Genomic DNA, 1,119,561 nt, shown 5'->3' with positions numbered 1-1,119,561 from the left:
TACCCTCCAGGGTTGGTTTTTCCCTCGGACGTAGCGAGAGATCCTACCTCTACCATCTCAAGGGCAGTGTCCAGGACCGTGAGACATTTGGCCGGGTATACAACTGGGGAAGAGGACCAGTAACTCGCCCAGGTGGCCTCACCTGCTGTGCTGAACAGGGGTCTTGTGGGGATTGGGAAGATTGGAAGGGATAGATAAAGAAGAGGGAAGGAAGCGGCCGTGGCCTTAAGTTAGGTACCATCCTGGCATTTGCCTGGAGAAGAAGTGGGGAAACCACGGAAAAACACTTCGAGGATGGCTGAAGAGGGAATCGAAACCCCCTCTATTCAGTCGACCTCCCGAGGCTAAGTTGAACCCGTTCCGGTACTCGCACCACTTTTCGATTCTCGTGGCAAAGCCAGAAATCGAACACGGAGATCCGGGGGTGGCAGCTAGTCACATTAACCACTACACCACATAGGCGTACAGAGTTTTTATTTTCGTGTAAAATTATGCATTTGGTTAAAGGAGTAACTTCCAGAAGGGTTGCTCAAATGGAACTGAGAGCTTAGTACGAGCGTAATAATTCAAAAAACATTGCGCATGAGTCGGTGGATGGTTCCGTATATCAGGGAGAAATCTGGTATCATCGGAAATATTTTTGTGTGCTGCTTGTACGTGCGGAAGCAAATTGCCTACAGTAGGTTCGGTTTTACCATGAATTGGTCCAGACTTGCGAAGCTTCGGTGATTCAGTCAATGATGGCAGATGGTGTTAGTGGAGCCGATATTTACCGTCGTATGAAGGATGTGCACGGGAATGAGTGTGTACAGTGTTCAGATTGTGTTGGAAATTTCATCATGGATAAGTAAGGACGAGGGACCGTCGGCGGCCTGCTGAGAAAATGATTAACAGATTAACAATCAAGGAATTCCGGTTCGCAAACAATGTTGAGTCCGAGAAGCCATTGAAGACTTGTTCAGCCAACAAACAGGGACGTTGTTCGCTCGGGGTATCCATCACCAAGTGGATCATTAAGACACGCACTCCATGAACAAACAAAGCGACTAAACTTAGATGTATCACCCATACATCACTCTCTACGACAAATCAATCAACCAATCAATCAATCAATCAATCAAAGATCTACATTTAGGGCTGTTGCTCAGATGGCAGATTCCCTATCAGTTGTTTACTAGTTTTTTTCTTAAACATTTTCAACGAACTTGGAAATTAATCGAACATTTCTCGTGATAATTTTTTCCAATATCCTCATTCTCGTCCTATAAGTGAATATTTGCCCCAATTTGTCCTCTTGAATTCCAACTTTCTCTTCGTACTATCATCTTTCCGACTTTTAAAAGCTCCACTGAAATTTACTCGTCTACTAATGTCATTCCACGCCAACTCTCCACTGACAGCTCGGAACATACCACTTAGTCGAGCATCTCGTCTCCTTACTCCTAAGTTTTTCCGGTCCAAATTTAGCAACATTTTTGTAACACTGCTCCTTTGTCGGAAATAACCCAAAAAAATCGTGCTGCTTTATTTCGGATCTGTTCCAGTTCTCCTATGAGTTAGTCCTATTGTGGGTTCCATACACTGGAGCCATACTCTAACTGCGGTCTTACCAGAGACTTATACGCCCTCTCCTTTACATCCTTACTAGAACCGCTAAATACCTCATAACCATGCGAAGAGATCTGTAACCTTTCTTAACAACCTCGTTAATATGATTACTCCAACGAAGATCATTCGTTATATGAACACCTAGGTATTTACAGTGATCCCCATAACGCACTATGACCCCCATCAAAACAGTAATCAAAACGAAGAGAACTCTTGGTGAAACATACTACGGCTACTTGACTTCTCATCCCGTTTACCATCATACCATTGCCCGCTGTCCATCTCACAATATTGTCCAGTTTCCCGTGGAGTCGCTGACAATCTGGCAACTCATTTACTACTCTATACAGCAGGGGTTTCCAATTAGTAAGAACTCAAGGGCCACATTGGAAACCTGAAGCATGACCGCGGGCCGCACTTTAATAATAAGCCAGTTTTCGTAAAATTCCGCAAATAGAACAGAGGTACCAGTATACACAATAATATGCATCGTTCAATTGAAATTAAGGCTTAATAATTTTAATTGCTTAAAACACAATTTTAAAATAGCATAAAAGGGTGAAATTAAGAATAATCGCTATTATACCCAGGAAGATTGAATTTGGAAGAAGAGCAACAATGTCAGTACATTTTAATTAATATTTGAGAAATGAAAAAAAAAGTAAAATGATAGACAAACTAAAATTAATAATGTAGTCAAAACAAAAAGAAGGCAAACTTAGTGGAAGTAGTGTGAAGAGCACAATGCTACATATTTGTAAGAGCCTGAAATTCCAGCAATGTACTTCCAGGAGTACTTCCCTGAAAATTTTCACTGTGGACCAGCGGTGCTTCCAATGAGAGAAGCACAAAGAAATGAAACCGCTTCTTACATCAATGGCTTTTAAATTATTCATTGCATGCTACGTTGAATAAAAAGTCCACAGTGAGGTTGGCATGGAGTTCAAGAAGTGATATTAATCCCATAGCTATTTTTATAATGGTTAAGACCTAGAACTGGTATTTGTTATTTTCCGGCGAAGTTTGGATTTTAGTTTTATTAAATGAAGGAATCTATTTAGCACAAGTGAATACTAAAAAACAGGAGATCATATTAAAGAATGAATTAGTTCTGACTTTGGTCTATACAGGATATAAAAATGAATACAGTTTTGAACGAGCTATGAAATGTTTTTCGTAAATTTTCCCCACATTTCTTAAAATATATTTTTAAAGCCGTCGCGGGCCGCAAGATATAGCTTCCCGGGCCACATGCGGCCCGCGGGCCGCCATTTGGAAACCTCTGCTATACAGTGTAACATCGTCCGCACGAAGCCTTATCTGTGATCCCAGTTCCTTACTCGGGTCCAATACTACTGCCCTATGGGACTCCCCTCTTAGTCATTATAGATCAGACAACACTTCACCTACTCTAATTATCTGAGTTCTATTTTCTAGAAATGTAGCCACCCATTCAACCACTCTTTTGTCAGTAATATCCCATGATTTACTGCATGTGTGTTCACGTACTTTAAATAATAAACCATTACAAAAACCCGTTTCTTTTTGACGGCCTTCGTAGTTGCGTTATTACCATAATATGACGTTAGGTCACAACTTTGGAAATGACAGGAAAACAGCTTGTAAAAAAGAAAAGAAAAAAGAACTAAGCGGTATGTTCCGCATTGTCAGTGGAGAGGTGGCGTGGAATGACATTAGTAGTCCAATGAGTATGTTTTCAGTTTCAAAAAGTAGGAATGATCAAACTATGAAGATAAAGTTGGAATTCAAGAGGACAAGTTTGGGCAAATATTTGTTTATAGGAAGAGGAGTTAGAGAGTGGAATAATTTACCAATTTTACAAATTATTTCAACTTATTTAAGAAAAACTAAGTAAACAACTGATAGGGAATCTGCCATCTGTGTGACTGCGCTAAATGCAGATCATAGGTGATTGATGTTTTAATGCTTCATAATTGATCTTCAGACAATATCAAAATGAAGATCAGTGAAGTGTTCGACCCAATGCAGTATAATAACGAATACATTTGACATTATCCACGTCACTGCACATACCATCTTCAACGATGCGACCAAACACCACAGTATGATGTTACTATCAGCAATTTTTGAAGTTACGAGTTTAATCAAATGCGTAACTTTACACGGAATAGAACTCCACAGTCACCTTCAGCGGCCATATTTCAGTTTTCATACCAATTTTCATGCAATTCGGTGCGTTCAATCACAAATATTTCCGTTGTAAGTGCCTCGGTAATCCTTTATTTGCAACCAGTCTCGTATCCTCATTCATTTCCTAAACTCTTATCACTAAATCATCGAAATTAAGTCTAATCATCGTCGGGTTGGCCCTCCTCCACTTCGCTCATCCTCCATTCGTGTCACATGATCGCTCCACTGACGCCGTTTTATGCGTACGGCTTCCACTATCAAGTTCGTTCCTAACTTACGTTTTATCTCTTCATTCTGAGTGCTTCTTGTTCAGTCTATCAATCACTACTGATCTGCATTTACGGCAGTTGTCCAGGAGGCAGATTCACTATCTGTTGCTTTCCTAGGCTTTCCTTAAATTATTTCAAAGAAATTGGAAATGCATTGAGCATCTTCATTGGTAAGTTATTGCAATCCCTAACTCCCCTTCCTGTAAACGAATACTAGCCCCAATTTGTCCTCTTGAATTCCAACTTTATCTTCATATTTCGATATTTCCTACTTTTAAAGACACCACTCAAAATTATTCGTCTACCAATGTCATTCCACGCCATCTCTCCACTTCTTTCTTTATTCGTGTCAGAAGTATCAACTTTACTTACAGATATTTAACAAAAAGCAACAAGATATCTACATTCCTACTATACAAATATACAAGACGTCTATTATACAATCACAGATAGAGCAACAATATTCGAGAGCTAGATGATGCTTGCCCAGTATTGGGCGACGTCAATAGCGTTGGGGGAGGCTGCAGTCAAGTCTTTCATAATGCACATTGAAGGACATAAAACACACTGACATAGATGTTGGATCGTCTGCTGCTCTCCGCAATCACAAAGTGATGATGATGAATCACTTGAGAAGCCCCAATTCCGCAAATTTACTTTTGTTTTGCCGACTTCTCTACGGAGTCTGTTAAGGGCTTTCCATACTATCCACTTCTCCTGGTGTCCAATTGGAAAGGTGGTGGATTCTTACTTTCCACATTGTGACTCTAGCATTTTCTGCTTTCCCCTCAAGGTTAACTGATGTGCGGAGAAAATTTTTTCTAGATTTTAGCCTCTGTGTGGCTGGGTGGTATCCATAGAGAGGATGTGCTTCTGAAGAAGATGACTGGAGCCTTTCTTTGTTAGCTACTATCTCCCTACGAATCTCACCGGGAGCAATACCAGCTAAAAGTTGGACCTTCTCAATGGGTGTAGGTTTCAAACATCCAGTAATGATCCTGCAGCTTTCGTTTAAAGCGATGTCGACCTGCTTCGTATGAGCTGACCTGTACCAAACCGGGGAGGCATATTCTCCTGCAGAATAGCATAGAGCTAGAGCTGATGTTTTAATTGTTTGTGGTTGTGTTCCCCAACTCTCCACTGAAAGCTCGGATCTAAACATTTTGAAACAAACTTGCTCGAGATAGTGCAACATACTGTTGACTGAATACTGGTTCGGGTAAACTGACACCCACTTTTACAATACAACGCCGGCCTCGTGGTGTTGGGGTAGCGTGCCTGCCTCTTACCCGGAGGCCCCGGGGTCGATTCCCGGCCAGGTCAGGGTTTTTTACCTAGACCTGAGGGCTGGTTTCGAGATCCACTCAGCCTACGTGATTAGAATTGAGGAGCTGTCTGACGGTGAGATAGCAACCCCGGTCTAGAAAGCCAAGAATAACGGCCGAGAGGGTTCGTCGTGCTGACCACACGACACCTCGTAATCTTCAGGCCTTCGGGCTGAGGAGCGGTCGCTTGGTAGGCCAAGGCCCTTCAAGGGCTGTAGTGCCATTGGGGGGGGGGTCAATACAACGTCCCTGCGCTTTACTAATGGTCATACAGAAGGCTAGTCGACTTGAAACCTTTCCGTCGACTGTTTTCTCTTACCAGTGTGTAAGTTATTAGGAAAGTTCTGCCATCTGTTGGATATATTTAGAAACTGGGCAAGGTCACAGAATCAAAGAGTATCTAGCGGAGAATAGTATTGTTCGATGATCAGAGGAAGTGTATTCTCTTTTGCTTAACACATTGACGACCGTCCCCGGAGATCTCCGTTTTTATGAACGGGTTTCATTTGTAGCTTGTTTTGCTATCTGATGGCTATAATTTTAACTACTTTCAATCATGTCATGGAGTAGAGGGATCGTAGATGTTAGTGTCGATGTGTTTTTTATTATACGATCGTTGTAGTCATGGAAACTTCGTAGGCTATTATACACGGGTATTCTTACGTGCTGAGAATCATTGTACAACATGGCGCGCCAATGGCAACGTGCCATGACGACAATCTGTTTCAACATTTATATGCAGATTAATTAACTGATGTACCACATGTATGATGAGCACTGAGCAATCTCGTAGTTTGCAGCTGATAGTAGGTGACAGCCGACAGTAGGTGACGGGCTACAAAAGAATTCTCGCTTTAATGCACCTTCCACCTTGTGGCTTGTACGTACTGTAGGTAGTTCCCTTCCCTGCCTCTTCACTATTGTTATTTCGTCTCAAATTCGTATGTTTCTCGTGGCCAGATGTTTCATTCCAGGCTGATGTCTATGTCTTACACCTGTCATGTGTTACGCAAACACGTTATGTGAACCGCTTAGTCTGATTGTGATGGTTCGGTCAGCTTCCGCTTCGAACGCTAGCGTTGTGCCACGTCCTGGGTGCCATCTGGTGGTGAATGAACGTGCCATTTCCACTTCTACTTCTATTATAACGTTCCAAATTCAAAAGTGTCATTGTTTAAGAAGCCTTTCTTGTGGACAGTCGAGAATTCTTCTGAGGAGGCAGAGCACAGTTTTCTGCAAAACGTTAAGAATTTCACCTTATTTTCTTGACACGGCACAAGCCTAAAAGCCTATACAATATCTTGTCTGTAAGTACGGGCCGTGAAAGCATTAATGGCAACATTGTATTTTCTTGATTATTGATAACATTGCGGGCGATATTATAAATTCCAAATAGTGTAGTCTTGGAATATAAATTATTGCTGCATTCTTCTTCTTTTAAACCTCCGTGTATTTAAAAAAATAATGTCGGATATGTAGACCTATTCCCTGGAGCACCCGTGCTGATGTCAACATGGCGCGGCGTATTCAGTTGCCGACGGCTACCGATAATTGTGATTAATTATGTACAGACCAGTTGTAATAGGTACCTAGTGTCAGCGAATTAGATAGTTCTAATGATTAACGGCTAAGACTGAACGGGGAGTAGCCGTAAAGAGAAATCCTTGCATACCTGAAAACAATGAGTACCGGTACACGAATCGCTCAAATACGGCATTCTTACTACACTGTGCTTAGAAAGACTATTGAATGGAGCCACAAACGGTATTGCTTTGAAAAGTATTACAACGTACATTCTACGGAGTAACTTAGTGAGTACATGTTCCAAGTTTGAGGTCGATATCTTAAATATATTTCGAGTTACAGTGGTTTGAGTGCAGCAGTGTAATTTCTTCATTCGAGGCTTGAACTATCCGGTCTGCACCGCATGGAGTAGCAGCCTCCCAGGTGGTAATCAAACATTGCTGCATGCAATCAGATTACTAAGTATGAAAGTCACATATCAGAATATTAATGAAAGTGTTCATCGCTCAGCAACCAGCTAAGTACAGAATGTATTGCGGGCTAGGGTATGTCTTCACCTGTAGTTATTGGAGTGGTCCTTTGTGGTCTGATTTTAGGATTACTCAAAGTGGACCGAACTCAGAGACTTGTCATTGACAGATGATTCGCCGGCAGGTAATTCCGGACAGAATAAAAAAAGAATGAAGCAAATCGGTCCAGCAGAACGGCCGGACAGACTGGATACATCTGAGTTTAGTAAACTTTTTTTAAATATACAGGATGTATAGAAGATTCTGGAAGTAATCACCAGACTAGCTTGGTGTGTTCTCTAAACACTGAACTAAACACATTACATATGCTTATTCACTGCACGCCGGGTATTAGGTGATTGTTCATAATAATATATTTATTGATAATAATATATTTACCAACTGAGATTTCAGTGTTGACTATTTATTTGGAATGCATATGATTACAATAAAACATCGCATGGTGTAACATTTGAACACATAATTAGGTTTAAAGGGAGTTATGAACAAGGAAATAATGCAATTTGGTAGAACAAGAGAATGTACTGACCAAGTACCGGTGTATCGTATTCACATTGCAGGGCCAATGACAGCCATACAAATAGTGCCAGAATTATTACTGCCAATATATGATGCACAACCTTGATTTTAATATATGCTGTGGTCAGAACTCCCTTGGAAGATTTCATAAAACTAATCAGTAATCATATTATCATTGTTCATATTTCTACAAGTGTTACAATTCTATTTTAATTACCATAATGGCTTCCTTTGACATATTTAGTTATTTTCAAGTTCTTTTAAATCAATTGAGATAAGACTAGGTAAATCGCTGATATGGAGTCTGCCATCTGGGCAAACGTCCTCAATGCAGAGTGATTTATTGGTCGACTAGTTGATTGATTTGGCTTCTTCAGAAGAGAACAAGAGAAAAATGCAATTTTCCATGTAAGATTCCATCCTCCACTCTCGGAGATAATTTTTTAATAACAAAGTGTAAGTTAGACTGAAACAATTACGTTACAGATATATAAAATGAAGACACTTTGGTCAGTACGAACCGGAGACTTCGTCATCGCTGGTTTCCACTTCCATGTCGCACTTTTGAAACTTGAAGTTCCCCAAAGCAAAACGATTGGCATGTTTCATTATAGATTATCTGAAGAAAAATTGGCGAAAGGAAGTCAACCTGAAATGTAGATACTTAAGAGTTCAAAAAATATACCGAAATTTAGATTACATACAAACCCTTATCTATAAATAAGTGGTGGAGGTTAATATTCAAATATTGCAAACAGCTTAAGAGTTACAAGCTAGAGATTATCTCAGGGGAAAGAAGGTGCATCCCTAAGGTAAGAAAGACCCTCCTTGGGGCGAAAAAACAGAAAAATTATTTTTGGGCGTTTTTATTTGTTTACAACGTAGAGAATAAGAATTTCTTAAAAAAGTCAAAAAATTATGAAAATAGACCATTTTATAACATAAAATTACTATGCTGCACCATGAAAGACAACGCCCACTTTTACAGAGATTTTTGTTTTTGCGTATAACTTCTGAACTGTTATACATAGATTTCTGAACTAACTTCGGGTCTGCTCTCTTGAGTATAGACTTTGTGTTGGTAACCATGACAACTTCCGGTATTGCTTGTTTATGTTACGACTGGTTACTAAACATCGTTGTAGTATTATAATCCTTGTGATTTTGCATTGACGTATTGAAGAATTGGTCGTTTGAAATCTTTTGGGAAGAGGAAGAATACGGGAAATTGACACACACGTAAACTTCCCGGTGTAAATAATGTTCATTTATGTGAAAATAGAGATAGGCCTAGTTCCAATGTAGTGGAGGTTAAAAATGACATCGCCACATGCTCGCCATGTAGTGTTTCTGGATCTGAAATAGACATTGAGTCTCCGTCATGTTCATCAAAAGAAGAACTATTCCCCTAAAGGAGGTGATTCATGGTGCAAATATAACAGAAAAGACCAAAATAATAAGCACCACGAGTTACCTCATGTTGTAGCTGAAGCTATAAAGCCAGTATATTGGGATTTGGCACACCCAGATCTTTTAAAATGTGCCTGCATGGAAAACCACGGAACGTTAATGAAGGATTAATCATGTTCTGTGGTCCAGAGTTCCGAAAACAGTGTTTGTTGGTAATACTTCACTCGAGTTTGGACTATGTGATGCTGTTATATACCTCAACGATGGGAATTTTGGTAGGTCTCAGGTGCTGCGGATGTTGAACATCCTCCCAGGGTACAATACATTGATTATCCTAATGGAGTTGGATGACATCCGAATAAAGAAAGCAGACCTCATGGTGGAAGAAATGGTTAAAACGGGCCATAAGACTGAAGATAAACCTTAAGAGGACTAAGGAGGACACAAATGATGCAAGTTATGGGGCAGGAATGTTCTAAGAATTGTCAGAGCTAACAAATTATAATGAGAAGCTTCAACCTCATTTTTATCAGTTTAATATTTTTCACTACTTTGGTACCATTTATAAGAAAACTAATAAAGATAGGTCCATTAAATTTTGTTGGCGCATCAACATCATCCTGATTAACAGTAATAAGAAGGGATATGCCTTTAAATAAAATACAAAATAAAATATAAATATTTTTCGACATTATTTTAGTTTTAAAAATCGTACCTTAAGAAAAAATTCATATTGACGAAAGTATTTGGTTTCTGCCAATAATCCTTCTTATTATTGTAGATAATGCTCCAACTAGTAATCCTTGAAAATTTCAAGTGGCTAACCCAAACAGATTTTGAGTAAAGTGCACCAAAAGTTTGAAGATTTAACATGGGAAAGATAGGCAGGTCTTTCTTACCTTAGAACTGAATAGCTTATTCGTGTTCAACAATAGGCCGAGGGTGTAATTGTTAGATGCAGAATGTAACAATCAGGTAGACCAATATTTCACGACACATTCATCACTCATAGACGGAAAAAGTACGTTATATGGACATAGGTTTGGAAATGCTTTATATCCATGTTAAAACTAATTTTCTACAAATGTACATTAATCAGGGAAAACACACAGGAACAAAGTGTACCAGCATACCACATGCAAGTGTTCCATATACCCTCCGTGCATCAACCCGCCGTCCCTTTGAATACAGGACACGCTGATGTATCCCTGGAGTATAGCCATTGGAGCCATGAGCTAAATAGCCATACTAATCCAATCGTAAATCAGGGCTAATCTAGAGCGGTACTGAGACCAATGGTGTTACGAGCGCTCTGGCACTAACCCACCATTATAACAACATATGACTATAGTTCAGGGAACAGCCAAAGGTAAAAGGCCTAGAGGAAGAGCATCTAGCATATGGGTTGATCTGGTGAAGGAGGTCGCCCAGATGCCTTTGTGGAAGATCATACGAGAAGCAGAAAAATGAAAGCAGCAGTTTAGGTCCAGAACAAATTGATAAGTCATGTATGAAAGAGAAAGAGCGAGAGAGAATAAAAATATTACATACTTTCTTCGAGTTTTTCTGAGATATGTGTACCCACCTTAAAGTAAAAATAAGGTTTTTTAAATCATTCCTATTTAGTTCCATGGTCATACAAGTACAAAACTAGGGTATCCTCAAAATGGCCTAAACGCTTTATACTATTTTGTTGTAATCAGCTTATAACGGACAGCAGGTCAATTTGTTCCACTGCAATATTGTTCTTTCAGTTTTCTCTCTGTGTGATCATTAGACTCCTAAGATGGTGTACCGGGCGAGTTGGCCGTGAGCGTATAGGCGGCTGTGAGCTTGCATCCGGGAGATAGGGGGTTCGAATCCCACTGTCGGCAGCCCTGAAGATGGTTTTCCGTGGTTTCCCATTTTCACACCAGGAAAATGCTGGGGCTGTACCTTAATTAAGGCCACGGCCGCTTCCTTCCAACTCCTAGGCCTATCCTATCCCATCGTCGCCATAAGACCTATCTGTGTCGGTGCGACGTAAAGACCCTAGCAAAAACAAAATTAGATGGTGTATATATTAGCTTCTTTTGCTTGTAACTAAATGGATGTGAGATGAAATCCTTACGCGTACTCATAGTGGATAGGCTATTTGGAGATTTAATCACCTTGCCTGAAAATTAGTAAGTAATTGGTCGTTCTTGATTCAAGTAAATATTTTGCCAGTCTTACAGCACATATATCACAGGTGTATTTAACAATTTGTTGGTTACCGGGCGAGTTGGCCGTGCGGTTAGGACCGCGCAGCTGTGAGCTTGCATCCGAGGTATAGCGGGTTCTAATCCCACGGTCGGCAGCCCTGAAGATTGTTTTCAGTGGTCTCCCATTTTCACACCAGACAAATGCTGGTGTATATTAATTAAAGCCACGGCTGCTTCCTTCCTACTACTAATCCTTTCCTATCCCATCGTCGCCATATAACCTGCCTGTGTCGTGCGACGTAGAGCCACTAGCAAAAAAAAATATTTGGTGTGGGTTACTGTAGTCACGTCCTAGTTCGTGAACCATGGGCAACGGCTGAGTGGCCTAGTAAGTGGTCCTGAGAGTCGGAATACCAGTTGATATGGAATGGGAGTGGGCATCTCGGACATATCCTGAGTCATGGCCCTCCTTGTGCTCAGGCGGCAGGGACTATACAATACACCGTGGTCCATAACCCGTTAGAGGAGAGATCCTCACTTGGACTATGTGCAAGTAGAGTAGCATCCTGCTTCATGAATTTACCGAGCTCAGAACATTTTAAGCAAGTCACGGACCTATGGGAGTAACGGAGTCCCACTCCCATTTGACAGGCGAGGGACTCCTTGGAAACAACTTGGCGAACGAAATGGAATTCGATGGGGAGCCATCAATTTTAATGGGGCTTATGGAAGAAAGAAAGTAGAATTGGATGAGACAGCAAAGAGGATGCATTTGGATGTGCTAGGAGTAAGTGATATTCGGGTAAGGGGGGATAACGAGGAAGAGATAGGAGATAATAAAGTGTACTTGACGGGTGTTAGAAAGGGAAGGGCAGAGTCTGGGGTACGGCTCTTTATCAGGAATACCATTGCACGCAACATAGTTTCTGTTAGGCACGTAATGAGCGAATGACGTGGGTAGATTTGTCAGTTGGAGGAATTAAGACTAGAATTGTCTTCGTGTATTCACCATGTGAGGGTGCAGATGAGGATAAAGTTGACAAGTTTCATGAAGCATTGAGTGACATCGTGGTCAGGGTCAATAGCAAGGATAGAATAGTGCTAATGGGCGATTTCAATGCGAGAGTTGGGAATAGAACTGAAGGATAGGAAAGGGTGGTTATTAAATGTGGAGAAGATATGGAAGCTAATGGGAATGAGAAAGTTTGCTGTACTTCTGTGCTAGTATGGGTTTAGCTGTTACGAATACATTCTTCAAGAATAAGGCTATTCACCGCTACACATGGGAGGCTAGAGGTACCAGATCCATAATAGACTACCGGTATATCTTAACCGACCTCGAATTCAGCAGATCTGTTAGGAATGTGCGAGTTTTCCGGGGATTTTTCGATGATACAGACCACTATCATCATGGTGGTGTTGCGAACAGCCAAGCTCATGGGGAGGAGGAAAATGATGTTGGTTAAATTACACTTGAGGAAGTGGAAAGGATGGTAAGTAAACTCCATTGTCATAAGGCAGCAGGAATAGATGAAATTAGACCTGACGTGGTGAAGTATAGTGGGAAGGCAGGGATGAAATGGCTTCATAGAGTAGTAAAATTAGCATGGAGTATTGGTAAGGTATCTTCATAATGGACAAAAGCAGTAATTGCACCTATCGATAAGCAAGGGAACAGGAAGGATTGTAATAACTATCGAGGTGTTGAACCCTTGACTTACCATTCCATCGTTGGTCGGCCACAGCTGCTACAGCAAAGCAATATTGAACTCTGAAATCTTGGGGTCGTTGCGGGAAGAAATTCGGTCACGATCTTAACCAAACGATGGGGTTCAGAAGAGAGCCTAACTGCTTGAAATGAGGAGCAAATATGTGCTTACTAACTTTTATTGAATTCATTAATTTCACAAAGAAAAATTTTATTCATATAAATCCTTGACCAAAATTTAATTATTAATTATTAAATGTTTCAAACGCAGTCACATTGCATAGCGTTATTTTATTTATTACAAATCGAAGAATGTTCTTTGGAGAAAGTAGGAATCTCATAAATTGACAGCGAAACTGAAAAAGTGAAAAGAAAGCCATAAAATCGGGCACGTCTTAATCCAAACGATAACTGAGAATTAATCCACACCATCCGTGGAAACTCTGACCTTCAACAAGTAGAACGCCGGATTTCCTCTTAATTAATGTTATCCACCAGTCGAATACCCTTTCGGATAAGGAACACCCGCCGAATGGACCCTTAATCGAACCAAACTGACTATCAGTTGCTTTGAATAGGTTGCGAAATATTATTGGAAAGCATGGTGTTCACTACCAGTTAACAGCAGCATTCACAATTGAAACAAAAATTTCACCATGGATTGTCATTTCATGACACCCTCTATAAAATAATCCCGATGCTAAACGTGCATCAACCCAAACAGCTGTTCAGAAGGAACCAACAACAACACGATCCGAGAGGACCTTACGTTACGTCGTTCTGAAGGAACAAAACTACGAAATGCAGGAAACACTTATTCATCACACATTCAGAAGAAATGCCAAACACTGAAGTTAATTAAAATGTGGTAAATCACTTGAAAAATATTATTATAAAACACACTTTCAGGTTAGAAATTGTTACGTTACGCTTAATAAAATTACAAGTCCACATGGTAAAATAAAACAAATTATAGTATTCTTTCCCTTTTAACAATGACTACCATCATAGATCCATTTACTTATTGTTTGTCCCAACACACTACCTACAAAGTTATCAATTGACCAAACTCAACCCGCATTCGTAACTCAAGTCTCACACTAATACGTTGAGTGTCAACAAGCACAATATCAAAGCAAAACGGACGTCAGAACGAAAATCAACTAAGTCCGTAAAATAAAATAAAATACTGAATTTCGTTGAACTCAAACACGCATGGCGAACTGCAGTAAATATTCAATCACCGCTACCTCAGTACCCAATATGGGACAACCCTCATGTTCAGACCATTAGTGATTCCATAATATTAAGTAAACACCTTCCAGCTGTTTAGGGCTGCACGCAAACTTGGCATCATTATTACTGAGCTAACACTCTTCGCATTGCATATACTACTGCAGACACTACCATCGCTCAAGTCACTTCGCAAAAACATCTAATCTAAGACTTGAGTATGTACAGCTAACATCCCAGACCTATCGTCGGGCTACCTAATGTCTGCACACCCTAACACTAACCTCTATGTACGTATACCTTCCTAACCTTATCGTTGAGTGTGAACTAGGACGTCTCTTCATCAGTATACTCCTAGGATAACATGTGACCTCCTAAATCTATTGTCGAGCGGAAATTGGGTCGTATACACTTCTTCTAGCATATCAGGCGAAATCGTAACTTCAAACACACTCTTAGATATTTCGGCTGTAAACCTGGTCGAAACTAATAACATACAACGAAACAAATCTTGCCACAGAATGAACGCAAGTTGGGAAATGTAACTAAGTCCCTATCTTGTTACTAAACGTGAAATTGAAAATAAATAACCCGTGATGAGCAATCCACAACTCAAACACGATCTCAGCATGTGCAATGAAGTTTGGAAAAATGATATTGACTTCCAACACACGTCCAACACTACTTGACTATCGCCAAACAATAATAATCATCACCACCGCAAAAATCCACACTGTAATTTTAGGGTGAAGCCCTCAAATCGCCTACCGTCATTTTCCGAATATTCATATCCATGACTATCCAGTGAAACGAAACCCAATGAATCTACACAGCCAAACATATCGCTTTAATAACGTCTAATATCTCATCCCACAATGTTTCCGATTTAATGATAAATTACCGTCTCGTAATTTATGAACTTTACTGATTGGAAACTTGTCATTACAGTCAAATAACACCAACCGTGTATTCAGAATGCTCCTCTATCCTTGAGGTCGTATTACTATAATATTAATTATACTGACTTTACGTAACTAGTCATTTGATTTTTTCTACCAAGAATTACAATCTTCACCAGAAATCGTTTTTCACTTTTGATCTTACTTGAAATTTTACTGTGCCTCACACAATAATCATCTCGAACCAACCTTCTCCAGGTCTCAGTTTTCGGATTGATAGCGGAATATACTACAGCCTGCCACGTAAATCTCACATTTAATATACAGCCTGTCTCAAAAATTCTTCAGTCCAAAAGCAAATATAGCCTGTCTCGAAAATTCATTCTCATCGCCTTCTCATGGCGGTATTATATGAAATATACAGGCTTCCTTTGCCTTCAACATCTATACCACTCTTATCTCAACATATATAAATTCTTCGCCCTCAATCCATTTTCTTACATTTCAAGACTTTGCAAACATCCATCCTCTCGTGACAAACGACTTTTATAAAAATATACCTTTTTATTTTATTGTTACTACAACTTCCGGACTTCAAGAATACAACACACCGTGATTTTCCATAGCACCGACATACACGATATCACAAAATTTTACTTCCCATGAACAAAACATAACTTTATCGGATTTCACTGGAATTTTCTAGACACTCGCAAACTTTGTAGAACATACCTGTTAAATCCACTTTTAACATAGAAAAATTTTATTCCGCGGTATACATTATTATTATTATTATTTTGATTCGTTGTGCCCACCTGTGGAGCGCGTTTGAACTTATTTTGCACAATGTTTCTTCTTCTTTTCTTCCCAATATCTCTTCATTTTTTCACTGTGTTCCTTTCTGCGTGTTTCTGTCCAGCCTGTATTTTTTCTTGTTGGTTTCTCTGCAAATTTATGTTTGTTTACTGAGCTTCTAAATTTCATTCTATCTTGAATGGTTTCGTCCTCAATACCCATTTCTTGTAGATCTACATGAATTTCTGCTAACCATTTGTTGCGGATTTTCAGGGTTAGAGTTAGATTTAGAATTTTCTTTCTCAGCCTGTTGTTATCCATTCTGTGTAGGTGCCCGTAGAATTTTAGTCGTCTCTTTCTGATGATATCGGTGATTTTTTCTGTGAATTGAAAAATTTCGTGTGGTTTCTTTTTCATCCAAATTCCATTTTCGAACTTTGATCCTAGGATTTTTCTGAGAATTTTCCTATCTTGTTTCTCAATGCTTTTCATTTGTGACCTGCCGCCAATGATCAGTGTTTCAGATGCATAAAGTGCCTCTGGTTTGATGACTGTATTGTAGTGTCGTAATTTTGCATTTTTTGACATACATCTTTTGTTGTATCTGTTCCATGTGATTTTGTAAGCCCTTTGCAGTTTTGCAGTTCTTTCTTTGTTAGCTTCAGATTTAACCCTGCTGGCTGAATAATTTCACCTAGATACTTAAATTTGTCTACTTGGGAAATTATTCCACAATTGGTGATTAATGGTTGATTGTCGAATCTTGATTTAGTTCCTTCCATAAACTGCGTCTTTTCGAATGAAATTTGAAGTCCTGTTTTTGCGGCTATTTCATTCAATTTTTCTATGGATTGGATTGCTTCTTGTCTGTTGTTCGAAAGGATCGCAAGGTCATCTGCGAAAGTTAAGCAGTCAAGGTGAATTTTGTCTTTAAGAAGTCTGTCAATGTTTATACCTTTAGTTTCTTTTCTCTATTCACGAATCACTTTTTCCAAAACTAAATTGAATAGTAGTGGGGATAGTCCATCTCCCTGTCGGACACCAGTTCTGATTTCGAACGGTTCAGAAATTTCTCCCAAGAACTTAACTTTTGATGTTGTGTTGGTCAGAGTTTGTTTAATCAATTCCCTCGTTTTCCCGTCGACTTGAAATTCCTCTAGTATGTTGAACAGGGTCTGCCGATCTATGGAATCATACGCTTTTTTGAAGTCAACAAAGATGATTACTGTTTGTTTGGTTTTGCGAATCTGTAGTATGGTTTTTAGGTTTAGGATTTGTTCTGCGCAGGATCTCCCTTTTCGGAATCCAGCCTGATAATCTCCGATCAGGTGGTCCGTTTGTTTCTCTAATCTATGAAGTAGAGCTTTAGAGAAGATTTTATATACGAGTGAGAGGAGAGAAATTCCTCTGTAGTTATTAATATCTGATTTGTCTCCTTTCTTGTGAAGTGGGTGAATCAATGCACATTTCCAATCCTCAGGAATTTCTTCAGAAAACCAGATGTCCTGCAAGATTTTTTGAATACTCTGGGCCAGTTTGTCACCACCAATTTTCAACATTTCAGCGATTATTCCATCTTCTCCTGGTGCTTTGCTGTCGTTTAAATCTCTGATTTTTTGTTTGACTTCTTGTAATGTGGGGGGTTCTGAATTTGGATTAGGTGTTGGTTTTTCATAGGTGAATTGTTCTTTCGGAATTCACAGTTTAAAAGGTCCATGAAATGGTTTGCTAGGAGTTCACAATTTCCCTTATTACTTGTTTCCAAAGTCCCATCTGTACGTTTGAAACAGAGACTAGGTGCCTGGAAATTGGATAATTCTTCTCTGAATGTTCTGTAGAAGTTCCGTTTATTGTTTTTCTTGAAATCTTCTATTTCTGCCAGTCTGTTTTGATCATATTTTCGTTTGTCAGATCTGATGATTTTTGAGGTTTTTTCTGTGTTTTGAAGAATTCATCACGATTTTGATCTGTTTTATGGGAACTCCAGTTTAACCAGGACTTAATTCTGACTTCTTTGACCTTGTCATAGGTGTCATTCCACCACCTGTGTTTGCGTTTCCTTGGGGGGGGGGGTTGCTGATGTTTTATGAAGCTTTCAAGAGTGTGTCCTTGAGTTCTAGCCAATTTGAAGGAGCATCGTTGGAGATATTCGCAAGGAAATTGTCTGAGTTTTGTCTCAGAAATTCAGCGTCGATTCTTGGGTTTCTGATTGTTTTGGTTTATTCCTGTTGGGTTGAAACTTTACTTTAACAAGAGATAGGTGGTGGTCGGAGTCAGTAATTAATCCCTTTTTTGACTTTAACCTTCATAATTTCTTTTTGGTTTTTCTTGGAAATAGCCACATGGTCTAGTTGAGATTCTCCTAAATGCATGTTCGGGGATCTCCATTTCATTTTCTTTTGTGGAAGTGCCAGGAAATGGGTTGACATCAATTTTAGATCGAAATTCTCGCAGAAGCCAATTATTATTATTATTATTATTATTATTATTATTATTATTATTATTATTTTATTATTTCGACAAAAAAATTCTGAATTCAAACGATATTCGAAATTAAGACATTCACCACGATTACGTTATCGTTATCACCTTCCTAATTTTTCTCAATTCGGACAATATCTCAAAGAATATTAACACAATATTTGAACTTCGCATTTTATAGTTTGTTGACGTGCACTTTACAGCACAGAAGAGTTTCACACGATGACCAGAAATATAATACCTTCGCATGATCATTACGAAATATCAACCCGACATACGCGATGAAAATTGGTAGGGACAAACAATAATCTAACTACAACATTGACACAAAATATTCACAGACTTGTAATCGTAGCCACCATCCTGGATTTTGGCTGCATCTAGCCAGCAGACCTCTTTTATCTAGCCTCCCATGGCTATCTGGGATGTCTTCTTATAGACATACATATAACTTAAATTACACAACACTTTACAGCGAACTTCCAAACGTTTAACAGGCGACGAGCACTCTTCTCAAATGACAATGTCCACTGCGTTCGCAAGACTGTTCCCTCTCACCCTACTAAGGTCCAGATATTCCAACAGATAAGAAACCAGACCCCGCAGCTAACTTCCAGTCTCCTCTTTAAAAAACACACACTGAATACCGAGAGAAATTCAATTACTTTTCACCCACATATCTAAACCTTCAAAGTTCCCATTAGCGGCAGCTCAGAAAATTTATATCATCTTCCACTTTAACAGTATATTTGAACCATAGACACGGACATGTAATAAGTTACCGGGAGAAGAAATCTCCACACTTTTCTGCTGGCGAGTGACGTGGGCTTCGCTGCTCCAACAACCAGACAGAGAATGTGAAATATACGAGGGGAGATTTCTTTTATACCCTATGGAAGGACGCTGCTCACACCATGAAGCTTGATTGCACAATATGCTAATTCCGCATTCTATAGACCAATGTTCCTGAAATTTGTTCCATAACTTCGGACAGACTTACGATTTATTACCGTGTTAATTTCATATTTTTCCCATACTCGCAACAGGCGAAATGAATTATTTCTGCCCGGGCGTTTCGCGGGTTTTCTTCATCCATCGGCCTTGGCACGTGTCGCTAGTTCGGGAGCCGGGTGCAAATTCTTCTCTAGGCTTAACTGCATTTAATTTAACCCTGTGGGTTCTGTCTTCACATTGGGTTTAAGAATAATTTAGATTCTTTATTTCTGGATTTACCATGTCGCCAAGACCTCTCGTTAGGAAGAATTTCTTGAATTTTGATAAATTGTTCAATATTCGAAGTCCACCGAAGTGTCCCGGCATTTCACGAGCTCGCAGCTTGTTCAGACACGGGGAGCTCGTTCCCAGAGACAGCCAGACTCATGAAATACAAACATGGCTAGTTTGTAGCAGAAATAAATATTGGGAAATAAAAATTATTTTCTCATCGTAGAATTATGGGTTCATAATCCACGTTCAACGACGAAATATTTACCCAGTAAGGGGAAATATTTGGGTATATATTTCTTCAAATTCTGAACTGTACATGGGAATTTTGATACAAATGATCCATGATTCTACGTAAAAATTTCCCAGTCGATTTCAATCTTGACGTAGGACTCTCTTACTTTCACGTATTTTCCTGTTCTCTTCTTCCAACAATAGAATTGCATTACACATGTCATCAACAAAATCTTCTCTTAAGAATGAACACTGTAAACATCCAGGGTCTCCCTCTGGATTACTGCAGCTGCTTGCCTGTCCTTGGAGTGGTGCTTCGGCCTGTCCTGTTCTCGTCGTGACGATCATGTTTATGGGATGTAGTTCTTCTTCTTATTCTTCTTCGATGACCATTTCCCCTGCTGGTAAGGCGACGTCATCCGGTGGTGGAACTCTTTCTTCCGCTCTATGGTAAATCTTCAAATTCGACGCGTTGAATATAGCCTCTCTGCTACCATCCAGACTCTGAATTTTATAGGAATTATTCCTGAAACTTTTGATCACCTTGAAAGGTCCAACATATAAGGGAGCAAATTTAGCATACACGTTCTCTTGTGGTTTCGACATCATGGGTCTCCTATAAAGCACAAATTCGCCTTCCTCCAAGGGACGGTGGAATTTCCTGTTCCTCACCCTGCATAACCGGCGGTCTGCCTGCAGACGTAGATGTTCTGCTGTACTCTGGATGCATAATTCCTGTGACGGTCGGGGATCGATGGGACACTGGACTACACCATGCCAAGATCTCACAGGATATCGATTGAAATGCACAACACAGGGAATTCTCCCTATAGATTCGTGTACGGTGTTATTTACACAAGTTACTGTTAGGGGTAGCACATCAACCCACTTAAAATGCTCTCGGGCGCAGTAAATTCTGCAGAATTTTGTAATCACTTGCATTACTCTCTCGCTAGGATTTCCCTCAGGATGTCTAACGCTGCTCAGGATGTGATGGACTTCCATGTTTTGAATGGCAGTTTTAAACTGTGCAGAAGTGAACTGGGGACCATGATCTGTCAAAAGAAATTTCGGTGTACCCATTTCCGGAATGATATTACGAGAAATACACCTCAAGACAAGCTTAGTATTAGCTTTCTGCATTGGAAACAGTGTCGTAAATTTGGAGAAGACGTCGATGGTTACCAGTACGAACTTGTTTCCACGCTTTCCTTTCACGAGGGGCCCACAGATATCCATCGCGAACAGCTCTTTAGGTTGCGACGGTAAGAGAGGAATAGGCGCCTGCCTGATCAAATAAGGGTTTGCCTTAACCCGCTGGCATGCATATCATGTGATGATGAAATCCCTGACATTTTCCCTCTAATTCACCCAGGTGAACGTTTTTTGGATAGTTGACACAACCTTATCGATCCCTCCATGACCGATTACCCTGTGTACGTGCCAGATTAATCCCTTCTGAAGCTGCGGTGGTACCTAAATTCGCGATTTCACGTGATCGTCGTCCACAAATTTTACCAACGGGTTATTCACATACGAGTAGTTGTTCGATAGCTTTTGGATGGCAAAGAAACGTGGATCATCAGCTGGAAGTGTCCCTCGGAGAAAAGAAATCATTTTTCCGCAGAAAGGATCTCTCAATTGTAAGTCTCCTAATCGTCTCAATTCTGATAGAAAATCGTGGTCTTCCTGGACTAGGTATAAATGATTCACGACATGCTCTTCCTCTTTAGGGTTTCTGGTTAACAGGTCTGCCAAGATATTCGACTTCCCAGAAGAGTGCTCAATCTCGAAATCAAATTGTTGAATGAACAAGGCCCACCTGGCCACTCGTTCACTAGCAACAGCGGTTTTCATGATAAAGGTTAGTGCTTTATGGTCGGTTTTAATGACTATGTGAAATCCATAAACCATTTTCTTCCAATGCTGCAATGCCTGAACAATAGCCAACATTTCCACTTCGGTCACGCTGTATTTGATTTCATGTGATCTTAACTTTCGGCTGTAGAAAGACAAATAATTCCTATTATGAGGCTGGTCTGAACATTCCTGATATAGAAGTGCCCCGATTCATACGGTGGATGCATCAGTCTGCACGATAAATGGTTTCTCAAAATCGGGATAGCCTAGCTTGACGCTGTTTAGCAAGAGCTCTTTAGTCTTTCTGAATGCCTCCTCGTGCTCTGGACTCCATTTCCATCTGTTGTTCTTGTGAAGCAAGCTCTGAAGTGGGGCCACAACTTCAGTGTAATTTAAGCAGTGGTCCGAAAAAATAACACATCCAAGTAATTGCCTGACGTTCTTAATTTTGAGCGGCCTTGGGAACTTGTCTATGGCTTGGAGTTTCACCGGATTTGGGCGAACTCCCTCACCATCAATGACATGGCCGCGAAGCAGGACCTCTTTTTGACAAAAATGCGATTTCTTTAGTTTGATTTTGAAGCCTGATGTCCTTAAATTCTCCAGTAGTTTCCTTAAATCCCTGATATTTTGCTCGAAACTTGCTGAAGCTAGCAATATGTCATCGACATAACGAGTAGTTGCGGCCTTAACTTCATCAGTGAGACATCGATCTAGGGCGTGTATGAGAGCTGCACCGGCATTCTTCAGTCCAAAAGGGAGACGTTTGAAAACATACGTCTGCTGATCGAAAATGAAGCCAGTAAATAATTTAGACTTGTGTTCCAAACCGATGTGATGATATGAGGATGTTAGATCTACGCTAATGAAGCGTGATTTTCCTCTGAAACGTTTAATAACCTCTTAAATAGGAGGGGCTTGGTCATGCTCGGGGATTAAACGTTCATTGAGAGCACGCGCGTCCAAACATACGCGCAGAGACCCGTCCGGTTTTTGTACCCCGACCAGCGGATTTAAATATGGAGTGGGATGCTTCGAGATTAATCCATTCTCCTCCATTTCCTTAATAATGTTTGCAGCTTGGGTATAATTTTTGTCCGGTATAGGATACGGTCTCCTCTTAAAAGGTGTCCAATCCGTAACAGCTAGACCATATGTGAAGTTAGGAATTAGACCCGGTTTGGAATCGAACACAGATATAAATTACATTAGGAGAGCTCTAAGTTTTTCCTTCTCTTCTACAGTACCAGGACATTCAGCTACTTTTAACCCAATTAAGACCTCGTAATCGGTGTCAGGCTCAGCCTCCAAGACGTCATGTAACTCTTCGTCCTCTACACTGTCACTTTCACCATGGACTCCCTCTATTGACTTTACGAAATCTAAACCTTGGGCCTCCTTTTCGCCATATTCTAATGTTCTGCCTTCTCCCAATTCCTCATTTAGTGTAACGAATTCTGCTTCCTCTTCTTTGCTGAACTTGATTTGATTACTGCTTAAATCAATGACTGCGTTGGTCTCACTGATAAAATCGGCCCCTAAGATTACATTGTAGTGCATCTTGGACATGACTACAAATGTATGAGCGAAAGTGGAATTTCCAATCTGGACATCTAAATATGTTTGTAACTTCCAAACAGCAATTTTGTCAGGAATGACCCCTCGAATTTTCATATTTGACACCGGAATAACGGGTAATTTATTCCGTTGTCGCAAATCGTCAAAAAGAGCTTGGGAAATTATGCTGATACTGTCTCCTGTATCCACCAAACTTTTGATCTGGAAAATTGCAGATACGGACATTTACTAAAGGCAGTTTCTTCACATGATTGCTCTCCTGTTTCAGGTGGTCTTCCACCAAGTCATCAGAGGTAATGATCGACGAATCTATCTGTGCGACCACCTACTCATCTGACGTCTCCCCTTCAGAACCTGGGATTAAAGACACTGAAAATTTTCCTATTGGGATTTTAAGTTTTTTTCTATCAAGGGCCGACATTGACTCTTGCTCAAAATTTGGCGCACATGGATTTAAACCAGAATTCCGCTGGTCTTGCCGATGTACCTTCTGGAATTTTAGCCTTTCAGCCCCAAAACAATCGATGTTAACTTCCTGTCGCTGGATGGCTCCCTTCCATTTCTCTCTTTCGTGGTCTTTCCTTAACCCATCGGTATATGTCGACGTGCTGATGGACTAGTAAACCGGTGAATGGGTCCTTCCCACACACTAGAACAGTGCATAGTACTAGGATTAGGGACGTTTCGCAGAAATAAATTTACCACTAGAGTTCCCTTTGCATCTGGGAAATATTCACATATAAACAAAATAGCAATGGGTGCTATAAACCCCAACCAAAACAAAATAAGACAAATACTGAAGCTACTTGTGGCACGATTCCAAAATTGGAGGAATATGAACTCACATTCCCTGGGTCATCTTCATTTTACCCGACAATAAAACGATCAAACCTAAATTCAACTAATACACAAAGATGACACACATATTCTGTACACATAAATGTGGTCAAGCAAGAGGAAAAACGTCTCTGTCAAACAAATAAATCTCTTCTGTAAGGAGAAGGAACGAGCTACTGCATGCTGTTCTAAAAATGGCCGTCACCCTGGAGGGTGCGGTAACTGCGCCAATGACCTGAAGACGACGGGAGTATTAGGAACTCCAAGGCACACAAAAATCGTAAACAAACGCTAACAATGACCTTACCTCGGCTGCTTTTCGGTCTCGAAACCACACAAGGACGTTTCACTTCCGTCTTATCTCGACAAGCATATGAGCCTTTACACAACTTCTTACGACAAGTAAGGACCAATTCTCATTCTAAATATCAGGCTCGTTTATCAGACCACCTCTGGGTCTAATTCACGCATATGGCGTAACCTGACGCCCTCAAGACCCATGGTTCGAGTCTATATCTTTGGCAGTGTGAAACGTGGTCAGAAATTTTGATGACATTGCTTTCAACGTGGTTTTAATTTTTCAATAGACTTTAATCAAAGTGAAAACATACAAATAAATCATGCCCATGCAGCATGCAGATACTACGTTACATTAATCTTTCTATCCTTTCCGATAAGAGAGAGTGATAGGCTTTCCCAAACTGACCCTTATTTACAAGAAAATTTAACCTGAAGACGAAACACTAGGAAATATTCTGATCTAACACTAAAATAAACAACCTTAGTAATTCCTATCTCCCGTATCAATACCCGAATGAAGATCTTTCCTTACATTAAGAACTAGGTATTTACAATGATCCACAAAGGGACTCCCTCCACATTAACGCAGTAATTAAAACTGAGAGGACTTTTCCTATTTGTGAAACTCACAACCTGACTTCTAACCCAGTTTATCATTATACCATTGCCTACTGTATATCTCACAATATTATTGAGGTCATTTTGCAGTTGCTCACAATCTTGTAATTTATTACTCTGTATAGAATAACATCATCTGCAAAAAGCCTTATATCTGATTCCACTTCTTTACACATATCATTTATATATATAAGAAAACATAAAGGTCCAATAATACTCCCTTGAGGAATTCCCCTCTTAATTATTACAGGGAAAGATAAAGCCTCGCTTAATCTAATTCTCTGAGTTCTATTTTCTAGAAACGTAGCCACCCATTCAGTCACTCTTTTGTCAAGTCCAATTGCACTCATTTTTTGCAGTAGTCTCCCATGACCTACCCTATCAAATGCCTTAGATAGGTCAATCACGGTACAGTCCAATTGACCTCCTGAATCCAGGATATCTGCTATATCTTGCTGGAATCCTACAAGATGAGCTTCAGTGGAATGACCTTTCCTAAACCCAAACTACTTTCTATCAAACCAGTTATTAATTTTGCGAACATGTCTAATATAATCAGAAAGAATGCTTTCCCAAAGCTTACATGCAATGCATATCAAACTGACTGGCCTGTAATTTTCAGCTTTATGTCTATCACCCTTTCCTTTATATACAGGGGCTACTATAGCAACTCTCCATTCATTTGATATAGCTCCTTCAACCAAACACTAATCAAATAAGTACTTCAGTTGTGGTATTATATTCCAGCCCATTATCTTTATTATATCCCCAGAAATCCTATCAATTCCAGCAGCTTTTCTAGTTTTCAACTTTTGTATCTTATTGTAAATATCATTGTTATCATATATAAATTTTCATACTTCTTAAGCATTAGTCACCTCCTCTATCTGGACATTATCCTTGTAACCAACAATCTTTACATACTGCTGACTGAATGCTTTTGCCCTTGAAGATCCTCACATACACACTCTCCTTGTTCATTAATTATTCCTGAAATGTCCTTCTTGGAACCTGTTTCTGCCTTAAAGTACATCTACATACCCTTCCATTTTTCACTAAAATTTGTATGACCGCCAATTATGCTCACCATCATGTTATCCTTAGCTGCCTTCTTTGCTAGATTCAATTTTCTGGTAAGTTCCTTCAATTTCTCTTTACTTCCATAGCCATTTCTAACTCTACGTCTTTCCAATCTGCACATCCTTCTTAGTCTATTTCTCTATTATAATATATATTGGATCTTTACGATTCCTTACCACATTTAATGGTACAAACCTATTTTCACATTCCCATTTGGCATCTATATACTTAGCGGAAATATTTGCAGTTTGTCAAGTGTTAATATATAAAAAACATTCCACTGTCCATAAAGCTCTCATATGTACTGATTCTCGCAGTGTTATTAAAGAATTAGAATATCTAATAAAGGCGGAAAATTGGTATATAGAAAACCTAAGGAAACTGCTGTATGATTTAACTATCCTAAATCGTTCCGTCTCATTTACATGGATTCCAGGGCATTCTGGAATAGAAGGCAATATCACGGTCGATAAACTGGCAAACGAGGCAGCTGAAGGACAAAGCTTACGATACCATATTGCAATCCCACAAAATGACGTATGGACACCGTGTAAGAAAGTTGTCCGAGTAAAGTGGAACAAACAATGGCGCCAATCAGCACAATTTCAACATTTCTACAATTTCGAAAATACAATTGCTATTAAACCACGTGTCCAAAAGTACAGTACACTAGATGTCATATAACTACTCTAGTCAGACTTCGCTTGAATCATGCCTGTACTCCGGAACATATGTGTGTTTTGAAGATTAAGGATCACAACTTGTGTAATTGTGGAAATTATGTCTGCACTATAAATCATAAATCTTGTTTCAGTGTGATAAATATCCCCAAGACAGCAACAACTTTTCATTTCCAACTTATTATCACTCGGCTTTCAACTTCCTCTAAATATTTTTTGCTTAGTATACCATCCGATAGTTCACTTTTTTCAAGAATGTAATATCAGGATTTAACATGGACGATCCTGACTCCCTTATTTGTGATCTGGTCATGCTTGTTTATGGTAGTAAGCCGCCGTGATCGATCTCACTGGTGTGAAGAAGTAGAGCCCTGTGTCCCTGTGCTAAATACCTGTACTCTAACAAATGCATACTTGTTCATAAGAGTATGATAGAAGCCTAGAATATTCCTAACGTATCTTTCACAAACAACCTCTCCCAATAAAATAGTTCGTACTTCCGTTTCTCACTATCCCTTTAATCTGTCCTTTTGAACAGTCGCTTTGATTAGTAATACTTAAATCAACCCAGTGACTGGACGCAGTGCGCTGAGCCGTTACCTGCGCTATAATCGAAGGCCTGGACAAGCCAACACATTTCTGGGCTAACATAGTAGTTCAGGCAATGGCCACTTGGATCGCGTTTACTTTCTGTTCTCATGTTCTGTCTATAACCTTACATTGAAGATTCATACAATAACGCAAAATAATACATTTTTATTATCATTATGCCTGGTGTGAATCAGATATAACTTAAATATACAAAACAACGTAAAACACACTACACTTCATAGATTTCCTTCATTTTCCACTTGTTTATCACACAAGAATAAAGGATAGGGAAATAAATAGAAGTACCGGCACTCACCCGATTTTTTCCCTATTTCTATAATTTCAACGCTTTTCTGCTCAGAGGTTTGCTGTTGAATTTGTTTAATACATCACAGTCATTACTCACTTTCTTTGCATAGTTATCAAGGTAAGGTAAGGGTTATACTGCCCGAAGGCAGGTCCGAACCTCCGCAGAGGTGTTCCTGAGCCGGAGTTTACGTGCGGTAGGGTGGCCAGTTCCTTTCCGCTCCTCCATTCCCTTACCCCCACCAACAGTGCGTGGCAACCCATCCAACTCCTGACCACGCCCAATGTTGCTTAACTTCGGAGATCTCACGGGATCCGGAGTTTCAACACGGCTACGGCCGTTGGCGCATAGTTATCAAGAACAGGTCTAAAACATTTTGTAAATATAAAGTCTGTGATGTGTGCTTGATCATAGTCGCGGCACTAAAACGTCTCTTTAAACTTTGGAGCGGTAAGGAATTTCAGCTTTCGGACAAGGTTACATTTTCCGAGATATCCTAACGCCCGCGTTGTATATATTAATACACTTTTAAGAAGACTAATTTGCGTGAAGGGTAGCTCAATGCTCCCCGATCTTGAACCCTTATTAAGCACATTATTGGACTGTCCGTAACACAAGACGACAGCTATTCCAAACAAGATTCACATTTGTCTTCTCCTCTGCGACCCTGACTAAATAACCGCCGACCATGGCCAATGCATATAGTTCCATGGAAACTGGTACTTCTCGAATAGACAGACACTCTGGATGCTGGTTAAGTCCTACTTCAGCCGCAATCAGACTGGAGGGTGAGAGGGGTGAAAATGACTGTAAAAATGACCGAGATTGTGGGTGTATGTGAGTACGTTCCAGAATAGCTCTCAAAGAAACTTGGTATACGTATGACCTTCAGGAGAAATAAAACCTGTGCAGATGGAACACATACATACATACATACATACATACATACATACATACTGTGCCCTTTTCAAGGCAAAAACTGCGGTGATCTCTTCTTTCTTCTGTGCGCCGGCTGCTCCTGTAATAAATGACATGTAAATCATACTCACCGCTGCATGTAGACTCTTCTTCCTCAGTCGTGCCCGTCCGTTATCCCCGGAGAGGCCACCCGCTGATCAAGGAGTGAGGAAATGAAAAGAGGGGGGTAAACTAACTAAAATGACGGTACCCAAGACTGAATTAAAATTTAAGTAAATGATTAATTTATTGAGTAAAATGCAAGTGCTAAAAGAACGTAAACTGAACTAGTGAAAAATGTAAACAAGTGAAATAAAAGTGACTAATAAAATTAAGATTGAGGATCTGCCTTACAAAAAAAAAACAATCATAATCTGCCTAATAAACTGACTGAAGGTCAAACACCTTAATTAAAATATTCCAGACTATGTTGACATGTCTTCAAGTTAATAAAATGACTCAGTTTAAAACTCCGGTCAGAAAGACCACCTTCTTGAAATACAAAATTACATTACGGAGAAAAATCTCACAAAAAAATAAACTTAAAACAGTTGACTCACAATAAAGTAAATTAAATTTGTTATGCCATCAAACCACTGACTCATAGGAGTTATCAAATGTTTATCACATGTAGGTCATTTGGTAAAATACCCAAATTTAAATAATCATGGACTGCACTAAGCAAGTGTATCACTTAAGGAAATAATTCGAAGAAAACAGAACAGCCATAAACATCACACATCATTTCCTACATAACCATTGTCTTATTCAAACACCTCATGGTTAAACAAAATTAATTATCGAAACATCACTCTGAGTGTATCCAACCACTCATCTAAATTTTAAACTTCATTTGCATGTCTGTGATAGACTGGACTTCTTAAGAATAAACCAAAAATTAGGCCAAGTGCCTGATGTTAACATTATCGAATGATAGCGATCCTTGTACATTAAAATTTCTATTGACTTTGCCGCTAACTGCATTTCATTATCAATTCATAGATTTGTGGTACCACCACTAGATGGAGGCAGATGCCATCTTATTTACCATTCATTGCGGCAGTTTTATACAATTGGTTTATTTAAAGATCGCTTCATTTCTAAATAAAAATGTAGTGGATTTTAAAAGAAAGTTTGGTAATTACTTAAATGCCTGGTATGAGCATACCACTACTATTTCGACTGTGACATAATCGACGATCCATAAACCTAACATCTGAAATCTTATTTACAACATTACATTTAATTAACGGAGAAACACTGCTCCGACAAAGAAAATACAGGGATCAAAACAAACTAGCCTATCTACTCCTATCTATTTACAACAAATCAAATGTAAATAATTCACATACGCTTGCGTCCTACAAATACACGGTAAAAGTACAAACAAAAGGAAAGACAAATAAGCAAAAACTAGATCCCACCATCGCGGCCTACTGGAAATTAATAAGGATAGAATGCGCAAAACAAACTCGGAGTCTCCAGAGAAATATACCCCGCTGCGAGTAGCAAAAAATAAATATTGTGAATTTGACGGCAATCTCAAACCTCAGACGATAAATGTCTGGACATGATACTATTTAACCTTGATGGACAAATTACTGTTATTTCACGTCATCCGTGACTCTACATAATTATTCAAAACACATTGACTCGTCGCTCTGTTCACATTGTACACTGGCTAGCATTATTTGCCGAGCATCTACTTTCCCTGGAATTATTTAAACAAATACAGGCTCCTGCCTGTAGTATCATAACCCATGTCGTAACACATTTAACACTCGTGGTTAAATTCTTCGTTTCACAATTCTATTTACTCATTAATTCTCGACGTCATTATTATTCATTATTCTCACAATACAGCCTCGCTCGTATCCGGCGGGCAAAAATATCTGTCGTGCACATTACGGCTTCATACGACAATTCAAGACATGGTCCAAATATCATATTTCCATCATCAACGTAGATCATCAGGGATGTTAATCATCTAGCTCGATCTCTCGATCATTCACCGCTTAACATATCACAAATCTCTCAGAGCTGACTCATCAATGGCGCTCACTGTTTCTAATATAAAAAAAAGAATGACGAGATTGCCTCTCAAAAACACAGATGTTGAAATATGCGTAACCGCAACTACACAGAAATAAAAATACTCGCGTCTACCCAAAAATCGTCGCAAAAATACACGGGATAAGTGCAATCAAAACCGGGCATCTGAAAGATGATTCCCCAACACAAAACAAGCTGAAATGCGCAAAATAACAAAATAGGCATTGAAAACATCGCGGCGGCGTCTACAAACTCAAAACTCCAACAAAATTATGACTCAAAAACCATCGATCTAAATAACATGATGAAAATAACAATAAACGGCATTACACTCGTAGATCAAAAGTCAAAGCTGCCTAACTGTCAAAGTGACATACTACAAAATAAACCATAAATTCACGCAAACAAACATCTACTTAACAAAATGCACAAATAATCCTAGCTGAAAGTGCAACATAACATTATTATTATTATTATTATTATTATTATTATTATCATTATTATTATAGTTATCATTATTATTATTAGCAGTATTATCAAACTGTGAATTATTTACAACCCTACCTAGTACCCTAAACTACATTGATCATCGATTTGCCACGGTCCTACATATTTATTTACACTATTTAATGATGCTCATACCTGTGATGGTGGAGGCAGGTCAGCTCACCCTCCGGTCCCGGTCATGTTGGAAATTAGAATTCCATCTTCAAGCTGATGTGGTATTCCAGATTTTTACACACGCAAATTTGACACATTCTTGCCATGCCGTGACACACGTTTATATTAGCACAAAACACTCGCATTTCTCTCACTCCAGTGAAAGTTAGAAGATGCCCCTGCAGACTCCTGTTGTGAAGCTGGACGGTCGCCTCGCTATCTACCTGGAAATCACCTGTTGGCCTGCTCGCCTCTCTCAGCTTTGTTTACCTTGCCAGCTTACAGAACCTTAACCCCACTGGGACATAACTGTTTCCTCAAGGTTGACTACTGCGGCCTTCATTGAAGAAAAGCCATACTCCTCCCTATCTGTCTTTAGTAGTTTCTGCCCGTAAATATCTCGCTTGCCAAAACAGTTTATAGGATGGTAGAAGCAAGCTAAAATACAGTTTATGTTGTGGAGGAAACTTTATGCTGATAACACATGTGAAACTACCAGTTGGTTAGAAATGTTTTTATGTAAATATGCTGAAAAACATGGATTTGTTCCTCTCGACTAGTAATGTGAGTTCATTTAAGTTGAAAGTGTAGCTCTTGCCTACTCCCCCTGCATTTACAGTAAAAGTCTGTTAAAGTGTTCATTTTGTGAAATGCTATTCTCCCAAGTAAATAATACAAGGCTTTCTAAAGTGCCTACAAGTGTCTAATCGCTTTCTTACCAACCAAAAGCAAATCTAACTGATAAAATTAGCTGACACACTCTGTCACTCTGTCAAACGTAGATACACTGAGATTATTACTGAATCACTGCGAAAACTCAAGAAACTCTGAGAATACTCAAAACACTGAGACTTACAGAATCACTGCCAAGACTCAACAAAACAACCGAGAAATCCGAAGACACTTGGAATGACTGAGAACTTGGAATGACTGAGAATTCGACCCTCTGGTCGCTGGTTTTTGTAAAGATTCCTCCCACCACCTGAAAAATAGTTCCGTGGAAGGGATGTGGCGTAATGATCTAGTCCTCGGGAGCGCTTTCTCGTACATCCGTAGGTTATGGTTTTCAAAATTCATATGCAAAACTTCCTAAATTTCGTCTGACTCACATGTGATATTGCGCCGCGGGAAATGATCACAGGATAATCCACACGACGGCGCGCGTCACTGGTGTTATTTTCTTCCGGTGGATGGCTCCATCCCGCCATGACAGCTCCTCCTTCCGGGTCCTATTACTCCTCCGTGTGAAGTTGAATTTTTTTAATTAGGCACTAATTTACCACAAACTGGCACTGATAATTCACCAATATTATAAAGAAATCAGGACACTGTTTTCCACTACCACACCGGGCTTCAGATCGCGAGATACTGACTGTAGATTTCCCGGTATGACAGCTCATTCAAATTTAGAATTTTCTGATTGGCTGAGACTTTCGCGCTCTTCCAAACGTGGCTGCATCCATTTCCTCCCAAGGATTGGCGGTTATTGTCGTTGTCCCCTATTGTCCTAGCCAAGTAGGTCAGGCTTCAACGCGTGCTTTTCTCGTGAGAACGAACAGCAAGTCGCCCCTCCTAGGCGGTGTCATAAAATTTATTGGAAGGAACCCTAAGGATGGTTTACAAGTTGGTCGTGCTTAGAGAAGAGTTTCATGGATTCTATTTGCCGCCAGGCTGGCGCCAGAAAGTTCCTTTGTGACTGCTGGTTTCACAGCCTCACTGTGGTATCTCATATGCGAAATATTCAATTTAATTGTGAATTAAATTAGGCAAATTCGCTTATGGGTGCAATGCCCCCTTACGACGTTAGAAATCTTACGCGATAGTGGAAGATTTCTCAATTCAACCAATGATATTCTAGACATACTTGCAGCCATAAGCGAATGTATACTCCTGACTATGAAGTATACCTCTGCTTATGTCTGAGTTTTTCTCTGATTTCTCTCTCTAAAAGTTTGTTCTCTTTCTCGAGGTCATCAGCAATCTGTTTCATGACTGCTAGTATCTCGGCTGAGTTCTGTTCGCATTCCGGACAATTCTCTTCTGTCTGTTGACCTGTCTCAATCTCGAAATGACTGTCGTCTCCTGGGTTTGTTGATAGGGTTTCCTGGTCATCTTCTTCTTCTGCTTCGGTACACGGGTCATCATCATCATCTTCTTCTTCCGTGCCGGAAGTTGCGTCTTCTCCTGCGTTTGAGCTCCTTGGTTTTTCCACGAGATTCACTTGAGCTGCGCCTGGTGCTATTCTGTATTTTTAAGATTGGCTGCGTTCATAATCATTTCATTTTCTCCATCTAAACTTCTAATTTTATATGCATTGTTTTGCATATCCTGGACAATGCTGTAAGGACCGATGTACAATGGTGCGAATTTTGCGTAATACTTCCTTTCAGGATCGGAGATGGCTGGTCTACGGATCAATACCATTTCACCTACCCTTAATGGCCTGTGATATTTTTTTGTTCGAACCCTTCTCAGCCTGCGGTCAGCTTGCTCTCTTAAGCGCTCTTGTACCTGTTGTATACATAGTTCCGGAGATAATAGGGGTTCAGGCGGACAATTAACGACTGGACTCCACGGCCTGGCCGGTTGTAAGCCATTATGCACAGTGGCCGGGATTTTCGCTGTTGCTTCATGGACAGTATTATTTATGCAGTCAGTGATCAATGGGAGAATATCGACCCATCGCCAATGCTGTTCTGGGATATAAATTCTGCTGAATTTTGCGATGACTTTCATTACTCTTTCTGCCGGGTTCGACTCTGGGTGACGTGTTGAACTCAGAACATGCTGTATTCCCAGTTGCCGTAAACCTGTTTTGAACTCTGCGGAGGTGAACTGTGTTCCGTGATCTGTCAATAATTTCTCCGGTTTTCCCATGGCCGGAATTATTTCCCTATTAATGCATCTTAAAACTGACCTAGTATTGGCCTTTTGCATTGGAGAAAGATTTGTAAATTTGGAAAATACATCCATGGTGACTAATATGAACTGGTTTCCTCTCCGTGATTTCGGGATTTTTCCATAAATATCCATCGCGAATAACTCACGGGGCTTTGACGGTAGGATGGGAATTGGCTTCTGTTTTACAAGGTAGGAGTTCGCCTTGACACGCTGGCAAGTGTCGCATGTAACTATTGCATCCCTGACAGTTTTTCTTAGGTCTTTCCAGGTGAAAGTTTCCTGAATTGTGGCGACGGTCTTATCAATACCTCCGTGCCCAATAACACGGTGTACATGCCATATTAGCTCTTCCTGTAATTCTTTAGGGACGACAATCTTTAATTTAGTATGATCCTTATCTGCATATTTTAACAACTGATTATTTAACAACCTGTATTCTTGTGCGGCCTTGTGAATTTCGTCATAACGAGGGTCCCCTTGTTGAATTGCTCCCTGGAAATACTGGATAATCGGCTGTAAGGTTGGATCAGCCTGTTGAAAGGTTGGTAACTGGCTCAGTCGGAGTAGTACATTTCGGTCTTCCTGGGTTAAGTCCACATAGTTTACCTGCTCTTCACGTTTATTTGGGTTCCTGCTTAAGGCGTCTGCTAGAATGTTTGCCTTGCCGGTGCAATGTTCAATGGTAAAATTAAATTGCTGCACGAACAGTGACCATCTAGTAATTCTGTCAGATGAAACAGCTGACTTTAACATGAAAGTTAAAGCTTTGTGGTCGGTTCTTATGACGATTGGAAATCCATAAATAACTTTCCGCCAGTGTTGTAGGGCTTGGACTATAGCTAGCATTTCCAGCTCTGTAGTTGTGTAGTTCCGTTCGTGCGACCTCAGTTTTCTACTATAAAAGCCTAAATAGTCCTTGGTTTTACATTCATCGTCCTGCTCCTGGAATAAGACTGCACCTACGCCCACTTTAGATGCGTCTGTCTGGAGGATAAATGGTCTGTTAAAATCAGGATACGCTAATTGTATACTCCTGGCTAACAATTCTTTAGTATTTGAGAACGCTGTCTCTGCTTCCTGTGTCCATTTCCATCTGTTATTCTTACGCAGCAGGTCTTGTAGTGGTGCTACGACTTCGGTGAAATTTTTACAGTGTTCTCGAAAGAATTGACACATACCAAGGAATTGTCGAACATGTTTCACTTTGGTAGGCCTAGGGAAGTTACTTATCGCCTCTAACTTTACCGGGTTTGGTCGGATTCCCTTGCCGTCTATCACGTGTCCTAGGAATAGGATTTCCGGCTGACAGAAGTGTGATTTCTTGATATTCACCTTGAATCCAGTTTCTATAAGGTTTTTAAACAGTTTGCCTAAATTTTGGAGGTTTTCTTCAAAGGTTTTAGTTGCGATTATCATGTCATCGATGTACAAAGTAGTAACTGCTTTGACTTCGTCTGTTAGGTTCCTGTCAAGTGCCCGTATGAGAGCGCTAGAAGAATTGCGGGTTCCGAACGGGAGTCTTTCAAAGACATAGGTCTGTTGATCAAACATAAACCCTGTTAGTAACTTCGACTTATCATGCAGAAGGATATGGTGAAAAGAACTGGTCAGGTCTACACCTGTAAAAACTTCCATGTCTCTAAATCGACGAATTGCGTCCTTAATAGGCATGGCTTGATCGTTCTCCGGGATTAATTTGGAATTTAATTGACGAGCGTCTAGGCACAGCCTCAGGGAATTGTCGGCTTTCTTTACTATGACAAGGCTGTTCACGTACGGAGTGGGTCGCTTCGAGATAATCCCGTTTTCTTCCATTTGTTTGATTATTTGCTTGACCTCCTCGTGGTATTTCTCCGGCACTGGATACGGCTTACGTTTGTATGGTTCCCAGTCCAAAACATTGAAAACGTATGTAAAATTAGGGATGAGGCCTACTTTGGAATCGAATACGGCCTGATGTTCAATTAAGAAGGCTCTTAATTGATCTTTCTGTTCCTTCGTTCCTTTAAACTCTGCAACCTTGTCATTGATTAATTTTTCGATATCTTCTGCAGTATCAACCATAAATGTGTCTGTAAAAATCCCCTCGTGGTCCAAAATATTTAACTGTTCATCCGCATACTCGGCTCCTAAGATATCGTGGAAGTCTCCGTCAGTACTGTTATCGGCTTCGTCCTCTTCATCAGTTTCCGGATTTATTGCCACCTGGTCATGACCTCCATTCCTTCGGAATCTCACAACGCCCCCTGCAAGGTCAATGACGGCATGTGTTTCCCTTAGAAAATCAGCTCCAAGAATTACGTTGTAATTAACTCTGGCCATTATGATAAATGTATGACTGTAGGTTGAGCTCCCTATTGTCATCTCCAGGTATGTCTGGGACTTGCAGGTAGTCACCTTGTCTGGCACGATCCCTTTTATTTTTACTGTGGAGACCGGGATCTCAGGTAGGCTCATTCTCTCTTTCAAATCATTAAACAGAGTCCTCGAAATAATGCTGATACTCGCACCAGTATCTAAAAGTCCTAAAATGCTTGTTCCATAAATTTTGATTTTAATCACAGGTAGAGGTAAAATTTGTGGGCTCTCCTGCTTGAATTCATCATTTAACAAGTCCTCAGGCTGCGCTATCCATGAATCTACCTTAGCTACTTCCCACTCTTCATTCTCAATGGTGAAATGTGTGGTTGAGTCAGTGTCTAATGGAGCTACTAATTCGAAATTGAAGTTTTTTTTGTCTAGCACCGGTCCCCTCGTACGTCGGTGCATTAGGATTGAGCGGTCTGCGGTCCTCGCTTCCTCTCCTTCTTGTCTGCTGGAACTCGAGGCTTTCGGCTCCCGTGATATCCGGGTTCATGTCTTGGGACTCGATTGCCTGTTTCCACGGATCGCGCTGCTGTTTATTATTGAGGTCATTGATGTATCGGCGCCCCTCTTGATACCTTGGGTCCGAGTTCCTATCTCGCTGGTAATTCCTTCTCTCGTTCCACCTCCTTTCAGGATCGCGATAGTAAGGCCTATCTCTTCCTCGATCTTCCCATCGCCTTCTATCTCGTGAGAGGTACCTCCTTTGGTATCGCGGTCGCCTGTCTGGATAGTTAGGTTTTCTAAACCACGGACGTTGGGTTTCTTCCTCCTGGCGTCTCGTGTTCGTCTCTCGCCGCGGTACAGCGCCTGAATTCGGGCCGTTTACCTGCGCATTGCCTCGTGCATTTTCACTTGTGGCATTAGCTAGGTAAGCCCTATGTTCCTGCGTTTGCCTGGTCACTCTCTGCGGTACATTATTAGTAGATGTAGCGTCTAGCTCCCTTAAAATAGCCTCAACTTGGGATGGATCATCTACCCTCGCTGTAATGAGCATTCTCTGCACGTCCGACGGAAATTGCTTTATTATTGTCTGCACGATTTCTGCGTCAGACACAGGGGAGTCTAATTGTCTAAGTTTCACGAGCTGTGTTAAGAAGAAGTCTAGGTATCGTGTGGGCTGTGTCGACATGTACTTGCGAGTGTACAAGTCCATCCTGAGTGCTTGTTGTGTTGACAAGGACCAGTACCTTTCGAGGAAAGCCTTCTCGAAGTCTTCGAACGTCTTAAAAGTATCTACGAAACCATAGTACCAGGTCTTCGCCTGTCCTTCGAGATATTTTTCTACAATGCGTAATTTCTTGTCTTCGGGGGCTTTAATATCTTGGAAATATTGTTTCAATTCCCTAAGATATACTTTTGGGGTAATTTGTGACGTTCCACTAAATTTCTTCGGTTGGTCGTCACTCGTACGCACAATGTTTATGATCTGGGTGGAAGCTTCCGCTCTTTGTGTACTTTCCGGCATCGTCCTTTCCACGTTAAATATTTGTGTTATTGGCTCGCTCTGTGTCTGCTCATGCTGCGGCTGTATCCTAATTTCTCTGGCTACCTGGGACTCGGCTTGCTTGTCTACTAGCATCTTGACTAAGGTCGACAGGTTTTCGCCCTGGGTCTTAATTGCCTGGATTTTTCCCTCTATGACCTCGTTAACTTCCTGTCTTACTGACTGCTCACTGAGTGTAATCGCACCCTCAGTTTCCGCTATCTTTTCTGACAGTTCGGTTAACCTCTTTGTAATATCCTGGGTCTCCGACTTTAAGGTCATGATTTCGTGGCTCGTTTCCTCCTGAGTCTCTCCAATCTGTACGCATACTTTATTCATTTCTTTCCTAGTCTCATCCTCAATTTTATCTATTCGTTCTTCCAAGAGTATGATACCTCGAGCTAGATCCTTGCCTTGATCTTGCACCATCGCCCTGGTTTCCCTCATACTTTCCTCAACAGTCGCGCTGTGGTTGTCTAACTGTTCTTGTATTTGTGCTTGTGCATCGTCTAACTTCTTTATTTCTTCCATAGTCTCCTGCCTATTTGCATTACACGCCTGCATGAGTTTATCCTGGTTTTCCCGTAACTCTTTCTTCAATTCAACCTGGCTCTTTATAAATTTCTCCTCGAGCTTTACTTCGCACTGCTTGAATTCTTCTAAAACCTGTCCTCGTACTGCCTCTACTTTATTTGCAAGTTTGGCTTGGCTACTTTCAATCTTATTTGCAAGTTCAGCTTGACTAGATTTCAATTCACTTTGTGTGGCTTTTAACTCATTGGCTAACTCTACCTGGCTGGATTTTAATTCACCTTGTGTGGTTTTTAATTCGTTGGCTAATTCGGCCTGGCTACTTTCTACCTTATTTACAAGTTCAACCTGGCTGGATTTCAACTCATCCTGACTCACTTTAAGTTCAATAGCTAATTCTGCCTGGCTACTTTCTATTTTATTCGATAGTTCGGCCTGACTAGATTTTAGTTCATCGGCTAATTCTGTTTGGCTACTTTCGATCTTATTCGATAGTTCGGCCTGACTCGATTTCAACTCACTAGTTGTTACACTTAAATCGTTAATCGTTTTCATCAACATGTCCCACTGCTCCTGACTAATCGACATTTTATATGCTGAGAGAATACGACTGAGACCTTCAGGCTCCCCAACAATACCTCCAACACATGCAAGACACAGTAATCACCAATACAAAACAATTTTATCCTAAATTTGGATAAAATTATACAAACATGTCATTTATAATTAGTACCACTACTTGTCAAACAGTACTATCACAGCATTTATATTTATCAATATTCAGTAACTCTATGTTCATGGCTGTTAGTCTGGGTACAAAATAAATTAAGTGTAAAGTGCAAAGTCCCGGGGATAAGCAAATCTGGCCCCAAAGGTGGGCGACACGCTTTTCACTCCTCACTCCGGCCCCTGTGCCCTTTTAAGGCAGCAACTGCGGTGATCTCTTCTTTCTTCTGTGCGCCGGCTGCTCCTGTAATAAATGACAGGTAAATAATACTCACCGCTGCATGTAGACTCTTCTTTCTCAGTCGTGCCCGTCCGTTATCCCCGGAGAGGCCACCCGCTGATCAAGGAGTGAGGAAATGAAAAGAGGGGGAAACTAACTAAAAAAATGACGGTACCCAAGACTGAATTAAAATTTAAAATAAAAGACTGATTTATTCAATAAAATGCAAAATGCTAAAATGAACGTAAAACTGAACTAGTGAAAAATCTAAACAAAATGAAATAAATAACTGAGACTAATAAAATTAAGATTGAGGATCTGCCTTACAAAACAATCATAATCTGCCTAAATAAACTGACTGAAAGTCAAACACCTTAATTAAAATATTCCAGACTCTCTTGACATTGTCCAGCTAATAAAATGACTCAGTTTTAAACTCTGGTCAGAAAGACCACCTTCTTGAATTGCAAAAATTATATTACGGAGAAAAATCTCACAAAATAAATTTAAAGTAGTTAAATCACAATAAAGTAAATTAAATCTGTTATGCCATCAAACCACTGACTTATAGGAGTTATCAAACGTTTATCACACGTAGGTCATTTGGTAAAATACCCAAATTTAAATAGTATCATGTCCAGACATTTATCGTCTGAGGTAAGAGATTGCCGTCAAATTCACAATATTTTATTTAGCTACTCGCAGCGGGGTGTATTTTTCAGGGACTCCGTTTCATTTTTGCGCATTTCCATCCTTATTAATTTCCAGTAGGCCGCGATGGTGGGATCTAGTTTTGCTTATTTGTCTTTCTTTTTGATTGTACTTTTACCGTGTATTTGTTGGACGTCAGCGTATGTGAATTATTTATATTTGATTTGTTGTAAATAGATAGGAGTAGCTAGGCTAGTTTCTTTTTTCTGATTTCTGTATTTTCTTTGTCGGAGCAGTGTTTCTCCGTGAATTAATGTAATGTTGTAAATAAGATTTCAGATGTTAGGTTTATGAATCATCGATTATGTCACGGTCGAATCAATAGTAGTGGTATGCTCATACCAGGCATTTAAGTAATTACCAAACTTTCTTTTAAAAATCCACTACATTTTTATTTTTTTGAAATGAAGCGATCTTTAAATAAACCAATTGTATAAAACTGCCGCAATGAATGGTAAACAAGATAGCGTTTGCATCCATCTAGTGGTGGTACCACAAATCTATGAATTGATAATGAAATGCAGTTAGCGGCAAAGTCAATAGAAATTGTAATGTACAAGGATCGCTATCATTCGATAATGTTAACATCAGGCACTTGGCCTAATTTTTGGTTTATTCTTAAGAAGTCCAGTCTATCACAGACATGCAAATGAAGTTTAAAATTTAGATGAGTGGTTGGATACACTCAGAGTGACGTTTCGATAATTAATTTTGTTTAACCATGAGGTGTTTGAATAAGACAATGGTTATGTCGGAAATGAAGTGTGATGTTCATGGCTGTTCTGTTTTCTTCGAATTATTCCTTAAGTGATACACTTGCTTAGTGCAGTCCATGATTATTTAAATTTGGGTATTTTACTAAATGACCTACGTGTGATAAACGTTTGATAACTCCTATAAGTCAGTGGTTTGATGGCATAACAGATTTAATTTACTTTATTGTGATTTAACTACTTTAAATTTATTTTGTGAGATTTTTCTCCGTAATATAATTTTTGCAATTCAAGAAGGTGGTCTTTCTGACCAAAGTTTAAAACTGAGTCATTTTATTAACTGGACAATGTCAAGAGAGTCTGGAATATTTTAATTAAGGTGTTTGACTTTCAGTCAGTTTATTTAGGCAGATTATGATTGTTTTGTAAGGCAGATCCTCAATCTTAATTTTATTAGTCTCAGTTATTTATTTCATTTTGTTTAGATTTTTCACTAGTTCAGTTTTACGTTCATTTTAGCATTTTGCATTTTATTGAATAAATCAGTCTTTTATTTTAAATTTTAATTCAGTCTTGGGTACCGTCATTTTTTTAGTTAGTTTCCCCCTCTTTTCATTTCCTCACTCCTTGATCAGCGGGTGGCCTCTCCGGGGATAACGGACGGGCACGACTGAGAAAGAAGAGTCTACATGCAGCGGTGAGTATTATTTACCTGTCATTTATTACAGGAGCAGCCGGCGCACAGAAGAAAGAAGAGATCACCGCAGTTGCTGCCTTAAAAGGGCACAATACATACATACATACATACATACATACATACATACATACATACATACATACATATACATTTCATGGGCTTAAGAGTTTCCTGAAGGTCTTGATTTTTAACCCCTCTCCCAAGTCAAGATAACACACAATCTGCAAGACTAGCTAGATAATTGAAATTTGGAAAAATTATTGCTTTTATCCTGTGACTGAGGGAAAAATGATGCGATTTTTAAAATTTTCATTTTTACCCCCGAAGAATATCGAAATATGGAGGAAATTTTAATGACGGTTCAGACCTTCCTTTCGAGGTCTTTGGTGGCTAAGCGGAAAGTCGTATCACAAAACGGATGGCAAAATCTTGGTTCAATTTGGAGTGATGTACAACTTTGGTCCTATGACATTTTGTCGTACTCTATCCTGTATACCTCAAATTTGGCTCTATTTCTGGATTGTACGTACATTTTGCACTTTTTACAAGTATATTTGATGGTTTGAATCCCTTATATTAAAGACAGGATCATCAAATTCTGCACAAATATTGACCCATCCAGTAGCTATATGAGAGCCAATTTCTATATTTGTAACTGTCACATGAGTATCCGAAAAGTAATGCACTCTGAAAAATCTTTCACCCTATTCAAAGTTCTTACTCAATCTTACCCATAAATAGTTGAGATACGAGAAAATATAATGGGACCAGCCATTTAGACCGTTAAATATGGCGTATTATCGTTTACCAGCAGTTAAATTTTAAATGGAGGTGAACATGCATATACTTTACTATGTCGCTCTATATAAATTATATATTGAAGTCGATTTGTAGCAATTTGTAGCAATCTACAAAGGGTGTGTGTGTGTGTGTGTGTGTGTGTGTGTGTGTGTGTGTCATTTTAATTAATACATCACAAATCATTAATGACTGTCAGCAGGAGGGCGTCTGCTATTTTAATCAGTACTCCCCACATTGACTTTGACTTTGACTGGCAGTTCCTGTGTACAATTGTAATGAATTATTTCCTTCTCGATTTGATTGGCTCAAGGTTAGGGAGCATGGAACTTTTTTCAGTACTACTTTACCTGATTGTGTTTTGCAGTAGGAAAGGGTGTCCGCAGTTATAAACAAATGTGACTGACGTTAGGCATATAATTAAAATTCACCAACTCTGTGTGACTGGCAGTAAGCTGACTGACATTAGGTAAAAAAAAAAAAAAGCCTGTGTTTATAATGATAGCAGTACAACTCAATTTTGACTGGCATTACTCAACTGTTATCAGTCTGGAAGTAGAAAATGGGGCCTGCCATTGCAACGAAAACTCCCCAAATCAATTGTGACCACGCAGTAGGTAATGGGCCCTATCATTATAGTGAAACTTCCCATCTCGGTTGTGAATGGCCATAGGCAAGTTGACCTGCTGTTATCATCACAGCTCCACAACTTGCACATTATATTGGAAACAACGTATCTGTACCTCCCTATGCTGCTTCTCGAATAACGCTAAGAGACATGGAATTTATACAAATATTATTCACTGCATGTACAGTAATTTAGATCGATATCCGCATACAATGTAGAATACCGTAGCGAAACACGGGTACATTTGCTAATAAATAAATAAATAAATAAATAAATAAATAAATAAATAAATAAATAAATAAATAAATAAATGTTATTATGTTCTACTACTTTTACATCCTACGAATTACTTTTACGGTTTGACGCCGAGATGTCGGAAATTTTGACCTACAGGACATGGAACGAAGCTGGCGTATTTAAGTACCATCAAAGTCAGCTGAACTGAGCCAGAATCGAACCCACCACCTTGGGCTCAGAAAGTCAGCGTTCTGCCATCAAGGTATTATTATTATTATTATTATTATTATTATTATTATTATTATTATTATTATTATTATTATTATTACTACTACGCGTGAAGGAGATAGAAGAAGATATCTTACTCACTCTGTTGAGGTTAATCTGAACTGTAAGTGAAGGCCACAGTCACCGCATCATATGACCTTCTAATGGTCAGAGCACCGACAGTTTCCGCGAGGCCGCAGTATCTCTCGATGATTTCAGACCTCTTCCGAAGTTAGGATATAATAGCTGAGCGGCCATGCCGCGAACTACAGCGGCATGATGCTAATGAGGGTGACGTCGTGGTCAAATGACTTAACATATAGTCTCCAGAATTCCACGGAAGACGGTTTTCCGTGGTTTTCCATTTTCACATCACAAAATGCTGGAGCTATACGTTATTTAAAGTCACGGCCGCTTCCTTCACTCTCCTAGCCTTTTTCTATCCCTTCGTTGCCATTAGATCTATCTGTGTCAGTGCGACGTTAAGCCAAAAATAAAAAGTAAATAAATCACCGGAAGATGTACTTTTGTTTCTTTGTTTATATTATATTGTCATAAACCAACTGGGAAATTATATCACAAATATAATTTCCTTCGCTTCTAACATGCTATTACGAGTTGAGAAGTAGAAATAATATTCTAAATTTCATTTTTAGTAGATACCCTACTCTAAATTATGTGCTGAGGGACACGTTTCTTCGCATTAATTTCTGTACGATTTCGCGGGAATGAAACGACTGTGTTATTTCGCTGAATACAAGTTGCCTTCATGATCGTTGGTTCAAATTCGGCAGAGGTAGTCGAGTTTTTGAAGGGTGGAGAAAAGTCCTGTACTCAATGTCGCCCAGTGACATTCAGTGTTTAGACTTAGTCGACCAAATAATTGAACATAGCAATAGACCACCCAACAGTGATCCGTTTCTCTGGCATGTAGTAGATAAAATGTAACGTCGAAATTGACACGAAGCAATATAAATGGCCAAGGGCATATTATTACTATTAGCCTAGTATTCTTTCTTCTTAATCCGTTTGCCCTCCAGGGTTGGCTTTTCCTTCCGACTCAGCGAAGAATCCCACCTCCACCGCCTCAAGTGCAGTGCCCTGGAGTGCGAGACTATGGTTCTGGGAGATACAACTGGAAGGAGGACCAGTACCTCGCCTAGGCGGCCTCACGTGCTATGCTGAACAGGAGCCTTGTTAGAGGATGGGGAGATTACAAGGGAGAGTCAAGGAGTAGGGAAGGAAGCGGCCGTGGCCTTAAGTTAGGTACCATCCCGGCATTTGCCTGGAGGAGCAGTGGGAAACCACGGAAAACCACTTCCAGGATGGCTGAGGAAGGAATCGAACCCCCCTGTACTCAGTTGGCCTTCCGAGGCTGAGTGGACCCCGTTCCAGCCCTCGTAACCACTTTTCAAATTTCATGGCAGACCCGGGAATCGAACCCGGGCCTCCGGGGGGTGGCAGCTAATTACACTAACCACTACACCACAGAGACGGAGATAATAATAATAATAATAATAATAATAATAATAATAATAATAATAATAATAATAATAATAATATGGATTTTAGTGCCGGGAGATCCCAGGACGGGCTCGGCTCGCAGGTGCAGGTCTATTGATTTGACTCCCGTAAGCGACCTGCGCGTCGTGATGAGGATGAAATTATGATGAAGACAACACATACACCCAGCCCCCGTGCCAGGGAAATTAACCAATGATGGTTAAAATTCCCGACCCTGCCTGGAACCAACCCGGGATCCCTGTGAACATCCCGGCAATTGTCTGGAGGAGCAGTGGGAAACCACGGAAAACCACTTCCAGGATGGCTGAGGAAGGAATCGAATTATTATTATTATTATTATTATTATTATTATTATTATTATTATTATTATTATTATTATTATTTATATGTAGATTTCCGCGGAGCAGAGAAGGAAAGAAGCGTGAGGACTGAATGGCTGGACAAGACATATACCAAAGTTTAAATAATGGTAACAAAATAAAAGAAAAAAGTCATTTTCTTTTGACTTGATTTTTGCACCAACAAAAATATACCACTGTGGGTGGGTGTGGTAGAATGAAACCCACGGACCGGGCGAGATGGCCGTTTGGTTAGGGGCGCGCAGCTGTGAGCTTGCATTCGGGATATAGTGGGTTCGAACCCCACTGTTGGCAGCCCTGAGGATGGTTTTCCGTGGTTTCCCATTTTCACACCGGGCAAATGCTGGGGCTGTACCTTATTCAAGGCCACAGCCGCTTCCTTCCCACTTCTAACTCTTTCCTATCTCATCATCGCCATAAGACCTACCTGTGTCGGTGCGACGTAAAGCAGATTGTTATTGTATAACAACCAGGCTATCCCCTGCCTGTCGTAAGAGGTGATTAAAGGGGCCCCAGGGGCTCTCAACTTGGGAGCGTGGGTTGGTTACCACGGGGCCCTCAGCTGAGTCCTGGCATTGCTTCGACTTACTTGTGCCAAGCTACTCACTTTCATCAATCCTATCCGATCTCCCTTCGTCAACTCTTATTCTTTTCCGACCCCGACGGTACTAGAACACTCGAGGCCTGGGGAGTCTTTCATTTTCACGCCCTTCGTGGCCCTTATCTTTCTTTGGCCGATATCTTAATTATTCGAAGTGCCGGATCCCTTCCATTTTTTATCTCTGATTAGTGTTATATAGAGGATGGTTGCCTAGTTGTACATCATCTTAAAACAATAATCACCACCACCACCACCAACAACAATAAACATTTAATAAGTGTTAACTATCACAAGGGAGGCTAGAAGCTCGGACATTTACACTAGGTGAGTTCGTAAGCTCAGAAGATTTACAATGTTGGGGAGGAAAACTTCCATTTCGAATCAGTCAAAGACTTCCTACCTGCAGGTCCCATAAATTTACACTTTACAAGGATAGGCTAACCTGTACATATCAGGGGAAAATAGTTAATACATTGCAGAGAAAGAATCCGCAGCTTCTAGAAAATGTTTACATCGGATGTGTCTTGAAACCTTGAGTTCAGTTTACAATTAACACTAGCAGTTTCCCGCTGGCTCCGCCCGCAATGTACAAAGTATGGTGTTGTTCGTTACTATCCTCACGGATATATTTGCAAAGTTTCGAGATAATGAAATAAATAGAATGTAATATTATGTCAACGAAACACTTGAAAATATATCACACAGAGAAATTTAATAAACGTTCCTTGGAACAACACTACGCGCCGAACTGTTAAAAAGTCCTTCAAAGATTTTCGTCACGGAGACAAATGTACTCATAACTTTTCTCAGGATCTACCAATTTAAGTACGCATTGCCTCAAAAGAAAGCGCTTGATCCACTGAGTGTTTGTAGACCAATACGAACTGCGTACCTCAGTTAGAACGAAAGATATGATTGCTTCAATGAGAAAAAATGTTGAAGAAATCAGGCGTCAAATTGAATGTGCACTCATAACTTTCCTCAAAATCAACCCATTTGAATAGTTAAGAGCTGAAGTGAAAGAGCTTGATTCACTGAGTGTTCTTAGGCCAAAACTAACTCCGTACCTGAATTAGAACCAACGATATATTGCTTCAAAGAGACAAAAAATTGAAAAAATCAATTAATTTGAGGAAGGCGGAAGTTAAGTTGATTTATAGTACCTGATGACAAATCTGTACATGAATACCTTTCAGTTAAAGGAAAAATGAAAGAAATCGACCAGATAGAATGGCCGGACTGACTGACTTTAGTTTTCATAAATATTTTTAATATATAGATTTACAAACGCCCTTTATGGGGCCAGTATATTACATTCATGGTAATTGTCTGACAACCACAGACACTAGAAGCAGCAAATACAAGCTGCCTTTATAACTAAGATAATGTCTTCGCTACCCTTTTCTTTTTGGAGAGGAGCACAACAGAGAACATGATCGAAAGATCCAGAATGATTGCAGAGGCCGAGCCTGTACTACACAGCCATAAACACATTAACTGTTAACTAGAAAGGCCGAGAAAAAAAAATTGAAAAATGGAGGTTGCAAACACACAAGCACTCCAACAGGGAATGCACCTAACCAGGCATGAGGCCCGATGACACAGAGGCTAAGCCATACTACAAGATGACTAACGGAAGAAAAGTTAAAGCCCGAAAACAGGTACATGAATTAGGAAAAGTTGAAAAATTTTAGTCACCTAAAATTGAAAATCGAAGGGAAACGAGGGTATACACTCATATATCTTTACATTTTACAAAATACCCACTAGGGGAGATATTTTAAGGTCCGAAGACTGCCTATAGAAACCTACATTTAATAATATCGAAAGAGAAAGCGCTACATTAAAATTAAAGGAAACGCTGGACGACCTAATAATTACATTCTAAGGGGTAGTGCAGGATTATTCCCTTTCCTCACACGCAGAAAGTTTCACATAGTTATAATTCTGCCATGCCATTGTAAATGCCGCTTTCTCAAGCCAGACGCCCCCCCCCCCTCCACCAGTATCTCCCAAAGGATATTTCCTTAATCACGTAGAACACTCAAAAATACACTACAGCAAGAAGCTTGATTCAAAAAGCACACACGTTTTATCAGGGGCTGGCATACTTCCAAGACCGGCTCCGTGGCTAAATGATTAGCGTGCTGGCCTTTGGTCACAGGGCCCCGGGTTGGTTCCAGGCAGGGTCGGGAAATTTAACCATCATTGGTTAATTTCCCTGGCACGGGGGCTGGGTGTATGTGTTGTCTTCATCATAATTTCATCCTCATCACGACGCGCAGGTCGCCTACGGGAGTCAAATCAAAAGACCTGCACCTGGCGAGCCGAACCCGTCCTGGGATCTCCCGGCACTAAAATCCATACGTCATTTTCATATAGTTCCAAAACAAATTATCTATATACACTTGTCCTGACTGATTCATCATCGCCGAGCCAAAACTACTGGACATAAAGAAATGAAATTTTGGGGATACATTCATACTGTGACGTAGGTGCTCACCAAGGGAGGATTTTTAGATATTCCATAGCAAAGGGGGGGGAGGGAAATTTTAAAATGAATGTATCTATATCTCGAAAACTGAAAAGTTTAAAGACGTGAAAATTGGTATTTGGAATCTCCTTTAAAAATAAAGAAGCACTGTTTTTTCTGTTTACGGAAAATCCTCTTAAAGGGAAACGTATATCTAAAAAACTGATGATGTTACAGTCATGAAAATTGGCATTTCGAATCTCCTCTAAAAATAAAGAAACACGTATTTTATTGTTTTTCGAAAATCTACTTAAGGGGTGGTAAACAGGAGTGACAATGGGGCGATTTTAAAAAATTATAATATCTATAATAACTTATATCTCAAAAACGTAACATGTTACACACGTGATAATTGGTATTTGGAATCTCCTGTAAAAGCGAAGGAACACGCATAAATTGTTTTCTGAAAATCCACTTAAGGGGAAGTGTTAAAGGGGTAAATGTTTAAAATGAGCATATATACAGTAGCTTATCTCAACAACTTAACATGTTACAGAAGTGAAAATTGGGATTTTTAATCTCCATGAAAAAGAAAGAAACATTTTTTTGTTTTCGGAGGTGTAAAAAGTACTGAAAAGGGGGTTGAATTTTTTTATTAGGATACTGGTATCTCAAAAACTGAAGATGTTACAGACGAGAACATTGGTATTTGGAATCTCCTTTAAAAATAAAGAAATACGTATTTTTTTTTTTTTTTCGGATAATCCACTTCGAGGAGGGGGGTTGAAGGAATTGAAAAATTTGTTGAATTACTTGTGTGATGATACTTATATCTAATAGAAAATAAAGTTTTAACAGACGTGAAAATTGGTATTTGGAATCTCCTTTCAAAATAAACAACACGCATTTTGGGGGAAAATCAACTTGGGGGTCGGGGATGAAAGGGAGTTGAATTCCTTTTATCAGGACACATATATCTCAAAAACTTAAGATGTTACTCTCGTGATAATTGTTATTTGGAAGCCCATTTATTAATAAATATACACGTATTTTTGTACGGGGAGTGGGGTGAAATGAAGTGAAGAAAAATGAATTCTTTTTATGAGGATACTTATTTCTCAAAAGCTGAAAGTCACAGGCGTGAAAATTGGTACTTAAAATCTCCTTTAAGCATAAAGGAACACGCCTTCTCTTTTGAGGTGATCAAATTAACGGGGGTGGGGTGAAAAAGGAGTTGAATTCCTTCTATGAGGATAATTATATCTCAAAACTGGATATGTTACAAACATGAAAAGTTTTATTTGAAATCTTCTTTGAAAGTAAAGAGACACGTATTATTTTGTTTTCAGAAAATCAACTTAAGAGGGGGGCGGATTGAATTAAAAAGTTAGTTGAATTCCTTGTATGAGGATACTTATACCTATGAAAGCTAAAGATGTTACCGGCGTTAAAAATTGGTATTAGGAATCTCCTTTTTTTGAAGTAAACACGTATTTATTTGTTTTCGGAAAATCGACTTAAGGGAGGGGGGGGGGGAGTATGTAAAGAAGGAGTTGAATTCTATTTAAGAGGATACATACCTCAAAAACGGAAAATGTACGGGAATGAAAGTTGGTATATTGAATCTCCTTTAAAAGTAAAAAAAAAAAAAAAACACACGTATATTTTGCTTACGGAAAGTCCAATTAAGGGGGGAGGATGTGGCATGAAATGAATATAATGTTCAATTCTTCGTATTATTATTTATTACAAGTTGTTTTACGTCGCACTGACATAGATGGGTCTTATGGCAACAATGTGACAGGAACGAGCTAGGAGTGGGAAGGAAGTGGCCGTGGCCTTAAATAAGGTACAGCCCCAGCATTTGCCTGATGTGAAAATGTGAAACTACGAAAAACGATCTTCAACGCTGCCAGCAATTATTTTTATGAGAATACGTATATCTCAAAAACTGAAGATGTGAAAGATGGTATTTTGTATATCCTTTAAAAATAAAGGAACATGTATTTTTTCCCGGAAAATCCACTTAGGTAGGGTTACAGGTGGGGAAGGACTGATAAAGGGATTGAATTCTTGTTTGGGAATACTTATATCTCAAACACTAAAGATGTTATATACTAGGAAATAGGTATTTTGAATCTCCTTTTAAAATAAAGAAACATGTATGTTTGTTTTACCGACTTGAGAGAAGACTTTTTCTCACATGTACAGTTCTATGTCGCTTGATCATCTTAGCCCCAAAAGGCAATACCACAAGCGCTGTTTACAAAGAGTTTCTGGGGTTAATGAAACTCATTTTTTCGGTGAGTTTTTATACTTTAAGGATTTTCACATCATGTTTTAGTACAGTTACGAGGACCGATCACTTTTATCAAATTACGAAATCCACGCGAGCGAAGCCGCGGGTAACTGCTAGTGTCATATAAATTTTGATTGGCCAATTATATTTTGATATCATGCCTTTTGATAGGCGGGGCGGATCAGTTTAATAACAGTGACGATAAATTCAAAATGCTAAGTATACAATTGATTCTATTTAGGTTACCCAACTTCCAAATACATTTTCGATAACAGTTAAGTCTCTAGAAAATTCATGCTAGGGAAATTTGGTCTCGAAATATAAGAGTTAAGTCAGTTCTGAATAGATAACAGCATAGTCAGAGATACGGCGGCAGTTTAAACAGATGGGGAGGCCTAACTCATGGCACAATTATTGTTATTATTATTATTATTATTATTATTATTATTATTATTATTATTATTATTATTATTATTATTATTATTATTATTATTATTATTCCAGCTCTCAGGCATAATTGTCAGCGTAGACTCTTTCTGTTCAGAGGGTCGCGAGTTCGATACCCGACTGAGGCGAAGATTTAAGCCGTGACTGATTAATTCCTCTATCTCGGGAGCTGGTTGTTGATGTTCGTCTTATGACACGTCTTCATTCACATGCAGCACACCACACAAGCAACCACAACAGAAACACGCAACAGATAATACGTAGAATCCTCCTAATAGGATTGGCGTCAGGAAGGGCATCCTGTCATAAAACTATTCTTAATCCTCACGATGCGCCGACCCCACGTGACTGGGGAAAGGATGGGGCCTACCTAAGACGATTTCTAACGTTGAAGACGGCGCAGAAACCAATGAACGTTAAAATCCCCGACCCCGGCAGAAATCGAAGCAGTAATTTCTTGGACCAAAGGCTTGGATGTTAACCATTTTTTCATGGAGACGAACTTAATAATAAATAATTAATAATTTATTATTATTATTATTATTATTATTATTATTATTATTATTATTATTATTATTATTATTATTATTATTATTATTATTATTATTATTATATGTTGTGTTTGGGTTATCAGTCCATACACTGGTTTGATGCAGCTCTCCATGCCACGCCATCCTGTGCTAGCTTTTTCATTTCTACGTATCAGCCGCATCCTACATCTGCTCTATTTGCTTGTCATATTCATATCTTGGTCTACCTCTGCCATTCTTACCTCCTACACTTCACTCAAATACAAACTGCGCGAGTCCTGGGTATCTTAAGATGTGTACTTTCTTGCTTGTCTAGGCTTTGCAATTTTCGTAGCATAGGTACATGTTTAAAAGAAATATTCATAGGATTTCGATGAAACTGGGTATCCACTTTCTGCATTAGGTAATGCAAATTTCACTGAAAGGTTTCTTTGATATATCAGTTGTGTTAGTAACAGGAGATGAATTTTAAGACAAGAAATTAACTGTAAATTAAAAAAGTTAAACATTCAAAGCCAAACAAAGCGAAGTCCTCTCCACACAGACCATGAAGGTCCTTGGAGGAGTGGAAGTCAAAGACTCATACTATCAATAACCTCATCAGCAAGTTCCTATAAGGTTCCCCGGTGAGGGAGAAGTAGCAGGGTTCACATTTCATCCCACGAGAACAGTCCCCAAACAAGGATACCACCACCACCGACCTGAACTGCACCCTATTGTCAAGAGGGATTCATTGCCTCATGTGGTTAACGACGAACTCCTGCTCGACCATCGGCGTGTACCAACTGGTACCTCGACTCATACATCTGTCAAGGTGACCTTTATCCATGCGTCGAGCGTCCAACGGCGGTGTTCCTTTGGCCATGTGATTCGTCGTGCCTTTTGACGGGTGTTGAGCAGAGTTACTCTCGTGGAACAGTTGATTCCGTACTCCATGATGAGGACATGGTTCTGGATGGTGTGGCTTCTCACACGTCTTTATTGTCCAGCACTGAATTGACGAGTGCTCTGCTGCACTGTGACCAGTCTATCCATTCTTACGATCCGAACAAGCCTACGGCGAACCCTGCCAATACGTCGTGCACCATGACGGTTGGCCCTAGCGACGGTGGTTTTGCCAGAATCGACGTACTCACGGTACACTCTTGATACGGTGGCCCTTGGAATAACCCAGTGACTGCACGGCTTTAGAGATGGAGTGACCAACACATCTGGTGCCGACAGTCTGACCTGGCCTCTGGGGCTCTGAATATTAGAGCGTGGGTTGGCGACGATGGGGCCCTCAGCTGGGACCTGGCATTGCTTCCACTTACTTGTGCCAGACTCCTCACTATCTATCCTATCTGACCTCTCTTGGTCAACTTTTGTTCTTTTCCGACCCCGACGCTATTAGGTTTGCGAGGGCTAGGGAGTCTTTCATTTTCACTCCCTTCGTGGCCCTTGTCTTCCTTTGGCCGATTATCTTCATTTTTCGAAGTGTCGGATCCCTTCCGTTTTTCACTTTGATTAGTGTTATACAGGGTGAAGCGAAATTCGCGCACACGCGCGTCGCAACGAGACTCCTCACATGCCAGCAATAAGAAAATGTCTCTCACAAAAGTTCGTCCTGCGAGTATATCCGGCAGAAAAAAGGACGTTGAAGAATGGCAATCTGGCAACACTGTAACCACATGTAGGGTAACTACCATGTCAGCACTTGTTGCTCGTATAATATAGTTGGTGCAGTGGATAGAGTTTTGGGTTAGCATGTAGGAGGTCGAGGGGTAGATCTTGGGTTGTGGCGTATGTTTCTTTTATTTTGTAAATGCAGTCCAGGTGGTATGGTATCTGGCATCTTAATAGACAACAGGGAGTAAATTCACGCCCACGACGTGAAAAGGGCGTCTTTCAAAGATGACAAATGAAAACGATTTTTCGTCCATTTCTAGGATCGTAGTATGTAAGTACAAACGGTTTCTAGACGACCCGCTGCAATCACTGTTGACGAATAAGATGCAAGATACCATACAACCTGGACTACATTTACGAAATAAAAAGCATACGCCTCAACCCAGGATCGACCCTTCGACCTCCTGCATGCTAACCCAAAACTCTATCCACTGCACCAACTGTTCAGCACGATTAACGCGTGCTGACAGAGGTAGTTGCCCTACCTGTGGTTACAGTGTTGCCAGATTGCTACTCTTCAACGTCGTTTTTCTGCCGGATATACTCGCAGGACGAACTTTTGTGAGAGACATTTTTTTATTGCTGGCATGTGAGAAGTCGCACTGCGACGCCCGAGTGCGTGAATTTCGCTTCACCCTGTATAGAGGATGGTTGCCTAGTTGTACTTCCTCTTAAAACAATAATCACCACCACCACCACCACCACAACAGTCTGACCACAATGACATGCGCGGAGGTCTCGTTCCTTACCCATTCTGCAGTCAACATACAGCCCGTGCGAGATCCGACACCCTCCTATTACATTTGCAGGGAAGAGCAGAGCGCCATTTCCCGACTACGACAACTATCCCTAATTCGGCTGCTCCTAGCATTAAAATTTTATCAGACTTAATTTTAATTATTATTAACATGTGATTCAACTCCAACGTAGATACAAACCTTATGGATACTCATAATTAGAGCCCGGATTTCCATGCACTATCAAACCTCAAAATATGCCTGCATGCACTCTCATATAGCAAAACATGCACTCTCATACAGCAAAACATGCACGATAACTGGAAAATATGCACTATCAAAATTCAGTTCCTTTGAAACATTGTACAACAACTTTCTCCAAATTGTCTTGATATAAGCTGATCCGTTTATCTGTCAGCACAATTTTAAGCACAGAAAATAATTTTTATACGTCATAAGAAGTGACGTGCCGGCCCTATGGTATAGGGGTAGCGTGCCTGCCTCTCACCCGGAGGCAGCGGGTTCGATTTCCGGACAGGTCAGGGATTTTTACCTGGACCTGAAGGCTGGTTCGAGGTCTACTAAGCCTAAGTGATTAGAATTGAGGAGCTATCTGACGGTGAGATAGCGGCCCATGCATAGAAAGCCGAGAATAACGGCCGAGAGGATTCGTCGTGCTGACCACACGACACCTCGTAATCTACAGGCCTTCGGGCTGAGCAGCGGTCGCTTGGTAGGCCAAGGCCCTTCAAGCGCTGTAGTGCCATGGGGTTTGGTTTGGATAAGAAGTGACAGGTGCGTACTTAAATGAAGACATTTGGGACAAAGTGAGGTCTTTTACATTTCCATCACAACAAGTGTTATATGAGCTTGACTATTTCAGAATCAGGATTTCAACGGATCACGTTGTTCAACTTATATCTAGCTACCGTAGCTACTTCTCCGTGCAATGATTGCAGACACATTTGAATATCCTCAATAACTGGTAAACCGGGCGACTTGGCCGTGCGGTTAGGAGCGCGCAGCTGTGAGCTCGCATCCGGGAGATAGAAGGTTCGAATCCCACCGTCGGCAGCCCTAAAGATGGTTTTCCGTGGTTTCCCATTTTCACACTAGGCAAATGCTGGGGCTGTACCTTAATTAATGCCACGGCCGCTTCCTTCCCATTCCTAGGACTTTCCTGTTCCATCGTCGCCATAAGACCTGTCTGTGTCGATGCGACGTAAAGCAACTAACAAGAACAAACAAAAAAATAACTGGTAACGATTGCCTGCTGTGATAACAAAGTGACAAGTGAAGGAAGGGGGTTCAGTGCAAAACCAAGGTTTGTAAGCTGCTAGCTCAGTAACTCGGCGTCACAGAAGTGCGATACCAACTTTGTTTTGTTTGTCTAACATAGACAAAGTAATGCACAATTTACGGTTCGATTTATAATAATGTATAACTGGGATGAGTTGTTCCTAAGAATTACAGAGATCGATGTGGTGCCTTCCGGCTTACGTCAATGTTTACTCAAGCAGCAGATAAGAAAGTGTTTAGTTAATTGGATTATAGGAACTCTACCTTATGTACTAAATTTGGTTGTCACATAGGATGCCAGGAATAAATTTTCTCCGTCTCTCAGCTATAGACATACTGTATAACGTGGGTAAAGGGTCCCAAATTCTGCAAACCAACATTCATAGAAGGCACTATCATGCAAGTTAACATGATATTTGGGCCAAAGTCACAAGGAAATTCATATTATGCAATATTAAACGTACAAATATTCGCTATTAAATCCAAAATCTTCAAAATATGCATTATGAATTTTCGCCTAAAAGGCAAAAAATATGCAGGGAAAAAGAACGGTTATTTGGAATCGTTAAGCCATAAAACGAATATTTGCAACGTTTGAGAATTGTAACCAGCTTATTTAAAAACAAACAAACAAACGGAAATTCGGGCTCTACTCATAACAGCCATCATGTTTACAGTTCAGTTGCTTCTGACAAAATTGTGTCTGCAAGGAACTTGCAATACTGTGTGATCATTTATGTTCTGAGCGACTTTGCATCTCTGATCTCCAAGAAGTCACACACGGGAAGTCTTTCATCGTTAATGACTCTTTCCTTTCTTAATCCTATACCATGGTTCTTAAATGGTTCCGACATCTTTCTTCCCTTCTTCAATTTATGTTACAAGGGCGATTATAATCTACTACTTTTGACCTCTTGACCGACAAGTATGGAGATACAGCGAGCTGATATGAAGCTAAGATCTCCCAGAGCACATTTTGTTCCCCGCTACCGAAGTATGGTCCTGCTCGTGCTCGTTGGGTGAGAAAGTTCTGTAACCTGTTCACTTATATGAACAGAGTATGCCCGCCTGGTGGCGATTATCGTTAAAGCGTCTGTTACCGTGGTTAGGTGGTCCGAGTCCCGTTGGTCGAAAAGTTTTCGCCATCAGAATGTTGGCCGGCAAGATAGGAGAAGTGGTGATATACAATTTATAACCACTAGATTACGAATCTCAAGCCTGGATTCAGTTCCAAATCTCTCCGCAGTGTTCGTACGGAGTGAGGGCATATGGCGCTGCTGTTGATGATTCGTCCGTCGCATGGGGACGTAAAGCTTTGAGCAGTCTTCTTGGTATTACTCGACAGTAGTAGGCTACGTGCCAACACCCGGCTTCATCCTCTCCCTACCTCATTATCATCATTCCACATTCAGATGCGCAGGTCACCCACCAGGAGAGTCGAACATATCTTCGGACATATCCGGCGCTAAAAGCGATATGATAAATAAATAAATAAATAAATAAATAAATAAATAAATAAATAAATAAATAAATAAACTGTCCGTCTCTGTGGTGTAGTGGTTAGTGTGATTAGCTGCCACTCCCAGAGGCCCGGGTTCCATTCCCGGCTCTGCCACGAAATTTGAAAAGTGGTACGAGGGTTGGAACGGAGTCCACTCAGCCTCGTGAGGTCAACTGAGTAGAGGTGGGTTCGATTCCCACCTCAGTCATCCTCGAAGTGGTCCGTGGTTCCCCACTTGTCTTCCAGGCAAATGCCGGAATGGTACCTAACTTAAATCTTCTCATCCCCCGACAAGGCCCCTGTTCAGCATAGCAGGTGAGGTCCACCTGAGCGAGGTACTGGTCCTCCTCCCCCGTTATATCCCTCTACGCAAAGTCTCATACTCCAGGACACTGCCCTTGAGACAGTAGAGGTGAGATCCCTCGCAGAGTCCGAAGGAAAAGCCAACTGGAGGGTAAACAGATTAAGAAGAAGAAGAAGAAGTAAATAATGAACGCAGTGAGTTGTGGTGGTGGGGGTAGTAGGGGTGATGGTGATTATTGCTTTTAAGAGGAAGTACAAGTAAGAAACCATCCTCTATTAACATTAATCACAGGGAAATATGGAAGGGGTCCGACACACAAATAGAAAAATGCAGGTATCTATCGAAGAAAGATAATTTCCACGAAGGGAATAAAAAGGGAACACCTAAGAATCGTAAACCTAATGCCGTCGGGGTCGGAAAAGAACAAGAGTTGATCAAGTGAGGTCAGGTAGGATAGATGAAAGGGAGGAGCCCAACACAAGTAAGTGGAAGCAATGTCTGGACTCAGCTAAGGGCCTCGTGGTCACCAACCCACGCTCCCAAATTAAGACCCCTTGGGGCCCCTTTTAATCGTCTCTTAGGACACACGGGGGATACCGTGGATGAGCGTTATTGTGCTGCTCCCGCCGACACAGCATTATACAATAAGCGTTTCAATAGTGCATTGCACAAGACTAGCCCGCTCCTCGTGCTGCAGCCCGGCCTTCAGCCAGGTGATTCCCATTTTAAAAACACACACATCCGACCGGAACATTAGAATGACTTGCATGACCGTAAACGATACTTAACATCGCGGGGAATATTGGAAATAAACATTCTACCTGAAGTGAAACGACCTTCATCATTAAGATTGTCAACAGCATCAGAGTGTTGACTTAATGAAAGGTGGGACTTCAGTAGAACATCAAACATAACACCAGGATCGGCCTATTGGAGGGGGGTATAATTACAAAAAATGATGGTAGAACACAACGAAGGTGCATGAATGACTTGCCATTACAAGGGCACTGATATAAGTGAATTACAGATCTGTTGGTTCTATAATCTATATATATATAAAAAAATTATGGAAACTAAAGTAAGTCAGTCCGGCCATTCTGTCCGGTCAATGTCCTTCATTTTTTTAAAACTGAAAGGTATTCATGCACAGATTTGTCATCAAGTACTATAACTCACTTAACTTCCACCTTCCTTAAATTATTAGATTTTTCAATTTTTTGTCTCTTTGAAGCAATCATATCATTGGTTCTAATTGAGGTACGGAGTTCGTTTTGGTCTGAAAACACTCAGTGGATCAAGCGTTTTCTTTTGAGGTAATAACTACAGTGACTCACATAATTATTCGGACACGTTAATTATAGCCTTTGCTACACACTGGCCCTAAGGTCCAAAGAAAATTATGTTCACACAGACTAGTTTCTGACAGATCCTAATTTGACAGTTCAACATGACGTTGAAATATGTACTTTTAGTAAACAGGAGAGAACCAGTGACCCTGGAACCTCAGAACTCAGTTAACGTGCTTTTACAAAATTATTCGGACACAAGTCAGTTGCCATGCAGAGGTCGTGTGTAGAAGAGCCACGGACAGTATGAATGTAAACATTCAGTGAGCTAGAGTACTGTGCACAACTTAAGAGCAAATGACCCGCAGAGGAACAGAGAGTGCAATCGAACAGCGGCAGCTACTCATTTTTCGATCATGCCAAAGGTAAAAGTTGTCGTCAAATTGCTGAAATGTTATAAATGAAGAAAAGTACAGTCTCGGATATTATCACAAGATTCCGTGAGGAAGATAGAATTGAACATCTACCGCATACGTGACGTCCAAGAAATTTTTCTGTGAGAGAAGAGAGTTGTATTACCAGAAAGACAAAAAAGGAACCCAAGTTAAGTGCTCCAAAACTCGTTACGGAGATCACCGCAAACACCGGAAAGAAAGTGCATCCCGAAACAATACGGAGAGTGCTCAGAAGAGGTAACTTCCACGGGCGTATTGCAAGAAGGAAGCCCTTCATAAATCAAATAAATCGAAGAAAGAAAATGCTGTTTGCCAAAGAGCATGTTAGAAAGGACAATGAGTGGTGGAATGACGTTATATTTACTGATGAGAGTAAATTTATCATATTTCAGTCTGATGAGAGGATAACAGTTTGGCGGCGTCCTAATACTGAGCTTCAAGAGAAAAACCTGAAAGCAACTGTGAAGGATGGCGGTAGACATGTAATAGTGTGGGAGTGCATGTCGACGAATGGAGTTGGTTAATTGGTTTTTATTGAGGTAAAACTGACCAATTTCAATACCTTAGAATACTAAGGGACAATATGAAAAAGAGTGCAAAAAATATGTGGATTGGTGAACATTTTAAGTTCTATCAAGATAACGACTCAAAGCATGTGACCTGGAATGTAAGGATGTGGTTATTGTTTAACTGCCCAAAGGTGCTTCATCCTCCCCCTTAATCACCAGACGTGAATGTGATCGAGAACCTCTAGGACAAACTTGATAAAGAAATAAGAAAAACAATAATCACATCCAGAGAACAGCTGAAAAACTGACTTCAAGAAGAGTGGCAGAAGATATCTCCCGATTACACCCGGAAATTAGTGGAGAGCATGCCAAGTCGACTCAGGAAAGTAATTAAAATGAAAGGAAAGACAACCAGGTGCTGAACCTTTAGGATCATAAGTAAAAAAGGAAAGTGTCCGAATAAATTTGTGCAATATTGGTTTTGTTTTTATTTTGCTTTTTAATTATTATATATTCATTGACAGTGTTCATTAGAAGAATGATGGACGTTTAGTATATATTCCTTACAGAAACTTGTATTCAATGTATATCAGTGATTTATTATTTCTGAAATCACTAATACAAAGGAAAATATAATAAATCATGTCTGTCCGTATAATTGTGTGAGTCACTGTACTTAAATTGGTAGATTCTGAGAAAAGTTATGAGTACATGTGTCCATGACGAAGATCTTTGAAGGACTTTTAAGCAGTTCAACGCGTAGTGTTGTTCCAAGGAACGTTTAATTCAATTTCTTTGTGTGATGTATTTTCAAGTGTTTTGTTAACGTAATATTACATTCTATTACGACAGCAGATCATGTGCCTTATTTCATTAACTCGAAACTTTGCAGATACATCCATGAGGATAGTGACGAACAACACAATACTTTGTACATTGCGGGCGGAGCCAGCGGAAAACTGCTAGTGGTATTGAACCAGTGGTATTGAGTCGGCCTCTCTGATGTTTGGAAGACTGAAGAATCAATTTGGCACTCCATCGTAGAATTTAGCTCTGATGAGAAATTTACGCAGTCAAACTAAATAAAACTCAACACTAAGTCACCTAATAGAGTTCAGATTTCTTTACCATCTGGCAGCAGTGGTGGTTCTAGGATAAACATTTTGAGCGAGCCCGATTCAACAGAAGAAGAATATTCAAAATATTGTTAAGTACTCAGGCACTATCAGCCCTCTGGAAGCCCTCTTCGTTATTTCCTGTAAGGGATGAGTAAATCAGGCCGGGAACCTCCTAGCCAACTCGAGGACGAGGCCTCCTCTCCTGGTATTGTTTCGTCCGGTTACTCCGCAGACCTTCTGGAAGTCGAAAGGAGAATATTTCCTCTCTTGTCGTACCTCGAAGATTCCAGTACTTCATCAACCGAGATATAAATACAGCGCCACCGCAGTGAGTGGACGAGCTGGTGTGAGTAGAGTTTGAGCAGTGTTAATTGTTGTAGTTGTAAGGAGTATCGTAGTGGTCTTTAGCACTGTTGAGTTTTTGCTATTATGTGACTGCAGTTTTAGTCGTCAGTGTACAATAGTTCACTGTGTGGAGTGGCCACATGAATTGACTGTGGTAACTGTGTGAGTGGCGGACTTTCTCTTGAGCCGAGCCACGGAACACTCGCCGTGTGTTGTAGTGATCTGCACCCCTGTGTTTAAACCTGTCTGCATACAGCTGTTGTGTGTGGAGTAACTAAGCGTACAGAGCGAAAGATGAAGCCTGACAATAAGGATGATAGCCTGTACCAGGTAAAGACTGCCCAGCTGGAAGTTCGCTGTTATAGAGACTTGTAAATAAACAGCAATTAGTGGAGTGTGGTAATTCATGGTTGAATATAACTGTCTATCGCGACTGCAGTCGCCAGCGGGATACAGGAGAGCGTCTCGACACGACGCCACATAAGATGACTACCGCAGCAGTAGTCGAAACGTCTGGGAGAAGCGAGAGGAGTGGACCACGGCATAATAGCCCGGAAGATTTTTATTATATTGACACCGGCCGTGAAAGCCTTCATACTTTAATGCAATTTAATTTACATGGTCCTCGACACAATTTTCTGGAATCGTGGTGCTTGGATGGACGTGTCTAAAGAAACAATTGTGAAATGTGTTAACTGAGGAATTGAGATGTCTCCATAAAGTCTTCGTAGCGAATTGTGAGACGTTGGAGTTTTCAGTGATTTCGGCGTTGTGTTGGAAGTCTACGATGATATTACTGGAACAGTTGATGGATTGTTACAAGAAGCGATTTCTTCAGAAGACAGATCATTGTCTTCAGAAGCAAAAGAAGAAGAAGAAAGAAAGAAACGGTTTCAGTCTCCAGGCAGCGAGCGACCTACTCATGAAAAAGCTGTGCAGTGTGTTAATGAGTTGGAACGTTATGCGTTTGTGTATAACCAAGCAGAAATGATTGAAACGCTGTTTGGATTGCGTAGGAAAATTCAATCAGAATGAGCACGAAATTAACTGGAAAAATAAAACAGTCTTGTAATAAAAATTTTTTTGCTTAGCAGTAAAGGGTGAGTACTGCACAGTGCATCATGCAAAATTAAACTTAAGACAATATTTCAGAGCTTTTTTAAAAGTTTTAGTAGTCATGAAATTCATTGTACTGTACTGTGTATTAAACCCCTGAACTTACCGTTCCATCGTTGGCCGTCTGCCTCGGCTGCTTCAGTAGAGCAAAATCGTACTCTTGGATCTTGGGGTCGTTGCGAATTTATTTCTGTCACTTGATCGACCAAACGATAGGGTTCAGAGGAGAACATAACTACTCCAAATGAGGAGCAAAAACATGCTTACTGATTAAATCACGATCATTTATAATTAGATTGGCAAAAATTCACTTAAAATTTTCACAACATGTTTTAACGCAGTCACAATGCATAACGTGAGTGGTAAGTTTTTGAAATATTTATTATGTCTTTCAAAGAATGAAAACGTAGTATAAAATTCGTGGACAGCAAAAACAAGAAAACGATAATAAAACCTGAAAATCGGGAACCATTGGTTCAAACGATAACTGAGCGTTAATCCACACAATCAGTGGAAAATCTGACTTTCAACAAGTAGAATTCCACATTTACATTTAATTAAGTTATCCACCAGTCAACTATCCTATCGGATACTGAAACATCCCCCGAATGGATCCTTAATCGAACCAAATCGACTATCAGTTGCTTTGGATAGGTTGCGAAATATTACTTGAAAGCATGGTGTTCATTACAAGTTAACAGCAATTATCACAATCAAAAATAAAATTCCGCCATGTATTGTCATCTCGTGACACCTTTAAGTTACAGAGGAATCCCGATGCTGAAACATGCATCATCCCAAACAAATGTTCAGACGGAACAAACAACACTTGATCCGAGGGGATCTGACGTTAAGTCGTCCTGAAGGAACAAAACTGCGAAATGCAGGAAAACATTAATTCATTACGCATTTAGAAGAAATGCCAAGTACTGAAGTTAAAGAAAAGTGATAAGTCACATGTCCGCCTCTGTGGTGTAGTGGTTAGCGTGATTAGCTGCCAGCCCCGGAGGCCCGGGTTCGATTCCCGGCTCTGCCACGAAATTTGAAAAGTGGTACGAGGGCTGGAACGGGGTCCACTCAGCCTCAGGAGGTCAACTGAGTAGAGGTGGGTTCGATTCCCACCTCAGCCATCCTGGAAGTGGTTTTCCGTGGTTTCCCACTTCTCCTCCAGGCGAATGCCGAGATGGTACCTAACTTAAGGCCACGGCCGCTTCCTTCCCTCTTCCTTGCCTATCCCTTCCAATCTTCCCATCCCTCCACAAGGCCCCTGTTCAGCATAGCAGGTGAGGCCGCCTGGGCGAGGTACTGGTCATACTCCCCAGTTGTATCCCACGACCAAGAGTCTGAAGCTCCAGGACACTGCCCTTGAGGCGGTAGAGGTGGGATCCCTCGCTAAGTCCGAGGGAAAAACCGAACCTGGAGGGTAAACAGATGATGATGATGATGATGATGATGATGATAAGTCACATTAGAATGTTCTTACCAAACAAACTTTCAGGTTAGGAAACAGTTACGTCGTTAAATTTGTTAAAACGCAAGTCCACAATATAACACAAATAAAAGGATATCTTTCTAATTTTCCATAACTACGACTGTCTACCTACACCTGTCCCATTAAACTAAACTACAAGTGATCGGTAGATTAACGTCTCACATAAATAATGTGAAAAACGAAAAATGAAAATAAAATATATATTAACAGATGATGAATCGAAACCGCATTCGTAGTGTAAATCCTACATAATTCAACTAAGTGTCAGCACACGGCACTATCATAGTATCGTTCATCGAACTTGAACACGCGCGGCTAAGCAGTAATGATTAGTCTCCATTAGCCCGGTTTCCACGTGGGACAACACTTGAATTCATACCGCTACGGATCCAGCGCTATTATGGGAGCACCTTCCGGCTAGTAAGAATTACGCCGAAACATGGCCTGAATAGACCTGTTAATATCCTTCACATTCGTATCCACTATTGCAAACACTAACATCGTTTAAGTAGATTCGCAAAAATGCCTAACCTATGAACTGACTAGGTACAGACGACACCCTGTTACTGTGTCTACTCATCCCAAAGTTATATAAATCAAATCAAATCAAATCAAATCAAATCAAATCAAATCAAATCAAATCAAATCAAATCAAATCAAATCAAATCAAATCAAATCAAATCAAATCAAATCAAATCAAATCAAATCAAATCAAATCAAATCAAATCAAATCAAATCAAATCAAATCAAAATCTCTTTATTTGCAAATGAGGTGTCTACCTCGGTGGCAAATGGTACACTAAAATACATTATTGTCAAGCACTAAATTTTAAATTAACAGGAGACGAAGAAAATTTTCCTAGAATACAATATTATACAATTTACGCTAATAATTTTTTCTATTAAACACACACATTATCCTTAATAAATTTATATTGTTTACAAAATTCTACTTATAATATCTTACAAACATAGTCAACTCATATACAGTACGGTATGTGAAATTACTTCTAATAATACTATACAACTGGTATAAGATTAAAATTAACACTGAATTTATTTACATATTTATATTTTACCCATTTTGGAACCTAAGTAGCATAACGACCTGTTGCGTCTTAACCAGAGCCCCTTTTGCCACCACTTTTCAGAGTTCCTGAAGGGCCTTCACAGCTACCGTAGCGGTCCCAGGGCCCTCGAAGTCCCCACTGTACTTCACCCCTACAGGCAGTCCCCTACTTGGGCTGTCCAAACTCCTTAGACCAGGGGATGGAATTAATTTAATCACACACATTTATTATTTACAATATCCTGCACTGGTCGAATGCCCTCTAACATTTAATTTATTATCTCTGTTGTTGTTTATTCTCTTCTTGAATATCTGTACAGATTTTGGAAAAGGATCAAACACTACCCCTGGTAAACTGTTCCACTCCTTCACGCCCTTCCCAATGAAAGAAAATTTACCCCAATCGCTTCTGCTAAAATTCCTTCTAATTTTGTACTTGTGGTCAGTTCTACCAATATAATTATTTTCCAACCGAAGCCTCTCACGGATATCTCCCCATGCTTCTTCTCCTGTATAGGCTCTGTATAATCCTATAAGTCTAGTTTTCTCCCTTCTCTTACTTAAAGTTTCCCACCCAAGTTCCTTTAACATTTCTGATACACTACTCTTTCTCCTGAAATCCCCTGTTACAAACCTTGCTGCTTTCCTCTGCACACCATCTAGTTCTTTTATTAGGTATTCTTGGTGAGGATCCCAAACACTGTTTGCATATTCCAATAATGGACGAACCATACTTAAGTAACTTTTTTCTTTTAATTCTTTGTTGCATATAATGCACGCGGCATCCTAAATCTATCGTTGAGCCAACGTCATGGTATCTACACATCATTCATACTGCTAGGCGAAATCGAAACTTTAATACAATATCCGGATATTTAAATCTGATCCTCGTTGAAACTCTAACACATGAAGTGAAATTCGCTAGAGAAATGAATTCGAACCTGGTAAAATTTATTTTCTACAATAAAGCGTGAAATCGAAATTAAACATGTCCAAACAGTTTAATCTCTTCCTCAATACAATCTCAACACATGCAGTGAAGTTCGCTAAATAAAATAAATTCATCTCTCGTTTGATATTACGTAATATCACTGAAAACAATAATCACTACCATAACGATATTCATGGCATAACTCGAGTGTGAGGCTCCAACTGACCTTTTATGTTAACACTCCAAACAGGTATAACCGTGAACGGTCCAGTAAAGTAACTTCCCATCGATTTACGCAAGCTAAATTCTCGTTCTAATAAATTCACTTTTCACACCCGCAATGTTTCTAGTCAGCGATATTTTCGTCTCGTAAAGATACAGAATAGAATTCAATTTACAATAATCAAGTATTAACTTGACCGTGAGAGCCTCAGTTGCTCAGGCGGCAGCGCGCCGGCCTCTCACCGCTGGATACCGTGGTTCAAATCCCGATCACTCCATGTGAGATTTGTGCTGGACAAAGTGGAGGCGAGACAGGTTTTTCTCCGGGTACTCCGGTGTTCCCTGTCATCTTTCATTCCAGGAACACTCTCCACTATCATTTCATTTTATCTGTCAGTCATTAATCATTGCCCGAGAGGAGTGCTACTGGCCTCGGCAGCCGACACACTTCCTATCTTCGCCTCAAGTTGGCGACTTCATTCATCCCATTCCTGACCCGGTCATTGACTGGAAAACAGGATGTAGGTTTTCATTCATATCTTGACCATGTGTCAGAATGTATTTTGTTCGTGAGGCCGGCTACCACAAAACGCACTTCGTCACTTAGACTTAATTGTCGTTACCTACCGTCTTACATAAAATAATAATCACGGGGGAACATCAACGTTTACTTAAAATAGGCGTTACAACGCTCTCACTTGGATTTGACAACCATTATATTCATCAATCGTTCTGGATTGCTACAGAACATCGTTCCTCTTACACAGCTTGTCTCAGAAATATTACATTTCAACCTACACATCATGTCACAAAAATTCCTCTCCGTAGAAATACAGGGCCTCTTATCCTCAGCATCCTGCTTATTCTACATCACTCATACAGTACAGACTACTCTGCCTTTAACATCTTCCTAACTATTCTCATAATACAGTATTTCATATCCATTACAATCCATTTCCATTATACTTGAGACATTTAAATACAAGCGATCCCATGATCACACAACTTTATAATGATCTCACAATTAGCTTCTCTAAATTTTTCCTGACCTCAGGAGCAAAATAACATACCGTGATTTTCTAGATCAGAAATACACGGTGTCAATTTTTTTTTCCAAAAATGCCGACTTATGATTTTCTTCACTGAATTTCGATATAAACATCAAATCTCGCTTGACATTACTGCTGAACACATAATTTATCATCTCAATTTTATCCTGACGTAAATATTATTATTATTATTATTATTATTATTATTATTATTATTATTATTATTATTATTATTATTATTATTATTATTGGATAATTTGTCATTTGTCTTTATCACACTCATAACAGTTATTTTATCGCTATCATTATTGTAACTTTTGCGAACTCGAACATTATTTCATTGATTTTCATTGCAATATTTAACTACAAATTTTTAAAGAAATGCAATCACATTTTAGAGTCTCGCGCGCTGACATAAATAATAGACAATTCGCCTCTACACTAGAATGACGACAAGACAAATCCTCCTTGTCGCAACTCTTACATTTACACACGCCCCATATACAACTTGATGTTATGATTAATTAATTAATTCATTCATTCATTAGTTAATTTAATGGGACAAGCATTTACATCTCTAACTACAAAACATAATATTTAAATTAGACAGACCTGTAATTGTTGTCGTTTGTTATTGCGTTATCTTGGCTTCAAAGGTATGATTGACCGTGAGACACAAGCTAATCTCCGCCGGACTATCGTCTTCCCTTACCGATTACAAAAAATAACATTGTCCACAGTAATTCACAAAAGCTATGTGTGAATCTGCTGTCTCCCTATGAGAAGTTCAGGAATCCTATAATTATTAAACTTATGATTTTCTTCCCCGATCGGGATGGATATCAATGTTATCAATATCTAATTTGTCTCCGTTCACCATTTACCACTTGATGATATATTCCTCCCTCGAACCAACTGGCTTTAGAACTTTTACAAGGCTATTTAGCCCACTTTAAGCCGTCGCCTGACGCAGATCCATACTCTCGGACAACAGAATGATGACTGACGCTCTTGGTTGAGTAGGGGGTATTTAAGCCTTTAATAGGGACGCTCTACTGTGATACAATCATTCTAATTGACGACCACTGGACAGATTTCTTCGAGACTCACTCCAGAGATTCCACCTATTTTTCCAGTCATCATGGTGTTGTTTGCTGATTTCTCCTGTTTCTTTAACGGGCGTAATTAATTTAGTGCACGAATGTTCCCGCGCATTTTGACTGCGTGTTCTTGACACGTGTGCAATATTCTTGCAGTATGGATGCCAACTTTCCTCCGAGCCTAATTAAACACATTTCAAACCTGGGGACTTCAGCTTCACGAACTATTTCCCAAAATTCTTAATTACTTATTTCTTTGTTAATAACAGAGCCGAAATTTCTCGCAAATAGGGTTATTAGCCAGAATTTCATTATTTATTACCTGAGGTCTTCCGAAATGTTGCGACCTCGTTCAAAGTGGTGGGCCGTTCCCCGCTGTGAGTTGTCACGCCATAGAACGCGAGATGAGCTTGCAATAAAAATGTGGTTGCACTCCATCTTGTAGTTGAAATTTTTAGCAGGGTGGAATTATGGGTTCAGCATAAATGCAAGGAATCGCTGTTTTTATTATGTACGTACAGTACACTCTAGCTCAGGGTGTTTACATTACAGTCAGTGTACTTTTGAAATACTGTACACCCACCCTGTGGGTTGGACACCTCACTACAATGGACACATTTTAACGAACCGTAGGTGTCCCACTTAGAGGGGTTTCAGTGTATTATTATTATTATTATTATTATTATTATTATTATTATTATTATTATTATTATTATTATTATCTGTTATTATTACAGTATTATCATTATTACTATTATTTCACTATCATCGTGGACTTCCAACACAATTTTGAAATCACTGGAAACCCCCAACGTCTCTCAATTCACAACAATTTCACTATCCGTTTAACTTCCAGGGTTGGTTTTTTCCCTCGGATTCAGCGAGGGATTCCACCTCGACCGCCACAAGAGCAGTGTCCTAGAGACTGAGATTTTGAGAGGGGGATACAATTGGAAAGGAGGATCAGTACTTCGCCGAGGCCACCTCACCTACTGTGCTGAACAGGGGCTTTGTGGTGGAGGGATAGACAAGGAAGAGGGAAGAGAGCGGCCCTGGCTTTAAGTTACGTACCATCCCGGCATTTCCTGGAGGTGAAGTGGAAATCACGGAAAACCACTTCGAGGATGGCTGAGGTGAATATCGAACCTCCACCCTCCCCTTACCCAGTTGACCTCCCGAGGCTGAGTTTCTTTTTTTAATTTGTTTTACGCAGCACCGTCACAAATAGGTCTTATGGCGTCGATGGGATAGGAAATGCCTGGAAGTGAGAAGGAATTAAGGTACAGCCCGAGCATTTGCCTGGTGTGAAAATGGTAAACCACGGAAAAGCATCTTCAGGGCTGTTGACAGTGGGATTCGAACCCAGTACGTGCCGGATGCAAGCTCACAGCTGCGCGTCCCTAACCGTACGGCCAACTCGCCCGGTCCGAGACTGAGTAGACCCCGCTCCAGACCTCGTACCACTTTTCCAATTACGTAGCATCCCGGGGTGGCAGCTAATCACACTAATCATTACACCACAGAGGAGGCCATATTATTATTATTATTATTATTATTATTATTATTATTATTATTATTATTATTATTATTATTATTATTATTATTATTATTATTATTATTATTATTATTATTATACCGCCTTTTTCCACACATGTGGGGTCACGAGTGCAAATTCTGCAACACATGTGAATTTGGCCCTGTTTTACGGCAGGGTGCCCTTCCTGACTCCAACCCTATATGGAGGGATGTAATCACTATTGCGTGTTTCTGAGATGGTCGGTAGTATAACGTGATGTCTGAATATGTATAGGAAAGTATTGGGACCAATACAAATACCCAGTCCCCGAGCTAGACGAATTAAGCAGACGTGATTAAAATCCCTGACTCGGCCGGGAATCGAACACGGCACTCTCTGAAACGAAGGCCTCAACGCTGACCGTTCAGCCAAGGAGTCGAACAATTTTTATTTTGATTATTATTATTATTATTATTATTATTATTATTATTATTATTAGTAGTAGTAGTAGTAGTAGTAGTAGTAGATACAATTAGTTTTAAGTCGCACCGACACAGATAGGTCTTATGGCGACGATGGGATAGGAAAGACTTGGGAGTGGGAAGGAAGCGTCCGTAGCCTTAATTAAGGTACAGCCCCAGCATTTGCCTGGTATGGAAATGGCAAACCACGGAAAACCATCTTCAGGGCTGCCGACAGTGGGGTTCAAACCCACTATCTCCCGCATGCAAGCTCACCGCACGGCCAACTTGTCCGGCATTAGTAGTAGTATATTTCTACACTACGGTCGATTGTTAAGGTACTGTCCGCATTCTCGAAACTCGATTTTGAAATCGATTTACTGGTTACATATGCCAGCCTGAGTGTGGCTCATTGGGCCCATGTCTAAGTACAGCTCTGATAACCACCACCACCACCTGTTGACACTGCCCCTATCGAAGTTCCTTACTAGTCACTGTATGACAAGCTGAGTTTCTAGGAATGTTGTTTAGGGTCACATATTAACCGATCCGAGACCTTGGTGGTCTCAGTGACCCCGAGGTTATCTGTGGTTCCCTGCGCGGTCACTGAGAAGTTGTGTGCTGTAGTTACCAGTCAGATAGAGTCCACAATACTGCAGTGAATCCCCTACGGCTTGAACGGAGAGGGGAGGGCAAAAACTCACTCATACTTCGTGTTATTGTTTGTCAACTGGTTGGCTGTGTTAATAGCCGGTCCCTTCCAGACTCAGGGTCAGTTCTCAGCGCGCATCTCTTATCGACACTCCTCACGGCTGTAAAAACGTAAGTGAACATTTTAGTTTGTAAACTGCGCAAATAAGTATTGGTACTCTATTGAAGAGTTTGAAAGAAGACAGTCACTTCTTACGGGAAATATGATTTTATCATGAAACTAATTTCAGCCTCTCGAAGACTAAATTGATGTCAGTAGGTAAGAAATTCAACAGAACTGAATGTCAGATTGGTGATACAAAGCTAGAACAGGTCGATAATGTCAAGTATTTAGGTTGTGTGTTCTCCCAGGATGGTAATATAGTAAGTGAGATTGAATCAAGGTGTAGTAAAGCTAATGCAGTGAGCTCGCAGTTGCGATCAGCAGTATTCTGTAAGAAGGAAGTCAGCTCTCAGACGAAACTATCTTTACATCGGTCTGTTTTCAGACCAACTTTGCTTTACGGGAGCGAAAGCTGGGTGGACTCAGGATATCATATTCATAAGGTGGAAGTAACAGACACGAAAGTAGCAAGAATGATTGCTGGTACAAACAGGTGGGAACAATGGCAGGAGGGTATTCGGAATGAGGAGATAAAGGCTAATTTAGGAATGAACTCTCTGGATGAAGCTGTACGCATAAACCGGCTTCGGTGTTGGGGTCATGTGAGGCGAATGGAGAAGGATAGGTTACCTAGGAGAATAATGGACTCTGTTATGGAGGGTAAGAGAAGTAGAGGTAGACCAAGACGACGATGGTTAGACTCGGTTTCTAACGATTTAAAGATAAGAGGTATGGAACTAAATGAGGCCACAACACTAGTTGCAAATCGAGGATTGTGGCGACGTTTAGTAAATTCACAGAGGCTTGCAGACTGAACGCTGAAAGGCATAACAGTCTATAATGATAATGTATGTATGTATGTATGTATGTATGTATGTATGTATGTATGTATGTATGTATGTATGTATGTACTAATTTCAGTCACGTAAGTGTGAGTCCCAGTGGCTCTTAATTTCGGAGCGTTGGGTGGTGACAACGGAGCCCTTAGATGAGATCTGGCATTGTTTCCATTTACTTGTGCCTGGCTCCTCACTTTCATCTCCCTTGATTAACTTTTGTTCTTCTCCGACCCCGAGGGCATTAGAGTACTCGAGGCCTTTTCACGCTCTTCGTGGCCCTTGTCTTTCTCTGGCCGATACCTTCATTTGTCGAAGTGTCGGACCCCTTCCATTTTTTCCCTCTGATTAGTGTTAATTGAGAACGGTTACGCAGTTGTACGAGTACTTCCTCTTTAAGTAATAATCAGCATTCCACCACCACACAATTAACATTATAATTATTTGAGGCATATGTTTACAACTAAGTGCCAGCCTCGTGGTATGGGAGTAACGTGTCTGTCTCTTACTTCTGGGACGCTCCGGGTTCGATTCCCGACTCATCCAATGATTTTAATTCTGGTCTACAACGGAGTTCATTCAACCTTGTGTCATCAAATGACAGGCTGTCTGATATGATGCGCAGCATAACCTGGCTGGGCAGCAGTCGTCCTGGTAGGCTAAGTTAGCTGTTACACAAGCTTTGATACATATATCTGATTGTATAATTATTCAAGGGATTTCTTAGCCAATCTGGTATAAGCATGCTTTGTTCACCCAGATGAATTACGTCAAATGTTATTTTATACTTCAATTGCATGTAAAAATCATGTATTAGGTTGTTATCAAATAGGTACATGATATACAAGTAATGGAAAGGATGCATTTAACATTTAATGTTAAAACATTCCAATCAGGAAATTAATAAGGGTGTCTTTTTCCCTTAAACTATATTGATCTGAATTTAATAAAAGTTGTTGTAAGGGTTCGTGAATACTGATTCTTTGTTTTAAGATTCGCTTATTAAAATAAACAGTCTTTCTACTAGTAACATGAAATACATTGAGCAATGATTTCATGAATGAATACGCACGATCAAACAGGCTTTTCATAAAACCATCAAAAACACAAGTTATTATAGTCAGTTCTCGGAAGCTACTACGTGTGATCAACATTGCACGTACGGTAGTGCTAATAAACGATAAAATCATTCCTTGCAGTACAACAGTGAGAAACCTCGGCGTGACTACGACTGAAACCCTAAATTGGACGTAACATACCAAAAATATATGTCAGAAAGTTTTTGCTTCCTTTCATCCATTGAAAAGAAACAAAAACCTGTTACCATCAAACATGCAACAAAGACCAGTCCAGACTTGAATTCTTCCTATCCTACTGTGACGTAATAGGCTACTTGTTGGCGCAACTAAGGAACAAACAATGAATATGCAGCGAGCTTTAAACTGTTGCCTCAGATTCATTATTAACTTGAGCTATGACACGTGATACGGCCCGGTCTGCCAAAATAAAAGTTCAGGGCCCCTCAAATATATATACATATACATACGTGCGTGACCGTATATTTCACCTTGCAGCCAAAACTACCTAACGCAGATCACTGGTGTTTGTGTGTGGTCCTGGCCTCGAGTTTCCCATCGTGCACTGCAGTTGTTGCGTGTCGGTATCTGTGGTGGTGTGGGAGATATGAGGGTTGAAAGTGACGAACTACATACAAAAATGGAGGTGTGTGTTCGTATATTTTACCTTGCAGCCACAACAATTCACCGCAGACCACTGTGCTTCTGTGTGGTAGTAACTTCGAGTCTTCCATCGTGCCCTGTGGTGGTTGCGTGTTTGTAGCTGTGGTGGTGTGGTATATATGAGGGTTGAAAGTGGCCAACTACATACAAAAATAGAAGTGTGTGTTCGTATATTTCACCTTGCAGGCACAACAATTCACCGCAGATCACTGGTGGTTGTATGCGGTATAGTAGCCTCGAGTCTCCCATCATGTTACGTGTCGGTAACTGCACCGGTGTGGTAGACGTGGGGGTTAAAAGTAGCCAACTATACATAAAAAGAGACACAATTGTCCATATATTTCACCTTGGAGCCACAAATACCCACCGCAGACCACTAGTGTTTGTCTGTTGTAGTAGCCTCGAGTTTCCCATCATTTCACTATAGTTGTAGCGTGTCGGTAGCTGTCGTGGTGTGGAAAATGTGGGGTTTGAAATTGATCGACTCTATATAAAATAGACGTGAGTGTACGTATATTTAACCTTGTAGCCACAACTATCCACCGCGGACCACTGGTGTTTGTGAGCGCGAGTAGCCTGGAGTCTCTCATCATGAACTATAGTTGTTACGTGTCGCTACCTGCAGTGGTGTGGTAGACGTAGGGGCTGAAATTGGCGGACTATGTATAAAAATAGACGCGTGTGTCCGTATATCTCACCTTGGAGCCACAAATACCCACCGCAGACCACTGGTGTCTGTCTGTTGTAGTAGCCTCGAGTTTCCCATCATTTCACTATAGTTGTAGCGTGTCGGTAGCTGTCGTGGTGTGGAAAATGTGGGGTTTGAAATTGATCGACTCTATATGACGTGTGTATGCGTATATTTAACCTTGTAGCCACAACTATCTACCGCGGACCACTGGTGTTTGTGAGCGCGAGTAGCATGGAGTTTCCCATCATGAACTATAGTTGTTACGTGTCGGTACCTGTAGTGGTGTGGTAGACGTAGGGGCTGAAATTGGCGGACAATGTATAAAAATAGACGCGTGTGTCCGTATATCTCACCTTGGAGCCACAAATACCCACCGCAGACCGCTGGTGTTTGTGTGTGGTATTAGGGTCGATTCTCCCAGCGTCACTATAGTGGTTGCGTGTGGGTATCTGTGGTGGTGTGGTAGATCTGGGGGTTGAAAGTGGCAAGCTGCATATAAGAATAGCCGTGTGTGTTCGTATATTTCATCTTACAGCCATAACTACCCACCGCAGACCACTGATGCTTCTGTGTGGTAGTAACTTCGAGTCTGCCGTCGTGCCGTATGGTTGTTGCGTGTTCGTAGCAGTGGTGGTGTGGAAGATGTGGGGCTTGAAATTGGCTGACTTGTCACTGAATGTACTAAAATTAGTGTAATTTACTGGAAGGATTGGAGTGAGAATGTGGACTACTCTAGAAGGTTGTGATGTGCACTCCTTGGTTTTATACATCATCTTCGATTCATCTCGCAGGAGTATGGCGATCTCAGAACTATAACCGTTTTCTGCATGAGTACATCTGTGGGTATTCTTGAATATAGAGCAGATACTTACTGAAATAACTCCTTAACAATATAATTGAGAGAGTTATCCTAAGCGGCAGAGAAAGAGGAAAATCGGTTTTCATACCAAGAATTCCATTGATCTCAAATGATTTGTAATTTTGTTTCAAAAGATTACGGTTCCCAGTAAGATTAGCTCATATTATGACTATCAGTATGACTCAGCGTCAAACGTTCCAAAATTGCGAAGTTAATTTGAAGAATTTTTGTTCAATATATGGTCAGCTCAACGTTGCTTATTCTCGTGTCGGACAAGCAGAAAATCTGTCTGTGCATGCGCCAAGCAACAAGAAATCAAATGCAGTGTGTAAGAGTGTATTTTTATAAAATGACTAGCAAGATACCCGTGCTTCGCTACGGTATTATACTGAAATTTATAATTGAATGCTTATTGTTTTATATAAAATCCGCCGAAATTCGCGATGTGACTCGTTTTCTGAGAGAATCCGCCAATATTCGCGATCTGACTCGTTTTCTAATAGATTACGGCAAGTTTCCTCCCATTTTTCAATCTTTCTGTCCAGCAATCGATTTCGTACTTCCCGGGCTAGGCCCAGGTATTCCACCCGGTCAGTTGGGTCCCTAAATCTTAATCATCTTTTCCTATAAGCATTTTTAATATGGATCAAATCCTTCAGGAGATCCGGCGTGGTGTCGTCTTGAGTGCCTTGGCGATACTGAACGCGCGGCCGGACTGCATTCTTAGTCATTACCCGTCCAGGACCCGTTTCCAGCGCGGTCCGCACATTTGACGACTGTCCAGAACATTATTATTATTATTGTACCGGGCGGTACACCTCTACACCGTTTATTTAAAAGTTGCGCCAGTTGAAACTCCTCTTCTGGAGGAAGGTTGAACTTTATCTACCCCATTAATTCTCTACTTTCTCAGAAGATGTCACCACGTGGAAAATTTTGAGTTTTTGAACTGTGTCACTTTTGATGTGTTTTTGTTTCGCTTGAAGTAAGAAGTGTGAACTTTCTCTTCTAGAGGACACTACTGAAGATCAACAATAGTGCACCCTAGTGCGGAGTCAAAGAACTATTTTGTTGGAGAAATTTTTATTTCAAAAGTTTGTTTCTTGTTAAATTTCTTTCTGTTATGGTTTAAGTTGGCTGTTTACCCCTCTTTTTCCCCTTGTTTTAGATTTATCCAATCCCGAATTTCTTTTAGTAATTTCTGACCAATCTGGTGTATTTTCCCCCAACTTGTATCTGTTGCGGGGTCCTATCCAATAAAAACATTGTGGGCGGGTGTTTTCTTTCCCCTAACGCCTAGAAACTTCCGCGAGAGTATTTAAACTGCTGATTTTTGGGTCTCTGGGCCACTTCTGTTCCATCTTTCAGTGTGTTAAGTACCTAGCAGGAGGCGGGAGGCGCCTCTTTCTTCGGCAGCGGTCAACAATAAGGTAATGGCCGATTAATAAATTCTTTCTTTTCTTGCTCAGCAGTTTAACTCTCGGGGCGGGTGCGAAGCGTTCCACCATGTAACCTTTTCCTAAAATGTAACTAGTCTTTTCTTCTATTCTCTTGAAAAGCTACATACTGGGATAGAGAGTGCTAACCCTCTCGAGCTCCCACTCATAATGTTTTGAGGTGAACTTATTGTTTCTCAACCTATTCTTCCGTAATGTAATGTAAATTGCTATTAAGTCACCTCTGTAGTATGGGATTAGCCCTTGTAATAACGGCCTAGTGCCAAGGTAGGTTTTAAAATCAAAGTGTATTAGGAGTGCAAGTTCGCCTCCTCTCAAATTGTTTTAGAGGTCATTTAATTAACCTGCTTTTCATTTAATAGACCTCAGTAGATTGGGTATTTTACCCCTGGGTTTGTGTCCGTTGTGGACAACTTGAAGGTGGAGTTTGGTGTGGCCTGGGAGAGGCTTAAATTAAAGAGCGGGTGGCTCTTTTGGAAACGGAGTGTTGTGTGCCTCGAGGAGGCTTAACTGTGTAATTTGGAGCAAGTGCTCCAGGGTTTGATAGGGGTCTTCTGCCCCTTTGTTAAAATTTGTATATCGGAAGGTTGGGCTAGTTGCTCAAGAATTGTGAACTCTGGGCTCGAAGCCCAAACTCTGTAACCCCTGTAATTGTACATTTCAAATTGTGTTTTGGCTACTAAGTACCTGTTCTTTGTTATTACTTAATATTGAAAAGAAAATATAACCTCGTTAAATTTTACATTAACTTTGATTCCGTAGTTTGAAAACCCATTCACGCCCGCACCTTCTTACACCTCTACCTACCGCTAAAACACGGTAACAAGTGGTAGCAGAGCGTGGTTGAATGGGTCTCAATTTAGCCCCTTTTGACGGCTAAACATTGTTTGTTCCGAACTCTAACTATTTTCCCAGTTGCTGGAATTTTTTGAGTTTTTCAAAATTGTTCTGTCACCATGCCCGGCCCTCGCGATGTTCTCCTTCTTAACTATTTGCGCAAGGAGGAGTTGATCTATGAATTAACTATCAGAAATGTGCAATCTGGAGGCACGGTTGCAATAGACACTAACAAGCTTAGAGAGTCTCTTGATTTGCCCATTTCCATCCCCAATTTGGGAAAGAAAGAAATTGACGACTCTCTTTCCACGATCACGGAGAATATTACTGGGCTAGCTTCTGTAGTTAGTTTTTTTGATGAAAATGATCCGTCTCCTAATCAAATTAAGCGTGTGCAAGGCAGGCTATATCATTTTTCGAATAGGGTTAACGATCTGTTGTCTCTAAAACTGAATGACGTTCAGAGGAAGGAAGCTAGTACGCTCCTGGAAAATATTTCTGAATTATCTAGTAAGGTCACTCAATTGTTAACTGGGGACGTTCCTCCCAAATCTGATCAAACCACCATAGTGAACGCAGGTAGTGAGGAAGCGCCTCCCAAGGGAGAAGTTAATAGGATAACCGTTGCTGCTCAAACTATCCCTGCCCCATTGGACAACGAATCTGAACGTCGTGCATCATTGAGTAACATCCGTTCTGAATTGACTTCCTTGCCATTGAAACCTTTACCTACTATGTCAACCGGATTTAGTAGCTTGCCTCATCCATTGGCAATGTTGCTCAGAGGTATATCCAAGTTTTCTGTTAATACCACCAGTGACGTAATTTCATTTTTAAGATTTCTAGTGGAATTTCAGGATCATGCCCTTGTTTTTTCTCTGTCTCCATGTCAAATCTTGCAAATTATCTATCCGTATGCTATTGGTATTCTCTCCGACAAAATAGTAAGAGCCATAGCTGAACAGTCATCCATCGAAGATTTTCATGCACATCTACTTGCTAATTTTATTCCTGCCCGCGCAAGGTCATCTCTGATTCAGAAATACTATTATCGAGTACAGAGGTTGGATGAAAACTTGGCTGATTTCATACAAGACATTAAGTTTTATACCAGGGTGTTTGCTCTTCACTTCCCTGAGGACCAAATTGTACAAGCTATTGTGGAAGGCATTTCACCATCTTATAGGTCATACTTGTGTTTTGCGGCGTGCCCGCAAACTTTTTCTGAACTTGAAGCGTTGGCCGTCTCAGCGGAAGGAGTTAGATACGCCGATTCCTTGCGTGTAGCGAAAGAACCCCCGCCTTCCTTTAGTAACACTCGGCCTCCACCTCGCCGACCAGTCACACCCCGTAAATGTTATGCTTGCGGGTCGCCTGACCATCTTCGCAATAAATGTCCATTGGTCAAAAGTAGTAGGGCAAATAATGGAGCTGGTTCAGCACAAGGCTGTTTTAAATGTGGGGCCTTCTCACATATCGCCAAGAATTGTCCGAACTCAAATAGCACCCCCTCCTGCTCAACTTCTGGTGCAAATTCCACCTATGCCAATAATAAAAAGTGACTAGTGGCTTCGGTTGAGTCGACTAATCCATCTTCCCGAGACTCAGCCCCTAGTAAACAGATTGTAAATGCAGAGAACGATCAGCCTTCAAATTCATCTTTTGAATGCCCTAAAGAATGTCTTAGGATTGCGGCGGATACCCCCGCACCTGTTCCTTTTCTTAAGATTGAGTTAAATAACGAGCCTATAACAGCTCTCTTAGATTCAGGTAGTGTTTGTTCGATTATTGCGGCTGAATGGTATTCTAAATTGAAATCGGTTTGTAAACTTCCTGACTATGTCTCTTCTCCTGTTCAATACGTTTCGGCTAATTCATCTCCATTAGAAATTCTAGGTTCCTTACTGGTCAAAATTCGTGTTTTTAAGTTTACATGGAAAATTAAATTGTTTGTGGCCAAGCAATTGTCTTGCCCCATTATATTGGGAGCTGACTTTATCTCTCACACTGGTCTTGTGCTCGATCTCAAGTCTAGGTCGTGCACATTCAAATTTGCTTCTAGTTGTAAAATACCACTATTAAAGTGTAATTCTGTGTCATGTTCTTCTATTTCGCCTACCCAGGATGAGATGTTGTTAGACCTTAGACATCTACCTGAGGAGCAGGCTGATAGTATTCGCAAACTGTGTCAGTCGTTTCCCGAGGTGTTCTCTGATACTCTTGGTGTTACTGACCTTATTGAATACAAAATTGAGGTTACGGATTCGATTCCTGTCCGTTTTCCACCGTATAGGCTATCTCCACCTAAAATGAAGGCTCTGAAGGAAATCATCGATCAGATGTTGAAGGACGGTATTATTAGGCCCTCTAAGTCAGCGTATTCTTCGCCTATTTTTCTAGTACCGAAACCCCAAGGAGGCTTCAGGCCTGTCATTGATTACAGGGCTCTCAATCGGAAGGTGGTGTTACAATCTGTGCCCCTTCCCGACCTTCATTCTTGTTTTTCATGGTTTCGTAAGGCCAAGTTCTTCACCATCTTGGACTTAAATCAGGCCTATAATCAAATTCCCCTTGCCGAAGAGTCTAAACACCTTACAGCGTTCGCCACGGACTGGAATTTATATGAATACAACCGCGTGCCTTTCGGGCTCCCCACGGGAGCAGCTGTACTCACTAGGCTATTAGATAGGGTCTTCTCCGACATCAAATTCGAGTACTTATATCACTACTTAGATGATGTCGTAGTATTTTCAGAGACTTTTGAAGAACATCTAGATCATCTGCGAGAAGTTCTTGATCGCCTTCGTAAGGCTGGGTTAACTGTTAAGTTGTCCAAGGTTGTCTTTGCTAAGCCCTCTATGTCATTCCTAGGGCATATTGTGTCACCCGATGGTGTAGCAGTCGATCATTCTAGAACACAGGCCATCCGTGATTTTAAACCTCCCAAGGACATTAAAGGTATCGCCAGGTTCATTGGTATGGTGAATTTCTTCAGAAAGTTCATTCCTAACTTTGCTAATAGAGCGGCGCCCTTAAACCTTCTTCGTAGGAAAGGCATCAAATTCGAGTGGGGACCTTCTCAACAAGCCGCTTTTGAAGATCTGAAATTAGCTCTCTGTAATGCCCCTGTCCTTGCTATGCCTGATTTCTCGAAGAAATTCATTGTCCAAACCGACGCATCGTCGTCAGCAGTAGCGGCAGTCCTTCTTCAAGAGACTGAACTAGGGAGGCGACCCATCGCCTATGCGTCTAGGACATTGTCGGCTCAAGAAGCCAAGTATTCCATCTATGAGCTCGAAGGTTTGGCAGTCTTATTTGCCTTAGAAAAGTTCCGTCTCTATCTGGAACATGTCAAATTCGACCTGGAGACAGATAATCAAGCCTTAAGCTGGGTCTTAGGTAGGCCGCGTCGTACTGGTCGTATAGCCCGCTGGGCTATTCGTATTTCCGCCTTCCAGTTTGATGTTAGACATATCAGAGGTACCGAAAATGTTGTTGCTGATGGACTCAGCCGTATGTTTCATAACGACGTCGAGACCCACGAACCGGTCGACAGTTCATCACCTTCCGAGTCCATGCTATCTGAGGTTAATGCCATCCTAACAGATGCTCCCATGCTTTTTAGGGATATCGAGAAATACCAACGTGAAGATCCGACGCTGGCTCCGATAATGGAAACCCTTTCTTCTGGGGAACATGTTGTCCCTTATGTTCTGAGGAATGGTGTTTTATGTTGCCCTTCGAGGCATGATAAGATGATGAAAGTTGTTGTTCCAGCAGTTCTTGTACCAATGATCTTCAAGTATTATCATGAGACCCCATTAGGAGGGCATCTGGGTATCTTTAAAACCCGTGAAAAGATTCGTGAAATGTTCATCTGGAAAGGTATGGACGGTGAAATTCGGGAACTTGTAAAAGCTTGTAAATCTTGTTGGATCAGTAAACCCACCATGTCCACTAAAGTAGGCCTTTTGTCTTCTCATCAAGCGTCGCGCCCCATGGAACGCCTGTATATTGATTATGTAGGACCCTTCCCCCAGTCGAAGGGAAATGCCAACAAATTCATCTTTGTATGTGTAGATGGTTTTACCAGATTTTCTTGGTTATTTCCGACTAAGCTGGCTACCGCTCAGTCCACCATTACCTGTCTAAATTCTATTTTTGCTTCTTTTGGTCCGTGTCAATATATTGTATCTGATAATGCTAAGGCGTTCACATCAAATCTTTTTCGTAAATTCTGTTTTGACTTGTCCATCTCTCATGTAACCACTTCTGCTTATTACCCTCAACCATCTCTGGCTGAACGGGTTAACCGTAATCTCAGGTCCGCACTTATTGCCTATCATCATGAAGATCATTCTAGGTGGGACACGTCCCTGCATTGGTTAGCTTTTGCTTTGAATTCGGCGGTTCATGAATCACACAAGTTTACTCCAGCTTCCTTGATGTTTAAGTTTGTTCCCAACACGCCGCTCTCTAACCTCTGGTCTCTGAGTGACATTCTGCCCGAGACAATATATCCGGATAATATTAAAGATCTTTGGAAGAAGGCTAAAGCCAATCTTAAGGTATCTCATGAAAAGGTTAGGGAAAGGTATGATCGTGGACGGAGACCCACCCCTTTAAAGGTAGGTGACCAAGTAATGGTCAAAAATTTTGTTCCCGCGGGCAAGCTTGCCCCCAGATTTCAGGGGCCTTGTATCATTCTCGATTTTCTTACGCCGGTTACCTTATTGTTAAGTAATCCAGCCACCGAGAGGATATTTAGAGTTCACCTGTCCCAGGTGAAGCCGGTGTAATTTCTGTGTTAACTTGCTTTATATTATTTTGAAAGGATATGAAGGTTATATTTTTTTTGAGTTTCATTTTTAAGGCATTCTGCACCACCTATAATATTTTGTTTCAGATGTAAGCATCTTTGTAAAACCTGTCCCGACCCGTTAAACTGCCATTCTGTCCTTTCCACGGCCATTACCACGCTCCCGTCTCCTGCTCCACTACACTCAGTGGCTGGCTTAGATGAAATGCCATGGATATCTGCACGCCGCTGGCCCCTCAATCTCTTTACATGCCTGTGCCCTTAAAAGAAACATGATGGTCCAACACAATTCTGCCGCCTAGCTTTAATGTTTCAGTGCCCCCGCAGCCGCGCGGCGCCGTGCAGTAACTGGGGAGGGGGATGGGCCCCCTCCTCTCCAGCGAGGACGACATGTGCACGGCGAGCCGGAGCTCTCCTCCCGGCCAAGGCTGATGTGCGGCGCACGACCTGCTACTTGCCCGCAGCCTGTATATGTTCACCGCGGGCGCGGCGTGCTTCAACACCTCTGCTCCCCTCATAGTGCGGGCGAGCGGTATCTCAGGGTACTTAAGGGGTCCGAGCGGCCTCCTTTTGGACGCAAGCTGCAACGGCCGGTCCGGCCATCCAACTTCATCAACATCAACTACATGGACAGTTACTATAAGAGATAACTACACTTGGGAATTCAACAGCAATATTTGGTGGACATTGCAAATTTTTCCTTCACTTTTAAGTATTAAAAGCTTATCTTCAGAAATTCAACTTCTATAAACATAAAGACTTTACTTCACCTGCAACAACAAAATTTTGGAACCGACTTAAGAAATTTCTCAAATACTTCTGCAAGTTATCTTAATCTCAACATCAAAACTTGGAACTTATTTTCAAACAAAAGTTTATGTTCTTCTGTGTTACCCCTTGGTGGAACTTTTGGGGGGGGAGGTCTGTACCGGGCGGTACACCTCTACACCGTTTATTTAAAAGTTGCGCCAGTTGAAACTCCTCTTCTGGAGGAAGGTTGAACTTTATCTACCCCATTAATTCTCTACTTTCTCAGAAGATGTCACCACGTGGAAAATTTTGAGTTTTTGAACTGTGTCACTTTTGATGTGTTTTTGTTTCGCTTGAAGTGTGAAGTGTGAACTTTCTCTTCTAGAGGACACTACTGAAGATCAACAATAGTGCACCCTAGTGCGGAGTCAAAGAACTATTTTGTTGGAGAAATTTTTATTTCAAAAGTTTGTTTCTTGTTAAATTTCTTTCTGTTATGGTTTAAGTTGGCTGTTTACCCCTCTTTTTCCCCTTGTTTTAGATTTATCCAATCCCGAATTTCTTTTAGTAATTTCTGACCAATCTGGTGTATTTTCCCCCAACTTGTATCTGTTGCGGGGTCCTATCCAATAAAAACATTGTGGGCGGGTGTTTTCTTTCCCCTAACGCCTAGAAACTTCCGCGAGAGTATTTAAACTGCTGATTTTTGGGTCTCTGGGCCACTTCTGTTCCATCTTTCAGTGTGTTAAGTACCTAGCAGGAGGCGGGAGGCGCCTCTTTCTTCGGCAGCGGTCAACAATAAGGTAATGGCCGATTAATAAATTCTTTCTTTTCTTGCTCAGCAGTTTAACTCTCGGGGCGGGTGCGAAGCGTTCCACCATGTAACCTTTTCCTAAAATGTAACTAGTCTTTTCTTCTATTCTCTTGAAAAGCTACATACTGGGATAGAGAGTGCTAACCCTCTCGAGCTCCCACTCATAATGTTTTGAGGTGAACTTATTGTTTCTCAACCTATTCTTCCGTAATGTAATGTAAATTGCTATTAAGTCACCTCTGTAGTATGGGATTAGCCCTTGTAATAACGGCCTAGTGCCAAGGTAGGTTTTAAAATCAAAGTGTATTAGGAGTGCAAGTTCGCCTCCTCTCAAATTGTTTTAGAGGTCATTTAATTAACCTGCTTTTCATTTAATAGACCTCAGTAGATTGGGTATTTTACCCCTGGGTTTGTGTCCGTTGTGGACAACTTGAAGGTGGAGTTTGGTGTGGCCTGGGAGAGGCTTAAATTAAAGAGCGGGTGGCTCTTTTGGAAACGGAGTGTTGTGTGCCTCGAGGAGGCTTAACTGTGTAATTTGGAGCAAGTGCTCCAGGGTTTGATAGGGGTCTTCTGCCCCTTTGTTAAAATTTGTATATCGGAAGGTTGGGCTAGTTGCTCAAGAATTGTGAACTCTGGGCTCGAAGCCCAAACTCTGTAACCCCTGTAATTGTACATTTCAAATTGTGTTTTGGCTACTAAGTACCTGTTCTTTGTTATTACTTAATATTGAAAAGAAAATATAACCTCGTTAAATTTTACATTAACTTTGATTCCGTAGTTTGAAAACCCATTCACGCCCGCACCTTCTTACACCTCTACCTACCGCTAAAACACGGTAACAATTATTATTATTATTATTATTATTATTATTATTATTATTATTATTATTATTATTATTATTATTATTATTAGATGTTCTGGACCCCACAGCAAGATGCAAGACCGCTACTTGGCGGTAAATTACATCTGCTGCCATTGTCATTGTTTCCAGCCATTCGACAGGGTGAGGAATGGAATGAATAAATCCCATATAGCGGCGACAATAGGAATTATGCCGGCTGCCGAAGCACTCCTCTGGGGCAATGATCGATGAATGACAAATGAAATGAAATATTGGACAGTGTTGCTGGAATAAATGATGACAGGGAAAACCGGATTATCCGGAGAAAAACCTGTCCCACATCCGTTTTGTCCAGCACGAATGTCACATGGAGTGACCGGGATTTGAACCACGGAACCCAGCTGTGAAAGGCCGGCGCGCTGCCGCCTGATCAACAGAGGCTCCTTCTAAGTACATTATGAACAGTAAAATCAATTGGTCTCACCTCTTTTTACACCCCACCGCCGTTAAGTTTATTTACCCCCCCCCCCAACAATTTTTTTTTAAAAAGGTGTGTTTCTTTATGTTTAAAGGAGATTCCAAACACCAATGTTCACGTCTATTACCTTCAGTTTTGAGATATCAGTATCCCAATTAAAATAATTCACTTTTTTCACTTCCTTTCACACTCCCCCCTCCCCCCCCAAGTGATTTTTCCGGCAAAACATACTTGTTTCTTTAATAGTAAAGGAGCTTCTGTATACCAATTATCACAACTATAACTTCTTCAGTTTTTGATTTATGTGTCCTCATGAAAGGAATTCAACTCCTTTTCACTCCCGCCCCCCAAGATGCCCCCCCCCCCAAAAATGCGTTTTTCTTAGTTTTTAAAGGAGATCCAAATACCAATTTTCACGTCTGTAACAACTTTAATTTTTATTAGATGTATGTATTCTCATACAATTAAGTCAATTAATTTTTCAATTCTTTCAACACCCCCCCCCCCCCCCGCCTTCATTGGATTTTCCGGAAATATGTGTTTCTTTTCTTTTAAAGCAGATTCCAAATATCAAATTTCACGTCTGTAACATCTTCATTTTTGAGATATCAGTAGCCTAACTAATATAATTTAACACCATTTTCAGTCACATTTACCCCCCCTTCACCCAGGTTGTATTTCCGAAAGCTAAAAATACACGTCTCTTTATTTTTAATAGAGATTAAAAATACCATTTTTCACTTCTGTAACTTGTTAAGTTTTTGAGAAATATTGTTGAAATTCTCATTTTGAAATTTCAACCCTTTTTAGTTCCCCTTAAGTGGAGTTTTAAAAAACAAATCACCTGTGTTTCTTGACATTCACAGGAGATTCCAATACCCACTTTTACTGTCTGTAAAATTTTACGTTTCTCAGATGTTCTGTAGATATAGTCTTTCAAAGAATTCACCCCAATTTGTCACTCCTGTTTAACCGCCATTAACCGGATTTTCCAGAAACAAAAAAATACGTGTTTCTTTATTTTTAAAGGCAATCCCATATACAAATTTTCAGTTCTGTAATATCTTCAGTTTCTGAGATATATGTCTCCTCATTAAAGGCATTCAACCCATCATTCACCCTTTTACACCCCTCCTATTGGGATTTACAGAAAACAAAAAAATACGTGTTCTTTTATTTTTAAAGGAGATTCTAAATACCCATTTTTACATCTGTAAACGTTTAAAGTTTTAAGATGTAGACACACTCATTTTAAAAATTCACCCCCTTTTCACCCCCCACCCCCACCCGCCATTATTTGGATTTTCCAAAAACGATAAAATACCTATTTCTTTATTTTTAAAGTAGATGCCAAATACCAATTTTCACGTCTGTAATATCTTTAGGTTCTGAAATGTAAGCAGCCTCATTAATGGCATTCAACCCATTTTTCACCCTTTTCCACCCTTCCTATTGGGATTTTTCGAAAACAAAAAATACATGTTCCTTTATTTTTATAGAAGATTCTAAATACCAATTTTTACATGTATAAAATTTAAAAGTTTTGACATATAGGTACATTCATTTTAAAAATTCACCCCCTTTTCGCCCCCATTAATTGGATTTTCAAAAAATAAAAAATACGTGTTCCTTTATTTTTAAAGGAAATCCCAAACACCAATTTTCAGGACTGTAATATCTGCAGTTTCTGAGATATAAGTATCCTCATTAAAGGCATTCAACCTTTTTTCACCCCTCCTATTGGGATTTTCAGAAAACAAAAAAATACGTGTTTCTTTATTTTTAATGAAGATTCTAAATACCAATTTTGACATCTGTAAACTTTAAAAGTTTTGAGATATAGATGCACTCATTTTAAAAATTCACTCCATTTTCACCCTTCCATTAATTGGATTTTCCAAAAACAAAAAATACGTGCTTCTTTATTTTTGAAAGAGATCAAAAGTGCCAATTTTCAGGCCTGTAATATCTTCAGTTTCTGAGATATAAGTACCGGTATCCTGATTAAAGGCATTCAATCCCCTTTTCAACCTTTTTCACCCCTCTTATTGGGATTTTCTGAAAACAAAAAAATACGTGTTTCCTTATTTTTAAAGAAGATTCTAAATACCAATTTTTACATCTGCAAACTTTTAGAGATTTGAGATATAGATACACTCATTTTAAAATTTCACCCCCCTTTTCACCCCCTTAGCGACCGAATATCCAAAAATCCTCTCTTAGCGAGCACCTATATCTTAATATGAATATATCCCCAAAATTTCATTTCTTTATGTCCAGTGGTTTTGGCTCGGCGATGATGAATCAGTCAGTCAGTCAGTCAGTCAGTCAGTCAGGACAAGTTATTTTATATATATAGATTTAGAATGTAAGATATTTATGCACACCGAAAAATAATAAAAACGAAAGAAGAAGCAAGAAAAGAGTGGCCTTTTAATGCACGTGTTCTGTATTATATAGAGAAAACCGCAAGGATGTACAAGAAAACAAGCGAAGCGAGTTATCTTCAGCTACAATAGTACAATTTAAAATCTATGAATAACTTCATATAAATTTAATTTCACCAGCAGAAGTAATGCAATATATATTGAAGGATTATTCGTTATTGTAAGATTATTACAAATAATGTTTAATAGGTTTCACTTGACTGCCTCCGTGGTTTAACGACTAAGCTGCTGAATTGCCAACCATGAACCACTTAGGCCTAGAAGTTCAATTGGTTCCATGTTTCAGTAACTACATAACTATATTCTGTAACCGATACCGAAGTCTCGGTTATAATAATTTATTTGATTACAACATAGAAAAATATCCGAACAAAATTAAATTAAAAAATATTAAAATAAAATTTGATAAATATCAAACCGCACAACTGAAAAATCTATTTACTCGTCTTATTAACTTCTTGTAAAGAGAGCTCTTTCGAAACTGAATTGACGGATTGTTACTGCAACTTCTTATTGGCATTAATATGTGTGTGACAAAAGTTAAATGTTTAGTAAAATTTCCGTGCAGAGTCGATTTAGGCTAGCGTATATATATATTTTTTTTACAAGGACTCTGTCTTAGGTGCATTACACATCAAGAAATTATCATTTACTAACTAAAATATGATATTTTGGCAACAATTTTCATTGCTGTAATTATCTATAGAATTAAAGTTGTAGGGGGTCCGCTGTCTGTAATTTCTTTTGTTTTGCCAATTTTTCAGAGATTTCTCCATTTTAGGTCAACTCAAGACCGAATCGGTGATTTTTACTTTTCGTGTCTGTCTGTTTGTCTGTTCCACCATCACGTCTAAACGGCTGGATAGATCTCAACCAAACTTCATATTTAGAGCATACTCATCCCAGGGAAGGTTTCGATATGCATATCATTTTAAGATCTTTGAATAGACGGGGGTTTATAGGAAAACCAGAACGGTTTTCCTCCATTTTCTCTTATACTATTGATTTTCTGTAAACTCCGTGGACCGTACGTGAAACATCTCTTCATTATAAACAACTTTCGGTATGTTCATAATTTACCTTACTCTTCACATGACGGAAAAATTTACAATTTTCCGCTGGTATCATGCTCTGCATTGAGTGACCGACAGACCGACAACGAACCTACAGGTTACCATGGCAACGTCTCTGACTGCATGCCAGCAGGGAAGTAACGTATTGCCATTTTCCTCGTCATGCTTTTAAGTTCGTGGTTGTTCCTTGGGTAGAAAGCAAGAGAGGAGTCAATCGGCCTATCTGCGGGATATTGGCGGAATATCGTTTGAGGTTATAACCGTCCTCGAATCGATTAAGTGACCATTAGACATGTTCTTATCTGTTTATCTAAGAATCAATGCGCCTAAATTTCTCCTCTGTTAGCGCTTTCTTATATCCATAACTCACACCAGCATAGTTCATTGAGGGGCATTTGATTTTCCAATACATTCACTTGGCATTTACGTATTTGTCGTTATCCGGCTGTCCTCAGTTATAATCCATATTCTATTCATTTCAACTTTCTTAATTCTTATTATTTTCTTCCTTAATTACACCGTATGTACGCGAGTGCTAGAATCTACTGGATATATTTCCACTAAACTTCATATTTAGAATCCAACTGTCCTTGGATAGGTTTTAGGACAAATATTGTTTCTAAATCCTTGAACTGACTGGGGGTTTATACGAAACCGTGATTTTGCACTCCCACAAAATATACACAGCCAAACTTAATGGAAATCTACCTGCCTTAGTGGAAATTAATTTCTAAACCTTTTTTCTCGTGTACATCATTTCGATACGAGGATTAATTAGGGTGATATCATTAACGGACCGTTTTTTGGTACAAGTCCCATCGGACTTAACTCCAGAGCGGGTGCGTGCAAAGCGTATATCTTACAACTTGAAAACTACCGCAGATATTCGAACCAAATTTTATATTTAGCATCCACCTGTCCAAAGGTAGGTTTTAAAGGTCAATAACATATTTCATGTTCCCGGAATGGACTGGCGGTTTATATGGAACCGAAATGGTGACTTTACTCTTCCACAATATATACAGTACAAGACCAACCTGACTGGAAATCGACCAAACGTAAAGGAATTCAATTCAATCGCCAAAACTTTATTTTCATGTGCATTTTTTAGTCAGGAGGATTAATAAGCGAGATATCGTGAATGGTCAGTTTTGCAGGTTAAGTCCAGCTGACATACCCTAAAAGGTGTTGTACGTGGAGCAGATTCCTTATCTATCTATATAAATAAAATCGTACAATCTTAAAAAATTTTACCCTATTCAACGTTTCTAACTCAATCTGACCCAAGAATAGATGAGATATCATAGGCCCAGCCATTTAGGCCACTAAATCCGGCGTCTTATCGTACAATCCTCTGTCGATATGACGTACGTTTAGCAGCAGTTAATCTGTAAATGAAAGTCTGCAATATTGTAAACACGCATATACGTTCGTATGTCGATCTATATATATTCACTGATGTCGATTTGTAGCGATCGAGAAAGGGTGTGTCTGCTATTGTAATCAGTACTCCCCACACCGACTTTAACTAGCAGTAGGAACGGTGTCCTTCTCCAACTCCTGTGTAACTGGCAGTAGTAAGGAAGGCCTACCATTGTTATGAATAGTTCACTTCTCGATTTGACTTGCAGAAGGTAAGGGAGCGTGCAGTTTTGTTTAAAACTCCCCTACTCGATTGTGTTTGGCAGTAGGCAAGAGTGCCCGACATTATAAACAAATGTACTCATCTAAAATGTGACTGGCATTAGGCATAGTGGCCTGCTATTTTGATGGAAACTCACCAACTTGGCGTGACTGGCAGTAAGCTGGCTGGCAGTATGAAAAGGGACCTGGCATTATAATGATAACTGCACAACTCAATTTCGACTGGTAGTAGAGTAGTTGCCTGCCAAAATAATAAAAACTCCTCAACAGTTATCTGTCTGGAAGTAGGGAAGGGGGCTGCCATTGTAACGAAAACTCCCCTAATCGATTGTGACCGCGCAGTAGGCAATGGGGCCTGCAGTTATAATGTAAACTTCCTAACTCGATTGCGAATGGCAGAAGGCAAGTGAGCCTGCCGTTATATCACAAATCCGTAACAAATACTTTGCATTGGAAACAACGTATGGGGACCTCCCCATGCTGTTTCTCGGATAACGCTAAGAGACACGCAATTTTAAAACAATGCTCTTTACTGCATGTGCAGTATTTACTTCGATATTTGAATACAATGTAGAATACCGTAGCGAAGCACGGGTACATTTGCTAGTACAACATCATTTTCATCACAAAAATATACATTGATTGATACATTTGATTCTTTCTCAAATTTGCATATATTTGTTATTCTACAGAAAACTCAATTTTTAATTTTTCACAAATTTTATCTAATTCTGGAAATTTATTTATATAATTACTATCCCTACCTGAATTACGCTCTGGTTGATATAAATATGATTTATTGCTAATAGAAAACATTTTGATCATTATTTTTAACATTAATTACAGCTTTCTTACCCTTAATTTATTTAGTTAAATCAATATATGAAGAACCATAAATTGGGTTATGTTTATTAATACATAATTCTAAATTAGTTATAGAATATAAAGCCCATCCAGATTGTCTCCCTTGAAATTCCTGCATTTCCATTAATAATTTATCTGCAGATCTTTGATAGTATTCTCGTAAATCAATTAACCGTAATAAAACTTCGTTTTTTGCTTTAAAGTTAAAATCTTGTATTTCTTCATGTCTTATAAAACTACAAAAAAATCTAATATTAACTTTTACAGATCTTTCTGGCATTAACAAAATTTTATTAATAACAATGTCTTTAATTTGATTTTAAATTATCCTGGTTCTACAATATTATCGACATTACTAATTTCAAATGTTTTTATTCTTGATTCGAATGCTGTTTCTTTTCTATTAACTTTTGTATTTCTATTACTGAAATCATAATCTTCAATTTTTTTAATAAATCTATGTTGTTCCTTTTTTAAACTATATTGTTCATTACTAATTTTCAAAAATGAGAGCTTCGTTTCAATTTTACCTCAAATGAATTCGATCAAATCAGCTTTTGTACATTTCAGATCAATCAATCAATCAATCAATACCGATCTGCATTTAGGGCAGTCGCCCAGGTGGCAGATTCCCTATCTGTTGCTTTCCTAGTCTTTTCCTAAATGATTTCAAAGAAATTGGAAATTTATTGAACATCTCCCTTGGTAAGTTATTCCAATCCCTAACTCCCCTTCCTATAAATGAATATTTGCCCCAGTTTGTCCTCTTGAATTCCAACTTTATCTTCATATTGTGATCTTTCCTACTTTTATAAACGCCATTCAAACTTATTCGTCTACTAATGTCATTCCACGCCATCTCTCCGCTGACAGCTCGGAACATACTACTTAGTCGAGCAGCTCTTCTTCTCTCTCTCAATTCTTCCCAACCCAAACATTGCAACATTTTTGTAACGCTACTCTTTTGTCGGAAATCACCCAGAACAAATCGAGCTGCTTTTCTTTGGATTTTTTCCAGTTCTTGAATCAGGTAATCCTGGTGAGGGTCCCATACACTGGAACCATACTCTAGTTGGGGTCTTACCAGAGACTTATATGCCCTCTCCTTTACATCCTTACTACAACCCCTAAACACCCTCATAACCATGTGCAGAGATCTGTACCCTTTATTTACAATCCCATTTATGTAATTACCACAATGAAGATCTTTCCTTATATTAACACCTAGATACTTACAATGATCCCCAACAGGAACTTTCACCCCATCAACGCAGTAATTAAAACTGAGAGGACTTTTCCTATTTGTGAAACTCACAACCTGACTTTTAACTCCGTTTATCAACATACCATTGCCTGCTGTCCATCTCACAACATTTTCAAGGTCACGTTGCAGTTGCTCACAATCTTGTAACTTATTTATCACTCTATAGAGAATAACATCATCCGCAAAAAGCCTTACCTCTGATTCCACTCCTTTACTCATATCATATGTATATATGTATAAGAAAACATAAACGTCCAATAATGCTGCCTTGAGGAATTCCCGTCGTAATTATTACAGGGTCAGATAAAGCTTCACCTACTCTAATTCTCTGAGATCTATTTTCTAGAAATATAGCAACCCATTCAGTCACTCTTTTGTCTAGTCCAATTGCACTCATTTTTGCCAGTAGTCTCCCATGATCCACCCTATCAAATGCTTTAGACAGGTCAATCGCGATACAGTTCATTTGACCTCCAGAATCCAAGATATCTGCTATATCTTGCTGGAATCCTACAAGTTGAGCTTCTATGGAACCAGTTATTAATTTCACAAACATGTCTAATATAATCAGAAAGAATGCCTTCCCAAAGCTTACATACAATGCATGTCAAACTTACTGGCCTGTAATTTTCAGCTTTATGTCTATCACCCTTTTTATATATTTTTTCATATTATTCTTGTAGTTGTTTATCAATTTCTTATTTTCTAAAATGAATTTATCTATTATGATTTTAATCAAATCAACTTTCCTCAGTTTAGAGTACTTTTCTATAACATCTTTTTCATAATATTTTTGAATTCATCTTCCAATTATTAGAAACGAACTTTTTAAAATTCTGCAAACTTTTCATTATAAAATTTTTAAAAATCTTTTAAAATTTCTATAAAAATAGTGTTTGGGTGGATATATTTTGATAGCACTGTTTGATTACATTTACATTTTTATATTTTTTTGTATATTTAACAATATTACAACATCTTAAACTGAGTCAAAATATATTCTTTAGATAGTTTTTCTTTTCAGTTATCTCTAAAGGTTTCATCTCTAAAAATGCATTCCATAAAATAATACTTCTTTGAAAGTTAATAACATTAATATTATGCTTAATATCTAATAAATCAGCTATCTTTGCAATAAAAAATTTATATGGTAAAGATTTCTATGTATAAATATCATTGAAAATTTCAAATACTTCTTCAATTTTAATTATATCATCGGGATTATCTATTAACTCTAACAAGTATTTATGACAACATTTCTGTCTATAGTTATATTTGTTATGAGGATTTTCTCTTGGCGGATAACCACTATAACATCGATTATCTAATATACTAGAGCCTCCACAGATCTGACAATATTCAAAATCGTTATCCATTTATTAATGAACTTTTTAAAACCCTGCAATTTTTTACACCTGTCTCATCTGCCTCAAAAAATTTTCATGAAACCGTCTTTCTATTTCAATTTTACCTATAAAATCATTCCATATTTTAGTATTTCTTTTAGTTTCCCTAATTTGAATATTATTAGTTATTTTAAAAAATCAGCGATCTTTTTTCATTAAAAATTCATAAGGTACTGATTTTCCCTCATAATTATTCAAAAAAGTAGAAAACACTCGTTCATTTTTATTTCTATTATTAGCATCTTCGGTTAAATTTAATAAATTTTACGAAAACTATTTATTCTGTACAATTTTGTATTGTGCTTACTATTCTTTATATCCGGTTCGCAGGTGTAACATCTATTATTTAATTTGGTATTGTTTCCACAGATACCACATAATTATGGAACTTCCGGATGTTCTTCTTGTTTTTAAATAATTTGGTGTAGGTCTTTTTTGGGGAACGCGTTGTGGTGTTGCGAGCAACGGCTGTGCTGTGTTATACTCAACACAATAACTGCTGCTAGACGTAACCTAGTGTCAATTCCTCTACGTACGAATGGTTAAAAACAACTACAAACTTTGACAATAAAGTTCGGTGAATGAAGTCAGAACTGTCGATTCGGCAAAACACACAACGCTGCACCTGCATAGCAGCAGGTTTTGACCACCTGCTCCCAACGTTGTTCAGTTGAGCATCGCGTATGTGCCGTGTAAGACCTGTTTGACACAGTGCGTGTTTAGCGCGTTGGTTTTGAACTGCGAACTGGAACGTGAACGACCTAAAGGTCAAAGTACAGTTTTGTTTTAAGCTTAGCAAGACACCGAAGGAAACACATGCGATGCTGGTGCGTGTTTATGAAGATCAAGCACTGTCCTTGAAGTGTGTGTACAAATGGTTCGCCCGTTTTCGAGGAGGCCGGGAAAGTGTTTCTGACAAACCCCTCAGTGGAAGACCGGCGACCGCCGTCAGTGACGAAAACATTGAGAAGGTGAGGACATTCATCACGAACGATCGGCGATTAACTGTGCGCATGATAGCGGATGAACTGCAGATTAACCGTGAACCCGTGTGACATATCGTTACCCAAAAGTTAGGGAAGAGTAAAACGTGTTCTCGTCTTGTGCCACATCACTTGACTGAAGATCAGAAGCAGGCACGTTTAGAGGCTTCACAGGATTTTGTCGAAATGGCGGATACGGCACCAAATTTCTTGAACTGTATTGTCACTGAGGATGAAACCTGGTGTCTCAGGTACGACCCTAAAATGAAACGGCAAAGCATGGAATGGTGTTCTCCAGGATCCCCTCGACGGAAAAAGGTCAGAACCGAAGTTACGCATCAAACTCGCTTTGAAAGGAAAGAGATTTGACGATATTCCTGACATCCAACGAAACGTGACGAGGCTTTTGAACACCATCCCAAAGGAAGCCTTCTTGCAAAGTTTCCAGGACATGTATCACCGATCTCAGCAGTGCATAGTTATGGGAGGGAACTATTTCGAAGGCAGTAAGGTCACTGTCGTGCATTGTTCATCTATGTTGATAGTACAGGACTATTCAGCGAACTTTATTGTCACAGGTTGTATTTCGACTTATTCTACAAAACTCCTCAGACCATTTCCGTGCAGAGTGGCATTAGGCTGGGGTATATTATTTTTTTACGAGGACTCTGCCGTGCCCCTTAGAGATCCGGGCCGCCTGCACTGCAGACCCCAGCGTTACGCCCCTAAGCTATGGTGTGCATATAACTCATTATTATCAAGAACTTCACAGGCTAAAATCTGACCTGATCTGTTCGTTATTGCTTGCCCGGCACCGGTTGGCTTGTGATAGGCACGAAGCATTCCTTTCGAATATTGTCGCCGGTGACGAGAAATGGTGCCCGTATGTCAACATGAAGAAAGGAGAGAGTGGCTCAGCCCAACAGAAAAAGCAACTCCCCGTCCCAAGGATAGTGCCCATCCACAGAAAATCATGTTGTGTGTTTGGTGGAACAAAGATGGCATTCTTCACCATGAGCTTCTTCCGAAAATCGTAACGATTACCTCTGCTGTGCATAGTGACCAGCTAAGACGACTTTCCGTTACTATTGATAACGAAAGACAATGACAACAACCAGTCTTATTGCTCCATGATAACGCTCGTCCGCATACAGCGCAATTGACCAAAGGTGTGATTGTTGAACTTGGCTGGGAACCTCTTCCTCATCCTCCGTATTGCACTGACCGTGCCCCCTCAGATTTTCATCTTTCTCGCTCTCTTTCTAACCACATTCAGGGACAAGTGTTTCCTGACGAAGCTTCTCTTGACCAATGGCTAACCGATTTCTTTCAGTCAAAACCAAAACAGTTCTACAGGCGAGGCATTCAATTGCTACCTGAAGGTTGGGAGAAGTTCACAGGGAGTTGAGTTGAATACATCACTAGGTGATTGGGATTGAGAGTTACAGTGCGTGACAGTGACAGTAACATACAATAAAATAAATATAAGAACCGCACGAACTTATGCATCGACCTATTACATAAACTCCTGCATAGCAACTCGCCTCAGTACATTTCCCCTATATTTCACTTCCTCTCCTGTAGTAACTGTAACACTCGCTCTGGCTTTACACTTGCAATTCATCTTCACCATTCATCTACGCATAGCAATATTATTGTGACCGGTTGCAGACTTTGACTGGTAGGAATCCCAAATTCAAAAGATCTTGCCGAGATCACCTGTTGAAAGCTACTGATTGGCATGTGCACTGTACAGTTATAATCACACTTTTGTTTAGTATTCAGCATTTTGAAATGGGAGCTATTAAGGCATAAATATAAGACAAAACGTTAATATGATGAAATCAAGGTCCAAAGGATATTGTGCTTTGTATAATGCCTAACATGAAAACTGAAAATCAACATCGAACTTTGTATACCTTGTCTCGTGTTATGGTACTTCACATTAACAAATAACATATTTATTGTCTCAGTCCATACGAAGACTCCACTTCCGAAACTGCCTACATCCTTAATAAACGAGTTTGTGAAAATCGTGGAAAACTAATTTCTTTCCTTTTGCTGGCAGTGGACATCTTTTTTTCAGTTTTATAGCCGGGTGAACACACATTTATTATAGTCATATCAAAATCAAGGCTCGATATTTGCGAAGTTATTAAATATTTTTGTTGGATGTAGAAAGTTTTGGAATTGTACACTGGAATGAGAGAGGTTTGAAAATTACTTTATCATTTAGATTAAAGTAATATTCTAATTATTTACATCCCTGTAAGCGGAAATCATAAACTAGAAACACTATTATCATTACCATAAAACGGTAAAATATGACAATAGCTTTCTGAAACTGAAACTGCGTTTATAAAATTAAACACGCGTTTCTTAGGGACATCATACTGACTTTTCCCTTTGCTATGGAAAATGTTTGAACATTAAATCAAAATTAACACAACAGTTCAAATCCTCATGTCATCGTCATCTTCAATGGGATGGTGTATTTCCTCATGATCTTCATTTGCGTCTGAATTATCCTGCATAACATCTTTATGGAATGACAAATCATTCTTGTTTCTCCACTCGGACCGGAATTTATCATGGTCTATTATTGAATAGTTGGCATAAGAGGCTGCATAAAGTAATCGTATATCCTGCATTGTCAAATTACCACTACTATAAACACACTGTTTTTATTACATCCTGGAAGATAAGCGAGAGATGTGGGCCTGTGTATGAAAAGAAATAAATTAAAAGTAATCAGTACGGAAATTATTTTGTATTATTTATGCCAACTATTCAATTTATGCGAAATTGTTTAAAGCTTTCGGATTTGCGCCCTCGGAATTAAAAATTACAGGTACACTTACTTCTAATATTTCTCTTGGTTTTTCCTTCATTTTAACGGGTAACTCAATTTCTTTCGTCCTTTGCTAGGAGGTGATAGCAATTTACCGCATACAGAGTTGTAATTGTTGAAAACATGAACTTAAATTGACCTTGTAGAAAAAATAAGAATGGAGGAAGTTTTGGAACCCGAGGAACAAACCTTAGTAATCTTACCTATGGATTGCAGAAGTTCTGAAAATAATTCATGTAGGGAAAGAAAGAGTTTTGGAGCAGTATACTTGGTGGAAGGAGAGAGTTTTGGAAAATTGCATCACCTTTGATGTTAAGTTACGCAGAGAAAGAGCAAGTTTAGCAATGAAATGGGTAACAGATTTGTTAGAAAAGTTTGTAGTGAGACTAAAACCGCCATTACTTCATTTTTTCAAAAACGTGGAAGGAAGCAGCTCTGAAAGAGGCGTGTTCATATATATGTCCAACGCACACTTTGTCAGTAACTTTATGTAACTCTGTTATGTTACAATTTATAAATCTAATTTTTATCCCGTACTGGCATCAACTCAGCTAAGGTTTAGGTTGAAGGAAGAACCCTAGCTTCCAATACTTATTTGCGTTTTATGGCTAGTCTATATAATCACAAACATATTTCAGCTTAATATCTAGTTAAATGACTAAAAAGTACATGTTTCGTTCCTGTGATTTGGAACATATGTCCCATTTTTTGTACCTTTATACACGTTATTAGCTGAAGATGTTCCAAATCACAGGAACGAAACATGTACTTTTTAGTCATTTAACTAGAGTTTAAGGTGGAATATGTTTGTGATTATATAGACTGAAAAACGTACCATAAAAATAGTAGCCATACCATAATTTAGCTGATTGTACCGCATACCATAGTAATCTTATTAGGTATGCAAAAATACCATAATTTGTCTTATTTGTTCATTTATCTGACCAAAGATATTTGCGTTTGCCGACTGGCACAAAGTAGCACAAATATTTTTCTTTTTTTTTCTGCAAAACGTATACGAACAGTTAAAGAGAACAATTACACTGAATCGAAATACAAACACATGCAGCCTGCGGAAGTAACAGGCTGCAAATTACTGTACGTACTATGTACGCCACACAGATGGTGTCGCACGATGGAGACAGAATATTTAAGAATGGACGTCACGATTTCATCTTGGAAATTCACCTTGGAATTTCACATATGTGGAATTTACCCGCTGTATTGTTATGTTTCTCTATTCATTTTAATGTAATGTTACAATTAAAATTATAAATGATTCACAGCATTTCCATTAATGTTACTACTGTGCAGTTGTTCTTCCTGTAAAAGTATGTGAGAGAAAACCGAGAACTCACCGCTCAAGTTTATTTGCAGAGATGGTTGCACTTCTTAAAATAATGATCACCACCATCGTTCAGTTCATTTTAACATCCAACACCTTGGCTGAATGGTCAGCGTTGAGGCCTTCTGTTCAGATGGTCCCAGGTACAATTCCCAGCCGGGTTGGCAATTTTATACGCGTCTGATTAATTCTTCTGACTCGGGGACTGGGTGTTTGTATTTGATCCAAACTTTCCTATTCATATTCAGACAACACACCACCAACCACGACAGAAAAACGCAATAGTGATTACTTCCCTCCATAAAGGGTTGATATCAAAAAGGGCTTCTGGTCTTAAAACAGGGCCAAATATATGAGTAACAGAGTTATATTTTAGACATGATAATACGCTTCTGAGCTTTTTCCGTGTCAAGAAAACAAGATGAAATCCCTTACGTTTCGCAGAGAAATTTACTCTGCGTTTTCAGAAGAAAATTTCGACCGCACACGACGAAGACTTCTCCTTTCTCCAATAATGAAGATTTAATTTAAGAATGCTTACCGTCGGTCTCTAGCAAGTGGTACTCACATTCGTCACCAGATGGCTCACTGTAAGCTAGCGTTCCAACTGGGAGCTGAGGCAAGGCCAACTAGATATACAGGCCATAAGGCTCCCCCTCCACTTCGGGCGCTACGTCACACTAGTCGCCAGCCGCTTCACTTCTCGCCAGTGACTTATAAGCTGATCTGAACTTCGCAGCAGTGAGGCTATCGATGGTGTTGAATGATTTAAACGTGTGTGAACATTGTGAATTATGGCCACGTCGTGTTGTATACCTGGTTGTAGAATAAACTACAGTTCAAAACAGCCTAATATTTCAGTGTTTAAATTTCCTACTGGCGTGTTTCGGAAACAAAAGTGGATTATAGCTATGCATCGAACCGAATTCATCCCTTCAGCAAGCTCAGTTGTGTGCATAAAACACTTCGACGAAGTTTCGTAATTAGGGACGATTCCGTTAAAAGACCTGATGAGTCTCTTTTAACTGTAAAACCTAACCATTTAAAACTCTCAAACGATGCTATTCCTAAGTTTTAAAATGTGCCTGCCTATCTGTATAAAAAATCTTCCAACAACGAGCAAAAATCCTATTCAAAGACAAGAAGAAATTGAAAAACGGGAAGAGGAAGGAAAGAAAGAAAGCTGAGGAAGAATATGACAGGATCAAGGACTTCGACGACGTTCAGGGTAATTTCAGTATTAAACGCAAATTAGATTTGGACAAAGTTTCCGTCAACTTTAACAGCCAAAGTCTGTATTTTCAAAATGTATGTGACTGAGCAAAATATTCCGAAAATTGGTACTTCCTTAACATTAAACGAGGCTCTTGATTTTAAATCCATTAAACATGATATTTTCATGAGTTATAACCCTGATATACGTGCATTAGGTGATGGGGGCAAGATATTAAAATGGTCAAATTAGAAAAGTATTTATAACTTCCTGTTTAGACCTGCTCGTAACTCAAAAGTGACTGTCCACGATAAAATAGAATCTGTACACAAAATCATCATCATCATCATCATCTGTTTACCCTCCAGGTTCGGCTTTTCCCTCGGACTCAGCGAGGGATCCCACCTCTACCGCCTCAAGGGCAGTGTCCTGGAGCTTCAGACTCTTGGTCGGGAGATACAACTGGGGAGAATGACCAGTACCTCGCCCAGGCGGCTTCACCTGCTATGCTGAACAGGGGCCTTGTGGAGGGATGGGAAGATTGGAAGGGATAGACAAGGAAGAGGGAAGGAAGCGGCCGTGGCCTTAAGTTAGGTACCATCCCGGCATTCGCCTGGAGGAGAAGTGGGAAACCACGGAAAACCACTTCGAGGATGGCTGAGGTGGGAATCGAACCCACCTCTACTCAGTTGACCTCCCGAGGCTGAGAGGACCCCGTTCCAGCCCTCGTACCACTTTTCAAATTTTCGTGGCAGAGCCGGGAATCGAACCCGGACCTCCGGGGGTGGCAGCTAATCACGCTAACCACTACACCACAGAGGCGGACATCTGTACACAAAATAATCGATGAAATTGAAAGTGAAGTTAATGAGTGTATCATTACTGATAAATTATATTTTTTTTAAGGAACAGTTAAATATAGCCTTTGCAAAGAAAGTATCTTACTCCTGTATTCTAATAACATGGTTCACTTCAATATTTTTCGCATTTCCTGGGGCGTAAAAGAAGATAAGACAGTCAACGTTTCTTACAATGCCCCACTTGGTTATTCACAGTCTTTTACTGCAAAACTAGGCACGGGAAATTCGGGTATTGATGATTCACATTGGAATTACTTGAAAAAAGAAACTAAAATTGTTAAAGGAGCATGACATATTTTGTAACTTGTTGAATGGAGTCTACATAAAACGTGAGCTGAACTATAAAGGAGGAAAGGTTTTATTTTTGTTTTTGCTAGTGGCTTTACGTCGCACCGACACAGATAGGTCTTATGGCGACGATGGGATAGGAGAGGCATAACAGCTGGAGGGAAGCGGCCGTGGCCTTAATTAAGGTACAGCCCCAGCATTTGCCTGGTGTGAAAATGGGGAAACTACGGAAAACCTTCTTCAGGGCTGCCGACAGTGGGATTCGAACCCACTATCTCCCGATGCACGTTCACAGCCGCACGGCCAGATCGCCCGCTAGGAGGAAAGGTAGAGGGAGTTGCTTTTAGTAGTAAAAGCGGAGAAAATAACATTACATTAGCTACAACTGCACAAACTTTTATGTTGTCATCCAGTCTTTAAAAAAATAAAGACGTTGTTGATTTGTTTCCATGTAAGAACCTAATATGACATTTCTTAGAAGAACTAACTTTGCAAGTCTTTAAAGTATTAACAGATAGTCTTATAGCTTATACGGTAGCATGCATAATTTCTAATAATAACAGGAAAATGTTTGAAAAGCTGTGCAAAAGCAATTTACAAACCACTTTTCAAAATCCATTTGACGAAACACACACACACACACAAAATTGTTTGATACTGGTCATTTATTTAAAATCTTAATAGATAACTGGCTTAATCAAGCTGACAACTTATCCTGACTTTGACAACTCTGAGTCAGACAAAAAAATGTCTGAGTCTATCTAGTGCGGCCTTGACTTGCTCCTGCCCTGTATAAAAAGGTGTCGTACCAGACTCTTTTAGAGCTACAAAATGTAAACCTGTATACTAATGTTTTTACATGAGGATTCTCAGAGAAAAATTCTGACTTCGCTTGTCAACAATGTTCTGGAAAACGAAAATGTTTAAACATGCTGTGATTAAATAAATAGTTTTAAACATTTCGTTGACAGATGTATATACATCTTTTGTAATATATTATTGAATAACAATAGAAAAGTTACCGTAGATAAACCTTAGGAATTCTTAGGTAAGTTTTAAGTTGCAGCTTAATTTCTAAGAAAGGTTTCAGGACTTTTGTTGTGAATTGCCATCATGCATTTTCCTAGTAACATTAAAACTTTTTGTATACGTATTATGCGTTCTAATCTTTTAAAGATACCGTGTTGAGTTACAAGTGACAGATGTCATCATAATTTTACGTAAAGAAATGTACATGTACTGCCCTTCCAGTTTTCTCCCCGCATAAAACTCGTGTAGTATACAAGCCTAAGTAAAGCCACAATTGAAGGAGTGTTCAATTTTATCGTTAAGGTAAAATAAATGAACAATATCATGGTGAAAGTGAGAGCGGGCCCTACACTGCCATGATGAACGCCAGCCACTAGCGTGACGTCACGCTCCGAGCCTTGTGGCCTGTCTATCTAGTGCGGCCTTGGCTGAGGACACCATCCAAGCTCTAGTTAATAATAATAATAATGTTATTGGGTTTACGTCCCACTTTTACGATTTTCGAAGACGCCGAGGTGATGGAATTTAGTCCCGCGGGAGTTCTTTTACTTGCCAGTAAATCGACCGACACGAGGTATTTGAGCATCTTCAAATACCACCGAACTGAGCTAGGATCGATCCTGCCAAGTTGGGGTCAGAAGGCCAGCGCCTCAACCGTCTGAACCAGTTAGCCCTGCTCAAATTGCAGCGTATGTGCATTGTGAAGTAACAGCAAGGTCATGATGAATCAGGGACGAATGTGGTAGAAAGAAATACAAATAATAAAATAATCTTTCTTTCTTTCTTTCTTTCTTTCTTTCTTTCTTTCTTTCTTTCTTAATTCGTTTACACTCCAGGGTTGGTTTCTCCCTCGGACTCAGCGAGGGATCCCACCTCTACCACCCCAAGGGCAGTGACGTGGAGCGTGAGACATTTGGTCAGGGATACAACCAGGAAGGACGACCAGTACCTCACCCAGGTGGCTTCACAAGCTATGCTGAACAGGGGCCTTGTGTGGGATGGGATGATTGGAAAGCAGAGGCAAGGAAGAGGGAAGGAAGCGGCCGTGGCCTTAAGTTAGGTACCATCCCGGCATTTACCTGGAGGAGAAGTGGGAAACAACGGAAAACCACTTCGAGGATGGCTGAGGTGGGAATCAAACCCCTCTACTCAGTTGACCTCCCAAGGTTGAGTGGATCCCGTTCCAGTCCTCGTATCGTTATTCTTATTTCGGGGCCTCTGGAGGTGGCAGCTATCACACTAACCTCTGCACCACAGAGGCATACAATAAAATATTATAAAACAAAATAATATAGTAAATTATTTCTCTATTTATTTCACTTAAGCCTTAGCGTCAAATTCATGCATGAACGACGTATGTATGTATGTTCAGTCCGTCAGCGATTCCGCTGGTGGGATCCTCAACAGCTCTGCCATCAGCTATCATAGATGGCCTAGGAATCACTGAAGAGGCGTACTAGGGAAATGAGGAGTGAGGTAGTTTCCCGTTGCTTTCCTCACCGAGTCAGAGTTACTATTACATATCAGTCTGCCAAGCCCACTGAAATGCATACACCAAGTGACCCTATCAGCAACATTTTCACGCCATTCATAGCAGGGACTGACTGCATAAGGATTGGCATTACTAGCATCGCTCATACCTCAGTCACTTTCATATTGTCAAAGCCAAGTATAAGACAGAGACAGATCTATGAAAGTAACAAAATTGCTCTAGCCCATACCAGAAGACATAGTGCACTGTAAACACTAGGTGCTGCCAGCAAAGGCATATGAACGACGTAGGACGCCAATTTTCTGACCCTAATCCTCAAGTTTTACAAGAAGTTAGCGTCACCATTCGCCATTACTAGTCTAACCTACTGAGAGTAGACCATGCTTTCAGAGTGTACTGATATCATTATCACGTCATAAAACCTCGATACACTACGTACGTCACGTGATATTCCATGATGATACCAGACGCTTTGGTTTTCTTTCACTTTCCTGGAATAGGTTCCTCCTTTTCGACACATCACAGTTTCTTTTATAAATTTCGCGAACGAGCACAAAGATCGTATCATTTCACAGTAAAGCAAAGTTGTACCAAAGGAATGCGAACGTTCTCCAAATAACTCACACATGATGTTGTTTAGGTCATCAAACTACAGTATTGACTCGTTTGATACAACTTCCTATGCCATCCTATCCTGTGCTGACCTTTTCTTAATAAGCCGTCCATTCTTATGCTAATCTACATTTGATGCCCTCATTTCTTCTGCCATTATTAGTTATTTTAACCACCCAAGCAACAATATGAATCTAACCCCCTAAGACTTAATTTCCTAATCTAATATGTCGTGTAACACCTGACTTTATTCGACTAAATTCCATTACTTTTGTTTTGGATTTATTTATTTATTTTCATCTGGCACTTCTTCTTCTTCTTCTTCTTCTTCTTCTTCTTTGTCTATACCATTCCAATTTAACCAGATCTGTAGCAGACTCAGATATAATAACATCTTCGGAAAAATCTCCGGGCTTTGACTACCTCTCTTTGAGCTGTGAGTCATTTTCCTAATTATTATTTGATTTAATTTACCAGTTGTTCCTTATATACATTGAAAATGGGTACACACTGCAGGCTTATCTCACTCCCTTCTGTAGTAGGTGCTCCCTTTTCATAGCCTTCGATATTTTCATATCTTCTTCTGCTTAATCTGTTTACCCTCCAGGGTCGGTTTTTCCATCGGACTGAGCGAGGGATCCCACCTCAAGGGCAGTGTCCTGGAGCTTCAGACTCTGGGTTGGTGGATACAACTGGGGAGAATGACCAGTAACTCGCCCAGGCGGCCTCACCTGCTAATCTGAACAGGGGCCTTGGTGGAGGATGGAAAGATGGGAAGGGCTAGACAAGGAAGAGGGAAGGAAGCGGCCGTGGCTGAGGTGGGAATCGAACCCCCCTCTACTCAGTTGACCTCCCGAGGCTGAGTGGACCCCGTTCCAGCCCTCATACCACTTTTCAAATTTCGTGGCAGAGCCGGGAATCGAACCCGGGCCTCCGGGGGTGGCAGCTAATCACATTAACCTCTACATCACAGAGGCGGACTATTTTCATATCACTGCAGATAATTTATATTAACGTTGAATAAAATGGAATTTTAGTGCTTATCGTATTGACCATCTCAGTAACTGTCTTGATAAAATGTCTTGTGAGAATAAATACAGATAACAATAAACACATTGGATGGTGTAGTTGAACGTTGAGCACCTAGAAACTTCAGTCCTCAACGTAACTTTACAGGAGCATCAAAGATGTCACATTCAATTGGAAATGCAGCTTTCTTCCAGGTGTACTTAATCATATGATTGAAATTTGGATCACTGAATTGATATATTATTATTATACAATCTTCCTGCAACAGCTGCAGGTTTCCCAAGGACAAAGAGTACCTTAACAACAATAATGGATATACAGTAGAGTCTCGATTATCCGACCTAAACGGGACCTGGAGTACGTCGGATCATCGAAAATGTCGGATAATACAGAATAACTTCGAAAATGAACTGAAACAATCAATCAATACTAAAACAATGACATGTTTTACGGTACTCTGTTTATTGAATTATCAATTCAATTGTACAGTACATTCAGTATTGAACGAAAACATTCCAGATGTCTTACGAAAAGAAACTTTTCTCCACAGATATTAAGCTGCCTAATGCCGTACCTTTTTTTTTTTCCACCGATCAAGCCACCCAGCACTGGCAGGAAAATTAGGGCCCCCTTCATTAAACCCCTTCTGGAAATACGCAGCCTTTTCCTGTAGAATGGGGCCAGATATTGGCAGGTCCTTCTCCCGGTGTTGAGATAACCAAATAAATAGTGCTTCACTTACTTTTTCGGACTCACATTTTTCATTTTTTCTCTGCTCTGGTAGAGCACCACTTTTAAATTTCTTCCCTCTGTTTTTTTCCAGTCTGCCACAGTAACACATCCAACATCCATAATCTGGAGCCACATTTTGAAGAATTTCCTTTTTGTCCAGTCTCTTTAATGCACTCGTCTTCTATAGAAACAATCACTTTCTTCCATTTACTCGCTATACTCACAGAGGATATGAAAACTAGAACATCCGCACCCAACCAATACTACAATGAACAATGACTGAAGACTCACTGCACCTGTCCTTGAGAAGAAAACTGTCCTACCGCCAGCGGTCAGGCCAGTGCTTGTCCCATAGTCGCACCCTCCACAGCGGGTGTGCCTGAATTTAGTCTCCACCAAAAGTTCAAATTAAGTCTACCAGTGTCGGATAACACGGAATGTCGGATAAGCGAAGGTCGGATGAGCGAAACTCTACTGTAGACAGTAGATAGTATGATGTTAAGTGTAGGCAAACGAGTGAGGCACGTCAAACATTTCTTTTAGGTCTGCAAGCATGGTTCTTGAAGATCACGATGGACTTCTTGAGTGTGGTAGTCGCGATGTTCTAGATGAAATCTCTATTCAGCCCAAAGGTATTGGAGAAGTTGACAAAAAATGTAGGTATCGTTCCTCGAGCACCTAACATCAAGCCGATTACAGAGGTGGATGGGAGCTTATACTTTTGCATATAGAAGTCCACCGTTTCTTCATAAATTCTTCTTTTTTCCGCATCGACCTCTTCTGGCTGGTTTTCGTTGGTCTCAAATCTAATTGTTGGATCAGTGACGAAGCCTTCAGAACAGGATGGCTTAAAAGCAATAATGTCAATGCGTCGGTTGCTTCCTCCGTTGGAGAGACCGTGTACTTCTTCATAGACATTATAACCTTGTCCTCTCAAAGCGTAACTATCATTGATCTGGCTACATTATGGCGTGAGTAATTCACCATGTGAAAGAGTTTCGAACTCTCTGTGGCAACGCCGACAGAGGCTGTTGCCCTGGGTTCTGCATGTATGCAGAACTGATCTTAGAGGATCGAATTAAGAAGGACAAGCCCACGTACACAGCGTTCATAGATCTAGAAAAGGCGTTCTATAATGTTGACTGGATCATGGTTGTTGAGATTCTGAAGATGATCGTGATCACATACCGAGAAAGAAGAATTATCTACAATCTGTACAAAAATTATTCTGTACAAAAGCAGTGATAAAAATCGATGGCCTTGAAACACAAGCAACAATGCAGAAAGGATTGAGACAAGGTTGCAGTTTGCCACCTCTCTTCTTTATTGTTTATATGGAACAGGCGGTAAAGGAAATCAAAGAGGAATTTGGAAAAGGAATCTCAATCCAAGGAGATAAAATCAAAACTCTGAGAATTGCCGATGATATTGCTATTTTATCTGAGTCTGCGGAAGATCTAGAGGACTTGTTGAGTGGTATCGACAGAGTCTGGGAGAAACAGTACAAGATGAAAGCAAAAGTAATGGTGTGCAATCGAACGAATTCAGGTGATGCAGGAAATATTAGATTAGGAAATGAAGTCTTAAAGGAGGAAAATTAATATTTTTATTAGGGTAATAAAATAACTAACGATGGCAGAAGTAAGGACAGCATAAAATTCAGACTATAACAAGCAAGGAAGACCTTTCTTAAGAAAATACATTTGCTCATTTCGAACATTGATATAGGAATCAGAAAGAGGTTTTGAAGACTCACCTGGAGTATGGCGCTGAATATAAGTGAAACATGGACGATAACTAGCTCAGAAAGAAATAGAATAGAAGCTTTTCAAATATGTTGTTGCAGAAGATGCTGAAGGTGAGATGGATAGATCGAATCTCAAATGAAGAGATATTGAATTTAATTTTTGAGAGGAGATCGATTTAGCTAAATTTGGCCAGAAGAAGGTATAGAATGATAGGCTACATTTCATGACACCCAGGACTTGTTCAGTTAGTTTAAGAGGGAAGTGTAGGCGGTAAGAACGGTAGAGGTAGACCAAGGCATGAATATAACAAGCAGATTACAGCAGATACAGGATGTAGTAGTTACATAGAAATGAAAACCCTACCATAGGATAGGGTGGCATGGAAAGCTGTATCAATCCAGTCTACGGGCTGATAATAACCCAAAGAAGAACATGCATGTCAGTTCAGTGCTCCAATAAATAAATAAATCGATTAATTAAATAAATCAGCCAATAAAAATATATTTACTGTATAATATACACATTATGTGATCAGTAGTTCACGGACACCCCTCTCTACATGTAAACTAGAGTCTAGATGTCACTAGAGGACTCGGTGTTGTTCGATACTACGAGATACCTGCACAATAAGTAGACCGAGAGAGTGTAGTGAATTCGAACACGGAAAGGTTATTCGTTGCCACATCAGAAAGCAAAGTCAGAGCCATTTCCGTACTTTACAGACTCTCCTGGACGTGATCGTGAAGTGAAAACAGGAAACACGACACAATAAAACTACGACCGCGCAGTCTACGTGTGTTGACCAACAGGATCCGTCGAGCATTGGAGAAGATGGTGTGGGAAAATACTATGAAATCGAGTAATGCCATCACCCGTGAATTCTACAGTGCCACAAATTGTGCAGCAAGCACCATAACTGAGCACCGAAAGATTCGATGCCTGGAGTTCAACGCACATGCACCTGACCATAAACCACACATTTGGCTGATGAATGCTAAGCGACCGAGTGAGTTGGCCGTGCGTTTAGGAGCGCGCAGCTATGAGCTTGTATCTGAGAGATAGTGGGTACGAACCCTACTGTCGGCAGCCCTGAAGATGGTTTTCCGTGGTTTCCCATTTTCACACCAGGCAAATGCTGGGGGCTGTACCTTAATTAAGGCCACGGTCACTTCCTTCTCACTCCTAGGCCTTTCCTATCCCATCATCACCATAAGACCTATCTGTATCGGTGCGACGTAAAGCCAATTGTAAAAATTTTAAAAAAACGCTAAACGACACGTTCGATGGTGTAAAGAGTGTCACCACTAGTCCGTGAAACTTGTGCATACTCAAAGAGCATTACCTCTGTCTCCACCATATGCCCCACTTCCCCTACCTTCCCTTCTCTTAACTGAAGCTCGGCAACGGCGTGTGCTCTAGTATAGCAAGTTCGTCAATTTGAATCGTTCGCCCGGAAGTACAAAGGTTCCTCGAAAAGAATAATTTTCTCCGCCAATCCCATTGCACCATCATTCGTAACATAACACGAAGAGCATCCCTGATTTTTGGTCGGTATAGTTCTGATACACCCTGTAATATTAAATGTAGCTGCATGCAGTAGTTGAAGGCCTAGTGCATATTGTAGTGGCGTGTTTACGTCAAGGCTAGGGACTGTAGTAGCAATAGGCTGTGTGCATGTTGTGGTGATTTGTTCATGTATTGTACAGGAAACACAAGAAGTGTCGGCCTGATTATATTCTAATGTTGTTTTCCGCTACTCTTTTGCAGGTCCAGCAGCAACATGATTCACAAGCTCTTTCTGCTGCTGTGTGTCGTCCTTCAATTATGTGCCGCTAATGAAGAGTGTCAAAAATTCTTGGCGTCTCACCCTCAGCCCATCAAAAGTGACTTCCGTGGTAATAAAGAGTTAATTTTCTCCCATTTCTTTACACACGACAGAGACTACGAACTGGTGAATGTGATCAGGTTTCAAGTAATAAGTATTGAATACGAGAGCATAGAGAAGACTGCACTTTGCGTTGGCTTCGTTGATACCACCTCCTACACGAACCTCAAGTCAATGAGCAAGAATCCCATCGCCTGGGTCACAATGAACACGGATGCTGCTGTTCCAACAGGAATTGTGGAGGTGAACGGAGAATGCTGGGCGCTACAGAAGTAAGTGAGGAAGTTTATTTATTTTTAGACATGATGTGGGCTTTTGGGCTTATGCCGTGTCAAGAAAACAAGGTGTAACTCTTTACGTAATTAAGTAATACGTGGTCGTCAGCCATTAAGGATTTACGTAAGTAGTTCCCTTCTCTGCCCTTTCTATATTTCGTTTCGGTGTTTGCCAAATTCGTACGTTTGTCATTACCGGTTGTTTATTCCAAGCATGTCTTACTTTCATAACGTGTGCACACCGGTTATGCCCCCTTACCCTCCCCTCCTCACACCGTCTCACAACATCCTTTGCTTTTCTCCATATACTTCCTTTCCATTCTTCAGCTCTGTTCCATTCTCTCCTGGTGTCTTTCGTTGCATTTTATTTTATTAGTTTCTATTTATTTCTTCTACCACATTCGTCCCGTATTCGTCTGATGTCCTCTCTGTTCTACCTCATGCACACACAGTGTGAGAGAACATCTTAATTTGAGCTTAATATTGTTGTCAGCTCCCGCTTGGAGCGCTGTACCAGCATACAGCGAGCCACCTCGTGACGAACGAGCGTACCACTACAGCCCAACGACAAAAAAAATCTTAAAATTCAAACCCTCATTATACAGGGTGATTAATTTAAAAGTTCAGAGCGGAGTGCCGAGGATTAGGCGCGCTGGGAAGCTGAGACAGCGAGCTCAGTGCCCGCAATGACAAGCAGGCATAGTCGGCTCAAAGAAACGGCATGATTACGCCTATAGAAACTAAACGAAACTGAACTCAACGGCTACATAGATGCTCTGGAAAAATAAGCAAATAAATAAATAAATAAATAAATAAATAAATAAATAAATAAATAAATAAATAAACTAGGAAATTAAACTGAACTCACCGGTATTTACAGACGATGCTGAAAGTAATCTCCTTCAGCTGCAATGCAAGCTTCACATCTTGTAATGAGATTTCGAAACACACTTTGTACTTCATGGACTCCGATAGAACGCACAATGTCCCTAATTTCAATTTTTAATTTTTCTGCAGTTTGAGAATTATTCCTGTAAACTTTTCCTTTAAGATTTCCCCATAGATAAAAATCACATGTGCTTAAATCAGGCGAACGAGAGGGCCATAATCCTTTACTGATGATCTCTAATCATCATCGAACACTTCCCGTAACCGTCGCATAGAGCTACGCGCCGTACGGGCCATTGCACCATCCTGCTGGAAATAGCCGTACCTTTTCTCTTCTTCAGTCAGTTCAACAAAAAATGGTTCCAGAATGTTGTGAATATAACGGCCAGAAGTAATCGTGTACTGAAAAAATATCGGACTGATAATTCGTCGGGCACTGATAGCACACCATACACCCACCTTCACATCCTGCAGAGGTCTCGGCTGTAAAATGTGCAGGTTGTGTGTATCTCAGATTCTATTGTTCTGTGAATTGACGTACCGACTCAAATGGAACCAGGCTTCGAGCTCATAAAAGGAAAGTTCGGATCCACAATACCGTCGTGGACACTGTTCATTAGCCAATTGCAAAATCGTATTCTTGCATTGAAATCTGTAGGCAGTAGAAGACTTACTCAGGAACAGTCGATATTTTCTTCTGAAGGCGCGGAGCAAGTTCTCTGCAAAACGTAAAGAGGTTCACCTTGTTTTCTTGACACGCCATAAGCCCGAAAGCCCATATCATGTTTACAAGTACGGGCCGTGAAAGAATCAATCAATCAATCAATCAATCAATCAATCAATCAATCAATCAATCAATCAATCAATCAATCAATCAATTAATCAATCAATCAATCAATCACCGAGCAAGTGGCTGCGCTGCTTGAGTCACGTAGCTGTGAGCTTGCATTCGGGAGATAGTGGGTTCGAACACCATTGTCGTCAGCCCTGAAGATGGTTTCCTCTGATTTTCCATTTTCACACCAGGCAAATGTCAAGGCTGTACCTCAATTAAGGCCACGGCCGCTTCCTTCCCACTCCTAGCCCTTTGCCATCCCATCGCCGCCATAAGACCTATCTGTGTTGGTGCGACGTTAAGCAAATAGGGAACATGCATAATTTTCAAAAATACTTTTTTGAAAAGTACACCAATGACATAGTACGTAAACGTATTGCATTGTGGTAAGTTGCCTTGTTTTTTCCCATTAAAAAATATTTAAAAGTGCCTTTCCGCAAGGCGAGTGAAACGGCCTCTGACGTAAGCGGCGCGCTGTGACGTCACGATCCAGTACCGCATGCAGCTCTACCAGCCATTGCGCATCAGCCGTTACTAAAAGCCGTTTGTTTATTATTCGTGATCGTGAATAATTCAAAATGACAGAAGAAAGGTTCAAAACAGCACAGTCAGACAATCTACCATGTGTAGATGTCATCATTCTTGAAAAATTGTGACTTTTGTGGCCGCAGAAATTCGCGGATAAGAAGCAAGTTTGTAAGTGGCATATTTTATATACGTGCAATGTATTGTAACTCATAGTATTAGGTTAACAACGAACCTGGATAGAAATCACATCACATTCAACATTTCCTTCTAGACTGATTCCCATATTAAAGAATAACATTACATTTTCGGGCTTTCAGCATTAGTAAAGTAAGAAATCGGATTTCAGCACTAATATAAACATATAGGTAGCATTATAGTACTAGTCCGCTTCTGTGGTGTAGTGGTTAATGTGATTAGCTGCCACCCCCGAGGCCCGGTTTCGATTCCCGGCTCTGCCATGAAAGTTGAAAACAAATAGTACGAGGGCTGGAACGGGGTCTACTCAGCCTCGGGAGCTCAACTGAGTAGAGGGGTTTCGAATCCCACCTCAGCCATCCTCGAGTGATTTTTCGTAACTTCCCACTTCTCCTCCAGGCACCTAAGGCCACGGCCGTTTGCTTCCCTCTTCCTTGTCTATCCCTTCCGAACTTCCCATCCTCCAACAAGGCCCCTGTTGAGCATAGCAGGTGAGGCCGCCTGGGCGAGGTAATGGCCCTCCTCACCAGTTGTATCACCATACCCAAAGTCTCACGCTCCAGGACACTGCCCTTGAAGTGGTAGAGGTGAAATCCTTCGCTGAATCCGAGGGAAAAACCAACCCTGAAGGATAAACTGATTAAGAAAGAAAGAAAGAAGGAAAGAAAGAAAGATCATAGTACTATAGGTCTATAATCTATCATTCCCGAAAAAATATATATTTATGGTTGGGGAAACTGGCCTACCCACTTCCGGGGCCCATGAAAGAGAAACATTAAATATCTTGGTGGAGGGAAAAAGTCAAACATGATAAAGATAAATATGACTTCATCTAGTTTTCACAAGTCGGGCTGAGTGGTTCAGACGGATGAGGTGCTGGCCTTCTGACCCCAACTTGGCAGGTTTGATCCTGCTTCAGTCCGGTGGTAGTTGAAGGTGCTCAATTATGTCAGCCTCGCGTCGGTAGATTTACTGGCACGTAAAAGAACTCCTGCAGGACTAAATTCCTGCACATCGGCGTCTCCGAAAACCGTAGAAGTAGTTAGCGGGGCTTAAAGCCAATAACATTGATTACATTTGGCTTTTAACAAGCTGAGCATATCACCCAAGAAAAGTATCTTGGTGACATTTCAGTCGTTCAAAACAGGAATGTCTTTGGGTGTTGTGACGTTTAACTTTTGTTTACTTTACGTCACACCGACACAGGTCTTATGGCGACGATGGGACAGGAAAGGCCTAGGAATGGGAAGGAAGCGGCCATCGCCTTAATTAAGGTACAGCCCCAGCATTTGCCTGGTGTGAAAATGGGAAACCACGGAAAATCATCTTCAGGGTTGCCGACAGTGGGGTTCGAACCCACTATCTCCCGGAAGCGAGCTCACAGCTGCGCGCTCCTAACCGCACGCCCAACTCGCCAGGTATTTTTTTTTTTTTACCCTTCGGTTTATTGACTTGGCTTGTATAACCTTAAACTTAGGCTAAGTTGGATAATATTTTAAACACCAACATCACTATTTTCACCTGTGTGCAATTATGTTATTTATTTAATTAACATTATGATAATTATTATAATTGAGCATTGTTAACTTATAAGACCACAACAGACAAGCATTGGTTTTGTGTAGAGATATACATATGTTCAATTCACGTTGTTTCCTTTCATGATGTACACGCCTATTCTTGTTATATTATAGAGTATTTAGCTATAGCCTAAATTTTTTACAAATGTAAGCTCTTCAATAAAGGCATAAATAACTGTCGCATGCCAAGATAAATTGGTATAATTAGAGCTATCAATATGGTTCGTAACCCCTTTGATTTATTACCTTGACGTGGATCACCCAAAACATAGGTTAGGTTTGGAGAAAACTTTAATAATCAGGATTAATTAATGCACTGTTTATTACTTTCATATTACAAGAGGTAATTGAAGCATTTAATTAAGGCATCATATATTAAAATTTAAGGTTTAACCACTAGAACAGCTGACATGGAAAAGTGTTTGAAAATTCAAACAAATTCAACTTACGTTAAAATGATCTTCAAAAAATAAACTGTAGACTTTTCCTATATATCACCAGCATTTCTCCGGCTCGCCAAAATCCATTTTTTCCCTAGTTTTAGCGTCTTTGGAACATTTATAAACAATTTGTTTGGGATGGTATGCGATGTGCTATTGGACATCGGAACTATACACCATTTATAAGTTTTCTGTCTCACTGTCTGCGCAAGATTCATTTTAAGTCTAAAATATACCACTCAGATTATTATCCAATGTATAGACCTCGAATTTACCTATAACAGACACTAACATAAAGTAGAAATACGCAAGTGTATCCTGCTTCTCACAGCACACTATGTGTTATTTCGCCTGCTAATTCAGTCAACCTGTACGATGACGTCAGACCAATGAGATCGCGTACTTTCGTCACTCGACATTTTCGTACTTTAATTTAGAATTTTATCATATTTGGAGTTATTATTTTTACATTCTGATCACATTTTTGAATTCTGCATGAAATTTTGAATCAGATTAACATATTTTTAAATAAACCCCCGGATAATGCATGTTCCCTATTGTAAAAAATAGTTAAAAATCACCACTGATCTGCATTTAGGATCACTAACCCGGTGGCATATTCCCTGTCAGTTGTTTACCTAGTATTATCTTAAATGATTTAAAAGGAGTTGGTAAATTGTCCTACTTTTTGGCTGAATAGTCCAAGTTGAGGCCTTCGGTTCAGAGGGCCCCGAGCTTGATTCGCGGCCGAGTCGAGGATTTGAATCGCGTTTGATTAATTATTCTGGCTCGGGGACTAGTTGTTCGTGTTTGTTCAAACACACTCCTGTTCATATTCAGACAACACAACACACTACCAACCACCACAGAAACACGCAATAGTGATAACACCCCTCCACATAAGGTTGGCATAAGGAAGGGCATCATCTACATGTGCGTCACAGTTCGCACCCGCGACCCCATAAGATGTGGGAAAAGCAGTAGAAGAAGATATCCCTCGTTTAATTATTCCAAACCCTAGTTCCTCTTCGTATAAAAGAGTATATGTCCTAAATTCACCCTCTAAAATTCCAAATTTATCTTAACTTTAGAAACTGTACTACTTTTAAAAAATTCCACTCAAGCTTATTTGTCTATTAGTGTCATTCCACGCAATTTGTTTTACTGACAGCTCGTCTTCAAACTCCCAAGTCTTTCCAGCCCGATGTTTGAAATATTTTTTATCACAACTGTTTTGTCGTAAATCACCTAAAATAAATCGTGCTGCTTTTCTTTTTATCTCTTCCAGTTCTTGAATGTCCGCCTCCACGGCAAAATGCTTAGCGTACCGGCCATTGGCCCAATACGTCCCGGGTTCGATTCCCCGCCGGGCATTTTAACTTTCATACGTTAATTCCTATGCTTCGAGGGTATTATTATTATTATTATTATTATTCAGAGGTATCTGTGGAACAGCAGAGGTGAAAGAAGATGCTGGGTGGAATAGGTCTCAACTTACGAAATTAAAGTTAATTTAAAACTTTAACAAAGGTTATATTTTCTTTTCAAGATAAATAAATAACAGAATATAACAGGTACCAAGTAGCAGATCAACAAATTAAGAAAGTACAATTTTAGTTCATTACAAAATTTGGGCTTCGAGCCCGACACTCACGAACCTTGAGCTATAAGCCCAACTTTACCTATATACCAAGTTCAAATAAAGGGGCAGAAAACCCCAATCATGCCAAGGAGCACTGGCTCCTGCCTCCTCGAGGCACACAGAAACCAAATTTAAGAAAGAGCAAACCCGCTCTCAAGATTCAAGCCCATCAAAGGCCACAACAAACTATACTTCAAACTGCCCTCAAGGCATACCAAGAACAGGGGTAATAAATACCCAACCTACTGGGCCTATTCATGAAGAAAACAAACACTGGGTTAATTAAATGGCCCTAAAAACAAATTGACTGGAGGCATAGCTTGCACTCCTACATGAAACTTCTTAAAACCTAGGTGGCACTCGGCCAGTTATACAGGGGCTAATCCCATACTATGGAGGTGACACGATAAGAAAATTGTATTACATTACGAAGAGAAGAAAAACGGTTATGAAAACGTAGTCACCTCAAAACAATATGAGTGGGAGCTCGAGAGGGTTAGGCACTCTCTATCCCAATTTGTAATTAAAGAGGCGAAGTTTTACCAAGTGTCTATTACATTTTAAAGATAGGTTACATGAAAAAAGTTTCGAACCTGCCCCGAGGGTTAAACTGCTGAGCTAGCGAGAAATGTTATTAAATGGCCATTACCTTATAGATGAACTGCTGCCCGAAGAAAGAGGCGCTTCCCGCCCCCTGCTACATAATCACACTAGGAGATATGTTACTGAAGTGGCCCCGATACAAGAAAATCAGCCGTTTATATACCCTCGTGGAACATTCGAGACCTTTCATGAACACCCACAGCAGTTTATTGGTTACAGAACACAGTTACAGAGCAGGTTGGGGAAGAAAGCCCCGATTGGCCGAAAATTAATTTAAGAAATTCGGAATTGGCTAATTTCAAAACTGGCGGAAAGAAAGGATTAACATTGCCAACTCTCAAACCACAGAACAAAATTTAGCAAAAACAAAACTTATGAATGTTAAATTTCTTCAGGACAGTTCATTCCTTTACACCAGAGTGCGTTATTATAGTTTTTGTAGAGACATCTGTTAGGGAACGTCCAAACTTCTGATATGGAGCAAACAAACACAAATCGAAAAAGACACAGTTCAGAACACTTCAAAATTTACAGTTTGTTAAAGTTCAGGCGTTGTCCTGTAGAGGAGTTTCAACTGGCGCAATATTTGAATTAGCGGCGTGGAGGTGTACCGCCTGGTACAATTATTATTATTATTATTATTATTATTATTATTATTATTATTATTATTATTATTATTATTATTATTATTATTATTATTATTATTATTTTTATTATTATTATTATTATTATTATTATAGTTCTCGAATCCAGTAATCATATGAAGATATCGGTAACCTTTAATTACAACAGTAGCGTAGCCAGGATTGGCGGATGGGGTGGATGTGGAGGGAGAATTGACATATCTTTAAAACATAATGAAGGTGCTTGTACGTGAGTGCATGCAGGGTTCTCGTTATAAGAACATTGACAGAAGTGAATTATGATGAAATTCAGATTGCAGTACACTACAAAACCTTACATTAAAATACAGAACAAGAACAATATGATCAAGAGCAACAGGTTTGCAGAAAATGGTAGACCTATGTACAGTTTTCAATCTTCTTTGCAGGCTTCTTTGAAAACATATTCAACAAATCTGTTGAATTTACAATTGTGTCTGTGTGAATGTTTATTTAGTTTATGGTTTATTGTCACTTTCTGTTTTGTTTTATTTTTGTAAAAAAAAATCGATGGGGCGGGCTTCTAACCCACAGTATACACACAACCCCGCCCCCCTCACAATGCTATGTCCCTGATTTACGATTATTTTTAGGTAAATAACCCAATGAAGAATTTTCCTTATATTAACACCTACAGTTATCCCCATGAGTAACTATTATTCCATCAACATAGTAATTAAAACTGAGAGGGCTGATCCTCTTGGAGAAACTTACAGCCCGACTTTTCACCCTGTTTACCATCATAGCATTGTTTGATGTCCATCTCACAACTTTGTCGAGGTTTTGCTAGTTGTTTAACGCCACACTAGCACATGGAAGAGACCGTAGCCTTAAATAAGGTACAGACTCAGCATTTGCTGGGTGAGAAATTGGGAAACAAATGTAAGCCATTTTCAAGGCTGCCGAGGGTGGAATTCGAACCCACAATATCCCGAAAGCAAACTCACAGCTACGTGCCACGAGTCGCGCAGACAAGTGGCTCGGTGATGAAGTTCAAGTGCATGAGGCTAAACACTAAATGAATTATGTTGTAATAGTTTAACTTCTTCACTGTGTATATCGGTACTTAAGGAGACCCGGACGTGAAACCTTACTAAACCTTACTAAAATAGGCCATTTTCTTGAAAAGTATCAATTTGATTTTCATTAAATTTGATGCAATTATTGCACCGTGTATCTATAAACACCGTTTTAAATATCATTGACCTACAGTAAATTTTGTACTCGTTATATCAAGAAATGTCAACGCACTTTTGAACATTTTCAGTTCACACTTTGCTCATCTACACTTTGCTCAGAAAGTTGTATGAAGACGAAACTGTCCCAAACATCATAGTTTACACTATCGTATGCGCATCATTTCGTCTTGGTTTTGGTTGCTTACATTCATAAATAAGTATAGTTGTTGGTACGTCATACTAGAAACTAATTAAAGTTGGTACCACGAACTAATTGAACTGACTTACATCCCCAATGACAAATTAACATTAAACAGCGGTTCTGCGCTGGTTAGCCTTTACGGGAGTTATACATCTCAATGTTTACACTACTAGGCCTATTTATACTTACATCTACAGTCTCACAGGCTTGCATTTCGAAGCACTTGAAGGTGGGCTAACCTCGTCCACAACAAACAATTCATCAATGCTATTTTCATTTGTATTTTCTTGCAGCGAACCTATATATTGATTACAATGGAACTTGCGCTTTGAATGGATTTATTTACACGCGGCATTTTAAGCTGACAATAGAAGGCACTATAGGGATGAATAATATAACTCAGCAACAGCAAACCTCATGAACAAAAAATGTAAATAAACTTCACAGAGCACGGGAAACAAATGAAAATCAACATCCGAGACTCGGTCAGTGCCCACGCGCCCAACATGGATCAAGGAGTTACTAGAAAAGAGAAATTCCACTTCCTCGCTTACTATGGAGAAATGTGCAGTCTTCCAGATGTTGACACGTTGGAAAAGAGGCATGACAAGATGGTGCAATTTAAAAAACACTATTTAAATGTACTTCAGAGCAACGTAACATATAAAGTGTATATATTCTGATTCAGAAAGTTTCCCTCTACTTATGTATGGTAAAATTGCGAAGTGATGTGTTTGGCCATTTTGTGACGCCCAGTTCATTTTGTATATCTTTATTTCATGAATCGAGAAATAAGAGTGTTGCTTCGTCACTGAGGGTATTCCCATCTCACTGTCCAGCTCCATGGCTAAATGGCTAGATGCTGGCCTTTGGCCCAAGGGTCCCGGGTTCGATTCCAGATCGGGTCGGGGATTTTAACCTTCATTGGTTAATTCCAATGGCTCGAAGTCTGGGTGTGTCTGCAGTCTTCAGCATTAGGCCCTAACTTCTATCATAGGTAGGGCTTCATCCTCACAGACGCGCAGGTCGCTTATACGGCGTCAACTCGACAGACCTGCACCAGGCCTCTTCGATCTCACTGATCCAGAAATAATAATCCGCTTTTCACGAGAGTTTAATCTTGATGTAAACATAGTACGTCCACGCCTTCGCCAAAGAAAGAGTTGTAATTCGCTGAGCGTGTAGTACTGACCTCCACCTCGTCAACGTCTCGTGTTCGGACGTACAGGGCTGCGCATTGCATGCGACAATAGTGCGAAGATCTGAACTTAGTTTATTAAGCACATTCACAATGCACTGCCTATGGCCACTTCTGAGCGGTTTTCCTCTTTTGTGCTTCACTACACGCGATGGTTCTACCTCTTGCTCCATTACTCTCACTATGAATACTGATGCTGTCTGCTGCTGCAAGATGCAACACCTTATCTCCACGCTGTACAGCTTGGGACATTCCCCCACTACGAGAAGACTTCATGTATTACACCACGCCTTGTGCCTTCATTTCTCGTTATTTAATCACTATTTTATTAATAAAAACATATATACACCGGTATATACTCGTATGACAACCATATTTTAATTTGATTACGTACTCTTCCAAACTAAATGTAATAAACTGAAATAAAATAAAATGAATGCGACGTACTACTTTTCTTCGAGCTCGCATGCAATTGCTTCTCCAATCAGCTATGCCTATGATGATGATGATGATGATGCTTGTTGTTTAGAGGGGCCTAGCATCTAGGTCATCGGCCCCTATGGCACGAAATGAGACGAAATGGGATTACAATTTAAAAGTACAAAATTCATCCACTGACCCGAATTCAATACGTGATGATGAGAATGAATTGATGAATATGAATTTAAAACAATCAGTGAATAAGACGCGCAACGCCTCACATTCCCAGAAACAATATTACTGACCAACGGACTGCTTCCAAAGCCCAATCCTGAATCGATGATGCTTGTCTGAATGGGTCAATATCTATGTCAACGATCCCGCATAATGGCACTTATCACTAGTAAAGGAGAACCATGATATTTCTCAAAATGCGGTACTAATCAAAGGTAGCGTAAACTCACGGTGTTCCAAACATTAAGGTACTACTCACAAGTATTGTACGTCGTAAAGGTAACGCAGGCCTATGGTGTTTCTCACACAATGGCGCCACTCATAGCTAACGCAAACCGATGAGGTTCCTCACCTATTCCGGTATTCTCGTGGTGTTCCTCACATAGTGGGTACTAATCACAGGCAACGCAGACCCACGGTGTCGCTCATATAGTGGTACAAGTCACAGGCAACGCCCAGACCCGTGGTGTTGGTCACATGGGTACGACTTACAGGTACTGGAAACCCACAGTGAACCCCGCTTGACTGCTACGAATCACAAAACTATTGAGTACCTAACAGAATGGTATTACTCGCAAGTAAAAGCGACCCATGGTGTTCCCTGCGCGATGGTACTAATCAAAAGTATTTTCATGGTTCTAATACAAACATCCCTTGGTCGCCCCTTTTAGTCGCCTCTCACGACAGGCAGGGGATACCGTGGGTGTATTATTCGCCTGCGTCCCCCACCCACAAGGGGTAGAGAGGGAGGAAAAAGAAGAAAAACGAAGGGATCCGTCACTTCGAAAAATGAAGTATTGGACGAAGAAAGGCAAGGGCCACGAAGGGCGTGAAAATGAAAGACTCCCTAGGCCTCGAATGCTCTAATACCGTCGGGGTCGGAAAAGAACAAGAGTTGACCAAGGGAGGTCGGACAGAATAGACGAAAGTGAGAAGCCTGGCACAAGTAAGTGGAATCAATGCCAGGACTAAGCTAAGGGCCCCGTGGTCGCCAATCCACACTCCCAAGTTGAGAGCCCCTTGGACCCCTTTTAGTCGCCTCTAACGACAGGCAGGGGATACCGCGGGTGTATTCTACATGTGCGTAGCTATGTCTATGTCCACGTGCAAAGGCAAGGTGCTCCACCTATTTCTTTACATCAGGAGTTCACTCTTGTGAAAAGACATACAGTTTACCTTCTTCATCAGGCATATCCTTTCAATATAGAGTCGAGAATTCATAGTTTCGATTCTTCGTGGACATATCTTTCCTTCAAAAGTCGAGAAATCATAGTTTAGTTCTTCATTGGGTATGGTCCCTCCTTCGCTAGTCGGAGAAGAACAGTGTTTATCCAATGCTGATTTTATGAAAAAGAAGTTAAGTGGTACTCTCAGAAGGACCTGTTGCTAACACGCAATTTCTTATTCATTATTTTCTTTACTCTCATCACTACGTAATTTTCAACGCCTATCTCGTTCACCAAAAGCCGAGGATGAATATTACTGTGTAATCTTACAATTGATTTCGATGTCACAATCAGAGCTACATTTTAAACCACTTTTACAACGAATATGGAAGTGAGGAAATCTGTTTCTTCTTATAGTTGGTTTTACGACGCACCGACGATGAGATAGGAAAGGGCTAGGAGTGGGAAGAAAGCGACCATGGCCTTAATTAAGGTACAGCCCCATCATTTGCCTAGTGTGAAAATGAGAAACCACGGAAAACCATATTCAGGTTTGCCGACAGTGGGATTCGAGCTCACTATTTTCCGAATTCAAGCTCACAGCTGTGCCCCTAAACGCACGGCCAACTAGCTCGGTACGAAATCGGTTTTCACATAACTATCGTATATGAATACCCTTTCTTGTACTGGATACACATGAGAAGGCATTATGGGAATTATATCCTGAACTACAATTTCAAACTCGAGAGCAGCTGGACCGACAGAACGACACATGTTAAACTTTCTAAGCACGAAGCACAACTCGGAAATGAGGGAATTGCCGTGCTTGTTGCCCTGCCGCGGATGGGGGAGTGATGAGTCAACGGCAGGCAGACCTCGTGTGCCTGCTGGCCGACCGATGAGAGAAACACATTATACTACAATTTTAAGAAACTGATACATGTCAGCATTATCAAAATGGGCCGAGTACAGAACTCAGATGGAATGCCACATGACTATCTATGCTATAATTCAGTATATTGGCCTGAAAATAAATTATTTGCTAAATTACTTGTAAACGATCGTATAAAAGATTTATATCTAAAATAGGTCGGCTAACAGGTTTGTACAGCGCCACAGCAAGTAGTGGACACTTTGCATGTGATGTGAGGAAGTGTAGCAGGGGTATTTATTTTTTGGACATTAGGGCAGTTCATGATTAAATTCACTGTATAACTATAGTGGCCGCACTGTTCACAATTTGAACATGCGAAATCACGGTCTTACATTCACACTCACAGCGATCTTTGTTCACAGTCCCACGTCGCTCAGGTGCACCATTCCGCCTTCGCCATCAGTTCACAGGCAGCTCGCCATCACACTGTAGCATGCTGATTCAGTATTCCACACATTACACACTTCACAAAATTGTCTCACTGCCTGGATCACTAGCAACATTGAGCCCAAACTGAATCATCTCAAGCTCGTCCAGCCTGCCTTAAATATGGAGGCCGGACCTTCTAGATGCTTCGCGAGAGTCGAAGTCCCTGGAAAACTTTGGAAATCGAATGATCTTGTAACACCCATCGAGTTCTTCTCATACCACCGAGAAGACTCCAGAGACGTATCGGGGGATGGCAGCAGTGATGACCTGCGTGCTGGCTCATCTCTGTCTGGTCGCTAGCACTGGTGAAAGGACGGAGCCCACCCGGTGAAGACACTCGCGGCTGTAGCTAGGCTAATTTGCTCCTCCCACAATCGCACTTTGAGATGGCGGATGCCATCACAGTATGAAGCAAATTTCATACTTTGCCTCGTACAAATTCGACCCTAAGGATCGCAGGGCAATGGTTATATTGCCATCATATTGGACTTAGAGACAGCCTTGTAACGGTACACCATATGGGGTGGGGGTCGGATCAGAACTGATATTTCTGCAGTGAATTCACCAATCTGGCTAGTAACCTGAAAAAGAAAAATCTGTCCATAAAGTCGCTATGCGTGTTTGTCATTTATGTTATTCTATTTGCTTGCGCATAAACTGACTGCAGAATTTCTCCTATCAGATGAGCCTTTCTCTCGCTACGGCAGTTCGAAACGTACTGAAACATGACAAGTTCGCCGCGCAGCTCCCCCGTGGCGTAATGATGTCAACGCGGTTAGGCTTTTGTGAAGCATAACTTTCTTCAGCTTATCCCAGCTATTTCTGGGGACGCTGAAACCACCCAGGCTCATTTTGGTTTTAATAATAATGATATTGGTTTTACGTCCCACTAATTACTTTTACGGTTTTCGGAGGTGCCGGAATTTTGTCCCACAGGAGTTCTTTACGTTTCGGTAGATTTACCGAACGTTTTGACTTTCAAATAACAGTGGACTGAGCCAGGATCGAAACTGACAACTTGGACTCAAAAAGCGAACGTCTTAAGCGTCTGAGCCACTCAGCCTGGCACATTTTGCTTTTGGTCGGAGTATTAAGGCCGGGAGCTCTTCCTGACACCACGTGATTTTTGGGATGAAAATATCAACCAGGGATTGATCACGATTCGAACCTTAGACTTCTGGATGGGAAGCCAGCAGTTTAGTCACTTAGCAAACCAAAAATCGACATACGCAGTCGTGCATTTTGCACTAAAAGTAGTTCTTGTTCTTGAAGAGTAATTGCCGTAGTCCCAAGAACAAATTTTCGTAGCACTCACTCTCCGAACACGAGTGGCTAAGTTGTCTCGTCAATAAGTATGTGAGTATTCAACTCGAAGGCTGGTTTGATCCTCAGCAGCTCCAGCATCAGCTGTCATAGATGGCCTAGGTATCGGTATAGAGGTGTACTAAAGAGATGATGATTGAGGTAGTTCCCCGTTGCTTTCCGCATCGAGCCAGAAGTGATATTAAAGATCAGTCTGCCAAGCCCACTGAAATACATGCACCAACCGACTCTATGAGTAAGATTTTCACACCATTCATAACAGGGACTGGCTGCATAAGATATGACATTACTAGCATCATTCATACCCTCCCCCTGTGGGTAGGGGTGGTATAATAACACCCACGGTAAGCCTGCCTGTCGTAAGAGGCGACTAAACGGGGTCCCAGGGCTATCAGCTTGGGAGCGTGGGTTGTGACCACGGGACCCTTACCCCTTGCTTCCACTTACTTGTGCCAGACTCCAAACTTTCATCTATCCTATCCAACCTCCCTTGGTCAACTCTTGTTATTTTCCAACTCCGACGCTATTAGAGCTTTCAAGGACTAGAGAGTCTTTCATTTTCAAGCCCTTCATAATCCTTGCCTTTCTTTGGCCGATACCTACATTTTCAAAGAGTCGGATCCCTTCCATTTTTCTCTCTGGTTAGTGTTATATAGAGGGTGGTTGCCTAGATGTACTTCCTCTTAAAACAACAATCATCACCACCACTTATAGCTCAATGACTTTCCTGTTGTCAAGGGCAAGGATAAGAGAGAAACAGGTCATTGATAGCTATAATTTTGTTCTAGCTCACACTAGAAGGTATAGTGCACTGTAAACACTAGGTCTCGCCAGCAAAGACAGCACGTCATTATAACCTCTGTTTATGTTTCAGAGACGTGGTGCAATGTGACCCCGTGTTCTTCCCCATGCCTGGGGTTATGAAGACGCCACTCTACGTCTATTCCCCTCTTAGCGCCGAGTTTTGGCCTCTTCTCAACGATGAGAAGCTGTTCGCCAGGAACTGGGTGTGGAGGATGAACACCATGAGTAAGGAGGTGAAGTTCCCGAGCTCGTGGGTTCCCAACTTAAAGATCCGTAGCATCAAGGAGCTGCAAATTATAGGGAACGACTGGGGGAAGATTGAAACATTCTTGTCCCCTCTGCCGATACTGGGTAGACTGGACTTGACGGAAAACAACATCCAGGAACTTGCTCCAGGTATATTATTATTATTATTATTATTATTATTATTATTATTATTATTATTATTATTATTATTATTATTGCGTTAGGGACCACGTTCCAATTTCAATTGTTCTTCCTTTCTTGTTGTTCCTTCCTTTTCTCCCAATATTCCTTCATTGTTTCACTATGTTTCATTTTTCATTCTTCAGATCACTTCTTTGCCTCCCTCCCTTGGAATCCTCCCATCTTTAAAACTTTCTTCCTGAAAATTTCTCTTCCCATTACTTCTGCTTATTATTCTTCTCTGATGTTGTTTATTTCAAGGTCTTTTTTGGTCTCTTGAATCCAAGTGGTTGTTGACTTTTTCTTCCAAAGATACGTGAAGATCTTTTTGGTTAGTCTACTGTCGTCCAATCTGTAAATATGTCCATAAAATAGCATTCTCCTCTTCTGTACTGTTATAGATAAGCGCCAAAATATACAGTACCGGAAATTATGTTAGTCGTATTGTCATTACCTTACTTATCGAGATGATAGTGTAAATGTTCAAAATGTGCTCCATTGCTCTGTAGGCAGTGTTCATAACGATCACGCAGATTTTCCAACATATTCTGGAACATAGGTTGCTGCAGAGTCCCGAAGAACGAGACGATCTTCTGACGTAATGCAGGCACAGTTTTGGGTGGATCTGGATAATTGCAAATTTGCTCCTTTAACATTCCCCACACGTCAGCATCAGGTGGTGTGAGATCGGCGGAATGTGATGGGTAGGGGAACTCAGCCCCGCGGGAAATTACTCGTCCTGGAAAGGTTTCTTGCAGCATAGCCATAGTCTGTCGAGCAGTGTGGCAGGTCGCAACGTCTTGTTGGAACCACTGTCTATTCATCTGCATGTTCCTGGCACGAGCAAACCTTCTTAGATCCTGAATAAATGGCCTGATCACCATGTTCCTATAGGATTCATGGTTAACAGTAAGAGGTGCACCATCATCATTCTCTAAGAAATACGGACCTAGCACACCGTTTCCTGACACTGCACATCAAATCGTCACACGCACACTATGTAGCGGTTTCTTGACTATAATGCCTGGCCTCTCGAAACCAAGAAAGCGAGTTGTTTGGCGATTGATTAAACCGTCCAAGTGAATGTGACTTTCGTCAAAGAACCACAGAAATATGGATCCATGGCCAAAAATCGTGCACAAAACTCCACCCTGACATGCCTATCGTGCTCCGTCAATCGTTGCCCAACCTGTATTCTGTACGGGAATCCATCTATGCCTTTAAACAATCGTCGAAGTGACGTAGGGCTGAAGTTTAATTTCAGAGCTGTTCGCCGAAGACTTCGTTTTGGAGACTGCAACACCTGATTGAAGACACGTCCATGATTTTCATTTGTGGACACAGTTACTGGCCTCCCATACCTTCCCTTGCGTTGACACAATACACTACCCGTACGACGAAATTTTTTTAACAATAGATAGCATAACTGTGTTGCTATGTGCTGGCTTATTGAAGTGTTCACGATGTTGTTCCGCCACTAACTTTAAACTTGGCTCACCTTGATAACTGTTTCCGTACGAGCGAAAAAAATACTCCACTATATACACTTTTTGCTCCGTCGCGAGACCCATTGTCACTTCCAATCACAGAGCACAACGTTCTTTACACAACTAACAATTCATCATGCCGATGTAATAACACACAGACGCTCAGGCGTGCGCATGCACACTGCGCGAAAATGAGTACTGTATATTTTGGCGCATGCCATATGTTTTCAATGCTCTGACAAATTTCGTTATTATTTCTTAATTTCGAAAATTCTGTAGTTTTTAGAGGACCTAATATTTTTATTATAATTCTTCTTTCTAGTAATTCCGATCTTTCAAGTTTATAATTGAGTACTAAGTATTCACTGCCATATAAGCATTCTGGTTTCACAACTGTGTAGTAGTGCTTTACTCGTATTTTAAGACTTTTAGTTAAACATTTTTTGTATGTAACTTTTGTTATACCATATGATCTTTCCATTTTGTGTATCCTTGCCTCTATAGCAGATTTTTCCAAATCATTTTTTTTTTTTTTGGATTGTTTGCCCCCAATATTTGAATCGCTTTTACCCTTTCGATTGAACCAACACCTATTCCTAGAATTTTGTTTTCTCTGCCGAAATTCTTAAGCCTGTCATGTTGGCTGTCTCTTCCAGAAGATTTACTTGTATTGCTGTATTAGTCAGGCTTTCAGAGAATATGGCAGAATCATCTGCAAATGCTAGGCAATTTATTGCAACACTATTGTTCTTTCTCCCCAGCATAAGTGGTAATATATTATGGTGCTTCAGTTTTTCGTTCCAAATTCTCAAACCTTTTTCCAAAATACAGTTGAAAAGGAGTGGGATAATCCACCACTTTGTCTGACACCTGTAGTCGTGATATCTCACCCATAAATTTAACTTTTGAGACTGTGTCTGTAAGGGTTTCGCTGATCAGGTTTGCCAGTTTGGTTTTAACTCCAAACTCACGTGCGGTTTTATCTAATATTTCTCTATCAACAGAGTCAAAAGCTTTTTTTCAAAATCGAAGAATGTTACGACTATGCCTTTGGAGTGCATTTATCCTTATAATCCTTATAATCCTTATAATAATAATTATTACATCCATGTAGGAAGGCTCGGCTTGTGCCGTTAATACAATGGGCTGACTCGGCCTAAGCAACGAGTCACCCTCTTGATTATGAAACTATACCGATATCTACAAATATTTACAACAGAAATAATTACAACATACAGTATATACTGCACCCGTCCACCCTCTGAGTCTCAGACTAGCATTTATCTCAGGGGTGTCGGTTCATTTTTTAAGTCATCAAAATATAAATATAGAGACATCAGTGAACACAGGGATGAACGGGGCATATAAAAATAAAAGTGGGGAAAGCTCAATTGTAAGCATGAATTTAAGGACTCCATGATAGGACAAGGAAGTGACATTTAACTTTCAAAAGGGCATAACATCCACCTGCAATAAAAAGATTATGAGAATGGTTTCCTTTGAAATAATTGCCAGAAGGAGCAGTTTACTGCGCCATCCGGCACGCTGAATTTCGGTACACTTAATAAAGCAATTGATTTGACAACACATTAATTCAACAGGTCACTTGCTTCACCGCAAGTGGTGACAATACGCTGATAATGTTCATCCTGGAAAAGAAATACAACTGTGGGGTACAATTCACTGATCGATTACGTTAGGATCGAACCCGTGTCCGTATGACCTGATGGTCAACAAGGACGAGCCTTCTCCAGATCGAGAGCCCGAGCATAAACTAGGTTTATCGTCGGCTTCTCGACTCAAATTAGATTGAGTACCTCCGACTCTCTACATTTCCCGAGGTCGGCACTCGGGATGGGTAATGTTACGATGATTTTAGGAAAGTGTTATTTACGAACGGGTCCTATATTATATATCCAGCTGATGTCGTGCCCCTGGAACTAGCATCTACAAATTATTTACTCATGATCTAAATTACTGCCAAGCTCGACCACATGGTCTCAGTAGTTTACTGTCACTCTGCCACAACAAATGATGTAACGGAAAGCCCGACCGATAACCTCTTCTCATCCCGCAAGCAAAAATAAACAAAACGGGTCTTACGGTAGTTACGAGACACCATATGATAATCATCTCCGTTCCAATTCTTACACTGAAGAATATCGTCGTCAATAATTTAACTCATTATTATAATTATCATTCATTCACGAAATTATCATTTGCGTCCATTTATCGTAGTCATGCGAACGACGTCCGCGTAACTTTTTACTTGTCCCGGTCAAACATGATTATTATTATTATTATTATTATTATTATTATTATTATTATTATTATTATTATTATTATTGTTATTATGAGTTGGTCACGCCCGCATACGTCTCAATATACCGGTCGCGTTTACAAATATTCAATGATCAACAAAAAGAATGTCATTACTATTATTATCATAATAATTATTACTATTCTGACCACGGCGATTTATCACTGTCCTAACATTATTATTATTATTATTATTATTATTATTATTATTGTAATTATTATTATTATTATTATTATTATTATTATTATTATTATTATCGGTTTCACATCATCAGTTATATTCCCTTTATCACATTTATCATCGTCCATTTATTTAACACGGTCCAACTTTAGATCTGCAATATTTATTATTATTATTATTATTATTATTATTATTATTATTATTATTATTATTATTATTACGGTATCATGACAATCATCACTTGTCATTCTTAACTATCACAGCATACGATTATTTATGTGGAATCTCAACCTCTCGTTATCTTTAGGTCCATAGTATTTCAACGAATATCAGCGCAGTCTATTTATTTCGTACATGATGTCAAGGGTTCTAATCCTGCCCTCTACGTAATTCAATTTTACTCTGTTACATTGCCCGTACTTGTACACTCATTTCTCTGTGTTTGTCATTAATTTCATACATTTATTCGTATCACATTATCTTTCAACACAGCTTCATTTTACGGCAAGTGTTCCCATACGGAATTTATCTCTCTTCCTATCTCAACATTATTTTATTCATTTATTAATCACAGAGTTTTCAATTGACTTATTTTCTCATCGACAACCTCGTACGACATTTGTATATCCTGACTGCATGATCTTTATAACGTCTCTCTTCATATCTAATTTACTTCTCCACAAATGATCGCAACAGCCCGAAGTATTGTTCGCCAAAATTTGACTATCATGATCACGTAACTATTAGTCCCACGTGTTCCGGCTAATACTTGCAAATTAAATATCTGACATTTATTTATAAAATATTGGACCGTAATTGAAACAGCCCGTTTATTAGCATTTAAGGTTTATTAGCACCAATATTATTACTCATGATTATTAATTCACCAATTTAAATTATCACCTTTTAAGTCCGAATTAGAAAACTATACGGTCATTAACGATCCTCGATAATCTCAACATATTATCCCTTCAAATTTTAACATTACTCACTGTTCACATAGAAAGACTATATCTCATGAATTATTAGTAGTATTATTGTTAGTGTGTGACATTTGCTACAAATTTTGACAACGTCAATCAGAGAATATTAACACAACACTACCACAGCTGGCATGACACATGGCTGGAATTTCCATGAACCTTATTATATAACTTGTCGTCAAATGACTGACATAAAAGCAAACTCCGGGTCGAATTGAACATTACACAAAATCATATGTCGAAAAATCTCGACTATCAAATATGATAATACATGCATGACTTAACTCACTAGCCTACACCCACAGAATTATATGTACAACAAAATGAATACATTATTCGACCCGACATTTACGTTATTATCATTTAATCCCGTCCGTTATACAAATTTAGAATGGCATCGGGAAGCGATCCATTTTGTTACATGATGTAATCAATTCAAAAATAAAACCACTTCCCCCACTCACGGTAGCATTCCCCAAATATACTTACATAGCGGTACTCATCTTGTAGTTGAAATCCTTGGCGGCCTTAGCAGATTAAATACCCATCTGGCCCTTTCTGCTTACTCCTCCATAACGGCTGGCTTCATTTCACATTTGATTTCCTGGCGTTCCGCCATTATTACACCGATTAAATAATTATGACACTGATTTACTATTGCAAATATTAATACTGATACATTGATATTTACTTGAATAATATAATAACACTTAAGCACCCTAGACCCAAATTAATTTATTTACACTATTTTATCTTCGTCCCTTTCCCGCACAAAAGGACTAGACACAAACGGCGGAGTGTCGATTTGATCGCCCGACGCAGTTTATGGTGTCCGGTACGGCACGTCCGAATCACGTCGCACTCTTGAAGTTTTCATTATGAAGGCGGTTCGATTCCCTAAAGTACAGGCTCAATTAATTACTGTTATTCCCATGTACTGTTCGTCACACAGTATCGTACATCTGCGTTTACTGTTTTAAAAGAAGAATTATATTTCTCACTCCTTGCAAATACTATCTATTTACTTAACTTCATATTACACATATCTCGGAAGCTCAGATCTGATCTGGAACATCTAACTTTACTCGACTGACTGGAACACAACGACCTGATTCAAATATTACAAGTCACTTCGCCCGAGCGTGAGTACATTATGTAGTACCTACGGTCGTCCGTACAAATGAATGTTGAATCAGCGGCGCACGACGAGTTAGCGTCAAAATGATTTCAGAATAAGTTAGTGAGTGTTCCTTGCGTTCGTATTTATTGATGAAGGCCTTCCTGGTGGCTTAGCTGACGTCATGTCTTGGAGAGAAGGGGGTGGATTTCTCAAATTGGCACTTGCATTCCGAACTGGAAATTATAATTGATATCAAACGAATCCCCTCATCTGGAACATACACTGGATTGAATATGACTCCTAACGATCCTAGATTTCGGAAATATGGACGGATATCGCTCCCTGATTTTTCGCGGGTTTCATCGCGTCTCTTACGGCGTGGTTACCCTTCGGCCAATAGCATTTGAGATGCGCTGTTTCCAAGAATTTCATTCAATTTATTTAATTTGGGCTTTATTATTTATTTTTCTACGCATCTCCTTAATTTGATTCATATACTTGCAATAACTGATTAATTATTACTTTCGAAATTAATTGACACTTTATTTCATATCTTTCAAAATGGTACTCCTGGCTGGCCAAATGAATTTTGTGTGTTGGACTAGAACAAGCGGTTCATTTGAATCTTCCCTTGTAACAACTTGACAAATATATGCCTTGGGCCTCTGTAATTTTCCATTCTCCAATTCCGAGAATACGTGACATCACGGAAAGTTTCTGCTCGACACAAATATACCTTCGCAGCGCTAATGTTGCAACCTTTCTATTGTTTTCTGACTCGCCTTTCACTTCTTGTACGAAACATATTTGTGGACATCCGTATCTTCTGGTCGCTAAATTAATAGCCCCCCTGCCGAGACAGCACTCTACCCTTTGTGACAGGCTTAATCCCCTAGGCTCCGCTTTGTCGCGTACACAGCTAGTATTTCAACATTATCGTCGCCATAAGACCTATCTGTGTCGGTGCGACGTAAAGCCCCTAGCAAAAAAAAAAAAAAAAATTTCAACATTACCTTGGTCTCAATATTGTCAACCGATTTTCTTCATTTCAATACGCGTACCATATTTTACTTCGGATATCAAATCATGGTTAAATTACGACCCCTATCACACGGGTTCAATACATATACAATAAATGTGGACAGACGATGCCTCTAAACACCTTTTTATCTCCCGTTTTGAAAATCTGTCCTTCAGTATCACTGGAACTGCAGTTTTGAACTTCATGCTGTTTGGTGTAACTCAGTTGAAAAGTCGTTCCTAGAAACTTTCTCACAATGTGGCAGGTGCTCAGGAGGGTGGCTTTCTGTAGTTCAATGTATTTGTGATGATGCAGGTTTAATGCGGTCAGAGAGCTGTGCAAGCTTTCTGGAATAACACCGGTACATGATATTACTATTGGATCTGTGATGACTAATGCTAATTTCCAAGGTATTGTTTTTCTATTGCAAATTCTGTGTAGTTTGATATCTTTGTGGCTATTGTTGTTTGTAGATTTGAGGTGTTTGGACAAGCGATTTCTATAAGGGATGGGGATCTTTTCGATTTATTGATTAGAATAATATCTGGCCTATTGTTGCTAAGCGAGACATCTGTTATGAATTCTCGGTCCCATAGAAGTTTGTACGAAGAGTTTTCGAGAAAGGGTGAATGACTGAAGAAATTCACATTTTACAGAAAGTTCCTGGTGAATGATTTTAGTTACCTGATCATGTCGGTGCTTATAATCAGTGCTGGCCAAGTGTGGTCAGCCAGATATGACGTGCTGTATGCTCTTTGTAGTTCTGGAACAGCAGCGACAGTTGTCTGTGACAATTGTTGGATCAATCGTGATGACTGTACGGTAGTTCCGTGTGGCAATTACTTAATCTTGGATGGCCAGAACAAATCTTTCTGTTTCTGAGAAAAAACCACAGTAGGTCAGCCAGGCGTGTGACGCAGGTTTGTCGATATGAGGCTGATCCAGTTCGTGGGCATTATTATTATTATTATTTTTGATTCGTTGTGCCCAGCTGTGGAGCGCGTTTGAACTTATTTTGCACAATGTTTCTTCTTCTTTTCTTCCCAATATTTCTTCATTTTTTCACTGTGTTCCTTTCTGCGTGTTTCTGTCCAGCCTGTATTTTTTCTTGTTGGTTTCTCTGCAAATTTATGTTTGTTTACTAAGCTTCTAAATTTCATTCTATCTTGAATGGTTTCGTCCTCAATACCCATTTCTTGTAGATCTTCATGAATTTCTGCTAACCAATTGTTGCGGATTTTCAGGGTTAGAGCTAGATTTAGAATTTTCTTTGTCAGCCTGTTGTTATCCATTCTGTGTAGGTGTCCGTAGAATTTTAGTCGTCTCTTTCTGATGGTATCTGTGATTTTTTCTGTGAATTGAAAAATTTCGTGTGGTTTCTTTTTCATCCAAATTCCATTTTCGAACTTTGGTCCTAGGATTTTTCTGAGAATTTTCCTCTCTTGTTTCTCAATGCTTTTCATTTGTGACCTGCCGCCAATGATCAGTGTTTCAGATACATAAAGTGCCTCTGGTTTGATGACTGTATTGTAGTGTCGTAATTTTGCATTTTTTGATATACATCTTTTGTTGTATCTGTTCCATGTGATTTTGTAAGCCCTTTGCAGTTTAGCAGTTCTTTCTTTGTTAGCTTCCTGATTTAACCCTGCTGGCTGAATAATTTCACCTAGATATTTGAATTTGTCTACTTGGGAAATTATTCCACAGTTGGTGATTAATGGTTGATTGTCGAATCTTGATTTAGTTCCTTCCATAAACTGCGTCTTTTCAAATGAAATTTGAAGTCCGGTTTTTGCGGCTATTTCATTCAACTTTTCTATGGATTGGATTGCTTCTTGTCTGTTGTTCGAAAGGATCGCAAGGTCATCTGCGAAAGCTAAGCAGTCAAGGTGAATTTTGTCTTTAAGAAGTCTGCCAATGTTTACACCTTTAGTTTCTTTTCTCCATTCACGAATCACTTTTTCCAAAACTAAATTATTATTATTATTATTATTATTATTATTATTATTATTATTATTATTATTATTATTATTATTATTATTTCTGCCTAGAGGTCCTCAAGGTCGAGAACTGCCTTGAAATATTGGATCCAAATCCTGCAGAAAAGTATCGACCAAAGTATCTAATGCAACAAATTTTACTAATCATCAACTCACAATTATTTTTAAAATATATCTTGCTTCTTTTGTATAATTTATCCTCAGAGGTAATCTCCAACTGGGGAAAGTCGAAATAATTTAACTATAATGATTCTATGAATTCTGTTCCAGATGTGTTACTAAATGCACCCAGACTTCGAGAGGTCCTCTTCGCGAGAAACAACTTGTCCTTATTTCCACAGAATTTGGACCGACTGACTCGCTTGAATTTGCTGGACATTACGAACCCATTGGGCAATTCAGAACTCACCATATCTGCTTCAGACATCTCAACCATCAAAGGAGTGGAGACGTTTGGTTTAGAGAATATAAACCTAAATACCAATGTAACTGGTCTATTGAGTCTTCAGAAAATGAAATTTCTCAACCTCAGCGGATGCAGGATCAGTCACATCGATGACATAAATCCAGAAGTGGGAGTGTTAGCCGATGAAAAATCACTCACAGTCCTAGATCTGTCAAACAATAAACTCAGTGCACTGCCATTCAGATTATTTTCAACCTTGAAAAAGTTAAGATCTTTACGTTTGCATAGAAATAAGTTTAATACTTGTCCTGCAGATATCTTAGAGCACTTACATGATCTCAACTACCTTGATCTCTCCAGAAATCTCATCAGTGATGTAAACAAATTTTGTTTCCAGAGTGTAAGTAAGAAATTAGAATATTTGGATTTATCTGGGAATCAAATTTCACATATTCCCGAGAAAACGTTTCAGACTCTTCACTCCTTGAAGACATTAAAATTATCGAATAATGCACTCACTATGATACCTCCTCTAATATTATCTGGCCGAGGTACACCTATCCAATTACTAGATATATCCCATAACCATCTTTCAGGCTGGGATGTTAATTCTCCGATAAATATCCTGAACCTCTCGAACAATAAGATAACAAAATTCTCCACCCAGACTTTTAGAAATTTAAATCGTTCGAAAGAAGTAGATTTGGGTGGTAACACTTTCGATTGCTGTGATGAAAATCTTATCTTATTAAAGGATTGGATGAGGTATACGCAGGTTGATGTAAAAAACCTTGGTACGAAGGACTTATTAGTTTGCTCATTTCCAGGTCAAAATCAGAAATATTCCATAATGAAATTTAAAGACGAATATGAAATATGCCAGGACAGTAAACTAGTATTTGTCATTGTAGATGTCCATCATATTTGGACTGTGCCTACGTTACTTGTGATCATAGGAGTCCTTATTGCTGCATCGATAATACTGATCACTACATTCTTAGTAGTTTTTAAATATTACCGCAATACACAGACTGTTAAAAAAGTTGATACCCTCGCTTAATTGCGTTAGTTCAGGGAACAATTATTTGGGAGATTACCTTATATCAAGAGAAAGACGTTTAGGTTCAATATTATTACTGCGTTAATGGGGTGAAAGTTCCTTATGAGGATCATTGTAAGTACCTAGGTGTTAATATAAGGAACGGACTTCATTGGGGTAATCACTTAAATATGATTCTAAATAAAGGGTACAGATCTCTGCACATGGTTATGAGGGTATTTAGGGGTTGTACTAAGAATGTAAAGGAGAGGACATATAAGTCTCTGGTAAGATCCCAACTAGAGTATGGTTCCAGTGTATGGAACCCTTACCAGGATTACTTGATTCATGAACTGCGAAAAATTCAAAGAAAAGCGGCTCGATTTGTTCTGGGTGATTTCCGACAAAAGAGTAGCGTTACAAAAGTGTTGCAAGTTTGGGCTGGGAAGACTTGGGATAAAATAGACGAGCTGCTCGACTAAGTGGTATGTTCCGAGCTGTCAGTGGAGAGATGGCGTGGAATGACATCAGTAGACGAATAAGTTTGAGTAGTGTCTTTAGCAGTAGGAAATATCATAATATGGAGATTAAGTTGGAATTTTAGAGGTCACATTGGGGCAAATTCGTTTCTAGGAAGGGGAGTTAGGGATTGGAATAACTTACCAAGGGAGATGTTCAATAAATTTCCAGTTTCTTTGCAATCATTTAAGAAGAGGCCAGGAAAGCAACAGCCTATATGCAGATCAGTAGTGACTCATTGACTGAAACAAGATGCTTGCCCACAGCCGCTGAAGTATGTGTTTCAACAGCTTGCAGTTGCATTTACTTGTCATGAGGTAACATTACCTTAGGGTTGTAATAAGTATGTAAAGGAGAGGTCATATAAGTCTCTGATAATACCACAATTAGAATATGCTTCCAGTATATGGGAGCCTCACCAGGATGAGGAAAACATCCAAAGAAAACAAGCTTGATTGTTCTGGGTGACTTCCAACCATAGAGCAGCTTTACGAAAAGGGCTGTGAAGACCTGGGAGAAAGGAAACGAGTTGCTCGACTAAGCGGTATGTTCTAAGTTGCCAGTGGAGGGATGGCGTGGAATGGCATTAATATATGGATAAATCTGTGTGTTTTCAAAACAGGAAAAATTACAACATGGAGATGAAGTTCGAATTCAAGAGGATGAACTGAGGCAAATAGTTGTTTATAGGAAGAGAGTTAGGGAGTGGAATAATTTACCAAGGGAGTTGTTTGATAAATTTCAGAATTCTTTCAAATTATTTAAGAAAAGTAGGTAAACAACAGATAGGGAATCTGCCACCTGGGAAACTGCCCTAAATGCAGATTAGTTGTGATTTTTTGAAACCGGTGCCTTCACATCAGGAGGGTTTTAAATGTCTCCGATATGTATGATTGAAGTTAAGGAAAGGAAAACGACTGCGGCAGTACATAGAAAATATTTAAACCAAGAACCAGCCAGGCAAAACCCCTGCGGATGGTGTTAACAGCCCCCACTGCTGGAATCTAATAAATAAACCGAACTTTGTATTCTGCTTGGCTCCCAGGCTAATAAAATAATGAAGCCGACCAAATCTAGAATCTTCCTTAGTCAGTGTACCGACCCAGACATCCTACTCTTAAACGAGGTCTAAGGGCCAGGAAGCTGAACACGCGTTTCATACATCGAGGCCCTGGGACAATTTACGACCTATGGTAAAACTACTTACTGTTTTTCGACCTTTTTCAGATTCATGTAAACTCTCACTATCAAAAAGTTCTGTTTCTTACAAAGAGAGGTTTTCCCTCCATGTTTCCAAACTTTCTCTCCGACACATTTTATAATTAATAGATTAGAGAAGAGAGGGATGTCCGACTCGTTGGCTGAATGGTCAGCGTACTGGCCTTCGGTTCAGAGGGTCCCGGGTTCGATTCCTGGCCGGGTCGGAGATTTTTAACCTTCATTGGTTAATTCCAATGGCCTGGGGGCTGGGTGTTTGTGCTGTCTCCAACATTCCTGCAACTCACATACTACATATAACACTATCCTCCACCACGTCCGACTCGTTGGCTGAATGGTCAGCGTACTGACCTTCGGTTCAGGGGGTCCCGGGTTCGATTCCCGGCCGGGTCGGGGATTTTAACCTTCATTGGTTAATTCCAATGGCCCTGGGGCTGGGTGTTTGTGCTGTCCCCAACATCCCTGCAACTCACACACCACACATAGCACTATCCTCCAACACAATTACACGCAGTTACCTCACATGGCAGATGCCGCCCACCCTCATCGGAGGGTCTGCCTTACAAGGGCTGCACTCGACTAGAAATAGCCACACGAAATTATTATCCTCCACCACAATACCACGCAGTTACCTACACATGGCAGAAGCCGCCCACCCTCATCGGAGGGTCTGCCTTACAAGGGCTGCACTCGGCTAGAAATAGCCACACGAAATTATTATATGATTAAGTTGAGCTCAGTTCGAACAGTTCGAGCAGACGACGTCACAGTTCGAGGTAGATCGAGCAATACTCGAGTAGGAGAATTGCCAGCCATCTATAAATAATTTCCTCGTACCAAAAAACCAAATCAGATTTGTGACACTTTCTTTGGTCGAGTTCTGAAACTAATGCGTGTACTGGAATGCAAGTAAATGGAATTTGAATATTTCGAGAGTCCTTCACAAGAGTGCACACAAGAGTTCTACGGAGAGGAGATTCATTCCGTGGATCTATAGCTTGTGAGGTGGAAGGCTTACTCGTTCTGTGCCTTCGTTGTGTAATGTACCGCATGCTGCTGATATATCGAAGCATTCTCGAAATACAGCATTAAAAATTCACAATTTGAACCGTGAATGTTCCCGCCATGGCCTCCACGTACCAGGTGTATGCATAAGTATTTTCCGGTTTCACTAAAAGATGGCGCCAGCGAACAGTACGCAGTGTATGATTTTGACACGTACGTCAGTTTGTTCATCTGACATTAACCTACCAACACACACAAGTTGAGTCCGTCAAACACTAGCGTCTGAGTTGTATCGTTCAGTGATCATGTCGACGTTTGTGTCTGAGAAAGAACATTTGCGACACGCATTGCTTTTCTTATTCAGTCAAAAGAAAAACCTGTGGAAAGTCATCGCTTGCTGGTAGAAACATATGGGGAACACGTTCCATCGATTAAACATGTGAGAAATGGTTTCGACATTTTAATTGTGCTGAATCCCACTCACTTCTAGGCAGCCCTTTTAGGTGGCGGTTGTTTAACCAACAGAGGACCACAATACTAACAAACTTTTAAAAATTGTTCATGATTCTCTTGTATTGTTGCATCACCGCTCCTGAGCTCGACCCAGACACAACAACGGCTATCGTGACTATCCTATTCGCCGCTTGGAAGAAAAGAAAACGCGCGGTTGGTTCTCGGTTCAAATAAAACATTATTATAATAGTAAACTAGAGGAGCCGTGCTGCTGCGTCGCATTCGTCATCAATAGGTCAGATAACTCGTCTTGATATGGCTGTCGTAGTCACATACAGGGCCGTATTAAGAGGGGGGCTAAAGGGGCTGCAGCCCAGGGCCCCGCGTGCCAAGGGGCCCCGGCTTTTGGCTGAACCTAAAATTGTATTAAAAAGGTCTGCTGCTCCACCTCCGTGCATGTATATGAATATTTACGCTCGCAAAATATCGAACACGCACTCTTCCTTCCTTCCTTCCTTCCTTCCTTCCTTCCTTCCTTCTTATCAGCTGTCCACGTTAGTATTCCATCACTGCTAGAATCAGTTACCGTCCGGAGACACGAATCCTCGCTACTTATGCACTGTAATTATTGTAAAGGTTATTGTTGACGAAAATTTAAATCTGGCAGCTTGCGAGTACGGGCAGAGGGGGAAGGGGATGAAAAGGTCTAGAAAGTGAGCGGGAGGGGAAAGGGGAAGCACGGTGGAATACGCATGCTATACTATATCTTTGCATCAGGAAGAGAACTTCCAGTTCACCTCTATTATTGAGCCCTTCCTAAGTTACAACTGTAATGTTTTGTAAAATGGATAGAAAATATCCTAGTGGTGCCAAAAAACGTAAGTTGTGTTTTGTATGTCGATTTGATAGTGATGATGAGACAAATGTAAAATATGTTTTGGCATTATGAAATATTAACATGAAAAATAGAGAAAAATTGTAGTCTATTTCAATACTTCCCTATTCATTAATTTAAGTGCAAGTAGTTCTATAACGACTTCAGTATGCTAGTCTTACGTGATGTTACGAAGAAGGGGCCCCACATTTTTAAATAGCCCAGGGCCCCCAAACAACTTCATCCAGCAGTGGTCACATATTGTTTTGCCCGCCATTTTCAATGTTTTTGTGAACATTTAATAAGAAGTGTGTTATGGTATACCGTAGTTCTTAGTCAGAATTCATTCATTGTGATGTCATCATACCGTCTGTTTGGTAATAATCTATCCATGTACGTATTAGCTTTTTTTATCCTGCAATTCTTGATGTAAAGTTTGGTGTTGTGTCGTAGAAGGCAATGGTATTTTCACTGCCTGCTCGATCAGCATCCGATGGGTGCTTATACTGCCTGCTCATTACAACATTTTAACATGGCAGTAAATGAAACACTCCGTTTACAAATACCCACGGCAGGTGGCAGCACTAACCTGCTCCTGAACTGTCGTAATGAAATTAGCGAGAAATAGGGTAGTACTGTATTTGTTTACAGTGAAAATGGTGTACTGCTGCGTGCCTTTCTGCAAATCAAAGAAAGGGAAACCAGAATGCCGTGGTGTTTCACTCCATGACACGGGCTTTTTCAGGAGATCCAATTGAAGCCATGTTTAGTTCTATAAGAATGGGAGGAGGATGCAATGACATGACTGACTCCCGGGCAACTCAGAATTCCGTAAAGATAATTCTGAAATCCGGTATTTTAATGTCCACCGATGGTGCTAACGTTATCCACAAGCAAAATTCAAAATTTTCTGCCTCAGTATCCTCTCCCGGACTTGACGAAACAGAACCAGTGATGCCCGCTAATTATGGGGCTACAGAAATTTGTTGAGGCGGCTCTACCGTACTGCCAGAAATCTGCAAGTCTGCTCCAGACTATAAAAAACTATGTTCTACCGTACCCTCTTTGTGCCACTATAAGATTTTAAAGTGTTGTAGTAACAGTAAGAACCAGGAACTTGTGTCAGAAACTGTGGTGGCCAAATTCGTGAAACCTCTACATAGTAATGGAGGGAAGTACCATACAGACAAAGTTTCCAGGTTTTCTTGTTCGTCGAAATCTCTTTCTCGAAAAGTCCTGAAGCTATCACTCTCTAGAGCACCACTTTATACGTACAATTCTTTACATTTTCTGTTACTTTCAGATTTTAAATGTTGCTTATATGCTTATCTAGCTGTATTCACGCGATAACTGGGTACGTCTGGTGCTGCGATCTAGCGGCAGATTGTTTGTAAATCATGTTACACGTTTGAATATGGAATGAGCATGCAGTATAAGCAGCCATCGGATGCAGATCGAGCAGGCAGTGGGTATTTTTAATCGCAGTTCTTCTATATAGAACAGTTGTCTTGAGAGCACATAGGTTAGTGTCGAAGGAGCGTTTTTTGCCAGGCAGATAACTTTTTTAAGATGCATGGCCTTCACTCTTTTTAGTGTAGCTAGGTTATCCTTCGATAGGTGTTCCAGATAATGTCTAAAACGTATGTCATGATGGGGTCTGTTTGTACGTAGACATTTCTCTCTTAACAGCATGTAAGTTATTAGGAATGCTCTGCCATCTGTTGAATGTATTTGGAATCTGGGAAAGGATAGAGAATCAAAGAGTATCTAGCAGGGAATAGTATTCTTCCGTGATCAGAGGAAGTGTATACTCTCTGTCTTGACAGGTAGTAATCAAACATGGCTGCATGCTATGACATTACTAAGAATGAAGAATCTGAAGGAAATCGAAAAATTAAAAGCAAGATTCCTGAAGAAGGCCTTGTGTATTTCAAAGTATACACCCTCACGTCTGGCATATGTTCTCGCCAGAGAATCCTTCTACATTGAGGATTTAAGATACGACCTATGCCTGCCATCAACAGAAGCATACCAGAGTCTACTGCGTGAAGTGCAAGGAAAAAGAGAAGAAATATTTCCTGAATTTTACGCTACAGATGCTATGGTCAACAGAGAATGGATAAAAGCCAATTACGCATTGAGACACTTCATGACGCGTTTTGCTGTTCATGGTTTTCACCACGGTATCTGCACGAGAGACATCTACCACCAACCGGATGAACTATGCGTGTGCAAGGTGCAAACTTTGTGATAACCCATGTGACAGATATCACGTAATGACATGTAAGCGCAGAGAAATATCTCTGACAAAATTCTGTGAAAATGCAGAGTATGTCCTCTAATTATGCACCTTGTGCGAAATTAAATTAAATTAAAATCACGTAATTATATCAGAATATTAATGAAAGTTTTAATCACAGAATATTAATGAAAGTTTTAATCACCTAGCAACCTGTTAAGTATAGAATGTATTGAGGGTTAGGGTAAGCCTTCGCCTGCAATTATTGGAGTGATCATTTAATGATTTGATTTTATGATTACTTAACGTTGGGTGAACTTAGAGACCTATCAATGTTTCATGATTCACCAGCAGGTGATTCTGGAGAGAATAAAACAAAAGTGAAGCAAATCGTCCAGTAGAACGGACGGACGGACGGATTTGCCAAAGCTGTTTTAGTAAACTATTTTAACATATATAGATTATCCACTTAACTGCCTCTGTGGATCAGAGGTAGTGTGTTCGACTCATGATTACAAGGTCGTGGGTTCACTCCGTATCATTACTGTTGATATATTAAAGAGAAGACTTCCTAGTCGGGGCGGTGAATGTGTACTTGATTTTCCGTAAATGGACATGGGTTAGATTCCACGTCAAGGATACCATAAACGTAGAAACGAGACTACCTCTTCTGAAGAACTGTATGACTCTGAGGCTCACTCGGCCCATGACGAAAATTAGTGCCAAATCAATTTCAGAGGAGGTAACAACATTATCCTGCTAAGTACCAAGGTTACGAATAGTGGGCTTTTCATGGTCTGTAGGGAATAATTACCTTTCTCTTTCTTGGATAATGGCGACATATTAAAGATGTCCGGTGGCATCTTCGTCATCCTTAAGATCAATAAATAAAAACGTGAATTAATTAATCACGATATTAAGTGAAGAAAAACTACAAACTTACCTTGTCTTGTTTACAGTTATCTATATTTTCTCTCTTTATGTGTAGCTTCTCAGGAAAGGAATGAGCGCAGGGAACTGAAGGTTTCTCGCGTTTAATATTTCATCAGACTAAATTTTAATTATTATCGAAACATAATTCACCTCCTGTGTGGATACAAATCGTGTGGGTACCCCACAACAAACACTATAAGTTCATTTGTTTCTGAGAAAAGTCTACCCGCAAAGAACTTATGCAATAGCATGCGCTCATTGTTTGTTTTTAACGACTGAACATTCTTTTAGGTTCCTTTATTAAGCATCTTATGACTAAAAGATAAAATACAGGATACATGAAACAACTATCCAAAGGGGCAGTCGAATGAAAACAGAACACCCGCCATTACACACATTCCAACAATATTGTTAGGTATCGATACTGTCATCGCTGTGGTAGAAGAACTGTATAGTGACAACTGAGGTGCTCAAGGTTGTTGGGTAATGTTTTTGTTGATGTGCGGTCTGGTCTAGTGTGTTCGTCCAGCTGCAGAATTTTTCTCTGAAAATCAGTTCCATTAAACGTACCATTGAGCCAACCATTAATAATTTCCCAAGGTTGGCTATTCAAACCTGGCTGGGGTAGTCGATTTATCAAGGGTGGACACAAGCATCTTAGCATTCATAACATCACTGGGGGCGTATTAAAGAGAGTTCTCTCTATCCGAGGCGGAAAATGAGTGATTGGTTCACCTAAGTAGGCGTGGATTCCATCATCATCATCATCATCTGTTTACCCTCCAGGGTCGGCTTTTCCCTCGGACACAGCGAGGGATCCCACCTCTACCGCCTCAAGGGCAGTGTCCTGGAGCTGCAGACTCTTGGTCGGGGATACAACTGGGGAGAATGACCAGTACCTCGCCCAGGCGGCCTCACCTGCTATGCTGAACAGGGGCCTTGTGGAGGGATGGGACGATTGGAAGGGATAGGCAAGGAAGAGGGAAGGAAGCGGTCGTGGCCTTATGTTAGGTACCATCCCGGCCTTCCAGGATGGCTGAGGTGGGAATCGAACCCACCTCTACTCAGTGGACCCCGTTCCAGCCCTCATACCACTTTTCAAATTTCGTGGCAGAGCCGGGAATCGAACCCGGGCCTCCGGGGGTGGCAGCTAATCACGCTAACCACTACACCACAGAGGCGGACGTGGATTCCATTTCGACCCAAAACTTCCAATGAATTTAAAGGGATTTTATCCCGCAGTCTTGAAAACAGGAATTGAGAGACTATCCCATTGTTTTGGCAAGTGATTTAGGACACTATGTCACAAATAAACAATTTTACTGCAGAGCTAAAATAATGTGTTTCATTATTTATTTTACTTGCCCGTATTTTAATGAAAATAATCGTAAACTTCTTTTACGTAATAATACAAATATTGTTCGACTTCTTAACACCCAGTTATAGGTGCTTCTGTGGATCAGTGGTAGAGTGTCGGCTTCCGGATCCCAAGATAGCGAGTTCAAACCCGGCAGAGGTAGTCGGATTTTTGAAGGGCGGAAAAAAGTTCATTCGACACTCCATGTCGTACGATGTCGACATGTAAAAGATCTCTGCTGATACATTTGGTGTTTACCCGACAAAATTCATTAAATCTCAGCCATGGACGCCAAAGAGAGTTTCGGTTTACTCGGTCTGACATCTAGTGGGCCTAGAGTAAAACGGAACGTCGAAATTGACGAGCAGACAGCCAGATGGCGTGAAGTCAACATGTCTGCACACGGTACCTGAGGCCATACGATTATTATTATTATTATTATTATTATTATTTATTACACCCAGTTCTCAAACTTTGATTATCTATTTAATTCGTTTTGGAATATACTATACTTGGTGACATTTACCTCAAATCGGCTAGCTCGCTTATTATTCCGCGTAGGAGATAGTGCTCTGCACCCCAGAAATGAGCCGAGAAAATGTAGTAATCATATGTCAAAACCTCAATTTCGACAAAAATAATTGACATAGTGTAGAGTAATTACCTCCAGTGCACAGGAAAAGGCATACCGTACGTTAACAAAGTGCCAATAAAAACCTGTTTCATTAAATCCCAAGTCTTGGTCTGAAGAGATTAAATGAGCTTATTACTTAATTATTTCTATTCACATTAATTTAGCTGAACATTAAAAGAAACCACTTTGCCTTTAATAACTGTACCCGTGCCTTAACATAAACATTCGCAAAACAAACTGGAAGAAGTAGGCTATGTTGAGAGAATAAACAGGAGGAGGATACAAAATCAAACCTACAGTATATGGCCACTGGAAAATACCGTATGTACATTAACATCTCTATTTATCAGGTCACATGTTTCCTTTTTCTTATGAGTAAGCTCTACATCCTCCCCCCCCCCCCCCTGTAAATGTCTGACACTCCGCTGTGGGGTCGCGCACCGCAGTTAGGGAATCACTGCTCTACATGTCTACATGACCCATACGACACAGACATTATTCTATTTCTTTCTCTACTTCATGATGAGATTATGTATCATTACACATAACAATACAAGCAATTATGATGAAGACTGAAAAACATATACAGATGAAAAATTATAAAAGATCTATTATTTATTATACTTTATAGAAACATTTCATTTTGTAAATAAATGATTAGTCCGCCTCTGTGGTGTAGTGGTTAGCGTGATTAGCTGCCACCCCCGGAGGTCTGGGTTCGATTCCCGGCTCTGCCACGAAAATTTGAAAAGTGGTACGAGGGCTGGAACGGGGTCCACTCAGCCTCGGGAGGTCAACTGAGTAGAGGTGGGTTCGATTCCCACCTCAGCCATCCTCGAAGTGGTTTTCCGTGGTTTCCCACTTCTCCTCCTTAAGGCCACGGCCGCTTCCTTCCATCTTCCTTGTCTATCCCTTTCAATCTTCCCATCCCTCCACAAGGCCCCTGCTCAGCATAGCAGGTGAGGCCGCCTGGGCGAGGTACTGGTCATTCTCCCCAGTTGTATCCCCCGACCAAGAGTCTGAAGCTCCAGGACACTGCCCCTGAGGCGGTAGAGGTGGGATCCCTCGCTGAGTCCGAGGGAAAAGCCGACCCTGGAGGGTAAACAGATGATGATGATGATGAAATAAATGATTAAATTAAAAATTCTGTGTTTCTTTGAAAGTGGAAGTCTGCAAACACTTGTGGTCGCTCAGAGTCTTACAGTTCTTGAGACTGGTGTGGCAGTCAGGTGACCCCAGCCGATCCTTTAAACTAATTTTGAAATTCCTTGTCCCAACCCTCGGCACCACATATTCTCACCTCTGAGTGAATGTGGAAGGAGAACATCTAGAGGCTCCTAGTTTGTAAAATAATCGCACCTATCATGTGCGTTTCTAATTTCAATTCTTAATTAGTTAGTGTTTGACAAAGGAGATGCAGTTGATACAGGTGTAATTTTATCCTTTACATTTATCACTTTAAACTTTAGTCCAACTCCTTGGCTGAATGGTCGGTGGAACTGTATTTAGGTTCAGATGACCACCTTGTTGAGGAAGGTAATGAAATCTTCGTACAGACTCATTTCATAGCATAAGAATAACCAATAAATTGTATGCAGACTCACTTATTTATTTACCAATGGCTACACAAATAAATAAAGGAATGAACTTCTTCTTGCACTCATTTATGCTATTTGGACACATGTGCCATTTCTGCACACCAGTCCTGGTCTGCATTCTGATGTTGGAGGAGTTCCTGCCAACAGAGTAAGGAGACAGCTCTGGTTTTCTTCTGAAAAGGAAGAAAATAACAGACAGACATATAAGAACTGGTATTTTCATTCCGCTGTTCAAAGGGTTATTAGATAGATAGGGCGTTTTTCAGTGACTTCTGGGAACATGGCTAGATTTAATACGTTTTTGAGCGTTGGCTACAACAGTACAGGCCTAACCTTTACTATGTAACTACTTAGAACAAAATAAATCTTAAATAAAATGGCTACGCCTGTCCTCATCATATTAGTTATATATGAATACTATAATTTAAAAAGTGTGTAAGTGCCAAAATGTAAAATAAGAATAAAGCAGAAAAACAAGTTGCATTACATGGTAACTTTTAAAAACAAATTAGCATACAAGTTTTACAAATAAAGTCGATAAATAGAAACATATTAAGCAAGAACAACTATTTATTTGTTATTTATTTTATCCGTTTACCGTCCAGAGTTGGTTTCACCTCAGGCTCAGCGAGGGAACCTCTACAGCCTCAAGACCAATTTTTCCAATGTGCGGGTCATCCAGGTATAAATGTCATTAAATGACTTCCTTAAAAGCAACTGGTGACGATTTTCATTTATTATTTTAATCCAGAAAACTTCATTACTCACAAAGGCATCTGCAGCATTACAAGAAACTTTGAAATCAGTTTACATCATATTTAGAACGACGTAAGGAATGATTTTGTCATTTAAATATAATACATAATAATTTCATGTAGTTATTCCTAGCCTGGTTCAGCCCGTATAAGACAGACCCTTCAACGAGGGTGAGCTGCGTGTGCTGTACGGGAGGATAGCGTTGTGTGCGGTGTGTGAAATGCAGGAATTTTGGGGACAGTATAAATACACAGTTCCTGAGACAGAGAAATAAACATTTAATGTTAAATTCTCCAACCGTGCCGGGAATCGAACTCGGGACCATCTGAACCGAACGCGACAACGCTGATCATTCAGCCAAGAAGCCGGACAGTTAAATATAACTAAAGGTTCAAGTCTTTCGGAACAAATACATGTTTGTTGCATTGTAGTGTTATCAACTGAAATCTTCAAAGTTATCTAATCACAGTAAAGGTAGCAGTATCTAGTGAACTTCAACGTTTTTAAGGTAGACTTACTGAGCCATTGGCTCAAAATCTCGCCACATTACGTTCCTTAAGAACGGGTACGTGGAAAGAGCAATGTTAAGCCACTCTTACCACAAGCATGCCTATCTGTTTCATTAGCCATGCTTCACAGATCGTATAAACAGCGTAATATATGGCGGGGGGGGGGGGGTAATATATCAAGGCAAACATAAACATCATCAGAAACGAGAGCACAAAGCTCTACTCAAGATGGAATTAATTGCACATATGGGAAGAATGATGTCGGCAGCAGAAGGATATGGATCACTTATAATGGCGTACAATAACCACACGAGGTAAAATCATGGGCTTTAAACGATTCAGCTCTGCTTAACCAAAAATCATTCGACCAAACCACGCTCTGCTAACCATTTGGTTGTGTATCGGAAGGATCTGTGCAAAACAGTTTTGTGCTGTTCTGGCATTTGAGCTGTATATGAGAGACGTATTGATGAAGTGATTTGGGCCTCCGATCTTGTGTGGGTTTGGTTTCTCATATCCGCGTGAGACGTTATTTATGAACCGTGCTTCTACATTTTTCGGTCATTTTGACCATTGTTATCTATTATACGTTCCCTATTCCTTGGACCCCCTTTAACCTATTGCGTGAGTGTTCGAATGTGAGATATGTAGAACGCATATCATATTGCCTAGTTGTATCGTTTGTTCTTATCTTTGCATTTATGTGGGCACTTGCATTTCTTGTGTATGTACACTGACTGACAGTGAAAATGCAACACCAAGGAGGAGTGGTTCGAAAGGGATGAAAGTTGGGAAAAAAACAGAGTCGGCACGGAAGAATAATTGATGTTTCAAACCGATATGCAGGTTACACAATGCGCACGGCATCGACTCAGTAGGATGTAGGACCACCGCGAGCGGCGATGCACGCAGAAACACGTCGAGGTACAGAGTCAATAAGAGTGCGGATGGTGTCCTGAGGGATGGTTCTCCATTCTCTGTCAACCATTTGCCACAGTTGGTCGTCCGTACGAGGCTGGGGCAGAGTTTGCAAACGGCGTCCAATGAGATCCCACACGTGTTCGATTGGTGAGAGATCCGGAGAGTACGCTGGCCACGGAAGCATCTGTACACCTCGTAGAGCCTGTTGGGAGATGCGAGCAGTGTGTGGGCGGGCATTATCCTGCTGAAACAGAGCATTGGGCAGCCCCTGAAGGTACGGGAGTGCCACCGGCCGCAGCACATGCTGCACGTAGCGGTGGGCATTTAACGTGCCTTGAATACGCACTAGAGGTGACGTGGAATCATACGCAGTAGCGCCCCAAACCATGATGCCGCGTTGTCTAGCGGTAGGGCGCTCCACAGTTACTGCCGGATTTGACCTTTCTCCACGCCGACGCCACACTCGTCTGCGGTGATTATCACTGACAGAACAGAAGTGTGACTCATCGGAGAACACGACGTTCCGCCATTCCCTCATCCAAGTCGCTCTAGCCCAGCACCATGCCAGGCGTGCACGTCTATGCTGTGGAGTCAATGGTAGTCTGAGCGGGCGCCGGGAGTGCAGGCCTCCTTCAACCAATCGACGGGAAATTGTTCTGGTCGATATTGGAACAGCCAGGGTATCTTGCACATGCTGAAAATGGCGGTTGACGTGGCGTGCGGGGCTGCCACCGCTTGGCGGCGGATGCGCCGATCCTCGCGTGCTGACGTCACTCGGGCTGCGCCTGCACCCCTCGCACGTGCCACATGTCCCTGCGCCAACCATCTTCGCCACAGGCGCTGCACCGTGGACACATCCCTGTGGGTATCGGCTGCGATTTGACGAAGCGACCAACCTGCCCTTCTCAGCCCGATCGCCATACCCCTCGTAAAGACGTCTGTCTGCTGGAAATGCCTCCGTTGACGGCGGCCTGGCATTCTTAGCTATACACGTGCCCTGTGGCACACGACAACACGTTCTACAATGACTGTCGGCTGAGAAATCACGGTACGAAGTGGGCCATTCGCCAACGCCGTGTCCCATTTATCGTTCGCTACGTGCGCAGCACAGCGGCGCATTTCACATCATGAGCATACCTCAGTGACGTCAGTCTACCCTGCAATTGGCATAAAGTTCTGACCACTCCATCTTGGTGTTGCATTTGCTCTGTCAGTCAGTGTATGTTCCCTTGTTTATTCCTGATCCTAGGCACCATACTTGCGCGTGCCTCCCTTTCTTTGATCTTTTGTTCGTCCATATTTTATATTTGCGTGTTGAATTTCATTTAATGGCCGTGTGTCGTGATCTGTAAATACTCGTCCTGTTGATATGAATATCAAATTATTTATTGCTTTGGGCCGAGGTCTGCATTATGGAATTAGCCTATTGTGTTCCTAAGGTAACAATTTATTTCCCTATGTTCTGAATATTTGTATTTCATGAGTGGTTGAACCTGCTGGCTGGATCGTATTATTGCGTAGGCACGATGCTATGATGATAGTGAATAGATTATTAGGTCCATGTATTGATTCCACCAGGGCCGGTTTTCTTTCCTTATTTTATTTGTTCCTGATCTTTGTATGACCATTTTGTTATTTTGATCAAATGTTTATTTAATAAACTCTTTGTTTTCTACACGACGTTATTATTGTAGGAGTAGGAGGGGTAGCCTTTTAAATTTTACCCTTTTGATTTAATAGGCTCTAGTTCAGTTCCTAAGTTTGTCTCTGGTCATTTTCGACCCGGTCCGCGCGAAACCAGCTACCATATTCATCGTAGGAAATTAGAGCCCCGAAGGGGTGCACGCGTTGCGTTATCCTTCCGGAATATCTCACCGTTGTAGGTGTACGTGAAGCCGATGAAGGGCTGCACGTGGTCACCAAGTAGTTCAACGAAGCAGTCACTGGTCAACGACCCGTTCAGGTGGACCAGCGGATCAGGCCGTTGCCACATGAACACACCTCACACAATTATGGAGCTACCGCCAGCCTGTTGGGTACATTGTTGACAACTGGGGACCTGCATCGTGTACGAACACTATCATCAGCTCGAAACAACTAGAACAGTGACTCGTCGGGCCAAACTACATGTCGCTGGTCCTCCAGGTTCCATTTAGCAACGTCACGCACCCAGGTAACACGCTGTTCCCGCTGACGTGGTGTGAACAAGGACACTCTTGTCTTCTACTCCGATATCCTACGGGCATTAAAGAAAACTGCACTGACCTGCTGGATATGCTTCCGGTACTCCTTACATTGACTGTGGATGTGATTGGAGCCAACGTGGCTTGTCTCTTACCACGGACATTTCTAGCCAGACGCCGCTAATCGCGATCAGTAAGCATCCGAGATCGGTTACTATGCTGTTCACTGTGGGTGATAATGCCTTCCATGAGATATTCCTGATACACACGTGACATCATCGATCGAGAAATGTTATATATCCGCATAACTTCAACAATGGAATATTCCATTCATCTGCCCACACTACCATGCTCCGTTCGAAAGACTATAATTTACACCTGATACGGTTCTGGGCACTTCAAACCATTACGTTACGGTACGGTGACTCTACCGACTATTACTTTTAAATACTGTTGTCCCATCACTTTTGGCATGACAGTGTATAGGATTCTAATAAGGCCAGTGTTTATAAATGGTTCTGAGACTTCGGTATTGTCAAATTATGATCAAAGATACCTGGACGAGTCTGAAGGGAAAATACATTGACAGAGCAAATGCAACACCAAGAAGGAGTGGTTCGAAAGGGATGAAAGTTGGGGAAAAAACAGAGACGGCACGGACGAATAATTGATGTTTATTTCAAACCGATATGCAGGTTACACAATGCGCACGGCATCGACTCAGTAGGATGTAGGACCACCGCGAGCGGCGATGCACGCAGAAACTCGTCGAGGTACAGAGTCAATAAGAGTGCGGATGGTGTCCTGAGGGATGGTTCTCCATTCTCTGTCAACCATTTGCCACAGTTGGTCGTCCGTACGAGGCTGGGGCAGAGTTTGCAAACGGCGTCCAATGAGATCCCACACGTGTTCGATTGGTGAGAGATCCGGAGAGTACGCTGGCCACGGAAGCATCTGTACACCTCGTAGAGCCTGTTGGGAGATGCGAACAGTGTGTGGGCGGGCATTATCCTGCTGAAACAGAGCATTGGGCAGCCCCTGAAGGTACGGGAGTGCCACCGGCCGCAGCACATGCTGCACGTAGCGGTGGGCATTTAACGTGCCTTGAATACGCACTAGAGGTGACGTGGAATCATACGCAATAGCGCCCCAAACCATGATGCCGCGTTGTCTAGCGGTAGGGCGCTCCACAGTTACTGCCGGATTTGACCTTTCTCCACGCTGACGCCACACTCGTCTGCGGTGACTATCACTGACAGAACAGAAGCGTGACTCATCGGAGAACACGACGTTCCGCCATTCCCTCATCCAAGTCGCTCTAGCCCGGCACCATGCCAGGCGTGCACGTCTATGCTGTGGAGTCAATGGTAGTCTTCTGAGCGGGCGCCGGGAGTGCAGGCCTCCTTCAACCAATCGACGGGAAATTGTTCTGGTCGATATTGGAACAGCCAGGGTGTCTTGCACATGCTGAAGAATGGCGGTTGACGTGGCGTGTGGGGCTGCCACCGCTTGGCGGCGGATGCGCCGATCCTCGCGTGCTGACGTCACTCGGGCTGCGCCTGGACCCCTCGCACGTGCCACATGTCCCTGCGCCAACCATCTTCGCCACAGGCGCTGCACCGTGGACACATCCCTGCGATTTGACGAAGCGACCAACCTGCCCTTCTCAGCCCGATCACCATACCCCTCGTAAAGTCGTCTGTCTGCTGGAAATGCCTCCGTTGACGGCGGCCTGGCATTCTTAGCTATACACGTGTCCTGTGGCACACGACAACACGTTCTACAATGACTGTCGGCTGAGAAATCAATGTACGAAGTGGGCCATTCGCCAACGCCGTGTCCCATTTATCGTTCGCTACGTGCGCAGCACAGCGGCGCATTTCACATCATGAGCATACCTCAGTGACGTCAGTCTACCCTGCAATTGGCATAAAGTTCTAACCACTCCTTCCTGGTGTTGCATTTGCTCTGTCAGTCAGTGTATTAAGGTATATTCTTATGTTAGTTCAAACACTGAATAAGGTACACCTTTGAAATTTATGAATTTCTCATGAACCAGATATTGTTAACAAACATAAAACTCACGAAACAGGGATGGTTTAGGCACTTTCTGCATATGAATGAAAACAGATGTTTCAAGATCCCCAATATTATGCTAGGAGGAACTAGTTGGAACACCTAAGTTGAGGTGGGAAGAACGTTTGAGGCAAAGACATTCGGACCCTGGAAGTTTGAAATTGGAGGAGTCTGGCTCTAAACAGAGAGGAATTCCGGAAACGTTTGAAGATGGCCAGGAGCCCACAGGGAACTGGTGATGATGATGATGAGAGTATTACCGATAAGTGAATATACTTCTTGTCGTAATAACGATCCAATAATATTAGAGCTTGACTTAGTTAACAATATATAGCATAAAGGTGTTCTCCTCCAAAGTAAGGAGACTGGGTTTTAGAGGTAATCTATTGGAATCTTTTATCTTCATATGCCCGAAGTGCATTGCTCTTCTTTGAGTACCTATTATTTTCTCTATCTGATTGTAGATTTATTCTCATATTATTATTATAACATCAGCACGGCCTCTCTCTAGTGGTAGGCAACCTTATTAACGCCTGAAGGAAGTGTAGGCTCTCGGAGGCAGGCAGAACTTTAAGAAATGTTCTTCATTATCTACTTGGTTAATATGTTTCATTACCTCCGATTTTGAGTGCAACCTAGTGCTTGGAAGTACTGTATGAGCATTAGTAGAGTACTGTAACTATTTGAATTTGGCACCCGTGAACTTAAGTCATCTGTTTCTTAAGTTGCTACTGCTGTCGGTTCACATCAAGCCAATCAATCAGCGCCTAGCTTGCCGCTATAAATACCGATAATCATGGACCTTATGTATCTATGTGGATCTTGAACTGTGCGGCGATAGGTGAGATTTTCCTCCTAGTAGACTACGGACGTCCTGGGGCAGCATATAAGGTAGGCGGCTGTATTTTGATCTAACTTTTGAACTTACTTGCGTGTGGCGACGGGAAGATACCCACATTCCCCTCTGGCATGTAACAGGGCATACCACGTTTACCTTAGTTTTAATGTAGGGCTTCCTAATATTCTGTTAGCTTGTAGTATGTAGGTTTATAGGCTTCATAAGGTCGTAGAGTGTGGACCCTCGTTTTCCTTTTTTTTAACTTTGCTTTTGGTGTCTTTCTCTAACCTCTAAATTATTCCATCTCGCATTTTATTTAATCTTTTCTTTCCTTCGTCTGTCACCAACGTAGTAAGGCTTATCCTATGTGTCACTGGTCATTCTACCCTATTAGGTTTTATGGAAAGTCATGTCACGGGACGGCTTGAGTGGGTTTAGTATCTTATTAATTTTGTTCTCGGACTTTCAGTTAACCTTCTGTGTTTCTCCTTCTTGGCCATCTGGTATGAGCTCCGGTTCCTGCTTTGTCTGGATTTTTCTGGTCCATGGGTTGTGTGCTGCTACTTTAAACAAAGCGCAACGACTGTCACGTGGTGTAAAAGCTCCTCTGCTAAAGTGTAATAACAGGTACCCTGATGTGAATTCTTGGCCCATTTGGCCATTGAAAGTTGGGACTGAAGAAGAGGATTCGAATCCCCTCTAATGCTTCGAAGCCTTGGCTTCTTTCCTTCATATCATATTCATATTCACTGATTAAGATCCTATTTTCATTTGAAGACCCGGCTAGAAATAGCCACACGAAATCTTAAAAAAATTTCGACTTAGTTAATGTAACTTCAAGGCTTTTCAGTCTGCCAAAAACACTAACTCTATAATATTCTTGTAAAAAACACTCACTATTAAACAAACAATAACCGAGCTCGATAGCTGCAGTCGTTTAAGTGCGGCCAGTATCCAGTATTCGGGAGATAGTAGGTTCGAACCCCACTGTCGGCAGCCCTGAAAATGGTTTTCCGTGGTTTCCTATTTTCACACCAGGCAAATGCTGGGGCTGTACCTTAATTAAGGCTACGGCCGGTTCCTTCCCACTCCTAGACCTTCCCTGTCCCATCGTCGCCATAAGACCTATCTGTGTCGGTGCGACGTAAAGCAACTAGCGAAAAAAAAGTGTTTAATAGTATTTTTAATGTAATAGTGTTATATGTGTTATGATCAGCGTTGCTCTTGTTGGCATAGCAATTACTATTGTTAATGTAGATGAGCTCATTAGTAGATAGAAGGAAACAGAACGAGTCTCTCACCTTTACCTTCGTTGAATGCCTGAATTACCTGTTAACGAAGTTGGCTAGGTTGAGAAGAAACTCCACCGATATTAGTATAGATGTAGACCAATTAGACGAACACTAAAAGGCTGAGCCTACTTCAATGTATGGAAGTGAGACGCAGTTGATTAAAGCAAGTTACGTCGCCATAAGACCTATCTGTGTCGGCGCGACGTAAAACAACTAGCAAAAAAAAAAAAAAAAAAGGTTACAGAAATAAAATTAAATTGCCTGAAATTCAGTTTCTTAGATCACTGAAAAATAAAGAAGAAATGATGAAATAAGATAACAAGAATTTTACCAAATGGGACAGACCAAGGATGAAAGATAATATAAGACCAAAGCTTGCCTTTGAATATCATCCTGTTGGAGTCAGAGGCCTTGGTCGTTGCATGAAAAGATGGTTTGCGAGCAACTGGTTGGGCGATTCGGGTCACGTAGCTATGAGCTTGTATTCGGAAAATAGTAGGTTCGACCCCCATTGTCGACAGTGGTTTTCCGTTGTTTCCCCATTTTCAAACCAGGCAAATACTTGGGTTGTACCTTAATTAATTAATTAATTAATTAATGCAATGGTCGCCATAAAATCTGAGTCGATGAGACGAAAAGCAAAATGGGGGGGGGGGGTAATGGTTTGAGGATTTTCTTCCTTCTTTCGTTTACTGGTCGTGTTCACATCGTATTAACTCAGAAAGATGTCGGCGACAATAAGAAAGGTTAGGGCTAGGACAGAAAAGTAAGTGATCGTTGTCTTAATTAAGGTACATCTCCAGCATTTACATAGAGTAAAAACGGAAAACGACGGATATTTTCGGGTACGCACACGATGGGGATCGAACCCACAATGTCTCGAACGTAAGCTTAGAGCGTCACTATACATAGAACGCAGCCATCTCACTCGGTAGTTTGAAGTGTGGCGACGGAAGAATGTTAACAACCTATCCATGAAGAGGAAATAATAATAGAAAATCACGAAATTTCTCAGACCTCCGACTTTTATTTTTGAATGACGTTCTGTTAAGTGTATTCTTTATCTTAGGGATCCTCAAAGTGGAGGAAGGGTTTGAAAATAAATGAAAACTTTGAAAATACTTTGAAACTGATATCCAAACAGAATGTTACGTTCTCTCTATCCTACGTTAACTCATAACATCTTACCTAAAATTTAGCTGTTTTGAACCCGGTTGAACTTGTACTCACCAATGTAAGTAATGCATGCTGGACAACAGCCACAAAAAGTTCCTCTCTCCTTGATGTAGCCGTTTGGACATGACTCAACTGCCTCGCATCGCACACCGTCGCAGTAGTTTGGGGGACACACTATGGCGTAAGCCATCCCTACTAGAAGTAGCAGGGCAGTGCAGATGAGAAGAACTTTGGCCATCTATTCAAAATATAACAAAAATAATTAATTTATGAACAAAATTAAAGGAATACAAAATTGGAGATGTACCATACGCTTGATAAAATGTCTTAACAGAAAATTAAATTTTCCTAGATATATCCGCTAAAATTACCTTCAGATTGTGGAATTCATTATCATATGTCTCCGTGTGTTTGCGAATTAATGTGTGTGTGTGGGTGTGTGTGTGTGTGTGAGGAAGGGAGCGTCCTAACCAGGCTAGTTCTTTGCTTACATGTATCAGGACTTATAACGCCCAGTAGCGTTAGTAAATCGTCTTTTACCACACAAAAATGAAATAGAAATACAGTAGAACCTCTGTTAACCGGAACAAAGGACGGTAGAAGTGGTTTCGGATAACCGACATTTCGGACAGTAATATAAATGACATGTTATAGGTTAAGAAACGTTTCTTGACATTTTAGGTGAACGTAAACGAAGATCATACATAACATGCAATGTTAACAAAGTATTTTAATAACATCTCCGCCTCCTTTACTTTCTTATTTTGACACGCATCTATCGTATTCTTGTTAGGGTTTTTCGAAGCAGGCTCTTCACACTTATTTTTCATTTTGACCCATGCACTAGTGCACAATACTCCGCGCGGCTTTATATACTGTACGCGCACTTTTTAGTGATAGATCTTTGTACTCGGTGAGGAGTAAGCAGGGAGCACTGCCGGTTCCGGTAAATACTGCCAACTGAATAGAAATGAAATCTGAATTGAATCGATAATATGATCGATCGATATGCATTTTCTAAACCTTTATTACTGTATCTTAACGCCAACAACTGTGTCACACACAATATATTATAATACTATATAATATTTCCCGATGCGAAACGTGTTCCTAGCATGAATTCTATAGCTTGGCTTTGCTGTGTAAACAACAACAGTACGAGTAAGTAAAGTGTACGCCAGATGTCGCACAGCGATGATAAGCGATTCTTAGTTTGTGTTTCATAGGTTGCCAATACGAATCTCGAAGATAACCGAAGTCGACCGATTCAGCACTAGAGTGTAAATCTATCGCTAAAAAGTGCGCAGGTAGTACTTCTAAATTGGCGTTTCACAAAACAAATGAGCATCGCCCTACCTCTGTTGCCAGCGCGCTTCTGCCGAAAGAGCAGCTGATGCAATACGACCGCGGTAAGCAGCCCTCGTAAAATGTAATAGCGTACTCAGAAAAGCTAATGAATCGGGATTGGAAACAAATCCTTAAAAACTACACTTACTAACAACATCCGACACTAAAAAAAATGCATTGTTAAGAATAAAAGATAAGGAGGAAATAACATATCACTCACATGGCTCGCACAGGAAGTAGGTTAAGGCCTACAAAGGGAATACTCCACTGATCTCAGAATCACTTTCCTGTCACTTGTCTTTCCCGAATCACACTGAGACATGCTAAAAACGCAAGAACTAAGTACATTAACCAACACACGGACGAAAATCAAACTACAGCTATTTTTATATACTGAACTAATAAACCGCCGGCCCCGTGGTGTAGGGGTAGCGTGCCTGCCTCTTAACCGGAGGCCCCGGGTTCGGTTCCCGGCCAGGTCAGGAAATTTTACCTGGACCTGAGGGCTGGTTCGAGGTCCACTCAGCCTACGTAATTAGAATTGAGGAGCCATCTGACGGTGAGATAGCGGCCCCGGCCTAGAAAGCCAAGAATAACGGCCGAGAGGATTCGTCGTGCTGACCACACGACACCTCGTAATCTGCAGGCCTTCGGGCTGAGCAGCGGTCGCTTGGTAGGCCAAGGCCCTTCAGGGGCTGTAGTGCCGTGGGGTATTGTACTAACTTATGCTATGCTAAACTGTTAACTTTTTAAGACTGTACTATACTAGAGAGATAAATACTAATGTGGACAACACTAATTACTGAAGAAAAATGCACAAGATCGCGAACCGTACAGAATATCATATACGCTGAGTGATATAGGTTAACCACGCGGTGAATGTGGAAACTAGGTTTCGAGATCGTCATCATCATCATCTGTTTACCCTCCAGGTTCGGTTTTTCCCTCGGACTCAGCGAGGGACCCCGCCTCTACCGCCTCAAGGGCAGTATCTTGGAGCTTCAGACTCTTGGGGAGTATGACCAGTACCTCACCCAGGCGGCCTCACCTGCTATGCTGAACAGGTGCCTTGTGGAGGGATGGGAAGATTGGAAGGAATAGACAAGGAAGAGGGAAGGAAGCGGCCGTGGCCTTAAGTTAGGTACCATCCCGGCATTCGCCTGGAGAAGTGGGAAACCACGGAAAACCACTTCCAGGATGGCTGAGGTGGGAATCGAACCCACCTCTACTCAGTTGACCTCCCGAGGCTGAGTGGACCCCGTTCCAGCCCTCGTACCACTTTTCAAATTTCGTGGCAGAGCCGGGAATCGAACCCGGGCCTCCAGGGGTGGCAGCTAATCACGCTAACCACTACACCAAGGCGGACTTCGAGATCGTACTCTGCCGAAATAAGTCATTATGAATGGCAGCTAAGGATTGTGGGATGTGTATGTTTCAGCGCATAACCACCAGACAGAGCCAAAATCGGCCAAAACGTCAATTTAGAATTATTTAAAGCAGTGCGGAGTATAATGAACGAGCCAAAACAAACTGAGTTAGCAATAGAGTAGGGAAGGAGGCAGTCAAGGTCTGAATCCACGCATTCTGTTATTCATCCCCATTGTAATAACATGACATAACAAACGATGTTTTCTAAAACTCGTTTTAATCGGAAATATATTTTTATCAGTCGTTTCGGTTAAACGGTATTTTGGTAAAATGTATTTCGGATAACTGAGGTTACACTGTACGTGAAATATTTCCTCTTATTTACAAGAATAATGGTGTGCAAATGCTATGTATAAATTTTCTAAAGCAGTTGCCTAGCCAAGATGGTAAAGGCGTGCTTGATTCACCTGAAAGGAGAATTGTTCGATTAATGTCAGTTAGTCGAAATGTTTAGAAACGAGATTTCCCCATCTGGTGAGGCACTTCACCCTGAGGCTGACTCAGCCTACATCGAAAATGAGTATCAGGTTAACTTCAGGGGCAAAAGCGGTCGGGTATAGAGCTAATACCGTGGTTAAGAATCTGTCTCTCTCCATGTCTCCTCGTGTCCCTGACTGGGTGTAGAACATGAAAGTTTCCGTCATGATTTACGGTCCTGAACCAACTGTGTAGCCTTATAGAAAAAATTTCTCACTACTGCATTCATTTTATCTGCTTATCTGGTTGGGGCCTGTCCATGAGGTCATCTTCCTGGCACTTTTATTTCTACCACCAACTTCTCCATTATTCTGAAAATGTGTCCAAAGTATCTTACGAACGATCGGGTAACTTTCCGTTAGTCTATCCTTAACTTTTAGCTTTTCAAGAACTGATGCGTTTGTGCGGTGTTCTGTCAAGATACTCCTGGGTCACAGCGGTACACCTACATTTCTAATTCTTCTAACCTATTCCTCTCATCTACCTTGATAACCCATTGCGCCGATTCCCGAATCCAAGTCCCTTGGCGTCAAAGAAAAATCCACGGTTAAGGTCGGTAGGCATCTCAGGGTTTGAAACAAACAATATGTAATTTTTTTAACGTGAGTTCAGAGAGGATTATTCAATGCAACGCTTCCATTCACCCAAGATAAATCTGATAGACGTCTCTATCGCTTATCAATTGCGGTATCGGCTTATATCTTAACACTGCCATAATCATAACTTACATACTATACCAAAATCTATAAACGATAATGAGTTACATCCTACTATCATTTATTCAAGAAATAAATATGATGGATAAATTAAATATATGATGCTTGAAGCTTGACATTATTGACGATATTTGAAATATTATCTTTTAAATTGTTTGTTCAATATTTTTTTCATAGAAATTGTCAAAATATTCATTGAAAAAAAGGTAGTTAATTCAGCTTGGCCTTAACGTTTCATTTTAAAATTACATGGATCACATTGTACAAGTCTGCGTGGATTGCACTTGTTGTCGAGATTAATTCTTCTTAACGAAAATGTCTCTCACTTGTTCATAAACTAGCTTCCCGATATTAAGAACGATTACTTTGATCTGTCTTCATAAATTAGACGCATACAGAATAAGATTAGTTTCATTCCTGTGTAGCATTCATTGGCTACATATCATTTAATATCTTCTAAATTATAATATAATCGTCAACATATTCAATATCTACTTTGGAAAGGAGTGAGATTCTCCTAAATAGTTGCGGTAGCTTCATAATTAAATTACAACACTAGTCTATTATCTCATAACATTCAATCAATCTCGTATAGGTTTGTTGGGAATACCATGGATGAAAATTCTAAGTCCTTATTGTTCATAAGATATTATTAAGAAGACATTAAAGACTATATATATTTCACTAATAACTTGTTATATTAGCTACAATCATCTTAAGCGACTAAAATAATATGAATATATCATTGAAATTGCCATGTGATTGAAGATCATGGGTTATTGGATTTATTTTTGATGACCAATCCCTATCAATAGCTTGTAAGTACCGTATAATATTGTCATTTGCCATGCAAAATGGATTATTTATTACGTAAACATCATTATCACCACAAAATCTACCATTGATCCGCGTCTGCGCTACTTAACTACTCTTTATTTATTAATATATATAAATTCTTCCTTCATCAATTCTTTCCTTCATATAACAATATTCTACCATTTCACACTTCCTTCCTCATATTTCTCTTTATATATTTTCACCGCACCACATGTCAGTATTTCTTATTTAATGCACAGTAACGCATAATTAAATTCACTTCTCACAAAACCAAAATATCATTTCACGGATCAACATCTATCTCTCATTTCTACCGATATGTATCTTATTTATACATATGCATCCATATTTAACCTCTTCTGATTTATTACTGGCAATAAATGATCAATCTTTACGAACTTGATATCCTACAATTCAATATTATTATGTAATTCATTCTATTCTCATCACATATAGTATTAATGGCAAGGTTTATTATGATTGACTGAATATCTCTGACGTAACATTATACTGTTATCTGGTCACTTCCCTATCTTAAGATACACTGTATTCATCCTGAGACTACCAATCACCTTCCTAAATGCGTCACTCTTTGGATCACTCGCGAAGAAATACACGGTATTGAATTATATTATGAAGATATAACGACCTATTCCCTTCCAAATAAATATACTCAGTCTACATTCTACAAAGAAAATATAAAACTCACTTGATAATATTCTGACAACTTATCTTATTCTGTATTCTTCTGCCGGTATTGATGTTGGTGCAGCTACACCATCAGCTGCACTGGTCCTCCTTTGGTGTTATGGGCTCGGTTATCTGGCATCTCTTCTGCGTGAAACGAGCTCTCATTTGCCCGTGATGTCGACTGATCTCCTCCGGTCATCAACCCCATTCTCGATTTACAGGTCCATTACGTCGGTGTCTTGCGCATTCAGGAAACACAGATTCAGAGACAAGTATAAATGAAAACATTTTGTCAGATGCAAAGCCTTCTTGTATTACTGTCTTGTTTTATGTTGGCTTATATAACGTCTCCCGGTCTAGAAAACCAAGAGTAACGGCCGAGAGGATTCGTCGTGCTGACCACACGACACCTCGTAATCTGCAGGCCTTCGGGCTAAGCAGCGGTCACTTGGTAGGCCAAGGCCCTTCAAGAGCTGTAGTGCCATGGGGGGGGGGGTATATAACGTCTATAAGTTATTATACAGACTACCAGAATGTCTGACGTGACTTTATCTCGTTTAATTCAATTTTCAATATGATTGCGTTTTCTTAATGTGCTTCCTAACGAAACTTCTTTTTTTTACAAGTCAGATCCGTTCAATAGCTTCTTCTTTTCCTTCTACCGTTCTAGATGAATATTATTCTATTTAACTTGTTTTCGGTCTTAAATATTAAATTATACTTGCATGATACATATGGATGTATATAATTGCTGTTCCTTCGATTTTCTTCAGGTTAATTTGTCGTTTGACTTCCAAATAACTCTTCTCTTCTTGAAAAATTGTATCTGCAGTTTTCTTTCGCCTGTCTTCTCAAAAATCCATTCTCTCTTGTTCACAGTGTTGGTGCTTACAATTTTAAAAGATACATTTTGTCTCGGTCACGGGCACTATGATTGGAATTGCACCTGTATCATAACTTGTAATTTTCTGACGATTAAATGCGTACTATTTAATTTCATTTGCGGTAAATAGTAAACATCTTGACTCCGTGTATTAGCAATCAGGACAATGGAACAGCACACCATGTCTCAGCAACGAACTGCACAACAGGAGTAATATCGGACCACTGAGCAACTTGAGTTTGGTTTCTTTGTGATTCTTCTACCTTTCTAGATCTGTTCAGCTTGGCAATCGTTGCACTAGCCATTGCAAGGCGTCTCTTAATCTCGTCCGACGGACCTCCATTGTCCGAGTTTAGAGCACCCAAGTGTACAGATTTCTGCACTACCTAAAAGCCAACTGCCCGGGTGCACAAATACCAGGCGTTACGAAACCGTGGTATTGTCACTAACCTGTTGCACCATTACTAATTCTTGGTTTCGAAACCGCTCGGTTTCCTCGTTGTTATTCTCCTCGGAAGTAAATACAAGCGGTATTCAGATGGCAGTGATGAGTTCAACAGTCATTTGTCTTTAATTCATCCAGAAGGCAGTGATATTTTTGACAGTCTTTTGTCTCTATTTTTCCAGTTGTTAATGTTTACGTTTTGTCTGAAATCGTTAGCTGTATTGTTATTTCTAGGACGAATATTATTTAACCCTTTACTGCATACTGTTGCCTTTAGGCAACAAATAACTTTTCACCTGTATAAATGGATTAATATTGTAGACAGAATTACCGTAGTTTTACGGCACACCTTCAACTGTACAATCAATTAAACACATATCCCAGTGATGCCTTGTTTTTTTTACAAAAACAGACAAAACAGCTCTACAACCAGAGGTACTACTTCAACCCCGTCAACATCCACGCGAACCAACCACCGTTTATTTTATGTGGGCTCTCCCCATCACATTACCACAGGCTGCAGGAGTACCTCTGGCTCAACCTCAAAGACATTACCGCCCTACGGTTCTGCAAGCTGTACTTGCGCCGTGCAGTACGTACCCATGGCCAGTAGGTAGTAATGTTCGGTCTTTGAATGTTAAAAGCTTAGCGTAAAATCGTGAAAAATCGTATATATATTCAACTATGGCACAATCCACATCACATATGAGTGTTAAGCTATTAGCCCCAGTTAAGAATTGCTGGTACATCTAATACTCTGAACGTATGTTGAACATTAAAGTTTGAAATTTTCTTCACCAAACGAAAACGAAAAATAATTCATGCAGTAGAGGGTTAAATTATTTTACAGTTGTATAATCAACGTTTTATAATCATTGTTGTCCCTGTCAGCATCATTGTAGACATTTTTATCATATCTTCTGTTACAGCCCTTTCTTTCTAAGATGAATTATGTTTCTTTAGGTATCAGTATCAGCCGATATGGAAAAGGAAGGTCGAACGAGGACACCAAATTTTAGTGCATTTGAAACTGAAATGTTCACTGACTTAAGATTACGTCTTGGCGAAACAGGATTATTTCCATAAGCTGGGAATTCGAGTTGGCCTGCCTGTCGTAAGAGGCGACTAAAAGGGGCCCCAGGGGCTCTGTACTTTGGAGCGTGGGTTGGCGACCACGGGGCCCTTAACTGAGTCCTGACATGGCTTCCACTTGCTTGTGCCAGGCTCCTCACTTTCATCTATCATATCCGACCTACCTTGGTCAACACTTGTTCTTTTCCGACCCCGATGGTTTTACGTATGGAGGCCTAGGGGTAGTTCATTTTCATGCACTCGTGGCCCTTGTTTTCCTTTGGCCGATACCTTCATTTTTCGAAGTGTCGGACCCCTGCCATTTTTTCTCTCTGATTAGTGTTATATAGATGATGGTTGCCTAGTTGTACTTCCTCTTAAAACAACCACCACCACAACTCGAGTTCGTCACCTGTTAATTGTAACAAGGACGCCACAGTCTCTTTCTCTCCGTTCATCACCCTCTAGATATTGTAGATATACGATATGTGGTGCCAAATTCATTTTAACGATAATATCACGGCACTTTGGATGCACGTAATATACAACTTACTCGTGAGGTTATGTTGCGTATGTAAGCCTTAAAGCCTCGGTTAGCTGTTTAACCGCTTGCTCACGACAGGTTAACTTTTAACCGCGGTAAAACAAATTTCAAAACCGGGCTTGATGCAACAGAAAGTCAACGTAACTATGGTAAGCTATCCATTTTACCACGGTTAACTCGTAACCGAGGTTGACGCACCTGGGCATAGGAGTATTTACCTCCCAATCTTCGCAGGGCCATTATGACGAGTACGATGATGAATTTGCTTTTTTTAATAGATTAGAACAGCGTTTTTCAACCGGGCTAGCGCAGCACCTCAGTACAATAGAAAGGTGGCCGGGAAAATTCTTAAAATGTTTTTACAGGAATTTCAAGATACAAAACTTAAACGACATATCAGCAACGTACGGGACAATGAATATCTTGATTTGCATCCGGGAGATAGTAGGTTCGAATCCCACTATCGGCAGCCCTGAAAATGGTTTTCCGTTGTTTTCCATTTTCACACCAGGCAAATGCTGGGCTGTACCTTAATTAAGGCCACGGCCGCTTCCTTCCAACTCCTAGGCCTTTCCTATCCCTTCGTCGCCATAAGACCTATCTGTGTCGGTGCGACGTAAAGCCCCTAGCAAAAAAAAAAAATATCTTGATCTTATAACTAGGCCTAAGCCACCTATATATTTTGAAAGAAAACGTAAGGCTGTCTATGATCAGATAATGCTCATGAAGGTATCTTTGTCGACTGATGCTACTTTTATAAAGTCCTCACTCATTATTTGTTGTTCACGAAACTGCTAAAAATAAGAGGGAATTTGCCAAAGGAGAATTATAGTGTTAAGGGAAAGAATCGACAGGGACTACAATATCTAGAGAACTGTTTGCGTTTGTGTCTGAATAAAACTGCGAAGCCGAGAAGTTCTTGTGCAAGAATTAGAGAAATGTGTATCACATCACATCATTTAAAATCATTACCTCAAATATTATTTTAAACTGTGAACACATCAAGAGGTGAATATGCTAGTGGCATAATAATTTTGCGGAAAGGAAAGTTAAAAATGTATTAGTTTTAAGACACATTTTATATTGTACTGTTACATTTCTTTATAAAACACGCCTAAACACTTTAGGGGGAATAGAATGAAACAGAAAATGTGTGTGTGTGGGGGGGGGCTGCTCCATTAGAAAGGTTGAGAAACTATAGATTAGAATACGATGATGATAATTGTTGTTTAAAGGGGCCTAACATCGAGGTCATCGGCCCGAAGATTAGAATACAAGCGAATACCAAGCAGAGACCCGCATGATAGCTCACCGTGAACAGACAGTAGGCCTACATTTCGTTCCGTATTTGCAATTCCTCTTTCTCTGTCCGAGTTGATCTGGCAGACGAACGCCAGCACAACAGCAAGAGCCCAAGCCAGCCCGCACGAAATGAAGGTATGATATCACTTCACAAATCAGCTTAAGTGCGCCAACAACATGATTGTTCTGTACAGTTCCTGCGAGGCCTTGAATGATTGGAACTGAAGGTAGAGGAACGAATCAAATCTTTTTCCTTTTTCTGTTTTTTTTTTTTTTTTTTTTAATAACTTCTCTTATACTAGAATGTTGTGGAGAAAACTGTTGATTGTGCGATACGCAAATTGACTACTTGCGCACTCATAAAATTATTTTAAGTTTATTTGAAAAGCATAGTTCCTTAAGAGTATATACATCGGAAGCTTTTGCTACTGATACGGCAAAGTAGGATAAATAAGAATCCACGGCGTTTTGTTAGGTACAAGATTAACTTTCGAAATACCCCTATGTGGGATGATAATGCTGCAGTATAAATGACAGCTGGCCCCCGCGCTGTAGCGTGCCTGCCACTTATTCGGAGGCCCCGGGTTCGATTCCCGGCCAGGTCAGGGATTTTTACCTGGATCTGAGGGCTGATTCGAGGTCCATTCTGCCTACGTGTTTACAGCTGAAGAGTTATCTTACGGTGAGATGGCGGGTCCGGTCTAGGAGGCCAAGAATGACGACTAAGCGGATTCGTTGTGCTAACCATACGACACCTCATAATCTGCAGGCCTTCAGGCTGAAACCCCTGTGGGTGGGGATGGTAGAATAACACCCTTGGTATAGCTTGCCTGTCGTAAGAGGCGACTGAAAGGGGCCCAGGGGTGTGGGTTGGCGACCACGGGGTCCTAGCTGAGTTCTAGCATTGCTTCCACTTACTTGTGCCAGACTCCTCACTTTCATCTATCCTATCTGACCTCCCTTGGTCAACTCTTGTTCTTTTCCGACCCCGACGCTAATACAGCATTCGAGGGCTAGGGAGTCTTTCGTTTTCACGCCTCCGTGGCCCTTGCCTTCTTTGGCCGACAGCTATGATTAGTGTTATGTAGAGGATGGTTGCCTAGTCGTACTCCCTCTTAAACAATAATCATCACCACCACCTTCGGGCTGATCAGCGGTCGCTTGGTAGGCCATTACCCTTTTGACTGTTGCGCAATGGGGTTTGGTTTGCTTTGGTTTGGATTATCAAATGATAATGGTAACATATTGTGTAATATGTCACTCCAGACACATATACGCAGATGATCAATTGTTTTGGTGAAATTGCACTGTGATCGGCCCGGCGAATATACCAGAATGGTGTGGCACGTGAATGAAATGTCGCCAGACATCCTACTGGCCGTAAAGGCCGTGAGTAGTAATGGAAGCCGGCATGCAATAAGTTTGTTAAGTGATTTTAAGTAATTTACTCTTTCTATACATTGTTTTATTACGCGAAACATTTTTCACGGAAGATAGCACTCTTCAATAAGCTGTAAGAAAACATCCTGTTATTTGTTTCACCATACTTAGCGTGGATGTTAATAATGTTGCTGTTAACCTCAGAATATTGCTGATCGTGGCCATCATTAATGACAGAGGTCGGCAACATCTTATGGTTGTCTCACGAGAAGTCGCATAGATGCGGGGTAAGCAGTGCGAGGGGCAAGCGTGGCTATTGCGCATGCGCCAATCTCAAGTCTCAAGGCCTGACAATAAACATAGGTTCCGTCCGCAGTGACTCTTGTGAACTGAGGTGCAGTTGTAAAGTTTCAAAATGGTAGTGCAATTGTGCTTTAGTTATACACATTTACTATGAGCACTACATAATGAACAGTTTAACCCTGGAGAGGGCGCGTCACGGTCTTTTCGACCGGGTTCAGAGATAAATGTTAATAGTTCTTAACGTAGCAGGCTGTTAGCTTCCATCCCCTCAGTGCCTTACATTGGACCGTCCACTATCAGTGTGCGAAAACAATTCACCCCTCATGCTCCTCAGTTTCAGCCAAGTGAATTGCTTGACCGACTCGGTCTAAAACTCCTGGCGCGCCCCATGACGTATGCGTGTTTATTAGTTAAAAGTTATTTTATTTTTTCAGTTAATATACCAAGAATGTGTCAGTTTTGCTTTATTTTCGTGTAAAATAGTGAAGTCCAACGCATCATGGATAGAAACAGGGAAAGAGAAATCGAAATACTTACAAAGATCGTTACCCAGTTTCACGCGTAAGCAACCGTTGGCCAATGACTTTGCTTTTTACTATCTTGAACATTACACGAATGATTTCGTGTATTGTTTACAAGTATGCTAAAGGTACCTTTAACATTCAAATGCGCAATTATTTTAAAGAACTAAACCAACCGCTATGCGTGAGATATTTGAAAAAAACGGTATTCAAACACTCCCAACTTGGCTAAAAAAAGGAATCCCCCTGTGGGTGGGGGCGGTAGAATAGCACCCACGGTATCCCCTGCCTGTCGTAAGAAGCGACTAAAAGGGGCCTCACGGGCTCTGAACTTTGGAGCGTGGGTTGGCGACCACAGGGCCCTCAGCTGAGTCTTGGCATTTCTTCCACTTACTTGTGCCATGCTGCTCACTTTCATCTATCCTGTCCGACCTCTCTTGGTCAACTCTTGTTCTTTTCCGACCCTGACGCTATTAGGTTTGCGAGGGCTAGGGAGTCTTTCGTATTCACGCCCTTCGTGGCCCTTGCCTTCCTTTGACCGATATCTTCATTTTTCGACGTGTCGGATCCCTTCCATTTTTTTCCTCTGATTAGTGTTATATAGAGGATGGTCGCCTAGTTGTACTTCCTCTTAAAACAATAATCACCACCACCACCACTAAAAAAGGAACATTCGCTAAATGTTAGGATTGTCTGAGGAAGAAGAGCCCTCTGCAGCTCCACAAGAACTAGATGTCCCTACGGCAATAGAAAAAATTACCAAGAGAAAAACCAAGACTAGATGCCGTGTATGCCAGTGACATATCTACAAAGAACACCCGGCAGTGGCATGTGTTCGGTGTAGTACGAAAAGTCAAGAATCTAGTGATGACGCAGAATGAACATCAATTGTTTAACCTCCGAATTGTTATTGTCAAAATACCTTCGAACATTATTTACAAGTTCATGCAAAGTTATTTACTGCTTCTGTAACGTTAAAAATATAGTTTCTGCTTAATTTATGTTATTTTTCATGACTGGTCTAAAATACCGTGTGCGCCTCCTCACGGGATTACTTTTACGCGCCCTCTCCAGGGTTAATAATGAACATGCATCTGTTTCAGAGAGCTCGCGTTGTATGTCACGACTACTGTTTGTAGCTTAGTATAGTATCTGTTATTCGTGCCGTACCTACAAGCTGCCGTGACTTCTTCTCAGACGCAGATAGTACAATGAACTTAAAGAACAAAGAAAACATTGCCATCACTGCTATGTTCATGTTCCATGTAACCTATATACCGCCTGCTCTATGCTATGCTGCTCATTGTGAGTTCTTAGTGTCACAAACCCCCGCTAGAGGCGCCAGCTAACGCACCCAATTTATCTCCGTACCCACGTGTTGTGTTCCAGTGCATTTGCATTCAGTATTTGTAGGTGCGTGTCTGGTTGTAAAATGATGAGTTGTTGTGTTCCTCTCTGTATACGAAAGGAATCAAAATTCTTCAGGTGTGGGGTTTCATGAAATACCCCCACGTGAAAAACTTTGGGGAAATTGGCTTCATACTATATCAAGGCAAGGATCAACCAAGGGTAGTCAATGGATTCCATCCGATTATTCTCGTGTATGTTGCCTGAATTTTTGAGATGGAGATAAGAGACGAAACTAAAAGAAAAATGTTTGAAGCCAGAGAGTATACCTAGTCAGTTTTCGAATTATCCCCACTGTCTTCAAACCAGAAAAATAGCTCCACGAATGATCAGCTAGCGTCAAGATATTTCTTCGGAACAGATCTATGATGAAACAAGCTCTTCAACCGGAGGAAATACATTGGACGACGAGTACGAAATTCATGTGAAATTTGATGTCTGGATGTCTCAATCCAAGTCAATATTCCAACGAGTAAGAATGACTGCAGTCATCAGAAAATCATACATTAGAGTCTCCGATCGAGAATTCTGAGACTGCGATAAGAGCTGATGACTAACCATAATGAACTTTAACGAACACAGAGGAAATTCGAGGACAAACCAGAAACCGGTCGTCTGAATAAAATAAAGGAAGCAGCTAAATATAATGAACAAAATACCGTTTATCTTTTAGATCAAAACCACAATTTTCGCAAGACAAAATCCACGCGGTCAGAACAAATCACACGGCACTGTGTGGCGTGGAGAACAGTATCCCAGACGGTTACGAATATGGGAGGACTCCTGGTCTAGTGTCAGCTCCATCACAAAGTACTTAGTGAGGGAAAGACTTAGAGCTGAATGTAAAACTCTCAGAACAACGGAGAGGAGTGTAACAGTGATTGCCGATGAAACGGTTAATTAAGCACGGCTCCTCTACAATCGAACCAGTGACAAGTTTGTTTTCATGGTCAACGCTGAAGATGTATGTGGCACATATATTGGAAAATCTCCTGCTCTTGCGAATAAATTGTTGTGGTTTGTTATAAACGGACTTTCAAAACGTTCCCTATTTCTGTATCCTACTCCCTCGTTAAAGGCTTAGAAGTCTCCGATCTATTCCTTTTAGTTCAAAAATGATTAATGCCGTTGACTGACAATCATAGAACCAATGTTCCTACATTTAAACATTTTGGAGAGCGAAAAATGAGAAACTTTGTGACTCATCCATGTGATCACAATCGTAAACTTCTTTTCAGTTTTGACTATTACCATTTGATAAAAAATGTGAGATCCCAGTTCCTAGACAGAGAAATGACAGCAATGGCATCATCACCTCCAAATACGTGAAAGAAGTTTATGGCCTCCAGAGAGACTTGACATTCAAGCCTGGTTGGTATTAAAAAAGAAAAAATATCGAACAGAGCAATTTTCTGCTGTACAAATATATCTCCAGTGGTTACTGCTGCTATTCGCTTCATGAAAATCATGCCCCTTTATAAACACAAGTTTAGACTTTTCAGAAGCGGAATCGACGGTGCGCTTTCATGGAATCAATTTCCAAATTTTTCACATTCCACGACGTCTTTGACATAACTCGTTGCATTCGGCAAAACAATCCAGATTGTGAGCATTTCTATTTGCCAGCAGATAAAATACAACAATGCTTGAATAATGGCTTCATCGAGCACGTTAAGATAATTCAGTTGGAATCAAAACGAGAAAAACTGAAGTGTCTGACTAATGAGAGGAAGTTGCTGTCTCCCTAACTGTGAAATGTGTGGAATGTATGCCTCATCTGTTACAGAACGGGTCCTTTTATTTTCTCATTCGAAGAGGTTCTGGAGACGCAATAGAAGCTCTATTTAGTACAGTTAGATAGGGTGGTGGATATAATGACATGACGGACCCACGCACTGCATCATGTGCTATAAAACGTATCCTGCAATCTGGTCATGAATAGAGGGTCAGCGAAATAGTGATAGAAAAATTTGTGCGTTTAAATAACTGTAAGAAAGGGGCGGAAAAGGTGCTCCATTACTCGTGTCAAGAAAATTCCGAATTTTTTATGTACCATGCAGCAGTGGAATGATCCTAATATACCTACTGTAACTGGTAAGATTTTATATATTTTACGTTTCTGTATCTTAAGCCAAGCTCAAATGTGAAATGTTAGTTTTTTCTATGTGCATTATCTTATCAATTAGTAACATGTTAAGGATTATTTTTAATGTTACATTGGTGTTACGGACGAACTCTCATTTAACGAGCATGTGCTCTGGGTGCGGTAAGTGCTGCCATCTGCAGTGTCGCTGTAAACGCAATTCTCGTGGCACAGAGCAGGCAGTATATAGAGGTTGAGACGGGGTGCAAGCAACACAATGAATGTACAGAATAATGTAAACAACTCCAGTTCCGACTATATTAGACAAGGATCATCAAGTAACCCAACGAATACTGAATCCGTTTCTTATTCAAGAAGCCAAGACCAAATACAACACATCAGTCCCAATGCGCTGAGTCCAACATGGCGGTTGTTTTGGGCCATTGCCTTCATCGTAGATTTGTTGCCTGCTGTGAAACGAGAGGAAAGCGATGGACGTAAGTTCTAGATAAAAATAACGCTGACAACTTCCGTAAAGAAGAACTGTTTACATTCACCATTAACTGCGTTTACAAAGTTAAAAACCGCGAAATTATATTATTTAGCGCCTGAAAACAAGGACACGAGTACATATTCGACCCACGTACAACCAGAAAAGTTAGAAATCACGAACTTCTACCAATATCTATCAAACAGCGTAAAATAGATTTAAAAGAACAAATACAAAGCACCAACTCTAGTACCATAAAATGCCATCCTCAATTACTACAAAGTCCAGTAGCGAACTCCAAATGTGCATATAACGATGTAGTTTTAAAATATCAGTTCACTTTCAATGATAAAAGTGAGAGAAAAACCTTAAACTTTATTTTAAAAAGAGAATAATTTGCTGCCATATTTGAATGTTTTGAATTCCCCTGTCTTTACTCCTTAGAATTCGCTTGTAGTATCACAGTTAGGCCACGTGTGTTCACATTATTAGTCTGGAGATTCTTATAAAAGTCCCATTGCAAAAGTATTTTCCTCAATAACATTTTTGTATTTATAGATAAAACCTAGATAAAATAATCAACACTGATAACGTTCATAATTTCCGTAAAAGTATTGTTACATACAACATAAACCACACTTCTAAAGTTAAGAATCACGAAATGATAATGCTAAATCACCGGAAAATATTAGAAACATAAGCATATGTTCGACGTACGTGCATAATCGTATAACAACATTTATCGGTAAACGACAACAGCGTAAAAGATTATTAAAAGAGAAAGCTTTCACTTCAGTTCGCGTTTTAATTCGTCAACGCCCAGTGTCACCTATAGTTGCACAGTGACAACAGTCACAAACTGAAAGGTGATATGGGGCTTGTTTCCGCTCCCGAGTTATTGTTGAAACATACATAAGATATTCTGTATGAATGTTGGCTTATAGAATGGTGTAATTTCTTGTGTGGATTCATTTTCTATGGTGTCTAGAAGTACTTGTGATCAAGAGCCTAACAGTCCGCATTCTTCGCCAAAAAACGGTGAGCGTAAACTTTTGAGTGTGTTATGACTTGCAGGCTATTACTGACATGTGGTATTTACATTCTCATGCGGTAGAATCTGATTTAGACGGGTCAGGTATGATCGAAGTCAGTGAGTCATCTACAGGTGACACCAGACATGTTATTCTTTGTGGCAGTATTAGAGTTCCAGTATATTGTGTAACTAACTTGATGATAATAATAAATAAAATCATGAGTAAGAATATATAAATAAAAATACTCAAAAACTTAATAAAATTAATAAGCATAATTAACCGAAATGTCCGTAGTATGGGCGCCAGAGTTCACCAGAATGGATCCCTCGAATTTAGATAAGAGCATGATAAACTGTATATCCCAGGGCGTGTACATAATGCTGCGTACTGGTACATCTGCTGCAGGCCTTACCTAACCTCCTGAAAACGACTAATTAGGTAGGAACTGCACCTAGGTTCATCAATAACACTGATTCTAAAATAGCTAACTATATTCTTAACAAATTCCGTCCATGAGCACCTCATCAACATACAACATTATACATATAATACACACATAAAATATTGCTGGAAGACTCCATATTTACAACAACAACAATAATGAAAATCGTGGGAAAACGAAAGCGAGAACTAAGCTACCATTTGTAGATAGTCCGATGAACAATGTACATGTATGAAGATAAATACCCTTCACTGTCTCTATATCAATTCGACTTACCGATTCTCATAATCGGCAGTTATCACATCACACAGATACTGTACCTTGTACTACTGTGTTCACATATTTTAACACTTGTTGTAAAGATATATACACACGTCTGTCGATCCTCAACATAAATTATGGAAAGTCTGAGATAGCTTTCACCAACATATAATGCTAGGCCGCCACAAGTGCTACAATAATTAATGTGCAAGCACTCTCCACAATCAGTCACGAACATAACAAGACTACGCTCCACGAACGTTTGAAGTCCAGTCCATTGCAGCCGCGTCACTCCAGTACCGTGTATCAGCACCACTTCCTTCCCGTACAGTGCGTCAGTTGTAGTTCTCTTATACAGTGTCACTGGTTGTAGTTATCTTCCTTCTCGTTCCTTTACAATCACCTTTACAATGTCCTTTACAATCACCCCGGTTGCCGCCGTATGATCAACCTTTATAGACATCAACATCCCCCTCCTCTCAGATGATACGTCTGGATTGGTGTTTGCCAGCCAATCATGAGTGAACCTCTAGTCAAGACCTGCCCTGAACTACTTCTTCCTCCCAAGACAATAACAAACTCTGGGGTATATTCCATGAGTCACCAAACTTTCCTAATACAACAACAAGCTCATCTCATCAGGCTGGGATATATACATGACTCATGAATTTCCCGACACAAGTACATCACAACATGGGCGCCCGCAGGATCTTTTCCAGGGGGGGGGCACATTAACAATTTTCTTGAATATAAAAACCAATATAACGTCAGCAACATTAAATTGTTTGTAGAAACTTCCAGTTATAACATATGCTAGATGACTGTCAGTAATTTCAGTTTATGAAATAATCTGGTATGATATTAAACAATTGAACATCAACATCTTTAGAATTCCAGGGGGGGGGGCAAGTGCCCCCCCTTGCGGGCGCCCATGCATCACAACAAACACTGGGGTAGCCATATGACTCAACCAAATTACCAGAGTTATTAAAGCAATGTTTTCCCACTCGTGCAAAACAAATTACTCATACCTACATATGTGGATATCTTCCAGCTTACCAATATAAATGGCAAAATATACAAATGAAATATTGATAATAATAATGATAATAATAATAAATCGAATACTGACAATAATATCTCTAACTTCTACATATAATTCGGGGGTGTGATATATGTACTATCACAATTGTTTGTTTCTTCTTTAGGTTGGTAAGGTAAGGGTGTATTCTGCCCGAAGGCAGGTCCTAACCTCCGCAGAGGTGTGCCTGAGCCGGAGTTTACATACGGTAGGGTGGCCAGTTCCTTTCCGCTCCTCCATTCCCTTACCCCCCCCCGCACTAACAGCGCATGGCAACCCATCCAAATCGTGTCCACGCCCAATGTTGCTTAACTTCGGAGATCTCACGGGATCCGGTGTTTCAACACGGCTACAGCTTTAGGTTGAAGGTTCACGAAATTATAGAGGCTTTGGATGAACACGGGAGGCGTCGACCGATGTTGATGACCTTAGGTTTGGATTTAGAGGAAAGAAATTGTGGTTTCCTCTATTTGCATTCGGTCTACATGCGGCTTGCCAAAAAGCGTGGCAAATAGCAAAAGTGTGTGAGAATGGAAAAGTTTTAACTTACTGCCACTTCCGAATAATTATCAGGCAGGCATACAGTGAGCTTTATGGAAAACCAGCAGAGAAAAAGCTAAGTTTGTAGAGCTTCTACTAATATTAAGAGCTCCACATGAAGTGAGACAGAATCCCGATGCTGGGCAGCACGAAAGAACTGAATGTTTCCAAAGAAGACGCGACCTCTGCCACAAAAGAACGAGAATGATGTGCAAGTCAGTAGTTCTATAGCCTCTCGTACCAAACAAGACATGATGTTGAAAGTGAATTCATTATTTTAGTACTTACATTTTTTTTGATAAAATAAAAGTGAATATTTGATCAAAATTTATCTTGTAATTCTTATGTTGTAATTTTATAATACCAATAATAAAGCCTTCGTTTAAAATGTGTGTGTTCTGTTAACAGCATCTGCAATGCTCAGCGTCACCTCTAGGTGACACGTCATTTCCATAACCTAATTTGGAAGTTTGACTTTACATTCCTTCGTTGGATAGAAAAAGGACCGGAAGTTATGAACATCATCAGATACGATCTCCAAACCAAGCAATGGACGTTGACAGGTTAATAAATGCTTTCAACTAAACAGTACACACTAATCATCAAGATTAGGCTACACAAAGTTTTCTCACTTACTGAATTCCTAAACCTACCAGTTCATCTCTTTCATTACGTAAGTGAAAATTCATATTGATAATTGACAAACAACACATGTAAAAGTCTCAAAACATTGCAATACGGAGGCACGAATATTGATAATGGCTACTTCAAATTATTTTTGATAAATTGAATAAGATATAATCGAATAGGAAACCTCCGCCTCTTGGAATAAACTAGGTATAAAATATTTAATGCACACCAAAGTAATATCAGATACTTCTGAATGATTCTTCTAACGTATATTCCCGTCAATGGTTTGACCTTTGGGAATCCAAAAGTGGTACTAGTATATTCGTAATTAGATCAACAAACATATATACAACATTCATGATACATTATATATAATATTTTTACATTTAAAGCATGTTCCCTACAACGCACCAGATATTATAAACCAATATAAGCCAACCATAATGTAAACAAGATCAGATAACCTCGTAACGCATGGCCAAAGTTCGTGCCCATGTTATCACATGCAGGCCTTCAGATCTGATTGTAGTTGGTCTTGGTAGAGCTAATAATATTTTTATTGCATTAAGATCGCCATACAACGAGTATAGAAAAATACACTAAAAGGATCAATGAATTGTTTCAATAACAACCTCAACACAAGTTATAAGAATTCCTTCTTCATATTGTTTAATAATTTGTGGAGATGCACACGAAGGTGCTTAAATTTTAAGGTACACTACTGTTATTTACTTTATTCACTCAAAGACATTGTACGACTTATTCATTTGACAAGATGATAACTTTATCGTCTCCTCTGTCATAATTTGCACCAGTTTTCAATCGGTTAGTGGAAATATGGGTTTTCACAGAACTTATGGTGGAATCTGCGGATAGCTAGACGTTTAATGGTGATTCGTAAATCCTGGTTAGGCTATTCCGAAGTAATATAAACATACCCTACCAAAGAATTGGCAATTATTTTTGAATCACTCAATAAACGCTAGTAACATTCGATTTGGATCACGTGTATCAAATGGAAGAATCTGTATTTTTCTTCTCTCTAGTGAGAAATGTGTTGAAGAACTAACTTACAGGCACTCAAAAGTACTTATAACTAACGTTTCTTTGGAAATGGAGCCTTCTTAAAAGAAACAAGGGGATCATAATATCAAATGTTTGTTTTGTGATCCCATATTCATTGACGAGGAACTATACAAATTAGGGATTGGAATAACTTACCAAGAGAGATGTTCTATAAACTTCCAATTTCCTTGAAATTATTTAAGAAAAGGCTAGGAAAACAACAGACAGGGAAATCTGCCACCTGGGCGACTGCCCTAAATGCAGATCAGTAGTGAAAGATTGAAGTTAAATATGATGGGAAGCATTAATAAATATACTGTACTTATCTTCGGAATCACCCACTTGTTCTCTATGCAAAACCGGGGGGCATTTAGCTAGACAATGTCCTAACACGCATCCAGTAATTATTAATAAATCCCGGTTAATCGCGCTAATATTCCATTTATTGAGCCTGATTTCTCTGATTTTCTTGCAATTATCAGTGAAACCAGAAAACCAGAAACTAGGCGTAATATAAATTATGTTCCCCCACTAACAGCAGTTGTTTCTCACCTATCTATCTCAGAAATAGCGTGTCAACCATTAATAAGCAAAACTCACGTTTCATCCTCTCCATCTGAAATTTCTAACGAGCTCACTCCCTCTCCACCTTTGAACATATCTGACTCTCGCAGAAATGCAACTCCATGCATCTAAAAGGCCAATATCACCAGCCAGATAGTGAAACAGCCAATATAAATATCCTAGATAATGGCGAATCTAACCTTGTTACTGATTCCGCCACCCCGGAGCATTTTAAGAACAATAGGTCAATTCGTCAAAGACGGGGATGCAGAAGTGATATGCTCAAACGGATATGCTGGAAAGTGAACCAAACTTATTTTCCATCTGTTATTTACAGTTTAAAAGCTTCTTCGAAAACGCTATTGGGGTTACAGAAGTAATAACTATTGAATCTAACTATACCCGAACCTAGAGGGCCTAGCACCGAGCTCGATAGCTGCAGTCGCTTAAGTGCGACCAGTATCCAGTAATCGGGAGATAGTGGGTTCGAGCCCCACTGTCGGCAGCCCTGAAGATGGTTTTCCGTGGTTTCCCATTTCCACACCAGGCAAATGCCGGGGCTGTACCTTAATTAAGGCCACGGCCGCTTCCTTCCAATTCCTAGGCCTTTCCTACCCCATCGTCGCCGTAAGACATATCTGTGTCGGTGCGACGTAAAGCAAATAGGGCTGTCGCCCAGGTGTTAGATTCCCTGTACATTGTTTACCTAAATTTTTCTTGAACGTTTTCAAAGAAGTCGGAAAAGTCCTTCGATAAATTTATTCCAATTCCTCACTTCTCGTTTTATAAATGAATATTTGCCCCAATTTTTCCTCTTGAATTTCAACTTCATCTTCATATTATGATCTTCCCTACTTTAAAAAGCTCCTCTGAAGCTTAATAGTCTACTAATGTCATGCCACACCATCTCTTCACTAACAGCTAACTTAGTCGATCATCTCGTCTCCTTACTCCTAAGTCTTCCCAGCCCAAAGTTTACAACATTTTCATAGTACTAATACTTTGTCGGAAATCACCCAAAACAAAGCGTCGTGCTGTCCTTTGAATCCATTCCAGTTTTCATATCAAGTAGTTCTGGCGTGGGTCACAAATACTGGGATCTTACTCCAATTGGGGTCTTACCAGAAACGTATTCGCCCATAAATATCGTCATGACAATGTGAAGAGGTCTTTAACCTTTATTTAAAACCTCATTAATATTATTACCCCAAATACCTAGGTATTTATAGTGATCCCCATGAGGTAATATAACTTAGGGAAATTTTTCTCTTGGTGGAACTCGCAACCTCACTTCCATCCCATTATCATCATACCATTAGAAGCTGCATCCTTACTACAATCACAAAGCCATCAAAACTAGAAGCACCTGGATAGTTCAAAAGCTGCTAAAAGCCGTGGTAAAAGATAGAAATCCGACGAAAAACACACACACTTCAGTGACAGGTTACACCAGTGATGACACCCCGTCACTTACTCAATAATGGCTACAGCAATTTTACAGCTTATCTTAATGACGTCTACAATACTTCACCGGAACATTAACGGTTTTTGACCGTAGGCTGACTACTTACAACTCCTTACTAATAAACACAAATTTGAAGTAATTTGTCTACAAGAAACAAACTTTCGCGATAACATCCTTTCCAGTTTAAACCAGTTCAATGTGTACCATAAAAACAGAATGAGTGCATATCATGCAAGTGGAGGACTAGCAACTTACATGAAATCTGACTTGATCAAAGATAAGTCCCTTTAAACATCGATTTGGAATCAGTGGCAGTTTTGGTCAATTTACCACCGCCTGTCTGTATTTGTAATATCTATATTCCATAGAGTTATGGTTTTCCTCGTAATACTTAGCCAGTTAGCTAAAGCCTTTAAATTGATGGGTAATTTTAACAGTCACATCAGCTTGTGGGACTCTAATTGCTTTTAGCCTAGTTTCTGGTTTTCTAATGCTAAATGATGGAAAATCATAAATATCAAGCTTACTAAATGGAAGATATCAGATGAACTGAAGATATATTTCTAGTTATTGGATCCGAGATAGGTCATTGTCTAGCTAAAGGTCCCTCGGTTTTGAATAGAAAACAGGTGAGTGAATCCGAGAATAACTATATCCAATGATTCGTTCCATCATATTCAGCCTGTAAAGTTTCAGGTAGCTTATCAAAGCCATAGAAATGTTACTGGATGAATTCAACGTGACTTTATTGAACTCGACGGACCCTACTCACTACAACCTGGTTCACGAACTATTTATCAGTATAGACTTAACCCTTTGCACACCTGGCGTATCTCACCTATTCAACTGGTCTGCTTATTTTATTCTGTTTGGAAGTAGTCACTTTCCTATTGTAATAACAATAAACATTATTACAACCAATGGCCAAAAAGGAATTTACATTAATATTAAAATCACATTATCATCTTTGCGAAAGGCTGTTTGAGATTCGTGTCGACAAGTACAATTCATAGCATGACTTCTTGGTTTTACACAACTTACAATGAAAGCGATGGATGGCGAAGCGTGTAACCAAGTGCCTGAGCTCATACAGTATCCTTTTCCTTGCCAGTCTATGTAGATCATTGCGTTCGTCGAGTAAAATTCGCTCCATATGTCTCTATTCTTTGCACTTGATTTATCTACAAAATGTAGATAAGTTGGGGCGATTGGTAGCGGAAGATGATAACGAACACCCTCTACGTAGAAAGCCCGTGTATGTAAAATTATGCTCCTTTTATATTTTCCTACTGTAATTAATCATGGTAATTTTTCACCTATTACACAAGCTTACCGAACAATCAACTGGAATATGGAAATAGCGAATTGGCAACTGTTTAAAAGCTATTTTGAATGATCTGACTTTACCAAGTGAATTTCCAAATAACCATAATAAGAATATTGTTCGTGATATCACAGAAGTAGGCCTAACAGTCTAATCTGCGTATTCGAGCATCCTCAAGGTAACGACAGACTCTTCGAAGAAAATTATACCCTGGTGGAGTAATCTTGCGAAGAGACTATAAAACATAACCATACTTTTTATATTTACAGAAGAAAACGAACTAATGAAAATAAAATAAATTATCAGGAAAATAGATCAACAGCAAATTGTAAAAAAAAAAAATTGATTACTTTACCTTAATGTAGGAAGACAATGAGCGGTTGTGTTCTTACTGCAAAATATAGCACGCTAATGTCGTGAAAAGTACTCCGTACAGTATATAAGACAGTGTCTTACTTTCACCTTGAACTTAAAGGCTGATAAATGCCAGCCATGTTCCACCAGTTCCGGCCGATAAGCAAATATTCATAAACAATAAATGGAAATACCCGGCGACTGACCACAGAAACAAACCATAGTCAGTTTCTTGTCTTAGGTGATAATTCATGCACGGAAGTAGGAGGACGCGTTTGCCATTATTTCGTCATCGAACTAGGTATACTCCTGAACAATGGGCATTTATTTCAGCGGAGCTCGACTATGTAATTCGTTCTCATGAAGTGTTAAAAACTGCACTACATTAGCCTGTTTTGAAAGATTTTGTCTGGTTTGCCGCCCAAGTCCGCGGCCATGTTGTATGAATGCTGTATGAAAGCGAGAAGAAATACTTCAATATTTCCATTAATTAATTTGTATATCGATGTTCTCAGTCACTTAAGTAACTCGAGGACAAATAGTGCAGGTTATGTTATATGTTATTTAGTTTTGTTAGTATCACCATTATAGCCCGTAGTCATCTAGTTTACCGGGAGATTTGGCCGTGCGGTTAGGGGCGCGCGGCTGTGAGCTTGCATCCGGGAAATAGTTGGTTCGAATCCCACTGTCGGTACCCCTGAAGATGGTTTTCCGTGGTTTCCTATTTTCATACCAGGCAAATGCTGGGGCTGTAACTTAATTAAGGCCACGGCCGCTTCCTTCCAACCCCTAGGCCTTTCCTATCCTACCGTCGCCATAAGACAGACATGTGCCGGTGCGCCTAAAGCCACTAGCTAAAAAAATGTCATCTAGTTTCTCTTTTCGTTTTAGTCCGAAGGATGGTTGGATCCTCAACAGCTCCGCCATTATCTGTCATAGATTGCCTAGGCATCACTGAATTGGAATACTAGGGAAATGAGGAGTGAGGTATTTTCCCGTTGCTTTCCTCACTGAGACAGAATTTGCTATAACATATCAGTCTGCCAAGCCCACTGAAATGCATGCACGAGCCGGCCCTATAAGCAACATTTTCACACCATTCATAGCAAGGACTGGCTGCACAAGGAATGGCATTATTAGCATCACTCATACCTCAGACACTTTCATATTGTCAAAGGTAAAGATAAAACTAAGACAGATCAATGAAAGTAACAAAACAAAATTGCTGTAGCCCATACCAGAAGACATAGTGCACTGTAAAAACACTAGGTCTTGCCAGCAAAGGCATAGTCATCTAGTTACATTCAGAATTAATTGAGCTGATATCCTGTCATATTTCCTGTTTTTCTCTGCAGATCGAATGTTAAAACCTCTCCACCACTATCAAAATTGCAACGACCTAAAAGTGATTTTAACATATGACTTTATTATCTTTAACTTAATAGAAAATGACTAAAATGACTTCTATGTTGCCTTCATTTCGATCTTGGTACACAACACAACGAATTACTTTTCCCTCAATACAGCATTAGGTTAGACTGCATTGCATTACATGACCTGAAAAATCCACAGCCTGTTTCCAGTCATTTGACCGGGTCAGTGACGGAATGAATGAAGCCTCCTTCTAGCGGCGAGGATGGGAATTGTGCCGGCTGCCGAGGCCTGTCGCACTCCTCTGGGGCAATGATTAATGAATGATTAATGAAATGAAATGATATTGGAGAGAGTCGCTGGAATGAAAGATGACAGGGAAAACCGGAGTACCCGGAGAAAAACCTGTCCCACCTCCGCTTTGTCCCGCATAAATCTCACATGGAGTGACCAGGATTTGAACCACGGAACCCAGAGGCGAGAGGCCGGCGCGCTGCCACCTGAGCCACGGAGGCTCCATTACATGACCTAAAGAAGAACAAAATGACTTCTATGGGTACACAACACAACCAGTTGTTCTGTGGTTTCCTTCTTTTGACCTCCAGGTCAATGGCGGCACAGTTCCTATTCATAGGCCACATTCGATTCCTTCCACATCCTTGCTCAATTTCCATTCACCTTCATTCATTTCACCATTAGCTCCTCAATGAGGTTGGTATACATACATACATACATACATACATACATACATACATACATACATACAAGGCTGTGCCCAGTGGGGGGGAGGAGGTTAGGAGGGTTCAAAATCCCTCTGAAATAAAAGTGAACTTCAGAAATTTAAAAAGCATACAGTATACGGGTTTCGAAATAGCCTACAAAAAATTAGAAATATTATAAAAACAAGCATTTGCAGAATAAACAATTGAATTTAAGCTATAAAATATGAGCTACCTTTAAATGTCTTTGTATGAATATAGTTAACAAATTCAGCGGAATTATATACATGGACATTTTTTCTTTATTCTTTCTCTTCTTTCTTAATCCGTTTATCGTCCAGGGTTGGCTTTTCCCTCGGACTTAGCGAGAGAACACACCTCTACCGCCTCAAGGGCAGTGTCCTGGAGCGTGAGACTTTGAGTCGGGGGGATACAACTGGGGAGATGGAAAGTACCTCGTCCAGGCGGCCTCGCCTGCTATGCTGAATAGGGGATAGACAAAGAAGAGGGATGGAAGCGGCCGTGGCCTTAAGTTAGGTAGCATCCCTACATTTGCCTGGAGAAGAAGTGGGAAACCACGGAAAACCCGAGGCTGAGTGGACCCAATTCCAGCCCTAGTATCACATTTTCAAATTTCGTGACAGAGCCGAGAATCGAACCCGGGCCTCCGCAGAGGTGGACGTGTTCATTCTCTAATATTTGAAAAGTTCTTTGCTAGGCGCCTTTACCTTCCTTTATCGAGGGATATGCGATGCAAATGCCACAGATGTTTGGTTGCACAAATGACCGAATGTACTATTTTTCCCCATTCCATAACTCTCTCAAAACTGACAACACCGTTTCTTTGAAACAGGGTATACCCCAAGGTCGTACATTGATAGATATATTAGTAATTATGATATGCATGGGACTGCTGGTCTTTCCAAACTGCTAGAGTATCGCAACCAAGGTCGACAAGCTTTATACTAGTCAACATTGTGACGTCAGAACTCCTTGTAACGAAGACCTAGAAGCAAGTCCCATTAAAGATTCGTTTCAGGATGTGCGGACGTCTTCGGAACAGTCCCAGTATACTTGAAATTTAATTTCAGGAATTGAAAATATCTTGGCAATTTTGAATCAACACGTTGCGCAGGAGAATGTTTGATTCCCACTTTCCCTTGACGCAATTTTCAAAAATGAAGGTGCAATTCATTTTATGGCGGACCGAGTGGCTTAGACGGTAGAGCACTGGGTTTCTGAGCTCCAAGATGGCGTGTTTGATTCTAGACCAGTCAAGAGATATTTGAACCTGCTCAAATACACCAGCCTCGCGTCGGTAGATTTAGCGCCACGTAAAAGAACTTCTGCCACAACTTAGTCTCCGTAAACTACAGAACTAGTTATAGAGACGCTAAACCAATATTTATTATTGCCTTTCTTTCATTCGTCTTTCACAACACGTAAACACTCTTCATTCAAACTTCGTCCGGTTCCACGGCTAAATGTTTAGCTTGCTGGTCTTTTGTCACAGGAGTCCCGATTCGGTTCCTGGCAGTGTCGGGAATTTTAACCATAATTGGTTAATTCCGCTGGCACGGGGGCTGTTTGTATGTGTCGTCTTCATCATCATTTCATCCTCATCACGACACGCTGGGCGCCTACAGGAGTCATATAGAAAGATCTCCACCTAGCAAGCCAAACTTATCCTCGGACACTCCCGGCACTGAAAGCCATACAACATTTTAACTTTTTTTCTTTTTATCCAAAATTTGATAGATTGACTTACAAGGGCCGCCTCTGTGGTGTAGTGGTTAGCGTGATTAGCTGCCACCCCCGGAGGTCCGGGTTCGATTCCCGGCTCTGCCACGAAATTTGAAAAGTGGTACGAGGGCTGGAACGGGGTGCACTCAGCCTCGGGAGGTCAACTGAGTAGAGGTGGGTTCGATTCCCACCTCAGCCATCCTGGAAGTGGTTTTCCGTGGTTTCCCACTTCTCCTCCAGGCGAATGCCGGGATGGTACCTAACTTAAGGCCAGGGCAGCTTCCTTCCCTCTTCCTTGCCTATCCCTTCCAATCTTCCCATCCCTCCACAAGGCCCCTGTTCAGCATAGCAGGTGAGGCCGCCTGGGCGAGGTACTGGTCATACTCCCCAGTTGTATCCCCCGACCAAGAGTCTCAAGCTCCAGGACACTGCCCTTGAGGCGGTAGAGGTGGGATCCCTCGCTAAGTCCGAGGGGAAAACCGAACCTGGAGGGTAAACAGATGATGATGATGATGACTTACAAGGATAACGTATACGTTGGTAATCTTTTGACCCATACCTAGAGTAAGATATCCACTCATTAATTTATTATCTGTATATTCAATTGCGCATTAAGCGGGGTACAGACACACGAGCCGAACGCCGTAACATACCCACTTCGCTCACCAAGAAGGGGCAAGGTTACGAACGCGCCGTAGGTACAAGGTAAACGTTTCCATCCCGCGCCGCAGTCAGTAACACATAACCTATCAGCGTTCCACCACTTGAGACAGATCAGCTTTCAAACATGTATCAGCCTATATTTACTTACATTTTTTTCAAGCAAAAGTAGATGGAAACAGGCGATGGTGGCAAACTCACAGTATATATACGTAGAACTATACATGGTGGTTCAAATGTCCCAAAATGTCCTGAACAGTCTTTGAATACCTTACTATCTTGAGAAGGCATCATTCCTTACGTGTTTGGCTAGCCACAGCATTTCAAACCGAGCGAATTGGCCGTGCGCATAGGGAAACGCAGCTGTAAGCTTGTAATCGGGAGATAGTGGGGTCAAAACCCACTGTCGGCATCCCGTAGGATGGTTTTTCGTGGTTTACCATTTTCACACCAGGCAAATTCTGACACTGTATCTTAATTAAGGCCACGGCCGCTTTCTCCCCCACTCCTAGCCCTTCTCTACCCCATCGTCGCCATAAGACCTATGTGTGCCGGTGTGACGTAAAACAACTTGCAATTAAAATCCTCAATTGGGAACATGCATCTTTTTCAAAAATATTTGTTTTGAAAAGTACACCAATGAAATAGTACGTAAACGTATTGCATTGTGGTATGTTGCCTTGTTTTCTACCATTAAAAAAATATTTAATAGTGCCTTTCCGCACGGCGAGTGAAACGGCCTCTGACGTAAGCGGCGCGCTGTGACGTCACGATCCAGTACCGCATGGAGCTCTACCAGCCGTTGTGCATCAGCCGTTGCTAAAAGCCGATTGTTTATTATTCATGATCGCGAATAACTTCAAAATGACAGAAGAAAGGTTCAAAACAGCACAGTCAGACAATCTACTATGTGTAGATGTCATCATTCTTGAAAAATGTGACTTTTGTGGCCGCAGAAATTCGCGGATAACTAGCAAGTTTGTAAGTGGCGTCTTTTATGTACGTGCAATGTACTGTAACCCGTAGTATTAGGATAACAACAAACCTGGATAGAAATAACATCACTTTCAAAATTTCCTTCTAGACTGATTCCCATATTAAAGAATAACATTACATTTTCGGGCTTTCAGCATTAGTAAAGTAAGAAATCGGATTTCAGCACTAACATAAACATATAGGTAGCATTATAGTACTAGTCCGCTTCTGTGGTGTAGTGGTTAATGTGTGCCACTCCCGGAGGCCCGGTTTCGATTCTCGGCTCTGCCATGAAAGTTGAAAACAAATAGTACGAGGGCTGGAACGGGGTCTACTCAGCCTCGGGAGGTCAACTGAGTAGAAGGGTTTCGAATCCCACCTCAGCCATCCTCGAAGTGGTTTTTCGTATTTTCCTACTTCTCCTTCAGGCACCTAAGGCCACGGCCGTTTCCTTCCCTCTTCCTTGTCTATCCCTTCCGATCCTCCCATCCTCCAACAAGGCCCCTGTTGAGCATAACAGGTGAGGCCGCCTGGGCGAGGTAATGGCCCTCCTCACCAGTTTCATCACCATACTCAAAGTCTCACGTTCCAGGACACTGCCCTTGAAGTGGTAGAGGTGAAATCCCTCGCTGAGTCCGAGAGAAAACCAACCCTGAAGGATAAACTGATTAAGAAAGAGAGAAAGATCATAGTACTATAGGACTATAATCTATCATTCCCAAAAAAAAAAATATATTTATGGTTGGGACAACTGGCCTACCCACTTCCGGGGCCCATGAAAGAGAATTAAATATCTTTGTGGAGGGAAAAAGTTAAACATGATAAAGATAAATATGACTTCATCTAGTTTTCACAAGTCGGGCTGAGTGGTTCAGACTGTTGAGGTGCTGGCCTTCTGACCCCAACTTGGCAGGTTCGATCCTGCTTCAGTCCGGTGGTAGTTGAAGGTGCTCAAATACGTCAGCCTCGTGTCGGTAGATTTACTGGCACGTAAAAGAACTCCTGCAGGACTAAATTCCTGCACATCGGCGTCTCCGAAAATCGTAGAAGTAGTTAGCGGGGCGTGAAGCCAATAACATTAATTACATTTGGCTTTTAACAAGCTGCGCATATCAAGAAAGAAAAGTGTCCTGGTGACATTTTAGTCGCTCAATACAGGAATGTCTTTGGGTGCTGTGACTTTTACTTTTTTTTTTTTTTTTTTTGCTTTACGTCACACCGTCACATATAGGTCTTATGGCGACGATGGGACAGGAAAGGCCTAGGAATGGGAACAAAACGGCCGTGGCCTTAGGTACAGCCTCAGTATTTGCCTGGTGTGAAAATGGGAAACCACGGAAAACCATCTTCAGGGCTGCCGGCAGTGGGGTTCAAAACCCACTATCTTCCGGATGCGAGCTCACAGCTGCGCGCTCCTAACCGCACGGCCAACTCGCGCAGTATTTTTACCCTTCGGTTTATTGACTTGGCTTGTATAACCTAAAACTTAGGCGAAGTTGGATAATATTTTAAACACCTACATCACTATTTTCACCTGTGTGCAATTATGTTATTTATTTCATTAATATTATGATAATTATTATAATTGAGCATTGTTATCTTATAAGACCCCAACAGACAAGCATTGGTTTTGTGGAGAGTTATACATTTGTTAAATTCACGTTGTTTCCTTTCATGATGTACACGCCTATTCTTTGTTACATTATAGAGTATTTAGATATAGCCTAAATTTCTTTATCAATTAAGCTCTTCAATAAAGACATACATAACTGTCCCATGCCGAGATAGAATTAGAGCTGTCAAAATGGTTCATAACCCCTTTGATTTATTATCTTGACATGGATCACCCAAAACATAGGTTAGGTTTGGAGAATACTTTAATAATCAGCATTATTTAATGCACTGTTTATTACTTTCATATTCCAAGATGTAATTGAAGCATTTAAATAAAGCATCATACATTAAAATTTAAAGTTTTACCACTAGAACAGCTGACATGGAAAAGTTATTTGAAAATTCAAACAAATTCACCTTACGTTAAAATCTTCAAAAAAGTAAACTGTAGACTTTTCCGATATATCACCAGCATTTCTCCGGCTCGCCAAAATCCATTTCTCCCTAGTTTTAGCGTCTTTGGAACATTTATAAACAATTTGTTTGGTACGGTATGCGATGTGCTATTGCACATCGGAACTCTACACCATTTATAAGTTTTCTGCCTCACTGTCTGCGCAGGATTCATTTTAAGTCTAAAATATACCACTCAGATTATTATCAAATGTATAGACCTCGAATTTAACCATACTAGACACTAATGTAAAGTAGAAATACGCGAAGTGTATCCTGCTTCTCACAGCACACTATGTGTTATTTCGTCTGGTAATTCAGTCAACCTGTACGATGACGTCAGACCAATGAGATCGCGTACTTGCGTGACGTGACATTTTCGTAGATTTTTATCATGTTTGGAGTTATTATTTGTACATTCTGATCACATTTTTGAATTCTGCATGAAATTTTGAATCAGATTAGCATATTTGTAATTAAAACCCCGGATCATGCATGTTCCCTATTCTAGACCTTCAGGCAAGCAACTCCATGTTGAAAACATCCTAGGGATATGAGCTACAAATTCTTGTAAATAAAATAAATAAAGTATAATAATATATTCTTTATTTATTCCTAAAACTCACAATCCTTTTCTTAATCTTCGTTATCCGGTCGATTAGATTAGCAGTTTACTTTTTTTTTTACCACTACGAGTGCTAATATGAGTCAATGCATTGCTTCACTTAAGCACCACTACGAGCGGTAATGTGAGTCAATGCAGAGTTTCACTTAAGCACCACTACGAGCGGTAATGTGACTCAATGCTGAGTTTCACTTAAGCACCACTACGAGCGGTAATGTGAGTCAATGCAGAGTTTCACTTAAGCACCACTACGAGCGGTAATGTGAGTCAATGCATTGTTTCACTTAAGCACCATTACGACCGGGCGAGTTGGCCGTGCGCGTAGAGGCGCGCGGCTGTGAGCTTGCATCCGGGAGATAGTAGGTTCGAATCCCACTATCGGCAGCCCTGAAGATGGCTTTCCGTGGTTTCCCATTTTCACACCAGGCAAATGCTGGGGCTGTACCTTAATTAAGGCCACGGCCGCTTCCTTCCAACTCCTAGGCCTTTCCTATCTCATCGTCGCCATAAGACCTATCTGTGTCGGTGCGACGTAAAGCCCCAAGCAAAAAAAAAGCATCACTACAACCCTGTCGTAAGAGGCGTCTTAAAGGAGGCCCAGGGGCTCTCAACTTGGGAGTGTGGACTGCAACCACAGGGCCCTTAGCTGAGCCCTGGCATTGCTTCCACTTACTTGTGCCAGTCTCCTCACTTTCGCCTACCCTATCCGACCTCCCTTGGTCAACTCTTGTTCTTTTCCGACCCCGACGGTATTAGGTATCGAAACATAGGGAGTCATTCATTTTCACACCCTTCTAGGCCCTTATTCTTCTTTGGCCGATATCTTCATTTATCGAAGTGTCGGATACCTTCCATTTTTTCTTTCTGATTAATGTTATATAGAGGAAGATTACCTGGTTGTACGCCCCCTTAAAATATAATCACCATCATCACCAATCTTATCATATTCGGTACGGTAAAGCTGAATAAGACATAAATGGTCGGAAATTGTATTCTCTATAACTTTTGTTATAACTGTTATTACGTAGTACTTCTCCTTAAGACCAATAAGACCTTTCTTTTATATAATTTTCGTTCAATTTTTATTTTTTTTTCGTTTACCCTTCAAATGACGGAGAAAATTACTTACGGGTTTTATGTTCTGCCGCGAGTGACAGACACACTCGCAGCTCGACAGTGAGTCTACCGATTGCCATGACAACGTCTCTGCTTGGAAGCAAGGAAGTAACGTAATGCCATTTTCGTTATCATACGTATAAATTCGTGGTTGTTGGTCGGGTAGTAAACGAAGTGGCTTAAAGCCTCAGCGTCAGCGCTACCCTTTTTCGGTCTGTACAAGTTTCCTGTTACCTTTAGAGATGAGCCTTTCGTCATCTTTAACTTCTTCGTAGCTTACAAACTCTTTTTTCACCAGAATGAATACTACCCTCCTAGCATTCCCATCCTATCTAACGATAAACACTCGAGTTCCGTTAGAAAATCTTCATCCATTAAATCATTTCTCAGCCAAGACTCAATTCCTGTTACAATATCTGGTAAGTATATATCTATTAAATTACTTAATTCGATGCCTTTCTTTACATTGCTTCTAATTTTCAACACTGACATTTTTATGTCATCCCTACTTGATTTCCAGATCCCTGCACCGTTATCATCGCTCCCTAGACCACCCCGTTTCCCTGAATGTACCTCCCTGTAACCTTTCTAAACAAATTTCCTAACCTATACGTACCACCGCGGATTAAGTGAAGGCCGTCTGAGCGCAAATCCCTATCTCCTACCCACCAATTAGGACCTACAAACCTCACTTCCAGTTTCCCACATGCACATTCCATATTCTCATGTAAATCCCCAATCACCTTCCAGTCAGTATGCCTCCTACACAGCATTCCACCGATAACAATCTCCGCTTCCTTAAACTTTACCCGTGCTGCGTTTACCAGATCCCATACATCCCAACTATGTTGGTACTTATACCTGCTTACCTTACGTTCTTGGTACCAACGTGAAGCACTGCCACCTTCTCCTTTCCCTCCTCCTACTCTTCTACTTCCCTCAACATCTACCTTAACCTAATTCCTGGATAACGCTCTACCCTGATTCCCTTTCCTCCACACACTTCCGCACATTCTAACAATGGAATCTTCCATGACCAGAGCCTCAACCCTACCCACCTCATTTGACCCCCTCCACTCCTGGTCATCCCTTCTTTCCTCCATTTTCACCCTCTCATTACCTTGTTCCACCTGTCTTTTCCTATCCTGTACTCTACATTTCCCTTCCCTACCTTTTCCTTTCCTCCTACTTCCACACTTCTCAGCAACAGTTCCCTGTTCCTCATCTTCCCTCTGTTGTTCTATCTGCAGTGACTCATACCATTTCTCACAGACACCTTTCCTGAATTATGATCTTTAATAGAGCCCTTTGCCCTTAAAACATAAGACCACCTGTCTTCTACAATTGCCCCATTTCCTTCCCATCTTTCTTTCACACCTACTGTATCCTATACATTGTTTGAGGGTGGCCTATTTTCCGTCCTGTCATCTGAGAGAATCCCAATTATCTCCCTCAAACTCTCCAAATCCTCCCTCATACTTCTTAACGCCTGGCCACACCCACAGTTCTTACACTTGCACTCCTTATCCATTCTTTACGAGATAATGAGTATAAAATAAAAAATAAAAAGGTTATTCTGTGCCAAAGAAGTGAAAGGAAAGAAATATAATTTCTAGGATAGTGCATAAAGATCACACGACAATAAGGTAATTAATTTACTATTTTACTATAATACTACTTAGTCGTAGTATATTTTTATCCTACAACACCTTAACAGGAAAAAACTGTCGTTAATTAGTGAATACCGAATGAAATACACAAGAACTACACAATTCTAAACTGCAGTTCAGCCTATCCTAATTACAACAGAATTCTAGTAAGAGAGTTTCTAGAGATACTTCTACTGCACAAATATCTTACAAAAATAGAATAAGCACACTAACTTCTAATAAGATACTACAAATACACCACAATAATTTTTAAACTACGTTCAGACGTATCCTAATTACAATAGGTTATTTATTACTAAGCACAAACTGAAAGGAACATTTCAATTCAAGTTTGAAATTCGCAAGGATTAAGAACAAAGCTAAATGCGTAGACATTATTATTAGTACGATTTTATCCTACTAGTCTCTAATAGAAATTTAAACAGCCGTTTGGTTAAATGCTGAAGTATCGCGTACACAAAGATACACACGAATATAACAGGCAAGATACTATCTAATACACCGTATCTACACTACAATTCTGAAATGAAATGTGGTTATGTGATAATTACAGCTGGTGGATTACTATTATAGGGGCTGCCTGGCCGAGGCGGTAAAGGCGTACTTGGGTTCGAATCCCCGTCAGGAAGTCGTAAAATTTAAGAAACGAGATTTCCACTTCCGGAGGTGCATATGGCCCTGAGGTTCACTTAGCCTACACCAAAATGAGTACCAGGTTAATTCCTGAGGGCAAAGGTGGCCGGGCGTAGAGCTAACCACTCTGCCCCATCAAGTGCCGAGGTTAACAATGGTGGAAGCCTTTACCTTCTACTCCTCCAAGGGCCTCCATGGCCTGTACGGAGGTGACTTTTCTTTTGGATTACTATTACGGAGAATAAAAGTGTCCTTAAATGCTGAAAATAAGAAGTCTACAATAATTTCTCTAAAAACTACTATTAAAACAACGCCGGGGACTTGAATTGCAATTATTGGCATATAGGAATTTGGTTATTAACTTTCACTCGATGAATAATAGAGGGATGCATGCAGGGGAGGAGGTAAATAAATTATAGGAATGCGAGCGACTACAAAAGAGTCTTCGACAAAGGAGCTGGGAAGACTAGGAAGTAAGGAGAAAAGCTGCTCGACTAAGCGGTATGTTCCACGAGTGATGAAGTGGAATGACATTAGCAGACGAATAAGCTTGAGTGAAGTTTTAAAAAGTAGAAAAGATCACAATTACAAGGGCCATGGCCTACCAAGCGACCGCTGCTCAGCCCGAAGGCTTGCAGATTACAAGGTGTCGTATAGTGGCACGACGAATTCTCTCGGCCGTTATTCATGGTTTCTAGACCTTCAGATAGCTCCTCAATTGTAATCACGTAGGCTGAGTGGACCTGGAACCAAGCCTTAGATCCAGATAAAAATTCGAAACCTGGCCGGGAGGTGGTGGTGGTCATGGTGGCATGCTACCCCTACACCATGGTCCGAACGTAAGACACTGTACAAAAGATTGTTTGGCTTAGGTGTGTTGTTGTTGTTGTTGTTGTTTGAGTCATCAGTCAATCGACTGGTTTGATGCAGCTCTCCACGCCACCCTATCCTGTGCTAACCTTTTCATTTCTACGTAACTATTGCATCCTACATCTGCTCTAATCTGCTTGTCATATTCAAACCTTGGTCTACCCCTACCGTTCTTACCACCTACACTTCCTTCAAAAACCAACTGAACAAGTCCTGGGTGTCTTAAGATGTGTCTTATCATTCTATCTCTTCCTCTTTCAAATTTAGCCAAATCGATCTCCTCTCACCAATTCGATTCAGTATCTCTTCATTCGTGATTCGATCTATCCATCTCACCTTCAGCATTCTTCTGTAACACCACATTTCAAAAGCTTCTATTCTCTTTCTTTCTGAGCTAGTTATCGTCCATGTTTCACTTCCATACAATGCCACGCTCCACACGAAAGTCTTCAAAAACATCTTTCTAATTCCGATATCAATGTTTGAAGTGAGCAAATTTCTTTTCTTAAGAAAGCCCTTCCTTGCTTGTGCTAGTCGGCATTTTATGTCCTCCTTACTTCTGCCATCGTTAGTTATTTTACTACCCAAGTAACAATATTCATCTACTTCCTTTAAGACTTCATTTCCTAATCTAATATTTCCTGCATCACCTGCCTTTGTTCGACTGCACTCCATTACTTTTGTTTTGGACTTATTTATTTTCATCTTGTACTCCTTACCCAAGACTTCATCCATTCCATTCAGCAACTTCTCGAGACTGCTGCAGTCTCAGATAAAATAACAATATCATCGGCAAATCTCAAGGTTTTGATTTCCTCTCCTTGGACTGTGATTCCCTTTCCAAATTTCCTTTACTGCCTGTTCTATGTAAACATTGAAAAGGAGAGGGGACAAACTGCAACCTTACCTCACTCCTTTCTGGATTGCAGCTTCTTTTTCAAAGCCCTCGATTCTTATCACTCCAGACTGATTTTTATACAGATTGTAGATCATTCTTCGTTCCCGGTATCTGATCCCTATCACCTTCAGAATCATAAATAGCTTGGTCCAATCAACATTATCGAATGCCTTTTCTAGATCTACGAATGCCATGTACGTGGGCTTATCCTTCTTGATTCGATCCTCTAAGATCAGACGTAAAGTCAGGATTGCTTCACGTGTTCCTACATTTCTTCTGAAGCCAAATTGATCTTCTCCCAACTCAGCTTCAACTTGTTTTTCCATTCTTCTGTAAATAATACGTGTTAAAATTTTGCAGGCATGAGATACTAAACTAATGGTGCGGTAGTTTTCACACCTGTCAGCACCGGCTTTCTTGGGAATAGGTATAACAACATTCTTCCGAAAATCGGATGGGACTTCTCCTGTCTCATACATCTTGCACACTAAATGAAATAACCTTGCCATGCTGGTTTCTCCTAAGGCAGTCAGTAATTCAGAGGGAATGTCATCAATTCCAGGTGCCTTGTTCCTATTGAGGTCTCTCACAGCTCTGTCAAACTCTGACCTCAAAACTGGGTCTCCCATTTCATCAGTATCAACAGCCTCTTCATGTTCCAGAACCACATTATCTACATCTTTACCTTCATACAACTGTTGGATATGCTCCTGCCATCTTTCTGCTTTGTCTTCTTTCCCTAGAAGTGGCTTTCCATCTGAGCTCTTAATATTCATACACCTAGATTTCCTTTCTCCAAAGGTTTCCTTGATTTTCCTATATGCAGCATCTACCTTTCCCAGGACCATACAGCCTTCGACATCCTTGCACTTCTCCTTCAGTCATTCTTCCTTAGCTACCTTGCACTTTCTATCCATTTCATTCTTTAATCGCCTGTATTCTTTTCTGCCTTCTTCATTTAGAGCATTCTTGTATTTTCGTCGTTCATCAATCAGGTCTAGTATCTCCTGAGTTATCCACTGATTCTTAATTGATATTTTCTTCCTTCCTAACATTTCTTCAGCAGCCCTACTGACTTCATTTTTCATGATTCTCCACTCTTCCTCTATAGTGTTTACTTCAGCCTTTTCATTTAGTCCTTGTGCAACATGTTCCTTGAAACAATCCCTCACACTCTTTTCTTTCAACTTGTCTAGATCCCATCTTTTTGCATTCTTTCCTTTCTTCAATTTCTTCAACTTCAGATGGCATTTCATGACCAACAAGTTGTGGTCAGAGTCCACGTCTGCTCCTGGGAAAGTTTTGCAATCCAACACCTGGTTTCTGAATCTCTGCCTAATCATAATGAAGTCTATTTGATACCTCTCAGTGTCTCCAGGTCTCGTCCACGTATACAGCCGTCGTTTGTGGTGTTTGAACCAAGTATTGGCAAGGACTAAATTATGATCAGTGAAGAATTTAACCAGCCGACTTCCTCTTTCGTTCCTTTGTCCCAATCCAAATTCTCCTACTGTACCACCTTCTCTTCCTTGGCCTACCACTGCATTCCAGTCTCCCATCACAATTAGATTCTCGTCACCTTTTACATATTGTATTAAATCTCTTCCGATTTCTTCATCATCCGCTGAACTAGTAGGCATATAGACCTGCACTATTGTGGTGGGCATTGGTTTGGTGTCTATCTTCACGACAGTATTTCTTTCACTATGCTGGTCGTAGTAGCTTACCCGCTGCCCTATTTTCTTATTCATTATTAAACCAACTCCTGCATTTCCCTTGTTTGATTTTGTGTTGATAATTCGGTAGTCGCCTGACCAAAAATCTTGTTCTTCCTGCCAACGTACTTCACTTATACCAACTACATCTAACTTTAGCCTATCCATCTCCCTTTTCAGATTCTCTAACCTACCACAACGATTCAAACTTCTAACATTCCACGCTCCGACTCGCAGAATGTCAGTATCCATCTTCCTGATGATCGCCCCCTCTCGTGTAGTCCCCACTCGGAGATCCGAATGGGGGACTAGTTTACCTCCGGAATATTTTACCCGGGAGGAAGCCATCATCAGTACATCATTCATACAGAAAGAGCTGCATGTCCTCGGGAGTTAGTTACGGTTGTAGTTTACCGTTGCTTTCAACCGTGTAGCAGTATCAACACAGCTAAGCCATGTTGAGTATTATTACAAGGCCGTATCAGTCAATCATCTAGACTGCCGCCCTTGCAACTACCGAAAGGCTGCTACCCCCCTTTCGATGAACCATTCGTTAGTCTGGTCTCTCAACAGATACCCATCCGATATGGTTGCACCTGCGGCTCGGCTATCTGCATCACTGGGACACACAAGCCTCCCCACCGCGGCAAGGTCACATGGTTCGCAGAGGAGGCTTAGATGTGTATGCATTTTTAACCACCACTATGCCTAGTCTGTCTCTGCTTGAGTTTCTTACACGCTGCGCTCTAGTGGATGAAATTGAAGCGTCGCGTCACGCAGCCACTTGCATTGCCCCAACATCGAGGAGCGTGCCACTTCAGTAAGATATACTGTATTTAGCTGAGAAGCAATGAGCAAACAACGACAATGCATGTTTTCTTTCGTTCAGTTCATCCTTGACGGGTCCAGTTACAGCCCTCTTCCCCTTTCACCACCAACGAATTTCAACAGATTGGTCGCACTGGGGGTCCATTTACTGCTTGCCTGGGTGGGGAGAAGCGAGTAGGAGGTATGGTTGCCATAGAAACATATAGTTGGGGACAAATCATGACGACCTTGCCTCACATCACTACTCTCCAGCGGCAGCTCGGTGTCTATTAGCGACTTATAGGATTTACTACCTCTACTGCACCCAGAGTTGCCAAATCGGCTACTACACTCTACACGAAGCCAGGGGAAATACTACAGAGAGTGAGGAAGAAAGTGCTTTGGCAGCCTCTCCAAAACAAACAAGGATCACTTAGAACTCGTTAACTCAGCAGGGTGCAGGGTGTGATTGACTACTGGCTTCCAGCTGGCTTCTAGGAACTGAGGCCGTCATGTTTTGTCCCCAACTATAACTGTGGTTACCATGGCGATAAGCCTCCTGGCCGGCTCGTGTTGCGTGGAGTTGCCAAAACTCAGAGTTACGTACAACACAACACAGCGGTCCGAACAAACGAACAAGTGAGTCGGAAGCTAAGGGAAGGAGAAACGAATGCAGGTATGTGGCAACACTGTGCAGTGGCACGTGCAATGCTTCTCCCTCCAGCCCTAGCTGTCAAAATGCTTCTTTAACATTACAGGTATAGTACTACATTGAGTCCTACCATACCTAAAGTGAGGATATAAAATGCAGACATTATGTGAAAGAGTTCGGTGAAGAGATCTTCAAGAGGCTTACTAATGGAACAGTTGTAAAGCGTCTGAAGTTAAGGTAGTGACAGTAAAGTGATTTAATATTAGGGTTACCGTATGTCCCGGTTTAGTCGGGACCGTACCGGTTTGGAAGCTCTGTCCCGGAGTCCCGCCCGGTTCATAGTCTTGTCCCGGTTTTTATGGAAACCGCTGCTCGAAAATAAGTCACATTGATTCATTCTTTATAAGAGATCTTATGCTGTTGACGTATTTTCATAACACGTTCATCTTTAACACTGACTAGCTAAAATGTAGATGATTATGTGTTGTTCCACATTAATGACCAAGACGGCGATGATTCTTTAAGCCATATCCGTTGTATAGCTACGGGAAAACATAATCAATGTAATGACGCAAGTAACCCGTCACTTGGTTATTGTTTTCTCCGTTGTCTGGCGAATGTTGTCTTTCTCTTGTGCTGGTGTTTCTACTTTCTTTCCAAAATGCCGGAATGGAGTTGTAAGTTTACGGATGAGTTTCGGAAAGAATTTCCGATTTTTAAAACACTGTGTTATCTATAAAACAGAGTTACGTATTCACATTGTGGCAGTGTTTCTTCTGTGGCACATCGTAGAGTGCGGAGCACGAAAATCCTAGCAGACAGAAAGGAGAATTACTTCATACCAGACGGAGAGAACTTGAAGGAAATGGGAGTATAAAAAGAAATGGTTGCATTTTATTCAAGATGCATTGAGTATATTGAATTGTGGGAAGGAAATTTTTATGAAGTGGAATCCTTCAATAGGATAAATCAAACTGAAATTGAGTGGTCGGAAGTTGAGAAAACAGCGGAACTAATTAACACTAAAGTAGGACAGTCAAAGTGTATAATAAACATTGACGACTTATTTGATGAGGTATCTTGGATTAAGAGATTTTATAAACAGCAAGATGTTAACTCAACGCCAGATTCTGGGCTACTTGAAGCTAAATGGGTCAAAATATTCAAACTAAATCTAATTCGTGTATCACCTCGTATTTCAAGAGCACGGATCCTCAGAACAAGGAACTTGCAATGCTACTAAAGAAACAATTTTTGCTTACCACACAGCCTCTCATGATTTCAGTTTCAAATCAGCTGACTGTAGTTCAAAACTAATCTCGCAACTCTTTGGACGCGAAATTCAGTCTTGCACGTACGAAATGTGAATCAGTGATATGCGCAGTTTTATCTCCTTTATCAGCTGACGAAGTCAAGGAAGATTTAAAATAAGCCTCTTTTGTAACCGTGTCCATTACTACCTCTGATATGTGAGAGATAAAAATGTTACCAGTGTTAGTGTGGTATTTCTTACATTCAGAGGGAGTGAAAGTAAAACTCTTGGACACTTCGTCAATTCCAATGGAAACGTCGGAGATATTAAGCGACATTTTAGTATCTGTCATCAAGAAGTATGAACTTGAGCAGAAAGTTATAGGTTTCTGTGCAGATAACTGCAACACGAACTTTGGGGGAGTTAAAATAAGAGGTGGAAAAATGTGTACCATCGGCTGAATAATGAATTTGACAGAGAACGTTTGGGTATTGGCTGTGCTGCCAATATAGTGCACAATCATTTTCAAAGAGTAGTGGATGTTCTTCCTATAGATGTTGAAGTTCCTATAGTGAAAATATTCAAGTATTTTCACATACAGTATATACAGTGCGTGACATGGAGTTTAAATCTTTTTGTGATTCTGTGGATGTAGAATTCAATAAGGTCTCACAACATGGGAACGCAAGGTTTCTTTCTCTTTTTTCTGCCTTAGAAACGATCATCCGTATGTTCGAAGGACTTAAATCCTACTTCTGCTCACAAGAGCAATGCCCAACAGTAATTAATTTCTTGGGGAACGAATGTGCAGAAGTCTACTTGCAGTTCGTTTGTGGACAGTTGCGTGTATTTAATCAGGCGATTCTCAGAATGGTTAAGGCTAACATCACTGCAACAGAAGTGGCCTGCGAATTCAAACACCTGAAGAAAAGCCTAGCAGACAGAAAGGAGAATTACTTCATACCAGACGGAGAGAACTTGAAGGAAATGGGAGTATAAAAAGAAATGGTTGCATTTTATTCAAGATGCATTGAGTATATTGAATTGTGGGAAGGAAATTTTTATGAAGTGGAATCCTTCAATAGGATAAATCAAACTGAAATTGAGTGGTCGGAAGTTGAGAAAACAGCGGAACTAATTAACACTAAAGTAGGACAGTCAAAGTGTATAATAAACATTGACGACTTATTTGATGAGGTATCTTGAATTAAGAGATTTTATAAACAGCAAGATGTTAACTCAACGCCAGATTCTGGGCTACTTGAAGCTAAATGGGTCAAAATATTCAAACTGACCAGAATATGCCGATTTGTAATTTTCACAAAGTAGCTGAGTTTGTTTTTTCATCTGCCCCTGTGGAATGTGAGTTTTTCATAATGAAAAACGTGTGATCGCCTGATAGAAATAGACTGGACGAAAACACAGTTCGAGCCTTGCTCCACTGTAAATTAAACTTCGATTTGACCTGCAGGGAATTTTATGAGAAAATCAAAACAAACACAAATGTGCTGAGGAAGTTTCAATCCGGTAAGAATATAACTGGTCCTGTAAGAAGAGTGAGGTTACTCCTACTAGTTAAAAACTCGAAACTGATGGTAATCGTTAAAACTATCTTACAAGGTTAACACAGTGAAGTGATAATTAATGGTAACATTGAAAAATCAGTTCTTGCCGTACATATTTTATCTCTGGACCATTTTCGAAAGCCATAAACTTAATTAATTAATGAATTGAGGATCTGCGAAAAGGTCTACGTACAGAAAAGTAAACAAATTCTCATCAATTTTAAAATGCCCGAGAACGAAGAATAAGTTACGAAGTTCGAAACCGGTACTAGACGATAATCTTTGGTATTAGTTGAGTTATAGCGTTTAATTAAAATTAAATATTTCAACTGATGATAATATAATGATGGTGATTAATCAATTTTGTCCTTATGTTTGAGAATTCAAAGTGTCCCGGTTTGTGGGGGAAAATCTGGTGACCCTATTTAATGTTGAAAGTTTTATCGAACTCTAGCCCTGTCAGTTTGCATGATCTAATCTGTCTGCTGTGTTGTCGCTAATCACTTTTTGGTTCGTTTAATGTTAGTAATACTCTCATATCCGCTACGTATCACTAAATTCCATAAGTTTTATTTTACCTTCGGTCACATTTAGTTAGTACTAAAGGCATATTTGCTTGGTATATTTTTAGTCCGCCTCTGTGGTGTAGTGGTTAGTGTGATTAGCTGCCACCCCCGGAGGCCCGGGTTCGATTCCCGGCTCTGCCACGAAATTTGAAAAGTGGTACGAGGGCTGGAACGGGGTCCACTCAGCCTCGGGAGGTCAACTGAGTAGAGGTGGGTTCGATTCCCACCTCAGCCATCCTGGAAGTGGTTTTCCGTGGTTTCCCACTTCTCCTCCAGGCAAATGCCGGGATGGTACCTAACTTAAGGCCACGGCCGCTTCCTTCCCTCTTCCTTGCCTATCCCTTCCAATCTTCCCATCCCCCACCAAGGCCCCTGTTCAGTATAGCAGGTGAGGCCGTCTGGGCGAGGTACTGATCATTCTCCCCAGTTGTATCCCCCGATCCAATGTCTGAAGCTCCAGGACACTGCCCTTGAGGCGGTAGAGATGGGATCCCTCGCTAAGTCGGAGGGAAAAGCCAACCCTGGACAATAAACAGATTAAGAAAAAGAAAGAAAAATATTTTTACTTCTTTAGATAATAAACTTACGAACTTTAATAATTAATAATCTGATGCTCCAAATTAGAGGACGCATTTTAGAGATTAAGTATAGATTACAAATTACAGTTAACACAAAACTCATGGCTCAATACTAAAATAATTTTATTCAAATTAGTTAAATCCCTTGCAGTTTCCAGGCATGTAGCACAAATCTTGTCTTCTTCTACTTTCTGTCATTTTCCCAATTACTTAGTTTGGCACTATAAGTGGATTTAGCCCAGTTTTACGGCCGGATGCCTTTCCTGACGCCAACCCTATTGCGTGTTTTTGTGATGGCTGATAGAGTGGCAGATTTGGAGAATGAAGATGTATAAGATGAACACAAACTCACAGTCCCCGAACTAGACGAATTAGCCAAACGCGTAAAAATCCCCGGCTTAGTCGGGAATCGAATCGAGGCCCTCTGAAACGACGTTCACTACGATGATCATTCTGCCACCGAAGAGGCTCAAATCTATTTCAGAGCCTGCTGTCTCCCAAATGTTACTCTCTTCTCCACCACGACCAACTAATAACAATCTTCCTAATACGTTCCATTAATCATTAAAACTCAAGATGTACGGGGTGGAGACTGAAGATACAGTACATACCTTGGAAGATGCTGGTCGTTTGTGTTATTGCTAGTGGTATACAGAATGACTCAAGATCAAATGGTTACCACGTTCCTCGCACAGCACTTTTAACTACCGCTGACGTCATTTTGGGGCTTTCCATTAAACTGGTATCAGTATCAGTGGTTTTTTTTTTTCTCACAACATGACAAGGACAAATAAGATAATCATGGTGGCTTAGCCTTGTTGCAACACCATATGAATGTGTGGCCGCAAAAACGGGCTAACCAACAGTTGTAAAACGTGAGTTAGTTTTGCCATCTACTGTGGAAAGTTCAAACTATCTTCTGAGAGCTGCGCTGACATGAGGAAATCCTCTGTGTTGAGATACAAAACTTTAAATTTCATGCCATTCTATAAAGACTAATTTTTGTTTGGCAAAATCGGGCTAACAGTTTTTTTGCACAGGAGGTATAAATATCTAGTTCCTGGTGATGAATAACCTCGCTAAAACAGGTTTTTTTGGATGATTTAAAAAATAAAGGGATGGTTTCTTGTGTTTTTGAACCGTATGAATGGATGAATTGAATAAAAATAGCTAGGGTAAAGGCTATCTCAAGTAGTAAAAATCACAAGTGATAAGTTTGTGAGCACTCAACCTTTGCTAGAAAGAGTAACAAAGAGATTGGTGTCTGCAAATAAGCAAAGTAATCAGTAATTAAGTATTTTGTAAGCAAGCAAGCAATTAACAAAGCACTATTTAATAAAAAAGGAACCATTTTAGTGTTTTTAAAATGTTCTTATGATATTTTTGAGGAACATGATTCTGTAGACATTAACAAAAGGAACAGTATTGATGGTCGGCTATCATTCGCTGGTATTGAGCTGCCACAAAAAACAATGGTACAAGACGAATAAAGCCAGCAAAGGTTAAGGACTTGCTTGAACATGTCCCTCCCAAATATCACCAGTATTACAGAGAACTGACAGCTGGCAATGGCCAAGAAGTTGCTGAGGAATACTCCAGTGCATTAGAGTATGACCCATATGACTGATGATTGTCCCATGAGGGAAAGTTCCATGGGCGCCCGCAAGGGAGGGGGGGGGGCAAAGATGTTGATGTTCAATTGTTTAATATCATACCAGATTACTTCATAAATTGAAATTACTGACAGTCATCTAGCATATGTTATAACTGGAAGTTTCTGTAAACAATTTAATGTTGCTGACGTTATATTGGTTTTTATATTCAAGAAAATTGTTAATGTGCCCCCCCCCCCCCTGGAAAAGATCCTGCGGGCGCCCATGAGATATCCCAAAATAAGTTTGCGGCACTTTTTATAGTCTACTGTATATAAAAGACTGTTTTTATATTGTACGGTAGATTTGATTACAAATCGAAGGGAATCTATTACCGGTAACTTTATCTAGGTCAATGCAAAAGCCATTTCTCTTTAGTTTTTCATAATTCTATTTTACGAAGCGCCTTTAATTTCTAATGAAATTCGATTATATGGCGTTGACAGTTTAAAGGTACCTACTGTAATGGTTCAAATCCCGTTACAAACATTCCCCTGTATTATTATTATTATTATTATTATTATTATTATTATTTGTATTCAATTCTGTCATCTGATCTCGCCATTTATTAATTATGAAGTGCTCCATTTTATTTCATCTGTTATGTACCATACGTAAGTGTGTGTGTTAGCATTAAGGGACTGACTGTATATTGCGAGATTTGCTGCTTAATATAAGACATTTATTTATTTTGTGAACCAACGTTTAAGATGTTGCATTAAGTGGTGTAATACTGTTGTATTTTAGTATCAAGTCATGGTCCTACCCCATGAGTCATTGAGTTCATTGAGAAACAAGAGGTGCTTGGAGGGAGTTTTAGCCTGCCTGAGGCGATTGGAACACAACGTGCAATACTTTGGAGCTTGGTTTGATTGAGGTCAATGGTCTGTTTTACCCACGACGTAGGCGTAAACCATGTGACAATTAGAATCTATAAAGGAGCTTGTATCCCATAGCAGTCAGTCAGTTGGATGGATGGAGAGTCTTAGTCAAATGGTAGTCAGCGGTCATATAGATAGTGAGCCGTCAGTCAGTCAGTTGGATGGAGAAGAAGCAGTTATATGGATACGGAGTCTTCAGTGAGCAGATGTATTAGATGTACGAAGTGTGTTCCGTGTATGTGTTCGGTCGAGTTCTTGTGTCGGTTCGGTGACAGCCGAAGACTGAGTCTTTGTAATGCAAACTGACAGTTCGGTGGATTACGTGTAAAGTTGATTGTGAAGTGTGGTTATATTATTAGACCATGCTATATCTCTTTTGTGAAGCTAAAAGGATGTCACCAAATTAGGTTTGAGATACCTACAGCTGATGCCAATTCCAAGGAGTACGTCACAAGAACACTCAAAGTGTCCAAGGTACTGTATTGTGAACTAGTGAGGGATATATTTCCTGTACAGATTTCAAATGTCCGGTCAAGAGGATTTTAAATTTAATGCCTAGAGCGTCATTCCGTTTTAATTTCAGAGCTTTATATTGTAATTTCATTATCACAGCAAATCTCACCATTTCAATTCAAAATTTAAGAATATATTTTGTTTAGTATCAGGTACAGTTAATTGTTTTATTTCATGTTAGATCAGGTAACCTCAAATTTTAGTTGGGAAACCAAACGTCAATATCCTCTTCCCAAAACCGATATGTTATGCTGTCAAAGCAAGCTTATTACCCTGCAACTTAGATATATTCAAGACTCTCATACTATTATTGTTACATCTATTTGTGAGTAATCACACTACTACATAGAGACAAAATGATGAAAAAATGTATCTTTTTGGTAGTTTTTCTTCACATTTGCAAAAATTGCTTTATCACTGTTAAGACAAAATGACTGTTAGCCCGTTTTTTCGAGCTTCCATTCAAATGAATTACATCATGCCACACCATAAGATTGAAAAGCAGAAGCTACGCTGTTCGGAGATCCAAGATTCGAGTCTTGGGGCTATTATTATTATTATTATTATTATTATTATTATTATTATTATTATTATTATTGGGAGTCTCCATGGCTCAGGCGGCAGCCTCTCATCGCTGGGTTCCGTAGTTCAAGTCTCGGTCACTCCATGTGAGATTTGTGCTGGACAAAGTGGAGACTGAACAGGTTTTTCTCCGGATACTCCGACTTTCCCTGTCATCATTAATTCCAGCAACGCTCTCCAATATCATTTCATTTCATCCGCCAGTCATTAATCATTTCCCCAGAGGAGTGCGACAGGCTTCGGCAGCCGGCACAATTCCTATCCTCGCCGCTAGATGGGGGCTTCATTCATTCCATCCCTGACCCGGTCGAATGACTGGAAACAGGCTGTGGATTTTCATTTTCGTTGTTATTATTAGTATTAGTATTAGTATTAGTATTAGTATTAGTATTAGTATTAGTATTAGTATTAGTAGTATTAGTATTAGTATTAGTATTAGTATCCGACTCGTTGGCTGAATGGTCAGCGAACTGTCCTTCGGTTCAGAGGGTCCCGGGTTCGATTCCTGGCCAGGTCGGGGATTTTAACCTTCATTGGTTAATTCCAATGGCTCGGGGGCTGGGTGTTTGTGCTGTCCCCAACATCCCTGCAATCACACACCACACACAACACTATTCTCCACCACAATAACACACAGTTTTCTACACTTGGCAGATGCCGCCCACCCTCACTGGAGGGCAGCACTCGGCAAGAAATATCCACACGAAATTAAATTAAGTATTATTAGTACAAACATCATTACAAAGCAGATAGATTACATAAAATGTATAAAACACATATCTTCGTTATACTTGATTTTGTTTATCTGTCATAAGTCTGTACAGAGTTCTCCTCCATATTCAACAGACACTATGCATATGGCTACCGGAATGCATGAGTCACGGATAACCACCAACTGAGGAGAGAGCATTCCATGAGTCGATGGATAAATGCATGGGTGGATTTATGAATGAATGCATGAATAACTCTATAATCTACCTTAATTTGTGACTCCTCACACGGGCGGAAAACCATTCCACATGCAAGGGCCACGCCTATAACTACTGCCCGGTCGTGTTATCCACCCCTGGCGAGAAAAAGAGCCACCTTCCCAGGGATAACAGGCCCGGCCCTTTCTCCTGAGGCCCAAAAGGAAGACCCCACCTATTCTAGAAGCTAGAGTATCTTCGTTATACGTTATATCATTTGAAAACTTACACACTAGTAGAGGAACCGTGCTCTTCCGCAGCATTCGTTATGAACATGAGAAATAACGTGTCTTCATATAAAATTGTTCGACCGGGCGAGTTGGCCGTGCTCGTAGAGGCGCGCGGCTGTGAGCTTGCATCCGGGAGATAGTAGGTTCGAATCCCACTATCGGCAGCCCTGAAAATGGTTTTCCGTGGTTTCCCATTTTCACACCAGGCAAATGCTGGGGCTGTACCTTAATTAAGGCCACGGCCGCTTCCTTCCAACTCCTAGGCCTTTCCTATCCCATCGTCGCCATAAGACCTATCTGTGTCGGTGCGACGTAAATCCCCTAGCAAAAAAAAAAAAATAATTGTTCGATGCTTTGCTCGGGTACTTCCGTGAATGTTTATTTTTAGTATTTATATTACCTGATAATTTTGTGCCAAGTAAATTTTTGTAGACTTCTTTATTGAGGCGTTAATTGATATTTTACTAATTATTTTTGCCGTTTTAGAGTTATTGTTGTATGTGTTACGAAAATTTGTAGGTTTATATTATTCTCTTTCGTGTGGAAATTGTCCTCGTTGAAGCCCATATTGTTTAGGAAGTAGACGGTCCTTTCAAACATAAAGTAAGTGATAATTATATGTATTTATACGTCACGCTATAGATATGATGTACACGATTCCAGCAGTATTGGTCTGTCACCAATTAGCCTAGCGAACCAGAGAACTGTGGATTCAACACTAATATCGATCATTGGGTACATTGTTTTATTCAAACCTTCTGACTTCCGTGCAGATGGAGGCGGAACTTGGACTTAAAACGGCATCCCGAGTGTCACAATGCATTCGGCAATCCGAAAAGTATTGACTCGAACACTGATATTTTTCGATGATTTTTACACGTCGCACCTTCCCAACTCCCTACCGTAGGGGTACTGGGGGTGTCACACCCACACAGTATTTGTCTCCATATAGTACGTCATATGTGTACCAAGTCTGGTTGAAAATTGCCTATAGACGCCTGCCAGTTTTAATCGTTTATGGCTAAATGGTAAGTCATATCGTTAAAAAACAGATAGCACAATCGCCACTCAATTTGGAGAGATCTACAACTTTGATCATATGACTTTTTGTAGTGTCTCGATCCCTTATACGTTAGATAGAGCTGAGTTTCTCTATTGTAGGTAACGTTTGTAACTTTTACGCGTATGTTTTATAGTTTGCAAGGAGGCCTGCCATTGTATTTAAAACATCCAATCACGATTGTGCCCGTCAATAGGCAAGTGTGGCTGCCATTATAATTAAAACTTCCCAACTCGATTGTGAATGACAGTAAGATACGTGGCCTGCCATTATGATCAAAACCTCCCAACACAAACCTTACATCGAAAACGACGTATGGGGACCTCCCCGTGTTGTTCCTCGCATACCGCTAATAGACATGCAATGTAAGAAAATGTTAGTCTGCGTGTACAATAATTTACGTAGAAATCCGTATATGTTGTATAATAGGCCTACCGTAGCGAAGCACGAGTACATTTGCTAGTCAACAGTAAATTTCAAAACACGTTGCCAAATGATTGAATAAATTACAAGCTTGTTTATTAGCCCAAAAAAGTGTAGTTTGTTGTTTACTGGTCTGTGTAGAGATTAGGAGGACGATCGTCATGGCCTAGAACGCCATCCCTAGGTTCGGGATGTATAGGAAGTAAAACAGTTAAAGTAGGCAGGCATTTAGGCACTAACATAGCTCAAATAGGCACTTAAATAGGCACCATTGTGGAAAATAAGCCACCAAATAGACATGAATAATTACCTGTAGTTTAGCAGTACGCTAAGTGACTGAGGAAGGAATTTACAACCAACGAATTTTCTCTATTCCCAGGCAACAATCGTGTTCTGTTGTCATGAGGAATTTTTCTGTACTGTGAGAAGGATCTCTCAGAATTACGTCATGTGGAGTGGTACTTTTACTATCTCTTTCGACCCTGAATTTCGTTGCAGGACCCTATCGAACTTCTCCCTGATAGCGGCTACCTATCCAGATGTTTGCTCAAGACCTCCCTTACCTTCTTTCACAATCCTTTACAGGTGGCATGTAACTTCTCTCCAACTCTGTGATGGCTTCCTGATCGTCCATGGCCTAAATGATACAACGTTGCAACAAAACTACTTACCTGAATCACATCATCCGTAATCATGACTCAACTGTCTCAAATTTGGGAACATCGCTCCTTTTCAGTAACGCGTTAAATGAGTAGTCCAGATATTAGTACTCCCAGTCGTGCTGAAACCTGGACCCTCAGAGCTGGTGATTCGAGAAATGTCGACTCCTCTGTACTACGGTGCTGGAGAAGAATGTTTCGCACATAGTGAATAGTATTTTTTACCAACGAGTTCATCTTGAAGCAAATGAACATCAGCTACAACGAAATGCGATCGTAATCCTCAATAAAAAAAAGGGTAAAAGGGACCTCCTTACTTCGACCTTGTCAGAAGATTACCCTTCCTTTCGTTGTGAAGTTGGGATCTCCAGCGATCCAGTGCTACAGCCGATAGGACTTGGAAGATTTTTCATTAGGTATTGTGAAACGCACTTCTTCAAAGTAGATCTTAACACGATGCAACAATTTGCAGCGAAAGGAAGGTAGGGGATATGGATGCATAGTTCGACGCTGATTTGTTCTCGTGTATCATCTTAGGAAGTGCGAGGGGTGGAAGGCTTCGAGGTCAAATTGTTCCTTGTTTGTCCTGATGTAAATTCCCCAAGCGCTATTTCTGGAGACTTCACAATATTCTCCTTATTGTTATGATACTAAACGAGAAAATAAATATGTCGACCACACCAACTTCCACCGGAAGAAAAGTGACTTCTTTAAACGTCTGTCAAAAGACAGGAAATGGGCAACTATACTCCAACTAGGCACGAACCCCCTATAATAGGCATTTATGAGCAAATTAAAACCAACAAATTATTGCTAAAAAGAGCCTGAAACGGAAGCCTACGTTTCTGCATACAAGAATAAATTAGTCTGGGCCATGTGGAGCAGTGTTTTCCTTCAAAGTTTCAGTGTTTCCTTCTTTGCTCTTTTCTACAGTGCTGGTTGCGATTTTAAAATTCGATATGGTGGGCAACGTAGATGAGAAAGCCAAAGTGATCTAGAGGGATGTGTTGTAATACTCCACTTACTGTGGGACAGTTTACATGAAAAACAATCCATGAGGGATGTGAAGAATAAAGCCTACAAAGCTTCATTTTCAAATAAATATACAAGAAATTTGAACCTCAACAATCAAAGCGTGTAAATTTTCATAACATTTCAAAATTGATTAATTTTTGCTTTTTGCTTTCCTGAGAAAACGTGAGAAAATGTTCTTATCATTCATCGAGCGAGTGGCTACCAGCCTGCATTGCAGAGACAGTAGGTTCTAACCCCACTGTCGGCAATCCTAAATACTGGTTTCCGTGGTTTCGCACTAGACAAATGCTAGGGCTGTAACCTAATCAAGACCATGGTCGCTTCCTTCCTACTCCTAGCCCTTTCCTATTACATCGTCGCTATAAGACCTATCTGTGTCGGTGCGACGCAAACGAAATTTTTAAAAGGAAACAATATTATTCACTGATGAGTAGCGCTGCAGAGGTAGACGTTCTGAAATATACTGAGGGATGTTCGGTTTGGTTGTTCGTTTGGTTGACCGGTCTGGAGAGTGGTTTACAGTGTCTATGTTTATTGTTTGCGGTTGTGTGTTCCATTTACTTAGGTGGAGGCCATTTTATATCGAACATCTCACTGGCTAAGATTCAGCGATTGTTTGCAAACCTCTGTAGGAGTCGGTAAACGTGTTTGGATGCAGAGGGACATCGCTTGAAGTATCTCCTTTACTGCCAGGTAAGTATTACCTTACTGTAGTTTTTCCAGAAATTGCATCCTGTGACCGTCATTTGAAGTTGTGCATACGTAGAATGGCCAACTGTTCGAGGAAGAAATGAGGGACAAGACAGCCAAAAAACGGGGACATTCAACAATTTTGGAGAATAGCTAAGTATGTAACTGTAGTTTTAAAGTGACATTTCTTTAAAGATTTTCAAGAGCATTGTGTTGCCAGTTTCCCACTTTTTTGACCAAATTTATAAATGTTCACAGAACGTCTTCTGGACGCTGTTTCGATCAGGTAATACGTATGGCTTGACGGTTTCCCATTCTGCATTATATGCATATACACGTTTAATTTTTCCCTTTCCCTTCTCGGGATTAAAATATGGCTTCCTGTTTTTTTACGAAGTAGAAGTACAGTCATTATTATCCGTAGCCGAGTCCATTTCAAAAACCACTAACACTTACAATCTCCAGTTAATACAACACGCCAGTGCTACAGGATGGCCACACACGCCATACCACGGACTAACGGTAACATGGAAGTCGGAAAGTACATCCGGAACGCTTCTTCAAAGATGCTGTAACCTGCTTCTTTGCACATTCAAAGACCATACTGTAGGCAACGGTTTAGTTAAAGCTAGATAGCAGGACAGTTGCGTATTGTGAAAATTCGTACCGCTGACAATAACACGAAAATTCGTTCAGATAGAGAACGAAATAATTGTGGGACAAATGACGTCCTGCGCGGAACATTTAAAGTATTGGAAGCCCCCAAAATTCCGGAGCGGTTAGAAACCCTAAACGTACGGTTTGCCAGCTTATGAGTGTCAATGCGGCAACTTGCGGTGGCTTTAATTGCACTGTCATAAAATAAAGACCTTGTAATAACTCAAGGATCTGAGGAGTAGGAATTAATGTATACACACAAAATTATTTTATAATTTATTATAATAAAATGTGTTAGGAGTCCGTAAATCTAAACCACGTCAATACATTATGTCTCTGTTTGTACAAAATATACGCAAGTGCACTAGATAATACTAATACGAGAACAGTAAGGAAACCAATCACACCGTATAAAACTGACGTGTCATTTCTGCCGGAACTCCTGCCTGACGTGCTTTGGCCGTGGCATAATCCCTCTTCGTCAAGGAACGTCCTCATCGGGTACTGTTGATTTTCACCAGGTATGCGGCACTTCAATACATATTTTGTGGCCAAATTTTGAATGTCTACATGAGTATTCTGAAGCCACTTTTTAACATCACTGAGATCATCTTGACAACAATTGAAGACATTTCCTCCTAGATCTACTACCTCGAGACGTGAGTCGAAACTGTCCCGCATTTCTTTAGGTACCTCAGTAATACCATTATATGATAAATTTAACCATTTTGTATGTGAAGGCAATACCCAAAGACTAATGATATTATTAGATACATCTATAGAAGGTAGTTTGGAGTCGGAATCTGATATATTTGCTAAAGATTTCAAATGATTGTTTGATAAGTCGAGTTCTTCAATTTCAATATTTTTAAAATATATTTCAGATGTTAGCTGATTATGAGATAAATCAAGTATTTGTAAATGAGATACTCCTCGAAATACAGTAGATTTGAATGTTGATAATTTATTGTTTGATAATATCAAAAACCTTAAAGTGTTTAGACTCTGGAAAACGCCATCCATAATATAAGATATTTGATTATTCGACAAGTCTAAATATTCCAGATTATTGTGAGGTTTATCGAAACATAATGTAGTTAACCGTGATATCTTATTATGTGACAAAACAAGATTCGTAAGTAGTGGAAGATTATCGATGAATGCTGGGCACGATTCAAAAGAATTCTCTTGGAGAAATAATCTTCGAATATTACCGAGTGTTGAAAATAATTTAGGAGGTAATTTTACTAAATTATTCTTTGATAGATCTAACAAAACCAACGGCTTTCTTTTTGCTTCGAAAGCGATGTCATCAATTTTATCGATTCCGCATCCACTTAGATTCAGGAACGTAAGTTTGGGTAAATCTAGTAAAGCTGTTATATTTGCAGAAAGATTAATGTTCTCCAAGCCAAAAACGTTCACTCTGTGGAGGGATGAAATATCCTTATCCGAAATGACGAGTCGAGCACGACCTTCCGGATTGGTTATGTCAAGAAGTGTGAGCATCTCCAGGTTTTCTAGAGCTGATGGGAAAACGGATAAATTGTTTCTTGCTAGTAGAATATCACGAAGTGCTGGAGTATTCTTAAAGGTGTCTGAAACAAAACAAAAAAACATAACATTGTTAATACTCGGTGCATTATAATAATAATAATAATAATAATAATAATAATAATAATAATAATAATAATAATAATTTAACCCATTACGCATATAGGTCATTAAGGCCCTTATAGTAATCTATATATATAAAATTTGTTTGTCCGTTATACAAATGCACGCGCCGCCACTGATCAGTACCAAAATATATACACGGGTTCATGAGGCACACGGACGGGTCTTAGAGGTAGTGATATCGTCAAAGATTTAATTACTAAAATTGGTCATAATATGTGATAGTGGTGGCGATTATTGTTTTAAGAGGAAGTACAACTGGGCAGCCGTCCTAACATTAATCAGAAGGAAAAGATGAATGGGGTCCGACACTTCGAAAAATGAAGGTATTACCCAAAAAGGACAAGGGCCACGAAAGGCGTGAAGATAAAAGACCACCTAGGATTCGCAAACCTAATACCATCGTGGTCGGAAAAGAACATGAGTTGACCAACGGACGTGGGATGAAATTGAGGAGCCTGGCACAAGTAAGTGAAAGCAATGCCAGTACTCAACTCTGGGTCCCATGGTCGCCAACCCACGCTCCCCTGAGGCACCTTTTAATCACCTCTTACGACAGGCAGGGTAGACCGTGAGTGTTATTCTAAGCCACACCCATAATATATGATATATGGGTACAAGGTTTTATGTGTTGACGCCATTTTTAACACTAAAACTCTTATCGTATTGTACCGTATCACTATATTACGGTCCAAATATCTTCATCTTACGTTAATAAAATACTCGAATATAGCACCATGCAGAGCCCGAATTCCGTGCTTTAGGGTTAGATGAATCCCGTAGCGCAAGCTGCAGTTCTTACGGTTATTCATGGAAACCCCAAGAGGAAGCAAGTTTGATTTTTAACTTACTCGTGAAGACCATGCCTTTGCTAGCAAGATGTAGTGTTTGCAGTGCACTATGTCTTCTGGTATGGGCTATATCAAATTTGTTACTTTCATTGACCTGTCTCAGTCTCATCCTTGGCTTTGACAATATGAAAGTGACTGAGGTATCAGTGATGCTAGTAATACAATTCCTTATGCAGCCAGTCCCTGTTATGAATGGTGTGAAAATATTGCTCATAGGGTCAGTTGGTGCTGCATTTCAGTGCGCTTGGCAGACCGATGTGTAATAGCAATGGCTGGCTCAGTGAGGAAAGCAACGGGAAACTACCTCACTCCTCATTTCCCTAGTACGCCTCTTCAGTGACGCCTAGGCTGTTTGACAGCTGTTGGCGGAGCTGCTGAGGATCAAACCAGCCTTCGGGCTGAATACCCAACATACATACATACGTGAAGACCACGTAGATAGTGTTCCCAAGCGAGTCAGAGTTAGTGAAAGGAGATCGCGAGACAGAGATGTTTGAATTTGCCACATGAAGCCAGTAGTGTAAACAACACATAGCCAAATATGAGCACTCCAGCACTAGTAGCATGCTAATCTGAGATGTTATTTCAACACGAGTGCAAGTTTCGGCGAATGTAAAACACAGGAAAATATTGATTAGAATTATGGAGCACTATTTGCATCATAGCGTTGACAAGTAGGCATGTTAAAGGTTTCCTTACTTAAATTTAAACACCCGTTGGAAAGGGACGGCCGGCACACAAAGGCAATCTCCTGTGAAAGCGGGGAAGTACCCAGTCCAACGGAAACTGGCCATACTATGAAGGGTAGACAACCGTGTGAGCTAGAAGCTAGTTGCTGAAAGACCGGTGTATAGTGCGTGTCGCTCGTATCAAACCTCGAGACAAACTGCCTCTAACAAAGTGATTAGAAAGCTATAGTTAGGGAGTAGACTAGTTCGCCCGAGCATTTACTGTGAGCAAGTAAATGTCGTAACTAGATCAAGTTCTTCAATTTAGTGCGGTACTCGTAAGTAGGTCCGCCTCTGTTGTGTAGTGGTTACTGTGATTAGCTGCCACCCCCGGAGGTCCGGGTTCGATTCCCAGCTCTGCCACGAAATTTGAAAAGTGGTACGAGGCCTGGAACGGGGTCCACTCAGCCTCGGGAGGTCAACTGAGTAGAGGTGGGTTCGATTCCCACCTCAGCCATCCTGGAAGTGGTTTTCCGTGGTTTCCCACTTCTCCTCCAGGCGAATGCCGGGATGGTACCTAACTTAAGGCCACGGCCGCTTCCTTCCCTCTTCCGTGCCTATCCCTTCCAATCTTCCCATCCCTCCACAAGGCCCCTGTTCAGCACAGCAGGTGAGGCCGCCTGGTACTGGTCATACTCCCCAGTTGTATCCCCAGACCAAGAGTCTGAAGCTCCAGGACACTGCCCTTGAGGCGGTAGAGGTGGGATCCCTCGCTAAGTCCGAGGGAAAAACCGAACCTGGAGGGTAAACAGATGATGATGATGATGATGATGATGACTCGTATGTAGACTGCCATACGGACTTCTTGTGACCCGGTATCATACCCATAATAGGTTCTACTCATGGTCAGACTAATATCATAAGTAGCAGATTAAGTTACTAACAACTGGCCTAGGTCGCGGCATTGTATGCGAATACATACAAGGCAGTAAAGGGAAGTGTCATACTTAATCATCCAGATTCCAGGATTTGCCGAGGATCGACAAAGAAGAAGACGGCGTGTGTAACGGCTTTCCCAGGATTCGAGTGCCAGGCTTCAGGATCCAGTGCACATAGCGCTAGAATGTGCTAATTCCACAACGCAACCCTGAACGGCGCGCTGAGGCAATGACGGAGGATTTCAGATGAGTTGAACTGCATTTAAACATGACTTGTACCTGTAGATTCAACTCAGGGCTTTATCAGCAATGTAAGCATTTAACTTTTAATGCTAAAGACGTATTTATTTCAAGTGTAGGTTAAGTAATAACTTGGGGATGACGGCAGGCGCCAGCCATGTCTTTTATTAGCTTTGCTTTGGATTGTATGAGGGTAATGATAGTTTAGTGGTTATTACGTGATTGTGTATGTAGATTTCTCATGAGCCATGTGTGGACGCGAGGGTTATATCGATGTCAAAGTCATCAAAATGAGTTGGAGGTCAATTTACCTCTAGAGATTCAAACGGGGAATCCGGTATCGAAAACAACATACTTAACAGCGTTAGGATGTGCATGATTACGCATGGGGCATATATTTCAGCTTGCAGGGAGGCCAGAGTGATATTTACACCGTTGTGATTCAGAGAGGATCTTTTAAATGATACCGCACAGGCTAGTCTGTACCCGTGTGTAGGATGAGAACCTAGAGAGGGTAGATGCGTGGCCAGATAGAGCCGAGACATGTGTGTGTGTTTGTGTGTTTTTGTGTGTGTGTGTGTTACCGCAGTTGGATATGTGTGAAAGTAGCCCGAGGAGGCTTAGATGCGAGAATAGACCAATAGAGAGCCTAGGTTCGAACCTGTCTATACTAGATGCGAGGTGTGAGAAACCGTAAAGAGAACGGGCTATATTCATGAGTGATACGAATATTGTATTTGAGTACATGCTGATGTGAGGCCTAATTGCGGCATAATATTGGGACACAGTTTGATGTGCCATAGTGAGACGTAAGTTTAGCTCAGAGATCCGCCTCTCTGACAACGTGTTGAAAGACGAGAATGCTTTTGAAAACCGAGAGGAAAACAGGTCTGTTGTCTCCAAATGCAGGTAAAGACTGTCGATGTTAGCCGACTGAGTCGCATGAATGAATGGGTTGTACACACAAGCCCATTATCCAGACCGAAGCAGGTTATTTCTGTTTGCGTGTAAACATAATTTCGCCGTTCACTTTCTCTCTCTACAGCTGACCAGGGGTTGCTAGGTTAGCTGGCAAGTACCCGTCGTGCGTAATACATGGCAGTTGACATCCAGAGCACTAGAGGCCTTGCGTTCGAAACCCAGGACCCCAAACGATGACGTCCAATGTATGTATCTGTTTTCTTTGTCACGAAGTATTTATTTTGACCTTGTGTGCGTTTGTCCGATGTGCTTTTGCCCATTGATATTGTACGCATCGTTGATAAAGGGATTTATAGCACTTGCTGATTTTGAGGTTGTGAGGTTCTGTTTCCTCTCCAGTTTGTTCGGAGCGGATCTCGTAATTGTAAATTCAGTGTTCTTTTGAGAGTATATGCCAGTCCCAAGCAAGTGTTTATTATATTTGTTCACCGACTAGTTCGGATTTATTTAATCAGGCCGAGATGTACGAATCTACAATTACATTCATGTAAAGAGACGATTCAGATCGAGGCTACGTCCCATGTGCAGTTTAATTTATTTGAATCCTACATCAAAAACACAATAATACTACCGTATTCCACAATCATAATTGCAATTTGAGGTTCGAGACCCGTGTTTCTATTTATAACTGTGAAGATTATTTTATTGTAACATTTTTGTAAGTTTTTTTTTTTATTTGGGAAGATTATCATTCTTTCCTCATGCTTATTGTTAATAAACCTTTCCTCCCTTTTATTTCTTCGAGTTCTTATTTATGAATAATGTATTATAGAACCTGTCCTACGATTTAAGTTAATTTTCGATAGACGTTTCAACCCATACTTTTAGGTTCAAATGCACCACGCAGCGTCTCCGCTGAGCTAGACAAAATGGTGGACAGGCGAAGGTACAGTATAGACTGGACAACGTGTAGTATGGAACTTAAAACAGGAAGGAATATCTATTATGCAATCTAGCGAATTATTCTCTGGGAAATTAACCTCATTTCCAGAAATGAGTATCAAATGATTACTTACAGGAGGCGAATTTTTCTCTGTGATACAACATAACAATTTATTGTCAGGAATGAGTATTGAGTGATTGCTTCCAAATGTATTATCTACACTCTGTTTATTCCAACAAATTGAACCATATTGTATTACGTGATAGGGCCAAAATTTAACGCCTGATTGAGATGTTTCGCCGTTACACTGGCATGAATGAGAAATTGAGCGCGAAGCGCTCAGAGTAGTCATGTAAAGAACCACACGTCGTCTCCGAACGTGTCTGGATGAGTCAGAAGTCAAGGGGATTACTAACTGCTAAACTCGCGAGAGGAAAAGCGGAAAGATTCAGGACCAGAATGATATGGAAATCGATTGTCAATTACGCCAGTTAATCGTTCTCCGCGAATGGAAAGAGTATTGTTAAATTTTCTGAGTGTCTCCCGATGAATGGAATGGCGTATGGCTTTTCGTGCCGGGAGTGTCCGAGGACAAGTTCGGCTCGCCAGATGCAGGTCTTTCGATTTGACTCCCGTAGGTGACCTGCGCGTCGTGATGAGGATGAAATTATGATAAAGACGACGCATACACCCAGCCCTCGTGCCAGTGAAATTAACCAATTATGGTTAAAATTCCCGACAATGTCGAAAATCGAACTCGGGACCCCTGTGACCATAGGCCAGCACGATAAGCATTTATCCATGGAGCTGGACTCTCTCTTGATGAAAAAATATAAATATTAATTAGTCACAACACAAAGTGAGATTTTTTGTCTCCCGACGAAAAAATCTCATACTTGTGTTGTGACTAATTAATATTCTTATTTTTATGGAGCGTGGGGACCGAAGCTTATTTTTACACAAAAGAGAAAATAACGTTTGTTGCGGATCTCCGTCGCATCACGTTTCTCCTGGGAACTTATAAAAAGGATGTGATCCTTGAGACGCTCTCGCTGTTGATATGTGAACGTGGTAGTGTGCGTGTCACCGAAATCTAGCTCTTGGGCAAAAGCAGTATAGTGAGGTGTGATCAGAGACAATAGAACAAATTACCAAGTAATTGGTAATTGGACAGGGGGAGTCCGCAGCGAACGTGTAGACTTATGTTAATTAGAGTAGTTCGGGTCATTAACCAAGGAAGTGTCAGTGCGCGGGACCAAGAAGAGAGCTGTGAACACGAGTTGTTCGTAATTAAATGTAGGTGGAGTGACTAGGGGCTTATGGAGACGGACTGAGCTTCAACTAGCTTCACTAAAACATAATAGCGTTTTCAACTCATATATTGCAGTAATGGGAGTTATTCATTAAATTAACAACCGACTTCACGACGAAAAAATCGCCTTATTCAAGTTGATCCTCCAACAACAGCAACAACAACAACAACAACAGATCTTACAACAGAATGAGTCCAGCAAGTAGCAGGCAACAACCATGGATCCCCGCCGAGAGTCGACCCGAAGACCTGTGACGACGACGTCGCTAGAGTAGCAATGGGTTGCTAAGCATACCAGGTGTCCCGGAAGGATTAGCGACGGTTTCATCATGACAGATAAGTTTTGAACACATTTCTAGTATGGGTTAGGAAGAGTTAGGCTTTGTCCTTTTGTAAATATTAATTTTAGTTGTGCGTTAATGCAGTTTTCATTGCATGGTAATTGCAAATAGGTTTAGGACTATGCATGTTTTAGAACAGGTATTGTAGATTAGGGTTAGATATTGAGAGGTTTATGGAAATTAATAATGAGTTGATCCACAGTAACGTTAATGGTAGTTATTCCTGTTTGGTTTATTATAAAGGATTCATGGTATTAAGATCATCTAGAAATTTAGAGGCTGCAGGGCCAAACACAGCATCGAACCAGCAGATCATTATTTTAAGAACGAACGACTTGGTTTCTGTAAGATAAGGCATGAAACTTTCAGGTATGCAGATTATGCTGAGGGAGTTCAGTCACCATCGTTGTGACAGGAATGTTTTTCTGAGAAAATGTCGACAGGTAGCAAGGTACGTGAATCGAACCGGGGTTGCCTAGCTGAGAAATGAGAATTACTGAATAATATTTCAGATAGCTTGAGCCGATAGTAATGTAGCCAGGCAGATTTGATGTAGATTTATGAGTCTGAGGAAAATATGCCAGACCAGGGGTGGATTTTGTTGTGAAATAATAAAGAGGCCTAGAGTGCCCAGAATCAAGTGTAGGTTTCCCCTCAGAGTAGACAAATTGTGTAATTCATCCGAAAGGCGAGGGTAGACCTTTTTCTTAAACCACGTGCAAAGTGAAAAACGTGCTAAGCCCCCTCGACCAAGCTGAATTTTGCACGCCAAGGGATGTTGTGTCTGGTGAGAGAGAGAGGCAGACCACCAACCAGCAGTGAGTTCGACCTTCTTTTATTAACGCGGGACATGTGTTTTATTAATGTTTTAATTTCAGGTGCTGTGGACTATATTTTGTGATGTTTGTTTGTATTTTAGTGTTGTTTGCCATGTTGTCTTCATTTGTCTAATGGGATAAGCACATGTGCTTCAGAGGTTGATGGGGTTCTAATTCTCATGTCTTTGCAAAATTGAATTGCGTCCACTGACGAGTCAGTGATCTTTTGGGGGTATTAAAACAGTCCGAAGCCAGTGTCTGTTTCATGTTTTTGTCTCCCTAACCATTGGGAGTTAGATTAGTAAAAATAATAGGCGAATCTTACATTCCTAACCTCATGTAGTTGAACGTGTTAAATGACATCTACGTCTGCAGTGTTCAAATTTTTTTGTTAGATAAACTCATGCCATGTTCGTTACTCACTGTTCCAAGAATGACAAAGACTTTCACATGATACGGGCAGAGACCCGCAACTTTCAGGGATATTTGTTTATGTAAAATGTTGTGTTCTCCATTTGTGTAATATATTGATATTGGGGATATTTATCTTCATTTTATGTTTCGTGTATTAAAATTTGCCACCCCATATCTCTTGATTCTCATTCACGTATATTAGTTAATACCCCATCTTACTTCAGATAGTTAGTTAGACGCATCCTCCAGACGGACCACCGCTCTACCAACTGACCATCCAGACGAAAGAAGAGGTAAGATACACTATACAGACTTCGTATTAGTCATAGTTTGGATTATTGTATTTGCTAGAATCGTATATACCATAGTTTTGAATTTCTCTACGTTTCTTAACCTCAGTTCTATACATGAGAGTCAATTTATTGCCTTTAGGTGGCGAATTTTTCTCTGTTATACAGCATAGCAATTTATTGTCTGGAATTAGTACTGAGTGATTGTTTTCAGATGTATTTTCTTGCCTTTGTTTATTCCAACCTACATAGACTTCGTATCAGTCGTGGCTTGGATTATTGTACTTGCGTCAATAGTACGTACCACAGTTTTCAATTTCCCTACGTGATCTAATAATGCATTCCATTACCGCAAAAGTTCATGTGTAGGCCTATTATTTCATAATTTCAAAACTTTGTAAATGCATCAGTGGGGATATTAATGAAGAACATGATACTTTGCGGGTGGAGCCCGGCGAAACCGCTAGTAACTAATAATAATAATAATAATAATAATAATAATAATAATAATAATAATAATAATAATAATAATATGTTTAACCCCGGACGCATAATAGCCCACTGAGGGTCTTTAATGCAAAGACTACTGCTGTTCATCAGATGGCCTGAAGACATTATCCCCCTGTGAGTAGGGGCGGTAGAATAACAAACGCAGTATCCCCTGCCTGCAGTAAAGGGCGACTAAAAGGGACCGCAGGATCTCTGAACTTTGGAGCGTGGGTTGACGACCAAGGGGCCCTTAGCTGAGTTCTGGCAATGGTTCCACTTATTTGTGCCACCTCCTTTGGTCAACACTTTTTCTTTTCCGACCCCGGCGGTATTAGAGCACTCCAGGCCCTTCGTGGCCCTTATCTTTCTTTGGCCGATATTCTCATTTTTCGAATTATCGGATCCCTTCAATTTTTCTCTCCGGTGTATGTTATATAGAGGATGATTGCCTAGTTGTACTTCCTCTGAAAACAATAATCACCACCACCATGACCTGCAGACGTGCCATGTGGACATTGTAACGACACCCTCATCCTATTGTTTGGTTTCTGCGATTGGGTCCGTTGCCTTTTGTTGGTCTTAGAGAGGCTGAGATATTTTGTCCTAGCCCGGAGTCCAAAATGTAAATCCCTGGACTGGCCGAGAATCGAAACTGGTCCCTCTGGGTAAGAGACAGACATGCTACTTTAAATCTCTGATCTGGAAATAATAATAATAAGGAGAATAAAAGTGGAAGATCTATTAAATAGGTGTCCGGCTCTTTGGCTTAATGATCAGCGCAGTGGCTATCGCCATAGAGAGACCTGGGTTAGATTCCTGGACGAGTCGGATATTTTAATCCTAAATGTTTAAACTCTCTCGGCTCGAGGAATGGATGGTTGTGCCGTTCCAAACAACTCTGCAGCTCATACAATACACACAACACAGCGTTTCGTCACATTAACACGTAATGTCCCATACACGGCAGACGCCAACCACACATTTTGGAGGGTCTGCCTTACAAGGGTTGCACAACACGAAATTAAAAAGTTGTGTCGAATTTCCCTTTTGGAAATCCAAATGATCGCAAACTGATAACGATTAATTTATTTGCTTATAATGAATCGGCCGGGCTGAGTGTCTCAGATGGTTGAGGCGCTACCCTTCTGACCCCAACTTGGCAGGTTCGATCATGGCTCAGTCCGGTGGTATTTGAAGGTGCTCAAATACGTCAGCCTCGTGTCGGTACATTTACTGGCACGTAAAAGAACTCCTGCGGGACTAAATTCCACTACCTCAACGACTCCGAAAACGTAAAAGTAGTTAGTCAGACGTAAAGCAAATAATAATAATATTATTATTTGAGGAAAGCAACGGGAAACAACCTCACACCCCATTTTCCTAGTACGCCTCTTCAGTGAGCTGTTGAGGTCTAAACCAGCCTACAGGCTGAGCACTCAATACACATTATTCGTATTCTTACATTACTTCTTGTTCTTATTCTAACGAATAGTTTTTCGAGAGCTGTATGGTGTACAATTCACTGCATCCAAAGGGGAAACAGATTCAGGGCCAATAAAACTACAGCGAATGAAAGCAACAGTTCTCTAGTGTATGATGAGATGAGGCCTCCGCGATAAAAGAGGTTCTATATGTCTCTCAGTCATGGCTATCCTACAGTACTGCACATCAAAGCCTGCACGGTTGCTAGGTAACATCGCGTCACACAGTTTGTATCACTAACCCAAGATGGCCCCCAGTTATAAGACATAGCGGCCACGGTTGCTAGGTAACATCGCGTCACACAGTTTGTATCACTAACCTAAGATGGCCCCCAATCATAAGACAGCTTGCACGGTTGCTAAGTAACATCGCGTCACACAGTTTGTATCACTAACCTAAGATGGCCCCCAGTTATAAGACATAGCCGGCACGGTTGCTAAGTAACATCGCGTCACACAGTTTGTATCACTAACCTAAGATGGCCCCCAGTCATAAGACATTGTCTGCACGGTTGCTAGGTAACATCGCGTCACACAGTTTGTATCACTAATCTAAGATGACCCCCAGTCACAAGACATAGCCTGCACGGTTGCTAGGTAACATCGCGTCACACAGTTTGTATCACTAACCTAAGATGGCCCCCAGTTATAAGACATAGCCGGCACGGTTGCTAGGTAACATCGCGTCACACAGTTTGTATCACTAACCTAAGATGGCCCCCAGTCATAAGACAGCTTGCACGGTTGCTAGGTAACATCGCGTCACACAGTTTGTATCACTAACCTAAGATGGCCCCCAGTCATAAGACAGCTTGCACGGTTGCTAGGTAACATCGCGTCACACAGTTTGTATCACTAATTTCAGATGGCCCCCAGTCATAAGACAGCTTGCACGGTTGCTAGGTAACATCGCGTCACACAGTTTGTATCACTAACCTAAGATGGCCCCCAGTCATAAGACATTGTCTACACGGTTGCTAGGTAACATAGCGTCACACAGTTTGTATCACTAATCTAAGATGACCCCCAGTCACAAGACATAGCCTGCACGGTTGCTAGGTAACATCACGTCACACAGTTTGTATAACTAATTTCCGATGGCCCCCCAGTTATAAGACATAGCCTGCACGGTTGCTAGGTAACATCGCGTCACACAGTTTGTATCACTAATCTAAGATGGCCCCGCAGTTATAAAACATAGCCTGCACGGTTGCTAGGTAACATCGCGTCACACAGTTTGTATCACTAATTTCAGATGGCTCCCAGTCATAAGACATAGCCTGCACGGTTGCTAGGTAACATCGCGTCACACAGTTTGTATCACTAATTTCAGATGGCCCCCAGTTATAAGACATAGCCTGCACGGTTGCTAGGTAACATCGCGTCACACAGTTTGTATCACTAATCTAAGATGGCCTCCAGTTATAAGACATAGCCTGCACGGTTGCTAGGTAACATCGCGTCACACAGTTTGTATCACTAATTTCAGATGACCCCCAGTCACAAGACATAGCCTGCACGGTTGCTAGGTAACATCACGTCACACAGTTTGTATCACTAATTTCAGATGACCCCCAGTTATAAGACATAGCCTGCACGGTTGCTAGGTAACATCGCGTCACACAGTTTGTATCACTAATCTAAGATGACCCCCAGTTATAAGACATAGCCTGCACGGTTGCTAGGTAACATCGCGTCACACAGTTTGTATCACTAATTTCAGATGGCCCCCAGTTATAAGACATAGCCTGCACGGTTGCTAGGTAACATCGCGTCACACAGTTTGTATCACTAACCTAAGATGGCCCCCAGTTATAAGACATAGCCTGCATGGTTGCTAGGTAACATCGCGTCTCACATTGTTTTACTCGACGTTAGCCCTTGACTGGGGGACTAGGGCATCGCGGCCGAACCCTTACGGAGCACCCCGACGATTTCCGAATGTCGTACTCTGGCTTCATTCATGGAGTAGTTGAGAACGAACTAACAGATCTGAAGTGAATTATTCTGAAAAACAATTCTGTAGCTGTGTTTTCTTTTATCTAACGCAGCTGCACACCATCAGCTGAGCACTGGACACGTTGAACACGTATTTTATCATTAATAAGAGAAGGGCTGCAAGACAATTATTTGTCGTAATCTCGCTTCATTTTACATCATGATACCAGGCTTTCGGCTGACGTAGGTGTTATTGACCGCCCGACAAGGTTAATCAGTAGACTTAACGTACGTGATTTTTCTGGTATAACATTATCGTAAACACATTAATGAGCATTTCGTGGCATAACAATGCTGAAAACACCGTTTTAAAGTTAAACCATTCTTTTTAACACTGTACAATGTACCACTTTTATTTTGTGCTCAAAGTATGAGCATATCTGTTCAGAAACGTGACTCCAATCTTGTGACAAGTTAATGGTGCTGTCAGTCTCTGGAGCTCAATGATTGCCGCTATTTTTTTATTAGCTCAAGCGAATTCGTCGCTTATGTGAGGTTACTGGGTACTTTTTACAAGTACTTACCTGGGTCGGGGGTATGGAACTGTAGAGGAGGACCAGTGCCTCGCCCAGGCAGACTCACCCACTATGCTGAACAGGAGCCTTGAGGGAGATGGGAAGATTGGAAGGGAAGAGGGAAAGAAGCGGCCGTCGCCTTAATTTAGGTACAATCCCGGCATATGGCTGGAGGAGAAGTGGGAAACCACGGAATATCCCTTCGAAGATGGCAGGGGAGGGAACCGAACACCCCTCTCCCCACTAAGTTGTCCTCCTCAGACTGAGTGGACCCCGTTCCAGCCCTCGCACCACTTTTCAAATTTCGTGGGTGGCAGCTAATCATACTAACCACTACACCACCGAAGTGGACTTCTCTAGATCTACAAAAAATAAATGGCTATTCCTGTCGTAACATGTTCAGTTATCTGGCGCATACTACGGAAATCTGATTCTGACAGCCCCTTTGTGCTCTGAAACCCAACTGGATTTCTTCCAGTTTACTCTCAATTGTACCCTCCCTTTCATAACACCACTGAACAGCTTGCCAGGTGCACAGATCAGTGAAATACCTTGTTAGTTGCTGTTATCCTTCCTGGTCCCTTTCTTAGAGATAGGTGAAATTAGTGCTTCCATCCAATCAGAAGGTAGCTGCTAACATTCCATGCTAATCTTGTTACTCTGTGAAGCCATTTCATCCCTGCCTCCCTCCTCCCCCGCCCTTCGCCCTTTATTTCGACATTTCTCGTCTAAATTCAACTATTCCTGCTCCCTTATGATAATAGGGTTATTTACCATCCTTTCAACTTCCTCAAGCATAATTTCACTAATATGTAACATGATTGTCCTCCTCCCCATGGGCTCTGTTTGCGATGTCAACAGACGAATTTATTTTAATATTAAGAAGATGTTAAAAATATTCATTCTGCATGTCTAGAGATTCAACTGGATCTACTATGACTTCACCTGAGTGACCTCCAGTCATAAGACATAGGCGGCACGGTTGCTAGGTAACATCGCGTCACACAGTTTGTATCACTAATCTAAGATGGCCCCCAGTCACAAGACAGCTTGCACGGTTGCTAGGTAACATCGCGTCACACAGTTTGTATCACTAATCTAAGATGGCCCCCAGTCACAAGACAGCTTGCACGGTTGCTAGGTAACATCGCGTCACACAGTTGGTATCACTAATTTGAGATAACCCCCAGTCATAAGACATACTATGTTACGTCAGATATCCCACATGCATCTAACTTTCGAACAGCGGCTGGAAAATGAACTAAATGGTGGCCGACTTCGTGAGAAGTCAGTAACAATGCCACTCGGCTATTGCGTAAGTTACACATCCACCGTCCTTTCCGAAACGTGGACGCATTTCCTTATCATCTCAATAGGCTATTACTCCCTAACTCAAACGTCCTTATCATTACTTTTCCGAGGCAGTGGTATAACTTCACGTAAGTTACCGTAGAAATTGTGCAAGCAATGTTCAATAACTGCGTCAGTAGCGTACGGACTCCAGTTGGAAAGACGGAATAGTTTAGAAATGAAATGGACTAAGACAGGGGAGTGTGCTGTCATCTCCGTGTATCTAATGGATATGGGCGATATTATAAAAGAGAAAACGGAAGCTTATAGGAACTGGGAGATCAAGATATTATTATATGCAAACAATATTCATGCCTGGGGAATAAACACCAAAGAAGTACTAGAACAACTTATTGTACGGGATGATAACATTCAAGAGTATGGTATGAAGATAAACGCAGAGAAAACCTAGACCATGGTGATATCAAGAGGTGAAAGATAAGGGAAAAGCGTTGCGAAAATTGATGGTGAAAGCCTTGAAAATTGTGGACAGTTTCAAATACCTGATGAGTGAATTAATGCAGAATACTAGGCCGGACATGGAGATTAGCAAGAGATTGCAACAAGGCAATGCATTCTACCGGAGTATAAAACTTATTATTATTATTATTATTATTATTATTATTATTATTATTATTATTATTATTATTATTATTATTATTTGTTATAATTATTATTAATACCTGCAGGAAGCTCCTGGATGTTGTTGAAAGTGAGGTCTAGTCTCTCCAACGCAGGAAGTGGGGACAAGAGTGCTTGAGGTCGACCCCAGTCGTTCCCCTTAATCTTCAGAAGCTTCAGGCTGCTGAGCTGTAGACTGGGTATCCAAGAGCTGGGAATCTTCTTCTTAATACTGTTGACAGTCAGTTCTTTAACCCAAGAATCCTTAAAATTCTTGTCCTCGAGAAGTGTCCAAAATCTCTCGTTCAAGGGAGAATGAGCATATAAGGATGTCGACATTACTTCAGGCATCGGTATGAAAACTGGGTCACAGGAGTGTAATTGTCTGAAACAAAATGGAACATTCATAAGTACATAATAATAATAATAATAATAATAATAATAATAATAATAATAATAATAATAATAATAATAATCTACTTAAATAAAATCGTAACGGCTGCCTGTCTGTACATTGACCATTTTGGAGAAATTTTCATTCAGTTTTCCATTTCAGGTGTAATAATGACCATTTGCATATTTTTTAGCTTTTGTGTCTGTTTGTTTGTTTGTTTGTTTGTTTGTTTGTTTGTTTGTTTGTTTGTTTGTTTGTCTATTTGTTTATCTGAGTTCTTATAACTTGAAAACTACTGGATACATTTGCACCAAACTTCATATTTAGAATACACCTCTCCTTGGGTAGGTTTTAGGACCAATATTGTTTCTAAATCCCTGAACTGACTCTGGGTTTATACAAACCGAAGCCGTGATTTTGCACTCCCACAAAAAAGTACACAACCGAACTTAATGGAAATCTACCTGCCTTAATGGAAATCAATTTCTAAACCTTTTTCTTATGTGCATCATTCCTATACAAGGATACTAAAGGAGATATCATTAACGGGCCGTTTTTCAGTCCCAACGGACGTAACTCAAGAGGGAGTGCGTGTAAAACGTATTTCTTATAACGTGAAAACTACTGGAGATATTTCAACCACCTTCATATTTAGCATCCTCCTGTCAAAAGGTAGGTTTTTACGTCCATACCATATCAAATTCTCTGAATGGACTGGGAGTTTATACTTTATAGGCATCCGAGACAGTGTTTTTACTCTCCCACAATATATACAAGACCAACCTAACTGCTTTAGGGTGAACAGCCGAAAAGGCTTTACAGAGAAACGGCATTCCAGTAGCGCAGATATACCGAAGGGAACACTGAGGATCAGAAGAGCCGGCCCTTAGTGATACTAGTGAGTGACCGTTACGGACACATATACAGCGAGGAAAGAAGGAGAAAATGTCAGAAGACCAGCCATTTAGGCCGCAAAATGAGGCATCTTATGGTACAATCCCTTTGTCGATATGACGCATCTTTTAGAAGCAGTTAATCTGTAAATGAAAGTTTGCAATACTGTAAACATGCATATACAGTACTTGGTATGCCGATCTACACTGGGTATATATTCACTGAAGTCGATTTGTAGCGATATAGAAAGGCTGTGCCTTCCATTATACTTATTATGTTACAAATCGATAGTGACTCTCAGCAGGAGGGCTCCTGTTATTGTAATCAATACTCTCCACGTCGACTTTGACTCGCGGTAGGAATGGGCTCCTTCTCCAACTCCTGTGTACTTGGCATTAGTAAGGAGGGTCTGCCATTGTAATGAATTATTTCCTTCTCGATTTGATTGGCAGAAGTCGAGGGAGCATACAATTTTGTTCAAAACTCCCTTACCCGATTGTGTTTGGAGTAGGCAAGGGTGCCTGCGATTATAATAAAAACTCCTCAACTGTAATCTGTCTGGAATTAGGAAAGGTGGCCTGCCATTGCAACGAAAACTTCCCAAATTGATTGTGACCACGCAGTAGGTAATGGGGCCTGCCATTATAATGAAAACTTCCCTACTCGATTCTGAATGACAATAGGCAAATGAGCCTTCCGTTATCGTGACAACTCCACAACTCGCACTGTACATTGGAAACAACGTATGGGAACCTCCCCCTGCTGTTTCTGGATAACGCTAAGAGACATGCAATTGTATTCACTGAATTTATAGCAATTTACTTCGATATCCGTATATAATGTAGAATACTGTAGCGGAGCACGGGTACATTTGCTAGTAATAATAATAATAATAATAATAATAATAATAATAATAATAATAATAATAATAATAATAACAGTTCTTTAACTGTTCTTTGCTAATGGTTCAACGTCGCACTAACACAATGAAGTTTTCGGGGACGCAGAGATGGAAAAGGCCTAGGATTGTTGAAGTAGCGGCCGTGGCCTTAATTAAGGTGCAGCCCCAGGATTGTCTGTAGGCCTAGTGTAAATGGGTAAGCACAGAAAACCATCTTTAGAGTTGCTGACGGTGGGATTCTAACCCACGAATTCCTGAGTGCAAGCTCACAGTAATTGCTGGGTTTGTACGCGTGGTGAATTTGGCCCAATTTTATTGCCGGATGTCCTTCCTGACGCCAACCCTATGTGTAAGAATATTTATTCACTATTGCGTGTTTCTGTGGTGGTTGTTAGTATACTCTGTTGTATGTAGATGATGACATGTACATTCAAGCCAACACAAATACCCAAATCCCCGAACCAGAGGAATTATCCATACGTATCCACTAGTCACTTTTATGGAATCACATAAAGTGGGCGCATCGTAAGGACATGGTACAAATACAGTTGCACATCGTGAAAGTAATTCCATTCTTACGTTTGGATGAGACAGTGCAGGAAAAAAGTAAGTTTCATAGGAGTTTGGCTACTTTTGTATGCGAAGACATGCAGTCACTGAGGGTTATAGATCCTTTCCAACATAACAAAATAGAACTAGGTCGCCGTAGCTCAATTGGTAGAGCAGCCAACGCGACGTCGGGAGGGTGTGGGTTCAGATCCCACTGGTAACTGGTTGCCACTTTTTTTTTCTGTACTTAACATCTCTTCAACACGTACTAAATTTACGTAACACGACCTAATAGGTTGAAAGTCGATTTCGATTACAATGCGATCGTGAAATTTCAATATTCATTGACCTTTGAGTGAACTTGCTCTTGCTTAGCGTACCTGCTACATCTGTACCCGCATAGGAGGTGTTTTCATGTGCTGGACAAATTCTTTCAGACCGAAGGTCGTCGCTTTCTGCAAAACGAGCTGAAACTCTGATATTTCTGAATGGAAATTCCTCCTATTTAACACCTGTTCCGTGCAATACAGAACACTAACGGTACTTCCCATACTGTCTGTGCACAACGTGTTGTGTCTTGATTTTAATGCTTGTCACAAGATGAAGAATTGGGTTCATTTGTATACATTACTTATTTCCATTACTTATGTTACCTTAACAGATATTTCTTTTAACTCCTTACCACATAGTTATAAATGTTTGACATTATATGAGTTTAGGCACTTTTTTTATGCTTTACGTCGCACCGACACAGATAGGTCTTATGGCGATGATGAAACAGGGAAGGGCTAGGAGTGGTAAGGAAGCGGCCGTGGCCTTAATTAAGGTACAGCCCCAGCATTTGCCTGGTGTGAAAATGGGAAACCACGGAAAACCATTTTCAGGGCTGCCGACAGTGGGGTTCGAACCTACTATCTCCCGAATACTGGATACTGGCCGCACTTAAGCGACTGTAGCTATCGAGCTCGGTAGGCACATTTAAAAGCACTAGATTTCGTTTCGTCAATGATCACATTATAGAATACGGTACGTTTATCCATATACATTAATATTTATTGTATGTATTTATTAATTTGTATGTTTATTTCTTTATTTATGTCTACTTGTCCGCCTCTGTGGTGTAGTGGTTAGCGTGATTAGCTGCCACCCCCAGGGGCCCGGGTTCGATTCCCGGCTCTGCCACGAAAATTTGAAAAGTGGTACGAGGGCTGGAACGGGGTCTACTCAGCCTCGGGAGGTCAACTGAGTAGAGGTGGGTTCGATTCCCACTTCAGCCATCCTCGAAGTGGTTTTCCGTGGTTTCCCACTTCTCCTCCAGGCGAATGCCGGGATGGTACCTAACTGAAGGCCACGGCCGTTTCCTTCCCTCTTCCTTGTGTGTCCCTTCCAATCTTCCCATCCCTCCACAAGGCCCCTGTTCAGCATAGCAGATGAGGCCGCCTGGGCGAGGTACTGGTCATACTCCCCAGTTGTATCCCCCGACCAAGAGTCTGAAGCTCAAGGACACTGCCCTTGAGGCGGTAGAGGTGGGATCCCTCGCTCAGTCCGAGGGAAAAGCCGAACCTGGAGGGTAAACAGATGATGATGATGATGATGATGTTTATTTCTTTATTTATGTCTACTTGATATGCCTCATATTAAGCACAGTGTTGTAATTAACTGCTTGTTTCGTTATCTTTTAAATTTATATTACATTATAAAAAATGTGCAAATAACCAATAATAAATAGTACGGAGCATTATACCACTGATAATAATTGATAATCTTCTTTATGAATGTAGACTGTAGCTTAGAAGGTCAATATAAAGTTTAAATTTACCGCTATAAAGTTGTACTCGGTTCTGTACTCGGTTTTACCGAGTAATGATGTCACAGTACTTGCTCCGAACCGAACCGCTCCGTCCCCACCACTAGTATCCACCCGGGATTTGAACCCTGAGCCTTTCGAACTGAAGGCCAGAACGCGGGCCATTCAGCCAAGAAGCTAATAATAATAATAATAATAATAATAATAATAATAATAATAATAATAATAATAATAATACTGAAACGGTTTGAAGAACTTCGGCAGATAGCAAGAAAGACTGCTGGATTAACAAGTCTCAAATTACAGTTCATGATCAGCACCAAAGAAGCCTCCAATAGTTTGGAGTTGAAAGAAAGAAGGATCAAGAGAGTACAAAGCTTCAAGTACTTGGGGAAAAAATAACAAGATAGCAAAACAGGGAAGATGCAATTCAATTGACTATGAAGAAGGTGCTTTTCTATTGGGCTGACTGAAGACACCTACACACAGTCGAAAAACTAAATTCTTATAGGCACGAGAATGGATGTGACTGGAAAAGGTGGGCTGGAAGAAATTAAAAAAAGAGAAGGAAAGATGCTGAGGTTAGCTGAAACATATGGAGAGGAGACTCGAATATAACAAATAATTGCCCTAGAAATTGTAAGGAGTTGTGGAATGGATGAGGACGAAAGGGGTGTAGTTTTGTGGACTATATCAGGTTGGACAGGAATTGGCTGACGAAACGAATATTTGAATTCTTTAGACAACTAAAAAAACTCAGAGTAAAAATAGTGCGTGAAAGAGAGAATTGTCTTGGTCAGGATTGCGGCGAAAAAAGAAGACTTATTGGACAGAGATATAGAAAACAAATTAAGGAGTTCGGAGGGGAGGAGCCAGTAAAGAAGAAACGATCGTACACAGAAGAAAGCCGTAGGATAAAGACTGAAAAGATATTGGCAGAAAATGAAGGCGGAGACAGCGAAATATGAAGTAAAGACTCAAGAGTGGCCCATAGATGGTCTCAACGAAAAGAAGAAATAATTATAGTAGTATACAACAGAATCGTATAACTGTGGCCACGCAATTTATCTGGCAAACTTCGCACGGTATCAAAATGTAACAGAAATAGCACTACTCACCTGATATGAGCCCAACACTCCGCACTGACATTGACGATCCCAGTGGCAACAAGTCTATTTGTTTCCGTGGTCATAGTTGCGAGAGAGTTGTCACCTGTATCCGAGGTCTCCAAGGTTCGTGACTTGGTTTCTGCAAATCCAACGCACAATGACGTAGTGTCATTATCTTCTGCAATAGGCCCAAGCATGGTTAGCGAGATCCTGTGCTTCAGGTGGTAGTCAACATCAGAGATATCCAGCCAGACAAAGTCGCCATCTTTAAATTCGGCATCCACAGCATGAGGTTCGGAAGCCAAGAACTTGGCGCAGTCCTCATTAAAAGCAGCAGTAACGTTGTTATCGGAGATGATAGCTAACAGTACCGTGAGAAACAGCAGCGCCAGCCGTGATCTTCGTAACATCTTTCAGGACTCTCAAATATCTGGGGGGGAAATAACAGAACATTATCGAAAGTATTATGGCATCTGAGTATACTACTTCCAATGAAAATACGGTGTTAACACCTGTATCTCCCATTCACTACCTCTTGTTAGCAGGTTAATATTTGATTTCCCTGTATAATTTAAGTAGGAAGGATGAGATAAACGTAATGAAATGACAAGAGGTGAGTTGAAGTCACTTTGTACGGAAGAGACTCCAGTTAATGTCAGTAAATCATCATCATCATCATTATCTGTTTACCCTCCAGGGTCGGCTTTTCCCTCGGACACAGCGAGGGATCTCACCTCTACCGCCTCAAGGGCAGTGTCCTGGAGCTTCAGACTCTTGGTCGGGGATACAACTGGGGAGAATGACCAGTACCTCGCCCAGGCGGCCTCACCTGCTATGCTGAACAGGGGCCTTGTGGAGGGATGGGAAGATTGGAAGGGATAGGCAAGGAAGAGGGAAGGAAGCGGCCGTGGCCTTATGTTAGGTACCATCCCGGCATTCGCCTGGAGGAGAAGTGGGAAACCACGGAAAACCACTTCCAGGATGGCTGAGGTGGGAATCGAACCCACCTCTACTCAGTTGACCTCCCGAGGCTGAGTGGACCCCGTTCCAGGCCTCATACCACTTTTCAAATTTCGTGGCAGAGCCGGGAATCGAACCCGGGCCTCCGGGGGTGGCAGCTAATCACGCTAACCACTACACCACAGAGGCGGACGTCAGTAAATCACAATGTTTAATATTTGAAGTTTCAGGTAGTTCAACACTGTCATTAACTGTCTGACAGAGAAGCTGATGCCAGAACTACTATGGCCTCTTTTACACGCGGACAACATCGTGCTAGCTGGTGAAGTAGTCGAGGCAGTCTTATAACTCGGGAGACAAATGGACTGAGAATTAGTCGTAAAAAGACGGAGTATATGTTCTGTAACTTCGTCAGGCCCGAAGTTCAAGGTCCACCTAATACAGTCTACCTATCATGTGAACCACTGGTAATGGCGGATAATTTCAAATACCTGGGCTGTTTTATTGCCACCGATACCACGACTAACGATAACGTGAAGCACCACATCAGTGTTGGAAGGACGAAATGGCATTTTTTGACTGGTGTCGTGTGTGACAGGCAGATACCTATGAAGCTGAAAGGCAAGATATATAAGACTGTCATCCGACTTGCCCTCATTGACGGTTCTGAATGTTGGGCATGGCAGAAGAAGGACGATCAGCAAATGCACGTCACGGAGATACCGATGCTGTTATGGTCAGCGGGTGACACTCTGTCTGATTGACTGCGCAATGAGCACGCCCGAGGATTATTTCATACTGTCCCTATCAGTGTGATACTGAAGGAGCGGCAGTTGCGCTGGTGGAGGCACAAACAACGTCCAGATAAACATCATCTCGCACAGAGAGCTCTTGCCATCGAGGAACCAAGGAGAGGCCGAGGACGTCCTAGATAACATGGTGGCTTTCAAGAGAAATGGCATTCTAGTGGCGCAGATATACCGAAGAGAATACTCTCTGAGGATCACAAGAGCCGGCCCCGAGTGATACTAGTGAGTGTCCGTTACAGCCAGGAAAGAAAAAGAGAGAAGCATAGGAATTACTCGAAAATTGTTTTTAATTTTTAATTGTGTTATGTACTTTATTCGTAAATTTATACATACGATGCATTTTTCTATTTTTTACCACGGAATCACTGGTAATTGTAAAAATTGGAGAAAAATATACTACCAAGAGACTTGGAATACGGTAACGTCCGCAAAATACTATGTGCATTACCACGCTGAATGGATTTTTCAACACTATGCCACAGATATTCAGTTCCTCTGCTGTCACCGACTACGACCTGCAATGTAGATCTTTGCTTTCTTTGCGGCTGGAGCCCGAAGTGTCGACGGTGAAGGTGTATATAGCTTTTGTTCTTAAAAGTATACATTTGTAAGTAACCAGCGACACTTACACGAAAATTTAGTCCGTTAGAGGTGTGATCTCTTGAACGTGGTAGGCACTTCAAAATAATTTAAAGTAGTAGTACTAGAGTATGTATATGCATCGAGGAAAGCATAAATAAAATGAGTCCACTTTTTGTCAAAACAGAGTTACGGGCAGTCCAGCATTCTTAAATAGTAGATGCATGTTTTGACAAAAAACTTTAATTCTCTTATATCTTTTGTAATTTCTTCATATAGCCTTTTTTTTTTTGCTAGGGGCTTTACGTCGCTCCGACACAGATAGGTCTTATGGCGACGATGGGATAGGAAAGGCCTAGGAGTTGGAAGGAAGCGACCGTGGCCTTAATTAAGGTACAGCCCCAGCATTTGCCTGGTGTGAAAATGGGAAACCACGGAAAACCATCTTCAGGGCTGCCGATAGTGGGATTCGAACCTACTGTCTCCCGGATGCAAGCTCACAGCCGCGCGCCTCAACGCGCACGGCCAACTCGCCCGGTCATATAGCCTTTTAATACCAGCAAATGTTCTGCCGAATGGTAAAAATGAATGCCCACAAATTTAATATGATTGGGAAGCATCTCTGAACCTGCTGGCACTTACGAAAAGTCATTACCCTGACAATTAAGTTATTCTTATTGAGCGGGGCATCCATCAGGAAAAGGGTCTGTTCTGTAACATATTCTGACAGCTCTCGTACTCCCCTTCGGTATTTCCAGGAAAGAATTAGTGAGTCGATTGGGAGCAACTAGCCTGAGGGCACAGTAACAGTCTCTTCGGTCTATTGTTCTCTTCGTCTAGTTCCCCCGTGCACCTTCTGGAACACAGGAATGTTCTGTTTCCAGCCGAGCCCCGAATAATCTAGAACTCTATTATCAGGATATGAAATGGAGGCTAGCCGCGAACAGTGATCAGTGTTGGAGTTCGGTAGTCGGACTGGGGCGGTAGTATTGCTGGCTGCCTTCAGTGACCCACCAGTGTCAGAGTATCTAAGCAAAGTATGGCGTGTGTACTGCCTTGGAGTACTGACTGGAGTACTGTACGTGTACTGACAGTGAGTGAGTGATTGGAACTTAACGGCAATAGTGCTAGTTGTTGCCAGTATTCCGCGTACTGCCTTCCAATACTATGTGTGTACTACCATGGAGTGCAGGCCGTCATGGGGTCAATGAGCAGAGCAGCTGGCATGGGTAGAATTGAAGCAATATTAATTGTCGTTGTTGTGAGAAGTATTGTCCTGCTGCTTAGCACTATTGTTGTTCAGTTGTCAGTGCTGAGTATTTCACTGTGTGGAGTGACCACTACTGTGTTGACTGTGTGAATTACTGGAATGTATCTGGAGTCGAAACAAGACACAGTCATCACGTGTTGTGGGGGTCAGCAGCTCTATGTTCAAACCTGTCTGCACGCAGCTGCTGCGCGGAGTGACGAGTTGAGAGCGAAAGTGAAAGGTGGAGCCTGTCACGAATGATTATCGCCCGTTCAGGTAAAGACTGCACAACTGGACTCCTGCTGTGAGTGACTTGTAAATAGACGGCAATTAGTGGAGTGTGGTTGAATAGAATTGTGTATGTGTACTTATTGGGCCACCCTAGATTAAATTAGAACGATAAATTAGACTGTTTTGTTCGTAACAATCTAACCGCATACATTGTTGAACTATAATTTATTTTGGTTAGTTCATATTAAACACAATTTGTGTTTACCGTTCTGGTTTTCACTTATCACTGCCTTAAAAAACTATGAATGGGGCTGTATCGGTGTCACGATTGCAAGTTTTGACTTTTAAAAACCACATGATAGATATTGTTGAAATAAAGTATCATAGTCAGATTGTGCTTGAAATGTCATTGATATTATTGTTGATATTTTATTTCTTAATTAACAAACTCCATTAGAATGAGAAAAAGCTTGGGCAGCAGTTACTGAATTTCTACATTAAATTTGTTTAGAATATTAAGAAATAAAATATCAGCATAATGGAGTTAAAATAATACATATCTTATGTGTAATACCGTGTAGATCAGAGATGTGTTCACTGCGGCAGCCAGGGACACAGCCATCAATCCCAGGAGTTACATGTACCTTTATAACCACTTTCAATTTAACACGTGACATTCTCCATTGTTTAAGCACGCACTAGCATTTCCATTGGCTGAGATATAATCGGACGAGACGAGCAATGAAGAAAAATACATTCCGTTACCAACCCGCGCACAATAAAAAAACAACTAAATACAACCTGTAACGAAACAATGTACATCAAATGCACTGCACTCTCGATCCCGAGACCCTTCCTACCCAGTACAAAGTATTCGTTTTTCATTAGCTGCACGTAACCAACGGCTATGTCAATGTCAGCTTTTCACCACTGTCAAAGTCCGACTCGTTGGCTGAACGGTCAGCGTACTGGCCTTCGGTTCAGAGGGTCCCGGGTTCGATTCCCAGCCGGGTCGGGGATTTTAACCTTAATTGGTTAATTCCAATGGCACGGGGGCTGGGTGTGTGTGTTGTCTTCATCATCATTTCATCCTCATCACGACGTGCAGGTCGCCTACGGGCGTCAAATAGAAAGACCTGCACCTGGCGAGCCGGACCCTTCCTGGGATATCCCGGCACTAAAAGCCATACGACATTTCATACCACTGTCAAACATAGAATGCGCTACTGCCAACCTACGGAATGCTAGAGGCCTAACAGTTGCTTTGCGGCCCTAAAATTGTTATTTATTATTTGGGAACCCAAAAGAGCGAAATGTCGAATTACAGAGTTCCGCAGTGGAAAGTACATTTACAATTGAGTAGCAAAATGCAAACATAAAAAAATGAATGCAAGAGCATTGAAGAAAAATCAACTAGTGACAAAAGTAGCAGAACAAAATGAAAAACTAACAAAATAACTGTAGAGACACAATAATTAACAATAAAACATAAAGGCAAAAGAAAAGGACGAGGAAAATTAAATGTTAAAAGCAAAACGAAGAGAAGAACTTATAGCTAGACACAGAGAGATAAATACAGATATTACACACAAGCAACGGTATAGTACAGTAAAAAATTAATAAATATTACGTTATGTTCAATAGAGGGGAAAACAATCAGAAGATAAAAAAGGAATGTGAAGTAAATAAGCTAGGTTAAGTTAAGGAAGAATGGATTAAAGGAGGCATACACCTTCAGATGTCCTTTACTTCATCACAGTCCAATGGTTTTGTGACTAGCCGGACCTAACCAACCCAGACCAATGGCTTTGTAACTGGCCGGCCTGCTTAATTAATTCAGCTTTTTACCACTGTCCAACACAGGGAGTCCGCTGCTGTCGCCCTACGGAATGCTAACAATGTACCACTAGTTCGTAAGTTCAAAAGTTGGCAGCCTTGTGCACTCCGCGATCACGTCGACCTTGAGGAAGAAACAAACGACAGTGAAATCCCGTCTGGATGTCTGCGATGAAGAAAAGCAGCAAAGTACTGAACTTTTGCCAAATTTACACTCTTTAAGATCATGAGTTCAAAATCATTTTCCATCGTCGAGGCAGTTTGTGTGCCCAGATGGGTCTGCAGCAGCGAGATATCCAATATTTTTTTTTTCAAATTACTTATCAGTATGACCAATCCTCTAACGCACATATGCCAGGTTCACGTTGTTTCGGACGACGGGTATTTAAGAGCAACTGCGGGGCTTGCAGTCAGGTATAAACTACTCTCCAGATTTTTTTTAAATTTGGTCGTTATTCATTCAATAGGAAAAAATCTTGTTTCGTGCTATTTCAGGAGTAAAAATTTAGAGGTAGTATTGAACTGATAATTAAAGGCAGAACTACTTTTAATTCCTGTAATATTCAAACATTCTCTGAAAATATCCAGTGAATCCGATAAGAACTCTGTCGCAAGAAGCATTTTATGCATGACAAAGAGCTGAAAAAGTTTTAAGGTAAAATCAGTTGAAAGTTTTAAGAAACATTCTTGGTTTAAAACTGTAAATCACTCCTTCAGGTGTCTTTCTTCTCTTAGGCATAGTGCAGGCCTACTACACTCGTCACTCACACTTATGGTTTTTATTCTCGGATCCGGTGTCCTTTTAGACTTCCAAAGATCTAAGGGCTCTGTAGAAAGGAAGTTCATTTGACTGTTCCGTATTGAAACTTGGAACGTTGTATGCAGCATAAATGAGGTAGTTCCAGGAGCCACTTTCCTTTTAAACAAAATTAAACAGTGGGTTAGACTCCACCAATCCAGAAATCCTATTGTAGACGTTGTTTCTCCCTAGAGATTAGAGTATGTGGTAAAAAAAAAATGGCGTATGGCTTTTAGTGCCGGGAGTGGCCGAGGACAAGTTCGGCTCGCGAGATGCCTTTTGATTTGACTCCCGTAAGCGACCTGCGCGTCGTGATGAGGATGAAATTATGATGAAGACGACACATACATCCAGCCCCCGTGTCAGCGAAATTAACCAATGAATGTTAAAATTCCCGACCCCGCCGGGAATCGAACCCGGGACCCCTGTAGCCAAACGCCAGCACGCTAACAATTTAGCCATGGAGCCGGACAGAGTATGCGGTGATATTATGTCTTTCTTTTATTTTTAGAATCTGCTTTACGTCTCACTGACACAGATAGGGCTTATAGCGATGATGGGACAGGAAAGGGGTAGGACTGAGTAGGAACCGACCGTAGCCTTAATTAAGGTACAGCCCTGTGTGAAAATGGGAAACCACGAAAAAGCATCTTCAGAGCTGCCGACAGTGGGGTTCGAAACCACAACCTCTCGAATACGAACTGATGGCTACGTGACCCAAACCGTCCAGCCACTTGTTCCGTTTCATCTTTCTTTACCAGTTATTCTGTCTCTTGTATGCCATGATTCTGTTGATGGTCGTAGAGAGCGTACTCACATCGGATAACAGATGAACTAGAGATACTGAACCATTCTGTTCATGGACCAATAGTATAGATTTTAGTATTGGATATTGGGATTACCTGAGACCACCCATGAAGTCATTGTCTTATAGTTTATGTCATAAAAGATTCCAGAAGAAGCGTTCTCGTGTGAAGAGAGCTAGAGCGTCATTATGAAAATCTCCAGAACCACATTAAAGGGAGTTATGTCCCAAACCAAGCCTCTTAATGAAGATTGGGGACGCTTCCCGGATCCCGGCAAAACTAACCTTCGGAGGGAAGAAGGAATTAAATTAATATCTTTGGTTACGAAAGAGATGCATTGGATCTGATACAAGAATTGCAACCTGCATAATTTATGCTTAATTTTGATATGCATTAGGGCTGCAATCATAAATGCATTCGTTAAGTAGGGTACTTGACGTGCTTTGTGCGGGAAAACTTCGAGTCGCGGGCGCGCGTATCCTGCACGCGATCAAGCGGCGTGGCTACGCCAACCTGATTATAAATGCAAGGCCGCCTGGCACATGAGCCTCATTCTCTGACCGTAAGGCTGCTTGAACGAAGTCGTCATGCTGCAAGTCTGCACCGCGAACAACGTTTTATCTCCGAGCTGCACATACAACTAGTACTACTGAATCTGCGAGGAAGTAAGTAATCAACTTGCATATTCAGCTAAATTCTTGATATTACCTGTGTTGATATGCTATGGTGAGATGAGGTACTGCCTATAATAGACTGATGAACTAGTAGCTTCATATTTCTGTGAGGTCAAGTTGTAACTGACGTAATGCTAGAATAAATGTAGGCTCAGGGTAGTTCTTATAACACTACATGTTGTCCGAGTGAAAGGATGGAATAACAGTGTTACTAAGAGTGGTGAAGAAACTATAGTGTACCAGGTTTAAAATTCAGAACAAGACTTGGTCAATGTAACGTGTGAGGCACAATATTGGTGGAAACAGGCATCGAGTCTGGACAGTCTGTAATAAGGAAATTTGTTTTCAGTTACCCCTGCATCAAGCCAGAACGAGCTTCTAAATCATCATTGCGAGGAAGCCACAACTGGAGCTGAAGTCGGCACGACATCGGGAACCGATCCAGGAACGTTGGGCGTACCTGATCAGCGCGACATCGAAGGGGACATCTTCCAACCATCAAAGTACTGTACGAAGGACTCACGCAAGATAGAATGACTCCAATTGTTCACCAGTATCTGCTGAAAGCGTCGCAGTTTGTCATGATGTGGTAAATTCAGTGGTCCACAGGAAGGGCCGCTCCGTCATGTCATCAATCATATAAGGTCAGAGCTTTCCAATTCTGTTTCAAGCATGTCATTTAAATTTAGATAGGAATAGGGGGGCCGTCAGCCAACAGGTTAGTTTATGGTAGGAAAATTCTTGGTAATAAAGAGCTAGGCCTCAAGCTCGAACCCCGTACATTAGGGTAGATGATAGTTTGTAGATTCCTTGTTGGTGTGTTTATATTTTATTTCGATAGTATTATATTAGCATACGGGTTATCTTCATTGTTCTGGTCGAACGCCCTTGGTCATGGTAGGTTAGTCAAACCGGCAGGCACTGTTTATTGTGTCGCGTTTAGGCATTTGTCTCTGCAGACGTAGGCTGTAATTCACCTAGCTTTACTGACAGGGCGAGCGAGTCCGAATGTTTGAGAGATGTGGGCATTATGCATGTAGCTGACTGTATGAATTGATATAAGAGAGCCCCAGCACAGTTTGAGAGTGTATTGGATGCATTTGAGATGCCTTATTATGGCCATGTGACTATAGCTTACTGTATTGTGCCTTTGTATTATCAAGGTTAAGCCCATGGGAGGCGGAAATAAGATTTGTTATATTGCTGGTGATATTGAGATGAGGGCGGATAGCCCGTGTGTATTTAAAAGAGTGCTTTTAGCGGCCAGATTATGTGAGGTACCTTGAAAGGCGAAGTTTCTTAGCACGCAGTCAGTCAGCTGGGCTCATAAATTGTGTGGGCTGCCGCTTGTCGAGTGCACGACTGGTGAGGGTTATTGTGCCTGCCGTCACAGTCTTGAAACTTGGTTATATGGCTGTCTGCAGCTTGTCGAGTGTGTAAGGGGGAGAAGACGACCTTGATGTTTTGAACGCAGGGAGAGATTTTTGTTCTGTTTGTTCTACTTTAATTTTAACACTGGCCCGTTTGATATTGACCCCTTGGACATGTTGGTTGTGTTCATTTTATATAGTTTGCATATGAATATTCAACGCCTTACTTTTCATGGGACCAGGGTTCGAGACCGGGTCAGGGCACTGTACATTATGTGTTTATATTTGTTTGCACCGGGGTTCGATGGTACGAGGCATAGTAAATTTTATGGAAATTACTGTTAGATGTGTATTTCAGCAGATATCCATTTTTCTAGATTTCATTACTTACACAATTGTAACATGCTTGTTACAGCAGAGCTGTTTCGTGAAGGCAGTGAACTGGTTGTCATCGGCTCAACATTATCTTTACCCCAATCATATTTGAAAGCTCTTATATTTGTAAATAGTATTTTTTTATGTAATAAATCCCTGATTGTAAAACTTTGAATGCAGCGATGTTTTCTGTTAGATATTTTTTTTTTCATTTTATTTTAGCTGATTCTTACCTGATTAGTCACATATCCTAGTGTTTTATCTTAATATTGCCCTTTGTTCACCCATGTTATCCCTGAGAAGTGCGCGATTGTGCGGCCGAGCGTGGATATGTGTTCAGGTAAGACTATGTGCACAAGCTCACGTTTGTGAGAGTTCTTTCACTACTGTACTCTGGGTTCGAGACCGGCATTCGCCTGGCCGGAACCATAGGGTCCTGTAGGGCACAATACATAGCAGGTAGGTTCGAATCCTTGAAGATGTTGATCTTTGAGATAATTGCAAATTTGGGACAATAAATCGCCAAAAAAAGACGAAAATAAGATTTTGGTACTAGTGGACATTCCACATGGCGTTACCCTCCTACTGTATGTGCGGCAATTTTTGAAGATCCTGCGGATACAACTGTTTTGTGATGCGATGTCACTTATTAACAAGAGGAAATTTTGTTAAAAACAGTATCTTAATAATACACTGACTGACAGAGCAAATGCAACACCAAGAAGGAGTGGTCAGAACTTTATGCCAATTGCATGGTAGACTGACGTCACTGAGGTATGCTCATGATGTGAAATGCGCCGCTGTACTGCGCACGTAGCGAACGATAAATGGGACACGGCGTTGGCGAATGGCCCACTTCGTACCGTGATTTCTCAGCCGACAGTCATTGTAGAACGTGTTATCGTGTGCGACAGGTCACGTGTATAGCTAAGAATGCCAGGCCGCCGTCAACGGAGGCATTTCCAGCAGACAGACGAATTTACGAGGGGTATGGTGATCGGGCTGAGAAGGGCAGGTTGGTCGCTTCGTCAAATCGCAGCCGATACCCATAGGGATGTGTCCACGGTGCAGCGCCTGTGGCGAAGATGGTTGGCGCAGGGACATGTGGCACGTGCTAGGAGTCCAGGCGCAGCCCGAGTGACGTCAGCACGCGAGGATCGGCGCATCCGCCGCCAAGCGGTGGCCGAGGTGGCAGCCCCGCACGCCACGTCAACCGCCATTCCTCAGCATGTGCAAGACACCCTGGCTGTTCCAATATCGACCAGAACAATTTCCCGTCGATTGGTTGAAGGAGGCCTGCACTCCCGGCGTCCGCTCAGAAGACTACCATTGACTCCACAGCATAGACGTGCACGCCTGGCATGGTGCCGGGCTAGAGCGACTTGGATGAGGGAATGGCGGAACGTCGTGTTCTCCGATGAGTCACGCTTCTGTTCTGTCAGTGATAGTCACCGCAGACGAGTGTGGCGTCGGCGTGGAGAAAGGTCAAATCCGGCAGTAACTGTGGAGCGCCCTACCGCTAGACAACGCGGCATCATGGTTTGGGGCGCTATTGCGTATGATTCCACGTCACCTCTAGTGCGTATTCAAGGCACGTTAAATGCCCACCGCTACGTGCAGCATGTGCTGCGGCCGGTGGCACTCCCGTACGTTCAGGGGCTGCCCAATGCTCTGTTTCAGCAGGATAATGCCCGCCCACACACTGCTCGCATCTCCCAACAGGCTCTACGAGGTGTACAGATGCTTCCGTGGCCAGCGTACTCTCCGGATCTCTCACCGATCGAACACGTGTGGGATCTCATTGGACGCCGTTTGCAAACTCTGCCCCAGCCTCGTACGGACGACCAACTGTGGCAAATGGTTGACAGAGAATGGAGAACCATCCCTCAGGACACCATCCGCATTCTTATTGACTCTGTACCTCGACGTGTTTCTGCGTGCATCGCCGCTCGCGGTGGTCCTACATCCTACTGAGTCGATGCCGTGCGCATTGTGTAACCTGCATATCGGTTTGAAATAAACATCAATTATTCTTCCGTGCCGACTCTGTTTTTCCCCCAACTTTCATCCCTTTCGAACCACTCCTCCTTGGTGTTGCATTTGCTCTGTCAGTCAGTGTAGTTTCCATTGACGCATATTAATGTGTTTAACCCCTATGGGTGGGGGTGGTAGACTAAGACCCACGATATCCCCTACCTGTCGTAAGAGGCGACTAATAGGGCCCCCAGGGACTCTTAACTTGGGAGTATGGGTTGGTGACCACGGGGCCCTTAGCTGAGTCCTGGCATTGTTACCACTTACTTGTGCCAGGCTCCTTACTTTCACCTATCCTATCTGACTTCCTTTAGTCAACTCTTGTTCTTTTCCAACCGCGACGGTATTGGGTTTGCAAATCCTTGGAAGTCTTTCATTTTCATGCCCTTCTTTCTTTGGCCGATATCTTCCTTTTTCGAAGTGTCGGATCCCTCCCATTTTTTTCTCTAATGAGCGTTATATAGAGGAGAGTTGTCTAGTTGTACTCCCTCTCAAAACAATAATCACCACCATCATTTCACTAAATTTCCAACGCAAGGCTACACAACAATGGACATATAATAACATGGAAGGCAATAAAAATGAGTGACTTAATTCTCTTTAACACTGATTTTCTAAAAACGTTATCTTAAAATATGTGTGTACTCGAACTGCCTTTTTCGAAAAAAATTATTTCTTGTTTTCTAACAATAATTCAGTTCAAATACGAAACAATGGGAAAAGTAGAAAAAGCCACCACCTGAACATGAGGACAAAACAGGCCTAGAAGGGCCTAACATTAAAGATTGTGATGGTAAACTTCCTCACATTTGATACTGGGTAAACTATATAGAGATTATTTCAACGAATGATAGGATCTCACGTGTCCGGAATCCACCTGACAGAGCTAAAATAGTAGGTCATCACATGACCCTGCAATTGTGATAACATACACTATTATGTCAGTACCTTGTTGCCGATAGAATTTGTCCTTGATGGCTTTACAGCCCAGTTCTCCCGGGAAACAAGTCACTTCTATACGGAAGCAATGGTTTTTCTCGCGATTCAATGTGGGTACTGGCACTTGCTGAAGCCTACCAGATATTACTACCTATTTTTCACAAGTATACTTTTTTGAGTCAAGCATATTTTTAAACGACATGTAATACAGATATCATGTCCATGTTATTAATAGTCGGGCTGAGTGGCTCAGACGGTTGAGGTGCTGACTTTCTGACCCTAACTTGGCAGATTCGATCCTGGCTCAGTCCGGTGGTATTTGAAGGTCTCAATTACGTAAGTCTCGTGTCGGTAGATTTAATGGCACGGAAAAGAACACCTGCGGAACTAAATTATTATAGCCACGCGATCTCCAGTTCTACATGGAATACAACCCACATCTACTTGATTTTTCATTCAAAAAACCCACGTATATTAGCCATGAATTGATCCGTAGCCGCCATGACGAGAAACTAGTGAAAATGTCACTCGTCTATGATACCGTTATAAGGCAAATAATGGGTGAACGTAATGTTATGTACACTATTTCATGGGAATAAGTGTTACCAACAGTTTATCAGTCTCAATAAAACCCAAATAGCTCCTCATAAAACAAAGTTACAACTTGAGAAACCAAACTAGAATAACAGCCTTTAAAAGAAAATTAGCACTAGTAACATAACGAGGGAATCTGAAGCTCAGCCTGAGTTAATTTTGAATACTTAGCGAATAACTACAATATTAAATAAGTTATAATAAAAGATAATACAACCACGTAGGGCTTTTTCAGTCGTGGAATACGAGCGTTTCACCCCAATGTGGCACTTGGATTGCCACAACTTCCCAAGATGCTGGCGGCTGTGTGCCGTTGAGACACTACTGCTACTGTTACAGTAAAATCTTTCATTTCGTACCCTGATGGGACACGGCGGGCCTCGTAGAGAGTAACGCCCTCTCTTAGACCAGGGGATTTGTAGCGGTGATTTGAAGTGTGGAGAAGAGAGGAGCGGCCATGGCCTGTAAAAAGAACTGTCCCGACATTTATCTTAGTCCCTCTCCGTCTCCTGAAAGGAGAGCTGTAGCCCTCCAGCCGTGGCCACCGGTACGGACGAAGTGGACCCTACATCCGCCGACCTTGAGACACCACTGCAAGCATCCTATAGGACAATGCAGTGATAGTACACTGAAGGGAAGTATGCATCTCCACTTGTATAAATACTTGCCTTAGGCTTTTATATTTTTTAAAAAACTAGCAAGATAGCCCTAAACTGAAAGTTGTCTTTCAAAGTTTTACACTTTGGAGACTCCATTATCGGCTGAGCCTATAAAACGCATCCTCGGTTCGTTTCAGGATGAATGATTATTTTCGTATCTAACACTCGTTTGAACCCCATAGAACTGGGATGCTGTATAACCCTATCTTACTCAACATCTAGGACGTAGAAGCGACCAACCTGTGAAATTTTGAATTCGTACGTTCAACAGTAATGGAGCAATGAATGTTTTGTTTTAAGGGTAGAATGTTTTAAAAATATTTATTATTTAACATGTACTACCTAGAAGACCAATCTTCACGCAAAATTTCAAGTCCGTAAATGAAACTGTTTAGGAAGAAAGAATTTTGTGATGTTCAGTCAACCCCAAACCCCTTAGGTGAGAAATATTTTGAACTATAATATATGATATTTGACACCTAGGACATAAAACAAGAAACTTCCTGTAAAATTGGAACTGAGTGCGTGAAACGGTTTTGGAGCTATGAATAATTTCGTTTCCGTGAGCTAACCCCATTTAACTTCTTGGGGGCGGAGTGTTTAAAAATATTTTATGTTTCACACTAGGATTTAAAATATACAGACATGGACAAAAGTATTCATACCCCTTCCCATACAATACAAAATGTTCTATTGCTGGACCAATACGAAGTACAGGTCAAAATTACAAAACCAAACGTATACCTTGTACCGTAGTGTACATTAAAAAGCACAAAATAAACTGGAAGTAAATAACGGTACATAACGAAGCAACAAATTCGTACTCCATGACACTACTTGTCTGGACATAAGTATTCATACCGTATCCCAGAAGAGTTCACAACTCAATGAAGATACAGATATTACCAACTCGATCAGTAGCGCGTTTGTTTGCCTTTCCTGTATATTATTTCTTTTAACCTGCCGGGCATTGGGAACACCAGTTTCCATGTTAGTTCAGATGAAATGTTCCCCCATTCTTGTTGTAGTAACTGTTCAAATGTGCTCTACTTGTTATGTGGTATTTTCTTAGTCTGGACTCCAATTCTCTCCAAAGATGTTCGATGGGGTTGGAAACCGGCGATTGGGGAGGTGTTTTTAGTGTGTTGTAGAGTACCCACAAACAAACAATTTCGGCAGTATGTTTGGGGTCATTGTCCTATTGGAAGTAAAACTCATTGCAAATCCCAAGCTTTTCGGCGCTTTTGAGAAAGTTTTCTTTCAGGATATTCAGATATTTAAATCTGTCCATCGCCTCATCGAAAAATACCAACTCCCCAACACCTGAAGCGACCATTGAGCCTCACACCATAACCCCACCCCCGCCGTGCTTCACAGTGGTCTACACACTAAAATGCGTCCGTCACTTCGGGAAATATTACATTTTTTCTCATCTGTAAACATCGCTGTCGACCAAAACGCATTATCTTTCGCCACATGTTCCTTTGCAAATTGTAGTCTCTTCCGTCGATTCACTTTCGTTATGTGCGGTTTCTTTCTTGGGACCCTAGATCGATACCCAGGGAGTGAAGGACCCTCCTTACTGTTTTGTGTGACACTGCATGATGGAAATATTCTGCCAGCTGCGAAGATGTAGTGTGTGGTTGTTTTTTAATTGTGGTTACTATGAACCTTTCTTATCGTGCGGTCAGTTTCTACGGACGTCTATTTCTTTTCTTGCTTGTAAGAACATACTCTTCTTTTAACCTTTGTATGATGCTTTGCACAGTTGGTTTACTTCTTCCTATGATGTTTCCGATCTCAAATTCGATTTGCTTTGGTGGTGAAGGCGTAGATTAAGTCGTCTCTCTTCAACAGACGTTTCCCTAGTTTTTCTCGCTATTGGACTAGTACCGTCTCTGACTAGCTAATCAGTCCATCTCTGTCTGCATTTACTACACAACTAATGCCTCGGAACAACACAGGTTTCTGTTTACTCGTTCAAACCCCACTTTTACACTAACGTATGAATACTTATGTCCAGACAAGTAGTGCCATGGAGTGCGCATTTGTTACTTTGTTATGTACTGTTATTTATTTCCAGTTTATTTTGTGCTTTGTAATGACCACTGTTATACAAGGTATACGTCTGGGTTTGCAATTTTGACCTGTACTCCGTATTGGTCCAGCAATAAAGCATTTTGTATTGGATGGGTAGGGGTATGAATACTTTTGTCCATGTCTGTATTGAACCCGACAGGGGCATGATCCAAGGACCTTTGGTTGATATCGATCTCCGTAATTACGCACGCAATACTATTAAAGGGAAAGAATGCTGAAAATGATTAATATTCATATCATTAATAGAGGTCATACCGAAACTAATTAATATTCATACCAGTGAGATAGATAAATTGTGTCTTTTAAAATTATTCTACGAGATTTCTTTGTCTGCGACTTATTGCGCAGTATTATCCTTTGTGTAGCGGGGGCCCCGCAGATGAAGCCAAGCCAACTTAGACCCGGGAGGGGTTATGAATGGGGATTCCCTGTGACATCACTCGAGAGAAGACATCCCTCCTCAAGACTCACAGAATGAGGGGAAACTAACTTTTTCGAAACGAAATATAGGAGCCATCTTGGACTCGGACTGGCCAACTTAATTACCTACGATCTAGAAAATTAATGAAACTCGAATTAGGGGGTCATCTCCCGATTTAAAAGGGATAAATGTCACTGGGACATTTATTTAGAGTGTTTAATGTCCTCTTCCGTGATAACTTTCAGAAGAAGAAAGAATACTGTGTGGTTTCTGCGTGGAAAAGTACTGGGCCATCTGTTCATTCTCACGACACCTCCTCGAGAAAGGGAGTTCACCACGCATGGTGGGGAAAGCAGAACAGATTTTAATTAATTTAAAGAGATTCACCGAAGGATAATTGAGTGGTTATGTCTCAATCGCACCAACTAGATACTGGTCACCGATTACCCGTACTATTTTACCTCGAGTACGCCGGGAATAGGCGCTACGCAAATTAGTGGAAGGGGTATCGCTCCCTTGTAAAAACTACTGCAGTAAGGGACAAGCGTCAGTCGGGGTTAGTGGCTCATCGACGGTGAAGCTATGCTCGGTTAAGCCCTCGTTAGTTCTTTGTTCAAGTGAAGTTAACTCCTATTTTAAGTGAAATAATACAGTTTGCATAAACAGTGTATAGTTTTGATCTCTGTGACGCCTGTGTTAACTTTTAGAAAACCGTGATGTGTAAAGTAATATTATTATCATTACGATAGTATAATAATCTGACGTAGCAGCAGACTGAATAGGAAAACCGAGAAGTAGACGAGATTCGGTACTGAACCGCGGACTACGTAATAGCTTACGAGATCGTGACCGGGCGTTCACAGTGAACGCTGTTAACCGAAGTGTGAATTAAACAGTGACGTTGTGTGTGTACAGGATTAGCTGCCAAGGGCTCCACCAGCATCGAACAATGGATCTTCAACTCCAAGATGGAATGGAAAATGAAGTAATCACCGTGGTGCCCATGGAGGAGGAGTAAGCTCAGGATGGACCTCCTGAGTTGACGAAGGTGTCATCATCATGTGATAGAGATGAGTACAAAGTTCTAATATCTGGCATGCATAGAAGGGATGGGAATATTTATTGTAAACTGACGCTATAAGAGATTAAAGATGTAGTCCTGTTGAAATAGAGCGCCGGAATGGGCGCGTAGTTATTAATTCTTAGTTTAGGAAACCGACAACAGGTCTGATTAATTGAGTGTAAATAATTTAGGGAATATAATACTCTAGCTTTGCATGGGATAGAGATTCATTCGATTATTTCTTTCTTGGGAGATTCTGTTTGTTTATTTGCGTCAGAAGACCAGGAATAATTAGTTTATGGGAGTGCAGTGAGAGTAGTTATTAGAGTATTCATTAATTTGATAAGTGTATGGTATGTAAAACGGTAAGTACTACAGTACGTAAGGCACGCAGCTACGAGGCTCAGCGGCCGAACTGACAGCCACAACAAAAACTCCACCCTTTGAAATACTTAGATAGGGAGTGATAAGATTAAATTGATTATGTGATTAAATTTACCAGGAAGTGATCATAATACGTGTGTCAAATATCGATTCGTGTGAATATTAATTAATTAATGAATGTATTGCCGTGTGACGATAAAGTAGCCATGTGCCGACCATCGATTCATTAGCAGTCAGTAATCAGATGTTAATTGCCGCGCGAGTGCTTAATTGTGTTGTAATTGCTGCATAGATTCCGCGCGATGACCATGTATAAGTAAGGTAGCGGGTAAGCTATGTAGGACGGCAGGAATAATAATAATAATAATAATAATAATAATAATAATAATAATAATAATAATAATAATAATAATAATAATAATAATCGGGCAAAGATTACCATGATAATGCCGGAGGCGCGTTGTAAAAATGACGTGATACTGTTGGGTAGATATGTGTTTAATTCAAGGTGATTTGCGCGAGTCTGTTAAGACCGCAGATTATTGGAGATGTACTTCCGAGTGAAATGTTACGGTTCCCTTTGGAAAGGGAATGTTACGCGTGTTATGTGGGTGTTGACCCCTGACGGTGGTGAACCGCCGTCTGGCCTTGGCCCAGTGTGTTTCTTTTTTTTGTTGAATGTCCCGTAAGCGGAGGAAGGAGGGACTTGGCTGTTAAAGGGAAGTTGGCTTCTCTGAACGGCGAAATAATGTGATTTACCTAACACAGCAGAGCAGTGTAATAATTAACAAGCGACCCGGCCGATAATGTTTGCCAATGAATCGTTGTTAATTGTGCGAGTATAATTAGATAGGGATTACAGGACCCTGCCTTCATCGCAAGAGGTTGTCAGTTCGACGCTCAACGTAGGCATTGGAGGCCTACAGCGTCAGAAGAAAGATCAAGTGCCTTTTATGTATTTTTCTTGCATATCATGTACCATTTATGTTCTTTATGTCATGTGTGGTTGTACATAAGGTCAGTGGTGGTTCTGTCCATCAGCTTGGCGATGCCTATAATGGCGAGGGTCGGTTCGAACCCCGGTGTTGTATCATACGTATGTATTTTTATTTTACGTCATTTCATTGGGAAATCTAGGTCTTTATTAGAATAGGGATTGCTCAGACGTGTTGTCGGACGCATGTTAGTTTTATGTGTTAGCGATAATATAGCCTCAGTGTTATGATAAAATTACCATTCGCTATATGTCACGATACATCGCTTCGCGATAAACGTACTCGTTTCTATCACGTATAACGGACAGATATTCGTCAAACAAACTACAACAAACATTTCTAAATTTTAATGTAATTCATTAGTGTTATTTAGTGCGTCATTTCCCATCATCATTAAGGTTCAATAAACCGGTTTGTGAGTTAAATATTTTAATTCGAATGTGTTCTCATTTTTAGTTATATGCCCCGCTTCTCCTCCCCTGTACGCCTCTAAGCTTACTTTAGTTCAGCGCCTATTTATTTCATACTTCTTGACCCGTGTGCGACCCTGTAGATTCCATGCCGGTGCCAGTTAGGTAGGGGGCGGGTGCAGTATATACCGCCATTTGACATTTTATCTTCGCACGCTAAACGGAGGAATAATATTTTTTTCATCACGTCTTGGAGGTTCGGACCTGCCTTCGGGCAAAATATAGTGTACCCTGACCTTTACCCCCGCCTCTACAGTCAACACTCATTAGCGGCGTATTGTTGTTTTAAAAATCTTCATATTTAAGATCTTCGACATATAGGAGTAACGATCATGTGAAATTTCAACTCGTACGTCAAACTGTGTCAGGGAAATGAATATTTTTTCATCAGGCCTCACCCAACCCCAACCCCCCCACCTCCAATCTTACGTACCTTACGTCAAACAGTGACTATTTTTGTTTTCGAGTATTAGCCCCCATTTAACCCCTTAAGGTCTGAAATGTTTTCTAAACGTGTTTTATTTATCATCTAGTACAAAAACGTGCAACCATTCTCTGAAATATCAACTTTGTCCGGTGAACGGTTTCGGAGGAATTCATATTTTTATTTTCAAAATTTTACCCCCGTTTCATCCCCTTAGGGGTAGAAATGTTTTAAACCTTTTTAAGTGAACACATACACTGTAATAGAAATGTACCCCAAAAGTGTCATTTCTTTATGTCCAGTAGTTTCGCCTGGGCCTTGATTGACAATCAGCCAATATACTGACTTTTCTCTTCAGTGAGGCCTAGGTCATCTATGACTGCTGGTGGCGGAGCTGTTGGGGATCGGACGACCTTCGGGCTGAATACTCAACATAAGATTACCGGAAAAAAGAAATAGTCACGCACAGATGGATCGTTAAGCCTGTACAGATGGTGCAGCGAACGAGTCCAGTACTCAACCGCACGCGCACTGCCTCTACGTGAGCACAAGGCAGCAGCAATCAGTGAGACATTGATGTTTCAATCAGACATGAACATGGGTAGATGTAAGAATGTGACAGAGTGGCAAAAAGGGGCGATCGTGTTTGGCCGTGCCCGTGACAATACGGTGCGTGAAGTTGCTGGACTTGTTGGTGTTTCGCAGCGGACTGTTCACCTGGGCACGAAACACGACGTCAGAAATGTGGTCGGAAAATGATCCTGACTGAGAGGAACCGGAGACGCGTTTCACGGCTTGTGGATCAAAATCGCTTCCAAACCCGACAGGAATGGCTGCAGTCCATCGCAACCTGTTAGCGACAGGACATTGCAAGCAATGAACACTTGGAGTCGGTCACCTCGCAAGAGGCCATTGCTCACACTGGCACATAAAGCTGTGGGTCACCAGTGGACTAGAAATCATCGAACGTGGACAGTAGCTGACTGGGGGAGCCTAATGTGGTCTTACAAATCACGTTTTTGCCTGTTTTCCGAAGGCCAAATGAAGCATTCCATTTGGATGTGTGCAAGGTCATGCTGAAGCCGGAGGTGGATCTGTGATGTTTTGAGGGGTATTTTTCGTATCATGGATCATGAGGTCACCACTAACATGAACCAACATGTTTATTTAAACATTCTGGATGATCAGGTGTTGTCTTTCGGTCAACATCTGCTTGATTAGGATGCTATTGATATCCCCATTTATCAAGATGACAACAGCAATTCATCGGGCTGGACACATATATGACTGGTTTTATGAATATTCCCCTACCCTATAACATCTCGATTGGCCTACAAAATCTCCTGACTTGAACCCCACTGAAAATGTATGGGACATGTTGGAACAGCGGGTAAAACGCCGACATCAGCATCTCCTCAATTCGGTGGAATTGCCGATCAAACCCTCAGTGAGTAGCTTAACCTGGATGTGACGTACCTGTACAACCTTGTGGACTTACTTCCTGACCGAATCCAGGCGGTTACCAAGTCGAGAGGCGGAGTTACACGCTATTAAATGATGCTTGTAATGATTTATCCAGGGGTGACTAATTTGTTGTCCGGTGAGCTTACAACATATCCATACAAATTAAGTTCCCAGAAGGAAACCATAATTTAATTTCGTTGATTGTAAATGTTACAAACATTCAAGCTCTTAAGGCCTTTTCATTCTGGTAAGTTTACCAACAAACTGTCCGGCTCGTTGGCTGAATGGTCAGCGTACTGACCTTCGGTTCAGAGAGTCCCGGGTTTGATTCCCGGCCGGGTCGGGGATTTTAACCTTAATTGGTAGGTACCTCATCTTCATCTTCACAGACATGCAGGTCGCCTAATAGGACGTCTATTAGAAAAAGGTCTGCACCAGTCCTCTCCGGAGGCCATACGCCATTACTATTATTACCAACAAACTAAAGAGTTGAATTCATAGGTATTTGTTTATGTTATGGTCATGGTCTGACCTATCTACAGATCAAAACTTCAGCATAGGAATATACTGTTTTATTTATTTATAGGCCAATAAATCTTTAAAGGTTTATCCGTGCGCAGTTCAGGCGAATTTACATAAAAACAAGTATTTTATTGATTTTTAGGCCAATAAATCTTTAAAGGTTTTTCCGTGCGCAGTTCAGGCGAATTTACATAAAAACAAATATTTTATTGATTTTTAGTCCAATAAATCGTTAAAGGTTTGTCCGTGCGCAGTTCAGGCGAATTTACATAAAAACAAGTATTTTATTGATTTTTAGGCCAATAAATCTTTAAAGGTTTGTCCGTGTGCAGTTCAGGCGAATTTACATAAAAACTACTGTTTTATTGATTTTTAGGCCTATAAATCTTTAAAGGTTTGTCCGTGTGCAGTTCAGGCGAATTTACATAAAAACTACTGTTTTATTGATTTTTAGGTCTATAAATCTTTAAAGGTTTGTCCCTGCGCAGTTCAGGCGAATTTACATAAAAACTACTGTTTTATTGATTTTTAGGCCAATAAATCGTTAAAGGTTTGTCCGTGCGCAGTTCAGGCGAATTTACATAAAAACTACTGTTTTATTGATTTTTAGGCCTATAAATCTTTAAAGGTTTGTCCGTGTGCAGTTCAGGCGAATTTACATAAAAACTACTGTTTTATTGATTTTTAGGCCAATAAATCTTTAAAGGTTTGTCCGTGCGCAGTTCAGGCGAATTTACATAAAAACTACTGTTTTATTAATTTTTAGGCCTATAAATCTTTAAAGGTTTGTCCGTGCGCAGTTCAGGCGATTTTACATAAAAACTACTGTTTTATTAATTTTTAGGCCTATAAATCTTTAAAGGTTTGTCCGTGCGCAGTTCAGGCGAATTTACATAAAAACTACTGTTTTATTAATTTTTAGGCCTATAAATCTTTAAAGGTTTGTCCGTGTGCAGTTCAGGCGAATTTACATAAAAACTACTGTTTTATTGATTTTTAGGCCTATACATCTTTAAAGGTTTGTCCGTGTGCAGTTCAGGCGAATTTACATAAAAACTACTGTTTTATTGATTTTTAGGCCTATACATCTTTAAAGGTTTGTCCGTGCGCAGTTCAGGCGAATTTACATAAAAACTACTGTTTTATTGATTTTTAGGCCTATACATCTTTAAAGGTTTGTCCGTGTGCAGTTCAGGCGAATTTACATAAAAACTACTGTTTTATTGATTTTTAGGCCTATACATCTTTAAAGGTTTGTCCGTGTGCAGTTCAGGCGAATTTACATAAAAACTACTGTTTTATTGATTTTTAGGCCTATACATCTTTACAGGTTTGTCCGTGCGCAGTTCAGGCGAATGTACATAAAAACTACTGTTTTATTGATTTTTAGGCCTATACATCTTTAAAGGTTTGTCCGTGTGCAGTTCAGGCGAATTTACATAAAAACTACTGTTTTATTGATTTTTAGGCCTATACATCTTTACAGGTTTGTCCGTGCGCAGTTCAGGCGAATTTACATAAAAACAAGTATTTTATTGATTTTTAGGCCTATAAATCTTTAAAGGTTTGTCCGTGTGCAGTTCAGGCGAATTTACATAAAAACAAGTATTTTATTGATTTTTAGGCCTATAAATCTTTAAAGGTTTGTCCGTGCGCAGTTCAGGCGAATTTACATAAAAACAAGTATTTTATTGATTTTTAGGCCTATACATCTTTAAAGGTTTGTCCGTGCGCAGTTCAGGCGAATTTACATAAAAACTACTGTTTTATTGATTTTTAGGCCTATAAATCATTAAAGGTTTGTCCGTGTGCAGTTCAGGCGAATTTACATTAAAACAAGTATTTTATTGATTTTTAGGCCTATAAATCTTTAAAGGTTTGTCCGTGCGCAGTTCAGGCGAATTTACATAAAAACTACTGTTTTATTAATTTTTAGGCCTATAAATCTTTAAAGGTTTGTCCGTGCGCAGTTCAGGCGAATTTACATAAAAACTACTGTTTTATTAATTTTTAGGCCTATAAATCTTTAAAGGTTTGTCCGTGCGCAGTTCAGGCGAATTTACATAAAAACTACTGTTTTATTAATTTTTAGGCCTATAAATCTTTAAAGGTTTGTCCGTGTGCAGTTCAGGCGAATTTACATAAAAACTACTGTTTTATTGATTTTTAGGCCTATACATCTTTAAAGGTTTGTCCGTGTGCAGTTCAGGCGAATTTACATAAAAACTACTGTTTTATTGATTTTTAGGCCTATACATCTTTAAAGGTTTGTCCGTGCGCAGTTCAGGCGAATTTACATAAAAACTACTGTTTTATTGATTTTTAGGCCTATACATCTTTAAAGGTTTGTCCGTGTGCAGTTCAGGCGAATTTACATAAAAACTACTGTTTTATTGATTTTTAGGCCTATACATCTTTAAAGGTTTGTCCGTGTGCAGTTCAGGCGAATTTACATAAAAACTACTGTTTTATTGATTTTTAGGCCTATACATCTTTACAGGTTTGTCCGTGCGCAGTTCAGGCGAATGTACATAAAAACTACTGTTTTATTGATTTTTAGGCCTAAACATCTTTAAAGGTTTGTCCGTGTGCAGTTCAGGCGAATTTACATAAAAACTACTGTTTTATTGATTTTTATGCCTATACATCTTTACAGGTTTGTCCGTGCGCAGTTCAGGCGAATTTACATAAAAACAAGTATTTTATTGATTTTTAGGCCTATAAATCTTTAAAGGTTTGTCCGTGTGCAGTTCAGGCGAATTTACATAAAAACAAGTATTTTATTGATTTTTAGGCCTATAAATCTTTAAAGGTTTGTCCGTGCGCAGTTCAGGCGAATTTACATAAAAACAAGTATTTTATTGATTTTTAGGCCTATACATCTTTAAAGGTTTGTCCGTGCGCAGTTCAGGCGAATTTACATAAAAACAAGTATTTTATTGATTTTTAGGCCTATAAATCATTAAAGGTTTGTCCGTGTGCAGTTCAGGCGAATTTACATTAAAACAAGTATTTTATTGATTTTTAGGCCTATAAATCTTTAAAGGTTTGTCCGTGCGCAGTTCAGGCGAATTTACATTAAAACAAGTATTTTATTGATTTTTAGGCCTATACATCTTTAAAGGTTTGTCCGTGCGCAGTTCAGGCGAATTTACATAAAAACAAGTATTTTATTGATTTTTAGGCCTATAAATCATTAAAGGTTTGTCCGTGTGCAGTTCAGGCGAATTTACATTAAAACAAGTATTTTATTGATTTTTAGGCCTATACATCTTTAAAGGTTTGTCTGTGTGCAGTTCAGGCGAATTTACATAAAAACTACTGTTTTATTGATTTTTAGGCCTATACATCTTTAAAGGTTTGTCCGTGTGCAGTTCAGGCGAATTTACATAAAAACTACTGTTTTATTAATTTTTAGGCCTATACATCTTTACAGGTTTGTCCGTGCGCAGTTCAGGCGAATTTACATAAAAACAAGTATTTTATTGATTTTTAGGCCTATAAATCTTTAAAGTTTTGTCCGTGCGCAGTTCAGGCGAATTTACATAAAAACAAATATTTTATTGATTTTTAGTCCAATAAATCGTTAAAGGTTTGTCCGTGTGCAGTTCAGGCGAATTTACATAAAAACAAGTATTTTATTGATTTTTAGGCCAATAAATCTTTAAAGGTTTGTCCGTGCGCAGTTCAGGCGAATTTACATAAAAACAAATATTTTATTGATTTTTAGTCCAATAAATCGTTAAAGGTTTGTCCGTGTGCAGTTCAGGCGAATTTACATAAAAACAAGTATTTTATTGATTTTTAGGCCTATACATCTTTAAAGGTTTGTCCGTGCGCAGTTCAGGCGAATTTACATAAAAACAAGTACAAGTACCTGCAATAAAATGAAACTAATGAAAATACTCGCATCCTTATACCGGATTGGTCACCAATTAATGGTTTTCCTTAAACAATGCATACGTTCAAAATTATTATACTGGCCTTCATCTGTTGGATCTTAGGAACGTCGACATAACATTCAAAAGAGGGCTAATCCGACAATGAGAAGCTCCATACATCATTAGAGGTCATGGGTGCATGTTTGAAAATAGTCAATGAGGAGGTGCAAATTGGGTCTCAAGAATTGTATGCCCTTTCACCAACACGTAAAATGGGTCCCTGTATTTTGAAATTGATACGTAAAATAGGTTCACATATTTTGAAATGCTGTAGGATACGTAATAAAAGTCCTATTACTTTGAAGTGGATAATTAATGCGGGCCCTAGTATTTTAATAGCCAACGGCCGTAGCCGTGTTGAAACACCGGATCCCGTGAGATCTCCGAAGTTAAGCAACATTGGGCGTGGTCAGGAGTCGGATGGGTTGCCACGCGCTGTTGGTGGGGGGTAAGAGAATGGAGGAGCGGAAAGGAACTGGCCACCCTACCGCACGTAAACTCCGCTCAGGATCACCTCTGCGGAGGTTCGGACCTGCCTTCGGGCAGAATAACCCTTACCTTAGTATATTAATACAGAATGCATAAAATGGATGTATGTGTGATATCTGGCTATAGTCTGAAACGATAATGTAGTGCAACTATGCAGTATAATAAAAACTACTATTATCATTGTCTACTTGTATATTTACACTAGTCATGCATTAATACACACACATGCAGTCCATCACTGATCCGTCAAACGATATCGATACACAGCTGAACAAACTCGCTCACTACAACAACGTAACGTAACAACGTAACTGTCTGACAACATGATCACCATCCTTTATATATCTCTGTCTAAGTTTCCAGATAATTCTCGTTTCTCACCAGACCGCATTAGCACAAGATATCCGGAAAGTTCTACAATTAATATGCAGAAACCCTTGGTAAGTCCATGTTCTAGAACTCTCTTGAATCAATATAATTCAGTTTCCTGAACAACTTGGAACACATGAAAAATTATTTACAAGTTATAAGCATAACCTAACCTTAATGCATAACCTGGCCTATAACACACACGAAAAATTGTTTTCAAGTTCTACACACATATCCGGCTTACGTCAAAATTGTATATTATTATACCTCTTGAAGAGCCTCCGTGGCTCAGACGGCAGCGCGTCGGCCTCTCACCGCTGGATACCGTGGTTCAAATCCCGATCGTTCCATGTGAGGTTTGTGCTGGACAAAGCGGAGGCGGGACAGGTTTTTCTCCGGGTACTCCGGTTTTCCCTGTCATATTTCATTCCAGCAACACTCTCCATTCTCATTTCATAGCATCCATTAGTCATTAATAAATCACTTTGGGAGTGGCGACCCCATCGTACTAATAGCCTATATCTGCTTCATTCTTTCCATCCGTGACCCGGTCAATGACTGGAAAACAGGTTGTAGATTTTCATTTTCATATACCTCTTGAATCTAAACACTGTCTAAGATACATTTCAAATTTACATAGCGCCTTTTTTTGTTATATCCTGTTTTATTTTGACTTGTTGCCTATTAAACACTGCAAGCAATTGGGGATTTTTACGCTGTTGGTTTACTGAATGTTGTATGTCCGGCGCTCCCTTCTCGCTCCGCCAGCCAGCAGCACGCGCGCCTGTGTATCATTCTGCTAGCTTCGACGCGCAGCCCTCAGTGCGCGTGCCTGACCATCGAGTGTACTATAAATAGGAGCTCCCTGCCGGCTCACTTGCCCACTTGCCCCGGTGTCCAGCTCCAGAATACACCCTACGTCGAGCACGGAGGCTACTCCTCTTGAAAATGTGCTTCGACCAGGTGGACTGAATTTCTGGCAGTACGAGGTTTCACCTCTGGTCACCGCTCCCTTACCTGTTCCCACTGCCTATGTTCCGTAATTCTTTTACAAGCCATTTTCATTCCCTAATTTATGCAAGATCCCTTAGTTTCGCTAGGTGGAATTTCTTCAATCAATTGAACTTGCTTTTTAGGAATTCAGGCACTTCAACAAACAAGGACTCTCTCAAGACATTTATGTTAGTGTGCCAGATAGTTCTCGACTATCAACGTGTCAATTCACAAAGACTATCTTTTCAAGATAGGAGTGTATATAAAGACTGTAAACCTGTACATATTGTATAAAGACAGACTTTTCTCAAGATTCAATATTCCTTTTTGCTTCAAAATAAATTTCAGTTATTTGTGTAAATATCATAAAGTGAAGCAATAAAAGTTGTGTTTTGTAAACTTCAACCTTGGTTACAACACAACTCTATGGCGACGAGGTAAAAACGCAGCAACTCTATAATTCTTCGACCCCAGTTGCCAACTCTATAGCAACGAGGTAAACACGACACTACAATTCAACAGGCCCAGTTGTCAACTCTACGGCGACGTGCTACACAACAACGACACTCCAACCAGTTCTGACACACAGCTTACCTTACTCTTTCTTGCACGCATCTCGCAATGGCTACTGCGGAACAACTCGCTATGGTCTTCCAAGCCTTACAGCAGCAACAACAACAGTTTATGCAACAACAACAGGCAGCATTAATTCAGGCTATTCAAGCTATTTCTGTTTCTACACAGCCATCAGCTATTCCTCCGTTCTCTGCTTTTGATCCGGCTAAGGAAGAATGGTCAGTTTATTTAGCCCGCTTGCAACAGCATTTCATCTGCCATTCTGTCACAGATGATCAACGCCGCCGCGCACTATTTCTTAGTTCGGTTGGCAATGCTACGTGTGAATTATTACGTAAATTAAGTCCGGAAGAACACTTATCTGAGGTACCCTTCACGCAGCTCTTGGCCCGTCTCACGGAACACTATGCCAAAGCTCCTCACATAGTGGCTGCTCGCTATAAATTTTTTCAGAGCAGAAAGCAACCCCATCAGACACATACTGAATGGATAACTGAATTGCGTGGTCTAGCTAAACCCTGCCAGTTCATCTGCTCCAAGGACGGTTGTGGTTCATCCTACACTGATTCTCTCATTCGGGACATGATAATTTTACATACTCCTGAAGACAAAATACGTTTTGACGCTGTCAAGCAGAGTAACCCTTCTTTAGAAGACGTCCAGCGTATTGCTACGGTTTATGAGCTTACTACCAAGACTGCCGCAGCCATAGCTTCTCCACACGAAGTTGCACAAGTCTCGCCTCAGGCCCGCAAGTCCTCTACTACAGTGAACCGTACGGATAAGGCGCTCTCCACCAAGCATTCTCGCCAGGTTCCCTCTCGTAATGCTACACGGAAGCCCAATTCTAAAAGCACCTCGACACTCCTGCCTTCCTGCCGAGGTTGTTTCAAGCATCATGAACGTCGTGACTGTCGTTTTTTCAAAGCTACTTGTGAACGATGTAATAAACTTGGACACATTAAGACTGTCTGTCAAAGTTCGCTCCGCCCTGCTAAGACTACTGCAGCACGCCGGAAGCATATACAGCCCCGCCAAGACATGGAAGTTGATCAGATCAACCTTATTCTTCCCACAAAGGATTCTCATAAAATCATCATTCCTCTCTCATTCTCTGATCGATCTGTCGATTTTCAATTAGATACTGGATCACCGGTCTCTATTATTAACCTGACTACCTACCACGACTTAGGTTCACCTTCATGCTCTCCAGCTGACATCCAGCTCGTGACATTTAACAAGAAGAAAATTGACATCAAAGGTCAAATCAAGCTTCAGGCTAGTTATAAAGGAATTCAGAAGGCCATTCCTCTTCTCGTAGTTAACAACTACACTGCATCAAACATTATGGGCATGGATCTATTTAACTTATTTGGTTTCCAGATACATGACAACATTAACGTCGTATCTACATTGCATCCTACTTCTGACGTTACCGCTCTCCTAGCGCAGTTTCCTGAAGTCTTCGACTCTCAGCTCGGAACAGCAAAAGACTATACAGCTCACATACAGCTGAAATCCGGAGCTAAGCCTCGCTTCCTCAAAGCACGCCCAGTACCCCTAGCACTTCAAGACCAGGTCACGAAAGAATTGGAAAGATGGATACAAACTAGAATTGTTGTACCAGTTACTTCTAGTCAATGGGCTACTCCACTCGTGGTAATCAAGAAACCTGATGGTAATGTTCGACTTTGTGGCGATTTTCGATCTACAGTCAACGCACAGCTCGACACAGATATCTTTCCTATTCCACGACCAGAAGACTTATTCCGTCGTCTCTCTGGTGGACAATTCTTCTCTCGAGTTGATCTTAAAGAAGCATATCTCCAGCTACTTTTAGACGAAGAATCTAAGAAATTTCCCACACTCAACACTCCTCTCGGACTGCTTCAACTCCAGCGGCTCCCATTCGGTGTTTCATCCTCAGCGGCTATTTTTCAGCGCTATTTGGCTCAACTCACCGCCTCCATTCCCGGTTGTGCTAACTACCTGGATGATATTATTGTTACTGGAAAAGATCATCAGGAACATCTCACCAATCTACGCCTCCTTCTCCAGAAATTGAAAGACAATGGCCTAAGAGCGAATCTCGCTAAATGTACCTTCTTTCAACCTCAAGTGCACTACCTAGGACATATACTTGATAAGAATGGAATTCGTCCTAGTACACAGAATGTCTCAGCGATAGTAAACATGCCAGCACCTCAGAACCTCAAGCAGCTTCAGTCCTTCATAGGCAAAGCGAACTATTATAATAAGTTCATTCCACGTTTCGCTACAGTGGCAGCTCCATTAAACGCTCTACGTAAAAAAGGTGTTAAGTTTCAGTGGACTCCTCAATGCCAACAGGCATGGAAAACAATCAACAACGCCTTAATTCAAGCTATACAACTCACTCATTTTCAGCCCGACAAGATCATCACGCTAGCCACTGACGCTTCAGACTACGGTGTCGGTGCCGTTCTCTCCCAGAAGGATCGTCATGGACAAGAACGCCCCATCGCCTTCGCTTCGAAAACACTTAATGACCATCAACGTCGATACTCACAGATAGAGAAAGAAGCTTTAGCCATCACCTTTGGTATTCGCCGTTTCAATGCATATCTCTATGGCAACCATTTCCTGATCATTACCGATCATAAGCCTCTCGTACACTTATTCCATCCTGGTAATAAGACCCCAGAGAATTCCCTCAGAAAGCTTCAAAGATGGTCCATGTTCCTTTCTGATTATTCCTATCAGATTGTATATCGAGCCACATCCCAGCATTGTAATGCTGATGCCCTCTCCCGCTTACCCGTTGGTCCTGATACTGCCTTCGATTCTCAAGAATCTGAATGTCTTCAGTTGGACATAGAACTTGAAGATACTGTATCCAGTTTTCCTATTGATGCTACCTGCATAGCTAAAGCTACGGATAAGGACAGTACACTTGCTACTGTACGTACTTACATCCGCAACGGTTGGCCTCTTCAGAGCACACTTCCTGCCCACCTGGCACCTTATCATCGTATGCAGCATCGTCTCACGACTCGTGCCGGAGTTGTATTACTAGAAGCAGGCACCATCTTCCGAGTGGTTATCCCACTTAGCCTACAGAAACAAGTTCTCGAATTATTACACCAAAGCCATTGGGGTATCTCCAGAACAAAGCAACTCGCCCGTCAACACTGCTACTGGCCCGGTATTGATGCCGCCATCGAAAAGCTAATACGTCATTGTGAGCAATGTCAAACGAATCAGAACGCCCCGTCTTCTGATCTTGCTTCATGGCCTGCTGCTACTACTCCATGGGAACGAGTTCACATCGATTTCGCAGGTCCTTTCCTCAATTCCATGTGGTTAATAGTCATCGATTCACTGTCAAACTTTCCATATGTCGTGGATATGCATTCGACTACTACAACCGAAGCTACCATTCGTGCTCTCCAGAAAATCTTTACTACAGAAGGTTTACCGCAAGTACTCATTTCGGACAACGGACCTCAATTTACAGCTACTGCTTTTCAGAACTTTTGTACACATAATGGCATTCGTCATATCCTAGCACCACCTTTTCACCCTCAATCTAATGGTGAAGCTGAACGCTTCGTCCAAACATTTAAAAGAAGTATGAAGAAAGCTGTCTCTTCAGGCTTAACTAAAGACCAAGCCTTGCTCCAACTCTTAAACAACTACAGAACTCTACCCGGCGCTGATAATATCACTCCTGCACAGAAGCTCCATGGACGACCTCACAGAACTTTATTTTCTCTGTTACAGCCTCTTCCGGCCCAGCATAAGACATCACCAACGAAGTTCTCCCTCAACGACAAGGTCTACACCAGGACATTCAAATCCAACCCACTCTGGATACCTGGAGTCATCTGCAGATCTTTGGGTCATCGTCTATACGAGATACAGACTACGGAGAAACGTATCTGCCGCCATCAAGATCAGATACGTCTGCGCTACCGCCCCTGTCCAGCTATTGATGCTATTGCTAAACCTGATAAATCTATTGCTGAACGCGCTTTAGATCATTTAATAACAATGGGTTCCTTTCAGGACGAGACAGCGCCGCTCCGCCCAGTTCCAGCTCCGGACAATACAACAGAGACACCAGCAGCTCCGCCCCAGCATCGCAGTCGCCGCCAGCGCCGCCGCCGTTTCACGCCGTACCGGCGTATTTAGGAGGGGAGGGTGTTGTATGTCCGGCGCTCCCTTCTCGCTCCGCCAGCCAGCAGCACGCGCGCCTGTGTATCATTCTGCTAGCTTCGACGCGCAGCCCTCAGTGCGCGTGCCTGACCATCGAGTGTACTATAAATAGGAGCTCCCTGCCGGCTCACTTGCCCACTTGCCCCGGTGTCCAGCTCCAGAATACACCCTACGTCGAGCACGGAGGCTACTCCTCTTGAAAATGTGCTTCGACCAGGTGGACTGAATTTCTGGCAGTACGAGGTTTCACCTCTGGTCACCGCTCCCTTACCTGTTCCCACTGCCTATGTTCCGTAATTCTTTTACAAGCCATTTTCATTCCCTAATTTATGCAAGATCCCTTAGTTTCGCTAGGTGGAATTTCTTCAATCAATTGAACTTGCTTTTTAGGAATTCAGGCACTTCAACAAACAAGGACTCTCTCAAGACATTTATGTTAGTGTGCCAGATAGTTCTCGACTATCAACGTGTCAATTCACAAAGACTATCTTTTCAAGATAGGAGTGTATATAAAGACTGTAAACCTGTACATATTGTATAAAGACAGACTTTTCTCAAGATTCAATATTCCTTTTTGCTTCAAAATAAATTTCAGTTATTTGTGTAAATATCATAAAGTGAAGCAATAAAAGTTGTGTTTTGTAAACTTCAACCTTGGTTACAACACTGAACATGAAAAAAAAAAACATCAGCGAGAATATTTAAACAGGATTGGCCACGGATTGGTACACTGAGAGTGCCGACAATAGTTGTTTTGAAAAGAGGCCAGGAAAGAAGAATTTAGTTCATTGACAGTGTGAAATAACACATAATATATTATGTTTTAATACCAGCCGTGCGCGTTTTACTGCCTCGAACCCATCGTCTCATGCATGGAAACTTACAGCTACATGACCCGTACCTGATAGGCAACTCTTACAAGTGCTGGCTAAATATAGGGCACCATAATATACATTTCAAGTAGCGCCGTGAATGGATGGTATTTATCTGAGCGTTATAAATGCACATCTGCAGTGAAGGTCCGTGCTACATATAGCCAGCAAGGTGGTTGGGAACAACGTGAGCTGAGTCATACTGATGAATAGAAAAATGTTGGTTTTTTTTTTTTTTTGCTAGTTGTTTTACGTCGCACCGACACAGATAGGTCTTATGGCGACGATGGGGCAGGAAAGGGCTAGGGGTGGGAAGGAAGCGGCCGTGGCCTTAATTAAGGTACAACCCCAGCATTTGCCTGGTGTGAAAATGGGAAACCACGGAAAACCATTTTCAGGGCTGCCGACAGTGGGGTTCGAACCTACTATCTCTCGAATACTGGATACTGGCCGCACTTAAGCGACTGCAGATAGAAAAATCTAATTCGATATCTCGCGCCCTTGTCATATTTCCAGCTGCTGAACTTAGCCAATCAGATTGCTTCGCGGGCGAATTCAAATGGGCTTTGCGAGGTGGTGTTTCTAAATTTGCAAGTGGCTGAAGACCAGATTGACAGCCACACCACGAAATCAGCATCAAACACAAACGCACCGCGGGTTTCAGCCGATGTCACAGTAGCGCACTTTCCATAGAGCGATCCGAGGTCCGGTTATATAGAAAGACCGAACATAACACTAAAACGGTATTACTCATGTAATTAATAACTTTCCTGAGCTGTAATAATGTCATGTTCCATTTTTGGAACGGCGGGCATGAATGACATGGGTTTGTCATTGCTAGCTTGTTCCACTGTTGGCACTAAGGACATGAGTACTATTGATGTTTAGAGTTGTTATAAAATTCTTTCTAATTTTGTCATCCACAAATATTGGGATTCACACTATTCCTTTCTGTTTTGCTCTAGACTGTCTGAATGAAATGGATACTGAAGCTGTAATTTTGGACACAGATGTGTTTATTGGGCCGCCGGAGAATTACTTAGGGTCAGATAAAGATATTGTGGATGAAGCTACTCAAAATATTAATAACTTATCGCGCATCCCTTACGAAAACCTTTTTCTTCGATGGGTGCTCTAAAGTCAATCCTAGATTAATGATGAAATTCTATATTTCAAAGTTTATTGACTGACGATTTTTTATTGTTTATTTTCCGTCTGTTGAAGACAAATATCCAAATTTATTAAGAGGATACAGACTGAATTATTTAACTTCCTGGATACAGAATCAAACAATTGTAAAGATACATTTTCGAACGAAGAGAACATCTTCTATCACAACTTGTTATTATGTATGGTATGTGGTACGTAATGGAGCATTTGGATCAGCAAATTTAATCTCAATCACATTTGATAATCAAATATTAGTGAAAAGTGTCAAATGAACAATTATAGTACGTATGAGTCCGACTCGTTGGCTGAACGGTCAGCGTACTGGCCTTCGATTCAGAGGGTCCCAGGTTCGATTCCCGGCCGGGTCGGTGATTTTAACCTTAATTGGTTAATTCCAATGGCACGGGGGCTGGGTGTGTGTGTTGTCTTCATCATCATTTCATCATCATCATGACGCGCAGGTCGCCTACGGGAGTCAACTCGAAAGACCTGCACCTGGCGAGCCGAACATGTCTTCGGACACTCCCGGCACTAAAAGCCATACGCCATTTCATTTCATTTCATTTTGTACGTATGAACAGAAAAATAGCCAAAGAAATAGAAAACAGTCAACTTCATTTCTCAAGAGACAGTACTGTATCTGCCCGCCAGGTCATTAACGACCCATATTAATAAAACAACTTATTCAAATAATATCATCATTTTCATGTGGTATGAGTTCTGTACCTCTAAGGACTACTTTAATTGAGTATCATAACAATTTTATGTAAGAAAAGATACGGGAAAACATAGGTTAAACACCATTACATGCCTATAAAAAAGACAGTCAAGTATGTACCAGTGCGAGTGTCTTCTAAATTTTCTATCTTATGTCCGACAAACGGAAAACTTAAAGGTTATATTAACAATGTCGACACTGAATATTATAGCTTCCATCCTAATAAGTTTAATTTTAGTTAACATAGTAAATAATACGATATAATTATAAACATCTTCCGAAATGTTGACCAAATCTTCCCAAATTTTCAGTCGTATCTTCCGGAATGTTACTTGTAGATGTGGTAACAATGCTCCCGAATTCAAAGCATGACTCCACAGCCGTAACGCGTTAACACGTGTGGCCACTCCGCTAGGGAGAATTTGTGCTAAGTTGTATCAATATAGAATTCAACAAGGAATGTTATGGGCCTACATAAAGTTACGACTACCTTGTATATACAGTGTGTTTCAAAATGTTATGTAGCAACTGAAGCATTTCATGGAGGAGTCTGTGTACAACTTTTGAACAGAAACCTATAGTCCAGGTAAGCCTGGGAATGTACAACTTATTGTATTTATTTTTCAAAAATTCTGTACATTCTGAACTGACAGTCTATGTGGTAGTCGTTTTTGCATACGGTCAGAGTTCGGAATTAATCGATGAAAAGTAATCAAATTACTTGTGACGGATAGTTTTTTCAGTAAATTTTACTTATAATCGTTACTTTTATTTATTTCGTCTTTCTTAATCCGTTTACCCTCCAGGGTTGGTTTGTCACTCGGAACCAGCGAGGGATCCCACATCCACCACCTCGAGGGCAGTTTCCTGGAGCGTGAGACTTTGGGTCGGGGAGATACAACTTGGGAGGAAGACCAGTACCTCACCCAGGCGGCTTCACCTGCTATGCTGAACAGAGACTTTATGGGGATGGGAAGATTGGAAGGGATAGATGAGGAAGTGAGAAGGAAGCGCTGTGGCCTTAAGTCAAGTACCATCTCGGTATTTGCCTGGAGGAGAAGTGGGAAACCACGGAAAACCACTTCGAGGATGGCTGACATGGGATTCGAACCTCCCCTCTACTCAGCTGACATCCCGAAGCTGATTGGACCCCGTTCCAGTCCTCGTACCACGTTTCAAATTTCGTGTCAGAGCCGGGAATCGAACCCGGGCCTCCGGAGTTTGCAACTAATCACACTAACCACTGCACCACAGAGGCTGACTTATCGTTACTTTTCACAAAATGTAATTTTTACTTGTAATTTACTCTTTGAAATAAAATTGTAATCGTTACATTCTAGCAATCGTTAGTCCAGCTCCATGGCTAAATTATTAACGTGCTGGCTATTGGATCAAGAGATCCAGGTTCGATTCCCGGCTGGGTGGGGGATTTTAACCTTCATTGTTCAATTCCGATGGCTCGGAGGGAGGGTGTTTGTGTGCCGTCTTCATCATCAGAAATCGTCTTATGTAGGCCACCGTCTTAATAATAAATGATAATATTGTACTTACGTCCTACTAACTACTTTTTGACGGTTTTCGGAGACGCTGAGGTGCCGGAATTTTGTCCCTCAGAAGTTCTTTTGCGTCCCAATAAATCTACCGACACGAGGTTGACGTATTTGAGCACCTTCAAATACCACCGGGCACCATCTTCACAGGTATTCAGATCACGTATAGGCCCTCTACAAGAAAAGACCTGCACCAGGCCTCTGCGGAGGCCATACTCCATTTTTATTTCATTAATTTTAATAGCTGACATACAATGCATCGAGAGTTTGATAAATTTGGAGCCCTTGCACTCGCAAAACGTCACACCAAGGGTATAAAACTATGAATACGTCACGCACTCGTTCATTTACTCACAGAGCAGCTTCGGCTAACAGTGGCTACGCCTTTACCGTTACTCTACAGCTCCGAATTCCAGAGCTGTGGCCTGGTCCCACCATCGACTGTCTCGAGAATGGTTTTCCGTAGTTTTCCATTCCGCTTACTAGGGTGAATGCCGTGACAGTTCATTTTGTGTGCCACGGTCTCACCTTCTCCGCACCTAATATCACCGCAATATATCTTCTAGCCTGAGAGAGGTCATCACCTCTAGAAGGGTCATTTACTCGCAGCTTGTGTTGACTGAGATTTAGCCAACCTATTTAAATATTTTTTTTAATTACTTGACCCTCAAAATAATTTTCAAAATATCATGTTTAGTCTTACTTAGTGATGATAGCCCCTACGCTAAAAGAAACCCTCACAAAATGAAGTAATATCATTTTGCCCTTACAAGCTTTGGTATCATTCCAGCCTCATGTGAAACAGTCAGCGATTTCTCTAAAGACTGGCGTTCTGTATAGTATCTGTTAAGTAATTCCAATTTTACTGATTATTTGTTGAAAAAGTATTTTTTTATTGTTGTTGTTTGTCCGGCCCTTGCCTTGTTTCACTACGGGGTCGGTATGAGGTGAGATGAATCTGTCTTGGCAGTTTTTATGACCAGATGCCCTTCCTGAAGTCAGCCTCATCAGAGGAATTAATGAGATGAAATGAATGACGTGATATACGATAATAGGAAGGGAGAGGGTGAAACCCGGTGCCGGCACATAGCCTACTCCTGTCGAATAACAGTAAGGGGCCTGCTCAAGACTTATCGTATCCATTCGACGGACGAACCACCATCAACAGCGTCAAATGCCTTCATTCCATATGAGCACTGAGGAGAGGTTTGGAATTTAATCCAGGCTTTCGGCACGCAATCTAGTGATTGGAAATTGGGTTGTTTTTTTCTTTTTTTTTTTTTGTACTAGTTGCTCTACGTCGCACCGACACAGATAGGTTTTATGGCGACCATGGGATAGGAAAGGCCTGGGAGTGGGAAGGAAGCGGCCGTGGCCTTAATGAAGGTACAGCCCAAGCATTTGCCTGGTGTGAAAATGGGAAACCATGGAAAACCATCTTCAGGTCTGCCGACAGTGGGATTCGAACCCACTATCTCCCGGATGCAAGCTCACAGCCGCGTGCCCCTAAACGCATGGCCAACTCACCCGGTGATTAGAAATTGTATACCACCACCTCCCCTACCCTGCCGGCCAACATTCTGATGGTGACAATTTTTTCCACCAACGGGACTCGAACCGGCTACCCACGGTGTCAGATCGTTTAGACTTCAACGCCTTTACGATTATAGCCACCTGGTGGGCTTAACTGGCATTCACTCACATATTTTTAATTCGTATTTTCCCATCACTACGTACAGTGAAGTTAGACTCGGGACTGAATGTTATTTAATAAAGCTGTTCGAGCTAACCCCACCTTATTCAATGCAGGCACCACAACGGCATATTCCTGAGTTGTAGTTCAATCCCTCTACGGGCTACTTACGTCAAGAAATTTAACTGTAAAGACCAAAGAAAAGTAAAAGGTGTATTTAATGTGTCTGCAGTGTAGCCTTGTATGGCTCCGAATCGTGGACTATTGGTGCATACAACAGGAGATGCGAGGAGACATTTGATGTGGTGTTAGAGGTGGATGGAGAAGATCCCATGGACTGCAAAGTTTAAAAAGAAAGAAATTCTTAGAAGAATAAGTGAAAAGAGACCTTAACTACCATTAATAAGGAAAAGACGCGATCGGTTAATTGGCCACCTCCACTGGCAGAGTAGCTTTCACGTTAATGTAATTGATGGTAATAATGTTATTGTTTCCACGTCATACTAACTACTGTTGACGGTTTTTGGAGACGCCGAGATGCCGAAATTTTGTCCCATCGGAGTGCTTTTACGTGCCAGTAAATCTACTGACACACAATAAATCAGTAAATCTACTGACGCCAGGCTGACGTATTTGAGCACCTCCAAATACTACCGGAATGAGCAGGATCGATCCTATCAAGTTGGGGTCGGGAGGCCAGCGCCTCAACCGTCCGATCCACTCAGCCGGCTGTAATGGAAGGAATGATACAGGGCAGAAGAGGAAGAACAGTACTCAGGCTAAAATACAGGAGACAGATTAGACACGGCATAGGAGCAGGATCATACGAAGAAATGAAAAATCTATTTTTTTTTGCTATTTGCTTTACGTCGCACAGATAGGTGTTATGGCGACGATAGGATAGGAAAGGCTTAGGAATTGGAAAGAAACGGCCGTGGCCTTAATTAAGGTACAGCCCCGGCATTGGCCTGGTGTGGAAAACATCTTCAGGGCTGCCGACAGTGGGGCTCGAACCCACTACCTCCCCATTACTGGATACTGGCCGCACAAAACTTTTTTACAATGGCTTTACGTCGCAGTGACACAAATATGTCTTATAGTGACGAAGGGATATGAAAGGGATAGGAGTTGGAAGGGAGCGGTCATGGCCTTAATTTGCGTACAGCTCCAGAATTTTCTTGTGTGAAAATGGGAAACCATGGAAAACTCTCTTCGGGGCTGTCGACAGTAGAGTTCGAACCTAATGTTTCTCCTAACCGCACGGTCAACTCGCTCGGTAATGAAGAAAGTAAGAAAAGGGAGGAGTAGGAGCAAAATAATTATTGCTGCCAACCAATCTTCGGATTGACAATTAAGATGAGCTACTTTATTATCTGCACAGACTTTTGAATCAGCGTGTATATTACATTTTAAATTACGACACTCGCACAGTGGCGACGAGTGTATCAGTGACGGGGCACCCGGTCATAAATCATCCTATCAAGACTCAGTAAAGTGCACGTATGCAAGTTAGAATTGCTGCAGATTCATCTTACGTAATTTATTCTGTTATAACTGGCACTACTGTGGATGTAATATGAGCCACTCCATGGCAGAAAATGCAATCGTCTCTACATAAACTTAAGCCTGGTGTACACGATCAGATTTATTTCAAATTCAAGACTTGACAAGAATTTTTAGTACTTCACAAGTTTAATTTTCAAATCGCTTGCAATACTTGACAAGTCTTGAGAGGTCTTCGAAAGTCTTAAAAGTGAATTGTTAGGATTTGTACGTATTTCTACAGCTTCCCGTAGAAATCCTAACAATTTCAACAGGGACACCAACTATCAATTAAGTAATACCTGGTTGCCAGCCATTAAGAATTTACGTAGGTAGTTCCCTTCCCGGTCCTTTCAGTATTGATATTTCGTCTCGGTATTTTCCAAATTCGTACGTTCCTCGTCGCCAGATGTTTCATTCCAGACTTGTGTCTATGCCTTACACCTGCCAATGTCATGTGTTACGCAAACACGTTATGTGAACCGCTTAGACTGATTGTGATGGTTCGGTCAGCTTCCGCTTCGAAGGCGCGTTGCCACGTCCTGAGGGCCATCTGGTGGCGAATGAACGTACCATTTTCTACTTCTATTATAACGTCCAAATTCAAAGTGTCATTGTTTAAGAAGCCTTTCTCGTGGACAGTCGAGATTTCTTCTGAGGGCGCAGAGCACAGTTCCCTGCGAAACGTTAAGAATTTCACCTTATTTTCTTGACACGGCATAAGCTCAAAAGCCTATACAATATCACGTCGACACAATGGGTTGCTCTTCTGAGCATTCACAGAGACATAACTGTAAAACCTATACACTACAAAATATTACATTAAAATACAGAACAAGTACAATGTAATCAAGGTCAATCGTCATGAGAGTATTTAGGAGTTGTGGTTAGGATGTAAAGGAGAGGGCGTATGAACCGCCGTTAAGAGTACGGCTCCAGTGTATTCGACCCTCACCAGGACTACGAGAACTGAAAAGCATTCAAAGGAAAGCAGCACGATTTGTTCTCGGTGATCTGCGACTTGCAAACTTTGGTCTGGGAAGACTTTGGAGTAAGGAGACGAAATGCTCTACTTATGTGGTATGTTTCGAGCTGTCAGTGGTGAGTTGGCGAATAAGGAAATAAGTAGAAGAATAAGCTTCAGTGGAGTATAAACAGCAGGAAAGATCATAATATGAAGAGAAAGATGGAATTCAAGAGGACAGATTGGACGTGGCGTAAGAGATTGGAATACATTATCAAGGGAAGTGTTTAATACATGTCCAAGTGCGTTGAAAATATTTAAAAAGATAGGCAAACAAACAGTTGTAAATATGAGGTCAACAATTAATGGGAAATCTGCCACGTGTATGACAGCCCTAAATGTAGATCACTGATTGATTGATTGATTGATTGATTGATTGATTGATTGATTGATTGATTGATTGATTGATTGATTGATTGATTGATTGATTGATTGATTGATTGATTGATTGATTGATTGATTGATAGCTGCAGTCGCTTAAGTGCGGCCAGTATCCAGTATTAGGGAGATCGTGGGTTCGAACCACACTGCCGGCAGCCCTGAAGATGGTTTTCCGTGGTTTCACATTTTCACACCAGGCAAATGCTGAGGCTGTATCTTAATTAAGGCCACGGCCGCTTCCTTCCCACTCCTAGCCCTCTCCTGTCCCATTGTCGCCATAAGACCTATCTGTGTCGGTGCGACGTAAAGCAAAGTGAAAAAAAAAGATAGATTGATTGATTGAACCTGTTTTCTAAGAAGCTTCAAAAGTTGGATTTTAGATAGTAATCTGAACATACCATTCGCTGTAAAACTGTTGACCCTTTTCGCATTGTTTTTGTTCTGTATTTTAATGTCAGATTTTGTAGTGTACTGCAATCTGAATATCAACATAATTCACTTGTATCAGCGTGCTTATACATGTACTGTAATGCCACTCATGCATGCGCGCACCACACACCCACACAGGCACCTTCATTAGACCTATAATGGTTTTTTTTTGTTTTTTTTTGTTTTTTTGTTTTTTTGCTTTACGTCGCACCGACACAGACAGGTCTTATGGCGACGGTGAGACAGGGAAGGGCTGAGAGTGGGAAGGAAGCGGCCGTGGCCTTAATTAAGGTACAGCCCCAGCATTTGCCTGGTGTGAAAATGGGAAACCACGCAATACCATCTTCAGGGCTGCCGATAGTGGGGTTCGAACTTACTATCTCCCGAATACTGGATACTGGCCGCACTTAAGCGACTGCAGCTATCGAGCTCGGTAGGCCTATAATGTAAGTCGACTTTCAACCTATTAGGTCGTGTTACGTACATAGTGCGTGTTGAAGTGATGTGAAACGAGCTAATAGTTTGAAACTCGCTTTCTATTACAATGCGGCCGGAAAAATTCAATATTCATTCACCATCGCTGTGTGCTATAATAATTTAATAACTATAATCCCCTCCTCACTTTTGTCGATCTTGGTTACGATAATGGCCCGTACAATTACACCTACACCCACAGGCACAGCACTACATGTATCTGAACCCCATGGGACGTACTAGGAAAGCCACATAATAATAATAATAATAATAATAATAATAATAATAAATAATAATAATAATATAATATAATATAATATAATATAATATAATATAATATAATATAATATAATATAATATAATATAATAATAATCATAATAATAATGTTTGTCTTTTGTTGTTGCTTTACTCCTTAGTCCCGTTTCTTGATATGAGGTCGAGAATGAGGTAATATGAATGTAAATGGAATGTTTTACGGCCGGATGCCCTTCCTGAAGCCAGATTGACTTGAAGAGCAAATGAATATGAAATTAATGATGGTTAATGAAAATTGGGTAAAGAGATGGAAAGAATCGATTGTGGCCTATGAATTGGAACAGTCCGGAATTTGTCTGGCAGAGAAAATGAGAAACCACAGGAAACCATTCTCAGGACAGACGACGGTGGAGCTCGAACCCACGCATCTCGGAATACACAGCTCAGCTCCATCGCCATAGCGCATCAAAACGCGCGGCCACTCCGGTAATAATAATTTAAAAACCTAATTCTTTCTTTCTTAATCCGTTTTCCTTCCAGGGTTGGTTTCTCCCTCGGACTCAGCGAGGGATCTCACCTCTACCGCCTCAAGGGCAGTGTGCTGGAGCGTCAGACCTCGGCTCGGATGATAAAACTGGGAAGGAGGACCAGTACCTCACCCAGGTGTCCTCACCTGCTATGCTAAACGGGGCCCGTCTGGGGAGATGGGAAGATTAGAAGGGACAGACAAGGAAGAGGGAAGGAAGCGGTCGTGGCCTTAAGTTAGTTACCATCCCGGCATTTGCGTGGAGGAGATGTGGGAAACCACTTGGAGGACGGCTGAAGTGGGATTCGAAACCCCCTCCCCCCCCCCCCACCCTACTCAGTTAACCTCACGAGCTGAGCGGAACTTCAAATTTCGTGGCCGGGGATCGACGCCGAACGTCCGGGGTGGCAGCTAATCACACTAACCACTACACCACAAAGGTGGACTTAAAAAAATGAGAAATGAAAATGTGAGTGGTCCGACCCGTAGAAGAATGAAAGTATTGGCTCAGGAAATTGAAGGGCCATGAAGGGCAAGAAAATAAAAGACTCCCTACGCCTCGCAAACATAAACCACCGGGGTCGGAAGAAAACAGCAACTGATAAACGAATAGGAAATATGAAGGTGAGGAGCCTGGTACAAGTAAGTGGAAAGAACGTCAGTCTCCGTTCGGGAATCGTGGCCCCTAACCGCGCTTTTAATGTCAGTGCCACCGAGCTCGATAGCTGCAGTCGCTTAAGTGCGGCCAGTATCCACTATTCGGGAGATAGTGGGTTCGAACCCCACTGTCGGCAGCTCTGAAGATGGTTTCCTGTGTTTGCCCATTTTCACACCAGGCAAATGCTGGGGCTGTACCTTAATTAAGGCCACGGCCACTTCCTTCCCATTCCTAGCCCTTTCCTCTCCCATCGTCGCCATAGGACCTATCTATGCCGGTGCAACGTTAAGCAATTTAATTGTATATATCAGTGCCTCTCTGAGGTTTCTCATTTACTCACTTTAACGACATGGAAGACATTGATTTTGTACATGTATTCTAGGACCAAGACCCTCATGGGAAATAGAGGTGAATGGTTGACGCATTTCAGTAGGCCTGGCAGACACATCGCAGCCCTCCTTCCATTCTAGCAGTACCCAGAATCGAAACTGGACGGCGGCTGATAGTTCTAAACCTCACGCTACGAAAGCGGACGGAAAATTGGTAGAGCGCTGGCTTTCTCAGCCCTAGGAGGGGATCCCTGCTTTTGAAGGTACTCAAATACGCGAGATTTAAGGACACATAAATGCACTCGTGAAGGATGACATTTCTGGCTCCTCGGCCTCTCCGAAATTCGTAAAAGCAGTTAGTAGGGCGTAAAACCAATAACTTTTTTTGTTTGCTATTTGCTTTACGTCACACCGACACAGATAAGTCTTATGGCGACGATGGGATAGGAAAGGCCTAGGCATGAGAAGGAAGCGGCCGTGGCCTTAATTATGGAACAGCCCCAGCATTTGCCTGGTGTGAAAATGGGAAACCACGGAAAACCGTCTTCAGGGCTGCCGACAGTGGGGTTCGAACCCACTATCTCCCGATTACTGGATACTGGCCGCACTTAAGCGACTGCAGCTATCGAGCTCGGTAACATTATTACTTATAAAACAAACAAAAAACCCCATGGCACTACAGCCCTTGAAGGGCCTTGGCCTACCAAGCGACCGCTGCTCAGCCGGAAGACCTGCAGATTACGAGGTGTCGTGTGGTCAGCACGACGAATCCTCTCGGCCGTTATTCTTGGCTTTCTAGACTGGGGCCACTATATCACCGTCAGATAGCTCCTCAGTTCTAATCACGTAGGCTGAGTGGACCTCGAACCAGCCCTCAGGTCCAGGTAAAAATCCCTGACCCTGCCGGGAATCGAACCCGGGACCTCCGGGTAAGAGGCAAGCACGCTACCCCTACACCACGGGGCCGGCAATATTACTTATACATTACATAATTATCATCTTTGAGGCTTCAGAAAACGTATTCCTTCCTCGTTAGGTGCTGATAATCTTAACATGGCCGAGTGAGTGGCTGCGTGGTTTGGCTCATGTAGCTGTCAGCTTGCATTCCGTAGATAGTGTTGTGGGTTCGAAACCCACTGCCGAGAGCCCTGAAAATGATTTTTCGATGGTTTCCCATTTTCACACCAGGCAAATGCTGGGGCTGTACCCTATTTAAGGCCACGGGCGCTTCCTTCCCGTCCCTACCCATTTCCTTTCCCGTAGTGGCCATAAGACCTGTCTGTGTCGGTGCGACATAAAGTAAATTGTACCAAAAAAAATCTTAAAATTATCACCTCCATGGTTATAAATCCGGGTTAACTGATGTAATATCAGATTGCTAAGAAAATCACGCTGATCGATGTTGGATGCTGAGCAATCAATCAGTCACTACTGATCTGCATTTAGGACAGTCGCCCAGGTGGCGGATTCCCTATCTGATGTATTCCTAGCCTTTTCTTAAATGATTTCAATGACATTGGAAATTTATTGAACATCTCCCTTGGTAAGTTATTCCAATCCCTAACTCCCCTTCCTATAAATGAATATTTGCCCCAATTTGTCCTCTTGTATTCCAACTTTATTTTCATATTGTGATCTTTCCTACTTTTTGAAGACGCCACGGACGGAAGTTTCTTTATTAAATGCTTTGTACTATTTTGAGAATCTTCTGTCAGTCACTTTACCATCTTCAGACTTCTCAACAGTACTTTGCTATAACCTGTCTCGCCTGGGGCACCTCAACAATCGCGGAGTAGGGGAAATAACCGTGAGGAAGCCTAAGCAGAACTGACCTTGAGGTGTACAACTTCTGGTAAACATTATTTTTCTTCTCGGGGAATGACCATTCTGAGTATCTTCCTCCTTATTATGCCTATAGAACAACTTCGTTAAGAATTTGGAACATACATACATACATACATACATACATACATACATACATACATCTTCATTATAGATTGCTATGCCTTTCAACGTTCGGTCTGCAAGCTCTGTCAATTAACTAAGTGTCTCTATAATCTTCTAGTTGCAGTTAGCTCTAGTTCAGACCCAGGCCTATCATTATATCATTGCAAACTGAGTCTAATCATCGTCACCTTGGTCTACCTCTACTTGTCTTACCCTCCATGGTCAAGTCAATTATTCTCCTAGGCAACCTATCCTCATTAATCTTCGGCCGATATCTTCATGTTTCGAGGTGTCGGACCCCTTCAGTTTTGTCCTTCCAATTAGTTTTAATAGAGGATGGGTCCCCAGTTGTACTTCCTCTTAAAACAATAATCACCACCACCACCGCCGCCTCATTTACCTCACATGAACCTACCAGCCGGTTTGTACGTACAAGATTCTGCATCGAATTTACACCTTAGCATTTAGCTCCTCTGCCATTGTTCCCATCTGCCATCATTCTTGCTATTTTCTTATCAGTGACTTCTAAGTTACTATTATTCTTTCTTTTCCTACAATCAGCTTTACGTCGCACCGACACAGTTAGGTCTTATGGTGACGATCGGAAGGAAAAGGGCTAGGAGTGGGAAAGAAGCGGCCTTAATTAAGGCACAGCCCCTGCATTTTCATGGTGTGAAAATGGAAAACCATGGAAAACTGCCTACAGTGGGGCTCGAACCCACTATCTCACGAGTAAAATAAACTCGTATCCTCACCTCGAGGGGGTCCAGCTCTTTTCAACACATCCCCAATGGAAGTTAGATGCATGTACCATTTAACCACATACCAGCCTTCCTACCATTCCTAAATCTCTGGGAGTACCGGGAATCGAATCCAGGCCATCGAGGATGGCAGCTAATAGTGCTAGCTGTTATGGTACGGAGGCGGACATCCCCCGAATGGAACGTCGGAGCTGCGCGTCCTTAACCACACGTCCAACCCGCTTGGTACTTATGAATAAGATATCATGAGTCCATCCAGCTTTCACTCGCGTGTAGCAAAGTCGATATGATAACAGGCCGATATAAAGACAGTTTCGTTTGAGAGCTGACATTTCTTGCAGAACACTGTTCATTAATTTCCGTTTCCGAATTAAATAACATTTGGCCTGTAAGTAGCTTTAGTATTTGCAGCCAAAAGGTCTTTTGAATATTTTTCCTTCATCAAGGGGCAGATGATCAAGTGATCTGGCTCTTGTGTGACAGCGCAGTCAGAGAGATCATCGTTGTTGTTGAGAATATTCCACTTCTTCAGGTTGGTCTTGCAGCGCGAAACTCCCGTCCTCAGACTGTTCAGCAATTTCCAAATTCCATAGGCCTATGCCAAGCTGTGACCTGATGCCGTTTTCTCTGAGAGAAGGATGGTTGGGTCGTTGATTTTTGTCTTCCATATCTTCACACGGGCAGCTTTTTTTAGGGGAGTAGCAGCCCTCAAGCAGCCCCCTGTTAAATATGTTTACTCACTTTATATGCGATTATAAGGCGCACACGAATATAAGGTGCATCCTGATTTTGAGCAGCCAATTCTATGATAATTTTTCCTATTTGCTTTACGTCGCACCGACACAGGCAGGTTTATGGCGACGATGCGATAGGAAAGGCCTAGGAATGGGAAGGAAGTGGCCGTGGCCTTAATTAAGGTACAGCCCAGCATTTGCCTGATGTGAAAATGGAAAACCACTGAAAACCATCTTCAGTGGGGTTCGAACCCACTATCTCCCGGATGCGAGCTCACAGCTGGGTGCCCCTAACCGCACGGCCAAATCGCCCGGCAGTTCTATGATAAAAAGTGCGCCTTACATTAGGATGATGATGATGATGATGATGCTTGTTGCTTAAAGGGCTCTAACATCTAGGTCATTAGCCCCTATTTTACATGAGGAAAATACGGCATGTCAATCAGATTATTAAGGTGAATAAAAATAATCGATACGGATTAAGTGACCTGGTGTCTAATTTTAATTTCGTTCATAGATAGTGATAAGTTTATGTGAAATAGCAAAATTAAAGAGCCTCCGTGGTTCAGACGGCAGCGCGTCGGTCTCTCACAGCTGGATACCGTGGTTCAAATCCCGGTCACTCCATGTGAGATTTTTCTCCGGGTACTCCAGTTTTCCCTGTCATCTTTCATTCCAGCAACACTCACCATTCTCGTTTCATAGCATCTATCAGTCATTAATAAATCACTTTGAGAGTGGCGACCCCATCGTACTAATAGCCTATATATGATTCATTCATTACAGTACATCCCTGACCTGGTCAAAGACTGGAAAACAGGTTGTAGGTTTTCATTTTTCAACAAAATTAACGTAATAAAGGGTTTACGTGACATCCCACCTGGTGATCATGATCGTTAAGGGGTTGATGTATAAACGGTCTGACACCGTGGTTAGCCGGTTCGAGTCCCGTTGGTCGAAAAAAAATTCCACCTTCAGAATATTGGCCGGGAGGGTATACGATTTATAATCAATAGATTGCGTGTCAAAAGCCTGGATTAAATTCCAAACCTCTCCGCAGTGCTCGTATGGAGTGAGGGCGTATGACGCTGTTGATGGTGGTTCGTCCGTTGGATGGGGACGTTAAGGATTGAGCAAACCCCTTGGTGCTATTCAAGAGGAGTAGGTTATGTGCCGGCACCGGGCTTCACCCTCTCCCTTCCTACTATCACATATCACGTCATTCATTTCATCTCGTCAACTCCTCCGATGAGGTTGACGTCAGGAACGGCATCCGGTCATAAAACTCGCCACGACAGATTCATCTCACCTCATACCCGACCCCGTAGAGAAATGGGACAAGGGTTGGACAAACAATGGGTTTACATTACAGTGGTTATCTTCATAAATCCCACGTGCACAAGATTGGAGTCGATCTACGGCCCCCCAGTGCCACATCCTCCGATATCTCAGTTTCATACAGTTTTCTGAGTTGAATCCTTACAGGACCATTTTAGAAACATTGAGTCCTAGATCACATATGAACATGAAAAGAACGTCACGCAGAATAAATTATAGTAGGAGACACATAAATTTTCATTACTCAACAACACACTACAACCATAATCAATATATTCCACTTATTATGTACGGGAAATTGGTATTTTAATAAGTCTGTAGCTGCCGTAGGCTGATAAGAATTTTCGGAAAAAGCTACTCACGGTCACTGATGTATTCTGCACTGCGAACAGCAAGAGACTGCATGCAAGTGGCAGTGTGCAGGGTCCACCTAGACTCGGTTACGTCACGTCATAGCTGGCGGGCAGCACACGTTATTTTAAATATGTTCTGGTAGCTATGCATATAAACAAAAACAGATGCTTCATATCGTTGGAAGGACATTTGTAGCTTACTCTACCAACCTCAAAGCCATAGCTAGTGCTCAAATACAGAAGCCTCTTTAACATGTATTAGCTCGTGAATCCGTGCTTCGCTACGGAATTCTACGAGGGCGAATCAAAAGTTATATTCCAAGTTATGCCCATTTATGAAACCACCTACATGTAGGCAACACTTCTATGGCAACATATAATGTAAGTTCACTTTTCCACATAGTCCTCAAGAGACAACTTTTCTCGGAACGGTCAACCAACTTTACGATTCCGGATGCGTAGAAATCACATCCAGCGCTATGTAACCACCTGAAGACAGCTGCTGGTTACATCGCGCATTCCTATCTACGAAATGTCACTGTAAAATTTGTCATAAAGGGAACATAATAATTGCTTTTACTTAAATTAAGTGAAAAATCTGCGGTAAATTAAGAAATACCGTCGTTATTAGAGAAATATGAATACATTCTTAAGACCTGTATACAGGACTCCTTTATGTCGTATTTCGCTGCTGGTGTCGTCTTTTGTTAATTTCTTGAGGTCCAGGGCTAGAACCGAGAAATGGAAGTGCTATGTCTGTAGACTCTCATCATCTTTGTCCACTTGGCTAGAGCGGCCAGTTGAAACAGCAAAATGGAGGTCAACAGCATTCACGATAAGAAAAATAGCATGATCCCTGGACCAATAAATCACTAGTCCACAGAATTCTTCTTATGGATATTGGCCATAGCTTTTTGTCGCCTATTAAATCTTGCATATCGCGATACAATTCAGGAAATGATGTCATTGACACCTGAACAACGAGCTAGAACTTGCACCTGAAGCAATAAAACGAAAGCAAAGAACATCAGTGAACACAGACATCACACACGAAATTGTTGAAAGTGTAAGAAAACAAAAGACACGTGTGTTACTGTGAGCGTAGCACCAAAAGTTCTTGTAAAGTAGTAAAGTAGGTATACATAATATTCACCAAAAATAAAATATTTCTTAATTTACCGCAGATTTTAGACTTCATCTGTCTAAAAGCAATTATTATGTTCCATTTGTGACACATTTTACAGTGATATTTCGTAGAGAGGAATGCGCGACGTAACCACAGCTGCTTTCACCTCCTCATCGTTTCGGAATCGTCGTCCACCGATATCTTTTCAGCTTACCAAACACATGATAATCGCATGGCGCTAAGTCTGGACTGTATGGAGGATGTTGTCATACCTCCCACTTGAATCGCTGCATCAGTTAACACGTTTGGCAAGCCGCGTGAGGTGTTGCGTTATCGCGCAACAAAACCCCACCGGCGCTCAACTTTCCCAGCCGCTTTTCCTTAATTGCCTTGCGCAATCGGTTCAACGTTTGACAATACGACGCCGTGTTGATTGTCGTGCTTTTCGGCATAAATTCAAAGTGTACACACCCTCCATGACAAAGAACACTATCACCATTACCTTTCGTGCTTAAGGTTGGACCTTGACCTTCTATCGTGGTGGTGGTGTAATGTGCGCCCATTCCATCGAAGTTCTCTTTATTTCGGGAGTGAAGTGATGGACTCCCGTTCCATTCCCTGTGATGATTCGCCGCAGAAACTCGTTGCCCTCCACAGAATACCATTGCAAAAATGTCAGTGACGTTTGGAAACGTTGTTCCTTGTGAACATCAGTGAGTAGACGTGGGACCCATCCTTGACACAGTTTACGAAATCCAATGTGCTGGTGAACAATGGAGAACACACTGCCATACGAAATTTTCAGCATGCTGACAATTTCTTGCAGTGTTATGCGCCGATTCTCTCTAATGATCCCAAACACACGGTCATCATTTGCAACGGTACTGGACGTTGCGGGCCTGCCTTCGCGGTATTCGTCCGTGAAATCCGTGCATCAAATTGCTTACATCACTTTACAATACCTGGACTCACCATATACAGCAGTGATTTCACGATGAATGTCCGTGCAATTGAGTCGTTTAGCTCATGTAAGTCTGATCGTTGCACGCACCTCCAATTTCGAGTGAACATCCAGTTGACGTGCCATTGAGCCTAGTCCTCTCTGCACACACAACGCAACGGGATACCACACAAACCTTCCTATCGGACGTGTCAGCAGTTACTGTAGCTTACTCCGCATTGACCACGGTCACAACGTGCTCTCGCGGCGAGCTAGTGTAACTTACTTTTCGATTCGCCCTCGTACACTGTATACAGAATTCTTGATGAAGTCGTGTATATGTTGTGCATAAGATTTTATTAAGTAGCATAATGGATTAATAGGATAGCTATTTAAACATTACTTTTTAGGAGCCTTCCCCTGAACTACAATTTAATCCGGCATGAATAACATTATTAATAGCCTAGACTGTATTGCTTTATTGTGCAACGTTACATAGCGATTTACGTTAAATTCTGTTCACCCATTTTCTAGTGGCTCGGTGTTCATACGGACTTAGCAACGAAACTCTTCTATTATCATAGCCGGTACGGTAAACATAAATATATATATACGGGCGAGTTGGCCGTGCTCGTAGAGGCGCGCGGCTGTGAGCTTGCATCCGGGAGATAGTAAGTTCGAATCCCACTATCGGCAGCCCTGAAGATGGTTTTCCGTGGTTTCCCATTTTCACACCAGGCAAATGCTGGGGCTGTACCTTAATTAAGGCCACGGCCGCTTCCTTCCAGCTCCTAGGCCTTTTCTATCCCATCGTCGCCATAAGACCTATCTGTGTCGGTGCGACGTAAAGACCCTAGCAAAAAAAAACATATATATAATTCTATATAACTTTAGTCATGCAGTATTTATCGATAGGACCACTAATAACATAAATTTTTGAGAGTCGAATTTTAGACCTTCTCTAAACAACCATTTTTCACTGAGCGTGAATAAACTATTTATGCTCGACGATGCCGAAATATAAATATTATATGCCAGAAAAGTGAATCTTAATTAGGCTCATTATATTATCATTTAGACTTTCACGGTCCATATAACTATTCATGAGGAATATTTTTGGGCTTATGCCGTGTAATTAATGATAAAAACACACTCAACGCGTCCCGCTGTGGGTGGGGGCGGTAGAATAACACCCACGGTATCCCCTGCCTGTCGTAAGAGGCGACTAATAGGGGCCCCAGCGGCTCTGAACTATGGAGCGTGGGTTGGCGACCACGCGGCCCTAAGCTGAGTTCTGGCATTGTTTCCACTTACTTATGCCAGGCTCCTCACTTTCATCTATCCTATCCGACCTCCCTTGGTCAACTCTTGTTCTTTTCCGACCCCGACGCTATTAGGTTTGCGAGGGCTAGGGAGTCTTTCATTTTCACGCCCTTCGTGGCCCTTGTCTTCCTTTGGCCGATATCTTCATTTTTCGAAGGGTCGGACCCTTCCATTTCTTCTCTCTGATTAGTGTTATATAGAGGATGGTTGCCTAGTTGTACTTCCTCTTAAAACAATAATCACCACCACCACCACACTCAACGCGTTGCGAAAGGAACCTTGCCTTTCTTCATCAGGAGACACAGAGAAAATGAAACGACGCATAACAGGTTGCTAGGAGAAAGCAACAAGGAACTTGAAATGGTGACCTAAGATGTAAACGGGGCGCCATTTTAGCCCCAGATAAAGACAACGAATGGCAACAGTAAAGCATTACTCTCTAATGGTTCTGATAATAGGTAGCCATGATTCACTGAGGTTGTAGCCTGTACCTTACGTAGGTACAATGTACGAACTGTTTCTGGAACATCAATTAAGATTAGGCAACTCCTGCGACCAACTAAGGATAGTTTGCCTAAATTGCAACAACCTGGTATCTACAGAGTTTCCTGTACTTGTGGCAAGGTTTATATTGGGCAGACTTCAAGAACGGTATGTACTCGCATCAAAGAACATACCAGATGTATCAGACTCAACCAACCTGATAAATCAGCTGTTGCTGATCATGCCTTAACACCTGGTCATGATGTTTTGTTCCAAGAAATGGATGTTCTTGCCCGTATAAAGCAATATCACCCACGAATTATCAGGGAGGCGGTTGAAATACGTAAACACCCAGATAATTTCAACCGCGATACAGGCTACAACCACAGTGAATCATGGCTACCTATTATCAGAACCATTAGAGAGTAATGCTTTACTGTTGCCATTCGTTGTCTCTATCTGGGGATAAAATGGCGTCCCGTTTACATCTTAGGGCATCATTTCAAGTTCCTTGTTGCTTTCTCCTAGCAACCTGTTATGCGTCGTTTCATTGTTTCTGTGTCTCCTGATGAAGAAAGGCAAGGTTCCTTTCGAAACGCGTTGAGTGTGTTTTTATCATTAATTGCACGGCATAAGCCAAAAAATATACCTCTTGAATAGGCTCATTATAGTTCAAGTTGCATTAGGATACAGGTTCTGCAATAATCAGAGTTCAGATTTTCATTATGATACAAATGTTTGACCAATCAGGTAAGAATAGCATCGCACCTGCGCTCAACGCACTAGCTTCGCATTTGTTTCCAAAATCAAACATGTCGGACACAATTATTAACATCAATGCACCTTCTACTTCCAATACTGCACAACCACAGGATACATTCCGGCAAATTCACTTCACCAACTGGACAACAAACAATTTGTATTTGAAATAAAGCTAGGTTATGATAACCTTCTATCAACGCTTTGAAAACATATGACATTGTCAAGGTCTCTGATCCTCTCAACGGAAAATCAATTACCCAGCGCTTGCGCTCTGCTCAGTAAACTCAACTGCCACGCGACATCTTGACAGAAATTTATGAATATTTAAAGAATAGAGTTGTAATTATCGTTGACCATAAACAGTCGTATGAAACTCGCCTATAATGGTTTTATATACATACTCGTGTCTTAATTATTGTCATTATGGGCTTGTTGCATAATGTACTATTATAGCCTAGATTGTAGTGACTTATTCCCCAACTCGAAATACCGATTTTCATTAAATTATCTTCAGTCATATTTTCGTGATGCGTGTACAGACAGACAGACAGACAGACAGACAGACAGACAGACAGACAGACAGACAGACAGACAGACAGACAGACAGACAGACAGACAGACAGACAGACAGACAGACAGACAGGGATGACCGGACAATTAAAAAGTGCATTTTCTTGTAGCTGTGAACACGACCGATACAGAAATGCCATACTTTTATTATTTTTTAATCTGAGCAATGTACATACAAAACACTTATTTTATATATACTAGCAGTTTCCCGCTGGCTCCGCCCGCAATGTACAAAGTATGGTGTTGTTCGTTACTATCCTCACGGATGTATTTGCAAAGTTTCGAGTTAATGAAATACAGCACATGATCTGCTGTGGTAATAGAATATAACATTATGTCAAAAAACACTTGAAAATACAGTACATCACACAAAGAAATTGAATTAATCATTCCTTGGAACAATACTACGCGCCGAACTGCTAAAAAGTCCTAAGATCTTCGTAATGGAAACAAATGTACTCATAACTTTCCTCATAATCTACCCATTTTAGTAGTTATTACCTAAGAAGAAATCACTTGATCCACTGAGTGTTTTAGACCAAAACGAACTGCGTACCTCAATTAGAACGAAAGATATGATTACTTCAATGAGAAAAATGTTGAAGAAATGAGACGTCAAATTGAATGTGCACGCATAACTTTCCTCAAATTCAACCAATTTGAATAGATAAGAGCTCAAATGAAAGAGCTTGATCCACTGAGTGTTCTTAGGTCAAACGAACTCCGTACCTCAAATACAACGAAATATATTGAACCCTTGAACTTACCATTCCATCGTTGGTAGGCCACAGCTGCTGCAGTAGAGCAATATCGAACTCTTAAATCTTGGGGTAGTAGTGGGAATATTTCGGTCACGATCTTAACCAAACGATGGGGTTCAGAAGAGAGCCTAACTACTTGAAATGAGGAGCAAATATGTGCTAACTAACTTTTATTGAATCAATTAAATGCACAATTTTAATTTATATAAAATAATTGATCAAAAAATTAATTATTTAATGTTTCAAACGCAGTCACATTGCATGGCGTTAGTTTAATCAGTTACAGTATCGAAGAATTTTCTTCGGAGAAAAGTAGAAATACCACAGATTAGTGGACAGCGAAACTAGAAAAGTGAAAGAAAACCTTAAAATCTGGCACCTATTGATCCAAACGATAACTGAGAATTAATCCACACGATCCATGGAAAATCTGACCTTCAACAAGTAGAATTCCAGATTTACTCTTAACTAAGGTTATCCACCAGTCAAATACCCTGTCGGATATGGGAACACCCGCCGAATGGACCCTTAATCGAACCAAACTGACTATCAGTTGATTTGAATAGGTTGCGAAATACTACAGGAAAGCATGGTGTTCACGACCAAGTTAACAGCAGCTTTCATTATTGAAAATAAAATTCCACCATGTATTGCCCTCTCGTGACACCCTTAAGTTATAGAATAATCCCGATGCTGAAACGTGCATCACCCAAACATCAGTTCAGAAGGAACCAACAACAACTCGATCCGAGAGGATCTTACGTTACGTCGTTCTGAAGGAACAAAACTGTGAAATGCAGGAAACACTTATTCATCACGCATTTAGAAGAAATGCCAAACACTGAAGTTAAATAAAAAAAGTGGTAAATCACTTGAAAAATATTCTTATAAAACCAACCTTCAGGTTATAAACGGTTACGTTAAGCATAATAAAATTACAAGTCCGCATGGTACAATAAAATCAAACATCTAGGAATTCTTTCCTTTACAACAACGACTACTATTACAAATCCATCTACTTATTGTTTGTCCAAACAAAGCAACTACAAAGTTATTGATCGACCACAATGAACTATTGCAAAAATGAAAGAACGACAAAATTGAAAATAAAATATATTCCCGGCTGACGAATCGAACCCGCATTCGTAACTCAAGCCTCACATAAATAAACTAAGTGTCAACACGCACACTAGCAAAGCAATCGGACGTCTGAACGACAAAAAATTAAGTCCGTAAATAAAATAAAATACTGAAGTTCAATGAACTCAAACGCGCATGGCAAAATGCAGTAAATACTCAATCACCGTTAGCTCAGTACTCAATATTGGACAACCCTCACGTTCATGCCACTAGTTGTTCCATAATCTTAGGTAAACACCTTCCAGCTGGTAAGGGCTGTCGAAACAGGGCCTCAATATTACTTAGCTAACACACTTCGCATTGCATACACTACTGCAGACACAACCATCGCTCAAATCACTTCAAAAATACCTAATCTAAGACTTGAATATATACAGACAACACCTTCAACGTATCGTCGGGCCTACATAATGTCTACACACCTTAACACTAACATCTATGTACACACACACACCTTCCTAAACCTATCGTTGAGCGTAAACTGGGACGTCACATCATCAGTATACTCCTATGATCACGTGTGACGTCCTAAATCTATTGTCGAGCGGAAACTGGGACGTCTACGCTTCCTCTAGAATGTCAGGCGAAATCGTAACTTCAAACACACTCTTTGATATTTTAGCTGGAAACCTTGTCGCAACTATAGCACACAATGAAACAAATCTTGCCACTGAGTGAACGCAAGTCGGGAAATACAACTAAGTCCCTATCTTGTCAATAAAACATAAAATTGAAAAATGAATAACGCGTGGCAAGCAGTCCACAACTCAAACACGATCTCGACATACGCAACTACGTTTGGAAAAACAATAATGAATTTCAGCACACGTCTAACATTACGTGAATATCGCCAAAACAGTAATCATCACCACCACAAAGATCCACACTATAATTCTAGGGTGAGGCCCAAACTTCGCCTACCATCTCACTATTCCAAACATCCATATCCATTAAGTATCCAGTGAAGCGAAATTCAATGAATCTACACGGCCAGACTATCGCTTTAATAACGTCCAAAATCTTATCCCACAATGTTTCCGATTTAATGATAAATTATCGTCTCATAATATATGAAATTTTCTGAGTGAAAATTTGTTATAACAGTCAAATAACACCAACCGTGTATTCAGAATGCTCTTCTACCCTTGAGGTCGCCTACTATAATATTCATTATCCTGACTTTACAAAATTCGTCTCTTCGACTTAACTGCCAAGAGCTACAATCTTCTACAGAATTGTTTTTCACTAGGAGATCTTGACTTGAAATCTTAATGTGCATCACAAAGTACTCATTTCGAACCAACCTTCACCCGGTCAGCTGTACCGGATTGTTAGCGGAATCTCACTACAGCCTGCCTCAGAAATGTCACATTTAATGTACACCCTGTCTCAAAAATTCATCTTCATCGCCTATCACGTTTACTCAATTTGAACATTATCTCAAAGAATATTAACACATTATTTAAACTTCGCATTTTATAGTTTCTCGACGTGAATTTTACTGCCCTGAAGAGTTTCACACGATGACCAGAAATGTAACACATTCGCCTGATCATTATTAAATATTAATTCGACACATTGAAAAATTTATTGGGACAAACAAATTCTAAACTACAACATTGATATAGACATAGACCTGTAATAGTTGTCCTCCTGGAGATTCCGGCTACATTTAGCCAGGTGCCCTCGTGCTTAGCCTTTCATGGCTACATTTGACATCATCTTCTTATATATATATATATATATATATATATATATATATATATATATATATATATATAAAACTTAAGCTACACAGATTTTACACTAGGTGTCGATTAACACCGCAAATACCGCACTTTCTTCGCGTTTAACATGCGACGAGCACGCTTCTCAACCTGTGACTGCCACTGTTTTCCCAGGACTCTGTTTTCGTAGCTCTAATGCTGTCCAGGTGTTTCAAATGGATAACAAAAAAATCAGTCCTCACCGGTAGCCTACAGACTCACTTGACAAAAATGAAACACACACAATTGTAATACGGAGAGAAACTCAGCTACGTATTTTAAATATATTATCTAAGTCTTCACAGTTTTCATCGGCGGAAGCTCAGGAAAATTTATATCACCTTCCATTTAAGATTCTACTTGAACCATTGACACGAATATATAACGAGTTACTTTGAGAACAAAACCCCGCACTTTCTCGCAGACGAGCGACGTGGGTTTCACCATCCAGACCATCAGACAGAATGCATAAAATAGGTGGAGGGGGTTTCTTATATACCCTCTTCGAGGGACGCCACCCTCTCCACGAAGCTCTATTGGGCACCCATTCCATCGATGTTCCACATCCACTGGACCAATTTTCTTGAAATTTATTGCATAAATTCAGACAGACTTATAATTCATTATGGTGTTATTTTTTTATTTTTTCCATACTTGCAACGAGCATAATGAATTATTTCTGACACGTAGTTCCGTGGCTTCTCTTCAGACATTGGCCTCGTCACGTGTCGCAAATCCGCGAGTAGGACGCCAACTTTCCTCCAGGCTTAACTGCATTTATATTTACCCAGGGTATTCTATCTTCACATACGGTTTGTTAATAATTTAGATCCTTTATTCCTGGATGTACCATGTCTCCAAAGTCTCTCGTTATGAAGGATTTTTCGAACTCGATAAATTATTCATTACTCGGGGTCCACCGAAGTACCCCGGCATTTCACGAGATGTTGGCTCGCTGTCACGGTAAGGCTCTTGAAATAAAAACATGGCTACTCTCAAAAAGTTGTTTGTGGCTGAAATAAATATTTGGAATTATATTTCATCGTAGAATTATGGATTTAATATGATTGCTTCAAAGAGACAAAAAATTCAAATATCAAATAATTTGAGGAAGGCGGAAGTTAAGTGATTTATAGTACCTGATGACAAATCTGTTAAAAATCTGTTAAAAAATGAAGGAAACCGACCGGATAGAATTGCCGGACTGACTGACTTTAGTTTTCATAACAAAATTAATATATAGAAAGATCAGGCCCTTGAACCAACAACTATATCAGGACCCTTGACATAGGTTTATAAGTGTGTATGCATGGTGTTCCTAAACATAATCAGGGGATGTATAAATTTGTACACTCCAAGACAACACATAAAGCACTTATGAAGGTATGCCCTACGGTCGTCGGTGGTTGCAGCGTAGCCTTCGTGCTACAAGTGGCGACGACTGGTCCGTGGCCCAAGGTGGTGGTGGTGGTGGTGGTGATTATTGTTTTAGGAGGAAGTACAACTAGGCAACCATCCTCTATATGTCACGGATCAGAGAGAAAAAATGGAAGGGATCCGACACTTCGAAAAATGAAGATATCGGCCAAAGGAAGACAAGGGTCACGAAGGGCGTGAAAATGAAAGACTCCCTAGCGTCGGGGTCGGAAAAGAACAAGAGTTGACCAAGACAGGTCGGATAGGATAGATGAAAGTGAGGAACCTTGCACAAGTAAGTGGAAGCAATGCCAGAACTCAGCTAAGCGCCCCGTGATCGCCAACCCATGATCCTAAGTTCAGAGCCCCTGGGGCTCCTTTTAGCCTCCTCTTACAACAGGCAGGGATGCCATTGGTGTTATTCTACCGCCCCCACTCACAGGGGGATCCGTAGCCCAACAACACAAGGGGGCAAGTACGCGATCCTAGTGGTTGAATGGTAAACTAGGATGCCACCCATTTCCATGAGTGCATTTCAAGGCCTTGTATTATAGCGTAGGCAACGGTGTATATACACCTTGGACAGGCGGGACGACGCCAGTGCTCGCAGCGACCAGCAAGCTACAGGAACAAGTTCTCTACCTAAAAGTTCATTGTACCTTCCCACGTAAGTTATTAACTGTGACCACCTGAACAATATTATATTAATCGTAAATTTTAAGAAAACACGTTGATACACGAGACTACTAGTTAGTTGTTATTTCTGTTGCCAATCAGCTGATTTCCCTGCCGTCTTAAATGCTACTGATATGCTGCACTTCATGAGATATGCGACGTCCAGTGCCCGGACATGTGGAGTTCTTAAACCGACAGCTCTATCAACTTTAGTCTACATATTTTGTGTGCTTCATTTACCAGGTTTTATTTATTCCATGTTGTGTTTTTGTATGTCGCGTCCAGTGCGTTATTTCTTTGTTGTGATGCTGTCATTTGTTCGATAATGGGGAGACATAGCCCGATGGCTTTACATTTGGGGGGGGGGGGAAGAGAGGTGATCGAGGTGCAGTCCAGAACAATTATATTATGTTTGTGACCGAGTGATCGGAATATGTATGTAATTTACGCCATTACGAGTGGATCGGATATTACTATCGAATATCATAAACGGTTTAGAAATCCAGCCATCTGGCAAAGAACTAGGGACTTAACGAAGCGTACTACTACAATATGTAAATTTAAATTATTCCATGCTACAAGAAACTCTCCTAATATTTCGGGTTCGTTACTCGCATTGTTTGTAAAAGATTTATGTGATAAATTAATGTAAAAATTCGTGTGATTTCCTTTGATTGACACAACCAATGGTCAGTTGTTTTATTTGATTACGTTTTGTGTTTAGTATGGTTTTTAATGTTTTTAGTTCAATAAATCTATTTTACCAGATTTCTCGAGTTCTTGTTCACTAGATTTATATGTTCGTGATGTGACCGTATCGGCAAAATTAAAATTTATTTCAAATAATATGCTTGGTAAGGAAGCAGGCAGCAAGCTTTCTTTGTGTGGATGTTGGGAGAAGCATCAGATTGTGCAATAGGACGCCCGCCAGAGCGACGCCTTACACACCCAGTGGGTGGCTTAAAGAATCCCCGAACTAGGCACACGTCATAGAAGAAGCAGCAGAAGAACACTATTTTAGCGACTCCATATTGAAAACAAATGCCAGCGTACAGCGATGCCAAAGCGATCGGGCAAATGTTAATGTATTTTAGGCTTAAATAAGGCTTGGTTAACAAAGATGCATCCGTCAGAGCGATAGAAAGAATATTGGCAAGAATTTAAAATCAGGAGTTATAATAGAAGAGATTCTCCAAGGTAAAGGCGCTTAAAAACAGCTTACGTAACCAACTTGGCGTACTGACGCGGCGGGTGAAGCCAGATGCCTTTGGGGATTCACCATTTCCCCTCCGATCTTATTAATTAATTACTACAGATCCGCCGAACATATTCAACTCCACATGGCATAGCGCACTTGTCAATAACCGAGTCACACAATCTAGCGTATTGCTGATTTCAACAGGCTGGTTTATCTAGGAGAGGTCAAAATAAGGGTGGGGGCGAGGCCCGCTAGCCACCCCTATCCCTGGCTTTGCTATAAGTTGTTGCACTTCCTAGGGGACGGCAGTAGTCGAGAACGAGCTTCAGATGTGGAACCACGGTCGGTTCGGAAGCGGTAACTACCTCTTCTTTGTCTGAATAATGACACAAAAAGCGGGAGTGAAGTTCTAAAGATGTTTTTTTAGTGTGCAGTGATGGTAGGAAATGTAACTGTATGACAAAGATATGTGTGCGACATCCGATTGCGAGGTAAACTCAAAATACATGAAATTACGTCGTAGGTTGTGACTGTGTAAAGTTGAGTACGCCGTGGGGATCAAACTCCGGACGGAGAACGCTCATCGCGAGGTTGATGTCTGTAGCAGTGAGGGAGCTCATTTTTCGAAGAGTATAATTCTGGGATTGGGGAAACGCTGTTTCAAAAGAAAAGCAGAAGTCGTGTGACGAAATACTATAAAAAGAAATCCATGCAAAATTGAGAACAGGATTTCAGGATCAAATTATCACCCTAAGTAACGGGGAGTGATAAGTGCAGGATCAGAACGATCTAGACAGAAAATTCGGAGAAGGACGGTTGATTTATATCACGGAAGTAGGAGGCGATAGACTTGGGAATGAGGAGATCGTCAATGTTCAACTCGCCTAATTTAAATGAGATAGACTAGCTGAGGTATTTATAATAATTAGCATCACGCAACTTGCATCGGTCATAGAACGATAGAGGGGAAGTTTGATGGTGTCGTGTGATCAACAAGTGTGCAAGATTGTAAAAATATAATTTCAGTGATCTGTTTACCAGGAAGATGGATTACTCCAGCAATGTCATCGAACTCCTAGAACTCAGGACTGTGCGAGCCAGCGACATGGAGTGAGCACCGATGGCAGGCCCCCGGAGTTCCGGACGGGCCAAGATGCACCAAAACTGTTGAGTACAGAGCTATATTTCTACCAATGTTAGTATTTCCCCTTGTAAATAGAGTTAATGTAAAGATAGGGTTAATGATGATGTAAATTGATAGGTTAAGTAACTCGGAGTGGTCGGAAGACCCCTTGTTCAATTTGATTAATTTAAGTAGATATGGGAAGGGAGTGAACCAGGAAAGATGTATAGAGTTTGGGACCCCTTTTAGCGCCTGCATGTGCATGCTATACTATATTTTTATGAGTGCTGAGAAAGAGTTGAGGGGGAAAATAAGTCGAAAATTGTGCAGGTTAATGCCGTAGATCTCATCTGCGTGACTGCATAAGACGAGCAGGGATTAGCAGGTGACAGGATCATCAACATGTGCTTGTACAGAAATTAATGTGGAATAGTGACAGCACCAAATTCGTAAATGTAGAAACTGTAGTTTGTTTTGCATGCTAGTATATAAGTTTGGCTGTAACTGAAGATGTGCGAAAGTATGTGCAGAGGTTCAATATCCGCCCCCCTACACATTAGTTAGGCTAATAAAGTAGATATTTATTAGTTGAGTGTGATCATTTCTGATTTTATTATTATTATTATTATTATTATTATTATTATTATTATTATTATTATTATTTTCTTAATGTAAATCGATCGGTGATTGTATACCGATATATTTCGAGCAACAGGTTAGAGTATTATTATTATTATTATTATTATTATTATTATTATTATTATTATTATTATTATTATCTTAATGTAATTTGATCGGTGATTTTATACCGATATACTTCGAGCAACAGGCTAGAGTATGACAGGTACACAATCTCGCCTCAGAAGGCAGAGAACAGGGAACATTGCCGTGGTCGGTGGTTGACGGTATTGTGGTAGATGTACGACGAAGAGAATGTGCGAATGAACCCCAGACCTCCAGAGATATGAGAGAATTTGATGTGAGATAACGGTTGAATTTGAGAAATAACTCTCGTGTATTGAAAGTGTATGGGCTGGCTTGAGCAATGAATAGATTGCGCCAGTTTCAAATGAATTAAGTTTTATAGACACAACGTCCTAGTGTATGCAGGTTGGTTAGTGTCTTCAGCTTCCAGACAGTGGAAAGAATGACCGCCGTGATTTACGAGCGAGGAGGGGAGAGACTTGTGAGGGTAGGTCCATGTACAAGCGAAGAAGTTGGTCGTGCTAACAGTCTGCCTTTCCTTTGAGAAATAAAGACAGTCGAGTTCTGTAATTACCACATATGCCGTGAGCCATGAACCACGAAGCAATGTAGATGTTTCTGTTGTACGACAGTGTTCACATCATTAGGGTAAATTAGGGTTTGATTGCAGGATCTTTGATGGAGACGAACATAGTCTCCAGTTCGAACCTCGATTGCACAAAGACAGAACGGCTGCTCGCACAAGTAGCGGATTCTACGAGATGAAACACAGCCATTGATATTTTGTGATGGTGTATAATATATGTTTCTTTTCAGGGTGTAATCTTGTGTTGTGTTAAGTACTGTTCTGCGCGAATTTAGACTTCGTGAAATTTCACTGATAGTTGTTGTAAGTGACGAGTTCGTTGTCAAGACTGTGTTAGTTTAATTTTTATTTCGTTTTCCTTCTAATTCGTGGAGACACGTAACCTTATTTTTCTTTTCCATGGTTTAGGTAAAGCATATGATTATTTCTCCAGGATACTTTTATTCATGTATAGATATTTGGTGGCGGTAGATGTAAGATAGACGACCACTCTGAGGTGTAACTGGGTTAGTGTAAGTAAAATTTAACTTTGTGATGTGGGATTCGATCCCAGGGGATACTGGCATTTGGAGGGAAATGGCTCGTAATTGTAACTGTAAATAGGTAATATTTGTTATTTTTGTTTTGTGTAACACTCAACAGTTTTAATGGTCAACGGGTGATAGACAACAAAAACCAGAGGTAGAAATGTAGTATGTCTACGAGTAGGCCTATGGTCATCCCTCGGGGATGTGTTTTTTTTTGTATTATGTCAAATTAGGTACCCATCAGATTGTTGGTTCGGATGGAAGTTTTTCTTTCATTTGAAATATTATTAGGAACTGTGGTCATCCACATAGATATTCTTGTGGAATGTGGATGAAGTTAGCTGATGGATGGTAGCACGGATTTTACCGTTGCTAAGTAATTGTATTTAGTTTGTCAAATTTATATTTGTTTACCAAGGTTGTCATATTGTTTGTATAGATTTCAACGAGCGCCTTAGTAAAATTGGGAAAAACTTATTTGTGCCTATCTCTACCGAAAAACAAGCATCCAAAAAAACCTCTTCCGTTCATTGTAGGTCTTTAAGATAGTTTAAGTTTGATAGCCTCTACATGCCGCGAACGGACTTCGACCCTGAGGAATCCGTGTTCAGACCTCAGGAACGGGAGAGTAGCATTGACCTTGCTGTGCTGTATGGCCGATGACTTCTCATGTGAGTGGATTAAATATACAATCCCAATGAGGGGAAATCGGCACTGGCCGAAAAGGTCCCTTGACTATCGACTTCCGTGGAGCATGGTCCCATGTGTTCGTGACCCGAAAGGGTTGGTTTGTTGTCACATGGTCCCATGAGTCATGAGGGACGGTGGGAAAGGTGGGAAAGGTCCCAGTATTACCTGTCCATATGTCCGACTCGTTGGCTGAATGGTCAGCGTACTGGCCTTCGGTTCAGAGAGTCCCGGGTTTGATTCTCGGCCGGGTCGTTGATTTTAACCTTCATTGCTTAATTCCAGTGGCCCGGGGGCTGGGTGTTTGTGTTGTCCCCAACATCCCTGCAACTCACACACCACACATAACACTGTCCTCCACCACAATAACACGCAGTTACCTGCATTTGGCAGATGCCGCCCACCCTCATCGGAGGGTCTGCCTTACAAAGCCTGCACTCGGCTAGAAATAGCCACACGAAATGTATTTATTTAACCTGTCCATATACTTTGGTGTATTTCATAGTTAGATACTTTTGTATTTGGTATTGACCCTATTCGAACGCACCACGCGCTTCTAGCCCTGAGCTACGCCGAAATTAGTACAGGATACGGTACAGTACGAGGACTGGAATGGGGTTAACTCAGCCTCGGGAAGTCAGGTGAAGAGAGGGAGGGGGAGTCGAATCACACTTCAGGCAGCCTCCAAGTAGTTTTCCGTGGTTTCCCCGCTTCTCCAGGCAAATGCCGGGATGGTACCTAACTTAAGGCCACGGCCACTTCCTTCCCTATTCTTTGTCTACCCCTTCCAATCTTCCCATCTCCAAACAAGGCTTCTCTTCTATATAACAGGTGAGGTCGAATGGGTGACGTAGTAGTCCTCCTCCCCAGTTGTATCACCTACCAGATGTCTCACGCGCCAAGACATTGCCCTTGAGGCAGTGGAGGTGGGATCCCTCGCTCAGACCAAGGGAAAACTAACACACGACGGTAAATTGACTACATAATAATAATAATAATAATAATAATAATAATAATAATAACAATGATTAAAATGTTCACCGCTGTGGTGTAGTGGTTAGTGTGATTAGCTGCCACTCCCCGAGACCCAGGTTCTATTTCAGGCTCTGCCACGAAATTTGAAATATGGTACAGGTACGAGGGATGGAACAGGGTCCACTCAGTCCCGGGAAGTCAACTGAGTAGAGGGAGTTTGATCCCCTTCTCAGCCACAATCGAAGCGGTTTTCCGTTGTTTCCCACTTCTCCTCCAGGCAAATGCCGGGATGGTTCCCAACAAAAAGCCATGGCCGCTTCCTTCCCTCTTCCTTATCTACCCCATCCAATCTCCCCATCCCCCTACAAGGCCTCTGTTCAGCACAGCAGGTGAGGCCACCTGGTCGAGGTACTGGTACTCCTTCCCTGTTGTATCCCCAAACCCAAAGTCTCACGCTGCAGGACACTGCCCGTGAGGCGGTAGAGGTGAGATCCCTCGCGGAATCCGAGGGAAAGTCCAAACCTGGAGGGTAAACGGATTAAGAAAGAAAGAAGAGAGAATAATAATTATAATAATTTTACCGGAGGTACACTGCACGCCTTCTAGAAGGCTATCTGTGCTGTGAATCCTAAACTATGTATCTGAAGGTACTTGATCCATTAATCTCGGTCTATCGATCTATCGGTCTATGTGCCCCCTCGGCAAGAGGACGGACAATTACGTTTAAGGGAATTTTCATTTTTGAATGTTGGTTAACCTTAAGTGTATGTAGATTGTTCTTTATGTTATAAGGTTATCAGCACTTCTACGGCTTCCTTCTTCCTTAACTTATTAACCAATCAGGAACTTTTTGCGTATATTTCTCTAGTCGATTAAAATGGGGGGTGGGGGTATACAGGTATTTTGCCTAGCTCAAGAGAGTTCTGGAACCTTCCTCTCTGAGTTCCTATAAAAGCTGGGAGCTTCGGTGTCGTATTGTCATCTTCATCGCCCCGGTCTAATGTGTGTATACGACGTATTCACGAGGCAGGGGCAGACTTGTCGTCATGGGAAGGCCCAACTACTCAAGGTAATGGCAGATATCTTTTAATATGTGATAGCTCCAGGCAGATAACTTGAGAGGAAGGTTTCAAATTTCTTTCTTATTGTAAAATTCTAAGGAAACTGTTTAAATGTAAATTTTCGGCAAATCTGAGGACTTCGTTCAAATCCCTGCTTGGAAACATATAATTTAAGGGAACATAAAGTGTTCACCCTGTGTTGATTCCCCCTCAACTTGGCTTGGGGTGACTAAGATGTTCTAAATCTATAAATTCTTCACACTGTTTTGGAACTTAATATTTCACATCTAGTCACCCCTCTACAGTATAGGCTTAGCCTCTACAACTTCGGGCCATAAGCCCATTTAGGATTTTAAGTGTTTTCAAAAGAAGTGCAAGTGTTTCGTCTCCTAGCATTTTGTTCATGGCCGATCGCCTTAAAACTTTTATTTTGTACATTAAGGTCATTTAGAATGGGAACTCACTGCCCCTGTTTAAATTGTCATTATTGATAGACGAGTGTGTACCTGACTGTCGAACTGAAATGACAGTAAAAACCGTTTTTGAAATTCATCTGTTGTAAAATTTGGCAAGAAACCTGTGCCACCGAGGGGCTGGACTGTAGAAAATTTTGGAGCCTAGTCTCCTAGAAAGTAAGTGGTTGGAGCAAATATGCTCTTGTAATAGTGTACCCTTCAGTGCACCAATGCTCATTCCTTATAAACTCTTATGTTGATAATCTTCCCTATTGTACCTGATTTTTGACCTTAAGTCATTGTTATTGTGGGAGTTGACGAGCTCATCTTATATAATTGTCATTCATACAAATTTTGTAACTAACAAAATTGAAAATCAAGAAAGAAAAAGGAAAGAACAAATTCAGTGTTTTAACTTATGCTCTGATCACTTCACTGTCCACGCATTCCCCCAGCACCTTCTTACACCTCTGCGTTCCACGGAATCCCCGGACTAATAATAATAATAATAATAATAATAATAATAATAATAATAATAATAATAATAATCGTCATCATAATAAATTCAACATAGTATGAAATGGTAGTTTATCTACCCAACAACCACGGAAAGTGATCTTTACGTTACCAGTGATAAGTTCACGTTACTCATTTCGAAATTCCGGCATCTCACTCGCAACGTAAAATATCAATTTCCGTGGCAGTTGTGTAAATAACTATTTGATACCTTCGTAAATTGGCCATTTACAAACAATTCTTCGAAGTCCTAATAATTTCCCTCCCTTTGAGCTTCAGTGGTAGAGTGTCGGCTGTCGCACCCTAAGATACCGGTTTCAAACCCGGCAGGGATGACCGGATTTATCAGTTCGACATTCCATATCGTATGAAGTCGGCATGTAAAATATCTCTGGGGACATATTTGTTGATTCCCTGCTAAAATGAATCAGAACTCAGCCTTACGTCGTCCAAGAAAATTTTGGTTTAATCTGCTCTTTGATGCAGTAAATGTGAACGTAGAAATTGACGAGCAAGCAGTCAAGATGGTGTCAATCAAAATGCTTGCACATCATTGCTGAGGCTACATCATTATTATTATTATTATTATTATTATTATTATTATTATTATTATTATTATTATTATTATTATTATCAGTGATTCCTAAAGTGAGTTGCAGATCATGGATATACTATTTACTCCGACTCCGAGAGGCATCAGGGGGAACTGAATAGGAAGAAGATAAGGAGAACATTATTGCAAAATAAGACGACGATATCGCAGAAGAGAGGTTATCATTTATTTTGCAATCTCCCTCACCCCTTGTTCCAAGGTACAAACTATCATTAAGTACTTGTGATTCAATCAGACGTATACACTGCCAAGGCTATTTGTGTATTATTCTCGCCATCCGAAAACAACGTTTGTTAGATCCCAAATTACATGAGTTATCTCAAAGATCCTTACTATTTCAAAATCTCGGAATTGACTAGGGTTTATAGGAAGACCGAGACAGCGACTTTACACTCCCGTAAAATATTGTGACCGTATCGTCACATTGAATATTTATTCGGAAATATTTATATGTGGGAAGTATCAAAGCCTGGAGCTTCTTTGTTAGTATGGGGGCTCGATTGCATCATGTTGCGTAACATCTTCGCCAGCCCGGCGCCTATCCTGGCTTATAAAATCCCCGAACTGAGCGCGCGTGAAGAGGGAAGACAAAAAAGAGTATAATTCTGCTGTCTCCACCCCTCAAACAAATGCCGACTCACAGTAGAGCCAACGTGAGGAAGTGATTTTTGAAGTACTTTCGGGATAATAACGCTTAAATTAATCATGAAGCATATGTCGAAGTCACAGCAAGAATAATGGAGCATTAACAAAATTATAAATCAAAATAAAAACATATTATTTATGAAATTAATAAAATCAAAGAAATTACGTAAGATGCTCTGGCGTTATAACGCTAGCTGTGAACCAGACACCCAACAGGGGTTCCCCGTTAGACTCTTGATTTCGACGACCGAATTACTATTAAACCACTGATCGTTTTGTGCTCCAATTTACATCTAGTATTATTGATTGGTGAGCCACACAATTTGCCGCATCGCTGATTTCCAGAAACTTAATGTATCTGGAGATCTCAAAATAATGGTGGGGAGGCGTTCCTCTGTCCATTCCCCACTCTATGTGAGACTATATATGCTCGCACTTCTGAGGGTGGCTAGGGAGTCGACAGTCAGTCTATGAAGTAACCAGACGCTTGGTTTGCGGTTGGAATTAGCTCGTTCTTTGTATAGAAGATGTTGATATAAACGGGAGTGCAAATGTGTATAATTTCTCGCATGAAATGTCAGTAGAGAACTTAACTGAGTGATAGTGCCGTATGAATTACAGATCGGTCGCGACGTGGCACGTAATTACGTGAATTACGTCGTATAATCGCGAAACTGTGACGCTATGATATGCCGAATATCGGACGGAGAAAACTATTCTTCAATTAATCTCCCGCAGTAGAGAGAGAGAGTCGGTGGAGTGTGATAGTAATTTTGAAACTTTGTGAAGGCTAACATGTAAAAAAAAAAGGTAGCACGAATGTCCGTCATATAATATAAACAGAATTCCAGTGCCAAGTTATCGTGCTGAATGACGGCGTAACTGTAGAAGTACAGAGAAACGGACGTACGAGACGGGGTTTTGAAATAAATATAGGATACCGATATCACGTTAATTCAGAATCATAAACTATTGCAGTGACGACACCGTGTGCTTCTGTACTAGCTATGTTTGACTGAGGGAGTCTAGCTGCGTCCAGCCTAAAATTAATAAATATGCAACTTTCTTTCTGTAAGAGAACGGAATCATACCAATAAAAGGGGAATTTTGACTGTGACGTGTGCAGAAGAAGTCTGTGTGAAAATCAGTGTGAATAGTATCTTTCCAGTGTTCACGACTCCAAGACTATGGATTACCCAAGAATCATCGAGGGACGTCTGGAACCTGTGACCTCCCACCTCAACGCCATGGAGTAGACGCTTCAGGCGAGTCCCGTGCGGGCTCCGTCTATAGATTACGGACCAAAGCTGTGAGTACCAAGTTATGACTTTGTAGTGCTAATATTCCCTTTAAAATTGGAAAAAGATGTCAGGATATAGTTAAGATAATTTATCGTATTCGAATAGTGAGATTAGTTCGCTTAGAGTGGTCAGTACGATCCCTTTTTATTTAACTACTTGAGGTTATTCTGGAAGGAAACAAATTAGGGTAATTGCATGTCTTTTGGGCCCATTTTATTTTGTTGCATGTGCATGTTTTGGGGTATTTGTATTTCCGAGTGCCGTCAGAGGAAAAGGGGGGAGAGAGTATTGAATTTTGCTGAGGTAACGAAGTAGCCTTCCTCTGAGGGACTATTCAAGATGAGACAGGATAATGACGGTAGGGTTTTCGCCAACTGCCTTTGAACAGTATTTTAATGTGGGAAAGTCACAGCACTCTTTTACTAATGTAAAGTAGTAGATTTTGTTGCATGGTAGGTTAAGTCGTAGCTGTATCTAGATGAGTGCGAAGAATTCATTGTGCCCAAGTTCGAATATCCACCCCCAAACACTATCTAGGCCCCTGTATATATTTTGTTTGTTTGTGGTTGTTTGGTATTTTAATTTTATTTAAGTTAATTTATTTGGTTGGATATTAAATGCCGATTTAATGAACGTAGTATCAATTTATATCAGGTGCACATTTCTCATTTCTTTGGCCTGAGATAATAGGAAACTTTTAGCTTGTGAGCTTGTGAAATTGTGGTTAGATTCTGCAGTGAAAGGAACAATGTTTGAACTCAGGACTTCTGTAAACTTGAGGAAAGATGAAGTGATATAGTGGCATGATTTTGAGGGATATTTATAGGATTAATGAACGCCCGAGCTAATTTTAGCATGTTTATAAGTGCCCTGTACTATTGCGTGAATATAATGAGCCGATGACCATGCATTGAGAGTGCGTTAATGCGTGGAGATTTTTGGTTTCAAGAAGGTTATTGTCCCATCGAGAGGGCGGTACCGAGAGATTTACGACTGGCGACCCTAGGGTTGTAGCTTCTTGTGAGAAAGACAGCTGAGCCGGGACCTCTATGCCGATTGACGAAGAAATAAATGTTTCCCAGACACTGTGTTCTTTTGTCGGAAGAAGACGTATTTTACTTGATTATCACATTCGCAACAAGCTATGTCGAAATTAATGTACGAACATTTAATGGTTACCCCGTAAAAATGCGGTAGACAGGGTTTGTTTTTCAGGAGACCTGACATGGAAGGAACCGAGGTCACTACTTCGAACCTTGGGGCACAATGAGAATTGTTAGTCACACGGCGGCGGATTATAATAGAGCAGAAATGCAGCCATTATTTGTATTCTATATGTTTTTCCTTTTCAGGTGGTAGAAGTGTGTGAACGTGATATTTAGATAAATTGTAATTTATTGGAGCTAGAGTTCGTGAAAATTCATTGATAGTTTGGTTTAAGTGAAGGGCTTCGACACTTATGACGTGTACAGTTAGTTCATCAAGTGAGGTGGTTTGTAGTCACCAGAATTATGTTCATTTTTATTATTTGTGGGAATAAGTTGTAATTCCGTAGAATTTGCTTCTTGTGTTTCTAATTTTGTATATATTTTTAATATATATAATTTATAGTGCCATGTTTAATTTAGGCGGCCACTCTAAGACTATCTCAGAGTAAACCAGTATTTTCTTTTGAATATGTAAATTGCGAGTCAATGCCGGGGAATATTTCGCATTCGCAAGGTCGTAGCTTATTAATATAAATAGTCAAGTGTTTTAATTATGATATTGTTTGTCGTACTCAACAGCTGAAATGTAATAAAGGGCCGATGAACATCGAAACCAATTATACGATGTGAAACTTTAGGAAGGGAACCCAACCTTCTCCGATTTGTTTGTATGGAAATGAAGTATCACTCAAGAGCTTAATTTTTAAATGTGTGATTTGTTCTACCATTAAAATCGATGTCGTAATTTCAGTAGTCCACATAGGGACACTGGTGAAGATGTGGATCGAAAAAGTCTACTTGAGTGACAGCACGGACCTGATTTCCCGTTGCTTTATTGAGTGTCAAATGTATTTCTTTGAAATTTAATCATCAAGGTTGTATAAAGTATGTTGCAACGAGAGATAATTAAATCTTAGGCCTATACTTGCCGATATTAACATCCTGACCTCTTCCGTTAATTTTATGCCTATAAGTTAGATATAAGTTGGTTCTAGTTCGTATCCGCGGACGCACCATGCCCTTGAGAGGCTTGTGCTCATATGTTGGAACGGAAGGGTAGCGGAAGACCTCGCTATGCTGTATTGGGCATTTGTCATCTCATGTGTTCGGATTAGTTATTAAAATGAAAATGAGGCGATATTTGTCACTAGGGAGAAAAGATCCCTTGACTGTTATTTTCTGTAGCGCGTGGCCCCATGGGTAAAGACCCGATAGGCGTAAATTTATGTTGTCACATGGTCCCATGAGCTATGGGAGATGATGGGAAAGGTTCCAATATGAATGACCAAACTGAATAGAAGTATACACTGACTGACAGAGCAAATGCAACACCAAGAAGGAGTGGTTCGAAAGGGATGAAAGTTGGGGAAAAAACAGAGACGGCACGGACGAATAATTGATGTTTATTTCAAACCGATATGCGGGTTACACAATGCGCACGGCATCGACTCAGTAGGATGTAGGACCACCGCGAGCGGCGATGCACGCAGAAACACGTCGAGGTACAGAGTCAATAAGAGTGCGGATGGTGTCCTGAGGGATGGTTCTCCATTCTCTGTCAACCATTTGCCACAGTTGGTCGTCCGTACGAGGCTGGGGCAGAGTTTGCAAACGGCGTCCAATGAGATCCCACACGTGTTCGATTGGTGAGAGATCCGGAGAGTACGCTGGCCACGGAAGCATCTGTACACCTCGTAGAGCTTGTTGGGAGATGCGAGCAGTGTGTGGGCGGGCATTATCCTGCTGAAACAGAGCATTGCGCAGCCCCTGAAGGTACGGGAGTGCCACCGGCCGCAGCACATGCTGCACGTAGCGGTGGGCATTTAACGTGCCTTGAATACGCACTAGAGGTAACGTGGAATCATACGCAATAGCGCCCCAAACCATGATGCCGCGTTGTCTAGCGGTAGGGCGCTCCACAGTTACTGACGGATTTGACCTTTCTCCACGCCGATGCCACACTCGTCTGCGGTGACTATCACTGACAGAACAGAAGCGTGACTCATCGGAGAACACGACGTTCCGCCATTCCCTCATCCAAGTCGCTCTAGCCCGGCACCATGCCAGGCGTGCACGTCTATGCTGTGGAGTCAATGGTAGTCTTCTGAGCGGACGCCGGGAGTGCAGGCCTCCTTCAACCAATCGACGGGAAATTGTTCTGGTCGATATTGGAACAGCCAGGGTGTCTTGCACATGCTGAAGAATGGCGGTTGACGTGGCGTGCGGGGCTGCCACCGCTTGGCGGCGGATGCGCCGATCCTCGCGTGCTGACGTCACTCGGGCTGCGCCTGGACCCCTCGCACGTGCCACATGTCCCTGCGCCAACCATCTTCGCCACAGGCGCTGCACCGTGGACACATCCCTATGGGTATCGGCTGCGATTTGACGAAGCGACCAACCTGCCCTTCTCAGCCCGATCACCATACCCCTCGTAAAGTCGTCTGTCTGCTGGAAATGCCTCCGTTGACGGCGGCCTGGCATTCTTAGCTATACACGTGTCCTGTGGCACACGACAACACGTTCTACAATGACTGTTGGCTGAGAAATCACAGTACGAAGTGGGCCATTCGCCAACGCCGTGTCCCATTTATCGTTCGCTACGTGCGCAGCACAGCGGCGCATTTCACATCATGAGCATACCTCAGTGACGTCAGTCTACCCTGCAATTGGCATAAAGTTCTGACCACTCCTTCTTGGTGTTGCATTTCCTCTGTCAGTCAGTGTACATACCTTAGGGGAGACCTACTTCTAAAACTATTTTCTAATGTACCAGTTTTCCTTTTCTTTTTTACGGATAAAGTTTCTTTAGCAACGAAAAGATGGGAAAGGGCTAAGATTAGGAAGGCAGCAGCCATGATCTGTATTAAGGTACAGCGCTGCATATGCCTAGTGTAAAACATGGGAACAACGGAAATCATATTCAGGGTTCGTGACAGTTCAATTCGATACCATCATCTTCCGAATTCAAGTCCACAATTATATGGCCCCAAGTAGGCTGCCAGTTTTACGTGGAATACGAAACATAGTGACGAGGCCTTTCCTTATAAGATCCCCACATACATTGTGCAGGATTCATACCGCAGTCGCCTTGGCCAGAAACCAGCTGCAACATCTGTAGGCTCTGATACATCAAAATGACCAACCTCGGTGCCCGAAGTAACGTGACAAGAACGTTCCAATCTCAAAGAGTACCCTAATTAAATAGATGCTACCCTCTAATCTATAACGTTGCGGGATCGATTTTTGCACAATATGACAGCTCTTAAGACTGTTAAAGTGTAAATAATCTGTGGAGTAGATCTACTTATTTATTAAATAGCAATATTTTAGGGCAAATCTCCGCCATTTCATTATCTCGAGAGCAGACGCGCGAATGTTATAAATTATTAATTATAATAATAAAATATTAATAATAACATGGGCATATGGGACAAATTCACAGGTATCCTTTGTTCAGTGCCTTGGAGAAAAAATTATTCCTTCGGGATTAGACACTTTGGCCAACACAGAAAGGGCCTCAAAACTTCAGAGGGAATTCAGATTGACATGGGATCACTAAACTAAAGGAGTAATGTCACGTAATGCTAAATTGAAACATTACAAAACAGTTATCCTACCGGAAGCTCTATGTGCACCAGAAAACTTTACTTCAGGTTGTCATTCTAAAACTGCAGATATTGTAAGACAAGAACGTAAGATGCTTAGGAAAATTTCCGACCCCATACGAGAAAATGAAATCTGGATCCAAAGGTGAACTGCAGAACTCTATAGTCACACAGATAGTTTCACCAATACTGTACAGAAGATACATTTGAATTTTTGGATTAATTTTTAGGATGGATAATAATAGGCACAGAAGAAGGTTATTCAATGCAATAAACTCCCAAAACAGGAGAATAAATTGACTGGAGGAAACAACAGGTGACCTGTATGAACTGAACTTCGGGCAAGACAATATGGGAACTTCAGTACTTCAGTAAATAAACACATTGACGGTGAAAACTAGCAGCAGGACTGGTACAAAGTGGTCAGAAGAACAGAAGAGGCAACACGGTGAGTTCATAAAGAGATTTTGGAAGTGTAGAAAGGCGAATGTCACCAAGCCAATGAACAAGTTCCAACGAGCTTTTTGAATGGGAAAAACGAAATGATAATAAGAATTGTACCGCGAGGTACACCCGCCCCGTTCATTCAGATGAAGCGCCTTGAAGTATGCCATCTGATATATGAAGGTCGCAACACTAGCGCAAGAAATTGGGACTTTTCTCTACAGAAGTCTCTACCAAAAAGACTTATGTTATGCCCTCTAGTGTGGAGAGGAACTATTAAAATCCTAAAGTACTTTTTTTATTTTCGGGTTTACTACACTGAGTTGATCATCCTTTGTTTTTTGTATGTTAAAGTTGTCAATGCTTCGATCTCCTCCCGCCAACTTTGGATGCTGGCCAATAGAAAATTTTGTATACCGGTACTCGTACATATTTTGTAACCAATCAAATCTGTCTTGTGGCTATTTAACTACCCAATGAAAATTGGGGATGTGTTGGGCTTTAGCCCAGAGCTCTCTAGAACCTTCCTCTCGGGTATAAAACCTGCCACATTTTTCGACCAGGTTGTCGTATTGATCATCCAGTCTACTGATTGTGTACTAATAGAGAAGGCGGAGGGCATCACGCCATCATCGAGTTTTCCAGTTGATTAAGATAATGGCAGACACCTTTAAACTATGTGATAGCCTCTGAAAGCTAGCTCGAGGGGAAGGTTTCCGATCTTTAATTATGCAACCTTCAATTTCCGAACATGTAAATTTCTAATGTAAATTTAAAATTAGCCGAAAAGAACTTAGTTCAAATTGGGGAATAGAGAGTGTGATACCCTCTCGTATTCCATCTCAACTTGATTTTGAGGTGACTATGACTTTGTAACCGTTTCATATTTCTATAACATAACTTTCCTCCATCTAGTCACCTCATTAGTGTAGGATTATTACTTCGGGCCAGAAGCCCAAATAGGGCTTTAATTTTTAATTGCGAATTTCAAGGAGTGTAAGTGTCCGCCTCCACTTCATTTTGATTTTTGGGCCAGTAACGTTAACCTGTTGGGGTTTTTTTCCTCACAAAGGCCCGGTAGATTGGGTATTCGATACCCCTGTGGAATTCTATTTCATTCTGTGTAAATATGTTAGACTGTTGAACTTTTAAGACAGTAGAAACTGTTTGAATTGTAAATGTACGTTGTGCCGTTGATAGGTCTGGACATGTTGTTGAAAATGTAAATTTTATAGAGAGAAGGTGTTAATGTAAATGTTGAACGATGCCTTTGGAAGGCTGTAATGGTGTAATGTTCGGAGAATAGTCTCCTAGACTCCTAGATAATCTTGTGGAGCTAAAGGTGCTCTTGAAACATTGTATATGTTGAATACCATGTAGAGAAATTGGGAGGTTCGTCTCCATGACTGGTTTTGAAGGAGCCGCGGCGCCCAGGGAATGTATTATTAGGGACCTCAAAGCTCACAGTTGTTAATTACTTGTTATTCGATTTTCTAAAATTGTCATTCCAATCTTATGATCTTTTGTACCTGAATTTTGTAAAGTCTTATTTTTTTTAAGGAAAAGAAAAAAAGATACCTTAGAAAGAAATTTAACCATAATTTTAAAGTTTTAAATCAATCTTCTGATTGCCCTTTCGTGACCCATTCATGCACGCGCCTTCTCTCACCTCTGTGACCCACAAAACACGGTAATAATAATAATAATAATAATAATAATAATAATAATAATAATAATAATAATAATAATAATTTCATTAAGTCCCATTAACTTTAACACAAATTGTACAACCCCATCAACAGGTCTCTGTAAAAATATTTGTGAGGAAAGTTGACAAGGTTCATGAAAAATTGTGAAATAGTTGAGACTTTTGCGAAAATTTCCGAAATATCTCACTATCTCAATTTAAAGAAAATCCGAACCTACCGAAAAAGAAGACAAGTAGGAAGAATGAGTCAAAGAATCAGGCAACCCGAGGATGTCCAAGACTAGGCGCAAGAGTACATTTTTTTTTACAAGTTGCTTTACGTTGCACCGACACAGATAGGTCTTATGGCGACGATGGGAAAGAAAAGACTAGTAGTGGGAATGAATCGACCGTAGCCACAATTAAGGTACAGCCCCAGCATTTTCCTCGTGTGAAAATGGGAGAACACGATATCTTCAGGGCTGCCGACAGTGAGGTTCGAACCCACCTTCTAACAAATGCGAGCTGATAAGTACTTGACCCAAATCCAGCGGCCACTTGCTCAATAGGTGTAAGACAGCCTTTGAACTGTACAACATAAGAAAGCCGAAGCGGCCGAACGCTACAAGCCGCAACCGACTAGGTCTTAACTTATTGCCCCCGGTCTAGCCTATGAAGACAGATGAGCTCGAAAGCATCCAGAATATATAAGCGAGTCGTTGGAGATCAGACATAATGTGATTTCACAATATTCACCAGAGGAGAGTTCTGTCAGAAACACATGTCTTTAAATCTTAATTCTGAGCATTCACTTCATTCTTACACCCACGTGACGTATTCTACGCTCAAAACACCTGTTGCTGTGGCTTCGATACAGCCACACACATTATTCTTTCTTTCTTTCTTTCTTTCTTTCTTTCTTAATCTGTTTACCCTCCAGGATTGGTTTTTCCCTCAGACTCAGCGAGGTATTGCACCTCTACCGTCTCAAGGTCAGTGTCCTGGAACGTGAGACTTTGGATCGGGGATACAACTGCGGAGTAGGACGAGTAACTCTCCCAGGCGACCTCAACTGCTATGCCGAACAGGGGCCTTGTGGGGCGGGGGGATGGGAAGATTGGAAGGGATAGACAAGGAAGAGGGAAGGAAGCGGCCGTGGCCTTAAGTTAGGTACCATCCCGGCATTTGCGTGTAGGATAAGTGGGAAACCACGGAAAACCACTTCGAGGATGGCTGAAGTGGGAATCGAACCCACCTCTACTCAGCTGACCTCCCGTGGCTGAGTGGACCCCGTTCCAGCCGTCATACCACTTTTCAAATTTTTGTGGCAGAGCCGGGAATCGAACCCGGGCCTCCGGGGATGAAGCTAATCGCGCTAACCTCTACACCTTCGGTCACAGGGGTCCCGGGTTCGATTCCCGGCAGGGTCGGGAATTTTAACCATCATTGGTTAATTTCGCTGTGTCGTCTTCATCATCATTCCATCCTCATTACGCCGCGCAGGTCGAACATGTCCTCGGACACTCCCGGCACTAAAAGCCATACGCCATTTCATTATTATTATTATTATTATTATTATTATTATTATTATTATTATTATTATTATTATTATTATTATTATTATTATTATTATTATTATTATTATTATTATTATTATTATTATTATTACAAAAGCTACATGCGTATCAAGAAGGACAATCGGTCTTAAACACCCGTCCGAAGCCTGAAAGGAGCCATGATGGTTTCAGCGACCACACCAATGGAAATGAAAATCCACAGCCTGTTTCCAGTCATTTGACCGGGTCTGGAATGTAATGAATAAAGCCCTTATCTAGCGGCGAGGACAGGAAACGGGCCGGCTGCCGAAACCTGTCACACTCCTGTGGGGCAATAATAAATGACTGACAGATGAAATGAAATGTTAATGGAGAGTGTTGCTGGAATGAAGGCTGACAGGGAAAACCCGAGTACCCGGAGAAATACCTGTCCGCCTCCGCTTTGTCCAGCACAAATCACACATGAAATGACCGGGATTTGAACCAGGGAACCCAGCGATAAATGAAATGGCGTATGGCTTTTAGTGCCGGGAGTGTCCGAAGACAAGTTCGGCTCGCCAGGTGCAGGTCTTTCTATTCGACACCCGTAGGTGACCTGCGCGTCGTGATGAGGATGAAATGATGATGAAGACAGCACATACATTGGAATTAACCAATTAAGGTTAAAATCCCCGACCCAGCCGGGAATCGAACCCGGGCCCTCTGAACCGAAGGCCAGTACGCTGACCGTTCAACCCAGCGGTGAGAGGCCGGCGCGCTGCCACCTGAGCTACGGAGGCTTTTTCAGCGAACACACCAATACCTGGGAAAAATTGAACATCTCTACAAAATCCCTGTCCCTACTCAGCGATCAAACCGACGTCCAAGCACTACGTATACAGTCTAAATCCTCATGTCTCAGACTACTCAAACATTGCTACGTAATATGAATCTTCAGCGGCTCTGAACACTCATGCTGGTAGGCAAGCGATAGAACTTGAACTCACCTCGAAGACAGACAGACACTGATCTCCTCCTCCGAGATGCGTGTACAAACTGCAGGAGATATAATAGGTCAGGACTTATATGCTGGAGATGATGACCCTCCGTCACGTGAACCACAATGAGACTTCATAGAATCGGCTACTGATACCACACAAGAGGAAGTAGTAGCTATTACAGCATATTAGTGGAGCTTGCGAAACGAGGAAGGTCGCAAGTAAATTCCCGTTAGGGTAATCTTAAACTTTTTCTGAGCCAAAGGACAGTTTCCTAACACAGTAGTAGTCAAGCTTTTTGATTGGCGTACCCCCGAATTCCGATTGGTTTACCTTTGTACCCCCGAGGTACGAGTATATTGCGGTTATACTTCATCTTAATCTGTTTACCCTCCAGGGTTGGCTTTTCCCTCGGACTCAGCGAGGGACCCCACCTCTACCGCCTCAAGGGCAGTGTCCTGGAGCTTCAGACTGTAAGTCGGGGGATACAAATGAGGAGGATGGCCATTACCTCGCCCAGGCGGCCTCACTTGCTATGCTGAATAGGGGCCTTACGAGGAGATGGGGAGATTGTAAGGGATAGACACGGAAGAGGGAAGGAAGCGGCCGTGGCCTTAAGTTAGGTACCATCCCGGCATTTGCCTGGAGGAGAAGTGGGAAATCACGGAAAACCACTTAGAGGATGGCTGAGGTGGGAATCGAACCCACCTCTACTCAGTTGACCTCCCGAGGCTGAGTGGACCCGTTCCAGCTCTCGTACCACTTTTCAAATTTTGTGACAGAGCCGGGAATCGAATCCGGGGCTCCGGGGTACCAGCTAACCACACTAACTACTACACCACAGAGGTGGACATTGCGGTTATACCAGACATTATAAATTATTGCTCTGGATGCCAGATAATATTCATTATAAACATTATCATCATCAATCATCTTCCTTCTTCCGCATCTTATCCCGCTTGCTCTGTCCCTGCATGCACTGAGAAAGGAATTCAGGGATTCAAGGTCGCATGTGCTTCCTGGCACCAGGGCATTTTCGATTGAAAATCCCACCCCAGCAGCACCAAGAATCAAACCATGGTGATCGGGATGACAGGCTAGCAGCTAAGCCGCAACACCACCCTGTTCCTCAACAACAACAATAATGTATTGTACATACGCCGTCGTTGTGTGAAGGAAACCTCGTAACTCCTTCGGAGTACAGTTTGCAGAAGAAGCCCAAAAGTGAGTGGCCAGCAATGGCCGGAGAAATGTTCCTGGGATTTGCATTGCTTAACGACAGCCCAATTGTTTGACCACCGGAGTTTTCTGTTCTCTTCTCAGACAACGCGGCAAATCTTCTACAAGACAGATGGAGAAGCGTGGTCTTCTCGTGAGAAGACACGGAAGAGGGAAGGAAGCGGCCGTGGCCTTAAGGTACGTACCATCCCGGCATTTGCCTGGAGGAGAAGTGGGAAACCACGGAAAACCACTTAGAGGATGGCTGAGGTGGAAATCGAACCCACCTCTACTCACTTGACCTCCCGAGGCTGAGTGGTTTGCATCGCCTAGCAACGATGCAACTACTATTGTACTACATACAGTGCTACAGAAAAACACTGAAGTGAGTGAGTGGATTTCGAAAAAATAAACTTGAAAGAGCGATGTAGCATAACTAAGCATTTTTACGTACTTATATGAATAGTTTGCAAATGGGACTTGGTGTAGTGGTAGACAAAAAACGAAATAAAAACACGAATTTATTGAAAATGAGTAGGCTCAACTCTTTTCTTGAACAGCTCACTGGTAACAGTTAAAAGCTATAATAAATTTTCATACCCCTTGAGACGACCCAGCGTATACCCCTAGTGGCAGGCGTACCACACTTTGAAAACCACATTATTTTGCCCTTTAAACAAGTATCAGTCCGCCTCTGTGGTGTAGTGGTTAGTGTGATTACCTGCCACCCCCGGAGGCCCGGGTTCGATTCCTGGCTCTGCCACGAAATTTGAAAAGTGGTACGACGGCTGGAACGAGGTACACTCAGCCTCAGGAGGTCAACTGAGTAGAGGCGGATTCGATTCCCTCCTCAGCCATCCAGGAAGTGGTTTTCCGTGGTTTCCCACTTCTCCTCCGGGCAAATGCCGGGATGGTACCTAACTTAAGGCCACGGCCGCTTCCTTCCCTCTTCCGTGTCTATCCCTTACAATCTCCCCATCTCCCCGTAAGGCCGCTATTCAGCATAGCAAGTGAGGCCGCCTGGGCGAGGTAATGGCCTTTCCCCCGGACACAGCGAGGGATCCCACCTCTACCGCCTCAAGGGCAGTGTCCTGGAGATTCAGACTCTTGGTCGGGGATACAACTGGGGATAATGACCAGTACCTCGCCCAGGCGGCCTCACCTGCTATGCTGAACAGGGGCCTTGTGGAGGGATGGGAAGATCGGAAGGGATAGGCAAGGAAGAGGGAAGGAAGCGGCCGTGGCCTTATGTTAGGTACCATCCCGGCATTCGCCTGGAGGAGAAGTGGGAAACCACGGAAAACCACTTCCAGGATGGCTGAGGTGGGAATCGAACCCACCTCTACTCAGTTGACCTCCCGAGGCTGAGTGGACCCCGTTCCAGCCCTCATACCACTTTTCAAATTTCGTGGCAGAGCCGGGAATCGAACCCAGGCCTCCGGGGGTGGCAGCTAATCACGCTAACCACTACACCACAGAGGCAGACATTTTAATTCTTCTTCTTCTTCTTCTTCTTCTTCTTCTTCTTCTTCTTATTATTATTATTATTATTATTATTATTATTATTATTATTATTATTATTATTATTATTATTATTTGTAATGATTTGGGCTATGCAGTAGGCTACTACAGCATTCAGACATTTCATACTAGAGGGGAAGCTATTTTTAATGGCCAAAATGCAATGAAAAACGCGATGACTATCTCGTCACGCATAATTTATTTAAAGCAACACATACATTTATTCTCAGCTAATGCTCTGTTTAACAAGTGAGAACGGAGCAAGCTCTCGCTGAAGGAAACCTACACATACTGAATAACATCATAAAATTGTCGCAGTTCAGAAATACGGAAAAGCGACTCATTTATTACCCCAATTAAGATTTTGGGGAGCATATTGGATAAAATCTGCATTTGGTACTAGTTCCTTTATTCTTGTTTGCTCCAGGCAAATGCCGGGATGGTATCTAACTTAAAACCACGGCCGTCTCCTTCCCTCTTGCTTGTCTATCCCTTCCAATCTTCTCATCCCTCAAAAAGGTCCTTGTTCAGGATAGCAGGTGAGGCCGCCTGAGCGATGTACTGTTCATCCTCCCCAATGTCTCACGCTCCAGGACACTGCCCTTGAGGCGGTAGAGGTGGGATGCCTCACTGAGTCCGAGGGAAAAACCAACCCTGAAGGGTAAGCAGATTAAGAAGAAAAGAAGAAGAAGAAGAAGAAGAAGAAGAAGAAGAAAAGAACCCCACGGGACAAAATTCCACCACCTCGACGTCTCTGAAAGCTGTCAAAAGTAGTTAGTAGGACGTAAAAACAATAACATTATTATAAATATATTTCCATTTCCGGCGTACTTCTGAAATTTAATTCTCGACTATTGTGTTTCTCTTCCACGCGTAGTAAGAAACACAAGCGTGTAGGTAACAATGACTAACATCCTGAGGTTTAGTTTTCGTTTTTTACTTGCCCCTTGTCAACTTCGAATAGCACCTACACGCCTGTTTCACCCTTCACTGTAATCATCAAAAATCCAGCACAGTTCACAGTATACGCCATCTAACTGTCCGCCTCCATAGTGTAACGTCTAGTGTTGTAAGCTGACGTCCTCGGAGGCCCGGGTTCGATTCGCGATACTGTCAGAAATTTAAGAATGGCAGGAGGGCTGGTAAGTGGTTGAAATGGTATGTGCAGCTCTCCTCCATTGTGGGATGTGCCTGAAAAGAGCTGCATCACATCGGGATGAGGACACGAATTTACTTTACCATCTAACTGTAGAAATACCACAACCAAATCCTATCCAACTTTTGACTATTTTTTAAGTTATAATAATCTGTGTTAAACCTTCAGCTTGTTATCGTGTCCTTCGGAACTGGTCCACTTGCTCTACAGAGTTTTGAATCAAGTATACGTATTTTGTTTCATTGTTAACAGGCTCCTTGAAAATCCCTCTGTCTTTTGAAGGAATATGTCAGATTTATGAACACTTATTTTAGAATCTTGTGTTTCAACATTATTGATATTTGAACCTTTTAAATAATTTTCGTTTACTGCTTCCTCTACAACTTTGTTCGGTCCGGGTTAAGGTTCATCTTGAATAGTTTATGATGGAACAATTCTTTTGAAAAGCGGGTCGATTTTTTTAAATTTATTAGTGAACTCTTTCTTATATTATTTTCGCTTTTCTATGCACCACTTAAATGCTTGTATTTCAGTTAATTACCCATAATTAATTACATCACATAATAGCATTAAAATTAAAGATTGAAAGAGTCGCCGCTGGGGCTGTACCTTAATTAAGGTAACGGCCGCTTCCTTCCAACTCTTGGCCCTTTCCTGTCCCATCGTCGCCATAAGATACTTTTGCATCGAGAAAGAAGACACAGTTGAAAAGCACTGCACAAGAAAAATTGATCTCCACTTTCCACCGAACGATAACTTGTTTTCATCTTGTGCATGGATGCAGTACCGACAGACCTTTAAGAACCTCATCCATGGAGTCTGCTTTATTCTGACGACGTTTTGCTGGGTAGTGAGACCTGAGAATGGCTGTAGAGACTGGTCCATGAATGGAAAACCAGCTTTGATGACTGCGGATCAGCCTGACCAAGACAGAATACTTGGAGTGTAATGAGCAAACGGTTGGTACAATTGCAGTTGATGTTACCCCGCTTGTCATGACTTCTGACTTCCATTACCTCGGTTACCGTATAACATCCAATTGTAATACTCCCCTGGATGCTCGAGCTCGTGTCAGTGCCTCTTGGAAGAAGTGGTGCGAACTCGCAGTTGTCCTTTGAAACCGGAAGATCCCCCCCCCCCCCCCCGTGCCACAGTCAGGTCAATCGCATGATAATCCACCCAGTGGTATCATATGGGCCCGAATGCTGGTCAGGAACGAAGCATGATGAGAGATGCTTCACGCAGTCGAGGAGCGTATGATGAAGTAGTCCATGGGAGTGACACAACTTGATCATATCAGAAAAGAAGCCGTGCGAAATTGCCTACCTTCTGAATCACCTCCATTCTTGACAAGATGAGTTGAGAGAGGTTGCGCTAAAGGTGGGCCGGCACAAGGTTGCACTTGGCAGTTGTAATTCATGTTGGCACCGCTACAAAAATGAAATGAAGAACGTCACCCGTCAATCAGAATCATCAACCTACTACTTTTATATCTGATACAGTTACACATTTTATTCATGTTAATTCGTATTTAATTCCGTATAGTGCTTATAATCTTTTATTTGCTTACACAAATATGAGCATTTAAAAGATATTATAAGGTTTAAAAGAGCCACAAAATAAATACGAACTATTTTCAGTTGATTGTTCTTGGCAATATTGGTAGTATAGTGGTGCCATCTATAACTAGTTTGACTACCGTATTGAAGTGTTGCCGTTTCGTCTGTCGCCGCTAGCACGTGGTCGGGTGTGATCCACGCGTTTATGAAAGTTTTGTTTTCTTTGTGAGACAATTGTGAAATTTTATTTTAATGAATGCAGTGCGACGTCACGGAAACGCCAACATAGGTAGTTATGAACCGTGAAGTGATGATCCTTTGCGCCGTGGAGTGGCCCTTAATAGTCAGGCATTGGAATTAGTGCGGAGAACTCGTGAGTTTTACAAGAGGGAGAGGAAATTCGTACGCTTGTATAGCCGTTTCTCTGTTCCTGCAGATCAAGTTGTGGGACGCATATGTCAAAAATTAGGGCTTTCAAAGCGTAATGTTATTCAGACAAGTGTTCGCCTCCAAGAACACAAGGAGAAAGGGAGTGGGGAACATAGCAGTAGCGGAAACGAGGCTGATAGTAGGGACTTGTTTCACAACACTCCGGGATAAAAACGAATTAAGCTATCTCCTGTAACAGCAATTAATTCTTTCCATTCTGATGCAATACAAAGATACGGGTACGACTATTACAGCTCAAAGTCCCTTCTGTCATTTTTGGCGTTAAATCATTTTGACATACGATTTAAGAAAATTAGTGTTTCATCAACAACTGTTAACATTAACAAATGTTAGACTGCGTATTAAAGTTAACATCAGCCATTTCCAATGTTAAATGGCTGACATTAGCATTTAGCAACCTGTTCCAAAATGGCGGCTGTGAATCTCACTTTCGATGAGGAATTGCTCTATTTAGATCTTTTACAAAACAATCCTGATCGAAGTAGTTCAGCGACGGAATGACTTTGAAAATTTGACGGATGCGGAATTTCTTCATAGATACAGGTTATCGAAAATAGTAGTTGCTAAGGTTGTTGACGAAATTCAAGTGAGGTTGGAATATCCTACGAAGAGAAACTTACCTCTTTCTCCAATGTTGCAGGTACTAATAATATTACGATTTTTTGCTACTGGTTATTTTCACATAATGGTCGGAGACAATGCTGGAATTTCTAAAGCCACTGTTAGTAAAGTTGTTTGTCGAGTGTCTGCAGCAATAGCATCCATGAGAAGGGGAGGAATATAGCATTCCCTTCAGAAGAAGAGCGTCAGCAAGGACGAGCTGACTGCTGAAGTGGAAGGACGTACGTGCCTCTCGCTGCGCTTTCTCTCTCCTTGCCAGACGCTCTGTACTTTTCAAGTATCAGCCAGGCACTTGTACTTATTAGTATACCTTCGAAGGAGCATTGTCTGAGCTGTAGCACTTTTCAGTGCTCGCTCGCTCTTCTGTTTCAGGATTTCTTACAGGAGGACCAGGATGGAGAAGCCGACCCTACCAGTGAGACTGGTCGACTACGACTACGAGGGAGCCGTCGAGAAGCTACTAGACGCGATCGACACGGTGGCTGTCCCCAGCTATGAACGCCCGGGGCTGGTGGTGGGGGAGGCCGACCACCAGGGGACGCTCCACGTATTCGACAACCTGAATGCGACTGCGGAGTACATCGGAGAGCCTCTCCTGCCGATCATCGGCATTGTGGTTACTACCTGGGCGATCATCATTCTCCCTAACGACGCAGCCAGCTTCAAGGTCTACGAGGAGCGCGCGTCTCAGCAGTTCCAGGTTGCCCGGCTACCAGGACTCAGGGAGCACCTGGACGTCTCGGGCTACCAGGAGGCAACCACGCAGACGGAGCCAAGGACCGAGGACGACGGCGACGCTCCCGAGCGCCGCGACTGCGCGACCCCAGCTGGAAAGCGGTACTTTACGAAGTACACGCAGACCAACACGGCCGCCAACCAGGATCGCCGACCACCTACAAAGGCGAAGTGGTCGCAGACGCAGGCCTACCAGGAGGGGCCTGTAACCCGGGCGCAAACCAGGAGGGCGCCCGTGATGGTGGATGGCAGCACGGCAGTGGACAAGGACGCCCCTTGGCGTGCCGAGGCCGCCGTCCAGGCCCTGCCCGTCAACATGTCGTTCGAGATGCAGACCTCGATGTGCGTCCCACAGGACAGGGAACGCAGTCGAGTGTTAGCACTGACCGACGCCGCCGCCGCCAGCCAGGAGGAAGAAGCAGATGGCAACGCAGCGGAACCACCAGTCACACCGGGGTCACCAGGCCGGGAGGAGGGCCTCCAGGACGAGGCCTCCTCCCCAGCCGAGAAGCAGCCCCAGGGAAGAAGAAGAAGAAGATGACGCGGCCGCACCAGGAAGCAGAAGGCGACGCTGGCTCATCAGGAGAGGACCGCCCAGCCGCAACCCAAGACTGCTCCCAGGACAGCAGCCGACCGTGGAACCAACCAGGAGAGGACCTCAGCGGGTAGCGGCAGTTGAGAGTAAAACGTCCCCCTCAGCAGCTCTTGCAGTGTTTCCGCTGTCTGAGGTGGGGCCACCGTCAGTTCAGCTGTGGGCTCGAGGTGCAACCGCTGTGGTGGTGATCACCACTACACGGCCTGCGCAACACTTAGGGAGGCGCCGGTGTGCGCCAACTGCTCGTGGGGCCACCCGGCCTCCCATCGCAGTTGCCCTATCTACCGGGCCATGGCGCGGGCAGAGAGGAAGGAGGCCTGGCGCCATGACCCACCCCCTTCCAGGAGGCCCCCGCCTCGGCGGGCTTGGCCTCATTCTCCGGGATCGGAGACTGGGTACGAGGTACCCCAAGGAGGTGGAGTCGTGCGACAGGCCCTAGTGGTACTTGACGCATTGCTTCGCAGCCGGCAAGGACCGTGCTAAGCCACAGCAGTGCCCAGACGGACTGATCCCCAGACGATGGAATGGCGAGGAATTGGTTTATGTTTCGTGCATGTTACCTGTTCCTAACTAACACAACCTCTGGTCTTTTTCCAGCCCACATCCTTTCATGTGCTATCAAAAGATGTCAGGTTTTACATGTAGGCTCTTTCTTCTTTCTGCCTATGTGGTTTTTCCCTGACCCTTCAATACCACACCTTAACACTATCCAACCAACACAAACTTTGCCGTGGTTGCGAGTCTGACTCGGAAACCGGCAGATACTCCTTGTATCACTTCCCACTCTACCCAGCTATCTCTTTTCTTCTTAGAATCTAATAGCATGCCGGAGGCCATGTAGATTGAGTCGATGGTCACGGCGGGGGAGCGGGCTACGGGGGCCCCCGTAATAAAAAAATTTAAAAAAAGCGTCAGCAAATTATCCGCGACTTCTATGAAATAAACCGTTTTCCTGGTGTTTGTTCTAGGTGCAATAGATTGCACACATGTAAGAATCCAATCACCTGGAGGCAATTGGGCCGAAATATATCGTAATCGAAAGGGATATTTCTCTGTTAATGTTCAGGTGATTAGTGAGGCTAACCTCCAAATCAGGGATATACTTGCTAGGTAGTCTGATTCTGCACAGGACAATACAATATTTAAGAACTCCCATATCGGACCACAGTTTGAAGTGGGACATTTAGAGAAGTGATTTTGTTAGGTGACAGTGGATACCCACTAAAAAAGTATCTTTTAACCCCATTGAAACCCTCGCGGACTTTCTCCCACGCCTCGTCCTTTTCTTTTATCGTCAAGCCATCTGTGCACTTGCACTCAATAACCTATATATATTTACTAACTAATTCAATTAGCAACTCTTTTTCGAAGGAGGAAAAATTAGAACTACGATTCCGTTTCACTTCACGCGCCATATTTTAGAGCTGTACTCAAACAAAAGCGCATCGAAGCGCGCTGTAAAACAGCATGTTCGTACCACTGCCTCCTTGATTCGCACCAGTTCGCAATATTGGGAGAGTTAACAGTCGATTAGTTAACATTTCACAAGAAAAGTTTGATGAAACGCAAGAAACCTAACAAGATGTTAAATTTTTAACTCCGTATTAACTACTTGTTAGTATATATTTAACATGTGTTGATGAAAACGGGTCTTAGTGGAATGGCTGCAGTAAAGAAATATCCCAGCTCATATGTGTATGACTAAATTAGTCGACGAGGTAGCGAAGGAGCAAGGGCACGAGGTTATTAGGTTTCCGTCGTACCACTGTCACTTCAATCTTATGGAGGTGGTACGGTATGGGGTGAAGTGAAACATTACGTACGCACTAATAACAAGTCCTTCACAATTACTGAAGTGGAAGGACTATTTCAGGAGAGTATTGCTCGAATAGATGCGGCTTCGTGGAGGAAGAAATTTAGCCATGTCGAAACATTCATTAACTCGGCAATGGCAATAAGCTTACATGGCATCATCAATGACTGTCAGGAGTTGATGAACTGCCTAGACGACAACAATGACAACGAAGGCGACGGTATTGGTGGCAGTGATCTGGAGGGTATCGAGCCTCTGCCTGTATTAATGAGGTATGAAAAGGTTTCTGAATTTTCGTAAATTTTATAGATGTTACTTGAAACCTTTTGTGTTAGCACCGGAGTGTATTATTCTAACATTTATTGGTGTATTTAAAGTGAGATTCTTGTCGGCCGATTTCTTCTATATTTTCTAACATCGCGATAATAAGAACTCCGTAGTATATGTAACTCGTATCATTTTGAAATATTTTATTGTAAACTTAATCGGTGTGTTGAAAGTTCGATTTTTGTCGGCCGATTTTATTTGTATTGTGTATTATCGCGATGACATTAAAAGCATTTCTACCATATTTTTACAAACTCAAGTGTCGTGCAATCAGCTGTTTGCGGCGGCAACATCGCTTCGTGCGCCATTGCAGTGTGACCAACATTGTGCGCAGCTGTCATGTGCAACCTTACACTGGCCCACCAATAGTATGGTCACGTGGTCGGTGCGGATGCTGAAAATATTGCATGACGGTCACTCACGCTTAGTTCGGTAGGACAGACATACACAGGTCGGCCTACGAAGAGCAGGATGGACTGCTTGCGAGACGTCATGCGCGCCGTCGGTGTCTTCCCCGCTGATGTTGCAGGTCGGATGAAGTGGAGAAGGCGGACTCCGCATGTTCATGGAAATAAAGTCAACTTCCGACAATTTCGAATAGTCCTTTGTAATTGCTACCTTTCACTCAAGTAACTCCTTTGCCAGTGCGAACGCAGCCCGTTCTGCTGGCACCGAGAGACGAACCTGCACCCACCTCCGCTTTAAGAGATAGGTCTTCTTCAAGCGTGGTAAAGTTGAAAGGCAGAAAATGTGACCATCCACAGAATTCCGTTAAAGCAGCGGTTATCAAATATTTTCCCTTTCTTCCGTACAAGAGCTCCTGATAAGAGAAATTCCCGAGTCTTATTTATCAAAAAAAAGTCATAGTTTGAATATTTGTTCAATTTAACTCTTATTTTTGTCCACACTACTCAGCAGTCTCTATCACAATATCAGATCCACAATATAAAAGTTAATTTTAACACTTGTAGATTATCAATATAGGAGAAGCCAAATTAAACAATGATTAATTAACATATAAATATTCTCTGCAAATAAAATCAAATATTTAGACATTCACTATTACATGTCTCTGTAGTGGTTGCACGTGTGAAGTGTCGTATGTATATGAAAAGGTGTGGATTAAGGTGAAAAAAACGATGGCCCTGCGACAAGGGGTTTAATCAGACGTAGCTGAATCGCCGAAATGTGTTATTCAAAAGCGTTTCTGTTTGTGCATATTTTATTTTGTGTTCGTAATCTAATTTAAGACGACCAAATTGGCATTATGGTGTGGGTCACTTAACTGTGGTATTCCATTAAGAGGTAAAATGTTCGAAGACCGCCGGCAGCTCTGAAGAGGATTTTGCATGGTTTCTCATTTCCATACCAGGCAAATGTTTGGGCTAGACGTTAATTAAGTCCACGGCCTATTCCTTCCTAGTCTTAGCAATTTTCTATCCCTTTGTTGCGGAAAGACCTAAATGATAATAATAATGTTACTGTTTTTACGTCCCACTAACTAATTTTGACGGTTTTATGAGTCGCCGCGGTGCCAAAATTTTGTCCCGCAGGAATTCTTTTACGTACCAGTAAATATACCGACACGAGGCTGACGTACTTGAGTACTCTCTAATACAATCAGACTGAGCCAGGATCAAACCTGCCAAGTTGGGATCAGGAGGCCAGTGCCTCAACCGTCTGAGCCACTCGTCCTCGTCGTCTTCCTCGTCGTCATCGTCGTCGCCGTTTCCCATCCCGACCCTTGTAGTTGTAGGTCATACCACCCAGTTGGAGAACGACAGCTCTGAGCCATTTCTACATTTGGTGGGGGATGATGACCGATTGACTTTGCCACTGTCTTCTTATAAAGACGGCTGCGATTCGAATATACTTGGAAGATTTGAAATGAAATTTCACGCCCGAGTAGTTTGGATACCACGTTAAACTGGAAGTCCGAGGCTATAATCACTGTTGATCATTATCTGGTAAACTTAGATACTGTATTTTGGTTGCCTGGGTCAGGATGTCTCGAAATACGTCAAGCTTACTTTCGTTACAAGGCCGTGCCTGCGAGCTAGAAGAAGTGCGCACCATGGTACTGGATATTCCATTCCCTACGTACAAGAATATGACGTTGATCCCACTGAGTGTGAAGGTTAGCAGCTTCTGCCCGTACCGTGACCCTTGATAATACAGTAATCGTATGACGCACACTTCCTTAAACTTGAGTCAGGCAACCAGTGAGAAGATAATAATAATAATAATAATAATAATAATAATAATAATAATAATAATAATAATAATAATAATAATAATAATGCTATTTGCTTGACGTCCCACTAACTACTTTTACGGTCTTCGCAGACGCCGAGGTGCCCGAATTTAGTCCCGCAAGAATTCTTTTTACGTGCCAGTAAATCTACCGACACGAGGCTGTCGTATTTGAGCACCTAAAAATACCACCGGACTGAGCCAGGATCGAACCTGCCAAGTTGGGGTTAGAAGGCCAGCGCCTTAACCGTCTGAGCCACTCAGCCCGGCCCAGTGAGAAGATAAAACTATCTCAGCGATATTATTATTATTATTATTATTATTATTATTATTATTATTGCTATAGGCTTTACGTCGCACTGACAAAGATAGGTTTTACGGCGACGATGGAACAGGAAAGGGCTAGGACTGGGAAGGGAGCGGCCGTAGCCTTAATGAAGGTACAGCCCCAGCATTTGCCTGGTGTGAAAATGGGAAACCACAGAACACCATCTTCAGGGCTGCCGACAGTGGGCTTCGAACCTACTATCTCCCGAATACTGGATACTGGCCGCACTTACGCGACTGCAGCTATCGAACTAGGTTATTATTATTATTATTATTATTATTATTATTATTATTATTATTATTATTATTATTATTATTATTATTATTATTATTATTATTATTGTTGTTGTTGTTCCGGGGTATTTGTGAAACGCAGGGGGAGGTAAAAGAAGGTGCGGGCTTGAATGGGTCTAACTACAACATCAAGAATTGAATTAAAACTTTAATTAAGGTTATGTTTCTTTAGAATTTCAAAAATTAACAAATAACAACACGACAGGTACAATTAGCAATCTTGAAACAAGACTTGGAGAAATCCAAGATTTAGAAGTTTAACAATTATGGGCTTCAAGTCCCTAGTTTTAACATTTCTGAGCTACCTGCTCAAATTTACAATTCAAAATGAGAAATAATTTAGTCAAGGGCAGAAATCCCCTAATTCAAGAGCACGTGCTCCTTAAATTACAATGTCTAGCCTTCCAGAGGCACTCTTCACTATTACAAAATATTGAAAAGAGCCAACAGGCTTTCAGTTTCTTCCAGCCTACTCAAGGCAACATCAAAATCTAACAATCTCTGGCCTCTCAAGGCACAACTTACAAATAGAAATAGTTTTATATAGTGGTATCTAGTACCCAATCTACAGGACCCTCGTGAAAAAGAACAGGTTTAAGTAAATGGCACGAAACATGAACTGAATGGAGACGTACCCTGCACTCCAGATAATGAAATATAAAATCTTACAGGGCTCTTGGCCGATGAAACTGGGGCTATTCCCACACTACTGAGGTGGCTCGAATGGAAATAACGTTAATACATTACAGAAACAAAAGGTTGCGAAAACGTAGCCACCTCAAACCAAGATGAAGGGGAGCTTGAGAGGGTAACTCACTCTCTATCCCCGATTTACAATTAAAGATTTTATGAAGTTTTTACATTAGCCGAAAGAAAAGTTACATTTTATAAAAGTATTGTTACATAATTAAAGTCTCGGACCTTCCCCTCGGATTAATTAGCGCATACAGCAAGAAAGATAGAATTTATGTGGCCATTATCTTTTAGATGTTCTGCTGGCCGAAGAAAGAGGCGCCCCGCCTCCTGCTTTAACACACACACTCAGGAAGGCGACGATCAATTGGCAAGGAAACATAAAAAGCCGCAGTTTATATAGCCTCAGGGAAGTTTCGAGAGGATTATGGGCTAATCCATACACAGCCTCTCAATTTTATTGGTTAAGCTCAAAAGTTACACTCAATATCGAACAAGAAGCCTGTGATAGGTTGAAAATTAATTACAGAAATTTTTCATTGGCCAGATACAAAACTGGCGGAAAGAAAAAGAAGTGTTGCCAACCCAAAAATAAATGAACATAGATTCAGTTATGGAAAACCTAGGAATATACAACTTATTTTAGTTACAAGTTATTTCACCTTGCACCAAAGTGCATGAGCAGAGTTTTTGGTAGTGTCATGTGTGGAAGAATGTCCAAACTTCTTGATGAATGGCAAACAAAACAAGGAGAAATTCAATCAGTTTAGGAAACTTCACAATAACACTATTCCTTAATTTTTCAGTGGTGACAGCTTCCTATTAAAGTTCCAAGTTCAGGTATTATCAGTTTCACCTTTTGATCGATAGGGGAGTTTATAAGGGCGCTTATTTTGAATGCGCGGCGTTGAGGTGTACCTCCCGGTACAATTATTATCTAAATATTGTAGAACAGAGAGGTATAAGAAGGTGCCGTGGAGAATGGGTGGACAGGGAAATGACCAGAGCATAAGTAAAAGCACTAAATTTTGAATTTTTATTTCTTTCTTTTTTTTCCTCTGAGTTTTAAAATGTGATAGATAATCTGAACAAGTAACAACAAACAACAGTTAAAGAGCTCGTCAGCTCGGATAACAAGAGTGGAATATAAGTCCAGAAATCAGGTAGAATAGAGAAAATTATCGACACAATAATTTACAAGGGATGAGCAATATAGCTCTGAAGCTACACTATTTTACAAGACCATATTTGCTCCCCTCACTTACCTCGTCTAGTAGTTTGAGCTTTAATGTAATGCAGCCTCTTAAAGGCACAAGTTTCTTAAACAATCATGCTTGAAAAACTGCAGATAATACTTTTACAGTAAGTTTTGCTCGACAGTCTGTCACGCACGCGTGTATAAATAATTACAATTCAAACAGGGGTAATGAGTGCCCATTCTAAATGGCTTTAATGTATAAAAATAAAAGATTTATGATGATTGGCCATGAACAAAAGGCTAGGAGGCAAAACACTTGCAATCCTTGTTTGAAAGATACTTAAAATCCTAAATGGGCTTATGGCCCGAAGTTGCAGAGGCTAAGCCTTTACTACAGAGGGGCGACTAGATGCGAAATCTTAAGTACCAAAGCAGTGTGAAGAATGTAGAGGTTTAGACAATCTTAGTCACCCCCATACCAAGTTGAATGGGAAAAAACAAATGGTGAAGACTCTTTCTTCCCTAAATTACATGTTTCCCAGCAGGGATTTGAAAGAAGTCCTCTAAAGATTCTTTAATGTAAGCTGCGTAACACACATCTGTTTCACATTTTATTACTTGATCTCACATCCCCCTGAGGATGGGCATGATAGAATAATGTCAACGGTATCCCCTGTCTGTCCTAAGAGGAGGCTACATAAAGGGGGACCAGAGCCTCTCAACTGGGGAGTGTGGGTTGGCGACCACTGTTCCCCTAGCTGGGTTTTACTTGTGACAGGTTCCTCGCTCTTACTTTTCCTGTCTGACCTCCCTCGTTTCCGACTCCGACGGTATTAGATTTGTCAGGACCAGGGAGTCGCGCTCTTTGTAGGCCTTCCCTTTCTTTTGCCGATACATTCATTTTCCGAGGTATTGGACCTCTTCCATTTTACTTCTGATTAGTGTTAAAAGAGGATGGGTACGAAGTTGTTTTTCCTCGCAAAACAATAATCACCACCAACACTTATTTTTACGCACCAAGGACGGGACCTGGTAGCCCTCTCGACCATCTGGCTTGTGGAGTTTTCAGTGGAGATTTGCATCATATGAAAATATCGATTTGGAAATGTTATTTTTTACGTGTTAAGTTAAAATGAATATTTTTTTTATTATTAATACTGTACATTGGAATAATATTTTTTCTTTCCATTGATTAATGTTAATACATAAATAACAATAGAAAATATCTACATAAACTTCAGAAAAGGCAACAAAAAAGAGGCATTATACTATCGAATAGGCTACGGAAGCTAAAATAGGCGAGAAAAAAAGGCAAAATAATAATTAGTCCTACCGTTTCCAAACGTATAGAAACATGTTTGTCATTATGTGACTCTTCGATATATCCACCCAATTTAAAAAAAACAATTTGCCTAACATCCGGGCTCTACCCAGTAGTGTATTTACAGTTCTTGCGTACAGGCAGATAACTGGTGTTTTACACTGGTTTAAAAACCCGTCCATTTTTCTTTGCTTCTTTGATTTCTCCACACAATCATATACTAGTCGGTTATATACACGTGCGCAGCGATAATGCCTTTCATAAATACAAGGAGCGTCGGCAACTACAGTCGTCTCGCTTAAAGGATTATCGGCGGCAACCCTTTTATCTACAGGTAGTGTCAGGAAGGTTATCTCCAAAGACTGCGCTTATTGAATTCGATGGGTTTAGATGTTGTCAATTTTCTCTCTGTAACTCTCATATTGTCAATAATGTATAGAGGCATGATTTTTTGCATTAATTTTTGAACGATTTCGCGAGAAGGATTCTAATTTTCGCGTTATTTCGCGAAATAGATATTGCCGTATCGCTTTAATTTCGCTTTGATGAAATTCTAAAATTAATCATTAAAGGTTTCATTACTATCACTGATCGTTGATTGTGGAAGTTTAATTGATGGACTGTACATACCTGGTACATACTTTTGAAGCCCTTTCCGGACTGCAGGGTCGTTTGTCTTCACCAGCGGGATGTTGGCTTTGAGTAGGATCGCTGTTGTATCGTGAATAAATTCTATTTTTTCCACTCTTAGCTTTCTTTTGCATATCGATTGAGAGTTCTATTGTTGCCTGCCGTTTCACTGTTGGAGTGCTAAATTTACGTTCTGAATGTTCCTAATTTTTTAAACATGTTTTGAGACGGTATCTATTTTTTCCCACTCGATACGAACATTACAAAATTTACACATTAAAATATCGCTTTCCGAAACATATAAACCTTCACTCGCAAACTGTTTGGCTCTGCTGTGCACCGTAACACTTGTCGAGCGACCCATCTTCGCTACTGTCTGTGATCACATTCTTAATTTTACCTGACCACTAAGCCGAAATACACCAGTCAATTGTGCCGTGACCACCGATTGTGCTGGTTGTAGACACCATTAGGCATTCCAGCATTGCACAATGCCGTGAGGGGATAAGTAATATTAAAGTCTTTGGAGGGGACAGGCTGCGGTGGGATTACCAGCCACCACCCGAACAACATTCCAAACATTTCGTTTGGCAAGAAGCGTGGAGCCAACCCCAGAACATTAATGATAACATATTTATTTCCTGTGGATGAATCCTTGTTCGCTCTTCCTTTTATTTTCATACATAATCTTGGAACAAAATGTCAAGTTCGTTATTCACTACAGATTTCGCTGTAATGTCGCGCTTATCGCGAAATAATTGAATTTCGCTTTAAAATGGCCTTATCGCTTTAATTCACTTTAATTCGCGAACATAATATCCATATTTTCTTAATCAGAAACATATGATTCGTAAAGATATCGCAAAATCACTTCAATATATTTTTTGTCGCGTTTATCGTTAATGCGAAAAAATCATGCCTCTAATAACGTATAACGTATAAATGATTACCGTAAGTAATTAATATGTTTCGTTCATGAGGACCAGTTAAATGGATTCATTGATGAGAAAACGTATAACGAACAATTGAGCTAAATATTAATGGACAAATTTCGATGCCTAAAACATATAGCATATAACTGCAAAAATCGTACAAGTATAAATGAGGTTCAACTGTACTTTGTCATTTTTAATGTATTTATTTTTGCTAGTCATTTAACGTTGCACTAATACATCGAAAGTTTTCAGTGACTCAAGGGTGGGAAACGGCTAGGACTGGGAAGGTATCGGCCGTGGCCTTAATTAAGTTACAGCTCCAGCATTTTTCTGGTGTGAAAATGGGAAGACGGACAACCATCTTCAGGGCTGACGACGGTGGGATTTAAACCCTCCATCTCCCGAATACAAGCTTATACCTACGCGACCCTAATCTCGAGGCCAACTCGCTCAAGCTAAGAATAATATTGATAGGTTCAACAATATTCAGTTTGGAAATTGTTGTAATGTAAGGAAGAAAATAGGTAAGATAATTAAATAATGAATCTTCGTAGAAATAATTCCTTTTATTACCTTATAATTATTCTCATCGATGCCAAGATCTTTTATAAGATCACTGTCGAATGAACAGAAACATCAAAATAAGCAAAAAGCTTGCACTTCGTCTCAGCTCTCTGTTTTATCTGACATCATCGTAGTCGCTACACGTTTCAACACACCTACCGTCGAACCCAGTGCACTTCAGTGGTGGTTCACAGACAGGCTTCAAAGGTGAATATGATGTCGTCGTATTACAAGCCTCGCCATTCCCTACAAATAAAAGCACAGAGCATATAGAAAATGATATATGACTAATAATATTTGTCATTTCGGACTTGTTCATCAGTAGATCTGTATCGATTTCTTCCCTAGTTCCTATCCCTATAAGAAGTCCCTCTCTCACTAGGACACACACATATTTCCATCCACTGATATGTCTCCCATCTTTCAATATTTTATGAATGAAATAATGATCTGCTCAAGCCCCAGTTCGTTGTATGCAGTGTCACACCTTGTGCTTTCATTTATCTTGTTAGAAAGCATAGAATAAATCTGCGGCATCCTATAAAATAGCGTGAATACGATGTAAGTGTTCTCAAATTTATAACATCATATTTCGTAATTACCTTTATTTAATATGGTGGTAGTACAACAATCACACTCCCACATTGTATTTTTTAATGTTTATTCAGCATTAAATTATTTATATTGTTAAGTGCATAAGCTGGAAGGTCTCCACATTCGATCCTCTACGTAACATACTGTGTACACTATATAGGAGCTGTTAACGAAAGCCAAAATAAAAATTTGCATGAGTCATCGAGGAGAATCGAACTATTTCCCGAGTCTTGGGAGTGGCAAGTCCATGGAAGTTGTCCCCATTAAAGCTATTTCAGGAAGTGAGATCATATGACAGAACTAAACAGCCCTGAAGAATTTCACGGTCACAAATCCAAAAATCACAAGAATAGAACCAGCTTTTGAATGGTTAGGCCTGTACGTTTGCGGAGTTTTTCCCAGACGTGCCGCTTGCGCTAATCAGTTGAATTTTTAACCAGTAGAGGTTGAGGAAAGAATTGTTTGCCCAAAATATTTCTAACCGGAGAACTGTTACTGGGATTTGCCAATATATACCCATGGAGATAAGCCGATTGCGTTTAAGAGCTGGGGAATTTCTAAGATCGGAACAAGGCCGAGATCATCCGTTAGTATAAACGGAAAACAAAGCGAGATGCGTGTGTCCATAACTTATTACAATAAACTGTATCTTGCGAAGACAAGGAAAGTTAGAAATAATCCCTTTAGATTTGAGTGTAACGGAAGCTAAAACTAATATGCTTGGGCAATGGGCTAGAAATATACGTGTGTTCTTTGTGACGACTTAGGAAAAGCCATTATTCCGCAATAATACGTTAACTGCTTCCTGCGATAGACCCCCCCCCCCCTCCGTAGTTTACCCAGCTCAGTTTACCTACGGTAGATTTAGATCCCCTGCAATTATAGTTCCTTTCCCGTAGCTATCCCAAAAAAATATAATTAGGGAAAATTCAGGTGTGCCGTACTACACCGCGACTATTAGGAAGCCTAAACGTAAGACTAATAGAGCGTTCAACGGAAGAAATACTCGTAATAATGATGCGTGCAAAGCGGAGTATAGAAGTTTGGTGAATCTTTTGTTAGCAGAAAAGAAAGTGGCTGATGAGAAATATCTTCACAATATCCTAAATGAAAATCGAATCATATACCGGGAGATAAAGACAGAGGAGGATGAACTATTGCTTCAGCAGGATTTAGATACGATTGAAAAATGGGCAATTGAAAATCGAATGGAAATCCAAGGTGGAAAGAGCAAGAAATAGTGTTTCAAAGGATGATTACGAACTTGGATGGGAAAGTTTTGTTGAAGTTGTGTGAAGGTGTTACTATTAGAAACGACATAAACTGGTCAAAGCAAGTGAAAAATGTAGTTAAGAAATCCTGGATGTCGCTACATTTTATTATGTGGAATCTCAAGAAAGCTAATTCTGGTGCCAAAAGTGAAGCCCATAAATGTTTGTTAAAACCGATTCTCGAATATGGATCAGCGTGCTGGGATCAGTACAGGGTATATTTAATAAATTCTCTAGAAAAAAGTTCAAGGAAGAGCGATGCGTTTTGTAACCTGGAATAGGAGGAATACCATTAATTAGAAAGTCTTGAATCCAGAAGAAATAGAGCTCACCTATGTGGTATTTATGAGAGCTATACGGGAAGGACTGAGTGGAGTAGTATTAGGAATAGGTTGGAACCTCGTTCGTACTTATCATGAAATTATGACAAGCATAAAATTAGGGCCAGAAACCACGATACTGATGTGGGCAAGTTTTCCTTCATAAACAGGACCACAAGGAAATGGAATAAATTACCAGCAGGAGGCTTTGAAACATTCCCTTCCGTATCAAGTCATTTAAGAAGACCATTAGTGCTAGTGTAAAGTGAAGAGTAAAAGTTGTAAATTACGGACACTGAATTTGTGACTTTCTGCTTGATTTAGAATGTTAAGCTATTAGTATTTATTGTAGTATTCTCTTTCCAGGGAGTTGTTTGTTGTACTTTTGTTGTTGTTGTTGTTGTTGTTGTTGGGTAATTACGTATAATTTTAAGTTTGTTTTGTTATCACGTGTAAAAGTATTGTAAGCCATAGTGTTAAGACCTGAAAATAAGTTGTGTGTGAATTTGTATTGTTACGAATAAAACTCCATCTGTTTCATTACTATAATTTATTTCAGTATGTCCTGATAAGTAGCCTCCGTGGCTCAGACGGCAGCGCGTGGGCCTCTCACCGCTGGATACCGTGGTTGAAATCCCGATCACTCCATGTGAGATTTGTGCTGGACAAACCAGGGGCGGGGCAGGTTTTTCTCCGGGTACTCCGGTTTTCCCTGTCATATGTCATTCCAGCAACACTCTCCATTCTCATTTCATTGCATTTATCAGTCATTAATAAATCACTTTGGGAGTGGCAACCCCATCGTACTAATAGCCTATATATCATTCATTCATTCATTCCCTGACTAGGTCAATCACTGGAGCATAGGTTGTAGGTTTTCATTTTTCATTCATGACCTGATAAATGTACGCACACATATAAACACACACAATTCTAACCAGCTGTGAAGACCACACTTACTAACTAAATTATATTTACAAATATCTCTTTTGTACACACACCACGGAGTCCCGGCTGGTTGTTACCTGGGAACGGCTATAATCCTTACTTTCACTTTCCCAAAGTCAAGTCAACTCCTACAGCCGCTGTGCGTAGAGAGCTGGATTTGAACACAGTGCCACTGGCTATACAACACACGATGACTGTTCGTTGGTTCGACTCCACATATAGTCCAGCACTTCACACAGTCCCATGTAGTGAACAACTAAACAGCTCAACATTATTCAACAGCAGGACGATACTCACAACAGCGAACATTAACAAAGGTCCATTTATCCTCTCACTCACGATAGCGCGTTTCCTCACTGGTTCACGGCGATCCTCAGTCCACAGAATTACACCAACACACAATAGAGACTTCCGTTCTGTCGCCTCCAGTTCATGCATTCACTGGTCTCTCCGACACCACAACGACAGCTCCTGGTTCAAACCTAGGTGGGACACTAGCGACAGCCAACACCTTTGTCGCTTTTAGCCCAGCCACCGAACCGTAACGCACGAGTCACTGACTTCACCACGCAGTCCAACACTGACTGACTGTCCACGGCTAGCCCCCCTTTTTATAGCTCGCGTGATTTGGCCCAGAAATTTCGCGATGTCATTAGAGGCATAACATTCCCGCTGAATCTCCAAGAAACTCACAGGTAAGCCGGCCGCCGAGAACAATACACGGAAAGGCTGGCTCCATCCCACAAGCCGGCTGGGAGATTCCAGGTCATGTGAGTCACTAGCCTCTTCCTGGAAGTACCGAAAGGAACTACCACAGGGCTGGCACGTAACAGTATAGATGCTACTGAATTTAGAATGTTACTCTTGTAGTATTTCTTGTAATGTTTTCTTTCCATGGATTTGCTTGTTGTTGTTAGGTAATTATGTTTTTAACTTTACTTTATTACGATTGTAATGTTAAGCTAGTAGTATGATCAGCCAATAGTATTGTAAGCCGTAGTATTAATCACTGTAAATACTTAAGTTGTGTATGAAATTTGATATGATGATGCTGGATTTAGAATGTTAAATTATTAGTATTTCTTGTAATACTTTATTTCCATGGAATTGCTGGTGTACTCCTGTTGTATTAGTAGTGGTTGTTGGGTAGTTATGTTTTAAGTTTACTGAACATCGCTTGTAATGTTAAGCTAGTAGTAAGCTCGACCTATAGCCTACAGTAGTTTTGTAAGCCGTAGTGTTAAGCATTGGAAATATTTAAGTTGTGTATGAATTTGTATACGATGATACTGGATTAAGAATGTTACTCTAGTAGTATTTCTTGTAATATATCCTTTCCATTGAATTGCTTGTTGTACTCTTGTTGTTGTTGTTGTTGTTGTTGTGTAGTTATGTTTTAACTTTGCTTTATGATCACTTGTAATGTTAAGCACGGGATATACTTAAGAATGTTAAACTAGTAATATTTCTGGTAATATTTTCTTTAAATGGAATAGCTTGTGTACTTTTGTTGTTGTATTTTGTGTTGTTGTTGTTGTTGTTGTTGTTGGGTAAATATGTTTTAACTTTATCTTATTATCACACTAGTGTAAGTGATCATTGCCACCACGATATTTCGCAATTGCGATGTATTTATTAACAATAATATACATATAAAAACAACAGGTCGAATCACCAGACGGACGTACATATCTGCAGTCAGAGTGCGTGGGATAACCACGAGAGTGCTCCTGCTGTCATAGGAAATTGCTCCCCAGACCAGAACTCCCGGTGTAGCTCCAGTGTGTTACGCCGCAAACAGGTGGAATGCAGGTGCTCACCTGGCCTCCTCCTAACCAACACACGGCTATCACTGGCACCAAGACAGAACAGGCTTTCATCGAAAACACGATGGACCTCCACTCCATCCTCCAACGAGCTCTCGCTTGACACCACTGAAGTCGCAGATGACGGTGGTTTGGGATAAGTGGAATGCACGCCGTAGGGCGTCTGGCTCAAAGCTGTCCATCAAGTAACCGATTTCGAACAGTTCGTTGCGTCATTGTGGTGCCAATTGCCGCTCTAATTGCTGCTGCAGACGTAGTCCGCTGCGCCACAGCCATACGCCGAATACGGCGGAACTCCCTCTCGGTGGTGCCACGGGGACGTTCGACGGTCTTCTTGCGAGCGTACCTTCTCGTGATCGCAGCTGCCGGCACGGATGCACAGTGGAGACATTCCTGCAAAGTTGTTCTGCAATAGCGCAGAAGGAAAATCCTCCTTCACGTAGCCCTATTATACGCCCTGGTTCAACCGCAGTGAGCTGCTTTAGCGCGGATATTTTATGGTAAGAATACTCACCGACATATTTTGCACATATTGGAAAAAAGCCACACATTCCGTCCTGGGTAGAAACTTTCCACCTTCTCTAGCACATGTATTTTTTAAATCAGATTTCTCCCTAACCGATAGGATTACTGCAGATATTTATGCCAATTGATTGATTTATTTTCAAGTTCAAGGATATTGTATGGTAAGAATACTCACCGACATATTTTGCACATATTGGAAAAAAGCCACACATTCCTCCCTGGGGTAGAAACTGTCCACCTTCTCTAGCACAAGCATCCTTGTCCACGTCGTCGTACCTGAGTATTACTAAGGCTGCACACTGTTCAGGGGTGTGCGGCCTGGTACAAAGGACAGCGTATGTTCCTGCAGCCAGTTCCAGAACGAGGAGAACAACAGGTATCTTAGAAAACTGTAACATCCAGAGCAAGGTATTATTCCACGACATATCGAGTATAATAAATTATAAAGATTGATTTACCCTGTAGTTACTCCAAAAACATAAGTTGTATGAAATGTAATGACAGCACTACCATCATTTGTACCGGTATCTAATATTAACGACAGGGAAAACACCAGTTAAAGTAGCGTCATTACAGTACTTAACACGAAAGTCAGAGTAATAGCCGTTCTAGCGACAAAAAGGTACTGGGTGTCGGTAAATAGGTATTCGATCAATCAGATGTCTGATGGGGTCGGTAATGTCTCTGGAATACGTCTTCTGCACGTGTTTATAGTCAAAGGCGTTGTTGTGACAACTAATTGTGTGGGATTTACATATGTATGTGTGAACAAAATCTCTAGTAGCTCTTATATATTCATAAGAACATCAGCGTACGTACAGTAGCCACAGAAAGTATACGTACACCAACATTTTAACGTATACCTTGTATATTATTTATTTATTTATTTATTTATTTATGTATTTATTTATTTATTTATTTATATATTTATTTATTTATTTATTTATTTATTTATTTATTTATTTATTTATTTATTTATTTATTTATTTATTTATTTATTTATTTATTTATTTATTTATTTATTTATTTATTTAATTTCAAAGAGTCTGTACAGAGTTTGCCTCCATGTTTGACCCTATGGAATATCAATACCTAAACAAGTTTTCCGACTCCACTTGCTAGACAAATAATAGATAAGGAAACAGAAAACAAAACAACGTAACATTTAATATCAAATGGCCTACGGTCAGCTCACTTCGGAGATCCGTTAGCCATGAAATACGGCAGCTGTATAAGAATGACTTGCAATAAGATAAAATAAAACCTTCGGCAGTACGGCACATGAAGGCTATTAAAGCTTCACCTCACTCCTGGCTGGACTCGCAAACCTCGCACATTTCTCATGACCTACTCAGGTTTACTAACCCAGCCATCATATTACAATACCTTCCGCGTAAGTGTGCATGTTGCATTTTTTCGCCTGAACTACTTCTTTGTTAGCAGTACACATTACCTAACTTCACCTCCAAAATAATCTCTTATACCTACCATAATCAGATATAAATTTCGCCCTCCATTTCACTTACTATATACCTTCAACTCAACCTCTTATTCCACATCTCTCTAACCAACATCTTTCACTATTGATCAACCTTTACATCCCACTACATCAACCTCTTAATCGTAATCACTCTCAATCAAATTCCACAGTAATCACTCTTAGCAGCCTTCACTCAAAATTACCATATACCAGCCATAATCACAGATTAATTTGCTCCCTCCAATACAATTATATCCATCAGCCACTTATCGTAATGTGCATACAATAAAGCAGCAACAATCATCTTACCTTTCATACATACACCAACCATAATCACATATTAATTCGGTACTTAATCTCATTTAAATTACAAGCCAGTCTCCGCTTTAAAATAAATTGCGCCATCACGTCCTACTATACCCCAAATTTGCCAACTATACTTCACTACCTCACTTTTCGTCCCTCTCTCAAACACACTTTTTATTATAAACATTAGCCTTCACTCAATATTACCATAATACTCTTACCATTCATACATATACCAACCAACCTCACATATTAATTTCGTACTCCAATTCACTTGCTATATACCATCAACTCGATCTCTTATTCATCATCTCTCTAACCATCATTAACCATACATAATCTCAATACCCAACTCTTGAACATGTTAGGAACATATTACTCTTCGCAACTTTCACTCAAAATTACCATCACCAATCATCGTACTTTCTATTCATATCAATTAACAAACACATTTCAGGCCATATTCACTTAAATTACCATGCCCATCTCTACAACATATACCGTATCAAGTTCAATGTGCATTTCAAATACATTTAGCATACAGTTAACAAACACAATCACTCATCGCCACCATCACTCCCAACTCGTTTGCTTAACCTTAATCACACTATACCTTCAATCTAATTATACAACACCATTAAATAACTTACTAATGCTACTTGACTTTTTACTTCTCGTCACTATGCCTTCCTCACTTTTACCCTTCTTGCCCCACAGTTCCTTTAGACTCAAGCTTCTTCCTTTAATCATAGTTCTTGCGACTGCCTCCTCCCTCTAACCATTATTTTCACTATGAGTGTGACCACTTGGCTTTTCTTGCGCTCTTCCCTCCTCCAGCAATCCCATGATTCCTTCAACCATCGCGTCTATCACCACTTCCCTGTATCTTCATGCCACCGCCTCTATACTGACACTCTCCCTGACTCCTATAACCGCTTCTATGATCTCACTGTTACTCGGTGCTCGTCTCTTTCTATTATGCACGACCTCGCCGGTCCTACTCATTTCATCCTGCTTTAGGCACTCCTCCAAGGCCTGACGTTTCGTCACTGTCCAATTTTGAGTCCATTTCCGATTGGTCACCACCAGTATCTGGCCCCTAATATGCACCCTCAACCCTTGCAGTCTTGCCCTCACTAAATGTTTCTTTAAAATTTTGTAATTCTTATTCTCATCTCTTTTCATATCCCTCTTAATCCACATTTTTCATTCTGTAGATTTCCGGCGTTTCTGGTCACTATGCCCGCCATCAATGTGGATACCATCTGCGCCCCCTCACCTTACCTACTCTCTCAGCGTCATCTATATCGACCTCAATAAAGTTAATTTTCATTTTATTTTGAATTACATCTACCACTTTATAAATAACGTCCACTTTAGCTTCTGCCTTCTCTTCCTGCACACCGTAAATAAACATGGATTTCTTCCTACGTTCTTGACAGTTGGCTACTATTTCCTTCTTCAACATCATCTCCTCCTCTTCCATATTTTTTCTCCCTTAGTAATACAATTTCTCTGTCACTGCTATCCATTTTTGCTTTATTTTCGTACGTTTTTTCCTGAATCCAGAGCATCGTCTTTTCGTGCTCCTTAATTTGCTCTTGTATCATCTGTTTTAACTGTTCAAACTGACAGAGTTCCCCCACTACCTCCTTAACCACTTTCCTTTATAACTTATATGTTCTCCCAGCTCCTGTTTCAACTGCTCTGAGGGCCTCAATTTTCTTCCAGGCCCCCAATAACCAGCAACACAGTGACCACCGCTGCCACCAACAGCATCTCACCCTTCAAACTCATCTCCAGTTTACATTCCATACTTTTGGTTGATTCCTCCTTCCTTCTACCCTGCCATCTTCTTATAACAACCCTGTATTGCTCTATGCCGATCATCTTCCTCGTCACACTCCACTCGACTCGTCCGCTTCCCACTTTTACTCCACTCACCCGGCACACTCAACACGGCACGTCCGATGCCGGTGCTTGCTTAGGCTAGACTGTGACCTTGTATATTAAGCACTATGTAGTAATATAAACACATCCAGTGAAACATATGCATAACTAGCTGTAGTACCCGGCCTTACCCGGATAGTTTCTGAATATTTCTCTTTAAGATTTCCATTACCAGTTATTTATGTGTGAAGTGAATTTTTATAGAATTCCTTTTTGACTTACAGATTGATATGTTACTATCTATTATGTAGTTTTAGAATTATTTAGATGTGTTTGATTTCAAGTTTTAGACTATTTAATTTTCGAGTAAAACTTCGTCCTTATGGAAGCTCAATTCGGCTGGGAAGTATTTGATCCTGTCAAAAATTAATAAGGGATAACTGTATGTATTTAGCCGTCGCACTGTAGATACGATGTACAGGATTTCAACTGTCAATGAGACTGTCCCTCTCTCGACCCCCGTAACGGTTGGTTTTACCGCCTTAAAACATGGTTTTCGAGCCCGTAGGGCTTACCGAGTTGTGTTCTTTGCGTCAAGAGGATTAAATTGAGCCTTGTCTCGTCCTTATATGACAAATTCGATATTTTGCCTATATTAGCCTATTAGTTTTATATCTCCCCCTCGTGCCCCCCACCTCGAATTGGTTTGAAAATAAAATACAGCCCATGTTACTCACTGGCAATGTATCTTTCTATAGGTGAAGAAATTTTTAAAGTTGGTTCAGTAGTTTTGAGTCTATTCGTTACAAACAAACATACACATTTTTCCTCTTTATAATATTAGTATAGAAGAAAAGGCACCTCGCTGTACATTTGCTATGAGATTCACAGTGTTCAACATAATAAACAAATAAACTCGTCTTTTAACACAAAAAAAGTATTTGTACACTACTAGATAATTCAAAAACTTGCCGAAGTCTTTGTTCAAACTCAGTCTTAATACTTTGTATGCATGCCTTTAGCTTTGATGCCCTGTTCCAGACGTCTTGGCGTTGAGTTAACTAAAAGTTTGGTGAACTCTCCAGATATGTTGGACTGAGTATCTAAGAGTATCTCTTTAAGATGTTCTTTACTAGTAGGATGGCGTTTTTGCACTTCTTTGCCTAGATGGTCCCACAGGTTCTCCACGAGATTGAGATCTGGAATCTGCGGTGGAGTGAGAAGTCTTCTTGGGGCGTTGTACAACAACCATTCACGGGTTATCATGGCACAATGCTTAGGATCATTGTCCTGTTGGAAGTGGAAGACTCCCTCTGGATGAAGCTTGTGTGCACTGCTGCTTAAATTATGGCGCAACACATCTACTGTATGTACTTTCTGGCATCCATAATATCATGAATAAATGACAGGTGTCACACTCCATTCGCAGCCATGCAGCCCCCAAACCAGCACACTCTCTCCTCCGTGTTTTACCGCGGGGATTGCATATTAAGGTTCACGTTCGGTGTTTGGCTTCAGCCATACCTTCCTGCACCTACCAGTTCCAAACTGTGTAAACTTCGCTTCATCAGGAAAAAATAATGGTATTCCGAAAGTCCATTGTCTTTCGATAATACTATTTCGCGAACTGTAGGCGCGTCTGCCTATTTCTTTCACTTATAAGTGGCTTGTTTCGTGGACATCTACTGCGCAGGTTCGCACTGTGCAATACAATCCTTATAGTTTGCACACTCACCGTTTTGTTGGGCCTTGAAGCGAGTTATGTAGCACTTCTGAACGGTTCCTTTCGTGCCGAATGCACAACATTGAGTCGCTCCCATACTGTCAGCACTTTTGGACGGCCAGATCTGGGTTTGATTTCTGTTTGTCCGCTGTGCTTGTATTTATTAACTATTGAACTCGCCCTAGTAAAGCTAATGCCGAGTTGTTTTCCAGTTTGACGATAACTTTCCCTTGTTTATACAGTAACACTATATTCTCTCGTTGACTTAATGGAAGTTCCGTCTTCTTTCGCCCCATACCAAACAACCTCGCGGCAACGACAGCACAGTGATGACTGAAGAGATAACAACCCCTCCTGCAGGCACAGCGGCCTGAACCTGTGGCGACAACTGATTTAACCAATCACAAAGACAGTGCACCCGCACTGTACAAATACTTTGTTGGCGGTACGACCTGCAGTTTGTATAGAGTATAGTGCCGATCATGTTATATTTTTAAAAGATCTGTATGTTCAGCGTGTATATCTGAGGTCTGTTGTTATGCCGTTTATAAATCTGACTTCAGCTCGTAAGTTGTAATGATGTTCCATCACTTTCCATAGGTGTGCGAATACTTTCTGTGACGACCTCGTTTCACACCACTCCTTTCCAGCGGCAGCCCGGTGTCTATTAGAGGCTTATAGGATTTACTACGTCTACTGTAGCCGGAGTTGCCAAATCCTCTACTTCATTCGACATGAAGAAAGGGTGAAGACTGAAGAGAGCGTGGACGAAAGTGGCTTGGCAATCTCTCCACACCAAATAAGGATGACTTAGAACTCGTTAACTCAGGAAGGTGCAGGGTGTGATTGACATCTGGCTTCCACCTCGCTTCCAGGACTAAGGCCGTCATGTTTTGTCCCCAAGTATACAGTGTGTGACCACAGGGATCCTGATTTTTACAAAAAAGCTACTAGACGTAAAGTTACAGTTTGGAGAAAATAAATAAATAACTGGTAAGCACAAATAAAGAACTCCTTGGACTCATACTTCACGGAAGTAAAATGCAAGAGTTTCAATTTCAAGTTGCTTTACGTCGTACCGACATAGATAGGTCTTACGGCGACGATGGGCAGGAAAGGGCTAGGAGTGGGAAGGAAGTGACCATGGCCTTAAATCGGTACAGCCCCAGCATTTGCCTGGTGTGGAAATGGGAAACCAAGGAAAACCATCTTCAGGGCTGCCGACAGTAGAATTCGAACCCACGATCTCCCGAAAACTGGTTACTAGCCGCAATTAAGCGACTGCAGCTATCGAGCTCGGTGCAACAGTCTCAGAGGGTAGGCTAGATTGACAATCATGAAACATAAAGATGGAGGTGCAGAATGCTTAACGAGTCTTTGAATGCCTATTATGATATTGTTAAAAGTTTTTCGGAAGATATCTAATCCTTTAGAGATCTTCCAAGTGTATTTTGTTGTACCTCCCCTGCTACCAAATAACAAGCCTTTAAATGACCAATGCTCAAGTCGGATGTTATAATATTTGCTTAAATGTTGGAGGCATGGTTCATAAACACAAGGTAACCCAAAAGTCCGATAACATTTGACGAGGCAATGCCTCACGGAATATTGGAGGAATAGAGGTAAAAATTGACATCAATATAAAGTACACAAAATGACCAACAGATGACGCTGGACAGCAACACGTCACGTACAAATGGCCACACATGCTTGACATTACATGGGATTTTATTGACACTAACAACGAGTGCACAATCAGGCCAACACATTAGTGATGCCGCATGAGACCCGTGTACGGTATAGAGAAACTATCATGAGAGAGGGTGCCAGATGCACCTGAAATCGCGGCATATCATGCTTGGCCTCTCTGGTCCCCCGACCTCAGTCCGTGTGATTATTGGTTGTGGGGTTACTGAAGTCGCAAGTCTACCGCGATCGTCCGACCTCATTAGGGATACTAAAAGACAACGGCCGACGACAAATTCTCATCATACCTATGGTTATGCTGTAAGAGCTGTTCACAACATCGTCCCTCGACTTGATGAATGACGACCGACATGTTGAGCATGTCTTGTAAAGAACATCGTCTTTGCTAAACCTCGATTGTTATGCTCATTCTTGCATGTGTATCGTATGAAGCGCCATCTGTTGGTCATTTTCTGTACTTCATGCCATGCCAATCAGGTGTGGCAATTATTACGTATCTCCCTCCAATATTGCCTCGTCAAATGTTAACGGACTTGGGGTCGCCCAATATTTCTCTTTTATGTGTCATCCGAAATCGCCTGCTCTATGTCTCTTTCAAACCGTAGAGTTGGATCCAGCACAAAAGCAGTGTGCTTGTTTGGATGAATGGCAATGATGCTTTTTGCCCCCGAGGGGTTCGCAAAGCCTTTCTAGAAGTTCATCAAAGAATTTCCGTAACAGTTGATTTCGAGGTTGAGCTGTTCTTGTATTTTGTTTTTTTATTATTCTACGAGTCCGCCTCCGTGGTGTAGTGGTTAGTGTGATTAGCTGCCACCCCCGGAGACCCGGGTTCGATTCTCGGATCTGGTACGAAATTTGAAAAGTGGTATAAGGGCTGGAACGGGGCCCATACAGCCTCGGGAGGTCAACTGAGTAAAGGTGGGTTCGATTCCCACCTCAGACATCCTGGAAGTGGTTTTACGTGGTTTCCCACTTCTCTTCCAGGCAAATACCGGGATGATACCTAACTTAAGGCCACGGCCGCTTCCTTCCCTTTTCCTTGTCTATCCCTTCCAATCTTCCCATCCTCCCGCAAGGCCCCTGTTCAGCATAGCAGGTGAGGCAGCCTGGGCGAGGTACTGGTCATCCTCCCCAGTTGTATTCCCGACCCAAAGTCTGAAGCTCCAGGACACTGCCCTTGAGGCGGAAGAGGTGGGATGCCTCGCTGAGTCGGAGAGAAAAACCGACCCTGGAGGGTAAACAGGCAAAGAAGAAGAAGAGGATGGAAGGTAATTCAACGATATTTTCATTACTATTAGTATTGTGTGTCCAACTCTTGTCTCTACTACTACTACTACTACTGAACGTTTTCATTCCTCCCCTGAAGGGGGAGGCGGGTCTCTTAGACGGTGACGCCGTCGCTCAGGCCGGGAGATTTGTTACGGTGAAGGAGATGTGCGGAGAAGGTGAGGGGGTAGGCGGCCGTGGCCTATACTACGAGAATGGAAAACCACGGAAAAGTATTCTCAGGACAGCCGACGAGTGGGACCAGGCGTGAAGTCCGGCACTGTGCCTAAGGCCCGTCTCCCGAATGCAGAGGCGTGGAGCCACGGTAGAGCCATGGCCAACTTTCCTCTGCTCAGTTGGCCGGTCAGAGTAGAGAGCATATGGGACAACAACCCACTCTGCATCTACCGACCTCTTGTCTCGTTTCTCTACGGGTCGGATATGAAGTGAGATGCAAGTCGGTAGCGAGCTTTTACGACCTTATTAGATTAATTTATTACATGAAAATGTAAATATGCCTCAGAAGATGACATAAAATCATAATTTTTTTCCAATAATACAGAGCTGTGAGCGGGTAAGCGGATCGAAAAGGTAATAAAGCTGATATGACTTTATTCCCTGGGTCTGGGACCTCCGATTTTTATAACTGATTTTTTTACAAGTTGCTTTATGTCGCACCGACACGGATAAGTGTTATGGCGACGATGGGTCAGGAAAGGCCTGGGAGTGGGAAGGAAGCAGCCGCAGCTTTAATTAAGTTATAGCCCCAGCATTTGCCTGGTGTGAAAATGGGAAACCACGGAAAACCATCTTCAGGGCTGCCGACAGTGGGGTTTGAACCCTCTGTCTCCCGAATACTGGATACTAGCCGCACTTAAACGACGGCATCTATCGAACTCGGTAAACTGAAAATCAGTGAAAATTTCAAGAACCTGTTCTTTTTATTCATTTACGCTTAATGTGGATTCCAAAAGTGTTGCTTCTTCGAAGCGATTGCAGATCCAATTGTTATTATTGGATATAGCAGGGAAATATTCCTTGAAAGGTTCTCTAAGTCCTTTCCAATGTTCTTTAAATATGCTCTTAATATTTTCGTCCAAAGAAACGTGAATTTCCATCAAAAAGTCGTGAAGGATATCAAGGCACTCGTCCGACTGTATTAAAACAGGTTTACCAAAAGTTAAGTTTTGATGACCGATTCGATACTGCTTTTCACAATAAAAACGTTTATATTTCATCCCTGAAAAGATAGTTTAATATTTTAATTTTTGAGAAAATGTCTGCCATATAAGCTAAAGGCTTGGTTTGTGAAGGGCATGACTGGTGAGAAAAATGTAAATTTTGTCTTTAAGCTCAAGCTATTTGGAAACAGAACTATCCCAACTTCAGTGTGAGAAAATAAAAAGTTATAAACGGTTCCTTCTTCTTTACAAAGCGCTGCAAAAATATACCTGGGAATTTCTAGGGCGAGCTTCAATAAAATAAACAATTTTCCCTGCATACTCCAGCACTGATTTCAATCCCTTCGGCATACGTTTGGAAACAAGAGCTTGTCTATGAATGCAACAATGTGTCCAAGAAGCGTTTGGCACCACCGATTTCACTCTGGCTACAAACCCAGCTTAACACACCGTCATAGATGTCGCACCGTCTGAACAAATATCTTCACAGTGAGTCCAATGTATTGTACTCCCACGAAAGCATTCATTGGTTAATTTAAATACATTTTCTCTGGTAGTTCTCTCTTTTAAGGTAGTCTTAATTAAGGTACAGCCCCAACATTCGCCTGGTGTGAAAATGGGACACCATGGAAAAGCACCTTCAGCGATATTGACAGTGGGATTCGAACCCCCTCCCCCCCAATTTCCGAATGCAAGCTCAGAGTTATGTGATTCTAACACACAGCCAACTCATTCAGTAGAGAGAAGGTTTTAGATTACTGTTAGCAAGAATGTCACCACATGTAGGGGAAGTGTGTCGAAGAAAGAGAACCAGAGTAGAGAGTTATCCAGGAATTAGGTTAAGGCAAATGCTGAGGAAGATAGAAAAAAGAAGAAGGGAAAGGTGAAGGTGAAGGTGGTATTGTTTCACGTTGATGCCAACAACGTAAGGCAAGCTGATATAAGTACCAACATAGGGCCTAATTGGGGATGTGCTGGATCTGGCAAATGCAGCACGGGTGAAGTTTAAGGAAGTGGCAACTTGATGTCTTTGGAGTGTACAGACCGGGAAAGGGTAACACTGATGCTGATTCATAATTATTTATAAGATAATCAGCTATGTGGGAAACGATAAGGAAAGGAATGTGATTATAGCGGGAGATCTCAATTTACCAAATGCCAATTCGGAAGGTAGCCAAATGCGAACGACAGGAAGCATGACCAACAAATGGCAAATAAAATAATATGAAGACAGCTGATTCAGAAAGTGATGGAACCAACTGGAGGGAAGAATACCCTGGACGAGGTGTTATCAGTGGAATACTCTGTAGGAGGGATACGGACTGGAAGGCGATTAGGGATTTAAATAAGACAATGGAGTGGGCATGTGGGAAAGTGGGAATGAGATTTCTAGATCCTAATGGGTGGGTAGGAGGTGCAGATCTGCGCTCAAATGGCTTTCACTTAAACCACAGGAAACCACCAGATAGGAAATTTGTTTGGAAGGTTTGTAGGGAGGTACATTCAGGGAAACGAGGCGGTCGAGGTAGTGGCAATAAGGGTACAGGAATCTGGAAGTCAAGTAGAGATGGCGTAAAAATGTTAGTGTTCAACTGCAGAAGTATTTGTAAATAAAGGAGTAGAATTAAGTAATGTTATGGATATATACTTACCAGATATTGTATTAGGAGTTGAATCATGGCTGAGAAATGATATTATGGACGTAGAAATTTTCTCGTGGATCTGGAGTGTTTATCGTAGAAATAGGACCGGATGATAGGAGGGCGAGTATTCATTCCAGAGAAAGAAGAATTTGTAAGCTACGAAAAATTTAAAGATGACAAACATGAAATTCTAGGTGTGAGGCTCGTCTCTAAGATAATAGGCAACTTGATGTCTTTGGAGTGCACAGGCCGGGAAAGGGTAGCACTGATGCCGATTCATAATTATTTATAAGATAATCAGCTACGTGGGAAACTATAAGGAAAGGAATGTGATTATAGCGGGAGATCTCAATTTACCAAATGCCAATTCGGAAGGTAGCCAAATGCGAACGACAGGAAGTATGACCAACAAATGGCAAATAAGATAATATGAGGACAGCTGATTCAGAAAGTGATGGAACCAACTGGAGGGAAGAATACCCTGGATGTGGTGCTGATAAAACCAGATGAGCTCTATAGAGAAACCAAAGTAATAGATGGTATCAGTAATCACGAAGCTGTTTTTGTCGTAGTTAAAAATAAATGTGATAGAGAGAAGGTCTTAAAAGTAGTATTAGGCAGTTCCAAATGGCTGATAAAACTGGCAAGAGGCAGTTTCTAAAAAGTAACTATAATCGATGGAAAAGGGTAAATAAAAATTAAAACAGATGGGATGGGTGTAAAGCAATAGTTGACAAATGTGAAAACAGGTTTGTACCTTTGAAGGTGGTAAGGAATGGTAACAACCCGCTATATTATAACAGAGAAGTGAAGATACTAATAAGAAGGTGCAGGTTGGAAAGAAATAGAGTCAGAAATGGCTGTGGAAGTAAGGAGAAATTGAAGGAACTTACTAGGAAATTGAATCTAGCAAAAAGTCAGCTAAGAATAACATCATGGCAAGCACAAGTGGCAGTCATACAAATTTTAGCGAAAATGGAAGGGTATGTATAAGTACTTTAAGGCTGAAACAGGTTCCAAGAAGGACAGTCCAGGAATCATTAAAGGAAAATGGGGAATGTGTATGCGAGGATCTTCAAAAGGCAGAAGTATTCAGTCAGCAGTATGTAAAAGATCGTTGGTTAAAAGGATAATGTCCAGATATAGGAGGTGACTAATACTAAAGAAGTATTAATATTTACCTACGATAACGGCATATACAATAAGATACAAAAGTTGAAAACTAGAAAAGCAGCTGGAATTAATAAGATGTGTTGCGATATAGTACAGTACGTGAGGTACTTGTTTGATTATTGTTTGGTTGAAAGAGCTATACCAAATGAATGGCGAGGTGCTACAGCAGCCCCTGTGTATAAAGGAAAGGGCGATAGACATAAAGCTGAAAATTACAGGCCAGGCAGTTTAACATGCATTGCATGTAAGCTTAGGAAACTCATTCTTCCTGATTACAACCGACATGCTTGTGAAATTAATAACTATTCCGATAAACGTGTCCATACTTATCTAAATACAGTTGTAGGGGGTCCACTGTCTGTAATTTGTTTTGAAAATTATTCAGCTCTTTATCCAATTTAGGTCAGCTCAAGACCGTATAAGAGGTTTTTATTTATTTTTTTGTCTGTTGTCTGTCTGTCTATCTGTTCAACCATCACGGCGAAAGTAACAAATTTGATCCAGCCGATAACAAAAGATATATCTCACCAACAAAGGCAAGTTATAAATAAAAAATTAAACCAGTATACCTCGAAAACAAAATTATAACTATAAACCCTCACAATTGTATTTTCACCTCCGCATGCACTGCTGATTTTTTCAGAATGTCTTTCTTTTTAAAAAATATGAGTGAAATTGGTTGCTCATGAAATGCTTGAAATTAAATTTCGCTAGTGCAGCGGTTAACAAACTTTGTTTGCCTGTTTGTTTGTCTGAGATCTTATAACTTGAAAACTCTGGAAAACTATTTCAAACAACCTTCATATTTAGAATCCACCTGCCCTTGGGTAGGTTATTTGTATCTTCTTGCCACTTAACACCCTTAGTAGTATAATACAGGGATTCGGGCGCCACCTCCACCTCCGGATCTCGGGAGAGGCCTCCACCTCCCGCGGGAAATTTGAATTTTGGCGCGAGATTTGAATTTGTAAACAAGGCCACGTGCTTTTTGACAGCTGTCATCGACAACAACGCATCGCTAACCTCACTGCTGCCATCTTGACGGGCCTAAACTTCAGTAGTGCCAACTTAACCTAACTAGCGCGAGGTAAACAAAGCCACGTGTTTTTTGACAGCCACGAGCTTTTTGACAGACAACAACGCATCGCTAACCTCAGTATTGCCATCTTGACGGGCCTAAACCTCAGTAGTGCCAACTTAACCTAACTAGCGCGAGGTAAACAAAGCCACGTGCTTTTTGACAGCCACGTGCTTTTTTGACAGCTGTCACTTAAGCTAACTAGCGCGAGGTAAACAAAGCCACGTGTTTTTTGACAGCCACGTGCTTTTTGACAGACAACAACGCATCGCTAACCTCAGTACTGCCATCTTGACGGGCCTAAACCTCAGTAGTGCCAACTTAACCTAACTAGCGCGAGATAAACAAATCCACGTGTTTTTTGACAGCCACGTGATCTTTTGACAGCTGTCATCCGCCATCTCTAAACTACAGAGCACTGTGCTGCACTCTTTATCGCAGTAGCTGCAAATTCGTCACCTGTCATCCGCAGTGCTGCCATCTTGACGGGTCTAAACCTTAGTGCTACCAACTTAACCTAACTAGCTCGAGGTAAACAAAGCCACGTGCAGCTCTCATCCGCCATCTTTAATCCATAGAGCACAGTGCTGCTCTCTTTAGATACTTACCTTTGAAATGTGGTGGCGGATAATTTGAAAAATGCTTTTTGACAACAGCCATCTTTGAGCACCGTGCTGCCCTCTTTAGCTACTTACCTTTGAAATGTGGTGGCGGTAAATTCCACGTGCTTTACAAACCTATGTGATTTTCTGACAGCTGTCATCCGCCATCTTTAATCCAGAGAGAACAGTGCTGCCCTCTATGTGGTGGCGGAAATTTCCACGTGCTCTTGTTTGGAAACAAAGCATGTGCTTTTTTAACAGCTGTCATCCGCCATCTTTAATCAACAGAGCACCGTGCTGCTATCATGCGGGCAATTTCGTCAGTTGTCATCCGCCATCTTTAATCCACAGAACACCGTGCTGCCCTCTTTATGGCTACTACCTTAAGCACGTAGTAGCGGGCAATTTGAAAAGTTCTGTTAGCTATCATCCGCCATCTTTAATCAAGAGAGCACCGCGCTGCCATCTTTAGCTAGATACCTTTGAAATGTGGCGGCGGATAATTTGAAAAATGCTTTTTGACAGCAGCTATCTTTGAGCACCGTGCTACCCTCTATGTGGTGGCGGTAAATTCTACATGCTCTTGTTTGGAAACAAACCCACGCGCTTTTTTTGACAGCCATCATCCGCCATCTTTAAGCAACAGAGTACAGTGCTGCCCTCTTTGTTGTGGCGGCAAATTCCACGTGCTCTTGTTTGGAAACAAAGCCACATGCTCTTTTGACAGCTGTCACCCACCATCTTTAACCAACAGAGCACTATGCTGCTATCATGCGGGCAATTTCGTTAGCTGTCATCCGACATCTTTAATGAACAGAGCACCGTGCTGCCCTCATGCGGGGCAATTTCGTTAGCTGTCATCCACCACCTTTAATGATCAGAGCACCGTGCTACCCTCATGCGGGGGCAATTTCGTTAGCTGTCATCCGCCATCTTTTAATGAACAGAGCACCGTGCTGCTCTCTGTAGTAGCGGGTAATTTGAAAAGTTCTATTAGCTGTTATCCGCCATCTTTAATCAAGAGAGCACCGTGCTGCCATCTTTAGCTAGATACATTTGAACTGTGGTGGCGGCAAATTCCACGTGCTCTTGTTTAGTAAACAAACTCACGCGCTTTTTGTCAGCTGTCATCCGCCATCTTACATCGCAAACCTCAGTGCTACACTCTTTAGTTGAAAAATGGTGGCGGATAATTTAAAAAGAAAAATTCTACAGCAGCCATCTCTCGACGCTAATTGCACAAGATGGTGGCTATACATGACTCCTTAAAGGTGCTTATGCGAGATGATCGCTATACATAGACTCCCTTGGGATGCTTGCGCAAGATGGCGGTTATACATGGCTCCTTATGAGACACCCTAGGGATGCTTGCGCAAGATGGTGGTTGCTCTTATGAGGCGGCTTAAGGATCCTTGCACAAGATGGCTAGAGACTCCCTAAGGATGCTTGCGCAAGATGGCGCACGCAAGATGGCGGCTATACATAGCTCCTTATGAGACAGCCAGTACTCGATACAACATGTGATCAGAACATTGATTGATGTGTTCAGAACACAAAATAAGTAGAATCGGACACTGTACTCGATGTCGTTAACTTCAACATGTGATTAAAACATTGTTTGGTGTGTTCAGAACACTACATAAGTAGAATCGAACGCTGTACAACATGTTAGGGGATACCTTTGTTCTAAGAAGATCAGATTGAAACATAACAAGACTAGAATTGAACACTGCACTCGATACAACATGTGAACAGAACATTGATTGATGTGTTCAGATCACTAAACAAGTAGAACCGAACACAGTACAACATGTTAGGGGATACCCTTGTTCTAAGAAAATTAGATTGAAACATAACAAGACTAGAATCGAACACTGCACTCGAATTAACATGTGATCAGAACATTGATTGATGTATTCAGATCACTAAACAAGTAGAACCGAACGCTGTACAACATGTTAGGGGATACCTTTGTTCTAAGAAGATCAGATTGAAACATAACAAGACTAGAATTGAACACAGCACTCGATGTCGTTAACCTTAACATGTGATCAGAACATTGATTGATGTGTTCAGATCACTAAACAAGTAGAACCGAACACTGTACAACATGTTAGGGGATACCTTTGTTCTAAGAAGATCAGATTGAAACATAACAAGACTAGAATTGAACACTGCACTCGATGCAACATGTGAACAGATCATTGATTGATGTGTTCAGATCACTAAACAAGTAGAACCGAACACTGTACAACATGTTAGGGGATACCTTTGTTCTAAGAAAATTAGATTGAAACATAACAAGACTAGAATCGAACACTGCACTCGATGTCGTTAACCTTAACATGTGATCCGATACAACATGTTAGGGGATACCTTTGTTCTAAGAAAATTAGATTGAAACATAGCAAGACTAGAATCGAACACTGTAAGAACATTGTTTGATGTGTTCAGAGCAAAAGTACAACTTCAATGATTTACCTAGTGTAAAACACGCACTGTGCACATATCGCATAGCTATCTCGCCTATCACTTGCCTAGTATGAAAATCAAAAACACACTGTGCACATATCGCATAGCTAACTCGGCAACACTTCAAATGATTTGCTTAGTACGAAAATAAAAAAATATATACCGCGTAGCTAACTCGTTCATCGCACTGCTAAGACGCTTAGTAATTGCGAATACACTGATATATCTCATACGAAAATCAAGAAAGCACACTGCGTAGCCAACTCGCTCGGCTCACTCGCTTAGTAATTGCAACACGACTAGAACACTGATACACACACGGATAAGAATGTTGCGAGATACTACATACTTACATGTTTTTTAAGGGGGTGAAAGATCATAAATTATATGTACACATGTTGTCTCCTCCAAGTTGTAAGATGAAATAGACGCAGTACTGCGAGTTTCCGCTCTAGCTGGCGAACGGAAGTAGCATGATATCTCAGAAAAAAAAAAATACGCGTGAGCTTGCAAGTCAGACACAATGATGGATACCGCGATTCAAATCCTGGCAATTTATGCCGTCGGGAAGGGCATCCGGCGAGCATCTAGCTGTAAATCCCCGATCCTCATGTTAGAAGTTGTAAAACATTCTTAATCCCAGTTCTTTGACGTCAGGAAGGGCTACAGGTCGAAAACAATAGTGTATGATGTAAGAGGCTAGATACTGCTAGTTCTGCGTCAGGAAGGGCAACTCAACAAATTCTTGCGATTTAAAATCTTAGTTCTGCGTCAGGAAGGGCATCCGGCTGTAAAACAATAGTTCGTGATACTGCGATTTAAAATCTAAGAAGAGCATCTAGCTGTAAATCCCCGATTCTCGTGTTAGAAGTTGTAAAACAGATTCTTAATCCGAGTTCTTTGACGTCAGGAAGGGCAACCGGGCGAAAACAATAGTGTATCATGTAAGAGGCTAGATACTGCCAGTTTTGCGTCAGGAAGGGCAACTAGTCTTAAAACAAATTCTTGCGATTTAAAATCTTAGTTTTGCGTCAGGAAGGGCATCCGGCTGTAAAACAATAGTTCGTGATACAGCGATTTAAAATCTAAGAAGAGCATCTAGCTATAAATCCCCGATTCTCGTGTTAGAAGTTGTAAAACAGATTCTTAATCCGAGTTCTTTGTCGTCAGGAAGGGCAACCGGTCGAAAACAATAGTGTATGATGTAAGAGGTTAGATACTGCTAGTTTTGCGTCAGGAAGGACAACTAGTCCTAAAACAAATTCTTGCGATTTAAAACCTGTAAAACATATTTTTAATCCCAAGAGAATCGAACCCGAGACTACCGGGTGAGAGGCATGCACACTAAACCGAACTGTAGGCTATAGGTTACATTTTTTTTGTTCCACAGTCTTTGAAGTTGTATCAGGGCAGTCATTCAGAGCGAGCCGCGGAATGCATGTGTTGGCTGAAATTGTACACGTATCTTCCGGCTGTAGTAGTAACCTTGAACGAAGACACTGCGTGGTGATAAGCTACTTGTAACTCACCATGTAAGCTCCTAACATGATTGTACGGAGAGGTTAAAACACACAGTGCCCCCTTACTTAATGCTGGCTTTTTTGCACACACCGCCTCTTAGATAATACACCATAGTTTTACGACCGGTTGCCCTTCCTGACTAGGATTTTAAATCGCAGTATACGCGATAAATTTGTTATAGCGGGTTTTATAACTAGATGTACCGGTACCGGCACATAGCCTACTCCTACCGAAGAAGCCTGCACAAGGCTTATTGCCTCCATCCGACAAATGAATCACCATCAACGTCTTGTACTCACATTCATTTTCGAAGGAGTCTGCACAAGGTTTAACGCCCCCTATCAACAGCCCTTACTTAATACTGGCTTTTTTTGCAGACCCCGCCCCTTAGATAATACACCATAGTTTTACGACCAGTTACCCTTCCTGACTAGGATTTTTAATCGATAACTAGATGTCCCGGTACCGGCACATAGCCTACTCCTACCGAAGAAGCCTGCACAAGGCTTATTGCCTCCATCCGACAGAGGAATCACCCTCAACGTCTTGAACTCAAAATCATTTTCGAAGGAATCTGCACAAGGTTTAACGCCCCCTATCAACAGCCCTTACTTAATGCTGGCTTTTTTTTTTTGCACACCCCGCCTCTTAGATCATACACCATAGTTTTATACGACCGGTTACCCTTCCTGACTAGGATTTTAAATCGCAGTATACGCGACAAATCAGTTGTAGCGGGTTTTATAACTAGATGTCCCGGTACCGGCACATAGCCTACTCCTACCAAAGAAGCCTGCACATAGCTTAACGCCTCCATCCGACAAATGAATCACCCTCAAACACTCCAGTACTCGCAATCATTCTCGCTACTTCGGAAGATAGCGGGTTCGAACTCCTACTGTTGGAAGCCGTAAAAAAATAGCAAATGCTAGGCGAGGGGCCTGCGCGATCGTCATTACATGATCTAGCCGGATGCCCTTCCCGACGGCATTAGTTGCCAGGATTTGAATCGCGGTATCCATCATTGTGTCTGACTTGCAAGCTCACACGTTTTTTTTTTTTTTTGCTGAGATATCATGCTACTTCCGTTCGCCACCTAGAGCGGAAACACGCAGTACTGCGTCTATTTCATCTTACAACTTGGAGGAGACAACATGTGTACATATAATTTATGATCTTTCACCCCCCCTTAGAAAACATGTAAGTATGTAGTATCTCGCAACATTCTTATCCGTGTGTGTATCAGTGTTCTAGTCGTGTTGCAATTACTAAGCGAGTGAGCCGAGCGAGTTGGCTACGCAGTGTGCTTTCTTGATTTTCGTATGAGATATATCAGTGTATTCGCAATTACTAAGCGTCTTAGCAGTGCGATGAACGAGTTAGCTACGCGGTATATATTTTTTTATTTTCGTACTAAGCAAATCATTTGAAGTGTTGCCGAGTTAGCTATGCGATATGTGCACAGTGTGTTTTTGATTTTCATACTAGGCAAGTGATAGGCGAGATAGCTATGCGATATGTGCACAGTGCGTGTTTTACACTAGGTAAATCATTGAAGTTGTACTGAACACATCAAACAATGTTCTTACAGTGTTCGATTCTAGTCTTGCTGTGTTTCAATCTAATTTTCTTAGAACAAAGGTATCCCCTAACATGTTGTACAGTGTTCGGTTCTACTTGTTTAGTGATCTGAACACATCAATCAATGTTCTGTTCACATGTTGCATCGAGTGCAGTGTTCAATTCTAGTCTTGTTATGTTTCAATCTGATCTTCTTAGAACAAAGGTATCCCCTAACATGTTGTACAGTGTTCGGTTCTACTTGTTTAGTGCTCTGAACACATCAATCAGTGTTCTGATCACATGTTAAGGTTAACGACATCGAGTGCTGTGTTCAATTCTAGTCTTGTTATGTTTCAATCTGATCTTCTTAGAACAAAGGTATCCCCTAACATGTTGTACAGCGTTCGGTTCTACTTGTTTAGTGATCTGAATACATCAATCAATGTTCTGATCACATGTTAATTCGAGTGCAGTGTTCGATTCTAGTCTTGTTATGTTTCAATCTAATTTTCTTAGAACAAAGGTATCCCCTAACATGTTGTGCTGTGTTCGGTTCTACTTGTTTAGTGATCTGAACACATCAATCAATGTTCTGTTCACATGTTGTATCGAGTGCAGTGTTCAATTCTAGTCTTGTTATGTTCATCTGATCTTCTTAGAACAAAGGTATCCCCTAACATGTTGTACAGCGTTCGATTCTACTTATGTAGTGTTCTGAACACACCAAACAATGTTTTAATCACATGTTGAAGTTAACGACATCGAGTACAGTGTCCGATTCTACTTATTTTGTGTTCTGAACACATCAATCAATGTTCTGATCACATGTTGTATCGAGTACTGGCTGTCTCATAAGGAGCTATGTATAGCCGCCATCTTGCGTGCGCCATCCCTCGCAAGCATCCTTAGGGCGTCTCTAGCCATCTTGTGCAAGGATCCCTGGGGTGTCTCATAAGGAGCCATGTATAACCGCCATCTTGCGCAAGCATCCCAAGGGAGTCTATGTATAGCGATCATCTCGCATAAGCACCTTTAAGGAGTCATGTATAGCCACCATCTTGTGCAATTAGCGTCGAGAGATGGCTGCTGTAGAATTTTTCTTTTTAAATTATCCGCCACCATTTTTCAACTAAAGAGTGTAGCACTGAGGTTTGCGATGTAAGATGGCGGATGACAGCTGACAAAAAGCGCGTGAGTTTGTTTACTAAACAAGAGCACGTGGAATTTGCCGCCACCACAGTTCAAAGGTATCTAGCTAAAGATGGCAGCACGGTGCTCTCTTGATTAAAGATGGCGGATGACAGCTAACAGAACTTTTCAAATTACCCGCTACTACAGAGAGCAGCACGGTGCTCTGTTCATTAAAAGATGGCGGATGACAGCTAACGAAATTGCCCCCGCATGAGGGTAGCACGGTGCTCTGTTCATTAAAGATGGTGGATGACAGCTAACGAAATTGCCCCGCATGAGGGCAGCACGGTGCTCTGTTCATTAAAGATGTCGGATGACAGCTAACGAAATTGCCCGCATGATAGCAGCACAGTGCTCTGTTGGTTAAAGATGGTGGGTGATAGCTGTCAAAAGAGCATGTGGCTTTGTTTCCAAACAAGAGCACGTGGAATTTGCCGCCACAACAAAGACGGCAGCACTGTACTCTGTTGCTTAAAGATGGCGGATGATGGCTGTCAAATAAAGCGCGTGGGTTTGTTTCCAAACAAGAGCATGTAGAATTTACCGCCACCACATAGAGGGTAGCACGGTGCTCAAAGATAGCTGCTGTCAAAAAGCATTTTTCAAATTATCCGCCGCCACATTTCAAAGGTATCTAGCTAAAGATGGCAGCACGGTGCTCTCTTGATTAAAGATGGCGGATGATAGCTAACAGAACTTTTCAAATTGCCCGCTACTACGTGCTTAAGGTAGTAGCCATAAAGAGGGCAGCACGGTGTTCTGTGGATTAAAGATGGCGGATGACAACTGACGAAATTGCCCGCATGATAGCAGCACGGTGCTCTGTTGATTAAAGATGGCGGATGACAGCTGTCAAAAAAGCACATGGCTTTGTTTCCAAACAAGAGCACGTGGAATTTGCCGCCACCACATAGAGGGCAGCACTGTTCTCTCTGTATTAAAGATGGCGGATGACAGCTGTCAGAAAATCACATAGGTTTGTAAAGTACGTGGAATTTACCGCCACCACATTTCAAAGGTAAGTAGCTAAAGAGGGCAGCACGGTGATTAAAGATGGCGGTTGACAGCTGTCAAAAAAAAGCATGTTGATTTGTTTCCAAACAAGAGCACGTGGAATTTGCCGCCACCACATAGATTGCAGCACTGTTCTCTCTGGATTAAAGATGGCGGATGACAGCTGTCAGAAAAGCATATAGGTTTGTAAAGCACGTGGAATTTACCGCCACCACATTTCAAAGGTAAGTAGCTAAAGAGGGCAGCACGGTGCTCAAAGATGGCTGCTGTCAAAAAGCATTTTTCAAATTATCCGCCACCACATTTCAAAGGTAAGTAGCTAAAGAGAGCAGCACTCTGCTCTATAGATTAAAGATGGCGGATGAGAGCTGCACGTGGCTTTGTTTACCTCGCGCTAGTTAGGTTAAGTGCACTACTGAGGTTTAGGCCCGTCAAGATGGCAGTACTGAGGTTAGCGATGCGTTTTTGTCTGTCAAAAAGCACGTGGCTGTCAAAAAACACGTGGCTTTGTTTACCTCGCGCTAGTTAGGTTAAGTTGGCACTACTGAAGTTTAGGCCCGTCAAGATGGCAGCAGTGAGGTTAGCGATGCGTTGTTGTCGATGACAGCTGTCAAAAAGCACGTGGCTTTGTTTACAAATTCAAATCTCGCGCCAAAATTCAAATTTCCCGCGGGAGGTGGAGGCCTCTCCCGAGAGCCGGAGGTGGAGGTGGCGCCCGAATCCCTGTATTATACTACTACCCTTGTTCACTTCGGAGGTCACCTGGTGGTTATCGACATCACAGTGAGAAATACCAGTAATAAGTGGTTAAAATAACAAGTCCTTCCAAGGATTGCTGACTAACACGTCTTGAAGCGGACCTTAATCGATATAGCTCACTGTCCTTCTCGTTGTCTCGGAGAGCAGTGGCAGTCGCAATAGATCCCGCTTCGCCACTCTCGGAATCCTTTCGGACGCGCAACTTACTTTTACATCGTGTATTGCTAACATCTCCGAAGATTCAGTCGTTCCCGAGACACAGTCGCAGACTGAACCTCTAAGGAGAGGGAACCCGGAAATCCCTCTCCTGAAGAACAGTCCTTGACGTTGTCCCAAGTTCGGCTTTCTTCCCGAGGATATTACCAAGTACAGTGAGGTCTTCCTGCTGAACACCCCCACCCTCCGCCGTCACCCGTGGCGACCAACCAAAGAATTGGTGCGCTTTGCATCCCCCGGAATCCTTTCGGACGCGCACCTTATTTTTACCAAGTGTATTGCTAACATTTCCGAAGATTCAGTCGTTCCAGAGACTCGGTTGCGACTGAATCTCGAAAGAGAGGGTACCCGGAAAACCCTCTCCTGAAGAACAGTCCTTGACATTGCCCCGAGTTCGGCTCTCACCCCGAGGATATTACCAAGTACGGCAACTTCTTCCTGCTGCGTCAAGTGGTGGTGGTGATTATTGTTTTAAGAGGAAGCATAACTAGGCAACCATCCCCTATATCAGGCATCGTCAATCAAGAGCGAAAAACCTTCGGAGCCAGTTTGCTCCCCGCTCTCGAGGAACGAGAGCAGCTTAGCGAGCAAGCAGGGGAAGAAGTAGGGGAAGTGCATGACATAGTACATACTGCAGGCCAGTGGCGCAAAGGTATAGCACATCTTTCTGGACAGATCAGATTGCCACACGATACGCTTGAACTCATGTGAGGTGACAGCAATGTGTTTCTGTTTCTATCCTCAAACCATACGACGTTCAAATCTAGTCGGTTAATGTTGCATTTACTATGGAAGAGAGTTCAACGCAGCGTAGGCCAACAAGGTCCAAACCTTCCTGAGAAGGAAATTCAAGGAAATAACACAGCAAAATATTTAATATGTAATAAAATATTGAATCACATTAAAAAACATTAGAAGAATATAAAGCGGTTCTAATGACTATTTTCAGAGTAGGTTTCACAATATTCAGACATTAGATCTCCAGGTGTTCGCTATGACCTTCTCAGTTAGGACGTGCAAACTGTTAGACCAGAACTGCAGCTCGAACTGATTGACTTACAGTGCGATACTCAAATGAAAGATGGGTTTGCAAACACAAACAGTTTGACTGAATTTAATGTTCGTTTTCCAGGTTTTGTGACTTTTCAGTACGCAAACGATAAGTTTAGTAACAAACAGTAATACAATACTATCAAAATGAGTCCAAAAGTCCCGTGAAAGAGGAATACACCAGTGATATGTTTCAATTCGCATGTTTTATTTATTGCCACAGTCATAAATGACATACAAATATTGAAACGTATGTTAACGAGAGTGCAAATAATATGTACAAATCACATAAATTGTATTTTGTTTCGGTAAATGAACATGTCCCAAAACTTCAGTTAATCGTGAAAATGTTTTTATTCGTGAAAAATTGCACACTGCTGTACATTTCCTTTGTCAATGAATAGTTTTCTTTTCCTGTTATACTCTGTAATCTGTGTCCTATTCGTCTCACATGAACCATGCTCCAAATTATTATTATTATTATTATTATTATTATTATTATTATTATTATTATTATTATTATTAAAGCTGTTGTTCATGTGGTAGCATTTCCGAGAGGCAAGTAGGCCTACAGTACTGCCACGGTATGCAACCCGCCTGTCCGCTGCTCTCTTGTCACGTGACACACAGCCGTCCCCGAGCGGAGCAAGTAACACCGGCTCCCTAGAGCAACTACTTGATGACGTCTGCTCTATATAACACTAATAAGGAGACAAAATGGAAGGGATCCGACATTTCGAAAAATGAAGGAATTGACTAAAGAAAGAAAGAGACATGAAGGTCATGAAAATGAAAGACTCCGTAGGCCTCAAGTGCTCTAATACCGTCGGGGTCGAAAAAGAACAAGTGTTAACGAAGGAAGGTCGGATAGGATAGACGAAGGTGAGGAGACTGACGCAAGTAAGTAGAAGCAATGCCAGGACTCAGCTAAGAGACACGCGATTGCCAACCTACGCTCCCAAGTTGAGAGCCCCTGGGCCCCTTTTAGTCGCCTCTGAGGACAAGCAGGGGATACCGTGGGTGATATTCTACTGCCCCCACCCAACTGAGGGACTGCTGTCTTAACCTTATTAATTAACGAGGACGCTTTCGTACAAGTGACGGCCCCTCCCCGTCGTCACACGTGGCGATCATCCAGAGAGTACGCCTTATCGCCCCAGGTATCCTTTCGGACACGTACTTTGAGAATAGTTGAATTCTTGCCGTTTGGCTTTTCTGACCCCGACGCTATTAGGTTTCTGTCTTCCCATGTTCATGAATGGCTAATGCTGGGACTGCAACTTAAGACCACGGTCGCTTCCCTCCCAGTCCTAGTCCGTTCCTATTCCTATTCCTATTCCTTTTCCTATTCCTATTCCTATTTGTCACTACAGGATTTGTCTGCGTAGGTGCGACGTAAAATTAATATTATTAACTATACTTACCATTACTGCAATCGCCAAATGTTGGTAACTTCTTTCCTCTACCGCTGGTATAAACTCACTGAACAGCACCGCAAGCCTTGCTGATATGTCCAGCAATGGTGATACCAAATCCTTTATTTTTATCTTCTTACCACTTAACATCCTTATTCACTTCGGAGGTCACTTGGCGGTTATCGACATCACAGTGGGAAATACCAGTAAAAAATTGATAAATATTAACTAGAACTTTTTTGCTATTTGCTTTACGTCGCACCGACACTGATAGGTCTTATGGCGACGATGGGATAGGAAAGGCCTAGGAGTTGGAATGAAGCGGCCGTGGCCTTAATTAAGGTACAGCCCCAGCATTTGCCTGGTGTGCAAACGGGAAACCACGGAAAAACATCTTCAGGGCTGCCGACAGTGGGGTTCGAACCCACTATCTCCCGGATGCGAGCTTACAGCTGCGCGCCCCTAGCCGCACGGCCAGCTTGCCCGGTAAATAACAAGTCCTTCCAGGGATTGATGACTAACTATTATGCCTCAAGCAATACCAGTTGAGGTCGAGAGATATAAAGATATAAAATGTTATTCGTTGGTGCCCAAAACTGTCCATTATGATTATTATTACTATTATTATTATTATTATTATTATTATTATTATTATTATTATTATTATTATTATTATTATTATCTATAGATGGCATACTGTATATGATAGCGTGTTATCTACTTGCGATTATAAAGACGAACGTCGTACCGCCATGTAGGCTACCCTTTTGACAAGGTACTGGCCTATTTCCCACATTAGCCTATTTCATGCTTGCATCAAACGTTAGGTTCCGTAAGCACTGTCGTATACTTAATATATTTTTTCTATATTTCGTCAATTGCTTGTTCATAATGGGTAAAATTATCTTAATTGACGTCACTAGAATTTATGTAGCTGCTCAAGCCACTTCTGCTCACGATGTCTAGAGCCAATGGCTGCGGCTGAAGGAGGAGAATAATAGTATGAATGTCGGACCACTCAAAGAATCAAGGAAGGGAAATTTAGAAAATGAAAGAATAATAATAATAATAATAATAATAATAATAATAATAATCAACAGTATCAAAATGTCACCAGGGTATCAGACCGGCTGATTTCTATCAAAACGGAAACAGAATGAATCAATACCTACATAGTCTCCTATTCTGCACTCCATATCGATAAGTAGACAATGAAAAGGATGAATTCAGGGAGAGTCTTGATAACTATCTGGCGGCATTTACCTCAGACGAGTCTATCTTCATTGGTGATTTGAATGGCAACGTTTGGGGCTCAGACGGATATGTACGATGTAACGTAGGTTATGGGCTTGGTGTACTATATGATGATAAATGTCGCGTACTAGACTGTGCAGAGTCCCACGAACTGGCTGGGGCCAACACATTCATCAACACAAAGACAAACCTGTTTAGCCACGTACACCAATGGTGGGCATGCAGCTCACGTCAGATTGACTATTGGTTATTCAGATATCGAGAAATGACCAAGGAAGGTCGTATAGGATAGACGAAGGTGAAGAGACTGGCACAAGTAAGTGCAAGCCGATCGCTCACTGTCCTTCTCGTTGTCCATGAGAGTAGTAGCCGTCGCAAAAGATGGACAGTACCGAGATTTGTACTGTCAGCTGGATGAGCCACGAGGAGGAGCCGATATCTACTGCCTCGCCCAATCCCTTAATCGTTCAACTCCGGACATATGGCGTGCAATGTATATCAAGGGATGTCAAAGTGATCCCATATGATAGCATCGCCCCTCAGCATCGCTTTCTTGTGTTAACCCTGCAAATGACAAAGAAGAAATAGACCATGTCTCCCAGAACTGGACCCGAGCGAATCTAGTGGTGGAAAATAAATTTGCATAAGAACTAAGTAATAGCTGCATTGGCAAATTTCACAGTAAGGCCAAATCAAACTGTGGAAAATCAATGGAAAGGTGCTGTCAACCAGATAGACCAGATGGCATCTAGTATTTTTTGGGAAAACAAAGCTCGGCAGGAAATTCATCAATAAACAAACGTGGCAGTGGGATAAAGAAGAGAAGCATGCAAACAGGGAGGAAAAGTAATCTTCAAGACTTGGTCGAGGACACGTCTTGAAGCGACCCTTAATCGATATCGCTCACAGTCCTTCTCGTTGTATATGAGAGTAGTAGCCGTCGCAAAAGATGGACAGTACCGAGATTTGTACTGTCAACTGGATGAGCGACGAGGAGGAGCCGATATCCTCTGCCACGCCCAGTCGCGTAATTGTTCAATTCAGGACAAATGGGATGTCATGCATATCAAGGGACATGACATAACCATTCTACGACAGCCACTAGCCATCTTTGAACGATGGTCAGACTACTATCCTGGCGCTTGAAAGGATGAATTTCCCCATACACCGATACCAGGCCCTGAAACAATTCCCGGACCTGCGCCGTTAATTACGCAGGAGGAGATAATGAAAGGCTTCAAGAGTATGAAAAATGAGAAGGCCACTGGCCCCGATGATATACCGGATGAAATTTGGAAGATCCTTGGTGCGTCTGGAGTGGGAGTTCCTTGTCGCTCTTTTCAGCCAGGTCATATCGGAGAACAAGCGCAGCACTGTAGACTCTGGTATTCATCCTCTGTATAAATATGATGACCGCTGGCACACAGACACCACCTCCCTGGTCTCTGTTACATCCGAACGATGTGCAGGTCTTGCAGCACATCCAACTCGTGCTCGAACACCAGACGCTAAATTGGATGGACAGACTGAAAACGGACTAAAGCTCAACATCCAAAACACCGAGTATCTGGAATGTGGTCCCAAACAGATGGCAGCATCAGCATCGACAACCACGACCTGAAGAAGACCACCCAGTTTAAATACCTTGGGTCATTGGTAACATTTGGCAGTGACGCTGCCAACGATATCTGGTTAAGAGTAACTGCAGCGTGGCCCAAATGGAGACAAGTTAGCAGCGTTCTCTGTGACAAGCATATGCCCGAATATCTCAAGGCGAAAGTATGTAGTAGTAGCAGCAGCAGTGTTATTGCTTTTACGTGGCAGTAAATCTACCAACACGAGGCTGACGTATTTGAGCACCTTAAAATACTACCGGACTGAGCCGGGATCGAACCTACCAAGCTGGGGTCAGAAGGCCGGCACCTCAACCGTCTGAGGCATTAGGCCGCCACGAAGGTACAGTATGCAAGACCGTAGTGCGCCCTGTAGATCTCTATGAATCATAATGTCGCCCTATGACGAGAAAACAAGGCCAAATCATCCACACACTGGAAATGAAAATGCTCAGATTGGCCTTCGACCAAACAGGCTACGGCCATGTGACAAATGATGAGGTGCGTCGAAGACTAGGTGCAGAGAAAGTGAGAGAGGCAAGGCTCCGATGATATTGTCATGTCATGCATAGCGACAACAGTTCAGTGGCAAAAGTGGTCCCTCACTTCGATACTGGAGGTGGTCGTCCACATGGAGGACCAATGAAAACACTGGATGTACTCCATCACAGAAGACATGAGGGTTGCGGACCTTAGTCCAGAAGACGTGCAAGATCAAGTAAAATGGAGAAGACATAGCAAGAGAATGGACCCGTAGCGACGAGACATACGCTATGAAATAATAATAATAATAATAATAATAATAATAATAATAATAATAATAATAATAATAATAACGATGATGATGATAATGATAATCTTTCTTTCTTAATCTGTTTACCCTCTAGGGTTGATTTTTCACTCGGACTCAACGACGAATCCCACCTCTACCGCCTCAACGGCAGTATCCTGTAGCGTGAGACTTTGGGTGGGGATATACAACTGGGGAAGGCGACCACTTGTGGGGGATGGAAGATTCGAAGGGATAGACAAGAAAGAGGGAAGGAAAAGCGGTCGTGGCCTTTAAATTAGGTACCATCGCGGCATTTGGCTGGAGGAAAAGTAGGAAACCACGGAAAACCACTTCGAGCATGGCTGAGGTGGGAATCGAACACCCTCTACTCAGTTGACCTCCCGAGGCTGAGTGGACCCCTGTCCAGCCTTCGTACCACTTTTCAAATTTCGTGGCAGAGCCGGGATAAACCTGGGGCTCCGGGGGTGACAGCTAATCACACTAACCACTACACCACAGAAGCGGACAATAATAATAATAATAATAATAATAATAATAATAATAATAATAATAATAATAATTGTTACCGTGGTTTTGTGGATCGCAGAGAGGTGAAAGGAGGTGCGGGCTGAATGGGTCTATCTACTATATCAAATATTAAAACTTTAAATAAAGGTTATATTTCTTTTCAAATCTCAAAACTTAACAAAGTCTTCAAATAGTGAAGGAAAACCAATGTATTAGATACAATGACAATTTGGATACCAGAATAGAAAACCCCAGAATAGGGAATTTAACACATTTGGGCTTCAAGCCCCTAATTTACAAATTAGCAATGTCGCCAATGTAGCGATTACACAGATAAGGAGAGAAATCTCCCTAGACAGAGCACCATGCTTCAACCGATAAACATTTACAGCCTTCCAGAGGCACCCCTCAATATTACAGTAAAATTAGCACTCACAGAAAAGAGCTTACATGCTCTCCAACTTTAATCAAGGAGACTGCGCTCCCAATTCCTTCCAGGCCACTCAAGGCAACATTACACCCAAAAACTTACAAATTTCTGGCCTCTCTAGCGCCAACTTACAATTTACAATTTATACACATGGGTGTCTATTACCCAAACCACTGGGCCTTCGTGGAAAATAAAAAAAAGGTTAAATTACTGGCCCGAACACAAAATGTATGGAGGCGTACACTTGCGCTCCTAGAAAATTAAGTATAAAACCCTAATTGGGCCCGCGGCGCGATGATGCAGAGGCTAATCCCAAGCTACTGAGATGACTACAATGAAGGTTAATTTAATGCTTGACAGAAAAGAGAAACAGCTACAAAATCGTAGTCACCTCAAGATAAATTGAAGGGGAACTCGAGAGGGTAACGCACACTCTATCCCCGATTTACAATTTAAGTCTTTATGAAATTTTACATTCGCCGAAAGAAGGTTTACATTTTAGAAATTAGAACCTTCCCCTCTTGTAAGTCTGCGGAGGTAGCTACAGAAATATAAACCTGGTGGCCATTACCTGGGCTGTTGAACTGCCTGGCGAAGAATGAGGCACTCCGCCTCCTGTCTTAGCACACACACTTAGTAAGAGGACGATCAATAAGACAAGATAGCTTGAAAAAGCCGCAGTTTATATATCCGAGGGGATGATTCGAGAGTGTTCTGGACTAAATTCGGACACACCCACTCATTTTATTGGCAAATTCAAAAGGTACAAGAAGCCTATTATTGGCTGAAAAATAATTACAGAAAATTTGTGATTGGCCAGATTCAAAAGCTGGCGGAATGAGAAGGAAGTGTTGCAAACCTTGAAATATAGAAATAAACTAAAGTTAGTTTAGTTGTGAAAACCTATAAACACAAAACTTCTTTAAATCACTAATTCATCTACCTTGCACCATCTATGGAGAAAAGTTCAAACTTCTTGTCGTAAACCAAACCAAAACAAATAAATCCAGTCAGTTTAGGCAACTTCAGAATAACACATTATTCAATATTTCAATGGTGACATCTTCTGGTCAATGTCCCAACTTCATGCATGAGTTCACGGCCGACTTGATGCGTCGCTCTAGCTAGCTCCTTACCGGCCTTGACAATCGGGTCTACGCACTGTAATCGGAGTAGTTACACAACTCGACACGTGGCGCTGGCGGCCGACCTATTTGCGGTAGAAATGCATACTTCTTTATGGAAAATATATTGACTTTGGTTGCCGATTTATCGTAATTTAGAGCTATGGGGAATGTTATATGGGTTAATACTGTTAAAATGATTAATCTTAAAGGTTACTTTCGTTGATATTTGCCAAAATGATGTCGTGAAATGAAACTGCGGGGAGATGACTTAGTCCAGCTGACGTTCTGATATTGACTCTGATTGCCGATGTATCTTAATTTAGGGAATAAAATAGTATGTTACATTGACTAATATTGTTAAAATGATTAATCTTAAAGGCTACTTTCATTGATATGTGCCAAAACAACGTCGTGAAATGAAACTGCGGATGATGGAGTAGTCCAACTGACGTTCCTTAATTGTGAGGAATAATAGTAATCGTTTTTATTATCATGGCATTTAGATACATAGCAGAACTTACCACAATGCTTTTGTCTTCTGATGTTAATATTGAGATTAAGATTCATTTTCAATTTGAGTTTTAAAATTCTTCAAGCGCTGCTCTTAGGAAGGGGGCTGGACAAAATATAAAAGTCTTACTTTTTCCATATTCGTTGTATGCAGAACATAAATATTTTGACTCAAACATGTTTAAATGTTAATTTCAATATATATATAGTTTCAGATTACATTTCATTCATACCATTCACTAGAATATTAAATACCGGGCAAGCTGGCCATGCTAAATTCGAAAATAAATTTTACTTGAAATGCAGTAGGGTGGAACAAGTTGGCCGCGCGGCGTGGAGCTGTGAGTTGTGAGCTTGCATCCAGGAGATAGTGGGTTCGAACCCCACTGTCGGCAGCTCTGGAGATGGTTTTTCGTGGTTTCCCATTTTCACATCAGGCTGTACCTTAATTATGGCCACGGCCAGTTCCTTCCCACTGCTAGCCCTTTCCTATTCCACCGGCGTCATAAGACCTATCTGTGCCAGTGCGACGTAAAACAAATAGCGAAATAAGAAGAATAATTTTAAATAAAAATTCAGTGAGAGAAAAGTATTTTGAGTAAATAAAATGTAAACTGTTCTCTGCTCGATGATGATGATGCTTGTTGTCTAAAGGGGCCTAACATCTAGGTCATCGGGCCCATTGCTCAGGTAACAACATTTCATACGTTGGCCTTACCGTCATAGCAGTAGTGATTCTTACTTGTCAATGTTTAAATGTTAAAGTTCAGATTATCTTGAACAAAAATGTGTTGTGTTGCTGTCATATGGCAAATACGACACCGCCTAAAGGATTATTCTATGAAAGAAAATTCATGGGTAAAAATACCTGATTAGCGTGATTAGCGGCCACTCACGGAGGCCCGGGTTCGATTCCTGGCCCTGCCACGAAATTTCAAAAGTGGTACGAAGGCTGAAACGGGGTCCACTCAGCCTTGGGAGGTCAACTGTGTAGAGGATGGTATCGATTCCCACATCACACATCCTCGAAGTGGTTTTCCATAGTTTCCCACTTCTCCTCCAAGCAAATGCCGGGATGGTAACTAACTTAAGGCCACGGCTGCTTCCTTCCCTCTTCCTTGGATATGCCTTCCAATCTTCCCATCCCCAACACAAGGCCCCTGTTCAGCATAGAAGTTGCGGCCGCCTGGGCGAGGTACTGGTCATCCTTCCCAGTTGTATCCCCCGACCCGCAGTCTCACGCTCCAAGATACTGCCCTTGAGGTGGTAGAGGTGGGATCCGTCACTGAGTCAGAGAGAAAAGCCAACGTTGGAGGGATAAACAGAGTAAGAAAAGAGAAAGAAAGAACGAAGGTAAAAACCCGACATAGAAACGGAAAACTAAGAGAGAGTGTTACCTGCTTTTAGCCACTCCGTAGTTTTGTCCTGGTCTACAGAGAATTCGTGAAATGATAGTGTCCCTTTGATTTTTTTTTCCTGTTCGGGATACAAAAAAGGCACACAGCAATATATATTCGAATATTCCTAACACAGTTAAAGAAAAGCAAATCAACACACCATTAAAAAACGAATTAGCACATAAATTAAAATCCTTGTTCAGGACGAAGTTACAGCGAGAAATCACTTTGTTCTTGTTTCCATAAAATTTCTGCTCGAAGTACGAAAAGGTGCACAATAATGTCTCAAATTCCAAGATTTGTAAACACAATTTAAAAAATATAATCATCACACTACACAATAAAAAATAAACTCACTAGCGCATAACTATCAGATCTCATTATCAAGCCAACAAGCACCTCATTGCGAACACATTGCCAACATTTACGACAGCAAAACCAAAAAATAAAACTGGAAATGAGGCAATTTGCGGTATACAGCTTCCTGTCAGTGGGTAGTAGGCCAGCGCTCCAGCGGCATTATGGTGAAACTTTCCAATTACAGCTTTATGATGGGCTTCACAAGCGATTGTCAAGGCCGGTATAAGGAGCGCAGCGAGGTATCCAGTCGGCCGTGATGAGTTCACGGCCGACTTGATGCGTCGCTCTAGCTAGGGAGCGCAGCGAGGTATCCAGTCGGCCGTGATGAGTTGTTTCACGTTTTGTTTGATAGATAGAGTTCCTTAAAGCGCTTTTAAATGTGCGGAGTTGATGTGTACTTCCCGGTACAATAATAATAATAATAATAATAATAATAATAATAATGGCGTATAGCCTCCGGAGAGGCCTAGTGCAGATCTTTCCAGTTGACGCCGAATAGGCGATCTGCGTGTTTGTGAGTATGGGGCCCTACCTAAGAGGAAATCTAATGCTGAAAATGGCACGAACACTAGTTACAGGAAGAAAGCGCACACAGTCAGAAGATGGCGGTACTGATCCAGTATACATAGACAAAACCTGGAAGCAATGGTTACAATGGTGTTGGGAATTTTATGATGATAATTCCAAATAGATTCCAAAAACATTCCATGTTAAACTGAAGGTATCGTCCGGCTCCATGGCTAAATGGTTAGCGTGCTGGTCTTTGGTCCAGAGGGTCCCGGGTTCGATTCCCGGGAGGGTCGGGGATTTTAACCTTCATTGGATAATTCCAGTGGCTCGGGCGCTCGGTGTTTGTGCTGTCCCCAACATCCCTGCAACTCACAAACCACACGTAACACTATCCTCCACCACTATAACACGCGGTTACCTACACATGGCAGATGCCGCACACCCGTCATCGGAGGGTCTGCTTTAGAAGGGCTGCACCCGGCTAGAAATAGCCACACGAAATTATTACACTGTGTGGGTTTCGGGTAAGGTCCCCTTGCTCTTTGCAAACTTAATACATAAGGCGTTGGTCAAACACAACATAGATGAAAATAAAGAGCCTACTCTAAGTAACTGAGATCCTATTATTGGCGTACAGGTCTCACGAGGTTTGGGACCCCAGGGGTAGAAGAAACGTTCAGATATTTCAGCACCAATGATTCGGACTCTGGAGATTTCAATTCTTCCCCCGTCAAATGGTAATATTACCGCTTATTTTGTTGGTCTACAAACTAATTTCTGACTTCTACTGTAATATGCATAATCTTAAACTATTAGCGGCTTTACAAATACTAAATAGAATCATAAAATTGTTTAATCACATGTTATAAGAAAGTTATCTCGGGGTCAGTTATTTGCTCAGTCAACGAAAATATTTGTAATCATATATTACGACGCCTGACCTTGATAACTTTCAAAGTTGTCAGTAGGCCCATTTATCACATACTAAGAACTAATAATTCAAGGAAATGTTTTTCTATAGCAGCATTTATTTTCTTTGTTCAATATTTACTTCATCTTTGATGAACCGTGTTTATTTAGTACTAAACCGTATTTTAATAGGCGATGAAATATATCTTTATACTCCAGTGGCTTTGTGAGGAAATTTCCCTTGCTTCTGTGGTGGCTGATTGTGTAGTGTATTGTATGAAAACGAACTGAAATGTATTATGACAAACACAAACGCACAGTCCCCAAACCAGTGGAAGTAACGAATCGCAGTTAAAATCCCACGCCCAGTCCGAAATCGAACCTAGGGCCCTCTGAACCGCAGCTGGACTGAGTTCTGCTTCTGTACCGCTCACTATATCTCATTCTTCACCTACCAGCGGATTACATGGACTAGGTTGTAATATACTTAGCACTATTGTTCACAACATATTTATTTCGTTGAAACGGAAGTAACATAAATTTTCAATTTGTATAACTGGTGCAGCTCTCCACGCAATTTCCATCATTACCGGTGCATATTAATGGAGGTCTGCAGATGGGGATGGTGTATTCTCCAGGCAGAGAAGCGTTGCATTTCTCGTTCACACCTGCAACAGGAACGACAAAACAATTGGTCAGCCTCATGTCGTTAGATTACTAGCACGTAAAAGAACTCCTGTTGGACAAAATTCCAGCATCTTGGCGTCTCCGAAAACCGCCAAAAGTAGTTAGCGTGACGTAAACACAATAACATTATTATTTGTTTTGGAAGATGGATTTCAGGAAATATTTTATAAAATCTAGTGGAAGATGGATTTCTAGGAAATATTTCATAAGGCCTAACTCCTAATGAACAGAGTTGCATTAATTATAATATTTTCACCCTTGATCATGTTCTGTATAAATATCCGTTTCAGCATCGCCTGATTCCATGATCGAGATAAGTTTTCTTCCCAATGGATCTTTCTGAATTCTTGGTGTGCATTGTTCTGCAAGTACCTATGACGCATAGATATGATTTTTATTTCCAAATGCATAAATCTGTGGGAACTAACATATTTGTAATTTACGATTTTCTAATCAATATAAAATGACCACTATGGACAGCTAAAACTAGAACAGTGAAAACCTCTCACCTTACGCACACTTATAGCCTGGACACCCCTTTTCATTGGACATATATTGAACGCACCATTTAATTCCCTATACTTTTAAATGTTAAAAATCCTCTGTACATTGAACATCTCTCAACTATAGACATTGCAGTGCCCTTAAATGACAGTATGGACAGGTTAAAAAATTGATTTTGTTTAGCTGTTTTGTAATGGTTTTGTGCAAGCAGTTTTAACATTGTCATTGGAAATGATGTATGCCCAAGAGCATTTAAAACTAATAACGTTAAGACAAACAGCCTTCCTGTATTTTCGCGTCACAAGAGGAAGCTAATTTTCTTTTTTTTTACAAATTTATTTTTCGTCGCACCGACGCAGGTAGGTCTTACGGCGACGATGATATAGGAAAGGATAGGAATGGAAAGGAAGTGGCTGTAGCCTTAATTACGGTACAGTCGCAGCATTTTCCTGGTGTAAATATGGGAAACCACGGTAAATCATCTTCAGGGCTGCCACCGGTGGGGTTCGAACCCACTTGTTCCAGGGTGCTAGCTCATAGCTGCGCGACTCTAACCGCACGGCTAACTCGCCCGGTAGATGATACTTTCGGTGGCTGGTTAAGACGAATCAATCTAAAAATGAAGAAGGCTAAGCGTAAAATACTGTTGCCATTGGTTTACTGAAAGTCATAGGAGAAAGATACATAGAGAAGAATAGAAAAGTATACACAGTCTTTGTATACTTAGAGAAGGCATTTGACAAAGTGGGGTGGGATAAGCTCTTGGAGATACTTAAAAATATGGAGTGGAATGGAGAGAGAGAAGACTGATCAAGGAATTATATTATAACCAAACAGCAAGAGTGAGAATAAGAGGAGAATTAACAGAAGAAATCAGACTAGGGAGAGGTGTTTGACAGGGTTGCTGCTTATCACCAACTTTGTTTAATATTTACTTGGAGGAAATTATATGTGAATGCTTGGATGGTAAAGGAGGTGTCAACGTTTGAGGTAAGAGAATTGAATGTATAAGATTTGCTGATGACATGGCTGTCATAGCTAAAAATGTGAAGGACCTCCGCAAAATGCTGAGAGAATTAAACAAAACGTGTGAAGAGTATGGAATGAGCGTAAACAAAAAGGAAACCAAAATCATGATACTTAGAGGTAAAGGTGAAAAAGCGACAATCAAGATGGGGAAGAAATTATTGAACAGGTGAATAAGTTTAAGTATCTCGGAAGTATTGTGACTGAAGACCTTCACTCTATAACAGACATAAAACTCGAATTGCCTTAGCCAATGAAAGCTTCAACAAGAAGAAAAAACTGCTTTGTGGCCCGCTAGAGAAAGATCTGAGGAAGAGAGTTGCAAGGTGTTACGTATGGAGTATAGCTCTATGTTATATGGCGCTGAAACATGGACTTTAAGGAAGGAAGAACAGAGAAGAATAGAGGCCTTTGAGATGTGGATTTGGCGAAGAATTGAAGGAGTAAAGTGGGAAGATAAAATATCAAATGAGGAAGTTCTGAAGGGAGTGGGAGAAGTGGCGAGCATGCTGACCGTAATCCAAAATACGAAGAAAAATTGGATAGGGCATAATCTAAGACACAACACTTCACTACGAGTAGCAATTGAAGGGATGATAAAAGGAAAACGAGGAAGGGGAAAGAAACGATACCAGTTATTAGACAGCATTAGAAAAACGAAGGAAAATTATGCAGAAGTGAAGAAAAGGGCACAAGATCGAGAGATATGGAGGTCACAGTCATGACTGGACCTGCCGGATGGCAGAACAACCTATGATGATGATGATGATGATGATGATGATGATGTCAATAATGCAACAAGCAACGAAGACCTAGATGTATGAAATGTCGCAGTAAAAGGTATGCCATCCAAGTAGTGAAGCGCAACCGCTAGATAAAGGGATAACTCAAGGTGTAAAATTACTGTACAGAAAACAGTTAATGCGGACCCTCATCAACGCAGCAAATAAGTGCAACAATGCGGTGTGACGGTCTTTAACGCAATTTTCTGGATCCATCATGCTTGGATGGACGTGTCTAAAGAAACAGTTATGAAATATTTCCATCATGCAGAATTTGTGCCCCAGTCAACTGAAGAGGAAGAGCCATGTCACACAGATAACATGTCGTTAACTGAGAAACTGGGATGTCTCCTTGAAGTGAAGAAATAATTGTTGTCCCGAAGTAGCCACCTCTTCATCAAAAAGATAAGCAGTGTATTAATGAGTTGGAACGTTATGTGTTCGTGTATAATCAACCAGAAAGGATTGAAACTCTATTTGGATTACGTCGGAAAATTGTATCACAATGGGCACGTTCAAAAATCGAAAATTAATACTGTGAAGGTTTTATTTGTCTTTTACAGTTTTAGTAAGCATGAAATTAATTGTACTGTACTGTATATAAATTCAAAGAACCGCTGTTTTCATTATGTATAGAATATACATTACAAATTACTCTGAGTTTGTTGAAAACCTTTCTTAGCAGAGTAGCCCCATCTACGAAGAACGTAATATTAAGGAATTTTCTTAATTGTGCCGAAAATTGAAGGTATACCGGGCCCGCAAAAGTTTCAAATTGCGAGTCTTGGATAGATCTATGAAAGTTTTAAAAAATTTGAAAATCACTTTCGGCCTAAATGCAGTTCCGAACTACATCCTAAAATCGCTCGTGTCTTTACTAGTTTCCTTTTTTAGTCAAATCCTAGCCAAATTAACTTATTTACATGATTCTCTATATAATGTGTTGTTGGTTCAATACCCAAAGGCGTTTTTTGATGTTTTATAAATATCAACACCGATTGTAGTTATAAGGGCTTAAATGAAACGCTGCATTGACTGACATTAGCACTCGTGGTGATGCTGAAGTGAAACAATGTATTGACTCACATTAGTGTTCGTAGTGGTGCTTAAGTGAAACTCTGCATTGACTCACATTAGCGCTTGTGGTGGTGCTTAAGTGAAACAATGTATTGACTCACATTAGCGCTCGTGGTGGTGCTTAAGTGAAACTCAGCATTGACTCACTTTAGCGCTTGTTGTGGTGCTTAAGTGAAACTCAGCATTGACTCAGATTAGCGCTCTTAGTAGTGCTTAAGTGAAATTCTGCATTGACTCACATTAGCGCTTGTGGTGGTGCTTAAGTGAAACAATGTATTGACTGACATTAGCGCTCGTAGTGGTGCTTAAGTGAAACAATGTGTTGACTCACATTAGCGCTCGTAGCGGTGCTTAAGTGAAACTCAGCATTGACTCACATTAGCGCTCGTAGTGGTGCTTAAGTGAAACTCAGCATTGACTCAGATTAGCGCTCTTAGTGGTGCTTAACTGAAATTTTGCATTGACTCACATTAGCACTTGTGGTGGTGCTTAAGTGAAACTCAGCATTGACTCACATTAGCGCTCTTAGTAGTGCTTAAGTGAAATTCTGCATTGACTCACATTAGCGCTCGTAGTGGTGCTTAAATGAAACTCAGCATTGACTTAGATTAGCGCTCTTAGTGGTGCTTAAGTGAAATTCTGCATTGACTCACATTAGCACTTGTGGTGGTGCTTAAGTGAAACTCAGCATTGACTCACATTAGCGCTCTTAGTAGTGCTTTTTTTTTTTGCTAGGGGCTTTACGTCGCACCGACACAGATAGGTCTTATGGCGACGATGGGATAGGAAAGGCCTAGGAGTTGGAAGGAAGCGGCCGTGGCCTTAATTAAGGTACAGCCCCAGCATTTGCCTGGTGTGAAAATGGGAAACCACGGAAAACCATTTTCAGGGCTGCCGATAGTGGGATTCGAACCTACTATCTCCCGGATGCAAGCTCACAGCCGCGCGCCTCTACGCGCACGGCCAACTCGCCCGGTTTTAGTAGTGCTTAAGTGAAATTCTGCATTGACTCACATTAGCGCTCGTAGTGGTGCTTAAATGAAACTCAGCATTGACTTAGATTAGCGCTCTTAGTGGTGCTTAAGTGAAATTCTGCATTGACTCACATTAGCGCTTGTGGTGGTGCTTAAGTGAAACAATGTATTGACTGACATTAGAGCTCGTAGTGGTGCTTAAGTGAAACAATGTGTTGACTCACATTAGCGCTCGTAGCGGTGCTTAAGTGAAACTCAGCATTGACTTACATTAGCGCTCGTAGTGGTGCTTAAGTGAAACTCAGCATTGACTCAGATTAGCGCTCTTAGTGGTGCTTAACTGAAATTCTGCATTGACTCACATTAGCACTTGTGGTGGTGCTTAAGTGAAACTCAGCATTGACTCACATTAGCGCTCTTAGTAGTGCTTAAGTGAAATTCTGCATTGACTCACATTAGCGCTCGTAGTGGTGCTTAAATGAAACTCAGCATTGACTTAGATTAGCGCTCTTAGTGGTGCTTAAGTGAAATTCTGCATTGACTCACATTAGCGCTTGTGGTGGTGCTTAAGTGAAACAATGTATTGACTGACATTAGAGCTCGTAGTGGTGCTTAAGTGAAACAATGTGTTGACTCACATTAGCGCTCGTAGCGGTGCTTAAGTGAAACTCAGCATTGACTCACATTAGCGCTTGTGGTGGTGCTTAAGTGAAACAATGCATTGACTCACATTAGCGCTCGTGGTGGTGCTTAAGTGAAACAATGTATTGACTCACATTAGCGCTCGTGGTGGTGCTTAAGTATATCGATAGTGACGGCTTACTATTTGAAATCACGGCCTACCAGACATCAAAACTGATCCAATGTATCCATATACGGTAAAGTTTATTTTCTAGAGTGAATTTATATCTGAATACGTGTTATCTTCTAGTTTCTTTGTGTAGTGGAGTAAATATCAGCCAAACGAGCACTTCACGATTCTTTTAGTGTGGTAACCATATTGCTCTGTTCTGCAACGTCTTTGAGGATGTGTCCGTAATGCCAGGGAAGGACGATACCGAGAGCACAGGTGACAACACTTCGTGCGGAGAATGTGGAAAACAGATAACAGAGACCAGTGCTGCTGTGGGCTGTGATGGAAGTTACCGTAAGTGGTTTCACACGGAGTGTTCCGGAGTTAATGCGGGTGACTTCGCGACTCTCAAAAAGCCTAGCACTACATTACTATGGATGTGCAAGATATGCAAAGATGATTTAATTATGTTAAGACATGGAAAGGAGGAATTAAAAGCAATATGTGAAGAAATAAGAAGTCTTAAGGAAAGCATCAAGCACACGGTTGCGGAGGAGATAAATAAAGCTATGCCTAGACAAAATGATATGCCTGTATATCGTACTGCATCCAATGTGCCCACGAATACCTTACTATTTTGTACAAACTGTATTGCCACCCCACCGGAGGAGCTGGAACCCTATCTTCAGGAACCCTGCGGTAGTGTTAATGAAAATGGTATGGCTGTGTATTAATTCACGTACAGCCGCTATATTTCCATTACCTGGCCGCCGCCACTCAAGCGTGTCCGAAAACCTACAGTTGTTAGAATATAGGAACAACGTAAAGAGAGAACTTACCCACATATCGGAGACATATGTTGCATTTACCGCAGAAGCCTCCTTTCTCCTGATACTCTCCATTTTCATCCCTACAGCGGTCAGGGTCCTTCACCACACACTTGACTTTTATGCGGTCACAGTCCTCAGCACTTCTCGGACGAGTGCACTCCCTGGCGTACGCTGCTAGGACCAGAGACAGGAACAGCAATGGTCTCAGGTTCATCTGAAATAGTCACAGAGAAAATATTTTTTCCCATCAGATTCTGTGTCCGACTCGTTGGCCGAATGGTCAGCGTACCGGCCTTAGCTTCAGAGGGTCTCGGGTTCGATTCCCGGCTGGGTTGGGGATTTTAACCGGCGATTTTAACCTTCATTGGTTAATTCCAGTGGATCGGGAACTGGATGTTTGTGCTGTCCCCAACATCCCTGCAACTCACACACCACACATAACACACTCCTCCACCACAATAACACGCAGTTACCTACACATGGCAGATGCCACCCACCTCCATCGGAGGGTCTGCCTTCTTCTTCTTCTTCTTCTTCTTCTTCTTCTTCTCCTCATTATTATTATTATTATTATTATTATTATTATTATAACCAACCAGCAGCTTCCACATTGTCACAGCCGTGAATGGGACTTTGGTGCAAACTACATTTTATTCTGGCCTGTGTCAAGAGTTGTATGCAAACGTTACTGCATCCATCAAGAAATGACGACAGGCAGAGCACCTTCAAATACCACCGGACTGAGCCAGGATCGAACCTGCCAAGTTGGGGTTAGAAGGCCAGCGCCTTAACCGTCTGAGCTACTCTGCCCGGCGATTATGTGAAGTGATTGCAGTTTGTTTGGTTGGCACTTACTGCAACAACCAGAGAGATGGTGGTGGTAGTGGTGGTGGTGATTATTGTTTTAGGGGGAATTGCAACTAGGCATCCATCCTGTATTGACACTAATCAGAGGGGAAAATGGAGGGTATCCGACACTTCGAAAGCTGAAGTTGTCGGCCAAAGAAAGACTAGGGCCACGAAAGACGTGGAAATGAAAGACACCCTACGCCTCCAGACATAATACCATCGGGATCAGAAAAAACAAGAGTTGACCAAGTGAGGTCGGATAGGATAGACGAAAGTAAGGAGCGTGGCACAAGTAAGTGGAAACAATACCAGGACTTATCTAAGGGTTGTTAACCCACGCTCCCAAGTTGAGAGCCTCTGATGCCCCTTTTAGTCGCCTCTTACGAGAGGCAGGGAATACTGTGAATATTATTCTACAGCCCCGCCCACAGGGGATAAACCAGTGAGAGAGATGTATATAAAATGTAAAAATAACAACTTATAATCCTGCATTGCTTTTGCAACGCTTGATGTTTTTGTTATGTACTGAAATTAGGATGCTTCCATTTTAATAATAATAATAATAATAATAATAATAATAATAATATAATAATAATATTATTATAATATTATTATAATATAATATAATATTATTATTATTATTATTATTATTATTATTATTATTATTATTATTATTATTATTATATAATATAATATTATTATTATTATTATTATTATTATTATTATTATTATTATTATTATTATTATTATTATTATTATTAAGTACTGGTTTACTATAAATAAATGGTTATGTAACTGTACTACACCCCCTCCTCGATTACTTCCCACGTGTTTGGGGACACTGTATTCAGAGGCCAAATGTTCAAGGTCCACACTCACTTACTCAAACACTATATTCGTATTCACAGTAACGTTACTTTTATTTGTTGGTCTGCTATTTGCGAACTAAGTGAGGCCACAATCATTTAAAGCGGTCGCCGTATTCTCTTGCTATGACGCTCCGATTGAACTGAGTGCGCATAATCGAGCTCTCAAAGCACGTCAACACCTTACGTATAGCACGACAGATTGAAGTAAGACCGTGGAAATCAAGCGATATAAGCGCTAGTTCCGTCAGCTAGTGTGACAGAGAGAGCAGAGCGAGTGTGAGAGAGTCAGTGAACAGCTGTTGCCGTTCTCTCCATTCGCCATGGTTCTAGCACTTGTCCAGTAAAACCCCTCTATAACGCACACCTTCGGGACCGAAAAAAAATGTCCGTTATGAAGGGATGACCGCCCGAGAGAGGTTACGAAACCGGTATCATTAAACATAAGTTGGAACACAATAACCTATGTATTGTATGTGTTAACAATTCTCCCAAATGTACCTTTAATTGTATGCTGTATAGAGTATTGTACAATATACTGCACTGTACTCACATGAGAAAGTTATAGATGAGCTTCTGCAGCTGGGATTTACTGTATTAAAGAGACAAAAACACTTCTATGGAAACCTCTATTGAGCACGCTGTACACTCTTACCGTTCACCATGTTAAAATTAAGAAGAACATACGAGTTTTTTTAATCAGTATGTAGATGTAACAATATCTAGCACAGTATAATAAAATATTAGTACTCGAAAAAATTCTTAATGTTCGTTTGTTTTATCCATTTCGGTTTAGCAATGATATTTTCACTATTTCCTGGGTCAAATTTACACCTTTTCCATCGTTTTGTTTACAATAAAATTCTTTCAGTCGCTTAACAATGCCGAGAGCCTTCACTGTACGAGGTTATTGCCTGCACATTAATTTAGATATTTTCTTCAAAGTCGTTCATTAGCATCACCTTCACTCCCGCTTTCGTCAGAATCTTCATTTGTGTCCTTCTTCCCTTGAATTGACTGAAGAATCGTTTTCGTGTCTCCACTCTCACACTCTGCTAACATCTGAATCAAATTCGATATATGTGTTCACTTGTACATTGTAAACTGCTGCATTAATCAACTATTGTGTTGTTTCCGTGTTATCAGGAAAGGTATCCGATTGTATTTCGGGATGTCCACCACTAGCGGGAAACCCAGCTTTCAGAAAGCAGTTACTAATTGTTGAGGCTGTAACGTTTTTCAATGCATTGGTTATCCACGAAATTGCTTGGAGAACATTCAGTCCCTTTGTCAGTGTTTGAAGGGTTACTTCATTCCCGTTAAGTTCTGATACTATGTGCTTCATCACTAACTGTCTGTACATAACCTTGAAGTTCTGGATCACTCCTTAGTCAAGCGGCTGAGAAAATGATGTTACATTTAGTGAGAAAAAGAAGATCTTCACATTTTGCAACTTAATTGTATCCGGATGATATGCTGCATTCTCAAGGAATAATAAGACGTTTCGCTCCTGGCGTATCATTTTTCTGTCCAAATCTCCTAGCCACTCTATCATTATTTCTCTGGTCACCCATGCTTTCCTATTCGCTTTCCATTCAATGCCAAACTTCGTAACGTCCATATTCTTACAACACCTTGGTTTTGCAGCTTTTCTTATCACAAGGGGCTTCTCCCGTTCTCCACTCATGCTTACACATAACAAGACCATAGGGCGTTCTTTCGCAACGTTTCCACCAGTACAACGATTTCCTTTGAAACACAAAGTTTTGTCGGGTAAAGCACGAAAAAATAATCCAGTTTCATCGGCATTCAAAATATTTTCCGGAGCATACCCGTCTATGATTGAAGGTATTTTTTCTTGCCAGTTTTCAACAATCTCCATATTAACACTGGATGATTTTCCGCAAATCACTCTGAAGTTGATACCATGTCGCTTTCTGAATCATTCTAGTCAGCCATTCGAGACTTTGAAATCTCCAATACCTATTTCTGCCGCGAATTCTAACGTTTTTTGCTTGTATCATTGGTCCTGGCACAGGGACATTTTGACTTCTTATTTTAGCGAACCACTCTAGCGTTGCCTTGTCAATCAGAGCTCCACTAGCACTTTGAAACAGTTTAATGCGCTGTTATTTGCCATTTAAATGCCATTCTTTCACTAGTTCCCCTTGCTTTTTTACAATTTCAGCTGCCCGTGTCTTTCCAATCTTGAACACTTCAGGCAGTTTACGCACGCCACACTTCTCACGTTTATGATAGTCTGTTATGCCTACCTTTTCTTTTAGAGTTAAAAACTTCCTCGGAGCCATGTTTACACCAACTTACTAACGTAAAACTGAACACATCAAAAGCCTACGAGTCAATGAAAAGTAACCTGACAGTGAATGTCGAGCATGTCAGATCACACAACATCCGGAAGTGATAGCGTAGCATAGTGTTGCCTTCCAAGGATGTACAGCTGGACCAAAAGTTGCGATGTCTTCGATTCTTGGAAGTACCGCCTGTGCAAAAAGTAAGCGAATACATACTGTACAGGACACAAATACTGTATTTTTTGAAAACGAAAGTGTCCGTTAGGAGAGGTTTAATTGGAGTTTCTCGTGGCTATGGTGTGTCCGCGTGCCTAATAAAGGGTATCCGTATAATAGGGGTAAATTACTCATACACAACATGGTATTCAATTACGGACCTATAAAATCGTCCGCCAATGAGGGGTGTCCGCCGGTGAGAGGTGTTCGTTAAGGTAGGTTTTACTGTACTTAACTCACAGACATAATTTTACTTCCGGTAGAATAGTACAGTGGAACGCCGACTGAAACTTTGGTACAAATAACACTGATCAACAAAAAATTACTTTCGTTGAATATCTTGGTATCCAACACGCGTTCTAAGACAATTGAAACGTGTTGAGTTAAAATATGCAAACCATTGTCTCTATCACCCATTCTTTTTGAGATATACGACATCAATAATTTACATAAATTTAACATTGTATCAAGGAAACTAATTCGCAGACAGAAGATTCACTAGAGCATTGATTGCTATATGGACTGCTAATGAAAATGAAGAGTAGTGCATTTGCACAACATGGCACATATTGGATTTGTTAGTTTCACAGCCGCACACGTACCAAAACAGATCTGGTGAATTTTTGCAACCTCTGGACCACATAATGTCCATTGTTACTGACAATAAGAAAGAAGCAAATGAAAATATTCGGCTTTGTATGAAAATAACGAAAAATTATGAAAACTATTCTCGCTGACTGCTGTTCCATAGAAATAAAACTTTGTCAGCATCTTCAAAATCTGACGTGATAGGGCAAAACGGTTCTCAGATTTGAAATCAGCATGAAAAACTGCATTGGAAATAGTAAACATCATGTCAGATATCTACCCCTTGTAAATCAGTGTAATTATTTCCCCCTACCGCAAGACCCTTTCCCCTTCCGCCATAAATTAAGCTCTCTAATAACCCTCAGTCTACGTCCTATCAACAGCAACTTTTCAGCCATTTATATATATAGAAGAAGTGGGTAATCTGGGTGGATACGGAGGGATATTTTCATCACCCTTATGGTTATCAGCAGATGGGGCTTGGGTTGGTAGGTGGGAAGAAGAAGAAGAAGAAGAAGAAGAAGAAGAAGAAGAAGAAGAAGAAGAAAGGAGTCAAAATGCTCACTCATTCATACTTTTCACCTCCAACTGCTTCCCGTGTCTCCTTACACACCACCACAAAAAAAGAAAAACAATGCTAGTCCATCTTTCATACTTCCAATCGCTTATCTTATTTTATCATCCCCAAAGTATTCAGTACCATCGTAACAACAAAATAAATTCATTAAAAAATAAATAAAATAAATTACCGCATTTAATCAACTTGATAAACGTACACAAATAACTAGCCAAGAGGCCGAATACCCCTCCCCATCTCATCACTGTCCACATCCTTCACACACCTCCTTAATCCTTCACTTATACCCAACCTGCCGGAATCTCCTGGCCAGAGAGAGGACGTTACCCTCTAGGTGGCCTGCCCCTCTCCTTCAGGGAGGGGAATGGAACACTTGGATGGATAGATAGATAGATAGATAGATAGATAGATAAATAGATAGATAGATAGATAGATAGATAGATAGATAGATAGATAGATAGATAGATAGATAGATAGATAGATAGATAGATAGATAGATAGATACAGTGGAACACTCAGCGCATGAGAGCCATCAGTACTGGCTATTTAGACCTCAGTGTTGCCAAGCCGTGCGCAGTGACAAAGCACAGAGCAAGAGCACTTTAATGCTGGTTTAACGGAAACTTATCCCGTTAGAGCTAGGTGAGCACTGACCGGTGGTTACTATTCGACAACATTAGACAATTTTCACTTCGATTGGCTCGTGATGGGACACTATCCTGTAGGCCTACAGATCAGTACACATCGTATTTTCTAAATTCTTCTTCTCTTAAATAATTTTCTTCCGCATGACAGGTCGCTTTTCCCCCGCCAGTGTACGTGATAGAGATTTTCCGACTTCACAAAAACAGATGAGTAGAAGGGTATAGTTTTCACCCCGGGACTCCTATGTACTCGCTCCCAACAATATACTGTATATATATGCTGCATAAGTCACCAATATAAGCATGCAACTATGCTCAAAACGTGGTAAAATGTGCACTTATTTTCATGCTATTAAACACTTGTATGAAATGCAAACGAAATATTCCTTTGCTAGACACGCGATTCACCCACACCAATACATAACATCATGATCATAAATGAACAACTGAACGAAGTGGACAAAAGACAAAAGAGTAGCGTTACAAAAATGTTGCAATGTTTGGGTTGGGAAGAACTGAGATAAAGAAGAAGAGCTGCTCGACTAAGTGGTATGTTCCGAGCTGTCAGCGGAGAGATGACGTGGAATGACATTGTGACTTCCCCTCTTGGAGAACAATAATTGAACGAGAAATGCAACCATGCAAGCTAAGGGCGCCAATCTTTAAGTTGATGACTTAAAGATAAAAATTTATAATCAAGCTTGGACGGACTCTTATCACAGGGGTGGGGTGATAGTGCACTAATCATTAAGCAGGAGAATTAGAAATCAAAAGGCTAATTAAGGCAGATTGATTAAAGTGAACTAGGAAAATACTATTTATTATATTGAATATAAATGACGACGGTTTAACGAGAACTGAATTTAAAATAGGAAATGAATTTAACAAAAAGTTGAATGACTCTACTTCGCGAAAACTTGCAATATTTTTAACTCGCTTGCTCACCATGTAGTCTTGTTCTGCTGGTCCTTGGAAAGCTTCCATCCTTGTAGCTGGAACATCACCGGTCGTCTTTGAGATATCTTCATCTGCAGCTAAGTACCATTCCTGTCTTGCAAATTTCATCAACCACTAATTGGATGATGGCTTTGAAACTATCACTCCCTGTTATGCTCTATCCCATATATTGGAGATGAGCCCTAAGTCATAGTTAGAAAAACCTCCTTGGGTTATGTGGAGAGGATACTCAATTAATAATCCTTCCAACTTTACTGAAAATGTGCACTGAAGTTTCATTTCTATCTAGTTTAATACTACCTATTGTCTTAGACTGGTATAAACTGGTCTAATACAGAGCTGTTCGTACTTCCTGATGAGAGTGGCTATACACCCATCTTTCAGAAATTCCTAAGTACCACGTCGTGGTAACGAAGTAATTAATGTAGAAGTGATAAACTATCACACTAGTCCACTATGGTACAACAACCATAAGACAAGTTATCAGACCTAAAGCGAAATACAAGATAGAAGAATCAAGAAGAATCCCGAAGAATAATGATGCCAAGAGCTCCAACACGCCCTTTTATAACCTTTTCTGGCTCTAATTACAGGTCGCTACACGTGGTCAAATCAGTTGACACGTCTCTCCCCACTCCAGATATTAGAGTTGATGGGTCCCAAGCAAGATATCAACTGTTCTTCTATTAGCCCTTTCACTCAGTATCCATGGCAACATGACGCTCCTTTGAAAATATAGGCGGTGATCAGTTTGAATTATTCTGGTCGAAATACAGTAGCTGTCGTTACAACGTTTGAATACGTGCTCGCTTTTCCCAGAATTTGATGTCTAAATTTTTCCTTCCTTCTTCCTCAGTGATGTGGCAAGATAGAGGAAAATCTACTGCAAGTTAAATTTAAACGAATGTCGCAAGAATCTAAGTTAATATTAGGATATTCAGCCCTCGTTTACAAGTCGTAGTTACAAAGTAATGAAATGATAGTGAGCAAATGATTAAACATGAATTATAATAAAATTACATACCAAGATAAATATCATGACGTTAAATTCCTGAATTAATTACACATAATAAAATTAACATAATTACACTGTGACGTCTGGAACGTTACAACATTAGTAGACGAATAAGTTTGAATGGCGTTCATAAAAGTAGGAAGGATCACAATATGAAGATAAAGTTGGAATTCAAGAGGACAAACTAGGGCAAATATTCATTTATAGGAAGGGGAGTTAGGGATTGGAATAACTTACCAAGGGAGATGTTCAATAAATTTCCAATTTCTTTGAAATCATTTAAGAAAAGGCTAGGAAAGCAACAGATAGGGAATCTGCCACCTGGGCGACTGCCCTAAATGCAGATCAGGATTGATTGATTGATTGATTGATTGATTGATTGATTGATTGATTGATTGATTGATTGATTGATTGATTGATTGATTGATTGATTGATTGATTGATTGATTGATTGATTGATTGATTGATTGATTGATTGATTGATTGATTGATTGATTGATTGATTGATTGATTGATTGATTGATTGATTGATTGATTGATTGATTGATTGATTGATTGATTGATTGACAGGACAGTACTTGAATTCGGATGCGACTGTAAATGTTTAACATTCTGGTAGATCCACATGTTCGGTATCAGCACATTCTCTTTGGTACCAGCCAAATATTTGTTGATAGCTACAGTACAATGATGTCACAGCCCGGATTATGTTTAAGGACATCACGAGATTTTAATTGCAAACAAAGTCTGAGGTTTCCTGAGATACCTTCAATTTCACGCTTCATGTTCTCCATAATGTCCAGCGAATCACCAAGACGCAAACAATCCACGTGTTTCTAGCTTATTGACAGATTCTGATATAATTTGGAAGTGTCTTGATAAGCACCAGTTCCCTTTAAACCATTTAATTGCCGAAAGAGTACTTCTAATTCTTTTTCTTCTTTTACCGGGTGAGTTGGCCGTGCGTGTAGAGGCGCGCGGCTGTGAGCTTGCATCGGGAGATTGTAGGTTCGAATCCCACTATCGGCAGCCCTGAAAATGGTTTTCCGTGGTTTCCCATTTTCACACCAGGCAAATGCTGGGGCTGTACCTTAATTAAGGCCACGGCCGCTTCCTTCCAACTCCTAGGCCTTTCCTATCCCATCGTCGCCACAAGACCTATCTGTGTCGGTGCGACGTAAAGCCCCTAGTAAAAAAATCTTCTTTTTCTTCATCTTTATCTATTTACCCTTCTGGGTCGGTTTTTCCCTCGGACTCAGTAGGGATCCCACTTCTACCACCTCAAGGACAGTCTCCTGGAGGTTCAGACTCTGGGTCTGGGGGTACAACGGGGGAGGATGACCAGTACCTCACCCAGGCGACTTCGCCTGCTATGCCTTACTGGGGGGGATGTGAAGATTGGAAGGGATAGACAAGAAAGAGGGAAGGAAGCGGCCCTGGCCGTAAGTTAGGTACTCCCGGCTTTGCCTGGAGGAGAAGTGGGAAACCACGGGAAACCACTTACAGGATGGCTGAGGTGGGAATCGAACCCACCGAGCTCGATAGCTGCAGTCGCTTAAGTCCGGCCAGTATCCACTATTCGGGAGATAGTAGGTTCGAACCCCACTGTCGGCAGCCCTGAAAATGGTTTTCCGTGGTTTCCCATTTTCACACCAGGCAAATGCTGGGGCTGTACCTTAATTAAGGCCACGGCCGCTTCCTTCCTACTCCTAGCCCTTTCCTGTCCCATCGTCGCCATAAGACCTATCTGTGTTGGCGCGACGTAAAGCAACTTGCAAAAAAAAAAAAAAAAAAAGGGAATCGAACCCATCTCTACTCTACTCTACTCAGTTGAACTCCCGAGGCTGAGTGTACCCCGTTCCAGCCCTTGTACCACTTTTCAAATTTCGTGGCAGACCCGGGAATCGAACCCGGGCCTCCGGGGGTGGCAGCTAATCACACTTACCACCACACCAGAGAGGTGGACGCCGAAAAAGTTCACGGCATTAATTATTTTACATTTTGTTGAAGACTGCTTGTAAAACACGTTAAAATAAATGCATAATAAAGGTCGAAAACATGCACAATAAATCCGAAATTTGAAATGTGTGTACTAATCGCAGTATGCATATATGTGCACTATTAAACTTAATTATTCGTCCAATTTCACCTTCAAACGCACTTCCTTGTTGGTTTTTGAGGTCTTCATATCGCCAAACATATTGCATAATTAGCCGATGTCTACAGATTAGAAATCTATTGGTCTTGCATGACTAGGGATAGAAGGGTAGGAGGGGGTTACTTGAAGTTCATATTTCTTCCGGGGTTTCACTTGGAGTTGCCGAGCTGTAGCGCGTGTTCTGCCCGCCCGGTTAGTCATTCACTCGAAGACGGTAGTTTGAAGGCATTCCCGTTTCTACATTATATGTCATTTAAAACTTGTGATTTTTGAATAGACTATATTATTTAGCACTGAATATTTTTGCACAAAATGAACCGTTAGTTAAAATACGAAGAAACAAGCAGATATATATTTGCACAGGAATTGAAGTATTAAGGATGCACAGAAAAAATCATAAAGATTGCAAGCAAATCTGATGTTTATTCAGTATTTTCAATGTAACAAAGTAACGTTTAACAGTTTTCCACAGAAACGTATTCAATTATATTCACAATTCTTCACACAGGTACCTGAGTTCCCCGTGCATTTTAAGGGTGGCCGGCAAATGGAGGTGACGATGTTATTTGAGTCGGTTTCATTACACTTCGCGTTCTCATCTGCAACAGAATAGTCAATAACAGAACTGGCCAACATTTCTTACTAGAGGAAAATAGTTATAAATGTGCATGTGTATAAATTACAAGAGGGACGAGTGTATCCTCAAACGTAGAAGATCGCATTCATGCATTCATACATTAAATCATTCATTCATTATTTCATCCTCTATGAGGCCTACCGGGTGAATTTTCTTTTTGCTTCATGTCAAGCAACTACATCGCAAAACATAGAAGGAACTATACTATATTGATGTTTCCACTTTCTGGTGCAGTCTCGGGTGCAAATTGTCGTACATGTGAAGTTGGCCCTGTTTTACGTGTGGTTGCCTTTCCTGACGTCAACCCTATACAGGGTGGTTGGAAAGAATGTGAACCGAGTAATGAAATAAAATGGCGTATGGCTTTTAGTGCCGGAAGTGTCCGAGGACAAGTTCGGCTCGCCAGGTGCAGGTCTTTTGATGTGACTCCCGTAGGCGACTTGCGAGTCGTGATGAGGATGAAATAATGATGAAGACGACACATACACCCAGCCCCTGTGCCAGCGAAATTAATCAATGATGGTTAAATTTCCCTACCCTGCCGGGGATCGAATCCGGTACCCCTGTGACCGAAGACCAGCACGCTAACCATTTAGCCATGGAGCTGGAATGTGAAGCGAGTATATGAGCGTTACAGTGTTGGTCATACTGATAAGTAATTTGAAAAAAATACGTCGATATCTCGCGCCGTCGTATTTTTATCAGCTGCTGAAGTTAGCCAATGAGATCGCTTCGCGGGCGAATTCAAATGAGCTTTACGAGGCGGTGTTGCAAAATCTGCACATAGCTTGGTCGGGCTTGAGAACCATGCCAAGAAATGAGCATCAAACACTAACACGCCATGAGTTTCAGCCAATGTCCTTGTTCAAGTCCCTCCCCTGGAGAAGTCTGCTAAGAACAGAACGGAAACCTGACATCTAGCGGCCAAACCGTGAACACGGTCGGGCCGATTTTTCAGCGACAAACTAGTAGCTATTTCCCGGCCTTGTATATCTCGTAGGCAACGCATCAGCCATGATTACTATGTTGTTTATCCTGGCGAGTAGAGGCGGCAAACTATCGATAGTAATCGCCATCGATATTTTCCGATATCATGAGCAGGACGAATTATTCGTCCTGTTTATGAGCTCTACTATCGATAGTAATCGATGGTTTTCAAAAAGAGGAACGAATCATATCATTATGCCTGAAAATACAGTAGAACATTTATTCAACACAATCCACAAAAAATCAATAGAAAGCACAACTATTTCATGCTATGTCTTTCTGAAATTCAAATCGGAATCACTCATAAATCTCTTCAGTGGCACGTCCGAGACACTCTCGGGCTGCACGCCCTTGCCCATAACGTGACCGCCCGAGAAATTCTCGTTCAGCTGCAGTGTTCATTTTGTGATCACCCACTATATTCTCGGGTATTGTAATATCTTTGGAAAAATGTTTTACAGCATTCTCAACAGGTGGCAGGAGAGTTTTCAGTTGCTTTCACGAAGTCTTTGACCTAAAATGTGCCTTATCTTCTCTCGCCTACATACAATCTATGACAACTTATAAATCTCATATTTTGTCCCGTATTAGCATCAACTCAACTAAAGTTAGGCACTGAAGTCGTCGGTACACAGAGATACTTAAATGCACACCTATGAATTGGAACAAACTCCTCACCAGTTAACTGCAAACAGCTGTACAATTTCTGTTAGCGCGAAAAATAAGCCTGAAAGGTGGAAGGGGGGACTGTCGTTGACTATCGATGTCAGACGATAGTGGTCGCTATCGATAGCACTATCGATAGTTTTCCGCCTCTACTGGCGAGCCTTCTCGGGAGTTATACCCGTAACAATCAAATGGGGTGCCTGCAGAGTTTTAATATATTTATATTAAGTAGCATGTACACTAACAGTTGAACATGTGTTTTTAAGGTTATAATTGATAACTGCAACTGACTTTGATTTCGTGATGAATTAGTGAAATATCACTTAGCTCTATAGACACGTACACGCTTGAGATACCGTACTCATTAAGATACTGAACGAAACAATTTCAGAAGTAATGCCATTAAATCATTACTAAAGGTAAAATATTTCCTACGTATTCCTCACATATTACTTTCAAAACAAGGAACACTATATCTTAATTTGAACGAAACACATATCGCACATAAACAGACATCGGTCAGTAAACAGAATGCACAGTCCTGAAACATCACAATAATGAACACACGGTTTTAAATCATTTATTTAAACAACAAATTCCGAATTATGTCACATCAGACCTCATTTAGAATCACATGTTCGCAGACAGCTGATCACTAATTATCTACACCAGCGACGCGTAGTGTAGCAACATATCAACCAGCAAAAATCGTCACACTATGCATTTCTATTCGTCCTGCTTCAGCACTAACCTTTTTATGTCATTCCTACTCGCCTTCCAGGTCCCTGTATGATTATCACCGCTCCCTAGTCCACCCCGTTTCCCTGAATGTACCTCCCTACAACCACTCTAAACAAATTTCCTAACTTTTGCGTACCACTGCGGTTTATAGTCAATCAATCAATACTGATCTGCATTTAGGGCAGTCGTCCAGGTGGCAGATTCCCTATCTGTTGTTTCCCTAGCCTTTTCTTAAATGATTTCAATGACATTGGAAATTTATTGAACATCTCCCTTGGTAAGTTATTCCAATCCCTAACTCCCCTTCCTATAAACGAATATTTGCCCCAATTTGTCTTCTTGTATTCCAACTTTATCTTCATATTGTGATCTTTCCTACTTTTAAAGACGCCATTCAAACTTATTCGTCTACTAATGTCATTCCACGCCATTTCTCCGCTGACAGCTCGGAACATACCACTCAGTCGAGCAGCTCGTCTTCTTTCTCCCAGTTCTTCCCAGCCCAAACTTTGCAACATTTTTGTAACGCTACTCTTTTGTCGGAAATCACCCAGAACAAATCAAGCTGCTTTTCTTTGGATTTTTTCCAGTTCTTGAATCAAGTAATCCTGGTGAGGGTCCCATACACTGGAACCACACTCTAGTTGAGGTCTTACCAGAGACTTATATGCCCTCTCCTTTACATCCTTACTATAACCCCTAAACATCATCATAACCATACGCAGATATTTGTATCCTTTATTTACAATCCCATTTATGTGATTACTCCAATGAAGATCTTTCCTTATATTAACACCTAGATACTTACAATGATCCCCAAAAGGAAATTTCACCCCATCAACGCAGTAATTAAAACTGAGAGGTCTTTTTTCTATTTGTAAAGCTCACAACCTGACTTTTAACCCCGTTTATCATCATACCATTGCCTACTGTCCATATCACAACAATATCGAGGTCATTTTGCAGTTTCTCACAATCTTGTTATTTATTTATTACTCTATAGAGAATAACATCATCCGCATAAAGCCTTACCTCCGATTCCACTCCTTTACTCAAACCATTTATATATATATAAGAAAATATAAAGGTCCTATAATACTGCCTTGAGGAATTTCCCTCTTAATTATTACAGGGTCAGATAAAGCTTCGCCTTCTCTAATTCTCTGAGATCTATTTTCTAGAAATATTGCAACCCATTCAGTCATTCTTTTGTCTAGTCCAATTGCACTCATTTTTGCCAGTAGTCTCCCATGATCCACCCTATCAAATTCTTTAGACAGGTCAATCGCGATACAGTCCATTTGACCTCCAGAATCCAAAATATCTGCTATAACTAGCTGGAATCCTACAAGTTGAGCTTCAGTGGAATAACCTTTCCTAAAACCGAATTGCCTTCTATCAAACCAGTTATTAATTTCGCAAACATGTCTAATGTAATCAGAAAGAATGTCTTCTCAAAGCTTACATGCAAAGCATGTCAAACTTACTGGCCTGTAATTTTCAGCTTTATGTCTATCACCCTTTCCTTTATATACAGGGGCTACTATAGCAACTCTCCATTCATTTGGTATAGCTCCTTCAACCAAACAATAATCAAATAAGTACTTCAGATATGGTACTATATCCCAACCCATTGTATTTAGTATATCCCCAGGAATCTTATCAATTCCTGTCGCTTTTCTAGTTTTCAACTTTTGTATCTTATTGTAAATGTCATTGTTATCATATGTAAATTTTATTACTTCTTTGGCCTTAGTCTCCTCCTCTATCTCGACATTATCCTTGTAACCAACAATCTTTACATACTGCTGACTGAATACTTCTGCCTTTTGGAGATCCTCACATACACACTCTCCTTGTTCATTAATTATTCCTGGAATGTCCTTCTTGGAACCTGTTTCTGCCTTAAAATACCTAAAATTTGTATGACTGCCAATTGTGCTTGCCATCATGTTATCCTTAGCTGCCTTCTTTGCCAGATTCAATTCCCTAGTAAGTTCTTTCAATTTCTCCTTTCTTCCACAGCCATTTATAACTCTATTTCCTTCCAATCTGCACCTCCTTCTTAGTCTCTTTATATCTCTATTATATAAGGTGGGTCCTTACCATTCCTTACCACCTTTAAAGGTAAACCTGTTTCCACATTCCTCAACAATTGCTTTAAACTCATCCCAGAGTCTGTTTACATTCTTATATACCGTTTTCCACCGATCATAATTACGTTTTAGAAACTGCCTCATGCCTGCTTTATTAGCCATATGGTACTGCCTAATAGTCCTACTTTAAAACCTTCCTTTCTATCACATTTATTTTTAACTACCACAAAAACAGCTTTGTGATCACTAATACCATCTATTACTTCGGTTTCTCTATAGAGCTCATCTGGTTTTATCAGCACCACGTCCAGGATATTTTCCCCTCTAGTTGGTTCCGTTACTTTCTGAATCAGGTGCCCTTCCCATATTAGCTTATTTGCCATTTGTTGGTCATGCTTCCTGTCGTTCGCATTTTCTTCCCAACTGACATTTGGTAAATTAAGATCTCCGGCTACAATCACATTCCTTTCCATGTCGTCTCCCACATAGCTGATTATCAAATAATTCTGAATCTGTGTCAGCACTACCCTTTCCCGGTCTGTACACTCCCAAGATATCAAGTTGCCGGTTTTTATAGGAGGAACGGTTCAGGTAGCATATTAACTTTGGTTGATCCTGGAATAACAATAACTTATTTGAGGCTTACTCAACCTTCCTTAGAAATGTGAATTAGGCATGTAAATTAGCAAAAATTCAGAGAGGTAACATGTGATCAATTACAAATGCCTGCGTAAAGAACGGTACAAATACTAGTTCTGGAAAAAATAAGATTTCTAGTGGTGAATGAGTATTGAAGTCGGTTCTCAAGATTACCTCCTAAATACAAAGCCACGCACTTTCTTCCTTTCTTTATAATATTAATACACAGTAGAACGTCGTTTATTCTGACGTCAAACACCGGAACATCAATTATCCGGACGAGCAACAAAAAAGACGGTAAGTACGCGCTCTTAATCTTGTTATGCGGAAGTGCGCGCTGCCTACAGTAGTGAGTTGGTTATCGTTTATAACTGTTGTCTCCTACCGTTTGTTTTCTCTATAATATTTCAACTTGATATATGAGTGTGCGTACTGTATTACGTTGTGAAAATGGCTTCTACGAGTGGCCAAAAGTGGGAACGAAGTCGCAATATTTTCTCGATTGAGAAGAAGTTGATGATCATTAATAAACTGGATAAAGGTGAGAGTGTGCAGTGCCTAATGTAAGCTTACAGTGTCGAAAAATCCACAATTTATGATTCGAAGAACCGAAAAGGTGACATTTTGAATCATGCATCGAAGATAGTGAAGAATGGTCTAAACAGAGAAAAATCATGAGAGCAGCTACGGATGAAAAATTGGAAGAAGCGGCGTACGTATGGTTTACATACAAATAAGGGAGAGCCCATTTTTGGACCTTTGTTACAGTATGTGAGAAAGCGTTGTAGCTAAATGAGATTCTTTGTGGTTCTCCCAATTTTAAAGCTAGCACAGGTTGGTTGAAAAATTTCAAATCTCGCCATGGAATTCGTGACTTGGAGATTCAAAAAAACGTTTATCTAGTAATACATATACTGGTGAGGAATTCAAAACTAAGTTCTTAGAACTTTTTAAATGATGTCTATAATGATGATGAAACGGGTTTGAATTGGAGGTCATTACCGCGCAAGTTGCTCGCGTCAAAGAGAGAAATGACAGCTCCTGGCTTCAAAGACAGTAAAGAACAAGTAACAATTATGGTGTGGGCAAATGGTAGAACTACTCATCGTCTGCCTCTCCTCATGATAGACAAATCAGAAAAATCGCGTTGCTTTAAGAGTATAAAGTGCTTTCCTGTATGCTGCAAGTCCCAAAGAAGTACTTGGATGAATGGTGAGTTATTTTATGACTGGTACCAAAGTGAATTTATCCCGAATGTGAAGAGATTCAGAGGCGAGAATAAAACATGGAAAAGTGGTCCTTTTACTTGATAATGCGTCATCTCATCCAGATATTGATCAGTTGAATATGATAGATGAGTATTTTGAAGCGAGATATTGCCCCTAATGTTTCGGCTCTTATACAGCCAATGGATCAACGGGTGATAGAAAAGTTTCAGCGGTTGTGCAAGAAGGAAGTTTCACGTCGATTTCTGTTGGCAGAAGATGAGGAGAGTGTGATATCTTTTCCAAGAACGCTTTCCCTTAAGGACTGCTGTTACATGATAGCTGATGGGTGGAACACATTAACACCACAGAATCTTCGATAGGTATGGAATAAATTGGTAGGAGAAGAACAAGAGATCGCTAAGACCACACACACTGTTGATGAAGATTTGGATTAAGTGATAAAGGAGTTACTCCCCCAATCTAGAAAATAGATCTCAGAGAGTTAGAGTAGGTGAAGTTTTGTCTGACCCTGTAATAGTTGAGAGGGGAGTTCCTCAGGGCAGTGTTATCGGACCTTTATGTTTTCTTATATATATAAATGATATGAGTAAAGGAGTGGAATCGGAGGTAAGGCTTTTTGTAAATGATGTTATTCTCTAGAGTGATAAATAAGTTACAAGATTGTGATCAACTGCAACGTGATCTCGAAAATGTTGTGAGATGGACAGCAGGCAATGGTATGTTGATAAACGGGGTTAAAAGTCAGATTGTGAGTTTCACAAATAGGAAAAGTCCTCTCAGTTTTAATTACTACGTTGATGGGGTGAAAGTTCCTTTTGGGGATCATTGTAAGTATCTAGGCGTTAATATAAGGAAAGATCTTCATTGGGGTAATCACATAAAAAGGATTCTAAATAAAGGGTACCGATCTCTGCACATGGTTATGAGGGTGTTTAGGGGTTGTAGTAAGGATGTAAAGGAGAGGGCATATAAGTCTCTGGTAAGACCCCAACTAGAGTATGGTTCCAGTGTATGGGACCCTCACCAGGATTACCTGATTCAAGAACTGGAAAAAATCCAAAGAAAAGCAGCTCGATTTGTTCTGAGTGATTTCCGACAAAAGAGTAGCGTTACAAAAATGTTGCAATGTTTGGGTTGGGAAGAATTGAGAGAAAGAAGAAGAGCTGCTCGACTAAGTGGTATGTTCCGAGCTGTCAGCGGAGAGATGGCGTGGAATGACATTAGTAGACGAATAAGTTTGAAAGGCGTTTATAAAAGTAGGAAAGATCACAATATGAAGATAAAGTTGGAATTCAAGAGGACAAACTGGGGCAAATATTCATTTATAGGAAGGGGAGTTAGGGATTGGAATAACTTACCAAGGGAGATGTTCAATAAATTTCCAATTTCTTTGAAATCATTTCGGAAAAGGCTAGGAAAGCAACAGATAGGGAATCTGCCACCTGGGCGACTGCCCTAAATGCAGATCAGTATTGATTGATTGAAAATGCTGGATTTTCCGACCGTGATAGAGAAGACGCACAAGCTTGGCTGGAAAGTGACAATGATTTTCAACTCTTTTACGATGTTTATCTGGTACAAGAATTAAATGGGAATGACGAACAGGATGAAAGCCTAGATGAGGAAGATGAAGAAAGACCAAGTCATGGGGAAGCTTTTACTGCATTAGAAACTGCGCTATTGTGGTGTGAAAAACAGGAAGAAAGTAGTTTAACTCAATTTCTTTTATTGAAGAGAATGCGTGATTTAGCTGCTAAGAAAAGGCGAGGAAATCTTGCATAAAAAAGGAATTCATATTATTTTTACAGTACTGTAGAGTAGATCTTTCATGTATTTAAAGTACCATAAATGTTTTTGTTATAGTTATTCATTCAATAAATATTAATTTAAAATATACACTACAGTATATATATCACCCTAATGCAGGCCTTTCCAACTCGAGCACTTAGTGCTGGGGCGCACCAGCGCTGCACTCAGCAGCACCGTTCCCCTCCTTCCTCACCTAGTCCACGCAATACATTGTGTTCTACATCAAGAACAATAATGTGCAAGAAACTTTCGCAACTTTAAATGTTACGGATACTGTATCAAAATGTGTAAATTTCTGCAGAAAGCAAGATTTGAACCATCGGCAGTTCAAAGAATTTTTAAAAGATCTCAAGACAGAATGTAGCGAAATTCCCTTTTATTGTATTTTGCGCTATGGTTAAGTTGCACGAAAGTGCTTTGCAATAATTGAAGAAATTGCTATGTTCATGGAGATGAAAGGTTCTCCACAACCAACTTTGCGGAACTTTAATTAGCACCATGTGTTAAAGAATTAAGGCTTTCAAAATGCAGAGTTTGTGATTGAAAAGTTAGCATGAAGCCGGAAAATTAAACAATTTTCCTTCATTAAAATCATTACATTTGTCTTCTTATTTAATCTTGGAGACTATCAGACGTCGTTACAGACTTTTCACGATGAATTCAATGCCCGATACACAAAAATGAATGACATGGCACCTCAACTTGAAATATGTATGATCCCATTTTCATCGCGTCCTGAAAAGCCATCATATTTCCAAACAGAGTTGATAAAACTACAGCGCAACACAATCCTAAAGGACAGGTACTATCACTACAAAGGTGATTTAATTTCTTTTACAAGGGTGTTCATCCTCAAGAATTTCCCAGACTTCATGCACTTCCCTTAAAATTTGCGTCAATGTTCGGTACAAATTAAGGAAGCGAACAGGTGTTTTCAATTCTGAATTTAAACAAATGTAGAACTAGGACTTCTCTGTCCGTCTTAGAGGCTGTACCTATAATTTCTACTGCCAAATCATTTGTACCCAATTTTGGTAAATTAGTTGCCGCAAAACGATGTCAACAAGAGACTTAAACGCTAATTGTACATCAAGGTAACTGCAATGTATGTACAGAATAAATTGTTTGTTTATGTGTTCAGAGAATTGTCATAAATAATATTGTTTTCGTAAGCTGCGCGCTGACTTGACCTGTGGTTCTGCCTCTGCACTTCCCCTTCTTCCTCCACCATGTCGCCGGTGCTACAGCACGGCGCCGGGGCTCCTGCCGGGGCCGTGGGAGCACCTCAATTGGAATCGTTTGCGTAATGTATAGGTACTGCACTGTACATGTTTTTTCCTATGAAATAAACGCAAGTTCGATCCGTAAAGATCGCTATCCGTCCCAATCAGTCCGAATAAACGACGTTCTACTGTACAAATAGATTAAAGAATTGAATTTATCTTACCTACGTATTTGGCACAAAGGTTACAATACCCACAAGCCCCTCTTCCTTCCATGTATTCTCCTCCACTGCTCATACAATCATCGGCAGTAAATCGCAGACAGTTTAATCGAATACGGGAGCACATTTCTGGAGTCAGAGGTGACTGGCATATCACAGCGAATGTTCCCAGGGTGAAGGACAGGAAGAAAAGAACTTGGAGAGTCGGCTGTAACAAACATACAGTAGTTCATAACACATTAATAATTCCAGTCACTTCCAGTCACTATTAATTTAAACAGTTTACGGGAGGTCCGATATGGCAAACTTGACTCTACAGGTGCTAAATGTAATAGGATATATAGAGTGTAATTGAAATACGTTGCGTCCGTTATACTATGATGGTAGAGATTGTTAGTTTCATCAATGTCCAGAACTTGTTCAATCTATTGTCTGTTGACGACATACTTTACAGGATGTTCCAAAAATGTACTCACCCATTGACTGGCTATTATTCAGTCCGGTTGTTTTGTTTTGCAGGTGCAGCTAATGTCACATAATGACCAAGCTTCGAAGAATATAATTTTGTTCTGAAGAGTTACTGAAAGTATAAAAATGTCACGGCCGCGTAAAGACACATTCAGAGGGAATGAGATCCACCTATACGACGCATCGCTGCTCGATCAGGTACAAATATGACGCACAGTGAACCGTTCGCGATGCCCGTAGGGAACAGTCAGGCAGACCATGGACATACACCAACCGCAGTCGAGAAGGACACCTGCTGAACACCTTCATCCACCCCACGGCAGTTTATATGACAAACGGTTCGTGAGACAGGACTCCCAAAATGAGCGTCAATCGCATATTGAAGCGAGTCGATTGGAAGAGTTCCATTCCAACGTTAACCCACGCTCTCACCGACGACCATCCTAACTGGAGGGTTTAATTTTGTGAATAGTATCTGGTCAAAAGTGTAAAAGATGCAGTATTCCCGAACAAAATTATCTGGAGTGATGAGGCCATATTTAAATATAAAGCTTAGACCAATCACCACGATTGCACGTACTGAGCTCCTTACAATGCGCATATTATTGTAGAACACCATGTGCATCTTCCAGGGGTTGAAATGAAGTGTAGATTATCAGCGTTGGGTTATCCTAGGACCATTCTGTTTCCAATAAACTGTGACTGGGAACATGTACCTAAACCTGCTGCACGAATCCGCTTGACAACGCACTGTGCAGATGTTTGGTGACAAAGAGTTTTACTTCCAATACAATGGAGCATTTCCCCACTACCATCGTGATGTAACAGCCTTCCCTGATGCTACTCTTCCAAACAGATGGATTGAGTGAAGATATAGAGTTGAATTTCCTGCTTGGGACCTGACTTCACATTACTATCCCTTGGGGATATCTCCAAGATAAGGTCTATGGTACCAAACCAGCAACGGTCGAGGAAAGAGGCAGTTGAGAGGCAATGTCGTGGTTCGTAACATTATTGACTCCATTGGTCCGTGTACCCAGCTGTGACTTGAAAAGGACAGCCATCAGTTTGAAAATGTGCGTGCCTGTAGAGGAAACTGAACTTGATATCCTGGCTTGACTAGTGTACGTTGATTTGCTTCATATAATTGTACTGTACATTAATATCGTTCCCCACTATTACACATGCACCTTTGTTAATAAACGCAGCCATTCATTACATTCGCAAGAACTCGGCAAATATGGAGCGAGAGTAAAACATTGCCGAATCAAATCAGCTGATATGAGAGCTATTGTTTCCATGTGCTGGTCCATAACGAGAAATATTTATATTCATATTGTTTCAATTAATAATCTTCGCTCAAATTCAATTAAACGTACAACAATAAAAATGATATAATTGTTCAGTTGATTATCACTAATGCAGAGGTTCATAGCTTCTATAAGATTTTACTTATCACTTATGAATGTATCCCGACAAAAACAAATGTCTAAATGATAGGTTTAACAAAAATTAGTACCTGACTAATTATTAAGCCAGTTCTTTTAAATACGCATTGTAAACAAGACAAGATCGTAAAATGAAATACAATTTTATATCAATTCACAATTATGTTTTGCTATTGGCTTTACGTCGCACCGACACAGATATGTCTTACGGCGACGATGGGACAGGAAAGGGCTAGGACTGGGAAGGAAGCGGCCGTGGCCTTAATTAAGGTACAGCCCCAGCATTTGCCTGGTGTGAAAATGGGAAACCACGGAAAACCATCTTCAGGGCTGCCGACAGTGGGGTTCGAACCTACTATCTCCCGAATACTGGCCGCATTTAAGCGACTGTAGCTATCGAGCTCGGTCACAAGAATTTAAGTCTGTGTCTGTATCAAGTATTATGCAGTGATAATTAAATAATACAGCATTCCCTATGTGTATGAAAGTTTCACAAAACATTAGATAGCATCATTATCGAAATAACCATGAATGAATAGTTTTCAATCTTAATTGTGAAATTCAGTGATTACAAACCATCAAAATTCCAATGGGATGGATGTGTCTGCATGGCGTGACATAGTTTTCTGATGTGTGATACTCTGGGTGAAACTTTCAAGGGAGGTATGGCTCCAAATTTAGCTTGATGTGATACCGTATTATGTCTATTCTTTTAGGTACACCGCGGATGAATACCCGCTCTTGAATACATACGTTATTGACTTTTTTTCCCTAGTTGCTTTACGTCGCACCGACACAGATAGGTCTTATAGCGACGATGGGATAGGAAATGCCTAGGTGTCGGAAGGAAGCGGCCGTGGCCTTTATTAAGGTACATCCCCAGCAACTTGTATTTTTTTAATTATTCTAGTTTTGCCATGAAAGCAGCTCGCTTACCCCAATAAAAGTCTTACGCGTGCGAGCCAATTTGAGAACCACTGCTCTAATGTATTCAAAAAAAGTTGATAAACTGTGAGCTTGCATTTGGGAGATAGTGGGCTCGAACCCTACTGTCGGCAGCCCTGAAGATGGTTTTCCGTGGTTTCCCATTTTCACACCAGCCAAATGCTGGGGCTGTGCCTTAATTAAGGCCAAGGCCGCTTTCTTCCAACTCCTATCCCGTGCCTATCCCAAAGCCGCTACAAGAACTATCTGTGCCGGTGCGACTTAAAGCAAATTGTAAAAAAAAAAAAAAAAAAGAGAGAAGAAGGTCGATAAAATTTACAGCATACAACCAAGATTTAGATATAACAAGTACTCACCTCATCGGTAAGTTGATCAGCACATGCTATCGGACAACTTCTAAACCGTGCAGCCACTCGCTCGGTCATAAAAAAATAAAAACCGCAGGAAAATTATCTATAAGAACACGCAATAATTTTATTACATTTATCACTTTGGATTATCGGGGAATATGTAACATCGCGAGGGTGGAAAAGGACGAAGCTAATTTGTAAGATCTACGAGTGCGAGTGAGAGGCAAATATTACATGTAACTCTATACTCCATTTTAAGGTAGGGACGAAACAATTGTCAAGTTAGCCTGATTGTCTAAAGACATTGCATGAATATTTATGAACAGAAAAGTTTCGGAGACAAACTTCTCATTAGGTGGATGCTTACACACAGAAATGAAAAAGAAGACGATGGACAACCGTGGGACTATAAACCACATCCTTCCGGTTAAAGGATTGTGGTGGACATCTCACTGGTATGGCCAGTAGTGCTAGGATGTTCTGGGGTGTTTCGTAGGAGTCCACATATCTCAGTGTATGCTCCCTCATGGGTAATAATAATTAAAAATTAAAATCCCCATCCTGTTTCCGGTCATTCGACCGGATCAGGAATGGAATGAATGAAGCCCCCATCTAGCGGCGAGGATAGGTATTATTTCGGCTGCCGAAGCCCGTCGCACTCCTCTGGGACAATGATTAATGTCTGACAGATGAAATGAAATCATACTGAAGAGTGTTGCTGGAATTAAATGTGACAGGGAAACCCGGAGTACCCGGAGTACCCGGAGTACCCCGGAATAAAACCTGCCCCGCCTCCACTTTGTCCAGCACAAATCTCACATGGAATGACCGGTATTTGAACTACGGAACCCAGCGGTGAGAGACCGGCGTGCTGCCGTCTGAGCCACGGAGGCTCAGACAATAATAATAATAATAATAATAATAATAATAATAATAATAATAATAATAATAATAATAATAATAATAATAATAATAATAATAATAATATGCTTACTCTTGGCTTTGATTCCTGACTCTTTTGCGTACTTTATTCTGACCTAATATGTGTCATGCCAATCTTGTGACTGAATTCCTACGAGTTAAAAACATGTATTTATCGAGAAGACACAAATGCTCCCAAAGTACCGTAACCTATGCATGGAGAGTTGAAAATTGTTGAGTAGTTTGCAAATATTATTCTGAATAAATGCCCGGCCCCTTGGCTGAATGGTCAACGTAGTCGCCTTCTGTTCAGAAGGCCCTGGGTTCAATTCCCGGTCGGGTCGGAGAATTTCATATTCGGATATTTCCTCTGGCTCGGGAAGTGGTTGTTTTGCACTGTCCCCAACATTCCTGCGACACACACACCACACTACTCTCCACTACAAGAACACGCAGTTTCCCATACACGGCAGAAGCCGCCCACTCTCGTTGGAGGGTCTGCCTTACAAGGGCTGCACCAGGAGAACCGAACATAAATAATAACATCTAAAAAAATGAATACGTCCAAAATTGCCATCAGATTCAGACGAATTATGTTCTAATTCCGCACACTAGTTAGAAAAGAGACCACATATAGACATTTTACGAGCAAAGGATTACAGGTACTTTAAAAATATCTGAGTAACAAGAAACACTGACAGAGGAAGGTTTCTCATTTGTTGTACATATCGCTGATCTCCTTATTTTCGGTTTGTAAAGAAAGATATATTTTCCTTTTAAGCTGAAGAAGTACCTGACTTCTTGAAATTGCTTTGATTATTGTGTATTCATCGGTTCAGACATCACTATGACACAGGACATCAGATAAAACATGACACCCATAATTATAATCATGTTATTGGTTTTACGACCTGATAACTTCTTTTATGGTTTTCAGAGACGTCGAAATGCTGGAAAATTTCCAAAAATTCTTACATGTGCCAGTAAATCTACCGACACGAGGCTGGCGTACTTGTACACCTTCAAATATCACTGGACTGAGCCAAGATCAATGCACCTTGGAAAGCTACCGCTCTACCATTTGAGTCATCAACCCGGTGCACTTCACATACGGTCTGATTATCAAGACTCTTATATCAAACAACAAAAGTCAGATGTTAACTGGATTCCGGTACCCATTCGTCAAGTTTTATCACACAATACTGGGGTGTCCTGGTGTATTTGAGCACCTTCAAATACTACCGGATTGAGCCGAGATCAGTGCACCTTGGAAAGCTACCTCTCTACTATTTGAGTCATCAATCTGGCGCACTTCACATACGGTCTGATTATCAAGACCCTTATATCAAACAAGAAAAGGCAGATGTTAACTGGATTCGGGTACCCATTCGCCAAGTTTTATCACACAATACTGGGGTGTCCTGAATATATTTCAAATGCACTTGTTCAATCATCATCGATCTGCGTTTAGGACTGTCGCCCAGGTGGCATATTGCCTATCAATTATCGTTTCTTAAATGATTTCAAAGAACTCCGAAATTTATCGAACATTTTCCTTGATAAGTTTTTCCATTCCCTAATATTCCTCTTATATAACGTCCCCCAACAAAATAATATTGTCGTTGACGACGGTCATTCACTCATCTTGCAAAGGGGTCGGCAGAATGTGTGAATAAAGTCCTGTTTTACGGGCGGATGCCCTTCTTGACGCCAACCCTATGTGGAGGAGTGTATCCACTATTGCGTATTTCTGTGGTAGTTTAGAGTGTGATGTGTTGCATGTAAATGTGTATTAAGACGAACACAAACACTCAGTCCCTGGAACTGATGGTATTCAATAATTGCAGTTAAAATTCCCGGCCCGGCCGGGAATCGAACGCGGGATCGTCGGCCAAAGACAAACACACTGACTATTCAACCAAGGAGCCGGATGAAGAAAGACACACAGTGTCAATTAAATACCTATTTAAATATTGTTGTCACTGCAAGGATGTAATACATCTGTTGAACGTGCATTTTTCAATAAATAGTAAATGCCTCGTGGTCAGTCCAAAAAAAAAAAAATTCAACGGGCCGATGACCTCGATGTTAGGCCCCTTTAAACACCAAACATCAATCAAACAAACATCAAAAAATTCAAGTATATTGAAATTTTGCACCCAGTCCCTGTTATGAATAGTGTGAAAATGTCACTCACAGGATCGGTTGGTGCGTGCATTTCAGTGGCCTTGGCAAACTGATGTGAAATAGCAACTTCTGGCTCGGCGAGGAAAGCAACGTGAAACTGCTTCATTCCTCATCTCACTAGTGCACTTCACTAGGGACACCTAGGTCATCTATGACAACTGATGACGGATCTGTTGGGAATCTAACGAGCCTTCGAGCATCATACATAGTGAAATTCATCCACGTTGTGAAAACTTATGTTTACATAAGCTTACTTAAAACGAACTTGAAGAGGCCGGAAAATCATGCAAATCTGTCTGGCGAAATAAATAATAATAATAATAATAATAATAATAATAATAATAATAATAATAATAATAATAATTGGTTTTACGTCCTACTAACAAATTTGAAGGTTTTCGCAGACGCCTAAGTTGCCGGAATGCTGCGCAGGAATTATTTTGCGTGGCGGTAAATCTACTGACACGAGTCCGACATACCACCTGACTGAGCCAGTCTCGAACTCGCCAACTTGAGCTCCGAAGGACAGTGCCCTTCCGTCTGAGCCACTCATCCCACCGTTAAGAGTCGTATTTTGAGAACAGTCTGTGTTAATCAAACTAAAAATATTATTCGGAAAATCGCTTATATTCCAACATTTGTTACCATCCTGCTATATCTTCACTACTATATATGTAATAACCACGCTACGAATTTTTAGGCACTTAAACGATAGAAATAGACAGCCAAAATAGGCATATAAAAGCAAAATAGCATTATACGCTTGTTCCTTTCGGAATATTATTATGGCAGTGAAAAACTAAATATTCCTTCAAATGTTGAAATGAAAACTGGCGTTCCCTGTGCCTGTCCCCTGTTAGCTCAGAATGTCGTAAAAATGGAAGAAACTCCTTTCCACTTCATATGAAGTTGAGGATCAAACCAGCCTTCGGGCTGAACACCCAACATATATACATTGTTATCGGGCAATACTTTTTTTTTTTTGCCAGGGGCTTTACGTCGCACCGACACAGATAGGTCTTATGGCGACGATGGGATAGGAAAGGCCTAGGAGTTGGAAGGAAGCGGCCGTGGCCTTAAAGGTACAGCCCCAGCATTGGCCTGGTGTGAAAATGGGAAACCACGGAAAACCATTTTCAGGGCTGCTGATAGTGGGATTCGAACCTACTATCTCCCGGATGCAAGCTCATAGCCGCGCGCCTCTACGCGCACGGCCAACTCGCCCGGTGGGCAATACTTTAGCGATCTGATCTCTGCTGGGGACCAATCCAAAGACATCAATGACATTTCCATTCAGTACATCCACTACCAACAGCACTTAAATAAAGGGTCTCTTTTTATTAATACAGTAATTTCAAATACCTGTTTCTCATTGTTTCTCCTATAATGCCTGGTGTTTCTTCAAGAATAGCTTTTACTTCCTTTATAACTTACATTAAAGTTTGGAATCAAATATCTTTGTTTCTAGTTTTAGTATATGAGCAGATAGATTTCCAAAGTTGGCCTTCATAAAAGCAAGATCAGGTCTTAATTTTGCGTCAGTAAACGATAAGGGGCAACTTTTAGACATTTACCTGCCGAATAGGCACTATAGAATTCATATATGATACTCCTGGTACCTCAAAATGAATAATTAATCTGAATAGGCATTTAGGTATAAATTCACACCCTAGTAATAATTTAGACTTTATTAACGTCCCAATAACTTCTTCCGAATTTCGGCAACGTTGGACTGTGAAGGTCCATGTCGTGAAAATTAAGGCACATCCCGGTGCGAAAAGAAAGCTATCTTCAGAGCTAACGATGTTGAGGCGTTGGACGCCATTCCACCATCTCCCGAACGCAAGCATGTAACCTAACGACCCGTAAGGCGAGAAACAACCTCACGACTCAAACAAACCGTAAATCAATTTCTGATCATTAATTTTCATTAACCCAAAGTGCACACCTAGTATTCTAAATTTAAACGAATTCCTGCGGGGGAAAATTCCGGCACCTCGGCGTCTCCGGAAACTGTGAGAGTGCTTAGTGGGACGTAAAACCAATAACAAGATTATTATTTCTTCTGTTAAAAATCACAGTGTTCACAATACTCGAGCTACTCGCTAGCGCAATGTATACTGCAGTACTTACCATATTCACTGGCTGTTGTGATGACAGCGGTCGAGTCAGAAGGACGTGTTGGCAGTCAGTGGCCTCCACACACTTCTGTTGCCTGTGCAGTACTTACCATATTCACTGGCTGTTGTGATGACAGCGGTCGAGTCAGAAGGACGTGTTGGCAGTCAGTGGCCTCCACACACTTCTGTTGCCTGTACTTATAACGCGGGACATGGGAATACCCTAGTTAAGCTCCGCCCACGGAGAGTTTCTTGTTTTCTTTTGTAGTTAAGTGAAGATTGTTGTTTTTAATGTTTAGCGTAAGGCATAGCTAACAGCGGGTATATTTGCAATGAATCATGACCAGCAAGGGCATTACAAATGGCATACGGGCCCACCTGCCAAAATAAAAATTCACCAGGAGAGTTGGCCGTGAGGTGAGGGGTGCGCAGCTGTGAGCTTGCATCCGAGAGATAGTGGGATCGAACCCCACTGTCGGCAGCTCTGAAGATGGTTTTCCGTGGTTTCCCTTTTTTACATCAGGCAAATGTACCTTAATTAAGGCCACGGTCGCTTCCTTCCCACTCCTAGCCCTTTCCTATCCACTCGTAGCCATAAGACCTATCTATGTAGGTGCAACTAGAAAAAAGAAAAAGTTTCGGGCCCCCTCGAATAAAAAGAAAAACTTAAGAATAACTAATATAAACGTAAGAGCGTCCGCCTCTGTGGTGTAGTGGTTAGTGTGATTAGCTGCCACCGCCGGAGGCCCGGGTTCGATTCCCGGCTCTGCCAAGAAAATTTGTAAACTGGTACGAGGGCTGGAACGGGGTCCACTAAGTCTCGGGAGGTCAACTGAGTAGAGGTGAATTCGACTCCCATCTCAGCCATCCTGGAAGTGGTTTTCCGTGGTTTCCCACTTCTCCAGGCAAATACCGGGATAATACCTAACTTAAGGACACGGCCGCTTCCTTCCCTCTTCCTTGTCTATCCCTTCCAATCTTCCCATTCACCAGTGCGGCCAGTGTCCAGTATTTTGGAGATAGTGGGTTCGAACCCCACTGTCAGCAGCCCGGAAAATGGTTTACCGTGGTTTTCCATTTTCACAACAGGCAAATGCTGGGGCTGAACGTTAATGAGCCCACGGCAGTTTCCTTCCCACTCCTAGCCCCTCCCTGTCCCATCGTCGCCATAAGACCATGTCGGTGTGACGTAAAGCAACTTGCAAAAAAAAAAAAAAAATGAAACTTGTTCGATTATTTTCTTCGATTATTTTAATAATCGGATGGAGGTTATTCGAATATTAAAAGTATTCAGTTATCCCATCACTAGTAAACACACTTCTTCATGCACAGATCACGCCATCAACCACCATAGAAACTCACAATAGTGAAAACATCCCTCCACATTGGGCTAGCGTCAGGAAGGTTTGTATCATTGTTCTTACTGTTATCTTTTTACTGCTAGAGGTTTAACGCCACATTTACACACAGTAGGTTTTCGGCAACGCGGCCGTAGCCTTATATTAAGATACAGCTTCAGCATTTGCCTGGTGTGCAAATAGGAAACCACGGAAAACCTTCTGCCGTCTACCGTCGGCAACCCTAAAGATGGTTCTCCATTGTTTCCCATTTTCACTTCAGGCAAATGCTAGCTAGGGCTGTACCTTAACCAATGCCACGGCCACTAGTTTCCCAATCCTGGCAATTTCCCATCACTGCGTCGCTGAAAATTCTCTACGTGTTAGTGCAACTTTACACCTTAACAAAATACACAAATATTTTTGACATAGTCGCTGCAGGTGATGGTCTTGATTATTGTTTTAGGTAGCACAACTGGGTAACCACCATCTATTAACACTAATCATAAGAAGAATATCCGGCTCCATAGCGAAATGGTTAGCGTGCTGGCCTTTAGTCACAGGGGTCCCGGGTTCGATTTCCGGTAGGGTCGGGAATTGTAACCATCATTGGTTAATTTCTCTGGTACCGAGCTCGATAGCTGCAGTCGCTTAAGTGCGGCCAGTATCCAGTAATCGGGATACAGTGGGTTCGAACCCCACTGTCGGCAGCCCTGAAGATGGTTTTCCGTGGTTTCCCATTTTAACACCCAGGAAAATGCTGGGTCTGTACCTTAATTAAGGCCACGGCCGCTTCCTTCCCATTCCTAGACCTTTCCTATCCCAGGTTTGTACCTTTGTACCTTTAAGGGTGGTAAGGAATGGTAAAGACCCACCTTATTATAATAGAGAAATAAAGAGACTAAGAAGGAGGTGCAGACTGGAAAGAAATAGAGTTAGAAATGGCTGTGAAAGTAAGGAGAAATTGAAGGAACTTACTAGAAAATTGAATCTAGCAAAGAAGGCAGCTAAGGATAACATGATGGCAAGCATAATTGGCAGTCATACAAGTTTTAGTGAAAAATGGAAGGGTATGTATAGGTATTTTAAGGCAGAAACAGGTTCCAAGAAGGACATTCCAGGAATAATTAATGAACAAGGGGAGTGTGTATGTGAGGATCTTCAAAAGGCAGAAGTATTCAGTCAGCAGTATGTAAAGATTGTTGGTTACAAGGATAATGTCGAGATAGAGGAAGAGACTAAGGCCAAAGAAGTAATAAAATTTACGTATGATAACAATGTCATTTACAATAAGATACAAAAGTTGAAAACTAGAAAAGCGGCTGGAATTGATCAGATTTCTGGGGATATACTAAAGACAATGGGTTGGGATATAGTACCATATCTGAAGTACTTATTTGATTATTGTTTGGCCGAAGGAGCTATACCAGATGAATGGAGAGTTGCTATAGTAGCCCCTGTGTATAAAGGAAAGGGTGATAGACATAAAGCTGAAAATTACAGGCCAGTAAGTTTGACATGCATTGTATGTAAGCTTTGGGAAGGCATTCTTTCTGATTATATTAGACATATTTGTGAAATTAATAACTGGTTCGATAGAAGGCAATTCGGTTTTAGGAAAGGTTATTCCACTGAAGCTCAACTTGTAGGATTCCAGCAAGATATAGCAGATATCTTGGATTCTGGAGGTCAAATGGACTGTATCGCGATTGACATGTCTAAAGCATTTGATAGGGTGGATCATGGGAGACTACTGGCAAAAATGAGTGCAATTGGACTAGACAAAAGAGTGACTGAATGGGTTGCTATATTTCTAGAAAATAGATCTCAGAGAGTTAGAGTAGGTGAAGCTTTGTCTGACCCTGTAATAGTTGAGAGGGGAGTTCCTCAGGGCAGTGTTATCGGACCTTTATGTTTTCTTATATATATAAATGATATGAGTAAAGGAGTGGAATCGGAGCTAAGGCTTTTTGCGGATGATGTTATTCTCTATAGAGTGATAAATAAGTTACAAGATTGTGAGCAACTGCAACGTGACCTCGAAAATATTGTGAGATGGACAGCAGGCAATGGTATGTTGATAAATGGGGCTAAAAGTCAGGTTGTAAGTTTTACAAATAGGAAAAGTCCTCTCAGTTTTAATTACTGCGTTGATGGGGTGAAAGTTCCTTTTGGGGATCATTGTAAGTATCTAGGTGTTAATATAAGGAAAGATCTTCACTGGGGTAATCACATAAATGGGATTGTAAATAAAGGGTAGGCTACCGATCTCTGCACATGGTTATGAGGGTGTTTAGGGGTTGTAGTAAGGATGTAAAGGAGAGGGCATATAAGTCTCTGGTAAGACCCCAACTAGAGTATGGTTCCAGTGTATGGGACCCTCACCAGGATTACCTGATTCAAGAACTGGAAAAAATCCAAAGAAAAGCAGCTCGATTTGTTCTGGGTGATTTCCGACAAAAGAGTAGCGTTACAAAAATGTTGCAATGTTTGGGTTGGGAAGAATTGAGAGAAAGAAGAAGAGCTGCTCGACTAAGTGGTATGTTCCGAGCTGTCAGCGGAGAGATGGCGTGGAATGACATTAGTAGACGAATAGGTTTGAATGGCGTCTATAAAAGTAGGAAAGATCACAATATGAAGATAAAGTTGGAATTCAAGAGGACAAACTGGGGCAAATATTCATTTATAGGAAGGGGAGTTAGGGATTGGAATAACTTACCAAGGGAGATGTTCAATAAATTTCCAATTTCTTTGAAATCATTTCGGAAAAGGCTAGGAAAGCAACAGATAGGGAATCTGCCACCTGGGCGACTGCCCTAAATGCAGATCAGTATTGATTGATTGATTGATTGACATCGTCGCCATAAGACCTACCTGTGTCGGTGCGACGTAAAGCAAATAGCAAAAAAAAAAAAAAAAAAAAAAAAAATCTTTGGCACGGGGGCTGTGTCGTCTTCATCATCATTTCATCTTCATCACGACGCGCAGGTTGCCTACGGGAGTCAAATCAAAAGACCTGGACCTGGCGAGCTGAACATGTCCTCGGATACTCCCAGCACTAAAAGCCATACGACATTTCAATTTTTTTTCATAAGAAGAATGGAAGAGGTCTGATACTTCGAAAAATGAAGGTATCGGAAAAAGAAAGGGAAGGGCCACGAAGGGCGTGAAAATGAAAGACTCCCCAGCCTCAAAAACCTGATATCGTCGGAGTCAGAGAAGAACAAAGATTGACTTAGGTCGGTAAAGAAAAACTAAAGCAAGGAGCCTGACGCAAGTGGAATCAATACCAGACTCAGCCAGGGGAACCGTGGCCCACGCTCTCGAGTTGAGAGCGCTTGGTTCCCTTTCAGTCACCTCTTACGATAGGCAGGGAATACCGTGGATGTTATTCTACCGCCCCTATCCATAGGGGGAACTGCGAAAGGGACGGACTGACGAGTAGACCCATCGGCTATTTTCTGGTACAAGGAGAGTAGGCCTATATCCTTGAGCTGGAAACCGTTAAAGTCTTAAGTCGGTAATTATACTTTGCCTCGTGATATAATTACCCTGGGAAGTTAAAATGATAACAATTCAAAGGCCACGGTCATATCAGCTCGTTTGACAGAAAGGTCCGGTTGTTGAACAAGTCACTCAGATAGGAAGCAGCAAGACGATTTGCGAATGTATTTCTACAAGCTGAAAAGCTTCATGTATTTTTTAAATTAACTCCCAAATATATTGTTACGAATAAAACTCCGTCTGTTTTGTTGCCCTAATTTATTTCAGGATGACCCAATAAATGTACACTCACATACATACGCACATATACATACGCACACATTTCTAATCAGCTGTGAATGGCCACACTTATTAATAGCTGTATATGTACAAGTCTCTCTTCCTTATGCACAACAGGCGGTCCGGCTCCTTGCTATGCCTGGGACGGCTAATCCTTACTTTCACTTCTCCAACTCCAGGGCACCTCATACGCAGCTGTGTGTAGACAGTACTCTCAGGTAGTACACAGTCTTCCGTTTACCGGGCGAGTTGGCCGTGCGCGTAGAGGCGCGCGGCTGTGAGCTTGCATCCGGGAGATAGTAGGTTCGAATCCCACTATCGGCAGCCCTGAAAATGGTTTTCCGTGGTTTCCCATTTTCACACCAGGCAAATGCTGGGGCTGTACCTTAAGTAAGGCCACGGCCGCTTCCTTCCAACTCCTAGGCCTATCCCATCGTCGCCATAAGACCTATCTGTGTCGGTGCGACGTAAAGCCCCTAGCAAAAAAAAAAAAAGTCTTCCGTTCCGTATGTCATCTCCAGTCCACCTACTCACTGGACTCTCCGACACCACAACAACAGCTCCTCGTTCAGACCTCGGTGGGACACTAGCGACAGCCAACATGTCTGTCGCCCTCAGCCCAGCCACCGAATCCCAACACACTGAGTCTCACACTGACTCCGACCGAGTCCAGCACCAACACTGACTATAGCCAAATACAGTAGAGACAATACGCGACACTCTGCGAGATATCGAGCGACAGCGATTAGAGCTCTGTCTAGCGGAGTGACCTGAGAGTTACTGATTCTGTCATAAGAGCACGTGCATTTGTTTGTGAAGTGTTTTTCGTTATTTATGCGTTTGCATTAAGTTGACATAAGTAAATAGTAGCTTGTATCATTCCTTTATATCTCCTGTCAATATGAGTGGAAAGATAGTGCTGCGTTTGGCTGCAGTAACTATGAAATGCAGAAGGATTCGCGGTCTTTCTTCCATTTCCCTCATGACAAGAAAATGCAAGTAAATACTGTGTTTGCATATATATTCTTCCAGTTACAAAGATATTTTTATAGAAGGCCTACTTCCTAAACTTCTGACCTGCGCGACCCATATTTTAACTGGCTTAAAATACAATAAGCTTATTTTATTGTAATGGTGCAGCAGTTAACCTTCAATACCGATGTGTTGTTGTAAGTGTGATCTGTGGGTTTTGATTTAATTCAGGAAAATGCATATGCACATGTGTGTGGCTGGTTGTGTTCCAAGTTACCCCATTTGGAATGCCGTAATGCGTTGTCAAGCACTGAAGAAAATATGGGTGATTTAAGAAATGTGATGATGATGCAAATTTGCTTTACCCTAATGTAATGGCAAGTATTGCGTATAGGGAAATTTTGATTGTTTTTGCGGCTAAATTTATAGATTTTCTTTCTGTTTGTAGGCTTCAAGTTAAAAGGAAAATTGTCCTGCTCTTAAATGTGAATTCATTGAATCATGTGTGTAAGGAATGTGCCGATATTTTTATTGACAAGTGTGCTAATGTGATGTACAATGCTTCTAAATTAGAAAAAAAAAACAAATCTAGACGTACAAGTTCAGGCAGGCATGCTAAAGCTAAATAAGTAATGCATTAATTCACAGCAGTCCATTTCACTTCTTGATTATGTGTCTAATTTCAGTCTTTAAATAATAACCTGTTAAATAATTCTTCATCATGTATCCAGAATTGCTTTAGCAACTTTGAAGTTAATATTTTAGCAACACTTTCTTTCTGGACGTAATTTATTTATCCATTTCCGTATATACATTTCCATTGATATTTGAATTTAGCGCAATTTTCAGGTCACGCCACTAGGAGCGCCACTTGTGAATAGTCTCCCATTTTAACAAGGCTAAATCCAGAAGTGTCGCGTATTGTCTCTACTGTTTTGATATAGCTCCACCACGGAGCCTAACTCTCACTGACTGTCCGCGGCTAGCCTCCCTTTTTATAGCTCGTGTGATGTGAGCCAGAATATTCGCGAGGTGGCTAGAGGCGGAACATTCCCGTTGAATCTCCAAGAAACTCACAGGAAAGACAGCAGACGAGAGCAATACACGAAAAGGACGACTCCACCCCACAAGCTGGCTGGGAGATCCCGGTCGTCTGAGTCACTAGCCCCTTCCTAGAAGTACCGAAAGGAGCTACCACGGAGCTGGCACGTAACAATGCCATATTTCATGCATAGCCTATAAACTATGAGCTATTCTACTCAACAATACAATGATATTTGATCAGAATACATGGAAAATCACTGGCATTGAGATTAAGGCACAATCTACTTTCTTTCAAATACTCTTGACCTTTATATTCATTCACTTCAAACTTTCTTATAGAGAGAATTGTTCGATCACCGACATCAATAATCGAACTTCATAACATTCGTGAAATGCCAGAAAATAACATACTTTCTACATGAACTATCGTTATTTATCAAATAAATGGACACGTTTTTCAGTTTACAAAATAAAACATTCAGGTTCTAGCACAGTCTGGTAGGACGCGCTGAAATACAGGATAAATATGAGAAATAAAAGAACTTTGTCTTTGCCCAGCTGAACACTTCACAAATAGTAAAACAATATCAGAGAGATAATTCTGTGATTTCCACGTGCGTGGAGAAAGTTATCGCACACGTTCATAGTGAAGCGTTTCGAGTTTGAGTCCCGATAGCAACCACATTTTCTTTCACCTCTAGTAAAAACAAACATGTATTTTTATTTTTTTTTTCGGTTGGTTCAGTTTCCTGGCTATTATTCAGATGGCATGGTTTCTAAAATTGATACACTGAACAAATAAGTCTTGTTCTCTTCTGATCCATTGATAAGACAGATTTGATTTTGTATTTATTTCAAGATTTCCCAAATTAGGTATTACAGTTTTCACAATGGAAACTATAATTCCAGGGAAGTTTAGAATGATTGATAAAATGTAGGTCCCTGCGTGGCATAGATGGTTAGACGACGGTCTTTAATCACTGCGTCGATGCTAAATTTGTGCTGCACAAAGCGGAAGTGGGATAGGTTTCTTTCTCCTGTATCCATGTAGCATGGAAAACAATGGCTTCTAAACATGTTTATTTCAAACTTTACATAAAGGTTTCTCTTCATTCACTCGCTGCAGGACAGTGTTGTGATGGTACCAAATGCCTCGTAGATATATAAAGGGAGTAAAGAAATCACTTACCTCTCCAAGAAAGTCTCTTAAATGAAACTCGCATAGCACACTTTAGTCATCAGCTCAAAAACTGATTGTAACTTTTTTTAAATGTTGTACTAGCTGTAGTACCCGGCGTTGCCTGGATAGTTTTTTTTAATTATTATCTTTAAGATTTGTATTACCTGTTAATTATGTGTGATGTGAATTTTTATAGAATTCCTTATAGAGATGTTGATACCGGGCGAGTTGGCCGTGCGCGTAGAGGCCCTGAAAATGGTTTTGCGTGGTTTCCCTTTTTCACACCAGGCAAATGCTGGGGCTGTACCTTAATTAAGGCCACGGCCGCTTCCTTCCAACTCCTAGGCCTTTCCTGTCCCATCGTCGCCATAAAACCTATCTGTGTCGGTGCGACGTAAAGCCCCTAGCAAAAAAAAAAATGTTGATTGATATTTTACGATCTAGCTGCGGCTATACCTTAATTAAGGCCACGGCCGCTACCTTCCCACTCTTAGCCCTTTTCTAACCCATCGTCGACTCGTTGGCTGAATGGTCAGCGTACTGGCCTTCGGTTCAGAGGGTCCCAGGTTCGATTCCCGGCCAGGTCGGGGATTTTAACCTTCATTGGTTAATGCCAGTGGCTCGAGAGCTGGGTGTTTGTGCTGTCCCCAACATCCCTGCAACTCACACACCACACATAACACTATCCTCCACCACAACAACACGCAGTTACCTACACATGGCGGATGCCGCCCACCCTCATCGGAGGGTCTGCCTTACAAGGGCTGCACTCGGCTAGAAATAGCCACACGAAATTATTATTACCCATCGTCACCATAAGACCTACCTGTGACAGTGTGACGTAAAGCCAATTGTAAAAAAAATATGTATAATGAACTTTTATATTCATTTAGATATGTGGGAAGTACTTGATCCTTTCGAAAAATAATAATAACTACACGTATAGACATGATGTTATTGATTTCAACTGTCGTTGAGGCTGTCACCAATCAGCCTTGCGACCCCACCCCAAAAGCAGTGGATTCAACACTAATCTTGGTCATGTTAGAGACCGTATAGTTTTAACCCCATCTCAGACCCCGTCCCAATGGAAGTTGAACGTGGACTTAAACGGTATCCAGAGCGTCACAATTCATCTAAGCGACACATAAACAATGGATTCGACATTAATTTCGGACATTTATATATATATAATACATATGTTGTAACTTCCTCACTCTTGTTTTCAAACGATCATTCCTTTAGTATACTACGATCTTTCCACTATTTTTTAAATAATACATATGTTTTAACTTCCTCACTCTTGTTTTCAAACGATCATTCGTTTAGTACACTACGATATTTCCACTACTTACGTTTTTAAATAAAAATAGATGCGTAATTACTTCTGAGGAAGAAATTTTAGTAAGAACACGAATTAACTAAGGAATGCTGTAACATTGTGGATAGAGGGACGTAAATGCATTCAATTATAAGAAATAAGAAGTTCATTTATTGTATTATGTAGTGATGCATATGTTAATATTTTGTAAGTTGTTTCAGGTGATTACCATAAATTCGATAAGAATGGCCAACAAATTGCACAATATAACCAGCTAAAGAAATATGGGATTCCGTCTCATAACGATATCCAAATAGTAAGCATAGACAACGGATAACCATTGCTCTTTTCTTTCCTATCCTTTCAATATTGGAATATTTCCTTTGATTTGAAGTTATGATTGAGCCATGTGTGATTATGTAACCTACATAACTTCTTTTTCTTTTTTTCTTTTTCTTGGCGTTATAAGTAACATACGACGAAGATGGAAACTATAAATAATTTTCAATGACATGCAGTTGCATAGTACACCACCAGTTAGAAATCGTTAATTACGTTCAGTTTTCATTCTGTGCAGGATTTATATATCCATATTTATCTTCTTTTTTTTGCTATTTGTTTTACGTCGCACCGACACAGATATGTCTTATGGCGACGATGGGACAGGAAAGGCCTAGGAATGGAAAGGAAGCTTCCGTGGCCTTAATTAAGGTACAGTCCCGGCATTTGCCTGGTGTTAAAATGGGAAACCACGGAAAACCATCTTCAGGGCTGCCGACAGTGGGGTTCGAACCCACTATCTCCCGAATACTGGATACTGGCCGCACTTAAGCGACTGTAGCTATCGAGCTCGGTCTATATTTATCTTGATTGAGTCCAATTTGTAATATTTCGAGACAAATTCATAAAAATGGGATTTTCCCTGAACGAAGATAGTCATTATAAATCTATACTAATATTATAAAGAGGATTTTTTAAATATTTTGTATATTTGTTTGTAACGGATAGACTCAAAAACTACTGAATCGATTTTAAAAATTACTTCACCTATAGAAAGCTACAATGCCAATGAGTAATATGGGCTGTATTTTATTTTCAAAACAATTCGAGGGGGGCGACGGGGGAGATATAAAAATGTAAAAATAATTGGCTAACATAGGCGAAATCGAATTTGTCGTACAAGGACGAGACAAAGCTCATTTTTTCTCTTTTTCTATTAAATAGAAAAAGAGAAAAATTTTGTTTTACGTCCCACCGGCGCAGATAGGTCATATGGCGACGATGGGATAGGAAAGGCCTAGGAAGTGGAAGGAAGCGTCAGTGGCCTTAATTAAGGTACAGCCCCGGCATTTGCCTTGTGTGAAAATGGGAAACCACGGAAAACCATCTTTAGGGCTGCCGACAGTGGGGCTCGAATCTACTATCTCCCGATTACTGGATACTGGCCACACTTAAACGATTGCAGCTATCGAGCTCGGTAAAGCTCATTTTAAGCCCCTTGACGCAAAGAACAAAACTCGGTAAGCCCTATGGGCCCGAAAACTATGTTTTAAGGCCCTAAAACCAACCGTTATGGAGATATTGGAATTGATTGCTCTAGGAATCAGATAAAGAAACAAACGGCCGTAACCATGGCAACGTCAGCTCCAGGATTCTACAGCAGCTAGATTATGCATGTAGGTTTGGGCATAGCTGCCAACCAAAATTGTTACACATATGACTTACTATCTAGAAAAAAAATACTGTTGTATAAGACACTCATAGGACTCCTTTGGGCGGGGATGGAAATGGGGTGAAGTATAAATATTACATATAATTGTATCTAGGTATTACATCTCCTCTTAAACCACTGGAGCGATTTCAACCACATTTGGTACACTTATGACTTAGTATCAGGATACAAACCGCGTGGGGGTATGACACCCCTAGCACCCTTATGGGCAGGGCAAAATATCTTTCTAGGTCGACGCCCCGAACAAATAGCCAAAAAAAGAAATGGGCGTGGGGCGAGGGGGGTAAGGTATAAAAATAAATAGAATAGTATCGAATCCATAGTTTTCGTGGTCGCTGAAATGAACAGTGACACTCCGAATTTTTTAAAGTTTATGTTAATCTCCCTTTGAGGTGGGGGTGAGGGGGGAGTGAAATGTAAAAATAATCAAAATTAGTGTCGAATCTAGTTTTCGAGGTCACTGAGATGAATGGTGACAATCCAGATTTTTTATCTCTTAGAGGTGGGGGGTGAGAGGAGGGCAGTCTCATTGACAGTTGAAATCCTGTACATCGTATCTGTAGGGTGATATATAGTTATCACTTATTAATTTTGTCAGGATCAAATACTTCCCAGTCAATTCGAGCTTCCATAAGGACAAAGTTTTACTCGAAAATTAATTAACCTATAACTTGAAATCAAACACATCTAAATCATTCTAAAACCACTTTTTTTTCTATTTGCTTTACGTCGCACCGACACAGATATGTCTTATGGCGACGATGGGACAGGAAAGGCCTAGGAATTGGAAGGAAGCGGCCGTGGCCTTAATTAAGGTACAGCCCCAGCATTTGCCCGGTGTGAAAATGGGAAACCACGGAAAACCATCTTCAGGGCTGCCGACAGTGGGCTCGAACCCACTATCTTCCGATTACTGGATACTGGCCGCACTTAAGCGACCGCAGCTATCGAGCTCGGTCATTCTAAAACCACATAATAGATCGTAACATATCAATCTGCAAGTCAAAAAGGAATTATATAAAAATTCACTTCACACATAATTAACTGGTAATACAATGCTTAAAGGTAAACATTCAGAAACTATCCGGGCAACGCCGGGTACTACAGCTAGTATACCTATAAAGAGGCAATGTAACTAGAATACTAACAGTGAGAGTCATGTTTTTCCTTCGTATATGAAAAGATGCATAATATCACTGCCTTCGTGATGTACAGGCCGTACTGTAGGAAGCGCGCCAAGTTCATCAGCTGATTGATTAGAGCGGTCTAAATTAATGTTATGAATTGTACTTAGGAAAGTAATACGTAGTTATTGAGAGCATTACTTTTATAATTGTGACTGTTGAAAGACAGACTTTTATTTTTAAGTATATTGCATGCTTGTTCTCTAAATTTATCAAATCAGAATTTACATAAACAGATCTTACTGAGATAATGATACCTCATAGTTTAGTATAGGTATATTATTTTTTAGGTGGTGAGTAATAAAATTTCAAGGAACGTAATGCTTCTCGTAGAATCGTTACCCTAAAGCACATTTTTGAGAAAATATAATGTTAATAATTTAAATAAATTGCCACAATGACAAAAGGTTGTGCGCATCACGACGAATATCCAACTATACAAGTGACTATACACACTATACACCAATATTCTCATTTCTTTCGATTGAGGTCAGGAGAAATTTATGGAAGACGAAAATCCTAACCGAAAATGAAACTATTACGAAGACTACAGGAGTATGGTTCACTCCTTTTCCCGAACTGTGGATGAATTCTGTTTTTGTCTTTCCTCTGTGGTATAGATTTAATAAAGTACGGTACAATCCTAAAAGAAACGCAGATGATCAGTAACCAAGTGAGCCTACATTTGTGTTATTTCTTGCACTAGGTAATGTTGAACACGTGCAATAAAGGCGAACTCCAGTTCAATATGTAGAACTAAATGCGGTTATAAAACCCAATATTCTATTAAATGTTTTTGGCATTGTTATACATACACTTTAAACAATTTAAATTAAGCTATTGCTAGTAGACAATATTTAGATATTGCAAGGAATGTAACCTAATTCCTTGAAGAATAGTGCCAGAATTTCCAACAAAAGAAACCCACGAAATCTGCTCTGTATTTGTGATCATCATGGTGACACAACCTTATTATTTTGGTCTCCATATTTTTATTAATGCGCAATAATATTATGATTTCTTGCGTACATGGACGAGTAATACAATCGTTATGACTTGACAATTTGATCACATTTCTAAATCCACTTCTCCTCAATATTAGACCTCAGTTACGAGATATCAAACAATTACATTTGAGAACATTTCTTAACTACAAGGTACAAACATATCATGTGCTTGCATTGCGCTGGTCGGACGGCCTGTACATCACGATGGCCTCCGGAGAGTCCTGCGCGTCGTGGTAAGGATGAAAATGAAATGATGATGAAGACGGCACATACTCCCAGTCCCCGTAACAGGGGAATTCACCAAGTATGGTTAAGATTCCCGACCCTGCCGGGAATCGAACCCGGGACCCCTGTGACCAAAGGCCAGCACACTAACCTTTTAGCCATGGAGCCGGACACGAAGGCAGTGATAATATGCCATACAGAATAAGAGATATTTTAATATGGAGACCAAAGTGTTACGATATAATGTTAAATATCTATAGAAATGAAGGAAGTCATAGGTCATAAACAGCATTTAAGGTATTTAGAAATGTGGTGGCGTAATGTGATAATTGCTAGGTCATGAGTAGGAACATATCTCCTTCTAAATTATGATGATAGATATTTTACTTAATACTTAGTTTATTTAATTAAATAACTTATTTTCATTATTATTTTTATAACTTATACAGGGTAATACTAAGAGAATGAATACAAGACATTAGCAAGTAGGTACGGTACTCAAATGGATGAGATAAAATTTCACTTAAATTTTTCCCTCTATAATATGGAACATGTTTTCTTAGGATGATAATATTCCATAATAATGTAAATAACTTGCCCGCCTCAGTGGTGTAGTAGTTAGTGTGATTAGTTGCCACCCGCGGAGGCCCGGATTCGATTCCCGGCTCTGCCACGAAATTTGAGAAGTGGTATGAGGGCTGAAACGGGGTCCACTCAGCCTCGGGAGGTCAACTGAATAGAGGTGGGTTCGATTCTCATCTCAGCCATCCTGGAAATGGTTTTCCGTGGTTTCCCACTTCTCCTCCAGGCAAATGCCGGGATGGTACCTAACTTAAGGCCACGGCGGCTTCCTTCCCTCTTCCTTGCCTATCGCTCCAGTAATCCCAAAAACTATGGATTCAACACTAGTATCGGTCGTTTTTAGTTATATTTCACCCCCTCCCCTATGGTTTCTAGGGGTGTCTTATCCCCACAGTATTTTTTACAGATAGTGAGAATATTTGTACCAAATTTAGTTGACAGCTATGCTGGAACATCTCAGTCATTTTGGTCATTTTATTTTTCAACCCTTTCTCAACCCTTATGCCAAAGAACATTGGACTTTGGGGAAAATCCAAAGTGTCAGTATTCTCCTCAGCGACCCTAGAAATGATGGATTAGACACTGTTTTTGATTATGTTTTATCTCACCCCCTCACCTCCCACCCCTAAGGGTGCTAGGGGTGTCTTACCCCCACAGTGCTCGTCTCCAGATAGTAAGTCAGAAATATACCAAGTTTGGTTGAAATTGCTCAAGTGATTTAGGAGGAGGTGTGGCATATACATACATACATACATACATACATACATACATACATACATACATACATACATTTTCATATATGGAGATTTACAGTAACATTGTTCAACACAAGTGCATGCTATCTCAGATTAATGTTGACAAGTGTACACTACAAGTACACTACACTAAAAGTGTAGTGTAGTGGTTAGTGTGTGTAAATGCCACCGCCGGAGGCCTCGGTTCGATTCCCGGCTCTGCCACGAAATTTGAAAAGTGGTACGAGGGCTAGAACGGGGTGTCCACTCAGCCTCGGGAGGTCAACCGAGTACAGTTGGGCTCAATTCCCACCTCGGCCATCCTGGAAGTGATTTTCTGCGGTTTCCCGCTTCTCCTCCAGGCGAATGCCAGGATGGTACCTAACTTAAGGCCACGGCGGCTTCCTTCCCTCTTCCTTGCCTATCCCTTCCAACCTTCTCATCCCCCGTAAGGCCCCTGTTCAGTATAGCAGGTGAGGCCGCCTGGGCTAGGTACTGGTCGTCCTCCCCAGTTGTATCCCCCGACCCAGAGTCTGAAGCTCCAGAACACTGCCCTTGAGGTGGTAGAGATGGGATCCCTCGCTGAGTCCGAGGGAAAAACCGACCCTGGAGGATAAACAGATAAAGAAGAAGAGAAATTTTCTAATAATGGGATTTGAATTCAACTTCCTATAGCCCTTCTGGGACAATTCAACTGAGCACAGAATAGTAACACAAAAAACTAAGCTGAAGGGGGAAAAGCTTTGCACTTGTACATTTTCTCTCCTATTCAGAAAAACATAGAATCGTGGTTAAGTTTTTGGGCTTAAAAGAGAGAACGAGTACAGATTCTTTGGTTGTTTCGCTTTTAGTAGCCTCTTACAACATGCAGGGGGTACAGATAATGCATCCTTTGACTCAACCCGCAAGGCAAAATTACACATTTATTTTCGAGTTTAAGAAGTGAACCTAATCAAACTGACAGCCGTGCTCTCTGGCACCTAAGGTTCGTAGTCTTACCCTCAGGGCCCGAGTGATGTCCCTACTGATGTAAATTGCCATCAGGCTTAAAATATTATCATGAAAGGGGATATTTAAAATCACAACAAATTAAAAGTTAAAGAAAATTTAGCAAGTATTAATTTAAAAGAACATCAAGGGGATTCTGAAACATGACCATGCAATTATTTAATTAATATGTATAGTGAGTTGCAGCGTATGCAATTGAATATTGTACTGTTGTAAGCTTTCATGACCTCCTTCAAATGGAAAATTATTATCTTTCAGGTCATAAGATCATGGGTGTACTTTGACAAGTATTAACATTTCACCTAATCTACTACAGATTGTTATGAATGTCTAATGGTCAGCTTGAATTGATCTATCCTTATATGTAGGATATATCCATGATGATGTTACAAATTTTCAGGGATGGTGGAGGACAGCAAATGGATCTATTTGAGATAAGGAACCATATTCTGGAAACGATAGAGTAAAAAGTTACACAAAATTCTACTCATTTAAGTCCGTTTTTCTGCACAAGTTTCACAAGCTGCTCCATTCACAACGAATGTTCGAAATGGCATCTCCCTGCGTCAGTGCAGGCATGGCGTCGTATCAGTGGTGTAGTGGATACTGTACAGTGTTGATCTACTAACCTCAAGTTAATGGGTTCAAACCCAACTGAGTTTGGTGGCTTTTAAGGGTGTTTAAAGGTGACAACCCCATGTTGTTGGCTTCCAGCACGTTAAAGAACTATTGCAGGACGAAATTCCAACACTGGCATCTGTTAAGAACTGGTATTAAACAACTTAGATTATTCAAAGATATAAACTTCATTGGTCCACATAGTTCCACAAGGTCCATTACATGAGCAATGTGTTATCGACTAAATTTCTCTTCTTACTTGAATGACATATGAATCACACGTAGTTTTAATGAATTGACAAGTAATCACTAAAGATGTTAATAGCAATTGAAAAATGACCTGTGCTTTTCTTCTTCTTCTTTTTCTTCTTCTTGAGAAGTTTTCATTCCCCGCCCGAAGGGCTACGTTGTTAGGAAAGAAGGAAAGTGAGGATTTACACAGGAGTACAGAGTGGGAAGTTGCGAGAGGGGATAAAGTGGTGTAGTGTAGAAGCTATGTGGGAAAGGACAGTCGTGAGTTGTCGTAGATGGTCTAGTATAAGTGGGGGAATGAGATATGAACAAAGGGGGTAAGTTGACGGACTTGCTGTGTACAGTGAAAAGGAGGATGATCGAGCCGGGTGTGTCGACGAGATGTGGAATGAGAATTTCTAGCGTGGGGAAGGGAACGAGAAGTTTCAACAGTATGGCAATGGCCATAGAGGATGACACCGTGGGAGACAAGGTGGTCAACTGCTGCTGCACTGGTGAGCTGGAGACGGATTAGATAGGTTGAACGGTGGGTGTTAAAGATGCGAAACGCCCTCCAGATGGGTATGACGGATGGGACGATGTAGTAGTGGTGAGGGAATGGGAAGAGTAGGTGTGATAACAGGACGCTATGGTGGTGGTGATTGTGGTTGTAGGCATGGTGGGAGAAGGTATTAGGGAGGCTAACGTCCAACGAGGAGTTGGCCTATATGCTTTGTTGGGTCAGCGGCAGTGGATAGTAAAGATGTGTAGCCATCCGGCCGATCAAAAACAGCAGGAGAGTCTTTTGCGATGAGTTGTGTGGTCCACTTGAAAGACGTCGATGAAAGACCATGATGATTTGGGTATTCGTATGAAAATAGATCAGATTATTATGTATTTGCTATGAGTGTATCAATTTTATCTTAACACACAGTAAAAAGAAACTTCTAAATACTTCACATGTTCAGAGCGTAAAAATAAAAAAAGGATGAAAATACAGCTAAGCATGTTAGAACTTTTAATCAATGTATTTATTTGGTGAAAAATAGTGTATGAAGATGTGTATCCCTATATGTCACCACGGCAATTTTAATTAATATGTACTTGCTCAATTTGTGTGATTTGTATGATTTAGGCTGATGATGACATTTGTATGCGTCAAAACCAGTACCACTATTGAATAAATGTTGTAGACAACATCTTATACAACTTGGATTATTAATAACTTTTGACTCAAACGTTTCCGAAATATGGTTCCTTATCTCAAATTCATCAATTTGCCATCTTCCATCATCCATGAAAGTTTGTAACATCATCACGGATACAGCCTATAAGTGGAGGTACGTACATTCACCGTACAGTCCATAGTTCCTGAAAAAATTACATCATAATCAAGCCACTGCCTACTTTTAAGTACTGCCAGCCATCATCATCATTTCCCCTTTTCCAGCTGACACTGAGTGGAGGCAAATATGGTTCCTCTCCACTTCACCCTGTTTCTCCACCATTCCTCATTCAGCACTGCATTTCAGTCCAGGTTTCATTGTCCTATGCTGTTTTTCACAGAGTCTATCCATCATAATCTTGGTCATCCTTGTCCTCTCTTTCCCGTCATCTGTCTTTCCAGTGCTTGTCTTGGCAGTCTTTTTGCCTTCACTTTGTAATTTAGTTTTCCCACATTTAGCTCTTTTGTATGTCTTCATTTCTCACTCTATCCTTCCTTGTCTTCTGTACTATACTCCCCAAATTTCATTTCAGCTGCCTGTAATCTACCTTCATCTTTCCAAGTCATTGTTCAGGTTTCTGCTGCATATGTCATTATAGGTAGGGCCTAAAGAACATCCTTATCTCTTGTACATTACTTCTTTAGTCTTCACTGGTACATCTTTGTTCCATATTCTGCTTTTTCCTTGAATTATTTAAGTTGCTAAGTTTGTTTTCTATTAAAATTGCCTCTCAGTGTAAATGAAAATAGACTGGACAGGTGGTGTTCCATTCAAACCAGAAAACCTACCTGGCAGACTGGTTTGTCAAAAATGCAGGCACTTCTTATTTTTGGAAACAGTAACAACAAATTACTTTATTCAAGATAAGACTGTATTTCCGACACATCTATATACACAATATAACCATGGCTCGAAGACTGTAACAAGTGACTGTCTCGTGTCCGTGCACCAAAGCCCGTCAAACGTAAAGTTATTTCACTCGGCTAGATCTCTACAAAAGGACAGAACGTGACAGGTGGTAACTAGAACATCAGTACCCTCCAATATGATTTTTGTTCAAGATGCTAAATGCATGTTTGGCTATGGCAGATTTCTCAAGTTGGCTCAGATGCATAGATGTACTGCATTTGGTAGTCGAACATGGTTAATTCAAATGTTTTAAATTCAAATTTGTGAATAATTCAAATTTTGTCACAGTCCTTTGACACTCCTATATAACATAATGTAAAAACTTTGAATATGGTAATATACTGTTTTATTCAAAGTAAAAATACCATATTAGAGCCCTCACATTTTCAAACAAAAAAGATTTATTTAGCATATGGCTACATCACTAAAAATTAATATTTACACTTATTACTCAAATTATAGACTAATATCCAGGCCATGAATGTAGTCTATTGATCCCTCCCTCAAAACCAAGAACTCTGTTGGACCAGCAGCGAAAGCTCTCAGAGGACATTCTTGGACAACATGGTGAACAGTCTGCTTTCAGCACCACAATCACAACTTGGAGAAGTTATTTTCTTCCACTTGCTAGTGTTGGTTCTTATTTGGTTAAGGACTGACCAGATCTTGTGTGGCAATTCAAAGCCGATATGCATGGCACCCCCAAAGTTGTCCCATCATGGCGTTAAACTGCCATGTGCATCTCCAGAAGTCATTAGTATTAAAGCCATTGTCAACTAACATCCTTGCAGTTTCCAAGGGCGTGTGACAAGAGTGAAGCCTTCCTTTACTAATGTAAAGTCTGCATGAACAGAAACGTGAGGATTTTTCTGTAGTTTTTGTACTCCCGCACAAGTGCACTTTTCTGCCTATAGAAGAAGGTGGTATGTGAATAAGTACAGGTAGCCAGAAATTAGGTGTAGATCTGATTGTACCATTTATAAGATGAACTCTGAGTTAAAAAGTCTAGCCCTCAAAAAATTATGACGACAGAAAGCTGCCTGGGTGGGACAGAAAAGCTGTGAAGAATCATGCTGGCTCTGGAAAAGGAAATGTGGTTGTTGCAAAACTAAGAAAGGATTCAGGGACTTGGCCACCTGAGAGTATGTTCCTTGAATAATCTAAGTAGCGAACTCTGAGTTTCGGTAACCAGGAAAATATGCTCATCAGAACTCCACGCAGAGTTGACTGACAGCTGTCAGCAGAGGAAATGAGTATTTTCACTGGCTACTGAAGGCTTGGAAAGTGGAGCATGGGGACAGCCGGTACAATATCAGTCATTAATTTCTAATGGACTACCGGTAAATGGCAATGGCTAGGCTTTGCTATCAACCCAAAACTAATGATGAAATGTACACTGCTTTTGTTTTTAGTAAAATGCTTGCAGTACAATGTGCCACATCAGGATATCTGCCTTTGTTTCCAGGCCATCCTGGGTGACTTAACAAAACACTGACCCTACCTCAGAATGTCAAAGTTATAAAGAGAGTGAAAAAAGGGTTTAAAGACAATGCCATAGATTGCAAAAGATTTTGGCATTCCTCCTCATTTATTATGCACTTACCTAAGAAATTATTTTGAACGAGTTGATGTCATGTTATCCATAAAATCCTATCTGGCCTCAATACACTTATTATCAATGAATCCAATGTGATTGGTCTGTTACTGGAAATGTTCCAGCTAACTCATTCTTGGTTGCCAGCATTTGGCCCCAGGGGGCCAATTTGGGCTCATCAGTTGGTAACTAGCACACCTACCAAGATGCAAGGGAATAGAAATCAACAACACACATCAATGTCAAAATTGACCTCCTAGAAACCAGTCACATAATGTTTGACAACAATGTAACTGTTTGTCAGTGGCCAGCAATGATGAAATTTTGGCTGATGTCATCACCAAGATGGCCTGCAGTGCATCCTGTGATGAAGACACTGAACAGTCGGAACTTCCACAAAAGCCTCTTCCAACTGCTGCAGAAGCCTTGATTCACCTCTGGCAGATAAGGAGGTTTACTGAGAGCAACAAAATGGAATTGGTTATCAATTTCAGTCAGTACTCAAACTTAGACAAAAATAAATTCAAAGAAACAATGCAAATTACTAGCTTTTTAAACAAGTAATGATTAATAATGTGCCATGAATTTGATTTCCCCTCTCAATTTATTCTATTTATTATGTCTATTTTAATGTTTACTGATTATTTTATGCATAACCTTGGTATTTGGTCCCCTTGTGTAATGCCTTCGGGCAAAGTGAAATTATCTTCCTAAACTATGGCCCTAGGGTAAAGGAGCTTTCTGCCCTAGGAGCGATCTGCTCTATGCTTCTCCCCTTGCTTCCCTCCCTTACCCCTGCGGATGCGCCGTGCTCTCTTTACGCCACCTGCGCGAGTCGCCTTGCGCGATTCCCTCGCTTGTGGATGATGGGAGGACATTTCTTTTCTTCTAAGCCCCTTGATGGGCGCTAAAGATTGGTTTAACGCCTTTTAAAGGCCAAGTTGTTTAAAACCTAGCATGTGTATATTAGCAAGTTCTCGGTGAACCATACATTCTGATTCCTGCAGCTCAGAGCATGTTTTCGAAAGTTTGTACCTCCTTAGTAGGTGTAAGAAATGATGTGGGGCAGAGCATTTGCTCTTTTAAGAAACATTTGAAACCATTGAATGGTCGCTAAGGGTACCTTGCGCTCCCCCTTCTTGAGTCACTTTGAAGTAGCGTATTATTGATGGTATATGTAGACAGAGTTATTTATTGTTTTCGAGTCCACTGTATGTTATATGGTGAACAGGGCTGGTTCCCTGTGAATTGTACGAGACACATGTCAATGTAAACCTCAGGGATGTTAGTTTTTGAAACATTTAACATTTTTCCTATTCTCTTCGATGTTTGTTTTCCTTGCTTAATAAACTTTGTTATACTGTTTTCCTGCCGGTTTCACTGTTTTGCCCTCTGGGTTGTTTCCATCCTTACATAGTCCAGATCCTATGAGGGCCGCACCTTCTTATGGTTAACCAGAGTTAATTTAAGGAACAAATAACATTTGTAATGCCAGGCCTGATGCATACTTTTCATCTCTGAAGTGTTTTTAATGATAAAATACCACGTATAATTTTATAGCCTGTTATTGTTTCATTGTTTCATGAACCTGCTTCAGAGAATGAACTGCAAGACCTACACCGAGTTGAAAAGACTGGCTCAAGATAGACATCTATGGCTGCGGTGACAAGGCTTAGCCTTTAGAATATGTTCATGATTGTTTCATCATATTCTATTGTCAATGAAACTCAAGGAACCATTGTCCGACTCGTTGGCTGAATGGTCAGCATACTGGCCTTCGGTTCAGAGGGTGCCGAGTTCGATTCCCGGCCGGGTTGGGGATTTTAACCTTAATTGGTTAATTCCAACGGCACGGGGGCTGGGTGTATGTGTTGTCTTCATCATCATTTCATCCTCATCATGATGCGCAGGTCAGCTACGGGCGTCAAAGAAAAAGACCTGCACCTGGCAAGCCGAACCTGTCCTGGGATATACCGGCACTAAAAGCCATACGACATTACATTTCATTTCAAGGAACCATTGTAAATGTAGAGATCATCTGGAATTTGAGATTCGAGTAGGCATGAAGTGTGATATTGTTATTGTATTTTGTGATTAACTCATATATTTTGGACCCTTCAGGTTCAGTTCTATGGTACTTCACATATATAATTATCTGCAAGAACATGTAATGCTGTAAATTGTGTCTAAAACTTCAAAATGGATTGCATGGATTCTTTGCTGCATATTAAAGCTAGACTGCCCTTTTCTATAGTGGAGACTGAAATAAATAAAAAGTACTTTAAAACCTTAAGTCCCAAGGAAGATGTCTGCATTTGGGCAGAGTCTGGCTCCCAGTGCTCAGAAACAGCCAGTAGCTTTGCCATGGTAACATTTCTTCAGAGATACAGACTGTGTAATGAATGCACACCTCCTCTCATATATGGAGAGATCTGTTTCACTTGACTGCCAGACTTACTTGACGAGACGTACCCAGCTAAAAGATAAACAATTTTCAAAACATTATCGAGGCCTCATAGATCCGACACCTTGGCTGGGTGGTTAGCAAGGTAATCTATGGTTCAAAGGGCTCTATGATCAGTTCTCAGCTGGGACAGGAATTCCTCTGTCTTGGGGGCTAAGTATTTGTATTCGTCTTAATACATTATCTATACACAGCATCCCACACTACCAGCAACCACAGAAACACACAATAGTTAATACATACCTCAGCACTGCGTTGGAATAAAGAAGGGCATCTGGCCGTAAAAATACCTAGGCCAAGTGCACGCTACGTGCCGACCCCAAGAAATTCAGTGAAAAGCCCAGGAAGATGAAGAATTACTCAAAAATATCAGGTCACAATTTCAGGTGAAAACACTCTTTAGGTCTTTGGTGAGGTGAGGGGATAAGCTGAAGATCTATAAAGATGGAAGGTGATCATCAGAGTTGGAAAGTAATTGAGTAAAAGTAATCAAATTACTTGTAAAAAATACTTCTTTAGTAATGTTTACTGTCAATCATTACTTAAAGCAAATTGTAATATTTACTTCTTGAAATAAAAATGTAGTCGTTACATTCTAGTACCGTAATTGTTACATTCCAGTATTCGATACACACCACATCTCGAGTTTGGAAATCGTCCCCACTCTGGCAAACTAGCGAAACTGACAAACTAAGGAATCTGTAGTTCTGAAGTTCTGGTCTAGATTTTGTTATTTATATATTGTCTACCCTCTGACAAAGTCTCACATCTGCAGCTCGTTCTGTATGCCTAACACATAAACCAATAATTAAATATAAAAATTGATTTGACATGAGTAATCACAACTTCTTTCAGCTCTCCTAACCTTTTGACAATTTGCAGATTCGTTAGTTTGCCAGAGCAGGGACGAAATGTTCAAGCACCAGTACTCGCTAGGTGTCACGCCAAGGATAAAATATGCACTTGTTCATTTACTTGTAGCTCGTTGTGGGTTTTTCTTTAAAGATATTTATTCGTGGTGTTGACCTCTGCAGATCTTTTGCCACTACTTTCACTATATGATAGGAACCTGCATGTAAGTGTAATTGCAGAAGTGTAGAGTGTTGAATGTGAGGAAAGGAACGTTAAGGACAACACAAACACCCAGTTCCCCAAATAAAGTAATTTTTTCCGTGCACACTGTGGTAGCATTCCAGCCCAATGTTGCCAGATCCTCCAAACTTTCAGAAAAACTTTCAATTTTTTAATAGATACCAGAAAATACAAAATTAGGTGTAAATCATTTCAATTATCTTCCATTCTCACTTCACCAGGTGGAAATATCAACCATTACATTTTAGTGCTATGTATAAGTTTAATTTTCCTTTGGCTACTATTGGTTCTAAGAGCAGTTATGGTGCATATATTATTGCTTTGAAAAAGAGTATTTAACTGGCCAGTGGTACAAGTTCTTAGCATGCAGGCAATCTTAAATGCTGGTTACAAATCACATCATTCCAAAAGTGTTCTCAAAGATAAAGGTTTTCAAACTTGAAGCAGCATTTCATCATCTGATAAGGACTGACAGACATGGAGGAAGAGGAGGAAGTATATATTATAGATTAATCAGTGAGCAAAGATGTTGAAAACCTATTTTTTAAACCGAGTAAGTGGCCGTGTGGTTTTGCTCACATAACTATCAGCTTGCATTCGGGAGAGTGGGTTCGAACCCCACTGTCGGCAGCCCTGAATATGGTTTTCCATGGTTTCCCGTTTTTACACCAGGAAAATGCTGGGGCTGTACCTAAATTAAGGCCACGGTCACTTCCTTCCAATATCTAGCCCTTTCCTATCCCATCATCATCATAAGACCTATCTGTGTCAGTGAGACGTAAAGCAGATTGGTAAAAAAATCTATTTCTAAATGGTGATTGTAAGACTATAAGGCGTGACTTCATAATATGATCTGCAGAGCTGCAGAACCATCAAAATGAAATAATACACAGCAATGAGTGATCCCATTTTTTGGGAATTCAAAGCTGATAAGACATAGCAGCTAATAGCCATTCCAGAGATCTAAAACTAATAAAGAAAATAAATAGTACACATATTGGAATACCTGAGATATCTTATCCACCACAGTGTCTATATATATATTTCTTATACATCTAGCGAGTCCTTTACTTTACAGTTAATCGGAGCAGAAGCGTGTCAGCAATACTTTCCTCTGGGCGCAAGACATAGCATGGTATCTATCACAAGCACTGCCACACAGAGCGCAAGCGCACTGGTAGTCTGGTTTGTGATATCCTTTTCTTGTGCAGATCTTGAAGTGGAAACTATGGACTGCAAAGCTAGTGATCGTGTGTCATAGGCCAAAGTTGGCATTCATCCAGTCTGTTGACATAAGAGCTTGTATGGAATAGAAGTCGGGTCATATTTCACTTCGCTTGGTGTTTAGCTCTTGGATGCACTGTTGATGGTAGTGAGTTCTGGAATCACAGGTCTTCTATAAAGAATGTCTCCCTTGCTAGTATGTACGTTAGACGAGATGGTGTGTACTTCGATATGCGTAGGATTTTTTTAAGGTTGTTTTGTGTCAGATGATCCCAAGTTATCTGGATGCTATATGTCACTATTAGGGTTATTTTTGTTCTGAATAGTTTCATTGCGGTTCGTACGGATAGGTTTCCCAGTTGCATAATGTCCTGCATGGCTTTCACAGCGGATGTTGTTCTTTCCGTGACATGTCGTGTGAAAATGTTCTCTTCTGTTTGTAGTAATACTCCTAGGTAACTGAAATGATTTACGATAGGCAGTGGTTTACCTTCCATTAGTATGTGATCATTTGTGGATAGCTTCCCACCTTTACAGAATGCCAGCATTACTGTCTTGGTGCAGTTTATCATCATCTCGTTTTGGTGAGCCCATGTGGCAATTTATCAATGGACAATTGTAGGGTTTCCTTTAGTGGTGATGCCACAACCATATTGTCCGCATAGATGTATGTCGATGATATACAGGGTGAACAAAAAATGCCGCACTTGGAAGTCGGCATGCGATTTCTCATCCCATTGCAAGACAAATTGCTATAGCCAAATCGGATTTGGTGCTGTTGGAAAACAAGTCTAAAACAAGAAACTGGCAACACTGTCATATCCTGCAGTGCATCGGAATGTAACAGAGAAACGTGCATCATCCCAGTCTACCGTAGCCACCGTCGCAGCTCACTGAGTAGACTGCTGGGTTATCAAACCCACATGCACCATGGAGCGAGTCTACGTCAGTTTTATTTTTTCTTTTGTGTGTGTGTGTGTGTGTGTGTGTGTGTGTGTGTGTGTGTGTGTGTGTGTGTGTGTGTGTGTGTGTGTGTGTGTGTGATGTCAGGTCCCTTGTTCCTGTTGTGTTACTGTGTTTGTAAGCATGACATCCTGTTGTCACATGACAGTAGTCGAACACATGACAGTGTGATCCATTCAACTGAATGCAAGAGTCGACTAACAACGCAGTGCCCAACCATAACTGGTCCTGTCAAGTGCATGTAGGATGGCTTCCTAATGGAGTACACAATTGGCGAATATGTCGATATGCTTTCAGTGCTGGGTGCATCCGATAACCAAGCTTCTGCTGCTGCTCGTGAGTATGTAGCATGGTACCCTCAAGGGCGCCATCCCGATAAGAATGTTTTCGTCGCCCACGTGAAACCGGTAACCTTCGTCCACAAGTAGTGGACAGAGGTCGTCCAAGGACTAGATGTACTCCACAAACAGAGGACGACATTCTTGAAGCCGTTCACCAATCCTCTCGGCAAAGTACCCATGATATTGCAAGGCAGTTCCAGGTATCTCAAACACTGGTTGTTGACGTGGTGCACGACGTAAAAATGCATCCATATCACGTTACACGTTAACTCAACACCAGCGGCCAGAAGACCGCATTCTATGAGTACAGTTCTATGAATGGCTTTTGCAACAAGTTGAAGATGGTGAACATTTTATAAAGAATGTGATATGGAGTGATGAATGTAGCTTCACTCGGGAAAGTATTTTCAACAGCCATTTACAACAGCCATTATTGGTCTGACCACAACCCACATGTCACCCGTGAATGTGGCTTTCAGTCATGCTTTGGCATAAACATGTGGGCTGGAATCGTGGAAGGAGTGCTTTTAGGCCCTTACCTATTGCCGGACAAGTTGAATGCGCCCACTATCATATGTTTCTAGGCAATACTTTGCCTGACGCTTTAGAAAACATTCCACTTGGTGTTCGGCGTCAGCTATAGTTTCAGCATGATGGTGCACAGGCACACTTTGTAATGACTGTGTGTAACTGGTTAAATGAAGCGTTTCCAGGGAAATGGATTGGTCGTGGAGGTCCAGTGTTCTGGCCTCCACGTTCCCCGCACCTTAATTCACTAGATTTTTATTTGTGGAGACACTTAAAGGAACATATTTATAGTACTCCACCCATGGATGTACAAGTCCTAATAGCTCGCATGCATGCTGCATTGGCAATGGTGGATGCAGGTGTGTTGCGTAGAGTCCGGCAAAGTATGCTCCAGCGACTGGCGAAGTGTTTGCAAATGCAAGGTAGTCACTTTGAACATCTGCTGTGAAATGAACATTGCTCGTAAGTGTACGTACCGGCTCAGTGAAGATAAGATTGGATGTCACACGTACACTATGGAATTATTGTGCGTAGCATTATGGGCAATCCAGTGTAACCTACCTACTGTACTGTATTGTGTTTCCTTGTACCACATTGAATAGAGACGACGTTACTGCATCCACTATTATGATCTACGTATTGGCTTTATTTGTGTCATGGGCGAAACAAAGTTGTCGTTTACGTCTGTAGGAAATTCATGTTATGTTTGAATGTATAAATAAAGGTAACTGTAACGATAAGACAGAACATGGTATATTGCATAGTGGAGGTGTATATTGGATACAATTTGATACATTAACTGAAAAAACATTGGCACAAATGCGACTCGAACATCGGCGCGTCCGGACAACCGGCATTTATGGCATTACCTTGTCTCACTGAGCTAATGAGACAGCTCCGGCAGAGCGCCGAGTTCATGCGACATGTGCTTGACCACACTGCATGCCGTTACAGCGTTGCCAGAGCCTCGTTTCTTAACTTGCATTTCTATTAAACCTATTGGTGGGACTAGGTTTTGCAAGATAAACTTTTGTCATGAATTTCGATGAGGAACTGCATGCCGACCTCCACGTGCGGCATTTTTTGTTCACCCTGTTGATGTTGCTTCCCACAGGGAACCTGAAATATTTGTCGCGAATGAGTAAATTTATAATACCAATGTAAATGGCTGCACCTTTGGAGGATGGATGCACATGAGCTCAGTTGGCTATTCCCATGTGCGATGCAAATTTAGATTTGTCTATTACACTTACTGCAATGGACTAGGTGCCACAGTGCAGAACCACCAACATAGTTCAGCATGAACCACCACTGATGACTATTTAATTTTAAAGTAACCTTTAGATATTTCAGTCTATCAGGCACAAATAAACATAATATAAACCAATAGTACATACCTACAAAGAAACAATCAGGTATAGAGCAGTGCTTTATTAATTTATATCTTGTGTTCGACAAACTGAAAAACTTGAAGGTTATATTAATCCAGAAACCAAGGACCAGGGCACTGAGTGCCCCAAGGAAATTTTAATTTACAGTAATTTGGTGTTAGCAACCCGCTATAGTTTCCTACCTCTGTGACTTTTCTTTGACCTTCGTACTCTCTCAGCTCATGCACTCATTCTAACGAGTAATGACTGCTAGTCAAAACGTATGTTTGGGGCATACAGTTCCCCAGTGCATGGTTAATGAAATTTTATTACTTTGTAACCATCTGGCTCCATGACGTGCTGGCCTTTGGTCACAGGAGTCCCGGGTTCGATTCCCGGCAGGATTAGGAATTTTAACCATCATTGTTTAATTTCGCTGGCACAGGGGCTGGGTGTATGTGTCATCTTCATCATCATCTCATCCTCAACATGATGTGCAGATCGCCTATGGGCGTCAGATCAAAAGATCTGCATCTGGCGAGCCAAACATGTCCTCGGACACTCCCGGCACTGAAAGTCATACGCCATTTCATTTTTTCTTTGTAGCCAGTTTGTTTTCTCATACTTTTTTTATCATGTGCCTTTGTACTTTGTGTTATGAGTATTTGAAATTGATTGCCTTGGAAGCGGTGAACAGATTTTACCAGAATCATGTAGGTCTGAGCCTGATATCCTTGATGATTTTGTTGATGCTCTAGATGATGATGGAAATAAATGTTGTTGAAGAAGATGATATGATAGAATATATAATAAAAATATTTAAGCTCTTTAGCCTTTTCAGTCGTGAAATTACCAGCATTTCACCCCAGTGTAGCAGTGGGCTCGTCAGTTGGACTGCCACACCTTTACAAGACGCTGGCGGCTAGTGCGCCGTTGAGACACCACTGCAAGCCTCCTATGTAGAAGAACACAGTGGCGGTGCACTAGGGGGAGCATGTACCTCCACTTGTATAAATGCCTGCCTTTAGTGTAGCAATCCAACTGATGAGTCCACGGCTACGCTGGGGTGAAACACGTGTAATTTCACAATTGAAAAGGACTAAAGAGCTTAAATGTTTTTAACAATTAAACAAACCCCATGGCACTACAGCCCTTGAAGGGTCTTCGCCTACCAAGCGACCGCTGCTCAGCCCGAAGGCCTGCAGATTACGAGGTGTTGTGTGGTCAGCATGACGAATCCTCTCGGCCGTTTTTCTTGGATTTCTAGACCGGGGCCACCATCTCACCGTCAGATTCTAATCACGTAGGCTGAGTGGACTCGAACCAGCCCTCAGGTCCAGGTAAAAATCCCTGACCTGGCCAGGAATCGAACCCGGGGCCTCCGGATAAGAGGCAGGCATGCTACCCCTACACCACAGAGCTGGCTGTTTTTAACAATTGCAACTGATAAATTATCGTTTCCTTCTGGGAACCCAATTTTAGAATACTGTATATATTATCCCTTCGTGCTTCAGATGAATTTATTTTCATGTTGGCAGAAGAATTAATGAGATCATGGTAAGACGAGGACTGGAAATCCCATCAACACACATAGGAATCCACCTATCTATTGCATAAGAAATGGTATTTACGATACCCAGTCAGCCAAGCAAGTCATTCTCATGTCTAGAATATGCAATGACAGTCCAAAGAGTCTAAAATCACTATTATTTACAGTGAATGAAAGATAAAGGTAAGGGTGTTTTCTGCCCAAAGGCAGGTCCGAACCTCCGCAGAGGTGTGCCTGAGCCCGAGTTTACATACGGTAGGGTGGCCAGTTCCTTTCTGCTCCTCCACCCCCCACCAACAGCACGTGGCAACCCATCCAAATCTTGACCACGCCCAATGTTGCTTAACTTCGGAGATGTCATGGGATCCGGTGTTTCAACATGGCTACGGCCATTGGCAATGAAAGATATTCGTATGCAAAAACCATATGCTGGAGATGTGCCCCAGTTTTATAAGTGTACCTTCTGGTAGTACCAAAAACCAAAAGGTAGAATCTTTTTTCAAATGTGACCTTTTTATTTTATTTCATTACCACCAATTACAGTGCTGTTGTAATTTGTAAATATATATTCATATATTGAAAATAATCCATTCCACTGATTTCACAAGATTTAAAAATAAATTGTAAGTCTGTGTAAAATGTGTGTTTCTTCTGCAGAGTACTCAGTGTCCTGGTGTATGGTTAGTGCCCCTGAAACATAGGCGTATGGTTCCAAGGTTAACCACATTGACACTGAAAAGCATGGCTTCTATATTAACTAATTTAGTTTTAAGTAACTTCTTCAAAATTATTTATTATTAAACAGAAAATTGCACAAATGTGCAAAGTTTATTCCTTGCTGTAATCTACCAATGACTTTACTCTTTTTGCGCAATTGCTGAAATGATATTGTTCACACTGTTTACCGCACACGACGCACATACAGTCTATAGAGGGCTCTTGGAAACTTTTTTTTGTGCATCATTTATTATGAAAACCATGAATTGCCAGTCTGTTTATTGGGCTCCTTAAGTTGTCCTTAAGTCTGGTCCAACTCCTGTTGATCGTGGCTTCAGTGGAGTAGAAAATTTAGATCTATTTACTTCATCAAAATTATGACCTTTTTATAAACATCTCCCGAAATGTTGACAAAATCTTCCAAAATGTTTGAGCCCATTATTTCTGGATCTGGTACTACTGTTCCAGCCTCATGGGGAAATGAAAGTTGGTGATTTCCTTAAGACTGGTATTCTGTGAAATAATTTTAATTTTACTAATAACTTGTTGAAAAGGTAATTTGTAATTAAGTAAAATATTTCTTAGGTAACTGTAATTCAGCCCATACTATTCAGTCTTTAGTAGCCTACTGATGAACCAAAAGAAATATAACTTTTTTGAATGTTGGACATACCAATCCCTTTTACTATGTAACAAAAGTTTTCAGAATTAATCCTGTGAATGAGCCTTACAAAAAAAAAAAATGCTTTAAATTTCCATTTTACTGTATTTGACTTAACTTGAGCTCCTGACCCTTCAAATTAATATTGCAAAAGTTTGTTTCCTGCACAACATGAATTTCATTGTTTGGCTTCTTAATTTATATGTCAAACTATAGGGATAATGATGATGATGGAACAAGCCATTTTATTGCCTTCCTTTCTCAATTTCCATCAAGCATAAAGGATACAACATTGCTGTGAAGACTCATTTAGCATTCTTGTTATCTGTTGCCTAATTTCTTGTGATGAAAGGGATTAGAAGGTACGGAATTCAAATATTTTGCACATCAAGGTAAACCTTAATCCTAGACACAGTTGTACTGATTAACCATATCCATCTTATATAAGTAGCCTACATATTCATCAGTTGGTACTACTGGGAACCATTAGCATACTGTTTAGGTGGAAAGAGGCAGATGAACAGGGGCATAACATTATAGCCTGCAATGCAGGTGGGCCTGGGTCTTCAAGGGGCCCAGCAGAGTCTTCACAAAAATATAAAACTTTTATATGCTAGCACGGAAATGGTCTGGGCGGTTTTGTAAAATCAGTCAAAATAGTTTATTTTTTAAAATTCTGGTTGCATCTAGCAGTAGTTTATTATGTTGAATGTAATACAGCACAGCAGTAAAAAATACCTACCCTTGCCGTTTTTCACAATACTGTTTTCCTCAGAAAAGACCTGCACCAAATTATTTGCAAATAATTAGAGCAATGAAAATTGATGTGAAAATATCATATTTTAGTTAGGAAATGATGGTTTCTTGATGTGTTGTGAACCTGAGATTGTATAATGCACAAATTTTGCCGAACATTTAACTTTTGTCACACATTTATACGACAATAGTGCATAACCCTTTCAGACCGTGTACGCACAATTGTGCGGATTCGTATTTTATTTATGTCTGAGCTTATTTGACATTTTCTTGGTGCTAGACTGGACTGCAGTGCTTATGCGGGACACATAGCATGTACTTCAGCGTTTTTTTTTTTTTTTTGTACTTGACCACCAGGCAGCAGGAAGAAGAGTTCAAAAATACAGTTCATTAGCAATATGGCGGGAAGCAGTAATGCCTAAAGTAAGCATTTATTTATTGCATTCATATTAATCTAAAAGCTTTACTGAATATCAGAATATAATCAATGAAGTGTGTAGATTGTGTAGCAAACGTAAATTGTGAACTTACAACATCGTACGTAATACCATGAGGTTTTGAATGATGATACGCACATATGTGTGGGCTAGGTTTCCTTACAGGCAATGCATGCAGGAGTGCTGGGTGCTGTCACAAAAAGGACTGTGAAAGAAAAACTCGTACTCTACATGAGAAATGTAATGTATAAGATTTTAATTGTTTAAAATCGTTCCACACTGTAAAATAGAAATTTGATCATGTACATGTGCATATTCATATGCACTGAGTTGAATTTTTAAATTTTTTTTTTCAAGTAGTGAAAGAAGTCCTGACACGCACAATTGTGTGGGTTCTGTTTTTCAGCCGATAGTTCTTATTTTGTAAACTAAACTCTAAAAACATGTATTTGAGAGTATTTTAGGCTAGTAAGTTTTTGACGTTTTGACACCTCCAGATTTCTTTCAGGTCTGACGACAAGTTGCTGTTGCCAAAAGGGCAGTAATAGCAAAACTCCTTCTCAATGTAGAAAATGTAATGTTTACTTGTGTTTAAACAAAGATTTAATTGTTTTAAATTATTCCCCACTGTAAAATAGAACATTTGATCATGTACATATGTATATTCACATGCATTGAGGTAATTTTTCTTTTTTGTAAGTAGTGAAGTAAGTCCTGACACGCACAATTGTGCGGGTGCTTTTTTTCAGATATTCATTTTTATTTTGTAGAATAAACTAAAAATATATGTATTTAAGAGCATTTTTGTCAGTTTTTGATGTACGAACAAAAATTCACACTGCCAATTTTCTTTCAGGTCTGAAAGGGATAATGCCAATAAGAAATTGTAATAACACTCAGTCAACTCGGTTTCAAATAAGCTCTCTTTACGTAAAGTTAATAACAGGATTGTCTGTTATGCAGTTTGATACTTTTCAAACTTTATTTGAATAGTTTTGGATCTAATTTTGTTTGTATATTTGTCTGAGTTGTAATCGAATAAAATATCAATCAATCAAACATCCACTACTGATCTGCATTTAGGGCAGTTGCCCAGGTGGCAGATTCCCTATCTGTTGTTTTCCTAGCCTTTTCTTAAATGATCGCGAAGAAATTGGAAAATTATTGAACATCTTCCTTGGTAAGTTATTCCAAGTCCGCCTCTGTGGTGTAGTGGTTAGCGTGATTAGCTGCCACCCCCGGAGGCCCGGGTTCGATTCCCGGCTCTGCCACGAAATTTGAAAAGTGGTATGAGGGCTGGAACGGGGTCCACTCAGCCTCGGGAGGTCAACTGAGTAGAGGTGGGTTCGATTCCCACCTCACCCATCCTGGAAGTGGTTTTCCGTGGTTTCCCATTTCTCATCCAGGCGAATGCCGGGATGGTACCTAACATAAGGCCACGGCCACTTCCTTCCCTCTTCCTTGCCTATCCCTTCCAATCTTCCCATCCCTCCACAAGGCCCCTGTTCAGCATAGCAGGTGAGGCCGCCTGGGCGAGGTACTGGTCATTCTCCCCAGTTGTATCCCCGACCAAGAATCTGAAGCTCCAGGACACTGCCCTTGAGGCGGTAGAGGTGGGATCCCTCGCTGTGTCCGAGGGAAAAGCCAACCCTGGAGGGTAAACAGATGATGATGATGATGATGAAGTTATTCCAATCCGTAACTCCCCTTCCTATAAACAAATATTTGCCCCAATTTGTCCTCTTGAATTCCAACTTTATCTTCATATTGTGATCTTTCCTACTTTTAAAGACACCACTCAAACTTATTCGTCTACTGATGTCCTCCCATGCAATCTCTCCTCTGACAGCTGGGAACATACAATTTAATCGAGCAGCTCGTCTCCTTTCACCCAAATCTTCCCAGCCCAAACTTTGCAACATTTTTGTAATGCTACTCTTTTGTCGGAAATCACCCAGAACAAATCGAGCTGCTTTTCTTTGGATTTTTTTTCAGTTCTTGAATCAAGTAATCCTGGTGAGGGTCCCATACACTGGAACCATACTCTAGTTGGGGTCTTAACAGAGACTTATATGCCCTCCCCTTTACATCCTTACTACAACCCCTAAATACCCTCATAACCATGTGCAGAGATCTGTACCCTTTATTAACAATCATATTTATGTGATTACCCCAATGAAGGTCTTTTCTTATATTAACACCCAGGTACTTACAATGATCCCCAAAAGGAACTTTCACCCTATCAATGCAGTAATTAAAACTGAGAGGACTTTTCCTATTTGTGAAACTCACAACCTGACTTTTAACCCCGTTCATCATCATACCATTGTCTACCGTCCATCTCACAACACTATCGAAGTCACCCTGCAGCCGCTCACAATCTTGTAACTTATTTATTACTCTGTACAGAATAACATCATCTGCAAACAGCCTTATCTTGGATTCCACTTCTTTACACATATCATTGATATATATATATACATAAGAAAACATAAAGGTCCAATAATACTGCCTTGAGGAATTCCCCTCTTAATTATTACAGGGTCAGACAAAACTTTGCCTACTCTAATTCTCTGAGTTATATTATCTAGAAATATAGCCACCCATTCAGTCACTCTTTTTTCTAGTCCAATTGCACTCATTTTTCCCAGTAGTCTTCCATGATCTACCCTATCAAATGCCTTAGATAGGTCAATCGCAATATAGTCCATTTGGCCTCCTGAATCCAGGATATCTGCTATATCTTGCTGAAATCCTACTTCCGTCGAATAACCTTTCCTAAACCGAAACTGCCTTCTGTCAAACCAGTTATTAATTTCGCAAACATGTCTAATATAATCAGAAAGAATGCTTTCCCAAAGCTTACATTGATGCGAAAATATCATATTTTAGCCAGGAAATGATGGTTTCTTGATGTGTTGTGAACCTAAGATCGTATAATGCACAAATTTTGCAGAACATATAACATATATAAGCGAGACTTCGGTATCAGCTACAGAGTACAGTTTCTCGTTACTGGACATTGAAACCAATTAAGTTGAGTACAAACATTTAAGTGTTCATGGTTGGCAGATCAGCAGCTTAGCCGTTAAACCATGGAGGCACTTGAATAAAACTCATTAAACATTATATTTTAATAATGTTACAATGACGAATAATCCTGTCGTTCATGCTGACAATAGATTGCATTCCTTCTACCTGTTGTGATATTAATATTAAATTATTCATAGTATTTACATTGTATTTGAGGAGGCTCAAATTTTTATTTTGGCAAGCAGCACCGTATCACATTCGTTACACCCCTGCAGATAAGGGGAATGAATTTTGAGGTCAACTACGCCAGTATCAGTATGAGATGTATGTAAGACAGATTTTGCCTTTTTCTTTTTATCATATTCAGGATTAAATGGATTGGAAAACAGGAAAGTATACCAGAAGGGATAACACGGATGGGCAGTAGATAACTGGAATGTCCAAATATAAACATACATTGTCAGCCTTGCGGATAGTCTCTTACATGCTTGGAAAGTAGGAAACAAATTATGACCGATCTTCATATCTTTCAATAAGAGGAAAAGGAGTATTTTCTCTCTGCTTTATTATTAACATTTCTATACCATAATGCCCATATATTTCAATTTGGATTCTCTTCAGCCTTGAAACAAAATTACTTCAATACAAAAAATAATATTCAAACAATGAAAATTTTGAAAGGAATAGTTTGATTGTGTTTTAATCTATCTGCAAGGCTATTATTGCTTTCTCCTTTTTATATGTGAATGTATAATTTTGAGCAGAGAAAGAAGGTTAGCATAGGCTAATTTTATACATGAAAGAAGTATCAGTCAATAAATAACAGATGGATTTTCTTTAGCCCTGATAACCACTCTTATTATGTATAAAATATGAATGGAAGAGAAGAATAAAATAATTTGCACAGTAAGAAAGATTATCTTTCAAATCATGCTCTCTCTCTTTCTGCAAATTTCTTCGTAGGTAGGTACGCAATAAGCCAACAACACTGATGCCTGAAATGAACAGTGTTCATTAACGGTCCTTTTACCTTTCCCAAAATAACTATATTCAACTTGTAATATATATTTATATATACTATATTCATTTATGATCTACATAACTTAACCATCTCACTAGCAATCTTAATTTTCATAGTTTTTTTATATTTACACGGATTTTCTTAATAATAAAATTAATCAGAATTATAATTTAAAATGTTTTATACACTATTATGTCATACAGTAAGGTGTCTTGAAGTTTTATTTATTATTACATATTCTCCTTTTTTTCCTTTCTTATAATTACTGTATATATTCTCCTTTATCGATTCGCAAGCAACGAGTATTTTATATAATTAATCTAAACAAACTGTACAAAGGGCTTTTATTATTTTATGGTGTGAAAATTATTTTCACTACTGTACAATACAACCAACAAATAAGTGTCAACATTTTCATATATATACTTTGTATTCTCCCTTATATATACTCTCTGTAGCAATATGGAAATAAACAGTTTTCTTCCATATAGAAAAAGAACAACCATTATCTTACCATACAATCTTATGATAAGATGCACTCTGTTACATCTACAGTATATAACATTTAGGTTTATCTTCCATTTATTTTTATCATTATTATTATTATAATAACAACAACAATTAATAGCTTATACCTTTACCACAGTATCTTAACCCATTACAGATAGCTCTAATCATGGAACATAAAGATAGGATTTGAGATCATCCTGTACATACTCAAATTGGTGATATTTATCAAGTCAAAGGAAATTCCACTTTTCAGATATAAGAAAATTGGAAAATAGGGTTGAAATTCTAAATAACCTACATTGCTTTAGTTCTTATGAAAGAACTCTTCAATAGTCTTTCTCAAGAATAGCACATCACCTTCAAATGTACCTGCTTAATCAATGGAAATCAGTCAAGTGACATTTCTATCACATTGTACCATTGCTTTTAAGAAAATCCCGTGTAAATTCAAATATTTTCAATATAACAAGTAACAAAATTATTGAAAAGTATTTGAGCACACTTTGCTTTGGAATGTGTTTCAGTAAATGAAAACACAGTCACTGTTATTTTCTTTTGAAATTTTGTATGGAAAATAGAAACTCACTTAATAAATTATGAACGATGCGAAGGGTTGCTATCAAACATTTTAGGGATTTCTATCTTCAATGGTGAAAAATATCCAGGCTATATCACCATTTGATCAGTTCCCTTGTCTAATGATTAATACAGCAAGTAGCTGTCTACAAGGTATTAAGTTCATCTCCAAATCTGTCGCAAAGTTAAATTTCATCTAAGGGTCCAAAAATTTACACAATTGACCTCAGCCTAGTAAGGTCAATCAGGGAATTGTCTGATTCGAAATGATACTGGTAAGTAATCCAGTAAATCAAAATTAATATCAGTGCAATCTACCACACTAACTACGAGATATCTTAAACAAGGGTAGCCATCGGTCAATAGACTTTGGCCAGTGTGACCTATAGAACCAAAGAATAATTGTATCCTTTAACACTGCCGTTCAAAAATGGAAAACATTCTTAAAGTGTCAATAATTACACTTCTTTATAATTGCTCTAAATGGTTTATTTCACAAACTTTAATGAAATTTCTGTATGATATATTGTATATTTCAATTCTCACAATAAAAGTATTTCAAAATATCACAGAAGGCATTGTTTGCCACATTTTTTCTCCCTCTTATATAGAGTTGAAGATTAAAGCTTTAATAAATACTATATTTATTAGAACTATTAATGGTAAATTTTTAACCATACTGAATGAGCTGACCATTCGATTAGGGTCGCTTAGCTGTGAGCTTGCATTCAGAAGATGGTGGGTTTGAATCTCACCATCAGCAGCCTTGAAGATGGTTTTCTGTGATTTCCCATTTTCACACCAGACAAATGCTGGCCTTAATTAAGGCCACAGCCACTACCATTCCAATCCTAGCCCTTCCTACCCTAACCATTGCCAAAAACCTTCAGTGTTTTAGTGCAACGTTAAACCACTCGCAAACAATTTTTTAACATTATTTATCTTGCAGAGTTTATAGATGCAATGCCCGCCTAGTGGCCATGAACATTAAGGCATCAAGTCTACATGATCCAACACGTGCTCAGCTGTTTCGACTCCCATTGGTGGAAAAAAGAAAATTCATCAACAGAATGTTGGATTGCAGGGTAGGAGCGGTGGTGGCATGCAATTTTTAATCATTAGATTGCGTGTCAAAAAGCCTGGATTCGATTCCAATCCACTCTGCAACATTCATATAGAGAGGGGACATGTGACGCTGTTGAAGAAAGAATTTATTTTCCACTCTAGGAAGTAGAAGAAACAAAGATTCCAGAATTGAAGAAAAATATTTAAGTTTGTTCTTAATACTGCAAAATTCTTTAACTTCCTTTCATTTACCCTTAGCCTATATGCTCAGTGTATCCGTCTGTCTGAGAGTGTGGAAATAACCGAACGCTCAAGCGAATTATCAACTGGGCATTGAATAAACAGATGTTTACATCAGTTCTGTGCATCCTACATTACACTAAAAGGCATTGCAACAATGAATAGACTCCAACCAGGAACTGGACAATACAAGTGGATGTAGACATTCCTATGTTGCAGAAAACAATCAATTGTTGTTGATTGTTGTTTTAAGGCATAAAACAATGAGATCATCAATCAGCTAATTAAATAATCACTCTAGCAGTCAACCTGTGATACAGAGTTAATTTTTCAAAAAATTTCTAGTTTCCTGACACCACTGTGTGTAGATTTTAAGGTCATAAGATAATTAATTTATCCACCCATTATGGAAATCTTTCAGGTTTTTGGGTGTTTCCTAAGGGATTTATATAATTTGGATAATAATATTGTGGTGTTCGTATGGAATGATTAAAGCAGTGGTTTCACTGCTAATTTTACACTCAGCTGGAGAATCTGAAATCCCATGTTGAAATTTTCATCTCAGAAATCATCAATCACCAATGAGCTGCATTTAAGTGCTGTTGCTCAGGTGGCAGATTCCCTATCAATTGTTTACCTAGCTTTTTCTTTAATGTTTTCAAAGAACTTGGAAATTTATCAAACATTTTCCTTGATAATTTATTCCAATCCCTTGCTCCTCATCCTATAAATGAATATAATATCTGGGATAAGCTGAAGAAGGCTAGTGGGCAAAAACAAATTGTAGAAGAAAAGTGTTCATACCATTTTCAACTTTCACTGTACTTTATATTTCAGACTGGTGAAAAATTACCAGAGCAGTTTGTACTTGAATATAAAAAGTTGATCCAAGTGCAAAAGAGTCCACTTTCTGGCATTCAAACATGGTGCTCATAGACCATTTGACTCTTGGCAGTGTCAGTCTAATTATTGGCATACACGATATTTTTTCGAGCTCATTTGGTAAAGCTGTCAGAAATAAAGAGTTTTGGTGAGTTAGTGCAGTATCACTTCCTATCTATATAAGTATTTGTTCCCTTACTTGAATATCACTTAAAATGTTCTGTTTTCTATTGATATAGTGATGATATCTTGGAGGACTCGATGAAATTTTGACCTTAATAATAATTTGTCTTTCTACTTTTTACGGTTTTCAGAGGCACCTAAACCTTGACATTGACAATAATTAAGTTGTAATAAGTAGTGGTATTAGCAGCTTTCCTGATGATCCCAGGTTTGTGTAAGATGTTACACTGACAGTGCTTTGGGTTTAGCATTCACCCTGCCTTTTTACAACAACTGGAAAGATAGATTGCAAGAGATGTAGAACCCCATTTTGAGAAGTTAATATTAGTCACTAAGTTAATAGGATACTGCCATGGCTTTGAGTGCAAAACCATCATAAACTACACCCATTAACCTTTTCCATAGAATGCTTTATTCAGATAAACCAAATTCCCTTTCTTCACACCTAAATTCCTCTCATCAAATCATCGCCTCAGTACACAATCTAGTTCCTCTCTTACATAGTCCTACTGGTACTATCTGCAACCACTCTCTTTTTCAATCTCTCCTTGCCAACATTAGGAATGTGACTTCCTTTAAGTAATTTAAGGTGGATTGCCAGAGGTACTTGCTTGATTCATCAAAATGACTTGTGAGATGACCAAGGCAGAATGTGTGAGTGAATGGTTTAACATTCTTGTACTTAGATTATATTTACGTATTTATTTATGTATTAAGGTTAGTTCCAGAGTTATTGTTTTTCTAAATATTATTATTATTATTATTATTATTATTATTATTATTATTATTATTATTATTATTATTATTATTATTATTATTATTATTATTATTATTATTATTATCATTATTATTATTATTATTATTATTATTATTATTATTATTATTATTATTATTATTATTATTATTATTATTATTATTATTATTATTATTATTATTATTGGACTCTTTATCATTATTTTTACTATTACTTGCAGTTTTATTGTTTAATTTTGTAGCATTTTAATCAAATCATGTAATAGTGTAAGAAAGGGCCCATTGCCCTGACTTCAACATCAGTAAAGATCAGTGACTGCACATGGTTATGAGGGTATTTAGGGGTTGTAGTAAGGATGCAAAGGAGAGGGCCTATAAGTCTCTGGTAAGACTCCAACTAGAGTATGGTTCCAGTGTGTAGGATCCTCACCAGGATTACTTGATTCGGGGACTGGAAATAAACCTAAGGAAAGCAGATCATTTTGTTCTGGGTGATTTCGGACAAAAGAGTAGTGTTACTAAAATGTTGCCAAGTTTGGGCTGGAAGACTTGGGAGAAAGGAGACGAGCTGCTCAACTAAGTGGTATGTTCCAAGCTGTCAGTGGAGAGATGCCATGAATGACATTAGTAGACGAATAAGTTTGAGTGGTGTCGTTAAAAGTAGGAAAGATCACAATATGAAGATAAAGTTGGAATTCAAGAGGAAAAACTAGGGCAAATATTAATTTACAGAAAGGGGAGTTAAAGATTGGAATAACTTACCAATGGAGATGTTCAATAAATTTCCAATTTCTTTGTAATCATTTAAGTAAAGGCTAGGAAAACAACAGACAGGGAATCTGCCACCTGGGCAACATTAGACCAAGAGCTGAATTGCTGTGAAACTCCATCAAAAGCTGGCCGAGCCTTAATTTGATCTTGATTATTCACTTTCAAAATTGATTAATGACTTCTTAGTTTGCCAAACATGCCAGATTGACCAATCTACTCCTCTCGACTCCTCTACCAAATTTATCTTTTATTTATTGCTTCATTTAAGATCACATAATTAACATGGTGACTTAGCAGCTGGATTTTCACCCAGTCAGCTGAGGTTTGAATCCTGTTGGGACGTAGGGTGCAATTGCTGGCATCAGTGAGGGCCTTTAACCCTCAGCCAAAGCCAAAAATGAGCCAGGGTGGCTCCCTGAACTAATCTGAGATATGTAAATTGAATAAAGATTTTTTAAAGTTCTCTTTCTATTACTTCACTGTACAACACACATTGACGCTAATGTGATTAGGCCCTATTAGGTATGCTGATTAAAAATCAAAAGGGAAGTCAAATTTTCATAGATAAATGTCTAATTCTTGAATTCTCATTTCCAGCATTTCAGTATGTCTTCAACCACTTGGTACATCACTTGAACATTATTCTGTATTTGCATCAAATATTTTAAAACAATGACTAAATTGAAAATAATGAATGAGAGAACACACTAGAAGTGTAGTCAAATTGAAAAGACCGAGCTCGATAGCTGCAGTCGCTTAGGTGCGGCCAGTATCCAGTATTCGGGAGATAGTAAGTTCGAACCCCACTATCGGCAGCCCTGAAGATGGTTTTCCGTGGTTTCCCATTTTCACACCAGGCGAATGCTGGGGCTGTACCTTAATTAAGGCCACGGCCGCTTCCTTCCCACTCCTAGCCCTTTCCTATCCCATCGTCGCCATAAGACCTATCTGTGTCGGTGCGACGTAAAGCAACTAGCAAAAAAAAAAAAAAAAAAAAAAATTGAAAAGTGCACAAATTTATTACTTTCCTAATTGTTCGTGTCAACATGCATACAATCTATGGTGGCAAGTTTGATTATTTTCTGTCAAAATTAATCTAGGTATATCTTTATTCCAGGATTAAGTTCTTGTTTTCAGTAATAAATGGCATAAAGAAATGGAAAATTGAAAGGAACTGAATGCAATATTATTATTATACACTGAAGCTAAAGTTACTTATGTTCTTCTCCAGAATGGTTTGAGCCTTGACTGGTATCTACTCTGGGTGAGATATTGCTGTGGTTTCTCCTCACTCCAGAGAAATGCCCATGTTTGTTCCATGTTCAAAGTCTTAAGTTCAGTATCCTCCACATCCTCAGTTCTATAAACATACAGGAACACATGAAGTCATAATAACTGTCATTCAACACAAGAATGCATACATTTTCATAATTTGCTTGTCAATGGGAATAAAAGTACGGTACTAAAGGAACTGAGAATCATATTATAGGCACACTTATATAAGTGAGTTTCTATTATATTCAAGTTAGTTGCTACTTCTTAATTAGCAATCTTTAGTATTAATATCTGAGTAAGACTGTAATTAGTACTGGTAGAATATGAAGACTGTTCATTCATCATAAAATAATAATTAATGAAAAAGATGGTGACCACTGATTTCCATAATTAAAATAAATACTGTATTGGAAATATTATCACTATGAAATCAAAGTATATTTTTCAGATATAAAGTTTATAGGTCATGGAAATGGGACTTATATTTAGAATTTCCAACAGTTCTTGGAGAACAATATATTTTAAATATATACAATATCTATTATTTAAATACTTGTTCATGATATTTAACCATCCTGTAATGGGAATTGTATTTGTTGTTTCCATGTTTAGCTTCTCATTAATGTTTCACACAGTCACACAGTTCCTGACATTCAAGACACATACTTGTATAAGGCCAGCTAATCACTATGCTCACTTTTATTATTAAGTCATTAGCACACAATTACTCTAGTCACAGATAATATAATTTGTTTTAAGTTAAAATAAATAAGTGCAGTTAAAAACTATTTCACTCAGTTCAGATTGGCTGGCTGGAAAATATTAAAAGTACAGTTGGTAAATCAGTTCTTTAATAATGAAGACTTTTTTGATGATGAAAAAAATCCTTTTTAATAAATATTGGTATTTAAAATTGTGCCATATTATATCACATTCACTATGGAAACATAAGCCTTTTTTCTTTTTTTTCTGATCAATGTAATTTGAATAGGTATTTAATTTGAATGTTCACAAAAGGGAGCATGTTTATCATATCTGAATTGATTGCATAGTTAAGCTAAGGCCCACTTCAAATGGAGGAGAGCAAGAAACTCCATAGATTAAAGAATTTCAATTCAGATTATAGCTCTGGAATATGCTCCTCTGTACAACAGACATGTAAAGATTTGATGTGATAAAGAAAAAGTAAAATGTTTCTGTGGAGAATTTGGGGAGAATAACTGCACACAGTTGACAGCTTGCCCTGAAGAAAATCATGCTTAAGATCAACAATCTTTGAAATATTACCTCTAAGACAGTTTCAAACTCTGGCTTTAGTATGAAAGCATGTAACTACCAATACATTTTTAAAGAACATGTGAAAATATGTTAAAACACTGATCTGTTTGTAAATGCAGCTTAATTTGAAATTCTCTTTGTACAGCTTTGGAAAGTATTCTAGATCTTATCATTTCCTTCAACTTGAGAAGAATGTGTTCTAAAATTGTAGATACAAATATGCAGAATGAATGCCAATGACTATGTATGTATAATCCTACAGGTATACCAAACGCACACATATGTTTTCTCTCAAGTTTTCTTCCTTCTCAGATTTGAATTCTGGATCCTTCTTAAACCTCACTGATAAAGTATTCAAAGTCTAAGAATGTTCTTTTTGGTACATATTTCTGATTATATCAGGCTGTAATTCCATGGCCTTTCCTTTTCAAAAACTGGAAAAATTGCTTCTCTGAAAGCATTATAACTCTGCAATGAATTTTCTTGAACAGTAACATCATAATTACAATCAGAAGCAATTTACTCTACAAAACAAGGAATATTAGAACGGTATGTTATGGTACCATAAAAAGTACTGGAGAACGATATGATAGATAGTAATATAGCCCTGTCATGTGCTTGTTCACCAAAGATCAAAGCAGGTCCAGATCTACAAATTGCAAAACCCTGTATTGTGGGTCCATATGCTTAGGGACTTACATAGTTAATATCAATGGTTTTTGGTTAGCTTTTATTTTTTATTTTTTACTGCTTGCTACTTTTTAGTGCCTGTTTATCTGGATAGTGGGTGGTAGATTGGTCATTCTGTAGTCTGAATTGGTTATTTTGCAATATTTTGTATTTCTTTCCTTGACAACCAGCTAAGTCTTTCTCATTCCAGGCCATTCTAGTTGTGGAGTAAACTTGTGTAGTATGTTCAGGGTTTTTCATTCTTCTTCTATGAAATTTCTTGTACCTGTGTACGACAGTATGACTGAAAGAAGTGGAGTGGCTGAAAGACAACTGCAAGATTCAGAAATCAAAAAGACCAGAAAGAAAATAATTAGTATGATTGGATTGTGCAGAGATACTCGTTTTGTCTGTAGAAGTGAATTTCATTACTTACTTCATGTATGATATTTGCTGATTTTTTAATTGTTGTAGTTTATTGTTGATTTATTGTAGTTTCATTGTTGTTATTGACAAAATTCTTTATTTTTAGGGGAATATTAAATATTAAAATATTAACATAAACAGTAAATAATTTATAAAAAGTTATATTTCGATTACTTGGCAATCCTTTCCATGTAAATGGGCCTTCTATTAATTTTGGCACGGGCCCAAATAATTCTATTGTATTGTATTGTATTTTATTTCGTCCAACTGATCATACAGTGGTATGGGACACGTCAATAATCATATTTACAGTAACAAAGGATAAAACAGTAATATATATGCCATGATAAATAAAGAGAAATATACAATGTGGTAAAGAGGCACAGATTTTAAACAAAAAAGTGATACATAAGTTAATTTTCAAGAGCTAAGTATTCTTCAATAGAATAAAAACAATGGTTAGAAGCAAATTTGAATAATTCTTTCTTAAATTTTGAACATGGTTTTATCTGCTTAATGTAGTCTGGTAATTTATTAAATAAATGTACTCCTGTATAACTCAAACTTGATTCATATAGCTTAGTTTTGTGTGGTTCTATGTGCAGACTGTGTCTATTTCTAGTATTATAACTATGTAGATCAGAGTTTATGGTGTAACTGTTTACATTCTCCTTCATACATACAAGTGTATGGAAGATATAAAGACAAGGCAATGGTAAAATAAAATAAAGTGTAAAGTATTTCTTGCAGCTTGTCCTCCTGCTGACACCGGCCATTCCTCTAATTATTTTCTTTTGTAACTTAAAGATGACTTCGCTATATCGTGAATTCCCCCAGTAAATGATTCCATAGGTTAGTATGGGATGGACATATGCAAAATACAGATCTGGCACTGGATCACAGTAATAATTTAACAATTTAATATCTGCATTGTTCAAGAATAGATTTTTCTGCAAGGTAATAGATTCTGTGTGTGACAAGCAGTTATTAAATGAAACCTAAAGTTGTCTGCAGTCTTTCTTAAATGCTGCAGTCTAATTTCTTAAATGTTGCTGAATATACTACAACAAATCTTTTAAGAGCATGGTTTGGATATTGTATGATGCTTAAGGTGGGGTTGCATTACTTTAAAAAAATGTGAGTAAGACCTTCCTTCTTTCCATGTTTCTAAATTTTTTCTGTTACAATACCTTCCTAGTTGAATACTCATGGTTCTCTCTCCTTTACCCTCCATGGAGGTTCTTACCTTTCTGTACAAATGTTATGCTCTGGCAGCATTCATGACTCAAAAGTGTCGCAGAATCAGAAATAGTTATTTTCAAATGTAAGGAGTACGACTAAATGTGCATATGAAAACCAGGGATTGAATGCTGCTGGAAAATATACATTTGGAGCTTTCACTGTGCGCTGCTGAAGTAAAAAAAAAATGAGCATCAAAAGGAAAATTAATGTGAAACTTTCTTTACCTTAAATGGGCAAGTACACAACTGAAAACTATAGGAAGCAGATGCTCCTTAATTATATTTATGTATGGTATCACTCCATACAGCTAGCTAAAAAAAGGCTAGGAAAACAACAGATAGGGAATCTGCCACCTGGGCAACTGCCCTAAATGCAGATCAGTACTGACTGATTGATTGATTGCTTTGAGTTTTTATAACTCCAAATATAAGATCACTCACTGATAACACTATAGTGCCATGCTGTTTCAAAAGGGTAACAGATAAACAGGTTTGTTTTAATTATTGATTCAGAATGCAATAAAATAAATGGACAATGAAAGATTTAAGTAATCCTGCCTTACGTTATACATAAACAGTACTGTTATTTGTATAAATAGTTTTTTTTTTTATCTTCCTTACTCTTTAATATAGGTACCTGGTAAACATCACACTCAAAGTCATTGTTACTAAAACTTAAAATAAATTCAATGTTATAAATTTAGATTACAAACTATAAATGTCAGTAATTATGTGTCTTCACCCTAAACAATGAATATATTCATGAAAAGACTGTCACTGAATGAAGAACTATAGAATGAAAAGTGCAAGGTAACATTAGAATTTTATGCAAATGTTAATTTTGCAATTTACCTGGAACCAAAACTACAGGTTTTGAGTATTTTCATGTCCTATTGATGATACTACTGGATTACAGATCACATTTTGAGATCTTTCTCGCATAGGAAAGTACTGCGGTACGCCTTGCAATTGGGTTTTTAATGTTATCAACAAACTCCAAAGAAACAATTGTAACATGTGTGTAGATGCTTACAACACATCAGCTGATGATAGAACTTAATAGACATTATAGCTTTAAATGTTATTAAATGTTGTATAATAGGTTTAATCATCAAGTTCCAATAATCTAAGGGCTAACCTGAAGACGTAAACTCGCAGAAAAGGAGCACCTGTACCCCTACAAGGAGGAAGAAGCTTGTCAATACTGACATCATTGTGCATATATTCAGAGCCTACCTTATTAATAAATATCTGGAAATGATTTGCATTGCCTAAAAGGTGCTTTTCAGACTCTGCCAGAGAACTGCATTAGAGGAATTGATAAGAGTGTATCCTTTCTCCCAGCAGTCACACATGTCACAACAAATCTGACGTGCTTTTTGATCTAAATAACATTTAGTTGTAAAGTTTGATTATAAGATATTTAAGAAGCATATGAAGTTGTGAAGAAATACCATCAATGTTTCTAGAGAAAGAGATGTTTGATACGTAACTTAATTTTAATCAAATCTCCAGGAGTTGAAATATTATGAGATGAACTTTGTTATTCTAAAACTGAAATATGTATTTAGTTACAGAACTCTTTGAAAGACTGTAAGATCTCAAAGAAAAAAATCTTAATGCACAGATCCTTGATCATGTGTGCCCATAAAAATTGTAAGAGAACCCATAAATTTAGAAATATTTCAGATAGAAATTGTACTTTATAAATTGAGTTCTTACTTGTTAGTAGCAGGTATAGTGTCGAAAGACATTGTGAAAAAGGCTTCACTACTTATTTTTAAATTATAAATTTTGTTACACAAAAGGTCTCACAACTTTCTTTTAAAGTTTTCCATTATGTATTTTACAGCAAGTATTTACGACCACAGTATCTGACATAACTTCATTAAGGAATATTGCTTGATTGTAGAAATTCAAGCTATAGCAGGTGTGCAGTTGCATTATGATGTGAAACTACCAATATATATTTATTCCAATTGCACCTATTTAGTGAGAGGTAATAAAAGGACTTTCCATTGCTGAAAGTAACATTTGTAATTGAAACGATCTGATTATATTCAAAACCTCTTGCATGACAAGTACAAGGCACAGAAGAGGACATAAAAAGTAATAACATTCACACTTTTCTCTGAAATACGCAATTTTATTTACAACAGGTCAATAAAATAATTAAAAAAACTTATATATAGTATTATACATATGTGAACTTCATTGCTACTGCAAGGAGTTTGTTTTTGTATATACTATAATTTTCCTGTCTTTTCTTCTTTAAAAAAAATTATGATGAGATATATTTTGCCATTTTTCCTTGTGAGAATAATTTGCTATGAATGTAAATATAGATATACTTAAATGAAAAAAATGAACAATATTAAATTTGGTTTCAATGGAGCAAGTGAACTGATTTCTAATATTTTGAATTTAGAACAGCTTTAGACAATGTTATATAAATAAGTAATATACAAACTTTTAAGATTGATATCAAAATGGCTATATTTAGGCTAAATATATTTCAGAGTCCTCCATTGTTATTACTGCACAGCATTACTGTACCGCATTCATTACGGTAATTCATTCCTGAAATGTAAACTGTCAACTAATGCAAAGAATCTCAAGTATGATATGACATTTGTAGCTCAGAATGGGTTGCTAGAGAACATTTCAAGATACAATCTTGTTCATTAAGATCATTTCAGTATACCAGTACCTATGGGCCCAAAAATTTCAACACAGACTTATTTGAAAGGGCAGCTCCAGAGATTGCAATTATCTCAAAGGAAATAATAAATAACATTCAGTACCACTAAAAACAAATTCCTAACAGTAAGTTATATTTGTAAATATGTTTCAATTATTTTTATGAACATTTCTGATAGATTCGAGTTATATACAAAACCTATTGGATAAAGGAATTGGGTAAGACTTGGTCATACCTCAATTGATAGTAAATATCACTTTGATTCTTCCAACCAGCCAATCATCAATAAAAATACTCTCTCTCAGAAGCAATAAACAAGAATCAACATTTACACATCTGATTTTTTTTGTTTATATACCAGAAGCAAACATTTAAAAATGTTACCAACATTTATACTTCATCACTTTCAAGTCTTAAAAATAATGAAATATATTTTGCATATGAGTATAAAAGAGAAAATGTAAAAGAGAAATAGAAGAAAAGCAGTTTACAAACTCTTGAGAAATGCACTTTTAAAATGTTTCCTTGTGGCATTAAATAAAACAAAAAACAACTTCCAAAATTGGTTAGTCTTGTAATAGAGTCCATTTTCTCGTTTTCATTTACAACAACCAGAAAAAATGAAGTCTAGTGATAAATAGTTTATTATTAATTAATTGTACTGTACAGTTTTCTCTATTAAGACAGTACAATCTAAATGTATTTATTTATATATGTATATTTATAATTATTAATAAGGCAATATTTTCCCTTAACCATAGCAAGTTATAATTACTTTTTAATTTCCCTCAACTTGATTTTTTTCTCATTTTTCATTACACTAAGTTTCATTGTGTCTTATATGTGTTGGTTCTGTATTATACGGTGTACCGGTACCTGTGGGAGTGTCTCCTTTTGATACTGAAGAACTTTTTATTTTGTTTTCAATTCAGATGTATTCTATAAAGTTTATGTACAGTACAGGCTTTTACTTATAAATTTTTGCCAATGTTATTCCATTTATTTAACCTTCCTTCACTCAAAAATCTGCACTATTTTCTATGCCAACAACAAATTATTTTCATTTTATAATCAAGAATGCCTTTTCTTACAAATGTGTTAATTACTTTAATATTTTCTTAAAATATAGCAAGTTTTGGTGTGTTAACTGCAATATTCAGTGCAAGAAAAAGAATGGTACAACTATTTAAATTACCATCCCTTCAAAAATATCAAAATGGAAACATACACATGTATTGACTATCAAAAGGAAAATATGAAATATTTTTGAAGATATAACAACAATTTCTGTTTTAATGAGAAATTTCTTTGTTTTAGTGTGTCTATGCATTTGCAAAGCATTTGTAGTTCTGTACTGCTTTATGTCTGCAATTTCTCATGACAACATAAAACAATACAACACCAAAATGCTAACTAATGTAAAGAAAAAAATAAAATGAGAGAAAAACAATGGTTTCTGTTAGATATTTCACCTCCCTGCCTAAACTACCCTACTGTCTATTCCCACCCCTTCTATTCACAATTCTCCTTGCATCTGAAGCATAAAACACATGTTTTTATCTCCTTTAAAGCACTATTACAACTTTAACTTCATCCTCTCTAACTCTCAAACGAGCTTCCAGTTCTTTCAAAGTAATGTGCTTTAGCAGCACATTACAATGTAAACAAAACAACTTTGCTTTCAGTCCAGAGTCCAGCTCGGTAGCAACAGCGGCAATATAAACAATTAAATTTATTTAACTTCCATTTAATTTATCTTGGTTTTTAACACTCAACTATCATATTTTTCCCTGATGAGATGAAGTGGAGTTCCTTTGTATTTCTTGTCCTAAAGACTGATGTTGTTTCCTTCTGTGTGCGTAGAAGGTAGAAGTACAAACTCCATATGCCTATAAAACAAATGGAATCAATTATTAAAATTAATTATAAAGAAATTTAAAAGGTACAACATGACATTTTACCTATTACTAGTAACAATGGTATACACTATTAGAGAGAAAAAGTGAAACACCCAGAAAGCAATGCCCAAAAGTTGAACTCAAAGAAGTGTGTAAATTATCTTAGTGATGTACTAATGGTATCACAGGAGCACATGATATAGAGTGCTCTATGTGTCACAGAAGAGGGGATAAAATGCCATTCAAAAAATCATTGAAGGCATTGTTGACAGTATTATCAATTACAAGGGGCCCAAGAGTATGCCAGGCCATCAGCATTTATACCATTTGAACAGGGCCATGTAGTGGGTTTGTACAAGGATGAGTGGTTAGTTTGGAGAACAGCCCTTCATTTAGACCACTGTGACACAGTATATGGCCATAATGAAGACCATATATTACATAAACCAGGTTCCAATGTTGCTCATTGCACCACAGACTTGAGACAACAACATTTTTACATGATCTGTGAGGCTCCTATTGGCATTGCCAGTGTCCTGTCTGATGTTTGTGCTGGATCACTGATAGGCCAGTGATATGCCCACAAAATCCTCCACCTTCATTTTCTGCAATTTCTCTAGAGGCAACTGAATAAGGAGGAATGCAGTCACAATTTGCAGATTGGTATTAACACCAATCCATCTTCAAGCATGACTTCTGTGGTGCAGAGAATATGGGCATTGGGGTAGGAATGTCCACTGCTCTCCTTTATTTCCCTATGTTATATTCAATCAAATTGGCACTAAAAGACTATTGTAAATTTCATCTCAAATGTGAACTGTGCAAGTTTGTCAAATATAACTAGTGATTTTCCAAAGTTTTTTTAATTTGTTTATTGATAGTATGAAGGTTAGATTGAATAGCAGTTCTTTAAAAAAAACTTTGATTTTATGTTTCCTCTCAATTGATTTTCTTCAGCAGCATGAAAAAATTTATGGCAATTATTTGCTATCAACATCATAATCAGATGTAACTATGTAGAAAACATAACCATGAATATGGAGCCAAGTGCAATTTAGACTTCATGACAAGTTTATATCTGGGCTACATAATGCCTGTCACAGAAACAGGAAAATTATTTGTATTATGTACTGTAAAACTAATGCATGGCTAATGCCATAATTATTCAGCACAGTAGTAATGACTACAAAAATCTCAAAGGTGTCATCCATCTTAATTTCTGGCATCTAACTTAAGTTTTATCACAGTTCAAAATATTTTTTTTATTATTTATTCCTCACTTACATTTGTGGTGAAGTTAGGGCTCACGGCCCCCTCTTACACTTAACCATTTTCAACAATATAATTTTAAAATGCAAGATATTGTAATTCTACAAAAATAATACTACGGACAGATACACTAAGACCAGGTTATAAATCATCAATCAGGCAATAAGAGTTATAAAACTAATAATAATGACTGAAGTACATAATAGATAAAAGAAAAAACATTCACATAACATACACACGATGACTCACATAACTCAGTTATAAGTGCCCAGAAAAATCTTTCGGCAGGCAGATTTGAATTTATGAGAGGCTGAAGCTTTTATCTGTGTAATTTACACATAGAAATTTGTGCATAACTAAAAAGCAATTTATTAACTGAAATTAAGATGCATGGTAGTTTCTGATGGTCGAAACTGGGGCATCTGTTCTGAATTATTTTTTGTAATCTGTACCATGAGGATAACTCTAATTTCTTCTGACTTTTTATTGCAATTGTAACTAAAAGCTACTAAAGGTTGTGTTTAGTTACGAATTAGAAGATGTGTCATAATTTTAATCACTTTTCTGCATCTTCATGTCCTAATTTATAATTTGATGCAACAGCATTAAGTTAAAAACTTTCAGTATTATAAATTAAATTTAAAATCAACATTATTTTTCTCAGTAGCCAGACTTTTCAAGTCATAACTCAAAAGTAATCAAGAGATCTAACTTCCACATTTTTCAATGATTTGGTTTCATGGTAACAGTGCCCTGAAAGCTAACCCCTGTTCCACTTTCAGGGAACTCTCCAATGCCATAGAAGTTACAACTGGTCTATCATCATCTTCATCTTCTTATTCTTCTAATGCCTTGTCTTTTAGTCTTTGGCAGTCATCTTGTCCATAACACTTTTTCGGTGCTGCCTCCAATTAACAAACTTGATGTCACATCAGGCCATTGGCATAAGTTCTTCAGTTATGAAGTTTGTCTTCTTTCAGGTACCTACTCTTTTTCCTTCTATTTTCCTTTCGATAATGAGTTTGAGACAGTGGTATTTCTTAATCCACATCATATGTCCAAGGAATGCCATTTTTCTTAATACGTATGGCTTCCTTTCCTTTATTAATAGGATACATTACTACTTCATATGAGACATGGTACAAGGTATGTCATTTAAGTAGGTATTGACTTTTTTTCAAAGAAGCACAAAATTATTTTAAAACATTTTCTTTCTCTTTGGGCTCTGCATACTTTAACCTACTTCTCCACAATGGCATCTTTCATAACTTGGCATCATTATCTGTATGCCTTTGTCATAAAATGGCCACTTGTGATGAAAGCCATGTCTGTACGGTACTCCTCCTTTAGGATCATCATTGTCACCATCAAATGCTTGCCACCAAGGAACCTCTTCAGATGATGTAAAGGATGGAAATCACTTGGTGCAAAATTAGGGCTATAGCAGGAGTGCCATTATTCCCAATGAAATGATGTGATGGAATCCTGGGTTTGACGTGCGTTCTTCGGCGAGGAGTTTTGGCACCATTGTACACACAATTTCCTAAATCCTATGCAATCTGTCACAATATGGTACAAAACAGACCTTGAATATTGTGGAAAAAGCAGAGTGCTTGTCCAAATTGTGAACCATCTGTCTTCGTAGACTTTTGCTTCAACCGCGCACACCAAATCATCTGTGACAACAGACAGTCAACCATTCCATGGGACATCATGCACATGTTGACAACCTTTATTGAACATTCTAACCCATTTCCCCATGATTCCACCTGCCATTGCACTTTCAGCATACATTTCACACATTTGGCGATGAATATCATCTGGTTTAATGTTTTGTGCATTCAAGAAGCAAATCATGGGACGTATCTCACAGTCAGTGGGTTGATTTAGTGTCTTGAACATTTTAAACACTTGCTACAAGATGACCACACTATGTGCATGTCTCCAGTGTTGCATATGGCATGTCAACAGATGAAAGAAGCCACTGCACATGCTTAATATTGCAACCATAGCACAGCACCGGAAAGAAACGGAAATAGTTCTTACTGAAACAAACATGCTTCATATATCCATGATGTGTACAGAATACGATGATAACACCATAGTTCAAAAGCCTCTATTCTCCTTACTGTCCCTTCAGTAACCGCCCTTTCTTTCACTCCCTAATAGAAGACTGAAAATACATATCTCAAATTTCTTGTTCTGTGGTGGATGTTAAGTTGTAGGTTGCACAAAACATTTTTAAGTTTGATGAGTGCATACCTGGCTTTCTAAATATCCTTTTAATTTCTTCCACAGGATCTCAATCATTATTGAATGTGCATCCCAAGCAAAAAATAGTCAATACTTAATTATTGTCTAGTTTATATTTATTCTTGGAGTGAGAGTAGGATTTTTCACTAATTTCTATTACTTATGTTTTCATTGGTTTTTCATAACATAAAATTATTATCATATTGAATTAATTTTCATAAAATTGTGCGTTGCATTGGGTATTCAGTCAAAGGCTGGTTTGATCCTCTACAGCTCCACCAACAGCTAGGCGTCAATGAAGAGGTATACTAGGGAAATGAGGAGTGAGGTCGTTTCCCGTTGCTTTCCTCACTGAGCCAGCCATTGCTATTACATATCAGTCTGCCAAGCCTACTGAAATGAATGCACCAACCGACCCTATGAGCGATATTTTCACACCATTCATAACAGGGACTGGCTGCATAAGGAACGGTATTATTAGAATCGCTCATACCTCAGTCACCTTCATATTGTCAAAGGAAAGGATGAGACTGAGACAGAGACAGGTCAATAAAAGTAACAAATTTATTCTAGCCCATACCAGAAGACATAGTGCACTGTAAACACTACATCCCACCAGCAAAGGCATTTCATAAAATTATATTAAATTTTTCTGTGTCCAGCTCCTTGGCTGAATAGTTAGATACTGGCTTTTGATTCAGAGGACACTGGGATCAATTTCCACCATGTCTGGTTAATTACTCTGGCTCAAGGACAGCATGTTTGTGTTAGACTAGACACTCGTCTTCATTTACATTCAACATGTCACACTACACATCACCACAGAAACACGCAATAACGAACACTTCCCTCCAGATAGGGTTGGTGTCAGGAAGGATATCCGCCATAAAACTGGACTAAAATCCATAGAAAGCGCCGACCCCAGGATACTGGGAAAAGGCCAAGAAAATATATATATTTTTATCTGTAGAAACATTTGAAAACTGGGACAAAATTTAAAACTGATGGGATGGGCAGGACAACTTAAAACTGTCCCAGCAAAAAGACCATCCTGTTTAAAGACTGCACCTCAAATTTTTTAGCAATACAGTTCACTCGAGCCCTTGATTTACTAACTGAAAGCAGTCTTCTTTGGAACAGCACTGGCTATCATGGATACAAAAAATGTTACTTGTAGTTTTCCTAGAAGAGGTTGCATGAATTTAGGATCAAAAACCTCCTCAATCATAGCTCTCATAAAGCTGAGTAAATCCTCAAACCAGTTTTATATTTGTGGGAAAGCTAGGGATCTGACTCAGACTGCAGCTTGCTACACTAACCAATGGACCAGAAAGGTGTGTCCGATCTTGCAAGTTTCTAATTAAGCATTTCAAATTTGTTTGTTATTAATGTTATAAGCATATTTTTTTCTTTACATGATTTCCCTGGAAAATATAAGTTAAGCATGATTTTATCTACAGTGACTGTAATTATGCAATTTTCAAGGGTCATATAAAGTCACATTTTTCCTCTTTTAACATTTTTTGTCATTTTCTGGTAATTTTTTATATTATGGTCATATTTCCCTGTGAATTTTCTTATTTTTGTCACATTTTTATCTTTTTGCATAACTGCTTGCAGTCATCTCAAAGATGGATTTTTCACATCTCCTAATTGTTGTCTGTAATTTCTTACAATTATCTTTCTTAGAAATACCATATATTTATGTGAATTAGGAGGGTAGGCTGTGTAGAAATAGACAGATGCGTATAAAGCGACAGAATAGTGAGCCTTAATTGAGCTCTAATGATTTGACATATTTCAAATATACCCCAATAACATCCTGCGATGTTGAGCGGTCTTTTTCCCTCTTACAAGTCAATGTTGCGTGAAAATAGAAGATCGCTCCTATTTGAAAACTTTAAAATATATGTACTTTGCCTTTGTAATTCTTTCTGATCGCCCATCAAAATGTGACATTTATTTCATTCTTTGCAGAGTCGAGTTACCTCTGTATTGATTAATTAAATAAATTCAAAATTTAATAAAAAAAGTAATATTATTACTTTATAATTATTGAATGTTCTAGATTTTAAGCGTATATTTTCAATATAATGTTAATTTAAACAGCGGCAAGATTTTGAAGATTTTGAAAATGTGACCAAGAAACTTTTAAGTCATATTTATAGTCATACTTTAATAAATTTTTAGGTCATAAATGCCTGTATATTTCTAACATTTTTAGGTCATAAATATCCAGGCCCTAGCTTATAAGTGATTGCAGGAACATAAACAACAAGGAATTCTTATGGATCTGCATATACAGTAATTCTGAAATCAGGGCCATAAACAGTATGCAAGTACTTACCCTTAAAGAACTAATTCAGCCTTCTACTCAGCTGTCAACAGAAAATAGCTCTTTATGCAGGGCAGGAAACTCCAGGTGCGGTGTTGACCGTTTGAACTTGGCCAGGGCATCCATATGCAATATGCTGAGTTCCCTGGAAACAATATATGTACTGTTAAGCAAATTCTCAAAGATATCTTGCTAGCTTTCAGAAAGCCACCACAAATTAGGATATGAAACTGGTACTACCATTACAGTGTACAAACTACATCATATCACAGGAGATAAATATTATATGTGATGCTTTCCAGGAAACCATACCTTAAGTCATGCAACAAGATTTTACAAGACAAGCAAAAATGTGACATGGGTGAAAAATATTGATTTTTCAATTTCAGTGTCATCTGTTAGCATGATCCTTAAAACATGATGGTAGCATCAACAGTACAGTCAGTGCACTGGAAAGTCTCTTAAAAACTCCCCCCCAATACAGGTTATTCACACTAACGAAAGCATACATTAAGACATTCACGCCCGTATCCGAGTTATTGCCTATAGCGCATGTCCATGCTCTGGACCATATCTGAGTTAGCCCAGATAAGCACAACCTTGAACTATAGCCGTTCCTATGCATCTGTGGTTTACTTTTGTCACAAATATGTGCGACAGAGATGAGGATAATACTCTTATGAATGCTTCTACCTGCTTCTGCTCACCAGAAACCACACTGTCTTGGAGATTTTCGCTTCCAATGCATTTTTTTATTCTGTTTCTGAACGAAGGCTAGTGTTGGCCAAGCTAGCTGCATAGTTGGTTTGTGATTGCACAAGCATGTATATAGTCATGTTCTGAAGTGTAACCAAGGTGCTTAGGGACAATGTAAGTGTTGACGAAATTGCCGACATCCTATTCAATGAAGACTAAGGTGATGAACTAATTCCTGAACTAAGTGAAAGTGACAGTGTTGACAGTGAAGAAGGTTCTCCTGGACCCATGACAGTAAGCACAGTACTTAAAGGTGTAACATTAGCTACCACACCTTCCAGAGATACTAGAGGACTTCTTTAAGGTATGTGCAAAATTTTGTTTCCATATCTTGTTTAGTTTAGAAATTATTGTGAAAATATTCAAATTAAATCAAAAATCAACAAAAAAAACCTTTAGCCAAAGAAAATATAATAATTTTCAACATAATAACACTGATTTATTATACAGTATTTCTAATGAAGGTGCCATTGTTGCACCATTATACCCACTACATGTATACATATCAGTTGCATGTTGCCAATATCTTACCTTAATGTAGAGATCTTGGCTAACATGGCATCACACACCGTAACATCACCCTTAATGGGCATTATATGGTTGCGATCAAGTTCCAACCGTAGAGCTCGAAGTACCGCTTGACTCAATCGGCTGATTTCTGCCAGACCTTTCAGACCCGGCCGATCTGTAAACACACCAATTCAAGATTTGAATGCAGGAGGAGAAAATAGATAAATTCCCCAAAGAAACTTTTGAAAACAAAATTTTAATTTGACATAACATTGTAAGAAAGATATTAATTGGTTAAAGTAATGTTTCAAGGAACTTCTAATGAAGGCTGATAATCATGCTGTTTTGTCCCTTAAAACAACAATCATCACCACCAAGGAACTACTAAACATATATTTTCTTTTTGATCTCTCAAGTACTGATGTTGTTTATTAGATTATCAGAAGTTGTTGAAAGACAACTTTGTCTTTAGTTTCAATAATGGAAAATACTAAGACAGGTTATTGTACAAGAATTCCACAGTGACTCTCAAATGTAAGTACCATAAATAATTTTACTTTAATTTTCTGCACTAATTCAGATAGGGTTTTGACAAAAAAAATTTGTGTGTGGCCTCCGCACAGACCGGATGCAAGTCTTACGATTTGGCACCTTTATAGGCGACCTGCGAGTTTGTGAGGATAGGGCCCTACCAATGATGAATTGTAATGCTGAAGACGGCACATGCACCCATCCCCCAAACCATTGGAATTAACCAATGAAGTTAAAATCCTAGACCCGGCTGGGAATCAAACCTAGGACCCCTTGGACCAAAGGTCATCATGCTAACCATTTAGCTATGGAGTTGGACAACGAAAGAGATGTGACTGGAAAGGAAGCAGCTGAAACATTAATTTGGGTACAGCCCCAGTATTTACCTGGTATAAAAATGGGAAACCACAGAAAAGTCATCTTCAGGGCTGCTGATGGTGGGATTTAAACCCACCATCTCTGAAATTCAAGCCTCCAGCTTTGAGGTCTGTACCGTTCAGTGAACTCAATCGGTAATATGATGATGACCCGAGTTCCTACCTTTCAATGATTTGAAAAGTTGCCCGAAGCATCTCTTTCTTCACTTAAGGAAGACTTCTATATGAGACAAACCTAATAATAAAACAGTGTAATGGGCCATTTCTTAGTTGAATTGGTCAAGAAGGAGAATGGAAGTAAATGGTAAATATGGTACTGTAACAACACTAAGCTGGTCTAATTTTACAGCTATTAAATACTTCATTAGAACTCCACTGCACAATTTTAAGGAGCATGTTTTATGCAAAAGTAACCACAAAGTTACTTCAGAGCAGCAATCATCTACTGATTAGATATTTTAATTTTTAAGACAATGTCCCTTTCTTTCTAATTAACCATTTTAATCCTGGAAATGAATAGCAGGCTTAGATGATTGAAGGGGCTGCCTACCTGAGGTGGTAAAACATGCTCACGCAAAAGAATGTGTGTTTGACACCCTGTCAGGAAGTTAAGATCTTTAGAGAAAAAAATTTCCACTTCTGGAGAGGAACATAGCCTTGAAGTTCACTCAGCCTACACCAAAAATTAATACCAGGTTCATTCGTAACCACTCAGAAGTCTTCACTTTCTGCTCCTTCAAGGGCCTCCATGGTCTGTGTGGATATGGCTTTGATTGATTGATTGATTGATTGATTGATTGATTGATTGATTGATTGATTGATTGATTGATTGATTGATTGATTGATTGATTGATTGATTGATTGATTGATTGATTGATTGATTGATTGATTGATTGATTGATTGATTGATTGATTGATTGATTGATTGATTGATTGATTGATTGATTGACACCTGGTAATCACTGCAGATAAGCTGCAGAGTACAAAATTTCTCATTCAGACTTAATACAGAATTCTTGAGTCAATTTGAAATAATGATATAGGAAAACCATACATTGCAAGATCAAAATTATAACACACCAGTACTGGAGTGAATCATGCTATGTGGTAATAAGATATGTGCTGACTGGATGTAAAGGTGAATGTAAAGACATATAGTAACCAAATGTTTTCCACACTAACATCTCAATTCTCCCTTGGGACCAATGTTCTATCTCTCCACCATCCCTTCCCTCTTTAATTAATATAGTAACCTTCAAGTTTAGCCCAATAAGATGGAATCAGTTAACAACGAAGGGTTGCAGACAATACCAGGTAGCATATATCCAACAGGGATTCTCACCTGCCGACAGTAGAACGTAGGCTGAGTAGAGAGCCAGTTCCGTTTCGGTGAGCTTGAGTTCTGCGATACTCTTAGCGAATTCAAACACACATGTCACCAGCTTCATCTCCGCTGTTTCCGTTGTAAAGAAGGCGTCTTGTGGTAAAAGCGTGTCCGAGTATAAAACGCAGTTTTGACTCAGGTCATAGTACCGGCTCATTCTCAACACAGCCAGCTCGAAACTACCTACAATTAACAGATGCAAAAATATTAATCAGTTCTGAATCAAGCTTTATTCTATTCATTAAAGATAAAAAGTAAGACACAGACAAAATACCAAAGTGGTAGATGGACAGTGTAGTCATATAAGTTACTTTATTCAATTCTTGGTAGTAGATAAGCATTCACACTCTTAGACCTCTTCCAGCCATTTGAGCAAAGCTAGAAAATATTGACATCTGCACCTATTTTAACCCCACCAGATCATCGTAGCCTAAATTTAACACATGTATAGGGTTCCAATAATTCTCTTCCACAAAAACAGGACAGAAGTGTATGTGAAAAAAAAATATCAATGGATTAGTGACAAAAGAGCTTTATTTAAATCCTGTATAATGATAGTGGTAAAAAACTTTTCCATACTAAATACATCAATTTATCGTACGGTACTGTAGTACCTGAATTTACTGCAGTTATCCTTTCTTATCATACCAATCATATTTTTCAGTTTGACATGTTACTTCAGACTCTGTTCATTCTTTTAGTGATGCAAATTCTTGCATGTAATCACCTTTAAACCTGGTCTTCTATTTCAAAGCCATTGAGAGATTGTCATAAATATCAAAATCTTACATAATTCTTGTAATAAATAGAAATACTCCACACTATGAAATCCATTCACCAACATGTGCATCAAGCAAAAAAGAAATAGATTGGATATGTTATTCTAAGTGAAACAGGCACAGATCTTTCTGCCTTCTATTGTACAACATAAAAGGAAAATTTTCTGTTGATGTTGCGATCAACTGTACTCATGGGGAGGAGGACAATGATGTCAGTGAAATTATGCTTGAGTAAATTGAAAGGATGGAAATTAAATTACATTGTCATAAAGCAACAGAAATAAAAGAAAATAGACCTGAAATGGTAAAATATAGTGAGAAGGCAGGGATGAAATAGCACCATGGAGTAATAGGATTATTATTATTATTATTATTATTATTATTATTATTATTATTATTATTATTATTATTATTATTATTATTATTATTATTATTATTTATTAAATGAGAAAGAAACACACGTAAATAGAACGAACAAAATTAAAAAACCCCATTCCTAACCTGGTCAACGTGTAATAAGAAATGCCAGTCAGTAGACATTAAGATCCAACGCTATAAAACCATAATTCTTACGCAAGTCACTTATGCTTATTACAAGATATTAGAATCATTCTGTATAGACAGTTTTTACTTTACAAAGGAAATTTAATATGTCCTCCTATTCAATACACACATCTCCATCATTAGATGGGGTAATAATAGTCAAACATGTTTCAACTCATTTGAGCCATCTTCAGTGAAAAAAGGGGTTAAAGCTGTTTGCATAATAGATGCTAAAAAATGTGTTAAAACATGATGAAGGAAAGAAAGAAAAACAAAAGAGAACACGACAGAATTAAAACAATTCAATATATACACATTTCTATCATTAAATGGAGAAATAATCAACTCGTTTGAGACATCTGCAGTGAAAAAAGGTTGAAGTTATTTACATAATTGATACTAAAAAATGTGTTAAATTCTAATGAAGAAAAGAATGAAAACAAATGAGATATGAACGAAAACAAACAATAAGTGATTGTGGTGAGGTTGTGGACCTCTTAGTCTAAAACTGCAGTGTGTTACAATTAAAGAGAGGACGAAATCACTGTGATAAAAATTCAAAACGACAGTCTGTCTCCGTTGAGTCACCATCACAAATAGTTAAGAGGGGAGCGAAAAACTTGAGAAACTAAGTTTGAGAGGAAAGATGTGCCAAGTAAAATGTGTGTGACACATAGTGAAAACTGCCAATAAATTAAAATTTTTGAATAGTTGCACTCTTCTCAATTTTAGCGGTACCGTTCTCAATGATCGTGTCTAATGTTGGCTAGGTGTGTTTGCCTTATTATTAAACTAGCTGATGTACCCGTGCTTCACAACGGGATTCTACATTGTATAGCTCTTAACGTTACCCTAGAAACGCGACGGGGAAGTCACCAAACGTCGTTTCTCATACGAAGACTGGGTGAGGGAATTTTCATTGTAATGTTAGGCCTGCTTGCCTACCATCAGTCACAATTAGGTTGGGGAGTTTTCATTATAATGGCAGACACTCACTCTCCGCCTGCTTTTTTACATCCTCAAAAAAACTGTCTTAGTGGTTTTCCCTAGTGAAATGAACATAGGTCATTACAATGACGTCAGTAGGAATGGCGCAATTAAAAGCAATGTGAAATACTCGATCAAATGAAAAACCATGCATTTTCTCACTTTTAATGAACAGTACTACACTGCCGATCTAACAATCCAAAGTTCCAGAGCTGGAATGACCAAGCCGCAGACAGGCGTGATCCATGAATACTCTTCGTCTTTTATCAGTGGGGGAGAGGGGGTCGAATAGTGGAGAGTCCCAGGGCAAATCTGTGCCCTTTTAATAATCTGTTTTCCAGAAGTGCCCGGTGATTTGCAAAATCTTATTTCACTACAATGGCAGCGGAAAAATCTATCTGACTTGGAGGCAAATATTTCCTCCAAGCCAGAGGAGAAAACCCCTTTTCACTGCTAATTTGGAATTAAATGAATGTAGAATTGAAGAGGAAGACACTTTTCTTAAGAAACGCCTCTTATCAGGGTTGAATATTGAACTATTTAGTGAATTGTAGTACTATAATTTGGTAAAGGCCTACATTTTAATTCTAGAACAGGTCATACTACTATAACTAAGTGAGTCTCTGCCAAATGTGCACACTGCTCGTTCAAAACAGCGTGTCAGAGTACGGATTGAATAGCTGGAATACTATGATGAACCAGTATGTTACATACCAGCAGTATCAGACAACGTATGAACCAGAGGAATGGCATGCTAAAGGAAAAGTTTTCTAACTCCCCAGCTATTTCCCACCAATATTTAGTCAGTCAGGCTGTTGTACTCGGTATGCAACAGTAATCCCATCTATTGGAGTTGAGGGCACCATAAGAGGCAAAGAACATCACAACAAACAATGGTAAATGTAATGTTATTGTTGATCAATGTTATGCACTTTCGATATTGTAGGCCTTCACATTTAGTTTTCTTCCAACTTTAAAACACCACTCTTATCATAGTCGGTACGGTAAAACTGAATAAAACATAAATGATCGGAAATTGTATTCTCTATAACTTTTGTTATGCAGTACTATAAGACCAATAACATAGGTATTTAAAAATTACATTTTAGGCGCCTACCCCTAAACTACCATTTCACCCAGGGTCAGTAAATTTTTTTTATACCTTAGACTATATTTTCTTCTTCCCCGACTCTATGTACCGATTTTCATTAAAGTCTGTTCACCCATTTTCTCGTGGCTCGGCGTTGATGTGGACATAGCAACAAAAATCGAAATTCATGAATATCTGTGTTATCATAGCCGGTACGGTAAAAATGTATAAGACATAAATGATCAGAAATTTATTTCTATGTAACTTCAGTTATGTAGTATTTATCGATAGGACCACTAATAATATAAATATTTGAGAATTGAATTTTAGGCCTTCCCCTAAACTACCATTTCGCTCGGCATGAATAAAATGATTTATAGCCTAGATTTTAGTGGCTCATCCCCTGACTTTACACACTGATTTTCATTAAATTCTCTTCAGCCGTTTTCTCGTGGTGTGTGTACACACATACAGACAGACAGAAATTACGGAAAAGTAAAAAGTGCATTTCCTTGTTATTGTGGACATGGTCGATACAGAAGTACCATTTTTTTCAAATTCTGAGCGATGTACAGACAAAACTCTTATTTTATATACATAGATAGTCAGGAGGGCAGCAAAAAATTGAGGAGCTGTTAGAGAAGATAACAGATGCCAGGTAAAATGTATATGATACAAAGTGGAAACCGCCAATGAAGTTCATATCTGTAATGGAAAAAATGAGAATCTCTTATTTCTTTCACATCTTGCAACTGCCAGGAAACCAGATTTCATGTCAAATAGTGATGAGAAATCTTGGAAAGAAGACAGGAGGACAATGGATCCAAAAACTTCAGCAAGATCCCAAAGCAGTTGGACTTGACATACCGGTAGCAGATGCAGAGAACAAAAATAAAATTAATGCCCTTCTTAAGACTCACAAATTTTCAGCAGAAATGATGCATAGAAGGACTACAGCGATTTCAGACAAATTGATAGAAGAATAAACATGTACTGGGCAGATCACAAGAACCAAACAGTACAACCTTCAAAGAGAAAGTGAACTTGGAATGACTCAAGTGGTCCAATGCGCCTAATAAAGTTAATAATAATGATTATTGTGTTCTGTAGTGATGAAGGCTGCAGCTGTAAGCTTTGGTCCATGTCTTTTGTGTGTGTATTCTATCCACGCATTCTTGCACTGCAAGTCGCTGCTCTCCATCTGTTTCCTATACATATATACGTTTTGCTCCTCTCAGCTTTTTTTACCTGACTATTTAATCTACAGAAAATAATGAATGAATAATATCAGTTAAAGAAATCTTATTTTACCTTTAGCAATTAAAAACTCATAAAAGGTTCCTAATCATATTTCAGCTGCACCCAGTACAATAGAAACCATTCCTAGATAAAGATAAGACATACGCATATTTACCTGCTTTTAACAGCACAATCTGGTCATCTTGCGAAAGTTTCATGAAACCAGGCACCATTTTAGCAAACTCGATGATCTGCTGGATCACAGTCGTAAGCTTCTGAGCGCACTCAAGCCACAGCTCTTCGTGAGCCTAAAAGCAGAAAAGATACATCATTAGACAGGTAATTGGATCAAATTTGATAAAAATAAGTGTGGGACTCTGAAAGAGATATGTTACTGAAATGTGAATAATATGTCTCCAAAGAAATGTAGGAAAGATCCATCCACTGAACAAAAGAGTTATCATTTACTAGTTACATCTACTAAAATGAAGTCATATAATGCAACTTAGATTGTTTTTCATTGAAAAATGCTCAAGAAATATAACATCAACATAAACTATGAAAGTAGTAAAAATGGGGCTGATGACCTAGATGTTAGGCCCCTTCAAACAACAAGCATCAGCATCATCATCATCACTAGTAAAAATGAAACATTTTGTCAGACATATTTTGTAACCTACTGCTTCAGTTATATGGGTTTATTCCGGTAAGAGATTATTTTACAAGCATTTCCACTGAATTTCAACCTCTTTTTTTCTAAAAGCTTGATATTCTTAGGTATTGTTTTCATAAACATTTTTGAATAACTTGCTTTTTGGCTTGACTGTACTTTGGAGATGTGATATAATAAGTAATAAGTGTTATTTACAATCATTATCCTTTGCAATAAGAGTCTATTTTCAAAGCAAGAGAAGTTAGATTAATTACTCCAGATATTCATGAAATTGTACTTATTGCAATACTTTTACATAGAGATCTTTACTATGAAGAGCCAATGTTCACCTACTACTGCAGTAAGAAGTATTATATAGTTCCCCATCAGCTGAGCCCCAAGCAACTAGGTGACTCTCCACTCAGCCAAATAAAAGTGATAAAATGTATAATAGGAGTGTAGTTATGGTTTTTCCAATCACCATGGAAAGAGATTTTACAGAAAAGCACCCAATCATATGGCCTGCATGGAGAAACTTTAAGGGATCTTAACCTCATCCCTGCTAATATGTTGAGCAACTATCAGAACACTCCCAGCTGATTTTTTTTTCATGTAATGTCTAAAAAAACGGGTGAGTTGGCCATGTGGTTAGGGGCGCGCGGCTGTGAGCTTGCATCCAGGAGATAGTGGGTTCGAATTCCACTGTCGGCAGCCCTGAAGATGGTTTACCATGGTTTCCCATTTTCACACCAGGCAAATTCTGGGGCTGTACCTTAGTTAAGACCACGGCCACGGCCATTTCCTTCCAACTCCTAAGCCTTTCCTATCCCATTGTCGCCATAAGACCTATCTGTGTCAGTGTGATGTAAAGCCACTAGCAAAAAAATGTTTAAAATACAGTATATGAATAATGAGCAAAACTAATAAACAATTCCATCTTAGAATACCTTTCAGTTGTATTACATTTTTGTATTAAAATTAAGGACATAGGGTTATCCGTTAGAGCCAAAAATACACTATCCTATAAAATGTGCGATATTCTAACACTGATATCTGAGTACTCATCTTCCAATTCAAAAGTATTTACAGCTTCTAAAAGTTCGAACTCGAAAAGCACGCACCGTCCGCTCCTTAAAGACATTTTTACAAGCCCTAGACACAGATGCATTTCGGGACTGCCATCCTAGTTTGCATACTGAGCTTAGTGCATTATTTCAGATATTTATCCACAGATAGCATTAAAATTCAGTCTGCATTTAGACTTATAGTCCATTACGTTTCTAGAAACTGTAGCTGGCTATCACTCAAGTTTGAAAACTAAAGGAAAAACCAAAGGTATCAATTTCCTTTTCGGAAATTTAACTGAAGTTACCGATGTGATATCTTGGGTGCAGCAAGGATACGACGTACTACCGTGCACGAGATACCTCAGGCGTAACATTGTAAGGGTTAATCTGCCTGATCTCACATTGGTCAGTGACAAGAAGAGAGGTGATCTTACCATTTGCTTTATGAATTGAATGGGTTAACAGTTCAAATGATGTAAAAATATACTCTCCTTTGATGTACAGTTTAAATTTCGGATCCTTAAAATTGTTATGTGTTTGTGTGACTCTCAGCCCTGTCATAGCCCCATTCAGTATTTTCTGGAAGGCATTAGTGAATCAGAGTGGCAAGCACATAGCCGGCCTGAACGCATGACATGGCCACTCCATGTATTGTGCTTTTCGTCTGGTCTGGACATTTTAGAAGGCAAAATTAGAATGTTCTTATTCCAGCCATACTCCGAACATTCTAGTCCTTCATCATCTGGGATATAACAGCCAGGCATTCCCCAAATAGTAGCAATGTTATTGGAACAGTGTTTTGAGGGTTGAAGAGTTGTTGATTAGCAGCTGGCATTGAACTGTGTTGTATTGTGTTACCGAGTGATGTGTGGTCAGTGTGTGGAGCAGTCAAGTGAATTTACTGTGCATGTTATTAGTCCTGACTGGAGTCAAGCCAAGTAGACAGCTGTCATGTGTTGCAATAGTCAACAATCTTGTGTTTGAACCTGTGTGCAAGTAGCTGCTGTGTAAAGCGACGGTGGTGCATATCAAGTGAAAGGTGAAAGCTATAAATCAAAACTATGGAAGGATTTCCCATTCCAGGTAAATACCAGCATGCTGGAGAGCTGCAGTTAGGACAAGAGCCACTAATTAGTGAACTCTTGTCAAGCACTTTCAAGCATAATTTTGTGTGTTTTTTATTTGTTACAATATTGTAGTAAATTTTATTTTTATTTTACATGTATTTATTCTATTTTATTTTATTTTATTTTATTTTATTTTATTTTATTTTCCCCCTTAGAATAATCTGTGTAACAATTTGTCATTTTAAAAACATTTTAATTTGCAATCTTATCATATCATGAGGGGCTGCCTAGCTGAGGCGGTAAAGGCATGCTCGGTTTGCCCGGAAGGACGTGGGTTCGAATCCCCGCCAGGAAGTCGTAAAATTTAATAAACGAGATTTCCACTTCTGGGGGTGCATATGGCCCTGAGGTTCACTCAGCCTACACCAAAAATGAGTACCAGGTTAATTCCTGGGGGCAAAGGCGGCTGGGCGTAGAGCTAACCACTCTACCCGATCACGTGCCGAGGTTAACAATGGTGGAAGCCTTTACCTTCCACTCCTCCAAGGGCCTTCATGGCCTGAACGGAGGTGACTTTGCTTTGCTTTGCTTTGCTTTGCTATCATATCATATCATATCATATCATATCATATCATATCATATCATATCATGTGTTGAAAAAATCATCAGAAACTAACAATGAGAGATGTGAAAGACAAAACTAATACCAGACAACTGAGTGAGGGTGATGGAGCCTAAAAATGGTGCTTTAAAATCAATGTCCAAAAAGAGTTCATTTTTTAAGTGCTTTAAACTGAATGTTCTGAGACTTTCGATGAGCTGTTCAGGGGTTGTCTTATGAGTGTCAGTCTTAAGTAGAACCATCATCTCGATCTGGTCCAGTTGGTACGAATATTGATTCAAGAGCAGAGGTTTTCTTTTTATCTGCCAAGCCTGGTTAGTTCTACTGATTTTCAAAACAAATTGTTGAACTGATTACTGTGCCAAGTCTTATGGTCAAACTGCATAATTTCTTAAAGTTGACTATGAGGTTGATAATCTAAATATTCTTCCTCCATGAACACCACCACCTTACCAGTACACACCTCAAGGCATACGTTGATTTGATAACATCTGGTAACATTTATCCTTAATGATTTCTACCACAGAAGTTGGTCAAATAATAGTAATAATGCTATGCAGATGAATAGGCAAAGAATCTTCAACTGCATTGCTAAAGACCCAAATATGAATACCGAGCTCGATAGCTGCAGTCGCTTCAGTGCGGCCAGTATCCAGTAAATGGGAGATAGTGGGTTCGAGCCCCACTGTCAGCAGCCCTGAAGATGGTTTTCCGTGGTTTCCTATTTTCACACCAGGTAAATGCTGGGGCTGTACCTTAATTAAGGCCATGGCTGCTTCCTTCCACTGGCACGTAAAAGAACTCCTGTGGGACTAAATTCTGGCACCTCAGCGTCTCTGAAGACTGTAAAAGTAGTTAGTGGGACGTAAAGCAAGTAACATTATTATTATTATTATTATTATTATTATTATTATTATTATTATTATTATTATTATTATTATTATTATTATTATTATTATTATTATTATTAAACCTAGTGTAGCAACATTTTAATAATCTTATGTATTCATATTCCAGCAAGAAAAACTATTTATGTACTCGTAACAACTGTATATGTCTGTAACAACATCTCAATAAAAAGCACAGAGCAGACCTACACCCCTTAGCCAAGACGACACATCTCCACATCTCCTAACTCCATCAAATCTCCACAGCCCCATCAACTCTCCTGGCCAGAGGGAGGGCGTCACCCTCTAGGTAGCCCGCCCCTTCCCTAGGTCTGTCGGGCCAATTGCAGAGAAGGTTTCGGTCTACAAGTGCTACAGCTGGTCCACGCTCTGACAGCTCTGCATTCAAACTGACCAACCGAGCAGAAGACAGGTGGCCATGGCTCTACGCTTCTGTATTCAGGAGAGGGGCTGGTCCCCACTGTCGGCTGTCCTGAGAATGGTTTTTCATGGTTTTCCATTCTCCTGACTAAGGTGAATGGCGAAACAGTTCCTAGTATAGGCCACGGCCGCCAATGCCCCCATCTTCACTGCAAATCTCATTCTGCAATACAAATCCCCTGGTTTGGGAGACAGCATCACTGTCTAAGAGGCCTGCATCCCACTTCAGGGGAGGAATGAAAATACTGAAAATTAGTAGTAGTAGTAGTAGTAGTAGTAGTAGTAGTAGTAGTAGGAGGAGGAGGAGGAGGAGGAGGAGGAGGAGGAGGAGGAGGAGGAGGAGGAGGAGGAGTCTGTCAAAAATAATTCAGGATTAATTTGTCAGATTTAAACCATAGTGTGGGATCATTGATGAAGGTTGATCTGGTTCTCTGGTTGATTGTTACACCAATTTGGAAAGTACATTTCATAAGAAATATAATGAATCAAAAGTCTTTTGATGATATGAGTTTTAAACTAGGCCATTTAGCTCCATCAAAGTTATATATAACCTACAACAGTATTGCATTCAGGAGTTGGAACACAACAACCAAGAGATCAAGCTTGGAGCTACAGGAAGTCTTGACTATTTGAGTGATCAAGAGGTCAGCTGATATTTATAGCTTACTGATTGGAACTTCATCAAAAATGTATTTGTAATATTCTATACAGTACCATCACACATAAAATGCAGAAGAATATCCATCATTATCTCATTTTCTTTGCTTCTAACACATTGCTGGCCAGCCCTGTGGTCTACGCAGAAATCCTAGGTTTGACTCCTAGCCAGGTCAGGGACTTGTACATGGTTCTGAGGACTGGTTTGAGGTTCACCCAGCCGAGGGCTGTAGAACCTTATGGTTTGGTTTGTTCTAACATATTACAAACAATAACACAGGAGGTCAGGAGTTTAGGAAAAAGAACTCAAGCTTAAGATGATCAGTGGATTAATGTCATTTTTTGATCATGTCAAAATAAATGATGAATCTAACAAGCACGAACAGGTAAGAATTCCAAAATCACCAGTAGAGGATTCAATTGACAAGAAGTGGTTATATTCTTTAGTCAAACTCTTGGAAGAGTTGTACAGAATTTAACACTACTACTTATCAAACGAGTAGCCTCCATGGCACAGACGGCAGTGTGTTGGCCTCTCACCGCTGGGTTCCGTGGTTCTAATCCCGGTCACTCCATGTGAGATTTGTGGTGGACAAAGTGGAGGCAGGACAGGTTTTTCTCCAGGTACTCTGGTTTTCCCTGTCATCTTTCATTCCAGCAACACTCTCCACTACCATTTCATTTTATCTGTCAGTTATTAATCATTGCCCCAGAGGAGTGCGAAAGGCTTCGGCAGCCAGCACAATTCCTATCTTTGCCGCTAGATGGGACTTCATTAATTCTATCCCTGACCCGGTCATTGACTGGAAAACAGGTTGTAGGTTTTCATTTCACTTATCAAACCAAACAGGAAATGTTCTTGGATATTATTTGAACAGGCTAACAAATTGATTTAGGCCAGACCCATGGTTTAGAAGGGCACGCCTGCCTCTTAACCAGAGGTCACAGGTACAATTCTCGGCCAGTCCAAGGATTTTAATTCCGGACTGAGAGCTGGAACAGGGTTCATGTAGCCTCACGAGACCAACTCAGATGTCTGATACGAGAGGCAGCGAATCTAGTCAAGAAAACCAAACATAACAGTTGAGGTTGTCATCATGCTCACCACTTGGCACTTCAATACCATAGCTGTTGCCCATCTAGCTGGGCAGAAGTCATTGTGGCAGGCCAGAGGCCCAACGGGCTGTTGCACCAAGGGTCTTAGATGATTTAATTAACAAGAAGTAGTTATATTCTTTGGCCAAGCTCTGAGAAATGTTTTTCTATAGAATTTAATACTATTAATAATAAAATGAAACCTAAAATTTCCTCAAAACTTATTTGAATAACCTAGCAAATGGAGGTGCAAATGTGATTAATTTACTAATATCAGAGACAAAGTCCTGCTACCACAGAAACAAGCCTCTCACTCTGTGTGATTTCCCACTGTGGCATCAATATTACATCCTATCTGTTTGAAATAAGCATTGTAATCCCAGATGAATATGGTGCTGAACTGTCCACCAACAAGAGCAAGGAATTTTCATATCTGGTTGCTGTTCAGGTTGACCAGAACTTGATTTCTAGCTTTGCTAAGAGGTTTCTTCATATCATTAGTTTCTGAGATAGGATAGACCCATTCTTGTGTAGATAACAATTGTGAAGCACAAGTAAAATTGTAAAAACATTTACAAAAGATGAGAGAAAGGTGTTCCTCTTAACCTTTGTGTTTCTATTAACGTCCAGTTGTTGGACTTAAGGGACAAGAATGGCACTTAATTACTGCAGTTAAAGCTAGGACATTTCAAAATCTGTACCAAATAGCGTAAACAAAACTGCTATTTTTGATAACGAAATAATGAAATTATATTCATAGCAACTAAGATCAAAATTAGACACAGCATATGTTAACGGGTTTGTAATATTTCTAATGAGCATTTGTCACTTCAACATCTAATATGCATTATATTGACTCCAGATAATGCAATTAATAAGTTAAGAACCATAGTCAATGATAAAATAGAATTGAGAATTGAATTAATAGAATGCACTGGTAAGAACAGAAGAAGTTAAAAGAATTAGAAGCTGGTGCTTAACAGAAAGCAAAAGCTAAATGCATGAAAAAAGAAATCAGATGACAGGCCTATCAGTACGAGGAGAATTAAACTATGTCTTACAGAATAAAGCAAGAACAGAAAATAAATGATATTTAAATTGTTAATAGAAAGATTGTGGTAAAAAAAGAAAATAGTGATAGTTAGGGTTAAGAAGTGTATGTAAAGCTATGACAGTTCTGGGTAGCGGTTACAGAGTAAGGCCATTCTTTTCACAGTTGTTACCAGTACTTATTGACATCCAAAGACATCTTTATCAATCAGCAAACATTGTGGTTCTCCCTAGTACTACTTTTTTTAAATTTATTTTGATTTCTAGAGATAAATTTCAGACTGTCATTCGAACTATGAGCATGTCTGTAATAAATTTGAAATCACTCTAGCCATATTCCCAAGTTAACCCAAATAATTATTAAATGAACCCTTCAGTCAGTTTATTTTTCTTCTGAATTTGTTTGTTGAACAGAGTTATGTAGCCTATTGTACAGCATATGGTGCACCATAATGAAATAGGCTATACTGTATCTTGAACAACAATTTTTTATGACTTAAGCATAAAATCATTGCATTTTAGACTGACTGTGCATGAAAATATACATTAATACATTACGGTACTTCAAACCTAAGAATTAAGAACTGTTACTATCCAAGTAATTTGTTTTCTATGACGTACTCTCAAGGAAATAGGCTAGTTATTCATTTCGTCTTCAAACTGATTGGTGAAAATCAGTGAACTAAATTAATCTGAAATTCCTGTAACTGCTATAAAGAGATTAGCCTTGGTAGGGAAAATGATTCTAGTCATCTTGAAGCTCTGCTGCAGCCAGCCCGCTTGTTGAGGGAAGGAGAATGGGAGGGATAATGGGCGAGATCTGACCATGTTCTTGTAGTAGATGAGCTTCGTGAGATCTTGCGGCTTGCGGAACATCTCGTGAATGTGTTCCAACGTGTAGAGGCATGTCCGCGCATGGGCATCAGCTATCGTCTTGCTTAGCAGCTCCGAGATTTGGACAGGATCTGTAACCGCGCAAATTTATGTTATAACCAGTTCAGAAAATATATTATTTACTATAATATAGCCATTAAAATATTTTACATTACAAGAACATAGAGAGGACATTGATTATTAGGAGAGAGATTCAAAGCTTGAAGAACTGAACATCCACCCACATTTGATTTCTACAATATATAGGTATATGATCAATCTCCAATAAGAAAATTTTCACCTATAATATTTCAGGTGGTATCTATTTTGAGATTTAAGACTATTTTAGCAATTATTGGTTTCTTCTTGTAATGCTACACATTCTTTTATATCTAATCTATAGCGATAACATTTCCTATAAAGCAATTTAGATTTGGTTGCTTCATTTTAAAGACTAGTAGGAACATCAAGACTTCAAGAGGCTCTTTGGCCCTGAAGTTCACTCAGCCTATGACAGGGCAAAGGACATTCAAACAATTAACCACACTATCCTGAACAAGAAATATTCCATCCTCTGTGGGCCTGAATGACTTGCACGGTGTTTAGCTTTCATGCTCAACTTAATCCTATTAAGGTCACAAACTAGTAAAGGAGTCAAAATTATTTTACTGACATTATGGTGGTTCCTTAAAGGAGATGTGTAAATGCTCAGCTTTCTTTGCCATTGAAATCACTCCAGCATAACCACGTACAAGTGTTTTATAACCTTTACTGGTCATTAAGTTTTTAGTAAATAATGAGATCACAGGTAATAAGAGAAATTCAAAACTCCCAAAATCCATATGAGTCACTAAATCTTTAAAGAACAAAATAAAAGCATTAATTTCAGATGCAAACATGTAATGTTCTCCTAAAGTCGTGCTGAAAAACTTTAATAGTTATCAGTACTGTCTCTTTTAACTTGTGTAACAATATTAAAACTGGCTGATCAGTATTATAAGATTATGTATTGTTTATTAAAACACTTCATATTTTTTGACATAAATATGTTTCAGAGCTGGGGGTATCTGAAAATTTATGTAAAGTACTGTAACTAAATAGTGTCATGTAACAAAATGTGTGACATGATGTTACTTATCAACAGTACCTTGAGAGCTGCACAGGCCATGAATTGTTACAAAGAGAGTTGCACTGTGGATCTGTATGTCATGGCCATCCATCAATACTTCACATCTCAGCCTGCATGGTTGCTAGGTAACATCATGTCACACATTTTATTGAAAGACATTTATGGTCATTTATTTTCCCAATCATCAAACAATCCATTTAAATATATTCTATTAATGACAAAAATCTATGTATTCTAAAATGAAGCTGAAATATCATACCGGTAGTTTGATTGCACATTGCTTGACAATGTTTGAAGATTTTTGAAGTAAATTTCACCATTGTTAAATGTTTATAAGAATGTAAACATATAACTCTAATTGTCTACAGATGTCAAAATTCTCAGTCTGGATCCTGCAGTCACTACTCTGAATATTAGTCATAGAATCCTTGTGCCATTACAATGGTAGAGAAGAATTATTTATCTTTAGCAAATTTTGTTCTTTTTACCAAGATAAGACATTAAACTATATATGGTACTGTATTGGGAATAGGCTGGTAGATTTCATTCACTAAATTTATGAAGTGGAATGACTCATTTACATTCAATACATCTGAAGTAGGTATTCTCAATAACAGTTTTGCGTTAAAAAAATAGTCAAATCTAACTTGTAAGAGTAGTAAGAACAATCTCTCCTAAATATTCAGCAATAAGACTTGATGTGCCCTCTGCAGAGATCTGTCAGCATTAGTATTTTTCATGGATAGCCTCTTCTCTGATAAAGGTTAAGTTATGAAACACAGATTTGAAAGATTACAATAATTTTAAGATGGCCCAATACTGTAATGATTATGAATTGCAGATTTTCTGAGTGCTTTGTACTGGACTGTTAATGTCAAACTAGTTCTCAAACTTGTTGGCATTCAAACTCAAATTCACAAACCTACAACTGCTTATATTTAGATTTCACCTCCCTAAGTTCACAACTGGTTAGGGTATAGCCTACTGTACTAATCGACTTAGGCTACATGGGATGTGACCACAACCTTGATGGTCAAACATGTCTGAAAAATTAACATATTATTTGCTTTTGATTATAACAGAATAATCTATTCTTCTTGTATTTGGCTGTATATAAGAGTTCAGAAAAAATAACAGCATGCTATACAAGAAATACAAAAGTCATATGATGACTGACTGGTCATAATTCAATGGTTGGTCATAATTACTGTCCAGTTTGTCAAGTTGATTGATGTGGATCATCATGAATTAAAGTACAGTAAATTATTTAAATGTTTTTCATCAAAGTCAGACCATTTTCTTGAATGAGAATGATCAAAGAGGGTAATTTTGACATCAAAGATAAAGTAAAATATATGCCTTGCCATATGGTACTTTTCCCTCGGGCAAGTTCTCCATTACCAACAAAAATATATATATATATATATTCCAAGAGCATCCAAGAGATGTGTTGGAAATGCTCATTCCTCTTCTTTTTTTGTTTTTTTTTTACTTATACTCCATATTCTTAATTTATAAATATCTACATTAACTTCTTATAAATTGAAAAATCCAAGCTTTAGTCATTAGCATAACAGTTACATTACTGCCACAATGGCTATGTCAGTGACTACTCCCAAACAGCATCGGTGGATGCAGAATGGGTATCGGCTCACAAGTGGCCGTGGCTGGTCCGTGGTCCAACAAGTCTGCACTCCGACCAGCCAACCGAGCAGAGGAGAGGTGGCCACGGCTCTACCGTGGCTCTACACCTCTGCATTCGGGAGATGGGACAGGGCTGGACCTCATAGCTGGCCCCAACCGTTGGCTGTCCTGAGAATGGTTTTCCGTGGTTTTCCATTCTCCTGCACTGAGGCGAATGCCAGGACAATTCCTAGAATAGGCCACGGCCGCCAACACCCTCACTTTCTCCCTGCATCTCCTCCACCGTAACAAGTCTCCTGGCCTGAGAGATGGTGTTACCATCTAAGGGGCCTACCTCTCCCTTCAGGGGAGGAATAAAAATGATTTAGTAATATTAGTAGTCCCGAACAGGTGCCTTACAAAGCGCTGTAACCAGGGAAAACTTAGATATCAGTCTAATAGAAAGGTTATGTCATATGATACAAATGTTTTATTTATGGCAAAGAAGACATGAATCAACATGACAGATGGAAACACAGAGTTCTCAGTTATGCCAAAATGTAGATTGAAAATTCTCTAAGTAGTCTGAATTGCAAGATATCAGATTCTTATATTTAGGCCAACTGGCAGCCTACTCTAAAGATTATTAGAAATTTATTCTGAAATGAATTCTGTAACAAATCATATAAATTAAAACTCATTTATACTGGCAAAATTTGGCAGTTCATAAATTTGTTCATTTATTTTAAGTTGCAGTACTAATGAGTAAATGGTGGAAAAGGTCTCTCCGCTTCTTTACAAATTTTATATCATAACAGAAACTTGTATACTGTACTGTATACGAGTAATTGTTTACTTTTCTGAAGTCTCAAATAGCATTAAAATTTTTGAACATCATTACATTCATATATTTGGATCTCGGGCAGGTAAAAGGGTGGAGGCAAAGTTAACATGTACCAGTATATCGGATGTACCATATGTCTACTATAGTTGCTGGAGAAACAATGCCATAATATTTTCTTTATCCAGCATATTGCAGGACAAAGTTGTATAAATGTCTGTGGTATGAAAGAGTGGCATAAACCAACCTAAATCAGGATTGAGCAAAAAAATAATACTATAAATAAACAATATTGATCAGTGGATAACATAAAGATTGTGAGTGGTAGCGAATGTCTAAGAAGAAGCAAATGGGGCACACCCTGAGGAAACTTGCCAATTGTCCATTTATGATCCTATTCATATTGAGGGACATAACTCTAGGATGCTATAAATAACCCTGGAAAGCCATGGTCTGACCACCAAGCAATGACTGAACCAACAAAACCATACAATATTATATTCACTCCAAGCATAGTTAGATCTCTTTTCATGAAATTAATTTAGAATTAAGTATGGGTATCCAAATATATAAACACTTTGTAGCTTTTGATATTATGCTTGAAACTGCAAACCTTTTGTCAAAATCCCCATAAATTAATACAAATGTTCTTGTGAATATTTCTTTCTAGGAGAGCATACCTAATTTAACACTTCTGTTGAATACTCAAGAAAACATCATATATGTTCCATTCAGGTGAATATCCAAGTTATAAATAGAGTATGCCGAATTTAAAACTTAATTCTTGGCTGTGGAGTGAAACATTTATGAATTTTTACCATGAGAAAGATTTTAACCAATGAAGTTATAGAACCTTATTACTTCTGTGGATGACAATTTATTAAATCTGATCTGTCTGGTTAGAGATATCAATTAGAAATGTTATAAACAAGATTTCAGCTACAATTTGGATGATGTGTATCTCAACTGGTGGAATACAGTTTCACTGGGGTCAGAGAATGGTTGCCTTGAAATTAAATACCCACTTACTTTTAAAACAAAAGAATTCTTTAATTATGCAATAAATGGAATAAATAACTTCATAAGCTACAGTTACGATGAAGGGAAATACAAAATTTATTTAACATTACTTGGGGCTTTTTCTGTAAGAAAAATAATAATAAAATTTCCACATCAATACTTTTAAAAAATATATATTAAAATGAGAAAAGTTATGCATTATAAAATGTCTTAGTCATTTAAAATTGTATTATTTATTAACAAGGAAAAGGGGAATTAAGCAAATAAATTTAGCTATTCAATGCATAAATATATTGCACAAACAGAACTTTCCTCATTATATTACATATCTGAGTTCAGCAAGAAAATTTACAAGGTAACAACTGCATTTTCAAGAACTATCATATTAATAGGGAATAATAAAGAGCAGACAAAAAATGTCTGACCTGTTAAATACAATTTTTGACATTTGCAAATAATGTACCCCTTTATGACATGACTTCAGACATAGGAAGTTTATGCAATGTATGTTTTTCTAGGCTGTTAACATTTATTTTGCCAAGATTCCAAAATACGTATTTCATCACTGGAAGCTGATACTCTACACTTTGCTCTTATTAATTAGGGAACATTTCATGTTTGTTGCCTACATGCATTAAAAATAAATATCCTATTGTAATACTTTTCTCTAAATCTTAACATATTTTAACATTTATTACATTCCTAGAGTGAAATGATCCAGTGTTTCAATGCTTATTGTCTGATCAATAGGCTACATACTGACATAACCAGTAAAGTTCATTTTTTAAATTATTATGCTATAATAGTGTTCACTTTGCAACTTAACTTAAAATTAAACAATATTCTATGTTCCATCAAAAATGTTGTAGAAATGCACATTATGAAATTCATTTATTTACTTTTTCTTTTAAGAAACCTAATGTGTCAGACATATGCCTGTCGCAATGAAATTCATCTTGGAGTAGCATTAAAGAAACTGAATCTATACAATAGAAGAACACAAACAGAATTCTTAGTTTCAGGGAATGTGACCAAAATAAAGACTGCTTTTATGCTAGTGTAAATTGTTAACATTTTACTATGAATTTTGGGAACTTTATTTGCATAATTACTTCCCAGTTGCAAGCAGGATTTTTGCTTATCTTCCTATGTCTGACTGTAGCCCTAATATACTTATTAAAGAATTAACAAGGTGTTTTTCTTTTACAGGCATCTAAAAGGTAATAAATTCCAATAAAAATCTTAATACTATGTAGAAAAGCTGAAATTGGAGAAATTATTGTACTGTAGCACATGAAAGCTTAGCAGTAAACGCTGAGTCTTTCATAATGATGGCACCACCCGTTCGGGACTTTTTTTTATATGTACCAAGAAGTAAAATCATGACTACTATTCTAAAAATATATGTGGTGATGTCTTCTACAGAAGATGAATAAAATATTCTACTTTGTTCAGTTACTGCCACGTCTCATCCAAACTCTTAAAGAAGTACCTTAACTTTGAATGTAAACATTTTCAAATATCAAAGTGGATTAGTTTCATATTTCATTTTGATGACAGATGACTATCAATACCAATTTATTTAATAAACTATTGTTTTATATATAATATATAAAAAAACCAAACCAAACCCCATGGCACTACAGCCCTTGAAGGGCTTTGGCCTACCAAGCGACCACTGCTCAGCCCTAAAGCCTGCAGATTACGAGGTGTCGTGAGGTCAGCATGATGAATCCTCTCGGCCGTTGTTCTTGGCTTTCTAGACCGGCGCCGCTATCTCACAGTCAGATAGCTCCTCAATTCTAATCACATAGGCTGAGTGGACCTCGAACCAGCCCTCAGGTCCAGGTAAAAATCCTTGACCTGGCCGGGAATCGAACCCGGGGCCTCCGGGTAAGAGGCAGGCACGCTACCCCTACACCACGGGGCCGGCATATATCTAATGTACATGTAATTAATCTCATAATAGAACCGTATATATGTATGTATATTTATATATTTGTACACATTTGTCAAACATATAATCTAAGCTCTAATTAATTGTATTATCTAGTAAAATGGCCAAAGCATGAAGTTAAGGATCATCAGTCATTATTAGACCCCATTGTTATTCAGAAAACCCCTATCATGTTACATTCCCATTATTATCATTAGAGTAGTCTCTCATTTTAAAAAGACATCATTACTTTCCTACTGCAAGGTGAAGAAATTTTTTTCTTATTAGAGAGCATACATTCCTCAAACTAGTGGTAATTTGAGATTATATTCGATCACAAAATATTTCCTGAAAGGATGGTACCATAGATATTTCTCAGATATTTAACTAAGAGAATGAATTAAACAGTATTGACATAATGCTATATGATAATGAAGTTACTCTTGTTATATTGAAAATAGAATACTATTCAATTATGTTGCTCAGCAATTTCTAATATATTTGTCCCTAGGCATTTCATTTCAATTTACATCAATATATCTAATTCAGTGACGTTAAATCTCTACTTAGATTAATGTATGGGATTAAACAAGTTTACGAAGAGCTACTTGGATGAAAGACTACAATATAGAACCTGGCATGTATAAGACTAAAGAAAAACAGATACCGGTACAGATTTTTGTACTGGAACAAAACTATGAAGATCAGAATAGACCAAAAGTAATAGACAGAACTGGAGGTTTTGAATTTCCAATTCAGATTCTAGCCAGATTATATATGAATGATTCAGTATAGAAAAAAGCTACATAAATTGTATGATACCACATTACACAATATTATGAGAGAGATATGTGTTCACTACATTCAAGTACATGATATTTATCTAATTAGCATTTGCTCCTTACTGTGTACTGAAATATTAAGTGTCCAAGTTTTTTTAAACTTCTCATTGTGTATGCTTTATCTCAGGATATACTGCTCATAATTATAAGGTAATTTTTTTGTTGTTATAATAATAACACTGGGTGGTTTAAAAAAAAATGATGAATGATGCTACTTCTAGAAAAAAATTCAAAACCCTAAATTAAGTACAGATTTTGGCTACTAATAACCATTTCTCTTAAATTCTCACGCATGAAATATACAGAATGTCACCTCCATTCAAATTCTTTTTAAGAAATTAACACTGGTTTCTGACACTGAAATCTCTTTCTTAGGCTAGTCTGACAGTGGCAAAACATCTTTGCCATCTATATTTTCATATATTGAACTAACATAGTTTCTTTTAATAATCTAGCAGTAAAATACTGTATTTTACAATCATAAGATAGACGCAAAACATCAGTATACCTTTTTGTCGTTCATTTCGCATAACATGCTATAATATTCATGAAGTACCGAGGGGTAGGTAATATGCAGCAAGAATAAAGCATTCTACATAAGGCTTGCACATGAAAAGCCCACGGAATATGCACGGTATGACTTTTTTATTTCTTCAAATGAAATATTAGCTTTATGAGCCTTTTCTGTCTGCAGAAATAGTGTAATGAGCATGCATACTTGTGTGCTTATGTACTGCTGCTTACTAGCTTCTAACGGTAAAATGTTTCATCAAATTTGTTGTCATCGTTTGGCAAGCAGTGTATCCTTTTTATAAATTACATTTCCAAACAACTAAATAAGGTAACCTAAAATTAACTGTAATAGGGAAGGGCTTGAATAATAATAATAATAATAATAATAATAATAATAATAATAATAATAATAATAATAATAATAATAATAATAATAATAATGAATCACCACCACTATCATCATCGTCATCATATCGTCATCATCATCATATGGTCTCAGCTACTACACACCAGCATTTTGATTTGATGTCATTTAGGCTGCCTGCTTGTCAATGTTGATGCTCTGTTGTACTCGACCAAATGGCAAAGAAATAAAAACTCTGTTGGGCAACTTATGGCTGAATTTGATTTAATTTTGTTCAGTAAACACTGAATGTGTCACTGCCGAAATCATACAACATGGAATGCCAAATGGACCTTTCTATGCCCAGCAAAAATCTGACCACCTCTGATGGGTTTGAGCCCACAGTCTTGGAATCTAGATGCTGACACTCTACCACTGATCTTCTATCGAAGATGATCATTATAATTCAACCTCAAAATGGCAGAAATAAAATGTGGCTGTTAATAAACTAAAGTCAGAAGATCATAAAATGATGCAATCAACATTTTAGGAGGTTGTGTAAAGGCAGTATTATATTAAAGCTATTTACTCATTGTGTAAATATTGTTCTTCTAGCCTTAAAAAGCCATTCCCTAACTGAATAAAATGTACAAAGCAGTATGATCACAAACTGACAACAGGTATCGCACCTAAGTCATCTAATATTATGATATAAACAAAATGTATGAAAACAAAGTATGACTGAAAGAAATGGGTTTTCTTTACCTTCAAAATAGACCCATATTTTATCTTTAACATTTTACAAAATATATAGGTCTGTCTCTCTGTATACAATTCCACATGCTAGTGAACACACAACAGCAAAGCATGTTTCAGAACATTAGTAGACGAGGAATAACATTAGTATAACTTACGAATAAGTTTGAGTGGTGTCTTTAAAAGTACGGTAGGAAAGATCACATATGAAGATAAAGTTGGAATTCAAGAGAAAAAATTGGGCCAAATATTCATTTACAGAAAGGAGAGTTAGAGATTGGAATAACTTATGCAGGAAGATGTTAACCCTCTCATGCATGGTGTCCTCATATGAGGACATCCGAATTTTTAGGCGTTATTTATTCTCTAGAGTTTCTAAAGACGGAGTTTAAGTTATTAAAAGTTTATTTTAGGTTGGTAAGAGTGGAAAACATCAGTTTTTAAAAGAACCAGCAGGTGGAAGCATTTAATTGGCATTATTGAAAACATGATATTCATGGTTCGCCAAGTTGTGAGAAGTCATCATAGTTTCCAATTGTTTTGAGCTGTTTCTATCTTGAAAATGCCAGAGGTAAGTGTGTGGTTCTTCATTTTGTACATTCTACTGTCATTACCACTATAATTCAGCTTATTCTGGTTTGTAGTCTTAGCACAATATTGGTATAATACAGGCGTCCACATATGAGGACATCATGCATCAAACTACCAAGTGTTATTTTTGAGGTTAGCTTATATTCTCAACTGCTTCATCCAATATTTATTTTCCAGGATTCTCCAAGTGGTGTATAATGTTATCAGATGAGCGAGTGATGTTTGTAGGACAAGAATATAGTAGTTTACAACATTCCCACCAGATATCAGTATTCAACTTACCCCTTGGGCTGAAACTGATACCGTATCTGGTTTTTAGGGACCTGCAGAGAAAATAGGCTGAAGGATGCTACTAAAAAATTGAAAGATGTCAAGGACCTAAAGAAAGAGGGTCGAGGAAGCTCATCAGTTACAACATCAACAGATGGCATCACAGTAATCCGGTGGGTTGATAATTCGGCAGTTCATATCATTTCTTCCTATGCAGGCTTAGAACCAGTTGGTAAGGCCAGAAGATGATGTAGAAAAGAGAAGAAATTCATTGAAATTGACAGACCGAAGGGTATAAAAATACATAACGGCCATATGGGAGGTGTTGATCTCAGGAATTCCTTGGTGGCTCTTTACGGGAATGATATATGGAACTGCAGATGGTGCATGAGGATTTTTTTACCATATGCTAAATGCCACAGTTGTAAATGCTAGGTTACTATGGAAAATGGACTGTAAGACCCCTATGGACCTGCTCGAGTTCAGGAGTCAAGTGGTAACAGGACTCATCTTCAGTGGTAAGGCAGAAGTAGCACCACGGAAGAATGGCAAGAATGGCCCATCACCACCACTCAAGAAACAGGCTACACATACTGTGCCTGCTGAAAAGAGGATGGATGGAGCAGAATAGGTCACTATCCGCAGAAAACACAGGCTGGAAATGCTAACAGATGCCGTGACAAAAACTGCGCAAGTAAAACCCGGTATATTTGTGGGAAATGTAATGCACCACTATGTCCAGAGTGTTTTCAGAGTTTTCATACCTTTGCCTGAAATATGAACATGTGAAGTACATCAGTTACATATAAATGCCCCCGTAGGACCAGTGTGATTTTGCTGTACTCATACAATTGCCTCAGATGTAAAAAGTTCTTGTAAATACTAGTATAATAAACCAAAGTAGTAAATGTATCACGTGTTGACATTATTCCACTAACTGCATGATGTCCTCATATGAGGACATCAAATTCCCGCCAAGTATGGTAACTTCATTTTGTGTTTTAAGTTTGTATCATCTGATAGGGTCATTTTAACCAGGAAAATCACATTAAAATATTTTTAATTTATTTATTTTTAAATTCATGCATGAGAGGGTTAAATAAGTATCCAATTTCTTTGAAATCATTTAATAAAAGGCTAGGAAAACAACAGATAGGGAATTTGCCACCTGGGCAACTGTACTAAATGCAGATCAGTATGATTGATATTGATTGACTGATTGATTGAAATGCATGCTAGAAAATGACAATACGGAAATTATATTACTATATGTACTCAAACATCAAATTATATTTGGATATGAAGTTAAATTATGTGCTAATGAAATAGGAAAACAAAACCTTCACAGTGTAATGCATGATTCTTTATCCTTTAAAGTCACCAGAACATAATTCTAGTGAGAACTTGGAGGAATTACCATAATTTATAAAGAATTATGAAGGTATACAACACAAACATTTGAGCTATAAAATACAAAACACTTGAATTCAGTCAGCAAATTCCTGTTCAGACAGTCAATTAGCAATCAGATATTCCATCTCAATAATGGAACTGAGACTCTAAAAACTTCATTCTTCCCAAGAAATCTGTGCAAATGTCCATCAAGCTTAGCCCAAGCATGATGGCAAGCAAACTATAAACCAAGCAACCAAAGCAAACCTTTCCAGTTCTAATTATCCGTAACTCCTATTTTTGTGAGCCAACAGTTCATTAACCACTCCACAGGACATTAAATGTTACAGAAATATTTATTCTCCTCAATGTCCTCCTGTGTCAGTTTATGCAGTATTAATGTATTAATAAATAGCTAGCACCACATATGACTTCCCTATGTTAGAGATATATCCCATATATTTATGTACATACTGAATATCAAAAGTACAAGCACAGTTTACACTGAGCACTTATCTTCAAAAGTAAAATTGTATTCAGGGAATAATGGATCATACTTAATTTTCAGGTCTCTGTACCAGCATTACCCTTCCCAGTTCGTGTGTAAGTCACAATCAATGGCATCTCTGCTGTCAGTCTGACCTCAAACACAAAGTAATGACCTTACATGCTTGCATTCCTAACTGTTACAAAAATGATAAGTGCCTGAATTGAAGTTTCTGGTGATGGGACACTTGGTTCTTTGTACATTTCTTTACAATAGTTAGAAGTGGAATGATTAAACTTATTGATCATATATTAGGAATGTCACCCTCAGAAACAATGGCATAAATCTTCCCTTTCACTGAGTAATTTCTTATCTCTAATGTTGTTTGCAACATTCAGAAGTAGAGAAGGTACATTTGAATAAAGGCCATACAGAAGCACTGAATTGCAACTTTTATCTCCAGTTCTACCCGCAGAATTTAAGATTTTTAACACTTTTTATCAGATGTCTTCAAATGAATTAAAGAAAGAATTAGGTTAATTACTTTTCCTCTTTTCTGTATTCTTGTGAACGAGGAGAAAATTATTTTGTTGCTCTCTGCCAACAAAGGATTTTCTACTATTTTTCCTTTTCATTGTTTTATACTGTGCCGTGCTGTTATTTATACTCTCACTCCCTCTCATATATCCTACGTGTACCCTTAAAATGGATACAAGTACCGGTATTCAAATGAATCAATAATCTATGAACTTAATGATGCCTTACAGAGCCCTCCATTTATGAGTTTACAGCATACTATCAGTAGGTATGCCTACAGAATTGGCAGGAAGCATGGGTTGCCTCCTCCCCTACACAAATTCTTCCTTCCCTGCTTAGTAGGAGTTATCTTATGCGAGTAAGACATGTAGATTTAACATGCAGTTACTATAAGGAGCATAGTTATAACATGTTATCATCATGGTTCAACATATCACTGAGCAAAGAGTATTTATTGTTGACATGCACCTCTTAAAGAAAAAGTGTGCGCAAAAGTTTCTTCGACTTCTTTCTAGGAGTATGCTGCCTACAAAGCCATATGATACTTTTTTTTTTTTTAATGTAGCTGAGATGGAATAAAAAATATTCAGCTTCTGATTTTACTTGGCTCTATCCAAAATTGTTGTGACAAGAGACAGTAATCAAACTCAGATGCACTGGAACAACAGTCAGTGCCATAAACTATTTGATCACAGTAACTGACCAGATATACATTATAAAAATAGAGCTGAAACATTCTGTAAATGCTAACAATCTAGATGAGATAGTTAAATCATTGCATTAAACAGAATATTGATTGCTTATTTACCTAAATAAATAATGAAAATAATAAAAACCATATGGAGAGGTATTTCATATCTAACTATACAAACTGTATGGATACATTTATCAAGTAGGTTTGATAACAATAGGTACCGTATGTAATACAAGTTACTAAAAATAAACTGGATAAAGATCCTCAATAATTTTATGCTGGTAATTTAATGAAAATAAGGGAGTATAATGTTAGGATACTAAGTCAAAAATCTTAAGATAAATCTGTGTAAAGAGAATCTGTGAGAGATAAGTAGTCAAATTTCTTGATAATTTCATCTTGGAAAAGTGTTTATGGTGTGGGATGTATTTTCTTAAAACCAAGCAGTTCAGTGTACATAAAAGTTGTAAAGATAAATTGAGTATTAACTGCAAGAGTTTGAGAGTTTATAATATACAAACTGTTACATTTGTTTATCATTTTATTTATAAGTAGTTATCCAGTACTAAGTTTCAAACAAATGGAGGAAATGCCTGTTAGCAAAATAAGACTGGAAGCATAGTCTTAAGGGATCACCAGTGGCAGCTGGTAGTGTCTGAAGCTGGGAGTTGCACCAAAATTTTCAATGTGACATTTTTACATTAGAAGCTTACAGAGAAAACAAGAAGCTCTATTATCATTAAGTATTGAACTGCATTCCTATTAAAACTGAAATATATCCAGCAATTAAAACACAGGAAATACAAGGCTATTCATACAGTGTAACAACAGTTATTCTTATCTCACTTGAATTGAGAATTTACCTCCTGTTTTTGATTGATGCAAAATGTTAGTAATATTGTGGGTGGACCGTTATGGCGTACCCTAGTGGCATGGAAAATAAATTACTGTTGTGAAAGGAGAGAAAACAGGCATGAAGTCGTCTCCAATGGTGCAATTTAACGGGGACATTTAGAGTTGTTTCTCGATAGGGAGCTCTCTGGTCTCGTGCAGCACTCAAGGACCAATACTGGCGAGTGTGCTACCTGATGCGACGTACAGGCTTAGGCTTACCGCTTGGGAGATGCCGTAGGAAAGCAAACCCCTGAGTTTGATTCAAAGCCGGCAGCCTTTATTGGTCCATTACGAAGCATTAGTACATCGGACAATCAACGATGGTTGATTTTAACATATTTTAGAATATATGTTAGGTTTATTAAACTAACAAATTGGAAGAAAAGACAACAAATGAAGTGTAAAATTATTGGGAGTTGTGCAACACTGCAACAATACCACACAGTGTTCCTGGGGATCACCAATAAAATTTATATGTAATTCTTCAGAACACTGTAAGGGATGTCATCAAGATAAGTTCTCATGGAAAGAATATAACAATTTCTTCTATCTTTATTTCATATCTGGTCATAAATCAGATCTTATTAAAATCAATTTTGAAGTTATGCTATTAATACAGAATTAACTCAACTTCACAATGCAGACTGACAATAGTGAACTTCGTTTGATTTTGTTAAGTTGTTATCAACACCGTATAATGACTGTCAACATCAGCATCAAGTGGAGATCAGACAGTTTGGTGACGAATGAGTGTTTGCAATGTTTAAACTACTCTACGATCATCTTCACTCCTAACAACAATGTGCACTGTATCTGTCAACATACACCAGTTAGTAACTGAATTAATTAAACTAATTCCAAAATATATTAATTCCAAGAAGAGAGGCCTCAATTTGAGAGAGAATTCATAGTAGTATGAACTTAATTTAATGGTGTGTGGCCTCCGAAGAGGCCTGGTGCAGGTCTTTTGATTTGACTCTGTATAGACGACCTGCGCATCTGAGTATGGGCTCCTACCTATGATGAACTCTAATGATGAAGACGGCACACACATCCAGCCCTCGAGCCATTGGAGTTAACCAATGATGGTTAAAATCCCCGTTCTGGCCAGGAATCGAACCCAGGACTCCCTGGACCAAAGGTCAGCATGCTAACCATTTAGCCATGGGGCCGGACAGTATGAACTTATTTCTTTTACACTCCTTGTTCTGCTAATTATTGACTGAAGTGACAACTGAAAATTACTTTTTACAGAGGTCTATTATTTTTCCATCAGCATTTCCTACTTACTTATAATAATTATGAAAAGTTGCTTCCATTAGCAGTAATACATAACAACCAAACATTTACCAAATATACCTAGCAACCAACTATCTAACTTTATTTTGAGAGAAAATTAAAGTTAATATAAGTTTTATTATTGTACTTGCACAATGAATTATTCAACTTGTATCTGATGGTAAATTATCTTCTTAGAGTGCTTTCAACTACTATTTTAGTGGCCATCCTTAGCAACAGAAGAATTTACTGTATCGTACTTGGAATATTAACCATTCTTGGCTAAATGAATCTTCAAGAAGTGTTTCTAATGAGGGTAATATAGATTGTTCCTCAGAAATAATAATCAGATTTTCAAATACTTTACCACTCTCATGATGTAGGGGTAGCAAGCATGCCTCTTATCCGGAGGCCCCAGGTTTGATTCCCAGTCAGCACAAAGATTTTAACTCTGTACTGAAGACTGGGAGAGGCTTCGTTCAGCCTCATGAGACCACCTGAAAAACTATCTCATATGAGGGTCAGCAGGCCAGGTCGTACAAGTCAAGCAATGGGACTGAAGATGTCATCATGTTGACCACATGATATTTCAACATCTGCAGGTCATCTGGCTGGGCAGCAGTTGACTTGATAGGTCAAGTATTGTTGACAAATACTTTGAACATATTAATGAAATCCAAACAGACGTCTGGCTCCTTGGCTGAATGATCAGTGTACTGGTCTTCGATTCAGAGGGGCCCAGGTTTGATTCCTGACCAGGCCAAAGATTTTAACTGCCTTGGTGAGAGAAGCCTGTAACAATGCCCCTCCACTATCATGCCCTTCACATTCAGGTTTTCCTGTAATATTATTTATGGGGTCAGTGGCACCAATTAAGTTCTTTTTGAGTTTTGGCCAAGGATTTATGGCCAGATACCCCCATGGGATTTTTCAGGTGAAAATTTGAATTCTTGACTCATCAGGATTTAAATCTTGGGTATTGATGTAGAAAGCCAGTAACTAGACTACTGTACTAAATATGCCCCCTTACAACTCACTAATAATAGCAACATAAAATACTATGCTGGTTTACAGTAACACCAACCATTTCCTGATAAGAAGGGAATGAATTTGCAAAATGTAACAGCTAATAAAATTTTCATTATTTAAACAAGAAAATCATTTCTGAACTATAAATTAAGAAAGATACAACACATATTTCTTTCTCATTTCTTTTGCAATGTGCTATGGAATGGGAATTCAAAACCATTTAGAATCCTGCATTGAACTAGAACCAGAAATATAAAGAACAGTCCCACCACTAGTAGGCCTAAATGCAATTATTTCTAAATATAAAAAAACGTAAATGATAAAACATACTATTTCATAGATGTGCAGTAAACAGAGGGGGAAAAAGTCATGAAATAAACTATCTAAATTTTGACTGTCACATAGTAGGCTACCATTTAGAAGGACTGAAGTTCATTTAATTTTTAAACATACAATTTACAAAAGCAATAAACCACTGAAGTTTATCTCTAAGCCTCTATTTTCATAAATATTTATCTCTTGAATTTTATAAAATGCATCGTTAAGTTTCCAACATTTTTATTGTGACCAGCACCAACGTGGAGTTTGAAAACAATAAAGAAAAAATGTCATCTAGATCGTAACACATGACCTCATATAGCCCATCTAAGCAACTGAAATAATGGAATCTCTTCTCCCATTTTATATATCATCTCAATTTTCTATTTTACAAGTTTCTGTTAATAGCAATCAAAACAACATTAATGCAATTTTTTCATTTCACAAGAGCCCAAAGGATGAGATCAGGTCAATTATTATTGTGCTATATACAGAAGTGGTTTGTTAATATCTCAAAAGCAAATATTGATAGCAAGTAAGAGAGATATTATTCTTATATTTGTTTAGGAGGTGTACAGAACAATGAATACCTTTGGTCAGTGGAAAACAAATTATGCAAGATAAAAGATACATACAGAATATTCTTGAGATGCCAACTTTCAAAGTTACAATCATCTACTTTCATAACAGAAGTAGTTACTTTCCACATCTTAGTGTACAAAATCTGCTGAGATTAAGGTAAAAATATATAATATATAACATGAGCACATGCTGAATTAATATAATGGCTCTTGAATTAACTCTAAGAGAATGTAGAAATTTTAGTGTACACATGGCACTTGTTCACTTATGATAAAAGAATCCATCCAAGATAACAAAGTATCAAATTATAAAATAATGTAGAGCCATTCAATTAATTACACAACACAGAAACAACAATAATTTTCAATTGGAAAAAATGAAATCAACTGTGGATGTTTAAAACATATACCGGTAGTGCTTCTCAAACAGGAAACCATTCATAGAGAAGGCGTTAAAAATAAATTAACTTGTAGAGTTTTTCTATTACTGTCTAATAATAAAAGAAGTCACTGACCTTGGTACTCACTGCCCTATTATGGCTTTTACATATCAAGCAGTTAAAAAAAGAACATAAAAAGAAATATTGAGGAAGGTTTTCTAAGGATTGGTTCCCTGTATAAATGACTGCAGAAAAAAGAGAGAAAGAACAAAACATGCCAATGGAGAGGTTGATCTATTATTAGAAGGAATGGAAAGCATTTGGACAGAATTTCATCCTGCAGTAAATAACTGAAGCTGATGGTGGAATATTAGGAGCCAATACAACAGGTTCAGTCTTACTAGGATGGACGGTCACTCCTGCCTCTTCTCTCAGTGCTTGTATCTGCTGATTTGGTTGATGTTGCTGTTGATGGTGATGTTGTGGCTGTTGTTGCTGTCTAGTCGTACTATTAGGTGAAGACGTCAGGAACGTTGTGCTATCTACAAAGCCTGCCACCATGTTGTTACTATCCACTGGAGCAGTTGTGGGGGTCGACTCTTGCTTGATTGCTACTAAGCCGCCACCACTATTACCATTCCCACCACCACTACCACCACCACCACTGCCACCACTACCACCACCACTGCCACCACCACTGCCACTCCCTGAAAGTCGTTGCTGTGGTCCACTACCTGGCCTCAGTTGAGGTTGTTGAGTGGGCCCGATTATGTTCAGGGATGACTTTCCTTCCGCACCACCTCCGCCTCCTCCTCCTCCTCCTCCGCTGCCAGCTCCACTGCCTCCTGAGAAATATACACCCATATTGCATGCATGTATCCCTCTGCCATTTAACATGCAATAATATTACCACTCTCCATATAGCATGCATCAACTATACTGAACTAAACAATAAATATACAGAAAAAATCCATCAGAGTGACAGTGTACCATGCTTTCAACATTCTCCTTTATAAAAGAACCTGATTGTACTCATAAATAACTTGACAAAGTGTTTTATCATTTGAGATTTTGTCAATAGAATGACTAAACCCAGTATGATTTATGTTGAATTATTGAAAAATATTCCAGAACCTTGCCGTAACCAATACATAATGGTACATCATTCAATGTCACTATAAATACCCAGAATATAAAGGAGAGCAATGAGTAGTGTTACAAAGATGTTGCAATCTTTGGACTGAGAAAACTTGGAGCAAGGAGACAAACTGCTCATCTAAGCAGTATGTTCCAAGCTGTCACTAGAGAGATGGTGTGGGATATAGAGGATGGATAAGCTTGAGTGGAGGTTTTACCAGTATGAAGTAAAGTTGGTTTCAAGAGGAGAAAAAAAGTTAGGGGCAAATATTTGTTTATGGGAAGATTAAATAGGATTTGGTATAATTTACCAAGGGAGATATGTGATAAATTTCCAACTTCTTTGAAATCATTTAAGTAAAGGCTAGGTAAATAACTGATAGGGAATCTGCCACCTGGGTGACAGCCCCACATGTAGATCAATGGTATATGAGATAAATGAGAATCCTCCAGCTCATATGGGGATTTCTGAACTCCAGATGATTTTCAAACATGCATCAGTGGTACATCAAGGAGGATGCTACTAATCCCACAGATGTAATCTTGTTCATAGACATTATCATTACTACTAAATTTTATTCACTTCAGCAGGTGAAAGTGAGATAGAGGAAATGACAGCTATTTTGAACTTTTTTTGTTAAATAAAATGCAGAAGATAATGAGCAAGGGAAAATATACAAATTACAAAGTGATGTCAAAGTGAGGGTTGAGAACAAAAACAAAAACTGGTCATGGAAAAATTTAGAGAATAATTTGGGAGATAAGAGTTGAATAAAGAATTTTAAACACATTTGCCCATTAAGAGCCTTGGCCTGCAGGTAATGGAATGCAGCTTATCAATGTTATGACTTCCTCAGCTACATTGCTTGGCTTTCATGGCCATGTCCACTGTCTTTCATATTAATAGCTCTTTAGTTCAGCGCACAAGGCTAAATGAACTCCATTCCAGCCCTCATTCCAGCATTAAAATCCTCAGGATGAGTCAGGAATCAAACATGGGCCTTGGAGTAAGAGATAGACACTCCACCCCTCCACCACAGGGTTGGAACTCTGAATAAAGAGTACATGAGCATGTAAGTTCAACACTTTAAATATCTGCATAGAATAAATAAAAAACTATTTTATGTTTGGAATTTTATCAGGAATTAAGGACAAATCTTTCAAGTGCCATGTTAGTACCCTTTTGTCAATCTGAACAACAATGTAATTGAGTGCATTTGGCTTGTAAACAGGCTGTTAATTCCAAAGCCATGCAATCAAAGCATTGTGTTACTTCTGTTGGATAAATTTCATATACATTTTTTATGATATGAACATAATATTTAACACCTCATTTTCTAGAATTTACTGTTGATATATTAATAGAAAAAATTTCCTCAATATCAACATCATGTTCTCAGATAGGCTTTTATACTGTAAATCTTGGATGTACCTTCAGTTCTATGTCAGTAGTTGCAACTCTTCAGAGAGTTGACTTTTTCATAAATATTGAGCAACAAAATGTGCAGACAAATAGTCTGATTATAGACCTGCTTCCACCAATTGCTTGAAAAGACCCTCAACATTATCATAATTGAATTTGTCTGAATTTGTTAGTACAGTATGTACATGTAATTCTTTTTAAATGTAATTTGTTAATACTAGTATTATTGTGATAATTTGATATTTGCTTCAATCTTCATGACAGCTATCCTTAAACACTGGTTTTCTAAAAAGAATAGTTCCTTTTTTATGGAATAAAAACTGCCTAGGATATGATGTAACATTCACAGATTATTAACCATTCAAATCTCTCCTGCTTACAGGATCATTTGATTACAGAAAACTATTTTTCAGAGTAGTCTCTCTTGAATTACTGACTTTTCTTTCCGTTGATGTGAAAGCATGTATACCTCTGTGGTACCAAGCTACAGCCAATTATTTACTTTGACAATTACGTCATCATTTGAAATTCGTTTCCACCAAGTTTATCATCGGAAGATCAAAGGAACTGTATATAGGCTGGTTATGACAATCCTTTGAAGCTTTGAGGGGACTGAGGAACTTGATCACGAATGTGGCCTCACAATGTCAAGAAGGTAAGTGCTCTGGGGCCTTAGATGAATCCTTCGGAAACACACCACCAGTTTTTGTTCAGTTTCCATGCAGACAACAAAGACGACCAAGTGGGCAGAAGGGTACACATCTTATGGTATTTAGATTTTTCAGAAGTCAGAGTTGTTTATAGATGACTTGAGCTTGTTGTATTAGAGAGATAACACTTTCCCTGATGAGATGAAGGTAATTGCTTGTCATCCACTGACAGTGGACAGATGTCACTGACAGGTGTCTGGTAAGATCTTTTGGTCAATAGCAACAAATTCCATTTTTACCGTAAGAAATGTGACTAATACTCTCCCAATATGTATACTGCAGACAGAATGTGTATTGAAATATCATTTTTACAATACCGCCTGTGGGAAACAGTTGAACAGCAAGTAAAATACAAGATTCATCAAAGAGAAACACAATGTGTTACATTATTTCCTGTGTGGGGCAATTTATTCTGTGCCAGCCAGTGTATCTTCCTATAGTTTTAATTATTAATTAATTAAATTTATTAGTAATGTGAAACTCCTAACATGTTGAAAATATATTGTTTTAAATATAACATTCAATAACACACACAAAAAAAATCTCTGTAAAATTTGAGTGCTAAAGTACAAAAAAATCAAAAATTTGTAACTACATTATATTTAGATTTTGTGCTCATGGTTCTTTGAACAGGCCCAATCAAAATGTAGCTTCCACTGTGGTCTCAGTTTTATTTATGGCTGTGACAATATGGAAGCTGCTAAGATATAGGTGGTGCTGAGTAATGACATTCACAGCATGACTGTGTGACCTACTTATAGGGCTAGTCGTACTCCAATAGCACTTTCTGGTCCAGTGAGAAAAGCACTGGCAAATTACCTCACTCCTTATCTTACCTAGTACACCTCATGTTAGTGCCACCATTGGTTTTTGTGGAATCCAAGTTTTGATAGTGCTATCCGGAAATCCAGTCTGGTAATCTGACACACAGTGGTTTAACATTGCACTAACACCCTAAAGGTTTTCAGTGACACAACAATGGGAAAGAACTAGGATTGGGATGGTAATCGCCATGGCCTTAATTTAGGTACAGTACCAGCATTTGTCTGGTGTGAAAATAGGAAAACCCAGATTACCATTTTCAGGGCTGCCAATGATAGGATTTGAATCCAAGCTCACAGCTAGCGACCTTAACCATGCGGCCAACTCGCTAGGTGGGAACTACATAAATACATGTCACGGGACTACATAAATACACTAGTTCTAAATATTTTAAATCCCTGTAATCATGCTTGAAGACTGAAGCTAACAGGATTGAGCAGTTATCTAGACTGCAAGTGGAATTCTAATGGACGGTTTCTAAGGTGGTATTCATTTAGTCAGGTAGATGCCAGAAGTCTTTATTATATTTCAACAATTGCTGACACTTGGCTCTCTATATATATATTTTATTATTTTTTTTGCTAGTGGCTTTACGTCACACTGACACAGATAGGTCTTATGGTGACGATGGGATAGGAAAGGCCTGGGAGTTGGAAGGAAGCGACTGTGGCCTTAATTAAGGTACAGCCCCAGCATTTGCCTAGTGTGAAAATGGGAAACAATGGAAGACCATCTTCAGGGCTGCCGACAGTGGGATTTGAACCCACGATCTAGTTATTATTATTATTATTATTATTATTATTATTATTATTATTATTATTATTATTATTATTATTATTATTATTATTATTATTATTACATGAACTGCTAAGATTTCTTCCCCAATCAAAAACTGTGTGCGATTGAACTCACAAACTTGGAAAGCGTGAGTCGGACACTCCACCTCTGATCACCCGAGCCAGGTGGAGAATACTGTGAAAATGAAAATCCACAGCCTGTTTCCAATCATTCGACCGGGTCAGGGATGGAATTAATGAAGCCGCCATCTAGCGGCGAGGGTAGGAATTGTGCCGGCTGCCGAAGCCTGTCGCGCTCCTCTGAGGCAATGATTAATGGCTAATAGATGAAACGAAATGATATTGGAGAGTGTTGCTGGAATGAATGCTGGCAGGGAAAACCGGAGTACCCGGAGAAAAACCTGTCCTGCCTCCATTTTGTCCAGCACAAACCTGAATTGAACCACGGAACCTAGCGGTGAGAGGACGGTGCGCTGCCGCCTGAGCCACGGAAGAAGTAAAAGTTGATCATACGTCAAACTATAGTTGATTGTGTCATTCAGCTACATCAAAACTATCCCATACAAAAATATAATGGTCATACTATATCATGCCTGTAAATCAACATACCGGTACTGAACTATAATATCATTAAGACTGGTAAATTATATGTCCTTTAAATTCTAATGAAATATTACTAACCTGTAGTGACAACATTAGCCATTATGGCGCTGTCAGCCGCAAGTGCATCCATGGTCTGACTGCTGGGTCGTGGGTCATACGCTGTCGTGCTATCAACGTAGTCTGCACTGATGTCGTATGTCATTGTGTGGACCTGTGTTGGGGTGTACGTATAGCCGCCCGCTGGAGTATAGCTGCCCAGGCTGCTGTCGTAAGCATAGCTGCAATAAAATAATCAAAGAAATCAGAACATGTAAAGTCAAAACATTATAATAGGCCTACTTGTTTGACATCCACTCCATTGATTTTAAGAGACTCGATTTTCAGAATTTTGCCTAGAAGACGGGTCATTTAACAAGCTAGTAGATCTACTGAAATGGGGATTCTCGCACTTAAGAACCCTTGTTTGCCAACCGACAACAGGCTACCTACAACCTTGAGAACAGGATATATATATATATTTTTTTTTAAATTTTTTTTTTTTTTTTTTTTTTTTTTGTGGGAGGCCCCCGAAGCCGCTCCCCCCGCGTGGCAATCGTCACTAATGTGCATTGCCTTCGACATGCTATTAGCTCTAAGAAGAAAGAGATAACAGGGAGGAGTGGGAAATGATACTACCGGCAATTTCACCACACAGCTGATCTATTTACATACAGCTAGCGACCTGCCCTGGCTTTACAAGGGAGCAATTTTGAATTTATGGTGAAAGTCCTTATTTGCTTACAGCTCAGTGAGACGTTTTTCCAAGACCCTACAAGATCGTTAACTACCTACATGTCATGAATAGATAGGAAGTAAATTGCACTGCATCTTAAACTAGCATAGGATCCAGGAAACAATGAGAGATACTTTTAAAAAGATAATAAATTCTCCCTCACACTCTCGGCTCCTTGGGTGAATAGTCAGGACAGCAGCCTACTGTTCAGAGGACCCCCCGGGTTTGATTCCTGGCCGGACCGGAGATTTTAGCATCGAATGCTTAATTCCTCTGATGCGCGGACTGGGTGTTTATTAATAATGTTTGATTAATCATTTATTCACCATTTCTAATAAAGCTGTATATTTGATCCAGATCATTATTACTTTCTCGACCGTTATACTTCTGACGGGAAAAGTGAAAGACAGGGAATAGCGCTATTACAGTTTTAATACACACATCTCCACTAACAACCATAGAAACATGCAATAAGGAATACATCTTGATGACATCAGGAAGGACAACTGGCCGTAAAATTTGGCTTAGTCTACACAAAGAGCTAGTTTCAAGTAAATGGAAAAAAAGGCCAGGAAGGAGAAATTCTTCCATGGGAAAATGAATATTAGAGATATTACCTCGCGAAGTAAGATCAGCCACACAGTTCTGGAGGTCTTACAATTGATGTAAATGTACACCGTTGTTGCGCCTGCAAAAACCTCTACGTAAAAACTACTGACCCGCAGCGCACAAAATTAAGAAGAAGAATTCTTTGATATTCAGTAACCTGCACAATATTGAATCTTAGATGGACAGAATCATCATCATCTTCTTCTTCTTCTTCTTCTTCTTCTTTCCTTCTTCTTCTTCTTATTCTTTGCCTGTTTATCCTCCAGGGTCGGTTTTTCCCCTCGGACTTCGCGAGGGATCCCACCTCTACCGCCTCAAGGCCAGTGTCCTGGAGCTTCAGACTCTGGGTCGGAGGTTACAACTGGGGAGGATGAACAGTACCTCGCCCAGGCGGCCTCACCTGCTATGCTGAACAGGGGCCTTGCGGGGGATGAGAAGAATGGAAGGGATAGACAAGGAAGAGGGAAGGAATCAGCCGTGGCCTTAAGTTAGGTACTATCCCGGCATTTGCCTGGAGGAGAAGTGGGAAACCACGGAAAACCACTTCCAGGATGGCTTAGGTGGGAATCGAACCCACCTCTACTCAGTTGACCTCCCGAGCCTGAGTGGACCCTGTTCCAGCCCTCGCACCGCCTTTCAAATTTCATGGCAGAGCCGGGAATCGAACCCGGGCCTCCGGGGGTGGCAGCTAAGCACACTAACCACTACACCACAGAAGCGGACTGGACAGAATCATACCAGCCAAAATTCTAAACTGAAATATTTTACGCTATGATTTTCGCAGGCGTAACGACGATATAATAATTGCAATACACAAGCATATGGTGCAATCTTCAAGTAACCTCAGTAACCAACAATGCAATGGGATCTCATATTTCCCAGCTGGACAAAGGCCTCTTGTAAAAGGAATTCTAATACAACACTCCGGTGCTGGCAATGTATGAATTAAAGTAACACTATGCCAAGAAACCTACCTTCCGTTGTAGTTGGGCTGAAGCTGGTCGGACGAGGAAGGAGTCTGTTGGTCGAAGACAGAACTATCGGGTACCGTCTCCGTTTGGGCTCGAAGTTGCGCCCGATGGAACCGTACTTCGTCTTCCACTTTCTCCCTCTGTTTCTTGGACATGCGACCAAACTTCACCGCTGTAAAAGAATAAACAACGTTATCATTTATAAAATTGTTACAGTCTATCAAAGATTCCAAAGGTAAGAACATTAAGATTTTTAAATACGTAGTGTTGTTCAAAAGAATTACTGTACCTAGAGAGGTAGAATCTTTCAGAAATACTTAGTTCGGTTTGGAATCGATAATAAACCATATCAAATATTCAGCAACTCTTTCTCCAAAATTAAAAGAACCTAACTTGACAATAGGCCGACCAGAATAGCTGTAATGGGAAACTAAGTCATATATTAGGGGCTGAAAATCTAAATGTTTGGCCCTTAAAACAATATTCATTAATTCATTCAGTAGTGTTCATTCATTCGGTGGATTTCTTTCTTAGCTTTGTATCAGGATTTCTAGGTAAATAATGTCACACTGCGAAATGATTCGGTATTAGTCAGTAAAAGAATATTAAACTTGCGTGGATGATTATTAATTTATTCATTTGTAATAAGGATACATGTTGGATCCAGATTATAAATATGTTCACACCCATTGCTATACCTCTGACGGAAAAGTGAAGACAGGGAAACGTGCCATTTGTTGATCCGAAATTTGACTCTCAGCATTGACACTAGTCATAATAACGTAAGTATGGTTTCCATTTGCACTCCCTGTTTGGCTTATTTCAAATTCCGTAGGTCCTGTATTAATTCGAACACAAAATAAACTCAGTTACACATACTGTAACTACAAGGCACTGCAAGAATCCTAGAATATATACTCTGAGGCGGTTTGCGAATCACTGTTTTTGGTACTTAGTTATAGGATTTTTAATGACTATAATACATCATAATATCACATACAAAATAAGACCAATAACACCCAAAATGTAATTCTTGTATCTTAACAAGGAGGCCATAACATTGTACTGTAAGAATTCCCAGTATAACTACAGAATGTAAAAAGAGCTCCGACTTGAAATAGACGTGCGAACTACGTCACGTAACGTTGGCTATCTGCCGACCGAGGAGGTGCTAAAAACTCCACCAATTTTGAAATTGTTCGTGTTATGTTGACTTTTAGTAGGAATTTAAGGGAATGGTCGAACAACAAGGAAGCAAGGCTGAATTATCTTGCTGGAATAAAACTGTTTATGCAAAGAACTCTGGTTCTATAAGCATTATTTACCGCATTTACGTCTAAAAGGTTTATGAGTTTCTATTGGCCTCTTAGAGGTTCCTTGACCGACCAAATGGAGCAACTGGTTATGGCTAGTAACTAGCAACTAGTGTTAGGCAAATTGATTTGAATAACAGTCTTGAATCGATCGTGTTTCTGTTCAACTAACACATAGCAGTAACCATAAGGTTTCCGATATAATATATCTTTCTCACTCGGGTGGGATGTTTGAGTTACTAGTAACTCGATCTTAATATACATAGAGTTTTAAGTGTCCTGCTACTCTCTCAACGCCCATGTTCGATTCCGTCTTGTAAGAACAGCTGTTTTACACCAAAGGTAGAATCATTATTAACCGCAGTAAGATTCATTACGACATTCGGTGACCCAAGACCTCAGAAGACTGCAGTATCAAGAAGCAAGACATTTCTGATTTACTTAATTACAAGTCGGATGAAAAACATATTCGGTTTCCATTGTTTTTGGGAACTCCTAAGCAATACGATTTCTGGTTTTAGCAGAATAGTGGGACTGGCTTCGTTATATAATAATAATAATAATAATAATAATAATAATAATAATAATAATAATAATAATAATAATAATAATAATAATAATAATAATAATAATAATAATAATCAGAAGAAGAAGAGAAAATGGACATTTTGTTTGAATTACAATATCTCTCATAGTCTTCGATCTGAAGGTAGTTTATGCTGCAAATATACAGTAATGGTACCTCCATTTATTCGACACAAACGGATCCAGGTATTGCCCGGATGACCGAAAATCCGGAACAGAGAGCATTAGTGACATGAATAACACAGTCCACAGGCTGTACTTTGCTTTACAAATCACTGTCATTGTCAGAACAAGAAATATTTTCTGTGTAATCTAATCTTTCAGAAACCTCACCATTACGCCACTCTAGCAACTACATTTTTATACAGACATATTTATACATCCTACATCAGATATGATGAATCTTATTCGGCTACTCGCTTCCTTATTTACGACATTTTGGGTTTACGTTTGAGTTTGGTTGTTGGTGGGCACTGAATTAAGGTTTTCGTTGACTGATAGGCTAGCGGTACAGTTTGATATGTGTCTATCTTGGTAAGAATTACATGTGAAGAAATTACTGTGCAAAATCTTTTTGTTTAGGGAATGCCAGAGGTAAGAAAGTTGTAGATCAGGACTGTAAGAAGAAAAAATAAATAGAAGATAAGCTTTTTGTTTGCCTTATAATATCCCGGACAGTCTTGGATTTTAAGGCATAGAGGAGTTGAAGGTATGGAATCTAGCTGTAGCACGTGCAACTTGCTATTCTCAAACGCGGAAATGTTGGCATTTTGCCGAGTGAGTGAGTCGAACGAAGGAACGAACGGGCTTGGAGGAATACGAGCATGCAAGCGATGTCTTACCGTGACGTCACAGCATGAGCCGCTAGACTAACGGAATAACAACACGCCAAGAAAGCACCGCTAGAATGCGCCACATCCGCCTAAGGCGCTAGCTCTTACTGTTATGTCACGGTATGTATGTATATAGAATATAGGTCTTTGGCTTGTACAACCATCTTTCTTTCTCTCTTCAATACAGTACCCTTCTTTATTGGTATGCACCAAAGGAAACTTCCAGTCGCGGCTTTTAAAAATTGCAAACACGTCGATACAGAGCACAGCTCTGAACTAAGATGCCGTTCGTTTACTCTACGAAAAAAAAAAAAAAAAAAAAAAAAAAAGTTTACCGGTACTGTATTTGTTCAGTAAGTAGTCTATTTACCTCAAAGAAACATACGAGAAAGTCTGGTACAAGATCTTACATTATGTCCACTTATGTCATTAATAACCTAATGAAAGATCGCAGATGTGGTACACACTGCACTATCTCGCTTTATATCCAGAGGGCATCGCCTTGAGTTGAAATCTGCTGAAAAGGTTTGACACGTCTTGGTCTTGAACTCTGTCCTATTGAAGTACAATCTGGCGTACTATTTAATACCCAGTAATGAGCAAAGGTCATTTCCAACCGAGACTGGAAGAATATGAGAGAATAATTAACATGATACTACTCTAGGGTGATGATATTCCGGTATATATACGCAATTTGTAGAACACCGATTGCCAGCCAAGAGGTCAACAGACTTACCACCTTATTTATTTATTTATTTATTTATTTATTTATTTATTTATTTATTTATTTATTTATTTATTTATTTATTTATTTATGTATTTATTTATTTATTTCGTAGGAAAAAGTACCTTGATATGAACAACTGTTCAGAGACAGGAGAAAAATATACTACAATGTCTGTTTAAGATACGAGTTGTAATGCTGAAGTTGGTTCAAATGAAGAAGGATACTATAATTCAGGAACACTATCTCCCGGATGCGAATCCCACTATCAGCGACCCTGAAGATGGTTTTCCGTGGTTTCCCATTTTTACACCAGACAAATGCTGGGGCTGTACCTTAATTAAGGTCAGGGCTGCTTCCATCCCACTCCTAGCCCTTTCCTATTCCATCGTCGCCATAAGACCTATCTGTGTCGATGCGACGTAAAGAAAATAGCAAAAAAATTACAGTACTCATCCACCGGTTTACAGTATTTATTATTCTATGAAATCATTTCTGAATTTGTAAAAGAACTTCGAGGGTTAAATTTGTGACTATGCTCACTTTAGCAATATTTTTAAAAACTCATTATAAATATACTATTTATTTGAATGGACTCGACCGGGCGAGTTGGCCGTGCGGTTAGGGGCGCGCGGCTGTCAGCTCGCATCCGGGAGATAGTGGGCTCGAATCCCACTGTCGGCAGCTATGAAGATGGTTTTCCGAGGTTTCCCATTTTCGCACCAGGCTAATGCTGGGGCGGTACCTTTATTAAGGCCACGGCGCTTCCTTCCAACTCCTAGGCCTTTCCTATCCCATCGTCGCCTTAAGACCTATCTGTGTTGGTGCGACGTAAAGCCGCTAGCAATAATAATAATAATAATAATAATAATAATAATAATAATAATAATAATAATAATAATAATAATAATAATAATGGACTCGTACTTTGTGGAGGAAGTGAGGCTTTGAAAAGTCCTATCTCCTGGTTCTGTCAGATGTTGTTTTTTATACCCTAAAAGACCACCATCTTGACTGAAGAGACACCATTAAGTAGCTATCTTTCCCCCCCCCCCCCTCTCTCTCTCTCTTTCTTTACCATTAAGTAACACAGAACAATAATTCACCGAGATATGATTTTGATGAGTAACTATAATAGAGAAATGTCCTTGTCCTATTTAATTTCTGCATTCACCGACAAATTATTCCAAGGCCTTATGTAATTTGCAGTAGTCTAAAGCTCATATCTGCGGTTGTAAATATTTCACAATGCAGCTTACCTTGGCGAATAAAACTGCAGGTTATTGACCTTTCATCTACCTCGTGGCGTGATATGGAGCGAACAGGAAAATGAGTCACACACACAAATTACAAGGAACAACATGCAGGTACATTCTCCAGATCACGGTTAGTCTTCTTCTTCTTCTTGTTCTTCTCCCTGTCATTTTTCCCCAATATTCTTGGGGTCGGTATTCGTGTGGATGCCCTACCTGCTGCCAACCCTATGTGGAGGGTTTTAATCACTATTGTGTGTTTCGTATAAGTTGTACAATTCGCTTTACATCGCACCGACAAAGATAGGTCTTATGGCGACGATGGGATACGAAAGGCCTAGGAGTGGGAAGGAAGCGACCGTGGCCTTAATTAAGGTACAGCCCCAGCATTTGCCTGGTGTGAAAATGGGAAACCACGGAAAACCATCTTCAGGGCTACCGACAGTGAGGTTCGAACCCACTATGCAAGCGCACAGCTGCGCGCCCCTTAACTGCACGGTCAACTCGCCCGGCATTGTGTGTTTCTTTGGTGGTTGGTAGTGTGAAGTGGTGTGTCGTGCGTAGATGAGGAGAAATATTCTGAGACGAGCATAAACACACATTTCCCGAACCAGAGGAATTAAACCATACGCAGTTATAATCCACGGCCTGGCCAGGAATCGAACCCGGGAACCAAAAACGAGTATGCTGACCATTCAGTCAAGGAGCCGGATACAGTTGGCCCTCTCACCTAATTGTAAACATTTGAAAGAAGCTAGTTGTCTTATGTCACCAGAAATAGTATATTGGATATTTTAATTTTTGAAATAAACTTTTGGAAATAAATAAATAAATAAATAAATAAATGCATCTCCATTATAGGCTGTTATGTCTTTCAGAGTTCAGTCTTGAAGTCTATGTGAATTAATTAAACACTTCAATCATCATCAATCTGCAACTAGCTCTGTAGCTTCGTTTAGTTCCGTGCCTGTCATCACTATATCATTAGAAACAGATTCAAACCATCGGCGCTTTGGTCTCCATCTACTTCTCTTACCCTCCTTGACCGAGTGCATTATTCTTCTAAGTAACGTATCCTCCTCCATTCTCCTCACATGGCCTCATTCCTGAAGGAGATTTATATGTACAGTTTCATCTAAGGAATTTATTTTAACTTACTCTTTATCTCCTCATTCCTAGTAGCCTTCTGTCATTGTTCCCACCCGTTTGCACCAGCAATCATTCTCGCTTCTTTCATGTCTACTACTCTCGTAAATATTTTTAAAATATTGTGCGTTGGGGGCGGGGAGACTTGATTAGCTCAGTAGCTTAACTGCTCGCTTCCCACCCTGAAGACTGAGGTGCAAATCCTAGTCGACCCTTGGGTGAAATTTTCATTTCAAAAATCGCGTGGAGTCGGGAAGGGCATACGACCAAAACCAAAAATGAGACAGAAATAGGTGAGATAAGCTGAAAAAAGTGTGTCTCATTTAAATATTTTATATGCTGTAACATCGGACTTCCTTTCATGTTCTATCTGGATATAAATGTATTATTATATTCGGTTATTTTAGAGACAACATACCATAAATAGGCTGTTAAGATATCTCTCACATTCATCCTTTTCCAAAATCATTTTCACGTAATCCCTAGTCCTAATTATAGTCGTTACAGAATTAAGTACTGAGTAGTTAGCTTTGCAACCTAATCCGAATCTATACATTTTTCCTTACAGTTTTACTATGTCTCCTAGATAATCTAACCTCATCCAATCGTATCACATGCTCCAATTTTCTATTCCTGCTCATTAGGGCAGGTAAACCAAATGTGTTTATTAAACTATTCATAATAAAATTGTGTAAAATACAGGCTTAATTTCCGACCCGTACGATGAATACTAACGGAGATAATCCCGAATTTTATACTTCTCACAAATGTCTGAGTATCTTCCCAAAATGCCACTTCTAGCCCATACCTGCAAATAATAAAATTTGCCTAAAATATAATTGCCAATATGTTTTTCCCATACATTTTTGCCGTATGAGCTATCATAACATCGTCATTAAGATTTTTAAGCCAAAATCCATTATTATTATTATTATTATTAATATTATTATTATTATTATTATTATTATTATTATTATTATTATTATTATTATTATTATTATTATTGTTATATTAGCTTTACAATATTATTATATAATGTATATTATATAATAAAGACAGCAATAATAATGCGTGATTTCAAACAACAATAACCACTAGAAATTTATTGTACTTACGTCTGAATCTGTAGAATGTGATTCGAAGAGGTTCCATCCCGATATATATATATTATTACCTCTGCCAATTTTTCTTTCTTGAATGTAAGTGATACTTTTAAATTATACTGACAATTAACAGCAGATTTTCTTAATTTTCCATTCTGTTTAAAGAATTGTTTTTAAAGCTTGCGCTAATCAGAGTATTCGAAGAGAGAAATGATTGCTTGGCTGGCTGCAAGAAATTTGCGAGGAAGAAAAGATGTTGGCGTTTCAGTTGTGAATTCGAGACTGCAATTTCCAAGGTCTTTAGAAAGGCTGAGAAATGAGGGAGGGTTGTAAGGAAGAGCAGATTACAGGGGTGAGTAACTTCCAATAGCTGAGGAGGGGGAAGGGATGCGATGGTAGGTATGTCCCACCCCTCCTTGAATCCCGATTAGGTGGTGATTCCACCCCTGCACCTTTCACCTAACCGCCCCTACCTGCTAAGACCGTTTGCTGTCTCGTAATAGGTCTATATTTCCTGGTTCACTTACCGGACCAACAGTCAGGTGTATGGTAGAAGTTCTTCCCGCTATACAAGTTGTATATTTTTTGCTTATTTCTGGCCATTCCCAAAGTTAAAAACATTTACCGGTACCATAGTAAAATAACGAAAATGTTATTATTGTCCGGAATCTTGCCTGAATGGTCAGTGTAGAGACCTTACGTTGAGAAAGCCCTGGGTTTGATTTCCGACCGGGTCAGGGATTTTAACTTAGTACAGCTAATTCTTCTGGCTAGGAGACTAAGTATTTGTGCTTGTCTGAATACACATCTTCATCCACACGCAACAAACCAACCTACTAAAAAAACACAGAAACACGCAATAGTGATTATATTCCTTATATTCCTTCATGTATGGTTTGCGTCAGCAAAGGCTTCCGGTCGTAAAACTGGGCCAAATCCACAAGATGTACCGATCTCAAGAAATTTGGAATAGGCCAGGAAAAAGATATAATTCTCTGATTAGCATAGATTTTTAAAGACAGTTATTATTATTATTATTATTATTATTATTATTATTATTATTATTATTATTATTATTATTATCATCATCATCATCATCATCATCATCATCGAGCAGAGTGGCCGCAACTGGTAACATGCTACGGCTATGGAGTAAAGCTCTGCATTCAGGAGACACATAGGTTCGAACCTCACCGTCGCCTGTCTTGAGAAAGTTTTCCAGTGGTTTCCCATTCTCACTTCGAAACAAACGCCGGGATAGTTCCAATACACAGGCCACAGTCGATTCCTTCCACCTCCTCACAAAATTTCATTCACTATCATTCATTTCATTTTTTGGGCTTCACAACAGAGGTCGGTGTCAGTCTGAGCATCCGGTCGTAAAAATGTCATAAAAATTCATCTCGCCTCATCTCCAAACGGTACTAAGGGGTAGACAAATATCATCACCGTTATATTGTTATTTCTTGACTATTTTAGCCATCATGATCTGAGTTGAATTGTTTGAAAATGAAATAAAAGTGCTTGGCTAGCCTACATTTCTACCTAAGCTAATAACCTAGATGTTTGGACTTCAAAATATAGACATCTTTCAGTGCTATTTGTTCGTGGACAAGCTGTTCTCGTATGATGTGGAGTGCAGGGGAATACAGTAATCATTGTCTCAAACAGTGTCGATTCATGCATGAAGGGCTTTTGGGCGCCACCCCATCGCCTTTTCAAGAACACATCATAATTTCACTCTGTAACTGATTGCGTAAAGAGACGGACAAATGTAACGAAATCGAACTTATGGTGGTGTGCTATTCAGTTATACAATGTTATCTTTATTATTTTGGCTGTAAACATTTCGCTTTATTATTTTCAAAGATATGACTAAGGCTGTCCAGAGAAGAGCGACAGGCTTCGGCAGCCGGCACAATTCCTATCCTCGCCGCTAGATTGGGGCTTCATTCATTCCATTACTGACCAGGTCGAATGACTGGAAAGAGGCTGTAGATTTTCATATTTTCATGACTAAGGCTGTCGGACCGTGGCAGCCGTTCAGCAAGCACGGTGTTTTCTCTTTAGTCATGAGGCGGTCGGGCTTTGGCAAGAGAGCCCTCAGTAGGTCCCTAAAGCTTAGCAAGAGTGCGGGGTGCGGGAGAAGCCTGGAAAGACGGTATGAGCTTGTCAGGGGAAGTGTATGGCGTATGGTCTGTCTAGCAGAGCCCGCAGCAACATCATCAACTACTTCACGATGTACCCAGGCTTCCCCCCGCCCTCCTACGTCTTACATTAATTGTTGTTAGAGATTAATTCCAAAACATTTTACAAAATAATGTATTCCATTATACTGACTAGTTAAACAATTCATTTCTATAATGGAGCTAAAATAAAGACGCAAAATGTAACCATAAAGGTGACGACGCTATTTGTGGCTTGGTCAAATTGTTAAATACGTCTTTATGCTTTGAGATTTGGGCAAGGTGAGAGAAATTTGGGCGTGCACTGTGCATTTGTTTTCGTGAATGTCGTTATTGTCGCTTGTGATTGTGATCTGTGAAATAGTGCAATGCCACAATAGTAGTAGCTGTCAGCTGATTAATGTGTGTGTGTGTATAAATGCTATTGTGGTGTAGTTAATTAATTATGTATTGTTGTAGTGCAACAAGCAGATTTCTATTCAGCCAGCGTCATCGGATTATTATTTTTTTTGCTATTTGCCTGAAGTCACACTGACACAGATAGGTCTTATGACGACGATGGGACAGTAAAGGCCTAGGAATGGGAAGGAAGCGGCCGTGCCCTTAATTAAGCTACAGCCCCAGCATTTGCAAGGTGTGAAATTGGGAAAACCACGGAAAACCATCTTCAGTGCTGCCGGCAGTGGGATTCGAACCCACTATCTCCCGGATGCAAGCTCACAGCTCCGCGCCCCTAACCGCACGGCTAACTCGCCCGGTCGGATTTTTATTATTATTATTATTATTATTATTATTATTATTATTATTATTATTATTATATTTCATCTAAAAATATCGTGATGCTGGTCAGTGAAAGGTGGACCGATTGGGAGGGGAAAGAGAATGCGGCACAGCCCTGCCAGTAAAATGTCACGAACCACCACTGGTCTCAAAATACAGCTCACGGATGTGTGTACAGTAGATTGAAACCCCGGTAACCCGAACTAGTTAAGGCAGTGGTGTGTTCGGATACAGAAATGTTCGAATTACCCGAAAGATCAGGCAATACTATGTGTATAATACAGTACACATTTACAGCTGCAGTACTAGCACCCACAAGGTCAAGTAACGTACAGAATACGATTTTAAAAATTGCTTACAATATTTTAAAAATATAATTATTATTATAGTTTTACGTCCCACTAACTACATTTTTTGTAGTTTTCGGAGACACCGAGGTGCCGGAATTTTGTCCCGCAGGAGTTCTTTCACGTGCTAGTAAATCTACCGTCACGAGGCTGACGTATTTGAGCACCTTCAAATACCACCGGACTGAGTCAGGATCGAACATGCCAAGTTGGGCTCTACCACCCAAGCTGCTCAGTCTGGCTTTTTTCTTTAAATAGTTTGCTGAAAGATCGCTGCAAACTAATAAGAATCAAAAATCAAAATAAATTTCAAATGGGGTCGCGTGTTGAGTGAAGCTGGTTGAGTGAAGCCTCTTGGATAGTACGGAAGAACGTTGAGAGATCGTTGTCAAGGGGCATTGAAATTTAGCTTGCTGTAAATATAGTTCAAATTTACAACTCACTTACCCAAAACACAATAAATAGTATGAACGACAATATTGCTATTGACATCCTGTCATCCCTCATCCCTTCCACTCTTCCCATGTTAAGCCTCGCAGTGCGGTCATAACGTAACGTAACTTTTACTACGCAATAAAAGAAGATCCCAAGAAAGCAACTCGCTGAAGAACACTTCAGGTACAGCTGGACACAAGAATAAACCATCCTTCGCTCCTAACTCTATCTTCTAAAATTGCTCTCTCTGACGCTCTGCAAGTTTATAGAGCAGACTGGCAGGGGTTACCAAAAACTTGTCTCTTCAATAATTAAAGTAATGTATATGAAATGAAATGGCGTATGGCTTTTAGTGCCGGGAGTGTCCGAGGACATGTTCGGCTCGCCAGGTGCAGGTCTTTCGATTTGACTCCCGTAGGCGACCTGCGCGTCGTGATGAGGATGAAATGATGATGAAGACAACACATACACCCAGCCCCCGTGCCAGCGAAATTAACCAATGATGGTTAAAATTCCCGAATCGAACCCGGGACCCCTGTGACCAAAGGCCAGCAGGCTAACCATTTAGCCATGGAGCCGGACATAATGTATGTAATATGAATAGACTAATGGATTGATAATATTATCAATTCATTTATTTTGTCACTCATTCTCGGTATATTTTATTCTTCTTCCTTGCCTTGGTCCAAACTGTACTGTACTGATTAGGTAAAAGGGAAGTAAAATCCATATTATTATTATTATTATTATTATTATTATTATTATTATTATTATTATTATTATTATTATTCCTTAGTAAGCAATTCAAACTGCATATATACCTAGCTTTTTTTTTTCAGCTATAATTTGATAGCAGGTTAACAAGATGCCGAAGTAAGATTTTAATTGTTATAAGTCAGCTACTCTCGAAGGAAATACCACTACTGCTATCTGCAGCGTTGAATTAAACACACAATTCATGTGGATCACAATATATGCTTATCCTCTTAATGAATTATTTAGATCTGGCTCTTATGACATTGCTTCTCTGTATATCCGCAATAAAAGTGATTCAGCTGAACCTCTTAGGGGAATCAGCGACTTCTGTGTACGGTACAATACAACGCGATCCGGAACCGCATGAGTTGACTCCATCGCGTTAAATGCCTGCCCGTGAGAAAAGCGGACAAAGGAGTAGAATGTAGGGCGACACTCTTTAATTAATGGCCGGCAAAAAAGGTATGAATGATAGAAGCTAAATAGATTTTGAATGAATGAATGAATGAATGAATGAATGAAATTTGATAAACTTTGTGACCAGCAGCATGGCACAGGTCGGTAGGCGTTCGACTCATGAACTCAAAGTTACGGGGTCGAATGCTGGCATAGTCGGTTGGCATGTAATAGTAAATGAATGCGGGTGAACCGTGCCCGAAAGGCTTACACGCAAGTAAAAGGAAAAAAGTATTTTTAGGATGAAATTTCGAATCTCGGGAGTTGAAGTGGCGTTAAACACATAATGATATCATACTGATATTTTTGCAAATATGTTATATTCCGCTATTGCCTGTAACATGTATTTATCAAATTGCAAGGAAATAATGTTAATTCCAGCAAATCCTAATGGAATTTTCCAACAAAGACTAGATTGTACTTCTGTCTTCAGTATGCACTTTAAAACAACATGGTATTTCCAACTGTTTCAACCAGTTTTATTTTTCATTAAATTGCTAAATGTACTGTAAATGTGAAATGGTTACCTAGAATATAGCAGCAGATTTATTCTCCGTAGAAAGAGAAATGTTAGCCTTTTGCGTAAGAGATTACGACACTAATATGGTGTCAACACTTTAAACAATTATACCATTACACGCTCTGAAGTACATTTCCGACTGTTGGACATACTGTGGAGTATAGCGAAGAGATTACCAGCACATGTTAGTCCCCTATCATTAGCAGACCATACCTTTATCGGTTTCGTAACTAAAGCCGGGGCTCGTGTCACTCAGTCCTTACAATTTTACTTACTATCTTTGGCTGTTACGTGACACTTTGCGAGTGAAAAATCGCAGAAGAAAGTATGTAAGAGGACTCGCAAACAATAGTTGCCTACTACCTTCAAACATATCAGACCACCGAGCGAGTTGGCCGTGCGGGTAGGGATGCGCATCTGTGAGCTAACGTTCGGGAGATAGTGGGTTCGAACTCCACTGTCGGCAGCCTTGAAGACAGTGGGTTCGAATCCCACTGTCGGCAGCCTTGAAGATGGTTTTCAGTGGCCCCATTTTTCACACCAGTCAAATGCTTCCTTCCCACTTCTAGCCCTTTCCTATCCTATCGTCGCCACAAGACCTAATGGTGCGACGTAAAGCAATTTTTTTTAAAATCGTATATCTGATAGCATTTCGATTCATTGTTAGGACTAGCCTATGTCTACTTGTCCGTTTTGTGGTGGTGGATATTGTTTAAAGGGGAAGTTTAGTGAAATACACATTCACTCTTAATTATAATCAGAAGAGTAAAGGGAGAGGTCCATAGGAAAGGGTCGCGAAGAACGTGTAAAATTAAAATGACATATTTTTCCTCTTCGATTGATTTCGATTATTTTAGAGACGTTGTGGAACGGAATTTTGTCCTGAAAGGAGATTTTTTTCTAATGATCAAGTAATCATCGTATACGTGTTTCTCAGAGTTAAGCGTCCGTAAACGGCAATTATGGTGGAATTCGATCAACTTTGATTACAGCAGGTGGGTACGTAACGGACTGGATCATTAACTTATACCAGTAGGCCCATCTGTAGATCATCAGCAGAGCATCGGCTTCCGGATTCGAATATTCGGGTTCAAACCTAGCACAGACAGCCAGGTTTTTGAAGGACGGAAAAAATTCAATTCGATACTCCATGTCGTGAGATGTCGGCATGGAAAAATCTTTAACGGTACATTTGGTGTTTACCCCCAAAAAACGCATGGTGCAACAGCACCGAAGGGCCATGACCTACCAAGCGACCACTGCTCAGCCCGAAGGCCTGCAGATTATGAGGTGTAGTGTGGTCAGCAAGACGGGTCCTCTCGGCCATTATTCTTGGCTTTCTAAACCGGGGCCGCCATCTCACCGTCAGATACCTCCTCAATTGTAATCGCATAGTCTGGGTGGACATCGAACCAGCCCTCAGATGCAGGTAAATATCCCTGAGCTGGCCGGGAATCGAACCCGGGGCCTCCGGGTAAGAGGCATTCACGCTACCCGTACACCGCGGGGGCGGCTTTGGTGTTTACCTGACAAAATTAATTAAAACTCGGTAGTAAGTCACCCAAATAGAGTTATAATTTCTCTACCATCGAATAACGGAAGCTGGAACGTCAAAATTGATACAAGGGCATCCTAAATAGCGTCAAATGAAAATTTCTATATACGGTAGCTAAACCCATACGATTAATATCAGTATTATTATGCCAGCAAATTAAATGAATGAATGAATTAATTAATTAATTAATTAATTAATTAATTAATTAATGCCCACTTCTCCACCAAGCAAATGCCGGGATGGTACCTAACTTAAGGCCTTGCTTATCCCTTCCAATCTTCCTTCCAATCTTCCCATCCCCCACAAGGCCCCTGTTCAGCATAACAGGTGAGGCCGCCTGGGCGAGTTACCGGTCCTCCTCCCCAGTTGTATCCCCAGACCCAATGCCTCACGCTCCAGGACACTGCCCTTGAGGCTGTAGAGGTGGGGTTCCTCGCTGAGTCCGAGGAAAACCCAAACCTTAAGGGTAAATAGATTAAGAAAGAAAGAACAAATCTGTTAAAAAATACACGATTAACAATTATGTGTTCAATGTAATAATTTCTTTACAATTATTTTTAAAATCTTTTGTCGCATAGATATACAGTATTATCAATTATTAAAACTTCTATTCAACTGAATTTAGCGGTAATTATATCAATATTTGATAGATGAAATGGCAAAAGTTGATTTTTAACATTCTCAATTTATTTAAGTTGTTATAGAAACTAAGATTTCGATCACGTGTAAGCAACACTTATCAGTTGTCCACTGTGCAGTAAAAAAACGAAATTCCTGTTCGAAGAAATGTAACGATAAAAGTAACAAGGTTCGAGGATAAAGGCAGTAAGATTAATTATATGGTATGAAAACATAACAGGTAACACTTAGCATGTTTTGTGGACAGCAAACTGATCATTTTCAAGGGGGAAAACATATCCGAAAACGCATGCTTTAGGCGCTGCAGAGCGTCAAAGTTTGGCATCGCGTTCCACTTTTTGAAAATGAGCCTCCAGCAGCCCAACAAGAACATCATAACATGCACGCAGTTACAAAAGGAGTTCGGTTTGTCGACTTCCTACATGATTACAGAGCATACATGTTGAAAAATACAGTATTTGACAATGTGTGCCAATCTCTGCACCGCCGATGTAAGCTCTGTAAACAGCTAGGAGGTCGGCAGTTTGAACCCCCTTTTGTAATGTAAAGCACGATATGAATATCTTCCGGAAGTTTACAATAGAGCTTTCTGTACACGTCTGTCATCTGAGTTCATCTGTGATGTAAGCAAAGATGGTGGAACAAAGACCCAACCAAGTTCTTCACGCTACATCGTGATTTCTGGTTTTTTTTATTTTTTTATTTTTTATCCGTCATCAAAGTTGTTAAAATGTGAACTTTTCTGCTTGTAAGTGAGGAGCAACATGTTTTAGTTTATATATATTTTAGGAAATAGTATCACGTAGGGTCGGCGGTTACAAAGAAGAGAAGGGGGTAGTCTCCACCGTCGGCTATCCTGAGAATGGTTTTCCGTGGTTGCCCATTCTCCTGCACTAAGGCGAATTCCGGGACAGTTCCTAGGATAGGCCATCAACCCCCTCACCTTCATACATCAGCTTCAACGCTCCTCATTTCCTTGGCCTGAGAGAAAGCGTCACCTTTTGCATGAAAACATTTTGTAGAAATATATTATATTGAGCTCTTTAGCTCATACTCGAAATATTACATTTTAAATTTAAAATAAATTCAAACCAGTGTAGCGTTATGAATTTGCATCATATTAATAAAGACCAGATGTTTAACCTTCCTTTAGCAAGAGGAATCGTAAAAGATTCTGGCACGATATCAACGCCACCAATCGCTCGGTTGTAGTAACAGAAGTTACCTGTGACGGTAGTTTAACACCTGTGGGTTGGACTGGAAGTAATGAAACTTTCAAGATTTATTTTACAGCGATCAGATCAAGTATTCAGGCGCGATCTAGTGTATTGAACAGAATCCAGCTCTTGCAGAGAAAAGGTAGCGATTAAAGGGGGCTTCCTGTTCCCATATCGTTATATCTGATGCATCCCTTGAACAAAAAAGGAGCCTCAATAGGTCCCGTAATCTTAACAACAAAACATGGGGGTGGAAGGAAACTAACGGGCCATCTGGTGAAGGGGAGTAAATTATTGTAGTGCCATCTAGTTCTCACGTGCATTCTTCTGGAGAGGTATCTTGTTTCATTCAAAGCCAGGTATTTCCCTTACCCTTAAAATAATAATAATAATAATAATAATAATAATAATAATAATAATAATAATAATAATAATAATAATAATAATAATAATAATAATTTGTTTGAAGTACTGTATATCTGCGTGAATTCTAGAGTTCCTCCAACATCAATTAGCCGTTTTAGACCGGTGAAGGTTCTCTATTAGGACTAAGTTTAATGGCTGAAGAGTAGTGCTGTGGATTTGGGTTCAGAGCGCCCTGGGTTCGAAATGAGTACCCAGTTAATTCATGAGAATAAAGGGGCTGAATGCTCAGCGTACCGGCCTTCAGTTCAGAGGGCCCTGGGTTCGATTCCCAGCCAAGCCGAGAATTTTAACTGCGTATGATTAATTCTTCTGACTTGGGGATTGGGTGTTCATATTAATACACTTAGCATCTGCATACATACAACGCACCACACTACAAACCACCACAGAAAAGCGCAATAGTGAATACATCCCTCAACATAGGATTTGCGTCAGTAAGGGCACCCCACCGTTAAACTGGGCGAAGAAAGGGGACTAAGTATAGTGGAAACGTTTACCTCCCATTACTCCATGGCCTTTCATAGTCTGCACAGTGCTACGTCAGTGCCTGTATAGGATTCATTCCCATACCTAGATCACACCCAGAGAAGTTCCCTAAATATACAGTTAAGACACAAGAAAGTTGAATGGGTACCCCAGTGTTAGAAGATCCAGGAGAGAGGACGATGGTAATGACCGTTGCCACAGTAAAGGAATTGTACTGATTTATTTCAGCTATCACTTTAGCATATCGAACTTACGATCTTTAGCTGTTAAGCTTACGGCATAGCTGTAGACGCTATAGCATTTGAATATTTTACTCTCCCGCCCAGTAAGTCAAGCAAACAATCTGCATGTTTGTTCGCTTCTCCGAGGAGCACGTCATCAGATATTTTTCGAGCCACGTCGACTAGATGGGTTTGTGTGTAAATTAGGGAAGTTTTGTTGGTAGGGCGTGCACCTCTTTTGAGTGATGCGACCCGCCGGAGCTCCCCTCCCCCCCCCCCCCTCTAAAGTTCTTAAAGCTGGAGGTCATTGCTCTCCTCCCACCCTCCGAGCTCAGCAGGGCTGCACAAAGGACACAGTGGCGTTCTTACCTTTGGCATTGATAACGTGAATTAGGATCCACTCATAAGGCATTAGGCCACACACAAATGCATCTGGTTAAAATTTAATAGATAAGTACGCTAAATTTATTTCCTGTAAATTTGATTATGGAGATCTCCAACAGATCTTTTTAAGAGCAGAAGCAGAAATATTCTGCTCCCAAACCATGGAGGATGTGACATACTCCAGTGGTTTCAATTATCACCATCACCATTTGTAGGGGTAACAAAATTAGCGCTGTGTTTACGTATCATCTTTAACAGGAATTATAAGAAGTTCTAGGAGGCTAAAATGATGACCCTATTTTAATTACTACTTACTAAGATACACTACATTTCGAATTATAAGTAGCCTCTAGTAGGAAGCTTTCTTAACTGCACTCTTCAGCAATTGGCAGCCGACACTGCCATAAATAGAGTTTTTTCTATGCTGGTTTGAAAACTAGTACTACAGTACAGTACAGTGGCACGCTATTCGTGGATAATTGAGAGGGTTTAACACAGGCAAATGAACTGTAAACTGTGTTGCTAATATTCATGATTATGGCTTTCATTAGTTTTTGCACTACAGTAAAGTAGTTTGGTGGTTTCATATCAGTGCTTCTTATTAAACATAATTGTAACAATTAGCTTGAAGCTCTGCTTTTTTTAACACAATGCAATGAATGCGCAAGTTCCTGATTGGGGGGTCATCAATGAATTTACTTTTATATCATTTATTTATCAATGTTACAAAATTGCCATATCAAAAATGAAAGTTAAACAATACGTTGTAGAGTTTAACTGGGACATGGCTCCATGGCTAAATGGTAAGCGTGTTGGCCTTTGGTCACAGGGGTCCCGGATTCGATTCCAGGAAGGATCGGGAATTTTAACCATCATTGGTTAATTCCACTTGCACGGGGGCTGGGTATACGTGTCGTCTTCATCATCATTTCATCCTCATCACGACGCGCAGGGTTCCTACGGGTGTCAAATCAAAAGGCCTGCACCTGGCGAGCCGAACATGTCCTCGGACACTAAAAGCCATACGCCATTTCATTTTTTTTACTGGAATATAAGAGTTACAAGTAAGTCATTTTGATTAAAATTAACATTTTTATGACCCAGTTTAACTACTCAGAGCATCGGTGGTTTAATTGAAACCCATTAATATGTCAACCAATAGAATTTCATTTCCTCTGCCATCTGGTAGAATATAGCGGAACGTCGAAATTGACACGGAGGCAGCCTAAACTACCTCTGGTCATTTATTATTATTATTATTATTATTATTATTATTATTATTATTATTATTATTTTGCTAGTGGCTTTACGTCGCACCGACACAGACAGGTCTTATGGCGACGATGGGATAGGAATGATCTAGGATGGGGAAGGAAGCGGCCGTGGCCTTAATTAGGGAACAGATCCAGCATTTGCTGGTGTGAACATGGGAAACCACGGAAAGCCATCTTCGGGGTTGCCGACAGTGGGATTCGAACCCACTATCCTCCGGGTGCAAGCTCACAGCTGCGCGCCCCTAACCGCACGGCCAACTCGCCCGGTATTATTATTATTATTATTATTATTATTATTATTATTATTATTATTATTAAGCTATTCACAGAACGATCGCACACAGAAATAATCAATTACCTGCTAGTTCCACATCGCAATTCTGAAGGGATCATTGTACTGTACGGTAGGAAGTAGGGGCCGAGTGAGGGATATTTTATCTTCGCTATTCAGTTCTCCCTCCTTTTGCGAATTGAACCTTTCCCGCTTTGGTGTGCCATTTAAGTATATAGGCCTCCATCATATACCAGGCAAGCAATCATTCCATTTTCTTTGACATCCCTTCTTTGAGCTGAAGAGAAGAAACATCCTATTTTATCTGTAGTGACTATGGTTTGTCGGCATAAAATATAGGCCTATCCATGATCTTTTCTTTCAATACAAGAGAGTTCCTTTTAACAAAATGTCGTGTGGCTTTTAGTGCCAGGAGTGTCCGAGGACAAGTTCGCCTCGTCAGATGCAGGTCTTTTGATTTGACGCCAGAAGACGACCTGCGCGTCGTAATGAGAATGAAATGATGATGAAGGCGACACATACACACAACCCCCGTATCAATATGGATTGAACTCCTGAGCCTGCCGGGAATCGAACCCTGTGACCAAAGGCCAGCACACTCACGATTTAGCCATGAAACCGGATAGGGATCCTGTTGTTGATTCACGAAAGATGTAGGACTAATCGTGGTCAACAGCTCCGAGAACCTAAGATGCGCGTAAAAGAAAACTACTCCTAGGACGATTGAGAATGAGTTTTTAACCTGCTTCTCCTCTGATATACGCCCCCCCCCCACCAAAACTAGTTTTCTTTTTTCTAGAGCTGTAACGATGAGATAGGAAAAGGCTATTTCTCGAAGGGAAGCGGCCAGAAAAAATGGGTAAACATTTCAGGGTTACCGACAGTAGGGTTCGAATCCACCATCTCCCGAATATCAAGAACTACGTGGCTCGTACCACACAGCAAACTTGCTGGGTTCTGACCAGTCTTAAGCTTCGTACCAAGCCGGGAATCGAGTCAAGGACCAACGGAACTAATCCCCAAGCCATTTCGTTATTTTAGACCAAAGTAATTAATAAACAGTGTATAAAAAATATACACCACACACGGAGAGGAACTTCCCGTCCCGGGGCGTGATGGCTCAGTAGTTTACCTAGTGATCTGTAACGTTCAAAGCCGCAGGTCAATTTTAAGACGCTGTTTGGGAGACTTTTTTACAATGAAGAATCACATCCCTGTGGTTTTGACCACTCAATACACTCATCGATGATCTGAAATATTTTCGTAACCAAAAATCACTCACGTAGAGGACTGTGGCCAGGTTTCTTCCCTAGCCATTACTAAGGCTGTAATCGATCCCCGATGGTTCATGATAGGTTTATTACTATTTTAGTTTTCTGAGACGGAATTTTATTCCGCAGGAGTTTGTATACGTAAATCTACCGACACGGATCTATTCAAGCACCTTCTGAAGTGGTGTCATCTAGGCGGCCTGCTTACCAATTTCGACATGCCGATTTTGATCTTAACTAGCAACAAAAGTGGAATTCTAATGGACAGTTCCTATGACTGAGTTAATTTTGTCGGGCGACAATGAGTAGCGCCACAAGAGATCTTCAACATGCCAGCAACAATGACATGAAGTGTCAAGATCTTTGACTACCATTCAAAAATCGACTACTTCAATCAGAATCGAACTCACGAACTTGGGATCATGAATCGAACACGCTACTTCCGATCCACCGAGGCAGTTAGAAAAAGAAGAAGAAGAAGAAGAATAAGAAGAAGAAATGCCTTCAATATTCCTTCAAGTGATAATCATCTTAAGACATGGCGAAATGCCGGAATTTTGACTGAAAGTGGTGCTGTAACGCGTTAGTAAAACAATACTTATGAGTGACGAATATCCCTTAAACAATATTTGTCATAACAGATGTCGGAGTGTCGGAACTTTGTCCTTGAAGTGATTTTTATAACGTACTAGTAAGCGTCTAATCAGCCAGCCACCTTCCTTTCCTTTTGCCTGAAGTTGAAAAAGCCAACGTGAGATTATAATTTTAATCATGATCGACGTCGGGCTATGAATAATTATTTTCTCATTGTTTCGAACAGCCCTAGTCGGAGCTGTGTTTCTGAATTTCTGAAAGTTAAAGGGGAAAGTTTTCGATTTTGGATACCAAAGACATCTTCTTCTACCGTTTTTCCCACATCTGTGGGATCGCGGGTGTGGACTGTATCACACATATGTTGATTTAGTTCTGTTTTACGGCAGGATGCCCTTCCTGACGCCAACCCTATGTGGAGGGATGTAATCTCTATTGTTTGTTCCTATGGTGGTTTTTACTGTGGTGTGCTGTATGAATATGAAGAGGAAAGTGTTGGGACAAACACAAAACTCCAGTCCCCGCGCCAGATGAATTAATCTGACGCGATTAAAATCCCCGACCTGGCCAGGAATCGAAGCAGGGACCCTCTGAACCTAAGGCCTCAACGCTGACCATTCAGGGAAGAAATCGGTCTTTGGACACCAAGGCCATGTGAGTGATGGATCATTAAGTTGGAGCGGTATTTAACAGGAAGATTACGAAGTCTTGCGCATGGATTTTACAATGATACAAAGGTTATTTGATGAACAATAGCCTAGGGAAGTGACATCTGTAGTGCGTGTTCTGGATCACGATATCTCACCTGCTCCTAAACTAATCGATGAGGTGGCACTAAGGTTCGTGACACTGCCCATCGAGAGCTGACAAGGAGGTCATTGCCCCTAGCGACACCCACAGGTAGAATACGGCCCACAGAGGGCGTGCCTGTCGATGTGCCCAACATTGTACAGTTGGGGCGTCGACTATAAGGACTGCTGCATTAAAAAAAAAGAAGCGGTTCAGATTTCAACGCCAAAAAAAGAATATTTTAGTGGTTTTCGGCACAAGAAATGGCTTATCTTTCGAAATAATCAAATAATCATTGGCTGTATCATTAACTAAAAACAAATTACAAACGAAATACTGTGGAGACTGTTCCTAATAATAATAATAATAATAATAATAATAATAATAATAATAATAATAATAATAATAATAATAATAATAGTAATAATCCCGTGCCGCAATATGTCATTAGGCGACTACAGCCCAGCCAAATGGCCTAGAGTACCACGTGAATAATTTGACGATATCCTCAGTCGTATTGCTTAACTTCCACTGCCTCTTGAGTCAGACAGCTGTTCAGTTAGTCTCACAAGGCTGAGCGAGCCTTGTTTCAGCCCTTAGTGAAGAATTAAAATCTTTGAACTGATCGGAAATCGAATACCAGGCCTTCAGGTAAGAGGCAAGCACGCTACCCCTACACCCTGGAGCTGGTTGCTGCTAATAATGATAATAATTGCTATATATTTACATAGATGGAACTCGGATCTGAAAACTTGCCAATCTACTGTCAAACAGGCCTCTCTTTCTCTGTGTAAACACTTAAACTGCAGTCGCCCGCGCCGGTATTTGAACTTGTAATTTTGAGAATAAAAGACACAAAGTCAAACGAATCGTAACACTGAAATAATCTACTAGCGTTCCTTGTACCCTACTTCTAGGATGGGAGAAGCAGCGTCCTCTCTACCTGGAGTTCGAATAAGCTTTTAGAAACAATTCGTTAATCGATGAAAACAGAACTGCTATGGACATTGTCTTCATGACTTTCCTTCATTGAGAAGCAATTTCATGATAGGTCTGCTACCTTAGCCTGGAAGCTTTTCATTGATTGGTTGTTTGTTTGGCTGATTTATTTATTTATTTATTTATTTATTTATTTATTTATTTATTTATTTATTTATTTATTTATTTATTTATTTATTTAACTAAAATATAACATCGAGGTCGTTATACACAAAGGTCGAGTTTCGACTGTATGAAAGATGATGATGTCAGGTAAATGTACCACTCTCTAGGCCTTGAAATAGTATTGGTGTTGGAATCAGAAAAGTTCCACGAACTGAACGGGAGAAGTTAGACAGAGGTGCGCTGAAGCTGAGATCTATCCGTTTCACTCTCAACCTGTCAGGCACGCGAAGGTAGGAAGGGCATCCAGTCTTAAACCCCCGCCAAACTCTGCCGAACACACAGAAAGGTAGGTAGGATGACGTGAGAAGAAAACATTATTATTATTATTATTATTATTATTATTATTATTATTATTATTATTATAGCCGTTTTTCAAGAACACACGCACACAAATATTTGGAAGTCCTGCGATCAATGAAGCAGAACAGGCCACCCCATGTCCAAGCGAATGACGAACCGGGAACTGCAGGGCGCTCCAATCAGCTGATCTCAACTTCCCTGGCATGCCGCAAAGTAGTTGAAAACAGTCGTTAGAAATGTTCCGCTTCAGAGGTTATGTTTTATTTAGAATCACTACGCATGATGCGTGCGCACGTGACGTCATCATCTGACCTTCCCTACTATCTAGTGGAGGGGGTTGTTCCGTGGTGGGAGATCTCTCCCTTCCCCTCCTCAGAGGCATATTGGCGCGAACGACCGTGTGACGTCACCTCTGATAAGAAAGTCAACAGGGTCCAATGACCTGTTATCAGTAGCAAAACACGGGCGTTGCGTTTCTAAGCTTTTTACACACACTCGCTCTCCCTACAGCCTTCCGTTTCCTTGCTCTCATCTACTTCCGTCTCCGTGCCATATCTCTCTCCCACCAATATTTTGCATACACAACTCCGCAACACCGTCCCTACATAATTCTCTCAGACATTTTCTTTACCCAGCTTTGAAGACCCTCTGCATTGATCTCGTCGGCCTGACCATTGCGTGATAACACAGCATTGGAAAGAGGAAGAGATTCTCCTAGCCATTAAAATAGGGGTAGCGATCAATGACCTTGCTACTCAACGAATGGACTCTAAAATTGAAAGAATTAGCCTACCAATTAAAAAAATAACATGCCCTTTCTTAATGTCCATGCAAGGAAAATTCACAAACATTTTACTTTCAAATTGCAGGTATTATATTCAGTGCCAGAGGCACATCTCAGAATTGGAAATATTTTAATAAAACAGGTGCACAAGTTCTGCTACTTAGGATCAGTTATTACTGATGACAACAGATGCACTGTGGAAATAAAAAGAGGAATTTCCCTTGAGCAGAAGCAGCTCTTAATTAATAAGTCCTTAGATACTGAACAAAAGAAATTGTTTATCAAAACATTCATTTGGAGTGTGCTGCTATATGGCTGTGAAAGATGGACCCTCTTGAAGGAGGACGTGAAACGACTAGAGGTAGTGGAAATTTGGCTATGGAGGAAGATGACAAGAACTAACTGGATTGAGAGGAAAAGTAATGAAGCAGTGCTTAGAGAAATAAGCACCCAGAGACATTTAATAATAACGATAAAAAGGAGAAAAGGGTCAGTTTTTGGTCACATTCTCCGGCATAATGACTTCATAAAGAACTTGTTCGAAGGCAAGGTGATGGGAAAGAAAGTAAGAGGGAAACCACGGAAGAAGATCATTGAAGAGGTAGTTGAGATGATGGGATGCCAAGGTTATGGAGAGATGAAAAGGATCGCAGAGAGAAGAGATCAATGGTTGCAGCGACAAGGCGAAGCCTTTAGATAATGATGATGATGATGATATTCAGTGCAGAACATTAACGCATATTTTTGTTCCACCAGAGGAAACTGCACATTCTTCATCTATTCTTGAATGATAATTTGAAGTGTAACATTAAGCAGTGTGTATTCTTCGCGTAATTATAACTATGCCTTCAAAATCTCAGCTAAGTTAATTCATAATTCATAAACAGGATAGAGCAGTAGGCCAATGCCGGACCGTCTTTCCCTCCAGAAATTTGTGTACGCTAAGAGAACCTCATAGTCATGTGCCGCTCCAGAAGAACATCTTTTTTTAACTTTTCGATTTCCTGACCGGGAAAATGTTTTTAACGAAGAGATTAATAATGCTCTGACAAAAATTATAAGCTAGTCCGAGCAAGGAAAGCAAAGCAAACAGACAAGACTAGTTTTACGCGACTACTGATATCTTGATCATAGCCGCGGGACTTTCATTTTATACGGAATTCGAACCAGAAAGACGTGGCTTTTCATTTCAAAAATTCCATATACATTGGGTGGGATTTGAACCACGACCCTCGACCACCTTGGCAAAGAGCCAGTGATGGAGTCATTCTAGTCTTTTGTGGTGCGGGGGAGGAGGGGGGGGGGGCGGTACGGCAGGCCTCTTACTCGGTAATGCCATCTCTCAAGCCAGGGAGATTTGTATCGGTGATATGATTTGCAGAGAAAGTGAGGTGGGTGCGGCCGTAGCCTAAAATAGGAACTGTCCCGGCATTCGCTTTAGTGCACGAGAATGGAAAACCACGGAAACCTTTCTCAGGAGAGTCGACAGTGGGGACCAGTCCCTCCGCCTCCCGAATGTAGAGCTGAAACGCTAGCACCTGTTAAGCCCAAGCCTACTCTACTCAGTGGCTTTCGAATAATAACAGTTGACCTCCCGAAGCTGAGTGGACCCCGTTCCAGCCCTCACACCATTTTTCAAATTTCGTGGCAGAGCCGGGAATCGAACCCGAACCTCTGGGGGTGGCAGCTAATCACACTAACCACTACATTACAGTGGCGAGAACAAATAACAAACGAGACAGATTTTAGCGGCGTGTTCCACCATTCTCAAAGCATGGTTCTTCTCCTTCGTGGTCTTTTTGCCAGTTATCCTGGATCGGAACTAGTTTTACGGTCGGATGCCCCTCCTGGTGACAACACAACGTCGAGGGATGTATTCGCTATTGCGTTTTCCCGTGGTGGTTAGTAGTGTGACGAGTGTAAGTAAAAATGTAATTCATACAATAATAAACACTCAGTTTGAGGAATTAACCAAACGTAGAAATCATCGGTCTGGCCGGGAATCGAACCCTGAGCCCTATGAACCGAAGGCTACTACGCTGACCATTCAGCTAAGGAGCCGGTCTGATATGCACAGCATGTGTTATACTCTAAGGACAGAAGGCAGCGAGAAGAAGAAATTACCTGCTGTATCAACGTTTGCTAATCAGTTGAGGAGAGCCATGTACAGTTCCCAAGAGCTGTGTGCAAAACTCCAAGAAACTGATTACACTGATAACGCATGTTATAAAACAGAGCACGCCGTACTAATGTATACGTGCAGTGCCATGAACTTGCTGATAAAGACATACTAACTATTATATTGCTCAGAAGTTTCTCTCATCTTGAACTGACAGAGTTGGCAAACCCTTTATTAGACTTAAATTTCATCAAGATGCATTTACATAACGGTTAGGATTCCTTCTGAGTAAGGCCGATGACCTTGATATTAGGCCCCTTTAAACAACAAGCATCAACGTTCTGAGTAAAGTTGTCAGTCTGTTAACGTCAGTTGACATTATATTTGCATTTATTATTCGCCTGAATGAAGATATAATTGAAATCTGATTAACATTGACATCCCATATTTATCTTCCAGTTGGTTGGTGACGCTATAATAATTTATTTAATAAAACAAGCGACTCATCTGACGTATTTCAAGCTTACATAAGAAATATCGGGAGAATAGATAAAGAGGAAAACACGTAGTATAATTTCAGTAGTAGGGAGACTGTACCATGATTTAAATAGCAATATCATGAGCTGAAAGGAAATATCAAAGCCAACAAAACAACGTATGCTCAAATACTAACAGATGTGAATTAAGACCATTGAAACATGGGCGCCCGCAAGGGGGGGCAAGGGGGGGCGCTTGCCCCCCCCTGGAATTCTAAAAAGTTGATGTTCAATTGTTTAATATCATACCAGATTATTTCATAAACTGAACTTACTGACAGTCATCTAGCATATGTAATATTCGCAAATTTCTGTAAAAAATTTAATGTTGCTGACGTTATATTGGTATTTATATTCAAGAAAATTGTTAATGTGCCCCCCTTGGAAAAGATCCTGCGGGCGCCCATGCATTGAAATGAGGTACCTGAGGAAGATAGAGGGGAGAATGAGGAATCAGACCATTAGAATGGGGTTTAAAATTCCTCCTCTACAGTTAGAATCTTCATCGCTGGTGTGAGTAGGACACATGCGTCCAGTACAGGAAGATAGGATTCCTAAGAGGGTGTGGAAGGCTAAACCGGAAGAAGATATAGATAGGGCAAGAATTCTGGCCAGAGCCGCGTAAAATAAAGCTCTCTGTAAAAGTCTGCACATGATGGGAGAATATGATCGACCAAGTAAGGAGAACAACAGCTCCAATTGCAGCTGCCGAATATAGCATAGGCATCACTGAAGAGACGTAATAGAGAAATAAGCGACAGTTTCCCGTTGCTTTCTCAATGAGCTAGAAGGCATTGTTAGATATCGGTCTACCAAGCCCATAGAAATACATACTTCGAAATGACTCTATTGGTGGCACCTTCATATCATTTATCACGTGGACTAGCTAGATAAGATATTAGCATAGAGCTCATGCGTCAGTCACTTTCATATTGTCAAAGCCACGACCGACACAGACAGGCGGTGAAAGTAACAAACTTATTCCATCCCATACCATGCGAAACCAAATTAGTTTAACCAAATACTTTCATTTCCCATTTATTTTAAGTAATATATATATATTAAAACTGAATGTAAACAGTATCTAGTTTTCCTTTATGCATTAATTCGGTTTAATCTAATTTGGATTTGCGAAACGGATTTTGTAAAACATTTAGTGGAAAACGTTCTACGTTTCATGAAGAGTATAAATTGCAATAGCTCTAATCTCTTTCGTAGGTGGATTCTGGAGGGTTTGGAAAAAGGTAACATATTCAAACATCTTATCTAAAATTCATTATCAGTTCATAGTATTCTAGATCTGGATCACGAATTTGCATCAAAAGTGTGATTAGCTCAGTGGCTTAGCTGCTGACTTTCCACCTGGACGGGGACGGGGTTCGAATCCGAGCGATACTGGGTTGATACATTAATCTGAAAAATAGCATTGTGCCAGGAACGATATTCGGCCTTAAACCCCAGCTAATACTCAAAGTGAGTCAGGGTGACTCCACTGAATTCAGAAAATAACTGCAATACCCCGAAGAAAGTTATCAGAAATTTGCATTTAACATCGTAAATTACGTGAAACATGAAAATCGGAAAGTAAAAGTAGAAGGTTGTGGATTATCTTGAAAGGGGATGAATCTGAGGGAATCACGAGTCTCTGGTATTGGGGTAGAGTGTTTGCTTTTTACCCATATACCCCAGGCTCGATTCCTGATTAGTCCAGGGATTGTAATTATGTACTTAAGGCTGGAACAGGTTTGACTCAGCCTCGTGAGACAAACTGAGGAGTTGTATGATATGGGAGGCAGTGGACCCGGTCACGATAAGGCTGATGATTTCTTCACAATGACTACGTGGCACTCCAATGGGTTGTATGTGCCATAGGTTTATTTAAACATACCCTCATGAACCACCTCCTGTTTAATAATACTGCTGATATTAGGCCCCACTAACTACCCTTTTATAGATTTCGGAGACGCCGAGGCGCTAAAATGTAGTCCTGTAGGAGTTATTTTACTTAACGATTTTTTAAAAATTATTTTTACAAGTTGCTTTACGTCGTACTGACTCAGATAGGTCTTACGGCGACGATGGGGCAGGAAAGAGCTATGAGTGGGAATGAAGCAACCGTACCCTTAATTAAGGTACAGCCCCAGCATTTGCCTGGTGCGAGCCTCCTTGTCTTAGGCGGCAGCGTACCGGCCTCTCACTGCTGGGTTCCGTGGTTCAAATCCCGGTCACTCCATGTGAAATTTGTGCTGGGCAAAGCGGAGGCGGAACAGGCTTTTTCTCCGGGTACTCCGCTTTTTCCTGTCATCTTTCATGCCAGCAGCACTCTCCAATATCATTTCATTTCATCTGCCATTCATTAATCATTTCCCCAGAGGAGTGCGACAGGCTTCTGCAGCCGGCACAATTCCTATCCTCGCCGCTAGATGGGGCTTCATTCATTCGATTCCTGACCCGGCCGAATGACTGGAAACAGGCTGTGCATTTTCATTTTCCCCAGCATTTGCCTTATGGCGACGATGGAATAGGAAAGGCCTAGGAATGGGAAGGAAGTGCCGTGGCCTTAATTAGGGTACAGCCCCAGCATTTGCCTGGTGTGAAAATGGGAAACCACAAAAAACCATCTTTAGGGCTGCTGACAGTGCTCGATCCCACTATCAGCGACTACAGCTATCAAGCTCGGTTCCGATACATCTACCGTCTGCCTAGATCCATCTCTCGTGGTGAACTAGATCAAGCTTGTTACATTCATTTTTCTATTTCAGTCTTATCCTTGGCATTGACGATATGACAGTAACCGAGGTATGAGTAGACCTTATGAAACCAGTCTATGTGGTGAATGGTGTGGAAGTGTTGTTCATAGGATAGGCTGATATATAAGGCTTGGTAGAGTGATGTGTACTAACACTTTATGGCTAGGCGAGGAAAGCAGAGGAAAGCGATGGGAAACTACCTTACTCCTCATTCCCCAAGTGTGCCTCTTCAGCGACGCCTAGGCTACCTATGACAACTGGTGGCTGATCTCAATCAACAGTCATCAATGATCTGCATTTAGAACTGTCGCCCAGGTGGCAGATTCTCTAGCAATTGTTTATCTAGTCTTTTCTTAAATGTTTTCAAATAACTTGAAAACTTATCGAAGATTTGCCTTGATAAATTATTCCAATCCATAACTCCTCGTCCTACAGACGAATATTTGCTCCAATTTGTTTTCTTGAATTCCAACGTGTCCGCCTCTGTGGTGTAGTGGTTAGTGTGATTAGCTGCCACCCTCGGAGGCCCGGGTTCGATTCCCGGCTCCGCCACGAAATTTGAAAACTGGTACGAGCCCTGGAACGGGGTCCACTCAGCCTCGGGAGCTCAGCTGAGTAGAGGTGGGTTCGATTCCCACCTCAGTCATCCTGGAAGTGATTTTCCGTGGTTTCCCACTTCTCCTCCAGGCAAATGTCGGGATGGTACCTAACTTAAGACCACGGCCACTTCCTTCCCTCTTCCTTGTCTATCCCTTACAATCTTCCCATCCCCCACCAAGGCCCCTGTTCAGCATGGCAGGTGAGGCCGCCTGGGTGAGGTACTGGGCATGCTCCCCAGTTGTATCCCCGACTCAATGTCTCACGCTCCAGTACACTGCCCTTGTGGAGGTAGAGGTGGGATGTTTCGCTGAGTCCGAGGGAAAAGCCAACCCTGGAGGGTAAACAGATTAAGGAGAAGAAGAAGAATTCCAACTTGATCTTTATATTGTGATCTTTCCTACTTTTAAAGGCTCCGTTCAAGCCTATTCGTTATTACACTAATGTCATCCCATGCCATCTCTCCACTGACAGCTCAGAACCTACCACTTAGTCGAGCAGCCCAAAGTTCGCAATACTTTCGTAACATTGCTCCTTTGTCGGAAACTACCAAGAACAAATCGTGCTGCTTTCCTTTGGGTCTTTTCCAGTTTTCGTATGAAATAGTCCCATACACTAGAACCATACTCTAATTGGGGTCTTACCAGAGATGTATACACCTTCCCCTTTATATCTGTAGTATAACCCCTAAGTACCCTCATAACCAAGTGAAGAGATCTGTAACCTTTCTTTACAACATTAATAAGATTACTCCGATGAAGAGCATTCCTTATATTAACACCTAAGTACTTACAATGATCGCCATGATATAATATCACCCCATCAATACAGTAATTACAATCAAGAGGACTATTTTCGGTCTGAGGGTTCAACATACACTACTCAACTGACTTTCTCTCTGTTTCCTAAGTTTCATGTAATTTGTTTTTATCTCGTCCTGCGGCTCCTGCCTGAAGGATTACAAGATTTCGTGCCGTATGGCGATTGTCTGCGAGATCAAATATTTTCGTGTAGGGACCACGGGTTCATTAAGCAACATCTGAATGCGAACCTCGCATAGTGTTCATGTCAGCACAACATTAATCACTTTGACGCATACGATGTCCATGCCAGTATAAACCAGTTCTTTCGTGTCTCGTGTCTTACTTCCTACTTTTGACTTTCCTGGAAGGGTTTATAGAGAAGTACCGTACATTATACTGTCTTAATTACGAATCAGACATAACAGAACTCGTGGACAAGCTGACTACTTGTTTATAGGAACGGGACTTAACGCGGCTTTAATGAACAACTTCGAACCCGTCCAGAGCAGGCACAGTTGTTGTGGTTGGGTTACTACCGTAACCTCTCCATGACACTGATTCCTAAAGACCTACTAGCAAATGGCCGGGAACGTATCTAACAGTCAGCAGGTGAAGTGAAAGACTGGGATATTTTATTATTATTATTATTATTATTATTATTATTATTATTATTATTATTATTATTATTATTATTATTATTATTATTAGGGTCAGTTGGCGCATGCATTTCAGTGGGCTTGGCAGACTGATATGTACTAGCAACTTCTGGCTCGGTGAGGAAAGCAACGGGAAACTACCTCACTCCTCATTTCCCTAGTACGCCCCTTCAGTGATGCTAGGCCATCTATGACAGCTTATGGCGGAACTGTTGAGGATCCAACCAGCCTTCGGGCTGAGGACTAAACATGCATACGTACATATTATTATTATTATTATTATTATTATTATTATTATTATTATTATTATTATCATCATCATCTTCGTCCATAGAGCGTTTCGCCATCAATAGTGTGCAATGATTAAAATATTACAGCAAAAAGAGAAAACAATTTGGATAACAAGGTAAAATACATATAGATTAACAGGAAGGGCTTAGAATAAAGCGAAACAAGAAAAACACACTTGGAATACTCTTGCTTCTTTAAATATTTACATCAATTTTTCGTCAAGTATTTTCCCATTGCACTGTACACTTGTAGATCTCCGGTTGCCAGTAACAGCTGGCTAGGTGTTGAAAAGGGAATCCGAACGTGCACAAGGGTGTCGAACAATTCTGTGCGATAGGATATAGTTCTACAGCACTCGAAGATGAGGTGGTTCACATCTGTGTTTCTTGCACTACACGGGAATTGTGCTGACTGGAGGACTCCAATTCTGTACTACAATTTAAATGTTTTCTTTCCTCCCCTGAAGTGGGAGGCGGGCTTCTTAGAAGGTAACGCCGTCTCTCAGACCGGGAGATTTTTTAAGTTAAGGAGATGTTCGAAGAAGGTGAGGGTGTTAGCGACCGTAGGAACTGTCCCAGCATTCGCCTTAGTGTAGGAGAATGAAAAACCACGAAAAACCGTTCTGAGGACACCCATCGGTGGAGACCAGCCGTGAGGTCCAGCACTTTCTCGTCTCCCGAATGCAGAGGCGTAGACCCACGGTTGAGTCATGGCCACCCCTCCTCTGCTCGGTTGGCCGGTCGGAGTACAGAACTGTTGGACCAGCCGTGGCCAGACCCACTCAGCATCCACCGACGCCAATTATATTGAGGTGAGAGGGAAATGAAGGATGGTTGAATCTCGTCTGTATAATGGTGGTTACTTGGTCTCTAGCCTTTCTGACGTCTTGATACCATGATTTGTGTGAGATAGTTGGCTGAATTGAGGCACAGTAATGACTTTTGCGTTGAGTAGTCCTAAACGACTGGGATAGAACATAATACTCCACCACTACCCTATCAATATCGGGTGACCAGATTATGGGGAGTGAATGACCAATATCTTCTCAATTATTTGGTTATTCACTCCGTTAATTATTTTTAATACAGGATAAAGTATTTTTAACAAATATTTTAACACTAACACATCGAAAGTTTTCTGCGATGCAACGAAGAGAAAGGGCTAGAAATGGGAAGGTAGTGGCCGTGATTTTAATTAAGGCAGAGCCACTGCATTTGCCTGGTGTGAAAATGGGAAACCATGGAAAACCATCTTCACGGCTGCCGACAGTGGGATTCGAACCCACCATCTCCCGAATGCAAACTCACAGTTACGCGACCCTAACCACATGGCCAACTCGTCCGATAAACATATAATAAATACGCTCACGAAAATTCTGGGCCCAAGAATGAAAAATGGGATGAGGAGAGTCAGGCCTAACAAAGAATTCTACGAGGTGGTAGGATTAGTTGAGACGAGAAAGAGAAGGGTACAGTTCTGTGCACACACTTATTGAGGATGACCAGGAACCGATTGACATATCCAATCTTTGAGTTCTTCAGACAACGGGAAACAGGAGTCAAAATGGTAAAATAGATATGACTGAGACTGGGGTGAAAGAAAAAGACTGTTAGAATAGGCAGTGGACATCGTCGTCAAAATGACATCGTGGCACTTCAATATCTGCAGGCCTTGTGGGTGGACAACATTGCTAAATTTGGCTGTATGTGCCACAGGGGTTGTAGTATGGTACGGGCATTAAGACACGTGCGGTATTATGTTAGCTGTATGAGCCACAGGAGGTTCTAGTATGGTAAGGGCATAAAGACATCTGGTGTTATGTTGGCTGTATGAGCCACAGGAGGTTCTAGTATGGTAAGGGCATGAAGACATCTGGTGTTATGTTGGCTGTATGTTTCACGACGGTTCTAGTATGGTAAGGGCATGAAGACACGTGTGGTGTTATGTTAAACAAGAATTATTTACTACCACAAATTACATTGCATCTTATAATTTGCATGTTTAATACATCCCTACGAAGGAGTTAAATGAGAAAACAATGGATGTATTGAGGTCTTCGTTCGAGAAGACACACCCAAAGAGTTTACACATTCGACCCGTGTTCAAGGTTCTTGGAGAATAAGCTGTACACTATGACTCTTCAGTCACGAGGTTGAATGAACCATCAATGATGCAGGTTTCTAAAAGTGTTATTCTTCTTCTTCCGGGCATTTTTCACAATTTATTTATATGACTTGGCCCTGTTTTACGTCCGGATGCCCTTCCTGATGCCAACCCCATGTGAAGGGATTTATTCACTGTTGCTTGTTTCTGAGGTGGTTAACAGTGTGGTGTGTTGTATGCAGACGATGAGAAACATAAATACCCAGTCTTCAAGCTAGAGGAATTAACCATATGCAGTTAACATCCTCGAACCGGCCGTGGATCGAGCTCGGGGCCTTCTGAACCGAAGGCCAATACGTTGACCATTCAGTCAAGGAGCCAGAATTCTACAATATGTATCCAATTATTTATAAATAATACCTAACGTTTACATTGAAAAAATAATGTTATTTGTTTTACGTCCTACTAATTATATTTTTATGGTTTTCAGAGACGCCTCGGTGCCGGAATTTTGTCCCACAGGAGTTCTTTTTACGTGCCAGTAAATCTACCGACACGAGGCTGAAGTATCAATTGTCACCGGAATGAGCCAGGATCGAACCTGGCAAGCTGGGCTCAGAAGGCTAGCGCTCTAGAGTTCGAGCTAATCAGCCCAGAGGCTACGTTCATCCGGTTGCATGAACTGCTTGAAGAACGCAGGAATTAAAAGGTAAAATCTCTGATAAATTTTCCTGGACGAAGGAGTACGGTCGGACCACTCAGGATTGACAATCACGAATTGGGATTATTTTTCACGTCGTACCTATTCAGACAGATATTATGGCGACGGTGCGATAGAACAGGGCTAGGATTGTGAAGCAATGTATTTTTATTTGCTTTACGTCGCACCGACAAAGATTAGGTCTTATGGTGACGATGGGATAGGATAGATCTAGGAGTGGGAAGGAAGCGGCCGTGGCCTTAATTAAGGTACAGCCCCAGCATTTGCCTGGTGTGAAAATGTTAAATCACTGAAAACTATTTCCAGGACTGCTGACAGGTGGTTCGAACCCACCATCTCCCGAATGCAAGCTCACAAGTACGTGGCCCAAGCCACATACGAATTCTACGATAAATGCCAGTGACCGTAGTACCCCAGGATTGCCGCTACCCACAGAAGATATAGTTTCCTGCACCTCTACTTAAAGGCACCTCTAACTTCAAAAATCGTAAATTGCCAGGTCGAAGGTTAAAGGCACAATTGGCGCCGAGATGCCGGGTAACATCATCTGCATACTTCTGGAGCGACGAGGAGCGAATGCTTATAGAGAGTTATTGGAATTAAAGTAGAAGAGGAAACTAAATACAATATACCAAAAGGAAAATGTGGTCTCACCGTCATTTCATTCGTTATTAGTGGCATGTCTCCCGTGAACTGAACGCGTGATACAGCAGAAAAAGATCATCTAGCTTCCTGAATCGTGGAGTGCGCTATTTGCAGATAAAGTTTCTTCTCCTTCTTAATCTGTTTACCCTCCAGGGTTAGCTTTTCCCTCGGACTCAGCGAGGGATCCCACCTCTACCGCCTCAAGGGCACTGTCCTGGAGCGTGAGACATTGGGTCGGGGGATACAACAGGTGAAAATGACCAGTACCTCACTCAGGCGGCCTCGCCTGCTATGCTGAACAGGGACCTTGTGTGGGAATAGGAAGATTGGAAGGGATAGACAAGGAAGAGGGAAGGAAGCGCCGTGGCCTCAAGTTAGGTACCACCCCGGCCTTTGCCTGGATGGCTGAGGTGGGAATCGAACGCACCTCTACTCATTTGACCTCCCGAGGCTGAGTGGATCCCGTTCCAGCCATCGTACCACTTTTAAAATTTCGCGGCAGAGCCGGGAATCGAATCTGGGCCTCCGGGGGTGACAGCTAATCACACTAACCACTACACCACAGAAGCGGGCAGATACATTTTCTACTTAATGATATATCCTGTTTTTCTGTTATGAACGGTGCCAACTAAGTTCTCTTGGTAGAATGACTCAGTCCATCACTAGTGTAGTGATAGCGAGTTGCCCCGCTGTATGATTGAATGATCAGCATTGTGGCAGTTCGTCCTGAGGACCAAGGGCTAGATTTATGGCTCGACGGATTTTAATTTTAAATTACTTTAGCCTGGGTACGGAGTGTTTGTAGTGTCCGCAACATTCTTGCAACTCACACAATACTATCCGCCACCAAAATAACACGAACTTCCGTATACACGGCTGGTGCCACCCACTCTCATCAGAGGGTCTGCCTTACAAGTGCTCGCCAGGCTAGCAAAAGCCACACTTTTTTATTAATATCTGGTTACAATTAACGCTACCGCTGATCGTGAAAACTTATTTATTTATTCAAATAATAAATAATTTCATTTACTTCACCGGCTCCTCTGCATAATGGCTAGCATTGACGCTTTCGGATCGGAGGGTTCTGGGTTCGATTCCCGGCCGGGTCGAGGATTTCATATGCTTCTGGTTTATTCCTCTGGCTCGGGAATTGGCTGTATCTGAGATTGTCCCAGTCGAATGACTGGAAACAGATTGTGGATATAGACTTTACGCTGTCAGGATGATTGCTACCTAGCCACATGACTTGTAGATACTAGCCTAATGTGATAGCATCCTTAGCCGTATTACTTAACATCCGGGACCACTGCCTCTCGTATCAGGAATCTCCTCAGTTCACGAGATTGAGTGAACCATGTTCCTAGCCTTAGTTCAGAATTCTTGCACTGGTCGGAATTCGAACTGCAGGTATCCGGGGATGTGGTTGGCACGGGATGCTGCAAATTGAATTTCTTACTTAGCTTTTCATTTATGTACCCTTGTAAATCTCTACTGATAATGACGTCATTGTAGTGTTTTCAGAAACAATTGGGAAGCGAACACTTGTCAAGTCCGTTTTATTTCAATCCTTACGAGCTCTAGTTTGCCTTTACACAAGCTAAAGCAGATGCCATAATTTTGAAAAATGAAAATCCACAGTCTGTTTCCAGTCATGCGACTGGGTCAAGGATAGAATGAATGAAGCCCCAACTAGCGGCGAGGATAGGAATTGTACCAGCTGCCGAAGCCTGTTACACTCCTCTGGGGCAATGATAAATGATCATCAGATGGAATGAATGATACTGGAGAGTGTTGCTGGAATGAATGATGACAGAAAAAACCGGAGTACCCGGAGAAAAACCTGTCCCATATCCGCTTTGTCCAGCACAAATCTCACATGAAATGACCGGGATTTGAACTAGAGAACCCAGCGGTGAGAGGCCGATGCTCTGCCGCCTGAGTCACGGAGGCTCTATGCTATGATTTTGTGGCATATAAAATAAGCTCTGCAATATAATTAAGTTATCAGAACTTGTAGATAACAGTTAATTGCCGGAAAATAAAACTGAATATAAAAACAACAGTTCTCTTCTTAATAAAGTCACTTAAGTATCGTGATAACAGTGAAGGGAAAGAGTGTGGTACCCTGACTGACAAGAACTTATCTCGTTAGCACGGAAGTGTGTTAATTTATGGTAGCTGCTAGAGGTTCACTGACCTCCTGAATTACACGAGTATATTTCGTTGATACTTTACAGCTTTATCGACCAACCAACAAGAACACTGAAATTTAGCTCTCCAAGAAGTATATATTATAAGACAATTTATTTTTTGTTTTTTGTTTCAAGTGATTGAAAATGACAAGGAGAAAACGATTGAAGAAGCTGAGTTACGTTCCTCTACAATAACTGGCCCATGGAAAGAAAAATAGTAAGACGCTTTTAGTGTTTGAGAAGAACGCGTATATGGCAGAGCCCTGCACGGATGCGAAGTTAGTGTCTTGACGGATACAAATTCGGTGTGCGGAAAAGTGCGAACACGGAAATTTGCGAACACATCATTAAAGTGGAAATTCGCGCACACTAGGGATTATTACTACCTGACTAGGGTTTCCCAGGTCTTGGTAAATATTTCGTTGCCGGAAATTTGCGAACACTATCTTCGAAAATAAGAAACAAGACATGTAATGTAAGCTACTCCTGAAAATAAAATAATCTTTATCCATACAACTAATCGAAACTGATTTCCATCACACTTTACACAGGCTTTGGACTGTCAAAATTATCATCTTACGATTTTGGCGTGTTTAAAATTAACCTTTATGGGCTTCGTCATCTAGTGTCAGACCTAAGACGAAACGCTGGTTAATAGAGCAATCGCCTGAAAAGCCTTACATCTGATATGTTTTTGACATCTTCGTCAGTTTTTCATACATTTGTCGTTTAAAATCGGCTTTTATAGGCTTCGTCATTTATACATAAGTAACACCATTTGCTTTTGCTTCTCTATACTTCCGTACGCATAACCATTATAATGAGCGGAGGGTCTACCCTTGATCGTGGTAACAACTTCCATATTTAATACTGCTAACGCTATGAAGGTCAGAGTAAAGTGAAGAAAAGTACGGGTATGCGCGCCGAACTGGCGATGAAACCGGCCGCAGCGGAAATCCTCACTATTATTCGCATTAGTTACAAAATTACCTGGCAGATGTTTGTGACATGGTATGGGAGGTTGCAAATACAATGTCGATGTTAAAATCGGAAAGCTAATCCAGGGTAGATGGGATTCTCAGGATAGTGTTCGCATATTTCCAGCAACGAAATATTTACCAAGATCTGGGAAATCCTAATCAGGTAGCAATAACGCCTAGTGTGCGCGAATATCCGCTTTAATGATGTGTTCGCAAATTTCCGTGTCCGCACTTTTCCGGCATCCTACAAATTGTATGGCAGTACGGATTATTTTGCTGGTAATTGATAAATAATGACGTTTATTCATTTTTCATTCAGGTATAGTCTTTATTTTTGCTTGTGGTTAGGCGACCCTTGACAGTGGTATGGGAGAATAGGGGCGGGCCACTTAGAAGGTACAGTATGATGAAGGAATAAAACAAATGAAACAAAAAGAGCCGTAATATGCGTTACCATGAGATATTGAAACAGCAAAAAAAAGTACAAATTTATAATTTACTCTGAAGTAAATTAAGGTGCATCTACATCAAGTACGACTTTGCTAGAAGACAAGAAATGTGAATAAGTGGATTTTAAATATTTTATATCTCTTAAGTAAGTCTACGATACCCTACTGCCTCTGAACAAAGGTAGGTCTATCTATAAACCAAATCCTTTGCAATCACATTTGAAGACTGTTTTCATTCGGTTACAATTGTAATTTAATTACGCGGTACTCAAAGATAACGTGAGATTACAAAATTCTACGATAGTGATTATGATCATGTTGATGTAACTTCAAGGTGTCTACTTCCAGGCCATCGGCCCATGAATCTCAGAATTCGAATTAGGCAATTGCAGTGTAATTCGGTCCGGCTCGATGGCTAAATGCAAAACAGCATTATTATGTAAGCGTAAGCATTTTTCCTCCCAGTGAGAAACATTCTTTAAGAGCCATGAATTATGGTTTTCCCTAAACTCCACATCAATTTTTGTCATCAACCCCGAGAGAGTGTTGAGAATCTTTTTCTAAATATGAAGGAAGATTCATTAAAGTGATTTCGTTGTTTGGCAATAGGCGAGGGGGCTACTACAAATACAATTAAATATCATTAATCTGGACTTACCTGTGGACCCACTAGTTGGTAATTAATTGCTCAACTCTTAATCCGCATTAAGACATATCTGCAAAGGTGAATTTGCTTGGTATTCTTCCTTGTAGACCAGCATTTCTCAAAGAACACTTGTGTGCCGCGAAATTGCCTGGCTACGTCGCAGTATATATACATCAACACATAAAAACAAGCATGTGTACTAAATATTTCAGTATGTTGTTTGTTAACAACCGTACTACAAAGATGTAACAAAAACTGAAAAGGTAAGAATGTTCTGTATGTAATTATATTATTGGTGTAACCCAGAGAGGTAAATGTGGGGTTCATTACTTTTGCACAATTACCGTTCAATACAGGGAAGAACCGCAGACAACCACGTCCGTAATTCTTAATCTACAGAATGAAATCTATACCGGTTCTTATTTTAACGCTGGTCAGTGCCGAAAATGCCTGTTCGTTCAGGTATGTCATCGAGTAGTATAGATAGGGCATGAATGGCTGACGTGTTCCTCAAGCGTTCCAGTAGTTTATATACTTTCTGCTAGGGTTCGTGATCTATCGGGACTGCTTCCTAGCGTTTGCAATCTTTCTAAAACAGACCGGATGTGCCGCAATATTCAACAAGGTGTGCCACGAACCAAAAGATTTTGAGAACACCTGTCCTAGACAGTTGAATAACGTTATTTCGCTTCACAAGTTTGTAAAGTGTACATTTATTTCTAACTTCCAATGACCTTACTAAGTGCTGCTAGTGTAGCAATAATTGATGATGATGATAATGATTGTTGTTTAAAGGGACCTAGCAGCTAGGTCAACGGCCCAATAGCAACAATTAACAATTTAATGCATCTCTGGATTGTATATATTCATTTTTAAGATGATATATTTAATTCTAGTCGATTGTGAAATTATCTAGAGTGCTGTAAAATTGTATATAATACATTTAGTGTACATATTTTCAAGTAGTAGGCGTTCTTTTCGATACTGAAAAATGTCTGCGGTGATATAATCGTACATTTATATAGCTAAACTTTGTTTCAATCAATCACTACTGATCTGCATTTAGGGCAGTCGCTCAGGTGGCAGATTCCCTATCTGTTGTTTTCCTAGCCTTTTCTTAAATGATCGCAAAGAAATTGGAAAATTATTGAACATCTCCCTTGGTAAGTTATTCCAATCCCTAACTCCCCTTCCTATACACGAATATTTTCCCTAATTTGTCCTCTTGAATCCCAACTTTATCTTCATATTGTGATCTTTTCTACTTTTAAAGACACCACTCAAACTTATTCGTCTACTGATGTCCTCCCACGCCATCTCTCCACTGACAGCTCGGAACATATCACTTAGTCGAGCAGCTCTTCTTCTTTCTCTCAGTTCTTTCCAGCCCAAACTTTGCAACATTTTTGTAACGCTACTCTTTTGTCGGAAATCACCCAGAACAAATCGAGCTGCTTTGCTTTGGATTTTTTTTTCAGTTCTTGAATCAAGTAATCCTGGTGAGGGTCCCATACACTGGAACCATACTCTAGTTGGGGTCTTACCAGTGACTTATACGCCCTCTCCTTTACATCCTTACTACAACCCCTAAATACCCTCATAACCTTGTGCAGAGATCTATACCCTTTATTAAAAACATACTGAGATAAGATACATGACATATGAACTTACCGTCCCTGGACATTCCGAGTCGCAAACATTTCTGCAGTCGGCAGTATTGGCAGCGGTTCCTGTTGACACGATCGACGATGCAGTTCTTGTTCCGTGGACACTGGTAGTTGACCACGGAACTCTGTGACCGCCTGAAGAAACCCTTGCAGCCTTCGCACGTTATCACACCATAGTGTACCCCACTGCTCTTATCCCCACACACCTTGCAAGGGATGATCTCGATTTGCGCTGAAACACACAAAGATCACAGATAAGAAATCCATGTTGATTAATTAGTTAGCTTTGTTGGGGCTATATAATAAGATCAATATTTCACAATTACATGAGATGTACGGGGGACAATATTAGAGCAGTTACGCGAGATAGAAGACGTACAAAAGACGAGATTATAGAGATAATTACTTTAGATATGTCAACGTAATAATTAACATTTGATTGCCTTTTCTTCTTCTTTCTTCGTAATATTTACAGTTAGGAACTGAACAATAATATACAAATTAAAAAAATGTTGCATCACACAAAAAGGAATGTTTTCTTTTTGTTAGTCGCACCGACACAGATAGGTCTTATGGCGACGATGGGATAGGAAAGGCCTAGGAGTAGGAGGGAAGCGGCCGTGGCCTTTTTTAAGGTACAACCCCCGCATTTACCTGGTGTGAAAATGGGAAACCACGGAAAACCATATTCAGGGCTGCCGACAGTGGGACTCGAACCCACTATCTCCCGGATGCAAGCTCACAGTCGCGCGCCCCTAACTGCACGGCCAACTCGCCCGGTAAAGTAAAAATGATAACATTTAACACTAAAATGGACTTGATGCTATACTTGTACCAATTCCTGTTCAACAAACCAAATATCGAAAATATTTATATACAAGATCACACCATTGGTTTTCCTTTTCGAGGTTTCTATATATTTTTGCTATCCCCTGCTGGGGTGAATGCTTGAATCCATCTCAGCATACCCTTTACAAGATCATCAAGCTATTCTGGGCCCAATTTGTCTCATTTATCCCTGGTGTGTCTTACAGATTACGTGGTCGGTCAGACCGTCCACGAACAACTCGTTTTAATTTACCTCCGACTTATTGAATGAGATTCACATCTACGGAACAGGTGGGCCACCGCATCTGGGATATCATCACGAGAAGGAAGGTCTTAATGATAATGGCAGGATGAACACACGAGGTATGTTTCTTTAACTTCAAGTATTCTCCGAAATCTTAACGATACGGTTTCACAATTGGTTGTGCTATGGAGTATTTAGGGTGCTCTGTGGAAAATCCATGTAGTGCCACCCCAGAACATCAGTGGACCATCCTCGTGCTGCACATGTCGCGTCAGCTTTATAGCCTGCATATGGAAACTTATGATAGCAATATACTGACATAATTTACTGGGGTGATTTAAGAAATGGCTGGAAAGGGGGGTCACTAAGCCTTGTGAAACAAACTAAGGATTCTTCTCTTTTACTGAGCGAGTTGACCGTGGGATTAGGGGCGCAGCTATGAGCATGCATTTGGGAGATAGTGGGTTTGACCCGCTGTTGGCAGCCATGAAGATGGTTTTCCGTGGTTTCCCATTTTACTTTAATATTTCTTTCCTTCTTTATCTGATGTATTATTTATTTTTTATAATTTCCTTTACTTACACAGACACAGATAAGTCTTATGGCGACGATGGGAGAGGAAAGGGCTGGGAGTGGGAAGGAAGTGGCCATGGCCTTAATATAAGTACAAACCCAGCATTTGCCTGGTGTGAAAATGGGCACCCCTAATCGCACGGCTACTTTCTCGGTATTTATTTATTTATTTTATTTATTTGTTAGTTGTTTGGCTATAATACTAACACAGACAGATCTCTTCTTTGGCGACGATGAGAAAGTAAAGGAGTATACCAAGGAAGGAAATTATCTTGACATTAATTAAGGTACAGTCTGGTGTAAAAAGGAAAAATCGGGTGAGTTGGCCGCATGGCTAGGGCCGCACAGCTGTGTGCTTGCATCCGGAAGATAGTGGGTTCGAACCCCACTGCCGGCAGCCCTGAAAATGGTTTTCCGTGTGGTTTTCCATTTTCACACCAGGCAAATGCTAGGGCTGTACTTCAATTAAGGCCATGGCGCTTCCTTCCTACTCCTAGACCTTTCCTATCACATCGTCGCCATTAGACTTATCGGTGCGACGTAAAGCCAATTGTAAAAAAAAAAAAGGGAAATCATGGAAAACTATCTTCAGAGCTACCTACAGTGGGGTCGAACCAATCATCGCCCGAATGAAAGCTTGGTCGCGCTGCCCTGTCAACTGAGAATCTGTCTGATACAAGAGGCACCGGAACTGGCCATTAAAGCCAAGCAATACGGCTGAGGATGTCACGTTGAAGACCATGTTATACTCCAATATCTGCAGGCCATCTGACTAGGCAGCAGTCGTCTTGGTAGGCGATACAGTATGTGTCACAAGCCGTGTTTTTATTTAATCTGTAGATGATCAGCAGATTGGTCAGTTAAAGAGAAAACGCCGGGCTGAGTGGCTCAGACGGTTGAGACGCTGGCCTTCTGACCCCAACTTGGCAGGTTCGATCCTGGCTCAGTCCGTTGGTATTTGAAGGTGCTCAAATACGTCTGCCTCGTTTCGGTCGATTTACTGGCACGTAAAAGAACTCATATGAGACTAAATTCAGGCACCTCGGCGTCTCCGAAAACCGTAAAAGTATTTAGTGGAGACGTAAAACCAACATTATTATTATTAAAGACAAAACGGTCTAGTAGGAATGTGTGTGTGTGTGTGTGTGTGTGTGTGTATGTATGTATGTATGTATGTATGTATGTATGTATGTATGTATGTACAGTATATGACGATGTGAATACTCCCTCAAACTAAGGGCGTAGCACCATCACTCACTTTCAGCAAGTGACGGTAATGAATAATAATTAATGCAGGCAGACTTTCACAACAGCATCAACAAGATCGTTACCATACGCGTGGCGTGTTGAAGAGTGCAGTCAAGGCACTGCAAATTGCTTTTGGCAACCACGGGGTGTACACTACAGAGCTCTCTCGTGATTCTTTATCATCAAAGTGATCTGAGAAAATTATGAATCACAGTTACAGACTAAGAGACTATATCGGATAATGTAGACGCACCTACAAAATATACAGTGTCGGAAGAGCTGTCGGCTATACCACACAAACAAACATTTCAATACAAACTTCTATAATTTTGAGAGTACAGTCTGCAAAATTGGAATGGCGTATGGCTTTTGGTGCCAAGAGTGTCCGAGGACATGTTCGGCTCGCCAGATGCAGGTCTTTTGATTTGATTCTCGGAGGCGACTTGCGCGTCGTGATGAAGATGAAAAGATGATGAAGACGACACATAAACCCCGCCCCTGTGCCAGCGAAATTAACCAATTATGGTTGAAGTTCCCGACCCTGCCGGGCATCGAACCCGGGAACTCTGCAACCAAAGGCCAGCACGCTAACCATTTAGCCATGGAGCTCGGCATTCCTGACAGAACCCCAGCCCAAAAACACATATCAAAGTACGTAGTAGTAGAAAAACACATATAGGCCTATATATATATATATGTCCATGTTAAAATGTATGGGACATGAAAGGTACGGAATTGGATTCTCTACACCTTAAGTTATGTACAGGTTTTTCGATATATTAACAAAGAAATTTGACACTCCCCATAATATTGCTGCGCCACTGTATACTAGCCTGTCACAACTGAGACAAAATATAACTCAACATACTTTCGACTTCTGCATACCAAATCCAAGATAAGAACGAAGTACATGACGAAGTATGGAGTAAAAATCAGAAGTGTACAAGTAAATAAATAAATAAATAAAATATGACATATTCTCCCTGCACCTGCTAGTGTTTGGAACTAGGAAAAGAAAGTACTTCATTCTTACGAGAAGTATTTTACAAATTCCTTTCAAGTGGAAACGAGATCTTAGGCTTGTTTGATCTCGTCATTCGCCAACGCCCCCTACCTCCGACTGCGCAATCACGCAGAACTGCCCGGACTAGACAAGTTGTGTTACGTCATGGCCTTCGCGGGGCGTCGTGTTATGCAAAACCTGCCTCAGCTCAGCGTCATGCATGTTAACTATCGTAAGATTCAGTCGTAGAAATTAGCAACGAGTGTACAGTACTGGGTACTGTGTATTCACAACCGCAGAATATTCAACAGGGTGTCAAAGATACCAGCTGAAAACAATCATGAAAACTAATGATTTGATATGATAAAAGAAAGAAGAGATACAGAAAGTCTGAGAAAATACGAGGGTTGTTTCATAAGTAATGCAACTGTGTTATATCCTACCATGAAGCAGGTTTGTAAATCTGCTACGAGTTTGAGGACCACAGGAATGTGCTTCTCAATTATAGGATCAAATTGGGCCCAGGTACAGGAGCAAATGGCAAGAAGCGATCGAAAGACAAGACAGTAAATATAACATTGTTTTATTGTAGACATTATTTTATTGTTGAGTCTCCGTGGCTCAGGCGGCAGCGCGCCGGCCTCTCACCACTGGGTTCCGTCGTTCAAATCCCAGTCACTCCAAGTGAGATTTGTGCTGGACAAAGCGGAAGCGGGACACCTTTCTCTCGGAGTACTCCGGGGTTTCCTGTCATCGTTCATTCCAGCAACACTCTCCACTAAAATTATATTTCCTCTGTCAGTCATCAATCATTGCCCCGGAGAACTGCGACAGGCTTCGGCAGCCGGCACAATTCCTATCCTCGCCACTAGATGGGGCTTCATTCATTCCATTCCATTCCTGACCCCGTGGAATGACTGGAAACAGGCTGTGAATTTTCATCATTTTACTGTGGACAAGTTTCTCCATATGCAATTCCTGTTGTCAATTCGGAGCACTGTTAACACAGAAATACCCATACGTGTGAATAATTCCTGCACAGTCCAACGTCTGATTTCTGTTAAGCACGTTTTGATAACGGCAACCGATACTTGAGCGGAGACAGGACGTCCACTCTGTGACTTCAACAGTTGATACGCATCTAGATTAGAAGGCCTTAACAACCACTTGATAGGACAGCGCACTACCACTCAAAGCTTTAGCTACGCATGGCACTAGCGTACATTTCTGCCACAGAGAACTGTAATTTTCACCTAAGACCGCTGTTTCGCTGTTCAACTTAACTTATATCCATCCTTCTTGGAATACAGGCGGTTGCACAGTAATTTTTACATACGTTGTTAACTAGCTATCAATTCGCATAAACACCATCAGTCAGTGGTATTCAGTAGAGTGACCCATGGCTAAATGGTTGGTCTAGAGGGTCCCGGGTTCTATTCCCAGTCGGGTTGGAGATTTTAACCTTCATTGATTAATTCTGATGGCTCCGGGACTGGGTGTATGTGCCGTCTTCATCATTATAATTCATCACAGGTACGGTTGAATCACAGGTACAATAAATTTTAAGCCTGTTATTGGAATAATTACAACCGAATAAAGTAAACTCTTCCACGACCCTTTATCTTTTAGCGTTTATACATAGTCAATCAACAGAATAGAGACATTATGTAACTTTAGAACATTTCTCACATAAGATTCCATAAATCATGTAGACATCTGAAGAGAATGGCAGGTTTGATGACCTGATCACATTCTCCTTTGCTACATATACAAAGAAATGCCGGGATGAGTGGCTCAGACGGTTGAGGCGCTGGCTTTCTGGCCCCAGCTTGGCAGGTTCGATCCTGGCTCAGTCCGGTGGTATTTGAAGGTGCTCAAATACGACAGCTTAGTGTCGGTAGATTTACTGACACGTAAAATAACTCCTTCGGGACTAAATTCCGGCACTTCGGCGTCTCCGAAAACCGTAAAAGTAGTTAGTGGGACGTAAAGCAAATAACATTATTATTATTATTATTATTATTATTATTATTATTATTATTATTATTATTATTATTAAACACAAAGAAGACAGTAATGGTTTCCTATATGAATGGCTGTTGCTAAAGAATGAATTCAGAGTTTTGATAAAGGCTGGGAGAGACCATCTGGAGAGTTGCAGTTGATTTCGCTTAGGCCTATTCCTCGCGTTGCTAACAGTATTTAACGTCTAGAGGTGAAAGTCAAGCGTTCTTAGGTATTCGGCACGCTGGCACAGTGGTAAGCACGACCAGCATAGAAAGGTCGATTCAGTATCGAATTCTGTGTAGCGAAGTAATGTAATGAATGTACCAGTCTCCAGTGCGATACCGAATCCTGATATGGCCAGTGGACATTTAATAGTTTAAATAAATACAGACCTGTGGCGGAAACTTGACTAGCACGTTCTGAATCTCCAATCGGGTCAAAATATCTGCACAGCGTGTCCTCCCTTAAGATATTGTTCCCTTCAGGTCATCCTAGTTTGATAGCTAGAGAGTCACTGGCTGATTCTCAGTTACCTGGGTGCTCTTCCTAACGCCACGTGAATTTACCGGTGAAAAACGGGAGTCGAACCTCTACCATCTAAATCGAGTCCCTTGCAGTTAAGTACTCTTAAATGCCGCTCTACTGGACCGGGATTCGAGACTAGTACCAAGACCATATCAGGCGAACGCAAACCAGGAATTATTACTATTTATTTATTTATTTATTTATTTAATCCGTTTACGCTTCAGGGTTGGTTTTCCCTCGGACACAGCGAGGGATTTCACCTCTACCCCGTCAAGGGCAGTGTCCTGGAGCGTGAGACATTAGGTAGGGTATACAACTGGGGAGGAGGACCAGTACCTCGCCCAGGCGGCCTTACGTGCTATGCTGAACAAGGGCCTCGTGGGGGATGGGAAGATTGGACGGGATAGACAAAGAAGAGGGAAGAAGCTACTACTACTACTACTACTACTACTACTACTACTACTACTACTACTAAAATGTTTTCATTCCTCCCCTGAAGGGGGAGGCGGGCCTCTTAGACGGTGACGCCGTCTCTCAGGCCGGAAGATTTATTACGGTGAAGGAGATGCACGTAGAAGGTGAGGGGGTTGGCGGCCGTGGTCTATACTGGGAACTGTCCCGACATTCGCCTTAGTGCAGGAGAATAGAAAACCACGGAAAACCATTCTCAGGACAGCCGACGGTTGGGGCCATCCGTAAGGTCCAGCCCTGTCCCGTCTCCCGGGAAGGGAAGGAAGCGGCCGTGGCCTTAATTTAGGTACCATACCGGCGTTTGACTGAGGAACACCCTTACCCCGTAGTCGCCAAAAGCCCTGAATGAGTTAGTGTGACATTAAACTCGTAAGGGAAAAATTAACACACAATAAATATGCAAATATTATCGCGTTCCTTCAGTCAATAACAAATCTTTCAATCACCCATTATATTGAGTTTTAATTTAGAAAGGTAATTTTTAATATGGGTGATGAAAACTTCATGCATAGCAAGTATTTCTAGACTAACGTTATAAAAGAGTTCAAGATACATGTCCTACTGTAGACTATACAGCATTTTTAACATCTAGGACAAAATACATAATATTTAGTATAGTAATAGTCAAATAATTGTAAGAAAGATAATGTAATGCGTCCGCCTCTGTGGTGTAGTGGTTAGTGTGATTAGCTTCCACCCCCGCGTTCGATTCCCGGCTCTGCCACGAACTTAAGACCACGGCCGCTTCTTTCCCTCTTCCTTGTCTATCCCTTCCAATCTTCCCATCCCCCCGCAAGGCCCCTGTTCAGCAGAGCAGGTGAGGCCGCCTGGGCGAGGTACTGGTCATCCTCGCCATTTGTATCCCCCGACCCAATGTCTCACGCTCCAGGACACTGCCCTTGAGGCGGTAGAGGTGGGATCCCTCGCTGAGTCCACGGGAAAAACCAACCATGGAGGGTAAACAAATTAATAAAGAAAGAAATAGTCAAATAATTGAAAGGAGGAGAATGTAATGCATGTATCGAATAAAAGGAATTGCAATAAACGAATGTTTTCTCCCAGTTTCAGGCAATCCACGCAACTAGGGGATGAGAGTATTCTATTCTATAAAAGAGTTCGCTGTATCAGAACTTTTCTCAATCAAATACTGTTCTGACAAATGGGTTCACCTGAACAGTCATACTACAGTCGTTTCTGTGTGATGACAGGCCGCTCAGAGGCCAATGGTCTCCTTACCACAACGTCGGTTAGGTAAACCAGCAGATATACTCCAGGAGGCGCTGACCGTCCTTCGCTCATGGCACGCTCGCAGCTTGGCGGAGTGGGGGAAGCGTGACGTCATGCAGGAAGGGACATGCGACCAGACAGGCGGAAAATACCAACAAAATTCATTTCCAGCAGCAAAGACTTTTCTTAATTTAAGGATAACTGCTGTGGTAACCTCACCGGGTGAAATAGTTTCGCAGTTCTGACGGTGTGGTATAAGCTAGTATTCGGGACGGGAGATAGTGTGTTCGAGCCCCACCGTTCGGAAACCTGAAGGTTTTCTGTGACTTCCATTTTCTCGCCATGTAAATGCCAGAATTTACCATTACCTCCCCAGTCATAGAATTTTCTTATTCCAACCTTGCCGAAAACCTACCAATGTTAATGCGATGTTTAAACATATATGATGGGTAACAGAAATCTTTAAGATGCCAACAACAATCCATGGTGTGTCATGAATTCTGACTGCCCTTCAAAAAATTCGACGACCTCAGTTGGGATCGAACCCATGAACTTGGTATCACAAATCACACACTCTACCCCTGATCCGCCGAAGCAGCCAAAACATCTACTAAAAGTGAATGTTTGTGAAGGATCTGCCGACTGACGATGACCTTCAGTATCCACAGCTTAGAGTCACAAGCAGGTTTATTCATCTCCTCTACAAGGAAAACAATGGAGAATAAGTGCTTACCATTCACCACAGCGAAGATGGCAGAACAACAGTCTTAATTTATGTTAATGGCCTGGTTACATGCAGGCGGGAGAGATGAAGCCACCTGAACGCTGACAGATTAGGCTATATTATTTCGTGACGGTCAGAAATCTCGCCTCGATATAATATTCTCACTAGTGCACAGCCAATCATTGTTGATATCTACAAGGATGTTGTAACTATGTGGCTAAGACTTCTTAATTTAGATAACTGGTGATCACTTATTGTTTTCCGAATACTATCAAAATAAATAGTCAAACACTGTATACAAAGAAGATAATTATTTACTTTCCTCCAGACGCCTTTACATGGACTCTTGATATACTAGTTCAAAAAATCTAGTCTGTGGTAAGCAATACAAGTTACACAATTGTTTTCCATTCAGGAGGATCCCAGAACTGCAACAAACATCAATATTCATTCAATTATAAATTTGTAATATGTACATTTGTAATAATTGATTCGTTCGATACTGATGTTCTACGCGAAACAGCGATCACCACAATGTCCAAAATGCTTCCTGAATTTTTGTTGCATTGTATGTTGTCCAAAAAAACATGTTTTTTGTGCTTTTATTTTGCTATCAGTCTACATGCAGTAGTGTCCACATAATCCACGGGGCACCTATGCCCTTTCGATAGTACACGTTATATTCGACCTGGTTTTGTTTTCAGTTTGTATACCGCCATCGTAAGATTTTCTTTTAGAATCATAATTTTCTTAATTGCATACTAGAATTAACATTTCTGATATACCAAGTTCACTGCAGTACCGATAATTCATGGTTGAAGGGGCGCAGAATAAACCTCAGTATTCCATGCTTGTCACAAGAGACGTCTAATAGGGGCAATGAATGCTATACATGCTCGCCAATGGATAGGAAAGGGAGGAGCTGTCCCTTGGCCCGCCAGATCACCAGATTTAACGCCAGAGGACTTCTTTATGTGGGGCCACTTAAAACAAGTAGTCTATGCACAACAGCCGGAAGATCCCGAGAGCCTTGATAGCATGGCTTGACGACCACGGAGCCCTAGCTGAGTGTGACATTGCTTCCACCAGGCTCCTCATGCTCATCTTTCCTATCTGACCTCATTCTTGCTCTCTTTTGACCCCGATGTTTGCGAGACCTTTGGAGAATTTCACCTTCACGCATTCTGAGGCTCTTAGTTTTGTTGTTGCTGCTAATGTACTAATTTTTCGAAGGATCACATCCCTTCCTTTTTCTCTTCTGATTAATGCCGAAAGGGGATGGTTACCTAGTTGTACTTCCCATTAAAACATACATCTCCAAGTGAAATCAAATCATGGACTATGCTCGGTAATGGTATCACAAGTCTTGAATAAGGCACGCATACAGCATGCTTTTTTTTTAAACAAAATAAAAATGAAGTCCAGTTCCATAGCTAAATGCTTAGCGTGCTGGTCTTTGGTCACGGGTTCGATTGCAGGCGATTCCGGATTTTAATCTTCATTGGTTAATTCTGATGGCTCGGGAGCTGGCTGCATGTGCCGTCTTCAGCATTAGAATTCATCATAAGTAGGGCCCATACTCACAGAGGCGCAGGTCACCTATAGGGAGTCACTCGAAAGAACTCCACAAGACCACTCTAGAGGCCACACGCCATTGTCATTATTATTATTATTATTATTATTATTATTATTATTATTATTATTATTATTATTATTATTATTTATGTGTTTACCCTCCAGAATCGGCTTTTCCCTCGGACTCAGCGAGGGATCCCACCTCTACCACCTCAAGGGCAGTGTCCTGGAGCTTCAGACTCTGGGTCGGGGGATACAACTGGGGAGGATGGCCAGTACCTCGCCCAGGCGGCCTCACCTGCTATTCTAAACAGGGGCCTTGCGGGGGGATGGGAAGATTGAAAGGGATAGACAAGGAAGAGGGGAGGAAGCGGCTGTGGCCTTAAGTTAGGTACCATCCCGGCATTTGCCTGGAGAAGTGAGAAAATACGGAAAACCACTTGCAAGATGGCTGAGGTGGGAATCGAACCCACCTCTACTCAGTTGACCTCCCGAGGCTGAGTGGACCCCGTTCCAGCCCTCGTACCACTTTTCAAATTTCTTGGCAGAGCCGGGAATCGAACGCGGGCCTCCGGGGGTGGCAACTGATCACACTAACCACTACACCACAGAGGCGGACATTATTATTATTATTATTATTATTACTATTATAAAATGAGCATAGCCTGACGTTCTATTTATGGACAGGCCAGGGATTTTAACCACGTTCGGATGATTCATCTTGCTCGAAGACTGGGTGATTTGTTCGTCGTCGCTTACATACAACACATCACACTACAAACCGCCACAGAAACACGTAATATTGAATATATCCTTCCAGTTTCAACCCCACGAAATTGGGATAAGGCAAAGGAGAATCAGATTATTATTATTATTATTATTATTATTATTATTATTATTATTATTATTACTTCATAAACCCTCACTATAGAGTGGTGAACTTGCAGCCTGCTCGGGTACAAAGCTGGATGATTTAGCCAAACTCTCCTCTTCTAAGCACTGGATAAGCAAGCGATAATGTCCAGCTGCACCTCGTGATGATCGATAAGGCTGATTGGATATCTGCGGTTCAACGGCAAGAAGATAAAAGTATGAGTTCAAGGAGAGCGATATGTGACCTCCACCTTTACACCTAGACTACGATTCAGAAATTTCACGTAAACAGATTTGTTTCTCATTGCTCGTTTCTAGATTGGTTGTTAGTGAGACAGATGGTTGGACTTCCGAAGACCTCATCCCCGAGAAATGAAGTTCAGAGCAATTACATGCAATAAATATTTTATTGAGGAGTTTCCGTGGCTCGGGAGGCAGCGCCCTGGCCTCTCACTGCTGGGTTCCGTGGTTCAAATCCCGTCATTCCATGCGAGATTTGTACTGAACAAAGCGGAGGCGGGACAGGTTTTTCTCCGGGTACTCGACCTCCTAACAGGGAAGCGAACCCACATCTTCTGGGACAACCGAGTACGCCGGCTAGGCAGCCCCTATTTTGCATACTCACTGCTGACGAATCAACAGTGAGTAAACCAGAATCAGAGTTCAGTGAGCGTCATTTTTGGAATACTTACTGTATGACACTGAACTCCCAGCTGATTCAGACATTGCTTTCTCATATTGGCGTCGTAGACCTCTCTTTCGTCTTCTTACTTCATCATTCACAAACTTCCAAACACCTTCGTAAATATTACTTCAATCTACATAATGTACGAACTAGCATTCTTATGGAGTTTTTAGAAAACAACTAATAGTTGTCTTCTTACATTATTTATTGCCAGGAAATATACTGTTTGGGCACATTACAAGGGAATTACATGTCAATAGAGTGGTGTTTATTTGCTTCTTCTGTTAACCCTATCGTTGGGAATTACTCAGTAACCCATGAATACAGACAGCTACATACTCAATAAAAGATTTATATATAAATCCACAGCCTGTTCCCAGTCATTCGACAGGGTCAGGAATGGAATGAATGAAGACCCCCATCTAGCGGCGAGGACAGGAATTGTGCCGGCTGCCGAAGACTGTCGCACTCCTCTGGGGAAGTGATTAATGACTGACAGATGAAATGGAGAGTGTTGCTGGAATGAAATATGACAGGGAAAACCCAGTCTCCGAGTCGGAGAAATGAAACATACAGTACAGAGTTAAAATACTCGGTCCGGCCGAGAATCAAACCCGGGTCCATCTGAACCGAAAGCTAGTATGCTGACCATTTAGCCAGGGAGCCGCACTGATTCTCAGAGACCTAAATAGTGATTGCGCGACCCAAGCAGTAAACATAGAAAATGTGTAGCAGGTTAGGCCTAATTCCTGGGGGCAAAGGTGGTTAGCCATGGAGCTAACCGCTCCATCACACCTAGTGGAATAGGGGAAGCCTTTACCCTCCACTCCTCCAAGAGTTTTCGTGGCCTAAACGAAGTAGGTTTTGCCTTGAGTATGCAAAACTCGGGAGAAAATCACATTCAATATGGTAGCTATCGTACTTCGGATTATCTGAAGTCCTGCCGTTCTACTGTCTCAGCTGTGGGTATGACACCTTGTGATAAGATTTACCTTTCGACACAGGGCATTGGGGTGAATGAGTAGGTTAGCCGCTGGCCAGCGCACCGCACCGGCTGAGAATCACTTGCAAGGCTAGCAAGTGCTCACGTGAGGGACTGGACCTCGTGCGCGTTACGTCACACCAGCATACTAGGTAGAGGGGAGCCGCAGAGGGTCACTGCTCCCATCCAAGGCTCTGTCGTGCAAACTGGCACCCGGCCTTCTGTGGCCAAAACCCCAAACCGTTTGACCTTCCACCGCCTTCTCGCCAGGACTTCTTAATGAACCGATCGATGCACAAAGGTCAATAAAACGTCGTGTTTCAAAATACCCTTTACGGGAACATGAAAGCTTCCTTAACTCTTTAAATCAATGGTTCCCAAATTTTCCAGTCCTCTGACCCCTTGCAAAAATGTCGCAGACTCCCCTGAAATAAAACAACCAGTAGGCCTAAATATGTTACGAACTTTTATTTCAATTTAAATGCTTTAAAATCAAAATACAATTTTATGTGAACAATGAAGCTATTTTTTTTAATGAATTAACTCTGCAATACTGGGCTTAAGGTCTGATCATTTCAAATTTATTTCCTAAGTTTTATTTGAAATGGGTGAGGTGGGGGAATACAGTTCAGCACTACAAAAATAATTCTTTAGAGATAAGTATAGTCAGTCAAAAATAATGTTATTGGATTAACGTCCCCCTAACTACTTTTACGGTTTTCGTAGACTCCCAGATGCCGGAATTTAGTTCCGCAGAAGTTATTTTACGCGCTAATAAATCCACCGACACGAGACTGACGCACTGAGCACATTTAAATACCACCGAATTGAGCCAGGATCGAAACTGACAAGTTGGGGTCAGAAGGCCAGCGCCTCAACCGTCTGAACCACTCAGCCAGGCTATAGGGTTAGAGTCAGTCATGACTCATGACAAATAACCAAAAGTCAGCAAGATGTAATTGTGAAAACTGTAATGTTAATTAATACTCGCAGATCAATGTTCTGCCAAAGAATCTTCTTGCAGCGAAGAAAGACGTTTGTCGATAGCCCATCAGCAAGTGGATTCTTTATCAACATGTCACTTTCATCCCCCACCGGGAAATACTCCCTTGGTGGGTGGGAGTGATAAAATAGTCGGGAAGTATCGCCTGCTGGCTTCACACTATTGTAAGACTGCCTCATGTGGTGTCTATCCGTTCATCCCAGCAGGAATGAAAGCTTGCTATGTATGTAAGAAGATCTCGGCGAAAAACCCTCATTTATTTAAAAAAAAAAAACTAAAATTAAGATACAGCAAACCTGTTTTAACTCACTCAGACCTTAGCATAACTGCTTATCCTGTAACTTCTGCTCAACCTTTATTATGAGACGAGCTGATATTTGATCCTTTCGATTAACGAGTATTCCACCGTAACGAAGTGATATGAAATTACAAGATAGCTCGCCGGGAGACGTAAAATAAAAGTAAAAAAGATTTTAAAGTAGAACAGGAGACAATCATAAGTTACCTTATTGTAAGTACAAGCAGCGTGTAGAATAATAATAATAATAATAATAATAATAATAATAATAATAATAATAATAATAATAATAATAATAACAATAATAATAATAATAATAGAAATCTGACTAAGGCCAACGGGCTGAATTTTTATCGGTAACATAAAGTGATAATGTTAGCTTAGTGGCAGTAAATGCGTTTCTTCTCACTGCACGAATAAGATGTGTTCATTTGCATCATTCTCCAATAGCAGTGATGTATCAGCATGTCTACTCCACGTGGAGTGGGAGCGTTGCAGTACTTCAGTGCCTTTGAAGAGATCGCTTCTTCTTTCTTAACCCGTTTACTCCCCAAAGTTGGTCTTTCCCTCGGACTCAGTGAGTGATCCCATCTCTACCGCCTCAAGGGCAGTGTCCTGGAGCTTCAGACTGTGAGAAGGAAGGTACAACTGGGAAGGAGGACCTGTACCTCACCCAGGCGGCCTCACCTGTTATGCCGAACAGGGGCTTTGTGAGTTGATGGGAAGATTGGAAGGGATAGATGAGGAAGAGGGAAGGAAGCGGCCGTGACCTTAAGTTACGTATCATACCGGCATTTGCCTGGACGAGAAGTGGGAAACCACGGCTGAGGAGGGAATCGAACCCCCCTCTACTCAGCCGACCTCCCGAGGCTGACTGGACCCCGTTCCAGCCCTGGTACCACTTTTCAAATTTCTTGGCAGAGCCGGGAATCGAACTCGGCCTCCGGGGTGTGGTTAACCACTACACCACAAAGGTAGACCTGAAGAGTTCACAACAGCTGATATTTGTAGTCCGTCGTGTTTCAGTACCGTATGGGTGTGCAACAGTTAAACTCCTCAGTAGATCAATGAAAAAGTGCCCTCAGATCTTATGTTTATTAGTTGTTTTTTTTTTTTTTTTACAATTTGCTTTACGTCGCATCGACACAGATAGGTCTTATGGCGACTACGGGGCAGGAAAGGTCTAGGAGTGGGAAGGAAACGGCCGTGGCCTTAATTAAGGTACAACCCCAGCATTTGCCTGATGTGAAGTGAGAAACCATGTAAAACCATCTTCAGGGCTGCCGACAGTGGGTTTTGAATCCACTATCTTCCGGATCTAAGCCCCTAATTGCACGGCCAACTCGCCCGGATTATTATTATTATTATTATTATTATTATTATTATTATTATTATTATTATTATTATTATTATTATTATTTCTTAATCTGCTTACCCTCCATGGTTGTTTTACTCTCGGACTCAGCGAGGGATCCCACCTCTACCACCTCAAGGGGAGTGTCCTGGAGCGTGAGACTTTGGGTCGGGGGATACAACGGGGGAGAATGACCAGTACCTCGCCCAGGCAGCCTCACCTGCTATGCTGAACAGGGGCTTTGGTGGGGGATGGGAAGACTGGAAGGGATAAACAAGGAATCGAACCCACCTCTACTCAGTTGACCTCCCGAGGCTGAGTGGACCCCGTTCCAGTCCTCGTACCAATTTTCAAATTTCGTGGCAGAGCCTGGAATCGAACCCGGGCCTCCTGGGGTGGCAGCTAATCACATTAACCACTACACCACAGAGGCGGATATTCTTCTTCTTCTTATTATTATTATTATTATTATTATTATTATTATTATTATTATTATTGTATGTATGTATGTTCAGTCCGTCAGCGATGCCGCTGGTGGGATCCCCAACAGCTCTGCCATCAGCTGTCATAGATGGCCTAGGCATCACTGAAGAGGCGTACTAGGGAAATGAGGAGTGATGTAGTTTCCCGTTGCTTTCCTCACCGAGCCAGAGTTACTATTACATATCAGTCTGCCAAGCCCACTGAAATGCATACACCAACCAACCCTGTGAGCAACATTTTCACACCATTCATAGCAGGGACTGGCTGAACAAAGTTAAATTCAACAGGTCGTTGCCTTGGAAAAACAGAAACGAAAAATTCATTTAGATTTCTAGTAAACCACAGTAAGATCACACGCACGAACTCATAAGAAAAAGTGGCAACAAGGCATTCTTCGGAACTCGGTAGGTGATGCGGGCCTAGAATGCTTGATGTGCCGCTCGTTAACGAGGATAGTGCGCGAGTAACATACGAGGCTGATTACCGTTATGTTCCCACACGCCAAAAAGAGCAAGGACGACACCAACTTAAGGCACCGCAACATAGAATGAAGAAATTGTTGTTTAGAAGAAGAAGAAACACGTGTTCTACATTCGCGAATGTACATTGGAATGTGCACCTGGCAATGCACTTCATAATTACAGAGAAGAGGTAAATTATACGGCTAGTACGCACATTTCCGGAAATTACGTTACATTCCTGTCTGTTCCATTGATGAGCACAAAAATGAGCACTCCGTGTACAATAGACCAGGTTGAATGGAGGCCACCAGAAACAAATCAAACCACAGTGCAGCGTAATTTAGTCCTTGACAAGTATACAATGTGTCGACTCCACAACAGCTGAAAGTGAGTCTTAGTTACCTGGCTTAAATTACTTTGTCGATATTATTATTATTATTATTATTATTATTATTATTATTATTATTATTATTATTATTATTATTATTATTTTATTCAAGAGCTAGGGACACTATAGTCATCAGCCCAGTGCACTAGCCGAGCGTGGGAAAATGCACGATAATTTATGTGGTGAAAAGTAGACCAATGAACTTGTTATGCAGAACACCTACCTTTGATACCATGTATTTCTGTAGTAACCGATGGTGATGGTGGTGATTATTATTTTAAGGGGAAGCACATTGAGATAACAATTCCCTCTTCATTTGAAATCATAGAAGAAAAAGAGAAGTTCTACCTTCTTCTTCTTCTTCTTCTTCCAGCGCCCTTTCCTTAACGAACGCTGACGATCATCATGGCACATGCATCCCTATTCTGAGCTCTTCTAATCTGTTGTAGATTCAGACCTGTGTCTTGAGAGCCAGAAAGTCCTTTCCTTGTCATTCTCTCTCCTTCTCTCGTTCTTCCCTTCCATTATAAGCAGAATTAATGAAACTAAATATTTAGCTTATCAGTGATATTTCTGGGGTCTTTGAAGCTACCACAGCTTATTTTGGTTATGGCCAGGTACTTCAAGTCGGATGCCCTTCCTGACGCCATGTGAATTTTCAAATGAAAAGTCTAACTTGAGATAGACTGGGATTCGGACCTCAGCCATCCGAGTAAAAAGTAAACAGCTAAGCTACTGCGCTAATACGCCCCCTTCCCCTACTACTGTTACAGAGCTCCTATCCACTTTTAACCTAAAATGTATTTAGGTCTAGTGAATTATCTCCCTGAAACAAATATGACGATATGAACATCTTTGGGACCACCAGAAAGAGTTGAATGTTTGTTTAATATGCCTTCTGCTGTTTTTTCTTTCGTATGTCTATAAGTGTTTTTCTCTATCAGCTGTGGCTGGTTTATTATTTTATCGTAGGCTTTTCTAATTTATCCTATTTATTGCCCAGTGCCCCTTATATATGTGTATGATGGCTGCAAGAACGAAAGAAAAAAAAACACCCCTCTTCGAAACATTAATGTTTCAGAAAATATAAGAAATTATTTGAAAGGCGCAAAATCGAAAGACTGTAATCCTCGCAAACTCACAGAAGAGAGCTAGAGTTCTCTAATAGAGCTGGAAAAGGCAAGATGAAAATGAGGAGCAATGCACAAGTAAGCGGAAGCCTCGAGGCTGGCATCTAAGCTCCCAAGGTTCAAGGCCTCTGAGGGCATTTACAAGGTCGGATCCAAAAGTGTGCAAACATTTATGCGAGAAGCAAGTATCTTCTAGTCAGCACGACAGTTTTGCAGTGAGATTAGCATAAATATTAGGGGGATAGCCTATTAGAACCCCCATTATGTATGCAATTCTCCTTACACAACTGCAGAGTAGGGTAGACAGCACTTGCTAATCGCCAAATAAGTTCGCATAACTGCATAAACATCGCGGCTCTATTAGTTACTAATTGTAAGGAAAATAAACCCATTGTTGCTGCTTAAGTTTCTGTTTTTACGCCCCACTAAATATATTTGTTTTGTTTTCGGAGACGCCGAAGTGCCGGAATTTTGTCCCTCTGCAGTTCTTTAATGTCCCAATAAATCTACTGAGACGAGGTTTACGTACTGAGCACCTTCAAACACCACCGTACTGAGCCGAGATCAAGCCCGCCAACTTGAGGTCAGGGCTTTACTGCCTGAGCTACTCAACCCAGTTTTCGTTTTCTGTCATCTCCAAGCAGTTTATAACTCAATTTTCAAATCAATTTACATTCTCTGTCCAAGATTATTCTGGTCAAAACTAATACCATTTAAACATTGTTTTACAATAAATTGAACAGGAAATAATATCTAGCTGGATTTACACACACAACATATATTTTACCCAAATTGCATTCATACTATCAAGAGTTAAAAGCAATATTCCGTACTTATTGTTCACCCTGTACAAGGGGGCTAGGAATATTGCTAGCCACGTGCATAATTGTATAGTGCTGTTGAAAAAACGAGAAATTAAGACGCGCTGAAAAGGAAGAAACATTCTTTTTAGATACTCAGACATCATCACATTATATTACTTCCTATTATCTCGTTACCTGTTTGTAAAGAGTGATTAACAATAGCAAATTTCGTGGAAGATCCGTCAACTATGAAAGTTGTAACAAAGTGAAGTTTGTAAATAAGAACATGTGGACATTTCGTGTGTAAATCGTTCTAGGCTCAATAATACTATATTCTTGTATTGGGGTCACTTGCACAATGTTCTTCTTGTTCATCTGCCAACCGCTTTCAGAATCTTTGTCTCTTTTTGTGACTATTAAATGTCAGCGTTGTACTTTCATACAACTATTAGTAACATATGGAAATGTATTAAGCATACATTCTACATTTAAATCACTATAACGATCATTTAAAGAACGTCGATCATGATAACGACAAGAAAGCTTTTTTTTGCTTATCGTTTTCTGAGGATGATAATGTCACGTTTGATACTACTACTACTACTACTACTACTACTACTACTACTACTACTACTACTACTACTACTACTACTACTACTGGTATGTCCTAAAGCTATTGTATGCAAAAATATGGGTTTGACTTATTCAGGCTGCCTGAGTATCTATTCCGACGTCCCGTTTTACTCGTAATGAAACCAGATCTCTATTGGACGGAGTTCAACTTAATTTTCTTGGGTAATTACCGAATGCATCGTACGATATGGAGTGACGAATGGAATTCTTTCCGACCTTCTAAAATCCGACTATCTCTGTCAATTTTTCCCACGAGCAAGTAGTTGCGCGGTTTAGGTTACGTACCTATCAGCTTGCATTCGGGAGATAGGGCGTTCGAACCTCACTGTCGGTAGCCCTGAAGACGATTTTTCGTGGTTTCCCATCTTCACATCAGGCGAATGCTGGGGCTGTAAATTAAGGTTACGGTCACTTCCTCCCCACTCCTATCACTTCCCTATATCCCATCGCCGCGATAAGACCTATCTGTGTCGGTGCAAAGTACAGCAAATTGTAAAAAAAGTAAACAATAGATGATGACGTAATAATAATGTTACATGTTTTACGTCTCACTAACTACATTTTTATGGTTTTCGGAGACACTGAGGTGCCGGAAATTCCTTCCGCATGAGTTCCTTTACGTACCAGTAAACCTACCGACACGAAGCTGACGTATATGAGCACCTTCAAATACCACCCGATTGAGCCAGGATCGAACCTGCGTAGTTGAGTTGAGAAGGCCAGCGTTGTATTACTTGCGCTACTCAGCCTGAAAAGCAATTTGAGGTCTGAAAGCCAACACCATCACTGATTTTTTTTTTGTTTTTTTTCTTGCTATTTGCTTTACGTCGCAACGACACAGATATGTCTTATGGCGACGATGGGATAGGAAAGGCCTGGGAATTGGAAGGAAGCAGCCGTGGCCTTAATTAAGGTACAGTTCCGGCATTTGCCTGGTGTGAAAATGGGAAACCACGGAAAACCATCTTCAGGGCTGCCGACAGTGGGACTCGAACCCACTATCTCCCGATTACTGGATACTGGCCGCAGTTAAGCGACTGCAGCTATCGAACTCGGTACCATCACTGTTATAAAGAATAAAATGTTCCCTATGTTTGAAATATTAAGATGGTGCTGATGATTGTGAAGAACAGGCATATCAAGACGTATCCAAAAGAGGTGAAGAAGAAGGAAGTGGGATGTGAGATCAGCTCTGATCCAAAGTCTATGAAGAAACGGAACATGTACCCAGAGCAAGATACCAATGGGGTTACCACTTCCTGAAGCCTCCAGTCGTGAATTTCTTTGGGTGGGAAGACAGCGAAACTAGACGACGTTATTTCAAAAGGAATATGCAGTACACAGTTGCTTTTCAAAACTTAGTACTCTCACAGTCAATGGTCACTTTATCATCTTTTACAGATTCCTCACCATAGGTCATCCGTCATTAGATCGGAAAGGAACTATACTGGAAGTGGAATCTAATTATTTTTAATGTTCAAATCTTATGAGTTCGAGTTAATAGTCATAAAAAGAATCTGCTATGTGTTGCTTGAGTCATATAAATCAGACGTCATTCAGAATGTTTCATGGGGAAATGGACTTTAGACAGTCAATAACTAACTACAATTTATCCCGTGTATTGGAACAGGTAACAGTAAATTTTATAAGTTAGAACCGAAAGGTATTTCCTTGGATTTCTAGATGAAGTGTCTTTTATCCAGAGGTTCTGGCTGTACGTAGGCCTGATATTTGTTACGATAAGCAACCGGTTCTTACCACTAGGTTTCTCTCCGATAATGAATCAGTGTAACAACTCAAGCAATTAGGCAGCCCTTTAAGTGGGAGAAATCGGCGGAAATACACTACAAGTTGCAGGAGCTATGTAATCCATTAAGAAAACATTGGTTTCATCGGTGAACAATAAACTGAAAGACTCCAAAGAAAGCGGCTTTAGTTCCTGTATTTTAGATCCTTAGGGAATAAAAGATAAACACAGGAATGAAATACAAGGTTCAATTAAAGGATAATTATATGTACAGCTTAAGAGAATTGCCTCCACCCTATGTTCATAATGTATACTCACTACGACCGTGTGCTTTAAAACGGGATGAATTTACCCAGGATTCACCGTCTTGAAATGGATTGACAAGTCTCATATGACAAATAAAGGATACTGCGATTATATTCGAAAACCCATGGACAAGACGCAAGGTACGAATAATTTCACCTCCGTGATTGCAGAAATAAGGTAACAATTCGCGTGTTTTTAAAAAAATATTATTATACAGACATTAAAAGTCGATATTGATGATTGCATTTGAAAGATATTGACGTCGAGAGATCAACAGCTGTGTGACTCAAGTAAGAATCAAAGAAAGAATGAGGGTAAAATAAAGATGAAATGTTTTAGGTTTCTTGGAGTGTTAACAATGACATTGATTTTGTTGCTATTTCTCATAAAGTGATTTTTACACCTTTCTTTTTTGGCTTTCAGTTTCTCGACACACTAACTTGACATTACATGACATTCGTAGAAGAATAAGCTTGAGCGGAGCTTTTAAAAGTAGGAAAGCTCATAATATGAAGATAACGCTGGAATTCAAGAGAACAAATTAAGGAAAATATTAATTTATAGGACGAGGAATAAGGGATTGGAATAAATTATCAAGGGAAATGTTAGATAAATTTCCTAGAGTTTGGAAAAAAACAAAAAACAATTGATCAAGAATCTGCAACCCGGGTGACAGCCCTAAATGCAGGTCATTTATGACTGATTGACTGATTAAATTTACAGTAGATACGTTTTCGGCGGCGATGGATTAGAGAAGGACTAGGACTGGGAAGGAAGTGACACTGGTCTTAATCAACGTACAGCCCTAGCATTTACCCGGTGTGAGGATTGAAATTTGTATGACAGTCTTTATTGGTGTCATATCTGTATAGGGGGATGTAATCAATCGGAATCAGGACTGGAAACAAGCAAGCTGGCTAGTAGTTTTACATGATTCTAGATATCATGATCAGAGACACTGGACTTCCAGTTTACGTGGAATTCTAACCCAAATGCCGCGACTTCTCATTTCAAAATATCCACATGCATCCTACGGGACTACATTCTGGCATTCGTCTATCACAAACTGGGGTCAGAAAAGAGCCGCAAATTGTCTGGCAGGTGCCTTCCTGGCATCAGAATGATTAAAGTAAACTCATGTCCTCATCCCGAGGTGGTGCAGCTCTTTTCGGGCAAACCGCCAATGGAGGTGAGCTGCATGTGCTATTTCACCAGGACCCCCGAGGGCGGCAGCTAATAACACTAAACTGTTAGAATGGGAAACCACAAAGTGGGTTTATGGATGGCTGGGCCGAGCTTAGTTGCTCAGACGGTACAGCGCTGGCCTTCTGAGCTCAAAATGGTGGGTCGATTCAGGCTTAGTTCGGTGGTAATCGAAGGTGCTCAAATACGCCAGCTTCGTGTCACTAAATTTACTGGAACGTAAAAAGAACTCCTACGGGACTAAATTCTGGCATTTCAGCGTCTCTGAAAACCGTAGACGTACTTAGTGGGACGTGAAGCCGTTCTTCTTCTTCTTCTGATTATTATTATTATTATTATAATTATTATTATTATTATTAATAAACATAATAACAAACAGGGTCGAAAAGGATCAAGCTCGCAAGACTACCATACTCAGTTGTGCTCAGAGTTGCGTGGTCGAATCCTGACACGATCGATTGGTACTGAACGAAATAAAACAAAACATGACGCAACAACTCATTGGGACGTTGGCCTGCCATACGACTGCTGCCCAGCCAGATGATCTACAGATACTGGAGGGCTAATGGTCAGCGTGATGAGATAATGAGATGCATTTTTGGTTTCTTCACCGGATTCGCTGTCACTCGTATCAGACAGTTCTTCAGTTGGTCTCACGAGGCTGAGTGAAACCTAGCCCAGCACTCAGTCCAGAATTAAAATCCACTGACGGGCTGAGTATCGAACACAGAGCCTTTAGGTAAGAGGCAAGGACGCTACCCCTACTCCACAGGCATCAGTTGGTACTAAAGGTTGCTTTAATGCCAGAGACCAGTGCATTTTCTCTTTCTTCTCTTTAAGATTGCATTAAAGAAGGTCGAACAGGAGAAATGAGAAAGTGGGAGCTTAGTACAAATAAAAGGAAACAACTTCAGACTCAAATGGTACACTTCGGGACCGTTCAGGAAACCAATAGATGATACAATAGCAATGACTTCTATTGCCCAACCACGTACCGAATGTAACTTACATTCCGCAGCAAGCGAAAACAAATTAAGGTGACTATGTAAACCAAATTAGCAGGACGCCAAAGACGTCCGGATTGCACAAGACAACTGCTACAGGGCAATGAACTGGAGGTTTAGTAGATTTGGAGATATTACAGTTCATTATTCAAATAGAATTTTTGTCTTACTTAATGAGAGTAATATACTGATATGAGTCTAAACTGGAACTGGAAATAAGGCAACACACATTCGCAGATCGAAGATTCTAATTTCTAATCCTAGTGTTGATTGCAGGGTTGTACAGTTTATTTTCAAATGGTTGTATATTTCTCATTTTATATTAATAAGTATAGTACATATTACAAATATTTGCAATTCGGTGCTATGATGTTGCTGATCCTAAATAACTAAATAAACAATTAAATAAATAAAAGCACGAAGTGAGATGAATCTTCGTAGCGAGTTTTTACGATCAGTTGCCCTTTCTGACATCAACCTCATCAGAGGAGTTAATGAGACGAAATGAACGACGTGATTTATAACATGAGGAAGGGAGAGAGTGAAAACCGGTGTCGGCACATAGCCTACACTTGTCAAATTGCTCCAAGGGGTTTGCTCAAGGCTTAACGTCCCCATCCAACGGACGAATCACCATCAACAGCATCATATACCCTTACTCCACATAAGCACTGCGGGAAGGTTTGGAAATGAATCCAGGTTTTTGGCACGCAATCTAATGATGAGAAATTGTATAGGCTTATCACCACGTCACCTGCCCTGCCGGCCAACATTCTGATGGTGGATTTTTTCGACCAACAGGACTCTAACCGTCTAGCCACGGTGTCAGACCATATAGACTTGACGCCTTTACGATCATGGTCACTAGGTGGGCTTAAATAAATAAATAAATAAATAAATAAATAAATAAATAAATAAATAAATAAATAAATAAATAAATAAATAAATCTGAAGTATGCTTCAGATTGGATTTCAGATGTTAGGTCGTACCGGAAACATACAGTTCATGCCAAATAGTTGTTAAGTCCAGAGCAAATATGACCAAGCAAACACCGGTGGACCGGGCGCGTTGGCCGTGCGGTTAGAGGCACGCGGCTGTGAGCTTGCATCCGGGAGATAGTGAGTTCGAATTCCACTGTCGGCAGCACTGAAGATGGTTTTCCGTGGTTTCCCATTTTCACACCAGGCAAATACTGGGGCTGTACCTTAATTAAGGCCACTGCCGCTTCCTTCCAACTCCTAGGCCTTTTCTATCCCATCGTCGCCATAAGACCTATCTGTGTCGGTGCGACGTTAAGCCACTAGCAAAAACACCGGTGGAACCGTACGATCTACCAACTGAGCTACGGTGGCCGTTCCTCCTGTGGATTGGCGGCCAACGCGTTCTAGCTGAATCTGTCATTGTTTCCAATTATCTGCACCAAGCTCTTCAATTTCGTCTTGGTGTACGAGTGCAGGAATGTTTGGGACAGCACAAACATCCAGTCCACGAGTTAAAGGAAGTAACCGTTGACGATATTATAATTCCTCGACCTGGCCGGGAATCGAACTCCGGGCTCCGATGACAGAAGGTCATGATGCTGACCATTCATCCATGTGACCGAACGCAACCATGTATCAACTAAACTAAAGCTGATAATTGTCGCTATTGAGGACCCAAGTCTTGGTAAGGTAAGGGTGTATTCTGCCCGAAGGCAGGTCCGAACCTCCGCAGAGGTGTGCCTGAGCCGGAGTTTACGTACGGTAGGGTGGCCAGTTCCTTTCCGCTCCGCCATTCCCTTACCCCTCACCAACAGCGCGTGGTTACCCATTCAAATCTTGACCACGTCCAATGTTGCTGAACTTCGTAGATCTCACGGGATCCGGTATTTCAACGCGGCTATGGCTTAATATATCCCTTTCTTTGTAGGAATAATTTGATGATTGTCGATTTTGATCTTCTTTACACCCTTTATTCCAAAAAAATAATCGCAATCATACTTTGTAGAATTTACTGATTGTGAGTAGATCTTATCAGCTCCTCTGGTGTTATATCACTGGCCTTATGAATTAGTGACACATGCAGTGTTTGAAATTTTACATCAATGTAGCTGAGGGTCTTTGTTGAGGCATTTTCCGAAACTGGACTTCAGAAAGTGTTAATACATACTCAGCAGATGTGAATACAACGACAACTAAGAATTATAACCTCTATGCCAAGCTGCTCAATGTAGAAATATAGGAAAACTGTATTACACTGCCCTCCAGCGACCACACAGTAAACCACATTAAGTGACAATTACACTTACGGTATGGATATAAGAGAGAGTTGCCATCATTATATTCACAAAAAATATGATCAAGTTGAATTTAGAACTGGTTTGAAAAGGGGGAGAGAGTGCATTTAGTCAAGTGTTACATAAAATGTGGGTTTAAATCTTACTCTTGTACATTCTGTGCTTTTCTCCATGTAAAATGGTGGCATGTTATGTTAGCCAGAATACAGATCACGGTCACTTACATACTAAATCTTATCTCATATTAGTTATACAGTAAACTTGTAACTAGAAACAACAAAGCTGCACAGATCATCAGACTGCATGCCTTAAGTTCACGGTACCCAAGGCATATACATGCAACAACAACAAAAACAAGCCATTGAATAGACGACATTTAGACGCTGCGAGTAGTATCAGACACCTCAAGAACTAGACCACAACATACAGCATGGCCCTTTGCCAGAAAGAAGCTAAACAATCCAGTATCATGAATAGGGTTGCCAATAGTCTGTAATTAACTCAATTTTCGTCCAAGGGCCAACGGCCAGTCGACAAAACGCACATTACCGAAAAACTATACACTTCTGGACGATAGAAGAAAGGAAACACTTAGCTTGGTGGGAAGTATTTCCTTCGTGGCAATGGCAAACATGAAGCCTGAGTACTTGCTAATCAAGTGTGTATTCGAAGAAGTAATGTTGTTCTAATCCTGTTCAAATTATCTGCATTAAGTTATTTTCGAAATGAGAGTTGATGAACCCGATGAATCTAAAACTCCACTTTCCAGGCAAAATAAACCAAGTAACAATCTAATTATATGAAATGACCTGAGGAGAGAACTGGATTATAAACACGAGGTCTCGAACTATGCTCGTTATACTTTTCGTAACCGATTAATTTAGGTAATAAAGAATTTCAACATGATCACTTGTTAATAAACGTGATAAAACGTCTATGATTTCTGTAGCGTTACATATATAATAAGTATTTAATAATGATAATAATAGAATATGGGTAATTTATTTATTTCATTAATTTATTTATTTAGCATATGGCGAGCATCACATCATGAACTTTCTTCCAATAAGCAGGCAGTGATATCCGGAGTACTTATCATTAAATTAATCTAAACTATTTAAAAAGAGAGGTGACAGGAATATCTAGATTGTAAAGTTATTCACTTGATTATTACCGTGACCGAAACGTAGGTCATCTATCACGACACATTATTATTATTATTATTATTATTATTATTATTATTATTATTATTATTATTATTTCCGCCTCCGCAGTGCAATGGTTAGTGTTATTAGCTGCCGTCCTCGGGGGCCCGGCTTCTATTCTCGGTACTGCCAGAAATTTAAGAATGGCAGGAGGGCTGGTAAGTGGTTGAAATGGTACATGCAGCTCACCTCCCTTGGGGGTGCGCCTAAAAAGAGCTGCAACACCTCGATATGAGGACACGAGTTTACTTTTATTATTATTATTATTATTATTATTATTATTATTATTATTACCGGGCGAGTTGGCCGTGCGCGTAGAGGCGCGCGGCTGTGAGCTTGCATCCGGGAGATAGTAGGTTCGAATCCCACTATCGGCAGCCCTGAAGATGGTTTTCCGTGGTTTCCCATTTTCACACCAGGCAAATGCTGGGGCTGTACCTTAATAAAGGCCACGGCCGCTTCCTTCCAACTCCTAGGCCTTTCCTATCCCATCGTCGCCATAAGACCTATCTGTGTCGGTGCGACGTAAAGCCCCTAGCAAAAAAAAATAATAATAATAATAATGATTATTGTTATTATTATTATTATTATTATTATTATTATTATTATTATTATTATTATTATTATTATTATTGCATGTGACATTTTAACGGTCGTATATAAAACTGTTCAACAAATCTATTCATATTCTTAAGTTTAAACTAAAACAAATTCTTCCGCGCACGATACCCAGTAGTGTTTTATAAGGGATTTCGCAATCTCATCCTGAATGAAAACCTGTTATCTCCACAGAGTGCGTAACTTTTAATTCAGTACTGTTGGTGATATCGTAATGCCCATGTATCAAACACAGGCGAATTCTAACATCTACCATATTCAAATATACTTCATAAAAATCAGCATGACATACCTCTAATTGAGTTGGGTGATCGTTTGTCTGATAGCAGCGCTCCATGCGGTGGTGGGCTGGTACTATCCGCCGAAATGTCCCCACTTCCAGCACTACCAACGCCGCTCCTTCCACAGACCATATTGCACATTCCATCACCATTTTCGCTGCCGTTATTGTTCAACTGGGTGGTAGACACAAAATGCGCAGTCAGGCTGTCCCCAGTCTCACTCCAACAATTCCTCGCTTGCGGTGGCGGTAAATGCGATTGTAACTGTGTTCCTGAACACCGAAATAATTCGTCTAAGTCGTCCATAATGTAAGCACTTGTTGGAGATTTGCCGCCGAAGTTTCTCGACGAGAGTTCTCTAGATTACCACCACCTTTCCAACGTCGATGTCCCCCGCACATAATGGCCAGATCCCTGGATCACGTGATCGCCGTGGTAGATTCACTTGCCTAAGGAATCCCTCTCCACCGCCACACAATAAGTAAGGGCACAACAATACCATCAAAATTAAATATTACTTTCTGTTTTATAATTGTTTGGAATCAGGCACAACCAAACAACAAAAATTAGTACGCGATTAAATATCCAGCGTGTATTGATGGTAACTGAAGTACAGAAAACAACATATTATATTTCATTCGTTAAAAATAATGGACTTCTTAAATATTAGCTATACTACTCAATTAGCAATATTTTGTTATGAATAAGACCTCGATGATGCAACCGATTACAGAATATTTGCGTGTGTAAAAGAATGGAAATGCTTTAAGATATAATAAAAACTGTCTAGGTTTACTGACTTATTTAACTGATTGAACTATGTACAAAAATACCGTATTATATGTACCCCAAGATGTTTAAACAGTTATCGAATTAAAGCACTGAATTACCGCTAACAATCTTCCACTACATAAAGATACGTTTGATAAGAATCTTTATTATTATTATTATTATTATTATTATTATTATTATTATTATTATTATTAAAGAACCAGGATGAAGTATAGTTGATAAATTCTTCTTAGGATAGAGATTTAGAAAAAGCTAAATTGACACTTTACCAACTCAAATTGAAATCCTCCCTCCAGAAAGACAAAACAACCAACTGGAGTTAGAAATGAAAGAAATTCAGATACGTTTAACCGAATTAAAGATGTACAGCATATATTTCAAAAGAAAGGGAGGTGCAATGTGTCATGCATGAAGGATTGAATACCTATACTTAACGTTGTGAAATAGAGAAATCTTCTTGTAAATGCTGTTTCGAAATATATAATTTGCAACAATATGCGGTTATTTTAAAAAATATCGCTTGTAAAGACGGAATCTAGAAATAAAAAGGAAAAATTGCAAGTATGGAAATGATTTCTTTTGCCTTGCTACAATCCTGTGGAACAGGGATCTGCCAGTTAACAGAAAAATCACAAACTGTTAACACTTCTTCCTGTAAACAAAATTTCTTCTTGACTATGTGTGCCAGCACTTCAATTTTTCAACAAATATTACTACATTCACTAAGTTGAATGCACTTTGAGGCCCAAAATAACGTTTTAAAAAATAGATAGGGAAAGAAGGGGGAGGAGAGGCAAAGAAATGTTGAGAGAGTCCATGCTTCGTGACGGCGGAGATCACGCATAACATTGTTGTCAGTATTTCGCTATTTTAAATTCATATTTGGCAACACCCTCCCTCACTCATTTTGCTTCCAAACAATTCTTCCTTTGCCTACGGACAAACGGCTGACTTCACGCCCATGCTACAAAAAACATGACGGCATTCTTGAGAAGTATTGGCCAATCTTCCGGTAGGATTCTGTTCACTACAATGTTTACACGCAGCAGAACTTCGAAATTGCCTACGTATGTTAAAATTTCCCGTAGCCTATCTTCGATATTGTTTAAAAGGAAGCTATATGTAGATAAAATATACTATTATATAGTTAAAAAGGAAGTTAGATGTATATATCTACTCCTCTGTATTGTCAGTTCAGATTATAAAAACGTTTTATTCGAAGTTTAATGAGGTCGTGTAAGTAATATTTGTTATTAATTGTTTAAAAGGAAGTTACTGTATCCGCAGATGAAAGATGATGTCTGGTAAACAAAACTCTATCCGTACTTAAACTTCCATACAGTTCAGTTAAAGATACACGCGAATAAAACTGTACATTGTTTAATTAAATAGAAGTTGCTCGCAAACGTTCGACACACCGTGGAATAAAAATTCTACGTATTCACGTCCAGGAGCTAAGATAATGAATTTTAAGAAAATGTTATATAAATAACTCCCAGAACACAGTGATACATCTGAATAAATGTTTTCTGGGTATTAAAGCTGACTGTATTTCTGCAAGAATAGTACTTCGAAAAACCCTATAACTTAATTAGATGGCAACTAAATCTGACTTACCTGTGTAAATACATCATAATTTTAGGATTCGTGTAACTTTAGATTCATTTATAACCTTTAAGAGGAAGTTTTTGTACCCAAGTTAGGTAGCCTATACGTAGTTAAACTTCCATACGGTTCAGTTAAAGATGCACACGCATAAAACTGGACACTGATTAAAACTTATTCGCCAACAAACTTCGATACTGCTTTAACGTTTCTTCATAACCACTAGCCAAAAATCTACTTAATTATTACCGGTATATTTCCCAATCATCAGTTCGGATACTTGACCACTTGATCAGAGTGACACTAACAAGTTCTTTGCAACTTACTGAGGGAACTATTTTCTACGAGGAACTATAACGAAATACGTTTCAGAAAACTAAATATCCAATATTCAAAGTCTTGTCACTTCGCCTTAGTCTTTCAGAAAGGTAACTATCACGCTAACAATTCGTATCAGAGAGGTATGAGGTGGGGGCCTAGCACGACACCTTATCCGAACTGAACCCGGATCGTTGAACTCCGGTAGATGACTAATGCATCCAACGAAAGTGTTTCTTGAAGCGACCGGACGTCACTGTTTCTAGAGACATCCGAAAGCCAAAGTTCTGGTAGAAAGTCCAAAGATTACAGTCCATACTTTCATTATGCGAAAAATGATGGACTGGAAACTAATTATTCTCTTAAGTTATTATAATTTTCAGAATTTGAAAACTAACATTTGGCCATTAATTCATCGTTATGATAACAGATTTTCAAAAGAATAAAAGCCTATACCAAATGACATAGAATACATTTTACATAACAAAGGTGTCTGATTTTATTTTATTTTTTAAACGAACTTCGTTTCGCGGTAAAGGTACTGCGGAGGCAGTTCTAAAACAGTATGTTATTCCTTAAGAAGCTTACCAACGAAGCTTTAGGTGGTTAGGTACGGTACTGTACACTGAAGATTATAGTCTGAATAACAGACGGTCATTAACGAAATTAAGATGGTTCTGTATTGAATAAACCGTGTATTTTTGTTTTCAATACACCTTTTGAATATTAGTTACCGCAGGACGGCAAGTTGAAGGTGAGAGCGGTTAGAGATAAAGCGGGAGGGAGTTATAAGGTAGGGGAGGGGGAATTCCCCTCATCTGTTGGCTCTTTTGCAGGTATTCTCAAATATTAATTTGCCACCGGCACTGCCGAGCGATAAAAATGCACACAAAAAAGAACAAATGATTACACTGATAATGAAGATGAATGGCAACCTTTTCCACACTTAAGACTCCGTTTAAATACACACCAAATCACTAAGCACTTCACTAAAAATTTTTGCAAAAGCTCTCACTTGTTCGTCCGTTGACACACATTTTTTTTAAAAAAATATACGAATTCGTAACACTGCGCTGCAAGTTGCGTACAATTTCCACCTGATAATTTCTTTCTAAAAGATGCACATTAGGAACATCACGAACACTCGTTTTTTTTATGGAACATAAAAAGTGATAAGTCGGTGTGAGAACGTCTGACACTTTTAGCCAGAGGCCGAACGAGAAACACTGTATGGGTATAGGAGACTCAGTCACTGCCCCCTCCCCTCCCCCTCTACCCCCACCAACAGTGCCGCCTAGACTCACTCACACACACTTCTCCTCAAAGCCCTTCCCAGTTCATTGAACCTCAAAGCTAAAACACGAATGACGAAACGTCACACATACACACAAGAAACGGGATCTCCCGAACACGGCCGAAGTTTAATTATCAACAGACTCCCATCTTTGCATTAGATGAATAATTTCTTTCCTCACTTACAGAAATGTCGTATTTCTTGTTTTTTTTAAATTTACGGTACATCAAAGGACGCCATGCAGAATGTTTAAAAACATCATTTTGCATAGCAATTATTTCGCATAATGAAAGGCGTACCTATACTTCATCTGATTAGAGGAATATGTGTTCAATGACATAATCGAGGTGCCATCTGTTTTCTGTGCGTATGACATTTCCGCTCACCTCTGTACGTTGCAGTCTTAAAATAACAACTGGAATACAGTACTGGAATCGTTCATTATGTAGTGTTCGCTGATAAAACTATGTCCGGTTTAAAAAAACTCCAATCGTGTAAGACAACTTTAATCCGTGCCCGGTATGCGTGGGGTTTGTCATTAATAACTTCTGGACGAGTGAATTCATTTATCCACCAAACTTGATAAAAATACACTTTATATTTCTTTTTACATATCAATCCTTCGAGAACTCATCACTTTCCTCATCATGATCTTGCTATATAAGCCAAGTCTCATCGCTGCAACCATAGAGTTTTTTGTTTTGTTTTCCATCACACCGACTCAGATAGGCCTTATGATACTTGCTTTTCGTCGCACCGACACAGATAGGTCTTATGGCGACGATGGGACAGGAAATGGCTAGGAGTGGGAAGGAAGCAGCCGTGGCCTTAATTAATTTGAATGGTGTGAAAATGGGAAACCACGGAAAACCATTTTCAGAGCTGCCGACAGTGGGGTTCGACCCTACTATCTCCCGAATACTGGATACTGGCCGCACTGAAGAGACTGCAGCTATCAAGCTCGGTGATAGGCCTTATGGCGACGACAGATACAAGGGAAAGAAGCTACCTCGCTAATAAATTAAAGTACAGCCTCAGTATTTACCTCGTGTGAAAATGGAGAATCCCGTTTACCTGGTGTGAAAAGGGAAACCATGGAGATGAAATATACTGCCGACAGTGGGGTTTGAACCCACTATCTCCCGAAGGCAAGTTTACAGCTACGTCATCAAATCGCTCGGTGCAGAGTTTTGCCTACAGCAGTTTGTTTTATCTCTGTATACGAGCTACAAATAATTCAGTAACCAATGTTTTAAAATACGTCTCTCTCGGTATTTTTCTTTCCCTTTTTAAACAACTTTCCCTCTAAAGGTTCTACAAACGAAATAATTATGTTTGAAAAAGCTACACATTTTTCTGCCGTTCGCATCAGTGGGGCACGCACTTGCAGAGCAGAACTTCAGCAATTACAAGGAAGTTGGAAAATCGCTCGACGAATGGTTTGCCGCAAAAGGCAAGCAGTTTTTCTGGCATGGTATTCATAACTTACCTGAAAGATGAGCGAAGTGTGTAGAAGCCGACGGCCAATAATTTGAATAAACCAAAAATGAATTTCCATTGAAAATCACGTGTTTTCTTTAGCACAAAAATCGGCAAAAGCTTTGCATACACCTGATAATCCTAAATACCTTGAGAGTTTATAAATATGTAATTTACTTAGGAGAGTAATTTTCATACGTGGTTTGTGAAATACTACAAAGACAGTTTAGCTCAGGTAAAGGGAGAGCTTATTGATGCTCCTAAGTAAAGCGATTTTTTACAAGACGATACCTTCCTTAAAAAGTAGGTGGTTTATACGTTTCTGAAACATCTTGTTCAGTCAAGCATTCTATTGAAAAGGATTTCCTGAGTTCAAAAATACTTCAAATTATATACTTGGCGAGATATTTGTAACGTAGTTAATGTCTATTTTTAAGCGTGGCTGACTCGGAGCAGTAGTCTATCCCCTTTAAAGACAATAAACTCCACACGAAAAGAGAAGCTGAATATGTCTATCTATAAAGAAAGAAGTAGCTGGATGAATAATGTATTAGTGACGGTTTCGTCTCGAACACAAAGTGGCTAAAATTCTGCAATACATTTGAGTTACCTGCAAGAGACAAACAGCTTTTGCAGCTCCTACCTGTAAAGAAAGGAAGCTTAATGCAGTAGGTTCAGAATATTTCAGGACCTTGGGACGATTGTGGTCATTATTCCTATGCGCTGGTACATGTTCTCTTTTGTCGAACTGACTAGCTCAGACGGTGGGGCCCAAGTTTGTGGATTCACTCCCGACTCAATCCGGTGGATTTTGAAGGTGCTCATGCAGCAGCCTCGTGTCGATAGAATGATCGGTATCTAAAGGAATTCCTGTGAGACGAAATTCCGGGACGTCGGAGTCCTCGAAAACCGGAAAAGTAGTTAACGAGACCTAAAAACAATAACATCATCATCCTTCTTCTTCTTCTTCTTCTTCTTCTTCTTCTTCTTTTCTTCTTAAATGAGCCATTCCATTGCTACGATCACGACGTCAACAGTCACGTAAACTAAAATCTTACTTCTTGTTTGTTGTTTTTGGTGGTGGTGTTGTTGCTGAATATAAGGGGCTTGAATCATCTTGATAACCAGCTTCGTATAGCTTATTTAGTGTGTCGTTAGATTACAGTAACACTCTAGTTCATCCCTACAGCACTGTGATACGTGCGACTGTATACGAGACATTACGCCTAATCAACCAAATTTTACAAACAAACAAAAAAATAATTAAGGAAATTTACGAGTAAGAGAATTATTATTATTATTATTATTATTATTATTATTATTATTATTATTATTATTATTATTATTATTATTATTATTATTATTATTATTACGATGTCTGTCCGACTTCTTGGCTGAATGGTCAGTGATGGGGCCTTCGGTTCAGAGGGTCCCGGGTTCGATTCCCGGCCGGGTCTGGGATTTTAATCATGTCTGATTAATTCTTCTGGTTCGGAGACTAAGTGTTTGTGTTTGTCCCAACACTTTTGTCTTCATATTCAGACAACACACTACACTATCAACCACTACAGAAATACGCAATAGTGATCACATCCCACCATATAGGGTTGGCGTCAGGAAGGGCATCTGACCATAAAACAGGGCCAAATCCACGTGTGCGAATCAGTTCGTACCCGCCACCTCGCAGACGTGGGGAAAGCGGTAGAAAGAGAATATTATTATTATTTTGACGACTGTTGTAATCAGGATTCTTACACATTCACGCAAATGTATTGTGTGTAGAGTCCATGAGATGAGAAGACTACGTCAGACTGCACGCTCATAGACTTCACCTAGAACTCGAGTCGTAAAGATCAACGTTTTCTGAGCTGTATACCCAAGCAATATTACATAAGACCTGTGACCTGTAACAGCGCATCATGCAGAAATAAATGATATCCTCTCCTTATAAGGTAAGTGTTGGAGTGGGTGGTCGCTCAGCTTTAAAGGCATGTCCTCATTCCGAGCGCTATTTCCGACTAGTAAATTCATTACTTCGTTCGTCAACTCACTGGTCGCACAACACAATCAACGCGAATCGGAAGACATACACATATGAGCTACTAAAACAAATACCATTTCTTTATTTACACACAAAGTATTTATTTTTGGTAAAGAGCCGACGGTACACTAAGGAATATTACTCATTGACATAGAACACGAAAGAAATAATAATAATAATAATAATAATAATAATAATAATAATAATAATAATAATAATAATAATAATAATAATAATGTTCTGTGGCGTCTGAAGATGCCTGGTGCAGCTCTTTCGAGTTGACGCCCTATAGGTAAGAATGTAGCTTTATCTATGATGAATTCTAATGCACATACTGTACATGCAGCCTCCTAGCCACTGAAATTAAGTCATGAAGGTTAAAAATCTGATCCGGCCACAAATCGAACCCGGGACACCGTGGGCCAAAGATCAGCACGCTCATCACTTAGCTACGGAGCGGGACATGAAAGAGATGGAAGTGACTGATATCTGGGTGAGGGGTACGAGTATGGCATAAGTCTGACGTATCCTTCGTATCTGATGGATCTAACAAGACAGGGCTCTACACATAATGTGTATGAATCCTGATTACGATAGTAATCGAAATAATAATAATAATAATAATAATAATAATAATAATAATAATAATAATAATAATAATAATAATAATAATCCGGGATGAGTGGCTCAGACGGTTGAGGCGCTGGCCTTCTGACCCCAACCTGGCAAGTTTGATCTTGACTCAGCCCGGTGGTATTTGAAAGTGTTCAAATACGTCAGCCTCGTATCGGTAGATTTACTGGCGCGTAAAATAACTCATGCGGGACTAAATTCCGGCACCTCGGCGTCTCTGAAAACCTTGAAAGTAGTTAGTGGGACGTAAAGTCAATAACATTAGTAATAATAATAAATTAGTGTAACAAAGGTAATGCAGTGAGCTCACAGTTGCGATCAACGATATTCTGTAAGAAAGAAGTAAGAAGAATCGAGTTTTGAAAATGAAAGCTGACTGGATTCAGAATAAGTAACCGACATGAAAGTCATGAGAATAATTGTTGGTGAATAGGTGGGAACAATGGCAGGAGCGCACTTAGAATGAGGAGAAAGCGCCTAAGTTGGGGTTAAATCGGTGGATGAAGGTGTACGAACAAACTGGCTTCCGTGATGGTGTCATGGAGGTGGATAGGTTACCTAACAGAATAATGGAGCCGGTCATGGAGGGTAAGAGAAGTAGAGGGAGACCAAGGCAACGATTGATAGTCTCAAATTTCAGTGTCGTACGCAACATTTCGTCAGGAGGTTAATTTTCAGGAATAGCCACTGAAGAGCAATTTACCAGCATTTAAAAAATATCGTTCCTTTTGTTTTGAATACAGCTATTTACATTTGCCGGCACAAGATATACTGTGTACTATGTACAGGTACGCATGTTCGTCACTAACCACGAGGAATCATAAACGGTAGCGTTTTTAAATTCAATACATCTTATGAATTTGGATTGTAATCCCTGTATATGATCAGGAGTGCCATTCCATTCCCAGTGGAATTACACAAATATGTTTTTAGAAGGCATAATATAGAGGAAAATGGTTCGTACATGTTGATACAGAAAGCGAAGTTAAAATTTCTACTAACGTAAGTAAGTGTGGGAAAATGTTGGAGTTATACATAGCTAACGTACGTACCACAATAATTATTATTATTATTATTATTATTATTATTATTATTATTATTATTATTATTATTATTATTATTATTATTAATATTATTATTATTACAATGTTTTATGTTTCATTTAAAAATAAAATTTCATGTTCGGTGTTAAAACCATTAACACCCTCTTGCGTGCACCACTGCATGCATACACACATACACAAATACATACATATATACATGGTTTACATAAATACCGACTGTTTCTCTGTAAGATTCCAGATGTACCACCAGATAACGTACGACATGGACTGTCGAATAGACTTTTCACCGCCCTTCAACCATCCGACTACCTTCGCCGGGTTTGAACCCGTCATCTTGAGATCCGGTGGCAGGCACTCTACCGCTGATATTCAGCGAGAGCTAGTTGGGTAAAGAAGGAGAGCACCTAAGCAAGTACTCAAACCAGCTGATCACAATTCCTGAGGAGAGTAGGGCGAACGCTATTGTCAGCCATTTGGAGTTAGGTATTGTAGTGTAGGCAACATGTGTGACATGCATGTTGTACTGTAGTGTAGAACAGTACCGAGGAAGTTGAGCAACACATGAGCTGCGCTCCACACACAATTTTTGCACCGTGTGACGTCACTGCAAAGGTGAAAGCCGATCCGACCACCAGGTCTACAAGCTACATCGTGTGGAGATCCTCTAGCGACAACTATAGCCAGCACCTGTTGTTTCAAACCTACTCCGTTCGCTGAATACATGTAATTAACGCTGCTCGTATTCCTTGATTCTACTAAAGATTATTTCGGAACTATAATAATAATAATAATAATAATAATAATAATAATAATAATAATAATAATAATAATAATAATAATAATAATCTGTACTGAGTGCCTCAGGTGGTAGTGTACTGGCTTTCTGAGCCCAAGATAACAGGTTTCATCCGGGGTCAGTTCAGTCATTTTTCGAAAGTATTAAAAATACTAGCTTCGTACTTGTAGATTTGCTGGCACTTAGAAGATAGTAGGTTCGAATCCCACTATCGGTAGCCCTGAAGATGGTTTTCCGTGGTTTCCCATTTTCACACCAGGAAAATGCTGGGGCTGTACCTTAATTAAGACCACGGTCGCTTCCTTCCAACTCCTAGGCCTTTCCTATCCCATCGTCGCCATAAGACCTATCTGTGTCGGTGCGACGTAAAGCCGCTAGCAAAAAAAATATATTTTTTCAAAACAGAAGATTTATGATTCCCTTAGCAATAAACATTTTTAATATGACAAGAACAGGATGAGGAAAGGTTACGGAATTATTTTCAATCTTATTATGAGGCATGCTATAGCGATATTCCCCTGTGCATATACTGTGGTCATGAGTTGTACATTCAGCCTTCGACTATAAAAGAACCCACACATATAATGCTTTCTGAGCTGTAATCACTTTTTGCGTTACATTAGAAAGTGTCACATTGATTTTTCTCCTAAGACCCTAGACTCCAATTTGAAAGACTTATCTTGTCAAAAGAGTATATATAATATCAATCACACACGGTATATTTGCGTCATTTGCATGTACAAACAGAAAATAATCCATGAAGATTTTTGTACTGTTGTTCTTACTTCCAGGATTACATGTATTTTTTTATTAAAATATTTGTCTTTCTATAGGGAAGGCATGGTTAGAGTTCAGACTTTCTCTTTCGTTACAAGATTTTTGAGTGTCAGAACTTCTTCAGTTGTGTTGAAAGAGGCTGATTATTGGCCTCTTCGAAAGACAATCACGAGCACCAAAAGTAACCAAATCATCTTCCTGTCATCATTTGCCTTGGACAAGTCCCACACGAATGAAGAACGTTTTAGTGGTACGCACAGTACGTGTGAATTTACTAGTTTCTCTTGGCACAGTGACATCAGCGTTCCTTTCAGGACGCAAGTCATGCCTGTAGCACCAGTCAAGATACCTGTGCTAATATTTTCTGATGGATAGCCTACCTACTAGGCGTTCCAAAGAGACAGCCTGCTGCTGCTTTGGATTCACAATCAGACATTTCTGACCGACAGTTCTTCGACATTAAGTATATGTTTAGGTAACATCTGCATACTAAATCTAGCTCTACATGCAAGGAATGTTTGTTGGTTAGGACTGATCACCATTATCCCAAGAAAATTACAGCAGAGTACCATTTCGCTCGTAGTTCCCGAGCCGTCATCGTTGGTTCAGATTTACAAAACACATTAAGAAGGCTGGTTTCAGGCATTGGGAAGAGGTTTTCTGAGCCTTGGGCAACATCATTGATTAGAGAAGAAGACTGAAGATCTGCCAATCTACAGAGGTGTGAGAGTACATGTACTGGATACAACAGTTACGTGGAGATGGAGAGATTAGCTCAGAATAGAACGGCGCAGACGGCTGCATCAGCCCAGTCTATGTACTTCCCAAACTACTAGTACTAATAAAAAGTAATATATAAATAATAATAATAATAATACCGCCTCTGTGGTGTAGTGGTTAGCGTGATTAGCTGCCACCCCCGGAGGCCCGGGTTCGATTCCCGGCTCTGCCACGAAATTTGTAAAAGTGGTACGAGGGCTGGAACGGGGTCCACTCAGCCTCGGGAGGTCAACTGAGTAGAGGTGGGTTCGATTCCCACCTCAGCCATCCTCGAAGTGGTTTTCCGTGGTTTCCCACTTCACCTCCAGGCGAATGCCGGGATGGTACCTAACTTAAGGCCACGGCCGCTTCCTTCCCTCATCCTTGCCTATCCCTTCCAATCTTCCCATCCCCCTACAAGGCCCCTGTTCCCCATAGCAGGTGAGGCCGCCTGGGCGAGGTACTGGTCATACTCCCAGTTGTATCCCCCCGACCAGGAGTCTGAAGCTCCAGGACACTGCCCTTGAGGCGGTAGAGGTGGGATCCCTCGCTGAGTCCGAGGGAAAAGCCGAACCTGGAGGGTAAACAGATGAATAATAATAATAATAATAATAATAATAATAATAATAATAATAATAATAATAATAATAATAATATAAAGGAAAAACAATGGGATAGGAAAGGGCTAGAAGTGGGAAGAAAGCGGCCGTGGCCTTAATTAAGGTGTGGAAATCGGAAACCACGGAAAACTATCTTCAGGTCGGCGACAGTGAGGTTCGAACCTACCATCTTCCGAATGCTAGCTCACAGCTACGTGACTCTAACCTGTTATTATTATTATTATTATTATTATTATTATTATTATTATTATTATTATTATTATTATTATTCGTTACCAGATTTTCGAGTGTCGAAACTTCTTCACTTGTGCTGAAAGAGGCTGATTATTTGTCCCTTCGAATGACAATCACCAAAAGTAACCAAATCATCTTCCTGTGAATGTTCAGACACCACCGTTACGAAAGAATGAAGATTAACCTTTTACGGTCATCTGAACAGAATGAACCCAGGGGGATTTCCGCCCAAATTGCTCATTTTAAAGGAAAAATGGAAACCTCATCCCCTTTGTCTGGATGAGGTACACAAAGACATGCGGGTAAATCATGTAAGACCAGAGGATATAATGGAGACCATCTTTAGAAAGAAAGTTGCGGGGTTGAGGGAATGATCCAGAGAAAGAATCTGCTAAATCGCGGAACATCTCGGTGGAAGAAAGGCAGAAAAGGAGTGGGTAAGGTTGAAAAACCTTTGGTTAGAATGTAAGCAAAAAGGTCTGAGCCTAAGAAAGAGACGCAGGTAACTTGCGTAACCGTGGTGCATGGTAGGCTGTATCGATGTAAATAAATAAATAAATAAATAAATAAATAATGTTGTTTTACGTCCCGTTAACCGCATTTACCGTTTCCGGAGACTACGGTCCCGAAATGTTGTCATACATTAGTTCTTTTACTTGCTAATAAATCTACTGACATGAGGCTGGCGTATATGAGCTAATAAGTGTTCTTGTTTATATGTAGTTTTCAAGGAGTGTTTATATAAACAGATTTTACCTTTTTACTGAGTGTTTATATCACAGATTCCACCATATGAACACCTCCAAATACCACCGGACTGCTCCATGGCTAAATGGTTAGCGTGCTGGCCTTTGGTCACAGGGGTCCCAGGTTCTATTCCCGGCAGGGTCGGGAATTTTAACCATCATTGGTTAATTTCCCTGGCATGGGGACTGGGTGTATGTGTCGTATTCATCATCATTTGATCCTCATCATGACGCGCAGGTAGCCTAAGGGCGTCAAATAGAAAGACCTGCACCTGACGAGCCGAACATGTCCTCGGACACTCCCGGCACTAAAAGCCATACGCCATTTCAATTTACCACCGGACTGAGCCGGGATCGATCATGACTAATTAGGCGCAGAAGACCTGCTCTTCCATCGTATGAGACCCTCAGCCCAGTCTTGAATATTCTATACCAGCAGTTGCCAACCTCAGGAGCACAGACTTTACATTTTAAAGCTCACATTGACTGGGATTCGAACATAAGCCTCTTTAGTAAAATGTTTGCATCAAGTTAACTGAACTAATCCAGGATAAATCCTAATGAAGATTCAGTCAACATCTTGAAAAACAAAGGTTTAAAAACTATTGAAGAAACGGATGTAATAGAGATTAGGCAGGTATGTCCGAACTTCCACAATATTCTTATCAGAGAACGTTTTTTAAAAAACAATTAATAATAATAATTATTATTAATTATTATTATTATTAAAAACAAGTACTGAATTTCAACATTTCACGGGATCTAAAATTGTACGGAAAACGCAAACTGAGACTTGTCAATTTGAAAATATTTCATGAATGATCGAATTCCGAGCCATGATCAAGATTATGTCATTGAGGTGGTCATCTCGCAAGCGATCTTTCAAAACAAAGAAAACACTAGCATTATTTAGATCCAAAATTCATAAAAATTAAAACATTCTCAGTTTTACTTTCTCCTGAAATATAATTAACGACTGCAGCCAGACCAGACAAATCAACTGTTGTGGATCATTCCACAATTTATTCAGTTTCCTTTGCGATTAATTCTCTGCCAATGATAATCAACTCGTTGCGAAACATAAATGTTGATTATATTCTGATGATAGACGATTTGTTTCCATTTGCATCCCTAATGCGTGGAAGTTACAAATTAAAAGAAGCTACGGGTTCCATGAATCCTTTTAGAAGCTGCAACCGGAAGTTCAACAGCGTAGGCCACGACCCAGCACCTACCGAATATTTATAAAGCGGGCGATTACAAATCTTTGATCTCATTTTCTGATTGTTTCATAAAAGAATGACTACAGGACGATAAATATGTAGTGGAGATACGGCAATATCTGGTAAATTATAGTTAAAGGACAAAATTTAAGATGAACCAGTAATGTCCAGTAGACTATAATAATGTAAATATACTGTAGGCCTATAATAAGAATTTTGATGTTGATTAGAAAAATAACTTAAGAAATGTTTTTCAATAACAAACACAGAAAAGAATAAATAAATAAATAAATAAATAAATAAATAAATAAATAAATAAATAAATAAATAAATAAATAAATAAATAAATAAATAAATAAATAAATACATAAATATATAAATAAATGAAAGTACTGTTAATCAAAGCTCAACAATTTGCCTCCAAATTATATAGGCCAACATTTTTTTCTAAGCTGTTATTGTTATAGCCTACTAACCAGATGCCAGCAACTATGACCGACATTTCTTTCGAAAAGATGAAATACAAGGTTAATTTTATTTCACATTGTTAAATAGAGATATCTTATTGTTATGCTGTGGCATATTACATAAATATTTACTCTATATTTATTTATACTTCTATATAAAAATGCACTTAAGTTTAAATGTCTTGTGACGAGATTACATTCCACTCGCTATGATTTTTCTAGTTTTTAATTCATGGAACTCTTTGGCTGACTTGTCAGCATAGCAGCTTTCCGTTCAGAGGGACCCAGATTCGATTCCAAGATGATTCAGGGATTTTTGCCGCGTTTTGGGTATATCCTCTAGCTTGGATACCACTTTATTGATGTTCCGCATTATCTCATAACAACAAAATACATCCATCCACATAGGGTTGGCGTCATGAAGGATATTCGGCCGTAAAACTGGGCCCCACCAGGGTGTGGGGAAACGGGACAGAAAATGAATGAGAATATTACGTTTTTAATTCACGTACCTGTAATAATAACGCAGATAAAATAATTTCTACGTAAATAACGAAGCTGAATTCCAAGTACTGTTTCTGTGACTTTCGTTTACCTGTTTTATGATTTTAAAAATCTGTTCACAAGAGAAGCATGCGGACTATCCCTTGGACTTCCCACGAGGCGATTCAGAGTACATTCTTTCCTCATACCTGCAACTGCCACACGCACAGCGAGTCAGAAGTTGCAGACCTGCTTGTTTAAAGAGAGGAAAAGAGACATTAAATTTTACTTTTATTGAGTTAACTGAACATAACATAACAAACATGAACATAAAGAGGTTTTTTTTTTTTTTTGCTATGGGCTTTACGTCGCACCGACACAGATAGGTCTTATGGCGACGATGGGATAGGAGAGGCCTAGGAGTTGGAAGGAAGCGGCTGTGGCCTTAATTAAGGTACAGCCCCAGCATTTGCCTGGTGTGAAAATGGGAAACCACGGAAAACCATTTTCAGGGCTGCCGATAGTGGGGCTCGAACCCACTATCTCCCGAATACTGGATAAAAGAGTAACAAAATATCACGGAAATTAACGTTTCTAAAATGTTCATAAATATTTACAATATCTGATTTGGCCTAGGTATATATTTTTAAATACTTAAGATTTTTTAAATGTCTGTAATTTAAATTTATACAAAACAAACAAATTCGGGGCACATACATCTCATACAGATCTTGACCAACCAGGACATCTGCTGCCCAGCAGGTGTGAAAGTATTACGAGGTAAATGTGACGACATTCTCTTGTATTACTTGGGTCTTATGTCCAGATTCGTTATTGCTCGTATCAATAGCTCCTCACATTGCCCCGCGAGGCTGATGGAACCTAGTTTCCGTCCTCAGTCAAGGACTAAAATCCATGGGTGAGCTGGCCGTGTGGTTAGAGTCGCGTAGCTCGGAACTTGCATTCGGGAAATGGTGGGTTCGAATTCACTGTCGGTAGCCCTGAAGATGGTTTCCCGTGGATTCCCATTTTCAATCCAGGCGAATTCTGGGATTGTACCTTAATTAGAGCCACGGCCGCTACCTTCTCAATCCTATCCCTTTTCGTCGCGGAAAACCTTTGACGTGTTAGTGCGACGTTAAACCACTAGCAAAAAAAAAAAAAAAAAAAAGAAGGAAGATAAAGAAGGTTACTGTTATTGCTGCTTCTGTTGCTGTACTATATTTTAATGGGACTTTTTTTAGTGTACTAATCTAGAAATGCTTTTTTGGATTTAATGTAGATATAAACCTGTAATTTATTGTACTGTTCATGTATATGCAATACGATAAATAAATAAATAAATAAATAAATGGATTTAATGTAAATTGTAAATTAATACACTGCTATAAAACTATTACCGTTGCTTGAGGGTTGTGTAGATTATATTTCTGAATGAAGAATAAGGTCGGCTAAGGAAGAGGACACTGATAATTAATTTGTGGAGTCGAGAGGGTGGTAAACCTAAAACCTTAGGAACTAGTGGTGCAGGCTTGCCGATAAAATGACTAAATGTGACATGAAAAATTGTGTGTAACTATAAGAGTTGTAAAGTCATATTTACCTGTGGGAAAGGTTTTAGACCAAAAATGGCCAAGAACAAATAAAGAGAGATTTTGGTACTAGTAGATACTTCAAACTTTGGAGCACATGGTGGTAACCCTTCCTGGCATGTGCATCCACTTTAAATCACACCCGCTTTCCCTTTAAACTGGCTACACCTACTCCAACTTGGCTGTTAACGAAACATAACGTTTTTCAGAGTTCAAAATGCTCCATATAAACCAGTTTTAAACTGATTAGCATAAATTTTGCATAAACGTTGCTCATAGTTTGTAATATCTATTTTGTATTGCCATTAGTGCTTTCACGACCCGTACTTATAGACATAATACTGTACTTATTTTCTTGACATGGCATAAGCCCAAAATCCTATACAGTATCTATTTTGTAAATGGTTTCAAATCAGAATAAACTTTAGGCAAATCATGAACAAATCAATTGTTTTTAAGACGAAACTCTACTTATTAATACAAATGTCGTTAAAATACAAGTTTGCTAATAACAAACATAATTTCGCAAATGTATTTCCTTGGCCATGCTAAGCCTGATAACCAAGTTTCAAACCAGGAAAGAGACCAACTGGTACGCCTGGAGCATTTTGAAAAATAATATGTTTTTTAAAGAGTCATAACCTTGAAATTAATTGTGCTAAATAAACCAATGTTTTTTTCTTAATTTAGACTATATTAACTTTCTCACGAAATTCGGTATAAATCAGGCTAAAATGAACGAAGATAGAAAGTTCAAGTTGTCCTCTTCCCACCTTTTCGAACCACAATCACTACGAACTGTTATTCCTGGTTAGAATTAACCTTTGAATGCAGTTTAGAATCAATGGTTTTAAATCGCAGGCTTATTGTTTTCTTTGGAGGAGCCTTTATAATTAGCTATGACGCTGCAAACTGGGATCGTTCTGAGGGTAACGAGGAAGGTTCTTTTTTTCAACAGACAGCCAGCAAGACGTACAAGACTTGAGCAAGCCAATTCGAGGAAGTGAAAGACGTGTAAGTGAGTAATCATTTATCGAGAATCCTTCATAAAGAAAGTGAATGCCGTGTGTGTGCACAGATGATCGAACAAAAGAGTTGAATGCCCTTAAAATTTAGATAAAACGAGTTTTAGTACAAGATGGAGAAGAAGAACCAAGAAACACGTGTTTCTATGTACACTCTCACACTGGCTCGCTGTGCAACTGTGGTGCATCGTACGTATCCCATCATTTAGTTCTGAACAGCATTTTCCTTCACTCCCATGTAGGGGCCTTGATAAGTTATGATTATTATTATTATTATTATTATTATTATTATTATTATTATTATTATTATTATAACTGCGGTGCTATTCACGTTCCAAACCATAAACTATTATTATTATTATTATTATTATTATTATTATTATTATTATTATTATTATGCTAGTGGATTAGCGTCACACTAACACATCGAAGACTTCCTCGGCGACGCAGGGATGGGAAAGGGCCTGGGATTGAGCAAGTAGCAGCCGTGGATTTAATTAAGGTACAAACTCAGCATTTTCCTGGAGTAAAAATGGGAAACCACGGAAAACCATCGTCAGGGCTTCCGACAGTGGAGTTCGAACCCACCTTCTCCAGAATGCAAAGTATCATCTAAGTGACACAAACCGCATAGCCAACTCGCTCGACCATGTAATATCTACGAGGGTGTGCAGTCCTAGATTTCAGTACATCTTTGAGAATATTTTAAATGGTGTCCAGTTTTTTGTTAATAATGGACCATAGACAGTTTCCAACTTTGTTACTAACAGTAAACTAAATAAGAATTGTCCTAGCCCATAAGCATTGCTATTAGTATTAACGTTAATGTTAGATTGATGTAATACAAGTTTCCAGTCACGATAGAAGAAGTCACAGAAATGTATATTGCAGTGATGCCACTATAACTGGCATGAAATACCCTAGTGTGTGCAATAAAATGCAAATAAAAATGAAAGATACATCAAGAAGGTATTCTTATTCAACCAAAAGGAGCCTTATTCTAGTACATGTATGAGCGAGAACCTGGCCTATAAACAAACCATACACATCACAACATTCCCATCCTACGAACTGCTGGCCGTGATTGACAGTACAATGCTCCGTCACACACGCACGAGATTGCTGCATAATGTCCTGAGATCAAGTAATTTAAACAAATTGCTCACAATGACATTTATTGAAAACCGGATACTGACTGGTATATTTATAGGAGTCAACATATCCGTGCATCTGAATACTGACTGCTACAGTATCTTTAGGCTAAGGGTATAAACCTGTCGGTGCACATTCTACAATTAATATAAAATCGACTTTCTACTGTATTTTTTAAAAATATCAACCTGGTACTTAGCTTTTATACCAGGTAGGATAAATGTAGGAACCTATGTAGTGTGCAGTTTAGTTTGTGTTAGTTTGTCTGTTACAGTATCACGGGAGAATTGATCAGTGGATTATCGTGAAACTTGGTATTTCGTGATACGGGCGAGTAAGATATTAGCTAGAACTTATTCAAACACAATCACCAGGATGGTGCTTCAGAGGGACCCTAAAACATAAAACGCAATGTCACAGGGTCAGTTTATTCGTAACCCTGCCATCAATCTGCAGACAATGCAAGACCGCATGCAGCAGGAGCGTTGTCTGATTTGTTCAGTAGCTGGGGCTGGGAAGTGCTCTATCATCCTCCATACACTCCGGATTTAGGTCCTTGCGACTTTAACCTAATCCTCAACATGAAGGAACCACTTCGTGGGGTTCGCTTCCGAATAGTTGAAGAGGTTCTTCAGGCAATCGATCTCTCTCTTCGCACCATGCAGAGATTACCCTGGGTCGACGGTATTCAAAGGCTTCATCGTCGCTGAGAACACGTTGTACGCAACGCTGGTGGCAACATCGAAGGCCTTTAAAACCTAGAATGTAGTATGTAGGCCTATACGATGTATTCAGAAAATAAACAGCTGCCCCTACTGAAATATTAGTCTAAGTATATGCCCACTTACGTGCCTCCGAATCTGAGGAACAACATGAATAGTTTAAAAAAAAATCGTGCACCTGCTGAGTGATTGTCTCGTGATCGTGGTAGTGATTTTTTAAAGAAAAAGTGCAAATGGGCAACCATCTTCTATTAACATTAATCAGAGGAAAAATTGGAAGGGGTCCGACACTTCGAAAAATGAATATATCAGCCAAAGAAAGACAAGGGCCACGAAGGGCATGAAAATGAAAGACTCCCTAGGATTCGCAAACCTAATACAGTCGGGGTCGAAAAAGAACAACACATGAAATCGGATAAGGGAGATGAAGTGAGGAAGCAAGAGGAAGCAATGCCAGGACTCAGCTAACGGCCCCGCGGTCGCTATCTCAAGCTTCCAAGTTAAGAGCCCCTCGGGACCCTTGCAATCGCCTCTTACGACAGGCATGGGGCACCATGGGTGTCGTTCTACTGCCTCCACCCACAGAGGGAAATTTACTAAGAACTAGACACAATACTGCATCTGCGACTTCGGTAAAATCAGCCTACAGTGACGTTTATAAATTCAAACATACGGTTATGCCTTTCAGTGCTGAGTCTCTGTAAATTAACAATGCACCTTCACAATCCTGTTTGCAGGGCCTCGTGGAAATTCCACGGTCTGTTTCCAGACACTCGACCGGGTCAAGAATGGAATGAATTAAGCCCCATCTATCGGCAAGGGTAGAAATTGTGCCGGCTGCCAAAGCCTGTCGCAATCCTCTGGGGCAATGATTAATGACTGACAGATGAAATGAAATGACACTTTGGAGTGCTTCTCCAATGAAAAATGACAGGGAAAACCGGAGTACCGGGAGAAAAACTTGTCCCGCCTACGTTTTGTTCAGCACAAACCTCACATGGAGTGAACCGCGGAACCTAGCGGTGAGAGACCGGCGCGCTGCCGCCTGAGCCATGAGCCATAGAGGCTCCTTGCAAAGCCTCATATATTTAAATATTTAGAAAGTGAGTATAACTATCAGCGTCTTGTTCACCCTCTGCTTCTCTTACCTCCACGGCCGAGTCCATTACTCTCTTAGAAAACCTATCCTCCAACACTCGCCTCACATGACACCAACATTGAAACCGATTTGTATGAACAGCTTCATTCATCGAGTTCATTCCTAAATTAGCCTTTATCTCCTCATTGCGAGTAACGTTCCGCCATTGTTCCCACCTGTTTGTACATGCATTTTCGCTACTTTCATGTCTGTTACTTCCAACATATTAATAAGATATTCTGGGTACACGAAGCTTCCACTCCCGTACAGCAAAAGGCTATCTGAAAACAATGATTTAAAGGCAATTTAGTCCGAGAAATTACTTCCTTCTAATATAATATTTCATAAACTTTGTTAAACCTTGATTGAATCTCACTTAGTGTTCTACTATCCAGAGAGAATACCGTACACATCCTACGTTCTTGAAATGATCCGCCGGTTCCCGCTTTTTATTCTTACCTGTTATTTAGTCCTCCTAGGTTTCCTTCCAACTGACATCATTTTGGCCTTGGAAACGATATTAGAATATAATTTCATTAAAATTACGCGGCAATAAATTAAGCCCCAATTTTTTATGTGAGTTATGAAAGGCCTTCGAACCTAACAAATTTCATGAAAATACATTTTAGATATATGACATCATTCTTTCGCCCTCTAAAGGAATTAATTTTGATCCTCATTTTCTGCAAAAATCGTTGAATTGGATGATGTACGCATGCAGCTATGCGAGAGATCTTCAGATATTAATATTACAACCTTTCTATGGATAGACATATACTGGATTAAATTCACAAGCAATGGTCCAAGGAACGCATTTAAAAAAGCCTGAATATACTCCTGAAATCCTCCATATAATTCTGATATTAATGAAAGTTTTAGTAACAAAAAATCAGTGCGTAGAGCGACGCTTCCTTGTCTGTCAAAACGATAGGTCACAAGAATGAAGCTCTATAATGCCTATAATCACGGCATTGTTGTAACATTCGTCTCATGTGTATATTGTTATTAGTCGAAGCCGGTTGCGTTGCTTCACGAGATTACGAGCTGGCCGCCAGAAGTGGGTCAACCCCGCGGCGCATGCGCGAGCGCCGCTCAGCTGGCCGGTCATTGGCCCGCAATCGCGAATTCTACAGGCATCGAGGAAAACATGCGCTCCTTTGCGTGTGCGAATAGCATTCAGGAAGGGCTGCTAGAACAAAATGTAATATTTCTTTTAATTTCTTACTCTAGAATATTTGAAGCTATTGTTAGAATCATAATATAAGTTGGGCTAAATTCCACGGAGACACTGTGGTTGCTTTACAGTAATATGTGAGGCTGTGGTGTCCATAACTGGGCGAGGATAGAGAAACACGTGAGTGAGGCCTGAATGCAAAGCACTATCCTGCCAGTCACCTATAGTAGAAGTGGAGACTACGAAAAACATCTTTTTAATGGACGAAGGTGGAATTTTTATTATTTCTCATCTCAGTTGTTATTTGGAGTCCATAGGCACATTTTCAGACCCGCAAAGCAGAAGGCTCTCTGTCTCGTATATTCAAACGAATGTGATCATATTTCGGCACTGTCGTTTGACTTTTAAGGTTGCTTGAATACAACATATCCTAGTATATCGAAAGAACAATAAACTCATTATTATTATTATTATTATTATTATTATTATTATTATTATTATTATTATTATTATTATTATTATTATTAATATACGGCTCCTTGGCTGAATGTTCAACGTAGTGGCCTTCGGTTCAGAGGGTTCCACGTTCGATTCCCAGACGGATCGGGGATTTTATCCACGACTAATTAATTTCTTTGGCTCGAGGGCTGGATTATTGTGTTACTATTCATACACATCTTTGCACAGAACACAACACAGTACACTATCAGCCAAAGCAGAAACACGCAGCAATTAATACATCCCTCTATGCAGGGTAAGTGCCGTGAAGGGCATCCGGCTGTATAACTGGACCAAGTTCACATGTTACATCATTCACACTCACGACTTCACAAGGGTGTGGGAAAATCTGCAGATTTTATTATTATTATTATTATTATTATTATTATTATTATTATTATTATTATTATTATTATTATTATTATTACATACTCTCTCCATGCTCCACTACATGCGCAGTAATAATGCACTTAATTAATCTTACATATTTTTAGTGAAAAACATTGCTTACCTTTTAGCATACATACTGTATTTGGTGATGGCTATTGTTCTTGACTCTTTCTCAATGTTTGAAGGTTTAAAGAGTTCACAAATTTTTCAAATGGTTTTGAATACTTTTTGATTAAGACACACTTTTGCATTGGCCAGTTGCCTACCATAATAACACTGTTTATTCCCTCGCTTTTACTTCCACCCGTATAGATTTGCCATCGGGTAATTTCATTTTCTTTTTTTGGTCTCCTGTGCCTAGAAACACAGCCGGGTGAAGCCATCTTACTGGTTTTTCTGGATAATCTATTACATAATCGGTAGTTGTTTTGCCTGTTTTTATGTTATATAGAGCGACCACCTCTCTTGCCTTTATGTCTATGGAAGTAATTCCTGTTGTGACGCACAGTGCCTCATGAGATATAGTTCGGTAGGCTTTTGCTATTCTCGTGAGGATGAGTCTTTGCACTCTCACGTCCTTAATTATGTTGCATTTCTTTTCTAGGGATTCTATCCAGACTGGTGCAGAATATAACAACATTGGTAATATTGCTCCTTTTTATAGCATTTCTAAAGCCTGGTGTTTTAGACCCCATCCTATTCTAGATGATTTTGATAAAAAAATTGTTAATTTAATATATTTTTCACTAAATTTGTTGATGTGGTAGTTGAACGCGAAGTGGGAGTCAATTTGTCATTCCTAAATATTTCATCTTTTCAACTTGTTCAAGACGTTTCCGATCCATATAGATACCAATTGTTTAAATTTGAGTTTATATATCAACTGATTTGATTTGTATATAGCTACTCATTATCATTATTATTATTATTATTATTATTATTATTACAAAATGTTGCCAAGAATGCCTGCTTCTTTTTATTTTAAATCTACAGCCAAATACTTAGAGATAAGAAAGATTGTTGCAAGCCAAACCCACAGGATGACCATCAAAGCTGCGATCAATTCGACCAGGAAGCAAATCTCAAATACTGCTCCCAGTTTTAAGCCCACGTTGCCGTAACTTCAGGAATGAACAGTGTTCGTGAAATAAGTACTGGATGGATCAAAAGTATATGCACTTTTCATATCTTCGTCAGTATCCCAAACAATATACAGTATAGGAAACTCTTAAATAAACCACTCTACATCGTTGCTCAACAGGGGCGTATTCTCCTTGAATGCAAGGCATTCATTGCATGCGTTATGATAACACAAAGAACTGTCTGATTTACGATTTTAGATTGTTTCAGGTCAAATATTAACGATTTCATCTCTCAGAAGTTCAAAAGGTCCGCGCAACTGTACTAGTTCCGTTGCTTGATTGCGTGTGGTGCTGGTGTAGTCTCGCCGTCTACTCCACTCTCGGAAGAAAGAGACAGCAAATGGAGGAGTTGCGAACGTAAGGCATTCAATCTTAAAATTGCATTCAGGGGCAGACGTAGTTCTGAAACCCTCCGAACGATGTCGCTGCAATTGAAACTTGGTCAGAATTTGTCACCCCATACCCGTGCTACCCTCTGCCATCTGTTAGCAACTTGGAGAAAGTCGACATGTTTACAGCGAACGGGACACACAGATTACCCCCCAGCGAGAACCCAACGTGACGAAACTGACCAATGCCACTGGGGTGACTTACCTCCTGTGCTTGAGTTGTGGCTAACTAGTGAGTTAATTCATTGTGTGTTTTGCTGATTAGTGAGTTCATTCTGTGTGTGCTGTTCCTGTGCTATTCGTCGTTTTCGGTGTTTTATTATATTTTGCACACTTGTGGTATTAACGATGGATGAGTCTAAAACGGATATAATTGTAAAACAGTTTGAAAAGCCATTTACTGTCCGTTCGTTTGATGAAAGATGCAAATAGTTAAAGCCGCGAGACCTCTACCTTCCCTCGTATATTTCTTCTTCTTCTTCTTAATCTGCTTACCCTCCAGGGTTGGCTCTTCCCTCGGACTCAGCGAGGGATCCCTCCTCTACCGCCTCAAGGGCAGTGTCCTAGAGCTTCAGACTCTGGGTCGGGGGGTACAACTGGGGACGATGACCAGTACCTCGGCCAGGCTGCCTCACTTGCTATGCTGAACAGGGGCCTTGCGGGGGATGGGAAGATTGGAAGGGATAGACAAGGAAGAGGGAAGGAAGCGGCCGTGGCCTGAAGTTAGGTACCATCGCGGCATTTGCCTGGAGGAGAAGTGGGAAACCACGGAAAACCACTTCGAGGATGGCTGAGGTGGAAATCGAACCCACCTCTAATCAGTTGACCTCCCGAGGCTGAGTGGACCCCGTTCCAGCCCTCGTACCACTTTTCAAATTTCGTGGCAGAGCCGGGAATCGAACCCGGGCCTCCGGGGGTGGCAGCTAATTACACTAACTACTGCACCACAGAGGCGGACCCTCGTAAATTTAAAAACAGAAAACAAGAATTGTGTACGCACGTTCAATCCAGAAACGTACAGTAAAACTGTTTGTCTCGAGTTCACCTACATGTAATTAGGGTGAGTAGATTTGAAATTTACTTAATACATTGTGTTAACTGCGTGGTTACTAGTTGCATGCCTCAGTGGAGATTCCAGGATACGCCACTGTTGCTCATAACTTCCAGTTATCCGCGATTATCCGCAATTATTTATGAATGAATTAAGCAAGTCGATAATCCTAAATTTGTAGCTGTGGTATACGCCTCTTTGCCTGCCTGTTGCGTGCATTTTATATCTGAGATTTCTTACAGTAGATGCCAACTGACTGTTACGAGATGGATCCCGCAACCTGTAGGGAAAGGACTTCAGCCAATTACGTCCTCTCTTGTGCTCTTGTGACTGATCTATATCAGTGTTTCTCAGCCGGGTGTACGCATAGGCTACCCGCAGGGATGTTTGGAGACTAAAGGGGTATCATTCTTTTGTTTAGGTAGATAATGCTAACAGTATAAGTATATAAGATTAAACAAAGCCGAAAACTCATTCGAAAAATACTTTGTGAGTGTCGGTAACGTACTAGAGTAGTACATTTTATCTAATTTTAATATATACATCACAGAAACATGGTCAGATTTTCCATTAAATCAACCTTTCATAACTACCGTTATAGTGTCTTAATACCTCATACAAGCATGTCGTTCTAAGCTAAAATGATACTTAGTTTCCTGTATTTCTGAAAATAAAATAACTGTCAATTTCACGTTTCATATGTTGCGTCGATAACAAATAACAAAAATAGGAAAACATGTTAATGATTTAATGATTGTAAGATAGTAACTTTAATAATGGTTGTTATTCCTTAATATTAGTTTTTTTAGATTTCTTTCTTAAAATAGGGATATTTCACACATTTTGAAGAGGAAGAAGGTGCACACTTACAGAGAAGGTTGTGCAATACTATCTCAGCTCTGTTTTTCAGGCGGATAGTACACTGATAGAGGTGCATGTTGCATTTCCTGATGCACAACTAGTGTTTACCAATTATGATATGATATGATAGGATCTCGAGTACTTCTCTGATAAAAATTGTCCTTGCACTAGTTAACGAGAATTCACTAGAAGGAAATGTTTGAAAAAGAATATTACCAGTTCCATCTTCAGTGTGAATTTATGTTCATAGCTACAAATTAATTCCTTCCTTCAGAGTAAGTTTATCTCTAAGTTTTCCTTCAGTAGTACAACGGATGTTACAAGTTATAATTTATGTAATTTTCAATGCCACTCAATCGCTACCGTATACTCGTTTACCCGTTCAGTACTTGATATTTTCGTATGAAATTGTAAGAATATAATGTCCCTAAGCTCGTGGAACATACTTCAACTGCAAGATGAGATAGAGGAGTGATATCATCTTCGATAATTTATACTGTATTTATAATGCTCTATGCGCGTGCTTTTACGCCTTCTACCCTATGATCTTATAATTACGAATAAATAGAAATTGGCAGTTTACAGAATAGTTCAAATGTATTGTAATGATAAATTTATATTTAAACATTCTCAATAAGTATTTGCATATATTGTCGGCCTGTTCAATATAATACAATGTTACCACTTAAATTAAATGGCATGCCTAAACATTATATCTAAGGACATGTTTCGACCTGCATTGAGGTCATATTCAGATTGATGTACAAGAAATGATGATAAAGAAAATTTTCAACTATTATTGAGCAATATTCGGCTTTTTTAAATGAATGGGATCAATGGTAGAGTGCCGGCCTCCGTATCCTAAGACCGCAGTTTGAAACCCAGTAGTGGTAGTCGGATTTTTAAAGAGTGGAAAAAAGTCTATTTGGTATTCCTGGTCTTATGATATTGGCACGTGGAAAACCTCTGGCGACACCTTCAATGTTTAATCGATAAAAAAAGGTAATAATCAATAACAAGTCATCCAATAGAGTTCCTATTGTCTGACATCTGGCGGATAAGGTGGAACGTTGAAACTTACAGGCTTCCAATCAAACTGTCAGCACATTTTATTTTTTAAATAAATCCTTCGTGACAACGCAATAACTTGCAATCCGTCAGTCAGCCCAGACGATGTAACGATGCACAAAGTTGGTTACTTTCGTCACATCATTTATACACCATTAACAAATTCGAATAGGTACTGAAATTATCAGATTAATCGACTAGAAGTATGCATTATTGGTTTGGTTGTTTACAACTGAGTGTTTGGCGATATCGCTCTTAGCATTGATATTGAACTGCAAATGATTTCCACGCCGCCAGTCCTGGGCGAACTCGATACTCTGAACATACATTTCTCTGAAAATGTAATTCTATTCATTGGATGAAAACATAAACTACTAGAAAACTTTAATTTAGAATAGACTTGTTATGCAGAACAAGTGTGCTATTGGATACGTGCTCAAATTCTAGGACAAATATTAAAATTTAAGGGTGATAAATATACGAGATCCCCTTCCGTTGACAAATAATAATATAATTAATAATAACAACAATATCCTTAATTTTACGTTCCAGCAACTGGGAATTTAGTAGCGAATATGCAACATAATCAATGAGAGAATCTTATTCGCTAGCTAGTAAGAAGATACAACTTCGAAGTCTTGATGGTAGAGGACAAATTAAGTGGTAAGGGATCCAGAAGCCGAATCCCTAGGCTCTGGTCAACACAGATTTGCCGAACAACTGGCAGCAATTTTCAAACTGCAGGCCAGGCAGCAGATGATCCCAAGAACTGCAGGAATATTGTGTCACAGTCACGACACCCCTGAACCTTGCACATTGGAATATGCGCCTGTCATGCGCTGCAACCTTACGTACTGGGGAGCATGCACCTGCCAGGTGCTCTAACCTTACGTACTGGGGAGCGTGCATCTATCATGTGCTGCAATCTTACATACTGTGGAGTATAACGAAGAGAGAATTATTTTTACGGTTTTCAGAGACACCGATGTGCCGTATTTTGTCCAGCAAGAGTTCCTTTACGTTCTGATAAATCTAACGGCTTATTTCAAAAAGATAACGTACACACTTCATAGCTCGACAGCCATGTTAGGCCTTGGTCTACCAAGCGACCGCTGCTCAAACTTAAGGTCTGAAATGTACAAGAAGAGCATGGTCAACGTAACGGATCCTCTCGACTGTTTTTCTTGGTTTTCCAGATCAGGGCTGCTATCTAATAATCAGATTGTACCCGATTGTTCTTACGTAGGCTGAGTGGACCTTGAATCAGCGCTCAGATTGATGTAAAAATTCCTGACCTGACTGGGAATCGAGCCCAGACCTTCCAGTTGAGAGATGGGCTCGCTATCCCTAGACGGCGGTGACGTATTTTCAAACACCATCGGAATGAGGAAAGATCGAAACTGCCAATTTATCCCGCTGTGGGTGGGGGCAGTAAAATAACACCCACGGTATCCCCTGCCTGTCATAAGAGGCGACTAAAAGGGGTCCCAGGGGCTCTAAACTTTGAGAGTGGGTTGGCGACCACGGGGCTCTTAGCTGAATCCTGGCATTACTTCCACTGACTTGTGCTAGGCTCCTCATTTTCACCTATCCTATCTGATCTCCCTTGGTCAACTCTTGTTCTTTTCCGGCCCCGACGGTATTAGAGCACTCGAGGCCTAGGGAGTCTTTCATTTTCACGCCCTTCGTGGCCCTTGTCTTTCTTTGGCCAATACCTTCATCTTTCGAAGTGTCGGATCCCTTCCTTTTTCCCCTATGATTAGTGTGTTATAGAGGATGGTTGCCTAGTTGTACTTCCTCTTAATGATCACCGAGCTCGATATCTGCAGTCGCTTAAGTGCGGCCAGTATCCAGTAATCGGGAGGTAGTGGGTTCGAGCCCCACTGTCGGCAGCCCTGAAGATGGTTTTCCGTGGTTTCCCATTTTCACACAAGGCAAATGCCGGGGCTGTACCGCCATAAGACATATATGTGTCGGTGCGACGTAAAGCAAATAGCAAATAGCAAAAAGAAAAAAAAAGGTCACCACCACCCGCCAATTGGAGCAGAAATGCAACACTCTCCCGGCTGAGGCTTAGCAACCAATTTGCTTCGGACACGCATACATATCTTACTACAGAAGGCTCTGACTACAGTTGTTTTACTTCCATACTCCTCAAAAATGAGACAAAATCAGTTCTCACTAGCCTAGCACGTAAGAACGAAGCTCAGGCGACTCAGGATTAATTACATAAATGTAGAAGAAGATAATGAATTGAATTACGGTATTGTTTAATTGATGTCTTCTTCTCTTAATATAATCTGGATTGCTCACGCCGCGCAAGACTTAGACCTAGACCTGTCAGACTGACTTTTTATAGAACTGCTTACGTGGGTGTGCTGGCGAAGTGTTCGCAATCCATCCCACGTAACACATAGAACTTTATTCACTGGTAGATCATAAAACACATTCATGTCTTGACAAAATACAAATTACTTACCATATATGTTGAAGGTACTATTTCACAACACATACAAGCTTATCTTAAACAAGCATCAAATACATTTGCTTTTCAACTAAGACTCCTCCCTCTCTTTAATGCAACCGAACAGCTTCGAAAATTTTCAAGCCTTACTTACAAGAATTGCGTTGTCTGAAGTAGTGAATATTCTAGATTTACTAGCGTAATTTGTAGCAGTTTCATGCTAGGAGCATCGGACATAATATGATCCAGTGTTAAAAACATGTGACAACTTGTGCTACAGTGGAACGTGTAATAGGACGAGGAAAGGCAACTCCGACTTTGGAGTTGGTTAACATTCCATCATTTACTCAGGGTAAGCTTCCTGACCGGTTGGAATTCGAGTCCCGGGTCAGCCACGAGGACTGGTTTGAGATACTTGGAAAGGATGTTCTCAATTTCAGGTAGTTACACCGGGGAGATAAATGGCCTAACGTACTATTTTCAGAGATTCTGAAAGCATTTCAGGAGAATGTCGGGATTATATGGAATGTACTACTGTATAATATATGCTAAAATCTCTTTTTTCTCAATCTTAGGTCACAAAAAACACCATACATACCACAGCTACATTGGTCATTACATTGACTTTACAATTTTAGTTTTACTACCCACTGTTTTCAGAGTCGCCGGGGTGCCGGAATTTTGTCCCGCGTATTTGAGTACCTTTCAAATACCACCGGCCAGAACCAGGATTGAACTCGTCACCTTGAATTCGGAAAGCCAGCAACCCATCCACGTTTAATTTGAAAATTATACGGCGAGTTTAAATTAAGAATGTATTACTACTGGAAATTAGTCATAAGAAATATCTCTTTCCTATCCGACTCCTTGGCTGAATGGTCAGTGTTGGGGCCTTCGTTCAGAGCGTCCCGGGTTCGATTCCCGGACGGGTCGGGGATTTTAATCGTGTCTGATTAATCCTTCTGGCTCGGGGACTGGGTGTTTGGTGTTTGTCCCAACACTCTCCCCTTCATATTCATACATCACACCACACTACCAATACCACCACAGAAACACGCTATAGTGATTACAACCCTACACATAGGGTTGGCGTCAGGAAGAGCATCCGGCCGTAAAAGGGGGCCAAATCCACATGTACGACACAGTTCCCACCCGCGATACCACACGTATGGGTAGAAGAACAAGTAGAAGATATCTCTTTTCCTGTGAGTTTTAGAAAGAAATAATATTAATAATACCATCGGTTTAGTGTTGGAGTGAGAAGGTAATGACCATGGGAATAATTAAGGTACTGTCTCGGCTGTACTACAGAAATTTACCGAGGGGTTCGAACCACGGAATACAAGCTTACACCTACATGACCCACACCGCTTAGCCAACTCGCTCAATGGTTTTATTGTTAATTATATTTTGTTCTCGTGTTCTGTTTTGGTTGAAATTTTGATGGTATACTGTATATTTATCAGGAGACAAATCATTTCCGGTGAACAGAAGAACCCTCTCCCTTACATGCAATAAAGGTCATTCACCTCTAGCAGTTCCTTCGTGAGTTCAACCGAGGTGGTACGCGAAATGTCATGAGAGTGAAGCAATTTCAAAATATAAATGAAATTTTGGTATCATTATTGACAGGAAGTGCGCCCTCTAGTGTCTCATAAAATGTAGACATCTCTGAAGGGTTCGTTGAACTCAAAAATATTGATATTCTAGAAATATACAGTTCTTCAAGAAAGCCCAGCAATCCGGCTCAGGAAATCGCACCAATCACGTGATACATAAGTCATCTTACTATAGGTAGCAGTCATCCAAAGTCCTTAATAAGCTATTTTGGGCACGGGATTAATTTTAATTCCATTTCTGTCATGTACACTCTGGATATGGCTCATTCTCTGAGACTCTGCGGGGTCACTCATCAACACTGCAGTCAGACTGTGCCGGCGCTGAATACGCCCAACTCCAGGTGCAACTGAGGATGAGGAAATTAACCCCTTTCCCGAGCGGTAATGGTACATGAGCCCCATTTCAGATATGTATATTCCGCAAACAATAAAACTCTCTAGTTCAGGTACTAAACTGTGCAAATGAAATATGAAAAAAAATATTTTCCTACCGACTTAAGCCTACACAGAATTACAACTACGTTATGTCTTGTGCTTTACAGTGAAATAACTACATACACCGGTGTGGTCAACAAGTTTTTACAATGAATTGTTTTGAAATCAAACTTTTATATTACATCAAGAACTAATAGAAACAATTCCGTCTTGTTTTTTAATCATTATATTTTTCATGAAGCCCGCTCTTTACGAATTCGTACTGAGGTCTTGTTGGTTTTGTACTGCTGACATTTCATAGTCATATATTTAATTCTCCTGTTGGTTTCCTGGGCGCTTCCCATTTTTATGTACACATAAGCTTGACATCTTTTTAATACAGAGATGAACTGGAAGAATGTGATGGTGAAAGCTATAGCAATCAATACAACGCCTCCCACCCCCACCCCCCACCCCCAGCCCCCCCAAATTTAGGAATATATTTGTCTTATTTTACGTATTCCACGTCAGACGCAGGTGAACTTTGCTCAATTTACCTATACTCCACCAATGCGGCCGCGCCCTCTAAATCGAGTGGGTTTCTTCAGAGATCGGAATAAAGACTAGATAGACTAGGGTATAGAAAGTCGTGACCGCTGTCTTAAATTGCTGTGAGTTGAAATAGGAAACTATAGGAAATCTACTTCGAGGATCAGTATGGATTGGATTTCAACCCTCTTCAATCCAGCTGGACCTAACGTGACTAAGTGCACTCCATTCCAACCCACTCAGTGATAAAACAAAAAATCGAACCTAGGACCTTCGGGATCAGATGCTCAAATCATTCCCTACGATCAAGAAGACAGTTTTAATTTCTTACATCATGCAAATAGATGAACATTATCCTATAGCCAGTTTCTTAGTCAATAGGCAAACACAGCTATCGCTGATATATTGGTGATTGGACTGATACTTGAATGTTGATAGAAAAGTAAAACCCAGTTCTGTGAGTGTATCATTTAAGGGCAAGAATCAGTGCATTATGGAACGGCCTGATAAATGAGACGCATCTACGAGTGAGCCTTGGAGATCATGCGTCAGAGGTGCGTATAACTTTCTCCACGCGACCCTGAACCCTTCAAATGAACTACATGGACAACCGGGGCCACATTGATGCCTTTAATTCGATAATCACCACAATGTGAGCAGTAAGTTTGTTATGAAAATCAATAGTGTCGCTGTGAGCAAATGCGTCTGTTGAATTAATGGGGGGAAACAAGACCTCATGTCATGGCGGTAATTACTTCTTTCCTGAAGTCGTATGTGACTCTTTTTACTATTTAGATTTATATTTCCAAGTATAGCAACGTCGAACATAGTAGGCATTATTATTTCCCCCTGGGGTAGAGGCGGTAGAATAACACCCACGGTATCCCCTGCCTGTCGTAAGAGGCGACTAAAAGGTGCCCCAGGGGCTCTCAACTTGGGAAAGTGGGTTGGCGACCACGGGACCTTTAGCTGAGTCCTGAAATTGTTTCCACTTACTTGGGCCAGGTTCCTCATTTTCACCTAGCCTACCCGACCTCACATGATCAACTCTTGTTCTTTTCAGACCCCGAGGCTATTGGAGCATTGGAGGGCTAGGGACTTTTCCATTTTCACGCCTTTCGTGGCCCTTGTGTTTCTCTGGCCAATACCTTCATTTTTCGAAGTGTCGGATCCATTCCATTTGTTCTCTCTAATTAGTTTTATATAGAGGATGGATGCCTAGTTGTACCTCCTTTTAAACAATAACCACCACCACTATTATGATGATGATGATGATGATGATGATGATTATTATTATTATTATTATTATTATTATTATTATTATTATTATTATTATTAGATGTCACGGAAACGAGAGGTAACGGAATGATGGTGGTGACTGTCATGACTTCTTTGTTAGATGCAAAATCGCGTGATCTTTAGCCTCTATTGTACCGGGTCGACATGAATGGTATCTAATCCCCGTAAGGGAATTTGAAGCCGGGACCGTCTGGACTGAAGGCCTCAACAGTAACCATTCAGCCAAGGAGTCGGACAAATGTCGGAAACTACATGTTAAACTATTTTTTGTGCTATAAGACTGATCCAAAATAAAATAAATAATGTAGTGTTCAGGCTTCTACGTTGGTAATTGACTTTTAAAATGGTTGATATGTGATATTTATAGGAAAATTTTGATCGTTTATAGAACACCAAATTCTAGTCTTACAGCAGCTACCTTCTGCTAGCCTGTGATTTGTAAATTATTTAATAACCCATCACCAACAGTCAGTACAGCTAGCAATTAAATAGGTAAACACATAAATAATCTACTCCATATTAATCGAGTTGAAGACGACTCCTGGTGAGCTTACGACGATAGCTTTCCCACTGTCGGTACACCAGTGATCAGTCACAAATGATTGTAGATAATTTAGTTAGATAAAGAGAATGTTCCCAAGATGAAACATGACAGGTAATGTTTTCTTTGTTGGCATTTGCCGTTATTTCCCCGTACCGACCACATTAAAGATGAGTCCGGTTGTCCGTGGTACTCACTGCACCGTGACCGCAATCTTCTATCACACCGCTATGATCAAATGATAATGGAATAACTGTACCTATATTAAGAACTAGAAGCCGGTTTTCTTATCCGAAATCTCACCTGGATACAACACATGGGCTACATGAGATTTAAATATTACAAGTGGAGGTACATGTCGATGAACAAGACGAACATAGCATTTTTAGAGCTGACATCATGCACCTTGTGGTCTAATCTGAAATGTCATGTACTGCATGTCGCCAAGAGTGTAGCCATGTTGAAGCACCAGATCCTTGGTGATGTTGGATTTAGTCACCACCAGCTGCCTCAGTGAATCTGTGATAGTGTTCGACTCACGATGCAAACATTGCGGGTTCGATTGCTGCCATGGTAGTCGGTTATTGAAGGTCTGTCAAATATTCTGGCAACGTATGCCATGGTTATGTTAAAGTTCTCTGGTGGCGCACTCAGCGCCATCCAATAAAATTAAATTAACTGAACCACAGGAGCCGTCTTGTAGAAATCTGCTTTCGTTGCTAGATAGCAGCACAATCGGAATGTGGAAATTGCTAGGCAGACTGCCTAATGTCAGGCCGTAAGAAGCTGAAACTCGGCAGCTGAAGCATGCGATTAAAAAGAAGGCAGTTTGATGTGTAGCTCACGGGCTGTTGGATAGAAAAGGAGGTGGTGGTGGTTATTGTTTTAAGAGGAAGTACAATTGGGAAACTGACATTTCATAGTCATATATTTAATTCTCCTGTTGGTTTCCTGGGCGCTTCCCATTTTTAGGTACACATAAGCTTGACATCCTTTTAATACAGAGATGAACTGGAAGAATGTAATGGTGAAAGCTATAGCAATCAATACAACCCCTCCCCGGAAGAGAAAAAGGAAGATGTCCGATCCTTCGTAAAATGAAGGTATCGACCAGATAAGGGGAAGGGCCACGAAAGGCGTGAAAGTAAGACTTCTAGTCCACGCAAACCTAATAGGCCCAACCATGTGAGTCATAAGATAACAACAGAATGCTCCCAAGTTCAGAGCCCCTGGTTTCCCTTTTAGTCGCCCCTTACGACAGGCAGAGGATACTATGAATATATTCTACCATCCCCACCTACAGCGGGAAGCTAAAGGAGAAGTGGTAAGGAACCGGCCACTCTACCGCAAGAAAATTCCGACTCAGGATACCTGATTGGCGAGCCCTTACCTAGCTGAGGGCAATGACTAGATGGTCAATGTCTAGATTTGGATGAGGCATTTATTTATTTATTTATTTATTTATTTATTTATTTATTTATTTATCATACACAGCGAAACCTGCTCACGGCGAAACCCGTGTATATTGGGAAACTGGTGTTAAAGAAAATAGTACATGGTCCTACGAGAAACATATTATGAAAGTATCTGTTCGTAACGTACCTGTATGGAACGTAGTTTTACTGTATGCAGTGGAAAATATTGAACATTTTAACAGCGTAATTACAATTCATGATGATAGCTGAATAATTAAGATTTGTTATTTTTGGAGCATAAAAAACAAGAATAAGACAGAAAATCCAATGTTTAGTTCAACAAATTATGCCCGGAAATAAATTATTGTTTATTTCAGAACTGAATTCCAGAAAATTTAGCGAGAAATTTACTGTATTTTCACTTAATTAACGACCAATAGTAACTCCTTCTGGATAAAATTCCGGTACCTTGGCATCCCCGCAAATCCGCAAACACGAAAGTGGTATATCTGAGCATCTTCAAATACCACTACATTGAGCTAATATCGAACCCGCCAACTTGGTCTCGGAGGCCAGCACTCCCCCACTTGAGTCGCTCAGTCCGACAGTCTATGTTCTTATTGGTTCATAAAGTATGCTGTATACTGCGTAGTATTCTGAGCTTTTGATCATAATGTATTCAGCTTATTACATCGAAATTTGAATTGGGTGGCAATATTTAGAACTCCTAGCCTGTTAGTATAACGACTTTATTATTATTATTATTATTATTATTATTATTATTATTATTATTATTATTATTTCTAGTTGCTTTACGTCGCATCAACACAGATAGGTCTTATGGCGACGATGGGACAGGGAAGGGCTAGGAGTGGGAAGGAAGCAGCCGTGGCCTTTTTATTAAGGTACAGCCCCCGCATTTGCCTGGTGTGAAAATGGGAAACCATGGAAAACCATCTTCAGCGCTGCCGACAGTAGGGTTCGAAGCTACTATCTCCCGAATACTAGATACTGGCCGCACTTAAGCGACTATAACGATTTTTTTTGCTAGTGGCGTTACGTCGAACCGACTCAGATAGGTCTTATGACGACGATGGGATAGGAAAGGCCTAGGAGCTGGAAGGAAGCGTCCATGGCCTTAATTAAGGTACAGCCTGGTGTGAAAATGGGAAACCATGGAAAACCATCTTCAGCACTGCCGACAGTGGGATTCTAACCCACTATCTCCCGAATGCAAGCTCACAGTCACGCGCCCCTAACCGCACGGCCAGCTCGCCCAACGAATTTTAATCTTGAAATGCAAATAAAATATTACACGGAATGTTGGGAAAAGAAGCATCTGTAACGTAAGTTATAAAGTTTGCTCGGTGTTATTGTTTATAGTTAAATAATTAATAGCACGATACAATCACTTAAGTCCGTGTATGCCCGTGTGGCCTTCGGAGAGGCCTGGTGCAGGTCTTCCCATTTGACGCCATAAAGGCGACCTGCGCGTCTGTGTGGATGGGGTCCTATCTAAGATGAAATCTAATGCTGAAAACGTCACAAACACCCAGCCCCCGAGACATAGGAATTGACTACTGAAAGTTAAAATCCCCGACTGGACCAGGAATCAAACCTCGAACCCCTGGAACCAAAGGTCACCACGCTAACCATTTAGCCATGGGGCCGGCCGTAAGCCCGTGATTTCCTCACAAAGAACCAACTAAGTGACTGTAAAGAATAATAGTTTAGAAATCTTCGGCAGTGTCGGACTTAAGCAAGTCACGTAAAACAATCTACATATGTAAAGTGAATAATATTCCGTTCACTGTTTCCTGCCCGAGAAAAGAAAAGGAGTTATGACAACTCACGCAAGCCAGTCTGTTATGGGCCTGTCTTCTTTGAAACAGGAACGGAACAGCAACGAAGAAATGAGAGTTGGAAACGGGATAGACCACAAAACGGGTCAGCAAGCCTGGCAATGGTTCCGTCGTAGTTAACCATTAAAAACAAATTACACCTTTCCTCGACTCGAAGATAACTAGAAAGTTATAACAAACGTCAAGACATGGTCGTAAAGTGTTACCAGGCCTTCTTTCTTACATACAACATCGTCAACGGAGGAACGGGATCCTAAAGGTAGGCCTACTTATTAAGACAGAGGACATCAATCACCAGTAATACTGTCCGTCTCCGTAGCGTAACCGTTCTGGGAGGCTCGGGTTCGATTCTCGGTACTGCCAGAAATTTAAGAATGGCAGGAAGGCTGGTATGTGGTTAAAATGACGCATGCAGATAGCCTGAAAAGAGCTGCATCACCTCGGGACGAGGACACGCGTTTACTTTCTTTACCAGCAATGCTTAATAATAATAATAATAATAATAATAATAATAATAATAATAATAATAATAATAATAATAATAATAATAATAATAATAATATCCGCCTCTGTGATGTAGTGGTTAGTGTGATTAGCTACCACCCCCTCCCCCGAAGGCCCGGGTTTGATTCCCAGCTCTGCCACGAAATTTGGAAAGTGGTACGAGAGCTGCAACGGGTCTACTCACCCTCCGGAGGTCAACTGAGTAGAGCGGGGTTCGAATCCCACCTCAGACATCCTCGAAGTGGTTTTCAGTGGTTTCCCACTTTTCCTCCAGGCAAATGCCAGGACGGTACCTAACTTAAGGCCATGGCCGCTTCCTTCCCTCTTCCTTGTCTATCCCTCCTAATCGTCCCATCCCTCCACAAGACCCCTGTTCAGCATAGCAGATGAGGACGCCTGGGCGAGGTACTGGTCCTCCTTCCCAGTTTTATCCCCTAACCCAAACGTTTCACGCTCCAGGACACTGCACTTGAGGCGAGGCGGTAGACGTGGAATCCCTCACTGAGTCGGAGGGGTAAACCAACCCTGGAAGGTAAACGGACTGAGAAATAATAATAATAATAATAATAATAATAATAATAATAATAATAATAATAATAATAATAATAATAATAATCCCATTTATCAGCCCAGTTCGAACACATAACATGGCAAATGCAGTCTCTACACCACAGTACTGAAGCCCCATACGGTGCTAGAGCCGTGTTGTGATGGAATAGGAGCTCATTCTTTCTTCACTTCGACTACCCAGCTAATTCGGTCAGTAAACGAGCCTGCTGCTAGAACGAACAGACACAAACTCACAAATGAACGAGTCTGGACAGACTCAAACCAGACTCATTGCTGCTCGATCGTAGTGGGTGATATTCGAACAGTAACCAGTGTGAGTCAATCTAAACTGGAAACTCGATAAGAGACTAGGTATACAAGTCCACTCCGATGTCCAATCACCTAGTGGGTGCTCAAACCGCGAGCTGTTGTCATGTTTCTGCTTCACGTGTGTTACATGCAGTGGCTGTATAAGAAAGATGTTTGGAGAAGCAGTGCATGTAGCAACTGTGTACACGCATGCATAGAAATGGTGCCCCGATATAAACAAAACATTGTAATCCCCCACCTTCTCACTTAACTCATTGCTGCAGATAGACAGCCTGCTACAAGACTTTGTTCTGATCGAAATGGGCACAGTGGTGGATACACACTGTGCCTTCAGTACTATTATACCCGTTCAATTCCTTTCCATTTTCAGGTACTGAAGTGGCCTTCAACACTACCGCTTCACTCCCTCCTCTCCTTTTTAACACTGGAGTGAGGAAGTGTTGATTGTTTATGTCGGTACACCATTCCTGTGCATGCGTATACCAATGAGTGAGTGGCTTGAACTTCCGAATTTTCCGCGATGTGTGGATGGAAAAGAGCTAGAATTGAGAAGGTAGTGGCTATGGCCTTAATTAAGTTACAGCCCTAGCATTTGCCTGGCATAAAAATAGGAAACCACGGAAAACTGTCTTCAGTGTTGCCGATGGTGGAATTCGAAACCCACCAACTCGCTCGGTTGTTTGAGAGGACTTCTATCAATTTTGAATTATCCTGATATAAACGAGGTATACATTTACACCAGAAAACCCTTGAAAAATAGACAGTAATCAATTGTAATGGAGCTGGAGAACAAGTTGTTTCAGCAGTTTCATTCTAAATTCATAGAATTGAGATCAATATTGAAATGGCCCTTCCAAATGCTGGACTGAACACTGTTCACGAGATATTTTAAATAGTGTTAAACAGTGTTTTTAAAGCCAAAATATTTTCAGGTTACTATATATTACAATAATATTTGTCCAGCACTTCATTCCTTGTGACAGTAAAAATGTTAAAAGTTATTTCCACCGCAGTAGAGGGTTTATGTTGCGACGACTGTCTTCTTGTTGTTGAGAAATGTTGCCGATCTTGTAACCTAGAAACGATTGACTCCAACAGGTGAGTCCGCTATAAGTCATAACTGTTTTAATTGCCATATTACTTGGTTAAAAATGAGCATTCTTCAATCTCCTTAGAAGGTGGAATGACTACTTAACCGTTTCTAATCAACTGTTCAACCTGTTTCTCGTTACTTAACTAGTACCGAACCCAGAGGCTGTGAAGACAAGTTTCTAAGACGATCTTATCTCACGGTAAATGACTTATTTCAACATGGATTCGATTCTCAGAACCGGTTTTTGTGATTATGTCTTTCTTGTGAGATGCTAACTAATGTGCCGCGTGCTGTGATAGCGTGTTCTTATGAAAGGCGAGACGATAATGAATGAGTTCTGACGCTGCTCTAGGGAAGATTCCAGAAAAAATATTTTTAAGAAATGATGTCAAATGTTTTGTGCCTTTGTAGTCTATTGTAGAGAAGGCACAAATACGATCCTCGTCCGACAATACTAACATGGGACGTTCCTCATTTTAGTGTTGTTTCTTGTGGGGAGATTTCCACGACCTACAGTATAAGATTGATATAAAATGTAACCAAATCCTGTGTCTGGAATGCTAGGAAAAATCGAGTGGGAAACAATGGAAGCTAGAAGGGAAAGAATACAATTATATGTCATGTATAATCACTCAAGAAAAGAATAAGCGCATGGTATTTTTTCTACCATTTAATATTTTACTGAAGGGCATACAGTCGAACCTCGATACCTCGAACCTCGATATCTCGAACCCCCAGTACTCGAATTTTCATTATCTCAAAGTAGCTTAAATTTCCTGACCGTTTGTCCTATTCTTCACGTGTATTTATTTCTCTACTACTCGAAATTCGATTACACGAATTTCTTGATTTCTCGAAGCAAACATTTCATCCCTTGAAGCAAAAAAAAAAAAAAAATAGTCTGTATCTCGAATTTCGTGCAATTATTTGTTTTTCAAAATCTTATTCCACTCGGAGGCTGCCTAATACAAGGAATACACAAACTGTGCAATACGGCATTTGTGGTTTGTGAGGAATAGTTAAAAGTGATGCTGGAAGCTAATATGACGTTAACTAGTGCAAGGACAATTTTTATCAGCTGTGAGCTTGCATTCGGGATAGTGGATTCAAACCCTACTGTTGGCAGCCCTGAAGATGGTTGTCCGTGGTTTCCCATTTTCACACCACGCAAATGTTGGGGCTGGGATGTACCTTAAGGCAAGGGTCGCTTCCTTTCCACTCCTAGACCTTCCTATCCCATCGTCGCAATAATACATATCTGTGTCGGTGCGACGTAAAGCAACTTGTAAGAAAAGTTGAGATATACGGTAACGTTTCTAGCCACCTATATGAAGCAGAAAAATACATAGAAGCATCCTGAGATCTTACTCATAACTACTTTAACATTTCCATATTCATGGACTCTTCATCTATAATCTACGACTGTTCTCCTAAGGAAGAACAACTGTGGATGTCGCGAGGTATTGTTGTTAGTTTGGAAATGTTCTAGACCATGATTCCACGAAAAAGTTCGAGACATGGCGACTAAACACCTAGACAGCAAATGAACACTATGACCACCGAAAGAATCGAACAGCATTTAACTCCTGATGTCTTCTTCCTCCAACTGTCTTTCCTCGTCGTTCTTTGTGCTGAAGTTTGTGAAGTAAAGAGACCGTTTCACTACGTCTACATTATAATTACTTACGCTAGATAGACATTACCTCATATGCTCTGTTGTTATTTCTCGTACTCTAACAACACACACAACCACAGTTTATTACGTTTTCTTTTTGAAGAAAAATAATAGAAAAAAGTTCTTTGCTGGCGTGTAATTGAAACGTTGGCGAATCTTGTTAGGTAACCACCCGTGGAGAGTGTCTGCCTCCTGGCAGGCTTTCTCTACAGACTTCCTCTTCCACACACACCAAGTATTATGAATGAATACACTGACAGGTACCCAGCCAAGGGGAGTCTACTGTATGCCCTATTAAGTGGCCAATCCCAATGGTGCAGTGTGGTGGGCACTGTCCTGTTCCTAATCCCGCCAAAGGTCAGTGACATTCGGTGGTGTTTTAAATGCGACAGCTCTATGTCCGTATTCTTCTCGAAAGAGAAAGGGGAACTACAATTTTATTTCTAATTATTTAGTTCTTTATAGAATATTATGTCCTCCTTAATGTGAAGATAAAATCATTATTTCCTTTTTTTTCAAAGGATATGTTCCTCTATGTCATGTATTTCACTTGCTACGTGCCACTCTGCAGTAGCCTAACTTTCAGTTTCACAAATGGTTTTCATTGTAATTCAAAAAATGTTGAGGATATTTGCACGGTAGTTCTTTTATTTATATAAAATTGAAACCACTTTTTCCTTTCCGAAAATCAAAGGATCATAAATATGTCTCTCGATCATGGCCTTCCATCAACGGCTGCCGGATGACCACCAGCCCTACGATATAGCCTGCACGGTTACCAGGTAACACTGTCTGGATATCCATCCATACCTTACATTGCAGCCTGCACGGTTACTAGGTAACACTGTCTGGCTATCCATCCATACCTTACATCGCAGCCTGCACGGTTACTAGGTAACACTGTCTGGCTATACATCCTTACCTTACATCACAGCCTGCCCGGTTGCTAGGTAACACTGTCTGGCTATCCATCCATACCTTACATCGCAGCCTGCACGGTTACTAGGTAACACTGTCTGGCTATACATCCTTACCTTACATCACAGCCTGCCCGGTTGCTAGGTAACACTGTCTGGCTATCCATCCATACCTTAACATCACAGCCTGCACGGTTGCTAGGTAACATTGTGTGGCTACCCATCCATACCTTAACATCACAGCCTGCACGGTTGCTAGATTAGCCTACACTTCAGTCACACATTTGGGACGGTAGTTTCGTAACGTAAAATTTCAGATGCCCCCTCCCCACTCCAAATGGATAACAATAGGCTAACAACGAAAATTCTAAACACCGTCGGTAGTCCTGAAGATGGTTTAGCGTGGTTTCCCATTTTCACACCAAGGCTGTACCTTAATTGGACATGGATGCTACTTTACCAACCCCAGTCCTTTCCCAACCTTGCGTCGCCAAAAACCTTTGATGTGTTACTGCGACGTTAAACCACTAGAAAAAACTTATAAACGTAACACTATTCCCGAAGAACCACAATTGGCTAGTAGAAATAAACAAAAATCTATAAGAAACTGGTATTAACGAAGAAAAGATACAAGAAAGAACATACTGCACAACCATTATAAACTAACAAATTTGCCGAAACACCTAAACAAAAAGACACAGAAAGAGAAAAGCAACGTAGAAAGAAACTCAAGGAACGGATGAACAGATATTGGGAAGAAGAGAGGAAACAGTGTGCTGAATAAGTTCGCTATTTGGGCATAACGAATTAATAAAATAATGATAATACTAATAATAATAATAATAATAATACTAATAATAATAATACCTCATTCTTCAGTGGTATTAACAGGGCAATTTCGGGTCAGCAACTCTATAAAACGCGCCTTAGACAACAGGACATTATCAGCACTGTGTGACAAAGGCAATGAACGAAACCTGAAGAGTAAATGGTCCTTGAAGAAAACAATACCCAGTGATTACTGAGCGGTAACCTTTGTCAATGAACTCCTCTTTTAGCAATATTATTCTTTCTGTTACAAAGTGCTGTATGATCGGCGTAGCGACTAGCGATGTTACAATAAGTTCGTGATGTCACGGTGAATTGAATACTGTTTTATGCATAACCCTAAATGTAAGAACATCAATCATTGCTCAAGTAATATCGGGCATGCTCTTCGTGACGGATACATCACGATTCTTAATAAGCAACTCGTGTCTACACAGTAGCTCTGAATCTATAAATTACTAACTTTAGAATACTGGTTGCTTTATCGAATGACAATTTTCCAGTATATTCTTTGAGGATTTTTAATCGTTAAAGGGAAAGGTGCATATTTACATCGCCTTCCTTCAGTAATACTTCAATGTCGCGTGCTTTTCCATTCTTGTAACTGCTATCGAGCTTTAGAAAAGCCAGAGTTCGCAAATTTTGCCATGAAAGGGTTATTTTTTAATGTGCCAGTAGGCTGCAATTTCAGGCGTCGGTATCTAATCAACTCTGCTGAGATTTGAATATGTAGCAACGATTGAGCTAATGACATTAAAACTAAGGACATCTCTGGTTTGGCCACGAAGGCTTCTGGAAGAGTGGAAGGTGAAGACCTCCAATAGGTAGTGGAAGACTTTCTTCACCATTTGTTTTACGTCTCAGTGAAAGGTTTCTTTTTTTTCTTTTTGGTAATGGTTTTTCTCGCACGAACACTTTCAATGTTTTCGGCGACACAAGGGTGGGAAATGCTAGGATTGGGAAGAAAGCGGCCGTGGCTTTAATTAAAGTACAGCCCCAGCATTGTCTGGTGTGGAAATGGGAAACCGCGGAAAACCATCCTCAGGGTTTCCAACAGTGGGTTTCGAACCCACTATTTCCCTAATACAAGCTTGCAGCTACGTGACTCAAACCAGGTAGCCATTCGCTCAGTGGATTTGCGTATAAATGTTTCAACTACCTCACGGGTAATGAAACAAACGCCCTTCTGGGTATACTACTACTACTACTACTACTACTATTACTAAAGAGGAAGAATAAGAATTTTTTTGCTAGTTGCTTTACGTCGCACCAACACAGATAGGTCTTATGGCGACGATGGGACAGGAAAGGCCTAGAAATGGGAAGAAAGCGGTCGTGGCCTTCATTAAGGTACAGCCCCAGCATTTGCCTGGTGCGAAAATGGGGAAACCACGGAAAACCATTTTCAGGGCTGCCGACAGTGGGGTTCGAACCCACCATCACCCGAATGCAAGCTCACAGCTGCGCGCTCCTAACCGCACGGCCAACTCGCCCCGTTGAATACGAAAAGAAGAATAGTCAAACAGAGGAACCGGTGGCTGGTTCTTTGACCCCTAGATGGCAGTTTGATCTTAGTTCAGTCTTCTAGCTGGTACGTGCAATTTGCGCCATTCTCATGTTAATAGACTGAATGGCACGCAAAAGAACTTGTAGGGACAAATCCGTAAAAAGAAGTCTGTGAAACGTAAAACCAGTAACACTTCAACGTAGTGGTTTAGTCCCTCTTGAATCTAGAGTATAACATTATTTAGAAACGACGGAGTGTGGGATTATTCTCAAATGAGATGTTTAACGTGCCACGTGTCAATTGTTGACCTCCTAAACTGGGATTCGATACCACATCCTCAGAGTAAATATCTACCCAATTACATCACACCGCGAGCGTCGAACTGTATCTGCCTCTGCGTGAACTAACGTGTACCCTGAATTGCTTCGGCGGTAAACTGGTCAGATCTGGGATGGTAAGTATTGGCTTACCACTTGGAGATGAGGTTTCACTGCAAGCGCACGCTATCTCGGGTGTTTTAGGTATGTTCCCTGCCCATCCCATTCCTTTAGTGGGTTAATTGATGGTACAATACCACATTATTATTATTATTATTATTATTATTATTATTATTATTATTATTATTATTATTATTATTATTATTATTATTATTATTGATATTTGCTTTATGTCGCACCCACACAGATAGGTCTTATGGCGACGATGGGACAGGAAAGGCCTAGGAATGGGAAGGAAGCGGCGGTGGCCTTAATTAAGGTACAGCCCCAGCATTTGCCTGGTGTGAAAATGGGAAACCACGGAAAACCATCTTCAGAGCTGCCGACAGTGGGATTCGAACCCATTATCTCCCGGATGCGAGCTCACAGTTGCGCGCTCCTAACCGCACGGCCAACTCGCCAGGTATTATTATTATTATTATTATTATTATTATTATTATTATTATTATTATTATTATTATAAATGTCCTCGTAGGTCGCAGCGTGTTCAGATCGTGACGTACCCCGATCCACAACGAACCTCCGCTGACCTGTAGGGTCATAATGTCACAACGAACGAGCATGCGGAACCATTTACAGTTGTAGAACGAGATGGTCATTTTACCAATGAAAGAACAGTCTTCTTAATATATTTTAGCTATAAAAGAACTGTCCTTTATGATATTCCAGCCACTTCCAGCCAGTGAACGAAAAGAAGCTATTACGTATGCGGTCAAACAGAACGTCTCTAGTTAATCTTAAACATATAAACATACTGGACTTCAGTGGCAAGAGGAGATTGTAGAAGTTTCTCTGAGAGTGCACAGACTGTAATATAAAAATCCTATAGACCACAACCTGGCAGGTTCGATCCTGGCTCAATCCGGTGGTAGATTTAGTGGCACGTAAAGAAAGTCCTGAGGGAATGAAATCCGGCACCTCGACATCTTCGAAAACCATAAAATAGTAGTGAGTGAGACGTAAAGCCAATAACATAATTATTAAAATTCCTATAAAGATAGTAGGCACAGGCTATGTAGGCCTACACTATGTTTCACGAGAAAGTACATGAAGTATATAAAAATATGTCATGGAAATCAATATCCTTGCTCCTTTAGATGGGAGCGATGACCTGAAGGACTCGAATCCAAACCCTCCTAGCACACTCAATCTCAGAAAGACAACTGACAGAAAGACGACTTCAGCAGAATGCTGAGATAGTACCACTGCCAATCAAGTCATCCTGGTTGGTTGCTTTTATTGATGGTTACAGTATTTTGGTATCATTCACTTGGCACAGGCCAGAGGAAAATGTAGCTTCCACCCAAGTCTCAACCTCATTTGTGGCCGTGACAGTATGGAAATTATGGGTGGTGCTGAGTAAGGACATTTGGAGCACAATTAGTGTGTTCAGATATTACAAAACGCGTTATTCACTGGGCCAGTCGTGCTGCAATAGAAGGTTCTGGCCAATTGGCTAATGCAATGGCACACTGCCTCGCTCCTCATCTTTTCTAGTACCTCCTTATCAGTTTACTAATAACCGCATAACTTCTGGTGGTGCTACTTGAGGATTCAACGAACCTTCGGACTTATGACTTCACAGACATCAGTCAACTGCATAAAAAACTGGATACATAATTAGGCAAGTCAAACGTCCATACTCATGAGTGGAATCGAACCAACAGCGGATGAATTTTAGACTTCTACTGTTTTACACCATGACCTTGGTACTGGCTTCCGCCTCCTGATTATTGCTAGTGAGGTAAATATGTTAAAAGACTTTTCCTTACATTGTTTATTACGCTGGTAGCCTAAAGATCCAAGCTCTCTGGGAAACTAACAAATCGTACACTAACTTTGTACATTCTAATCAAATTTACATCATTAAGGCCATTTTTCTTTTTAGAACATAACTTTGGCAGAGACAGTTAAAATATGTCTTTAATGCTGGCAGAAGTGGTGACGGACAATCAGTTATGGGCTAGCTGGTTTTATGAACTTATTTGAACATCAGGAACAAATTATCTTTCCATAATTTTCCCATGTTTAAAACTGTAGGACCTTTAGTTCAAAATTTCATTTCGGATTTTAGGAAGTGATTAAGCCTGTTAATCCTAACTGTTAGGAAATAAAATTGGAGTTAACGTTACTTTCCTCGGTAGGCTTCTTATTCCTAGATACGCAAGACATTATCAAGGTTTGTACCTTTTTACCTAGTACACCTACAGTATACTTCTATAGGTGTTATGGTTAGACTGGACTTGAACTATTTCCTCCCGCACAAATATTTTTTGTAGAATTCAATATCGGCAAGCCTAATACATTCAGTACAGCAATTAAAGGTTTAATTCATCTGTAATAACATCATATGCGAGATCGAGCTTTTTAAAGTCAATGTAGCCTATCCGCGGTTCCTCATTTCGCAGAGTATTGCGGGAGGAAGTGTCTCTAAATCCTCATCCGAGGACTGAACAGGTATGAAAATGGAGTGAAGAGCGAGTGCCGGCTGTGTGTGTGGTAGTGGTGTCAAGAGACTGGAACATCTATCTGTAATGGAAATTAAATCGCGTTTACTTCCCACTCTTCTGCAAATTCAATTACCGTTCAAATAGAGTTCAAACAAACGCTACCATCCGATGATCCAACACAAATAGCTAAATGGAAATGAGATCAAACAGCATGCGTACTAGAACCCTGTGTTAAGAGTAACTCATTTTATATTTCAACACTGGCAGACTTTTCAATCCGCTGCCATCCTCGAGCTAGTGAGAAAGTGCTTTTCCTGGTTTCTTCGGACAAAACATGCCAATGAAGACAAACAAGCTTCAGAAGGGCATCTTTATTTGTAAACAAAAAATAATGAAACACAGAGAATTGTATTATTTAATTTATTTTCCGGGTTGAACCGTGTTGTACTTGTACGCATATCACGTACAGTTTGCCGACGTTTCGAATACATTGCAGTATTCATTGTCAAGGCGACTGAAATACCCCTACTCGATCCGAGGTAATCAGTCTCCTGGGAGTTTTGGATTTATTGTCAGCATTTAGTTGTTAGTTATGTATTAAGTTGAAATATTACCAAGTGTATCTGAAGAATACTGAGCAATGAAACCACGGAATTTGCAGGTTAATACTAGGAAATAGCGTACTAAAGACGGAATTTCGTACTCACAGCATATGCGTTCTTCAATATTAGGCACAAGAACGCAATAAACGTGTGTGTGTCCAACTCATGCCCCGTTTCTCCACGGGGTCTGGTATGAAGTGAGATTTTAGCACCGGATGCTTTTCCTGACGTCAACCTCATCAGGGGAGTTAAAGAGATGAAGTGAATAACGTGATATATGATAGCTGAGAGGGAGAGGGTGAAACCCTATGCCGACACATAACCTACTCATGTTGAACAGCACCAAGTTGCCTGCCGAAGGCTTAACGTCCCCATCCGAAGGACGAATTACCATCAACAGCGTCATATGCCCTCACTCCAAATGAACACTGCGGAGAAGTTTGGAATTTAATTCAGGCTTTTGGTATGAAATGTAGTAATTAGAAATCGTATACGACCACTTCTCCTACCTTACCGGCCAACATTCCGAAGGTAAAAATTCCTCTGACAAACGGAACTCGAACTGGCTAACCATGGTGTCAAACCATATAAACTCGATGTCTTAACGATCATGGCCATAAGGTGGGCTTAGGAACAAAATAAATAAATAAATAAATAAATAAATAAATAAATAAATAAATAAATAAATAAATAAATAAATAAATAATGTCCGCCTCTGTGGTGTAGTGGTTAGTGTGATTAGCTGCCAGCCCCGGAGGCGCGGGTTCGATTCCCAGCTCTGCCACGAAATTTGAAAAGTGATACGAGGGCTGGAACGGGGTCCACTCAGCCTAGGGAGGTGAACTGAGTAGAGAGGGGTTCTATTCCCTCCTCACCCATGCTCGAAGTGGTTTTCCGTGGTTTCCCAGTTCTCCTCCAGGCAAATGCCGAGATGGTACCTTACTTAAGGCCACGGCCGCTTCCTTCCCTCTTCCTTGTCTATCCCTTCCAATCTTCCCATCCCCCGACAAGGCCCCTGTTCAGCATTTTAAGTTAGCCCGCCTGGGCGAGGTACTGGTCATTCTACCCGGTTGTAACCCCCGGCCCAAAGTCTCACGCTCCGCCCTTGAGGCGGTAGAGGTGGGATCCCTCGCTGAGTCCGAGGTAAAAACCAAACCTGGAGGGTGAACAGATTAAGTAAATAAATAAATAATGAATGAATTATTTAATTAAGCAATATGTGAACGTCAACCAAGGTGTGAAATCAATTAGCAACACACTTACAATTCCACAACCACCACCAGGATTACTACTACAGAAGTTCTACGACTATTTTATGACGTATTTGAAAATGAAATAAAATGAAATGGCGTATGGCTTTTAGTGCCGGGAGTGTCCGAGGACAACTTCGGCTCGCCAGGTGCAGGTCTTTTGATTTGACTCCCGCAGGCGACCTGCACGCCGTGATGCGGATGAAATGATGACGAAGACGACACATACACCCAGCCCTCGTGCCAGAGAAATTAACCAATGATAGTTAACATTTCCGACCCTGACGGGAATCGAACTTGGGAGCCCTGTGACCAAAGGCCAGCACGCTAACCATTTAGCCATGGAGCCGGACTATCTGAAAATAGGAAGGCAGTGTCATCCAATTTATCCTCAATCGCACTTTAAAACCGAATGCAGGCCTTTAGAAGTGTGGATGTAAAGTAGAACGTTCAAAATTGTATGGGTAGACGACGTCACCAACGAGTAGTCCCACCCTGGAAAACAGCTTGTTTCGGTTACTTATTCAGAAAGGAGAAATGTAGCCTGATGCAACCGATCACATACGGTGAGACGGAAGGGAAACTTGGACGTCGGTGGAGACGATTATTCTGGACACGGAATTCCGATATCCACGATACAACTTTGATACGAGAAACACAAAATAGAAATAGTACTCCTTGAAGGTCGCTAACCTGCTGTGAGGATTCGGCAGAAGAAGAAGAAGAAGAAGAAGAAGAAGAAGAAGAAGAAGAAGAACTGTAAAACAAGCTATGTTAAACATTCGGAGTTTTCTTTAATATTCTTTGCTATGTCTTCCACAAAGAAGATAATCGGATTTACGCACTGCCACTTTTCTTTGCGCTGTTAACAGCACGAAAGTGGTTCATTCTAGTTTCAGAACGCTACATCATTAGTATAAATGAGAGCGCGTTAGCCCTTATTATTCCGCTAGAGGAGCATTCTCTGTTATGTTGACAACATTTAAATTAATGTTTAGATTTTTTCTATTACTCGTCACTACTCAACCCGTGCTTCGCACACGCCATTATCCGTCAGTTGAAGAGTCCAGGCAAGAAACCTGTAGGCCTAAATCACTTTCTTGTCGAGAAGGAGTTTGAGATGCCATAGTCATGTGTTTATTTGCCTTCAACGTTTTGGTGCATGCCTGAAATGTTAAAAATGGGTTTTCTCCGTTTCATAGAATGAAATTACATTTTCCTCTCGACCCTTCAGTAACATTATTTGGAATCATGACCGAGTTCGTTGCCTCTCATAACAGACTGCTCTTCCGATATAGTCACAATGATGAGAGAACTACGATCCGGGAGTCGAACTCGATGTGTCCAACTAAAAAACGGCGTCTTCCAACTACCGATCAGTTCATGGATCGGTCAAGTAAGTACCTGGATAAGGGACAGTTCACACAACAGTCAACTGGGGAAGGTCAGATGAATTTTAAAAACCGTGCGAAACGGTCTATATTTAGCACCAGCCAGTACTGTCCGGCTCCGTGGCTAAATGGTTAGCGTGCTGGCCTTTGGTGACAGAAGTCCCGGGTTCGATTTCCGGCAGCGTCAAGAATTTTAACCATAAATGGTTAATTCCGCTGTGCCGTCTTCATCATTTCATCCTCATCATGACGCGCAGGCCGCCTACGGGTGTCAGATCAAAAGACCTGCACCTGGCGAGCCGCAGTCTTCGGACACAACCCGGCACTAAAAGCCATACGCATTTCATTTCATTTCACTAGCCAGTACTGCATGCCTTTCTATAATTCGACATCTCAATTATTATTATGATTAGTTAGGCCCATCGCATCACTCTACGCTCGCTGATATGCAGATATTTAATTGAATTGGGAATCACGTAATACGCTAGAATAAGATTTAAACGTACTTCTCTAACAATTTTAATAATAATGTTATTTTATTTTCGTCCCACTAATTACTTTTGATGGTTTTCGGAGACGCCAAGGTGCCGGAATTTTGTCCCGTAGGAGTTATTTTACGTGCCAGTAAATCGACTGACACGAGGCTGACGTATTTGAGCACCTCCAAATAGCACCGGACTGAGCCAGGATTGAATCTGCCAGTCTGGGGTCAGAAGGCCAGCGCCTCAACCGTCTGAGCCACTCAGCCCGGCTCTAACGTATGTTACCTGAGGCTGAAACATCCCGCCCCTATGCATCAAATCAATATTAAAATCGATAACAGGGTCCCGATTGGAACCCACGCCAATCAAATGGAATAGTATTAAGAGAAAATCCTTCTTGTTCACATGTAGAACTATCAGCTACGAACTACTCTTACGAGAAATAAAATAAAATAAAATAAAATAAAATAAAATAAAATAAAATAAAATAAAATAAAATAAAAATAGACTTGTAAATTCCCTAAGGGCTATGGCCTTCTGAAATGCAGAGGCAGTGCTCAGTTTAACTCATCAGGTGAGCAGGTTTATTATTTTTGTTCTTTCCTAGATTGTTTCGCGAAAACGTCTTATTACATTCTTGACACCTGTTCAGTTTTTCCCCAGGGAGGGTTGAGATTTCTTCTTTGCACATTTCGTTACTGTTACGATTGGTACCAGTAAAAATTGATGTTATTGGTTTTTATCTCCCATCAACTACGCGATAGGTCTGTTTGGAATGAGCATTGAGAAATTAAATGAAGAAACTAATCCAAGAATAGCCGCTGTCAGAATCCAGATTCGAATCATATATCTCCAAACGGTGGTCCGGCCTAGTCGTGAACCACTGGCAGTCATCCGAGCTCAAACACACTTTCAGAAATGGCGCTTGATGAGTCAAACAAAATAAAATAAAATTATCAGCGTATCTGTAATTTGATTTCTAATACTCACCGAATAGCCAGGGAATACTTTACAGTATATACGATTTTTTTCTGGAAATTCCAAAGACTCTGCTTACCTGTAAAGAAAAGAGACGTTGATATTTAGTTGTGGAGTTGGTTTTCAAGAAACATTTAAATCACTGTAACGTAAATAAATCTCTCTTTTCATATGCCATTTTCTATGTCCTCTTATTGTAAGCTTACTGTATTTCTTTTTTTCTTTTTTTGCTATTGGTTTTATGTAGCACCGACACAGATAGGTTTTACGGCGACGATGGGATAGGAAAGGGCTAGGAGTGGGAAGGAAGCGGCCGTGGCCTTAATTAAGGTACAGGCCTGGTGTCAAAATGGGAAACCACGGAAAACCATCTTCAGGACTGCCGACAGTGGGATTCGAACCTACTATCTCCCGGATGCAAGCTAACAGGTGCGCGCCTCTAATTGCACGGCCAACTCGGCCGGTACTGTATTCTTAAAGTCATCTTTGTTGTTTCGGCAATCATTACAGTCATCATCCTGTGTTAGTATTATTGATAAAGTAATATAACTGTAATATTATTCGTCATTAATAATAATAAAAAAAATATATTTTTCCCAATTTATAGGGGCATGAAATCGATGTGAATTTAGCCCAACGCTATGTGGAGGAATGTATTCACAATTGCGTGTTTCTGTGTTAGTTGGTAGTGTGGTGTGTTTTACGCAGATGAAGAGATGTGTATTAGGTCGAACTCAAACACCTGGTCTCCGAACCAGAGGAATTAACCATAAGCATTCTCGATCTGGAATCGAACCCAGGGCCCTCTGAATCTAAGATCAGTGACCATTCAGCCATGAAGCCGGACATTATTGTTATTATTATTACTATTATTATTATTATTATTATTATATTATATTTATGATGAGGCCTCCTAGGGACCTCATGCCCATCCTTCCTTGTTGTTTTCACTTCCGATCTTTCCAGTATTCCTTCACCATTGCACTATGCTTTATTCTTCTCTTACCACACCAGTTTGGACCGGTTCCTTTACATTCTACCTTGGAATCCTTCCATTTCTAAAACATTTGAGAAATCTCTCTTTCTATAGTTTATTATTATTATTATTATTATTATTATTATTATTATTATTATTATTATTATTATTATTATCATTCGGTGTCCAGCTCCATAGCTAAATGGTTAGCGTGCTTGCCTTTGGTCACAGGGGTCCCGAGTTCGATTCCATAATTGGTTAATTCCCCTCGCACGGGGGCTGGGTGTATGTGTCTTCTTCGTCATCATTTCATCCTCATCACGACGCGCAGGTCGCCTACGGGAGTCAAATCAAAAGACCTGCATCTGGCGAGCCGAACATGTCCTTGGACACTCCCGGCACTAAAAGCCATTCACCATTTCATTGTCGTCCGGTCTAGAAAGCCAAGAATAACGGCCTAGAGGATTCGTCGCGCTGACCACACGATACCTCGTAATCTGCAGACCTTCGGACGGAGCAGCGGTCGCTTGGTAGGCTAAGGCCCTTCAAGGGCTGTAGTGCCATGGGGTTTGGTTTGGTTTATTATTATTATTATTATTATTATTATTATTATTATTATTATTATTATTATTATTATTATTATTAACGTCCTTGAATGATAGCAAGTGAGTGAATTCGTTGCTAGCTTCTCACTAAGGTGGTACAAATCATCTTCAAATTAAACGAGATTGTTGAAATGGAAATTTACATCTTAGTGTTTCTCCATTTATAACTTTATAACTTTATAACTTTATAACTTTATAACGCCCATTTGAAGAGACCTCTTAGACAGTTTCTAAAAAAATTCTGTTCATCCAAAGTTTCATCTGTATCGGTTTTAGTAGTGTTATAATAATAAAATAATTGGCAGGAGTCGAACTCTTAGATAATGAAATATCGGTTGAATTATATCTCACACCTTTGTGGTAGTCTTTACAATATACCAGGTCATTCTCCATCTCATCAGTTAGTGAATGAGTGATAAGTTATTTCACGTACTACATCTGAATTTCATCCCTTCTGCTCGAAATCTAACACATGACTCCTACACATTAAGTGTCCATAGAACTATATCCGGTAGGTGGAGAGAATACTAAGCTGAGAATAAAAACATTTTCATTACCCTTAACTGAGTATATTTCGGAACTAAATTAGTGATCTGTTTGAGGGGGAACATGCACCTATTTTTACGAAAGGTCACCCTAATCTATAGGCGTGCCTATCATGGCCTCATTACCACATTATTTTCATGGAGATAACAGACCACAGGATGTTTTACAATTATTTAATTTGCACGTCGTGTTGTCCATCCCTAAGAGACAAACTCCATTATTAAACCTGTCCGAAATAGTGTTGTTAACTGACCGACTTTCTGTCTGCCGACCGCAACAATTCCGTCAGGGATTTTTGTGTTATTTAATTCGCGGTTGTGTACACTAAAATAAATGACAAATGAATAGACTGGATGTCACATGCCCTGTAGACTTAGAGGTAATTTTGAAGGCCAGTCTAGGTTCTATTATAAAGCAATGAATCTCCCAATATTACTTGGATCTGCAACTTTCGGAGATCGCCGTAGACAGATGAAATGAAATGGTGTAGGCCTATGGCTTTTAGTGCCGGGAGTGTCCGAGGACATGTTCGGCTCGCCAGATGCAGGTCTTTCGATTTGACACCCGTAGGTGCCCTGCGCGTCGTGATGAAGATGAAATGATGATTAAGACAACACATACACCCAGCCCCGTGCCAGAGAAATTAACCAATGATGGTTAAAATTCCCAACCCTGCCGGGAATCGAACCCGGGGCCCATGTGGCCAAAGGCCAGCACGCTAACCATTTAGCCATGGAGCCGGACGCCGTAGACAGATAAACAAACAGACAAACAGACTAATGTGAGATACACCATTTACATTCCATTTTACGTCATTAGGTATATATGGTATGATAACGTGCCTTACAACGAACAGTACTTCACGCGGCATATTCTCGCTAAAGAGGACGGGAGTGGTATTCATATCTGTGCGCAGCATTACTCCCCAGGGAAGAGACTACACTACGTGATTAAACATAATAGAGGCAGTGCATCATGTTTAAATACCAGAACGTGACAAAAATGCATATTCATTGTTGCAGACTTCGAGCAAACAGCCTTCTCTACAAGTCTGACCTAAATCTTCGACACTTTTCTTTGCAGGTTTATGACTAGGCGACAGTGCAGTGCAGTCCTCGATCTATAGGTGCTGTCGTGTACTTACATGTTAATCAGATCGTATTTGATAACCTATGTTATTATAATGACTTCACAATAACTGACGGGTAACTGCGAATTGGATGGTCGGTACATTTGTGCAGTGAGCGGTCGTAGACGGGTCAAGAAGGACTGTGCTCGTGAGGGCGCAGCCTGTTAACTGGTGTATGTGACGTCACGCACTTGCCTGCTACAATTGTTGACATGCAGCAGAGTATTATTTTCAGAGTGGTGTACAAGACTGGCCGAGGACTGAAGTTCATTCTGAGGTTAAAACATGGCCAGAAATTTATTCAAAAATTGAATGTGTGATTAAAGACAGTATGAATAAACATTCTGAAAACTTGTAAATCTGAGTTTCGGTTCGCTAATTTGTAATGACCTAACTTATATGAGTAGAAATATGAAAAGACAAGTTAATACATTAGTTTCCAAAGGACATGCAATATTTATCATTGGTAGATATGTGGAAATTAATTTCGCTTTGATAGTCAGCAAAATAATTTGTAGTAGTAAATCTTGTTATGTTTATAAAACTGTATTAAATATATAGGCTAGATTTTCGGTGAAGATGGGTTAGGCAAGGGAAGGCAACGGCCATGATCCTAACACTCTTAATTAAGATACATCCCCAACATTTGCCTGGTGAGAAAGTGGGAAATCACGCTAAAACTATCTTCAGGGTTGCCGACTGGTGTAGTCCGAAACCACCGTCTCCCTAATGCAAGTTTAAAGCTGCACAGCGCGCCCCACATATCCAATTCGTTCGGTGCAATTTCAAATCTGTACTGACATTCAATAATACTGACAACATGACTGTGTGAATAATATATTACTTTACTGTCACGAAGATCGGAGCTCAAGTTAAGAGCTTTTTTGTATCCCTCATGTGGAAGGAGTGAGAGCCGGCTCGGTACGGTGAAGCCTGCCAGTCACTGCCGTAGTGCATACTGTGGATCTACAATACTAACTTGACGAACAAATGGTAATTATTTTACAAGCCACGTTTACGTCGCACTGACACAGATAGGTATTATGACAACGATGGGATAGGAAAGGGCTAGGAGTGGGAAGTGGCCGAGGTCTTAATTAAGGTATAGCCCCGGCATTTTTCTGGTGTGAAGACGGGAAACCACGGACAACCATCTTCAGAAAAAGTTGGAATTCAAGAGGACAAACTGGGGCAAATATTCATTTATAGGGAAAGGAATTAGGGATTGGAATAATTTATCAAGATAAATTGCGACGATGGGATGGGAAAGGCCTAGGATTGGGAAGGAATTGACCTGGCCTAAATTAAAATTCAGCCCCAACATTTGCCTGGTGTGAAAATGGGAGAACACAGAAAACCATCTTCAGGGCTGCCGACAGTGGGGCTCGAACCCACTATCTTCCGAATGCAAGCTCATATCTTCGCACCCCTGTCAAGCTGACAGCTACGTGACCCAAGCCGCGAGGCCACTTGCTCCGAAGGTAAATAACTGATAGGGAATCTGCCACCTGTGCGACTGCCCTAAATGAATATCATTGATGCTTGATGGATTAATGACTGACACACTTCAATGACTGACGCTTAACTCAAAGCCTTACAATAACCGACGAGTAAATTGTTCCTAGATTAACGACGCCTGACCACATGACTTTACGGTAACTGAAGGTAACTGCCAAATAAAAGCGTGACTGCTATAACAGACGGGAATTCGATGTCTTTCGCACAAAAATTGATAACAAATGCTGTTGGATGCTTGACACCTAATCGCATGACTTGACAATAATTATTAGGTAATTGACCCTTAGATTATCGAAGATTTATCGCTTTTTATAATTGATGGATGACTAGCACTTTACGGCAAAAAATTTTAACAACTGACTGATGCTGCCTCGGTGGAGAGCTCGACCCCATGTTCGCGGGTTTCTTCCCGGCTGAGGTGTTCCATGCGTAAAGCATAGTAAAAATGTCTAGACACTCCGTGTAGTTGTTTTTCACATGTTAAATAAATTAAGTCAGCCACAGAAGCCGTCCTGGGTTCGATTTCCCGTCACAACGTCGAAAAATTTAAGAAACGAGGTTTCCACTTCCAGAGGTTTTCATGGCCCTAAGGTTCACTCAGCCTACACCAAAGATGAATACCAGGTTAATTCCTGGGGGCAAAGGCGGTCGTCGTAAAGCTAACTACTCTAGCCCACGAAGTGCCGAGGTTACGGATAGTGGAAGCTTTTACCACCCACCACTCCCACGGCCTTCATGGCACGTGTGGAGATGACTGGCTTTTTTCTTCTTCTAGAAATCATCCAGTAGAATTCTGTTTTGATTGCTAGACAGCGGCGCAATCAGACTGTGGAAACTGAGCAGGAGGCGCCATAGATGACACCACTTCAGAAGATCTGTAACTCGATAACCGAGGCCATTATTATTATTATTATTATTATTATTATTATTATTATTATTATTATTATTATTATTATTATTATTGAGGAGTAACAGACACTTGAGGAATGGCACTTTAATATATGATTGTGCAATAACTGACCTTTGGTCTTAGGTCCTCTCGTGCGGTTTAGCACACCGGGTGATGAAATCTCTCCACCGCTATCTGTCTTCCATAAGTGTTTCAGTATCGCTCCAAGATAGTTCATCAAGCTTCAGGACGTTGGTAAATGATAGCTCCCAGCGTTCCGAGGGCCAGATCGTAGCCATTAGAGGTAAGCGATGTCGAGGCATACGCACAACATGGCCAGCAAAGTGGAGTCAAGGGCATACAACAGTGGCGTGTAGCTCGGCAAGCACAGTAACTGATGATGATGATGATGATAATAATAATAATAATAATAATAATAATAATAATGGTAAAAAGTAATGTACCGGGCGAGTTGGCCGTGCGGTTAGGGGCGCGCAGCTGTGGGCTTCCATCCGGAAGATAGTGGGTTCGATCCCCATTGTCTGTAGCCCTGAAGACGGTTTTCCGTGGTTTCCCATGTTCACACCAGGCAAATGCTGGGGCTGTACCTTAACTAAGGCCACGGTCGCTTCCTTCCCACTCCTAGCTCCATCCTACCGCATCGTCACCATAAGACCTATCTGTGTCGGTGCGACGTAAGGCAACTAGCAAAAAAAAAGTAATGTCTCAGTTAGTGTAAGTGAGCAGTTTGGTATGGTGCCATTTAGACTGCCTGGCGTCAATTTTGGAGTTCCAATTTTCTCTACCTGATGGCAGAGTAATTAGAGCTATATTGGTTGCTTATTGTCGTAACTGATCGTAATTGACGCTTAGTGATAGGCACTTAGACGTATTACAACAACAATAATATAATAATGACTTTACGTCCCACTAACTAATTTTACGGTTTTTAGAGACGTCGTGGTGCCATAATTTTTCTTCCTAAGGAGTTCTTTTACGAGCCGGTAAATCTATCGACACGAGTCTGACACATTTGAGCACCTTCAAATATCACCGGACTAAGCTAGGATCGACCCACCAACTTGTATTCAGAAGGCAGCACTCAACCGTCTCGAGTTACTAAGCACATGCATTACAATGACTGGTACTTGAATGATCAACGCTTTAGCATATAAAACTTGACAGTACCCTAACGTGTTGTTTGTACTGTATACCTAATAGTTAAAGGAAACTATTCCACCTTTCATTCCAAGGATATGAACCCAGTGCATAGAATGAACACATGAAATGCTAGGTGTCAAATCGACTATGAGATGCCCTATCCCACATAGCTGTCTGCATGGAAATGTTTTCTGATCGGACCGCTCTTGATGGAAACTATTTATACTGTATTCAAGAAAGAGTGACGATGTATTAGAGTCCTGATCCTCTGCCAGGCACTGGAACAGTTCAACGGTTGACGTAGTGCGTAGGACGAGCGGCAAGAACATAAGTTATTCTATCTTTTAAAAGGAAATCTAATCGAGATTTTACACAATGGTTCAACGTAATCTTTAGATCAGGGCGCATAAACTAAACCTGCTCGTTTCATTTCGCAATGAGGAAGGTAGCAGTGTCAAATCCTAATAGCAGTCAGCAGCAGCAGCTGTGTATTTACCTATATGCTGTGAACTACTGTACTCATCAAGCAAGATTCTTCTCTCATTTTCACACCAGCCAAATGCTGGGGCTGTACCTTAATTAAGACCACGGCCGCTTCCTTTCAACTCCTAGCCCTTTACTATCTCATCGTCGCCATAAGATCTATCTGTGTCGGTGCGACGTAAAGCCACTAGCAAAAAAAAAAAAAGAAAAGATTCTTCTCCTGCTGCTACACTAGACTACTGTACACTTCTGTCTACATTATTGCATAACAGACTGACAGATATATCTTCGTTCGAGACAGTGGTATTATCTGTGTGTATTATAATAAAAATTAAATCTTTCACTACTATCTTATCTTATTTGTCATCGATATTGAGGACCGAAATTAATCTTAGCATTTCACCTCCGAGAACTTCACACAGAATGGATATCAGAAGGGTGCTCGTACAAATTATTTTCTAGAAGTAAATGTGCCAATGCCACTTTTGTTATCTTTTTTCTTACTTCATGTTCTCTTTCGTATTTTTCTCCCACTTTCTCTTCAATTTGGTGGGGTGGCAGGTAGATTTGGCCCAGTGTTACGGCCGGATGCCAGCCTTGATGCCAACCCTATGTGGAGGAATTTGTTAAACTATTATTTTATCTGTGGTTGTTAGTAGTGTGGTGTATTGTGTGTAAAAGGAGAGGAGTGAATTACAACAATAATAATGTTATTTTGTCTACGTTCCTCTAACTACTTTTGCGGTTTCGGAGACGCCAAGGTGCCGGAATTTTGTCACGCGTGGGTTCTTTTACGAACCGGTAAATCTACCGCCACTGGGCTGACGTTTTCAGCACCTTCAAATACAATCGGACTAAGTTAACAACTTGAGCTCAGAAAGCCAGTTCCCTAACCGCCTGAACCACTCAGCCCGGCGTTTTGAAACAAATACTCAGTCCCCAGTCAGACGAATTAATGAGGCGCAGCAATAAAATCTGGAACCCTCTGACCCGAATGCCACTACACTGACAATTCAGCCCAGGATCTGGACCTTTGTTCGTATTCAGCCGTAAGAAATCCACGTGGAATTAGGAATATTTTAAAGAAACCATGTAGGGCCATAACGAAAGAAAAAAAAACGGATTAGTGGGAATCAGAGAAAACAGAAAACGGCTGCAGATTATTGTAGCTTTCGTGTTGACAATTAAAAATTTGACATGCCAGGCAAAACACAACCTTAAAACATATTTCTGAGAGACAAACTATCCTAATGTAAGAGTCCTCTTGTGAGTTAGAGATTATTCATACCTATTTCAATTATGCATGCTCGCTTTGAGTCTTAGTATCTTTGAAGTATTTTTGATAATTATCACAGTTTAATTTGAGGAAAGCAAAGGCAAACTACCTCACTCCTCATCTTGCTTAGTACGCCTCATTTGGGCTCTGCCATTGGTTTTTGCGTTTTCCCTATAACTGCATAGCCTTTGGTGGTGCTATTTGAGGATCCAACCAGCCTTTGGGCTGACGACCTGACAGACAGACAGACAGTTTCACTGAGAATTGCTATCAAATAAATTATGTTATAATCAGAGTTGAGAAGTAATTGGGTAAACATTAAACTATTTATAACGATTGCATTCTTAGTCACTTTTACTTGTAATCGTTACTTTTTAGTAACTGATATGCATCGCATCGAAGCAGACGATGGGGAAAATAAATTATGATGTAGATAACTTTTTTATTTCTACTCCAGCGGAACCAGTAGCTTCACTTAGCGATGCTAATTTTATCAATCGTTCTATTTGTAAAGGAAATAGCAAATTATCTGAAACGCTAATAGTCACTGACTAAAATAAAAATGATGGGAAATGACCACTTCAAAAGTTCCACCTGGAGATGACAGCCACTTAATGTTTGTATACTAAAAGAAACAATAAATGAAGTAATATACTTTTCTTTGCAACATTTGTGTATTATTCCAGCCCCATGAGAAAGGGAAAAGTTAGTGATTTCCTTACAATCTGTGAAGTAATTGTAATGGTAATTTTACCGATTACTTATTGAAAAAGTAATTTTAATTGAGTATTGTATTTCTCATTTAATTATAATTCAGCTCAATTACTTTCTTCTTGTACATAATCATATCAATCAATCAGTACTGATATGCATTTAGGGCAGTCTCCCAGGTGGCAGATTCCCTATTTGTTGTTTTCCTAACGCTTTCTTAAATAATTTCAAAGAAATTGGAAATTGATTGAACACCTCCCTTGGTAAGTTATTCCAATCCCTAACTCTCCTTCTTATAAACGATTATTTGCCCCAGTTTGTCCTCTTGAATTCCAATTTTATTTTCATATTTTGATCTTCCCTACTTTTAAAGGCACCACTGAAACATTCGTCTACTAATGTCATTCCACATCACTTCTCAACTGGCTCGGAACATACCACTTAGTCGAGCAGCTCGTCTTCTTTCTCCCAAATCTTCCCAGCCCAAACTTTGCAAAAAAAAAAAAAGAAAAAAAAGAAATAACGCTACTCTTCTGTCGGAAATCACCCAGAACAAATCTAGCTGCTTTTCTTTGGATTTTTTCCAGTTCTTGAATCAAATAATCCTGACGAGGGTCCCATACACTGGAACCATACTCTAGTTGGGGTCTTACCAGAGACTTATATGCCCTCTCCTTTACATCCTTACTACAACCCCTAAACACCCTCACCTTTATTTACAGTCCTATTCATGCGATTACCCCAATGAAGATCTTTCCTTATATTAACACCTAGGTACTTTCCCCATGACTCGTTATATAACTTACGTTATTTCTAAGAGCTCACTAACTCGTTTAAATACGAGAGACTTATGTTTAGAACATTAACGCCGGGCTGAGTGGCTCAGACGGTTGAGGCGCTGGCCTTCTGACCCCAACTAGGCAGGTTCGAACCTGGCTCAGTCCGGTGGTATTTGAAGGTGCACATATACGACAGCCTCGTGTCGGCAGATTTACTGGAAGGTAAAAGAACTCCTGCGGGACTAAATTCCGGCACCTCGGCGTCTCCAAAAACCGTAAAAGTAGTTAGTGGGACGTAAAGCATATAACACTACTATTAGCAGTATATTAACAGGCACGTTGAACAAAAAAAGTAACTTCTGTTACCCTGGCCTCTTCTGGCACTGGTAATAATAATAATAATAATAATAATAATAATAATAATAATAATATTATAATAATATATATCCCTTGGTCCCAATTATCGATACGGGGTCGGGGATGGAATGACATGGCATGTTTTTTTTCGGCCGGATACTCTTCCTTATGCCTTTGCTGGCAAGATGTAGTGTTCTGGTATGGGCTAAAATAAATTATTACTATAATTGACCTGTCTCAGTCTCATCCTTGGCTTGGACATAAGAAAGTGACTGAGGTATGAGCGATGCTAGTAGTACCATTCCTAATGCAGCCAGTCCCTGTAATGAATGGTGTGAAAGTGTCGCTCATAGGGTCGGTTGGTGCATGCATTGCAGTGGGCTTGGCAGACTGATATTTAATAGCAACTTTTGGCTCAGTGAGGAAAGCAACGGAAAACTACCTCACTCCTCATTTCTCTAGTACGCCTCTTCAGTGACGCATAGGCCATTTATGGCAGCTGATGGCGGAGCTGTTGAGGATCAAACCAGCCTTCGGGCTGAATACCCAACATACATATATACCCTTTCTGTCACCATCCTTAGCTGAGGTGCTGATGAAGATGAAATTAATGACAGTGAGTGAAATTGGGTAAGAAGGTGGAATGAATTGGCTGTGGACTATGAATAGGACTGTCCCGGCATTTACATGAAGTGAAAACGGGAAACCACGGAAAACCATTCTCGGGATAGCCGAACGTGGGCTTTGAACCCACTCGCTTCCCGAATGCAGAGCTCATTTGATGCTGCAACTTCTGTTTAAATCAGAGATTAATCAAATAACGCAGGCCTACGGACACTTTGGATGGACACTTCCGTATTAGCAATACATTATTTATGCGGCGCCACCAAATAACAGATGTAGAAGTGAGTAATATACAGAGAGGACCATACACCTGACTAGCAACGTTGATATTAGTCTATTTCAAGAATCCTGTTGACCGTGACACGAATCAAACTGATGAAAGTGCTTGTATGATAGCTGCGGTTCGCTGCAGAAGTAATTCTCTCCTTTTTAGTGCAACTTTCTTAATACTAGATAATGACCGTGCGTCAGTATTTGATGACTCGTAATTTGAATGTCAAAGACGACTCAAGGAGCGTTTTCGGTAGTGGACGGTGTACAGTTTGTCCTCCTAATGCCATAACAATCAGAAATAAAGTGAAGCGGATCTGCTCTTTCTTTCTTAATCCATTTACCCTGTAGACCCACCTCTACCGCCTCAATGGCAGTGTCCTGAAGCGTGAGACTGAGTCGGTTGATACAACTGGGAAGGAGGACCAGCACCTCGTCCAGGTGGCCTCACCTGCTGTGCTGAACAGGGGCCTTGTGGGGGGATTAAAAGATCGGAAGGGATAGACAAGGAAGGAAGCGGCCGTGGCCTTAAGTCAGGTACCATCCCGGCATTTGCCTGGAGGAAAAGTGGGAAACCACGGAAAACCAGATGGAAGATGACCGAGGTGAGAATCGAACCCACATCTACTCAGTTGACCTCCCAAGGCTGAGTTGACCCCGTTGCAGCCCTCGTACCTCTTCTCAAATTTCGTGGCAGAGCCGGGAATCGAATCCGAGCCTCCGGGGATGGCAGCTAATCACACTAACCACTACAACACAGAGGTCTGCTCTTTCGGCAAACGAAAAGTAGAAAAGTATTCTGAATACATTTCCAATATCCAAATATGCAATAAATTCTGAAGTTTCTTGATATCATCGCCCGCCCCAAGGTGTAGGGGTAGCGTGCCTGCCTCTTACCCGAAGACCCCGGGTTCGATTCCCGACCAATTCTTGGATTTTTACCTGGAGGTATGGTTCTAGGTCCACTCAGCCTACGTGATTACAATTGAGTAGCTATCTGACGTTGAGATAGCGACCTCGGTCTGGAAAGCTAAGATAACAGCCGAGAGGATTCGTCGTGCTGACCCATGACACCTCATCATCTGCAAGGCTTCGGGATGAGCAGCGGTCGCTTGGTACGCCACATATATGCATCGAACCTCACTTTCGGCAGCCCTGAGGATGGTTTCCTGTGGTTTCCCATGTTCACATCAGGCAAAAGCTGGGGCTGTACCTTAATTAAGGCCACGATCGCGTCCTTTCCACTCCTAGCCCTTTGCAATCCCATCGTCGCCATGCGACCTATCTGTGTAGGTGGGTCCTAAAGCAAATTGTAAAATTGTACAAAAATATATAAGAAATTACGGAAAGCTACTTCTAGAATGGCCGAGGATGGTATTATAATCTACTTCACACAGTTGTCCTCATGAGGCTGAATGCTCTCTGAAAGTGGATGTTTGAATTTAAATCGGAACTCGAACCCTGAGCCTATCTTGTGGGAACTTATATGTAACCTTCTGGACACTGTGCGGAAGGCCGTTACTGACATTGTCTAAGCCAGTTAACTAACTCACTCAGTGTTCTAACATCCACAGCTAATGGCTACCTCTCCTTAGCGATTAGTGCTCTGTCACGCCGCCTATCCCACTAGTTTACAACCAGAATCACATCAAAGAGCCTCGCCCAAAAAGAAAAGCATCGGCGTTGCGTTGGGTCGCAGCGGGTCGCTAGCTGTCGCTAATGCTAAACATAACATGTCGACAACTTCTCTTCTTGCCTCGTTGGCGGGAAGAGCAAGAACCGTTTCTGTAAAGTAGGCCGTGACGATGATGTAGCTCAACAAAAACATCAGTAGACTTTGGCGGCGTATACAGTATAACAACAAGAGCAAGAGCCCGAGCTACCGATTTCATTTCCTGTTTAACACTAAGTTCACTTTTCCTTTTAAATTAAAAGACAGAGAAGGATCATGAAAGGACACGTTCGGAAAATTAATCGTTACGGTTCGGTTATTTATGACCTAAAGAAGTTAAAAATATCATGAAATATGCCCTAAAAACTAGCAGACACATTTAATGTGTCTCTGTGACATAATTCAAATTGCATTTTAAAAAAGAAATGAGTGCCAGTTTAATTCGTGGGGACAAAGGACAGTGCCCGGCCGGCAGATAGATAACCTCTCTACCCAGGGTGCGAAATCGGAAAAAAAAATGGGGTGGTGGGGGGGTGGGAGAAGGATCGTTGTGCTTAACTACTAGTGTTTATTTCAAACAGTATATACTTCCCTTCTAAGCAAATTCCCCCCTCCCCCTTAAAAATGTTTTTTTTTATTCTGTTGTTATAAAAAGAATGATGTTCAATGGAAAATTATTCCCGGGTTTCATATGGACTTGCCACAATGAAATATGAAAAATAAGCTGCATGTGCGGAGTTGCCACCGCTGCGTTTTCTTATTGCTCAGGGTCTGGCAGTCATCCTATTATTTCTATCTTATCTGTATTATTGTTGATGTTTTTATGAAAATGTACACAGTAAAATACATTGATTTCAGTAGTATGTGTGTTACATTTTCCTCATTTTATAATGAAAGAATCCCCCTTGGCAATTTTAGTGGGGGGGGGGGGACCTTTGAGATAAAATCATCGCGATTTCGCACCCTGTCTCTACCTCACCCCGTGCTGAGACGTGTCTTGTTCCTCAGATGCTATAAGCGTTTCAAATACTTCATATGACAAGTTACGTTCTATTTTTACTTCTTCATCAAAAGTACTTAAACATACGATCCAATGTTGTCAGAATCTTCTCAACACGTCGATGTGCTCAGCGAGATCTCTTTCAAGATGCAATGCGACACAAATCCAGTGAAACATGGGTGGAGGAAGGAAGGCAAGTCTGCTTGAAAACTATATATGAATAGAAAGAAAGTTGTAGGGTAAATTTCATAAATAATATCTAAAAATAAAAGTAAACCGAACAAGACAGATTTACTTAAAAGGCTAACTAGTAGGCTGTTAACGTACAGGTATAGAGTTTCCGCGTCGGAAGTTACTCAATAGAATCAGTGATTTTTAATCTGTTCAATAACTCACTCTATTTTACCTGAAACATCAGTGAAAGTCTCAAGAATTTCAGAAGCCTTAACAACATGGTCGTATTTGCACTATAATGCCGTAGCCCTTATAGGTCACACTCTAAATTCCTGGCAGTATTGTGTGGCTGATTGGCTATATCTCGAATGGTCCTTCCGCTACAAACATGATATTACCTACACTAAAGGCATATGAAAACCACTTTACATTGTCTATTTAAGAAGCACTTAGTAAAGCGCGTGAGAAGACTTATCAATTTAAGAGTTTCTAGACCTAGCTCAGGGCTAACGAATGACGCCTTGGAGGTAAGCATTACGTTTTCTTTCAGGGAGAGCGTGTCGAAGTTTTCCTTAAAACAACGGCTATATTGAACTGAATCTTATCAACAGCTCGGTCAATCGCTGCCTATCATAGCATGTCTTTTTATGGCCAGAATTCCGGCAATTAGGCGCCTATTAAGTCGTATAATAGTGCAAGGGACGTTAAATATTATTATTATTATTATTATTATTATTATTATTATTATTATTATTATTAATTTTATTATTATTGCCTGGTTCCTTGGATAAATGATCAGCGTTGAGGCATGCGGTTCAGAGAGTCGATCCCCGGCGGGGTCGGGGATTTCAATCGCGCCTGATTAATTATTCTGGCTCGGAGACTGATGTTTGTGCTTGTCCCAATATCCTCCCCTTCATATTCAAACAACACGTCACACTACCAACCACCACAGAAACACGCAATAGCGAATACATCCCTCCACACAGCGTTGGCATCAGGAAGGGCATCTGGCCGCAAAACAGGGCCAAATACACATGTGCAATACAGTTCGCACCCGCGATCCCAGAGGTGTGGAAAAGCGATAGAAGAAGATTTATAATAATAATAATAATAATAATAATAATAATAATAATAATAATAATAATAATAATAATAATAATAATAATACACAGACTGTACGACTAACGTATGTCAAATGCGAAGAACGAATTAATGAAGGAACGAATAAATAAATAAGTAAATAAATAAATAAATAAATAAAATAAATAAATAAATAAATAAATGCATCGGGTTGACGCTTTAGGGCCTACATTGTCTTGAGTATCTGTGGTTGAATCCAACAAGACTGACTACAGAAAACTTAGCTTTTACAGATTATAAATTGACAGCTAATGAAAGGAGAGTTATAAATGTATTTTACTGAGAGTAGATAATAATCCAATGTGAATCATGCTAATAAATACCGTATACTATGACATCAGCCAAACGGGCTCGATTACGTCACGCAGATATATTTCACAAGTCGTTGTTCTCAGCGCTCGGATATTCTTATTTTCTTTTCCTCCACACCTGTATAGTTCAGTTTCGTCGCAGATTACGTTATTAACCAATCAGCTGAGGGGCTTAAAGAAGTGGTTCAATTTATTTGTAAGGCAACTCACCTAACCATGAAATTACAACTTCATTGATCCCTATAGTACCAGTACAATATGTGCACACCTGTTCCTTTCCCAAGGCCCTCTGCCGTACACTCTGTCTCCTATATCTTTAGTACCATGAAATTACAACTTCATTGATCCCTATAGTACCAGTACAATATGTGTACACCTGTTCCTTTCCCAAGGCCCTCTGCCGTACACTCTGTCTCCTATATCTTTAGTACCATGAAATTACAACTTCATTGATCCCTATAGTACCAGTACAATATGTGCACACCTGTTCCTTTCCCAAGGCCCTCTGCCGTACACTCTGTCTCCTATATCTTTAGTACCATGAAATTACAACTTCATTGATCCCTATAGTACCAGTACAATATGTGTACACCTGTTCCTTTCCCAAGGCCCTCTGCCGTACACTCTGTCTCCTATATCTTTAGTACCATGAAATTACAACTTCATTGATCCCTATAGTACCAGTACAATATGTGTACACCTGTTCCTTTCCCAAGGCCCTCTGCCGTACACTCTGTCTCCTATATCTTTAGTACCATGGCCATCTGCGACTGTTGGGCCAATGACTCCTAAAGCCAGTCACCTTTCAGCACAGTTCGCGTGCTATCTACTTCGTGTCTGCTTCATTGCGTATTCTCAGACTGTCTCAGGTTTTTACCGACGAATATCAGTGAAGAAGTTATGCACTATGTTTGTTTGTCCAACCCTTGTCCCGTTTCCCTACGGGGTCGGGTATGAGGTGAGATGAATTTGTCGTGGCGGTTTTTTATGACCGGATGCCCTTCCTGACGTCAACCTCATCAGAGGAGTTAATGGGAGATGAAATGAATGACGTGATATATGATAGTAGGGAGAGGGTGAAACCCGGTGCCGGCACATAGCCTACTCCTGTCGAATAGCACCAAGGGGTCTGCTCAAGGTTTAACGTCCCCATCCGACGGACGAATCACCATCAACAGCGTCATATACCCTCACTCCATATGAGCACTGCGGAGAGGTTTGGAATTTAATCCAGGCTTTTGGCACGCAATCTAGTGATTAGAAATTGTATACCACCACCTCCCCTACCCTGCCGGCCAACATTCTGATGGTGAAAATTTTTTCGACCAACGGGACTCGAACCGGCTAACCTCGGTGTTAGACCGTTTTAGACTTCAGCGCCTTAACGATCATGGCCACCAGGCGGGCTAAGAAGTTATGCACTATGATCTGAGAAATTATAAGTCTACCGCCACGATCCGATACACGTCCCAGCCGCTGCAATATTTCTTGATTCGATTCTCTGTTTGGTCATGGATTTGTGTAAAACCAGACAAGCATTAAAAGGTAGGTAAGGTACGAGAATATAGGAACATAGGTGTATCCACGGAAATATGGTTTAAATTTGAACATCAGGACAGGTGTAGTAGCCTATCCATGAAGAGGAAGTAAGTAAACCATAGATTTGTGATGAATTTTCTTTCAAGGGATACGAACGGAGTGCTTCCAGTCTCTTATACAAAACTACTGAGGAGTTAACTGGATTAAATTATCATCCTAAAGTTACAAAATAGGGTCTGTGCGGTTTCTCACTAAGTTCCTTGGGGAATTCTGGAATAATACCTAATATTCAAGCCAGGTCTGAATTCTCAGCAGCCTTAGCTTCAATCAGCTACAAACAAACAAACAAACAAACAAACAAAGTATAGGATTAGCATATTCTGGAATCTGAAAATGCTGGCGCATTTCTCTCACCGACGACCTCTACGTACCAACTTCATTCATATCACTTTGCAGCTTTGCGTAGTTATATATAATTTATTAGATATTTATCGTAGGATATAATTGTCCGGCTCCTTGGATGAATGGTCAGCGCAGTGCTCTTCTGTTCAGAGAACCCCGAGTTGGTTTCCCGGCCGGGTCGGAAATTTTAGTGGTTAATTCCCTTATCCCGTCCCCAACATCCCTGAAACATACCGCACACAACACTATGCTCCACCACAACAACAAGCAGTTACCTATACACGGCAGATGACACCCACCTTCGTCGGAGGCTCTGCCTTACAAGGGCTGCACTGAGTCCGAAATTGCCACACGAAATTATTATTATTATTACTATTACTATTATTATTATTATTATTATTATTATTATTATTATTATTATTATTATTATTATTATTATGTTATATAGTTTTCTTGAACATTTCATTGTTACTATATGCATAGTCGAACATACGCTTGCATGTACAATGTTTGAAATTAAAAAACAAGTCCTTCTACAGAATCGATGGCATGTCTATTTCTTTCCTTAGTCCCCTGCACTTGTAATAGAAAATAAAAAGCCATTAATTACGGCATTAAGGCCTGGTATTGCATAAAGCAATTGAGCCATCTTCAAAATATCTGCATATTCATTTCTGCAATGTTAAATTTAGTCACAGCATTTTTTTGGCCTGATTCGGGGATATGATGTCACATCTCGAAACTACGAACGTCGAAGTTACGATTCGATTGTCACTTCCACCAGTCTATAGCCAACGTCTGCATTCTACATTCGCGTGAAGTAGAACGCTTCATACGCACGAGACAAAAATGAATTAATTGAAAAAATGCGCATAAATTAGAGCATTTAAAAAATTGTATGCGGGCAGCTATTTTTATTATCCAAAAGTGAACATGGCCGCATAAATGCTGTCTATGGTAACCAGTAAGAACGTACTCGACACTCGAACAGATTGTCAGACAGCATACTCATCGCCTCGCTGTAGATCAATGAGGTCTGTATTGTCCACCATTTCTTAGTCCATTGATTGTCATCACGCATAATAATAAGTTCCCTAGCCTAGGCGGTAAGAGCACGCTCGATTTATCTGGAAGGGATGTGGGTTCCATTCCCCGCCAGAAACGAGATTTCTGAAGTAAACTCAGCCTACGCCAAATGAGTACCAGGATAATTCCTGGGGGAAAAGGGGGGTCAAACTCTATCCCGCTTAGTGTCGAGGTTACACGTAGTGGAAATCTTTACCCTGCTTCAACGGCCTGTGGGGCCTGTACAGAGATGATGACGCTTTGTTTACTCACAAAAAAATGCAATAAAATATTATTTTTACAGTGTGCTTTACGTCGCACCAACACAGATAAGTCTTATGGCGACGATGGGATAGGAAAGGGCTAGGAGTGGGGAAGAAGTGGCCGTGGCCTTAACTAAGATGCAGCCCCAGTATTTGCCTGGTATGAAAATGGGAAAATACGGAAAACCATCTACAGGGCTACCGACAGTGGGGTTCGAATCCACTATCTCCCGAATGCAAGCTCACAGCTGCGCGCCCCTAACCGCACGACCACTTGCTCGGTTATAATAATGATAATAATAATAATAATAATAATAATAATAATAAGAAGAAGAAGAAGAAGAAGAAGAAGAAGAAGAAATAATCCTTTTGAATTTACGTCCCACTTTTACGGTTTTCGGAGACGCCGATGTACCGGAATTTAGTCCTGCAGGAGTTCTCTTACGTGCCAGTAAATCTACTGACTCGAGGCTGACCTATGTGAGCACCTTCAAATAACACCGGACCGAGCCAGGATCGAACCTGCCAAGTTCGGGTCAGAAGGCCATCGACTCAACCGTCTGAGCCATTCAGCCCGGAAAATACGCAATAGTTCCCAGTGGTTCAGCTATCCTTTCCCTAATGTCCCATAAAGTGGAAATATTTATTCATTTCTATACCCGTGTGGGTTAAGGAATGTACTTTGAGAAGATCGGGAAGCCAATATTGTCTGTTACTTTCCTGGTCCGCAGAAGCTTCCGGTAGCCACCATGAATAGCTGTCTTTACAACCACTGCACGAAAACTACATCTTATTCGTGATCGCAATGATCCCATTTCTTGTCCAATCGAATACAGAGTTGTGTTCATTAACACAGATATCTCTATAGCACGGATTATGCCAGACAGATTTCGGCCACACACAAGACGTCAAGACGTCATGACAATGTTTACTATAACATACACCCACAGATTAAACAACATGACCTAAGCATGGTCTCCACAGAGATCTGCCTTATTTTTTTCAGTCTTCCAATTTCCCCACACTCTTAATGTGTTATGCCTTTACGAAACACAAATTTGTGGCCTTAATTAAGGTACAGCCCCAGTGGTGTGAAAATGGGAAGACACTGAAAACCATCTTCAGGGCTGCTGACAGGACGGTTCGAACCCACTATCTCCCGAATGCAAGCTCACATCTGCCGACCCTAACCGCACGGCGAACTCGCTCAATCTTTGATCATTTCTTTCGCGGACAGTAGAAAAGAAGAGTTTTGAGTGTCGCAGACTACTTCTCCGGTTGATGACCCTGCTACAGTTGAGGTAGGCGTGTTTCAAATACTACACCATTTAAGACCCTTTAATACGAACAGCTGACGATGAATCATCTTGCGGGCCTGTCCTACTCTGTGGTAGACAGAAAGTAATTAGAACGCATCGTGTCGGATAGTTCCCTATGAAGAAAGGACTCGCTGTACTCTTCCATATCCATACAGAGATTACAGGCACTCTGTCTCCTTTCATTCTCCTGGGAGATACCGCGGTAAAGAAGGCAGACAGTGAAGAGCTTCGGTTAGGTCGATGACCACACTTATGGAGAAGATCAGTTATTCTTCATTCAATTTGCGGCCAGTATCCAGTATTCGGGAGATAGTAGGTTCGAACTCCACTGTCGGCAGCCCTGAAAATGGTTTTCCGTGGTTTCCCATTTTCACACCAGGCAAATGCTGGGGCTGTACCTTAATTAAGGCCACGGCCGCTTCCTTCCCACTCCTGGGCCTTTCCTGTCCCATCGTCACCATAAGACATATCTATGTCGGTGCGACGTAAAGCAACTAGCAAAAAAAAAAAAAAAAAAAAAAACAAATCATTCAATTTAACCGTTTTCTATATTTATTCTCCAGACTAAAACAGATCGATCCACGAATAAATCTGTTAAAGAGAATTTCCACCAGCCACTAAGATCACAGTTTTCCTGGCTACAAAAAAACTTCGGAACATGCAAAGATGCAAGAGACTCAGCTGAGTTTTTAACTCTCAAAGTGATTGTTGTGTCATCTCTCTGCTGATTCCTGTGTTGAGTTGTTTTAAGTGCCTTGTAACAGTGACAATTTTTAACGTAAACGTTTGTTAAATTATATATTTCAGCATCCAGTTTGCTTTCTCGCAGCCTGTTTCCTTCAGAGCAGAATTTTAAATGTGATCATGTATGTATTGTATGTGTTTCTTTGTATATTTTTGGTGATAGGGTCGATACAGACCGAATGCCAACACTCCCATTTAAAAATACTCCAGCATTGTTGGCACGTAAAAATACTCCTGCGGGACCAGTTTCCGGCATCTCAACCTCTACCAAAACCGTAAAAATAATTAGTGGGACATAAAACCGGTAACATAAGTTTTATTTTTATCATTAATGGTATGAATAAATGTTTAAAATATAGTTTGTGTAATATAGCGTCAATTGTTACAGATTTGGGGTTTAAGAATTTTGTTTCTATGGAGTTCTTTAACAGGATTTAACTGTTTTAGACTTGTTGCACATAACACACTCAAATGCCACCGACCTCAACCAGGATCGAACCCACTGTATTAGGAACAACGGCTAAATGACTGCTCTACTGAGATCGGCAGAGTTTCAGAAAGACTGGATAAATATTTTTCTTTCATTGCCAATTTTCCGATCTAATAGAAAATAGCCTATCAACAACTGCGCGAGTGTTTTTGATTTTTGATTGTTTTCATCACATACAGATATACTATTACAGTCTACGCACGACTGGGGAAGTTCGGTCTAGTTACTATTGATGCGCACGCGCTGTACTATTTTCATCTATAAACTAAACTCATGAAGCCCTATTATGTGTGCTTGCCATGGCGTACTAGATCTCCATTAAGAGGGAAGACAAAAGGAAATCAACATATAGAAACATTTAAAAGTAAAATGTTCCAAACTGACCCTCGCCTAACTTATACTGTGTGTTGAACAGCGTATCAATAGAAATTGTAGAAGGTGTTGAACCGTCATTCAGTGTGTTCGGCACGCATTTTCGGGAGGCAGATGGGATCGAATCATACTGTCAGCCACCCTCAGTTTCTCTATTTCAGTCTAAGGCAGTTATTAAGAAGCTGCCCTGTGGGGAGCGAGATCAGATCAGTAGCTTAGCAGCTGGCTTCCCACCCGGAAGTCTGAGGTTCGAATCCCGACCGAGCCTCGGTTGAGCTTACATCTCACATATAACGTGGGATCAGGAAGGGTATCCGGCCTTACAAATCTCCAAACAAAACTAAAATGAGCTTGGGTGGTTCTAACGATCCTAGAATTAAGTGGGATAAGCTGAAGAATATTTTGTTAGGATGGTATCCTGTCCGGCTCCTTGGTTAAATGGTCAGCGTTCTGGTCTTCAATTCAGATGGCCCCAGGTTCGATTCCCGGCCGGGTCGAGGAATTTAACTGAGTATTGTTAATTCCTCTGGCTCGGGGACTGGGTGTTTGTGTTAGTCTGGATACACTTCTCTTCATCTACCCACAATACTACCAAGCGCCAGAGCAAGACGCAATTGTGAACACATTCCTCCACATGGGGTTGGCGTCAGGAAGGGCATCCGGCCGAAAGCTAGACCAAGTTCACAGCCAATGTCGATCCCAATGAGGGAAAATGCAAGGAATTAGAAGAAATTAGGATGGTATCCTTCCTTGAAGCTCTCTTGTGGCTTACAACTTATGACCGTGGATTAGCTTAGTCTGGCCTTTGTTTCAACTACTTGAGTCAGGCTCCCCCCTTCTACCGACCTACTACTACCAAACATTTAATTCCTTCCCTGAAGGAGGAGGCGGGCCTCCTAGACGATGACGCCGTCTCTCAGGCCAGGAGATTTGTATCGGAGAAGGAGACGTGCAGTGAAGGTGAGAGGGTTGGCGACCGTGGCCCATACTAAGAACAGAAGCGTACAGCCATGGTAGGGCCGTAGCCACTCCTCCTCTGATCGGTTGACCGGCCGGAGTACAGAGCTGTCGGACCACGGCCCAGCCGGTCACTTGTGGGCCGAGACCCACTCTGCACCCGCCAACCCCTTCCTTCGACGTCCCTTGGCCACTTATTCCCTTGCAACTCCGATAGTGTTAGGCTTTTGAGGTCAAGGGAGCTCTTATTTTCTGGCTACCGAGTAATAATAATAATAATAATAATAATAATAATAATAATAATAATAATAATAATAATAATAATAATAATAATAATAATCTATGGACTCAACTACACAGTTGAACATCTTCAGAAGTGGTGCCATTTAGACGGCCTGCCTACGAATTTCGACATTCCGATTGCGCTTTGTCTAGGAACGAAAGCAGAATTCTACTGGACGGATTCTATAGCCGTGTTGATTTAAATTTGTCTGGTACCACTGAGAATGCCACCGAAGACCATTAACATGCCAATAAAAATGACATGGATTGCCAAGATTTATTTTATCATTCTTCAAAAAACGATTGCCGCAGTCGAGATCGAACTAAGGATCACGAGACGGACACTCACTCACTCACTCATCCACCAAGGCTACCGTGTGAACTAACTACACGTCGCAGGTCCTGTTACGGGAAGGAAATCGTGAGTTCGAACACCATCTGGGATTTTCCATTTTCATACCAGCCGCTCTTTCCCCCATTCGCGGGCTTTTCATATCCTAAAGTTGCCGAAAGATGTATATGCATTTGTGTTACTTTAAACTCACGGTGGTATACGCATTTCAAGAAAAATCTAGAATAATAATAAGGTAGATGTTAGTTTGGTTAAATAATATTACAACTAATTCTAGGTCGTACTAATCAAAATTTCTGTTAATCCTTACAGGATGTTTAAAAACCACGTGAAGCGGGTATGGGCGTTAGAGGATTGGTAACACTGATAAGTAATTTGAAAAAAGTCGATATCTCACGCCGTTGTAATTTTATCAGCTGTTGAAGTTAGCCAATCGGATCGCTTCGTGGGCGAATTCAAATGGCCATTGGGAGGCGGTGTTGCTAAATTTTCACTTAGCTTAAGACCGGCTTGAGATGGCCAATAGATGAAAGCTTGCGTTGCAATATGAGTTCAAGTCCACGGTACGCATGCCACATGGCTGCCTAACGAACAATTCCGTAAATGGCCGATCGTCTAGCAGCTACCGATGTCGAGAAATCATCATCAAACACAAACACATCGTGGGTACTTTCTATGTCATGGTCCTGTCAGCTTGGAAGTCCGTGTTCAAATCACTTTTCTGGCGAAGTTTTTTCTTCACGCCGGTTAAGGCACGTGAATATTTAGCAACACTGCCTCGTAAAGCACATTTGAATTCATTCTTGAAGCGATCTAATTGGTTAATTCCAGCATCTGAAAAACTGACAACTGCGCGAGGTATAGAATTATTTTTTTGAAATTATTTGTCGGTATAACCAACTCTCTAATGCTCATATACCCGGATCACGTTGTTTCCGACCACCCTGTATATAAGTGTGAATTACTATTCAGTCAATCACTGATCACAATATCCCAGGAACTACCACACCGACAGGGGTGGGATTTGGCAGAGAGATTTTGTCGTCGATCGTATTTATCTGCTTAGAAATCTTTTCTATAAATGTAACACGAATAATGTGCAAGTTTTTCAGCAGGGCTGCTATAATAATTAATGTTTATGTCGTTTGATAGCGCTGATAGATCACGGATTGTGAATGAATGAAAACCTACATTCTGTGTTCCGGTCAGTGACGGAATGAATGAAGCCCCCATCTTGCGGCGAGGATAGGAATTGTGCCGGCTGCCGAAGCCTGTCGCACTCCTCTGGGGCAATGATTAATTACTAACAAATTAAATGAAATGATATTGGAGAGTGTTGCTAGAATGAAAGATGACAGGGAAAACCGGAGTACCCGGAGAAAGACCTGTCCCGCCTCCGCTTTGGCCAGCATAAATCTCACATGGAGTGACCGGGATTTGAAGTACGGAACCCAGCGGTGAGAGGCCGACGTGCTGCCGCCTGAGCCACGGAGGCGCTTATCAAGGGCTGCAACGATAGTTATTTTTATACCGCTTGCAGCGTTCATATTGTTGTTGCGACTTTCTCTGTTTCGGCGGGCAGACCATATTTTTATATGTGTTTTTATTAACGGGGTAGCGGTTTCTCACTACGCGATGTCCTCAGGGTAGGCAGTAGTTCTTCCCGCTTTCATATTTAATACAAGACATAGACAAGTGTAGCCATAAGGTTTGTAAACTACATAATTATATTGAGCTGGTGTAGGTTCATGCTGTGTACTATAACATCGACTGGTGATTTCTACAAGAGCAATGTCGAATGCTTCACTGAGATGTCTAAGATGTCAGAAAAACAACACAAAATAGTGATAGAAGTTATTTATGTACACTTTTCAATTTTGTGCTCTTTGTTTTGCCGACTTACTAACCACGGAATCATGAGATAAGGTTTCCGTATATGTATGTTTATATGGAATTAAAATGTGGCTAAGAAATGGGCTAAGCACGATGAAAGCAGGAGTTCCTGTCGCATTACGCAATAGTGTGGCGGTGAGAGTGTATTGCTGGATCAACTTCTGGCAGGCGAAGTGTCTATCCATCTACAGGGCTCTGGCAACTTTCTTTTCGTAACACAGCTTGGCAAGCCTTGCTTCTCGCTTGGCGCATTCCGGTTTGGGGGGGCCATGGTTGTAGTGAAATACCAGTTACAATGCGGTAACGAATGGCATCATCCTGGAAATAATACTAAATTAGTTCGAATGGTTTTGAAACCTGCAATTAGTGTTGCATACATCTATTCATTAATTGGAAGATGTGCACGATATAGGCCAAGGGTAATTCTGCTCTAGCTTGTGCTTTACATCTGTTCGATCAAATAGCGATAGTTACCTCATGCACCTGGAATGTAGAAATTAATATTAATAACTGAATAAATTAACGTATATTTACAAAGTAAGTAGAATTTATTTAAAATAGCTATTTTCCTCCTCAATATATTTAGTTCCCGAAGTAAACAAGTATCATAAGATTCTTAGAGCACACATAAACAAACTAAACCAAACCCCATGGCGCAACAGCCCAGAGGGGCCATGGCCTACCAAGCGACCGCTGCTCATCCCGACTGCCTGCAGATTATGAGGTGTCGTGTGGTCAGCACGATAAGTTCTCTTGGCCGTTGTTCTTGGCCTCCTAGACCCGGGGAAAGCAAACACACATAGTTAAAGTACTTTATTAACGGTGTAGTGATTATGCTTTGCATCTTGCTTTAAATTTAATTTATTTACTAACAAGTAATAATTTACAATCTAAGGTTGGGTAGCACACAAGTGACACTGTAAGACATAAATAAAAAACGAACCCCATGAGTGCTTAGGCCTCGGCCTTCCAAGCGACTGCTGCTCAGCCCGAAGTCCTCAAGATTACAAGGAAACGAGTCGTAAGCTTGACGTACCCCCTCGGCCGTTATTCTTGGTTTTCTAGACCGGGGCTGCTTTCTCATCGCCAGATAGCTCCTTAATTGTAATTTTTTTTTTTTTTTTTTGCTATTCGCTTTACGTCGCACCGACACAGATAGGTCTTATGGCGACGATGGGAAAGGAAAGGGCTAGGAGTGGGAAGGAAGCGGCCGTGGCCTTAATTAAGGTACAGCCCCAGCATTTGCCTGGTGTGAAAATGGGAAACCACGGAAAACCATCTTCAGGGCTGCCGACAGTGGGGTTCGAACCAGCTATCTCCCGAATACTGGATACTGGCCGCACTTAAGCGACTGCAGCTATCGAGCTCGGTCTTAATTGTAATTACGTAGGCTGAGAGGACCTCGACCAGCCATTAGTTCCTAGTAAAAACTTCCAGCCTTGGACGGAGCCACTAGTTAAGGGGCAGACTCACTACTCCTAGAATGCAGTCCCGGTTCAGAAACACGAAAGGTAACCAAAATAACTAGCAAGTTACACATATATATTACAATTTGCATTACGTCGCACAGATACAGACGGTTCTTATGGCGATGATGGGGTAGGAAAGGATTATGAGTGGGAAGGAAGTGACCGTGGCCGTAATTAAGGTACCGCCCCTAGCATTTCCCTGGTGTGGAAATGGAAAACCACGGAGAACCATCTTCAGGGCTGCCCACAGTGGTGTTCGAACCCACTATCTTCCGAATGCAAGCAAGTATAGATTCTTCTTCTGTATAAAATATGATGAAAAACCCAGTGGTAGTAGCCTACTGTTTTAGTTTAAACTGTCTTTCTCCAAAATAAACGTTTTACTGTTCTGAATATTTCGTTCATCAGTTTCTTCATTGATGACAGGGACGAAGTTCAGTAGTTGGTTCGCAAGGTTTCTCCATGATTTTTCATTTCAACCCCATGTGCATGCTGCGATGAGACTTTCCTTGCAGGTCTTACTATTTGTTTTTCGATTCTTGTTTCCATTTCATTACAAACAGGCACACTGCTACAGACGACAGTGGGCTTTACGTCGCACCGACACAGATAGGTCTTATGGCGACGATGGGATAGGAAAGGCCTAGGACTTGGAAGGAAGCGGCCGTGGCCTTAATTAAGGTACAGCCCCAGCATTTGCCTGGTGTGAAAATGGGAAACCACGGAAAACCATTTTCAGGGCTGCCGATAGTGGGATTCGAACCTACTATCTCCCGGATGCAAGCTCACAGCCGCGCGGCTCTACGCGCACGGCCAACTCGCCCGGTAGACGACAGAGTAATAAGCATTATAAGAGCTCACATACGACGAGTACGATATACAAAAGTTCCTGAAATTAATTATAACAACAATAATACTACTAATACTAATGTTTGTTCGTTCGTTTGTTTGTTTGTTTATTTGTTTGTTTGTCCATCCCTTGTCCCGTTGCTCTACGGGGTCGGGTGAGATGAATCTGTCGTAGCGGTTTTTTATGACCGGATGCCCTTCCTGACGTCATCCTCATCAGAGGAGTTAATGAGATGAAATGAATGACGTGATATATGATAGTAGGTAGGGAGAGGGTGAAACCCGGTGCCGGCACATAGCCTACTCCTCTCAAATAGCACCAAGGGGTCTGCTCAAAGCTTAACGTCCTTGTCCGACGGACAGCGTCATATGCCCTCACACCATATGAGCACTGCGGAGAGGTTTGGAATTTAATCCAGGCTATTGGCACGCAATCTAGTGATTAGAAATTGTATAATTTGTAACATTCTGAACGTGAACATTTTCTCGACCAACAGGACTTGAACCGGCTAACCTCGGTGTCAGACCGTTTAGACTTCAACGCCTTAACGATCATGGCCACCAGGCGGGCAATACTAATACTAATAATAATAATAATAATAATAATAATAATAATAATAATAATGATAATAATAATAATAATCCGCCTCTGTGGTGTAGTGGTTAGCGTGATTAGCTGGTACCCCCGGAGGCTCGGGTTCAATTCCCGGCTCTGCCACATAATGTGAAAAGTAATATGAGGGCTGGAACGGGGTCCACTAAATCTCGGGAGGTCAACTGAGTACAGGTGGGTTCGATTCCCATCTCAGCCATCCTCGAAGTGGTTTTCCGTGGTTTCTCACTTATCCTCCAGGGAAATGCCGGGATGGTACGTAACTTAAGGCCATGGCCGCTTCCTTCCCTCTTCCTAGTCTATCCCTTCCAATCATCCCATCTCCCCCCCCCACCAAGACGCCTGTTCAGCATAGCAGATGAGGCCGCCTGGGTGAGTTACTGGTCCCCTCTCCAGTTGTATCCCCCCACCCAAAGTCTCACGCTCCAGGACACTGCTCTTTAGGCGGTAGAGGTGGGATCCCTCGCTGAGTCCGAGGGAAAAGCCAACCCTGGAAACTAAGCAGATTAAGAAATAATAATAATAATAATAATAATAATAATAATAATAATAATAATAATAATAAAAGTTGTATGTCGGACTCGTTGGCTGAATGGTCAGCGTACTGGTAGTCCTCGGTTCAGAGGGTCCCGGGCTCGATTCCCGGCCGGGTCACGGATTTTAATCGCTTCTGAATAATTCTTCTGGCTCGGGGACTGGGTGTTTGTGTCCGTCCCAACACACTCCTCTTCATATTCAGAATACATACCATAGAGTCGACATCCACAGAAATACGCAATAGTGATAAGGCCTACATCCCTTCATAGAGGGTTGGCGTCAGGAAGGACATCCGGCCGTGAAACAGGGCCAAATCCAAATGTGCGACGCAGTTCGCACCCGCGACCCCACAGGTGTGGGAAAAGCGGTAGAATAATAATAATAATAATAATAATAATAATAATAATAATAATAATAATAATAATAGTTTTATATCTTTCTAACTCGTTTTACGATCAGCAGAGATGCCGGAATATGGTACCACAAATTTGTTGTAAGTGCTGGTAAATCTAATGACACAAGATTGTTTAATGAAGTGCCTTCAAATACCACTGGACGAACCAGAATCGAGACCACCAACTTAGGCTCAGAACGTCAGGGCTCTATTATTGTAGCTACTCAACCTGACTCTAGAATAAGGATAAATAAATAAATAAATAAATAAATAAATAAATAAATAAATAAATAAATAAATAAATAAATAAATACATGCAGATTAAAGATAAGAAAAGAGGGACTGATATACCAGATTTCTCATTGTTACATTCAATTTTTGACGAGTTGGTATTGTAACGAACCTGGAAACTCACAGCTCGTAGGAAGTCAGTCCAGCGCACAATGCGTTTCTCACAAATACTACAGGAAGGGATCATACATGATGATGATAATAATGAATCTTCATAATGGTAACGGTTCTTTTCCCTCCAATCTCTTTTCAGCTTTCACCTTATCGACTTGCTAAAGCGTTATTGCAACATCCAGAGCATAGGGGACATCAATCATCTTGTTTTTAGTTACATCAACTCCAACCAGCAGCGGACAGGTTCATAAATACGAAACTTGAGACGTTCAAGCTCCCAAGAGCTAAAACAGAAGTTTTGTTTCGTCTTGATAAGCAGGTTTACTGGCACCCCATGATAAGACTGAACAGCGTCGCTACTCGAATGATGAGGCTGACAACAGTTATGCGGAATATATTTTCTCTGTGGGTTCCTCTTTGAGTAATGCTGGTAAAAATATGGAAATGAGCATAAGATGAATAATATATATATACTGTGTGGCTATTGTTGGCCAGATGCAGCTCTTGTACGGCAGAGTCTTTTGGGAGAATGTGTGACGTCGCCGTTTACTGGAAACTGCTTGTTCATGTGGTGAGGGATAGTGCGTGGTATTTGAATTGCGGAATTATACGGGACAGTACAAACACATTCTGCGAGCCAAGGGAATTAAAAATTTACCAACTATATTATTATTATTATTATTATTATTATTATTATTATTATTATTATTATTATTATTATTATTACATCGAATGCGTTGTAAAAATATTATTTATAGACATACTTCAGTTTACTGAAAGGATCACGTTTGTTTTTCTATTTCAAATTAGATAACATCAGGTGTTTTTATTGAGGTAGCAATTCAATTTCCCCTGTAAGGGCTCACTTATAAATACTAAAAGTAAACTTTATTTGGTCAAAAATATTTACGCAACAGCCGTCAGTAAATTTCCGGACCTGCGTAGCTTCTGCTCTCCATTTGTAGATGAAATTATTGATTCAAACTTGAGTATTTTAAGTCCTTGCGGTATTCATGAATTTATAAGCCCTACTACAATATAGTTGTCACAGTATTCGTTTCGTAAGTTTCATTCTCACTCTTTACCATCAGTACAGTGAGTTTCCCTAGTACGCCTCTTCAGTGATGCCTAGGCCATCTATGACAACTGATGGCAGAGCTGTTGAGGATCCCACCAGCGGAATCGCTGACGGACTGAACATACATACCATCAGTACACAGAAAGTAAGTAGTAGTTTAAAATAGTTCAGCATTCACAGGAGACTGAACTTCTATTAAAGTGGCTAGTTCACTCGCAAATGCCAGTGTTTGGACGGGTTAAGCTATCGACTTCGAGTTTAATACTTATTGCATTTCGCTTCATCAAAAACTGCTTAAAACTATCGCCGAATCAAACCTTCACACATACATCTATGGGGTTTGAATGGTGGAAACGTGTTTCGAATAAGACTCGAAGACGAAACCATCTGGAATTATCATCGTCATTACACCAGGAAAAGAACCAAGGAAGTAATGATGTACCGGCCTCTTAGTAATCTAGCTGAACCCTTGAGCAATGTATATGAGTAATAAGGAAAAATATATTTCCCCTGGCAAAACTCAAAGGAGCTTCATAAAACTCTTGGTGAACTAAATTTCCTCAGTTTCATTTTACTGATTATTATTATTATTATTATTATTATTATTATTATTAGTATTATTATTATTATATTCGAATAAGCCCATTCAGACTACGCAAAGTACTTAGAGGCGTGAATTTGTCTTCCTCTGCGCCCATATTTCTTTCATTAATTTACTGTGGGCTTCCTTGTCTTCAGACCAGGGTGTTCCGGTCTTCCTCTTTGGTCTTTCATCTTGGTCAACTTGCCATTTATGAATTTTGGATCTGAAGATTACCCTGGTGTGGATATCTCCTGCTGTAATTCCTGCTTGTTTCAAATCGGTTTTAATTTCGCCAATCCATTTCATTGTGTCTGCTTTAGTCTTAATCCTATTTTGATAGAATTCGACTATTTGTTTGGTAAGTCTGTCTGAATGCATTCGTTTAATATGACCATAGAATCTTAGCCTGCGTTTTCTAATATCAATGTGAATATTTGTGTGTTGTTTGATTTCCTGTCTGCCGGTGAGTTTCGGGCCTAGAATTTTTCTTATGATTTTGCGTTCCTTTTTCTCAATGTTTTCAATGTCTGCTTTCCTTATTATTATTATTATTATTATTATTATTATTATTATTATTATTATATTATTATTATTATTATTATTTCTTAATCTGCTTTCCCTCGGACTCAGCGAGGGATCCCACTTCTACCGCCTCAAGGGCAGTGTTCTGGAGCGTGAGACATTGGGTCGGGGGATACAACTAGGGAGAATGACCAGAACGTTGACCAGGCGGCCTCACCTGCTATGCTGAACAGGGGCCTTGGTGGGGGATAGGAAGATTGGAAGGGACAGGCAAGGAAGAGTGAAGGAGGGGGGCGTGGCCTTAAGTTGGGTACCATCCCGGCATTTGCCTGGAGGAGAATTGGGAAACCACGAAAAACCACTTCCAGGATGGTCGAGGTGGGAATCGAACCCACCTCCACTCAGTTGACTTCCCGAGACTGCGTGGACCCCGTTCGAGCCCTCGTAACACGTTTCAAATTTCGTGGCAGAGGCGGGAATCGAACCCGGGCCTCAGGCAGCTAACCACACTCACCACTACACCACAGAGGCGGCAGTAATGATTTTAAAAGTAGAAAACATAACAATATGAAGATAAAGCTGAAATTGAAGAGGACAAATTGGGATAAATATTCGTTTATAGGAGAGGAGTTAGGGATTGGAATAATTTACCAAGGGAGATGATCGATAAATTTCTAAATTCTTTGAAATTATTTAAGAAAAAAAAAGATGAGTTGATACTATACTACCCTGGCAAAAACCGTTTGTCTGGCTACACAATACCTTCCTCATTCTCACAACATCTATTGTATTTGTTCACAGTCGCCCAGAACGCAGACCAGGTGATTCAGGTGATATGACATTCAGACAATGACAACCATGGCTGTCATACGCAAGAGACTGCAAATGGCTAAAGAACAGTGCAACGAAGTAAATCTCAAAAAAGAGAACAGCCGACTGAGGAATTATATATTTAACAAGTGAACTTTTATTTCTGCTCGTAAGCTCGTTCGAATAGTCTTGTCAATGTGACCCTCCCAGGCGAAAGTTGTCACTATGACGTAGACAAAATGGCGACATGTGAGCGATTACTGACAGGAAAGCCGGTAGAAAGTTGGATAATGTTCAGACGATAATTCGCCAACTATGTGTATGTGTTCACTTATCCATTGTATTATATAGCATAATCTGGCTCTCCAATACAATGGCGGCGAAACGCCCTTGAGTTAGATGGCAGATAATGACCGGGTATATGTAATTATAATTAGAGTTGTAAGTTTGAGATTTACCGCGTTTGTTCTACTTGTTTCGCTATGCTGTATCTCGTCTGCGCCAGAATTCCGAATGGCAATAAGAAAATCAGCAGAATTCAACAGCTATCTTTGGGAATTTAAATGAATTTCGTGATATTTTGGTTTCATAGTGATCGACAGCCCAGTAGAAACAACTACAGTGTGTTTTTAATAAAGTGGGGCTCTTCCGTTAAGATGATTCAATAATATACAGCTCACTGATCAGTTAATAATAATAATAATAATAATAATAATAATAATAATAATAATAATAATAATAATAATAATAATAATAATAATTTTGTTCTTGTTGTTTGAGTCAGTCCATAGACTGGTTTGACGCTGCGGTCCATGCCACCCTATCCTGTGCTAACTTTTTCATTTCTACGTAACTACTATATTCTACAGTACATATGTTCTAATCTGGTTGTCATATTCATACCTTGGTCTACCGCTACTGTTCTTACCGTCCACATTTCCCTCAAAAACCAACTGAAGAAGTCCTGGGTGTCTTAAGAGATGTGTCCTATCTTTATATATATCTTATTCTCGTCGAATTTAGCCAAATCGATCTCCTCATCTCTTCATTTGTGTGATTCGATCTACCATCTCACTTTCAACATTTTTCTGTAATAATAATAATAATAATAATAATAATAATAATAATAATAATAATAATAATAATAATAATAATAATAATAATAAAATGTCATATGGCTTTTAGTGCCGGGATATCCCAGGACGGGTTCGGCTCGCCAGCTGCAGGTCTTTATATTTGACTCCCGTAGGCGACTTGCGCGTCGTGATGAGGATGAAATGATGATGAAGACAACACATACACCCAGCCCCCGAGCCATTGGAATTAACCAATTAAAGTTAAAATCCCCGACCCAGCCGGGAATCGAACCCGGGACCCTCTGAACCGAAGGCCAGTACGCTGACCGGTCAGCCAACGAGTCGGACTATAATAATAATAATAATAATAATAATAATAATAATAATAATAATAATCCTATGGCCTCGTCTGAATTAATGTCACTTCAAATGATGACCAATCGATCTCGTTAGCGAAGAAAGCACTAATTTGACGTCCCCATGTAAGCCATCGCAACGTGTACACGCATGCACGGAAATGGTGTCCTGACATAAACAATTAACACTGCCCCACTCCAGTTCCGAAATGGAAGGAAAGGGAGTGAAAGGCTGGTGATGAAGGCATAGTGTGTCTATTGCTGTATATCCGCCACTGTGCCCATTTGAATTACTAAAAAGTCTTGAAGTCTGTTAAGCGAGGAGGTGGAGGAATCCATGCTTTGTTTGTATCAGGAACCATTTCTGTGCATGCGCGTACCTTTTTTCAGAGCAGGAGTGGGAGATGAGGGTGTAAATGCGTTACTTTCGCAGATACATCTGACTAGTTCTCCCCCGCTAGTGTTCTTTTGCAGCAAGATGCAGGAATACGCTAATATAATGTTACATAACATCTGATGTTACGCTTCCTAGAGACAGTGCTCTCTAACGCTTTAGGAGCCCACAAGGTTCCAAATACAGAATAATTTATCGATCCCATAATGGTTATGCAACTGTTTTTCAGATGATATCTTTCCCTTCATTACCTTACATCATAGCGCAGTGCGTAAAAGCACGCTCCTTAATAGGACTGCTAATTCCAAGTCCAATGGCTCGATCCTGTGCCATGGTGACTTTCAGCGGGTACCTCAGTATCTAATTTACCTCAGTTTGAACCTGGTTAGTAAAGATCACGAAGACCCAAGAAGGAATGGAAGGTAAAGGTTTTCACTTTTCATACTCTCGGCATGAAATGGAATATTTAGCGCTATACCTGACGACTTTTGTCTAGGAATTAACCTGCGACCCATTTGTGAACCGCAGTTCAATTTACCTCTTGGGAAGAGGAACTGTATTTCTGGGTAAACCAAGCAGGTCTTTGAGCCTCATCTAGGCATCCTCCGAAAGTTGGATGATAGCACATTCATTAAATATCATTTCTCAATTCTGGACACAAATACGAGGGGAAATCCGGAACAGTCAATGGTGATGGTAATTTTATAGGTCAGGGCCCACAAACGAGGAATTTAATAATAATAATAATAGTAATAATAATAAGAAGAAGAAGAAGAAGAAGAAGAAGAAGGCGGAGGAAATTCAGACAAGAAATGTACTCTTAAGATAGAGAAGATTACGGACAGAATGCGCAAACGCAGGGCTCACTTCTACGGTCACTTACGACGGATGGACGACTCTCGGTGGACAAAACGCATTTTTAACAATTTCGACTCTAAATCAAAAACAACAATTCCCTGATACACTAACGTCAAGAAAGACCTCGAAGAAATGGGCCTATGACCAGATGACTCACACAAACGAGACCTTTTCATAACAAGCATTGTGATTTTTGGATCTTTCCAAGATGAGAAATGGACAGAGAACTGGTGCAAAGTGGTTGTATGAGCGCCGTACTTCACACAGTGATCTAATGAAATCTACTGGAATTGAAAAACGCCAGAATGTATAGTGGTCCCTAGTTGGCTGATTAGCGAATGATAGACTAATAATAATAATAATAATAATAATAATAATTTTACGTCCTACACGGTTTTCGAAGACGCCATGGTGCCTAAAGTTGCTCTTGCAGGAGTTCCTTTACGTGCCAATAAATCTACCGACACGAGGCTGTCGTAAATAAGTGCTTTCAAATACCATCTACTGAACCGGGATCGAACCCACCAATTTAAGTTCAGATGACAGTGCTCTACCGTCTGAGCCACAAGGACCGACGTAGAGTATGGTCAGAATCAAACAGAAGTTCTAATCATAAATAAACCACATTAGGTCGCTAAAGCCGTACAAATACACGGAGAATATACGCAGTTTATCGCCAATCATGGCAGACATGCCGGCTTGTTATAGAAAGTTGGTACCCACTCGTCATGGCCATAGTATTGGAGTTGAGACGGAGCGAACGAGGAACCTGTTCCACGTCCCCTACGACACTCGCAACTCACGAGAGAGAAAGCTGTAGTGTACGCAATACTTCGCAATACAACAGACTACTTGCTGGCGGCGCACACAACATACACTGACAATTTGCAGGGCTGTACAATTCTCGCGCCAGTCCTCCATATGAGGCACAGATGAACTGATTTTAACCTTCAGTCAGACGCAATGATTCATGGAACAGTGAGCGCAACAGCTCTATTTTGTGTCAGTAAATCTAATCGACGCGAGGCTGCCATATCTGAGCACCTTCAAACACCATGGGACCGAGTGGGAATCGAACCCACCAACTTGGGTTCAGAAAACGTGACATAGAGGAATTAACCAAAGTTAAAATCCACGGCAATCCACGACTTGGCCAAGATTCGAACTCGGGGCCCTCTGAACCGAAGGTCAAGGATCCAGACAGTGAAGATGACAATACTTTTTGAAATAGTTCTGCAGACTTTGTGGGTGAATGGGTCCTACCTGATCGGTGACTTCAGGAACACCTGCCCTCAGGTGCAAACGCGGTATGAAGTTCTATTAGCTGTTCATAATGTGTTATTTAATAGTAAAGGGATAACTTGAAAAAGTGAACAATCGATGCCGTGCAAAACGTGATGTGGAACAAATGTTACCATACAGAGGCAGAATACATTCATGGTATTTATTATTACTTTTTTACAATTTGGTTTAAGTCACACCAACACAGATAAGTCTTATGACGGCAATGGGATAGGAAAAGGCTAAGAGTGGAAAGGAAGGGCCCGTGGCCTTAATTAAGGTACCGCCTCTGCATTTGCCTTGTGTAAAAATGGGAAACCACGGAAAACCAACTTCAAGGCTGTCGATAGTGGGTTTCGAATCCACTATCCCACAGCTGCGTGACGCTAACCGTCCGGCCAACTTGCTCGGATACGGTATCTTCTGGCTCTTGTTACCGAAAAGATGACCCTCAGAATCTCCCAAGTTGGGGGACGATGACCTAAATGACCCTTTAAAAAACAAGCATCATCAGGATCATCATCTCCCAACTCGAGAGCGCAAGTTGGTGATCAGGAGAACCCTCCCTGAGTCTAGCATTGTTTGTGCCTGTCCGGCCTCCCTTGGTCATCTCTCGTTCTCTTCCGACCCGGATGGTATTAGGTTTGTGAGTTTCAGTTTCACGCCCTTCGTGGCGCTTCCTTTCTTTTTTGCCGATACCTTCGTTCTGTGAAGAATTGGACATCCTCCTTTCTCCTTTCTGATTGGAGGAGAGGACGGCTGGCCAGTTGAATCACCACCACCACCCGCAACGCGCACCAGATCAACTTTGACGCAAAACAACGAATGAGTCTCTACACGACTGTGAGATATTAAGCAGTGAAAATTTCATTTTCGAATGAACTGTCATTTACTGCGCAGTCGAACTTGTCGAATATCTGTCTCAGACTTCTGTCTTTGAAATTCAAATATGTGTTTGTTCTGTGATGGGTAGACCAGTCTGTAACAATGTTTTCCTTTTCCTTCTGAACAGTTAAGAACATGCGTTCCCCACTGCTTTGTATTGCGGAGAACTTTCCCTACAGCCTTCCCAAAGTCTGAATACCTTCCAGCAATAAAATATGGGTGTGTGAAGAGGAAGTATCGTATTATGTAAGTCACCTCACGGGCTACAGTGGTCCGTAATTCCGCGTAACGCATGAGAACTACTGTTTCCGCGAGACTGGTTTTACAGATCTTTGAGACTGACAAAAGATATTTTTAGAAAGTTCAGAACCTACAAATTTGTTTGAATAAAAAGTCGTATAACAATACCAGCCCCGTAATTCATGATGAGACCCAGAGTCCCTATATTCGATTCCTTGTCAGTCCAAGGATATTGATTCACTCACCCTCGCAAGGAGCTGCCTGACATGAAATTCAAGCAGACTGGCTGAGGAAGTCATCACGCTGACTGCGTGGCATTCTTAATATTTACAGGCCAATACGTGCCACGGTATTTTTATTTAAAAAATATCGATGCTATTGTTTCCTACATACAGTATTTGTAGTAATATTTGAAATAAACAATGTGTGTCTCTTTGTCAATAGTTTTCTAACTGTCCTCTTCAAACTGATGCGATTCCCTGCGCGTAGGACATTAACTTGCATGATAACTAGTTACTGTGGTGAGTGTACTGGTGTTAGATTATTATTATTATTATTATTATTATTATTATTATTATTATTATTATTATTATTATTATTATTATTATTATTATTACTGTTGTGTGTCTCACAGTGGTGGAATTTTATTTCGGTTATATTTTGACTATGTTTAAACTGTGTCTTATCTAGTATTAATTACGGTAGTATGAATTATGACTTTAATGTATACTAATTGGTTTAGTGTAAGGGAAGGCCCAATGGCCCTAACTACGCCAATAAAGACATCTATCTATCTATCTATCTATCTATCTATCTATCTATCTATCTATCTATCTATCTATCTATCTATCTATCTATCTATCTATCTATCTTTGACTGGAGCTACCACTGATACTTGCAACTATTTTCGCCAATGCCAATCAGGATTAAGACAGTTCTTAGTGGAAGATCCAACTTCACAATCAAACGCAATATGAATCTTATCACAAGGGTGTAAGGAAACCTTAAATTGGTCGTTCGATTCCAGGTCACGGTGTATTCCATTGGCTATCATGGATCAAGCTGCTTCTCTTGACTCGCCCTGCACCACTTGCCATTCCCTCTATCTTTATGATCCAATCAAATACTGGAAGAGTAATTCGTTTGAAGATCACAAAATTCCTATCCAAATGTCAATTAAATATTAATATTATAAGAGTGCGGACAAACTGCACTGAGTGTACTGGTTTGATAGATTATGACTTCGCAGTAGCACACTGAAGGCGACTCAGTGACGGGAGAGTGATAGGACTAGGGGTGCAACCCTTGCATTTGCCTGGTGTGAAAATGAGAAACCACGGAAAACCATCCTCAGGGCTGCTTACCGATAGTGGGATTCGAACCCATCATCTTCCGAATGTAAGCTCACAGATATGCGACCCAAACCGCATGGAATCTGATAGACGCTACGTCCATAGTCGATAAATAAAAAACAAGGATTTTTATTTATAATAAATTCACCATTAAAATATATTGTGCGTGGAACCATGACCACCGATTCCGAAATTCGTTGGCGTGTCGTAAAGTGTTAGGGTGTTGCTTTAGGGCAATGAAGGCTGGGCACTAAATGGTTTGTCAATAAACCGACTACAGGCCTCTCAAACGCGGACGTTTTCCATGAGTAGATTGGGTCTCCTAACCGGGAAGTCATGTGAAGTGCTAACCTTCGTAAAACACAAGCAAGGGGCATGTTTTGGTTAAATCTTTCGAAATGCAAACGCACTCTGATGTAATTGATCATAGACGCAGGGTCACCACATGCTACGGATTTTGCGGACAATCCGCGATTTTATAGAGTAAGAAGAACGTCTCGGCTGAAAAGACAGAAATACGCGATATTTGATTATAGTTATTTTGAAGTTTTGTAAGTCAACTTTGGGTAGTTTAACTTTGCCACCAAATATATAAATATTATCATGAACGAAGATATATCTTTGATCATGAAGGTATACGCTAATCTTCGCCATTACTGCAATGCTGTGTTTCTGGGGGCAGTAGGCCTACTCTGAACGTTTCAGAACTGTAGGGTACAATTTCTCTATTCTTCGGCATAATGCGAATGTACGCAGATCAACAGCTTATTCGAAATCAAACCAAGTCCCTTTGACTCTAAGAAGTACAAGAGGTGTTCAAATGCTTTGTGAAAAATAAATACACATTTTTGTAGTAATACATGTCCTCTTCATTGAGAGAAGTAGATACAAACGTAATGGCGTTATCTTTTAATGATAAATATTTCCTTATATCAAACCTAACCAAACCCCATGGTTCAAGTGCCCCGAAGGGACCCTCAGATCTTGGTAAAAATACCAGACCTGGCCGAGAATCAAACCCGGGGCCTGCACATAAGAGACAAACAAGTACGCTAACCCTACACAACGGGGCCGGCCTTCCTTATATCGCGTACTGATAGATAAAATATGTCATGTTTTTTAATTCTTAAATTGTGGCAATGTCCTGATTTTCGACCTTTAGATTATGATAACCGTGATATGCAACTCTCATACAGGAACACAAAAAAAGGAAACATTATTCCATGATGGTCTCCAAACTTCTGCGAGGAGGACGAGGAGGAGGCGCCATAAGAAGAAACCCATCAATGGTAGTTTCTATATGAAAGTTACCGCCGTAGGATTCACTCGATCCAGGGAGGCTGCTTTATTTCCAATATTCATTTCTATCAACTTCTGGTTCCCTAGTGTTACTTCGAACACAACCGGAACCAAATGTTCTGATTAGAGTTTAAAGTACCTGTTGAATTACGCAACAGCAACAGACCATATTTACATTGTTACTAACCACATCGACTGGCAGTGTAATCTCTAACTCGTAATCTTAACTGGTTCTAATATTTCACAACGGTCTAATATATTACCTTCAAGTTAATAGTTATCATTTACCGCCTTGTTCGCATTAGTCACCAACTATTAAGCTACTAAAAAAAATAACACTTCCATGAACGACAACATTAAACAATATTATTGTTATGATAAAATAAAATACTGGGCAGCTATTTACTTCTTCATTTCCTACTGTAATTATCTGAGTTTATAGTTTTCACTACGATAGTACATTTCCTTTTATCACGAATATCTTTTTGGGCTGTGGTCTTTGAAATTAGCGTCATCAATTTTCGGACACCACTGTAATCATGGCAACGAGCGTTCGTCATTTATGTATACTAAATCAGTAGCGTCAAGCTTAGTTCGATTCCAGGCGATAACAAATTTCTTCACGAGTTGTTTATCGCAAAGCAACACACACGAAGTGGACGGAGAAACGGTATTTAGATCTCGCACCAGACATGGCGCAGAACTGATTAGTTTGTTGTACGGCGAAATCGCTGAAGAGCTTCCGTTGCCAAGTAACTACCTTGGTAATGAAATGGTGTATGGCTTTTAATGCCGGAAGTGTCCGAAGATATATTCGGCTCTCTAGTTGCAGGTCTTTTTATTTGACGCCCGTAGCGACCTGCGTGTCGTAATGAGGATGAAATGATGAAGACGACACCTACACACAGCCCCCGTGCCAGCGGAATTAACCAATGCTGGTTAAAATTCCCGACCCTGAAGGGAAACAAATCCGAGACTTCTGTGACCAAACGCCAGCAAGCTAACCATTTAGCCATGGAGCCGGTGAGCCACGTACATTCAAAATCGAGCACGTCACTCTGTTTATGATGGCTACGAGTGAAATTCGTAGACAAGGCAGACGCGGAGTGAAGCCACGAACATGTCCTCTACATGGTGATGAAGATAATTCATAGGCCTATCTGTTTGATCGAAGATTTGCTCACCACGTTCGAAATCACCGGTGATACGGCAAACCTTGCTCGCACCGACATAGATGACAAGAAGTTTATGCAGTGCTGTATCGATCGGAATCTCTCGTTCCTCAAATCGATTCCCAACTCGATACATTCTGAAGGACGTGTTTACGACGATCCGTCAGCTGGGTAAATCCACTGTATTCTTAACTTAGAGCATAGAATTGTGGATATGAACTCACTCTTTCGCCTTCTAAACCCAAAAACATATCCATGCTTTTCCCGTGTAGTGGAGAGAATGTACGAGTGGGAAGTTTAGCTCCTGTTTTATTTTGCTACTGGTTTAACGCACGTTTCCGTATTTCTTCCCAGTTTCCAAATTAGCTCCTAGAGCATAACATTCGGCAGCGCGCCAGCCTCTCACCGCTGGGTTCTGGGGTTCAAGTCCCGGTCACTCCATGTGAGATTTGTGCTGGTCAAAGCGGAGGCGGGACAGGTTTTTACTCCGGGTACTCCGGTTTTACCTGTCATACTTCATTCCAGCAACATTCTCCAATATCAATTCATTTCATCTGTCATTGATTAACCATAGCCCCAGAGGAGTGCGACAGGCTTCGGCAGTCGGCACATTTCCTATCCTCGCCGCTTCATTCATTCCATTCCTTACCCGGTCGAATGACTGGAAACAGGTTGTGGATTTTCATGAATAGACTATATATTTCTTACAAGCTCCTTTACGTCACACCGACACAGATAGGTCTTATGGCGACAATATGATAGGGAACGGCTATGAGTGAGAAGGAAGCGGCTGTACCCTTAATTAAGGTACAGCCCCAGCATTTGTCTGGTGTGAAAGTGGGAAACCACGGAAAACCATCTTCAGGGCTGGAAACAGTGGAGTTCGAACCCTCGTCCCATCTCAGCTGCTATTTTTTACAAAGGGAATGATTTAGAAATATTCCTGATATGATAGGGAGCAAAGCGGATACGCTGTGGCTTGTTGTTGGAATTTAAATAATCTGATAAATCCAATCATATTTATTGAGAATAACATTAGATTAATCATTTGAAGATATATTGTATGTCGACTTATTTTATTACATACCCAGCGTTGCTGTACATGGATAGTAAATATCACTGTCTTCACTAGTGATGAAACTTACTCCCTATTTAGAGGCGAGTTTATCTGTGGACGTCCGGTGATAAGTTTTAAATACTATTTTCAGAAACTCTATGAACATGAAGAGTCACATAGCATTACGGCACTGTGTTAAATCAAGCATTAAACTTGTTGAAGTATGTAAATATATTATGTTTTACGTAATGAATAACAGGAATTTTACTACTTAATTCCTAGCTGACAAAGAAAATAATATGTTGAATTGATGTGAAACTGTCAATATCAAACTGTAGTAAGTTTTTTTTACTGCTTTCACATCGTTATTTGCTTCAAAAACCTCCATAACCACACAGGCAAGTGATCATTTTATAAACTAAGAATTAATTTCGGCAATAATTTTATTATTTTCTATCAATTAATAGCGCAAGCTACAATATTTTATAAACGAGTAAGTCACTGAATGAAGTGCTCAGTTGGCCGATAACGTTAGTACATGCAATTCGGGGATGTTCTCTGTAAAAAGTAGTCTCGAGAATTTGAGGTATGGTCGTGCGAGAAGTAGGGAATGATTCGTCGAAAGTTATTAGCACTTTCAAATGCAGAGTAGTGTAGTGCAAGGGCGAGGTAGCGAATCATTTGTCGAAAGTTATTAGCACGTCGTTAAGTTGTGTTTTTGTTGAGTCTCAAATTCACTGTGGCAGAGAGTAAGATGGTACAATCCAAATATCTTCTCTCCACTAGAGGTCAGTAAAACTATGTCAGCACCATTTCCCACCCCTGACTGGCAAACCTATTGAATGGCTGGCATGAAGGAAGCAGACCGAGAGATAGTGCGGAGGAGGACAACACCTGTAACGACATAGGGCGGGCCCACTTTCTTTCTTCTCCTGAAACACGGGGGCAGACTGCTGGAGAATACCAGACTCTGACAGGTGGCTCTTGGCCTACAGTTCATTTCAATGAACTAATCTGATGAAGGGTGCAAAACGCTGTAACGCAAATATGTATGCGAGGCGAACACTTTCACAGCCGGACTTTCACTCTATTCAAACTGCTAGCCCGGGTTTCTCCAAGGGACCTGGTTTGCTAAACCATGATCTGGAACTGCCTCCTAAATGTATTGGTAGACGGAGATGGTAGAGCGCTGGCCTTCATAGCCCTAGTTGGCCGGTTCGATGCCGGCTCAGTCCCATGGCATTTAAAGGTGCTCATAAATATAAGCATAGAGGCGGCAGATTTATTTGGCATATAAAAAACTCCTGAGAGACAAAATGCCAACATCTCGGCGTCTCCGGAGAACGTACAAGCAGTTAGTGGGACGTAAAACTAATAATGGTAAAATTATTACTAAATGATTTAAACGATTGTCTTATAGCCTGACGAGACCTAAATAAATAAATAAATAAATAAATAAATAAATAAATGAAATGAAATGAAATGAAATGAAATAGCGTATGGCTTTTAGTGCCGGGAGTGTCCGAGGACAAGTTCGGCTCGCCAGATGCAGGTCTTCTGATTTGACGCCCGTAGGCAACCTTGCGCGACGTGATGAGGATGAAATGACGATGAAGACGACATGTACACCCAGCCCCAGTGCCAGCGAAATTAACCAATTAAGGTTAAAATTCCCGACCCCGCCGGAAATCGAACCCGAGTCCCCTGTGACCAAAGGCCAATAAATAAATAAAAAGTTATTATTGGTCATTGAGCCATCAACCGATAGACTGGTTTGATGCATCCCTTCCGATCCACCACATCCTGTGATCTTTCCATAATTACTTAACTACTATTGCATCCTACATTTACTCTAATTTATTTGTCATATGCATATCCTATTATTGCCCCGTACATTCCTCATCAAAATCATATCAATCGGTGTATCAACATATGCCTTATAAATCCATCTATCCAAGAAAAAACCCAAAATAGTTCTTTTCATCCGTGATCTGAATTGGTCATACAACTTTTAACATTCTTGCGTAACACCACATTGCAAATACTGCGATTACTGTTCACTTTACAGCTATTAGAGTCCATGTTTCACTTCCGTAGAGTGGCAGGCTCCCCACAAACACCCCCAGAAACATCTTATTAATACTGTACGCATATCTATGTTAGAAATGAAGACTTTTCTTAAGGAAGGCCTTCTTGCATTCGGGAGATAGTGGGTTCAAACCCCACTGTCGGCAGCCCTGAAGATGGTTTTCTGTGCGCCATGGCAACTTCCTTCTCACTCCTAGACCATTCCTATCCCATCGTCACTATAAGACCTACCCGTGTCGGTGCAACGTAAAGCCAACTGTAAGAAAAAAAGAAAAAAGGCTTTCCATTCTATGGCAAGTCTACATTTTATATCCTTCTTACTTCCGCCAATATTAGTTCTTCTACTCTTCAAATAACTATACTGACTGGCCCCGAATTCTAGGGGTAGCGTGCCTGCTTTTCACCCCTCCGGGATTACAACTGAGGCGTTATCTGGCAGTGAGACGGCGAACCCGGTCTCGAAAACCAAGAACAACGGCCGAGAGGCTTCGTCGCACTGCCAATGCGTCACCTTCGTGCTAAGCAGCGGTCGCTTGGCAAGCCAAGGCCCTTAAGGGTTGTGCTACCATTGTAAGGGTTGTGCTACCATTGGAATTGTTTTCTTAGTTTTTTAAATAGCAATATTATTATCTATGTTTCTTTTTAAGTGTCCATTCCCTAACATTACCAGACTTCATTCGATAGTATTCCATTACATTTATTCCAGATGTATTTACTTTCATCTTTCGGTCGGTAGATGCAGAGTGGGTCTCGGCCCATAAGTGGCTACGGCTGGTCCGTGGTCCTACAGCTCTGCACTCTGACCGACCAACCGAGCATACGAGGGGTGGCCACGGCTTTATCGTGGCTCTCTACGCGTCTGCATTCGGGAGACGGGACAGGGCTGGACCTCACGGCTGGCCCCTACCGTCGCTGTCAAGAGAATGGTTTTCCGTGGTTTTCCACTCTCCTGCACTAAGGCGAATGCCGGGAAAGTTCCTAGTACAGGACACGGCCGCCAACCCCTTCACCTTCTCCGAACATCTCCTTTACCGAACAAATTTCCTGGCCTCAGAGACGGCGTCACCGTCTAGGAGGCCCGCCTCCCCCTTCAAGGAGGAATGAGAACATTTTAGTAGTAGTAGTAGTAGTAGTAGTAGTACTTTCATCTAGTACTATTCCTCCAAGACAGTGCTCATACCATTCAGCATTCCGGGAGATAAAGGGTTCGAACCCCACTGTCGGCAGCCCTGAAGATGATTTTTCGGAGTTTCCCATTTTCACACTAGGTAAATGCTGGGAATATTCTTTAATTAAGGCCACGGCCGCTTCCTTCCCACTCCTAGCCCTTTCCTATCCCTTCGTCCCCATAAGACCTGTCTGTGTCGGTGCTACGTAAAACAACTTGAAAAATAAAATAATTCTCTACAGACTGCGAGATAACAACATTTGACATTTTAATTAATAACACATCTTATCAATCTGATAGAGATATTAATTCATAATCGCAATAAAATAAATTTTATCAGGCGGGTTTCACAGTACAGTACATGAGGTTGATGACTACAATATTATTTTATGCCGTAGTTTCCCATTTTCAATCCTGTCAAATGCTGGGGATCTACTTTAATCAAAGCCCTTTCCTATCCCATCGTCGCCATAAGACCTATATATGTCGGTACGACGTAAAGCAAATAAAAAGAAATTACCACAACATTCTTCCTAAAAATGATCAACAACAAAAGCAGTGGTATTAGCTCCTTCCCATGTTCTGGACTCTAGTTTCACCATTCGTTGTGAGGAATTATATATTCAAGTTGAAGAACACGATATCCAACAAGTCAGTCATAATTAAAAGTAATCCGTCAAGACTTTCTAAAGTGCTAATGCCTGCAGATCAGAAGTGATCGCGTTGGGTACATCTAGCCAAGGGGCGGCATGCAACAGACCGGTGAGAAAGTCTTGAGTGAGCATGAGGAGTGGAAAGTTAATAACGTGCTAAAGCCTACCACATCTCACAGTAACAAACTTTCTGCTTCCTGCAGTTCTCACCTACCTCCATTACTTTTATAGCCTAGTGAGATCCTCTCTGACCTCTGAACAAAGTGACCACAGTGCCTATTATATTTTTTGAAAATTAAGAATCCCCTTCGTCTACTTTTGTCTTGTTGATTCCCGCGGGATTTCAGAAGGTGTATCTTGTTTCTTTGGTGGTTGGTAGTGTTATTAAGAGGTGATTATTATTATTATTATTATTATTATTATTATTATTATTATTATTATTATTAATAATAATAATATATTAGGGTTCAGAATTGTGTGACTTAAAGAAGTTCAAATATGCATGCAAAATACCCTAAAACTAGCTAAACATAGGTAAAATATAAGTTAAGTATTTTTTTGATAGTTGTTTTACGTCGCACCGACACAGATAGGTCTTACGGCGACGATGGGACAGGAAAGGGCTAGGAGTGGGCAGGAAGCGGCCGTGGCCTTAATTAAGGTACAGCCCCAGCATTTGCCTGGTGTGAAAATGGGAAACCATGGAAAACCATTTTCAGGGCTGCCGACAGTGGGGTTCGAACCTACTATCTCCCGAATGTTAAGTATATTAGGTCTAGGTTACAAGTATTAGAGTATTACACTACTAACATTAAATTTGTATGCTAAAGGGTTTATTGTGTCAGATACTATATACCCTTTATCCCCTGACTGTTTTAAGTAAATGTATAAACTTTAAGATTTCCTATGATTTTCTAAGGAGGCGTCAATTATTCTTCGGAACACCACTGCTGGGCTCTGCTAAAATACCCAGTGATTTTACACATTGGTGCCGACTACAATGTCAATAAACTTATTTTGTCTAACTGTATCACAGTAAACAAGTTTTTCTTGGTTGCTTAATTTTCCCATTGTAATGTGTCTTAGTAGACGAATAAGTTTGAATGGCGTTTATAAAAGTAGGAAAGATCACAATATGAAGATAAAGTTGGAATACAAGAGGACAAACTGGGGCAAATATTCATTTATAGGAAGGGGAGTTAGGGATTGGAATAACTTACCAAGGGAGATGTTCAATAAATTTCCAATTTCTTTGAAATCATTTAGGAAAAGGCTAGGAAAACAACAGATAGGGAATCTGCCACCTGGGCGACTGCCCTAAATGCAGATCAGTAGTGATTGATTGATTGATTGATTGATTGATTGTCTTCATGTTTAGAATTTTAATTACTAATCAGGTACCTGATTTTTGCCTTGAGGAGGTAATTTGACTGATGATGCCCTCAATGAAGGGCGAAACTTGTCTCAAATGGATTTAATGATAAATTCCTAAATGTTTAAAAGCTATATGTATTGAATAGGTGACACAATAAACCCTTTAGCATCCTACATTCAGTATCTTCAATACGGATTAACAATGATTTTTATCACTTGCAACATTAAATGTGTCAAAAAGTGACAAGCGATAATACAGCAGACACATTTAATCATGCAGTCTGAAAGAGCTGCATTAGGTAAATTAAAATGTTACGCTTCATTCAGTATCCTAACCCCGAAGCGCAGTTCTTGCTCTCTTTTCCTAAAAAGGAAGCAGAAATTAAGTATTAGTCTTCTTTTTGGTAACTGTCGGCGCATGTTCGTACAGTACCTTTTTCCCTCACACATGTCTTCTAAACCTCCTACCTATATTTTATGGGGACAGAAAGAAAAATACATCTATTACAGTTCTTGATACACTTTATATGAAGGTTCTTTTAGTGTCTATGCACTTTGGTATCATTTCGTCCAGTGGGTTCCTACTTTTATTTTCACAATACACACGCGAAAATTAAAACTGAAATAGGATGGTCAATGTAATGTAAATAATAGCGCCCTTTCAACTGATTAGTGAGATAATGTAGTGGATAAGCATTTCTAATGTTCTTGATAGCATTTAGAGGAGGTGAGGACAGTGTGATCAAAATTGTATTTCGACCGACCTTTACCCTCGAGAACTATGACCTCATGCTTCTTAGTTCGGCAGCTGGCTAAGTCAACCAGGACCTTTCTGAAATGTGGAGAATACTCATCAATACAGAGTGTCACCTTCCGATCCTTACATTTGAGAAATCATTGCCTTACTCCTACACTCGATTTGTTGCAATCATTTCACAGTTGGGTGAAACATTATCTAGATAAAGGATAGTAGAAATAGATCGGCCTATTTAAAATGTTATTAAATTCTTGCCAACAGGCTTTTCTTCCTCTTCTTGAAGATTACCATAATTATCAGTGCAATATCTGCAAACATCAACTCATGCGGCACCATTATCACTATAATGTGCTATGCAAAATAGTTGCTGGCTTTGGTACAGTTTCACTCGCCAGTATTGTTCAGTGTCAAATATAGGAACTGATTTTTTAAAATCCCCCCCCCCCCCTTCTCTCTCTCTATAAAAAGAAGGCAAAGGAAACCTGGATGGTATCAAAGTACTGTATGCTTGACAATTAGTCAATAAAACCGTCACAAGATTTTCATTTTAAAACCACCACATGAATGAACGTAAAGCTAGTGTACGGTGATTTGAGTCTTAGCCACAGTATGGTTGCTAAAAGACTGGTATGTGATAATATTTCAGCTTAGAACTCTGACCAGAAAGGTTCTGTCATCTAAGGTTCAGTATTGCATTAACTGTATCAACAAATTTTCGTTCTAGGTGATGCATGTTCTGCGGGTCAGTATTTTTCCCCTCAACATTGTCACATAGCGCTATTTCAAGGCTCAACGACGATATGTACAAGGTGTACAAAAAGTGGTATCCAAGAATCATAGCTAATAATAAAGGGGATAAGAATAATATTAAAAAGTCTCATTTCTTGGCTGAAAGGTCGGCGTTGTGGTCTTTGTTTTAGAGGGCCCAGGGTTCCATTCCCCACCGAGAATTTTAACACAGCGTTTAGTTAATTACAATTCATTCCTAATACACATCTACATATAATACATTCCCAATCCACACAGTAACACGCAAAAGCGAATACCTCTCTCCACGTAGAGCCAGCGTTAGGAAGGGAATCCGGCCGCAAGATTGGGCCAAATCCACATTCAAATTCTGATTCCAATGAATTTAGAAAAAAGACTAGGAAGAGGAAAGAACAGTATTAGAATGAGGATAGACTCAACACTATAACTCACAATTATTTTCATCCAGATTTAATTGGTGCAAGTTATGTCGTTCTAGACGAAAAGCATCTAAAGAAGCCCCCACTCCATCTAGTAGAGTAAAAACGTGCAAATTGACGCGCAGGCAACCCAGATGACGTCAAATCAAAATGACTCCACTCGCTGGCTGAGGCCATACGATTATTATTATTATTATTATTATTATTATTATTATTATTATTATTATTATTATTATTATTATTATTATTATTATCCAGAAGTGGAACTAAGCAGAACGATCTTCAGGCTCTCGCCTTTATAAATGATGGTTGTAAAACTTAAAACTACTTTACCTTACTTTCCTGCGAACTATCGATGAAAATTGGGAGTAGAGAGTTAGTTAATGTCTTCATTTTAATTGTTCTAAAGCCAAGAATAACGGCCGAGAGGATTCGTCGTGCTGTCCACATAACACCTCATAATCTGCTGGCCTTCGGGCAGAAGGAGACGAGGTGCTCGACTAAGTGGTATGTTCCGAGCTGTCAGCGGGGAGATGGCGTGGAATGACATTAGTAGCGAATACGTTTGAGTGGCGTCTTTAAAAGTAGGAAAAAATACAATATGAAGTTGGAATTCAAGAGGAAAAATTGGGGCAAATATTCATTTATAGGAACGGAAGTTAGGGATTGGAATAACTTATCCAGGGAGATGTTCAATAAATTTTCAATTTCTTTGAAATCATTTAAGAAAAGGCTAGGAAAACAACAGACAGGGAATCTGCCCCCTGGGCGACTGCCTTAAATGCAGGTCAGTAGTGATTGAATGAGCAGCGGTCGCTTGGTGGGCCAAGACCCTTCGGGGCTGTTGTGCCACTTTTTTTGTTTTGTTTTTTGATTGCCTTTATCGCCGGCCCCGGTGTCTTGACATAGCATTCATGTTTTTGATGTTCTGATTTTTGCATACTAAGCCGGCCCCGTGGTGTAGAGGTAGCGTGCCTGCCTCTTACCCGGAGGCCCCAGGTTCGATTCCTGGATAGGTCAGGGATTTTTACCTGGACCTGAAGGCTGTTCGAGATCCACTCAGCCTACGTGATTAGAACTGAGGAGTTATCTGACGGTGAGATAGCGGCTCCGGTCTAGAAAGCCAAGAATATATATATTTGTTTTTGCTATGGGCTTTACGTCGCACCGACACAGATAGGTCTTATGGCGACGATGGGATAGGATAGGCCTAGGAGTTGGAAGGAATCGGCCGTGGCCTTAATTAAGGTACAGCCCCAGCATTTGCCTGGTGTGAAAATGGGAAACCACGGAAAACCATCTTCAGGGCTGCCGACAGTGGGATTCGAACCTACTATCTCCCGGGTGCAAGCTCACAGCCGCGCGCCTCTACGCGCACGGCCAACTCGCCCGGTAAGGTAAGAATAACGGCCGAGAGGACTCGTCGTGCTGACCACACGACACCTCGTAATCTGCAAGCCTTCGGACTGAGCAGCGGTCGCTTGGTAGGCCAAGGTCCTTCAAGGGCTGTAGCGCCATGGGGTTTGGTTTGGTTTGGTTGATTTTTGCATGCTACAATAGTCTATCTTTAGCTAAAAATGTAGTCTCCCCTACAGGGGCTGCAGCTAGTCCACCATCTGTCTCAGTGCCTTCCTTTCCTTCCACTAGAAACTTCTCCAGGGTACCTGTTCTTCTGGTACTGAGTCCGAAGTACCGGATGTAAGCCTGGCTGATCCACTCGAGGAGTGTAGTCTGGATGCCCAGTTTTTCCGGCACGGAATTATTGGTACGGTGCTCAGTACAACAATTGCGGAGAATGGTTAGGAAAACCCACATTTCAAAGTTCTCTATTTTCCTCTAATCTGTCTGTTTGATCGTTCAGGTCTTGGGAGTTCTTTCACGTGCTGGTAAATTCACCGACACGAGGCTGGCGTGTTAGAGCACCTTCAAATACCATCGCACTGAGCCGCGATGGAACCCGCTAACTTCAGAGGGCTCAAGATTCTTCTTCATCTACTACTACTACTACCACCGCTTTTCACACACCAATGAGGTCGCGGGTGCGATCGGTGTCATGAATGTGGATTTGGCCCTGTTTTACAGCCGGATACCCTTCCTGACGCCATTCGTATGTGGAGAGATGTAATCACTATTGCATGTTTCTGTGCTGGTACGTAGTGTGATGTGTTGTGTGTGTATATGAAGAGGAACGTGTTGGGACAAACACATACACCCAGTTCCCGGGACAGATGAATTAATCAGACGCGATTAAAATCCGTAAATCGGCTGGGAATCGAACCCAGGACCCTCTGAACCGAACGCCTCAACGCTGACCATTCAGCCAATGAGTCGGACTTCAGAAGGTTCAGGGTACTCTACGAAATTGGAAGGTACTATACTGCAGTAATGCTACCCACCATGACATAACATTTCTCGTCATATGGTCAGGCTATCAGAGAAGGAAGTCACATCTGTGCTATAATGGTACTAGAAGTCCTGCTGGCCACCCGATCTTTGCCCCTCGCAGATACCTCAGTCACGAGGAAACTTTCGCTGGCGAAACTAAGCTGTAGCGGCCGACAGTTTCTCAAGGCAGGCTTGCAATTCCGTCCCATCCCCAAACTGGACTTGAAAAGTTCCGAAAACAGGTTCTAATTAATAATAATAATAATAACGAAAGAGGAAGTCGGCTGGTTGAATTCTGCACTGACCATAATTTAGTCCTCGCCAATACTTGGTTCAAACACCACAAACGACGGCTGTATACGTGGACGAGACCTGGAGACACTGGAAGGTATCAAATAGACTTCATTATGATTAGGCAGAGATTCAGAAACCAGGTGTTGGATTGCAAAACTTTCCCAGGAGCAGACGTGGACTCTGACCACAACTTGTTGGTCATGAAATGCCATCTGAAGTTGAAGAAATTGAAGAAAGGAAAGAATGCAAAAAGATGGGATCTAGACAAGTTGAAAGAAAAGAGTGTGATGGATCGTTTCAAGGAACAGGTTGCACAAGGACTAAATGAAAAGGCCGAAAGAAACACAGTAGAGGAAGAGTGGAGAGTCATGAAAAATGAAGTCAGTAGGGCTGCTGAAGAAATGTTAGGAAGGAAGAAAAGATCAACTAAGAATCAGTGGATAACTCAGGAGATACTAGACCTGATTGATGAACGACGAAAATACAAGAATGCTAGAAATGAAGAGGGCAGAAAAGAATACAGGCGATTAAAGAATGAAGTGGATAGAAAGTGCAAGGTAGCTAAGGAAGAATGGCTGAAGGAGAAGTGCAAGGATGTCGAAGGCTGTATGGTCCTGGGAAAGGTAGATGCTGCATACAGGAAAATCAAGGAAACCTTTGGAGAAAGGAAATCTAGGTGCATGAATATTAAGAGCTCAGATGGAAAGCCACTTCTAGGGAAAGAAGACAAAGCAGGAAGATGGCAGGAGCATATCCAACAGTTGTATCAAGGTAACGATGTAGATAATTTCGTTCTGGAACATGAAGAGGCTGTTGATGCTGATGAAATGGGAGACCCAATTTTGAGGTCAGAGTTTGACAGAGCTGTGAGTGACCTAAATAGGAACAAGGCACCTGGAATTGATGATATTCCCTCTGAATTACTGACTGCCTTAGGAGAAACCAGCATGGTAAGGTTATTTCATTTAGTGTGCAAGATGTATGAGACAGGAGAAGTCCCATCCGATTTTCGGCAGAATGTTGTTATACCTATTCCCAAGAAAGCCGGTGCTGACAGGTGTGAAAACTACCGCACTATTAGTTTAGTATCTCATGCCTGCAAAATTTTAACACGTATTATTTACAGAAGAATGGAAAAACAAGTTGAAGCTGAGTTGGGGGAAGATCAATTTGGCTTCAGAAGAAATGTAGGAACACGTGAAGCAATCCTGACTTTACGTCTGATCTTAGAGGATCGAATCAAGAAGGACAAGCCCACGTACATGGCATTCGTAGATCTAGAAAAGGCATTCGATAATGTTGATTGGACCAGGCTATTTATGATTCTGAAGATGATAGGGATCAGATACCGAGAACGAAGAATTATATACAACCTGTATAAAAATCAGTCTGCAGTGATAAGAATCGAGGGCTTTGAAAAAGAAGCAGCAATCCAGAAAGGAGTGAGGCAAGGCTGCAGTTTGTCCCCTCTCCTTTTCAATGTTTACATAGAACAGGCAGTAAAGGAAATCAAAGAGAAATTTGGAAAGGGAATCACAGTCCAAGGAGAGGAAATCAAAACCTTGAGATTTGCCGATGATATTGTTATTTTATCTGAGACTGCAGAAAATCTCGAGAAGTTGCTGAATGGTATGGATGAAGTCTTAGGTAAGGAGTACAAGATGAAAATAAATAAGTCCAAAACAAAAGTAATGGAGTGCAGTCGAACGAAGGCAGGTGATGTAGGGAATATTAGATTAGGAAACGAAGTCTTAAAGGAAGTAGATGAATATTGTTACTTGGGTAGTAAAATAACCAACGATGGCAGAAGTAAGGAGGACATAAAATGCAGACTAGCACAAGCAAGGAAGAGCTTTCTTAAGAAAAGAAATTTGCTCACTTCAAACATTGATATCGGAATTAGAAAGATGTTTTTGAAGACTTTTGTGTGGAGCGTGGCATTGTATGGAAGTGAAACATGGACGATAACTAGCTCAGAAAGAAAGAGAATAGAAGCTTTTGAAATGTGGTGTTATAGAAGAATGCTGAAGGTGAGATGGATAGATCGAATCACGAATGAAGAGATACTGAATCGAATTGGTGAGAGGAGATCGATTTGGCTAAATTTGACGAGAAGAAGAGATAGAATGATAGGACACATCTTAAGACACCCAGGACTTGTTCAGTTGGTTTTTGAAGGAAGTGTAGGTGGCAAGAACGGTAGGGGTAGACCAAGGTATGAATATGACAAACAGATTAGAGCAGATGTAGGATGCAATAGTTACGTAGAAATGAAAAGGTTAGCACAGGATAGGGTGGCATGGAGAGCTGCATCAAACCAGTCTATGGACTGATGACTCAAACAACAACACAATAATAATAATAATAATAATAATAATAATAATAATAATAATAATAATAATAATAATAATAATAATAATAATTCTCAGCCTGTTTCCAGTCATTCGACCGGATCAGGAATGGAATGAATGTAGCCCCATCTAGCGGTGTGGATAGGAATTTTGCCGGCTACCAAAGCCTGTCCTAATCCTCTGGGGCAGTGATTAATGACTGATAGATGAAATGAAATGATACTGGAGAGTGTTGTTGGAATGAAAGATGACAGAGAAAACCGGAATACCCGGAGAAAACCCTGTCCCGTCTCCGCATTTTCCAGCACAAACCCTATATGCAGTGATCGGGATATGAACTGCAGAACCTAGTGGTGAGAGGCCGGCACGCTGCCACCTGAACCATGAGGAATAATAATAATAATAATAATAATAATAATAATAATAATAATAATAATAATAATAATAATAATAAGTTGAAAAGGATATAGATATATCTAAATTACCCTATAAGACAACAAAGAACGTTCACCGGTCATGAATATATTACAGTACTCTAGAGCAGCGGCCCGCAAACTTTTTATGTCGCTTCCCTTACTGAAACAGAATTGAATACGATCTCTTTGTATTACTCAAAGGTATCGAAGATTTAATAATAAAACTAACTCGAAAATATTAATGGCTTGCATGTACCATTCCCTGCTCGTAAGTTTCACAGGCTTCAAGTTGTAGTTGGCTAACATATTCAAGAACTGCGATCGTTTCTGGTTATTCAGAAGAATGCTAGCGGAGTCTATTTTTAAATAATTGTCTTGATATTTGCGCATTTTAGTTTTCGGTGTGCATTTTAAATTATTGACGAGATCAAAGGCAGATGTGGAAAGTGATGATGCTTACACGAAATACGCACCTCGTTCTTTATTTGTTCGGAATTTTCAAGGGAGAATAGGCAGTCAGAAAATCACTTTGAGTGGATTCAGCCCCGTATCCGTTATTATAACGATACACGGGTCATTAAGAGGGGTTAACTATTCTTAGCCAGTATCAACACCAATGCACCTGCAATGTGTTCTGTTTGCATCAACTCACAGGCTTCCTGCCTGGTTCACTGTACTTAAGAGTCTAAGAATAGCAAGAACTGTTCACAAAAGAGATTACGTATATAACACTATATAAACTTTTGATTCTAGCCACACCTACCACTTTTAGGACCACTGATCTAGAGATTTCTAGGAAAAGCCCAGAGAGAACAACGATGTACAGTAGTTTGGAATAAGAAAAGGAGATAAACATCGATGAAGAATGAAGGAGGTGTGAGAGAGAAGGAAGAACGAAGGGGATAATCAGTTGAGGTCAACGTAATTTATGGTGACTTCTGCGAAACGAAACGGAAGTTCAGACACCGAATGTCACCTGTTATAAAAATCTTATTTCTTACATCAACTCAGAGTGGTACAGGGACTTGTTCAGAGCACCGCTATGCTTGAATCAACACACAGGTACATTTAGTTCGTTAACTAAAACAAATCGAGTATAAAAGTACTTACAAAAGTGATTTACTATATTCTATTCTTTGTAGAATATGGTTATACAGTTTAAATAGAAATGAATATTGAACTTCGTCACTAATTTTTGTCACTAGCCGGGCTGAGTGGCTCAGACGGTTGAGGCGCTGGCCTTCTGACCCCAACTTGGCAGGTTCGATCCTGGCTCAGTCCGGTGGTATTTGAAGGTGATCAAATGCGTCAGCTTCGTGTCGGTAGCTTTACTGGCACGAAAAAACTCCTGCGGGACTAAATTCCGGCAACTCGGCGTCTCCGAAAACCGTAAAAGAGTAGTTTGTGGGAAGTAAAGCCAATAACATTATTATGTCACTAACTGTGTACAAAAAACAGAGTTTCTTGAACGCGTTGTGTATAAGCCTGAAGGTACCTCAGTTAAGTAATAACAATGGCGTGTGGTTTCCAGAGAGGCCTGGTGCAGGTCTTTCGAACTGATGCCTGATAGGCGACCATGGCGTCTCTGAGAATGGGACCCTGCCAATGACGAACTCTAATGCTGATGATTTTGCATGGTGTAACAATTATAATAGTACAGGTTTTCTGTTTTGGTGAGAGAGAGAGTGAGATGGCGTATGGCTTTTGGTGCCGGGAGTGTCCGAGGACATGTTCGGCTCGCCAGGTGCAGATCTTTTGATTTGACTCCCGTAGGCGACCTGCGCGACGTGATGAGGATGAAATTATGATGAAGACGACACATACACCCAGCCCCCGTGCCAGCGAAGTTAACCAATGATGGTTAACATTCCCGATCCCGGGAATCGAACCCGGGTCCCCTGTGACCAAAGGCCAGCACGCTAATCATTTAGCCATGAATAGTTTTGGTCATACGAGCGCATTTATAATAGTACAAATTGAAAAGACTATCTCTGTGTCTCAATAATTTATTATTAGCGCTATTAACTCACTATAAAATACACAATAAAGTAACTGCAAATATATAGTGAATGTGATTCCAAGTTCTGAATTTTTCATGGTTAAAAGGTGGAAACCCTGGTTAACAGTGTCCACTACCACTCCCTTACGCGCAGAGAAGTCCTTACCTCTAATTACGTGGACTTTTCAGGTCGGTCAGCATGTAACACTGGGAGAGCATTTCCACGAAGCAGTAGTACGGTGCTACTTCGTTATGTTCCAGAAGTTGCCTTTAAGAGAAGCAAGTTTATGCAGCATTTATGGACGATGTTTTCGATAGAAGTTCTGCTCCCAAAGGAGAAATAAATCTAGTTCCCACTCGACTCCGAGCAGTAAACAAGTGTTCGCCTAATCTGTACTGTGCAAGTCTGAGCGAAGTGCTGACAGGGTGTTACAACACAGTGTCTTCACGTAGTTCAAGGGTGAGCTGGCCACTGCGCCGTGCTGTAGTTAAGTGAACAAGTGGTTGACGTCACATGCAGTTAGAAGTGGGCATTGATTCGATGTAGATTTGGTGATGGCGTTTCCCACTGTGTTACGTGCGTGAATTATATTAATATTATAGATTGATTATCTGTCACTTAAATGAGTTTAGAAAATATTCAACCTATGTGACGCATACAGCTAGACCACTGGAATACATGTCGAAGATCGTGGAACCTACTCAGGCTGAGGCTAATTACATGTAATGATATTGCTACGTAAAAGAACTCCTGTGGGAGTAAATTCCGGCACCTCGGTGTCTCCAAAAACCGCAAAAGTAGTTAGTGGGACGTAAAGCCAATAACGTTATTATTAAATTATATTTAATTACGACGATTGACAAAATTCCCAGCAATTCTAATAGTCTACTCCATTACCGCCGAAGATTCTAGGCACTTAAAAACTAGTCATTAATTAGCACTACACCGTAAAAGTTTTATCACAAAAACACAATGAATTTAGCTGAAAATACGCGAAATCCGAGGAGTTCTATCGTCATCTAAGTGTCTGATATGAGACCAGTGAATGTGGTTCTAAATGCCAAGTAATACGTCTGAGGGTATCGTCATCGACACTTGGATATCTGCTGGCCAGTTGACTAGCTTGTCTTAGCAGTCCTGCCATTGTCCGCTGTCTATCTCACAATTGTGTGGAGGTCTTTTTGCAGTCGTTTACAATCCTGTAACTTTAATACTCTACACAATATAATACAATCCCAATAAAGCCTTATCTATTCCTTACTCATATCATTTACAAAAATATTAAAGGTCCAATAATACTGCCTTGGGAAACCCTCTCTTAATCACTATCTTGAAGAGAAGACCGAATCCGTTCTCTGGAAGGGTAACCCATGACTTCCACTTCTTATAAAAAAAAAACTCTCACCCTCCTCCTCAGCTCATTAGTGAGCGCGAGAGAGTGCAGGAAATCTTGCAAGGAGTAACTGATGAGCGCAGCTCAACTATCCTAAATTGTCCACATGTTTAGTTTTCAGAGAGACGCAGAAGAATGCATTTTATGGTAAGGATTAACTAGGTTCTTACAAACAAAGAAGAAGCGAGGCAATGCTTTAATTTAAGTAAATTTTAACTATTCAAGTTTGAAGAAATAATAATAATTTTAATTTTATAACCCATTAACTACTTTTGTGGTTTTGGAAGGCGACGAAGAGCCCGGAAGTTTGTTCCATAGGAATTCTTTAACGTTCAGAAAGCAAATGATCTTCAGTGTTTAAGAGAACTAGATACAATTCCACGAAATAAGAAAGTAGCTTTTCTGACCGATTTGAATATACAGTACATAGACAGTCAAAAAATAATCCTTTCGTAAGTGTCGGCAGCACTGTGTGTATCGTCGAGTCAAAGGAAGCTCCAACGATGACGAAATATCACAGAAACTTGTCGTAGACATATAAAGGAAGTGGTAGCCGGTAACACAAACTGACCCAATTGTGGTATTTAGCTGGTATCCATCTACAATTCCTGTGAGATACAAGACTTTGTCATCACCAGCTGATTCCTTTTCATCTCGAACTGAAATTCACTTACAAATTTAGAACGCCTGTGCAAAAGAGCTGGTGTCTTCTGCTTCCTGGCAATTTTTCCCAATTTCTTGGGATCGATATTTTGTGTACAATTGGCCCCGTTTTACGACCGGATGCCCTCCGTGACGCCAACTCTAACCGAAGGGCTGTAGGCCTATTCACTACTGCGTGTTTTTGTGGTTATTGGTAGTTTAGTATGTAGTTGAAGATGTGTACTGGGACGAAGACGAACACCCAGTCGCAGAGCTAGAAGAATTAATTATTCTTGAGTCATTAGTCCATAGACTGGTTTGATACAGCCTCCATGCCACCCTATGCTAAACTTTTCATTTCTACGTAACTACTATATCCTAAATGTTCTCTAATCTGCTTGCCATGTCCATTCCTTGGTCTACTCCTACAGTTCCTACCACATACACTTCCCTCAAAAACCAGCTGAGTAAGTGCTGGGTGTCTTATAATGTGTCCTATCATTCTATCTCTTCTTCTCGTCAAATCAACCTCCTCTCACCAATTCGATTCAGTATCTCTTCATTTGTTATTCGATCTATCCACCTCATCTTCAGCTTTCTCCTGTAACACCACATTTCAAAGGCTTCTATTCTCTTCCTTTCTGAACTAATTGTTGCGCATGTCTAGCTTCCAAACAATGCCACGCTCCAGATGAATGTCTTCAAAAACATCCTTCTAATTCCGTATATCAATGTTCGAACTGTCCGACTCGTTGGCTGAATGGTCAGCGTACTGGCCTTCGGTTCAGAGGGTCCCAGGTTCAATTCCCGGCCGGGCCGGGGATTTTAAATATATTGGTTAATTCCAGTGGCCCGGGGGCTGGGTGTTAGTGCTGTCTCCAACATCCCTGCAATTCACATCACACACAACACTATCCTCCACCACAATAACACGCAGTTACCTACTCATGGCAGATGCCTCCCACCCTCATCGGAGGGTCTGTCGTACAAGGGCTGCACTCGGCTAGAAACAGCCACACGAAATTAAATTAAATGTTCGAACTGAGCAAATTTCTTTTCTTAAGGGGTGTAGTGTCACGGGGTTAGGTTAAGTACATACATACATACATACATACATACATACATACATACATACATACATACATACATACATACATTTGTCAACCTTTCACCTTCGTGAAATATATTTGTTAAATCTCGATGTTAGGGAAATTATCGTGAGATAGCACCGCCATGCGATGAGAATATGAAAGCTATTACAAGGCCTACCTTTCGTCACAGCCACTTGTTATCAGAGATGGGGGCTTGCTTACTGTTCCACGTGTGTGTACGTGAAGGCTCGTTTACATCGTGACAACATTATTATCACTAAGGTGCGCTGCCTTGAAAGTGTAATTCAACAAGCATATTCCGTGTCATTCAGTGGTATATCTGTCTGTGTACAATGCATGTTTGAAATAATTCAAGTAGCTTGTGTTTGATTAGGCTTCAACTTTATAAAGTGAGCAAATAAGGAAGCAAGCAAACAGCCTACAGTTTGACATGACTAAATGTTGCGATCACAAGCCAAGGGGTCTATTTAACAATAATCTTGAAGCACATTAATGTTATTTTTAATTGTAATTGAGTAAGATAATTCTTGGGTAACTTAATTCAGCCCAATTACTTTTTCTTGTACTCTTCCAATCACTGGACATTATACACTGTAAACACTACGTCGGTACCAGGAATGGATTCGGAGTTGACAAATAGGTACAAAGTAAGGGACAGCAAAGATGGACACAAACTCCCTTCCACCCTTCCCAGTACTGGGGTGGGGCAGTGTTGATTGTTTATGTCAGTACACCATTTCCTTGCATACGTGCACACGTCGCGATGGCTTACATGGGGACGTCAGATTAGTCTTTCTTCGTTAAAGAGATCGATCAGTCATCATTTGAAGATACATTAATTCACACGAGGCTATACGATTATTATTATTATTATTATTATTATTATTATTATTATTATTATTATTATTATTATTACAGAAGAATGTTTAAAGTGAGATGGGTAGATCGAATCACACATATGAAGAGATACTGAATCGAATGGTGAGAGGAGATCGATTTGGCTAAATTCGACGAGAATAAGAGATGTATAAAGATAGGACACATCTCAAGACACCCAGGACTTTTTCAGTTGGTTTTTGAGGGAAATGTTGACGGTAAGAACAGTAGCAGTGGAAAGGGAGGGAGAGAATCGGCCGTGGCCTTCCTGTATATGCCTGGAGGAGAAGGACGAAACCACGGTAAACCACTTCGAGGATGGCTGAGGTGGGAATCGAACCCCCTCTACCCTGTTGACCTCCCGAGGTTGAGAGGACCCCGTTGCAGCCCTCGTACCACTTTTCAAATTACGTGGCAGAGCCGGGCACCGAACGCGGGCATCCGAGGGTGGCAGCTAATCACACTAACCACTACACCACAGAGGCGGACACTTGTAATAGTTTTTCATTTTATTTTGTTTCAACTGTTCTATTTTTACGGAACTTGGTATTAAAATACAGGTAGTCTGTCTAGGTATTTTTTTGTTAGGGGCTTTACGTCGCACCGACACAGATAGGTCTTATGGCGACGATGGGATAGGAAAGGCCTAGGACTTGGAAGGAAGCGGCCGTGGCCTTAATTAAGGTACAGCCCCAGCATTTGCCTGGTGTGAAAATGGGAAACCACGGAAAACCATTTTCAGGGCTGCCGATAGTGGGATTCGAACCTACTATCTCCCGGATGCAAGCTCACAGCCGCGCGCCTCTACGCGCACGGCCAACTCGCCCGGTGTCTAGGTAATTGAAGATAGCCCATGTTACACTACAGATGTATGTATAAATAAATAAACAAACAAACAAATAAATAAATAAATAAATAAATAAATAAATAAATAAATAAATAAATAAATAAATGAATGAATGAATAAATAAATAAATAAATAAGAGGGCAATTTTTAACCAAATCTGACACAAATTTTACCTCGCCCTGTATCTCACGAAATCACGTCAAGATTTATCCTTGAGAGACGTCTCCACATCGCCAGAATACAAACTCACGGATTCAACAATGTCATCCATCAAAGTTGCGCAAAGCCTGAAAGTCGTGACACGGTGGTGACGTCACCATTTGGCTACCGTTTGAAGCGTTCTGCTCGGAATGGAAATCCCTACGAGGAGAGGAAACGTGCGTGTGTCGGGCTCGAATTGAGGTCAACTCCGGCGATAGCGGGCGGCCTGTTAGAAATTTGACTCACCACCACGCACTCACAACCGGACCTATCAATTTCTTTGGGCCAAGGTCTGGATTATATGTAAACAAGCTTTAAATCCCAGTGTTTCTATTATTATTATTATTATTATTATTATTATTATTATTATTATTATTATTATTATTATTATTTAGTCCGTTTTTCCCTCCAGGGTTAGTTTTCCCCCGAACTCAGCGAGGGATCCCATGTCGACCACTTCAAGGGCAGTGTCTTAGAGTGTGAGACATTTGGTCGGGGTATAACTGGAGGGGAGGACCAGTACCACGCCTAGGCGGCCTCACCTGCCATACTGAACAGGGACCTTGTGGGGGATGGGAAGATTGGAAGGGACAGGCAAGGAAGAGGGAAGGAAGTGGCCGTGGCCTTAAGTTATTCACTATCCCGGCATTTACCTAGGGAAGAAATGGGAAACCACGGAAAACCACTTCGAGGATGGCTGAGGTGGGATTCGAACTTCCTCTACTCAGTTGACTTTCGGATGATGAGTGGACCCCACTGATCTCTATACCTGGATGGCTGGTAGCTTGGGTAGCAGTAAGCCGAATAGAAAATGACTGGCGTGGTAAGATGGCAGCGAGCGCACGGTGCAGTAGACCACGAGGAGCGCGCTTGCTCTGTTTATGCTTAGTTCAGGGACGCCAGGCCTCTTGATTGTAGTTCCACGGGTGTTTTGTGCTGTGTTATTGCAAAGGAAATAGTGGTGTACTTTACGAATTTAGGTTCGTTGCCTTGTAGTATGCCTGCAAATTACAAGATTCAATTTCAATGTGTATGTGTTTATGTGAAATCTGAATGAAGAGTACGGGTTATTAACATGCCGCAGTATTCAGGTTATGGATGTACAAACAGAACCGATCAGCAGAAGGAGAAATCATTTCATTGGTGCGTTTTATCATCATCATCTTCTTCTTCTTCTTCTTCTTCTTCTTCTTCTTCTTCTTCTGTTTACCCTCCGGGGTCGGTTTTTCCTCGAACTCCGCGAGGGATCCCACCTCTACCGCCTCAAGGGCAGTGTCCTGGGGCCTCACACTCTGGGACGGGGGATACAACCGGGGAGGATGACCAGTATCTCGGCCAGGTGGCCTCACCTGCTATGCTGAACAGGGGCCTTGCGGGGGAATGGGAACATTGGAAGGGATAGACAAGGAAGAGGTAAGGAAGCTGCCGTGGCCTTCAGTTAGGTACCATCCCGATATTTGCCTGGAAATGTGCGAAACCACGGAAAACCCCTTCCAGGATGGGTGAGGTGGGAATCGAACCCATCTCTACTCAGTTGACCTCCTGAGGCCGAGTGGACCCCATTCCAGCCCTCGTACCACTTTTCAAATTTCGTGGCTGAGCCGGGAATCGAACCCAGGCCTCCGGGGGTGGCAGCTAATCACACTAACCACTACACCACGGATGGTGACTTTTATACTGTACATAATAATCTTTCTAGGGTAGTGTTTTGAGTTTTAGGTTTATTGTATCTCATTTCTCATGTTCTGGGAGCAAAATGGCAATTAATTTTTGTAGGTTTCCTTTCTCGAGACCCGAACTTCTAAGATCATGGATTAGGAGTATAAGGCGGGAGAATTGGGAGCCTTCTAAAACAGCTGTTCTCTGGTCGGATCACTCTGAGGAAGACTGTTTTTGATAGAGCTGGACAAACTGTATGCCTTAGAAGTGATGCACAGCCAACTGTTTTCAATTTTCCTGAACATTTACTGCAAGTAAGGATTTACTCATATTTTTATTTATTTGTCATCATTAATCTGACGGTTTAGCTGGAATAATTGACGTGATCTTATAACAATCTTAGAGAATGAAATATGGAGGAGTTCTAGGCCTTATTGCATCAGTAATAATTATGGGTTTCAGACACTGGAGTAGTGGGAGAAGGGAAAGTGTGGTGGGTGTTTTAGGCTATCCTATTATAACGTTTGTGGTATTTGGGGCTCTTTTAAGGGGTGTTACATTTTTATGATCATGACCACCAATGTTGCTTTGCTAGCTGAATTTAATTAAAGAGGTCTATAATAGTTATTTAGAGTAACAATTTATGAGCTGCAACGAAGTCATAAAACCATAACCTTAATTTACTCTATTCAGTGCCATAGGCTTGCAAGTGGCGAGGGTGTTTTGATCACATTTCCCCACCCTTTCATTGTTACACCCCTAGTTTCACGTCATTTTCAGGCAGTAGTAATTTTTTTCGGCCGTTATTATACACCCATTTTTATTGCTATTCCGGAGATTTTCTGACTTCGGAATGACATGTCAGTGATCCCAATGTCCTTATGCTTTGAGTGAACATGTCTCTATATTTTTAATTATTCCAATGCGCCATTAATTGCGATTTAAAATTGACTATATTATCATTGCTTCCCCATAAGGAGAACTCTAGGTTGGGTACGCCAACATGGCGAACCGCGCGCTCAACTTGGCGTACTTTCTCCTGCAGCGGAGAGCTGCCATCAGCGATCCATGTATAGAGATCAGTGGTGGACCCCATTCGAGTCTTCATACCACTTTCCAAATTTCGGGGTCGAACCCTGGCCTCTGTGCGTGGCAGTTAATCACACTAACAACTGCACCATACAGGCGGACATTTATATATTTACTTTCCACAATTATGGGCTGCTCCACTGAGCAAAGTCTTATATTTTCATGTATAATGTGAATGGATATGAAACATTGCAGTTTACTGAGCTCGATAGCTGCAGCCGCTTAAGAGCGGCCAGTATCCACTATTCGGGAGATAGTGGCTTTGAACCCCACTGTCGGCAGCCCTGAAGATGGTTTTCCGTGGTTTCCCATTTTCACACCAGGCAAATGCTGAGGTTGTACCTTTGTGAAGGCCACGGTCGCTTCCTTCTCACTCCTAGCCCTTTCCTGCCCCATCATCACCATAAGACCTATCTTGTGTCTGTTGCGATGTAAAACAACTTAAAACATTACAAGTTGAAAATACATCTGTAATTCAGTCAACTGTAGGAAATGTCGCTTTTATATCCGACAATAGAGGTTACTGGTCACTCAACAATGTGTCGTCTCTTGTGGCTTGCAATGGAAGAAGTCATCGTTGACGACGGAGTTCAATATTACTTTTCCATTTGTTTCAATATTACTTTAGTTATTGTTGTGGTAGATGTAAGAAATATTCAAATATACGTTCCTTTAACCCTCAAACGGCCCTGTGTGTTTTTATTTACGAATTATACTTGGAAGGTATATTTAGTGTTATATTTATTTTCATTGTTACCATGGCTTCCAGCTCTCGTGAACTCATGTCAGTTCTTGAATCTAATTCTGTAGACTTCATGAACAATACCATACGGAAATAAGTAAAGGATGAATATTGGACATCTGTCAAAACAATCTGTATGATAACAATGCAAGCTCCCTTTAACTTTCACCATTTAATATTCATGTTAATGCACGTGATTATATGTTGTTTTCTGTTTTTATTTTCCCCTACAATAGTGATTTTACAATTTTGTATCTTAAATCAATCAATCAATCAATCAATCAATCAATCAATCAATCAATCAATCAATCAATCAATCAATCAATCAATCAATCAACACTAATCTGCATTAGGGCTGTCACCCAGGTGGTAGATTCCCTATCAGTTGTTTACCTGAACTTTTCTTAAATAATTTCGAAGATGTTGGAAATTTATTGAACATCTCTCTTAGTAAATTATCCCAATATTCCATGCTTTGTTTACGTCATATAACTTAATGCATGAGCCAAACAGTGTTTAATAAAACAAAGTATACTCATTTACTGCGAACTTATGTTTATGTGTTTTTTTTTTTTTAATGGGAGTAGTCCACAGGTTTTACCAGATTTTCAAAGGGGGCCGAGAAGAAAATTGTTAAGAAACCCTATTCTAGAGGAACTAACTACCTGAAAGCTGTTGGCACTGCAAACAAACAAACAAACAAACAAACAAACAAACAAACAAACAAACAAACAAACAAACAAACAAACAAACAAACAAACAAACAAACAAACAAACAAACAAACAAACAAACAAACAAACAACACAAAACACAGAAGCTCTCCCTTTCTGTAGCTCAGAGGGGAGTTAGTGCAGCAGGCTGGAGTGTACAAGCAAGTATATAACGAGATGTGGGCCTGTCTCGCGCTATCACTTGCTACTATCAAAGGAGCACAGCACCGCACGGCACGGGACAGACGTTTCTTGCAACAGCACATTCGACTGGCCGCCCAAGAGCGGAAATATGCGTGTTCTAATTTGGTCAAGTATGTTCATTCTAAGAATCTCCGCTATGGCTGGTCCAGTTCAACGAGGATGTAGACTCAAGATGTACTGTACATCTTCTACGTTCTTAGCAGTGTTTGACAAATGTAACAATCTAATTTGTGAGGAAGAATAATTAGAGCATATTGTAATCGAAATTCATTAGTTCGAATATTTTCGAAAGTGACTATCGACCATTATTGAGAGATTCGTCGTTACAATTCATCAAGTCATAACTGTGTCAGTGCACTTGTGAGGCGCGGATTAGACTAAATAATGAGATTTATTTGATTATTCCAACGCGTTCTGTAAGTTTGTAAAGGAACCCTGTTTAATTATACATATTCGTTTATAGACTCATACATTCCAGTGTTATTTCTTATTTTTTTATTTGGCTTTAGGACTTATTCAACCATACAGCTAGTCGCTATTTTGTATTTTGATTTATACACTTTTTTAAAAATTATTTGCTTTGTGTCGAACCGTCACAGATAGGTCTTCTGGCGACGATGGAATAGGAAAGGGCTAGGAGTGGTAAGGAAGCGGTCCTGGCCTTATTTAAGGCACAGCCCCAGCATTTGCCTGGTGTGAACATGGGAAACCACGGAAAACCATCTTCAGGGGTGTCGAGAGTGGGGTTAGAATCCACTATCTCCCGTCTGCCAGCTCACAGCTGCGTGCCCCTTACCGCACGGCCAACTCTCTCGGTATATGTTTGTTAAAGAACTTATACACAATTCTAATGTTAAAAACAACAAAATAAATAAATAAATAAATAAATAAATAAATAAATAAATAAATAAATAAATAAATAAATAAATAAATAAATAAATAAATACTGATCTGCATTTAGGGCAGTCGCCCAGATGGCAGATTCCCTATTTGTAGTTTTCCTCGCCTTTTCTTAAATGATTTGTAAGAAATCGGAATTTATTGTACACCTCCCTTGGTAAGTCATTCCAATCCCTAACTCTCCTTCTTGTAAACGAATATTTGCTCCAGTTTGTCCTCTTGAATTCAAACTTTCTCTTCATATTGTGATCTTTCTTACTTTTAAAGACACCATTCAAACTTATTCGTCTACTAATGTCATTCCATGCCACGTTAAGAACTCTGGATTGTCAGATAGCAACTGAAAGGATATTAAAATATTAAACATATAGCGATATTTATTCGTCTTACCTCTAACTTAGCGAATAGTTCCTCTTAGTGTGAAGAATTTAACACAACATTCTGTATGTAGGTCATCCATCCCATTACGAACGGCGACAGTCTAGACAACACAATATTCTAGAAATTACGCATTATATAATGTAGGCCAAATGCGGGGTCGTTAGACTACATCTTAAATGCTTAAGCGCTCGCCCACTTCGCCGAACGGCTTTTCCTTCCAGGTCTTTTAAACACAAAGGCGAGGGATTGCTCTCAAGCTATCCGTCGCGAATATAGAGCTAGTGACTTTGGCGTGAAGAATTCTTTGAAGCTAATCTAATGTTGAAGAGACAATTGTTAAATGGCGACGTGTGCCAAGCAGTGCTTTGTGTTAAATCATTCACTTTGATGGAAGGCGACTGGATGGAATACCGACAAGAACACGGAACTAGCAAAGGAAACTGAGTAGAGTAGCCTTTGGCTTAACACCGCCTAACTTCACTAGCCCTCAGCTCTACATTCAGGAGGCCGAGGTACTGGTCCCCACGGTCGGCTGTCTCGGAATGGTTTTCCGTGGCTTTCCATTCCCTTCCACTAAAGCGAATGCTGCACAGTACCTATTATAGGCCACAGCCGCACCCATCCCACCTTCTCCGCAAATCACATCACCGGTATAATTCTCCCTGGTCTGAGAGGACGTTATCGCCTAGGAGGCCCGCCGTACACTACCCGAGTACGGAATGGAAGCTTTCACCCCCTCCCCAAGCAGAAGGTTTTAATGCAAGAATTCTGTAGGGACTAAAGAAAAATATTGCCTTAAATAATCAGGTTGTTTCCTTTAATTACGATTTCTATGACTTACAAATAAAAAATGTTCGAAAACATTACAAAAATATGAGTTCACAGTTATCAGATTCAAAAAATAATGAGTTAGTGATTTTACGTTCCAATAACTATTTCTTTTTTAAGGTTTTCGGAGATACCGAGGTGCTGGAATTTTGTCCAGCAGTAGATTTAGGAGGCATTAAATCTATGGATACGCGGCTGGCGTATTTCAGCAACTTGAAATACCGTTTTTTTATCAACTGGCTTTACGTCGCACCAACACAGATAGGTCTTATGGTGACGATGGGATAGTAAAGGGCTAGGACTATGAAGGACGTGACCGACGTTTTAATTAAGGTACAGCCCCAGCATTTGCCTGGTGTGAAAGTGGGGAAACCACAGTAAACCATTTTCAGGGCAGCCGACAGTGGAGTTTGAACCTACAATCTCCCGAATTCAAGTTTATAGCTGCACGCTCCTAACCGTACGGCCAACTCGCGCTGTACCGGTATTTGAAATACCAACGAACCCCCCAAGAGTTCAGAAAACCAACCAGCACTCTACTCTATGAGCCACTCTGCTGGGCGAATTTTGAAAATATTTCGGAATATTTTATAAAACATGTCATAAGATATTTATAAATAGATATACCACAATTTTGAATATTTTACTAAAATTGCAAAATTCATAAATACATATTGTGAGGTAGAACTGCATAAATTTCACTAATAAATCTAGGGTTCTTTCTCTTTCCCGTTTCCCATATAGATGACGTTTTTTCTCAGTATAGAATCTCCGTGCCAAGTCTGAAACCTAGCAGGATTTAGATCTTCTAGAGGCACTGGGAATGATGCGACAAATCTTGTATTGTAGTCTCCTAGACTTGTATGTCTGACACGTTAAAGAAATCAGTTGGTTACTTTGTAAAGAAAGGCTGACTCGTGCTCATCATATTTCACAATGCTGTATTCTTTTCGCAATCGAGTTAAGGCACAATGGTGTTGAACCTTAACGTTTACTTCGTACGCTAATAGAGACGTCTAACACATTTCAAAAGCGCCTGTAAGATGAGAATAATTTATTTATGTGATTTGCTTTACGTCTCACTGACTACTTTTACGGTTTTCGGAGATGCCGAGTTGCCAGAATTTAGTCCCGCAAGAGTTATTTTACGTGCCAGTAAATCTACCAAAACAAGGCTGACGTATTTGAGCACCTACAAATACCACCGGGCTGAACCAGGATCAAACCTGCCAAGCTAGGGTCAGAAGGCCAGCGCCTCAACCGTCTGAGCCATTCAGCCCGGCTTTATGAGAACAATTGGGTATCGAAGTGATAACCCTTGCTGTCCGAGTAAAAAATTCCAACTAAGCCATACATAAGGAATATGTAATTGTCGGGTGTCTGGCAAAATAGTGGCATGGTATTGATACCGAACAGTTATTTGAAACGAGGGATAAGGCCTTTGTCACAAAAACGAAATGCTTGAGTTGAAAGGCTCTGAAGTCAGGAAGTTGAATATTTTAATAGCCACTACGAGAAAGTAGTTCTAATATACACATATCGAAGCCTTACGAGCATGGAAGCTAAATGAAGGAATTATCTATGCTCTTAACACTTGGCTAAATACAATGCCTATCCTAAGACAGTTATAAAGAAAATGCATTCATTTTGACCACTAAATAAGTATGAACATTCTAAGAATTACGGGAGCCGAATGAAAGAAATACATATTATGAAAACACATACCTTCGAACATCAGTACTTCAGTATAGTCATATTTTATATTCACCTGTGATTATTATAATACTTTAATAACAAAATCACAAGTGTCTGTTTAAAGAACTTCTAATAACATACCCGAAAAATCACTTTTTTTTCATTAGCAAGAACACAATGTTCTGCGATCATTAAGAACTACCATGGAAGCCGTTTCTCTCACTCATAGACTTTACTTTTTCACACATCATGATAAATAAAAAAATAAATAACACTTAAATTTTACGTACTGTCATAAAAAGCTCCGAAGTTCTCTGCGAAGGAGTATGACGCCCACGATGGCACGCACATTCACATCACAACAGTCCCGGGAGCATGGCCTCTGCTGACTGCTGCTCCACGCTACGTCCAAGGCCCCCCCTGACCTTGCCCTTGGTTAGTCGAGCATTACGAGCGCCACACTAGAACTCGCCTACTTTAATGTATCATGGCCCACGCACAAGGTTGTACGCTAGCACCTTTCAAATAATTATGCTGCTTAGGACTGACATAAAACTAGATTTTTAAAAACTAAGAAGAGATCATAAACAGGATCGAGTAACATTTGAGGAAGCGTTCTAATGAAAAGGAAAGAACCTCAGGGACCATTACGGACATTTCAAATCCCACTATGATAAACTATGCCGGGCGAGTTGGCCGTGCGGTTAGGGGTGCGCAGCTGTGAGGTTGCATCCGGGAGACAGTGGTTTTGAGCTCCACTGTCGGCAGCCCTGAAGGTGGTTTTCCGTGGTTTTGCAAGGGGCAAAATATCTACATTAGGTCGACGCCCCGAACAAATAGCATTTTAAAAAATGTTCAAATATTTTCATTCAGCACATAATTTAACAATTTATTAATGGAAATTATGAATACAGAGACGGTCCCATTTTGCCATGATAGCACACTTAATCCCTAACGAAATAGTATATATTGTGAAGAGCAAGAAAATCCATAGTAATCCACATCAGCACGTGAAAGACACTCTGAGGTAGATTTGGTGACTATAAAAAAAAAAAAAAAAAAAAAAAAAAATCAACCGACCTCAGCTATGCTCAGATATGCTGTTTCTAGCTAGCAATATAGGGTCATCGAAATGGACATGTACGATTTAGAGCGTCAGTTTGGAAGATTCACACAAAGTGATTGATATAAGATTGTGTATTATCGTTATGCCCTACTCAGGAGCACGGTTGAACTTGCTTAACTGATGTGTTGGCCTGCTTTTCCTCCCAAAATCTCTTCATCCTCTCGCTGAGCTTCTTCCTTCGTTCTTCTGTCCAAGTTATAGTAGCTCTGGTGTTGGGTTTGTCTTCAAAGTGGTGATTGTCGATTTTGGTTCTGAATTTACATCTGTCCTGTACAATGTCTTCTGAGATTTTGATTTCCTGGAGATCTGTTTCAATTTCACGAAGCCAGCTGTTCTTGGTTTTAGACGAAAGGGCCAGGTTGAAAATTCTTTTAGTTAGCCTGTTAGTGTTCATTGTGATTATTATTATTATTATTATTATTATTATTATTATTATTATTATTATTATTATTAGTATTATTATTATTATTGTCTGTCTGTTAGATCATCAGCCCAGAGGCTGGTTGGATCCTCAAATAGGACCACCAAAGGTTATGCGGTTATAAGGAAACCCCAAAAACCAATGGCAGCACCAAAATGAGGCGTACTAGGCAAGACGAGGAGTGAGGTGGTTTGCCATTGCTTTCCTCACTGGGTCAGAAAGTGCTATTGCAGCACGACTGGCCCTATGAGCAACACCTTTCATAACACTCAGATGCACTAGTCGTGCTCTGAATGTCATTACTCAGCACCACCCATACCCAAGCAGCTTCCATATTGTCACAGCCATGGATGAGACTGGGACTTCGGTGGAAGCTACACTTTACTCTGGCCTGTGCCGAGAGATGGATGCAAAAGTACTGTATCCATCAAGAAATGGCAGCAGGCATTCTTCTTCTTCTTCTTCTTCTTCTTCTTCTTCTTCTTCTTATTATTATTATTATATTAAACCATTTACTACAAACTGCATTGTCCAGTCCATCCGTCCGTTCTACTCGACCGATTTGCTTCATGTTTGTTTTATTGTCTGCGGAATTATCTCCCGGTGAATCATCAGGCATTGATCGATCTCTTAAGTTCAGTCAATATTGAGCAATCCTAAAATCAAAATAATTATATGATCTCTCCAATAATTGCAGGCGGAGGCTTACTCTAGCCCGTGTCGTTCATTGTGAATGCCTACAGCTTAATAATTTTAAGCGTTTAAGTTTTATGTCATTATGTTAAAGTTCAATTTGCAATTTTGTGAATGGGGCCTAAGTCTACGACTACGCTGCTACCAAGTTGATGAATTCCAGACAGACGGCACGGAGGCAGTGCAAGTCCGCAGTCTTAATGAAGGAATGAGATCCAGACGATGGTAATTACATTAGACGGGGATCGATCGTTCAATAGGAGTACTGTTAATTAAGAAGTGACTTGTAATTACAAATTAAGAATGCCTTCCTTTGGCTCAGCACACATAGAGCCAGTCTTTGATCCTTAATGTACCTCGTTCTTCCTTAGGATAGCCACCCACCCACCCACCCACCCACAAGTGTATTTTACAATAGCCTCAAACACAAAGCCATTTCGTCAGTATCCGCGATAGCTTTTGAAGACTAAATAAAAGGTGTCGTTGACCCTGCACCGTTGGGAGTGCTTGTTGTTTCACGTGAACCCAACGAGTGTGTGACATTTGCTTCTCGCCAAGTCAGTTGCGGTTCGAAACTCGACGAATGGTAGGTATACTTTTAAAATGAAAAGCCTCATTCCTGTAGTAAAGATTTCGTGTAAAACTGGAAATTCTGGGTTTGATCACAACATCAAAAATCTCGTAAGATCTACAATCTAGTTTTATTTGCTTTATCACCGGACTTCTCGTCTGGATAGTCGCTATTTGAGGGTATATGAATGAAAGAGCGACTCATGTCGATTTATATGACAGATGAATGAAAGTAAACATTTTCAAACAGTGTTCATAAAATATCATGCGTAAATTATGCGCTACAGAAACTTGAGAGTTTTACAATCAAAATAGGCCTAAATAGGAAGGACCAATGTATCTAGAAATATGAGTCTGACGTCAATATGGCACCAATGGGCGATAAAATAGTGCTACCATCTTGTGGTACAAAAGTCGCCATGCCGCGCGGCTAACAATTAATAGTGTAGGTCTGGACTCCGGAGTGGTAACATGCCGTGTGAGGTGTCGTTTAATTCGTCTTGAGGGAGTTTTACAAGTATATGGCGGAAATTAAGAAATAATAATAATAATAATAATAATAATAATAATAATAATAATAATAATAATAATGTTATTGTTTCTACGTCCCACTAACTACGTACTTTTTGACCCGATAGAGTGAGAAATGAGGAGGTGCTGAGGAGGGTAGGAGAGAAGAGGAACTTCGTAAAGCTGGTACAGAAGAGGAAAACATCTTGAATTGGTCACATATTACGTAGAAATTGTCTACTACAGAGAATCGTGAAGGGAAAAGTTGAAGGAAAAAGAGGGAGGAGGAAGAAGAAAGTTTGGAATGCTGACAGATATGAAGAGAGGAAGAAGTTACAAGCAAATGAAGGAAGATAGTCAGGACAGAGAGAAATGGAGGACATCCAGTTGATACCTGTCTAAGGACAGATTTACTGAAAGAATGAGACGCTGAGGTGCCGGAATGTAGTCCTTCAGGAGTTCTTTTATGTGCCAGTAAATCGGTAAACAGTCTGAGCCCGAAAAAAGAAATTAAATAGAGAACATCTGAGAATATTGTAGTGGGGATAAAATATGGACAATAAATGACTTGACAATTTTCGAAATCGCATCTTCAAAGGCTTATCGGTAGCGTCTAAAAGTGAAGGTGACCGAGCGTCGTACGCCAAGTTTCCGCACAGCTGAAGCCCCAGCCGTGTACATCTACTGCCGCAGTGGTGAAATATGACATAGAACTCGTGGTCTTGAAACTGTGAAAAAATGGTTAGAAATAAAATTTAACAATAACATTTCAAACCAATACTGACCAGGTACTTCATATCAACAGTACCTATCAGCGGTACTTACAGTACTTTACGTCAAAAGTTGCGGCCGTAACCGTACACAGCTCAGTTAGTATTTTTATAAGGATGAAACTATACAAAACAAGTAAATGAAACATTTTACTGTCCTTTTACAATGTGTTTATATGCTTTTCTTTAAAATTTCATGTCGCTATTCCTAGCCTGGTATGGGGCCTTGTAAGGCAGGCCCCCCAACGAGGGTGGGTGGCATTTGGCGTGTACGGGAACTGCGTGTTTTTTAGTGTTCTAGGAATATTAGGAACAGTACAATCACCCAGTCCCCAAGCCAGAGGAAAACACTTAAGGTTAAAACCTCCGACCCGGCCAGGAATCGAACCCCGGATCCTCTGAACCGAAGGTGACTACGCTAACCATTCAGCCAAGGAGACTGACAGTGTCCTAGTCCTGAGGTGGTGCGACTCTTTTCAGGCACATCCTCAATGGAGATGAGCTGGACGTGATATTTTAACCACGTACCAGCCCTCCTGCCACTCTTAAATCTCTGGCAGCGCCATGAATCGACTCCAGGCCTTCGACGACGACACCTAATAGCACTAATCGTTACGCTACGTAAGTGAACATAATTATTACTACTGTCACGATTTTATCTAATACTCAATTTATTACTTGCCCCTGAAGCGTGTATTTATTTGTATTCATTAGCGCCTTGTTTTGTATGGCGCGGCTCAGACTATAGAGCCTGCTATTATGGCAAATCATAATGCACATTCTAATTTATCACAAATTAAAAAATTTGGTACGATAAATTATTATAAAGTGATTAGAAAAGCATTCCATCTGAGGAATTGGCTTTACGTTGCACCGACACAAGTCTTATGGCGACGAGGGGATAGGAAAGGCCTAGGAGTGGGAAGGAAGCGGCCGTGGTCTTAATTAAGGTACAGCCCCAGCATTTGCCTGGTGTGAAAATGGGAAACCATGAAAAACCATCTTCAGGGCTGCCGACAGTAGGGCTCGAACCTTCTTTTTCCCGGATGCAAGCTCACAGCTGCGCGCCCCTAACCGCAAGGCCAACTCGCCCGGTAGCTTTGCATCTAATTTCTACGGTTAACATTTACATGAAGAAGGTAAATTATCTTACGATGTGGACTGTGTTCTTGTATGAAAGTAATGTTTGCAATCCCTTCTTTTCAACAGCTGTATACTAAACAGCTAGTCAAAGGTAAAGGCTTCCACTATCCGTAACCTCGCCCCTGAGTGGAGTAGAGTGGTTAGCTCTACGCCCGGTCGCCTTTACCTACCAGAAATTAACCTGGTACTCATTTTTGGTGTAGGCTGAGTGACCTCTGAGCCATGTGCACCTCTTAAAATGTAAATCTCGTTTCTTAAATATTTTCGACTTTCTGACGGGGAATCGAACCCATTTCCTTCCGCCCCGGCCATGCAGCCCTTGCCGTGTACTACGAACGTCTCTAATTTTAGCCAGTAGGTACATCCACAGGCGGGTAGTAGCGAGGATGAATGAATCACTGTAACTATTTTAGCCGTGCAATGAACTAGGAAACTTTGCAGGAAGTTGATGTAATGACTTTATTTGGTGTTTAATATACACAAATGAAACATGTACCGTAATGTTCAGATACAGGCTTATTTTTTCACTCAAATTATCCTTCATAGTGGTTTATAATGACTGTGAGCACGGCAGAGTTCACGCGTGCGCTATACGGCTATTGATAACACTTTTGTTACATACTTGCTGTAGCGCGTAGTAGACCTCTACAGAGATGGATGGATTTTGGTACAGGTCTGTGGTTATACAATGTAAAAATATTAGGACAGGGAGTGTAATTTACAGCAAACTTCGTCAACTGACAGTCTGTGTACTTTTCGAGACTCTCTGTATGTCATTTTCTCATCAGACTGGTATTTCCTGGACACGACAGGCAGGGATTTTGGGATGTGCGCTGTCAGGTGACGTCACGATGTCTCGTTGGTCTCCATGGTAACGCTGCTGGTGCAGCAGCCGTAAGACACTAACTGTTGCGGTGGTAATGGATGTAGACGATAACATTACACCTTTTAAAGTAGCTTAACTCATCAGCAAGGATTTAGCGGCAGGGTCAGGAAGTACTCTACCTGGAAGTATCCACAATGGCTTGGATATATTTAGAAATAAAGACATAGTTTCATTCGGTAATATGAATATCCGCAGCCTGTTTCCAGTCATTCGACCGGGTCAGGAATGGAATGAATGAAGCCCTCAACTAGCGGCGAGGATATGAATTGTGCCGGCTGCCGAAGCCTGCCGCACTTCTCTGGGGCAATGATTAATGACTGATAGGTGAAATGAAATGATACTGGACAGTGTTGCTGGAATGAAAGATGACAGGCAAAACCTCGGTAGCCGGAGAAAAACCTGTCCCGCCTCCAGCACAAATCTCACATGGAATGACCGGGATTTGAACCACGGAACCCAGCGGTGAGAGGCCGAAGCGCTGCTGCCTGAGTCACGGAGGCTCATTCGGTAAAATATTTACTTTTCTTTCCCGTCAAAAATTAAGTTCACAGAAGGAAAAATCTAAATATATTGGGAGAGGAAGTGTAATTTACAGTATTTTGACTTCGTAAATTGACAGTCTGTGTAATTTTCGAGTGTCATTTTCTCTTCAGACTGATATTTCCTGGACATGACGGACATGGATAAGAAATAAAATAAACCACTTTCCCTTTGCGAAAATCAGCTGATCATAAATATGTATCTCGGTCCCCATCTATCAACACATGCTAATTTCAGATTAACACCAGCCTGCACGGTTGCTAGGTAACACTGTCTGGCTATACCTTACATCACAGCCTGCATGGTTGCTAGGGTTACACTTCCGTCACGCTAACTTCCGTAACGCAAATTTTCAGATGACCCGCAGCCATAAGACATATTTATTTCAAAACCTAAGGCATATATTTATACAAGACATTTATTCTAGTGCACCGCCATTGCATTGTCCTACACAGGAGGCTTTCAGTGGTGTCTTAACGGCACACAAGCTGCTAGCGTCTTACGGAGGCGTGCCAATCCAACTGACGATCCCACTACCACACTGTGGCAGAATGCTGGTAATGACTGAAAAGGCCTAGAGAGATTGAATGTTATTCATTTACTATTATATGCTTCATGTAAAAATGTAATATTATTTGAACAATTCAGTGTTAGAGATCTATGGCTGGTGTAGCCTACCAATCGACGGTGATCGAATGGCTCAATGATTCGAATGGGTTTGACACGCAATACACCTACAGTTTCGAAATCCAAGTCGGGCGATTAAGTATTACAGAAACATGGACGTTTTCATAGCGAAATAATTTATAGAAGGCGCATGCAACGACAATGTTCAGTACCTCCATGTAGAATGGAAGGACCACTGTTCTTATCAACTATAACTTCGCCTCGGTACGACATCGTCGGGTCATTTAGTAACACCGCCATTTTGAGATACTAAAATCGCCCTACCACGCGGTTAAGCCTTAGCACAGCTCTGAACTCCGACGTGGAAGGTGTCGTTTGATTCTCCTAGTGAGTTTTTCAGGTATATGGTGAAACAAATAGAGAACAATTCAGAAATCTACGAATGAGCAAGTGGCCGCGTGGTTTGATTCACGTAGTAATAAGCTTGCATTCGGGATATAGTTGGTTCGAATCCCACTGTCGGCAGTCCTGAAGATGGTTTTCTGTGGCTTCTCATTTTCACACCAGAAAAATGCTGGGGCTCTACCTTAATTAAGGCCACGGTCGCCTCCTTCAAACTCCTAGCCCTTTCCTATTCCATCGTCGCCATAACGCCTATCTTTGTCGATGCGACGTAAAGCCAATTGAAAAAAGAAAAGAATTACAAAAGTAGCCTCGTACTTTAAGCGTATTCCAAACACAAAGTATGAGATGAAAGTGAAGTGTGGACATAAAACTTGTCTGTGTAAATGTTATGCAAGGAGCCAATCCTTGGCTCAAGTTCCCTTACCTCAGGATTCTCACTTAGATTCTGTCTACATCGCCAATACGGAGAACCAGCAAACAGTTTAGCATGCATGAACACATTTATTCCATTTAATGCAATCGAGTTGTCGTGTGCATTAAAAATGCATTATTCTGGAACACTGTTGTATATCGAAATGCATTTCTATAACAGCATATGCATTGCGAATTTATTACAAAAGAACAACACAAATGCTTCCATCCCCAAAACTGAAAATACAATAACCCACGATGGATAGCACTGTTGAAATTTATGAATAATTTATGTACTTTAGGGTCTATTCGTATATTCTGTTCGCTTACCAACTAGGTCTGCTTCCAGAATACGATTAATTCATGGAACCACAAAGAAGACTAGCCTAGCTTCGGAGGAGTTTGCTGGTGAACTCCAATTGTGAGGAAATCGTAGAGGCAGACAATAATAGACGGGACATTCATTAGGGATTAGGAGACTTGGGAATTTTGGGAACTTCTATTTTTGTGAAGATATATACCAAAAAGTTCTTGCATCCATGTTTCATTTACTTAAAAATAAATCGGCTTCAGTCAAGTCTGAGTCATGAAGACGAAGTCCAGCTGGACACGATTAGCAATAGAAGGGAAGTGGCTAGAGAAATTGTAGGTTCTGGAGAAATACTGACAGATTTCAATTTGTCCAGGAATATCGGCCTGTAACCGATTAAACCACGAAAGATTTTGGATTCATCCACATAAATAACCAGAAAGGACACAAAAGTTATTATCCGCGCACTTTTTAGTGATAGATTTACACCCTAGTGCTGAAGCGGTCGACTTTGGTTATCTTCGAGATTCGTATTGGCAACCTTTGAAACACAAACTAAGAATCGCTTATCATCGCTGTGCGCCATCTGGCGTACACTTTAAGTACTCGTACTGTTGTTGTTTACACAGCAAAGCCAAACCATAGAATTCATGCTAGAAACAAGTTTCGCAACGGGAAATGTTATATAGTATTAAATATTGTGTGTGTGACACAGTTGTTCGCTTAAAATAATAAAGGTTTATAAAATTCATATCGATCGATCATATTATCGATTCTATTCAGATTTCATTTCCATTCAGTTGGCAGTATTGACGGAACCCTTCTTACTTCTCCAACGAGTACAAAAATCTATCACTAAAAAGTGCGCGGATAATAAAGAGTTTTGTTTTAAAAGTTAGTATATGTAAGTATGGTTTATTAACTTCCTTTGCTTTGTGGCGCTTAATATATCCACACATGAAAATCCACAGCCTGCTTCCAGTCATTCGACCACGTCAGGAATGGAATAAATGAAGCCCTCATCTAGCGGCGAGGATAGGAATTGTGCCGGCTGCCGAAGCCTGTCGCACTTCTCTGGGACAATGATTAATGAATGACACATGAGATGCTATTGGAGAGTGTTGCTGGAATGAAATATGACAGGGAAAACCGGAGTAACCGGAGAAAAACCTGTGCGGCCTCCGCTTTGTCCAGCACAAATGCCCGGGATTTGAACCACGGAACCCAGCGGTGAGAGGCCGGCGCGCTACCACCTGAGCCACGGAGGTTCTATATCCACACACATATGGTGTACAAATTATTACCACAAGAAAATATACATGAGTCTTACAACACTGATTTCCTAAATTGAAACACACACACTTTGTTTCGTAGAATGTAGATTTTCTGAGCTAGAAAATATGGAGATCTTATTTATTCGTTATAAATACCACTCGCGTGTGTCAAAGTCCATAAATATCAGTACAATGCAGCAGTTTGAGTATTAAAGTATAATATTTACTAATAAGAGAAAATCATCTAGTATGTGAAATTACAGAAGACAAAGCCTTATTGGTACTGCGTTAGGTACACTGAAACGTAAGTTATATAAAACTAGGACAAAACTCTGTTCGGAAAAAAGGGAGCGCTTTCTAACTATGTACTTGTCCGGAATAACTGAATATAAGGGATATGATACTCAGTACAAAGGGTGGTAACCGGGGGTTAAACCAGGCTTAGAGAGCAGATATTTAGATACTAGTTTGGCAGACTTCAATCTTCTTCCGCTAGCTTGTTAAGCTATTTCATCTGCATTACGCTGTCGGTATGAACACGAAGGGTACAGGCCTTTAAAATTCCCTTTCGTTTGTACTTTTGCGTGGTCTGAGGCGCAAAGAGTATCCCTGTAAAACTCCTGGGTTCGAACCCACTGGCGGCAATCGTGAATATGGTTTTCCATGGTTTCCTATTTTCACACCAGACAAATGCTGGCCCTGTACCTTAATTAAGGCCAAGGCCGTTTCCTTCCAATTCCTAGCCCTTTCCTATTCCATCGTCGCCGTAAGACCTATCTGTGTCGGTGCGACGTAAAGCCCCTAGCAAAAAAATAAAAAATAAATAATAATCATATATAACTCCTGTATTTTAAATCTATTCAATGGTCAGAGCCTTAACTTTCTGAGTCAGTCTGCGATGGACTAATTCATATCTTCATTTACTGGGATGATGTGTACGTAGGGATTTTTTTTTTTCACACCAAAGGACTCATGTTGTGCAGGCAACTTGATCAGCCGTGACGGGCGGCATAAACACATTCAAGCTGTGACGTCGACAGTTTCTATGGTAACCACTATACTTATCTACTCCCACATCTGCCAATGACATTTTGGAGCTCGGGAAGCTCGCTAATTCATTCTATGCTGAGTTCGTTTAGAATACTAATTTTGTTAAAATATACAGAATTCATTTTTGGGGCCACGAATACTGTGATCATCAGATTCGTGTAATTACTCAGTGTTTGGTACTCTGGAACCTTTGATAAAAAATGACCTTGTAATGAACTAGACTGGATTGAGACGTGTTCGTTCTGGCATTTTTATAGTGAGTGTACGATAAAGGATTATCTGAAATAATTCGTCTCTCGAGATGGAAGCCGAATTCAGCTGCAGTCTTAGATCAAACCATCCAACTTAGGACTTCCACCTTCTCACATGCTAGTCATGTAGATTATAGAAGAGAGCATTAATTGTGGCACATATAACCCATTAAAAATCTTGGCCTACTGAGACGATAGGTATCTTGCAAACAGCTTGTTGGCATCCAGTTCTATTACTTGGCTACTCAATGGTTAAAAAGCCCGGCTGTCAAAGCCATCTCCGTACAGAACATGCAAAACGACGGAGGAGAAGAAGGTAAATACCTTCATTACTCTTATTTTTGCTAATTGTTTGTCGTCACAGCTACTCACAGATATTTTAGCGTCCATGGGATAGGAAACAGCTAGGACTGGAAAGGAAGTGACCGTGGCCTTAATGAAGGTACAGCCCGAACCCGTTCTAAGAAATAGGAAACCAAGGAAAACGAAACCAAGGATTCGATCCCACCATCGGGAATACACTCACGAAGAAATGTGCGGCAAAGACAGTACTTTTGCGGGACGGGATCTTCTCTAGCTCGTTAACAGCGCCCCGTCTTCTGTAATTTTCTAGTTACTGTCACGCATTCCTTCATAAACACGAATTTGTTTAAATAAATATAAAAAAGTGAAAAATATTTTTCGAGCATATTCATTCACTATTTATGACACAAGTCTGCACAGAATTATCCTCCAATTACAACAGACATTAAGAATGAATGAATGAATGAATGAATGAATGAATGAATGAATGAATGAATGAATGAATATTCTCTAGCAGTCAGGATAACCATCAACTGGGGAGAGAGCTTCATTATTGATTGATTGAATTGAATTGAATTGAATGAATGCTCTCAGCGTACAGCTACGGAACCCCAGCAGCTAAGAAGAGAGCATTCCATTAAGGTTGAATGGACGTTACATTCATTAACAATTACATTTAAATGAAAGTAATCTGAACATTTTTCTAACTTGAGAGGGTATGCATTTCAATGTCGAGTAACCCTCTTCCTCAATCTCTCTTTCTCACTTCACCATGTCTCAAGGTCTCTCGGATACAGATCAGTAAACTGGCACGTGGAAGAACCGCTCTGACCTGAACATCCTACAGTACTGTATATCTAATCTTCGTCGAAAGATGCAATCGTTGAAGGTATTCTCACATGAAAGGGAGAAAAAATACACCAATAAAGAACACTCAGTGAAGAATAAACTATTTTAATGTGATTTTAAGTAGAATTTGATCTACTACAGGATAGGGTCGGTGGTCGCTTTGTTCTCTGATATTGACAAAGTAATCTTATAAAAATATTGGTAGAGATTATCAATATCACTAAGTTAAGAATGGATATTGTGAGTGGGTTCATATTGGTTATGTATTCATGAGGGTCTTTGTGGCACTTGCCCTTTGATCAAGGTAGAGACAGTACTTCGTGTCTGGCGAGGTGCGGGCGGACAGACGAAGCTCGTTGCTATGACGACGGCTGCGCCGGCTCTTTCGCAATATACAACATGTTGTGGTGGTCTTGACTCCCATAATATTTCAAGGCAGATACGGTAACGCTACATTTCGCAGGCTTCCTACTACAATTCTCTCCTTAGCTGAATTTTAAATGAGCGTTATTAGATATAGCGCCCTTGCATAGCAAATTCCCAGTATGGATTCCAGAATATTAGATGGAGGAGGATTTTTGGTTCAAGAATATATTTTATTTATATTTATTGACTGAAAGATGTTAAATAAATCACAAATAAAATATAAATATATGGTCTTAACTCATAGGGTCTTAACTCTGTCTTGTCCGGCTCCATGGCTAAATGGTTAGCGTGTTGGCCTTTGGTTTCAACTCTGTCTTGAGTGTATTGGGCGTGCATTGGGCGTGCAGCAAACTATGACGTCATTAGTAAACGATTGAATTTAGGCTTTTAGCGAGCAGAAGTCTTACCTAGAGCGTTGGTAAGAGCTGCATAGCTGTGAGCTTGCATTCGGAAGATAGTGGATTCGAACTCTGCTATCAGCAATCCTGATTTTTTGTGGTTTCCCATTTTCACACCAGGCAAATACTGGTGCTGCAGCTTAACTGAGGACACATCCGCTTCCTTCCCTATTATAGACGTTTCCTATCCTATCGTTACCGAAAATATACTGTAAGTCAGTGCGACATTAAATTACTTGGAAAAGACAAACAGAAGCCTCCATGTTAATAAGAAGCTAACTGTATCCAGTGTGATGACTCTCCACGCCAAAATCCGCATATATACAAATAGTACGTCTGGTACTAATACACTGAACAGAGAACTAGTTTTTGAATACAAATGGTGTCAAATTTTCGTTTGGGAACTAGTAAAATGCCAAGGAACACGAGAAAGTGGTTTAATTAACTGATGAAACTTCACAAAGTTGGCAATAATGATAGTAAAAAAGTGAAGGGAACACAAAGATTTGAGGTGCCAACCGCAGAAAATCTTTACACTCATAACATAGCATAGATACTCATGGATATTGCATTATTCGGATTTATTTCAAACATCTTCACACTCAGTAATCACCTGTAAGAGGACAGTCATGTTTTAGTATTGTAAGCTGGAAAACAGTACAGATGTCAGTTTTACCTATAAATAACAAAAACAAAAAAGAAACTGTAGACTTATTTAAAAAGATTAGTCGTGAGATATTCGATAAACTGTATGCTCATGATTAAATAAATCATGTCCAATGGTGAGTAACATTAGAAAACCAAAATATTGTTACTCAGCTAAGAGTTGACCATTACGAGGCAATATAGGTGCCATTGTTCAGCACTGATGATCGCCGACAATGTAAGTGTCGTTGTAAATCATTTTGGGAGAAATTTAGTGACACTAGTTTAATCGAAATCGGTGTGTACACTATGGGTTGTGCCCCTTGTAATTGTGGAAGATGAGAATAAAGATTCTACCTCTCCAGGAGCTTTCAGCGATATGAGTTTACCTGTAGTTTTGCTTTACCAAATAATAATGATATTGGGCATGTAGGCTACTCCTTTATGCATTCGGGAGGGGCATGAAAGCCGACTCTGACGTAATATCTTACTGTTGTTTTGGTGTAGCAGTCTATCTGGGTGGTCGGTGCTTGATTTCTCACGCTACGAAGGATATGTTTCTTTTCTTCGAATTTATGAAACATGACTGATTCTTCACTGAGAGGACAACCGGCGCCTTATAAGACCTTCAGTTAGTGCTAATGGTTACGAAAACGTGTTAATGATCTCATCCATTAGCATGCCATCTAAGTATTAAAGCTGGATATTTTAATAAGAAGATTGATACTTACAAACAGGAATGTCAACGAACATCAGAAAATTTTCATCAGCTTACCTGAAATTAAGAAAAATATATCATTAGTAGTGCTCGTAAAGCTAAGATTTGCTGTATTTTTCAACATGCAGTACATCTCTCGGGTAGTAGAAAGCACAAGGGGACGTGCACCTATTGAAAAGCAAACCAGCTGAAGGAAGAGATTATCATAGCTTACAAAGGTGTGTACCACCGCTCTAATGGCGTGGAGTAGGTCATTTATACAGTTCAGATAAATCATTTTATTACATGAGCTCCTTAGCTGAATGGTCAGCATAGTTACCTGCGGTTCAGAGGGTCCGGGGTTTGGTTCACAACCGGATCGAGAATTTTATCCATATCTGGTTAATTATTCTGGCTCAGGTACCATGATTTGTGTTTCTCTGAAAACACATCTCTTCCTTCACAATCGACACACCTTACTTCCAGCCACCACAGAAACATGAATACATCACTCCACACAAGGTTGACATCAGGAAAGGCATTCGGCCGTAAAACACGACCAAATTCACATGTGTGTGTGTGTGTGTGTGTGTGTGTGTGTGTGTGATACACAGTCTGCACCCACGATCCTACCGAGTTGTGAGAACAGCGGCAGAGGACGAACCACGAGAAAAGAAGATGAGCGCCTAATAATTATGCTACCCTGTCAGCCCCGTTCGCCGTATTCTGCATTCCAGCGTCCCGGGCTTGTGTTCATAACACATACGTCAGCGGTGTGTGAGATAGATAAATTTCACTTCCATTGTTCTCATTGGCTGAGCTAATATTTTAACCTTGATTTGAGGATACATCCCTGTGAGGTAGGTTATGGTTGATAGCACAGTGAGTGTAGTGTGGGCGAGATATTATACCATCTCCATGGTAACCAGACGGGCTGCTGCTGCGGCTAGCGTAACGAAGGTTGAGGTAGAGAGGGCTGAGCAAATACTGGCTATTCCAGTGATAATGCGCGACTGTGGTAATAATAATAATAATAATAATAATAATAATAATAATAATAATAATAATAATAATAATAATAATAATAATAATAATAATAATACCTCGGAAAAATCGTGCAGCTGAAAACTAGCGAGAGAAGCAAACTACACCAGGAGAAAGAAGATGGCTGCTGCTTTCCGTAGGACACATGCTCTATACAAGAGGAAAACCTTCTCAAGGCGAGCTAAACTATTACAATACAGTAATCAATACAAAGTGCCTGTATGCTAGTGAATGCCTCGGAATGACAAGAACGTCCGGACTATGAGAAGCCGAAAAATTTGAGGGAAAGATCCTCCGCAAGATAATGGGTCCAAAAATCGTGGATTGCCAGTATAAGTTACGATGAAGGGGAGAAATATACCAAGAAAGTGAAAGATTGATTGAGTCAGTGAAGAAAAGAAGACTAAAATTTTATGGTCATCTGTTCAGAATGGACGAGAAAAGGCTGACCAAATATATTTTAAAAACACTTAACAGTAAACCTAAAGTTCCGACAAATAGCTTAGGGAGGTAAGAAAGGATCTTGAGCTGTCTGGATTAAATCGGGAATACATCCTAAAGCGATGAAAGTATAGATCAGTGATCGACAGCTTCAGAGGCTTCCATGACGAACAGAAAATGAACAGGGGATGGACAGAGGAAAGAAGACAAGCTGCCAGAGGAAGAATGCAAAGATTTTGCTCTGCAAAGGTGGCTTCCCGTAATGCGCGATTGTTGCTTAACGTGGTCTCAAATAGCCGTAAACGGCTACTGAATCACAGATTTTTTAAAAGTAAATGTCATTTCTGATAGGCATGCGGTGTTAATCGTGAGATTTTGTGTGTGCTTCCTGGAATATTATTAGAGCTTTCTAAGTACTTTATAACGGTGTATGGAAGGAGTAATTTTGAAGTAGTCATCATTAAGAGTACTTACTTTCTTTCTTTCTTAATATGTTTATTGTCCATGGTTGGCTTTTCCCTCGGACTTAGCGAGGGATCCCACCTCCACCGCCTCAAGGGCAGTGTCCTGGAGCTTCAGACATCGGATCGGGGGATACAACTGGGGAGAATGATCAGTACCTCGCCCAGGGGCCTTGGTGGGGGATGGGAAGATGGAAGGGATAGACAAGGAAAAGAGAAGGAAGCGCCCGTGGCCTTAAGTTAGGTACCATCCCGGCATTTGCCTGGAGGAGAAGTGGGAAACAACGGAAAACCACTTCCAGGATGGCTGAGGTGGGAATCGAACCCACCTCTACTCAGTTGACCTCCCGAGGCTGAGTGGACCCCATTCCAGCCCTCGTACCACTTTTCAAATTTTCGTGGCAGAGCCGGGAATCGAACCCGGGCCTCCGGGGGTGGCAGCTAATCACGCTAACCACCACACGACAGAGGCGGACGAGTACTTACATTAATTTCAGCCAAGTTGATGCAATATTAACAATCACAGATAAATTAAGTTGAAAGGGTGAAAATGCCTGGATATTGCAAAGGGTCACGTACGTCTTGATAGAGGAAAACGCTGTGGGTTAGTGGTGTGAGGAGGTAACTTTATGAGGCAATAAACAACTGTGAATTGCATAAGACCAATTTTGAGGAATTGATTTAACATGATTGCTTTAGACTCAATAAAATGGCACGATTCATCCAAGGATCAAGAGAAGTTTAGGATGGTGGTGGAACAGCTGCACTGGAGACGTCCGAATGACGTAAGACAGCTGATAACGCCGGAGTAGCGTGGAAATCTGTTTGTATAATGTGTTGTAGATTCGCACTGGAGGACTGAGACATCGTTGAACTGTAGGAACTGTCTGAATGCATATATCACTGTAGTGTAGGCCTATGTAGAAGAGTGAGGGATGCCTGGCTGAGGAGGTAAAAATGTGCTCGGTTCACCCAGAAGTACAAGGGTTCGATTCCCCGTCAGGAAGTAAAAAATTTATAAACGAATTTTCCACTTCTGGAGAAGCACTGCCCCGAGTCTCTTAAGAAGGGAAGAAGTTGCAGGGACGCCCTTCTTTTTTTTCTTATTCTTCCATCGGACTAAGTGGATCAGAGGATAGAGTGGTGGACTTTGAGTCCAAGTTGACGGGTTCGAGCCCCAGCTCAGTTCGGTGGTACGTGAATATGGTAAAATACATCTACCTCGTGTCAGTAGATTTACTGGCACATAAGGCAATTCCCACGGGATAATATTTCATCACTTCGTCCTCTCCGAAAACAGTAATTAGTGAGACGTCCTCTTCCTATTATTTTTTATTTCCTAATTCTTCTCCCTCTTCTTCTTCTTCTTATTATTATTATTTGTGAAACATGTACTTACTCTTATTTTAGATTGTGCCACATACTAAAGTTAACCAAGGCGGTATGTATTATTGTATTTCTAAGCAAAGATTTCATTGGATAAAACAGAATATTTTATTTATTTTTTCCTTGTGGTTTAAATCACACTAATATAGGTTTTCAGTGACGCTAGCATTGGAAAAGTAGTCTTAATTAAGGCAGAGTCCTGGCATTTGCCTGGAGTGAAAATGGAAAATTACGGAAAGCTATCTTCATGGAGCTGACATGGAGGTCGAATCAATCACCTCTCTAATAAAAGCTCACAGTTATTGAGGTATTAATTATATTAAAATAAAAAGTAATTTAAATGAATTTGCTTAGACAAAAATATTTTGTTGAACATTTTATCAGCCATCGGCTATTTCTCATTAATATTTTGGAAGGTAAGCTATGGAAGACGAGAGGATGAAAAAACCACAATATACAAACATTGTTTCACTATTATTTATGTCTACCATTTAGTTCAGTATCCTGAAACAGGGATGCGATGAGATAAAATTATATGGCATGTTTTTACGGCCGGATGCCCTTCCAGGCGCCAACCTCACTTGAGTAGCTATTGAAGACGAAACGAATGATGGTGAATTAAATTGGATAAGGAAGTGAAAGAATCCGTTATGGCATATGCATTTAACTGTCTCGGCATATGCCTGCAAATGAAACTGGAAAACCAGCGAAAACCATTCTCAGGAGAGCTGAGGGTGGGGTTCGAACCCAGTCATCTCCCGAATGAAAAGCTTGGCTACATAGCCTTACCGCGATAACACTTGTAGCCACTCCGCTCAGTAATGTCTCACTATTATTAAATCCTAAACTTATGATAAATTATATAAATTATTTTAATGTATATGCCAGAAATAACAAGGTTCAGGCTTAAAGGCCCGAGCTTACTGAGTGATTTAAAAGTCTCGTTATAAGGTTGTAGAAACCAACTGTCAATGTTGCTGTATATTTGTTTAATGTCATGAAATGGCTTTGAGAAACTCTTCTAAATATCTAATTTGATATTTCTGTCCTAGTCGGTGATGAGAGGGTAACAAGCAATTAATCTGTTTGTCTCTTCTGAAGAGAGCATTGCATGCCCGGTGCGGTGTGGCGGCCGGTTCCCGCGAATCGCTGGTTCGCCTAGCACACACACATTCTACTGGCCTTGAGTGCTGTCGTTCAACTTTTGTCCCACTTTGCCGGGCCCGCTGGCTGGCAAGGCTGTTCGGTGGCTCTATCACATGCAGGCCGCAATAGTTGTGTAACACCGCTCAGCCTAAGGTTTTCCTTCTACCGCACAGATCCGCCTTCCTCGCAGCTTACCGAAACCATTCCCAGTTCATAAACTCAAACTAAGATTGGACACCCACAACTGTTCACGTTTGCATAGACTTCGTACACAGGATTATTCGCTGATTAACCGGATATATATATCAATGCTATCGTAATAATTAAATACTAATTCTGACTTGTTCGTTTGTTAGTTGATCTATTAGTTTCAGAATACATACATACATACATACGTAGGCCACGGGTGGGAGGAGCAGTTCAGACGTTAGAGCGGTAGCCTTCCGAGCTCAAGTTGGTGGGTTCGATTCCAGCTTAGTCCAGCTGTAGATTAACCGACACTTAAATGAACTCCAGTGAGACAAAATTCCGACACCTCACCATCTCCGAAAATCCTAAAAGAAGTTAGTGGGACGTTAAAATTAATAATAATAATAATAATAATAATAATAATAATAATAATAATAATAATAATAATAATAATAATAATAATAATTTCATGTGGCTACTTCAAGCCGGGTGCAGCCCTTGTAAGGCGGACCCTCCGATGAGGGTGGGCGGCATCTGCAGAGGCAGTGCAGCTCTTTTTAGGCACACCCCCAATGTGGGGTGAGCCTATATGTACCATTTTAACCATACACCAGCCCACCTGCCAATCTTAAATCTCTAGCAGGACCGGGAATCGCACCCAGGCTTCCGAGGACGGCAGCTGATAGCGGCTAACCGTTACGCTTTGGGGATGGACATTTTGGTAATGAAAGATAAGATCCCTGTGTTAAGGATTCGACGTAAAACTGGAAATCGGGTGGCTTTGATCACGATTTATCAAACTACAAATTTGTTTGCTGTTTTGGAATACTTTTCAGCCTTCCAACCACGAGTGCCTATGAATGATCTATTTGTCTCCATTATTCTCTATATGCAACAAGCACTGTGACTTTATTTTCTTCTACGCTTCTTACTTTGAAATCATTAAACCTATTCTAATCATCGTCTCCTAGGTCTCCCTCTAGGTCTCTTCCTCCGCTCTCCATTATTCTTCCAAGGAACCTGGTCTATTCCATTCGTCTCCAAGACCCCACCACCAAAGACAGTTCATATCTAAGCTGTATGCGGGACTGCCCAGACAAATTTCGTTATACAAAGTTCAGATATTTATGTCTAGGAAACTAGTCTTTAACTTCTAAGTACGGAGGTTCTTAGCCTTTTCTGTGTCACAGACCTCTTTGAATATTTGGTGAAACCTATAGGCACCCTCACCCTACGAAAATGAACAGAAGTACACCACTTCATGGCCAATGAATATACAAAGTGTTCAGGAGATAAGTACACATAATATTCTTTCTTCTAGTTATACACATGACGTTAAAATAGTGTCGTATTTCAACAAAAAATATGAAGTTGAAAATATAACGTTTGTAGCTCAAGCAGTATTTAATGACGAATAACTTAGGGCATTGCTGATATTAAAGCCTCCGTGGCTCAGACGGTAGCGCGTCGGGCTCTCACCGCTGGGTTCCGTGGTTCGAATCCCGGTCACTCCATGTGAGATTTGTACTGAACAAAGAGGAGGCGGGACAGATTTTTCTCCGAGTACTCCTGTTTTCCCTGTCATCTTTCATTCCAGCAACACTCTCCATTAGCATTTCATCTGTCAGTCATTAATCATTATCCCAGACGAGTGCGACAGGCTTCGTCAGCCGGCACAATTCCTATCCTTGCCGCAAGATGGGGGCTTCATTCATTCCATCCCTGACCCGGTCATTGACTGGAAAGCAGGTTGTAGGTTTTCTTTATTTCCTTCTTTGCTGACATTACAATATTTTCCAGTGTCAAAACGTTCGCTTCTTGTACGTAGAAGGTCTTCTTCATACAACTTACGCACCTATACTACGTGAAAGTGCAGTGGAGTGATACATAGAATTGTTTTTTGCACTTCACGCATGCATATAACCTGAAGCCGCACCGTGCAGTGACGTATTTAGAATTACGAATGTAATTAGATCCATTAGATGAGAACGACATGTTCTAGTTTGGCATTAATAAGCTAAAACTGTGGAGTGGTCCTTGACAAGACGATACGAATGCCATCCATTTCGACTATTTTCTCGGGAGATGTTCCTCGTTGCCATATTCACATTTCACGCATTTATAAACAGTGGCCAGTTGGTTACGGATATGTGTATTTAAAATTAACTTAAAACGAAAAATTTAACTGTTTGTGATGTTCTTTACGTCGCACCGACGCAGACAGGTCTTATGGCGACTTTGGGAGAGGAAAGGGCTAGGAATGTGAAGGAAACGGCCGTGGCCTTAATTAAGTTACATCTGCCTGGTGTGAAAATGTGAAACCACGGAAAACCATCTTCAGGGAAGCCGACAGTGAGGTTAGAACCCGCTATCTCTCGAATACAAACTCACAGCTGCACGCCCCTAACCGCACGGCCATCTCGCTCGGTTATAATTATTACTATGCACTGTTAAAATGAACATGAACCATGGAATGAACGGTATGGGACACCAGGCAGTTTCTTCGACAATTAGACTGAACTGCAATTTGATGGTAGAAAACGTTCTTCAGTAAGTGGGAAGTTTTAAAACTAGCGTAACACTTGGAGTGGTACATGGCTTTGAGGTTCGCTAAACCTGCAACAAAACTGAGTTCCTCGATCTTAACCCGCGGTTCACGGACTCTCTGGGGGTCCTTGGATGGGTTTCAGGGTGTCCGTAAAAATCAAGCAAAAATGTAATATCTATATTCGGTATAATTTTCAGCAGAAGGAAAGTACAACTTCCTCACAGTTCGGCTAAGGTAATCCTCTGGGCTAACATGCGTGTAACAACAAAATAACGCATGATTTATTTACCTTTTCAATACAAGTTATGAAATATTTCCAAGTAAGGTATACACAAATGCACGCACGCATGCACGCTCGCACCAATAATGACTACGACTTGATCTCCAAATTTAAATCTAGGTCACAGGAGTAGGATTTGAAATCTGAAGACTTCAGTTCCAAGGTAAGATTGTTTTATGACCTTCTAGCAACGACACGTAAACACTGTCGAGAGAAACTCAAGGACTTGTGCACTACCACCTCCCAAGATGAATTGATCTGTTTTACAGAAACGGGTTATGGGACAATATGCGAGGATTAAGATTCGGTGTGGGCCAGTGACCTTCGATGTTAGGCCCCTTAAAACAACAAGCAGCATAAGATTCTGTTTGGGTGATATACAGCCCCGCGGTGGACGGGGTAGCGTGCCTACCTCTTACCAGGAACCCCCCTTTGGAGGGGGGGTGGCGGCGGCGGCAAAATGACACCCACGGTATCCCCTGCCTGTCATACAAGGCGACTGAAAGGGGTCTCAGGGGATCTTAATTCGGGAGCATCACCGGGCCCTTAGCTTTTATCCTATCCCACTTCCCTTGGTCATCTCTTGTTCCTTTCTGACCTCGATGGTATAAAGCACTCGAGGCCTAGGGAGTCTTTCATTTTCACGCCCTTTGTGGCCCTTGTCTTTCTTTGGCCGATACCTTCGTTTTTCGAATTGTCGGACTCCTTAAATTTTTTTCCCTCTGATTAATGTTAATAGAGGATGGTTGCCATGTCGTACTTCCTCTTAAAACAATAATCACCACGACCACCTCTTACCCGGTAATCCCAGGTTAGATTCCCGATCAGTCCAAGTAGTTTAATTTCGGACTGAGGATTAGAACAGGGTTCAGTCAACCTCGTGTGACCAACTTAGGATCTGTTGATATGAGAGGCAGTGAATCTGGTCATAAGAGCCAAGCAATATGGCTGAAGATTTCATCGCACTGACCACGTGGCGCTGCAATATCTACAGGTCATCTGGCAGGACAGCAGTTATCTTTGCACGCATGAGGTTTTGTCGTAAGTGAAGTATATTTGAATTAGATTTGTGACCCCTGTAGTCTTATAAGTCGCAAGGAAGAAAGATAGTAATAAACTTTTGAACGATGTGATATCTTTCTCTACTCAGGCGGCCAATGAGAGCGTTGCATGACTTTTAATCTTCAACAGTTCAAATAGGAGATCTCTTTTAATTGCCAAAGTGTCACGAAATTAAAAAATGACAGCATTTTTCCATTAGAACAACGGTGATTATCTCCATTAAGTAATCCACGGGTTGAAGAGGGTAAAAGCACTTACTATAAGCTTTCACGCATAATACAATGAAGACTGCTTTACATTATACGAACGTCCCTCCTTCTATACCGTTCAGAAACACCAGAACTCTGTTAGCAAACAATTCAAACTAATTAGGTCACTTATCCGTTTTTTGTTACTTCCATCTCAGGAACTCACAACTGGTAAAACACGCTTAGAAAACCATTCCATTTACTACTTGCTAACTGTCCAACGTCTCATAGACAATTCTGATTCTTCTTTCGACCCTGATGGTACTAGAATTTCGACACACGAGTTATTGTGAAGATAAAGGACGAACATTTTCCGACTTCATTAATTTGAATCATGCGCCATGAAAAACAGTAATGCGAGTCAATTTTGCTTATGACAATATGCGCTGAAGTAAACCGAGAAAATTATTTGAGCGATGTGTCAGAGTACGAAGGGCGAACTCAACAGATCCCCTCCTTGTTTCTGCAAGAGTCTGAGAGTTTCCAATTGCATGCCCCCATTTCTCATCTGCTGCTCAAGGCAGTCTCATTTGCTGTTAAAAACACCAGTCAAACTTAAGAAAAGCAAAGCTAAAAGTTACAATCCTAATAAATTAATGTCATGCAAATGAAAATAGAGTAAGCTGACATTTTTTTACTACTGTCAAATGTTATACCTCCTGCATATCTGAAGGACCTATAATATGCGTTATTGCCAAACTTGGGTAACACAGGTAAAAGAACAAGGGAATGACAAGAGTGACGACGTCATGATTGACTGCGAATAAGTGAAGCAAAAATCGCTATGTGAAATATTTTAGCTTAGAACTTTTTTTTTTTTGCTAGGGGCTTTACGTCGCACCGACACAGATAGGTCTTATGGCGACGATGGGATAGGAAAGGCCTAGGAGTTGGAAGGAAGCGGCCGTGGCCTTAATTAAGGTACAGCCCCAGCATTTGCCTGGTGTGAAAATGGGAAACCACGGAAAACCATCTTCAGGGCTGCCGATAGTGGGATTCGAACCTACTATCTCCCGGATGCAAGCTCACAGCCGCGCGCCTCTACGCGCACGGCCAACTCGCCCGGTGCTTAGAACTTTGGTCAGTAAGGGTCCGTCATGCGAATGTTGTCAAGGAATTCTCGCTCTTCATAATATATGTGCTGCGGGTCAGTATATTATCACATAGCGGTTTTCGCAGGCGCAAAGACGGTTTTTATTATTTTTACAATTGGCTTTACGTCAATTTTATGTCCAATTCGGCTCGGTATACATCATTTTTTTTCGTTATAGAAGATTTGGTTAGACAAAACCTGTGTTGTAGCTTCCTAACTACTTTATTACAGATATTTTAAAATGTAGAATGCAGAAACTAATTCATATATATATATAAAAAGACCGAACAAGTAGCTATGCGGTTTGGGTCAGTAGCTGTTAATTTGTGTTCGCAAAATTGTGGGTTCCAATACCGTTGTCGACACCCCTGACGATGGTTTTCTCTGGCTTCCCATTTTCACACCAGGCAAATGCTGGGGTTATGCCTTAATTAAGGCCATGGGTTGGACTTAATTTAAATATTAAATAATGTTATTGGTTTAACATCCCGCTAACAAATGATACGGTTTTCGAAGACGGCGAGGTGCCTGAAATGATAAAAAAAGTCCCGGCAAGTACTCGGTAGTCATGGACTACACGGCTATACAGTTTGGTTATGGGTTGAATGACACATGAAGACGATTACAAGTGTTCATTTCGTAATACCGTACTTGCTCTAAGGTAGTAGATGACCTTCGAGTATTTCTCACAAGAAGTCCACTGACCTCGGTGGGCCGACTCAGAGTCTAGAACTGACCACAACTCGTCATGTATTTTCAATGAGCGGATCTGCACTGGCTGACTTAGCGGGGACTCAATGTTTTATGAGGTCAAATAAGTCATTCCCCGAACGGCGGTTAATGCAAAACTACCGCATATGCTCTGCTCTATTTTCCAAGAGGATGGAAAACAGCAGATTAGCAGCAGCAATAATAATAATAATAATAATAATAATAATAATAATAATAATAATAATAATAATAATAATAATAATAGTCTAATAATTCTTAATCTGCTTACTCTCCAGGGTTGGCTTCTCCTTCGGACTCAGCGAGGGATCCCACCTCCACCGCATCAAGGGCAGTGTCCTGGAGCGTGAGACTTTGAGTCGGGGATACAACTGGGTAGGAGAGCCAGTACCCTACCCAGGAAGCCTCACCTGCTATGCTGAACAGGGGCCTTGTGGGGGGGGGGGGTTGGAAGATCGGAAGGGATAGACAAGGAAGAGGAAAGCAAGCGGCAGTGGCCTTAAGTTAGGTACCATCCCGGCATTTGCATGGGAAACAACGGAAAACCACTTCGAGGATGGCTGAGGTGGGAATCAAATCCACCCCTACTCAGTTGACCTCCCGAGGCTGAGTGGACCCCGTTCCAGACCTCATACCAATTTTTTAAATTTTGTGGCAGAGCCTAGAATCGAACCCGAGCCTCCGGGGGTGGCGGTTAATCACGCTAACTACTACACCACAGAAGCGGATAATAATAATAATAATAATAATAATAATAACAATAATATTAAAAATTGTAATAATAAAACATGGGCCCATTCATGTACTGTAAATGGCATATGGATAAGACCTATCTGTGTCTGTGCGACGTAAATCAACTAACAAAAGAAAAAACTACAGACCTGTACACAACAACAGATAAGATTTTTACGTAGAAGACGCTTGAAAGTCTATGGTCACATCTGTAGAATGAACAATGATAGATTTGTTTTTAAAAAACTATTATCAATTCAAAGGTGAAGTTCAACTGGTTTTCAGAAATTAAGCATGATTTACAAGAAATAAACGCTACAGACGATACCATAAAAATCGTCAAGTCTTTGGAATTCTGGTTAGAAATCTCACATTTTCTGGAAACATCTAAAACGTCTACTGGAAAACAGTTGACAGAAGAATGAAAGAAAACACCACAACGAATTCCTTAAGAGATTTCGGGTGCGTAAGAAGAAGAAGAAGAAGAAGAAGAAGGGAAAGCCGTCAGACCAAGCTAACAAGTTCACACGTGCCCTTTAATTGGGCATAATCAAGAAGAAAAAAAATTAATGATTATCTTTCACAGCTTTTTCATATCATGTATCGCACATGTATACTTGGCCCTGTTTTACGCCCGAATGCTCTTCCTGACGCCCAGGTGGACGAGACAAGCCGTGATTTAGCCCCTCTCTCCCTCCCCAATGAATAAAGATGTAGCTTAAAAATTTAAATCTAAATTTGGTAAAGCAAACAACGCTTAGTGTTTAATACATTTACAATTTTACCTAAAGATACAAGTTCTTCAAAGACAAAGACTAAGAAATTTTACTTTTCCTGTAGAAATCTGATTAATTATTTTATTAAAGTCCGATTTCTCCTCGTTCGTCTCATCTCCGAGTATCTTTGATTACATAACGTCGTAACAAAGAAGTCTACCTTTGTCTTATTGTTTTGAGAGATGTGTCAGTTGCCTTTGCTGCATTAAATGTGATACCATAGAAAAGAAGCATAATATGCATAAATGAATCGAAATTAAATCCTGCACAACTGTCATGTTCTTATCATATTTACTTGTGTCGGCTAAATGCTCCCCTCCCATAGAGGCGCCCGGGACACGTCCTGGTTACCCTACCCTAGTTTCGCAACTACACAGAGGTCAACCCTTTGTGGAGAGATGTAGGCCCATTCGTTATGTATTCAACAGCCGATGCATTGTAAGTATATGAAAAGATGCATATTGAAACAAACAAACACAAACCCCAGTCGCCGAGACAAAATTAACCAGACGCGGCTAAAATCCCAGACCCGAATGTGGATCAAAGAACCCGTGACTCTATAAATTGAAGGCTGCAAGGATGAACATTCAATTAAGGAGGCCATAAAATAATAATAATAATAATAATAATAATAATAATAATAATAATAATAATAATCAAGCTTGTAATTTTATGCAGTACACCCCCTCCCCCGCCCAACCTCGAACCTCAATCATTTGCGCACGTATTCATGCCAATGCCTTCCAACTCAGTATTTAATCGTCGACCTGTCTTCTGACTGAGGTCAGGATGCCGTGATTAGATTTCTAATAAACTATTCCTCTTAGTTGTGAGAAAACCTCGGTAATTACCCTTAACCGATCTCTAATCACTATCATCTGCCTGAATTAATTCTTAAATGAGAATTAATAAAACGAGTGTAAAATTATTTATGATAAAAAATTAATACAACTGTTTTTCAAGTGTTGAACGCCCAAACGACCTATGCATATTCTGCAAGATAAAGAATTTCATACACAATATATTTTGATTATTTTAAAATACATTCTTTAATTCTCTAAGTAATTAAAAGTATAGCAGCTAGAACATGAGAAATCACAACATAAACTATGCGACATTTTATGTAATAAGTTTTAAGATACAACTACGATTCGTGAACGGCTAAAAACTCAGGTATTAGAACGTATATCTTGTGAGATAAAACTGATGATTGCTCTAATGGACTAAGTTAATTTAAGATATTATCATTCTCGAACGTTACGTTGTTTCAGAAGGCTCGTTCTTCAATGTTAAATATACGTTATAAAGTCCGGCTCCATGGCTAAATGGTTAGCGTGCTGGCCTTTGGTCACAGGGGTCCCGGGTTCGATTCCCGGCAGGGTCGGGAATTTTAACCATCATTGGTTAATTTAACTGGCACTGGGGCTGGGTGTATGTGTCGTCTTCATCATCATTTCATCCTCATCACGACGCGCAGGTCACCTACGGGTGTCAAATCGAAAGACCTGCACCTGGCGAGCCGAACATGTCCTCGGACACTCCCGGCACTAAAAGCCATACGCCATTTCATTTTTACGTTATAAAACCTGACCAAACCAAACCCCATTGCGCTACAGCTCTGACCGTCCTTGGTCTACCAAGGGACCGCTGCTTAGCCTGAAGGCTTGCGAATTACGAGGTCAGCGTGACGAACCATCTCGGCCATTATTCTTGGCTTTCAACGAGCGAGTTGGCCCTGCGGTTAGGGGCGCTTAGCTGTGAGCATGCATGCGAGAGATAGTGGGTTCGAACCCCTTGTCGGCAGCCCTGAAGATGGTTTTCTGTGTTTTCTCCTTATTTCGCCAGTTTTTCCCTGAATCCATTGCCTCATATTTTCAAACTCTTTCACTTGTTCCTGGCTTTCAAGGCTGGGGCCGCTCTCTCACCGTCAAAAAAGCTCCTCAAGTGTTCTCAAGTAGGCTGAGTGAACCTCGAACCAGCCTTCAGGCCCGAGTAAAAGTCCCTGACCTGACCGGGAATCGAGCCCGGCGCCTCCCGGTAAGAGAGAGGCTCGCTTCGCCTAGGACGCAGGGGTGGTACAGGCTATATACGTTAGACTTGTCACAAATGGTTTAAGTTGCAGCCAGACCCGGAATCAAACCAGAGCCAACTAAGCCTGATCATGGCGGAAGGCTAAAATGATGATTGTGGTGATGATGATGATTATTGCCGTTTTAATGGGTCAAACATCGTAGTCATGGGCTTCACGGCGGATTAGCACCAATTTGCTGGTACCGCGATACAGCTCTCCGGAGACTTAACCAACCATCAAACAACATCATGACGATAAAAAATAAATCTCTGGCAACAGTGCCCTAAAGGTGAAATGGTAAGGAGCTTTTTGAGCTAGAAGCGGTGATGTTAGAGGATCTCACAGAACCAACACGCAATATAGATTGCATGAGTCTCTGAAGCCGAAAGCATTTGTAATCAATGGTTTGCTGATTATATAAACAGAAAGGTTGGGAACGAATGCTATTAGTTCTGACTTGTACAACGACATGTGATATTCAGTATTCCTTTCACTTCAAAAGCTGCTGAATATTATTGAGTAACGTAGCTTACCGGTACGTTTCTACTTTATTTCAAATTACTGTACACTGAAATCACTTGATTAAGTTTTAAGAAATCTATTAATATCGTCGGATACCAATCCAACTGAAGTCCAAGATTTGTAGGACTGTTTTTCCACCTGTCGCTCTGTATGGCTCTGAATGCTGGCTAGCAATAGTCAAACATCAAGAAACACTTCATGTCATGGAGATGCGTATGCTTCGCTGGTCCCTTGGCCTGGCTTGGCCAGATCATGTCACCAACATAGACATCCAGAAATCATGGGGGTTGCCTCGGTTATAGACAAGATGCGTGAGACTCGACTTCGGTGGTATGGCCACGTAATACGTAGAGAAGTTACATCTATTGTAAAGCGGCACTTCGCATCATATCATCTGGAAATGGGCCACTGGTCGGCCAAAGAAATGTTGGCTTGTTCGCCTTCAAGAAGACATACACTACGTCCATCTTGTTCCAAACGATGTACTCAGTAGAACCAAGTAGGGGCTGGCTTGCAACTACTACTACTACTACTACTACTACTACTACTACTACTACTACTACTACTAAACGTTTTGATTCATCCCCTGAAGGGGGAGGCGGGCCTCTTAGACGGTGACGCCGTCTCTCAGGCCAGGAGATTTGTTACGGTGAAGATGACAAGTGCTTTTGTACCAAGATAACTAACTAGAGTGGGAACTGTTTGATTAAGGGCTGAGCTGCGCGGCTCAGACAGTTGGGCCGCTGGCCTTCTGACCCCAACTTGGCAGGTTCCATCCTGGATCAGTCCGGTGGTATTTGAATACGTCAGCCTCGTGTCGGTAGATGTACTAGCATGTAAAAAACTTCCGGCGGGACAAAATTCTGGCACCTTGGCGTCTCCGAAAACCGTCACAATGTAGTTAGTGGGACATAAAAAAGTTTATTATTGTCTTCCTGAGAAGGGGTCTGGAAGGAAAAAAGAAGCGAAGTTGCAATTTACGTGACGTCATTCGTAGGGTCTGACGCCAGTGTCATCTAATACTTCTTCCCGGTGTCGACCACGTCTACTCTACCACTGTAACTGAAAATGCCGCATCATAGTATAGGTGAAACGTCTGACAGTGTAAATACGTTGACGTGTTCTACACCGGAAGAAGAATTAGAAAACCTTACGTGACGGTTAATCTCAGAATTATTACCAAGCGGAGTGGCCGCGCGTGTTAAAGCACTATGGCTATGGAGGCAAACTCTACATTCAGGAGACGAGTGGGTTCGAACCCCGCCGTTGGTTGTCCTGAGAATGTTTTTCCTGTGGTTTCCCATTTTCACTTCCAGACAAATGCCAACACAGTTCCAATTCATAGGCCACAGCACATTTCTTCCGCCATCTCCATCGTTCATTTCATCTTCGTTAGCTCCTCAACTGAGGTTAGAAGGGTATCCGAAAAATGTACAACACCCCGTCTCAAGAAACGGGACTAAGTTACGAGAGACTGATATCAGGGTAAAGCATACGACGGGTAGAATTGTCGAGGCAAGTGACAGAAGTGGGTACATTCTCTCTTATGACCCTTTATGGCCTTTCTGTAGCTGCAGGAGTATGCTTTCTCTGCACCATGTCGAGCAGAAGGGACTGTCACCCCGTATAGATCGCCGCACTCTGGTCTGTCTGCGAGTGGAGCCTCGTGGCGGCTGGCTAGACAATCCCCACCCTCGAGTCATCAGCACGTGCACCTCACTACTGCACGTGGGAGTGGGCCGACACGTCGTTCTTACAGATCATCATCATCATCATCATCATCATCATCATCATTGACATGTTCATTACAACAGCCTTGCGGTTAGTCCCACAGCTTTCCAGCCTGTCGACCCGGGTTCATTTCCCAGTTTTGTAATAATGCTACTCGTTTTACGTCCCATTGACTGCTTGTACGGCTTTCGGAGACGCAGAGGAGCCGACATTTTATCCCACAAGTGTTCTTTCACGTGTCGGAAAATCAACTGAAGCTGCCTCGCTAGATCAGTGGAAACGTGCCCGAATCATGACCCCAAGTCCGCGGGTTTGATCTTGCCTTAAGAGCGACGGGAAAACTTGGCACTTCCATGTCACTGTTGCTGGTATGTTAAAGATCTCTGGTGCCACAGTTAGCTTCACCCGAAGAAACAAATTAACTCAATTTTAGGAGCCATCCAGTAGAATTCTGTTTTCATTCTTCGACAGCGAAAAATTCAGAATGTAGAAATTGCTAGGCAGACCGTCTAGAAGATATCACTCTAGAGTCTGTGCACCTCGGTAGCTGAGGCCATACATCATCATCATCATCATCATCATCATCATTATTATTATTATTATTATTATTATTATTATTATTATTATTATTGACATGATACTGTATAGGCTATTGGGCTTATGTCGTGTCAAGAAAATAAGGTGAAATTCTTTACGTTTCGCAGAGAACTGTGTTCTGATTCATCAGAAGAAAATCTCGATTGTCCATGAGAAAGGCTTCTTAAACAATGACTTTTTGAAATTTAGACGTAATAATAGAAGTGGAAATGGTACGTTCATTCATCACCAGATGGCTCCCCGGACGTGGCACAGCGCTAGCGTTCGAAGCGGAAGCTGACCGAACCATCAGAATCAATCTAAGAGGGTCACATAACATGTGAAGGTGGGAATGCTACGTACACATTATAATTATCATATTATAAATTAAATTATGAATATTATAAACTGGGGTGAACCATTGTAATTTACCAGCCTTGTGATGTAATGATAATTTTGGCTCTCACCCGGAGGTCTTGACTTCTTTTGTCGGCATGATAGCCGTGTGGAATTTTTGAAATAAAAAAGTCCTGTTGCCGGGGATCCACGTAATGCATGAAGCCCCGTGACTATAGTCACGATGTGAACAGTGAAGTAAAACTACAGTCATCAATGAATAGCGAAGAACAGTTAGTTGTATAATGAACATTGTAGATGAAACCTATCACGCTATGGCGTTTCCGTGCACGGACTTCATACCATTACTACGCAGCAAATCTCACAATGACTGGTCGAATAACTGAAACATTACGAAGAAGACAATACGCTGCTCATCAGCCTCACATTCTAGCAAGGCTCTGGTTTGAAAAATTATGTCTTGGTAGGAGACACCTTACGTCCATCATACGCATACGTCTCAGTTATGGCTGCTACCCAAATCATCCTAATCGGTTTAGAGTAGTGGATATGTGACGAGAACGAAGAGGAAATTGCCGATTTTAACCACATCATACTCGGTTGCAGTAAATATCGACAGGCACAAAGTGTGTTATTCGAAAAACTGGCCCTTAATCATGCCCCTTTTCCTACCAGTATAATATGTTAGCTAAGAATATCTGATACCAGCATTTACGTAGCACTTGCCTAATTTTTACATAAGACTGATCTGAAGATCTAAACGAGACGATTATCACTGAAGGTTCTTTGGCGTGTGCTCTGAAGTGAATAAAATGACTTGTATTTCCTTGGTATTGAGATATTTCATCTGTTGCATGTATTTCAGATATAGCGTTTTTTTTATATATGGTATGTAACTATACTTCATGTATTTGTACCTGATGTTCTGCTGGCTGCATGGCTACTTGCCGAATGCCAAATACATTAAAGAAAAACGAGCATTGTAGCCTGTGAGGGCTAAAAGACACCTCTGTTCACAAGAGAGGAGGAGTTAGATTAAGCTTTAATCTGTGTTACGTAATAGTACGGTCTACGCTGCAGTGTGCATTTGCAGAGAGCTCAACCGTCTGCCTGCCTGTCTACCGAAAGGGGACACATCGTCCTATCAGACCGCTCATCTCCCGATGCATCTTGCTCTTCGGCGTCACTCCAACAACCGAAACTCCGATTGTCTTTCAGCCCCTGCCTACTGTGCAGGTCAAGAATATATTTCTTTCTGATTTTACATTTACCGTAACCCGTAACACATGCTTGTATAGACTTTACTTTCTCTGTTTTAAGCAGGTTCCAATAATGGCTAAGACGCTGCGGCACTTGGTTGCAAAATATCTTCCAGTGTCGACCACGTCTATTTTACGACTGTAACTGAAAATGCCGCATCATGATACGGGTGAAACGTCTGACAGTGCAAATACGTTGACGTGTTCTACACCGGAAGAAGCATTAGAAAAAAAATACGTGACTATTAATCTTAGGATTATTACCGAGCGGAGCAGGCGGTAAGAACGGTAACATAACCAGAACAAATACTATATCTATGCCTTTGCTGGCAGCACCTAGTGTTTACAGTCCACTATGTCTTCTGGTATGGGCTAGAGCAATTTTGTTACTTTCAATGATCTGTCTCTGTCTTATCCTTGGCTATGACAATATGAAAGTGACTGAGGTATGAGCGATGCTAGTAATGCGATTCTTTGTGCAGCCAGTCCCTGCTATGAATGGTGTGAAAACGTTGCTCATAGGGTCAGTTGGTGCATGCATTTAAGTGGGCTTGACAGACTCATATGTAATAGCAACTTCTGGCTTGGTGAGGAAAGCAACGGGAACCCACCTCACTCCTCATTTCCCTAGTACGCCTCTTCAGTGATGCCTAGGCCATCTATGACAGCTGATGACAGAGCTGTTGAGGATCCAACCAGCCTTAGGGCTGAAGACTGAACATACATACATACATAGGTTCAATTGTTTCTGAGAAGTGTATACCTGCGCGGAACTTGTAAAATAGCATGCGTTCGTTGCTGTTTTTTGCCGAACTGTACATCCTATCAGACGCCAGTCCCGAGGTGTAAGGGCAGCTTGTCTACCTCCTACCCTGATAGACCGAGGTCGATATGGGCTTCTTCAAGCAACTCGTAAATGGTTTCACAGTAATCCAGTTGAAGACAATCATTTAAATAGTGCCACTAGAAAATGGAATGAAAAATTATGTTGTGTGCAATAACATAAAATCATGAAATAATAATTGGATAGTCTTGTATTAGGAAATTGCAAAGACGATTGTTATTTAGTGATATGTTTAGAGAGCTAGTGTGGCCGGAAAGAGAGAATTTAAAACCGAGCAAGTGGCTGTGCGGTTTGGCTCACGTAGCTATCAGCTTGCATTCGAGAGATACTGAGTTCGAATCCCGCTGTCGGTAGCCCTGACGATGGTTTTCTGTGGTTTCCCATTTTCACACCAGGCAAATGCTGGGGCTGTAGTTTATCATGAATTTACCGAGCTCAGAACATTTTAAGCAAGCCTCGGACCTATGGGAGTAACGGAGTTCCACTCCCATTTGACAGGCGAGGGACTCCTTGGAAACAACTTGGCGAATGGAATGGAATTCAGCTATCAGATTGCATTCGAGAGATACTGAGTTCGAATCCCGCTGTCGGTAGCCCTGACGATGGTTTTCCGTGGTTTCCCATTTTCACACCAGGCAAATGCTGGGGCTGTAGTTTAATTAAGGCCACGGTCATTTCCTTCACACTCCTAGCCCTCTCCTATCCCATCGCCGCCATAAGACCTATCTGTGTCGGTGCGTCGTAAAGCAGATTGTACAAATAAATAAATAAATAAATAAATAAATAAATAAATAAATAAATAAATAAATAAATAAATAAATAAATAAATAAATATTTAATACGGAAAATTTCAGAAAGCTTTATGGACCTCCTCATCCTTATAAATATGTTGTCACAAGAGGACGGGCTACTTCTGTCCTTTATGCAAAATGTTTTACAGTTCAGTGTTAAGGAAACCTAGAAGTTCATTCAAGAAGATTGGAATCGAACATAATAGAGCATATAAATCCAGTCGCGAAGTATGAGAAACCTGACGTTTTATGACTGCATTGCATGCACAGTTTAAGTAGCGAGATAAAAATCTGTAAGAGGTAGCCATTACCAGACCGACTATTGTACTCCAGGCCCTAAGTAAACGAGCAACGAGCGCTGAGAAGAAAGAGACGTGGTCGATTTGAGCTGTTGAACATTGTATTTTTTGAAGATTCTGAAGTCGATTCTGCTGCCTAATAACATTCTTTTTCAGTCACTCATATTTCAACAGCAGTAGCCTACACAGTATCATATCTTCAGATTAAATTGTCGCAGTCTCAGAAGTAGCAGTGACTCTATCGATTCTCATGTTATGTGATGCTGTGGTCTATACGATGAGTAAGTGAGCGTACTTTAGCCCTGTCGTCTCCCGGCGTCGAAGCGAGAACTCCATGATGCACCATGCGGAATGCAGCGGCGGGACCACGCCTGCTTCTGTCGGATCGATATTGCAACGGCTGGGCGTGGGAAGGGGGCAGGAGGAGGAGGAGGGAAGGGGGTGCCTTCAAACCCCCGCTGTGTCTGGGCCACAATCATATCCTCCCTCGCCCAAGTCCACCCCTTATCGTACTTGGTCCTCGATTACAACTGTTTCAAAAACTTTTCTCGCACGTGTTTCTAATGTACAAATTTGTCTGATCCGGACTGTTCAAGGTTATAAGAAAAAAGGGCTTCAATAGCATTTTGACTTTTTTTAACGTATCTTCACATATTCACCACATCCCAACACCATCTTTATTGTTGGTCTCCAGAAAGTCATGTTACAGACGACACAAGTAGCGCAGTTCGTTAAGAGTTCGCTCTTGTGTTCAACGTTCTTCTTCTATTTTCCCCCACATCCAAGTAGAACTGTCTCACATATGTGGACTGACCCTATTTTACCGCCGGATGCTCTTCACGACGCATCTCTATTCACTATTGCATGTTTTTGTCGTGTGTTGTGCCGGTCAGAGTAGCTCAGATGGTAGATCGCTGGCCTTCTGAGCCCAACTTGGCAGTTTCAATCCTGAATCAGTTTTGAAGGTGCTCAAGTACGCCAGCCTCGTGTCGCTATATTTACTGGCACGTAAAAGAAATCCATCGGGGCAAAATTCCGGCACCTCGGCGTCTCCGAAAAAGTAGTTAGTGGGGCGTAAAATCAATAACAGTATTATTATGTCGTTTGTCGCGTGTAGATGAAGAGGTGTTTATGGGAACAAAACACAAACACCCAGGCCCCAAATCAGAGGAATTAACCAGACGGTTTCGACCGGGATTCCAATCCAGGACCTACTAACCTATGGCCTTGATGTTGACCATTCAATCTATTGTGTTGAAGATTGCAGAATAGAATGCTGGAATGGGATAGATCCGTGCTGGAATAATGCTGTTATTGGTTTTATGTCCTACTGTTTACTTTTTTTTTATTTTCAGAGGCACTAAGGTGCCGGAATTTTGTACCTCAGGAGTAAATGCCACTAAATCTGCCGTCACGATGGGTGTGTTTTTGGACACCTTCAAGTACCATCCGAAGTGCTGGGTAAAGGGGCCAACATTAACAGCAGGAAATTTGTGTGCAGTTACGACATATCCTGAAAGTTTCAATAGGATGCAGATTCATTTTGGAAAGCAAACAAGAAAGTTTGCAATCTTGCAATTTTATGTGGATATAGTGATAATAGCCACGGGACCTCGAGTTTACATGGAATCCGAACTACTGTACATGGACGTAAGCTTTCATTTTAAAAAATGGTGTCAAATTTCTCTTTGAGAAAACAAACATTAGTCCGCCCCTGTGGTGTAGCGGTTAGTGTGATTAGCTGCCACCCCCGGAGGCCCGGCTTTGATTCCTGGCTCTGCCACGAAATTTCAAAAGTGGTACGAGGGCTGGAACGAGGTCCACTTAGCCTCGGGAGGTCAACTGAGTAGAGGGGGGTTCGATTCCCTCCTCAGCCATCCTCAAAGTGGTTTTCCGTGGTTTCCCACTTCTCTTCCAGGCAAATGCCGGGATGGTTCCTAACTTAATTAAGGCCATGGCCGCTTCCTTCCCTGCCCAAAAAAGGACACTGCCCTTGAGGCGGCAGAGGTGAGATCCCTCGCTCAGTCCGAAGGAAAAACCAACCCTGGAGGGTAAACAGATGAAGAAGAAGAAGAAGAAAACAAAAATTATCATAAATATATCTTTCAATAAATGCAGCTCAAAATGACAACGATTAATTTATTTGCATCTAAAGAATAGTTTTCGGGAGACATCTCTACGTAATTTAGAGTCGACTAGTGTAGGATTCAGTGCAACCGAAGGGGGAAAGTGACTTAGAGCCTATAAAACTACCATGAATAAAGTAATAATAATAATAATAATAATAATAATAATAATAATAATAATACCAACGGACAAGTTCACTGTGCGGTTAGGGGCGCGCAGCTGTGAGCTTGCATCCGGGAAATAGTGGGTTAGAACCCCACTGTCAGCAGCTCTGAAGATGGTTTTCCGTGGTTTTCCATTTTCGCACCAGACTGTGCCTAGTTAAGGCATCGCCCTCTTCCTTCCCACTCCTAGGCCTTTTCTATCCCATCGTCGCCATAAAACCTATCTGTGTCGGTGTGACGTAAAGAAAATTGTTAAATATAAAATAAAATGAATAATCGTATGGCCTCAGGTACCGTGTTCAGCATTTTTATTTGATGCCATCTGGCTGTCTGGAAACCGAATCTCTCTTGAGCGTCAATGGCTGTGATATTAATGAATTTTGTCGCGTGAACACCAATCGTATGATCAGAGATCTTTCAAATGCCGACATCATATGACATGCCCGGCTCCATGGCTAAAAGGTTAGCGTGCTGACCTTTTGTCACAAGGGTCCGACGTTCGACTTCCGGAGGGGTCGGGGATTTTAACCACAATTGGTTAAATTCGCTGGCACGGGGCTGAGTGTATGTGTCGTCTTCATCATTATTTCATCCTCATCACGACGCGCAGGACACCTACGGACGTCAAATGAAAAGGCCCGCATCTGGCGAGCCGAACTTGTACTCGGACACTACCGGCACTTAAAGCCGAATGGAATTTTTTCCGCCCTTTAAAAATTCGACTACCTCTGTCAGATTTGAACCCGGTATCTTGAGATCCGGAGGCCGACACTCTACCACTGCTCCACAGAGGGAGATATGAATGCTTGAATGGGAGAGATCCATGCTCGAAAAATACTGCTTTTGGTTTTCTGTCCCACAGACTTCATAAATAAAATAATCAGTTGTGACGTGACATTGGGTATGAAAGATATATGACTGGGAAGGCAGTGGACGTAGCCTTCATTACACTATAGACCCAGCATTTATCTGGTAAGAAGAATGGGAAACCATGAACAATCATCTTTAAAGATTTCGTTAGTGGAACTCAAAACTGTCCTTTTCCGAATGCAAGCTTACAGCTACATAACTGATTCTGTATAGCCAACTTGTTGGGTCTGCGAGATGCAGTTGTATGTTAAATTAGGGGACCCGTTAAATAAAAGTTTTCTTTCTTTTTTCTTTCTTTCTTTCTTTCCTTCTTTATTTCTGTCTTTATTTCTTTCTGATGTTGGCAAAGAGAATCTTAGAAACGTATCATGATGTCAATTACTTCCACTTACTTTGGTACCATTTCTGGTAGTTCACAAACTTAGACAATCACTTTGATTGTCAATAAATGTGGGAATTAAATCCCTCATTTCGAAGTGACACTTTAATTTCGGTCGTATTATATTCCCATAGAGTGAGAGAGCCCAACTTGTTGGATGTTCCACTGTTTTAAATTACCTGTGGGAATACATGGACAGCAGCCATGTCGTCATGCAGCTATACATGTTCCAACTCCCAGACACACGTTTAAATCAAGGGACTTGTAACTTGTGGCATCACATCGTGCTCCCTGGCTTGAAATCTGTGCTATTAAGCTTACTCCCTCTCGGTTATGCACTCGCCGAAGCAAATTCTGCGGCTGTTAAGAAAAAAGTATATTCGCTGTTGTATCAGATCGTTACCGTACGCGAAGACCAACATCTTTCAATGTATGCTTAGTAATGGATACACATATTGTGCCAGTTGAACCCAGTTGAAGTCCTCCCCTAAATCCGCTAAGATACCTGGAATGTTAAAGAGCTCCTCGAACTTAGCAATAAAGATAAACATTGAAAAAAAAGCTAGTAAAAATATATAATTTTTGCATATTTCGTACTTTTCTTTGAGCATTTAGTAAATGAGTGAATGGCTTCTAGTCTGAAGACCCAGGGTTCGTTGGTGCTGTAGTAACACCTGCTGGTTCAGAGAGGAAAATAATGAAAAAAAAAACCGTAAGTATTTCCCTACAATGTGAAGTTCTCATGAAGTAACAGTACTTCCTCTTTATGGCCCTTTCCCGATCACTTGAGGATTGTTCTAAAATTGATCCAGTTTTACTGTCGGATGCTCATCCCTATGTGAAGGGGTCTATTTAGCGTGCTTCTGCGGTGGTTGGTAGAGTGAAGTGTTGTATATGCATATAGATGTTTACTAAGACCACAATTAGCCAGTCCCCGAAGCAGAAGAATTAACCGGGCGTGGCTAAAATCTTCGGCCCAAATAAGATTCGAACTCAAAACTCTCTGAACCGAAGGTGGCTCCTTGACCATTCACCCATACATCATACGGATTTTTACATGACAACTTCGATATTCAATTTTTATTGCCAACTAACAGTGGAAAGTTACATTAAAATTGCACATCTATTCAAATGGTCTGTTTCCTTCCATGGAGTTATTTTACTTGTTCACATTTTCGAAAAGGGAATACAATTTTTCCAACTTTAAAATATTCAATTGCTTATAACAAGAATATGCCTTGGCTGGGGAGACCTAGTGTTGACAGTGCACTATGTCTTCTGGTATGGGCTAGAGATATGTTGTTACTTTCTGTCTCAGTCTTATCCTGAAAGTGACTGAGCTATTAGCAAGGCTAATAATGGCATTCCTTATGCAGCCAGTCCGTGCTATGAATGGTATGAAAATGTTTCTTATAGGGTCGGTTAGTGTGTGCATTTCAGTGGGCTTGGCAGACTGATATGTAATACTAACTTCTGGGTCAGCGCGGAAAGCAACGGGAAATTACCTCACTCCTCATTTCCCTAGTACGACTCCTCAGTGATGCCTAGGCCATCTATGGCAACTAATGGCGGAGCTGTTGAAAGTCCAACGAGCTTTCAGGCTGAGGACTGAACATACATACATACTGAACCCTTTGACTTGTAGAATTATGGGTTCAATACATACATAACAAGATAAACCTGTGATAAACCTGCCCAAGGATAAGTTTTTTACTTGACTTCTCTAACCAAACCGAAACAATTTATGTTTTAAATATAACATTCGCAATAATAGTATATAATAATAATAATAATGCTATTTGCTTTACGTCCCACTAACTACTTTTTAAGGTCTTCGGAGACGCCGATGTGCCGGAATTTAGCCCCACAGGAGTTCTTTTACGTGCCAGTAAATCTACCAACACGGGGCTGACGTATTTGAGCACCTTCAAATACCACCGGACTGAGCCAGGATCGAACCTGCCAAGTTGGGGTTAGAAGGCCAGCGCCTTAACCGTCTGAGCCACTCAGCCCGGCAAATAGTATATAACACCTTCTTAAAAAGATCAACTGGAGTAAAGATACCAACCAATACTGAGTTACAACGCTGAAAGTTTGAAATGCCGTAGATTCAAAAAAATTCGAAATGTAAACAATTGCGGAGATTCGTAGTGGTGGAGGAGGGCAACTTAAAAGAAACAAAAGCATCTGGAGGAATTTTACCTACAAATATCAGGTGATAGACGCTGCAAGTTTGAATTTCCGGGCTGGGACAAAACCGGGCGACGAGATTAAGAAAAAGTGATGGGAGTGGAAGCTAATTGGCTCCATTATGTGGCGTATTGTTTATGAGCGCACATGCATGGAGTATCACAATGTGCTCCAATAACCACCGCTGGTAGCTGGTAACAAGCCCAGGGAATAGACCGTCGCTATCTTTTGTTTTCTTTCTCCATCACAGACGCTTTATTGCGGCACAGTGGCATCAACACCATGAGCGGCACCGCCAAACGGCCATGTTACACTCCGTTTAACTTAACTAACTTAATAAACTGTACGGAACTTTGTTTTAAATACGTATTATCCTGTGTTTTAAGGCATGTACCTCAAATGTCCCCAAAGATTACGGATTCCACTGCTCTGCGTCGACTTTCAGTGATCACTGACTTTCCTATTTCTTTCCATACTCACTGGTAATACTGTCTTCAGGGTTAAAATTGAACTGTTGTCTCTTCTGAAAATTATTTTCAGTGATTTTCTCTCATCCATGCAGGGAAAGGTAAGAAAAATTCTAAAATAAAACGAACCGCTTAGGCTACAGTCTTGATGGACCTTGGCCTACCAAGCGACTGCTGCTCATCCCGAAGGCCTGCAAATTACGAGGTGACACGTAGTCAGTGCGTCGAAACCTCTTGGCCTTTATTCTTGGTTTTCTATGCCGGGGTCACTACCTCACTGTCAGATAGCTCCTCAATTGTCCTCACGCAGGCTGAGTGAACCTCGAACCAGCTCTCAGATTCAGGTAAAAATCACTGACCTGTCCAGGATTGGGTCGTTCGGGTAAAAGGTAGGAACGCTACCCCTGCACCGTGGGGCCCGCCTATGTACGGTAGGTAGCAAATATATCGAACAAGTTGGTTGCACGGTACGGAACGTGTAGACATAGACCTAGCCCTGCATTCGAGAGATGATGTGTTTGAACCTCAGCATGACGATGGTGTTCCGTGGTTTCGCAATTTCACATCAGGTTGTACCTTAGCCACGAACGGTTTCTTCCCGGTCCTAGCCTTTACTATCCTATCGTCACGAAAGCATGCGACCTTAAATAATTAGCAAAAAAGAACCAAGTTATAAATAGGTTATGGTTCGTTGCTACAGTTTACTTATGGACGATTGCCAATAAGTTATTTTGCTCCTCCATCAGTCAACAGTTCGTAGTTACCTATCCGAGTACTAACCATATCCAATGTTGCTGAACTAGGGAAATGTTAGTGAACCTGTTGAAAAGTCATTGGGTTCGTGGTCCTAGATCCAGTTAGTTACAAACATACATGTCATTACAAATGCCATATATAGATACTTATCAGGCAGCCTAATCAATTTTATTCGTTTTTAGTCCTATATATTATTTCTACGACTTTCAAAGGCACCAAGGTACGAGAATTTGTCCCATGGGAGTAAATCTATCGATATAAGGCTGGTGACATTCATTTTCAAACACCAATGGAATGAATCGGGATCGAACCCGGCAGCTTGGGCTAAGAAGGCCAGCGTTCTACCGTATGAGCTACTCAGGACAAGTTCTTCTTCTTCTTCTTCTTCTTCTTCTTCTTCTTCTTCTTCTTCTTATTATTATTATTATTATTATTATTTCCATCATATAAGGAAGTGAGGGCAGATGAGGACATCCTAATTAGGTCTAAGGTACAGCACCAACATTTGAGCGGACCGGGCGAGTTGGCCGTACGGTTAGGGGCGCGCAGCTGTGAGCTCACATCCGGGGATAGTGGGTTCGAACTCCACTGTAGCCAGCCCTGAAGATGGTTTTCCGTGTTTTCCCATATTCACACCAGGCAAATGTTGGGGCTGTACCTTAATTAAGGCCACGGCCGCTTCCTTCCCATTCCTAGACCTTTCCTGTCTCATCGTTGCCACAAGACCTATCTGTGTCAGTGCGACGTAAAGCAAATAGCATTTGCGTGGTGTGGAAATGAGAAAGCTTGAAAAATCACCTTCAGGACTGCCAACGGTGGGGTTCGAACCAACTTCTAATGCAAGCTTACAGATACATGGCCCGAACATGGCTGTGCAGCCAATTAATTCGGTATCATCATCATCATCATCATCATTATTATCAGCATCATCATCATCATTGTCACGGTAGAAAATAGGGATCTAACAGATAGTTCGGAAAGTGTGTTTGCAAGGAGAATATTTTAAAATACTGGAACATAATGCCATCTGTAGGAACACTATGGAAAAGTTTCTACAATTAACACTTAATAGCTGAAACTGGAGATAAGCGGCAGTCACACTGCACAAAGCGGTGATATCTAAAACTAACGTTTGAAGAAGCGATCTCTGCTATGATAACAGCTATCGTGTTTTGAACTCTGATCTACAGAACATACAGTCTGCTCTTATCTCTACTGCGCTGCCCCGGAAGTCAGCACAAACTTGGCAAAGAGGTGCGATAACATGAGTGAGGGCTTACACTTCCGGATTGTTATTCTTTATTTGGTTAAATAGTGCAATGCTAGTGACGACAATACCATCCATAACTGTATGACCTTTTGTATACCGCTATTATCTCATTCTGTGAACGCGTAAATCGTAATAATAATCGTGCGGCCTCAGCTACCGTGTGGTCCACCTATGTAGTGTAAAGGTTGGCGCTGTTAGCTGCTGTCCTCGGAAGCTCGGGTTCGATATCTCAGTACTGCCATAAATTTGAGATGGTGAGGAGGGCTGGTATATGGTTAACAAAATCAGGTACATGTAACTCATCTCTAATGGGCGTAGTTATGCATCATCTCGGGATGAGGACACAGATTTACGCTGCTACCGTTAACATGCGCATGCTGTTTGATCTAACGACATTTAGGCTGCCTGCCAAAGCTCTGCATTCGGGAGGCGGTGAGCTGGTCCCACCGTCTAGTGTCCAGAGAGTGAGAATGGTTTTCCATGGTTTTTCATTCCTAACTCAGGCAAATTCAGGGACAGTTCCTTTGATAGGCCAGGGCTGCTCCTCCTTCGCCCTTCTCCGTGCCTTAAATCACCACAACTCATCTCCAGGCCTGAGAGAGGGTGTTCACCTTCTAGAAGGCCCGCCATATCTCATTTAACCGAACCTATCCCACAATATAAAAATAATTAAATATACATCAAAGATAATGAAATGCAGTCGAATGAGCTCCCGTGATTTAGGAAATACAAGATTTGGATATGAAGTGATAATGATAAAGGAGATATAATACATGAATACTGCACAAAATATTTCTGCGAAATGATTTTATCTCCGAATACTTTGGAATTGTTCTGTGAAGTACTTTTCCTTAGTCATAACATTTTTACATGCAGTAATTAAGAGAATAACGTATTATTTCCAGCACTCTATAAATGTTTGTTTTGTTTGTGGAGGATGACAAGTGGATATCACGGAATTGAAAAACTGCAGCATGCTAAACCGTCTCAAAAACATTTAATATTCGAGAGAAATGTTCAACAGGATTGCATTTTCTCTGGTGAAATTACCTTGTAATGCAGCAGAAGCTGCACCATGACACCTACGATACGATTCTGAATGGTAGTCGAACTAAAATGGTAGTAATTTCCCAAGAGGTTCATGCAATATATTGCTTACATGAAAGAAGATCCTTGAGGCAATTTCCTCACCAAAGAAACATGCTATGGAGATGTTAACCGGCAACGTAAGTATATTTTACGACAGGAGCTGCAGCAAATGGAAAATAAACGACTTCTTATGTTGAAAAAATCCTTACATATATTACATTTATTTATTTATTCATTTAATATGACAGTCGTGTCAGGTCAAGCATGGAAAAAGAGTCGAAATCCACGAATTGAGTTCGAATCTCACAACCACATCCTAGAAATGATTTAGTAAGGCTTCTTTCGAGATAAGTCCGGGAAAACGACACGAAGTTAAGGTTTTTTATGACTTCTCGGTTTTAGTTTCAATAATGACAATATTTCGCTGGTTAGAAACGTCTTGACAGACTCATGAATTAAAAGGAAGGAATTTTGCAAGATTTAAGTGCAATATGTTATAATTTTCAGGATCATACATACATGCCTAAAATATCTACGTGGTACATTACTACAGGTCAGCCTCGTTGGTGTACGGGTAGCTTGTCTGCTTGTTACGCAGATGTTCCAGGTTTGATTCTCCGCTGCCCAAGAATTTTAATTCAGCCGGGCTGAATGGCTTAGAACGGTTACGGCGCTGCCCTTTTGACCCCAACTTGGCAGGCTCGATCCTGGTTCAGTCCGGTGGTATTTAAAGGTGCTCAAAATGGCCAGCCTCATGTCGGTAGATTTACAGGCACGTAAAATAACTCCTGCGGGACTAAATTCCAGCACTCCGACGTCTCCAAAAATCGTATAGTAGTTGGTGGGACGTAAAACTATTATTATTATTATTATTATTATTATTATTATTATTATTATTATTATTATTATTTTAATTCAGGACTAAGTACTGGAATGAGGTTCGCTTAATCACATAAGGTCACAACTGAGGAGCTTTTTAATAAGATAGGCGACCGGTGGTCACCTAGATGGGTCTGTCATTGCTTCCACATACTAGTGCTAGGTCCCTTACTTTCATTTCTCCTACCTGATCTCGCTTGGTCATCTCTTGTTCAGTTTTTGGTCAAGAAAACCAAGTGATACATCTCAGGAAATCGTAAGCCACCCCAAATCTAAAGGCAGTAGCCGTTTTGACAGGCGAAGATCATCAGCGGGCTGTATGTGGAGCAAGATTTTTTTACATAATTATAAGACGGCACTGTAGCCGGTATACCTCGAGGGATACTGGCTACAGTGCTATATTTCAACTTCTTGGTCATAACACGTCTATAGTCTACCAGGGCCTTTTTAGAGAGTCGACCAGTCACGAGATAGAAAATATATTTCAGAAATTCGAACTGACAAGTCATCTATAGCGGAAATGTGAAGATGTTATCATCCGAATTATGAAATCTTGAAAGTGTTATCATTCATATCGAAGTCACACTTGAGATAGCAGGAATGATGTGATGTTCAGTATGAACTTTGTAAGCAGCAATGTCGGAGAACCATGTACAGGTACATTGTAAACTGACCAAAATATAATCTTCCAGGATAAATTTTGTATATATGTATCCATAACATTAGTAAATCTTCTGGCCCCAACTTGGTAGGTTCGATCCTAGCTCAGTCCAGTGGTATTTGAAGGTTCGCAAATACGTCAGCCTCGTGTCCGTAGATTTACGGGCACGTTAAAGAACTCCTACGGGACTAAATTCCAGCACCTCGGCGTCTCCGAAAACCATAAACGTAGTTAGTGGGACATAAAGCCAATAACATTTTATTATTAGGCGTATTATTATATTAGTGAATCTGTAACACTGGGGTAGAACCATATCTTACTCAAAGGCAAATTGTTTCTGGGAGAAATTGAAGAAAACAGCGCAAAAGAACTTAGTAAAGATTCAGATTCATATAATAATCCCGGACGGTGCTCGAAGTATGCGTGAAGCAATGGCTTCTTCAGGTAAACTCCATAAAAGTGCGCTTCATCCCCACCTCTGCATCACAGAGCAGCAGTTGTGTTATTATATGAGGTAATACTTCCTCGTGTTTCCCACAGTGTTGCAAAGGAACCCGAAAAGAAAGAAACTGTACATTAGAAACCTTTGTTGTGTGTTTCAACATTCCTTTCCGGTAACATTGTGCTTCCCTTTGTTCTTGGCTTAGATCAAATGATGAGATAGGAAGATATTTACTGAGGATTGCGTTGTCTCACCAGCGACGTTTAGCCTATGTTTGAAGAAATGTACTTCTAAAATATAAACAATAACGTTTTATATAATGCGACAAAACGAAGAAAAAAAACTCGATATCTGACTGTATATATTACAAACATTGAACTAATCCTTAGATGAATTTTGTCATTTTTGAACATTTTATTGGATTCTCTGGAATACATTTATACACACATAAACACATCTTCCATCGTCCACCGGGCGAGTTGGCCGTGCGCGTAGAGGCGCGCGGCTGTGAGTTTGCATCCGGGAGATCGTGGGTTCGAGCCCCACGGTCGGCAGCCCTGAAGATGGTTTTCCGTGGTTTCCCATTTTCACACCAGGCAAATGCTGGGGCTGTACCTTAATTATGGCCACGGCCGCTTCCTTCAAACTCCTAGTCCTTTCCAGTCCCATCGTCGCCATAAGACCTATCTGTGTAGGTGCGACGTAAAGCAACTAGCAAAAAAAAAAACAAAAAAAAACCAAAAAAAAACACACTTCCATCGTCCATTCTGCAAGCCCCTGTGAATTTACTAAACGCAGCCAAAATTCGCTATTTGTAACTAGTTCTACGGCCTCATTTAGTTCTACATCTCTTAAATCTTTAGAAACTGAGTCTAACCATCATTGTCTTGGTCTCCCTCCACTCCTCGTACCCTCAGTAACAGAGTCCATTATTCTCCTAGGTAACCCATCCTCCACGATTCGCCTCACATGACCTCATCACGGAAGCCAGTTTATGTGTACAGCTTCATCAATCGAGTTCATTCCTAACTTACCCATTATCTCCTCATTCCGAGCACCCTTCTGCCATTGTTCCCACTTTACTGTACCAGCAATCATTCTCGCTACTTTCATGTCTGTCACTTCTAAGTTATGAATTAGGTATCCTGAATTCGTCCAGATTTCACTCCCTGTAAAGCAAAGTTGGTCTGAAAACTGGCCAGTGTACAGGATAGTTTCGTCCAGAAGCTGTCTTCTTTCTTACAGAATACTGTTGATCGCAACTGCGATCTCACTGCATTAGCTTTGCTGCACCTTGATTCAAACTCGCTTACTATACTACCATTTTGGGAGAATACACATCCTAAATACTTGAAATTATCTGTCTGGTCCACCTTTGTATTCCCAACCTGACATTCGATTCTCCTAGGATTTTTACCTACACACATACTTAGTCTTGTAAAGGCTAATTTTCATATCATACTCAATGCGCCTATTTTCAAGTTTTAAGATATTAGACTTCAGGCTTTCAACACTAATTTTTATGTAAGCTTTGTATTTTTGGCAGCTTCCAAATGGGGGAAGCAGAAATAAGTGCATGTCTGTCTCTCCACGTAAGCTATGAAGAACAAAGGTGAAATATTATAGTCTTGTATAACCTCTGTAATTACCTTAAACCAAGAACTCACTTTACCATCAGTTATCACCGCAGTCTAATTGTCAACGTACAGTAAATGCCTTTGATTGCTTTTAATAACATACCATTTATTCCATAGTACGATGACAATCCTTTCCCTAGGTACTCCGCCATATGCCTTCACTATATCTACGAAACATAAATTTAATTCTCTGTTCCTTTCGCAGCATTTCTCATTTACCTGGCAAGTGCTGAAAAGCTGATCCTTACAGCCGCTTTATTGTCTGTAACCGCATTGGTTTCCATACAACTTACTCTCAACATGGGAAAATATATTTATGAAATTCAATATCGGTTGTCTAAAGAGTAATCTCTTTGTTGTTGATGTTACATATCCATGTTCATAACAGACCTGAAGACTGCATCTTGACTCGCGATTACATTCCTGTTCCAAAGCGACATGGAGGAATTGCTTCTCTGATATGAATATATATATATATATATATATATATATATTGCTATTTTGCTTTACGTCGCACCGACACAGACAGGTCTTATAGCGACGATTGGATAGGAAAGGGGTAGGAGTGCGAAGGAAGCGACCGTGGCCTTAACTAACGTACATCCCCAGCATTTGCCTGGTGTGAAAATGGGAAATCACAAAAAAACATGTTCAGATGAGAGTGGGATTTGAACCCACTATCTCCCGATATCAAGCTAACAGCTGCGCGCCCCTAACCGCACGGCCAATTCGCCCGGTAAATATGAAAATATAGGAAATACGAAGTGTCTTACATGTTCCAATACTACCATCTCTAGATCTACGAAACACAAAGATAACTGTCTATTCCTTTCGAAGCGTTTTTCAATTACCTGGCGCGTGCTGAAAATCAAGTCATATTAATTAATTTAACACACGGTGACACTATTTTGCTTTCCACGCTCAATATAGAAAACTGACAGTTATTATTATTATTATTATTATTATTATTATTATTATTATTATTATTATTATTATTATTCTAGACTGCACATCTTCAAAGTGAGGAGTCGGTCATGTCTGCGCTTTAGTCACGGCCTGCTACTTCACTCGCACTGCAGTCCGGCTTAAGCAAAGAGAGACAGCAGGCCATCACGTCACGCTAGCACTCTTACACACAAGTACGTGCTACTACTGAGCTATTTTTACTTGCCTCCGCCATCTTTGTTTACGTTAACTCCATCTAACGATACCCGCTATTTGAGGTGAACGACTGGCCACCGTCCGCTAGAGGCCGCTACAGGGTTGCATAGAGTTCTGCAGAAAGGGGGTGGGGGAAAGAAAGAAAAAAGTTGGTTCATGCAATTAAGCGATCAAACATAATTGATTCAATCTTAAAATTATAATGAAATTTTGTAGGCATATTTACATTCTTTCTTTCTTTCTTTCTTTCTTTCTTTCTTTCTTTCTTTCTTTCTTCCTTAATCCATTTACTCTCCAGGGTTGGTTTCTCTCTCGGATTCAGTGAGGGATCTCTCCCCCCTCTACCGCTTCAAGGGCAGTGTTCTGGAGCGTGAGACTTTGGGTTGGGGGGGGGGATAAACCTGGGAAAGAGGGCCAGTACCTCGCCTAGGCGGCCTCACCTGCTATGCTGAACAGGGGCCTTATGGGGGGGGATGGGAAAATCGGAAGGGATAGACAAGGACAAGGGAAGGAAGCGGCTGTGGTCTTATGTTAGGTACCATCGCGGCATTTTCCTGAAGGAGAAGTGGGAAACAACGGAAAACCACTTTGAGGAAGGCTAAGGTGGGTATTGAATCCCTTCTACTCAGTTGACCTCCCGATGCTAAGTGGATACCGTTCCAGCCCTCGTACCACTTTTCAAATTTCGTGGCAGAACCGGGAATCGAACCCGGGCCTCCGGGGGTGGCAACTAATCACACTAACCACTACACCACAGAGGCGGACATATTTACATGACTTTTGAAAATAGTTTCGTTTTCCATTTTAGGCCTGACATTGCCTCCCACAAACAACCTAGTGCGAAAATAAGCCAGCAGTATTCCATCGGGAAATGTTACTGGTTTTGCATACCAATGGCATTTTTACGATTAACTACACGTCCAACTCACTACTTTTTACGCTTTTTGGAGACGCCAAGGTGCCAGAATTTTGTCCCGCAGGATTTCTTTTACGTGCCAGTAAATCTACTGGCACAAGGCTAACGTATTTTTGAGCATCTTAAAATACCACCGGACTGAGCCAGGATCGAACCTGCCTTGTTGGGGTCAGAAGGCAAGCGCCTCAACCGTCTAAGCCACTCATTTCGGCCCTATGGAATTTAAAATGGGGAAACGTGAAGAAGTAATGTTCTAGAATTTTATTTTGGTGAATATGGAATATGATACTTGAGTCTGAATGGCTTAGTAACGAACAATTCAACTTTTGACTTAGTCCTGATTGCGTAGTCCGTCAAGCGTTACGATTTTTTGTTAATTAAAAGCTGTGTAGGGGGGATGCCTATCCGAGGGGGTAAAGACGTACACGGTTCAACCAGAGCGTTGTGGGCTCGATTCTCTATCAAGAAAAGAAAAAAAATGAAACGATATTTTCACGTCTAGAGAGGCATATGGTTCTGAGATTCATTCAGCCTACATGCATCCCAATTAATTCCTGGGGAGGTAAGGGCGGATATGCGTAGAGTTAATAGCTCTATCTCATTTAAAAGGTGAGGCGACAGTTATGGGGTCAAAAATAAACAGATTGTTTGATTCAATGGTCATTATTTAGAGAGAAAATAGTCCTTTAAATATAACAGCCTGTATACCTCCTGGCAATTTCGAAATGAGTAACTGTAGCAACGCTGGGCTTGCGGCCAGTATCTCTGACTACTACGTGAGCGTCTTGAGTTCGAGAGTCGCTAGCGCTTCATTCTAACTATTTCTTCTCTTCTCATTTTTTACTTTTTCTTTGATCTTATATATGTTTTTTCTTTGTCATGCGAACTTATTAGTAGAAAATGCCCAAATCAAATACAAACTGTATCATAACAAACATGTTTGCTATAGTCCATGGTCGACGTTTTTATGGTAAAACGCAAACAGCTTCACTCTCTCTCCATATCTCATCATTAACTGCAGCAGTGGTTATACAATACCAAAAAAGTGGAGAAATGCCAAGCCACAAGTAGCAAAACAGGGTGATAGCAAACGAGTTTATAATACAGCTCATATCGATACAGAAACAAACAGATGAAATAAAACTTAGAGAAGAAAGAAAGAAAAATTGTGTTCTGGAATGCCTGGAATCCGTGGATGTCAGGGTCGCTGTTAAGAACCAGACCACCAGTGCTCCTTAGATCATCCTCCCCAATTCTGAACGAAATCGTCGACCCCAAAGCAACGGCTTCTCCCTGTTAGTGCCCAAGTAACGGATAATTGAAGCCTTCGCCCTGCTCTCCTCCAAGAACTTTCACGGCTTGAACGGAAAATAGCTTAGTTTTTCTTTGCTAAAATCTGAATAAATTCGGCGCGTCGTCCTAGATGATCTAATATATATATATATATATATAAAATTTTGTGTGGCTATTGCTAGCCTGGTGCAGATGGTGAGAGGCATCTGCCTTGCATGGGAATCTGCATGTTATTTTGGTGGGCACAGTGTTGTGTGTGGGTTGCAGGGATGTTGGGAACAGAACAAACATACAGCACCAAGTCAATAAAATCTCCGACCCCGCCGGGAATCTAACGAGGAGCCTCTGAATCGAAGGCCATTACGCTGACAGTGCGGATGATCTACTAATGCAATGGCCATTAGTTCGATTATAATGCAAGTTGGCGTCTCGTGTCTGGTAGTTCAGAGGTAAATATAAGAACTCCAGAATATTAGTGCTATTATGAATGAACACCGAGCAGTGTCGGAAGTACCTGAGTGACGGGAAGCTGAATGTTCCGTTCCAACGGAGAAGACAAGACCCGACTAGCGATTTGGCCACTACGACATGTGGGGGACGGGAATCAGTGCAGGCGGAATCTTCCATCTGCAAATGTAGGTCACTCTGATGACTTGCTCATCGTGACAGATAAAGAGATAAGGGCCAGCAAGGAATTCAACAACACTAACAAAGCGCAACGAGTCAGGAAACATTTACTGCCTACAACAATTACCGTAGAATTTGTTCTGCAGGCAACGTACATGACGTATTCACAGCCAAAGTAATAGGTAGACCGCAGAAAGAAACTATAATAAACATTTATTTTTTGTAAACCGGGGAATTGATCATTTTTATGCATTACCCGTAGCAGTCTTAGTACCTTTTCACAATCAATAAAAAGCCCAATATTCTGAAAAGTTTGCGAAAATTTATGTGTGGTGGTGCTATACAGTACTTATGGCAAGCTAGCGTGAGGCACTGTACCATTCGATCTATTGTATAATGATGGTGAACCTTGTTTTTAAAGAGGTCTAACATGAGATCATCAGCCCACAGCCTGTTGTAAATCGCACAGTTAAGGTATTGGAAATATTTAAGTTATCCTTGAATTTCTATGGGATTTTACCGTAATAACGTAGGGCCTATGCTACAATACTTACAATGAAATATGTATATATATTATCTAGTTTTTGAGTGAATGTCTGACTGACTGCGTTGTAATAATGCTTCCCTAAATAAATTTTAATTTCTGTCAATTCTGTATGAATTTCCATGCAACTGCCCCTTAATGATTATGTTACACTTGTCATATATAAATCTGAATTGTCATGTCTTCTTTATTTATTGTTTCAATGTATTGATTTTAGTTTTTTCATACCATGATTTTTATTTTGTATCATTTCTTTGAGTCATTCCAACTCGATTAAGCTGATGTAGTAGTTGTAGTTAATACACAGGAGGAGATACTAATTTTTCGGTTTAGAATCAACGTGGTGATAAGTCCTGTATACTTAATGGTTTTATCATGTTAGAGCTAGACGATCAGAAATGGGTTGTTTGATCACTTTTGCTAGCCATCAGGACCCCAAGTCTTTCAGCCGCATTCTATTGTGAGAGAGTCAAGAAAGTAAGAAAGGAAGTATGTAGCTTTTGAAGTTTTACGTCACTTTTATGACAATGAAGGCTGAAGACTGCACAGTAATGTCAAGATATAAAATGGGAAATATATCTTTGCTGGTTACTCTGACTGGTATATGGTTTTGTTGCAAGAAGAATATTCAGGCTTTCATTGCAAGAGACATAAAGTAGTCCACTCTTCTCGAAATGTCAGTAAATCTTGAGATATGCAGTCGAAAAATCTGCAGCGTTTATCTTTGCTACGTACGCTTCATAAATATAGTAAGTTGTGTTTAATTTTTAAATGAACTAGGGTGATTATAGCTACCAATAAGCTGAAGAAAGTTTATCTGGTAGTTTAGATACTGTAGCTGTTTCTTTTATATTCTAAGCAATGAAAACATTGTAATTTGAATGGTGCAATACGGCTGTCATGGCAAAACTGTATTAAGTAATCAGTTAGAATGCATATTTGATCTAATTTTACTGTACAGAAGCTGTTCATTGTGGTTTACCTAACGGAGAATTTATTATACCTTTACGAAGCCTCAAATACAGTCAACAATAACACTATGTGGGATAAATGTATTTTTGAGTTAAATTAACATAAAATCGTTTAAGAACCTTAAAATCTAATATGCCGGTCACCTTAAGTTTCTATGAAGTGGGTGCAGTGGCTTTTCGCCCGAACGGCTGACGTTCGAATACTGGTATTTCGGATTGAAACTTTCATCTAAAAAATAAAAATCACCAGATGCCAGGAAGAACATCCACCTTAAACCCCTCACTGAAACACAAAATAACCTAGGGTGGCTATAGCTAGAAATATTTGGGATAAGCTGAAGAAAGTTTTCTTAAACTTATTGGAATATCCATAATTGTCAGTATTACTTGTTCAGCTGAAAAATATCAGGACCTTGTATAACATTAATTACTAGTAATTTATTCAGAAGATTACATTTATTCACTTAAATATATCGTATAGGCCTAATAATTTTAATGTTCCTCTCGCATGTAACAGAAGATGCAAGTGCCACCTGTCGCGTTCTACTTGAACGAGCTGCGTAACCTATTTAGCGCCGTGATGTAGACGGGATAGGCTACCCTTTCAACGGGATACTTATGCGTGTGGCCTACATAAGAGTAAGAAATTGGAGGAAGTTGTGAACTGACCTCTGCACTTCCAAGAAATGGAATGTAATTCTAGCAGGTGTAGTCGAGGATATCCCCTCTATTTAGACCCTGACCTAGTACGGCGATATAGGGCATTCACCTTCCCAAGGACAAGAGTGTGATGAACAACCACAGTTCTTATAATGATTTACTTAAAGCAAGAGTACTCCTACCAGTGGTTCGTTTTCCATTTCTCAGCTGTATTAGCTATTTTCATGTAAGTATTTCTGCCACAAGTGGCTTACAAACGGTGGAAGGATAAACTTTGTACACAATGCAAAAATATACACAATAAAATGAATAAACAACACTATACTGAATCTGGATGTCAAGCGAAGATAAAATTAATGATGGTGATTACCTCTTATATGAAAGTGATATTAATGATTTTCTAATGATACTTTTCGTAACGATAAATAAAAGAAAACATGAATAAAAACCTATTAACTTCGTAAATTCAGAGTGTTTACGTAATAATAGCAATAAGTATCAATATGAAGTTTCAATAATAATACAAATAGTTTTAATAGTACAAACAACAAAAACCTTAATGAAAAAATAAGTTGATATAAAATAGCAACACTACTGATAATTAAGTTGATGTAAAACTGCATACATTCGATTGAATATGTCAGTGGTCTGTCTGGTGTATGAAGGCATGTAACTCCATGGTCGATCACTTCTTGCACTCGGAACAGAATGATCAGAGTAGCCTTTCTAACAAACAAATTCACCAGATGTTGGAACATCTTTCCGCATATTGATATTTTTCTTCTTACAGTCTGAAAAATTCTTCCGCAACAAAGGCACGCCGGGAACATTGTGAAGATAATGGAAAAGTCATCTCCATACAGGCCATGAATGCGACTGAAGGAGTGAAAAGTAAAGGCTTTCAAAAACCACAGCTTTCGGCCACCTTTGTTCCCGATTTCAAACCTGATACTCATATCTGATGCACGCTGATTGAACCCCGCAACCATGTGCTACTTCAGGAGTCCAAGTATCGTTTCGGTTTTTTATAGCACCCTGACGGGAATCGAATCGAATCCACGTCCTTCCAGGTGAACAGAGGCTATCGTCAAGAACTGTCACTAGAACTTTACCCTTCTCTTACTCATCAAGTCAACCGCTCCTTCTGTTCTTCGTTACAATTATATTATTATTATTATTATTATTATTATTATTATTATTATTATTATTATTATTAACCAGCCCCATGCCTCTCGGGGTTTGATTCTCGGCCATTCCAGGGATATGGCTGAATATGTCGTCACGTTGATAACGTGACACTCCAGTTCTACTGGCCATGTGGATGTCTTAGCAGGAGGCCAAGGCCCCAATAGCCTGATGTGTCACGGGTATTATAATTATTATTACCAAGCAATTTGGTCCTACAGAACAACAATTAAAATAATGACTACTATAAATAATATTGTCTTGCACTCGTGCATAACTTGTTGTAACGCAACTGCGAGTCTGGTGACAAAACGAACGATAATTACTGTCGCAGACTACAAACAGGCTGCTCGGTTATAAAACTACCACCACGTTCGAGCTCACAGAGTGTGATGAAAAGCATAAATTGGACATTAATTCTATCCTAGCCACACTGCATCGTGAATTATAACCACTATTTTAGAGAACTCGCATCAATGTCACAGATTTTAATCGTGATTCAAATTTCCATCGCTTGCAGTTCGCCCTCTTTCTGTTGCGAGAGAGTTTCTTCTGCTCCAATAATTCTGATGTATGCAGGAGCAATTAGTGGACATCGTTGCAGGACTTTGAACATAAATAGTGAACGCATCAACGGTGCAGCTCATAGACGAGACAAATTATCTGCAATAGCGATCACTTCGAGATTGCCGGAAAAAAACCCGAAGTGGTTTCTATGAAGGGGTACGAAAAGAGCACTGTCCAATCTAGATAGGAAAAATTACAAACAGTTCATTTAGTCCACTTAATCAAAACTAGTTCGGATCTCCACCAACGCCTACACAACTCAGCGGATAACACAGACAATTTTCAGTGACATATCCCGCAGTAAATAATAATAATAATAATAATAATAATAATAATAATAATAATAATAATAATAATAGGATTTGATAGTCGATGGGATTATATCTGGATTCTCACCAAGGCGGCCGTGGGTTGAATCTCGGCCAATTTACTTGGGATTTCCAAATGAAAAGTAGGTAACGGCCCTATGGTTCGGATTTCACTTAAAACTGGAAGCGTCATGGCTATGTTCACGACATCAAAACTCACGCAAAGCGACAGGCTTACTTGCTTTCAACAAAAACAACAACAATAAAAATAATAGTTTTACGTCTCACTACTACTTTTATGGTTTTCGGGGAGGCCGAAGTGCCCCAGTTTGGTCCCTCAAAAATATTTTTACCTGCTGTTGCAAACTACCGAGTACCTTCAAATATCCGCCAACATGTGGTTAGAATTTCGGCACACTACCGACTGAGCTTTACCGCACTTCTCTTCTTAACTGTAATTATGAGTCTGAGTGTATCCCAGCCTTTATAAGGTTTTAAATCGACATAACCGGGATTCAAACCACGATATATATATATATACAGTACGTGTGATGAACGCAATAATAGAAAGCTAGCTTTCGATTGACTTAGCAATAAAGGTTATTTTTTGCTATTTTGCTTTACGTCGCACCGACACAGATAGGTCTTATGGCGACGATGGGACAGGAAAGGCCTGGGAATGGGAAGGAAGTGGTCGTGGCCTTAATTAAGGTACAGCCCCAGCATTTGCTTGGTGTGAAAATGGGAAACCACGGAAACCCATCTTCAGGGCTGCCGACAGTGGGGTTCGAACCCACTATCTCGCACATGCGAGCTCACAGCAGCGCGCCCCTGACCGCACGGCCAGTTCGCCCGGTAATAAGAGTTCAACTGTTCCTCTAGGTGGGATAGCTCATTACAGGTACACCTCCAAGGGAACTGATATGCATTTTACCTACCTGTCAATCTAAAATATCTGACATGACTGGGATTCAAACCCGTGCCTTCGATTCCGGAAGCTAATGGCTTACACTACGGAGGTGGACGACTTGATGATCAACAAGATCGTCCTAACTATGAGATATATAAAGAGAAATACTATAGTCATCTTTCGAGAGATAAATCGCAACCTGACAACATCTACTTTAAATCCAATATGGGTATCCTCCCCTCTATAATTCCCGCACACTTCAGCATATCAAGTGACACTGTATTACCACCCCTAGGGCAATTTTCATCCCCTTACCACCCCCTTCTATTGAATGGAACACGCCCTTCTCCTGCTCTCGTCTCGGTATATCATTATGATCATCACGCCGAAAACACTGCCTCCCCCTTCCCCTCCCCCGCTGTGCTGTGTCTGAGCGGCGCCTACATTGGTGCGCACGCGCCAAACTCTGCACTTCCGCGTTCTTAAAGAGGATGTACCGAACATCACATACGGTATGACCCGAGTTTGCGGTCGCTAACCTAACCTGCATTATGTGATGTGATGTAATACACACTGCAGGGATAGTTCGCTATAATTACCATTTTATAACTCCGCCGCACGAAGGCGCTTTACTCATTATTCATTACCGTATCTTAGTCCAAGAATAGTTACGACATTAGAATATTTAAAATTGTATTCACAGTTTGCTTTACGTCACACCCACGCAGATAGGTATTATGGCAACGATGGGATAGGAAAAGGCATGATCGTGGCCTTAATTTAGGTAGAGTCCCAGCATTTGCCTGGTGTGAAAATGGGAAACCATAGAAAGTCATCTTCAGGGGTTCGAACCCGCTATCTCCCGAATTCAAACTTACAGCCACTCGCTTCGTCATTGCGAAATACACTGATGGATACGTTCACGAATCCTAAATACTTAGGCTAATGTTCAGAAACACTAAAATGTTTAATTAACGAATTGTTTAAATACCTTCAAACTTGACATGCAATTATTATAATTAAATAGCACGATTGCCACTTTACGCGATTGTTTATATCGTGATCAAAGTAAGGAGAGATCGATTTTTACATGGAATCTTAACTATGAGGATGCCTCCGAAAACCGTATGTTTAGTTAGTGGGGCGTAAAATAAATAACATTAAAAAAATGAATGGAATCCGAATCATAGCAAGACATCAACTGCAACTCAGTTACTTCAAACATTTTCGTACCGACTTTCTACTAGCTACCAATTACAGTTGCATAGTCGCTTACACAAGTGACATCCAATTTTGCTTAACTTCGAAATCCAAAGTACCAACACTGCAACAAAGTCGTATACATCGGTACAATTAGAAATAACCGAATGTCATCAAGCTGATCTAAGATCAAAATGAACGAAATTTGGTTTAAGAGGTTCACTTCAGTCAACGTTTAATGAATGATATTAGACACTAATTTTTACTGTAATATAGGAGTACGGTCTAATTGAAGTATTTCACTTGTTTTTATGTCTGAATTAATGTGTACAGGATTACGTAATGTTGAAGTAAAACACTATTCCATATTTTCAACTAACCGTGCTAAAGAACTGAAAATACATCGATTTCTGAACCTAGAATATTGATGAACCAACTAAGATTGCCAGACAGAGTGTTGAGTGGACAGTAAAATCACCAGTTTCAAGTCAATGTTATTTTTCACACAAACAGTATCTTGATGTAAGAAATGGCGACATGCTGTACTAACGACTGAAGTGCTGGTCTAGTAGAGTCCAGCTGATTTCAGTGGCTAGACACGCTTAGGTCTGCTGGTCCACTTGGGACTATCGATTTTGTTTCATCTCATGCTAGCGCTGGAGATGACTGGGAAGCTAAGTGGACGAAGACCAATATACATGTGAGATCGTTTCACAGGCGTGAGAATTCGTTAGAATATCCCACTAATAGACTAAAAGCTTTATTGTAACGATAACATCCAATAGCATAATAATAATAATAATAATAATAATAATAATAATAATAATAATATGAAGAATAATAAACCGGGCTAAGTAACTCAGATGGTGGAGTGATGGCCTTCTGAAGTGGGTTTCGATCCCAGCTCAGTTCTGTAGTATTTGAAGGCGATCAAATACGTCGGCCACGTGATGATACATTTACCGGCAGGTAAAAGAACTCCCGTGGTACAAAATTCCGGTACTTTGGCGTCTCCGAAATCTATGACAGTAGTTAGTGGGACGTAAAACCAATAACATTATAGTATTATTACCAAGCGGAGTGAACGGCATGCTAAAGCGCTACGGCTATGGAGCCAAGCTATGCATTCAGTATACGAATGGATTAGAAACACGCCGTCGGCTATCCTGAGAATGGTTTTCTGTGGTTTCCCATTTTCATTTCGAGGAAAATGCCTGGATAATTCCTATTCGTAGGATACAGCCGATTCCTTCGGCCTCCTCATCCAATTTCAAACACCCATATTCATTTCATCTTCATTAGCTCATCAACTGAGGTTTGCGTCAGGACGGGCAACAGGGCGTAAAAATCATGCGTTAAAATTTAATATCACCTCATACCCAATTCCGTAACAGGAAACTGTATTATTGGTTGTATAATAGGCGACATTGGATCAAGGTGCAGTAAAGATAATGCAGCGAGCTCGCACTTGCGATCAGCAGTATTCTGTAAGAAGGAAGTCAGCTCCCAGACGAAACTATCTTTACATCGGTCTGTTTTCAGACAAACTTCGCTTTACGGGATTGAAAGCAGGATGGACTCAGTATATCTTACTCATAAGTTAGAAGTAACAGACATGAAAGTAGCGAGAATGATTGCTAGTAAAAACAGATAGGGACAATGGCATGAGGGTACTCGGAATGAGGAGATAAATGCTACGTTAGGAATGAACTCGATGGATGAAGCTGTTCGCATTAACCGACTTCGGTGGTGGGGTCATGTGAGGCGATTGGAGGAGGATAGGTTACCTAGGAGAATAATGGACTTTATTATGGAGGGTAAGAGGAGTGGAGGGAGACCAAGGCGATGATGGTTAGACTCAGTTTCTAAAGATTTAAATGTAAGAGATATAGAACTAAATGAAGCCACATAACTAGTAAATTAGTAAATTCACACAGGCTTGCAGATTGAATGCTCAAGGGCATAACAGTGTATAATGAATATGTATGTAAGTATATTATTATTATTATTATTATTATTATTATTATTATTATTATTATTATTATTATTATTATCCCACTGACTCCATAACGCGGAGAAGTGGTACAGGTTGAAGAACAACCGAAGCAGGTACAGTAAGGTGTATGGTAGCCAGCTGCCTCTGGAGTCTAGTCAGGACAATACCGGGAAGCTACTCAGGTAGGATTGGAAAGGCAGGCGGCTGGTCGTAGTCACGTGTTCACAGGGTGTGTAAGCTGGTGGTCGGACCCAACTTTCACCTCTGGGCTAGCTGGCTGGTGGCGATGCTGCAATGAATGTGCAAGACGGCTCTGCACTAACGATAAGCAAAACATTAGAAACAGTTCATTATGTCTATTCTGCAGTGACATTTAGTTTCCTTTAGGATAAAGAATGCTCGATGTAAGCTGAAAAAGGACAGACGGTATTATGTGATTTTTACCAAAAGATTACGTTATCATCAGTAACTTTCTCTTTCTGTTTTCTTTCCAACATTATATATTCTATAACCTGAGTCAGTAATCATTTGCTTCTGGTGTGAAACTTTTAACGCTCAAAATCATGCCGATAATGGCGTACGCAACTTGAGAGGTCTTAGAACGAGTGAAAGTCACATTCTTAAAAAAAGAAAAAAGAAGAAAAAGAGCTGTTAATTCAGAACACTCATTCCCGTTCGATCTGCATAGTTTTTTTTATCTCTGGAGATTAGCAGCTAATATTTCTTTCTTTTTTGGCCTTTTCTCAATGTATTTATTTATATACTGTATTTATTTATTTATTCGCTAATCGCCAACTAGGGAGAGTGTTAAGTTTCATTTTATATCCTGGTGACAACTCATTTTTCATCAGATCTATCTACTTTTCATTAGATCACTGTCCGACTCGTTGGCTGAATGATTAGCGTACTGGTCCTCGGTTCAGAGGGTCCCGGATTCGATTCCCGGCTGGGTCGGGGATATTAACCTTCATTGGTTAATTCCAATGGCCCGGGGGGCTGGGTATTTGTGCTGTCCCCAACATCCCTAAAACTCACACACCACACATAACACTATCCTCCACTACAATAACACGCAGTTACCTACACATGGCAGATGCCGCCCACCCTCATCGGAGGGTCTGCCTTACAAGGGCTTTACTCGTCTAGAAATAGCCAAACGAAATTATTATTAGATCACTGTTTCGAACACGGCATTCATCCAACAATTTTGCACCAGTTGTCCAATTCTCATGTCCTAAAAGTCCATAAAATCACGATGCTTGTTGTGAAGAGTTCTCGTGTGGGTGCGTTTTCTGGTTGTAGGCACATTGCTCATAGGTATTTCTTGACGTTAGCGTACCATGGAATTGTCTTGGTTTTAACCGAAAATTGTTAGAAATGCGTTTTGTTCATCGAGAGTCGTCTATCCGTCGTAAGTGACCGTAGATTCGAACTCCGCGTTTGCACAGGGTGTCCGTAATCTTCTCTATCGGACAGTAGATTTCTTGTCTGGATTTTGTTTATGTAGATCCCGTTTTTGTAGCTTGGGCCAATAATATTGTGGAGAATCTTTTATCTATTCTTCTTAACATAGCGAGAGAGGATAAGGCATTCAGACGCATAGAGAGATACCGGCTAGACGGCAGTGTAGTTGTAATGATGAATTTGGTATACATTAGTTTATTATTATTATTATTATTATTATTATTATTATTATTATTATTATGTTATTGGTTTTACATCACATTAACTACTTTTACGGTTTACAGCGACGCTGAGGTACCGAATTCTTTTGTGTGGTAATAAATCTACCGGCATGATGCTGTCGTATCTGAGCACCTTCAGATACCAAATAGACTGAACTGGGATCGAACCTGCTAACTTGAGGCTCGGGAAACTAGCGGTCTACCGTCTAATCCATTCACCTGGATATAATAATAATAATAATAATAATAATAATAATAATAATAATAATAATAATAATAATAATAATAATAATAATAATAATAATAATAGACTATTCTATATTTCTAAATCAACCCTGCTCGTCTGGTTAATTGGCACATGGGGCATCTAAGAAGGTTAAAACGATATTGCCACGTTTCTGCTCGTTGTTGAGCCCAGGAGTGAATGAACCATTGGCTATCTTATCAACGAGCTGACAGGTAGTTTACACAATTATGAAACAACACGTGGATTGTATCTGAAGATCAAATTTTAGTTTGTAGGCCTAAATATTAGATCTGATACTGAAGAGTGTACCGAAATCCGGAAATTTATTTTCCGCAGTAACGATGAAAACGATATTATTATTATTATTATTATTATTATTATTATTATTATTAAAATAACTTAAGTGCATTGTTTTCCTGGAATATTTCACCTGAAAAGTCGCGCGACGTCTAGTTTCAAATTCCCCAGTCAAAAATTCAAGATAAGGCCGTTTGGCTCCAGCAACTCGATAACTAACTGGGATAAGATGAAACAGGTTTTGCGGTTAAGCATCAGTACCACGGGCTCGAATCCCAGTAAGTTGGGATAGGATTTTCGGTAGAAGCAGCACGTTCCAAGGGTGAAATCCCGGCCATGAACAAAAGTGAGCCTGTATGCTGCACCGATCCCACATCGTATGGACGTATTTGACATTGACATTATCTTCTATTACGGTCAGTGATATGGAACCCACGCAAAGAGGATCCTTATATTAAACTTTGGTACTTGAAGGTCCTTAACTGTCCGGCTCCTAGTGTACTGGCTAGAGTGGTTTCAGGGTTCAATTCCCGGTCATGATTGGGGTTTAAGTCATGTTTAGTTAATTCCCTAGCTTATGAGCTGGTTATTTCTAATTGTCTGCATATACATCTTCATTTGCATTCAAACGCATCCTAACCACCAACCACCACAGAAACACACAACAATGAATAGGCCTACTTCGCCTTACACAGGGTAGGCCTACGGAAGGGCACGGAGCCTTAAAACTGTGTTTAATCCACATCCATGCCGACCCCAGGTAACTAGTTGAAAGGCTAAGAAATAATAATATCTGAAGGTAAAAGAACCCCAAAAGAACGGCAACAAGCAGTTAGTTGGCCGTAAAATGAATAACCTGATTATTATTGAAATAACCACGCTTGGTAGCTGCAGCCGATGAAGTGCGGCCAGTATTCGGGAGATAGTGGGTTCGAATCCCACTGTCGGCACCCTGAAGATGGTTTTCCGTGGTTTCCCATTTTCACATCACGCAAATGCTGGGGTTGTAACTTAATTAAGATCACGGCCGCTATCTTCCCGCTCCTAGCCATTTCCTGTGCCATCGTTGCCATAAGACCTATCTGTGTCGGTGCAACGTAAAACAAATTGTAAAAAGATATATTAAAATAAATGCATACCTGTCCTTGCACATAATTAGTATGTATGTTTTTGGTATTTTATTGTAACATGTTATACTCACAGAGACGTTGTTAAACACACACTGACAATTGTAAACAATTTACTGTATAAGTTACAGTAGTTTTATGTACCATGTATAGTAGTTGTTGTTAAAACGTAGTGTTTTATTTTTTTAAATATGCAATTTATTACGGAACTTGCAACATTAGAAATAGGAAATGAAATATTCCCTAAGCGGGCACAATTGCCTGTAAATAAATAAATAAATAAATAAATAAATAAATAAATAAATAAATAAATAAATAAATAAATATTGAAAAACGCGATGAAGAGCTGATCAGTTTGCTGCAGCAGTCTGTGCCTCAACTTCCCATACTAACTGCTTAACTTCTCCAGATGTAACCTGAACTCATTCCAGTTAAGACATCGAGCATTTTCTATCGAAAGCAATGTCTCGCTCGAAACTCCATGACTTGTAGCTACTTCTATTTCAGATTTACCCGGCTGGACAGCTAAGTTAATTATTCGTTTACCTCCTACGCTGAGATTTGCAGAACGGATCACAAACCAATCAGTATGCTTGAGTGTGAGAAACTCACATCAATCAGCTTGCTGGTCCATTAAAAAGTTATTCCGGCACTCCGGCGACTCTTATAAGTAATATAAGTTAAGAGGGCGTTACACTATACACTCGGTCTATCAAAACAGAATGGTTATACTCTTAAATCTCTTCTAGGGATTAAGGAAAAGAATGCTTGTAGTATTAGGCGAATGCTGATATCGTGACTATAGCCACGGGACCTCCATTTTTACGTGGAATACACATAATAGGGAAGTATATTTTCATTTCAAAAAATTCCATTTGCATTTATAGGGGATCGAACCGCGGCCACCTTGGTGAGAAGCCAGCGACGATGCCACTATTTTAATGTACTTGACCGCCCGATGCAGTATATTATTCAGTTTATATTTTTCTCGAACTGGCCTAGCAAATTCTTCCTGTTCCTGCTTCTGAACAACGGTAAAAAGAAAACGGATTCCGAGAACAGGTTTTCTTACGCATGCAAAGCTTCAGGTGTTCGGGTTAAGTTCGTGACATGTTATCTTTCCGCCTCCACTAAAAATAATTAATTATTAGATTAGAAATTCGTTCATTTATCGTCATTTTCGTAATTCGTATAAGTATCTCCCTCTCCTTCATCAACGTGTTCCATACAACTAAGCTAACTCGTCACGAAAGTGTATAAAAAAATTACCAAGTTAGGCCTCAGCTTAATAGATCATGAAATGCTGCGGAGCAACCGAATTTAAAGATTTTATTATTATATATTATAAGACGAGGGTACAATTGAAACATTTACGTTCTAGAGGACGCTACAATCCTGTAGCCTATTAAGAAGAGTGCATTTATTTAAAACCGAGGGGCCATGGCCTACCAAGTGACCGCTGCTCAGCCTGAAGGCCTGCGGATTATGAGGTGTCGTGTGATCAGCACGACGAAATCCTCTCGGCCGTTATTCTTGGCTTTCTGGACCGGGGCCATTATCTCGCCGTCAGATAGCTCCTCAATTCTAATCACGTAGGCTGAGTGGATCTCGAACCAGCCCTCAGATCCAAGTAAAATTCCCTGACCTTGCTTGGAATCGAACTCGGGGCCTCCGAGTAGGAGGCAGGCACGCTACCCCCACATGACGGGGCCGGCGAGCATTTATTTGTAAAACAAAAATACAGCGAATTCACGATGAGTTACAGTATAATATTTGTGGTTCGAATAGCTGTATTCGTAAACTTCTCAAAGCATTCGGATTCTTCTTTCTTAGGTTATGTTGGGAGTATTATTTTTCTTCTAGATGAATTTAATGTTCCTTACAGAGGAAGTTAGTACCACGTTATATTTAAACATGTAAACATGTAACAGGTAAACAGTGGTAGCGAACGCCAAATGACTGCGATTTGAGAATTACCTGCCCCGGTGTACGGTTCCGGGTTAAAGACGCCGAAGGGGGTCTTTTCGAGTTATGTGGGCATTACATCATATTAATTGCGCCAACTGCAACTTACAGAGTTCCTGGCATGTTAGTTGTCTTGACCCTTTTTATCACAGCCCGTTATCGTTGGACGACAATTTTCGTTTAAGCTGCATAAAGGGACTTGGATCTGCTACGACTCTTACTCGAGAACATACCGGAGGAACATAAATAATGAAATCTCCTATGAAAGATAATTTGGGAAGACAACTTTCTATTATCTGTGAGGGGTCAAGTTTATGGCCGAGGTGCCCACCTCGTAAAAGCAAGAGATCTCACTTGAGCCGAAGATTGACTGCCGTGTCGACAGATGGGCACGGGATAGGTTAGGGAAGGCAGGCAAGAGACTGTTTGTATTGCTTTGTTCACTATTTAACCAAACAAGTCGTTCCCCTTGGCAGCACTTGCTCAATTGTGAACGCCTTTCCCGACTCCGCCCAGTCACAGAAGATGAAGCTCGCAGAAGAAAGTGTTGTTTTGTTCTTTCATGTAAGAGGCCAGGGACATCTTGCTCATCTCTGTGTATTTAGAATGTGTGAATTTGGTCTGATTAACTTGTCTTTGTAATGTCTGTACAAGTGCTCGATTTTTATAGATAGGGAAGTTAAGTGGTTGATACTGGCTTCTCACCAAGACCGCCGAGCGGTTTCAATACTGGCCAATGTAGGTGGTTCGAATTCCACGTAAAACAGGGAGTTCCTTGGCTATGATCACGATATCAACACTCGCGTAAAACTACGAGCACTATGTAATAATAATAATAATAATAATAATAATAATAATAATAATAATAATAATAAGCGCCCGAATATTTAGGCTGTAATAGGTTAGAATGCAAACCTAATAAAGCAAATAACAAGTATACTCTACCCAGACAATAGTTCTGCTATGAGATTTGCATAAATATTAGGGTTCTAGCCTATTACCAGCCCTAAAATTTATGTTACTCTCGCTGTATTTCGGAAGACGGGCCAGACAACACTTCTACCACGTAAGCTGTTTTGCATTCTAAACTATGACAGCCCAAACATCAAGACTTTAAGGGGGGACCTACACCTATAAGGATAAAATTTTGTCAATTTTCAATTTATTTTTTTCTACGTTTATTGATCCTTCCTCTTCAAATCACTGCAACAATTTCTTTGATATGTATCATACTTTTGAAGTTATGACCAAAAAGTGCAGGGCTGTCAGCGACGTTTTTCTACACATTGGTAACTTCGTTGCTCGTTTCCCGAAACTTTGGATTTTCAAGTCCGTTTCCTTAGTAACTGCCAGCGTTTTCAAGATAATGAAGTGAAATTTAGTATACATGTGTATCTTATAAGGAAGAACAATATAACCTACAACTGTTGCTGTTACATGTCATAGTTTCGGTTTTTTAAAAATTAATCTGTGAAAAAAACTTGCAAAAAACTTACACTTTAATGTAAGCTTTTATAAAAATTCTGTATAGATTCCAATGATTCTAGGTCAATCTCTAGCTACTGCATTAGTGAATACAATGAAAAAAGAATTTTAGAAAAACAATGATATTTGTGTAAAATATTAGGGAAACGGTGGAAGTGTACAATTTGCAGCCGCCATTTTAAGTACCTAATTTCATGAAATGCATTCGCCATATGACTTGTAAATACACGAACGTATTGGCAAAGCGTAGTGTGATTGGCAGACCAAATTACAATTCTTTAGTACTTTCTGTTGCTGAGGAATATAAAAGTGAAATATACATGATTTTTTGTTGTTATAGGTGTAGGTCCCCCCTTCATGATAAAGCTAATGGTGTTTACGTCTCAACTACTTTTATGGTTTTGGGAGGCACTGATGTCCCCCAGTGGTTCTTTTACATGCCAGTGAATCTACCGACACGAGACTGACGTATTTGAGCACCTTCAAATCAAGCGTTAAGTAAACTCTAACATCCGAGCACAGGTGAAACAACTGGCCAGCTGCGAAGAGTAGCTGTTTGAGAATAAGATATTAATAATAAATGTGCTCTTGAGTTCTAGTCTTTTGCAGTGCCTTGGTCTGCATGCGAGCGAGAAGGAGTCTGACATTGGATTCAATGTTAGACAGTTCACAGCTCCGAGCCTTTTTATACCATTTATCAAGCACGAATTTTAGCAATGTGAGCATTGACTACGTAGTGGCGGTAGACCATGAAAGGTTGCAACCACTCGAGTGGAACAGGTAAATAAACCACCAGCTACACTTAACATGTACACAATTTGCACAACTTCCCTCTTTCTACTTCCTGTTGCTCCATGAGCACGATACCAGAACCGCCCGGGGTGTAATTAAAGTTCACTTTTCGTCGGAGAACGTCAAGGGAAAGTAGTTTACGACCGTTCAGTGTTATGCGATTTTAAGTACCATCCCGACATTCGCCTGGAAGTGAAGTGAGCATCCATCGAAGGCCACGAGTGGGAATTTAGTTCAAATATGTTTACCTGAGCACATTCCATTTCAGTCTTCCGCTGGTTCTTAATAATGATAAGGCTAGGAATCGAACCTGGGCCAATGAATCACTAAGATCATTTGCTAACTCCTAAACCACAGCAAGGAGATGAGCATATTTCGAACAGGTAAATTTCTTACACTAACACTAGGCAATTGTAATGGTTTACATAACTATATAAACGTGCAAGGGCACTTAAAGAGAAAACAACCCCCGAGTTAGAAGCCCAGAACTATGCTTCTACCTTGACAATCTCCTGAAGGTGGATTCAGGTGACATGTGAAAGGGCACTTAAAGAGAAGACGACCCCCGAATTAGAAGCCCATAACTATGCATCTATCTTGACAATCTCCTAAAGGTGGATTTATGTGTTAAGATATAACCAAGAAGCAGATTAACTCCACCACAGTCGGTCCCAAGCCCGGTTGAGAAAAGAGGATGTAATGTGATTGAATCTTGATAGGATCTCAAATGAAGTACCACCATCCGTCTCAGAGAGTAGCGATAACCACCAAACCGTGAAGCTAAGGTATATAGAGTACTAACCGTGAAGGTGAAGACAGTCACCTGGCAAACCCTCCACTGTGTTATGGAGACTCTGGGTCAATGGCGACGATGGGATAGGTAAGGCCTAGAAGGTGGAAGGAAGCGGCCGTGGCCTTGATTAAGGAACAGCCCCAGCATTTGCCTGGTGTGAAAATGGGAAACCACGGAAAACCATCTTCAGGGCTGCCGACAGTGGGATTCGAACTCACTATCTCCTGGATGCAAGCTCACAGCCACGTGCCTCTAACCGCACGGCTAACTCGCCGGGTGAGAACATTTTAATCTGAAAATAAAACCCGGTCCGATGTCCTTTTTCCTAACGAAAAAGAGGGCATGAACGGGGAAGCGAGGACGTATGGTAGCCCCGATTATACTGTTCGAGCATGTCACAGTTATAATAACTGGCTCTGTTAAGACAAATGTTCGGCACTCAGTCGGGCAGGTCTGGAGTGTGCTATCTCACTGGAAATCCCCTAGCCTAGTGCCACTGAGACCGAGAAGTCACGACAGTGATTGATGTTCAAATTTCTAACTTGTCAGAGGAACATTATGCTTATGCCAGAATGATGAGCCTGATGATGCCGATGTAAATTACCTTTCACAAAATCATTCTGGGTCATTGGTTCACATTTTCAACCCATTTTAACACTTCCATTCCATAATAATAATAATAATAATAATAATAATAATAATAATAATAATAATAATAAATGAGATGGTTCCAAGACTGTAAGAAATATCTGAGAGGCGCTTAAGTGCGGGGAGTATCCAGTAATCGGGAGATAGTGGGTTCGAGCCCCACTGTCTGCAGCCCTGAAGATGGTTTTCCGTGGTTTCCCATTTTCACACCAGGCAAATGCCGGGGCTGTACCTTAATTAAGGCCACGGCTGCTTCCTTCCACTTCCTAGGCCTTTACTATCCCACCGTCGCCATAAGACGTATCTATGTCAGTGCGACGTAAAGCAAAAAAAAAAAAAAAAAAAAAAAAAAAAGGATCTGAGAGAGGTGGGCAATACGGAGGATAAAATCAATGATAGGGTTAGTTTCAGAAGGATGATGAAAAACTATCAGGGTTTTATGGTGGAGACAGAACTCAGAAGACGAGGAGACCCTTTACCATAGGAGCGGAAGAAAGCGTTTATCGATGGGCTCACGCGATACTGGCAGGATTACAAAGCCGACAGACAAACAAGACATAGACACTGAAAATGAGATCGGTTGTTAACACGTAGTCCATAGAGGCCCAATTCGAAAAGGAATAATAATAATAATAATAATAATAATAATAATAATAATAATAATAATAATAATAATAATAATAATATTAATAATAATAATAATGATAATAATAATTGTAATTAACTGTAATTAAGCCTGAAGCATTATAAGCATCAGAAATCTTGATCGCTGGAGGCAGATCACTAACCAAACTTTTAGAAAAACGAGAAAGGGCAATCCTTAGAAAAATCTTTGGCCCAGTATGTATATGAGTGTGGAGAATAGGAAGTCATCTGAATTACTCCAGACTTCTGAGAAAATATCAGACACTATTATAAAAAGACGACAAAAATTTTATGACCATATTCAAGGAATGGACAATGTAAGACTTACAAAAAATATATATTTAATTATGCCTCCTCACTAAAAGTCAAGAATAATTGGGTAACCGAAATTCAAAAAACACCTTCAAGAAGTCAGCATAACAGGTAAAATTATACTTGACAAGCCTAGCTTTAGAACGTTGGTGAATAAACGTAATTTTGCTGTAAAACCCAAGATGACAAGATGCATGGACGGAAGATTGAAGGGAGAAATACAGCGAGAGGATGAAGAGATTCTGGGGAGAGAATAAAGAAAATTCATCTCATAAATAAGTTCAATCGCGGTCCTTAATTGAGCATAACGTTGTAAATAATAATAATAATAATAATAATAATAATAATAATAATAATAATAATAGGTCCGCCTCTGTGGTGTAGTGGTTAGTGTGATTAGCTGCCACCCCCGGAGGCCGCGGTTCGATTCCCGGCTCTGACACGAAATTTGAAAAGTGGAAAATTGGTGCGAGGGCTGGAACGGGGTCCACTCCGCCTCGGGGGGGGGGGGTCAGCTGAGTAGAGGGGGTTTCGATTCCCACCTCAGCCATCCTGGAAGGGGTTTTCCGCGGTTTTCCACTTCTCCTCCAGGCAAATGCCGGGATGGTACCTAACTTAAGGCCACGGCCATATCCTTCCCTCTTCTTTGTCTATCCCTTACAATCTTCCCATCCCCCCCCCCCGCAGGACACTGTGTTCACCATAGCAGGTGAGGCCGCCTGGGGGAGGTACTGGTGGGATCCCTCACTTAGTCCGAGGGAAAAACCGACCCTGGAGGGTAAGCAGATTAGGAAGAAAAAGAAGATAATAATAATAATAATAATAACAATAATAATAATGTGTGTTTAACTTCGCAACAAAATTGCTATAAAATAAAAAGAGACGCATTATTATTAGAATTATGCTTCTCAGTAGATTTACTGGCACGGATCACTCGCTTCCAAGAAGTTTTAATTGTCAATCGACTGTACCAAGAATCCAACCATCAACTTTGAACACAGAGGGCACGTGCATAAAAAACCACGCTACGCAGCCGGTTTATTTAACCCACACCGTGCGAGTTGGCAGCGTCGTACGAGCCGCGTAGCCGTAAGCTTGCATTCGGGAAATGGTGGGTTCAAATCGCACCATCGGCAGCCGTGAAGATGGTTTTCCCTTGTTTTCTTATTTTCATATCAGGCAAATGATGAGGCTGTACCATATCCTTGTCTTTCCTATCCCATCTTCGTCATAAGACCTATCTGATTCGATGCGACATGAAACCAATAGGAAAGAAACGAACTACTTATGATTTTCAGAGACATCAATATATCTGAATTTTGTCCATCAAGTGTTCTTTTGATAGCCAGTAAATATATCGGCACGAGGCTGGCGTATTTGAGTACGTTCAAATATACTGTAAGTTTTTTTTTTTTTTTTTTTGCTAGTTGCTTTACGTCGCACCGACACGGATAGGTCGTATGGCGACGATGGGACAGGAAAGGGCTAGGAGTGGGAAGGAAGCGGCCGTGGCCTTAATTAATTTGATCTCAGGCGTACGGTTTTTTTTTTTTTTACACAGAACTGGTACATATTTAGAGGAACATTTGCTGAAATTGTTATTACGATATAATTCTTTGTTTCGATGTTATTAACTTTTTTGTTCATAATAATTGGAAACAAAATAGCTATTTTTAATACTTGAGGAGATCTGGACAGTACAATATGGAGATTACATTAACAACTTTTACTAAGGAGAAACACAGGTAAGTGTAGAATATTTATAATTTTAATAGAACGGGCCGATGACCTGCGATGTTATGCCCCTTAAAACAACAAGCAGCATGAATTTAATAGAACAACAGGATACGTTTCCATTAAAAAAATATTCCCGTTTTATAACTCGCAACAGAACCTCAGAAAACGGTTAGAAACAAACATTCCTTAACCTTGGCTGCACTGGAGACCCCTCAAGCTACCGAGATCGTTTGTATGTTACGTTGTAGTGTGAATATCCTATAGAACGTTCACCTTTTAGAAGTTAAATTTGTGCTTAATATTAGCATCTTAATCTGGTTGTTTCATGTAGGTACATAATGATTTATTTCACGATATTCGACTGGAAACAGATTAGCAATTCATTTAAAGTAAAAAATATCAACTCCAAACAATTTAGTCTTCACAATAATCATTCCTAACCTGTTGAAAATCGAACTTGTTGCAGTAATGGGCTGGTGTGTAGCAGACCGCAGAATGTTTTCTTTGCACAGGGGATGGAAAGTCATATCCCCTGTGGTGTTTCGTTTCCCCTCATAAAACTTAAGGTTTCGTGGCTTTGATCACAACATGAACAGCCACGTAAAACTACAAGCTTGCCTGCTTGTCTGAATCTAATTACAAACGAGGAATGATGTATGAGGGGAAATTTACGAGAAAGAAAAATGTCAGTGGAAAGAGAATCTCAGCACTTACTTGACAGTGTTAATGCGTTCAATATTCTGAGTTCGAATGCTGGCTACTGCAGAGATTTCCTTATCGATCTTCGTGCTGGCTGTGATGAAGAACGTCTCCGATCAGAGTGTTCCAAATCAAGTCAGTCTGACAGGCGCACTTCAGGACCATATCCTTTGACTAGTCTAGTCTACCGCGCTCCTTGATTCATATCTGATAACTGACGTTCTAATCTGGGCTATTAGTCCAAACATAATTCCCTCTCTTTCGGGAGGTGAGTATCCAAAGTTAGTGCACAAGAGATGAAAGCTTGTTCCATATTTACAGATGTAATTATAATTTCTTATTACAATTGATAGCCTGTTAGTCTGTGTGACTCAGGCGGCAGCGCTCTGGCCTCTCACCGCTGGGCTCCGTGGTTCAAATCCCAGTCACTCTATGTGAGATTTGTGCTGGACAAAGTGGAGGCGTGACAGTTTTTTTCTTCGGGTACTCCGAGTTTCCCTGTCACATTTAATTCCAGCAACACTCTACAGTATGATTTCACTTCATCTACCAGTCATTAATCATTGTCCCAGAGGAGTGTGACAGGTTTCGGCAGCCGGCACAATTCATATCCTCGCCGCTAGATGGGGCTTCATTCATTCCATTCCTGACCCGGTCGAAAGACTGGAAGCAGAGTTTGGATTTTCGTTTTTCATTAATAGCTTGGTGCAACCCTTCCAAGACAGACCCTCCGATGGGATTTTGAAGTCTGCCGTGTATGGGATACTGCGTGTTGTGCGAGTTTCAAGAATATTGGGGACAGTACAAACACCTAGTAGTTCCCGAGTTAACGGAATAAACCATTCACGATTAAAATTCCATGATTCGGCTGGTTATCGAGCCGGGGACCCCGATGACTGAAGGAAAAGACGCTGACCACACAGCCATAGAGTTGGACAACTTTCAAGACCACAAACCTACAGATTTACTTACAGTCTGAATGACTCTTCATTTTGAAAATATCACGTACCGTATTTCACGAGAATTTGGAACGTGGGTGCCTCAGTGAGAAACTACTTCATCACTGAAATGACACATTCAAAAATGTACGGCAGGAAATGAATAATGTGCAGGCTGTCTTTTTTTTTTTTTAACCTCCGTTCTAGAAGACTGGACATATTTTACTAAGCGCTGTGTATCAAACAGCAAACCGAAAAGGAAAACTTGTGAATGTAGGAAATCTTTCCAGAACTCACTTGGACAGTTGGCTAAATAATCCAACAGCAGCATGGAATGCGAGAAGTTCCTATAATGTTGAGCGTTCACATCTCCAACAAAATAAGGAGGACTATAAAAAGAAAGACTGTAATTAAACCGACATAGAGGTCGCTAAGTGGGCTGAGAAGTTGATGCCGTAAAGGCATGTTTGATTCACCATCAGGTAGTTGAGAATGAAACGAGACTTCCCTTCTGGTGAGACACGTGGTCTTGGTGTTCGCAACAGAAATGAAGTTCATACGTTGCAACAAGTATGAGTGTGAAGTTAATTTCCAGCAACGAAGGCGGTCAGAAATAAAGCTAATAATAATGTTATTGGTTTTACGTCCCACTAACTGCATTTTGACGGTTTTCGGAGACGCCGAGGTGCCGCAATTTTGTCTCGCAGGAGTAAGAATAGAGCTAACCTTTATCCTGGTGAGTTCCATGGTTACGAATAGTGGAAGCCCTTACTTTCTACTCCCGTATATATCTCCATGGCATGTGAGGCTATAATTTTTCAAGTGCTTTCAAAGCTGAAACGCACAATATTTAAAAGTATAGGGATTTCAAGGATCTGATTTATTTTTCACGTTCGTTAGGCACTTGTCCCTATGCTGAAGGTTACAGTATCGAGCCCCGACACAGTTGGTTGACATTTGAAGGTGCTCGATTTGGCCGACGGCTGACAAACCCGGTATACTGTATACTGAACTTTTTTCCCCCACCTCGCAGTGTCCGGCTCATTGGCTGGATTGTCAGCATAGATGCCTTCGATTTACAGTAACCCGGGGTTCGATTCCCGGCTGAGTAAAAGATTTTAACCTTAAATGGTTAATTCACCTGGCTTGGGGACTCGGTGTGTGTACTGTCCTCAACATCCCTCCAACTGACACACCTCACCTAACACTATCCTCCACTACAATAACACGCAATTTCCCATATACGGCAGCTGCTACCCACCATCTTCGGAGGATCTGCCTTACAAGGGCTGCACCAGGCTACCAATAGCCACGCGAAATTATTATTATTAACGTCACACTAACACAGCGAAGGAGAGTGATAGGATTGCGATCGTAGTGGCCGTGGCCTTAATTAAGAGCCCAACATCTGCCCGCTGTGAATATGGGAAACCATCTTCATGGCTGCCGACGGTGGAGCACTTGTCCTGGATTCAGAGGGCGCCAGTTCGATTCTTGGTTCAGTCGGGCATTTTAACTACATATTATATGATGAGTTCCTCTGGCTACCTAACTGGGTGTGCGTGTTCATCTTAATACATTTATCTTCATATTCATACAAGACACCACACTACCAACCACCAGAGAAACACGCAATAGAGAAAACAACCCTCTGCATAGGGTTGGCGTCAGTAAGTGCGTGCTACCGTAAAACTGGACCAAATTCACTACACGTGCCCACCCTAAGAAATTTACAAAAAGACCAAAAAAGAAAGAAAGAAAGAAAGAAAGAAAGAAAGAAAGAAAGGAAGAAAGAAAGAAAGAAAGAAAGAAATGACAATTACGCCTAGCGACATTCAAAATGCTGGTGGCCATGGAATGGCAAAAAATACTCAATTAAAGTAATACGCTGTACTAGAAATAAGCACGTTGAAAAGTTTCACATCTACTTTATCCCCTACCTTTAATGGATCCGGAAGACGTGTGTGGTTGTTGCTGTTGCTGCTGCTGTTGCTGCTGTTGTTGCTGCTGTTGTACCACCTCCAGTTTAGAGGTAACAGAACTCCACATCTCAAACATTTGGGATGGTTTTTATAAGTTACACTTGCACGGAAAATGTCATTATTTGAGATAATTATCGCTTGAAAATGTTAATGGACGAATAGCACTGTGGATCACTAGTGTTTATTACGAAAATGTTACCAGTAAAATAATCAGTCTTCTGGGATGCAGCAAGCCTCAGTCTTCTTAATGAACGTCCACGAAACACAACTGCACTATATTTAAAGCTTAAGGATGTGTGGATTTTTATCAGTACATTGACGGCGAACTAATAAACACTGTTTTTTTTTGTATCTGCAAACTTGAGATACGACTAAAAAGTTTCATACGAAATAGTACACGACTTAGAAATTTTACCAAATACCTCTGATATGCAAACTTAAAGTTTTAAAAACTACTTTAGGTTTAAGGTATTCAAGTACTATCTCTTGTTTTAAGACGGTTTACGCGAGAATTAATGTTTCTAGAAAAATTGTGTCCTTCACTTTTGAGAAACAGTTAAGTGATATCCATCAGGGTATTCATACTTGAATACTTATCTTTTGTTATAAAGTATGAACAGAATTACGTGTGGCACTTCGGAAGAACGTTGTTGCGTAGAAGAAGTGTGCATGTTAAGCGTGTGTATTGATGACGTAACATCATATCTCTCTTTAAAGGCTACTCCGTCAGCAGCAGCTACCGGTAATTGCGAGACTTCTTAATCGATTATTTCAGACAAGACATCTTTTTTTAACATAATGTTTTAATAATAAAATCACCTCAATGCACTGCACTCAGTTGTTACATCGCTAGAATTATTTTCAAAGTTCATTTCGGAATAACAAACCAAATGTCATGTCTGTCAACAACTGTCACACGTGGTTTATGCCAGGCTGAGAACAGAACAGATGCGATTGTTGTTTAATACGAACGTTTCGTAACACTGCATAAGATGAATCATTTAAGAAGTTTGATATATATTAGGATAATGAAACGGGGAGAAGTGTTATTTCAGTTTTTCATGTTACTGATTATTGTAGATTCGTAAAAACGAGACGGAACAGTAAATATGGATGAGAGCGGGCGGCATCAGTCGTTTTGATACGAGAATAAACACACGTTGGACGATAGTTTCACTACCGAAATATTATTTTCAAATGTTTGGAGCATTACACATTTGTGAATGACGACGTCACTTAGATGGTAGACAGGCTCAATGAAACGTACATATGCATAATTCAACATGCACACGCGTCAGAGTGGGATTAACATTACAAAGTTCCACAACATTAAATGCAGTCCTGGTTAGGAATATTAGGAAATAGCACTCAGTAGGTTGAAGTGCTAACATTCCTCATGATACCGGGTTCGCCCGGTACTGCTGAGAACTGTGCCTATCCGTCAGAACACACACACGCACACATGCTGAGAGAAGAGACAAGAATATTGCAGATATATGAGATGAAACACGGAAGTCAATGTCTTGATGTTGTATGTCCGAAGAAGCACATCGGAGGAAATTTTGAAGCATCAACACTAGAAACACTATTTTCTTGTTAAATATATATTTTAGCTAGTAACAATTTGAAATCCACAGTGTATTTAGAAACACAGAAAATATGCGTCTAAATTGAATAAGTATTCCTAACCAATAACACTGGAAGTTCTGGATAATCGCACCATAATTTCAGAAAATATCCAACGAAACAGAAATAAAGGACAGCGTTGAAAAGGTACACCGGTACTATTGTATTTGGGTCATTTATCTGCACTCATAACCACCGGTAAATGACGCAAATTCTCAACACTGACACAAATTAACCGTAATATAACATGTGGGAGTTATTTTAAAGGTGCAATCCATCGTTAAATTCACTGGAGCACTGCTTTCAAGACACAATCACAGACACGTTGTTTTGTTGAAGGAAAATCCGTTTATTATTTAGTTTATTATTTAGTGGTACTTCACATCTTCATATTGGCAGAAGAGTTTTTTTATCATCAGGTTGAAGAAGTTATAGTGGTTCGTGGGGATTTGTTTTGATTGAACTAGCCGGTGATACGTCCTGTCTTGGCCTCTCCCAATGTAGCGTGCATTTGAACGCGCGGTGCTCTACGTTGCCTTGTTGTTTCCGCGTTCGAGGGAGAGAGAGCGCGCTATATAGCGAGTGTGCGCAGGGGGCTCTGGACGCCGGCACCACTGACACACTTCTACACCGTGCGGTGTGCGAGAACACCATCTACTGACTGTGCTATGTTGTGTTTGTCGGTTCGTTGGATTGCTGTGACTGGCTGGTTTCGCACAGCTCTCTCAGAGGTTGCCTGGTGGGGGGAGAGTCCATTTTCTCCAGAACTAGCGGGGGTGGAGGAGGTACCATTCAACAGTCCTCACAGAAAATGTCATAAAATGCATTCCTATCTGAGATTACGATTTTAGTTGAAATGCATTAATCCCCGAAGAACAGTGTCTCAGGAACTAAAGGATGTCTTTTTAAAATTAACAGGTAGGAGGAAGTATGTCTACAATTTGAGAGGGGGTGGAGAATAAATATTTCTTCTGAAATGCGTGACCACTGGAAGGGAGTAGTGAGGGAACAAAAACAAATGGATTAGTGAAAGGAAGGGTTAGAGCATTATTCCTCTAGGTGCGTGACAACGTTTCTTTCTTTCTCTTTTTTTTTTTACAAGTTGCTTTACGTCGTACCCACACAGTGCTCTTATGGCGACGATGGGATAGGAAAGGGCTAGGAATGGCAAGGAAGCGGCCGTGGCCTTAATTAAGGTACAGCCCCAGCATTTGCCTGGTGTGAAAATGGGAAACCACGGAAAAACATTTTTAGGGCTGCCGATAGTGGGATTCGAACCTACTATCTCCCGGATGCAAGGTCTCAGCCGCGAGCCTCTACGCGCACGGCCAACTCGCCCGGTAATCTTACAATTTTACATGAAAAGCTAGTCACCATCAGAATGTTAAGCGGGAGGGTAGGAGAGGTGGTGGTATACACTTTCTAATCATTAGATTGCGATTCCCAGCTCTGCCACGAAATTTGAAAAGTGGTACGTGGACTGGAATGGGGTCCACTCAGCCTCGGGAGGTCAAATGAGTTGAAAGGGTTTGATTCCTACCTCTGCCATCCTCGAAGTGGTTTTCAGTGGTTTTCCGCTTCTTCTCCGGGTAAATGCCGGAATGGTACCTACTTACGGCGACGGCCGCTTCCTTCTCACTCCTAGTCCTTTCCTATCTCATTGTCACCATAAGACCTATCTGTGTCGGTGCGACGTAAAGCAAATTGAAAGCAAGAAAAAGCCTGGATTCAATTCCAGATCTCTCCGCAGTCTGCGTATGGTGTGGGGGTTTCTGACGCTGTTGATGGTGAATCGTCCGTTGGATGGAGACGTAAAGCCTTGAGCACTACCCTTGGTACTTTTCGATAAGAGTAGGCTATGTGCCGGAACCGGATTTCACCCTCTCCCTTCCTACTATCGTACATCACGTCATTCATTTCACCTCATTAAACTAATCTGATGAGATTGACGACAGGAAGGGCATCAGGTTGTAAACACTCGCTGCGAAGATTTTTCTCACTTCATTATTATTATTATTATTATTTTACAATCTGTTTTACGTCGCACCGATACAGATAGGTCTTAGGGCGACGATGGGATAGGAAAGGGCTAGGAGTGGGAAGAAAGCGGCCGTGGCCTTAAATAAGTCAGCCCCAGCATTTGTCTGGTGTCAAGATGTGAAACCACGGAAAACCATATTCAGGGCTGCCGACAGTCCAGAAAACAAGCTATATCTCACTTCATGAGCTTCCGTGGCTTATGCGGCAGCGCGCCGGCCTCTAACCGCTGGGTTCGTCGGTTCAAATCCCGGTCACTTCATGTGAGATTTGAGCTTGACAAAGCGGAGGCGGGACAGGATTTTCTCCGTGTACTCCGGTTTTCCCTGTCATCTTTCATTCCAGCAACACTCTCCATTACCATTTCATTGCATCTGTCCTTCAGCAATCATTGCCCCAGGGGAGTGCGACAGGTTTCGGCAGCCGGCACAGTTCCTATCCTCGCCGCTAGATGGGGGCTTCATTCATCCATTCCTAAACTGGTCGAATGATTGGAAACAGGCTGTGGATTTTCATTTTCAATGTTATTGATTTTAGGACTCTCTAACTACTTTTGCACGTTTTGGAGACGCCGAAGTGCCGCAATTTTGTCCCGCAGGAATTCTTTAAAGTCGTCGTAAATTTTCCAACTCGAAGCTAACGTATTTGTGTACGTTCAAATACGAGCGGACTGAGTCGGAATCGAAGCCCCCAACCTGAGCTACACAACCCGGCAGAAAGTGTTATGAAATGCATTCGAGTCTGAACTAAGGTTTTAGTTGCGATACATCAATTCCCGAAGAACAATACCTGCGGAAGAAAGGGGTGTATTTTAAAGTAACAAGTAGAAGTAGTAAGTCTACGATTTGAAAGAGGGTGGAGATTTCTTCTCCAGAGCATGACAGCGGGGCATGACACTCCGGGAGAGAACAAAGAAACAAGGGATTAGTGAAAGGAAGGGTGAGAGCATTCTCTCTAGGCCATAGGGAGCGTTGTTAAACCCCTGATGTCGTAAGTACAAGGAGTTGAGTTGATAGTCACACTGATCACTCTGCAAAGAAAGGGAAGGAGGATCGCAGTTTTAGTTTTACGTGGCTGTTAATATTGTGATCAAGACATCCTCCCAAATGCAGCCTCCTCATCCAACATATAAATTACCTACGACAAATCACCTGGCCCAAGCTATGCAAAATCCGAAGTCAAAACACATTTAATAAGACAGTGGAACGACCTCTGGACATCAAGTACAAAAGGATCTGTCACAAGATAATTAATTTTCCCCGGCATATATAGCCAACTACAGTGCAAAACATTAGTGCCCGAATTCATGCTCACTCAGTTTCTCTACGGCCATGGAAAGTTTAAGTGCTACTTTGAATGCTTTGAAATTAACATTGCAGGCGATTATTATTGCTTTTGTGGATCTTCTCAAACAGTAGATCATTTACTGCTCAACTGTACATGTTTGGAAGGACAAGGTTCGAACCTGAGTGTCACCTTCTGCTACACACAGTTCCTTAAGTTCTTTCACCACATCTTCAATTATTTAGTTTCATAGTATTGTGTCAAGGACCAATAATTCATTAGCTGTTCAAAACTATAACCCTAATATACAAATGTACAATAGGGTTCAAACTGTTAGGATATTCAATAAATAAACCAATCATAGCCACACACACTGAATGAGACATAATTTTTTTCGTATGTACGAAGGATCGCCCATGCCTCGCCTGGGATCTTAACCACGGCCGTATTGAAATGAGACCAATGGTTCTGCGGGAAAGATTTGATGGCACTGTCACTTAGATACGATATGCCCCAAATTGTATGAAGGAAGGTTAGAAAACATTATATACCTCAACCGAACACAACCCTTTTAGAACAGTAACACACATTTCTCATTGTATAACAATTTCGTGTGGCTATTTCTAGCCGAGTGCAGCACTTGTAAGGCAGACCCTCCGACGAGGGTGGGCGGCATCTGCCATGTGTAGGTAACTGCGTGTTATTGTGGTGGAGGACAGTGTTATGTGTGGTGTGTGAGTTGCAGGGATGTTGGGGACAGCACAAGCACCCAGCCCCCGGGCCAGTGGATTTAACCAATGAATGTTAAAATCCCTATCCCGGCCGGGAATCGAACCCGGGACCCTCTGAACCGAAGGCCAGTACGCTGACCATTCAGCCAACGAGACGGATATTTCTCATTGTAAGAGAATGGAAAATGATCAGTGTTGCGTCATTCGGTCCCGAGGGGTCCCGGGTTCGATTACTGGCTAGAACGGGGTCTTTAACCGCGTCTGGTTAATTTTCTGACTCAGGGACTTGGCAGTGTACGTTAGTGATAATACACGCCTCTTTATACTTACACAATGCAACACAAACAGATTACACTATCAACCTCCACAAAAATACGCAATTGCATGTACATTCCTCCACCTAGGTTTGATGTCAGGAAGGGCATCCTAAGAAGCCTAAGTCCACATGTGCAACACAGTTCACATTCACAATCCCACCACGGTGTGAAAGAAGAGGCAGCAGATTGTAAGAGGACGAAAGTGGTTCGTATGTGGCATTATACAACGTAAAACCTGTGAGCTTGTATTCGGGAGATTGTGGGTTCGAAACCCACTGTCGGCAACCCTGAAGAGGATATTCCGAGCTGTGCCATTTCCATATCAGCGAAATTCTGGGGCTGTACATTAACGAAGGTCACTTTGGATTCCTACCCACTCCTAGCCCTGTCCTACACCATCGTCGCCATAAGACCTGTCCCTGTCGGTGCGGAAAGTGGGGTTCGAACCTACTACTACCGAATGTAAGCTCACAGCTCCGCGACCCTAACCACACGGCCAATTCGCTTGGTCATTAGTGTTAATAGAGGATGGTTGACCAGCAATCACCACCAACAACTGCTGACCTTGCTCTTCGTTACATTCCACATTCCTTCCATTCATCTCTCGAGTACTCTTGTCCACGCCATGAAGTACAGCGTGGCCGGAATAACCTGTCCCACTCCAGTTTTGAACCCAGATCTCACTATCAACGTGCATTTGAGAGCTTGGATTCGAGAAATGGTGAATTCGAATCCCATTATCAGCAATTTCGAAGAGCACTCTTTGTGCTCTGTAGCTCAGATCTTTTCCAACAGAATAAATACGATCTAGGCTGGCGAGATGTAGTGTTTACAGTGCACTATGTCTTCTGGTATGGGCTATATCAAATTTGTTACTTTCATTGACCTGTCTCAGTCTCACCCTTGGCTTTGACAATATGAAAGTGACTGAGGTATGAGTAATGCTAGTAATACCATTGCTTATACAGCCAGTCCCTGTTATGAATGGTGTGAAGATATCGCTCATAGGGTCGATTGGTCCATGCATTTCAGTGGGCTTGGCAGACTGATATGTAATAGCAGCGGCTGGCTCGGTGAGGAAAGCAACGGGAAACTACCCCACTCCTCATTTCCCTAGTACGCCTCTTCAGTGACGCCTAGGCTATTTATGACAGCTGTTGGCGGAGCTGCAGAGGGTCAAACCAGCCTTCGGGCTGAATACGCAACATACACAGGCGACATAGCTCAATGGTAGGGTATCCGATGCAATATGGGAAGGTTGTGAGTTCGATGCCACTGGTTGACGGTTGGGAATTTATATGTTGTACCTAACACCTCTTCAATATGTACTACATATAATGAACACGACCTACTAAGCTGAACGTTTATTTCGAGTATTTGAATTTTTATTATTTTAATCCGTTTACCCTCCGTCCGACTTCTTGGGTGAATAGTCAGGGGTGAGGCCTTCGGCCTTCGGTTCAGAGAGTCCCAGGTTCGATTTCCGGCTGCTTTGGGGATTTGAATACCGCCTGATTAATTCTTCGATCTCGGGGACTGGGTATTTGCAGTAATCCCAACACTCTTCTCTTCACACTCAGACAACACACTACACTATAAACCACCACAGAATCTCGCAATAGTGATTACGTACATCCCTTCATAAGGGATAGCATCAGGAAGGGCATCCGGCCGTAAAACAGGGCCAAATCCACAAGTGTGATACAGTTCGCACTCGCGACCCACCGACGTGGGAAAAGCAGCAGAAGAAGTGGAATCCGTTTACCCTCCAGAGTTTGGTTTTTCCCCGGACTCAGCGAGGGATCTCACCTCTACCACCTCAAGGGTAGTGTCCTGGAGCGTGAGACATTAGGTCAGGGATACAATCGGGGTTGAGGGCCAGTACCTCACCCAGGCGGTCTCACATGTTATGCTAAACAGGGGCCTTGTGGGGGATGGGGAGACTGTAAGGGATAGGCAAGGAAGAGGGAAGATGCCGTGGCCGTAAGTTGGATACCATCACGGCGCTTGCCTAGAGAAGAAGAAGTGGGAAATCACGGGAAACCACTTCGAGGTTGGCTGAGGTGCGAATATAACCCCCGCTATTCAGTTGACCTCCCGAGGTTGAGTGGACTCTCTCCCAATTCTCGTACCACTTTTCAAATTTCGTTGCAGAGCCTGGAATCGAACCTGGGCCTCTGAGGGTTGCAGCTAATCACACTAACCACTACATCACCACAGAGGTGGACTTATTTCGTGTAACTTTCTAGGCAATGCCTTAATTTTTATCTTGGTTAGCTCTTTCCTCATATGGCTCGGGCGCTGGGTGCCGTCTTCAGCAGTACATTTCATCCTCACAGACGTGCTGGTCGCCTAGGAAGACCTGCACCAGACCTCTCCGGAGGCCCCACGCCATTATATTATTATTATTATTATTATTATTATTATTATTATTATTATTATTATTATTATTATTATTTGTTGTTGTTGTTGTTGTTGTTGTTCAAAACGTACTTGCACTGCAAGGTGAAGGGCTCATAATCCCATTTTCCCCCTTAAAAGAAAATTTAGTACTAATACATCATCACCACTTTGTATGGATTATTTTATCTAAATTAGACCCCTGTATGGATGTTAATGTTTTGATTAAATCCATATCATTTCATTATTAGTGTTCGTTACATAACTAACGCAAACAAAATCTTATTTTTAACATCCTTATCGTTTCCACCAGTGAAACAAAGCACTCATTGACCAGAACCAAACGCGATACACACAAAGTGACACAGTAACCTAAGAAAGAAAAACAGTTATGTGTCAGTTAAGGCTAGATTATAATATACAAGATCTGACAAATATGCCATTTCCAACCAACCGCTATCTGTTCTTTGGTGTATTTGAAAATGGAGAGCACCTGCCTTACATATCAAGCGTCCGGAATGACGATACAATATAGGCTACAGAGCAGGTTAAAGGAAAGACAGTTTCTAACCTAAATTAAGGCACAGATAAGAAATACACATTGGTACACAAAAAACAAACAAACCCGTGACGCAACAACCCATCACGGTCTTAACTTGCCAAAACGACTGCTGCCAGGTCAGGTGGGCTAGATATACTGAGTCCATGGCATTAATTAAGTTACAACTCCAGATTTGCCTGGCGTGAAAATGGGAAACCACGGAAAAACATACTCAGGAGTGCCGACGGTGGGATTCCAACTCACTGTCTTCCGAATACAAGCTCACAGATACGTGACCCAAACTGCCTATTAAACTCTCTCTCTCGGACCGGGCGAGTTGGCCGTGCGTGTAGAGGCGCGCGGCTGTGAGCTTGCATCCGGGAGATAGTAGGTTCGAATCCCACTATCGGCAGCCCTGAAGATGGTTTTCCGTGGTTTCCCATTTTCACACCAGGCAAATGCTGGGGCTGTACCTTAATTAAGGCCACGGCCGCTTCCTTCCAACTCCTAGGCCTTTCCTATCCCATCGTCGCCATAAGACCTATCTGTGTCGGTGCGACGTAAAGCAACTAGCAAAAAAAAAAAAAAAAAAAAAACAAACAAAACTCTCTCGGTATCACAGAAATAGCCGGGCTGCATGTATGAGGGTAGAGCCCCCTCATTTTACCTGAAGTCACCAGATTTGATACCAGTCTCGTCCGGGATTTACTCAGCCTCGAAAAGGCAACCGAGGATATGTGATTTATTATTATTATTATTATTATTATTATTATTATTATTATTATGATTATTATTATTTGTTAGTGGTTTAAAATCGCACCGACTCTGACGAATTATATGGCGACGATGGTATGGGAAGGAGGTTCAATAAAACAATAGTACCGAGCTCGATAGCTGCAGTCGCTTAAGTGCGGCCAGTATCCAGTATTCGGGAGATAGTGGGTTCGAACCCCACTGCCGGCAGCCCTGAAGATGGTTTTCCGTGGTTTCCCATTTTCACACCAGGCAAATGCTGGGGCTGTACCTTAATTAACGCCACGGACGCTTCTTTCTCATTCCTGGCCCTCTCCTGCCCCATCGTCGCCATAAGACCTATCTGTGTCAGTGCGACGTAAAGCAACTAGCAGTAGTAGTAAAAAAAATAGTATTTACTTGGTGCAAAACTGATAAGCACAGAAAGCCATCTTCAGGGCTAGGATACTGATAGTGGGATTCAAACTCATAACCTCCCAAATCCAACCCTACAGCTACGCCGTCCAAACCGTGCAGCCAACTCAATTGGTCTCTAGTAGCATTACCAAACATTCTTCCGGTCTGTATTTATCTAATCAAGTGTTTAAATCAATCGAGGAAAAGTACTTTAACGGCATTTAGTAGAAAACAAACTGAAAACTGGGATTCAAGTTTCCGTAACTCTTAAGCAAATGTCTGTTACAAATGAGCAGTTGTCATAATCTCACCAAAATTCGCCAGCTGCTCTGCTCTCTCTATGGGTTGCGAAATATTTGTGATACATCTCATGTGATATAGAATTAAACTGGAATACCGCAGTCATTATCATCTGTGAACTACGAACATGTTGGAAAGCGCTTGTCGCATTATGATTGCATATTACACTAAAATAAAATGTGGTGAAATAAAATGTCGGATTTAACAAAGTGTCCACAGCTTAGGTCCCGCAGTGATTAAATAACGTGGGTGGGTGTATTGGCGTGGGGATTGTCACTTATGAGATTGAATTGTTTGCGTCAGAACACTTGCAGTGTACGTACAGTACTTGCAAAAGAACCTAACCATTTGTCGGTTTCATAGCCCAATGATCTTCAAGTGAAAGAATATGGTTTCAACCTAGGTTCAGTCCAATGACATTTAATTGTGTGCAAAACCCACAGTAGATTTCTCGATTCATAGAGAATTGCCTGAGGACAAATTTCAACGTTATGACCTCTAAGAACACTCAGCAGTCACCGCGATATTCTTCTTTTTCTCCAATTATTATTATTATTAACATCCCGCCTGGTGACCATGATCGTTAAGGCGTTGAAGTCTAAACGGTCTGACACCGTGATTAGCCGTTTCGAGTCCCGTTGGTCGGAAAAATTTCACCATCAGAATGTTGGCCGGCAGGGTAGAAGAGGTGGTTGTATACAATTTATAATCACTAGATTGCGTGCCAAAAGCCTGGATTAAATTCCAAACCTCTCCGCAGTGCTCATATGGAGTGAGGATATACGGAGCTGTTGATGGTGATTCGTCCGTCGAATGGGGACGTTAAGCCTTGAGCAGACCCCTTGGTGCTACTCGACAGGAGAAGGCTATGTGCCGGCACCGCGTTTCTCCCTCCCCCTTCCTATTATCATATATCACGTCATTCATTTCAACTCATTAACTCCTCTGATGAGGTTGACGTCAGGAAGGCTATCCGGTCATAAAAACCCTCCACGACAGATTCATCTCACCTCATACCCGATCCCGTAGAGAAACGGGACAAAGATTGGATAAACTATTTTTTTTACATCGTTATGCCCTACTCAGGAGCACGGTTGAACTTGCTTAGCTGATGTGCTGGCCTTCTTTTCCTTCCAAAATCTCTTCATCCTCTCGCTGAGCTTCTTTCTTCGTTCTTCCGTCCAAGTTATAGTAGCTCTGGTGTTGGGTTTGTCTTCAAAGTGGTGATTGTCGATTTTGGTTCTGAATGTACATCTGTCCTGTACAATGTCTTCTGAGATGTTGATTTCCTGGAGATCTGTTTCAATTTCACGAAGCCAGCTGTTCTTGGTTTTTAATGAAAGGGCCAGGTTGAGAAGTCTTTTAGTTAGCCTGTTAGTGTTCATTCTGATAATGTGTCCATAACATTTTAATCGTCTTTTCCGAAAAGTGTGAGAATTTTTTTTCAGAATGACAATATATCTCCTGGGATGTTTTTCTCCATATTCCTTCTATACAAACTGGGCCAAACATTTTTCGTAAAATTTTCCTTTCTTGTTTCTATTATTATTATTATTATTATTATTATTATTATTATTATTATTATTATTATTATTATTATTATTGTTATTATTATTATTATTATTATTATTATTATTATTATTATTATTATTATTATTATTATTATTATTATTATTATTATTATTATAAGAAATTGAAGAACCCCGAGCGAGTTTACTCCGCAGTTTGGAGATGGAAAGTCTTCAGAAACATCTTTCTAATTCCTATATCAATGTTTGAAGTGAGCAAAAAATTCTTTTCTTAAGAAAGCTCTTCACTGCTTGTGCTAGTCTGCACTTTATGTCCTCCTTACTTCTGCCGTCGTTAGTTATTTTACTACCCAAGTAACAATATTCATCTACTTCCTTTAAGACTTCATTTCCTAATCTAATATTTCCTGCATCACCTGCCTTCGTTCGACTGCATTCCATTACTTTTGTTTTGGACTTAGTAATTTTCATCTTGTACTCCTTACCCAAGACTTCGTCCATACCATTCTGCAGCTTCTCGTGATCTTCTGAAGTCTCAGATAAATAACAATATCATCGGCAAATCTCAAGGTTTTGATTTACTCTCCTTGGATTGTTATTCACTTTCCAAATTTCTCTTTGATTTCCTTTCCTGCCTGTTCTATGTAAACATTGAAAAGGAGTGGGTACAAACTGCAGCCTTTTCTCACTCTTTTCTAGATTGCTGCTTCGTTTTCAAACCCCTCGATTCATGTCACTGCAGACTGATTTTTATACAGATTGTAGATAATTCTTCGTTCTCGGTATCTGATCCCAATCACCTTCAGAATCTTAAATAGCTTGGTCCAATCTGATAGTGCCACGAGAATGTTGAAATTGATATGTTTGCTGCCTAGATGGCACTATCCCATAAGGCCTGGCAGTAGTAGAATTAACTTGAAAGGAACACCTCCGGCAAAGTCCAGTCTGGGGTATCATTGTGGCTACTCAGTGTCAGTAAAGTTGAGTGATAAGAGACGTCATGCGGAAGCTGTACAGATAACATGCCTCTCAACTATCATTATGAAGTTAAGGAATGGGCAGTTTATCAGAGCTTATTATCACTTGCTATCATTAAAACAACATGGCTTATCAAAACGAACGTCGAAAATTGTATCTTGTTTATTCGAGTGAATGATGTTAATATGGATGGAATACCTCCGGCTGAACATTCTACGTTTCTTAGAAAAGAAACCGAATAACTGAACGTAAATTTTGGTACCCACACCATCTAAACGACATCTCTTCAGAAAGTCTACAACCAGATGGTTAAGTCATACATTATTAATTTCTCATCTCCGAGAAAGTCATGGGTTCCCTGGAGAACTGGTATGCGGAGGTATCCGCTGACCATAACCATACCATCAAGTGAGATAGAAGAGTTAGAGAACTCCAGGAATTTAGGGTGAATAAATCACGTGCTCATAAGCTTGTCCAGAAATTGTATCCCAGTTTAGAAAAGCTTCAACTTCCTGAAGAAGAATCAAACTCACGTCCTTCTAGATCAGGGCCTCTCAAACACCCAAAATCTCACGCGTGCAGATCGAGGCGCAAGAGCTCCGTGCACTGTGCATCGGTGCCGCTCAGCATGGCTCGGATCAACGCTTCGTCTCTGGGCTACTCGGCTAAGCTCGGCTCTACTCGGCTCAACTCAGCCCGGATTTGGAGCGCTACGGCGCAAGTGGCGCAGAGGGAGACAGGCGGAGCGAGCGAGACAGGCGTGAGGAAAGAGAGAGTAAGCGCTATTGCTCCAAATCGAGGAGTGGGGGGTCTGCACTCTGGTCAACCAAGCCAAGTCGTCTTTTGCACCGTGCACAGTGCATGCACCCTGAGAGGCCTTGTTCTAGATGAACTGAGCATGGCTTTACTCAGTTTTGACAAATATAATGTAAAATGACGTGGAACGTTTTTTGTGTACACTGACGTGCCGAAAGTCATGGGATGGGATACCTGTTTAATAAAGTGAAGGGTCCCCTCTAGCCTTAGAAGGGCAGGAACTCGACGTGGCATTGACTCCACAAGTGTTCGGAAGACCTCTGGAGAGATGTTAAGCCGTGATGTCTGAAATAGTTTCCGAAAGTTCCCTAGTATTTGATCTTGGGTGCGAATGGTTCTCTCTACCACGTCAAAGAAATGCTCGATCGGGTCTATGTCGCGGGAACGTGCTGGCCACTCCATTCGCTGGATCTCTCCAGAATGTTCGTCGAACCAGTCCTGGACAGCTTCAGCCTGATGACACGGTGCATTATCCTGTTGGAACATCCCGTCTTTGGCAGGACGCATGAAGTCTAAGAACGGCTGTAAATTATAACCAAGGAGAGTTTGTTCTAGCTGTTACCTAAAGTCTTGTGGGTGCACAGACAAATGCAGCCAATCCGTTCTGTTTAAACCCACCCCACACATTACGGAACCACCACCGCCTGCACGGTGCCTTGTTGATAACTGAGATCCATGCCCTCATGGGGTTTGCGCCATACGCTAACCCCGGTATCAGCCCGAAACAACCTAAACCGTGACTCTTCGAACGAGGATAAATGTTTCCAGTCCTCCAGGGTCCATGTATTAACCTCACGAGCCCACGCTATTGAAAGAGGTACATATTCCATGGAAGCCAAAGAAAGTTGCACTGATCTGCTAGATATACGTCTGACAACTCCTGCATTGACTGTGGATGTGATTTGGGCATGTCTTACTCCTCTGCTAGCACGGACAATACTACCGAATCTCCGCCGGTCACGATCATCAGGTAACTTTGAACGGCTACTGCGTTGTTCATGGTGGATTGTAATGGCTTGATTTTGATATTCTTTACACACGTGACACCGTGGATCGAGAAATATTAAATGTCCCCACAACTTCAGAAATTCAGTGTCAAATCAGGGTGATCAGTAATCACGCCCTGTTCGAACTCTGAATACCTCACCTTGGCATGAGCATGTAAGTAACAGTCAATCCGAAGGACAAGACTACTTCTTAAGAACTGAAATGAGTTCAGACTCTTCAACGTCGTTGTGGGGCGGTGATATCACTATGACTTTCGGCATGTCAGTGTATTCATCATCATCATCATCATCTGTTTACCCTCCAGGTTCGGTTTTTCCCTCGGACTTAGCGAGGGATCCCACCTCTACCGCCTCAAGGGCAGTGTCCTGGAGCTTCAAACTCTTGGTCGGGGGATACAACTGGGGAGTATGACCAGTACCTCGCCCAGGCGGCATCACCTGCTATGCTGAACAGGGGCCTTGGGGAGGGATGGGAAGATTGGATGGGATAGGCAAGGAAGAGGGAAGGAAGCGGCCGTGGCCTTAAGTTAGGTACCATCCCGGCATTCGCCTGGAGGAGAAGTGGGAAACCACGGAAAACCACTTCCAGGATGGCTGAGGTGGGCAGTGTATTCATTAGAAATGATTATCATGTTGCAATCTTTGCATGGTTTTAATTATTCATTTAAATTTTCACAATTTTCAGCAATAATTAAAATCATATTGATGAATCATCTACAGTATGACAACGGCACTAGCCGTGTTGAAACAACGGATCCCATGAGATCTCCGAAGTTAAGCAACATTGGGCGTGGTCAAGAAGTGGATGGGTTGCCACGCACTGTTGGTTGGGGTGAGGGAATAGAGGAGCGGAAAGCAACTGGCCACTCTACCATATGTAAACTCCGGCACAGGCACACCTCTGCGGAGGTTCGGACCTGCCTTCGGGCAGAAAACACCCTTAGCTTACCTTATTTACAGTATCGTTTGATTTTCCATACGTTTTGACATAGATATCTGTTAAAGAGCAGGCGGCCATCCGAAAATGTGTGTAACGTTAAGTGTATGTAACAAAATTTGTGAGTTGATGTTACCTAGCAACATTACCTTGAGAGCTGCACAGCCCGTGGCGTATAAAGAGTGTCCGACTCAAGATGTTTGTTAGATGATTCCTTGGATTTGTGACTGATTTAGTGACTCAGCTGGTAGAAGAGCTCGTCTTCGGAAAACAATTTACCAGGTTCGATCCAGGCTCAGTCTGATGGTATTTGACGGTGCAAAACTACGTCAGCCACGTGTTGGTAGTTTTACTAGCTCGTAAAAGAACTCCTACGGTAGAGAATTACGGCACTCCGGCGACTCCGAAAAGATTAAAAGTAGTTAATACGACGTAAAACGAACAGCATTATTAGAACAATTATTAGTCTATTATTATTTGTTATACTTGGTATAGCTTTGGGACATTGTTCGGGGCACTAATATGCAGGACTGTTTACCTTCAATATGGTATGGTGGTACGAAATGCACAATACTGTGTGTACGAAACGCAATTCTACATTATTATATTGCATTTCATTACATTCTACATTATTATTATTATTATTATTATTATTATTATTATTATTATTATTATTATTATTATTATTATTATTATTATTTGCATTCGGAAGTTAGTGGGTTCGAACCTCACTGCGACAACCCAGAGAATGGTTTTCCGCTGTTTCCCATTTTCACACCAGGCTGTTCCTTAATTAAGGCCACGGCTGGTTCCTTCCCACTCCTATCCCATCGACACCATCAGACCTATCTGTGTCGGTGCGACGTAAAGCAAATAATAATAATAATAATAATAATAATAATAATAATAATAATAATAATAATAATAATAATAATAATAATAATAATAATACACTCTCATCGAGCGAGTTGGCCGTGCGGTCAGGGACTCGCGGCTGTGAGCTTGCATCCGGGAGATAGTAGGTTCGAATCCCACTGTCGGCAGCTCTGAAGATCGTTTTCCGTGGTTTCCCATTTTCACACCAGGTAAATGCTGGGACTGTACCATAATTAAGGCCACCGCCGCTTCCTTCCAGCTCCTAGACCACTTCTCTCCCATCGTCGCTATAAAAACCTATCTGTGTCGGTGCGACGTAAAGCCATTAGAAAAAAAATCAACACTCTCATTAAACCAGAGGCACTTTATGCATCCGAAACCCTTATAACTAGTGGCAGGTCACAAATAAAAGCATAAAAAACCAAGTGAGGAAAGTTCTCAGAAAAATCTTAGGAGCAAAATACGAAAATGGAATTTTGATGAAAAAGTAACTACAGGAAATTTATCAAGTCACAGAAAAAATCACAGACACGATTAGAAAAAATGTACCGACAAAAACAGCAACCATTATTTAGTGGAAATTAAATGAAGATCTAGAATAACTTGAAATTACAGAGGAAACTGTTCAAGAAAGGGAAAATTTAGACGTTTAGTAAGCACATATAAATCTGCACAGAAAACCGAATGAAAATATGTAGAATGGACAGAAGAGCGCAGAAAGGCACTCATTGAACGAATGAAGAGATGTTGGGAGGAAAAGAATAAACATTGTACTAAATAACTTCAAACGTGCTCCTTAGTTAGGCATAACGAATCAATAATAATAATAATAATAATAATAATAATAATAATAATAATAATAATATATGGCCTCCGGAGAGATCTGGTTCAGACCTTTCGAATTGACGCTTGTAGGTGACCTGAGCATCTCCAACGTGTGATGAAACTGGCGCACACACCCAGTTCTCGAGCCCGACGAATTAAACAATCAATGTTGATATCTGCGATTCAACCAGGAATATAACCCGGGATCCCTTGGATTATTTAGCCATGTAGCTGGACTTCGTAAATATATCCGTCCGCATTTTGAATGCGTGGGGTGAGTATTTCTGACAGAGTTAAGCACTATAAGGTAACTGCTCAACATGTCGGATCGTCGACTCGTCGTTACGTAGTGTATGGTATTGTCGGGCTGCTGTAAGCGAATATAATCAGTAGCGCGACTGATGTTCAGCAGGCGAAGGAGATTGCTCCTTCTGTTGATTGTCGTGTCAAGTTTGACTTAGCTCAACCAATCAAATTGTGAGCACACCGAATGACAGCTACAAATCAACTTGACGTGTAGTGCGGAACAGAGGTGTAATATCCTGTTGGGAACCTGATTACTCGTTAGGTTCGTTTTAAAGTCTTGTAATAATTTTAGTACATGCTGGGGGGTACAGTGAGTTGTTTAGATATACTGTATATACGTGTCCGAAAACCTTAAAAGTAGTTAGTTGGACACAAATCTGCAGGCCTTGGGGCTCGGTAGCGGGGATGTTGTACCATAAGTTAGGTTTGGTTTGGTTTAGTTTGGTTTTGGTTTTATGTTCTAGCATCTTCGGCGTGAAGCCAGGATACTAGTTTGCCTAAACATTTCCAGGATACTGTGTGAAACTCTGACTTAATTGCATTGGGATGATAATATATTCATAGCATCAGTGCCTGTTAGAATGCTCATAATGGTGTGTTAAAATACATTTTCAAAATATTTTAACAATAACCAAACCGTTATTTAGACGATTTGATTATTTATGTATAAACATTTTAAAAATAAAATATTTCGAATGTTGCTCTTATTGTGTTACGGAATTCATGTACAAGTTGTATAAGCCATTAAATAATTGAGCTATGAGAAGAAAATTGTTTCAAAGTACATGTAAAGAAACTGATAAGACGATGCTTCTAGATTTAATGGAGGAGTTTAAAAAAATATATAAATAATTTCTTCAAATTTCAGAGTATTTTTCTGAATGCTGTTTTACAATTTACTAAGTTACGCTGGTATAGTTCTAAACATTGATATTTACTCCAGAGTTCTTATTACAGGGAATTAATCAAACCCCCGTACCTCCATTTCTCCCCAAAATTCTTGAGCTATTGCCTTACTTCTTTTATCAGATCATCTCGGGAATTTTCCAAGGATAAGTCAGTAAAAGGGAAATCTCTTAAGAAACTTCTCTTACTATGTTGTTGTTGTTGTTGTTGTTGTTTTTGTTCGAGTCATTAGTCCATAGACTGGTTTGATACAGCTCTCCATGCCACCCTATCCTGCGCTAACATTTTCATTTCTACGTAACTATTGCTTCCTACATCTGCTATAATCTGCTTGTCATATTCATACCTCGGTGTACCCCTACCGTTCTTACCGCCTACACTTCCTTCAAAAACCAACTGAACAAGTCCTCGGTGTTTAAAGATGTGTCCCATCATTCTTTCTTCTCGTTAAATTTAGCCAAATCGTTCTTCTTTCACCAATTCGATTCAGTATCACTTCATTCGTGATTCGATCTATCCATCTCACCTTCAGCATTCTTCTTTAACACCACATTTCAAAAGCTTCTATTCTATTTCTTTCTGAGCTAGTTATCGTCCATGTTTCACTTCCATAAAATACCGCCCTCCAGATGAAAGTCTTCAGAAACATCTTTCTAATCCTATATCAATGTCTGAAGTGAGCAAATTTCTTTCCATAAGAAATCTCTTTCTTGCTTGTGCTAGTCTGCACTTCATGTCCTCCTTACTTCCGCCATCGGTAGTTATTTTACTACCCGAGTAACAATATTCATCTACTTCCTTTAAGACTTCGTTTCCTAATCTAATATTTCCTGCATCACCTCACTGCGTTCGACTGCACTCCATTACATTTGTTTTGGAGTTATTCATTTTCATCTTGTACTCCTTACCTAAGACTTCGTCCATACCATTCAGCAGCTTCTCGAGATCGTCTGCAGTCTCAGATAAATAACAATATCATTGGCAAATCTCAAGGTTTTGATTTCCTCTGCTTGGATTGTTATTCCCTTTACAAATTCCTCTTTGATTTCCTTTATTGCCTGTTGTTTTATGTAAACACTGAAAAGTAGGGGGTGGGGTGGGGAAGAAGTGCAGTCTTGCCTCACTCCTTTCTGGATTGCTGCTTCTTTTTCAAAGCCCCCGATTCATATCACTGCACACTGATTTTTATACAGATTTTAAATTTCTTCATTCTCGGTATCTGATCCCAATCACCTTCAGAATCTTAAATAGCTTGGTCCAATCAACATTATCGAATGCCTTTTCTAGATCTACGAACGCCATGTACGTGGGCTTGTCCTTCTTAATTCGATCCTCTAAGATCAGACGTAAAGTCAGAACTGCTTCACGAGTTCCTACATTTCTTCTGAAGCTAAACTGATCTTCTGAAGATAATACGTGTTAAAATTTTGCAGGCATGATATACTAAACTAATGGTGCCGTAGTTTTCCAACTTACCAGCACCGGCTTCCTTGGGAATGGGTATAATAATAATAATAATAATAATAATAATAATAATAATAATAATAATAATAATAATAATAATAATAATAATAATAATAATAGTAATAATAATAATAATGTTGTATGTTTTAAATCCCACTAACTGCTTTGACGCGTTTTGGAGACGCCGAGGTACCGGAATTTTGTCCCTCAAGGGTTCTTTCACATGTCCTACGGACACGAGGAGGCTAATATATTTAAGAAATTTGTAATACTACCGGACTAAGCCGGGATCGAACCTGCCAAGTTGGGGTCAGAGGCCAGCTCTTTACTGCCTGAGTCAGTCAGCCTGGAAGCACCTTGGTGCAAAGTGGTTTAAGACAGATGTGGACGCTAATAAAATAAGAACACGGCACAAAATTGCGAAATTTACTCCGATTGAAGAATGGTGTAAAATGATCCACAAGATACTCGATACAGGTGAAGGGACCAGCTTTCATGGAACAATACATTTCGAGATCTGAAAATAAAACTGGTTCAAGAACATCGTAAGGGGGATTCAGGATGGATTTTTTAAAGGTATGGTATTATATTTCACAAGTGCAAAATAACTGTACTCTTAAACATAACGGTATTAAATCCGCATATTTCGTTTGATTGAGGCAGGAACATAAGATGTACTCCATACTGGTTTGTTCCCCACATTACAAAAGAGTAGGAACTTGTCGGAAGTTGAGCAAACAAAAAGCATGACGTGAAGAGATCCAACAAAGGAGAAGCGGAAAGCGTAAGAACTTCTCTTTAGTTAGGGAGTAAAAATGAAGTGAGAACGGAGAGGTGATTATAGGATATCTGACAGATGTGCTTATGCAAGTGGATTGAGGTCTAATAATGTTATTCACGGGCAAGATATTCCAAGGTGTACCTTACGAGAGGGGGTGTTACCGCTTTCTGTATCCACTTCCGAGTGTTCTTATTTCCTGTTTCTTTTTAGAACAAGTTTACAATGGTATGCTACAAAACATGTTAAATCTAGCGGAAAAAAACTTCAAGTACTTATGAAACGGGGGACAGGTTTCATTCATGCTGATATATACAAGAATGAATGATACCATGTTGTTATTTTTTTTATTTGCTTTTACTTTACGTCGCACCGACACAGATAGGTCTTATGGCGACGATGAGGCAGGAAGGGGCCAGGAGTGGGAAGGAAGCGGCTGTGGCCTCAATTAAGGTACAGCCCCAGCATTTTCCTGGTGTGAAAATAGGAAACTACGGAAAGCCATCTTCAGGGCTGCCGACAGTGGGATTCGAACCCACGATCTCCCGAATACTGGGTACTGGGCGCTCTTAAGCGACTGCAGCTATCGAGCTCGGTAATATCATGTTGATGAGGGCAGTATTCACTACTAGAATCTCTTCACACCCTATACCAGTCGGAAAGCAACAAAAGTTATTTTTACAGACTAGGTTTGACCTTATACCGCCCTGTTTACATGAATGGTCACCATCGTGGGCCCAGTAATTTGATTCGCGACTAGTTCGGGAATTTTAATCACGTCTGGCTAATTTTTCTGATTTGAGAACTGGGGTACAAAATACCCCACAGTATCAACCAACAACGAAACATTCAATAGTGACTACATTCCTTCGCCTAGATTTAGTATCAGGAAAGACATCTGGGCGTAAAACATGGGCAAATCTACTTGTGCGAACCCGCGACACCACCACGGCGTGAAGAAATGTGCAGACAATTCATATATAGATAGATAGAACGAAGAATATCCACTTTATTGGTGGCGAAGATCAGGCTCTAGGGTCTAGGCCCTTTCTTACACTTAACCACTCATTATAATATCGCGATTAAAATCCTGAAAAAATGGACAGGTCTGCCTCTGTGGTGTAGTGGTTAGTGTGATTAGCTGCCACCCCTTGAGGCCCGGGTTCGATTCCCGGCTCTGCCACAACATTTGAAAAGTGGTACGAGGGCTGGAACGGGGTCCACTCAGTCTCGGGAGGTCAAATGAGTAGAGGTGGGTTCGATTCCCACCTCAGCCACCCTCGAAATGGTTTTCCGTGGTTTCCCACTTCTCCTCCAGGCAAATGCCGGGATGGTACCTAACTTAAGGCCACGGCCGCTTCCTTCCCTCTTCCTTGTCTGTCCCTTCCAATCTTCCCGTCCCCCAACAAGGCCCCTGTTCAGCATAGCAGGTGAGGCCACCTGGGCGAGGTACTGGTCATTCTCCTCAGTTGTATCCCCTGACCCAATGTCTCACGCTCCAGGACACTGCCCTTGCGGCGGTAGAGGTGGGATCCCTCGCTGAGTCCGAGGGAAAAACCAACCCTGGAGGGTAAACCGATTAATAATAATAAGAAGAAATGAACAGTGCACGACTAATAATATGTCCAATCGTAATAAACAGAAAAACAATCATTCTGAAAATAATCCTAACATACACTGGAATGAATGAAAACCTACAACCTGTTTTCCAGCCAATGACTGAATTAGGGATGGAATGAATGAAGTCCCCATATAGCGGCGAGGATAGGAATTGTACCGGCTGTCGAAGTCTGTCGCACTCCTCTGGGGCAATGATTAATGACTGACAGATTAAAAAACTCGTGTCCTCATCCCGAGGTAGTGCAGCTCTTTTCAGGCATACCCCCAATGGAGGTGAGCTGCACGTACCATTTTAACCACATACCAAACCCTCCTGCCATTACGCTGAACAGGGGCCTTGGTGGGGGATGGGAAGATTGGAAGGAATAGACTAGGAAGAGGGAAGGGAGCGGCTGTGGCCATAAGTTAGGTACCACCCCGGCATTTGCCTGGAGGAGAAGTCGGAAAACCACTTCCAGGATGGCTGAGCTGGGAATACAAGCTACCTCTACTCACTTGACCTCCCGAGGCTGAGGTGAGTGGCAGCTAATCACACTAACCACTACACCACAGAGGCTCTAGACATCTCCTGGTATAATTCACTCCTGTTTCAGATCAGTTTTGATTTCACTAATTTCATTGTTTGTTTCGTACCACTTTTCAAATTTCGTGGCAAAGCCGGAAATCGAACCCGGGCCTCCGAGGGTGGCAGCTAATCACACTAACCACTACACCACAGAGGCTCTGGATATCCACTCGTGTAATTCACGCCTGTTTCAGATCAGTTTTGATTTCGCTAATTCATTTCATTGTGCATGTTTTGTCTTTACTCTTGTTTTCATAGAATTCGACTATTTGTTTCGTAAGTCTGCCTGGGTACATTCTTTTAACGTGTCCATAGAACCTTAACTTACATCTTCTAATGTCGCTGTGAATAATTGTGTATTGTTTGATTTCCTGTCTGCCTCTGAGTCGGTGCTGCCCGTCGGCCAGTTTTGGGCCTAGAATTTTCCTTATGATTTTGCGTTCCTTTTTCTTAATATTTTAAATGTCTGCTTTCCTGTGTAGAATTAGCGTTTCTGATCCATAAATACATTCTGGTTTAATGAATGTATTGTAACGTCTTAGTTTTTATTATTATTATTATTATTATTATTATTATTATTATTCGTGGTTTCCCATTTTCACACCAGGCAAATGCTGGGCCGTACCTTAATTAAGGCCACGGCCGCTTCCTTTCTATTCCTAGGTCTTTCCTGTCCCATCGTCGCCATAAGACTTATGTCGGTGTGACATAAAGCAAATAGCAAAAAGTTATTATTATTATTATTATTATTATTATTATTATTATTATTATTATTATTATTATTATTATTATTATTATTATTAAACTGTTCCTCCGGACTCAAGGATATGAGGCTGATGAATCAGAAGCATTATCACTTTGTGTGTAACTGTTATAATATTAATGCAAATCGCGTACTAACAATAAACAGGTTTAAGGGATCTAATAGGGATAGAATCCGTAGAACTATAACATAACGCTGGTTAATGGATAAAAGAATGAGGAAACCGAGTGTGTTATAGACTGTACTTCAAGCATCTAAACGGAAGCGAGAGATCGCGGGGTTAGTGAGAGCTACCTGAGGCTCCGTGGTCCAGCCAAGGCCTCTATAAAGCCCTCCACAGCCCTCTGTGCCCACATAACGGGACCTGCTGCTTCCTTACCTCTCCCACCGTCTGTCCCAGAGCTGTTGTATCTCCCTCATTTGTTCCACCTCCCGTAACGTCATTAACAACATAGAAATATCTTACAGAATGCACGGCTCTCTCCAAGACGTTTATAATAATAATTACAAAATCAATAACAATAATAATAGTATTAATAATAATATACATTATCGTCGTCATCATTATCACTGTCTCACGTTCAGAAATACTTTAATTTGGTTAAGGAGTTGTTGGTTGAGAATAAATGAAGGGAGGCTACAAAGGATAAACTGTTGTTGAGTTGCTGACGCGATGAAGGTGCGTAGGATATCACGGGCAGTACTTTTTTCTTCTTTTGTTTGTTTAGAATTTGCTTTACGTCGCACCGACACAGAGAGGTCTTGTGGGATATGAAAGAGCTAGGAGTGGGAAGGAATCGGTCGTGGCCTTAATTAAGCTACAGCCCCAGTATTTGCCAGTAGTCCTGATACTTAGAGTACCAATATAAAGTTTGAAAAACTGAATGGTTCTGATGTTTGCATGAATTTAGTCGTAAGTGATGGGGAATAAAATTATGATCATGAAGGAATCACCCGTGACGACTGTTCGATATTTGACATAACATGATATAAGAAGCAATGGAGGACCACCTTTACGACAGCCGAGAGAAGGGCTGCAATGTCATTCGTAGTCCGGCTCTATGACTGAACTTGGTCTGCAGATCTCAGGTTCAGAGTTTGCTTTCCGGCTGGGTCGCGGAATTTTAACTGAGACTGGTTAATTTTCTTGGGTCCGACTCGTTGGCTGAATGGTCAGCGACTGGCCTTCGGTTCAGAGGTTCCCGGGTTCGATTCACGGCCGGGACGGGGATTATAATCGCTTCTGATTAATTCTTCTGGCTCGAAGACTGGGTATTTGTGTCCCTCCTAACACTCTCCTCTTCATATTCACACAGCACACTACACTACCAACCACCGCAGAAACACGCAATAGTGATTTCATCCCTTCGTATAGGTTGCGTCAGGAAGGGCGTCCGGCAGTAAAACAAGGTCAAATCCACATGTGCAATACTCCGGAGGTGTGAGAAAAGCTGTAGAAACATAATAAGAAGTGATTAATTTTCTTTGGCTCGGGAACTGGGTGTTTGTGCTGTCACCAACATTCCTGCGCTTCATACACCGCATTTAAAACTACTCTCCACTATAAAAACATGCACTTGTCCTTCGCTGCCCACCATGGGAGTGTCTCAATTACGAGGATTGCATTTCGCTGTAATAAATTAAAGAAAACTAAACCGTGGTGTTACAGCCCTGATGATTCTTGGCATATCAAGCGACAGGTGCTCAGGTCGAAGGCCTGCAGATTACGAAGTGACACGTGGTCATCGTGATTATTCTTTGGTCACTATTCTTTGATTTATAGACCAGGACCGTTATCTTGCCGTCAGGCAACTCCTCATTTGCTCTCACGTAGGCTGAGTGGACATTAAACCAGCCCTCAGATCCCGGTAAAAGTCCCTGCTCTGGCCAAAAATCGAACCCGAGATCTCCGGGTAAGAGGCAGACTCGAGGAAGATCAGGGGACCAGCATTCGGATGTAACAAACATTATAAATAATTATAACATCAATTGCGTTATATAAAACAACTGGCTACGTCGGAATTCGACCCTTATTGCAAAAGAAGAGATCCAATAGTGGTACTCATCGGTTTGAAGGAGAATGAACTGAGGACTGGAAACGATAACTGTCTCGTTGTTTTAACAATATCGAGGTAGGAATGTTAATCTGACTTTTAACTCTTGTTACAAACCCCACGTGGGCTTCCAGTTCGGTAGTGTGGCGATCAGTGCACTCTTTGATAATTACACCTTCTCCTGAACCGTAAACAAAGAAGGAAGGAACAACTGTCTTTCTACATCAGGAGTAAATAAGAAAGAATGGCTTGTACATTGATTTATATTCTTTCATATTAGAACACAGCTGCAGTGCACACCTAGATTTGGAAGGAGAAAGCTATGGGTGTCTACGATGATTAATACTAAATACCTTGGAAAACAAGAGATTTCGTGCTGGCGCAGTATAATGAAGTCAATGGCTTGTGTCATCTACATGACGTCACTCCTGGCACTTGTCGACCTGCTACCTCATAATGCAAAATTTCTCAACACACAGATGCAAGGATGCAGAGAGAGTTTAAATAATAAATTATTCCATCACTTGATCTAAAGGTTAGCAATCAGAGCAGATTTTCGCTCACAGGGCGAGTTGGCTGTGCAGTTAGGGACGCACAGCTGTGAGCTTGCATCCGGGAGATAGTGGGTTCGAACCCCACTGTCGGCAGCCCTGAAAATGGTTTTCCGTGGTTTCCCATTTTCACACCAGGCAAATGCTGGGGCTGTACCTTAATTAAGGCTACGGCCCCTTCCTTCCCATTCCTAAGCCTTTCCTATCACATCGTTGCCATAAGACCTATCTGTGTCGGTGCGACGTAAAGAAAATAGCAAAAAAGTAGCAAGATTTTCGCTCAGATGACTAGGATTCGATTCCCGGTTTTGTCACGAAGTATTATCTGGTTTGAGACTGGAAGTGGGTATTTTGTACCTAAGGGAAAACAAATGAGACGTAAACTGTTTATGAATGCCACTCCCGCATATCCTTCAGGTAGATATCTGTCATTTCCCTCCACAGATATTGAACCCATGACATTTGACCACGAAGTGTTCAATACAGGTACAACACACATTAGTACATTTATTTATTTATTTTAGTGCTGGGAGTGTTTCATGGACATGTTCGAATCACCTCGTGCAAGTCTTTCTCTTTGACCCCCATGGGAGACCTGCACATGTGGATGTGGGGGTGATGATAATTAGGTAGGGGGAGGGTGAAATCCGGTGTCGGCACATAGCCTACTTCTGACAAAAATACCAATATGTCTGCTCAAGGCTGAATGTCTCCATCCGACTTCGTATGAACAATGCGGAGAGATTTGGATTTGAGTCCAGGCTTTTGGCACGCAATCTAGTGATTAGAAATTGTATACCACCATATCTCTTACCCTTCCGGCCAACATTCTGATGGTGAAATTGTTTTCGGCCAACGGGACTCCAACCGGCTAACCACTGTGACGCCTCAACGACTGTGGCCACAAAATGCGCATGTGAAATACAAAAGTAAAGAAGCATTCAGGAGATCCTGAAACAAAACATTTCAGACACAGAATTGGAAGAGGAATGGTCAAATGGTCTAGCACAGACAGGCTACTGTCGCTAGAAAGCTTTTCAAAATATTCCCCTTAGTACTCGTAAACTACACAGGACTGTGGACAGAGACGATGAAGTTCCATATTCGAAGCGGCTTAAGCGGCTCTTGGACACAAGAGAGAAGGCAAGTCCATAGTGAAATGATGAGGAAGCTCCTTAGAGGGCAATACGCATTATATAATAATAATAATAATAATAATAATAATAATAATAGTAATAATAATAATAATAATAATAATAATAATTGACATTGCTGTTTAACTTCTATTCTATCGGGCAACTGACTTACCAGATGCCGTAATTGCCAATATTTCTTCCACTGGAATCCTTTAATGCGATTCAATGATACACAGTTGGTACATTAATAAATTTTCAGCCGAGCTGAACCCGACTTACGACAAGCCAGTTTAGGGGATGGTGGACATCATCTCGAATTGAATACATAGATCCATTTCATAATACATCACATTTACGGATCATTCCTGAGCAACGCTGAACTATCAGAAGGCCAAGCGGTGCCTCAGTCGCGGCTGCTAGTCGGACAGACCATGGTGCGAGGCTGAGGTCTCGTCGGCGATCCCCTGTCAGTCGGCAGCCCGCCAGACGAGCATCAATCACACCTAATTACGCCCCATTATGCTACTACACACATAGCAGGGGTGGGGTGCGGGGTAATTGATTCGCAGGATTAATCCTTGCCGTATTGTTATGTAGATTGCAGGCATATCTGCTCCAGTGTGGCCGATACCTGCCAACATTAGGAATACCTCCTTGCAGGTTAGAAACAAAAATTAATATTAATTGCCTCCATAATGAAGTTTTGATAAATCATTCTTACGTACGTGTCCAAAGTAAAACTAGAATTACCACACTAAATAAGTACACATTCAGCAGTTGGTAGATATGGCTGGATTGCAATATACTATATAGAAGGAAGCATTAATAATAATAATAATAATAATAATAATAATAATTGTCGTGAAGATGCGAAACAACAAACAAGAATCTTCAAGGCTGGACTTCAAACCAATATATCTCGCAAATCCAAACTTACAGCTACTCAATTCGTACTGTGTATGCATTTTGTAAGATTAGTAATAATAATAATAATAATAATAATAATAATAATAATAATCATAATAATCATAATAATCATAATAATAATCCTCTTTTGTGGTGTAGTGGTTAGTGTGATTAGCTGCAACCCCAGGAGGTTCGGGTTCGATTCCCGGCTCCGCTACGAAATTTGAAAAGTGGTACGTGGGCTGGAACGGGCTCACACTCAGCCCCGTGAGGTCAACTGAGTAAAGAGGGATTCGATTCCAACCTCAGCCATCCTTGAAGTGGTTTTCCGTGGTTTCCCACTTATCCAGGCAAATGCAGGGATGGTACCTTGCCCCTGTTCAGCATAACAGGGTAGGCCGCCTGGGCGATGTACTGGTCCTCTTCCACAGTTGTATCCCCGACCCAGAGTCTCACGCTCCAGGACACTGTCCCTGAGCAGTAGACGTGGGATTCCTCGCTGAGTCCGAGGGAAAAACCAACCCTGGAGGGTAAACGGATTAAGAAAGAAGAACTAATAATAATAATAATAAGTTAAATAAACACACTGATAATTTTATCAGCTTCTCACACAAGGAAGCTTTTATCTCAGACTGACAAATAAGGCATCAATGTGGTAGTCCACAACTCTTTCAGGTCACTCGGATGTGGTATTTTCTGCTGACGCTACGTTTGATAAAGGCCTCCTTTCGTCTTACTGTTACGAATGAGACCCATAAATATGCTATTAAAACAGTCTGTGTATAATCCTTCGACGTTAGCTTTATACTGGCTGTCTTTGACGTTGGCTGGAAATTTTATAATGCACGTGTAGTTTTACGCCCCCTAACTAATTGTACGGTCTTCGGATAGGCCGAGGTGCCAGGAGTTTGTCCCGTCATGATTCTACGCCACTGAATCAGGCTCGGGATATGTCAGGGACCGTGTGAGTGTTCTGTATCAACATTTCAACGTTATGAGACTTCACGCACCGAAGTCCTCAAAGGCAAAATAACAACACGTCCTGTCGCACAACAGAAACGTACGGTGATCGGAGATTTGCGACGGGAGCTCTTAGTGACAAACTAACACATAGGAGGTGAATGTGTGATCGTAGTTTCGACTCGAGGTCAGGCTGTAGAAGAACTGACTGAGCAGTCACTCTACTCACTCTAAATGGGGTGGGGACTAAACAAGGTGCACTAAACATAGTCGGCCTAACCACAACCTGACGAGACGGCCGTATATCCGGAAGGTTATTATATGATGACTGCGGCAGAGCTTGTGGTTCTATAGTTGGTTTCTTCAACCATTCAAGAACCCATAATGGGCGACCTTCATTTTCTCGGCAGACACAATCTTACTCGCCAGCAAATGAGTATCAATGATGATCGAAATGATCCGAAATTTTCATATATCAAACATATGCATTGAACATAAGCCATTCTCGAGAAATGAGGGCAATATTGTTATTCACAGAATATCTCTTTACAGTCTAACTCTGCACGAAAAGAGAAATAAAAATAATTATATCGGTTTTTACGGTTTTCGGAGACGCTGAGCTGCCAAACTTTTGTGCCACAGGAGTTCTTTTACGTGCCAGCAAATCTACCGATATGCGGCTGACGTATTTGAGCACCTTCAAAAATCACCGGACTGAGTCAGAATCGAACCCGTCTAGTTGGAGTCAGAAAGCCAGTGCCTCTACCGTCTGAGCCACTCAGTCTGACACAAAAAGAGAAAAATCTTGATTAATAATATTTTTGTTGAAGGCTTCCACATCAGCGACGGACGTAGCCATTCTACTTCCTGATTTTTCGAGAGCAGAGCTGCTTAATTCGGGGAGTCCCTGTAAATTTGTCAATAACGACCGGTAAGATTTTGAAGTCTGATTCGACTGCAGGTCGACAGGTCGTTCCCAGTTATAGATTCAATATTGTCAACTCCCGGCCCAATACTGTATAGGTAATTATTTCTAGGAGAGTTGAAATGCCAGATAATAATAACAATAATAATAATAAAAAATATATGCGTATTTCTGGAGCCTCCGTGGCTCAGACGGCACCACGTCGACCTATCACTGCTGGATACCGTGGTTCAAATCCCGGTCACTCCATGTGAGATTTGCGGCCGGAGCTGGAACGGCCGGCCACCAGCTCAGTAGTTGTTGTAACATGGGTCAAAAGTTTCTAAGAGTTTTTATAAGGAAACGGAACAAGGTAAAATTATTTTGTTTTTATAGCGCACGGTAGTCTGTGATACACTTTTCATTAGTGCAAAAACATTTCAAAAAGAAATGCAAATATAGTTATAAAATGGTAATTAAAACAACGAATCTCCATATGAAATTGAGCTCTGAACCGTGGTTTTCCTAAACTTGTTTTAAGTCAAGATGGTGTTCAAATTGGAAGCAAACTATACCGTAGCGAAGTTTATATTTTTCTCTAAGGGGCTACTTTAACATACTTCAAAATTAGGGTTTCTTTATATATTTAATCGTGATTTTAATAAAGCTCTGCTTATTGACTTCCGAGTGTCGGCCGAATTCTAGTGCTGGTAGTTCAGCCAGTTTCCGTCAGATGCCGCAGCGCCTTGTCCTTGAAGAGGAATGATGACAGATTAGCTCTTACCCACGCAGAGATATGGTGAGCGAGATATTCAGCTGCTATCAGTCGCTACCTCACCCTTGCTTCAAAACAAGCGGCAGTGGACACGCTGACAATACTTTGTTACTCGCTAGTTGTGGTATGACCTTTCAATAGCACGTTATATTTTGTCGTGTTTTATTATGTCGTATCTTTTTACCGAGTGCAATGGAATGGCAAAATGCTTGATTTGTAATAAGACATTAAACTTTATTAAAAATGTTAACACTGGGCGAGCTGGCCGTGCGGTTAGAGGCGCGGCTGTGAGCTTGCATCCCGGAGATAGCCCTGAAGATGGTTTTACGTGGTTTCCCATTTTCACACCAGGCAAATGCTGGGGCTGTACCTTAAGGCCGCGGCCGCTTCCTTCCACCTCATAGGCCTTTCCTATCCCATCGTCGCCATAAGACATATCTGTGTCGGTGCGACGTAAAACCACTAGAAAAAAATATAACATTCATGGACATTATTCTTTAAAACACGCCGAAGAATATGACAAATATGTTGGTGAAGAACACCATGAAATTGCGAATGAACTTAGAACAGCTGCCTTATCTGAGGTAGGTGTTATCCGACTTTATTGAATTGTCTTTGTTATATTAGTGACGCAATGATGTTTACTATTCAAACTAAGACAATTCACTTATTTTTATTGGTAACTGTAGGTCGGAGGTGAATAGGTCGGAGGTGAATCGTCAGTTCGAATAAGCTACAACATATCTCACTAAAAGAATGGCTAAGTGGCGTAACGTTACAGAAAGAGATGTAGTAATGGTTGAGAATCCGCATACTGAATAGTAGTTGCTACTAATGTTTCTGTATTATCTCTGTGTGTATACATTTATAAAACTATTTTAAGGTTTAGTAGAATAAGAATAAATTGACTCCCATGGGCGACCTGAATGTGGGATGATGATGATAATAAAGTCAGGAGAGGGTGAAATCCGGTGTCAGCATGAAGCGAACTCCTGTCGAATAACACCAAGGAGTCTGCTCAAGGCTTTACGTCGCCATCCGACGGACGAATCACCATCAACAACTTCATTACCAACACTTCATGTGAACACTTCTGAGAGGTTTGGAATTTAAGCAAGGCTTTTAGCACATAATCTGGTGATTAATTGTATACCACCACCTCTCCTACCCTGCCGGCCAACATTATGATACTCGAGCCACAGCGTCATACCATATAGAGTTGACGCCTTAACAATCGTGGCCACAGGGCGGGTTTCCGAGGTGACTAACACAGCCTTATAGGACTGATAAGAGAAGGCTCAACATCCACAATACGGCAACCCTCATATGGGAAAGGCCTAACTAGTCCTCGTTGGACCGAGTTCGATTGCTGCAGTCGCTTAAGTGCGGCCAGTATCCAGTATTCGGAAGATAGTAGGTTTGAACCCCAATGTCGGCAGTCCTGAAGATGGTTTTCCGTGGTTTCCCATTTTCACACCAGGCAAATGCTGGGAGTGTACCTTAATTAAGGCCATGGCCGCTTCCTTCCCATTCCTAGCCATTTCCTACCCCTTCGTCGCCGTATCTGTGTCGGTGCGACGTAAAGCCACTAGCAAAAAAGTCCTCGTTGGCCAGCAACCGTCGGCGTTGAAGAGGCACCAAAAGAAGAAGAACCAATAAATCCATGGAGACTCCTCTTCATAGGGAGAGTTTACTTAGAGAACCACTAGACTATCATAAGATTAATTAAAGTTTATTTTTCTCTACTCCTTTCTCCTTTACTTATCGTGAGGTTCCCTTTAAAGCTTAAATATTCCCATCACATAACGGCTTTCTTTTAATTATACAGGAGAGAACCACTCCACAGAATACAAATATTTTTCCTCTAAAGAGAGGCGGAAGAAATCTTTGTTTTAATAGTGCCTTTGCTTCTGTTAATTTTGCAGTAACCAAAAATTAGTTCACTGAAAGTTGGGGAGGGGGGCTGAGAAGGGGATTGGTGGGGGTGGTGTTTTGTCACTTCCTTGTTCCGCGTTCGTATTGACAGCAAGAGGTGCCTTCCTCACCCCTTTCCTCTCCTCCTCCCTCTCAAAGGCCATAAAAAACACCAACGCAACGCCAGCTCGCCATTACAAAACTGGCTGGTTTCCTAGGCAACCGGGTGCAAACACTAGACAAAAGAAGGACGACACATGCGCCGGAGTATGCGCACAGCCGGAGCAAAAATATTATACTGCCCCCCCTCACCTCACTGCCCCTCTAAAGCGATCTTGTCAATAGTCCACCCACAGCTAGGCTCTTTTCTATGGAACTTGCATTACTTACAGATTCAGTTCTTTTGCGCTCTTAACACGACATATCAGATTAAAAAGCTTGTAATCAAATATCAAGTTGCCAGGAGGACTCCCCTGCAGAAATGAAGATATTTAATAATTGAAGTAGACAAATATCATCAACATCATTGTTGCCATCGTTTCCTTATAGGAGCTTCCAACTTGGAATTGTGCAGTAGTGACAACGGCTTTCCTAGCTGAATCTGACATTGTTGCCATTTAGATCTACCTGTGAGGAACTCCTTACTTTTCATATTTCATATCCACCCTGCCTTGGTCAATATTTGTTTACATAACTATTATAGCTGAGGGTCATCTGAAAAATTGCGAGTTGTCCGTGCGGTTAAGGGCACAAAGCAGTGAGCTTGCATTCGGGAGGTATTGTGTTAGAACCCCAATGTTGGTAGTCTTGAAGATATTTTCCATGGTTTCCCATTTTCGTACCATGTACCTTAATTAAATTCATGGCCGCTTCCTTCCTACTCCTAGCCGTTTCCTATCCCATGGTCGCCATAAGACTTATCTGTGTCGGTGCAACGTAAAGCCAATTGTAAAAAAATAAGACGTCATGAAATTAGCGATACAAATTGTGTGACGTCATGTTACCTAGCAACCGTTCAGGCTGTGATGTGAAGTACTGATGAATGGCCATAACTGAGAGACATAAAATCTACTACTACTACTAAAATGTTTTCATTCCTCCCCTGAAGGGGGAGGCGGGCCTCTTAAACGGTGACGCCGTCTCTCAGGCTGGGAGATTTTGACGGTGAAGGAGATGCTCGGAGAAGGTGAGGGGGTTGGCGGCCGTGGCCTATACAAGGAACTGTCCCGGCATTCGCCTTAGTGCAGGAGATTGGGAAACCACGGAAAACCATTCTCAGGACAGCCGACGGTTGGGGACAGCGGTGAGGTCCAGCCCTGTCCCGTCTCCCGAATGCAGAGGCGTAGAGCCACTTCTTCTCTGCTGGGTTGGCCAGTCAGAGTGCCAAGACCCACTCTGTATCTACCGACCACATATTATCAAAGAGGGGCATTAGAATACAGATGGGCGATGTGATCTTGCAGGCTGTGATTTGAAGTTTGGTGGATGGCCTTTACTACATACACTTGTCGACAGATGTCTCTCGAAAACGATTCGTTAGATGCAAATACTTTAATCGTTATTAATTTGAATTCCGTTTATTGGGAGACATACTTATGATCATTTGATATTCCCAAGGGGAAATGTGACACTTTTTCTTTCGACCTCGATGTATTAAATTTGCGAGAATTATGTAGTCTTTAGTTTCCTTTTATGACTATTCTGTATCTTTTATTGATACCTGAATGAATTTCCTTCCGAAACTTCTGACTATAAACAACGTTGTCAATTCAAAATATGGTATATTTTGATAATTTGACAAATGACAATTGTATTACGAAGAGAAGGGGTCAAATCACATAAGTTGAGGAATTATGATGGTTCCAAGAGGATGAGCCCGCAGCTGCTGATCTATAAGATACTGACCTTGCAAGAAAAATGGAAAACCCAACCTCTGTAGCTATGGGAGGTACACAAGGACTCGGAAGAACTAGGTGTTGAAGATAAATAATTACGAAGAAAATTTCGAATATGAGGGATGTAAATGAGAAACACTTGCCAAGCCATTAAATATCTCGGTGGAAGTGTGGGAAGTCAATGACATAACGACCTCTAGTGGGAGTGCAAAGAAAACGGCGCCTGAAGGATAGAAGAACAAGTAGATTATGTAAATATGGCTCATTGATGGCCGTGACAATGCATGAATGAATGAATGATGATGATAATTACTATTTGCTGAACATCGGCTCTCTGCATGGATGGTCAGCGTATTGGCCTTCGTTTCGGAGGACTCCGGGTTCGATTCCCAGCCAGGCCAATGATTTTAAATGTGTATGGTTACTTCCACTGACTCGGGGAATAGGTGTTTGTGTTTGTCCAAATACACTTCCCTTCATCTACAGACAACAAATTACACTACAAACAACCACAGAAATATGCAACAGTGAATAACTCCCTTTAATTAGGGTTGGCGTCAGGAAGAGCGTCCGGTCGTAAAAGTAGGCCATATATATATCATGTGCTCAAACCCAAAAAAGACTGAGATAAAGGACAGGAATAATAAAGTAAACTCGTGTCCTCATCCCGAGGTGGTGCAGTTCTTATCAGGCACACCTCCATTGGAGGTGAGCTGCATGTACCATTCCAACCACATACCAGCCCTCCTAGCATTCTTGAATTTCTGGCAGTACCGGGAATCGAACCCGGGCCCCCGAGGACGGCAGCTAATAACACTAACCGTTACGCTACGGAGGGGGACACAGGAATAATAATAATAATAATAATAATAATAATAATAATAATAATAATAATAATAATCTTTCTTTCTTAACCCGTTTTAAGGGTCGGTTTTCCCCTCAGACTCAGCGAGGGATCCCACCTTACAGCCTGAGACTTTGGGTCGGGGGAACAACTGGTAAGGAGGACCAGTACCTCGCCCGGGTGGCCTCACCTGCTATGCTGAACAGAGGCCTTGTGTGGAGAAGGGAAGAGTGGAAGGAATAGACAAGGAAGAGGGAAGGATGTGGCCTTGGCCTTAAGTTAGGTACCATCCCGCCATTTGCCTGGAGGAAAAGTGGGAAACCATGAAAAACCAATTCGAGGATTGCTGAGGTGGAAATCGAACCCAATTCTGTTCAGTTGACCACCCGAGGCTTAGTGGATCCCGTTCCAGCCCTCGTACTACTTTTCAAAATTTCGTGACAAAGCCGGGAATTGAACCGGGCCTCCGGGGGTAGCAGCTAATCACGCTAACCACTACACCACATAGGCGGCGTATAATAATAATAATAATAATAATAATAATAATAATAATAATAATAATAATAATAATAATAATGAAAATGAAATGAAATAGCGTATGGCTTTTATTGCCGGGAGTGTCCGAGGATATGTTCGGCTTGCCAGATGCAGGTCTTTTGATTTGACTCCCGTAGATGACGTGCGCGTCTTGATGAGGATGAAATGATGAATACGACACATACACCCAGCCCCCGTGCCAGCGAAATTAACCAATTAAGGTTAGAATTCCCGATCCTGCCGGGAATCGAACCCGGGACCCCTGTGACCAAAGGCCAGCACGCTAACCATTTAGCCATGGAGCCGGACATAATAATAATAGTAATACTTGTTGAACGTCACTCCAATGGTTATAGATTGTAAAAGAGATCGGCGAGTCGGAATTTTACCGCGCAGGAATTCTTTAACGTGCCACAAGCAATTGCTGGGAAGTTATCGTTCTTAAATACCCTCGAATGTTACCGATCTCAGCCAGTATCGAAAGCACTATCTTGGGAACAAAGGCAAAACGACTTAGTGATAGTACCACTGTCACTAATGTCTCAGTGGCACTGATAAGCTGATGACTATAATGAAATCTGCGGAGTAATGACTTTCATGGTATTATCCAGTACGCGTGGCTGCAGAGAAAAGTGTTATTCAAATATACTTGCTTTTAAAACTGCTCTGAGTTTCTATGGTTTCGATAAACTACACCATTGCTTCGAACCAGCTTCTAGGTTTAACAAATATCTACTGTTTTGTATGATGTGGTTACGTAACTCGAAAAGAGATGGAGTAGAGAGAAACAGAGGGCTGATTAGTGACTACGCAATAGAACCACTGAACCCTACTGGTGTCATCACCAAGAAGAACACCTAGCAAGTAGTCTGTGCGGTTAGGGTCGCGCAGTTGTGAGCTTGCATTCGGGAGATAGTGGTTTCGAATTCCACTGTCGTTAGCCCTGAAGATGGTTTTCCGTGGTTTTCCATTCTTATACCAGGCAAATGCTGGGGTTGTACCTTAATTAAGGCCACGGCCACTTCCTTCCCACTCCTAGTCGTTTCCTACCCCTCGTCGCCGTAAGACGTATCTGTGTCGGTGCGACATAGAACAAATTATAATAAAAAGAAAAACCAAGAAGAGCTGTATTGTCCGGTACAGTAGCGGCGATTAGGAGGGAGCGAGGGGTGGCAGCCCCCCCCCCCCGCGCACTTTGTGGAGAAAACATTACATTTTCATTCCATTGTATCCAGCTGAAACTAGGAATTGAATTAAACATAGCAATTTGCACAAGTTCTGTTACCTTATCAGCTAATTCTTTCCTCTACTTTCTTCAATTATTAACAAAGTTATTAGCGAAAATACCCACAAAATGTCTGTCGTCGCGGCTAACCGAATTGTATGTCCGGCTCGTTGGCTGAATGGTCAGCGTACTGGCCTTCGGTTCAGAGGGTCTTGGGTTCGATTACCGGCCGCGTCGGCGATGTAACATTCATTGGTTAATTCCAGGGGCTGGGTGTTTTTGCTGTCCTCTGCAACTCACATACCACACATAACACTATCCTATGCCACAATAACACGCAGTTACCTACACATGGCAGGAGCCGCCCACCCTCATCGGAGGGTCTGCCTTACAATGGCTACACTCGGCTAGAAATAGTCACACGAAAAAAACCGAATTGTATAGCGCCATAACAAGTAGTGGAGATTTTACGTGTGCTGTGAGGAGAGGTAGCAGGGGTATATTTTGTTTTGCCAAGGTCACGGACACTGAGGTATGATTCATCCGCTTGCCGCGAGCATTCGTCAGTCTGGCACTAGTAGTTTCATAGTATTTAGTCAAATACTAAATTATTTTTAATTGTATAATCACGCCATACTTCTATTTAATTTAAATACATGTGTAAAATTGTTCCTTTCTTGAAAGTTTTATTGTACTGAATTGAATCAAAATCTCAAGAAAAAACTTTCAACCTTTACCTCTCTGTTGAAATTCGCTCGGAGAGCATCAAAAACTTACCACTTTGTAGCCTTTTTATTCTTTTTCCAGTTTTGATGTATATAACCGCCCCCCCTCCCCCCGCCGCCCGCTATATCTCGCAAACCCGGCTACTTTATGTTGTCTGTACATTTTTGCCCCCTCCCCCCCACTTCTAATTCCCAATCACCGCTACTACCGGTACTCTTAACAATGCCCCAGCTTGCTCGTTCTTTGATAGCGCACAGCGCGGCTTCCTTATTATAAGAAACCAGGACATTCATCCAATTAATAACAGCAAGTGTACAACCGAATATCGTGCCGTTTGCTTGCTCGTTCCAGGTAATTGCAACATCAGATGAAAAATTCATGACACAAATCCAATCAAATACATTGCATGATACATACTAACAACGGTTGGAAATCCATCCTCGCCCACTACGTGGCTTCAGTTCTACCGAAAAACTTTCCACCGGAAGAGCTCCATGAAGAGTACCTATGTAAGAATGAAGAGATTTGAAGCTGCAAGAGAGGGAGAAAAAAAAGAGAAAGAGAGAAATAAGGAGAAAACAAAGCTAGACAGGAACTGCGCTAGCTCCGTTGCGATGCTGACGCCTCTAGCGACAACCAAGAGAAAGTTAACCAGCAAACCAAAAACAGATGAATGGGGAAATGCGCGTACTCCGTCACTTCGTACGCTGGACTATTACGTCAGCGGGGACGAAAGAAAGGCAGTTTTATTTACTAATTAAATTGAGTGATTAATAAGTTTGAGCGTATTTTTTACAGGCAAATATCGTAAACAGTTCGCAGAACTAGCGTGTTCCTTCACGGGATGTAATAATGAAATTATCAGTGGATTCTTATCTAGGCGGATCGAATCACGGCCAAATTTTGAAATGAAACACGAATCAATGCCATTCAGCAATCATACCCCGTTAAAAAAAAAAATCAAACAGCTTTGAGTCCTTCACGCTTTTAAAATATGTTTATATAAGCTACATTTTAGGCCTTTGCTGGCAAGATGTAATGTTTACAGTGCACTATGTCTTCTGGTATGAGCTAGAATAAAATTGTTACTTTCATTGATCTGTCTCTGTCTTATACTAATATTAATGTTATTTGCTTTACGTCTCACTAACTACTTTTTAAGGTCTTCAGAGACGCCGAGGTGCCGGAATTTAGTCCCGCAGGAGTTCTTTTACGTGCCAGTAAATCTACCGACACGGGGCTGTCGTATTTGAGCACCTTCAAATACCACCGGACTGAGCCAGGATCGAACCTGCCAAGTTGGGGTTAGAAGGCCAGCGCTTTAACCGTCTGAGCCACTCAGCCCGGCTGTCTTATACTTGGCTTTGGTAATATGAAAGTGGCTGAGGTAAGAGTGGCGCTAGTAATCCCATTTCTTATGCAGCCAGTCCCTGCTATGAATGGTGTGAAAATGTCGCTCATAGGGTCGGTTGGCGCACGCATTTCAGTGGGCTTGGCAGACTGATGTGCAATAGCAACTTCTGGCTCAGTGAGAAAAGCAACGGGAAACTATCTCACTCCTCATATCGCTAGTACGCCTCTTCAGCGACACCTAGGCCATCTATGGCAGCTAATGGTGAACCTGTTGAGGATCCAACCAGCCTTCGGGCTGAATACCCAACATACAACATAGAAGCTACATTTATAAGCTACGGCATTTTATCTGAGACTGCAGAAGATCTGAAGAAATTGCTGAATGGTATGGACAGTGTTTTAGGGAAGGAGCACAAGATGAAAGTAGTAAATAAGTCCAAAACAAAAGTACTGGAGTCCAGTCGAACGAAATCAGGTGATGCAAGAAATATTAGACTGTGAAATGAAGCTTTAAAAGGAAGTAGATGAATATTGTTACTTGGGTAGTGAAATAACTAACGATGGCAGAAGTAATGAGGACATACAATGCATATTAGCACAAGCAAGGAAGAACTATCTTAAGAAAAGAAATTTGTTCTCCTCGAATATTGATATGGGAATTAGAAAGATGTTTTTGGAGACTTTCGTCTGGAGCGTGGCATTGTATAGAAGTGAAACATGGACGATAAGTAGCTCAAAAAGAGTCCGGCTCCATGGCTAAATGGTTAGCGTGCTGGCCTTTGGTCACAGGGGTCCCGGGTTCGATTCCCGGCAGGGTCGGGAATTTTAACCTTAATTGGTTAATTTCGCTGGCACGGGGGCTGGGTGTATGTGTCGTCTTCATCATCATTTCATCCTCATCACGACGCGCAGGTCACCTACGGGTGTCAAATCAAAAGACCTGCATCTGGCGAGCCGAACATGTCCTCGGACACTCCCGGCACTAAAAGCCATACGCCATTTCAGCTCAAAAAGAAAGAAAGAGAATAGAAGATTTTGAAATGTGGTGTTACAGAAGAATGCTGAAGGTGAGGTGAGAACGATTTGGCTAAATTTGACGTAAGAAGAGATGGAATGATAGGGCACATCTGAAGACACCCAGGACTTCTCCAGTTGGTTTTCGAGAGATATGTAGGTGGTAAGAACGGTAGGAGTAGACCAGGGTATGAAAATGACACGCAGATTACAGCAGATGTAGGATGCAGTAGTTATGAAAAGGTTAGCACTGGATAGGGTGACATGGAGAGCTGTATCAAACCAGTCTATGGACTCAAACAACAACTCGTTTCACGACCGTCTTAATGGGAGGCAAGTGATAATGTCACTGATGTAGGTTCTAAGGGAAAGATCCATAAGACTAGAGTATGTTAAAGGAAGATGTTTTTCTTTTTCTTTTTCTATTTGCTTTACGTCGCACTGACACAGATAGGTCTTATGGCGACGATGGGATAGGAGAGGCCTAGGAAGTGGAAGGAAGCGGCCGTGGCCTTAATTAAGGTACAGCCCCGGCATTTGCCTGGTGTGAAAATGGGAAACCACGGAAAACCATCTTCAGGGCTGCCGACAGTGGGGCTCGAACCCACTATCTCCCAACTACTGGATACTGGCCGCACTTAAGCGACTGCAGCAAAGGAAGATGAAAGTGCTCAGTCTCAGAAAGCCAAGCATTGAGTAAGAGATGCGGAATCTCTCACGTTAATCTCGAGTTAGCCTATCACGCACCTTGGAAGGCCACTGTCCAGCTCAGAGACGGAACGAACTGAAGCTCTCTAGAAGGCACTCTGCATAACAAACATCGTCAGAACATTTCACAGAGCATGCTCAAGATCTCAGTTACTACCTTATAATGCAATGTCAAAAATAGTTGTAACTGCGATAGCTTTGTGGACAAGATGCTATAGACTACCACCGCATAAACACATTCTCCTCTGTTAATGCTTTAAAATGACGGGCACGTTGTTTGAAGTAATTTTCACATACCTTTAACATCCAACCAATAAAAGATTACCGCAACCAGTTGGCGATAAAATTCCGTTTTGAAACTATTCCAAGTATGCGATCTAGATTTCAGATGTAAAATATTAAATTTGTAACGACTTGAAAACCAGAAATTAATATAAAACGTAGGAATAGGAGGAAATAAATAGGTAAGATTGTGCAACGTCTTATGAAGCCTTTACATAATGTTTCCTGAAAGGTGTCCGCAGTGCCGTACAAGTGGGATGAGAAGCCGCTCCCGCGACGTTTTGTCTTCCCATTAAATCACAGTGCCAACTCCGCAGTGAGAAAGCACCAATAAATTACTCATCCACCACAGCAGCTACCGGAATATTTAATACACGGCATCGCAAGGTGAATAAACTGTGCCACACTCCTGGCATTTAGCGAGGTAACAACAAGCCTACAGCAAATGACAGATGAGATTCCCTCGTAAAAAGGATGAGTCAGAACTTTACACATGGGAGTGGTGACAATAACGATGAAAATAAAGAAGGAAGGAAGGGAAGGGAAGGGAAGGGAAGGGAAGGGAAGGGAAGGGAAGGGAAGGGAAGGGAAGAAGGAAGGAAGAGAAGAGAAGAAACAGGATAAAGAATGAAGGAAAAGTAGAGGAAGGAAAGGTAGGAGAAAAAGAAAAGAAAAAGAAAGAAAGGTTGGAAAAAAAGAAGGAAGGGAAGAAGGAGAAAGGGGAAAGAAAAGGAAGGAAGGAAGGAAGGAAGGAAGGAAGGAAGGACGAAAAGAAAGAACGAAGGAAAGAAAAAAGAGGAGGATGAGAAGAAACAAGAAAGGAAAGACATTAAGGGGGAGGAAGGAAACGTATGAGAAAAAGGAAAGAAGGTAAAAGAAGGAAAGGACCATAGATAGGAAGGAAGGAAGGAAGGAAGGAAGGAAGGCATAAATGAGCTTCCATGAATGAACTGTAATTATATGCTGACACAATAAATAGAAATTAGCTGGTGATTCCTCCAGACGGCTGCTGCTCAGCCAGACCTACACAATATATCGATGTGTCTCGCGGTCAGTGTATATCTTCTTCTTAAACGTAACTTTCTGCCAAGTACTTATAGTTCTAGTACTATTTATTTCACCTGCCATGCACTTTTATGTCATTCATTTCAGTCTCATGCAAGTTATTTGAACAATTGACAATTTTTCTGTCTGACGAATGTTTTTTTATGTGTTTAAGTTGATCATATGCCCAACTGTCAGTCTTCGTAGTGTAACGGTTAGCACTATTACCTGCCGTCCTCGGCGGTCCGGGTTCTATTTCCGGTACTGCCAGAAATTAAATAATGGCAGGAGAGCTGGTATGTGCAGTTTCCCCCTTTGTGAGTGTGCTTGAAAGAGCTGCACCACCTCGGGACGAGGACACGAGGCTAAATGGTCAGTGCGCTGGCCTTTGATCTAACGGGTGCCAGATTCGATTCCTGTTCAAGTGGAACTCTCATTGGTTAATTCCTCTGGCATTTGTGCGGTCTTCATCATTAGAATTCACCATAGGTAGGACCCCATAATTATAGACACGTAGGTCGCCTATAGCGTGTCAACTCGAACGACTTCTTGCACCAGGCCTCTCCGGAGGCCATGAGCTATTATTATTATTATTATTATTATTATTATTATTATTATTATTATTATTATTATTATTATTATTCTTGTGTACCCAAGTAATAATGTTGTTTGTTGATGTTCGTTAATGACTGCTAACGGCCTTATGAGGCACTAAATTGACTGAATATTTTCCCACATGATTTAACTAACATCCTGGGACCAACCTCATTGAGTTGTCGCATTTTGAACATATTCATATGCCTCCCACCTCACACGGTATCGAACACGTTATCTTGGGAACATAACGAAAGCGACTGACTGTGAGTAAAGTCGAACCAAACCTCATAGACTGAGCAAGTTGGCTGTGCGGTTAGGACCGTGTACCTGTGAGCTTGTATTCGGGAGATGGCGGGTTTGAATTCTACTCTCGGCAGCCCTGAAGATGGTTTTCCGCGGAAAACCTTGGATGTGTTAGTGCGACGTTAAACCACTAGCAAACCTAATAGCATTACAGCCCTGGCGGGTCTTGGCCTACCAAACGACCGCTTTTTAGTCCAAAGGCCTGCAGATTACTAAGTGGAGCGTGGTCAGCGCGACGAATCCTCTCGGCCGTTATTATTGGCTTTCTAGACAGAGAATGTTATTTCACAATCAGACAGTTCCTCAATAATTCTCACTTAGGCTAAGTAAAGCTCGAGCCAACTCTCAGGTCCAGGTAAAAATCCCTGACTTGGCAGGGGATCGAACATGTGACCTTCCGGTATGAGAAAGGCTAATAATCACCAGACCACGGGGCTGGCGATCGCTGCTGAGTTCATCCCCCCAAAATTAACTTGATAATTTTGTCACATAATGAGCAACTTAATGGTCCAAGTTATAATATCAGCGCTGGAAATTATGGCGTCTAAGCAAACCTTGACCAAGTTGAAGACTCCTTCAGCTGTATTGCTTGCCATACACGACCAGTTTTCGCTGACTTTCACATCGAAAAGCTTATTAACTCTACTCATAAGGCTATGTAAAGCCCGTACCTATCCTTAGACCAGGATTTAGATCCTTAGACGCGACAGGAATCGAACCCAAAGATCCCGAGCAGGATGCAGATATTATGGACTATGGGGCTTGCTGTTATGAACGTGGTACTGAAATGTCGTATGGCTTTTAGTGCCGGGATATCCCAGGATGGGTTCGGCTCGCCAGGTGCAGGTCTTTCTATTTGACTCCCGTAGGCGACCTGCGCGTCGTGATGAGGATGAAATGATGATGAAGACAACACATACACTCAGCCCCCGTGCCAATTAAGGTTAAAATCCCCGACCCGGCCGGGAATCGAACCCGGGACCCTCTGAACCGAAGGCCAGTACGCTGACCGTTCAGCCAACGACTCGGACAACGTGGTACTGACTGAGAAGGAAACGCGCCTTGTTTCAATGCCAGCAGCATGAATGCAATTTCACTCTCCATTAAATGTTGCAAGTGCGCTGGTATTACATCACAGTAGCAACGCCAAAATTATTGACTTGCGAAAAGATAATCTGACAGCATAAGTTATTACATGTACATTTTTATTTTCTATGATTGTGAAAATGTGCAATGGTTATCTTCCATTGTTAGAGGCTTGGAGAACCGACAAGCAAGGAACGGTTTCATTATTTTTATAGACGCTTATCAGTCATGATGGCAATTTACAAAACTTTCTTAACTATCGACACATAACCACAAACAGCTGTAAAGATTGCAAAACCTAACGGAATGTATGTGTTGGTTCATTCTTGGCAACGACTTGGCCAGCGACCTTTCAGCAGAATTAAGTAAATTCACGCTTTTCATGTTTGTTGCACGGAATATTTATGTAGGTTTCCTTCAACTAACAGTTTCCTCTTCTTCTTTCTCTCAGAGAACAACATTTTTTTTTTTTTTACACGAAAGTCCTCATCTATGAAATTTGAGTTTTTTCTCCTCGGACGCTTATCGGATGAATGGACATTCTCTTTAGATTATATTTCGTTCTTTCTTTATTTCTTTCTTTCTTAATCCATGTTTCCTATTTCTTCATCAGAATAATACCAGGACTGTATTTCAATTAAAGCCACACCCACTACCATCTCAGTCCTAGACTTTTCTCATCAAGCGTCATCGAAAACCTTTGTTTGTTAGTACGACATTAAACCATCAGCGAAAAAATAGAATGATTGGCGGATGACCTTGAAAGTAAGCTCCATCATTTTTACTTGTTTCGAACATTTAGTTCAATCTTCCCTTACGCTGCAAAGAAATGAACAGCGTTACTCTAATCGTTGATTTATCTGACGTTATAGAATCTATATCTGGGCTTATAATAAATCTGACTGTAATTGCTAATTGAATAAGTCTATTATAGATGATATCCATTTGCCTTGCAGAGAATTGCAAGATACCTGCTACACGCACAGAGAAACTCGGGGCTGCCAACAGTTGAACAAACTCAGATATAAATTTCTCAGATCAATTCTCCCCTTCAGTGTGCTGACGATCCCATACACATTAACAAAAAGTGAATTAATCTAAGTAAGACAATGTGTAGTTTCCATGGTAAATCTAATGATTTTCACGAACGGAATGTACAATTTTGTTCATGTTGATTCCTAACCAAAAAGCTGAAAATTTAATTTGGAGATATTCCAGACCCTACCTTTGTTAAAAACCAGCGACTGACTGTCAGAGTTTTAATCAAGGTCCAGTCCGAGATCTGCAATTGTATAAATATAGTCACTCATTCTCTCAACCCCACATGTGGTACCATGTGGCATTGAAATAAAAGGCAAATACTATACTACAAACAATATATAGCTAGTCCGACTCATTGGCTGAATAGTCTTCGGTTCAGAGGGTACCGAGTTTGATTCCCGGCCGGGTCGGGGATTTTAAAGCGTCTGATTAATCCTTCTGACCCGGAGACTGGGTGTTTGTGTTTAGCCCAACACTTTCCTCTTCGTATTCAGACAACATACCACACTAACAACGACCACAGAAACACGCAATAGTGATTACATCCCTCTATATAGAGTTGGCGTCAAGAAGGGCATCCAGCCGTAAAACAGGTCCAAGTCCACTTGTGCAACACAGTTCATATCCGCGAAACCACAGATGTGAGAAAAGCGGTAGGAGAAGAAGAAGAACCAATATATAGCTAATATCAAACGATTTCCAGGAAGTTTCAAGAAAACCAATGTTTATAGAAGGGTAAACGTGAAAGACGTAAAATGTTCATCGAGTGCTATCTAGCAACAAGACAGAATTAATCTGCAAGTCATTCCTTGCAGCAAAAAATATCCCCGCTGGTCTGCGGGGTCTAGTCGATAAGACTAGAAGCAGCAAAACAAGATGCATTACATTTAGATTACGGGATTGCTGGAAAAGAGTAAAACAAATACGTTGTTACTTATCAAAATTGCGAGAGCGATCTCTTGCTTTAAAAATCATGCCAAATCTACAGTGGTTTAATAAATAAATAAATAAATAAATAAATAAATAAATAAATAAATAAATAAATAAATAAATAAATAAATAAATATTGTTTTAAAGCTACGAAACATATTTTCTTTAATTTTTATTTAAATATTATGTACCAGGCGAATTGGCCGTGCAGTTAGGTGCGCGCAGCTGTGAGCTTGCATCTGGGAGATAGCGGGTTCGAACCCCACTGTCGGCGGCCCTGAAAATGGTTTCGCTTTCTTCCCATTCCTAGCCCTTTCCTATCCCATCGTTGCCATAAGACATATCTGTGTCGGCGCGACGTAAAGCAAATAGTAATACAAATTTTTAAAAATCATGTAATCTTGTATGCTGTCCTATACAAAAATATCTCCTCACAAAAACTAAAACATTTTTTCTTAAAATCAAAACATTGTCTCAAAAATGGTTTGATGTATCAATATTTTAAATATAAAACCTACCAATATGGAATGTATTATAATTATTTTATTATTAGGCTACTACGAAATTGGGAAAAGACCAGGAATAAGAAGAAGGTGAAGAAGAAGAAGAAGAAGAAGAAGAAGAGATCATATATTATATTATCATTTCGAAATAATTTCCTATTTTCAGGAGGTCAGCTCATTACTTATGATTTGTATTTTCTTTAACCCAGCGAGCTTTGCGAGCAGTTTGTGCCGCACAGTTATGAGTTTAATTCGGGAGATAGTGGGTACGAACCCCACTGTCGGCGGCCCTGAAGATGGTTTTCCGTGGTTCCCCAAGGACATGGTCGATTTCTTCCCACTCCCAGCTCTTTTCTATACCATCGTCGCCATAAGACCTGTCTGTGTCGGTGCGACGTAAAGCAAATTACAAGGGAAAAAAGAACCTTTAGGCGGGAATTTAACTTGGTGACTTTTAATTTGAGAATTTTTAAACAAATTTAGTGTATATAAATAATAATTCCCTCATTTACATAATTATGTAAGTGTGATAAACTATATTTAATATTAATAATACTAATACTAATACTAATAATAATAATAATAATAATAATAATAATAATAATAATATGTATGGAAGGAAGTTAACGTATGGAATTCATATAATTGTACTTTCATCATATTTTACGGAGGAGCTGTGTGAATGTTATTTTCATAAAATGTTATTTAAACGTCTCATTGTGCGAGAACAGAATAATACAGCGCTACTATTTGTGAACTCACCCACCAGTCGACACTCCTGCCCTCAGGCGGCAAATCGCTTACCTGCGAACAGAAAAGAAATTGACTTAGTTCGTCACCTGGCCAACACAAGCATTGTCACAAGAGTTATCAACAGTTATCATTCCTCTTCAGTTTCAGAGGCGTACAGTTCACAGGAAAAGGGTTCAAATGGTGTAATATTCAAGAGGATATTTCAGCAAATTATTCCTGTAACAATGTATTTAATGTCATGTGGTCGGAGATGAGTTTACGGGACAGATACGACTAGCAGGAAGGTGGATCGCTAACTTTCACGAATGATATCGCGAGTGTGCAGCAATTATTTAAGATCGGTGATGCTTTTACTGTCAATATTACTTCTTTTCCAAAAGGTCTCAGATAAGTACAGAGGTAGGGAGGGAAGAGAATACATCCTTTTACATTCTGTTATTTTTCGTTCTAACCTCCCTTCTAACGTTCATATGAGAAACTTGTTTCTAAAAGGTACGAAGTGCGAAAAATTCAAATTTGAGATGTTGAAGGTTAAACAACCTTGGCAGGAAGTTCCATTATATGAAAGAAAGAGAAATAGTCAAAACAAAAAAAATCCATATCAAAGTGGGCGTTGAAAAACATGTTTGATGCCGGTAATTACGAAATTCTACGGGGTTAATTGGCCAAAACATAACGTATCAATGCAAGCAATGAGGAGCCATTTCCGGAGCACGTGTCGGATTGCTTCCATTTCTTTTCTCTCTGATTAGTGTTATATGGAGGATGTTGCCAGCTATACTTCCTCTTAAAACAATAATCACGACCACCATGACCATCACTTTCAGATGGAAGTATTTAGAGTTTCAGTGCCAAAAAGTATCAAATCCATCTTTCTTCTTGAATATTTCTTAAACTCCGATAGATTTTTAACAGAAATACTTTGTATAATAATGCATTTGTTCTATCTAAACATGATAAAAGTGCTGAAATGAATTTTCAGCTTAAATGTTACACTCTGAACGTCTTTTCTCTCTCCTATACAAATTGCGACTTGGACAGGTGTTCTTGGTATTCACCCACGTGCAAATTCTATTGCATGCCCCCACCTGAAGTCGGTCTATTCGAAACCGGGATTCTCGCGTACTAGAAACGGACAACACATACGTCCTCAGTCACTAAAACACATTAGGAATGTAGGACGTCGTTTCGATACCAGAACCTTACAAACGTAACTTCTCGAATAATGTCTGGAGTTAGCGATGATAAACAACTGCTTTTATGATAACGGTGCTACATTTTTACGTACAAAGGTGGATATTTCACTAGAATTACTACAATATACGAAACTGTCACCAACAGATGATAGTCATAGTACTCACAGCTCCTTCACTTGAATCTTGATACTGCTAGTACACATTTAGAAGAAAGGTTACCATTGATATTTCCCCCGCATCAAGTTGTTTGGAAGATTTAAAAGAGGGAGCTCAAAATACTTCCATGAGATAAGCTCCTAGTACGACAGTTTTCTTCTTCGTATCCTGGTATTCTTTTCCTTCCTTGTACTTAGGATGTAAAATGTTCATTTATCTTATATTGTATAATAATAATAATAATAATAATAATAATAATAATAATAATAATAATAATAATAATGGCGTATGGCTTTTCCAGCCGGGAGTGCCCGAGGACATGTTCGGCTCACCAGGTACAGGTCTTTCGATTTGACTCCCGTAGGCAACCTGCGTGTCGTGATGAAGATGAAATGATGATGAAGACGACACATACACCCAGGCCCCGAGCCAGAGAAATTAACCAATGATGGTTAAAATTCCCTACCCTGCCGGGAATCGAACCCGGGACCCCTGTGACCAAAGGCCAGCACGCTAACCATTTAGCCATGGAGCCGGACTGTTGTGTAGTATAGCAAATCCTGTCGAAGCTCAATATCTCCAACCTCCATTACTCAAATTTTCAGTATCTCAAAGTAACTTCAATTTCCCAGCCATTTGTCCCATTCTTCATGTGTATTTATTTCTCTATCACTCGAAATTCGGTTACACGAAATTTTCGATTTCTCGAAGCAAACATTTCCTCCCTTGAATCAAAAAATACTCTGTACTCGAATTTTGCATAACATTGACTGTTCAATACAGCATTTGTAGTTTGTGAGGAACAGTTAACAAGTAAAGAAAGGGTTACAGTGATGCTGGAGCTAATATGACGGGAACAGAAAAACAAATTTCTAATGATCGGAAGATCGGCGAAGTCTCGTTGGTTTTCGGGTGTGAATTCGTTACCGGTCACGTACAAAAGCAACTCCAGAAGTCGTGGATGACAAGTTCTATGTACGAATCTTGGCTGCGTGGTTTCGAAACTACATACAGTCAGTCGAATATAAATGACAGTTTTTCTCACAGCAATAAATATCGTTGAAAAGTATGTGGAAGAAAAGAAGGTTAAGAGTAAAAACAGAAGATACTAACGAATTTTTTCCAAAGGTATTATTTGTTTCGCTAGTGTATGTACTGTATTTTATCCTCTAAAAGTTACTTTAATCTATCTGTCTTAATCTGTTTACCCTCCAGGGTTGGCTTTTTCCCTCGGACTCAGGGAGGGATCCCACCTCTACCGCCTCAAGGGCATTGTCCTGGAGCTTCAGACTTTGGGTCGGGGGATACAACTGGGGAGGATGACCAGTACCTCGCCCAGGCGGCCTCACCTGCTATGCTGAACAGGGGCCTTGTGGAGGGAAGGGATAGACAAGGAAGAGGGAAGGAAGCGGCCGTGGCCTTAAGTGAGGTACCATCCCGGCATTTGCCTGGAGGAGAAGTGGGAAACCACGGAAAACCACTTCCAGGATGGCTGAGGTGGGAATCGAACCCACCTCTACTCAGTTGACCTCCCGAGGCTGAGTGGACCCCGTTCCAGCCCTCGTACCACCTTTCAAATTTCGTGGCAGAGCCGGGAATCAAACCCGGACCTCCGGGGGTGGCAGCTAATCACGCTAACCACTACACCACAGAGGCGGACTAAAAGTTACTTTAATAAGGGTTATAATTAAACCGATGCCGTAAAATATGAGTTTATTAGTATATTTTTAATACTGTAAAAATACTGTATTCATTATACGCCCGTAGATACATAGATTCAATTATGTGATATGTATGCTCAAAACCTATCACGAGATTTCGATAACTCGAAATAAAATTTAGCTCCCGAGGTGATTCGAGATATCGAGCTTCCACTGTATTTTATGTACAGTAAGATAGCATAGTAGTCCACCTCTGTTGTGTAGTGGTTAGTGTGATTAGCTGCGACTCCCCGGAGGCCCGTGTTCGATTCCCGGCTCTGCCACGAAATTTGAAAAGTGGTACGAGGTTTGGAAGAGGGTCCACTCAGCCTCGGGAGATTGACTGAGTAGAGGGGAATTCGATTCTAACCTAAGCCATCCTTGAAGTGGTCTTTCGTGGTTTCCCATTTCTCCTCCAGGCAAATGCCGAGATGGTGCCTAACTTAAGGCCACTGCAAATTCTTACCCTCTCCCCGTTCTATCTCTCGAATCTTCCCATCCCTACACAAAACCCCTGTTAAGCATAGCAGGTCAGGCCACCTGGGCGAGGTACTGGTTCTCCTTCCCAGTTTTACCCCCTGACCCAAAGTCTCACGCTCCAGGGGGTAATCGGACCCCTCTCTACTCAGTCGATCTCCCGAGGCTGAGTGGACCCCCCTTCCAAACCTCTTAAAACTTTTCAAATTTCGTGGCATAGCTGGGAATCTAGGCTCCTTGAGACAGAAGAATTGATGTGGGATCCCTCGCTGAGTTCGAGGGAAAAACCAGCCCTGGGGGGTAAACGGATTAAGGAAAGAAAAAACATAGTAGTATATTCATTTGCTTCGGTCTATTTTAATATTCTTATTTTATGTTATTTATGTATTCACTGGTTAAGTGTAAGGGGCAGTTGAAATAAACTATATAGCCCCTTTCTATAACTATGTTATATCAAGCCCAAGAACTATCACAGCGTGGACTCACTGTTAGAATTATCATTAAAGCAAATTCAATTAGTTTTCAGAAATTATATATACGAGGGAAGGATGTTTAAAAATATTCCTACATCCTAACTGAACAAAATAGAAGTGATCAAGTGAGTGCTGTATACGAGACCTACAGTCTCACTGTAACTAGACCGCTCACCGCGCTCTATCTAGCGGCAAGGCGTAACAACAATGCGAAACCTCACCGTGTGCTGCTCTCTAGTGACGAGAACTGCTACTATGAAGAGAGAGCACGGTGGCTCCATGGTATCTCGCCGAGTATTTTGTCCTGGCCTTGCAAGGCCTCTGCGGTCGTTCACCCCGTTTCATAGATCCCGAGCCTGGTGCTCGTCGACTGCTACGTCACGGACACGTGGCCGGTGCGTCTAGCAGAGCAGGCGGGGGCACACACACTGGACTGACAGATTAGCGCCGCTACCGACGCCTGCACACAGGAATAATAATGTATTTAATAGCGGAACAGAATCGCGGATATAACAATCATCTAATCACAGGGGAAACTATGAAGTCTTACTTCATGCACGTTCCTCCTGATGACACTCAATTTGGATTTGACATCTACTATAATATCCACCGATCTTTCTCAAGACATCCCTGTAGTTTCTATCTAACAGAATGACTTGTAACTCACATAAATTCCTACAAAGGGTAAGTCAAAGGCAGTGCGATCACATGAAGCAAAAATCTTACCTACTTTTAGTAGTAGAAGCCAAATATTTACTTTTAAATAATACTAATTATTATTATTATTATTATTATTATTATTATTATTATTATTATCGTCAGGTTCCCTGTGGATCGGGGTGGTGAAAAGCACGCACGGTATCCGCTGCCTGTCGTAAGATGCGACTCAAATAGGCCCCAGTGGTCGTTAACTTGGGAGCGTGGGCTGGCGACCATAGGGCCATTAGCTGAGTCCTAGAATTTATTGCACTTGCTTTCATCTGTCTTTTCCGCCCTCCCTTGGTGAACTCTTCTTCCTTTTCACTTCGATTCAGCAAATAAGTAAGTATCTTCGTTCCCCGTATTTTTCTGGAGTTGAAGTGGGAAAACTTGGAAATCTACTTCAAGGATGTTACGATGTGCAGCATTGTCTTTCTCCTGGGATCAGATTTAAATATTTCGTTTCCTTTTCTAGAGAAAACAAAAGTTATCGATCCATGACTTTACTTATGAAACACCTTGTGCCAGGCACCCGTGCCACCATAAAGAGGTTACAGTCAGGGAACGGCCCATTGAGTTTATATATGCTGCACATGGACTCCAGTAAACTGTCCGTCGGAAATGCCAACACTCGTAACGTTTTAAGATCTTATTCTGCCTGCATAGCCAGCTATCCAGCATAAATTCACGATATAACTAGCGCCCTTCTCGTAAAAAAGGGGTTGCCTGGCCGAAGTGGTAAAAGCGTGTTCGGTTCACCCGGAAGGACGTGGTTCGATTTTTCGTCAAGTAGTCGACAAATTTAAGAAACAGGACTTCAACTTAGGGAAAAGCTCATTGCCCTGAGGTTCACTCAGTCTACACACAAAATGAGTACCAAGTCAATTTCTGGGAGCAAAGGTGGTCGAGCTTAGAGCTAAGCACTCTACCCCACTAAGTGTCGAGGTTATGGATAGTCGAAACCTTTACTTTAAACCCCTCCAAGGGCCTTCACGGCCTGTATGGAGATGACTTTGCTTTATTTTATTTTCTGCTCATAAAACATATCGAGACGAACAGATCAATAATAATAATAATAATAATAATAATAATAATAATAATAATAATAATAATTTTTATTATTTTATTTATATAATAATAATAATAATAATAATAATAATAATAATAATAATAATCGCACTTGTTGCCATTTCTTGATAGATGCAGTAATTTTGCATCTGTCTCTTGGTACAGGCCAGAGCCAAATGTAGATTCCTCTGAAGTCTGAGTCTCATTTATGACTGTAACAATATGGAAGTAGCTAAGGTATGGGTGGTGCTGAGTGTTGACATTTGGAGCACAAATAGTGTGTCTGAATGTTATGACTGGTGCTTCTTATGGGTCTGGTCTTGCTGTAATAACACTTTCTGGCTCATTGAGTAAAACAATGGCAAACTACCTCACTCCTCATCTTGCCTAGCACGCCACTGGTTTCCCATATAACAACTTAAAGTTTAGTGGTACTGTTGGGGATCCAACGAACCTCCGGGATGATGACAACCAGATAATGTTCTTTTGGGTTTGTATCGTGTGAAACTACATAAATGCAGTGAACCTTTGGATTTGGCGAAAACATTACTCTGCGTCTTTCGAAGTGAAACAAGATCGTCCTCGACAGTTCCAATAATAAAAATAGAACCAGGCTCACTTCCGAGAAAGCAGAGCAAAGTTTTCACGAAACGCAAAGTTGCCGAGCAGTTTGCCTCGTTTCACATGACATAAACCCAAAATAATATCATATCTAGTCAGAGCCGTGAAAGCACCAATAATAATAATAATAACAATAATAAGAATAATGAATATGATATTTTTTCAGTCTAGCCTAACACTGCTTGTAAATTCTGATTATTACGTACTGCAACTTACTTCGGTTGACTTGCTCGTAACCACCACTGTCAGGACTTCTTAGTGCAGGAAACAACTTGATGTGTTCATAACCGTGAAGGCTTGTCCGCTAACGGTTTTGTAACTTGATCCTATAGTGAGTTTATATAAAATTCAGGATACAGTAAAAATAGAAAATAACCGTGGGAACAAGCGACATTATATTTTGACTATTGCACTACGCTTTAATTAGTGACTTGGCCTGCCAAGGTGACTGCTGCCCAGCCAGATGGTCTGCAGACACTGGAGTGCCACATGGTCACTGTGGTGGCATTCTTGGCCGTACTGTTTAGTATTCGTGTCCGGGTGTCTATTAATGCATAGCCCTTTAAACTCTCAGGCTCGATTGAAAGGTTCAACAATAATACCAGAATAAATATCTGAGCTCCTGGAAAGAATACAAGAAATTAAAAACTCACTTATGCAGGACATGAAGAATAGAACACTGGAAGGTAAGGAGTTGGTTAGAGTGGTTAGTTCTACGCCCAATAGAACTTGCCCGCATGAATTAACCTGAAAACCAATTTTAGTGCAGAATGTGTAGAGCTTAGAGCCTAGAGCTTTTCCGGAAATAGAAGTCTCGTTTCGAAATTTTTGACATTTATAATGGGGAATCAAATAGTCCTTCCGAAAGAACCCAAGCTCGTCTTTACCTCCCTACTGAGGGCACTAACATCACAGTATGAGGTAGGTGAATCAGTGGATCTTTCTCACTCACCGCCCCTCTAAAAGTGAATGTGCCCTAACGACCTCAAGAATGTAAAGTGCTCTCTGTATAAATACATAAATATGTCTCTAAATTTAGTTTAATCATGGCAATTATTTAAGATTTGTTTTTCGTAAATTTAAGGTGTTGTACCTATAAACGCCTGTAGATTTATTTTAAATTTGGCAATTATTTTAGGAAATTAGTTGTTATTGTTTAAGGTGTATTAGTTTGTTGTATATAATATTTTATTGAATCATCTATAATTTGGTAAATAACCTGTTGATGAAAACCTATCTATCTATCCATCCACTAACGAGAAGAGATGTGGTAAAATAATTGAAAAAGTTACTAGGGTGATTGTAGTGGAAACTAAAATTAAAAAGCATCAAACTCTTATTTTCTTTACCTATTAAGACAAATGACAGATAAAAGGACCAAATTTTGAAGTAACCATTTATCTGGGAATACGAACTGTCTATGTACTGTTGGCATTATTACTGTTTAATAGAAAACAAATTATTGAGTAGTACAACCCATGACGGGGCTCGAGCCTGCCAAGATTACTGCTTCCCATTCTGATGGTCTGCGATATTGGTATGTAACATCGTAGTCATTAAGACAATTGCTTCAAGTTGTTAACTGGCCGGGCTGAGTGGCTCAGACGGTTAAGGCGCTGGCCTTCTGACCCCAACTTGGCAGGTTCGATCCTGGCTCAGTCCGGTGGTATTTGAAGGTGCTCAAAAACGTCAGCCTCGTGTCGGTAGATTTACTGGCACGTAAAAGAAATCCTTCGGGACGAAATTCCGGCACCTCGGCGTCTCCGAAAACCGTAAAAGAGTAGTTAGTGGGACGTAAAACAAATAGCATTATTATTATTAATTGTTAACCTGCGCAGTAGATACTGTCTGATGCAGAAAACGGCTACTAAAATGAACGCGATCAGATATTCCTTGGTAGATCACTGATAGAGAGAGGATGGTTGCCTAGTTGTACTTCCTCTTAAAACAATAATCACCACCACCACCACCACCACTGATAGAGAGCGGAGTCATATTCACAAGATCGTGGGTTTGATCCACGCCAAGTAAAGATTGGAAATCCGTGACTTTGAAAGCCGAACCTGGACGGAATGCATAGAACGTTGGTAGAATATTTGATTCGCTTGAGGAGAAAAATCAACAGATTGCCCAAGTGGAATTCAGCATTTCTACTTGTTGGCATAACAAGCGGATATCATTATTGTATTATTACTCACAGACTAAAGGCGTCGACTAGTCATTTTCTATATTCCACCACTCATTTTTATCTTGTGAACTTCGTTACTTCATCCATGTACTTACTCTTCGGCCGTCCTCTTACTCTCTTACCGGCAATTTTTTCACGTCGCTGTGAACTTACATTCGGGAGAATGTGAATTCAAACCTCACTATCGGCAGCCCTTATTTTCCGTGCTTTCCTATTTTCACACTGAGTCGCTGCGATTTAAAACAAATAAAGTTATACCGTATCGTGTGACCAATGTAGTTCCTTTCCTCAAAAATCTGTATACTGACTTCTCAAAATGGAGATGTTCATAGATTAATATTGGTGAAGAGAATGCTTCAAATTAGAATTTGAACCATCAAAATAATTCCCATTTGTTTGTGCTTTAGGTCCAAATTCGTTAGCGATTGTTGCCTCTGAAAATTGATATCTGGCTGCTAGTGTCTTGTAAATCCATACCCGCACGTGCTATCCCTATCACAGATGCCCCGTTGTGTTTTCGTCATGGCTGACTGTATCACCTCACGTCATGGCCGGCTGTTTTCCCGCGCTCTGCTAACGGGAACTCCGAGTGGTGACGTCAGGTGGTCAAGTAACGGGACTCCCGTTAGAGACCGCGCCGTGCCGAGTCGAGTCGAGTCGAGTCGGGAGAGTTCAATGCCCCTTCTCTGTGTGTCTTGACCGAGTAACATCATCATTGAAGCGCGTTCGTATGCTCGCTCACTCGTCCGTTCACAGAAGGCCGTGTAATCGAACGTAAGAGGATAACAAAGTGCTCACTACTTCTTTAAACTTGTCCCTTTCCTCTTTTTAAAAATTCCGTATCTTCCTTTTCATCTCTAACACATAGAAAAAGACAAACACCAACCATAACTGTATAAATATGAAGTATTCATCTCGTGACAAGTTCTCACTATATACACGTAACACCTGTAAACAGATATAAAATATGGCAATTGCATAAAGATGTTGTGCACCTGACAATGTGGTCTCAGGTCTATTGATATAAATCAATTTATAATTTTGTATGCAACAAGTCATCTATGTAAAGGCCACGAAGGCCCTTGGAGGGGTGGAAGGTAGAGGCTTCCACTATCCATAACCTGGGCACTTGGGGGGGGGGGGGGGGAGGTAGAGTGGTTAGCCCGGTCGCCTTTGCTCTCAGAAATTAACCTGGTGTAGGATGAGTGAACCTCAGGACCACATGTACCTCCGGAAGTGGAAATTTTGTTTCTTAAATTTTTCGACTTTCTGACTGGGAATCGAACCCACGTCCTTCCGGATGAACCGACCACGGCTTTACAGCCTCGGCCAGGCAGCCCCTTGACACATTTGTGCCCCATACTTTATATTTATCTGGGTTAGATGCTCAAAAGTCGACAACAGGTCCAGTTCAAATTTTACAAGTTGCTTTACTTCGCATCGACACAGACCGGTCTTATGACGACGATGAAACAGGAAAGGGCTAGGAGTAGGAAGGAAGCGGTCGTGGACTTAATTAAGGTACAGACCTAGCATTTGCCTAGTGTGAAAATGGGAAACAACGGAAAGATATTTTCAAGGCTGCTGACAGTGGGGTTCGAGCCCACTATCTCCCGAATACTGGACACTGGCCGCATTTAAGTGACTTCAGCTATCGAACACAGTTCAATTTTTGTCAATCTGTCTGTCTCTTTGTTACTTAATGGATAAATGGCGAAAAACGAATTTACCGAAATTCTATTAGTTCGGCCGAGGTGTGCACTGTTTTATATTATTTGATTAGTATACAATGGCGTAGTAATGCTAAGGGAACCAAAAAGGGAAATGTCACATTTCTTGTACAATATTTTATTGTGCACTTTGCTAATTTAATTTAAATATCTTTTTATGCATAATTTTGACACGTCACCACGCAAATCATCCATGTTTGGCTCATGCAGTGACGTTTTATGTTTTGCTGTATGTATGTGTGTGTACTGCTATGAAAAATATGAGAGGTGTGTACCCTGTACATGACATTAAAAAGTAAAATAAAATAAATCAAAATTAATGTTAATTGAAGCAGCGAACAGTCTACTAAGCTACCAGAGTCGTAAATATGGTCCTCCTGTTCCAGTTAAGGCAATGCGAACTTTATGGTATACTGTAATATATGCGATATATTTATTTGACGGAAATAGATTAACCTAGACGACAATGAAGACTGTGATGGCGACAGATTACGTGAGCTGGGAATGCAGAGACATTGTTGGTGCAGATGGGTATGGAGCTAGAGTGCTGCCATCAGGCGGAAAAACAATTCAACAAGGTTACGTTTGGTGTTCGCTGGTTCATAATCTCTCTGACTATCCATGTTAACATTAGTGAGAAGTGAAATTCAACCAATCAGAGACGATTTCTATTAAAAGTGTCCGAAGACTGATTACTGTACCGTGAAGAGTTATTTTCCGTATTTTTTGAGTCTGAAAAGAAGTCAATTACGTCATAGTATGGAATGCAATATTTACTGTACGAAGAACAATAACGGAGATAATACCGAATATTAATTTTCCACAAACTTCCAAATATATCCCGAAAATTAATTTATCTTTTTCTTTTGTTGCTTTTCCCACACCTCTGAGGACGCGGGCGTTATTTGGCCCTGTTTTACGGCCGGCTGCCCTTCGTGAAGCCAACCCTATGTAGAGGGATGTAATCACATTGCGTGTTTCTGTGATGGTTGGTAGTGTGGTGTGTTGCCTGAATATGAAGAGGGGAGGGCTGGGAAAACACAAATACCCAATCCCCGAGCCAAAAGAATTGATCAGACGAAATTAAAATCTGTAACAAGGCCGGGATTCAAGCCTGGGACCCTCTGAACCGAAGGCCTCAACGCTGACCATTAAGCCAAGGAAACAGACTAAAATCAATTCTTAATTCATTCAGTACTATATTTATAATTCAGTATAATTAGTTCAATATTTATAGATGATAACATTTCCAATCTAGATACAATTTTACTCGTCGAGTTATAACAATCCAGATATTCAAAAATTTAAAGTTTATTGTCAAGTCCATCAACAGCGAGCATCGCAGACGTGGAAATATTGTTCTATCGTCGTGATAACGAAATTCGGCTCCAAAGGGTCCCGTGTTCGATTTCCGGCTGGATCAGGGATTTTAATCTTCATTGGTTAATTTCTCTGACTCGGAGGCTGGGTGTTTGTTGTTCCTTCTTCAACATCAGAATTCATCTTAGGCAGGGCCCTATCCTCACAGACGTAGAGGTCACCTATTGGGCGTCAGCTCGAAAGACCTGCACCAGGCCTCTCCGGAGGCCATACTCACACAACGGTAACGAACTAACTGGTGATGGTTGTTGTTTAATTGCTTGTATAAGCTGCAGAGCCACACGGGCATTAGTTCCTATACGGTACGTCAGAAAATAATGAATTTGACTATCGAAATGAGAAGAATAATGTGAAGAAAGGATGCTCGAACAATGAGGAGAAAAGGAAGCCATGAAAAGGGGGGAATTGAAAGACTATATCGCTGAATCGGAAGAAAATAAAACGTGCTGGGCTGAGTGGCTCAGACGGTTTAGACACTGCCAGCTTGGCAGGTTCGATCCTGTCTCAATCCGGTGGAATTTTAAGGTGGTCGTATTGGTAGATTTACTGGCACGTTAAAGAACTCATGTGGGACAAAATTCCGGCACCCTGGCGTCTCCGAAAACCATCAAAAGTAGTTAGTGGGACGTTAAAACAATAACAATATTATTAGACAAAACTTGTTGTTGTTGTTGTTGTTGTTGTTGTTAGTTAAGGTGTGCACTGTCTCTTCTGTTGCCACTTATCTCTGCTAGATGCATTATTGCTGCAATTTCAAAACTAACCCGTCAACAACTAGTCAATAACAAGGTAGTTAAATTTTTGATATTGCCTTCATATTTCATAAGCGTGAGCGCCATAAATTTTATACCCTTGCCTATGGAAACAAGCACGGTATATCCAAGAAACTCGTAATCAGTAGACTCACTTTGTTCAAAATTATTCTCTGAGTCGAGAACGCTTCTTTACTATACTGATTTTTAACTCGGCTTCCATGGCGCTGCAGGTGGAAATGACTCGGTGAGATCATAGTGACCCCCGGGCTTTAAGGAGTGGTGTCGTGTTTGCCATCGCCAGCAATACCGTTAGAGAGAATGAAGAGATTTTCAAACCGAGTGAGGAGTAAAGACGGAAGTTTCCTCGTAAAATATAAAGGGAAATTATGCAGAGTATCAATGTGTGTATGAACACAGACTTCTGGATTTTGAATAAATTATAATAAAAATAGTCTTAATAATTTTATTTTTACGTCCTACTGACTGCTTTTACGGTGTTCGGAGACGCCGCGGTGGCGGTATTTTTCCCTGAAGCAGTTCTTTTAGGGACACGAAACTGACATATTCGAGAACCTTAAATTTCATCGGACTGAGCCGGGAATAAACCCACCAATTAAGGCTCAGAAAACCAGTGCTTTGCGGTCTGAGCTACTCAACCCAGCATTTATGGTTTGATCTTGTTGTAGCTTTTATATACTATCTAGAAGTAGCATGGTATTATATCTTTCTAATCAGGATGTGGTGCTGGCGAAGAATGCTAACAATACCGTGGACACATTGAAGAATGAATATGTCAATCACGAATGAGCTAGTCATGAGAGGACCTCTTTCTTTTCTAAGCTACCAGAAGACATTGTAGTTCTTCGACCACATCACAAGACGACAGGGGGACAACTTAGGCAAGGCCAGGGCTGTAGTCGATGGTACACGCGGGTATACGATGTATGCCCTGTGCTTGATCACCCATTAGCGTATGACTTCTGACTTCTTGCGTATACCTTCCCCTTCGGTTTCTTTTCTTTTTAATTTCGTCATTCTATCAGTGAGTTTTAACTCTTCAGCTACGCTGATCATCGAAGGTTCAGCTTGATGAATACCATTATCATTTATCACTTATTTAAGGTCATAAATGTTCGTCTCCAACCTTATCTTCATACATTCAAATGCCTCACCAGTTCAGCGATTTAAACCTGATAAATACAGTATATGAAGACGTGGCTGCAAAATCACCCTACTACAACATACACTAATTTAAGAGTTTGTTCCAAGAGGCACCCTGGATTGTTTTAAATACCTAGAAGTAGAGTAGAAAACTACTGTGTAAACAAATTAAGGTTTTCCAACTAGTCCATGAAAATATAGATATCTTCTTTATCGTCATAAAATGTCTTCTACGGAATATATGTCTGATTTATGAATTTATGACAACCGAACGAATTGACCATTCGGTTAGGGGCGTGCAACTGAGAGGTTGCATTCGGAAGATAGTGGGTTCTAGCCACCCTGTCGCCAGCCTTGAAGATGGTTTTCCATGGTTTCCCATTTTTACACCAAGAAAATCCTGGAGCTGTACTTTAATTAAGGGCACGGCCCCTTCCTTCCTTCCTACTTCCAGTCCTTTCCTATTCCATCGTCAGCATAAGTCCTGTCTCAGTGCGACGTAAAGCAAATTGAAAAAATCCCAAATTGAGGGACGTTCGTTGTAACCTCTCCTTCTTTCTTAATGTTTACCCTCCAGGGTCAGTTTTTCCCTCGGACTCGGTGAGGGATTCCACCTCTACCACCTCAAGAGCAGTATCCTGGAGCTTCAGACTCTGGGCCGGGGGATACAACTGGGGAGGATGACCAGTACCTCGCCCAGGCGGCCTCACCTGATATAATGTAGAGGAGCCTTGTAGGGGGGATGGGAAGATTGGAAGGGATAGACAAGGAAGAGGGAAGCAAGCGGCCGTGGCCTTAAGTTAGGTACCATCCCGGCATTTGCCTGGATGAGAAGTGGGAAACTACGAAAAACCACTTCCAGGATGGCTGAGACCTGAGGCTGAGTGGACCCCGTTCCAGCCATTGTACCACTTTTCAAATTTCGTGGCAGAGCCGGGAATCGAACCCGGGCCTCCGGGGGTAGAAGCTAATCACACTAACCACTACACCACAGAGGCGGACTCGTTGTAACCTACTAATTTTAAACGCCAGGGTAGTCTGGAATTCGGGACTTGTCATGCCCCGACTTAGAGTATACCCTGTGAGAATATTGGAACAACAGCGCTGGGTAAGGCTCTAGTTCAGGGAACACTCAATGGTAAAGAAAGCTAAACTCGTGTCCTCGTCGTGAGATGGTGCAGTTGTTGTCAACCACACCTCAAATGGAGGTAAGCTGCATGTACTATTTTAACCACATACCAGCCCTCCTGACAGTACCGGGAATCGAACCCGAGCCCCCGATAACAGCAGCTAATAGTGCCAACCGTTACGCTACGGAATCGGACAGTCAAGAGGGAGAACAACAAGCAGATCGGTTCATCAGGTGATAGAAGTCACTCAGGAAGATTATACGAGAGGCGGAAAATCGACCACAATGGAAGCAGCAGGTCATGTCCCGAACAAATTGAAACAACATGTATGAGATCACGATGCTCAGTCATGAGAAAAACGATTAGAGGGAGGCAGGGAGAGAGCGAGAGAGAGAGAGAGAGAAAAATCAAACCTTCTTCTTCTCCTTCTTTCCTGGTCTTTTCCAGTTGTCTGTGATCAGCACTTACCATGTTGGAAGGATGTGTTCTCTATTAAGTATTTCTGTGGTGTTGGTAGTGTGAAAAAATGTTATGTGTAAATGTAGATGCGTATTAAGAGGATTACCAACTCGTAGCCCCTGAGCTACAGGAATGAACCAAATAGGGTTAATCTAGGATCTATCTAGTGTGCTTGTGAACATAGGCTGATTATTTTATTTTGTTGTTCCAAAGAATTACTACTACTACTACTACTACTACTATAATAATAATAATAATAATAATAATAATAATAATAATAATAATAATAATAATAATAATAATAATAAATGAAGACGTGGCTGCAAAAGCACAGTACTGCAACATACACCAATTCATGAGTTTGTTCCAGTGCAAAGTGCGGTCGCAAATGAGTAATTAATAATAACATAATATGTACGCCTCTGTGTTGTAGTATTTAGTGTGATTAGCTGCCATCCTTGGTTGTCCGGGTTCGATTCCCGGCTCTGCCACGAAATTTGAAACGTGGTACGAGGACTGAAACGAGTTCCACTCAGCCTCGGAGGTCAGCTGAGTAAAGGGGGTTCGATTCCCACCTGAGCCATCCTCGAAGTGGTTCTCCATGGTTTCCCACTTCTCCTCCAGGCAAATGCCGGGATGGTACCTAACTTAAAGCCGCAGCCGCTTTCTTACCTCCTCCATGTCTGTCCATCCAATCCCAACCCTCCCCACAAGGCCCCTGTTCAGCATAGCAGGTGAGGCTGCCTGGGTGCGGTACTGGTGCTCCTCCCCAGGTGTATCCACTGATCCAAAGTCTCACACTTCAGGACACTGCCCTTAAGGCGGTAGAGGTGGGATCCCTCGCTGAGTCCAAGGGAAAACCAACCCTGGATGGTAAAGAGATTAAGAAAGAAAGAAGTAAATAATATTATAATATGAATTATATTTGTTTATTATTTTTATTCATTTTATTACTTGAGTCTTGATTCAGTCAACTTGAATTACAGAAACTCGCATATGCTAAGGAATCGTATTTCGATTATCATCCTTCAAAACTGTAGACATCTTAAGCTCGCATTAACCACTACTCAGCCTGGAGGACTGCAGATTATCAGTTGACACATAATCAGTGCGAAGAATCATCTCGGCCGTTCTTTCTAGACCGGGAGAACTATTTGACCGTCAGGTAGTGTAGCTACTCAGGTCTTCTCCTGTAGACTGAGTGAACCTGGAACCTGCCGTGAGATTTAGGTAAATAAACCTGACATTTTTGGGAATAGAACCCGATGACCCTCGGCTCGTTAGCCCTAGACTGCGGAGTTGAGTAATAATAATAACTAGTATTATTTAACGTCCGTTATTACTGCTAACAAATCCTAACAGACGTCGGTCTGTTGGAAGTTTATCTCGCCGGGACGGAACCCGGTAGAATTCGATACCACAACCTTAGGTACAGGAGGCGTGCACCTAACCAATTACACCAGGCAGCCAACCATGAAACTGCCGGTAAAATGAGACTCTTGTTATCTATGATCAACTCTGATGAGCTGGCTGATCTAAAACCTGTGGAAAGCACGTATTTTGAGTGCTCCGGGGTCATTAACAAAACAGCAAAAGCTGTATCCACTAACTTGCTACCGGACCACAAAACTGTAGCTGTGATTATAGCAAGTTATCTAAACATAAGAAATACATCAAACAATGTGTACATCGACAGGAAAAGGTCGACCCCTTCACTTCCTGACTTCTGTATCTTAAGTTCATTGTTGTGTTGCTGAACCGGAAGAACCAGAATACCCATACATCCCTTCTGTGCAATGTTCAGCCGTCCATATCACTGCATCTTTTAAAACAACATATTCACACGCAACCTGCAAGTTTCTAGAGGTGAACTTTAAACACACCTTCATATGGTTTGCCTGAAACGTGTGATGATGACCTTTTCAACACACACAGGAGCCGATCCGATAGATACTGCGATTTATTCTTTGAGCGTGTGCCATTCTTTCTCTTAAAGGTCTTCATTATTATAGGTTCCAGCCTCTGAAATGTTGGATTTGGATACTGTCGTCTCCCGAGTTTTCTCTGAACATTGAAATCACGACTACATATTAAAAATGGCTTTCACGGCCGCAGATCTTACGATCACAGGAATAGAACCAGCTTTTGGGTGGTTAGGCCGTGTGCGTTAGCAGAGCCCGAATGGCACGTCTGGGCGAAACTCTGCCAACGCACACGGCCTAAGCACCCAAAAGCTGGTTCTATTCTTGTGATCGTAAGTATTGAAATCACTGTTTGCAATGTATAATAAGTTGCTGTTTTCGATTTAGTGCGAAGTGTGTCGCACATGTGGTTTTAACCCTGTTTTACGACTGTATGCCCTTCCAGACGCCAACCCTATGTGGGGGGATGTAATCACTATTGCGTGTTTTTGTGGTGATTTTTAGTGTTGTGTGTATATGAAGAGAAGAGTGTTGGGACAGACACAAACAACCAGTCCCCAAGCCAGAAGAAATAATCATAATGGATAAAAATCCCCGGCCCAGCCGGCAATCGAACCCGGGACATTCTGAATTAAAGGCCTCAACGTTGACCATTCAGCCAAGGAGTCGAACAACAACAACAACAACAACAACAATAATAATAATAATAATAATAATAATAATAATAATAATAATAATAATAATAATAATACTAATAATAATAATGTGCTTTCATGTCCCACTAACAAATTTTACAGTTTTCGGAGACTCTATGATGTCGGATTTTTACCCTGGCGGATTTATTTAACGTGCTCGTAAATATTCCGCTATGAGGCTGACATATTTGAGCCCCTCCAAACATTACTAGAATCGAACCCACCAACTTGGGCTCAGAAAGTGTCTGATCCACTCAGCCCAGGGTTATTTTTATTTTTATTATTGTTATTATTATTATTATTATTATTATTATTATTAGTTTGTCTTTCATTCAGTATTGATTTTAAGAGATGACGATGTGACGGAATTAGGTCCCGCAGTAATTATTTAACGCCGGCCTCGTGGTCTTGATGTAGCGTGACCGAATCTTACCTGAAAGCCCCTGGTTTAATTCCCGGACAGGTAAGGGATTTTTACCTTGATCTGAGGGCTGGGTTGAGGTCTTCTCAGCATACGTGAGAACAATTGAGAAGCTACCCGATCGTAAGATCGCGTCTCCGGTCTAGAAATTCCACAATGACGATCGAGAAGATTTGTCGCGTTGACCACGAGTCATCTTGTACTCTGCAGGCCTTCAGGTTGGGTAGGCCAAGGCCAGAATGATTCACTCTCGAAGACGTAATAAAGTTCTACTAGTACCTGGGTATAGGCCCGCAAATGAACAGTTCGTGAGATACGTGCATATGTTATGTTAGAATTTACCATTGATCTATGTGTTAACACCTATTGTTATAGTGTCCTTTCCTCCTAGTCTAAGTAATTGTACACCAAGTGCCGCTTTACTAGTGCCAAACAGCAATAGCACAAAAGTATACCTCTGTAAGTATTATTTGCGGCGAGGAAGGTGTTTAAATACTGTACTTACGTTTGTAAGCAACTTTGTGTAATGCGTTCTGAATTCTACAAACACTCCCGATTTGTTCTCATCTACTCAGAGGCTAGTTTCAAAAACATTCTTAGAAAAAAGAAAAAGATTGAGAGTATAAACATTTAAATCGTTGGTAGACTTAAACATGACATTCATACTTATGTCGCAACCGGTTCATCGATGATCTTCGTTCACGGCCTATGCTTCTACTACAGTACTACAGTATATTCCATTCATACCGAATCAGCTTGTATGTAAGCCACGTGCGTGAAGGTCACAGGGGTTCTTGTAGGTGTGGAAGGTAAAAGCTCCCGCTTTCGTAAACTCTGCACTAAGTGGCTTCGAGTGATTAGCTCAACACAGCCCCCTTTACCCTGAGGAGTGGTGCTCATTTCTGGTGTAGACCAAGTGAACCTCACGGCCATGTGCATTTCTTGAAGTGAAAATATTGCTTCGAAATGTTTCGACTTCTAATGGAGAATCGAATCTACGTTCTACGCTAGCAAGAGAAAGGACATTACCCTTTAAGTGGCCCGCCCCACCCCTTGAGGGTACGGAATGAAAACTTTCTTGGTAGGTATGCATGTTCTACGTGGTGAACCGGCTTGATCACCTCGGGTAGGCAGCCCCTCTTTCATACGTAACTAGTTGTGCTTGAGCTGTACATATCATTTACTGATTTTCAAAAAGAGTTACTGCAAAACAGAATTATTTCCTTGTACAACAACGGTCCTTACGTAAACAGGAATTCAATTAAACATCTGCGAGCTTTGTGTACTTAATCAATTATCTAGGTCCCTATTTTGAAACAGGTAACATTGATGAATTACATTTCAAGAAATCGGTGAAAATTTTGGCTATGGTAATGAGTACTAGGAGTAACAGCAGAGTATTGTGTGAGGGCAGACGTGTCAGCACGTGCGGAATGTCTGAAGGATTGGTTGGTCACGCTCAAGTGAGGACCATCAAGATTGTCAACATGAAGCTAACGGAAAACACAACGAATTTCAATTGCAAATTCAGATGGCAGTCTCTTAGAATTTCTTGGGAGGTGGATATACAAAACAACTTGAATTTAAATGGTTTATACAGAGAGATTATTTCTTAGGTAAGGTTGTTTCCTTCTTATCAGACACTAGGGTCCGGATCCATGGCTAGATGGTTAGCGTGCTTGCGTTTGGTCATAGGATCCCGGGTTCGATTCCCGGCAGGGTCTATAAATTTAATCATCATTGGTTAATTTCGCTGGCACGGGGGCTGGGTGTGTGTGTCGTCTTCATCATTTCATCCTCATCACGAAGCGCAGGTTGCCTATGGGAGTCAAATCAAAAGACCTGTACTTGGCGTGCCGAACATGTCCTCGGACACTCCCGGCGCTAAAAGCCATACACCATTTCATTTGAGGTACTAGGGACTTCGCGTCCAACCGCCCCGTGTACAATAACCTGTGCTCATCATACCGGTCTTGATGCTTCCTTTCATCATCATGTGTGTCTCCAAAAATGAAATCACCGAGCGAATTGTCCGTGCAGTTAGGGTCACGCAGCTCTCAGCCTGCATTCGGGAGATGGTGGGTTCGAATCCCACCACTGACAGCCCTGTTTTGCATGGTTTCCCATTTTCACACCAGGCAAATACTGGTGCTGTACCTTAATTAAGACTACGACCACTACCTCCCCCGTCCTAGCTCTCTCCCAACCTTCCGTTGCCGAACACCTTCGATGTGATGTGTTAGTACGACGCTAAACAAGTAGAAACAGTAGAAAAAATATCGTCTCTAAATCAAAACCACGACGTTCAGGTGAACCGAGCAACAGCTCGGCTAAACACCCGCTAGTTATTTTCTATTTTAATTCTTTTATTCAATCCGTTTGGCCTCCAGGGTTGACGTTGCCCCTGGACTCAGCGATGGTTCCCATCGCTAAAACCTCAAGACATTTTGTTTTATATTAAACTGGGGAGGAGGACCAGTACCTCCCCCAGGTGGCCTCACCTGCTATGTTAAGCTGGGGCCATGTGGGGGATGGGAAAATTCGAAGGGATAGAGAAGAAAGAGGGAAGGAAGTGGCCGTGGCCTTAAGTTAGGTACCACCCGGCATTTGCCTGGCGAAGAAGTGGAAAGCCACGAAACCACCTTGAGGATGGCTGAGGAGAGAATCGAACCCCTTCTACTCATTTGAACTCCCGAGGCTCAGTGGAACCCGTTCCAGTCCTCGTGCCACTTTTCAAATTTCGCGACAGAGCCGTGAATCGAACTCGGACCTCCGGGGGTGTCAGCTAATTACACTAACCATAAACATTTTCTAGTATTTTAAAAATAGAGAACACTGTGGGTATCGTCTAGTAGTTTTATAATAATCCAGTTGTCACTCAGTTCAAGTCCCCGAAGGCAAGCCAAGCTGATAATCAAAAAGCTGTCTCATTTCGTGTGTTGAATGTGCAAGGGGAATCGTCTGGAGATAGGGGGATTCAGGCTAAAGCCTCGAGGGCGGTTACTTTGTCAGCTCTTTCGCTTAAGCAAAAGTTATATTTAGTTCGAAACAAATTTTCCTCAAGATGTTTGACCAGAAAGCATAATGACGCAAGTGTCGATTCTGCGATGAGTCAAAGTTCGGTTCGAAATTACACAGTTAATTTCTTTCCAAAAGCAAAATCCTTCTGTGTATCAGGGGTAGAGTGTCGGCCTCTAAATCCCAAGATCGTGGGTTCAATTCTGACAGAGGAAGACTGATACTTGAAGTCCTGAAAGAACTCCATTCGACTATCCAAATCGTACGATGTCGATGTGTAGGACTAAATTGCCTTCTTTCGTCGCTTTTCCCATACGCTGTGTTTTGAACTGTGTCGTACATGTGGAATTGGTCGTGTTTTACGTCAAGATGCCCTTCCTGATTTCAACTCTACGTGGGGGGAATGCATCCACTATAAGCTGTTTCTGTGGTGGTTCGTAGTGCGGTGCGTTGCATGTATTGAGATAAATGTATGGCAGAATAAATTAACTAGACGGAACTAAAATCCCCTACCTGACCGGGGATCGAATCGAGGACCTCTGAACCGAAGGCCGTGACGTTGTTCATTCAGCTGTGGTGTTGGACATAATGGAGAATATTTCAGATGATTTATTTGGTGTTTACCCGATAAAATTCACCAGGAAAACGCACTGATTTATGTACTATCTGGTGGAGTAAAATGAAACTTCAAAATTGAAACGCAAGTAGCCTAAAGGGCATCAAATAAACATTTCTTGAACATATTAGATGACAGCATACGAATTATATTTTATATTGTGATCTTTACGTAAATTAACACCCGGAATCATTTGAAACAAACCGTAGTTTTGATAGTGAAAGGGAACGCTGTTTGTTCACTCAGTACTCCATCTGATTTCCGTCTGTCATGTAATCATTCGTGAACTTGTGAGCCAGACCACATGACCTTGCAGTATTGATAACAGCGAGCTGGGCGTGCGCGTTGCCGTAGCGACGGGATAACAAAACAAAGTCAGCTGAGCTGCACCTAGCTGGAGCACTTGATTTCCCTTTCCCGAATGATCTACTGCGAACCCAGTCAGGGGCAAGAGTGAGATGTACACGCAACACTTAGCACAAGCAATTGCTACATGGTAGCTCTTACGTTAATAATAATAACACTAGGAGAGTTGGCCATGCATCTACAGTATGAGATTACATCCGGGAGATAATGGGTTCGAACCCCATTGTCGGCAGGCCTGAAAATGGTTTTCCGTGGTTTCCCATTTTTCACACCATGCAAATACTGGGGCTATACCTTAATTAAGGCCATGGCCGCTTCCTTCACATTCCTAGGCCTTTCCTATCCCATCGTCGCCATATCACCTATCTGTGTCAGTGCGACGTAAGGCAAATAGCAATAATAATAATAATAATAATAATAATAATAATAATAATAATAATAATAATAATAATATGAGACCTTAGCGGTCAGTGCAAAAAAATGGAGGTAGCTTTCAAAACCACCCGGAATATATATAAGAAAAGGTGCTTTTCTATACACACGAAAATTCCCCATTAAAAGACTGTCGTCAAACGGGTTTCTCTCTATGCGTCAGAATGCCTTATCCTCTCTCAGAAATGTGCACTCGCTAAGTTAGAACAAAATGAAAGAAAGATTCTTCTCATCATTTTTGGCCCAAAGTACAAAAACGGTATGTACAAAGGAAAATCCAGGCAAGAAATCTGCTCTAAGATAGAGAAGATCACGGACACAATGAGCAAACGCAGGGTTCGCTTCTACGGTCATCTACGACGGATGGACGACTTTCGACGGACTAAACGTATTTTGTAAAAATTTTGACTCAAATCCAAGAGCAAGAATTACCTGGTACGTTAACATCAAAAAAGACCTCGAAGAAATGCGCCTACGACCAAATAACGCGCACAAACGAGGCCTTTTCAGAACAAGCATCGTGAATTTTGGGACTTTCCGGGATGAGAAATGGACAACTGGTGCAAAGTGGTCGGTTGAACGCCGTACTTGACACAGCGAGCTAATGAAAATCCATTGGATCAATCGAAAACTGAGTCAATACCAGAATGTACAATGAAATTTATCGTAGACCCTAGTTGGCCGATTAGCGAAAAATAAATAAATAAATAAATAAATAAATAAATAAATAAATAAATAAATAAATAAATAAATAAATAAATAAATAAATTAATTAATTAATTAATTAAATAAATAAATAAACAAAACAATGAAAATAAAAACAACACCCAGTTCATGGAAGAATCATCTCGGTTATTAGGTGGGCAATCTATGACAATTGCAAGAAGCCTATAGAATCACCTAGAATGTAAACAGCAACAAGTAATGTTCCATATCGAGAAACTAAGACACTACATAGCATAAACCTGTAACATTATATGCGTCCGAAACCTTGATCATTGTATCATTATGTGGGACTGTACTGCAATCATGTTTGGATGATCGATTTTGCACTACCATGTTTTTCAGCTATTCAGTCAACTTACGAAATGAATATAAATAAATATCAAGCCCTACAAAGTATGATAAAGATCATTGACGAGTGTACCATAGTGCCCGTTGCGATCTGAGCAACAAGACTGCTCTATGGCATTCAGCTAAGAAGGCGGACATGATTAGAAATATGAATTTCATTTCATTATCGCAAATTTTCAATAAATATTACAAGCCGCCCGTGCTCATATATGAATAGTACTGCCTTTTCTGTACGATATCTTGAATAAATAAATAAATAGATTACAATCGTCTGAATTAAGAATGCAGAATTTAGAAACTAGGAGAAATTCATTCTTTTGCCCGGCTTGTGACAGTGAGCTTCAAAGCCCCACACATGACTTGGATCTCTACAATCTCAAACACACGTTTCCGTTAGAGCGTGCTGTAAGTTAAGAATACGATTCTCTAGTTGAACTAATCAGTGATTGAATGCTTTAAACTGTAGAAATATAGGTAATTATGAACAACCGTAATCGCCATGATGTTCGTGCATAAGAATCTTCATAACAACAGTTAGTTGTAAAGCCAAAAGTACAGTTATAATGTGCAGGTAAGCGTAAGGGTCAAAGGTGACCATCAACTTACCATGCCTTCTCTCCACCCACAACACGATCCATTATCTTGCTGACAAACCAGTCACATAAAATCACGGGTATAATTTCCATATGAAGATTATTAAAAACATTATTAGCAATAATTTACATATATTCACCTATTCAATACAAAAAATATACCGTTTAAATTAAATGGACTGTGCAGTCATTATGTATAAAGGACATATTTAGACTTACGTTAAGGTTAAGGTCATTTTCGGTTTAATACAAATAATAAGACATACACACAGAAAACATTACGTTACGTTATATGAATAAAACTAATGAGAAATAAATGTGACTAAAACTGTAGTGTTAATTTTGGTCAAATCGCCACCAATATTAATCACAGCAAGATTTTAAAACTATGTAAAATATTTTAAACTTTTCTCCTCGTAAAATTAAGCTTTAACTGTATATGCAAGATTTCTTTCTCATCAGTTTTATTCGTATAACGTAAGATTTTTTCTGTATATGTCTTGTTACTTGTATTAAGCTAAAGATGACCTTAACATAGATCGAAACATGTCCCGTAGACATAATGAGTGTACAGACCATTTAATGTACTATAATGTATGTGATTTATATTTTGTATTGAATAGGTGTACAATATGTGCACCCATCTGATCGAAAGGGTGCAATATATGTGAATTCATGCTAAGAATTTTTAACTACATGAAGTCAATATGGAGCCGATGAGGAAATTTATCATATGCAAACTAAAGATGAGACGAGAATTTTTTTCTTTGATTTTTTTCTTTTTGCTAGCGGTTTAATGTCGTACTAACACACAGAATGTACACAAAATGCTAGCCAATAACTAGAGGGATCAGGACATTTGAAAGTTCGTGCCAGGCTGTACTAGGCACACCCACTACAGTTATTTACGTGAAAAGTCTGTCGTGAACTGTAATTTGAAATACTAAACAATTTTAAAATTTTACAATTTTAACCACTCATAACACCGCAAATCATCTGCCTTTTGTTATTTGTTTTTAAAAGAAATCAGCACTGAAGATTCAAGTTTGCGACGCTGCCGATGCGGTGCCGTCTCATTCTGGTCTCATTCGATCCCTTACTGAGACTAGTTTCTTCCTGCATACGTTCTCTATGGACTTCTTCCCGCTTAGTAGTAATATATTTGGATAATTTTGTGATGTATGCCAAAATTCGTCAGTTTTCATTCACAAAATCTTCAATACTTTAAAAAAATTAATAAGCACATTTGAATTTTTCTAGTGCTTTCTGATAGACTTCGTCGTGGCGAATCAATTTTCACCTCACTCATGACCGAGCGAGAACTACACGATAAGCTACACAACGCGGTAACTGAGTTTGCACCGTCAGAGACATACGTTAATTTGGCGGCCATCTTGTGATGACGTCACGCGCATTTTGTCAGTTACTGCAGTGACGCCTTATGCGTTCATCCTTCTACTTTAAAGTAATATATAGACTTTTCTCGTATACGTAAGACTTTTCGAACTATTACAACATTTTATGTTACATGAAAAGCATCATATCGATTTGTCGTTGGAGAACATCCGATCCGAATTTGATTGGCTTTTCACATCAACATGAAGATAAAAATCGACCCTCCTACAAGCGATTTTTATCCCGAGTTCACTGGGACAAGTAATAATGCCATTTTGGACGAGGACTGCAGCCTGGGTATCCCTTTAAATTCCCCGAAGTGAGCTCCTATGACGTTAAAATCACAGTTATGTTGTGAAACTCGCTTTTTGGGCGTGTGAGCTTCATAAAATGTGATGACAGTCAACATTTGGAGTTAGAACATTTTCAAGAATGCAATAATGTTTTCACTTTTACAATCGTTAGCAAGTAAACATGGTACTGATATCAAGCAGAACGAACTGCAAGAACCACCTGCTAGATTACGGTTGCATGAATACATTAGCTCGCTTTATCCCCAAGTCAGTTAACTCAGGGTGAAAATTGCATGTTAGAGAGTTGTTACTATCCTAATTTTAATTGCCTTCATCCCTTTTATTACGGCCTGTGTTCATTTTCTTTACACCTTGTACACATATTTTCGGTAGAATGGCTACGACAAAGAAGCTATCGGCCATGACTAATTAAGACACTACTACGGCAAGGAATAATAATAATAATAATAATAATAATAATAATAATAATAATAATAATAATACTAATAATAATAATTTATTTATTTATTTATTTATTTTACGCCCACATTGGAGCATTTAAATCAAACCATATACATCTAAGTCTTCAAAGAAGTAACTAGGAATTTAGCTTTCATCATCTTCCTCCTCTCATCAAACCTCTTCATTCTTTCCGTTCTGCCTGCCCTTTCTTCATCAGTTATGACATATTCTTTCCGTTGCAAAGTTTTTAGTTTAAGCCTTATATGTTTGTTCTTAAGAATCCTTTTCTATTCTCAATTTGCAATTTGTTGCATTTTAATTTTAATATTAAACTCTTCTAAATCATCTTGGACTTCTTTGAACCAATTATTTTTTGTTTTACTTTTCCAAAAGTAGTTAGCTAGTTGCCTTAATAGCCTGGTTTCATCTAATCTTGAACATTGTGTCTATTGGTGACTCACTTTCCCAGTATACCACTGCATTAAGCAACAATCCCCACTGTCCATCTACCTGGTGCTTTTTAGTTATGATTGTCCTCATAATCCTTCTGTCAACATTCTGCAGTCTATCCGTTGTTGATTTGGTTTTCAATTTAAATAGTGTTTCACTAGTGTAAGTCGCTTCAGGCTTAATGACGGAATAGTAATGTTGGCATTCATCGAAAGAGATTTCTTCTTGTATGTTGGTCAGATAATTTGTTGTGCTTATTGTAATTTAAATGTTCTGACTTCTATTGATGCTGTTTCATTGGAGTTCCAGATTATAATTCCACAAAGATATTTAAACTAATAATAATAATAATAATAATAATAATAATAATAATAATAATAATAATAATAATAATAATAATCGTACTGCCTCAGCTAGCGTGTGCTAGCATTTTAATTTGACGCTATTTATGCTGCTTCTGTGTTAATTTCGACGTTCCGTTAAACCAGATCTCTCTTGGGCGATCTTAGGCTAAATTTTAGTATTGTCGGGTAAACAGCAAATGTGTCACTAGAGTGTTAAATTGACTTTTTCTTCCAAAGGTCTGTACAAACATATTTATAATATGCATATTTATGTATGAAGTGAGCATATTAATTCCTTGCAAATTTTAATGCCATCGTTAGCTATTATTCTATTACGGAATATGCAGTATTCATCTGCTTCCTTTAAGACTTACTTTCTTAATCTAACATTTCCTGTATCACCTGACTTTATTCGACCGCATTCTATTTGTTTCAGATATTTCTATTTTGTATTCCTCCTCCAAGACCGTGTTCTAACCGCGGCACCGTAGTGAATCTTGGAATGAATAAGTTAGTGACTGCTCGATCGAAAGCTTCCCTCACTGAGTTTGTGGTCCTGGTGATACCTACCTGTGTTGTATATGAAAGTGAAATAAGGAACTAAAGGTGCAGAGGTGAGGAGGGTTCTCGCTACCTGCTAGTCAGTCAATACGATTCAATCACGCACGCTCAGTTGGTGCCGGACAGTACTAGGGGATTCACCGCGCCGTGGTAATAACATTCTTATCGACAGGTTTGCGGCGTGCTGAAATATTAACAGCAGCTTCGCCACGGAAATGGCGCATTATCTTTGAAAGTTTCTGGTAGCTAATGAGTAGAGAGTGGATTTTGACATATTTGTATGTTTTGTTTGTTTCAAGATATGCCCATAAGAAATAAAGGCGATTCCTACCATTTCAAATCGAATGGCTAAGTTTTATAATGCATATAAATGCACATATAAGGAATACGCGCATATTCTTGGCATACTTGCATATAAATGCATACTTGCGGTTTTATTATTATTTTATATAAACAACATATAGTATTGCATTGTATATTGATATTCAGATAGGCACAACAATGAAAATAAATGAATATGTAAAAATTTCGTTCGCCGCCGGAAGCTTTTACAATGCATTGTTTTTGACAGTCGATAGTATTAACAAGAGCTTGACAATGTGTCATTTATTTTCGGTTGTGTTTTGGTATTCGGTTCGGATGTTGGAACCACAGAAACATAATATTTTACGAGACCTGAAGTAGCAGAGAGGAGAAGATCCTTCCTCGATACTTAGCAGGGACCAACCTATCCGCCCCCTAAAGTATTGTTACTTATATAGAAGAATTTAAACAGGAACAGCTTGAAACTAAATAATGCCACCATTTTCTTTGTTCCTATGGTCTTGTCACTAGTAGGACCCAACCAGTGCAGATAAATTATCTAGTCCAGACCAATATTTTGCACGCGTTTAATAACTTCTAAGAAACTCATGCTATCATAAACATCATACGATACTCGTATTAAGACAAACACGAGCAACGATTGGTGGATTCTCTGCTTGTTTCTGAAGGATCTTGCGGAAATGGAAGTATCATTGTAAAGTTAAAAATGGAATGTGTACCAGTGACAGATACGTTAGTCTATAAGTTGTTGAAGTTTGATGTCGAAAGTCAATCGGGTAACGAGACTTCACTGAACATGCAGAAATCTGCGCTCACTTGGACGGTAATGTTATTAGGCGTGGGATTACGTTCGAGCTTACAGGAGAAACCTGTTAGATGCACGGCATTAACCATGATTCCAGAAGACCTGTCGTGCGTGCTGACGCTAACCTTCCAGTGTTTTCGTATCGCCAAAATAGCGTAATTGGTAAATTTACGTTTTTTAAAAGTTTTAGATTGGAATGTCTCGTAGCATTTAATTGTTCATTTGTGTAGAATATCGTTACATCTAACTCCAATAGAGACAGTGTTCACGCTTAAAGTACTTTTAAGCGAAATTATGGTGCCATACTCGCCATGTTGACGCCCACAGCTCCATCTGTGGGCGCGAGTTCAAACTATGTCCATCCCTGAGTTCTGTCACCTTTCACAGCGATACTGGGGAAACGAGAATGTTTGGAAGAATGAAACTGGCGCCAAATATAGGTTACAAGGACACTATAATAGTGGTCATCATATTTTTACTGGTCAGTGAAAAAAAAATTCCTTTCAGTTAAGTGAATTAATCGGATTTATCATTTTGGCACATCAGTCGTAGGTTTAGTGCATATGCAGTAACTGACAAATACAAATACAGGTGTTTATGCCACTTCTGTCAAAATTAGTTGTTCATATAACCATCTGGAAAGAGGTAATTAGATATATGATGGCTGAAGTGAATGAGGTATAAGGACACTTACACTGGGAGCATTGTTTCCCTGTTGTAGACAGGCTTAAATCTATTGTTATATTAAGAGGGACAAAATTAAATGAAAACAAATGGAAGGGAAATATAGGAGGAAAGAAAGCATAAGCGAAATAAGTGAAGGAAAAGGAAAGTAACTGAAAAGGGAATGAAAACCGTAACCAAGAGAATCGTAAATAAAAAGTGGAAGTGAAAATCAACGAACTGTAAATAATAAGATATAAATGAAATTTAAAAAAATGAAGCTCGCAATGCGAAAATATTTAGAGCAATAAGAGAAAATTGAAATGCATTAAAGAAAAGTGAAATAATAGAAGCGATAGAAAAAACTACTACTAACACTACTAAATTAACATATGTGCAACATTCTGACGCTGGTTAGTTGCGTGAGGAAATTGCAGCTAGACCCAGTAATTTCTCGCTAAGCTTTCAGTGAGCACATGCAAACCTTCCATAAGCGTTTCGAAACTTCATTCTTCCTGTTTCCTCATCAGAGAGATTGGCAATTCACCTCACAGTAATCCTCGTACACAGCTGTTGATATTGTTTATATTGTCTCTGTGATCACTTTGAAGTTACTTTTATATAAAGTCGATGAATGAGAATTTTATTAGCCTAATGTTATCGTATGAGAAGATGTATTCATGATATTCTTTCTGTAAATACACATTATTTATGACTATTTCATTCTATTTTAATGAAAAAATAACGAGATAATAGCATTCTAGAAAATCATCTCTCCCGGCTTCGGTGTCAGAATGGGCAACAGTACAACACGGCAAAGTCTTCAGCTATGTGTAGTAATAGTAGAACTATTAATAGTATTAAATGAATATTGAAAAAATAATGATAACAAAAAATAAATCTTTTATGAGGATTAACAATAACGTTGGTACAAAATGTAAAGTTAAGAAGAACTTATCAAACGACTGAAAGGCACGAACAGAACATGATGATGAAGATGATGATAAGCATTAGAAAATGAAATAATTTGAGAAACAAAAAAAGTATTTCTTCTTCGTCTTATTTCGGGCCTTTTCGAAATATTATTGAGGTCGGCACTGTATGTAGATTAAGTCAATTTCTGCGGCTGAATACATTTCCTGACACCAACCCTATGCGGAGGGATTTATTCACCATTGCTTGTTTTTGTGATGGCTATTAGAGTGGTGTTTTGTGTGAGAATGAAAATTGTGTGTATAAAGAACATAAATCACCTAGTTCCCGAGACGCAGGAATTAACCAGATGCGGCTTAAAATCCCCGGCCAAGGCGGAAATCGAATTCGGCGCCCTCTAAACCAAAGACCACTTCGCTGACCATTTAGCCAAGGAGCTGGACTGGAGAGACAATAAAAAAAAAATTCGTCTCCTCATCCCGAGGTGGTGCAGCTCTTTTCAGGCACACCCCCATTGGAGGTGAGCTATATGTACCATTTCATCCACATACCAGCCCTCCTGCCATTCTTAAATTTCTGGCGGTACCAGGAATCGAACCCGTACCCCCGATGACGGCAGCTAATAACAGTAACCGTTACGCTAAGGAGGAAAAGTCCCAAATAATCTTACTTTATAACGGCCGTACGCCTAGAAATAATTCTTGCCGGAATGATACTGACCCGCAACACATAACTAATTCCAGTCCAGAATATTTTCATTATACCGTAATACTGAGAAGTAGCCGCACTACGGCTATAGATCCAAGCTCTACATTTGGGATAAGTGTGAGTTCGAGCCTCAGTGGCGGCTGTCCTGAGAATGGTTTTATATGTTTCTCCCAAATTCAGTTCCAGGCAAATACCAGGAAACTTCCTATTTTCATAGACCATAGCCGATTTCTTCTACCCCTAACCCAATTTCTTTCACCATCATTCATTTTATCTTCATTAGCTCCTCAACTCAGGTTGGAGTCAGGAAGGGCATCCGACCGTAAAAAGATATGTATGCCATAAATTCACTCTCACCTTATGCCCGAACCCATTAAGGAAACGGGATTAAAGGGTAGACACACAATCAATACGGAGTAAATAATAATCATAATATTAATAATAATAATAATAATAATAATAATAATAATAATAATAATAATAATAATAATAATAATAATAATAATAATTTATTCAGGTTATCCTAGTTATTTCTAGGTCACTGGAAACCCCCAGGCTCATTTTGGTTTTGGCCGGGGTTTAAGATCGGATGCCATTCCTGACACCACGTGATTCTTGAGATGAAAATCTCGACCCAGAATCAGCCGGGATTCGAACCTGAGCCTTTCAGTTGGGAAGCCAGCACGTAAGGCATTGAGATAATCAACCCCAATAATAATAATAATAATAATAATAATAATAATAATAATAATAATAATAATAATAATAATAATAATGTTTTTACGTCTCACTGGCTACTTTTTTGGTTTTCAGAGAGGCCGGGATGCCAAAATATTGTCCCACAGGAGTTCTTTTACTTACTGGTAAATCTACCGACACGATACTGGCAAATTTGAGCTTCTTCAAATACCGTTGGACTCAGTCGGGGTCGATTCCACTATCTTCGGCTCAGAAACCCAACACCCTAACCATGGGAGTCACTCAGCGCGAAAAAAATGTGACACAGGCTACCAGGCAGAGTTGTAAAATTTCACAAACGGTTTCAACAGGTACAACATATTATCATATTACTTTTCCAAATCGCACAGTGGGCTCTAGTTCGGTTCCCTGGCTGAATGATCAGCGTACATACTTTTGGTTCAAAGAGCCCCGAGGTCGGTTCCCGGACAAGCCGGGGATTTTAGCCGAGTTTGGTTAATTTCTCTGGTTCGATTGCTAGGTGTTTGTGTCACTACACATCTTTATATACATACGTATACAACAGATGACACTATAGGAAACACTCGATAGGGAATACATCCCTCCACATAGGGTTGGCCTCTAGAAAGGTATCTGTGTATAAAACAGGACTTAGTATATATCTATTGCTGACCCAAAGTAGTTCTAGAAAGGCCAGGAAGAAGATAGTGGGATCAGGACGTCTCTATCATTATTATCCGAACTGATAACAAACATTCTTACAACGAGAAAAATGCAGCGTTCAATTATTCTCTAAGTAGTATTAATGAATTACTGTTGCTGAGCGTATTTCTAAAGATTATTTCCTCTAACTGGATCCAAAAGGAGACTGAAATCGAAAGTTAAAGGGAAATTATCGGGCTGCTGACAAAAAATACCCACCATAAACTCAAGTTTTACGCGACGGTTAATGTCGGAATCTCTAGTTTTATGTGGACTCCGAGACAGAAGAGAAACTTTCGTTTCGGGGTTCGAACTACGGCAGCTTCGGTGATAGACAATGCCACTGGACTATCACGTTCCCTCAGTTAATATAATTCCTGTTTGTTAGTTTAAGTCAGCCACTAAGTGAATTTCCTGAGCGGTACAGGTAGTGCAGTTATAAGCTTATGAGTTCTAGTTCCACCATAACGATTTTCCTTTCCCACACCGAGAAAATGTGTACATAAACAAAGGCTTTGGCCGATTCTTCCTATCCCCGGGGGGCCGATGACCTTCGATGTTAGGCATCCCCGTATATCTCCTTCCCTTTAATCCCCTGAAACATTCAGTTGTTACTGAGACATAAAGCGAAAAGAATGAAAGTATTTTCTACAATTTTATCAAAATTAATTAAAAAAGTGTCCATGCTATGTTTTGAAAACCAGTTTCTATTTTAGGGACTATCTAGACGAGGTGGTAAAAATTTAGTCGGTTCACCCCGAGGGTTGTGTGTTTATTCCCGTCCGATAGTAAAATATTGAGAATTGCAGTTTATCATGGCGAACAGGCGAATTTCTTAGAAATTATTTAATTTATGGTGGGATGAGCTCATGGTAGAGAAACGTTTTTTAATATACCAGTTACATGGGCTATATTTACTATTGTTGTATTTTCTTTCCCCTTCCCCCCCATAAATTCAGTAATATGCTAAAAATATATATTTTAACTATTTGGACTTACGAAGTTCGAACTTGTAATGTTATGAGCTTAGAGTGTAGAAATATTCTTTACTATACCAGTTTACGAGCGACATTAATTGTTGATTTAAACAAAATGTTCTAAAAAGTCCAGTATATAAGATTTTCTAAGGAATCGGTAATTTTTTTAAATAAATGGCTTTACGTCGCACCGACACAGACAGGTCATATGGTGCCGATGGATAGGAAAGGGCTAGGAGTGGGAAGGAAGCGACTATGGCTTTAATTAGGGTACAGCCTCAGAATTTTTCTGGTGTGAAAATAACCACGGAAAACCATCTTCAGGGCTGCCGATAGTGGGGTTCGAACCCACTATTTCCCGGATGCAAGTTTGTAGCTACGTGACCCAAAACCGCGCAACCACTCGCTGTGTCAAATTATTATATGATGAGATTATGACAGAGAAAAGTTCTTCAGTATAGTAAATGCATAAGATATATATACCGTTTTTTGTTTTCAAAAAATGTTCTCTTAAACTCACAAATAACTAAGAATTGCAATTCAGTATGGCGGGTCGGAGAATTTCCAAGAATTAGGTTTCTTTGGAAAACATCGGAAGATATTGGTGGATCTGGAGAGTTAAGAGCTTAAACTGACTACTACTTTCACAAGGGCATGCAAATCACTTCTCTGTAAAACAAACGGTCTTTTGTCCTTTTTTAAAAGTCCTAATTGTTATGTAAGACTCAGCTACGTGATACTGAACTGTTAACTTTCTTGAGAGTAAAAGTAAACATCATGTCATCAAAACAGGCAGTTAGAAATGGGGTATGACACGAACAACGAGACCATGTAGATGTGGAGATTAGCTCAGTGGATATTTACCACGAAAACACCAGTGACCTTGCATTAATGATGCGATGACGTCAGGCATGACGCTTGATACACCCATATGTATACCTCATTCCACTACTGGGGGATCGTGAGCAAGTTAATGGTCCACCTAAGTACATTCCTTCCGTCTAAAATGGCCAGTCATCCAGGGGATCACAACTAACGAGAATGGAGCCTGCATCCCAAAATGACTGCGATTTACTTGTTCTCAACTCCTGTCTTTCATACTTATGCTTTCCGACTCCGTGAATGGCTGGTTAGCATGCCGGTTGTGAGTATAAAGGGTACGGGGTTTGATTCACGGCCGGATCGAGGGTTTTATCATCATTGGTTATTTCCTCTGGTCTTGGCACTAAGATTTCGTGCCGTCTTCAACATTAGATTTCATCCTCACAGATGCGCAGGTCGTCCGTAAGCGTCTTCTGGAATGACCTGTACCGGACCTTCTCTCCGGAGGCCACACGTCGTTGTTAGTTCAAGTACCCAGGCTAACTCAAGAATGGCATCCGGATGTAGAAATTAAAACTAAGAAGTACGTTTCTGAAATTAAAACAACATCCTTTGCAACCACGACTTCCAGTTCGAAACTCACTGATGTGTCGTGAAGGTTATGTGTTATCAGTGCTGCTTAACTGTATCTTACCGGGCGAGTTGGCCGTGCGCGTAGAGGCGCGCGGCTGTGAGCTTGCATCCGGGAGATAGTAGGTTCGAATCCCACTATCGGCAGCCCTGAAGATGGTTTTCCGTGGTTTCCCATTTTCACACCAGGCAAATGCTGGGGCTGTACCTTAATTAAGGCCACGGCCGCTTCCTTCCAACTCCTAGGCCTCTCCTATCCCATCGTCGCCATAAGACCTATCTGTGTCGGTGCGACGTAAAGCCTCTAGCAAAAAAAAAAAAAAAGGTAACTGTATCTTAAGATGGACATTAAAGGCTTCACTGCAGCCTTTTGAAACCTTGGTATAATGCAGAATACTCAAGATCCCATGGTTGGACCACATCGCCAAGGAGGAGACACACCGCCATGCATGGAAATCATGCTAAGTCCAGGAAGAAATACTCGGTCGTGCAGGGAAATCATGCTAAGTCCTAAGCGTCGAAAAACGCAACAAGAGAGCCTATCTTGGTCACATCTTCCGTAATAACAGTAAAGTATTATGCAGCTGACAATAGAAGGTAAGATAGAAGGGGAACGTGGATGAGGGCGAAGATGATTAACCTGGACGTGGAACCTCATCAAGTTATCAACATCCACGACTCATACAGGCCTAAACACAAAATGAAGAAGAAGAAGAAGAAGAAGAGTGGAAAACTTCAACAATTGAGGGACACAGTAGGAAAAAACGGCACATTCCTATAAGAGACAACATTACAAATATTCTGTTAAATACTGGACAAAATATAATCACAAACTACGCATTTAGCATCCATTTTAATGCAAAGAACAGCAACGAATCTGTAGCATGTGCCCATGAGGTACATAATAGTTAGTAAAAAAGTAAGGTTCTGAGAATACATTATCATTTAAAATAAGATAGTAAGAGTTGGTTCAAATTTTATTGACGAATTAAGGCTTGGTTCAAATCCCGCTGTCGGTAGTCCTGGTTTCCCATTTTCACACCAGGCAAATACTGGAGCTGTACCTTAATCAAGGCCATGGTAAATTCCTTCCCACTTATAGCCCTTTCCCGCCCCATCGTCGCCATAAGGCCTATCTGTGGCGTAAAGCAGATTGTAGAATTAAAAGCAAAGTCATCTCCGTACAGGCCATGAAGGCCCTTGGAGGGGTGGAAGGTAAAGGCTTCCACTATCCGTAACCTCGGCACTTGATGGGGTAGAGTGGTTAGCTCTACGTCCGGCCGCCTTTGCCCCTAGGAATTAACCTGGTACTCATTTTTGGTGTAGGCTGAGTGAACCTCAGGGCCATGTGCACCTCCGGAAGTGGAAATCTCGTTTCTTAAATTTTGCAACTTCCTGCCGGGGATTCGAACCCAGGTCCTTCCGGGCGAACCGAGCACGCCTTTACCGCCTCGGCCAGACAACCCCTAGACTGTAGAATTAAGGCTTATATAATTACAAGAACTAGTGAATGCTCTGACAATGTACATATATAATCCAGTACCTAATCTATTCTTTCCAGTGTAAGCATTTCCTATACTGAAATTACATCTTGGAGACTGATAAAATTAAGTAAAACCTCCGTAGACTCAGAAAATCCTCAAACGCTTTCAGACTTTATTCCTCGCTCATTGGGATACTTTACAAGTAGCACACAGATATCAAAACTTGAACGACGATCGTGAGATTTATACAACTTTACTTTTGTCGGTGTTTCACTAAGGTAATGGGAATATCTGACACACAAGGTTCTCCCACAACAAACCACATTATCATTACTTTCCTTATATCAGTATACTCATTTCCTAACTGTAAATTGTTTTCTTCTTGGAAACTATGTAAATAGTTTGATGAACTCATTCTTATTGACGGGTATCAATTATATTGTTCAATGAGAAAACTGGCTCATAAGGGTAGCGACACAATATGTCGCATGGGTATTTTTTTCCATTGTTGTTTTCCACGATTTCCGTGGAATTAATTTAGGCCGCGGCCGCTACCTTCTCAATCCTATTTTCATTCTTCAGTCACTGAAAACCTTTGATGTGTTTGAGCGACGTTAAACCACTAGTAAAATGGAATCCAATAAGGATATCCGAAGATAATAAACAAGACGTTTTGTTCAGTTTACATTGACCGAAAAGGGGTACGAACTACATGTTGGTAGTTCGTGACAATAACAGAGGGTGGTACAAGCTGCATGATGACACAAATATTTCAAAATCATTAAACATGTGGCACGTGCCTTTTCTCCACTGGACCCCTCAATTCCGCATTCTTTCACTACACTATTCAGTGGTTTGTCTAATATCAGATGTATTCAGCTATGAATTTATTTCACAGCTACGTAATCAGTTTATTGAAAAATTGTCAACATGAAAGAATGAGTTTGTTCTGGCAATTGCTTCAAGAACGACTGGCTATACAGTATATTAAGATCTTCTGTAAATTCCATTCCACATTCGTCTAAACTTTCACTTTGTCTCGTTCCAGCCTTTCAGCTCCAATTTTCACGGGTCTCTCAGATTAACAAATCTACTATCATCTATGTTCGTCAAATCGTGTGAACTTTCACCACGGGTAGGAGTACTACGCAGGGAAGTAATAGAAAGCACGAATCCTTCTGAAACCTTCAGTCAGTGGTCGAGGAAATCAAATACAAATTTGTAAAAGGAATAGCAACTCATGGAGGGAAAATAAAGCTTTGGGATTTGTGGATGATATAGCTATTTTATCTGAATCGACAAAGGTTCGTCTTCGAAAGTTGCTGTTTGGCAGGCTGTAAACAGTCTTGAACAAGGAGTTAATAACAGAGATTTTCAAGTCTAAAAAAGAAAAGTAATGGAATGCAATAGAACGAAAGGATATCTTAAATGATGTGTATAAGTATTGTAACTTGGCTAGAGGAATAATAATCAGTAACTGTTGAAGTAAGTAGCACACGAAACGCAGACTATATTCCAAACAAGGAACGTCTTTAAGAAAATCAGTTTTCTCATCTCAAACATAGATATGTATAAATATCAGAAAGATGATTCTTAAAATGTCTGTGTGAAGCATTGTGTTCTATGGAAGTGAAACGGACAATAACTTATGCAGAAAAAAAGAGTATAAGAGCCTTTGAAATTTGATGTTACAGAGTAATGTTGAAGATGAGAGCGGTTGACAGAATTACAAATGAAGGTAAAATGAGATATTCCCTCTCGGTAAGTATTCGATTTGCGCAAGATTTAAAAAATTATTAATGCTCTTCGCTTCCAAGTGTTGTATACAAAAATAGTATTGGTAGACAACTTTTATAATATAACTACTGTGTCCACAGGATATTATACTTTATAAACGACACGAAAATTGCATTGTAGCAACGCCGTTACGTCATAGTGTGCGTGACGTCAATACTGTAGCGGTAGGCAGTGGAAGGGTTGGCAGCACTGCTGAGCGGTCGATGGGGAGGACACGCGCTCCTAGCACTACGGCTCGGGGTAAAGGCATGACGCCTTATGGGGCGTCGACTGCCGAGCCCATTGATTTTCAACGGAGAACGAGGAACTCCTGACTTTCCGAGTATAACACACCATGGGTTAGCGAAAAATGACAAGTATCCACCTATTAAATAATATACACCTCATTGTTTATATATTCTAGAGTTAGAAACATTTCTCTTTTCTCATTGTTTCCACTTTCTCCTTATTAATAATCAAACTTCGATGATTCCTTCACCGAACTCGATAGCTGCAGTCGCTTAAGTGCGGCCAGTATCCAGTATTCGGGAAATAATGGCTTCGAACCCCACCGTCGGCAGCCCTGAAGATGGTTTTCCGTGGTTTCCCATTTTCACACCAGGCAAATGCTGGGGTTGTACCTTAATTAAGGCCACGGGCGCTTCCTTCCCACTCCTAGCCCTTTCCTGTCCATCGTCGCCGTAAGACCTATCTGTGTCGGTGCGACGTAAAGTAACTTGCAAAAAAAAAAAAAAAAAAAAATCCTTCCTCTAGTACTCAATATACTCGTATTTATAACTCGTAGTCACTTTTACTTCCCCAATGTTCTTATTCATTTTCTTCTTTGCACTCTTGAGGTCATCAGTCCACAGACAGATGCGCTCCTCCATGCCACCCTCTCTTGTGCTAACCCCTTTACTCCTCATCTATTCTAAATTTTTTCGCATATCATTTTCTTTGCCTCTCCTACCATTCTTATCTCCTACACTTCCTTCAAAGCCAATAGTACAATTACAGTACTAGGTGTCTCAAGATGAGTCTATCTCTTCCCCTGGTCAAATTTCGCCAAATAGTTCACCTCTCACCAAGACTAAAAGGGCCAACTGAGATGAACATTTGGTAATCAGTTTGATAGTTCAAATACAAGCCTATTCTCATTTTTCATATATATTCCTTTATTTAGGAAACTGACCATCAAGGGGTTTGACATAAGACACAGCTTTGTACAATTTTTATGTCTTGGAATATAAATGGCTCCTTAAAAAAAGCACGGGCCCACGCACAGCCGCCTAGCAACTTCTGGCTCAGTGAGGAAAGCAACGGGAAACAACCCCACTCCTCCTTTCCCTAGTACGCTTGTTCAGAGATGCCTAGGACATCTATGACAGCTAATGGTAGAGCTGTTGATGATCCAATCAGCCTTCGAGCTGAGGATTGAACATATACATATGACATACGCCATTAACATGCAAGTATTTACTGAACTTACATATGTTCTATCCACTAATAATAATGGGCAAGTGAATAGTCCTATCACAAAAGAAAACCCAGTACTTATATTAAAACGCAGTTATCTAAAAAAAAAATACCACATGCATATTCTTTGCAGCTCTAATTGTTCTGAAGGAAATTCTGCTTTTACGCGTTATAGCACGCGTTCCAGAGCGTCCGACGGCCTAGCGCTGTTAGGCTGGATAGCAAAGTGTAGGGAGGTAGCAGTACAAAAAGTACACGCAGATGAGGAGTAAAATAAGTCAGTGACAATGCCAAATATTGGTTCGTTCTGCTAGTTTATTTATAAAATCGAAAAGATTCTAACTGCCTCAGCTAGTATCCGCTGAGTCATATTTACAGTTCTTTGTTCATTTATTGTTGCACTTTAAAGAAGTTCTTTTATTGGGCACTACATTACCAAATGCAGAAGCAGAGAAGTCAATAAATACGCATTAACGTTTCCAGAAATTGTAAAATGAGGTGAAACATTAGAATGTGGTAACAAAATGCTCTGTATATTATAATGAACTCTTATTTTGAAATGATTAATATAAATGCAACTAGGAAATTAACGATGTACAAAAGAGAACATCAATAGCATTTCTATACCTCACGGTGATATTTAGCTATAAAGCGACCATCCAGGATTTTGTACGAGTATTCAATGACAAAATATAAAGTATAGGGTAAGGATAGGTTTATATTACAATTCCCTCACTGAAAAATCATTACATTAAAAACCAATACATTTCTTATTTAACTTTGCTAATGACAGATTTGATTGTGAAAATTAATTGCTGAAGTATTACAGATAAAAGGTATAATAACAAAGCCACATTTTGTTTTTTCTCAACGAGAAAAAACTGATATTAGATTACAAAATAATTTACTTTAATGATTTAACGGAATTTAAAATATATACTTAGGATAGGAATTTCCTGTCAGAAATATCTTAAAACCTATGAAGTAACGGGCAGTGCTAGAGATTTTTCATCTAAGATCAATCTTCTCTTACTTCCTACTCACTACTACTTTCCTTCCTTTCTTCATTCCTACCCTTCCGTCTAACAAAGGTTATTATTTTAAAATATCTTGTTGGATGAGAGCATGTTACCTTCTGAAAAAGGTAAAACTTGTACCCTTCAGGTACTCGAACCAAGGAAAAATCCGTAGGCACAAACTTCAATCGAAATCAGGAGCAGATGGACAACAGGCCGCTACAATAACTGTCATATAGCACTCATTTACCTAAATAACTGTTGTATCAAGGCGACAGTTGAATTATTGATAACGAAGAAGGGTTTGCTTACCAAGAAAACATCCCATTCCTCAATAAAGTAGCATTTTTCACTGAAAAAATAGCCGCATATCTCAGGTGGAAAAGTGTGTTAATCAGGCACATGGACGGGGGTTTCAGTGTTGTGAAGGGTTTGAATAATTCAGAAATATAGTACATGACCCTAGGGTCAAAGTCAGTTGGACAAACTCTATTTCAATGAATGCAAGGTTAGTACAGTAGTGGAGACCTTCCACTACTTCATGGGTTTTCATGGCCTGTATGGGATAGTTCTACTTTCTTTGGTCTCTAATTTTAATACAGAAAATATTAAGGAAATATGAATGTCTGAATGAACACGTATTCTCAATGCAAACCTTTTTGAGAAAAAAACGTAGAGTGGAAGTGGAAATCTGTCAAATTATACTCGTATACTCGAAACACCTCTCAATTACATCATATAAGAACAGCAATCAAAGCACAGACCAGCCACTAATACATTTACAAGAACATTTAAAATCATATAAAATAATTTATTATCAGAGTATTCTATGTGTAAAATACAGAGAGTTTTTGGATAGCACTGTGCGCCAATGCGGTTCGTACATTCGTGCACAGGTGAGCCCTTCCGTCAAGTGGAGTGTTAGATAGTATTTTCAGGAAGTATTATTATCATGGTGAGATATTAATCTTACATTTTTGAACTGGCATGTGTAGTGACTTCATGATATATCCTACAAAACCTTCTTCAGAAGGACTCGAGAATTATTTTAATTTAAGTGTCTTAATTGAAAATCATTTACTCTAGTCTGGTGTAGTTTATAATTGATTTCAAGGAACATGTCCAATTGGGAGCTATAAGTTCCACACAGAAACAGAAAACTGACTTTTTAAAATCAATTTGCACAAGATGACCACACCTTTAGGAGAAAGGGCTGATTTCCCACTTCTCGTTTTCGTTGTGGCAGGGTTATGTCGAAACGTTGTGTAAGGAACTCCCTGTATTTTACAAGTAAATATAACAATGCTAGATATAGACAAACCGAAAGAGCTAGAAAAGTAATAAAACGTTGATTAGGGGTGATGGCTGGCGAGGGTGGGGGAGGAGGTGGGGAGAATTATTGTATTTAGTATACCAACACCAAATGAAACATTTAAATGATGATTATTGCCTAATGGACTTTGAAAGGATGCTGGACAGAATAGGAATGGGAGACTGCTGGGATAAAAAGATTTAAGATCAAAGATAAGAAATTCTTACAATACAATTCTTGTTTTCAGACCAACTCTGCTTTACGGGAGCGAAAGCTGGGTAGACTCAGGATATCGTATTGATAAGTTAGAAGTAACAGATATGAAAGTAGGGAGAATTATTGCTGGCACAACAGGTGGGAGCAATGGCAGGAGGGTACTCGGAATGAGGAAATAAAGACTACTTTAGGAATGAACTCGATTAATGAAGCTGTACGTATAATGCGACTTCGGTGGTGGGGTCATGTGAGGTGAATTGAGGAGGATAGATTACCTAGGAGAATAATGGACTCTGTTATGGAGGGTAAGAGAAGTAGAGGGAGCCAAGACGACAATGGTTAGACTCAGTTTCTAACGATTTAAAGATAAGAGGTATAGAACTAAATGAGGCCACAGCATTAGTTGCAAATAGGGGATAGTGGCGACGTCTAGTAAATTCACAGAGGCTTGCAGACTGAACGCTGAAAGGCATAACAGTCTATAATGATAATGTATGTATGTATGTATGATAAGAAATTCAGCAAGGAATTAGATTAGAGTGAAATATATTGGGAAGCAGTTGATTATGGCAGAATATAAGACTAAGATAACATCATCATAATTCTGTAAAATTACTCAAAACATGTCAATAACGAAAGAAAGGATTTCAAACTGGGAAGAAAGAGGTATAGTGAGGTGGCTAATGGGAGTATATATAAAGAAGGGGCGGAGAGAAAAACATCATGGAAATCGTTGCTTATTTTGAGGAGAAATAATGGAAGAGGGGCATCTATTGAGGAAATGCAGGGGAACTGACGCACTTAGAGTTAAATATTTGGGTAGTGAATACACAATCAAGATAGAAAGAGAGAAATAATTCTATGCAATTTTTATATTATTAAACAAGAAGTGAACTGTGCCGGGAAGAATACCAACATTCTTTTATTAAATAAAATATGAGGAAAAATATGTGAATAAAAACACAAAATAAAAGAGTTAAGGGTAAGATACATCTAGGACAAAGAGAAAGTAAAAAGAAAATTTGTGGAATGAATATAAAGATCAGGTTTATTAATGTAGTAATAGTCAAATAACTTACTTAATGCATGTATCAAACAAATGGATTGCAATAATACCCTGAGGCGACGCGGGATGTTGTAGAAAAGCGGAAGCAGGTTAGTAAGCAGTCCTACCTGTCATGATGGCTGTAGATGATGATGTAGTAGATAGCGGAGACGAGGCACCGCTGCCACCCGTTTCTTGTTCTCCATTGCCCTCGGCACTAGCCAGTGCTGAGCCTCTTGGTCAAATAGTAAAGCGCTAAATCAGATCAAAATGTCCACCACTGTAATGCAAGGGTACCCGTTCACGTGAGTCAGCAGTGGAACTGTTTGATTCAGAACCCAATTCTTGATCTTTCAAAATAGCACGTCTAACATAATAAAAGACAGAGGCAAACATTTAAGAATACTAGTGCTTAATTCTTTTTCGAACACAAGGGACTCATTTCTTAAATTTTGGAGAATAGATGCATAAAAGGTGCTGGAAAATACCTAAAAGGACTTCTACGAGCACACAGAAAATATTAGGGTCTCTTGTTAGTACAATTAATTATAATCGCAGGCACCTGTTTGTGGCGAAATTGTTTTGTCTGACTTTGTCATTTAAAAAGGTATATGTTTCGCTATTTTTATTTTATTTCGTCAATAATTTCGCTAAATTTGATTTCCACTTTTCAGCAATAATGATAAACCAAAAGATAGCTGACATATATGTGCAGTAAAACATCATACTTTATTTTTACATATGTACAAAAAAATCGAGTTAAGCTTATGCTAAAAGCACATATTTACATACATCAAAGCAAGGATGTTTGGAAAAAGGTTATACTGTTACTTAAACAAGTAGGATCCAGCCTACGTATATAATTTACACATCAGTTTGTAAAACAAAGAGAGACCCCACTGTCGGCAGCCCTGAAAATGGTTTTCCGTGGTTTCCCATTTCCACACCAGGCAAATGTTAGGGCTGTACCTTAATTAAGGCCACGGCCGCTTCCTTCACACTCCTAGCCCTTCCCTGTCCCATCGTCGCCATAAGACCTATCTGTGTCGGTGCGACGTAAAGCAAAAAACAAAAAACAAAAACAAAAACAAAAAAAAAACAAAAAAACAGAGATACCATGAGTTACATATTACTGGGAGTCAGAGACGTTCTCTTGTCAGACATTATATTGCAATGCGTTGAAAATGGCGTTTCAACATCAATATTGCCGACTGAGATCCATAAAGGCTTCACAGTACCTTCCACAAAATGCTCATATATTGATTTCAGGGAAAGAAGAATGGTAATCACACCATTTTGAGGGTTGCCGACGGTGGGGTTCGAACCCACTGCCTCCCGAATGCAAGCTCACAGCTGCACGCCAATAACCGCACGACCAACTAGGTCGATGTTTTAAAAGAATGAGAGTTGTAAATGCGTATCATGAATAAACAGGGTTTGATTCCCGGCAGGGTCGGTTAACCATCATTGGTTAATTTCACTGGCACGGGGGCTGGGTGTATGTGTCGTCTTCATCATCATTTCATCCTCATCACGACGCGCAGGTCACCTACGGGTGTCAAATCGAAAGACCTGCACCTGGCGAGCCGAAGATATCCTCGGACACTCCCGGCACTAAAAGCCATACGCCATTTCATTTCATTTCATGAATAAACACTTCATTGTCTTCCAGTTCATCGATTTCTAGACACATTTTACCAAAAATATACTACGTGCCATTAGTTGTTATCAGTTTGGGAAATCTTAATTACGACTTGTCTGTTCTTTCTCGTGAATGGTTGGGGTACCACTCCCAAAAAGGTTATCACGCTACTCAGTATATTGTTTATATTTTGACAAACTCTGCTAATTTCTCTGTGAGACTCTCCGCAGAGCTCCCTGTATCATTAGGGCGGAAGAAGCTAATACCTATCCGTGAGGAGCTGGTTCAGTGACGAAGCATTTGTTTTGAAAATCGTTTGATGTTTGTTGTACACGGCAGGTGCATACTGAAGCGTACGGGCCTGTGTGTGTTGGTAGTATTGATTATCGATAGGCTGAGACAATTGGAAGAGAGCGAACGTGCGGTAAACCTGCTTGGCTTAGCCACAACCTGTGAACAAAGGTAGAACTAATTTTCGTGGAATTTATTACACCAGAAGACACTAGCCTATTCTCGTCAACAAAATTACAGTTTGATTAGCAATGGGGAGGAAATAATAGGTTTACAATAATTTATATATCGTCCACAAAATACTCAGAAACATTATGTGAATACAGAACACATAGTTGTCAAGAACATCCAAAGTGAAAATAGCGGGGCTTATTCTAAAAAAGGGCTCCGTATTGAAAGCAAAGGTTGATAAAGAAGACTTAGGAGTCAATCATGCAGAAAGCAAGCAACCTTATTTGTTTGCGTGACTTTTCGTAACGTGATTATATGCCTAGTTACACGACTTCGAGTTTTAATAAAATTCAAAAACGTGGAAGTCATTTATCATTTCAAACTTCCCATTTTCAATCATAATAATAATAATCAGTATACAAAAATGGACATCGTAATATTTATAAATCGATTACGTAAAATATTTTTGTCCGATAACTGAACAGATTTCAGACTGTACGGTATGGAAAAAGATAGAGACAAAGACAAAGTCATCTCCGTACAGGCCATGAAGACCCTTGGAGGAGTGGAAGGTAAAGGCTTCCACCATTGTTAACCTCGGCACGTGATGGGGTAGAGTGGTTGGCTCTACGCCCGGCCGTCTTTGCCCCCAGGAATTAACCTGGTCCTCATTTTTGGTGTAGGCTGAGTGAACCTCAGGGCCATATGCACCTCCAGAAGTGGAAATCTCGTTTTTTAAATTTTACGACTTCCTGACAGGGATTCGAACCCACATCCTTCCGGGCGAACCGAGCACGTCTTTACCGCCTTATGGAAAAAGAAGGGATATCAATATTCTGATTATCAATGATTTCAGATGCGGTCTTCACCCTGCCCATGAAGCTGAAATAATTAATTAATGAACTAAATGTAACAATTCACTCCTAAAGGACATGCATTCGTGTTCAGAGTCAAACGGCTAGAAAATTGACAGCGTTGCCTGCCTAGTGTGACGTGCGATGATAATACTGAATTATAAATGAGTATAAGCCAGCACATTTAAAACCACAGACATTATAATGGCTAATAGAGAACCAGTTACCCAATCACGCAGCAGACAGTTTCATTAACTGGCTGATACAGAGAGACGCAATTTATACGTACTGTTCATTGAGAGGTGCGGGACGAGGGCAGGGCGGTACCACGTCAATGAGCGACGCAGCTGTAGGGGATTCCCACAGTTTGGGAACAACGTCACTCACGCATGCGCCATATTTACTCCTCAATCAGACCCTTGTCATATTTTGATACACTTTATTATAATCTTATTAATATGTATTATTATCAATGAATGCTCCTTCAGTCTTCTTAGTAGTGAGAAGACCGCGTCTAACAGCAGTGACGAGCAGAATATTGACATCCTTCTTTTATACGTAGAATACTATCTAATAATCTGCATAATCTACACAATTTATTTTCTTAATGTACACCAATGATCCACACAATAATAATAATAATAATAATAATAATAATAATAATAATAATAATAATAATAATAATATCCACCTCTGTGATACAGTGCTTAGTGTAGAAAGTTTTCACGTCCGGAGGCCCGGGTTCGATTCCCGGCTCTGCCACGAAATTTGAAAAGTGGTACGAGGACTGGAAAGGGGTACACTCAGCCTCGGGAGGTTAACTCAGTAGAAGGGGATCGAATCCCTTGTTGGCTATCCTCGAAGTGGCTTCCCGTTGTTTTCCTCTTTTTGTCCAGTCAAAAGCTGGGATGGTACCTAAATTAAGGCCCCGGCATCTTCCTTTCCTCTTTCCTCTTCCCTTTCAATTTTCCCATTCTCCACAAGGCCCCTGTTCAGCGTAGCAGGCGAGATCGCCTGGAAGAGGAACTTTAGTACTTCAGTTGTATCCCTGATCAAATGTTTCACGCTCCAGGACACTGCCATGGAGGTGGTACAGGTGGGATCCCTCACTGATTTGGGGGGCAAAATCCAACCCTGGACGGTAAACAGATTAAATAAATAAATAAATAAATAAATAAATAAATAAATAAATAAATAAATAAATAAATAAATAAATGAATGAATAAATGAATAAATGAATAAATAAATAAATAAATAAATAAATAAATAAATAAATAAATAAATAAATAAATAAATAAGCTCACACGTTGCACAAGGTAACACCGTTTCATTCATGTCACCTCTCTCGAATGTCTTACACCCGAAAATTGTGGAACATTCTTGATTTTCTCGTGGCTTGGATGTGTACCACTCCATAAGCAACTGTAGTAAAGGAGAGTCTGGCCGATGATTCTGAGACACTGGTTCAAGAGAAAGTAAGTTCAGGTCCTGAGTAGATAGGTTAAAAAATCTTGCAGAAAGAGTGAAGATGATAAACTAGCGCAAAGAGCAAAAAACTGCATTTTCCATCGAGATGAAAAAATGGAAATCCCTGATTCTAAGTGGTTGAAATAATAATAATAATAATAATAACAATAATAATAATAATAATAATAATAATAATATCGCTCTGACTCAGACAGGTCTTAATGTCAACTACGGGATAGGGTAGGGCTAGGACCAGTAAAGAAGCGATCATGGACTTGATTGGTGCGAAAATCGCCACGTAACTTCTGAATACCTTTTCTTCCTTGATCTCTTACATGTATTCTTTGGACGGTATGGGAGGTTAATGCCTGGGCTTTTTTCGTGGAAGTTTAGTACGATTCAGTCTAGGGATGGATGGAATAACAAACTCGAAATGCCTTTCTATCACTATCAATCAATCACTACTGATCTGCATTTAGGGCAGTCGCCCAGGTGGCAGATTCCCTATCTGTTGTTCTCCTAGCCTTTTCTTAAATGAGCACAAAGAAATTGGAAAATTATTGAACATTTCCCATGGTAAGTTATTCCAATCCCTAACTCCCCTTCCTATAAACGAATATTTGCCCTAATTTGTCCTCTTGCACTGATTCTTTCGCATTCCCTAACCGAATGTTGAAAAAAGATTAAAAGTGCAGCTACTCAGGTGTCAAGTCGGTTATAAACCTCCCCACTAGCAACTTTTAACAGAAGCCGAGCCTCACAGAATCCCTGAAATTTCGTTAACATTTCAATCGATGAAAGGTCATAACTTAAGCCACGTCAAGATCATGCCCTGTCCCACAGTATGAGCACCTGAAAGCGGATGATGTCACAGGGATAAATCGCCTTCTATTCTTGTCATTCTTTCCTCTTTGCCTCTATATCACAACAAACGTTGCTAAAGCGCATGTAAGGATGCCGGTTGACAGTGAAGAAAAGAGGGATTCGTCTTGTTAAAACTCATCTTAAAAGAGTATTGCTTGGAGTTCTAAGGTATCTTGAATGTATTTTGTAATACATTTCACTGATTACACTTTAATATGACTTTTAATCACGTGATCATTCGGCACAAAAACTGCCGTCTAAGTTGTAGGTATATACCTATATCACTAGGATGTTAAGTGTTACTTAAGAACAACATACATTAGCCAGGATTCAAACCATGTTCATCTTGCTGAGACGATGTCACTCAACTACCTCTTAACATGCTAAGGTTCCTTCCCTGACGCAGGTGAGTTTGAATCTGATCAAACATCAAATGTGGAGTGTCTGTTCAAAATACGCTATTTCCATCATAAGAAAGTTGAGGAGCCAAGCAAGTGGCCATGTGGTTACGGTCGTGCAACTATTAGCTTGCATTCGGGAGATACTGGGTTTGAATTCCACTCTCGGGAGACGTGAAGATAATTTTCCGTTGTTTTCCATTTCCACACCAGACAAATCCTGGGACTGTACCTTAATTAAGGCCACGGCCTCTTCCTTACCACTCCTAGCCCTTTCCTATCCCATCGTCGCCATATGACCTCTCTGTGTCGGTGGGACATTAAGCAAATTACAGAAAAATGCGGGAAAAGCGCATGAAACATAGAAGAAAAGGCACATCGAACGTCCCTTTATTCGGTATGGTACACATTTTAAGGAATTAAATCTTTCTTGGTCTGTATTGCTTATGACATTCTACAATATTCAACTACTGCAATGCACATGGAATAAATACTAATTTTTATTTTGGAGTCAAAATAGCACAATTTGAACAGACAGTCCTCAAATATCTTTGAAATATTCTGACACTGGGCAACTTCTCTGATAGATCACGGATGTTCTTTCCAAATCTTTACTTAAATTATCCTACATGCTGTCTCCAGAAATACAACGATTCTGTAAAGCAAACAGGCGTGCAGGTTTACTCGACTGTTGATTTCGTGATCATAGCCATAGCCATGAAACTCGAATACAGGGCGCTGAAAATGTCAAGTGTACTGGCCTGGATTCGAATTGCGGTGCCTTGATGAGAAGCCAGTGGCAATGCTAGTTTGCCTATCACGCCGCGCTTGGTAATCCTACTGTTTTCCCGCTTAACATAACTATCGCCACCATAAATGCCAATCGCAGCTATGGAATTCCATCCCAAGACTTTAAACCAGGGAACCCAGCGCCTAACCAATCATGCCACCCAATCCATTATTGGATACAACTGGTATAATTGGAAAATTCTTGGAGAGTGCTTGGGATTTCTACAATCTTTAGTTCCTTGACTAGTTAAAAATCCGATGCGCTTATGTAGTCTGATAAGACGATTGGTACCAGTCAGATGGCCTGCAGCTATATTGGAGTGTCACGTGGTCAGTGTGACGATATCCTTAGTCGTACTGCTTGGCTTCTGCAGCCGCGCCCACTATCTCTCGTATCAACAATCCCTCAGTTGGTCTCACGAGGTTTAATGAACCCCGATAGAGCCCTCACTGCAGAATTAAAATCGCTGGACTGGCAGGGAATCAAGCTCGGAGCTTCCAGAAACGAAGCAGGCACGCTATCCTCATTTCATGGTGGTAGTAATACACAGAATTGTACGCTTTTCGTTCATTATTAACGAGCCCATGCCAATGTGAGAATTGCTGCGGTGAATGGATCACTACAATTCAAGATAATAATAATGTTATTTGTTTTACGTCTCACTAACTGCTCTTTTACGGTTTTCGGAGACGCCGAGGTGCCGGAATTTAGTCCCGCAGGAGTCCTTTTACGTGCCAGTAAATCTACCGACACGAGGCTGACGTATTTGAGCACCTTCAAACACCACCGGACTGAGCCAGGATCGAACCTGCCAAGTTTGGGGCCAGAAGGCCAGCGCCTTAACCGCCTGAGCCACTCAGCCCGGCCAATTCAAGATAACATATTCTAGAAAATATATGTCCAATCCAATTTTAAGTGCCTTTGTTCCAGAAGTCCAGTTGTTACTGGTTGGACGCTGCCTTAGATTCAATTATTAAGCAGCACTTGGCGACGACGTACTGTATGACCTCCAGTGTTCCACTCCTGCCAACGTTGAAAACAAAGCAGTGGTTCAGTTAAATGAAGCCCATCACAAGTGGCTGCTAGTAAGTAAGTATGATGATTTAGACGACGTCGAGATTGCATGCAGTGGGGAAACAATATGAACTGTCTCTGATGCGATGCTTCTACTGGATTTAGTGCATGTATTTCTCTTAGTTTTCTGATACGGAGTCGGGGATGAGGTGAGATGAAATTATATGACATGTTTTACGGCGGGATGCCCTTCCTGTCGTCAACCTCAGTTTAGGAGCTAATGAATATGTAATGAATAATGGTTAATGTAACTGGTTGAGGAGTTAGAATGAATCGGCTATGGTCTATGAATAGGAACTGTCCTAGCATTTGCTTGGAAGAGTAAGCCAACGGCCGTAGCCGTGTTGAAACACCGGATCCCGTGAGATCTCCGAAGTTGAGCAACATTGGGCGTGGTCAAGATTTGGATGGAGGGTAAGGAAATGGAGGAGCGGAAAGGAACTGGCCACACTACCGCACGTAAACTCCGGCTCAGGCACACCTCTGCGGAGGTTCGGACCTGCCTTCGGGCAGAATACACCCTCATCTTACCTTGGAAGAGAAATGGGGAAATCACAGAAAACCATTCTCAGGAGAGCCGATGATGGGGTTCGAAACCACTCATTTTCCGAATGCAGAATGCTTGGCTCCATGGCTGCAGTGCTTTAACACGCGCGACGAACTTCGTTTGGTTTCCACTGGATTGAATATTTCTCATTAATTGTGGCAAGGAGAGGATGAAGTGGATGCGGGCCCTGTGTTAGAAATCATATCATATTTGCCTCGATCTGAAGTGGGAAATTATCAGAAAATACTTCTGGATGGCTGAAGTGGCATTTTAAAACGAAACCGTTGTTAAGCCCTCAGGGCAGTGTTAAATTTGTTTGTGAACATAGCTTAGTTACTTGCTTAGATATTTTCTCGTGTGCTTATGGATGCAAGATCGGATTCCAGCGCAATCGGTTGGCATTTAAGAGAGCTTAAATGTGAAAGAACCGTATGAGTAGATTTACCGGTACGTTCAGCAATGCCCTTAGAGATTGAAATAATGTTTAGACGTTCCATACAACGAACAGTTTTTGAGAATATGTTAAAGAGATTGCTTTAATTACTAGTAAATTCACAGTAAGAGTAGTCCATCGATCATTGTAGTGACTAGATAATACACATTTTAAGCACTAGGAGAAATTGTGGTTCTGAATCAACATGTGAATGTTGATTGACTGTATGTGTTAATATGGTATCAGTGGTCGCATATATTTTCCTGTTAGCATTCAGAGGTCCGCCTCTTTAACCGAGAGAGATAAAGCACGCACTCTGGGTTGAATTATTGTATTTCATTTTACAATGATTTATGGTTGTTTATTTAAATGAAGTATCCTTTCCGGGTATCATACACGCATACATTGAAAGTTATGAGAGCGTACCTCTTACAGGCATCCTAATTCCCTTGCCAGGAAATTACACCTACATCTATTATCATCAAATACTGTTGTAACATATGATTAATGCCAGTTTCCTCACCCATTGCATCAAGAGGAGGTTCATGGCCAATATTTCCACGGATCATCGGTTTAATGAGAAGGCAACAATTACAAGATACTATTGAGAGAAGTAAATTGGATTATAAATACATATCATTACAGCAATTTTCCATTAATTAATGAAATAACAAAAAAGAGGAATGCTGCATATTCAGAATTACTATTGTCACTGCTGAGATTCAAATACTGGTCCTGTCATTCTATTTTCGGTATGTTAGTGGTAACCAGAATAAACATATTTTCTCCGTGGTTTCCCATTTTCACACCAGGAAAATGCTGGGGCTGTACTTTAATTAAGAACTCCTTATAGGGGACAAAATTCTGGTATTTGGATATCTCCTAACACCATAAAATACATGATGGGACGTAAATCCATTAATGTTATAATATGGAATGTATTTCCATTATTTAATTCTTAAAAGGACGACGCCGTTTTTGCTATATTACACAAGCTGCTATGTGAATAAAAAATTAGAGCTAGGCAACCAGCACATAACCTCCCAAAAGAATAATTTTATTTAGGCTCGTAAATATTCCACAATTAAAACTGGCCAAGTTTGATCAGAATTAAAATTATGTTCCTCTGAATATATAACAATCTGCATGTCCTCTACATAAAAAATATATAAGTGACTTCAGTAGAGGTCTTTTACCACCAAATGATTTCTGACTACATTATGAGTTCCATTTTGTGTTCAGAACATAAAATTTTGTATCTGAGCATTCGTTGTCCAAATTAGAAAGATTTTATAGTTTTAAAGGAGTTGAGTGTACTTTAAGAGTCCTGATTTTTAAATTATATTTTCATTCTATTGACTTTGGGATGAAACGCATTCAGTGGAAACATTTCCTTTTACCAAACTTCCTTCTCGAAAGATTGTCGACAGTATCGAAGAAATGTTACATTAGTAGTTTTCAAAATGTACCTTTTACAAATTGTAATCGTAAAATGATAAAGGAATATTTCGACAAGGCCGTTTCCAATTCAGTCTTCAGTGCGTTATTATTGTCGTTGTAGTGTAATTTTAGGAGCTTCAGATAACATGGTCAATAATACCATATACAGATTCCATATCCCTATCTAGAAAGCCAAGCATAATGGCTCAGAGGATTCGTCGTGCTGACCACACGACACCTCGTAATCTGCAGGCCTTCAGGCTGAGCAGCTGTTGCTTGGTAGGCCATGGACCTTCGAGGCTGTTGCGTCATGGGTTTTGGTTTTTATAGATTCCATATATAAATTCTGACTGATAATTTCCGTGTTTCTTCTCGGTTTTTTATAATTAGGATATAAATAAAATCGTAACGACCGTGTGTCTGTACATTGACTATTTTGGCGAAATTTCTCTACAGTTATCCGTTTCATGTGTAATAATTACAATATGCATATTTTTTAGCTTTGGTGTCTGTTTGTCGATTTGTTTGTCTGAGTTATAATTTGAAAACTACTGGATACATTACTACTAACCTGTCCTCGGATAGGTTTTAGGGCCAATATTATTTCTGAATACCTAAATTTACTGGGGTTTATCCGAAACCGAAACCATGATTTTGCACTCCCGCAAAATATGCATATCCAGAATTAATGGAAATGTACCTTCCTTAATCGAAATCAATTTCAAACCTTTTTTCTCATCTGCATCATTTCGTTAGGAGGATTAATAAGGTAGATATCGTGAACGGTCGGTTTTGCAGGCTAAGTCCAGCGGACATAGCCTAAAAGTGTTGTACGTGGAGCAGGTTCCTTATCTATCTATATAAATAAAATCGTAACGATCGTGCGTCTGTACATTGACTATTTTGAAAAAAATTTCGAACAGCTATCCGTTTAGAGTAACAATGACCAACTGCATATTTCTCATCTTTAGTTTCTTGAAAGTGCTCATTTTTACCCCCCTCCCCCAGAATCAAGATTCCGGCACAATCTGCCAGACGAGCTAGAAAGATACCGAGCTCGATAGCTGCAGTCGCTTAAGTGCGGCCAGTATCCAGTATTCGGGAGAGAGTAGGTTCGAACCCCACTGTCGGCAGCCCTGAAGATGGTTTTCCGTTGTTTCCTATTTTCACACCAGGTAAATGCTGTGACTGTACCTTAATTGAGGCGACGGCCGCTTCCGCCCCACTCCTAGACCTTTCCTCTCCCATCGTCGTCATAAGACATATCTGTGACGATGCGACGTAAAACAACTAGCAAAAAGAAAAAGAGCTAGAACATTGAAATTTGGCAAAATTATACGCTTTAGCCTGTAACCGACGGAAAACTTCCATGTTCTTTACATTTTTCACTTTTTATCCTCGAAGAATATCGAAATATCGAGGCAATTCTAATGATGGTGCAAACTTTCGAGGTATTGCGTGGCTAAATGGCAATTTCTATCACAGAACGGATGGCACAATCTCCGTTCAAATCGGAGAGATCTACTACTTTGGTCCTATGATATCTATCCCTTATATGTTAGATTTGTCTCTATTTCTCAACTGTAAGTAAATTTTACACTTTTTACACGCATAATTCGTACTTTGAATCACTCATAGGAAAGACAGAATCATCAATTTCTACACGATCATTGGGCCACACAGTAACTATATGTGAGCCGTAGCTGTCACATAATTAACCGAAAAGTAATGCACTGTGAGACAATCTTACCCAAATCCACCCTATTCAACGTTTCTAACTCAATCTGACCCATGAATAGATGAGATACTAGAAAATATCATAAGACCAGCCATTTAGACAGCTAAACACGGCGTCTTATGGCAAAATCCGTTTGTCGATATGACGTACCGTTTAGCAGCAGTTAATCTGTAAATTAAGGTCTGCAATATTATAAACATGCATATACTTTTGTATGTCGATATATATATTCATTGATGTCGAACTGTAGTGATCAAGAAAGTATGTGTCTGTATCAGTACTCCCCACATCGACTTTGACTGTCAGTAGGCACTGAATCCTTTTCCAACTCCTGTGTAAGTGGCATTAGTAAGAAGGGCCCACCACAGTAAAGAATAATTCCCTTCTCGATTTCACTTGCAGAAGGCAAAGGAGCATGAAATTTTGTTCAAAACTCCCCTACCCGACTATGTTTGGCTGTGGGTAAGGATGGCTGCCATTATGAACAAAGGTACCCCTCTAAAATGTGACTGGCATTAGGCATAGTGGCCTGCTACTTTAATGAAAACTCACCAACTCGGTGTGACTGGCAGTGAGCTGGCTGGCATTTGGAAAAGGGGTCTGTCGTTATAATGTTAGCAGCACAACTCAATTTTGACTGGCAGTAGGGAAGCTGCCTGCCATTATAATAAAATCTCCTCAACTGTACTCTGTCTGGAAGTAGGAAACGGGGCCCGCGATTATAACGAAAAATTTCGACATCGATTGCGACCCCGCATTAGGCAATGGGGGCTGTCATTTTAATGCAAACTTCCCAAGTCTTTTGTGAATGGCAGTAGGCAAGTGAACCTGCCGTTATCGTCACAACTCCGCAATTCACACTTTACATTGTAAACAACATGTGGGGACCTCCCCATGCTGTTTCTCGGATAACGCTAAGAGACATGCTATTTAAAAGAAAGTCTTATTCACTGCCTGTACAGTAATTTACTTCGATGTCTATATACAATGTAGAATACCGTAGCGAAGCACGGGTACATTTGCTAGTAAATAAATAAATAAATAAAAATAATAATACTATTGGCTTTACGCCCCTCTAACTACTGCCCATTCAAGGTTTGTGGAATATAAAAATATATGTAGTTAAAGTGGCTCTCATACGTCTTAAGGATTTATTCATTCATTCATTTATTCATTCATTAATGACCAACAGTGTCATCCACTTGAACCGTTAGTGCAATGTGGTTTTATCCCCCATTGTATCATATTGGATTAAATCTTGCAACTAAGAAATGGACTGTTATAGACTACAGTAAACAGAGTGAAGGATCATCAATCAATAAAGAAGCTCTTAACATTATTTTCATCCAAAAATAAACTGTATACCACAATGCTTCAGAAATAAGTTTCTGATTCTCAGCCACTCTTTCAGTAAAGCTAACAATATTGCGTCAGTATCCAGTATTCGAGAGATAGTGGGTTCGACCCCCACTGTCGGCAGCCTTGAAGATGGTTTTCCGTGGTTTCACATTTTCACACCAGGCAAATGCTGGGGCTGTACCTTAATTAAGGCCACGCCCGCTTCCTTCCCAGTCCTAGCCCTTTCCTGTCCCATCGTTGCCATAAGACATATCTGTGTCGGTGCGACGTAAATCCAATAGAAAAAAAAATGTGTAAAAGAACAGTAGGGGAGATTGAGCCATGAACTGGTATTTAAGCTAAACATTGCATTTTTGATCTGTGAATTATTCTTCATATTCAGATTTCAGTAGCAAGATTAGAAGTTTTAAATCAGGAAATAAATGATCGCTTTACAATAGGTGAAGAGAAAACTACACTTGTAAATTTCGAACGGAATCAACCGTCTTAAATGTTGACTGCTTATTTAAATCAAATACTTGCAGAAGATATGAAAATACAAAACGCCGAACAATAATTTAAATGAAAAATTGGGAAGTTTTACATATCAAATTACAAGAAATTTCCTCATTTTTGAACTTAAAATGTACACAGTATGTTCCAGGAAAAATATTTAGGTTCTGAGGATGGTTCCCCCTCAGATTCGATTAACTGCACTATGTAACTATCAAAAGGGAAGCCTTTTCAATAATATACACGCGAGAAATTAGAGAATTCCTACGGATATCTCTATAAAAGAAAACATTGAGAAATTAAGAATAGTAAGTACCTATTAGAACATTTGAATTGCAATTATAAAAATATAAAATTCTGTCAAGAAACATTGCTTTAATACTGTTATTTCTTGAAAGTCATAATTTCATCGTTGCAGTATTACAGACATTAATGTTCCATAAGATATGTCTGACAAATTCTAATTTCTTCTGGGAAGAAAAGTTGTTTATGGTTGTTTACGTAACAACGAATTCAGAAAACCAATTAGAATTTTTTCAAATTCATCACTCAGTAAATTTCTCTTTTCAGGAGAAGGATTTTGCATTAAATAGGCAACAAACGATCTGAAAATAAGACAAACACACTCCTGAAAAACCAAAAAAATTCGGCCTGATGTGCTCAATCTGAGATTAAATTGGAATATTTATAAAAAAACTCAAGAATTGGGTTCTGAATCAGTGTACAATGCATAATATTATTCGAATGAAGCAAGGTCATTGGCTTTTGAAGCCGCTGATAATATATTAGATATGCCGCTATGCTGAGTGCTGCATAATGTATGTATTTTATTCATTTAATTTCATATGTGATAGATTTCTTGGTTATGTAATTCAATTACGTTGAGTATTGTTTTTAGATTTAGTTATTGGAGTGAAACAGGAATTTAATTTTCATTTGGAAACCCATATATTATCTATTTTTTTCCAATAAATTTGTAGTAATCCGTGAGTTTAAAACAATGACAAGAACAGTATGTAATTTTAACTAGTGACGACAATCTGTCATTTAAATATACTCAATAAATGATTTATCTTTCATTAGATTCAGCTGTATGTATTTCGCTCTATTACTGAGTTCAAAACCCTTTACCGTCGTATTTGCTTGTATGTCTTTGTAAAATAGTTATGGAAAATGTTTAACTAGTCGAAAATGCGTACATAGAGTGCGGTGAAATGGCTAATACATCTGCAGGAAGTACTTGATTGAAAACAGCTGATGAATGAAATGCATACATTACACCTTCTCAATGGCTGATATATATCGTATTTAGCTCTCACAAACCCGTGGAGGAGGAAAGCAAGAAAACGCACAGAAACACACAGAACACAAATTAGCACACACGACGAAACACAGAGGAACACACACGGACGTAAAGCACGCGTTTCGATTGCTTATCTGCACCCAACAACTCGATGAAAACTTTTCTCGCGCGTGAAAGGTGGCAGCACTGTTCGAGTGTTTAAAAAAAACAGGAAAAAAAGGAAATACTCTCCAGCGCCCTCTAGTAGAGACTATCCTCCAACCCTCCCACCCCCTCCCCAACATTCTCTCTCTCTCTTCCTGAACTTTCCCTCTCTGTGTGCAGCGCATACTATCTGCAATTCACGAACGTTAGCGAAAGTTCCTGCCGGTACAGATAACGCAAGGTACACTACAAACAGTAGGCTTTACTACTCCTAATAATTAAGACCACCCTCATGGTTATGTTTTCAAGAGAGAATCTAGGTAGCACAACAATATAATATTTAAATTTTAAATCCCTACAAGGTTGTAAACACGCAAGACAGGAGTAACTGAACATTATCACGCAAACGAATCACAACACACGACAATTATAAATGGAATGAAGGCATGGTCCTAATACAGAAGTAATTTACAGAAGTAATATGAAGTGAAAATTTCTTTTAAGAATATAGTGATGTTAAACACACGAATCATCAATAAATCTGAGAAATACGGTTAAATTTTATAAGTTTAGTAACATTTTCTACGTGAGAGCACCGAAAATTTTATTGTGCGGCTATCATTTATATGTTTACATCGCATAATGATTTGATTTTAAGATGATTAATGCATAGAAATTTCGTCTGTTTAAATATTAGAACCTTATAAGGGTTAAATACCATGTTATGTTACCTTTATTATGACTTTTAGTTTGTCATAAATTTTGAAATGTTTTATAAAAGTGGCTGAAATTAGTTGTAATCGAACACTGAGTGTTTGTGTAAAGTGAATAAGGGAAGTTTTGTGAAATATGAGCTTAGTTGTATACCGTTAGGTGCCGCAGGCCCGCACGTATTATTTACGCGTGGTAGGACGCACTCGCACTGTGCCACTACACCACTCTCTCCGGTAACTACAGTTGCTTACTGGACTGTACTACCCGAGGACTTGGAGAGGGCGGCTGCCACGCGGGCGCATGCGTTAAAGGGGTTGTTCGATCCGTACGGCAGTAGAGAGGGCCCAAACCGATATCCTCCAAGTATTGTAACCTTCGTACTCGTAACCTAACCTCCATCACAATCAACTGACTACCTACCTACTCACTCACACACACACACGGCGCACATAACTTACCGCTTGCATGTAGAAGAGCAACGGGGGCGCCACTACTTCCGGTATACACGAGATTCTGAGCAATTTCATTGACTGAATTTCAAATGAGCTGCACTCTGCTCCCTCGCATAAATCACCTCTTATCTCCTCCCCACTGCAACACCAGGTCTAACACTAGTCAGCCTACCTTAATGCTGAGAAAATGGGGATTTTCTGCATTTCTTATACAAATTTTTAAGTCTGCGGCTTCGATCAGAAAATAAGCCAACACACTTCGCTTCACTTCAAATATTGACCGAGAAAGGTCAAATCTCGAATATCACAGCCATCAACGTTTAATAAATATAATAATAATAATAATAATAATAATAATAATAATAATAATAATAATAATAATAATAATAACGATGATGATAATAATAATAATGCTGAGAAAATTGGCTATGTGGTGTTAGTCGTATAGCTATAGGCTTGGTTTCGTGAGATGGTGGGTCTAGGACTGGGTTCGGTCAACTTCGGAGGACCAGACTGAGGAGCTGTGTGACTTTCTTTTTGACAGTTCTTTGATGTCGCACCTTATCAGGTAGGCATTCGTGACGATAGGATATGAAAGGCTGTGATATTCGAGATTTGACCTTTCTCGGTCAATATCTGAAGTGAAAGTGAAGCGAAGTGTGTTGGCTTATTTTCTGATCGAAGACAGAAAGACAGGAAGGATGCGGCCGTGGTCTTGACTATAATGTGAAGATGGGGGGAAGAAAGAAAAAAAAGAAAGAAAGGAAAGAAAACGTCTTCACATGGGTGTCGATTGTGAGTTCGGACTCATCATCGCCTGAATGCAGGCTAACGGCTACACGGTCCTAATCATGCAGCCAAATCGCTTAGATATCCGAATGAGAGATAGTATACCTAGTCAAGAAAGCCAACCAATTCGGCTGATGTCGTCAGAATGACCATGTAATAATCCAACATCCGCAGGCTAAATTCCTTAATGAACTGCATGTGGTCTCAGAGATTGCGTATTTGATTAAGGAATAATCTCTTCGTCATATCCTTCCTCGGACTGTCTTATTGTGGAAGAATTCATTAGTAGTGACAATCATTGCAAATATAACTCAATTAGTTTTTCTATATTTGTTGATAAAATAAAAGTATGAAGTATAATATACCTATAGGGATTTGCACGATATGAAGGGTTAGGTGGCCTTCGATTCATAGGGTCCTGGATTCGATTCTCGGCCGGATCAGGGATTTTATCTGCGTTTAGTTACTTCCTCTAGCACTAAGGGAGAGGGGGTTATCTAGGAAAATAATGGACTCGGCCGTGGAGGGTAAGAGAAGGGAAGGGTGACCAGGACGCTGATGGTTATCACTTAAAGTTGTAGGATTCGTTCTTCGTAAGACGTGCTTCTCCGATGGTCAAGTGTACGTGGATTGTTCGAGAGTCGAAAAGGCAAACACTCTGTACATCTTAGCTACAAATGGAAGGAAACAATGTTTATCTGGAAGCTCCATAAGGTAGAATTATTTTTTAAAAATATAATATGATCTTTTATATTGTTTTTGTCCGATTCATTGGCTGAATGGTCAGCGTTGAGGCCTTCGGTTTAGAAGGTCCTGCTTTCGATTCCGGCCGGGTCGGGGATTTTAATCATATTTGATTAATTCTTCTGGTTCGGGGACTAGGTGTTTGTGTTTGTTCCAACACTTTTCTCTTCATATTCGGACAGCACACTACACTACCAACCACCGCATAAACACGCAATAGTGATTACATCCTTCCATATAAGGTTGGCGTCAGGAAGAGCATCCGGCTGTAAAACATGGCCAAATCCACATGTGCGACAAAGTTCGCTCCCGCGACCTCACAGCAGTGGGAAAAGCGGTAGAATAAGAATAAGAAGAAGGTTTTTGTATTATTATAATATTACTTATACCATTCACCAACTCGGTTTCTTAAGCATTGAACGTAATATTATACTTAAAATAATGTAATTAATGGCATTTATGTACGAACGATGTGTGTTAATAAATATAACGGTTTTCATTTTGCTTCTAAATAAATAGTATTAAAACATCCAACGAATGAATTAAAAAGCTCGGGTGAAGTTCCGAGAACATGCTAGTATGAAATGGGGTATGGCTTTTAGTGCCGGGAGTTTCCGCCGACAAGTTCGGCTCGCCAGATACAGGTCTTCCGATTTGACTCCCGTAGGCAACCTGCGCGTCGTGATGAGGATGATATGATAATGAAGACGACACATACACCCAGCTCCCGTGTCAGCGAAATTAACCAATTATGGTTTAATTTCCCGTCCCTGTCGGGAATCGAACCCGGGACCCCTGTGACCAAAGGCCAGCACGCTAACCATTTAGCCATGAAGCCGGACAGTATAGAGATAAGAAGGGTGAAGTGGCACAGAGGGCTGCACAAAACAGTATGTGCACTGACAATAGCATTTATGAAAATCCTGAGCAGTACACGGTTTTAAATACAGAAATCATTGCTTAATGGACTGATGACCATGAATTTAGGAATTTTAAAACAACGATAATCATCATCGTCATCGTCGGCAAGGGAGAAATTGTCTTCTCATTTAAAAATCTGTATTTCATACTCTGCCTCTACCTTAGGTCTCTTAATTTTCTCTCTCCCGCATTGATTCAAATATTGCTGTAAAATTCATTTTCTACTTATTTTTGCTTTACCCAGGGGATACCGATCTCCCATCTCATATTACTTGAAATAACATGAGTTCGCTTTTTGTTCATTAATATTAGAATAACATCCGTATACCATATTGGTCTAAGTCCAAGTTTGAGAGAGTATTCCTGTTTTAGTGAACATTCCCTCTGCTACAGATAATATTGTACATCATTCCTGACGATTCCTTCCTTTCAATGTTTGGAGAGGATTTCTGTTTTCATAGCGCAATATTAACGTCGGGAGAGAAATTGTTTTTATTAAAATCCGTCTAGTTTTTGTGTTACAATTCATTCAGATGAATATTTTAAAAAGTAAGTTAGAGAAAATCTGAGTATAATTTAAAATTTTATTTTCTAGTTTTCTATTATTAATTAATGGTGGTTGGTGATATTCTGCCATCTCCGGAGGCCAGGGTTCGATTCCCGGCTCTGCCACGAAATATGAAGAGTGCTATGAGGACTGGAACAGTGTCCACTCAGCCTCGGGAGGATAACTGAGTAGAGGGCGTTCGATTCCCGCTTCAGCCATCCTCGAAATGGTTTGTCGTGGTTTCTTATTTCTTCTCCAGGCAAATGCCGGGATGGTACCTAACTTATGGTCACGCCCGCTTCCTTCCTTGCCTATTCTTTCCACTCTTCCAAACCCCTACAAGGCCTCTCTACAGCATAGCAAGTGAAACCACTACCTGGGCGAGGTACTGGTCGTCCTCCCCAGTCGTATCTCCAACAAAAAGTCTCATGCTCCAGGACATTGCCCTGCCGGGCTGAGTGGCTCAGATGGTTAAGGCGCTGGCCTTCTGACCCCAACATGGCAGGTTCGATGCTGGCTCAGTCCGGTGGTATTTGGAGGTGCTCAAATACGTCAGCCTCGTGTCGGTAGATTTACTGGCACGTAAAAGAAGTCCTGCGGGACTAAATTCCGGCACCTCGGCGTCTCCGAAAACCGTAAAAGAAGATAGTGGGACGTAAAGCAAATAACATTAATTAATTAATTAGGATATTGCCCTTGAAGCGGTAGAGGTGGGATCCTCGCTGAGTTCGAGGGAAAATACCAACCTTCAACAGCAATCTGATTAAATAATAATAATTCATTAATCAATCGTATGGCCACATATACTGTAAGCGTGTAGACATTTTCACTCATTTACGCTGCGTGCGTATTCATTTGGACGATCATTTTTCTCTAACACGTAACACAGAATGTGGATTTCTGCTGGATGACGTATGCCTGAGTTCTAATTATTATTTTTTTGGATAAGCACCAAATGTGTACCCAGAGATATCTTACATGAAGACATAATATGGCATAGAGTTCATTGCGTACTTTCTTCCTGCCTTCAAACATACCGATACCGCTGCCTTGTTTGACCCCATGAATTTGGAAATGGAATGAAGATACTCCACCATTCATTAGCAGAAGGAGGTCATTATCACTTTCTGTCCGGCTCCATGGCCAAATGGTTAGCGTGCTGGCCTTTGGTCACGGAGGTCCCGGGTTCAATTCCCGGCAGGGTCGGAATTTTAACCATAATTGGTTAATTCCCATGGCTCGGGGACTGGGTGTATGTGTCGTCTTCATCATCATTTCATCCTCATCACGACGCGCAGGCCGCCTACGGGTGTCAAATCAAGAGACCTGCATCTGGCGAGCCGAAGTCCTCGGACACATCCCGGTACTAAAAGCCATACGCCATTTAATTTAATTATCATTTTTTTTACAATGTTGCTTTATGTCGCACTGACATAGATATGTCTTATGGCGACGATAAGACAGGAGAGGGCCAAGAGTGGGAAGGAAGTGACTGTGGCCTTAACTGAGGTATAGTCAATCAATCATCAATATTCTGCAAATAGGCCTGTCGCCCAGGTGGCAGATTCCCTATCAATTGTTAACTTAGCTTTTTCTTAAACATTTTCAACGAACTTGGAAACGCGTACTCCTCGTCCTATAAGTGAATATTTGTCCCAATCTGTCCTGAATTTCAGTTTTAGCTTCATATTTCCTACTTTATAAGTTCCATTCAAACATTATTCTACTTACATAATTCCACGCCAACTTATCACTGACAGCTCGAAACATACCACACAGTCAAGCATCTCCTCTTCTTGCTCCCAAGTCTTCTCAGCCCAAAGTTTGTAAAATTTTCGTAATACTACTCCTTTGTCGCAATTTATACAGAACAAATCGTGCTGCTTTCCTTTGTACTCTTTTTATTTCTCGTATCAAGTAGTCCTGATGAGGGTCCCATACACTGGAGCTATACTCTAAGTGCGATCTTACCAGAGACGTGTACGCCTTACTTCTTCTTTCGCTACTGTTTTTCCCACAACTGTGGGTTCGCGGGTGCGAACTGCGTCGCACATGTGGATTTGGCCCTGTTTTACGGCCGGATGCCCTTCCTGAAGCCAACCCTATATGGAGGGATATGATCACTATTGCGTATTTCTGTCGTGTGTGGTATGTTGTCTGAATATGAAGAGGAGTGTGTTGGGACGGACAAAAATACCCAGTCCCCGAGCCAGAAGAATAATAAGGAGCAATTAAAATCCCTGACCCGCCCGGGATTCGAACCCAGGACCCTACGAACCGAAGGCTAGTACGCTGACCATTCAGCCAACGAGTCGCTTAGATCCTTACTACGACCCCTAAATACTCTCATAACCATGTGAAAAGATCTGTAACCTTTCTTAACGACCTCGTTAATATGATTAACCCAGTAAAGATCACTCCTTAATACCACCTATGTGCTTACAGTGTTCCCCATAAGGTACTATCACCCCCATCAACACAATAATTAAACCTGAGAGAACTTTTCATTTTGGTGAAACAACTTGACTTTTCATCCCATCTACATTCAAACCATTGTCTGCTGTCCATCTCACAACATTGTCTAATTCCCTCTGCAATCGCTCACAATCCTAAAACAGTTACAGCATTTGCCTGGTGTGAATATGGGAACCCACGGAAAAGCATCTTTAGGGCTGCCGACAGTGATGGTCGAATGCACTATCTCCCGAACACAAGCTCATAGCTACGCGACCCTAACTGCACGGCCAGCCGTCATTAGTAAATCAACAATCTAAAATATGTAAACAAAAGATTAGTTGTAAGTGGCTATTAAGTAAAGCAAAACCATCTCCGTACAGGCCATGAAGGCCCTTGGCGGGGTGGAAGGTAAAGGCTTCCACTATTCGGAACCTCGGCACATTAACCTGGTACTCATTTTTAGTATAGGCTGAGTGAACCTTAGGGCCATGTGCACTTCGGGAAGTGAAAATCTCATTTCTTAAATTTTACGACTTCCTGACGGGAATTCGAACCCATGTCTTTCTGGGCGAACCGAGCACGCCTTTACCGACTCGGCCAGGCAGCCCGTTAACTATTAAGTAGATATGAAAAAGAATAAGAGGAGTAAATTCCCCGCCTTTAACGAGTGCCTTTACGTTATTAAGATCTTCGTTAGAAATTACCGTTAATGTCTGCCAGTTCGTGTGTTAAAATGTATCACTGCCGCTAATTTAAATCCGCCTCTCGTTCATGATCGCCTGCTTGAATGACATTTCATCTGGAAGGCGGTGTTCTGCCAGCACAACAGGTTGTATGTGCGTGCTGCAGGCAGTGGTGCGTGCAGCTTGTCACACACGCACATTACGCACTTCCCCGTTAGCAGGCCCGAGTTGGCAGCCCACTCAAGTGTATAGGGGACGGGGCTTTCATAGATAACTATCGTACATAGCTACCTACATCCCACATTTGTACCTGCCACGAACATACATAATTCTTTCGCTAAACAAATCTAAGAACATTTCTTGATATCACTCCTCTGTATATCTGCAGATCTGAAATTCTAGAATGGGGGGGGGGGGGGAGGGGAATACTTAAACACCTTATATTGATTTATAATGTATATTCAACAACAATGCGAGCCAAATTCATCATAAAATAGCTTCGTTACGCAGATCACTGCATTTCGGGATTTTAAAAAATAATAAAGCAATAATATTTAATTTTTTATTTGCAATTTGCTTTACGTCGCACCGACACAGGTAGGTGTTATGGCGACGATGGGATAGGGAAGGCCTAGGAGTGGGTAGAAAGCGGCCTTAACCTTAATTAAGGTACATTTCTAGCATTTGCCTGGTGTGAAAATGGGCTGCCGACAGAAGGGCTCGAACCCACTATCTCCCAAATACAAGCTCACAGTTGCGTGCTTCTACCCCCACGGCCAACTTGCTGGGTAATTTGATTTTCGAACGGAAAAAGCTCGGCGGGCAGTTTCATCGTAGCCTACTACTGAGTGTAGCGCAGGTTGCATACACTCAATTCGAAAGACTCTTGTCTTTATAAATAATGACAGCTATTAGATAAAGTTCTCGACAATAAACATTGATGACAATGAATGATAATGAATATAACTTCGTTCATTGGATCCCATTAATCTGGATATCCGGTTTATCCGGAATGATAATGTAGGTATACCGAGCGAGCTGGCTATGCTAGTCATGTAGCCATGTAGCTGAAAAACTGCATTCGGGAGATACTGGCTTCTAATTCGATTGTCGGCAGCCCTGGAAAAGGTTTCCCATTTTCACATTGGGCAAATTTTGGGACTGTTACTTTCTTTCTTTCTTTCTTTCTTTCTTTCTTTCTTTCTTTCTTTCTTTCTTTCTTTCTTTCTTTTTCTTTCTTCCCTTCTCTCCTTTTCAGTCTTAGCCATGCTCTATCCCATCATCACTATACGAATTGTCGAGTCGGTGCGACGTATAATAAATAAGCAATAACATATAGATAATGTTTCTAGATGTCTACTCTTAAAAAGGAATCGTTTTCAATCTATTATGAATGGTATTTTAAATTTAAATTAATTACATTGTTAAGGCGGTAGTTCTTTTATTCTTATTCTTCTTTTTAATCTGTTTACCCTCTAGGGTCGGTTTTTCTCTCGGGCTCAGCGAGGGATCCCACTTCAAGGGCAGTGTCCTGAAGGTTCAGACTTTGGGTTGGAGATACAACTGGAGAGAATGACCAGTATCTCGCCCAGGCGGCCTCACCTGCTATGCTGAACAGGGGCCTTGTGGAGGGATGGGAAGATTGGATGGGACAGGCAAGGAAGGGGAAGGAAGCGGTCTTAAGTTAGGTACCATCCCGGCATTTTCCTGGAGGAGAAGTGGGAACCACGGAAAACCACTTCTAGGATGGCTGAGGTGGGAATAGAACCCACCTCTACTCATTTGACCTCCCGAGGCTGAGTGGACACAGTTCCAGCCCTCGTACCACTTTTCAAATTTCGTGGTAGAGCTGAGATCGAATCCGGACCTCTGGGGGTGGCAGCTCATCACACTAACTACTACACCACAGAGGCGGACTAATTATTTTATTCTAAGACTGAAATTTTTATGAAATAACTTTTTTATAATTAAAATTTAGTTTTCTTGTTTTGACAGTTACATTTTCTTGATGAAAATCAACCATTTAAAGCGTGTTATTTTCTTATTATTCTCTATGAAAAATACTGTACTTTGAATGAAAAGAATGTCTTTTTTTTTGGTAAATCACTTTGACTCTCAATGGATTTTAACATTTAGGTTGATATTTGTATTTTTCCTTGTACTGTTAACATTGTCATAAAAACACATCAAATATTTAAATAAAAATTTATGTAAAATATAATCTTATTCATATCATTAACGAATTTTCCGCATTATCTGGATCTGAGGACATTGAGAAAATTATATTTAACCAGTACAATAACTACGATGAATATTACTAATACAGATCACTTATCGTGAACAAACAGCATCATATTGTACGTTTGTGTTTGTTGATAAAGCAGGATGTTTGACTGATAATGCTACTTTATTCAGCTTTCTGATGAGTGGGTGAGCCTCCTGCTTCATGTGAATTCCTTTCCCTCCTCACATCATATGGTGGTTGGGAAAATAGCAGTACTCCAGGCTCCTCAGGTGGTGTGTGTGTGGTTATTCACAACCGTCACATTCCCATACATTGTGTGCAAGGATGATTAGCACATGTGAAAAGTTTTAAGCCAAACACTTAAAAGCCACAGAAGTGAACGGAAGGTGGGTTATGCAAATATTAAATTTACTGTTGCAGATTATGAAGCCAGGTAGAAAAAGAATTCGGTGGAATTCTAGGGTATTCTTCATATGCAATGCTGTAGAGACGTCCTATAGTAGTTCATGAACCACGGGAAACGACTGCCTGGCCTAGTAACTGGTCCTGAGAGACATGATACCAATTGCTGTGGAAAAAGGACTGAACATCTTCGGCATATTTTGTGTCATGGCATTCCTTATGCTTAGGCGGTTAGAACTACACCACCTTTCCATGGTGCCTAAACCATCAGAGTGGACTATTTTCACTGGGACTTTGTGTAAGTAAAACTAACACCTTAACGGGCCGAAATTTACCGAGTGTGCTTAGAATGTTTTAAGGAAACCCCGGACCTATGAGACTGGCGGAATCTCATTTCCCTTTGACAGGTGCATCGTTAATCCACAGGGGTTTCAGAATGAAAGAAATTACATTCTATAACGTCCGCCTCTGTGGTGTAGTGGTTAGCGTGATTAGCTGCCACCCCCGGAGGTCCGGGTTCGATTCCCGGCTCTGCCACGAAATTTGAAAAGTGGTACGAGGGCTGAAACTGGGTCCACTCAGCCTCGGGAGGTCAACTGAATAGAGGTGGCTTCGATTCCCGCCTCAGCCATCCTGGAAGTGGTTTTCCGTGGTTTCCCACTTCTCCTCCAGGCAAATGCCGGGATGGTACCTAACTTAAGGCCACGGCCGCTTCCTTCCCTCTTCCTTGCCTGTCCCATCCAATCGCCCCATCCCTCCACAAGGCCCCTGTTCAGCATAGCAGGTGAGGCCGCCTGGGCGAGGTACTGGTCATTCTCCCCAGTTGTATCCCCAACCCAAAGTCTGAAACTCCAGGAAACTGCCCTTGAGGCGGTAGAGGTGGGATCCCTCGCTTAGTCCGAGGGAAAAACTGACCCTGGAGGATAAACAGATTAAGAAGAAGAAGAACATTCTATAACGAAGACGTATGTATGTGTTAAATAAATTCCATGTTGTTTTTAATCACGTTAAAAATATCTTGTGAGATAAAAGTCAAACACCCTGTCGTCTGTTAAAAACCGTTAATGGGGCTTTAAAAATAACATTAAAGCAATTCAATATATTTTGAAACTATCATCATAATCAATATATTTTGAAAGTTTTGTTATACTTGTAACCAAAGAAACTTTCTGTTCAGTACTGTATATTTTGGAGGGGATGTCTGACCGAGGCGGTAAAGAAATGCTCGGTTTGCCCGGAAGTACATGGGATCGAATCCCCCACCAATAAGTCGTAAAATTTAAGAAACGAGATTTACACTTCTGGAGGTGCCCATGGTCCTGAGGTTCTCTCAGCCTAAACCAAAATGAGTACCAGGTTAATTCCTGGGGTCAAAGGCGGCCGGGCGTAGCGCTAACCACTTTACCCCATCAAGTGCCGTGGTTACGGATAGTGGAAGCCGTTATCTTCCATCCTTCCAAGGGCCTTCATGGCCTGTACGGAGATGACTTTGTCTTTTGCTGTTACTGTATATTTTGTAATTATTTTATATCATAATCTTGGCATCGTCATTACTTGAATTTGATCTACTAATACTCATAATGTTTTTAATCGATAAAGAATACAAGGATGTTATTGTAATGACTACTCCTTATTTGGTCACCAACCACTTAAAGTGGAGTAGGTTCTCATACGGTACAACAAGGCAGCAGCTGCGCCTCATCGGATAAATGGGAATCAATCGAAAACAAAACGAACGGTGCATCTAAACAGGAATGGAGTCGCAGACACAGTGCACGTTCAAGAACAAAAGGACCGACATAATGGACTGGGTCCTGGAAAGAGACATCAGGAAGACATGTTGTGCTGTAAAACGGACTGCTGCTTAGGTCACTTGCTTCCTATGCTCCAGACTTTTCCGTGGTATTGAAAAAAATTAGAGTTGTGTCGGTAAATTTCATGACACGTTATGAGTAGGTAAAGGATAAATAGGTACGAATATATTAGAATACAAACGTATTTAACTAAGGCGCAAGTGTTCTCTACCCGCACAACGAATCTGGAGTGAGAGTTGCATAAACATTAGCGATCTCAAGTATCAGAACCCCTAAAATTTATGCAACTAACTCACAAAATGTAGTGAGGCTAGATTAGAAGCCTTGTTCAAGTACTTTTGCTTTCTAGCCTACTCGCCCTCTAATGGACTCCCATTTTAGGGTAAAATTCTTGAACATCGGTGCCTCCTACAACTGTTATTGTATATAGCTGAAAGAACGGTAAAAAGAATCATTATTAATTTATAATAAAAATAATTTTTTTTGCTAGGGGCTTTACGTCGCACCGACACAGATAGGTCTTATGGCGACGATGGGATAGGAAAGGCCTAGGAGTTGGAAGGAAGCGGCCGTGGCCTTAATTAAGGTACAGCCCCAGCATTTGCCTGGTGTGAAAATGGGAAACCACGGAAAACCATTTTCAGGGCTGCCGATAGTGGGATTCGAACCTACTATCTCCCGGATGCAAGCTCACAGCCGCGCGCCTCTACACGCACGGCCAACTCGCCCGGTATACTAAAAATAAATGAAAAAAAAAAATGTCCGCACTGATGACCAATCATAGCTGAGCGTTACTGGAATGAAAGGAAAATTAATGAAACGTACTCCTTCTGTAATACTTTTTTTTTTTGCTATTGGCTTTACGTCGCACCGACACAGATAGGTCTTATGGCGACGATGGGACAGGAAAGGGCTAGGACTGGGAAGGAAGCGGCCGTGGCCTTAATTAAGGTACAGCCCCAGCATTTGCCTGGTGTGAAAATGGGACACCATGGAAGACCATTTTCAGGGCTGCCGACAGTGGGGTTTAAATCCATTAAAAGATGACCAATAACAGAATTATTTTCACCATTCATCTCTCAAGAAAATGTCAGATGATTTACTGTAATGTTCTTCAAACTTATAATGCTGAAGAGAGAGAAACACACCTCTGGCAAAGCGTGCTAGATGTGTCTTAACAGATTACAGTAGCACGAACTAAGCTTCTCTACCCGTCTCACCTTGAAACATTCCGTGACACTAATGGAGAGGTGGAGCACCCGATTGCAGCCAACAAAAAACACTGAACATGAGTAACATTACTCATAATCACCATCATCATGACTATCGTCAACTTATCATTTCTGAAAGGGAGGACGTGTTAACCGCGCGGTTTTGTCACTGGCTTGTTACCAAGGAGGCTGCCGTTCCAAACCTGGTCAGTTAATGTGCGACTTTTTTTTTTTTTTTTTTGCTATTGGCTTTACGTCGCACCGACAGATAGGTCGTATGGCGACGATGGGTCGGGAAAAGGCTAGGAGTGGGAAGGAATCGGCCGTGGCCCAGCATTTGCCTGGTGTGAAAATGGGAAACCACGGAAAACCATCTTCAGGGCTGCCGACAGTGGTGTTCGAACCCACTATCTCCCGAATACTGGATATTGGCCGCACTTAAGCGACTGCAGCTATCGAGCTCGGTTGTGGGAGTTTTAAAATGTAAAGTAACATTCCTGTGGTTCGGGTTCCGCGTCAATTTAGAGCTACGGTGGTGTTGATCACGACATGAACGGTCATTAAAAACATCAAGCTTTTGTTTCTGAAACGTATCGCGTGAGTTTATAATGCATGCGGGTTTTGTAGCTGCAGGCTTTCATCCTGGAGATAGTCGGTTCGAAACTTACTGTTGGCAGCACTGAAGATGGTTTCTCCATGGGTTTGTAATTTCATACCAGAAAAATGGTGGGGCTATATCTTAATTAATTTTTTTGCACTGGTTTAACGTCACACTCAGATGTGTTTTCCGCGGTGATGAAATAGGAAAGGCCTTGTTGAGGTTCAGGCAAGGAATTTGCCTGGTGTTAAAATGGTAAAACACGTAAAATCCATCTTAATAACTGCCAATTGCAAACTTCTCCCGAATGCAAGCTTACAGCTATACTGTACATATCACGCAGTTAGAGCTAGAGGGAGCAATTAAACCGATGCTAGAGACATCTAACAGTTGACTCGCTCGCTACCTTCATTAGGGCCACGGCCGCTATATTCCCATTTCTACCCCTTTCTCAGCCTACCTTCTCCGAAAATTGTTATGACTTAGTGCGAAGTGAAAAGAGATTAAAACGATCGAATACCCTAAGAGATAACACGTGACTTTTGTTGCTTAAAATTATACCTAAGTCAACTGAAACGGTGTCAAGCGTGAAGGCGTGCTTGGTTCACTTAGAAGCAAGTGGAATGGATTCGGGAATTTCAAAATTTTGAAACGTGACTACTACTTGAAAATGACATAAGCCGTGTATTTCACATAGCTTAATATACGAATGAGCATTTTCCAGGAACAGTAATTCTAAAACACCTTGCACTTACCTTCCACGATCCCATGGGCTGACATAGCCTGGTATTTTTTAATTACCCTTCCATCGTAATTGAGCTTCACAGTTAATTTGTCCGTAGACCAATATGTGCAAGTTATTTAATACGAAGCACAATATAGATAAAATAGTTTATAAAATTGCTTGATAGCTTAAAAATAAGAGTGTGTTTATTATGCTCGGTAAATCACACCGAACTATCGAACCATGTATCCTGAAATTTGTAATAATAATAATAATAATAATAATAATAATAATAATAATAATAATAATAATAATAATAATAATAATAATAATAATAATAATAATAATAATAATAATAATAATAATAATTGTTTTACGTCCTACTATCCCTTTTTATGGTTTTGGGAGACGCTGAGGTGCCGTAATTTTATCCCGCAGGAGTTATTTTACATGTCAGTAAATATACCGACACGAGACTGAGGTATTTGAATTCGTTCAAGTACCCCAGGACTGAGCCATGATCGAACCTGTCAAATTGGGCTCAGAAGGCCAGCGCTGTACCTTCTGAGCTACTCAGCACGGCTACTGATATTTGGTATTAGTCTACCATATATAGGCCTATTTTGATTTTGCAATATTTAACCGTTTCATAAGCCTCCGTGGCTCAGACGGCAGCGCGTCGGCCTCTCACCGCTGGATAACGTGGTTCAAATCCCGGTCACTCCATGTGAAATTTGTGCTGGACAAAGCAGAGGCGGGACAGGTTTTTCTCCAGATACTCCGGTTTTCCCTGTCATCTTTCATTCCAGCAACGCTCTCCATTCTCATTTCATAGCATTTATCAGTTATTAATAATCACCTTGGGAGTAGCGAGCCCATTGCAATAATAGCCTATATCTGGTTCATTCATTACATCCCTGACCCGGCCAAGGACTGGAAAAGGGATTGTAGGTTTTCATTTTCAACCGTTTCATAATGGTGGCCACCATTATGTAGATATGTACGGAACTTATCCATATTTTATGAGCTAAATGTTAAGGTAATGGTTAAACAGGTAATTCTACAACAAATTGAAGGCCAGCATGTGCACTTAGAATTCTATACAGAAAACGTCATACGAATTTATTCCTCCATCCTAATGTTTCCCCAGAAATTTACGCTTTTAATTTGTATCCAGTACGCCTACTGGTGCAAGTTTAACCATCCTCATAGTGCGTCACTGTATGAGGAAAATTTTGCGAGTTTGTTTATATTTCACAATGCCATCTCAAATGCTATGGGAACTTTACACGAGAAGAGTATGAAATATTTTAAAAAATGCATTTCTGACCAAAAACTGCTGTATATTCCCCTGTTCCGCACAGGCCGACATGTTCCCTTGAACTGTTTCGTGCTCACATGTGCTATGGCAGGATGTGGACTAACCAAATGATAAACTGAGTTTACTTTATCACAGAAATAGACGTGCATCCCGTGGCTCTACCAAAGAGGAATCATAAAAGCAAGGAGTAGCAGTCTTCGCGCGTTTACGGCCTGCGTGTTGGTACGCATGGCTACACATCGGCAGTAAAAGAAATTGCTCCGTTTCGTGCTCGTTGCTTGCCGCCTAATATGCGCACTTCGCAGAAACAGCTCAAAACATAGTTGGACCAACGCAGGATATTCTGTAGTTATGCGAAAAGCCAAAGAAAGTTATAAACATAACTAACTAACTAACTAACTAAGTAAATAAATAAATAAATAAATAAATAAATAAATAAATAAATAAATAAATAAATAAATAAATAAATAAATAAATAAGTAAATAAATAAATAAATAACTCATTCAGAAATATTCATTATAGGCCTACAAATGGTTATCCTATTGAATATGTAGTTTGCATGATTATTATTATTATTTTTTGCAAGTTGCTTTACGTCGCACCGACACAGAGAGGTCTTATGGCGACGATGGGATAGGAAGGGGCTAGGAGTGGGAAGTAAGCCTCCGTGGCCTTAATTAAGGTACAGCCCCAGTATTTGCCTTGTGTGAAAATGGGAAACCACGGAAAACCATCTTCAGGGCTGCCGAGAGTGGGATTCGAAACCACTATCTCCCGATTACTGGTTACTGGCCGCACTGAAGCGTCTGCAGCTATCCAGCTCGGTGCATGATTACTACTACTACTACTACTACTACTACTACTACTACTACTACTACTACTACTACTACTACTACTGCTAAACCCAAATTGCCGAGATGAGTGGTTCAGACAGTTGAGGCGCTGGCCTTCTGACCTCAACTTCACAGGTTCGATCCTAGCTCAGTCCGGCAGTATATGAAGGTGCTTAAATACGCCAGTCTTGTGTTGGTAGATTTACTGGCTGTCCTGCTGGACAAAATTCCGGTACCTCGGCGCCTCCGAAAACCGTACAAGAGGTTAGTGGGACGTAAAGCAAATAAAATTATTATTATTATTATTAATATTATTATGACACCCAGATCGCGTTCGATATGTGTACTATGGGAGTTATAAGTAATGACAATTAGTTTAATATTACTTGCAATAATAACGACGGTAATAATAATAATAATAATAATAATAATAATCATAATAATAATAATAATAATAATAATAATAATAATAATAATAATAATAATAATAATAATAATAATGCTTTTACATCCCCCTAATACTTTTACGGTTTTTAAATACGCTGAGGTGCTGGAATGATTTCCCGCTGGAGATCTTTTACGTACCCGTTAATCTACCGATACGGGGCTGATTAATTTTTGGACCACCCCGGCATTGCACCTTTCTAGTGATTGCCTGTACCCGACAGGATGATTAACAAGAAGAAACATGGATATCCCAAAGATAGAAGTGTAGCTAGAATAGCATATCTCCATTGGTCCTATCGTAAGCAGGGTGTCTGCCAGGAGGCAAGGCATGGCCGGCTGAAATAGCCGGCACAAATAACGCCTCTCCGATATCCTGCGGCAGCTGTGAACTTATCTCACGACATTGTGCAGGGGGCCTTGGAGAAACATTTCTGGTCACCACACGTTAGAAGGCCTTCGTAACATTATATTACACCGAAATCCTCGTTATCACCGGAGTACGAGTAGATTACAGTAAGGGTGAGCTGACCTGTGGGGCGCAGTTGTGTATTTGTTAGTATCTTCCTCCCAACACAATAGATTCAATTCAAGGTGAATTCGGAGGCATTTAAGTGTGTTCAAATGTACTAACTCCGTGTCGTTGGTTTTCGGCGTGTTAAAGATATTGTAGGGAAGAAAATTTCGGAGTGTTTGGAAATTGTTTTATGTCCTCCTGTGGAGTAAGACAAAAAATGAGTAATTTTGATCGTTACACGGAACGTACGATGATGATGATGATGATGATGGTGATAACTAGCCAGTCCCATGGTGTAGGATTAGCGTGTCTAACACTTATCCGGTGATCCCGGATCAGGTCAGGGATTTTTACCTGGACCTGAGTGTTGGTTCGAGGTCCACTCAGCCTACGTGATTACAATTGAGGAGCTATCTGAAGGTGAGATCTCGGCCCCGGTCTAGAAAAACCAAGATTAACGGCCGAGAAAATTCGTCGCGCTAACTGCGCGTCACCTCATAATCGGCAGGCCTTCGGGCTGAGCAGCGGTCGATTGGTTGGGCAAAGGTCCTCGGGGTCGGCAGTGCCAGGAATTATTATTATCATTATTATTATTATTATTATTATTATTATTATTATTATTATTATTATTTCTTTCTTCGTCATGCCTATTCATAGACTCCGTTTGAACTTGTTCGTTGGCCTAATGATTTTCGCCTTATCCTCTCAAAATTATTATTATTATTACTTCTTAATTTAATGAGTTTCACGTCCGGCTATTGTACGGTTTTCGGAGACTACAAGATGCCAAAAATTAAGTTCCACAGAAGCTGTAAGATATTTGAGCATCTTCAATTACCACATGACTAAGCCGGGATCAAGCCCGCGAATCTCAGAATCTCAGAACGTCAGCGCTCTACTGTCTGAGCTAAAGAAAACTTTGTAGGTATACGAGCTTGAAGTTCCACCATTGTGTATGGTTACTCAAAATGAGGGATTTTACCTGGGTATTCACAGCCTTCTTCATTATGGCCCTTTCTTGACTACGTAGTGTCTGAAATAATATGGATTAAGCTTAGTTTCCTTCTTCTTTTTCTTATTAATCTGTTTACCCTCCAGGGTCGGTTTTTCCCTCGGACTCAGCGAGGGATCCCACCTCTACCGCCTCAAGGGCAGTGTCCTGGAGCTTCAGACATTGGGTCGTGGGATACAACTGGAGACGATGACCAGTACCTCGCCCAGGCGGCCTCACCTGCTATGCTGAACAGGGGCCTTGCGGGGATGGGAAGAATGGAAGGGATAGACAAGGAAGAGGGAAGGAAGCGGCCGTGGCCTTAAATTAGGTACCATCCCGGCATTTTCCTGGAGAAGAGGGAAAACACGGAAAACCATTTCCAGGATGGCTGAGGTAGGAATCGAACCCACCTCTACTCAGTTGACCTCCCGAGGCTGAGTGGACCCCGTTCCAGCCCTCGTACCACTTTTCAAATTTCGTGGCAGAGCCGGAAATCGAACCTGAGCCTCCGGGGTTGGCAGCTAATCACACTAACCACTACACCACAGAGGCGGACTAAGCTTAACTTTACGGCCGGATACCTCTCCCGATACCAACCCTATGTGGAGGGGTGTATTCACTATTGTATGTTTATGTTGTGTTTTGCAGCGTGATGAGTTGTATGAAAATGAAGATGTGTATTAAGACGATCATAAGCAGCGAGTCCCCAAGCTGGAGAAATTAACGAAATACTTTTAAAATCTTTGTCCCAGCTGGGAACAGAACCCCGGACCCTATGAATCGAAGGCCAGTGCCCTGACCACTGAGCCAGGGAGGTGGAATTCCTTGACAGCATTCAAACTGCTGACATATTCAGTTCATTTAAACTGAGGGACTGCCCCTTCGAAGCAAGCTATCCTACAAAGCATTTCTTAACAATCCAACGCTTATTTCCTCGCTCGCTTGTGCTAAAATTGCTGACGTAAAAACTGAACGAACTCTTATGCGGAAGAATCGATGCCAGTCTTTGTATACGTCGCCCCCTGCTATCGCCTTTCACAGTAAAATATTGCATATTTAGTATAAATATTTCGTATACACACTTTGTCAAAGTACTTGCAAAGTTCTGTTATACAGGTTGTACCAGGGGGAATCAAAATCAATCATCAATGATCTGCATTTAGGGCTGACGTCCAGGTGGCAGATTCCCTATCAGCTGTGTACCTAGCTTTCCTTTAAATGTCTTCAAAGAACTTGGAAATGTAAAGAACAGTTCCCTTGATAAGTTATTGCAATCCATTACTCATCATCTTATAAATGAATATTTGTCTCGATTATGGGAAGAAAAAAGTTAATTTGAACGTGGAATAAGTCGAGAAAGACATGTTTGAATGTAAACGGTTTGTTTTTATTGTAGATCCAATTTTTCAACTTTGTTTCTCGATCAGTATATGGTGTAGTATGATGGATGCCAAGCTATGGACGTATGCAGGGGCACAGCAACTGCGATTTTAGCAACGTATTTTGTCAGAACTACTCGAGAACTTTCCTTTGGCTCCACGACTTGTTATCGTCAGCATGACGGAACCACTCTTCATTACTGGCATTGGTCAGTGGAGCATAATAATCGTTGGATTGGTCGTAACATTATGTTTCCCCTGCCACCTGGATCTTCAGACCTCAATCCCTTACATATTTGTTTATTGGGTTGGGTGAAGGGTACGCACCACAGAAGAAAAGTTAATAAAAGTTAATACCGAGCAAGCGGCCGCGCAGTTTGGGTCACGTAGCTATCAGCTTGCATTCGGAAGATTGTGGGTTCGAGCTTCACTGCTGACAGCCCTGAAGATGGTTTCCCATTTTCACACCATGCACATTCTGGGACTATATCTTAATTAAAGCCACGGTCACTTCCATCCCACTCCTAGCCCCTCCCTATCTCATCGTCGCCATAAGGCCTGTCTATTCGGTGTGACGTCAAGCAAAATATCTTTAAAAAGTAAAATTAATACACGAGACAAGCTGGTTCGCGTACACAATGGACGCTTTTGCAGGCCTACAGGAATGTCACGATCATTTTCCACAGTTCATCTTCTTTAACGAGCTGAAAAACTGCTTTGAGGTAGACAGTGGATAAATTTTTTCTCACCGGACCACAAAATGACTCGAAATGAAGCGAAAAGGTTGTGTTATTGAATGTGTCTTGTAATATTGTTGTTATTTCCAGAAGAACACGGACCTTTTTATTAGAACAGGTCTATCTGGACGACAACTATTCGGTATAGATCCTATGTTCATATGAATATTTTTGTACACAATGACTAACATAGTACTATGATCCTCCAGAATATTACCCTTCCCTCCTGGGAGACCGGTAGGAATTGACAAGCAGATTTACCGTAATTTGTATTCAATAGTGTCATTTGAAATAATTCTAAAGCCATCGAAGTGTAATCATTTGTAAATCTTTGGTAAACCTTCAAGATGATGTGCACCTTCCTTTTGGTCATCCTTGTGCTCGGGGACTTAATTTTCAGCCAATTGGTTTTGTTTGCTATCGTTTTGGCGTCGCACTAACTCAGGGTTTCTTCGAGGATTGGAGAGAAATGGGCTAGTAAACCAACCGTGCCTTCAATTTAGGGTAATTTCCCAGCCAGCATTTGCCTCATGTGAAAATGGTAGACAACGAAAAATCATCTTCAGGGCTGCTGATGGTGGGATTTCAACCCACCATCTCCCGAATGCAAGCTTACAGCTACGCAACACGTGCCATTCAGCCGATTATGACGATGATGACTGTTCCTTTCCGGGGCCAAACATCGTGACTTCAGCGCTTTTCAATCATTTTTAATGTCAGAGTATTTACGAAAATGGAGAGTGACATAAATTTGAGGGATCTGTCTCACAGTACTAAAGCAGAATTCTAAATACAGCTTTGCAAGCAAAAGATCTGACTACGTATTACGTTGGCTTTTACCTTAATGAGTTTCCTTGTTTGACGGCACGAGGCGCTTCCAGACATCAATACTGACCTAGAGACAGTTTAAGTAGAAACTACTTCTCTGTGACTATCTTACACGTTATTGTCGCCGACGTTTTATATAAGGATAGACGTTTGCCGTCAAGTTTACCGTTATCGTGTTCAACTGCCCGGCGTGGGCCTGGAACCTGTGCAAACAGAAGCTTGTAGCTGGGTTGAGTTACTAAGACTGCAAAGCGCTGGCCTTCTGAGCTCAAGTTTAAGGGTTCGATTCCGGCACAGTCTGGCATGTTGAACTTTAATAGTGTTCCTTCCTTACATTTACTGTGCATATTATTCAAATGAGATTCTAGGGTAATAATACAAGCTGACTGTTAACTCGGCAATATTCACGACTGTCGATCTAATTGCACCAACAACAAAAAACGTCAATGTTAACACAATTCTTCTTCGTCTTCTTCTTTGTCTCTGCCACTTTTTCCCAACTGAACAGGTAGTGGATTCGACGTGTGCCACATATAAGGACTTCACTCTGCCTCATGGCTTGATGTCAACCGTATTTCGAGAGATGTATTGCGTATTTGTGTGATGTTTGGCAGTATGTTGTATTGTGTGTAGGCTATATGAAGAGGGGTGTAAAAAAACAAACTTTAACACCCAGTTTTTGAGTCAGAAAAACTAACCACACGCGGATAATATCCTCAATCTGACCGGGAATCGAAGGTATGGGTATCCCAATGAATTTTTCAATAATAATAATAATAATAATAATAATAATAATAATAATAATAATAATAATAATAATAATAATCCGGCTTCTTGGTTTAATTGTTAGCATAATGGCATTCGGTTCGGAGGGTCGCAGTTTCAATATCTCGCCAGACAGGCGAGTTTAGTCACATTCGGTTCATTCCTCTTGCTCGGATATTTGCAATCGTCTTAAAACACATCTTACCGGGCGAGTTGGCCGTGCGCGAAGAGGCGCGCGGCTGTGAGCTTTGCATCCGGGAGATAGTAGGTTCGAATCCCACTATCGGCAGCCCTGAAAATGGTTTTCCGTGGTTTCCCATTTTCACACCAGGCAAATGCTGGGGCTGTACCTTAATTAAGGCCACGGCCGCTTCCTTCCAACTCCTAGGCCTTTCCTATCCCATCGTCGCCATAAGACCTATCTGTGTCGGCGCAACGTAAAGCCCCTAGCAAAAAAAAAAAACACATCTTTATCTATACTGTCTCACTATCAACTACCAAGGAAACACGCAATAGTGAATAGATCCTTCCACATAGGATTGGCGTTTGGAAATGCATGCGGACGTATAAATACGCTTAATCCACAGATAATTGGAAGAAGGTCCAGAAAATAATAATAAAATATAATAATAATAATAATAATAATAATAATAATAATAATAATAATCATAATAATAATCTTTCTTAATCTGCTTACCCTCCAGGGTTGGATTTTCCCTCGGACTCAGCAAGGGAACCCAGCTCTACCGCCTCAAGGGCAGTGTCCTGGAGCTTGAGACATTGGGTCGGGAGATGAAACTGGGGAGAATGACCAGTACCTCGTCCAGGCGGCCTCACATGGTATGCTGAACAGGAGACTTGGCGGGGGATGGGAAGATTGGAAAGGATAGACAAGGAAGAGGGAAGGAAGCGGCCGTGGCCTTAAGTTGAGTACCATCCCGGCATTTGCCTGGAGGAGAAGTGGGAAACCACGGAAAACCACTTCCAGGATGGTTGAGGTGGGAATCGAACCCACCTCTACTCAATTGACCTCCTGAGGCTGAGTGGACCCCGTTCCAGCCCTCGTACCTCTTTTCAAATTTCGTGGTAGATCCGGGAATAAAACCCGGGCCTCCGGGGGTGGCAACTAATCACACTAACCACTACACCACAGGGGCGGAATAATAATATAGCAATATTTGTATGTTTCGGTGGGGTTGTCTGAAGGTAGGATATGATTTCTGTGTCGTAAAAGCTAATATTGTATCCACTCCTTTATCGAATGCGAACCTTTGTGACAAACTTCAGGTTCGTTTGCAGCACAGAGTGTATTCACTCCTAGCCCTGTGTAACGAGTATAAAAGAGCGGAATGAGCATGTTTTCACGGTCAATGTCGATAAGGAGGGGAAAGTTGCTGCTAACGTGGTGGAAAGGTGGCGCTAATCCTGCTCTCGGTCAAAGGACGAAGTCCAACTACAATGAGCAGCCCCGGCTTGCCAATTTTCCAGCGTTTAGCTTCTCGATTCATGAACTGCACAATGCTTGATGTTACCACAGACCCCTCTACTCTCATTGGAATTGTCAGCCAGGCGTGCATTCTCTTTGAGAAGTGCTGTCTCTTTAGGAAAGAGGGGGAAAAGGCACCCTAAAACTTAACACTTTTATATCGCCTCATATTCTCCAGAGAATTTGATGGTGTCGACGGAAAAATTATTATTATTATTATTATTATTATTATTATGATTATTATTATTATTATTATTATTATATTATTGTATAACAAAGAAGGAGGCTTAAATTAAATATCCGTTGCTCAGTGGCACAGATGGGCTTATTGGTGATATTATCATTGTTATTATCATTTCCGAGAACTCGTACATTTTAAACTTAACTCTCCGTTACAGAAGTGCTCCGAGACTAAACTGGTGGGTTCGATTCTTACTCATTACAGTGGTTTTAAAGACGCTCAAATGCGCCAGCGCAAGAACAGAGTGATTACATATTAGCTCTACAAATTATTTTCCTTTTATAGAATTTGCTTTACCTTGCACCTACTCATATAAGTCTTACTGCGACGATGGAAGAGGAAAGGGATAGGCATAGAAAGGATATGACAGTGGCCTTAATTAATTATTTGCCTAATTTCAAAATGGGAAATAACGGAAAACCTACTTCGAACCCACTATCTCCCGAATGCAAACAGACAGTTAGGTCACTCTATATTCTGTACAAAAGTCTGATTACAAAACAGTTTTGAATAGGAAAATATACCCGGAAAAGGAGGCTACCGTTTGTTTAATATGTATTTAATATTTGAATAAATGTTCAGCATCCAAATTGTTCATCCTCATGATAATGATAATATATCCCCATTTAGAAAATCTATCACGTGCTCTGGACATGGACTTCTGTGTGCTTTTGAAATAGAGCTCAATGTGGGCTATTTATCGACGGAGTGTGTGATTCCGTTTGATCTTTGCATGAGTCATAATCTGCGCTGGTCTAATACTGTTGGTGATAATGAAAAGGCTACTCCAGATTTACCTATTCGCTTTATTAATAAGAGTAGAATTTTACAAGTGTTTTTTTTTTTTGCTAGTGGCTTTACGTCGCACTGACATAGATAGGTCTTATGGCGACGATGGGATAAGAAAGGCCTAGGAGTGGGAAGGAAGCGGTGGTGTGAAAATGGGAAACCACGGAAAATCATCTTCAGGGCTGCCGGCAATGGGATTCAAACCCACTATCTCTCGGACGCAAGATCACAGCCACGCGGCCCTAACCGCACGGCCAACTCCCCCGGTACAGGTGTTTTTAACATCAGAAAAGTTATTATTACATTTCAATGTGAACGACGTTTTTCAGCAAATTTTAAACGATTTTACCGACTTCGTGACTGACTGGTGAACGTTGAGATGTTCGGTTCAGAGGGTTCGGGATTCGATTCCAAGCCGGGTCGGGGATTTTAATTGCGTCTTATTAATTCTTCGGGCTCGGGCACTGGCTGTTTTTGTTTGTCCCAAAACTCTTCTCTCCATATTCCCACAACACAGGCATTAGGAATGGCATTCGGCCGTAAAACAGATCCAAATCCACGTGTATGATACAGAACGCACCCGCGACCCCATAGGGAGTGGGAAAGTAGTAGAAGGAGAAGAAGCAATAATGTTGTTTATATGTCCCACTAATTACTAACTGACGATTTTCTGAGACATCGACGTGCCGGAATTTTGTCCCGCATGAAATATTATATGTGCCAGTAAATCTACCGACACGAGACTGGCACATTTGAGCACCTTCAAATACCACCAGGCTGAGCCAGGTTCGAACCTGCCAATTTGGGATCAGAAGTCCAGTGCCTCAACCGTCTGAGCCACTCAGTCCGGCAGGAGAAGAAGTAGATTGTGAACTTTTTGCTCTCGGTTCTGATCTCCTCAGTCTTTCGTCAAATAAAAATGTAATATTCTTTCCTCTGTATATTTAGCGCTCCTGCATCACCGGATTTCACACAAGCTAAGTAAACGACCCTCTTGATCAGAATACCACAAGTCACAGAATATGAACAAGGGAAAACAATAAGAACTATTACCGAGCCAATGGCTACGCGGTTTGCGTCGCGTAGCTGTCAGCTTGCATTCGGGAGAGAGTTGGTTTGAACCACACTGTCGGCAGCCCTGAAGATGGTTTTCCGTGATTTCCCATTTTGACACCTAAATTAACACTAAGGCCGCTTCCTATCTTACTGTCTTCATAATACCTATCTGTGTCGGTACGACGTAAATCAAAATTGTAATATGCGGCCAGTATCCAGTATTCGGGAGATAGTAGGTTCGAACCCCACTGTCGGCAGCCTTGAAAATGGTTTTCCGTGGTTTCCCATTTTCACGCCAGGCTAATGCTGGGCTGTACCTTAATTAAAGCCACGGCCGCTTCCTTCCCACTCCTAACCCTTTCCTGTCCCATCGTCGCCATAAAACGTATCTGTGCCGGTGCGACGTAAAGCAACTAGCAAAAAAAAAAAAAAAAAATGTAAAAAGAACTATTTCTACTTCCAAATGGAGTAAAAAATAAGACACTGCATTTACCACGAGGTCATAACAGGTGACTATTTAACCGGAAGTAACTGAATGTAACATGATCGCTAAAAGATAAGCGAAGTCGTAGCGAAGATTACGGAGCGGAAGACGTTCTGCCAAGTGCATCCGCTGGAGTCATTATTGCACGAGGCTAACTGTACGCGTTAATGGGAGAGCCATGTATTGCGGCACGTAAAGTGGGACTGAACGGGACTCGCGTCATGCTGGCTTCGATCCTCGGGCAGTGCGGGCTGGCCTACTACCCGCTAAGAGCTTTATGGTTCTCGAGTATAGCAACTTGACGTTCACACAGAAGGCGAGCCGCAGGGGACTGAAAACACACTCAACGGCAATCGGGGTTTGAACTCCTTCCCCACGCAGTCAAAGACAACTACACTCTACGCTTTGCCTTATCGACGTCCGTAAGGATTACTATAGGCTCAATGTGGCTGTTTTTTAAGTTTGAGATTTTGGAACAAAAGTGGCCAATTTTAAAGTTTCTGAAGAGACATTTCATCACACTTACCGGTCCCTTTAACTGGCCACGCCCACTGCAATTTTAATTTTCCTCCAAAATTACTCTTCTAAAATTCAAAACGCTCCAAACAAAACAGTTTTACCCTGATTAGTTTCAAACTTAGCACAAACGCGTGTCTACTGCTACTACTACTACTATAATAAATTTAAAGCCCGGATTTTTATGCAGAAGCAGGTTAGACTGCAAACTAATTTGGTTAGTAGGAAGTGTCGGCCACCCGCTCTTCCGTAATGTAGCAAGAGTAACGTAAGTTATAGGGGTTCTATTGGGCCGTACCCCTAATGTTTATGCAAACCCCATAGCATAGTCGTTGTGAAGGTAGAGTATATTTGCTACTCGCTTCAGTAAGTTTGCATTCTAACCTATTAATGCATAACAATCCGGGCTCTAATAATAATAAAAATAGTACTAAAAACATTCCAACTTACGAACCTACTGTTGCACTGGGGCGAATCATGGGTAATTTCACGATTGAAAAAAGCCTAAAAACTAAGAACTTGAATGTTTCAACATTTGCAGTCGATGAAATTAAATCATGGTTTCCTTGTAGGAACCTTATTTTTGATGTAGGCCAAAGACAGGCATTTATACAAGTAGAGGCATATGCTTCCCCTAGTGCACCGTCACTGCATTGTCCTACATAGGAGGCTTGCAGTGGTGTCTCAACGGCGCACTAGCCGCCAGTGTCTTGGAAAGGTGTAGCAATCCAACTGATGAGCCCACTTCTACACTGGGGCGAAACGCTGGTAATTTCACCATTGAAAAAGCCTAAAGAATAAGAGTTTTAATAATAATAATAATAATAATAATAATAATAATAATAATAATAATAATAATGATGATGATATGCCAGTGAATGCTTAGTACTCAATTACAAACTTGAAAGATTGTAAGTACTAGAAAGAGAAATTAGAAGAAAAATAGTAGGCCCTCTAAAAACTATAGAATTTTGGGAATTAAGAAGTAATAACGAAATTTATCAGAACGTAGAATACATATCTATAAAAGTACGGAAGGGGAGACTGCTATTTTTTGGACATATTTACAGAATGTACGACAATAGACTAACCAAAAAGATCTTCACGTATCTTTGGAAGAAAAAAGTCAACAACCACCTGGATTCAAGAGATCAAAAAGACTTGGAAAGAAACAACATCAGAGAAGAAGAAGTAATGGAAAGATAAGTTTTAAGGGAGGGAGGTAAAGAATACCGGCACAAAGTGTTCTGAAGAAAGAAAAAAGAAACATAGTGAAACAATGAAGAAATATTGGAAGAAAAGGAAGGAACAACAACAAAGGATTAAGAATTGAAATTGGACCGTGGTCCCTAGTAGGCCCTAACGCAATAATAATAATAATAATAATAATAATAATAATAATAATAATAATAATAATAATAATAATAATAATAATAATAATAATGGTAATATCACCGATAAGGCTCAGATGTACCACTTAGCAATGGATATTTAATTTAAGTCTCCTTCTTTGCTATACAATTGGATTTCATAAAATTATTGAAGTAATTTATTTTATTTTTATTTTGTACAAGTTGCTTTACGTCGCACCGACACATATACGTCTTATGGCGACAATGGGATAGGAAGGGCTAAGAATTCTTGAGGAAGCGACCGTGGTCATTATTAAGGTACAACCCCAGCATTTGCTGGTGTGAAAATGGGGAACCACGTGTAACAATCTTCAGGGCTGCCGACAGTGGGATTCGAACCCATCATCTCCCGAATGCAATCATACAACTGCGCGCCCCTTACCGCACGACCAATTCGCTTGGTAACATTAATATTTCACTGTAGGATATCCATTACTAGCTTCATCTTATTCATTGTTTTATTATTATTGTTTTATATAAATCCATATAATAATAATAATAATAATAATAATAATAATAATAATAATAATAATAATAATAATAATAATAATAATAATAATAATAATAATAATAATAATAATAATAACACACTGTTCTTATATCAGACAAAAAATAGACATGAAGCAGCATAACGACCGTATACACGGTAAAATTTTAATGATACAGTTCCTGGTATAGGATGGATAGTAACAGAACTTCTGATAGAAGCCTGAATGTTTTATTGTGGAACAGATCAATAAGAAAGAGAGATCTCTAAGTTACTAGGATGCGTGATGTTCAGACATTCTTGTATTCTTAAGTTGTTTCCACTGTAGCAAATTTACTTCCCCACTTCTCAAAATCTGTGTAAGACTCCGATTAATTAGAGACCATATTCTTCAGAGTGAATGTCAGAATATGAAAACATTTCCAGAGTTGTCCGTCGGATATACCCGCTAACATGGACATTATAACCAGGAAAGGTCTACAGCTTTATTATAGACTGTTGCGTCTTTCAGCGTTCAGTTTACAAGCCTCTGTGCCACCACAATCCTAACAACATGCTACCTGTATGGTCACGTTTAGTTCGACAGTATACCTCTTACCATGAATCATTATAAACTGAGGTCTAACAATCGTCACCTTGGTTTCCCTCTACTTCTCTTGCCCTCTACGACCAGCACATAATTTTCCTTGTTGGCTTATCCTTCTCCATTCTCAAATGACCCCACAACCGAACCGAGTTTGATGATGATGATGATGCTTGTTGTTTAAAGGGGCCTAACATCTAAGGTTATCGGCCCCAAGAACCGAGTTTATGTACACACCTTTATCCACTGTGCTCATTCCTAACTTAGCCTTTGTCTCCTCATTCCGATTACCTCCTGGCATTGTTCTCGCCTGCTTGTACTAGCAGTCATTCTCGCTACTTTCATCCATGTTACAGTACTTCTAATTTATGAATAAGGAATGAAGAGTCCACCTAGATTTCACCCGTACAACAAAGTCCGTCTGAAAATAGACCATTGCAAGGGTAGATGGTATTCGGGGTAGTTACAAAGTAGGAAAGGACCGGATCACGAGAGTGGTGACATTTTTTTTTTTTTTTGCTATTTGCTTTACGTCGCACTGACACAGATAGGTCTTATGGCGACGATGGGATAGCAAAGGCCTGGGAATTGGAAGGAAGCGGCCGTGGCCTTAATTAAGGTACAGTCCCAGCATTTGCCTGGTGTGAAATTGGGAAACCACTGAAAATCATCTTCAGGGCTGCCGACAGTGGGGCTCGAACTCACTATCTCCTGATTACTGGATACTGGCCGCACTTAAGCGACTAGTGGTGACATTTTAATATATGGGATGTCACATAAAAGATGACTGGGACCTTACTCTTGAGAATTGAGCAGTTCAGAACTTCTTTTCAGAAACTCAGAAAACTTTTGTCAAGCCGTGACCTTTCCGTTACACTACGGACTGTGCTACGTCTTAAGTATCCTACTATACGGTGTTGAGGCATGGACACTAACTAAGGGCATCTGCAAGAGATTGCAAGCATTTGAAATGTGGACGTACTGAAGGATGCTGAAGATACCTTGGACAGCTAAAATAACCAATATAAAAGCTTTGCACCCTATGAAGAAAAGAACCAGAAATTCTCACTACCATCAAGAGAAGGTCATATGATGCGGAACAGTGAATACTACCTTCTACGAGTATTAACTCCAAGAGAAAATTAATGGGAAACGTCGTCCACGGTGAAGTAGAACATCATGGCTAAGCAACCTGAGACATGCGTTTGGGGTGATGAAGTTTACTCTGTTCAGAACAGCTGTCAACAAATAGCAGATCGTGTTACTGATCGCCAAAATTCTGCAAGACGAAGACGAAGAAGAACGACAGTTTGACTTCTTCTTTACAGAATACCTTTTATTGCAACTACCAGCTCACTGCATTAGCTTTAATGTACCGTGATGTGGTTTATTTTCACTTACTATATTACCATCCCTGGAGAACACACATCCTAAATGCTTGAAATGATCCAGCTGTTCCTGTTTTGTATTCCCGAATCCTCTTAGGTTTCTTCCCTACTGACATCACTTTAGTCTTGAAAATGCTGATTTTATATCATACTCACTGCGCCTCTCTACAGGCTGGAAGATTTGAGATCTAAGCAATGCAAATAAGCTTGTTGTTTTACGTGAATGTTGATGTCATGATCATAACCACGATACATCCTAATTTGCGAGGTATTCGAGCCACATGGACAAGAGTTTTCATTTCTAAAATCCCACACCCACTGTCCGGGATCGAATCAAAACCAACTTGATGAGAAGTCAGTGGCAATGCCACTCAACTACTAGACGTCGGTGGTTATTTACATTTCTCCAGGTTCCTTGCTTCAGTGTAAGAACAAATGATCTACATACGTACAATAATGAGGATACTTTCTCTAAAGATTTAATAGCAAAAAGGTGAAGACACAAGGGCGGATATAGAAATAAAATATATAATAACCTTTTTTCAAGCATTTATGTATTAAATTTCTCATTTATGGTAACATTTGTGTTCGGTCGACAGAAAATTGCTTGAATTTCTCATTATATTAAGGGCCGATGACCTAGATGTTAGGTTAAACAACAAATAAGAAAAACATCTTTATATTAATACTGACATACAATCAGAACAAGCTAAGAGACACTGCAGCACAGATGTGTCTGGGCTATTTGTGCGAAATGCGACTGTGAAACTGCCCAACAATTAATCCACCACATTGGTAACGACAGGCCAATACGAACATTCAAGGAGTCAAAACTTCCCATACGCGTCTGATGAAGGTGTTGAATGCATTGACGGCCTGGATATGGAGATCTGATCGTATGAGCTTGTCATCTCAAAAGTTTTTAACTGGTACATTTTGTATATAGACTTTTTAAATAGCACTTTAAATTTCATTTTAAACAACTTATTAGCATTCTTATTTCACCACACCATGAATAAATATGTTCCAGGGTTTGAAGAAAACCTAGCCGAAGTTTAATGCCCGAATATGTGGAAAAAAGGATGTGATCATTGAAATAAATACCAATTTGAAATAAGTGGCAGTTGTACCAGTTACTAAGTACCCCTTGCCCTTGCTTAATGACCATTCTAATGCAGAGCGGGAAACTCCAAGGATCAAGCGGACACTCCACACCTTTATTTCATCATTCCTGAACTGCTTTTGTTGGGTGAACTATAAGTGAATTATACGTATAATTTAGTGTCTTGATACGGAAGTGTTATCAACTAATAATTGCGTGCACTACAGCAGCTACAGACACAATACAAAACGGACGAATGGCGAAGAAAATATGTTATAGTACTACTCAAAGGAAAGTTCAGAGAGACGTCGAGGAACACTCATGAATAAAGGTGGCGAACTAACCTTCAGTGTGGAGAAGTAATGAAGTGTCTTCATGAGGTGAAGAAGTGAATTTGCGAGAAAGACTCACTATTCCTCCTCTTCCGTCGCTTTTACCGCACCATGGTGTGGTGTGAACTATGTCGCCCATATAGACGTAGCCCTGTTTTACTGCCAGATACCCTTTCTAATGCCAAGGCTGTGTTGAGGGATGTATTCGCTATCTTTGTTGGCGCATTTTGTGTTTATATGAAGAGCTGTGTACTGAGACACACACTAATTCCCCGAACAGAGCTATTCCAGATGTGGCTCAAATCCAAGACACGGCTGAGAATTGAAAGCGGTACCCTCTGAACCGAAGGCCACGATACTAGCCGTTCAGCTAAAGACGTGGAGGAGACTCACTGATTTTTAAAATTCACTCCGAATATTTAGGCAAACTTTACACCAGAGGCTACAATTCCATTACAGAAATGTCGGCTCAGCTAAAAAAGTGGTTTTATGTTATCATAGGAGAAAATGGCATGGAAACCTAAAGAAACCAGCAAGAAGTTATGAGGAAGTTATTCTTGATGAAGTTCTTCACTAAAGTAAAATGGTAGTAGTTACCTGTATTAGTAGTCGCATTATAAAATTTACCAAAGCAGGCTTAGTTTCTTTCTTTCTTAATCTGCTTACCTTCCAGGGTTGGCTGTTTCCTCGGACTCAGCGAGAGATCCCACCTCTACTGCCTCAAGGGCAGTGTCCTGGAGCTTCAGACTCTGGGGATACATCTGGGGAGGATGACCAGTACCTCGCCCAGGCGGCCTCACCTGCTATGCTGAATAGGGGCCTTGTGAAGGGATGGGAAGATTGGAAGGGATAGGCAAGGAAGAGCGAAGGAAGCGGCCGTGGCCTTAAGTTAGGTACCATCCCGGCATTTGCCTGGAGGAGAAGTGGCAAACCACAGAAAACCACTTCCAGGATAGCTGAGGTGGGAATCGAACCCAACTCTACTCAGTTGTCCTCCCGAGGCTGAGTGGACCGCATTCCAGCCCACGTACCACTTTTCAAATTTCGTGGCAGCGCCGGGAATCGAACCCAGGCCTCCGGGGGTGGCAGCTAATCACACTAACCACTACACCACAGAGGTGGTGAGGCTTATTTTACTGGGCGAATATTTGGCAAATTCAAATACCCACCCAATTTTCAAGTAAGTTCAGGTACTGAGATGTCAGCAGCCAATAGTCAAAGCTATCTCAATTCATCCTTAACAGAAAAAGCATGTTTGCTCAAATGATAGCCTGTTTGTTTGTGAATCTGACTAGGAACTAGGTCAGTGAAGGCAGGTACGTAGTACTTCTGCTCATTAATCTCTATCGCCCGGTAATCCCATTTGTGCAACATTTCAGATACATGATTTAATCCTATTAAATATCAATGTGCAAATAGCCTGGATGGATTTATAAATTATAGTTAGAATACACGTCGATCATTCTCAAATATAACTGAAAGGCTCGTAAATTCTAATCGTAAATTATTATTTAAGTTTCATTAAATATTTGATAGCTTTCAAAACTGGGAACTAAATACTTAGGAAGTACTTACTCTAGAACGTTCAGAGTGATCAAGTAACCGGTAAACTAGTTCTCTGGGTATCATTAGGATTTCATTCTATGATTTATGTCCAATGAACTTTCAAACAAAAGAATCCGATCTAGTGCCACAGTCGGTTAATTATTGGCCATTTATTCCCAGTATCGTGGGTTTGATCCCACCTGAAATCGGTGGCATTTGAAGTTGTTTAGATGTGGCTACGAGGGTAACTCAAAAAATAAGTTCCCTTGTTTTACTGCTCAGAAATAACGGAATGGAGTTCACTGTGACCTGTATTCGATAGTCATACCGATAAATTGCATACATGTCAATCAATCAATCAATCAATCAATCAATCAATCAATCAATCAATCAATCAATCAATCAATCAATCAATCAATCAATCAATCAATCAATCAATCAATCAATCAATCAATCCTGATCCGTATTTAGGAATGTAACCCACGTGGCAGATTCCCTATTGTTTGTTTACCTAGCCCTTTTCTTAATGTTATCCAGATGTGGCTAAAATCCAAGACACGGCTGAGAATTGAAAGCGGTACCCTCTGAACCGAAGGCCACGATGCTAGCCGTTCAGCCAAGGACGTGAAGAAGATTCACTGATTTTTAAAATTCACTCCGAATATTTAGGCGAACTTTACAGCAGAGGCTACAATTCCATTACAGAAATGTCAGCTCAGCTAAAAAACGTGGTTTTATGTTACCATACGAGAAAATGGCATGGAAACCTAAAGAAACCAGCAAGAAGTTATGGGGAAGTTATTCTTGATGATGTTCTTCAGTAAAAGTAAAATAGTAGTAGTTACCTGTATCAGTAGTCGCATTATAAATTTTACCAAAGCAGGCTTATTTTCTTTCTTTGTTAATCTGCTTACCCTCCAGGGTTGGCTGTTTCCTCGGACTCAGTGAGGGATCCCACCTCTACCGCCTCAAGGGCAGTGTTAGAAATGTATCAAACATCTTCCTTGGTAAAGTATTCGAATCCATAATTCCTCTTCCTATAAGCGAGTGTTTTTCCTAATTTATCCTCTTGAATTCCACCGCTGGGGTAGATCTATCAATTAATATTCCCGACCATTCGTCCATGAAGTCAGACACGTGCCTGTACACTCATTACAACAGCAGAATTTTCTTATACTAATTTGTTTCATACGTGGTACTCATCATCATCTAAATTATTTTTCCGTTTGGTGTCAGTCCATCTATCTTGTTGGTTATCTATCTGTTTGTGTTCCTAAAACTAGAAAATTGCTGGACATATTTAAACCAAATTACGTACTTAGAATATACTCATTCAGAATTGTGTTATCAGGTGGATATGACTTCAAGACCATCACATGGTGTTAGGATTTATAGGAAGATTATTCTCAGATATCTTCATAAACATTAGATCTGACAAAAGACTCCATATAACAAAGGTTTAAGAATCTTCTTCTCCTTTTCCTATAGATTTTCCCCACACCTGTGGGATCTCGGGTTCGAACTGCGTTGCACATATGGGTTTAGCCCTGTTTTATGGCTGGATGCCCTTCCTGACGCCAACCGTATATGGAGGGATGTAATCACTATTGCGTGTTTCTGTGGTGGTTGGTAGTGTATTGTGCTGTGTGAATATGAAGAGGAGTGTGTTGGGACGGACACAAACACCCAGTCTCCGAGCCAGAAGAATTAATCAGAAGCGATTAAAATCCCCGACCCGGCCGGGAATCGAACCCGGGACCCTCTGAACCGAAAGCCAGTACGCTGACCATTCAGACAACCAGTCGGACATAACAAACGTTTAAGAATACTGTAAGTTATTTCCAATACGTAAACGTATGTATCGTATGACTGATAATAACGGAGATTCTTATAAAGAAAATAGGATTTTTAGTCCAAGTCCCGTTTTACACTCGGTGTATATCACTTCAAAGTGGGTTAGTGGAAAGAACTAAAGAGCCATTTTACTCTTTTCCATAAAAGAGCTAATAAGGGAGACATCGTCTACGATGGGTTTCCTGAGCCTTCAGTCACAGCACGACGCCAGTGTTTAGACAGACAAAAATATGCGACTGAGAAGCAGGGAGAATTTCGCACAACTTCGGATCAGGAACTATACCGTATAATAAATTCGTAAATCTTCCTTATTCTGTCTCGAATTTGTTCAGCATTATCGTACTTCATGTTACTATCATGTGCATTTGGAGAGTAATTCACTTGAACACGTATTCAACGTGTGAATAGAGCCATGTAACTTCACATAAACTCATGAAGGAAACATGTAATCCACTGCAAATTCTCGTGCGAAGAACGGGTACAAATGCTCGTTAACAATAACGTTATTGTTTATACGAACTGTGGTCTTCGGAGAGTTCGAAATCTCCCGCAGGAGCAGGGACATACCGTTAGGCCCTGCAAGCTATGCAATGCAGGAGGGCCCGTATATTTAAGAGGTAAATATATAAATGTAATATCCAAGCCTAATGTCACTCAGCACAGAAATGGTCAGGGCGGTTTCGTAGACTCAGTTGAAATAATTTTTGAAAAAATTTTTTTTTTTACAATTTGTACACAGAGGAATTGCCACATGGTTGCATCTGTTAGCAGTTTATTGTGTTGAGTATAACACAGAACAGCCGTCTCTCGCAACACCATGACACCTTCCACAAAAAAGACCTACACCAAATTATTGTAAAATAATTACAGCAATAAAATCGATATCAAGCTATCATATTCTAGTTAGTAAATGGTACTTTCTTGATGTGTCGTGCACTAGAGATAGTATTATACACAAATGATTCATATCATTTAACTTTTGTCACGCATTTATTGGAAAACAGTGTATAAAGCCAATCAGAAATTGAAGTAACAATCAGTCAACTCAGTTTCGAACGAGCTCTCTTGTGCAGTTTGATATTTTTAAAATTTTTATTTTAACAGCTTTTTATTTAATTTTGTTCGTATATGTTTCTCTGTTGTAAATGAATACATTTTATCACCGAGACTTCAATATCGGTTACAGTATGTAGTTCTTTGGTTTTTTTTTAAAGTGCTATTTGTACGGGGCATCGACCTACAAAGATCTTTTGCCCCTAACTCTTTGGTTACTCAGAAATGAAACCAAATTAAGTAAGAACGTCTAAGTGGTTCGTGGTTGGCAGTTAAGCAGCTTAGCCGTTAAACCACGCTGGCAATCACATAAAACCTATTAAACATAATTTTTGTAATAATCATACAGTACCGAATAATCTCTTTGTTCATATAACTTGAACCGAGCTCGACAGCTGCAGTCGCTTAAGTGCGGCCAGTATCCAGTATTCGGGAGATAGTAGGTTCGAACCCCACTGTCGGCAGCCCTGAAAATGGTTTTCCGTGGTTTTCCATTGTCACACCAGGCAAATGCTGGGGCTGTACCTTAATTAAGGCCACAGCCGCTTCCTTCCCTCTCCTAGCCCTTCCCTGTCCCATCGTCGCCATAAGATCTATCTATGTCGGTGCGACGTAAAGCAAGTAGCATATAACTTGACAACAAATATTGACCTGCTGTAATTAAATTTATATTAATTTGTTGACAGGTTTTACATTGCATTTGAGAGGGCCCGAATGTTTATTTTGGCAGGTGGGCCCGTATCACATTCGTTACGGCCCTGCGGAGGAGTTATTTTAAGTGTGGGTAAATTTACCGAAACGAGGCTGATGCATTTGAATAACTTCAAATGCGTTCCAGTGTTCTAACATCTGAGACCCTAAGACCAATTGGAAATAACTCGAGGAAGAGAACCTTCAGGATGACTCTTTTATGTTAATCCACGGACACTGCCTTTATAAGGAGTCATTACAGCTTTCCATCTATTTGTTTATTAAACTAAAAAACGTAGTTTATTTGTACATAGGCTTGATTCCCCAGCGCAAAACCGCAGCTATTTGAATGACAGAGTGTACGATTTGTTTTGCACGCCATGCCGCCTCGTGTCGTGTCGCGGCTTTTGTAGTAATTATAAAATATCAGGGATTACTAAAAGAGAAAGCACCCTCGTATTTATGAAACATGCGAGAACAACGTGACTAGTAAAATACAGGGTAGTGAGTAATTGCTATTACAATTCCAAACGTTAGTAGAGGGCTCAGAGTACATTAAATGTTAATGGGGATCTAATGCCTTTCCTCATCAAAACATTTCAAATCGTTTTCAAGTTTCTACTATCGGTCGAACTGAAACATTTCTTTAATGTCAGCTGAAGTAAACACTGACACCACATTTTTTCACCCTGATGGAGGAGGTTGAAATGAAAATCTACAGCCTGTTTCCGGGTCAGGAATGGAATGAATGAAGCCCCATGTAATGGCAAGGATAGGAATTGTACCAGTTGCCAAAGCCTGTCGCACTCCTCTGGGGCAATGATTAATGACTGACAGATGAATGAATGAAAGAATGAAATATGACAGGGAAAACCGATGTACCCGGAGAAAAACTGTCCCGCCTCCTCTTTGTCCAAAACAACTCTCACATGGAGTGACCGGGATTTGATCTACGGAACCCAGTGATGAGAATCCGACGCGCTGCCGCCTGTGCCACTGAGGCTTCTTGCAGGAGAGTAATATTGTCGATTATTAGAAAAAACGAATTAATAGTTTTAATTTATCCCAGATGCTGTTTGTTTTACGACATAAATTGCATAATAATGCTATTGGTTTTTTACTACTCTTGGGTTTTAAGGAGAGGCTTAGATGCCAGAATTTTGTCCTACACGATTTCCATCGACACGATCCTGGCGTATTTCAGCGCCTTAAAGCACCACCGGACAGAGCCGGAAGCAAACACGCCAAATTGGGTCTGAGCTACTCATCCTGGTATATGGATTACAAGTCAAATATCCATATACTGAGAGTCTTCAAAAATTTCGAGGAATCGAACACTACCATGCAAGGTTACAATATCGGCAAGGATTACATGAAATTTTATGGTCATAATTTCAGGATTAATGCGATTATCTGTGAGTGAATATTACAACTTTGTATCTGGTTGGCCTGTGTTTGAATTTGTTTCCGCCTTGAACGTATGATTCATTTGAAGATCTGGAATGAGTGCATTCAGCCTAGAAAATATATACGGAAAGAGGGGTGGTTAAAAATACCACTCTGTTAGTGGTCTTCCAGTTGTAACAAATACTACGATAATGCCTAGTGTATACACCACTGACGCTGCTTTTCCAAACGTAGACTAATTTGCAGCACATCTGGAAGACAAAGGCAGTGGTGAGGACAAGGACGACTGTGATAATCTCTAAACAAGCGATTCCCAATAGTCAAAACTCATCCGTAGTCTTTCTGTAGAGTACGCTGCACTCTAAATTGCTGATAATCCTGTATGTATTTTGCTATGAAATTTGCTTCCAGGATAACAATGCTGTGTTCCAATACACAACCCAAAATGAACTGTCGTTGTTTACAGCGTTTACATTTTTAACTGGTAGTGAGTATTTACTGCTAGTATTAATATTTTATTTATATTTTAATTTATTTAATCTGACCCAGGGCATTCATGGTTTGCCAAATGACACAGAATGATATACAGTAATTTTTAAAAATGAAAGATGATAAATCAGATTAATCGCAATAGGTTATAACTAACCATGTTAAATAGTATTAACTCCATGTAAATGATTTCGAGGAATCGAGACGGAGTCTTTATATTAAACATACATACATACATACATACATACATACATACATACATACATTATCATTATAGACTGTTATGCCTTTCAGCGTTCAGTCTGCAAGCCTCTGTGAATTTACTAAACGTCGCCACAATCCTCGATTTGCAACTAGTGTTGTGGCCTCATTTAGTTCTATACCTCTTATATTTAAATCGCTAGAAACCGAGTCTAACCATCGTCGTCTTGGTCTCCCTCTACTTCTCTTACCCTCCATAGCAGAGTCCATTATTCTCCTATGTAACTTATCCTCCTCCATTCGCCTCACATGATTAAATACTTTTGAATAAATAAATAAATACAAATACTTCTGCCAGAAAAAGCTTTTGTAAGTCGTCATATTAGAGACAGTTTTTGTATGAGGAAAATATACGAATTATTCTTGGAACCGCCTGCTATAGCATACTGTACTTTGACGTAGGTTAAAATACGTACCAGGCAGCCAGTGGTCCCAAAGGCTTAGTTAAATACGTTTTTTGACCGGGAGAATTTGCTGCGCGGTTCGGAGAGTGTAGCATTTAGCTTGCATTCTGAATATGGTGGGCTCGACCCTTAATGTCTGCAACTCTGAAGGTGGTTTTCCATTATCACACCAGGGAAATGCTGGGTCTGTGCCTTAATTAAGTACACGGTCGCTTCTCTCCAATTTCTACCAAAGTCCTATACCATCATTGTCATAGGACCTGTCTTGAATCGGAGCGGCGTAAAACAGATAGCAAAAAAGAAAATTTAAATATTCATTTGTTTCCTAAAATAGGGTTTGATAAAACTGCTCTAGACCATGGTGTTGGACTGACGAATTAGGTTAAAGATAAGGCTCAGTTCTGTTTTAGAATTTTTTATGGTGTAAATTGGCAGATTTGCAGTAATTTGGTATTGATCCAAATACTATGGCCTTCTCAGTCCTCTCATGCTACATTTAACAGCATTCCTGGATTGACTCGCAGACACCCTATGGTCTTAAAATAATGGCTTCTAGGAATGTCGTCTATTTTAATGTATTCACAATGCCTCAGGTTACAGCCATCATTAGGTGCCCGCCCTCAAACAGACCAGCTGGGCTATAATTTCAGTTATGGGTCCCTTCTAGTAAACTCTGACCGACAGCGCACGACAAACGGGAAAGAGCCCGTTACAGTTTCCAACACTGCGCAGTCTGGAGCTGAATGTAAGCTAATTGGAGTGTTGGAAGACGCTAGAGAGCGCCTTGTCTCACCAAAGTATGCAACCCACCGTACAATACTTGACTCGTACTTCACTTCTAACTTGGGTACACGTTTGTTAATTTCCTTCGTGCACGCAATGGTTCCCGAGAGATCAGGGTGTGGTAGGGCTCGGTCCTGCTTAATAATATCTTTTTTAAATGCTTCGTAACACGTTTTTGGAATTTTCAATATATCGGGCTAGAAGAAGGTTCATAACGAGGTCTAATTTTACTTGTGATCAGAGGTAAAGTGTTGAGCTCCGTATCAAGAAATCGCTGTTTAACTTCGGCAGAAGAGATCAGATTGTTTTTTTTGTTTTTTTGCTATTTGATTTACGTCGCACAGACACAGATATGTCTTATGGCGACGATGGGATAGATAGGAAAGGCCTAGGAAGTGGAAGGAAGCGGCCGTGGCCTTAATTAAGGAACAGCCCCGGCACTTGCCTGGTGTGAAAATGGGAAACCACGGAAAACCATCTTCAGGGCTGCCGACAGTGGGGCTCGAACCCACCATCTCCCGATTACTGGATACTGGCCGCACTTAAGCGACTGCAGCTATCGAGCTCGGTAATCAGATTGTTGAAGAGTGGTAAAAAGCCCATTCAGTGCTCCATGTCGTATGATGTAAGTGATCTCTATTCACGCATTTGATGTTTACCCTGTAAAATTATGAAAACTCAGCCAAAGATCTCCCAAGAGAGTTCCCATTTTCCTGCCACCTGGTAGCGTAAAACGGAACCTAGAAACTGACATGCAAGCTTACTAAATGGTTTCAAATCGACATGCCTGCAGAGGGTAACTCAACCTACAATTATTATTATTATTATTATTATTATTATTATTATTATTATTATTATTATTATTACTCAGTATTAAGTACGTTCTATTCCAATATCCCGAAACATTCTTAAATAAGTAGTGGAGCCGAGAATCGAATTCTGTCCAGGCATTTATAGCGCACTATAGCATTATTCCTAAAGTTAAAACGGCCCTCGTACCACCTCTTATCATGGAGATTTACCTCATTCCTGAGGCAAGCAAATAGGATCGATGAAATGAGAAGTATTATCAATGACCGAAGATGCATGTTTCAAGTAGAAAAAAAGAAGACATTTTATGATTTTTAAAATTCCTCTTGTAATGACTTTGTTGATTATTTCAAGAGGGATTAAAATCTAGATGCCTGTATATAATTTATAGCACTTTGACAAATATACATTTTGCCGGAATTGTATATAATTTGAAGATGTTCAATACTGTATTTTATGGGATACATCAGACATATGCTGTGAGGCAAAACTATCAGTTGCAAGTATCCCTTTTCAAAGATACATTTCATAATTACTGTAAAACCAGGAGTAGCAGAAAACGAATTCAGAATTCGTAGTTCATTGGTCTTTCCTCTACGATGTAATTATCGAAAATACCGTAGTCTGAGTAGGCTTCAGCAGTAAAACACTGTAAATAATTCCAAAGGAACACAGAGTCCTTTCTGTCTTCCTTCCAGTAATTAATATCTTGTATTGTTACAGACTCCCCAAAAACAGTCGTTTTCAAGCATGTTCGACTTATGGATTAGATGGTACAAGAGAGCATGTATCAAAATGATGGCTTAATTCTTCTTCTGCTACTCCTGGTCTTCATTCTGAAAACTCTCTGAACAGGGGTACTTTCAGCTGGGGGAAAATTTCTAACTCGAGCCTATGGAATTTAAATACATTATATTCCTTACCAGCCGGCCCCGTGGTGTAGGGGTAGCATGCCTGCCTCTTACCCGGAGGCCCTGGCTTCGATTCCCGGCCAGGTCAGGGATTTTTACCTGAACGTGAGGGCTGGTTCGAGATCCACTCAGCCTACGTGATTAGAATTGAGGAGCTATCTGACGGTGAGATAGCGATCCCGGTCTCGAAAGCCAAGAATAACGGCTGAGAGGATTCGTCGTGCTGACCACACTACACCTCGCAATCTGCAGGCCTTCGGGCTAAGCAGCAGTCGCTTGGTAGGCCAAGGCCCTTCCAGGGCTGTAGTGCCATGGGGTTTGGGGGGTTATACTCCTTACCAACATTGCAAGGATTCAATTCTACAACCTTCAATATATTAATTTACTGAGCTTCGCCGAGCCGGTAAGAGTGTGCTCATTCACTACCAAGGACGTGGATTCGATTCCCGTCAGAAAGTAAAAAAATTAGAAACGAGATTTCTATTCCCACTTAATAGACCTGAGGTTCACGCAGCCTACACCAATGATGAGTGCCAGTTTAATTTCAAGTGGGAAAACAGTCGCGCATAGAGCCACCATTCTATCCCCGCTTAGTGCCAACGTTACCGATACCGGAAGACTTTACCTTACATTTCTCCGACTGCGTTGATGACTTTGCTTTAATAATAATAATAATAATAATAATAATAGTATTAATAATTAATCGAAGTATTCCATGCCGTCGAGGAAACTATATTACTAAAACTTAACGTAATAAAGGAGAGAGCCCAATAATTCCTATTTACTCCGATTGGACGTAATTTGATGAACAATCATCAAACGGTACTGAAGGTTATAGCGTCTCGTCGAACGTGTGTGATAAATTTCGCGTAAAGTTAAACAGGTAAGACTTAGCAATGCGATTACACATTATGCTATCATTTTTAGTAACTGATTTCCAAAATACTACCGCAAAATGTCACTGCATTTCTTTATGTTTGTTGAACATGCACGAGCAAAACAGAATATTATAATCCGAGCTTAATATTCGGGGGTTCCCATAGTTGATGTGATTTTCTCACGGGCAGATGGCTCAGTCGCTTTTGTGGCTTCCTCCTTCCAAAGTGACTTGCTATAAGGCTTCCAGCAAGCGGACGAGTAGAGATTTGGCAACGTGGCTCTCCACGTGACAGCATAGCGATGGATCACGCAGCGGGAGGTCCTTCTCCAAGCGTATTGATCACGCGACAGTGGGTTCCGGCAGGGCTGGCCCGCTGGCGTGTACATCCACCCACTATCACACATTGTTATTATTATTAGTTGCGAATAAGCCCATTTAGAACTACGCAAAGTACTTAGAAACGTGAATTCACCTTCTTTTGTACCCATTTTTCCTTCATTGTTTTTGCTGTGGGTTTCCTTTCTCACTTTCCTATGTTGCAAGATTTTCTAGTCGTTTTCTTTGGGTTCTCCTCTTGGCCAAATTGCTATTAGTGTGTATTTTAGATTTACAATATCCCTGTTTCACTGGGAGAAATAGCTCAGACAGCTAAGTCTAATGGAATCCGAAGGTGTTCAGATACGCCAGCATCGTGTTGATAGATTTACAGGCAAGTAGGGGAACTCCTTCAGGACAAAATTCTGGCACCTCAGCGTCCACAAAAACTCTAAAATAGTTCCTGGGAGGTTAAAAAATTATTATTATTATTATTATTATTATTATTGGTATTATTATTTTAGAATTTGCTCTACGTCGCACCGACACAGATACAGTAAGTCTTACGGCGAGGATGGGATTGGAAAAGACTAGGAGTGCGAAGGAAGCGGTCGTGGCCTTAATTAAGGAACAGCCTCAGCAAGTATATTATTATTATTATTATTATTATTATTATTATTATTATTATTATTATCCAAATGCCTTCTGAAGTGGTAAGCAAATGTATTTATTTCATCCTCCGGCTCTAGTATGAGGATGATTTTTAATATAGCATCTGCTTACTTCCAGCATGAATTCGTTATTGTATATATTTTCATATGTATTCCTATCCGGAGGCAAAGGTGTGAAATCCATACAAATGTTGCATGCAGAAAACACATGAGCTAAATAAGGCGTATCAATTTTATAATAAGAATTCTAAAAATAAAAGCTCCTTTCTCATTTATGCAGAACTGTATTCTAATCATGTTTGTATTTGGTTCGAAGCTCTACCGTCCCAGTTCTTTAAGTTCCTATGTGAATCAGAAGTAGAAGCTAATCCATATATAGCTCAAGGAATATAGCCTATATAATTGTATTTGAGGATATATCTACGACACTGTCATGAACCACAACCGCATGATTTTTCGCCTTTGAAATCCTATTTATATTGGCCGGGAAATGAATCACGTCCGTCTGTGTGAGAAACCTACGATGATGTCCTCTAGAGATGAACTAAAATGTGTTCTCAATATGACGGCTCAAATTTTATGAAAAATCTTGTTACTTAAGGAGTACAACACTTCTAATCTTCTTCGAACAAGTGTTACATCAGCATAATCACATGCCTAGTGTGTATTGTAATTATGGGTAAAGTAAAGAGACTGGATAATCGACGCTTTACACCGGTGAAGATGACATTACCTGACAACTTTGGATAAAGCATGGAATTTATTTTACTTCAACTTCATTCCGGGGCACAAAGCAAATTATCCGTGAGTACTTTGTTAATGCCGGTTTATAGTCAGATGTAGGGTTGGGAGAAATGATATAAGAATTGTAACTACACAGTAAACTGCGGAACAAAGCAATCTGTGTATCGAGCTGCTGGGAAACTTTGAACCTCAAAATGCCATTCATTATATATTATCGAGCAAGGAAAGACGAGCTGGGCACCTTTTACTGAACAAGGCATGAATATAATCGTAATTGGTAATTAGACCCCTTTTGTTTCTGGTTAATTGTTAACTAAAATAATATGCCTTAGCAACCAATACATTTATTTCATACATTATTTTAATTCTCTTACATTTTCTATTTCTGTCACAAAGTTTATAATTAAAGTCAAATGATAATTGATTAAAATGATTGAATACAAAAAATAAAGACCTGATACTTAACATTTAAAAACGTATTTTAAAAATCACATTAATTTCTCAATCGTAATTATCTTGTTTTTGGTTGTATGTCAGCTTACTTTATTTGCTTCAGTAATCCACTTTACTTTCATTTTTTGTAAAATACATTTTCATCAAAAGTTTTATATTTAAAATACAAAAATGATTTGCCTGAAGTTCTTGAATTGCTCTATTCAGAGATGTTTGGATGGACCACACATTTGCCAGGTGAAGTTTTTTCTCAGTATAATCTCGTAATTTTACCCAAGGCTTTAGTGTAGTGATAGGTTTGCCCGGATAAACTGCAGTCTATCCAATTTACCCGTATCATATACAACAAAGTGGCTGGGTAAAAACACAAAACCACACACACCCACACACCGGAAAAGTGTGAGAGCATTAAGCTCCTTTGCAGAGCAATTCTTTGTCGAGATCATCCATTCTAAATGTTTGTGATGCTTTGTCTACTAGGCAACCTCTGTGTAGGAGAAGCTGAGTAGCATATGCTGCTGAAAATACATACCGTAGGCCATTCTCAATCAGTCACATTCAAATATGAGTTGGTACGGCGCTCTCACTGGGCGGTTATCTTATCCATTTGTTTAAGCTATTGAAGAAATATAAGTGGGAGATTATTAGGAATGGATAAATAAAGATCAGTGATTCGTCAACACCTTACATTGCAGGGCTGATTGGCTCAGACGGTAGAACGCTGGTTTTCTGAGTCCAAGTTGGCGATCTGGAGTCACACCACTGAAATTAGAATTGAATTCTCATTAAATGGAAGGGCCTCACTAATAACGACAATTCCGGTGATAGTGAGTTTGAACCCCACTGTCAGCAGCCCTGAAGATGGTTTTCCATATTTTCCCATTTTTACACTGTACCTTAAGTAAAGCCACGGCCGCTTCCTTCCAACTCCTAGCCCTTTCCTATCACATCGTCGCCATAATAACTAACATTATCAGTGCGACGTAAAGCAAACTGTAGAAAAAATGTAATAAAAGCTATAATTATAATAATCGTATGGCGTCAGACACCTTGTGTAGACATTTTGATCTGACGCCATTTTAAGTTGCCTGCCCGTCAATTTCGATGTTCCGTTTTACTCTACCGGATGGCAGAACCTACGCTATCTGTCTTAGATTATCTATGGTTGAGCTTTAATTAATTTCGTCGGGTATACACCAAATGTGTCACGAGAGATCCTTTACATGTCTGCACCGTACGCCATGGAGTGTCGAATGAACTGAGTTCAAACCTTTCAGAATCCAACTACATCTGCTGGGTTTGAACCTGCTATCACGTGTTCTGGAGGTGAATCAATGAATGAATCGGTTGATGATCGATTGGAAAGGATAATAGTTAAATTCTCAGTTGTGATAAGGATTGCGGACCCACCTAACCCTGTTCATGGTTAGGGGAGGGATTTCAACAATCGACGGAATCATTGTCTAGGCAAAGTCCAATTAAGGGACGACTTCACATCACTTTCAGAACTAGAGATTAAGAATGTTTCCCGACATCCCCTGTCTTTACTCCGATGGTAGTATAGAGACAAACGGAACTACGACAAAGTGTACTAGGGTAGGATTAGGTTCGGTAAGCTGTTCCTCCAACAGAGCGATTTGCTCGTACCTGAACTGAAAATTTAACTTGTTGGCTATTGAACAAAGTGGTTCCTCTGTGGCAGATGTAGTTTTGTGCAATTCTACGAGTCGACGTGTTGTGTATTATCACAGTATAGCTGAAAGTTAGTTGAATTGTTGGGCTGTATACACCTGTCTCTTCTCCCATCGTATTGTATTGCAGGGAACAAAACAAGCAACAAGCATTACGCGCCTGAAAACCTCCCACCTACAGTTCGCAGTTTAGAATATCTTATCGAGTGGAGTAGGTCAGACAGTAGAACACTCTACCGAGCTAGATAGCTGCAGTCGCTTAAGTGCACCCAGTATCCAGTAATCGGGAGATAGTGGGTTCGAGCCCCACTGTCGGCAGTCCTGAAGATGGATTTCCGTGGTTTCCCATTTTCACACCAGGCAAATTCCGGGACTGTACCTTAATTATGGCCACGGCCGTTTCCTTCCACTTTCTAGGCCTTTCCTATCTCATCGTCATCATAAGACCTATCTGTGTCGGTACGAAGTAAAAACAAAAAAAAAACAGTAGAACGCTGAATAACCACGCCCAAATTTGCAGGTTTGATTACGGTCTTAAAAAGTCAACTCGCGCCCTCATCCTGAGGTGGTGAGTTTTCCGTGCGATTAGGATAACTGAGCTGTGAGCTTACATTCGGGAGATGGGAGGTTCGAATCCCACCGTCGGCAGGCCTGAAAATGGTTTTCGCTACTTCCCCATTTTCGCACTAGCGAAATACCGGGGCTATACCTTAATTAAGGCCATGGTCCCTTCCTACCTGTGTCGGTTCGACGTAAAGCAAAAGGACTAATAATAATAATAATGATAATAATGTCCGCATCTGTAGTATAGCGGTTGGTGTGATTAGCTGCCACCCCCTGGAGGTCTGGGTTCGATTCCCGGCTCATCACAAAATTTGAAATAGTCATACGAGGAATGGAACAGGATCCACTCAGCCTACGGAGGTCAACCCAGTAGACGGGGTTCGATTCCGACCTCAGCCATCCTTGAAGAGGTTTTCCGTGGTTTTCCACTTCTTCTTCAGGCAAATGCCGGGATGGCACCTAACTTAAAGCCTCAACCGCTTCCTTCCTTCTTCCTTGCCCATCAGTCTTAATCTTTTCATCCACCATAAGGCCACTGTTCAGCATAGCAGTTGAAGGCGCCTGGGAGAGGTACCGGTCCTGTTCCCCAGTTTCATCCCTAATAAAATGTGTCGCACCCCAGGACACTGCCCTTCAGACGGTAGAGGTGGGATCCCTCGCTGATTCCGGGAGAAAACCACTCCTGGGTGGTGAACTGATTAAATAATAATAATAATAATAATAATAATAATAATAATAATAATAATAATAATAATAATAATACTGAGTTGTCACTCTACGGTTTTGTTTGTTATTTAGACTTTCTTACCTTACTAATTTTCTAGGTTCAAGCTGTAACGACTGTTAAAAATGATTTAATTTATTAAATTCATGTGGCTATTACTAGTCTGGTGTAGTTCTTGTAAGGTAGAATTTTTCACGAGGTTGCGTGGCACATGCTGTGTATAAGAAACTGTGTTGATATAATGGATGGTGGCGTTGTGTGTGGTACAGGAATGTAGCGCATTCAAGGATCAACCCTTCCTCAAACCAAGTGAATTAAACGTTCACAATTAAATATACCATGCACCGGCCTGGAATTGAATCTGAAAGCAAAATGTGCAAAGACTAAATACTGCGCTATCCAGTCAAGTCGGTCACCGACCCGGGCACGTGTTAAAGAGAAGAAACCTTTCAAGCTCATACAAAAAGGGGATAAGAGAGATTTCAATCCAGCAGAATTCACCGTGTAAATATTTTCGTAACAGGGAAAAGGAAACGTATCTTAGAGATGATGATATCTGTCACAACATTTACTAGGCCTCAACACTATGGTAACTTGCTCTATATTCGAGAGATTGTTAATTATTGACTAGGAGCTGCCTAGTCGAGGTGATAAAGGCGCACTCGGTTGATAAAGGTGCACTCGGTTCACCTACGAGGACGTGAGTTCGATTCCTTCTCAGTAAATTGGAAAATTTATACATGCGAGTTCTACTTATGGTGATGCACATGGCCCTGAGTTTTAAGTACCTACACCAAATGAATGTCAGGTTATTTTCTGGGGCAAAGGTGAATAGGCATAGAGCTAACCATTCCGTCGCACGTACGGAGGTACAGTCCTGCAAGCGTTACCGTCCTCTTCTGCATGCCACGTGCCAGTAAACGAAAGCGCGGTCACCGTCACACAATTCCTGAACACCTGCAGAAAACCCATCAACTTCGATGAATGAATAATCAGACTAAATACAATAAGTCGTGCCCAGTACAATGAAAAAATCAAAATCCACAGCCTGATTCCAGTTTCAACCGGGTCAGGAATGGAAAGAAGTCCCCATCTAGCGGCGAGGATAGGAACTGTGCCGAAGCCGGTAGCACTCGTCTGGTTCAATGATTAATGACTGACAGATGAAATGGTATTGGAGAATGTTGCTGCGATGAAAAAAGACAGGGAAAACGGGAGTACCCGGAGACAAACCTGCCCCCCCCCCCCTACGCTTTGTCCATCACAAATCTTACATGGAGTGACCGGGATTTGAACTAGGGAACCCAGCGGTGTAAGGCCGGCGTGCTTCCACCTGAACTACGGAAGCTGCTCCATTACAGCAAGTGTTGAAAATGTTCTCCGTCAGCCAAGCGTTGTAGCGTGTGGCGATATTCCGGCATATTCTCAAAATTCATCATCTTGACTCTTCAAAATTTCGGTACGAATTTCATTAAAACGTCTACAACATACGAAATTATGCTGTTCTACATTTAATTCAGAAAGCATGAAATGTCCTAAACCGATCAATTACTGTTCTATAAGAAGCAATCACGCTGTACACTGTATGGAAGCTTATCGCAGACTAGCTGATACCATGACATCATAGAGCGAACTGTATGCTTCAGGCAGCTATTGCATCATCCACTCGCCTAGACACGGCACAGTGAATAACTCACAACTCGACTGATGCTCGCACTGTACCGAGATTGAAGCTTCTACCTTCCACGCCTCCAAGAGATTTGATGACTAATCAGGAAATTCCGTCTGTAGATCTGTGGTAAAGTGGATCCTAAGACTGCAGGTTCAAACCCGACAGCCGGATTTCGAAAGTCCATTCGACACTCCGTGTCGTAGCATATGGACATGCAAATGATCTCTATTATGCCTTTCAGCGTTCAGTCTGCAAGTCTTTGTGAATTCATTAAATGCCGCCATAATCCTCCATTTGTAACTAGCTTTGTGGCCTCGGTTAGTTCTATACCTCTTATCTTTAAATCGTTAAAAACTGAGTATAACCATCGTCGTCTTGGTCTTCCTCTACTTTTCTTACTCTCCATGGCCGAGAGTATTATGCTCCTGCATTCACCTCACATATCCCCATCACCGAAATGAGTACAGCTTCATCAATCGATTTCATTCCTAAATTTACCTTTATCCCCTCACTCCGAGTACCATCCTGCCATTGTTCCCATATGTTTGTAACAGTGATCATTCTCGATACTTTCTTGTCTCTTACTTCTAACTTATGACTAAGCCATCCTGAGTCCACGTAGCTTTCATTCCGGTACAGCGAAGTTGGACTGAAGACAGAACTGTGTAAAGGAGTGTTTTATTGGACGAATTTAACCTAAGGTGACCCAATCAGCACATACACAATTATCGGGCAAGTTGGACGTATGGTTAGGGTTACCTAGTGTTGGGGTTGCATTGGGGAGGTGTGGGTTCGAATACCACCGTCGGCAGCCATAAATATGTTTCTCCGTGGTTTCCCATTTTCACACTAGCTGTACCTTTATTAACGCCACGGAAGCTACCTTTGAAATCCTAATCCTTTCCATCCTTACGTCACCGAAGCACCAGGAAGAAAAGAACACAATAGTATTTGACAATGAATGACAACAGTTCACTAATTAGTGGCTATTTACAAAAGTCTCTTGTCCTCACAGCGGGCCTCAGCCTGGTCGGTATTTACCTGGAACGGACGATCTTGATTGACAGCTCGCACCTTTCACCTGGCTTCGCACTCACAAGACACTTCGATTAGCAGCTCCATGTAGACAGATTCGAACACAGGTCTGTTGACTATCACAACGCACGACTGATGTACACTTGGTTTGACTCCAGACAGGAACGATAACTCGCACGATCAACTCACGTGACTGCCCCACACTCTGAACTATTCGACTCATGACACTCGGAAAGACAATAACACTGCACCAATTCAATTACTATTCAACACCAACAACTCAACTCTCGGCCAACTCTACACTCCAACAACTCTATAATTAAGGACACTCCACCACATTCTCTCACCACTCACTGCTGTGTGGAACGAGCCTGCTTTTATATACCTGTGCAAGTGAAATATGGGCGAAAACTAGAAAGAAAATAGAAGGTTTTCAAATGTGGTGAAACAATTCCTTTTTTTTGCAATCTGCTTTACGTCGCACCGACACATATATGTCTTATGACGACGATAGGATAGGAAAGGGCTGGGAGTGGGAAGGAAGCGATCGTGGCCTTATTTAGGATACAGCCCCGGCTAACATTTGCCTGGTGTGGAAATGGGAGGCCATGGAAAACCATCTTCAGGGCTGCCAACAGCGGGGTTCGAACCCACTCTCTCCCGAATGCAAGCTGATTGCTACGCGACCCAAACCACGCTGCCGCGTGCTCCGTCCAGTTCTAGCTGAAGAAGTGCTTGTGGAAACGGGAACTCTTCCAAGAAAACGTACTTTTTCAGAAATCTTTGTCAAATTACTGTGCTGATTACAGAATGAAAATACTTCTAAGCGTTGTTAGAATGATGAATGCCAAACCGGAAGTGATGACATTACAACCAGTGCAACCAACCAATACAACTTTATGTCGGATATAATTAAGGACAAAGCACAGCCTTCTAGAGTTAATAGTCCCTGAGTTCTTGTATTTTAACTTTACAAGTGCTGAGGGGTACTTTCACTGGATAAATTGTTAAAGTACTTATAGTCAGCCGAAATAAATGAAACATGCGCCAGATTAAAAAGAACAGGTACTCCAAATGTTGATATGTATTTTTTTCATCAATATGCCTTTCATACACCCCTTAATTCAATGAAGATGAGCTTTGAAATCGTTTACTTTGAACGAGGAAGCATATCTAATGGATAATGGGAAGGGGAATGTACTGTATGTAATAATCAAATGACGTACATTAGTAGTTCAGAAAACATTAATTAGTTTCAGTGAGCTTAAGTCCGACTCGTTGGCTGAATGGTCAGCGTACTGGCCTTCGGTTGAGAGGGTCCCGGGTTCGATGCCCGGCCGGGTCGGGGATTTTAACCTTCATTGGTTAATTCCAATGGCTCGGGGGCTGGGTGTTTGTGCTGTCCCCAACATTCCTGCAACTCACACACCACACATAACACTACCCTCCACCACAATAACACGCAGTTACCTACACATGGCAGATGCCGCCCACCCTCATCGGAGGGTCTACCTTACAAGGGCTGCACCCGGCTAGAGACAGCCACACGAAATTATTATTAAATTATTAGTGAGCTTAAAATTTGAGCTATACTGTATCTTTAGATACAAATGATCAGTTATCAGACCCTAGTATGAAGAAGGGTTTATCGCTCATCTCAATTGTTCTCTCTCGGCATCGCATGTGGAGAATGCAGTATCTTTTGTAACAGCTCTACACATCACGTCTTCCAATTAGCCAGGCATTATGTACAATTATCGATATAAACAGTGCTGACGTATCGAGATGGTTATGCTGATATCGATTTTTGTTGTTGCACGTCATCGCTGTAGGAAGATGAAGCGGGCAACCAGGAAGTAGGCTCCCGTTAAAGTCAGATGGGCTTGCCAGGCGCCGGGGAATCAATACGTCCTTTAAAGCGGAGCGTTTCGTCTGCTAGTGGTGCCGCCCTGTCTCCCACACTGCACAACACATACTTCAAAAATCATCTCGACTCTGTTCGGCGCTTCTCTTTGTCTTGATTAAAATTTTACTGAGGGATTAGCCGGAGCAACAAAGAGAATCATTTGCGCTATGAATACTCCTTCTCTTTCTTCTTCTTTCCTTGTCTTTTCCCACTTACATGGTATCAGCACTATTTTGGATTACGCCTTGTTTTACGGCCTTGTGCACTTACTATCACTAACCCTCTGTGGAGGGACGTATTGACTGTAGCGTGTTTCTGTGGCGGTCCGCACTGTAATAGGCGGTATGTAAATGAAGATGTCTGTTAAGACAATCGCAAACAGTCAAGCTCCGAACTCAAGGAATTACCGAACGAGATTAAAATCTTCCAGAGCTTCCGTGGCTCAGGCAGCAGCGCACCGGCCTCTTACCGCTGGGCTCAAATCCCTGTCACTCTACGTGAGATTTGTGCTGGGCAAAGCGTACACGAGACAGGGTTTTCTCCGGGTACTCCGGTTTTCACTCCAGCAACACTCTCCACTAGCATTTCATCTGTCAGTCATTTATCAATGCCCCAGAGGAGTGGGAGAGGCTTCGGCAGTCGGACAATTCATATCCTCGGCGCTAGATGGGGGCTTCATTCATTCCATTCCTGACCCGGTCGAATGACTGGAAACAGACTGTGTATTTTCATTAATTAAAATCTTCAACCCAGACGGGAATCTAACCCGATGTCCTATGAACTGAAGGCCAAGGAACCGGACAATAATTTGCGCTATGACGCTTAATAATAATAATAATAATAATAATAATAATAATAATAAATGGCGTGTGTGTGTGGCCTCCGAAGAGTCCTGATGCATGTATTTTGAATTGACGCCGTATAGGCGACCTGCGCGTCTGAATTGTAATGAAGATGGCACACACACTCAGCCCCTAAACCATCGGAATTAACCAATGAACGTTAAAATCACCGTTCCGGCCGGGAATCGAACCAGGGACCCCTTGGCCAAAGGCCAGCATGCTACTATTTGGCCATGCAGTCGGAAATAAATAATAATAATAATAATAATAATAATAATAATAATATTAATAATAATAATAATAATAATAATAATAATAATAATAATAATAATAATAATAATAATAATAATAACATACTGTAGATACGCAGAGAGAATTGGCTGCTTAATTAGAGACATCTAGCGGTTAACTTGCTTAAATTGGTGGGTTAGAACGATGGTTTTCCGTGGTTTGCCGTTTACACACCAGGCAAATGCTGGGGTTGTGTCCTAATTAAATTCACGGTTGTTTCTTTCCCATTTCTAGCCCTGTGTGTCGTATCGTCATCATAAATCCTGTCCTAGTCAGTTCGACGTAAACAAGAGATTAGATACGCATCTTCATTAGATATTCTTATGCCTTTGTCCGCAAGAAATATCTGGGATTTGAACATTGCCCATCTGGGGTGTAAAACCAGCAACTAAGCCTCTGCACTAATCACGTTTCCCCAGAAGACTCTACGTACAATAATCATACAGATACAGTACAACACTCCTAAAGAGGAAATTTAATCCGTGACACTTACAGCACACTGAAGACTTAGGCCTGCCAGGATGACTCCCGCCCAGCTAGATGGGCATTAATGTGTCACGTGGTCATTGTAAAGACTTCATCAATCCATATCACTTGCCTCTTACATCAAACAGCTCTTGAATACACCTCATGAACCAGAGTGAAGCCAGTTCCAATCCTCAGACCAAAAGTGAAACCATTGGACAAGCCGAGAAACACACACTCCTGTTTTCCAAGAAAGATGTGAAGACGCTGCAACTGAACCACGGAAGTGCTTTGATATTAAAATCTAAGCTCTTAATTCATTTTTTTCAGTGCAATAATAGATTAAGACTACCAGACAGTGATCCGTTGCTTTATATGCAAGTGAATGTTTGAACCTGACAAAAACAGTATTGGTCAAGAAGTTGGATCTGGTGGAGAGAAAGATTCTGAGGAAGATAATGGGATCCCAAAGTACAGAGAATGAATGATACAGAAAGAAAGGAAACAATTACATCTCAAGATGGAAAAGATCTCAGATACCATCCGGAAGAGGAGAGCCATATTCTTTGGATATATCTACAGAATGGACCCGGGAATAATAATACGGTGAGCTGGTATCAGGAGGTGAATAAGGTCCTGGAAGAAATAGGAATGCAAGAAATGGAAATCAGTAAGAGGGATGCGTACAATTCAAGGATCAAGGCCACCAGGAGGTTTCAAGGAAAAGTACCCAAGCGCCGTGGACGAATGGAAGGAGGAGATGCCGAGTGAATGGATGAAGGAGAACTGGACGAGGATCAAAGCCCAGAAACAGATGAAGCTGAATTAGAATTAACGTGGTCCCTAGTCGGCCAAAATGAAAGAATAAATTAAGACTCTTTGTCTTTAAATGAAACTTAATTTCTGATGCGCGTTATTTCCGTAACAGAGAGGTTTGTTTCTACCGATAACCATCCGGTGTTCTGTTGAAGCGCAGCCTTCACGCTTCAATTAAGTATTGTCGTTATGTACATATTTTGGTGACTTTTATCAAACATCAGTTCACTACAGCACAAATAGATCTCCTGTTTCTTCCGTGTACTTTAGAGACTCTCAAACTTCCCAACATAAAATGCACGAGATTGTCTTCAGGGTTCTCATCTGCTACTTACCTTGTTAGCGGTGCTTAACTTCCAAATCTAGATTGCTGTACTCAGGACCAGTAAAACTTTTTAACACCATCGCTGATTCCACTTACCTGAAATAAAGAAAAAATACAGTTAGGAAACAAGGAATATAAGTCAATGGTCACACGGTATCAGATTTGCAGATGATGTAATAGTTGCAGACCCGAAAAAATAAATGGACAGAATGTTATCAGATAGTTTTAAAAATTGGAAATTAAAAGTCAAAAACAAGAAAACGAAAGCAATGGCAGTACGAAAGAATATTAAGGAAATCAAGACCAATATAAAAATTGATGAAGTCAGAATAGTTTGCTAGATTTTTAACTTCGCATCGACATCTAAGGTCCTTCGCAGTGATGGAGAAGTGATATAATTTGGATGGTAGAGCCCGTGTCCTTAGTTAAGGCACAGCCCCGGCCTTTATCTGGCCTGATAATGGGAAACCACGGGAAACCATCTTCAGTGATTAAACCTCACCATCTCCTGAATGCAGGCTCACAGCTACGCAACCAAAACCGCTCAGTGGCGTTGATTAAGTGAAACAACTCAGTTATCTTGGCAGCATGGTCACAGAGGACAATATATTGTTGGTGGAAGTGAAGTATAGCACTGCAAAACAGGCATTTATTACAGAGAAAAAAATTAACTAGCAAATATATTAATATAGATGTCAAAAAGTCCTTTGTAATGTCATTTGTATGGAGTACATTGCTCAATGGAAGTGAAAACTGGACTCCGGGTAAACTGGAAAAGAAACGTCTTGGAGCTGCAGAAATGTGGATTTGGCGCAAATTTAAGAGAACGGGCTGGATGGAAAGAGAAACCAACCTGGAAGTTTTAAGGGAATTTCATGGAAAAAGAAGATTTTTAATGGAAATGGAAAAAGAGGAAAACGCAATTTATTGGGCAAACAGTCAGACACAACACTTTCTCAATTAATGTTTTTGAAGATAAAATGTTAGAGAAGAAACGGAAAGGAAGAAGTACATCGAAAAGAGACTAGGATGTGATAATTACATGGAATTAGAAAGGACGGCAATGACAGAGAAGAGCGGGTGAATCGACAAGGCGTTGCCTTTAGGATATGAATGGAAACAGTTAGAAATAGTCTTCCTTATATTGGAACATATTCTGTCACAGACTTAATTATCAAGTTTATGTTATGGATAAACTAGAAATGTCGGACGGAATTGCTACAATTATGGCCTAGCATGATAATCGGCAGCCATTCTATGTGGACAAATACTGTGTGATTCTACTACAACGGTAAGGTGTTTACAAAGAAACAATCATTAAACAGAGTTCATGAAAACATCATACGTAGGATACGCTATTTTAGCACTGTAAGAACACAAATATTTAAACGGGGGAAAAAATCTAATGTTGAAATAAATATCAGTCCGCCTCTGTGGTGTAGTGGTTAGTGTGATTAGCTGCCACCCCCAGAGGCCCGGGCTCGATTCTCGGCTATGCCACAAAATATGAAAAGTGGTACGAAGGCTGGGACGCGGTCCACTCAGCCTCGGGAAGTCAACTGAGTAGAGGTGGGTTCTATTCCCACCTCAGCCATCCTGGAAGTGGTTTTCCGTGGTTTGCCACTTCTCCTCCAGGCAAATGCCGGGATGGTACCTAACTTACGGCCACGGCCACTTCCTTCCCTCTTCACGGTGAACCATCTTCAAGGTTGATAGAGGGGTTTGAACCTATTATTTCCCGAATGCAAACTGATTTTCCAATCCCCCCGTAAGGTCCCTCTTCAGCATAGCAGGTGAGGCCGTCTGGGCGAGATACTGGTCATCCTCCCCAGTTGTATCCTCCGACCCAGAGTCTGAAGCTCCAGGACACTGCCCTTGAGGCGGTAGAGATGGAATCCCTCGCTGAATCCGAGGGAAAAACCGACCCTGGAGGATAAAAAGATAAATAAGAAGAAGAAGACATAAATATATTAGAACTGAGAATCACCCGAACATGTGTGGAACGAAATAGTGTCATGTAACAATATCTGTGGCACGATGTTACCTAGCATCAGTACCTTGAGAACTGCACGGGCCATGGTCCTCTATAAAGAGAGCTGCACAAGACGTGGATCTGTATGTCATGGCCATTCATCAATACTTCACATCACAGCCTGCGCGGTTGCTAGGTAACATCGCGTCACACATTTTTTTTAAATGGCATATTTATGATCATTTGATTTTCCCATAGGGAACTTCAATTTTTTTTATTAATCAAATTTACTCACTCCATTTTAGAGCAGATTTCACTTATCCCAAGTATCAACTAACAAGGGATTGAGCTTGGAAGTCATTTTATTAATATTATATAATTATTTCCAGTTCGTGTATTATTATTTCTTCTTCTTCTTACTACTATCATTATGTCTGTCTCGCTTATGTGACTCGAATGGGTTTGGTTGATGGTAGTTCGAAGTTCATTTGTTCAATACATTAGTTAGATTACTTTGATGATTCCAGATCGAATTTAGACCATCATGAAACCGCACACTTTCTGCTTTCAGGGCATGCTCTATATTATATTGATTAAATATTGAAATCAGCTTCCAGAAGAGGAAAATTGGCCAGCAATAAAACTAGAATGAATATTTATGTGACACTTTAATTGCCCAGATGAAATCAGGGAGTTAGAATATCATCCTTCACCTCATTTGATCAGCACTGTAAGTTAGAAATCTTCTCAATATTTCTTTAGATAAGGAAAAACTTACGGCCTCTCCTATTCAATTAAGCTTATGTTAAGTTATACTTAACAATAAGTATTATATTACAAAAATTGATACAGAAGCTATTGTTTGTATCTTTTACAGGAACTACAGCTCGATAAAGTTGAGAAAATTTGAAATGAGTAGGTGCTCGTAAAATACGAGGTAACTATCAAATCTTGGTAAACCAAGTTACATGACGTCATCTATAGAACTGTCTGCTGCAAGTTGAACTGACTTCATGGAAACATATGCAGTTAAATAAAAGGTTTGGAAATATTATGAGAATGTTCGTTTAATGAATTGTAAAACTGAGCTAACAGATTTTTACATAGGAAGGTCGATTAGTTACGGCACTAGTTTTGGCAGTTTAGGAAATGTCGTTCTATTACTTTGATATTTGTTTATACATCCCACCGGCACAGTCAGCTTTAATGACTTTTATGATTAAGACTCGGGGGTAGCAACCGTGGCAACGGTACAGCTCCAGCGTGAAAATGGGAAACCACTTTAAACCATCTTCAAGGCTGACAGAGGGAGTTGAACCTATTATTTCCCGAATGCAAACTGATACTTACGTGACCGACACCTCGTAACCAACTCGCTCAGTAAACGTAATCCAAATGTTTCGTTAATGTTATGCATATTTTATATTAATAAATATACTGATCCAGTATTTGAATAAATATTTAAAGTTACTTTTCGAATTATTACTCGAATTTCTAGAGTAACTCATTATCACCACATGAAGGAGAATACCTCGGCTACGGAATCTATAAGAATGATATGAGTTCAGTACTGCCACGCTTTTTAGAGTTGTTGAGAACAAGAACCAGATTGCCGTGATGACAGCCGACGTCCAATGAGTATATGGTACAGGAAGAAGAAATGAAATAGATCCCTCTGTGGATCAGTGGTAGAGTGGCGACAAATGAATCTCATGATCGTGGGTTCAGACCAGGGAGGGGTAGTCGGATTTTCGAACAGCTGAAAAGAGTCACTTTGGCATTCTATATCACAAGATGTCCGAATATTAAAGATCTCTGATGTCACATTCATTGTTTACCCCCACCCCGCACACCCTAAAATATATCTTGGCAACAAATTTGAATAGAGTTCAGGGAATTTTTCTACCTGGTGAAGTAGAACGTCAAGGTTGGTACACTGGTAGTCTACATGGTATTAAGAAAAAATGGCTGCACATAGAGTAACCGACGCTATACAATGATTATTATTAGTATTACTATTATTATTATTATTATTATTATTATTATTATTATTATTATTATTATTATTTCAAGTGTAATGCTACTATTACAGTTCCTTGCGGTTTCTAACGGATTGATTTCCTCATGAGTCGACGAGAGTAAACACGAATTAAAAGAATGGGTACTTTAGGTACTAATTTTATGTATTCGTATTTATGTACTGTTTATAACTCAGAAATTATCACATTAATGTGGTGTGGTAAGTAAGCTTTACAGGTAAAAGAAACAAAATAAAGAATGTTAAAGAAACCTGTATCAGTTTGGATACAGTAAGGCAACAACTATATTATCCCATTAATAACTTTCTTTTGCATTGACACAAAAGTAATTCTCCCAAACTTATAGTAAAATTGCTTCGCAGGTATTTTGAGAGACAGAGTGGGACAACCTCCGTTTGGTTCAAACAGTACTTACTTTCTTCGCGTAATATTATACATATTATTTCCTTTTTTCACACTTATATGTTATTGTGATCCTTTCCATAGCATCATAGACATACTCAGATCATAGGAACACTTGCATGATGAATTTGAAAGGAAACATACCTAAAGCCTAGAAGAGAAAAATTACAATGGTACAAACTTAAGATTTTAGTCATAATTTCCTTTACGAATGATAAAAGAAAAAGCATTCTGTAAATTATAATTAATGTACTTGTTGTTTTTTAATTTATTGTGCCTTAACATTGAATTATTCATCATTTGCATGATAGCAACGAGCATGCCCACAAAATAACCAAAATAGCACGTTTAACAATGCTGCCAAAGCCGCACCTACCTCCGACTGCTTAGCCAACATTCCGGGAATTAACTGCTCCTGACATGGATTGACTATCCTTCAATAAATATTTCATGACAATATAAATACTCAACAGTGTTAGAACTTCCCAGGATAACTGTCATGGGTTCAGTATGCAGATTCCATAAATTTGGGTAAAAAATGTCGTTATTGTCGTTTAAGTTGTTGTTGTTGTTGTTACTGCACTGATAGGATTTGGAACATTTTGGTCAAAAGTCTTGTGATTTTACTATGTGGGTATAATCTGTCTGGTTATAGAATAGCTGTAATTCCGTTCTGATTGGTGTAATTATAATTAATTATATGTGAGGTTTGAGAGGGAGCGGCCGTATCCTCTATGCCATTTACACTTGCGTGTGGAAAATCGGGCCCACACCCGTAGATCGCAATAGTGTTTTTCCTTCCGTAAGGTTTCCACATTTATCTATCAACCTGACTATACTCAGCTCTTACTGTCCGATGCAATATGATTGAGGACTTGAAAAAGAAACAAAAACAATCTACTGGATTTAAAATAAATTCACCGAAGGCGGTTATTCTAACAGAAAGGAAAGGCATGTTACGGGACGGAATCGGACATCTGGCTAGCTCACCTCTCCTTATGTTCAGCTCCATGGCTAAAAGATTAGCATGATGGTCTTTGGTCCAAAGCGTCCCGGGTTCGATTTACGACCGTGTCAAGGATTTTAACCTTCTTTGGTTAATTCCGGGTGTTCATGCCGTCTTCAACATTAGAATTCATCATAGTTAGCACCTCATCCTCTCAGACGAACAGGTCTTCTGTAGGGAATCAACTCGATCGATCTTGCTGCTTCTTTCCAGTGTTGAGGGAATTGGGATATTTACAGTCATTTTTTTCTGTTTTGTTTCGGAGAGAATCCGGAATAACAACAGACCACAGGAGGGAATCTAGCGTGACCCGAGGACTCCTCATCCATTGTTGTAATCGGCTTGCAGGCAATAAGCAGCAGTATTCCGTTTTCCGAAGTTTTCAAGATTTATATGTCCGAAAATTCCCAATCATTAAAAAATAAGTGACCTTTTCACTAAAGTTTCCTATAAGGATGTTGTTTATTAAGATTTTAGACTTCAGAGTGCAGGGATGAACTGCGGCTGTTTTTCTCAACACAGACAGAAAATCTATTCTCCTAAGAATAGTTTCACTAAAAAATATTTATTCGTGAAATAATGTTCAGAAAATTAAAATGAAAAATTCCGGGAGAATATCTCACGGCTCGGTGTAACTGATACTAGGGCCCGCCGGTTGATAAAGACTGCTTCAGAAAGCTCATTGATCCCAGCTAACTGGAACCGAAGCAAAGTTTCGGATTATCAGAATTTTCTTCCGAAATCCAGCATTGCGCCGCAAGTACGAAGACTGACGTGTAATAAGCAAACAGGAACGACTGACTTTATAAACAGAAATAACTACTTTGATATTTCTGAAGCGATGTGTTTTATTAGTGTCTAGGTAACCAAACACCATGAAAAATGATTTTGTCAGATTGTTTTACTTCGATTTCTGCCTGAAATCACTATCGCAATATAGAGTGCAATTTTATTTCATACTGATTTCACACATGAATAATAAACGTACAAATAATTTTTCACCAGAAATGCATTTTTACATTTCATGTAACTTTGGTACTTTATTTCGGATTAACCGAGTTTTCGGACTAACGGGATTCGGATTAGCACGACTTTACTGCATTTCTTTTTCAATACTATTACTAGCAACATCTTTTATTGCAATTTCGGTTTACGGGCTCACTATTCGAAAGAGCTACTAGTTTTCAATATTACTGCATTTTCATTTCCCTCCAATCGGCGGACTATGACCCATGTAGCGGCGATTGACCAAGACCAGCTAGGAATTTGTCCGTTACAGGTGTGCTGCGTTTGTGTATTCTAATCGGACATGCCCGATCTCTCAGAGCCCTCCAGCAGCGGCCTTGCCGGGGTTCGGAGCTGATGAGCCTCGGCCAATGACCCCTCATGGCTCATCAACGAGCAGATTCAATTATTTTTTACCTTTTAAGGAAAACACAAGATTTATGATCGCCAGAAGCTACCTGAAGAACTGAAGTGTTAAAACGGTATTTCTAAATTACGAACTTCAGCATCACAGCCAAGATTTACTGTGTCGTCTTTGGCAACCTGCAGGTTCCTAAGGAATCTCTGTTTCCTAGCAAGTTACACTGGATCTGTAATTATTGCATTAGAAACCTCCACTCGCGTGCATACGAAGTCAAGTAGACTAAATAATAATAATCATAATCATTACGAAAGACTGAGTGAATTTTCTGGACAAAACAGATTTCCTGTTTAGAGAAAACCGTTTTGACTTTAGCAGGAAAAAGAAACATTTATTACTCGTAACCAAAAATTAAAGCAAGTTCGTAGCTTTACGTGATTTGAAATTCCGTTGGCCGGGGTTCGAACTACGGCCACCTTGGTGAGAAATGAAATGGCGTACTACCTTTAGTGCCGGGAGTGTCCGAGGACAAGATATGTTCTCCAGTTCAGGTCTTTTAATGTGACTCCCATAGGCAACCTGCGCGTCGTGATGAGGATGAAATGTTGATGAAGACGGAACATACACCCAGCTCCCATGCCATTGGAATTAACCAATGATGGTTAAAATTATTGACCCTGGCGGGAATCGAGCCCGGGACAGTTGTGACCATAGGCCAGCAAGTTAACCATTTAGCCATAGAGTTGGACACCTTGATGAGAATCTAGTGACTATGCCAACTGGCTATCACGCTCGAAACATTGCGTTTCCGAAAACTTGAATAGTAGGTTGTAAACCAATTACATAATTAATTAATTGATCTACTTCAATTTGTTCAACATGGCACCAACTGCGACAGGTCTTATGGCGACGATGGGATAGGACTGGAAAGGAAGCATTTGTCTGATGTGAAAATGGGAAGTAATGGAAGACCATATTCAAGGCTTCCGACAGCGGTGTTCGGACCCACCAACCCTGAATGCAAGGTGACGAATATTCAGATCGAACCGTGCAGCCAAATCACTCGGTTTATTATTATTATTATTATTATTATTATTATTATTATTATTATTATTATTATTATTATTAATACACAATGGTTTAACTATTAAACGTTCTCTAACCTTTTGAAATTTTCGGTGACTGCGGAGATTTTTGCTAGGGGTTTGAAGTCACACTAACACAGCTACTGTACTTTATAGGGGATGGTAGGATAGCAAAGGGTTAGTATTGAGAAGTAAATGGTCGTGCCTTTAATATAAGGTACATTCTCGGCATTTCCTGAGTGTGGAAGTGGAAATGGTAAACGACAGAATAACATCTCGAGGGGTGGGTCTGAAACCCACCATCTCCCGATTGCAAGTTTACAGATATATACAACTCATACTGCGTAGCCATGTCACTCAATATGGAAATGATTACCTATACATTCCAGTCATCAGTCCCATATTCCTATAACATTGGTGAATTCTGTTGGAGAACATGTGATACTGAGGCAAGGAAATAGGACTGGATTGTGACATAAAGTGGTATCGAACCATTTTCCTACAGTAAAATGTTAAAACATGTGTGAAGTACGTTTAGGACACCCACGATTTGTAGTCTTCACATGATACAGTCAGTTCGCGAAATAATGGCACTCATATGACAGGTAGTTTTCTAAACGAGGGTGAAAGTTGCAGTGATCGAGATATCGCTCCGCGGTAAAGAGTTTGCATCTGAAAGGAGAGGAAGAGAAGGGCGCTGTCCTCGTATCATTGGGAAGGGAACAGCGATATTCTTTACTTCCTGTTGATACATCAGTGGTTTTCTACCGCCTATCACATACAAATACCGACCCGCAACACAAGTGTTCTTATCATCATACGAGTAAGATTCAAATGTTGAGGAAAGTAATGGTTTCTTCCCTACTTTCAATTTAGCCATAAATTACGCTTTACTTCCTGTTGTTACAGTATATCATATTGACTATCTACCGCCTGCCATATACCAACACCGACCTGCAACACAAATGCACTATGATTCAGATGTTGAGGAAAGTCACATTTTCTACCCGACTTCCATTTTAGCCATAAATTAAAATTAAGAATTAGCTGAATGTTTCTCATTACATTTGGATAGATATCATGAATCTAACGAATGCGTATTTTGGTAATTTTTATTGTTCCATTCAGTAGGCCAGTTAGTTCGTAAATTAGTTAGTTAAGTCAGTTAATTATGGGGTGCATCAATCATTTAGCCCGTCAACCAATCATCCTACCAATAAGTCAATAAATCAAGCAAACAATCAATCAAACAATTAATTAGTCAAATAATTAATCAGTCAGCCATACGATCAGTCAGTAGATTTACCAAGACGGCAAAGCAATCAAACTCTCAATTAGTCAATAAAGCAGATAATTCGTTAAGGCAGGCTGAGCAGCTGCTCTCAGGTTTGCGGGTTCGATCCCGGCTCACTTCGCTGGTATTGAAGGTAAGAAAATATGCCAACCTCGTGTCAGTACTTTCACGTGAAAGAATTCCTGAAGGATAATTTCCGAAAACCGAAAAACGTTAGTGGAATGACGAATGACAATTGTTATTATTATTATTATTATTATTATTATTATTATTATTATTATTATTATTAATGTTATTTGCTTTATGTCCAACTAGCTACTTCTACGGTTTTCGGAGATGCCGAAGTGCTGGAATTCAGTCCCGAAGGAGTTCTTTTACGTGCCAGTAAATCTACCGACACGAGACTGACGTATTTCAGCACATTCAAATACCACCGGACTGAACCAGGATCGAACCTGCTATTATTATTATTATTATTATTATTATTATTATTATTATTATTATTATTATTCGATAATCATTTAAGTACCATTATTTTCACCTACCTCTAAATCTGTGTGATTGGTCCTTAGGGTATGGTGTAATGAACAAAACATTTACTCTACATTTATGCTAGAATTCGGATGTAGAAACTTAATCAATAATCTAATTCTTATATCATCATGAAGAAAGCTAACGGCTTAACTCTAAATAAACAAATCTATTCTGTCTTCTCTTCAAGAACATCCATCTTTATCACACGGTATTTAGAAGGAGCCTGTAACAACATGGAGATGAGATCTTCAACCTGAAGAACCGGTTAGGCTTTTGATAAGCACTTAACAGAAGTCTAATGTCAACAAGTTGACAAAGCAAATCCACGTGGTTGTGCTTCCTGTATTAACTGTCACAACACAAAGTTACCGAGTGAGTTGGCTCTGATGCACAGGCCATGCAGCTTTTACCTTGCGTTCAGGGGAGATGGTGCGTTCGAAAACCCTAATATCAGCAGCCTTTAAAACAGTATTCCATGTCGTCCCATTTTCACACTGTGCAAAATAATGGGGATATACCTTAACTGAGACCATGGTAGTTTCCTTGGCAGTCGTAGCTCTTTCCTATCCCATCGTCACCAGAAACCGAAGTCAGTGAGATGTTAAAACGAATAGGGGAAAAACAGAAAGAAAATAAAACATGATTTAGACAAATATTGAGAAGTTGTAATAATAACGATACCCTCCAGAATTTTACTACAGAAACGGCAGTGGTGGAATCACTCCTCCTATACCACAAATGGTCACAAGGTTTGGTTCTTGAATTTGTGGGGATGTGTGTTAGTGGAATTTGACAACGAGAGGAATTCGGATGATCCGAGAAGGAACCTAATTGAACGAATTTATACCTATTATTATTATTATTATTATTATTATTATTATTATTATTATTATTATTATTATTATTATTATTATTATTATTATTATTTGAGATTCGGTGGCCTGTGATGGTAAATTTTATTATTATGTGAATTCAAGATTGATTTATTATTATTATTATTATTATTATTATTATTATTATTATTATTATTATTATTATTATTATTATTATTATTATTATTATTATAGTGATTTAACGTCGCACTAACACACCGAAGGTTTCCGGCAAGTCAAGGATGAGAGAGGGTTAAGTTTGGGAAGGCAGCGGCCGTGGCTATAGTGAAGGTAGACCACCAACTCCCAAATGCAAGCTCACAGCTATGCGCACAAACTACTTGACGAACTTATGATTGTGCCACACTACATTTAAAGGTATATTTTGTAAAATTTCAGGTGCATTTCAGGGTGATTATTATTTTACACTATAATGGAATATTTTAAATTTTTTACAATATGCTTTACGTCGCACCGACACAGATAGGTCTTATGGCGACGATGGGATAGGAAAGGGCTAGGAGTGGGAAGGAATCGACCTTAGGTACAGCCCCATCATTCGCCTGGTGTGAAAATGGGAAACTACAGGAAACCGTCCTTAGGGCTGCCAACAGTGAGGTTTGAACTCATTATCTCGCGAATGCAAGCTGATATCTACATAACCCAAACCACACAGCTACTTACTCGGTAATATTTTAAGTTACGTGCCGAAAATTTTGTATTCATTTCTATGCAATTGCTTTTGTTATTTTGTTCTAACCGCGTCATTTTTAATTGTCAGTATCTGTTTCTAGTTTTAATGTATTCCTTTTTTATTTTTCTAGGGGATGCCTGGCCGAGGCGGTAAAGGCGAGCTCGGTTCGTCCAAAAGGACGTGGGTTCGAATCCCCTTAAGAAAGTCGTAAAATGTAAGAAATGATATTTCCACTTCCAGAGGTGCATATGGCCCTTAGGTTCACTCAGCCTACACCAAAAATTAGTATCAGGTTAATTCCTGGGGCAAAGGCGACTAGGCGTAGAGCTAACCACTCTACCCCATCAAGTGCCGAGGTTGCGGATAGTGGAAGCCTATACCTTCCACCTCTCCAAGGGCCTTCATGGCCTGTACGGAGATGACTTTGCTTTTTTTTTATTTGTTATCGTAAACACTTTTGATTCTTTTCAGTTTTAGTTTGCTGTGGTATTTTATTTTTATATTATCGTTTGCTGCATTTTTCCTTCTCATTACGTAATTTATAATTTAATTTCGTAGGAAATAATCTTTAATAAATGATATCAAAAACTGCAAATTTATCAATCATTTCTCTTGATAATTTATTCCATTTCATAATTACCGACGGCTCGGAACATCCCGCTTAGTCGAGCAGCCCGTCTTCTAACTCCCAAGTCTTCCCAGCCCGAATATTTCAACATTTTCGTAACACTACTCTTTTGTCGGAAATCACCCGGAAGAAATCATGCTCGTCTCCTGGGGACATTTTACATTTACTGTTTCCCAAACACTGTAAGCAACCTCTAATTGTGGTCTTACCGAGCTCGGTAGCTGCAGTCGCTTAAGTGCGGCCAGTATCCAATATTCGGGAGATAGTAGGTTCGAACCACACTGTCGGCAGCCCTGAAAATGATTTTCCGTGGTTTCCCATTTTCACATCAGAAAAATGCTGGGACTGTACCTTAATTAAGGCCACGGCCCCTTCCTTCCCACTCCTAGCCCTTTCCTGTCCCATCGTCGCCATAAGACGTATCTATGTCGGTGCGACGAAAAGCAACTAGAAAAAAATGTGGTCTTACCAGAGATTTACTCGACCTCTCCTTTACATCTTTACTACTACCCCTGAATATCGTTATAACCATATGAAGAGATCTGTAATCTTTATTAACAAACTAGTTTATGTGACTAACCCAAAGAAGATCTTTCCTTATATTAACACCTAGGTACTTATAGTGATCCCAGTGAGGTACGTTCATCCCATCAACTCAGTAACGAAAACTCGGAACACTTTTCCTCTTGGTGAAAATTACATCCTGACTTTTCATCTCGTTTACCATCATAGCACTGTCTACTTTCCATCTCACAACATTGTAGAGTTCTTTTTGCAGATCTTCAGAGACATGCGTACTCGAAGATTGCCCGCAATATTCCTATGATAGTCTTCTACCTGAAAGTTTCACCAGTTCATCGGAGTGCACACTTGACGTGAATTTGGCACAATTTTACATCCGGATGCCCTTCATTACGTCAACCCTATTTGGAATACGTATTCATTATTGCGTATTCCTATAGTGGTTGGTAATGGAGCCTGTTGATGGAGAGAACTGTATAAATACAAACAAAACACTTAGTTTCGAAGCCAGAGGAAATAATAGATTGTTTTTACGACCTACTAACTACTTTTTATGGTTTTCGGAGACGCCGAGGTGCCGGAATTTTGTCCCGCAGAAGTTATTTTGCGTACCAGTAAATCCATCAACACGAGGCCGACGTATCTGAGCGCCTTCAAATACCACCGGACTGAGCCAGGATCGAAACTGCCAAGTTGCGGCCACAGGACCAGCGTCTGAACCGTCTGAGCCACTCAGTCCAGCAGAGGAAATAACCACACGTAGTTAAAATCCCTAGTCTGGCCGGGACAGGAACCCAGAGGCCTTTGAACTTAAGGCTAATACACTGACCATTCTGCCAAGGATACGGACATACAGTTATTAAATATACAACAGGTATACCACCAGCTGGATATGCAAACAACGAGTTGTATCATATCCTGCAGCTCCAAAGGAAGCACCAAATAATGAGCTACAAGGGAAGAACATCCGCTGACTGAAGCTACGGCAGAACCTCCGGGCAAGAGACATCCTCCAAGTTTCATCTCATTGAATAAAGTCAACACAGCTTTTATAAAGCAGATACTCGCCCTGGGTTCGGCTATTTTCTTTTTCCCAATGAGCCAAACAGCGTCAGATTAAAGAAAAATGAATCATGACAATAATTTATGTTCCTTTTTTAAGTCCATTGAGTTCATCATCATCATCTGTTTACCCTCCAGGTTCGGTTTTTCCCTCGGACTTAGCGAGGGATCCCACCTCTACCGCCTCAAGGGCAGTGTTCTGGAGATTCAGACTCTTGGTCGGGGGATACAACTGGTGAGTATGACCAGTACCTCGCCCAGGCGGCCTCACCTGCTATGCTGAACAGGGGCCTTGTGGAGGGATGGGAAGATTGGAAGGAATAGGTAAGGAAGAGGGAAGGAAGTGGCCGTGGCCTTAAGTTAGGTACCATCCCGGCATTCACCTGGAGGAGAAGTGGGAAACCATGGAAAACCACTTCAAGGATGGCTGAGGTGGGAATCAAACCCACCTCTACTCAGTTGACCTCCCGAGGCTGAGTGGACCCCGTTCCAGCCCTCGTACCACTTTTCAAATTTCGTGGCAGAGCCGGGAATCGAACCCGGGCCTCCGGCGGTGGAAGCTAATCACGCTAACCACTACACCACAGAGGTGGACTGTCCATTGAGTTTCACATCTTAATTAGACGTTCGTGAAGTGACTGAAGCCTGTGGTTCGAGTGTCGGTAACGGTAAATGAATTTCTGACAACTACGAACAAGTATCTCGGTCTAGAATAACGCTCGAGAGCATTCGTTTCGCTGATCACGTACCGCCTCATAATCTGCAGGGCTTCTGACTGAACAGCGGTCATTTGGTAGGGAAAGGGTCATCAGATCTGTAGCACTATGGGTTTCCTTTAATTTTGAGTAAGCATACCGTATGTAATTCCACTTGACTTTCCAGTATCGTTATTGGACAACAAGGTAGTCCACTGGTTAGCCAGGTTGCATTTTGTCCAAGGTGGTTCTGGGTTTCATTCCCGGTCGGGTCGGTGATTTTAATTGCCTCGGGAACTGGGTATTTGTGCCGTCTTCAACATAATATTTCATTCTAGGTAGGGCACCATTTTCAGAGACGTGCAGATCTTCTACGGACGTCAACTCGAAACACTAGCAACACACCTCTCCGGAGGCCACACGCCGTTAATATTAAACTAATGTAGCCTTATTAAAACAATGGATACTGTGCGATCTGCACAGTTAAGGAGTATTCATCATGGTAAATATTTGAATAAATTAGTAGCTTAATAATATAATTACGTCCCCAGAAAGCGTCGGTGGTGGTGGTAGTAGTAGTAGTGATTGCCGTTTTAAAAGGAAGTACAACTGCACAGATTATTTTCAGTCATATTCCATCCAACTGACACAAGTAATCGGAGTTATGGTCAAAGATGCCCCTAGCTTGAACGTTTCTGCACAGAAGCTCAGCGATGGAATTGGGTAATATCAACAATTCGATGCAAGAAATTGCAAAATATCAATAAGAGTCGTTCCCTTGGTACTGTATATGGGTTGACTAACGGGCTGGTCAGAATCGACCAGGAAACTTACAGGATATAAAAGGCTGCATCAAAATGTCTAAACTTAACGTGGTAATTTAAACATTATAACAATATTTTTTGTTTAAGTTGAATGGAGCACTGGAACATTTATTGCAGTTTCCCTGCCACTGAATTATTAATTATTTTCCATATCATTTCTTACTCGTAGTTGTGACACCTTCGGATCTGCAACGGACCAATTCGTCTGTGTGGTGTAGTGGTTAGTGTGATTAGATGCCACCTCCGGAGACACGGGTTCGATTACCGGCTCTGACACAAAATTTCAAACATGGCGCGTGGACTGGAACGGGGTCCAATCAGCCTCGGGAGCTCAACTGAGTAGAGGAGATTCGATTCCAGTCTTAGACATCCTGGAAGTGGTTTTCCGTGGTTTCCCACTCTCCTCAAGGGAAATTCCGGGATGGAACCTAACTTAAGGCCACGGACGCTTCCTTCCCTCTTCCTCGTCAATCCCTTCCAATCTTTCCATCCCCCTACAATGGCCGCTATTCTGCATAGCAGGTGAGGCCGCTTGACAGAGGTACTACTCCTCCTCCCCAGTTGTACCCCTCGACTCAATGTCTCACTCTCCAGGACACTGCCCTTGAGGTGGTAGAGGTGGGATCTATCGCTGAGTCCGAGGGAGAAAAAACCAAACCTGGAGTGTAAACGGATTATTAAATAATAAATAAATAAATAAATAAATAAATAAATAAATAAATAAATAAATAAATAAATAAATAAATAGATAAATAAATAAATAAATAAATAAATAAATAAATAAATAAATAAATAACTGACGGATCAATTCCTTATGTTTGAAGCTGAAAATGCTCCGGTAGAGTATAACTTCTAACATTAATTGTGCTCGTTATGATACAGGCGTTTTCATCCTGGTGAGTCTGGTCGCTAGATTTTGTATTTTTTTTATATATGTTCTGCGCATGCACATACTTGTACGATTTGGCAGACACCAACTTTCTCAGAAAGGCCATTGGATAGTGATGTACGGTTCATGACTGGAATATAACGGAGATCTCGCAACATAAACACGTTGATCAAGTAGATGGTGCCGTTAGCATCGCGGAACTGTACTCAGTTCTGGATCTTCTGCCAAGACGTACGGTCAAGTCATCACATGAACAAAGGAAATGGCACCATCACTATCTTGAATGCTCACCATCAAGCTGACAGAAATAATTTGGTATTCGATCATCTATCTAAATAAAATTATAATTTTGTCTGTACAAGTCTTCAGAGGGACTGTTCGGCTCCGTTGGTAAATGGTTAGAGCGTTGGCCTTTGGTCCAGGGGGTCCTGGTTTCGAATCCAGGTCGCATTGTGTATGTATGATGTCTTCAGCATTAGAATTCATCCTCACAGACGAGCGCAGGTTGCCTACAAGGTGTCAACTCGAATGACCTGGACCAGTATTCTCCGGAGGCCACACGTCTTTGTATACTATATATCATCGGGAATGTCTCTAAATATATATAAATGTGCGAGTGGCTCCACGGTTTGAGCCATGTAACAGTCAGCTTGCATCATTCGGGAGATATTGGGTTAGAACCGCACTGTCTGCAGCCCTGAAGATGGCTTTCCGTGGTTTCCCACTTTTACACTAGGCAAATGACGGGCCTGTAACTTAATTAAAGCCACGGCTGCTTCCTTCTCGGTCCTAGCCCTTTCCTATTCTATTTTCGCCTTGATACCTATATTTGTCGGTGCGATGTAAAACAAACTGTAAAAAAGAAAAGTGTAAACGGAGCTCTAGTATTAGCATTGTTCATACCTCAGTCACTTCCATACTGTTAAAGCCAAAGATAATGATAATAATATTAAGAAGAAGAAGAAAAATCATGGGCCCTATTAAAGAGGAAGCCAAGGACAGAATCAGCCACAACAATGAACTGTACCAACAATTAGAGAGCATTACAACATCTATAAGGAAGAGGAGATTGAAATTCCATGGTCATTTCATGAAAATGGACAATCAGAGGCTCACCTCCATAATCTTCCACACCATCTCCAGAGGGAAAGTGACTAATGCCAAGTGGGAAAGACTTGTTAGGAAAGACCTTCGACAATTGGACATTGCTCCCAGTGAAATCTATGACAGGAATAGGTACAGAACGTTGATTAGAACATCAAACTCTCTTCAGTCACTAACAGAAAAATCAGTGCGTCCGGGAGGAGGTGTGAAATGGACTCAGGAGCGGATAGACGTTCACAGTGCAAGAATGAAGCAGTACTGGTCTGAGAAGAAAGGTGCTAGAGATAATAATCACGTGGTCCATGGCAGGCCCAAACGGAACTAAAGTAATAATAATAATAATAATAATAATAATAATAATAATAATAATAATAATAATAATAATAATAATAATAATAATAATAATAATACTAATAATAATAATAATAATATTAATAATAATAATAATAATAATGATAACAATTGCGTGTGGCCTCCAGCGAGGCCTGGTGCAGGTCTTTCGAGTTGACACCACAAGGACCACCTGCACGTCTGTGAGGATGGGGTCCTACTTATGATACATTTTCATGCTGAAGATGCACACACACACACACACACACACACACACACACACACACACACACAGCCCCCGAGCCACTGGAATTAAGCAATGAAGGATAAAATTGAACCGAGGACCTCTTAGACCAAAAGCCAGCGTGCTAACCACTTAGCCATACAACCGGACAAGCGAAAGATGAGACAGACAGATGAATAAAAGTTTCGGTAGCTCATGCCAGATGACATGGTGCAAGGTAAACACTAGGTATCACCAGAAATAGATTTGGGCTAACGTTCTTGATTAGCTGGTAATATTGCGCATGCGAACGAGACGCTGTATGGCAACAACACTATTGTACTTTCCATGCTGCAGAAGGAAGGGATCGTCGTTGAGCGGCCACAGAAGCTTTGTTAGAATTGGTAACTAGCGTTGCTCCAGAGAGTAACAGAGACACTTTTACGACAGTCCTGTTTTCCAGAACTTCACCTGTAATGATATGTTTCTTTTTCTCCCATTATGAACGGTAGAATCAATTAGCACTGTCTGTTATAGAAGCAGAAAACTCCAGTCTTTCTGGTCTAACTGCATGTTCGAACAGGATGTGTCCTAACATCAGTTAATAGTACCTCTGTATGAGTTCGCTTCCAGAAACGTTCGTAACTGTATGTTCCGTAAAGGCAATTAACGCATACCACCAGTTTTTTGCTCTCTTCATGAATGACATGGCATCGTGAGTTGCAAACGACACGTTAGAGAATTATAAAAGTTGTGGGGCGGTCAGCCCGCCGCGGCTCCTCTAAGCCTGTACACATCGATCGCTATGGAGGCGAACAAGCTGACGCCGCCAGCCGGCCTTCCTTGCACTCCCAACATTCAAACAACACATTGGATTTTTACAGTCACCTTAGCCGTACGGGTGGTATAAGACATGCCTCAAAGGGTAATATCGTGTGAATTAATTGCGGCTGTCTCTAGGTTTCGTTGATCTAGGGAAGGTGCATACAAAGTTCTTTCTTTCTTTCTTTCTTTCTTTCTTTCTTTCTTAATCCGTTTACCGTCCAGGGTTGACTTTTCCCTCGGACTCAGCGAAGGATCCCACGTCTGTGAGAAATTGGGCCGGGGATACAACTGGGGAGAAGGAACAGCATCTTGCCCAGGAGGCCTCACCTTCTATGCTGAACAGGAGTCTTGTGCGCGGATGCTAAGATTGGAAGAGATAGACAAGGAACAGGGAAGGGAGCTGCCATGGCCTTAAGTTGGGAACCATCTTGGCATTTGCCTGGAGGAGAAGTGGGAAACCACGGAATATCACTTCGTGGATGGCTACTCAAATGACCTCCCGAGGCTGAGTGGACTCCGTTCCAGTCCTCGAACCACTTGTTCAAATTTCGGGTTCGATTCCCGTCCATGTAAGCGATCTTCCTTACCTGGATCTGAAGGCTGGTTCGAGGTCCGCTCAGCCTACGTGCTTACACTGAGGAGCTAGCTGACTGTGAGATAGCGGGTTCGGTCTAGAAAGCCAAGAACAACAGCCGAGAGAATCGTCACGACACTTAGCAATCTTCAGGCCTTTGGTGGAACAAGGCCATTGGGTTTGGTTTTTAATTGGATTAAGGTGTTGCATAAGTAATGCGTTAGCTTACAATTGTGATCAACGATATTCCGTAAGAAATCAATAAATAATAAATGATTATAATTATAATTATAATTATATTGATTTTATCTCCCTAGGTGCCGGATATTTTGTCCCACAGCAGTTCCTTAACGTGTCAGTAAATCTATCGGCACGGTGCTACCTTATTTGAGGATCTTAGAATACCTCCTGACTGAGTTTGGATCGAACCCATCACCATGGACTCTAGTACCTGAGCGTCTCTGCCAGGCGTAATTAGCAACTAGTCAGGGACTGCATCAAGAGGATGTGAATATTTTGTAACAAACATCAGGTCTTTTGTATGACAGTCCATTTGAGAATATGTCAATAATCGTCACAAACTGATATGGAAGTGTTGTTAGGTGAAGGGCTTGTACAAGAACTCAGATGTCACAGGAACGGTAAAGAATGTGACGAAACCCTAACCACGTCTAATTTCAGAACAGTGAAAATGGAACTATTTTGAGACAACTTGAGGAAAGTTTCCATTCTCTGACTTAATAGCATTCTACAAACGTTAGACAAGACGAGTAAAGGGCTCCACAGCGTGATTACAACGCGAAGAAATGTGAGAAATAAATGTTCTGCAAAACTTCAGGAAGTTTATATTTTATCACACTTCCCGGTAGGCAACAGCACGTTAAAATTAAGTGAGTTGAGAGCATGGTACGGACTGTGCAGTCGTAGATGGTGAGTTTGAATCCCATCAACGGTAGCCTTGAAGGTCATTTTCCTAGGTTGTCAATTTTATACCAGACAATAATGCTCTAACTGTATTCCAACTACGGCTACAGTCACAATGCAGCGCTCTAGAAGTCCTAATTGTTGTTGGATGTCTGGTTAGCTCGAGGCCGGGACCCTCACGAATTAAGGCTGGGTTGAGGAACTGTAGCAGTGTGCTATCAGTCTCAGAAAACTGAAAATGTTAAGAGAAGAAGGTTAAAATTTCACTCTCGGATATTCCAGACGTGGTTTTTTCCCGTGGTTCCATCAACAACTTCAAGATCAAACTTCTCTTAAAACATGAACAAACATCCCGCAGTCGAAATGAAAGAATTAACAAGATGCAATTTATATCCCCGACCCAAGCAGCAGTCGAAGGTGGGGTCCTTTGAACTGAAGACCAATAATCCAAGGAGCCGAACAATAATTTTCATGGGTATCTTCATTCTTCAAGGAATGGACCAATAACTCACTCTTCTAACGTTCAGTCTCAGACGAAATCTGAGGTTTCGGCTCCAAAAGATCGCAAGTCGATGGCATTTATGTATAGGGTGTACTGTAGAGTGCGAGAATTTCATGTTGATCTGGTTTCAGGAAGAACAAAAGATGATAATTCTGTCTACAATATTTTTGGTGTGTGAAAGAGGAGAGGGGAATTTGGCTGTGTGGAATAGCCGCAGACCTTCAACCTGGGTGTCTGCAGTTCGATTCTCGGAGTTTCAACAGAAATATCCCACAGGAATAGGAAAGGGATCTGATCTTACATGCCTGGCCTGGACAAGTTCTGAACCAAAACACGCTTGTATTTACCTTCTTTTCTTTATTTTTGCCTTTCTTTTCACATGGATTACTATCTTACTGAGGAATGAAAGAGAATGGATGGAATAAAGATCGTATCATACACAATTTCAGGAAATGCGTCAGTGGGGGAAGAAATGAGTGTGCTATCATCTCAAGTCCTGCGAAGCCAACCATTGTGGTAGGTTTATCTTCCTTTACTTCAGTCTCACGAGATTCCGCAGCGAGACACTTCTCTCTGGGGATTAACAGAGGTGGGATGAAGGTAAATTACCCCTTCTGGCTAGGCAGCCATTTTTAGCTGAGGATTTTAAGGCTGACAACCTTGAGGTCCGATAATGGAGATTGGAGTGAACGGGTTTACTAAACTCATCCACAGTTATGTTCCTCGAAATTGCACATTTCTTTTTCACAAAAAGTTGGAAAATGCCCCTTTATTTTGAAAACGCGAGCAGTATCAGTACCCTTGCACCAGTGTACACTGAGATTAAAGTCACAATTGAAGAGGAATAAACACGTGTCACAAAAACACGTTAGTATCTTGGCCTGCCGAGACGACTGCTGTTCAGCCAAACGGCCTGCAGATACAATACTGCAGTCCACGTGTTCAGTCAAGTGACATCCTCAGCGATATTGCATGGTTCCCTTGACCGGACCCACTGCCTCTCGCATCGACATTTCCTCAGTAGTCCACCAACGTACTGTAACAGCAAGTGCAATCAACTCCTGACATCAGTGGCCTGCGTTCGATTCCCGGTACCTTCAGAAATTTAAGAATGGCAGGAGGTTTGGTGTGTGGTTAAAAATATACATGCATCTGAAAAGAGATTTGTGGCCTTGGGACGAGAACAAGAGTTTATATTTTAGCTTCTCAGTTGGTTTAATGAGTCTGAGTGAACTTCGTTCCAGCTCAGTTGAGAATTACAAGTCCCTTGAATGGCCGAAAATCGAACCTGGGGCCTCCGTGTGAGAATCGCAGCCCATAAACCACGGGGCTAATGTTCAGGTAATATTAATGATAGGTACTAGTTTTACTTCCTACTAACTACTTTCAAGGTTTTCGGAGACATTGAGGTACTGGAAATTTAGTCGCACAAAAGTTCTTTTGCATGCTGGTAAATCTGTGGACACTGGACTGGCATATTTAAAAACCATCAAATACCATCAAAATATTTACTACCGCTGAGAGAGAGAGAGAGAGAGAGAGAGACAGACAGACACAGAGAATATTACTTTCAACTGACAGTAAATGAACTTGACCACAGTACAAGGCACTAATAAATAAATAATAAATAAATAAATAAATAAATAAATAAATAAATAAATAAATAAATAAATAAATAAGTAAATAAAATAGAATATAGTAATCATTTATTGGAATCCGAATTATTTTTTATATATGCACGATTTTCTTGTTACAGTTAATTTGTCTATTATTACATTAAACATTAAAATTACGCTTAATCACTATGTACACACAATCCCTAAATTGTAGTTTTAAAAATATATATTTTTCCTGGGCGTTAGCAGTGTTTTATAGTCTACGACAACATGTAGGGCCTACTTACCGAATTGTATTAATGCAAGGATTTATTTATGTCACGAGACTGAATAGAGTTTTCGTGAGCTTACGATAGAAATTATGAATTAACTGAATGAATGAATGAATTAATTAATTAATAGATGGATGAATGAATGAATTAATTAATCGCATGATTGTATTGTATTCATGAATGCATAGATACTCCTCTCTCCCAGTCACGGATAGAAACCAACTAGGAGAGAGAGAGAGAGACCGGGCGAATTGGCGGTGCGGTTAGGAGCGCGCAGCTGTGAGCTCGAATCTGGAACATAGTGGGTTCGAACCCCACTGTCGGCACCCCTGAAGATTACTTTCCATGGCATCCCGTTTTCACACCAGGCAAAAGCTGGGCTTGTACGTTAATTAAGGCCACGGCCGTTTCCTCCCCATTCCTAGGCCTTTCCTATCCCATCGTCGCCGTAAGACCTAGCTGTGTCGATGCGACGTAAAGCAAATAGAAAAAAAATGGGAGAGAAACTACATTTCTAGGAGTTCACTCTAAAATTGATAAAATTGGAAAGCAGGAACGAAAAGTCTTCAGAAGATATATATTCCTACTCATGTAAATGTCATATGGATTACAATGAAAGCTACAGACATATACACAGCAACATATAAGTTTACTGATTCCGTACGTAGGAGACGCTTAAAATTCTATGGTCACATCTGTAGAATGGAGAATAATAGATTGGCTAAAAATCTATTAACTATAATTAATTCAAGGAAGTTCAAGATCAACTGGTGGGGAGAAATTAAGCAGAATTTAAAAGAAATAAACGAACAGACGATATCATAAGACATCGTAAAGTCTCCGGAGTTCTGGTTGCAAGTCACAGATTCGTGTAAAAAGCTAAAAAGACCACTGGAATACAGTGGACAGAAGAACGAGAAAACATCATATCGAATTCGTGAAGAGATATTGGGAGCAGAAGAAGAAGAAGTCCTCAGACCAAGCTAACAAGGTCAAACGCGCTCTCTTAAATTGGGCATAACGAAAAAAGAAAGAATAAATAAATAAATAAATAAATAAATAAATAAATAAATAAATAAATAAATAAATAAATAAATTTGAGCAAGAAAATGCATGATACCTTTCACAGTTACATTTAAGCAAATATGACTTATAACCCATAAAAACTGATGAAGATTAGAATTATACTTTGAAGCTTTCAGATTATCTCAAGATTCGTGAATTCCCCTGTCCAAAGAGTGCAGTACGTTTGCTGCCTTCGCCGATAAAGCTCCAGTGGTTGGTATTTCCACAGTACAGCGTGGATCAGGCTCACCACAAGGGCATTCACCTTCTTTTTTGGCGTGCCAATTGTGGAGGGAAAAAACCTACCGTAGCGCGCCAATTACACTGTGAACAACTCTGTTACTGTAAGGAATTCCATAAGACAGGTAAATATTTCTTCAAAGAATATTAAATGTTCTGTGTGGTCTCGTTATAAAAAGAGTAACGGATAACCCTTTAACCGGGCCGTATTCCAGTTCATCAGTTGTTTCTTCTTGTCCCACCTGTCTAACACACACACACACACACACACACACACACACACACACACACACACACACACACACACACACACACACACACACACACACACACACACACACACACACACACACACACACACACACACACACACACACACACACACACACACACACACACACACACACACACACACACACACACACACACACACACACACACACACACACACACACACACACACACACACGCACGCACGCACGCACGCACACACACACACACACACACACACACATCAGAGATTCTTCACGAATGTTAACTGTGCGTTCTTGTAAACGACGTCTGTATGAAGCAACGTACCCGACACTTCAACATGGAACGGTCTAAACAGAGGAGAGCACAGCATACATTTCAACAGCCGTCCTGCAGTGTACCGCCTGGAGTTCGCAATAATAATAAGAATAATAATCGCACGGTCTCAGCCACCGAGTTGTAGACGTGATAAGATAACATCTATGTGGCCTGCCTATGAATTTCTGCTGCTAACTAGGAATGAAAGCGGAATTTCAGTGGATTCGTCCTATGGAAAGTTAAATTAATTTTGTTGGGGAACACTGAATTTGTCCGTCTCTGTTATGTAGTGGTTAGAGTGATTAGCTGCTACCCCAGGAGGCCCGGGTTCGATTCTCGGTTCTGCTACGAAATTTGAAAAATTGTACAAGGGCTGGAAAGGGGTCCACTCAGGCTCGGGAGGTCAACTGAGTAGATGGGATTCGATTCCCATCTCAGTCATCCTCGAAGTGGTTGGTTTTCCGTGGTTTCTCGGTTCTCCTCGAGGCAAATGCCGGGATGGTACCTAACTTAAGGATACGGCCGCTTCCTTCCCTCTTCCTTGTCTGTTCCTTCCCATATCCCCATCCCTCCACAAGTCCCCTGTTCAGCATAGCTGGTGAGGTCGCCTGAACGAGGTACTGGTCATCCTCCCCAGTTGTATCCCCCGACCCAAACTCTCACGCTCCAAGACACTGCTCTTGAGGCGGTAGAGGTGGAATCCCTCGCTGAGTCTGAGGGAAAAACCAACTTTGGAGGGTAAATAGAATAAGGAAGAAAGAAAGAAAGAAAGAAAGAAAGACAGACAGACAGAAAGAAAGTAAGAAAGAAAGGAAGGAAGAAGACTGAGTTCGACGTTAAGCCGCTAGCAAAATCTTAACCATGTCAACTAAAAAATGATTATTTCTCCGCCACTTCTCCCTCGTGTGGTCGCGGATGCGATCTGTGTAGGAGATGTGAACTTGGGCAAGTTTTACGGCTGATTGCCTTTCCTGACGCTAACCCTAATCAGAGTAAATATTGATGTTTCTATGTTGGTGATGTTGGTTAGTAACCTGGTGCGTTGTATCTAATTAAAATATGTGTATTAAAACAAGCATGAACGCCCAGTCCCCGAACCAGAGGGATTAACCGGATGGAGTAAAAATCACCAGATCCGCCGGGAATCGAACCTGTGAGCAATTGAACCTAAAACTACTACAACGGCCATTCAGCCTTTTTTAACAAGTTGCTTTACCTCGCACCGATGCAAAAAGTTTTATGGCGACGATGAGAAAGGAAATGGCTAGGAATGGGAAGGAAGCGGCCGTGGCCTTAACTAAGATACAGTCCCAGAATTTGCCTAGTGTGGAAAAGGGAAACCACGGAAAACTATCTTCAGGGCTGCCGACAGTGGGGTTCGAACTCACTATCTTATTAATACTGGATACTGGCCGCATTTAAGCGACTACAGGTATCAAGCTCGGTACCATTCAGCCTAGGAGCCGGACTAATCTCCATTCAATTTAAAATTGTAAGTTCTTGTCCAACATCTTGTTTTGTGTCTTAGCGTCTAAGTAAAAACACGAGCAACCTCGAAGAAATTCTACAGCACAAGAATCCACACGACGTAAGTAGCTGTTGACCATTTTGTCACAAACCCTTTTCCATGAAACATTACCAACGTTTCATTGTTACTAAGATGATGTGGAACAGCCATTTGAAAGCCTACACTATGTTAAAGATAAAACATAATGCTTGGTATAATGAATAGTTTAGCAGCTTCTGTACACTAAGTGATAAATCTTTAGCAGCGTATGCTAGTGTCATCTACCTCAGCGTGGTCCCAACTCCAGGAATGAGGAATAGTTAGAGGTAACGAAATGTCGAGGTGAAAGGCCAGCCAATGTACAGCCGATTTGACTCCGGTATTGCAACAACCGGTTATCACATTCCAAAACAACTTCGATACCGGAACAGATGTACGCCGCCAAGCAACACATTCCTTTAGTTCAGAAGAAAAGTATTAATTATTTTGCATAAACGCAATTAAGATGCAGTATTATGTCTTAGCATTTTCTTTTTTACATAGACGATAGGTTTTAGTAAGAAAGTTCAATATTGCTAATGGTAACTCATTTTTTTAAATATGTAAAATGAAATGGCGTATGAGTTTTAGTGCTGGGAGTGTCCGAGAACATATTCGGCTCGCCACGTGTAGGTCTTTTTAAGTTTACACCCGTAGGCGACCTGCGCGTCGTGATGAGCCAGTGAAATTAACCAATGATGGTTAAAATTCCCGACCCTCCTGGGAATTGAACTCGGGATCGCAGTTACCAAAGGCCAGCACGCTAACCATTTAGCCAAGGAGCCAGACACTAGGCGGATTATTGGAGCGAGAGAAAGTCTATTAACAGTTAAGATCACTGGCATTTAATGGTTGTTAATAATAATAATAATAATAATAATAATAATAATAATAATAATAATAATAATAATAATAATAATAATATGGTCTTAGTTAATATGTAAAATATTCTGAATTGAGGTCCACCTCTGTGGTGTAGTGGTTAGCGTGATTAGCTGCCACCACTCGGAGGCGCAGGTTCGATTCCGGGCTCTGCCAGGAAACTTTTTGAAAAGTGGCATGAAAGCTGGAACGGTGTCAACTGAGCCTCGGGAGGTCAACTGAGCAGAGGTGGGTTAGATTCCCACCTCAGCCGTCGAGGAAGTGGTCGTACGTGGTTTCCTACTTCTCCTCCTAACTAAAGGCCACGGCCGCTTCCTTCCCTCTTCCTTGTCTATCCCTTCCAATCTTCCAATTCCCCTACAAAGCCCCTGTCGAGCATAGCAGGTGAGGACGCCTGGGCGAGGTACTAGTCGTCCCCCCAGTTGTATCCAATGACCGAAAGTCTCACGCTCCAGGACACTGCCCTTGAGGCGGTAGAGGTGGGATCCCTCGCTGAGTCTGAGGGAAAAACCAACCCTGGAGGGTAAATAGGTTAAGAAAGAGAGAAGAAAGAAATATTTTGAATTGACGCTATTTTGATTGCCAGTGTGTCAATTTTGATGAACTTTTCATTCTTCCAGATGGAGAGAAACTAGAACTGTAATGGACGACATATGGATGAGTGTTTAATTATTTTTTTGGGTAAATACGATATATGATTTACAAGCTGATATAGTAGCACATGGAGTAACATTATATCGTCCTTTCGCCTCGAAATACAGTTATGTGATAAATGTTGAGGGGAGAATACTGACCCGCAGCACATGTATCGCTCAGAACGAAAATTCGTTGATATATTATGTCATGCAATACTGAAACTTAGATGACAGAGCCTTTTTGGTCAGAGTTCTAAGCTGAAATATTATCACATAGCGGTTTTTCCAGGAGCAACGAGGAAATGTTTTTCCAGCTTCAAAAGTGTTCTATTACCTCTGTCGGGTTAGAACTTACGATCTTGGGATCAGGAGGGCGACACTGTTAACACTGATCCTTAGATGTAGTTTAATGAGATGAGATAGAGAAAGAATTGTTGATGCTGATAGCTACTGGTCTGGGTGCTAACTTCGCATTGGCGTGATAGACGAGTGGCATCGTCACTGGCTTCTCACCAAGACGGTCGCGGTTCGAATACCAACCCATGCACGTGGAATTTTTAAAATGTAAGCTCACGTCCTTATGGTTCGGATTCCCTGTAATACCTAAGGTGCCATGGCTAAGATCACGACATTTAATTACGCAATCGTATAAAGTAAAACCATCTCGTAAAAGACCTTGAAGCATTATGAGTAACTTCAGCACTAATTAAGATGGAGTGGTTAGCCCGCCCGTCATTTTCCCCCAGGAATTAATCTGGTACTCATTTTTGGTGAAGACTGAGTAAATCTCATGTCCATATGCTTCTTCAGAAATGAAAATCTCGCTTCAAACTTTTTCGGTTTCGTGGCGGGGAATCGAACTTACATCGTCCCACATATTTGATCTCCCTCTGGACGGCCAAGTTTCGAACCCCAGAAAATTCCAGGTTGGAATTTTCATTTGAAAAGAAGAGGACGCCTTTGCTGGCTCGGCTAGGCACTGTGTCAAATTCCGCAATAAAGTAGTTTTTCCGCTTTGTACACATACACGCACGCTGAAAGGGCGGGTTATCAATGATGTACTAAAACTCTAAATATGAAGTGACAATTTCGCCTTCTATCAGTTCCCAAGGAGACGCCCAGGGTACGTTTTAAAAACGAAAGCGACACTTGTATTGATCGCTCTTCTGCGTAAACCAGAAGGTTCAAATCGATTCTCGGATATACGCTTGTACAATTGCGTGTGTACCTTACAGCACTGGAACATTCTGGAGTGATATCGATGTCTGAAGACTCTTCACGAAATGAAATGTAAATTATAAACAAAGGAATTGCACCTTACAAATTTAACATTATTCTAGAAATTAAAAGTTGAATTATTCACACGAATACATTACCGTGAACACCTCCTTGGCTTATCCCAGCTACCTGAAAGTTTCAAAGCTCTTCTTGACATCATGTAGTATTTTCAGATGAAAATTCTGACCACGAATTTGGTGGGATTCGGACCTCAGCCGTTTGGACGGAAATAATTTTAGACATTGAGCAGATTACGTCTCTTGAAAGAGAGTTCCTACTGTATTTAATTTACATAACGTTCCTCCTTATAGTGAGTTATCAATTTGACATATCACAAGTTACCCAATACTTAACCATGTTGTAGTTATTCATATTAGTGATTAAGAAACCTAAGAAGTGGTGTTGGTTTTTATGCACGTCTCTTTAATGTTAGCCAAAACAATAATATTAAAGCAAATTTTCGTGAAAAGAATTGCGATCTTTTTTATATGCTAATCACTTTTGGTACCGGTACTGTATTCACTCAGATTCTTTCCTTCTTTCTTCCTATTTTTTGTTTCTTTCTTTTCTTTCACCGAGCGAAAAGGCTGTGCAGTTAGCGTCGCACGGATGTGAACTTGAATTCGGGAGATAGTAAGTTCGAATCCCACCGTCGGCAGCCATTAAGATGGTTTCCTGTGGTTTCCAACTTTCAAACTTGGCACCTTAATTATAGCAATGGCTGCTACCTTCCCAATCCTAACCTTTTCCCATCCTTCCGTCATTTACCTTTGACGTGTTAATGCGACGTTAAACAAGTAGCAAAAAAGAATTTCTTTTTCTTTCTTTCTTTCTTTCTTTCTTTCTTTAGTAGTGGCGAAGTTAGCGCTCGTGAACGTCCTCTTACAATAACCACGAAACTTACAAGATAATTAAAAAAAATATAACTCAAAAGATAACTACCTTAAATACAGTGATAGATTTGGAGAACACATAACAAAGAAAGAAAGAAAGAAAGAAAGAAAAAAAGAAAGAAAGCTCAACAGACAAAATAAATCCGGAGAACACCCAACAAATAAATTAATAAAAGAAGGCAAATATCAAGAATCAAAAGAATCCGAAGCATAATGGTAGAAAAAGGAGAGAAAAACAATACATCATAACGGAGAAACAAGTAAAATTCAAAGTGAAAACATGTCAGTGCATAAACAGAGCACAGTGCATAATAAGGTTAAGAGAACACAAGTATGGCAATAAAGAGTGATATTACTTAAACTCTGGCGACCCCATTGTAATACTAGCCTATATATGTTTCATTCATTACATTCCTGACCCGGTCTAAAGACTGGAAAACAGGTTGTAGGTTTTCATTTTCATTACTTAAACTCTGTGTACACAAGGTAAAAGCTAGCTATTATGTACATATAGGCTATAACAATAAATACTTATATTACTTACAGGAATAAGCAGTGACGCCTATACACAGCGTCACCAATCGCACGAAATAGCGGTATTCAGCAGTCTTAATTTTGAGATTATCTTGAACTTACTTACGGTAGCTGGAAGTGAATATCAGTCATAAGGAAGGATGAATTGCACACATAAATGTGCTGTATAATATACAATTCTTGATTTGTTAATAGTTTCACTTTTTTAGCAGCTGGAAACTATGACTGGGAAAAAAATGAAATAATAATACATAAGGATTCATTGCGCATTTCTTCCAAGTAATTAACATAAATGCACAGCCTATTCCAGTAATTTGATCCGTTCAGGATTGGAATGAATGAATGAATGAAGCCTCGATCTAGCGGTGAGGATAGGAATTGTGCCGGTAGCCGAAGCCTATCGCACTCCTCTGGGGCAGTGATTATTAATGACCGACAGATGAATTGAAATGGTATTGGAGAGTGTTGCCGGACTGAAAGATGGCAGCGAAAACCGGAGTACCCAAAGAAATATCTGTCCCGCCTCCACTTTGTCCAGCACAAATCTCACATGGAGTGGCCGGAATTTGAACCACGGAACCCAGAGCTGAATGGCCGGCGTGCTGCCGTCTGAACCAGGGAGGCTCTCTATCTACTGTCTCAACAATCTTATTATAAAACTGTAATTTCTTTCAAATATTTCTTATGTGTTTATACAATCTACATTGTTGTACAAAATTGTAAGTATTCAATACTTTCCTGGCTGTATAGCTAATAGGGCTAAAAGTCAACTATATGTTTTAAAGATGAGTAAACAAGCATGTAATAATAATAATAATAATAATAATAATAATAATAATAATAATAATAATTTTACGTCCCATCAATTAATTTTATGGTTTTCGGGGACTCCAAGGTTCCGGAATTTTTTGCGCAGGTGTTCTCTTACGCGTTGATTAATCTACCGGCATCAGATTATCGTACTGGAGAGGGTTAGAAAGAGAGAAACCATCACTTCGGACGATGACTAAGAGACTTCCGAAATCTGACATATTAGGAGAGTCCCCTGTTGATGACGTGAAAATATCACATTGTTCTAATGAGAATTCGTCTCACGCTCCCGGTTGCACAAAGTGAGGAAATAACTGCCCTAGGAGCCTCTTGTGACACGTGAGGTGTTGTTCACCCCGCGTATGTGTGAATATAATGGCGACTCTTCCTCATCCGGTGTTGGAGCTTAGGCATGTCTGCAATGCAGTGACGTCACCACGAAACTTGCTATCGTCACCTCCAAGGGCAAGGTCCTATGATCCTTGTTACTTTCTGTGTCAGCTGTGGCCTCCATCCCGCAGTGAGAGTTCTTGTTACCCTACGAGTAAGTAGCACGTCCACAGCATGTGGGACCTTCACCGGCCTCTTACAACTTTTAACTACAGTATGGGGGAATCTTGGACGTTGATGGAACTATCACCTAAAATGTGCATGATTACTAGACCTCGGATTTTAGGGAAAAACCTATTTTGTTTCTTAAGACAATGAAAACCTACAATCTGTTTTCGAGTCTTTGATCGGGTCAGGGGTGTAATGACTGAAACATATATAGGCTATTATTACAATGGGGTCGCCACTCCCAAGGTGATATTAATGACTGGTGAATGCTATGAAATGATAGTGGAGAGTGTTGTTGGAATGAAAGATGACAGGGAAAACCGCAGTACCTGGAGAAAAACCTGTCCTGCCTCCGCTTTGTCCAGCACAAATCTCACATGGAGAACCACGGTATCGAGCGGTGAGAGGCCGACGCGCTGCCGCCTGAGCCACGGAGGCTCACTGTTTCTTAAGAGATAAATTAAAATGAAATTTTATTTACATGTGTCATTATTATTAATGATTTAAGTCCACTAGGGAGCGCTTAAGACTAGTTCTTTTTGGGTGCTCGCATTCGTTGTCAATACATCTTGAGCCCTGCTGTTAGTTTTTCCTTCCTTTCCTGTGAAAGAGATTTGTGAGATTTAACAACGTTTGGTAGAGGAGTCCAGGAGTTTACCAATTTATAAAATTTGAGGTGGTCTGAGACATCAGTATCAGAAATCCCAGCAGAAGCTAATTCTTTTTACTTCACTGAGTCACATGCTTCCAGTCACGTAGCTTTTGATGAGTGAGTACTTCTTCGTAAGCCTACCGTTGTCCATTCTCCGAAGGTTCCCGTAAAACTTCAGCCCCCTATGTCATATGCTAGTGTTAGCCGGAGAATACGTCTTTCGACTTTTTCCAGGTCGTCAATGGTGCCTTTGCTATTCATCAGTAAAGCCTCTGAAGCATATATTCTTCTTCTTAATCTGCTTACCCGCCAGGGTTGGCTTTTCCCTCGGACTCAGCGAGGGATCCCACCTCTACCGCCTCAAGGGCAGTGTCCTGGAGCTTCAGACTCTGGGTAGGGGGATACAACTGGGGAGGGTGACCAGTGCCTCACCAAGGCGGCCTCACCTGCTATGCTGAACAGGGGCCCTGGTGGGGGATGGGAAGAAAGGAAGGGATATACAAGGAAGAGGGAAGGAGGCGGCCGTGGCCTTAAGTTAGGTACCATCCCGGCATTTGCCCGGAGGAGAAGTAGGAAACCACGGAAAACCACTTCCAGGATGGCTGAGGTAGGAAACGAACCTACCTCTACTCAGTTGACCTCCGGAGGCTGAGTGGACCCAGTTACAGCCCGCGTACCATATTTCAAATTTCGTGGCAGAGCCGGGTATCGAACCCGGGCCTCCGAGGGTGGCAGCTAATCACACTAACCTCTACACCACAGAGGCGAACACATTAAATTTTCAAGGAAAGTAAATGTTAGACCTAAATTATACGAGTACAATCAAACATGGTAACATTACAAAATTCTGGTTTTTGTTCACTGAATTCAGCATTATGTTGTCTGGCTAAGGGGTCCTTGGATATGACTGCGAAATGCCAAGAGGGCCTCAGACACAAGAAGTTTGGGAAACCCTGCATTAGTCAGCAATGCGATAGCGGCATATTAATTGAGCTGGGAATACAGATATGCCATTTTTTCTGTAGATGAGAATGGATCCACGGTGCTATAATCAGGCGGAGGAACGATTCAACAAGGTTAAGTTTGATGTTCCTTGATTCATGATCTCTCCGACTATCCGTATTAAAAGTACTGTGAAGCGGAGTTCAACCAATCAAATACGATTTCTAATAAAACATGGGGACAGTAATTGCAGTACGGTAAAGTGTATTTTCCGTACTCCTTTGAGTACGGGAAGAACGCCATTACGTCACAGTATGAAATAAAAGTAATGTTTTAATCGTATGGCTTTTAGTGTCGAGAATGTCAGAGGACATGTTCTGCGGCGTAGGGGTGTTATTTACGGGTGTAAGTGTAATTGTGCGGGCTAGGAATGGGAAGGTACCATCCCGACATTTGCCTGGAGTTGGAATGGAAACCACGGAAAACCATTTCGAGTATGTTGAGAGGATTAGTTTGAAGGGAACTAGGAGCATTAATCTATAATATACAAACGGAAGCTTATCACGAGCACCAATAACACAAATTTCTTCCTTTGAAAATAGGTACGATTAAGATAGTCGATAGATTGCATAAACATTCGTAATATTTCAAAAAATAATCAGACGAATGATAGTAGAATCATGAACCGTCTGTTCTGAATATTGTGATCGAGTTATCTTCGATCACAATCACTTACAATCGAATGAAGCTTTGGCTGTTGCCTGCCCCGGCTGAGGTCAACATGACTTCCAAACAAATAAAATTTTAAAAAAGAACACAGGGATTCTGACAAATTTTAGGAAGTCTAATCTCATGCTGAAGATACGTATAACAATGTGGATAGTTAGATTGAAGATGTAAAAATTTGAATATTAAATTAAAAACATTCGTGGGTCAGGCTTCCCTAGTCCACTAATACAATAACATAGAATTTAAGAGAAAGTGACCGGGCGAGTTGGCCGTGCGGTTAGCGCGCAGCTATGAGCTTGCATCCTGGAGATAGTGGGTTCGAACCACACTGTCGGTAGCCCTGAAGATGGTTTTCTGTGATTTCCCATTTTCACACCAGACCGCTTCCTTCCCACTCCTACGCCTTTCCTATCCCATCGTCACCATAAGACCTATCTGGGTCGGTGCGACATAAAGAGAGGTAGCCCAAGTGGCAGATTCCTTATATGTTGTTTTCTTAGTCTTTTCTTAAATGATTGCGAAGAATTTGAAAATTAATTGAACGTCTCCCTTGGTAAATTATTCCAATCCCTAACTCCTCCTCCTATAAACGAATATTTGCCCCAATTTGACCTCCTAAATTCCAATTTCATATCGTGATCTTTCCTACTTTTCAAAACATTACTTAAAATTATTCGTCTGATTATGTCATTCCACGCAATCTCTCCTCTGAAAGTTCGGAACATACCACTTAGTCGAGCAGCCCGTCTCCTTTCTCCCAAGTCTCCCAGCCCAAACTTTGCAACATTTTCGTAACGCTGCGATTTTGTCGGAAATCACTCGAGCTGCTTTTCTTTGGATTTTTTTCCAGTTATTGAATCAAGCAAACCCACGAGATTTTCGAAGTTAGTAACATTCGATGTGGTAAGTACGCTACCTGGCTGAGGATATGAAACATGTACAAAGCAAATCGTCTGCCAGACATATACGAATTTACTTCGCTGTATTGCTAGACGCAAAATGTGCAGATATGCTTTTCAATATTGCAAAGCAGAGCTTCATATGCGCGCGCATCTCTCCGTCGATTATGACGTCACGCGCTGCTATCGCCGAATCCTGACGTCACTGTGGGATAGAACAGCTCATGAGAAATGCAACACGCTCCCTGGAGTGGAACGGCTTGGTGCGATCAATACAAGAGGGCCATGCGGTTGGTACTACAAACTTGTGTAAGATAGCGCTCATGTATAAGAGAAGGTGGTATATTCAAGAGGGAGAGAACACAATAGTGTCTTACCACAGCGCTCTAGCTTCACAAGGACTCGTCGCAGCCACAATGCAACGCTCGACAATGAAGTACACCCGAGAAGAAAATTTACAGCTATAATGGAATCAAAGTGACCAAAACCAAACCAAACCCTACGGCACTACATTTCTGATGAGTCTTGGCCTACCAAGCGACGACTGCTGAGCCTGAAGGCCTGCAGATTACGATGTGACGCATGGTCAGCGCGACGAATCATCTCGGCCGTTATTTTTCGGCTTCCTAGATCGGGGCCGTATTTCACCATCATATACAGTAGCTCCTCAAGTATAATTACGTAGGCTGAGAGGACCTCGAACCGGGCAGTCAGATCAAGGTAAAAATTTCTGACTTGGCTGGGAATCGAATTCTGGATCTTCGAGTGAGAGGCAAGCACCTACGCCTAGACCATGGGGCTGGCAAATCAAAATGACCAGCAAAACAACACTAAAATAGGGAATGATGTAACCTTAGCAAAACCATCAAATTCCTTTTTTTAACTTGTAACTAGAATAGTTTTAAAAATAAGGAACAAGAAAATATATGTGTACAGTCACTTAAAGTAGATATCATTTACTTACTTCCTTGCAGTCTGCTGATCGTATGAGGACTTGTTTCCGAAAGTGTCACATAATACCGCCCATCGCCCCGTGTGGTACTTATTAATTTGTTTTTTTTAAATAAATGCACAACAGATCTTTTTTTATTATGCCTATACTTATCTGGTTATAACAACAATATATCAACAATTAGTGTAAAGCATGCTTTAAATTTCTTCAACCATCCCACGCAGTAATTCTCATAACAGCGTAGGTAGTGGTCACAACAAGGAAAAGTGAATATCTATGAAAGATGTCAGATTTTACTGTCAGAAGACTCTGAAACTAAGTAAATTATAAAGGTCATTTCCGAACTTATTTATAGTCAGATTGTAAACATATTTGTGAAAAATGCACAATAGATCTTAAATCTGTGTTCTTTCTATGCATCTTTGGTTAATATTTATACCTGCAGTTAGTGCAAACAGGCTGTAATTTCTTTAATAGATAAATTTCACCTCGAAAATTTTTAAAATACGGGTAATCCAAAAATAACTGCCTGATGTAAGTGAAACAAACATGAGCAAGAAAGATCTACACTTTATTCAACTTGGGATGTCTGATACCTTTACCTGCTAGGGGTAAACAACTCACTGAAAATATGTCTACCAGGATTTCAAGCCCTTTGTATTTTATCGCTTTAACGTTGAACTGGAATAGGGATTGGAGAGGTCCCAACATTTGGTATACTGCAGAAATGGAAACCACTTGAAATCGTCTTCAGGGCTACCTATGGTCGTACCGAGCCAGTTGGTTCCGCGGTTCGGGTTGCATTACTATTAGCCTGCAGTGGGGCCCGAACCTTACTATCGACAGCTCTAAAGATAGTTTTCCATAGTTTCTTATCTTCAAACCAGGAAAATACTGAGCGTCAGCTTAATTAAGACGTCCTAGGCCTATTCACCATTCATTACCGATCTACACTGAGAGGTGTCGCTCAGGTAGCAGATTCCCTATCAATTGTTTGCCTTGCCTTTTCTTAAATTGTTTCAACTAAGTTGAAAATTTACGGAACATCTATATTGGTAAATTATTTCAATCCCTAATTTATCTTCCTATAAAGGAATATCCTCCCAAATTTCTCCTCTCCAACTCCACCGTTATCTCCATAAAAAAAATCCTCTCAATCTTCTTCGTCTACTAATGTTATCCCGCGACATCTTTCCACCACTCGGAATATCACTAAAGTCGAGTAGCTCGACTCCTTAATCTCAAGTCTTCCCGGCCCAAAGATTGGAACATTTTCGTAACACTTCCCCTTTTGTCGGAAATCACCCAGAACAAATTGTACTGCTTTGCTTTGGATATTTTCCAATTAATGTAACAAGTAGTCCTAGTGTGAGCCCCATCCACTGGAATCATACTCTAATTGGGGTCTTACCAGAGACTTATACGCCCTCTTCTTTTCATCCAAATCCTAACCCTAAATAACCTCATCCGACGGACAACCTCATGCGCAATAACTCATGAACACCGAGGAGAAGTTTCGAATTGAATCCAGGCTTTTAGTAAGCAATCTAGTGATTATAAATTGTATACTGGCACTTCTGCTACCCTGTCGGCCAACATTCGGGGAGTGAACTCTTCTTTTCCACCAAGAGGACTCGAACCAGCTAACCGCGGTGTCAGAGATCACGGTCACCTGTGTGGATTTCACAACCAAAGTTGATATGAGTCAGATATGAGTTTCATGCCATCCGAACCATTGGAACATGGCACCATTTTGAGAGTCTCACTTGCGCTGACAGATTATCGAACCACGGTCGCTTGTTCCCTCCCAACCCCGACGTTCTTATCTTAGCGATACACTGAAAGTGCTTGATTTTCCTACTGTCATGATTAGAGCCCGGATTTCCATGCACTATCAAATCTCAAAATATGCATGTATTTTTGCAAAACATGCAGAATAACGTGGAAAATATGCACAATCAAAATTCAGTTCAACATGGTTTCATTTTCAGCTCCTTTTGAAACATTGTACAACAACTAACTTTTCCAAATTGTCTTGACTTAATATCTGTCAGTACATTTTTAAACACAGAAAGTAATATTTTTCTACGTCAAAAGAAATGACAGGAAATGAAGACATTTTGGACAATATGAGGTCAAATTGTATATTTTTGCATTTTCACCTCACAAAATTTTTTTCTTTGTAAGCTTGACGAAATCAAAATCAGGATTTGACGGATCGCTTTGTTCAGCTTATCCCTAGCTACCGCACCTACTTCTCCGTGTGATGATTGCAGACACGTTTGAATGTCTTCAATAAGAGCTAAATATTCTACAAGGCGTAGTAGACCTGTAGCTTCCCACTTTGTTATCGCAGCAAGCAATTTCCCAAATTTTTATTTTATATACATTAAGTATCGCTGCTAATTAATTTTGCTGAATTCCACTTGCGCATCTACTGGAAAACTGTCTACGACCTAAAACCGGAAAAAAATAATTCAACTAGGCTATATTACGCCTCATCAGTGGCATTAAGTTAATTGATGGTAAACTGTATTATAGGATCTGTACGATACGTACTAACTTTGGTTGTCAGGTAGGATGTCATGAATACATTCTATTTCTCTCCGTATCTCAATAATAGACATGTAACGCAGAGAAACGGTCCCAAATTTTGCAAATCAACATTAACAAAATACACTATCATGTAACTTAACCTTATATATGCACCAAAGTCTGAAGAAAACCCATATTATGCAATATAAATGTCCAAATATTTGTCATTAAACCCGAAATCTTCAAAATATGCATTATGCATCCATTTTCTCTTAAAAAGCCCAAAACATGCAAACAAGCGTGGAAAAAGAACGGTTACTTGGATTAGTTAAGTCATAAGTTTTTTTTTTTGTTTTTTTTTTTTTTGCTAGGGGCTTTACGTCGCACCGACACAGATAGGTCTTATGGCGACGATGGGATAGGGAAGGCCTAGGAGTTTAAAGGAAGCGGCCGTGGCCTTAATTAAGGTACAGCCCCAGCATTTGCCTGGTGTGAAAATGGGAAACCACGGAAAACCATCTTCAGGGATGCCGATAGTGGGATTCGAACCTACTATCTCCCGGATGCAAGCTCACAGCCGCGCGCCTCTACGCACACGGCCAACTCGCCCGGTAGTCATAAGTTTGAGAAGTGTAAGCAGCTTATTTAAAAACATGCATTTGCATGGAAATCTGGGCTCTAGTCATGATACTTTCACTCCTTCAGCCAGCACCATTTTCTGGAACTCGTCTTCCTGTTTTTATGGCAAACAAAAGGGAAGCCATCTCCCTATATAGGCTACCGCGAAAGACTTTAAGAGAAGAGTGGAAGGAAGAGGCTTCCACTGCCCGCAACCTTTGCACTAAGTGGCAGAAAGTCATTAGCTATGCGCTCGGTCGCCTTTGCCCCCAGAAATTAACCTGGTACTCATTCGTGTTGTCGGCTGAGTGAACCTCAGAGCTAAGTGCCTCTCCAGAAGAAGAAATCTCGTTTCTAAATGTTTCGACTTCCTTACAGGAAATCAAACCCACGTCCTTCCGGTTGAACCAAACACGCCCTTTCTGCCTCAGCTACTTAACAGCTTGCCTTCCTACGTATTGTTCCTGACTTATTCATCAGACGCTTATGAATATTAATGCGGACTGAGAAAATATAAGAGACAAAAGAATTAAACATTTTAGTAGGCTTGTTACTATATGGCCATATCTACGGTTTTGTGCATCGCAACAAGAGCATTGATATCTTTCTTTATACCTATTTAACTCCGCATTAAAACAAGCGGGATTTCGGCAGAGAAGAATTGGGAAGATGGCTGGCGTGGTCATAATGGAGGAATAGACCTGGTGTGAACGTAGGAAATCACGGAAAACTCTCTCTTAGGCTGCCGACCGACGATGCGTTTCGAAACCATCTCCCTACTTTGACCTTATAACTACACATCTCGTACCACGTAGTCAAACCACTCGGTCTTCATTTTTACCTTACGCCGTATAATATCCATTACTCCGCCTAATACGGAATGTTTAGAACACATCGTCACTGAAAGAAGTACTGCTGTTTCTCTAGACCACAACGATTTATATCGATAAAGGGACAAATGCTGTTGAACAACAAGATAGACATCTTCTCAGTTTACTTGTAAAAGGAACTATGTCAGTTCCCTGAGTGCACAACTTCTCGGTTTTAATCCCTTTCTGCAGTTCCGAATTACATTTCATCAAATTGCTGCCCTCCGAACAGAACGTGAGAGTTGCGAGCTGACTTCTGCCGAAACAATTCTACAATGAAACCTATATAATATTATTCATTGCAAAATGATTATTCAGCAGAAACCAAAGGTAGCTTGTGAAATATTCATCGTATTATGTTTATTCTTAGATAGCTGATGTTGAATAATAGCCCTGACCTGTGCAGCATTTGTTTGGCTTGAAAATAACCCCTATGTTTACGGAAGATGCGAGGCTAGTACTATGCTGATTTTTTACTGTTTGGTTTAGTTTGTTAGTCAGGCATATGATTAGAATCTCTGCTACATAAGCTGGGGAATGGTATTTGCATGATAACAGGAATGGTATGGGAGTGTGGTGAGACAGCATGCAGGCACAACCAAGTCAACTGACGAATCATAGCTAAGCAAAGAGAGGGCTAATTGCTTTCTACTTTTAGCACGGTCGAATTTGCAATACATTGTGAGGAATCTGAATTATTCACAATATTTCAAAATACGCGTGAAGAGGTAGCCAACGTCATCGTTTACCAGTCCTAAGATTGATCAGTTGCCATATGTAGTATAAAATATTTATATTCACCAAAATGTACTCTAGACGCTCGATATGTTTTTGGAAGTTTATTGGTTCGTTTGAATATCTTATCCTTTGTCCGTAATTCCGAAATAATTTTCCTTCGATTTCTCACTTGTTGTTTCATATTGTGACCAAATTTGACGGTGTTTGTCCAGCAAGGTATGCCCAGAGAGAACCGAATATGGAGAATTGCACGGGACATACTGAGATGGAATATTCTATAACCTGACCTGTCAGAATACGGAAGATATATTTAAGGTACATTTCTGTACAAGAGCTCATAATTTGTCAATCATGTATGATGGCCACGGTTATCCTATATTTCCTACATTACTTGCATCTTCTTGGCAAACTTGTTACCTATAATTTTTCCTGTCCATTCTGCCTTTCTGTCGGCAGATGCAGAGTGGGTTTCGTCCCTTAAGAGGCCAGGGCTTGCCCGTGGTCCAACAGTTCTGTACTCTGACCGGCCAACCGAGCAGAGGAAAGGTGGCCACGGCTCTACCGTGGCTCTACGCCTCTGCATTCAGGAGATAGGTCTGGGGCACAGTGCCGGACTTCGCGCCTGGCCCCACCCGTTGGCTGTCCTGAGAATGGTTTTCCGTGGTTTTCCATTCTCCTGCACTAAGGCGAATGCCGGGACAGTCCGTAGTGTAGGCCACGGCCGCCCACCCCCTCACCTTCCCCGCACATCTCCTTCACCGTAACAAAACTCCCGGCCTGAGAGACGGCGTCACCGTCTACGAGGCCCGCCTCCCCCTTCAGGGGAGGAATGAAAACGTTTAGTAGTAGTAGTAGTAGTCTGCCTTTCTAAACATTCAAGTACTTTCTAACATCGATAGTGTTAAGTGTGCAAGGCCTATGAAGCCTATCATAGTCAAATAGTCATAGCAGCTCCTCTTAATTTATGCAATAATAATAATAATAATAATAATAATAATAATAATAATAATAATAATAATCATATGTAGTGCACGTTGTTATCAATATTTATCCGATTCTGCAGGATCGACATTTCTGACAAGTTTCTTCTATCGTTTTTAGTCGTATACCCATCGCGGTCAGTTGTTTCTGCCCCAGATCGTCCTGTACACAATCCATACATCGTATCCATGGTCCTTCGTCACCTAATGCCATGTCTTTTCTTCCAACATAATACTCGTCCATTCTCATGACGAGTCTATAACACAGTACTTCCCTCTTGAATTGTTTTCTACAACTAGGTCATTTTCACGGCACCTTTGGCATTCTATCCATTCTGATTTACCACACATCCACCTCAGAATTTTCATTTGCCTCGTAACATGGATGTTGCCCACGGTCTTGCTCCATATGACAGTGCTGGTCGCACCAGAGTTTTATAAGATTTATGTCTTCAACATCTTCTTCTGTCGCACAGAATTCCTGATCGTTTCCTCAACCTACGAAATAATAGGTTATTAACACCATTTTCATAATAAGTGTACTTTTTTTTTTCAATATTGGGCCCCTCGGTAAAAATCTGTGTGCCTCCAAAAGTGTATAATAGCCTTCCTCCAATAATTTCGCAATTATAAGTGTTAGCAAAAATGCAATAACGGATTTCAAAAAAGCAAACTCCAGAGAGTCTACTCAAATAGATTTCAAGGTGAGTGGTGCGCGCATGCGCCACTTTGCAGTGAACTCGGCGCCCCTAGGTGAGTTCTATCGATATCTGTAATAATATTTATGAGAAAATTTAAGTATATGAAAAACTCTGAAACTGTTGTGAATTTTGCGAAAAATTCCCAAGTGTCTCAATATCTTAATTTAAAAAAGGCTGAACCTTTTTGCAAACTGAAAAACAAAACAAAAATAAGTTGAAAAGGATCGAAAAAGCCCAAAACATCGGAGTCTGAGCTTAAGAGAGCCTACATACAAGATTTAAAAAAATCGACGCAACCCATTGTATGTCTACTGCTCTCGTCTGGTTTACGGAGCTAGATACTCCCGTAAAACACTCAAGAAGATGGAATCGAATCGACGAAGATTAGAAATAGTGCGATTTGACAACATTCGTGAAAGGTGGCTTTTTATATTTTACGTTGCACAGGCACAGAAAGGCCTTACAGTGATGATGGAATCTTCAGGGATGCCAACAGTGAGGTTCGAACCCACTATCTCCCGAATGCAAACTCACACCTACGAAACTGAACCGCTTAGTCAACTCGACCGGTGGCTACCAGGCAAAATCATTCTTTCTGAAGCTTAATTCCGCGCGTTTAGTTATTTCTGCCCCAAAAGAGCTGCGGCCACAGCTCCACAGAGCCCTCTCCCATTCTGTTTTAAACAAAGAGGTGAGAGTATTTTGACCTGAAAGGAATTATTCAATACGTCAATAAATCTACTATCACGAATCTTTTACAAATAAATGCCCTTGAATTCAACGACTAATCAAAATATTCCATTGGTTCCTACAAGAAACATTATTTATTTCATGGCATGGGTGGATTGTATTCTTCTCCAATTAACTGGAGGAAATCTTGAATTTACTGATTGGACTAATCGTGACTGGTTCTGAGAGAGCTTTGAATTTAGCGTGACTGGTTAACAAAAGACGTTTGTGGCCAACCGGTACAGAAGGTAATAGCTTATAGAAGAAACTGGTTAAAGATCACTTGACCTGCTGGAGAATTATTACTAGACGATGATCTGGACAATATTGAACCAAGCTACTCCAGAGGCATGATCAGTCAGCTTAAGATAATCATGAATTCTTAAAGGATCTACATCGTACTCTCAAGAAAGCGAGACCATTCCTGGTCGAGGTATTCTGTTCAACAAATCCAGTTCCTCACAGACCAAATAATAATAATAATAATAATAATAATAATAATAATAATAATAATAATAATAATAATAATAATAATAATAATAATAATAATAATAATAATAATAATATTTTTTATGCCCCACTAATTACTTTTTAACGGTTTTAGGAGACGCTGAAGTGCCAGAATTTTGTCCCGCTGGAGTTCTTTTACGTGCCAGTAAATCTACTAACACAAGGCAGACGTATTTCAGCAACTTCAAATACCAGCAGACTGAGTCAGGATCGAACCTGACAAGTTGGGGTCAGAACGCCGGCGCCTCAACCGTCTGAGCCATTCAGCGCGGCATTTTTTATTTTATTGTAATTGATGCTGACAAAGACTGTATTTGTATGTGTTTAATATTGTGTCATCAACAAGGATGTAGTCCACCTCCGTAGCCTAATAGTTATTACTATTAGCTACCGTTCTCGGAAATCCGGGTTCCATTCCCAATACTGCCAGAAATTCAAGAATGGCGGGAAGGCTGGTATGTGGTTGAAATGGTACATGCAGCTCACCTCCCCTGGAGGTGTGCCTGGAAGGAGCTGCACCACCTCGGTATAAGAACACGAGTTCACTTTAACGGGGATGCAAATAGCAAAAATTCACATTTTAAACTGCACATTTCTCCCGCAAGTGAAAGTAAAATTTTCACGGAAGACTTTTACTTTCCTTTTTTCCCTTTCTTTCTTTCCTTATTTTCTTTCTTCCTTTCCTTCATTCTTTCTTGCTCCATTTAGCGCCCAGGGTTGGATTTTCCCTCGGACTCAGCGAGGGATCCGACCTCTATCGCCTCAGAGGCAGTGTCATGGACCGTGAAACTTTGGGTCGGGGGATGGAACTGGGAAGGAGGACCAGTATCTCGTCATGGTGGCCTCACTGTGGATGCTAAGACTGGAAGGGATAGGCAAGGAATACAGAAGGAATCGGCCGTGGCCTTAAGTTACGAACCATCCCGGCATTTGCCTGGAGGAAAAGTGGGAAACCATATAAAAGCACTTCGAGGATGGCCGAGGTGAGAATCGAACACCCATCTACTCAGTTGACCTCCCGAGGCTGAGTGGACCCCGTTCCAGTCTTCGTACCACTTTTCAGATTTCGTGGAGAGCAGGGAATCGAACCCGCGTCTCAGGGGGTGTTTTTCAAAATCTTCCTTTTATCTTCTAGGTAATTAAAAATTAGAACATATGAGAAATTTGCGGTGCGAAGAAGTGCGACAAATTTCTTTCTTTCGAAATTCTAGCGGCATAGGAGCAGTAAATGGCTTCAAGATGATCAAAAACGTACTCGAGATGATGGAGTGACTTTCCAGAATTCCAAAACGCCCTAAGTCATCAATGCTGAGCGCCTTGAAGCGAGTTCCGCGCTTCTGGAGCTCCAGCCGAACACATCTATGCCCTAAATTTATTCGCCATTATGAAATAAAATGTCAACAATAAAATTTCAAACCCAGACCGACTGGATACACCTTATTTCGGCAGTAAACCTACCTATCATGCGTACGTTTTCTACGTCAAAACTTAAGGCCATGGCCCCACATAGCTCCGTTCGATATTTTTGACGCGAAAACGCCTTTCTTTCGGTCTGGCGCTGGGCGTGTACTAGCACTGAGACGACAGTCACAAAACATGACATTATCGGGCGAGTTGGCCGTGCGGTCAAGGGCACGCGGCTGTGAGCTTGCATCCGGGAGATAGTGGGTTCGAATCTCACTGTCGGCTGTCCTAAGAAAGATTTTCCGTTGTTTTCCATCCTCCTGCACTAAGGCGAATGCCGGGACAATTCCTAGTATAGGCCACGGCCACCAACCTCCACACCTTCTTCGAACACCTCCTTCACCGTGTCAAATCTCACTTGCTTGAGAGACCATGTTACCGTCTAGGAGGCCCACCTCCCTCTTCAGGGGCGGAATGAAACCTTTACCAGTAGTAGCATCTCTGCAGGACCAAAATAGATGCGCAGCGATCAAACGAATTATAGATTTAACATTTGTTAGAAACATTCTTATAATCGCTAAACCTCACGTCGCATACTTCTCATACCATTACCCTGTAATTAATAAATGAATGTACGTATAAATAAAGAAAATATAACTCTATGACGAAACAAAGAAGTAACTACCGTTCATCTATTAAAACCAGACCCTTCCTAAGATACCTTACAGAGCAAACCACAATGAGACGAGGAAAATGGTGCGAGGAGCGCAAAATAGAGCTCAGCAAGAAAACAAAGGATTATTGGGCCAACAGAAAAGCTCAGGCGGTCCAAACAACTAAAAATAAAATAAAAAATGACGAAATAAACACAGCCGAACTGTGTAGCTCAGACGGTTGAGGCATTGGCCTTCTGACCCGAACTTGGTAGGTTCGATCCTGGCTCAGTCTGGTGGTATTTGAAGGTGCTCAAATACGCTAGCCTCGTGTCGGTACATTTACTGACACATAAAGGAACTCCTGTGGGACTAAATTCCGCCACCTTGGCGTCTCCGAAAACCGTATAAATAGTTAGTGGGACGTAAAGCAAATCAATCAAGTCAATCAATACTGATCTGCATTTAGGGCAGTTGCCCAGGTGGCAGATTCCTTATCTATTGTTTTCGTAGGCTTTTCTTAAAAATGAAAGAAATTGGAAATTTATTGAACGTCTCCCCAAGGAACTTATTCGAATCCCTAACTCGCCTTCCTATAAACGAAGATTTGCAACAATTTGTCCTCTTGAATTCCAACTTTATCTTCATATTGTGATCGTTCCTACCTTTTTTTTTTTTTTTTTTTTTGCTAATTGGTTTTACGTCGCACCGACACAGATAGGTCTTATGGCGACGATGGGACAGGAATGGGCTAGGACTGGGAAGGAAGCGGCCGTGGCCTTAATTTAGGTACAGCCCCAGCATTTTCCTGGTGTGAAAATGGGAAACCACGGAAAACCATCTTCAGGGCTGCCGACAGTGGGGTTCGAACCCACTATCTCCCGAATACTGGATACTGGCCGCACTTAAGCGACTGCAGCTATCGAGCTCGGTCGTTCCTACTTTTAAAGACACCACTCAAACTTATTCGTCTACTAATGTCATTCCACGCCACCTCTCCGCTGACAGCTCGGAACACACCACTTAGTCGAGCAGCTCGTCTTCTTTCTCCCAAGTCTTCCCAGCCCAACCTCTGTAACATTTTTGTAACGCTACTCTTTTTCGTTGGAAATCACCCAGAACAAATCGAGCTGCTTTTCTTTGGACTTTTTCCAGTTCTTGAATCAAGTAATCCTGCTGACGGCCCATACACTGGAACCATACTCTAGCTGGGGTCTTACCAGAGACTTATATGCCCTATCCTTTATATCCTTACTACAACCCCTCAATACCCCCATAACCATGTGCAGAGATCTATACCCTTTATTCAAAATTCCATTTATGTGGTTACCCCAATGAATATCTTTCCTTACATTAACACCTAGGTACATACAGTGGTCCCCATAAGGAACTTCCGCCCCATCAACGCAGTAATTATCATAATTAACATAATAAATATTATTATTATTATTATTATTATTATTATTATTATTATTATTATTATTATTATTATTATTATTATTATTATTATTATTATTATTGTAAACACAATATTTTATTTCAGACGTTTTCACGTCTTTCACGCTGATTTATTTTTTTAATTCTATTCAAAGATGTGAGAAACCTCATTGTGAATTTTGACACCTTTCGCGTCAAGAAGCATCTCTGATAATCAAGTAATTCCCGAGTCCTACAGTTCTCCAAGACGTAGGCCTATCTCTCTTATCACCGCAAGCCCCACAGTCAGGTAAGCCACATGTCATGATTTGCAGCGAATGATGCTCGTTAAGAGGAGACGCTACTTTTATTGGAAGCCCGTGAGCATTCACAGCAGGCAGACGCGGAAGTGCGAGGTGAGGCTTTGGTACCGCTACGCGAGCTGCGCGCGCATCTATGCCGTTACTGTAGTAACCCCGTGGGCTAACACCAGCTCAAAGCACCGTTGGAATTCCTGAGTCGGCTTCTCTTACCTCTCACCCAAGTAGCTGTAATCAAAACACGGCTACCTATGAGAAGGTGGGGGGAGGCTGACATGTGTACGAAAGTAGAAAACATAATGTGACAACATTTACTTTAACCAAGAACTTTTTATTTATTCTGTAGACCATCAAAAACATCCAACGTTCAGGTTAATGACTTCAGCAAAAAAATAATTATATATAATGGGATGGAGCTTGAAAAAAAAGTGCAGTGAATATGATATGAAATTTAGCATTTCCTAGACCACGGATGGGGAACCTATGACATGCCACGTAGCATACACAAGAACCTCATTAATCCGGATTTCCGGTTTATTCGGATAGAAAATCATCATCATCATCATCTGTTTACCCTCCAGGTTCGGTTTTTTCCTCGGACTTAGCGAGGGATCCCACCTCTACCGCCTCAAGGGCAGTGTCCTGGAGCTTCAGACTCTTGGTCGGGGATACAACTGGGGAGAATGACCAGTACCTCGCCCAGGCGGCCTCACCTGCTATGCCGAACAGGGGCCTTGTGGAGGGATGGGCAGATTGGAAGGGATAGGCAAGGAAGAGGGAAGGAAGCGGCCGTAGCCTTATGTTAGGTACCATCCCGGCATTCGCCTGGAGGAGAAGTGGGAAACCACGGAAAACCACTTCCAGGATGGCTGAGGTGGGAATCCAACCCACCTCTACTCAGTTGACCTCCCGAGGCTGAGTGGACCCCGTTCCAGCCCTCGTACCACTTTTCAAATTTCGTGGCAGAGCCGGGAATCGAACCCGGGCCTCCGGGGGTGGCAGCTAATCACGCTAACCACTACACCACAGAGGCGGACTAAATTTATCTTTTAAAAATTTAAATTTTCAGTGATATTTACAAAATAAGACCATGAGACATTCAGTCGAATGGATTTATGTGTACTGCAATCTAATTCCTAAACGAAGTCATATGATAGTTTTTTCATGATTTTAAAGGAAAATAGCCGGTGGCACATTAGACAGTAAAAAAGTAATAAACAAGACGTTAACTGACACGTGGTCGGAAAAGTTTTGCCATCTCTGTCCTCGACTTAAATGCTGTGGTTGGGAAGGAACCCTAGGGATTTCAATATCAGGTCGGGAATACAAAGCTTGAACAGGTGGTCATTCCTAGTGTTTAGAATATGAGTATTCTCCCAGGATAGTTGTATGCTAAGTGAAATTGAATCAGTATGAAGCAAAGCTGCAGTGAGCTCGCAGTTGCGATCAGTGGTACTTTGTAAGAAAAAAAAAAATCAGCTCTCGGTCGAAACTTCTACAACAATCTGTTTCCAGACCGACTTTGCTGTACGGGAGTGAACGCTGGGTGGGCTCAGGATGTCCTATTCATTAGAAGGACGAGACATGAAATTAGCGACAAGGATCGCTAGTACAACAGATGGAAATAATTATAAGAGGTTGCTCGGAGGAAAGAAATAAGGGTTAAGTTGGGTTGGGAATGAACTCGATGGAGGAAGCTGTACATATAAAACGGCTTCAGTGGTTGGGTCATGCGAGGCGAATGGATGAGGATAAGTTACCTAGGAGAATAATGGACTCGGACATAAAGAGTACGGGTAACAGACGGAGACCAAGACTATGATGGCAAGACCCACTTTTTAATTATTAAATAGTAAGAGGTTTGGAACTATTTAAGGCGACAGGGATAGTTGAAAATAGAGGTTTATAGAGGCAGTTATTTAATTCACAGAGCTTGAGGACTGAACGTTTGAAAATTATAATATACTGCAGTATAATAAAGATGCATTTATGTTTTTGAATGTATAAACGAAGTGATTATATTATGTGGACAATCACAAACATCCAATTGAAATATTCCCCCAAGACTAGAACAATGTTAGCAATAAATTATACATTTCTTGAGAAATTATGATTCGCATATGTCTTAGGGGATATGTTCAAATTCAAAACGTATGTTCAACAGAGTCCAACCGTGTTAAAAGACTTCCCTTTAAACGGTCCCCCCCAGTAAGCAGAATCTAGTTTCGACTTATGTTGCCTAATTCGAAAGGCGCAATATCTGAGCAAAATAATAATAATAATAATAATAATAATAATAATAATAATAATAATAATAATAATAATAATAATAATAGCGCAAAAGGCGAAGTTTTTTGTTATTCCTCATTGGAGGTTGTGCTATAACTTCGTGAACCAGATGCGTGAGAATTCTGTCTGTCGACCTGTATGGGTGGAGTGTTTGTTTGGCTAAGAAAGGAAAAGCTGAGACCATAGCTTGTGAGATAAAACATCTCTATACAGGTCATGGAGACTTTTGGACGAGTGGAAGGAAAAAGGCTTACTAACCTCGGTAACTGCTCAGTGTGACAAGTTGTTAACTCTATGTCCAGCTTTCTTTGCCCCTAGGAATAAACCCGGTACTAATTTTTGGTACAGGCTGATTGAACCTCACGGCCATGAACCTCTTCAGAAGGGCAAATCTCGTTTCCAAATCTTCAATTTCATGATGGGGAATCGAACCTACGTCTCATCGGGTGAACTTAGAAGGCCTTTACTACTAGTATCCCCTTTTTATGTGAGGTTCTTCTGAAATTAGTACGGTTCAGAGTAAAATTAGAACCCACTTATTTTATCAGCATTCTCTTCGGAGCGAGTTGACTGCGCGGTTCGCGCCGTGTAACTATAAGCTTGCATTCGAAAAATACTGGGTTCAAACTCCACAATCGGTAGCCTTGAAGAGAATTTTCCGCGCTTTCCCATTTTCACCTCAGTCAAATTCTGGGGTGGTACCTTAATTAAGATCACGGTATCCAGTCCAAGTTCTGTCTTACCTCATCGTCTCCTGGGGCCGATGACCTTAGATGTTAGGCCCCTTTAAACAACAAAACATCATCATCATCAGACCTACCTGAGCTGGTGCGATGTAAAGTCATCAGATCTCAACGTTCCTAACAAGGAAATTAAACACTGTATTATAAAATAGTACAAGATACTGTGTATAGCATCCGCTGACAGTTCTAACAGACGCCACAGCATCACAATTCCATCCCCGTACAAGTACTTCAACATACCAGGAGCTAACGACATCGACATGTCATTTTTAAACACACCCAAATTCCACCAACTTCCGCGAGGATGTATTCGGCTATCTTGGATAGAGGGCGAACCACCAACAGCAGTATTAGCACTGAGGTCGAAAAAACTGAAATTTATCATGGCAGAGCCGTGAAATTACGGGGTCAGTCTGGAGAAAAGCAGATTCCTGTACCTAACGTAAGGATTTTTGAATGAATTTTTCAGGGAATGTCTACTACAGTAAACAAAATACATACAAGGTACAAGAAAACACATTTACAAAATCTTATTTTGAGATTTTTAAACAATCCATGAAATTGTAGAGGTATTTTTGAAAATGCAAATTACATTCAATTGCAATAGTGACGCGTTGCGCGGAAACGGATCTAAAGAAGGATTTTTCATTTTTCAGATGTTTGTGGTTCTAAAAGTGGCAGAAGATACTGAGCATTAGAAAAAAGAAATTCATGCTTCCAGGTACAATTCTTTAGAATATATTAATTATTGACTGTTGGTACTAAGAAAACTGTATTTTGAGAAAAACACAATTATAATTTTCACTAATTTTCTTACTATTTGTACAAAGTTTTAACGACATCGAGTGGTACAGACTCAAACTTCTGTGTAACTTAGTTTGCTAAGTAGACACATAGACAGCACAAAAAAAATCAATCTTTCATCACAGACACGTTTTTTTCTGCTCTGCTCTAAATTTTCCATTACGAACTTCGGGTCCCTTTCTGCGCAGCGGGTCAGAATTTTTTCGATATTTGTAATTTAATGTATAATGCGTGTTAAGAAAACAGTGTTTGGATTTCTCAGCACACAATATTTATGTATTATTTTATTTTAAATATGCTACTCCCTTCAGCGGATGCAGAGTGGGTCTCGGCCTATAAGTGGCCACAACTGCACCGTGGTCCAACAGATTTGCACTCCGACTGGCAAACCGAGCAGAGGAGGAATGACCACGCACGGCTGTACCATGACTTTTTATTCGGGAGATGGAGAGGGGCTGGTTCCCACCATCGGCTGTCCTGCGAATGGTTTTACGTGGTTTTCGATTCCCCTGCACTAAGGCGAATGCCGGGACAGTTCCTAGTATACACCAGGGCTGCCAACCCTCTCACCTTCTCCGACAATTTTTTTTTTTTTTTTGCTAGTTGCTTTACGTCGCACCGACACAGATGGGTCTTATGTGGCGACGATGGGGCAGGGAAGGGCTAGGAGTGTGAAGGAAGCGACCGTGGCCTTAATTAACGTGCCTGGTGTGAAAATGGGAAACCACGGAAAACCATTTTCAGGGCTGCCGACAGTGGGGTTCGAACCTACTATCTCTCGAATACTGGCCTTACTTAAGCGACTGCAGCTATCGAGCTCGGTCCGAGAAAAATCTCCTGGCCTGAGAGACGGCGTCACCGCCTAGGAGACCCGCCTCCCCCTTCAGGGGAAGAATGAAAACATTTAGTAGTAGTAGTTCACCATAATGGGATATTATTTTGGAGCGGATACCTTGTACGATACTGTCACTACTCCCTTGACCATGGTAATGTATTATTTCTTTCAGCGGTTACATCGTACAATGCTAATGTTTTTTGAGTAAGAAATTTGAGAAATTGTAAAACTGCACAGAAATAACGATACATCTATAACCGTGGTGACGAAATAATGTACGGCAATAACTTAAAGAGTAATGTACAGTTCATGTGATGGAGACCTACACCAATAAGCCTCGCCATGATGTGTTGCGTACTGACGCCAAGGCAAGAATGAACAGTGGAAGGAGGCCGTAGTATCCATGCGCGAAACCAACAGTGCCAGACGTAAACCTTACCGCGTTGATATCTCTTAATCATTAACAGTAGAAAAATAACTCAAGAACAATTATAATCCATATCTCATTCAATTACGATAACTATGTTCCACTTAAAGTAATGACGTCAAGTATAGTTTTCTCGGCTGTGAAAAATAAAATCCTTTGTCCAACTCTGCAACAGCTTTCAGAGCAAGCAAATGTCGAGCCTATACATTAAGGCCATCATCACTACCTTCCCAGTACTAGCCTATTCCCGTCGCTAAAATCTGCTCTTTTCAGTACAGTACTTAGGTCTAAATTACCAGCACAGGAATCAAAGAGAAAATATCTCACACTTTTTGCATAATGTCCGGTTAGGCATTGATTTCTTCCGAAGACTTTTTGAATTTGAAATTATACATTTATAAATGTAAACCTGCCGGGCTGAGTGGCTCAGACGGTTAAGGCACTGGCCTTCTAACCCCAACGTGGCAGGTTCGATCCTGGCTCAGTCCGGTGGTATTTGAAAGTGCTCAGCCTCGTGTCGGTAGATTTAGTGGCACGTAAAAGAACTCCTGCGGGACTAAATTCCGGCACCTCGGCGTCTCCGAAGACCGTAAAAGTAGTTAGTGGGACGTAAAGCAAATAACAGTATTATTATTATTATTATTATTATTATTATTATTATTATTATTATTAATGTAAACCTATGTAAGGCTATACAGTGTGGTCGGAATCAATGTGAACCTAGTATACGAGTGTTCGAGGGTTAGTCATAAATAAATAATTTGAAAAAAAAGCAATTCGATTTCTCACGCCATTGTTACTTTACCATTTGCTGAAGTTAGCCAATCAGCTCGCTTCGCGGGCGAATTCCAAAGAGCTTAGCGAAGCGGTGTTGCTAAATTTGTATCGAAACGCTATCGAAAATTGTTGTGCAGACACGTTTAGGAAATATCTAAAGAATCCTGTTAGCGATGTGTTATGCGAATTTATCGTTATGAATATGTGTGCGTAAATAAACCAATATATGTACAGTTCAATGGCATGAAATTGTGCTTTCTTCTAACAGCCAGTGTCATTCTTTTTCATCCTGACATGTTTATGAACCGGCATGTGGTTTCTAGCCACCATGTGCTCTTAGGAACCTGTCCGAACGAGGTCGGAACAGCAATTAAAGTGGTGGTGGTGATTATTATTTTAAGAGGAAGTACAACTAGGCAACCATCCTTCATTAACACTAATCAGAAATGAAATGGCGTATGGGTTTTAGTGCCGGGAGTGTCCGAGGACAATTTCGGCTCGCCAGATGCAGGTCTTTTCATTTAAAGACCGTATGCGATCTGCGCGTCGTGATGAGGATGAAATGATGATGAAGACAACACATATACCCAGCCCCCGTGCCAGCGAAATTAACCAATTATGGTTAAAATTCCCGAACCTGCCGGGAATCGAATTTGGGACCCCTGTGACCAAAGGCCAGCACGCTAACCATTTAGCCATGGAGCCGGACACTAATCAGAGAGAGAAAAAATAGAAGGGATCCGACACTTCGAAAAATGAAGGTATCGGCCAAAGAAAGACAAGGGCCACGAAGGACGTGAAAATAAAAGACTCCCTGGCCCTCGGGAGCCTAATAGCGTCGGGTTCGGAAAAAACAAGAGTTGACCAAGGGAGGTCGGATAGGACAGATGAACGTGGGAGTCTGGCACAAGTAAGTGGAAGCAATGTCAGGACTCAGCTAAGGGCCCCGTGGTCGCCAACCCAAACTCGAAAGTTCATAGTCGCTGGGGCCTCTTTTAGTCGCTATTTACGACAGGTAGGGGATATCGTGGGTGTTATTCTACCGCCCCCACCCATAGGGGGACACCAATTATTAAAGTTTCGAACAAGTAATCTATGGTTTAAGAGCCATACACCTTATGGCTGCGGTTCTCTGAAAATTTTCGTTACGGAGGTTAGCGTCAAAAAATGTGTGACAGAAGTGTAACTTTAGCAGCTTTAGGCTGTGATGTAAAGTATGAATGCCCAGACAATGTTACCTAGCAACCGTGCAGGATACGTCTTACGGCTGGCGGTTACCTGAAATGAGCAGCCGTTGATCGATGGCCATGACCGAGAGACATATTTATGATCATTTGATTTCCGCAAAGGGAAAAGTAATAGGCGCGGCCAGTTCTGGGTTTCAAACCTCGGTACTCCAAACATTGGAGCTGACTTACGCATACATTGTCCTTAGTCTAGTTAACGGATATTTTTTATGATGTGTGTACTAAGTACTCAGCCCTAAGGCTAGTCTACTAGGGAAGTGTGGAGTGAGGTAGTTTCCCGTTGCTTTCCTCACCTAGACAGCATTTGCGATACACTAACAAAAATTGGGATCTGCTTATCCTAAGCGGTAAAGGCGTGCTTGGTTCACTCTGAAAGACGTGGGTTCGATTCCCATAAGGAAATCGAAAAATTTAAGAAGCGAGATTTTCCCTTTGGAGCTGCACCGGGCTCTGAAGTTGGTCGGCGGTTGCAGAGTAGCCTTAGACCTACAAGTGTCCACGGCTGGTCCGTGGTCCGACAACTCTGCACTGCGACCGACAACCGAGCAGAGGAGAGACTGGTTCCCACCGTCGGCTGTCATCAAAATGGTTTTCCGTGGTTTCCCATTCTCCTGCACTAAGGGGCAGTTCCTAGTATAGGCTATGGCCGTCAACCCCATCGCTTTCCCCGCACATCTCCATCAGCATCACGAATCTCTCGGCCTGAGAGACGGCGTCACCGTCTACGAGGTCCGCCTCCCACCTTAAGGGGAGGAATAAAAACAATTTAGTAATAGCAGTAGCCCTGAAGTTCACTCAGCCTATACCAAAAATGAGTAGGTGCCAAATTAATTCCTGAGAGCAAAACTAACCACTCTTTCCTGCTTAGTGCCGAGGCTACGTGAAGTGGAATCCGTTAAATTCCGCTCCTCCAAGGGACTTCAAGGCGTGCACGGAGATGGCTTTACTTTCTTTACCATTAAAAATGGTAAATTCGTTCGTTTTTCTAAGAGTTTGAAAACATAACGCGATCCAGAGGAAATCATACAGTTGTGAGGCCACCCAGCAACAACTGGAATCTAGCACCGGAACCACGGTATTCCGTTAGCTAAGATTTCCCGTTGTGCTGAGCGGGAATTACAGAGGTAACTCTTAATAACATTGTCGTTAGTGCAGTAAGATATTCTCTAGCATCCCGTATTTCACCGGTGCAATGATACTAATGCAAATGAAGCCAAATAGGCTACACGAAAGAGGTTTTTCGGGAATTTGCGTAAAAGTGCATATACAGGGTGGTCGGGAACAGCATGAGCCGGGTATGTGAGTTTTAGAGGGCTGATCATATTCATAAATAATCACAAGGCGAGTTGGCCATGCGGTTAGGGGCGCGCAGCTGTGAGCTTGCATTCGGGAGACAGTGGGTTCGAAGCCCACTGTCGACAGCCCTAAAGATGGTTATCCGTGGTTTCCCATTTTCACACCAGGCAAATGCTGTGTCTTAATTAAAGCCACGGCCGCTTCCTTCCTATTCCTAGGCCTTTCCTATACAATCGTTGCCATAAGACTTGTCTGTGTCGGTGCGACGTAAAACAAATAGTAAAAAAAAAAAAAAAAGATATCTCACGCCATTGTCATTTTATCAGCTGCTGAAGTTAGCTAGTCAAATCGCTTCGCAGGGGAATTCAAATGGTCTTTGCGAGGCGGTGTTGCTACATCTGCACGTGGCTTAAGACCAGATTGGGAGCCGTGCCGAGAAATTAACATCAAACACAAACGCAACTTGACTTTCAATCGGTGTCACCATAGCGTACATACTATCGCGGCCTCCTGTCATTTCTTATGTTCATGATCAAATGCTGCCCCTGGTGAAGATTTTTCTTCGATTGGTGCTCTCAGGCAGATCTTAAGTGACGTGAAGGTTTAGCAACACCACCACGCAAAGCCCATTTGAATTCTGCCGCGAAGCGATGTGATTGGCTAACTTCAATGGCTGATAAAATTATAACAGCGTGAGATATCGATGTATTTTTTTTCAAGTTATTTATCAGTATGTCCAACCCTCTTATGCTCGTATAGCCTACCACGTTCACGTTGATTCCGATCTCCCGATATTTACGTCTTACTATTCATGCTTGTAACAAATGTTTGATGTTGCAAATGTACAAAAAAAAAAAAAAAAAAATCTAGATTTAAAAAGAAGCCCCCAATATGATATTCTTACGCTGCGTGAAGTGATTACAATGGGTTACTAAGGGTTGATAGGACACACCAACTTTATCACTTGCATGTCGTAAAATGCATTATTATTTTTTAAACATATGTTGCTTTACGACGCACTGGTACAGATAGGTCTTATGGCGACAATGGGATAGGAAAGGCCTAGGAGTGGGAAGGAAGTGGCCGTTGCCTTAATTAAGGTACAGTCCCAACATTGGCCTGGTGTGAAAATAGGAAACCATGGAAAACCATCTTCAAGGCTGCCGACAGTGGTGTTCGAACCCACCATGCATGCTCACAGCTGCATGACCCTAACCGCACGGCTAACTCACCAGGTTAAAATGCAACTAAAACGGCGATCTCCAGGGACTCTGAACACTGACGAGCACTGGATCTGTAGCTGAGACTGTCATTGTTTCCAGTTGCTTGTGCCAGGTTCCTCACTTTCATAATTCTTGCCTGGCCTCTTTTGGCCAACTGTTGTTCTCTTCCGACCCCACTGCTATTAGGTTTGCGAGGCCTACTGTGTCTCAATCTTAGGCCCTCATGGTCCTTCACTTTCTTTTACCGATACCCTAATTCTTTCAAGGATAGGCCCTCTTGTATTTCCATTTCTGATTAGTGTTATCAGAGAATAATAAATAAACAATAAGAGAAAATGATTGTCCAGTTGTACTTCCTCTTAAAACAATAATCACCACCACTGCTAATGTCCAATGGATAATGCTATTTTAATTAAATAATATACCAAGCCAGTCGGCTGTGCGGTTGGAGTCATATAACCTTTGGCTTTCATTCAAGAGATGGTGAGTTCGAACCCTACCGTTGGCATCTCTGAAGTTGATTTTCATTGGTTTACGATTTTTACACCACGGAAATACTGGGTTCATGCCTCAGTTGAGTCCACAGTCACTGTATTCCCAATTCTAAACCTTCTTCATCTTTGCGTCTCGAAGAACGTACCATTGTTAGTGTCTTTATTATTATTATTATTATTATTATTATTATTATTATTATTATTATTATTATTATTATTATTATTATTAGGAATTACACCAGTAGATCTCAAAAAATCCTCAGATCCAAAATTCACAAATGACAATTTGATCAAGAGGAGAGACCAAAGAAGAAGACTGGAACAACGTGGTCTGAAGACAGTAAGGAAGACTACAGTAATACAATGAAAGAAATATGGGCACAAAGGAAGGAAAAAAAGCACGCCACTAAGTATTTTGCGTAGTCGTAGTAGACTTATTCACTAATAATATTAATAATAATCATAACAATAATAATAATAATAAACCTCCTTTTTTTCCCACACCTGGAAGGGGGTGGGGGATTGTGGGTGCAAACTGTGTTTGCAAATGTGGACTTTGCCCTGTTTTACGGCCGGGTGCCTTTTCTCACACCAAACCCTACCTGGAGGGATGTACAGTAATCGCTATTGTGTGTTTCGTGGTAGTTGCTATTGTGGTGTGTTATCTGAATATGAAGAGGGGAATATTGGGACAAACACGTACCCCCAATCCCCGAGCGAGAAGAATTAATCTGGCGCGATTAAAATCCCCAACCACCGAGCTCGAAAGCTGCAGTCGCTTAAGTGCGGCCAGTATCCAGTAATCGGAAGATAGTGGGATCGAACCCCACTGTAGGCAGCCCTGAAGATGGTTTTCCGTGGTTTCCTATTTTCACACCAGGCAAATGCTGGGAATGTACCTTAATTAAGGCCACGGCCGCTTCCTTCCCATTCCTAGGCCTTTCCTATCCCATCGTCGCCACAAGACCTACCTGTGTCGGGGCGACGTAAAGCAAATAACAAAAAAATTCCCAACCCGGCCGGGAATCGAAGTCAGGTCCCTCTGAACCGAAGGCCTCAACGCTGAACATTCAGCCAAGAAGCCAACAACAACAACAACAATAATAATAATAATGATAATAATAATAATAATAATAATAATAATGCCACATTGTGAACTCACTCGGTAATCTGAAAGGAAACACACTTCAATATTCTACGATGATACAGCGTTAATATTCGCCTACATTAATAATAATAATAATAATAATAATAATAATAATAATAATAATAATAATAATAATAGTAATAATCATATTGCCTCAGCGATCGCGTGCAGGTAATATGATTCGACGTCATCAACGCTGCCTGCACGGTAATTTCGATCCGTTTTATTCTCCCAGAAATATATCTCTTTGACCGATTATGTTTGATATTTAATTAGTTTTGTCGGGCAAACTTCAAATATATCACCAGCGATCTTTTACTTCTCGATATCAATTGGACTTCTTTACGTCCTTCGAAAATTCGACACACCAAGTTCGATAGCTGCAGTCGCTTAAGTGCGGCCAGTATCCAGTATTCGGGAGATGGTGGGTTCGAACCCCACTGTCGGCAGCCCTGAAGATGGTTTCCCATGGTTTCCCATTTTCACACCAAGCAAATGCTGGGCTGTACCTTAATTAAGGCCATGTCCGCTTCCTTCCCACTCCTAGCCCTTTCCTGTCCCTTCGTCGCCATAAGTCCTATCTGTGTCAGTGAGACGTAAAGCCAATAGCAAAAAAATCGACATCTGGTTTGAACCCATGACCTTCAGATCCGAACGCCGAAATTCTACGACTGTATAATTCACAGAGAGAATATTACTCCGAGGATGAGAATACATGCAGAAACTCAGATATAAGGGTAAAAATACACATGAAACTCGGAAATAAATGAGAAGATGGCAGCAATATTGGTTGGCACTGCAGATCCATTGACTCATAGGTCCAGGAAAGAAGAGATACAGAAACGAATAAATATACTGCGGTGTTCTTATACATTTATAGCGAACACACACACCGGTGCAGAGATTGGGTCGGTCATAACATCCACCCCTGCTTCTACCTGGGCAGGTTGAGTCTCGACTTCACGGCGTCAGATCGCTCTCCAGCTATCCATCCCTTTTTTTATGTGTGGTTGCCTCTCTCTCTCTCTCTCTCTCTCTCTCTCTGCTTGCTACTAAGATTTCAAGCCGGTGGTTTCTAAAGAATTCCAACGGTGGATTTCTTTTTTATTATTTTATTTTTTATTCTTCCCCGTTATGCTGCTACCGGTGTAACTTGGTTATACGTCATGCTTCTTCTTATAACCACATCTTCAATACCGCTTTGGACTGTTGTTTCATGACCTGTATTGTTCTCTTCCTCTAATGATCTATCTCTTTGTGACCCAGTGCTAGCGTGGAGATAAAAGATTGAAAGTTACCTACTCATGCAACGAGTCTTTATATTCCTTCCCTTATGACTTTCCATATTTCCGTTATATTCTGTTTCCGGAGTTGCATGTTTCCTGCTTAGCAAGCTTGTTTTGTCCATAAAAAGGTCAACATCAGAATACTCCGAATATTTCTTAGTCTAGAAAAAATTCCTTATGGAGAAGGTTACAACAAACCTGAGGAAGAAACGCTACCAGATAGATGGAACAAATAAAGACAATCACTAACTTAACGTTTCAGAGTGGAAATCCGAAAACCGTGGAGGATAGCGACGCTACCCGAGAATGTAATGACTAACAAGGATGATTCGCGAAGTATTTGACTAATAGTGGTATAAAATCAAATATGATGGAAATTTCAGCTATGATCAATGATTATTGTACCAACTTTAGCTGCCCTTAGCGGTAAAATACATGTTTACGAGTCTAGATAGATATTGGTGTGATAAAGATTTTTTTGCTGTTGGCTTTACGTCGCACCGACACAGACATGTCTTACGGCGACGATGGGACAGGAAAGGGCTAGGACTGGGAGAGAAGCGGCCGTGGCCTTAACCCAGTCACTGCCAAATCCGTATATATACGTTTTTTAATGCCGTGCCACGGCCGCCAAACCCTTATATATACGTTTTGGTCCGTGTGTACTTCAGCGATCTCACAAATGAACGCGATATAATGTAGTGCTTTGAGATTCCATGGAAATGTTCAAAGAAGTTCTATACTGCAGACATACCACTCCATTTCGCGTGTTTTGAAAGCGTTATTTCAGCTTCGTTGGAGTGGAACATCTTTCCCGCTTACGTGTACCCATCATGGCGTCTGGAAGTATACCTTCATCTCTTGTTGACGAAGAAATTGAATGTTTCCTCATAAATAGTGATTCTGGAGTGCGATATTTTAATATTGAAGGTGGAAAATATCTAAGTGTCGACAATGAACTACAAGAAAGTGCGAGACAAAGTAGTAATGATGAGTCTCATGTGGAATTGTCACCCCTTCTTCAGATAAATTATTTTTCCCCAAATGTAAATGATTTTGATATTACCAGAATTTTATATTATATATCAGTAATAGTATCACCGAGCGGGATAATCGCGCGTATTAACATGCAATGGCTATGGAGCCAAGCTCTGCACTCGGCAGGCGAGTGGGTTCGAACCTCATCGTCAGCCCTCTTGAGAATTTCTTTCCTTTTCTTTGTGGTTTCCCTTTTGCACTCCCAAGTAAATGCTGGGACAATTCCTATTCATAAGCCACAGCCGATTACTTCCATTTCTGTACCCAGTTTCATTCACCATCATTATCATTCATTTCATATTCATTACCTTCTCAACAGAGGTTTGCGTCAGGAAGGGCATCCGGTCGTAATATAAGGTGTAAAATATAATCTCACTTCATCCCCGACATCGTATTGGGCTGCAGGGCTAAGGGGACGATATGCATTCCATTAATAGTATCAGTAAATATGCATCTGTCAAAGTGCTTCTTGCTTAAAAAAAAACCGGCCTACAGGGCTCGGCTGGTCATCAAAACTCGGCAGTGAAAAGGTTAATTAAGGTACAGCCCCAGCGGTGTAATAATGAATACGACCGGAAAATGAGATATAAATTATTATTCTACCAATTTTTGCTGTCCTTATATGTACTTAAACGTGTTTATGGGTCTTGATATGGAAATATTTTAAGCACAAATGTAAACGACAATAAGCACATTGGATGCGTGATGGATTTGTGCAGTTTGGAGTTGAGCAACTCGAATCTTCAGTGTCCCAGATAGCAACATCAGGAGCATCACTGCATCACATTCAACTGGAAACGAAGCTTCCTTCTATTCCCCGAGCCATCGCAATTAACCAATGAAGGTTAAAATCCCCAATTCGGCTGGGAATTGAACCCGGGATCCCCTGGACCAACGGCCAACACGCTTAACATTTAGCTGTGAATACTTCTCGTTATTTCGGCAAGTTATTATCCAAGGATACGGAACACCGAAATTCCCTTCCTCAATTCAGCTTATTATTTTATCGTCCAAGGTTTGGATAGTCTATTCTGAACAGGTCTGACAAAATGTTTGCAATTTTACTATATCACATTGACAGGACGGTAGTTGTTGATGTCTTACTTTCTTTCTTTCTTGTGGAGAATAGGGCTTCCTAACCGAGGTGATAAAAGGATGTTCGGTCCACCCGGCGGAACATAGGTTCGATTCCCCGACAGGAAGTTGGAAAGTTTAAGAATGAGACGTAAAGTTCTGGAGAGGCACTGGCTTCGAGGCTCACTCAGCCTACACCAGAAATGAGCACCAGGTTACTTCCTGACCGTTCTATCTTACTTAGCGCCGGGGTTAGAGAAGTCGGAAGAATTTATTTTCCTCTCGTTTATGTGCCTTCATAGCCTATATATGGATGGCTCCTCTTGAGGAGAAGGATTATATGGAATGGGAAAGCTGGTATTTAAGAGTATTCAAATTTGAGAGATCAGAAAATTTACTGGCACATGCATTTCTTCTTCTTTTCTTTTTGCTGGAATTTAAGCTTCTCACAGGAAATGGAGTAAGACAATGACGTTAAATAGCATTATCAGGTACATTCGATACATGGATAGTAAATATATGAAATAAGGTATTTGGAGGAGTATCTGTTTTCTTTAAGAAACATGACTTTCAATAGAAAAAATGACGAGATTTCTTGTCCTACTATAGACTGACTTTTATTACTCTTAGAGTTTGTACCACATGCTACTCAGCTAGCAGCCGAGACATCTGGTACCCGAGGGAATCAACTACGTCTGGCCTGGTATTGATCTAATCCTCTAGCAGCTCTTTGTGTATAACTTGAAATTTTAAGAAAAGGTAGAGGTAATGGTTAAAACCACTTCAGCTTATGTTAACCGAATCGATACGCTTGTGAACCTTTGAAATTCCTCGAATGGACGCTGGGAATTACACGTTTTTAAAGATACAAAAATATATGTACGTAGTGACATACCTATTAAGAACTCTACAGAAGGGCGTAATATCTGAATGACATCGTCACTGGCTTCTCGCCCGTTCGAATCGCGGTCAATGCACGTGGGGATTTTAAAATGAAAAGTCACGGCTCATCCATCGACTGCAGCGTGAGATATATAGCAAGATAGATTGTCACGAAAGCTCATTGGTTAAACTGCATTCTAAGCATAGGTTGGCAGGTTCGATCGCGGTTCAGTCCAGTAGTACTTGAAGGTTATCAAATATACCAGTCTTGAGTCGCTAGACTAACCTGAATACGAAAGGAATCATGTAAGAGCAAATTTTGACACCTGGGCGTTTTGTAAACGGTAAAGGTAGTTTATGACACGTAGAACAAGTAAAATTATTATTATTAATATTAATATTTTACGGTCTCATTAGACCACTTCATTCAATCATTTTCTGGTTATCTTCTTCGAGAAGTTTTCTTCCCCGAGTTTCTCTATTTTTTTTAGTAATCTGGTTTTTGGTGTCCTCACATTGTGACAAAAAAAAAGATCCTCTTCTTAGATCCTCTTCTTCCGTATAGTATCTCTGTACACTACTTCATTTGGCACCATCCACCACTGTCCATTTTTTGATAGGCTATTTTTATTTAAGCATGTTCTAGCTATTATTCTGTCTTCTTTTAGGATTTTGTCATTTCTGTTTCCCTGATAGACTTTAAATAGTTTCACCTCCGTATGTCACCTCTGGTTGAACCATCGTCTTGTAATGTTTTAATTTTGTTTTGATCGATAGACTATTATTTTTATTGTATGTAGACCATGTTCATTTCCGGACTTTTATCTATTAGTTATTTCTTGGCATGCAGGTTCCTCGTCTAAGTGATATTTTATAATTTCTCCTAGGTATTTAAATTGTTCCACTATGTTTACTTTCCTGTCATTTATTATTACTATTACTGAAATGAAATGGCGTATGGCTTTTAGTGCCGGGAGTGTCCGAGGACATGTTCGGCTCGCCAGATGCAGGTCTTTTGATTTGACACCCGTAGGTGACCTACGCGTCGTGATGAGGATGAAATGATGATGAAGACGACACATACACCCAGCCCCCGTGCCAGCGAAATTAACCAATTAAGGTTAAAATTCCCGACCCTGCCGCGAATTGAACCCGGGACCCCTGTGACTAAAGGCCAGCACGCTAACCATTTAGCCATGGAGCCGGACATTACTATTACTATTATTATTAAATGGACTCGGGAAAATAATATTTAAAAAAAGAGGGATAGGATAAGATTTAGGAAGGAAACCTGGACATTCAATGGGATATTAGACAATAATACAAGTGACGACCTCCCAACATATATCTCATACGGAACCATTTCATCGCTCTAACTCCGAGCAGTAATATCGAGATGGAGCCACATGGAACGAATTACCGAGGAACAAGTAAATCGCACACACGCGAATTGCTGGCACGCAATTACTTTCGACGAATTACTACTGTGACATAATGAAGGTTACACACACGCCAAATGTTCATTGGAAGTTCACGGAATAAGACGAAGAGAGTATTTTCTTCGCAGTTATTAACACTCATCACCAAACACATTTTTTTTACAAGTTGCTTCTTTTCGTCGCACAGACACTGAAACGTCTAATGGCGATGATGGGATAGGAAAGGGCTAGAAGTCGAAAGGAAGCGGCCGTTCCATTAATTAAGGTACAGCCCCAGCATTTGCCTGGGATGAAAATGGGAAACCACGGTAAACCATCTTCAGGGCTGCCGATTGTGGGGTTCGAACCCACTATCTCGTGAATACTGGATACTGCCCGCGCTTAAGCGACTGCAGCTCGGTACACAGAATTTTAGAAAGTTACGACGAAAGACTCATCAACCATTGGGAGTGCGACTGTTTTTATACGGAGAGTGATGGAGCTTGGGTGGTAAGAACATACAGGGTGACTGGGAAGAAACAGGACGCAGCATATTGTTGTTCTGGGGGTGAAGGGAAAGGACCTCAGCACAGCTCTACTGTTCTAAGGAGGCCATTGGCAAAAAGTACACGGGGCCTTACTGCGCTAATTGCTCAGCAAAACATCTGAGAGAAGTTTGAGCCAAGTGTCCAACATCACATTCATCAGACTTATGAAAGAGTACTGGAAGACGGAGAAAGGTGACATCAAAGATATAAATTCTAACGTTATGTGGGGAAAGCACGAACGAGGGTTGATCAAGAAAGCTCTCTTTCTAATAAGAACAATATTCTTCCTAACACTTGCATTGTTTTCTGTTTGTCTACCCCTTACACAGGTTCTTTATTCGGGGTCAGGAATGAGGTGAGATGAATTTATATGCATAATTTTACGGCCGCATGCCCTTCTTGACACCAACCTCCCTTCGGGAGCTAATGAAGATTGTGAATGAAAATGGGTAAGGAGGTGGGCGAACTTGGCTGTGGCCTATGAAGTGGTATTTGCCTGGAATTAAAAGTGGGAGATAACCATTCTCAGGACAGCCAACGGTGGGTTTCGAACCTACGAGTCTCCCCAATGCAGAGCTTGTTTCCATAACCATAGCACAGGGCCTCTCAAACGCCCAAAATCTCACGCGTGTAAACTGAGGCTCAGAGTTCCTGTGCACAGTGCATCGGTCCCACTCGGCTTGGCTCGGACCAATGCTTCGTCTCTGGGCTACTCGGCTAAGCTCGGTTCAACTCGGCTCGGATTTGGAGCGCTACGGAGCAACTAAGGAAGAGGGAGTCAGGCAGAGCGAGCGAGACAGGCGTGGGGAAAGAGAGAGACTCCAAAAAGAGAAATAGGGATCTGCACTCTGGTCAACTACGCGAAATCGTAGAAATGATCTACCTGTCCCAGCCTTGTATTCCCAACCTGACATTCAGTCCTCTTAGGTTTCAATAATAATAAAAATAATAGTAACAATAATAATGCATATTATAATCGATACTGGTCTCTCCCCAGCTACGTCACATCTAACCCAGGAGATTTTACGGCTTAGAAGGTCTTCTTCTCAGAGAGATCAACTGTGTGATTATACCTGTCATCAGTCACTATCTCCTCGGGGACTACTGACAACTCTTGTCCTCTAAGCAGGTGACGGTCGCTGGAATGTCAAGTGAATGAAAAATGGATGTGGTCAGGGACGATGTCAAAGTGTCCGTGGTCCCTGTGGTGTTCGTGTCCTCCGCTCTCTTATAGAAGAAAGTTTCTAGTGGAAAACACGAAATTATTCTGAACTCCATTTGAAGACCTACTTTATTCTGCATGAAATATGTCTATGTCCAAAATAAGTTAATTCGAATGATAATATTTTCATTGTCAAATGGACGGTTCGGTGATCTCGTATTATATTCAGCACACACAACGAAAATGGAACCAACGTTAAGTTTTCATCCAGCCTCGTGTCGGTAGATTTACTGGCATGTGAACCGCGGAACAAAATTTCACCACTTCGGCGTCTCCGAAGAAACGTAGAAGTAGTTAGTCGGGGATAAAACTATTATTATTATTACTATTATTATTATTATTATTATTATTATTATTATTATTATTATTATTATTATTATTATTATTACTTCCATTTTGGAAACCTGTGGAGCACCTGAAGTAACTTCATGATTTTCTTCCTCTGATTGCCGTCCTGTCTTCCCAATATTTATTGACTTTCACTATGTTCCCTCCTTTCCTCCCTCCAGATCTCGGTCGTGATTTTAATCGCGTTTGAATAATTCCCTTGGCGTCCGCCCCCGTAGCGTAACGGTTAGTGTTATTAGCTGCCATCCTCAGGCGTCCGGGTTCGATTCCCGGTGCTGCCAGAAATTTAAGAATGGCAGGAGGGCTGGTATGTGGTTAAAATGGTACATGCAGCTCACCTTCATTGGGGGTGTGCCTGAAAAGAGCTGCACCACCTCAGGATGGGAGGACACTAGTTTAATTCTCCTGGCTAGGGAAATGGTTGTTTGTGTTTGTTACAACACTCTCCACTTCATATTACCCCAACATACCACACTACCAACCACCACAGAATCACGCAATTGTGATTACATCCCTCCAAATAAGGTTGGCGTCAGGAAGGTCATCCGGACGTAAAACAGGGTCAAATCCACATTTGCGAGACAGTATGCACCTGCGACGTCACAGCTATGGGTGGGAAAAGTATTAAGTATTAATATAATACTGTATTATTTCCGAAATGGTAGGTCGTGTAATAATTACTGAAATCTCACGCGTTTCAAACCTACAACCAGGGTCGCATTTAGAACAATAACAAAGACGAATGAAAAGTGTTAACGGCAATTGTCACTCCATAGTTACAGCCCTGCACGGATGCGAAGTTAGTGCCTTGGTGGATACAAATTGTATGCAAGTGCGGATAACTTTTAATAATAATGACGTTTATTGATTTTCACTCAGGTACAGTGGTATGGGAGATTGGTAATATATAAAGTGCCTTGAGACCATAAAGTCGTAAATATAACCTGAGCCTACCTGGCTCCTGTCCGCAATTAATGGAAGAAGGAACAAAGTTCAATATGTCGGTAGTTGTCGCAAGAGAAAACCCTCATAAACCTCGTGCCAGATGTCATGCCTATTGTATTATGTTAACAGATCTATCATTTTCAATACGTTGGGTGTAAAATACTGTAGTAAAATATTTACAATATCCGCGGATAATAATTCGCGGATGCGGATGAAATGGGGATGCGGATATTATTCTCTATATCCGCGCAGGTCTCTATCCATAGTAACTAGACTTCAGAAAAAAAAGACCCTGGTACAAATGTAGGCCCTGGAATGAACTACATGAGAAACTACTGAAAACCATCTTCAGAGCTACCGACAGTGGGGTTCGAGCCCACTATCTCCCGGACGTGCCCCAAACCGAGCAGCCACTTGCTCGACACCAGGAATTAACCTGGTACTCTGTCGTGTTTCTCTCTAGAAATGAAAATCTCTTCTCCACACTTTCCGTTTTCCTAACGGGGAACCGACCTCACCTTAGCAGGTGAACCGACCACGCCCTTATCGTGCTCTCGGCTCGGTTGGCCCGGGTTTTAATCCCGGCTTTATTATTATTATTATTGAATTCTGTTATTTTATATCTTGCAGGACCTGACTGACCATTACGGCACTACACTCTACAAATGAAGCAACAGCCTGAGAAGCTATTTGCATCTAGCTGTCGTTGCTGGTGAAGCCGTGACGCGGGAGCTTATGGAATGCTTGGACATCACTGTGGTCACTGTTCTTCAGGAAGCAGAATTCCGCAGTCATTTCTACCGCAGAAGTCACAGTTATAGCAGTGCAGGATATCCTGACAGCTGAGCTTCGTCCTGTGATATATCTTTCCTGTAGGGGGTAATGAACCGTTACTCTCCTAGTAAAAGGAGCAACGTTTCGAAATGTAGAACATTTCCTTCGTCTACTACATAGAACTCAAGATGACCAAGATAATCAAAGAGTTGTGTTAGGACAGTGTACGCAACTAGCATATGTTGTATTTAGATAAATTCTACTGATAATAGACTACAGAGAGCCTCCGTGGCTCAGACGGCCTCAGCGTCGGCCTCTCACCGCTGGATACCGTGGTTCAAATCCCGGACACTCCATGTGAGATTTGTGCTGGACAAAGCGGAGACGGGACAGGTTTTTCTCCGGGTACTCCGGTTTTCTCTGTCATCATTCATTCCAGCAACACTCTCCATTCTCATTTCATTGCATCTATCAGTCATTAATAAATCACTTTGGGAGTGGCGACCCCATCGTACTAATAGCCAATATCTGCTTCATTCATTCCATCCCTGACCCGGTCAATGACTGGAAAACAGGTGATAGGTTTTCAATAGACTACAATAGACATATCATTATCCCAGTCTACACCCATGCCTCAGTGTGTAGTGAGGGGCTGCCTAGCCGAGACGGAAGAGGCGTGTTGGGTACGGCCGGAAGGACGTCGATTCGATTCACTGGAAGAATGTCGAAAAATTTAAGAAACAAGATTTCCACTTTCAGAGTGGCACATGGCCTTGAGGTTCATTCAGCCTATACTAAAGTAAGGTTAATTCCTGGGAGCAAAGGCGGCTGGGAATAGAGCTAACTACCCTATCCCCCAGTTAATACCGAGGTTACGGAAAGTGGAAGTCTTTAACTTCCACTCATCCAAGGGCCTACATGACCCGTACGGATATGGAAATGCTTAGTATCTAGTGTGTATGCATTATCCAGTCCTTAACTCTGGTAACCTAGTCGACGTCCCCAAAAAGTCAGTCCCAATAATGAGGTATCCTGAGCCATATTTTATCTTCAGTAAACTATTCGATTTTTTTTTTTTTTTTGCAAGTTGCTTTACGTCGCACCGACACAGACAGATATTATTGTGACGATGGGACAGGAAAGGGCTAGGAGTGGGAAGGAAGCGGGCGTGGCCTTAACTAAGGTACAGCCCCAGCACTTGCCTGGTGTGAAAATGGGAAACCACGGAAAACCATCTTCAGGGCTGCCGACAGTGGGGTTCGAACCCACTATCTCCCGAATAATGGATACTGACCACACTTAAGCGACTGCAGCTATCGAGCTCGGTAATTTAAAGAAGGCTGGAGGTAAAGAAAGAAAGAAAGAAAGAAAGAAAGAAAGAAAGAAAGAAAGAAAGAAAGAAATGCATTCCTTATTACGAAACGCTCATGTGTGTGAATTGACGTTTCTTGTCCTCTACCGAGATCGGAACGTGTGTATTTCCTGTGGGTTGATAGAGGGATACAGTCAGCGCACTCACTGAGTCGTAAATCTTCGCTTTAGCCTTTCTCATTCTGGAAAAGTCAAGCTTGTAGTTCTACGTGACAGCCCCGTCGGCAACCCTGAAGGTGGGTTTTCGTGGTGCCCCTTTTCACAGCAGACAAATACTCGGATTGTAATTTAATATTAAAGGCCACGGCCGCCTTCTCAGCCTTAGTCATTTTATCTCTCATCGTCGTTGGAAACCTTCTAAAATTCGTGCAACGCTCAACGCATAGCAACACAATAAATAAAGTACAAGGCAGATACATACTAAAATTGAGGCATTGCGTTCAAGATAGTTTCCCTAAAGAGGAATTCTGAAATTTTGTCGGTAAATCCACTTATACGAGTCCATTGCAGTGAATCACTCTTATAAGGGCAGATCAACTCCGTTCCAGTCCAGTTGTCAATCTTTAAAATCTTGGCCAAGACCAAGAATCGACTCCGCGATCACCAGGACAGCAGTCAGCCAACCAGCTAGCAATATCAGCCACAGTAGGTCACTGTGACCAACTCACGGAGTTATAGTTACTGTTATTCATCTACTGTGCATTCGCGGCCAGTCGGTCACTCCTAGAAAATCTTCTGTACTACAAGGAACAAACCTAAAATTTGTGATGTTTTAGAACTTTTCATATCAAGAAGGTGCAGCGAATTGATATGGACAACGCTATTGTTGTTATTCTTATTCTTAATCTGTTTACCCTCCAGGGTCGGTTTTTGCCTCGGACTCAGCGAGGGATCCCACTTCTACCGCCTCAAGGGCAGTGTACTGGAGCTTCAGACACTGGGTCGGGGGATACAAATGTGGAGGATGACCAGTACCTCGCCCAGGCGGCCTCACCTATTATGCTGAACAGGGGCCTTGCGGGGGAATGGGAAGATTGGAAAGGATAGACAAGGAAGAGGGAGGGAAGCGGCCGTGGCCCTAAGTTAGGTACCATCCCGGCATTTGCCTGGAGGAAAAGTGGGAAACCACGAAAAACCACTTCCAGGATGACTGAGGTGGGAATCGAACCCTCCTCTACTCAGTTGACCTGCCGAGGCTGAGTGGACCCCGTTCCATCCCTCGTACCACTTTTCAAATTTCGTGGCAGAGTCGGGAATCGAACCCGGGCCTCCGGAGGTGGCAGGTAATTACACTAACACTACACCACAGAGGCGGACTAACGCTATCGTCACCGGGAGAATAAAAAGTGCTCTTGAAAAACAATTCTTACATTTGTTCTATATTAGAAATATTAAATGCTGTGAAGAACAACGAAGACTGACAATCTGTTAATTACTGTTTAAGGCACCTTAAGTCTAAGTTTTTGACTATGTTATTTTAATACTTTTCTCACCCTGGAAAAAACAAGCGACTGCTGATATCGCGTTCATAACTACGGAACCTCCAGCTTTACGTGGAATCCGAAACATAGGAATATGACTCTTCCTTTCAAAAATCCCACACACTGGCACGGATTCGATGAGAAGCCAGTGAAGATACTACTCGGCTATCAAGACTCCATTCCTATATTGATCCTTAAAATATTTCGTCAAATTTAATAAATTGTTATGAAAAGTATTAACACTTACCTTGTTTGTCACAGGTAATGGTGGTGATAAGAATTCATCACTATGTTTAAACATAATAAATTTGCAGTTCGAAGTGTGCAGATGTCTTTATTTCTGAGTAGTGGAATACATTGCTTGGTGTGACGAACGGCTGAGCAGTGTCTCCTGAAAGATGTTAACACTCCAGCGATTAGTTATACACGCACAATGTCTTTTCACGTTAATCATACAATCTTGAGCACGCACCATGAAGACTCCAGGGAGTCAAATTGATTCATATCACAGAACAGCAACTTCCGGTGACTACTTTGACTGTTGTTTGCTTCTGAAAATTCTCACATACTGGGATAATTACTTAGTTTTGTAGTAGTTGATTACCTGCCTGGGAAACTGATTATCTCGGACCGAGTAGGGGTGTTTCAGTCGCCTTGACAAAGAATACTGCTGTGTATTCGAAACGTCGGCAAACTGGTACAAAGAACAACAACAACACTGTTCAACCCAGAAGAAGAATTGAATAACTCTACATATCGTGGAAGCTTCACAACTCTTCTTACTGTAGGGATCAAGTTACGGATCTCTGTGAATCAGTGGTAGTGTCAGGCTTGGGTTTGCGGGTGCAACCCTGGCGGAAGAAGTTAGATTGTTAGAAGAGTGAAAAAAATGCCCATTCGGCACTCAATGACACATTTTGAGTTTATCTATAACCTGTCCTAAGAACTGTATATTCAACTGTTCTATTCCTCATTCTGCAGTGATACAACAAACAGGGAACAAGGATCAGAGAGCCGTTCATCAAAACGCTTTCACGAACTTGCTGATTCTCTTGGGGTATCACTGAAAGATATTGGTATAAATTTCACACTTTGAGGAGACAGAAAGCATGGTGCCAATTTTTGGAGAATTTGCAACGTGTTTTGTATCCTTCTCAACCTCAAAAGCAATGGTCTAAAATGTGTGAGACGTGGCAGTTATGGCGCCATTCCTTCTTCTTTCTTCTACCAGATTCCTCCTCTTGGCAGCATAGTCCAGTTACTTGATCAAGATTACGGGATCCAATTCTGGCAATGTTATTAGCTCTTAAAGAGAATTTCAATCCAACGGACTCGTATCAGTAGATTTACTTGCAGTATTCGGAGTTCAGAACAACTCTTTATGGGAATGATATGGTACTGATGTGGTCACCGGGCGAGTTGGACGTGTGGTTAGGCGCGCGCGGCTGTGAGCTTGCAGCGGGCAGATAGTGGGTTTGAATCCCGCTGTCAGCAGCCCTGAAGATGATTTTCCGTGGTTTCTCATTTTCACACCAGGCACATCCTTGGGCTGTACCTTACTTAAGGCCACGGACGCTTCCTTCCAACTCCTAGCCTTTCTTATCCCATTGTCGCCATAAGACCTATCTGTGTAGGTGCGACGTAAAGCCACTGGTAAAAAAAAACCTCCTGTGGTCCTTAATTGAAAATACATCAAGTTCAATATTACTATCACCATATATCAGCTATAGCTCTTTTTTACCGTGAGAGTATTCAGATTGCGAAACTTAGTCTTCAATTTTCTTGTCTTTTACATTACTTCCCTTCCCTTCCCTTCCCTTCCCTTCCCTTCCCTTCCCTTCCCTTCCCTTCCCTTCCCTTTCTTTTCTTTCCTCTCGTATACATCGAAGAGTCTGAATTCTTTTTTTATTTTTTATTTGCAAATTGCTTTACGTCGCACCGACACAGATAGGTCTTATGGCGACGATGGGACAGGAAAGGTCTAAGGGTGGGAAGGAAGCGGTCTTGGCCTTAATTAAGGTACAGCCCCAGTATTTGTCTGGTGTGAAATTGAGAAACCATGAAAAACCATCTTCAGGGCTACCCGCTATCTTCCGAATACTGGATACTGGATACTGGATGCTGAATACTTAAGCGACTACAGCTATCGAGCTCGGTAGTCTGAATTCTTCCTCATTCTATAACTAGGGAGATGAAAATCTCGACGTTAAGGCTCCATGAACTGCTTGAGGCAAAACGTTACTTGTTTTTCACTATTTTATTTTACGTCGCACCGACACAGATAGGTCTTATGGCGACGAAGGGATAGGAAAGGGCTAAGAGTGGGAAGGAGGTGACCGTGGCCTTAGGTAAGGTACATCCCCAGCATTTGCCTTGTGTGAAAATGGGAAACTACGGAAAGCCATCTTCAGGGCTGTCGACAGGATTCGAACCCACTATCTCCCGAATGCAAGCTCACAGTTGCGCGACCATAACCGCACGGTCACTTGCTTGGTAAAACATTACTGACAGGAAGATCATCAACAACAATGTGATTGCCAGCAAGATGATAATAATAATAATAATAATAATAATAGTCTAATAATAATAATAATAATAATAATAATAATAATGTTATTGTTTTTACGTCCCACTAACTACTTTAGTACTTCTACGGTTTTCGGAGGCGCCGAGGTGCTGGATTTTTTTCCCCGCAGGAGATCTTTAACGTGCCAGTAAATCTACCGACAGGATGCGGACGTATATGAGCACCTTCAAATACCATCTGACTGAGCCAGGATCGAACCTGCTAAGTTGGGCTCAAAAGGCCAGCACTCTACCGTCTGAGCTACTCAGCTCAGCTACGCCAGCAAGATAGTACCAAGGGTCAAAGAAGCTAGGTTGCAAAGTCAAATCCCGTAATGTATTTTCCCAAAACAAGATTTATCTCAACCGAGTTGGTTATGCAGTACTGGTCATGTAGCTGTAAACTTTCATGAGGGAGATGGTTGGTTCGAATCCCCCCGTCGGCAACAAGATGGGTTTTCGTGGTTCCCCTTTTGATAACAGACAAATAATGGGGATACAATTGTGGTAGATGCTAAAATTGACACATACCCTTCAAAACTGAAACACAAAAAATCCTCTTGGATCTTATTTGACAAGGTTTTAGCCAAACTGATCTTCTTCTTCTTTATCTGTTTGCCCTCCAGGGTCGGTTTTTCCCTCGGACTCAGCGAGGGATCCTACCTCTACCGCCTCAAGGGCAGTGTCCTGGAGCTTCATACTCTGGATCGGGGGATACAACTGGGGAGGATGATCAGTGCCTCGCCCAGGCGGCCTCACCTGCTATGCTGAACAGGGGCCTCGCGGGGGGATGGGAAGATTTTTTTGCTAGTTGCTTTACGTCGCACCGACACAGATAGGTCTTATGGCGACGATGGGATAGGAAAGGCCTAGGAGTTGGAAGGAAGCGGCCGTGGCCTTAGTTAAGGTACAGCCCCAGCATTGATGGGAAGATTGGAATGGATAGACAAGAAAGAGGAAAGGAAGCGGCCGTTGCCTTAAGTTAGGTACCATCCCGGCATTTGCCTAGAGGAGAAGTGGGAAACCACGGAAAACCACTTGCAGGATGGCTGAGGTGGGAATCGAACCCACCTCTACTCAGTTGACCTCCCGAGGCTGAGTGGACCCCGTTCCAGCCCTCGTACCACATTTTTTAAAAATTTCGTGGCAGAGCCTGGAATCGAACCCGGGTCTCCGAGGGTGGCAGCTAATCACACTAACCACTACACCACAGAGGCGGACGCAAAACCGATCAAACTTCTTGACATGCATTTTATAGATTCAAAGTACAACCACTGTACCTACACTCGTGTCCTCGCCCCGAGGTGGTGCAGCTCTTTTCAGGCACACCCCAAATGGAAGTAAGCTGAATGTATTATTATAGCCACATGCCAGCCCTCGTGTCATACTTAAATCTCTGGCAGTACCGGGACTCGAACCCAGCCCTCGGAGGACGGCAACCTACGTTACGGAGGCGGACATTACAACTACTAATGCGACAGAAGGCAATTCAATTCAAGATAAGGGAATATTCAAACCAAAAATCCTTACCCCATGGCACTCCTTGAAAAATCCATGGCCTACCAAGCGACCACTCCTCAGCCGGAAGGCCTGCAAATTACGAGGTGTCGTGTGGTCAGCACGACGAATTATCTCGGCCGTTAGTTTTGGCTTTCAAGACCGGGGCCGCTATCTCACCGTCAGATAGCTCCTGAACTGTAAACACGTAGGTTGAGTGGAGCTCGAACCAGCCCTCAGAACCAGGTATAATTATTCCTGACCTGGCCGGGAATCCAACCCGGTGCCTCGGCTAGGAAGCAGGCACGATACATCTCCATTGCGGGGCCGGCAGGGAATATTCAAAGCAAATTATACTCTATATCTGTCGGGCTGATAGGCTCAGACTGTTGAGGCGCTGGCCCTCTGATCCCAGGCGGCAGGTTCGATTATGGCTCAGTCCGGTGGTATTTGAAGGTGCTCAAATACGTCAGCCTCGTGTCGGTAGATTTACTGGCACGTAAAAGAACTTCTGTGGTACAAAATTCAGGTACCTCGGCGTCTCTGAAAAGGTACTTAGTGGGACATAAACCCAATAACAGTATTATTTAAAAACTCTATATCCCATCCCACCTCCCTGGCAATGAGGATCCTCAGAATTGGCGATTATGGCAGCGCTTTGCTGTGCGCGCTACAGTGTTCACAGCTGACTGGGAGGCATTGACCCGTCGCCATAGCAACAAAAACATCTCTCATTACACAGCTTCCTTTCAGCAACGTAGTAAAAACGACTCAGCTTATGAATGGACTCTGGCTTGTAGCTCTGAACAATGTTCATGTAACAAAAGACAAAATGAAAGTGCAATTCCTTCGTCGAAACTACGGTCGACTTAAATAGCTCTCCACCTATTTCGCTCCCTATAACACTGAGTAGAGTAGCGTTTGGCTAACAGCAGCTAGTTTTACTAGACTTGCACTGTACATTCGGGAGGCGGAGGGGCTGGTCCCGACTTGAGAATGGCTTTCCGTGGTTTTCTGTTCTCCTGCACTAAGACGAATGTCGGGACATATAATATTTTAGGGCACGGCCACTTCCACCTTACCTTCTTTGCAAATCACATCACAGACAAAAATCTCCCTGTCATGAAAGACAGCGTTTACAGTTTTGGAGGCCCGCCATACCTTGATCGGGTATGGAATAAAAACTTCACCCCACCCCCGTCCTATAAGGAGCCATGCACTTGGTTACGGATCACACAAACTACAGACTACTTACTCAAAGAATGCCTTTTCTACAGTAGTTGTTACTTCTTCTTCTTCTTCTTCATCTGTTTAACCTCCAGGGTCGGTTTTTACCTCTGACTCAGCGTAGGATCCCACCTCTACCGCCTCAAGGGCAGTGTCCTGGAGCGTGAGACATTGGGTCGGGGGATACAACTGGGGAGAATGACCAGTGCCTCGCCCAGGCGGCCTCACTTGCTATGCTGAACAGGGACCTTGTCGGGGGGGGGGGGATGGGAAGATTGGAAGGGATAGACAAGGAAGAGGGAAGGAAGCGGCCGTGGCCTTAAGTTAGGTACCATCCCGGCATTTGTCTGGAGGAGAAGTGGGAAACTATGGAAAACCACTTCCAGGATGGCTGAGGTGGGAATCGAACCCACCTCTACTCATCTGACCTCCCGCGGCTGAGTGAATCCGGTTCCAGCCCTCGTATCACTTTTCAAATTTCGTGGCAGAGCCGGGAAGCGAACCCAGGCCTCCGGGGATGGCAGCTAATCACGCTAACCACTACACTACAGAGGCGGATACAGTAGTTTCTGTTATGGATACTTTGATCTTCCCATCCCCCCCCCTCCCTTAACAAGGGCCCTGTTCAGCATAGCAGGTGAGGCACTGGTCCCCGACACCACTTGTTTCTCCCGACCCAAAGTCTAATTCTTCAGGACACTGCCCTTGAGGCAGTAGAGGTGACATCCCTCACTGAGGCCGAGGGAAAAACCAATCCTGGAGGATAAACAGATTAAGAAGAAGTTTCTACTATGCAAAAAATATGCCATGTTGTGAGGTAATAATAATAATAATAATAATAATAATAATAATAATAATAATAATAATAATGGCATGTGGCCTCCGGAGAAGCCTTGTCTATGTCTTTCAAGTTGATGGCAATAGGCGGCCTGAGCGTGTGTGGTAATGGAGCCCCTACATATGATGAATTCTAATACTGAAGACAGCACGCACACCTACAACCCCGCTCCCACTCCTTCCCTCCTGAGTGATCGCAATTAACCCATGTTCCTCATATCATTTACCTTTATCTTGTACTCTGTTTTGAAAGCTATGCTCATAGTGGGTAGAAATTTTCTGCTTCACTTTGTTCACAGGAGGCGAATACCTACCTAACTACACTCCTCAGTTATTCTTTGTGTCTGTACCTGCAGTGAGTAAATTTCCAGTCTGGTATCATATTTCCTGCTTCATTTTGTTTCATAGGGCTAAATTATACCCTACTCTTTCTACATCATCATTATCATCATCATCATCATCATCATCATCAATATCATCATCATCCATCCATCCATCCATCCATCCATCCATCCATCCATCCATCCATCCATCCATCCATCCATCCATCCATCCATCCATACGCGCAGGTCGCCCATGGGTATCAAACTGAAAGACCTGCAGCAGGCGAGCCGAACATCTCATCGGACACTCCCGACATTAAAAGCAATAAGTAAATAAACCGGGCGAGTTGGCCGTGCGGTTAGGGGCGCGCAGCTGTGAGTTTGGTTCCGGGCGATAGTGGGTTCGAGCCCCACTGTCGGTAGCCCTCAAGATGGTTTTCCATGGTTTCCCATTTTTACACCAAGAAAATGCTGCGGCTGTACCTTAATTTACGCCACGGCCAATTCCTTCCCACTCGTAACCCTTTCTATCCTACAGTATCGTCGCCACAAGAACTATCTATCTGTGTATGTGCGACGTAAAGCAAGTTATAAAAAGAAAACGTAAATAAATTAATCATTTAATCGTTCCACTATAACTGTTTTACGACGTAGTAGAAACAAACCACTACTGTATCATTTCTAAATCCACTTTAATGATATTTTAGGAGAGGTATTACCGCATATTCGAATTCAATGACAATGCATATTTTTGCATGTGTTACCACATACATCGTAAATCATTCAACTTTTGAACATATAAATCTCGGCCTTATTTATAATCATCACTTGATGAACGACCAAGTAATTATGGCGATACTAATAGAGACATGATCAAACGTTTGATCAGAAGATATCCGTCAAACTTTCAAGTTTCCCCTCTTCATCATTGTCACACCTTGGAGTGATACGAACAACACAGACATTCATCACATTAATCGAGACAGATATGGTAGTTCTGGAAGTGCGAAGAGTTCATTGGCTTCTGTAAGCCTCAGCGGCCTCTAAATGAAAGCCATATTTGCACAAAATATGTAGGCTATTATATCCATAATGAGAGATGCAGTTGGCATTTGGGAGAAGGCGCCGACTACTATATCTTAGATTCTTGTCAGCCATCGAAAGTATCCAATTAATATGGAGGCTGTTGACCATTCACCCTAAGCCCCTTACCAACATACAACATGAATTTTGAAGAAAAACGTTCCACGGTCATGAGTCCAATTGGGTGAAATTTACCACATTACATCAGCTCCCTTGAGGATAGTTTTGATTTATCTTTCCTATTTTCGATAGAAATCTGTAGTTGAGCAGTTTACAAATTGGGTTGGTGGCCGTGGTGGTTGGGAGCAGGCCTGAGTAATTTGCTCACAAGTAGAATTAATCAATGGCTTTAGAAATACCGATGTGTGGCATTTAGAAACGTACCGCAGTATAAAAGGAAACATTAATAAAATGACTGGACAGCTATTCATACCGCGTAGAGTACAGGAACATGAGAGAAGTGACCAATGAAATCATGCACGAAAAGAAATATTAGAACGTCCAAAACAAAGTAGAGAGGAATATTATAGTAACCGAACTGTTGATTTCACTGTCATTACACTGTGGGCACTGCTTGAGGTGGATGGAAGTGTGCAATACTGTTAACCACAGATAAGCTTAAATGATAGATATGACTCATCAGGCAGGGACAAGTAGAGCGAACTACTGACTACTCCATAAGAGGCGGATAATACCGTCAGTGACTACCAAGGCGACCGCGGTTCGAATCCTGGACAATGTGGGATTTTGAAATGAAACTTCATGACCCTATCTTTCGGGTTCTATGTAAAAGTGATGGCCAAGGACACGACTGCAATTGGTTAAAATCTACCATATTCTTCTTCTTCTTAATCTGTTTACCCTCCAGGGTAGGTTTTTCCCTCGGACTCAGCGAGGGATCCCACTTCTACCGCCTCAAGGGCAGTGTCCTAGAACTTGAGACATTGAGTCAGGAGATACAACTGGGTAGAATCACCAGTACCTCACCCAGGCAGCCTCACCTGCTATGCTGAACAGAGGCTTGTGGAGGGATGGGAATATTGGAAGGGATAGACAAGGAAGAGGGAAGGAAGCGGCCGTGGCCTTAAGTTAGGTACCATCCCGGCATTTGCCTGGAGGAGAAGTGGGAAACCACGGAAAACCACTTCCAGGATGGCTGAGGTGGGAATCAAGCCCACCTCTACTCATTTGACCTCCCGAGGCTGAGTGGACCCCGTTCCAGCCCTCGTACAACTTTTCAAATTTCGTGGCAGAGGCGGAAATCAAACCCGGGCCTCCGGGGGTGGCAGCTAATCACACTAACCACTACACCACTGAGGCGGACGAAATCTACAATATTACTACATAAACATCAGCTCCCTTGAGGATAGTTTTTATTTATTATTAATTATTTTATTTATTTTCGTGTATTTTTATTTTTATTGGAAGGGTAGCGTGAGTATGATCACGATATTGTGAGTCACGTAAAGCTAACGAGCTTGCTTGCTGTTTGTTGTTTGTAACAGAGGGAAAAACAAAATACCCATGAGATTTATTAAAAGATGTACGAATCCTTTGCAGTACAGTGAACAGTGCCGTTGTGGGTGGAAAGATTTACTCAGCATTTCACTCTATCATTCTCATTAACTTATTATTCTTAACTTGGCTTGAGGTACAGGAAGATTTACATCCTTTTTTGTAGTGTCGATAAGTAGACAAGCTAGCTGGAAAAAAAAAGTAGAAGGATCTTGGGTACTATACTAGCCCTGGACAAGGGCAGGACGGACGGTGACAGAGGATATCCTTTGAATGCTGGAACATTCGATGTAAAAATAAATAAAAAATACCTAGGGTAACAGATGATTAAGAATCAGCACCTTCCACGTTAAATGTTACCCAGCCAGATGGCCTGCAGGTATATGTTAGTGGTTTAACATCGCGCTAACACATCAAAGGTTTTCGTTTGCCTGGTGTGAAAATGGGAAACCACGGATGACCATCTTCAGGGCTACCGACGAATGGGATTTAAACCCCGTGTACACATTGGAGTGTCACGACGTGGTCAATATAATGATATCCACAGTCGAATTACTTGGCTTTACTGACAGGGTCTGCTACCTCTTAAATTGGTCTTACGGCGTCGAGTGAACCCTATTTTAGCCCTTAGTACACAATTTAAATTTATTCGACGAGCCGGAAACCTAACCCCGGGGTATTTGGGTAAGAGGTATACACACTAATTCTATACCACGAGAATGGTAATCTATGTTAAGCAAGTCAATAATAATCTAAATAACACAATTAATTCAACACTGGGATGTGATAGCCGAGTGGCATCATAGCTGTCTTCTCACCAAGGCAGCGCGGTTCGTATCCCGATCAATGCACGTGGGATGTTTGAAGTGAACAGGTACTCATCACGGTGGTTCGGATTGTTCGAAAAACATCGGAGATCCTGATAACATGATCACGAAATCTACTACAAACTTGCTTGATTTAATTAAATGAAAATCCACAGCCTGTTTCCAGTCATTCGACCGCGTCAGGGATGGAATGAATGAAGCCCCATCTAGCGGTGAGGATAGGAATTGTGCCGGCTGCCGAAGCCTGTCGCACTCCTCTGGCCAATGATTGATGAATGACAGATGAAATGAAATGATATTGGAGAGTGTTTCTGGAATGAAATATGACAGGGAAAACCACAGTACCCGGAGAAAAACCTGCCCCGCCTCCGCTTTGTCCAGCACAAATCTCACATGGAGTGACCGGAATTTGAACCACGGAACCCAACTGTGAGAAGCCGGCGCGCTGCGCCTGAGCCACGGTGGCTCTATTTAATTAGATATATAATTTTATTTTATTATGTGTTTTATAATTTTCTTTACGTCTCACCGACACAGATAGGTCTTATGGTGACGATGGGATAGGAAAGGGCTAGGAGTGGGAAGGAAACAGCCACTTGCTGGGTGGTAATTGGAATAAAGAGGTTAGAAGACGAAGAAGTACTCAAGGAATCGAACACGCACGACTCAGCAATTGAGCATCCGGATGGAGTAAGATATTCTATGGAGACTAGCAGAGACTAAAATAACTGACGGAGAATAGTGGAGTGGCAGGTGGCTGGTGACGTGATGACAGGCGGTGTGGCTGAGAGGAGTGGGGAGTCATGACCACGTGGTAAGCGATCACAAGGTTAGCTACTATCACAACACTGCGAGTTGCGAGGTCAATGGCCTCTCGTCTCACACGTACAGCACAGTTCTCGCGTCACTCTCCGAGATACCGTCCTCGGTAATGATAATAATAATAATAATAATATGACCTCAGCTATCCCGTGCAGACATTTCGATGACACCATTCAGATTGCCCGCATGTCAATTTTGCGTCCCAAATGGCAAAGAAATGGAACTCTGCTGGGCGATCTATAACTGAAATCCGAAAGGCGGAGAAAAGTTCATTCACCACTATTTGCCGTACGGCGGCATATACAATATTTCCGGTGACACAGCTGGTATTTATGCAATAAAATTAATTAAAACTCACCATTGGGCACCCAAAACAGATTTCCGGTTTATCTGCCACCTGGTAGATTAAAATGGAACTCCAAAAATGAACTACAAGCAGCATAAATTGCTTCAAATTAAAACTCCTGATGCACATGATAGCTGAGGCCATGTGATATTATTATTATTATTATTATTATTATTATTATTATTATTATTATTATTATTATTATCCGTGACTCAGGCGGCACCACGTCGGCCTCTCACCGCTGGGTTCCGTGGTTCAAATCCCGGTCACTTCATGTGAGATTTGTGCTGGACAAAGCGGAGGCGGGACTGGTTTTTCTCCGGGTACTAAGATTTTTCCTGTCATCTTTCATTCCAGCAACACTCTCCTCTGTCATTTCATCTGTCAGTCATTAATAATTATCCCCAGAGGGGTACGACAGGCCTCGGCAGCCGGGACAATTCCTATCCTCACCACAAGATGGGGGCTTCATTCATTCCATCCCTGACCCGGTCACTGACTGGAAAACAGGTTGTAAGTTTTCATTTTGATATTATTATTATTATTATTATTGTTATCATCATCATCATCATCATCATCATCATCATCTTAGGGTAGCCTCCGTGGCTCAGGCGGCAACGCGCCGGCCTCTCACCGCTGGGTTCAAATCCCGGTCACTCCATACGAGATTTGTGCTGGACAAAGCACAGCCGGGACAGGTTTTTCTCCGGGTACTCCGGTTTTCCCTGTCATATTTCATTCCAGCAACACTCTCCAGTATCATTTCATCTGACATTCATTAATCATTGCCCCAGAGGAGTGCAACAGGCTTCGGCAGCCAGCACAATTCCTATTCTCGCCGCTAGATGGGGCTTCATTCATTCTATTCCTGACCCGGTCGAATGACTGGAAACATGCTGTACATTTTCATTATTATCATAATCAGTAGCAACACAGAATATGAAAGAAACTTTGGAATGCCAAAAGCGTAGTAACATTGGTGCCGGAAGAAAACAAGTGTTGATCAAGAGAAGTCCTAAATGAAAAATTCAAGTTTGGAACCCAAACTGAAGAAATAGAAGAAATTCACTTTTAGGTCTAAAAGGATATTGATAATGAGAGAGAGGGAAGGTTTCTTTCTTTAAGGATTATGTATAGGCTAATACCGACCGCGTTGACCATGCGGTGATTGTCTCGGACCTGTGAGCTTGCATTCTGAAGATAGTGGTTCGAACCCAATTTCGACGGCCTTGAAAATGATTTTTCATAGTTTAACATTTGTACACCAGACATATGCTGGAGTTGTACCTTCATTAAGGCCACGGACGCTTCCTTCCTACTCCTGGCCCTTTCCTTAACCCATCGTCGCCGTAAGACCTAAGTGTCGATGAGTCGTAAAGCAAATTATAATAGTCTATATATAGTCCCTCTAAAAAAGAATGAGCACATGGTTTTGTATTTTTCTTACATTTAATATTTCGTATCAAAATGGGTAGCATCATGCTTCATGAATTTACCGAGCTCAGAACATTTTATGGTTAGACTCGGTTTCTAACGATTTAGAGATAAGAGGTATAGAACTAATGAGGCCACAACACTAGCTGCAAATCGAGTATTGTGGCGACGTTTAGTAAATTCACAGAGGCTTACAGACTGAACGCTGAAATGCATAACAGTCTCTACTGATAATATATGTATGTATGTATGTATGTATGTATGTATGTATGTATGTATGTATGTATGTATGTATGTATGTATGTATGTATGTATGTATGTATGTATCAAAATATAGTTCGCCTCCCATGTAAATATAAACCCTGCGGATACCCGCAAGTGTACCTGAGAGGAAATTCCACAATATCATGCGCTAATAATAATAATGGCGTAAGGCCTCGGAGAGACCTGGTGCAGGTCGTTTTCTAGTAGATGGCCCATAGCCGACTTGCATGTTAATGAAGATGGGGCCCTACTTAAGACGATTTGTTAATTTTGTAGACGGCACACCCACCTAGCCCCCGAACAAGACGAATTAACCAAATAAGATTAAAATCCCTAAACCGCCCGGGAACGGAACCCGGGACCCCCTGGACCAAAGGCCAGAACGCTAACCATTTAGCCGTGAAGCCGGACACCATGCGCTTATTTCTGGTTTCAGTGGCTGTGCACGGGACTCATAAGAAAGGTAGATAAATCTGGAGTGAGGATATCATGTTAAGACCGTACTACTAGGTCGACAGTTGTTTAAGTAATAATAATAATAATAATAATAATAATAATAATAATAATAATAATAATAATAATAATAATAATAATAATAATAATAATTCGTCGCCATAAGACCTATCTGTTTCGGTGCGACGTAAAGCAACTTGCAAAGAAAATAATAATAATAATAATAATAATAATAATAATAATAATAATAATAATAATAATAATAATAATAATAACTTTTGCGTCCCATTAAATACTTTTGACGGTTTTTGGAATTTTGTACCGCAGTAGTTCTTTTACTTGCCGGTAAATCTACCGGCACGAGGCTGACGTATTTGAGTACCTTCAAATACCACCGGACTGACCCACGATCAAACCTGCCCAGTTGGGGTCAGAAGGCCAGCGCCTCAACAGTCTGCCCGGTTGTGATTGAAGTATAAGTTTAATAATCCATAAATCAATATTGTGAAGTCACAATCGTAAATAAGTACTTCGTAGCAAGCAACGGAATGCATGCTGGTCGTTTTTAAGTGTTTTTAAGTGTTTGGCAATGATGAGATATAATAAGGGATATTACTAGGAAGGAAGTGGATATGGCAGTAATTGAGGTACAGCCTCAGCAGCATGTGCCTAGTGTGAAAATGGGCAACCACGGAAACCATCTTTAGGACTACCTACTGTGGGGTTCGAATCTACCATCATCCGAAAGCAAGCTCACAGCTACGTGACGCGTAGCCAACTTGCTCGCTACCGGTAGACTGGAAGAAGAGTTTGTTTACATTATGCGAATGGTTATAGTATATTATTCAAAATGTAATGCATGTCGGAGTACTGCTGTTCCTGTTCCCCTGATATATTTGGCGTTCAGCAGAGTGCATCGTGCGTCATTCAGGGTTTAGCTGCATGTTGTTACGTCAGATGAATTATCTACAATGTTTAATCTGATTCTAGACAAGAGTCCAATGAAAAGTTGTAGCCTCAGTTAACGACGAAATACAGGAAGTAATCAGCAGTCACATACCTACAGGCAGACAGAAAATAACTGGTTCTGGAACTGAAAGCAAAACAGGCTTGTATTTGATGGGACTGTTGATATTGTGATCGTAGCCACGGGACATCCATTTTTGCGTGGTGACTGGGATGTGACTTTTTTAAAAATTCCCAAATGCATTGACCAGGAATCAAACTGCGGCTGCCTGGGCCTTGGTTGGAAGCCAGTGACTACAATTTTAGGCTATCACCCTCCTAGTTATGAAATATATTTATTTTTCAAGTTAATAACCTAAACACCGTCCGCCTGTGTGGTATAGTGATTAGTGTGATTAGCTGTCACCCCCTGAGGCCCGGGTTTGATCCCCGGTTCTGCCACGAAATTTGAAAAATGGCACAAGGACTGGAACGGGGTTCACTCAGCCTCTGGAGGTTAAATGAGTGGTGGGGTGTTCGATTCCCACCTCAGCCATACTCGAAGTGGTTTTTCGTGGTTTCCCCGCTTTTTCTCCAGGAATATGCCGGGATGGTACCTAACTTAGGCCACGGCCGCTTCCTTGCCTGTCCCTTACAATCTTCCCATCCTCCACAAGCAGCTGCGGTACTCAGCCGGGTGAAGGGCTGTCTGTAGCCATCTCAATCACAGAGGAACATCATTAGAAACTGCGAACTGTATTAACGGACATCGCCGTGTGGGCCATTCTTTAGCAAACCGGTCTGCTAACTTAAGACGTTAATGTTACAGAAATAGCGCTCATAGACGTTCACTTTTTCACTGCGGATGATATTTCTAACCTTGCTGCTGTTGCTTACGTAACAGGATTAATACAGCGTATTCATATGTGTTAATGAACCTATCAGTGACCATCTTTTCATTGTTGTTAACGGATTGTTTCAATAACTTAAAATTAGTTTGCATTTATCCGAACAATTTGGATGTACTGTATGTGCATTTCGGATGCAGTTGCTATAGGATACGGACAATGCCGCATTATACTGTAGTCATCTGTCCTGGGGTCCCGAAAGTGTTTTTCAGGGTGATTAAATGTCCCAGATTTGATCAAGATTGACAATAAATACTAGCATCATTCGGTGGTACGCTAAAATGACTGTACGTATTAATGTATAATGTATATCGAAATTTTCTCAGCTGAGAATAATAATTAAGCAGTCGAAGATTAGTGGATACACATTTTCAGGTCATTTACTGCAAACAATATACATATAAGTATCAAAGCCTTATGCTAAACTAGATAATGTTTGGTTTTGGAAAAGATAAATATATTTACAGTATGTATATTTTTGTAAGTTAATTCATAATCGATGTTCTCAACGAATGCGATGTACTTGCCTTTTGCTTTTACTACATGGCAAACAAGTCATTACTCCTAAGGAATTCCTCTCGTTTCCTTCCGAAATGAAATACACGGCGAAAGAAGACAGATTCCTTACTGCTGTTGCTAGATTTGAGGGGCTTTAGGGATGGTTGGACATTAACCTCACACAGCTGCTATGTAATTGTTAACGGACCAATCAGAAAACCTACACCCTGCATATGTAGAAACTAGTCTATCTAACCTGTGTATCGCTATATCATCATCTAGATAGTATACAAACAATTGTCTAAAGTGAGTATGCAATAATGTGCTGAATGAACCAGCCTATAAAGAACCGATATCAGAACATCAGCGCTGAGATTTGAACGTCGGATATAGAAACGATTCAGCTTCCCACTTCACACTTGACTAAACGTACTCTACTAGTATCGTAGGTAAAGATAAGATTTAGTTATTTTGGGTTAGGTGACAGGTAAGAGATGATAAGGTTTTAAGACCCAAGTAGTGTTCCTCTGACAGATGAAGCCTATAAATTTTACTAGGGACTGTGTTCGGCTGAGCGTTCGGTATATCCGCAGGACACAGCCAGCTGAGATCCACGTGGTCCTGAAAGTGAGGTTAGGGGAGCCCCAGCCCACAACGGCGCGCGCATTTGAGGTGAATGACCACGGGATGGCTGGGTTCCTCTCAACACTGAAGTATTTTTCAACAGGAAACAAAATGTTCTTTCTTATTAATAAGCTAGCTAACCACAACAAATTTCTCAACGAAAAATGTGTAAAGATTAAACCTAACCAAGTGTTATTTTTTTAAACACTACACTGATTTCTGATTGTATTTATTTGGAATTTGAGGATTATATAACTTGGAGAGTTGAGAGTAGTATAAGCGCAAACCGAGAAATGGCGATTCAAACAGGAGCTTAAATACGATATACGGTACAACATGATAACCACACGCTGTAATAAAGCGGACCAAAAAATATAATAAATCGAGAGAAGAAGTGACCTTTAAGTCAATTCTCATCTAATTAAGAAGTGAACTTTCTAATTTTACTCTGTTTCAACTTCAGATGAATGCTGAGGTGGTACCGTATTGTAATGACATATCCGCTTCCCGTCTAATCTTTTAACTAGCTAGGTCTAATAAATATGAATGTCTAGCTGAGGTGGTAGGGAGGTGCTCGGTTCACCAAAAAGGACGAAGGTTCTATTCCCCGTTAGGAAGTTGAAAAATTTAGAATCGAGATTTCTATTTCTGGAGAGGCATACGACCCTGAGGTTCACACAGCCTACACCAAAAATGACCGCTAGGTTAATCCCTTGCGGCAAAGGCAGCTGGGCTTAGATTTACCACCCCATACCACTTATTACCGAGGTTACGGGTAGTGGAAGTCTAGTGGAAGTCTTTACCTTTCACTCCTCCCAGGGCCTTCATGGCCTATTCAATATAACACTAGAGGTCGGTGCCAGACGGCGGGTCCAGTGCTAGTAGAGACCAAGATATGGTGGTTGGCTTCAATAATAATATTGGCTTTATGTCTCACTAACTACTTTTACGGTTTTCAGAGACGCCGAGGTGCCGGAATTTAGTCCCGCAGAAGTTCTTTTACGTGCCATTACATTTACCGACACGGGGCTGATGTATTTGAGCACCTTCAAATACTACCGGTCTGAGCTAGGATAGAACTTGCCAAGTTGGGGTGAGAAGGCCAGCGCGTGAACCGTCTGAGCCACTCAGCTTTTGGCTTTAATTTACCTGATCGACTGATATCTTAACACTTCAAACGTTCAGTGCCCAGATTCTCTCGGGAGTTGAAATTACATTATAATGAGTAAGATGTAAAAATCCCCACATATTTCCACGCCAACAAGATAATACCGGACCGGGCGAGTTGGCCGTGCGGTTAGGGACGCGCAGCTGTGAGCTTGCACCCGGGAGATAGTGGGTTCGAGCCCCACTGGCGGCAGCCGTGGTTTCCCATTTTTACACCAGGCAAATGCGGACTGTACCTTAATTAAGACCAAGGTCGCTTCTTTCCCACCCCTAAGCCTTTCATATCCCATCGTCGCCATAGGACCTATCTGTGTTGGTGCGACGTAAAAGAAATTGAAAAAAAAAGATAATACCGGGGCCGATGACCTCGATATTTGGCCCCTTAAAACAACAATTATCATCGAGATCCTATAAATAGGGTCCTCTTAAACAGGCCTCCTCATATAGCTTCTGCCCTTTATGCGCCTTCATAAGTTTCCTTATTGTTTGAACAGCTGTTGCCATGGTAACAGAGTCTAACCTTGAAAAACAGGTTTCCTGTGTTCCTGTGGCAGTGCAACGCTATCTGTTACTGGACAACACGAACTATTCCCAACAGAACACAGCCATCTCTCTCATGAACCTAAAACGAAATTACCTTTATTTTATCTCGGCCTACTCCAAATGAATGATTCCTAATTAACCGAAGACGTAGTGTATAACATTTATAAGGAGCATTGTCCTCCACTGGTTCTTCACGAAATCCACCGCACTATCGATGCACATTATCATCCGCTGTGTACACGGTCTCGGGTACGGTTCCTGGCTCGTCCAAGGATTTAAATCCTTATTTAAGGGTTAAAGCTAGATTCACCTAGTCTTGGGTGCACAAGATACTGTAGATATGCGAGGCATCAAACCTAGTTGAGAATGACAGGCACTACGGCTGAAGCAAGGTGTCGTCAGCCTGGCCATGTGTCACCCCAATATTTGTAGGTCATTTGACTGGACAACAGCTATCTTGACAGGTCTAATGCACTTGCAAGGAACGCGGTTATCGGCAAATGCAGTCAGAATTCTCAAGTTTGAACCAATAAAAAAATGTAGAATCATAATTCGGATTTCTTCAACATTTTAATTCACTATTGTTTGTTTCTGTGGTGTCCGACTTCTTGGCTGAATTGTCAGCATTGAGGCCTTCGGTGCAGAGGATTCTGAGTTCGATTTCCGGCCGGGTCAGGGATTTTAAATGCTTCTGATTAATCAATTCTTCTGGCTCGGGGCTCGGTGTTTCCTCTTCATATTCACAAAACACACCACACTACCAATCACCAGAGAAACACGCAATAGTGATTACACCTTTCCCCCCGACCACACAGGATTGGCTTCGGGAAGTGGATTCGGCCATAAAACAGGGCCAAATTCATACGTGCTATACAGTTCGCACCCGCAACCACACAGTGTGGGAAAATCGGCAGAAGACGAAGAAGAAGAAAAAGACGTTTTTCTGTGGTGGCCGATATTGCGGCGTGTACTGGAAAAAGCACAAACACCCAGTCCCCGGGCCAGAGGAATTAAGCAGACGGGGATAAAAACACCAACTCGGCTGGGGTCGAACCCAGGACACTCTGAACCGAAGATATTGAGGCTGACCTTTTAGTCAAGGACCCGGACATCACAATAAGATATTTTATATTTCCTCCGTTGTGCTGCCTAATTATCAACTCAAGACTCAACTTGAGCACGCATTGTGGAGGTACAACTAACGATTGCATGCTATGTATGGCCAAGTATTTGAGGTACTTCCTGCTTGCATCACACGCGAGGAGGGCCTTCAGTAAAAGTTACCAAAAACGTAACGGGACGTCCTACACAGAGTCATGGCCGCCTGTGCACGTGGTGACGAGGCGAGAGTGAGGTTAGGAACGATCGCTGCGCTATGCTCTGCTGTGCTGTGGTTACCGTAAAGGTGAATACCCTCGCCTCGCGAGCAGCGCGGCCTTCCGACCACTTTAAGACTTACAGCCGAAACGACTTTTACCGTTATCCATATTTCAGATTTTAGAAGGCATACTTATAGCGATATATTAAAAAAAAAGCCGAACATGTTTTAAGTCGATATACCAATCAAGTTCCTGACGGAGGAGTAAGCGGTGTCTTCTATAAACCGGGACTTCTAAACAGGTAATTTGTTCAGTTGCTAAGCACTTCAGTTGACATAGGAAACGGTAAATAAATGCTGCTAACAGTATCTGTTATATTTACCGGAATTTTACCAGTTATTAAAGTTCCCGTAGGCCCGGTTGTCAAGTAGGCTTACTTTGGTTACTTTTATTGCGGGAAGTTAATAATAATGTTATAAGTTTTCACGTCCCGCCAGCTACTTTTACGGTTTTCGGAAACGGCGAGGTGCCGGAATTTAGTCCCGCAGGAGTTCCTTTACGTGCCAGTAAATCTACCGAGACGAGGCTGACGTATTTGAGCACCTTCAAATACTACCGAGCTGAGCCAGGATCGAACCTGCCAAGTTGGCGGTCAGAGGGCCAGCGCCTCAACCGCATGAGCCAGTCGGCCCGGCAAGCTGTCATCTTCAGGCAGTGAAAAAATCTTCACTCCAATTTTGATTCAGTGGACCCATTTAGTCAGTTTAAAACCTCGCTGAAAATGTGTATATGCTCTGTTACGTAATGTTATTAAAATATAAATTGCCCCAAACTGTACTACTACTTTTGCTGGCGGGACCTAGTGTTTACAGTGCACTAAGTCTTCTGGTTTGGGCTAGAGCAATTTTGTTACTTTCATTGATCTGTCTCTGTCTTATCCTTGGCTTTGACAAAATGAAAGTGACTGAGGTATGAGCGATGCTAGTAATGCCATTCCTTATGCAGCCAGACCCTGCTATGAATGGTGTGAAAACGTTGCTCATAGGGTCGGTTGGTGCATGCATTTCAGTGGGCTTGGCAGACTGATATGTAATAGCAACTTCTGGCTCGATGAAGAAAGCAACGGGAAACTATCTCACTCCTCATTTCCCTAGTACGCCTCTTCAGTGATACCTAGGCCATCTATGACAGCTCATGGCAGAACTGTTGAGGATCCAACCAGCCTTCGGGCAGATGACTAAACATACATACATACATACATACATACATACATACATACATACATACATACATACATACATACATACTACTACTACTACTACTACTACAACTAATAATAATAAGGCCTCAGCTAATGTTTACTTCTTCTTCTTCTTCTTCTTCTGTTTACCCATTCATGGTCGGTTTTTCCCTAGAACTCAAGGGCAGTGTCCTGGAGCTTCAGAGTCTGGGTCGGGGGATACAACTGGGGAGAACGACCAGTACCTCACCCAGGCGGCCTCACCTGCTATGCTGAACAGGGGCCTTGCGGGCGGATGGGAAGATTGGAAGGGATAGACAAGGAAGAGGGAAGGAAGCGGCCGTGGCCGTAAGTTAGGTACCATCCCGGCATCTGCCTGGAGGAGAAGTGGGAAACCACGGGAAACCACTTCCAGAATGGCTGAGGTGGGAATCGAACCCACCTCTATTCAATTGACCTCCCGAGGCTGAGTGGACCTCGTTCCAGCCCTCGTACCACTTTTCAAATTTTGTGGCATCGCCGGGAATCGAACCCGGGCCTCCGAGGGTGGCAGCTAATGTTCACAGGCTTTTTAAATTTGACGCCATCTAGTCTGCCACCGCGTCAATTTTGATGTTCTACTTAACTCTCTAAATAATAAGCATTGTGTATACGGTATTCATACAATAACCAAAACAAACCCCATGCATTATTAAAAACTGATTCTAACCATTGTCGTCTTGCTCTCCTATTACCCTCCATGGTCAACTCCATTATACTCTGTTCGATCCTAGGTTGACATTTTCATCTCAAAATTCACGTGATGTCAGGAAGGGCATTCGGCCTTGAAACTCCAGCCAAAACCGAAATAAGTGACTCCAGCGATCCTAAGAAATACCTGGGATTAACTGGAGAAGGTGTGTGTGTAATATAAGAATTTCCTAGTAAAAGCAAGAAAGAGCAAATCCACCTCCGTACTGCTCGTAAAAATCCTTCAAGTAGTGCAAGGTAAAGGCTTTCACTTTTCCAAACCTTGGCATTGAATAGAATGAGGTGATTAGCCGCCTTTGCCCCGGGAACTAACTTAATAATCACTTTCGGTGGAGACTGAGTGAATCCTTAGCCCATGCCTCTTCAGAAAAGGAAGTCTCATTTCTAGACTTTTTGACTTTCCAATGGATATCCGACCTTCTGAGTGAACGGGGTCAGCCCCTACTGCATTGGGTTGGCAGCCCTTTTCTAGTATTTAGTGTTTTCCCTAAATGTGACTTTCCTCAGTTCGTTTTAAGAAAAGGATAGAATCTCATTGTAGCTTCTAGCAGCCATTCCAATCCTAGAACTATTTATAATTACTCGAGCATAATTCTGCTGTCTACGTTCTTAAGATATATAACCACTAAACAGAACGATATCAGCAGATTAGAACAAATACATGGAGAAGATCTGTTGCCGGATGCAGATATCAGTCTCGGCCCACAAGTGGCCACGGCTGTTCCGTGGTCCGACAGCTCGGCACTTCAACCAGCCAACCGAGCAGAGCTCTACCATGGCTCTACGCTTCTGTATTCGGGAGACGGATGGAGGCTGTTCCCCACCGTCGGCTGTCCTGAAAATGGTTTTCCGTGGTTTTCCACTCTCCTGCACTAGGATGAATGCCGGGACAGTTCCTAGTGTAGGCCACGGTCGCCAACCTTCTCACCTTCTCCACACATCTCCTGTCCTAAGAGACGGCGTCACGGTTTAGGAGGCCTGCCTCCCCCATCAGGGGAGGAAAGAAAACAGTTAGTAACAGGGGAAGATCACCACAGGAACTGTATCCCTAGCGTCTTAAATGGATGAATTAACACATTATGAGTGTGTAGAAGACGAGAATAATATTGTTATGACTTACAAAACACATCGATTATTAAATGTTTCATCTAAAATGGATACGAACGATTATAAGGAAGTGAGTAAAATGCCCAGTCAAACTTGGGGCAGCGGGAAACTTTTGTTTTTTGCTACTTCTTTAACATCGCACTGCAACGAAGGTTTACGGCGACGCAAGGAATGTAAAGGGCTAGGATTGGGAAGGTAGTGACCCTGACCTTAATTATGGTACAGCATTTGCCTGGTGTGATAATGGGAAACCACGAAAAACCATCTTCAGGGCTGCTGACGTTGGGATCTGAACCCAGTGAAAAACTATCAATCTACATCTACTGAGTATACGAAAAACGAGCCATGAACAGCTTTATACATGTTAGTTACTGGTGCGAAGAACATAATTTTGCACTTATTTTACAAGAAGAATGAAAATAAAATAGAATAAAAACGAAAGAGAGAAAATGAAAACATTTTCACACAATACGAAACATCGCTGTGAAGAAGTAGGTATTATCGGCACAGTTTATCGTGGGAGATCGACAGAGAATCAATGGTCCACGCCTTTCTTTTACAATACACATTACACTGAGCTATTCTTTAAAAGCTTCGGTCAGCAAACGTAATTTCCTTTCGTCTTTGAAAGTGGCCTTTCAAAATGATATGCCGACGGTGGGATTAGAACCCAGTGATAAACAGTCGATCCTCCTCTACTGAGTATAACGAAAACGAGCCACGAACTTGAAGTTCTTAAATGAGAAATTTTATGTTCAACGAACTGTTTCGTACATTACCGGTACTTTTAAAAATTTGTAGGAAAAGGACTATCTAAATTTCCTGAATGGTATTTGCTGTCAGGGGAAGCCAGTGGAATGTTGATTTTCGTTACAAAGGTCATCAATAAAACAGAATGTGAGGATTACATTGTTTTAGGACTTCTGAAGGAAAACTGGATAACAAAAGTACTTAAATCAATAGTGCTTACACTAGGATCAAACGCTTTTCTGGACAAGGCAGTACCATCTAACGGTTAAACCTTGAACTGCGTTATACAGAGAGTTGGCTGCGGACTGAGTACAGTGTGCCCTAGAGATTGCAGAATTTGGCAAATGAGACTCAATTTGCAGATAGCAATTATGCGTTTTTTTCGTCCTGCTCCTTGCAGACAGCAGAGGTCTCGGGTTCGATTCCCGGTGGGGCCGGGGATTTTAACTGCGTATGCTTAATTGTTCTGTCTCGGGGACTAGGTACTTTTGCTTGTCTTAATCCAATTTTCTTCATGGTTATACTGTACAACACATCACCCTACCAACCACCACAGAAACACGCAAAAGTTGTTTCTTCATAGGTTTGGCGTCAAGAGGGGCATCCGGCCGTAACTTGGGACCAAATCCATATAAAATGTGGACTTCAATAAATCAGTAAAAGGCTAACAAGAATAAGAATAATACAAGTTACTTTCAGTGAAAATAGGAAGATATAAAATTGAGAAAAGTGAAGATTTTGCTCAAATATCCGTATTTATAATTCTCTTTATGGATAACTCAGGTGTGAAGAACTAAAATTTGTACGAGTATTTCGACCAGTGAGACACCAAGAATAAACTTCCTTCAGCTTATGCTAATTATTACTGAGTCATTTTGGATTTTGGCTGGGGTGTTTTAAACCATACGCCCTTCTTGACGTGACGTTATCAGACGAAAATTCCGCCTTGTATCTACCGGGATTCGAATCTCGGCTACTGAATTAAAAGCCAGAAGCTAAGATACTGCAATAATCACTCCCCGGGTCAAAATAATAATAATAATAATAATAATAATAATAATAATAATAATAATAATAATAATTTCGTGTGGCTATTTCTAGCCGAGTGCAGCCCTTGTAAGGCAGACCCTCCGATGAGGGTGGGCGGTATCTGCCATGTGTAGGTAACTGCATGTTACTGTGGTGGAGGATAGTGTTATGTGTGGTGTGTAAGTTGCAGGGATGTTGGGGACAGCACAAACACCCAGCCCCCGGGCCACTGGAATTAACCAATTAAGGTTAAAATCCCCGACCCGGCCGGGAATCGAAACCGGGACCCTCTGAACCGAAGGCCAGTACGCTGACCATTCAGCCAACGAGTCGGACATAATAATAATAATAATAATAATAATAATAATAATAATAATAATAATAATAATAATAATAATAATAATAATAATAATAACGATATGGATAGAAATCGATTTAGGCAACTCTCTGCCATATTACTATGCCTTTCCTGACTGGGCCAGCAAGCTCTTACAACAGACAGCTTTTCAGTTATTCACACGAAACTGAGTGAACCCTGTTCCAACCTTCAGTCCACAATTAAAGTTCCGGAACTGACCGGGAATCAAACCTGGGGCCTCCAGTTAAGAGACAGCCACACTACCCCTGCACCAGAGGGCTGATACGGTTTCCTCATATTTAAGCAATTCCAAATGCCAACAAACTGTGCCTGGAAATGAACCCAAACGCATTGACTATAGAAGACGTGTATAACCAAGCAGGTTTGCAGCAGGTTGAAATTTTTTACGCTCACACATGGTAAACAGTGCTTTTCTTTTTTTTTTTTTTTTGTTAGTTGCTTTACGTCGCACCGACACAGATAGGTTTTATGACGACGATGGGACAGGGAAGGGCTAGGAGTGGGAAGGAAGCGGCCGTTAATTAGGCAAATAGTGCGATAATTATTCAGTGTCCTAGGGTAGCCAAGACATATCTGAGCTATGCAGTCCTTCCGATTAGCAATGTTCTTGCAGTTAATAAAATAACTATTAGAGGTAGCCTAAATTTAAATAAAAAGTCCATTCTTCTTTTATTCTCCTCCGTAGAATTTTCTCAATCAACTGGGGTCGTCACGTGGATGAAACCCTGTTTTACGGTCGGTCCTAAGACCAGAGGATGTATCCACTATCGCATGCCATTATGGTGGTTACTAGTGTGGTGTGCTTTGTATTGAGACGAGCATCCAGTCCCTGAGCTGGGTGAATAAACCATATCCGATTAAACTACTCAGTCCAGCCGGGAATCAAACCGGGGGCCTTCTCAACCGAAGGAGCTACGATGATCACTCAGCAAAGTGCCGTACGAATTTACATAAACCGCATGAGGGAAGGAAAAGAAAAAAAAACAGAAAAAACAACATGGCACTACAGCCCACAAAAGACACTGGCCTGCCAAGATGGCTGCTTCCCAGCCAGGTAACCTAGAGATTTTGGCAACGTGTTAGGGTCGAGCGTATCTGAAGACCACTGGCACTTTTCTGAATGTTGCTCCACATAAAAGGACGAAGTCAATGCTTCAGTGTACACACGCAGCGAATATTTGGGTTGGGTTTATGTGTGACCCAGTTCGGTGTAGAAGAGGAAGAGGGTCCATTATAGAACAGATGATGTCCGAAGGACACAGTGTGTCATCCTCACCGAGGAGGAAAAAAGTTCATTCGACAGCGAGGCCTCATAATTTAACTTCCGAGGCACCTTTCCCAAGAAATGTAAATTCAGTATTCGATAAACTTTGTGTACGAAAGTACAAGTAAACACTAATTATATCGGTTTAAGAACCTTGAATTTGTGGGAATTATGGTCGAAACCAGAGGCATGAAACCATCATTCCTTCTCGACTTCTGCAAGAGACTCAGTAACAGCGAAGATAATAATTATCATCTATGTCGCTGCCCTCACAGTGTTGAAGGGATCCTCCATCAAGATACTGATACCATTTACATTCATCCTAAAATAAATGGACTCAACGCGCTGCAAATATTATATAATTTCTGCAGTAGTTATAGTGAGCGTGTTCAGTAGATTTCAGGCGGATTGCTCCACCGCAAAACAGCCTAGCATTGCCGCAAAACTTCCTATTTTTATCACCGCAAAATTGCACATATCTTTACCGCAAACTGTTAGAAATCACCACTGCAAATATGAAGTGTACAACAGCTAACCTTTAAGAATGGCAGTGCCGCACACAGCTTTCCCCGGTGAAACACTTGTCCTAGTGTGGGATGGGCTGCAATCGATGTGCAAGCCTTTTTACGTACTCCAGTAACGGTAATTCACCACGTTCATATTTGTCCCACAGTTCATTAGCATCACAATGATTTGTCACGGTCACGTTTATTTATTTTTCTTTGAAAATGCACTGTGTTAAACCACAGACAAGTTTCACTTTATAATTGCTTTAAAGCTTCCGTAAACTCGTGGATAGAAAGATGGGGTTTGTAAAACTGTTGCTTTAAATGTCAATGAAATGATTACCCTCCATTTGCAGTTCTGATTTCAGCTGTTGGTATACTGGCTCACAAATTAGGGGGGAAATTTAGGACCTTCACTTACACAGTTTTCAAGTACAGAGTCTAGAAAAGAATGTAACTTACTGTGATTGGGAGCAATACTATGCAACTAGCTACGAACACATCCCCCGACTATGCTTGGAGGTAGAAATATTTTGCGGTAGTGAAAAAGTATTTTTTGCGGTAATGAAAATTAATTTTTGCGGAATTTCTATTACGTTTTTGCGCATTTACTATCCTGCCGAGATTTCTGTGAAACAGCCTTCCTCGATCAAAGTTTTTTATTTATTTATTTATTTTTTATTACGAACTCTCAGACGAAAATATTTTTACATCGGCCTGTTTTCAAACCAACTTTACTGTGCAGGAATGAAAGCAGGGTGGACTCGTAAATCGTGGGTAACAGACTAGTACGAATAATTTATGGTAAAAATAGGTCAGAACAATGGCAGAAGGTTGATTGGAATGAAGGGATAAATGCTCTAAGTTTGGAATAAACTCGACGGATGAAGCAGTACGCATAAACAGGCTTCTGTGGTAGGGTGGAAGAGGATAGGTAAATGGACTTGCTCAAGGAGGGCAAGACAGGTTGAGGGGGACCAAGGTAACTGGACAAAATCCACACCTCAAGTGTCAACTCCAATAAGTTGGGAGGAGACCAGGAAGTCACACTAGTGCTAGGAAGATAATACGTAATAAGAACGAATAACAGAGTGAGTTGGGCACGCAGCTGCGAGCTTGCATTCGGGAGATAGTGAATTCGAACCCCACTGTCGGCAGCCCTGAAGATAGTTTTCCGTGGTTTCCCATTTTCATTTTTTTTGCTAGTTACTTTACGTCGCGCCGACACAGATAGGTCTTATGGCGACGATGGAACAGGGAAGGGCTGGGAGTGGGAAGGAAGCGGCCGTGGCCTTAATTAAGGTACAGCCCCAGCATTTTCCTGGTGTGAAATTGGGCCATCAATTAAGACCACGGCCGCTTCCTTTACACTTCTACCCCTTTCCAATACCATCGTCGCCATAAGACCTATCTGTGTTGGTGCGACGTAAAGCAACCTGTAAGAAAAGAACGAATAATTATAACTAAACTGACTTTAGCTATTCTTACTATTGGCAGACGTCTCAGTTCGATTAGAAAACTTTCTAGACAAGCTAATGCAGTTGTAGCGTGTATCATGCAGGAAGTTGATATTTGCTTGCGTTGTGTTTGATTGTTCTCTAGCTTAGAGTTCGCGATTTCTCTTTCAGGACGTTTCCTCTGCTTATCCAGCACACTTCAAAATCAGTTACATCTTATGGTCTCGTCCTAATGTAAGATATTTTAATTAAGAGGTGAGAAGAAGTTTTACGTTACTGGATGGCTTTAATAGCATTCAAGGGTCAAAATCACTCCTATTTTCGCGATCTATCGGGTCTGATCTCAGCAGTAGATAATAATAATAATAATAAATTTTTATTTTTCTAATCCTCTCATTGTTTGACTTGTATTTTATGTTTACGGACGACACAAACACCCAGTCCCCGGGCTAGTGGAAATAACCAATTAAGGTTAAAATCCCCGACCCAGCAGGGAATCGAACCCGGGGCCCCTTGAACCAAAGGCCAGCGCACTAACCATTTAGCCATGGAGCCGGACAAAGCAATAAATAATAATAATAATAATAATAATAATAATAATAATAATAATAATAATAATAATAATAATAATAATAATAAAAATTTCTTATTAATATTATTTTAGAATTTGCTTTATATCGCACCGACACAGATAGATCTTATGGTGACGATGGGATAGGAAAGGGCTAGGAGTTGGAATGAATCAGCCGTGGCCTTAATTAAGGTACAGCCCCAGCATTTGCCTGGTGTGAAAATGGAAAACCATGGAAAAGGCTGCCGACAATGGGGTCCGAACCCTCTATGCAAGCCTACAGCTGCGCGCCCCTAACCGCAATGCCAACTCGCTCGGTATAATAATAATAATAATAATAATAATAATAATAATAATAATAATAATAATAATAATAATAATAATATTTGTTTAAGTCCCATTAAATAATTTCACGGTTTCCGTAGACACCGAGGTACCGGAATTTTGTTGACAGGAGCTCTCTTACGTGTCGGTAAATCTCGCGGTATGAGCACCTTAAAATACCACCAGATGAGTCCCTCATCCCAGCTGTAGACTGTGACTTGAACATATGTCCAGTTTACTGTAGAAAGTTAACTCACAGTAGGGTGGTAGAGCCGTTTTGCTCCTGTCATCAGGAAGTTTATAAATATTTTCCATCTAAAGCTAGGAAGCCCCATCCTAAATTACAACAAGACCTTTACAACCTCGACAGATCTTAGAATCAATCCTGCGGTGTGTCGATCACTATAATAGTGAACCGCTACACCAGAAAATATTTTTTCTGAATGAATTTTTTACTCAGTTTTAAACGAATCATGGCATAAGAGAAATTAAAACACTGTCTCAGAAATAGTCCTTGAAAAGTCGTGAACTCCTTCCGTGCTTTGTAGACAATTATGAGCACCTAGGAAAGGTAAGCATTATTTCTCACTGCTAAGCGTAATGTAAGGACTTCGTACTTCAGTTTAAACGTTTAATAATGTAAGTACACGCCTCTCACTAAGCAAAATTCTTCGAAATTATATTATAATACGTATGAATAACATTATAAAACCCTCAGCAAGACTTATCTAATCAACGTTCGAAGGCAACTCGTATCTCAAGCGGTATCATCGTCTCAACCTTGAAGAAGATCGTAAAAAAAAAATAAATAAAAGCGGAATGCGGGGAAATACTGACTTACAAAATATAGTAGGCTGTGTATTATCAAGGAATATTAATAAGGAATATTAATATGAATACAACGATTGTCATGTGGCGCTCAAGCATTTCTCCTCAGTGCCAGTGGAGAACGATCTCGGAGAATCTTTTCTGATCAGGATACAAAATTAATGTATGGCTTCAAGGCTATCGTAACTTTATTTTGTACAATTGGTACAATTGGCTTTATGTCGTACCGACACAGATAGGGCTAGGAGTGGGAGGGAAGCAGCCGTGACCTTAATTAAGGTACAGCATTTGCCTGGTGTGAAAATGTGAGAATACGGAAAATGATCTTCACGGCTGCCAATAGTGGGGTTCGAACCTACTATCTTCCGAATGCAAGCTCACAGGTGCACGCCCCTAACTTGCACTGCCAGCTCGCTCGCTGCATAACATCTTATCGAGAAAGATTATACTTCAACTATCCTCACCAATAGGACGTAAAAATCTGAGGGAAAACGAAGAAAGAGACCCGCCCTCTCTGTCTTTTGAAATAAAAAGTTGCATGCTTATGGTTTAGATTCCATTGGAGGACCCATACTTATAATAATGATATCAACAGTCACATTACTTCATAAATTCCCTGAGGAAGACAGAAAATAAAGAAGAGCATACTGCATTTCAGCTGAAGTTCGGCAGCAATATGCATGTCACGTTATAGCTGTGACACTATAGCGAGAGACAGTTGTATTTTGAGATGTGATCATATTCCCCCCTGCTAAAGTGATCTTCGTACCCACAAAGTTCCATGAAAATGAATTTAAAAAAAAATGCCGACGGAACGGAAATTCCCGCACCAAGTGTGCAGCTGTTGGACCCGTAATTGCGTCTCGTAACGCTGACTAACATAGAATGGTGCAACTTGTAGAGAAAAAATAGAATTGAATTAAATTAATGTTCTAGTGTATGTTTTAACTAATTGAGTGAGGAGGCTCACTAAAATTCCCATCTGCTTGATTAGTGTAGATTCCAGGCTCTGTAATGAACTTAACCCTGAGCTGAAACGAGGTGGGGGTGTGCTTAGTCTAAAATAACATGGGTCAAGAAATTTGGGGACATACTGGGAAAGAGCAAACAAAGTCGTAGTTTTACACGATTGTTGATATCGGTTGCAATCTTTGAATTACAGAACCGAGATATAGATATTTCATGCAACAGATTAATTTAAAATTTCTGATAAAGATGGTGTATCATTTCTTTAGAAATTCATTCTCAAAACATATTTACCAAGTTGTAGCTAAAAATGATTCCCTTCTGATATTTTTTTTTAATTTTCTAAAATCCGGGCGAATTGGCCATGCGGTTAGGGGCGCGCAGCTGTGAGCTAGCATGCGGGAGATAGTGGGTTCGAACCCCGCTGCCGGCAGCCCTGAATATGGTTTTCCATTGTTTCCCATTTTCACACCAGGAAAATGCTAGGGTTGTACCTTAATTAACGCCACGACTGCTTCCTTCCTACTCCTAGGCCTTTCCCATACCATCGTCGCCATAAGACCTATCTGTGTCGGTGCGACGTAAAGCAAATTCTATTTCCTAAAATAACGGACACAGAAGGCTATTGTTTCCAGAAATTTAAAGAGAAAACGTGGTTCATTACGTTGGTAGTATTGCGATAAGTACTATGACTGTCTAGTGTGCAGTACTTGGTTTTCAAGTTAGTGTTTCATTCTTTGAATATTCATAACGAATTATTTTCATCTTGTGAGACAGAAAGATTCGCAGTCGGCAAAGGTGTAAGGCAAGGATGCGTATTGTCCCCTTACTTGTTCATCTAACTCGTATTCTGAGCACGCCCTGAGAGCAGCTGGATTGGATGACTCCACTTATGGATTTAAGACAGGCGGTCTAAAGATATACAGGCAACACTAATTTGCTATCTGAAAATAAACATGACTTGGAGAATTTCTAACAAACAGCGTGAGAGATTAGGACTGTATCTTAACGTCAGTATGACCAGGACACCAACAATATGATTACCACCGAACTTACAGATCAATGGCGATGAGATCCAAATGGTGGATAGTTTTCTGTCTTTCGGGATCAACCATCAATAGGAATCTGACAGTCGAGAAATTCGCTGCACAGTAACGCTTGGTAAGGCAGTATTCAAAAGTCTCGCTCGATAAGATGCCCTGATATATCTGTGGAGACTAAGATCAGGATGTCAAGGCATTAAACTCCATAGTTACATATGGTTGTGAGAGCTGGACCCTAAAAACTGAGGGATAGGAAGCACATTGATACGTTTGAGTTATGGTGCTGAATGAGACTTTTACAGATAACTTGAACGACAAAAAAACAAATAGGTCTAAGTGGGTTATTCAGAAGATCAGACCAGATCTATCCCTTGAGTTCTTTATTGTGAAGCTAAAGTTATGTCAATTTGGGCACATAATGAGACAGAGTGATTCTATTGAGGAAATGACGACATTGAAATATTCACGAGATTTTAAAAATAATAACGGCAAGCCGTTGAGATAAAATTGTAAGAGAAACTTCCTCATTGTCTGAGTTAGAGAGGCTTATAATATGGGTTCCCTTCAAATATAACTTGAAGATAAAGGAAATCATTCATATTGTTCAAAGCATCAGAATAACTTAATTGTGGTACCGTGAAATTACTGAGATGCCAAACATAACTGTGGGGCCGATTACCTAGCTGTTAGGGCCCTTTAAACAACAAACAGCATCATCAAACATAACTGTACAAATTTGAAAGTTCTAGCTTTAGAAGTTTCAGAGATACAGGGATTTAAATTAGGCAATCTTCATGTTAACTAGATAGAACATTCTCTTAATACCACGTGTTTCGGCGGGGATTGAAACCTCAGCCACATTGAAGAGAAATCAGAAGGGAAGTTCCGTTGTTTACCATTACAACTCCAAGCGAATACCGGGATGGAAACACTTTCTCACTCCTAGCATCAGTTAATATTAAATACAACCACCACAACAATGGGCTGCTTACAAAAAGCAGAGCAAGTTGGCTACGCGGTTTGAATCACGTGGCTGTGAGCTTGCATTCGGGAGATGGATTGTTTGAATCCCACTGTTGGCAGCCCTGAAGATTGTTTTCCATGGTTTCCCATTTTCACACGAGGCAAATGGTGGTGCTTTACCGTATTTAACACCATGGTACATTTCTTCCCAGTCCAAGTCGAATCCAATCCCATCGTCGCCATAAGATCTGTGTCGATGCGTCGTAAAACAAATATCCTTAAATTAGATGGTTGATGGTGCGATTCGAACCTGATTGTCCCCCGAATTTGTGAATTCTAACCAACTCTGTAATTCGGCTTCTCGCTGTTTTGGTTTCCCAAATAAATAAATAAATAAATAAATAAATAAATAAATAAATAAATAAATAAATAAATAAATAAATAAATAAATAAATAAATAAATAAATAAATAAACATAGTTAGATCTATCCACGTTGGAGATTACATAAAAAAGAACGGTCTATGCACGGCAGTTCCTGACGACCATTCCATGAATGGATTGTCTTTGACCTTCTTTTTCGCGGCCGTGGCAAGGGAAACACAAGAACGTGCAATCACCTTCGCGGGACAATTGAATACCGTAGAATGGGATGCAACTGTTAGCCTGTTGATGTAAGGTCCAGGTCGATTTCCTCTCCCCAAATGATTACCGAAGATGACTCTAATCGATTATCAAAGTGAACATTTACCCAAGTTATAAGTACACAGAACTGGTGTCTACGATACATCTAATCCAATTAATGAAAGATAGTAAGCTTTTGCAGTAGACCAAAAAAAAAAAAAAAAGAAGCGTTTTATACTTCAGAAACGATAATGAAATAAAATAAATCTACACTGGCATTGGTTAATATGTGATTATCAAGATAACAGAGATGTATAGAATAATGGTAACTACCTCAAATGAAAGAGAAATAGGCCATGTCATGTTATCAATCGAAATAGGGAGATCCGAGGTGGAGCAGTAACTAGCCTGCCTCTTCCTCGGAGGTCCCGGGTTCGATTTCTGGCCAGTAATGTAATTTTAATTCTAGACTGAGGACTAAAAAGGGATTCACTAATGCTCATGATAACAACCGAGGAGCTGTCTGATAACGGAGGTAGCGGACCTGGTCAAGAAAGCCGAGCAGTACAGTTAATGATGTCGTCATGCTGATCAATCAATTAACCACCACCGATCAGCATTTAGGGCAGTCCCCCAGATGGCAGATTCCCTATCAATTGTCTACCTAATCTTTTCACAAATAATTTAAAAGAAATCTTCATTGATTAAGTATTCCAATCCCTAGCTCGCCTTCCTATAAATTAATATTTCACCCAATTTATCTTCTTGAACTCCGACTTCATCTTCATATTGTCATCATTCCTACTTTTAAAAATACGACTCAACCTTATTGTCTACTAATGTCATTCGCGTGGTACTCCCCTATCTGTAGGCCAAGGCCCTAATAGGCTGCTGTACACAAGGGTACAGTACCGTACACATCCCTTCTCTAAACTTGAATGCTACAGTACATTGTGCTCACTGTCGAACGTTCATCCAAACTGATAATGAGACTAACCTATTTCCGCTCTGTTACCGGAAACGTACTTGAAACAAATTAATGATGAAGATGCCAATGAACTTGCTGCTCAGCAACAGGTATAATTACACACACACAAACTTACACACAGGCAAATGCTGGGGCTATACCTTAATTAAGAGCACGGCCACTTCCTTCCCAATCCTAGCCCTTTTATCCCATAGTAGCCATAAGATCTATTTTTGTCGGTGAGAAGTAAAAAAAAAAAAAAAAAAAAAAAACATACACTCTCTAAGGAATTAATTTCCATGATTTGATTTAAAATAGAGAAAAGGGGGTGTGTTTAGTTTAGTGGCTTAGATACTGACTTCCCACAAACGTGGCGTCAAGAAGGGCATCCAGCCCTAAGCCTCCGACCAAAACCAAACTGATCCTGGATTGTTCGAGCGACCCAAAATATAACTGGAAACTGAAGAAAGTTGTTTTGATTTGTAACTAGGAAGTAGTAAATAGCTTCAGAAGCGAACTTCAGTTCATGAACACTCTTGACTATGATTCATCAGTCCATGGACTTGCTTGATGCACCTTTCTATGCCACCCTCTCCTGTGCTAATCTTTCCATTCATACGTAACTACACTAATCTGTTCTCGATATTCAAGCTCTGATCTACATCCACTGTTCGTATCCCCGATACTTCCCTTAAAAACTAAAACAACGAGCCCCGAGTGTCTCAAAATTGCGTCCTAACAACCTGTTTCTTATTCTCCCCTCACCAACTCGATGCAGTCAGTATGTCTTCATTTGTGAGCTGTTCAATCCATCTCACCCTCAGAATTATTCTGTAACCCCATGTTTCAAAAGCTTCTATTCTGTTTCTTTCTGCGTCAGTTATTGTCCATGTCTCACTTCCATATAATGCCACCCACTACACAAAAGTTTTCAAGAACGTACTTCGAATAAGTTTCAAAGGAGCAAATTTCACTTCATAAGAAATACCTTCCTTGCTTGTGCTAGTTTACATTTTATGTCCCTATATTAGCCATTCAGGCTAGTTCACAGAAATTCTGAAGCTACGTTAAAGGTCGTATTAAAGGAAGAGTGTCCAGGAAGGAATCTCTGATAAAACATTCTATAAAAATAGCTTTCTTGAAATTTGTGTATGAAACGATCCACAATTCAGAACCAACCAACCAACCAACCTTTAAATTAGAGGGAGGGGGATAAGGTACCGATTCCATCTGCATTCTTTCCTGAGGTGAGTTTTCTGGAGCTCCATTTTAATTTTGGTGCCGATACTACTTTGATGTCCTTCTCAGGATCAAAGTAGCTTATTTCACAATTTTAATCAAATGGGTTAAAAATGACCCCGCAGTGATACGGACAATGGTCGTATGATTTGAAACCTAACATACCAAACAATCAATTTTATAAACGACACACAAGCAATGCATTTATAATTACGATATTGGTATGATTGTATGGTATCTTGAAACTCTGTATGATAATAATAATAATAATAATAATAATAATAATAATGGAAGGGCGTGGTAGCCGAGTGACGTCGTCACTAACTTTTCAACATGACGGTCGTCGTTCGCTTCCCGGTCAATGTATGTGGTGTTTCATTAAAACTTGGGGAAGTGGCAATGAAATTAATTTTCTCCTTGCAGTAAGGGGCGCGCAGATGTGAGCTTGTATCCTGGAGATAGTGGGTTCGAACCCCACTGTCGGCAGCCCTGAAGATGGTTTTCCGTAGTTTTCCATTTTCACACCAGGAAAATGCTGGGGCTGTATCTTAAGTAAGGCCACGGCCGCTTTCTTCCCACTCCTAGGCCTTTCCCATCCCATCGTCACCATAAGACCTATCTGTGTCGGTGTGACGTAAAATAAATTGTAAAAAAAAAATCCTCTCTCTCTCTCTCTCTCTCCCTCCCTTACACACGCACACTACATGATAATTATACTCTAAAACCCAAGATGAGGAGAACAACAAGTGGTATACATCACATACTCCTTTTCATGAAGTGATCAGTAAAATTCGGAAAGGTAGCTACGTGATCTTTCACGTAACACATAAATATTATGACAAAATATAAAAACAATGAACAATGCTAACATCAGAAAGAAAAGAATGGCATGCTAAGAAATATGCGTCATACCTCTGATTGTGCTGGGCATATCAATAGCTGCTCATCCCCTGGCGACAGCCTAGGGGGTCACTTTCAAGGACACACACGGTGACTGGGCAAGATGAGACACCACACCTGAGGGTGGTGGAAGATAATCCTTATAGAGTATGCACTGTCTTCTAGTCACAACACAAGAGTAAGTTAAAACAACATTCACTGTTACCAACACTGTAATATAAGTTGTCCACGTGGGTGTTCTTTGCTTCAAAAATTAAGGTACGATGTAGCACTTGCGCTTCAGTTTGTGTATGATAAGGTATTTTTATAAGTAATATAGTACTTGTCAACGTTGTATTATAAAAAGCACGTTTAGTTATTTAATCTTTTCTTTCTTTCTTTCCTTCCATATATATGCGATATGTCAAGAGGGTGGACCGACGAAAGTACTGTTAATGTTAAGAAAATCACTAGTCATCCAACATAACATTTGGAAATTACTATTTCATGTATTGCACTCACCCGAAATATAACGAAACTATTCACATAAACGTGCGTAAATATTCTTCTTTTTCTGTTTAAAAAGACAGTAAAAACAAGTTTGCTTTCTACATGTTAATACGTCAATAAAAAATAATGATTATTGTACTGTTAAAACACTGTTTTGTAAAACCACTATAATAATACAACAATGTATTAGTTATCTTGCTTATCACAGATTGAACATATTATTTATTATAAAAAATAAGATGCACTTCTTCGTTGTTGTTCCGTTTCAACACAATGTGGTACACACGGTGCGGCTAATGATACACCTTTCCTTCCACTTCCGTCTTTTCCCCTTGCCTAACCCGTACTGCTTGAAAACTCAACAATCTTAGTCGAACCCCCCCTCTACCCGTCTACGTATACCGTTTCTTCTACCGCGATCCCTCCCCTCCCACCCGGCTTGTAGGTACACTCCTCCACCAGCTCTTGACACTGGCCGAAACTGCCGAAAACTTTCAACAGCCACGCTCTTGAACTTGAAACAGTCAATACTCTACTCCAGTCACACTACAGGCAATGTAAGCATTACCGATTCAAGCCGGAAATCACTGAACGTCAGAACACACACTCAAATATTAATAAATACCGGAAGTACAAAAATACACTTGTCACTCAGTTGCCATGGGATCAAGTTTTAAAGATGTATATAATTTGATTCATTTCACACTTCCGCGTTGGGATGAACAGTTAATTTTTTTTAGCACGTTGCACTTTGTCACTGGCCAATGAGAGCAATCTTACGTTGTATTAGTCCTTAAATTCACAGAGAATGAAGCCTAATTGTTGAAGTGTACTTATCTTTTTATTTTTCGATGTTTTATTCACTAGCAGTGATGTGTTGTTGCCCTCTAGTATGTACTATACATGAATGCAAGGCCTTAGCGCTTCGTGCTGTGATGTAGACAAGGATCGCCTGCTTTGGTTCACGTGTGTCGGAGAGAGAAAGAGACATGATCAGTGGACGCGACTGTGGTGCTATCTCTGTGTAGGTTATGAGAACTAACACCTACAACTGGTGTCTGGCGAGAGAAGGGGACGGTCGCAGAGTGAGATGGAGAGAGAGGTTTTGGGAAGCATAGCTCGGCGGTCGTTGAACTCTGCTCAGATGTAAAAGCAACGGTTTGTTTATATCCGGCAAGTTGCTGCGCATGCGCTGAGGCATAGTGGCACAGCTGGGGTAAAGTGTATGTGTATGTGTGAGTGTGTGTGTAACTGTCTGGGGACGGACATCAACCCAGCAGGTAGTTGTGCTTGAGGCAGACCACTTCCTAGCGCGACCGCTACAGGCACGGGTTCGACTCCCCTTTACGTCATATTACAGTCAGGACGGAGCGGCGATACGAATAATTGTTCCGTGGGATAATTGCACAAATATTTAAACAGTCTTATGAATTCCAATGACAATCAAAATATTACGTCTATTAGAGTTTCCATAATATTAAGCAACGCGGATAAGAATGACATTTGACACTAACGGGAGTGTGCAGTTATTCACTTTCGGAGGGGGCATATTTTAAGACCGTGCGAACTCGAAAATAAACTCATCTTTTAAGAAAAGTCACACAGCCGGGTTGAGTAGCCGCAGGTCTTCTGAGCCCGACTTAGAAGGTTTGATCCTGGCTCAGTCCGTTGGTATTTGAAGGTGCTCAAATATGCCAGCCTCGTGTCGGTAGATTTACTGGTATGTAAAATAACTTCTGCCAGACAAATGTATTATTATTATTATTATTATTATTATTATTATTATTATTATTATTATTATTATTTCTGATCACTAGATTCATACGGAGTGAGGGCATATGATGATGTTGATGGTGATTCGTCCGTCGGATGGAGACATTAAGCCTGGTGCAGATCTGTTGGTGTTATTCGACAGGAGTAGGCTATGAGTCGATAGCGGATTTCACACTCTCCCTACCTCGTTATCATTATCACCGTCATGATCACAACCACCACCACCAGATATATCCAGACGTGCAGGTCACCCACGGGCATCGACAAGAAAGACCTTCACTATGCCCCTTCGGAGGCCATCCAACATCACGTAACATTATTATTATTATTATTATTATTATTATTATTATTATTATTATTATTATTATTATTATTATTAGGATCGTCCGACTCCTTGGCTAAATGGTCAGCATTGAGGCCTTCGGTTCTGAGGGTCCCGGGTTCGATTCCGGCAGGTCAGAGATTTTAATCGCTTATAATTAATTCTTCTGGCTCGGGGGCTGGGTGTTTGTGTTTGTCCCAAAACTTCTCTCTTCATATTCATACAACACATCACCCTACCAAATACAACAGATACACGCAATAGTGATTGCATCCCTCTAGATAGGGTTGGCGTCACGAAGGGCATTCGGCCGTAAAACATGGCCAAATCTATATGTACGACACAGTTCATACTCGCGACCCTACGGGTGTGAAAAAGCTGTGGAAGATAATATTATTATTATTATTATTATTATTATTATTATTATTATTATTATTATTATTATTATTATTATTATATTTCCCAAAGAATTGACGCGTTATGGAATGAATGTGAGATTCATGGGGACATCATCTGATTTTGACATTTGTTTTCATTTAGTAGTGCAGGGGTTTTCTGTTTCACATGTGGCCTACGATTGTCCGTTTTAGTTCTTTTCTGACCCCTGCGGTATCATATTTGCATGGCCATTTCATTTAACCAGTATCTTCCATTCCTTTACATCATGCTCTCAAAACTCTCATGTTGCGAGTGGACTGATAATCTCGGATTCCTTCTCCTGCGGGACTGAGTGGCTCAGACGGTTGAGAGGCTGGCCTTCCTACCCCAACTTGGCAAGTTCGATCCTGGCTCAGTCCGGTGGTATTTGAAGGTGCTCAAATACGTCAGCCTCATGTCGGTAGATTTATTGGCATATAAAAGAACTCCTCCGGGACGAAGTTCCGGCACCTCGGCGTCTCCAAAAACAGAAAAAAATTAGTGGGACGTAAAAACAACAGCAGCCTCCGTGACTCAGGCGACAGCGCGCCAGCCTCTCACCGCTGGATACCGTGGTTCAAATCCCGGTCGCTCCATGTGAGATTTTTGCTGGACAAAGCGGAGGCAGGACAGGTTTTTCTCTGGGTACTCCGGTTTTCCCTGTCATATTTCATTCCAGCAACACTCTCCATTAACATTTCATTTCATCTATCAGTCATTTATCATTGCCCCAGAAGAGTGCTACAGGCTTCGGCAGCCGGCACATTTCCTATCCTCGCCGCTAGATGGGGGCTTCATTCATTCCATTCCTGACCCGGTCGAATCAATGGAAACAGGCTGTGGATTTTCATTTTCACTAAAAACAGTAACATTCGAAATTCCTTCTCTTTAAAATAACATCCATCCCTACCCCCTATCTTCCTTCCATGACGCTGCAGCTCCAACAGTGACCGCTAGGATTGAGATTACGAAGTGACTGATGGTCAGCGCAACGAATCCTTTTGGTCGTTATTCCTGGCTTTCTTGACCGAGGCCGCTATCTCACCGTCAGATAACTCCTCAACTGTTCTTTCGCAGGGTGAGTGCACTTCGAACCAGGCGTCAGATTCAGGTAAAATTTCCTGGGCTGGGCGGGAATCGAGCCCGGAGCGTCACTGCCCTTGGAGCCAGCAAAATAACAATCAGAATGGTGTACTGATTAAAGAATGTTGGAATAGTTCTGAATCGCTCAGTGAGATTTGGTTTCTTGATCTTAGGAATCAATTCGAAGTCACAATAAGAGGAGTAAGGAGGATGGCAGAGCATTTCCTAGCTTCATCCACTGAAGAATTACCCCAGCTTCTGGGACATGCATTCGTGGATTGTTATGAAATATGATGGGTTGGTTTGAAAAGGAAGTTTGTTTGTTTCTTTTCCTCAAGTCAGTCACAGATTGCGTCCCAAGTATTTAGTCACAATACTCCGCAATCATTTTGCATGACAACGCTCAACTGCTTGGTTTTGCACAGGTTGTGGTTGAATTCTTCGATCGACGGAGCTTTTAAAGTGCTCTGTTGTCCGCCCGACTCTCTGATTTAAACCACTGTGGCATTGACTTCATCCCCGGGATGAAGAAACCACATCATGGTATTCAGAACTATTTCAAATATTTTTGCTGTTAGTTTCTTTTTTTTAAAATGTTGCACCGACTTAAACAGGCCCTATGCCGACGATGGGATAGGACAGGGCTAGGACTGGGAAGTAAGCGGCCGTGGTTAATTAGGTACAACTCCAACATTCGTCTGGTGTGAACATGGGAAATCAAGGAAAACCATTATCAATGCTGCCGAGAGTGGAGTTCGACCCCACTATCTCCCGAATTCTAGCTTACAGCCACGGGATCCAAACTGTGCAGCCAGGTCGCTCCTTCTCATATATCCTTTAGGCAGTAGAGAGCTGCATCCAGTCGAACGTATGTTGCTAACGACATCCTCCGGCTTCCACGTCGTTGCCAACAGGTCTCACAAAACATTAGTGAATTAGATGGAAGGGTTTTCAGGCGTCTGCTCTATACCCAGTGTTTCGTCTTAGGACTGACACTAGATTTATCACAGTGGGATGTGTCAGAAGCTACCCATTGACGCTGCGGTAGGATTGCCAGGTTGTACGTTTTTTCAGTATTCTTACGTTATTTACTGTTAATTTAGCCTTAAGTTTTTTATTTCGCCGTACAGCACTTTCTTCCTTTTTCTTATTATTTGGCGCTGGCTTGTAGTAGAGCCCATAACAATTCTTCCCCTTAATATAATAAGAATACACATTGTTCTGATTATTATCTTTGTTAGTTTTGCCTCAGTTATGCAAGTTTGGATTGCGGCAATAAATAGATATCGTAAATGTACGCAGATTCAGGAACAGCCGTGAAACTTCTCTGTGGCAAAACGAAGGCAGAAATATTAGTCAAGAACATATTAGCATCTAAAAGTATCAGTGATTTTTTTGATATCCTAAAATCCCCTGACCGGGCGAGTTGGCCGTGCGCGTAGAGCTTGCATCCGGGAGATAGTAGGTTCGAATCCCACTATCGGCAGCCCTGAAGGTGGTTTTCCGTGGTTTCCCATTTTCACACCAGGCAAATGCTGGGGCTGTACCTTAATTAAGGCCACGGCCGCTTCCTTCCAACTCCTAGGCCTTTCCTATCCCATCGTCGCCATAAGACCTATCTGTGTCGGTGCGACGTAAAGCCCCTAGCAAAAAAAAAGAAAAATCCCCTGAAAGTATCAAGTGGACAGCTTCAAATTGTAATACATTTCGGCATACCCTGCAAACATTTTTTTGATATCCTAAAATCCCCTGAAAGTATCAAGTGGACAGCTTCAAATTGTAATAAATTTCGGCATGCCCTGCAAACATTTTTTTAACCTATTAAAGAATAAGAGTGGATTGATAGATGAAGTTAACTCAGTTTCAAAACACCAGAATGTTACGATGCAGTAGGGTATAAGACAAAAATGTGAGTGAGTTTTGATCGAAAATGGCGTTTAATAAAAAATATGAAGGCATGAGTTATTTAAAAATATGTCACCGAAAATCTTCCTTTTTAATTAAAAAAGTGGTAACGCTAAATGCAGGTGAATTTATCGGAAGTCCATAAGCCTAATTTTTGAATTGCACTATTGGTGGGAGGAAACAATCTAAGTCCCTCTTCAGCAACTTAGAATTTCCATTAAAATATTAGTGATCCAATCGAAGGACAGCAAACTTTGCAAAAAGAAGGTATGCTTTAAACATTCTCTCTCTCTTTCTCATTCCCTCAGTTCTGAGGATCGTGATCTCCAAGGAGGCTGTTGGTCAGTTGTCTTCCTTTCTTGTGGTGCTCGGCCAGACGCGCTGACTGAAGAAGTTAAATACAATTGAATATGCTTGATAATGTCCGACTATCGGGTGGGAACTCGTCCACGATCTCTCTTACCAGGAACATTTCCAAGAATGATCAGTTTTTCTATGCTGTAATTCGCACGTCACATAGCGTGTAAAAAAGAATTGTAAAACTCTTTGAATACAATGTATTGATGATAATATAAGTCTGGGGATGGGTTGGTTTATAATGGAATCATTGGTGCGAAATGCTGTCAACGGTATGCGTAACACTGAGCAAGTGGCCATGGGCTTTGGGTCATGTAGCTATCTGCTTGCGTTAGGGAGATGGTGGTTTTCAACCCCACTGTCAACAGCCCTAAAGATAGTTTTCCGTGGTTTCCCTTTTTCACACTAGTAAAATGCTTGGGCTGTACGTTAATTAAGGCCACGATTGCTTCCTTCCCAGTCCAAGCCCTTTCCTGTCCCATCGTCGCCATAAGACACATCTGTGTCGGTGCGACGCAAAAAAAAAAAAAAAAAAAAAAAACCTTGATACAGGATCGACAGTAATAATTACTGAATTTGGTTATGTTAAATTTGTTATTTACGTCAAAATAACAATCTCACCTCGCATAAAAGACATGTTATTTGAGATAGAAGCAAACATGTGGAATCGAAACAGACTTTCAAAGTATTAGGTCGTGTTACGTACATGTAGTACGTGTTGAAGAGATGTTAAGTACAGAACAAAAATGGCCAGCCGGATACCAGTGGGATCCGAACCCACAACCTCCCGATTTCGCGTCGGTTGCTAGCAGCAGTGCCAGACCTGTAGCTCAGATCCTTTTAAAGTGAACAAAGATGGCCTAGGCCACCATAGCTCAATTGGTAGAGCAACCGCCGCGAAATCGGGAGGTTGTGGGTTCGGATCCCACTGGTGTCCGGCTGGCCATTTTTGTTCTGTACTTAACATCTCTTCAACACGTACTACATGTACGTAACACGACCTAATACGTTGAAAGTCTGTTTCGATTAAAATGCGGTCGTGAAAATTCAATATTCACAAACATGTGGAATTCCACCTCTCCCGAATCATACCTCTAACCATGGAAATACCTACAACGACGTCTTCAAATGGTCAAAATTTGTTAGACGTCACACCCAAATTCCAGCAGTAAGTGTTCTGTCTCATTCTTATAAATGGAGGTAATGTCATTGCATGCGCCAGAATGGTGGAGATGATTCATTCGCTTCACTCAAAGAAGGTATTTTCACTACTGTTAACAGTTCAGATATGACGGTCATCATTGTACTGTTCTTTTAGCGTATACTTGGTGTCAATTTCAGCTTTCCAAACGATGTCACTTTCTCAGTATCTGTGTGGAAGGCAAGAGAACTCAGGATGTATGTAGTTACAACTCAGTCCAATAGGTACAACTGTGTACGGCTTCACGGCAAATATGTGAAAATTTCTTCACTAAAAAAAAAAAAAAAAAAAAAAAAAAGCATTTTTCTTTAATTTCAGCTGTTGAAATATTGTCGTTTTCTCAATATTGCTCTGAAAGGTAGACGGATTACGGATTATCTATACTGTAGCTTACCGTGGTGGCAGATTCAATAAGAAAGCAGTCAATCCTTGCAAAACCAAACCCCATGGCCCAACAGCCCCGAAGGGCCATGGCCTGCCAAGCGACCACTGCTCAGCCCAAAGGCCTGCAGATTACAAGATATCGTGTGGTCAGCGCGACTGATCCTCTCGACCGTTATTCTTGGCTTTCTAGACCGGGGCCGCCATCTCACCGCCAGATAGCTCCTCAATTGTAACCACGTAGGCTGAGTAAACCTCGAACCAGCCCTCAGATGCAGATAAAAATCCCTGACCTGGCCGGGAATCAAACCCGGGCCCTCCGGGTAAGAGGCAGGCACGCTACTTCTACACCACGGGGTCGGCCAGTCAATCCTTGCACTTTCAGTTTAAATGGAGTGATGAATCTAAGTTCATCTACCAAGCAGGTTGGTCATGCAGTTTGGGTCACGCAGCTGTGAGCTTGCATTCGGGAGATAGTGGGTTTGAACCCTACTGTCGGCAGTTCTGAAGATGATTTTCCGTGGTTTCCCATTTTCACACCAGGTGAATGCTGGGGCCGTACCTTAATTAAAGTAACGGCCGCTTCCTTCCCATTCCTAGCCCTCTGTTATCCCATCGTCGCCGTAAGCCCTATCTGTGTCGGTGTGATATAAAGCAAACTGTTTGGATCTGAAGTAACAAGTATATGAGAAGGCCCAAAAATTCGGAATACGATTCCAAATATACACAGAAAGCAGTTAATTTCGAGAAGGAAACATAGTGGTTTGGGGTTGCTTATCCTGTGATAGTGCAGGCCCCGTATTTTGGATTAAAGACGTGATGACAAAAAATATTTATAGAGACGTTGTAAATGGTACCGTGCTGCAATGAGCGAGGGAAAATATACCAACCCATTGAGTTTTTCAGCAGGACAACGATCCGAAGCACTTCAAGAAATTGGTAAAGGCATGGTTTGAAGATAATCAGGTATCTATTACACCTTGGCGGGCACAGTCGCCTGTTTTAAATCCCATGGAAAATATACGGGGGGACGTGAACATAGCTATAACGGTGGAAAAAGTTTACAATAAAAATAAGTTCTGGCAAGAAGTTCAGAAAGCTTGGTTCAACAATCCAAAGGTGGATCCGTGCGTCGAGAGTGTAAGGAAGTGATAAAAAGCAAAAGCCAAGGGAAATGATAGCAAATATCGATTTGGAGCATAGGAAAGAGTTGTGGTCGAATTTTGATCATGTCTGTGACAGCGTTATTTTTTCTGCCAGAAACGTTTTGCAAACACCAATGCTTTTTCAGTTCTGAAATATGAAGAACAAAGTAATAAATCATAATGGTCGTTGTATAAATCTACAAGTTGACTTACTGAAAACCTTAACAAATTTACTTGTAACATTTAAAAAATCGACTTTATTTTGTCGTTCTTATTATATCTACCACCACATATATAAATTAGGTAGGTAGATAGATGGGTGGGTGGATAGATGAGTATCAGTGAAGTACTGCGTGACCCGAAACAACCTGCTGCAACAGCGTCCTTCTCTTATAATCATACTTGAACGAGAAGTTGTAAATAATAATAATAATAATAATAATAATAATAATAATAATAATAATTAGCCTATTCTTCTTCTTCTTCTTAATCTGCTTATCCTTCAGGGTTGGCTTTTCTTTCGGACTCAGTGAGGGATCCCACCTCTACCGCCTCAAGGACAGTGTCCTAGAGCTTCAGACTCTAGGTCGGGGATACAACTGGGGAGGATGACCACTACCTCGCCCAGGCGGCCTCACTTGCTATGCTGAACAGGGGCCTTGGTGGGGGATGGGATGATTCGAAGGGAGAGACAAGGAAGAGGGAAGGAAGCAGCCGTGGCCTTAAGTTAGGTACCATCCCGGCATTTGCCTGGAGGAGAAGTGGGAAACCACGGAAAACCACTTCCAGGATGGCTGAGGTGGGAATCGAACTCACATCTACTCAGTTGACCTCCCGAGACTGAGTGGACCCGTTCCAGCCCTCGTACCACTTTTCAAATTTCGTGACAGAGCCAGGAATCGAATCCGGGCCTCCGGGGGTGGCAGCTAATCGCACTAAGCACTACACCACAGAGGTGGACAAGTCTGTTCTTTCCTATCAGAATTTCAGAAATAAGATTTTGCTTACCTTCGTCGACTTCCAGAAAGCCTATGATTCTATAGATCGCCATACGCTCCTCAAAATTCTGGACAACAAAATGAGAGTAATTATTTATCCAACAGACTCTGACCAACACAACATCGGAGTGAAATTCAGGGGAGAGATTTCAGACATTTTCGAAATCAAGAGAGGTGCAAGACAGGGAGACGAACTATCGCCTCTATCCTTCAGTTGCTTAGTGGAGAAAATTATTTGTGAATGGCACAAAGAGATGTGCAGGGAAGAGTTCGAGATTGGACTTAGAATAGGATGCAAGAGAACTGACTCGATAATTGATGGCCTAGCTTTTGGAGATGATCTTGCTATATTAGCTGACTCCTTACATACCGCTGCAAAACAAATCAACCAACTTAAACCCAAGCAGCAAAGGCTGGACTCCAGGTCTCCTTTGAAAAAATGGAGTTTATAACGAACTAGCTAACGTACCCGTGCTTCGCTACGGGATTCTCAGAAAGACTAACTTGGTGGTTTTCCTAACTGAATTCAACATAGGTCATTACACAAACGTCAGTAGGAATGTAGCGATTGAAAGCAATGTTATCATATAAAATACTCGATCAAATGAAAAACCGCACACTTTCTCACTTTTAACGAACAGTATTACGGTGCCGATCTAACAGTCCAAAGTTCCAGAGCTGGAATAACCAGGTCGCAGACTGCCGTGAACACTCCTCTGTCATTATTCCCTTAAATATGCACACTACTCATTCCAATCAGTCCCTCAGGGTAGGGATTGAATAGCTCGAATACTATGATGAACCAGTGTGTTACGTACCAGTAATATCAGAAAATGTATGAACCAGAGGAATGGCATGCTAAAGAAGAAAGTTATCTTACACCCCAGCTACTTCCCGCCAATATACAGGCAGGCTGTTACAGTCGGTACGACCAGGCGAGTTGGCCGTGTGGTTAGGGGCGCGCAGCTGTGAGTTTGCATCCGGGAGATAGTGGATTCGAACCCCACTGCCGGCAACCCTGAAGATGGTACTCCGTGGTTTCCCATTTTCACACCAATCACACCAGGCTGTACCTTAATTAAAGCCAAGGCCACTTCCGTCACAGCCCTATTCATTTCCTATCCCATCGTCGCCAAAAGACCTACCTGTGTTGGTGCACGTCAAGCAAATTAAAAAAAAAACCTTGGTACGCTGCAGTAATCCTATCTATCGTGGATGAGTGGAAACAGAAGACAAAAAGCACATCACAACAAACAATGGTCAATGTAATGTTATTGTTGATAAAGTTTATGAGCTTTCTATATTGCAGGTCTTCACTTTAGTTTTCTTTCGACTCTGTGATATTAGGGCGTCTTACAAAATTATTTATATCGTAGACTGTAGTTCCTTATTCTCAGACTTTACATACCGATTTTCACTAAATTCTGTTTACCCATTTTCTCGTGGCTCGGCGCTGATATGGACTTAGTAACAAAAATCCAAATTCATGAATATCTCTGTGATTATATGCGGTACGGTAATAATGTATAAGACATAAGTGATCGGAAATTTAATAACTTCTTACATAACTACTGCTAACTTACGACATAACTCAAGTTATGTTAGTTATGTAGTATTTATCGATACGGCCACTAATAACATAAATAACTTATTTGAGAATTACATTTCAGGCCTTCCCCTAAACTACCATTTCACTCAGCGTGAATAAAATGATTTATAGCCTAGATTGTAGTGGTTCATCCCGCGACATTACATACCGATTTTCATTAAATTCTCTTCAGCCGTTTTCTCTTGATGCGTGTACAGACAGACAGACAGACAGACAGACAGACAGACAGACAGACAGACAGACAGACAGACAGACAGACAGACAGACAGACAGACAGACAGACAGACAGACAGACAGACAGACAGACAGACAGACAGACATTAGAGTAAAAATGCATTTCCTTGTTACTGTGAACATGAAAGATACAGAAATACCATTCTTTTCAAATTCTGAGCAATGTACAGGCAAAACACTTATTTTATATATAGATTGCATTTCAGGCCTTCCCCTAAATTACCATTTCACTCAGTGTGAATAACATTGTTGATAGCCTAGATTATAGCGACTTATTCCCCGACTTTGCATACCAATTTTCGTGAAAATACGACCACTAATATAATAAATATTTGACAATTAAATTTTAGGCCTTCCCCTAAACTACCATTTTTCTCAGCGTGTATAGCCTATATTGTAGCGACTTATTTCCCATCTTTGTCTACAGATTTTCATTAAGACACGACCACCTACCATTTCACTCAGCGTGAATAAAATAATTTATAGCCTAGATTGTAGTGGTTCATCACCCGACTTTACATTCCGATTTTCATTACATTCTCTTCAGCCGTTTTCTCGTGATGCGTGTACAGACAGACGGACAGACAGACAGACAGACAGACAGACAGACAGACAGACAGACAGACAGACAGACAGACAGACAGACAGACAGACAGACAGACAGACAGACAGACAGACAGACAGACATTACGGAAAAGTAAAGAATGCCTTTTCTTGTTACTGTGGACATGACCGATACAGAAATACCATTCTTTTCAAATTTTGAGCAATGTACAGACAAAACTCTTATCTATATATATATAAAATAACTTGTCCTGACTGACTGATTCATCATCGCCGAGCCAAAACTACTGGACATAAAGAGATGAAATTTTGGGGATATATTCATATTAAGACGTAGGTGCTCGCTAAGAGAGGATTTTGGGATATTCCTTCGCTAAGGGGGTGAAAACGGGGGTGAAATTTTAAAATGAGTTGCTCTATATCTCAAAACTTTAAAAGTTTACAGATGTAAAAATTGGTATTTAGAATCGTCTTTAAAAATAAGGAAACACGTATTTTTTTGTTTTCAGAAAATCCCAATAGGAGGGGTGAAAAAGGGTGAAAATGGGGAAAATGGGTTGAATGCCTTTAATCAGGATACCGGTACCTATATCTCAGAAACTGAAGATATTACAGACCTGAAAATTGGTACGTTTGATCTCTTTTAAAAATAAAGAAACACGTATTTTTTTGTTTATGGAAAATCCAATTAATGGGAGGGTGAAAAGGGGGTGAATTTTTAAAATGAGTGAATCTATATCTCCAAACTTTTAAAGTTTGCAGCTGTAAAAATTGGTATTTAGAACCTTCCTTAAAAATAAAGGAACACGTATTTTTTTGTTTTCAGAAAATCGCAATAGGAGGGATGAAAAAGGGTGAAAATGTGGGGAAATGGGTTGAATGCCTTTAATCAGGATACCGGTACTTATATCTCAGAAACTGAAGATGTTACAGACCTGAAACTTGGTACTTTTGATCTCTATTAAAAATAAAGAAACACGTATTTTTTTGTTTTTGGAAAATCCAATTAATGGGAGGGTGAAAAGGGGGCGAATTTTTAAAATGAGTGAATTTATATCTCCAAACTTTTAAAGTTTGCAGATGTAAAAATTGATATTTAGAATCTTCATTAAGAATAAAGAAACACGTATTTTTTGGATTTTGAAAATCGCAATAGGAATCGTAAAAATGGGTGAAAAAGGGGTTGAATGCCTTTAATGAGGCTACTTATATCTCAGAACCTGAAGATATTACAGACCTGAAAATTGATGTTTGGGATCTCTTTAAAAAATAAAGAATCACGTATTTTTTTGTTTTTCGAAAATCCAATTAATGGGGGGGGGTGAAAAGGGGGTGATTTTTTAAAATGAGTGTATCTATATCTCAAAACTTTTAAAGTGTATGGATGTAAAAATTGGTATTTAGAATCTCCTTTAAAAATAAAGAAACGCGTAATCTTTTGTTCTCGGAAAATCCCAATAGGAAGGGTGTAAAAGGGTGAATAATGGGTTGAATGCCTTTAATGAGGCTTCTTATATTTCAGAACCTGAAGATATTACAGACCTGAAAATTGGTATGTGGTATCTACTTTAAAAGTAAAGAAACACGTATTTTTTCGTTTTTTGATGATATAAATATTGGGGGTTGAAAGTGGGGGGTGAATTTTTAGAAATGAGTGTGTTTACATCTTAAAACTTAAAAATTTACAGATGTAAAAATTGGTAGTTAGAATCTCCTCTAAAAATAAAGGAACACGTATTTTTTTGTTTCCTGTAAATCCCAATAGGAGGGGTGTAAAAGGGTGAAAAATGGGTTGAATGCCTTTAATGAGGATACTTATATTTCAGAACCTGAAGATATTACAGAACCGAAAATTTGTATATGGGACCTCCTTTAAAAATAAAGAAACACGTATTTTTTAGTTTTTGGAAATCCAATTAATGGCGGTTAAACAGGAGTGACAAATTGGGTGAATTTTTTGAAAGACTATATCTACAGAATATCTTGGAAACGTAAAATGTTACAGACGTAAAAAGTGGGTGTTTGGAATCTCCTGTAAATGTAAAGAAACATAGGTGATTTGTTTTTGGAAATCCACCTAAGGGGAACTCAAAAGTGGTGAAATTTTAAAATGAGAATTTTTACAGTATATCTAAAAAAACTTAACATGTTACAGAAGTGAAAAATGGTATTTTTTATCTCTATTAAACATAACGAATCGTGTATTTTTATTTTTCGGAAATACCACTTGGGTGGTGGGGGGTGGGTAAGAGTGACTGAAAATGGTGTTGAATTCTTTTAATTAGGCTACTGATATCTCAAAAATGAAGATGTTACAGACGTGAAATTCGATATTTGCAATCTGCTTTAAAAGTAAAGAAACACGTATTCTCGGAAAATCCAATGAGGAGGGGGGGGGGGGTGAAAGTATTGAAAATTTAATTGACTTAATTGTATGAGAATGCAAACATCTAATAAAAACTAAAGTTGTTACAGACGTGAAAATTCGTATTTAGATCTCCTTTAAAAACAAAGAAAAACGCGTTTTGGTGGGGAAACCATCTTGGAGGGTGGGAGTGTAAAGGAGTTGAATTCCTTTCATGACGACACATAAATCAAAAGCTGAAGAAGTTAGAGTCGTGACAATTGGTATTTAGAAGATCTTTTACTATTAAAGAAGCAAGTATTTTTTGCGGGAAAATTCACTTACGGGTGGGGGGGAGTAGTGTGAGATGAAGTGAAAAAAATAAATTATTTTTATGGGGATACTTATATCTCAAAACTGACGGCAATAGACGTGAACATTGGTGTTTGGAATCTCCTTTAAACATAAAGAAACAAGCCTTCTTTTAATTTTTTTTTTTTGGGGGGGGGGGTTTGCCGGTAAATAAACTTAACGGCGGTGGGGTGTAGAAGGAGGTGAACCCATTGATTTTACTGTTCTTAATGTACTTATAAGTATCCTCCTTTGCTAAGGCGGCAGCGCGCGGGCCTCTCTCACAGCTGGGTTCCGTGGTTCAAATCCCGGTCACTCCATGTGACATTCGTGCTGGAAAAAACGGAGGTGGGACAGGTTTTTCTCCGGATACTCCGGTTTTCCCTGTCATCAGCCTTTCCAGCAACACATAATAGTAATAATAATAATAATAATAATAATAATAATAATAATAATAATAATAATAATGTTCCGGACCGTCGTCAAATGTGCGGATCGCGCTGGAAACGGCTCCTGGACGGGTAATGACTAAGAATGCAGTCCGGCCGCGGGTTCAGTGCCGCCAAAGCACCCAATATGACACCACGCCGGATCTCCTGAAGGATTTTATACATATTAAAATGATTATAGGAAAAGATGGCAAAGATTTACGGAGCCAACTGACCGGGAGGAATACCTGAGCCTAGCCCGGGAAGTACGAAATCGATTGCTGGAAAGGAAGATTGAAAAATGGGAGGAAACGTGCCGTAATCTAATAGAAAACGAGTCAGATCGGGAATTTTGGTGGATTCTCACAGAAAACGAGTCAGATCGCGAATTTCGGCGGATTATATATCTAAAACAATAAGCATTCAATTATAAATTTCAGTACAATACCGTAGCGAAGCACGGGTATCTTGCTAGTTTTATATATATAGATATCAAGCCAGCTCCTGGAGAGTAAATTGTGAAACACGGGAAAATCAAACGATCAGACAAGTTTAAGTACTTAGGCGAGTGGATAGTATGTAACAACTCTGAAAAGTAGCATTCACATCTAGGATCAACAACACAGAAGTGGCATACCAATATCTACAACAAAAGATCAGTGTCCATCAACGCCAAGCTTGGGCATTATTGTTCAGTCATTTGTCCAGAGGCCCTGTATGCAGCAGAGTGCCTTGCATTGAACAGGAAGGCTCTAATTGAAAAGTGAGAAGTCAAAGAAAGAAACATCCTGAGAAAGATCTTAGGACCAATTAGAGAAAATGGTGAATACGGGGGAACTGTGAACTGTACCTGCATGTGGAAAGGATAACGGACACCATTCGGAAATGGAGGATTCATTTTTATGGCCACAATAACAAGTAGCAGTTCAAAGAGATTAACCAACCGAATCTTTTCCTAGTTTCTAAACAAGAAAAGTCCGCCTCTGTGGTTTAGTGGTTAGTGTGATTAGCTGCCACCTTCGAAGGCCCGGGTTCGATTCCCGGCTCTGCCATGAAATTTGAAAAGTGGTACGAGGGCTGGAACGGGGTCCACTCAGTCTCGGGAGGTCAACTGAGTAGAGGTGGGTTCGATTACCACTACAGTCATCTCGGTAGTGGTTTTCCGTGGTTTCCCACTTCTCCTCCAGGCAAATGCCCGGATGATACCTAACTTAAGGCCACGGCCACTTCCTTCCCTCTTCCTTGTTTATCCCTTCCAATTTTCCCATCCCCCGCAAGGCTTCTGTTCAGCATAGCAGGTGAGGCCGCCTGGGCGAGGTACTGGTCATCTTCGCCAGTTGTATCCCCCGACCCAGAGTCTGAAGCTCCAGGGCCTTGCCCTTTGGCGGTAGAGGAGGGATCCCTCGCTGAGTCCGAGGGGAAAGCCCAACCCTGGAGGTTAAACAGATAAAGAAGGAGGAGAAGAAGAAGAAGAAGAAGTAAACAAGAAAACCAAGGGGCTCTGGTTCACTGAAGTAGAAAATGGTTGAGTTTTAATTAATATCGTCAGGTAAACACCGAATGTGTCGCCAGAGATCTCTTACATACCGACGTCTTACGAAATATCCAACTCCGGGGCTAAAAGATTAGCGCGGAGTCGTTTGGTCCAAGGGGTTCCGAGTTCGGTTCCTGGCCTAGACGAGGATATTTTACTCTTTAAGAATGGCTTCGGGGCTGGGTATCTGTGTCGTATTCACCATTACAATGCACTCACTCTAGAAAAGACGCAGATTGTTGGATGCGCTAGCGAGTGGTTGGCTGTTAAAAGAGCTCTGTATTATCTTAGTGATAAAGTAGTTAATAGTTCCAGACCGGACGAGTTGGCCGTGCGGTTAGAGGCGCGCGGCTGTGAGCTTGCATCCGGGAGATAGTGGGTTCGAATCCCACTGTCGGCAGTCCTGAACATGGTTTCCGTGGTTTCCCATTTTCACACCAGGCAAATGCTGGGGCTGTACCTTAATTAAGGCCACGGCCGCTTCCTTCCAACTCCTAGGCCTTTCCTATCCCATCGATGCCATAAGACCTATCTGTGTCGGTGCGACGTAAAGACACTAGCAAAAAAAGGGATAATTGCATAAATTTCGCAAATTGTGTGTGTGTGTGTGTGTGTGATACATTTAGTTCCACAAATATTGGTGCTTAGTGTTTTTTTGTTTGTTTGTTTGTGTTTGTTTGTTTGTTTGTAGTAATTGAGGTTGTGGTATTTATTTACAATTTTTACACTGAGTAGTTCCGTAGGCGTTCGCTAGTTTACAAGCTGTAATTCAGAACTGCGTGAAAGAAGAAATATTTTTTAAAAAATATTATTATTAAAATATCAGTAGGTTTGTTGATAAAATACTTACAAAGACGGGATATTAAAAAGAGTAGTAACTTCGGCAACGGTTATATTAGTGCAGGCAATTGACAGGGTATTTCAAATAGCAGTTCAACTGTCCCACCTATCACGAAGGCAATAACTTCTTTAAATAACGAGATACTGTTGTAAATTTTGTTTAAATAAAGGATTTCAACAGAATATACACTATTTTACTGGCGATATAGTTAACAGTCGTTGTATTGTTATTGATTATTGTCGCTCTTCATATTCAAATATTGTATTGTTGGCAACAGTCGTGAACAAAGGGTGTAGTGTAGTCAAGTAGATATAAATAAAAATCAGCTGATCTTGTATTCCGATCATTTGTTGTTCTGAGTAGGTAGTTAAAAAATCTATATTTCGCACCCTCGATCTTTCAGTATTTATGAGGATTAGTTAATACTAATCAAGTTCCTATATCCCAATAATTGCAATTCAAGTCTGTGGCGTAGTTTTGACAGAAATACTGTATTTTTTAGAAAGTATTGTAGAAAACCTCGTATTTTTCAGCATTTAAGTACACTTTTATTCTCCGTCCCATGGGGTAGGGAAAATACTAGTAATCCGCCAACTGTAATAATCTTCTTCTTCAAGTGCCATATGCGGTTGCCCAGACATCGGCGATTACTCTGGAGAAAGTAATAATCACATAACCATATTTCAGTTGAGAATTGTAATGTAGATACGGCATATTAGATAGTATCTTGCCTGTTATATTCGTGTTTTTCTTTGTGTACGGTAACCCTTTCGATACTTTAGCATTCAACCAAACGGCAGGTTTCATTTCAATTGGAGCATAGTAGGATAAAGTATTACTAATAATAATCTTCTGTCTACGCGTTTAACGTTGTTGGTAATCCTTGAGTAGTCCTTGCGAATTTCAAACTTTAGGCCTAATTGCAGTTTTCATTTCTAGTTGTGCTTAGTAACAATCTATTGCAATTAGGATACGTCTGAACGTAATTTAAAGACTATTGTAGAGTATTGTAGTAACTTATTAGAAATTAGAGTGCTTATCCTATTATTTTGAGTAGTCTTGCGAATTTCAAACTTTAATTGTAATTTCCATTTCTGTTCGTGCTTAGTAATAACCTGTTGTAATTAGGATACGTCTGAAAGTAGTTTAAAATAATTGTGGTATATTGTAGTATCTGAACTCAGTTTGAAGGTAGTTTAAATGATTGTACTGTATTATAGTATCTTATTAGAAATTAGGGTGTTTGTTCTATTATTGTGAAATATTTGTGTAGTGTAGTATCTGTAGTATCTGTATTAACTCTCTTACTAGAATTATGTTGTAGTAATTAGGGTAGACTTAACTGCAGTTTAGAATTGTGTAGGCCTAATTATTTTGTATTACTTTCAGTTTCCAGTAATTAACAGCAATTTTCATTCTGTTAGGGTGTTGTAGAAAAAAGTTCGTACAACTAAGTTGTATTGTAGTGTAGTAGTAGCTTATGTTAATTATCTTATTGTTGTGTGATCTTTGTAAATTATCCTAGTCAATATTTCTTTGCTTTCATTTTTATTTTGCTCAGAATACGTTATTTTCTTTTATTTTTCTCTCATTATTCCGTAAAGAATGGCTAAGGAGTGCAAGTGTAGGAACTGTGGGTGTGGCTATGGAGGAGTTGGAGAGTGAGAGAGAGATAATTAGGATTCTCTCAGAGGACAGGAAGGAAATGTACAGGATACAGTTGGTGTAAAAGAGGGATGGGAAGGAAAGGGGGGAATTGCAGAAGACAGGTGGTCTAATGTTTTAAGAGGAAGGAGATTGCAGGCTGAGGGCTCTATTCAGGATCAGAATTCAGGACAGGTGTCTGTGAGAAATTGGTACGAGTCACTGCAGGTAGAACAACCGAGGGAATATGAGGTACAGGGAACTGTTGCTGAGAAGTGTGGAAGTAGTAGGAAGGAAAAGGTAGAAAAGGGAAATGTGGAGTAGTTGATAGGAAAGACTGGTGGAACACGGTCATGGGAGGGAGAAAAGGGATAAGGAAGTAGCTTGTGCAGCAGTGAGAGAAGATAGGGCTGACCGGGCTGGGAGGGGATCAAATGAGGTGGGTAGTGTTGAGGCTCTGGTCATGGGAGATTTCATCGTTAGACAAGTAGGGAAAGTGTGTGGAGGAAAGGGACCCAGGGTAGGGTGTTATCCAGAAATTAGGTTGAGGCAGATGTTGAGAAAAGTATAAGAGAAGGAGGAGGGAAAGGAGAAAAATGACATTTACAATAAGATACAAAAGTTGAAAAATAGAAAAGCGGCTGGAATTGATCAGATTTCTGGAGATATACTAAAGACAATGGGTTGGGATATAGTACCATATCTGAAGTACTTATTTGATTATTGTTTGGTCGGAGGAGCTATACCAGATGAATGGAGAGTTGCTATTGTAGCCCCTGTGTATAAAGGAAAGGGTGATAGACATAAAGCTGAAAATTAGAGGCCAGTAAGTTTGACATGCATTGTATGTAAGCTTTGGGAAGGCATTCTTTCTGATTATATTAGACATGTTTGTGAAATTAATTACTGGTTCGATAGAAGGCAATGCGGTTTTAGGAAAGGTTATTCCACTGAAGCTCAACTTGTAGGATTTCAGCAAGATATAGCAGATATCTTGGATTCTGGAGGTCAAATGGACTGTATCGCGATTGACCTGTCTAAAGCATTTGATAGGGAGACTACTGGCAAAAGTGAGTGCAATTGGACTAGACAAAAGAGTGACTGAATGGGTTGCTATATTTCTAGAAAATAGATCTCAGAGAATTAGAGTAGGTGAAGCTTTATCTGACCCTGTAATAATTAAGAGGGGAATTCCTCAAGGCAGTATTATCGGACCTTTATGTTTTCTTATATATATAAATGATATGAGTAAAGGAGTGGAATCCGAGGTAAGGCTTTTTGCGGATGATGTTATTCTTTATAGAGTGATAAATAAGTTACAAGATTGTGAGCAACTGCAACGTGACCTCGAAAATGTTGTGAGGTGGACAGCAGGCAATGGTATGTTGATAAACGGGGATAAAAGTCAGGTTGTGAGTTTCACAAATAGGAAAAGTCCTCTCAGTTTTAATTACTGCGTTGAAGGGGTGAAGGTTCCTTTTGGGGATCGTTGTAAGTATCTAGGTGTTAATATAAGGAAAGATCTTCATTGGGGTAATCACATAAATGGGATTGTAAATAAAGGGTACAGATCTCTGCACATGGTTATGAGGGCGTTTAGGGGTTGTAGTAAGGATGTAAAGGAGAGGGCATATAAGTCTCTTGTAATACCCCAACTAGAGTATGGTTCCAGTGTATGGGATCCTCACCAGGATTGCCTGATTCAAGAACTGGAAAAAATCCAAAGAAAAGCAGCTCGATTTGTTCTGGGTGATTTTCGACAAAAGAGTAGCGTTACAAAAATGTTGCAAAGTTTGGGTTGGGAAGAATTGAGAGAAAGAAGAAAAGCTGCTCGACTAAGTGGTATGTTTCGAGTTGTCAGCGGAGAGATGGCGTGGAATGACATTAGTAGACGAATAAGTTTGAGTGGCGTTTATAAAAGTAGGAAAGATCACAATATGAAGATAAAGTTGGAATTCAAGAGGACAAACTGGGGCAAATATTCATTTATAGGAAGGGGAGTTAGGGATTGGAATAACTTACCAAGGGAGACGTTCAATAAATTTCCAATTTCTTTGAAATCATTTAGGGAAGGGCTAGGAAAGCAACAGATAGGGAATCTGCCACCTGGGCGACTGCCCTAAATGCAGATCAATATTGATTGATCGATTGATTGATTGATTGATTGATTTATTGATTGATTGATTGATTGATTGATTGATTGATTGATTGATTGATTGATTGATTGATTGATTGATTGATTGATTGATTGATTGATTGAGAAGATGGTAGTGTTTCACGTTGGTAGTAACAACGTAAGACTAGCAGGTATAAGTACCAACATAGTTGGGGATGTGTGGGATCTGGTAAATGGACCAGTATATGGCAATAGGAGGAGAATTAATATGTGACTGACTCAGACGCCTTGAGGCCATTTTCATTATTTTCAAAACTGTTCAATATGAAACAGAAAAGGTTTGCTGTTTAAAATGAGCAAACCTTTACAATGGAATAAGAACAAATTTAAGACAACGCCACAAATTATCAAATTACAAAAAAAAGAACTCCTAACTTTTTGAAAATTTTGCATAACCCTAAGGTATAGAGATAAATGTATGAGAATAAAAAGTGCTCTCTTCACGAGATCTTTCAAAAAAATTGAAATTCGACCGTTGGGATTTGAGATTTAAAAAAACAATTTAGTGCGCCAATATGGCGGCTAATGGCCTTCAGTTTGGTATTTTACACGGATTTTGAAGTGGCTCCCTATCTGTAAAGTTACTTGTTGGCATCAACTCTGTCCACAGAAAGTGGCTCATTCCAATCAAAAACTACAACTTTATGTGGTGTACCCACCGTACTACAAAGGAGACTGGAACAATAATCCTACTCTTTCCTAGCGTTTCTCTCTTAAATGGGTTCCACTATTCGGCTATATTTTCGCCATTTGGCCCTGTCTAGACGACTCGAAGACTGAGGCCCACAGCACGGAAATATTCCATAATGTACCGGTAGTGAATCCACCGCTTCGGGGGTCCCCTTCGTGGTCGGCGTCCACTTGGGTCAAGCTGGAAGGGCGTTTTAATAACTGAATCGCCGTTGCTTCGCTGGACATTCCCTTACCATCGGAGTTGAGCCTCTCTCGCTTTCTCTACGATTGGGGTCACACCAAGTCTACGTCGCACATCTTCGTTTCTGACATGCTTTAAGAGAGCCAGCCCCAGTATCCATCACAACATCCCCATCTCCATAACATGGAGGGTCTGTCCATGTTTCCTTGCCAAAGGGCGATATTCTACTCCCTAGGGAGCAACTGGTCTTATCATCGTCTTATAAATTTTAACCTGCAAGTATTTAGTGATTTTCTTTTTTTTACAATTGGCTTTACGTCGCACCGACACAGATAGGTCTTATGGCGACGTTGGGACAGGAAAGGGCAAAGAATGAGAATGAAGCAGCCGTGACCTTAATTAAGGTACAGCCCCAGCATTGGCCTGGTGTAAAAAATGAGAAACCTCGGAAAACCATCTTCAGAGCTGCCGACAGTGGGGTTCGAACCCACTATCTCACGAATGCAAGCTCACAGCTGCGCGTCTCTCACCTCATGGCCAACTCGCCCGGTAGATGCAGCGTTTTCGTACCCGAAAAAAAAGTATTCTAGTTAATTGATATGGCCCCTTACTCTACTTACCGACTCATTTCTTCCTAGTCGTCATAGGCCGATGTCGCGTCTCGTTGTCTTTCTTTTCCAAGATAGTGGGTTCGACCCTATCTGAGGTGTAGTTGGCTTCCGGCATGTTAAGTATCTCCTGAATCCTGACCTTTCTATTCGCCCGGAGTGTGGAGGTGGTAGAATAGCATCCGTGGTATCCTCTTACTATCGTAAAAGGTGACTAAAAGGGATCCCAGGGGCTCTTAACTCGGGAACGCGGGTTGGAGACCACGGAGCCATTAGCTGAAACCTGACGTTTCTTCCACTTACTTGTGTCCGGATCCGCACTTTCATCTGTCCTATTTGATCTCCCATTGTCAATTCTCATTCTTTTCCGACCCCGACGGTAGTAGGTTTCCTAGGCTTAGGGAGTAATTTTAAATTCCTTCTTGGCCCTTGTCTTTCTTTAGCGGATACCTTCATTTTTCGAAGTGTTGGATCCCTTCCAATTCTTCCCTCTGATTACTGTTGAAAGATGGTAGCCAAGTTGTACTGTACTTCCTCTTTAAACAATAACCACTACCACCACCGCCACCACCACCACCACCACCACCACCACCTCTTGACCCTTCCAAAATCTATTATAATTGGAGAGACGATAAAAAATAAAGAAATTACCGTTTGTAATTAGGGTCCGCTTCTGCGGTGTAGTGGTTAGTGTGATTAGCTGCCACCCTCGGAGGTCCGCGTTCGATTCCAGGCTCTGTCACGAAATTTGAAAAGTTGTACGAGGGCTGGAACGGGGTCTACTCAGCCTCGGGAGGTCAACTGAGTAGAGGCGGGTTCGATTCCCACCTCGGCCATCCTGGAAGTGGTTTTCCGTGGTTTCCCACTCTCCTCCAGGCAAATGCCGAGATGGTACCTAATTCAAGGACACGGCCGCTTCCTTCCCTCTTCCTTGTCTATCCCTTCCAATACTCCCATCCCCCCGCAAGGCCCCTGTTCAGCATAGCAAGTGAGGCGCCTGGGTGAGGTACTGGTCATCCTCCACTGTTGTATCCCCCACCCAGAGTCTGAAGCTCCAGGACACTGCCCTTGAGGCGGTAAAGGTGGGATCCCTCGCCAAGTCCGAGGGAAAAAGCCGACCCTGGAGGATAACGAGATTAAGAAGAAGTAGAAGAAGAAGAAGAATTCATTAGGCAAAATGGACTTGCGTCCAGTCAGTAATTGGTATAATATAATGCCGTGTGGCCTTCGGAGAGGTTTGTTGCAGGTCTATTGAGTTCACTCCCAATAGGCAATCTGCTCGTCTCTGAGGAGGGATCTCTACCTGAGATTAATAGTAATGTTAACAAGGGCACAAATACCAGCCTCCGAGACATATGAATCAACCAGTGAAAGTTACAGTCCCTAGGAATCGAACTCGGGACCTCTTTGACCAAAGAGCAGCATGCTAACCACTTAGCAATGAAGGCGAACAATAATTGGAGATTCAGCTATGCAATGAATATTGAATTAAGTATTACAGCGGAGATACTGAGAGACCAGGACACTCGGGTTTACTGTCCACAGACCACTTAGCAGGGTTACGATCACAGCTGCTACAGACAGCTCATAACCACCGGTAATCACTCATATCGGGGTACCTCCATAACATGGCCTCTTCCTTTATTTCTGAACCATGCTGGTTCGGCTGATAGGTAAACATACATGTTCTCTTCGTAGGTTCCCATTGAAACTAGACTGGAAGACCCTTTTAGCCGTCATGAAGGTCCCTTTACAAAATGAAATGAAATGAAATGAAATGAAATGAAATGAAATGAAATGAAATGAAATGCAATGAAATCAAATCATATCAAATCAAATCACATCAAATCAAATCAAATCAAATCCCCCCGAGTAATATTTAAGTGGTAAATTACAGTTTAGGTTCGCATGCTGGTGGTGCTATTTCCTGCTGGTGCAGGGTACTTTCCATGAAAAATAGCTTCCACTAAAGTCTCATTCTCTATGGCTGTGGCTGATTGAAAGCTTCTGAGTTATTACACTGATTGTGAGATCGCGGGAAGTGCGTCTGCATGCTGTGAGAGGTAGCACTAAAAACAAACAGTCGTGATGAAATAATAAATTATACCTCAACGAGGAAAGCAATGACAAACTACACAGTTTAAAAAAATTGGGGAATATGTTTTGTAACGTCTGGTATGTGAACATTAATTTGGTAGATGGGATTCCAATGGTCGTACAGCAATACCTTGCGACCTTAGCTACTCAGGGTATGTCAAATCGAAGTTATACTCCATCTGTAGGCGTAGCCATGCATTAAACTGTCAGGTGACCCCTCATAACAAAGTGATTAGCGGTGCGTCCGTGAGTCGTTGTGAGGTACACAGACTACTGCGGTCATGTGAGCACATTGTACATCAACCAGCACATCCCATGAGACATCTTAACGAGGTTCAAGTCGCAAGGGCCGTCACTTTGATCCAGGAAGGAGGGACGTTTCGTCGTGTTGCTGTGGATCTCAATGTCTCTCCTTCAGTTATTCACCGCTTGTGGAATCACAACAATGAGACAGGCCAGTTCACAGGGAAGGTTGGGCAAGGTCGTGGACGCATGACAACCCCACAGGATGACAGATCATCTGTGCGTTGTGGCGTCGTTCTGCAACTGCCAGAGGACTCCGGTGACCCTTCTGAGGTCTTGTTGGAGTCCTCCAACAAGACCTCAGAAGGGTCACCGGAGTCACGATGTATGACCAGACAGCAAGGAACAGGTTAAGAGAAGTGTCCTTACGACTCGACGTCCTGTTCGAGTGCGCCGTTTAACGCAGCAACATCGTGCAGCTCTCCTTCTGTTTGCCCGCACCAACATCAACTTGTAACTTCGCCAATGGAGACCTGTGTTGTTCACAGCCGAGTCCAGATTTTCCCTGACACAGCATGATGGACGTCAACATGTATGGAGACGCCGCGCCGTGTTGAGCAGTACATACCAAATGTTGTCCAGGAAGGCGACGGATTCGGACAAGGTTCTATGATGGTGTCGGGTGGCATCAGTATTGATGGCCGAACGGATCTTGTCGTCGTCCGTGGTAATCTTACCTCTGCGGGGTACATCGAGCAGATACTGCTACAGCATCTGTTGGTTGCTGCATACGGTGTTGACCCTGAATTCGTACTCATGCACAACAATGCCAGGGCTCATGGAGCGCGCATCACCAGAGTTGTTTTGCGGGAACTGGACATTCAAGAGCTGGAATGCCAGCAGTGAGTCCCGACCTTAATCCCAACGAACATGTGTGGAATAGGCTTGACAGAAGTGTTCGTGGCGTCTTGTTCCACCACAGACTCTCCAAGACCTCGAACAGGCTCTCATTGAATAATGGGACCTGGTAACGCAACGTGACCTCCGTCGACTTATACGGAGCATGGCACGTACTGTAGGTGCCAAGCTGTGATAAATGCTCATGGAGGACATACACCATACTGAAGGTCTCCAATGCCGGACTGAGTGGCTCAGACGGTTAAGGCGCTGGCCTTCTAACCCCAACTTGGCAGGTTCGATCCTGGCTCAGTCCAGTGTTATTTGAAGGTGCTCAAATACGACAGCCACGTGTCGGTAGATTTACTGACAAGTAAAAGAACTCCTGCGGGACTAAATTCCGGCACCTCGGTGTCTCCGAAGACCGTAAAAGTAGTTAGTGGGACGTAAAGCAAATAACATTATTATTAAGGTCTCCAACTGTGATAAAAATCTACTCTAGAGGACTGTTATTATTTTGTTTTCGCCCCTATTTGGACATTTTCGTTTGTGTTATGAAAATGCACGTGAATCCATCGACGTACTTTTGAATACTTCAACGGTAAAGAATTAAGGTTTAGTTGGTAATACACCTGGGTGAGAGTTATTGTTTTGTGGAGCATGGCGTACGTTCAAAAAACATGTTCTCCTAATTTTTTTGAACTGTGTACTTCACTCCTCAACTTGCCCGTTATGTCTTATTAGAGCACCACCATACTTTCTTACGTTTTCTGTCTAATTCTATAACAATAAGGTGCCGAATTTTTGAAAATTCAACCAGCCTCCAGACTACTTACAATACTGTTATTCAATCAATCAATCAATCAATCAATCAATCAATCAATCAATCAATCAATCAATCAATCAATCAATCAATCAACCAATCAATCAATCAATCAATCAATCAATCAATCAATCAATCAATCAATCAATCAATCAATCAATCAATCAATCAATCAATCAATCAATCAATCAATCAATCAATCAATCAATCAATCAATCAATCAATCAATCAATCAATCAATCAATCAATCAATCACCGATCTGAATTTAGGGCTGTCAACCACATGGCAGATTCCCTGTCGGTTGAACACTTAGTCGTTTCTTAAATTATATCAAAGAATTTGGGAATGTATCAAACACCGTCCTTGGTAATTTTTCCAATCCCTAATTCGTCTTCCTATAAACGAGTTTTGCTCCATATTTTCCTAATAATAATAATAATAATAATAATAATAATAATAATAATAATAATAATACTATTGGATTTATGTCCCACTAACTACCTTTACGGTTTATGGAGATGCCGAACAGCCGGAATTTAGCCCCGCAGGAGTTCTTTTATATGCCAGTAAATTTACCGACATGGCTGACGTATCTGAGGACCTTCAAATACTACCGGACTGAGCCAGGATCGGACCTGCCATGTTGGGGTCAGAAGGGCAGCCCCTCAACCATCTGAGCCACTCAGCCTGGCACATATTTTCATCTTGAACTTCAACTTTATCTTTATTATGACCTTGTTTTTACAAATTACACTCAAGCTTATTCGTCTACTAATGCTATTCCGACCCATCTCTCGGTGTAGGTTCCATACACTAGACCCATACTCCAGTTAGGGTCTTATACACCCTCTCCTTCACATCCTTACTACGACACCTAAATACTCTCATAACAATACACAGAAATCTGTAACTTTGATTTACGATTCCGTTTATGCGATAACCTCAATGCAGATCTGTCCTGTCGTTAACCGAGAGAATGTTTCCTCTTGCTGAAACACCCCATTTACAACCATACCATTTACTGCCGTCCAACTCACAACTTAGTCGAGGTTTTTTTGCAGTCCTTCACAATCCTGTAACTAATTTATTACTCCATACAGTACACCCTTTTCTGCTTAATCCCTTTACCTTGCAGGGTTGGTTTTTCCCTTTAATTCAGCGAGGATCCCACCTCTACCGCCCCAAGAACAGTGCTCTGGAGTTTGAGACTTTGGGTCCGGTGATACAGTTGGGGAGGTGGACCAGTAACTCACCCAGGCGGCCACATCTGCTATGCTGAACAGGGGCCTTGTTGTGGGGATGGGATGATTGGAAGAGATAGACAAGGAAGAGGGAAGAAAACGGCTGTGGCCTTAAGTTGGGTACCATCCCGGCATTTGCCTGGAGAAGTGGGAAACCACGGAAAACTATTTCGACTAAACTCTGAAGGAATCGAACCCTCCTATACTCAGTTGACCTTCCGAGATTTAGTGGACTCCGTTCCAGCCCTAGTACTATTTTTCAATTTTCGTTCAGAATAAATGTATTTCTTCTTCTTCTTAATCTGTTTACCCTCCAGGGACTCAGCTAGGGATCCCACCTCCACCGCCTCAAGGGCAGTGACCTGGAGTTTCAGGCATTGATTCCGGGGATACAACTGGGGATAATGACGAGTACATCGCCCAGGCTGCCTCACCTGTTATGCTCAACAGGGGCCTTGTGGAGGGATGGGAAGTTTGAAAGGGACAGACAAGGAAGAGGGAAGGAAGCGGCCGTGGCCTTAAGTTTGGTAGCATCCCGACATTTGCCTGGAGGAGAAGTGGGAAACCACGGAAAACCACTTCTAGGATGGCTGAGGTGGGAATCGAACCCACCTCTACTCAGTTGACCTCTCGAGGCTGAGTGTAGCCCGTTCCAGCCCTCGTACCACTTTTCAAATTTCGTGGCAGAGCCGGGAATCGAACCCGGACCTCCAGGAGTGGCAGCTAATCACACTAACCGCTACACCACAGAGGCGGACATAAATGTATTTTTGGCCCTAAAATGGACCGATTAGTTGGCATGCCTGACACACACGAACCGGATATAATAAGAACACAACTACCCTGGCAATGTTTTATCGCAGCAAATGCTCGATGTGATCACCGTTATGGTTTATGCATATTTGGGCCCGGTGTCCAATAGATCGTCTTGCGCGCTGAAAAATTCCAGGTGTAATTGCTCGGCAGGCGTCGGTGATGAGTTGCCGCAGCTGGTCGGGCTTTTCCGGCGCTTGAGTGTAAACGACGTTTTCCAAATGCTCCCACAAGAACAAGTCTAACGGCGTTAAATCCGGTTATCTGGCGGGACAAGAAACAGGGCCTCCTCGTCCTATGCATTTCCCTGGCAGCTCCTAGTTCAGATGTTTACGAACAGGGTAGAGTCGAATGTGCTGGAGATCCATCCTGTTGCAACCACATCATCAAACGATCGTGCAAGGGTACACCCTCCAGCAGCAGTGGAAGTTCCTGACGCAAAATGTGCAAACAGCGTGTGCCCGTCCAATGGCTCTCAAAGAAATAAGGTCCAATCAGACGATCACCCAAGATTCCACACCACACATTCCCTCCCTGTCGTACTTGATGGGCCACCTGTCGCACCGAGTGAGGATTGTCCGGAGTGCAATAGTGCATGCGTGCGTGCGAGAATGTTTTCATTCCCCACCCTGAAGGGGTGGGGCGGGCCATCTGAAGCGTTACGCCTTCCCTCTGGCCGTGAGCTTGGGCGGGTTGAGGAGATTTAACAGAAGAAGGAGAGGGGAAAGGAGATGTGTGATGAAGGCGTGGGGAGTATAGGCGCCTCTTGGCTAAGTTTTTTTTTTTTTTTTTTTTTTTTTTTTTTTACAAAAGGGAGATCAAGCTTTATTGAGCAGCGATACAATGCAAGATGTTAAATACAGTGCTTTACATGACGATGTGACGGAAAAGATGGATTGCTAGGAGGTGGTAAAGTGAGGAGTAGTTAACAAGGGAAGTGAGTATAAGATGGATAAGGTCCGGGTTAGGTAAGGGAGGCATAAAGTAGTTGGGAGGTGGTGGAGCGGTGAGGTGAGGACGAGGAGATTGGGGAGATGGGACGGGCCGGGGACGGCTGGGTAGTGTGTGATTACGGTGCGATGGAAGTGGAGAAGAATGAGAGGGTTCAACCCTATGATAGCGGCCATAGATGTGGGTGCCTTGGTCTATAAGGCGCTGGACGTCGGTGTGTGTCGGCAGCTGGAGTCTCACCAGAAATGTGGGACCGTCGGAGTTATAGATGCGGGATGCTCTCTTGACAGGTACTCCGGCCTGGCGAAGGTCACGGGTGATGGCAGCAGGCGCTACGTTGGGGTCCAGACGCGCAGAACACAGCTGTAAGCTGAGTTATGATCAGATGGCGGTGGTGGCGAAGATGGACATACCGCATTTTCAGGAGGTTCGGTAGAAGTTCCCTCGTTAGACGGTGGTTGAGACGTTTCCTGACGACGTGTCTGCTCAGGGTTGGGAGGGAGAGGAAGAGAGGTCAGGAGAGGAGATGGATGGGACGAGGTGGTAGTAGTAATAGACGTCATGGGAGAAAGTTGCGTAGAAGTAGTGGTGATAGTGAGAGTAGTCGTGGTAGGGACAGGTACGGTAGGCAAAATGTGGGAGAGATAGGAACAGAGATGGGAGTAGTTGCGATGGTGTTAGGTGTGCAACAAGAAGATGATGGAAGTGGGGGTGGTGTATACGGTGGAGGCGGGCGAGCACCAGGCGGTACAGGTTCTTGAGCGTTGGTGTGTGCTGTATAGATGATACACGTTGACGTCTGCGCTGGATGACCACGCCGGTAGCTCGGATGGAATGGCTGAAACTGGCAGAATGGAAATGAAGAAGAATCTCCGGTGCAGGAACAAGCCGTACTAGAGGCGAGTGACACTGGAGACACCGAGCGGGCGAAGTTCATTAGCAATGTCTTCAACCGATAGAGCTGGGTCAACATCACTTACTAGGAGAGTAGACATGGCTGGCTGGGGAAGGCCATCAACCCAACTTGGGGACAGCCGATATGCTAATTGGCTCGGCGAAGAACGAAGTATAGATGTGGCGTCCTCCGGCCGATCAAAAATACAGGAAGAGACAAAGGAGCGATGAGTCCTCGTTCAGAGATCTCCTCGTGTGTGTATGTATGTATCCTCCCCCCCCCCCTTCCTCCCCCTTAGTGCATGTTGTGATTGACGTTCCCATTATTGTGGAAACGCGTTTCTTCCGAGAGTAAGATGTGCGATACGAATGCTGTATCATTGTCTAGCCTGCGTAATAGCCACCGACAGAACTCCATTTGAGCTTCGAAATCCTGCCCAGGAGCCCTTGGTGTAGCTCAAGCTGATATGAGTCAAATTTTTAATTCGCCAGACGGACGGCTGGTGTTTACATGTTGTGTAATCGCCCTTATACTTATGTGTGGATTATTACGAGCTGCGTTCGGAATGGCCTCTTCTGTTTCACCCGATGTAACGGGTCTATCGCGGACTAGTGGCTGCTTGGAAATCACGCCTGATGTACTTAGGCATCTTTCAACACGGCAGCCGGGTGTCGCCTGTCGGGATACCTTTCCTGGTACAGACGTAGTGCCTCGCATGCGTTTTGTCTTGCTTTCCCATGAATGAGGAACATGTCGACGTATTCTTCTGTGGAAAACATGCCGAATGACAGCAGAGATTACATTCAGGCCCTAACCAGAGGAGTACACGCAAGACAAAAGCTGAATAACAGCGTGGTTCTACTGCTTGTATGTGGCAAACGTGGGTCTGTGTTTACGTATTCAAACATCATGCCGAAGCAAAAATATTTTAACGATGCACAATTCGAACCACGGATTGCACACTCCGTCCATTGTTAGGCTAACGCCTAACCACATCCGCTACGCTACACTGCTGGGAATGCGTTCTTAGTACGATGACAGTACAGAACATACGCCATCCGGTTCGGAAGAAATGCTAGTTGCTTTACGTCGCACCGACACAGTTAGGTCTTATCGCGACGATGGGACAGGGAAGGGCCAGGAGTGGGAAGGAAGCGGCCGTGGCCTTAATTAAGGTACAGCCCCAGCATTTGCCTGGTGTGAAAATGGGAAACCACGGAAAACCATTTTCAGGGCTGCCGACAGTGGGGTTCGAACCTACTATCTCCCGAATACTGGATACTGGCCGCACTTAAGCGACTGCAGCTATCGAGCTCGGTCGGAAGAAATGTGTACTGGGGCGTGAAGACTCTTCATTGCTACATCTCACATGACCGAAAGCAACTAAATGGGACGTTAAACCTAGGTACACAATTATTATGATGTATAGTGAGTGCAACACAAAAATAACCATGTATTTTGAATATATTACTGGTAAGTGAGGGAGTGAAACAGAGATAGTGGACCATGGCAGGTGCATTGCAGTGGTTCTTCACTCATGTGCATTGATTCCTTTCTTCGTTACACCCGGTCAAGGGCCACGACATATTAACGTATTTAAATGGCCAAAGGACGTCCCTACATGATTTCAAGGCATCACGTTTTGCGAGCGGACGATATAACCTGTCGGCAGTGTTCAGAATCGTGTGCAAAATGTGCTCACTGGACATTAGTACCATACACAACACCTGCAGGGGAATAGCCACATTAAAACAATGTCGCACGTTAGTTGAGTTGCATGAAACTACATTGGAAGGGGCGGCTGAATCACACGGTATATGTTGGAGAGTCCGTTGGGAAGTTCCTGAACTGCAGTCAGGTGATTGCCGGAAGCCCCATTTATGAAGAGAGTATGCACATTGGCCATGTGTTTTTCGAAACCGATTTAGTGCTGACCAAGTCATGCGAGATAGATCAAAACCTCTTGGGAGCATGATTTGAATTAAGCAGCCTGAACCACCCGTGAGCTGCATGTGATAATTGATTTTTCCATCTCTTATTCCGAATAAACTCTGTTTCAGACAGCTCTTTGCCTGTGATCTTAGAAGGGTGGCGGGAATTCAGATCACGGCTGCAAAGGTCCTTGATGTCCCTGTGGATATGCAGAAGAGTGCTGGATGAGATCTTATTGTACTCCTGAAGCTATACATTTGTACGGCGCAAATCTAGTGGGGAAATTTGAGAGAGGACTGGTAGCCAGTACTTTGGGATAGTCGGAATTGTTCCAAATATTAACCTCACTGAATTCAGCTGGAAGATTAAATGAATGGTGGTGAATGAAATTTGGTAGGGAGGTGGATGAAATCGGCTGTAGCCTATTAATAGGTGTCCGGACATTTGTGGTCACGGAGATTTTCGGTCACCACAAAATCACGGACATTGGCGGTCACTGAGGTTGTGTTTATACTCGGGTTGTATCGGTCGAGACACAAGAGATTTGAGGTCACCACTAATCATAGACATTTGCGGTCAATGATATGTGTTTGTGCCCGAGTTGTGTCGGCCAGGATTTTGAGAGGTCTCCGGAAAAGTGCGTTCATCATTCTAGTGGACCAAAATATTGTGCGCACTCGAGTTTGGAGGTTGTTTACGAAATAAGCAATTGGCTTACAGAAAATTCTTTTTTTTTTTTGCTAGGGGCTTTACGTCGCACCGACACAGATAGGTCTTATGGCGACGATGGGATAGGAAAGGCCTAGGAGTTGGAAGGAAGCGGCCGTGGCCTTAATTAAGGTACAGCCCCAGCATTTGCCTGGTGTGAAAATGGGAAACCACGGAAAACCATTTTCAGGGCTGCCGATAGTGGGATTCGAACCTACTATCTCCCAGATGTAAGCTCACAGCCGCGCGCCTCTACGCGCACGGCCAACTCGCCCGGTACAGAAAATTCAACAAGACAATAATTTTCCTAGTTTCATTTCAAATTATGCCATGTAGGTTTGAACGTGTAATTCGTATTTTTTTTTTATCGCATGTGGAATGCAGTAAGTGCCCGTTTTTAAACGTGTTTCAATGATGCGTCAACTTTAAGACATTGTTTCTCTAAATAATGCGCGCGGGAGACGAATGTTGTTCTCGAGGCGAGCGAGCAGGAGCCTAGGCAGGTTAGCGAGGATACACCGAGTTTAAGCTAATGAGGCCCACCTCGTGCTGGAGTGACCTCAAATCTTCTGTGACTGCTGGGGAATTTCTGTGAATGAGCATAAGTATTCTATATCTCAGTGACAGTAAATATCCGACGAACGCAAATCTCCTTGACCGCAAATATCCGGCAACCTATGAATAGGAACTGTCTCGCCATTTGTCTGGAAGTGAAAATGGGAAACCACAGAAAACTCTTCCCAGGAGAGCCAACGATGGGGCTCGAACCCATTCATCTCTTCATCTCCTGAATTTAGAGCTGCAAACGATGCGCAGCCACTCTGCTCGGTTTTAGTATGTATAAATAGTAGGAAGTAAAGGTAATCACTATTATTCATTACTTAATGTACTTTAAACGTGACAAAGGCCTGGTATTCCTTAAGAGTTATTTCTTCAAATCGTTTTGCGGTGAGAGGACAGACTGAGTTACAGCTAGTTCATCAAACAATACGGTACATCACTGAAGTGAATGGAAGTCAAAGAAATAGCCGTTCAGGTGGAGTTTTTGTAATCACTGATGTCGTGATATTGAGGTTTCGAATATTTTAGAAATGCAGAATTACTGAGCGAATGCATGCATGAGTGAATAACAACTCTTCTCTTCCAGTTCCGGATAACCACCAACTGGGGAGAGCCCATTCCTTATTGAATTAATGCATGAATGGACGAATGAATGGATGAATAAATAAATGAATGCTCTCAGCTTACAGCTACAGGACCTGAGGACGGAACATTAACAACACTAATAAACAGTATTATATTTACCACTGTTAAACCCTTTTTTTTGTAATAACAGATTTATGGCCCAAACTTAGCTATCTGGCCTTAGTCTGCCCTGCGTGTATTTTATGATCTTACAATTTTCTTGTGCATATATTTCTAATTATTACTAATAATTTATTCCATTATATATTTAACATTTTGATGTTTCTATAACCACTCATCCTGACCAACACGTGTCGTACATTAGTATTTATACATTTCCTTGTAACCGCTTTATAAGATCTCAGCAAGTGAAATTATTCCCTATTGTCACTACAAAGAGGGAATTTTACTGTGCTCTTTTCCCTAATCCATCACCTACTTTATGAATTCCCAACATCCACAAATTAAACCTCGTGTTTCTCTTCTATTTGCATTAACGTAAGTTATGTTCTTACCCCGACTTCTCCTTTTTGAATTTTTAGAAGTTCGCCCTGCTCGTACATTCGGACACCAACCGCTGTCTTTGAATGTCCCTAGGTCGTACAATATACACCATATCGTCGCTGCCGGGACAAAAGCTCCTATGTGAAATAGTTTATCTTAGAACTTTGGCCGGTAAGGTTCTGTCATCTAAGGTGCAATATTGTGTGAATACTCTCAACGCATTCTCGCTCTTCATAATGTATGTGCTGCGGGTCAGTATATCTCCAAAATAAGTCATTATCACGTAGGAGGTTTTGTCCCGGCAAAGACGATATATATATATATTTGCTAGTTGCTTTACGTCGCACCGACACAAAGGTCTTATGGCGACGATGGGACAGGGAAGGGCTGGGAGTGGGAAGGAAGCGGCCGTGGCCTTAATTAAGGTACAGCCCCAACATTTGGCTGGCGTGAAAATGGGAAACCACGGAAAACCATCCTCAGGGCTGCCGACAGTGGCGTTCGAACCTACTATCTCCCGAATACTGCATACTGGCCGCACTTAACGATATATTTTACTCAGTGATAACTAAAACCGTCCGCCTCTGTGGTGTAGTGGTTAGCGTGATTAGCTGCCACCCCCGGCGGTCCGGGTTCGATTCCCGGCTCTGCCACGAAATTTGAAAAGTGGTACGAGGGCTGGAACGGGGTCCACTCAGCCTCGGGAGGTCAACTGAGTAGAGGTGGGTTCGATTCCCACCTCAACCATCCTGGAAGTGGTTTCCCACTTCTCCTCCAGGCGAATGCCGGGATGGTACCTAACTTAAGGCCACGGCCGCTTCCTTCCCTCTTCCTTGTCTATCCCTTCCAATCTTCCCATCCCTCCACAAGGCCCCTGTTCAGCATAGCAGGTGAGGCCGCCTGGGCGAGGTACTGGTCATACTCCCCAGTTGTATCCCCCGACCAAGAGTCTGAAGCTCCAGGACACTGCCCTTGAGGCGGTAGAGGTGGGATCCCTCGCTAAGTCCGAGGGAAAAACCGAACCTGGAGGGTAAACAGATGATGATGATGATGATGATGATAACTAAAACCTCTGGAAATCCATCTTCAAATAATTTCCGAATCCCCACCTCTCTGGTATACTTTTCACTTTAGTTAACCAATAATATCCCTGAATATTGTCCGTCTGTTGTTGATATGCCGTCTGCTGAAGCTGACCATCCTCTGGAAGAGATGTGTACTGGGGCGTTAAGACTCTTCATTGCTACATCTCACAAGACCGAAAACAACTAAATGGGACGTTAAACCTAGGTACACAATTATTATGATGTATAGTGAGTGCAACACAAAAATAACCATGTATTTTGAATATATTACTGGTAAGTGAGGGAGTGAAACAGAGATGGCAGGTGCATTGCAGTGCTTCTTCACTCATGTCCTCCAGGCTCAGTGAGTAGCTAAGCAAGGTAACGGTGGTCGGACGGTTCCTTCATACTTATTTAGTCACGTACGCATACTAAAAATATAACGCTTATATGAGAAAGCAGGTGCTATTCTCGACGCACATACGCGTTATTTTAGAAGGAAGTATACACCGATAACTCCATTGAAAACTTGAAAACCCCGTTCCGGACAGTGGTTTCTTGGTAGAAAACATTACAGCTTCTTCAGCACGGAGCGTACATATTGAACACTCGATCAGCGGAACATGCTTACATATATCTCTCTAATCTTGAACGATTGCTTGCTTTCAACTTATGAACTGATATACGGGCACCGATAGCATTTGTTTCTTTGTAAAGTGTAAGATTTCCACTCACACACCTGGTCCACTCGTTCGCTACTTCTCCATCCTCTCCAATACATGAACCCGGAACAGCCCGGGCCTGTAAAACACAGTGTCACAAATGCCAGTTGCATTTCAGGTTCCGAGCAGGACATTTAGAGTGGGGGTACCACAGCACAGCAGGGTGCTGCTCAGGACAAGGCCGTAAAGTACACGAAACTTGTTCACATGGGATTTAGGACCCCAAATTCGCCCGCTCACTGAAACAATAATAAACACAGTAAAAAGATCACCACTTACCTACCACTCTAAGTAAAATATGCCTGCAGTATAATTTCAGTGAAATTTGTCTTGAGTATAATGCGAGGTTATGGACCGCTTAAGTCTAGATATGTTACAGAGTTTAGCGTGCACTCCAATACATCTACAGGGGCTGCCTGGCCGAGGAGGTAAAGGCGTCCTTGGTTCACCCGGAAGGATGTGGGTTCGATTCCCCGTTAGGAAGTCGAAAATCTAGGAAACGAGATTTCCATCTCCTTCTTTTTATCTGCTTACCCTCCACTTACCCTCCAGGGTCGGTTTTTCCCTCAGACTCAGCGGGGATACCACCTCTACTGCCTCACGGGCAATGTCCTGGAGCTTCAGACTCTGGGTCGGGGGATACAACTGGAGAGGTTGACCAGTACCTCGCCCAGGCGGCCTCACCTACTATGCTGAACAGGGACCTTGAGGAGGGATGGGAAGATTGGAAGGGATAGACAAGGAAGAGGGAAGGAAGTGGCCGTGACCTTATGTTAGCCACCATCTCGGCATTTGCCTGGAGGAGAAGTGGAAAACCATGGAAAACCACTTCCAGGATGGCTGAGGTGGTAATCGAACCTACCTCTACTCAGTTGGCCTCCCGAGGCTGAGTGGACCCCGTTCCAGTTCTCGTACCACTTTTCAAATTTCGTGGCAGAGCCGGGAATCGAACCCGGGCCTCTGGGGGTGGCAGCTAATCACACTAACTACTACACCACAGAGGCGGACATAAACGAGATTTTCACTTTCGGATATGTGGTTCACTAAGCCTACACCAAAAATGAGTACCAGTTTAGTTCCTGGGAACAAAGGTGGACGGGCGTAGAGCTAACCACACTGCAGCACGAGGTTACTGATAGTGAAAGCCTTTACCTTCTCCCCTCCAAAGGCATTCATACTAGAGTAAAACCTCCTTTAACCGAAATAAATTGTGTGTTGGTGGGAGGAGGGGATAATAGAAAATAATATTTCATATTGAAATAATCGTCTCTGTTAACCGTACCTAAATTACCAAGCAAGGGGCCGTGTGGTTTGGGTCAAGTAGCTATCAGGTTGTATTCGGGAGATAGTGAGTTCGAACCCCACTGTTGGCATGAAGATGGTTTTCCGTAGTTTCCTATTTTCACACCAGACTGATATAGCTAAACTGGTAACAAAATAATTGATTGAGATTGAAGAGGGGGAAGCGGGAGGGAAATATTGAATACTGAAATATCAACACGACGATTAGTGGGTAACCAAGGTGAAAAGGATGCTTCTTAGAATGGGAACGGGAGACTACTGGGATAAAGAGACTCAGAACGAAGAAAAGAAGCTGAGTAAGAAAATAACTATTGGAGTGAAAAATACTGAGAAACAAGTGATCATGTCGGAATGTAGGACCAAAACTATTTTACTGGAATTCTGTGAAATTAGCAAAATGTTGTCAGTAGAGAAAGACTTAAGAATAGAGAAGTACGAGTTATAGTATAGTATATTATAGTATCGTGGTTAATGGGTTCCTGTAAGAATGAGGTGAAGAGAATTTTGTTTTTTATTATGTCGAGAAGTAATGGAAGAAGTACATCTGTTGAGAATATGTAGGGAACCGACTCACTTAGGGCCAAATACCTGGGTAGTGATTCCAAATTAAAAATAGAAAGAGCGAAATAATTTCATACAATTATAAAAATTAGTAAACGAAGAGTGGATCACACCGAATAGGCCAGCAACATTTTTGTATGTAAAAATATATGGTCCGCCTCTGTGGTGTAGTGGTTAGCGTGATTAGCTGCCACCCCCGGAGGCCCGGGTTCGATTCCCGGCTCTGCCACGAAATTTGAAAAGTGGTACGAGGGCTGGAACGGGGTCCACTCAGCCTCGGGAGGTCAACTGAGTAGAGGTGGGTTCGATTCCCACCTCAGCCATCCTGGAAGTGGTTTTCCGTGGTTTCCCACTTCTCCTCCAGGCGAATGCCGGGATGGTACATAACTTAAGGCCACGGCCGCTTCCTTCCCTCTTCCTTGCCTATCCCTTCCAATCTTCCCATCCCTCCACAAGGCCCCTGTTCAGCATAGCAGGTGAGGCCGCCTGGGCGAGGTACTGTTCATACTCCCCAGTTGTATCCCCCGACCCAGAGTCTGAAGCTCCAGGACACTGCCCTTGAGGCGGTAGAGGTGGGATCCATCGCTAAGTCCGAGGGAAAAACCGAACCTGGAGGGTAAACAGATGATGATGATGATGATGATGATGAAAAATATATGACAAAGGAAAATAAGAGAAAATAAAGTAAGCACTAATTTAAAAAAAAACACCCAGCAAGTGGCCGCGCGGATAGGGTCGCGTAGCTTTCAGCTTACATTCGGGAGATAGTGGGTTCGATCCTCACTGTCAGCAGCTCGTAAGATGGATTTCTGTGATAGCTCATTTTCACACCAGCAAATGCTGGGTTGTACCTTAATTAAGGCTACGGTCGCTTTCTTCCCACTCCTACCCTTTTCCTATCTGATCATTGTCGGAGGCCCTATCTGTGTCGGTGCGACGTAAAGCAGATACTAAAAGAATCTATCTATATATATAAAATAGACCTGTGTGTTCACCTATTTCAGCTTCCAGCCACAACTATCCACCGCAGACCACTGGTGTTTGAGTGCGGTAGTTGCCTTGAGTCTCCCACCGTGCAGTATAGTGGTTGCATGTCGGTAGCTGTAGGAGTGTGGTAGATGTAGGGGTTGAAACTGACCGACTATATATCAAAACAGAGGCGTGTGTCCGTATATTTCACCTTGGAGGCACAAATACCCACCGCAGATCACTGGTGTTTGTGTGTGGTACTAGCCTCGAGTTTCTCATCATGCACTGTAGTAGTTGTGTGTATGTAGCTGTGGTTCTGTGGCAGATATAGGGGTTGAAATTGGCTGACGATATATCAAAATATGGGTCGACGCCCCGAACAAATAGCATTACAAATATATAAAAGCAGACGTGTGTGTTCGTATATTTAATCTTGTAGCTACAACTACCCATTCAGACTACTCATGTTTGTGTGTGGTACTAGCCTCGATTCTCTCATCGTACACTATGGTGGTTGCGTGTCTGTAGCTGTGGTAGTGTGGGACATGTGGGGCTTGAAGGTGGCTGAATTCGTCATTGAATGTATTAAAATGAATGAGAATGTACTCTAGAACGCTGTGATGTGTACTCGTTGGTGTATCATCTTTGATTCATCTCGCAGGAGTATGGTGATCTCAGAACCACAACAGTTTGCTGCTTGATTACATCTGAAGGTATTTTGTGTAATTCTTTGATATAAAGCAGATACTTACTGAAACAGCTCATTAAAGTATCATTGAGTCAGTAATGCTAACTGGCAAAGAAAAAGGGAAATCGGGTTTCCTACCAAGAATTTCGTCGTTCTAAATTGATTTGTCATTTTGTTTCAAACGATTACAATTTCCAGTGAGATTAGCTTATAGTATGACTATCAATAAGGCTCAGGGTCAAACGTTCCACAGTTGCGAAGTTAATTTGAAAGATTCGTGTTTCACACATGGTCAGCTCAACGTTGCTGTCTCCCGTGTCGGACAAGCAGAAAATCTGTTTGGCCAGACAACAAGACATCAAGTGTAGTGTATAAGAATGTATTTTCATGAAATGACTTAGAATGTAAGATATTTACGTATCCAGAAAGAAGAATAAAAATAATAAAAAGAGTGGTCTTTTAATGTACGTCTTCTGTATTATCCAGGGTGAAGCGAAATTCGCGCACTCGGGCGTCGCAGTGCGACTCCTTACATGCCAGCAATAAAAAAATGTCTCTCACAAAAGTTGGTCCTGCAAGTATATTAGGCAGAAAAAGGACATTGAAGATTGGCAATTTGGCAACACTGTAACCACATGTAGGGTAACTACCTCTGTCAGCACATCCTATTCGTGCTCTACAGTTGGTGCAGTGGATAGAGTTTTGGGTTAGCATGCAGGAGGTCGAGGAGTCGATCCTGGCTTGAAGAGTATATTTTTTTATTTCGTAAATGTAGTCCAGGTAGTATGCTATCTGGCAAGATAATCGTCAACAGCGATTGCGGCGGGTCCTCTAGACACCATTTGCACTTGTATACTACGATCCTAGAAATGGACGAACAATCGTTTCCATTGGTCAGCTTTGAAAGACGCCCTTTCCACGTCGTGGACGAGAATTAATTCGAACCACTTCATCTAGTAGATGCGAAACCTGTTTTCTTTTTACCCTCCTCCAATGGTCTCATAGATTAGTCATCATCATCATCATCATCTGTTTACCCTCCAGGTTCGGTTTTTCCCTCGGACTCAGCGAGGGATCCCACCTCTACCGCCTCAAGGGCAATGTCCTGGAGCTTCAGACTTTTGGTCGGGGGATACAACTGGGGAGAATGACCAGTACCTCGCCCAGGTGGCCTCACCTGCTATGCTGAACAGGGGCCTTATGGAGGGCTAGGCAAGGAAGAGGGAAGGAAGCGGCATTCGCCTGGAGGAGAAGTGGGAAACCACGGAAAACCACTTCCAGGATGGCTGAGGTGGGAATCGAACCCACCTCTACTCAGTTGACCTCCCGAGGCTGAGTGGACCCCGTTCCAGCCCTCGTACCACTTTTCAAATTTCGTGGCAGAGCCGGGAATCGAACCCGGGCCTCCGGGGGTGGCAGCCAATCACGCTAACCACTACACCACAGAGGCGGACCTCATAGATTAGTACCAACTATTATTCTTGCCTCGTTCAGGTCCATTACATTTCGTTAGGGCCTTACGTTACCAGTAGGCGTAGCAAAGTATTTGTTGTTTTCAGCGTTACAAAATGTTGTGAATGTAGGATACATGTGACCTAAGGTACGGTGTCTTACTGTATTGCAGTATGTAATGTACGATGGAAATTAGCAAATAAAAAATGCGCCTCAACCCAGGTTCGAACTCTCGACCTCCTGCATGCTGAGCCAAAACTCTATCCACTGCGCCAACTGCACAGTAAATATAACGTATGCTGACAAAGGTACTTATCGTACATGTGGTTACAGTGTTGCCAAATTGCCACTCTTCAACGTCCTTTTTCTGCCTAATATACTCGCAGGGTCCGCCTGTGTGGTGTAGTGGTTAGCGTGATTAGCTGCCACCCCCCGGAGGCCCGGGTTCGATTCCCAGCTCTGCCACGAAATTTTAAAAATGGTATGAGGGCTAGAACGGGGTCCACTCAGCCTCGGGAGGTCAACTGAGTAGAGGTGGGTTCGATTCCCACCTCAGCCATCCTGGAAGTGGTTTTCCGTGGTTTCCCACTCCTCCTCCAGGCGAATGCCTATCCCTTCCAATCTTCCCATCCCTCCACAAGGCCCCTGTTCAGCATAGCAGGTGAGGCCGCCTGGGAGAGGTACTGGTCATTCTCCCCAGTTGTATCCCCGACAAGAATCTGGAGCTCCAGGACACTGCCCTTGAGGCGGTAGAGGTGGGATCCCTCGCTGTGTCCGAGGGAAAAGCCGACCCTGGAGGGTAAACAGGTGATGATGATGATGATAATGATATACTCGCAGGACCAACTTTTGTGAGCGACATTTTTTTATTATTGGCATGTGAGGAGTCGCACTGCGACGCCCAAGTGCGCGAATTTCGCTTCATCCTGTATAGAGAAAACCGCACGGATCTTAGATTATATAAGGTGTATTTATGATAATTACAATCTTTCAGGGATGATGGAGGACAGCAAGGAGATAAAGAGCCGTAGTCCTGAAACGCTCGAGTCAAAAGTTATTAATACTCCTAGCTGTTTAACGTCCGTCCGTTCTTAACAGATGCCGGGCTGTCGGAATTTCGCCCCGCAGTGGCTCTTTAACATGTCGGAAGCCAACGACATAGGTTCTTCCCTTTATACACACTTAAAAGCCAGCGACCTCAGTCGGGTTTGAACCCGTTAACATGGGATTAGTAGACTAACACTGTATCCACTAGACCACTGCGGCCGGCAGTCGAAAGTTAAAGCAATAATCGGTCTGGTACCCCCAACTGCACTGTACACGACATGTGCCAATAGATCCTCTTCAGTCTTGACAGGTGTCTCATACACAAGGCAAGAATTCTCGCTGCGTGCAACGCTGTTCACCAGGGATATTCGAACGGGTACGACAGAACTTTGTGCGACGATGCCATGTCTGCATTGAAGCAGGGGGACGCCATTTCGAACATTTGTTATAAACGGAGCAGCTGGTGAAACTTGTGCATGTAAACGGACTTCAATGAGTAGAATTTTGCTTAACTTTTGATTCGATCGTTTCCGGAATGTCGTTCCTTTTCTCAAATTATTGATCCATTTGTCTTCCTCCATCATCCCTGAACTTTGTAACTTCTTCACAGATAACATCTAGGACCAAAAAATGTGGTATTTTGAAAATGGGCGTAAACATTTATTAGGCTTAATTATAATATTGAATGTAGTAATATAGTTTTAACAAGTGCTCGTTGTAACATTGTGCGTGTGAATCAGATGTGTTTTGCGTTATCTTTAAGTGTACCTTACTGTAGTTGAGAGTATGTCCTATACTGTCATTGCCGACGGTGGATTCAATACGTTTGAAATAACAGCTTTTTCTTACTGTAATTAGAGCATGTAATTAACCTAAAAGTTAGGGATTTTATACGCAAATGTTTTCTATTTTTACATAGTTTCGCACTTTGTTAAACGAAGTAATGAGGCGAGGCCATCAAATGTCCTCGTAATAAAACGATAGTGAGATATTGTCGCAAGGAAATGCAATGAAATGAAGATTCAGAAACATTTCAGCTTTTAAGGAATTAAAAAACCAAAGTACAGTAGTTCTGTAATTGAGAATAATAAATTGTGTACATATTGATTCTGTAACTTGTTATAATAATTTATATATATATATTTTTTTTACAATTTGCTTTACGTCGCACTGACATGTTATGGCGACCATAACCTTAATTACGTACAGTCCCTGCATTTGATGGGTGTGATACGAGGCAAACCACCAAAATCATCTTCAGGGTTGCGAGCAGGGGTTTAGAAACCACTATCTTCCGAATACAAGCCGACATCTACGTGACCCTAACCGCGCAGCCCACTCCGTCGTTGGACCTTCGTCTTTTCAAGCCAGTTATTAATTTTTGCCAGTTTTTATAGTCTAGCGTACACTTGTTTTGGAAAACGCTTTTTTTAACCGGGAACCCAGTACTAGGAAGGAAGGCTAACCTAATCTGCGTCAAAACACTCAGAAAATTTCTTTATGTTTCAGTGGTATTATTCAGATTCCATTAAACATAAACATTAATCAATTATCGAAGCAGACATTGTGCGCGTGATGTCTCCTATAGACATCTATTAGCAACGGTGGCATTAGCAGTCCCGTCCGAAGGGCACGTATGGGGATAATTAGGTGCCAGAACCCTCCAGGGAACCTGGAGATCATCCCCTTTGGGCGTTATGACTTTGTCCAAATCGCTGTCAGCTCATTAACAATCCTGTGTTTTCAAGTTAAACAGTCCTTGATGAAAGTCATTACTCGTTTGTCCTGCTCTTTGATAAGATTTGATGTCTTCCCGTTTAAGACGTGAAACTTTTTTGAAATACTTTGTAAATCTACGCTTAAGAAATGAATGTTCAGGTTTTTATTCTAGCAAAAATATTTTTTTTCTAAAACATTAAAAACAAAGCAGGTAGCGAAGAGTTAAATTTTTGTACATATTTCAAGAATGCCTGATGACAGACTTGCTAAGAAAATCTTTAACCACTTCAATAGGAAAGGCAGAGCTTATGAAAAATTGTTTGTTAACACGAAGAAGGATTTGCAAGAAATGAACATCACACACCAAGACGTCCACAATAGAACCACCTTCAGAAAAAATTACACAGATTTAAGGGTTTCCTAGAGCCAGAAACAGCGACCAACAAGAAACAACAATGGACGGCTGAAACGAAAGAAGCAGCAAGCAGGAGGATGAAGGAGTACTGGCGCCAAAGAAAACTTAAATCAATTAGGAGTTATTTACGTGGTCCACAGCTGGCCAAAATCGATAAAAGAAGAAAATTTGGTTTTTATTACTAGTGGTTTAACGTCACTCTAACACATGGAAGGTTTCCGGCGACAGAAGATTCGTAAAGGGACAGGATAGGGAAGGCAGCGACCGTGGCCTTAATTGGGGTCCAGCCCCAGCATTTGCCTTGTGCAAAAATGTGAAACACCGGAAAACTATCCTCAGGGCTGCCTATGGTGGGATTCGAACGCACTATCTCCGGAATCCAAGTTCACAGCTACGCGACTCTAACCACATAGCCAAAGATAGGACTATGCACTACCATTTCCCTCAAACATTTGGGTGGCGTTCATTAAAGGTATATTACATTAAAATTTGTAAAAAAAATATAGCTGAATACAGATAATGTTACAGACTGAATAATCGGGGTGACATAGCCGAGTAAGATAGTCCCAGGCTTTTCACCAAGGTGACCGTAGTTCGAACCCCGCTAAAAGAATGAGGGATTTTCGAAATAAGTCACGTCCCTGTCGTTCAGATTCCACCCAAAGCTGGGGGTCACTAGGCTGTGATCCGATATCAGTATTAATATCAATATTAACAATACTGAGCAAGTGGCCGCCGCGTTTGGGTCACGTAGCTATCAGCATGCCTTCGGGAGATAGTCGGTTCGAACCCCACTGCCGGCAGCCCTGAAGATAGTTTTCCGTGGTTTCCTCATTTTCACATCAGGCAAATGATGAGGCTGTGCCTCAATTAAGACTACGGTCGCTTCCTTCCCACTCCTAGCCCTTTCCTATCCCATCATTGCCATAAGACCTATCTGTGTCGGTGCTACGAGGAACAAATTGTAAATAATAATAATAATAATAATAATAATAATAATAATAACAATAATAATAATACCGAGCTCGATAGCTGCAGTCACTTAAGTGGGACCAGTATCCAGTATTTGGGAGATAGTGGGTTCGAACTCCACTGTCGGCAGCCCTGGATATGGTTTTCCTTGGTTTCCCCATTTTCACACCAGGCAAATACTGGGGCTGTACCTTAATTTTTTTTTGCTAGTTGCTTTACGTCGCACCAACACAGATAGGTCTTATGGCGACGATGGGACAGGAAATGGCTAGGAGTGGGAAGGAAGCGGCCGCGGCGTTAATTAAGGTACAGCCCCAGCATTTGCCTGGTGTGAAAATGGGAAACCACTGAAAACCATTTTCAGGGCTGCCGGCAGTGGGGTTCGAACCTACTATCTTCAGAATACTGGATACTGGTCGCACTTAAGCGACTGCAGCTATCGAGCTCGTGTACCTTAACTAAGGCCACGGACGCTTCCTTCCCAGTCCTAGCCTTTTCCTGTCCCATCGTCCCCATAAGACCTATCTGCGTCGGTGCGACGTAAAGCCAATAGAAAAAGTTATTATAATAATAATAATAATAATAATAATAATAATAATAATAATAATAATAATAATAATTATAATAATAATAATACCTAGCTATCATCACTAAGAACAAGAAGAAAACTAGGTATGAAATCGAGACATTACACAGAATAGCATCACAGGCAGGCCTTCAGATATCATTCGAGAAAACCAAGTATATGCAGAATTTTCAGCAAAAGTACAGGTAATATCAAATTGAAACGGCACGTGGGACAACTTCACAGGTATCTCATTTTTAAATACCTCGGAGAAATAATTCTTTCTTCAGGAGTAGGCAGTTAGGCCAATACAGAAAGGGCCTCAACATTTCAGAGGGCATTTGAACTGATATGCGATCACTACAATAAACGAATACTGTCACGTAATGCTAAATTGGAACATTACAAAACAGAAGCTCTATATGCATCAGAAACCCTAACTTTAGGACGCCATTCTATAATTGCAGATATTGAAAAACAAGAACGTAAAATTTTTAGAAAAATGTTGGGACCTATAAAAGAAAATGGAATTTGGATCAAAAAGTGAACTGTAGATCTCTATAGTTACACAGATAGTTTCATCAATACTGTACGGAGGAGACGTTTGAATTTTTTGGACACATTTTTAGAATGGATAATAATAGACTCCCAAAACAGGATAATAAATTGGCTGGAGGGAAAAGGGGGGGACCTGAATAAATTGAACATCGGGGAAGACATCGTAAAAAATCGTCAAGTCTACAGAACCTCAGTAAATAAACGCACATTTGTGGTCAAATACAGCAGTGGGACTGGTACAAAGTGGCTAGAAGAACGAAAGAGACAACACAGTGAGTTCATGAAGAGATTTTGGAAGAATGGGAAGGCGAAAGTCATCAAGCCAACGCGCTCTATGGATGGGCATAACGAAATAACAACAATAATAATAATAATAATAATAATAATAATAATAATAATAATAATAATAATAATAATAATAATAATAATAATAATAATAATAATAATAATAATAATAATAATAATCTATTATTTAATTTTTATAATTTTCTTGGGGTAAATACTGAATGTGTCAGATATTTTACATGATGCAATCTTACGACATAGAATTTTCTCCACCCTTCAAAATTCCGCCTAAGTTTGGCGGGTTGTCCGGCCCCGCGGTGTAGGGGGCAACGCGTCCACCTGTCACCCGGCCGGGTCAGGGGTTTTTAATTGTAATGATTAATAACCCTGGCCTGGGGACTGGGTGTTTGTGACGTCCTTAATCCTCCTTTCCTCACACACAACATTCCACACTGCCGCCATTCCAATTACACAAAGGTTCATACAATATGGTGCCAGTAGCGCCAAAAGATCCATATGGGTCGACGCCCCGAACAAATAGCATTTAAAAAAACTCTGGCGGGTTTAGATCCGCGATCTCTGCTGTCGAAACGCTATCGTTCATCCACAAAGTAACGTATAATAATGATAAATATATTATTATTATTATTATTATTATTATTATTATTATTATTATTATTATTTGTAGTTGGGTATTCTGCCCGAAGGCTGGTTTGATCCTCAACAGCTCCATCATCAGCTGACAAAGATAACCTAGGCGTCGCTGATGAGGTATTCTAGGGAAAGAAGGAATGATATAATTTCCCGTTGCTTTCCTCACCGAGCCAGTGTTGCTGTTACAAATCTGTCTTTTTTTACAAGTTGATTTACGTCGCACCGACACAGATAGGTCGTATAGCGGCGATGGGCCAGGAAAGGGCTAGGAGTGGGAAGGAAGCGGCCGTGGCCTTAATTAAGGTACTACGAGCATTTGTCTGATGTGAAAATAGGGAACCACGGAAAACCATTTTCAGGGCTGCCGATAGTGGGGTTCAAACCCACTATCTCTCGAATACTGGATACTGGCCGCACTTAAGCGACTACAGCTATCGATTTCGGTACATATCAGTCTACCAAGTCCACTGAAATTCATGCACCAACCGGCCGTATGAGTGATATTTTCACACCATCCATAGCAGGGACTGGCTGCATAAGGAACAGCATTACTAGCATCGCTCATACCTCAGTCACTTTCATATAATCAAAGCCAAGGGTGTGACTGAGCCAGGTCAGTGTAAGTAACAGGTGTATTCTAACCCTTACCACAAAACAAAGTGCACTATGAATACTCCGTATCGCCAGCATAGACACGTATTATTATTATTTCTGGCTTTTCTCTGTTACTGTACTTGGGGTTAACACTACATGTGCATAAAGCCCAGTTTATGGCATGGTGCCCTTCGTGACGTGAACCGTATGTGGAAGGGTGAAATCGCTAGTGCCTGTTTCTGTAGTAGTTTATAGTGCAGTGTGTTTTATGTAAATGAATATGTGTGTATATTAAGACGAACACAAATTCCCAGTCCCCGAGCTAGAGGAATTAACCAATCACGATTAAGATCCCAGATCCGTTTGAGAGTGGAACCTGGAGCCCTCTCAACCGAAGCCACAACGCTGATCATTTAGCTAAGGAACCAGACTATTATTATTACTATTATTATTATTTATGATGAGGCCTAATATGGACCGCATTCAATTTTCAATTTACCCTTCCTTGTTGTTTTCTCTTCCCTTCTTTCCACTATTCATTCAACATTACACTATGCTTTATTCTTCTCTCCTCAGACCACTTCGGACTGAGTTTCCTTTTCATTCTTCCTCGGAATCCTTCCATTCTTAAAAACTTCTTTAAAATATCTCTATATAGTTTCCTCTTCTCTTACTTTGTTTCTAAATTTTTCACGAACTCTTGTATCCAGGACGTGTTGACTTTTTCTCCTACATATACTTGAGTATCTGTTTTGTTAATCTGTTATCATCCATTCTATAGATATGTCCAAAAATGTCCTATTTTCTTGTAGTTTCTGATATATTTTATATGTTCTGGTGTATTTCCTTATTACTTCTTATTTGTCATCGTTTTCTTCTTTTCGTTGGTCCTAGAGAGTACCGGGAGGCGTGTATCTCAGGGTACTAGGGGGTCCGGCAGTTCGCAAAATGGCCTCCACAGCGCCAGCGCCTGGCCGCCTGATTTTTCTCATGATTTTTTTTCTAGTACTTCACGTTTATCTAAAGTATAGTTCTAAACTAGACATTTACTTGCGTGAAGACATTCTGGTTCCTCCACTGCATTGTAGTGCCTTGTTTTAAAAATTTTGATAAGCATTTCTTGTAAAAATTCTTAGTCATGCCATACGCTCTTTCCATCACGTGTAACCTTGCTTCTATAGCATTTTTTTCTAAACCATTTTCTTCATTTATTTCTCCCAGGTATTTGAATTTCTTTACTTTCTCTGTTCGACCAAAATGTGTTGTCAAATATTTTGGAGTGGGTTTTATGTTTGTGATATATCTTGTTTTTTCAGCTTCTTCTTCTTGTTATGAAATAATTGTTGAGCGCGAAAGGAAGTGGACGTGATCACCCTTTTCCGAATCAATTTCCCAGTTAATTGCTATCTTACTCAGTACAGATAAAACAATCATACTGATTATTAAACATATCGTGTAATTGCTACTCTTTAGAATACAGCACTTGTTTCATTTTCCCATATACCGGTACATTTTTATAACAGTACTATAATATTGTTAGATATTGGATCGCCGGGCTGTGTAGCTGAGAGAGTAGATCTCTGGCATTCTGTGCTCATATTGGCTGATTCTATCCCAGCTCACTCCAGTTGGTTTTGAAAGTACTAGTACGTACATGCTAACCTCGTGTCGGTAGGTTTACTGGTACGTAGATAAATTCATCTAGGACAAAATTCCAGCACATCAGCGTCTCTGAAAGCCGTAATAGCAGTCAGTGGAACGTAAAATACCAGTATCTAACTCCCTCTGGTTTTGTGAAACTTACCCGTTAGCGTTTTATACATACAGGGTGAACTTTAATAAAACCGACAAACTTCAAGGACTGATTCCTGATGGGAAATGGAGGAAACAATGTGCCACGAACATGTGTCCGAAAATGGACGGTGTGCGTGCAACGGCAACAATTAGTCGCGGAACACAGTACATAGCTGAATCGCATCCACGTCACAGCAGATGTTCAAAGTGGCCTCCATGGCCTGCAATGCAGGCGTTCAGACGTCATATCATGGATTGCCTCACTCTTTCGCACGTTCCAGCCTCTCGCCGAATAGCGTCACAGGCGTCGTGAACACGCTGTTGAAGAGTCTGCACATCAGGAACAGGTTCAGCATACACAATGCTTTTCAGATGTCCCGAGAGGTAAAAATCCTGGGTTTAAGTCCGGTGATCTAGGAGGGCATGCAGCAGGGCCTCCGCGTCCTATCAAGCTCCTGGGGGCAGATTTTGTTGAGGTGTTGGCGAACTGTAATGCGGAAGTGGGGTGGTGCCCTTTCATGTAGAAACCACGTAACCTGTCTTATTGCCAAAGGCACATTCTCAAGCAATCCAGGCAGAGTATTCTGCGGGAAGTCCAGGTGCATTCCTCCGTTGAGGCGTTGTGGAATAATAACTGGTCCAAGTACGTGGTCGCCAAGAATCCCTGCCCAAACATTGATGCTGAACCGATGCTGGTGGGACGCTTCAACCATTCCCCGGGAATTTTCTGTAGCCCACAGTTGACGATTATGTAGATTGACGATGCCATTTCTGGTAAAGGTTGCTTCATCGGTAAAGAGGACTGACGACAGAAATCCCATAACTGTGATGGCCTGGTGCAAAATCCATCGACAAAATCCTTCCCGTATAGGGAAATCCACTGCTGATAATCCTTGCACTCGTTGCAGGTGATAGGGATAATAGCGGCTGTCATGCAGGATACACATAATCGTAGTCTGTCTTACACCATGTTGGCGGCCCACTAGCCTGGAGCTTGTACTAGGGTCCGTCTCAATGTACTGTAGAACATGTTCCTTCAGATCTGGTGTACGCACAGTCCGCCGCCTCCCTTTACGCTCGGCTGTCTGAAAGGACCCATGGCCACACAAACGCCCCAAAATGGCTTGAAACGTTGTGTGATGTGGTTGGTGTCTGTGAGGGTACCTGTATTGGTATAGCCGTGCTGCCTTTCGATCGTCTCCATGGGCTTGGCCATACACAGACCTCATCTCGGCTTGTTCCCGACATGAATACCGGACCATTCTGCTTCCGACAGTACGCTGCTTCAATCACACTATCTGCAACAGAAGAAACACACTGCAAGTAGTCAGAGAAAATTTCATTCGTCAGTGCCACCTACCGTCGCAACGATGCATTTCCGGACACAGGTTCCTAGGACAATTTTTCCTCCATTTCCAGTCAGAAATAAGTCCCTGCAGTTTGTCGGTTTTATTAAAGTTCACCCTGTATGTATAAAACGCTAACGTGTATGTTTCACAAAACCAGAGGGAGTTAAAAGGTGTGGTTTGTACCAAAATCTTCCAAATCTTCTTCATAGTACAGAAAAAAATCTAGAATTCTTGAAAAGTCAACGGAAATATGTTTATTTTTAAGATCAAATAATTAAATGATCACTCCAATAATTGCAGGTGAAGGCTTACCCTAACAAGCAATTCATTCTGTACTCAGCAGGTTGCTAGGCGACTAACACTTTCATTAATGATCGCTACCTGTCAAACCATAGAGTATACACTTCCTCTGATGATGGAAGAATACTATTCTCCGCTAGATACTCTTTGATTCTCTGACTTTCCCAAGATTCTGAGTATACTCAACAGATGGCAGAACGTTTCTAATAAGTTAACTTACAAGCTGGTAAGAATGGAAAATTCTAAATTCCCATGGAGGGAATTAGATATTTTTCACCAATAGAGCATGTCAAAAATTGACATATGTTTTGACATTTTTGACATGCTCTATTGGTGAAAAATATCTAATTTCCTCCATGGGAATTTAGAATTTTCCATTCGGAATTGCTAGGCGGGCAATAATTCCATTGTGGAGATTTATCTCCCGTATGCATTTATCAGACTGTGCCTCTTATAAGGGCTTCTGATAAGTTCACCTGCATACACCCCAGCGTCAGTGGGTAGGGTCTGATACATCCCACTGTGATGAGTCTAGTGTCAGACCTAAGACGAAAAGCTGGTAAGAGAAAACAGTCTACGTACGTACAGACAAGAAGGTATCAAGTCGACTAGGCTTCTGTATGACCATTAATAAAACTTTTGGAAAAACACTTGAAAAAGTTGGTCTACTTACCCGAACTAGTATTCAGCCGCGCCTAATTGTCTGTTGCATTATCCCGGGCAAGATCGTTTGAAAATATTAATATCCAGATACGGCCGAATGGTCGAAGCGCAGATAATATTGCACGGAAAGAAGTGTTATAAACTAAATTACGAATGAATCTTATTATGTCCAATCCAAACCCCATGGCACTACAGCCCTTGAAGGACCTTGGCCTACCAAGCGACCGCTGCTCGGCCCGAAGGCCTACAGATTGCGAAATGTCGTGTGTCAGCACGACGAATCCTCTCGGCCGTTAATCTTGGCTTCCTAGACCAGGGCCGCTATCTTACCGTTAGATAGCTCCTCAATTCTAACCACGTAGGCTGAGTGGACCTCGAACCAGCCCTCAGGTCCAGGTAAAAATCCCTGACCTGGCCGGGAATCGAACCCGGGGTCTCCGGGTAAGAGGCAGGCACGCTACCCCTACACCACGGGAATCTTATTATGTACCGGTATTAAAAGTTCATAAAACTGTTGAAAACGGCAGGCAAACAATATGACTGAAACAGGCATATCAAGACGAAATGTTGTGGAGCACCATGGGTCCACTAGTTATTATTGAATTTCGTACTTTTATATCGATAATTAATATTTTACAAAATGAAATGAAGTGGCGTATGCATTTTAGTGCCGGGAGAGCCCGAGGACAAGTTCGGCTCGCCAGATGCAAGTCTTTTGATTTGACTCCCCTAGGCGACCTGCACATCGTGATGAGGATGAAATGATGATGAAGACGACACTTACACTCAGCCTCCGTGCCAGCTGAATTAACCAATTGTGGTTAAATTCCCCACCCTGCTAGGAATCGAACCCGGGATCCCTGTGACCAAAGGCCAACCATTTAGCCATGGCGCCGGACATTTCACAAAGGTAAGATCTTGACAAAAAATTGCTTTGCGCCTTTGACGAATATTACATCTTGTATGTGGAAATCATTCCTAGCTCTGTTTATAATCACTTGTGAAGGAATTTTACTTTCTCTCGAAGTACGACGGTCGGTGTACTTGTCTCTTGGTCCATCATCAATGATATTTCAGATCGATACAACAATCAATACAGTTAACACTGAGGTCAAACGGAACATTAATCTTGAATGTCTTGACCATTAATGGCACCGTCTTCTCTATATTCAATGATTCACTCTCGTTTAAGGACGTGTAACTCCTTATGTTTCTTCAAACGAATTATTCTTATGCTAAGTATTCCCGTGCTTCCTACATGAAGTTTCTCACGTACTGTTACAGGGTTCAATTGTCCTGCGTGGTTCATTACAAAGAACTGAATGTGAATCTCTTGAGTTGACTGTCCTAGCGAAATAATAATAATAATAATAATAATAATAATAATAATAATAATAATAATAATAATAATAATAATAATAGTTTATACCGAGCTCGATAGCTGCAGTCGCTTAAGTGCGGCCAGTATCCAGTAATCGGGAGATAGTGGGTTCGAACCCCGCTGTCGGCAGCCTTGAAGATGGTTTTCCGTGGTTTCCCATTTTCACACCAGGCAAATGCTGGGGCTGTACCTTAATTAAGGCCACGGCCGCTTTCTTCCCATTTCTAGGCCTTTCCTATCCCATCGTCGCCAAAAGACCTATCTGTGTCGGTGTGACGTAAAGCAAATAGCAAAAAATAAATAAATAAATAAATAAATAGTAGGCTATACATCTTCATTATAGACTGTTATGCCTTTCAGCGTTCAGACTGCAAGGCTCGGGTTGAAGTTACTAAACGTCGCCACAATACTCCATTTGTAACTAGCTCTGTGACTCGTTTAGTTCTATATCTCTTATCTTTAAATCGTTAGAAAGTCAGTCTAAGCATTGTCGTCTTCGTCTCTCTCTACTACTGTTACGCGCCATAACATAGTCCATTTTCACACCAGGCAAATGCTGGGGCCGTACCTTAATTAAGGCCACGACCGCTTCCTTCCAACTCCTAGGTCTTTCCTATCCCATCGTCGCCATAAGACCTGTCTGTGTCGGGGCGACGTAAAGCCACTAGTAAGAAAAAAAAAATAGTCCATTATTCTCCTAGGTAAACTATTCACCTCACATGACCCCACCACCGAAGCTGGATTATGCGTACAGCTTCATCCATCGATTTCATTCCTAACTTAGCCTGTATCCCCTCATTCAGAGAACCCTCCTGTCATTGTTCCCACCTGTTTGTACCACCAATCATTCTCGTTACTGACATGTCTGTCACTTCTAGCTTATGAATAACACATCCTAAGTCCACCCAGATTTCGCTCCCGTTAAGGAAAGTTGGTCTGAAAACATATCGATGTAAAGCTGACTTCCTTCTTAGAGACCGAGTGAGATAGCCGTGCGGTTAGGGGCGCGCGGCTGTAAGCTTGCATCCGGGAGATAGTGGGTTGGAATCCCACTGTTCCCTGAACATGGTTTTCCGTGCTTTTCCATTTTCATACCAGGCAAATGCTGGAGCTGTACCGTAATTAAGGCCACGGCCGCTTCCTTTCAACTCCCTATCCCATCGTCACCATAAGACCTGTCTGTGTCTATGCGACGTTAAGCCACTAGGAAAAAAACACCACCTTCTTATAGAACACTGTCTATCGCAACTGCGAGCTCATTGCCTTAGCTATACTGCACATTGATTCAATCTCACTTACTACACTACCATCCTGGGAGAACAGGGGCTGCCTGGCCGAGGCGGCAAAGGCGTTCTCGGTTTGCCCGGAAGGACGTGGTCAAATTTAAGAAACGAGATTTCCACTTCCGGAGGTGCACATGGCCCAGAAGTTCACTCAGCCTACACCAAAAATGAGTACCAGGTTAATTCCTGGGGGCAAAGGCGGCCGGGCTTAGAGCTAACCACCTCTATCCCATTAAGTGCAGAGGTTACGGATAGTGGAAGCCTTTACCTTCCACCACACCAAGGGCCTTCATGGCTTGTGTGGAGATTGCTTTGCTTTATCCTGGCAGATGACATATCCTAAATACTTGAAACGATCTACCTGTTCCAGCTTTGTATCCCCAATCTGACATTCTGTTCTCCTGGATTTCTTACCTACTGACATCAATTTAGTCTTAGAAAGGCGAATTTTCACAACATAATAATAATAATAATAATAATAATAATAATAATAATAATAATAATAATAATAATAATAATAATAATAGTATACATATATTATGGAAAATCATTGATGACTGGTTTTTATTTTTCTATTTGTTTAACGTCTCACTAACACATCGAAGGTTTTCGGAGAATTTAGAATGGGAATTGGCTAGGATTGGAAAATTAGCAACCGTGGCCTTAATAAAGGTACAGGCCCAGCATTTACCTGGTGTGAAAATGGTAAGCCACCGAAAATCATCTTCAGTGCTGCCGACGGTGGGAGTCGAACAGACCATCTCCCGAATGCAAGCTCGCAGCTACGCGACCCTAACTATGGTTGTTTCAAGAGGACGTACAACTAGGTAACCATCTTCACTTAATACTAAAGAGAAGAAGAAATGAAGAGCACTTAGAACAATGAAGTTATCGGCAAATGAAAGGGAAGTGTTAGGAAGGTCATAAAAATGTAAGGATTACGGGTCACAAATCCGAAAGCAGTCCCCCGAATCCGAATTCCCAAATGACGATATTACGAAGCCCTGTTTTCCGAATGACAAATTCCAGAAAACTAATAACTCCGAATATCCAAAACATATTTATTAAAGTGTTTTATTACAAATACATATCAAGCATTTTAAAGAAATTGACAGTTAATAATATTATGGCCTATACGGCGCGTGTAATCTAATCTAGTGTTATCCTTATGTTCTTGGTATCCCAACAGTTGTTGTTTTATTCTTGCTTGTAGTCACAACCACTTTTTCCTGGGCGCAATACATGTTCTCCTTCCTAGCCGCAGTTCTTCGACTAAGCACTCAGTATCCTGTCTGTTCCTTCTTGATTTCCATCAATGTGATATAAAAGTTTGGACAGTATTCTCCTACGAGAATCTGAAAGCCGTTGTGCCACCCCTCACTGAGATAGTAGGATCATTACCTTGCGATGTGGCATTGTATTGATTTAATAGAAGAAAAGAAAATCTGGAGGTTTGGCACGTCTCCTGCCTCTTACCCACTCCCCAATAATGTAATTCAAGTCGAAGTAGCCAAGGGTGGGTAACACTTCGTCAGGTGCTTCTGTTCGAAGATCTTCAAAATCGTCACTGACATCCTCACAAGGAACAAATGCCAATACCAATATCATATGGATATACATCTCTATCCACCACATAATTGTAAAACTTCCGCAAGCCCTCTGCTTGTACGTCTATAAATGCCTTATTATTATTGTTATTATTATTATTATTATTATTATTATTATTATTATTATTATTATTATTATTTATCTTCCACTAATTGTAGGTTCAATTTAGGGATTGTGAATGGAGAAATGGCATAGCCGCACATACACGAAAGTGCCTTGGTCTAAAATAACTGCTGGTAAAAGTTTGTGTAGCACTATTGATGATCGCCGTTTCGAAGTAGCACATACATCTTTCTGGATATACGACATTGATCCTCATTCTCCCTAACTGCGTTCAACATTTTCTGTAGGACAGTTGTGTATAGAGCTTTGCTTTTATTTAGTAAAAACACATACACAAGTGGTGAAGCAACAAACGCGTCCACTATGTTAAGGTTTTGTCGTCGCCTTTCGTCAATAACCGTGAAGAACTACGTAAATAAAGATGGACAAGCTTTAAATGTGCCCCGCCTGCTATTAGTCGCACGGTCCAGCGCATACACAACCTCGCATCAGTATTACTCTTCATAAATTACGTATCACACTGTACGACTACAGTAGTTGTAGTTTTTGATAGCCACGACTGAGTGATTCAAAACAAGCCCAAGTTTACTGTTGTATGCTTTTCCTGGGCTGAGAAAAAGTTGCTATGGAAAAATGATACCATTTTTGGGTTGGCTGCAAGGAAAATTGTAACTTGAGTATTACACTACGAATACATGTGTCTATAACATATAGAAATGTTATTACCATCAAACAAGTAGTTTTCTAGATAGAGAAGGAGCAAAAGACCCGGACAATATTCACTACAAAAACCCAAAAGAAATGAGCATCAGAAACAATTTGTCATATACACCCTAACGCAAAATTTAACAAGGAATATATTGGTACAACTCATTTTGCAATATGCCTATCGGTTCGTTTGTGACTACGTTAGGTGTTGTGTTTCATTAGGTGAAATGAAATGTTGTATGGCTTTTTTAGTGCCGGGATATCCCAGGAAGGGTTCGGCTCGCCAGGTGCAGGTCTTTCTATTTGACACCCATAGGTGACCTTTGCGTCGTGACGAGGATGAAATGATGACGAAGACAATACATACACCCAGCCCCCGTGCCATTGGAATTAACCAATTAAGGTTAAAATCCCCGACCCGGCCGGGAATCGAACCCGGGACCCTCTGAACCGAAGGCCAATACGCTGACCGTTCAGCCAACGAGTTGGACGTTTCATTAGGTAACATTACTTTTCATCAATAGTACTACATTTTGATGCGTATCAAAAACCAAAACGTGTGACGAGGATCTTTATTTTATCTCTATTGTCATACAATAAATGTTGAGGGCTGGCAAGTTGGCCTCGTCTTCTGTCTCTCTTCAAACTCTAGCGTTCCAGTAAAACAGCGAGAACTGGAGTATACCCTTCAGCACACGTGCCCGTGCTAAGTCGGGGTGAACTCTAGATACGCACTTCAGTCTAATTATCAGTGCTTCAACTCCGTAGTCTCTTGATTTGGGGCGTGACCATGCTGTGACTCATCAATATTTTTCACAATTCGCCATGACCTGTTGTAATCATTTTGCCTTAAATTTTTTACTCCTTGCCTTTAATGTTCAAAAAACATTTCTTACTAGACAAAGTAAGGGTCCCCATACTAAAATTAAGCAATTTCCTCAATTGTGCCGAAAGTTAAAGGGCTAAAGGGCCCGGAAAGGTTTAAAATTATGAGTCTTAGATAGCTCTTTCAAACTGAAAAAACAAATTTCGAAAATAACTTTGAGCCTAATTGAAATTCCGTAAAAAGCCTAAAATTGTTTGTTCCTTTACTCTTTTTATTTTTCATTCAAATCCTAGCCAAATTAACTTATTTACATAATTCTTTCTGTAATGTGCTTCTTGATTCAATGCATTGTCTCACATTAGCGCGCGTAGTGCTAGAAAAAAGGCAAACTACTAATCTAATCGACTGCTTAAAGATGATTAAGGAAAGGATTTTAATTTTTAGGAATAAATATGTCATATATTATCATCTATGTATTAAAAGAGTTTACAAAATACAGATTTAGCAAATCCTTCCGTCCGTTCTATTGGACCATTTTCTTCATTTTTGTTTTGTTCCCTCCGGAATTACTTGCCGGTGAATCATGAGACATTGATAGGTCTTTGACTTCAGCCAGCTATGAGAATCCATAAAATCAAGTCATAATATGATCACTCTAATAATTGCAGACGATGGCTCACACTGTGCATAGCAGGTTGCTAAGCGACTAACACTTCAATTAATATTCTGATATAGCCTATTTGATTTTCGTCCTTAACAATGTCATTGAACGCAGCCATGTTCGATTACCACCTGTCAAGCCAGAGAGTAGGTCTTTACACTTCCACTGATCACGGAAGAACTGCTAGATACTCTTTGATTCTCGAAGATCTCCCAGCTTCCAAATATATTCAACAGATGGCAGAACGTTCCTAATAACTTACATTCTGCTAAGAGAAATAAGTCCAAGTACAAACAGACCCCATCATGACATACGCCTTAGACATTATCTGGGAACACCTATCAAATGATAATCTAGCTACACTAGAAAGAGTATCTTAAAATGTTCTTTGCCTAACAAAATATGCTAATTCGAGAATAACCTATGAGATCACAAGACAACCGTTCTATATGGAACTGCGATTAAAATACCATTGCCTTCTACAACACAATACTAAGCTTTACATCAAGAACTGCAGGATAAAAAAATCGAATATATGGATAGATTTTTACAGAACAGACGTCATCATGATGTCAGAACGGATTAATTATGACTACAAACTGCGGCGTACCATAACGTGCTTCTTACTAAATGTCCATAAAAGGCAGGCAAAACAATTTGACTACGACAGGTATAACAAGATGAATTATCTGACTTATTTATAACGAATATTCTGGAACAGCACGGGTCCTGTAGCTAGTACTCTTTTATAATACATCGAGTTGAGCCTCTATGGACTTAGTGGTAACAACCAACTTCATTTTAGTGTCTAGGTCTTGTTCTTATTCCGGCTTTGACTTCCTGCTAGTATCTTCTGAACTCAGCGACGTGTGCCTGTTTACGCTCTTCAGACAAAGGTCCTCTCCGTCTTCTGGAAGTTGATGCCATTTTGAAACCTTAATAGTAGTTCACCAACTTTCTAAATGCGTTCCTGTCAGGAATTTCTTGATCTGAAATATCAATCTGCCTCAGATCTTTTTCGCATTCCTGGAACCATCTCGGCCTTGTTGCCTTAGATTGAATAAAATTCCATATTCTTTTTGTTAGTCGATCATCAGCCATCCTCAAGAGGTGACCGTAAAATAGTTGCCGTCTCTTCTTAATTGACGCTGGGAGAGGTTCTATGTTGCTGTACAAATCTTCATTTGGTCTCATTTGCCATTGTCCATGAACCCATCTATTACCTAGGATTTTTCTTAGTATCCTGCGCTCTCTTTTTCCCATCCGGTCAGTTTGACCTTTACTACTTAAGGTCAAAGTTTTGGACGCATATAATCCCTCAGGTTTTACAACTGTGTTATAGTGTCGGAACTTGGCCCTATACTTAGAGACTTTTTATTACAGATATTCTTTGTCATTTGGTATGCCTGGTTTAACTTCCTCACCGAGCTCGATAGCTGCAGTCGCTTAATTGCGGCCAGTATCCAGTATTCGGGAGATAGTAGGTTCGAACCCCACTGTCGGCAGCCCTGAAGATGGTTTTCCGTGGTTTCCCATTTTCACACCAGGCAAATGCTGGGGCTGTACCTTAATTAAGGCCACGGCTGCTTCCTTCCCACTCCTAGACCTTTCCTGTCCCATCGTCGCCATAAGACCTATCTGTGTCGGTGCGACGTAAAGCAACTAGCAAAAAAAATTAACTTCCTCATCCTGACATTGACTGCTTCCTCTTCTAATCCATCCTGCTGGATGACTTCACCAGGATGTCTGAAATTCTTGACTCGCCCGTTTTGTCCAAGATTATAGATCATCCATTCAGGTCCATCACAGATGTTTGTCATATATTTTGTCTTCGGAATATAAATCTGGAGTCCCATCTTTTCAGCAACTTCTGACAGCCTATTGATCTTGTTGACTGCTGAATCTATGTTTTTAGCAAAAATGGCCAGATCATCCGCAAAGGCCAGGCAGTCAACGTACAATCCTTTGTGCTTAGGACCAAGTCTGAACTGAACATCCTTTGTTTATTCTGGTCTAACAACTTCCTCCACTCTCGAATGAGTTTTTCCAAAACACAGTTGAAGAGGAGTGGGGATACTCCATCTCGCTGTCTGACACCCGTTCTGATTGTAAATGGTTCTGAGATCTCACCCATAAATTTTACTTTCGATGCTGTGTTGGTTAGAGTTTGTTTGATCAAATTTCTTGACGTATCGTCCACTCCAAACTCTTCCAAAATATTCATTAATGACTCGCGGTCAACGGAGCCATGTGCTTTCTGAAAGTCAACAAACACAACCACGTAGCTGTGTACTTCTCTCTTCTTGTACCTGATGATGCTCTTCAGGTTACTTTATTATATTTTATTTACCTAAAATTCGTAGCTCATCTCCTTAGGATGTTTTCAAAATTGAGTCGTTTGCCTGAAGGGCTAGAACTGGGCATTTTTTAGCAGTCCCAGTATGTTCTCCCGGTAGACGAGACTTCGCTTTTAAATAAATACAAACAACAAGTTAATCATTTCACCATTCGTATTTCACTGAAACTGACCGTGAACAGCGTGTTACCTCGCAATATCATTATATACTAGCTGTAGTAGCCGACTGTGTTCGGAGACTTTCCTTGAATGTTTAACTTTAGGATTTGTATTCACTGTCTGAAGTGTTTTTTTGCAGATTTCGTAATTGGGACGTTGACTGATAGTTCACGAACCATTTTTTAAATTTAGACTTACTGTTATGTGTTTAATTATAAGTTTTACTTTGAGAATATAATTTCACGTTAAACTATTTCCTTATGGCAATCCAGATTGTCAGGGAAGTAGCTGATCCTTTCAGATAAATAATAAAAGTAAGTTATAACTGTATGTATTTGCGCCTCGCACAATGCACATGATTCCAACTGACTTTTACCAATCAGGTTAGGGACCCCGAAAGCTGCAGACTCAACACACATATCTGTCACCCCTTCTCAACTTCCATGCCTATGGAGGCTGAACTTGGGTTTAACGGCATCCAGAGTGTCACAATTCATCTCAGCGACCCCGAAAACTATGGATTTTCGATTATTTTTATATGCCGCCCCCTTCCCATTCACTGAATGTATGGTCACCCTTTAATCGTGTTATTGTCAGGCATTTCTGGCAGTGAGACGCTGCAGACAAAGCACCACTTCTAGTGCGTGAACTGCGTCTGAATGTTCGCTTGTGCGTACAGGTCCTTTTCTGTTTACGTGACTCATTCCGAGAAGGAACAGGCGCGTCGCCAAGAAAGTGATGTCCTGGCATATTTTTAATCCCTGCTATTATACAATCTTACGTATGTACATTTGTACTTGTAACAATGTGTTTCATTATTGACATTAAACAATTTCGTGGTTATACATCTTAATCACCTATCCTAAGACAAGCGTCTCGGTATAACACAACGATAATACGACCTGGCCAATCACAACGCATTCTCGAAGACTGTGTGTGGCCGTGGTCGCTTTTCTTCCCACAATCCTCTCGCTCTGGTGATGGTGATGACTAGTTTATTTACGTTGATCAGCTGATGAGGACATCTCTGATCGAATCCAGCCCACTTCGCCATCTACACTATATGAGTTTATCTGATAACCTGAAATAGAAGAATTAAATTGATCAAAGTAATAATTAAAACTCGAACACAAAATAATTAGTTATTTTAGCGTTTAAAATACTCCGTTAAGTTACTCAGAAATCCAAGTCACTGTTTTTATTAGCCCATATAATTACGTAACCTATAGTTTTGCATAAAGTATTAGACGTTTCAAGCTTTCTTAGCGGAAAGAATGAGCAGAATAATTGTTGAATGATGAAGGTTCCTGTGAAGTCAATCATCATTGATCTGCATTTAGGACTGTCTATACTTCGAGGAATTAATTCAGCGCTTTTATTATCCCACATGTACGACTACATAACCTGTAGTTTTGTGCAAATTGTTAGACATTTCAAGCTTGTTTAGCAAAACGAATGTGGATCATGGGTGTTCTTTTACGTGTTACAATATCATTGATGAATTATGAAGGATTCTATAGGTCAATGATCATTAATCTGCATTTAGTGCTGTAGCTCAAAATTCCCTGTCACTTTTCCTATTATTTTCTTAATTGATTTCAAACAACTTGGAAACCTATCAAACATTTCAAGCAAACAGCAAAATTTATTGAAAGGAACGTATTGACCACACGTTGACACAATTCAAACAACATTACTTTCCCTTCATTTACACACACACAAAAAAAATGCTAATCAATCAATTATTGTCGTATTTACTACAAATCATACCAGTGGCAGCACTTTCAAAACAGGCTGAGTTCTTCAGCGGTCATATTTTCGAGAATGCATTTCAAAGGCGGGGTCGTATTACCGTAGTGTTATACCGATACGCTTGTATTCTAAGGGTTATCAATCTTATGGTTGCGATAAGCTCTACTATACGATGTAATATCGGTCGTTATATGTTGAGAATCTGTAAGTGAAAACACGGTTAATGTTCCAGAGGTCAATTACAATTCTTTCTCGGCGATATTTCAGACGACTTTTGATGGGGTGATAATATCTTATGGGGATCACTGTAAGTACGTAGGTATTAATATAAGGAAAGATCTGAATTGGGGTAATCACATTACTGAGGTTGTTCAGAAAGGTTACAGTTCTCTGCACATAGTTATGGGAGTATTTAGGGGTTGTGGTAAGGATGTAAAGGAGAGGGCGTATAAGTCTCTGGTAAGACCACAGTTACTGGTTCCAGTGTATGGAACTCTCACCAGGAGTACTTGATATGATAAATGGAAAAAAAAAATCAAAGGAAAGCAGCACGATTTGTTCTGGGCGATTTCCGACAAAGGAGCAGTGTTACGAAAATGTTGCAAACATTGGGCTGGGAAGACTTGGGAGTAAGGAGACGAGATGTTCGACTATGTGGTATGTTTCGAGCTGTCAGTGGAGAGTTGGCGTGGAATGACATTAGTAGACGAATAAGCTTGAGTGGAGCTTTTAAAAGTAGGAAAGATATGAAGATAAGGCTGGAATTTAAGAGGATAAATTAGGGAAAATATGCTATTCATTTACAGGACGAGGAGTTGGGGAATGGAATAAATTATCAAAGGTAATGTTCGATAAATTTCCAAGTTCTTTGAAGATGTTTAAGATAAAGCTAGGTTAGCAACTGATAAGGAATTTGCCACCTGGGCGACAGACCTAAATACAGATCATTGATGACTGATTGATTGATTGACATAATGATTGATTGATTGAAGATGTCCGTATTTCTGAGAGTCGAAGCTGGTCTAGATAATACTGAACAGTCATTGTGCATAATATCATTGAAGTTATCGGCAGAATGCCTTAAAGTTAACAAATAGTATGAGACATTCATTCAAAGGCAATTTTAACGCTCATCTAGCATAGAATATTAAACTAATATACAGTTGAACACAGCTGCAACATAAGACAGTCATAGTACAGTAATACAGTCTACGGTGACGACCAATCAATCAATCAATCAATCAATCAATCAATCAATCAATCAATCAATCAATCAATCAATCAATCAATCAATCAATCAATCAATCAATCAATCAATCAATCAATCAATCAGTCAATCAATCAATCAATCAATCAATCAATCAATCAATCAATCAATCAATCAATCAATCAATCAATCAATCAATCAATCAATCAATCAGATCGCAGATTCTCTATCAATTGTTTACCTATACTTGCTTTTCATTATTGCGTATAAACGAGCGCTAGCTCAGATGCGCGTCTAACCTAGGGGTTATCAATCTTGTGGTTGCGATAACGTAACAACGATTACAATTCACTGCGTACAGACTTGTACAACCGTTATGATATTCATACTGAATATTTTGCAGTTATTCTCTTGTATATGTTCGTACTGTCCGCCTCTCTGATGAAGTAGTTAGTGTGATTAGCTGTCACCCCCGGAGGTCCGGGTTCGATTCCCGGCTTTGCCACGAAATTTTAAAAGTGGTACCAGGGCTGGAAAGGGGTTCACTCAGCCTTGGAAGATCAACTGAGTAGAGGGGGGTTCGATTCCCTCCTCAGCCAACCTCAAAGTGGTTTTCCGTGGTTCCCCACTTCTCCTCCAGGCAAATGCCGGGATGATACCTTATTTAAGGTCACGGCCGCTTCCTTCCCTCTTCCTTGTCTATCCCCTCCAATCTTCCCATCACCCTATAAGGCCCCCGTGAGGCCGCCCGGGCAAGGTACTGGCCATCCTCCCCAGTTGTCTCCCCGACCCAAAGTCCCACGCTCGACCTTCAGGTAGTAGATGTGGGATCCCTCGCTGAGTTCGAGGTAAAAACCAACCCTGGAGGGTAAACAGATTAAGAAAGAAAGACAGAAAGAAAGAAAGAAGGAAAGAAAGAAAGAAAGAAAGAAAGAAAGAAAGAAAGAAAGAAAGAAAGAGTTGTACTCGAATTACAAATTGTATGTAGCCCATGTTATTTACAGCAACTCAGTTCTTAATTTCCCCATACTTTTTGAAGAATGTTTTACGGAAGTAATTTGTGTTCTTTTAAAAAACATGAAACTCTGAAAAACTACAGTATATTTCAAATTCATTCTAATAATCAGAATTGCTTTCAGAGTAGCCAGTCGAATCTAATTTGAGTTATGTCATATGCCCATTCTTTATTCATTAGAGAAAATTCTGGCTCCTTGGCTGAATGGTCAACGTAGTCGCCTTCTGTTGGGGTTCGATTCCCGGCTGGGTTGGAGTTTTAAACCTTAAATGGTTAATTCCCCCAGGTTCGGACGCTAGGTGTTTGTAATGCATCCAACATTCCTACAAATAACACACCACACATAACACTATCCTCCACTATAAAATCAGGCAGTTTCCCATAAATGTCGGGTGCCACCCACCCTCGTCGGAGGGTTTGCATTACAAGGGCTGCGAGTGGAGAAGACACTCGCTCGCCGGCCGCTGTAACAAGAAAGCATAAAACAAATTCTAGGGCAATGAAAATATTATAGTACGGTATTCGTTTGGATGAGATCGACTATTTGATTTGTCTTAGGAAAATCGGGATATGCAAGCGTTTCGCGCGCACGTGACAGGGACAAGAGGGCATGACACTGAAGACTGGAACTGCCATGACCAAATCGATACATCTGGTTACCTTGACCCCACCCCCACCCATGGAAACACAGCCCTGAAGGGCTATGGCCTACAAAGCGACCGCTGCTCAGCCCGAAGGCCTGCAGATTACGAGGTGTCGTGTAGTCAGCACGACGTTCCCAAACTTCTGGAACACACGATCCCCTTTTCAAAAATTAAATTTTATTAAAGCTACACAAAATTTCGAAATTGTCTGTAATGATGAGGCGAAAATATTTAACTGATAAAAGCAGTGCTCTTGTTCAACAGCTCCGACATTATGCCAAACGTTATATGTATATATTGTTTCCTCTATCGACAAGATTTGGCAGTGAAAAAAAGAAGGCACATCAATTACAATAAGTTCTTAACATTGCTATTAAAACTGTTAAAATTCATTGAAAGATGGTCACTACAAACGCGACTGCTTGTTTCATTTTATGACGAAATGCGAGTATTATACAAAGGAGTCCTCTTGCATACCGAAGCACGTTGGCTTTGGCGCGGCAAAATGTTAACCAGGCTGTTTGAACTAAGATCTAAAGCCCTCTTACATTTTGAATCTTCCAGTTCTGAGTTGTCGCAAGTAGCGAACTGGGGGTCCGACTCGTTGGCTGAAAAGCTGGTAAGGTGTGAAGGCCTTGATAAGTTCCTTCTCGTGAAATATCACGTCATCATTGGATTACAGTTAAGATAATTAGAGTTAGCCGTAAAAATAGGAGGGAATTATTATATTGGTGGAATCATTTAATTATTCCTATAGTTGTTGCTATGGCTCCAATGGCACCTATTATAGGTCAAAGTCTTGGATTAACTAGATACTATGGATGATATGAATGTGTTACGATAATTTACTTCTCTAGATTTGTCAGTTGGAGGAATTAGGACCAGAATTGTCTTCGTGTATTCACCATGTGTGGGTGCAGATAAGGATGAAGTTGACAAGTTTCATGAAGCATTGAGTGACATCGTGGTCAAGGCCAACAGCAGGGATAGAATAGTGCTAATAGGCGATTTCAATGCGAGAGTTGGGATAGAACTGAAGGATACGAAACGGTGATTGGTAAATGTGAGGAAGATATGGAAGCTAATGGGAATGAGAAGCGTTTGCTGGACTTCTGTGCTAATATGGGTTTAGCAGTTACGAATACATTCTTCAAGCATAAGGCTATTCACCACTACACATGGGAGGGTAGGGGTACCAGATCCATAATAGAGTATATCTTAACCGACTTCGAATTCAGGAAATCTGTCAGGAATGTACGAGTTTTCCGGGGATTTTTTGATGATACAGACCACTATCTGATCTGTAGTGAACTAAGTATCTCTAGGCCTAGGGTAGAGAAAGTGAAATCTGTCTGCAAACGAATAAGGGTAGAAAATCTCCAGGACGAGGAAATTAGACAGAAGTACATGGATATGATTAGTGAAAAGTTTCGAACAGTAGACAGCAAGCAGGTTCAGGATATTGTACCGTACCCAGGGGTAAATACCCTCTAGGACGATGCCTCCATTCCTTTATGAACATCCGACTAACTCAGGGTTGGGCAGAGAGTGGGTTGGTCGTCAATTGGGTCAGGCTGAAAGTCGAAGTTCTACACTTAAATATAAGTAAATGGCAGGAAAATGGAGGTACAACTCGAATGAGAAACAATAATAAGGGGTAGGATGAGTTTATTCATAAATATCCCCGAATCATACTACTCGAAAATCAAATAAATCAAATAATAAAATGTCATTACAAAAATCTCAGAATTAAAGAAATAACTGGACATTAACAACGTTAATTATTAAAAACAAAACCAAAAGTGAAATGAAGTATCAAGCACAACATTGAATACTTGCATACTTTCAGAAATAATCTTCTTCTGTTTGTCCATTGTTCATGATATATGGTAACATACGTACGCATACACTGATACGTAGTTACTTCGAATGGAGTCACCCTTGAAATCATCACGATACGGGATACGAATTTAATTTAAATTGAGAGCCGTCACAAATTTAAACGTTAAAATGAAAAATTACAATATAAAGAAAAGTTACGATGAAAAGAAAAACTAAGACGCAATGGGACATGATATGAATTATGAAAAATACTAGTGGCATTCCCCTACGCTATATTTACAATGAACAAAATGAGAAAAATAACACACCTATTTACATCGGATAAAGAGAAAGTGTCTTACATACTACACAGATTCTACGTGAATCGCGGTTCACCACAAAGGATCTAGTGAGAACTAGACTGACCATCAATATAACTCACCACTCGAGCTGTTCCCCATTAACAACGAGACAAGATATTCAAACAACAAGAAACATCATAAAACACCGTTCTGTAAGGGAAAAACATATAATTCTCCATCAATATCATGTAGAAAACAATGGGCAACATTGCCTTCTTCTGCTGCATTTGAGCGCTCAACAGCGCGGTCATCCGTCAAGTATTTCCTGGTGGGCTGTGAGCTGAAAGGAAATGTTGAACTCAACACTGCACTAAGGCTCCTTTCACACTACACGGTTTCGACCGTACGGCAAAAAAACCGTACGGCTGTTTTGCCGTGGATGTTGCTTTCACACTGCAACGGTTGTTTTGCCGTACGGTTTTTTTGCCGTGGGAAGCTCAGTGCATGTCTTGATGCTAGTCATACAAGAGAGTCATTTTAATAATAGGATGATTTCTTAATATTAGTAGTTTGTGGCTGAATATTAAACTGTGAAATTGTATCATAAGTATATATTTGTGAATCTGTATTATGTAATAATATACACTATATATATATATATACTGAAAATACACCTAAGTTACCAAACACACTTTGTCTTAAATTAGATCAAAATCTGGTTTTATTTCTAAGTAAACTTCACTCCAGACTTTTCTTGTCGCATTCCGATCTTTATAAATGCAGCAGCGGCGATTAGGGGGCAAGGGGGTGCGATCGCCCTTTGTGGAGGAAAAAGACAAAGACACCTCCGTACAGGCCATGAAGGCCTTCGGAGGAGTGGAAGGTAAAGGCTCCCACCATTGTTAACCGCGGCACGTGATGCGGTAGAGTGGTTAGCTCTACGCCCGGCCGCCTTTGCCCCCAGGAATTAACCTGGTACTCATTTTTGGAGTAGGCTGAGTAAACCTCAGGGCCATATGCACCTCCGGAAGTGAAAATCTCGTTTCCTAAATTTTACGACTTCCTGACGGGGATTCGAATCCACGTCCTTCCGGGCGGACCAAGCACGCCTTTACCGCCTCGGCCAGGCAGCCCCTTAGTGGAGAAAACATTACATCATTATTCCATTTTAGGTGGCTGAAACTAGGACTTAATTTAATTATTTAAAAAAGCAATTTGCACAAGCCCTGTTGTCTTATCAGATAAATCTTTATTTTATTTTCTTTAATTATCAATAAAATTATTAGCGGGAATACGCACACAATGTAGTTTGTCGCGGCTAACCGATTTGTATAGCACCATACCAAGTAGTGGAGACTTTGCATGTCCTTTGAGGAAGGGTGGCAGGGGTGTATTTTATGCCAAGGTCATGGACGCTGAGGTATGATTCACTCGCTTGCCGCGCGTTTTCGTCTATCTGACAATCTCGTTAGTGTGTTAGTTTCGTAGTGTGTAGTCAAATTCTAAACGAATTTTAATTGTATTATCACACCGTACTTCTGTTTAATTTTAGTGCATGTGTAAAATTGTTCCTTTGGTGAAAGTTTTCTTGTATTGAATAAAATTTTTTTTTTAAAAAAAAAACTATTACCGCACTTAAGTTGGTAGTCTGACAATCTTTACCTCTCTGTCGAAATTAGCCTAACACTTTGAGCTTTTCTTAAAAGTTTTGGTGTATATACACACCCCCACACCCCCACGCTATACACCACAAACCCGGGTACGTTTTGTTGTTTGTACATTTCGCCCCCCCCCCCCCCAACACACACGTCCAATACAATCGCCGTTACTGTATAAATGTCTAGCGTTATGTCCCAGTATGGACCAGAGTAATAAGAATTTCAGAATCTGCGTCAGCCATTTCACAAAACCAACGTTAAATCCTACAAAGCAATGCACTGAACATTTTAATAACAAAGTAAAACAATAAAACACTACGATACCAATACGTATAACTTGTGTCTAGATGCCCTCGCGTTATCTCCTCTACAGCTGCTCGAGAGCTGCCGTACGATTAAAAAACCGTGCAGTGTGAAAGCACGCATTTAGCTGCGTGCGCCACTGAGTCAACGGCAGCCGTCCATTCCAGTGGCAAGACACGGCTGCTACACGGCACGGCAACGGCACGGTCGCCGTGCCGTGTAATGTGAAAGGTCTAATGCTCTTCTTCACGCCACTAATGGAATGTCGCCGTACGGTTTTTTTGCCGTACGGTCGAAACCGTGTAGTGTGAAAGGAGCCTAAGGCTTGGATTCTGTCTCCCAAGATTGCAACACGGAAATACCATCTCATTCACACAACACGGCCAATATATCAGCTTGCAACGAGACATCATCTCTCGTCAGCGACACGGAAACTCACGTGTAATCGTATTCCTTCCTAGCATGCTTTTACAATTTAACACACATCAGACTCATTGGTCTGGAATCAATTCCATCAATTCTGATAATAATATTCTCTCAGAAGACAATAACATGTACATATCCACTGCACATTATTCTTTCACATATCAGGCATCCAATCGGCCTGCATAATCACTTTATAACTCCGCATGCATCATAACTTCTCATATCTCTCACAAATCACATCAGCCTTTTACATTATGAGACCCGGTTCGTTTCCTGTGCAAATCATTGGGCAAAAACAGATTCCAACCTAAATTCGAAGATCCTATTCTTTCAACGTCGTTATGCAGCTCCTTACGTACCGCTTCTGAAATACCATGCGCCATGCAATTAACTATTGCTGTCTCTCTAAATGACCAAAATAAAATAACGTAGCAAGTGTTTAACTTTGAACTTGGATGAACTTGTCAATCTAATGCTCCTAGCACTAATATACAAGGAAAAATCGGAATAAAACTAAACTAAATTATCATGCATGAATGAACAACAAATAATCCTACCAAATCCCTCATTATCCCAATTATCTAGTCATAAATAAAAATAAAAATATAGAGAACATGCATTTCTCTCTTATCCGTATATACAACAAGATCAAAGTGAAATAAACACATGCCGTCAGGCTTACTTTACGCTAAATAAAATCCCCATTCTAAACTGCACTAGTATTTTAACATAACCCATATAACATTCCATAATTAACACATGCGTCTTCTCTTAATTTGGACGACTCTCTGGATACATGGGAGCAGCTCACATCTCTGCCTTATTGGGTTTCTACTCCATATCGATCACTGCTTGAACACGTGGAAATACACTTCCTTCTTCCATAGGCGAAGTCATCTTCTTGCTGAAAGTTATTTAACACTGCAACACAGAAGGCTTTGGATGAATATCTCTTCACCGCTCAGTTCTGCACGTGCCGAACAACCCTTGCTTGGCTACACACTCAGCCAAACACACTGACACATGAATACTGTACATTATAAATTTTACGCTGAGGGTATATGTACACAATTTTGAGAGCGGCACGCGGTACGGATCGAGAGTTCCTCGCGAAACGGGACCGACACGAAAATATGAGACAATGGCACCTCTCTCCTGTACTTTCTACACTGCGACTAATTTTCACCGTCTATATATTGGTAGTGAACTTTGCGATAATATGATCTGCAATTAACTCTGCATCAGTTACTTTATCCAACTGCACGACTGAAACACTGTTTAAAACCATATACTGTTACTCATATATACTCGTGGCAACTTTTAAGTATAATTTTCAGAGCACACCGAACAACTTCACATCACCTCGGCTACCGCGATCAGAATGATGCTCTCCAGAGCTTGGGGTGCTCAGGACGCTTAGGTAACGCCGTTTCAACTATGGGATTCCCACTTGTCTAGACAAACCACCAATCAGAATGTTTGCCGTTGATAATGACACAATATTAATTATAACACATTAATAAAACACAGTTCAAATCATTTCAAATCTCTTCCTATAATTTTTATATCGTATTCCTGATTATATTTCACTTATAGACCTGTGGAAATCCGACAAATGACAGAATTTAACTCAAGCAACTGTACACGTTGGTCAACCTGGAATTATTACTTCCCGCGATGTAGACTCTATGTTTGCCATATCCTCACGTTCTCATTGGCTGAATATTTAGCTTGGTCAGCACTTGTACACGTGCCGATCTGTGCCAACGCTTGGTGACGCTAAGCTATTCTCACGGTCCCGAGGAAGTGTCGGGCAATATCCAGCGACTTGATGGCTCCATAGATTTCCGGTCTCAGCTATCTTGGGATTCATTACTCTACCATATATGACTGATATTTATATGAATAAAATTTATATATTATGTCAAATAATATTCTGAATATATCTTTTGGGCCGGCATGATACGGCTCAATATAGAACGTGAATGGGTGGCATACAGGGGTGCTGCAGTAGAAACAGCAAGGGAATGCCTAGGAACAAGTGTGTGTAAAGATGGGAAAAGGCGAACATCTTGGTGGAATGATGAAGTGAGAGCAGCTTGTAAACGTAAAAAGAAGGCTTATCACAAATGGCTCCAAACAAAGACCGAGACAGTCAGGTATTTGTTCATAGATGAAAGAAACAGAGCGAAACAAATATATGTTGAATCCAAAAAGAAGTCGTGGGATGATTTTGGTAATAACCTGGAAAGGCTAGGTCAAGCAGCAGGGAAACCTTTCTGGACAGTAATAAAGAATCTTAGGAAGGGAGGAAAGAAGGAAATGAACAGTGTTTTGAGTAATTAATGTAAACTCATAATAGACCCCAGGGAATCACTGGAGAGGTGGAGGGAATATTTTGAACATCTTCTCAATGTAAAAGGAAAGCATCCTGATGGTGTTGTGAGCAGCCAAGCACATGGGACAGAGGAAAATGATGTTGGTGAAATTACGCTCGAGGAAGTGGAAAGGATGGTAAATAAGCTCCATTGTCATAAAGTAGCAGGAAAGATGAAATTAGACCTGAAATGGTGAAGTATAGTGGGAAGGCAGGGGTGAAATGGCTTCATAAAGTAGTAAAATTAGCATGGAATGTTGGTAAGGTACCTTCAGATTGGACAAAAGCAGTAATTGCACCTATCTATAAGCTAGGGAGCAGGAAGGATTGCAACAACTATCGAGGTATCTCATTGATTAGTATACCAGGCAAAGTATTCACTGGCATCTTGGAAGGGAGGGTCCGATCAGTCGTTGAGAGGAAGTTGGATGAAAACTTTGTGGTTTCAGACCACAGAGAGGCTGTCAGGATCAGATTTTCAGTATGTGCCAGGTAATTGAATAATGCTACGAGAGGAATAGGCAGTTGTGTTTATGTTTCGTCGATCTAGAGAAAGTATATGACAGGGTTCCGAGGGAAAAGAATTTACTATACTGGGGAACTATGGAATTAAAGTTAGATTATTAAAATCAAACTGAGGCATTTATGTTGACAATTGGGCTTCAGTGAGAATTGATGGTAGAATGAGTTTTGGTTTAGGGTACTTTCAGGGGTTAGTCAAGGCTGTAATCTTTTACCGTTGTTGTTCGTAGTTTACATGGATCATCTGCTGAAGGGTATAAAATGGCAGGGAGGGATTCAGTTAGGTGGAAATGTAGTAAGAAGTCTGGCTGACGACTTGGTCTTAATGGCAAATTGTGCCGAAAGCCTGCAGTCTAATATCTTGGAACTTGAAAATAGGTGCAATGAGTAGGTAAGAAATTCAACAAAATTGAATGTCAGATTGGTGACACAATTTTTTTTTTTTTTTTTGCTAGGGGTTTACGTCGCACCGACACAGATAGGTCTTATGGCGACGATGGGATAGGAAAGGCCTAGGAGTTGGAAGGAAGCGGCCGTGGCCTTAATTAAGGTACAGCCCCAGCATTTGCCTGGTGTGAAAATGGGAAACCACGGAAAACCATTTTCAGGGCTGCCGATAGTGGGATTCGAACCTACTATCTCCCGGATGCAAGCTCACAGCCGCACGCCTCTACGCGCACGGCCGACTCGCCCGGTGATACAAAACTAGAACAGGTCGGTAATTTCAAGTATTTAAGATGTGTGTTCTCCCAGGATGGTGATACAGTAAGTGAGATTGAATCAGGGTGTCGTAAAGCTAATGCAGTGAGCTCGCAGTTGCAATCAACAGTATTCTGTAAGAAGGAAGTCAGCTTCCAGACGAAACTGTCTTTACATCGGTCTGTTTTCAGACTAACTTTGCTTTACGGGAGCAAAAGCTGGGTGGACTCATGATATCTTATTCATAAGTTAGAAGTAACAGACATGAAAGTAGCAAGAATGATTGCCAGTACAAACAGGTGGGAACAATGGCAAGAGGGTACTCGTAATGAGGAGGTAAAGGCTAATTTAGAAATGAACTCGATGGATGAAGCTGCGCCCATAAATCGACTTCGGTGGTGAGGTCATGTGAGGCGAATGGAGGAGGATTGGTTACCTAGGAGAATAATGGACTCTGTTATGGAGGGTAAGAGAAGTAGAGGTAGATCAATACGACTATGGTTAGACTTGGTTTCTAACGATTTAAAAGATAAGAGGTGTAGAGCTAAATGTGGCCACAACACTAATTGCAAATCGAGGATTTTGGCGACGTTTAGTAAATTCACAGAGGCTTGCAGACTGAACGCTGAAAGGTATAACAGTCTATAATGATATTGTATGTAATGTAGAATAAAGAGTGGCTAGAGTAGCAAAGCCGTATGATTGAATAATTGCTACTGCTGATTCTGATATTATTAAAAGTGTTTGAGCAATGATAGGATAGAAGGTGTTGAGAGCACTAAAGAAGACCCAGTGTTTCCTAATAAAGTTAAGAGGAGGTGACCTGCAATTATATTAGCGGCTAAACGAACAGCTAATGTTCCTGGGTGAATAATATTACTAAATCTTTCAATACAAACTATAAAAGGTATAGGGATTTATTTTGTCTTCTCACCGACTTAAATGCTGGATTACAATGTAGAAACAAAATAATTCTACATGCAGAAGACAGAGACTTCAACCAAATAAATTAAAACATGGGTTAAACATACTGAAAATAGAGAGTTTTTTTAATTTACCGTCACTATCTGAATTTAATGATTCAATGTCAGAATTTGATGAAGAATTATTATTATTATCATTATTATCATCATTATCATTATAATTTATGTACATCGATACAGCCAATTGTGGGTCCGACTCGTTGACTGAATTGTCAGCGTACTGACCTTCGGTTCAGAGGGTCCCGGGCACGATTCCCGGCCGGGTCGGGGATTTTAATCGCTTCTGATTAATTCTTCTGGCTCGGGGACTGGATGTTTGTGTCTGTCCCAACACTCTCCTCTTCATATTCACAAAACACACTACCAACCACCACAGAAACACGCAATTGTGACTACATCCCTCCATATAGGGTTAGCGTCAGGAAGGGTATCCGGCCGTAAAACAGGGCCAAATCCACATGTGCTACGCAGTTCGCACCAGCGACCCCACAGGTGCGGGAAAAGCGGTAGGAAAAGAATAATAATAATAATAATAATAATAATAATAATAATAATAATAATAATAAGAAGAAGAAGAAGAAGAAGAAAACAGCCAACTGCGGACTACGGTTACACAAGCTGCCCCGCTCTCTTTGTTAGGCTTACACGTTTTTGTTTACTTTATAATCAAAGGTTTCTCAACCTCACACTCCTTTTCACCCTTTCTTCCGCCGAGATGTTGTGCAGTTTAGTAGGTTCTTTCTCTGGAGCATCCCAGAACCCCACAACGTTTTCCTAAAGATGGTCCTCTCCATGTGTCCACTGGTCTTATATAATTTACCCGCATGTCTTTTTGCACCTCTTTCAGCCAACGGGGATGAGATTTCCATTTTTCCTGTAAAGTGAGCAATTTGTGCGCCAGTCAGCAGTTGTTAAGATGGCTTTGATATTTTACAGTTATCATAATCCCTCCTGTCCCATTCTCTATAATTATCAGGCTTAATTACTACTAGGCCTACTACTACTACTACTACTACTACTACTACTACTACTGAGGGGTTGCCTGGCCGAGGCGGTGAAGGCGTGCTCGGTTCGCCCGGAAGGACGTGGGCGAAACGAGATTTGCACTTTCGGAGGTGCATATAGCACTGAGGTT

The 1,119,561-nt window shown here is 40.8% G+C and overlaps 4 protein-coding genes and 3 long non-coding RNA genes across 15 annotated transcripts; 2 read left to right on the top strand and 5 right to left on the bottom strand.

Moving 5' to 3' along the window:
- The first annotated feature begins 71,002 nt into the window (after positions 1 to 71,002).
- LOC136874099 (carboxypeptidase N subunit 2) lies at positions 71,003 to 137,267 on the top strand. The gene is made up of 4 exons (XM_067147648.2): positions 71,003 to 71,146; positions 109,907 to 110,296; positions 125,631 to 125,956; positions 135,368 to 137,267. The coding sequence occupies exons 2-4, from the start codon at positions 109,920 to 109,922 to the stop codon at positions 136,561 to 136,563; spliced, it is 1,899 nt and encodes a 632-aa protein (XP_067003749.2). The 5' UTR covers positions 71,003 to 71,146; positions 109,907 to 109,919; the 3' UTR covers positions 136,564 to 137,267.
- A 10,095-nt stretch (positions 137,268 to 147,362) lies between these two features.
- Positions 147,363 to 203,048, bottom strand: LOC136874097 (uncharacterized). Its single transcript, XR_010860220.2, has 3 exons — positions 202,901 to 203,048; positions 157,178 to 157,361; positions 147,363 to 147,545 (listed from the first exon to the last, which is right to left on the bottom strand). It is a non-coding gene; the product is annotated as an uncharacterized lncRNA (long non-coding RNA).
- Positions 203,049 to 211,902: 8,854 nt separating this feature from the next.
- On the bottom strand, positions 211,903 to 313,214 carry LOC136874095 (leucine-rich repeat-containing protein 15). Of its 2 annotated transcripts, none has more exons than XM_068227656.1 (4): positions 313,078 to 313,214; positions 233,170 to 233,590; positions 227,569 to 227,891; positions 211,903 to 213,237 (listed from the first exon to the last, which is right to left on the bottom strand). In XM_068227656.1, exons 2-4 carry the CDS (start codon positions 233,568 to 233,570, stop codon positions 211,934 to 211,936), a joined length of 2,028 nt encoding a protein of 675 aa, XP_068083757.1. In that variant the 5' UTR covers positions 233,571 to 233,590; positions 313,078 to 313,214; the 3' UTR covers positions 211,903 to 211,933. The 2 variants fall into 2 exon arrangements, with proteins under 2 accessions (XP_068083757.1, XP_068083758.1); XM_068227657.1 differs by lacking the exon at positions 313,078 to 313,214 and adding an exon at positions 282,247 to 282,362.
- An 18,051-nt stretch (positions 313,215 to 331,265) lies between these two features.
- LOC136874896 (uncharacterized) lies at positions 331,266 to 362,108 on the bottom strand. The gene is made up of 3 exons (XR_010860315.2): positions 362,022 to 362,108; positions 336,938 to 337,151; positions 331,266 to 331,524 (listed from the first exon to the last, which is right to left on the bottom strand). It is a non-coding gene; the product is annotated as an uncharacterized lncRNA (long non-coding RNA).
- Positions 362,109 to 371,916: 9,808 nt separating this feature from the next.
- LOC136874093 (uncharacterized) lies at positions 371,917 to 407,038 on the bottom strand. Its single transcript, XM_067147646.2, has 3 exons — positions 406,978 to 407,038; positions 378,105 to 378,309; positions 371,917 to 372,090 (listed from the first exon to the last, which is right to left on the bottom strand). The coding sequence occupies exons 1-3, from the start codon at positions 406,978 to 406,980 to the stop codon at positions 371,966 to 371,968; spliced, it is 333 nt and encodes a 110-aa protein (XP_067003747.2). The 5' UTR covers positions 406,981 to 407,038; the 3' UTR covers positions 371,917 to 371,965.
- Positions 407,039 to 455,891: 48,853 nt separating this feature from the next.
- Positions 455,892 to 1,042,621, bottom strand: Hr3 (Hormone receptor 3). Of its 8 annotated transcripts, none has more exons than XM_067147645.2 (12): positions 698,705 to 698,837; positions 627,942 to 628,008; positions 547,027 to 547,254; positions 506,041 to 506,209; positions 503,764 to 503,963; positions 498,595 to 499,038; positions 480,692 to 480,831; positions 472,504 to 472,636; positions 467,649 to 467,873; positions 465,420 to 465,573; positions 464,145 to 464,277; positions 455,892 to 458,266 (listed from the first exon to the last, which is right to left on the bottom strand). In XM_067147645.2, exons 3-11 carry the CDS (start codon positions 547,037 to 547,039, stop codon positions 464,172 to 464,174), a joined length of 1,584 nt encoding a protein of 527 aa, XP_067003746.2. In that variant the 5' UTR covers positions 547,040 to 547,254; positions 627,942 to 628,008; positions 698,705 to 698,837; the 3' UTR covers positions 455,892 to 458,266; positions 464,145 to 464,171. The 8 variants fall into 8 exon arrangements, with proteins under 8 accessions (XP_067003746.2, XP_067003739.2, XP_067003741.2 ...); XM_067147638.2 differs by lacking the exons at positions 627,942 to 628,008; positions 698,705 to 698,837 and adding exons at positions 575,192 to 575,785; positions 578,866 to 579,076; XM_067147640.2 differs by lacking the exons at positions 627,942 to 628,008; positions 698,705 to 698,837 and adding exons at positions 575,192 to 575,785; positions 578,831 to 578,903.
- On the top strand, positions 744,127 to 938,754 carry LOC137500924 (uncharacterized). Its single transcript, XR_011018278.1, has 3 exons — positions 744,127 to 744,152; positions 938,292 to 938,450; positions 938,598 to 938,754. It is a non-coding gene; the product is annotated as an uncharacterized lncRNA (long non-coding RNA).
- Positions 1,042,622 to 1,119,561: the final 76,940 nt, after the last annotated feature.

Source organism: Anabrus simplex, chromosome 5 (assembly GCF_040414725.1).
Source record: "Anabrus simplex isolate iqAnaSimp1 chromosome 5, ASM4041472v1, whole genome shotgun sequence".
NCBI classification, from domain to species: Eukaryota; Metazoa; Arthropoda; class Insecta; order Orthoptera; family Tettigoniidae; genus Anabrus; species Anabrus simplex.
Note: the sequence above shows the minus strand (reverse complement) of the source record. Positions and strands in the feature narration are given on the sequence as shown.

Coding starts and splice junctions, on each gene's coding strand:
- LOC136874099 (XM_067147648.2), top strand. CDS start 109,920: ATGATTCACAAGCTCTTTCTGCTGCTGTGTGTCGTCCTTCAATTATGT. Junction 110,297..125,630: donor GAATGCTGGGCGCTACAGAA/GTAAGTGAGGAA, acceptor TTTATGTTTCAG/AGACGTGGTGCAATGTGACC. Junction 125,957..135,367: donor CATCCAGGAACTTGCTCCAG/GTATATTATTAT, acceptor ATTCTGTTCCAG/ATGTGTTACTAAATGCACCC.
- LOC136874095 (XM_068227656.1), bottom strand. CDS start 233,570: ATGTTACGAAGATCACGGCTGGCGCTGCTGTTTCTCACGGTACTGTTA. Junction 227,892..233,169: donor GAGTGTTGGGCTCATATCAG/GTGAGTAGTGCT, acceptor ATTTTGTTTCAG/ACAATTACACTCCTGTGACC. Junction 213,238..227,568: donor CATCCAGGAGCTTCCTGCAG/GTATTAATAATA, acceptor GTTTTGTTTCAG/ACACCTTTAAGAATACTCCA.
- LOC136874093 (XM_067147646.2), bottom strand. Junction 372,091..378,104: donor CATATGTCTCCGATATGTGG/GTAAGTTCTCTC, acceptor TTCCTGTTGCAG/GTGTGAACGAGAAATGCAAC.
- Hr3 (XM_067147638.2), bottom strand. CDS start 575,486: ATGGACGACTTAGACGAATTATTTCGGTGTTCAGGAACACAGTTACAA. Junction 547,255..575,191: donor ATCACCCAACTCAATTAGAG/GTATGTCATGCT, acceptor TGTGTGTTTCAG/CGCAAATCGAGATCATCCCT. Junction 499,039..503,763: donor GGCTAATGTTGTCACTACAG/GTTAGTAATATT, acceptor TATATTTCTCAG/GAGGCAGTGGAGCTGGCAGC.